Source organism: Artibeus jamaicensis, unplaced genomic scaffold (assembly GCF_021234435.1).
Source record: "Artibeus jamaicensis isolate MK-2021 breed Jamaican fruit bat unplaced genomic scaffold, CSHL_Jam_final scaffold_3151, whole genome shotgun sequence".
Lineage (NCBI taxonomy): Eukaryota > Metazoa > Chordata > Mammalia > Chiroptera > Phyllostomidae > Artibeus > Artibeus jamaicensis.
In genome coordinates this window covers 1,244,226-2,361,375 of record NW_026522037.1, presented here as the reverse complement: position 1 = coordinate 2,361,375, position 1,117,150 = coordinate 1,244,226, and the positions used below count along the sequence as shown (strand labels likewise).

The window sequence follows — 1,117,150 nt, the reverse complement described above, 5'->3', positions numbered from 1 at the left end:
GGCTCTGGGCCATCGGCTCCAGCCGCGCGGTGGCTGTGGGAGGGGATGGTGACCGAGGGCGAGCCGACGCTCAGAGAGGCGGAGGGCTTCGGAGTCACACAACGGGGCCCAGAGACACTGGTCCCTCCGCAGCCACCCCGCCTGCCCTGTGGCTGTGCTGTCCTTTGGACCCCACCCCCCAACCCTCAGGCCTGGGCACCAGAGGGAGTCACACCCCAGGCCAGGCTTCTAGGGAGAGGGTCCCCAAGCCACATGTGGCCTCCTGGGCCTCCCCAACCCTCCGGACATTTAGGGTACCCAGGCCACCAGCGAGGTGGGAGAAAGGCCTCCAGGGCTGCCGCTGGAGGCTGGCTGGTGGCAGTGGCTGTGGCGGGAGCTGCCTGGCCCGTGGCCAGGAGCTTTTACCAGGAAGAGCAGCTCTTCATTACGCCTGGGTGGATGCGGCTGGGGGACCGCAGCCTCTGGGCGGGCCCTGCCGCTGTCCCCGAGCCCCCACTTCCTTGCTCCCGCCGCCCCCAGACCCTCCTGTGCTCCGGCTAGTCCTGCACCCCACAGCTGGCCAGTGCCTCCCAGCCCACCCACCCAGCCCTCCCCGCAAGCCAGCCACACCCTACACCCACCGGCTTCACCCCACCCCCCTCCACTCCAAGGCGTCTCTTCCCCAGGCTTTTACCCAGCACTGTAGTCAGTTCCCCCCACCTGCCTATCAACACACACACTCCCCTCCACCTCCCCCCAGCTCTTGTGCCTGTGTAAAGGCACAGCCCGAACCCCAAGGAGCCCCCCTGACTTTGATGGGGTAGGGACACCCCTTAGCACTCACTGGGTACCAGGTGTCACCTGTGGGTGGCTCAGTGACACCCCACTTCACAGGTGGGTACAAGGCCCAGAAAAGGGAAGGCACCTGCCCAGGTCCCGAGGGGAGCTGGGTGAGTGAAAGGGGACTGGGTGACAGGACTGCCACCAGGGTGGGGGACAGAGCGACGCTGTCCTGGGGTCTGGCCCCAATGTGCCCACGCCACAGCCGGATTCCCAGACACCCCGGGTCCCGAAACGCCGGCACAGCTGCGCACCCTGCTGCTCTGGAGATGACACGCCCGTTTCCCAGGTGAGAAAACAGAGGCCAGCCAGCGCCTGAGGGGCTGGCCCCCGGCTCCCCAGACAGGCTCGCAGGGTGTGGCAAAGCCAGGGCTGGGCTGCAGGGACCCCGAGCCAGCGCCCTCCCTGTGACGGATGGCCGCCTGGGCCCGCGGCCACCCCCGGGCCTCACCTGGGCTGTCCTGGGCTCCCTCTGCGGCGGCCTCTCGGGCGGAGTCGGAATGCTCCGGCAGATGCACGTGAAGGAGCCTTTGTACTCTCTATTTACAAGAGGAGGCCTGTGAGCAAATTAGCAGGGTAACCAGGGAAAATGTTTGGCTTCCGTGGGTGGGAATTGGAGCCATCTGTTCCCAAGTGCTGGGAAAACAGTGGAGCAGTTACTGGCGTCCCCCCCGCCCCCACCAGGGCTGCCTGGCACCCGCCACTGTGTGTCCCCAGGCAGGGCCGCGCCCCCTCTGGGCCTCTGTACCTGCATCTGTGATGCTCAGCGGCCTGCCCAGCCCTGGTGACCCCAGAACTGGACCACCTGCCCCCGTCTCCTGCTGCTCCCCTCTTCGGCTCCCAACCCCTCCCGGGTAGGTCAGCAGGGTGGCAGACAAGGCAGTGCTGGCCTTGGCTTTTGGTGTTTGGGGGTTTATCTAGCAAGGGATTCTTTTGTTTTGAAGCTGGAAATAGCTTTAGGAGGCTACAGTTCACCAATCCAGAAACGTGTGACAAAGCCCAGTGACTGGCGCTAGGGCTGCTTCTCCTTGGAGAACGTCGGTCCAGACCCCTCTCCAGGCAGCTCACCTCGTCGGGCGTCCAGGACTGGGAGGGGTGACTGGGATCTTCCAGAGACGGGGATGGAGGTGGAAGAAGGGAGAGAGGGACAGACAGAAGGCGGGGAGACAAGGACAGAGGATCACCACCCCCCCTTCTGCTCTCTGTTCGTTCTCTGGAGTTACAACCCTTGGCTACTTAGACACAAGGCATGTGGGTGGGCCTTACGGTCTTTGGCCCTGCAGACGCCCGGGTGGGCCTGGCCCCAAGCTCCAAACTGTATACTTCGCTCACATGGTCTGCTTGTCCCAGAACACCTGCCCCCGCCCCCCACCCCAGCAGCCTTCCTGGGCTCTCAGGAGGTCACCACACTGAGCAGGTGGGGTGCAGCTGGCCCCCAAACCCCAGTGGGGCCACTCTGCCCTCTGGGGTGGGTCCCGGTTCGGGAGAAGCCTGTGGTTGGCGGAAGGTGGCTCTGTCATTGCTGGAAGGAGCTTATCTTGGCTGAATATTCCTGATCCTTTTGGGGGATTAAAGGAACTCAATGCGTGTCCTTTAATGCGGTTAAGGATTTAATAGGCTTCAGGCGGATGACTTTGCTCCTGACGGTCTGGGTGACCTTGATCTGGGCGGCTGAGCTCTGTGGTCCCTGAGATGCTGCGAAAGGGGTGGACGGAGGTGGCCGTGGCCCAGGTGCACGTTGGTGGCAAAGCCCCTCCCCGTCCGCCCTGGGGGCAGGGGTGGGGGGCGGGAGGACTGTCAGTCACCAAGCAAAGCAGGAGGCCGGTCCTGCAGGCTGGAGTCAGGCCCAGGTGCGGACGGGGCTGGTTCCTCCGAAGGCCTCTCTCCTGGGCAGGTGAACACCCGTCTTCTCCCTGTGTCCTCACGTGGTCATCCTTCTGCGCGGCTGTGTCCTCACCTGTTCTCATACGGACGTAGCCCTATCGGATTTAGGCTGCCCTGGCAACCCGCTCTCACCTTACCCACCCCTGGAAAGGCCCATCTCCAAACACAGCTGCTTCCGGAGGTCCCGGCGGCTGGGACTTCCACGTGTGAGTCTGGGGGGACCCAGCCCAGCTGTGCTGTCGTGTACCCCGGTTGGTGGCACTTTGTTGCAGCCGCTACAGAAAACTCACACAGGACAGCTCAGGGCTCACAGGGCAGTTTCCCGAGACGGCAGGAGACGCATGTGGGCAGTCCCAGCACCGTGGTCTTCTCTGTGGGTCATTGTTTCTCTGCCCCTTCTGGGTACTGTTCACGGTGACCGTCACAGAGGCCGGTCCAGGCTCCCCGGGAGGACCTGCAATGCCCTCTGGTCCCGAGCAGGGGTGGGGTGGACGAGTTGGGGGGAGAAAAGGCTGGCGGTGAGAAAGGACGGAGAAGAAAGGGGGTTATTAAAAAGACAGATCTTAGAGAAATGAAGCCACAGAACGTCACGCTCCATGAGCACTCATTGGCAGGGCCCCCTACCTGCGTGTGAGGTACCTACCTGAGGACGGGTAAACGTGGACGGGGGTGGGGGTGGGGGGGGGCAGGAAGGAGCTCCGCCCTCAGCCCGGGGTCCCTATCAGTCTGTGGAGCCCAGGAGAGTGACGGATTTGGAGCGTCTGTCTGTCTGTCTTTTGGGGTTGGTGGCGGTGTCAAAGGTCACAGTGTGCTCCCCACCAGATGTCAGAGGGACACAGCCTCCCCGGAAACCCCTTCCTGGTCTGTAAACTCCTGTTCTTAGTGGCGTCCAAAGGCCCCCTGGGACCCCTCAGTTCCCCAAATACGAGGGTTAACACCCCCAGGCCCAATTTTCCCTTTTTAGCCAAAGGCTGTGAAGAGTCGGATGGCTTCTGATGCAGTCCCATCCCGTTTTCTTGGGCTTTTAGAGGGCGTTTAATAATTGACGGCGTGGCTGCCTCCCACGCCTTGGGCGCGGAGGGCACCGGGGGCTGTTTGGGTTTCCCTCCCTGGACGGGAGGAAGGGGAAGCCGTGGGCCTCGGGCAAGGGCCGCCTCCTCCCTGGGCCTCGGGTCCGTGAGACGGAGGGGTTGTCAGGCCCGAGTGGGTGGCAGTAATGATCCTCCGCACAGAATTGTCGATCAGGGACGTGCTCACCAGCCGAAGCTACGTGGACAGGTGCGAGGTGGGACCCACTCCCTGGCCAGCCCTGCTGACGGCTACTGCCTTTGTCCTTCAGGGCGTCCGGTCCTTCTCTCTGTCCCCAGGCGAAGACTCCCAGGGCAGAATGCTGACTGGCCCGGCCTGGGTTACATGGTGACTGGGGGGTGGGGGTGGGGGTGGGGAGGGGGCTTTTCCCCAGGTGGCAGTGCTGGCATTCGGTTATGGGGTGGGTCTCACTACAGCATCTAGAATATTCTTCAGAGGGACGAGAAAGCCTGAAGTTTAAAGGAAAAAAAAAAAGACTCTCAGAGTTAAGTGGGAAACGGGCCCGGGCGTCTATTCTGGTCCCTTTGATCCTTATCGCAGTTGTCGGTTCCATGACAACGCGTGACTTCCGTGCGCAGCCGGGTTTATATTTGTGTCTGCCAAGCCTCCCCAGGACTGCGCGCTCCAGGGCTGTGGGCGGTCCCGGGGGCTGGGGGGACGCTCCGCTGGGCCCGGATGGTGGGGGGTTCTGTCCTGACTTCATAGCTGCCACCGGCGCCGCCGCCCGGCCCCTCCTCTCGGCTGCAGCCACATGTCCTTCGCCTCTTCAGGGACATTTGCCAGCGAGTCAGAGCTGTGTGGCCGACAGCATGTCAGCCATCTGCTGGGTTTCACCTGGGACAGAGATGGCAGCTCTCGAGGCCGAACACGGTGACGCACACGAGTCACCCTCAGACACCAGCGCTCATGCACACCCCACGTGCACACACGAGCGCACACACGCTGTCTCCCACAGCCACACACGGCCCCGTCCCTGGCGAGAGTGAACCCGTTTTCTGATTGGCCACAGAGGCAAAGCCTTGTCCCTGTCTCGATGCTTGAGCGCAGACATGAGGTCACAAAGGAGTCACAGGCCGGATGGGCCCTGGTTTGCCAGCAGGGGGGGCTGTTGCTCCCGACCAGCCTTTGCTGGCTGCAGCACGGGAATTTCAGGGGGCCCTGCTCTGGGCCCAGCTCTGGCCTGGCGGTCCAAGGACGCGGCTGATGTCCCTGCAGCGGGCGTCTCCTGCTGCCCCAGAGATGGCTCCATGCGGGTGCCTCAGTTTCTGGAAGCAAAGAGACTCTTTGTCCAAACTGCCTTGAATTCCTGCCACACTGGCTGTGGCCGAGGCGAAGGGGCAGGAGCGACTGCCTGGCCGCAAGGTGAGCAACTTCAGCACATCGTCAATGCTCAGACGTCCCCAAACTGGCTCGTACGCTTTCTAACTTTTTATTTTGAAAAATGCGGATGCTACCAGAATGACAAACACCTAATAAACACTGCCTCGAGATGCGTGTCTTTCCGTACGGCCCCGAACAGGTCATTACTACTGTTTTACCTTTTTTTTTTAAATTTTTTAATTAATTAATTAATTAATTAATTAATTAATTTATTTATTGATTATGCTGTTACAGTTGTTCTATTCCCCCTTTATTCCCCTCCACCCTACCCCCCATCCCCACCATCACCCCCCTTTAGTTTATGACCATGTGTCTCAAGTCCTTTAGATTCTATATTTCCCATGCTATTCTTGCCCCCCCATCTATTTTCTATCTACTGTCTATGCTACTTATTTTCTGTACCTTCTCCCCCCTTCTCCTCCTCCCACTGCCCTGTTGCTAACCCTCCTTGAGATCTTCATTTCTATGTTTCCACTCCTGATCTAGCTGTCCTTTTAGTTTGCTTTTGTTTTAGGTGTGGTTGTTAATAACTGTGAGTTTGTTGTTCTTTCACTGTTCATGTTTCTTTAACTTCTTTTTCTTAGATAAGTCCCTTTAACATTTCATATAATAAGGGCTTGGTGATGATGAACTCCTTGAATTTGATCTTATCTGAGAAGCACCTTATCTGTCCTTCCATTCTAAATGAAAGTTTTGCTGGATAGAGCAATCTTGGTTGTAGGTCTTTAGATTTCATGACTTGGAATACCTCTTTCCAGCCCCTTCTTGCCTGTAAGGTCTCTTTTGAGAAATCCGCTGACAGTCTGATGGGGACTCCTTTGTAGCTGACTGTCCCCTTAGCTCTTGCTGCTTCTAGGATTCTCTCCTTCATTTTAATCTTGGCTAATGTAATGATGATGTGCCTTGGTGTGTTCCTTCTTGGGTCCAACTTCTTTGGTACTCTCTGAGCTTCCTGGATTTCCTGGAAGTCTATTTCCCTTTGCCAGATTGGGGAAATTCTCCTTTATTATTTGTTCAAATAAGTTTTCCACTGGTGGCTGTGCCTTTCCCCCTTCTGGTACCCCTATAATTCGGATGTTGGAGCGTTTAAAGATGTCCTGGAGGTTCCTAAGCCTCTCCTCATTTCTTTGAATTCTTGCTTCTTGACTCTTTTCTGTTTGGCCATTATTTGCTTTCTTCTGGTCCACTCCATTGATTTGAGTCCCAGTTTCCTTTTCATTGCTATTGGTGTCCTGTGCAATTCCATTCATTTCAATTAGTTTCGCCTTCATATATTTGTCTAATTTGTCGGTATAATCAACCAGTTCTGTGAGGATCCTGATCACCAATGTTTTAAACTGTGCGTTTGAGAGTTTTGCTATTTCTTCATGCCTTAGATCTATTGGCTTTGGGGCTCTGAGATCCTCCTGCGCCATTCTTGGTCTGTTCTGGCCCTTTAAATGTGAGAAGCGGAGCGTTGGATTCCCAGGTTGCTGGGTTGTGACGCTGTATGTGGGGGCGTGGCCAGAGCGGGGAAATGGCGACCCCCTCTGCCGCTTCTCACAGCTGGGTGCGGAGGAGCAGTGCCTTAGGTGGTTCACCTGGGCCGGGCCACTCAGAGTCGCTGGGTTATGACGCTGTATGTGGAGGTGGGTTCAGAGCAGGGAAATGGCGGCGTCCTCCACTGCCGCTTGCCGTGGGGACCTGACGGCCCGGTACAACCGCCCACTCCCTCGCCTGTCCACCCTCGCACAAATGCGCGACCTCAGTCAACACGCAGCCCCGGGCCCGGCTGTCTCCCCCGCGGTCGCTCGCCTGGTTGCTCGCTGGGTCGCTCACTAGGTCTGACCCTGCACCTGGATTCCGCGGGCCTGAGTGTGTCTGGCCGAGTCCTCCTGTGCAACCCCGCTGGTTTCGCCCCTTACCGGTAAGGCTGACGAATTTGTTGTTAATGGACTTCCGAAAAGTTCAATTTTCCGTGTTCTGGCTGTGTTTTCTATTGCTAATATTTAGTTTTCTCTAATCTTGGTTGTGTGAGAAGGCACGCCACATCCACCTATGCCTCCATCTTGGCGGAAGTCCTGTTTTACCTTTTTTAAAGATTTATTTTTTAGAGAGAGGGGTAGTGAGGGAGAAATAGAGGGAGAGAAACATCAACGTGTGCGAGAATCACCAATCGGTTGCCTCTCGCTATGCCCCAACCCGGGACCTGGCCGGCAACCCAGGCCTGTGCCTTGACCAGGAATGGAACCCATGACCTTTGGGTTTGCAGGTGCTCAACCCACTGAGCCACACCAGCCAGGGCTGTTTTATTTTATTTATTTTATATTTTATATTCTATATTTATTTTATTCTACTATTTTATTTTATTTTCAGTGTATCTTTATATTCACCAACAGGCTTACCAATGTCTTTGCTCAGTGCTGCTTTATTTATTTATTTATTTTTTTAAATTAAATTTATTTATTTTTTTGAATTGATTATGCTGTTACAGTTGTTCTATTCCCCCCTCCATTTCCCTCCACCCTGCCCCCCAACCCCACCATTACCCCCCTTTAGTTTATGTCCATGTGTCTCAAGTCCTTTAGGTTCTATATTTCCCAAACTATTCTCGCCCCCCCCATCTATTTTCTATCTACTGTCTATGCTACCTGTTTTCTGTACCTTCTCCCCCCATCTCCTCCTCCCATTCCCCTGTTGCTAACCCTCCTTGAGATCTTCATTTCTATGTTTCCACTCCTGCTCTAGCTGTCCTTTTAGTTTGCTTTCGTTTTAGGTGTGGTTGTTAATAACTGTGGGTTTGTTGTCCTTTCACTGTTCATGTTTCTTTATCTTCTTTTTCTTAGATAAGTCCCTTTAACATTTCATATAATAAGGGCTTGGTGATGATGAACTCCTTGAATTTGGTCTTATCTGAGAAGCACCTTATCTGTCCTTCTGTTCTAAATGAAAGTTTTGCTGGATAGAGCAATCTTGGTTGTAGGTTTTTAGATTTCATGACTTGGAATATTTCTTTCCAGCCCCTTCTTGCCTGTAAGGTCTCTTTTGAGAAATCTGCTGACAGCCTGATGGGGACTCCTTTGTAGGTGACTGTCCCCTTAGCTCTTGCTGCTTCCAGGATTCTTTCCTTCATTTTAATTTTGGCTAATGTAATTATAATATGCCTTGGTGTGTTTCTTCTTGAGTCCAACTTTTTTGGTACTCTCTGGGCTTCTTGGATTTCTTGGAAGTCTATTTCCTTTGCCAGATTGGGGAAATTTTCTTTTATTATTTGTTCAAATAGTTTTTCCACCGGTGGTTGTGTCTTTCCCCCTTCTGGTACCCCTATAATTCGGATATTGGAGCGTTTAAAGATGTCCTGGAGGTTCCTAAGCCTCTCCTCATTTCTTTGAATTCTTGCTCCTTGACTCTTTTCTGCTTGTGCATTATTTGCTTTCTTCTGTACCATTGCATTGATTTGAGTCCCAGTTTCCTTTTCATCTCTATGGGATTCCTGTGGAATTCCATTCATTTCCCTTAATTTAGCCTCCATATGTTTCTCTAATTTGTGGCTGTAATCCACCAAATCTGTGAGAAAGGTGATGACCAGTGTTTTAAACTGTGCGTCTGAGAGTTTTGCTATTTCTTCGTCATTTAGATTTATCTCTGGGGCTTTGAGTTCTGCCTGCGACATTTTTGGTCTGTTCTGGCCCTTTAAGTGGGACAAGCGGCGCCTTGGAGTCCCAGGTCGCTGGGTTGTGACGCTGTATGTGGGGGCGTGGTCAGAGCGGGAAATGGCCGCCGCCGCCGCCGCCGCCGGGCTGGTCCAACCGCTCACTCCCTCACTCGCGCGCACCCAGGCAACCACAGTCAACTCGTTGCCACCGCCTCCCCACTGTGTCGCTCCCCCTGTGGGCTGCTCGGCGGCTCACCAGGTCCAATCCTGGGTTTGGAACCCGCGTGACTGGATTCGCGCGCCGATTCCGCGCCGGTCCGACCGAGCCCTCCTTTGTAAGTCCTCACCGGACCCTGGTTTCGCCTCTTACCGGTCAGGCTGAAGAATTTGTTGTTAGCGGACTTCCGAAAAGTTCAGTTTTCCGTGTTCTGGTTGTGTTTTGTGATGCTAATATTTAGTTGTCCCTAAACTTGGTTGTGTGAGGAGGCAGGCACATCCAGCTAAACCTCCATCTTGGCGGAAGTCTCTCAGTGCTGCTTTAAAAGAAAGAAAAGATACCTCTTCCTTTTTATTCTTGTGTTTTTAACATCCCCCTGGGAAAACTTGTCATCGTTCACTCAAGCCGTTTTTGAGTGCGACGCGAGTCGCACTCACTGCACTAAGGTAATCGCTTGCTGCGCGGTGTCTCGGCTGCCGGACTGTTGGCGGCGGTCTCCTGTGACCATCGGGCTTCTCTGCGCCGCTGTGTTGTCCCGGCGGGGCTGGTGTGCGGATCCTGCTGAGGGTGAGGGGTGCTGCCACCACCAGGCACCTGGCCGTGCACCCTCGTGGGTCCCAACACATTCCCACGGGCTTCCCAGGGAGTTCCTGTTCTTCGCAGACGACAGCTCTGCCTCCTGCTTTCTGGTAGGTTTTTGCTTTTGTTTTTCGTCGTGGTAGCTATACACAGCATTCGATCTCCCGTTTTAACCATCTCTCAGGGCACAGTGTGGAGGTGGGGACCACCTTCCCAGTGCCCGGGACCACCCCCACCCCTCCTTCCAGAACAGAACGACTTCATCATCCCAAACTGGAACTCTGTCCCCATGGTGGTCACTCCCACTCCCTCCCCTGGCTGTGGCACCCGCCTCAGGCCCCCCCCCCTCGGACACAGCTGTCAGTCTTCAGGGCTGGCGGCCAGGGCTGCCTTGTCCCTCTGCAGGGCAGCAGCTCAGGGGTCTGCGCCTGGCGTGGTCTGGGCCCCAAGCTGGGGCCCGCCCCTGGGGCCCACACCCCAGGCCTCTGTGCCTTTGAGTTCCACACACCTGAGAATTTCCCCGACTTTCTTTTGAGCCCAGTTAGGCAGTTGCATTTATAGCCAGGGGTCCTGGGTCCGCCAGGTTCACTCCTGTTGCTGAAACCTTTCATGCCTCCCACAGCGGCCTTTCTGACATCCCCCAGCTGGGATCTGAGGCTTGGGGGCGCCTCTGGGACAGTGGAGATCGTATCTATTCAATGACCAATTTAAACATAAAGTCGGGGTGGGGCAAGACGATGTGAGGGACTAAAATGAATTTTGAACGACAGCTGGGTAACTGCTCCTTTGCCTGGTCTGTGTCCTCAGCAGGTTTTATTTTAAGCACTGGGGAGCTCTGGCACCGCCACCGCAAACCTCTGCTGGGAGCTCGGCGGCAGCCAAGCGGCCCCCCCCCGCCCCGCTTCTGCAAACATGAGTCCCCCAGAAGACAGCCCCCGCATGCGGCTGCAAGTGACAGAGAGCACACGCCACAGTCAGTCACAGTTCAGGGTCCCTCGGCCTGTGGGGAGCAGGCCTGGGGGCGGGCTGGGCTGGCAAACCCTGTGACTGCCGGGTGCTCTTCTGGCTTTTTAAAAATATGAGTGTTTCACTCTGGCTGGGTGGCTCAGTGGATTGAGAGCCAGCCTGTGAATCAAAGGGTCGGCGGTTCGATTCCCAGTCAGGGCACATACCTGGGTTGCAGGCCAGGTCCCCAGCAAGGGGCATGTGAGAGGCAACCGCACATTGATCTCCCTCTCTCCCTCCCTCCCTCCCTCCCTCCCTCCTCCCTCCCTCCCCCCTCCCTCCCTCCCTCCCTCCTTCCCTTTGTTTCTTTTCTCTTTCTTCTTTCTCTTTCTTTCCCTCCCTCCCTCTCTCTTTCTTTCTCCCTTCCCTCTCTCTCTAAAAATACTTAAAAAACCTTAAAAAAAAAAAACCAAAACGTTTTGAAGACGTTCAGCGTAGCAGAGACTGGGGAGGATGTAACTCCATGAAACTCACACTGCAGCTGGAAGTGGAAGTTGGTTCAACCAGGGGTTGTCTGCAAAGATGGCAGCTGCCCCCCCCACCCTGCCCTTCCCCCAGGTGCCTGCTGCTCCCCATCAACAGGTGGAGTCTGAGTGCCTCCCTGCAGCCTGCCCTGACCTTCTGGCCTCTTTCGGCCAAGAGAAATCAAGCAGCCTTGGGGCCAGTTCCTTTTTGTCAAGAAGCCCAGCAGCCACATCAGGTGTCCGGCTGCCCGGTGGCAGCCACGTCGGGAGGAAGCCCAAGCAGCTGTGTGGCCGGGAGCTGCCTGGACGTCTTGGTTCCGCCCGGCTCTAGAACCCTCTCCAGCTGGGACCAAGCCTGAGTGCGTCCCTGCTCACCTGCTGTCTGAGACCAGCTCCGAGAGAGTGCACCCACCACAGAGCGCTCCCAGGAGGGGGCACAGCCCACAGTGTTTAGCACATTGCAGACATTTGTGGCCACCACTGCCAGCTGTCTGCAGAGCATTTTTATCGTCCTCGCCCCCTAGCTGTGACACCCCTGACCCCTGTGCACCTGTTCATGAGCTTCCTGGGTCTGCACAACTGCCTGTCCTGGACGCCTCCTGTAGAAGTAGCCGCGCAGTGTGGGGGCCTGACGTCTTTCACTGGGTGGTGCGTTTGCAAGGCTCGTCCCTGCTGCAGCCGGCGTCAGCGCCTCCTTGGCAGGGCCGGGTAGCACTTCATGGACGGACAGACCACATGCGATTTGCCCATCCATCCCTGACGCTCGGCGGGCGCTTCTTTCCTGCCTCGATCCCCCTCCATCCTTCTGGGGCCCCTGGGAGCTGGCCTGACATTTACTCTCATGAGCGACTTTGACCATGCTGAACTTGCCCGGCCCCTTCTTGGCATTTGCCTCCCTAAGAGTAGCCCGTGTGCACTCTCTGGCAGGGATGCTATTTACAGGAGAAATGGGACACGTGAGGCTCTGGGGAGGCCGGGTGAGGGGCCACTCTCAGTGACCTTGCTCCGTGTTTATACTCTCCCGGAGCACAGCTGGTCTCCACTGGGACACAAATGTCCTTGTGGGCACATTTAACCGTGACCTCTGCACGGTGTCTGCTAGCTCAGGAAGGTTAGAGGGCAGAGGTAGGAAGGGGGTACATCCAGGTAAGATCAGGCCAGTATGGTCCCGGATGATGTGGCTATCGAGAGACCGTGTGGCAGGGAGGGGACCCAGGGGACACCCTGTCCACCTATTTCTGCAATGATGAACATGTCAGCCCAAATAGAAGATGCAAAAACTGCCAGGGCCCTGGGGAAATAACTGGTCGGAAATGGAGACTGAGCCTTGGATGAAGGTGGGTTTCCACTGGCAATGGGAAAAACAAATTTGAGTTTGTCTGCAAATTGAGTTTACACAGTTCTACGTGGCAACATTTCAAATGTCGGAGTTTACAATACTCTTCACTTAATATGTACTTCCTCTTATCCACCAAGTTCCCAAATCCCTTCAAGATTGGCCCCGACTCACAGGTGAGCTCCCCACCGTGGGGACCTCACTCCAAACCCTCCAATGTCCCCAGTTCCAGGGGCCCAGGCACCAACCAGATCGGGGAAGGGACCCCTCCTGGGAGGATGGGACTGCAAGACCCAGAGCTCCGCCCTCCCTGGAGAAAAGATGCCTGGCCTCCAAGAAGCTCTGGGACACCTGCAGGGAGTCCGATGAGAACAGTAGGAAAAAACACGATCTTTGTAAAACGGGAGCCGCAGTGGCACATGGAGAGGCGGACGGCATCTCATGTGCTTCCCCAAAGAATTCAGTGCGCACCAAGATCTCCTCAAACAACAGTGGCCACGAGACACGGTCGCCGCCTATCAGCCTGAAGCCGCAGGCAGGGGTCGACTCAGCCGCGCACTTGCGGGCACTGCTGTGAGCCTCACCTACCAGTAGGGGGACACAAAACCGGAGTTCCTCTGCCTCCGACAGGACCAAATTCTCCAGCCTCGAGGGGAATTGTGACAAAGCGAGAGCTGCTGAGCCAGCACCGCAGCCAGGGTGACAGTGGCCGGAACGTGGGAGCCGGTGAGTGGGGACAGTGGTCCCTGCCTGCCCAGCCCTCTGCCTGTGGCCACCAGGAGTGCCCGCCAGCTTCTTCCCAGGGGTTGGCCTTTCGCACCTTTGGGATGAGGCCGTGAATTCAGTAGAAAGTAGCACAGGGACCATCCCACCAGGGACAGGCATCGATTCTGGGTGATTGGGGTGCAGGACCCTGATTTTTTTGCTGCGATGTTCTAGGCAGAACCACAGTGCATTTATGTAACGGTGCAAATAGACGCAGGGCCTGTGAGCGGGCTGCGAACCGATGAACACACAGGCTGTAACTTCTCCCCGAGGTGATGAGACACTCACAGTCCTGCCTTCTTCCCGGTCTGAGCTGGTACCGAGTGAGAGCAGGGGGCGCCTTTACCTGCAGGCCAGACACGCCTGCAGGTGAGGGCCCCAACCTCACCCAGTATGGAAATGTGAAATCAAATGACAACCTGGCACAGAATGAAATAGGGCAGGGGTGAGGAATTAACACAGTCTCGCATTCTGAGCTTTAAAAATGTTTATTTTTTCCAAATTACAGTCTCCCTGGTTGGATACCAGGGAAGGCTAAGAAGGAATGGCCATGTCTCGAAATCCATTTATTGTTTTTTTGTGCTTCACAAAACCCACAGAATGAAAAGGTACAACACAGGCCAAGAGTCAGGACCTGGGCATGGAGACCCCTTGCTGGGAGCTGGGGACCCTCGTGGGGCCGGGCCATGCTGTTCAGGTAGCAGGTCATGTCCTATCTTGGCCAGAAGGAAATGATCTCTGGGATGAGGTGCCTGGATCTGGGTGGTCGCAGCCCGCCGGCCACAGCTGGCAGTGCCCTGTCAGACTCCGTGACACCCCACCCCCATGAACTGTCGCTGTTTTTAGAGCCCAGAAGCAGGAAAGGCAGGGACGAAGGGAGCCACGTATAACCTTGAACGTGCCTTGTGCCTTCCCCTTTCCTGCCAGCTCTGTCTTCGCGAGTCAGAACTAAATAAAAACGATCGGTTCCAGTCCATAGGCCCAGTCCCTGTTTCGGTGCTTACTGGGCGCCCACCGTCCACACGGCACCCTGACTGTCCAGGCTTGTGAGTGACCTGCACTGGCCACGCCGCCAGGAAGGGGGCAGAATCGACCTGGGACTGAGTTCAGGCCCAGTTCCCATCTTGGCCGCAATGAGAAGGTGCAAAAGCTCTGGCCCCAACCCACAGGAGTCCTTCAGGTGAGTTTCTGGGCTTGGTTCCTTCCCTGCCCCCAAAAGACTGCTCTTGAGATCTGGAAGCTATGGCATCGCAGCCACATAAAACTGGTGCAGTCTGGATGGAGCTCAGCGCGTCAACACACGTGCTCTGCCGGGTTCCTCGCTGGTCCCAGCGCGCCCTTCCTGGCAGCCCCATGGCTGCACGTGCTGCAGGCCTGGCCAACACGGAGCCAAGCCTTGGTCCTCCAGCCCTGGTGGGAGCATGCGGGGCCATCAGAGGCGGGCCACAGACACCTCCACAACCAAGGAGCAGCACCGGGCAGGACATGCTCAGGCCTCCCGGCCACCGCTGCCGGCTGGGCCCCAGTGAGCGGCCGGGGCAGCCTCTCTCTTCTCACTGCCCGTCTGCGAGCGAGGAGCACAGGTGGGAGAAAGACTCCCACATCCTCTGACTGCCCATCCCTGAGAAAGACAGGAAGCCACGTGCCTTCGTGAAACGCAGCGGTCGGGAGGCCTCCTCAGGTCCCCGGCAGTCGGAGGTCAACAAGCAGGCGGTGAGACCAGCACTCGCCACGCAGGAAAGGCAGCGCTCGCTTGGGCCACCCAATTGTCCCGGGTACCTTCAACACTGCCTTCCTGTCAACACTTGCCCTGGACCCCCCAGTTCTAGGGGGTGACAGCAAGAGGGTGTTCGTCCCAGGGAGGGCGCAGGAAGCCTGGATGCTGGGGGCCTCTAACTCGGGGGTCACGGGCCGTCCTCGCTCAGGGCTCAGCAGAAGCCTGTTGGGACTGTCGCTACGGGCCATTTAGTCAGGGACCCAGGACAGACACGAGTGGAGAATCTGCCACCATCGCCTGTAACACCACACTCCGCGTTGCTGCCACAGGCAGAGTCCACTCCAGGAGCCTGGGAACCGCAGGCTTTCACCTCGGAGCGGCCCCTGGTCGTGCACCTGAGGCACGAGGGCTGACCTGCAGCTGGACCCAGGCACTTTGCGCTGGACCCGAGGCACGACGGACCAGTGGGTGGTCCGTCGGGCCAAGTCCCCGGCCTCTGTCCTCTCTGAGCTGCCCCACTGCTACACCCGTGGTACAGACACACCCTGAAGACGCCCAGACTCCTCCACCCCTGCTCGCCCCAACCCTGATGAAGGAGGGAGGGCGAGGCCAGCCCTCTCCCTCGACCCTGAACTGCCCTATCCCTAAGAAGCTGGGACAATTCTTCGTGCCATTAATGCTACTTGCGTGTCTTGGTTTGGAACACAGAGTTTGAGGTTATCTGAGGTTTATGTTCCGTAACAATGAAGGGGAGGCTGGGCGGAGCCTGGAGCTCTTGCCCAGAACCTCTCACTGCTTTGCCGACCGGCTCTGTGGGGTTGAAACGGAAAAGGCACAGACCCCCTTGGAGGAGGTGCGCTCAGCACACTCCTGCCGTGCGTCTCCATCTCGGCTGCTCCTGACCCGGGTGAGGGCCCCGGGGTCCGAGAACAAGCTGGGACCACCACACTTTAACTCTGTGCTACGTGGGGATGTATAAACAGCTACCAGCTTTCCTAAAACAAAACAAAACAAAAACAAAGCACATACACATACAGGTATTCGGCAGAAGGGTGACAGCAGAAACCAGATTAATTGATGACCCGGGGACCCCCGCCACCCAGTGCGCCTCAGGTCCACATGCTGCTGGGGAAGACAGTTTCTGGAGCAGAAGGTGCCTCGTGGCCCATGTCCACATGGAAAACAAGGTCAGAACCAGAGGCCAGCTGTGGAAGAAATCCCAAGAGTCCAACTTGGAAAGAATTTAATTAACAAAATAAAGCGGGGGCTGTGGTCCAGGAGGGGGCCTCAGGGGGGCCCCCAAAGCCGCCGTCCACCGGCCCCAGGGCCCTGAGGAGCAGCCTGCTCTGCACGTATGCCTCAGCTAGCTGTCCCAGGCTGGCTTGGCACATTAACGCATGCAAAGCAAGGAGACTTTGAGGGCCTCACCAAACAGTTAATTTTGGCAAAAAGAGAAAACGAACGAAGAGCCAAAACTCATAGCAGGGTTAAAAGCCACTGAAGTGAAAACCATGTATTTGGACGTTATGGGGCGGACTACAGCTACGACCGTGTCCGTCTGTCAAGTCTCTGCCGTCCTCTCCCCCAGCTCCGGTCACGGTTCATAGCAGCTCAACACAACATCCTGTCAGCCTGTGTCCTTGCTTGGGGTCCGGGCTCGCGGGCCCGGCTCAGTCCGTCCGGAGAACCATGGGCGGGTGCTCGCTGTCCTCCTCCAGCCGCAGGGCGCGGGCTTCCTCCTCCAGCCGCACGCCGCCCACCGCCCCTGGCTCGTCCGCGCGGCCTGCAAAGAGAAGCAGTCGGCTCGGGGGCCCACGAGAGCGCTAATGCACAGTGGCCCACACAGCCTGAGTTTTTCTTTCTCCCGACTAACAAGCTTTTTGCAGCCTTAGGCAGCTCAAGATGTAGTCATCTCTTTTCCAAAATTCTTAACTTTCAAAGAGATGTCAGCAGAGCACACGGGCAAACTGTTCATCTCCTGGTGGGCACGTCTCAGACTGGTTATGTAAGGGGCTCAAACACAGGACATGAGACCGCAGTGCCCCTCCAGCTGGAAGGCACTCCACCAAAGAGGAGCGGCGAGCAGGGGCACTCTCCCCTGCAAGCGAGGCTACGGGGCCGCCCTGTGAGGGCAAGCAGCTTCTCTGGGGAGACAGCTCACAGGAGATGAACAGCTGCGGCTGGGTCTGCACACCGACGCCTGCGAGAGGCCCCACGTGCAGCCGCTGCCCGTCCTCAGCTCACCCTCCTCCCGGGGCCCCGGGCCCGAGGGCTCCGCTGCAAGCTTGTGGGCCCACAGACAGGTGGAGAGCCGGGGCACACGTTACATGCACCCACAGCAACCTTAGCCGTGTCTGCTTTTCTTCAAGGAGAAAGAGAATGGATTCGGCCTTTGGAGGCCCAGAACCACCCAGTGACAACCACTGGCCTCACTGACTGGGGGAAAACGCACGGAGCAGGAGAGGCGTGGGCGGTCCCGGCACGATGGTCGCCCGGCCTCCTGTCACAGCCCTCACCCAGTCTGGTCGGAGAGGCGGGCGCGTGAGTACCTTTGGCGACAGCCGTGCTGTAGGTCTGCGCTACGAGAGGGCAGTCGTTCGAGGCGGAGTCTAAGATTTCATTGGTGGTCTCCATACTGCCATCCAACCTGGTGAAGACGGAGCAAACACCAGTGAGGACGTCGCGGGGCAAGGGTCACTCGCCAGGACTTGTGTGCATTGGTCACTACAGCGACTGTGTATCTGTTCACTTGAACTTTTATGTGGAGAGTCTAATGAAAAACTTATTCCTGGTGAAACAATCTCACATCATTTGAGACTAATGATCATAAATAGAATTTGCTATAAAACACGTGCCCCAGTTCCGCCCCAGGGTATCACAATACTGTTGTTGTTGGATTAAAAAAACAAAAAAAGCAAACGCAGAACATCAAACCGCACCACTTCCCAGCTGACAACTATTAATCCTCCTCGCAAAGAGAGGACCTACCCACCGGCAGACCCTACCCACTGGGAGACACTGAGCTCCCAAATCTGTGCCCTGAGCCGCGGCTGACGGCACGTGACCCCCCTTCCTCATGACACGCTCAGTCCAGCACAGCCCACCCCTAGGGAGGCCTGACCCCGCCCTGGAAGGCAGGTGCACCCGTGTCTGCCCGGGAACTGCATGGGGTCCCTGGCAGGTGGGAGTGGGAACGTGGGCGTCTGTGCCACACAGGGGTCTGTCTGGGAGGCGAAGCTCCCGGCTGGCACTGCCACACCGGACCGTACACGTGTGTCGCTAGCCAGCGGGCTTCCGAGGAAGTCAACACACAGGTGCCAACAGCAGCCGGATGGCACAGAGAGACCTGAGGTGGCAGCAGCCGGGAGGCCAACTTACTTGTGCTGCTTCATGAGGGTGCACTCGCCCCCCTCCTGTGGGTCCAGGTTGTACATGTACAAGTACCCGTCGGCAGCTCCCACCAGCAAGCGGGGGATCTTCTGAATTCTGGTGGGAAAAAAAGCAGCTGCATTCCAGGAGCACGGCTTTCAGATTCTTGGCAAAGGTGCAGCCTCACCTCTGGCGCGGCCAGGTCACCGTCTCTCGGTCCCCGGACCTACTAGACTTGCCCTGTAAGATTCACGGCCTCACAGAGAGGCGCTATCCGCCCCCCCCCAGCTTTCAGTTACACTCAGCGCCCACGTGGGGCCCAGGCCCCGGCACTCTGTCCCTGGCTGGCCCTGTGGCCTGGGGGTGAGGGGCGCCCCCACCGCTCTGGCTTGGCAGCATCAGACTCTATCCCGCCCATACTCTGTAGGTGCTCAGCAGACACAGGCAGAGCGGGCACCACTGAAGTGAGCGCCGTGGAGAAAGCGTGCACGCCCGCGGCTCCCTGTGCGCCACATCAGCCTCCGCTCGACCACCAGGCCTGGTGTGCAGATTGCTCTCAGGCCACAAGAATGGTCACTGGCCCCCGCCACTCCCCATCTCTGGGTCTCCAGTCCTCGCCAGGGCGAGGGGGCGGGGCTTCCCGCCCCTACTCACGTGGCTAGGGCGCAGATGTTCTTGTGACCACAGAAGGGCAGGCGGACTGTGGCAAAGGCTCTGCCCTGGTTGAACATCTCTGTCACTTGGGACGGCAAGTAGCTGGTGGAAGCCATGAGCACCTTCCCGAAGTAGCCGGTCCAGGTGGTGGGCTCCTCCTGGGGTCTGGAAGGGGGGCAGTCGCAGGTGTGTGGCTGCTCCCCGAGAGCCACTGCGTGCCACCCACAGAGACGCGTCAGGCCGGCCCCAAAGCCTGGAGGAGAACCCTCCCACCCCCTCAGGAGAAAGGGGCGCGCAGAAAACACGTCTCTGCAAGACCTGTGTCCCTCCTCGTGGCCACGACAGGGGACAGAAAAGAACTTGTGGAAATGTGAGGACATACAGGGCCAAACTCATGATCCACCACTGGACGTTTTTAACAGAAGTCTCTAAAAACCTTAGGAGCGCAAATCTCGAGTTGTTCTTTTCCCACAGCCCATTTTTGGGATTGCTGTCTTGTACTTATATCCGAGTTATCGTACATGCTCCTTGGAATGAGACAGAATGTAAACGATACCTATGGTCCCAGTGGGATGTGCTTGAACTTGAGGAGAAAGTGTAAGCAGCACCCCATTGGCTGTGCACGTCCACGCAGTGATATGTGATGTAAACCAACTGCTCCGGACAGAACACCCGCCCATGGGCAGCGTACGCAGACGTGCCGAAGGGGCGTGCCTGGAGGTGGGCGTCTGCCCTGACCGGAGGACACACGAGGCCGCCCGACGGGGACAAGGCCCCCTACTGCCGAGCGTGGACTGGGCGTCGTTCACGCAGGGCCAGGGAAGGGTCTCCGTGGCAGAAACAGGGAGGTGGGGCGTGTCTGCGTACACATCTCTGCCCAGTTGGTGTAAGCTGGACAAACTGCTCTCCTGTTTTTAAACAATCCAATCTTCCCAACTCACTTTTCCTTCACGGTCTCGAGTTTGAAGATGTGCACGGTCTCGGTGTTGCTGGAGGCGGAGAGGAACATGCCGTCCATGCTGAAGGCCAGGGAGCAGATGCTCACGCACCTGCAGGGCGAGAGGAGGCCTGGGCTGCACGGCCGCCTGGGGGCTTCTGGCCGACGCCCCCGAGGGGAGAGGCCCCCTGGCAGCCCCCCTTGGGTCTGCGGGGCTTTCTCCCTCCTCCCCTGCTCAAAAAGCTCCCTGAGAAGGTCTCAAAGGCAGCACCAGGCAAGAGCCACTCTTAGGCTCTCAAACCACCAATTCTCTTCAATTCACATTACAGCGCCTCCTAGTGCATAGAGTGCAGACTGGCAACCTTGATGTTTAACAGAGCAAAACTTTCAGTACTCAACACACTAAGTCTCTACGGTATGTGGTGAAAATCACCGGAAAAATCCAAAAGTGAGCAAACCCCGTTTCCTTGCAGTCCTGGCCTCGCCCGCCGGCTGCCAGTGAGACAGTGTTTAACGACCGAGGGGAAGGTGCTGCAGAGGCAGAGGGGCTGCTTCCGCTGCAGGGCGGGGAAGGGCCCCGGGGGACCCGTGACGCTGCCTGGAAGGGTCTGGGAGTCGTCCAGATCGCCAACGTGACAGCCCAAGCACAGGAGGCAGCACATGCAAGACCTCGGTGGAGACGGGGCTCCTGCTCCGAGGGACAGACTGGTGCAGCCGGGACTGGGAGTGACAGGGCGGGAAGGAGACAGCCCTGGGATGAAGGGCAGAGGCTGGGATGCCAGCCGAGGAGTCTGGAGTTAGCCCTACCGGCAAAAGGAGGCAGCGACAGGGTCCTCGAGGAGCAGCGGGGCCAGTCGGAGTGACCGACGGGCCCACAGCACAGATGAGTGAGCGTGAGGTCAGGGGTGATGTGAACAGGGCAGGAGGAGGAAGATGGGATGGGACATGGAAAAGGGGAGACCTTGGGAGTGGGTGGGACAACCCTGGGAGAGCTGACACCCCTGTGGCCGCAGCGGGTGCATGATGTGAGGGAGAGAGCCAGTGCTGGGTCTCCCGGAGTCCTTCTGGCTTGGCACCAGATTATGGTCAGTGGCAATGGTTTACCAAGGTAAGGTGCGTGAGCAGACAGGGCAGGTGGTGCCAGGCACCCCAGGAAACGCCGCAGCCTGGGCTACAGGCACGTGACATGGTTCAGGAGGGCGTGTGGCTGCAGGGGCAAGGAGGGCCCCCGGCAGAGATGAGACAAGAGGGGAACAGAGCAGGAGAAGCCGAGGAAGAGCGGAGAGTGTGGCGCAGGGACAAGCAAGAAGGAAGGGGAAGAGAAGGACAGGCGGGGGCGACAAGCTCTGGAGATGGGACATTAAAGCTCACCGACGACCTGTGGGACCCACGCCTCCGAGAGCGAGCAATGGCAGTACAGGGCGAGGTGCCACGGAGGGACGGGCATGAGATGCTGGAACCGACCCACACAGCAAGTTCTACGTCATTTCCTGGCCCAGCTCCTGACCTTGGGGGGCTGGGCTCCACCAGATAACTGATCTGGATGGGGCCCAAGCTCCAGAGGTCAAACACTGCCAAGCAGGGTCACCGGCTACAGCAGGGCCCAGGGATTTGAAGTCCGGGTCCTCATCTCTCCTGTGAGTCCTGAGGTGGAGGGCCCAGGAGCACCCGGACGGCCCCCCTTCCCTGGCAGGTCACGGGAGGAGGGGACGCTAAGTCCAGCCCAGCGAGATCTGCGACGGACGGTGCGGGCGGGGAGCTCCACGCGGAGACTTACAGTGCACGTGCGTTTGTTTTTTAGAAGGATAAGGAGGGAGAAAGGGAGAGAAACGTCCGTGTGCAAAAGACACACAGACTGGTTGCCTCTCGCATGCCCCCAACTGGGGACCTGGCTTGCAACCCAGGCCTGTGTCCTTTCAGTCCACAGGGTGGAGCTCAGATTGAGCCCAGGCCCTCAGGGCATACAAGAGGCAATTGACTGGTGCATCTCTTGCTTGTAGATGTTTCTCTCCCTCCCTTCCCCTCTCTAAAGATAAATAAGTAAAATCTCACAAAAAGAAAAGACAGACAAGAGCCAAGCCTTCTGGTGGGGGGGGGGGGGCAGTCACAGTTTCCAGAGCAGAGAGTAAGGACGGAGCCTGCTGAACAGGCTGGAGTCCTCGGCCGCCAGAGCTGGCTGAGGGCGGCATGTGGCCCAGGGCCGGGCTCCGCGGGCTCCTCCGCTCCCCCATCTGGCCGTCACTGCACGCAGGCAGGATGACGGGCAAACAAAACCCAGCGGGCTGTAAAAAGTGTCTCTCACCTCCCCTGACTGCAGAGCTGGGCTTGAAGACGCCTGTTTACCTGGACACCCGGGGCTCACGCCCCACTCGTTGGTCACGAAGGACACAGAACTAAGATCTGAAGAGAAGCCACACATGCCACTTGGGAGATTTGCGTACTTTACCTCTTAACTCCTCTCCGGAACTCGAAGAGTTTCTGTCCCTCTGGGATGGAGAACACCCTAATCACGGTCCCCTGTGACAGGGAAAAACAAGAGGAAACAGGATGTTAGCTGAGTGAAATCACACTTCCTTTCCTGCAAGTCTGGACATGGACCACGTGGCGCAGGTGTGGGCGCTCCGCACAGCCGCCATCTCGCTTTCAGTCACGGGCACAGGACACCCCTCCTCACCGCGAACGAACTGTTCATTCTAAACACTGACGGCCTGAAGTCGGATGTGGAAGAGACTAGCTTTAGTTTAAACTACTAAAAACAAACCCTTTAGGAGTGTATCCCACGTTGGAAAGTACTCCCTAACTGAGGGCCTGGAGAGCCTCAAGATCCCACTGACGTCCCTTCTCACCACTCTGAGTTACTGACTGAGGGAACCGGTGAGCTGGAAACTCCTTAACTGCTTAGACAGGCCTGTCCGAACCTGCACGACGGTGAGGCCTGCGTTAAGAAAACTCCCAGGACAAAAGGAAATACGAGTGAGTGGTGAGCTCCAGCAGCTCCCTGCTTGGACAGGAACTGTGAGGACGGCTATTTTCCTGCCACGCTCTACCCCCCCACCTCCTGAAACACGCACGAGCCTGGGGTAGGCAGACAGGATGTGGACATCTGGGAGAGTCAGAGAGAGAGAGAGACCTGCCCCGGAAGTGAAACCGAATGGTGCTTCCACCACCAAGGCCGTAGAGAAAGTCTTACAAGCTACCACGCTACCCACAGACCCAGCTGCAGGTCACTAAGAGCATCGCCCTTGGAAAGACAGCGGTTCCCTCCGGTAGAAAGGACACTACTGAGTTTGTAATTCTCGAGAATCAGAGGAAAAAATAGTGAATTCACATGCAAAAACAACCACCGCAAAATTCTGCCTTTTGTAGCCCAAGCTTCTATATTTGTTTAGAGCTCTGTGCCTTTACGTCTAACGGCGCTCCCGAGTGACAGTGACACTGAGGAAGGACAGTTGTGGGTCGCAGCCTGAAGGCAGGCGAAAGCCACACAGCCGGGGTGGCCATACCAAGCTCACAGCAGGGCCGGGAAGGCCCCTTTGGTCTAACCCCACGAAGCTGAGGATTCTGTTTAAACACAAACCAGGAGTTTACTTTTAATAGCCCAGAAGACACTGTTCTATTTTTGCTGGCCTTGAAATTGTGTAACGTGCTTTAGTGCCTTCCTAAGACCTAATACAAACATAAAAACAGAACTCGATTAATCAAGGGGTGACAGAACCTCATGGCCATTTGTTTCCAAGCTCCCCAGGGAAAAGGAGACAAGGTGACACGGTGACAACCCAGCCCAGCGTTCGAACTCGAAGTCCACTTGGAGTTTAATCCCTCTGCTTCTACCCACCTGGCTGACCCCGGGGCAAATCACCTCATTTCCTCCACAGGAAATAGGAGACTCATTCACCTTGACTAGGGGTCAAATGAGGTGACGAATATAAGGGTCCAGACTGATCCCTGACGTAAGTGACCCGTGCATGCTGTGCAGGCCAGGTGGGGGAGTCCAGGACACAAACCCAGCAGGGACACTGGGGCAGGGGGCCGACGTCCCGCCCCATGTCCTATCTGGTTGGCTGGTGACTCTGGACAGGAGGCTACTTCAGGCCCTCAGTGCGGCAGCATCTAAGTGACATTAGGCTGCGAGTGAGTGAGGAGCAGGTCCCAGTGCTCCCAAGAGAGAACGGCAGGGAGACCGAACGAGACCCCCAAGAAGAGACAGAGAGGAACACACAGGGAACGGAGGCCGTGGTCCCGGTCAGGGAGGGAGCGAGGACCCCAGTGTCTGGGAGGCTGCGAGCAGAGGCTCCCACGGGAGGGACCGCCAGGACTGCACCCTGTCTCCGTGCAGACGGGCCACGTCCTTTGGACCCAGAGGTTCTGCTCCCTAATCAGAGAGGCACACGAAAGACTTACGTAGGACTCAGGTGCACTACTACCTGCAGTCTAAATGTTAGCACGTTTATGTATTAGCACATTATCCTGGTATATATATTTTAAATACAACAAATATAAATGTCCCAAAAGAATGAAGTGTAAGTAATCACAGCAGAATACTTTACAGCGACCAAGAGTGTTTTTAACTCAGAAAATGCGGTATGATGCGGAGTGGAGAGAGGCAGCGGATCACACATGTGACACAGCCGCAGCTTGCTAAACAGACGGAAAAGGAAGGAGATGGCTCTGGGCAGGCCCACCTCGCTGCTCGGTCACGCCGCTCACCCCTCTGCCTCCTCCCTGCACCCCAGCATGTGCCGAGCCCTTCAGCCCATCAGGGAGCGCCCGGCCCGCTCCCTGCGCTGCTCTGCACACGGGCAGATACAGAGGTTCTGCGGGTGTCCTGTGTGAGCGGCACGGGAGTCTGCTGAGACCGCGGGACCAGCTCTCCACGGGGCCAGCTCTCTTACCTTCTCAGAAGCAGTGGCGAGCTTGGTTCCGCTGGAGTCGAAAGCCAGCGCGGCTAAAGGACTGTCGTGAGCCGGGATCATGTTGGCAGCTCTCTGGAAGGGAGAACCGGTCAAACGCAACTCCACCCCATCCCGAGGTGTCTGGCATTCTCCCCGTCCCTCCCGGCCCTTGCCCTGGGGGAGATGACGGAGGGGTGAGCACTGCACTGGTGAGGGGCTGGCGGGCGGAACTGCTCACGCCACAGACACCAGAGGCCTCACTGGCCTCACTGGTGGCGCGGGCGCGCTCCGAGATCTCGGAGCACCACAGAGCCTCACCAGGTTAATGGTGTCGAAGACCTGCACTTCTCCAATGGTGGCGCTGCCAGGGTAGGCCAGGTAGCAGTTGTCGTTGTTGATGGACAGGGCACAGAGGCCTGGGGACACATGGAGCACAGGGCAGGGTTAGGGTCTGAGGGCGCCTCTGCAGTGACAGACGCCACAGAGCATCTACTTAGCGAAGAGTGCAGAAGTCAGGGCTCCAGTTACTGGGGTTCGGGTCCCACCTCTGCTGAAGCAGGTTCTAAAGCAGATGAGAGGCTTCCTGGTTGCAAGTGACCAGTGACCTCAAAGTGGAAGCTGAGCAAATCACTGACTGATATGGTCACAAGACCAGCGTCAGAAAGGAGGGAGCTTGGTTTAAGGTCAAGCCATTTTAAATCTGCCCATGGGACCTCCAGAGAGAAGTAAACCCCTCAGCCCTGGCTTCCTTTTTGTTTTCTTCTTTTTCTTTTTTTAAAAATTTTATTTTATCTTTAGAAGGGAAGAGAAGGAGAGGCGAGAAATATCAGTGTATGGTTGCTTCTGGTGCATCCCCTGCTGGGAACTGGCCTGCAACCCAGGCATGTGCCCTGACTGGGAATCGAACTGCGCTCTTTTGGTTTGCAGGCCCGCGCTCAGTCCACTGAGCTACACCGGCCAGGGCCAAGCCCTGGCTTCCTTTAAACAGACTCAGAAAACCAGGGCGCTCCTCTCACGGTTCGCTCACCTGCTGGGTTCGGGGGAGTCTCCCTGATGGTGTGCAGCACCTTCATGTCCCGGATGTTGTGTATGTACAGGGACTCCTCCAGGCACACTATGAGCCTCTGGAACAGAGACACCAGACATGAAGCGCAAGCCGAAGCTCCACCCACTCCTGATCTCACCCAGTGCACTCTTGGATTGTGACGCTCTGCGTTCCTTCCAGAACACCGTGCAGCCCGGACACTCACGCAGAGGACGCTGGCACGCCCGGGCGGCTCCCCCCAGCACCCTGTTCCCTGCGCACCGGTAAGGTGCCGTCCGGAGCCAGGGTGCCTGTCCTGTAACGATTTCTGCCACCTGTGCTAAGACATCTAGTGACACGATTTGGCTCTATGTCACAGAAAATGAACAACTACTGCTGAGAAAAAGCGTGTTTAGTTTTGCTGGTCTCTCGCCCCCTCCCCCACCCCTCACGGAGTTGAGATGGAGTGGTGTGGGTGGGTCTGGTCATTAAAAACCTGGCGCTGAATTAGGCGTGGCAAGATGAAGGTAAAAGCCTAGGAACTTCTTACAAGTGTAAAGACACGTCCCGTGCCCAGATGGCTTTGCAGGCGACTGTGTGCCTGCTGCGTTCCGAGATGGATGGTGCCTCCAGGGCTCAACACCAGCTGTGACCAGAACGCACACGAGCATTTTACATTTAAAAGAGGTTCAAGAGGCTATGCCTTATAACTTCCCACTTCAGCCTTTTCAGTTCCTAGACCAATTCCCAGTTCCAGCCAAGTCAGCAGGCCCCCCGCCGTGACCTCACAGTCACCGCATTTCAGGATCCGCTAGCTGCGTCCTACATGGCTTACGCCAACTGTTACCTCGGCCTGTGCTGCAAACAGAGCTCGTGGAAGGGCTGAAGGAAGTGCCGTGTGTCACGCATGAGCACAGCCATGACAGTTGCGTGAAATGAGCTCCAGTGCCCGTCACCCGTTTGCACCCCAAACTCTTGTGAGTTTTGGGGACGATATTAAGAAGTGGTAAACATATCGACTTAAAGAATTAACAGTTCAAAATAAGAGGCTAAATGAACTATGATTCAACCCTGAGGCCGAGTACGTGGACACAGCTTGTCCTACATCGTCGAGTCTTAGAAACCATGCCTTCACGCGGAACCGGGGTAAGAAGGCCAGCTGCACCCCAGGCCGGCTGGCAGAGACAGGCGAGCCCCACGGCAGCTCCTCCAGTCACCACGCTGCCACGCAGTTCGAGGACCTGCCGTACAGTCGCACAGGCCTTTGGGAGGATGCGTCAAACCCCGTGGCAGAAAGCAAGGCATTCGCCAGGATGGGAGGGAAGAAAGCCAAGTTGAGGCAGGGTGGCACAGCTGGAGGCTGAAGGCTCTGCCCCAGAGACACTGCAGGAGGCTCCGGGGTGGCAGCACCAGCCTAAGTCACCGTGAAAACCCGGACATGCGCCTGATGCATGCCTGACAGCAGAATCATGACCAACTCAAAGGAGATGGTCACTCACCTGCCTGTTCAACTTCACGGCCAGGATGGTGTTGGAGTAGCTGTAGTTGCAGATCTCCGTTCCTTTCTTAAAGTGGCAAACTTTTAGCTTCCTAGGAGCTTTGAGGCTGACGATGGCCACCAAGCTGCTGGAGAACAACCTTTCTACGATGCACACGTCTTCGGTGTCCGCTGCAATAGAAGAAATATCTCTGTATCCACACCAATAGGCACAATCTGCTCCCACATGCAAACATGGGTCTAAGCGATGATTATGGAAATAACCAATGCCCGGCTGGGGTGGCTCAGTGGGTTGAACGCCGGCCTGCAAACCAAGAGGGCGCCGGTTCCCAGGCAGGGCACAGGCCTGGGCTGCAGGCCCGGTCCCCAGGCGGGTGGTGGTGGTGGGGTGAACACGAGGCACCCAGCCGATGTATCTGTCACATATCAGTGCTTCTCTCCCTCTCCTCCCCTCTCTCTAAAAATAAACAAAATCCTTTAAAAAAAAGAACTGCACAAAAGAAGAGAAAACACTGCAGGGCCACCCAATGGGCGTCTGGTGGCAGGGCCAGGCGGGCCCCGCGCCCCGATGGAGGAAGGCTGCTTTGCACTCAGATGCCGCCTCTGCAGAGGCCTCACACGCTCTGTCCAAGGGTGAGGTCCTCTCACCAGGTCCTGTCTCACACCACCCTGGTCACCGCCTCCCTGGCGGTCAGCTGTTATCACCCGTGTATCTGCCCCGTGGGAGCTCTGGACACGGTCTGGACTGTGAGCTCCGTGAGGACAGGCCACATTTCCTACTCACAGCTGTCTCCCTGGCCCTTACAACAGTCCCTGCCGTGCAGGAGGCCCCCAAATAGTCTTTGAATAACTTCCTAAGTCTTGCTCTCCTCATCCGTGAAATGAGATGACAGCTACTCTACAGTCCCTCAGGAAGGAACGGCTAATGCGGCCCAGAGTCAGCTCTCTGTCCCCCTTAGGTCCCTGCTCCCTGTTAGAGAGGGGACTTCCCCTACCCAGAAGACCGAATGAATCGAGATGTGGAGACAGCATCTTACACAGCAAGTGGCAGGTATAGTGGATCCTCCACAGATACTACTTCACCCCCCCACCGACTGCCTGCCCCCCATCTCTCCTTATTACCCCAGGGTAAGTTCAGATCAAGACACAAAGAGAACTCTGGGATGTAAGAGGACCCCAGACCGAGGGTCTGGACCGCCTCCGCCCGCAGCCCGTCTGCCTGAGCTGCGGAAGGACAGCGGTGCTGGCTGTTTTCAGCGCCCCTTCATTTGGTGGTGCTCTGTAATTGGGTCTCTACGTCAATGCCGTCCCAAGCATAATCCCAGCAGACATTTTCACTGACAATAACTGATTTTAAAATTAGCCAGCCAGCCAGCTGGCTGGTGTAGCTCGGTGGATTGCGCCGACCTGCAAACCAAAGGGTCGCTGGTTCAGTTCCCAGTCAGGGCACAAGCCTGGGTTGTAGGTCAGGTCCCCAGTAGAGGGCATGCAAGAGGTAAGCACACATTGATGTTTCTCTCTCTCCTTCTCCCTCCCTTCCCCTCTAAAAGACAGATAACCTTAAAAAAAAAAAAAAAAAAGAAATCAACTAGCCAGAGGATCTAGAATATCCAAAGCTAACTTTAAAACGATCACTGGAAAAGATGAGGAGCAGAGAGAAACCCACACTTAAAGAGCTGTTTTAAGCGCCAAAGCAATTCAATGAAGGGAGCAAAATCTCGTCGGCAAATGGCTGTCTAGGAGTCCATCAGGGCAAAACTGGCCCCAACGCCGCCGCACACAGTGCGCCGCACCACTTCGAGCTGCGTCACCCAACAAGCAGAGGGGCTGGAATGGCAACGCTGCTGAAGAAAACCCTGTGATTCAAGTGGACAGTGTCTTCGAGACTTGACAGCAGGCAAACGTTTCTCAGAAAGGACACAGAAAGCAGGAATCATAAATGAAAAAAAAAACCCTTGTAAATCAGACTTCATGAAAACTCAGCATGTCTGCTGAAAAGACAAGACAAGCCGCAGACAGGAAATTGCTCACAAGGCATTGTCTGACCAGGACTAGTCCTGAATACCTAAGGGACTCTGACAACTCAGTGACAAAAGACAAACCACCAAATCTGAAAAGGGACAAAGTACCTGAATAGACATTTCACAGAAGACACACAACTGGCCGACAAAAATGCCTGACAGCATCAGTCAGTGGGGACATTCGGATCAGAGCCATGACGAGACCGTCATGCGCACACAGGATGGTCAGCACTGAACAGCCTGATGACACCATCACTGGGGAGGGGACAGAGCACCAGACTGGCATGTAGCACCGGAGGGGATGTGAAACAGGGCAGCCACTTAGGAGAGACCCTGGTGGTCCCTATAAGACGAATCACACGTTCTGTGCGTAGATATTTACTCCAGTTAAAGACATGGAAGTCCACAAAAGGAGTGGGGCGAGACTGTTCCCACAGCTTCATTCATCACAGCGAAAACTGGGACGAGCCACGGATCAGGGGATGGACCAGCTGTCACTGAACCACACATGGTTGACCCTTGAACAAACGGGGTGGGGTGGTTAGGGGCACCGATCCCCCTTGGAGTACAAAGTCCAAGTGCGTGCTCTGACTCCCAAAACTTAATTAATTAATTACCTTTGATAACTGCAGGGGATTGGTTCCAGGACCCCCGTGGTCACCGGCATCCTCAGACGCTCAAGCCCCCGTGAGATGGCACAGATGGCCACACCCAGCTGGCCCCTGCGCCGGCAGGTGGAAGACGGCACAGGTGTCTAGCCCACGGAATCTGTGTGTACGTGGACTGGAATGGCTCAAGCCCACGCTGTTCAAGGGGCGGTGGAGACGCGCAACAGCAGGGACAAGTCCCGGAAACGTTAACCTGAAAGACCCCGTGCGAGAGCACACGCTGCATTCACAGGCCACTTAACCTCCACTAGCGAAGACCAGGAACACTGCCTCCTGGGGTGGGAGGGAGCCGGGACTGGTTTGAGGAGGTACGAGGGAACTCTCTGGAGTGATGGTAAACCTTGATGGAAGTTCAGGTTGCACAGATGCATGCCATCTATCCAGACTCACAGATGTTACTCAAGATCTGTCTATTCCACCCTAGGAGGTGTGGCTCAGTGGGCCGAGTGCCAGCCTGCAAACCAAAAGGCCACTGGTTCGATTCCCAGTCAGGGCACATGCCTAGGTTGTGGGCCAGGTCCCCAGTTGAGGCCATGAGGCAAAAATCGTTGTTTCTCTCCCTCTTTCTCCCTCCCTTCCCCTCTCTAAAAGTAAATAAATGAAATCTTAAAAAAGAAAACACCTGTGTACTCCATTATATGTAAATATTATGCCAAAAGAAAAACCCTACAGCACCGAGCCCCAGATGGGAAGCAACAGACCGATGGACAAGGTGCGGGTGCACTTTCCCATCCACTGGTTAAGTCTGAAAACTTTTTTCTGGAAATTTTAATGAAGAGAAACAAAGCAGATGAGCGCTCTTTCAGAATTTTATAGACACAGGCGTGTGTGGAGGCAGCAGAGGTGTCTGCATGGCGAGAGTCCCCTGAAAGGACCACCTGCCTGTCACCTGCACTGAGCAAACACTAACTGTCTGACTACAGCGTCACCTATTTTCTTCTCTGAAGCTTCAAAGAAGGTCATCGCCCTGCCTCGTCACCTGCAAACACATCAGGAAGCCCTCTACATAAACGAGCATGCAGGAAAACACACTTTCCAGTCAGAGAGTGACAGCACATCGGGGGGGGGGGGGTAGGCATCTGTGTTAACACCCCGAGGACCTACAACCTACAAGGGGACACAGGAGACTGTCCCATGCCGCCCTGGGGCAGGACATGCCTTACCAGTGCCCTCGGAAGCCTTACGAGAGGAGACAAACACGTTTGCACGTGCGAAGACTCCAGACCTCAGAACAACAGACGAAGACCATGAACGAGGACCATGAACGAGGTCAAAAAGCGAACAGCAGGCCAGAAGAGACACCTGCAACCCACAGGCAAATGGCTAATTGGCTTTAAGTCAGGAAGAAACAAATAATCCAACAGAAAAGCAGGCAAAGGAAAGAAACAAGCAGTTAAAAAAAAAGCAGTAGAGTTCACTTCAGTTATGATTTAAGAAATGTAAAAAGACAACACATTTCTTCTCTCAGACTCACCGCCCACGTGTTAAATGTCTGGGGGTGCCTGAGTGCAGGAAGGGAGGGGCGGGTCTCCCAATGCTGATACAAACACCGGTGGTAAGCAGACTTGACCTGGCAGCTGTAAAATACCTACTCGCACACCACACACTCTCCTCCTCACTGCTGGGCTCGCAGGCCCAGCCGAGACCCTGCCCGGCAGCCATACTCCTTCCGGTTAGCTGCCTGCCCGAGACACGGTAACACACCACACGGGGCTCACAGCAGCAGGACTCACAAGGGTCGGAAAGTGGACACCACCCGAGGGTCCACCAATGAGGTGTGGCCCGTCCAAACAGTGCAGCCCTGCTGAGCAATAAAAAGAAAGGAGTGCTGGCCCACACTCCTGCACCGTGGCCCTGACAACACTCCAAGTCTAAGGGGCCAGGCGGGTGTGACCCCACCCACCTGAAGGGCCCAGAGCAGCAAATCTATGGAGGCAGAAGGCAGATTAGTGCCTGGGGGGGGGGGGGGGCGGTGGCGCGGCGGGACATAGGGAGTGACTGCTCAGGACCCAGGGTTTCTTTGGGTAAATGATAAAAACGTTTTAAAAGTAGATTACGGTAGGCAGTACTTAGAAAACACACTAAAACCCACTGAACTGCACACTTAAACCAGGTGGTTTTTATAGCATTTGAATGGCATCTCAAAAACCCAGGGGACCCCCCCCCCCCCGCTGGGCCTCCCACACTGCCAGAACCAACAAGGGCTAGTGGGCTTTCTTGGGGAGACACCTGTAAGTTTCATTGGATTTCCAAAGGAGCAGAGAACCAGAAAAAGGCCCAGGCCATTGCCACCCAGAACTGACACGTTTTTGTCACTACTCAGGAAGTAACGACACAGAGGGGGGCACCAGAGCCCCGCAGGTCCAACTGGCTCCGGGTGCCCGGCCTCTTCAGAACGCACCTCCACAGACCAGCACACCCCTTCCACTCCCCTTCCACGCCGGGCAGGTTCCTTATGTCCCTACTACTCTGTCTCTGGAAGCTCTTCCTCGTCTTCCCATCACACCTCCCCCAAGGGAACCTACAACACACGAACATGCCCAGAGCCCACGTCCCCAGCCCGGGCCCTCCGGTAGAATGGCGGGCAGGTGAACCAGGCTGGGGGCTGAGGGCGGGGCAGTCGGATGAGAGCAGGGAGACCAGGCCGCCTGTCTGTGGTCACTGAGGGTGGCTGTTACGGGACACGGTGCCAAGTATGCACACAGGCTGCCGGGGCCTGGGGCTCTAGAGACACGCGTGTCGAGAGCCCGATCTCCATTACAACAGATTTCAGCAGAGAGGCCACCGTAGTGTCTCCCCTGCAGAGCTGCTCCCACAAATCTCACCGAAGCTCACAGTCCAACTGGAGCCCGGCCTGTCCACTCAGAACCACGTCGGAAAGCACCGCTTCTCAAACCCTTGTGAGGACGTGACGGCCTGTAAAGGTGATGCTGGTTCTCTCAATAAGAGGAGCGACGTGTCTCTGGGGGCAAGTCTATCAGGAAGCAGCCTCTGGTCACTTCTGCTGCGGTAAGGAACCGTCTGCATGTGCTTAGTGTCAGAACTGAGTGCTTAGTGAGGTGTGTTTTCCCAGCTCAGAAACCCGTAAAATGCAAGGACACACAATTTAGAACCTGAAAAGCCAACCTCTCCTTCTAAGCTCAGACATTTCACAAATGAAAGAAAAATCTACATCCTCTATGTTGCCTAGCAGTGTGGGATGTCACGCAGTGGTGTTTCGGGGAAGAGGGGCAGGGATCTGCATACAGAGGCCAAGCAGAGGAAGGCACACGGGCACCCACAAACGGCCAGACGCCGGGCAGAGCAAACGGGAGCTCCTGCAATATCTTTTTTTACGCCTGAAATTACAATACAAATAGTAAACAAAAACCACACCAAGACCCCAAAACAACTTCCACTGCTGCTGGGCAAAGGTTTTCTTGTTTAGACACAGAACAGGAGAACAAGCAGCCGGCAGCCTTGCTTTCTTTTCCCCAAACCCCGCTCTGGCTCCTCCTTTCTATGGCAGCAATGTGGGCTGAGAGCAAAGACCTGATTTTAGGGTGATGGCCAAGAGTCATGAAGAACAAGCCGACGCTGGGCCTGGGCTAAATTTTGAGGGATCTAGTACTGTTCTTTGGTCTGGGTCTATCTGTAGAAAAATGACAGAAAACAATCTTGACTCAGCAGCTAATCTGTTTTCTAAGAGAATTATCTTTTCTCTAGCTCAATAAAAGTGTGCAAAAGCGGAAAAGTGGATCAAGTTCTAGGACTAAAAGAATTTAATAGCTTTAGTTTAAAGCATTAACTCTCAAAAACTCCTACATCCATTCCATTACCTATTTTTTAAAAAGATTTTATTTATTTTTTGGAGAGGGGGGAGGGAGAGAAACATCAGTGTGTGGTTGCCTCTGTGTGCCCCCTACTGGGGACCTAGCCTGCAACTCAGGCATATGCCCTGACTGGGAATCGAACCTGCAACCCTTTGTTTTGCAGGTCAGTGCTCAATCCACTGAGCTGCATCAGCCAGGGTGACCATTAGTTGTTTATTTTTTTTAAGTATTTTTAAAAATTCAATGTGCTTTTAATCTCTTCCTTTTTCTTTTCTTAAAGATTTTATTTATTTGTCTTTAGAGGGGAAGGGAAGGAGATAGGGAGAGAAATATCAACGTATACTTGCCTCTCATGTGTCCCCTGCTGGGAACTGGACTGCAACCCAGGCATGTGCCCTGACTAGGAATCAAACTGCGATCCTCTGGTTTGCAGGCCCGCGCTCAATCCATTGAGCTACACCAGCCAGGGCCATTAGTTATTTCTTAAGGGCCAAGTGCACCAAAGAAGACCAAAGAAATCACCATGTTGATCGGTAAATACCCACTCTTTCGACAATACATTTTGTTCCATTAAAAACATCTTCAAAACAAGGTGCCAAAAACCAGTAAACAAATTTCAAGGAAACAGATTCGTCATTAAACCACTTCAATGGAGGAGGAGTGAAGACCAGGTGTTCTTACACCTGTTCTCAGCTCCGGGTCTCCAAACTGGGAGGAAATTCTGTGGATCTGAAAACAGATGACTTGTCACTATAGCAACAAGTTAGTAGCACAACCCGGACCCTCATTTGGATTAGATTCAGTAAGGGCTCAGTCATGTGAAAGCCGGACGGAATCCTTTTCTGAGACAGGGAGCACCCTTCTCCGAGGAAACCCCTGCAGGGAGCAGGCCTGCGTGGGGTCCCGAGAAGGCAGCCGGCCAGGGAGTTCCAGAAACACCGCTGCCCACGGGGATGAGCAAGCACACGCACACACGGCTCTTTTACCACCCAGGCCCCGTCTTCCGGCTATTCGTCAGAACGAGGGCTTTTGTGGGAGATCTCGCAAGGAGGCCAGTCTGAGGATGGGAGAAACAAAACCGGAGGCAGCGGGCAGGAAGCAGGAGGCAGACACTGACTGGGGGGATTCTGCTTCCCCGCCGTCTCCCGATAAAGGGCCGGGGTGCTTGCCTTCGGGGGGCAGCATCGAAGAAGGGGAAAGTCAGACACACTCTGCTGATGCAGATGAAGGGCACCTGAGGGCTTACCTGGGAGTAGGCCAGGGCCTGTGACCCAGCCTGGGCAGCCCCTGCCCTCCGGGGGGACCACGAGACTGCCACAGTTTCAAGCAACCGACACAAAGAATCGACCCCCCCGCCCCGTGTCTCCATCTTATATAACAGGGGTGGTATTTGTGTTTGCTCGTCTTTGTGTCCCTCGCCTAACATCACACAGAAACATCTGCTTGGTTTTTGTCTCCCTCTGTTTAAATGTGTCACGAGAGGAGGAACTCTGTCACTACCACCATCGCCACCAACAAAACAGGGCTGGCACACAGTGGGTCCTCAATCAACATTCACAAAACGACTAAACCAAGAACGAACACGAGACGCCTCAGCACTGAAAACACGCTGTGCATGTGGGAAGTGTGTTAAGCTCTCCTCTGACTTACCGAGGGGGGGGGGGGCATGGGTCCAGCCTGCACCTGCGTGGTCAGCAGGTGTGGCTGCACACACGTGAGAGCAAACCAAAGCCACGTGGGCCTGGAGGAGAAGTGGCAAGTGACATGGTGACCGGGGAGAAGTCAAAGCCCACAGCGCACCTACCCCTCCATATTGCCTCTGACATGTCGGCTGCTCAAATACCAGAACAACGGAAAGAAATCGTCTCTATGGGGACTGTAAAATTTCCAACTTTCTGGAAGTCCTGTATGACAGAAACCTGATAGGTTTAAATGGCATTGAAAATGGGTAGAAATAACAGAATAAAACATAATATGATACCTTGCATTGAAAAAACAACCCACAAATGTTTCTCTATGTACATTTATAAGTATGCAAATTAACAGAAAAGATCTGGGGACACGCACAAACTGTTCCCAGGGGGCCACTTCTTGGTGGACTAAGGTGGAATAAGAGAACTGGCTAGGGGCACCTGGATTTTAACCAGTGTCTGAATTTAAGAATGCGTATCAATTCAAGTTCAACTTGTCTGTTTTAAGAGGGGGAAAAAATAAAGCAAACACTTACTGCATTCATAGATCTGTTCCAGCTTATCCACAGAAGAAAGGGAGAAAAATTTATAACCGGACTTACTACCAACAGCTAGGGACCTGCAAAAAAGCCAAATTCAGAAATAAGAGCTGATACGTATAGACAATGATAATGCACAAACTAGCTCAAGGAGTAACCATCATCTGTACCAAACATTAGCATACAATTTCATGTAGTTTGTTTGGGTGAGTGGTGGCTGAGTGGGAAAGAGGAAGGTGGCAAAGAAAGATGACATGCCCCACAGCCAGGAAAAGGTGAAGGTCAATAAAAGAGATAGATAACACTCTTACTTAAAACATGAAACTTTAAAGGCATGTTGGGCAAGTAATAAATAACCAGCTCTAAGTTAACAATCCCCTCAAACAAGTGGAGCTTCTCGGGCGACCTGACACGCATGCACAGGCCAGGGAGAGTGCGAGTTCAGGGAGCTGATGTTCTAGTTAAACAAGTCTGTACAGCCCGGGAACAGGCCAGCAGGCCAGCATCTCAGCATCTCCGTGCAGCTGCAGCAAATGCAGCTCAGTCACTTCTGTATAGCTGAGCCATGGACCAGAAACGGGCCCAAGTGCTAACCAAGGATCTGGAATCGGAAGACCACACAGCTGGCCCGGAAGGAAGAAGCAAGGGCTCCAGCTGCAGACCCTTGCCAGGAAGGTCGGCACGTGCCATCCCACCCCGACACTGAGCTTCTGCTGGGAGGCTCAGAGGGCCCCGAGCGCTCCCCAGATCCCTCCACAGCAGAGCTTCGGCCCTAAACGGAGCACTTGCCCCTCAGACCACGACTGACCAGGGAGTAAGAGAGCACAGCCTTCGGAAACAGGACGGACAGCTAGTGCGGGTCATGCAGAGTCAGACCCTGGGATCACCTGTGGATCTAGCATAGCGCCTGGGAGAATGTGAGAACAGGTGGAGACAGAAGATGAACCAGAAGACAGAGAAAATGAAGACTGGCATTTCATTCCACAAGTGTTTCATCTGCTAAAAACCTGGGATTCCCAACCCCTCTTTCACACACGTACAGAAGAAATAGTTAACCCTGAACATTGTAGGGATTGGGGCTCCCCTCCCCACACAGGCAAAAACCTGTGTACAGTTTTTGACTCCCCCCAAACCCAGCTGTCCCTTGGTATGAGGGGGGGGAGGGGATTGGTCCCAGGACCTGTACAGGCACCAAACCCACGATGCTCCAGCCCCTTACATAAAAATGGTGTAGATGGGAACCCAGGGACACAGAGGGCGGCTGTGTTTCCTGTGCTGAAAAACCTCCACATCTAAGTGGGCAGTGCAGTTCAAATCTGTGTGGTTCAAGGGTCAACTGTGTTTCAAGAACAGAGCCACTGTAAGTAGCCTTAAAATTTTAAATTGCAATTGGCTTATCTTGTAAATATAAATAAAACTTTCTATAAGCTTTTATCACTTTGCAAAAATACTTCACTATATTGAATTAATGACATCAACAAAGTCATTGTTACCTGTAAATATTTTGAAAAGTAATAAAGAAACCAATAAAATACAAGAATAACCAAGAAGACTAAAAAGAAAACAAACTCTCAGGTTCTCCACAACTTTCGGGAAACTGGTATTTAGGAAAACGTTCTGCAGTTAACTAGGGGTTACTATCTTCAGCAGCAAAACCTTTCCCCACCCTTTCTGATCAGGAAAAAAGTCGTTCTTGCATTACACGTTTTCCTGTGTTCTTGACGCAAGGGGCCATGCAGCCCTGACTTCCCCCCAGACTCCGAGTGAAACCCACAGCCCACCCACACCCCTCTCAGACCGCAGGGCAGCGTTCAGGGCCTGAGTGCCCACGCCAGATGGTGCCCTGCGGCACTGAGTTCTGCCTTTGTGGACGGCTGTCACTTTTCCTTGTGACCCTGCCATTGTGAACAGCCCTCCTCTCCCTAACTTCTTGTTGACTGAGAAACCAAGTCACCGAGCTTATTAGTACTGTATCTGAAATAAACCTCTTCCTCGGGTGATCTAGTGAGCTGTGACCAACGAGAACCTAACCCCTGATGTATCTAGTTCTCAGATGGGCCCCAAACAGGCAGAATGTGTTCGAACTGGGCCCTCTGATCACACATCAGGGCTCGGCCCCGTCCAGACGTCAGGGCTCGATCTGGGGTGTGACACACCCCAGCGAGAACGCTCGCTGCATGGTTCCCCAAACAACTGTGTGCCCCAATCAGAGAGAGATGTAAACAAGAATAGTCCAACTGCTCCCTGGTAGGTATGTGAGGTACAGTAATGTATTATCAACCAAGGGAGACAGTTTTAAGGGGTGATGACATTACATGTCAATAGGTTTGATGTTTTTCAGCTCGAATACCAATGACTACGTTCCCACACCCCTGTTGGGAGATTCTGCTTTTAGTAATTAATCCCTCAGGATTCACCTGACCCTAGAATGGCACACTGAGGGGAGAGGAACAGTAACAGGTAAATCTGACATTCCCCCCAAACCAATCTTACTCCCGATAAATGTGCTTGTGGCGTTTTTAACATGACATAATGAGTATGTTTGACACACTCATTTGACAAAGGGAGAGACTAACAAGCCACAACAAATAAAAGGATCTGGTCACTTCCCCCCTCACGCCACCACTACACTCCTGCCCTCAACTGAGTCTGGCGTCGACATCCAGAAGCCTGCTGTGCCCCTGGGACAGGCCGAGGACAGAGTGACTGCTTCTGAGACACAGTCTGGGCCCCCCCGCCCACTTCCTCCACCGCGCCCTAAGCCCTCTGGAGACGCGGCGGGGTCGACTAGGCTGGCCCTCTGCTTTCCTCGCCAGTGATTCGCATCCACTTTCCTTTGCCACGTGCCAGCTTCCAAATTTTGTTGCAGTGCCTGCCTCCTCCCCACCCCGTGGGTGTAAGTCTCTCACACGCCCTTTTACTCTGTGTTGGTGTTTGGAAGGGGGCAAAACAAGTGCTTGGGTCTGGCCCACCAAAATGGCAAGTCTGTCACCGAATGTAACTCCTCCTTCTCTGCTCTGCCCTCGTTCCAAGGGCAGTCCGCATGGGCTTGCCCTCGATCTTCTCTGTTCAGAGGTTAGAGGTTTTAGGGTTCAGTGGAGACGGTCCACACCCACGGAGAGGAATCCAGCCGGCGGGCCCTGCAGCCCCATTGCACACGTTCGCTGCCACCCGGGCCCTTCCTGCCAGCCGTCATCCAGTGGGATTTCCAAGGCACAGCCCATCCTCTCCTCCAAAACCTTCTCTGATCCTCCTCCCATAACGCTGCTTACCACTGTCCACCAGGACCCACTCCAGAGACGGGGCGTCACCATAACTTCTCCCCAACACGTATCATGTGTCCAGGGGGTCACACCAAGTCCTGACGGCTCACCGGTCCCCCTTCCACTGGCCTCTGCTGTTGGACAACAGCCTCGTCAGTCACTGCCCTCCGCAAATGTGTCCGTACATCTTCAAGGGTGAAGGGTCCTTAAAAACTATCTACTTCTAAGTTCCTCAATTTGCTGATGAGAACGAGGTGGACAAAAGTGGCCTACATCCAGAATAACAGCTGCAACCTGGGAGAAACCTGGCTGAAGAAAGCCCTCCATCTGGACAAGTGCCTGCTTCTCGTCTCCATACTGTGACTTTCCTGGATACTCCCAACACAGTTCCACGAATGGAAGCCTTGGAAAGGGAGATTCTTTCTTCAGTGCATCCCTTTTAGTCTTGTAGCTTCAAACAGATGCTTCCCACAGATGAATGGTGTCCGCCGGACAAAGTCAATCCCTGACATTTCCATTTGAAACTCACGTGATACTCTGCCACTTTGGTCTGTTACCTTCAATTCCAAAAGCCACAAATCCCTCCAACACAAACCTTCCAAAGTGTTGCTTTCAGAAACTAGGCTTGGAACTGACTGGGTACGAGCAAGGTGACGGAGACGAGCTGTTCTTCGTGCCTCTGTCTAGGTAAGAGCACAAAACGAAACAAACCCAAAAGGAAATAAGCCTTATTTACACTTCTAGGACCAGAATCCTGGGGAAAAGTACCACGGCATTGGAACCATCACGAGTGCGAGATGAGAGGAAGGCTGTTCGCCAGGCCGCAAGCGGCCCGTGTTAAGCACTACAGACAAACGTGTGCCTGCTGCAGAGGGAAATGGCTCCCGGGCCGGCTGGAGAGACACGGGGGTGTGGGGCCCAGACGGTCTTCCGTCTCACAACAACTCACGTTCCTCCATTACAGTAAATTCTGGAGGTGGGCAGGGAGGGAAAGGTGCAAACTGCACAGCTGTTCCCCAGAAATTCAGTGTTTCTTTGATCTGAAAGCAATCACCGTTGTTTCAATCAATACACGTCTGCAAGGTCTAACTTGCTGCTCCTTACAACTGGGTTCATGCCACACCAAGGGCTCTCTGGCAAGTTAAAATGATAAAATGGAAATCTTCTCTTGAACTAACAACTTCATGACTCCCAGGGGGTCAGGAAGTACAGGATCTCCGATTGTGAAAAGGCCTTTTTTCAGGCCAGAGTAACATTCTTCTATTATATAGGAATTTAAAAAATTGATTTTTTAAGAGAGAGGAAGTGGAGAAGAGAGACATCGATTATTTATGCCCTCCACTTATTTATTGGAAGTGGAACAGAGTGTTCCACTTATATACGCCTTCATTGCTCGACTCTTACATGTACCCTGATGGAGCATCGAACCTGCAACCTTGGCATATTGGGACGACACTCTAAGGAACCAAGCTACCTGCTCAGGACGTACTAGGCAGGGAACTTGGTGCCCAACTGAAATAACAAAGAGAATGCTCAGTCATTTCACTTCGTTTCCTTTCAATAAACGATGGGGAGTGAAAACCTGACAGAATGATAAGAAATGTTTTGGAAATCTCTAATTTATTTGAGACATAAACCTATCAAGCTATCATTTCTTACTGATCTCAAAGTATTAAGGGCTTAAAACTAAGTCGAAGATGGTCTGAAAGGTCCCACTCCCCACACTGACTAACATAATACAATCTATCCCAGTGACTACCACCTGCGACAGACTGTCCAAAATGTTTTGTTGTTTTTTTTTGTGGCATCGGCTCTGTTCACATAGACCACTATATTTGGTTGATTTCACCTTTACAGATTGTGATGGTCTGATTTTCAAATTCACTCCCCCTAAATCCCCTCAAACCCCTACGCTGCAGGTAGAGTAATATGTGTAGCAGAGAAAAAGGAGAACGCAGGGTACAGACGCCAGCCCTGCTCCCGCAGCCGGGCCCAGCAGCCCGAGACCCAGGAACCTGTCAGAAGGTGGGCTTCCTCACCTGTGGGTGGAGTGGGTAACCTGCCGCCTTCCAACCCTCAACACAGCCCACCGAGGGGTTGTCTGCAGAAGGTGCCACTGTGCCCTGCTGCATGCCACTGACCTGGGGGCTGGCCTGTCTACAATCAAGTTTGCTTTTCTTGTTCACTTAATTTGTTTTTTAAGTTACATTTCTGGAGCAACATTGGTTAATAGGGTCATATAGGTTTCAAGTGCACACATTTCTAAGACACACGACCTTGTATATTGCATTGTGTGCCCACCACCCAAAGTCAAGTCATCCTCTGTCACTTAACGTTTGGCCTATCAACAGTTTTAATTAAAAAAAATTCTCGTTTTCTACCTTGCCAATTACACTCAACTAGTAACCACTCAACCAACTCCTCTGCCAGCCAGTGACCCACTCCCCTCATTGCATCACTTCCTCTTACTCACTCCCCAAGATGGCTCTCCTGCCTTCCAGGCCCACAACTCATCCTTCCTGCTCCCCAGGCCTCATCGGGGAACTATCCTCAGAACTATCCTCACAGGCCACCGAGAGGCCACCTACACGCCTTTGAGGCACAGGCTTCAGACCCATGTGGGTTTGGACAAGGGCGTTCCCTATCCATGTGCCGGCCCCAGGAACGGCCTGGCCCACTCCCCGAGGGGCCCAGACTCCGCAGGTAATTCTGTCACACCCCCCTTGGTTCAGTTTCTCCCCGGGTCGCAGGCCAGGATTATTGCTGAGTTTTGTTTCTTGTTGGGGGAGAACATCAAACTTTCCTGCCAAAGAGAACAGCAAGACATGAAGGAAATGAAATAAAAGCAGGGAAAGGGACCCTAGGATGAGGAGAAGACCAGGAGACGGGCCTGAAGAGGGGGAAAAATGGGGCAGAACGGGGCGGGCGGGACACGAGGAAGGAACCCACTCCCACCTCGGGCAGAGGCGGCGAGGCAACAGGTCAGGCCACGATGCGCGGCCCAACTTTGTGAGACATGGGGTCCAGAGAGCACAAGCCTTCCAGTCGGTGGGCGAATACCCCCTTCGTCTCACCACCCATCACTCTTCCTGCCCAGAGCTCGCCGCTCCAGGGCAGAGCCCGAAGGGTCCCCGAGGAGGGCGTCCCCGCCGCTATGCCTGGGGCCCACCGCGGGGACGCGCCCGCCCTCCCCGGCCCCCAGCCGCGCCCCTCCCGGCCCCGGCCCTCCGCCCCGGCCCGGGTCTTACGTGACGTCCTGGTTGAAGTTGGCGAAGAGCAGCTGGCCGGCGCCGGCCTCTCCGCTCTGACTCGCCAGGTTCATGGTGGGCGCGCGGCGGGCGGGTGGACCCGGCCAGGGACTCGCGCGCGGGACAGGGGTCGCGTGCGCTCAGGGTCGGGGCCCGGCCCCGCTCGCCACCTGAGTCGCCGCAGCTCGCTGCCTGTGGATCAATCGCCGCCTCATCCCGTCCCCGCTCTTGTTTATGCTCTGGAGCCGGGGGTGCCCTGCGCGCCTGCGCGTCCCGCCCCTTCGCCGCACGGACCTCTCACCGCGCAGGCGTGCTGCGGAGGTCCCGCCTTTTCACCTCTGGCCGGGGTCGGAGTTCCGGTCGAACACGCGCACGCGTGGGGACGCTCGGAGGGGCGCGCTGGATAGGGCTTGTGGGCGCGTCGAGCGCCGCGCATGCGCACGGGAAAAAGTAGGCGTGAGTACACTGCCATTACTTTAACAATATTAAAACACCCGCCACGTGCTAGTTGTTGGTGCTGAATACTTAGGCGTTTATATTACTTGATGTTATATCAACCCTACGTAGAGACTATTGCATTCCCGTGTTAAAGATGTGAATACTGAGGTTCAGAAATATTAACCTTTTCGCCAAGTGTTAGATCCGAGAATGGGCATTTCTCCAAGGTCCATGCTTTCTGCGACGTTAGGAGAAGGTTTCATCTTATATTTACTCATGCGTTCAGTAATATTTAGGAAGTACCTTCTATGTGAACTACTCAGGTCGCCTTCTTTCCCTTAGAGAGCTTACACAGTGTGTGTGTACTTAAACACAACTACAACTTAATCATGTATGAACACATAAAGAAGCCGCTTAACCTGGACTTAAGGGGTAGGGACTGTGCGGGCGCAAGGATATGGGTAGTCAGATGTAAAGGTATAAATACACATATGCAAGTGGCCACATAGCCAACCACTGAACTCAAGATAGAGGGCAGGAACCTTGTCTTAGTGGTTCTGTCATTACGAACTGGTGCAGGATTTTTTAAAAAGATTTTATTTACTTACTTCTAGAGAGAAGGAAGGGAGGGAGAAAGAAAGGGAGAGAAACATCAATGTGAGAGAGAAACATCAGTTGGCTGCCTCTCACATGCCCCCAACCAGGGACCTGGCCTGCAACCCAGGTGTGTGCCCTGACTGGTTACCTTTCTGTTTGCAGGTGGGCACTCCAGCCTATGAGCCAACCAGCCAGGGCAGCACATTTTATATGGACTGTTATTATGGAGCAAAGGCACATAAAGAGGTGCCCAACTAAATTCCCTGGGTTCTAAACACACACCTTTACATTATTTTAAAAATTCACCCAATTTCCTCTGGTTCATCAGAATCTATTATTCCATCTAGGTTAGTAACTCCTTCTCTCTCCATTGGGTCAACAAATGAAAACTCAAAATAGCCCCAGGGTAGACTGGGTTTTGATGACCGGAACCATGACTCTGTTCCTTGGGGACTCTTCGGGTGCCAGAATCTCAGCTACGGTTATGTGGATGAAAATTAGATGTAACACTACCGTTCCTAGTGGGCAGGCATGCACTGCCTATGCTACAGAGTCACACTCCAACCTCACAGGGTGAGGTATCTCAGCTGATGCCCTAACTGAGTCTTCAGTAGGCTATTCTGTTGTCCATCTGAGTAACAGGGCACATGATAAGGAGGTGAATTCCAAGGGCATGAACCTGTTGTCAGACTTCCTTCACCTTCATGTAAATTTCTGGGTTAGAAGAGAATTGGCAGGGACACCTGATAACCCCATTAAAATGGGGTAACTGCCACACTCTCTCAATTCCCCATCCCTGTCCCTGCTTTATTGTCTATACAGCACTTATCACACCTTCCAATAGCCCATGTAATGTCCCCTTCCAACTAGCACAACAGCTCCATGAAGGGAGGATTTTGGTCTGTGTTGCTCACTGTGTTCCCATCACCTAGAGTAATAGGAACATGGTGCCGGAAGCCTTGAACTCTGGGCCTCCGTTTGTGGTGGCTGCAAGGGGCCGGTGCTGAGGGCTTCTGCCCACCCACTCAGTTTTTGTTTCCCTGCTTCGTTATCTCAGTTTTATTGGGAACCACAGACGACGTTGTGGGAGAGGATGCTGGGTTTGGGCCAGGCAGCCTGACTTGTGGGTGACTCAGTCCTGTGCCCTGTGTCCCAGTTCACCTGGAGGACATTCCCGATCGTGGCTTCAGAATTCCTCCAGGTGGCTGCCCTGAAGCCAGTCCCAGAGAAGAGCTTCCCCTCCCCCTTTTCACGTTATCACAGAGCCATTATCGGCAAGTACTTAGGACATTCCTCAGATTTTCTTCTTTTGTGCAGCGTTCAGGGAGGAGCGACCCTCCCACAGGCAGATTCCTAAAGAAACAGAGAGGGCTGGAGCGAAAGGGTGGTGGGGTGCACGGTGCCTGAGGTGAGGCACAAGGAGAGAGGTCAGAGGTCAGGGCATGGCCAACCCCGAAGTCAGTTTCTCACCAGGTAGGTGTCCTTTGGTAAGTCACCTAGGCACACTGGGCATTGTTTCCCCAGTAATAACAAGGACTGAAATAGCTGATCTCGTGACAATGCAAGGAAGATTACATGGGCGGGAGGAAGCACTTCTAGAACAGTAGGGCAAGGATCTCCAAACAGTGTTCCTCCTTTTCGCTTAACAAATGTGCCCTGGGGACGTTTCCTGGCCACTTCGGGTTGCACGTTGTTCTCTGGCAGTCCCACCAGACCTCACTGTCTCCCTCTGCTACGATAACGTAAGCAGCATTTCCCAGCTGATGGACGTCTAGAATGCTTCCACTGTTGCGCTGTGTCACTAAATGTCGTACCTTCTCTTGTGCTGTCGTATTTTTGACTCCCAGACCTTTCCCCTGAGCTCCAAAATGTGGGCGCCAACTCTTCCCCCGACAGGGGGCTCCACGGGGCGCTTTCACAGGCATCTCGAGCTCAAAAGCCCCAAGCAGGTGCTTGGTGTCCCAGGAACCTCGCCTTCCTCAGCCTTCACCCTCTCAGCCAGTGTTCCTTTCTGTCTCTCACACCTGTGGGTCTGACCGAAACCACCCAGTGAGGACAAGCAGAGGCTCTCTGCCAGCGTCTGCTAGAGCGAGGGAGTGGCCCGCCATCACTTGCGTCTGGAGAGACTCAGGCAGCGGAAGGGGAAGCTTCCTAGGGAGAGAAACAGGGCTTCAGGGGGGCCCTGGTTGGAGGCAGGGGCCTGGTGAAGCTCGAGGTGGGTTAACTGGAAGCAGTTACCGGTCCCATGTGACCAGTTAGGGGAGCGTATTTGGCTTTCTCTGGACCGTCCTGAGTAGGGAGCAGGACAACATCGAGGGAAGCTGCCAGGTATTGATCCAGTCTGACCTTTGGGGCCGATGGCTACTGGAGTGCTTGTTTGGTGTGCTGGCCGTTGCCGCAGGTGGTGGGATCTGTCCTGTTGTGTGGACTGCCCATTGTCCGTTTGCATTCCGTCTCCACACCCTCAGTAAACAGTGCAGATTCTACTTCCAAAATATAGCTGGAAACCAGCCATTTCTGCCTCGTCACTCCCATCAGTGTCCCAGGTACCCTCCTCTCTAATCCGGGGGTGGGAAAAGGCTTCCGTCTGGCTTCCGCAATTCCACTCTCAGCCTTTTTCAACCTCTGGGAAGCATCGCTCGGAGGAATCCTGAAAGGCAATGGGATATGGACACTCTGCCCACCCTCCTCCCGACAAAATCGAAGGGCCCGTTCTGTGCAACCTTTGCTCACCTCTTCCATCTCACCTGGGACCGCCTCCCCTCTACTCCCTGCTCTAGACCATTGTTCTTCTATCCCCCCCCCTCCCCACAGTGCAGGCTTCCCCATCGTGTAGCACCTGCCCCTCCCTCTGCCCATGGTTCAGGTCTGGGCTTGGATGGAACTCCGCGGATGCAAATTGGAAAACCGCCCTTCCTGCCCCTGTTGTGGACCAGCACGTCTTCTCCACCCCATCAGAGCCAACTCCCCATGGTCAACAATTTTTCAAAGCGTAGTAATTCTACTTGTGGCCACAAGAGGGCAGCAAAGCGCAGCACATTGGAACCTAGGGGACCCTCCCAGTTGGATCCCGGGCTTTGGCTCCCATCTTGGGGAGCCTGGGATCAGGGAGGTTCAGGAACCAGATGGTGGGTAAGTGGGCAGATGGGGCCCGGACAGGCAGGGGGCTGGCCATGTTAGAGAGGCCCTAGCAGAGAGGGGCCCGTCGTCAGAGCTGGTGGGGTATGGTTACTCTATTGTTCTTATTTTGGTACTGTCATCATTGAACTTCACAACCTCCAGAGCTGGACTACCTTCATTTTAGAAGTAAAAAATGAGGCCCGGATCGAGTGAGCTGTTTGAGATCACACGGCAGTTGGAGGCTGGGCCAGGCCCAGTCTCCCGGGCTCCCTGGGTCGGTAAAAATTCAGGGTCAGTTGCACTGAGGTCATAAGTGTGGAGCACAATTTATCAATACCTGTCTAGATAAACTTTATATTTTGTGTTTCTTATGCGTTCGGGACAGAAGCAGAAGTTTTGGTATCTACTTACTGCGTCTCATGACTTTGTGATGAACATTATTTTTGTCTTTGTCTCACGTGAAATTTTAAATACGGATCTGGAGGATTTCCCCAGTGTGGGCAAGTCTCCTCCTTCTCCAGCGATTGTGACAAGTCAGGTTCTTAGCGATGCTGCCTGCCGGGTTTTTTCCCTTCGCTCCTGTTCTGTGTGTTTGTTCTGCTCTGTCTGACTCTCGGCCCCACAGTTGCAGTCGGTGGTGAGTCTGGGTTTGAATTTGGCTGCATCCTCTAAGGCGGCTCCTGCCCCAGGTCCTCAGAGAACCTGAGATGGTTTTGACTTGAAGGAGGTGATGCCAGCCGCTCCTCCTACAGGGCTGGACGGTGACTCCCGGGCTGAGATGAGAGGTGTGTAGAAGACAAAAAAGCCCCAGGACCTGGTCCCACACACCCACCCAATTTGCTTCTGGCGCTCACCTCTGCCCCTCGGCAGAGATGGGACGGGAGCAGAGGTGAGAAGGGCCCTCTGTTTGGAGGAGGTGGGAGGCTGGGAAGAGAGGAAAGGGGCCCCGGGAAGAGGCTGCCGGCAGCTCAGAGCAGTAAGGCCCCGGTCACCGGGAGGAGGAGTGCCCCTCCAGGCTGGCGGCCCCCCGGGGGCGGCCTTGCCCACCGCTCGCCCGGTTCCTGTAGTTGAACTACACTGACTCATGGATGGGGACGTCAAGGCCCAACTCCTTCACCCCTGGAGGCACCCCTGAGGGGTCTCCCCAGCTTCAGAACTGCCCCCGGAGGTGCTGAGGCCACTGTCCAGAGCCCAGCAGCCCAGCCACTCCCGCTGCTTTTTCCTGCCCTTCCCCCACACCCCATGCAGCCCTGCTGGGACCCTGAGAACGGCCACTTAATAATACATTTCTTCAAGCTAATCTCATCTCAGAGCCTGCTTCTCCGGACCCCTGCCCGTGACACGTGACAGGCATGGTCCTGGGAAGTGCTTCTTTCCTTCAGGGAAAGGAATGACGTCACGTCTGGCCCTTCGGTCAGCCCTACTTTATGAGCGAGGACACTGAGGCTTGAGCGTCACGCCCCTGGCCCTAGAGGACAGGGCTGGGCAGTGGTGGAGCCAGGCCTTGAGTCCCAGGAAGACCACCTTCTGAGCTTGCAGCCACTGTCCATCCTGGCCCGACAGGTGGCACTGCTGCCACCTTGGGTGGGGGGACCAGAGGAGGAGCAGCAACATTGTGGGGAAGATGGCCAGCTGGGCTTTGGCCAGGAGAGGGCGAAGGGCGGAGCTGCTTCTCTGCCCGTGAGCTGTCCCTGTGGCAGGGGTGCCGGTCCCCTCTGGAGAGGAGGAATGTCAGCCACTCCCAGGAATGGCAGACAGGCTTTGGTGACAAGGCTGGGCGGAGCCGGGGACCTCAGAGTTGTCAGGAGGCTGGCTTGCACCAAAGGGGGCCATTCTTGGGGACCACCCACTGGGGCTGGGGGTTCAGCGGGGAGCAGAGGAGGACTCCTGGCCTGGCTGTGGGACAGACCGAGCGCCCTGTGAAGGCCCCCTTGTCGGGGGGAGCCTGAGGCCCGTCCCCTGCTGCCCCAGTGCCAACCCCCCCTTCCTCCCGAGCACACACAAACCCAACCCTGACTCTGGCTCAGGAGCGAGGCCCTCGGTCGCCATAACAACTGGATGCTGGCAGTAAAAATAGCAACTTATTTCTTATTCAACTTCTTTCGCTCTTGGAGAAAAAGAAAATCCATTTCCAGGCTTTTCTGTTTCAGGGGTCTCCTCTGGGTCCCGCCGGGTCGATGGCCAAGGCCTGCTGAAGGTTGACTGTAGGAGGGCCTGGGGCTCTCGGAGGTCCAGGCCTGGACCTGCGGGTGCCCGTGGACCCCCTGGGAAGAGGGGCCATGGGAGGTCAGGGCTCTGCAAAGCCACCAGGGATGTTTTGGGGAATGGACGTTGGGGGCTGAGGAGGAGGTCTGGCTGGCACCTGGGACGGATGGGGGTGTCCTGGTTCCGCTGGCAGAGCGGCCTGGGGTGGGGCTGGGGGTCGGAGTGACTGGGAGGGAGGTCAGGTCAGGAAGGAGGCCGTGTGGGGCAGGGCTGGCCTTACCTGCCTCGGGCTGCCTTCCACTCCGGGAGTCTGACAAACCATTCCGGCCAGAGATCCGTGTTGGCCGTGAGCTCAGAGCACAGGAGCTCGGCTCCAGGGTCCTGGGGCTGCGTGAGCTTGGAGGCCCCTGGTCCCTCTGGGCCTCGCTTTCCCTCCTCCAGTGAGGCAACAGGAGGCACCGGTCGCTGTGGCTGTGAGCCTGACTCCCCGGAAGAAACACCGGCCCCTCTTGACCCGGACGCAGAAACATACAAACCACCGAAATGCGCTTCCGGAGTGTACCCCGATCTTCGGGGGTCACTGCAGTGCTGTCCCGCAGAACTTCCTGCCACCTTGGAAATGGCCCCTTGCGGCAGCCACTGGCCACATATGGCTGTTGGGGACTTGAAGCGCGGCCCGGGGGACCCAGGCACAGCACTGCACATGGTATGTCATTTTATGTCATGTGGAAGCCACTCGAGGCAGGGGCTACGGTGTCGGAGTGACAACTCTGATAGGTCCGGGGGGGGGGGTCTAAAGCCCTCAAGTCCCCAGAGGGACCTTGCAGCTCAGCCCTCTGGCCCCTCCTCACTGCGGGGCTGCCTGTCCTGCGGGCCCACAACAGACGCTTGGCCTTCGACTCCTGCCAGCCTGGACCTCAGGCTCACTTGGCACCTCCCCTCCCGTCCCAGCTGCACCCCCTCTAGTTCCCTCTCACTCCCCCTGCACTTGGCCACCTGGCGGTCCCCACCCAGCAGGGTCAGGGGTCATTCCTGACTCCTCTGTCCCCTTCTGATCCATTAATGGGGTCTGGTGGCTTTTCCCCTGTAAACACCCCGGATCCCTGCTCTGGTCCCCACCTCCAGCCCTCCCTCCCCAGCCGGGCCTCCCCCACTGCACCTGCCTGTGGCCCCACTGGTCCACACCCGTAACAGGTGTGCGTGCCCACGGGAGGAAGGGAGTTTGTCTTTCTCCATCTCGTTCCAGCACCTTGGGTGGAGGGCGTGAGTGGGTGGTTTCCTGAACGCAGTAGGATCTCAAAAAGCATTGTTATAAAAACTGGCAGAGAGCCGGGGCTTGGGGATCAGAAGTAGGGGAGGGGGAGGGGAGGAGGAGGAGGTGGGCATGGGGAGGAAGGGCTCGACCTTTAGATCTGGGATCTGTCACTCACGTTGAAGGGTCTCCTGCCTCCCGCAGCCCCCAAGGGTGTCCCCCCTTCCGGTAGGTGGCTGCCCACCGCCGGAACCCTGGTCGAGGCCTCCTGAAGGAGAAAGCTGGGTTCCACAGAAGACGTGGAGGGCGCGGGCAGACCTTGGGTACCCTGGGTTCTGGCAACCTGGCAACCAAGGGTGTGTGCTCGCATCTGGAGGTTCTGAGGGCCCCCAGTGTCACAGCTTCTGGTGGGGGTCCCCAGAGACCGCAGCCATTCGGGGTGGGTCCTTTGGGGTCTTTGCGTCTCATAGGGACAAGACAGGCCGCGCTGGCGGTGGGAGAGTGTGAGCTACAAGTCCACTCGGGGACGGGCCACGCTGGGGCCGAGGTCAGGCGCGCAGGCGGTGTCCCCTGCCTTCCAGCGCGGGGGCCGTCGCCTTCTCGATTTAAACATCTACGGGCGAGGGCGAGGAGGGCGACAGGGACGCTGTGAGAGGAAGAGAGGGCGGCAGTCAGGAGGTCCCTTTGTCGCCCCCACAGCTCCCCTACCCGGGGCGAGAGCCGGAGGGGTCCGCCCCGCCCAGGGAGGGCGCCCGGGTCGCGGGGACTAAGGCGATTGGCCCGGAGCCCCCCGCCCCGCCCCGCCACCATCTGGTGGGGATTTGCGTCGGCGGCTCCTGGCACCCTCGGTCGGGCTTGGGCCCCGCGCCCCCCGCCGCCCCCGCCCCACACCCGCCTACCTGCTGCGCCCGCGCCCCGCGCTCGCCTTCCCCGCGGGCCGCCAAGTTCGCTTTCTCTGAGCCCGGGCTGGACGCCGATGGAACGGCCGCGATGTTCGCCCCGCGGCTCCTGGATTTCCAGAAGACCAAGTACGCGAGGTGAGGGGAGAGCGCGGGGCGCAGGGGGTGCGCGGCCACGGCGCTGTCGCTGCCCCTGCCGCCTGGAGCTCGCCAGTGGATAAGGGGACCCTAACCCGCCAGGAGAAGCCAGAAACCAGACACCAGGGTCGTTGTCAGCGTCTCCGCGCCCAGGACCCCGAGAGCGCGGGTTCCCGGCTCCCCTCTCTTAGCGGGGTGCCCTGAGGGGAGTCGCTGTACCGCTCCGAACCTCCGTTTTTAGGTGGGCAACACGGGGGCAATGAGAGTTCCCACACTTGGGGTCCCCGCCAGGATGAAGTGAGGTGATCCAGCACTTTGCACTGCGCCCAGAGTGGAGTGATCGCTCAGTGTCTGTCAGCATTTTTGTTAACGATTCAAGGCGTTGGTTCTTGTCACTCCCGCCAACAGCACTCCTTTCCCCTGCACCCCTCCCATCTCCCCACGCTGTACCCCAAGCCCACCCCGACCCCCCCTAGCAAGCAGGGAGAATGGGTAGGTGTGCTTTGCAGGTGGGACAACTGAGGCTGAGGACGAGGAAGCTGCCTGTGGCCTTTTCACAGTGTGAGGTCCGTGGTCCCCTGAGCCTCAGTCTCCTCCTTAAATGGGGATGACAGGTACTCCCAGGGGGTGGCCCAGTGAAGGCCAGCTCCTGGCTTTGATGCCTAATTAAGGGGCAGTGGGGGGTGGGGAGCACAGTCACGAAGTTCCTCTAAGAGTTTGGGGGTGGTGGGCTTACCTGAGAGCAGCGTGAAAACCCATTCCTGAGGTTGCCCCTCTGCCCCTGGGGTCTGGACAGGACCGGTGGCCCTGGGAACACGGCCTGGGCCTCTCCTCCTTTCTGGGCAGCCGGGTCTTGGAGGGGACATCCATCCTGTTTGCCCCGCACCTCCTACCCTCCCGCTCGGGTCTCCGCCCCTCAGCCCGGAGTGGCAGGGGGTGAACTTGAGCCATGCTGGCATTGTTTTGAGATCCGCATCCATGTGGCTCTGTGTTGAGGGTCCCCTGTGCCCCGAAGTTTCTACAAGTTCTGGTCAAATTGAGCACAGCTGAGCCCGGAGGCCCCCACTGAGCAGGACACACAGGGACAGAGACAGTGGGGGCAGGGCTGGTCCTTTCGCCTCAGGCTCACTCCCCATTTCTTGGGGGGCTGGAGAGGGTGTGTTCTGTCTCCTTCATAAAGTCGGGGAGTCCCCTGGGAGTAGGGTCCACAGGGGGCAGGATGTGAGGATGGGCCCCTGCAGACTGTGTTTTGGTGTGAAGGTGGAGGCGCAGCTGTACAAATCCCAGGTGAGGTGTGCACACCTGGACTTTCAAAGTCCTCGGGGGTCCTGTGGGCCATCGTCACTTGGGAGTTGGTGGAGTGTTTGCCCAAAGGGGAGGGAGAAGCCCAGGGCCGGAGGCGGTGGGTGAGACAGGCGGGGAAGGAGCTCTGAAGGCCGTTCCAGGGGCCTTCGCCCAGCCCGCACCTGCTGTGCCATCTCGGGTAGGCGTCTCCACCGCTCTGGGCCTCAGCTGGTTGATCTGCCGAGAAGGGAGGGTTGGTCTGAATGGCCTAGATCGGGCCATGGGTGCTGCTCACTCTGGACCGGGCTCTCCAGTTGGGCTGGGGCTGGCCCTGAACCCATCCTTCCATGCCTGGGCGGATGCCCCTTCCATTGGTGATGAGTCCAGGGAGGAAGTGGAATCACACGTCTTCTTCCTTTTTTTCTTTTACTGCAAGGCTTCAAAACCTGGTGTGTATATTTTACTTACAGCCCGCCTCGGGTTGGACTAGCTGTATCTCAAGCACTCAGTAGCCACAAGTAGCCAGTGGCTGCCATATTGAACAGGACGAGAATACTCTTCGGGGTGAGAGATGGGTGTTTGTCTCTGTCTGTTCTAGTGGCTAAAACAAAGCTCCACAGCCTGGGCGGCTTTCACACGACAGAAAATTTGTTTCTCGGAGTTCTGGAGGCCGGAGCGCTGCTGAGATCAGGGTGCCTGCAGGGGCCATGTCCAGCAGGGGCCTTCTTCAGGGCTGCGGGCTGCTGACTTCCTGTTGTGCGCCCCCCTGTGGTGGGGAGAGAAGTAGTGGGCTCTCTGACCTCTTATAACCCTGTCCATGGGGGCTCCATCCTCATAACCTAATTACGTCCCAAAGGTCCCACCTCCAAATATCATCATCCTGGGACCTGAATTCCAACATAGGAGTTTTTGGGGAGAGGGAGGACATGAATATTCAGGCCTTCACAATGTTCCTGGTTAGATGGTGTGTTCCCTCTCTGAGCCTCAATTTCCCCATGAATGGTCTGGCTGGCTGATCTTTAAGAGTCTAACCTAGAGTCCTTGAATGATTTATCTTCATCAAGGAAACCACTCACTGTAAAGCTGTGGGAATTAAAGAGAGTGCAGTGTTGGTGCACAGCCGGGCGGACTGACCAATGCAGAGAGGCCAGAACGGATCCCTGCGTGTAAAGACTGACTTTGGCAAAGGTGACGTAGCTGATCCACGTGGGCAAGGATGCCCTGCTGAACAAACGGGAGACAGTTGTTCATCCGGATGGAAACAGCGAGACTGGAGCCCCTCCCTCACACCACACGGAAAAAGCACTCCTGGCTGGATCAAAGATTTCAAAGTGAAATTAGAGCACAAACAAACAAACAAACAAACCTTGAAAACTTTTACAAGACATGAGAGAATCTATTTGGGACTTTGTGGTAGGTCACGATTCCCAAAGGCACGAAAAGTCTAAACCGTAAAAGAAAAGGTAGATAAACCAGATTGCACTAAACGTCAAGAGTTTCTATTCATCGGAAAATGCCATGAAGAAAATAGAAGAAAAGCCGCACACTTGGAGGATGCGTTTGCAGCCCATTTAACCAGCAAGTACTAAAGGTCCAGAATAGACGAAGAACTCAGTGAGAAAGAGACAAATGAGCCAATAGGAAGTGTGAAGACGGTCACTTTGCGGAAGAGGAGACACAAGCAAACAGGTCTGGCACGCTCCCACTGGTGAGAAAGGTCACGCAAAGTGAGGGCATAGGGAGAGACTGTTGTTCCCATGCAGCGTGGACGAAGTGTGGCAACACTGTGGTCGCGCTTCGGGAAACAGAAGTTACCGCGCTAACACGGACACGTTCACATCCCAACGCATGGCGTCCCCTTCCGGGCGTCTCCCCGAGAGAAATGGGGGCAGGTGCACCAGGGTCAACGGGCAATGTCGGGCACTGTGGAGACGTCGAATAGACACGGTGAGCGATAGCAAAACCCTGCAGACAGCCTGAGTCCAGTCACAGAGCGCTCAGGGACTGGCAAACCAGCTGTGCCATTGGGAATGTGGAGGAAGGGAGGTGAAAAGCTAGACAATGGTTATGGCAAAATCAGGACAGCGGTTACCTGTGGAGGAGGGAGGGGCGAAGTTGAGGTTAGGAAGGGTGCACAGGGTGCTTCTGGGTCCTGGCAGCATCCTGATTCTTGACTTGGAAAGAAACACAAGCTGGATTCTAAGTGCCTGAGAAGATCGAACAGTCTCTTATTCCCTGGGTGAGACTTAGGTGCCCACACCCCACTGCAAGGGAGGCTGGGAAGTGTAGTCCAGCCACCTGGGTGTGTCCCCTCCTGCCTCCCTTAGGCCCCGAGCAGCTCCTGGCCTCTGAGTAGGTACCAGCCAAAATCTGTTGAATGAACACTGGCAGTGTGACTTTGGACTAGCGAATTAACCCCTAGGGACACCCGTCCTCTCTCTTGCTTAATGCAGTGTGACTTTGAACAGGGGTCGTTATAAAACCACATTGTGGTTACCCTCCAAGCACGGGCTCCTTGGAGAACCCTCTCTAGATCATGGCAAGTGTATGTAAAAAGAGCCAAGAAACAGTGACCCTTCACCCCTCCATCTCGAGATTGTCCCTGTGAAACAGTGTCCGCCTGGCCGTTTTTGTTCCGCTCTACGGCTAGCCTTTTATCCTGAAGCTGAACTGTGACCCTTGTTGCCCAGCTTTTTTTGTCTCTCTGCATCCTGAGTTTCAAGTTCCCCCATAGTCCCAGTCATTGCCACCCCCTACTGTGTTTTATCCCCCCCATTGGACCCTGAGGTTGTCCCCCAGATTCCAGCTCTGTAAAGAACTCCACGGGGATACCCCCAGGGGATGCACCAGGGGAGAGGAGAATTCTCTGTGTGGATACATACCCAATCCATGGTCATTTCTGGGCGTTGGCCACGCCCTGTGGGTCCATGTGATGTCACTGACCTCCCAGTCTACCATGACCAGGTCAAGAAGGTCCCTATGGTGCCATTCTCGCTGTGGGGACTTGGAGTTCCTGAGGCCACATAAAAGTGGGTGCCGGCTCGTTCCATGGGGCAGTACTCCAGGGAAGCGGCAGGAACTTGGGCTTCGATTCTGCCCTCCTCTTTGCTGGGTTCTCTCGGGCAAGTGACTTAGTCACCCAGCCCTGCTTTCGTCCTTGTAAACAAGGCGAATGGGGGGGTGGCAATGCCCAAGGCGGCCCTAGTAGGCCTCCTCTTCACTCAGGTCCCGTCCGACAGCTTCGTGTCCCTTCAGAGCCACTCAGAGCCGGTCCTACTCCAGCAGGGGCTCCGAAATTCTGAAGGGCCCTGGTTCCGTAAACATTTTTTGTTCTTGTGATGCAGATAATGTGTGTGAAGCTTCCAGGGGGGAGACACAGTTGTCACTCCTCTGTGGTGGTTATTTATGTCTCAGTTCTTGTTGCTATTTACAGTTTCTTTTTCCAAAGAGGATTTGATGCAGTTTGTAAAAAGGAAGTTTGTCAAGGTGCACGGGCCTGTCAGAGGCACCGTGTGTCTCCGAGAGGCTCGCTCTGCTGTCTGTCCGGGGGTCTCCACATGCCGGGGGAGGGGTGGTGGGGCTTCACGGAGTCGGGAAGGGTGACCCCAGACCGAGAGCCAGGCCCCCGGGGAAGCATTCTTATACATGGTGTCATCTAATCCTCAGCCAGCCTGTGCGGATTAGGGACCCTTTTGTTTCTGTTGGGTTTGACTGGGATTGTAGAACAAATGGCAGGATTGACACCTGGGTTTGTCCGACTTGGCCTCTCTGCCTGCCACACATCGCGGGGATAGTAACAACCACAGTCACCACGGCTGCAGAGTGCGGGTCTTCTGCCCGCCTCAGCTCCTGCCACACGGGTGCAGTTCTGCGTCCTCCCGGCTGCCCTCGCCCTTCAGGGGCTGGCAGGCTCTGGGGCCTCGCCTGCTGGGCCCAGGCGCCCTCACTCAATCACTGGCAGGCCTGCCCTGAGCATTCTGGGGGCCCGTGTCCCAGCAGAAGCTCAGGTGCTGTGTCTACATGTTTAAAGCTAAAAATCAAGCTAATACGCTTTCCAACAAAACGGACCCTGTCTTCCTCCTTGACAAATACACTTCCGCAGTGACAAAGTTGAACACTGACACAGAGGCCGTCACAGGACTGAAGGCAGCTGGTGTCAGAGACGGTGGAGCCCAGGCAGTGGTTTGCGGTGTTTGGGCATTTGTCGCCTGCTGGCAGTGTGGGGGTGAGTAGTCAGACATGGCCAGGCACACTCCATGTTAGTCATTGTGTAGAGCATGGAACTGATTTCTTCTCAACTTTGCTGCGGCAGAACCACTGTTGCTGAGATTCGAGATTTGCACTTCTATCCAGGCTTCGTCAACAGCAATCATTTAAAGCCCTACCGTCCAGCACCACAGCACAAGCCGCCCGCGGCTACTTTAATTTAAACTTGTCGAAATGAAATAAAATTGGAAAGCTTGTACCCTGGTCGCACCAGCCACATTTCAAATGCTCAATGGCCACGTGGGGCTGGTGCTACCCCATGTGGGATGACTCAGACGGGTGACATTGCCTTGCCTCAGAAATTCCTCCTGAAGAGCACTGAAGAATATATATATATATAAAATTTAAAAAACCCTATGACTGTAAATTAAAGGAAATGTTAAACATTGAAAAATTTAAGTGATTTGTATTCTGAAATATCCAAATAGTTTTGTTCAATAGAAAAGGCGAGATGCAAATTAAGATGACTAAGTATAAAATTTAAAGTCAGAAAGTATTTAAGTAAAGCTGACATGTATTTTTTTTAGATTTTATTTTTTAGTGCATATTTATTTGTTTTCAGAGAGAGGGGAAAGGAGGGAGAAAGCGAGGGAGAGAAACGTCGACTGGCCGCCTCTCACACGCCCCCGACCGGACGCCTGGCCCCAGGCCCAGGCCTGTGTCCTGACTGGGAATTGAACCAGCGACACTTCAGTCTGCAGCCTGGCACTCAGCCCACTGAGCCACACCAGCCAGGGCAGAAATGTTTCGTTTTAATTTGATTTTTTTTGCCAATGTGGCGGAATCTCATTCTGTGAAGACGGGAGCACCCACACGGGGAATGCGACGTCTGCCTCGTTGTCAGCGTGAAGACTGGGAACCACGCCTTCAAGAGGGCAGTCCCTCCCCGCTCGAGTCACAAGTGCAGGGTGACACGGATTTGCCACCCTTGCAGGGTGCCGCCCCGGAGATGTGCGTGGGGACAGGGCTCATGGGGAAGAAACGACAGCTCCTTTAACAGCAGGGCACCTGGACGCGTTGTGGAACTTAGAATCGAGTGCACTGGGGCCCGTGGGACCCGGAGCTGGACCCGGGCAGGGGTTGGCCGCTCTGTCCTTTCCGGGGCTGCCCACCTGTGTGCCTGGGCCACCCCAGGCGTTCACCCCCTTCTCCCCCTCCCTCTCCCGTCTGACTTCACCCTCCAGTCCGCTGCCTCGCAGCGTCTGCTCTCTCCCAACCTCGGCTCTCTCATCTCCGTCTGCATCCAGTGAACCGTGCGTTAACCACCCCCTGGAACCTGGAGGCAGCAGAGAGAGCAGGTGTCTCTCCTCCAGAGGACTGGGTGGGGGAGGTGCGCTGTGGGTGGCTTCTGCCGTCAGACACCTGGGTTTGCCTCAGCCCCCGCCCCCCGCCCCCGCTGCCTTGGCCGTGTGACCTTGGGCATGTCACCTGGCCTCTCTGTGCCTTCATTTTCTCTTCTGGAACATGGGAAATAATAGTAGTACTAATCTCACTGTGTTGATTGAATCTCTGAGCATCAGTTTTCTATTCTGTTAAATAGGCAGAATAAGAGATTCTCACACACACACACACACACACACACACACACACACACACACACACACTGTAGTGGTTTGGAGGACTGCAAGTGCCTGGCCAGGAGCTTACAATGAGTGCGCCAACGGTGTGCTGTCCATCCTGACCCCTGTGGGGGCGCCCTTGAGCTGGTTACTTAGTTCCCTGGGTGCCGGGTCCTCATGGCTGCATGAGGGGTGTACTTACGGGCCCCCGGGTAGCCTGGGAGGTCACAGAATCAGCAGCTCTGAAAGAAGTGGTCGTGGCAGATGCCCTGTGCTTCAGTTTACACCAAGAGAAGGCTCATCTTGGGGCTAAATACCTGCTCCCTCAGGTCCACTTTTCGGGGACCCTCCCACAGCTCTGTCACCAACTAGATGGTGGGGATACTGGAAGCCGAGAGCGGGCTTGGGGGACGCTGTGGCTCTGATTTTGTTGCTGTGGCAGTGGAGCTGGTGGGGACGGTGTGGTCCAGTCCCGTTGAGGTCAACCACGAGAACACCCCCCCCACCCCCGCACCTGGGACCTCTGACTGCCCCACGGGCAAATCTGCCTTCCATTTGTCCGCTGGTTCATCAGTAGTTGCTGTGGCCCAGGGGTGCTGGGACTGACCCAGGTGCTGGGGGCCCGGGGCTGACCAGGACAGAGCTCGTCCCTGTCCTCTTGGTGCTCGTGTCCTCGTGTGAGCATGCCGACAGCTACACGCTGGAGCCTGGGGTGGCTGTGTGGCCAGGTGAGGCGCAGAAGTGTGCAAAGCCAGGGACACGATGCTTTCTTGGTGTGACTGCTGGGAGGACCATGCGAGGAGACGCACATGCACTGGCCACAGGGTGCCCGTGAAGTGACCCGGTGCAGAGGGGCTGACGCCCGGGGACCTGTCACCTCAGCAGCAGTAAGGCTGGGCTGCTGCTCCCCTCCTCGGCTGCAAACCTGAGCTGACAGGTGTGCAGGAGACACGGCAGGCGGGATCTCTCCAGGAGCCCCGCTCCGGCAGCCTTGCAGGAACGCACCTGCAGACTCCTCCAGGCACGGTCCCCCTTCTAGGTGTGTCCCGAGTCCCCACACGGTCCTGTCCCTTTGCTTACCATTCCCCAGCCAGACCACAAGATGCTTGGAGCAGGGGTGTCCCCAGACGTGGTCCACTGGTTCTCTGGTCAGTCCCACCAGGTGCATACCTCCAGGGGACGCCTTTCATATGCCATGTCACCCACAGCTTGGCTGTGCCAGGGTTCTTCCGCCCTGGCATCCAGTCCCACCTCGGCCCTCCCCACCCTTTGCTGTCTCCCCGTCTTGTTCCAGGCTCTCTCTCCTGGGGTTTTGGTTTTCATTCCAAGTGGCACCGGCCCAAGGGCTGCTTTTCCTCCCGCTCTGTTTCCCAGAGACTGAGCCAAGTTGCTGTCTGCCTTCCAGGAGCCGAGGATTCATGAATGGACACAGAGAGAGCCCCCCAGGGCAGGCTGGAGAGGGGGAGGCTCTGAGCGCCGGGGCCAGCTTGGCCCTGGCTGTCCTTGCCGCTGTGAGACAGACAGACAGACCCCCTTTGTCTTCTGGACAAATCTCTGTCAGTCCTCTGTTCTGGGGACTCAGGGCTGCCACCACCAGGCACTGGCCCAGCCCGGAAAGAGTGGCAGCAGAGGCTGTCCCTGACCTGTCTCACTGAGGACGGAGGCCGGCTTCTCTCTGGGGGCTCGGCCAAGCCAGGCGGACAGGGGGAAATGGCGGGCGCTCTGAGGCTGGGCCTGGATGCTCCGGGCCGGAGGGGAAGGAGCAGGAGGGGGAGCTGCTGGGGCGCTCCGAGCCCAGGCTGGAGGGAGGCCCAGGTGGTGGGGACAGGTGCAGGCTGATGGGGTCCAGGAGTTGGCCCACCTGGGCCTGATTGCTGCTCTGTGGGGGGTAGTGGTGCGGAATGCCCACCGTTACGGACCCCAGGCCTCACCGGGCAGGTGCCTGGGTCCCCCCCACCTCTTCAACCGTTCGCATCTGCGCAGCGCCCTGGAGGGCGGCGGCCTTTCTGCCACAGCTTGCAGGCTCAGTGTGTTGGTGGGACCAGCACCCGGCCAGGATGCTCAGTGTCGCCGTCCCCGGAAACCTCTCAACGCCCCCTTTAGTCACTGCCCGGCCCCCAGGGCCAGCCACTGTCCTGACGGTCATCCTCCAAGCCTCCTGCTGCCACCTCTTGAAGTTTCCACGTGTGGAACTGAGGGGCGTGCACTGTTGTTCGGTGCTACATCTGTGGCGCATCCCCCTGCCGGCGTGCGGTGCGTCCTCCCACTCCCACTGCGGTCTGGCGTCCACCCTGGGCACCGTTCACTTCCACCCTGTCCTGTGGGGGCATCTGGGGACCTGCCGGGACTCTCTCTGGGGCCAGCCCCTCCCCCCCACAAACTCTGAGGGGGCAGGTGTGAGAACCTCTGGTCTTGAAAACTGATTTCGAACACAGACTTTCCTATTTAACATGTCTTTGTTTTAGCTGATTAAAAAAAATTACTAAAGTAGGAATAAATGAACACAGTCATAGCTAGTGAAGCGACACAGAATACAAAGAGAAAAAAAGAAGATATAAAAAAATACTAAACGTTTTCCTCCCTGGCCCCCCAGTCTCGTCCCGGGTGCTCCCTTCCGTACCTCCTGCTTTTCCAAGTCAGCCGACTGAGGCTGTGTGACCTCGGGCAAGACACTTGTCCTGGCTGGATTCACCCGTGTCTCAGGAGCCTGTCGATTCCAGAAATTCCGAGGGGGGCGGTTAAAGGCTGGACTGTTCCATCTTGCTGCCTCGAGTCTGAGCAACTTGATAAATGCTCTGGGAGGATGGGTGATTGGGTCGTCGGGGGCCACCTGTGGCACACCTGGCTCTGTGTCGGCCCAGGTGGAGGGAGGTGGGTCATGGCCAGTCCCCTCGCACGAGCACTCGTGGGAGGCCCAGGGCAGGAGCCGCCTCCTGGGGGCCTCCAGGGAGAGGGGAGGGGCGTGTCCAAGATTGTGCAGCGGCCCGGGGAGGTGAGAAGGCGGCTCTGACACCCCCAATCTGCGTGGGGGTGTGAGGGCAGGGCTCGAGGACAGCATTCAGAGGAGGGACACTTGACCGGTGATCGGAAGGCTGAGAAGGGGGACAGGGACTGTTCAGCAGAAGAAGCGGAGTGTGGGCGGCCGGGAGGCAGGCTGACTGGGCTTTCCTGGGGCGAGGGGAAAGGGCGGGGTGTGCAGCAGGGGTGGGGCACCAGAGAGGCAGAAGCCCCTGGAACGCGGGGTCTTCCAGCCCACGCAGAAGCTGCCTGGCATGTTTGCGCTTGGCCCTGGCGCAGGCACCTGTGCTCGGGTCTCCAGGGCTTTGCCTCGGCCCATGAGGCCTGGGAGTCTGGTGCGAACTTGCCAAGGTGGGAGGGCCTGGCAAAGGCCGGGGCCGGGGGCCTGGGGCCGTGAACTGCATGGACCACTGGCCCATGAGGCAGTGAGTCCAGGAGCAGGGGTAGAGCGCTGTCCCTTCCCTTCCTTTGCCACCAGATGCACAGCCACCCAGGGGAGGGTGCCCAGACACACCTTGTTCTAGAGTGCAGACGGAAGGCAGAGCCTCTCCTGTCAGAACCATGGACAGGGCCGAAGGGGCTGTGGGTGCCCTGGGACGATAGCCAGGGAGTCAGGAGGTCTGGGTGGCTGCCTTCCCCGCACCACCTCCTGGCCTGTGGCCCCACTCCAGAATCATTGTGTGAAATGACCGTCACGCTCTCAGCCCTGCTTGGTGTGTAGCGCTGTCCCGAGGTTCCTAGAAGAGGAGGCAACGAACAGGGGACCACTTAAGCCAGGGCCCGCCTGCTGTGTCCCCAGCAGACATCGCTGATTCATCGGTCATTCCTTCCCGACAGGCCCAAGTTCATGCAGCACAGGCTCCTTTGCAACCTGGCCCTGCAGGGCACAGTCTTGGCCACCCCATCAGGCTGCCACCTGAGCAGGGTCCTGTTTGCTGCCCCCGTTGAGCCCGGAGGCCCTGGGGGCCGGTATGAGCGACATCATATTGTGCAGATGGACCATGTTTTGTCAACCCATCCGTCTGTTTTCCACGTGATTCTTAATGTGCGACCGAGATGGAGAACCGCTGGTATCTTCTCCTGGAGCCTGATCTTCAACTTGGAATGACAATATCTACTTTGCAAGGGCTTTAAATGGATGCTCTCCATGACATGCTCAGAGGGGGCGTGCACTGGGAAGCACACGGTGCCTGGGCTCTTTCGGGGAGCCCCCAGGGAGCGGAGAAAACAGCGCCCATTCTTTGAGCACTGCTGTGTGTCAGTGCTCCACCCATGTGGGCTTATCTCATGCCACCTGCAGGCGACGTAATATTATCTCCTTGACAAAGGAAGAAGCTGCAGCTCAGAGATGTACAGTAAGTTCCCATAGGTCACACGGCAGCTTGACCAGCTGTGCCTTGCTCAGGGGCCCGTACCTCTCCAGTTCAGGAGGGGAATTGACCTCTGTCCTTGCCTCCCTGCCAGCATCTGGCTCCGGGTCCCGGCTAAGTTTGGACCCCGCTGCGCAGAGTCGCCTTTTTACCCATCACATGTGGTGGCCACGTGGTCCCCTAATAAGCAAAGGCTGACCACAGGCGGGGATTCTGTTCTCCAGAGAGGGGCAGAAAAGCCCGTGTCCCTCCCCACGTTTGACCAGCCGTGGCCTGCCGGAAATGTCCACTTGGCCAGGGGACATTTCCCACACCCTTGAGGGCTGCCTACCTGGCCGCCAGCTCTGTGGTCGTACGTTCTAAGTTTTATCTGTGGTGAAAAGGACCCCATTGTCCCTCCGCAGGGGAAGGGACACACAGGCCTCACACATCCGCCCAGTGGACTGTTCTCACGATGGAAAGGAAGGCCCCACAGATAGAACTCGGTGAATCTCACAGGCAGGGAGCTGTGCACAAGAAGGCAAAGGCAGAAAGCTGCAAGGAAAAAAGGAAAAAAAAAGAGAATGGAAAGGCAGAGAATCATTGCTGGATCTAGCCCCGCTGCACTGAGGAAGGTCGTCTTCTTGTTGTGCAGAAACAAGTGTGTTTTCAACAGGATCCGAGTAGACAAGTGAGAACGTCCCCTTGTGGTGGTCAAGACAGAGTTTCCTTTCGTGTGAGCGTGCGTTTGGCCTGCACATAAGACATTCTCTTTAGACGGCAAAAAAACAGGCTTGGGGCTCCTGCAAGGCTCTGTTCACTAAGTGACCTTCTGGAGGAAGCAGGGCTGTGGGGACGGAGAACAGAGCTGCGGTGACTGGGGCTGCGGGGGGCCTGGGGCCAGGGGACCCGTGGAGGTGTGTGTGTGTGTGTGTGTGTGGGGGGGGAAGATCTGCCATTTGTCTTTGCTGCGGTGACGGTTCCATGACTCTGTATGTTTAGCAAAACTCATAGTTATAGCAGGAAAAGAAGACGTTTACTTACGTGAATTAAAAGGAAGCGAAAACACAAATTGATTCACTGTCCTTTTAAAATGCTGCTCAGAGGTTCACGGAGAAGGAACTGGGCTGCAGGCCATGCAAGTGAAGTGCTCGGTTCTCGCAGGCTGTGGGAACTGGGTTTCTTGGGTGTTTGCCCCGGCCCCGGGCCCTGTCCCCTCACAATCCCCCCCCTGCTGGCTTTCCCTTGCCTGCCTTTGTCACTGCTGGACATTCAATACCTGCCACTGCCCTGGGGGGGGGGACAAGGAAAGTTTTGTGGAGGCCAGAATATATGAATAAGTGCCCATTCTGGGTCGCCACGGCAACCGTGACATCACCCTCGAACCTGAGTGGCTGGCACCATGGGTGGCTTTCATGGCATTTGTTAAAGGGCCAGCAAGAGAGGAGACAGCCAGGTCATGCCTGGTAATTCCTGAGACCCAGCTCCCACCCAGGAGAAGGGCCCTAGTCTGTCCCCCCAGCCTGCGGAGCGAGTGCAAGTTGGCACAGTGCCCTGGGGGCTTCCGGGCAGAGTGGACCCAAACGAACCCTGTGTGCCCCTGGGTCAGTGTCTCCAGGGCTGCGGTGACAAGTGGCCACACACACGTAGTGGTTTAAAGCCACAGAAAGCGATCCTCTCACTGTCTGGAGGCCAGGAGATGTCGGTGCTGGCAGGGTGGGTTTCTTCTGAGGCTCAGAGGGAGCGTCTCCTCGGACCCCTCCTGGCCCTGGCAGCGGCTGGCCTCCCCTGCTCTCCCTTGGCTTGGGGACGAATCTCCACCTCCACTGGCACATGGTCTCCCTGCTCTGCGTCTCCTCTCCTCTTATGCAGACCCCAGTCCTACTGGACCGGGGCCCACCCCCTGCAGTGAGACCTCGATGTCGTGAATCTCACCTCTGGGAACAATTCTGTTTCCACACCCGGTCGCACGCTCGGGTTCTGGGGGTTTGGGTTCCGATGTAAGAATCTTAGCGGACACAACCCAACCAGCACCTGTTTTTGCTGTCGATACATAGTATTGAGTGAGGCAGCCGGGATCACCGATCACCGCCAGCTTCCTCCGGGACCACTTGTGGAGAGGGTGGGCTGACGGGCAGATTGTTTTGGTTGCCAGGGGAGGCTGTGTTTCCATTGGCCTCCCACTTCCAGGGGTGGGCCCTCCACTTTCTCTGTGACTGTAAGCCCGGCATTTACGCTGCCTCCGCACGGTATGTGGGAAGCAGCACTGCTGCATGTCCTTCCTCCGGACTCCAAGAGAACCCAGCACATGGTGGGTGCTCAGCATACGTTCCTCAGGGGGCGCAGACACGCTCAGCAAACTTTCCATCAACTGTACTAACATGACACCAGCATACAGAAGGTGCTTAATGAATGCTCTGTGCATGGCCCTGCATGGACCCAGCATACAGAAGGTGCTCAATGAATGCTCTGTGCATGGCCCTGCATGGACCCAGCATACAGAAGGTGCTCAATAAATGCTCTGTGCAGTGTACCGCTTGGAGCCCTGTGTTCTGAGCCCTGTGCTCATTGTTCATTTTTGTGGATCTTCATAGTAATAATTGGGACCTTGGAGGGGAAATTTTTGGTGTTTCAGTTTCCACTGAAAGGAAGTTCGAGGACCTTGAAACCATGATGACAGGGTGAGGGGGGCTGGTTTCCTTGGGGGAAGGTTCCCCCTGGGAAGGGCGGAAGGGTGAGGGGTGGCGTCTCCTGGGTCCAGTGTGCACATGTGGAAACCCGTCCAGCTGCGCCCCCTGGGGAGCGGCAGGCACCGCATGCCAGTTGCAGTGAAGAAAACAAGAATAGGAAACAAGGAGAGTGCGGCAGCCCCCCCATGTTTAGCAAAGTGCACCGGGGGATCAGGCGGAAAAGACTGGCGAGTCCAAAAAAATGTAATAGAGTGAGAGGGGGAGGGGGGTGGGGAGGGGGTGGGCGGGGAGCAGGATCCCTGTCTTCCCTTCCCAGGGGCCAGGTGTCTAGGCCTCCTGACCCAGCGCCCAGGAAGGGTGCCTCTCCTTCCAGGTTCATGAACCACCGGGTCCCCGCGCACAAGAGGTACCAGCCTACGGAGTACGAACATGCGGCCAACTGTGCCACCCACGCCGTGAGTCCACTCCTGGGGGCTGAGAGCTGTTGCGGGGGGCACATGCAGGTCAAGGTGGGGGGCGGTAGCCTCTTCGCTGGGAGAGTGAGCGGTGGCTCTGAGCGTACCACTCTGCCCTGGGGACGGCTCGGACTTTCCAGGGAGAATGACAGTGGAAGCCAGATTTGAAGAATGAGGGGTTTGCCCTGCAGACAAGGTGGGGGTGTTTTCTTCAGAGGGACCGCATGTGTAGCAGTGTAGAGGCCGGAGGCAGCGCGCTGTGCCCGGGGACCTCCAGGCCAGGGTCTCCGGGGACACGGAGTGCAGGGCAGCGGCCAGACTTGCTCCTTGAAGCGGGGAGTCTTGGCTGTCTGCTTCTTTTGATCCACGCTGCTCGGTATGGCAGCCCCCGGCCTCATGTGGCCGTTGACACTGACACTGAAGTCAATTCAAACGGAATAAAAATTCCTTCCTTAGTGGCACAAAGCACATTTCAAGTGCTCAGTAGCCATACGTGCTCGGTGGCTCCCTAATGGGACAGCGCAGGTTGTAAGGACAGTCCCACCGAGGCGGGTTGACCGGTGCGGGGCCGGAGTTGGGGAGGGCTCTGCCCGGCCCTGGACCCTGAGCCGGCCCCGCCCCCTTCAGCTCTGGATCGTCCCCAGCATCCTGGGCAGCTCCAACCTCTACCTCCTGTCGGACGACAGCTGGGAGACCATTTCTGCCTGGATTTACGGCCTCGGCCTCTGCGGGCTCTTCGTGGTGTCCACTGTGTTCCACACGGTCGCCTGGAAGAAGAGCCACCTCAGGTACCCGCTGCCTGGCCCTCGGGGGTTGGGCCTGTGGCACGTCCTCGGGGGACCAGGCCCAAGGGATGCAGAGTGTGACACGAGCGTGCCCAGCACTTCCTGTCCTGCACCAGCTGGGCTCGAACTCCCTCACAGCAGCCCGGGTGAGTCTGGGTGACAGCCTCCCTGTTTACAGCAGAGGGGACAGAGCCCAGAGAGGGGCGCGGACTGGGTCCAGGCCGTCGTCCCTTTACCTGGCCCAGCTGGGGCTGGATTCGAATGCAGGCCTCCTGGCTCCAGAGCCTGGACATGGAACCACAATGCCAGACTCCAGAGGGCTTTTTTGGGGGGGGGGCACAGTTTGATAGTTTTTGCCCTTTACGTCGGCCACAGAATTTTCTCATCATTTGAAATCTGCTGAGAAGCCCAGTATCTGAACTAGAAATGCAGGGGAAGGAGAGGAGGTTCCTCGGTGGGACCCCCGGGCGTCTCTCTTTAGCCCTCGGGGGGCAGGGAGCCTGGTTTGAAAGCCACAGCTCTGGTCACTCAGAGACGGGGAGGCTGAGGCCCCAGGGCGGTGGCTGGATGGAGGGGGCCGGGGCCACCGCGGCTGGCCGCGTGACGCCAGCCCTCTGCCCCAGGACGGTGGAGCACTGCCTGCACATGTGTGACCGGATGGCCATCTACTTCTTCATAGCGGCCTCCTACGCGCCCTGGTGAGTGCCCCGCGGCCCCACGCCCGGCCGGCCGCCTCCTTTCTCTCCCTTGTTCAAACGCTGACTCCGCCCGGAAGAGCGAAGGTCAGGGGCCGCCTTCACCTGGTGCTCAGCGCCACTTTCTCACGCTCTTCCAGAGTTATTTTGTGTGTGAGAGCGAGTGCTCGGAAGCACGTACGTATGGGAACACCTCTGTGCACAGGGCACGCACGCCCGCGCACACGCGCACACTTACAGTGAGTGTGTATGCACCACTTTTCTCCCCCCTCACTACAACGGGAAGGGGGCCTTTTGCTCTGTCCTCCTAGTGACGCAGCTGGGACATCTGTCCACGTTAGCACGTCGGAGATTCTTCATTCCTGTTGACAGTGGCGGAATGCTCTCTGGCCACGCCGTGTCTGCGGGTGTGGGTGGCGTCCAGAGACCCCACTCCTCCGCCACTGTAAGGAGAGCCATTCTTACTTGCCTGCGTGTGTGGGTCCCTGGGCCGGAATCCGACGAGATGTCTGAGAGGCGACCTGTGTGACCTGCAGGGACAGCAGCTTCGGACGGTCGAGGCTGATCTTTGTGGGATAAATTCCGAGACCTCCGTACACTTCTGGGAGGCGGGGAGTGGGGCTCAGCGATGTGGTGAACGGTTTCGCCAGGTCACCCTCCACAGATGGTACCAGGTTAAATCCCCTAGCAAGTCACTCAGGGTTATTGAAAGTTCAGGAATAAGGAACTGCCAAGCTTCAGGTCACACGCTGAGGGCCTGGGAGCCTCCCGCAGGGGAGAAGGACCTTCCCGCCATTGACCGTGCTCCCTGTGGCCGGGCAGTGCTGGGGGTCAGCACACAGAGGTTCTGTCGGTGGACGCAGGTCTGTGACAGGCCAGTGAAGGCGTGGAGAGGCGGGCCTGTGTGCGGAGCTCACAGGGCACAGCCCTGGCGTGGGGGCCTCGGGAGGGCTGCCTGGAGGGGGTGTCCCTCTGAGGGGTGGGGAGCCACAGAAAGGTTGGCTCCACGTTTGCCCAGGGAATCTCTATTTTTGGCTGTCCTAAACAGCCAAAAAAAATAAATTTAATTATTTAAATGTTTAAAGAAATTTTATTTACTTATTTTTAGAGAGAGGGGAAAGGAGGAAGGGAGGGAGAGAGACATCAACGTGTGGTTGCCTCTCATGCGCCCCCTACTGGGGACCTGGCCCACAACCCAGTCATGTGCCCTGACTGGGAATGGAACTGGCGACCCTTTGGTTTGCAGGCTGGCACTCAATCCACTGAGCCACACCAGCCAGGGTCAAATTTATTTTTAGTTGTATTTTTTTCCATTACCAGTTTGAAGGTGATTGTTTTTAAACACATTTTATGTGGGTGTGCCTTCCCTGGAGAACATGGGACCACGATCGTACATCTCAGCGACATTTCACACCCTGCAGCTAGCACCCAGATGGGGACACAAAGCAGCCCCCTCGTGCCCTGTGTCCCCTTCTCCAGTCACCATCACTTCCCCAAGGGTGACCACAGTCCTGACACCTGTCTTCACATAGTGGTTTTGCCAGACTTTGAACTTCGTAGTAACGGAGTCATCCTTGTTTCAGATGTTGCTGCTTTCGCGCGGTGTCTGGTGAGGCTCATGGAGCTGCGTTGCAGGAGCTGGTAGTGGCCTTGGGAGCAGGGAGGTGTGGAGGAGGCTGGACAAGGGCCCAGGAGAGACGTGGTGGGGACCTGACCCCCAGTAGTGGGCACAGAGGTTGACAGGAGAGGAAGGACGAGTGGAAAGATATTTCTGGAAACCGAGTAGACCCTGCTGACTGACCGAAGGTGGGGGAGAGGGACAAGGAGGGAACAGCAGGGGTCCCGGGAAGTGTCGACCTTGACCAGGAAATTAATGACTCTGAGGAGTGCTGGGAAGTCGGTCCTGCTGACTGTCTGTCTGTCTGTCTGTCTGGAGGCATCATCCGACTGGCCTGGCCTGGGCTTCAGGAGGGCAAGACTTGCTTCTCTCCTGACAATCCTCATGCTTCAGGTAGTCAGGTGCCAGGTAGGCAGGCAGACGGAGACTTCTGGAAGTCTAAACGGTCTTAGGGGAGGGGTGCAGCTTGGGTGGGTGCGCGGGAGGCCCTGGAGCGTGCCGAGAGCAGAGGTGAGAAGCGGAGGCCACCGGAGGGGCTCGGTCCACTGGCCACTCCTCCATGGCCCGAGCTCACGAGGGAGCACCTGCAGGTGCCAGGAGCCAGGTAACCTCGGGGCTGTTTTTGGATGTTGATGAGAGGAGTCAAGCTGGGTTTTGTGCTCCACTGCAGCGACAGTGACATAGATTTCTAGAGTAATCCTCACTATCCTCTCCTTTGCTGATTTAATAATGCCTGGGTTTCTGTTCTTGATTCCTGGCTGTGGCCACGGAGCTGTGTTGCCCTCTGCTGGTGGCCAAGGATATGGCCGTAACTCCTTCTGGGACTTAGGGTCTCACAGCCAACGCGGATACAAGGCCAAGGTGGGGACAAGTGTCTGGTGTGTGACTTGCTCAGGAGAACGACTCAGAAGAACTTGGGACTGACTGGATGGGGGGGGGTGAGAGAGAGAGACTGAGGGGCTCTGTGGGGACCGGCTTCCTGGTTGAACACCTGGGGGCATGGTGCAACGGGGACAGACAGGCGGTGTAGAATTATTTTTTGTTGTATTGCTCTGGTTTTTCAGCTGTTTTCTGCAGAGCCCTGGAGGGTCCTGGGGACCACCGAGGGGGTGGGGGCATCTGGGCTCCCTTGTCTCTTCCTCAATCAGAAAACCCCATTTTTTGTTTTTATTTTCATTGTTGACAGATCGGACTTACACAGAAGCTTCGTGCGTAGCGTCTTGACTTATAAGAAAGGGTGCTGTCGCAAGAGCTTGGCCTGTGTGGGCATGAAATGGCATGGCCCTGGCTGGACCCTGGAGCCGGACTGGCGGGGTCACGGGCTGTGCACACGTCTAGGCCCCAACGGGCTCCCCATTCAGACGCCTGCTGGCCCCACGTGCCCTCCCCCTTTGCGCTGGGACACCCGTTTGGCTAATTTTCCTCTAATAATTGCTCCTTGTGTCACTTTCACTTATTGCCTCTGCACCTGTCTTCCCACGGGAGCCCGCGTTGCGCACGGCGGCCACTGCTGACGGATCTGCTCTGGGGTCAGCTTCCGGGGGACGGGCCCACCCTGCAGGGCGAGGCCCCGTGTCCCCTCAGACTGTGCCCTCGGCTCTCCCCAGGCTGAACCTTCGGGAGCTGGGCCCCTGGGCCTCCCACATGCGCTGGCTGGTCTGGATCATGGCCTCTGTGGGCACCGTGTATGTCTTCTTCTTCCATGAGAGGTAAGACGGCGGGGAGGCTCAGGCAGCGGGCAGCCCTCGGCAGGACAGGAGACCCCAGGTGACCCTGCAGGCATGAGGGCATGGCTCTGCCGGGTGTCCCAGTGGACAGCCACCAGGGCCACAGTCCACAGGGTCAATTTGAAGAGTTTTTTTTTTTTACAAGGCACTGCAGATTCCTGGGCCCAGGGAAGAACAGTGTTGAGAGTGACCTGCCTTCCGTAAGCTGTGCCGGCAGGCATGGAGGAGCGAGCGGCTCTGAGCCCTCTGGACTCCCCTTACTTCCATCCTGCCCAGTGGCATGACGGGAATGACTAAGTGGGGGCACGAACAGGGCTGTAGAGGTGACGAAAGCAGTGACAGACTCCTGGGCCTCCAGGGAGGCAGTAGGTGTCAGCTGATGCAGCTGCTCGGGTCCCTGGAGCGGGGGGGGGGGTGGGGGGGGGGGGGGGGGGCGAGGTCCTGCGGGCGAGCATGCCGGGATTGGATCGTTGTGTCTGCCCTGGCTTGAGCGCGGGGGGTGCCCACATGCTTGCTGTGACCGCATTTCCAGTCCTCGAGTATCATTTCACGGATGTGGAAGCCGAGTCTCAGAGAGGGAAGGAGACCTGCCCAGGGTCGTCCAGTCCTGCCAGCAGCTGCTGGGTATAGTCAGGTGACAACTCAGCCCAGGGGGTGCTCTCACGCTTGCGGTCAGGGTGTCTCCTCCTGCCCAGGCCTGGGGGCTGTCCCGAGGCTGAGGGGGCTTCTCTCCCCCCGAGGTACAAGCTTGTGGAGCTGCTGTGCTACGTCATCATGGGCTTCTTCCCCGCCCTGGTCATCCTCTCAATGGTAAGTCCTGCCCGCGCGGCTGGGGCCTCACCTCTGCCCGACTCTCCAGATTGTCAAGTACAGCCCTCTCCTCTGAGAGAAGGGGAACTGAGGCCCCGTGTGTCCGTGTGACTCGCCTGAGGAGGCAGTAGAATAGGCAGGTGGCCCCCGAGGGCCTCGCCTCCCTGAGCCTCAGTTGGCCCATCTGTCAAATGGACGCAGTAACTCAGGCACCAAGGGTGCTTGCTCATCAAGGGCGCCTTCTTTTTGCTTACTTTTTTTTTGGTTCATTTTCTCTAAAACTTTCTGCCGTGCGCATGTATGCCTTTTCAAAAATTATGATTAAAATAGACACACGTTTATGATTTCAGCCATCTTTAAGGGTCCAGTGCAGCAGCACTTGGCACACTCACACTGTCATGCAGCTGTCCCCACCCTCGGCTCCAGAACATTCTCACCTTCCCAACTGAGACTCTGTCCCCGAGACACACTCACTACCCCCCCACCCCCCGCCAGCCCCTGGGAACCTCCGTTCTACTTTCCTGCTGTGTGAATTGGGTTCCTCTCAGGACTGCGTACGAGTGGATCACGCAGTGCTGGTCCTTTGGTGACTGATTACTTCACTGAGCAGTGTCCTCAAGACTCCTCATCTTCTTCCTCTAACGCTGAGTAATGTTCTGTTGCCTGAAATGAGGGGATGAAATCCATTCGTCTCTCTGTGGCCCTGGGGCCACTTCCACCGTGGGCGGTCTTAAGCCTGAATCTAGGATTCATTTCACTCCCTGCTTTTGCTTCTTTGGGGTTTTACTTTTTAGAAGAGATAAAAAGCTATAAAACATTCCATAAGAGTTTGATGGAAACCCGTTCCACCTGAGAATCGACTCGGGGAGGTGGGACGACTCCACGGGGTTGAGATGCCCCCACCCAGGACCCCGGGCTGGCTTTTTGTGGGGGGTGGGGGTGGGGCGGGGGCCAGGAGCTCCCCACCTTGCTGCCTGCTCCTCTGACCTGTGCCCCACCCTGTCCTTGCCAACAGCCCAACACCGAGGGCATCTGGGAGCTGGTGGCTGGAGGGGCCTTCTATGGCCTGGGCACCGTGTTCTTCAAGAGCGACGGGAGGATCCCCTTCGCTCACGCCATCTGGCATCTCTTTGTGGCATTTGGTGCTGGTACCCACTACTACGCCATCTGGAGGTACCTCTATCTGCCCAGCACCCTGCAGGCCAAGGTGTCCAAGTGAGGTGGCCCAGACTGCATGGGACACTTGGGCTGTTGGAGCAGAGCATCATGGGAAGTGTTTTTGCAAACTTTAGCCCAGAGTGCAGGGCCCAGGCCCATCTGCCCTCCCCTGGGAGAGCTTTGGATGGGTCCGAGGTTACTTCTAGTGACAGCCGTGCCGTCCCTTGGGTCCTTGGTGAGAAAGACAGCATTTAGTCATGGCTGCAGAGGAGAAATTTACCCTGTAATGCATTTATATTCTTGACAGTGTCTCCTAATACAATGGACATTAACATTGTCAGAAAAGGGTACCGACGTTGCCCTGTAAATTGGGCAAGGATGGGCCAGTATATGCTTCTCATGGTCCTGAGAAATCGAGCAAGGGGTCTGGTGGGTTGTTTCTATCAGGTGTCCAGGGCCTCCTTCTCTGCTACCAAAGTCCCAGCTGGGGAATGTCCCCCTGTTCAGGGAAAATCACCCAGTTTGTAGACCAGGGATGGTGGAGATCTGTGACCGTGGCAGACATCACCAATCAACTGCAGCATGGGTGGTGTCAGAATTCTCAGCCTGGTGCTCTGGGCAGACATGACTAATCAACTCGGTACTCCAATGGCACCACTTTGCCTCACCTACTGGTATGCCCTGTGGTCAGAACATGCCCAGGCCAGGTTAATGTCCCCGTGTGTGGGAGTGTTTACTTTCACTCTCTCTTGTTCCTTTTTGGAAGCTCCTGGAGTGGGTAGCGTGGAGGCCATGGTGCACACCCTGAGCAGCCCCTGACCAGCTGTGGTCCTTGGTCCAGAGGAGGGAGCAGTTGGGAATGAGGAGCTATTCCTTGGACATTTCTTCTCATGCCAAAAATATCCAGGGAAACTCCGAGAGGCCCTCATGCGAGGGGCAAGTGCATCCCGGAGCTCACTTGCCTGCCCCAGACCCAGGGTTTGTGATGCTGTTACTCACACTTGTGCTCAGTGCCCGTGAGTGGCCCTGTGGGAGGGAGGCCTCGCTCATCTGATGGGACCTGGGTGAGCGTCTGTGATGCCCCCACCTCTGGAGCCCCTTGAAGCCCCACCACAGGCCTGAGCGGAGCCAGCCCTCTGTGCGCGGCACACGGGCAAGCCCTGGGGAGGCCCAGGCCCAGCGCCAGGTCTGAACCGGAACCGCAGTCCCCCCAGATTGAGGATCTGTGTCAGATGAGCCTCGGGCTACAGCTCCCAGTGAGAGCCAGGCGGGCAAACACGGGATGCCTTATGCCTAGTTCTAGTACATTCCAGGGCATTCGGTGCTGCGGCCTCTGAATCCCATGCGTCCAGCCAGTATTAAATCACCTGATCTGGTCCACAGACAGGAGGGTCCTGAGTGGGCAGAGGCCTGGGGGATAAGCTTTGTCTTCTTACTCATGTGTGTGCGCGCGTGTGAGTACATGTGTGTTTACATGCGTGTGTGCATACATGCAGCCACACTGGCACACTCAGCCCCTGGAAGCTGCCTTCGTTCTGTACACCCGCCATGCAGTGCTCACCAAGTATTTCCCATCAGTGGGGTCGAGGTTGGAGATCGGGGAGGGAAAGCTGGGGGGTGGCAGGCCGGGGCAGGGACACTGTGACTCAACCTCTGGGCCTCAGGCCCGCGTGGTGGTGGTCCCCGGGATGATGTTTAGGAGACCTCCCAAGGCATGGCACCGTGTCAGGCTGAGCTGACAGTCCCGCCACCTGCATTCTGAGGGGGACCACAGTCCAGTGCTTGGGACACTGACCTGGGACTATCCTGGTGGCCACTACTGAGATGCTCTTCTGGTACCTGCATTCCTTGTGCCCCCTCTTCTGGGCCTCTGATCTGGCATTTTCCCCGAGCTCCCCCTTTATGCCCCAGAACCTTTTGAGAAGGGGCTGGTTTGCCCCCTCCTCCACTCAACCCCTGCTCACCCTTCAATGCCCTGCTCAGGAGCCTTCCGGGATGCGCGCTGGGCGTGTGGGGTGGAGAGGGCGTGGCGCTGGAGGTTCAGACACCGCCCAGAGTCTCAGAGAGACTCTTGCTGTCGGTCCTGAGGCTGTCACATGCTAGGGTGCTCCGACAAAGTGGCTGTCCCACCCCTAGGAAGCAGGGTGGGGGGTGGGGCAGCTGGCAGCAGACTGGCCTGTGTGACACTCTGGGCACTTGGGCAACTGCTCCTGAGGTTGGTGGGGCAGCATGGGAGGTAGCTCCGGAGGAAGAAACTCAGAGCTTCCTCGGATCTGCCTGCTCAGGGCCTGGCCCCCTGACGAGTGTGAGGGCAGCTTTCCCGGTCTCTGGGCTTGGTGACAGCCCTGTGCTCCAGGGGCGGGGGGGGCCGCATGGTCCCAGGATGTTGGGTGCCCTTTGGGTTGGGATGCGTATGGGCATCTGCTCAGGCTGGCCTGGAGGGCAGGAGGGGCAGAGCGGATCCATTTGTAAAAGAAGTGGCCCCGGTTTGGGGGTGCGGCTCTGCCTCTGTGTGAAATTCCAGGTTCCAGCTTCCGCGTCTGCACGAGTGGCTGCCCGTCCTGCTCCCCCCGGCCAGGTGTCCCAGGGTCCACCCGAGTCATGCAGGGGCAGCCTCCTGCTGCCCGGGAAGGCCTTCCCTGGGGGACACAGGGGCTCTCATCGTCTTTGATACTCATTTTTATAGACCTGTCATGTCTCCGGTGCTTGACAATGGCATTGGTGGCGTGACTTTTCAGAAGTGTCCTGCTGGCATTGGACCTTTCCTGTGTTTGTGAGATTGCTATTTTGTACTATTAACACAGTATTTGACAAACATTTGTACGAAGAATAATCCTGCCAGTAGATGGCACTGTCTCTGCTGGGGTAGAAAGAACTTCAATAAACAAAACTTCGAGAGGCCTCACTCTTGCCCAGTTGTCTTCTTAACAACAACCGTTGTCAATTCTCTTCCCTGAAGCCAATCTCTCTGTTCATTGTAGAAAACCTGGGCTATCTCGAAAAGCACACGTAAGTGAACTGCGCTGGGGGTAGCTGTGTAAGAAATGACTCTAAACCACGGGGCGTCACCCAGCACCCAATGCCGCTCTTGGCTTCTGACCGTCAGGAATTTGGAGTCCGGGTCCTCTGCCGGAGGACTGAAGGGTCATGTGCTTATGGGTTTGGGGGCAGACGCTGGCAGCTGGCTCACACCCTTGCTGGTGAAGCTGGCCAAATACTCTTTTAAAATGTAGATTTTAGCCCTGGCTGCTGTGGGTCAGTGGATTAAGTGCGGGCCTGCAAACCAAAGGGTCACCAGTTTGATTCCCAGTCAGGGCACATGCCTGGGTTGTGGGCCAGGTCCCCAGTAGGGGGCGTGTGAGAGGCAAACACACATTGATGTTTCTCTCCCTTTCTTTCCTCCTTCCTTTCTCTAAAAATAAATAAATAAAATCTTTTTAAAAATGTAGATTTTTTTACTATTCAGGCTGACTTCTGGTATGACAGGGCCCACAACTCAGCCAACAAGAAGTGACACAGGATGTCACATGGGGCCACTGGCTGGGGGAGGCAGAGGGAGCCAGGGGAATTTGTGGACAAGCACGTTATTGCATTTGCTGATGGAAGGAAGAGGTGAGGCACAGTGAGCAGGCGTAGGGCTGGCTGGTTTGGGCAACGTCAAGGTCTCGGGGGTCCAGGCGCTGTTTCTAGTTTTGTGCTACTTGGTCCTGGGGCAATGAGGGCAGGGGCGAGTGGCCTGGAGTATAAGAGCCCCCGATAGAGAAGCTGGGGGGCTGGTCTCCAGATTGGTAGGCATGCATGTGAAAGGCGAGCTCGTAGGCGAATTGTTTACATCTCTAGGGACTGGCTGAGCCTGGGAGGGGCCGTCTCTCTATGCTCAGTCAGGCCACAAGTGACTTCCACATGTGGCCTGGGCTTTCTTACAGCAGGGTGGCCGGGTCCCAAGAGAAAGAGAGCTCCAGGCAGATGCGGAAGATGTGAGTCATCCCTTCTGCCACATTCTGATGTTCAGTACAGCTAAGGAGGTCTCCCAAGGTCAAGGGGAGGAGACGCAGACCTCCCCCCACTATCAGAGGAAGGCGCGTGGAACGCGCCAGAAGAGCCAGGAACGGAATGAAGATCAAGATGGATATCTTTGCAAAGTGGAATCTCCCGCAATCCCCACCCTCGAGAAATAATCACTCAGCATTCCCTGCCTATGTTGCTCACATACCTTTGGAATGTGATTTTGCAAAAGCAAGGTGATCTGTCACCGATGAAATGTTGTGACCTCAGACAAGTCCTTCAGCCGTTCTTGGCTCAAGTTACCTTGGGGGCTCCCATACATTTCTTTTCTCAAAAACTGGAAGGAAGGTATCCAGCTGGACTGAGCTCTTTCACCCCAACTTTGAAAAGCAGACATCCACTCCCAATTCTCCATTTAAGAGACAGTTAATACATTGAGTTTTCTCACCGTTCGTTATTTTTCTCATACCTCAGCATCATCAGCCGAGTGGTATCACCTAATGCTCCCAGGCAACTCATCAAGCGCACACCGACATGGGGGGCATTCGTGAATGCACGAGGCCCAGCCCAGCATGTCTGGCTCTTTGGCAGCATGCGTGCCCATGTATGTGGGTGTGTGTCATGGCCGTCATGCATGTTCGCATTTTGGGCTAGTGGCATTGATCCCAGCTCCTGTGCGGGTTGGAATACAACTCGTCAACATGTCTCTGGTCCCGAGAGCACTGGAATTTCCACACAGATGGTCCAATGACCGCCGCAGGGGGTGATTTCTTGTTTCACCCAGCTTAAATTGTTTTCCTTCCTACTGAATGTATTGGGGCAACCCTGGTTAGCAAAACCATACAGGTTTCAGGTGCTCAATTCCATACCATATCACCTGTCCCAGGCATTGTGCGTTCACCACCCCAAGTCAAGTCTTCTTTTATCACCTGTTACCCCCCACACCCTCCAGCGCCTCTCCCCAACCCTGCCTGCTGGAAGCCTAAAATTTTTGACAGTTACACGAACGTAGTTCAAATTTCTTTAGAACACATCAAACAGTCAAGAGTGAAGCAATCTGACGTGACCTATTTGAATGGCGTTAACACCTTGGTCCCTTTGTTTATATCAGTTAACACGGCCACTGCCCCGGCCCCATTCCCTAGCTATGTTAGAGTGACTTGGAATCCGTTTCTTCCCGTTAGGTGTCCCTCCTGAGCTGCCAGGCCCCTGTCACGCACCGCCCACTGGTTGCCTGCAGTTGAATATACAGGTAAACCTCACACCGACTTACATCCAGCGTCATCACTGCCGCCCGGCTGGTCTTACGCTGGCACCCCACCCAGGTACTAAATTGTTGACTGGAAGTTCCTCAGGGTATGACGTGGGAAGAAAAATAATGATTGCTGTTTTCGGCTGACGAGCCTACTGGGAACGGCAGAACCCAGAGCACTGCTATTTATAGGTCTGGGGGCTGGGGATGGAATCCGAGGGTAAAATCACTTGTCTTGCCGGCCCCTCTAGTGATGCGGACAAAACGGTCTCTGAAAGAAAGGCTGGGGCCTACAGCCTTTTCTGTCTCTGTGCCTGCGGCCCCCCACCCTTCCTCTCTTCTGGTCCGCAATGTCCTGTCTCCCTGTCTGTGGACCTGCCATCCTTGGGAACTTAAACTTTGACTTCTTCGGGTTCATTTGGGCCTTTTCAGGGAAAGAGTCCCAGGACCCTGCCGCCCTCTGGTGGCCACCGAGGGCAGCTCAACACTTCATTTTTGTCCAGTGAATGTGCAAAGCTATTCAACCCTGGAGTTCAAAGATGTGTTTTGCTCACCTGTCCAAGAGCCCGGTGTTGGATACAAGAATGAATAAAAGTCAGGTCTTGCCCCATGAGCCGCTTCCAGTTGAGGGAGAGGGGGAGAGGGGCAGAAACCTGTTCATTCCTTTGTTTACTCCTTTAACAGATATTTACTGAGCACCTACTTTTATGGGGCATGAATCCTAGTGTATGTTAAATGCACAAATGGTGACAAAGAGGTAATGAGGTAGAGAGCGGCCACAGGGGTGGCTGTCCAGACAACGGGCAGGAGGCAGCAGTGGAGAGGGGTGTTGCGCAGCGGGTGGTGCCAGTAGGCAAACACCACAGGGCAAGTGTTTTAGGGAAAGTAGACAGCAAGGAGAGCTGCTTCGGAGGAGGGGATGGGCTGAGTGTTTGAGAGCAGAGTCTGGGGCTGCAGCTCCAGGGCAGAGAGCAGCTGGGCAGTCATGGGGGCCTGGGAAGCCACATTTTCTACAGTTTAGCTCCAGGAGTCACACTGCCATTGTGATGGCATCTTATTGGCTACACCGTCCAGCCCCACTTAACAAGGCAAGGGACCCCACAGGGGTGTGAGAACCAGAAGGTTTGACTCCTGGGGACCATCTTGGAAGCTGGCTACCATATAAGTAACAATTAATCTGAATCTTAATGAGTAGAAATCGGCCAGGTGATAAAGTTGGTGTGATGGGCTGAACTGCGTCTACCCCAAATCTGCACATTGAGGTCCTAACCCCCAATAACTCAGGATGCCACTGTGCCTGGAGATGGGGCTTTGAAAGAAGGATTACGTTAGACTGAGGTCATTCGGGCGGGTGCTGATCCAACATAATCAGTGTCCTTGTAAGAAGAAGAGATTAGGACACAGAGGGACAACCCGGTGAGGACACAGGGAAAACACAGCTGTCTACAAGCCAAGGAGAGAAACTGACCCTGCTGGCTGGCACCTCGATCCTCAACTTCTAGCCTCCAAGAGTCTTTGGTCAAGTCCGGTTGCCAAAGCCCCCGGTGTGTGATATTTCCTTATGGCAGCTGGAGCTGACCGACGCAGCTGGGAAAGGAGTTTCAAGGCCGAGAGAACGGCCTGAGCAAAGGTGCAGAGGAGTGAGGCTGTGGGGCAACACCAGAGAGGTGGCGGGACTAGATCCTAAAGGTTGGGGTGGTGGGGAGTGGGGGAAGCAAACGCTTTCTGTAAAGGGACAGGTAGCAAATTAACCTCTGTGGGCCTGGAGGTTCTGTTGCAAGAAAACAGTTGTAGGCGAAATGGAAACAAATGCACATAGCTGTGCTCCAATAAAACTTTATTTATAAAAACAGCAGTTCAGGTTTGGTCCACAGGTCATAGTTTGCCAACCCTTGCTTAAGAGGGGTGTGTGTGTGGGGGAAGGGCTGATGAGCCTGAATCAGGCTGAGAAATATTATACCTCACAAGGAAAACCCAGACCTCTGCCGTCCCCCTGATATTTGCTTATGCAGGGTCTGGGTGACGGGCGGTTGGGTATGGATATGGGGAGCCCCATAAAGGTTCCTGTGTGCATGTGGGGAGCCCTTCAACAGGAATTATTTAATCACACGGTCCCAGGCTCAATTCTTGGCTCTATCTCTAGCTGACCTCTCTGAGCCTCTATTTCCTCAGCTGTAAAGGGGGAGTAGCCATCTGTCTCAGAGGGATGATGGGAGCTGTATGTAAATGAGATGACCTAGGGAAAGCCCCTAGCATAGGGGTGGCATATAATAGGTGATCAATAAATGTCTGTTCCCTCTTCCCACCTTCCCTTAGCAAATATGGGGTTTACGCTGCCATAGCTTCCAACCCAAAGGGTCAGAATTCTGCATCTTTATATCCGAGACCACTTGATGCCCCCCAGGTCTAGACGGGGACCATAGTGGGACAAGAGGGCCTCTCTGTGAGAAGTCTTTCTCCAAGGTGAAACCCCAGTCAGAGGGCCAGTGCCAAAGGGAGGTCCGAGGACACCAGCTTCTTTTAAAACACGGTCACCCAAGGAGGGTGGCTGGGCCAGAGCCCTGGAGCTGACCCGGCCCCGCCCAGACCAGTTTTGCATCGTTTTCAGCAGAAGGGTGCCATGATCTTATCTGTCATTTACACTCTGGCTGCTGGGTGGGAGACAGATTGTAGGGGAGATGGAACCAGCCACCCTCATCTCCTTTTCAGGCCTTGGATGTTTATATATTGGGCTCCTGCTTCTGGTAAGCTCTTGCCTCAGCCTGCTTGCTCCCTTCTTTTCTTGGCCCCGTCCAATGCAGACTAATAGGTGGGGATAGAACACAGCCAGCCCACTTGTCCTCCCAGAGCCCAGGCTAGCACTTGGCACCTGAGCTTAGCCCCGGCTCCGCCCCTCCTGCCGAGGCCCCGTCCCTTGAACTGAAAAAGGGGTGCATTGCACAGCCACACCTCTCTAAAACTAGCCCCGCCCCGTGTTGGAAACCACGCCTCTTCTGTCGAGGCCACGCCCACACAATTAATTGGCTGGCAAGTGGCGCCAGTGCCCAGCTCAACCCCTCACCAGCTCCACCCTTTCCCTTGAGGCCCGCCCCCTGGAGGACTCGACCCTGTTTATTGGGTGGCCGGCAGAAAGAGCCAGTACCCTGCCCCACTCTTCTTGAGGTCGGCCCCTCCCCTTGAAGCCCCGCCCCGAAGAAGCCCCGCCTCAGGGCCCACCTCCTTGAGGCCCCGCCTCGCCCGTCCGTTGAGCTGCCGGCAGGAGGCGCCTCTCGGGTCACTCAGGGGCTCAGGGTAACGGCGGGTGTGGGAGCCACGCGGGACCACTGCGGCGGCAGGCTGAGCTGAAGGTGAGTGCTGGGTGCGCGAGGAGAGGCGATGGACGTGGGGCGCTTCGCGGCAGCCAGAGCTCCTGGGTCTGGAGGCCGAGCGAGCCAGGAGGCCGCGGGACGGGAGCTCGGGCAGCAGGGCCCTCACGGGGTATCTCCCGGGCCTCCTAGGCAAGGCTTGTCCTGTTGCCATGGAAACAGGCCGGCTCTCGGGGCCCAGTGTGGCATTTGGCATCGGGACCTGAAGGCTGGCCATTCGGGTGAGGACTGCCCAGTCTTTGGGTTACGGGGGTCTGCTGTGGCCACTGCCTCCTGGACCTTGGCTCTCCGACGCAGAGGCGCCCCAGGTCTTAGTCTCCGCCGGTTCTTTGGAGGGGAGTCTGGCAGCGTGGGCGCCGAGGGGAGAAGGGAGCCGGAGTCTTATCCCTTTCTCCAGGGTCTGCGTGACATGCCCCCACTCCTCCCTCCCTCAGCCCGTCCTGGTTTTCCTGTTCACACAGTGGCGCGTTCCCCACTCGTGTGCCAGCTGAAAGCACTGTCTCCCAGCTATTTCTGTACTATTTCCAACCCCTGGACAAATTCTGCATCTAAGCAAACAGATGCTGAGCTGGAGCTCCTAGGGCTCGTGGAAGGAGCTGGCTTATTTCCCATCAGGGAGCCCTTGGTGGGGCCCGGCGGAGCTGCAGACCCGCCGGCTCAGGCCCCAGCACCCCGTCAAGTGTTTGGTTAATCTGAATGGCTGAAAAGAATTCTCCAAGTCCCTGGTGATTACAGGTGTCTCCGGTTAGCACGGGCCACCTCTTGTGCATTCCAGAGAGGAGCCAGTTCCTTAATCCCATTGGCAGAAAAACATCAGTCCAGTCTCAAGAGGCTAGCATGTCAGGTTAAATCTGATTAAATTATTTTGTGTGGAAAAGCATCGCAGGGGCTGGAGCTGTGGAGGCAGGATTTATGGACAGTGGAGATAAAGCAGAGCCTGCAAGCCTCCCCCCCTCCTTTCCTGTCCTGGTGGAAACTCTAATGCGTTCCACATTGTGGCGCTGGACCGGCCACGTCCTCCGCCCAGTTCGTCAGCTGCCTGCTGACCCCGCTCTGTGCACCCGCTGGTGTGACTCGAGCTTGTTTTCATCAGAACTTGGACTCTTCCCTGAGAACGAGACCAAACACAGTCTCTAAGAGGAGCAACGGCCAGCGTCCTACGCCCCTGGGCCCGTGTTCCCCCAAGTCAGGGAAAGAGGGGAGATCTGAGCAGGAAAGGAAAAGGCAGGTCACGCACCACTCCCCAGACCAGCTCCACTTCCTCGGGAGTGCTCCACTCTCTAGGGTATTCCTCCCTTCTTGCCCTTTCTAAGAAACATGTCTGCCCCATTGGAACAGATAGGCCGTGTCTGCATTCGGTGATTGTGAAGGAAGGTGATGAGTGGACAAGTGAGCGTCTGTGGTTCTTCTCTGAAATGGCCACAGAGAATGACCACGAGGAGAACGAGCTTCCTGATAAAGCAGATCAGGGTCTGTGTTTCCTGCGGCTTCTTGGGGCTTGAGGAGGAGTTAGCGAAGGGGTTCAGTTCCCCTCCTCCGATGTTTTCTTCCCTCTCTTCCTGACATGGCTGACTTTGCCTCAGAATCCAGCACTAGGGACTGCTGGAAAAGGGGGGGGGGGCTCGCTTCCTAGGCCCTGGGAGCGGACAAGCAGCTGTGTAGCTGTAATTTTTCATGTCTTTTTTATTAAAGCAGAACTGTATTAGTTTTAGATGTTACAGAACCTAGATCCCCCTTGGCACAAAATAGCAATTCCCTTCCCCTTTGCGTCTGGGCTTTTTAAGCTCCTGTGCTCTCCTCATGGCTTTTCCTTGATGGTTTCTGTAGTTTTCGGCATCATATTTAAATTTACACTCAGACACTATCTTGAAAGGCAGAGGCTTGAGTCATGAGTTGCTGCTTCGGGTTTAGGTTGGGACCCTGGAGCTCTGCCTGGAGGAGGGCCCAGTAAGGCAAGTTTTTGGAGGGGGGCAGGTCCTGTGAGTGGGGCGCCAGGTGCTGGAGGTGTCAGAGGCTGGCTTGTGCCTTTCAGAAGGCGGGTCCGGAGCTGCCGATGTGGCATGCAAAGCCGTGCACTTGTCACGCGCGTGCTCTTGGAAATGCTTTGCTGTAAACAAAGTTGAAATCTTTGACAGGCACAGGTGAGGCTGCCCTAGGATTTGACAAGGGGGAGGAGAAACGAAGCCTTTCATATACGCATTCCTTTACAGCTTCACTCGAGGCCAGAGAGAGCCTCACGTGCTCATTCTGCTTAGGACGCTTGACTGATTTTGGCAGGTCACGTCCTCAGAGGGTGGTTCACAACGAAAGCATTGCTGTGGTCAAGTGTGAGCAGCAGACTGCCAGACCTGGGAGCATCCCTGCACCACCCCCCCCCCCCGAAAGCCTTTTCCAGCCCACGGAGCCCTGAGTGAGCTGGGACTGTGGGTGTTGACATTGATCAGAGTGGCAGGTGCCCAATGCTGCCAGGTTCTCACTGGGACCTAGGCACTGTTTCCAGAGGCTTCTAGAGAATGGGCTTTTCTTCTTTGGTCTGTCTGCTCTCGTCACTGGAGGACAGAGCCCACGCGTGGGGGTGCTGTGTCCCCCGCAGACTTGGTGCAGAGCAGAGGCGGTTTCCTTTGCCACGCCTCCTGCTCCCACAGAGCTCCGGGGAGCCCGATAAGCTGCTTCTTCAGAACCGAGGCCCATGGAGCACTGCGTGCACTGGAATGATGGTCGGATGAGTCACCAAGGCGCCCAGGAGCTGTTTCCGCACTTCCCCACCACAACAGCATGCGGGGCCAGACAGGGCCTGGAAGCCAGACGGATGGACGGACACAGTGGGTGGAATGCACACATTCCAGTCACGCCTTCCCCAGTTCTAGAAGAGCCCTTTGTGTCCACTGTGGCCGTGTGGACATTCCAGCACTGCTGTCCCAGGGACACGGAGCCTCCAGGCCAGGACTGCCCATCGCCCGCTTTCCTTGTCCCACTCGGGTTTGCGACGAGTCTCCTGTTACAGGCTGCGGCAGGGGAGGGGGAGAGGTTGGATGCAGGGAGATCAGGCGTTTCGCAGGCTCCACTGCTTACGACTTCTTCTTGGGTGCGATGTGGTGGGTGGCGGGTTGCCTCGGGGACGTGGGTCACCCTGCCAGGACTCTGCAAGTACAGCCCATGGCCTTGCTGCTTTCTGGCTGCGCCCTGCCGTGTACGTGAGCCTAGCACTTGGCAGGGATGTTGGCACTGGACAGTGAGTGTGCCCTCTTTTTGGTGACTTCATCAGCTTTCTAGTAGTAGCTTGGCTTGAAGGGCACTCGAGCCGGTTCACACCTGCATTGTGCTCTGTGGTCCCACTGTGGCGACTGGGCTGAGGGCGGCAGATCTGCTGCTCTGATGGGGCACCGGGGCCGGATGGCCGTGAAGTCGGGTACAGTGCCCATGCACCTCATTTGCTGTGCTGTTCCTGGCTCAGCGCTGACCTGCCTTGTCTCTCCCCCAGGACACGGCTGCTTCCCTGCCGCTGGCCGAGCCCGCCACCCTCGCCCATGACGACGAGCCCACCATGTTCTATGGCACCCACTTCATCATGTCTCCACCCACCAAGAGCAAGCTGAAGCGGCAGGGCCAGCTGCTGTCCAGCGTGCTGTCCCGGACACTGAGCTACAAGTACCGCGACCTGGACACCACCTTCACCGCCTTGGGTGCCAGCGATGACCCCGCGGAGCTCTCCACCCAGCTCTCAGCGCCCGGGGTCTTGAAGGTGTTTGGGGACAGCGTCTGCATGGGCACCCACTACAAGAGTGTGCTGGCCACCGGCACATCCAGTGCCCAGGAGCTGGTGAAAGAGGCCTTGGAGCGCTACGCCCTGAGCCCCGAGTGTGCCAGTCAGTACGTGCTGTGTGACGTGGTGGGCCAGGCCGGTGACTCCGGGCGGCAGTGGCAGGCTGAATGCTTTCGGGTGTTCGGGGACAATGAGAAGCCCCTCTTGATTCAGGAATTATGGAAACCTCGAGAAGGCTTGTCCCGGAGGTTTGAGCTGAGAAAGAGGTCAGATGTGGAAGAGCTGGCAGCCAAGGACGTGGACACCATGACGGCAGGTGGGCAGGAGACTCGGGGTGCAGTGGCTGGTCAGGGGAGGGCAGAGAGGCAAAGGAGAGTCTGGTGAGGGGCAGAGACGTGTCTGCTCTGCTCGGGTGGGGCCTCTGTCTCGTGTTTGAGGACATCATCTTTCATTCCCCACTTTCGTGGTGGCCTCCTGGAGGCTGGTGTGCTTGGTGCCTGCGATACCGAGGGTGCTGCAGGCAGACTCTTCGTCCTGAGTAAGAGTCATTGTCCCTGTCTAGCTACCCCGTCATTAGCTGCAGAGACACCGTGTCCAGGGTGGTGTGGGCACATCACAGAAAATCCCGTGCCTGAGGCCCTGGGTGACACTTAGGAGCAACCCAATGAGAAGATGAAGAAGCCGGTCTCCAGGGCTGCAGGATGCATTGGGGTGTGCACGGGCCTGTGGGTGCCAGGCAGTGGGGGCTGTGCTGGGGGAGGTCCAGCCATTGTGCACGTGAGGCACACAGACAGCAGCAGCAGCTCTGGGCCCCGGATGTGGGGCCGGGAGTCTCTGGGGCCTGTGGCCACTGCTCTGGGTCTGGCTGTTATTCAGTTGGTGGGAAGAATTGATTATCTTAATAGGTAAATGAAACAAAAATAACTTCTCAAATGTCAGAAGACTCTTAGCTGTATCTCAGATCATGTTTGATGTTTTCTTAGTGTCCCCTAGAAAAGGGTGACTTTATGTGAGCAAGTGGCCTTGTCTTATGTGGCCCAGAGTGGAGGGACAGTAAGTGGTCTCAGGAGACCCGTCACTTGGTTTTGTGACTTTCCAGGGTGGAAAGGGGCCTTCGAGCTCTCGCAGATGAGCTGTACGTGTCCCCGAGGTGTTATGATGGCCTTTCTTCTAGTTTTGCCTCTGGGGTGAGCACAGAGCCCACCAGGCCCCTTAGTGGTGGGGAGACAGCGGTGTGTGGGCAAGTGGGACTCCCAGGGGTTGATCTCCGTCTGGCCTGGCGTCACCCAGAGACAGCTGTGCCCCAGCTGCGGCGGCCCACCGCCGCCTTAGGCAGATGCTTGTCTCTTCGGGCCCCAGTCCAGGGCCGCAGTCCAGGTCCCGACGTGGAGAATGGGGTTTGTGCAGTAGGGCACACAGCACCGGCACGGTGCTCAGGAAGTGCCCCAGGTGGCGACAGTGTTACTGCCGACACTTCCTGCGCTGGTGAAAGTCCGTCTTATAGACTGCTGGTGTCTGGCCCAGGGTGGGGCGGGGCCTGTGGCAGGGAGCAGGGTTTATCGCTGACATGTTATGGTTCTGGCACATGGAGTGATAAAAAGCAAGCCGACGTGGAGGATGTTGTTGTTGTTTTAAGTCCTTCAGACCTGACTCCTGTACCCCATAAGCCCTAGCATCGTAGGTTTGGCATCTTGTCCCAACCCCTCATTCTGGTTGACGTCCCGAAAGGCCAGGTGTGGGTGTGGGTGAGGGGCCAGTGTCCATGTGAGGCCGTTGTCCTGCCCCCTGTTTTCTCTGCTGCAAAGAGCACATGTGCCTGGGCCAGCCCTGCCTGTCCTGAAGGTCACTGGGCCCTGGGCACCTGGGCGGGTCCTGGGATAGCCTGCTCCATGCTGCACGGCTGCTTCCTGGATGGGGACCCTGGGGGCCAGATGCCACCTGTGGGGAGTGGGACTTGGTCCTCTGCTAACCGACCCCTTTATTCCCGACCCCTTTTACAGCCGTTGGGGCAAGAGAAGGCCTGTTGCTCACAGCCTATTCAACCTGGTGGTTTTGCAAAGCCTTCCAAATAAAGAGTCCATTGAGCAAGCCTGGCCTCGCTGACACACTTCTCTGGCGGACGGCGGGTTGGGTTACCTGCCCGGAGCAGGCCTCCCACCCCAGGGAGGCGGCCTTACTTCGTGGCCTGCTACTCAGGGTGTAGTCTGGGGCGTCCATGCCTCCCGACCTTGCCAACCCCCTTGCCGGTGACAGTGAAGCGGCGTGGTGATTGAGATGGTGTTCCAGGGCGGGCGCGCTTGCTCCTGTCATCAGAGGCACGTGTGGGCCGGCCTGGTGCCGGCCGGGGCCACGTAGGACAGATGCCCACGGCACAGAGCCCTGCTCCGAAGCCTGGCCGGGGTCCCAGACCTCTGAATTAGCGCCTTCACTTGGTCCTGTGACACGTGGGTCTGTGATGTAGGGATGTGAGTGCACACTCACACGTGGGGCGCGCAGCCCGCACACACTCTGGTCCGAGCAACAGGGGCTGTGCTGCAGCGTCTGTGCATTTGCAGGTGGTCGTCGTGTGGCCCTGGATGCTGTTCTGACACCTCCTCACCGTCTCACAGGAGTCCCACCGAGAGGGAGCTGACACCTCATCTGTCCCTCTGCTTGAAACCTGCTCAGGGGCCGATAGGCGGCCCAGGGTCCCCGTGCCATCCTCACTGACAGTGGGGGCCACAGAGAGACCCAAAACCACTGTGGAGGCGAGGCGTGAAGAGGGTGCCGGCCCCGGCCGGTGGCTGTGTATGCCGTGTGATGAGAAAGGGTCTCGGCTCATCTGTGTGCCCTGGGAGGGGCCTTTGGTCCCTCCTTCTAACACTTGTTCCCTAGTGAGCAGACAGTGGCAAGGGGAAGGACCGCAATGTGCACCTTGTCTGTGTGTGCACGCACGAGTGAGTGTGTATGTGAATTAACACCAGCCTTCCTGAACACTGGCTTGGTAATTTTCACTATTTCAGTCATTGTCCCCACAGCACAGGACTCCCTGCTTGTTAGCGCCTGGGGTGTGCTGGTCACGCTGGTTTCGGAGGTGGCCTTTAGCCAAAGTCCATGGCATGCTTTGGAGCAGCGCTGAGGAGCAGCTGGGTGTGGGTGCCGGGAGCCCCCACGGCCAGGTCTCCTGCACACGGCCTGGCATTCCCCGGGAGACTCAAGTGGGAACGTGGGCGTGCCAGATGCTTCCCAGGGCACTGCCAGCGGGATCCAGCCCACCCCCCTTCACCATTTGGGCCACTGTTGTGCGCTCAGGCACTTTGGTGTTTGTTTTCCATAAATATTACCTTTTCACAGCTGCCACTTCCCCTGATTTCCAGAGGATCAAAATATTGTGCATCAGCTCTGGGAGAGCCGAGGCCCGTGTAGGTGGGGCTGCAAAGTGCCTCTTACTGCCTTTTCCCAGGAGGCGGGTACTCGGCCCAGTGCCATGTGGAGAGGGCTCTGGATGCTGTCACTGAGATAAAGGCGATAAGCTCCTGCAGGGAGGGGGCCCTCACCAGGCCATGTGGTTTTCATCAGCAGCTGGGGGAGGGCAGGAGAAGGGTTTACTTTGCTTCCAGGATGGGAGAGGGGTCGAGGCCGCATTTCTCAGCCTTGGCCCATTTGGGCCAGTAGTTCTTTTCTGTGGGGCAAAGGATGTTTAGCAGCGCCCCCTCTGCTTCTACCCCTAGAGGCAGTGCACCTCGACCAGTGGCGGCAGCCGATAGTTTCTGAGGGCAGAGTCCTGAGCCTGCCTCGCCCTGGCCTGGGAACCACTGGTGTGGACCCAGCGGCCTGGACTCAGTTTGGATGAGCTCAGTTTCAGCCACACCTAGTGCCTCGCCTTTGGGGCCAGTGGTCATATGCCCTGTGACCATGAGGCCACACTGCCCCTCCTGCGGCACGCTCTGAGGGTCTGAGAAAGCCCAGTGTCCTGAGAAGGGTGACACGTGGAGCTTCTTTTTTGGCACCCATGGATGCCTTTCTGTGTGGCCTTCTGGGGCCACAGAGGGGTTGTGTCAGTGGGCTCCTGGCAGGCAGGGCCTGCTTTGCTTTGGGTGCCCTCTTTGGAGAAAGGTCAGCTGACAGTGTTTCGAAAGCCACTGCAGCTTGAGGCTCTCTCTGCAGGTCACACAGTTCCAGGGACACCTTTGCATCAGCCACTGAAGGCTGGGACTCACTGCCCTTCAAATGTCTGTGTGGCATCTGGCATATAGTAGGTGCTCATTGAAAGCCCTGGTGAAGGGCTGATGTCACAGGGAAGAGGAGGCTCCGCTCGGCTTTCCTGTGCATCCTGGACTCTGGAGCTGGAGTCTGTTTTCTTCGCAGTGGATCTGGGACAGGGGAGGGCGGCAAGCCGATGGCGTAGCTGTCCACTTCTGCGAGTTGTGGCTTCAGTGACCAGGGATACGCTGCTCTGGCACCTGACAGTGCAACCAGCCAGCCTCCCCTCTCTTCTAAGCTCAGCTGAGTGGCTGGTGGTGGCAAAGGTGTCATCTCTGATGTCACACACACTTTGGGTGTGTGTTTGTCTTCCTACCTTGACATCACAGACGGGCAGACAAGGCCTGACCCCTGGTGACTGATAGGGATGTTCAGGCTCCATTGCTAATGGTGTGCCTCGAACTTGGTTCTCCCCTGCCCCCCAGCTTGCGTGGTCAATTTCTTTTGATTTTTTTTTCGTGCTATGAATCTGAGTTTTAATCATTTATGTCAGGTTCGGGGAGGCGATCTTTGTTTTTTTCTCCTTTTATTTAGGAGTAACTCCCTCCTGAGTCTTGAGTAAGACTTCTTGTCACTGTGACAAGATGACTCAATGACACAGTCAATGTGGAGAATGTCTACTTTGTGTGGTTTGGTGAAAAGCAGAACAACCCCCACCTTTTTAACCGGTCTGAAACTAGAAAAGTAATTGAACTTAAAAGCCATTTAAGAATTTTTAATTCAACAACGTCATAAAGTTCAATGGTTAGTTGCTGACAGCCAGTTTCATGCTTCGAGTCACTGCTTAGTTTTTAAAAAATTCATAGCCTTTGGTTTCACATAGACATGCAGAGTCGGAAGGAGGCTTAACAGCCTGTTCTCCCAGGTGGGCGGTGCTCACGTGGGGCCTGGCTGGCAGCACCACCCACCTGGGGAGACTTCCGGCCATGGTGGTGCACAGTGAGCCTCCGGAGGGAGGTGCTCATGCTCACCGTGGAAAACACGGTGGGAGACCAGAGCTGGACACACTCTCTGCTCTTTGTAACTGTGAAACTTGTTTAGTACTGAGAGCCGTGTAAGAAGGAGACATAAAGCCTTGGACCTAACGGGGTGGGGCGCTGGAAGCAAGACCCCCAAATATTGCCTGGACCCTTGAGGGCGGCACATTGAACTTAAGGATGGAGTGAGAGGAATCTGCTACCGGTCAAAGGAAGTAATGAAGACTTACTTTCCTGGACCTGGGCTCCGGGTGGGAAAACTAAAGACTCTTCCCTGGAACTGGAAACCACTCTTCCTCTCATGTGTGTTTGGAGTTTAAAGCTGGGCTGCTTCTGTGGTCTGGATAACCCCTGGATAAGAAATTAAATTGCAGTGTCGGTAATTTGATGGAGTCCAAGGACATCTGAGAGAAACAAAGCTCATCCTCTTTGGAAGGACACGCCTTCTTCACACAGGCATCCCAAGCCTTGCCAGAGATGAGCTCATAATCCAAAGTTACAAGACCCATGAAATGATGTTACTCTAAATGAGTCAGGAGAAAAACAACAAATCAGATTGAATCACATTCTCAAGAACATTAGGAACTGGGACCATTATATAATATTGAGTAACTAAACGTGTTTAAAATGTTTAAAGAAATAAGAGGGAGGGGAAAAAACAGGTGAGAAAGAGTGTCATCTAAAAAGGCAGGACACCACTGTCCGGTTAGCTCAGTTGGTTAGAGCGTGGTGCTAATAAAAAGGCAGGGAAAGTTTGGAAAAGAACAAGATAATGCTTCTGGTAATAGAAATATCAGCATTTAAATGGATATTTCAGTGAAGGCTTCAGCAGCGATTAAATAAAACTGAAGAGAGTAGAGAACCGAGAGGCAGATCTCCCATCACCCTGAAAGAAACACGGGCCATGAGACATAGAGAACAGAATGAGAAGGCCTGTCCCGGGTCTGCCTGAAGAGAATCAAGAGAACGGTGGGAAGAGCATATTCCAAGGACACGCCTGAAAATGTTACGGACATCACAAATTGAAAAGTGTGAAACACAGGATATCCTGTGTAAGATAAACAAAAAGGAATTTACCCCTTGACACCTGGTGGTGGTATTGCAGGTGTGAAAATAAAGGAAACCACACTCAAAATGGAGTTGGGAAGTCCTGGGGGAGCTCTCCCACGCTACCACTCACCTTATTTTGCATATTTTCCTCCAGTAGGAGGAGCTGCCCTTGCCTTCAGGACAGCAAGAAGCTTACTCCACTACAGTAGGACAAAGGAGGGTTGTCCTTTTGCCTAGCAACAGACCCAGCCAATGAAAAACTGCCATGACTCAGCCAATGGGAAGTCATTACACTTCCAACTGCCACTCCTGGCTACCTCCAATGAACACTTTGTTTATAGTCCCTCCTCCCCCTTTCCCGCTTTTTCTCTCAGAGTTCCCCTCCTTTGTCCTCCAGACTTGCCTGTGGTTTGCTATAGCGTGGACATCTGGAATTGTATTTCCGCTGCCAACCTGAATAAAGTTATTTTTGTGGGCAAAATAACTGGCTATTTTATTTTTAACATTGATATAGGACACTGAGGACAGAGGTTTTTACAGCTGCCAAAAATAAAAGCCAGGCGGGCAGCAGGTTAGCCTGATTGCAGACTTCGCAACAGGAATGTAGAAACCAGCAGACAGCAGCTGAGACCTTGAGAGCAAGACAACAAAACTGCCCAGCTGGAGGTGCCAGTCTGGCTAAACTTTTATCCGGGCACCAGCCACAGAGGCCTCAGCTGGTGCTGCTGCTCCCCAGCAGACTCTTGTTGTAAAGGGATTTCTAAAGGATGGGCTTTAGGTGGAAGGCCAACTGAAGATGCCCCTGGAGCGGAAGTAGATCTGAGGTGTAAGAAGAAATGGTGAACAAAGAAACACATGGTAGGTCAAGGTAAATGCAGAAAACAGTAAAAAAGCCAAAAACCAAAACCCACCTCCCCAAGCTTGAAGGCTGAAACACTAACCCTGTGGCAGACCCCTGGAAACTACAACTCCCGTGAGGCTCTGCATGGCACGCATGCGCCTTTGCCTGCGGTGTGCGTGGCAGTTCTAGAACGTAGCGTCGAGGGCCAGGGCGCCATGTTGGGGCCCAGGGGACAGCGGAGAGACGCTTGAACCGGCGGGAGCGGGTCAGACCTGGAAGGAGCCCCGCCCCTCCCGCCTCGGCGGATCATGACCCGGGCAGCGGCCAAGGAGGTCGCGGTGGCGGGGAACGTGGCGTGGCTGGGCCAGCGCTAGAGATGATGCCGTTTCCGGTGACAACCCCAGGATCACAACAGACCCCACCGTCCCCCAAGCTCTATGGCATCTCCTCCCCCATCAGTTTAGCTGCCCCCAAGGAGACAGACTGCATACTTACTCAGAAATTAATTGAAACCCTGAAGCCCTTCGGGGTTTTGGAAGAGGAAGAGGAACTGCAGCGCAGGATTTTAATTTTGGAAAAATTAAATAATCTGGTAAAGGAATGGATACGAGAAATCAGCGAAAGCAAAAGTCTCCCGCCAGCTGTCATTGAAAATGTTGGAGGCAAAATCTTTACCTTCGGCTCTTACCGATTAGGAGTGCACACAAAAGGTGCCGACATAGATGCGCTGTGCGTTGCACCGAGACATGTCGACCGAAGTGACTTTTTCACCTCCTTCTATGATAAATTGAAACTACACGAAGAAGTAAAAGATTTAAGGGCTGTTGAGGAGGCATTTGTGCCAGTTATCAGACTGTGTTTTGATGGGATAGAGATAGATATTTTGTTTGCAAGATTAGCACTGCAGACTATTCCAGAAGATTTGGACCTGAGAGATGACAGTCTGCTTAAAAATTTAGATATTAGATGCATAAGAAGCCTTAATGGTTGCCGGGTAACGGATGAAATATTACACCTGGTACCAAACATTGACAACTTCAGGTTAACTCTCAGAGCTATCAAACTATGGGCCAAGTGCCACAACATCTATTCTAATATATTAGGTTTCCTAGGAGGTGTTTCCTGGGCCATGCTAGTAGCAAGAACTTGCCAGCTCTACCCAAATGCTGTAGCATCAACTCTTGTACGTAAATTTTTCTTGGTATTTTCTGAATGGGAGTGGCCAAATCCAGTGCTCCTAAAAGAGCCCGAAGAACGAAATCTGAATTTGCCTGTGTGGGACCCAAGAGTAAATCCCAGTGATAGGTACCATCTGATGCCCATAATCACACCAGCTTACCCACAGCAGAACTCCACGTACAATGTGTCTGTTTCAACGAGGATGGTCATGATTGAGGAGTTTAAACAAGGGCTTGCTATCACACACGAGATTTTGCTGAGTAAGGCAGAGTGGTCCAAGCTTTTTGACGCTCCGAGTTTCTTTCAGAAGTATAAGCATTACATTGTTCTCCTAGCGAGTGCACCGACAGAAAAACAGCACCTGGAATGGGTGGGCTTGGTGGAGTCAAAGATCAGAATCCTGGTCGGGAGTCTGGAGAAGAATGAATTTATCACGCTGGCACATGTGAATCCTCAGTCATTTCCAGCACCCAAAGAAAATCCTGACAAGGAAGAGTTTTGTACAATGTGGGTGATTGGGTTAGTGTTGAAAAAGCCAGAAAGTTCTGACATGCTCAGTATTGATCTCACCTATGACATCCAGTCTTTCACTGACACAGTTTATAGGCAAGCGATAAACAGTAAGATGTTTGAGATGGATATGAAAATTGATGCAATGCATTTAAGAAAAAAGGAACTTCATCAGCTACTACCTAATCATGTGCTTCAGAAGAAAACACATTCTGCGGAAGATGTCAGATTGACAGCCTTGAATGACAGCAGTCTTGACTTGTCTGCAACCAGTGAGAACAGCATGGCTGCCATGAAGGCTGGCACTGTCACTGGCACCTGTCAGGGCAGGAACAGTCCCACACTGGCTGTAGTGGCAGCGTCTGTGACCAACATGCAAGTTACTGAAGTGTCCTTGCAGCAAGTGAGTCCTGGTGAGGACGCCCGGGGTGCACTGAGTGAAAGCGTGCCTCAGACAGCCCCCCAGGCAGTCATTTCTCCTCCACCAAAGCCCTCGATCACTAGAGTTGTTTCTTCAACGCTTTTGGTAAACCACCCACCCAGGCCTTCAGGGAGCACAGCAACAAACATAGCTAATCCTATCATTGGAGTCTAGAGGACATTCTCACCTCATAACGAAGAAGGACCAAGGAAGCCAGAACAGAAAAGAGACAGTACAACTCAGTTTGGAACTAACCAGGCAGCAGCTTCTCTGTTGGCCTGGCAGGAGACATCCAGGACAGACCTTTCCAGTATCCCTGCCCTCTCTGCAAATCCTATTCCTGTTATCAAGAATTCAATAAAACAGATTGAACTGATAAAAACAATCTTAAGGGTCTGTGAATAATATCTGCCAGCCTGATCTGTTGTCTTCAAATGCTAAAAGAGAATGAAGGGAGCTAAAAGAGAATGAAGAGAATGAACCTAGATAAGACTCAAAATAGATTTAAGCTTATTTGGTAACTTCCTTTGCTGGGCCAGTCTTGGTCAGACGTCCAGGTTAGTGCACGAAGCTAGACGTACCGTTATTAATGTGTCAGCAACAGTTGTATTAACTATTTCAAAGGATCACTTCCCTTAAAGAGAAAAGAGAGCCCTCCAGCTACACGCACTACATCCAGATTTGTGTCTGGTGCATTGTTGGGGAACTTTGCAGTCCAAATTGGCCTCTGATATCCTTATGTTGATGTACTGTATTTATATTATTATTAGAAAGTGGAACTAATTTTAGATTTTTAAGCTTGATGAATTTTAGTTTTTTCCTAAAGAGTTTTCCCCCATTATCAGTCTCCAAATTGGATACTGCTGTGCAGTGGTATACTGTACTTTGGAAAAAGTGTAAAAATACATCTAGCTCACTCCCTGTGAGGTAGCTGTTACTTTTCAGAATGAAAATGTCAGCTCTTAGGAGATATACTTGACATTGGAAGAGTGATTAGTAAATCTTTGCTTTGGATGGGACATGGTCAAGAAATGATGTGTCATCTTTATTCTGTAGAACTGTCGTTATGGAGTGTACGACTGATGATCTTGCTGCTAACGAAGCTCCGTGTTCTCTTGTCCTTAGTCATTTGTCCCCAAACACAGTAGCCTTCCTGCTTCCCACCTCTTCTCTTTGCTTGTGTGCACTGGTGTGCTTACGTTTCCTGAAACCCCAGAGTGCTGGTATGTTCTTAACCATGCTATGAAATCAACGGTCCTGTGGCCACATGGCACAAAACACTAAGTTCTGATTCCATGGCTAATATTTTAGTGAAACCTCACTGAAAGTGATACCCATGAACATGCTGTCCATCCTGGATGGCCATTCGATCTCTGCACACGAGAGATTCTGTGTCCTCCACAGAATGCCTGTTTATAGGAAGGTTAATGTTCGATTCAAACAGGTAAGCAGAAAGATCTTTTCTCCAAGAAGTCTATGCCAATTTTTGCTTTTAAATAAACGACTTACTAAAATTCATCGGTAAATTTTACATCTAGAAAAAAAAATTTCTAGCAAGCACCTAACATCTAGTTAGTTGGGTTCCTACTCTTTTGTTTCACCCTACAAACTGCGGGGTTGCCTTTCTTTAAAACAAAAACCCTCGAGATTAAGCAGCAGAACATCCGTGTCTAGGAGACAGGAGTGACAGCAGATGTAGGTGAGTGGAACCCGTCTTCCGGAATCGGACGTGGCACCCGAACGGGCTCTCCAGTTCGCCCGGCTCTGGCTCCCCCCGCCCCTTCGCTGTGCTCCCGTCCCCCGTGGGGATTTTCACGTTAGACCGCAATTTCCTAAACCCCTGCCTTATCCTTCAGATTAATTTTCCCAGAGTGGAGATACAATTTCTTTCCTTTTGGGCTCTGCAGTAATTGAGACTTTGTTTGCAGCAGTACTTTTGACGTCTAGTACCCAGTGGCCCAGTGGTCCGTCCTGGTCGGTCACCCTGCCCTCCCCCTGAAGTCACAAGACAGGCGAAGTCCGCACATAGGCCTGCATTCGTGCGGCCGTGGCGTCGGGCTGAAATCTCCAGGTCCAGCGTTCGTCCTGTCATTGTGCTGGCATGCAGTTTCTGAGCTGGAGATAGGGACCTTTTTAATTCTAGTTTTCATTACCTGGATATGAGACTGTTTTTATGTGATGTGCATGGTGTCTCGTGGCTGGAGTTTGCTTTGTCTTACAGTGTCTGTTCTCCTCGCATTGTTCAAGCACTTGTTTGAAAACAGATGATGTGTTGTTCCACTTAAAGCACACTGAAACTGACAGCAGAGAAGTGGCTGAAGGGGTCTCGATCTGACATGAACAGTTGGATGTTCTTACATTGTCCCAGAGGAGGACAGAGACGCAGATGGACTGTCTTACTTCACTAAATCTCGAATTCATGTTGCAATATTAGGGGAAACTATAAAAAGGCTAAAACTTCAAATGATTAAGGGTAAAAAGTGGAGTTTAGAAACGTAATTCAAAAGAAGTGAGGAGGGAAAAGGGGAATAGGAAAACACAGTATAAAAAGAAAATACAATCTAAGCTGGTGGAAGGGAAATCAGATGTGCCTGTCACTGTGTGTAATAAGTGGACCCAACTTCCTGACCAGCAGAGACCATCAGAGTCCGTGGAAGAGTTCATCCCAGCTGTATGCTATTGTGTTCATGAGAGACACACCCTCTTACGAATAGGGAGTAAGACATAAAAGAATGGAAAAAAGGAATGCTAATGCAAAGAAGCTGTTCCATAACAGTATCATCCAAACAGATTTCAAAGCAGAAATAATTCCTAGGAACAAAAGGGGCCACCACATTACTGAGAGAAGAGAGAGCACCACCAGGAAAACGGGCCGATTGAAAACCGGTTTGCACCTGATTAGCCTCAACACAAAGTAATGAAGATGCACAGAAATGACCAAAGGTGTCATCGCCACACAAAACTGTAAAGTGGCTCTTTCATCAACGATATCAAAGAGGAAAGGGAAACCTCTCCGGCAGAGAGAGCACTCGGGCTCCAGGAGGTCGTCCGGCCGCTGTCTCAGCTGCTTAGCTGCCCTTGCGGGGTGAAGGTGGCCCTGGACCACATGTAGACAGATGGCCGGGGCCGGACTTGTCACCCACCCCTCCCAGCTGGTGTCTGTCGTCCCTCATCTGTTGGATGCTTATGGTAGAGCCCCCCACCTAACAACTGGAAATGCATGTTATCCTCGAATAAGCACAGGGCATGTGCGAAAATTAACCCCTGCCAGCTCAGAAAGTAAGACAACATCTCTCAAAGCGTCAGATCCTTAGAACACAGTCTCTGACTGCAGGACGGTACGTCCAAGATTGATAGTGGAAAACATGGAGAAGCCTTGCAGACAGAGGCACAGAGAAAGCTCGTACCGTGAAGAGGGTGAGTGATGGACAGAGGCTCCTCGTTGCATGAAATAGTGAACAGCGAAAGGGAGAAAGAGGTCGTGAGTGAGGAGAACACTTTGTAACGCTTGAAACTGACGCGATTGCGATCCAGGTTATATTAAGGATGCCAAAAAAGCCTCGTTAGCAGTGCGGGAACTACTGATGAACACAGAGAGATTCTTTACGAAAATAAAGTTCACAGTGTCCGGTGAGGGTAGGAGCAGTGGGGACACTGACAGGGCCTCAACGAGCCAGCTGCTCTGGTCACCGGGATCTCATCTGGCCACCGTTGACTGGACCACAGCCTGTGTCCCACTCATGCTATGAGCCGGTCTCCACCACCATGCTGTGTGGAACTGATGTGCTCCTTCTGATGGGTCCCTTTACAGGTGGCCAGAGTCCATGGTCACCTGTGCAGCCAGGTCCAGAGCTCCCCACACCCCCGGTGTGCCAGGTAGATACGGCTCTTCCTGCACGTCATGGTGTGAGGAAGGCTGGGAAGGCTGTTCGTGGGTCCTCTGGAGCGTCTGTAGCCGCATCCTGTACCAGTCTAAAGCTGGAGACCACCCCTAGCTCCGTAAGGGAGGGACGGGAACACAGTGAGGTGGTCACGCAGCGCATAGCGGAGAGCTGCGAGATTAAATGGGCCGCAGCTGCGCATGGCATCGCAGACCCAGTTCATGATGTAGAGAGGAAACACCACTGTTTCCCCCTGAAACCGGCAAATGCTGTCAGGATGAAGGTGCTCAGAATACTCCCACCTTTAGGCCGAGCCCTCTTTAGGAGGCACTGGGGGAGAATCCAGTCCTGAGCTCACTCTTACTGTTGGCAGAATCCAGTTTCCCGGGGCTGCCGGACTTGGGTTCCGTCCCTGTGCCCTGCCAGCAGCCCTCTGGGGTTCCCTTCCTCCCGCCTTCCTTCTGATCCCTGCACCCTCGGGCTCAGTGGGGCAGCAGCGCTCCCTCCTACTCCAGAGCCGTCTCTCCTCTCTGCTTTTAAAGGCTCTGAGCCTCTCAGTGAGGCCCACCTGGATAATGGGGACCCCAGGGTCGGCAGAGTGAAATGAGTCACATCTGCAAAATCCCGCTTTGCCACGCAGCAGAACACACCGAAGGCTCACACATTCACAGTGCCACCCACACTTGGGAGGGGCCCCAGTGACCACCATCTGCAACCACACTCCCCCCTGGCCCCCACCTCCGGGTTCCCCAGTAGACCCTCCTCTCATGAGAGGGTCCGTGCAAGTCCCAATCCTGCCGTCTGAACACTGTTGGGCCCTGGGTGTGACCCACTTGGTGCGGCCCCTGGGGCCTGGGGGTGGGAAGCGACAGTGAGGAGGGGCGGCCGGGCTGAGGCCCACCTGGTGGCAGCTGCCCTTCCCTTTCCGAAGCGGCACATGTGGGCAGTGGACGTTTCCTGCAGCACCTCTCGTTGGGAGCCTCTGCGGGCCTGTACTCCGTCCCTTCAGTCAAAGCTGGCACTGTTTCTTTCTGCTGTGCGATTTTCTCAAGAACCCGGGGTCTGTGCGCTGGCTGGGGCCGCTTTCACGTTCCCTGGTCCCACTGTTGTCCCTGGGACTCTCTTGTAAGCTGTCGGCATGAAATTCTCCAAGTTCTCACACAACAACCAGAACTCACACTCACTCTTCAAATGGTCCTGAGATGACTGAAATATTGCAGAATCTTGTCCCTCTATCCCAAGATCTCACGTCCCAGCTGCTGCCTGGTAACCGTCTGCGTGAATGTGGGGTGCTTTCCGGTTTCAAAGATGTGAAATGTTAAAAAAAAAACGTGTCTAGGAATTGGTGAAATATATCCCACAAGCGTGTGTACACTGTCATTCACTGATTCATGTAGGAGGGTGAAAACTGTGTATATTTGAAAACTTCTGCTTATTTCACCAAACTGATACATGTGCATAGTTACAGCCTTATTTTCTCACTGTGAATTAAAACCCAAAACAAGCAAAACGCAAAGCGTTTCCTGCCCTGCCTTCCCCCTCTTCCCAATTTTATGCTCCCAGAGGGAATCCCTTTCAGCTGTGAGTGATTTCTTTTTTGGCATTTAATTCCACATCTTAAAATAACCAACTTATCCTACTCTACTTGGTTTTTTAAATTCTGGGCGTTATCTGGTGGCTTCCTGCCGGGAGGTGCGGCTCTTCTCAGCATCCCCCTGTTAAACACCGAGCGCCCCCCCTCCCCCCCTCCCCCGCGTGCCCTGTCCCAGACTCATCATTTTGGTTAGATCAGTGGTCAGGGCTCACTTTTTTTTTTTCTTAAGAGAGGGAGAGAAACATCGATGTGCGAGAGATACATCAGTTGGTTGCCTCTTCCACACCCCCAGCTGCGGACCCGGCCTGTAACCCAGGCACATGCACTGACTGGGAATCAGACCAGCCACCTCAGTTCACAGGCTGGCACTCAATCCTCTGAGCTATACCAGCCAGGGAGGGTTCACACTTTGATGAGCAGGGCTAGCTTTCACACCTGAAGACCGGTATATACAAAGATTACTTTTCCTTCTTGCTCAACTCTTAGTTTCTTTGAAATGAGTTATTGGCATTATTGCTGGTTTTCTTCCTCTTTTTCGTGGTACTTTGCATTGATTCAGTATCCCCCAACTCTCTGCCAATTTTCTTACCTGTTTTCACAATGCTCAGATAGATGGGTGACATATTTTATCTGTTGCTGTGTTCTGGAGCCTTCTGCCTGCGGTGCGGGCTGGCTGCTCCAAGAGCCCTCCCCTGTCGCCGCTCCCCAGGGGGACCCCGCCCTGGCTGTTCCCTCCTCTGAGGTTGAGGCCACACTCATTTGGGTGGAGTGTCTCCTCCGAGTGGCTTCCCAGGGAAGGGCACTCAGGGGTTGAAGTTGCTTTGCACTGTGTGTGTCTCAAAAGACCTGTGTTCTGCCCTAAAGCTTCGGTGACAGTTTAGCTGGGTATAGAGTTTAGAGTGAAAATAGTGTTCCTACCTGGCATTTGGAAGGCTGAGTCCATTCCTTTAACTTCCCACACCCCCATGAGAAGTCGCAGCCGTTCTGACTCTCCAGCCTCCCCTGGAAAGTCACGTGGTCTCTGTGCTTGGCTGCCTCATAGGCCTCATTCTGAAAAGTCAGTGTGTTTCTTGGTGTGTTCTCACACTAGCGTTGGGCTTTCCCATCTTTATTTTAAAAATTATGGGTGTGCCCTGGCTGGTGTAGCTCAGTGGATTGAGTGCAGGCCTGTGAAGCAGAGGGTCACTGGTTTGATTCCCAGTCAGGGCACATGCCTGGGTTGCGGGGCAGGTCCCTGGGGGGGACGCATGAGAGGCAACCACACTTTGATATTTCTCTTCCACTCTTTCTCCTTCCCTTCCCCTCTCTCTAAAAATAAATAAAATATTGTTTAAAATGATGGTTGTACCCATGATCATATTTATGTTCCATTTTCCATAATTCTTTTTTAAAAAGGTTTTATTTCATCTTTAGAGGGGAAGGGAAGGAGAGAGGGAGAGAAATATCAATGTGTGGTTGCCTCTTGTGTGTCCCCTGCTGGGAATTGGCCTGTAACCCAGGCATGTGCCCTGACTAGGAACTGAACTGCGGTTGTTTGGTTCGCAGGCCCGTGCTCAATCCACTGAGCTACACCAGCCAGGGCCCATTTCCCATAATTCTTGTTTTTATCAAGGTCGTTGAAGTGCGTCCCCTGTGCACCCCCCCATGGTGTGGCAGACTGCCGCGGTGCCCAGGGACTGTTACCATTCCTTGGGTGGGGTCTCCTGGCTCCTCCGCTGGTCGGGTCCTGGGTTTCCTGGGCTGCCACGTGGTTTTCTGGTGTTTTTTCTCTCCTACTTTCTCTTCTTGGTCTTTGTGCTGCACTTTCAGAGCTGTTTCCTCAACTCTCTGTTCTTGCCTGAAATGAGTGGAGGTGGGGGCAGCGGGGAGCTCATCTGAGAACAGTGGGGGCCAGTCTCGGGTGGGAGTGGGGGGCTGTGGGGAACAGGTAGCCCGGGGGCCAGCCCCGCCTACCTGGGTCAGGGGTGAGGGCGGGCCTTGTGGCGGACCCAGGAGTGTCCGCAGGCGGCAGTGCCCGGTGTCCGTCAGGGAGGGCTCGGGGGCCAGATGCGGCCTTGGGTTTCAGCCGAAGAACATTCCCGGTCTCGAGGCACTGCCCAGCCCCAGACGGCTCTGTTTCCACCTGCCACTGACAAATGGCTTAAGCATTTTATCTACTCAGTTTACCCATTATCTTAATTAGCTTATTAGTTCCTTCTGGAGGGGGGATGCTATTCCCTGATTAAATCTCTAAGTGGTTCGAGAAGTTCCAAGTTTTACCGTGGTGACAGCGCTCCTCAGCACTTTAAAACGTAATTTCCCCACGTTCCACAGTCAGACACGGCCGTGGATGAGAATGTGGGAAATAAAGGGAAGTAGAAAGAAGAGAGCAAAGACCACCCGCACAGTCACCCCCGGGAGAGGGTCGCTGTCGGCATCCGGTGCCCTCGACTGCGGGCCTGTCTTTGTGCTGCATGGATTTCCTTCTTCGCTGAACCCACCCACGCACACAGTTCTCTGGCCTCCATTTTTCTTGCTTCCTGTGTGTTTCCTCGCACTTGAGCGTCGTTCACGGGGCCAGTGAGTGCGCGCCCCTGGCCATGTCCCTGTCAGCTTTTCAGACTGTTTCCCATTTTTCTCTATTTATAAATAACGCTTATTATACTAACAGTCCTGTACAAAAAATGTTGGACTTCTTTTTGATTATTTCTGCAGGACGTTGACTTAAAAGAGGAATTCCTTCGTGGGAGGCTGGAGACAGCTTAGATGTAGATGTATTGACATCTAACATTGATGTAGCTGGCAGCACCGTGACAGCTGTGTTTAGAGTTGGGGCACCACGTCCAGCTGGCAGCCACCCCAGCTGTGGAGACTGTGCCCTCGCTTTATCCTGGGCGCCAGGTGACTCTGTCGTTAAGCGTCTCTGCCAGTTGGACCGGGGAGAAACATATCTCGCTGCTTTAGACTGTGTTCCCTTTACTATCTCTGAGGGGTTTTTTTTAATCCTCACCGAGGACATGCTTATCAATATTAGAGTGAGGGGCAGGAAGAGAGTGAGGGAGAGAAATAGTTACCACCCGAGGTTCAAAATTGCAACCTTGGTATGTGCCCTGACCGGAGTCTAACCCGAGACCTTTACAGCCAGGGCAGGTTGAACTGGTTGAATTTCTCATGCTGTGCCTCTCTCCCCTTGCTGTCCATGTCTTTGCCCTGCAACACATCGGGCACAGGAGGAGCAGATGCAGAGCGGGGTCCCGGGTCGTCCTGCACCAGGGTCCAGCCGAGAACCACAGTGCTGTAGGCGGTGCGATGCTGGGGGCTTTGCTCCCTGTAAGTTTTCAGAAATCTGCCCCGGCGTCCGGGCAGCCTGCCCCGTGTTCTTGGAAGAGAAGCTCTTGGGGCAGCCATGGCGACAGTCAGGGTCCAGTTCGCAAGGCAGGAGTGAGTCACAGGCATCACGGCCACCAGCCGCAGCCCGGGCTCCGAGCCTGAAGGGGGCGTGAGCCGCAGACACGCGCCCAAGCCGTGTGCGGGCCGTTTAGCAGCCTTCAGCCCTGGGCAGCGGAGCAGAGGGGCCCGGTACACCTGCAGGTTGGACTTATTGTCCTGAACTCGGTGACGTCCAGGAAAAGAGCTATTTTCCTTTCCGGTGCTGCTCCGAGGCCAGTGCTGAGTCCAGAAGAGGGCTCGGATGACAGTCACTAGCCGTCTTCAGAATGGCTTCGCCGCCCTGAGAGCACACAGAGGCCTTTCTTTGGGCAGCAGCGGGGGCCCTGGGCACCAACTTCTTGGGGAGGATTGCCTGTGAAGAGCCATGTGACCCGGGATGCCACTGGCCCCTTCCAGGAGGTTGTGACGCAGTGGAAAAGGAGCTGTGAATTCCTGCCCCCAGCCTAGTGCTGGAGGGTGCGGTTCTGGGCGGTGAGGCTGCAGAGCTGGGGAGGGATGCTCCGCGGGGGCCCATGTGGGTGGGGGCCCAGGACCTTTGCCATCCTGGCAGGGCCACCTCCTGGGGGCAGGGCCTCTCCCCTGGCTCCCGTCAGAGGCAGCCTGTTCTGGAGCATCAGGCCTGCACGTCACTCTGATTCCTTAAAATACAAAGAATAATGTATATGTACTTAGAGTTTCTAAAAATCAAATGAGTGAAACACACAACAAAGTTGCATACAAAATGCATCCTATTGTGGCTCCTGAGCCCTGGCCCTTCGACGCTGGTGCGGCCACCCCAGGACCCGAGAAGGAGCCCTGGGGGCAGCCTCTGCAGCTCCCCAGGAGGTTCTGAGCGCGGACAGGGCTGAGGACCACTGCTGTGGGTGGTGGGGTCAGGGACGCAGGCCCTGAGCCCTGGGGGGCATTCTCAGCCACTGGGTGGGGGGCAGGACCCCGCTGCAGGAGTGGGGTCCAGTGCCTGCAGCCCCAGGCTACACCAGCCTCAGTCAGCCCGGCCTCATCTGGCCTCTGGGAGCCCCTGGGAATCTAGGAGGGAAGGGGACTTTCTCTGGCAGTGTGGCTGCCCGGGAGCCCCAGGACTTCCAGAAGGTGGGTCTGGGGCACATCTGGTCTTGTAGTGCTGTCCCCGGTGCAGGACAAGCTTGGGTGCTAGGACATCATTTGGTATGGCCCCATGTTTGCGCAATGCGCTGGGAGCCCTGGGGTCTGCCCTTCTTAGGAGAGTAGTGGTAGGACAGGGCTCGTTCCCCCTGCTTTCCCTGCTCCCCCTGCCCTGCCTGCTCCACCCAACCTGTCATTTCCCCCTGCCTGCTTCCTCTCCACCCGCGCCCCCCCCCCCCGCCATGCACCCCCACTCCCCCACCTGCCCCTCCTGCTCCTTGCCCCCATGCTCCCACCTGGCCCTCTCCTGCCTCCGGGCCCCCCTGCCCAGCTCGCTCCCGCCCGCTGGTTGCTGGCCTGCTCTGCAGCAGGCAGGAGCAGCAGCTGCGCGCACTTGCGCTGCGGCTCAGCCTCCTGCCTCCTGCAGCCGGGCCCCTGTGGGCTGCGGACAGACGAGCAGGCTTCCTTCTGGAAGGGCAGATCAATCGTAGCGCTTGCTGGCTCCATCCAGCGCCCGGTAAGGCAGCGCCTGGGCCCCCACTCTCCTGCCCCACGTGGGTCCTCTGGCTTCAGTTTGGTTTCCTTCGGAGCAGCCGTAGGGAGGGCTGCTGCAGAGGGGACGCGGGGGTGGGAGGAGGGGGCTCAGGAGGAAGGCGCTGGGGTCAGCAGGGGCTGGTGGTGGGAGACTGGTGCTCCTGAGTTCAGATGGCTTCTCAGCTTCCCTGCAGAATTAGTGCAAAAGGGTGCTTCTAGGATGCGTGTGTGTGTGTGTGTGTGTGTGTGTGTATGCGTGTGCTCTGACTGGGCACGGCCTCGGGAAGGAGCATCGAGATGTCCTAGGCGACCGCTGGATCAGAGGGCTGTTTTCTGCTTCCTCTCGGAGAACAGGGCTCAGAGCTCCCATTGCATCAGTTACAGCATGACGCGTGCGCACAGGATTGCATGCACATGGGAGTGCATGCACACAGGAGCACACACACATGGGAGCACACGCACAAGTGGGCCGGCAGGATGGGCCAGGTGCTGAGCAAGGGCCTTGGGGTGAGGTGGCACCTGCACGGTGACCCAGCAGTGGTCGACACTGTGCTGGGTTTGCTGCCCTGAGGGGAGGGTCGTGGGCTGACAGCTGTGCCCCCGGCACTCCTGCAGGCTCTCCTGGCTCTCCGGACAAGAGAGCCAGGCTGCCGCCCTGCTGCTGGGCTCCAGGGCTGTTGGAAGTGCCCGGCCTGGACAGATGGAGTGGGTGGGCAGAGCCTGCGGGCTCTCCCAGGCAGGCCTGCGGCCTCTGAGCTGGTGTGAGAGGAGCTTCCCGAGATCGGGGTGACAAAGGGCCCTGGAGGGGGGTTCTGGCTTTTTACCCTGCCTGCCTCTCATTTCAGGGATAAATGCCCAAGCCCGGAGACTGCAGCGGAGTCGTGCCAAGGGAACCCCAGCCCTGGCCTTGGAGGGTGCCCAGAGTCCCCCTGAACCCCGGCTGCGCCGCTCGGCCAGCGAGACCAGCCTGAGCCCTGCTGCCGCCCAGGAGCCCAGCCGGGACACCATGCGCCACTCCCTCTACGAGTCACCCCACCTGCTCCTTCTGCAGGGCTACAGCCAGCAACACGTGAGCCACGCCCCCACCCCAGCGCCTGCCCCGCCCCCCACACCTGGCCACCTGAGCAGGAGGCTGGCCTGTGTCCCCAGAGTAAAGGCCTCTTGCTGTTGGCTAAGTCAGCTGTGAGTGCCTGGCGCTTTGGCTGTGATGGGCTGTGGCAGCGGGGTGGCTGGGGGCCATCATGTTGGGCCGGTCCTAGACTCTGGGGAGGGGCTCTTCAGTCCTCAGCTTCCAGAGCATTCTCTGTCCAGCTTACGGGAGGAAGCCCAGGGAGAGGGCTGTGTGAGGAGGGTTGCCCAGCTCCTCACTACTCACCCCAGCAAGGTACTTGGTGCCCTTCACAGGGGACCGTCCATCACCATCCTCACTGTGTCTCAGGCCACTTCCTACCCTGGCTTTGGGGGCTAGGGCTCAGGTCTGTGTCCTCTCTCATGACAGTGGGTGCCTGGTAGGGGGCTGCCCCCTCAGGGCACAGGGAAGGCCTCCTGCCCCACCCCGGGGATGTCGTGGCTGGAAGGGCCTGGTCTGAGCCACAGCATCTGGTGGCTGCCCCACAGACTCCTGCTGTCCCCTCAATGTCTTGTTCACTCCTGTCCTCCTCACTGAGCACCCTCCACCGTGAGCCAGCTCCAGGGCACACTTGGTGACACAGGGGCTCTGGGGCTTGGGTCCGAGGTAGCCCTGCCTTGGCTGTGCAGGGGGGCAGCTAGGGAGGCCCTTCCACACCTCAGCATGGAGCCGGGGTGGGGCTCAGCCTGTGCCTGTGTCCAGGCTGCCTGCATGTGGCCTCTGCATCCCATGCTGGGGCCTCCCTGGGTTTCTGGCCGGCCACGCAGCTGCCCTGGGAAAGGTCCTCCCAGGGCAAGGTGGTCCCCCATGCGGGATAGGCTGGGGCATGCAGCCAGTTGGGACGGGAGTGTCCCAGGACAGGGAAAGTCGGGGACAGCAGCCCTAGGTCCCATGCCTGGGCACCATGGACACTGCCGCTCACCGGGCAGCATCCACCCCTGAGGTCGGTGTCTGCCTTCCAGGACAGCCTGGTGTATGTGCTCAACCGGGAGCGGCACACGGTGGGCCAGAGGACGCCCTCCAGCAAGCCCAGCATCAGCCTCTCAGCCCCCGACATCCTGCCCCTGCACTGCACCCTCCGCCGGCTGCAGCCCTCGGGCCGAGAGCAGCCCCGCGGCCTGCTGGTCCTGGAGCCCATCCCCGGGGCTCCTGTTGCGGTCAACTTCTCGGAGGTGGGTGGCCAGACGGTGGTGCTGAGCCACGGCGACCTGCTGTCCCTGGGTCTCTACTACCTGCTGCTCTTCAAGGACCCAGCGCAGGCCCAGCCGCTGCCCGCCCAGGCCCTGGCCCGCCTCCGGGCCCTGCCGCACAGCTGCAGGATGTGCGGGGCCCCGCTGCGGACCCCGGGCGCCTCCCGGCCCCGGCCGCTGCGCCTGGAGTTCGAGCCCGACTCGGAAGACGCGTTGCTGCAGCGCATCATGACGCTGGTCGAGCCAGGCGGCGACGACCACAAGCTGACGCCTGCCTTCCTCCTCTGCCTGTGCATCCAGCACTCGGCCACCCGCCTCCCGCAGGGGTCCTTCGGGCAGCTCCTGCTCAAGATCGCCCGGCTGATCCGCGAGACTGTCTGGGTCAGTCTCAGCCTCAGGGGTGATGAAGGGGGCACAGTGGGGTTGTGGGGCAGGGGGCTGTTCAGAGGCTGTCCTCTGGCCGTGAGCCAGCCTCCTGGGCCTCGCCATACCTCCAGTCTGGGCCGCGGCTTTGTGAGCTCTGGCCCTGTGTCCTCCCCATGCCCGGGAACACAGTGCCGGGAGCCTGAGCCTCCGCGGGGCCTGGGTGCCCCATGCTTCCCTCTGGGAGCAGGTTGACCCCTGCTGACCCCCCACAGCAGAGCCCTTGTCAGGTTGGTGTTGGGGCCCAGGACCCACGGTCAACTTCTGTGCACGGCAAACCTGCCCTCCAGGGCCAGGCTCCTGCACTGCAGCCCGAACACCGTGGGGCGCTGAGCATCCCAGCCCCACCCACTACACGCCTCTCCCGGAGAGTGGCGCCCTTGAGGGTGGCCCCTGAGCCCCTGCGGGGACCTGTAAATGCCTTTGTAAACGCACAGGCACAGCATCACGGGCTCATTCACTGTGGTGACATTTGTGATAAGTGTCAGCAGAACCTCCATTCTGGCCTTAGTGAGTGTTTGGCTGATCTGTATGTTTCTGAGAAGGCCGGGTGTCGAGTGAGCCAGACAGACGGCTGTGAGGCTGTCCCACGGCGGGAAGCAGGCCGACCGAGTGCTGCGGTGCACAGGGAGACCACCACCCGAGGGGACGCTGTGCGTCCCAGCCGGAGTGCGTGGTGTGGAGCGTGAGGCCGCGTTTGCTGGTGTCCTCCCGTGGCTTCCTGTTTGCTCACCTTTGCCCTTCTCCTCTGTGCCTGCAGGGGAAAACCAAAGAGCTGGCGGAGAAGCAGGCCCAGCTGTAAGTGTCCCGTCCCGCTCCACCCCTTGGGCTCTCAGCTTCTCCTGGTTCCCATGGAGCAGCACCCACGGGGCGCAGAAGCCACCGGGCCGGCACTGGGCCCTGTCACACTGTCCTTTTGTCCCCGGGTGGCCACTGTTACTTCTCTAATCGCCGCCCAGGAAGCGCTGTGCTTTTGAGGCTTCCCGAGCGCGTGCATGGGGCAGACAGGCTGGGCCCCCTCGGAGGCCGCCTCCCTCCCCCCACACACCCTGGTTGCTGCTGATGGGAGGACTGACCCCCGGGGACGACAGCAGCCCGATGGCATGAGAACCCCCGTGTCTGCCTTCACGGAGGGCTTCTACCTCATGCAGCCCCGGGGCCTGGGAAACCACAACAGTGGAGACATGCGTGTCCTGTGACCCACCTGTCCCCATCTTGAGGGGACACTGTGAAGAAGTGCCTCCGCATGGAGGGCAGGGGCCTGCCCTGAGGCCTGGTTGTGAGCACAAAAGTCGGAGGCGACCCACGCACAGGTCTGATGCTTGGCAGGGGACAGGCACGGAGGACGGTGGGGCCGGCCCGCCCCAGACAGGCCCCCCAGGGCCTCGTTCTCCAGGACCCCGGTCACCCTGTCACCAGGGTCCCTGACGGGCACCTGCGCATGCACATTCCTTGCACACGCACTCTAACAACATGGGCAGGTGGGAGAACGGCTGACTCGGCTGAGAGCCCTTGCTGACCATGGCGGCTCCTGGCGCCCTGCCCGCGGAGGTCTGTGGACGTGGACGTGCCCCCGCCGTCGGTGTCAGACACATTCCGTGGCTTCCTCCCACTCCTGAGCCTCGCAGGGGTGGGCTGCCGCAGCGTGGTCCCACGGAGACGCACGTGCTTTGTGAGAGGGGCCCCCAAGTCAGCGCCCGCCTCTCTGTCTCGGCAGCCAGGAGCCCCCGCCCCCAGCAGGCCCTGCCCTGGCCGGCCTGCTCCCCGACCTGCAGCACATCCTGGTGTGGATGGCCAACGCCATCGAGCTGCTGTACTTCATCCAGCAGCAGGGCCCCGTCTACATGCAGAGCCTGGAGCAGGAGCTGGACGCCACGGGTAGGACTCTCGCGGTGCTCCCGGGGGTGGGGTGCGGTCAGCGTGGCCCCACGGTCGGCGCATTCCCAGGCCATCTCACAACAGGGGCAGGTTCAGGGCGGGGCTTCCTCTGAGTGGAAGCAACACTGACCTTTGGGCCCACCTGGAACCTGACCGCGGCGCACTGACACTCTGCTCCTGTGGTTGTATGGGCTGTCCCACTGTTCTGCCTGGGAGGCCTGGGGACACTGGTCACTCGTGTGCATCCATGGAGGGAACGTGGGCCCCGAGGCCCCGAGCCGCCATCCCATGAGTCACCTGCCCTCTCAGGAAGAAGGCAGGTCGTCCAGGAGCGCTGTAGGGTAGTAGTGCGTGTGATTCCAGGGCTTGGACGTGGGATGGTGTGGGTCTCCGGGTTTGTGCAGAGTTCAGGACACTCTAGGTGAGAGAGTGACTGGCGGGTGGTCGGGAGGGCTTCATGTGGGAGGAGGCATTTGGCTGCGCCTGGAGGCCCGCATGGGCCTTCAGTGGGCGTGTGCTGGGTCTGGAGAGGCGTGACGGCCCCTGGGACGAGGTCAGAAAGGAGCGGCAGGACTGTCCTGCAGTGGGGGCGTGTGTGACAGCCAGGCACCCGGGGGCAGGGCCACAGCCACGCATGGACGAGCTCAGGTTTGTTCACACAGCCTGTCCCTCCGAGGTGGCAGACAGAGCCTCTCACGTCCTCGCCTCCTGTTTGCAGGACCTCGGCTTCTTCTGGGGGCCCAGGCTGCAGCCATGAGGTGTGCTCAGGGCAGGGAGGGAAGGCAGGCGGCAGGAAGCCAGGGGATTGCCGGGGCTCTGCGTGGGCAGGTCAGCCGGACGTCTGTGTGTGTTCAGCTGTGTCTCCTGGGAGGAAAGAACCTGGCAGGACAGCTCGCAGGCTTGCGGCTCCAGCCCGTTTCCCCGGGTGGACGCTGTGAGAGGCCTTACACCTCCCAGGATAGGGGCGCTGCCCTCTGTGCACAAGGCCTGTGTCCCAGGTGGCCTGTTTTCTGGCTCCCCAGCCGGGGGCACGCGCAGCCACCGTGCCGAGTGTGCGGAGCCAGGGTGCCTGCTGCAAGGCCCCTAGTCCCCTCGAAGGCCCCACCCCCAAGGGCCAGTGTTGCTGCAGCGGCTCCTGAGGGACGAGGCTTTGCTGGACTCGGCCTTGGCCAAGGAGCACGGGGGCCTCTGGCCCGTCTCCATGTACACACTGTCCTGAGTGACGCCGGGAGCTGGGGTGTGCGCTCGGGGAGCCCCATTAATTCAGGTGGGAGATGCCCCTGTGACTTTCGGCCCAGTGTACACGGGAGTGTGACCTTATGCAGAGGCGGTGGTTCGGGGCCCCCTCTGCATGGCTGAGTGTGCTGCGTGGGCACCCGCAGCTGGCTGGTTTTCCTGGGAGAGCAGCAAGCACTGCTCGCTCAGCAGCTGCCTCCGGTCTCAGCAGCAAGTTATTTTTGGTTGGGGAGCCCGAATGTTGTGTTGCCCAGTGGATGCTGGGAGAGGGTCCCGCCTCTGTGAACCCCGGGACCATGCCGGCCGGCAGGAAGGCTGCAGCAGAGACCGTGCGTGGCGCAGGTGCTGGAGAGCTCAGAGGAAAAATCTCGTCAGCCAGAAGGTGTAAGGGAGGCTCGGCCAGCGCGGCCGGCGCACAGCCCTGACCTCCAGCAGGAAATGTCTGTGGGGAGATTCTGAAACCAGGAGTGTCCTGTCCAGAACGCTGGGAAAACTGCTTTCCCACTCCCCAGACGGTCTTTCTGTCTGAAGCTCTCATCCAGGAGACCTTGTTCCTTCGTGCAGGCAGACGAAAGGTTGGCCCAGCCCAGGGCAGGGCTTATTTTACCCATTTGAAGTCCTCCTGCAAGTCTCTGAGGCCCTGTCTCAGCCCCTGTAGCTTTCGGGGTCCTCAGGTTTTTGGGGTCCTCAGGTGCTGGGCGGGAGGGAGGGGGAGGGAGGCTGCAGGCAAAGGTTTGAAAAGGCTTCGGTGGGGGTCGGCTCCATCAGAAGCCCCAGCCTTGCAGGTGCCGTGTTCCAGGTTTTAAATGAGGTCAGAGTGGCCCCGGGGCATCTGCCGGGAGCCTGCCATGCTGTGTGCACTGGGGACCCGCTGTCCCTTCTTGTGCCATCTCTTCCCCCCAGGGCCCTGGGCCCACAAGAGGGTGACTGTCTGCTTTCGGCCATCGGAAGCAGACACTCCACTCCAAGGGGAAGAGCCTTAAACAGCAAAACAGGGAAACAGTGGCTGTCCAGATGTTGGCGGGAAGGGGCTTGTCCAGATGTTGGTGGGGTTGGGCTTGTCCAGCAGGGGGATGGTGGGTCTGTGCTCCTGTGAGGCCCAGGCGAGACCCGGCAGACCCAGCGCCGCCCTCCAGCCCTGAGCAGAGCCTCTTCCCCGACTGCTGCATGTCCAGCTCAGGGCAGCAGTGGATGGGCAGGCAGACTGGTGTCTTCACCCCCCTCCCCAGGAGGCTGGCCGTCCCCTCACTCACCCGGTGCCTCTGCACCCCGCAGGCTCGAAGGAGTCCCTGTTCTCCTGCGCACTGTCGGCCAGCGAGGAGGCCATGGCGGAGCTCGAGGAGGTGGTGCTGTACGCCTTCCAGCAGTGCGTGTACTACGTCTCCAAGGTGCCCTGCGCCTGCCTCTCTGGGCATGCTCGGGGCCTGGAGGGGGCTGCACACCTCCCCCCGCCCCGCCCCAGAGGGTGGCAGCCCCGTGCCCGGTCCTCCTCCCCACCTCAAGACGCTCAGGGGTCTGTGGGCCCTTTGCTGGACCTCCTGTGTGCCTCCCCAGGTCTCCTGGAGTCCCTCCACCCCCAGGCAGCCGTAGTGGGAGCCCCGGGGCGCACCGTGTTCACAAAAGCCCCGAGGCCTGTGCCCCAGGCCCCTCCAACCGCTGCCGTGTCTCCCTCTCGCCCCCAGTCCCTGTATGTCTGCCTCCCAGCCCTGCTGGAGTGCCCACCCTTCCAGACGGAGCCCCGGGAGAGCTGGTGCGCGGCCCCCCGGCTGCCCGAGGAGCTGCGCCGCGTCGTGTCCGTCTACCAGGGCACCCTGGACCTCCTGCGGCAGTCCCAGGTGCACCCCGAGGTCGCCTCCCAGGTGCTGGCCTACCTCTTCTTCTTCTCCAGCACGCTGCTCTTCAACCAGCTCCTGGACAAGGGTGAGGGCCTGGCCGGCTGTGGCGACCTCACTGGGGGTGGCTGGCTAAGCCCTCGCGATGGCTCCTGAGGATGCTGGGCCCTGGGCCGTGGCCAGGGTGTTGCAGAGCACATCTTCATAGGGACAGGGGCTTGGTCAGTGCCGGAACAGGGCCCCTCAGGCCTCTCCTGGTCCCCGTGGCCCTCACAGCCCCTGTGGGAGAGGAGGGAAGAGGCTCAGAGGGGCAGTGTGACCTCTGACCCACTGCCCTGCTGCCCAAGCCCGGCACTGCAGACGCTGCCCTGCTGCCCTGCCTGGGGGCCCTGGGGCACTGCTGGGGCCTGTAATTGCAGGGATGCTCACCCAACACATGGGTGCCATCGCCTGGACTTCCCAGGCTGGGGCGGGGCCACAGTGCAGGATCAGGGTGGGAGCAGGGGGGCTCCGCTGTCGACTTGGACCTTGTCCCTGTGCACTTGGGATGCGGTGACTGTCATAGCCCCTCCCTGCCGCCTTCAGTCCTGCCTCCCAGGCCTAACCCCCTGCCCCTCACCCAGCTAGCGGGGCCCACAAGCAGGTGAGTGACAGAGACCATGTGATGTCTCCCATCAGTCCTCTGAGGCCCGGAGCAGGGTGGACAGGCACAGGGGACCAGCTGGGGCCTCGGGTGAGCAGCGGGCCTGCTCTAGAGGGGCAGCCTGGGCCTCACGGCCCTGCCCCCCTCCCCAGGCCCCTCTCTGAGTTGCTTTCACTGGCCCCGAGGCGTCCAGGCCTGCGCCCGCCTGCAGCAGCTCCTGGAGTGGACCAGAGGCGCCGGCTTTGGGGAGGCCGGGGAGCACTTCTTCCGGAAGCTTTCCTGCACCCTCAACCTGCTGGCCACTCCCCGTGCCCAGCTCATCCAGGTAGGAGAGGCTCTGAGAGTCTGGAAGGCGGTTTGTAGGTGGGGGTGGGGGAGCCACAGGCCAGGCTGGCCCTGGGAGCCTGGCTGCTGGGCCTCAGAGGACTTGAGAGCTGCTCCTGCCTGTAGGCAGGGAAGTGCCCCCAGTGTCCCAGGATGTGACCCCACGTGGCGGGGGCTGTGCGGAGGCGATGGGAGCGAAGAGCCTGAGATGGGAGATTGCCCTGAGGCAGCCCACGGGCTCAGTGCGGCCACAGGAGATCTTCAAAGTGGAAGAGGATCAGAGAGACGCGACAGAAGGGGAAAGAGGGCCCCGGCCCGCTGTGGCAGAGCCAGGTGCCTTGGGTCAAGCACTGGCTGCTGGGAGCCGGGGACAGCCCTCAGCTGGAGGCCGGCCCAGAGACGGGGGTGGCCCTGCATCTGCGAGGGGCTACACTCTAGCTGCGTGGTTAGACAGTGTGGCCCTGCCTGGGGCCTCGGGAGGGGCGTTGCCTTGCCGGCCTGGGTTCTGGCTGGATACAACCCCAAAGCGGTTAGGCGTGCGTTCCTGTTGCTCCAGCTGCTGCATTATGGTCGTCAGTCACCACAGCTATGGGGACTAATACGCCACCTCACCCTCCCTCACCAGCTGCCGGCACAGTCGTCACAGATAGTCTAATGAAACCAGCCCAGTGGTGTCCCCTTCCTGCTCGGCATAACCCCACTGTGCCCCAGGAGTGACTGGGAGAGCGTTACGGGGCAGTCTGGGAGGGACATGCGGACCGAGTTGGCAGTGCAGCCAGCGTGGCGTGGTGCTCCTGAGGGGATGATGGACTTTGGCCTGGTATGAAAGCCAGAGCGGCCCACCTCTACCCAGAAAGCCTCTCGGGTGTGCCCACTGCTGCTGCCTCCCGAGCGCCCGTGCAGCGTGGACGGCTTTGCCTGTGCCTCTCATTTCTGGCCCATGGTGCGCTGCTACAGGAGACCCGGCTGTGATTTCTGCTTCGTGATGGCCCAGCTGAGGTCACACGGCCAGCGTGTCCTGGAGCCAAGATTCCACGCTGGTCTGGGAGCCACTGGTCTTCCAGCAGATGCTGAGAACCCATCCCATGTTGGGGTCTACAACTTCCTCAAGTGTCCTTTCAAAAGCTATTTTACTTTATTATAAAAGTGAAACATGGATTCACTTGAGAAAAGTAAGATCGCAGGGATGTGGGGGTACGGACCACAGGCTGAACGCATGGACAGGCACAGAAGTGAAGCAAAGCTTTTGACCTGCCCAAACCATTTGGACACAGAAAAGGTGGTGGAGATCGAAGAGAATACTTTGGAGGCTGGAAGCAGAGTGTGAGTAGGAACTGCCTTCGCAGACCTGAGAAAACTGACTCCTGAGACGCGACCCAGTTCACCAGGAAGCTGCTGGGAGGTTCAGCAGTCTCGGGCACTGGGCGCCTCTGGAGCCAGAGCAGCGGGGGCTTCCTGGCAGGTGTGGCCGCTCAGGGTGAAGCTGCCTCGTGCTGAGAACGCCACACCGGAGGCAAATGCTTAAAGGCCCCAGAGAGCTCCTGAAGCAATGGGGGCCGAGGGTGGCGGATGTGCAGAGAGGGAGCCGCGGAGCTGCTGCTTTTCCTCCGGTGGGGGGGGGCATCTGCTTCATCCGGAGCATGATCTGTGACTGGAAGTCTGGGCTTCGTCTGGATGGGGCCGGGCTGGGGCAGAGAGACCAGACAGCCTCGGCCATCTTATAGGCTAGGGACACAGACGTAAGGTGTTTGAGGAGCCTGAAACACCTGGCAGTTTCTCCTTGTGCCACGTGACACAATGTTGAAGCTGCAGGACACGGAACGGGAGAGACGTTGACACAGAGCAAAGGCTCTGAAAAACCAGCCTGGAACTGGTGGGAATTTGACTGGGCCGGGACGGTCGGTGACGACGAACACGTGTGTGCCAGACTCACGGGTGCAGCCACAGCAGTGCTAACAGGCAAAATGACAGCCTTCCGTGTGTGTGTCGGACAGCAGAGAAAGCTGGGAGTGACAATCATGGAGCGAGAGAGAGAAAGCAAATCGAACCCCAGGCAAGTGGAAAGGATGGGATAGAGGAGAGCCAAAATCAGTGAGACAGCCGACAAGCATGTGGCAGAGAACAGCCAAAGGCTGAGTTGGTTCTCTACCAAGTTATTTGAACCGTTGGATGAATGTTTAATAAAAGCAATAGGGCCAAGAATTGATTGAGAAATTGACTGAAAGCGGGGAAACACAAATTGCCAATATAAAGAATGCAGAAGGGGGAATCTCTCAGACCTCATGTTAAAAATGAATCATAACAGCTCTGTCTCGGTGAGGTGAAACTGAAAACAACAGTAAGAGCACCCCCTTGTCCCCCAGATGAGCTGGGCAGACCTGCGGGCCGCCTTTCCCGCCCTGAGCCCCGCGCAGCTGCACCGGCTCCTGACTCAGCACCAGCTGGCCTCCGCCGTGGGCCCCATGAGCGCCTGGGAGCCGGTGGCCCAGGACCGGCCCGACGCCTTCAAGTCAGGTAGGCCCCTCCTCAGGCAGGACCATGCTGGGGGCAGGGGTAGCCTCCCTGGGGCCTAATCCTTGGGGGAGCCCGCAGAGCTGGGCTGGTACCCCCGCCCTGGGCCCTCTTCCTCCTTGGGTGCCCTGCCCTGCCCCCCACCTGGGGACAGCCACAGGCGAAGGTCAGGGAGCCCACACTTCATGGCTGAGTGCTAAGCTCTGGGCTCGGGTCGGAGGTACTCCCGACCCCTCATGAAGCCTGAGGATGGGGCCTCACCCAGTGCACCGCCCACCAGGAGGAGAGCAGGGCCAGCCTGCAGGGTGCCGCTGTGCCGTCTGTGGGGGACACTCCCAACACCACGCCCATGCATGTTCACACACACACGTGGACGCGGACAGACACATATGTATTTTCACGGGTCAGACCTACACCTCTCTCCATCAGAATTTTGCACAGCATGTCACAGCACACACGCAGTAGGAATGGAAGGGTGGCGGAGGTCAAGGGCGCGGCAGGGCTGCTCACTGAGGGGCTCACGCAGAGACCCCTCCAAGCAGGACCACAGGCTCCGCAGGACAGGGTCTGTCCTCCTCATTTTCCGGCTCACTGTCAAGGCCTGTGCTGGGAGCAGAGCCTTCCTGCCGGCTGGAGGGCACCCACGTTCAAGTTCAAGTACACAGGCCATGATGCACACCCTGGGTGCTGTGGGGGTGTGGTCAGCCTGGGCCGGGGAGGCCAGGTATCAGCTCAGGGCTGCAGACTTGTGGGCTAGCGGCTCAGCTCCCAGGCAGAGTGGCAGGTCCCAGAAGGGACTGGAGTGCAGTTTGGGCTGGTCTCCCTGGTCTGGGTCCCCCTCCACTGTCCTTGGCAGGCCAGCCTGCTTCTTCCCTGGTCCCGCAGTGTTGGGAGAGGTGGGTGGCCTCCTGGCAAGGAGGCCGAGCAGTCCTCATCCCACCCGCAGAGGATGTCCTGGAGTCCTATGAGAACCCCCCACCCATTGTCTTGCCGAGCGAGGGCTTCCAGGTGGACCTGGAGGCCGACTGCCTGGATGACGGCGTCTACCAGCACCTTCTCTACCTGCGCCACTTCCTGTGGGGCCTGCAGAGCAAGCCCAGCCCTGGTGGCGGGACCCCTCAGCCCCAGGGCCCTGAGGTACCACTGAGCCCCGGGCCTGTGGCTCTGGCTTGGATGGTGGGGTGGACCCAGGGTCCCTCTGCTTGCCCTGGGGAAATGGGAGGGACAGCTGGGGGCCCATGCCTCCCCCACTGTGCCAGGAGCTGGAACTTGGGGCCTGAGCTCTTTCTCTCCCGCAGGGCCCGAACCACCCCAGCCCGGAGGCGCACCCTGAGGACCAGAGCTGCCCCATCACTCCCCGGGGTCCCAGCAGGGGAGCTCGGGAAGGCGGCCCGGTGCACCCTCTCCCCTCACCCAGGGCTCCGAGGGCACAGGGCCCCCCAGACAGGCAGCTGGGCCGGGGGAGCCGCGGAGGCCCCCTGCACACAGACTCCTCCTGCCTGCTCACGCCTCCCAGCACCCCACTGGAGCCCATCCTCCCCGACTGGCCCCTCCCCAGTGGCTCCTGCGGGAAAGCGCCCCTGGACAGGAGGAGGGGTGGACCAGGTGGCCTCCCAGGGGCGACTCCGGAAGGTGAGAGCTGTTCCCCGGTTCCCACCGGTGCCAGCCCGGGTCCTGGCGGCATGTGCTCCGCCCTGGGTGCTCTGTTCCTGCCTGTGGACACCTGCAGCCCCAGATGGCTGGAAGGCTCTGGGGGCCGACGGGGCAGCTAGAGCAGCGGGCCTCGCACAGGCTCCCGGGCACTCGGAGCTGTGGCTTCACACAGGGCAGAGGAACGAACTGTGCAGGTGGTGTGGGCTGGGCATCAGAGATGCAGCCCCCCAGGGACCTGGGGCAGGGGGAGGGGGGAGTGTGGGGAGGCGGGGCTTGCACACACAGGCATGTGAACAGTGTGTGAGGCTACAGGCTGTGAGGGCAGCGTGCCCCCCCAAACCCTGTCAGCCAGGCCTGGCCCCAGGCGGGAGCTCAGTGTGCGTCCTGACCCGAGTCCTTGGTGCTCCTGCGGAGCTTGGGGTGTGTTCTGAGAGCAGCCGTCACCTGGGTGGTTGCTGAGGCTGGTCACCTGGGTGTGGGGTGGGGATGGGTGGGTACGACCACTGATCTCGTGGAGAAAGCACAGGGCTCTCAGGGTGGGAAGTGGGGGCTTCAGGGATGAGAAGAACCCGGGTCTGCAGGGGGCAGCCTCCCTGGGGGCCTGTTGCTGGGCCAGGAGCCTGGAGCTTTCCATTAGCAAGTCAGACACTTGGGAGAGGGACAGACGTGGAGTCACCCCCTACAGGTGGGACAGGAGAGGGAAGGGGGGTCAGGGGGGCCCGGTGGATGGAAGAGGGAGGCCGGGGGCCGGGGGAGACTGGGGCATGCCCTCAGCAGAGCCCCCTGACAGCCCCTGAAAACAGCCAGTCTCTGAGAGCGGGTTCCCAGGTACATGGGGGTGTCACCTGCAAATAGGCCCCGATCTCCATCACCCCGTGGAGGTCTGGGAGCTGACCTGCTGTCCCAGGGTCCTGGACTCTGGGGACAGGTGCGGGCTGCCACGGGCCCTCACCTGCCCCTTTCCTCGCCCACCCAGGAGACTGCATGGCTTCCGAGGATGGACCCCCTCCGGCTCCCTCCAGTGCCCGTGACTTTTGCTCCGTCTTCCTGGTGGAGCTGGAGCGAGGCCCCTCCGGGCTGGGGATGGGCCTGATTGACGGGCTGGTGAGTGGCCCCGGGGCTCCGGTCACTGGTGGAGACTGGAACTTGGGACAGGGACCTGGTGGGTGTCTCCCTGGGGTGGATTGTGAACGGAGGGAGAGGGCCGTGCTGGAGCCCCGCCCTGGCCTGCTGTTGTCTCCGTCCCCAGGCCTCTGTGTCCGTCCTGGGCCTGAGGATGGTGTGGTGTCCAGCGCTGTGCTTGCAGACACGCTGGCGCCCTGGCCCAGCTGGCAAGCCTCCCCACTGAGGCCGAGGGTGGGGCTGAGGTGGCCATCGCTGGGCTGCCCTCCTGTTGGGGCCACAGAGCTCTGAGGCCTCTGTGTCCCCGCAGCACACGCCCCTGGGTGCCCCTGGCCTGTATGTCCAGACCCTGCTCCCAGGCAGCCCTGCGGCTGCCGATGGCCACCTGTCACTGGGAGACCGTATCCTGGAGGTGAACGGCAGCAGCCTGACCGGGGTCAGCTACCTGAGGTACCCCCACCACCCCTGACACTCACACTGAGGCCTGGGCGGTGGAGTCACGGGGCAGCCGGGGCTGGGCCGGCCTGCAGGAGTCTGGCTCAGGCTAACCCCGAGAGGTCCCGTTCTCACCCCGCCCGAGAGATGAGGAAGTGGCGGCTGAGCCCCCCACCCAGCTCTCTGTGGCCACCACCCTCCCTTCCCTCCCCTCTCCCCCACCAGAGGCCGAGCCCCTTTGGGTGGGGGCTGGGCCCTCACACAGCCCCGTGCCCTAGGGACCCGTGGGGTGGAGGACTGGGTCCCCTTCTCTGGACACCTCCAGGAGGCTCCCTCCCTGGGAGCTGGCACAGCCTGTGCTTACCCCTCGCTGGTTCCAGAGCTGTGGACCTGATCCGCCATGGGGGGAAGAAGATGCGGTTCCTAGTGGCCAAGTCCGACGAGGAGACAGCCAAGAAGATCCGCTTCCGGTCCCCCCCGCCCTAGGGGCCCGGGAGTTCCTCAGCTGCTCCTGAGCAGGTGCGCCCCCTTCAGGACACTGGCTGCCCCACCCCTGTGGATAATGTACATCTTAGTGTATATTTTATTTATACGATAGATAACACTAAGTTGTGATGTTTGTTACAGAGCTTTTATGTTGGAAAATTTTAATGGAGACAATAGGTTCAATAAACTATCTTTTGTATTCTGGCAGTGCATGGAGCTGGGGTGGGTGCCATGCTGGGCTCCCCCAGGGCCCAGGGACTGCGGAGTGGGGGGTGGGGGCACTGCAGGACTTAACTCCCTACCAGCTAGTGTGGAAGAGACCCTGGGGACATTCGGGGGCATGGTGGGGCAGAGCAGCTTTAACTGTCTGCCATCCCCTCACCTGGAAGCGAGGTGAAGCAGGGACGTGCCAGGCGGCTGGCCTCCGGGGAGGGCAGTGTGCGGGCTGCTCCTGGAACCTGCAGGCTCAGCACAGCACCCCAGCGGTGGCCTTGAGCGAGTCCCCGGAAGGTTACAAAGTGAGGGCAGCGACCCACCGCAGTTCCTGGGCCCCTTCCCTCTCTGACCACGGCAGCCCTGGCATAGCCCTGACACCAGGCCCCTAGTCTGCGGGTGACCAGCCGACCAGCGGACCCAGCAGGGCCAGCAGCAGGGCTGTGTTGCTGCTGCGGGGACAGGGGCCTTGGTCACCTGCCTCCCTGTGGGCTTCATGTCTTCAGCAGGTTCAGCAGCTGGTGGCCCTTGTCCTTCTGGCAGTGCAAGGAGCTCACGGCCGGTCTCTGGGGCCAGGGTCCTCATCTTTGACAGGATCAGACCCTGGGGAGGAGGGGGTCCCGCCAGTCAGCCGCAGAGGCAGCCCTTGGGGGGGACAAGGGTTTTGGTGGAGCCCCGCAGCAGTGTCCTAGTGGGTCCCAAGCCCTGGGCCCATGCCGCCCCCTGGTGGGCACAGAAGAGAAGTGCACGGGCGGCGGCGGGTCAGCGTTTGTCCCCAGTACCCCCTCACAGGGTCGAGGCCTCCCACTGCCTTGTTCCCCGAGGCTGGATCAGCGCGTTTTCAAAGGCGCTGTAAATGTGTGCTTGCTCCCGGGAGACAAGAAATGCTACGACCCCAACTGCGTTCAGAGAGGGCACGAGTTCAGCGTCCCTCACTGCAGCACTCTGTGGTCGGGGACACAGCGCGACCCCACTGAGATGCTGCGACCTGCGGAGCCGAGTGGGGACCCTACGGAACCCCGATAAACACATTCTCTGCCGCAGCCCCTGGATGCTAGTCCCGAGGGCCAAGCAGGGTGAGGGTGAGCTGGGGAGGGCGGCAGGCGAGTTCTAGGTCATCGGCACGCCCATCTGAGGGGTCACACGGGCCAGTTGCGGCCAGGGGCGGAGCCTGTGGGGGGCGGGATGCAGCGAGGGGCGGGCCCGCAGTGACCAGTGGGGGTGCAGCTCGAGGTTCAAGGAGCAGTAGCACCACCTGGTGGCCGAGGAGCTCATCTGCAAGCTGGCTGCAGACTTAAACGGAGGTGGTGGGAAGCGCTGGGGCTGGGGCAGTTTCTCGCCCCACCCACCGAGCAGGCCATGGAACAAGTGTCTCCCCGTTGAAGATAACCCCAGAGTGAACCTGGACTTATCCTGGGTAATGCTCTGGGCTGCAGGTGCTGCGGTCCTGCCTGTGGAGGCCCCTGCCTGGTGGGCCTGCCTCCCTCTTAACTGCGCAGGCAGACCAAGTTGACCACACCCACAGCCCACCCAACTGGACCCCCTCCCCCCCCAGCCCCGGGGCCCCAGGCGGCTCACCTGAGCTGTTCAGGAGCTAGGAAGGTGCACGAAGGAGCGCACTGAGCAGACGCACCTCCCCTGGCCCCCCAGCTGTCCCCTCAGGAGGGTCACACGGAGTCCTCCTGATTGCAGGCATCAGTGATCTGTCACTCCCGTAACACCCACACACGTGGGACTGCGCGGGAAGGAGTGACCCCAAGTGTCCCGCAGGCCAGACAAGCATCCCTTCCATCAGGGGTGCCTCCCAGAGAGAAGCAGCAGGGGGCTGTCTGCTGGCTGCCCCCAGCCCTCCCCGACCCTGGGCCTCTCCCCTGGGGGAGGGGGGCCAAAGGGCAAAAGGGAACAGTCTTGCCTTGTCCATACAGAAACTTCCAGAGCAGATTTATTTTGGTGGAATCTCTCCCTGCAGCTCTCATCCAGCCTCACAGGGCTAGGGCCCCACGTCAGGGCCGCCTCTGCAGGGTTCAGTGTGGATGCCAGGGGAGGGTTCCGAGACAGACACCCACAGGGTGAGAGGAGATGGCCAGAGCAGCGCCCAGCCGCTGACACCCCCGGGACCTCCCGGGCTTGGCCCTTCCTGGTTTCCTCTCTGACCATCGAAGCACTGGCTTGGCCCTGATACCGGGCTTTTAGTCTTGCCCCCTCCGGCATCAGCCTGGCGCCGTCCCTCACCCTGGCAGGAGGCCCGCCTCCCTCTCCACCAGCCGGCTGACCGTGCGCAGGGCCAGTGGCAGGGCTGTGTTAGTGTCACGGTGGTAGCGGGGCTTGGACATCTCCGCACTGGGCGTGAGCACGAACTGGGCCACACTGGGCATCTTCAGCAGGTTCAGCAGCTCGGTGGCCCGCCTGCCTATGGCTCCTGCGTCCTCCCTGCAGCCCAGGGGTCCCATGGCCGGGCCCTGGGCCAGGGTCCTCATCTTTGACAGGAACAGAGAGACCCTGGGGGGAGAGGTCCTCGAAGTCAGCTGCAGACGCAGCCCAGGCAGGGGCTTCAGCCTGGGGAAGCGAGGAGGCAGAGCCCACACAGCCCACGCTGCCCGCGTGTTTCCCGAATCCCCTGTGCGAACGCCGGGCCCTGGCCTCTGGTACTGGGCTGCCTGCAGAGCCCCTCCTTTCCCCATGGGAAGCCAGCAGGCCCTCTCCTCCCACCCCGGCCTGTACCTGGGGATCAGGTCTTGGCTGCGGGAGGCCAGCTTGGTGAGCGTGGTCATCAGTGTGGCGATGAGCTGTGGGGGGCACTTGGGAAGGGTGGCCGAGGGGCGGGACTGGGTGACCTCGAACAGCAGCGCCTCCAGGGCTTCGAAGAACTTGTTGATCTGGTCCACGGTGCAGCGCCGGTCCCAGCTCACTGCCAGGTACTCACCGATGGCCCACACCTGTGGGGACGGTACCTCAGCCCCAACCAGGACTGCCGGGCCCGGCAGGGGACGGGCGGCCCAGGCTTACCACCGATGTGAGCAGGTGCCCGCCACCACGCACGCCGCTGCCGCTGCCCACAAACTCCAGGAGCTCCTTTGCCAGCTCCACCACCAGGGAGGGGTGCCGCTTGCACAGGACCAGAAACTGGGAGCTCAGCACCCTGCCCGGAGAGGACATTGGTGGGCTGTGAACTGGCCCTCGAGACCCCAGCCCTGCACCCGGCCCAGGACAAGGGCCAGGAGGCAGGAGGTGGACGGGAAAGCCTCTGAGCACCAGGTGGATGGAAGGACGACTCTGGCCCCTAAAGGAGCCTCTTGCCCCACCGGGGAGGAGGCAGGGACAGCTCTGTCCTTGCTCCTCATCCTCTGAGTGGGGTGCAAGCGTTAGGCTTTCAGAAAGGGAGACCGATGGTCTGCAAGGCTCTGGGGCAGGGGAGTCTGTAAAGCGCGTGGGCCGGGCCTGGGACGGCGCTGGGGTCGCAGCACTGCAGCAGCCGGAGGGACAGCGGGGGTGTGAAGGGGTTGGTGGGACTGGTGGGGGGTGGGGGTGAGGCCCCCCCGGTGGCCGACAGCAGGCAGGCACCTGTGCACGCAGGCCTCGTAGCCTGGGACTGGGTACAGCGAGTCACTTCTCTCCAGGAGCAGCTGTGCCAGCTGGTTGGTCAGAGCCCCATCTGCGAACTGGGGTCAAGAGCAAGAGACGGACTCGGCGTCCCCCCCTAACCCCCCATGAACACCTCCTGCTGCGCTCTGTCCGGTCCTGGCTGGCAGAGGGCTCTGGCCCTGCCGTGGGGTGTGGCGCCCTGGGGATGGCGCCTGGGCAGTGGGCTCACCTGGCCCGCCACCGAGAAGAACACCTGGAGCAGGGTGGGCACCGCTTCGGCACACTGGAGCACCCGGGCGCAGCCGGCCATGGGCTGCAGCAGCTGGTGAAGCAGCGCCAACCTGGGGACACGGGTGCAGGCCGCTGAGCATGTGCTGGCACACCTGCCTTGCCGGAGGCCGCCCTGCTCCCCGCACAGCCCGTGCTCCAAGGCCTGCTTCTGCGCTCGGCCTCTCGCCCCTCAGGGAGACCCTGCTGCCTGGCACCGGGGGGCCGGCGTGGGGCTGAGGCAGCCATCCGGAGGGAAGAGGCCCTGCTCCAGTCCCGGGTCTCCTTTCCTACTATGGGTGCAGGCCTCAGTTTCTCCATCTATAGGATGGAGTCACCAGGGCACCCACCTCACAGGGTTACGAGGACTGGCCCATGGAACAGAGAGCCAAGTGCCAGGCACCCGTCCAGGTAAGAAGGCACTAGGCCCCAGGGGGGACAGGACACCAGGGCTCTGTCCACACAGCCTGAGGGACCCCCCACCTCTCCACGGTCCCGCTGGCCTTGGCGCGCAGAAGGTGCTGGAAGAGAGCCTGGAACTGCGGGTCCCGGAAGGCCTCCAGGCAGCCGGGGACCCGGACAGAGGCATCCCAGAGCGGCCTCTCCAACACAGCCGGCGACGACCTGCGGGCGGAGTAGCACCAAGGCCGGGCTCAGATGTGGCTCCCGCACCAGCCACCAGGGCTGGACGCAGCCCGGCCCTCACAGGCACCCACTGGTCAAGGAAAGCCAGGAGCAGGTGCCTGTGACGTCACAGCGCCTGGCCCAGCGGGGCGACCAGAAAGGGCCGGGGGCCGGACCCGCAGGCGGGGTGGAGGCCCGCAGCTAACGGAGGACGGCAGTGGGCTGCAGGGGCGCGGGGGCACTCTGGTCAGCTGGTTCTGCGGGGCGCAGAGCGGTAGGGGCAGAGCCAGGAGGGCCCTGTGCTGGGGCGGGGGAGGGACACAGGGCAGGGCCCGGGCAGGGGCCAGTGAATGGACCCACCTGAGCTGCAGGTCCAAGGCCGCGGTCAGACACGGCAGGTCCAGCAGCGCGTGCAGCATCTCTGCGGCCGTGCTGGCGTCGACCAGCGACGGGAGGAGCGCCGCGACCTCGGCGGTCAGGGGCGGGCTGTTCCAGGCCAGGAGCTGTGGGGACAGGCAGGGCGGCTCAGTCGGGCCCCAGGAGTCTGTCTGTGGGTCCTGAGGTTCGGGGGCAGGGCTGTGACTGGCCACATCAGGGGGTCAGCCTGGCCGCCACCTCTCCCTAGTCACTGGGATCCGGGGCCTGAAAGTTGTCCCTCCCACTGCTGCCTTTTACTGGTCTTTGCGCCTGTATCACTTTGGCACTGAGAACATCACTGTTTTCTTCCTGTCACCATGGTCATTTCTCTGGTGAGGGGCCGAGTCTCCTGCGATTCTGAACGGACCACACAGTGACCGCCAGTCACAGAGGACACATCAAACGCCAGTGGCACCAAAGGGCTGAGCACACAGGCTGGGCTGTGGGACGGTGCTCTGGGCAGGTGTGAGGACCGGGCCCGGCGTCAGACCTTCCCAGAAGGGCCAGCACAGGGCTGTGCGGCAGCAAAGGGGGTACCTGTGACGTAAGGACACCCGTGGCCTCGCCCTCCACCCGCGCCCCAGGCCGCCCTCGCCGACCTGGGAGTGACTGGGCCCGAGGCCCCAGGATCAGATGGGGACGCTGTGCTCCCCAACCCAGGCCCCCCGGCCCCCGTTCCGGCCCGGGGATGAGCAAGCGTGCCTTGAAGAGGTTGGGGAAGCTCAATTTGAGAATGCCGAGGTTTCTGCCAAACAGGGGAAGGTTGTCCCTGCAGAACCGGACGAACTCGAAGGCCAGCGTCGGGCTGTGGAAGAACTCGGAGGGGATCCAGGTGAACGCGTGCTGGCAGACAGCCTCCGCGTCCATGGCTGCCGCCTCCCCTGAGAGGCCCAGGCCACCGTGAGGACACCGGGCGCTGGGGAGCGCCACCTGGGGTCTTGGGCCCGTCCCCGAGGCCCGCGTGTCTCCAGGACTCCAGATACTCCCACACACGTCCCCCTTCCCCTGCAGCAGCGGCTGCGACCACCCCTCTAAGGAGCTGGTGGACTCTGATGGCAAGGTGCACTCTGAGAACGACATCGGGACGGTGACATCTTAACTCACGACACAAATCATTTTAGAGCCGCTGCGACCCAGTGCTAACTGCCTGTCAAAGCTATGCCACCCACCAGCAAAGGGAGGGGGCCCCGGGGAGAGGGAAGCCGCCTTGGCCGTGACTGCATGTTTCCCCCTCGGGCCCGGCAGCCCCGCGGCTCACCGTGGTTCAGGAAGAACTGGGCGATGGGCAGCAGCGCCCGCACGCAGGCGGGGTCCGCGCACAGCCGAGCATGCAGGGCCTTCAGGCCGGAGAGGGTGCGATACAGGAAGGAGGGCTCCTGCCTGCAGAGCACGTCCAGCACCAGCACGGCCTCCACCAGGCACTGCGGGGACCCCGAGGCCACGGTCAGCGGAGGGGGCGGGTCCCAGACTGCCCCTCCCGCCCCCGCCATGCCGGGCACTCACGGCTTTCTGCAGGTCTGCATCCCCCTTCCTCAGGGCTCCTGGGGGAAGGAAGAAAGGGAGGAAGGGGACCGGTCTGTGCGCCAGCACTGAGCGGGCCTGGCCGAGGGCGCCCTGTGGTCTGGAAGCTGGAGGAGTGGGCGGTGGGCCACCCACTGGGAGCGGAGGGACAGGGCAGGTGTGGCTGGTGCTGGGGACACTGCCCCAAAGAGCTGCGGTGGGTTCTGTCCAGTGCTGGGCTCCCCCGCCACCCGGGAAAAGAGCTGCTGGCCCGGCCCCCCAGGCACGGCCCCGCAGCAGGGGGCCGGCCGGGCACTCACGCCGTGTGCTCTGCTCGAGGAGCCGCTGGCAGTACTCAAAGGCCTTCTCGCGCAGCTGCTCCTGGGGCGGCAGCGGGTGGCTGGCAGCGGACAGCACGGACAGCGTGGAGCCGTCCGGCTCCGACCGGTTGTCTGCAACAGAGGACAGAACCGCTCGGTGGGATGGGGCCCGAAGGACGTCCCGGGAGCCGCCGTGGTGGTCAACCCAGGCTCCGGGCCCCATGCCCGCGGGGTGACCCACCCGGACACCCACCCCTCGGGGACACCCTCAGCGTGGCTGAGGCTTCTGCCCCATAGGTACGGTGAGAAGGGGCTCAGGGTGGCTGCCTGAAGGAGCTGCCCTGGACGGCCCTCTGACCGGTCTGCGTGTCCAGGGACGGCCTGCTGGTGCCAGCGTGGCACAGCTCAGGTGGCCCACGCCTCCCAGGGGCCGCCGCCAGGTCCCACCTGTGTCCAGGGTGCCCGGGTCTTCAGGGCCGCGGTGCAGCAGCCAGGCCCGCAGCATGGAGAAGGCCTGCACGTTCAGCCACTGGTCCTCCGTGAAGCGCTGGCCCACAGAGAGCACCGTGAAGAAGTCGGTGGCCAGGGCCCCGTCGACCTCCGTGACAGGACCTGGCTGCAGGAGGGAAGGGTGCACGGGTGGCACTGGGCGGGGGCAGGGCTGAGGCTGGGAGGGACGAGGGGCTCACCCACCCTCGCCTTCTGGGACTAGGGGCACCCACCCTTGGCAAAATGCGTAAACGCTGGCATCCGCCAGACAAGTGACCCTCACCAGCCGGTCTGGCCCTCAACTGACTCGCAGAGTGTTGGGGACCAGGGAGCTGTGACCCTCTGTGACCCCAAGCTCGGTGTGCACCCACCCCACACCGGGCGGAGACGGGAAAGAAGGGCCATTCTGGGGCCGGGGCAGGTGGAAAGGCAGGACAGGAAGAGTCTATAGGACCCTGCAGGCCAGGCTGGCTGAGGTGGCCCAGGGACCGCCAGGGACAGGGAGCCCCTCCGCCTCACCTGCCGGGCCCTGGGTGCAGAGAAGAAGCCTCCAGGGGAGGGTGCTGGCCCCTGCTGGAGGCCTGCATACCGCAGCCAGTCCCCCAGCCTCCTGTTGAGCAGGTTGGCCTGGTCTGTAGGGGGCAGGGGATAGTGCCATGGGAAACTGGGCCAGCCCCACGGACTTGAGCTGCCCAGTGCCCAGGTCTTTCTGGAAAACGGCAGCTCCCAACAGAATCCTGCACCTCCCACACCCACTCAGACACAGCTCCTGTCCTACTGTCCCCGCCCCTGCCCCCCTGGTTCGGGCTCATCCTGGTTCTGCAACCCAGGCCTCTCAGGAAGGCGGGTACCTTCGTGGAGGGTGCCTGGGGCGAGGCTGACGACCTTGGACACGACCGGGAGGAGGGGCCGCAGACTGGGCCCCTCAGGCTGCCGGCTCTCGAGGACTTTGAAGACACGCTGGCCCACACTGCTGACCTGCGCTCTGTCCCCCTACAAATTAAACACAGGCGGGGCAGGAGGGAAGGGCCATGCCCAAGTGCCTGGGCGACAGGTCATTTGGTCTGAAAACATCTAGAAAGGGGAACTGTTAACATCATTAATGCTATAATGCCACCTCTTTGAGATGTCTAGGGGTGTCACTCGGGCAGCCCAGGCCCGATGGCCTGGGTTAGCCTTCACGGTGTCCTGACTACTTCCCCAGGGACCAGGGAAAGGACAGACGGGGAGGGCGAGGGGCAGGGTTTCTGCTCGGTCCCGATGCATTAGAGCGTGGGCTCTGCCAAGATGGCCGTGCAGACTGGTGACTGAGCGGAGCCCACCCACAAGGGGACCACACACCAGCAAGCTGCTTCTCCTGGGGCCTCAGGGCAGGCCACCAAGGGCAGGGTGGCCAGCCTGGGCGGTGACAGTCACACTACCTGGGCCAAGAGCACAGAGGCCACCAGGCTCAGCTGCCGCGTGTTCTGGATGCAGTCCCAGGGCAGGTGCAGGCTGATGCAGGGCGCCATCTCTCTCAGGACGGCGGCACAGAGAAGCTGAAGCTGCTCGGGGCTCGCGGGCTGCAGCAGCGTGGTCTGCAGCAGGTCCACGCATGTCTTCTCCAGCCTGAGCGACGGGACCACAGAGGGCATGCGCCATGTCACACCGTGGCAAGAGCACCCGGCCCCCAGCACTGCTTTCTGACCCCAGGGAAGCGGCCTGGTCCCTTGGGCAGGTGGAGAGAACTTTTATATTTGAGGACTGTCTTTAGTAGTTTGAGGGGACACAGACTAAAACGCCACCTGCCGGGCACACCCAAAGACGACATCACTCACTTCCTGTTATATTTGGTGGCCGCGATGATGAGGAAAAGCCTCCGCAGGGCCTGGGTGGCATCAGGCCCTGAGTCTTCCTTCTGCAGCAGGTGGCTGACTCGGGAACAGAACTTCGCCAGCTCCTCAGCTTGGATCTCCCTGAACCAAGAGGACGTTGTCAGCGGCTTGGCATTGAGAGACCATATTGGGGGCCCCCGAGTGCTGCCCTGAGCTACGAGGGTGGCTCTCGGACACAGGGAAAATCCCTCTGAGCAGAGGGAGTCCCGGGTGTCACGGGAAGAAGGCAGTTCCGCCATCCGCACGCCTCTCATGACGAACTAGTTGATGGGTTGTCCGACCCAGTCCCTCTCCCTGGGGTTTTGCTGGACAGGGCTGTTGGGACATCATCACCCCCATATATGATGACAATAAACCTTCTTGACGGATACTCCACACATTCTGGTTTCCTTCCAGGGGCGGAAGAACTAAGACGGGTTGAGTTTAGGAGTCAGAATTTAACCTGCAATAAGTGGCTCTTCGAGATGCATTCAGGGAGCCTTTACCTTCTGGGAACGAGAGGTAAACCTAACAGGTCAAAGGGCAAAGGCTATGACACACTGCAAGGCTAGCCTGTCATAGTGCCTGACTCTAATACTTAATTCACTCACTAACTAAAAATGCCCGCGCTCTGAGCACTGGCAACAGGTAAGCTGCTGAAGGGTCTGGAAACTGCTTGTAGGCTTCTGCTCCAGTGCAAAGGGCAAGAAAAAATGACATGCCAGTGAGCCAGTACACTGGGGGGTTCTTCCAGGGGGCTCTTGGCGGCCGTGCCCTGCCATGTGCCCACCCCGAGCCGTGGCTGGAGTCCACTCAGTCCCTTTTCAACTGATCAGATGTGTGAGCCCAGGACTCTTGAACTGAGGCAGGCAGGGTGTCCCTGGCCTCTGATGCTGACAAGGTGTGACAAACACCCAAAGGTGGGGCCCTAAGGCAGCTTCTTACTTGAAGGCTGGCAGACAAATCCCAATGGATTCGCCTCTGCCCCTCACCTCCCTTCCAGGCCCTTCTTCCAGAGGCCTGGTCCAGGTGTGTTTTTCCAACTGGGGTGATGATACTGAGGGAGAAGCTACTGGGCTGCCTCGTGATTATAATAGAGACTCTTTCCCAAATGGTGCTACGCCTCATTCCCAACCAGCCCCTTCCAGTGCGGTCTCCGAAGCACAGGGTTCTTCCTAAACGGCCGATCTGTGCCACCCCTTCCACTGCTCCTTGCTGCTCTCAAACCCAAACTCCTGCAGCCACCAATGAGGCTTCCTGGACCCTGGCCCTGCCTTACGTCCCTGGGAGCCACCAAGTTTGTCCCTCCTGCTTCTGACCCTCCCCCTGAAATACTCATGCTCAGCTTCAGATGAGCCTTGCCGTCCTCCCGGAAACCTCCCAGACCTTGCCGCACGCCCTTCCCCACGCGCCCCCACATCCGAAACCCACTTCCATCACCTCTTCTCAGCTTACAAGAGATATTTCTGATAACTTTCCATCTTTGAAAGATTTGGATATTAAAATTCACTCCCAATCCTGACTCCCAAAACTTAGCAATATAAAGTGAAGACGGATAGCTAGTAAATTTCCCCCAAATCCTAGGTGATGAAAACTGTATAAATGTTATTCACACCCTCCATCCACCTGTCCACCTAAGACAGAGACAGAGGAGGAAGAGTTCAAACAGTGAGGGCCATTCCTTCCGCCTTTCAGTCCACAAACACACGACCTTAATTAAGTAGGAGGTGACTCGGGAAACTCAACGGAGCCCTGAGTGGTCCTCAGTTCTTATGTGTCTGTTCGTGAGATCTCTGTAGCGAGCATGTCATGTGATGAGTGAGGAGTGAGTGTTTAAAGAGATCTATTGGTATTTTCATTTAGTACAGCCCCCAAAGTCAAGTGGACTTGGATTGAAATGTGGGAACCTGAACTGCCACGTTGGGGCTTGAATTTTGGAGAGCCTGCCCAACACTGAAGGAAAGGCAGGCTCTGCTGGCTTATCGGGAGACGGGGCTGCAGATTCATGGAGCACTCCCCACGGATTTTCAAGGGTTATGTGACCACAACAGATTTCTACCCTCTTCACAGCCTGTAGAACCGAACCTGCATTCAAGATCTCTCCACTAGAATCACAGCAGCCTCAATCGGCATCTTTCCCACCAGCTGGTCCAGCAAAGAACCCCATTTTCTTTTCTTTCTTTGTTTTTTAAAAAAGTTTACCAGGGGCTGGTGGTTTTCGCTGCATTTTCCCCTTATAAACAAGTAGCATCGAGTCTGATGGACGGCGGGGTTTTAGTCCCCCCACTACCGGTTAGTCGGTGAGAAAGGGGCTAGCAGCTGGTTAGTGAGAGTCCAGAGCCAGAGCGGGGCAGAGGGCGGTGGGCAACTTCTCAACCCCCCACCACACCCCGCAGGAGAGCCATGCCCACGGACAGGCCCCAGACAGCACCCAGCTCCCAAGCTGGGCACCCACACCTCGTCACGACTCCATGCCCACCGGCCTCTCCGTGGCTTTGTGCTCCTGATCTTGGTGCAGCTGAGTCGCAGCCGACAGCTTCTGGCTACCCTGCTTCTAACCTAGCAATCGGCGGGAACCCAGCCCCTCTGCATTCCCACTCATCCCCACCTCCTCCGGGACCGGCTCCACCCTCCCCGGAGCTCGCCTCTCCAAACCCGGCCGGCGAGGCCTCCCGACCAGATGGGCTCCCTGGCTCGCTGGGCCCCGGCCCCCTTTGAGACCCCCACCAGGCTCCCCGAAGAAATACGCGGGCACCTGGCCTGGCGGAGCAAACTCTCCACTGCTGCCGAGAACATCACGCCTCCGCCGCCGCCTGGAGACGCGGCCCCAGCGATCCAGCTTCTGGCAACTCCGCAAGCCCCGCAGGTAGCGCGCCGGCTTCCGGGCGTAGTCACGTGCCACGCCTTTGGGCAGAACAGACAGGCCGCAGACCAATGGGATTTGGCAGAGCTTCGCGGGGCGGGGCCTCTGCACTCGGGACGGAGGCCATGGTTGGCTTCTTGGCACCTTTGGTAGCGAGACTCCGGGAACATCTGCCCCCGGCACGCGAGACTCGGGACAGCTTCCGATGGGCGCGCGGGGCTCCGTTCCAGGTTGTTTTGGGAACACAGCGCCGGGGGGTGCGGGTCGTACGTTCAGGACAACCTGAAAAAGTTTCAGGAGCCCAGCGGCTGTGGGCTGGAGCCCCGCCCAGCAAGGGGCGGTGACAGCTGCGGCAGGCGGGGGTGGGAGCGGGCGGAGGGCGCGGGCTACAGGGCGTTTGTAGGGAAAGCCTGCTGCGTGCTGAGCGCGGTGCATTCGAGAGCCCTTATAACCCGGGGGACAGCTCTGAGGAGCGTCATTGAGTACCAGTTGAAGGCTGAACTGTCTGAAGCCGAAAAAATGGTGAAGGGGGCCAAGTCACACCCTGTACGTGGAGGAAGGACCTGACCCAGCAACTGTATTCCAGGTCATCGCAGCCACTTCACCCACTGCCAGCCAAGGAGCAAGCAATCTGAGAGAATTGGTGCCTCAGAGGCCAAGAGACACAGAGGTCAAGTTTCAAGTGCTGTCGAGAGGCTTGATGACATATATTTGTGATAAACACTTTTATTACCCCCCCCCCCCAAGTCAGAAGCAGTGTGCAGGAGAAAGAAATACCCAAGCGTCATCTTGCGATAATTTAATTGTGAAAATGGCAGGCACTGTGAAGAGGCTGATTTCACCGCAGCTGATGTCACTGAATCCGCAGAACATGCTGTGGAGGTTGGGGTGCCCGCTCCGCATGTTAAGAAATGAGGCTTCTTGCAGGTTCAAGTCCCCCAGCTGCACCCGCGCCCCAGGCTGTCTGACTGCAGCGTCCTTGCCTGGCCACCTCAGTACCGGAACAACACGCAGGCAAGGACAGGGAGGCCCACATCTGCGCAGGTCTGCTTCTGGTGGGTGCCAGGGCCCACTGAAGCAGCTGTGCGGGCCTGGGAGCAGGGGGGCTCCCCTGGTTCGTCAGTGTCCCTGGAGCTGCAGGCCGATCTTCAGGGACCTCCTGCGAGTCCCGGACCTTGCGGTACCTCCGCAGATCACGTCCTTTGTCAGTTTGCCTCTTTCCTGGAGTGAGCCACTGGTCAGGCAGCTGAGGGGGACCGTCTGCCCATCCGGGTCTTTCTCCCAGCGGCCACTCACCCACAAAGACCGTGCTGAGCCTGGCTGTCATTGCTTTAATATATAATTTTATTTCCGGTTATAGAAACAAATGCTAAGAGGAGAAACAAAACTTCCCCATCCACATACAACAATTTAATAGATAAAAGAACAGTTAAAATAAGTGAAAAACAAAAAGTAGAAATTTTAAACTTTGTTATAGCTTTAAAACATTAATGTCTGATATAATTAGAAATCACATTCATATCTCAAACTTTTAAAAAAAAGTATGGCTCCTTATTAAAAAAATACTGTATCCCATTAGAAATGGAAACGCAGGCTGGCCCAGCCACTGTGGGTCTGTCTGTCTTCGAGATGGTAGCGCTGGCTTCCTGCCACCGAAGGGGGTGGGTCTGCCCGCCTTCCCGGGTTTCCCAGCCCAGACTTTGCTCACAGGTGGTGAAACGTCACGACGTGACCTCGTCTCCACACCCAAGGCTCTAGAACCTAAATTTCCACTTTATAGGATACCACGGATACTCTTAAAGCATTGATTATTAAACGTATTGTAAAAAACACTTTAGACAGCCACTGTAAAAAAAAAAAATACACACGCTCGCACACACTGCCCTAACAGCACCCACCCCCCCCACATTACCTTTACAGGAGAATTAGCAGTGTGGTAAGAAAAAAAAAATCAGTATTGGGTTCAGTTCTCCCTCACGTGCGCCCAGCCGTGGGGTCTGCCCTCGGCTACTCTGAGACAGTCTGGGGTCCACTGTCTCCCCGCTGCCCCCCACCCGCCCTGACAGAATTTGAACTGAGTAAATTAAGATGCACCGGGAAGGAGGGAAGGGCCAAGCTTAAAATGTTTGAGTTCAAATCCCATTTTTACTGATGAAAAGAAAAAAAAAAACCTGGACCAGTGAACACAAAATGTGCAGGCTGAGAGCCTGAGGCCACAGGCTCAGTGTATTACCCATCAGGCCTTGCAGGGGGGAAACGTCCACTGCAGTCAGACTCCTTCCAGCTCGGCCCTGCGCAGGGGCCGGGCACGGTACGCCTCGGGCCCAGGAAACAGCCCAGCAGAGCAGGGCCTGTCTGCTGCAGGTGAACCTCCCCAGGAAAAGCGCATCTCGGGCCTGGCCTGCCCTCCACTGCTTATGATCTCAGACACGGAGTCGACCATCAATAAATGTGTGGATGAATCAAATTAGCAAACTATTCCCAAAAAGGTTCCTGAGTCAGGAATGAAGGACCAGAATTCTTCCACTTCTGTGTTGACTCAGAATAACTGGGTTGGGGCAGAAAGGCGAGAGTAACTCTCTGGTCACCCTCAGAGGTGATGTGGTGACTGAAACCTGGGGAAGGTGACCTGAAGCCACCTGCTCGTGGGTCCCATGCAGCCAGCAGCACCCGGTCAACCACAACAAGGATGCTCGCTTGCTGCCTCCCGCTGGCCCCAGAGTTTTTTTTCCCATTTTCCCAGTGGCTGCCAGAATGACAAGCAGGTGGGTCTCCCCCTGGCGAGAGAGGTGCCTCGAGGTAAAGTGACTGCTCCCTTAACTCTCCACTGAAAGAGCGGGCAGCAACATCAGCATTAGGATGAGCCCCAAGGCGCATGAATTCAAAGAAGAGATTTTCATTTCGGCCCTGTGGAAAAAGGCAGACACGCTCGTCCCTGGTGGCAGCAGAGCCTCAGCGAGCCCCTAGTGCTCCCCCTGACGAAGGTCACCTGCAGGAGGGCCTCCTGTCACTGACCAGCTGGAGCCCAACGCCCCCAAACAGGCCTGTGAAGCCTGCAGGGTAAGGAGATGGCTCAGCAAGTGACCCTCCTTCCCTTTTATGACTAAAACCATTTTCTCTGAACAGTGAAATGGGCCTATTTCTTATTTCAGTTCTGAAGAAGTGCTTGGGGTTGTACCCCCGAATCCCAGCCCTGAAGCAGCTGTCACCCTGGGTCAGGTGGCCGCGAGGACAGGGGGAGCAGCAGCAGTTCTGGAGAGGACAGCAGCGCTCCTGGGCCCCTCGTGGCCCGGGCGGACTCGGCCACCAGTCCGGGGGCAGGGATGGTGCTGCCCGCCACCCCACAGGGGCCGCGGTGCCGCCGAGGCACCCACCAGCACCAATCCAGCCCCTCCCTCGACACCAAAGACAGAAGCTTTGGCGTGAAACGGAAAGGCAGGCGGCGGGGTTGTGCGCCAAACCTCTGAGCTGCGAGCATGGGGCCAGAGCCGCATCCTGAGTGCTTTCAAAACCCTAATGTGGAAAACAAGGCCTCGGGAAAGGAGCTCTGAGAATGAAAGGGATTGGTAAAACACAGGAGAACGATCTGGAAAGATGGACAGAAACCGGCCGAGTCCTGGCCTCGCCCGAGCCGCCGTCCCCACCGGCCGCCTTGCAGGTCAATCCCGTCCTCATAGCAGCACGTCTGAACGACTTAGGTTATTCTGAGTACAGAGTGTCCCTTCCAGGCAGAGGTATCGTGGAGGGGCTGCAGGGAACACTTCATCAGAAGGCCGGCGGGAGCCCCTGCGGCGGCCCAGACGCGCGTCCGGGGTGTCAGCCAGCCGCTCTGGCTCTTCTCCCTGGCGGAGCCTCACACTCATTTTTGGTAACTTACTCTAGAACAAGTAGTGCACTGTGTACCCAGCATCGGGACAGAGGCAGTTTACGTGCACAGCGCCCTGAAGTGCGTCCGGGGGAGCTGTTCTCAGGGGGTCGGGGGTGCAGAGGCCGGCTGTGGGTGTGAACCCCAAGATGGTGACAGTCCTTCTCCCCCAGCATCACTCAAGGGCAAAGCAGAATGAGAAGCTTTTGGAGAAAGACAGGCCATTCGCCTGCACCAACTGTGCCGGCTGACGTCTGGCACTGAAGCTCAAGGACACGCCCTTCTCCGGCCTGTTTACTTTCAGCGAGGCTTCGATTTTCCAGGGAGGTCTGCTCTCTGCCTCCATAAGGTGAGAAACCCAGCCCTGAGCCAAGGAAACCCCTCCTCCTCCTTTGGGACTCTGAACTACGAGGGGCTCCGCCCACAGAGAGGGGGTCCCCGCAGAGCCCCCTGCAGACGGAGGGCCTTCCTAGAAATGACAGCGGTAGTGGAATGACCCTGTGACCTCTGCCCGTTCTTTCACCAGGACCAGGGAGGCACAGACAGGGACCCGCAAACCCGGTCCCTCCTGGCCGACAAGCACCGAGTCCTCACTGGAGTGACTCGGAAACCCTCTCACCTTCTCCCGCGTGGCTTGGTTCTGAAACAGAGACAGAAAATACAAACAGCAAGCCCCACACCGGAGCCAAGTGGACCTGGGGAGCTTCCGTGTGGACAGATGCAGAGGTGTGCTCTCGGGGACAACCCTGTCACTCTCAACGTCACCCTACATTGTCTTGGTGGGAAACGCTCACCTACTTAAATGCCTTATTCTGTGACTTCTTCCCCGAGCAGAGTGTTTTTCTGCACTTGGTGCCAGGCGACGAGCCTGCGGGTCAGCAGGCCCCAGGCAGCGCGCGTGTGTGTGTGATTTTGGGGGGAGCTGCAGCAGCAGAGGCCCCATGGCCGTGCCAGCCCCTCCGACTGGCCCATCCCTTCTCCCAGACTCAGCCCCCGGGGCGACCAAAGAGAAGGTTCTCGGACCCTCATGCTGCACTGACTCAGGATTGTGCCAGAACTGACCGTTCGCTGCCCCAACTTTGGCTGGGGTCGCCTGCCCTCCACAGCCCATGCTCGGGGCAGGTCACAGGTCGCTGGACCCTGAGGGCCCTGGGCAACCTCTCCGGCCATGCCATGCAGCACCTCCTTGGGCGCTGGCCATCCCGGAGCCCCTGCTGACCAGTCCCAGGACACGTGCCGGCACCAGCCAGGCATGCTGTGCAGTCGGGGAACCCAGCTGTCCAGGGCTGTCTGCTGCGGACCAGAGCAGCAGCTTCCCCAGGGCCTCGGCCTCCCAGCCCCGCCCTGCCTGGCGTTGGAGCCGACCCCTCGGGGTCCCGTCTTGGTCCCCACAGGAACGGAGCTGTCTGCGTGGCAGAACGGCACCTAGCGGACTCCTGTGCTCCCCCCAGTCCCACACACCCACCTCTCCTCCCTCATCCCTGCACCTCTGGCTGCAGACTGGGGTCATCAGTGAGAACGGACAGAAAGACCACCTTGACAGTCAGGAAAGCAAGGGGCTGGGGCCAGACTGGGCAATGAGCCCAATGGCCGGCGGCCCCATCTGTGGACAGTGCAGCATCCTGAGGAGGCAAACCTGTGGTGGCGGCCGCCTGCGAGCAAACGCGTCCCCTGATTAAATGATAACGGAGCGACGGGCCCCTCGTTGCGGACCCTCACAGTGAGGCCTGTGGCTGGGAGGCAGGTCTGCCTGGGCCTGGCCCGTGCTCACCCGTCCCCACGCACACACACACCAGACTCGTGGTGAAGAGTTTGTAGTCACCATGGAATGGAGTGCGACTCGAGTCACCTGCAGCGGTGGCTGCACCTGAGGCCGCACGCCGGCTGTCTGCATCCCGTCTGTCCACCCGTCTGCCTGGACTTCGCAGAAGAGCTTGTTTCCCACGAAAGGGTTAGTGCCACAGAAACGCCTGGTCAGTCCGGGCGGAGGGTGCTCTGCAGCGTCCACAGCGAGCGGTGGTGGGGGGTGTGGGGGTCCTGGGGCCGGAGAGGGCGCTGGCCATGCCCACGCTGCCATCCGCCACCTCCATGGGAGCAGGGCACACTCGGTGTGCACGCTGGTCTTGCCCGCGCTGCCTTGAGATCACGCCCCGTGGCTCCCCTCCTCCTGAGCCAATGCCTGCCCACTGGGTCCCAGCTGGGAGACCGCCGGCTCGTCCTCTGGGGTGACCGGAGAGGCCGAGCTGCCCTCGGGGCTTAGTGCTAAGGGCAGGCAGCCTGCTGGTGAAGACGGAGGCTGAGGACAGGGAGGCTTTTCGGGCAGGAGGCCGGCCTGCCGGGACTGCCAAAGCTCCGCATTTGCTGTTTCTACATGTCCACTGCGGCAGGACCAGCACCTTCCCCAGAGGCCCCCTTGTCTTTCTTCCTGAGAATGTTCCCCACGAGCAGCCGAGAGGCTGGGCTGACCGCACACTGTGCAGGGGCCCGGACAGCTCGGGCTCACCCCCTGCCCCCTCATTCTCCCCAGATGCACACAGGCCCTGCCACGCCAGGGAGAGCCGGGCGCAGGAGGCGCGGCCCGCCCCACGCTGACTGACCCCAAGTCCCCGGTGCTCGCGGGTGGTAGAGACCACTTGGTGAAGCGGCAGAGAGCGGCTCTACTCCGTGCTGGGTGTGCCACGGTGGCCACTGGCACTGGGGCGTCGAGACCACAGAGAGCGGGGCTGGCTTCTCGTGACGCGGGCGCGGGAGCACAAATGGCGGGAGGCCCAGGGCGGGAGCTGAAGACCGGACGTGCCCTCCACACAGCTCTCTGCCTCCAGTGCTGCCCGGGAAGCCGGTGAGCTCCCCTGAAGGGAGCAGAGAGGGCGGCGGATTCACCTTGCCAGGCCCACAGGCCCACAGCGGTCGCCCGCCTCCAGGTGGGAGCCCCCAAGACAGGTGGTTCCTCTGTGCGTCTCGGATGTCGGTGAAGCTGATTCCACGTTGCAAACAAACAAGAATTACTAGGGGTCCAAAGCCAAAAAGACCCCTCCCCGTCCCCATTAATGCCAATCCGATACTTCCCGGGTCCCTACGTCAGGGAGCGGACGCCATGAACCGTCAGAAGTCCGACTGCGCTTGCCTTTCCCGAGCCAGTTCTGGGCCACAGCAGACAGTGGTGGGCGTGGCCGCCCTGCCCTCCCCTTGGGGGGCCTCTGTCTGGGGGGTTGCCAGGGCGCAGGCTGCTGCTCATGGCTGGGGACCTGGGGGGCGAACAGTGCTCAGGGAGGGAAACAAAGAGCCCCAGAGTCATGCCATCGGCTGTCTGAACACGTGTTTATGTGTTTCTGTGCCGACTGCAACAGGGACAGGGGGACAGACGGCAGGGCGGGCGAGTGCGGGAGCAGGCGGACGGACGGCCGTCCTGTCCGAGTGGCACCGTGCTTCGGCAGCCTGGGGCTTTCTCTCCACGGTCCCAGGCGGTGGCGATGTCGGCCGTCGCGGTCCAGCCGCACAACCCCTTTCGGCATGCGTCCCACTCCACCTCCGCGGGTGCCGTCACTCCCCGGTCCCGGACCCCTGCGGGCCGGCAGCCGTGATCACCCCGGCCTGCGTGGTCCCAGTCCCACTGGGCTCCTCCAGCCGCGGCCTTTTGACTTCGGGCTCCCCGGTGGAGGAGGCAGAGGTGGCGGTGGTGGCTGGGGTGGCGGTGGTGGTGGCAGCAGCGGTGGCAGCAGTGGTGGTGGCGGCTGCTGCTGAGGCTGCCGCTGGTTCCTCGGGCCCCACCTCGCACACCCGGGTGACCACCACTGGCGTCGATGAGCTGGCCTGGGCCGCGAGGAGCTGCAGGGGGCTCGTGAGGGCTGGCAGAGGAGGAGAGACTGGTGTCGGGAGCTGGTCAGGACCCGCAGCCACGGCCCGCACGCCGGAGCCCACTCCCCAGGAGCCCTGGCGCCTCGGGCCGGAGCTACCGGCAGCCCCGGAGGTGCCAGTCCCCACCAGTTCCCACTGCAGCCGGCCTTCCTTTCTGGGGCTGGGCTACCGTCAGACCCCCCCGACCCTGTCCTCCCTCCCCTGCAGGGCACGCTGTCCCTGGTCCCTTCCAGCGTCCTCTCTCACTCTCCCTTCTCTGCGAGGCCCTGACCAGGGGCAGGTCATTAGCAAATGCTGCCTGTCCTGAACCATCCAACTGAGAACTGAAGCCCCACCCCCCCCACCCCCCTTCCCTGCTGCAGGCTGCTGGATGGCCCCCCTGGACCTCTGGTCTCGCCCGGCCAGGAGTGAGCTCTGTGACGGGGACTCTGCCCTTCTGTCACCACAGCACTGCTGCTCTGCAGGGGACAGTGCGGAGGGCTGGCTGGCTAACTGGGGAAGCGACCCCCCCGCGGCAGTGACTACAGGCTGAACCCCCAGCTTCGAATGCGGGCGCAGGTCAGCAGGCCTCACCATAAGCGCTGCTGGCTAAGCTGCTGGTGGGGACGGCATGCTTGCCATTCTGGGTGATGGCCCGGACGGGCAGGTGGTGCTGCCCGATGCTCACAGGGGCTGCGGGCTGCAGGATGGCCACCGTGTGTCCGGGGACCCCTGGGGCCACCTGGCTGGCCACTGTCTGGATGACTCGGCTGGCGGCGGGGATGGTGGCAAACGCGATGGTGGGCTTCTCCTCCGCGCCTGTGGGGGGAGGGTGCGTGAGGCCTTGGCTGAGGCAGACGGACGGCCGTCCACGGGGACAGCGGGCGGGGGCCTTTCAGCGCCGCTGGAGGGGCGAATCCCCCCCCACAGAGGGTTTTAGACAAAGTTCCAGTAGCTTCACCCTCGTCCAGACCTGAGGTCACCCAGGAAATAAAATGTGTGAACCTGAGTGAAATGGTTTGCGTGTAGGGCCAGGCTGTTGTCTTTTACCCAAACGCACCTGTCACTTGACAGTGTCGGACGCGACGCTGAGATGTGCCAGTGGGGGTGGGGGGAGGGGAACGGGGGCGGGACAGCGGAGGTGCTGCTTCTGCCGTGGGGTCCTGCTGGGCCCCGCCGTGTGCCTGCCCCGCCTCGACCTACCCGTTGGACCTGCGACCCAGGGTTCCAGTGTAGGACTCTGTAACTACTCTTTACTGTGATTTCTAAGGGCTTCTCACTGAGGGCTTGGGAGGACTCATCCTCCGGACCCCAAGTTCAGGCAGAGCCCCTCTACCCAACTCAGTGTGACCGTGGGGCTCTGAGCACCTGAAGCCCCGACTCACGAGGACAAACTGTTTCGGAGACTGCACAGTGCTGATTCCAAAGGACAGACTCCCTGAGAAACAAGCAGCTGGGAGGAGGGGCAGGAGGCCGAGAGCCATCGGCTCCAGAGACAGCCTGTGCCCTGACACTGGGATCCATAGCCCCCAAGACCCAGGGTGACAGCCTACCTTCCGGTGGCCCAGCCAAGTGACCACTCGGCTCCTTACCTCTTGCCTCACTGCCCAGGTCCAGCACGGCTGTGCCTGCTGCTTCGTGGGCACCCCCTGCCGAGGCCTGGCTGGCGAGGATGTACCCGTTGGCGGAGCTGGCGGAGGAGGTGACCACCCTGAGCATGGTGACAGGGGGGGCCTGCTGCACAACGTGGATCGCGTGGCCGGAGGGCTGCTGGGCCGTCACTATGGACGCCGGCATGTAGGCCACGGGCTTGGCCACTAAACTGGGGGGCCGGGGCGGCACGGCCACGATGACGGGCTGGGCGCCGACCGGAGAGCCTGCGTGGAGAGGGGGGGCTGTCAGCAGGCTCCCCGCACCCCGCCCCGGCAGACACAGGGACGAAACCACTCTTACCGGGTGCACTTTGGGAATACCGATACTCTGGAACTGAAGCTAACTTTGACCCAAAGTCGGGGTCGTGAGGAATGGGGGAGCCCTCCCGAGACAGGCACTCTGGAGTCTGCAGGCCACTAGAGCGAGGGGACATCAGCCCAGGGTGGGTGGGTGAGGCCGGAGCGCTCCTAAATGCAGGGAGAAGGGACCATGGAAGTGAGTGTGGGCCCAGGGAGGACAGGAGATGAAGGCCGAGACTCGCGCAGCCCGGCCCCACCCCTGACGGGCCTCATGCACGAACACCACACTGCGTGGCTCCAGACACAGCCACGGTTCCAGTGCTCACTCCCTGGAGGGACCAGCTGTCCCCCAGGGAAGTGGCCACGGCCTCGTGGTGACCACGTGAGCCCTTGTGGGACCGGCACAGACCGCCCCAGGATGAATCCGCACCAAAGAGGGCGGAGCAAAGCAGCCTCGAGCAGGAAGGCAGGGCTGTTCCCGGAGGCCCGCCCACCCTCCGCCTGAAAGCCACGCCCACGGCACAGGGGCTGCCCCGCTGTGAGGGCCCCAGTGCGGCCGCCTGGGGAGGTCGGGCTCACCTGGATGACAGAGGCCCGAAGGGGGTGCGGAAGCAGGAGACGCCTCTCTGCCTCCGTTTCCGGAAGGCCTGCTCCACCAGCTTGGCTTCTGAGGCAGGGTCTATCCTCCAGAAAGATCCCTTCCCAGGCTCCTCCTGGGAACGGGGCACTTTAATGAAATAGCGGTTCAAGGAGAGGTTGTGTCGAATGGAATTCTGCAGGCAAGCAGAGGCAGTCGCCGGTCACTGGGGAGCCAGAGAGCAGACCCTGCCCGCCCGCACCAGAGCAGCACAACCGAGACCAAGGTGACCGGAGCCAGGCACGGTGGCGGCCGGGCTCCCAAGGGCTGGCCGGGGTAACTGTCCTGTGGGGAAGTGCAGAGGTGACTCGGGTCAGCATCACTACCATTCTTTATAGACAGAGCAGGACAGAAAGACCAGCCGCAGTCCAGGGGTGTGTGCCCAAGTCGAACCCGCACAGAGCCCGCTGGCGGAGGGGAGAGAAGCCAGGGAGACAGGCAGATGCGTGGGACTTGCTGGCCGAGCCGAGAGGACGAGGGTCATACGATCGCACACAAACACACCCACAGCTTGCACACGTGGACGACCAAAGGTGATGTGACTGCGATGCACAGAGCCGGCGAGTGGAGGAGGCAGGTATGGCCGCCCGGTTTCTCCAGAGCTGGGGGAGCGGCCTGGTGCCCGGGCGCAGCCCACTTCCGATGTCCTCCCTGCGTCCTCCTTTCTGAGGAGGCCGCCTCGGAGCCACCCCGGGCGCGCGTGGGCCTCACCTGCCAGCCCTTGTCCGCCGTCCTGTAGTAGGGATAATGCTTGGTGATGTGGGCATAGATGCCGCTTAGTGTCAGCTGCCGGTCCTGCGCCGAGGAGATGGCCTGCACGATCAGCTGCGCGTAGGAGTACGGCGGCTTCGACTCGTCCTGCGGGGAGCGGCAGTGCTGGAGCCCAGGTGTACCCCCACAGCCGACCCGCCCGCGCGTCCCCTCCCAGCGAGAAAGCTTGTGGTGAGGGCAAGAGGTGGACAGCGCATCTGCTTACACCAGACCCAGCGTCCTGCGCGGCCCCGGCACGTGCTTGCTTAACGGAGGGAGGGCTGCTTCTGCCCCATGGGAGGGGAAGTGAGGGTTTCGTGGTGATGTCCCACGAAAGGAGGGAAGTGAGGGAAATGCCTCACCTCCTCTACAAACTGGCTTTAAAATGTATCACGATTCATTCCTATGTCGTCTAATGAACTAAGTAAACTAACACAGTAGAAATGGACTCCTAAAGAAATGAGAGTCTCAGCGGGGAGGGGGTTAGGGGTGGGTGAAGAAGGTGAAGGGATTGGGCATAAACAAATAAGTAAATAAATAAAGGTGCACAGATTTTCAACTGTGCAGGGACTCAGTACCCCCAACCCAGTGTTGTTCAAGGGTCAACTGTATCACTTAAAATGAGTGCACTGGATCTATGTGAATTATACTTCAAAAGTCAATGATAATAAACTTCACTGAAATACATTTTTTTTAAGTTGTCAGGTGGTCAAGAACTGACATAAACTGTTGCTCCTCTCAAGTCTGTTCGGTCAGCAGCAGACGAGAGGAGGAGAAACGGCAAGGAAGCATCACGGGCCTCTGCGCATGACCACATCCAGCAAACAACGTGCAGGAGGCGCCCCGGGAACCGGAGCTGGAGGCCCCGCCCGGCCCCGCCCGCTGACCGCGCGGCCCAGGGCCCTGAGAGCTGAGACCTTGGGGCTGTCTCCTCCGGATGTGTCCGCCTGCTGCTCTGAGGCGGCCTTCGCGGCGAACTCTGCGGCCAGCTGCAGGTCTGAGGTCACATTCTGGACGAACCGGTAGCCGGAGGACCCAGCTCCGCGTGGACTTGCCGGGCAGGAGTTGGGAACACTGCAGAGAGAACGGACACGCCCTAAGACGCGATCCCGAAGCGCAGGACTTGGCGGAGAACACAGGGCCTCCCCGATGGCAGAGAGGTTAACGGCGGTTTCCCGTTCTCTGCGTTACTACAACAGCGCTGCCGGCTCTGGATAAAGGATGGACCAGTTACTGCCGGTACCAAGATGCTTGCCTGCGGCGCAGCCCCGGGCCTGACAGGCAGGTGGCGCTGCCGCGGGCCGCCTGCTGTCCTGTGCTCACTTGTCCACACGGGGGTGCCCTCGGCAAAGGTCAGAACCCGTCCCGCTGGTTGAAAACCTCGGGAGAAGGTGGGGACAGCTCTCCCCGGCCACAGCCAGGCTGCCTCACTCTCCCCTGAGCTGCGGAGAGAGTCCCAGGCTGAAATCGCGACCACATATGTGGCTGAAACATCCCCCGCCACTCCTCTGAGGCTGCTCCCACCTGAAGCCCAGGGCTCCTCAGGCACTGTGGCCACCAGGCCTGCTCCGCCATCCAGCCCCCGGGGACTTGACCCCCCTGTCCCGGGCTTGGGCCTGCTTCCTCTCAGTAACATGGTGCACTTCGCTTATCAAACCGCATCAGAATACTGGCCCTAAAGTTAATTCTATTACAAAGTACTCAGAGGAAACCAACAAAAGCAGTAAGAGCGGGTAACAAACCCAGGTACAAAGTGCCCTGGGGGGGCTGCCCAGAGCCCGTGGTCACCTGCGGGTGTGAGCGCCTCCACGCAGCCCCATGTGGGGCTCTCCCTGAACATGCTCCGTGCGGGGCTGCGGACTGCTCTGCCCGCTCCAGCCGAGCACTGTCAGTGCCCCTCCTGGACGGAGCTCCGGGCCTTCCTCTGGAGCATGTGGCCAAGGACTGTCCCCCAGAAACACGCCACCCTCCTGGAGGTGAACTCAGGTCCAACTAGGGGGCCTGCGGGTCTCACCTGGTGTGAGATGGGAGGGCCCTACAGGTGGAGGCGGGTCCTGGGCTGGCTTGGAGCCATGCTGCCTGCCCCCCACGGCTCTGCTGTCAAAGGTCGGAGAGAGTTCACGTCCAAACCTCCGAGGGCAAAATGCCCCTCCCACGGAACCATCTCTGATGGAGTCCTTCCCACAGAAGTACAGGACAGGCTGTGGAGCTGGCTCACAGGGAAAGGGCGGGGCAGCCTGGGCCCCTCTCTACAGAGCTGCTGTCGCACCCTCTCTGGTGACGCTGTGGCGGGGACAGGGCACACTGGGCTGTCCGGGGGACGTGCCGTTGCACACACGGCCTTTCTGGCCTCAGAACAGATGGCTTCTCAATGGGCCTCACTCAGTGGCCCGGTGGCTGGCTCACAGGGCCTGGCCCCACTGCCCCGCCCCACACCTCCCAGTTGGGGGAGGGGGCAGGCCACGTGCCACATGGGCCGGGCGTCTCAGGGCTGCCGATGCTCAGCTCAGAGCCTGGCCTTGGGCGTGGAGGAGCTTCATCCTGCTCCGCTCACGCTCCCTGACTGTCAGTGACATGAGGCTTCTTAGAGTGCAGACATGCACACATGTCCCTGGAGGGGACGGGATGGAAGACATGCTATGCCCTCCTGGGACACCTGCCTTAAGCAAAGAACTGCTCCCCTCAGGGGGACCCCTAACTGCCCAGGCATGTGGGAAGTCTGAATTTGGGGTGCAGTAAAGCAGTACTGGATGTCACGTGACTCGAATGCCCCCCCGGACTTTAGATTGAAGGTGGATGTGAAGGCGAACATGCATGTTAAACTGGCAGTCGCCGATCCCCTTTTAGGAGAAATGATCTAATGATCTGAAGTCACGTTTCTGTTTTGAGTCTCCAGTGGCAACCCTTCAAGGCCAGCCTGTCCTGCCAGCAGCCACTCTGGGTTGGGGCGCTGTCTTGCTAGGACACACCCATGTTGGCCCCAGGACAGCCCAGACCTAGAATGTGACTTCTGTGACCGTCCACGACACACCCAGCGATGTCTGCACCTTGTCTGCAATATTGGAACAGAATGAGAGCAGACAGGGTGACTGGCCCCTCGAAAGCTCACCGCAGACATAACCTGTGCTGTGGACACACGGGAGTCCGAGCTTGTCCAGGGCACATTGTGTACGAAGGGTCAGAGGTCAGGACAATGTTAGCTCCTTAGCAGCAGCACCTGAAGCTAGAAAATGATGTAAATGACAAGGAAAAACCTCCCAGCTCGGCTTCTCCGCACAGTAAAACCACCTGTTTGGTGTGAATGGAGAAGAATAACTTACGAGCATGGGAAATTAAAAAAAAATTTACCTCTGGTCCCATCTTCAAGAAATGACAGGATGATGTTCTCTAATAAACAAAGGGGCGGACGGGGAAAGGAAACACCCTGGGGCCAGGGAAAAGGGGCTTCCCAGGGTCCCGGGTGCCCCCTGGGTCAGGGTGTTGGGGCAGTCTGAACTACAGAGGAACGTCTTTCAGCAAAGGTGCTAGTGACGGACCTTCACTCTGGGCAGAGGGTGGGGTGTGCCGGTCCTAGGGACATGTGGATCTGACTGAGCACAGAACGGGTCACAGCTCCTGTGAGCACCACCCAGAGCACCAGCTGCGAAAAGGGTGATGAACCCTGTGACTGCCACAAGGTCACACTGAGGAATCAAGACAGTAACCAAAGCAACAGTCACACCAAGGAATCACTGAAGACGGTAACCAAACCACCAGCCACACTGAGTAATCACAATAGTAACCAAACCAACTGTTACACCGAGAAATCACAACAGTCACCAAATGAACAGTTACACCCAGGAATTGCAACAGTAACCAAACCAACAGTCACACTGAGAAACTGCAACAGTCACCAAATGAACAGTTATACCCAGGAATTGCAACAGTAACCAAACCAACAGTCACACTGAGAAACTGCAACAGTCACCAAATAAACAGTTACACCCAGGAATCACAACAGTACCCACACCAACAGACACACCAGGAGAGGCAACAGTAATCGAACCCACAGTTCTTAGCACACCAGATGGTTACACTGAGGAGAAGGCAACTCTAAGGGGCCAACAAGATTCTGGTGGCATTTTGTTGGTGATGGGAGGGGGCCCAAGTCTACCCCCTGAATTTCCACAGGGGAGGTCAATCGGAGAAGCCAGGACGGTGTGCACGTGCGCACGTGCAGAGGTGAGAAGCTGGGGGGCCTGTCCGTGGGGGTGCGGCAGGGCGTGGCCAGGGGACTGCCATCCCATCATTAGAATTCTGGGGGAACCAGCTGAATTCTTACACCACGTGCACATGTTACTTTGATCAAAATGATCAAAACAGACCTTTTGAAACCAGGAATGAAATAAACCTCTGCGCACTGTCTCTGCTTCACCAGTTAGCCCCATGCTCAGTGCTCTGTGCCTTGGTTTTCTAGCCTGTGAGATGGGGGGGGGGGGCTGCTGCGTAGCATCACTGCAGAGAGGAGGGGGTGGGCCAAAACTTGGAGAAGTTTCCACGTCATTATGGACCCTAATATTGAGCGGCTCCTGATCCTGAAGGGCACATCTGAAACAACAGAACCAGATCCGAGAACTCTGGCGTCTTGCTGTAGCACGCTCAGGCATTTCTGGGGGCAGTGTCAGACGGCTGACGAGCCACTGACTCGTGGAAGGCCATCGAGTCCGGCCTGAAAGAGGAGGACCAGGGTGTGGCCTGCACACGCCAAGGTAGGGGCTGCATATCGCACATCCACGAGATGGGCCACTTTGTGCAGCCACCGACACGCAGCAACTCGGAAAGTACCAAGGCAGGAGTGAGGAGGAAACACAGCGCTGTAGGTTGAGAGGCGCTCCACACGTCTCCGCGGGATGGGGGGTGGGAATGGTGCGTGCTGCTGAGCTGTGGCCAGCACATGGAGAACCACCGGGGAGCACTGTGCGCTCGGCCCGTCGGACACGTGTACGCATCGTACAGGTGTACAATGCACGTCTAGAGTCTGCGATGCTTCGGCGGGGACCTAACTCGGTGCGGTCACACCTGAGGGCGGGCCGCCCTCTGCAGACTTAGGAAGGTGCCTCCCACCTCCCGGAGGTGCGGCCTGGGAGGGGCTCTCGGGCGGCTCGGCGCCCGCACAGGCTGGGCGTTGGCCCGCAGGCACACCCAGGAAACAGTAACCGCCCTCCGAAGGGCCCCCCAGACGTGCCTGGGACCCGGGCGTCCCCTCCTGCAGCACCACCACAGACTCGGGGTCGGGCACAAGCTCCGCCCCACTTCCTTCAGCAGTTCGGCCGAAAAGTGCGCTGGTGGGAGCCAGGCAGAGGGGAACCTACAGGACGCGGAAGGACCGCCTTTCTGTGGGGACCTACGGATTTGTACTGCTCTGAAGTTTTTGGAGGGGAAAGGGAGCAGGTGGGGGTGAGGGTGGGCGGAGCTGGGGCGGTGCGGACACAGGTACAGGGGAGGAAAGAAAGGGCCCCCAGGTGACCCACACGTGGGGGGGCCCCACGGGCTGGCAGGGAGGCCCGCGTGCGGTCAGGCCAAGAACAGAGCGCGGGCTGCAGCCTTCGGGAGGAATCCCGAGGTGGCCAGAAAAACAAAAGCACTTTAAAAAACTTTTTGTTTTAGAAGGGAAGGGGGGGGAGAGGAAGAGAAACATTAATGTGTGGTTGCCTCTTGCACACCTTCCACTGGGGACCCAGCCACGACCCAGGCACATGTCCTGCCTGGGGATCGAACCAGCCACCCTTTGCCCTACAGGCCAGTGCTCAATCCACTGAGCCACAGCAGCCAGGGAACAAAAGCACTTATAACGCTGACCTGACGACCTCCGACCTCCAGGGCGAGGTGACATCACAAAGCAAAAAACGAACAGAGCCGGGCCGAGACTCCTCCGGGGAGGCTGGAGGCCATGCTGCACCTCGGACCAGAGTCAGCGGCTGTGTTTTCTTTTGTGTCCTCACAACTTGCAAACCGCGTTTCTTTCTGATCCTATCTACGTTGGAAGGGTGGAGAAAAGCTTTCTTAAGCAGCTTCTAAAATGCTGCTCTCAGGAGTAAAACCTGGCTTCTCTCCTTCTGTGGTGTGTCTTTTCTGTGCACTGCAGCCGTTTTCTGGAAACTAGCTCAGGGGGCACTTTTCAGACTGGTCTCTGTGTTTGCGATGCCCAGGAAATGATTAGCCAGTTTCTTCTTTCCTACAAACACCACTTACTTCTTTGCCAAATGGGAAAAAAAAGTCAACAAAACACCGCTTAAGACAGCAGAATTTTTTTTCAAAGAAAGTTCATTCATTTTCTGGGTGGAGTACTTCATGGTAAAAAAAAGAAAGAAAAAAAATCCCTCCAACCACACAGGCACACACCCGGGCCTGGCAATGCAGAGGAAGCGGGGGAAAAAAACTAAAACAAAAACAAACAACAAAAACACCCCAAACAAAAAAACTGCAGGGGGCAGGGGAAGGCGGAGGTCAGGAAGCCAGGGCGGGGCTGTGCGCTGCAGGGCAGGTTCCTACAGGTGCAGCCACGCCCAGATCTCGGCGAAGGTGGGGGCTTCGGGGAGGAAACCAACCCAGCCGAGGTCTCCAAACTGCAGGGACTGCGCTGGCCAATGGGGCGCTCAGGGCACAGCCACACCAAATTAGGAGACAGACGGGAGGAGGGGCCGTGGCCCGAGTTCTTAGAAAGGGCCTGGCTGCTGGGAGCTGTGGGTGCCAGGGAGCCCCCCACCTCACCCCAGGGCCGCTTCTTCAGGAACCACTGCCCCCACCCCCCAGCTCCCAGCCGGCACAGCCCGCTGCGGTCTCTGCAGAGGGTCCCCGGGAGGCGGGAAGGGCGGCCGGGCTGTTTGTAAATAATACTCAGGCCCCTCCCTCCCATGCAAAGGGTCTTGGAAAGGAAACCTCAGGGGCCTCTGAGGTTTCAGCGACACTGCTGCGCCGAATTCCGCAGCACGAAGATGAAAGGGTGTCAACAGGGACCCTCCCCTGTGACACCTGATTAAAGGCCCTCACGTGAGAAAGCCTGTCCCAAAGGTACTACTTGCTCCGAAACTATCTTACCAAAGGAAAACAAGGAGCCAGTCCCTGCCGGGCAGGGCGGGCATCGCGGCCCTCTGACTCCCTCCGCCCCAAGAGCAAGTTAAATCCCCACCAGGGGAGGCCGGGGCGGCCCCACTACCCGGCGGGAGGACAGTTCCGAGACTCGGTTCTGCTCGGCAAAAGCTCCTCCTCCTCCTCTTCCTTCTCCTCCTCGACTCACTGCCTCCCTCCCGACTTCGCTGCCAGGGCTTTGCTGAGTGTCCTCACCGGGTGGTGTCCCTATTCAGAACGTGACTGGAACTACGTTGGCTTTATGAAAGGCTCTCCTGGCTTGTAACCCACACACTCTTCCTTTCTGAAAAGTGCCCACTTGGCTGGACTGCAAACCGCTGTTCGTGACCCCGCCCTGTCTGAGGCTGCCTGCCACCCGCTGTGGTTGTCCCTGGGGTGTGGAGAGTGGCCGCGCCTGAACCTGGCCGGTGACACACTGGTGACGTCCCTGCAGGGGCTCTCAGGGGCTGCTGGGTGACGGGTCAGTGCAATGTCCCCCTCGGCTTCGCTGAGATGTCGTCATACACACCACACCCTGAGAGCTGTGTGACCGACCCCGCCACGGAAGTCCAGGATGCTGTCCCCACTTGGGAGGAAGCCCACAAGGACCGCAGTGGCTCCCTTGCAGCCCACGGCCTCGGTGGTCGCTCGCCGGCGTCCTGTCCCTGCAGGGCTGCCTGGGCTGCACGTTTCACACCAGCGGAGCAAGGACGGGGGTCTCCGCATCTAGCCCCCTTCACGCTCACCGGGACCGCCCACGCTCAGCTCGTCTTTTATGGCCCAACCACACCCCCTGTGGGGTGGACCTGGTGTTAGTGGCTGCTGGTGAGCTGAGAGACACCTGAGCTGTCCCCACTCCGGGGTCACTACGAATAGTGGGGCGGTGGGACCGGTGCACGGGGGTCGGGGGGCGACACTCTGTTTAACCCTTGGGGGACCGCCTTCCAAAGTGGCCGCCTCGCTTCACTGCGAGCGCGGTCTCTGTGTGTGTAAGTGGCAGGTTTCACAGCGACCATGGCATGTTTCCCACGACACTCAGGCCAGACGTCTGGGAAGCAGCGAGAACATGCGCTGGATTTTGGGTTTCAGGACAGAGCCACGGCGGAAACGAAGCCCTGGAATGAGCTCCAGGAGACGCCGTCTGCAGCGGCCACACATGCGGCTTCCGGGGGCCGTCACTCACCATCGTCATCGAAGTCGGGGTGGAGCGTCAGGAGTGCTGGCCCCGCAGAAAGAACGTGGGCCTCCCCGACGACCAAGACCAGGCCCAGCGCGGCTGCAGGGCCCTGTCCCCAGGCCTCCCACCCGCTGGACTGGGGGCCCAGACTTGGGGTGCGGGCCATGTTCAGTGCGGCCCGGACCCCGCTCCCTGCAGAAGAAAGACTCCAGGGGGCCGGCCCCCCAGGACTGGGTGCGAGCAGCTCCCAGCGCACGGCCAGCGTGTCACCGGCAGAAAACAGAGGCGCAGGTGGCACACTGACTATCGCAGGGAGTGAGCGGCATGTGGTTCCAACTGTGACCCTGGAAGGGGCAAGACACAGGGGCCGCCGAGGGAGGGCTGTGAGCAAGAGACGGGCCTGGTGCCTGGTGACAGAGGGACAGCAGAACTCGCTGCGAGCCAGTGGCTCTGCCAGCAAGGCTCGCAGACGTGCCGAGAACCCCAGACCCGCAGAGGTGCACCGTGCCCTCCCCGCTGGGCTGGCCCAGACGCCCGGCCCTGCCGGCTGCGCCTGGGCCCCGGCGGGAGCTGAGGTGCCATCACCACAGGCAGGTGTGGTGACAGCAGTGTCAGGGCCACACAAGCAGAAAAGGAAAGGCAGCCAGTGGTGTCTTAAGACGTCCATGGTGAAGCAGGAAGCCAGCTCAAATGAACCGAGTCTCGCCCCACAAAATCAGCCTTCCCTTGCTGCAACGGAGGGGCGGGTGGGAGGCACGGACCGCCGAGAAGGCAGGGCAGCGCCACCCCACACGCAGACCGCTGGGGCACACCCGCAAGGCTACTGCGGCTCACACCCAGGGTGACAAAATCTGGGGACTTTCCTTTCTTCAAAGTCTAGATCAATTTCTAAAAGTTCACAAAGAATTTCCACAAAGTTCAGCAGGTCCTGGCATAGAAATACTACTACTTCCAAATAGTTTGTGTCCTGAAAAACAACACCTGCGCTCGCTTTAAAAGGCCCCAAGGTACGAAATACCCAGCTGGCGAAGTGGCGCTGTGCACCACGCACAAGACGCCGGGCGTCTGCCTCACTCTCAAACCGCTTGCGCACAGGCACCCGCGCTGGAGAGGAGCCGGGCCCAGCGCCCCCAGTGGCCTGGAGCGCGGGGGGCGGGGCTGCTCACCTGATGGTGCCGGTCGGCGAGGGGATGGGGCTGACCAAGCTGCGCAGGTCCGGCTCCGGAATGTGGATCCTCAGCGGGGAGATCTGCGGGTAGAGCGGCCGCAGGGGCGAGGCCGGGGCCTCCTCCTGCGGGAACAGCGCGGTGAACTGGATCTTGATGGCCGTGCTGGGGAAGCGGAAGGTGCACCTGCGGAGGAGGGACAGCGCTGCGTGAGGCATGGAGGCGAACGAGGGGGAAGCACAGCGTGGCGGAAACGCCCTGGTCCGTCCAGGGAGCGGGGCCCATGTAACGTGCGCTCGCCGCTGCCCTGTGTCCGGCCGCGCCGACCTCGAGTCTCCTCTGCTTCCACTGGGGCCCAAACTGCTGCCGACGCTGGTCCCCCTTTGATGTGCATGAGGACAGCAGAGACACGAGTGTCCCCAGACAGACACCTGTGATGGCATCTCCAACGGAGGCCCCAGACAGAGCTGCTTCCTGCCCCAGCACACGGGACGCACTGCCCCACGGAGAACGCTGGTGGGGAACCGAGGCACTGCGAGCACGGTGGCTACAGTGACATTAGTGACCGAGGGACACGAAGGAGCTGCTGGCGGGGTCCTGGGAGCGGGCGGGACGGGCGCAGTCCAGGTGACCGGCCTCAGCCAGCTCTGGGATCTGGAACCGGCGGCTTGGTTTTCTCTACAGCAGAGGCCCACAGGCTGATGTGCCAATGCCCACCAGCTGCTGGGGCCACCGTGCCGCACGTGTGTGTGAGCCCAAGGTGTCCACTTCGGGGGAGTTGGCCCTGGTCAGATCGGGGCACTAGGTACCCAGCAGGCTGTCCGACGTCTAAGCGGACCAGTTATCAGCAAGTGCTGACTGTATGACTTAGTCAATGACAAGGACCTAGATAAAAGCAGGCCACCCACGAGGAGAGAGGTGACACCCCCCACCGGCAACAACTGCTCAGAAAAGGCTCTCTGCAAAGAAGGGGCTGGGGCTCGGAAATACACATGCAGACACCCACCCCCGCACACCTGCGACCCGCTGAGCAGGTGGTCGGTCAGGTGGTGCCACTGACCCGGGGGCCGCGCTGCAGTCTCCTGCTCCGCTCATTCAGCGGCCCTGTTTGAACAGCGAATGCACCGCCAGCCTCCCTTGGACACAGCAAACATCCCCTACATTTGAGTTCTCTTTTTCTCTTAGTAAAATAATCTTTAAAAAACAAAATTTGCCTCAGACGGTGTGGCTCAGGGGATTGAGCGCTGGCCTGTGAACCAAAGGGTCACCAGTTCAATTCCTGGTCAGGGCACATGCCTGGGCTGAGGGCCAGGTCCCCAGTAGGGGGCAGGCAAGAGGGAAACACACACTGCTGTTTCTCTCCCTCTCTTTCTCCTTCCCTTTCCCTCTCGAAAATAAATAAACAAAATCCTTTAAAAAACCGCCAAAAAACAAAAAACAAGATTTAAGAACAGGTTGCATAGCGACCAGATCAGAAGAGCTAGAAAAAAGGGCCCTAGTGGCCTCGGGGTTCCCCGGCGCCTTCCCCTCGGGGACCCACTGCTCCCGCTCTGACTCAGCAGTGCGGCCACCTGCCCCGAAGGCCTCGGCATCTCACGGAGCAGGGCAGCGACTCTGATGGGCTCCGCCGGCCAACACTGCTCTCCCGGACTCGGAGCACCGGGCCAAAGGAGGCAGCGGGCAGCCTGCGTGGAGCCCCGGGCGCCTTCGACCCACAGGCACACGCCAACCCGGGGACCAGACGCCTTCCCGGCACCGCCCCCGCCGGGAGCTCTCTGGGTTCTGGGAGAAGCAGCCCAAACACCAAAACGGCAGGGGTGGGGGATGGGACGCTCTCTGCGTCGAGAGCCCCCCCAAGCTTCTCCGGAACTGTTCTGCTGTCTTCCCCTCTGAGCCCCAGTCCCGGGAACACTGCCACCTGCCCCCTCGCTGCCGTCCCCCCAGGGCCCAGCGGCCCCTTCCTCCCTCAGTCTCCTGGTGAGAAAGTCACATCACACCCCTCCCTGAGGTGCCTTCCGAGGCCTATGGTCTCTCCAGACCCCGAGCCCTGCTGGCTTTTGCAGGCCGCAGGGCCACCAGCCGCCCCGGCTCCTGTCTGGGGTGGGCTGGGCGTCCCCGAGACAGAGAATGAAGGACAGCGTTTGGGGCCACAAATGTGGCCGGAGCTCCCCGAAGTCGAACTGAGCCAGGCTGCAGCGGCTCCGCCCGGAGGGACAGACGCATGCGCGTGGGTGTGTGCACACGCCTGCCCCGAGGGGGTGGCTAGGACAACGACACTAGTGACAAATGTTTGGGGACGGTCTCTCAGGCCTTTGCCATGTGCCCCTCTCAGTGCTGTGAATGGGCAGAGTTTCACTTCCCCACCTACGCACAGGGCCGCGCTTGGTGTTGCGGGGCCGCACTGCGCGAGGCCTGGTGCCGGCTGAGGTCATATCCTACTAGGTCATCGAGGCCGCCCGGAAAGAGGATGTGGCTTCAGCCTGGGACAGGTCACAAGGCAGATGGGGAGTCAGAGAGAACAGGGTACAGGGTGAAGACCAGAGAGGGCCGGGCCCAGGCTCCAGCCCGGGTATGTAATCTCTGTACCCACGGACAACAGGCACCCTTCTTTTCCCTCAAAAATCTGGGCAAACACGTGCGCATTATATGCAGCAAAATATGGTACATTTTTCCAGCCTCAGTTCCCAAGGCCGCCTCCTCCAGGGAGCCTTCCTTGAGTGTCTGGCTTGTCCCCTGTGCCCCCCTGGAGGGGCTCAGGCCCCTCTGAGGGCAGGCTGACCTGACCACATGCTCCCCAGGATAAGGGGGAGCACCGCCAGTCTCTCCTCACCACACACAGCACACACATGTCCACGCACGCAAGCGAGAGGCCAGCGCGCACACCTCCTTTTTCACTTAAAGTCCCCCAGGAGGCGAGTGCAGAGACTGCTGGACGGCGCAAGGCAGGAAGTTCTCCCCAGGATGCTGAGTGCCATGGTGACGGGAGGGCAAGCATCTGTGGAGCCTCCAAACCAGAGACGTGTTTAGACTTTTTCGATCCCAACCAACTTTGCAGGGATGAGAACACACCCCTGCTGCACTGAGCAGAGTCCACAGGGCGAGGAGCCGGGAACGTTCGGTGGGAAGGAGAGGGCCCACGACCGCACAGAGCACCGGGGGTGCCGACTGCACTGTGCCAGTCCACGCCCACGGCGTTTAAAAAGGGAGGCTGGGGCGTGTCTGTGTGGTGGTTGGTCGGCGTCTGCCTGCTCCAACGCTCGTCTGAGTGAGAGGGAGTTGCACGCGGAGGCTCCCCCCACCCCAGGGACAGCTGCCTGTGGGACTCTGGCACCTCCGCTGAGGCGCCCGGCACGTTTCCCTGTGAGAGAGCCGGGCCGTGGTCACAGCTGACACACCAAGGACGCCTCTGCGGAGGATGTGGGCCACCTGCTCCGGGCCGGCTGAAGCCCCGCCCCTTCCCAGCACACCCCCCCCCCCCCCAGCCGATTGGACATGTCAGAGCCAACTGCACGGCCAAGAGGGAGCGAGAAAGCAAAGATGTGTCCCCCCCCGCCCTTCACTCTCGGGCGGCTACAATAACGGAATCAGCCCACGTGGGTCCAGTGGGAAAAGCAGCCGGTCCAATCACTGTGGGTGTCTCAGCAAAGCTGCACCCCACACTGGTCTAAGGTGCTGTCTCTGCTCTAGCGAAGGGAAATGGGGGGCTCCCCATAGTGTTCTCGGGGGCAGGAGGAGCTGAGGACTAGAGCAGCAGCCCCCACCCTCCAAAGGAACCTCAGATTTAAACGGCAACACTGACCCACAGGGCCGTGCCCTCGGGAGCAGCTGGAGAACAGCGTCTGCAGAGGATTCGGGTGAAAGGGCGCACCAGGCGGTGGGCGTGGCACGCCTGCGTGGGAGAGTGCAGAAGGGGGGCGCCCACCCAAAGCCCACCTCCCTTCTCCATCCTTCCCCCACCCCATGTCTCCAGCGGAAAGATACCACTTCCCACCTCCCTTGAAGCCAGGGATGAGCAGGGAAGAGTGAGCCGCACCTGCCAGACAAGCCTCAAAAGAAGATGCTACGGCACCTGCCCATCAGCCCTCCCGCCCACTCTCACGGGGAGGTGAGCTGTGAGGACGGTGCTCCAGCAGCCACGCTGCTCCAGGGGTCGTGGTGGGATGGGAAAACAAGGCAGCTGAGCGGGCAGGGCCCTGGGACACACCCACTCACACACGCACTCACACACAGGGCGGTGCAAACCTCTTACCCTCCACACGTCCCGGATACAACAAAACTGCTTTTCTCTAGAAAGGAAAGGATGTCATGGGCAAGTGTATCTCTACTCGGGGGAGGGTGGGGCGCTCCGGGAGCCCCTCTTGCAGAGCTGTGATCAGTTTCACACCCACAAAGTCAGACCCTGCAATACCCAAGGCCCTCAAAAAAGATTAAGGAGCAGAAAACGCAGGGTCACCAAGTGTCTTTGAAATGAATGGCCATGATTTTGAACAACATCTGCTTGAAAGAGGGAACAGGAGGTGGAAAATGCTTCCTGATTCCTACCGGCCCTCGGTGGCTGTGCGGTGGTCACCATGGCAACCAGGACACTGGCCAGCAGGCACGCAGCCACCGACTGTGGACGGACAGGGACACGGAGCGCGGCCGGGCCGCTGCCCAGCACTGGCGTTGCTGCCCCGCTGCAGTTCTAGCCACTGATGCCTCGCAGAGACGGTCCTGGAGAGAGTCGGCGGCCACCTCTGGACACTGGACACAGAACCGCTTTGAAGAGACCGGTGGAGCCGATGGTCTCAGGCGACGCCAACCCACCAGCTCTTTCGCTAACTGGGCCCATCTGGGTGGGGCAGCACCCAAGTTGTCACAAAGAAACCCTGCTGTCCTCGCCTCGTTCTGGGAGGGGAGGGAGGCTGACTCCAAGGGAGAGGACGTTTTTCACTTGGCGACACCAGGTGGGAACCGGCCCAACGCAGCCTCTTGTCCGGGTCCCAGGGAAAACCGCGCGGCAGGTCCCTCTGGCCAAGGAAGCGCCCCCAGCGCACCTCTGAGCCGAAAGGGGAACTCTGGCACGTCTTTCGGGAGTTTCCAGAACGACGGGCACTGAATGATACCGGGGTGGGGACCCTGGGAGGGAGGAGACAAAGCTCAGTCTGTCTCCTTGCTGTTTGTCTTTAGGTGGCAACAGAGGTGCCACCAAACTGTCACTGGGCCGTGCCTGCCTCCTGTGCCCTCACCTGCTCAGCCCGTGTGGGACGGGACCAGACCCTAAACCAGGGCTCCACCCCAGCACCTCCTCCACAAGCACCGCGGGCTGGCCCGGGGCTTGGAGAGGCGGGGGCTGCGGGGCGGGGCGGGCCCACTGCGGGCACAGGGCTGCGTCTGAATCGCAGTCCCACTGGGAGCCGAGACCCCTCCCCCGAAAACCGAGGAGCCATCAGACCTGCCTCCCCCGCGGGACCCCCAATGACCCACAGCCTGTGTCCGTTGAGCTCAGTCCCTTCCCAATGCCTCTGCTGCCCCAGTGGCCCCAGGCCTGGCAGTCTGGGGGGACGGGGAGCAGGCCACCCTGGCCCTCACAGGTGGGGCTGTGCTCAGGCTCGAAGGTCCGGAAAACCTGTGTGATTCGGTCTCACGACTACAGGGCCACCCGAGGCCAGGGCTATGGCTGTTTTCTGGAACCGCTGCCTGCAGAAGCAGGCCCGGCTGTCACAGGCAGTGCCGCCTTCTGGTTGGAGCTGCTGGGGGGCTGTGGGGAGTTTTGGGGGGTTTCCGCAGTGCGAGGCCTCCTGGGGCGCATGCCCGGGGTCGGGGCGCCTCTGCGCCGCCTCCCGACCGACCGCGGCCAGGTGTGGGCCGAGGCCTCCCTCACAGCAGTGGTGACAGGTGCCTGGCACTTCCCAGCACAGGTGGTCAATTAAACGGAAACTGCTGGGCGCACGACAGCTGGACGAGGGCAGGACACTGAGCCCCGGAACAGCCCGGCTCACAGGTTCGTCCCACCCACGCACTCGGCACTCCCCAAATGACCCGCTGGAGCCAGGGAGCCCAGGTCCCGGTTGGCCGGAGTTGCGGGGGACCTGGGTGGGACTCTCCACGGTGGCGGGGCCGTGCAGGCCCTGGTGGCAGCAGGCGCAGTCACACCTGCACCTGTGGAAAAACCACCGTATGTGCGGGCCACCGTCTGCTTCCGGGCTGACACTGTCCCACTATCACCCACGTGGTAACGGGCGAGGGAAATGGGGCGAAGCCCCCCCACAGGGGCCTCTCCCAACGTGTTTGCAGCCTCCTGCAAATCTCCCATCATTGCAAATCTATGATGTCAACAGACACGAACTTTCTCTGTTGACCATTTAAAAGTTTAAATAGGTAGCATGTTAAATTAGTAAGGCAGGTAGAGTTTTTTTTTAAGCCACAAATTTACTTGGATGAGTTACCTGGACAAGGAATTGGATCAGGAGCCGAGACGTGACGTTTATTAACAGGGGTCCCGGGGAGTGGGCTGCTCCTCAGAAGCGTTCACCACGTCCTGCTGGCTCACCCCGGTTTTAAAATGAAACCTCGGTTTGAGTTCCGCAGAAGTCACAGATCTCTGAGCATGATTTAAAAATAAAGGTTGCTCCTTGTCAACTGGAAGGGACCAGAGCAGAGAGCAGGGGCCACACCCTCCCCGCCCCCACCCGCACCAACCGCTTTGGGTCCGTGCAGCCTGGCAGGTTCCTGGAGCAGGTCCGGCCACGCACGCCCATGGTGCCCTCAGGGGCGCAGACAGAAGGAAGGGTCGCCGAGACTGGCAGGCCAGTGAGGCGAGGGGACAGAGGCCCTGGAGGTGTGTGAGACGCCAGGCAGCTGGTGCACCGAGTCAGACAGACGGACACGGCCACTTCCCAGGGGACAAGCCTCCACCCAAGTCAGAGCAGCAACTTGGTTCTGCCCCAAGGATGGGGGGGTGGGTTCGACCACCTGCTGGCAGCGCCGCCTCCTGGGTGGCAGGCAGAGGGGCTGGAAGGCGCCACTTCCCTCCTCTGGAATTCCTGCTGGGGGGGGGCGACCTCTGTGTCTCAGAGAAACAGCCGGTCCTCAGCCCAGACTTCCCACCATGTCCTCTGTCACACTACATGAGAAGCAGATGCCCACGCATGGCCCTCGTCACGTCTCCATTTAAAGTAGCCACACATCTGAGACGGGAACTGAACACCAGGGTGCGGGGCCTGGAGTGTTGGGCTGTGGCAGTGCCTGGACTTCCCCTCCCCCATCCTGTCTCCTGCACAAGGGCAAAGAAACCAGGGGCTGACAACAGTCCAGCCCACCCCGTTGGCCTGACTCCGGATGACTGGTGACAGTGCTCTGCTTGTGTGCTCCATCGCTGACCCCGGCTCCGGGCGCGGCGCCCACCAGCATCCCTCCACACATGCAGCTCCTCTCCTGGCGCCTGGGGTCTGTCAGCTGCCCCTGCAGGCCCTGCCTTGTTCGAGACCCGAGGGCACGTAGAACGAGCCCAGCTTCGTCCAAGGCCCAGCTCGCACGCCCCCTCCTCCCGGAGGTCGCAGGCTTCCTCACTGTCTGCGTGTCTGCACATGGTGTCCTAGGCCTGGGGGGGACCCAGCCCGCCACAACCCACAGCCGTGTGGCCTGGGGAAGGGATGTGATCTCCAAACCAGGCCCCCTCTGTACAGTGTGGTGGTGCCGTACCTGCCCTACAGGGTGATGGTGACAACTGGACTCCAGGGGTGTGATGCCCTAGCCCAGTGCGGGCGACAGAGGCCAATGTACACGCAGTAGCACAGATGTGTGTGCACCGGTCTTTTCTCGCCCAGTGGCCGCCTCAAGAAAATCCTTGTACAGGCTGCTGGGGACGCTGATTGCATTGCTGGCCTCCTCTACCAACCCCCCACGGTTCAGGGGCCGCGGAATCAAGCAGGCCTCTCCACCCTCTTCACCTGCCGCGATGTCTGAGGTCCACTGAGAGCCTGTATCCTCCTCTATCCAAGGTCCTGCCCTCCTCCATGTCCAGACTGGCCTTGTCTTGCCATAGTAACCGCTAGTTGCTCAGTGAAGTCCGTCTCTTCTGCAGGGGCACGTGGCTCCGTGGCATTTCCCAGCATCCTGTGCAGTCCTGTGTGCCACGGACTCTGGTTCTCCCGGAGGGAGTGCGAGGGGTGAAACAAAGCGGAGCAGGCCCAGTGTGTCCGAAAAGGGCGTTTCTTGCCTCTTCTGTCCTCCTTCTGGCTCCCCAGGAGGCGAACGTTGGACCTCGAGATGTCCCGGAGGCTGCTCGCACGGTCCTCATTTTTTTGGATTTTTTTCTTCTTGTTGTTCTGATTGGTTGATTTTTGCTTCCTTATGTTTCAAATAATCGATTCGATTCTCAGCCTTATTCACTCTACTGTTGTTTCCCTGTAAATGGTACTTTATTTTAATTAGTGTGTCCTTTGTTTCTGCCCGGGTCTTTTTTATGCTATTGAGGTTCTCACAAAGTCCCTTGAGCATCCTTATAACCAGTGTTTTGATCTCTGCATCTGATAGGTTGCTTATCTCATTTCGTTTAGCTCTTTTTCTGGAATTTTGATCTGTTCTTTCATTTGGGCTGTGTTTCTTTGTCTCCTCATTTTGGCCGCCTCCCTGTGTTTGTTTCTGTGTATTAGGTAGAGCTGCTTTGACCTCGTGTCTTGGTAGTGTGGCCTAATGTAGTAGGTGTCCTGTAGGGTCCAGTGGCACAGCCTCCCCATCACCCAAGCTGGGTACTCCAGGTGCGCCCTTCATGTGGGCTGCATACACCCTCCTCTTGTAGTTGAGCCTTGGTTGCTGTCAGCAGGTTAATGGGAGGGGTTTACCCAGGCCAATCACAGCTGCAAGGACTTGCTGTGACCACTGACCACCAATCTCTGCCATCTGTGGAGGGTCATCTGTGCAGGGACAGGGTGGTGGTGCTCTGTTGTGGTCTGTGGCTGCCCACCGGGTGCACTGGCCCTGGGTTTCCCTTGTGGTGCAGGCCAAGGTCAGCCCCAACCTATGTTTTGCCCAGGGCCACCCTGCCTGAGCTGTGGAGCCATCCGACATGGCTGCTACTTGTGCTGGGCTTGGAGGTTCCCAGGCGAAGCCAAGCTGGGAACCTAGGCCGGCTGCTGCCAGTGCTGGGCCCGGGGCCCCTTAGCTGCTGCTTGTTTGAGAGGATTTAGGAAGTTGTGCAGTGTGAGCCCAGACCAGCCATTCATATGGAAAAGCAGCTTGGGTGGGACCCCAGTTGGGTGGGGTGGAGTCTCTGGGGGTCTCCAAGGCGGGTCAGACAGCATTGGTCAGGTTGCTGGGGTCTCAGAAAAGGGACAATAGCCTCTGCTCACCCTGATGCTAAACACGTCAGTCCCTCCCCGCGCACCACTGGTGCCTCTCAAGCTGCCACCCGGTGCTGGATCTCGGAGGAGTGAGTCTGGGTAGGTGAGTCCCTGTGTGGGCTCTGTAACAGGAACTGCCTGGGCCTCCAGCAGTTTCTTCCACCGACTCAGCCTCCACTGCTTTTTGCAGCCAGAGGTTGTGGGGACTTACCTCCCTGGCCCCGGGGCCCTGGGCTGGGGGGCCTGGGGTGGGGCTGGGACTCCTCGCTCCCGAGATATCCCTCCCGAATTTTCATCCACCACATGTGAGTGAGGGACCAGCCTGTTCTGTGCCTGTGCCCCTCCTACGGGTCTGGATGGCTGTGGTGTAATCCTTGTGGATTCAGAAATCAGAATTCATCTCGATTTCTGACCTTCCTGAGTGATGGCTGTTCTACATCTTGGTTGTAGTTTTGATGTGGTTGTGCGAGGAGGCGAGCAGTGTCTGCCTAGGCTGCCATCTTGACGAGAAGGTTTTTTTACAATATGATTTTTAAAAGTTGTTTCTTCTGCCCGTTTTTCCCTTGGGTGTCAGAAGGTCACTGGCACCACCACCTTGCCCAACGCACAGGCGAGCAGTCGAGGGCGCGTGGGCAGCTCCAGTGACTCCACATTGGGGGTCGCTGTTACAGGGTGGAATCACACTGACCCCACGTTCAAACCTAAGGCATAACAAGCAATTTGAATTTTTTTAAGTCATGAATTAAAACTTTGTTGTGGCACAATTAGTTCACAATTAACCAAATTTAAATTCTTTAAAAAAATTTTTTATTGATTATGCCATTACATTTGTTCTATTTCCCTTCCTCTGTTCCCCTCCACCCTGCACACCCCTCCCCCACCATTCTTCCCCCTTTAGTTCATGAACACGTGTCTCAAGTTCATTGGATTCTATATTTCCCATACTATTCTTGTCTTCCCCCTATCTATTTTCTACCTACCGTCTATGCTACTTATTTTCTGTACCTTCTCCCCCCTTCTCCTCCTCCCACTCCCCTGTTGCTAACCCTCCATGTGATCTTCATTTCTATGGTTCACTCCTGATCTAGCTGTCCTTTTATTTTGCTTTTGTTTTAGGTGTGGTTGTTGATAACTGTGTTTGCTGTCCTTTCACTGTTCATCTTTTTTATCTTCTTTTTCTTAGGTAAGGCCCTTTAACATTCCATATAATAAGGGCTTGGTGATGATGAACTCCTTGAATTTGATCTTATCTGAGAAGCACCTTATCTGTCCTTCCATTCTAAATGAAAGTTTTGCTGGATAGAGCAATCTTGGTTGTAGGTCTTTGGTTTTCATGACTTGGAATACTTCTTTCCAGCCCCTTCTTGCCTGTAAGGTCTCTTTTGAGAAATCAGCTGACAGTCTGATGGGAACTCCTTTGTAGGTGACTGTCCCCTTAGCTCTTGCTGCTTCTAGGATTCTCTCCTTCATTTTAATCTTGGCTAATGTAATGATGATGTGCCTTGGTATGTTTCTTCTTGGGTCCAACTTCTTTGGGACTCTCTGAGCTTCCTGGATTTCCTGGAAGTCTATTTCCTTTGCCGGACTGAGGACGTTCTCCTTTATTATTTGTTCAAATAAGTGTTCCACTCATGGGTGTTCCTCTTCCCCTTCTGGTACCCCTATAATTCGGATGTTGGAGTGTTTAAAGATGTCCTGGAGGTTCCTAAGCCTCTCCTCATTTTTTTGAATTTTTGTTTCTTCATCCTTTTCTGTTTGGTCATTTTTTTCCTCTTTCTGGTCCACCCCTTTGATTTGAGTCCTAGTTTCCTTTCCATTACTATTGGTTTCCTGTGCATTTCCATTCATTTCAATTAGTTTAGCCTTCATATATTCCTCTAATTTGTGACTATAATCAACCAGTTCTGTAAGCATCCTGATCACCAGTGTTTTGAATTGTGCATCTGAAAGTTTTGCTATTTCTTCATCGCTTAGATTTATAGGCTCTGGGGCTCTGAGTTGTTCTTGAGCCATGTTTTGATCTGTTCGTGCCTGTTAAGTAGGAGGAGAAGCACTTTGGTGTTTACCGGGGCGGGGCCACCCAGGTCACAGGTTTGTGACACTGTATGTGGGGGCGGGGTCAGAGAGGGAGCAATGGCGGTCCTCTCCACTCGCCCAGTCCGCCTCACCGCTTTCCCCCGCCTGCTTATCCGAGAGCTAATGTGCGATTCTGCCGCCCTGTGCCAGTCGCTGGGGCCTGCGCCATGTGGTCTCAACGCTCACCTCTTCACTGGTTTATCTGCGTACAAACGCACGACCGACTGCAGCCAGCCAGCAGCGCCTCTTCCCTGTGTCCGCTGTGTCCGCCCGACGCTAGCCCGCACCTGGTATCCGCGCCCCCGGTTGCCTGTGCATCGCCCCGGTCGGGGATCTTTTTTGCCCGACTGGCTCTGCTGCTGGTTTCGCCCCTCTCACCGGTTTAGCCGAGTGGTCCATTATTTCCGGACTCCATATTCAATTTTCTGTGTGGTTTGGTTGTGTTTATTGTTGTTAAAACTTTATTGTTTTTAGATTTGGTTGTGGAAGGATGAAAAGTGTTCCCACCTACGCCTCCATCTTGACGGAAGTCCCAAATTTAAATTCTGAAACTCCTTGGTTTTGATGCCCAGCAGACCCCACGATGCCTGGCCACTGAGAGCCTGTGAAGTAAACGTGCTGTGCCATGTGTGTGGGTGAAAGCGGAGTCCTCAGGGGAGGTTGGCGGCGGTGCTGGGTCGAGCTGGAGATCAGGCAGCACCCGGCGCCCCTGCCTCAGCCTCGTCCACTCTGCCTGCTCAGCCTACAATTCATCTGCACAGAGTTACTAAGCGCTGTGAGGTGCTGGGCCCTCTTCTAATAATAAAACGAATGACAGTTTTTCCTAGAAGACGGGCCAGGCTGGGCGCATGCACAAAGCAATGACCTTGCCGCTGCAGGCGAGGGGTGGGAATGACCAGGAGCCTCGGGGAGGGCGCAGCGGACCTGGTCCACAGCTGGTGGGCAGGGCGGGCCCTGCGCCAGGAAGGAGTGAGGAGCGCACAGGGGCCCGGACCGCCTGATCGAGGTGCTGGGGATGCAGGGCCTGGGTCCGGGGCCAGCGGCCGGGACTCTCTACTAGAGGCTGCACAGGACCACCACCCACCCCCAGACTAGCCACGAGGGAGAAGCCAGGAGAAGCAGCCCCCTCTGTGCCCCCTGCCGCCCCCCAGCATGCAAACACACAGGTGGGGTGCCGTCACCACAGACACGTCAGGGAGAAAACGCTTCCCTGGACCACACGGAGGTGGGAGTTGACTCTATGGGGACAAACTGCTGTTTTTATGACACCAATTTATCACACTTCGGTCACCTTTGGTGTCATTCTCTCACATTAAATTCCACACTAAACTGGAAAAAAAATGACTGTGGATAACTTAAGGTCACGTTAGATTTTAAACTGTCCCACGGTCCCCAAGGGAGCGGTCCTTCCACCCCGGTTCACTAACGGCCGCCTCCCTCCCCCCAGTGAGCAGCCCTGGATGACACAGAAGCCGGCCTTGAGTGCGGACTCCCGGCCAGTTTTCCCAGCCAGGCTGGGAGGGGGGATGTTAGCTGGCGACCAGACAATGTTTACAAAGCAGGGGGGCGGGGGACGACTCACTTAGAGACCTCTCTGCAGTCCTGGATAAAGCCCCAAACAAAACACAGGACGCAGAATCAGCACCGAGTGGAGTCTGAAAAGGCCTTTATTTGGCTTAAGACTCAGGCCTTCAAAGCCGCGGAGCTCACATCCAGGAAAGCAGAGCTGGGCGGAGGGAACGCCCTCGGTTACTCCCCAGGGGCGGACAGTCCCGCCCCCACTCACGGAGCCCGCGATGGGTGGGGGGCAGAAGAAGGAATCCCACGGACTACGGTTAAAACCAGCGCTCCCGCACACCCCGGGTCTGGGTACACTTCAGGAACCGCCCACTGGGGGAGACCGGGCCGTGAGACAGACCAGCAACAGCGAACAATGGCCCGGGGACAGGGCAGGTTTCAGCGGCCTCCGGAACGCTGCGCGGGTTCGATTGTCATGTAAAGTGCATCCAGCCCCTGGGGTTTCTCCCCGCAGCCGAGGGCCTATTCATCGGATGGTTTTCTCCGAAACAAACAAAAAAACCTCCCAAAACCGAGCCAGACACTCTTGCCCGTGGTACCTGCCCCAGCCCTCAGTCCCCACTGACTTCTGCCTCCTGGAGGGTTTGGGGCGGCCCTGTCCACAGTGCCATCGGGCTTGGTAAAGCCGGGAAAACAAATGCACACAGCACAGGGGACCCAGGGAGGGGACAGTCACTCCTTCCTGGAGTCTGGGCCTCGTCCCCCCCTCGGGGGGGCTCCCCGGGGTGCGGCCGTCCCAGGGGGTCTGTGTCTGCCCTCAGGGACCCAGGCAGGGCGCCCAGTTCTCATCTTTACCAAGACACTGCAGTGGACTCCAGCGAAGGCGAAAAGCAGCTAAGTTATTTTCCACATGAGGTCTTGTCCCGAGCTGCTGGACTGCTTGTTCAAGTTCAACAGCACTACTTGTAGACCCTGCAACAGCGACGACAAGGACAATGACATGGACGATGACATGGACGATGACAAGCATGAGAGCAGCGGGGGTCTCTGCAGCCCCCCGAAGGGCTCTGCTGGGAGGGATGGCTCGCGCAGACGGTGGGCCGTGGGCAGGGCTCCCAGGCTGGCCTGGGCGTCACCAGCTGGGACCACGGGGTCACATGGGACCTCACCCCTGGTCACACAGTCCCTGACGCCTTGCCCTGTGATCCCCCCGACCTGGGGGTCAAGGACCCCCGAACATTTATGCACCCTGGATACAGTGCTGAACCAGGAGAAACTCCATTCTGCGCCGGGGCAGCGTGGGCATTCACTCTCTGCCCCAGTCCCGGCTTCCGGGCGAGGGAAGGCGGGCGCGGAGGGTCCTTCCCCAGAAGGCAGGTGGGGACCACGCCGCCCCTCCTGGCCTGCCTGCCACTCGCAGTGTGCGGAGTCCTGCTGGGTCCCTGGCCTCCCCCTGAGCCCTCCCCCTGGGGAGGCCCGGGCTGAGCTCCCACCGCCCCCATCTGAACAGACAGGAACACAGAAGTGGTGCTTTCAAGTCCCTGAGCGAGGGGACAGTCACCTGCAGCTGTGAAGTCCGAAACACAGAGTCGCAGCTCTGACTTTGTGTGTGTGTGGCGGGGGGGGGGGCACAGGAGGACACAGAACGGCTTGGAACGGCTGCCGTGGCCGTGGCTGCGGGGAGAGGCGCGCGGCACTGGTCTCGTCCGCACGTTCCTGCTTCCCAGTTTCTGTGAGCAGGGTCTGCACGGAGAACACCGAGCAGCCTGAGACGGTAAGGCCTACACCGGTAAAGAGCAGAAAAGCTACAGTGTACGTTGTGTTTTCTCTTAAAAATTGGCTCCTCCCAACACAAATGGCGCTGCAGAGTCCTGACTCCTGAGACGTTCTGTGGTTCTAAAGACGACGTGTCCTCAGTGCCGCCTCTGCGTCCTCGCTCTCTCGGTCTGGAACCCGTGATGAGCGCCCAGCCAACCAGTGCCCAGCAAGCGGCGCGTGACGTGACGGAGCATTTTCTCCAGCCGGTGGCGGTGCTGTGACTCGTACCAAGTTCCAGCAAGTGCAGCGGGTCCCAGCAAGTGCCGAGATGGTGCCAGATAAGTTTTCTCGTCAAAATGCGAGGAGTACAGGGTGGGACGAGTTCTGAAGCCAATGGGGACTGAGGCGCAACTACATTCATTTTGGGAGGGAGGGAGGAAGAGAGGGAGAGAAACACCCATGTGAGAGAGAAACATCCATCAGCTGATGCTCGTATGTGCCCCAACGGGGGACGGAACCTGCACCCCAGGCTTGTGCCTGGACTGGGAATCGAACCAGCGACCTTTGGCTTTGCGGGATGATGCGCAACCAGCTGAGCCACACCAGTCAGGGCTCGTTCGGACAGATGAGTTCTCCAAAGAAAAGTGACTGTTAGCCTTTCACCCATTTTTTTAAGGTATCTTGTCAAAAACACGTCATACTTCCCTGACGACAGTGAACGAATGGAATTACAATTCCGAAAGCCATGAAAAGACAAAGACCAGAAGGAGTCATCGCACAACTTCTTACCATCGTGGGTTAGAAGTAGGAACAAGAATGAGCGTCAAAGCCCGCGAGTGTCAGGTGACGGTCCAGTCCCGGAAAGGTGGCGGTCTGCTGGCAGGTGGGCGGCCCCCGAGCACAGGCTGAGGGTGTGACGAGGACCCCGGCACATGCCGCACGTGAGGGTGGCGGCACAGCGACGCCGACCCCATGCATGTGGGGCGGAGAGACTGACACCCCGGGGAGAGCCGGCCTGATGCTGGCTCTGCAGGAAGGCCCGGGTCTGGTGCAAGTCTGGGAACCTCCCACCCCTTCACCCCCGGGCACCCCAAGGCTGGGACGGGCACTCGCGTTCTGCTGCTGCCTGGCAAGGCCGGGAGCTCAGGGAGAGCGGCTGCAGGTGAGCCCCAGCCACAGGGTGGGGGGTCAGGGTGGGAGGAGGTACCTCGGGCCAGGTGCGCCTGGAGGTCAGCAAGGCCCTGGAAGGTGGAGGGAGCCACCGTGGGCAGAACAAGGGGGACCGAGGCCGCACGGCAGGGAGGCTGAGTCACGGTTCCTTGTGTCTGACGGTCCACCCGTGAAGAACCGCTGGGAGAAGTGGAAGACACTCGCTGTTTAATGAAGAGATGGCGGGACACCGTCTGTGTCAGTGACCCCTGCCCCCCCCCACAGCTGGACACTGCCGTGCCCACGAGCGCCTGCGAGTGTGGACAGCGGGGAAGGAGCAGGAGCTGCAGCCGCGGGAGGAGGGGGGAGGGGCGGGAGGCCGCAACGGCCTCTGCAGTGTGTTGTTTCTCCTTTTTAAGAAAGGCTTAAAAGTGCAACAACGTGGAGGCGAGTGCTAATTCTTCGTGGGCACACGGACACGTGCTGAACCACCCTCTGTCCTCTCCCCCGTCTGTGCAACGCCCCGACGCACACGCGGGTGACGGGGCCCATTCTGGGCTTCCAGCTCCAGCTCGCAGCTCCTCCTTTCGAAGGGCCCCCGCCCCAGCTCGAGGCAGCGCTGTCCTGCCTCCTGCACAAGTTATCCAGACGGCAAACCCTGGGCTCCTCTGATCGAGTCTCTTGTGCTCGAGCTCCCCTTCTTCGGAGGGGCAGCAGCTCAGAGAGACAGGAGCACACAGACCCACTATTCTGCTCTGATCACACCACCCTGTGGGCGGGGGGGGGGGGCGGGGTCCTGGTGATGCCTCACCCCGTCTCCTGCCGGCACCGCAGTGTGGCCCTCCACGGCACCCTGGCGGTGACTGTGCCTGGCCAGGGGGCGGAAGGCCCACTATTCCACTGTGATCAGCTCGCGGCACTGCAACGTCCCCCACGACTCTCACTCCTGACCCCAGGTGCCTTGTGGAGTGACCACGGTCCCTCTGAGACAAGGTCACAGTAACAGCAGCGATGACAACGGTGGTGCGGGCACGTGGTGAGCTCTGTGACACACCACCTTCGGTTTGCCAAAGCCTCGCGGTCACCCCAGAAGCGGGGCGTGCGCCCACACGCGGACGAGGAGACAAGTGCCTGAGGTCCGCTCACTTGCCCGAGGGCACCGGCTGGGAGGCGAAGCCAGAAGTGTCCAAAGTCACTCGTTAGCTGGCTGTTTCTGCATTCACATCTGTCGTTTGTTTACTCATTTTGCCAACTATTTACAGGGTGCCCCCGATGTGCCAAGCAGATTGGCAGGTACTGGGGCTGCAGGAGTAAACCCAGGAGAGCAGAGTCCCCCCCCACCCCGCCCCCAACACTCAGAGTGAAGCAGATAAACACAACCACCAGCTCCTCCGGGAATAGTGGGACAGCCTGACAGGGACCCTGGGTGCCAAGTGGTGCTGCCCACGGGACCCCCACCTCGGAGAGGTACCTCGGAGGCTGAGTTAAGTTAGTGGCTTTTTGGCAACAGCTGTATTTGCTCTGAAATGCCTCCTGTGCATTTCTGGTCAGACCTGAAACAAGAAGGGAGCTCACTACAGTATTTACGGTATTTATGGTATTTACGGTATTTACTCGGTGCTACTTGGAGGTTCCAGGCAATTCAACGAGACAGCAAAAAGAAATGAGACATGCAGTAGTGGAAGAGAAAGACAAAATAATTTTTATTTGCAGATGAAGATCATGACCTAGAAAACCCATGGGAAGAGTGAATGGAAAACTGTTACTAAAACCAGTGTGACTGGATACAAAATTAGTGTTTCGCTCGGGCACCGAATTGCAACAGTAACTTCTTAATGACAAAGGAAAAGCAGTGATTACGCTGCAGAAGCCCAACAGCCCTGAACCAGCCACCCACCGGCCTCTGTGGGAGACACCAGGCACCTAAGTGGCACCGTGAGGGGGCGCACAGCCCCCACCAACAGTTCAGAGACACTCGGCCTGAATCTAACCAGGATTTTGTCAGGTGAGAGGAGTCTAAATTGAGAGACACCCAGTAAAATAACTTCTGCTTTGTTTTAAAAATGGCAAGGTCAATCAAGATGAAGGAAGGCTGGAGAGCTGTCCCAAGGTCTGAGACAGGAGAAAGGACAACCAAACGCACGGCTCTAAGTGTGGCCGGGCCCTGGGCGGGTGGAGACGCCACGGGGGTGTCGAGGTCACGTGACACCTCCTGAGCGTGATACTGGGACTAAGGACACAGAGGTGTCCTTTTCCTTGGGAAACACGCTGTGGCGTCACAGGAAAGGGCACGACAGACGTGACTCGCCCCCAAACAACGCGCACACCTCAAAAGCAGTAAAGCAGACACGGAGGAATCAGGAATCGATGAACTCGGGCTGAGAAGGGCCAGGAATTATTTACACGAGTCTTGAAACTGGAAGCTTAAATTTTTTCAGAATGAGAAATTAAAAAAATGAATTAGCATTATAAAGCCCACACCAAACAGGAAAAAAAAAACCAGACATGCACACCCAGAGCCCACCTTCCTGCATGAAAACACCGACCCTTTAGAAAACAGAGAACAAGGAGCGCAGACCCCACTCACAGCGCCCACCCCGCCCCCCACACACAGAGGGAGGATCAAACGGAATGCACCACCAACACGGTTCCACACAGAGGACACGAGCAGCGGGGGCCGTGGCGATCTCAGTGAGACGTGTCCTCGGGGCACAGGCGGACGGTCAGGGCGGGGGTGTACGCACTGCTCCTGTGAGCGGTTTGCGGTTAGGGGTCACCACTCGGTCTGTCTCAGCTGAGCAGCCAGGCAGCATCTAAGTATGGCTGTTCCGATAAAACTTTATTTATAAAAACAAGAGTCTGGCAGGACTTGGCTCACAGAGTATACTTTGCTGGCCAGATCTAAATGGGGCTGAGCTGAGCTTGTCGGTCCCCAATATCTCCCCTTGTCCCTGGCACCTCACCCTCTCCTGGAGGGGCCCTGCGCCCAGCTCTGGCCACGGGCACAAGAGCAGGATGAGAGCTGCCACCTCTGGGGCTGCCCATGGACAGCGCCCTCCTCCCCGCCCCTGCAGGGCCGGGGCAGAGCCAGCTGTCCGGGCAGGGAGAGATGTCACCATGTCTGGGCCCGGCCCCACCCCACCCCCGGTTCTCCATGCAAAAGAGGTGTTTTCTGGCCACTGAGTACAGACACCGACTTTGGAACTGTCCTTGAGCAGGAGGCTGGCATCTCTCTAGAAGGGCCAGCAGCCTACAGAAGATTATATACAGGGCCCAAGGTTATAAAACATAATGCCCCTTTTTATTACAAAATCTTCTATCACAAGATCGTAAGCATGGAATTCTGTAACACAACACTGTCACGCTCAAGCACACCACAGGACATTTTAGGTGAAATGTTGAAATTAAAAGTACAAATTACTGCATCCATACTATGACCCTACCGACCACCCTCAAGCAGGCGTCATTCTGCCAGATGCCGTACATGAATGAACACTCACTCAGTCATGCTGAGCGCTGTGCTGGTACCGCCCGTGTGACCCTGTGTCCTTGTGGGACTCACGGCTTCCTGAAGGGACAGACACTACTCCACAGTCACCCTGCAGAGTGACCAAGCACACTGACAAATGCCACCGTAATGAACAGGTGTCCACGCAGACGGCAGGCAGGACCAGGCAGGCCAACGAAACAAGCGCACACTGATGTACGAAGGCCTGTGGACATTCGCTGGGACGGAGACCAAGGCACTGCCGGGCAGAGGCTGGGCGCACGCGCGGTCCCTCAGCACCCAGCCCGCACCGTGAACCAGGCTGTGAAGGGCCATGGGGTCTTTTTTGAATCCCACCCCTACAGCCAATCTGGACCTCCCCCCGTCCACCACCCACAGGAACCACCTCTCAGGGGTCCCTCGCTCTCCCCTGGGCCTTAATAACTAGGTGGCAAGGGGACATGGGACCTGCGTTCTCACTAGTCTCTGTCCCAAGGGCAAAAACCAGAGACTGCGGTCACCCTCAGCAGCAACAAGAGCCCCCCTCCAGACCATGCTGGCTCAGCCTTTTTCAGCTGACAGCAAAGTGCAGGAAAGGCACTTGTGCCTGGAGGTGAAAGGGGTCGACTCAGGCACTGGCCTCACCCAGGAGCCCGGGGCTCCACAACCTGATTCGGGGTCAAGGACACCTGGCCTGAAAGTGGCACGTGCAGCCACTGAAATTAACTGGAAAACAAAATCCAGTTCTTCGGGCACATCAGCCACACACAACTAGGAATACAGAGAAATCAGATCACAGGGGAGAAGTGGGGAGGGGTCTCGGGGGGGGAAGCTTGCTGAGGGCAGTCCAGGACCGGATTGGCTGGGAGCTGAATGCTTCCAGAGCACATGGAATTATGGGTGAGATGCTATGAAATAAAGGAAGGGCTCTCTGGTTCTCTCGGGCTCTCCTCTTCCTCAAGGATGCCGGGATGACTGTGCTGCACGAACAGGATCTTGGATGGAAGGAACTCCGGGTGTGGCCTAGGGCCGGGTGGGGTGGTTCTTCCCTGGGGGTTCTGGCAGGGCGTGTTGGGAGGCAGCTGCCTGCCATGCTTGCAAAGCTGTGTAGCTTTTGTACAGAAATACGATAATTAGAAACTAACAGGGAAATGCTAGGAGAGCCCAGGTATTAGAGTTTAGCCTTGTTGATAGGCTTAAACGAGTAATGCAAGTGGAAAACTGTTACTGCAGAACTGTGAGGCTTTTCAATAAAGACTGCTTTCCTTTACCACCAAACCTCTGCTTCTGGATTTTTGCCTCGAGGGCAGCAGCGGTGCCCACTGCTGTCCGTCCACCCACACTGGGCGGCACAGACACAGAACAGTTCCACTGCAGAAAGTTCCGAGCTCTCTATGGGACCCCTGCTGGCGAAGCCTAGTGTGAGCAGGCCGGGAAAATTGGTCCTCACCACGGTTTACAAAGAAAGCCGACTATTCCTACCCGGAGGGGGCGGGGAGCCAGGCCAGGCTGCCAATGTCCCCGGTCTGTATGGCGCCCAGGCGGAGGGAGGTGAGCAGCCTGGGGTGAGTCACTGTTCCCAGCTTCGGGGGTATACCTGCCAAGTGACAGGACTTTTGGGTCCCTCAGGGTGGGGAGGAGGAACACAGACCTGCACAGTTTGCCTGCCACCGCCTCCAGCCCATCCGCTCTGCCCTGAGTTTCAGCAGATTTCACCTGAACACTCTTTCCAAGGCAGTTTGGAGTTACCGTTCGCTGCCTCTCCTTGCAGCCCTGGGGCCCTGGCCGCATCTAGGAGGCTCCCGGATTTCGTCAGCCGACTGGAGCCCAGGCGTCTCTGGAAGGCTCTCTCAGGCCCAGCCCGCCCCTGCAGGTGCCGCTCTCTGAGCTGGAACCACACGTGCTCACGGGTGCAGGCGAGTCAGCCTTTCTCGGGTTCTCCCTGCAGCTCCCCGACACCCAGCTCACACAGAGGCCTGGCTCCAAGTTCCAACAGGAAGCTGTGAAGTGGTTCTTGAACCCTGCAAGCTGCCCCCAAACCCAGAACGTCTGTGAGACGAGGCCATGCAGCCGTGGGGGAGGGGGAGCACCGAGCACGCCCACTGTGACAATGTCCGTTTGGAAGGTGAGCATCTCCTGTTCTTGTGACGCATCACAGAAAGCAAAGCTTTTTCAGAATAGCCAGGATCGTTCATCCTCTGTTGAAATACGGATTTACTGTGAGGAGGGGGAGAGAGAAAGTTGTCCACTGAGCAAACTGCCCGCCTGCTGGGGGGGGTGTGCACGCTTAGCTAAGTGGCCCCTTCCTCCGGAGTGTGCCTGGGATGGTTTCAGAAGAGATCCCAGCAAGGGCTCTGCCACAAAATCACGGGGTCACGGCGTCCTCGAGGACCGGCAGAACCCCCTGTGCCCATCTCCCCCTGCCTTCTCCTGGTGGCCCCACACCTGTGGCTGAAGGGAAAAGGTGGGGCTGGCATCTGGGAACGGGGGAGGGGCAGGAAGCAGGCCCTGCCCCTTACATGGCTGTGGGGAGTCCCGTCTGAAGGGATCAAGAACCGACACGCACAAGCACTAACCCTGAGCCCAATCATGTCACCCAGTGCTGATAAGGCCAGTAGCTGTCATCACACGACTTCTTTACTTCCATGGAACGCAGTGTGTCACTCAACTCTTAAAGCAAAGTGAACGATTCCACTACATGGTAAAGCCCGATCCTTCAGGTGAGTGATGCACTCAGAAGGCCAGACGGAGCCACGGACTTTACCACCACGGCACAAAAAGGCCAGCGAGCGGGCTCAGGTGTCGCCTTGCAGCGAACCTGTGAGAACTACCGGCTGGCGGGTCTGTGGGGACGCGTCAGAGCCAAAGTGCCAAAGTGCTGCTGTCTGAAGGGCACTGAGGTGCTCCTCAAGTGACAGTGACATCCGCATGTGAGGCTGGGTTTTCTCTGCACATCCACCAGAACCTGACCAACCAAAAGCAGAAGCGGCAACGAGATGCCAGCTACCTCCTATCCTCCCAGACAGTAAAGACTTTTACAAGAAACAAACACCTTCTCAATTTCTTTTGCTTTGCAAAATAGTTAACTTTCGCAAAACTTAACTATTTTTGCGAAATGCTGGTTTTGAATGGGTTTATAATGGCTATTTTGAATAGGTTAACTTCTCACATGGGGAGGGTGACAAACCAGCCGCCCATCAACTAAGGCTCAGGGTCCTGCCCCGAACAGCTGGCAACCTGCTAAGAGTAAACGCAGGTGGACACTGCCTAGAGGGAACCTCGCTCCCTGGGATTTGGGGGGAGGTGAGGGGCAGCCCCTAGCAACACCAGGCCCCTCCTGGGGTGCAGCGTCTGCCCCGAGCTGGGCAGCCACGGAGGTCTCAGCGGGGCACTGGAACTGCCCCCCCACATATAGTGGGAAGGCAAGGCCTCTGAGGAAATACTCGGAGACAAAACGTTACAGACGACGGAGGGCAAGACATGTCTTCTTCCCAGGGATCTCCTCCAAGAGGGAAGCCACGTGGCCGGCAGCTCCTGCCTGGATGCTGTAGTGATACATCCCAGTAATCAGCCACGGCCGGTGCGAGCAGACCAGCCGAATACATGGTGCCCGGAGCCTCGGGCTGGACCACACCCAACATGCCTGCTAGTTCCCTGTGCACACCCACAAGGTACGTTCACACACACACATCCCATTGTTCTTCCTTTTTAATCACTGGCAACATGGGACAAGAAAACTAGAAACTCTTGAAAAATGAGAGTAGCAATGAACATTAACCACAAAGTCACTCAGTGAGTCACAATGCAAAGGTCTATTTCCAGGAAACCAGAGCGAAAGCATTTTATACAATCCTCTCGCTTTAATATGAAATGCTTTAAATGTAGGGTAATCGTGGAAACGAGGTGTTGCTGTAATTGGGGTGCCATTGATTCTGTAAGTCTATCTCCTGACATTCACAAGACGTGCGAACAGTAAAGAGTGAATTTTTGTATGTCCAAGCCAGCTGCTTGCCTTTCTTTTCAGGATGCAATTCAGACGCGGCTGGGGCTTTTTCAGAACCTAACAAGGACACCGTGGGAGCTGTCCCCGATGCCCTCCCAGCCCTGCCCGGTCCTGTCCCCTCCGCAGTGACAAAGGGTTCTGCAAACAAACTGCAGTTCAGCTGCACACACACTACGTGACGGACAGCATCCTCCTCAGAGACGGATTTCTAGAACACACTATAAATCGACTCCGATGGGTCATCAGCCCAAACTCTGCAGGTGAACTGACTACACGCCAGAGACAGTGGTATCTGCCACAGTACTGGCTCCCAGGGACCGGCTCCCAATTGGCTACACTCCCGGGAACCTCCCTAAAGTAAGTTTCGGACGGGACCACAACCTCACTTTGGGCGAACACAGGTGACACGCAGTAACTGCCGACTGGCAAGGACCCCAGCCTGACGCAGCTCCGGAGAGAGCGGCCGTCTCCTGTCTCGCCCCAGCAGGCCGGACTCGGGCTGGCGCTGGTCTGCGAGCGGCGCGATCCTGCAGAAGGTACTGCAGCTCCGGGCCAGCTGCAGCAGTCCCGTCTGAGCATGGCTTCCTTGGGGGGCTCTTCTGCTTAGGTTTGACCTCCTCTCTCTGTGTGTAGCACCGCTCTGCCCGGGTGTCTGGTGGGCCAGGCCCGAGCACCTGTTGCCAACTTGGTCTCCATGTGTCCTGGCTGCACATTAACCCGCACAGATTGAGACACGTCAACATAGCGCAGCCATCTTGCCTTGTCACGGCTCTTTCCAGCCCGCGTGAGAGCCCGCCCAGTCTACCTGGCACATCTAGTTTCAGCCCCTGGAAGCAGGCTGATCAGACACCCTCTCTGGTCCAAGTGCAAACCCGGCTCGGCCACCTGCCCACCTCTGGACAGACAGCCTAGCATGGTGGCATCGGGTCCCCAAGGGCCTGGGGGAGAGAGGCCAGGAACACAGTTCCTGTTTCCCAGGGTGCACTGGGCCTGCACTTGGTCTAAGGCGCTTTGCAATTTCAAAACAATTTCAATCTAATAACTGCTTATATAAAAGTTAGTAACTAATTCGATATTCTTTGAGTGACCAGTTGAAACAGTAATGAGAAACTATTCTGTATGTTTTCAGAGGGCCTAGAACAATTACTTATGGTGTAAAAGCTTTGGTGGTTACCATGAATCACTGTTCATCATGGCCCGCATGTAGGAGCCACGAGCCACGGCATCTGCCACTCACAGCGGGACCCTCAGAGGGCGGAGTGTGCGAGCACCATGGGGTCGGGGCTAGAGACTCCAGTGACACCGGAGGCAACGACCAAAACCCACTAAGAGAGACTTGGCCTCCACAGCCTCCCCACAGACACATGTGCCACCCACGGCCGAGGAGCGCTTCTGGCAAAAACACATCAAAGCTGAGCCTGATCAAATCTCTGGGTCCAATCACCAAGTGACAGGAATGACAGGGGGAGGACGTGCTCACCAGACACGATGGGAATCCAGTCTGAAAGCAGACTGGGGGAATCTTATGGGGCAGGCAGATTCACGCCCAGGTCACACGGAGGAATCTCAGTGTCTGCGCCCGCTCAGCCCCCACCCCCGCCCAGTTCCGATGCAAACGAGGACCCTCGAAAAGCTCATGAGGCAGTAAGGGAAATCCCAACGCTGACTGGGTGTTTGCTGATAGTCAGAAATTGTTATTAATTTCTTAGGCGTGATAATGACATTGTGGTTAGGCTTTAAAAAAAAGAATCTTTATCTTTTATTGAAGTATTTACAGGCAGAGCGATATAATACTTGTGATTTGCTTTCAAATAACTGGGGGCAAGGAAAGAGACGCATGGGGACAAAGATAAAGTCGGCTTAGCCTTAACGTGAGAGTTGTTTCAGCTGGGTGACAGTGTGTCCGGAGAGGGCGTGCAAATAAGAAAGCACATTTCTCATGCAACCACAGCGCACCAAATCCAAGCCTCGTCAACGGAATCCCACAACAGCAAGGGTTTTAAATCTGTGGTAAAGAGACTATTGACATCAAATACTAACAGCAAAACTGGGTACCAAAGCCTGAGGGGAACACGATAATTATTGCCACTCCCTGAAAGTGACAAATCGACAATGTCAGAGGGATGAAAATGTACCCATTCCACTGCCTTGCTCTGAGTCCATTGGAACCTTGCTTGGTTTCCCTGGGAGAGGCCAAGGGCCCTGACTCAACTCTAAAGGGCTTTTTTGACAGCCCCCTGCTCCGTGCGCGCTGCAGTTGAAGGTTTCTGACAGCGTAGAAAGCGCCAACTGCTCACAGGCTTGTCACTGTCTGTGAGTTTCCAGAAGCAAACAGCCCCTTCTAGCAGGGCACACGAGCATCCACCTAAGGTCCCTCCTCCTGCACACACGCCCTGGGCTTGCACACTTGACATCTCTGCCTACAGGGATGCCGCTCCGAGGCACAGCCGCAGGCAGGTGGGCACAGCAGGGCAAAGCGCCGCATGGGGGGGCACAAGGAGCAGTCCTGGCTGACAGCTCCTCCCCAGTGCTCTGGGATGCGCCTGGCTCAGACCTCGGGGTCTGAGGGAGTGAACCTGCAAAGCACGGTGAACACCAAGACCGAATCATAGGCCACAGCCTTGCTCTGGCCTATGCAGCCAATGATCAGAGGACGCCCCTGGCTAAGATTTCTTCCCCGTGAGTTAGAGAAAACGCTGGTGCCTTCGAGATTCGGTTAGGCCCGGGTCGGTGGGCACCTCTCCAACAGCCAGGCAGGCTCTCGGACCACAGGGCTGCCTCACACAGCAGAACTTGAGTCACATCAAGTGCATCAGCAGCAACAGGCTTCCAAGAGCCTCCGGGCAGGGAAGGGAGGGCACTGTTCGCCTGAGCTTGCTCACAACAGGAACGGCTGGTGCCGAGATGTATGTGATGGCGTGGAGGTTATGGAAACGACAGGACTGGATACTGACAACCACGAGGTAGAACAGCTTTAATTATTCACCAAGTCCTGATTTCCCAAACACATACCTTTCATGCTTGCAAAACGGAGTGAGTCATTGTTGATGTTGCACTTGAAGATTATTCAACACAATATTTACAACCACACAAGCCAAGACCCTAGGAAAGGAGCAAGCTCTGGCCCTAGGTTTCACCCCCCCAACCCCCCCCCCCCCCCCCGAATTCAGGGAGCTCATAAAAGAGTAATTAGACGGTTAGGACGACTCTGGAACACGGAGCGCGCTGGAGAAAGGAAAACATTGGTGAGGAGTTAAAGAGCAATTACTATGACAGAAAAAGAAAGTGCCTAAAGCGGAAATGAGTAGTTAAATGGGTTTTCTTCTGATGTCGGGAAAGCAGGGATCTCTGGGGGAGAACTGCGCGCGTGGGAACCGGAAGAGGGGAAAGTGAGGGAAGAGCGGAAGGGACACCGGGATGTGGCTGAAGCTCCCGGGCGTCAGCGGCCCTGCCACCCGGCTGCGCCCTGCGCGGCCTCCGCGCCTGCGGTTCTCCTTTCCTGCTCCGGGGCCCGCCGTGTACCCGGTACTGTGCCCATCCCGGGAACACCGGCTCCCGGCCTGTGTCTCCACGCACACGGAGGAAGGCACCCTCGGTCTCGTCCCTTCGGCCTCCCTCGGACGGAGCGTCCCCTCCCCGCCTAATCGCCGCGGGTCCTGAAGGGGCCCCTCGGCTCGGGCCTTCCGGGGGAACCCGCACCTCTCCCGGAGACACCACCTGACGTGGCCCGTCTCGCGCGCGTGCGTGGGTGACCTCTGGGTCCGGGTCCGGGTGGGGACGAGGGCGACCCTCAGCAGGGGGTCAGGAGTCCCCCTGGGCCCGGGCTGGGCGGGGTCAAAATCGACCCCAGTCCGCGCCGGGCAGGGGTGGGGCCGGGCTGGGCCCGCGGACCCCAGGCAGGGCGGGGTGGTGGGCGTTGCCGGCGGGGTCGGGGTCGGGGTCGGGGGCGGCGCGCACTCACTGTTTGGGCAGCTGCAGCGCGGGCGCCCCGCGCCGCTGGAAGGCGCCGTCCACGAAGACGCCGTTCTTGCCCAGGCAGCGCAGGAAGAAGTGGGGCTCCTGGAAGGTGAGCTGCAGGTGGCGCCGCGAGATGAAGCTCGACAGGCCCATGCTCAGGTCCACGGAGCCCTGCGACGAGTTGCGGCCGATGGTGACGCTGGGCTGCCGCATGAGGAACTCGAACTCACGGCCCTCCAGGCGCGCCAGCGCGGGCCCCGGGCTCCGCCGCACCGAGTCGGCCGCCGCGGCCACCGCGGCCTCGCCCGCCGGGCCCGAGTCCCCCGCGCCCCCCGCGATCGCGCCCGGCGGTGGCGGCGGCGGCGGGGGCTGGGCGGGCGGCGGCGGAGGCGGCGACGGGGTGGCCGCGGGCCCGGAGGCCGCCGGGGCGGCGGGGGCCCCGGCGGCGGGGAAGGCGGCGGCGGCGGCAGCGGCGCACAGCACCGGGCTGCAGGGCGCCGAGCGCAGCGCCAGCAGGGCGCGGGCCCCGCTGTCCTCGCCGACTTCAGCCATGTTCGCGCAGCTCCGAGCGGCCTCCGGAGGCGGCGGCGGCAGCAGCAGCGCGGCGACAGGGGGCGGGGTTCGGTGGGGCTTCGGCGCGCCCGGAATCCCGGGCTGGATCGCGCCGCACGGGCGCGGAGCCGACCGGCTGCGGCCCCGCCCCGCCCTCCTGCCCCCGGGCTTGCGGTGGGGGGGGGGGCGCGTCTGCACTGGCCGCCGGGCCTGCCCCAGGGCGAACCCCTCGCCCACTGCCCCGGGCTGTGGGCTGCCCTTTCTTCCGTTCTAGGGGGGCTGGAGAGGGAACCCCTGAAATGTCAAACTGGAAAGTGTTGGTCCTGGAACAAATGACCTCAGCAGTTTCCTAGGCCCCAACTACTCTGTTCTCCAGTCCCGAAGTATGAACGTAGTTAAGCACCCACGTTAAGGGGTTTCATACTGTAAATGAAACTTCACCAGGGGGGCGCCCGTGCGGCCCCCTGGGGCCTGTGTTTCTCTTTGGAATCATCCATTTACTCAACCAATAGCTCCATCTAATATCCTGGGACCGGAGCTAGACACCAGGGCAGGCGAGGCACATGCCCGCCCTTCAAAGCCCTCCCGGTCCGACCAGGGGAGGCAGGTGGGGGAGACATTTCAGGCGCAAACACGGCAGCGTGGGCACCGCTCAGATCCCGGATCCCGTGGGTAGTCTGTCTCGTGGCCATGCATTCCTGATTCGGCCAGGTCCCCCTGAAAAGCATGGCAGTGTTTCCACATTTGCATCGCTGAATAATGACTGAGGTGAGGAAACTGATCCTCCCTGGTGGAGTGAGGGCCCAGGGGGAGACGCAGACATGAATGAAGCGTGCTGACGAACGATGATAAAGTCACCACTGTCACAAGTCCTGGGAGGCACTGCTGCGCAGTGACATGTCAGTGTGTGGGGAGGTGTGACCCGGGTAGGGTGGGAAGCCTGTGGGCTTGCCCACTTTCCAGCCTGGATCGGAAACTCGATGGTCACAGTTGAATGTACAAATACCTTAGGGGTGTTTGCGAGGCGAGAAACACGTGAGATGCCATAACAAGAGAATGGGTCTCGCCGAGTTTCCTACGTCCGGTGCCCAGTCAGTGCTATCATTACCATGTGGGGCACCCCCTGCAGACAAAACCTGCCCATAGAGATACCTATGATATGCCCTGGGCAGGAGCCCCGTGTGGTCCCTACGATGCTGCTGGGCAGAACCGTGACCACTCGAAGGCTTCAGGATCAAGGCAGACCCACGTGGTCATGCCTGGGGGCAGGACAGAGTCCCTGGGTTTCCCGTGCAGTGACCACATGTGGCTACCGTGACCAGTCCAAGCCGTGATGGGCTGTATCAAATACACAGTCCACTGGATTTGAAAGACTTACTTAAAAAGAAGCAGAGCTCATTAATAGCTTTCATATAGGTTGCAGCCTGAAACGATAACATTGTGGATCTTTTGGGTTAAGTGAGATGTATTACCAAAATTAATTTCGCCGATTTCTTTTTCCTGCTTTAGTGCAGCTTCTAGAAGATGCAAAGTCACATCTGTGGCTCTGTCGGTCGGCGCCGGTAGAGACTGCCGGTGGAGCTTCTGTGTCCCAGCAGATGTTTCTGTGTTCGTGGTGACACTTTGTGTTTTGGGGGCTGCTGCCTGTCCACCTGGTGTCCCCATCATGGGCATCCCTTCCTCTTTCAGCCGTCACGTCGCCTCGTGGAGGTTTCCTGTCCCAGACTGTCTGCATGTGTGGCTGAATCAGCCTGAGGGGGTGCTCACAGGCCACCTGCCGGGCTGTGCAGTCTCTGCCACAGGGCGCTTTGGTTTTCAGCCGCGGAAGCCCACTCTGGCCAACTTAAACAAAGAGGGGGTGCAGCAGCACGATGCTAGGAAGCTCACAGAACCGGAGACGGCCAAGATCCAGGTTCCAGAGAGGGCGGAACTAGCAGAAAACCCTCCCGTTGCGGCTCAGGATGCCGCCCCCCCACCCCCCACCCCCGCCCTGGATTAATCAGCCCCAGCTTTCCGCTCCTTGCATCATTCTCCATGAGGCTGGAGTCCCCAGGAGAGAGCAGACATGGGCTTGGAGGAGGCTCTGCCCAGCCCCGGGCCCAAGGTGGGCAGACCAGGAGGCGGCTGCAGAGACCTGGCAGGGGCCCAACGCCGAGTCTGGCCGCCGTTGTCGGGGGGAGGGGCCGGAGCCGGCAGAAACAATAGCTGTCCACCGCCTCATTCCAACCAGGTTTTGTCAGACCAGCGGAGGACTCAGCCAATTCAGCTTTTTCAAAAAAACTGAAGTTCATTTAAAAAAAAAACAACTTTACATTATGGAAAGGTTGAAAACATACACAAAAGGATAAAAAAATAAACAAACCTCTGCGTTGCCATCACCCCGCCTGAACAATGGTCAGTTTGGGTCAATCTTGTTTCACCTGTGAGCCACCTGAGTCCCTCCAGTTTCCTCTGGAGCAAACCTCGGGCGTTACCTCATTTCCTTAAGTCACTGTGTGTCTCCAAAGATAAAGGCTCTTCTTCGAAAACACAACCACATCATTACCACCTGTGGGAGAATCCTAATAATGCCATAATACTCAGACTTCTGGCCCGTGCGTAGAGACTGACTTTGAACTTTTGCTGAGGCGTCATGTACATGTGATGAAATTCACATGGTGCTAGTGTGCAGTTTTAGTAGGGTTTGTACAGTTGCTCAGTGACCACCACGATCCAGCTTTAGAACAGTTTCTAGAGTCTTTCCATCGTCCCCAAAAGTTGCTGTCCGCTCGGTCGACCCTCGCTTGAGAAAACAGCCTGGTGATTTCTTAAAGAGCTCACTTACCCTTGTGCGTCATCCAGCAACTGCCTTCCTAGGACTTAACTCAAGAGACATGAACACACATCCCAGACACGAGTTCGTGAATGTTTATGGCCGATTCATTCATGAAGCCCAAACTGGAGACAACTCACAGGCCTATCAGTTAGTTGGGGCAGTTTTTAAAACTGTGTTACAGTCATACTCAAGCTCCGCCCACCATACCGAGGGAGAGGCTGCTGATTTGCAACAACGTCGACGGACCCCAAGCCTGTGCTTAGTGAGAGGAGCCAGACACATGGGGCCACATGTCGGCGTCTGGGTGAGAAAGTGGTGGAAAAGGGAAAACTACAGAGAAGAAAGCAGATCAGTGGTGGCCTGGGCCACTCCTTCTGGAAACTTCTCCTGCTCCCCTCCCAGAGGCCCTGGTACAACCCCTCTACTGACCACCCACACTTTTAGTCTTGCAGCCGAAGCGCCCCTAAAACCAGCACACACACGGCCCAGCCACTTCCAGAAATGACTGCAGAGAGATTAGAGTACAAACTGACCTCGCAGGAACTATCGTGCTGCGTACATTTTGAGGAGCGTATCTTCATGTTTTATGGTAATAGTACCTTGACTTTCAGCTCTTCCAAGTTTTTCCGAAGGGGGTTAGAGAGGGTTGTGTTCCTGGTGGGACAGCTGAGCAGGCGGACACTCGAGATGTTCAGCGTCTGGTCCAAGCTCATGGAAGCCACTGGTGAAAAATTAACGCAACCTGTTCCAGAAACAGTCCCCGGCCCAGTCCCCAGCTCTGCTTTGCCATTTGCTGCGTCATAATTGACCTGAGTTCACGTTCACTGCACACCAACCTCGCCACCTGTGCACGGGGCTTGGCGTGGGCCAGATCTCGCCCTCTGCTGGCTCGTGGGAGGCTGGCTCAGTCCGTGGCCACTCGAGGATGGACGAGGGTGGTCAGTGGTGTGGAGGTCAGGTGGCGGAGCCTGAAATTATAACCAAAACTTAAGTTAGAGGAGTAGATCCGAAGGGGAGTTCCGCGACAAACCTTAGTAGCTTCGAAGAGGGAACTGAGTCAGTTACCCGAGGAAGACTGGGGCGGGGGGCGGGGGGGGGAAGGAGACTGGACTTTGGTGAGAGATACAGGCACGGGCAGGGACCGCTTGTTTCTCATCCCACTTGGAGTGTGCGCTAGCACAGTCCCCATTTTGAAGTGGGAGAAAGGGAAAAGCAGGTGTGGTTGCCCACATGTATGGGGAACTCTGTTCTCAAGCAGGCGCTGGGCTTTGAGAAGGGGGCTGGAAGCCCGACTCTCGGCCACATGTAAAGGTGTGGTTTACTGTGCACAGCGGGGGCCGGGGTCATCGGGAGCAGTTGGCTGTGCCCCCAGCAGGAATGTGGGGTGGGGAGGCCTCGAAACACTTGTGATGTGTGCACAGCTCGCATGACCCATACCTACCAACAGTTGTATGAGCCCATTAAGGGAAGAACCAGCCCACCAAGAGATTTACAAACTAGGCCTAAAGGATTAAATCTAGAAGACACCACTTTGCCTCCCTCTTTTTATGTTTGTTATTTCTATAAAGGACAAGCAGCTGGCCGAAGCAATGCCATTAAGTGGGCGTACCAGCTTCCTCGGTTGGAAATCCTTCCCAGCAAGGGTTTTCCTATCAAGCCAACAGTAATAAGTGCAGGAGCCCAAAGATATTAGTAATAAACTGAGGATAGAGCTCTAGCCTCAGAAAGCACCGAATAAACACACAGGAGAAGAAAGATTGCAGGACCCAAGAAGATTCCCGAGCCCCTCTCAAAGCTCAGAGCTCAAACCCCGACCCCACTGGGACAGAGTCATGCTTGACATGATACAGAAGACATGGAGCTTCTGTGACTGTGGCCATGCTTCCCTGGTCACCGCTGTCACTTGGCACAGGGAGGTGACTGCCCAGCCCCTAGTCTGCAGAATGTAACTAGCCCCTGGAGACTGTGGATGGTAAAGCACGGGGATGGCTCTCCTGTCTAGGATGCCAGAAACAAGTCGTTGTTCACCTGGGGGGGGGGGGGACAGGCGGATGTCCTGCAAGAGGCGATCAGCAGGCCTGGCTCTGACTGCCACCCTGGTGACAGTCCTGTGATCTCAGGTGACATCGCAGGGCCATTGGCAGGTCCAGCCTGGAGTGAAAGGAGCAGAGTCACCGGTGGCCCCCTCTGTCCGCTCTGCCCCTCCCCCTTGGTCACAGCATCGGTTTTTCCTGGGAAGACACTGAATCTAAAAACGACATTTCTCGGCCTTCCTGGAAGCCAGGGGTGGCCACGCGATACACAGCCAGGGTTCACGAGTGTCAGCGGAGGTCACAGGGCTTAGGATGACCGACCCATCCCAGCTGGCCTAGGCTCTCTCTCGATCTTAGCCAGGAAAGTCCTCTATTCTGGTAGACTCTCTGGTCCCAAACAAACCAGGACAGGGGGCAGGCCAGGAGAGAGCTCTCCAGAGAGGGCGGGCGAAGCTGGCGAGGGCTGGGGGGCGTGGGCTGCACACTGGAGTGCCCGGGAGACCAGCAGGAAGACGGGAGCCACCAGCTTACTTTAACAAAAAGAAGCATGAATATGGCACCGATGGATGAAAGGGAACGGTAGGGGGCAGCAACTAAACGATGTGGGGACGGACCCTGGGGCTGGGACACACGGAGGAGGCTGGAACTTGCAGGGACTTTGGAAATCAGTGGGAGACTTGTTTCTGAGTCAGGAAAGTAGCTGTCAGACAATGCAGCTGCTGCCGCGGGAGGCACAGGTGGCGCAGGGGTGAAGAGGCTGGTCCGCGACAGCTCAGGGAACGTGCCACAGGTGGGGCCCCGAAGGGAGGGAACCGGCCAGCCCTTCCTTCCTCTCACACCCCGCGTGCTTGGTCTAGCGCCACCTACTGGCAGATCCTAAGACCCAGCCCGACCCCACGGAGCAGGTCTACAGGGTGGGTCAGGGGCTCAGGGGCCGGGAGTCCCTGAGAAGCACCTTCCCCTGCTCAGGTCACCCTCCTTCTCCCCTGGAGGGGACCACTGCGCCAGTGTTCGTGCTGTTCCCTTGCTTTTCCTCAGTTCTACCACATCCATGTGTAGCCCTGAATAATACGGTTTGGTTTTACCTGCTTTTCAAGTTTCTGTGGTTGGAATTACACTGTATATGGCCTATGGTATCTGGCTTTTTTTTAAGAGGACAATTACATGCTTACATGTAGTAGTTAGTATTGTTTTTGTTTTTATCCTAACCCAAGGACATGTTTATTGACTTTTAAAGAGCGGGGAAGGGGGGGGGTGGGACAGAGAGAGTGAAAGAGAGAAATGTGGATTCAAGAGACAAACATCGACTGGTTGCTTCTCACACACGCCCCAACCTGGGACTGAACCCTCAGCCCAGGCATGTGCCCTGACTGGGGATCAAACCAGCAACCTTCTGGTTTACAGGAAGACGCTCTAACCAACTGAACCACAGTGGGCCAGGGCGTGTCTGGCTTTTTACACTCCAAGTGTTTGGGAGAGGCAGCCCACATCGCAGGGGGTGGGGCTTCTTCATCTCCAGCACTTACAGCATGGATGCTTTGTGACTCGAATGCGCCACACTGCACTCGGTCCAAGGCTGATGGACACGTTCAGCTCTGCCCTAAGAATGTTTCCCCCACAGGTGTCCCGGGGCACACACATTTCTCCAGGTGGTTCTCAAAGTGTGCTACCCAGGCCACCCGCACAACCTGGGAACTCGTTAAAGAGGCAGGACTGGGTCCTGCCCAAACCTCCGGGCTCACGCCCTGGGGTGGGGCCCAGCAGCCCTCCTGGAGACTGAGGCATGTGGCAGTTCCGGAGCCGCTGCTGCAGATTGTACTCTAGAAGGAGGTTTATGAGTCATGGGATATGCAAAGTTCAGCGCCGGCTCAGTGAGAAGGCTTTGATAGCGAAGGACAGGAAACCCATCTCCGCGTGGCGCCAAAAACTGACGGGATTTATAGCCTCACAGACGGGAACCAGGGGGAAGGGCAGCCCCGGAACCCAGGGGTGCCACCAGGGACTCAGCTGCTGCCCAGTATTGGGCTTCCCTGTCCTTGATGGGTTGGCTTAGGTGATTTCCACGTGGCTGCAGGGAGCCCTGGTCCTCCCCCCCACCCCATCTTCACAAACCAGACACGGAGACCATTTTTGCTTCTTGTGTCTCTTTTTAGGAACAAAGATGCTTTTCTTACAATCTCTTCCCCTCCCCAGCCCACTTCCCCCCCCCGTCTCATTGGCCAGAATCACACACATGCTCTTGTCCCACCCATGCGGGTGGAGACCACCATGCCTCCTCGCCCAATCCTGATGCTCTCAGAGCTGGGCCCGCCTCTCTGGTGCTCATGGAGACTGGGTACCTGGACAAAACCTGGTTCCCTTGGCAGAGAAATGCAAAGGGTGGGCAGTCAAAATACACCTGCTACACCAGGGCAAAGAGTCCCGGAGGCCAGCAGTACGCAAGAGGCAGGTAGAAGGAGATTTTCATGGTTGGATGTGGAAGCCAAACCTAGGAATGATGAATCCTTAGGGTGGTGTTCTTTCTAGTACATTTATTAAGTGTGCCGTGGCGGGAAGCTGGCAGCAGTGGCCACGTCTCATAGGGCGGAAGGCCGACCCATGGGAAGTTTGGGTCGTCTCGTTTCCTGCCTGGTCTGAAGTCAGTTTGCACCGACTGCTCTGCCAGGTGGTTTTACTGGGGAGCAGAGCGCCGACCAGAGCCAGGCCATCCTTGAACACGGGTCCTTGAACATGGGCGCTATCCGGCAAGGGCCTCGCCTGCTGGGAGGGACTTGGACCATGAAATGACACCACAAAAGGCCATGTGGGAGAAGGAGCATAGCTGCTCTAATATTCTAAAAACCATGCCTTTGATTAGATGCAACCTGTGTTCATTTCGAAAAATCTGGGAAAACTATATGTATTTTAACTGAGTCACAGACACACTCTCCCCACTGACGACTTTTGTTTGGTGCCTTCCCTTTGATCACACACACGCTGCCTCACACCTGGCTCTTCCCACTTCACTTGGTGCCGAGTTGCTCCATATCGTTAAAAGTCCTCAGTGGAATCATTTTCAATAGCCGTAGGGCACAGGTGCCGATCGGTTCCTCTCTGCCAAGCGCTGTCCATGTGCACTCCAGGAGGCCTCGCGGGGAGACGGGGCGGGGCGAGCACCCACCTTCCTTACCGGCCCCAGCTGCTGAATTCTGAGGCTAGCTCTGGGGTTCAGCATCCTTTTCACGTCTTCAGTTTGGGAAAATTAAAGCCCATGTTGAGGCCAGAGTGGAAGGAATGTCTCTGATTTTTTTTTTGGTGGGACCCTGTGCATTAATTTGTGCTGCCAAACACAAAGGAAAAGATAAACCTTTGCGGTTATTAGTGGTGCTTGTCAAGACGGGACAGTGAGGGCCCAGCACTTCCTGGGATGACAGTGAGCGGGCCTGCAGCCGTACCTTCAATTTCCTGCCTTCACTGGTCCTCTCTTGGGAGAAAGGGCCACTTTATTTAGTTTTTTTAAATGTCACAATGGCAAAGCTCCAGAATATTTAACTGCCTCCCTGCCCCTACTACTGCTGATTACCGGGTTGCCCAGCTAGTCTCTCTGCCTCTGAGTTCCAGTCACTGAGTTCGGTTCACCTGCAAGCAGGGGCATCATACTCATTGTCACCGAGGCCACCTCAGCCTCGAGTTTGCCTCCAAAGGGCCGAATGTCACTTTAGGACTCTGTAAGTGCAACTACTCCTTAACGGTTAAGCAAAAGCTCGGCACGGCTGCCAGGTAGAAACAAGGTGCCGGGAGGATAAAACAAGGTGGAGGGCTGGATTCTCCAGCCCGAGGGCCTTGAGTTTGCCACCTGTGCCTTAAAGGATGAGCCAGCTTTGCCCACCACAAATCAAGTGGTGAAGTTCGCCCCTCGGGTGTGTCCGCTTTGCAAGAGGAGCGTCTGCCCTCTGGGGCTGAAGCGACGTCCTGAGCATCTGAGCTGCTGCTGCTCACCCCCCGCCCCATCCTTCTTGTGGTCTGTACCATTGCTGTCTTGTAGTCGCCAGACTAGCACCGTATCCAGTGTGGGGACACCTGCACCTTGAGAATCCTCCTCCCCTAGTTTCAGATGGCCCTGTGTTCTCCAACGTGGATGGAAGTCACGCAAAAGCTCCTGGGCCTGCTTTTTGCTTTCCCAGTGTTTTAAGAATTAAATTTTAATGAAAAAGAACGAGCCTCCACCCAGAGGCGTCACCGCCTAGGGCTGCTGCTCCGCGTGTCTGAAAGAGCCACTGCATCCGGCTAAAAGAGGCTGTTTCTCTTGGTAATGAAACAACCCAAACAGACCCTCTGTAATAGACCTGGTCCCTGGGGGGACAGGGGTTCGCCTGGGAAATGATGGCTTGGTGTTTCGGCCTGCAACTTCTGTTTACAAAGGGATGGCAAACTTCATATGTATGGATGAATGAAAAATGCAGCACCCTTATTGGTTACCGCACAGCAGCAACATTGGGGATAAAGAGACAAAGCGAGTGAGATTCACAATGTCTGAGGAGGAAGAGAAATAGGCTTTTTGTTTGCTCTCCCACCCTCCTAGAACGCCATCTCCTTATTGAAATCTGTGTGATTGAGTCTTTGGTTTCTAAAATAAAACAAGTTAGGACTGTAAGCAGGCAAGCCCCAGCTCAGTGCTGTGCCTCCTGCCAGGGGCTTTGGAGCCCGCAGAAGAGCCGGTCACGTCCCAGACCCCCCAGGCGGCTAGGCGGCTATTCTTGTGCGTGCGTATGGGAGGCCCAGCGTCTTGTGAGTGTTCTGCTGGCGAGAGGGGTTGGGATCTGTCTGCTCAGGCCTCTGGGACCCTCTTCCTGCTTCGAAAAGAGGTTTTGTTTGGCTCCCTTTCTGGCCTCTGAGGCACCAGAGGGAGTGATTAATAGGGAACTACCTCGAGGCTTCAATAGAACAGCAGTGTGAGCTGCCGGGGGCAGCCAGGCCTTTGTTCCGCAGAAAACAGCTCTAAAGGGTGATGGGCTGCTGGCTGGGAACTCGGCCCTCATGCCTGCCCCACTCCGTCTTTGCCAGGCCAACCTCCTGACCTGAGCGGGTCTGGGAAGATTCTTCTGGGGGCTGCTGGGCCTGCAAAGCACTTGGGTTGGGACTGCGGCTCAGAGACCCCTGTGTTCTTTTGTGAAATCCCAAAGATAAGAAGAGTAAAGGCGGTGGGGGCAGGGCCGGTGGAGTGTACACTTCCCAGGCTCGGGCGCAGGGAGGGCTGCTCTGTGCAGGCGCCTAAGCGGCTGGGCCTCCCGGCCTCGAGAGGGGGAGAAGAATGCAGGCCTGTGAACAGGGACAAGACACTCGATTCCCTGTCACCCTTGGCTGACTCTCGGCAGGCTGAGCAGCGCTCCCGGGAGCACGGCAGATGTGAGGGCAGGCTTGGGAAGTGAGAGTAAGGTGACAGGCACAGAGCAGTTAAACCGGGAAGGAGATCAACAGCCAGGCGACCCATGTTAGTTCACACCACCACCGCCAGTGATCAAAGACCTACGTCTCTCTGGTTTCAATGGTTTTATTCACCAATGAAGTATCACCCAATGTTCATACCACATACTACACTTAATGACAATAAATTGACTGGGAAAAAGTGGGTTGGGAGGCAACTCAATTGGACAGATTGCAGTTCAATTTCAACAACAGGCTGGCTATGGGTAGAGTATGTTCTATCATTTTCTGCAGAGTGCGCTGCACATGCTTTTGTCAGTCAAGTGTGCAATAAATGTGTATACGTACAAATGCACTCCTCTCCACGCCAGCTGTCACACATGAACCATCAGCCTGATGCTTAGGAAAAGTACTTCCTGGATTTCCTTTATAATTTAACTACTTTAAGAGTTCCGGTTAGCTAGGTGTGACCCCAAATGTCGCTGAAGTGTGTAAACTTCCGAGGACTACTTTCTGCAGAGCAATCGCAGTGGCAGCGCAACTGTGAGCCTTTCTGAGAAAACGGCAGAAAAGGTAGGGTGAAAAGTCTGTTCGGTTTTGAGTGTCTGTAAGCCCTTCGGATCTTTTTAGACTTTAACGGTATAAAGTCAGAAGGAAAAAAAGGCAACAGCCACAATAACTGCCCTAGTCTCCAGCACTTGTGGGCCCAGCAGTGTTTTCCTGTAAAATCTCATACATCTAGATTAGGTGGTAGAATAAAAAACTGGAAACAACACTTCTCGTGTACAACAATCTCCTCCCCCCACTCCACCCTGCCCGGCTTGCCACCCATTCACAAAGTAAATGCGGGCCGAGCTCTTTTCCCCGCCCCGAAGAGCAGGAACTTGGACTCAGGCCAAGAGTCAGCCCGCATCCCCCGCCCAATGGCGAGCTCGGATTCATTCCCGTGCATCACAATCCCGCCCACTGGGCGCGTCTGCGCTGGGACCCTAGCGGGCTGCTGGAGGCCTCTTCCCTGGGGTTCCTACAGCCTCGCCAGCCCCATCCTGTAACCTTGGCGGGTCGCCCCACCCCGTTAGGACCCCGGATCCGGCTGACGCACAGCAGTCACGAGGACGCAATAGACCCACACCCGCATCCCGTTCAGACCGGAAGACACGTTGTGACGCTTTATGCGCAGGCGCGACGTGCAGTGGGGCGCTCCCGGTGCCGTCTGGGGGCGCTGCGGCTGCTAACACTGTGGGGGAGGGGAGGCCGCCGCGCCGGACCACGTGCATACCACGTGGCACCTCGCAGACCGGGACCGAGGTAGGACATCTGGGTCCGCCACGCCGCACAGTCACCAGCCCGCAAAAGTGAGGGGGCAAGGTTCCCTGCCAGGGTCCCCGATGACCCCCGACCTCTGACCCCACTACCTTTAGGGTTACCCCTCACCGGCGACCTCGCGGTGTGTTTATAAACAGAACCCCTGGCGGGGCCAAAAGCCTGGATAGCGGATTAACACCCGCCGGGAGCGGAATGTGCTCTTGCTGCGCATGTGCCCTGTGCTCCGCCGAGCGGCTCCTCTGGCGCCTGCGCGATCGTACGCTTGCAGCAGGGGCAGGTACTGCGGCTGGGAAGGGAAGGGAGAGGAAGGGTGGGCCAGAAGAGCGGGACTCGGTGGCTGCTGGCAGGCTTGGCTCCGCCCCGGCTTGTGCTCCCCGGTGGATGGGCGACCGCGGCAGGCTGGGATCCGCACTGGTGAAGTTGGACGGAGGTTGCGATCCCAAAGATCAAGTACTGAGCTGCTGTCTCGGGCCCACGGTGGGGGCCCGGGGCCCCTCCACCCCTGTCCACGAGAGGCCCTTTAAACACACAGGCCCACCGTGCTCATGATGGGTGGGCAGAATGTGGCACACACAGTGTGTCCTTTCCACCTTACACAGCAGCAGAGTTCATTTTGTGCCGTGTGTGTTTTATCACAGTTTACCACGTGCTGCCACACGCATGGGCCTGGAAGACCTTGTGCCAGTGAAATAATCCAAAAGGAAGGAAAAGCGTTGTCTGCTTCCACTTACACGAGGCACCCGCAGTCTCCTTCCCGTGTTCTAAAGGGCCCCAGCCTCCCTCGGCCCTGCCCCCTTGAACCCCTCTGCCCCGTCAGCTGCCTTTCGGACCTAGAGCGCTCAGGCCTCACAGCCCCTCCTCGCGGTTCCCCCGACAGAAATGCTGTTCCCTCTCCTCTTCTCCTGCTGCTTCCTTCTTGAGTGTTTAGTAAATGTGTATCCAGCTTACTTCCCGCGAGGCTTGTACAGGGAGCAGGAGATATACTGGTGACGAAAACAGGGAAGGCCTCTCCTACGCACTTTAAATTCTGACCGAGGCAGAATCTGTGAACAGAACAGCCAGTGCCAGGTGGTGCGGTGCTGTAAACACGTAGTGACGGGGGCCGGGATCTGTTCTACTAGACCCGGTGATCCTGAAGAACTCACCAAGGGCGTGGCCACTGAGCTGAGACCTACACTATAAGGGGACCACCGTGGGAGCTTGGGCGGAGAGGGGAGGGAATTTCCCAGGACAGAGAGGTAAACGAAGCACAAAGGCCTGAGGTCGGAGCCATTTGAGTGTGTGTGAGGAACAGAAAGAAAGACCAGGTGGCAGGGGCACATGAGTAAAGGAACGGTTTAAGAAATGAGGGCAGAGAGATGGGCACTCCCATCTCTCTGTGGAGCAAGTTACTCTCAAACTTACTAGTGTAAAACAGTATAGTGTGGCTTGTAGTTCGATGGAGAGGTTCATTCAGGGCTCAGCTACGCAGTTTTTGCCTGGGGTCTTGGGTGGTACTCTTAGATGTTGGTGGGGGCTGGATGTCCAAGTTGACTCCCTCACCCGGTGGGTGCTCAGATGGGCTGTCTTTAGGAGTGCCCACCTGTGGCTTCTTCAGCCTGGGGGTTGGACTTTCTGGCTGGCGAGGCTCCTGAGAGAAGCAGGCAGAAACTATATGGTCCTTTAGGGACCAAGGTGTAATTCCAGGGTCCCGGACTTGGAGGCAATTCTCTCATTGTAGCAGCGTGGGAGCGTTGCCATTTCCACACATTCTCACTACCCCTTGTTATTTTCCATTTCTAAAATTGTATCCACTGGAGTGGGCGTGAGGTGGTGGCTGATTGTGGTTTTGATTTGCATTTCCCTGATGACTAATGACTCTGAGCATCTTTTCATGGGCTCATTGGCTGTTTGTATAGCTTCCCTGGAGAAAGAAAAATTTAATAAATATTGTTAAAATTTCAAGTAAAACTTAACATTGATAAGTATTCTAACATAAAGCAAAGTCTCAAGCTTTTATGGTTGGATCACCTGGGGAGTTTAAAACACCCGCTGATCTGCAGGTCACGCCCAATACAGATGAAATCGGGGTCCCTAGAGATCCCCACGTCAGCAAGTGTAAAAAGCCCCGCAGGTAGTTTCAATGTGTGGATGGGCTGGAGGACCATCCTTTAGACCAAGACTATTTTTAACCACCTCCCCAGTGACACCACCGAGGCTGCCTGAATGAGCATCGTGAATAGCAAGTCTCTTCCAGGAGATGCTGGGGCTGTTGCTGCTGGACTACATTGAGAATATCAAAGGTGGACCTGGGTAGCACAGGACCAGCAGCATTGACATCTGGGATTCGCTGGAAATGAAGGCCCCCAGACCCCACCTCGGCCTCCTGGGTGCTTGCCAGCCACTTACTCCGGGGTAAGCGCTGCCTTGGCCCTATGGTCCTGCCAGCTCCCAGCCTGGGAGGTGAGCGGTGGGTGTCACCCCTGCAAACAAAGGAAAGGCGGTGGCCAGCAACTTTCTTAAATGCTCTGACCTTATTCGGATCAAACACCCTGATAACAGGGTGGTTCTGTGTTTTCCAAGTTCTCCGTACCTCTCCGATCCATGGAGAGCAGCCCTGTGTCCTGCAGGTGGCAGTAAAGGATGGGAATTGAACCAGGAGGCGCCAGAAACCAGCCTCTCCCAGACTTCTCGTCCTCCGTCCTGGAATCGGCAGGGCTGGCCTGGGCGTCTCCCCACACTCTTACCATGAGCTCTGGTTTCCCTGGTAAATCAAGAGTGTGGGTCAGCCCAGCTCCCCTCCTTGAGCGACCCTCTGATGGGACAATCGGATGGACAGGTTGTGGGGGTCACATTATCGGGAGAGCATTCAGTCATCTACTCAGCATTTATTAATTGCCGGTGATGTGACAGGCAGCCTGCGAGGTACTGGGGACAGAGACCCAATGCAAAGAGAAGAAATGGCGATTCACCCAAATCCGTGTGCACCAGGACTAAGTGCTACTTGGGAGAGCTTCCTGGTGTCCTGGACAGATCTCTGAAGGGGTGTTGCCCCTCCCCGGGAGGTGGAGCTACAGGGTGAACAAGTAGCTGGGCAGAGCGTGTTGGGCAGGGGGCATGCTGAGTGACTTTAAGATGTTATTAAACAACAGAGTTATTTATGCATGTCCGCGTGAATGACAGACTTCCTTCCAGTTTCCCCTTCTGCCTCATGACAAACCAGACTTAGCCAATCAAAGCTAGAATTTGAGGGACATTGTGTCCCTCAGAAAGTGCCCCAAGCTTTTCCGAAGGGATGGCCCCACACTGCGGGGAAAACCCTGTCCTCAGGGTGCTCAGCCAGAGGCCTCTGGGTGTGTTTCCTGAGCAGGGTGTGGCTCTGGGTGAGGCCCTCGATGGCAAAGAACCACTGATTTTATTGGAAAGACCAGACGCTGCCACAAAAAGAAAGAGAATGGTGCAGTGTGGTTTGCAAGATGACAAATGAGAGCCAGAGGGGAGGGGACACTGTGGGACTTCTGAGGACAGAGGCTGGGGTCCTGGTTAAAAGGGGGTGGTCTGGTGGGGTGGGGCCGGAGCCAGGTCTCCCCAACTTGTCCACCTCTGTACCCAAAGGGGTGAGAGGAGGAGGGAAGGCTTCCAGATCCCATCGGACCGAAATCCAGCCATTGCCATAAATGTGCTCTTATGTTTTGCATTCTACTCCACTGGAGAGGCAGGTTTGGCATAAAACTAATGTTGTGGGCTTCCGGCCAAGATGGAGGCGTAGGTAGACACACTGTGCCTCTTTGCACAACCAAAAGAAGGATAACAAATTTAAAAGCAAAAAATAACCAGAACTGACAGAAAATCGAACTGTATGGAAGTCCAATGACCAAGGAGTTAAAGAAGGAACACTCGCCCAGACCAGCAGGAGGGGCGGAGATGCACTGGTGGGTGGAGAGGACTCATGGCAAGGTGGCGGCTGGCAGACCCGGCGAGGTGGCGGATTGCGGACTGGGTGGTCCCACCTTCACGTGTGGATAAACCAGGAGGAACAACTGGGGAGTGAGACAGACCCCACAACCCAAGGCTCCAGCGCAGGAAAATAAAGCCTTGAACTTCTGATTGAAAACACCTGTGGGGGTTGAGGAAGCAGTGGGAGAAACTCCCAGCCTCACAGAGAGTTCATTGGAGAGACCCACAGGGTCTTAGAATGCACACAAGCCCACCCACCAAGGAATCAGCAGCAGAAGGGCCCACTTTGCTTGTGGGAAGCAGGGGAAGTGACTGAAAACTGGCAGAGAGTGGAGCAAGCTGCACTGTTCCCTCTCGGAGCCCCCCCACCCATACAGCATCACAACCCAGCAACTGGGTTGACCCGCCCAGGCAAACACCTAAGGCTCCGACCCTCACTACATAACAGGTGTGCAGAGACAAACAAACAAAAAAAAAAAGGCCCAAATGAAAGAACAGATCAAAGATCCAGAAAAAATACAACTAAGTGATGAAGAAATAGCCAACCTATCAGATGCACAGTTCAAAATACTGGTAATCAGGATGCTCACAGAATTGGTTGAATTTGGTGGCAATTAGATGAAAAAATGAAGGCTATGCTAAGTGAAATAAAGGAAAATGTACAGGGAACTAATAGTGATGGGAAGGAAACTGGGACTCAAATCAGTAGTGTGGACCAGATAGAAGAAATACACATTTGACCAGAACAGAATGAAGAAACAAGAATTCAAAAAAGTGAGGAGAGGCTTAGCAACCTCCAGGACATCTTTAAACGTTCCAACGTCTGAATCATAGGGATGCCAGAAGGAGAAGAGGAAGAGTAGGAAACTGAAAACTTATTTGGACAAATAATACAGGAGAACTTCCCCGTTCTGGCAAAGGAAATAGACTTCCAGGAAGTCTAGGAAACTCAGAGAATCCCAAAGAAGTTAGACTCAAGGAAGCACACAACAAGGCATATCACAATTACATTACTCAAGATGAAAGAATCTTAAAAGCAGCAAGAAAAAAGGAGACAGTTACCTACAAAGGAATTCCTATCTGACTGTTAGCTGATTTCTCAAAAGACACCTTACAGGCAAGAAGGGGCTGGAAAGAAGTATTCCAAGTCATGAAAGGCAAGGACCTACATCCAAGATTGATCTATCCAGCAAAGCTCTCATTTAGGATGGAAGGACAGATAAAGTGCTTCTCAGATAAGGTCAAGTTAAAGGAGTTCATCATCACCAAGCCCTTATTATATGAAATGTTAAAGGGGCTTATCTAAGAAAAAGAAGATAAAAAATATGAATAGTAAAATGACAACAAGCTCAGTTATTAACCACACCTAAAACAAAAACAAACTAAGCAAACAACTAGAACGAGAGCAGAATCACAGAAATGGAGATCACATGGAGGGTTATCGGCAGGGAGGGGGAGGGAGAAGGCGGGGAGAGGGGGGAAAAGTACAGAGAATAAGTATCCTGGATGGTAGGTAGAAAATAGACAGGGGGAGGGTAAGAATAGTATAGGAAATGGAGAAGCCAAAGAACTTATATGTACAACACATGGACATGAACTAAAGGGGGGAATGTGGGTGGGGGGTGCAGGGTGGAGGGTAGTGGACAGGGGGAAAATGGGACAAGTGTAATAGCGTAATCACTAACACATATTAAAAAAACTAGTGTTGGGAATTGCTAGCTAAGTTTTTGGAAGTTTCCCTCTCGGCTCTTCAACACAGAGGCGGCATTAGGAGGGGCAGGCATTTCAGGCACGTCACTGACCACATGCCTCGGCTGGACAAGCCGACTGGGCAGGGACGCCTTCCCCGGGGGCACCGGGGCCCGCCTGCCTGGGTGCGAGCCCTGGCACGGCCTTCCTAGGCAGCCTGGGCGGGGGGTCCATCTCCTGTTTGTGCCTGAGCTCTCTGAACGGGGGTCACAGGCCCCTGTGATGTGACTCGCTGGAATGGGAGGGCAGGGTGAGAAGGTGGCCGCCTGCAAGCCAGGCAGGGAGCTCACAGCGGGGACAGGCTCTGGGGACGCGCGGGGGGAGGCCCAGCCTCCAGCCTCCAGCCTCCAGCACTGGGGGGGAATGAAATTCATTGTCTTGACCTCCCCAGCTGGGGTCCTCGGGCATAGCACTCGGAGCAGACTGACCAGCATGGCATGCAGACAGAGCGTAGCTGCTGGCAGGGGCAGGGGCCGTCAGCCACTGGGTGCCTGGCGTGTCCAGTTCTGAGGGTTGTGTGTGGCGGTTTTGGTTTTTTGTTTTGTTTTATCTGAGAGGCATTTCCTTGTCCCCAGGTCCCTCTCTCCCTTTGTAGTCACAGGTTCTCTGGCTCATCCGCTCACTTTATTTTTAAAAAAATATGTAATTTATTTACATTTAGAGAGAGGGGAAGGGAGGGAGAAAAAGAGGAAGAGAAACATCAACGTGCGAGAGAAATATGGATCCGTTGCCTCTCACATGCCCTCAACTGGGGATCTGGCCTGCAACCCGGGCATGCGCCCTAACTGGAATCAAACTGGTATCAAACTGGTGACCTTTTGGTCCACGGGCCGGTGCTCAACCCACTGAGCCACACCAGCCAAAGCTCGGTTGTAAGGTGAGGAGTTTGCCGAGACGGTGGGCTGCTCGGTGGATCTGTGAGGAGGGCACTTGCAGACTCCAAGGGTCTCAGAGCTGGAAAGGGCCCGAGAGGATAGGGCTGTGCCCTGCCACTCGGGGCTGGACGCTGGCCTCCATGTTCCCAGAGGTCGGTCACCCCGAGGCTGCTCGACCTGCACAGTGAGGGACTTCCCGCTGCAGTGGGTCTGCCGGTCCCGTGTCTGGGGGCGTTGGATTGCTTCCCTTGTCCTTTGTCCTGAGCCAGTATCTGTTTCCTTGGCTTCAAAAAGTTAACACACGGGACAGGGCCCGAGGGGAGCCGCAAGGTCTCAAGACCTTTCTCTGGCTCAACAGCAACCCCATTTATCGACACTTTGCATTTGTTCCTCGGACTGTCTCGCCCGACGGCCCTCAGCCCAGGTTTGCCTGTCATGCCCATAGGGACATCACGAGGACCTCTGCCATGTGTTGGGCTGACGCCTCGGTCTTCTAATCCCAAGAAGGGCCCTGAGCCTCCTTCGGTGCAAATGGTCTCCCAGGGACCATCCACACTGGCCGCCTTCTCCCAGGGCTCACTCGGTTTTAGATCTTTGCCCAGGCGGACATCAGGTTCTGCAGCTTCTAGAACCGGCCCTTTCTTGCTTTTTTTTGCAAAGCGGGACATCTGTTCACCTCTTCTCTCTTGGCAGCTTCCCACTCCAGGCTCTCTGAGGACGGGACTGTGCCTGTCTGTCATAGTCATTGTCCTGCTCGCTGCTGTGGCCCCAGAGCCTGGCATCAAGGAGATGCCGGGTGACTGCATTATCTGAGCTGAATGGACTCTGGCCCCGCAGTTTCTATCACTGGTTCTGTTGTATCTGGGACCCTCTGCTTCCCCAAATCCCCACCTGTCTCCTGCTTTCTTTATTCTTAAATTATAATAGCATGTTTTTTGTAACTATAAAAGTAACATGTGCTCGTTAAGGATCCTAATAATAACCAAACATGAATTATCCATAATTAGGTGCTTGGCATTTTCTTCCCAAGTTTGTGTTCATTATTATTGATTTTAGAGAGAGAGAGAGAGAGAGGAGGAGGTGGGGGATAAGAGAGAGAGAGAGAGAGATTTGTTGTTCCACTTATTCTTGCATTCATTGGTTGATTCTTGTATGTGCCTGACGGGATCAAACCTACATCCTTGTCGTATCGAGATGATGTTCTAGCCCATTGAGCTACCTGGCGGGGGCTCTTGCCAAGTCTCTGACTCGGCTTTCCCACCACCTGCAGGGCCTCTCTGTCGGGATGTCCCTAGAACCCCCGCAGCCCCACCTGACCCCAGCCACCCCCATCACCTGCCCCTTCACACTGCTCCCGAGTCCCCGATGAGTGCATGGCACCTCCATTCGTCAGGTCACTCCAGACAGCAGTCCTGTGTACCCTCCCTTTGGACCCCAACCTCCCGTGAGTCACCAAGGTGCGCCAAGCCCCACTTCCTGGTGCGTTTCCCGTCTTCTCCTGGCTCCCCCGGACCCTATCGTTGCTTGTCTGAGTTACGTTGCTTGTCTGAGTTACGTTGCTTGTCTGAGTTACGTTGCTTGTCTGAGTTACGTTGCTTGTCTGAGTTACGGCAACAGCCTTCTGCTGGCCTCCTGGCCTTTAACCTCTCCCGTCAGGGCGATCTCATTTCCACTGCTCCCAAGACAACGCCACATTAGCCCCGCTCAGATGCCTCAGTGACACTCCGTTGTCCTGAGACACACTCAGCGTGACACTCAGAGACCCACATTCCTTGGGTCCAAATCTGTCTTCTTTCTTTTTCTTGTTTTAATCCTCACTCCAGGACATGCTTATTGATTTCAGAGAGCGGGGAAGGGAGGGAGAGAAACAGCCTGAGAGAGGGACATTGCTGGGTTGCCTTTTGTTCACACCCCGACTGGGGATTGACCCTGCAACCCAGGCACGTGCCCTGACTGGGGCTCGAACCTGTGACCTTCCTGCTTGTGGGACAACACCCCACCAACTGGGCCATATCAGCCAGGGCAAATCTTAGCTTTTCTCCTCCTCTTCTACTCAGATGTCACCTCCTCCAGAAAGCCTTCTCTGATCTGGAGGGTCAGAAACTCCTTTCTCTGTTCTCCCTCAATGCTTTGGTGGGGCAACTTTAACAGTTTTATCGGTCATTTCATAGTCCATCACATATGTATCATATGCTCTCCTCTAGATTGGGCACTCCCCCACGCCAGGGACTGCTTCATTCACATTAGTGGCTGTGATACAGAGAGCTCTGACTCGATCACTCTGGAGTGGGGAGGGGCGCTAGGAGGAGGTCGCCAAGGCAACCGTAAGCAGTCTAGGATGGGATTGGCTGGGAGCTGAACGCCTCCAGAGCGCATGGAATTATGGGTGAGACGAGACGAAATAAAAGAAGGGCTCTGTAGTTCTCTCAGGCTCGTCTCTTCCTCTAGGACTCCCGGAAGGCCGTGCTGCAGGGACAGGATTTTGGGTGGAAGGTACTCCGGGCATGGCCTAGGGCTGGGTGGGGTTGTTCTTCTCTGGGGGTTCTAGGGGGGCGTGTTGGGAGGCAGCTGCCTGCCATTCTTGCAAAGCTGTGTAGCTTTTGTACAGAAATACGATAATAAGAAACTAACAGGGAAATGCTAGGAGAGCCCAGGTGTTAGAGTTTAGCCTTGATTGATAGGCTTAAGTGACTAATGCACGTGGAAAGCTGTTATTGCAAAACTGTGAAGCTTTTGAATAAAGGCTCCTTTCCTTTACCGTCACACCTCCGCTTCTGGAATTTTGCCTTGAGGGCGGCGCGAAGGGTGGGGGGACCCCCACTGCTGTTCCGTAACAGCTGGCCTCTGTCTCACTGGTTAGTGTTCAGGTGGTGCTGGCTCTTTGAGATTTTTGTAAATAAATAACCTAGTTTTAAAACACTTATTTTGAACTAGTTGTAGAGTCACAAGAATTTTCAAAAAAATATACCTAAGGAGGTCCCGTATACCCTACATCCAGTTTCCCCCAGTGGGGGAATCTTGCATTATCAGAGTATAAAATATCATCACTGGGAAATCGATGTTTACGCAATCTGTAGACCTTCTTCAGGCTTTACCGGTCATTCCGTGTGTGTGTGATTTTATGTAAGTTTATTTGTGTGGAGCTGGGTAGCATAGGAGGTGGGACACAGGACTGATCTGTCTGCATGGATGACGATCCATCTCTTGCTGCTCCTTCATATCCCTCCGCCAATTCCTAACTCCTGGAAACTGTAACCTGTTTTCCATCCCCATAACTTGTCACTTAAAGAATGTTATGTAGCCCTGGCTGGTATGGCTCAGTGGACAGAGCACTGGCCTGCAAAGCAAAGGGTCACCAGTTCACTTCCCAGTCAGGGCACATGCCTGGGTTTCGGGCCAGGTCCCCAGTAGGGGGCGTGCGAGAGGCAACCACACATTGATGTTTCCCTCTTTCTCCCTTCCCCTTGCTCTAAAGAATAAATAAAATCTTTTTTAAATAAAGAAAATGTTATATAAACAAAACCATATAGCTGTAATATTTTTAAAAAATTTTTTATTGATTATGCTGTTACAGTTGTTCTATTCCCCCCTTCATTCCCCTCCACCCTATCCCCCTGTCTTCACCATTACCCCCCCTTTAGTTTATGACCATGTGTCTCAAGTCCTGTAGATTCTATATTTCCCATGCTATTCTTGCCCCCCCATCTATTTTCTATCTACTGTCTATGCTACTTATTTTCTGTACCTTCTCCCCCCTTCTCCTCCTCCCACTCCCCTGTTGCTAACCCTCCTTGAGATCTTCATTTCTATGTTTCCACTCCTGATCTAGCTGTCCGTTTAGTTTGCTTTTGTTTTAGGTGTGGTTGTTGATAACTGTGAGTTTGCTGTCCTTTCACTGTTCATATTTTTTATCTTCTTTTTCTTAGGTAAGTCTCTTTAACATTTCATATAGTAAGGGCTTGGTGATGATGAACTCCTTGAATTTGACCTTATCTGAGAAGCACTTTATCTGTCCTTCCATTCTAAATGAAAACTTTGCTGGATAGAGCAATCTTGGTTGTAGGTCTTTGGTTTTCATGACTTGAAATACTTCTTTCCAGCCCCTTCTTGCCTGTAATGTCTCTTTTGAGAAATCAGGTGACAGTCTGATGGGCACTCCTTTGTAGGTGACTGTCCTCTTATCTCTTGCTGCTTCTAGGATTCTCTCCTTCATTTTAATCTCGGCTAATGTAATTATGATGTGTCTTGGTGTGTTCCTTCTTGGGTCCAACTTCTTTGGGACTCTCTGAGCTTCCTGGATTTCCTGGAAGTCTATTTCCTTTGCCAGATTGGGGAAATTCTCCTTTATTATTTGTTCAAATAAGTTTTCCACTGGTGGCTATGCCTTTCCCCCTTCTGGTACCCCTATAATTCGGATGTTGGAGCGTTTAAAGATGTCCTGGAGGTTCCTAAGCCTCTCCTCATTTTTTTGAATTCTTGTTTCTTCATCCTTTTCTGTTTGGTCATTTTTTTCCTCTTTCTGGTCCATTCCATTGATTTGAGTCCCAGTTTCCTTTTCATTGCTATTGGTGTCCTGTGCAATTCCATTCATTTCAATTAGTTTCGCCTTCATATATTTGTCTAATTTGTGGCTATAATCAACCAGTTCTGTGAGGATCCTGATCACCAGTGTTTCAAACTGTGCGTCTGAGAGTTTTGGTATTTCTTCATCGCTTAGAATTATAGGCTCTGGGGCTTTGAGATCTTCTTGAGCCATTTTTGGTCTGTTCTGGCCCTTTAAGTGTGAGGAGCGGCGCCTTGGACTCCCAGGACGCTGGGTTGTGACGCTGTATGTGGGGGCGTGGTCAGAGCGGGGAAATGGCGGCCCCCTCTGCTGTTTGTGCCGCTGGGTGAGGAGCAGAGGCTTAGGTGGTTCACCAGGGCAGGGCCACTCAGAGTCGCTGGGTTATGACGCTGTACGTGGAGGCGGGGTCAGAGCAGGGAAATGGCGGCGCCTTCCCTGCCGCTTGCTGTGGGGACCCGCTGGGTTCCGGTCCAATCTTCCACTCCCTCGCCTGTCCACCTGCGCACAAATGCGAGACCTCAGTCAGCCCGCAGCCCTGCTCCTTTGCTGTTTCCCCTGCGGTCGCTCGCTTGGTCGCTCGCTTGGTCGCTCACTAGGTCCAACCCCGCGCCTGGATTTCCTGGGCCTGGATTCCACGTGCCTGAGTCCGTCCCCGCTTCACCAGCCGCTGGTTTCGCCCCTTACCGGTCAGGCTGAAGAATTTGTTGTTATCAGACTTCCGAAAAGTTCAATTTTTTGTGTTCTGGCTGTGTTTTCTGTTGCTAATATTTAGTTGTCTCTAAATTTGGTTGTGTGAGGCGGCAGGGCTTATCCACCTATGCCTCCATCTTGGCGGAAGTCCCCTGTAATATTTTTTAAAAGTATGTTTATTTATTTTTAGAGTTGGGGAAGAGAGGGAAACATGGATGTGTGAGAGAAACATCCATGGGCTGCCTCTTGCACACGCCCAACCAGCAACCTAACCTGCAACCCAGTCAGGTGCCCTGACTGGGAATCGAACCAGTGACCTTTCGCTTTGCAGGGCGATGCCCCATCCACGGAGCCACACCTGTCAGGGCAGGATGTAATCTTTCGAGATTGGCTTACCCCGTCCCCTACTCCACCCAATTCCCTTGAGATTCGTAAAGGTATGATGTGCATCAGTATTTTCTTTTTTATTGCCCAGCAGCATTCGCGGTTGGATGTAGCGGTTCCCAAGAAGGGCGCTGTGCTGTCTCCAGTGTATGGCCGTGGTGAATAAAGCCACCGTGATGAGCCCCGGACAGGCTTTTGTGTGCGGGTAAGTTTTTATTCCTGGGCGAGTGCCCAAGAGTGTAAATCCTGGGTGGTATGACAAGGGCGCGTTTAGTTCGTAAGGAACTGTCAAGCAGTCTTCCAGACTGGCTGCAGCATTTCGCATTCCCAGCAGTGTTGGGGGAGTGATCCGGCTTCTCCACGTCCTCACTAGGGCTGGGTGTTGTCAATCTTTTGTACTGTAGCCACGCTGACAGGTGTGCGGCGACACCTCACCCTCGTATCCCCTGTGGTGTCCCCTGCATTTGCGTTTCTCCAGAGGCTAACCATGTTCCCCCTTTCATATGTTAATTTGCCACCTGTATCCCTATGTTTTCAGTGAGATGTCTCTTTATTTCCTTTGCCCATTTTCTAATTAGATTGTTTTTTATTGTTTTAAACGATTTTATTTATTTATTTTTAGACAGAGGGGAAAGGGGGGAGAAAGAGGGAGAGAAACATCTATCGGTTGCCTCTCACACGCCCCCGCCTGGGTTGCCCAGGCACGTGCCCTGAGTGGGAGTTGAACCAGAGACCTTTTGATTTGCAGGCTGGCACTCAGTCCACTGAGCCACACCAGCCAGGGATGTTCATTTCATACAAATGGAACCCTACAGTATGTGTCCTTGCTGTTTGGCCTCTTTCACTTAGCATAATATTTTCACCTTCAGCCGCTTTCTAGAATGCATCAGCCCTTCCTTTGGTGGAGGAAGCTATTCCGGTGCACGAATACAGCCCATTTTGCTTGCTCACTCATCACTTGACAGGCACCTGGCTTGTCTCCACCTTGTGGTTGTTGTGAACAGTGCTGCTGTGAACACCTGTGTACCAGTTTTTTTTTTTTTTTTGGCCTGTTTTTCATCCTTTGTGTGCATAGGAATGGGCATGGCTGGGTCATATGCTCGTTCTGCCTGGAGGTGTCTGCAACCTGGATATTGTCGACCGAACGTGGCTGTGTTGGCACCCTGATCCGGGATGTCCAGCCTCCAGGGCTGTGAGAAATACATCTCTGTTTCTTATAAGCCGCGCGGTTTATGGTGCTTTGTTATAGCAGCCTGAATGAAGACAGTGTTGCCTGTTCTTGAACTTTATCTAAATGGAATCACCCCATGCACACACTTTCACACCTGGCTTCTTAGCTCAGCAGAGTACCTGTGAAATGTTGAAGCCGTGGCTGGTGCCTTCGCCCTGTCATGCCGAGTTCCACCACTAGGGTGCGCCACCCGCTGCTCACCCCTCCCACTGGGGATGGGCATTGGGTCGCGGCCAGCTCTCCCCAGAGGTAAGCAAAGCTGCAACGATGTTCTGACCTGCCCGGCCCAGGGTGGCTTCCTATCCTTGTCCCTCTTGGAAGGAGTGGATTTTCGGGGGTCCATGTGAATTTGGCTGTAGCAGCACCACCGCATGTCTTTCTAAAGGACTCGTGCCAGGCGGTGCTCCCATGCAAGGAGAGGGTTGGTGTAGCCTGGCCTGGAACCACACTGTTGTTTTTCTTTGCATCATGCCTCGAAGCACGTTTCCATAGGCTTGTTCCCCATTTAATATTATTACCCACGAATTACACTATCACCCTGAGAGGTGGCATTCTTGTGTCCGTTAGACAGGTGGGACTTTCAGAGGACAGAGGGGCCCAGGTGCCCAGGGGAGGGTGAGCTGCGGTGAGTGGCGGATCCGGGTCTGCTCCTGTTACAGACTGAGAGCTGTGACCCGTGGTCCTGGAGAGAAGCCTGGGCGCTGGGGGAGGACCCGCTGGTCTCCCCAGCGCCTGGAGCGGCCTCAGCCGCAGGAACTCATATTAGCACTTCAAGCGCGACCGCACAGGGGTGACAAAGGCATTTTGGGAAAGGCTGTGTCCTTGGTGGCATGCTGCTGATCTTAGCCACCACCGGTGATTGTGTGGGAAAGTATGTGCTGAGTCCCAGGCCGGGCCGGAGGACTGGCTGGCGGGAACAGGCCTGTGTATCCAAAGAAAACATTATAACTTGAGTAATGGCAAATCCTGGAAGCGATTACCGCCGCTTGCAAGCTTGTTGCCAGCCACTTGCTGGGTCGTCAGAAACCTGATCCGCAGGCATGTATGTGGGAGGCGGGGAGGGCCCTGCCACGTCCAGTGTCAGGTTTCGAAATCTCCAAGATGCTAGCATCCATTTTCCCTCTGGTTTAGGTCAGAGTCCCCAGAAGCAAACCCTGAGAGGAAAATCTGTGAGCCAGTCATTTATGAAAGTGCATCTGCCAAGGAGACCAGGGAGCCAGGTTGGGGTGGGTGACTTTTTTTTTTTTTTTGCTTTTTTTTTGTGTGTGTAAGTGCCCTGGAGCACTTGTCCAGACTCAGGTGAGAAAGCTGGGCTTCCATATTCTCGCAGCCGCTGGGCACTGGCCTAGGGCTCATGTGGGGACCCACACCCCAGGCCCCTCTCTGTTTCAGCCCCCATAGGGAAAGGAGTGCTACAGGTGCGGGCCGCGGGAAGCAGATAATGCCGGAGTCGAGGCAGCCGGAGGAAGCGTGGGACCTGGGAGGAGCTCTTGTGTGATTATATGACTCACAGCTGTCCCTCTGGGACATGGGAGATGGTGGCTTACACAATATTTTTCAATGAATGATCACCGTATGTGTAAAAATATTGCACACACCCGCACTTGCCCAGCTAGCCAAGGGGGTTTGTCAGTATTCCACAGAGATACATTGCGTGTGCCCACATTTCCCTCACACATGAGGGTATGGCAGTATTGTATATGCCCACATTTGCCTGCCAAGAAATTGGGGTTCAGCATTATTTCATAATTTCTTATGAAGGGCTGCGGCCCCCCTGAGGTTTGCTGGAAGTAACCATTGTGGGGGATGGTGGTCCCTTCAAGAAGGGCTATGGCCCCCCCAGGAGTTTGTGGGGGACAACCTACAGGGATCCTCACTCCCTCTCGACCAGAGGTTGAGGCCACTGAAATGCTGACATGGTGGGGGACAAATGTCGGCAGGTCCACTTCCCTTGTTGGGGAGGAGCTGGGCATCTCTGACGGTGGCCAGGGGGACCCATCGTCACGTCTGCCAAACCTCTTGATGAGGGACTGCAGCTGCCAGAACTGGTCTGTAGGAGGGGGATTCGGAGACCCTGCGGGGTGACCCCGGGCAAGCAGGGCTGACATCGCTCCCGGGCTTTGCATGGGCCATATCTCCTGGGCAGAGAGACACAGTTTCTTTCTACAAAATATTGCCTCACACAAATATTTAAGGACAAACATCAGCACACACAATATTTCTCTATGAAATATTGCCATCTGAGATACTTCTGTATAAAATTCACACCCCATACCTGCCTCACAAAGGGACCTTTTGTTCCTGGCTAAATGCAGGGGACAGGTGGTGACAGGCTGTGCTGCTAAACAGAGGCAGTCCGAGTCGCCAGGGCCAGCCAGCCTGCTCCTGGTGGCGAGCCTGCCTCTTGTACGTCCGTTGGTGGCCTGTCTGCCTGGCTAACACCTGGCCGTCTGTCTGTTCTGGTTCGCATGTTTGGAGAGGACACGTGGGTGAACATTTATGTGTGCAATATTGTCCTATGAAGTGTTGCCATACCCAAATAGATGGGGGCAAACATGGGTACATGCAGTATTTCTCTGCGAAATATTGCTGTACCCCTGTAATTGGAGGGACAAACAGGATGCATGCCATATTTCTCTATTAAATATTGTCATACCCCCATGTTTAGGGAGGGCAAACAGGAGCATATGGAAGTATTTCTCTGTGAACATGGGGTACGACAATATTTCATAGATATTACTCACGCCAGTGTTTACCCCTCCAGACTTTGGGGTGCGGCAATATTTCATAGACTTTGACCTGATGGCTTTTCCAGCTGGGGGCGTCTCCGTTTTGAAATTGGCAGGGTGGGGGCAGTGGGTGGCCGCCCATCCTGTGGGAATCACAAATCAGTCTCGCCAAGCTGCCGTGTGCTGATCAATAGTTACACAATGGGCTGGAAACTTGTAGCATTTTCGTTTCCCCCATAACACAGGCCAGCAATGCTTTGGAATCGCAGGTGCCCACCCTGTGGCAGTGGGAGCCAGAACGAGGAGTCCGGGTCGCTGCTTCGGGGCTGCCACACTGTGGACACGCTGGTCCAGGGAAGCTGGTTTTCCTGGGAGACCACGCCCCGCCTGCCAGGCCAGTTGGTCCCGCCAGGAGGGGGCAGTGCACACCCTGGCGGCTTTCTCTCGCTCCTCCTTCGGAGCCCCGCCCTACGCAGAGCGCGCACGGACGCTGCGACGTGACGTTGCCGAGGAGCGTGCACCACGCTTAAGCTCAGTTTTCCCGAAGTGAGCCCTCCTGCGTGACCTCCACCCAGGTGAACGCCACACCGCCGTGGACCCTTGTCACCACCCGCGAGCCCCTAAGGGCAGCGGCCACCCCTCCGACTCCTCAGGTTAGTGTCGTCTGCTGTCCGCGCTTTGTCCAGTAAAGTCACGCAGATGTTTTCCTCTCGTGGGGCTCCGTCTTCTCCCTGGTACTTTACCAGGTTCTTGTACATCGTGGTCGTGGGCACGGTTGGTTCGTTCGCGTTGTTGTCTAGTGGACTGGCCCACTAGACTGGCCCACGTTCGCCGCGTGGACTGGCCCAGGGAGTCACCTCTCAAGGCTACCCACGGCCTGTGTGGGGGTGTTCGAGAGCCAGTTTCTCCGCACATACGTGCTGTGGGGTGTACGCCTCGCGAGGTTGCTGGGTCACGGGTGTGTGTGGGTTTGGCTCGATGACGCGCCGCCAGAGAGTTTCCACGGTGGGAGTTTCCGAGTGACATGCCTCCCACCTGTGAGCTGTTCTTGGGCCTCCGTCACTTCGCCAACACTGGCTATTTGGGACTCTCACTCAGTCCTTTCAGCATCCTTCACCCCCAACCTGCCCCTGGTGCTCACAACATCTCTGTGGGAATAAGGAAAAGGTCACCTGAAGACACTTAACATTGGATGGAAGTTTCCACGACACACTAACTTTGCTGGAGTGTGACACGCTACTGCCCTCTGCTGGAAAAGTATTGACGTTCATGGCGCACATCTCCGGTGTTGATTGGAAGAGCGCCTCTGAGGTGTGGCGCCCTTGGGCAGTGCACACCCTGGGCTGCCACACGGGGAGACTCTGGCCACTCTCCTCTGCTCCACGCGCACTGGAGGTGAGGGTGAGGACTAGGCAGAGAGGGCCCGAGGAAAGCTCATGGAGTGGTGGCCACAGGGCTGAATCTGGTCTGTTTTACCTGACCCTGAGTCTAAAAAATGAAATAGGCCAATATTTTAAAAATTGTTTTTTTTAAATTAATTTTTTTATTGATTATGCTGTTACAGTTGTTCTATTCCCCCCTTCATTCCCCTCCACCCTACACCCCCTTCCCCACCATTACCCCCCCTTTTAGTTTATGACCATGTGGCTCAAGTTCTTTAGATTCTATATTTCCCATACTATTCTTGCCCCCCCATCTATTTTCTATCTACTGTCTTTGCTACTTATTTTCTGTACCTTCTCCCCCTTCTCCTCCTCCCACTTCCCTGTTGCTAACCCTCCTTGAGATCTTCATTTCTTTTTTTTTTTAATTTTTTTATTGATTATGCTGTTACAGTTGTTCTATTCCCCCCTTCATTCCCCTCCACCCTACCCCCCCATCCCCACCATTACCCCCCTTTAGTTTATGTCCATGTGTCTCAAGTCCTTTAGGTTCTATATTTCCCATGCTATTCTTGCCCCCCCATCTATTTTCTATCTACTGTCTGTGCTACTTATTTTCTGTACCTTCTCCCCCCTTCTCCTCCTCCCACTCCCCTGTTGCTAACCCTCCTTGAGACCTTCATTTCTATGTTTCCACTCCTGATCTAGCTGTCCTTTTAGTTTGCTTTTGTTTTAGGTGTGGTTGTTAATAACTGTGAGTTTGTTGTCCTTTCACTGTTCATGTTTCTTTAACTTCTTTTTCTTAGATAAGTCCCTTTAACATTTCATATAATAAGGGCTTGGTGATGATGAACTCCTTGAATTTGGTCTTATCTGAGAAGCACTTTATCTGTCCTTCTATTCTAAATGAAAGTTTTGCTGGATAGAGCAATCTTGGTTGTAGGTCTTTGGATTTCATGACTTGGAATACCTCTTTCCAGCCCCTTCTTGCCTGTAAGGTCTCTTTTGAGAAATCAGGTGACAGTCTGATAGGGACTCCTTTGTAGGTGACTGTCCCCTTAGCTCTTGCTGCTTCTAGGATTCTCTCCTTCATTTTAATTTTGGCTAATGTAATTATCATGTGCCTTGGTGTGTTTCTTCTTGGGTCCAACTTCTTTGGGACTCTCTGAGCTTCCTGGATTTCTTGGAAGTCTTTTTCCTTTGCCAGATTGGGGAAATTCTCTTTTATTATTTGTTCAAATAAGTTTTCCACTGGTGGCTGTTCCTTTCCCCCTTCTGGTACCCCTATAATTCGGATGTTGGAGCGTTTAAAGATGTCCTGGAGGTTCCTAAGACTCTCCTCATTTTTTTGAATTCTTGCTTCTTGACTCTTTTTTGTTTGGCCATTATTTGCTTTCTTCTGGTCCACTCCATTGATTTGAGTCCCAGTTTCCTTTTCATTGCTATTGGTGTCCTGTGCAATTCCATTCATTTCAATTAGTTTTGCCTTCATATATTTGTCTAATTTGTCGGTATAATCAACCATTTCTGTGAGGATCCTGATGACCAGTGTTTTAAACTGTGCGTCTGAGAGTTTTGCTATTTCTTCATCGCTTAGATCTATGGGCTCTGGGGCTTTGAGATCTTGCGACATTTTTGGTCTGTTCTGGCCCTTTAAGTGTGAGAAGCAGTGCCTTGGACTCTCAGGTCGCTGGGTTGTGACGCTGTATGTGGGGGTGTGGTCAGAGCGGGAAAATGGCGACCCCCTCTGCTGTTTCTCACAGCTGGGTGAGGATTAGCATCTTAGGTGGTTCACCTGGGCCGGGCCAGTCAGAGTCGCTGGGTTATGACGCTGTATGTGGAGGTGGGGTCAGAGCGGGGAAATGGCGGCGCTTTCTACTGCCGCTTGCCGCGGGACCTGCCGGCCCAGTCCAACCGCCCACTCCCTCGCCTGTCTGCCCGCGCACAAATGAGCGACCACAGTCAACACGCAGCACCGCTCCCCCGCTGTCTCCCCCTCGGTTGCTCGCCTGGTGGCTCGCTTGGTCGCTCACTAGGTCCAACCCTGGGCCTGGATTCTGCGCCTGGATTCCGCGCCTGAGTCCGGCTGACCGAGTCCTCCTGTGCAATCCCGCTTCACCAGCCGCTGGTTTCGTCCCTTACCGGTCAGGCTGAAGAATTTGTCGTTAACGGACTTCTGAAAAGTTCAATTTTCCGTGTTCTGGCTGTGTTTTCTGTTGCTAATATTTAGTTGTCTCTAAACTTGGTTGTGTGAGAAGGCACGGCACATCCACCTATGCCTCCATCTTGGCGGAAGTGATCTTCATTTCTATGTTTCCACTCCTGATCTAGCTGTCCTTTTAGTTTGCTTTTGTTTTAGGTGTGGTTGTTAATAACTGTGAGTTTGTTGTCCTTTCACTGTTCATGTTTCTTTAACTTCTTTTTCTTAGATAAGTCCCTTTAACATTTCATATAGTAAGGGCTTGGTGATGATGAACTCCTTGAATTTGATCTTATCTGAGAAGCACTTTATCTGTCCTTCCATTTTAAATGAAAGTTTTGCTGGATAGAGCAATCTTGGTTGTAGGTCTTTGGATTTCATGACTTGGAATACCTCTTTCCAGCCCCTCCTTGCCTGTAAGGTCTCTTTTGAGAAATCAGGTGCCAGTCTGATGGGGACTCCTTTGTAGGTGACTGTCCCCTTAGCTCTTGCTGCTTCTAGGATTCTCTCCTTCATTTTAATTTTGGCTAATGTAATTACGATGTGCCTTGGTGTGTTTCTTCTTGGGTCCAACTTCTTTGGGACTCTCTGAGCTTCCTGGATTTCCTGGAAGTCTATTTCCTTTGCCAGATTGGGGAAATTCTCCTTTATTATTTGTTCAAATAAGTTTTCCACTGGTGGCTGTGCCTTTCCCCCTTCTGGTACCCCTATAATTGGGATGTGGGAGCGTTTAAAGATGTCCTGGAGGTTCCTAAGACTCTCCTCATTTTTTTGAATTCTTGCTTCTTGACTCTTTTCTGTTTGGCCATTATTTGCTTTCTTCTGGTCCACTCCATTGATTTGAGTCCCAGTTTCCTTTTCATTGCTATTGGTGTCCTGTGCATTTCCATTCATTTCAGTTAGTTTCGCTTTCATATGTTTGTCTAATTTGTGGGTATAATCAACCATTTTTGTGAGGATCCTGATGACCAGTGTTTCAAACTGTGCGTCTGAGAGTTTTGCTATTTCTTCATCGCTTAGATTTATAGGCTCTGGGGCTTTGAGATCTTCTTGAGCCATTTTTGGTCAGTTTGAGCCCATTAAGTCTGAGGAGCGGAACCTTGGACTCCCAGGTCGCTCGCTGGGTTGTGACTCTGTATGTGGAGGCGGGCTCAGAGCGGGGAAATGGCGGCCCCCTCTGCTGTTTCCTACAGCTGCGTGAAGAGCAGAGCCTTTGGTGGTTCACCAGGGCAGGGCCACTTTGGTCGCTGGATTATGACGCTGTATGTGGAGGCGGGGTTAGAGCGGGAAATGGCAGCGCCTTCCGCAGCTGCTTGCCGCTGGGGCTGCTGGCTCTCGTCCAATCGCCCACTTCCTCGCTTGTCTATTCACACGCGAATGCGCGACCACAGTCAACCCGCAGCCCTGCTCCCTCACTGTTTCTCTGCAATTGCTTGCTGAGTTGCCCACCGGGTCCAACCCTGCGCCTGGATTCTGTGTGCCCGAGTCCGTCTGACCGAGTTTTCCTGTGCAACCCCGCTCTGCCAGCTGCTGGTTTCGCCCCTCTTACCGGTCAGGCTGAAGAATTTGTTGTTATCAGACTTCCTAAAAGTTCAGTTTTCTGTGTTCTGGCTGTGTTTTCTGTTGCTATTATTTAGTTGTCTCTAAACTTGGTTGTGTGAGGAAGCACGGCGTCTCCATCTGTGCCTCCTCTTGGCGGAAGTCAAAAATTGGGTTTTTAAAAATCTAAATAATATGGAAAAATCAGAGAAACTAGAGGAATTGAGCCCACCAAATTGTGAAATAGGGGCTGATCTCGTGTGTCCCCAGTTATCCTCAGTCTCCACCGTGCCCTATTGCCCTGCAACCACAAAGCCTTGGTTACCAGCAGAGGAAAAACCAACATTTCAAGCAAAGGCTAGAGTCCTTCCCCGAGTATCCTCACTCATTTATGACAATGGCCTTGCTGCTCTAAGCATATATGTCTGTGGTCACTGGTCTTGACCTTGACGATAATTAGCTTGTGAGGTAAAATAACTCCCATCTTCTTTGTGCGGGAGTGATAAACCCCACCTGACAAAGCTTCTATGGAACGATAGGGTCCTAAGGCTGGGTTGGTGCTTCATGAACTGGTGGCCAGGGAGTGGTAAAGCTGGGGGAACATGGCAGGGGGGGCTGGAGTGGGCAGGGGAGGGTGAGTGGGTAGGTGGGCAGGTGGGGGAGCAGGCTGCACCTGGGACTGGCTCAGGAAGGATCTGGTGTCCCAGGGATCAGGGCAGGGGTGGCAACCCAGCAAGTTATGGGGCTGTGACTGAACTGAAAATCCTAAATCTTTGTTACATAGTTCCAAACGAGCGTCTTGATTAATTCAAGAATTTTTCACTTATCTATATATAGGATTTTTTCTTTTGCATCAGTGAGTAGAACAGCTGACTTTGACCTGTCTTTTTCATTTGGTTAGATGTGAACCAGCATAGTATTACCTGGGTTTAAGCACCTACTGTGTGCCAGGTGCTGAATCATGGTCTTTAATCCTCACTGAGTTGCACTGAATCATTAGTTCCGTTCTGTAGACTTATTTTACAGGTAAGCAGACTGACCCCTAAGCAGTTAAAACATTTGCTCCCAGTCTCCCCGAGGGTGGGGTGGAGGCCACATCCCCCAGTGGCAGGGCTCATGCTTTGGACACCTCTTCGGCTCAGATGCTGTCTGACTTGGAAGCAGAACCTCTTCGCTGGTGGCTTCAGAGGAAGCCCAGGCCGGGGGCCGTGCCCTGTGACAACTGTAAACCCGTTGGTACGAGACCCCTGCACGCGGAGCATGTTTGTTACGAATGCAGGTCTTTTTGATCTTGGACACCAGGAGCTGAAAGACCCTACAGGCTAAAAACCACTGGCATGTCCCCCTCTCCTCCTCGCAGGGCCTCTGGGTGACCGGGCTCTTTGTACACAGTCACATGGCCCATCAAGGGTGGTCCAGCATTGGACCCTGGGCCCTGACTCACGGGTTCTCTCCACCCATGTGGCGTCAGAGTTCCTGAGCCCAGCGGGCATCGTGGCACAGTGTCCTGGACACGGAACCAGCCAGTTCCAGTCCCTTCCTGGAGCTGCCGTTCTCAGACAGACTGGTGGGTGGCAGCAGCCTTTACCCAAGTGGGTTTTTCTGGGTGGTCCTCCTCCTCGCGGGGCCTGCTTGGTCTTTGATTTCAGCCTCAGCATGGAGGCAGCCTCGCCTGCGCCCTTGCCCCTGCCGGGGGTGGCCAGACCTGTGTGCTTGACTCACAGGGCATGGTAAGGATCACGGGACAGATGGGCTCCAGAGGGTTTGGAGAAATGGTGACACAGAGCCTCACAGTCACTGGTGGGAGGGTGGGACAGAGGGAGGGGTTGCAGCTTTTCCTCAGGAGGCGGCCGGGCGCCCCGGTGTCTCCTCACTGACTTTGCAGACTCCCGGCCGGCGGCCACCAAGGACAGGAAGGGCTTGAGCTGTAGGTGTGCCAGAGCCTCTGCTGCAGGCATCTGCCGGCTAAATTAAATAAGAGCCTTTCTGAGGCCGCCAGGACCCGAGTATTTGCATGTGGTAGTGGCCTTCTGTGAGGATGAGAACTTTTCATCCCCCAAGAAGACAGAGAGGCACCCTTGCTGCTGCTGCAGCTCATGGGGTGTGTGGGGGGGCTGAGCCTGGGGAGGGAAGGGCAAAGGGCGCAGGGGGCAGGTGGGGTGGTGACATACTTGGGATCCTTTCCAGGCGCAAGTCGTGACCGGCTGGCCGGGATTATCCACACCCTTCCTCGTTGAGAAATCATCCAGTGACCGCATCCTGTCTTCTGGGAGGACCCAGCCCCCTGGGTGCAAAGTGTGGGCAGAGAGGGAAGCCACCAGAGGGACGGACGGAGGATGGGGGGCCCAGATGGGGGGCATTCGGTGCTGCTCATAGCCGGGTGTCAGCGAGTTTTCCAGACATGAGATAACTTTGGCACCAGGCCTTAGAGGGTGTGTAAGATTTTCCCGATGAGTTGAAGAAAGGGTAGGTGTTTACGGTGGAGGAAGGTCCAGACCCCCAAAGCTCTGTCTCTGCCCCCCCCCCCCAGCCAGCCCCACATCTACCGCCCCGGCTTCTGCCCACAGCCCTGTCCCGGCGACCAGCCCAGTGGACATAGGTGAGGGGCCAGGGACGAGGGGTGACGGAGGCTCAGGTGTGGGTGGAGGGGAGCAGAGAAGGGACAGGTGAACTCAGCCCTGCAGCTCCCATCATCCTGGCGTGAGGGCCTGGCTGCCTCACCGGGGCGAGGAGTCGGGGGGGGGGGCGGTGGTGAACACTGGGGAGTCTGAGGGGACGGGAGAGGGGAGGTCGCTGTTGGAGACCCGGAGGGAGCTCGTCTCCAGGTCCCGTGGCCACCTGTCAGCTGCTGTCCTCACAGAGAGGTGGAGGGCAGGGGAGGGAGTGCGGCACCACCAGCGCAGGCGTGTGTGTCCGGGCAGGTGCAGGTGACCAGCAATGAGAAAACGAGGCATGGGGCCACGTTGGGAGACTTTCTAGGTCTGTGGGGAGGGGCAGGGTGGGCCGCTGGCTCTCCAGCACACCTGTCTGCCGCCTCTCTCGTTTCCTGTTGAAATTTACCCGGAGCGCGGTCCAGCTGGCCCTGCCTTGGCGCCGACTCACGCTGGGTGAATAAACGTCGTGCTGTGCTCCAGGGCAGCGCAGAGGACAGGGCTGTGTGGTGGGGGTCAGGCTCATGCCTGATACCCCTGGGAGTGGAGGCTGCAGCTCCCGCCCCTGGGAGGTCTGTTTTCTCCCCCCTGCACCGCTGGAAGGAGGAATCCGCCCTGGCATCTGGCGGTCGCTCTGAAGGGGTCACTTTTTGACCCGGACACTTCACTGCTGGGGAAATGGGGCAGTGAGTGCCCACTTTTGTGAGGCTCTAGGACAAGCGGGGAGAGCTCAGGTGAGAACAGAGGTCATGGGACCCAGAAGGGCCCGGGCTGTGCCGTCCTTGGGGGGCTTGCATCCCGGAGGACGCTGCTGCCCCGACTGCAAAGCTGGAGGAGCGTCCAGTGTGCTGCCTTCACTGGGAACCAGGCGGCTAACTCGGAGAAGTGGGGACAGAAAGCAGCCCCCTGGCAGTGCCTCCCCAGGGACAGCACACTCCTGACTCGGGGACTTGGCTGGGACCTGCCCAGGAAGGCGGGGCATGTGGATGTGGAGAGGAGGTGGCCCTTCAGTGATGAGACCGGTCACTGGAGGGCCTGGCCCAGTTCCCTCCGGTCCACCTGCTGCTCGGCACCTGGGGGTGTGTGTGTGGGGGGAGGCTCTGTGTTAGGGGCGCATCTGCTCGGACTTGGCCTGGAGGGGAGCAGCTTCAGGGGTGTTTCCCACACTCACCCAGACAGGCGAGTCACGGACGGGATGGACGGTTTCCAGCCACTTAAAGATGAAGCCCCAGGTTTGATTTCTGGCTCCGCTGGCCCTAGGGCCCACACTCCCGGGCGTTGGTGGCCCCCCACTGTGGGGCGCTTGGGTGATGGTGTTAGAGGTCCCTCTGAAGGGCCGTGTGCATCCTGGAGGAGGCGGTGGGGCCATGGCAGGGCTGCTGGGACAGGACCCGTGCTCCGCCTCCAGCCCTCGGTCCTGGTTACAGGCGTGGCGGCTCCCTCTCCAGACCCGGTGCACTTGGCTTCTGGCAGCGGGCGCCCACGGCCTCTGCAGAGGGCCCCGCCGTCGTCACTGGGCTCTGTCCCCTTCACTGCCTGCAGCTTCCTCCCACCAGGAGTCCTGGGTGGGCCCTCCCACCCTGGGCCTGCCACCTCCCTGTGAGCACACGATCCTCACATTCCTCAGGACCTCGCTCCCTTCTCCCGATCTCTACTTACCACCTCGGTGATCCTGGCTGCGTTCCAAGCAGAGGACTGTCCGTCTGGAGGTCTGTCCATAGCAGCTCCGGGGACCGCCCTCTGAGAGCCTGCCGTGCGCAGGTCCCCTCCAGGACACCGTCCCCCCTGTTCGCCTGGGCCCAGGCTTTCTCGTGTGTCCCCCGTCACACCTGCTCACCACTCACCTGTGCCCAGGGCCCCGCCCACGCACCGGCCCCTCCCAGGCAGGTCTCGCTGACACACCTTCCTCAGCTGTCTGGTGCCCTCCCATCCCCTGCAGCAGAGAGAGTTGGGCAGGTGTCCAGGGGGCCAGGCAGGTCGCAAATCCACGGTCGAGGCAGAGCTGCCCCTTGGGGCCGCGTTCCGACCGGGTCAAGCCACGCCGTGTTGCACCGGCGAACTGGTGAACCGCCCGAAGCCACTTTCTGGGAAGAGGGCCCGGTGACAGCTTCCTGTCTGCCTTCGCCTGCGGGCGCCTGTTACGATCCATCCCTTTCATTTTAACTGCTTTTCAGAGCAGCGGGATTTAATCTAGAAAAGCTTCCAGTTCAGTCTAAAACAAATTGTTCAGTTTATATATAATTCAAATCACCAAACCAAAAAGTACTTTCCACAGATCCGCGAGCCCCTGCCCGCCGTCCCAGACAGAGACAGATGCGCCGCCGCATCTCCTGGCTTCGGGGGACGGGGCCTTTCACCTGCTAATTGCGAATAGTTCTCGTGCTGGGTGCAGAGGGTTGGGGGAAAAAACCATCCACGGAAAACAAAAAGATTAAATCTCCTGCATCCTGCTCCGGGGAGATAAATAACCACTGCTAATATTTTATAATAATCTTGTGGTTTTAAAAATATGTATACACCCACACATGCATAAATTATAGACACTTATAGGTTGTCCATGATGAATGGATGACTATAAAATGACACAGTTGTATAGTCACAAAATGCATGAATTTGCAAAATTAGTGGCATACTCATCAGCATAAATTGGGGTCTCCTTTTCTCTCTCTGCAATATATGAGGAATTTTCTCACAAAATGCTCTTCCTCAACGTCAGTTGTTACTGCTGTGTCTGTGGAATGAATTGCCCCCTTTTTTGTGCACGGGGACATTTTTCTTGTGCATTCTTTCTATCCTTGGGCCCGTTCCCAATTCTTTTCGTGTTGGGTTCTCATAGCAACTGCTAATTGTGGCGGAGCCACGCCGACCGAGGCTCGAAGACGCTGCGTGTCTGCCACCTGGAATTAGAATTCCTGCTCAGGTCCCCTGACGTTTACACGCTCTCCCGCCGCACCCCGGCCGCCTCCCACACGCTGATAAATTAGAATTCTCTGAAGTTACCTCTAAGGGTATTTGCACTTCGAAAATGATCTTTTAATAAGATTGGGGAGCCTGAGCCATCACTTCTGACTCCAGCACGCGTTTTCCAGGCGGGAATGGCTGGAGTTCACCAAGCCGTTGCCGTCCCAGGAGGACCCTGGGTGGAGGGGTGCTGCCGGCCCGGCAGGAGGCGGGTTTTCCATGGGCCGGGCAGCCTCCGGCATCTGTGGACGGCTCGCCTGCCGTTTCATTTCACTCTGCTGTCTGTTTGCTTTGCTTTTCAGATCGATTTCCTTATGTTTTTAATTAATTTAGAGCTTAATTAGTTGGATGAAAGGGCGTGCCATGGTTCCAAAGGGTCTGTTGGGATGGAGACAAATGGAGACCCAACCTTGTAAAACTCAGCCTGGCCTAGTGGCCAAGCCCAAGGCCCTTCCACCAGAGAGCAGCGAGGGGGCCGGGGCATCCCAGCAGACACGTCATTGCTGACCCCCGGCCCGTAAAACCAGAGATCCAAGGTGAAGTTCTGGTGGTGGCCGTCTTCCTGGTTCAGCCTGGCCTTCTCTCTGTGTCCCCAGGGCCTCCCCCACAAGACCCCCCACTCCCGTTTCGGGGTTCCATTTTGTAAGAGTCTCCCGACCTAACAACCCCTCTGCGGGCCCCTCCTCCTAAAGCCATCGTGGCTGGGGGTCAGGGTTTCAGCGTGGGGGCTGGGGAGCCACATCCAGCCTACAGCTGGGACGACTTCCCTTCCGCATTTGTGCGTGGCCACCCTGTCATGGAGGCACATGAAGGAAATGCTGTCAGGGACCCCGTCTCCGCTCTTCGGGGACAGCTGCGGGGCTCCACGGCCCGCTGCCGAGAAGCGTGACTCCCCACGCGAGGGCTGGTGGGGAAGGAAAGGGGCTGCTTATGGAAGGCTTTGCACATTCGGGACAATGACAGATCTCCATCATGGAGTCCCGTTCCCTTTAAAACCCCCCAAAACACTCAGTCCTGCCCACCCCCCTTTACCATGTCAGGCCAGTTTCAGAACACGCCCAGCGGGTCCCCTCTTCCTCTTCCTCACTCCAGCTCTTCATCCAAAACCGCGTGATACCTCCTTACACACCAGACCTCGGGGCGGGTTGGGGGGCCCTTTGACATCCTTCCAACCTGCATGTCTGCTGCCGGGTGGCCGAGTCCTCAGTGGCGCCGATGCAGCCTGGCCCCTCGCCACGGGCAGCAAGGCTCAGTGCCTTCCCTTCCAGTCTGCCCGCAGTTTAAATCCTGACCTGGGGCTTCCTGCGTGACCTCGTACTCTGGGCTGTACATCCTGGTAGTCCCGCAGCCCTTTTTCCCCTGACAGAAGCGCAGCTGCCCATGGGGAAAGACTGTCAGGATTACACAAGTATCTGAGGGCTGATTATCCGCTTTCCCTGTCCCAACCCGAAACCTGGGGCCGTGAGAAATTTTGGGGGGGCCCTTGCTCTGCACCCCATTTCAATTCTAGGCGTGAGAAGAGCACCCGTCAGGTTTGGAAACTGGATAGAGAAGGTGGTTGTGCATTGTGGGGAAGACTCCGAACGCCACGGAGCCTCACGCTTTCGTGAAGCACAGGCCTGTGGATTTCACCCCAACAGGCAGAGACAGCACAGGCGCCGGTTCCGTTCGAAACCACCGTCACACCTCGTTACAGCCCTGTCTCGGGGTGGCCGCAGAGCGCGAACCGGCACCTGTAATTCCTCCGTGCTAATTGCAGCGAGCGCAGACCGGCCGTGTGTGGTTAATTCAGCCAATGTCATGGTCAAGAGCACACGCTGTAGAGCAGGCCAACAGGGGTCTGGGGCCCGGCTCTGCCCCTTCGGAGTCGTGTGACCTTGGTGAGATTTTTAATTAAAACAATTGTTCATTCATTATTAGCGGCCCAGGAGGAAAATGCAGGACCATTATCCAATATTCTGTGTTTAACTTTTAATGTCTTAGGAAATTTCACTGCAGGAAATGTCAAGTTCAGCCAAGGAACGTCCAAGTAGGAAGAGGGTAATCAAAGTCAGAACGTCCCCAAACGTTTCCAAATGTTAAGAAAATGAATCGTCGACTAAAAACACATCTGGGAGTCACGCGGCCGGAATCCTTTGTGCTGCTGCCTTTCCATGGGCGCGTGGGGACTCATGACAGGCCGGAGCTAAGGGTTGAGGAGTGCTTCACGCCCACTCAGCAGGGGCGAACTTGGCTGCTGGGACTGTCATCAGTCTCTTTATTAACTTGACCATGGGGCCTGTGAGGGGACCCCACGTAGGGTGTGCTGGGCAGGGTACTGGCACTCACGGGCGGTTTAGTGAGCGATTGGGTGGGTGATGCTCAGACTCAGCATCCACACGGTCTCCGCTGTGTCTCTGGAGTTGGAGATGGAGTGTGGCCTTTCTGACCTTCGTGGCTCGGAGCTCGTGTGTGCGCTGAATGGATGACCGTGCCCCAGACGCCTGCTTGGGTTCTTTGGATGCAGGAGACTTGGACGGGCGCCCTGTCGGGGTCAGAGGGGAATAGTTCCTGGAGGCTGGGCCCAGGGCTGGGAGGGACCCCAGGGCACCTGGGGCCCGATGTGACCTGGTGAGCTCCGGGCCGAGCAGGTCAAGGAGCCGAGGAGTTGGCCTCCCCCTTACGTCACAGGGCTGGGGGCAGTTAGGACTCGGGCACGTCTTTTTTTTTTTTAATTTTTTATTGATTATGCTGTTACAGTTGTTCTATTCCCCCCTTCATTCCCCTCCACCCTGCCCCCCATCCCCACCATTACCCCCCCTTTAGTTTATGACCATGTGTCTCAATTCCTTTAGATTCTATATTTCCCATGCTATTCTTGCCCCCCCCCCCATCTATCTTCTATCTACTTCTATTTTCTATGCTACTTATTTTCTGTACCTTCTCCCCCCTTCTCTTCCTCCCACTCCCCTGTTGCTAACCCTCCTTGAGATCTTCATTTCTATGTTTCCACTCCTGATCTAGCTGTCCTTTTAGTTTGCTTTCGTTTTAGGTGTGGTTGTTAATAACTGTGAGTTTGTTGTCCTTTCACTGTTCATGTTTCTTTAACTTCTTTTTCTTAGATAAGTCCCTTTAACATTTCATATAATAAGGGCTTGGTGATGATGAACTCCTTGAATTTGATCTTATCTGAGAAGCACTTTATCTGTCCTTCCATTTTAAATGAAAGTTTTGCTGGATAGAGCAATCTTGGATGTAGGTCTTTAGATTTCATGACTTGGAATGCCTCTTTCCAGCCCCTTCTTGCCTGTAAGGTCTCTTTTGAGAAATCTGCTGACAGTCTGATGGGGACTCCTTTATAGGTGATTGTCCCCTTAGCTCTTGCTGCTTCTAGGATTCTCTCCTTCATTTTAATTTTGGCTAATGTAATTATGATGTGCCTTGGTGTGTTCCTTCTTGGGTCCAACTTCTTTGGTACTCTCTGAGCTTCCTGGATTTCCTGGAAGTCTATTTCCTTTGCCAGATTGGGGAAATTCTCCTTTATTATTTGTTCAAATAATTTTTCCACTGGTGGCTGTGCCTTTCCCCCTTCTGGTACCCCTATAATTCGGATATTGGAGCGTTTAAAGATGTCCTGGAGGTTCCTAAGACTCTCCTCATTTCTTTGAATTCTTGCTTCTTGACTCTTTTCTGTTTGGCCATTATTTGCTTTCTTCTGGTCCACTCCATTGATCTGAGTCCCAGTTTCCTTTTCATTGCTATTGGTGTCCTGTGCAATTCCATTCATTTCAATTAGTTTCGCCTTCATATATTTGTCTAATTTGTCAGTATAATCCACCAGTTCTGTGAGGATCCTGATCACCAATGTTTTAAACTGTGTGTCTGTGAGTTTTGCTATTTCTTCGTCGCTTAGATTTATCTCTGGGGCTTTGAGGTCTTCCTGCGACATTTTTGGTCTGTTCTGGCCCTTTAAGTGTGAGAAGCGGTGCCTTGCACTCCCAGGTCGCTGGGTTGTGACGCTGTATGTGGGGGTGTGGTCAGAGCGGGGAAATGGCGGCCCCCTCTGCTGTTTCTCACAGCTGGGTGCGGAGGAGCAGCGCCTTAGGTGGTTCACCTGGGCCGGGCCACTCAGAGTCGCTGGGTTATGACGCTGTATGTGGAGGTGGGGTCAGAGCAGGGAAATGGCGGCGCCCTCCACTGCCGCTTGCCGTGGGGACCTGCCGGCCAGGTCCAACCGCCCACTCCCTCACCTGTCCACCCGCGCACAAATGCGCGGCCTCAGTCAACACGCAGCCCCGCTGCCCCGCTGTCTCCCCCCGCGGTCGCTCGCCTGGTTGCTCGCTTGGTCGCTCACTAGGTCCAACCCTGCGCCTGGATTCCGCGGGCCTGAGTGTGTCTGGCCGAGTCCTCCTGTGCAACCCCTCACCAGCCGCTGGTTTCGCCCCTTACCGGTCAGGCTGAAGAATTTGTTGTTAACGGACTTCCGAAAAGTTCAATTTTCCGTGTTCTGGCTGTGTTTTCTGTTGCTAATATTTAGTTGTCTCTAAACTTGGTTGTGTGAGAAGGCACGGCACATCCACCTATGCCTCCATCTTGGCGGAAGTCGGGCGCGTCTTTGAAGGGGACCCAGGGACCCTCACCTTGTGTAGAACAAGAAAAGCACTTGAACCGATTCCTCCAAGGAGGTCCTCCCTCAGCCTCGGGCGCCCATCCTGGATGTCGGATGTCCTCTGCACCAGCAGGTCTGTCAAGTGGGGTTCCCTCTCGCCGGTGAAAGGCCGCCGAGGGCGCCCACTGACCTGCCTTACCCGGAGCACAGCATGACTGTGGGGGGAGGACAGGGGCCCCCACAGTCCAGTCCCCACTGGCTGGTGGGGGCGCTGCTCAAAATCGGCAAAGCTAGTGATGGGCCTCAATAGCCTTCCCCCGTCCCCAGGTCCCGTGCAGGGTCTCTGACGCCACTTCCTGGTACGCCTCTCAGTAGGACACGGTGACGGAGAGGGCCCCTGGGTGGCCCTCAGCACCCTGCTGTCTCCTGAGCTGCAGGAGGTCCGAGAGAGCCTGGGGATCTCTCCAGGTCGCCCCGGGCTGGGCAGGATTGTGTGCGTGCTCTCTGCCCCCGTGGGCCCGTGGGTGAGCACTCGGGCGCTCAGGGCTGCCGTGCTGACTGGCGCAGACGTCCTGCTGAGAACCCCTCTCCCTGAGGGAGGCGTCACACGGGCATTCAAGCATCTCCTGGTGGTCCCCCCCCCCGTTGGCAACCTCCAGGGAGCAGCCGTCCAGGCCCCGCACACACGGGGTGTCCCTCGCTTCAGCCACCCTTCCTGGAGCTGGAGGTGGGCGCCGACCAGCTCCCACCCTGCTTGGCCGACAGCGGCCAGCCCCCGAGGCCACTGCCGCTGTCCCATGTCCCCTCGGATGCCTCGGGACCCCCATCCACACCACTGCCTCCTTGGGCCCGCCTCTCCCCATTCCGACTTTCCGGCGTCTCGACGCTCCAGAGGAGTTTTTGGAATATCGGAAAACACAAAGAGGTACCCAACACCCACAGCTTATTACTCAGAATCTAGTGTTTAAACCATCAATAGGCTGTCATTTTTATTCAGTTCAGTATTTTTTAATGTTTAAGGGAGCTAGAATAATACAATAAAGACAAAATACCCTTTGGGTCCCTCCTCCATTTCAATCTCCTTTCTATTCTCCCAGAAGCAACATTATCCTAAGTCTGGTGCATATCTGTCTGCTCTCTTTAAAATGATCCCATTATGTTTCGATGAATATGTATCGCTGTACCACGACGCAGGGTGTCCTTTTGCGCATTTTAACCTTTTACGTAAGTTCTGTGTTATGCATAACACATCCTAAAGGGTTCTCAGTCCGACACTGTGTCTTCCAGGATCCAGGCATCCGGACCCCCGCAGTAGCTTATTTATTTTAAATGCCATGAAGTGTTCATCCCTTGAATGATGGCACCATGACTTATTTGTGAATTTTCCTGCTGATGGGCTTTTAGGTAGTGCCATTTCCCCCGCTCTTACCACCCACGCTGCCGCAATACTGTTTACACGTCCCCTGGTGGACAGCTGGGGACATTTTTGGGTGGTAGAGAGTGTGTAGGACCCGTCACGCCACATTGGTCTCTGTGGTGGCTGGGCCCCCGATTCACACCCCCTGCACGGGTTAATGCGTCTGTACATTAAACACTCGGCCTGGCCAGACCTTTGGATTTGCTGCTTGGACGTGGGCGCGGCACCCGAGGGCCGGCCGAGTGCGGGAGCAGGCTCGGCTGCCCGGGTCTCGCCCGACCCCCCGATGGCCATCTCTTCCCAGCCCCGGGCCCAGTGACGGTACAGTGTCCCTGTTTCTGTTCTCTGTGAGACTTTGTGTAAAATCTGCATTATTCAGCGATAAATATTTCATAGGCCTTCCCAGGGAGGGCAGTCTGGGCCTGGAGTTTGCTTTGCGGGGAGTTTCTAAATTATAGATTCAATTTATTTCCCAGTTACAGAACAGTGCAGATTTGCAGATTTGCCTGGCGTCCTTTTTGGTTGAGTTGGGCTTTCGAAGTCATTTGTAAACTGGGTCTAAAATTTCAAATTTATCAGCATAAATATGCTTGTATGGTTGTTTACTCATTTCAACGTCTAAGTAAGTCTCCGTAGCAAGGCTGTGTCGCCCCGGATGGCCCTTCCTTCTCTTCCTTGTCGGGGACGCCCTCATTTTCTTAGTCTTTCAAAGACTCGGTTTTGGGTCCTGCCTGCTCTCTGTGTGTTTTTCTGTTTTTAATCTCTGCTCTTTAATGTTCCCTTGCTAATTTCTTTCCTTTGATTTGCAGCTTTTCCTTTAAGTTTCTCAGAGGGACGCCGAGCTTGGCCTTTCTTCGGTTCTTCCTGCTCTGACTCAGACGGCCTGTGAACCAAAGTTGTGCCAGGTTAGGCTGCGAATCGGAGAGCCGTTGTCTTCCCGGGCGCCCTTCTTCTACGACGGAGTCATCACTTGGTCTTTCAGAGGTTCCCCAGGAGTCATTTCCTTGTCGTGTCTTTCTTTCCAAACTTTCCATGTCGTTTTGTTTCAGGTAATTAGTTTTGAGTGTGTGTGGTTGAGGGCTGCGCCACAGAACCTGCTCCGTTTTTCCTCTTCCTGGGACCATCGAACCAGTTCTTATTTACGGGATTATCAGCGTGTTTTTACTGTAGCTCCTCATCTTTTCTGTTTTATTTCCTCTCTTTGGAGGATTGCACATTTCACTGTCTTATTATTTCTTCCTCCAGTAGTTTCCGATTAAGAAGTTCTGCATCTATTTGTATTTTTCCTGGTAATTACCCTGAAATGTTGTCAACGTCTGGAACTGAGCATTACTTTTATTTTCTCCTGAATAAGATAAGGGCCTTTCTATAAGTTTATTGCCTTCATTTCCCACCAGGCTTCCTTCCTTCTCTTCACTCCAACGCTCGCCCTGCGTGGAAATCATGGGATTGTTTCAGTTTGAAGTTTCCAGGGACTCATTCTTATTTATTTATTTAAAAAATATTTTATTTATTTATTTTTAGAGAGAGGGGAAGGGAAGGAGAAAGAGTGGGAGAGAAACATCAATGCGTGGTTGCCTCTCACGCGCCCCCTACTGGGGACCTGGCCTGCAGCCCAGGTATGTACCCTGACTGGGAATCGAACTCGTGACCCTTTGCTTCACAGGCCCATGCTCAATCCACTGAGCTACACCAGCCAGGGAGCAGGGACGCATTTTTAAATATTCTGCTTCCAGAATTATTTAGACACACAACGTTTCTCCCCTCCCTTCTCTCAGTTTCCTACTTGTGAGACTTGTGTGATCATGATTTTGTCTTATTTCATTTTTTTCCCCCTCACAATGGTCCCGTGCATTTTATGTTGCCTACTTAGGTTCATTGTTTTTGTTCGTTTGGGTCGAATCTTCAACAAATTTGTTCAGAAGGTCAAGTCTCTGCATCCTGTCACGGCCGAATGCGGCTTCGTTTTGAGCTCACACCTGAATATTAGTTTCTGACCGTGTGCAGAACTGCGTTCAGAGCCGGCTCCAGCATCATTGCTGCCGCCGAGGAGGAGCAGCCCCGCCTGACGTCCGTTCCTCTGTAGGCAGCTGCCTTCTTTCCTCTGTCCTCTCTCTCCTCTGTCACCTCTGACTGGTCCCCCTCGTTCTTGCTTTGGCGTCCCCCCAGGAGGCGCTGTCTAGCTTTTCGTTTACTCTGACCACCTCGTCCTGGACCCGTCCAGCCCAATACCTGGGTCTCCTCCTCACTCCGAATTCTTTATTATTAGATTGCTTTCTCGGCTTCATTTCCTCGATCCCCTGCATGTGAAACTCACGCCAGATGGCTTTGGGAACGGGTTGATTATGCAGGAGATAACTCATTTTCAGCTGCGTCTCTCTCTACTATTTGTCCATCTGTTGAGCTCTCCGTTTTCACGATCATAGTTCACATCTCTGAGACCGTCACTGGGCGTCCCTCTCTGCCGTGGTCTCGCTGGGTGTTGCTGCGTCGGTGGCAACAAAATGCTTCCTGGAAAAACAGGAGTCCTGTCCGTGTTACCCAGAATCTCAGAGAGCTTGGAAATCACGCTGCCCCGGCTGGCTCGAGCCTTAATAGAGAAAGTTGCACAGCCAGAAGGGATACTATTTAAAAAAAAAAAAAACTCCTGTGAAAGTACAGTTACCAATCTCAAGATTCACTTTAGGCTGAAGCAACGCGGGATTTCATCTAGTCCCCAGACGGGCGGGTGCGCCGCAGAGGCAGTCCGGAAGGCCTCGGGGAGCTCACACGGCCGCTGTGACCGGTCGCCGTGGCCAGCACACATGCTTACCGGCTCCTCGTTCTGAAACCGGGACACTCATCTTCGTTCAGAAGGAAATAAATGGCCCAAAAGTCAATTCAGCTGCTTTTAATGGAAAAACCGGATTTAATTTTACCTGAGAACTAAAGATATTAATTGCAGTGTTGTTGATACAACACACGCTGGAGACAACCCACGTGGCCTGAGAAGCAAACAGATCCCGGGGCGTCCAGGCAGAGAACGCGGGGCAGGGCGGGGTGGCGGGGCCACGGGAGACGGACGCGGCATTGCACGTGAGCCTCAGTCACAGCGGTGCCCACGCCCGGTGTCCTCAGAATGGAACGAAAAACGTAAAAGAAACATTGTGGTGATGAATCGGGGTACTTTTTTATGGGTTTTTTTTTTGTTTGCTTTTCAAAGCCGAATTTGTGTAACAGATCACTTTCGAAGCATTAGATGACATCAGAAAACGCCCAGCGGTTAGAGGCAGGGGTCTGGTCTGGGCTCGGCCGTGGCTCCGCTCTGGGCGGGTCTCCACGCCCTGGCGGCTCCTGCTTGGGTCTCGGACTTTGGCTGCTTGTGCGGCCTTTTCTCCCTCCGTGAGTCGAGTTCAGGGCGCTTGGATACTTCAGAAAACCTTCCGAATGTTCCATCTCAGATATGACGGATTTGTTCTCTTTAAAATGGTAACTGCTGCCATCACATGGGGTTTGGATCGGAGGGAAGTGACGTTTTGGGCATTGTTTTATCATGTCTCATTTGTTTTTCGTCAACTAACCAGCCATTATAAAAACACGCTTAACCCACACCGTTATTCGCCTAACATTATTTCTCCCATAAATCTTTGTTTTTATTTTAACGTAATGTACCGGGGTGACACTGGCTAATATGTAGGTTTCGGGAGCACGTGTCTGGGATACACATGATCTGTGTGTCCCGCAGGGTGCCCCCTACCCAAAGCCCCGTCTTCCGCCACCTGCCTTTGGCCCCCTTCACCCTCTGCTCCGCCCTCCCCTCTGGTCACCACCACACTGTCGTCTGTGTCCGTGAGTTTTTTCCTAGTTTTTCTCACTCGTTCGTGTGTTTCATGCAGTGGCACACCCCAGGGAGGCGTGAGATTGCAGGGCTGCCCCCTCTGCTGTCTGATTTGCATTGCTCAGCACGGCTTGTCCGGACGGGGGTGGGTTTTGGAAGCCCAGCCCGCACAGCTGGGCACAGGATGTGGTGTCTGACCGGACTGTGTGTGGACATTTATTTCAGTCGTTAACCGTTAGTTACACACACTCAACGTCCCTCATGGTGCCGATTCCGGACTGAGAGCCTTACTCCGCTCTGTGCAGTGAGGGCAGGAGGGGTCGCTGAGCGTCGACTCCGTGACGCCGGACTGGGGTCCTAACTCGTGGGCTCTGCTTCTGGCTGAGGCTCTGGCTTATGGACCCACGGAGCCCGTTTTATTTCACTCGACGTGTATGTGCCAGCAGACCCCCCTCTGCACTGGCCAGCTCGGGCCCGCGTGTCGTCAGATGTCACCCGCGAGGCAGCGCCCACGGCCGACTGCGTCGTGAGGCGTTGCGGTGGCTCTCCAGTGGCTGTTCCCCTGCTGAGACGGGGCTGCAGGCAGGGGAAAGCTACTTGGGCAGCGACGTGCAGCTTGGGTTGTATTCCTATCGGGCCGTGTTGGAGTAGCAAGCCCAGAACCCCATCCGTGCACAGGTGTGAACTAACTTTTGGTGAAGATACTAAGGCAAATCGGCAGGAAAATATTTTGTCTTCCACTCCGCAGCTCCCAGCAAAGTGCAAGTTCCTGGCTCTTTGGGGTTCTCTGTTCACGACAGCCCCCCTGAAGGCCCGGCCCTGGCCACACTGACGGCCGGCCATGCCCACTGCGGTCCCCCAGCCTCGGCGTCGGCACGCGGGGCTGAGGGCAGCCCGGCCACTCCACTCCGTGGGAGCACGCGGGCTCGGACGAGGGCACCCCCCTTTGGAGCTGTGACCGCAGGAACATGTCAGGGTTGCTCATTAAACTGGGTCACATGTGTAGATGGTTGTTACACAGGAGGGACGGCGATCGGGGCGGAGCTCTCCACACGCACGCTCAGCACGCGGTGCCGGGCGCCCCGCTTGGGCACCTTCCCCTGGAGCTTCCGGGAGGGGCCCCTGAGACGGGCAAACAGGCACAGTGACAGGGCACTGGGCGGCGGTGGCGTGTAGCCGGGGAGGGGACGGGGGATTCGACCTCAGGACACCAAGGAAAGGTTCTCGGAGGCCAGGACGCTTGGGCAAAGGTCAGAAGGAAGCAGTTAATATTGGGGGCAGCACATCCTGACTCAGTGAATATATAGACAAAGAACTTCTGCATATAGCAGTGCACCTGGTGCAGGAGACAGTGCACCTGGTGCAGGAGACAGCGCACCTGGCTCCTGTGCTCCTCGCCCCGGGTTGCAGCCACTGGCAGCTGGTGGAAGACTGCACTTGATCTGACCCCAGGCCCTGTCCACGTCAGTGACCAGCCAGGCTGGTCTAGCCCCCTGTGCGCACCCCTGTGGGCTTGTTCAGCTCCATCCAGTGGTGGTGGTCCACCCTCCATGGGCAGAGATCCAGGACCCCAGTCCAGGGCCGAGACCCTGCACTTGCCCGGGGCATTTCTTCAAGGGCAAACACCCCTTTGTCTGCACGTGAATAGACTTGGCTTCCCAGTGGCGTGCTGGGAGACGCTGGTGGGCCAGCATGTCCCGGGGGCTGCGGCCCCCTCTCTGCATCTGGACCGGTTCTCCCCAGCCCAGAGCAGCCTCCGACCTCTCCCCTATGGCTCCGTGCATCAGGCACCATCCGAGGTGAGACCGAGTGTCGACTTCAGACTGGAGACCGCCGGTATCTGTTCGTGTTCTTCACATTCCAAGGGACAGAAAAACAATCCAAAATGACTTGGACAGAAAGTGGGCTGTGGGCTCATGGGGTTTCCAAGTCTGGGAACAGGCCTGGCTCCCGGCCTGCCCAGGGTGTCCCCAGGACCCCGTGTTTTCCCGTGTTCCCGGGTCCACACACCCTGCTGGAAGGGAGGGTGTGGCAGTGGACTGGCTGGCCGAGATGCCCCCTTTCCCTGTGACACGCCCTGCTCTGGTCCCCTCTGCCCCAGTGACGCCAAGCATCTGCTTTGGCCAGTGGGTTGTCAGCAGACGCGGCACAGGGAGGAATTGGAAGTGTATGATCGGGCATGCACTTTTGACCTTCACCCTCTGCCCCCTCACCCCGGGGCCCCGCACGGATGCTCAGGTACCACCCGGAGCCCCACTGCGAGTGGTAGAGGGGAGAGGCCGCCAGGTGAGCCCCACCCGGACTGACAGAGGAGGGGCCCTTTCCTTGCCACTGACATTTGGTGGATGTCCGTTACGCAGCAGTCACTGCCTGATGCAGCAGGTGAAGACACAGGTGAGGGGTCGGGGTTGCAAGACGCCATGTCATCAGCTTCTTAAATGAAACCTGCCGGGTCGGGCCCTGGGCCCACCTCAGAAACCGCAGGTTGGGTGTGGGTGTTTTTCAAACACCAGATTCCTGTCTGCTCCTTCGTTATGATTTGCGGGATAATGATGTCATTGGGTAGCTTTTAGATCCCTCCCATCAGCCAGATGCTGGGATCGTAACCTGCACTTTGGCAGGATTTCAAAACGGAAGGGCAATAGTCGGGCTGCCTCGTTTATAATACAAGGGATCGACGCGAAGGTTTCTGTTGGCAGTTACGGAAGTTCTAGTGCAGTTTTCTTCTTTGCTGTTGCCACTAGTGTCTCCTGGGTCCTTGACATCCAGACACCTACTCAGTCGGCAGCCACGGTGGGGCTCCTGGCGCCCGCTGCGCTGTGCGCGGAGCTGTGGGCAGGGAAGAAGGGATGGGAGGGACGGTGCTCCCTGCTCTTCGGGGGCTGCCCATTCAGAGGAACCCTGAGGGGCTGAGTAGATCGGTCGTTCACTTAATTTCAGAAAGGACCTCATCAATGGACGCTTCAGTAACATTATAAGTTATTATAACTTTATTTCAAATAATTTGCCAAATAGAAAATACGCAGCAAAAGTAGATTGCTTGTGATCCTATCATTTAAGTAACGATTGCTAACAATTTTCTAAAAAGATTTTATGGCGCCCTGGCTGGTGTAGCTCAGTGGATTGAGCGCGGGCCTGCGAACCAGGCAATCGCGGTTCGAATCCCAGTCAGGGCACATACCGGGGTTGCAGGCAGGTTCCCTGTGGGCCAGTTCTCAGCAGGGGATGCACAAAAGGCAACCATACATTGATGTTTCTCTCCCTCTCTCCTTCCCTTCCCCTCTAAAGATAAATAAATTAAATTTTAAAAAAACTTAAAAAAAATAAAAAGATTTTATGTATTTTTAGAGAGAGGGGAAGGGAGAGAGAGGTAGGAGAGAAACATTACTGCATGGTTGCCCCTGCGCCCCCTACTGGGGACCAGGCCTGCAACTCAGGCATGTGCCCCGACTGGGAACTGAACCGGCGACCCTTTGCTTTGCGGTTCAACACTCAGTCCACTCAGCCACACCAGCCAGGGCTGATTGTTACCATTTTGTTGAATGACTTTTCAGACCTTTTTTCCAAGGCACACGTGGTTCTGTACACATAGTTGTTTTCTAAAGAAAAATAAGTATTGTATTATTGCATTTTCACTTAATATTGCATGGCCAGCGTTCCACGTCAGTAATTATGGATTCGCAACGTAAGTTTAGTGGCTGCAAAGGATTCCTTCGGGTGACTATGTGTGATTTGTTCCACTAAGTTTCTATCAGGAGTCACTCGCTTATTTTCTATTTCTCTGTTTAAAAGAGTCAGGCAGTTAACATTCCCGTCTGTCCTGTGTGCCACGGACCCCTCATCACCTAAAGCCAAGCTCCTATGAGTGGAAAGAATCTTGGGGTCAGATCCTAGAGAGCATTGGATAAACTGGGGTAAACTGACTTCCAAAGGTTCAATTTTAAATATCTTTCCCCCAGAACTTTCAGTATTTTGATTAGGTGGCCTGTTTCCATGGAAAAATGTATCTGAGCCTCTCAAGGTCAAAGGCTACTCTTTTCAAGGTTATAAGTTGGCTCTGAAAACTTGGAGTCTGTGTAACCCCACTGGGGACGGAACGGGGGTGTTCGGAAGTCCCTGCCCTCCCCGGGAAGCTCTAGCCCATGGTGGTGGGGGCACCTGTACACATGCAGAAGAAAACAAACGAAGAAAGTGGATCGAGCACCGGCCTGTGGACCGAAAGGTTGCCGGTTCAATTCCTGTTCGGGCGCATGCCTGGGATGTGGTCTGGATTCTCCAGCTGGGGGCACGTGAGGGAATGGATCGATATTCCTCCCTCCCTTCCCTTCTCTCTCTCTTTTTTTTTTAAATTAATTTATTTTTTTAAATTGATTATGCTGTTACAGTTGTTCTATTCCCCCCTTCATTCCCCTCCACCCTGCCCCCCCAACCCCACCATTACCCCCCTTTAGTTTATGTCCATGTGTCTCAAGTCCTTTAGGTTCTATATTTCCCATGCTATTCTTGCCCCCCCCCATCTATTTTCTATCTACTGTCTATGCTACTTATTTTCTGTACCTTCTCCCCCCATCTCTTCCTCCCACTCCCCTGTTGCTAACCCTCCTTGAGATCTTCATTTCTATATTTCCACTCCTGATCTAGCTGTTCTTTTAGTTTGCTTTTGTTTTAGGTGTGGTTGTTAATAACTGTGAGCTTATTGTTCTTTCACTGTTCATGTTTCTTTAACTTCTTTTTCTTAGATAAGTCCCTTTAACATTTCATATAATAAGGGCTTGGTGATGATGAACTCCTTGAATTTGGTCTTATCTGAGAAGCACCTTATCTGTCCTTCCATTCTAAATGAAAGTTTTGCTGGATAGAGCAATCTTGGTTGTAGGTCTTTAGACTTCATGACTTGGAATACTTCTTTCCAGCCCCTTCTTGCCTGTAAGGTCTCTTTTGAGAAATCTGCTGACAGTCTGATGGGGACTCCTTTGTAGGTGATTGTCCCCTTAGCTCTTGCTGCTTCTAGTATTCTCTCCTTCATTTTAATTTTGGCTAATGTAATTATGATATGCCTTGGTGTGTTTCTTCTTGAGTCCAACTTTTTTGGTACTCTCTGGGCTTCTTGGATTTCTTGGAAGTCTATTTCCTTTGCCAGATTGGGGAAATTTTCTTTTATTATTTGTTCAAATAGTTTTTCCACTGGTGGTTGTGTCTTTCCCCCTTCTGGTACCCCTATAATTCGGATATTGGAGCGTTTAAAGATGTCCTGGAGGTTCCTAAGGCTCTCCTCGTTGTTTTGAATTCTTGTTTCTTGACTCTTTTCTGTTTGGCCATTATTTGCTTTCTTCTGGTCCACTCCATTGATCTGAGTCCCAGTTTCCTTTTCATCGCTATTGTTTTCCTGTGCAATTCCATTCATTTCAATTAGTTTAGCCTTCATATGTTTCTCTAATATGTGGCTATAATCAACCAGATCTGTGAGGAAGCTGATGACCAGTGTTTTAAACTGTGCGTCTGAGAGTTTTGCTATTTCTTCGTCGCTTAGATTTATCTCTGGGGCTTTGAGGTCTCCCTGCGACATTTTTGGTCTGTTCTGGCCCTTTAAATGTGAGAAACTGCGCCTTGGACTCCCAGGTCGCTGGGTTGTGACGCTGTATGTGGGGGCGTGGTCAGAGCGGGGAAATGGCGGCGCCCTCTATCGCCCACTCCCTCGCTCGCGCGCAATTAGGCAACCGCAGTCAACTCGCTGCACCGCCTCCCCACTGTCTCCTCTGCAGTCGCTCACTAGGTCCAATCCTGGGTTTGGAACCCGTGCGTCTGGATTCGCGAGTCTGGATTCCGCGCCCGGGTCCGACCGCGCCCTCCCTTGCAGCTCCTCACCAGACGCCGGTTTCGCCCCTTACCGGTAGGGCTGAAGAATTTGTTGTTAGCGGACTTCCGAAAAGTTCAGTTTTCCGTGTTCTGGTTGTGTTTTCTGATGCTAATATTTAGTTGTCCCTAAACTTGGTTGTGTGAGGAGGCACGGCACATCCACCTAAACCTCCATCTTGGCGGAAGTCTCCCTTCCCTTCTCTTTAAAAATCAATAAATAAAATCTTAAAAAAACTTAACCTGACACATTTTTGTACAGCCCCTGTTCTCTGGTACCCACTGTGTAAAGTTCAAAGCTAATACAGAAAGACAAATGAAAAAAAACCCCAAAAAGCTCCCTTGTTGGGAATTTAAAAACACACGGCTAAAGAATGTATGGGTCAGAGGGGAATCTTAATGGAAGTTTGAAAAGAGCCAGAAGTTGTTTCTTCAGAAAAAAACCCAAACAAAGCAAGGACAGGAGGACTTCTGGGGGGACTGATGGAGAAGAGACACGGCCCAGGTAGGGGCGCGGCGGCTGCGGAAAGGGCTGTAACGATGGGCGGAGTCGGGGATGAAAAGATGATTGACGATCACTAACAAATGCAGTTGCTCTCGGCCGTGCCCGGGGCCGTGAAGCGGCTGCGCCCTCTGCTCCCAGGGCAGTGCAGGGCACGGCGCCGCCTCCGGTCACCGCACTTCATCAGCCGATTGACACATAACCGCGCTTGCCTGTGTTTCTGTGCAGAGACTCCTCCCTTGGTGCGTGTTTTGGCCCCCCTGACACCGAGGGGACAGCCCGCAGCACCCCGCCCCTCTCGGCGGGTGCAGTGCCCGCGGCAGCCCTCCTGGGCCCGAGGGCCAGATGCCGCCAGCACCGCGCTTGCAGGACACTGAACCGCAGGAAGCACAGATTCATGGCAACAGGGCAGGAAAGAGGCTGCAAGAAAGACGCGGTGTCCAGTGGGGAGGGGAACAGGAGTGCAGGGGCCGCTCTGCCTCCCTGGGTGTGTGCGCCCTGGGGAGCCCACGTTCTTGTTGCCCTCCCAGGTCCCCGGCCCACCATGGGGGAGCCCCCCCAAGTGTGGATCCGGGGTTCAGGTACATCTGAGGGTGCGGGCAGAGTCAGAAACACGGACTCGGACGCAGGAGGGTAAACTGCTTGGACCAGCAACGTTTTCTGAAGACAGATGCTTAGGAGTCGTTTCAGGTTATGACAAGATCAAGAGGGGGTGCAGAGATCTGCGGTGTGTCCCCCGCCCTCTGCATCCTCGCCAGATGGTGCCCAGGGTGAACTGGCGCCCACAAAACCCCCCAAGGCCATGGCTTGGTGCTGCGCACTCTGTGGGTTTGGTCAAACGTGTGAATGACACGCGTCCCTCCCCGGAGTACAGTGCACAGCATTTCCGCTGCTTCTGGTCCCCCTGTCCCCCCCCCCAGGACCCGCCGACCTTGTCCCTGTCCCCCCAGTTGTCTTTTCCAGAATGTCCCACAGTCAGAACCACACGGTAGGTGCTGTTTTCGGGTTGGCTTCTTTCACGTAGTACTGCCCATCTGAGTTTTCTCCACGCCTTTTCGTGACTTGCAGCTCCTTTCTTTTCAGCGCCGAATATCACCGCGCCCGCATTTTGCTGGGCCCGGTGTGTTCATCCGTCTCCTGCTGAGGGACGTCTGGGCAGCTTCCACGTCGTGGCGGTCGGGAACACGGCCACGCATAACCGCCCGAGTGCAGCTTCTCCAGGTAAATCTCGATGATCCTGATAGCCAGTCACACGGTAACAGGTGGCCGAATTTGGGAAGAAACCGTGAAACCACCTCCCGAGGCCGGGCCGGGCCCCACCTGCACTCGGGCGCCCAGAGAGCGCGCGCGCCCGGTGCTCCCGGCCCTCACCGGTGCGGGGCGTCCTCGCTGCCCCGGAGCTCGGATGTCCAGCAGCTGCTGTTGTCCTTTCAGTTCCCCGAGGGCGGACGCTTTGCAGCACCTTTTCTGTGCCGATGTGCCATCGGTCTACCCGCCTTCCTCGGTGAGGCGTCTGTTAACTCTCTGGCCAGGCCCACCGTTGTTAAGACAAAGTAAAGCCCAGAGCAGTGGTGGCCTGAAGGCCCTCCTGTAGTGCCTGGAACCGTCTAGACTAGAAGCCCAGTGAGGGCAGACGCCTGTGTTTCAGTCCCTGTTGAAATGCTGGCACCGAGGACAGTGCCCCCCTGGCCCCCCGCCCACGGCAGAGCCCTGTGTTTGCGGAATGAATCCCGGTCACTGAAGAGGACGTTTGTGTGGGTTTGTCCTGGAGTCAGCAAATGTGGCGGGGTGGGGGGCAATGCCAGCCCCCCATCCGTCACTATAAACAAAGTTTTATTGGGGCCCAGGCACATCCCCCTTATTTACAAACTAAGGCTGCTTTCGGCAGAGCTGGTGGTTGCAAATGAGGCCGTCAGGCCCGAAAAGCTGGCAACTGTTTACTCTCTGGCCCCTCACAGCTGAAGGCCGCGGAGTCTGTCAGGTCAGCCGGGGGCTTCCCAGGAGGACGGCGCCTCGGAGGAGGAGGGGGTGTCCCTTCTGTCTCTTCGGTAAGTCCTGTCACTTGGTCTTTTATCCTGTCAGACGTGGCGCCGAGGCCTCAGGTTTCACGGGTGGCTGGCCTGTCCCCTCCTGTGTTCTGTTCTGGGAGAGGCGGGGGGCTCGGGTCCGGGATCCTGACTGGGAAGAAGTTCTGCCAACTGAAAGTCCTTCGGCTGCAGAACCTGCCCCGAGGCACAGCTATTTATAATCATTATTTTCCCCACTTCTTCTGAATATTCATGTGTTTCCTGCACAAATATTAGTGGGTTTGATTGCAGGAGGGTCCTGGCCCCTTTGGGATTTGGGGCGGGGTTTGAGCGAAGGTACCGCGTGATCTGCTGAGAGCGTGGTGTCTGAATTCCAAAGCACATCTGGCCCAGGGACGGGGGCATCCAGGAGGCCCCTGGCCCCTCCTGGCGATGGGACGTGATACGGTCATAACTCAGTTGGAAACAGCGCTGATCTTGGAGCTGGGGACGGAGGAAGGTCCTGGGAAGGTGAGGGGCTGGTGGGCGGTGACGGCAGGCCCTGAGCCCAGCCGGACGCTCGGGGACATTGGGGAAGACGTGCAGGCCCCAGGGCAGGCTTCCGCTGGGAGCGAATTCCCAGTTTTCCCTGGGTCTGACTCTCCCCGAGGCCCCTTCTGCTGGACGCTGGACTTGTTCGCCCCCCAGTAAAACTGTGACGTTGGAGGTGGCGTTCTGTCTGCCCCTTCCCACTGCCTTCCCCGTGTCCCCCCCCCCCCCCCCCCATGGCTGTAACCTCAAGGTGAAGAAAGCCCCCTCGCCAGTGCTCAGGTCTGGCTCTGGTGAGGACACTTGGCCATTAGAATGACAGAGAGCCCCCCTCCATCCCCCCCCCCGTGAAGCTGGGGACCTGGTCAGATGCCCAGAAAGGGTACAGTGCTGGGCCTGGGGAGCGAGCGGCGGGTTTGGAGTCTGCGGGGGCGTGGACTGACTGGGAGAGGAGAGGGGCAGGTGACCAGGGAGATGGTGGGGATTCCTGAGTGACCTGTCATTCGGTTCTAGTTTTCTTCTTCTCGGGGACGCCAATCTTTCCTCCCCCTACACCCGGCTTTTTCTCCCTTGGAATTACATTATGCGTTCAGAAGCTAGGCATTTTTTACCGACTGATTGAATGGCTTCATTGATTGGAAAGAACTTTCTGCCAAGTGCCTTTAATTGCTTTTCTTACCTTTAAATCAAAGGTGCTGATGCTCAGCCTGGGTCTGCTCCAAATGAAGGGATTCTGCATCATTGTTGCCTCTCTACTCGCCTCTAATTTCTCCAGAACAAATGGACTATTCACATCCCTGCCCAAGAGTAACGACCCTCTGAGGCGGGGGAGGCACGGGGGACCGGCTTCCTGGGCAAAGGTGAGTTTTCATGGGGGTGGGGGGCGAGCCCCTTCGAGTTTGAATAGAAAGGCCCAAACTCAGGGGCAGAAAAAGCCACGGAAAGCCGGCTGCTGGAATGACTTAGGAAGAAGGGTGGCCATTCGGAGTCCCCGTCCGTTCTCTGGTTCGACGCAGTAAAACGCCAAGGGAGGTGCCTTGGATGCCTGCGGTGTGTGGGGCGTTGCAGCGGCAGCCCTTGGGGCAGACCCCCCCCCCAATGCCAGGTCTGTCCCAGGTGGACGGCACTGGCCAGAGGCACAGGCGAGGGGCTCAGCTCAAGCAAGGATGCAGGGCTGGCAATGAGAAAAGGCGTGGGTGGCCATGAGGAGGACCTGTTGTGTGGCCACCGGCAGGTCTCTAGACCTGGGCTGGTTCTCCCAGCTTCTGTAGGAAGAGCACCCCGTTGGAACGCCGGTTCCCGGGGCCCTGGAAGAGCAGAGGCCCGGGGTGCTATCGTGGGGTGTGATCTAGTGAGAGCAGGTGGCCCAGGCGTGAAGGTGAATTAGCTGCAGAGTCGCCGGCGGGCAGCGGCTGCCGGAGCTGGCGATCACCATCTGCTCAATTATCAGGGTGATGATGGCTAGCAATGACCTTCCGGCCCATCTCTAGGCTTGTATGAGAGAGTGATGTTCCCCGATCCATTAGCTGGGTTTTTCATTTTTTTCACCTTTGTGTCTCGGTTCCATTTCAACGAAGGGAATTAATTCAGAACAAATGGACAGAACACAGGGACCATCGCCGGCCTGCGTGGCTGCTTAGGAAGTTTGCTGTGAAGTTCAGTGGCCCGAGCGAGGCCTTCCGTACCCGGGGCCGCAGGAGGAGCCCCGTGAACGTGTGGCGGAAGCGGGAAGGCGGAGGGAGCCACTGCCCGGGACCGTCCGCATCTACCTCTCCCCACCGCGGCCCCGGGGGGCCTGCGTGTTCTCGCATCCTGAGGGTGGACACTTTCAGGACCCTCCCGGAACCGGGGGGCCTTCCCTAACTTTCTGTCAGGCCGTGAGCTCTGAGCCTTCCCAAACTTGACTCTCTCGTGCCTGCGCGTCCTGGCTGTGCCTGCGGCTGCGAGCCCAGCCCCGGAGCTGGATCCGCACCCACTTGTTGGTGACGCATTTCTGTCCGTGGAAGCACCGCCCGCGGGTGTCCCCAACCCCTCTCCTCCCCGCTGATTGCCCGTCCGGTCGTGCGGGGACCTCACGTGTCCCTTTAGAACCTTTTTCTGAAGTCTCATCTCTTCCTTTGGAACCCCCCCCCCCGTTTTAATGGCAGCACAAGCCCCGTATGCAGTGAAGGATGCTGATACCCCGCGTGTGTGGTGGCCTGTGTGTGTGAGACTGCTGCCCCCCCCTAAACACGGGGCCGCTTCTGTCAGAGGCTCCCTTGGGCCCCTCCCTCACCCCCAGAGGTAGCTGCTCGCCTGAGCCCCCTCCACACAGATGGGTTTGGGGTGTCTTGTGTGTCCCATGGAGGGGACCCCACGATCTGTACTGTGTCTCACTGCTCTTGGTCACGAAATGCCTGCACGTTTCATCGGTTTTGCCGTCGTCAGCATTTTCAGATTTGCCTTGTGGTTGTCCCTCCCTGACAAGCTGCCATTCGCGGCCCCGACCTGCTCTCGTTGGGCGTCTGCAGCTTCCAGTCTGGGGCCGTTGGGGGCAAGGCTGCGCGCACCTCTCCAGGGGGGAGCGGCCAAGTGGGCGCGGTTGGGGGCGCTCTGAACGCGTCCCCCACCAGCAGGGGACCGTCCCGTGGTGTCTTTCCTTCTTTTTCGAGAATTCCAGCCTCTGAGGGACACTATTTGGTGATTTTAGCTGGTGCTTCCCTGCTGAGCACACGTTCATGTTTATCGTGCCGCCAGGCAGTTTCTTTTGTGAAGTGTCCACGTCCGCCACTCACGTGTTCACTGGGTCCTTTTCCTCTTCTTCCGTTTGCAGGCCACTGCTCTGTCCCAGACGCTCGCACAGAGAACCGCTCGCCCACGCCTGGAGTTGTCCCGCCGCCGCCTTGCCGTCTGACGGGCAGACGTGTTTCGGGGTGTGCCTTCCCGGCGGGCACTCGTCAGGGCCTCGTTAAGGAACTGCCACCTGCCTCCGCGCCCTGGAAAACCGCTGTGTTCTCCCGGGGCTCTTCGTCGTGCCCGTCACGTCCCCGGGATGCTGGGAGGCGCTCGCTGGACGGTGTTTTCTCCACGGGGGTGTCCGTCGGCTCCAGCACCATTTTCGAAAACGTCCTCCTCCCCCAACGAGTCTCGGTGGTGCCACCACCATTACCGGTGTGACCACCTGCGCTCCAAGCTGCTCCTGGATTTGGAATGGCACCGGTGAGGGTCACTCACCTGTCCCCAAGCTGATGGCACAGTGGACATGCTCGTCTTGCCTTCTCTAGCCAAGCTTGGCCGTCTGGGAAACACTCTCTGCAGTTTGTCCAGGCTGCGTGGTTTTCCTTTTTGTTTGTTTGCCTCCGTGTTTCTGTCTTTAGAAACCACAACAAACTCTGTCTGCCTGTGACTGTCGGGCACAGCTGTTCTGGCTGGGGTGACAGGCAGGGGTTGAAGGCTCCCACCTACAGCTTCTGGTTCAGAGGCGGAGCCAGAGAAGAGTGTAAGCCACACGTACATCCGGCAATGACGCCTTGTGAACAGGGTTACCAAGGAAACTGAACTTGGTGGGACAGGCCAACAATAGGACAATGCCTTCGGTGGTCCCAAAGGCCACCTCCCAAGCCAGGGCTCTGGGGGGGGGGGGCCCCCCGGGGGGGGGGGCTGGGGCATTGGGAAGGCCCGCCCTGCAGAGCAGAGGTTGGGTCCCAGGCCAGCTCACCCCCTGCCCTGGCTGTGTTCTAACAAAGGAGCATATACACTGGGGACATTTCTTCAGTAATGCAGGTGCCTAGAAGTGATTCCTCCTGTGGCTGTAAGCTCCCCGAGTGCAAGGGCTGCATGCAGTGAGTCTCTTGAGTTTCTTAGATAATTTGCTGCAGCAAAAAGTGGGTCCCGGAGGAAGCAGTTGTGGGAGGGCGTGGCCAACGCCTGGTCAGAAGCTGCAGGTGCGTCTCTGAGAGCCCCCCCCCCCCGCTTGTCCCGAGGTGAGTTGTTTTCCCGTTTTCGTGCTGGAAGGAGAAAGAAGGCGAACTGACCAGCCCACAGTGGCAGGCCCTGGGCCTTATGGTTCCACTGGGAAGTCGGAACAGCACCCGCTCATCACACCCTCGTCGAGTCATGGACGGAGGGAGCCCTGGTGACCTGCAGGACACACTGCAGAAAGGGGACAGATGGGTCACAGGGCCACCGGGCTCTGAGAGAATGAAGTGCGGAGCGCTCTGGGCGGCTTGCGCGGCTGACCGCAAATCGCTATCAACGAGTCAGGGGCGGAACCGGGGAGGCAGTGGAAACGAGACGCCGCACTGGGAAGGGGGGCGAAGCCCCGGACGGGGCCCTGCACACGCCGCCGGAGGCCCGCCTGGGGCGCGCACATGCGTCCCCATCTCTCTCTGGCCTCAGAAAGTCCCCTCCCCTCCCCACGCCCACGCCTCAACCCTCAGACCCGAGTCCAGGGGCCCCGGGTGCCCCCGCCTCCGCGGTGGTCCAGGCCCCGCCCGGAGGAGCAGCGCATCCCGGCGGGCAGCGCCGGGGCCAACCGCAGTGACGGAAGTCAACCACTGCTTTCGAAACGTAAATACTAACCCCCGACTCCATGTGCGTCAAAGGAAAAACGATTTTCCATCCCTCGTATCAATCATCTGAATGCTGGGCAGCAGCGTGGGAAGAATAATTGTTCTCGGCGGCTCCCTTACATCTCCGCCAGTGTCCGGGCCGTGCCCACTCAGTCCCACGGCGCTGGCCTGCTTCTGAAAAACAAAGGTTTTCCATATTGTTCTATTTCATTTTTCAGAAAATTGCCTGCACTCTTCCTCAGAGTGGTTTTGATGGTTAATGAATTTGAAACCATTGACACCTTTGATTGATCCTTCCCAGTCGGCCATAATATTTTAAATTGCGGAAGCAGGCCTCCCTCCGGTTGCGAGGTGACTGCGAGCCCAGAACAGTTCTGATAAATGGAGCTTCTTATTGACTCTATTATTTTTGTGTTAAAACGTGTAAACATTTCAGTCCAGACTTTTGCAGATGCTCATTTTGCTTCCATTCAGAATACCTTCTATTGACAAATATTGTTACGGTGCAAAATTAGTGAATCAGTTTTGTCTCGGCATGATTCTTTGGAGTGTTTCGCTAATCAAAGATGCTGGGAAATTTTGTTATCAGTTGACAAAACTGAAAATAGGAGCTCCATCGAAGTTTCTTCCTGCACGGCTAGAAATTCCCAAACGCAGCTGTAGGATTTTTGAAAATGAAATCTTGTGTACGGTTTGGGCTCCCAACATTTATGCTGTTTACTTCCCTGTCTGTGTTTCTGGGGGTAAATTTCAATACCTTTCCTGATTGCAGATTTTATTTTCAAGAATTGCATTTTGCTAACATCTTCGAGTGCTGCAGCTCTTCTGCTACTTTGTGATTAATTAAAATTTCTGAGTGATTCTGAAAAAACCACGTTTTCTTCAGTTCTGTGTGTGTGTGTGTGGACACAGGAATACGTGCGGAGAGATCGGGAAGCATTCCCGCGGGCGGCAGGACCCATGTCCTTCCCCGGGAGCTTGGTGAGGGCTCCGTGGTAACTGTGTCCAAAGTCGGGGAGGGGGGCAGAAGGCCTGGGGTGAGCGCGGGGTGAGGTTCAGGGTGACGTTTACGACCCAGAGGGGGAGCTGGGGAGGGGACGGCGGCCAGTGCTGGGTCAGAAGCGGGACATCAAACAGGCACGTCCAGCACGGTATGTTCACGATCGCCCGAAGGTGGGGACAGCCTCGGGTCCAGCAGTGGTGACCGGGAACACAAAAGAGAGGTCTGTGGGGTGGGACCTGATTCATCCATTAAAAGAAAAAACACCAACACAGGCTACAACATGGGGGGACCTTGGAAACATGCTAAGTGAAAAATGCCAGACATGAAAGGCTACATGTTACCTGATCGGCTTAGGTAAAACATCCAGAACAGATGAACCTATGCAGACGATGCAGACTGGAGATCACTTGGGCTTGAGGGGGTCGGGGGCGACTGCTTCATGGGTGTGGGGGCTCCTTTTAGGGGATGGGGATGTTCTGGAACTAGGCAGAGGCACAACACTGTGAGGGCGCTGAGTGCCACGGCTGCGTCACCTTAAAGCGGTAACTTTTATGCTCTGTGAACTTCATCTCAGTGGAAATAAATTTGAAACCGGTGGGCAGTGCTGATTCTGGGGCCGGGTGGGACTGTCTGTGGGGACGGGAGCCCAGGCCCCTTCGTGCACAAGTGGCCTTTCCCTGAAGGACGCCTGAGCCCAGCGCTGCCCTTGACCTGAGTTCACAGTCAGGGATGTGGGGAAAACTCCACCCTGTTAACTAAGGAAAGACAAATACTCGGATTCCCGACAAAACCCCACCTGCGTGCTGACTCGACTTTGTGAAGCCCTTGGGGGGAACGCAGGACCCGGCCCTCGAGGCCCCCAGCAGCAGAAACACGCAGGGAAACAAAGAATTCCGTGGTGAACTGCGGGGCCCAACCTGCTCACTGTGTGAGGGCAGCGCGAAGAAGGCGGGAGCTTCCCGGAGCCTTGGCACGGAGCTGGGGCTCGGCTCCGCCAGGTGGAGAGGGAGGGAGCCAAGCCTGGTGGCAACTCGGGTGCAGACAAAACACACCTGGCGCGGTGGTGTGGGAACCGCAGCGGCAGGGGGCACAGCCGGTGAAGGATGGCAGCCCGGCCTCCACGGATCTGAGTTAGGGGCTCACCAGCTGCTCCGACTGCCATCCAGGTGGCCTCCCATCTCTGTTCACACTCAGACCCACACCCACCCCGGTGTCCAGGGACGCCACCAGCGTGGGTCCGCGGTTTCCCTCCATCTGAGAGGCAGCCGGGTGAGAGGAGGGAGACTCTTCCAAGAAAAGAGTGCCAGCAGGTGTCAGATATTCTTACAGCAACATTCAAACTAAGCAAGAAAATGTAGAAGCCCCCCCAATATTTTCCTGTGGAGACAGGTGAGCCATGAGGTTACCTGCCACCAATGTCTCCAACCTGGAGAGGCCGAGGAAGGGCCGTGACGGGAAGGAAAACACGGCTCCGAGAGACCCACCCGGGCCGACGGCAGAGGATCCGCTCTGGCCAGGCAGCTCGGGGCCAGGACGGGAAGGAAATGTGTGGGGTTCTCGGTAGGAGAAGAGCCCGCCCCCGACGCTCACCCCAGCGGACGGCAGTGCTGTCAGACTTCGGACAGGGCCTACTGATGCTAATAGTGACAATAACAATAAACTCGAGCGCGTAGACGTAGAACTTCTAAATAAAATGTCGTGTGAGTGAACAAATCCAGTGCCGTTCCCCATACATCACGACAAATGGGTTATTATGTGCAGTGCGAGAACAATTCAATCTGAGAAAATCTAAGAAAATAATATAATTCAAAGGGGAACAAAAAGATCATCTTCATTTTATGCTAAAAAGGCATTTCAAAAATTTCCATATGCATCCTAATGTCTTTTTAAAAAGCACTCAGAGAAGTAGGAATAGACAGATATTGCCTCACCCACATGGAGGCCTGATAAGATATATCTGTCCCAGCTCAAGATTCAGGGTCATTTGTGACGAAAATCCCTGGACGTGTTTTCCAAGGCCAGGATCAGTCACCGGGTAGGGAGGCCCGTGAGCACCACCAAGTGTTGCCCTGGAGCTGCAACCCACCCTCGGAGAGAAGCCACCCCCAGTCTCCCGGGGGGGATCGAACAGGGGTGTGAGCGGCCCGTGGATTCAGCCACCAGGGCGCAGAGAATGCAGAGATGTGTGTGTGGGGGGGTCCATGCCGAATGGCCTGGTGGGGATGTCGTCGGCTAACATCTCCCCAGATTTTTCTAATTTGTTGGAAAAAAAAAAAAAGATGGGATGCTACATGTTTGTCTAACCGCTATGCTGCACACCTGAAACCAATACAGAATGGCGATGAAAAATTAAAAAAAAAAAGAAAAAAGAAAGAAAAGATGGAATAGAACTCGAGATTAAATGAGACTTAAAAACGGCACAGCCTCTAGGGGCAAGATGGCTGTGGAGGTGAGTGTGGGACCCGCCTGCTCCCAGAACCACATCAGAACTGCAAGGAAACTGCGGGACAACCGGCATTCGGGACCCCCTAAAATCGAGCTGAGTGGGGGTTTTCCATCTAGGGATCTGAAGAAGCCACAGGGAGACTGGTAGGAGGCGTGGAGATGCAGAGGGCTGGGCCCACACCCATGTGCGGCAGATAAAAACTGGGAGGTCCCCCCCCCGCCGCCCCGTGGAAAGTGGGGTCCCAGCCCCACACCAGGCCCCCCGGCCCAGGGTTCCAGTGCCAGCAAGAGAAGTCCCCATAAGTCCTGACTGTAAAAACCAGCAGGGAGCCAGGCTGTGGGAGAGAGAGGCCTTCTGGAGTCCCAGGCTGCTCCTTTTAAAGGTCTGGTGCACAGACTTACTCTGAGTCTCTGCCTCTGAGCTCCAGCCTGGAGGCAGCAGCTTGAAGGGCACTGGGACACACGGGAGCGACCCAAGTGTCCGCGTCAGGGCCAGAGCTGGTGTGCAGCTTTCTGCCGGATGAAGTGCTCCATGGCTCCTTCGGTGGGCCCGCCCCAGCCCCCTGCACACACAGGTGTGCGCCCTCTGGGAGTCTCCCTCCACCTGTTCGCCCCGCCCCCAGATTCTCTGAGGCCTCCCCCACCCAAGTGGCGAGCCCACACCCAGCTGTGGCTTTTTCAAATAAGTAGCCCGTCTTGGCTCACGCTTCGCACTTCTTTAGAATCTCTCAAACAAGCAGCATCTGGCCTCCGAGAGCCCCATACCTCTCTCTCACTGAGCAGGTCCTGCACTAGAAGCAGCAGCTTTGGCCCTTCACCTGGGCACCTGCAAGCCCATCACGAGGAGCAGGCTTCTGCAGACCGCTTTGTACCTCCTGCCGGGTGGCCCCAGGCAGAACATGGGCGGTGGCTGACCGTGGCCAGCACCTCCCGGGAGGCGCCAGAACCAGCACATCTGCCCGACAGCTTGACTCCCCAAAGCACCACCCACCCCCTGCACAAGCAGCACACTCAAGGGGTGGACTCGGAGGGCCCCAGCGCCCGCGGAAGTGGGTCCTGCTCCTCAGGGTGGGCCTTGTGCACCTGGTCCTCCACGGCGGTCACAGCCAGTCCCACAGCGGACGGGAGCAGGTTCACAGGCACAGCGGTTGCCAGGTGGGAGTGGGGTGGGGCGACAGTCAAAAAGGTGAGGGGACTGAGAACTGTCCGGGGTGTGAAGCGCAGCGCAGGGGGTGCAGTCGGTGATGGCGTAATGAGCGTTACACCACGGTGCGAGGTGGGCGCCAAACCCACGGGGGGGGGTCACTTACTCAGCTGCGTGACGTCCGCGCACTGGGTCCCACACCTGGAACGGATACAGCATCGTGTGCCACGTGTAATCGAGAAATAGAACATTAAAGTGAAAAAAGTAAATAAAATGCCAATTTCTAGGGGAAAGGAACAGCACGATTTCCAAAAACCGGGCAGGACTGAACGAGGACGTCCGGGAACACGCGCCGGATGATGCGTTTGCTCGGAAAGGCAGGGACGGGATGATCCCGCGAGACCGAAAGGCCCCGTCAGTGGGCGGGGCGCCGCGGAGGCGGAGCTCGCCCTGCGGCTGCCTCCAGGGGGCGTTTGCCTCGCCCTCGCTCCTCGAGCAGTGCGTGCGTGTCCTCGTGCACCCGTGTTTGCTTTACAGCAAAAAGGCTTTAAATGCCTTAAACTCCACGTGGCGTGAAACACCGTGAAGTGATCATGAGTCAAAAGACCAACTGCAACACATGTTGAGAATTTATGGCAGAAGCAAAGGGTTGACTCTAACTGTACAAAGGGTTCTTCCAATTTAATAAGAAAGAAAACACGTTTATTAGAAAAACTGACAAAAGAGACAAAGAGTTCAGAAAACGTATTTTTTCAAAAGATACTCGCTTCCCTCGTGGCCAGCGATACTGTTCACCAGCCTTTCCAGTTTCCCCTCCTTTCTCTCCTGGGCCTCTGTGGTCACGTGACTGGCTTCCACCAATGAAATGAGGCAGAAGTGAACGGTCACCTGCAGCTGGAATCGGTTAAACCTGCAATGGCCACGCCCCAGGGAGGCGGTACAGGGGCGGGGCAGTGGCTGGGAAACCACGTGGCTCCGTGCGCTGAGGCCACGAGAGTCGTGTCGATGGCCTGGAGATCTGTTTCAGCTGCTTAACCAGCCTGTCCTTGCGCATGCGTGCTGGTGGGGCTGGGCTTCGTGGCCCCGTGCGAGGCGGGAACACCTGGTCCCCGCGGTAAGCGGGGTGGCCGCTCAATGCCGCTGATAGGATGGAAACAGCGACCACCGTTTGAGTGGAGTGGAATGTCCCCATACTTCAGAAGGCTGCGCCACAGACGATATGTTTTGATGGCCACACGATTTCATTTATTTTGTGATGTCAGCAAATGCACTTTCTCATGAAAGAAGGAGCCGGCAGTAGTTTTTATTTTTATTTTTATTTCACTTCTTTACTCAGCAAAAATTTATTGAGTGCCTCCTCGGAGTCTGGCACTTTTCTGGGTGATGTATCAGCAGATACAGGAAATAAAAAATTCCCGTTGGTCTGGAGTTTGCCTTCTCGCAGGGACACGCGGACAGCAGCGAACACACGCTGTACCTGAAGGGCGCGGCCGGGCAGGAGGAGGCGGTCGGGGCAGTGGCGAAAACAGGGCGGGGACAGACACACTGGGCGGGCACGCCGGCCAGTGTTGGTGTGTGGAGGGGTCAGGAGGGAACTAGCGGAGAAGGTGACCTTGGAGCAAACGCCGGAAGGAGGGCAGATGTGGAGCTCGGCAGCTCTCGGGTGGGGGTGGGGGGCCGCGTCCCAGGGAGACCACACCGTCTGTGCAAAGGCACTGGGGTATTAGAGGATAGCGAGGGGGCCGACATGGCCCGAGGACACGAGAGTAGGAAAGAGGACGGAGTGGATAGAGCCCAGCTGGAGGACTGCAATAACCAGTCTGTGAAAGCAGAGGGTGACAGGGCCCCTCTCAAACCCGGGGCTCCCCGTATTTGGCCCCGGGCACTGGGCGCAGCTGCTCTGCTGGGGCCACTGTTGGCAGAATGGCCAGATGAGGCTCCTTTGCCTGTACAATTGACTGCTGTTCCAAGGCTAACAAAACTGGGGCCAGGCTGCAGCCCAGCCTCGCAACCCAGGAGGTGCCGGTGTGGGGATGGGGCATTTTTCAACCTGTCTTGGGGCAGGCAGAAGCCACGTAGCCTGGGACACAGAGGAGAGGCTCCGGGGCCTGACGGCCAGGATTAGCAGCAGCATGCCCCGCCAGAGGCTGGCATGGGCCCACTCGGAAGAGGGACAGAACCACTTCCTGAAATGTCACTGGGTCACATCACTGTTCTGAAACAGCCAGCGCATCCCCTGTGGTCCACACTCAGTGCTCACCGAGTCCATTCGGCTGCCATAGGCCACTTGGCGTGCCCACCCTTAGCCCCGTGTTCTCTTTTTACACTTCCTTTTTTAAAGGTTACATTTATGTAAGTAAATGCACAAATGTTCTGTGTTACAATTTGATGGTGTCGACACCAGTATCAGTTTGCCCAAGTGGCCAGAAGTTCTGCAGTCTCGTCTGCTCACACCCCATTGGCCGGTAGAAGTCACATGACCACATCTCACTGCGAGGGAGTTTGGGAGGTGGAGTCTCCACTTGGGCGGCCTTGTGCCCAACTGAAATGCTGGCACAAAGGAATCTGGGCAGACCCCCATTGACCTTCACAGTGACCTCTCTGCCCAAAGTCCTGGAGGGGTGGCTGTTGGACTCTACTAACCCGGTCGGCATTTCCTCTCTCCGGCAGCTCCAGGCTCTTTCTCAGAAAGGCGGCTCCACTCTCCAAGCCCCCAGTTCTCAGAAGCAAACCAGCTCCCGGAATCGTCTTCCCCGTCGCCCGCCCTGGTCCCCATGCTCGATGTCGCAGACGGTGGAGCAGTGGCTGTGTTTCCGGCGACGCCCCACTACTACCCCTCGTCCCCCTGGGGTATCCCCTTGCTGCCTGGCCATGTGCTTCGGAGTCTGTGAACTGTACCTATTTTCTGGCGTCCCTGAAAATGGAGTGTATGGGGTTTTAAATTCTTGTTCCTTAGGCGGGATTTCCAGGGGCGGACGCAGAGCAGTGGCCTATGCAGCTCTGTTCATCCCGGGGGAGGTGATGGAGCAGTTTAATAAGTTACTTTATCCTGGCGAGAAGGAGCTGCGGGCGGGTCTTGGGACACCACGGGGAGAGGAATTTCTCTGGAGAGGAGACTGTGCCAAGTCCCCATTTAGGCTGGTGACAGAGGACCATCTTGACTGAGGATAAGACGAGATGAGGCAGAGAGAATGCGTCTGGGTTAGGGACACGAGCGTGTCTCACTGTCTGCTGTCCCCGGAACCCCTGATCATAGCTCCCCAGGCAAATGTCAGCCGGTTCTCTGCCCCTGAAATGGGCGCAGACGTGCTTCCGAGGGAGACAATGATCCCACAAAACAGTAAACACACCAAGGAAACGAATGGTTTGGTGTCCCTGAGTCAGTGTGCACACCTGTGTCCCCCGCTGGGCACCGTGGCCACAGGTTGTAAAGGCATGGGCCGAGGCGGACATAACGCGCCCTGTCTGGCGTCTCCCGGCCGATGTAGACAGGCCCTCGGCTCACCTCGCCCGCTCCTCTCGATCGTCACTCACAGCACAGCGGTTTCTCTGGAGCATCCAGTTCTGCAGTTTTTTCCTTTTGTGGCAGATTGCTGGTCTCAGAGCCAGAACTGCAGAAGAACTACTTCGCCCATCAGCAGGGTAATGGTAGACGCTTTGCGAGGCATTCGGATAGAGGAGGCAGCCTGGCTGTCTTCTGGGAATGCTTCGACACGCTGAGGACACATTGCTCCGTTTTGCAGATAAGTAACTGAGGCTCCTGGGCTCAGGTGTCCTGTTCCCACTGCTAAGCCATGGAATTGGCTGAGCAGTGAGGGCGGGTACTGCTAAATGTGTACCTAAAACTCATCTTTGCAAAGAGGAGCTTGAATTTAAGGTGGCAATGCAGTCCCAAGTGCTGACTCATGTTCCTCTAAAACAATCAGATAAAGCTTTGCCCTGGTCCCCAGTCTGTCCTTCCTGCAGTCAGGGGGAGCCATGAGGTCCGGTTCTGATCCCTGAAACCTAAGGAGAAGAAGGCTACATGGAGCTCTGGGGAAACTTTTGGTTTTGTTAAAAACAAAAACAAAAACAAAAACACAATGAGGCAAATTCTCATGCTTCCCCACTTCCCATTGCCATGTTAGCAGAAGTGATACCTGGTGCTGCTGCAGCCATCTTGTGGCCATGAGGCAAAAACAAACAAAAGGTGTCTTGGAGCTAACACAGCCTGGACCTCAGATGACATTATTACAGCCGATAAAGCGAAGCCAAACAACTGCCCACCTCCAGAGGTTTGTGAGAGGAGTAATCCCCCTCTTTTAAAACCCCCCATTATTCAAGTTTTCCCTTAATTGCAGCCAAACACATGCCTGATGCAGTAGCAGAGCCAAGCTGGAATGTCTTCCAAGCGTGGGACTCCTGCCAGGGCCAGCACTCTGTCATGGTGGCTCTTTTTCAAAAGACGCTGAAGCAGGTTCCCCAAATCCAGTGGAATATGGCAAAAGTGTCAGGCAGTGAGGTCAGGCTTAAGGAGCGACAAGCATGAGGCTGTCTCACCTGGCTGGGTGACGGTCACCTCCATCCTTTCTGGCTAAGGCCCTGCTCAGTCCCAGTCCTCTGGGCCCAGGCTGCACAGTGTGGGGTTGGAATGCAGGGGGCGGGGCCTGTCACTTTCGTGGGTGGGTGACCGCAGACATGCTGAGGCTGGAACCCAGCAGGCTCTGGGCTCCCCAGCGGCCTGCCTTGCTCTGGGAGGGGGTGGGGTGCCTTCTGCTGTTCATGGAGAACCTCTGAACCAAGAAGGGAATAACTCTTTTTCTGCGGAGAACTGAGGTTCCAGTTTCTGCACACGTGTCTCACACTTATGGTGTAGCCAGCAGTCATTTGTTTTCTTCACGATGTTTTGGGACAAGAAGGCAGGACAGGTTTGGGGGCCCATTCTCCCTGGGTGTCGCCCATGCTGGTGCCTCCGGATGCGGCTGGAGTGCAGGTGTCCGAGGTCCAGTCTGGAAGGACAGCCGCGCTGGCCCGGCAGCTCCTGGCGCGGCAGGTGATGCAGCGGGTGCTGGAGCCCCAACCCCGAGGCAGCCTGGGGCAGTCGTGCGTCTCTCGTGAGTGTCTGCTTTCCTCCGACGCCTCCAGGGCACGTGGCGTTGGAGGCCACACAGCGTCACTGCGCTTCATTCTGTGGGTCGCAGCGACTCACTGAGGCCAGCCTCATTCCAGTGGTGGGACGTGGAGTTGACGGACACTGAGGAAGGGCTGAAAAGCCACCACGGTGGTCTGGGGGGACGCTCTGCTGGGGAGCCAGGCAGAGGGGAAGAGTATCCCACCAGCCCGCAGCACAGCGCCGACGGCATTGAAGTCACCACGTTGCTGACCGCGCTTTGAGCAGCTGGAGCCTCTTTTCTGACTGGCAAGTTAGAGGGACAGACAGACATGCCCGAGCACCTGTGTGGCTCACATAGGGTGTCACCACCATCGTTTTTTCCACACCGGAGAATAGACGCTTAGGAGTGAAATCCAGGCTGAGGTCAGTGGGCGTTAAGAGTCTCTGGCTTTGCGCCTTGTATGACTTCCAAAAATCCTTCCTTCCACACGAGTCATGTCTGCTGACTGTTTATCTTTGTGTGGGCGGGGCTGGGGAGTGGGAGGGAATCTCAGTTCGCCACTTGGGTGCACCGGACGTGTAGGGTGGCCCGAGTGTCCTCTGTCCTCAGTGCCTTTAAATCGCCTTCCTTTTGTCTCTGAGGCCCTGTCCTGCTTGGCTGGCAGGACCACAAAGGCGTTTTCATGCTCCCACCTGAGCTACTTTCAGAAACGGGGCCTCGGTGTTGGGGTGTCAGGTGGGGCAAAGGCAGGTGGGTGGTGGACAGAAGTGGCCCGTGGCCATTGGAATGCTCTGGGCTGTTCAAGCCTGAAGCTCTCGGTGCTGCCTCTCAAGCAGCTTTGGGGCCCTAGGACCTTGGGTGAAGCGGGGACTCTGGACTGAGGTCCATGCCCCCGGGACACCATGTGGCCATTGCTTTTGGGGTCCAGGCACATTTGGGGGTTCATCCTGTCGATGGACACTGCGGCCTCTCTCACACCCAGGGGAGTCCTTTTTTAAAAAATCCGAACTTAGCTCTCTGTCCCCACGGTTCCTGCAGAAGCTCACTTACCCCTCCAAACTCTAGTTTCTCAACGAGCTTATGCTTTTAAAACTAAACCAGGGAGGGGAAGACAGAGCCCAGCAAGCACTTCTGGCCTCCCTGCTGCACCGAGCTGCCCACTGCGGAGAAACCAGGTCCACGCGAGGAGGAGACACGCGAGCACTGGGGCAGAGCACGCCCTGGTGTCTGGCCGGGTCCGTGGCTCCCCCACTCGAGTCCTGCGTTGGAGCGGGTTGGGGGCTGCAGCACCTCGGACCCCTTCTCAATGCCCACAGTCCCCCGGGAGGCCGGCACCCAGCTGAGATACCCACTCGGCTCCTCAGGTGCAGGTGTGCTGATGGCCGGGGCCCCAGGCCACGGGGGTGGGGGGCCGGCATGGACAGGCCGCCCGCAGCCCCCGGGACCACGCAGCCTCCGCGCACAGAGAATTCCACACAAAGCGAGTTTCCTCAAAGCAGAGGCAATACAGGGAAGAGAATGACCCTGGAAAAGGGTCATCTTGTCATGAAACCACACCCCAAAGTGAAAAACACACCCCATACCAAGTGGACCGGGTCCCAGAGCGGGCCAGCCCTTGCCCCCTCTGGCCGCAGCGGGGTCGGAGTGGCGCAGAGCGTAGAGCACACTGAGGCCGTCTGTCCGCCTTGTCCAGTCACAGTCTGTCTTCCCAGACAGCCCGCCGCAACCTGTAGGCTCCCCGACCGCGTCGCCGCCCTGGGGCTGGCAGGAAAGAGGGGCTCTGGGCCCCAGGACTGTCCTGTCCTGTCAGCTGGGCGAGATTCTCAGCAGAAGTGGCTTTGGGTGGAGCATCTAGGAGTTTTGGTTCTGAATGTCCCCGTCTGCTGAGAGAGAGAAGGGCTGGCGGCGCAGCGGGGAGTGGAGGGGTGGGGGGTGGAGAGTGGGAGGGAGAGGAGCGGTCTGAAAAGTGCAGAGGGACCTCCCGCCCAGCACAAGGCTCCCCTTGGCCCCAGGCCCCAGGCAGCAACTCTGGGGGCAGAGGGCCAAGCCCCGCCCTCAAGGCGGGTCCCACAGCAGACAGAGCACCGGGTCCACGTGGACCCACGGGGCATGCGCTGGGCCCGGGCTCCCCCACCTGCCCCTCCAGCCTTGCTCCCTGCACCCTGGGGGTGTGGACAGAGTGGCCTCGGATCTTTCGTGTGCTGCAGTCCAACCAGTCAGTGGGGACGTGGGCCCTCCCAGGACACCCAGACCTGGGCTGTCTGGGGGACTGGCCACCTGCGCCTCAGCCACCGGGCGGTTGTCACCAATAATGTGAGTGAGGGGCGGGCTGGATGCTTGGCTAGGGCTTCACTTGCAGGTTTCCAGAGCGGAGCATGCTATTTTTCTGCAGCTAAAAATCTAACACAGCAGTAATGGAGAGGAAACAAACTTTCCAGAAAACCAGCTAAAAAGCTGGCCTGGGACCAAGGGAAGGGACAGCAGCTACACCCTCAGCTTGCAGAGTGGCGCTCACTGGGAGGGCCGTGTCACGCGTGCAGTGGGGGCGGCTGGGGGGGGTGCAGTGGGGGTGCAGTGGGCGAGCGCGAGGCAGGTTGGGACCTCGTTTTCTCAGAGCCGTTGCTTTATTTGGAGACACTGTGACTTTCCGTGTTTCCCATGTACAAAGCTGAACAATTAATAAAAAGGCACCTGGAGACAGCAGAGACTCATTCATTTCATGTGACATATTTTAAAAAAAGATAAAAAGATTTAAAAAATACTCTGGTTAACAATGCACACCTCACGCAACAGGCAATTCCGGAACGCGCTGTCTTCCCCCCCGGGGTTCGCGGGCTGGCCTGTGCTGTGTTCTTGGGGAGCCAGCAGGGGCTTCCAGGGTCCGGGGGTGGGGGGGCTCCTTCACTATCCAGTTTAGGGAAAGGAAGACAAGAGCCCCATGATTCCCCCCTGGGCCCTCACCGGTCAGCGGACAGCACCTCGCAGTCTCCCACCGCGCCCCCAGCGCGGTCGGGTGGACCCCTGGACCAGTGAGCACCTGGCAAGGGTGTCTCGGGGACAGCTGCAGCCGGGCCCGGTGGCGCTGAGCCCAGACGGGACATTCACTTTTCAAACCCAGGGCGGAGCCGCCAGATAGCCACGGGGGTCAGGGGAGCCGCTGGTTGTCCGGATAGAGGAGGCCCGGGAGGTAGAGAAGAGGCCTGTGGCCTGGAGGCAGGCGGGTCGCGCCCCACCCTCCGGCCCCTCCTCCGCTCCCCGGGCCTGGGGCCTGCGGGGTCCGGGTGCCCAGCCGTCGCACCGTGAAATACGCCTTCTCGTAAAAAGAAAAGAAAACAAAGAGACCCACTTCCTGCAGCGATGTTACAAAAAGCCATTAAAAAAACCGTCCTAACTGAAACCCAGCGTTCACGAGCAGGGAGGCCGTCGCCTGCCGGGGTCTTCGCGAACCGCAGGCAGACGGACCGTCCGAAGGTCGGCGCGGTGGCCCTGGCCGAGGCCGGTCACACGAAGGACGAGAAGCCGGTGAGCGGAGTCCGGGCGCCGAGGCCCGCGGGCGCGAACACGGCGCTCTGCGTGGTCACCACCGTGTGCAGGGGCGGGCCCTCCGCCGCCGCCACCGCCTCGTACCGGTGCGGGGCCGCGCGCCCGCCCGGGGCCCGCCGCTTCCAGGAGCCGCAGTAGGTGGGGTCGCTCAGGTAGTGGTTGACGAAGGAGTGCGGGGGCGGCGCGTCCTCGGACTCCGAGTCGGTGCCCTGGGGGAGAGCGGGCTGTGAGGGGGATGGGCCCAGGCACTGGGGAGGGGGGAGGGGGGACGGGGGGGGGCAGCGGTCTCTGGAGGGTGTGGTCACGCGGGGCTCAGGCCAGCAGGGGACACCGGGGAGGGTGGTGCGGGGGGGGGGGGCAGCAGGGCTGAGCTGGAAGGAGGGAGTGGTCGGCCCGGGGACAGCGCACATCAGCCAGCCACTCCCACCCCGTCTCCCCTCCCCACCCCCCAAGGTGCACAGCGAGCCCCCGCACCCCACCCTCTTGCTCCCATGCAGCCTGACCCGGGCTGAGCCCAGCGTCTCCTCCCTGGCCGCTGATATGTCACCAATGGGTCTGTGGACAAAGTGGCCTGAAGGCTCAAGGTGGGCCCAGGCCACTTCGCGCCCGTCCCCTGTCTCCCAGTTCCGCCATGAGCAGCCCTCAGTGCTCCCAGAGTCCGGGGGGGGGGGGGGGGGCAGGGAGATTCCTGAAGAGCCCAGTGTACAGGCTCCGGAACCAGCTGGTGTGAGGGGACCGGGCTCCAGTGGCCAGGCAGGGGAGGAGGGGACAGTGCCTGCTGCCCTTTCCCTCCCTGGAAGGTCAGGGAGTGAACGCCCCTGTCCCTGTCCAGCAGGATGCTCTACGGTGGGCTGACCTGCCCTCTGGGGGTGCCAGCCTTTTGCCCCAGGAGCCTCTAGGCTGAGCCGAAACCACCTATGTGCAGAGGGTGGGGGGTGTCCTGTGACCCTCAGGAGCGGTCGGGAGATCTGCCTCACTCCAGACCATGAATCACGAAAGCACCGGAAGTCAGAGATCTGGGGTGCTTGGGTTGTTATGTGTGAGCTGGTGACGGCACTGTAACCCGCAGTCCTCCGTTCTTCACGGAGTTCTGGGGAGCGTGGGGCTGACTAATGTCCCTGCCCATCACACCCGGATACGCAGGGGACATTGGCTCCTCCATGACTGGAGGGCAAGGAGGGCAGTGGTCTAGGTGACCCAGCTTTTTCTCAGGGGACACAGGGTATGTGACTGTACCACCCGATGAGGTGGGGGCCGCATTCTGCACCCTGGATGGCAGAAGGCTCAGAGACGCCAGCCAGGCCGCCAGTTTTGGGGTGCACGGGGGTGGGCCTGAGCCCTGTATCCGGAGTTCTCCCCCTTCCCTCAGCCCAATGGGCCACACCCCCACACGGGATTCCAAACCTTGGGAAACCCGACGTTCCTGGGGTTTGCTGCACAACTCCGACCCCAGTGACAGGTCACACGGCACAGGACACAGCCCCAGACCCAGAACTGCAGCTTCCGAGCCAGCCTGCTGGCCGCAGGGGTTTGGACAAGGTCAGACACCTGTCTTTGCGGCTGCGGATTAAGATCCATCGTGTTTTCTAGAGGCCTAGAAGCAGGAGAGGCAGGCGCAACGGTCACAAGGCAAAGCTCGGTGTGAGCTGGGGCCGTGGGGCCGGAACTGAAGCTGTGCAGGGAGCCTGTCACCCTCCCCGATCTGCGCTTGTCATTTCTCCAGACACGGGTTTGGGTTCCGTGGTTCCTGAAGCGCAGGTCGGGTGTGTGCGCGTTGAAACCCGCTGAAGGCGCCCTTTTCTCTGAGATGTTCCCAGGACGCTCACACCACACTTTGGCTCCAGGCCTGGCAGATGGGAGTCAGGGGTCATGAGGACCGTAGGGCCGAATAGCTGCGCTCTGCGTCCCCTCCCCCCACCACCCCCGCTGCGAAGGATGCTTGTGAGCAGGAGGAGGAGCAGGTGACCCCAGCTCCTCATCCTGTGCTGAGACCCTAGACCCGCAGAAGCCAGGGGCCTGCCCAGGGTCCTGCTGGCTGGGAACAGGTAGGGTGAGACCCCGCCCGGGATCCCAGCTGAGGGGGCGGGGTCAACCACAATCCAATAAGAGGGCGGAGAAACACCGGTGGGCGTGGCTTCCACTGGCTTTCCTCAGGGGAAGCGAGTGGCGCTGGTTCCAGTCAAGAGGTCCTGAGCCCAGGCAGTGACTCCCGGGCCCTCCTGTCCCGCTCTCTGCCCTCTCTCGCCACCCCTGCAGCTCTCCGCGCTGTGGAGCAGCGGGAGTCCAGGCAGCTGGGGGCCAAGGTGCGGCCTGGAGGGTCTCAGCGCTCCCCCAGAGCCAGCATCTCGAAGAGTCCTCTGTGCAGCTGGCTCGGAGGGTGAGCGCCCGGAGGTCCCAGCCAGGTGCACGCTGCTGCGATGCATAAAATTAGCGTCATTCCAAACGCTGGGTAGCTGTAAGTCCCGCTGTATTTTCTCACCGAGGACCTAAGGGTCCCACAGCAGGGGGCTGGTGACCAACATGGGTGCTGAGAAGAGGCCCTGGCAGGAGATGCGCTCGCGGTGGTCCTCTGGCTCTCAGCCACGTCCCCAGGTTGGGCCTGGGCATTGACCTTCCTGATGACCTTCAGGAAGCGATCCTTCCCTGCCCTCTCCCAGGGCTGGAGAGCTTGTGTCTCTGAAAACAGTGATCGGTTCATGGGTGGGCATGAGACAGATGCTAAGCACACGGGCACCTGCTCTGGGACTTCTCTGGGGGAAGAGTGGAGCTCCTCCTGTGGGGACCCAGCTGCAGCCGTGGCACAAAGATCCAGCCAGGTGGCTCCAAAAGCCACTGTGGGGGAAAGAGCCATGGTGCACACAGGAGCCAGGGGAGAAGGGAGAACGGCCAGGTCCCCTGGCACACGGGGGCCTGGACTCCTGCAGGGGCGCTGCCGTGTCCTGCAGGGGAGGGCCCTGAGTCAGAGGCCACCAGCCTCCTGCCACCGCTCTCTTCGTGTTTATGTGACATCATGTCTTTGTGCTGGGCATGTGCTTCGGTGACACAGAACTACTGAGAGAAAACAGTGCTGCGGGGTCTCTTCCCTAAGTTTCCCGTGTGACAGGAAGTGTCGACGTGTGTGTGGGTGTGAGCGCCTGGATGGGGTGGCTGAGCAGCTGTGGGAGCTGCCGGTGGCACACGGAGGCCCAGCCGGCAGCTGACAGCGATAATCTCAGGGCTCTTGGGTTTGCATCGGCAAGGTGACAGGCGTTATTAGGGAGTCCACGGGTCCGAGGGGCTGTCCGGGCTGTCCGAGGTGCCTGTGGCAGGAGAGATCTTTGAAAACTATTTTTGTGGTTTGAAAACGTTTTTAGAATGTGGTTTGGACAGCAGCCCTGATGTAACTCACAAGCAGTGATAAAACGGTGACGAGCCCTCTTACTTCCAAGCAGGCATATGTGAGCGGGGGCTTGGACTTTTGCCCGAGCGGTACTTCTGAAAACCGGTAAAAATAACACCTGAGGGAAGGATGGCAGCGCGGCTGCGAGGTGGGACGCCAGCTTCGCGGGACAGCCCTGTCTGCAGAGGCCTGGGCCAGCGTCTCTGGACGTCCTGGGCCGGCCGACCTGGGCCTGCTCCCTCTGGGCCCCCGAGATCTCGCTCGGGGCGCTGTGACAGTCCTGGAACTGGACTCTGGTTCTGTCACGCTTGGGTGTGAAGGGACAAGGCCAAAAGTCAGCGCCACCCAGGACGGCCGAGGTCAGGACCTGGCTGGCTTCTCACTGCGAGAATGCAGGCTTCCAGGACGGCTGGTGGGCGCTCAGCGGCCTGTCCCCAGGGGCACGAATGTCGGCGGGGAGAAGTGTTTTACAAACGGCCATGTAAAGCCTCTGGCAATGGTGCCAGTGGCTTAGAGCATGTGCTTCATTTTCTAGACCACATGCATGTTCTGGAGTCGGTGCGCGCGCCCCAGGCCACACCTCACAGCAGAGACGTCTACCCTGATCCACGGGGCCTTAGTGGGGAGCGCCGGTCAGGCGGCCTGACACCTGGTGTCCTCAGGTGTCATACGAGGTCATGACGACCTCCTTGCAGGGTTTAGAGTGGATTCCACATCCCTTGCTCCTCCCTCCCTGCCCCCATCACCCCTGCCCTCATGTCTGTGCACTGCATCTGCAGTTAGGCTCGCACGTGTGTGCGCACGAATGGCTGCATGTGCACAGCTCCGTGCCAGCACGCACTTGATAACCCTCCTTAGAAATCAGCCAGATGGGACCTTGGACCCCCCCAGGCGAGGGACTGAGCGCTTCCCAGGGAGCCGCTCTGGGAACACCTCCAAGAACCAATAGTGCGAAACGCAGGGGCCGCATTCTGGCCGCTGCAGAAATGGCCACAGGCCGTGGCGCTAGGCTGGAGGGATGACGGCGCAGGGGCGGGTATGGTTAAGCTCTGAGAAGAGGGGCTGGATGACTTCAGCCTTGGCCTTGTCGTGTGATTGGTGCGGCGCATCGCCCTACCTTGCGGCCGCATTAGCCTGTGCCTGGCTCAGAGTAGGTAGGTGCCCCATTCATGCTCAACACACAGCCACTGAGAGCGCCACCCGCCAAGCTCATGCAGGCCCACCCCAAATGCCGCCCAGGGACCTGCGTGTTCGCAGGGGCCGCGGGCAGTTAGGGCCCAGGGCCAGGAGGGCGTGTGAGGCTGGGTCCCTCACTGCCAGGGCAGACGGTCGGCGGAGGGCCGGCCTGCCCTTCTGCTTGCTGCTTCGGTCTCCAGCAGCTGGAAGCAGACTGCTGACTCTTGATCACACGCTGGCGGGGGAGGGTTGGCAGGATTTCGCCCGACGGCCCCGGTTTAGGCAGATGTGCGTTCCGAACACGGAGTGCTGCGGCTGCCTTCTCCGTGCCCAGGGCCACGGCGCAGACTGGGCCCCCCTGGCCTTTGTAAACAGAAACTGGGAGCCCAGCAGGTGAGGCACGACCTGCCCTCCCCTCTCCCTGGGAGCTCATGTAGCAACCGTGGTTTAAGAGAAGCCATTGTATTGAGCCTCAGAGCTCAACGAGACTTGAATTTAGGTCAGAATGAAGGTTAGACTTATTTTAGATTACATATTGATTTAGAGTAAAAATGCTGAGAGGTGGGGTCAGCCTACACATCTAGCGAACGGCCTGGTGATTTCTCCCTCCTGAGGCTTGGCAGACCTGAGCCGGGGAAGCTTAGGACCCACAGGGAGCCAGCTTCCCAGGTGGCAGGAGATCGGAGACAGTGGGGGCGGGGAGGGCAGGGAGGCCGAGCCCCTGGTGGAGTCCCCACCGCGCTGCCTCCCTGGGAAAGGTCTGTCCTGCAGCTCCCCTGTGACCCTCGTGCCCTGGACTGCTCAGCCCCACAGATGAACTCCACACAAAGGGCGCTGGAGGTCCCTCGCAGGCCCGGGGTCGGGGGGTGGCCATGGTCTAGGGGCGCCCCTTTCTGGGAGAGAGCTCCCTGGTGGAGCTGCAGGGCCTTGTCTCAAGGGGGAGTTGCTGGCCGCTGTTAACTGACCAGAGCTGCCTCGAGGAAAGACCCCTTCAGCAAGAGGGGCAGAAATGTGGGGGAGGGTAGGGTGTCCCCGCTTCTCTCAGTCTCGAGGGCTCAGGTCCCCCAACTTTCGGCTGGGGTCCAGAGGCCACCAAGTTCACAGCCACCCCTGGGACACAGCAGGCCTGGTTCTGAGAGCAGGAGGAAGGAGGGTGGTCTTGGGTCCAAGGTCACCTGGGGCACGTGGCCCGTTGGAACACTGGCTGTGAAGGGGACTGTTGGAACCACGCCCCAGAGCCCTCGCCTCCTGGGCACGTCTTGCGGAGGCGGGTCTGCTCAGGGGTGGGACCCGCTGCTCCCGGAGCCCGCCGGGGGGCGTCTGTGCCATTGAGGCCGGGGCCGTCTGAGGGGCTGGCGGGCACTGGGGCTGTGGGTCTGAGCGTGGAGCCTCGCATCCCTCCCCCGTCTGTCAACGAGGCCATTGTCCTTGTCACATTCAACCAAGACAGGCCACCAGGCGCCTCGAGGAAGCAGAGGGCTCAGGACAGGAGCAGGAGGGGGTCGCAACACTGACCTCGGACTCGGACGCGTCCACCGACTTTTCCTGCAGGTTCATGCTCTCGGCCAGCACGGCGCCGTTGTACTTGTTGCAGATGTCCTCGTCCGAGTAGTGCAGCCCCCCGGGGCTCGGCCGGGGTGGGGACCTGGGGCCGACACCCCAGAAGCCGTGAGGGCGCGCCCCACAGCAGTGCCCCGTCCCCGCCTCGGGATTGCGCTCTGGCTGAGCTAGAGGAGACCCACGGCCTCTGACCTCACGACCTCTGATACCATTTCAGCAACAGATGCAACAAGTTCCCAGTCTGCGGGGCTCGCAGGGACTAACCCCAGGCTCGGCTGGGACAGAGGGCCCGCCCAGGGCTGTGGGGTCTCCCCAGGTCGCCTCCCTGCTCACCTGAGACCTGTCCTCTTTTTACGACACCAGGACTGCCACCGTCTGCCCTGACTACCCTCCCGGACGCCACGCTGTCCCTGCTGGCACTCGGTGGGACCAGCGGGTGTGGAGACCTGACTCTGGCACACAGCTGCGTGTCCCTACCTGGTCCCGTTCTTCTTCGAGAAGGTGTTCTTGACACTGAGGTGCCGGCTGTTGAGCTCCAAGGCAGTGAAGCCTCCGTTGTCCAGGGTCACGGACTCCTCCACGTGGGAGAGGCCTTTACCTGAAGTGGGACCGGACCGGACCGGGACCGTGAGCCGGCGTCGCAGGCAAGCGCCACGCCGGAGTCCACGTGGGCCAGCCGCATTTCTAACCCCTGAGGGTCCCCTCTGTCGGGGGTCTTGCCCCCCACCCCCCTCAGTGTGCCTACACCAACACAGCACAGAGCGCCCAGGGAAATGAGGGCGCTGGCGGTGGCGGGGATGGTCAGGCGGGAGCCGAGGAAACCTGCCGAGGAGGGTCGTGTTGGGGTGCAGGAAGTAGGGTTCCGGTGAGGGTGTGGGGTGAGGCGGTGCCAGCACGGTGCTGGGCTCTGTGTCTCCTGGGCGGGAGGGTCCGTCCTGGGGGCCAGGTATTTTTCCGAGGGTCCATTTGTGGTGTGAAGTTAACAGCGCAGGTGAGGCCGAGGGCCAGAGGCTGCAGGTCAGCTCTGTCTCCCAGTGGGATGGGAGCGTGACAAATGGGGGACCCTCCCAGGCCAGACCCAGGGCCGCGGCACAGGGCTGACTCACTGAAGCGACACGCCCTCCCTGCCCCATGAGTCCGCAGGAACAAAACCCGATGCAGGACCACTGGTTCGAGGTGAATTTATACAGAAAAAACATCCTTTTTTGGGGAGAGGGGGGTGGACTTCTTAATCTCACAGCGCACGCAGGAAGGCGCTCCGGGGTTTCATTAACCCTTTCTGCGAGGTGACGGTGCTGGCGGCCGGGCGGGGATCCCGTAGGTCCCTCCTCGGAGCAGCGGGCCAGCGTGGCGGCTCCCCCCGGGGACAGCCTCACGGCGGGGGGGGGGGGGGATTGTTTCCTGAGCAGGAGGATGGCAGAGCTGACGGGAGCAGCCCGGTGGCCCTAGACAGCGAGCCCAGCGGTGGGGACGTGGTGGGGGGAGGGCAGCCTGAGGTCTGGGGCCCAGGGAGACCAGTGGCCCCTGGCAATTACGGGAACGTCTGTAAACGAGGGCCCTAGAGCGCAGCAAGTGCGCTGCTCTCCAGGGTGGGGCGGGGCCCCGTCGGGACAGCCGGTGCGGAGCGTTGCCCAGACCCGAAGGCTCCCCTCGCACCTTCCGGGTGCCCTTCTGTGCCAGAAGCAACACCATGTTGCCCCCCGGAAACACCGCCGCGACCTTCCTGTAGGTGGAGCCTCACTCGTGCTCCCTCATGGATGCTCTGCCCCACGTCCTCCAATTTCTCTAATGACGGCAGCTCATCCAGCAGCAGCACTTCCTGAGTACCTACTGTGTGTCAGGCACCTACTGTGTGCCAGGCACAGCGCTTGTGCTGGGGACATGGAGGAGTATCGGCCACCATGGGCTCAGTGCTGGGTTGTGGGGTGGAAGGTGAGGCACAGACTTGGGCTGAGAGACAGCTGTGCTGTGGGATTTCTGTCACTGTGTATGGGACACGTAAAGCTGGGACGTGTGCCGGCCCCTGGTCCTCATGGCCCTGACTGAGGCACAACTGCCCTCAGTTTGGCACTGCGCACCCTCTGATCACATTAGAAAACGCTGCTGAGTTGGCACGGGGTGCAGGTGGGGAAACCGAGACTCAGAGGCTGAAGGACCCGGATGGTGTGTCTGAGACACGCGGCCACTCTGAGGGCAGACGGGACAGCCTGGCACCCCCAGAAAGGCACCGCACCGCCGTCCCCCCACCCTGGGCGGGGCAGCCCACCTGTGCCGCAGCTCCTGTATCTCCGGCTCTGCCCTCGCAGGACCAGGGCGAACGCGGCCAGCAGGACGGCGACGAGGCAGGACAGTGCCAGCACCAGCAGGAACCACCACTCGGCGTAGAACGGGACGTCCGCTTGGGCTGAGGGCAGACGTGAGCATGCGGTGACATTGGACAGACGTCCAGACGTGCCTCCCGCCTGAGAACTGGCTGGGGCTGGGGCTGGGGTGCGGGGGGACCCGAGGTGCAGGGAAGACGAGGCCACTGGCCTGGGCAGGGCTTCAGTGGCAGCGCTGTCCCGCCTTCTGTGTGGGAGCCGCCCCACCTGAGACCCCTCTAGCCCGGGGCTCTCCAAGGCGTCTGGGTTAAAGGGAAAGAGGGACAAAGTGTCCGAGCCTCCTGTCTCCAGGGGCCTGTCCCTCCCATCACACTGCCATCACCTGGGCCCTCGTCCCCCTGCCTGGCCACCAGAGATTGCTCTCAGATGGAACCAGGTGGGCCCCCTAAAAGCCTTGGGCTGAGGTCTCAGCCCAGAGGTGCCCTGATCCTACCCCTGCTCCCGCCTGAGCTGGACGGCGTCCACGCCTGCCCGGACTGGCCTGTGGGTGGCAGGCATGCGCCGGGGTCCATCTGGCTACCTGTCGGCCTCACCCTCCACCCACCGGGCCCCCGGGGCTGGGCCACTGTGTTTAGCTCGAGCCCCCAGTGACACTGAAGGGACAGCCAGCCCCAGGTTCGGATGTTCTTCAAGAAACAAATTGAGAAGTTTTCATTGACAAGTTGCTCTAAAGGAAGATACTCGTCTCGTGTTTTATCCTGTTCACTAAAACCAAACAACCGGGGTTGTTTCCGGAAGGTGCCGGACGGCCCTGGGGCCCCACTCAGTGTCCTCGCTGTGTCCCCTGCAGGGGAGCTGGTCCCGAGGCCTCGGATGCCGGGAGGCACAGGGAACCTGTCACAGCCCGCAGAAGACACACCCACCGGACGGCAGACACCACGCTGGATGGCACAGCAGGGCGCCGTGGGGATAAAGGGGACAGGTTTTGGATAGGCAGGGGCCCGGGCTCCTCAGGACACGGCAGCATTCTGCTTCCACAAGGAGGAGGCTGGCCGCCCTCTCCTTAGGACCCCCGCGGTCTGACGCTGTCCAGAGCAACCCGCTGTCCCAGGGGCACGCCGGCCTTGCTGGTGCTGTGGCACCACACCGCCACCCAGCACTGCGTGCTCTGCGCAGGGCCCCATGAGCCACAGCGTCTGCAAGTGGCAGGGTCCCGTGCTGGCCTCCCCCCTCAGAAGCAAGAGTGCCCGTGGAGGGGACCCTACCTGACACGGCTGTGGACGGGCTGCTGGGCTCCCCGTAGCCCATCTGGTTCACAGCCACCACCCGGAACTCGTAGGTCACTCCCGGCCTGAGCCTGTCCAGGCTGATGGTGTAGGATGTGGCGCTCCGGGGAACGTCCTTCACGAACATGTCCCACAGGCCTTCGTCTGTAAGAGCGAGAGCAGTGAGTGTAGCTAGGGGAGCGGACGCAGCGAGGGCAGAGGTCAGGGTTGACTCCCGCCCCCTGCCAAATGTGAGTGGTCTCAACGCAGCACCGGCCAGTCAGCTCTCCAGCCCCTGCGCCCAGGGCACATCGGAGGCTGGCGTGAGGTGCACTGGGTTGGGGGCAGTGGACTTGGGGAGCTGAGACCTTCCCTTCATCAGCAGATTTGCTGAGCGTGCATGCGGGGTGGTGACCTTTTCCTGAACGTTCTCCAGCAGATTCCAGACCCTCCCGTCCAAGATGAGATCGCCTGGATCTCATCTTTGGTTCAGGGTTTCTGGCTGGGCTCGCTGCTGTGGCTGCCCACGGTGTGCATGTGGTCACTAACCCTATGCCCTGCCTCCCTGACTGACCATGGGACACCCACGCGGCCACCGCCCAGCTCTGCTGGTCCCTGTGTATGCCAGCTGTGGCACCGAGTTCTTCCCAGTGCCCACGGTGTCCCACCTGCATTCTGATCGGAACCGATGATCGACGCACAAACTTGAAACGACAGCTCCTTTGCCTGCACTACCAGCTTTGTAGTGGGGATGCTGAGTGGCCTCGGGCAGGGGATGCAGGGCTCCCAGTGCGACTTTCTGTGACTTGCAGCAGGTCACGCCCCCATCGCAGTGAAGGTGCCCAGTGCGGCTGGGACAAGGGGTCTGCATGTGCCCCGGGTCAACCCTGCTGGGCCCTTCCCCCCACGGACGCTGCCTCCACTGCCCTCACTGAACTTGCAAAGTGCCGCGGTCGGGCCCCAGCACCCTGCGAAGTGGCTGCATCCTCCAACCTGCCCCAGGGTGGGCTGGTGTCTTAACCCTCTTTACCAAGTACAAGTGCAAATTACGCACTTGTACTGTCAGATACATTGAACTTTGCACCGGTACTTGCACACCCAAGTTCCCAGCCACAGTACTGACAAGAGCCAAAGGTGGCAGTGACCCAGGTAGGCACTGATGGGCCACGGAGGAACACGGGGCGGTCCATCCAGACAATGGCTACTGTTCAGCCCTGAAACCAGAGGGAATTCTGACACCTGCTACAATGTGGAGGGATCTGGAGGCCACCGTGCCAAGTGAAACAAGCTAGTCACAGAAGGACAACTACTGTTCGATTCCACTTCTGTGAAGTCCCTAGAGGAGCCAATTCACAGAGACAGGAAGGAGGAGGGTGGGTGCCAGAGGCTGGGGGTGGGGAAGGGGCAGCGAATGTGTCATGGGGAGTCCCCGTGTCACAGAGTCCCAGTGTGAGGAGACGAGAACGTTCTAGAGACCATGGTGGGGCCTGCTGCACAGCAGTGTGAGCCGAGTGTCACTTTTGCCAGACACTTACCAATAATTAAATGGTAAATGTTAAGTATATTTCTCCACAAACTATACACTGAGTTTACTTAAACCCTGACATTCAGGAAAACACTAAAACTGGAATTAAAGCCACTAGGCTAAGTGAAATTGTGCAGCCACAGAAGGGCCCACACTGTCACATTCCACGAAACGCAGGGGGCCCCTCTCTGTGGGACTGAGCACCTGAGACCGGTGGCGGCTGCCGCCCGAGTGCTCAGAGGCAGAGCGGCGTTGGGGAGAGCAGACCTGAACCCAGCCTCTAAGGAGGCCGTCAGGTAAGAAGTGGCAGAAAGGATCCCCAGAAGGTTTGTCTGGAGCCGAGACGCTTCATGAATTACAATTTCTCGGGCAGGCACAGGTATGTGGTCTTTTAAAACGAGCCGGAGGTCGGGGGGTGGCAAGGCCTGCTGGAACAGGACGGTCACGTCTGGGTGCCCCCAGCCGTCACGGCTGATCCGGAGGCCAAGCTCATCACACGCTCGAAGGGCCAGACCCGCTCGAGTGGATTAGCCCGACGGCAAACAGAGAGGAAATTGCTAGTGCGGACGCCTGTGTTTGCGCAGGGCTTAGCATCCGCGCCGATTAAGTCCTTGCAGTCACAGGTTAATGAGGGGATGGTTGCGAAGGAGCTTTCGAAGGCGCTCTCTGCATGGGGAGGAAGACAGGAAGAGCTCCACGCTCATTTATTTCTGAATGTTCGCATTTACATTAGTTTCTCTAGGATACCCATTACCACTAATAAGATCGAAATGGCACGCTGTAGCTTAAACCTTTCCCTTTTCCTCCTAAAATCCTGAGGTTTACACACGGAAGGTCTGTTGTGTGGGACTTACAGTCTGAGTTTTGCATGAGACACATCAGGGAAGCACAGGTGCGGAGAAGGCCTTGCTCGGGCACAGACCACGCCCACAGGCCACTCCCTCCGCAGGCCACTCCCTCCGCCTCCGGCGCCCTTGGCCCTTTCGTCTCCCACTCCACACGCGTGCACCATCAGGGAGTCAGGTGAGATGTCTGTTTTCAATGAGCGGCGGGCAGGGGATGAAGCAAAACCAACAAGGCCACTCCACCCCTTCAGACTCATCTTTGGAGGCCACCCTTCGCCCCACTGCTACACCCAGGAAGACGTGGGGGGCTTCTGCCAATGGGCTTCCAGCGCACCTCTTCACGTCACCCGTGTCTGCAACCACGGCACCCCCGAAGTTCCCTAAGTACCTGTGGACCCGACCCATCCGCCCGCTCGCCCGCCTCCGCTCTGCGGCCGTCTCCTGCTCCGCTCCGTGTCCCCCACCCCAGTGCGGGCTCACAGCCCCCGAGGCCCTGGCCCGCAGGCTGCTCTGAGCCGGCAGCGACCAGCGCCACGCCTCCATTTCGCCTCCATTTCGGGCTCTCAGGACTGCGGGAGTCAGGCAGCGCTTTCCTCTGGAGACACGGACACCGTGATGCTGTGAAAGAGACTAACGGAAAACACGCGACTCTTCCAAACTGGACGCTGCTTAAAACCCCCAAACGAAGGGCCGAGGCGTGTGACGGGCACCCTCAGACTGACGGGGCAGGTCTGCGCAGCGGGTCCCCGAGAATCTTCTGCATTAGCGTTTCTGTAACGCTTTCTTGCCGCTGGGGAAAAAAGCTCTTTCCCCTTCCTGTACCGTCGTCACCTGAAGCCACATTTTATTTTAAGCGCTCTGTCGTAGCTCCAGGAATCGTGTGCATTTTTCATAAAAAACATTTTAAAATATTGATGCAGCATCTCAACCCAGAACGAGGTAGTTAGCAATCCACTTACGGTGAAAAATGTCGGGGCAGGGCCATCACACCAAGAGACTTCTTTCGGAATTAACAGGAAAAAATGTTCCCATTTTTACTCTGCTTAATTTTTCCGTTCCAAAGTTAGCATATTCAGCATTTTAGGCTCCTTTATAATTCACCAGGCCACTGGTCCACACTAACATTTAGACCAGAATCATGGCGCGGGGGGGGGGGGCAGCAGCTGTTGAAGAGCCCACTCTGGCCTCTCGGTGGACTGCGCCCGTCTGCACTGAGCTGCTAAACACCCTCAGAAATCCCTGGTGGGGAACAGTGCCCTGCGCACTGTGACGGGGGGCCGGTGGTGGGGGTACCGTTACGGAACTATCAGCTGTAATGAGATGTGTGCGGCTGGCTTTCTGAGCATTTGGTGGTCCCAAGGCCTGGTCTTCACCCCAGTGAGCCTGGATGAGGAGCTGGGGCCTGTCCGAGGTAGAGGGCAGTTCGGGGAGGGGAGTCGGCCAGCTCTGCCACCCAGAGCCACCTGACTGCCTTCCCTTCTCCCCTTGGGAGCTCTGGGGTCACCACCCCGAGAAAATTGTGACTGGCGGGAGGAGAACAGCAGCGGTGTCTTCGAACGCCACTCTCTGGATGGCTGCTGCTGGGATGACTGGTCGAGTAGCCCTGCTGGCCCAAGGGCTTTGAACCTCTTCAGGGAGATGTCGACCTTCCCCTTGACCTCTGGTGGAGGGTCCATGGCAGCGCAGCCCAAATTGGGTCCGTCTGCCCGGCCTGCCCCTGGTTCTTGGACACTGAGGGAGTGCCAACATACTGTCGGGAAAATGGCACTGCCAGGTGAGAAGGTGGCACCGCTGAGAAATATGCTTCACAAAGTGCACCCAAGTAATCACACCTGGTCCCAGGCTGGAATCCGGCTGTCTCAGGAGCAGCCTGCGTGGGGTCCACAGGCTCGTCTGGTCCGCCCGCTCTGCTTTTGTTTAAAGAACACAGACACCGACTGTGGGGGCCTCGAGGCGCTGCCCATCTACTAAGAAAAGGGAAGTGGCCACGATTGGAGACTTCCAAGGAAAGGCATCTTCCCCCTCGGAATGGGGTTTCCTGTCCGCTGCTGGTCTGTGTCCAGTGAGCAGATTGACTCAGCCTTTCCCTCTGGCGCCACCTCCCCCGCCCCCTGGGAGGGGCGTCTGCTCCCAGTTAGCCTCCGGGTACTGGGGCACACAGACGCCTGGTCTCAGGAGGGAGGCAGAGTTCTGCTGGGTCCGCCCCTTGAGCGCCCGGGCGGAGCTGCGCGGCAGGGATCTGGGCGAGCACCGGTCTGATTTCACGGACAATTACACAGGGTCTCCGCGGAATGGAACCATCGCTCCAGGCCTGATGTTTCCTGTGCCGCTGACTCCCACCACCCACACGCGACTGTCCGCAGCCCTGAGCAGGTGGAAGGAAGCTGGTTGGTCGTCGCTTTCTTAAACTTGGCGATTCCTCTTCTCATACACGGTCAGCCCGGGTCAGAAACTTAGCTGAAACAGGCGGGCTGACTCACAACTCATAAAATACCACTTTGTACCTCACCCTTGTTTAAGGCAGGAGGAAAACATGAGGCGAAAGCCTAAACGCAGAGGCTGGCCTGCGAGGGAGAGTGCTCCCCACACAGGAAAACAGAGATGGGGCACAGGCTGTCAGCCCGTGGGGCTCGGAGGGGACAGGGGGGAGCGAGGCCCAGGCTGTGGCGGAGCCACGGTCTCACCGAACCCCTGACTTGGGAGCTTTCACGCCTTCGGAACAACACTGATTTTCTTCTCTGTCCAGCTGAAAGGTCTCAGGGTCAGAGGCCCACAGTGCAGGTTGTGAGTGGAAGGTCCGGTCTGGGGTGCAGGGCCTGCCCCCCCGCTCTCGGCTCCACGGCCCACATGTTCTTCGTGAAAAAGCAGCACCGTGTCTGCTTGCGTCGGGCATGTCCTGGCGTGCGCCGCAGTGCTGCTCTGGAGGGGACGTGTTTGCAGTCCCTGCAGTGCGTCCCAGCCTGTGGTGCAGATACGCAAATGGGCTTGGGGAGCTCCCCGCAGGGGCGCACACCGGGGATGCTCTGTGTGAGCCAGTCACACTTGCTGCGCAGTCCCCACCGCCTTCCGGGGAGCAGGCTGCGGCGCTCCACTGGGGACCGTGTCTTCGGCGAGGCGGACGTGCTGTCCTTGGGCCCACCCCCGCTGACCACGCCAGCCCAGAGGTCAGGGGCCCTGCGCCAGCCCGGTGCTCCCTGCAGTGGCTGCTGCTCTCTCCGAGTCTCCACAGTGGGGCAGCCAGCGGCCGACAGGAGCTGCTCTGCCCCCGCCCCCGCTGCCCTTGCCCCCAGCTGCCCTCTTGCTGGGCACCAGCCACAGAGCTGATGAGCGGCAGGCGCAGAGCGGTGGGTGGGCGGGAAGGTGTCAGGGGAGCAGCCCACTGGATGCGAAGTGTCTGGTCTTCCCAGGCACCCTGTGGTGAGGGGACCTCCTGAGTAGCCCCCCTATTGAAATTAACCTCTCCTGATGAAGCACCCGGCCCCTATTCCAAACCCCAGCTCCCTCAGAAAGCCACCCCCCTGCCTGGAGACAGCCTCGCTGGAGCGCGCCTGGGAGGCGTCGGACACGGGCGGCTGGTGGTGTGCGGCTCGTGCTGCAAGACGGCCGAGGCGGGGCCCTGCGGCGCGGCCGGGTGTTTACACACGGGGCGGCCTCTCTTCACTCGCCGGTGGCTAAGGGACGCTGCCAAGGACCTGGGAGGGGACGCACTGGCCACCTATTCTGGAGCGTCGAGCGGCCAAATGGGAATGAAAGTGAAGCCCTCGCCTGGGACGTGGGATGACGAGGTGTAGCGGAGTCTCTGACCGACGCTGCGCTGGTGGGACACCTGCCACAGTGGGAAGGTGACACGGAAGTGGCCATGGTGTCTCTGCTGACAGTGTCTCAGGGACTGCAGTGCCATCATTTGTGGTTCTGGGTTGAGTTGTGTCTCCTCAAAATTCGTGTGTTCAAGGCTTGGTCCCCATGGCCTTAGCATGCGACCTTGTTTGAAGTGGGGCCGTGGCAGAAGCAATTATTCACGATGGGGTCGTAAGGATGGGCCCCTAATGTGACTGGTGGCTCACAGACCGGGGACGTTTACACGCGGACATGGGGAGAACGCCGGGAAGAGAAAGCGCGTGTATCAGACTCACACTAGCCACGGGGTACCCGGGACCCGCAGCCACACGCAGGCGTTGGGGAGGGGCCTGCGACAGGCTCCGCCCCTCCTCCGCAGGCACCCGCCCTGCCCACACGGCGCCCTCAGCCCTCCATCCCGGGGCTGAGAGACCGACGTTTCTCCCACCTAAGTCGCCCCGGGTGAGGTGCCTGGTTGCCGCCAACGAACACACTGGCACTTACAAGGGAAGAAGATGGTGAGTTTCAGTGAGAGGTGAGTGAAAATAAGAAACACGCGTCTTCCCATCCAAACGCGCAGATCTGAACCCCATCACGCGCCCGGGAGGGAGCCAGCGTCAGCAAAGCGTCAGCCACGCAGCGCCAGACCTGGGGGGTGGGGGACGCAGCTGCTCCCGCAAGCCAGGGGGCCGCCCACAGCCCGCACCTGTTCTGAGTGTCCGTCTTCAGGGGGTGGGGCGGGGGTGGGGCGGGGGTGAGCGACTACAGAGGCCCCAGCCGGGCCCAAGCTGGTCACTGGTTTCGGACCTCCGTCCCCAGTGTCCCCAGGATGGGCTGAGCGCCTTGTTCCACAGGGTCTCAGGACCCTCGGGCTGGTCAGTGGGCCGTGGGAGTTCTTGGACCAGAGGCTTTTTTCATCTCGCCTTTGAGTGGAAATTTTGGTCTTATGAACTAGGCTTCTTAGAAGTTTCTGGAAGGCACTGAGGACTAGTGAGTTGTAACCGACTCCAGCACCCGGCCCCGCGCCCCTTACCTGAGGGCCGGGCCTCGATGATGTAGCCCGTGGTGGGCGCCCTGCCGGCACTCCCCTCGGTCCACTGCAGCGTCAGTTCAGAGGATGATTTGGTGACCAGGACGTCTCTCGGGGACCCGGGGGAACCTGTGGGGTAAGACAGAAAAGAGGGCAGATGTTGGCCCCCGGGGGACACGCAGCCCCCAGCTCGGGGCCACCCGGTCGGGTTTCTGTGCTCTGGGCGGCGGCCCACCCTCATGCAGTGACAGTGTGGGCCCGATCAGGGGGGCGGAAGAGAGGGCACGTGCAGAGGGCCAGCGCGGTGCCCCGCACTCTGCGTGGCCTTCCTGTGGCCACCCCAGTGTCGTGGGTGGTTCAGCTAAGGCCCCAACACTCTTAGCAGGAGGCCGCACAGCTGGTCTTCACGACTTGTGGAAATGAGAGTTTTCTTCTGTGTCGTATTTCAAAACCCAAATTCACGTTTTTCCTTTTAATTTTCCCAGAAAACAGATCAAGACTTCCCACACTTAACACCTACGAAGCTGCTCTCGGGCACCAGTCGAACTGTGGGCAGAGTGTGCACACAGGCCTTTGAAGGCACCCACAGGCCCCCGGCCCCGAGGTCCTGCTGGCTCCACGCCCACAGACAGCCGTCCCCAACCTGGGGATGCAGGAGGCGCCCACTCACCCTCAGCCGGCCCGGCTGTGACGTTGGCTTGCAGCTCGGGCCCGTAGGCGATGGTCCGCGCTTGGACGCGGAAGAAGTAGGTCACGCCCTTCGTGAGGTCCCGCACCTTCAGCCAGCGCCGCCCGTTCCCTGTGACGTCCACGGTCACCACCTTGCTCACCCCTGCAGTGGCGAGAGCGCGGGCGAGCGGCCGGGTTTGCAGAGGGAACGCGTGTGCCGCACAGCGAGGGAGGGTTTCTTGCCTTTGGGAGGCCTTAGTGGTGGCAATGGCCGACGTTTGGTGCACAGAAGCGTGCTCAGAGCTCACACTTGGCCAGCAGGCGCCCACAGTGGGAAGAACCCACACCCTGAGTGGGAGGGGGCGGCCCACAGCCTCCCCGTTCACAGGCCCGGCCCGTGAGCACGGCGGGGCCCGGGAGCCCTGGCCCGTCAGGCCTCTGCTGCCGCTCTGGGCCTGTGTTACCAGCGTAGGTGACCTGGGGCTCCCTGAGCCTCGGGGGAGGGGATAACGGGGTGCAGGGGGGGTCACAGGAAAGCTTTCAGTCCTAGGGTGGGCTCCCCAGCAGGGCTCTCAGCCTCAAGGCCTCAGGCAGCTCGTGACAATGTCCTTTGTAAACCCTGAGGTGAGGATGAAGAAAAATGGTCCCCACAAGTGTGGCCGCCTGGACTGGGGGGGCTGTGACAGCACAGTGACGAGTCCCCACTCACAAAGGCGTAAAGGGAGCAGGAAGGCCGTGGCGGCTCAGAGACGCGGAGTCGGGCGCTGCAGCGTGAGGGTGGACGTGCAGAAACGGCGCAGATGCAGCGCTTTCCGGGGGGACTGAGGTGCTTTGGTTAAACACGTCTGAAACACGATGTACCGACCGCCCCAGCTGGTGCTGCTCAGCAGACTGAGCGCTGGCCTGTTCGATTCCCAGCCAGGGCACATGCCTGGGTTGTGGGCCAGGTCCCCAGTAGGGGGCGCACAAGAGGCAACCACACATTGATGTTTCCTTCCCTCTCTTTCTCTCTCTCTAAAGATAAAAGTAAATAAAATCTTAAAAAGAAAATGACGCACTGGACTGCAGGTTTCTCTGAGCTCTGCTGGGCGTCTCCTGGGGGGAGGATGTGAGGACACACCCTATCCCAAAACGCCCATGTCACTGACTCACTCGGGACACCAGGCCCCGCTGTCCCAGGCTTGGCTGTCCACACCCACAACAGGGCTGGCCCTCGGTACCAACAATGCGGGCTGCCCCAGCCCTCGCCCCAGCGGCCTGACCACAGACGGGCCACGTGTGCTCACTGCAGAATGGACCCATCCTTCAAAGTCCCCGGTCCCACAGGTCTCCAAACGACCTTCTTCTGGTTCACTGTTTTCATATTGTACTTTTTATAAAACGTCGATTTGGCCAAATTATTCTAAGTCATTTCAGAGTAGCACTGACAGGTGTGGGTGGCCTCCATGCCTGAGCCCCCCGCAGGGGCGCGGGGGAGCAGCCCAGGAGCCTGACCCTCGCCTCATCGCACTTGGAGGGCGCTCGGAGGGTGCGGGTCTGCACCCACAGCTCCCATTGCGGCCCTCGTCCCAACGGCCTGGGCCCTGCTGGTATAGGGTTATTCTGGGGAGGAGCAGCCCCCTTCTGTTTTGTTAGAACGCCTTCCTTCTCCCCAGGGCAGAAGCCAGCCCGAGTTCGATTCTGTGAATTATGCCCCATCGGGAGGCAGGGTGCGGCTGGCCTCTCGCATCCCAATTATGTCAGAGTCTTGTTCATTTAGTCAGTTTTTGAACCATGCCCTGCAAGACAAAGCCTCAGGGTGCAATCGCATAAAATACTACAGTTAAAAACATTCTAGGAAACATAAAAGTAACTCTGCCATGAAGCTGGATTCCGGAGAACATGGCTCAGCGTTCCGTGCAGCTCGGCGCTCCCATGCGACAGGGGACTGACCCGGGCCGGGCCCTCCCATCTCCGCACTGGGGAGAAACCAGGCCCGTCTTCCTGACGGTCGCCCCTGGGCCCTGTTCCCTGGGCCGAGCTGCACTCCCTGGGCCAGGGGGTGGGGGTGGGGGAGGTCTAGCCCAGAGCTGCAAGAGGCCCAGGAGTCTCTCCTGGCTGAGCTCACCGCTTTACACACCGTTTCTCAGTCTTTACCACCGCTGTGTGCCGGTGTGTACAGCACATGTATTGTACCTGACGACCTCCACCAAAGCACCAGCCTTTCTGTGGGGACTGATGTGCTTCTGGCCCCAAATGGAGCTGCTGATGCTCTCATGGCACTTGTGATCGCGTCATGCGTGTGGGACTGAGACTGTTCGAGACCCGGCCACACCTTTCCAGGGACCGGATGCAGCGGGGAGGGGCGAGCCGCGGGCTCTGCTGAGAGCCCCACACAGAGGCCTGCACACCGTGGTATGCTCCGGGGGCAGACACGGCCAGGCTGGCAGCGGCTTTTTCCTGGCACGGTGACCCGTGAGGCACAGAGGGCGGAAGCCGGCTGAGAGAGCCCTTCCCCGAGGACAGGAGTGAGGACGCTGGTGATGCCTGGCTGCACTACTTGTGAAAAGATGTGAAAATGGTTGTGGCTGAAGTGACTTCGCCTGTCGTCTCTCTAGAGACGGAGTCTTATGAGCAGCCGGGAATGTGGAAGGCTCCCGGAGCTGCCCCTCAGGCCCCACCTGTCAGGACGACCCACCTTCCGAAACATAAGCACCCAGGCAGTTCCCCATCACGTGGCGGTTTCGACTGGGCCTGGGCTCTGACCCCACCCTCCAAAGTGCCCCAATGACAGGCCCAGTCACTTGGCAGAGTGAGAACAGATGTGCCGCTGCACAGTGGGCCGTGCACGGCGAGGGTGTGGAGAGAGTGGGTGGACGGCCCGGCTCGTGTAAGTGCTGGGTGGACGCAGTTGGTGTGCCTGGGTCCCGTCCGTAGGGGCGGGAGCGAGAGTGGGCTACACACGCTGAACCTGAGTATCCCGGTGACACCAGTGCCGATGGGAGATGAGCAAGCCACCACAGCCCTGGTGACACCCATGTGGCTTCCTGGCAGATGAGGCGCGACCCGAGGGAGGGAGGCCTCCTGGGGCACCTCCAGGCCACTGGCAGCTGGTGGTCACCGCAGTGGCCTTGCCTGGAGGGCACGCGCCTTCTTACCAGACAGCCGGCCCCAGAGCCGGGTCCAGCGGTGCCCACCACAGAGCCCCAAGAGCCTGCAAACCACAGACACACATGCCTGGCCTGCAGAACGGGCACTTGTCTGAGGAAGGTGGGACATCCCCGTCCCCGACGAGGAAGGACCCCGCCAGACTCGTGAGCTCCGGCAGCCCTTTCTCACTCGGTTGTGTTTGGCACAGGTCCCCTGCTGGGCCCCGCCCGAAGCCCCGGGCCACCGGGGTGGGCGCTCGGTTCTGAAAGGGTGCAGCCCATCCTGGCCACGCTCCCTGTGCGCGGGCCCTGGGCCCTGCCCCCCTCACACAGCAGACCCGCTCGCCGCTGCACCGTGTTCGCCCGAGCTCACTGACTGCTCCAGACGCCGTTCTCCCCTCACGGTTTCACACCTCGGATTTGGGATGCGGCGCGGAGCCGTTGGCACGGACTTCCCGGCCACAGTTTATCGGGAGCTTTCCTTCTTTCTTAGCACTTCCAACATAACAATCTCACGGTCAATGGCACGGCCGAGCGGATGGAAGGAAGCCGAGTGCTAAATTCTCTCCCAATCCATTCCACCTCCCTGAGTGCAGCGACTGTAAAAGGGAACTTCCACCACGGCTCCTAGTGGGGAGCCGGTGTTGTCTGGTGCGGGTCGTGCTTCTCCCCAGATGCCAAGTGCCAGTGATTTTCACAGCCTGTCTGTGCGCGTTACCAGGGAAACGGCCCTGGGCCCGTCTCCTTCTCTGGAGCCGCAGTGCCTGGTCCATGGAGGCCAGGAAGAGACGCCTGCCCATGGGACACTCACAAGCCGGGCGGGAGAGCACAGGGGCCAGGGGCGGGTCAGCCACGCAGCAGCTGAGTGGGCTGTGTGTCGTGGGGCAGGGCCATGGGCAGGTGCCATGTGAGTGACCGCAGAGCACCACCCCCCCATGTCCCCCCTCCCTGCTCCTGTCCCTCACCTTCATCCGATCGGGCACAACCCTGGCTCCACCTCTGAACCCCGGGCACCCTAACGGGGCCGCTTCTCACCCTCACGCCGTCACCTGCTTCCCGTCACGTCCCCCTGCCTCTCCCTCCTGCCACCCCCCACGCCCCCTTACCCATCCCCCTCTGCCCAGGTCCTGGGCCTGGACGTGGGCACACCCACAGCTATCCCAGCCCTCGAGGACTGGGGGCACAGGAGTGGCCACAGAACCTGCGGCTCTGCGCCCCCTGAGCAGCTGCTCCCCCAGCCCCCCAGCCCCCTGAGCTCCCAGCCTCACCTTGCACAGGCGCCAAGGGCTCGTACACCACTCGGTAGCCCTGCAGGATGCCGTTGGCGGCTGCCGGCTCGCCCCAGGAGACGTTGAGCGTGGTGGAGGTGATTTCGGAGAACGCCAGAAAGCTGGGGCTCCCGGGGGCTGGGGGAACAGAGCACAAAGGGACTTTAGCGGAGGCTCCGGCAGGTTGTCTGCACACACGTCTCTGCCTCCATGGGGATACGCATGTCATCAGAAGCCGTTTTCAACTCAGTGAAAACCTAAATGCCATCCAAGGAAAAGGGTATTCATCGGCCGTCTCGGAGCCCCCTGGGGTCAGCCAGAAAGCCAGGCGCTCCAGGGGAGAGCGGAGCAGCAGGAAGGAGCCTCAGAGGCAGAGCTGCAAAGGCAAAGCGTGAGTAATAGTTGGAGACAGGACAGAACGCAGGCCGCTCCATTTCCTGGCCCCTGCTGGGGCCTTCCGAGGCTCCTGGCCTGCTTGCCCGGGACCCTGTGATGGACAGCTGCAGGCCCTGCCCACTATCTACCCTGCAGGGGCCTGGTGGTCTCTGAGGACGCCCCTTCCCAGCCCTCTGCCATCTGAGTGCCCTGCTTGGTCCAGAGCCGGGTGGAGTGAGGAGCTGTCCTGACCTGGGGCACCGCAGACACAGAGGGCCAGGTGTGTGGCCAGGTGGCCTGCTGACTCTGCCCTCCTGCCTGAGCTCTGAGTGTGGGGGGTGTTGGTGCCCAGAGCTGCCCCACCCCCATGGACTGGGTGGGGACCCACTGCTCCCCTCAGTGCTCAGGAACCATTCTGCCCTCCGTCTGCGTCCTGTCTTGGCCCTTTGCCCCTGTGACCCCCCAGGCCCGCAGTGCCCTGGGGAGGCCCCCCCACATCTTTCCTGCTCAGTGTCCACACTCAGCCCAGCTCAGCTGCCAGGTGAGGCCCGGAGGAAGCAGCCTGTGCGGGCTGCTCATGTCACCCACTGGTGGCGTGGCGCTCAGGAGCCCCGGTCCCCAGAGGGTGATGGTCTCGGGAGGGCATTAGTTGGCGGAACCCACAGCATGGCAGGGAGCCCTGAGTGAGGTGGGCCTTCCCCCCACGGCCCCTTCACCTCGCTTTCCCTGCCTCAGGCCCCTGGGGCCCCACGAGTCCTCTCAGAGATGCCATGATGCCAGGCCATGGCTCCTCTGGGTACCCTGTCAGCGACATCCAGCTCCCCAGGCCGCTGGGACCTTCCAAGAGGCTCCGGAAGAGTGGTGACCCCTCAGAACCCATGCTCCAGCTGGTGTGTGACAGCTGGTGGCTCCTGAACCTGGCCAAGGTGGTCTGTGGCTCAACCCACGAAAGCCTCCCCCCCCCCCCCCGGCCGAGACAGGAACTAGTTGGCCAGTCTGAAGTGAAGGCCCCAAAGGACCTGGAACGTGACCTGGTGGTTATGAGCAAGGCCTAGGTGGGCCGATTGGCGACCCTCGGGGCTCAGGAGGGAGGCATGCAGGCTCGGCTCACACTGGCTCATGGCCACCATGTGCCGTTGGGACCTGGCTAAGGCCTGGCCCTGGGGGCCCTGGGAGCCTGGCCCAGACATGGCGGTCTTCCTGCTGGTACCCGCCACTGAGCCTTGTGGGCCGGGTGGCGCAAAGAGCTGTGGGAAGACATGGCTGTTTGTCCTACCGGCCTGGTGGGTGCGCCCCTGCCTGGGGTCACTTCTGGGCCCGTCTCCAGCGGCGTTGAAGGCAGAAATGCTGACCAGGTACTGGGTGTGGCTGGTCAGGTTCTTCAGCCTCACCACGGTCTCTGGCAGGAACAGCACCTTCATCTTCTCGGTGTCGTTCGGGCTGTCTGCCTCCCAGTAGTAAACCTGTTGGGAAAGAGCGAGGGGTCGGAGAAGGGCCATGGGAAGGGGTGAGACCCTCACGGTCTCCAGCTGTCATGAGCCTGTGGGTGGGGCTGCACATGCCCTGGGGCGTGGCTTTGCTGAGTGGGGGGTGGCGGGGGCCTCGCCCTGCAGACTCCGGGCAGGGGGACCGTGCCAGGGTGGGCAGAGCTCCCAGGCTGCCCCCACGGCAGAGGAGCCCTGACTGGCACTTCTGAGTTGCCCCTCCAGCCTGAGCCCTGCCCAGGGGAGCCGAGGGCCGCTCAGGGCGGGGTCTGAGGACGGAAGGGACAGTGTCCCTTTCCTCCTGTAGAGCCAGCGTGGCTGGCCTCTTCCTTCACGGTCTCTGCGACCACGCATGGTCGGGACAGCCCGTGTTTCCCTGGGGGGTCACCCTCTGAGTTTTCACATGCCTGCGGGTGACTTTGGCTTCCAGGACGCAGGGGTGCAGAGGTGGCCAGATCTGTTTTGCTAGACAGCTGGCCAAGAATCACTGCCCATGTGGGCCAGGCCACCCGAAGACAACACGGTCTGTGGTCTGCCTGGCCCTGCGGCCTCCGGGGACTTGCTAGGACTGGGAACTACTGGGCCCGCTGTGAGGGTGGCGCAGAGGTCTCGCGGTGTTGGGATGCCCGGGCCGGCCCTCCTGCTGCACGCTGGAGCGGCCCTGCCTGGGAGCATCGCTCAGTCCACCCGAGAGACTCAGTCCAGCTGCTGCGCTCTGAGCTGACCCCGTGGACCCCCCGGCCGGAACAGCCTTCCTCACGGGGTCCGTACCCAGGTGCAGGGTCCCCCTCATTAAGGGAATTAGAAAGCGCAGTTGGGACACACACAAATGGCGTCCTGACCCCACCCTCGCAGGACTCTCCCTCATCCTGTTAATTGTGATGAGCACCCTGCCGCAGAGGGAGGCGTTCGTCTTCATAAACCACCTACAGAAATCGTCTCTAAATGGACACGTAATCGGTCCCCTAGTTGTCGGGGTGGGTCAGCCCACGGGATCGGGTGACTGACCAGCTCGGGCTCCCACCGCCCAGGTGAGGACGCCGCCCTGCAGACGGACGGGGCTTCTCGCTGCCGTTTCCTGCAGGGCGGCCTTGGGGGGCTCCCAGGCTCTCTGTGAAGAGACAGCCTGGCGCCAGGCACTTTCTGTCCTGGGATAGCCCGACCAGCCGTCACTCATCACCCAGAACTCCTCTTGGTCCTGCCTGCTCCCTTTCTTGTGGCCCAACTCTGGAATCTTTAGCTACTGTGGAATCACAACGTGTGGTGGTTCTCAAAGTGGGGTTCCTGGGAACCACGGCCCCTGGGGAACATGTTAGGGTGGTACATTCCAGAGCGGGTGCGGGAGGGGCAGGGCTGCCTGCAGCCCGAGGAGGGGGCCTCTGGGCACCCACGGGCTGAGAGGCAAGGCCGAGGTCGGCTGTGTGCTGGCCCCAGGGGCCGGGGACAGTACGGGCCGGGAAGGGCAGTGTGGAGTGGGGCCAGGGTTCCACCCAGGATCCAGGCCACTCATTGTGGCCCTTTCCCCCGGGGAGGAGGAGCCCAACATGGTGCGGAGCATTGCCTTGTAGCCCTGGACGTTCCCGTTCTGGCTCTCGGGCGGCGGCGGGTCCCAGGTGACCTCCAGCTGGCTGGCCGTGAGCGGGTTCACCTGCACGTGCTGCGGGGCCATGGCCGGGGCTGTGAAGAGAGCGGGACAGGAGGCTGAGAAGCTGCTCCCGGGAGGGCCCGAGGGACCCCGCCATGGCTCTCCGGCTCGGTGCCGGGAGCACGGTGAACCCTGCCCAGGACCAAGTAGTTACTGGAGTGACCCAGAGTCAGGGTGGTCACAAAGAGAACGGATGGTGCTGAGACCCAGCAGAGGGCCCTGTGGAGCACCTGATTCTTCAAGGCCAGGGCATGTGGTCCGGCTGGAACCGGCCCGGTGACAGCTGGGATAGTCCCTGGGGTGAGCGGAGGGCCCTGAGGGTGGTGGGCGGCTCAGAGGGAGCGAGGAGCGTGGACCGGCGGAGACCACTGCTCCGGTCACTGCCCGGGAGCCCGGGTCCTGGAGGGAGCTCATCTGCAGACGCGAGGCTGCCCCTCCCTGAGGAACAGGACACAGACTGCAGCTCCAGGTGTTCCCCTGGGAGGCCCCTGAGGCTCCGGATTCTGAGGGCCCACTCCTGGCTTCTGCTCCCTCCCCTCCATGCAGGGAGGCCCCTGGGTGCTGGGTTGGTGTCCGCAGGGCCGTGTGTGCCCGCAAATAACGAAGGTGATGGATGGGGCCACGGTGGCCGCCACCACCTTCCCCAGGTGGCCATTGGGAAGCTGGGGTAACACAGAGGATGCCCTTCTCCACACTGGGCACTCTGGCCGCACAGTCTGTCCTCTGGTGTCCCTCCCTGGCACCCCGGGAAACCTGGGCTGAAGCCAGTACTGTCCTGGGGGCGCCAGGGGACCCCTCACCTCCTGCAACCTCGGCCCGTGGGCCTAGGAGCTGCCTCCAGACTCCAGTCTGTTCATGGGCCACCAATGGAGACCGTGAAACAGATGCTAATGGAGGAAGATGGCCGGCAGACAGCCCAGCAGGGGGGCTCCCTGGGAGGCCTTCCTGGAGAGAATGACCTTGGAGTCTCCCCTTCCTCGGAGCCCCTCCCCCCAAGGTGGCATAAAATAGTAATTAACACCCACTCAGCCTGACACCAACATTTGTTTTGCTCTAACTGTGCGGCTCCCACATTGGGCTGCCCACCCTGCCACTAATGGAAATGTTAATAACCCACACCAGGTTGTTGTGACAGATGCTCAGCCTCATTATCAGAAATTCTTATTTACCGCTCCATTAAACAACAGAATCACACAAAAAAACAATTCAATCAAAACTAACTGGAGGAATTTTAACAGCCACATTAATAATCCAAAACATAAATAAAGTTAATGTCTTCTGCATGTTTGCCATCGGCGACTCTATCGCAAAATCACTGTCGCACAATTAAAAGGCGAAAGACAAAATTGAGCCCCATTACCCTGGTCACCGGGGAGCACCTGGCTCCCCCACCCCAAAGTCTCCTTTTCCAAGGCCCCGCCACACGCAGCTCACACAGCCCGAGGTGGCGCCGGGGTAGGAGAATCACGCCCTTCCCCAGGGTGCCCTCGGCGAGCTGCAGCAGGGCCCTGGAGGTCAGGGGCCACGTGGCCCCGCACTGCGGTCTGCCTGTGCTGGACAGAGGCCCCGGTCCCGTCCTGGGCGGTGGAGCCCCAGGCACGGCTGTCCCCAGCCTGCAGTGCCTGGTAAACCCACGGGCTGCCCGGCAGCACAGGCTTCTGTGCCATGAAAGCACGGCAGGTGACAGACTCCTCGTGGTGCTGACACAGCAGGGGACAGAGAGGGGCAGGCTGGTTTGAGGCTTCCTTCCTCGGCTCCCGGAGGGGTGGGTCTTGGGGGACAGGAGCCGGACTCAGAAGGCTGCTGGGTGTGGCCCCAAAGGAATGCTCCCGACGTGAACAGGGCAGTCCGCCAACCCACGGGTGGGGCTGAGTCACCTTCCTCCTTTCAGCCTGGCGTTGGTGCCGGGAGAACACCAGGGGCAGACAAGAACGCTTTCAGACACACCCGAGATCAACGTGCCGAAGCGTTTCAGCCAGGAGATGCCTGGCCCCTGGTGGCACAGCACTGAAGGTGGGATGCAAGGGTACAGGTGTGAAGTAGACACTCTCTGGGCGTCTCGTGTCGAGGCCAACCTTGCTGTCACCCACAGGGGGTGGCCACACGCTGCCTGGCCAGGGAGCACCACGCTGCCACTGCAGAGAGCGCTTGCTCAGCCGGTGAGGGAGCAACCCCGCCCCTGACAGCCCAGCGGGACTCCTGGAGCGTTGGGTGTCTGGCATTCGGGAGGGGCTCAGGGAGGCCCTACAAGGCCGGGAGCAGGGGCCAGCTGCTGGGGGGCAGTCAGGCAGCACTCTGTGCATCCCACTGGCCAGGGAGGGGCTGTGCACCACAGCCCTGCCTCAGTGCTTGTGCGCTGGGAAGAGGAGAGTGCTCTTGGTCTTTACGTCCCTCCAGCCACTTCCAGCTCAGCCTCTTTGGGACTCAGGGCAGGCCAGCTGCCCTGCCCAGAGTGCACTCCTCAGGGGATGTCCCTCAGGGCCTGGTGGTGGCAGTGAGCAAGCAGCATGCAGACCACCACCAGCATGCAGACCAAAGACTCTCCAAGAATGTGCCAAGGGCTTGGACTTGGGATCGTGTGACAAGTGGGATCCCTTCCAAATGAAGCATTAGGCACGAGGATGCTGTCCCCTCTGCCTGCACTGATGGAAACGAGGTCGTTAATAACGCCATTTATCTACCAGTACTTCCTGGCTCTGTCTGCTAGGGAAGGTGGTGGTCCAGGCGGGGGGCAGCCGGTGAGCACGGGGCCAGCCCAGCCACTGGAGATGCGGGGCTGAGCCGGGAGAGGCTCGAATGGCCAGGAGGACAGGTCCGGCGCAGAGCCAGGGCGAGGCTGGGACAGCTTTCACATCCCTACGACACTGGGGGTCCGTGAGGCATTGAGACAAAGTGGTACGACCACATGCGGGTCTGGGAGGGCCCCTGGGCAGGACTGGGCCGTCTGGGGTGCAGACAGTGGTTCTGGGTTTCTGTGGGTCCCTGCTGGAGGGTCCCGGAGCTCCAGCTCACCCGTGGGATGGTTCTGGAACACCCCCCCCCCCCACCGCAGTGACTGAGGCCACATCAGGGCCGATCTCGTTGGCCGACCCATGGTGGGTGCAGAGCCCTTTGACACCAACCTGATGCTTGTCTCCGCCCCTCACTCTGCACGTGGGCCACCAGAAGAGGGCATCCTGGGACAAGGGTGCCAGAGAGTGAGCCTGTAGGAGGCAGCAGGGACCCCAGAGGCATTTGGTGATGCTGGTGTGGCCAGGGCACAGCAGGGCAACGGCTGCCTGCCTGCCCAGGGCAGGCCCAGCAAGGGGGCGAGAGGGTCCCCATTCTGAACCCCTGGGCCAGGCTCACGGAGCGGAGTGTCTGCAGCCAGGCAGCCAACCACACGCCGTACCCCAGAGTGGGGGGGAGGGCCCATGGGGCCCCGGGTGCTAGGCTCAGTGAATCTTTTCGCCCTGCTGCTCACCTGGGAAATGGAGGCAGAGATCCCCACGCAGGGGGCCGTCGACAGACGTCTACCCCAGGGCTCCCCATAGCCCTGCGGTGATTCACGGCCCTGCCGACTCGTGGCACTGCGCCGCTCTGAGTAGGCCGGGAACCTGGCCGCCTGCCCAGTAAGAAGCTACCAAGTTTTCCCAACCTCACGCTCTTGCGGTCCATTCGGAACGGCCCAGAGGCCCCCTGAGGGCCCTGCGGGGTGCAGGACGGCTGCACTGACTCCGAAGACCACGGATGTGCACTGCAGCATCCTGAGCTCACTCTGCCTGGGCTCAGCTGGGTTCCTGTGCCCCCGCACAGCACAGCGCATGCCTTACTTGGCACGAGGCGGGGCTGGAGCAGTGAGTGAGCAGCTGCGAGATGATTCTCGTTCCAGCCAACAACGGTAATTAAAAATGTGGAGCACTGGTTAGAAACTCGGAACCTGCGTGCCACAGTTTCTTGTTCTTTGAAACACAGTGAACCAACACTTCCAAGGTCCTTCTCTGTCTCCCGAAGTAACGCGTGTGCCCAAAGCAATCCAACACCACCAACAGCGGCGCAGTGACCATGAGCACTGAACCTGGGTGTCCGCCTGTCTTCCCTTTGCCACAAAAGGTGTGCCAGAGACCAAAGGTCAGGATACCCGGTGGCTGGCCCAAACTCATGTGCACTGCCGGCTCCTATTCCAGGCCTGGGGTCCAGTGAGCCCCCATGACGGGCGGGGCCGCAGTGTGGGGCAGGGATACCACGTGGACCTGCGGGAAATGACCCCAGGAGGCCACATACAGGACCTGAACCAGCCAGTCCCTGGGGTTGGGGCATGACCGGAATGACAACATGGAGACTTCCGTTCGAAAGTTAATACACTTTCCATAAAAATCCCAGCAGAATTTTTTTTTTTTTAGTATTTGCCAAAATGATTGTAAAGGTCATGGAATGGCTGAGGAATTTTGGAAAATGAAAATAGCAGGATGAGCGCCACCGAACACGGAAACATGTGACTCTGTGCCAGGAATGCGAGGCCGGGGCGGCCCGGGGGGCACCTGCGAGGACAGCCACAGGCAGGGCGGCCCCGGCAGGCGCGGCTGAGCCAGGTTCACGCCCGGCTGAGCCCCGTCCCAGGCATCACTCAGCGGGCGGTGCTGCGGGCCGGGAACTCCCCTGGCAACGAGGGTCCCTTCGGGGGCTCACTGTGTACGAGGCGCCAACCCGAATCCTGGTGGGTGACAGAGGTCAATGGGAGGACGAGCCCATGAGCACCCAGGAGACCACCCGGGGCGTGTCTGCCAGGTGTCTGATGGGCCGCAGAGGTGCTGCAGGGCGGAGGGTCGACGGCCCAGCAATTAGCCACAATCGAGTTAGCGACGCGGACAGAGGGGGGGGGGCTCTCTGCCACAGATGGGGCTGGACGCGCCGCCCTCCCTGCAGGAAGGGCTCTTAGAAACCAACCGGATGCCCCAGGAAAAACCCACCGCGAACAGCCCGGGCGTTTAACCACAGGCTGGCCAGTGGAGGCCCACGGAGTGAAACGGTGACGACAGGTGTGCCTGCCAAACGAGGGGAGGCTTGAAGCGAAATGTCTGTCCTGAGGGAAGTGGCGAGAAGTGGCCAAGGACCCGCCATGCTGCTCCCAGCCGCCTTAAATGCAGCAGCAGCAGCAGCGAGGCCCGGCCCAGGGGACGGGGCAAGGGCAGAGAGGTGACCTGACATCCACGCTGGCTCTCGGGGCTTGAGTGACAACCGTCCCCAAGGCACGAGGACGTGGTGGGAGCCATGCCGAGTAGACAGTTGGCCCGAGGTCACACAGCCGTGGCCAGGTCTCCTGCCCACTGTGCAGACCTGGGTAAGTGCCGTGTCCTCTGGGCCTTGCTGTCCTCATCAGGACCACCCGTGGCAACAACGCAGATACTGCGCTGAGCCACCCTCCCCGAAATGCCAGGCAGCCTGAGCGCCTGGGTCCCCTCAGTCCCACCTGCTGAGAGACAGGACTCTCCTTCCGCCTCGGCCCCACCTGCCGCAGGGCTGGCACCTGGCCCCCCGGCGCCCTCTGGCCTGTCCCCACAGCGGCTCTGAGCCACTATTTGCTGGGTGGCAAAGGCATATGGGCCCCTTGGTCCCGAGCCCAAGACGAGGGGCATTTCAAGGTGAGTGCCACGGTCCTGGGAGGGGACAAATCCATAGGGACAGGACTGTCCCCTCTGATGATGACACACAGACCTCTTCACAAGGATCCAGGCTCTGAGGAAGGAATCGGACCCTGCCTGGAGGGAGGGTCAGAGCCTCCCTGAGGAGGAGCCCGCGGGCTGTGTCCTGGGTGCCCCGGGTGCACAGGGGAGGCGGCTGGAGCAGCCCAGGCCCCGGGCGTCTCCCGTCTGAGCCAGACCCTCGGACAGCCTCTCCAAGTCCCATTGGCTGCCTGAGGGGTTTCTGCGAGCCAGACCCCTGCTGAGCCCCTCCTCCGGGGAGCCTGGGCCTCTGTCCTGGGAGGGAACCCCAGTCACCTGGCCTGGAGTGCCACCCTCCCGGTGCCGCTCCCGCAGATGCAAACCGCGTCAAGGCTGGCGGCTGGCCTGAGGCCACAGCTGTCAGCCGAGGGGAGTGTGGCCTGTGCGGCCGGGGGCAGGGGGAGGTCTCGGCACTGAGGCCAGGCGCGAGGTGGTCCCCACACCCCAGGACATGTCACGGTGAGTCAGCCCTGCAGCAGGAACCGTCCTTGAAGCACACTCAGGGGCACGCCTTCTCTAAAAGGGGTAGAAAGTGTGGCCTCGTGGCTTTCCGAGACCTGAGTCAGGCTAAGGTGGGCACCGCTGAGCACAGCCAGGGACGCAGGTGACAAAGTACACACATCCTCCCTGCCGATGTGAGGCCACGGCATCGCTCCACGCGTCACGTAGACGCCTCGGTCACCTGACTGCTCCCTCCAGCCCTCGGGCCGCTGCAGCCCTCAGCTGAGCCTGGGACCCGCTCGCCCCCAGTGCCACCAGCAACGGGGGACACTGTGCGGTCATGCCACGCGCCGTGGCCTCAGGCGTGGGGTGGGAACTCCTCGGGGGCTTACCGGCCTCGCCGACAAACACCTCCACCGGCACCGTGGCTGGGCTCTCGCCGATGATGTTGTAGGCCGTCAGGGCCACCTCGTAGCGCCGGTATTTCTTCAGATCTGCAAGGTGGATGGAGCGGGTCAGCCGGCCAGGGACCCCTGCCCCCAGGAGGGGTTGGTGTCCCCCAGCAGCCCCGGCGCCAGTGGGCCTGGCTTCCATGGAGGAGTTGCCGTGCTGGGCGGGCAGCGCCGCCTCCTCGGAGCTGGCTTTCCTGAGCCCTCCCTGCTCGTCCCGTCCTAGGGGGGACGGTGTGACAAAGGACAGGCTGCGCCTGCATCTGGTGGCCCTGTTGAGCTCCTTGCTCAGCAGAGGTTCAGTGAATGGGACCTCATACCCCCCACCATCACTCTCAGAGATGTCCCCAAGGTCCTGCCATGTGGCTGAGTGGGACCCAACCTGCCAGCCCTCATTGCACCTGGAGTGGGTGGCCCTGCAGAGAACCCCCCGCCCCCGAGTGGCTCTGGGACCACAGCGGCCGGCCGGCCTCAACTCTGGGGCTCGAGGTGCTGAGTCCCCGGAAGAAGGGACTGTGGGGTCCGTGGAAACGCACTGAGTGGCCGCGGACGAGCTGCCTGGGCTGGGCCACCCCTCCTGTCCTCCCTCACCCACGTCTGAAAAGCCTACAGCGAGAGCTGGTGGGGCACCCTCGTCACTGGAGCCGATCAGCACTGAACTCTCTGTGCTGCCGGGAGGTCTCCGAGGGGTGGGGTGGACAAGGAGATGGTGCACGAAATGTGGGGGGGGGCCGAGTGGGCAGACAGACGCGGTGACGTGGAAGGGGACGTGGAAGGGGACGTGGAAGGGGCACGGAGGGGTTTTGCTCAGTCCGACTCCGTCCCGAATCCGGCACCAGCTGGTTGAGACTACCCCTCTCCAGCCTCTTTCTGGAAGGTTCCTCTCCTGCCTGTCCGTGGTTTGAGGGGCTCTGTAAATCACAGCCACTGAGCCTGGCTGGTGCTGGCTGGGGGCGACATGCACTTACGCATCAACTCATACGTGGTCACCGTGGAGCTGCTGTTCACTGTCTTGAAGCTGCCGTGGGCTGTGAGGGGAGAGCAAGGCAGAAAGGCGGTTGGCACGGGGGACGCACTGGAGGACGGGGCCGCGCGGCCAGTCAGCTGCGGGGCGAGTGCCCCTGATCCCGAAGCGGCCGGGCTCCCTGCTGCAGTCTCAGGACCAGGAGACTCCCGGTTTGCTACAGGCCCGGGAGATGCTCCCGGTTTGCTGGCCATCAGCAAGGATGCAGGGGGCGAGACCCCTGCCTGTCAGTGCCCCAAGAAGGGAGGGGCCGAGTGCCCACTGGAGGCGCTGTCTGTCTGCCTTCCTGCGGGACCCCCCCGCCATGGCTGGGCATGGCAAAGGCCCAGCAGAGCGTGGAGAGTGAGGGACGACTGCGGGGCGAGGGTCTCTGCGCCACGAGCTGCCTGCCCTGCGGCCCAGGAGTGGCCTCCTCACTGGGCCTGGGAACTCCTCCCTCAGGACGAGGTCCCAGGCGTTCATCCCTCTGCCCCCGGCCGTCAGCCCCACCCCCTCTCCGCATCACCACCATTTAGTTTTAGGGAGGCGCCCCCCCCAGGGACTCCTGGCCCCTCACAACCTCTGTGAGTCCTTCTACCCTGACAACCCCCACGATCTCCCAACCCTCACGGGAGGAGGCCCCAGAGCGCCGCGTTTTCTGTTTGCTGCCACCTGGTGCCGCCACGAGCAGATCCTGCATGTCCCTCGGGGACCCCTCTGCCCCTCTGCCGCCCTGGTGGCCAGCGCGGCCCCTGTGCTGGGAGGAGGGAACAGCGCGGGCTCACCTGGGAGCTCGGTGCGTAGCGCCGAGGGGGTTCTGAGCATCTTGGGTTCGGCAGCCGAGGTGGCCTCGGCCTCCAGCTCCCGGTAGTAGATCCTGTAGCCCTGGAGCAGGCCGTTCAGGCTTCCGTCCCTCGGGGGCTGTGAAGGGAGACAGGGCCACGTGCGGGTCTCAGCCAGGAGCCCAGGAGGAAGTCGCTCGTTGGCACAGACGGCCCTCAGTGTTCACCAGGGAAGCGGGGCTGGACCCTGGCGTCAGGGCCAGGCTGTGCAGCCCCCTCAGGCTGAGGGGCCCGGGTGTCTCACCCACCTCCAGCTGTCCTCGAATGAGCCCAGGGGATGTGGCCTGGGTGACAGGTGGGCAAGGAAACTGCCGGCTCCAGTGAACCCAGAGCTCTGAGGGAACCGTGACGTGGCCGAGCTCTGCGGGGCCCACTGTCTGGGCCCACCCTGTGCCTCCAGCCCCGGGTCCCCGGGCTGCAGTGGCCTCTCTCAAATGCACCAGGGAAGAGCTCTTTTCGACTGGGAGACTGCGGGGGCTCCCGGGCCCGGGGCTCATGCCCTCCCTTTCCTGGGCCACGGATGGGGATTTGTGTCCCTGCATCATTGGGCTGTGTCCCTGCGCTGGTCTGTGCCCCCAGGGGGCCGGGCTGCCCAGGGGAAGCCGGCGTGCTGGCAGACAGCCCCAGGGCAGCGATGGTGGGAGACCTCTGGCTTCTCGTCTGGGGTCAAGCTGACTCGGAGAGAAGGGAGGGGCCGGTGGGCGGATCAGAGCTGCGGTCGGGTCTCGGAGGCTCTAGCCCAGCACCGTCCCCGAGTTACCATCACAGCTTCCCTCCTGCGGTGTTTTCGAGACCCTGTGGGACCCCAGGCCCTTACCTGCCACTGGACCAGGACGGAGGACGTGGTGTGGGGCGTCACCGAGACACAGGTTGGAGGCTCCCCCGGAACTGAAATCCAAGGCCGAGAATCAGGATTAGCGGGTCTGTGGGTACCTGGCCCCTGAACTTGGGAAGCTGACGGGCCAACCCCGCTCCCTCTCTCCCCTGCAGGTACGCTTCTCCCTGTGCCAGGAGAGAGGGGACCCGTCCTGAAGTGTGACTACGTCCCCACAGACAGACCCACACTGAGGCACCAGAGGAGTGTGCACCTCTCCGCTGGGAGCCGTGTACACCAGTGGGGGTGCGGGGAGCCCTGCCTGGAGAGCCTTCCCGAGTCCCAGGCCCCTCAGGAGCCCTGCCTCCCCCCGCCCCCTGAGCCGGGGCATCGGTTCCTCTTCGAGGGACTATGTCAGAACAGCTCCTGGACGGAACCAGTGGTCAGGCCGGGGCACCGCGCCCTCGGTGAGCAGGCTCACGTGGTGGCTGAGGGGCGGCACGGCCCATGTCAGCGGAGGCCCTGCTCTGCTCTCCGGTGGGCGGGGGCCTGGCCTCTGCCTGTGGCTGCGCCCTGCACCCCAAAACAGAAACCTGCCAGTCCTGTCGGGTGCCCGCCCTCCCCACGGCCCCTGAACTGACCCCTTACGGCTCCCGCACGGTGAGGTCCTGAGACCCGACCCGGCACCATTCCAATCCTCACGTGTGGAACGGCCGGGTGTGCGTGCCTGGTGCCGTCCTCACCACACAGGAGGGGGCCCTGGGCCACCTGCTCCGTGAGCCCCCTCTGGGCCCCCTCCCACCACCCGAGTCATGCCTGCGTCACCCCCACCTCCAGTCCTCTGTCCTGCTTTAGGGACAGTGCTGTAGCCAGGGCCCTGGGCCTCCCACGGGTCCAGCTCTGGTCGGTGGTGAACCCTTAGCCAGCCTTCCTGATTCCACGGCCTAAGCGATGGAGCAGGAAAATGGTTTTCGGCACATGAAGGGAATTGGGGTCTGGCACCCCAAATACGCCTTTCCGGGATATGGTTAGTGGTTAAGAAATGAAAAACCCAGTAGGAGTCTTTCCCTCCCCTTCAGTGCCGGAAGGAATTTGGAGAGAGACCTGCCTGTGGGAGGTGTGACCTCCTCCTCCTCCAGGGTGGTCCGAGTGTGGCCGTGCGTCCCCTGCGCCCCACTGGGTCTGGTGCCCAGCCTGTTTGCTCCCTCTCACCTGCCTGCGTCCCCTTTGAAGCCCCAGAGCCCAGAGCCCTGCCTGCCCTGTCTCCTTAGTCCAGAGCAGCCTGTGAACCTCACGGCCCACGTGGCCCTCGCCCCGGGTTCTGGAGCCCGGGTTTGGTCCTGTCCTGCTCACCTGCCGCATGTCAGCTTGTGTTTGAGGCCAGCCAGGGGAACTCAGAGGGTGGAAGGAAAATGATTTCTCCTCCCCCACACAAAGCGTCCCTTAGCTCACAGGGGCCGCCTCCCCCAACACACAGCTCCCCGGCGCCTGGAGTCGTCCCGCCTGTCAACCTCAGTGGGGGGCTGGGCAATGCAATGAAAATCCAATGCAAAGAGCCCTGCGATCTCCGAAGGCAGAGATAATGAGACAGTGCAGCAGCGGAGTGACTTGAATGTCAAAGGGTGAGGAAGGGCCTTTGCGAGGCCTGAAGAGGCCCTTCTGACCCTGCTCTGTGAGCTGCTCCCCAGAACGCCGCCCAGACAGGCCGCAGGGGCGGCTGGCTGCACCTGCTTCTTTCTTCTGAGAGTCGGGGCTTTGTTGTGATTGTTTCTGTTGTTGTGTTAGGTGAAACGTTAAAGCGGGAGCCACCAGAGACAACCCCGGGGTCTCGAGGGGTCAGTCCTCCGTCCTCCCAGCTCCCGCAGAGCATGGCCGGGGTGTCTACCCGAGAGCAGGGACATGCGGCCGGAAGTGCCCTGCTCGGCGGCAGCGGGATGCTGTGTCAGCTGAGAAGCCGCAGGTCCCCTGAGCCCCTGCACTGGTCCTTACGGTCCCCTGAGGCCTGGTGCTGGAGAAGCGAAGCCCCAGGTGATGAGAAGAGAGGAATGAAGATGTGAGGCCTGCCCTCTGGCCCCATCCTCCCCCCCATTCCTGAGAGAGGCTGGAGATCGGTCTGTTTGCAAATGGGTCCCTGGTGTGCCCGGTGGAGACCGGGCTTGGCGGGGAGGGTTGGAAAATGATTACAAGGGGCTGTGGGCCAGCTAAGGGGTCTGCCGCCAGGGCCTGGGCCCCTCCGGCTATCCTTCTCCCCCAAAAGCCTGCCTGTTAGCGAGGGGCTTGTTGGAGGACGCCCCCACTGCCGCGCCCGCCTGCAGCGTCATTACTCAGAGTCCCCACGGACCTGCGGGCCCCAGTCTCTGAGCGGGTGGAGTGGGCGAGGGCTGCCCAGAGCCTGTGGGGCCTCACTCCCGTCACTGAACATGCTGCTGGCAAGGCTGGGCCAGGCTGGGAAGGCTGCGGAAGGAGAAACACGGGGACACCTCTCCAGACCCAGCTGCCCCGTGACATTCATTTTTAATAACCCCATAAATTATTCAGTGTCCGCGATGCTAATGGGTCAGCCGGGTCTGGAAGCCAATCAAAGAAACTTCCTCCCTTTGGAAGCCCTTTCGTCTTCCCAGACTGTGGGCTGCCCCGGAGCCCGCCACGCCAGTCGTCACTGATGGAGTCCCGCTGATCCCCTGGTCCCTTGAGGGACCCCTCCCTGGCTCAAAGTGGGGCCTCTCTCTAGGAGCCAGAGGTTGGGTCCAAGGGCAGCAGCCGGGAAGTGGCCGTGTCCATCCGCCCGCCTGGGCCCTGCGCCCTCACCGTCCTGCAGTGTGGTCACCGCCTCTGTCTCGGCACTGAAGTCGCTGTCCCCGATGTCGTTGGTGGCCTTCAGGCGCAGCTTATAGGAGGTGAAGGGCCTCAGCCTGAACGGACACAGAAGAGACCAGTGACCTCTAGGGGACCTCCGGCCCCCGCCCCAAACTCCTGGGGCGGTCCTGCCCATGAACCCTGGCCAGCTGCCCTCAGGAAGGGGACGTCCTGGGGGTGGGATGGGCTCCAGGGGCCCCGAGAACTGTCTGGGCGAAGGCCCACTTGCCCGGCACTGACTTGCTGGCCTGCGGAGGGAGAAGGGCTCCCAGGGCAGAGGGGAGAGTGGGCGCCTCAGTCTCCGGGCTCCGGGGAGGAACAAGCGCCTCCTGTAACTGGAGACTTGGGGCAGGAGGTCTGGCCTCTGCTCTGGGGAGGCAGAGGCTTTGGGGACTGGTGTGACCGGCTGGAGTGTGGAGGGGGACCTGCCTCGCTCTCCACCCAGTGCTCGCAGGTGGGGGCCGTGCTGGCCTGGCCCCGCCTGTACCCCCCACTCCTGGCAGCTACGGGCAGTGCCCACCCACCCCCACCCCTCCCATGGACTGAGCTCTACACACTACCAAGTGCTTGGCAAGCGTGGTCCTGTTAACCCACAGGGCAGCCCTGTGGGGCTGGGCCACTGCTGTTCCCGGTTTATGGGTGAGGGGATGGAGGCCCAGTGACGTCCCCCGCCCACTGCCCAGGTGGGGGCTGGCTTGGAAACCCGGTGGGAATGGGGGCCACGTCTTGAAGCCACGTTTGCCTGCCACGTCACGTCAGACCGGGACACTGCCCACTGTCCCTGTGGAACGTGACCCCTGAGGCACTGCAGGTGCCCCCCCCACCTCAGGCCATCCCTCGCCCCCACTCAACAGGAACGATGTCTGAGCAGGCTATGGGAGCAATCGTTTACTGAGTCAACCCAGACAGAGAGCTCCCCATCTGTGTCCAGCTTCCCAGAAGTCCTTGGATCTGATTTTGGAGAGAAGCACGGGTGCCTTCCCCTGTGAGCTCCGCCTCACCCACCGGGCCCCCGCGTGTGCACCAGAAGGCAGCACCGCGAGGCCGGGGGGCAGTGGACGTGGAGGACCAACTGGAGGTCACCCTGGGCTGACAGGAGCCCTGCACGGCATGGCTGTTGCTCGGGCAACCTCGGGAGGAGCACTCAGGAGAGGGCCGGGCAGAGGGAGGGCTCGAGAGGTGTTTGCGGTTACCATGACCATGACCTTAGGGTTGTGCCTGGGCACGGAGGGGTGAAGTGGACGCCGCCCCTGCCAGCTGTCCATGCACACTCCTCCCCCGCTCCAGCACAGGTCTCATCAATTGTCTGTGTCCCTGGCGACTGTCTTCTCCATGAGCACAGGGACCAGGTGCCCGCCCCCCTGTCCCGCCCCCACACCCGCCCCCAGGGTATCTAAGGAATGGAGTGTGGTGGGCCATCTTGCTCAGGGCAACACCCACCGTGTCTCTAGCAGGTCACTAACCAGTGACACCCTGAGGTGAGCCCCGTCTGCCCTGCTGACTGGGACAGAGGGCGGGCATCTCTCCAGCGCTGACCTGCAGCTGGGCCCCCTCAGGACACCAACGCCCCCCCAGCTCTGCCTCTGAGGGGCCCGGGCTTCCCAGCTGCCAGTACCTTTCGACCGCGCAGGCCGTGGCCTCGTGGCTGATGGACGAGGAGTAGGTCTGCCACGGGCCCGCGGGCAGCTCTCGCACCTGCACGGTGAAGTAGCGGATGGGGGAGGCCCCGTCGCTGCCCGGGACCCACTGGAGGCGGAGGCTTCGGGCGGTCACTTCTGCCTGGGGCACCAGCAGCTCCCGGGGAGGCGCCGGCCGCTCTGCAACCAGAAGACGACAGACCGGGGACACGTGAGAGGCTGCGGTCCTGGGAAAGGCCCCCCTGGAGCTGCGCCGTGTGGACCAGACGCTCGGAGGGTGACCCCTGGTCTTGTGAGGGTGTGATGCTCTCTGGCAACCACGCCGGGCCACGTGCCCCAGCTCGGGCCTGACGGGAGATCCTGAGTGCTCCGTCCTTGGAGAAGACACGCAGACGGTGGTGGACCAGCCAACATGCACCCCGACTGCCAGCCCATCAGGTACAGTGTCCCCGAGTGGGGCACGGGCTCCCACAGGCCTCAGGTCCCTGTGGACTGATTCCTGATTCCCCACTTTGGGCTCGGCGTGCCTGCCGCAGCCATTTCCCCTCCCTGCGGGTCCACCTGAGCTGGGCCGGCACCAGGTGGAGCCCAGCTCTCCCCTGGGGTCTCCGACCCATGGTGGGAGGGCGTGGGGGCACGGAGTATGGATTGGTAGCTTGCCCCCGTGACTCCTCACCCCATCGATTCCAATAGGGAAACTCCGCCAGGAGAAATAACTGTTTAATTGGTTATCATGATCGTTATTGATTGTGATTAGGATGTGTGGTGCGTAATGACGCAGCAATTGATTGCCGCGGCCGCCGGCTGGAGGGCTCTTTGATCTGACTCAGTCAGCATTGCTCTCCCCCCTGCAGAGGCCCACGAGCCTCCCTCTTCGACGTGTCTCTGGCCCCCTCTCGCCTCCCGCAGGACAGGATCTGGGGCCCCGGTGGGGTGCGGGGTGAGGGGTTGGGGTGGCGTGGGGGGTGGGGGTGCGGTGTGGGGAGATGTGCAGGGTGGGGCACAGCCCCATAGCCGTCAGCAGCTGCAGGGCCGATGCCTCGTAAAGGGTGTTTGTGTTAATGCTTCCACTGGGATTTGGATCTCAGTCGCATCAAGCCTTTAGCAAACCTGTCTCTGCCTCTACTTTAGAAAGTGCCGAATTCCCCGGGGAAGCTGGAGGAACTTCCAGGAAGAAAGCGACAGCCCTAGCCAGGTGCTACGGGCCCTCTGGGGAAGGTTCGGGCCCCGCTGCCTGTGGACACTGGATGTGCCGGACCTGGGGACCCGCCCTGGGTGCCTGGCTCCGTCATGGCTGAGCCCGAGCCTTGTCCTCCACCAGGGGATACCGGGGGGCAGGAGGGCCTGCTGAGGCCGCACTGCACAGGTGCCCGGCTCACCGGTGGGAAGAGCAAGCAGGATGCTTCAGAAAAAGGGTGGTCACACAAGAACGTCAAAGAATTCGACTGCTCGCTCTGGGAGTCAGACAGTTCCTGAAACTGTGGACAGCGCCCTGCACAGGGCCTTTTCCCCCATGGAGGCCGCATTCCGGTCTCGGGGAAGCTCAGGCCTGTCCGAGACTTCCAGGCTCCCAGCCTCCACTTCACGGCAGAGTCTCGGCCGTTGCAAGAGCGGGAGCAGGAGCAGGAAACAGGCTTTCCTGAGGGCCACTGTGGCTCGGAGAGGCTTGGCCACATCATCTCCACCAGGACGGGGCCACGGGCAGAGCCGACCATAGAAGGGGAAGTCAGCCTCCTCACAGCTGGCCACCAGAGGGTCAGCGTGGCGCTCTGCTCCACGGGCCTCTTCTGTAAATGCCGGGTGGGGGACCCATGCATCGGCCACCTGCAGAGCCGCAGAGGGCCTTGCCCCAGACAGCCTGGTGATTCAAGCTGGCCAGCCACCAGGCGGGCGCTGCACCTGGAAGCCTCGCTTCCCTGGCAGGACACCAGGGGCTTGTCACTAACCATTGGTACACTCTGAGCTTCTCAGGAGCTGCCACGGCAAAGCCGCCCAATGGTCAGGCACAGTGAGGGCTTGGCCCACCTCCCTCACCGTCTCTCCATGGTGGATCAGCCCTCGGGTACCTACACTCCATCTCTGAGACTGCCTACCTGATGTCGGGATGACCGGTCCCATCAAAGCTATCTACAACTCAGCCCCACAGCTGTGTCCCGGGCAGCCAGCGAGGCCGGCCTGGGCCTCAGCTCCCTCTCATGCAGACTTGGGGCTAACACATCCCTGCCCCGGGCTCTGAAGATGACACAAACCTGACAGGCCTGTAGCACTGCCCGGTGCGGGGCTGCCCGCGAGGATAGTCCTGTCATGGCTGCCCGGCGGGAAGCGGTTGTGAGCAGCAGAACCCAGTGGCTGGATCGTGCATGGTGACTCTGTGAGTCCCTGGGCCAGTCCAACCAGCCTCTCTGAGCTGAGTCTTGGTCTGTAACCGGGGCCAGTCGGGCCCCCTGAGAGCACAGGGCTGCGGGACGTGTGGGCCGGGCCCTGCCCCAGGATGGCTCAGTGGCTGCCTGCTAGGCTGAGTCCCCCCCCCCCCCCCCCCGCCCCCGCCAACATGTAGGCGACGAGGGGCCCCAGTGAGGGAGCCTGGCGCCCGCTGCGTTTGCAGGGAGGACTCCTCCCTGCGGCCGCGCCTGTGGACAGGGCCTCCAGGCCTTACCTCTCTTCTCCGTGGTAATGACTGTGGCCTCCAGGGGCTGCCCCCAGCCCTGCCTGGTTTTGGCGGACAGCCGGAAGATGTATGCCGACTCCGGGGCCAGCTCGGTGGCCGTGAACTGCCTGACCGTGGCGCCGACCTCCACTGTGGTGAACGTGTTGGGGCTGCTGCTGGCCAGGCGGTAGGCGATCTGGTACCCTGGGGGGCGGACGTGGGGGCATGTCAGACACCGGGGCACCCGGGAGAGCCCCACCCTGCCCCCTGCAGTCGAGGCTGCACTGGAACCAGAGCCCTGTCTCCTCATGGTTCCATCTCCCCCATCCGGCACCGGGGAGGTGGGCACGGGCATCGGGAAGCGGCCACACCCACCATGAGGAGTGGGGACCTTGGAGTGCCCGTCCCCCTTTAGGCTGGTTTCTCTCTCAAGCTTCACAGGGACAAGATGTGACAATAGCCCACCCTCCCTGTGGTTATGGTTGAGTGGAAACCGAGGGGCGGTGGGTGTTTCTGATGGGGCAAGCCATGCCAGCCCCTCCGCCCCCCTGCTGTTCCACTCTCTGGCCCAGGGTGAAGCCTCCCGATAAAAAGTTCTTCCCACGGAGCCCCTGCTGCCAGGCCTGCAGCGATGGCTGGCCGGCAGGGCACCCGCCGGCCCTCACATCTGTCAGCCTCCCTCCCTCTCCTCTGTCCTGTCCATGGACCCCCAGCTCCCCCAGGCCCCGCTTCTGCCCCTCCTCTGTCCCTGCTGCCCCCAGGAAGCCCCTCCCTGCAGCCCGGCTCTGGGCTGGGCTCCACCTTCCCTAGTCCCCGGCATCCTTCCCCCGCCGCCCAGGCAAGGAAGTGGAAGGGCCTGCTCACTCGAATTCGGGGTGTCTTGGTCTGTAGCTGACCCGTGCCACTGAGGACCAAGCCCTCCCAGCAGCCCCGGGCTCCTGCGGAGTCGAAGCACAGCTGGCCCATTGTGCGTCCACGTTAACAACCACCGCGCCAGCCCAGTGAAGGGGCTCTGCTGGGGGCCCGGGCCAGCAGAGCGGGCCTCCGACCCACGCTGGCCCCTGTGCGCAGGGCCTCAGGCAGCCCGCCCGGCTTGCCGTCCACCCCTGTTCCCCTCGGCTCCTCTGTCTTCCTTCCCGCACGACTCGGGGTGACTGAGCTCCCTGGCATCCTCCCAGCTCCGCCCTCAGTCATCTGTCCAGCGACAAGGCGGCCAGGAGGCCAGGTCCACGGGCTCGGGTGTAGAGTGCCCTAGCATTCCGCCCCAACCCTGCTGGTCACCGCTGTCACCACGCAGACGGGGCACGGCACCATGACTGCCAGCTGCTGACCGGCGTTTGTAGGACCCTGAACTCTGGCCCCTGAGTGACCCCTGCAGCTGCAGCTCTGCCTCTGACGGACAGTCTCTCCTCCCTGCTGTGGTGACCAGCTGTCCCCTGTGTTTGGATGTGGCCCAGCTGGCCCGGGGCCTCTGGCCTTGGTGTCCCACCAGACATCTGTCCTTTCCCACTCACCAACCACGGCCAGCTCTCTCCCGGGCCTTCCCTGCCACCTTTTCTCTTTGCCTGGCCACAGTGGGGTCTGGTGTTCGGGCAAAGAGGAAACCCGGTCCCTGGCCTTTCGAGACCAGGAGCACCAAGCATGCTGACAATGGGGACCGTGCCGTTCCTCACGGCCCCTGGCCCCAAGACCTCACCACGGTCCCGGCAGGCAACACGTTCACCCTCACTGCTGAGGAGAGAGGGTCCACCTCCTTCCCTCAGAAACCCTAACAGTCCACACCCCCAACTCCGTCTGCCCCAGGGCAGCCCCCCAGCCACTGGGGCCCTGCTCCCACCTCCTCGTGGTCCCGCCCTCACTGCTTTTCCCGGTTTTACTCTAAACACAGGTTTCCGCCCTGCTCTCTTCTCACGGGGTATGAGACACTTCCTTCCCTCTGCAGCACGAGCTGGAAAGACTGCACTGTCCCCTTGCGTGGCCCTGCCTCTCGGGGTGCCACCGGGACTCAGCGAGACAGGTGTTCTCGGCAGCACTGCCCGCCACCCTCTGACCTCCTGCCACCGTGGCTGGATGCGGTGGTGTCCACTGTGCACAGTTGTGGCCGTGCGGCCTCGAGGCCAAGATGCAAGGCCTGCAAACCACAAAGCACGTGCCGCTTGTGCCTGACTGGGGGTCTGGCCTCAGTCCCACACTGGGCCCCGGGAAAATGCCTCAGCCTGCGGGTTACACGTGCTCCTCCCTGGTATCCGCCCCAAACCAGGGCAACACCCTCTCTCTCCCAGGCTGTGGGCTGTTGAACATAAAGATGAACCCCTGTGTCTTATCTTGACGTGTCTTTAAAACATTCTACGCTCAGTGGACAAGTGAGGAGAGGCTTTTTCTGCACAGGAGTGGCGAAGCGCAGCTGAGTCCTGGCTCTCACAAGTTCAGAGAATAATGGCGGGGTGTGCAGAGAGGGAGGGGTGTCTGGGTGGGAAGGCTGGTTCTGTGACCGCGCTGGGTGAGAGCGGAGACAGCGACACACCCCGTTCCTGCACCACATGACAGCGGTGGCTGAGCCGACAGTGGGGGTACGACGAGGCAGTACCCCCATCAGGGGTGAATGACGGTAACACTGACATCCGGGGGCGTGGCCACGCCTGCAAGACCCGATCCACAGGGAGACCAGCACTGGGAGGGAGCGGCCCAAGTGGTTTCTGAAAACGCCCAGAAGGTGGAGGAAGTGAGCCCATCTAGACAGACCGAGAGGAATGGGGTGTGGGCTTCAAGCAGACTAGTTCCAGGACCCTCTGCTGTCAGGTGCAAACAGGAAGCGAGGCTAAGAAGACACGGCTGTAGCCTGGGGAGGGCGGCGTGGGTCTCAGAGGCCTCGGTTTGCTGGGTGGACTGTGGACTGATGCCCAAAGCTGCCGTGGGGAGTCGTGATCAGGCACTGTAGGCGGCTGCAGGCCTTGTATGGATTGCGTGTCTCAGGGGCACCGCCACGGCCTGAGAGTCGACTGTTCCACGACCCAGCCCTGGGGACGCAGCTGAGGCCCCCGGGGGCCAGGTGCTGCTCGGTGGGCTCAGTGGTGAAGCCCCACCAGCAGCCACTCCCTGTCCAGAGCAGCACAGCAGCTGAGTCGCCGAGGTGAGGGCCCAGGAGCCCTGCGTCTCGCCGGTTTTACCACTGACTCATTTGAGGGCTGGGGACAGACCATGCAGCCTGGGCTCCAGGGTCAATGGTCGGCCCCCACTGGGCTGTGGCGGCGGTGGGGAGGTGCTGGCAGGTTTGGTGGGCAGACCCTGCGTGGCCTTGGAGAGCACAGGCTTCAGTTCGGCCTCATGGCATTTAAGGGAGCCGTGGGCAAGTGCGGGAGGGACGCCGGGCCGTGCTGGCTCCCGCTGTGTCCCCCAGAGGAAGGCTCTAAATGCTAAAAGCTCTCCATGGTAAAATATTTATGCAAATGAGCTAGCGTTTGTCCCTGTAGGCGCCGCAGTGTTTTGTGCTGTTAATCTCTTCTGGAAATGCAAGAACGTGTTTTGATCTAGATTACAGCCCGCGAGCTGCCGAGGTGTTTGTGTACACAGAGGCTGCGCCGGCGCGAGGGGAAGTGATTCACGGTCTCGGGTGGAGAGCGAGCCTCGCAGAAACTCGCTTCCCTGGCTCCCGCGAACACCGACGCGCTCCTTCGGACATGGTTCCCCACCTCTCCTGCAGCGTCTGCCTGTGCTGTGCCAGCGGTGACGACTTCTGGGCGACAGGAGACCCGCCCCACTTGGTAAGATTACAGCCCGCTGGCATCACGGCCAAAGAGGCCCGGACGACGGGAAGTTCTCTGCATTCCGGAGACATGGCGCCGTTTGCCCAGCGCCCGTGGGCTGTGGCTGGCAGGCTCCCTCTTCCCGTGCCGCCCTCCTCCCCGGCACCGCTGTGATTCCCAGTGCGCTCCTGCGTGGTGCCCCGGGCAGACACGGGCCGGGGGCCCTTGCCGACCGGGTTTCACAGGGTAGCCCCGCGGCTCCAGGGGGACAGGGGGAGCTGTCCCTGCAGAGTGAGGAGAGGAGGGGAGCCGGCCAGCCAGGGGCGTCGGGGTGCTGGCAGCCCAGCCTGCCCAGAGCAACCACAGCCCCACAGTGAAGAAGACAGAAGGTTGATGTTCCGGCAGTTCAAAGTTTCTGTGAAAATCGTCACTACCAAAGTGAAAAGGGGAAAGTTTTGAATTTAGGACATGTGATATTCTCAATGATCACTTTGATATTTACTGAGCTAAACAGTCGAGGCCACAGTGGCCTGACTCTGGCTCCAGGCTCAGGGCCCGGGCATGCGGTGCTGACGCAGGGCCAGTACGCACGGAGAGGGCGAGTCCCCGAGAGGCGGACAGCCTGAGGGCGAGTCCCTCCAAATGGGGCTGGAGGTGAGGACAGTGTGTGCAAGGAGGTGGGTAATGTACAGGGAGTCGCACGGGCCACCCCACGGGGTGTGCCTACCAGAACAGGGGGAGACACAGCCGTCTGTGTGTCACAGAGAAGGGATGCAGGGGAGACCAGCCCTGCCTGGCAAAGGACCCCCACCACTGCTGGGAGGACCTTGGATGATCTGTTCCCAGTCAGGGCAGCAAAGCAGCGGAGGGGCGCCTGTCATGGGAGAGCCGCCGGCCGGGAAACGCCCAGGTCCCTGCTGCGTTCGCAGAGCCCTCCTGCTTGGACGTCGGAGGGGGTGCGAAGAGATGGTCCCAGGGCAGGGCCAGCGGGAGACCCTGCGTCGGCACAGATAGCACTGTCCTGGAAGCCCCCCAGGACTGTGAGTGACAGGCTGCAGCCTTACTGTCTAAGCTCTGAGAACGGCTCCTGTCCCACCGAGTGCTGGGCACCTCCCCTAGGTAATCGGACAGTTCGCTGGCTCCTTCCAGAAAAGGCTGTGGCCAGGCGCAGTGTGGAGGGCAGGCCCCACTGGTGAGCTGTGCAGGACCCTCGCTTTCCTCCCCCAGGCCTGGTGCTCAGTCTGTGACCCGTCCCAGCAGACAGGATTGGGGACGCACGAGTCACAGAGGCCCCTTTGGCTGCTCAGTGTGACTTCAGTGGCAAGAGCTCAAGGTCCCGAAGGTCCCCTGGGTCAGAAGCACTGTGCGCAGGGCAGAATGCCTCCAGGGGCCCACGGAGGGCAAGCTCCGTGGGAGCGGCACCGAGGCCCATCCTGTCACCACCGGGCCGAGCGAAGCCAGAGCTCCGAGGCGCCCTTCCACCCCCTCTCAGGGCCGCCAGTCACTGTCTGGAAGGCACGCTGCCCGTGGTGCGCCGCTGCACAAATTCCCCGGGTGACTCCCCATGGCTATCAGCACAGAGTTCCAAACTCCCCAAAAATGAACAGAAACCCTTGTTCAAAGCAAATCGTAGAACCCTGACGTCAGAAGCAGTAAGAGTGGTAGATTTTACTACCTGTTTGTATGCTCGGGCTTACAGTGGCCTCCCTGGAGCTCGCCCAGAGCTCCCGGTGCCGGGGTTGGGTTCTGCTGGGACGAGGCAGACACCTGTGTGTGCTGGCACCCGTCCGTCTGGTGCTCTTGCCTTTAGATGCCTACCGGCCACCTGCCCCCGGCGGATAAGGCGGACCCACAGGTCCCCAAGGGTCCCAGCAGGGAACCAGGTCTCCAGCTGGTCTGCCTGTGCCCCCCAGGATGAGGCCTGTTCTGGTTGGGGCCCACCCATCTTCCCTTCCTCCAGGCTCCGGAAGCCACTGATGCGGAAGATGCAGCCGCGGACAGCCTTCCAGTCGCCGAGACCCTGGGGGGGCGGCTGGCAGGGCATTTCATGAACTGCCCGTCCCCTGTGGCCCCGCCTACAGCTGTGTCTCCCTGCCGGCCACCTGAGAGTCTCGGGGTGGCGCCTCTTCTTTGCTCCCTACTCCCCACCACGTGTGGGGTGCGGGCCCGTGGAGGCCCCCAGTTTGTCACAGTGTAAGGGCAGCTAGATAAAGGGACCGGTCATTTTTTAAAAATAAAAGTTGCTGCCTTTAGGGAAGTGGGAGAAATTAAGGCTTTTTGTCAGCGTTGGGGGAGCACCTCCTCTGAATGAACAATGAAAAGAAAACTCTCCCTGGGACCTGGGGCACACAAGCCACTCTCGACGTCTTCCAAGGACGAGGCGCCAGCCCTGCGGCAGAAGAATGCCGCCTCCAGGAGCTGGGGGGCGCAGCCCAGCTCGGCACCCCAGCGCGGAACCAGCCGGCCGCTTCCACAGACTCTTCGGAGCGGCCTGGTGGCTTCGGAGCTGAAGGGAAGGGTCACCGTGCACGGTACAGCAGAGGGCTCCCAACGACCGGGAGAAGTCCTGGGTTGGCAAACTGTGAACTCCAGTCTGCACGGAAATCCTGGTGCGATGCTCATAGAGCAGTAGAGGGGTCCCCCACCCCTCAGTTCAGAAAATGCCAGGCTGCTGCAGACAGGGGTCCTCCATCTAACGCAACTAGACAGACCCGCCGGGTTGCTACTTGTCCCTGTTCACTGCTGCCGCCACCGCTTACCCAGAATGATGCCGTTGGGCTGCTCCGGCGGCTGCCACACGATCCGCACTGCCGTGAGCCGCACTTCTGGGAACACCAGCCGCACTGGGGGGCCCGGGGCTGTGGGCGAGAGGAGTCCCGTGAGCCAGGGGCCCTTGTGGGGTTTCTGGGTCTTTGTCAAGGGAATGTGTGATTCTGGCTTATGGAATAGGAGCTCACGAGGACAGCGTGCACGGGTGAGACACTCTAAGTTTGGGGTGGACGACTTTGGAATGTCACAGGCTCCGTGCGGCTGCCTGACGATTCTGAGGAAAAAGCCCCGTTCCTCCTCCCAGCCATCTGCTTAGTGATGCTCAGACACACGCTGCTGGGCGTCGTCAGGTGCGGCCGGTGCCGCCTCTGCGTGAGGCGCAGGGACAGTGCCAGCTCAGCACACACAGCGTTTGGCCACTAATTCAATTAGTTCGGTGAAGAGGCTCCAGAAAAGCTGCAGCCCTATCACCTCCCTCCGCCAGACGCCGCGGGCCCTGGGCTGGGTCGGGGAGGTGAGTCTCTCCCCTCTGACACCCTCACCGCAGAGCCGCCGGTGACCAGGATGGAGACTCGCTACCCTCAAGTGGCCGACACCTGCGAAGTGGGAGGCGGGCAGGCAGGTTTTCGACAGAGCTGGACCCCCAGAAACACAAGCCGCCACAGATTCTGCGGGGGAAAAGCGGCCTGGGGGCGCGGGAGCCCCTTGGCCATGTGCACACGTGTGTGAACTTCTCGTGACCTCGGACTGCGCAGAAGGCCGGTCCCACAGCACGAGCCGCCGCTGACACCCAGTCAGCCGTGGGTTTTAACTGGGTCTGTTCGGACACCCCCAGGAGCGGCCGCCTCGGGTTTACGGCCCCGCCCGCAGCTTTAACCGCCTGCCTGCTGTGGAGTTACCAGGGAAACTCCGCACAGGTCCATAATTAGGCTGTAAAAATCCACTCCTGGCTGAGATTGGCCGTATAAGTGCTCAGCGACTGAAAAACAATTGTGTTTTGTTTTCCTCGAGCAAAAAAAAAACCAAACTGGTTTGGAAATCAAGTTAAAAATGACAACCGCCCACGCAGTCCGGTGCGTTAACGCCAGCCGGGCGCCGGCAGGGCGCGCGCAGACACACGTACCGTCGTCCTTGGTCCGCTCCAGCACCAGCGGGGCGCTGGGGACCCCGTTGCCGATGCGCGTGAACGCCAGCACCTGCAGCTCGTACAGCGTGAACTTGCGCAGCCCCGCCAGCAGCGCCGACTGCGTCTGGTTCCCGCGCACCACGTGGCTGCCCGGCTCAGGGTCCAGGTCCTTGGCCCGGAACAGGATCTGAGGCACCAACGCACAGGTGGGCGGGCGTGAGGGTGTGGGTGCTGGGGAGGGGTCCCGGGACCCCAAGGCTGGGGCAGGCCGCCCGCGTTTTCCACCCAGGGCAGCCACGTGGGAGGCTTATGGGCCTAACTGGCGCAGGCCGGCGTTCGGGGAGGACCGCGGGGAAGCGCCTGCACCAAGTGGAAGGGCCACTGGGGCTGGGGCCGGCCCGCTGCTGCTGGCTGCCCGCCTGCCCGCCTGCCTGCCTGCCCACCCAGACATAATCTGGAAGGTCCGAGCTACCCAAAGCAGCTGTGCTGACCGCAGCCACAAAAGTAGGACTTCTTGAGGAGCAGAGACCTCTGCTTCCGACAGGGCCCAGGTGTTTGGGGAATGGGGCTCCCGTGTCAGACGGCGGCCGCCCTCCCCTGCACCAGGCTCAGAGGGGCATCCGGGGGCCATGGAAGGTGGGGTCCTCAGGGAATAGGGTGAGGCTTGTCGGACAAAGGGACCCCCCTCAGGCGGTGGGCGGGGGGGTCGTGGAGGTTCGGTCATGGCCCCTGTCAGTGGGACCTTGAGTCTGACCGGGCCAGCAGAAAATGGCCCCGGCCCCAGGAGGGAGGCAGGCGGGAGGGAAGTCAGAGAACAGGGGTCTGACTGGCGGGGGCACAGAGTGGATTTGTTAGAATCTGGACGGGGGTGTGTGAGCCCGCGTGGCCATGAGGCCCAGATCTGGAGACTTCATTCTGTGGTTTTGGGGAGGTGACAGGGCAGAGCTAGGAGTCGTGTTTGGGGCCCGGGTGACTGCATGTCACACCAGACCCGGGGTGGCCCCCTGAGAAGCTGGGAGGGGTTGGCCTTGCTGTTGACGCCACTGTCCGGGACCTCCCGCCGGGGAAGGCAGGTGCAGACGCTCTGTGTGTGTCTGCTCCTGCCTCGGGGTCGAAGCTTATGAGTGGGGCGCACTGTGAAAGGGCCCGCTTTGCTCTCATGCCAACCCTACCATTACCCCTGCACACACGGGGGTGGGGGGGACAGAAGCTCAGGGTGTTAGTGTTTGCCACAGTCTGTGCTGGGGCTGGCCTGTGTAAGGGCCACACCGTGCCAAGTGCCCAGACTGTAACTCGGCTTAGCTAAGGCACAGGTGTGAGGACCAGGGTGCAGGCCAGAGCTGCAGGCCCGGGGCGGGGGGATGGGAAGCTCGTTGGTTTGGGGACATGTGGCAGCACTTTCATGTCTTACACAAAGGAAGGTCACGTGAACACATACCTTGTAGCCCAAAATGAGGCCGTTCTGGTCCTGCTCGGGCACCGAGGCCCACGTCAGTAAAATCTGGGTCGAGCTGACTGCCACGGCGGACACATTTTCAGGGGCGGCCGAAGGAACTGCAAAGAAGGAGTTAAATCGATTGGCAACCTGAGTCTGAGGCTTCTATGAACAAAGGTCCCACTGTTACCCAAATAAGGAGGTGGTCGTTGGAACAGCGGTGCAGCCCCTGCTGCTCCTAGAGAGCAGGCTGAACCTCTTCCACGTTAGCGACACATTCCACAAGTCCTGGGGATTTAGGAGCTTAATTTCATCTGCGCCACCCCCCCAGCAAGAACATGCGTTCGCTCTTTCTGTTAACTTGTGGGGGCTGCAGAGTTTTCTCTCCGGGGAGGACCCTCGCCTTCAGACACAGTCCCCAGCCCTCTGACCAGGTGCATGCAGTGAGGGGCACGGGCGGGAACTGAGGGAGTGACCTTGTGACCTACAGGTCACATTTAATCCCCACGTAGCCCAACCAGGTGGCCGCTGCTGCCCCAGCTCTGCTGCCCCAGCTCTGCAGACGGAGAAACGATGCTGATGGAGAAAACTGCGCCCGTCCCTGCAATGAGACGCTGCTTCCCCGTGAGGCGGGCGGGCGGAGGCCACAGCCGCGGGCCCCAGCTCATACCCAGGGGAGGCCCCGCTTCCTCCTTTCTGTCCGCCCCCGCCACTGAACCCACTCGCTCAACGCGTTCTGACGTGAAGTGCGCGCAGACCGCAGGCAGAGCGGAGAGACTCCAGATCCTCTCAGTTTGCCTCTCTGACTTTCTCGTGGGCCCATGGGAGCCCCAAGCCGCATCCAGATGGTGACCGGTGGGCCCGGAGACCCCAGCACCATCGGGTGCACACCTTCCTCACTGGCACGGAGCTGGGGGGCAGCTCCCCGCTGTGGCTGGAAGGCCACACTGCCCTCTGGAGCCTCCGTGGGTGAGGAGGAGGAGGGAGACTTCGCAGTCGCCATGTCAGGAAGCACGAGTGCGTGACAGGACACTGGTCCCTTCTCATTTGCCCTCAGGCCAGCTTTGGGGCTGACTGTGCAGGAGGTGCCACCACTGTGCCAAGTCACCGCCAGAGGCTGGGGACATGGGGGGCTGACCCAGGGAAGTGAGACGCTCTCAGGCCAGACCCAGCAAGCACCCCCATCTGTGTGACCTGGGGACACAGCTCTGTCCTCTGTGCCTCAGTGGTTCCATCTGTGCAGTGGTACAGCCCAGCCTTCCCCCCCCTCCCCCCGTCTGAGTCTGTCTTCTCTTCCCATGCTGGAGCCCAGCACTCGGCTTTGCCATGAGCGGGGGCCTGTGGCTACTTGTTCTGAAGAAAGTAAGACACGGAGTCATCACCACCTGTCCCCAGGGGCAGAGGCGGAAGTGCAGTCTGTGGAGGGTGCAGCCCTCCCAGGACACTGGACGGGGGCACAGCCACACTCATGGGGGCTTTCTCTACCCTCTGTACATAGACCCGCTCGCCCACCCAATCCCCCAACCCTCCATCTGCCCACTCACACACCCACTCATCCATCCACCCACCTAGCCTTCCATGCATCCACCCGCCTGCTCATTCATTCACAGGTACTTCCTCTTTGTAGCCAAGCGACCGTGAGGTCCTGTTAATGCATTCGTCTGAACACAGAAAATAAAGTGGGCATGCACAGTAGTGCTGCTTCCAACATTTCAGCCCTAGATTCTCTACATCAACGTGATCTGGTCTTTGCTTTGGGTCTAACAGTGTCCCCCCCAGTTGCCTAGGTTGGAATCCTAACCCCACCTTCCAATGCCTCAGAATGTGACCTTCTTTGGAAATAGGTTGTTGCCATTGTAATTCGTTAAGACGAGGTCACACTGCAGGCCGGCAGGCCCTGTAAAAACGGCACGTGGAGAGAGAGACGCATGCAGGCAGAAGGTCTCGGGCAGATGGCTCACGCTGCCAGGGGCACAGCCGGACATGGGACAGGCCTGCAGCAGACCTCCCCGAGGGCCTGCGGAGGGAGCGTGGCCCCATGGACACCTTGGTCCCCACCTTGGCCCGCGGAACTGAGACACATCACTTTCTATTGCTTTAGGTCACTCGGGCCCTGGGAGGGTCAGCCCAGGTCACCACCATGCTGCCCGCTCTGCAGTCAGGGGTGGAGGGAGAGCGAGAAGGAAGGCCCCGCAGCAAGCCACAGCCTCGGAGGGCAAGCTGCTGGGGGCGCTGAGCCTGGGGGTCTGCACCCACCTCTTTGCCTGCAGCCGGAGGGGCGGCCGTGGGGGGCATCCTTGGAGGCTGCAACCTCTCCCGCCCCTCCTCTACTGATCCTGAGGACGCCCTGCAGGACGCAGGCCTGGGGCGGATGCCAGGAGGGCCGCTGGAGTGAGTGCAGGCGGCTGAGGCCTGCTCCTGCCTGCGGCCCCGCCTGTGGCCCCCCCTCTGTCCCGGCAGGTACAGTGTAGATCACCTGTACCGGAGGGCAAACTTGTCCCCCAGACGCGTCCCTGGAGTCCCTCTGTCACTCAACAAAATCATATGGATTTGTTGGGAGCACCTCAGTGTCACAGAAAAAGAACATTGGCAACTTCAAGTTTACTCAGCTCTCTTTGGGGGAGGGTGCTGGCCGCACACACCGGCCTGTGCCCCCAGGGCCTCCGGCCATGCTCCAAGTGCTTCACGCCCGCCGCGGCGGTGACCACGCACAGGTGGACTCTGCAGACAAGGGGCGACGACTGGCGTCCGGGGCCGACTAGACGAAAGGCACCGCAGCCGCAGGGAGAAGAGGGAGCCCGAGATGCTCCCGACTTCGCTTCAGACTTGCAGCGAGAGGTGAACACCCACTCCCCTGTGTGCCGGGGTGTCAGTGCCGTGTCCTGAGAACCCCGGCCCTGTCTGTGAAAAGACAGGCCGTTGTCATGGCAACACAGCTGGCCCACCTCTCAAACCTGCAGCTGGTTCCTGCTGGTCGAGCTTCGAGCTCTGAGTGCCCGGCTGACTCCTGCAGATTGTGCAGACGAGGGCTGGTCTTCCTGGTGAGGTCACGCGTGTCCCCCTTCCTGGGGGCTGTACAGGTCCCTGGAGAATGAGTGCCCCATGTGACCTTGGCAAAGACACGGCGCTCGGACACTGTAGGAGTCCCCCCGCCGGGGCAGAGAGGGGCAAAGGGCGGGACCAGCGTTCCAGCCGGTGGGCGTCCGAGGGCACAGCGCCTGCCGGGTAGTTACGGAGACAAACGCCCTTAGGACTTGAAAAGAAATCCGCAGCCATCGCCTCGTCAGAGGTGGCTTCCACTCCTCGTCCGACCTGGAATCTGAACTTCTCAGTCTCGGACACTCCCTCCCCTGGAGACACGGCCACGCAAACTCGCATTTCCCCTCCTCCCCCGCGCTCCCCTCCACCGGAGCAACCTCACTGCAGGGCTCGTGCCACCCCTCCCGAGGTCTCTCTTGGTTTCCGAGGCCTCGTTTATCCTCACAACAGGTCCAGAGATGCCGCCAGGCCAGCTGGACGGCGCTGCAGACCGCAAGGCCCCGTCAGTGTGGCCCCGGTGGTCCTGCTTGATGACCTGGCCCTCGTGCCAGCCTGGACCCGGGCTCGTGCGACTCACCGACGGCCAGCTGTCCTCCCCAGGTGACACTTCAGTCCAGAGGGGTGTCAGCAGATTGTTCTCCCCTTCAGCTGTCCCCATCCGCGCCCCTCCACCACCCTCTCGAAACCCTGCAAGGGCTTGGTGGGGACAGTTCTCTGCTGGGCCAGGCTCCGTGCTGGGGATGGTCAGGGGGCACCTTCAGCAGGACAGGGAGGCAGGACGTCAGACCAGGAGGGCTTGTGCTCCGTGCAGAGGTGGAGGGATTGAGGCCTTCCAGGACCACCGACGCTGCAGGGGTGCCGGACACGCCCCAAGTGCCACCAACGGCTGAGCACCAAGGTTCCTGCAGGGGAGATCTGCAGGGGGTGGGGGCTGCTGAGGGTCCTTTGCCAGCAGGAAGAATCCCTGACATTTGAACCACTCACACCTGCGAGTGAAGCTCAGTGAGCCTGCTGTTCAGGTTGGGACGAGGACCCCTGCTGGACTCCAGTGCTTCTTCCTGGAGAGCAGTGCCCTGGGCCAACATTCCCAGCTGAACCGACACTCGGTCAGCGGGAGAGGACAACTTTCCGCACGCCGCCGCTGTCCGAAGGAGGAAGAGGCGAAGTTCCGGGCGAGGAGCCTGCTCCACGGTGAGTGGCGGCCACGGAGGCACTGAACGGGCTGGCTCCTGCAGCTGAGCGCACGCACCCCCGTCCCGGTTCCCACCCAGGTGTGCCGGTGCCGGCTCATGGGGCGGCCGCACGGTCTTCCACCAGCCACATGGAGGTCCCGGTTTCCTCACATCGTCCCCAACTCTTGCTCTTGTCGGGAATTTTATTTCAGCCCCTGGGGGTGCGGTTCCGGGCTTCACCTCCCTGATGCTGGTGCGGTCGAGCCGCCTTTCCCACGCTGACTGGCTGTGTGTGCGTCATTTCTGTAGACATGTCTGGTCACATCTCCGTCCAGTGTTTCATGGGGCTGCCTTTGCGCTGTGGAGTTGTAAGGGTTTCTAAAAATACATGCTCTGGATGCTAGTTCCTCATCAGATATACGATTGATAGATACTTTCTACCACTGTGCGGATTTTTTTACACTCCTCATGGTATTCTTTGAAGCAGACAAGTTTTCATTTCGATGAACTCCAACGACTCTGTTGTTTTCTTTCGCTGCTTGTGCTTTTGAGTCTGGAATCAAGGGCTCCATCTGCTGCTCTTCTGGGAGTTTCTGGAACGGTCGCACTGCGTACGTTCAGGACCCGGACCACAGCCAGGCCCAGGCGTGGCGCCCGACAGACACAGGGGGCGTCCTGGGCCCTCCTGTGGACAGGGCTCGGGTCGCAGGGCCCTGCCTGTGTGCAGGGCCTTGGTCCTCACAGACGCACAGAGAGCCTGGGGGCCGATAGGCCCGTTCCCGGTGGCCCCCCAACTGAGTCCCAAAGCCACCAGGAGGGCTGCGGCCCCATCCATGGCCCCCACCCCCACTGGGGCCCCACGCCCACTCCCGCTGTCTGTCCCCTTGGTGCCTTGGTGTCTGCGGGGCCCCCTGTTTTTCTTAGGAACACATCAATAAAATTTAAATGTCAAAAATTCTATTTTATCCCTAATTTTCTAGTAAGTTAAAAAAAACATTTTACTGGTCTGCTTATTCCTGAAGGTAGACCCGCCCCCCCCAGACTTTTCCGAGGCCTCTTCCTGGTCCCGAAGGTCAGAGTGGAAGAGAGCAGAGCTTCCCCCAAGTCCCCGTGGCTCCGTGGCCCCGAGCTGAGCGCCCACACTGCCCTGCGGCTAGTCCGCAGAGGCGCTCCGCTGCCTTCCGTCTGTCGGTCCGTCTGCCCAAGGGCCCCAGCGCTCGCTGACAGGGCTCCCCTTGGCTCCAGCTGCTGTTGAAGCATTCCTGCCCCTGCGCCTCCTGACCCCCCGCCCCCCAGGGCCAGAGGGTAGAGAGAAATCGAGTCACACGTCAGCCCCACAGCCTGTGCATCTGGCACAACCCCCACTTGGAGCCTGCAACTGGGAGCAGACCAAGGTCAAGGTCAGCCTGTCCCATAACCTACATGTGCATCCTGACAATGGCCAGGCCAGGGCCAGGCCCACACGGCAGCATTGGTGGGGGCTGGGAACGAGCCACGAGGCCGAGGAGAGACCTTCCTCCCTGCTTCCCTGACCGTTCTCGCCTGGGCTCGTCGGTGCTGCTGGGACGACCTTGTCTGGTCCCACTTGACCCTGCCAGGGGAAGTCCCGAATGGCAGGGTCTCGGGTCTGCCTTAGGGGCCTCCACACGTGCCTGGTTGTCATCACTCGTGGTGACAATCATTCCTAATCACAGAAATGACAGCTGAGTTGGGCCCCTGGGGAACTCGTCGTCAAGTTCAAATTAGTGGCTGCAATGTAGTTGGACCCAAATTACCTTTGAGGGTGACTCCGTTCCTGGGCCAAGGCAGACAGGCCAGGAGGAGCCAGGGAGGAGCCTGTGAGGTTTGGGGCCCAGGGGCCGGCTCACCTGACTCGCGCGTGCGCCCCCGCACCACCTCGCTCCAGGGCCCAGCCCCGACGGCGTTGAAGGCCTGCATCTGCAGCTCGTACTCCGTCCACTCCTCCAGCTCCTCAATGGTGCACTCCCGCTCCAGCCGGTCGCTGAGGACGTGCGCCAGCGCAGGGGACTGCAGGTCTGCGCGCCAGTACCGGACCCTGTAGCCCACCGACTCCGGGTTCCCATTGTACTGGGAGTCGGGCAGGGGCTGGGGGAGGGGCCGCATGAGCTGGCGTCTCAGGGCCGCCCCTCCACGTCTCCCCCCGGGGGCCTGTCTTATGAGACCGATGCTGTGGACAGTATTTTTTGGGGGAAATGTTATTAGAAACTATGTTTTTTTCCCCTGGAACTTTTGTTCTGTTAATTAAAGGAAATCTTGTCAGTAAATTTGGCTGGATGTAATTTAAAAAAAAATAGGTGTTGGCTTAATTCTGTGGGGAATGTCCTGATTAAACATCCAGTGGGCTCTCTTACAAACTCCCACTTCCACGCCGACCTTGATTTGGGGCGCGTGGGTCCAGGCTGGGGCACCACTGGGCCTCGCCTGCTCGGTGCCTGGAAGCCCACGAGGGACATCCCTGATTAGTGAGAGAGGCGGGCCTGCTCTGAGCTCCGACGCCAACTGTAACCCCACACTTTATGGCTTAGTGGTGAGACCTGCCGTGACCGGTACAGAGGCGGGGCTGAGACCTCATGGGGCTCTGGGTTCACCTGTGCCCCCGGGGACAGCAGACCAGGCCCCCGTGGCCCCCTGGTCTCCCCACTCACCACCCAGCGCAGCCGCAGGCTGGTCTCGCTGGCGGTCCGGACAGTGACGCTGGTGGGAGCCACGTCCGGGGGGGCCTGCAGCGTCTGGATGACCCGGGAGGAAGGGCTGAAGGGGCTGGCACCGACCACATTCACCTGCCGCATCCGGAACCTGGAGGGACAGCCAGTGGCACACGTCACTCTGCAGCAGAGGGAGTCACTGAAGGTGAAAGACGAAGGAAAACAACCCCAGGGCTGTCTCGGGACGGGGCGGGGTGCTCAGGCGTGTGTCCGCCTGGATGTGCAGGCTGACGCTCAGGGGCGCCCTCTCCCTGCCTGGCTCGCACACTATGCGTACGGCCCTTTCTGCTAAAAGACCCTGACGAATGGCAAATCTGCTGCGAGCCAACGATCTCGAGTTCCCGAGAGAAGCACACAGGCCAGAGGCCTGTGCGTCCGCTGCCGTCTGCTGGCCCACGTTGAGGGCTGTGCCAGGGGTAGCGAGCTCCATCATGGTACTGCGGCAGCTCGCCCAGGGGCAGGTCTGCGGCCCGCTGTCTCCGTGACGACCACGGGCACCACGTTCCCGCCCCCACTGGTTCAGGGGAGGACGGCGGCCCCAGGACCCATGCCTGGGCCCCCCCAGAAACATCACAAAATAAACAAGTGAATAAAAGGCCATTCATGTCCAGGTTTTCAGCTCTGTCTCTGCTTTGTTTATATCTGCAACTACTTGAATCAAACTTTGTACAAGAAAACCAACCAAAGTGCACACACGTAGGCTTCCTAAGCTTCTGTGACTGGAAGGCAGGGATTCTGATCTCTACCTGCAGTTTCTGGCCTTAGAAATGGTTACCTGGCTGATGCCCATTTCACGGGGTCAGCCTTGAATCCTGATAGCTCATTTTACGTGAAACGCTTCCCGGAAGCCAAGTGAGCGGCACCCTGGTTCTTCTGCTCTAACCCCAGGAGGAGTGGTGAAGGGGATGGCAGCCGAGTGGCCCCCTCACCAGGTGTCCCTGCAAACCCTGACTGCAGGACTGGACGGAAGACTGCTCTTCACGAGACATCACTGCCCTCGGGCCCCTGAGCCAGTCCCTCGGGTGCCTTCCTTTCCTGCTCGGGTGAAGTGTGCTTGCCCTGTGGAACCAGGACATCACCCCCCGCACGTGTGGTGAGGGCTGGAAATCCGGCTGCCTCCCAGGGTCTTATGGGAAGTGACAGCATCACTGAAGCCTGTGGTCACATCACCTTCTGTCAAGGCCAGGGTGTAACTGCCTGGGCAGGTTTCAGGATCAAGAAGCAAAAGGTAAATGGTGTGTTAGGTGGCTGAGCCTGGGAGCAGCAGCAGAGGGGCGGGCTCTGTAAAGAAGGGCGGCACGGGTCTGACCACGGAGCCGCAAGCCCCTGTACGGGGCGTCTCGCAAGCTGGAGGGGATGGTGGACACTGCCGATGTCACATCGGGGTGACCACCCCCGGGAGAGACCGCACCATGCGCCTGGCTCCTGCTGGTGCAGTTTTTGGTGACTGCTGCTTGGGAGCGGCTCACCGGAACCCCGTGCCGGGTCTTGCTGTGGCCGACAGAGCCCCTGCCGGGGTGCCGCGGGCCCTCTCACCTGTAGTGCGTGTAGGGCGTGAGGTTCGGGATCTCCAGCGTCTGGGCATCGGGCTCGTTCTCCTCCTCGTACAGGCTGACCCACTCTTCCTCGTCCCCGATGGCCCCCACCTGTGGAAAGGAGCGTCCTGGGACCAGCTGGACCAGCCACGGTGGGGGTCTGGGCAGAGCCCCCGCATCTTCCACACGGGAGGTGGGTTGAGTGCTGCACACACACCCGCACCCTGGACGCCTGGGCCCTCGCCGTCCCCACCATGGCCTGGACCTCAGAGCGCAGTCCCGGGAGCGAACTGCTGGGGAGGACATCCTGCTGCCCCATCCTGCCTCCCATGGCAGTGAGGACTCAGGGAGGGTGACCTGGCCTCGTCCCACGCGTCCTCACTGAGGGTCCAGAGCCATGTCCACCGCGTGCTGACCAGGGAGGGCCCTGTCTGTCCTTTCACACCCAGTCCTTCCTGCCCAGCACACCCAAACACGCACCGCTGGCCGTGACAGGAGAAGAACTGGCACAGATGAGCGCTCGCAGCTTCCCGGGAGCCGGACCTGCAGGCCCAGCCCCATGGGGTGTGACGCCGCCTCTGGGCAGAGCTGACTCCGTCACACGCCAGTCCAGCAACACGCCCCGGGGGCTGCACCGCCTGTCTCCCAGCGTCGCCCTCACCTGGGTCTCTGGGGGTGTTTCCATGGGGCTCCGGCCCTTGCAGGAGCCCCAGACCTGACCCGGCCGCACCTTGTACAACTGCCCATTGCTGCCAGTGGCTGTTTCTAGGCCTGTGCTCGCCAATCTGACCCTGAGGTTTGCCAGGTGCGCTGGGGTCCGGGGGCCCGGCCTGGCCAGCCAGGAACCCCCAGCATCACCTGCAGGCGTCTGCACCACTGTCCAGCACACTGTGGAAGCTGCACAGGTTGTGTGGCTTGGGGGAGCTTTGTGGGCAAGGCTGCTCCCCGTGCTCCAGGGTCCCCGCGCCCAGGTTTGCCCTGCTGGTGGTCACTGCTGTCCCAGGGGTGTCTCGCTCCTCATCATACCTGGCAGTCCCCCAGGGTCGCGCCCAAACTTGGGGCCCAACCTGCTGGTTTAGGGCGAGGACGCACATGCACAGGCCACGGTCTCAGAGCCGGCACCGGGAGTGGGCTGTCTTGTGCCGAGCTCCAAAAGCACATATTACCGGAAACATAATTTCACTTGCAGACCTGCAGAGGAAACCTTGAATTCCCGCAATAAAAGGTTTACATTTTGATCTAAAAGACCAGGATTCTTTCTAGTGGGAAACAGAATTCCTTTCATTCTTGCTGGGCCCCTCCGGCTCCAGTGAGATCTCAAGGCCATCACGACGGAGCGTGCTAGAAGTGACCAGCTGCTCGCTAATGATGCTCTGGACACAGAAGTCCACAGAGCTCTTTAAAGATAAAACAAACCGGAACTCTGTGGGGAGGAAGCTGGATTCTCATGGTTTCTTCTTTTTCTTCCAAAGCTGACAAACAGCACTTTACCATCTTCATTACAAATGTGGAAACGCCACACACACACTGCAGGGACCCCTCGGCGGGCAGCGAGCGGTGGGCAGCGAGCGGCGGGCAGCGAGTGGTGGGCCTCACCAGGGAGTGCGCTGTGTCAGGAGTGGCCAGGAGACACTGCCTGGCCCAGGGCACTGCCCGGAGGGCCGTCTGCGCGCATGCGCTCACTTACTGCCCCGGCCCCACCCCTGCCCCACTGGGCCTCACCAGGCCTCCAGCCAGCTGCCTGGAGAGGGCCCTGCCATCAGCTGGGACCCCTGGGCTGGGCAGGACCTCCAACGTCCCTCCCCCAGGTGGGGTGACTACCCTGAGCTCCCCATAGAACAACCATTAACCTCCTGGAAAGGTAGCTGCAGACGGACAGACGGACACACAGACAGAGAAGCACACAGGGCTGCAGCTATGGAGGAGGGCGAGCGGGCCCGGTGGGGGCAGGCACCGTGCCCCTCCCGTCCGGAGGTCCGGGAGGAGGACACTGGGGGGGGGCCCACTGCTCAGAGCCTGCCACGCCAGTGCGCCCCCCGGGCTGGAAGTCTGGTGTGGGCAGGAAAACCTGCGTCGCAGAGTTGGCCAGTTGCCTCGTTCTGAGGGTGTCCCTGGGCCGGGCCCGAGGAAGCTTCCTGTGAGGCAGCTGGAGGGCTGGGAGGGTGGGGACAGCAGACCCCCTGAGAATAGCGCCTCTGGTGAGGGGCAGAGGGGGGCCAGGACAGGCCTGGGGGAGACCTCCTCTGGGCTGCTCACCGCGCCCTGGGGCCCCTGTGGGGCCACTGGCCCAGACTGTAAGCTTCCGTGCCGAGAACAGGGCGGCCGCTGGTCTTGCGGCTCCCTGATGTGTTTCTAGGACTCCCTACCCGTCAGCACCTCCCGCCGCCATCCTTCCCCCACTCCTGCTGCGAGGTACAAGCGGCCCCCCTGCGCTCTCTCCCCATCGACCACCTGCTTATCCTCTCTGTGGAAAACAACACCCGAGAACCAGTCTGAGATGGAGACCGAGCTGCCCTGCTGTCTCAGGCCTCAAACCTCTGGATGTTAAAACGGCAAAGTGACCTTTGTGTGGGGCCTACAGCAGCACTGTGCCCGGAGAACGCTTAGCAAGGGTAACAAGAAGGCAGGCATGTCGGCTGTCAGACTGCGAGTTGAACAGTGTTAGGACCCGCAGCACTGGGCCAGCTCGTCCGCACCCCCAGCTCCCCGTCTCCGGATGCTGCCGCCCCTCCCCCACCATCCCCCAAACGCCCCCCTCTGCCTCCCCATCAGAAGGCTCCTTGGGCTTCTGCCCATGTCGGCGCATCCTGACAGCTGTTCTCCTTGATCTCCAGTAAATGCCATTTGCCTCTCACTTTGAAAGGCCTTTTATTTTTAGGGTGACGTCTTCAAAGGGTGCCTGCCCTTCTCTCCCTCCTATGGGCCAGCAGGAACGCCTAGGCCTTCCCATGCCCGAGCTGGATTCCGCGTCCTTTCCTAAGACCTTGAGGTGGCAGGGCGGGTGGGGGGGGGGCCCGGGGAGGCAGGAGCAGAGGGGTGGGAGAGGCCCAGGGCCTGTGCAGCAGCCTGCGCTGGCCTGTGTGCTGCTGGGCACCTCAGCCTTGGTACCTATGAGCAAGGGCAGCAGTGGCTGCCGAGGGTCCTCGGGGCTCTAGAAGGTGAGGAGTGTGAAGTGCCCGGGACACCTGGCTGGTGGCACTGTGCTCAGAGACCAGGACATGCAGCTCCTTGGGGACAGTTTTGGACAGAAACAAACTAGCCCCAGCAAGGCCCCCCCAGGCTCTCGCACTGGCTCCAGCTCCCCTGCCGGTCTTGTCTCCACCGAGTCCTGCCTGAACCTGACTCTGCAGCCAGTTGGCCTCCCCGCAGGTGTACTGGCCACACTTTCAGTTGCTGCATTTGATGCCCTGGTACCTGCGCCCTGCTGGCCTGAGGGCCTGACCGGCCAGGATCGGCCAGGTCCTAGAGGCAGAAAACCTCGCCAGGAGCACACCTTGTAGGTGCAAAGCCCTAGCCTTCTCTGGCCCAACCGAAATCTCACCTCTTCTTTGATTATCCTAGTGGGTTACTCATTCGCTTTCTGACACGGGCGGAGCAACACTGTAACAATTCCCGAGAGTCTCATTTGTATCCATTGTTGGACTGGTCCCGTCTTCCCTTCTACATCGCCCCTCCCCCACAAAGAGTTGCTGCGGGGACGAGAACATTTTCATCCTCACAGCCTAGGGGACAGCATGACACCCGGAGCCCGTGGAACAGCAGACGCACAGTGGAAGTTTGCCAAGGGAGTGGGTGACTGAGCCAAATGGGTACAAACCCTGACGACCGACCGGAATGGGGAGACCTACGGGCCACTCTGAAAGCCCCGGAGGAGGAGGAGGAGGAGGAGGAGGAGGAGGAGGAGGAGGAGGCAGTCCTCAGGGAGAGCAGGGGACCCGGGCCCAAACGATCCTGTGTGTTTTGACAGCCGCGCTTTAGGTCCACGGCCACTTCTGTTTCCTGAGAATGAGATTTGTAGTAAAATGCTCCCCTCAGCCCCACTCGTGACTTTAAACATTTTATTTATTGATTTGAGAGAGAGAGAGAGGAAGAGGGAGGGAGGGGGAGAGGGAGAGAGAGACATCAGTGTGCTGTTCCACATATCTGTGCATTCGTTCATTGGTTTTCGAACGTGCCCTGGCTGGGGGTCAAACCCGAAACCTTGGCGCTTCAGGACGACGCTCCCACCAACACAGCCCCTGGACAGGGCCCTCTGTCCTGCTCCGGTTGCCACTTAGCCGCAGTCTCTCCCTCTCCGGTGGCGTTTTTAGAAGTCCCGTCACAGGCCCTGAAAGGATCTGACAGACTAATGAACAGAAAGGCCACTTGGAACCGCTCACCGGGCACAGACTCCCGTGCTGGCCGAGGAACGCAGAGGGAAGGCTCCGTGAGGGCGGGGTCACGGACGGGGGCCGACAGTGCGCACTCCGAAACACCCGAGTTCGCCCTGCTCGGTCACCCGCCACCACGGGGCTGGGCGAGGGCACGCGCTGTCCCGGGCAGAGCTGCAGCTGGCCTTGGCAGACGGCCCCCGGTGGCTGTGTCATTATTGAAGCAGAGCCTGCTACAGCCCTCTGGGCATTTGAGACAGACGACTCAGAAATAAGGTCACCCCCTTTCTTATTAAGAAGAAATCCGACCGCACCAGGGGCACGGTGGCTGAGATGCCGACTTGCTAATCGGAGGCTCCCAGCAGCCCTAACAGCCTCGCAACGAGGGAGGGAGGGGACGCAAGTACAGTCAGAAATCCCAGCTCCGGCTCTCGAAGTGATGAGAGGAAGACCTTCTGGCCTACGGTGCTGCAGGAGACGGAACACACTAGGATTTCCTTCCCATCGGAGCGGACAGGTGGCCAGGGCCACTTCAGTAAACCAAGGATGGGAACTACCAAAAACGCAGGTCAGGGAAGCCGGATTTGGCGGTTTTCAAGCTGTGGGACCTTTGCTTCTATCTGAGCGAATTCTCAGTGCCAGCAGCTTGACTCTCAGCAGGCACTCAGGGTGCCCTGGGGGCTGCTGCTGGCCCCTGCCTGCTGGGCGCTCAGCCCCTCTGACTGCAGTCAGCCTGGTCCTCGGTAGGGCCTGCTCCGGGGCGCTCAAGTCTCCAGGTGTTTTCTGGGTGTGGCCGGCCTTGGCTTCCCAGGCCTCCCTGCATGTGGCCTTTTCTCTGAGGCTGCACCACAGCGAGCGACAGCCTCACGGACCCGGGAGTGCCAGTGATCACCACACGCTCATTGTCTGAGTCGCACGCTCCGTGAGCTGCCCTTCGCCCACGGCGGCGGCAGGAAGCCTGGGCCGGGCGAGGCTGCACTGCTCGTCCAGTGTGCCAGCTCCCTGCCCTGGTCCCACCCCACCTGCGGGACGGCTCATCACGGAGGTGCCTCGCGCCCTGCATTGGCACCGAGCTCTGACAGTCACCCTGTCGCTCCCTGACCTGTGGCTGCACAGATCCTACGGTCCCAGCAGGCCCTGTCCCTCAGGCAGCCCGGCCTGTGTGTGTGGGACGCTGGAATGAGGAGGCCAAGCTGGGGCGCTGGGTGTCCTACTCCAAGGAGCCGTAGGTTTTTCCGAGCCTCAGCACTGGGGGATCCTTGCCATTTTATGACTTGTAAAGAGAAAAAACCCACTGAAACTACACACCCAGGGAAGTGGAAAACTTAGAGGCTGATTTCAGGGGAGTGATGTGTTTCTGGGGCACCCGCCCTCTTATCCAGGGAAGGGCCTCACGAGCAAAGCCTCCCCAGCCCACAGCCTCCTGCTCTCGTTCCCAGGCTGTGCTGTTGGCCCTGCTCCTCTGAAAGCCTTCCCCAGGTGCTAGAGGCGGGCTGGCGTTCCATGTCTCACTGCCACCCCAGGGTTCCGCACGGGGCTGGACCAGAGCAGGGCGGTGCACGCAGGGGGAAGCAGCAGGACAGGCAGCAAACCCAGCCGCCAGGAGCTCGAGCATCACCACCAAGTCCCAACAAGGCACGGGGCTTTCAGAGTGGGGGTGGGGGGCAGATGAGGCACAAGGGGAAGCCCTGGGTGGTGGGGGCTTCAGCCTGAGACCAGGGAAGGCAGGTTCCCTCGTGGGCCAAGACAGCACCTTCCTGGAGCTCAGGGCCAGGGGGCTTTGCTGGGAGAGGCCTTGGCTCCAGGACACGATGGGGGAGCAGAGCGCCTGCCACCCAGGACTTGGCTCACAGGTGAGCCCTTGAGCACACAGACGTGAAACAAAGCCCAGCTGCCCACCCGTCAGCACCCTTGGGAGGTGGACAAAGTCAGTGTACTGCCTGCCTCCTCCCGGGAATGACAACCGGTGACATTGCGTGGACACCACCAGGCCCCCGGGGCCTCTGTAAATGCCTTGCCCGCGGTGCCCAGGCACTGGGCGCTCCATCCCCACTGCTCCTTCGTTGCCCGAGGCTGCAGTCAGCAGTCCTGAGCTGGGTTTTATGAGCCCATAATACCCCCTGGAACAGCGCCTTTTAAGCAAATGGCTACTAGCACACACAAATGAGCAGTAAGTGGGCTTTCTCTCCCTTGCATTTTCGGAATGCAAACAGTTTTGTCTGCCCCTGAGGTGTTAGCACCAGCATCCGCATCCCAGAGCCCTGCAGGGAGCTGCTGAGAGGCCCAGGTGCGGTGCCGGCCACTAGAGCAGAGCCAACAGCTGTGCATGCGGGGCCGGCGGCAGGGTGGCAGGGCGGCAGGCGGAGATGTGCCTTCGCATCTGCCTTTATGGAGCTCCGGGCAAGCACGGGAGAGTTCTGCTCACTCTGTGGTTAAAGGTCACTAATTATGCAAAGCATTACTGAATCAGAAACCCCTATAAAAGCTGCTTTAAAAAATTTGAAGCCCCATCAGCTCATTGCAGGCCCGTCCACGGGCTCACCAGTGATGGGACCTTTTTTTCCATAACTCACCATGAGCACTCTGACTGCCACAGACTTGCCGGCACACTTTAAAGTGGCCAGAATTGAAAGGAAATTTTTTGCAACGTGCAAATGTGACTGGGAAGCAGCTCACAGGGTAAGAAAGTACATCCTGACCTGCCAGGGAGAGCTCCCGCGGGGGCGGCGAGCCTCGTGGTGGTGCCTGGAGATGTTTGAGGGTCCTCGCAGCCCTCTGGGCGCTCTGTCCCCTCCTCAGCATTCTGCCAGCATCCTGAGCAAGTCGCAGTGACGCCACCTCCCTGCTCTCCTGTGGCCACTGCTTGCTGGACTGCAAGCCTGAGACCCACCCTCTCGGAACGCCTGCCCAGGGCGGCACAGAGCAGGAGCCCGCCCCCTTCCTCGTGAGAGCCTCCCTGGTGAGAGGGAACTCGGGGTCTGGCTGCAGCACAGGAAGTCTGGCGTCCACTCAAGGGGCCTCGGGCGTGGGGTGCTCCAGCAGGCGTCCCCTGCATGGGTTGCAGGCTCAGGGCCCCACTGCACTGGATTTGGGAGTGGTGGGGCCCTGAGCCTGGACTGGGGGACACGCCGGGGAGAGCTCTGTGGGGCTTCCTGGAGGACAGGACATGGCGGCGTGCGCCGGGCACATGTGTGCACGAGTGCTCGTGTGCATGTGTGTGCCTGTCGGTGTGCACGTGCACCGAAAGGGTGAACCCGACACCCGAAGGGGGCTTGGAAGATGGGGCCAGGGAGCAGGGAGGACGCCTCTGCATGCACCCTTTTAACACTTTTACCTTGAGATCACATGAGTGAGTGGTAGGCTTGGAAGGAAATGAAATAAAAAGTGTTCTAACAATTTGTTAAAAAGTGAAATCATTTTTAAAGAGAACATTCACTAAAGATGGAAGCTAAAGAAAAAAAAACCAAACCAAGCCCCTGAAATGAAAGAACCCAGTTTTGTGTGAAGCCGCGACTGAACCACACAGAGAAAGGGGTTTCCGCCGCATGTCCGCGGTGTAGTGCAGTCTGGGGACAAAGGCTTAACTCGCATTCAGTGGCCTCATTGTTCGTGGCTCCGCTGGAATTACAACACTGAGCCTCTCACACAATGGTAGGAAACAGATAATGGGTAATTATGTTAATATTTCTACAAAGCACAATTTTAGTGCACGGGAAAAGGTATTTAAAATATGAACTCGAAGTAAAACCATCTTAAATTGGAATTGGAATTACCAGTGTGAACTTGTGGTGCTTCAGAGAGTGTGTATTGTCCCTCTCTGTCCCCTGGGCAGGTCTGAAGCAGTGACCAGCAGAAGCGATAGACACTCCCGCCAGCCCTCAGTGCCGGGCGTACTTGGCAGCTCACGGTGACGCGGCGTTGGAGACCGGTCAGCTGCGCTCTCCAACTCGGGGTTCCCCTTTGCAGCCACGGCGTGAAGTGCAGGCCTTATCCCCACCCTCCTGTCGCCCATGAGACCTCAGTCTGACCTCTCAGTTCTCCGTTTCTGTCTGCATCCCACCCCAGCATCCCCACGGGCTGGGTCTCTGATCCCCCTCCAGTCACGGGCCACCCCACCACGCCCCCTGCATCAGACCACGCCCCCGCGTCAGGCCACGCCCCCTGCGTCAGCTCCGTCCTGCTGCTGAACTGACCACTGCGAAGGCGCCAACCGAACCCAGCTGCCCGTGCCCCACTGCCTGGGAGCCCCGGCTCCCCCATTCCTCGAGGCCCATACCTGCCCCTCTACGACCCATCTGGAGATGGACGTCTTCCCGTCGTAGCCTGGCCGGAACTGCAGGGTGGCTGAGCGGGGGCTGATGTTGGAAATGACCAGGTTCGATGGGGCACCAGGAAGTTCTAGGGGGAAACGAGAGAAGAAAGGGAGAGAGTTAAATTCCTAGTTTAGGAAACATATCAAACGTGTTAGCAAGTAAACACTTTCAGAAACCGCAAAGGTGAGAAGCAGAGCTTTCCCGGACCATGGTCAGAGCGACTCGTGCTTCAATAGGGCCGCCTACTGTGCCCTGAGCCATGGGAAATAGCATCAGGAGACCTTAGTGTGGCCTCCCAGATGACACACTGGGAAAGTGGGGACTGTCCCTGCACAGAGTGGCAGTGTTGGCTCCTGCTGAAAGGACACTTGTTGGATGGAGAGCTGGTGAATGGCCAGCCCCTCACACAACACAAGGACAGGGTGCCCGCCCTCCCTGCAGAATGGCCGGTGGGTGGCGCCTGGGGAAGGGAGCTGGGGAAGGGGGTGGAGGCGCGCACACGCAGAGTCCCCAGGCAGTGTGACACAGGCAGGTGGGCAGGTGCCCAGCCTTAGGCTTCCTGGGCCTGGTTTCCAAGACAACCGATCAGGTAAAAGTGCAGAACTCTTCCCACTCTGCCGTGTGCGGTTGCTGTGGCAACTAAATAAGGGGAGGGTGTGTTCCGAAGGACTCCTGCACCTGAGGTTCCTTTGGTAGGCTCCTCCCCCCAGAGCCCAGCTCTCTGGGAATCGACAGGCTGTGAGTTCTGAATGACAGAGGGTGTGCAGCACCAGCCTTTCTGAGGGCGGGAGCAGTAAGGAGCAAAGAGATGCTGCGCGGGCAGAGAAGGGCCTGCGGGCCATGTGGTCTCTGAGGACTGGCCTCCGGACTCGCTGTTGCCCTGGGCGTTTAAAACCAGCCTGGTGGAACCGGAACCTGTCAGTTTGGGGGCCCTCATAGGCAGCGGCTCTGGGACCTCAAGGAGCCTTTTCATATCTGGTTTCATAAACGTGAAGCAGAAAATGGTTATATCAAAGGACAAATGACTCCTGTTTTTTTATACTTCTGAGTGCCCCCCCCCATTCTTAACCTGGTCCTCCAGCCACTGACAGTGTGGACTGCAAGCGCAGCGAATGGGGCGCAACCCCCAAAGTGCAGCACCCAGACTCTCCTCCTGGTTAATGCTGGGCCTCCCAGGGGGTCTTGGCGTCCGCCTCCAGCTTCAGGGGACCCGACCCAAATGCTGCGTCCACCGGGGTGGTCCCAGGCCACAGCCCAGCTAGGGCCCCGCAGTCCCGGGCAGTGCAGGTTCCCCCACCTGCCGGACAGTGTCCGGGACGCCCCGGGAGACCTGCGTCCACACTCGTGGGTGGTGGGTGGTGGGCTGGCCTCAGGAGTTGTAGGTGAGCTCCTCCTGACCAACCGAGCCTCAGGCCACCCCATCGCCGCTGCCTGCTGAAGTGCTGAGGGCACTGTGAATGTGATCCTTGGGGACTGGCTGCTTGTGTAGAATAAAATGGGTCTTTCTGCAAGCCAGAGACTTCTTTCTTAAAATAATGTATTTGTTTTGTTGACGCCTTTTAAAAGGTACCAGGCTCTCTCAGCATGGGGTCCCGCCCAGCACCCTGGGCCGCACCCAAGACCTTGCTCCACAGGCGGATTCTCTGGGCCCTGGAGGAGAAACTGGCCAGGTGGGAGGGTGAGGGGAGCAGTCATCGCTTTCTGAAGAAGCCCCAGTGACTGGCGCATGACGGGGCTGGAACTGCTGCCTTAGCAGGGGACGATGGTGATGTTGGTGGACAGGAGACTTACTTTGGGACACTGTGGGGCTCAAGGCTCCCCTGCTGGCAGAGCAGGTCAATGGCTTCTAGAAAGTTTTGAGAGGGGCGTAGTACCCAGAGGAGAGGCAACCAGCCCTTTCCGCCCGCCCCCACCACCCAGGACCGGGGCCTGCCGAGCTCGCGCCCAGGGCCGTGCCTGTGTGGAGGGGGGTGGGGGCGGACACACGGCCTCTGGGGGCCGTTACTGCCTGTGCCTCATTTGTCCTGTCTTCCCTTCAGTCACCCACACCACCCTCCCGGGACAGTCGTCAGCTGTGGGCACGGTGCTGGGTGGGGTTCTACCACATGGGGTGGGTGCTGGCGTCGAAGGGCCCTCTCAGCCCCACTGAGGGAGGCCAGAATGAGTCACGGTGACACCTTTCAGGTGGCGTGAGACCTGCGGCCCACGTGGCCACAGATGGACCTGAGAGCCCGTCTTGCTTTCTGACAGCGGGCTTCTCGGAGGAGCACTGGTGTCTTCAAAGGAAGCTTTGACGCGGGGGCAGAAAGCTGAGTGGCAGTCTGCCAAACGGAGAGGAGCGCGCTGCCACCTCAGGGGACGTGCGTTTCAGAGGCACGGGGCAGCGGCTGCCACCCACACCCACAGCACCGAGCAATCACGTGCATCGGCGGCCGGCCCGGCCGACGGCCCCTCATGCTCTAGACGCCCCCCTCTCCGCGCCTCTTTTCCTCCCCCTTCCCCGTGCTTTTTCTTCTCTCACCCCCAGTTCTCGCTGTTCCGTTGAATGAATCGAGTTTCACACTTCTCGCTGCATGAGAAAAGGGGCTCTATGGCAAACAACCTGTTGGGGTGATGCGGTCACAGCCCCCACAGCAGGCTGTGGGCATCGCCCCGCCTGCACCTTCTTTAGAGTGAGCATGTGGAGCGCACCCCCCAGTTCTGTGGTTCTAGTGGGCACCCCCGCGAGACACTGCTGAGCCATCTGCAGGCCCGCGCACCCCGAGGCCGTGAGCGGGCACCTTCCTTCCGGCCCCTGCCTAACCCCCAAAGCATCAGAGGAACGCGATGCCGCTGTTCTCCACAGCACGTGCAGCCTTCTCCCTGGCAGTTGTCGTCACTGCGGCTCAGACAAACTCCAATTCTCATGAAAATTTCTATAGGTTTGGACATTTCTTTCACAAACTCTGCTCTTAATTCTCATCTCAGCATTTCCTGTCTCTCTGCATTTGCCTTCTGTGCAGTGTCCCAGGAGGTGGCCCTGGTGCCAGCCCCCTGCTCCCCCCCGAAGACTTCCCGTCACCCCCCCCCCAGCACCACCAGTCCGTGCCCGTCACCCTCATCCCTACCAAGAGAGGTCAGGCCCCGCCCTCACCCCTCTGAGAGAGGTCAGGCCCTGATCAGACGACACCAGCAGACTGCTCGTCATCACTCACCTACCCCACCATCCCCACAGGATGCCGACACCCCCCCTTGAAGGCAGGTCCCCTCGGAGGTCAGAGCTCTGAGTGTGGGGGGGCGTAGCTGCCTGTTCTCACTGACCTGGGGGCACGCCAGAGGAAATGGTGGATGAGCTTGCCACGCCGGCACCTGCCGCAGTGAGGGCGGCCACGTCAATGGTGTAGGTGGTGAGAGAAGACAGCCCTCGGATTTTGTACTCGTGCGTCGTGCTGTTGAGAGTGTCCTCGAGCCGAGAGTCATTCCTGCCGTACACCTCCCAGGAGACCCGATAGCCTAGGGGGATGCACACAGTGAGCTGGGGGTCTCCTGACGCCAAGGGCAGGGGCTAGAGGCTGCGGCCCTGCCTCGGAGCTGCGGAGGTCCCATGAGAAGCTGCTGCCCTTGGGGTCAGGCCTCTGCCCTGCCCACCCCCTGGGAAACCTCCATCGCCCCACTTCTTAGCCCGGGCCACCTATCTCCCGTGACATGTGACCTACAGGGGACAGGGCTGGCCTGACACATTGGCCACCTCTGTACCTGGCACAGGGACTGAGGTCGATAACTAACTGCCAGCCTGCAGCGCGCGATTTAACCTCCTCTCGTCAAATGATGGATGTGCTCCGGCAGTATTTCCATTTTTATAAGCTCATATTTTCATTACACGGGGCCCTAAATCAGCAGCTGGCTCCTGGCTGCACCTGATTTGTGGACCCGCTGCCCCTCGCTCCCCCAGGAGTGACGAATTGACGCCTTCACCGCACGGGGTGTTGGCTTCCAAAGTGGCCCCGTGCCCGAGGCCCGAGCGTCCTTCCAGCTCTGACCCCCCTTTTCGAGCCTGTTTTCCTCGTCCAATCTGAGTTTCCCTTTCCCCTGTTCAGTCTGGCAGGGCCTCGGAATCACAGTTCATTCAACCTCGGGTCCCTGGGGATTGGGGCTCAGAGAAGAAAGGCCCCGGCGGCTCCTGCGCCAGCCCCCCACCCTCAGGCGCTGATGTGGCCAGAGGACCCTGTCCTGTGGGGAGGGGCCAGTGGCGGAAAGCACTCCTGGCCCCAAGGCAGAGGGAAACCGCTAAAAACTCTTTTTCTCCCTTCTTTCCAGTCAATAGACTCGTGGACACCGGCGCCTTAGGAGGCGTCTTAACGCTCCTGCTCGTTCTGATGGAAGCGATAAATAGTCAGGAACTTGACTTTGAGTAAACGAGGATGGAGAGGGCACAGTCTCGGGACTTTGATATTAAAAAAAGTTAACGTCAGAAGCCACTGCCTGCCTGCCGCTTCTCAGTGCCTCAGGCCCCAACGGCTTCTGTGCTCAGTCACGGGGCTCCCACGCTGGAGGCACCAGGGGCAAGGCAGGGAGAGGGCGGCCCTCATCACTGGGTGCCCCAGTACACATCGGAGCTCCCCAAATTCCAGTGGCTGCTGGCTGTCTGAAGAAGGCTGCTCCCAGCTTCTGGGCCCCTGCCCAGGCCTCCACCCCAGATAACCTGTCCCAGCCTTGTCACCGTGGCCCCTGCCCAGGCCCCCTTTCCCCCCAGAACTGCTAAAGCTCTGGCTGCAGGACCCAGCCTGCCTGCCTGGCCGTGTCTCCCAGGTGACCTCTCACCACTGTCCTTCTCCGCTCCCACCGGACTCCAGACCACATTATAGTCTCGCCCTCCTTGCTTGCCGCCACTCTGACCAGAGTCCCTCCTTCTCCCAGCATTAAAGTCAGGGATGCACCCAAATCAGTCAGCTCTTCTCTTCTGGTTAATCCAGAACTTGGGAATTAATTGCATAATTAAAAAAGGAGACAAACCTGCCAAGCAACCGTGTTAATCATGGCATGCACAGAGTGCTGATGGTGTCCCGGGGGGCCAGGCCCTTCACATACATCCACTCCTTCTCTCCCCAGGACAGCCCTCCAGAGCGGAGCCGCCGCCGCCCCGTTTACAAGGGAGAGGAGCCGGCCTGGGGAGCTGGAGAGTGTGCCGTGATGGGCAGGGTTCACCCGCCTCCCCTGGCCTCCCACTCTCCGGGGTCTGGATGTATGCAAGCAACCGGGAAAGCTGCCCTGGACCTTGGTGGGTTACCCCTGGGAAACTGAAATAGTTTGGTACTGGGGTCTCTTCAGCATGCACGGGGAGAGAAGCCTTTGTTGGTGCGACAACCTTGTCAGACAATTTTGTTTGTTTGAAAGTGGTTCTCCATCGAAATTTTCTGAATGACAGCATCTTGTGCGGCCATTCCAGCATCTCTGGCCGACTGTAGAGAGAGGCTTTATCACATGGAAACAGACCTGTGGCTGCTACAGTTCTTACGAACACAAACCAAGCTGAATGGGCAGCGGAAAAGTCCACCAGCTCCCGCAGGGCCCGTGAGAACACTGGCACGTGGGAGAGGCCTGCCGGGCGCAGACAGAGGGCAGGTGGGGCTCTTGCACGCCCACAGACAGGGCCGTGGCGGGCGGCAGGTTCAAGGCCCTCTGGTTTGCACACAGCTTTGGGGACCTTGTGGGTTGTTCTTGGCTGCAATGTTTCATGTGGCTCCTGCCTGTGGGTGGGGGTGGGGAGACGAGGAGAGAGGAGAGACCCAGGAGGCAGTGCCTTCCACTGGTGCCCTGCCTACTCCCAATGGCCGCCTAACTGAGACTAACGACCCGGGGAGCTTCAGAAATAATTTTCTGTTGATCCGAAGTAAATTCTCTGCGAGAGAGCAGTGCATCCAATCACAAACTGTCCGTGTGCATCCAGGCCCTCATAAATCAGAGTGTTTGAAGACGCTGACTCACAGTGTGGGCGAGATGGGCTCTGCTGGGGTGGGGCTGTCCTGCTCGGCCCCCTCTCTGGGCCCCGAGAGAAAACCAGGCCCAGGCGACGCTCGCCCCCATGACGCCGTGCGGCTCCCTGCAGGCGTCCGGAACGTGAAGTGGCCCCGCGCACAGAGGACTGCACTGAAGGCCAGCGCCTGCCCCCTGCCTTTGACGGCAGACAGCCACGGCATTCCCAGGAGCCTCTGGAGGGCCGGCCGCTGGAGCCGCGTCGATGCACCTGGCAGTGGCCGCTGGGGGCAGGTCCGCTGCCACGGTGAACAGCCCGCCTTCAGCGGGAATAGGCCTTCGCGGTCCTGCCGGCAGGCCACAGACAGCGGAGAGGGTTCGGGGTGTGCACTGTGGTTGGGGCAGAGTGTGTGGTGCCAAGGAGAGTGGCACCGAGGGCAGCGGTGCCTGGGGGGGTGGTGCGAGGGACCCCATCCTTAAAACGTTCATGTGAGCCCTCGTGCTCACCAGGGCCAGGTGGAGCTCACACTGTGCACCTGCACTCAGGGAAGCCCTCGTGTGGGAGCTGTCCGCCAGGGTCCCGCCCGATTCGGAACCAGGAGACTGAATGCCACGAGAGCCCAGCAGGCAGAGGGGGCCCTGCCTCCTGCCAGGCATCGCCTCTGAATCCCCGGAGCGAGCAGCTCGCACCGGGCCGCAAGGCTTGTCCCCGTGGCTCGGAGCCGGGACGCCCCTCCTCCCAAACGCAGGCCCTGCGGAGTCCGCTGTGTGGGCTTGTCTGTCTGTTCCTGCCACCTGGCGTGGCCGGAGCCGAGCCATCCCGAGGTCTGCAGGCGCCGTCCCCGGCCTGCTCTGCTCCGTTCCTCCCACCCCAGGCTCCCGGCGGCCTCCCAAGTCACCTGCTCGGCACTGAGACCCTGCACTCAGCAGACGGCAGGACTTATGGCAGACAGATTGGGGTTTGACGTCCAGGTCCAATAGTGATTTTTTTCCCCACTGCTGGGGTTGTGACATTTTTTTAAAGTGGGTGTGTCAAAACATCAGCTTCTTCGGGGCAGTTCCAGATCCCTAAGTCTACTTAAAAGTGCTGGCTGGAGGTGACACCGATCACAGGTGCCCTCCCTGCGACCCGATCTGAGTACTCGGTTCTCTGAGGGTTCTGGCTGGGCTCGAGTGGCCAGAGCGCACTGTGAGGGGGTGAGCAGCAGGGTGGCAGAGAGGAGTTCAGTGTAGGACACAGTCCCCAGGCTGCACGTTGGGGTGTCCAGTACACTGCAGGGAGCTCCCAGGAACAGCAAAGGGAAATGGGGACATGGGACACCTCCTGCTTGTGTCTGGGACACTCCCTGGAGTAGCTCACAATTTTAGGATGGAGTGCCACATGCCTTGGACACGGCTGGGAGATGCCGTGCCTTGGGGATGGCTGTGATAAGGAGGCAGGCAGTGGATGAAAACCAATGTGGAGCAGGAGGCGAAGGGGGCGGGAGGCTGGCAGGGCCCACAGTGCGCGTTGCACACAGGACACCAGGGGTACTTGGCCGCTTCCTTTAGAAGGAAACACAAATACTTCTTTCAATCAATGTGTACTCCTTACTCTAATGGCTATCCAGGGGTTGGCATATCAATGCTTATTAAGTTGTTTGCGCCTAAGTGCCAATTTGATAGAAAAGTTTTAGGTGGTTCTTCAGCCTGGGGCATGCTGGGAAACTTGGTGAGACCCAGGAGAGCTGTGAACGCAGGTGGAGAGGAACGTCTGTGTAGGGTGGAAGCACGGGCCCCCAGCTCCAGCACCTGGTCACATGGACCCCGTGCTGGCTCCGCCACTTGCCAGCCCCATGGGCCCAGGGCATTACTGTCCTTGGTCTCAAATGGCGGTCACAAGATCCCCCTCCTTTGGCTGTTCAAAAGTTAAACAAGATCCCAAGTGCTCAGGGGCTGGCCGGTGGGAGGGGCCTGTCGGTCGGAGGGGCCCAGGGTGGTGACCGCTCTTTGGGACTCAGTGGGGGAGGAGGGGCCCCGAGCCCTCTGGCCAGTGGTGGATTCTCAGAGCTCCACTGTAGGAGGGGCTACGGCTTCTGTGAACGCTTGGATGACATAGCCACAAGTGGACAGCGCAGCTCAGGCCTGGACACTTGCCAGTGGACGGAAAGGGCTGGGCTAGGAGCTGGGGCCTCCTGAACCCTCAGGACGCAGCTGCAGGGATGGCTGGGGAGAACCTGCACCACCAGGAGGTGCCCCGTCCTCACCAGAGGGTGCCTGCCACAGGACATGTGTCCAGTAGACCGGTGACCAGGCTACAGGAAAAGTGAGTGGCCAGCTTGACAAGTGATGCTTCCTGAATGGGGAAGGGGGCTGAGTGGTGGCCGAGCCACTCTAGGCCAGCCACACTGTCTGGTGGCCTCAGTGAACACCCCGGCAGCCCACGAGTGCATTGCATGCCCAGGGTGAAGAGGTGTGGGCTCTGAGGTGATCTGGGGCCCCCACTGACAGGGAGAGTGGAGCACGGGTCCCCCACCTTGTCCTGAGGCCACTGCCTGTGCCCCTAGAACCTGGAGCGCTTCTTTCCCACCTGCGATTTAAATGAGCTCAGACCCGACAGTCTTTCCAGAAAGCTCTTCTATAATATAAGGCCATTAAGACCCTGCAAAAGGTGAGCTGTTTGCAAAGACAGAGAAGCCCTGAGTCCTGCACACCTCGGAGGCGCACCTGCCGCCTGTCCTACCCCAGATTCTCCCTGGGACTCCGTCCTGCCCTGGCTGCCTGTTGGTTCTGGGGCTGTGGGACAGGGGTGCCCACACAGGCACTCGTGTGCATTTGCAGAGTGGAGTGAGGGGCGAGGTCAGGCTCATCACCTGTGCAACGGTCACATCAGTGTCGGCTGTGTCGCTGTGAGAATCTAGGGCAACACACCCTGGAGATAACTCACCATAAAAGGATGGACTCGTTGCTCAGAGAGACGGTGTAGAAGGGGACTAAGTCTCTGAACTCTGAGTCTGGAGCCCGGGCAGGAAAGTGCACCTGAAGGAGTGGGCCTCTGAGGGCTGGGGCCTGGGGTTGGGGACCGGGGATGGGGCCCCGCCCTCTGCCGCACACCGCAGACACATGTGCTCTCTGTCTGAGTCTTCCCATTTGGAGCACTGCTTACCTGTGATGACGCCATTCTTCTCCAGGGGCTCCTGCCAGCTGACCTTGAGGGACGTGTCCAGAATCTCTGTGAAGCTCAGGTGCCCCACGGCTCCCGGCTCTAGCAAGGAAAGACAGAGGTGCCTGTGAGCACAGCAGCCCGCTTGTCCACGGTCAGCCCTGTGTGGGGAGTTCCCACAACCAAGGGCAGTGGTGAGCCAGAGCCAGGGCCTGTGAGGATTGTCAGAGAGGTCGCAGAGGGGCAGCAGGTATGAGAAGTGTCCTGGCTGTGGTCACAGAGACGGCTTCACCTGGCTGTGCAGAGAGCGGAGGATACAGCAGCTGGAGAGTCACGCACTCCCTGCTCCATCTTCTCTCTGCACCGCTCAGTTAGAATGACCAGGCTGGGGGGTCGAAAAAGCAGCTGCTTTCACCCAGCTCCCTAGACACACTGTGCAACTGTGTGTCGGGCTTGTGTAGGGACACAGGAACTTGGGAAGCCAGAGCAGGGAGCCTGGGCCAGAGGTAGGGCTGGCCCATACCTGCACCTGTGCGAAGCCTGCGGCTGCTCACCCATCTAGAATTCCTGGCTTCACATACCCACTCACTCTGCCAGTACCTCCTCCATAGCAGAGAGATGACAGGAAAATCTCCAACAAGTGGGAGTTGAAGAGCACACTTCTAAACGATCCATGGGTCAGAGAGGGAGGGCACAGAAGCAGAAACACATAGAATAGAATGAAAATGAAACACATATATCAAAATGTGTGGGATGCAGCTAAAGCAGCGTGGAAAGGAACATTCATAGCCCTCAGTGCTTGTGTTAGAGATAAAGAGAGCTTCAAGCACATAATCTGAGTGCTTATGGCTTTAAGAAGTTAAAGAAAATAAAAATAAACCTAAAGCAAGCAGAAGGAAGAAAATAATAAGAGCACAAAGGAATAAAATTGAAAATGGGAAAACAACAGAGAAAAATCAATGAAACAAGAATCTGTTTTTTTCTGGAAAAAAATCAATAAAATTGACAAATCTCTAGGAAGAATGACAAAATAAAAACAAACAAACAGACAAACAAAAATCCCCAGAAGAAACAGACACCCCAAAACAGGGATGAGATAGGACCACATCTCCTTCAGCCATTCGGAAGACAAGAAGAAATAAGTGCTGCCAATGACGTGATACTCACAAGTTCAACAATTTAGGGGATTTCTTGAAAACCACAAACTACCAGAACTCAACCAAGGTGGAAGAGACAACTGGACAGTATTATAACCATTAGAGAAATTAAGTTTATAATTAAACAGCGTCCCACCTTCCAGGCTCAGAGGATTCACCAGAAAACAGCACCAAACCTTTGAAGACGAATCAACAAGCAATCTGTTTCAGGAAGTGGAGGAGGACGGAACACTTCCAAACTCGTTTTATGAGGCCAGTGCTGCCTTTATGCCCAAACCAGACAAAGTCAGTCTGGGAATGTAAAAGTGTAGACCATCAGTTCTCACTGGCTTGGATGCAAAACAGTCTCCAAACAGAATCGGCAAGCTGAACCCAGAAACGTAATAAACAATTCTATAGTGTGACCTAGTGGGTTTTATTCTGAATATGCAAGGTTGATTCAACATTTGAAAAATGATTGACCACATCAGTCAATGAGCTAAAAAGGAAAACCCTGTGATCATGGCAATAGATGCAGTAAAAGCAACAGGAAAAATCAGTATTTATTCCTGATAAAAGCTCTCAGCAAGTTGGTAATAGAGAACTGTCCCTATCTGATCAAGAATAGTTACTAGGAAACATCACACTTAACAGCAAAAGAGAGGCACTGACTACTCCCCGAGGAGGCCCAGAGCAAGGTGGGAAAAGGAACATGGCTCACAGGGGGACTCAGGAAGGGAGACAGGCGTGGCTGGGAGAGACGTGTCCTCATTTCATGTCAATGGACTGTGACTTGGTGGTGGTGGCAGACATGCAGACCCCCAGGCCCCCCAGTACAGCGAGACCACCCCGGGGACCCTGGGTGGGGGGCGTGGGTCTCAGGGCTGGTTTGCCCAGCTGCCGAGCATCTGTCAGTATCTGTGTAAGTGCCCCAGCGTGACCACAATCACACGGCAGAGACAGAGGGCGCTGAGTGGGCAGGACTTCGATGAACAATGGCAGTGGGGCCACTGGGTTTATCTTTTTATGGAGGAAGGTCAGTGGTCTCACAGGGACGAGAAGTCCCTGTCTGTTCTCCCCGTGACAGGGACTGAGTGGATGGCAGGCAGCGGTGCAGGGACAGACAGGCTGCTGGGGGTGTGGGCAGCGGGAGAGGCTGGGGCAGGGCGATCGCTGACGCTGGGGGAATCAGGGCTTGCCGGGTGGCCAGGGGGCGGCACGGTCAGGTCAGGGAGGTCAGGTCAGGGAGCCCTCAGCACATCTGGGGCTGGAAGGCCAGACTCCACCCCGTGAGGGGGGGAGGAGACAGGAACCAGGAAGGAGACAGGAACCAGGAAGAGGACAGGAGGAAGCTCACTGGATGGCCTTGACCTTTGCCCCCAGCTGAGAAGACAGCAGAGCTGGGGGCTGAGGGAGCAGGACGCCGGAGGGCACCGTGTGACCTTAAAACCTTACAGTGGTTTCAGTTCTCACTATAGAGTACATAGTTGTAGAAATGAGAATTATGTGTAAAATACGAAGTAAACTGTAAAATCTACCTGTCATCATGCCACATAGACGTGTTTCCTTCGAGGTCTCGTCCCAGCTCACGCCATTTCATACACGTGTGTTTTAAAACACGCAAACCCTACACAGTTCTGTGTGCTACTTCATTTTCCACTTAGCACGAGATCATGACTAGTTTTCTTCAAGCAGTTTTAATCACTTCAGAACATTCAGTACATTGCCATTCTATGATTTTTCTTTTTTCAGTTATTAAGACCCGTGACAGGCCCTCTTGGATCTCGGGAACAAGTGTGCGCGCCAGGGCTCGCCCCCTCGGGACAGCGCCTGCTGGCCTGAGCGCAGAGCGGCTGGTTGGACCGCCCGGGGGAGACAGGAAAGTCAAGGGCGGGAGGGCGCAGGTGAAAGGTCCTGTAGGGGTCAGGAAGCAGGGTGGGGCCACGGGGGCTGAAGAGGGAGGAGAGGGGCCTGGAAGATGAAATTTGGGCAAAGAGAAGTCCGGCAGGACCGAAGCTGACCACAGTGGGACTGGACTTTCTGCCCTCAGCCCCCCCCTGAGGCCCGGTGGCCCACCTGTTGCCACCGGCAGCCCCTGCCCTCTGTGACGGGGACTTTCCACTTCCTCATCTCCCTGTGGAGCTCCCTGGTGACCCGGCTCTGCTCTCGCCGGTGCTGCACCTGGCAGTGGTCCCAACCCCCCTACAACCGACTCTGGCTGCTGCTGAGACCCAGGACAAAGGCGCACTCACTGTCCTCGTGAGTCCGGACGAGCTGTGGCGTGCTCGGAGGCCCGTCCCCCGGCGTGGTGAAACACAGCACCGAGGTGAGGTAGGCAGTGAACTTCTTCAAGTTGGTTATGTACCCGTGGTGGACTCCGTGGAAGTCCGGGGCAATGGCGACGACGGTGACAGCCTCGGGGACTTCGGCGGGCCACGCTAGGAGCTGGGATAGAATGGGGACAAAGAGATCCTTTTAATTGCATGTCTTGAAATCTGCATCAGAATTTTATTGTGCAATTAGTATGTCTTCAAAGTCATAATTAAGACACTCCATAAATCCAACACTTATCATCTGACTCAAAAATACTGAGTTTCAAAGATATCTCAGATTATTGAACACACACGTGTACACTTTAAATATGGACTTCAAAATAAAACACCTGCTTTAACTCAGAGGGTGATAGACCCTCCTCACACCTCCACTTCGTTTCACGCGAGCTCTAGAAGGGACGTGTTTCACCGTCGGGGACGCGGAACCCCAGTCCGCGACTCGGGGACTCCGCAGGGGGGAGCGCGGGCGGAGCGTGTTCTGGGCGGGCACCTCCTCCGACTCCAGACGGAGCCCGACTCAAGGGAAACCACCTGAATTATCTGTAACTTACAACTCAGGAGTTTTCTGAAAAGGATTTCAGGAAATTAATTACAATTTTAAAGAAATATGGCAGACATGCATATTCCGAAGGAAGTCGTTTCGAGGTTCTGGGTGCGGCCTTTCATTGCTCGGCCGCGGAGCACGGGCAGGGTTCCCGGGGCCGGAGGCGGGCATGCTGCGGGGCACAGAGTGCGTTCACATAGATCGATAAGCCTCGACAGAGAGTCGAGGAGGCAGAACCGTCCTGGCTGATCCATGTGAGTTTCTCTGAAGGAAGCTTGCCCCGTAGGTGCCTCTGGGGGGAAGGAAAGGGTGGGCACACTTCTAGCCACGCATTTGCCCGCTAGTGGAACTGAGTGTTTTTATAGATTGAATCCAAATGGAAAAAAAAAAAACGGGCTGGGTGTCTGGGGAAAAGCCACCCTCTGAGCCTGCGGTTCCCGAGTGTCCAGAGAGCAGGGCGGACGCTGGTGTCTGAAGCCCTCCCTGAACCCACAGCCGGGGCAGAGGGCCAGGGACTTCACGGCGGCTGAGATGGGTTCCCGGCCCTGGCAGGAGGAGTGGGTCTGAAAGGGAAGAGGGGCAACGTTTCTGGAACCTGTGCCCAGTGTGGGTAGGAGGCTCCGCATTCTGGTGAGTGAGGACAAAGGGGAGGTGGCGCAGGAATGTGTCGGTGTCTCAGAGGTGGGCCTGTGTTGCCCAAGAATGCTCCCTGCCGCGGAGAGGGGGAGGAACGACTGTCCTCGCTTGGTGGGGATGTCACTCAATCGCACCCAGGGCCCCCGTCTCCTCTGAGAGGCCCCCTTCCAGGGCAAAGTGGCTCGTGCACACGCTGATTCCAATCAAGTGGGAGAGCTCTCCCGCTGGCCACTTTCACGTGAACGGCCTTTCTCACAGAGGCTGTGTAGGAGGCAGACTCTTGAGAACCACGACTCCGAGTTTCTGAGCCAGCACAGCTGGTGATGAGACCCTGGGGACTCCAGGGGACCCCACCCTGGTGGGGGGGCAGCCTCCTCCCCCGTCACGAGGCCATGGCCTCCCAAGACACCAGCCACCAGAGGCTGGGCCACATACCTTGTACCCCTGGTTGATGCCGTTGATGAACTGCTGCGGCGGGGGGCTCCACAGGAGCCGGATGGCCGTGGAGTTCACAGCTTCTGCCTGCACGTTCTGCGGGGGCGCGGTGGGCACTGTGGCCGGCGTTGTCAGAGATGCGGCAGGGAGGCACGGGGGGGGGGGGGAGGAGAGATGAAAAGGAAACTCTCAGCGGCTGCTCAGACTCATCGGCAATTACAGCGTCGAGGACGGGGAATGTGATGAGTGTTTTTGGAAGCTAACAGTGACATTAGAAAGAAAGAGAACTGGGCTATTTCTCATTTTCTGCCACCGAATTCTTTAGGGCTTAGGCAGGAAAGTGGACGGGACCATCTCACTGCACGGCGGGCCTTGCCTGGGGGTCCGGGATGGACCGCAACCCAGTGCTTTCCCCGATTCCTGCTCCACTTACCCAGGGTTTCATTCAGAAGTCCACACCCTCATCACAGGGGCCGATGTTGCTAACCCATCGTCCTTCATGTGAAAAAAACCACCTGCTTCCCACACGTGCTGCTGTTTATTCACCTGGTGGCTGAACTTCTGTTCACTTGTCATAGGGTCCTCCATTTAAAAACTTCCACTCTTTATTTCCTTGTTTTATTGGGCAGGTATTATATCCCTGGCAGATGGCCTGCCTTCGAGAAGTCACATTCCAGGGCAGGGGTGTCAAACTCATTTTCACTGGGGGCCACATCAGCCTCACGATGGCCTTCAAAGGGCCGAATGTAAGTTTAGGACTGTACCAGTGTAACTGCTCCTTAGCTAGGGAGCAGTTTCAGCGCTGTTGCTGGGCAGAAACAAGGTGCTGGGCAGGATAAAACAAGGTGGAGGGCTGGATTCGGGCTGCGGGCCCTGTGTTTGCTTCCTCGTCTAGGGGACAGACGCATGTAACTGAATCGGTCAAGCCTCTCCGTAGGGCAACAAACGCATCGAGCAGAAGAGCCAGCTCTGCCCGAGGAAGGTGGAGGAGGCCCCAGGCCGGGGCGAGCTGCGGTGGGTCTGGAGGGCAGGGAGTCCCTAAAGAGGGCAAGGCCGAGAGAAAGGCGCCCTCACCTGGGGAAGCGAAGTGAGCAGAGGCGTGGTGTTCCGGGAAAACGGTGAGTGGGGAGAAGACGGTGAATGAGCATGGCCGCCGGGGTGTGGGGCAGGTGGCTGATCCCACACTTTGGGGTTGGTAGCATGTGTGGTCGGCAACGGGGACCAAAGTGTTTGAAAAAGGCAGCGATGTGACGTGGCCACCAATGAGGGACCAGCCCATGGGCTATTTCATCACACTTTTGCAGGGGACGAAATGAGTCCGGGCTCTTTAGGAGATCATTCCAAGAGTAAGACACAGAAGCCCAAAGGGTCCTTTGGCTCAAGGTACAGAAACAAATACAAGAGTGTCCTCACACAGGACACATGGGGACAGAGTGTGGTCCTATCAAAAATGACGGTGACTCCTAGTATGCTTGTCCTGGAAAGCTCGTCTCATCAGGCGATGATGAAAAAACATTGAGTTCATCCAAGTCCTCGCACCTGTTCTTCCAAGTCATGCTCTCCCCACCTTCTCTCTCGGCTCCGGTTGTGACGTCCCTCAGTGCCTCCCTCCATATGTCACTGAGAAAACCATCCTGCTGTCCCACTCAGCACCCATCCGAAAGTTGTGGATCAAAAATGGCCACACTGTTGGCTGGGACCAGGGTATAGGCAGTTGGGAAAAAAAATCACGTCTACCTAAGAACCAAAAGGAGACGAACATACCATAAAATCATAACTTTTCTTGGGCCCATAGGGAGCTGAGGACACAGGGCAGCCAAGGAGGCTGAAGTCTAAGAGGGGAACGGTCTCCGTAGGGGGTGGGCCAGGCGTGCTGGCTCCCCCCGTGACAGTGCACAGGACAAAGGGACAATGGGCACGGCACAGTAAGAGGAACTCAGCCCAAGTTCTTCATGAATCCCTACAGACTGAGCAGGTGCCCGCCTGGGAGTGTGGAGTGTCTGGGTGCTGCAGGTACAAAAGAAAGACGTGATGCAGGCCGAGGCACCAAGGCGAGAACCGCAGCAGGCTTCCTATCAGGAACTATGTGAGCCAGGAGGAAATAGAATGACAGCTGTAAAGCACTGATAGAAAAAACGATTCTCCCGGAATCCTGTATCCCGTGAAAACACCCTTTAAACACGAAGGCAAGATAAAGACATTTTCAGGGAGATAAAATCCGAGAGACATTGCTACTAGCAGACCTGCACTGTGAAAAATAAATGGTCAAGCAACATGTAATCAAATGCCAAACTTTAGCTCTATGCAAATAAATGATGACTTTCAGAAATGGTTAAAATGAAGGTAAATATGATATACTTTTTTCTTTTTATACTTTTGATTCACTTTCAAGTATAACTGTTTAACACAAAAATAGTAGCAATTTCTTGTGGTCTTATAACGTAGGTAAGAATAATATAACTGGCCACAATAGCATGAAAGACAAGAAAGATGGATTGGAAGTATATTGTTATAAGGTTCTAACATCATACATGTGGTATATTTTAAGATAAATTAGTTAATAAAGTATATTTGAATCTCCAGAGCACTCACTAAACAAGTTTGATGCAAGAGAGATAAACAGACAAAAGTGGAAAAAATAACCTAAATAAAAAAAAAAATCAAATTAATCCCAAAGCGGGCAGGCAACAACAATAGAGAAGGAAAAAATAAGGGAGGAAACAAGTGGAAATTATCAGCAATGTGACAGAGTTTCATCCCATATCAATAGTTATAACAAAATGCAGACAGTTTACACATTCCAACAGGAGACAGATTATTGGTTGGACAAAAAGTGAGACCCAGCTGTATGTTGTCGAGAAGAATCCCACTTTAAATACGAAGACACAAATAGCTTAAAAGTAAGAGAATGTAAAGGAAAACATACATGAAAACACTAATTGAATCTGGAGCGGTTACATTAGTATGAGGAGAACTAGACATCCCACCAAAGCACGGAACCAGCGCTAGAGAGACGTTGTGTATAAGCATGAAGTGCTCTTCTGGCCAAGAACACTTAAGGACCTGAGTGTTTTGTGCAGCAGAACTTCAATATACAAGAGGCAAAACTCATACATTAAAAGGAAAACGAGAAAAAATCTACTTGTCTAGTTGGGGACTTTAGGGCTCCTTTCCCAAAAAAAGAGAGACAGAGAACACTGGGAAGGAGACGTCAGGCCCGAGCAACACAGTGCTGCCCTGCACCTTGGCCCACGTGGCGTTCGCGTCGAAATCTCCCATCAACAGCAGGCTACGTGTTCTCTTCAGGGGCACGTGCAACTTAACTACACAGATATAGTTTGAGCCCCAAATAAACCTGAAGTAGTTAAAAGTAAGTGAAATCACAAAACACATGTTTTATGACCCCAAAAGAATCAAACTGGACATTAACAGCTGAAGATTGTGGAATATCCCTAAATATTTGGAAATTAAGCAATACACTTCAAAATAACCACGAGTCAAAGAGGAAGTCACATGGAAAATTGAAAAGTACTTTCAACTTAATGAAAATGAAAATTCAACATATCAAAATTTATGGGATGCAGAAGGTGCTAGAGGGAAATTTATAGCATTTAAATGTTTAAAGTAGAATCTAAGCTTCTACCTTAAGAATCTGTAACCGTTCATTAAACCCAAAACAAGCCAATTCAAGAAAATAGTAAAGAAAAAAAGCAGAAAATAAAATAAGAAAAATAATAGAAAAAAATCAATGAAACTGGTTCTTTTAAAAGATAAACGAAAGCCAGAAAGATCAAGAATAAATGAGAAACCATAAATTACCAAGATCGCCACTATCAAGAAACACCTCTCCGAATCCCGGTGACAGTAACAAAGTGGAGAACATTTTGAACACCTTTGTGCTCATAAATCCAGCAGTAAAGATGAACTTGACCTATTCCTTAACAGAAACACACTTCCAAAATCTGCCCAAGAAGAAATGGATAACCTGAGTAGTCCTGTACTTAGTGAATATCTGAACATGTGATTAAAACCTTCCAACAGCAGCAAGCCCTCGACACACAGGTGACGCACCACGATGCACAGGTGAGTCCCCCCGAACACCTGAGGGAGAACTAAAGGCAGTCCCACGTGTCCCCGTGGGGCCCCAGCCAGGGCAGGGCACCAGAGAAAACTGCAGACTCAGACCCTCAGCAGCACGGGTGTAAGAAACACCCAATAAAGTACTAGAAAACCAAATTCAATGATCTGTAAGAGTCATAATTTATCCTGATCAAGTGAGGTTCATCTTGTAAATGCAAGGGCTGGTTCTGCAAATATCAGTCAGGGGAATTCACCACATCAACAGAGTCAAGGAAAAATGTGATCCTCTTACTAGGTTTAGAAAAAGCATTTGATAAAATTTAACACACAACAGTGATTTAAAAAAGAAAAGGACGAATCTCTCAGCAAAGTGGGAGCTCACAGAAGCTGGGAATGGGCACCTGTGAGAACCTACAAGCCCGTACTCAGGAAGGAAGACTGGGTGTTGCCCGGAAGACGAGGGACAAAGCAGAGATGCCTTCTGACCGTCGTGATTCTGGAAGTACGAGCCGGGGCAGGGATGCAAGAAAAGGAGACGGAAGGCCGACAGATTGAAAAGGGGGAGAACATGAGAACAAAACACTCTCTGTGTTCACACAGTGTAACTGTGTGTGAAGGACCTTCTCAAGAGTCAACTGTATTTCTAAACACAAGCAACGAACAATGGAAACTAAAGTGAAAAAGTCAATACCACTTAAATCGCAATGAAAACATGAAACAGATATAGATCTAATGAACGACACGCCAGACCCGTTTGCTGGAGACTACAGAACAGTGCTCCAGGGCGCCACAGACCTGGGGGGGGGCCCTCCATCTTCGGGGGTTGGGAGGCAACACAGCAAAGGTGTCCACTCTCCCCAGACTGAGCTCCAGGTGGAGTGACACCCTGATCAGCGTCGCAGCTGGGATATTTTCAGAAATCGAAAGTTTTACTTTAAAATTTATAGAGAAAAGTAAAGGGGCTAAATACCCAAAACAGTTTTGAAAAAGAACAAAATCGGATGACCTTCAGCAGACGACACTAATACCAACTATAAACCTGCAGGAATGAAAACAGGTTTGCGCAGAAAGGTCGACACTGAGCAGTGAAACAGCCCAGAAGTTACTTTGACTAATGTGCGGAGGCAGTTCCATGGAGAAAGGGTTGTCTCCGTGACAGAAGGAAATGTGGACGTCCACATGCAGAAGAGAAACCCGGGCCGCACCTCCGACCACACCCGCAGACTCACCCCCTCAGCACCTGGGGGCGCCCCGCCCACACCGCCCCCATCGAGGCTCTGGGGGCTCCGTCTCCAGGGCCACAGGGAGGTTCGAAAGCCTCACCTGTCTTGGGCTCAAAACTCTCCAGGTCCCCTCAGCCGTCTTCTTTTCCCTAATGATTGCAGCAGAGCGACTGGCAAGTTTGTGGACCATGGGATTAAAAATTCCCTCCACTGAAAGACCGATAGACAGGAGTCCTCTGGGCAACGCGTCCCACGGAGCGGGCGTGGAGGCGGCAGGGTCTCCATTATCACGCCCGAGACGGACGAGTGCTCACAGAGGGCTTGGTCTGCCCAGGGTCTGCCTAGGGGGCTGTAGCCCCCTGGGGGCATTTTTTCCTGATAATTAGCATGCGAAGTGCCACCACCACTGCAGGCTTTGGAGAGGAAAGGTGACAGGGTGACCTTGTGGTTTTCATGGCTCAGAAACCTCCATTTTCCCTGGACATGCTCGGTGCCGACCCCAGTGCGTCCCAGTCTTAAACTCGATGCTGCCCAAACCCATCGGACCCTGGCTCCTTCTCTCAGCCAACGGCGAGGGCCATGGTGAGAGCACCCGGCCCTCCGGGCACCCAGGGGGACGTGTGAAAGGACAGTCACAGGGCAGGTGTAGGTAGGGCAGTTTCCGAGTCTGGGAATGGCTGCAACCCCAAGGAGGCGGTGGCCACGTCCCTCACCCCAGGACAGGATTCCTGGGAGTGGCGAGGAGAGGGCGCTGGAGGGCACGGCATCGCCCCAGCGGTTCACGTGGGCCACGGAGACGGCCGCCTGTCCGTTCTCATGGCGGTCAACGTTGCTTACAGGTTCAAAGATGCATGCCTGCACACATGCCTGTACACATGACCTGCACACATGCCCTGTGCCGTGCTGCATGTGGGAGAAGCAGCCTGAAGGCTCCGTGTGTGTGAACCAACTGTCCCGCATCCTGGAAGCCGGTTTTGCTTCTGGCTTTGTGCTTCGAGTGAAACGCACAGTCTCGTTCTGGCTTCGGCTCTGTCACGTTTACCTCCACGTTACGTGGTCCTTGCATCAGCCCCCCCCCCAAGTCTTCCCTCGATGGCACACATGCGTCCATGTGTGGCATCTGGGCCGACCCTTTTACATCCAACTCGACTTTCACCGTCGGTGTAACGACCGTTCACTTCTCGTCTCTGGTCTGGGGCGGAAATGCATGATTACCCGCTCAGCCCCGACACCGACACCGGAAGGATTGAAGGGCACGCCCCCTTCTTTCCTCCACGTCCCCGACAGAAGTGTGGCCGGGAAAACCCCAGAAGAATGATGGGTTTTGCCAGTGAAGTCACCCTCCCCGAGTGGTGGTCAATCAAGTGAGTGACACTGCGGGCGCGGCCGTGCCCCAGGAAGCCGCCTGACCATCTCATCGCCCATCTGTCTTGGCCACAGGGTGCTTGCCGAGGGAATTAGTAAGCGAGTGAATGAACGAGTGATATAGTGGGAATCCAGCTGCAGGCGAATGTGGTGTCTGGACCCAGCGCAGAGGAGAGGTGGCTGGTAGGACGTGGCTCATCCCGAGGGACCAGAGGCGACTCCCTGCTTCCTTCTTTTGGCGGAGCCCGTAGTCCTGCCCTGTGGCAAGTGCTCTACAGCTTTGTCTGCGCCCCTGCCCTCATCCCTCATTCCCCAAGTTTCTGTCGCACGTGCCCTTCTTGCCCTTTCGGAGGGGAAACCCGCCCCTTGTCGGAAACCTGCTGTTCTGGCGCAAACCCTGCTAACCCGTCCCGCCATCTTCCAACACGCCGGAGACACAAATCCGGGGCAGAAGCCGCTCCAGGGTTCTGGTCCCTTCCAAACACCTGTGCACTGTCACTGGCTGACCGACTTTGGCCCGACAGCACCCTTCACCTAAGTCACTGGTGGCCATTACTTTTCCAAGTCCTGGCCTTTATCGCAAGGAAGACCCTGCCCTTGTTTCCACCCAACCGTCAGAGTCTCTAGGGACACAGCCAGGGTTCCTGGCCGGAGGGCCTCGTCCTGCAGCCTCCTGCACGTGGGCTCTCGTGCCCCCGGGGCTGCGGTGCACGTGGGCTGCTGCGCTCCTCCAGCGGGCAGGTGGCCCCCACACCTTGGGCACAGTCCCGCTGTGCTGTGCGATGGGGGGCTGCTTGGTGCTCCACTCTTCTAGCCCCCTGAGCTCAGAGGAGCAGTCCTAGAATGAAACACCGGTGGCAGGGGGGCTGGCTGACATGCACGTGGTGGGCCCGCCCCAGGTGCCTGACTCGGGCGTCCGGGCAGGACCCGAGAGCCTGCAGGTCTAACAGGTGACCGGACTCTGAGCTGGTGCCCTCGAGCGGCCTTTCTGCTTCCTTTCTCTTTCCTGCCTCCCCCCTTGCCCCCGCCCCCCCCTTCCCCTCCTCTCTCCCTCCACCCCTCCCTTGCTTTTTACTTTCCTTCTGTCTACAGCCTGCCTGACTGGCTGACAGAAAGCCCACTCTTGTCCCTGAAGGGCCCTTCCCCACCTCTTCTCCCAGGAGAGTCTGTTGCTGTTTGCAGCCGGCAGAGCTGGGCGTCATGCCGGGCAGGCACTGCTCCTGAACCATTCTCGGCAGCTGAAGGGAGAGACCCCAGTTGTTTTTCTTCCTGACTTCTCAGTCAAGTACTTAAACAATATCAGGCAGCTGTTGTAAAGCTTCTTTGCAACGTCTCTGAATAAATTCTAGGCTAGGGGTACAATTCATCTTCCCTTCCATCCACGAAAACAGGAGAATCAGCTTAAAATAATGGTAAGTCCAGAGACCAGTGCTGCCCAGGAAGCTGGCTGGGCTCTGCAGGCTCACAGCCCATCAAATACAACGAATACAGTGCCATGTGAGGCCACGTGGGGCGGGGGCGTGGGCACCTGGGCCTCTTCAGGAGGGCCGGGGCTGCCGTCTGCACCTCGCGCGTCGCCGCCATCAGGCTGGTGCAGACCCGACCTGGAGACCGCGAGCAACCCACGGACGCTGCGGTAAAGTCGGCTAAGCTTGGCGCGGGGAGAAAAAGCAGCACGTGCGGTGCCCAACATGATGTCTGAATCCTAACGCGCCTGCTCGAGTTACCAAGGCGACGCCACCTGTCTGCTGCAGGTCGACCTGCAATCTCACTCACCACCTCCAGTCCAAGGTCCCCTCTCCTCACCCTCGGTGTGGGGCGGGCCAGCTTTCCAGGCCGGTGAGTGACCTCACGGGTGACCTCACAGGGCCACCAGGCCGAGAGACCCAGCGTCTCCTCACTTCTGCTCAGGTTCTGTTCACCGGGAGCAGCTGCTGGCCTGGCAGGTCTCCCACTGTGGACGGCCGTGGACCTACACGCTTCCCACAATCCCACACTGCTTCTCGGTGCCCTCCCGCATGTGATTTGAAACGCTGGGGACTGAAGTGTCTCCCAAATGTGCAAGGGTGCACGGCCTCTCGCTCTCCCGGATCCCGCAGAGCCCGTGGGCCTGCTTTGCCTGTAGGGCAGAGGCGGCCGGTGAGCAGAAAGGGTGGCTGGCCACATGCACCGCGTGGGGTATGCACCGCAGCTCGCACGGTGCGCTGGCGTTAGTTCTGGGTCGTAACAGGCTCCGCCCAAGTCCCTGTCTGTGGCGGCTCCTGCGGCTCTGACACACCTGGTGTTTGCTCCGTATCGAATGTCTCCAGCGCGCAGTGGGGCCGTTAGGAGGGGCAAGCTCGGGTATCTTCTCCGAATGGCTTGTGTCAGGAAACACTAATACCTAAAAAGTTCTGTGCGCCCCTTTCCAAACTTATTCGTCCCAATTCTTCATTTGCCCCAAGGAGAAAGCACTGGGGATAGTTTTCGTGGATGGGGAGGTAAAGCTTGTGGGACGGACAGGCAGGCCCCGGGCTCTCTGAGGCAGGAGAGAAGGCAGGCACCGTCCTGAGTGCGGAGTCGGCATGGGCTCAGCACTGGGACCTGATGTGGTGACGCTGGGCACCTTCTGTGAGCAGACGCCTGTGTGCGCTTTGTGTCCTTAGGTCCGGGCGCTGGGCTGGGCTGGGGCACAGCACAGGTGAGCAAACCGCTAACACTGTTCCTGCCCTCGGGGGCGCTCCTGGCCCCAGGAATTTGAGGCCGCTTTGATGCTTCCTTGTGTCTCCCGGTGGCAGCTGAGGGGCCCATCACGTCCTGGGAACCCTTCCCATAACGAGGTCGCCTGCACAGGGCCAGGGGCCGGAACCCGGCCCCCACCCCATCCCTACTGTGGATGGCAGTGCGCGCTGTCCGCGAGCTCCTGCAGAGCCACCGGCCACGCGGACACGATGAAGGTGAGATGTCACTGCTTTTCTCTCCCGTGTGCTGATCTGGAGGTGATCTTTCCCCACATTTGATGTGTGCAGAATGAAAAAAGCATTGGGTGCAGCCCTTTCTGGCACTTTCCAGCTAGGTGACCTCAGAAAAGCTGGTTCCTCCCCAAGCTGCCATTTTTCCTTTGTGGAGTGGACATAGGGACGCCCGTCTCCCTGGACAGTCAGGGGAGGGAGGCAGTGCGGCCACACTGGTCAGACATAGCACAGGACAGCGACGACCGGTGGACAGTGGCTTCCTTTAATCTGCTGCTTTCCTGTCTTGTCCTTTCCTCAAAGCCCTCGGAGGCCGCATGAAGCCCACACCTGACGGCACACCCCGCACCCCTTCGTTCGGGGCTTGCTCAGTGCTGTGGGGCGAATGGGGGTGTGTGGGACGTTACCCTGCTCGGCAGGTGCTGAGGTCTGGGAGTCTGGGGGACAGGGAGACAGATCCCCTGTGTGACGCTGTTTACCCAGCCGAGAGGTTCCCAGGTGCAGGGAAGAGCAGAGCTGGCCGACGGAGTGCCAGTTCGCTTGCGACCCTGGCTTCAGAAACCCTTCCAAAGCTCAAGCGAGCATTTAGGAGCTTTTACGAATGCTTTGGAAATGTGGATAACCAAATGTTTTTTCCATCTCTTTTTAAATATAAAATATTTCTCTTTCATTAGAAGGTAATGTTCTGAAACCAGAATAAATCATCACAGTACAAAAATACCTGTTATAAGAAGAGAAATGATAGAGAAATAAAACTAGGAAAAAATTACAGCTTTGGTGTGCTCAAAATCATGATTTATAGCATAATTTGCCTTCGGGGCCTCTGCAGGAGCACTGACATCTGTCTCCCTGTGACGCATGTGGAAAGGCGCAGAGCCTTGTCTGCGTGGCTCGCTCTAGGGCGGAGTGGCGTGTCCCCCACGGTGGGTCCCGCACACAGGCTTCCCTACGAAGGCCACGGTCAAGCTATTTCTTCCAGTCGCTTCTGCTGCTAGCGGAACGGCCAGAACGCGGGACCAGACGCTGCCTCTGCACCGAGCCTCAGCTGCCGAGGCCGCAGGTGGCCGTGGGTGCAGGTGGGGATGCAGCGGATGGGGCGTCAGACAGAGGAAAGGCCTGCAGGGGCACCAGGCACTCAGGGAGGTGCAGCTCACACTCTCAGGCCTTCCCCACTTGAACCCCAAAGCACGTGGACTCCTGGAAGTGTTCTGGGAGGGATTATGGAGTAAATTGAAGATATTTTCTGTTTCGGCTTGGGGACTCGCAGTGGAAAGTTGACTGGCTGGCGACCAGTTGGCCGCTGGGGCAGAAGGAGCCTCTCCTCGTGCCCTGTGAGGTCCCCTGTGCTGGAGTGGGGCTGCTCGATTCCTAAGTCGGGGTGTTGCGTTTTTTAGAATGCCAGGAGCAGAGCAGTCCCGAGGCACTGCCGATAAAGCGCGTTAACTGGGGCCGAGCGGCGTGCGGCCTGTCCGGGCAGGGAGGACGTGCACACAGAGCAGACCCTGCGTGCCTGGCGTCGGTCCAGGCGGAGAACGTGGGAAGAGCCCCGAAGAGAGACCAGACACTGTCACTGTCTCAGTGGTGAAGGGGCTGAAAGGACAGGGGGGTCCCTGACAGGTGAAGTGGCTTCAGGTGACTTCAGGGGTCGACAGTGCCCTGGGCTGGACCGAGGCAGGACTACTCTGGCCCCTCGGGGCCCGTCTCCGCTGGGCGCAGCTCTGCGCCCCTCTGCCCTGTGCAGAGCGTCACCGTGTAGTTCAAAATTACAGGGGTTCTTAATAGCAATAGCTGTCATTTCAAGTGTTTCCAAATTTATTGTTATCTTATTAAATAGACTAATTAAAGCAAACATGAATTGCTCAGGTTTTCAGGTATTTTCCCTTTCCAGGGAGTAATTAAGAATTACTTGCAGACGAACGGGTCCTTCCGGCTTGTCTTGCATGTTAAGTGTTTCCGCCTCTCACGGCGAATGCAGGCTGACTGCACCTAATTTATCAGGGAGGACTGACATATGGACTCCGGGATGGCAACAGACAGCCAATCAATAAGGGATGATAATAACAGCATGTAATATCAAGGAACATTAGGTCTCAGGCAGGATTCGGGGAGAGATGTGGGCAGTTAGAAACCTTGTCATTTGAAAAAGGTCAAGGCCTGGGAACAGTAAAAATGACTAAGCAAATGAAATCACACCTGCGAGGCAGGAGACGGAGCGGACAAGGGTCTCAGATTATGTGGGAAAATCGCCTCCCTGGGCGTGGCTTCGGGCAGCCGCGCTCAGTCATGTCCGGAGTGGGTCTGCTTAGTGCCAAGATCGCCAACGGCGAGAAACGCAACGTGTCTACAGACGCCCAGCTCTTCCTGGGGCCGAGCCTGGACCCTCCAGAAATCAGGGGGTCGGGCGCTGCAAAGAGCCCTCAGGTGCCAGGGCTGGGCCTTCGCTCGAGGGTGGGATGGAGACCCCCTGGTTTTACAACATCTGCCCGGCTATTTTGGGGGCAGAAGTTTCACTGATTGAGTAAATTGTTTGCTTGTGTAACTGAAAAAGAAAACCGTGAAAATGCGGAGTGGCAAATCTCATTACTGCTAATCACATCATATCACCACAAACAACATCGTAAGCCGCCGTTCCCTTTGAAAACCGTTCTCAGGACCACACAGGACTCCAAAGATGCAAAAGAGACTGTTATTTCACATAGGGAAGGCCCAGCCCCCGAATGTGCCCTGACTGGGAGGAGGACTGGGAGGGCCAGTGGACGGCCGCCTGTCCTTAGTGACCGGAGACAAGCAGTTAGCCCGTGGTCCCCCAAACCAGATCCCTGTCGCATCGGAATAGGTGGCGAGTTTGAACTGAATAGGGGACCGGATCCTCGATTTTTATTTCTAGCTGCCCCAGCTTCTTGGCAAATCCTGCTCCCCAGCAGAGACCCCCCGAGTGGCGGGAAGGCCAGCTCACCTCCCTGTAGCGTGTACTCCGTCACCGCCCTGCTGAAGACGCCCAGGCCGGCCCCGTTGTAGGCGGCCACCTGGATCTCGTACTGGGTCCAGATGATCAGCTCTGTCACCAGGCAGTAGTTGACCTCAGGGCTGGTGATGTTCTTCTGCTGATGCTCTCCGGGCAGGCCGGCCAGGCGGTACCTGCATCGGACCACAGAGAAGGGCTCACACCGGAGACTGGCTTACCACCACTCTTCCTCGAGGCAGAGGGAAGGGGATGCACACACTCGTGAGGCTGGAGGTCAGCCCGGAGGTCAGCCCGAGGGCACCGCCCCTCCTCCAGCTGTCACCAAGGTGCAGTCTGCCCTAGAGGAGAAGGTGAGGTCCGGGCAACACAGCCCTGACCTCCTGTGTTAACGGCTCAGGGAAAATTATGGCTCTTTAAGTGTGACTAGTATCAAGAGTACAGGGACTTAGCACCAAGAATTACAGACACGATTGCTGTCGGGTGGTTGCTATTGACCAGTCGGACTGACATGTGGCTCCTGTGCCTTTGAAGCGTGGGGAGGAGCAGCGAAGCCAGCCTGGCTCCAGTCCCACTTGGGATCTAGGGTCCTGTGAGTAGGCCCCGGGGGCGACTGAGTGGCTTTCCCGGGTGCTCCCACTCCAAGAACACTGGTCCCACGCTGAGTGTGACACGTTGCTCTTAGGGGGCCTGTGAGGGTGTGCGTGGCGCAGGCTCTCCAGTGCCACAGGTGAACGTGTAGAGTTGTCCTTCTTTAAAGAAGGAACCCACTGGATTTGGGACCTCGGTGCGTGTGAATGGGACATTGCTACCTGTGCCCTGAAGGGACTGCCCGGCATTGTTCTGAGGAGCAAGTGACCTTCCAGGACCCCACCTGGAGAAGGCAGGCCATGCCCTGGGGGAGGCCAGGCCTGAGCAGCAGGGTCCTGGCGTGTGCAGCCACCAGGTGTCAGAATCCCGCCCCAGAAGCGGGCCTTGCAGAAGGAGGCCTGGCTGAGTGAGAGGAGCAGAGAGAGGAGGAGACGGAGGGAGGCGCGGTGACAGGAAGGGACCCACTGAGTCTGCAGTGGGCTGGGGTCCCCAGGCTCCTCCCTGGTGCGCAGTGACTCTGAGGGCTGTACAGTCCTGGTCGGTCACAGCCGGACCAGCAGGTCAGCTAGGCGGCCGCCATCAGAGCAAAGGAGTAACCCCCAAATTCAGGCCCTGAAAGGAAAACTGCTCTCGACCGGCATGGGTTTTAAGCAAAGGCTCTTCCTGAAAATTGAGACTTTTTGTGGCTCCTCCCCTCTGACTGTGGACCAACCATGCTGGGCAAGGCCTGTGTGCTGGGAGCCACAAGAAGGCCTCGGCTCCTGTGTCCCTGGCCTGGGAGTGGCACTGGGGGGGACGGTCCTTTGCGGTGAATGTGTCACCCACGTTTTGCTTCATACCCCACTGACCTCTGACCCCTCCCGAGTCGGCAGGGTCCCGGGACTGGAGGGAGCGCCTGCCCAGCATGTGCAGGCACGTCCATCGTCAGCCCCCTGACGACGACATGGAGCAGGGACAGGCACGGAATGACCCCCAGGCCAGACACTGTCACTGAGCTGCCCCGTGTGCAGCACATGTGCATTGGAGTAAATGGCATGGAGACTATTGGCCAGTCACTTGGAAGAAGCTGAAAACTGGCTTCATGTCCCCATCAGACCCAGAGATCCTGCTGTGTGCTTGGCCCAGAATGACGTCTGACCAACGCGGCACGTGCTGGGTGCGGTGGCCGAGGAAGGACCTACTTGTCAGTCCCTCTGCAATATATGTCCCGCAGTCTGGGGCTGGAGGAAGATGTGAGAAGGTCAGCAAGTTCTGACCTCCTCTGAGCCTCAGTTTCCACCTCCCTTGAATGACACAATAATAATGGCACCTCCCAGTGTTGTTGCAGGGATAAAATGAAGCAATGGAGCAAAGGATCCCCTAAATATTTCCTTTTTGAAAGCACCTCTCCTGGGAGTGTGTGGAGAGAGACCGGGTTCTCAGGAACTAAGACCTCCTGGCCTCTCTCCATGTTTGTGCAAATAAACTGCAGGCTCATGCCTCGCAAACGAGCTACTGCTCCTTCCGTGGCAGCAGGCCGGGCTGCCCTGACCCGAGCAGCTGAAGCTGCTTCCGTGGCAGTCACAGGACGTCTGGGGAGGTCGAGATCGATAACGGAGGGGCAGGGCATTGTCCTCTGGCTGCCTGGCTGTGTTGCCCAGGAGACCACCTCGGACAGTACAAGATGATTTTTTATGCGGAAATAACAGGAGAGTGTTTACAAAGGACACAACCCTTCTGCTCCTCTTAAAGGAATGCCCTGCCTATTGTCATAAATATTTGATCACCGCACACGCATCCGAATGGCTTCCACTGGCCGGAGCCCCGACGTGGTTTATTTCCACTCTGCGCTCGCCTGGGCTGCGCTGCGGAGCTGACACGGAGCCTGGGGGCTCGTGGCGGACAGAGCCGACCTGCAGGCTGGAGGCTGATTCGGAAATGCGACCGAGGGAATCCATCTCAGCACGGCTCTTAACTCCCAAGAACTTGGATGCCTGTAGACCCCACATGGTGCACCGCCCTCTCAGGGCTTTCCTGACTTCGGCCTGACACACACAGACGCCCTGTGGTCCAGGGGTCGACTCCGCAGGCCCTATCACAGGACACCCTTCAGGAGGAGTCACCCCACGAACAGAGCAGTCTGCGCCCCCGGTGGGGCTGCAGAACATCAGAGATTTAATTATGAAACCGCAGGTCCCGTGCTGGGTTCTGTGGGTCGACCTTTGACGTCTTTACTCGGCAGCTGGAGCCTCAGGGAACTTTCCCTCCGGGCGCTCAGAACAAGATGGGGTGGCTGGGATGGCAAGCGCGGGTTGGGGGCAGGGGCTGGGCCGAGAGGGCCGGGTCCACTGTTTTCATCAGTAGATGAGCACAGAGAGAGTGACAGCAGAAGCAAGGAGCGGGTGGGATGTGACAGAGGACCTCGGCCTCTGCAGGGGAGTGCCAGGCAGGAGCTGAGTCCATGGTGCCCCTGCCTGCAGGGGGCAGGCTGCGTTGCTGTGCCCGCCTTGGAAGGCAGAAGCGCAGCTGGGGGTGCACCTGGGGTGGGGGCAGCTGCCCGTGAGTCACTTCAGGCAGATGACGAGCTGGCTGGTGCTGAGAGGATGGTTCAGATGCTTGAGGAGCTGCCAACTGTAGTGAGCCAGCAGTGACAGGCAAGCGTCCCCAGAACATATACACATGTGTGACATGCTGAAGGCACCATCGTGCAAACATGTACTGGGGAGGAGTTGTCCTCTGCATGCAAAGATCATGAAGTTAAAGAAGCAACCCTTGTGTGATCTCTTGCATTCTTCCACTTAAAACCTCTGGAGCCCGGTATTTTTGGGTCGCGGCTCAGCAGGGGCCCAGGCCAGGCACTGGAGGAAGGGGACCAAGGGCCCCTGTGTGCATGCCCCGTGGGCTGGTAGGGGTGTCAAAGGCCATGTCAAATTAACAAACATGCCCACAGCTGTTCCGTCTATTAGAAGAAACTTAATGATTACTCTTTAATACTGCTTTTCCTTTCCCCTTGTGCCGACAAACCAACCACGGTGATGATCGAGGCCGATGTGATGTTCGAGCTGGCAGTGGTTCTGGCAAAGGGAATGTCTTCCCTCGAGCCCAGCGGAGCCTGGCCCAGTCTGCTCCCGCTCGTAAAGGCCCAGCTACCCCCGGAGGCACATGAAGCCATCTGGCCCCTCGTGGGCAATGTTTGGCCTGTGGTGCTGTGAGTTTCGCCCGCCTTGTATTTCAAAGTAACTTGGTTTCATTTCCAACATTGAAAAACTTAGATTGTGTGGCAAAAGCCAGGTTTTTAAATTTCTTTGAAACATGAGAAAACGTGGCAATACTGAACAACATACTTCCATGCTAACAGCTGGCTAATAATTTAATCAGCCTTATTACTATTCACTAGAAATTGTGATAGTTGATAATGCACGCCCCTGATAAAAACATAGAATGAAAGGATTTACAATGCAGAGCGCACTTTGTCCCCAGACCCATAATATTCCCCTCCGAACTCTTGTCAAAATGCAGCCACCGATTCTGGGGTTTTCTAGTGCACACACGTTTTGACAGGACAGGTGGAAGCCGTCTCCGCAGGCTGCCTGCGTCCCTGCTCTCTCCGCGCCCTGGACTCTGCCCGCCTGCCCGACTCTCCTGCTGCCCATGGGGCTCCTCTGCACCCGCATGTCTGCGCCCGCAGCAGAGCAGCCGGTCTGGAAACGGCCCGTCACGGGGACTTGCCTGAGGATGTAGCCACGCAGCACCCCGTTGTGCTCTGTCTCGGGGGGTGGCTGCCACTGCACCATGATGGACTGGTTGGTCCGCCCACTGGCCACTATGTTTTTCGGGGGAGCACTGGGTGGTTCTTCAGGCAACATCAACCTAAAAATGAAAGATGCAGAAGAAAGAGAGGTCAGCGCCAGATGAGAAGGGTGCTCATTTACATTTGTCTTGCTGGATCTTGAGCCCAACTATTTACTAAGATCCAGTGATGGATAGAGAGAAACATACAGCTAATTGGATGGAAGGGACAGGCATGAAATAATTACAGCAAATCCACATAATGGAAAACCCACCAAGCAAGCAGCGGGCGGGCACAGGAGGGAGGTGGCCCTGTTCGGTCAGAGCAGTCCCTCCACTTGGCTCTTCAAAAGCATTAGGAGCTCGGGCGCTGTGGCCTGTAGGCCCGGCCTGAGGCCCCTTCCAAATCCTTTTCCTCTGCTCTTCTCAGCTTCCTGCACTACTCCCCACATTTTGACAAAGGGCACTCAGCGTTCTATTCTCCAACTCTGCCCATGGGGAGCTCAGGTTGGCTGGGGAGGGCACACTGCACCCCAGGGACAGGGGAGTGGCCAGACACCTGGGGAGCATGACACCCCCAGGGTGGCCCTGCAGCCATCCGCCTCCCCCGGCCCCTGCAGGGTGTTCACTGTGGGAACGCGGCACCCGCTCCTGTCTGGTGGCGGTCAGGGCGTATTGAGGCACTCAGCACTGGAAGTGCGTCCCTGCGTGTACGCAGGGGGCTGCACTCTCAGAAACGGTGTGTCTAAGGCACTTTGCTGGGAGCAGCTGCGGAGCCCCAGCCGGCCCAGCGGCGTGGTCTGCCTGGGTTAGTCTTCCCCATGCAGGCCTGTGTCGGAGCGGCTAAGGGCCGAGGGCTCATTTCTTGGTCCATTTCCCCACCTCGCTCTGGGCCCCGGGGTGCTTTCAGGCCAAGCTGTGGCCTGTCGCTGGCTGAGGGGCGTGCCCCACGCACCTGCTGGTCTCCGCACTGTACTGGCCCTTGCCCACTTGGTTCACGGCGCACACCCGGAACTGGTAGGTGCGTGCTGGAGTCAGGCCGCGCACGGTGACACCTGTCATCTCGGGACCAACATTTGACAGGTGCACTTTCCACGGTGAGTCTGAAACAATGAACAACATGCACACAAACCCAGGTGAGCACATGTCTGAAGAAAGACATGCATGGCAATGCGCCATGCATCCCCACGTATCATCTCACGGGCCCAGCACGGCAGTGCAGAGGCACGCAGCGCTGACCCCATTTCACGGAGGTGGAAACTGAAACTCAGGTTCCCGAGCCTGGTAACGAGGGAGCCTGGCACTGAGCATGGGCTTCCCGTCACCCTGTGCAGCCGTCAACAAGTGAGGGGGGTTCTGTGCAACCTGCACAGGGCCGGGTAAGGGGGTCTCCGCACTCCTCGTCCCCATGCTCAAGGTGAACTGAGGGGAGCTCCCCACCCGCTCACACGGTCAGCAGACTGCAGACTCACTGCCCAGAGAAGGATGTTGCCTGATGATAAATAAAAACTATATTCATTAACATTTTAATAAAAGAGGAAACGAGCATGATAGAGACAGATGGGATGTGCGCCCTGCAACCCATCTGCGTGGCGGCCCGTTCCACCACCGCACTCCTGAGTGGTTTTGGCTGGAGACCTAATGAGACTCCCGGCCACGCGGAGCGCCTTTCCACCAGCCGCCCGCAGGTGCGCCCCAGCCGCTCTGCCCGAGGTCGGGGGGGCTCTCCCCTGCAGGGCTCTGGAAGGTTCTGCTGGCTCCTCCATGCTCTTGTGCTTTTCTGCACTGCATCGGCCCATGCATTCCTCGAGGCTGCCTGAAGGAATGAGACCTGGCAAGGACTCCAAGCCCCACTCCGAGCCCCCATGCGGAGCGGCTCTGATGGCGGAACAGCATTTTGGAATTCTCAGGGAAAGGTTCCTGAGGAAAGCAAACTGTTTTCTCGTTCTTCGGAAGCGGCAAAAGACTGCCTGTCACCCACCCTGGAGAAGCGATGCTGGGTGGTTCCCACCACGGCAGGCAGAGCGGGCTGCGTGCATGCGGGGTGGCAGACACAGAACCATAGTCTCTGAAACCGGGGTCCGTACCCGGGAGCCCAGCAACACCCACCAGGCCTCGGGGTGTAGCTGCAGACTGCTCCGTAGGGAAAGGGGACTCAGCCCAGCCGGCCGCACACAAAGCTGCCCATGGAGGAGTCCGGTGGTGAGCTGGGCTCGACAGAAAGCTGTGCTGCTCCGGAGCAGGATGCCAGTTGGTGCTATGAAGGCTGAACCTTTCCAATTATTTCCAATAAAGCTGCTTCCGAAAATGGCTTTCTGGGAACGCGGTCCTCACCGCCAGCTGGGCATTTCAGAGTTCTTGGCTCCGGCTCGCCAGCGATGTAGGTGATCGACAGCGGACACGGTGGCCCTCCCGGTCCATTTCCCTAAAAAGTGCAGTGTGTGCAGGCCCAACTCACCGCATGAGACTCAGGCCAACCTCTCTTTCCGCTCTGGCAGCCGGAGACCTCCCTTTCTTCTGGGGGAAAGTGAAGAGTGTCACCAGCTTGGCGGTCGCTGGTGCGGTTGGAGGAACCAGGGCCCCTGCACTTAGGGCCAGAATAAACAGACACAGTTCTCATTCTGAAGACAACACATTCGAAGCAGGAAATTCAGAGACCAGAGCTGACTGGGGCTCTTCCATGGGCAGTTCAATTTTGTTTGTTTCTTCTGTTGAAACGGGGACAAATCAGACCGCTACGAGTCCCACCTCACCCCACTGGGACGACGGCTGTCAGAAACGCAGAGAACAGCAAGTGTGGGCAAGGACCTGTGCAGGCGGAGCCCTGCCCATGTGCCCCGCAGCCGCCCTGCGCCTGGGCTCAGCGTGCCCTCCGGCTGCACCTCGGGGTGCTCCACTGCCCCTCGGGGCGCTCCACTGCCCCTCCTGCTCTCCCACCAGGAGAGAGCAGATCTGGCAGGGAGGGAGGTTAAACTCGAGCTGACACACTCACGGGCCTGCTCTGTCTTGCGGGCGCCCTGATTTGTACACACACACTCAGTGGTTTGGGGAGGGCTTGTGCATTCATTCTCACCAGATTCAGAATGGCCAGCTTGCTGAGAACTGTTAAAATTTAATGGCAGGTGTGTTCCCGACAATCATTGTGCAAAACCCCTTTAAAGACTCTCCTCCCAGCCCTCACGGAAGGGAAGTGCCGGCGCTTGTCTCAGGGGCTGTGGCAGAGGGGAACTTTTTGATACAGAAAATCATCCCATGAAAATTTTAAACGCTCTTCCCGCCTCCTCTTCTCTGATCTAGAAGATGCAGGAATGCTAGTCTTCCGTGGCCAGGTTTGCAAGGCAGCCTGTGCACCCATGGGCGTTGCGGGTGTCCCCTCGGCTCCGAGTTCACAGAGCCCAGAGGAGGTGACTGCCATCTTCTCTGTCTGCTGGTCTGAAAGCTGGGCGTCTTCAGTCTTCACGAACGTCCTGGAGGCTTTCCCGAGAAAGAACAGCATCACCACGTTCTCGGTCAAGGGCGCCTGGGGAAGGACATGCCTTGTCTGAAGATTTGCTTGATTGCCAAAAGCACCATCATTATCCGAGTCCCTGACATCTGTGAGGTAGCGTGCACTCCTGGTGTGTACTTGTGGCTGTGACTTCGGGGCTCCTCTCAGGGAGGACGAGGAACCCAGACTTCCGGACTTGAAGTGCCTCCCCCAGGCCTGGCGGCTGTCACTGAGGGACTTGAGGATGGATTGCATATCACGCAAGCAGAGCAGCCTGAGATGCAGCAGGAAGGACCAAGCGACACCCAGGAAGTACAGACACTCCCACACACACAAGTCAAGAGCACACACAAAACCGAAAGCTGAATGCACACCGACTCCAGCCTTCAGGCAATAAAGACGACACACGGACCCAGTGAATACCACCAGGAGGACACAGTCAGCCTGGCCTGGGACTGGGGGCTTTCTACAGGACACACGGCCGGGCCGTGCACCATCGAGAGCAGAGGGTGGGGAGATCGACTTCTGTTGACCGGAGATGAAGGAGACCGACCAACCAACACAACAAGGGACCTAGTTTGGACCCAGACCCGAACGAACCAACCGTGACAGCGATGGCCAGGACATCAGGGACATTGAAATATGGACAGAGCATCAGGTGGCGTGAAGGGTCGTCATTAATTCTGTTGGGTTTCGAGTCAGTGTTGTGAGCTGTTTACCAAATCACCTAAAGGTGAAATGACGACATTGAGGACTTCCTTTAAAGTGCTCTGGCAGAGAAAAGTAGGACGCCGGCGAGACACGCGGTGAAATGTCCACGGGACTAAGCTGCATCCCCAGGAACACGCTGACCCCAGGTGCGCGCTTGGCGCTTTTTCTGATGCGAGGTGTCCAGCAGGTGGCCGTTCTGCCGAAACGCTGCCAGCACGGAGCGTAACTGTCTCAGACGGTACTTTCGGTAGATGAGGAACGTGATGCTGCTGACGCTGTCCCTTGGGCTTTTAAAAAATATATATGAATGAGAATGAACATTCTTTCGTTGTTGCCGGGTGACAGAGTAAGTTAAGTGCAGGGGCTGCGATGCAAATGTTCTTTTCCAATTCCACTTCCGCTGCTGCTTTGGCTACAGTGGTCTCCACGTGTGAGTCCTGAAACGTGAGTGCGGGGCGGCGGGAGTAACAGGGAGCCCTGGAAGAGCCCCCCGGAGACACGCCCCACGGACCCGACACTGCTCACAGCAGGGCCTCTGCTCCTGGGAGGGTCCTGACACACAGGAGGCCCCAGTGAGTATCTGTTCGAGGGGGCGCCCGCCAGGTCCTAGAGCTGGTGATGACTTCGAGGGCACAGGTGGCCTTCTGGGTAACCGGGAGGCTCCCCGGCTGCTGTAGGGAAGGAGGCGGCGCAGAGGGTGGGTCAGAGATGGGGTGGCTGCAGGTGGCCCTCTGCACAGAGGCTGACCCAGCCTCAGGGCTGACATGCCATGGGGGCCATGCTGTGTCCTGCACTGAGTGGTCACGAAGGCCACACCTGTGTAGGAAGTGACGTCCTCTGTGAGGCAGGCTTGGGAAGTGCCCTCCAGAAGGAGAGGGCTGGCAGGGGGTGTGGCAGCCACTTGGGCCCCCGCCCACCTCTTCACCGTGTTTCAGGGCCCGTATCCCTGAGGGAAAGAACCCCCAAACCCTGCACCTTAGCCGAGGCTGGGCCCATGACACAGCAAGATGGCAGGGACGGGTCAAGGTCACTGCCGTGCCCTGGCCCCTGGGTGGTTTTCAAAACAGGAGCAAACGTTATAATGTGAGGTTTAGGATGTAAAAGCCCAGAGAAAAATGAGCTAAAACACAAGTTCCTAACGATTCCATGGCTATTAGAAATACCAACATTAGATGTGTTCAAAGCCAGCATCGAGACGCTCTGAGGCCCGAAGGATGGAGTCTATGCCACCTTGTCAGGCAAACAGCGCTGAACCCACCCATTTCACGCGTGTAACTGCCCTCAGGGGTGAGGAAGTGTGAGGCGCTGGGCAGTGGCCGCCGTGAGCGGCTTCCAGCCAGGATAGAAGCTGGGAGAGGGGCAGCTGCTGGGCTGCAGTATGAAAGGACCCTGTGCCGGTGGCAGGGACAGCTGTTATGGCGCTTAGAGACCCTTCTCACGGAGGGAGAGGGGCTGTCCCACCTCCCTCAAGATGCTCAGAGGGGCTCAGAGAAGCACTGGGCCTCGGAGAATGTCCTCCAGAACTGAGTCTTGGACCAGCAGCCCACATAAGAAGCCTGCTCAAGAGAGCTGTTGGTACTAGAAAGTTCCACACCGAGGGAAGACAGACTGCTGTGGGACACTGCTACCTGAACCTCGAAACCTCATCGCCAACTCAGCCAGCTTCAACCAGGACCACCTGCCTGGGCTAGCACCTCGCCGGGCCCCCCATGCCCAGAACCGGGCCCCGAGGCCCAGAGTCATTTAGCCTCCTTCCTTTGGGACCCTTCCATCACCAATTCAGGAAAACTGACCTTCCCTCACAGGCCCCTGCCCCCACTCTGCTCCCGTCCCATGCCTCTGAACCTCACAGGGGTCAGCCTGCTGGGCGACGGGCTGTCACAGGACTCTGCCTGACGCTTTGTGTGGTTCTCTGTGGTCTGAGACTTCGGCTTGGTGTCCTTCGGTCCCTCTGTGTGTGTGTGTTTGTGTGTGTATACAGAGAGACATTTCCTACTTTTAAAGATGACTTAAAGATCTTCTATAGTGAAAATATGCATAAAACTGGACAATAAAATGAAAATCAAAACTGAAGAAACCCACGTCGTGAAGGACAGGAAGCTGGAGGGACGGACTGAGCACCTGGGGTGACTGAGGCGCTTCAATGAGGGGCTCAGCCGAGCCCGGGGTTCCGGGAGACCCAGGCAGGGGGCAGCACATTGAGGGCGGAGTTTCCAGAGGGGCCACAGGTCCCGGAGGGTGCGCGCATGGTCCGCCTGCCAGGGAGGCCAGGAGAGTGCAGAAGGCGTAGGCATGCTTTTCTGATTTGACGAAGACGAAGTGCGGTATTAACTTAACTTGTGGAAGACAGTGTTTCCAAGTGAGCGAAAATATATTGATTTCAAGCTCCAGGCTGGGAACCCCGAGCCCCGACGGAGGCGGAGTCCCGCAGAGCATCAATCAGCTCTGACACCTGTGCGGGGGCGGGGCCTCGGGAGTCACTCAGAGGGCGGAGCCTGCAGGACGCCGCAAAGGGGACTCTCCTGCACTGCGGGGCGCTGCCAAAGGGGGCGCTTACTTATTTTAGGGGTGATTTGCCTAGAAATCAGAACTTTACTCATCATATTTAAAAAACCCTGAGAATCAGTCATGCGAGGAGTGTCTTAGGAGATGCAAAAGTGCTACCTCGGACAGCAGCCTCATTTGCATGAAGTTCCTGAACGCAGAATCGATCTGGGGAGATGGAAGCGGAGGGGCGCTGGCCTTCGAAGGGGGACGCTGGCTGGAGAGCCGCACTGGGCACTTCCTGAGACGCTGAGGACGTTCCGCACCTGACTGAGGAGTGAGCTGCACGGTGTGTTTACACTTGTCAAAACTCACTTCAGATCCCTGCGCTTCATTACATGCAAACTATACCTCCACACACGGCACCGACCGACACCACGCTCAAGGCACCATGGCCCACCTCGAAAACGCGAGGACCAGCCGAGACCCCATCTGAATGAGGAGAGGACACGGGAATGGCTGCATGGACCACAAGCACCTGAACAGCTGCCCTTCCCTGTGCCCGAGGAGCAGCACCTGGTCCGAAGGCGACGGGAGAGTGAACCCTGGTCACCGCAGCAGTGAGACAAAACCTGAGGACACCCGTGACAGAGACGTGCAGGACCTCTGCACACAGACCTGCAAACTTCGCTGAGCAACACAAAGAAACAGCTGAAGAAATGGACACACAGTTTGTTTTCTGAATGAAAAGACAGAATCACCAAGAAGTCAGCTCTCAACAGTGACCACAGGCTGAACATGATTAAAAAGTCAGTGGGATGATTTTTGAAACTTGACAAAATAATTCCAATTCTTTTCTGAAAGAATAAACAGGTGACAAGAACAAAATTCTGAAAGATGAGGGGACTACCTTTATCAGTTATCACAACACATTTTGGAACTAAAACTATTAAAATCCTCTAACACTGGCAGAGAGCCAGATGATGAATCAATGGATTCCAACAAACGCCAAACAGACTTTTATATGAGTAGTAGATCTTCGTGTGAGAAAAAGTAAACTTTCATAAATGAGTGGAATATTCAGTAGACTATGCTGGGAAAGCAGAGGTCAACTGGAAAAAAGAAAAAGTCGTATGTCAGAATACTTAACACATCTATGTTCCAGGTGATTTGAAAAGTTAAAGGTATTAAAAGGTAAAGCTTCAACAGCAAGAAGAAAACTTATAAGAATATGTATTTTATGCTTGATTGTGCTGAAATATCCAAACATGAAAGCAATAAAAGAAGGTGTAAAGGAAAATGTCAATAGATTTAAGTACATAAAAATCAGGCACTTTGGTCTGCCAGAAAAGTAATACGCGAAAAATTAAGGGCAAAATGCAAGTTGAAAACATACTTGTCACAAATGACAGAAAAACCCCGAGGCCCCGATGGAAAAGCAGGGGAAGGAAATTGACAGATCACGCGGAGGAAACTGCTCAGCAGTCCCAGTGACCAAAGAAAGGCCGAGTGGAACAGCTAAAGACCTGAACAGGAAGCTCACCCATGAATCTTCCGAATGAAAACACGGGGAAAGGTCTTTGCAAACCGGGAGTAGGAAAAATGACTGTTTCCTTCTGATGTTTTCATAGGTGGTGGTGTCCTGCCTTGGTTTGACGCCCCCAGGGCCTAGTTTGCCCATCTGGTGCCAGGAATGCCCCAGAGGGACACAGAGACAGCGCCCCCCAGAGGAGGACAGGCTGCAAAGGAGCTGATCTAAGAGAGGACTGGGGGAGGGGAGAGCTTGCCCAGACACAGGCCAGGGAGGCAGCACAGGACGTGAGGGCTCAGGGAACTACGGCAACGCCTCACTGCAGAAGGTGGCAGGCAGGTGAGGCTCGCCCCGGCTGGAGAGAACCCTGGAGAGGCAGGCGCGGTCAGGTGGTGGATGGTGCTGTGGACCACGCTCATAAGTGTGGAATCTATTTGTAAGCAGAGGGACCTTCTGTGTGGGAAGGAATCGGGGTTAACAGTCTGGTGAGAGGACTGGGTAGCAATGCAGCTGCAGGCCAGGTTGGAAGCACAAGTGCGTGCCGAGGCGGCTCTGCCAGAGCCGGGGCTCCCTGCTCAGCTTCCCTGTGGCACCTTCTCTGGCGAGGCCCCAAAGGTTTCGAGCACCGAGGATGTTCGCTCGGTCAGATGTGCCCTGAGAGCTCCTGCTGGCGATGCCATGGCGGGTGGATGGTGGATGCGAGGAGATGGACCGGTGTGATGGGGCAGCCACCAGGCAGGGACCAGGCTGCAGGAGTGCAGGGGGCTAAGGGTTGCGATGAGAAATTTATGAGGTAAAAACAACAGAATTACTGATTTATTGGTGGGGGATGGGGACTGGCCAGGGACTCGAGAAAGACTTCCATGTTTCTAACCTGGAAAAAGAGCAGCTTGGAGGGGGGATGGTGAGTTCTCTTCTGACGGAGCCTGAGGAACCCGCGGGACATCCAGGTGTAGATGTCTAGAGGCCATCTGGTCCCGGAGTCTGAGGCTCGGGACAGATCCCGGCTGGACTCACACACTCGGGAGCACAGCAGGGGGTGGAAGGTGGGCATGGCACCCAGGAGGTGACCAGGAAGATGGACAGTGAGAAGACCAGGGTCTTGAGCGTGAACGACCAAGGGGCCAACAGTTTAGGGGCAGGACTAGAAATGAGGTCTTCAGATGAGTCGGAGGAGTGGCCAAAGAGGACAGAATTTGGAAAGAAGAGGGATGGGATTCAAGCCAAGGGGACAAAGAGTCTGCGTTTCAGCTCCAATGCTGAAACGGCGCTCCGCGGCCTGAACACTCGGACAGGGCCTCTGCAGTGGCTGGTCTGAAGGCGCAGCGAGTGCTTGCCTCTGCTGCTAAACCTTGTCCCCTGGGCCCTGCAGGAGCCAGGGTTTTCGGGAGCGCGGGTCCCAACCCGCCTGCTGCAGGAGGAGCTGGCCACGGAGAGCGGCCCCAGGGACTGGATGAGTGGGGGACAGGACAGAGCTCTCCAGAATCATCCACGTGCACAGCGCTGAGTGCGGGCCAAGCACAATTCCCACCTCAGCGTCCTTGCTGCTAAGCTGGTCTTTCCGACCATAATCACCTAGCATGTTTAGCTGCTTCTTGAGGGCTCTGGTTCCTAATAAAAACAAAAATCAGATCGCTGGCCCGGAAGACAGTGCTGGCCTTTCTAGATGCTGGGGCAGGAAGAGAGACACGCAGCCGACCGGCCCAGAGCTGCGCAGCCGGCCTTGGCGGAGACAGAGACTGGCTCGGAGCAGCTGGAATCGGGGCGGGGAAAGAGGGCAGCGCGCGCTGCTTCTGTTCCTCCTGCAGTGATGCTGCTGATACTGAGTGAGGAGTTGAGTCTGGATCCCTCCCCATCAGGGGTCCTGAAGGGGACGTGGCTGGAATCTGTGTGGCGTGGGTGGGTTCGGTGGGAGAGCTGGACGCTCGGGAGGGGCTCATGATGTCCTCAGTCACTTCTGCAGTGAGACGAAGTGACTGGACACCTGGGGGCGGTCCAGCGTGTGCCCAGCACTCTGCCAGCTACCACAGGGGCAGAGTGTTGACACCAGGGCCCTGCCTGGCCTTGGGGCTCATGGTCTTGCTGGAAGACAAGTGCACACCCCAGTCCCTGTTACACAGTGTGCTCAGCACTCAAAGGGAAGTGTGCACAGTGGCTTAGGGACCTCTGGGAGGGAAAGGGAGTTCTGCTTGGGTGCGAGGGTGGCGGGTCTGGGAGACCCGTGGCGGAAAAGCACTCTTAGGCCCGCAATGTCCCTGCCTGCTCTCCCAGGTCATCGCGTCAGAACTGAGCTTGCCTGGAGCCTCGTGCTGCGTGACTGTGGCTGTTCTTCAGTTGCATGTCACGTCCCCTTGAAGGCTCTCCCTGACTTGCCTGCCTTTGGTCCCCCGTCACTATGTGCCCACAGCGTTTGGTCTGTACCTCGATGAGCACCTGTGACTGGGCAGGACGTGGTGACCTGCAACCACCTCTGTGCTGTTAATGAGCTGAGACCAACCATCTCGTGTGGCGCAGAGAGGACGCCCAGGCGGGACTCAGCGCTGTGCGGACAGACGGGTGGATGGAGAGAGCAGACCTCCCCCCAGTCAGGCACGGAGTCCGACGGGCGGGACCACTCAGTTGCACTGCCTGTCTGGAAGGCAGTGCGTTGGGGCTGTGAGACGGCGCCCCGTCTGTGGGGGCTGTGGCACCACCGAGCATGGCCTCCTGGGAGGGGCCTGCGACCGGAGCTGCTGTTCTTGAAAACCGTGACTCTGACTCGGAGGCCACGAGGCTCCTTCCAGCCCTTTGCCGAGTGCCTGCTAAGTGCTAGGGACCAGAGAGACTCAAGGGCAGGCAGACACGTCCCCATCTCAACGGGACAGGTGCCCACGGTACCCTCGGGGAAGGCTTGCCTTCTCCGAAAGGGCGTTCCAATGACAAAGCTCACCCTCTCCCACCACAGCCACTGCGCTAACACTGGCACGGGCGCCCAAACACAGGCTGGTTTCCATCCAACCCACTCCTCCCATTGAGGAAAGGGACCGGTCAGCCCTCACCGATGACCACGGGGATGGGGAGTGAGGAGCTGGACATCAAGGACCTTGTTTTGAGCCAGGACTGAGGGTGAGAGTTTAGGACCACAGGACGTGGAAGGAGGGGTCTGCCATCGGTTTGGAGGTGGCCAGCTCACACCCAGAGTGGCTTCCTTTAGCCTCCACCCAGATGGACAGCCCCTTGCGCCTCGGCCTGGCCGGCAGTCGCAGCGGAGCCTCTGCACAGGTGCGGGAGAGAGGCGTGTGCCCCACGGAGGTTCTCGCAGGTGCTGAGCAGCACCTAGGACATGAGAGGGGCTGTGACTGGCAGACAGGCTGGGCTCTGGGGGCGGGGCACTGGCGGAGCCCCACCCTCAGGTGTCCGGAGATGGCAGTGCCATAGGGAGAAGTGCACTGCCGGCCAGGCTGGGCCCGCCTCTGCGGGAGGCGGCGGGAATGGGTGTGGAGTAATGGGCGAGAGGACCCAGGGAGGGCGGAGCTTGGGTGGGGACGGTTACACTAAGTGGGGCGCCCAAGGGCGTGGGCTCTGGGAGGCGCGAGGCAACTGCCAGGAGTGACCATCCAGCCCTGTGAGCACGCCAGGCAAGGGACGGCGCTGAGAGGGCAGTCTGGCCCAGAGTCACTGCCGAGGAGGGCAGGCCGCGGGGAGGAGCGGAGCAGTGGGCAGGTGCAGCGCACAGGGCCCAGGAGGCCGCCGCGTCCTGAGCCCTGGGTCTCTGGGGAGGCTGTGGCCCCGCTGCACTGTGTGAGGACCGGTGTGCGCACCTGCGCAGGGCCAGTCGGGCGAGAACAAAAGCAGAGGCTGCTGCAGTTGTCCTGGTGAGAGCGTTCGGGCCTGGAGACGTGGAGGGGGGTGGGGTCCAGCTGCGTCCCAGAGCACAGACTGGTGGGGCCCGGATGCAGTGGACTGGCTGGGGGAGGGGCAGGAGCCGAGGACGCCCCCTGGGATTCCGGCTGGAGTGGTAGTGCAGACCCACTGCGGCCCGGTGATGGCTGCACCACGAGGTGGGAACAGAGTTAGGGTGGAAACCAGCCACAGACACAGTTAGAAGTCTCTCAGGTGGAAGGTGTCCGAGCCAGCCCGACGGAAGGGTCAGGGTTCAGGAGACAAGGCTGGAGGTCCGGGTACAGACGCGTACAGAGCAAGGCACCATCTCAGGGGAAGGTGGCACCGAGGGCACAGGGGTGCGTGCGAGGTCCTGGGAGGAGATACTGGGGGGCAGAGGGGAGTGACCAGGTAGACACTGAGGGGTCTGCTGGGCGGTCACCATGGAAGAGGACGGGACAATGGCCAGTGGGGCTGGAGGAAAGCCGAGAAGGTGGCTGCTGCTGGGGGGCCCCAGCGGTGCGAGAGGAAGGGCCCTGGGGCACTGGGCAGTGCATTGCATCTCGGACACATGCAGACACGCACATGCGCAGATATGGACACGCGCAGACATGGACACGCACAGACACGGTCACACTCCTGCTGTGCTCAGCGCTCAAATCAGCTCCCAGTGGAGGCATTAGGAGCCCATGTCAGGGCTCACCCTGGGGGCAATGCCAAACCCAGCACCCTGCTCAGGGCAGCCCGAGGGCACGGCCACCCTGTGGGCCCCAGCCCCCAATCCAGGTTCTGATGGGAGGCCCTCGACTCTGCCTCTTGCCCCCCACTGGCTCCCACTCGCCTGCGCTCTCTCCTAAAGTCGGAGCTGAGGTTTTCATCATCAGCTCCGCAAAGCACCACAGGGCTTTACCAGGTGTTTGGGGTCTGGGCCAGAAGTAAAGGTTGAGGATGTGAAAGCGCAGAGAGGAACCTGATGGCCGCTACTCACTGTTCTCAGACAGCTCCACGATGTAGCGCAGGACCGGACTGTTCCCGTCGAAGGGGCGGACCCAGGACAGCTGCACCGCGTGGCTGTGGGAGGAGTTCAGGCTGGCCAGGAGGTTCTGCGGGGCATGCGGCAGTTCACTGGGACGCAGAGGGATGAGAAGAACAGAGAAAAGCACACGTCAGTGCATCAGCCAGAGTTGATGGTTAGCCTGTGCCTACGCCGCGCAGTCTGGTGTGCAACATGCTGAAAACGAAGCATGTACAACACGCCCCGAACACGAACAGTGCCTTCACCTCTCACACGTAGTTCTGTCCTCTGGACAGGGTTGGCCTCAGTGCCTGGGCAGGAGCTGAAATGCCAGTGACGCTATAACCAAAATTGGGCGGGGAGCACCAGCTTTCACACCGAGTTTATTTAACTGGGAAAGGCAGGCCGGCGACTTGCTCTGCACCCGGAAGCCGTTCCTGGACACGCAGCAGCCAGATGAACAGAAGTCCGGGAGCTGCGACTGAGCTCAAGCCTCCGAGGCCAGGCGCCTGGAGTTTCCAGCTAAAACGCGCATATATGTTCTTCGGTAATGTGGGTGCCTGGTCAGTGACAGGTCATCCTGGTGACACCTCCTGCTGGACGCTGGAGGGTCGAGAGAGACACTGAAAGGAAGATGTGGCAGGGATGCTGACAAACCCCACGGATGAGTGGTGGACACCTGGGTGAGGCCACGAGGTGGACGCTTGGTGAAGGAAGTGGATTCTGGAGTTGCTGACACGGGGGTGCCCTGGGACAGAGCCTCCAGCCCAAGAGCCTGCTTTCCCCTCCAGGGGCGGGCCCTGTTCAGTCGAGAGGGGCCTGAGCCCTGTTTTTAGCCTCTACTTGTCCCAAGCCTGGGAGCAGGACCCTGTCCCATGGCCACGAGGGGTGGCTTCTCCGTGGGGGAATGCCCCCAGGCATGGCTGCTGGGGAGTGCAGACCGCCAGTGCGACCTGTCCGGCCCACTAACCAGTTCTGGTCTCCGTAAGCCTCAATGACTGCTGACCTACAGAGGCCAGCACAGAAGCCATAATTACACTCGATGTTTAAGTGCCCTCATTGCCCTTTGAAATTGATTGAGCTGTTCTGCGCTGTGGCTACCTAAGAAACATCTCTCTCTAGCCATGCCTGCTGTTTGTAAACGAGCATTTGTCATGTAGACTGCGACTTCAAATTAGTACAAGGAAGAACAAACCAGGGCCTGGAATGTGAGCTTATTTTCTCTTCGTTGCCAAATGAGTATTAAGTTAGACAAGGCGCTGTTGTGAAGACCAGGGTGGGGGACGGGTCACAGAGTGACAGTCAGGAGGGAGACAGCAGCTGGGTCGGCGGTTGCAGGAGCCAGGCAGCGTGGCTGACACGCAAGTCAGGGTCCCAGTGAGGATGTTGGGGCACACAGCTGGGTCGGGACAAGGCCACTCTTTTCCTTGAGGCTGGAGGAACCTAATGGGAGGTGGACCATGAAGGGCCAGGTTGCTACTGGATTGAGGGGTGTGCACCCTGCGGCCCACAAGGAAGCGCACTTCTGTGCACACCCTCCTCGTGGCCTCGGGGGGGTTTTGCCAGAGCCGGTTCTCAACTCCGAGTGTCTCTTCCCCACCGCGGGAAGAACCGAGGCTCTCATGCTCAGCTGCTGTCGCAGTTCTCTTGGCCTAAAATGAGGGTGCTTAGCGATGACCCATCTGACAGGCACGCAGATGACGTCTTCTTGGGGTTGGACTGCCTGGCGGATGGCGGTCACCACTAGCTGGGCGCCTGTCCAGGGCTCTGCTCGTCTAGTTGGGAGTGTGCCTGCACACAGTCCCTCCATCTGTCCTTGGAGCGGGCCGATTCTCACTCAGGACTTGAGTCTGTAAGTGTGGCTCCTGAGGTCCCTCCTCGAGCAGTGCAAAAGCCACCAGTAAGAAGGTGGTGGGCCGGCCACCGTAGCCACGTGGAGCAGAAAAACGGTAACCAAGAGTCGGAGATGAGGGACAAAGGAAAAGATTTTTAAAGAAGACTGGGGGGAAAAGACCGAGCCATTGAAACGCAGCACTGCCTTGGGACAGTTGCTGTGGAGAGCTGGGGGCACTGCCTAGGACAGCCGAGGACACCGTGGTGGTGGTGGTGATGCGTCCAGGAGCCAGGCACCCTCGGCCACTGCGTCCTGCCTGATGAGTCCCGTGCAGGACAGCAGCCCGATGCAGAAGTGACCGCCCCACACAGGGGCCAGGAACCAGAGTCGGAGGGGACTCAGGTCTCTCCTAGCTGCAGCCTGCACACGCTCTGAAAGCCCCTCTGTGAAATCTCCTGTCCCCTTCCACCTGATTCTCCTGCAGAGGGCTTTTAGTATACATTGGAAACCGACTGCTTCTCTAAGTGACAAGTTTTGGTTATCTGGAAAATTAGGCTTTGTGAAATACTGGACTGGCCCATCAATAACTGATAACTGCAGCTTTAATATATTCCAAATCCATTTCAGAGAATCTTATCTAATGGAAAGAGATGGCATCTTGGCATTGCCCTGCCAACTCTGAAAGCAGATAAATGATCAGCGGAGCGACTCAGACAGATAGGCAGACAGGGTGACGAATGACAGAGAGCAGAGGGACAATGCACGCGGAGCCCGGTGCTGAGTCACTGTGTAATTTAAGGAGGCGTCGGTGGGGGTGGGGGGCGACGCTGGCCCACCACAGCCACATCCGAAGGCGGCCACAGTGGCGTGGCTGGCGGGAAGGAGACACGTGGCAAGGCCTGAGACACTTTGGGACAGGCTTGGGACACAGCAGACGGCAGGACGGTGGCTGCAGGGCGCTGCTGGGGCAGGGGCGGCTCCGACAAGCACTTCTCTCCACGAGCACTGCTGCCTTAAAGACGCAGAGATGGGAACTCGTGAGACCCGTCTTCCTCGACTTCCCTCCGAGGATGGTGATGGTGGGGCCTGACGATTCTCGGGAAACGGGTGAACTGCTCGCTCTCCACTGTGGCTGTGTCACCTGCAGCTGCAGGGTGAGAGCCCTTGTGGGGCCGTGGACTGGGCTTCCCCTGCGCCCGGCTCACAGCAGTGAGTCTCCCATCTCGGGAGGGCGGCTGCAGCCCAGTGGGTCTGCAGGTGATGGAGTTAGTGGCTCCGTAAAGGGTCTGGAGCCTGGCCCTCAGCGTGCTTGGCACCGCCCTGCGGGTATGGAGACACCGTGCCTTCCTGCAAGGCACAAGCCAGCTCGTAGGAGAGACGGGGCACACATGGCCGTGACCAGGGTGTCACTCTGACCCGGTGCTGTTCACTGACAGGACCCACGCAGGACCCTAGGGGGTCACAGGAGCCTCTCCTCCTGGGGCCGGGATGGAGGCAGACCCCCCTGAATTAGTCCTCCTCCATGGCACCAGACCCGCAAGCCCACTCCTGCTGCGTTGCAGGGCCACGGAATCCAGTAGGAAACCAGGTGGCATTCGAGAGAGAAGCTTCCTGGCCCCAGGGGTATGGGGAGAAAGGTGCGGATGTGGAGCAGGGGGGCAGTTTTGTGAGACGGAGAGGAATGATGAGGGCTGTGACCAGTTGCGTGTCCCCCCGAGCCGGCTTCCAGGCCAGCACATCCCAAATGCTGGCTCGTTCAGGCCTCCCCACAGCACTTCAAGGTGTGGGACCATGTGCCCTGTTTACAGATGAGGAAACCGAGGCTGAGACGTGAGGGAACCTGCCCACAGTCACACAGTCTGTGAGGGGCGGGGAGGCCCTAGTCCAGCCAGGCCATGGGTGGCACCTCCTGGTGGCACCACTGGTGCCACTGTGAGTGTGAGGGGACCTTGACTGGGCTTGCCGGGGGAGGAGGGCGCGAGAAGCTGCCCAGGAGTGAGCAAGCCCGCGGCCAGCCGCTCTGAAAGCCACTCTGAAAGCTCCCAATTTCTATATTTAACGAAGCAGCTTTTAACTTGAGTGGGGAGGCGGCTCCTGGGCTCTTCTGAAGGACACTATTTGGCGGTAAGCGCCTCTCAGTCACTTCAGCAACGTGCGATTTTTCTCTTTTTTCATTTTTTGTTGTCATCTGAGTAAATCACGGAAATGCTACTGGGCTCAGTTTGAAAGTTCTCTGTGCAGCACCTGACACCCTGTAATCAGGAGTTACGATCGTGGTCATTACCGCTGTCACCGCTGAGGCTGTGGAGTGAGGACTGACGTGGGCCCGGGGACGCGCCACGCCAGAACCCGCCACTTCCGCCATTCATCCCGATTTGGAAGAGCGCGTGTTCATCACACCGACCACAATTCACCGGGAGCAACGGCCGTCCAAATCAGTTCTGTAACCAGGTGTCCCTGCATTGGTTTGAGTCGCAGATTTGCGAATATTTCTATATTTGGAGATGAGATGTTTTACCATTATGGGAAGCCTATTATTTTAGAGATACTGCAACATTTGCTGAAAAATGCATTTTACTTAGAGGAAATCAAATAAGCAAATAGTAGGGAAGTATGTAAATCGGCAGAACATAAAAACTGTGCAGAGCGATAAGAGCGCACTATATTAGAAGTGTGCAATTTAGCTTCTGCTGACAGGGTCCTTATGAAACACTAGAGTTTATTTGGTGCCAGTGATGGATGATGTATGAGTTCTCAAAGGTGGCTTTGAAAATGTGATCAGCATGGTGGATTATGTGCAGTCACCAGCCCGGACTCTAATGCTGTCAAAATATTTTTAAAAATCCCCAACATGAGCTGCGATGGAAGGAGGAGTGAGACACAGGGCTTGCTCCTGGGGGAAGGCCCAGGTGTGAGTCTCGACGGGGATGAAGGGCAGGAGTGAAGTCAGGAGGCGTTGCCAGTGACACACACACACACACACCCATTGGTTCCTGTGTGCAACTGTGTTGCAGGGCCACGGAATCCAGTAGCAAACCAGGGGGCATTTGAGAGAGAAGCTTCCTGGCCCTGGGGGTGTGGGGAGAAAGGTGCTGGTGTGGAGAGCAGGGGGCAGTTTGGTGAGACCTTTGCCGAGCGCCTGCAGTGCCCCCAGGGGCTTCCGGTCCAGCAGGGAGGGAGCTTCCTCGTGGCACGGCCCGTGGGAAGCACTGTGGAGGCACCTGGTGCCCCCTTAGCAGGTCCTGAGGAATGGACCAGTGGGTCCTCAGGTGGCCAGGGCAGAAGACATGTGTATAGCCACGGAGGCGGCAGACCACCGGGGTGCCCTGTGGGGCAAGGGAGGACAGAAAGAGCCCGACTGGCGGGTCCGACAGCAAAAGTGGGGGTGGGGAGCTCTGCCCTTCCACTATTACTAATAGAGCTGGGGGCCATCTGCACATAGCTGCAGGGCTGGGGGTCCCGGCGCTGTGGCCGCAGGCTCTGGGGCTGTGGGCTCCTGCTGCTTTGTGGCTGACTGGGGAGACCTTTGCTTCTGACAAGGGAGCGGCCTCCACAGAGAACAAGGGAGGTTCATCCTGGAGAGAGCCCATCTGGGAGGCCAGAGGGGCCATGCTGGATTCCGGAGGTGCAGGCCAGGCCTGTTCCATGGGGCACCCTGGCCCCCTGCGCTGGGGGCCAGCAGAGCTGCTGCTGGCTCCCTGGTCCACGAGTGGGTCTGGGCCGTACACGTAGGACTGCGTGCTCAGCACTCAGCAAGCCTGCCTCTCCTCTCTGATCCCCTCAGCCCGGTCCAGGGGTTCAAGACGAATGAGGAGTGGCCTTGTACTCAAAGTGTTCAGGCTCTACTTTTAGGGAATGAATTTTGACTACAGATTCCTTAGTGGGTCAAGGTGAGCAGAGCCCGGTGGCAAAAACCTCTCAGAAGTGCCTTTGCTAACGGCCTGGCAAGTGTGTCAGTGGCGACGCACCGGTGCTGGATGGAGCTGGCTACCGCCCCGGCTACCGCCCCGGCGCCCGCCCTGTCTGAGCCTTCGCAGGGTTTACAGCGTACGTTTGTGCCGGGGACTATCTGGCAGGACAGTGTTTTTAAAAAGCAAATAAATAGAGTTTGTCACCAGGAGTTTCAGCTTCTGCCCAAGAACAGAGGGAATTGTGCAAAACCGATGTGAGGCCCGGAGGGCCGCTCCCCACCCTGGGCCCTCGGGACCCCCGGGGAGGCCCCGAGGAGACGTCGAGGGCAGCCGACCGCATTTTCGGGATTCCTAATGACTCCGGGGGAAGTGCGTGTTCGCCAGAGGGGGGGGGGCAGCTGGCACTGACTGCAACTCGAGGTCCCACTTCGGTGGCCCCAGTGGCGACCCGCCCTCGTCCCCGCCTGAAAGTTCTCAGGGGCATTAAGTGGAAAAGCGGGCCCACTGCTGCTGCACAGCCCCCGGTAGCGTGGAGTCTCCGGGGCACGGGGGTGAAGACAGCCGTGAAGGCCAGTCATTGTGCCGCCTGAGAAGCCAAGTGGGGGCTCCTGCATGTCTCTGCCTGCGAGGCCTCAGGCAGGGACATCCGGCTGCCAGCTGAGAGCCGACGTGGGTGCCCCACGTGGGAAATGCGGGGCCCTGGGAGAGGGGCGCGTGGCCCCGATGATGAGGGCAGCAGGGGGCAGCTCGGGGACACGGCGCGGACTCACATCACCTCCAGGCGGGCCGACCTGGAGTCGCTGCCCCCTTCGGAGACGACGGCGCAGGTGTAGTCCCCAATGTCCCCCGACCACGTCTGGCTGATGAGGAGGGACCCGTCCTTCTCCACCACGACTCTGGAGCTGCTGGACGGGCTGATGGCCACGTCGTCCTTCTTCCAGACGTAGCTGCAGCCAAACAAAGAGCCTTGCGTCAGAAGGGGTCTTGAGTGAGGACCCCGTGCTGACCCTTCCCCGTCTGTTAGAAAGCAGGTGGCCAACGACCTGTGGTCGCACCAGAAACCACTTCCGCCCTGGAAAGGCGGCCTCGTCATGTGTGAGTGGTGTGCACAAAAAAAGGAGAGAAAAAAATGCAACCAGGCGTCTCGCTCACAATACAGAAACAGATGCTGGAGGTGACACAGAACAGGAGATGCTGGAACCAGGGGGTAGTCTCTGGGTTCAGAGATGGGAGTCATGGTCACAACCTGTCAGCAGCCCAAGAATGTCCCTAAGGACAAGTCCTGCCTCTGGAGAGCAGGCCAGGACTGTTTGAGAACTCTCCAGAGAGGAATCCCCGTTTCTGAGGGGGACAAAAAGCAGACTGCACCCCAGAAACGCGTTTCCTCAAAACCCAACCACCTGGCAGGACTGCCCCCAAGGCCGCGCTCCTTCCCTGTTCCATCTCACTCATGACCGTGCAGCCTTTGTGTGTCAGTGGGTGGGGCCCCCACGCACAGCCAAGTGGGCGAGCGGGCTGTCCCCCCAGAATAAAGGCCTCCGTGCACAGGGAGGGCGCTCGCTCCCCCCCGCTTGCCTCAGGCCTCCATCCGGGACAGAGCAGACCGACCCCACGGACGGGAAGGAGGAGACGGCTCAGTTTGGGTGCGGCCTCCAGTGGTGCCCACCGCTTCAGGGCCCGGTGTCGCTGGGGCAGAGCAACCCTGGGACAAGGGGGCCAGGAATGAGCCCTCTAGCCCCCTCCTGGGAAGGGCTGCGCGTGAGTCTAGTCAATCACACAGAAGGTTTGGGGAGAGGCACAGAGGCCAGGGGTCGGGAGAGCGTGGCGCTGAAGGCCAGCGCTGCCCTGCGCCCTCCTGGGAGGTCCTCGCAGCTTGCTGAGGAGCGAGCGGGCGCCCCCAGGCTTGGCAGCCTTCTCTGAGACGGCCTCTGAGGGCCTCTGGGACCCCCTGGCTTCTTAGTGTTTGTTTGTGTTGCATTCGGCCTTCTTGTGACTAAACTGGAGCAGGTTTTAAGCCCGGGGCCCCTGGAGGGCCAGGTGCCGGCGTCAAAGTTCTCTGTTGGCCAAACGCCTGCCCGAGGGGAGTGGGGAACAGCGGAGTCCGGACCCCAGCGGCCTGCAGGCCGCCAATGCCCCTCCCTCTGCTCACAGGGGGGCTCCAGAGCGTAGGGGCGTCTCGAGTGGACCACTCGGCCAGAGCGCGTACACTGGGATGCCCTGTCTTTCTAGATTGAGGTCCATGTCTGCACCTGAAAATGACAGCGGCTCTGAAAGTGACAAGCCTGTGGGAAGCAGATGGCCGCTGCGAGTTCCCCTGCGGTGTCACGCTTTCCCCTGCGACTTTCCTGCCTGAGCTCCGGTAAGGACGGGGGTTACAGTTCATCTCGTGACCCTCCAAGTCACCCCGTCCTCTCCTTCCCACGAACTGCCCTCCAGCCACGTCAGAGAGCGGTGGGTGCCCTGCCCCGTACGGGGCCTCCCCGCTCCCAACACAGCCTCCCCCGGAGCAGGGAGAGGCCCTGTTGGGGCCAGCAGGCCCAAGCACACACTGTGGGCTTTCCTTTCACCGAGGGCCAGCCTCCGACATGGGCATTGCACACATGGGGCATTGACCTCGGCAGGGAAGCCACGGGAGCTCCTGGTGCTGAGGCCCGGAGCGGGACATCTCCCCGTGAACAGCACACGGGGCTGGCGTGGGAGATGGGGTACGTGTGATGAAGGATGGGGCCTGCCACTGCCTGGCGCCGAGGTCAGGGGTCTGTGGCTGCAGTCAGAGCAGGAACGAGCCCCAGACGTGGTAACTGAGGGAGCTGACCGGAGAGAGACACGGGGGTCATGAGCGGCTCCGCAGCGCAGCGTGGCTGTGGTCCCCTTAATCACCACGCGGTCCTCCGGAGGGTGGACGATGGATGTCCGGTCTGAAAGACACACAGGCCGCAGGTCAGACAAAATAACACGCTGGGGCCTCCTCCCCTGGGGGCGGTGAATCGGTTGCCTGACATTAGACACTTCCCCCCATCGTGGAGACACGCGTGTGAGTCACAGCACTCGGGGTCCAGCAGGAGGTTGGAAGAGGCCATCCCGGGAGCTCTGGACATGGGGGAGGCGGCGTGGGAGGAAGGTCGCCTGCACGTGGTTATTACGCCTGCACTCTTAGGGGAACGTCTTGGTTCTTCCCAGGGTAATCAGCACTCTGGCGATCTACTGTGCGCCCCGCACCTGCTGACTTGTTTTATTCAGCCCTCCCAACAGTCCTGTCGGGGTGCGACTGTACCAACCCTGGTTTTCAGGATGGAGTGATGCTCAGAAATACAGGGGTTTGCAGGACGCCACCCGACTAGGAAGCAGTGGGCCTGGTGCCCCGGGCAGGCCTGCAACTGCGCCCAGACCAGCAGCTGCCCCATGAGGCACAGCTGCCCCGGCGCGGGCCCTGCCCACGGCCCTGTGGCGTGCATGCCCACACTGCACCCTCCGGGGTGGACGCTGCTGGGGCACCAGGAACAGAGCCTGGAGTGTGGGGGTCGCCGGACTGAGCTCGGGGCCCAGCCCGAGCACCTGCTAGTGGGCAGCTGGAAAGCATCGCTGAGCTTCTGCTTCCTGTGTGTGGAAGGGGGAGCCCTGGACGCCCCGCAGGCCAGTGTGGTTCCTGGCACCCCACTGTCATTCTGACCTTGGACTGGGCAGAGCCACACAAGTGCCTGGTGAGTGACCTATGGAAATGCAGACATTGGTTTGTCACCAGCCTTTAGACATACGGCTAATTCTAGGGACCAGGATGAATCGGAAGTGGCTGACGGCGTCAACCACTGGATAGGACAAAACCTCCTTTCCAGCACTTGACGACCCCGGGGGACTGCCTGCTCTGCCCTGGACTCAGGGTGTCTTCAGGACACCTGGTGCCTTAGAAAGGCCACGTTGTGGACGGGACACCAGTGGTGTCAGGAAAACCCACATGGGTACGGAGGGAAGCCCAAGCAGGGTTCTTCGAGGGCCGTGTTGTGACATACCATTCACTCAGGCAGTTCAATTGTTCTCTTCCTGTAGAGACGGCTTACAAAGCTCGGGCAGTGAGCCCTCTCTGCTCTTTCGAATAATGACTTTTCAGTGAGAGAGACAGGGCCGAAGCGGAGAGGAGGAAGCTCGTGGGCGAGCGAAGGTACAGGGCAGGCGGAAGTGTGGGCAAGCCAACCCCTCTGTTCCGGAAACGGCTCGCTCTGCGTTCAGGGCCCCCGTTACGGACAGGAGTGGAAGAAACGGGAGCTACAGAGAAGAGTGTCCCTCTCCGTTCATTCCTCGGGTGTCGGAGACATTAATATTTCGTAGGCCAGGAGAATTCTGGTTGGTTACCACAATGGTATAGGAAAGAAATGTCCTTTCTCTAGGGTTGTAATTCTTGACTCGGCTTCCTTACCTAATGATTATAAAATTAATCAACCTGTCAGTTTTGTTATTCGAGCTACTTGGGGACAGTGTCCGTACTCTGCAGACTGGAGAAGGTCGATCTTTGTTTGATCTCTCCTCAAATGCCCCCTTTAAACCACAGACCGCACTTTCTAATTCTTCTTTTGGAAACTGAAAAATTAATTACTCAACAGATACCTATACATCAGTTGTAAAAATAACCACTGTCTTCTGATTGAATCAGAGGGCCCAAGGGCATTGTGGTGTCCCTAAGCACAGAGGACATGGGATGCAGCCGTGATGAGGGCAGGGCCCCGGGGTCCTTACTCCACACGGTGAGCGTGGCCGACGCGCTCAGGGCCCCCTCTGTGTTGACGGCATAGCAGGTGTAGTTGCCGGCATCTCGGATGGAGACGGGGGTGATCTGCAGACCCCCAGACTCAAGCAGCATGAACCGAGGAATCCGCACAGAGCCGCTGGCCAGAGTGTGGTTTCCTGATGAGCAGCAGAGAAAACAGGGGTGTCAGGCCTGTGACACTTGACAGAAGGTCGTGCCCAGAGCCCCAACCAAGAAAATGACTCCAGGAAAGGCCAGCACGTGGAGTGGGGACATTCAGCACAGACAGGCCAAAGCCGTGGCCTGCAGCAGTCTGTACAGTCACGGACCGAGACGCCTTGTTGTCCAGCATCGCGAGATTCGGGGAGCGAGACTGGGGTCGGTGGCTGTGACTGCTATCTCCGGGGGCCGTCTACGAGTGTGCGTCATGGGTCATGCGTGCGTGCAGACACCTCTGTAAGCTCTGCGTGCGTTCTCCATTGGGCAAAACAAATAAGTAACAAACGGAGGAGCCCTGCCCTTCTGCTTCCTCTGCGCTTTCCCAGGTCCGTCCGCTGCGGTCTGGGCGCACAGACCACGCTTCTGTGGTTTTAAACCAGGAGCGTGAAGAGGGCCTCGGTTTTGACGTTCTAACAGGGACAGTCTGCCTGGCGGGACCTGTTAACGTGGACCAATGCAGGTCGGCACAGATTTGTCAGTGACGTGCGCCTGGCGTGACCGGGCGGCAGGTGCTACAGAGCAAGCTGGGGTGGCGCCCCCTCCACAGGAAGGGGACACAGCAGGGCGAAGCGCCTCCCCCGTGTCCAGTGGGGAGGACGCCGGAGATCCTGTGTTAGAAGCAGGTTTCTTTATTGAAAAAAAGGGCTACAGTTCTTAATTTGTAACATTCCTGGGGGAGAGCACCGTGGTTTCAGTCTTTCCCCGCATCACTGCTTCCATCCCAACGCTGGGGACCAAAGGGGCCCCAGGCCCCCGGCAACGGGTGATTGATTTAGACAGAGGGCAGTGACATTTGATTCAAGTTCACCGGTTTTTAAAAAGTCTGTTTAAACGAAGACTAGACGTAAGCTCTGTGAAGATGACAAGTGTCTTGCCCGTCTCACTCACCCTGGTGCCTCTGGCATCTGGAACCTGGAAGGGACCCTGGCCCCTCAGTCCCCACCGAACAAGAGCCACTGTGACAGAATAAGAGCCACTGTGACAGGATGTGCCACCTACCTCTCCTCCACGTGATGGCGGGTTTGGGGGCCCCGGACACCCCACACCGCAGTGTGGCCGTCATCCCGTCGGTGACTGTGGTGTCTACTGGAGGCTGAGAGAACGCCGGCGCGACATCTAGGCAGGGAAGTGGGAGGGGACATGGTCAGTGTGCTGCCTCTCAGAGACACTGCCACCGGCCGGGTGCATGGTCCACGTGGACTTTTACAGAACTCATCTCAGAGGTGACCACAGCGACAGACCTGAGCCCTCCTGGGGTGCTGACCACCTTCCCTGACTCCTCGCCCGGGGCTGCAGGGAGGTGCAGCCTCCCGATGCAGCAGACCCCAGGGGCGAGGCAGGCCCGGGGAGCTGCTTCCATGAACGTCAAGGGAAGACATTTGTTTGAAGGAATCCAACAAGCTGCTTTCATTATTAAACAGCTGACTTTTGAAGGTTGGATGTTACCCAGATGTGACACTCGCACACTTCCAGGATCGGCGCTGAAAGTTGAAATGGCTGGGTGTCAAGGGTTCAGTAAGGAGCTCCTGGGAGGTGTGGCCGGCATGGCCGCAGGCCTCCAGCCCCGGAGCCCCGAGAAAGACCCTGAGGGACCAGGCATTCAGGCTGGCTCCAGCTCAGGATGGCCTGAGGGTGCTGCTGCAACAGCGGTGACGCTGGAGTCCCAGAGCAGCAGTCATCAGCATCTCTGGGTCCTGTGTGAGGACCCCTGCCTGAGGGCCTGGGCCGATGACCCAGGGGGAGAAGGGCAGGGGTCAAGGCAGCCGGGGCCCAGCTGCTGCCTGCCCCTCCCTGGTGGGGCTACTTGCGAGCCCAGCAGGTCCTGCTGATTCTGCCGCTAAGCACAGCTGGGCCCATCCCTTCTCCCTCCTCTGGTGCCACCACCTGGACGGTCCCATGCCTTCGCTGTCCCCCCCACAGTCTGCTCTGCCCCCTGCTGTGGGTGCGCCCTGAAAGCACCCAGTGACATCCTGCCACCCCTGCTCATAGCCCCTGGGGCCCCGTCTCCCCCTCCCCTCCTCCTACCCGTACCCCTGCTTCCCGGCAGGCCGGTTCTCACCTGTTGGCCTTCTCCCTGAACACACACCTGCCTGGTGCGTCTAAGACTCCTGCAGAACTCCTGCAGAACTCCTCCCCTCCACCCACGACATGCGGGTCCCCAGCACTGTCACCACAGACCCTTCTCTCCTTCGGACCTTGGCCGCGGCGCCCTTCAGAGCGACCTCCCCATCACCGTGAGCTGGCCTGGTCTAGTGTCCTCACGGGCTCACCTCTCCTCCTTTACTGTCTGCCCCTACACCCTCCGCCCTCCTCACAGCTCTGTCCCCAAGCCGGGTGGACCCACGGGGCCTGACACGTGCTCAGTGTTTGCTACGTGAGCGGTAAATATTGACTGTCCTACACCATATTTTCATTCCATTAAAGGTGTTTTAATGTGAAAAAAGTCCATTTTGCTAAACCCTGCATTTAGAAATCATAATCATTTATTTATCTGTTCGCTTTCCAGTTGTCATGGTAACCAGTTTAAGCAGCATTTTCTTCTAAATTTCCAACCCAATCCTCAAAGAACCCCGCGAATCTGGCCGGTTCCATTTTGACCACAATGTGGAGGCTGAGAAGTGAAGGGAAGCTCCCCAGGTCTCTCCCTGCGGGAGGCGTCGGCCTCCCTGACCAGACCCCCACCTCGGGGGTCAGTCACTGTCCTTTCCTGCGGAAAGGGCGCCACTGGGGCCCGGCCACGCCCACTGTTTTTTCAGAAGGGATTCACGTGGCAGAGGCCACGCCCCTCAGCGCTGAAACTGCTCACCCAGAGCCTGCCGGGCCGCTCCGCTCCGTAGCGCCCGGCCCCCACAGCAAGAGCCGCTTTAAGTAGTTCCAGCTGATTAATGCCGGGTTCCGGCGTAAGCACCCAGTCTCATTTCTACTGTTTGAGGTGGCACTGGTTTCCTGTGCTCCTAACTAGATGATGGACTTGACCCCTGGGCGGGGTTCAAGGAAGCGAGCCCCTTTCCCGAAGCGTCTGCACGAATCTATAAACATTCCATCCATCTCCCTGAGAACCACACCGACTAGCGCTGCCGGCGCACACGGCTAGGACACGAGCCCTCTCCCCGGGAAGGGCGAATGTGAGTGGCGAAGGTCTAGTCGTGGGGCTCTGCCTTGTCACAGAACAGACACGACAGCTGTGGGAGGTGGTAGAGAGAGCCCGCGGGAGCGACGAAAGCCTTCACCGCTCTTTGGTTTCTTTGAGTGCCCAAGTATTTACATTAATGGGGTCATAAAAGAAACTCACAAAAGAACTATAATTGTTCACTAAAACCACAACAGAGAGCGAATATTTAAAAAATGGAAAAATGAGCAAAAGGTTAAGGTTAGGAATGAGCTGTTTGGGGGATGTCCAGAGAAATGGGGTTTCCTACTGGGGGTACAGAAGGGGCTTGGTAGCTGGCCCTCTGGTCCCCCGCCAGGACCCACGGGCACCTGCGCTGCCCAGGGCTGTCCGCAGAGCTAAGGGGGCAAAGGTCAGGAAGCTCTGGCCTCTCTGAGGGTTGGTACTCACTGGTGACATCCAGGTAGGTGGAGGTCTGGACCTCGCCTCCTGCGTTGCTGGCAAAGCACTGGAAGACCCCTGAGTCGTCAGGTCGCAGCTTCTGGACATGCAGGCCCCCGCCAGGGAGTACTCGGTACCGAGGGTGCGGCAGTGGGCCGATGCGCGCTGCGTCCTTGTACCACTGCAGGGCCGGCAGCGGGACCCCTGCGGATGGGAAGGGACAACGGATGTGACCAATCACACACAGAGGATTGAAAGGCAGTATCGCAACAGGCGTTTCAGGTGTCACTTTTCTTATCTCACAGGAAGCAAAAGACCTCTGGCTTCCATCTGGAGGGCGGGAGCCATGCCCAGCCCCAGCGGAGGCCCCTCCAGGTGGCCCTGCGCCTATACAGGCTCTGTGTGGACGAGCCAGCACGCAGGGGTTGACTTCCAGGCAGACGGGGTGGGATGCAGGTCCCCGCTGTCTCAGAGCCCCATTCTGTCACTTGGGCTTGGGGACACTGGCCAGGGTGGGAGATGGGAGGAGCCAGCTCCCACGTCTGCCAAGTGGGCTAAGCATCCCCTGGTCCTGCTCCTCATGTTTGGAAAGGAGGGGACTCTCGGAACTGGACAGGTTGTGGTGACGAGGCATCGGGTCAGTCTGGACAAAACCCAGGCACACAGGCGCACAGACCCTGCCAGGCACACAGAAAGTGCCATGTGGGCCATGTCCCTGTTTGCTGTGAAAGCTAACAACAGTCCCAGCGAGTGCCACCTCCTAAGCAGCCACCCCTAAGGAGGTGGGCCTCACCTATCTGAGTGGAGTCTCCTGGGGCGAAGGAGCCATTTTTCAGGGTCAGGAACCGGTGCAGGAGCTGCACTTGGTTAGAGGTCCAGGAGACCCAGGGGCATTGAACTGTGGACGTGGGAAGAGTTGCCTGGCTCCTGAGACAGACGCGCATGCAGTGGATGCGGAGGAGGGACTGCAGGATGGCTCTCTCCTTGAATCCTGAGAGTAAATGGGGCCAAGAGCATGGCTGAGACTTGGACCGAGAGAATGGGCAGGCTGGGCTGAGGCCAAAGGCATGGCCGTCACTCCTGGGTACCCCTTCCTCATGCTCATGACACCCTGGTGACCCGGGAGCTGTGCCCAGAGCCAGCCAGCCTGCCCTGCAGAAGGCATATGCAGGGGACCAAGGACAAGCTCCCAGGGGCAGAGCCTAGGCTGGAGAGGCAGGGACTTTCCTTAGCCCGAGTGAACCAGGGCCCGTGCTGCTCTGCCTGCATGGCTGTGGCTGGCACTGCAGACCTGGCAAGCAAGCAGATGCCCGCTGTGCCCCAGATGCCTCGCCACACGGAGCAAGCCCCGACCAGGGAAATGCCCGGTTCCTTCTCTGGGTGTTTTCCCGGGTGGCTTAGGTGGCCAGTGATGGGGGGGAGACCGCTTTCTTGGGACTTTGTCCTGGGCCCTCCTGAAGCCACCACGAGGGGTAAATTGAGACCCTGGAGAGGCTGCCCATTGTCCTGAACTCTGGTGGGCCCGGCACGGGCTGGGGGCCGGCCGGGGGTGGTGCAGACAGAGCGAGGCTCCTTCTGCATCTCCGGTGGTCCCGGCCCTTGGTTTCCCCAGGTGGAAGTTAAAGTGAACGTCTCCACGTGGTGCACGGTGGAGAGCACACCAAAGCTCTTGCTTTAAGATGCTGTGCAGGTGGAAGGTGCCTTCTTTTAATAAATAAGGTTAACGTTGTGGAATATTTCAAGCTAATGTGTTCCCAGATTCTGTTCTCTGCTTAATTATGTTTCTTGTCACTTTTCATTAAATCAGGGAATTAAAAAACCCCATTTCAAGGTAAATGCATAGCCAGTTTGCGTAAACGCCAACTGCAATCCCATAGTGCAGCCCCCAGGAACAGCCCCTTTGAGCCCGGCTGCCGTTTCGTGGTCAGAGTGAGGCGGAGCAGTGATTTACATGACGGCCACGCCACGTGGAAGACCTCTGCAACTGTTCCTGAGTGTGCACCCAACAAGCAGGTCACCCATGGAAATCGTGTCACAGGGGCGCTCCCTTCCTGAGGGGACATCGTCAGAGGGTCCATTACTGAGAAACGACTGTTAGGGGAGAGAGACCCGGGAGCCTTCCTCCTGGGGCGATTTCGCGCCCTGCGCACACTCACCCCCTCCGCACTGCGGGCAGCTTCACTCACGCAGCTGCTGGCCTTGAGAAGCCAGTGTTCACACAAGGGAGGGAACAGCGTGATCATCGCAGGGACCACATTTCCATTCAGGATTCCTGGTCCTCCTCCCCCTCCACCCCTTCCTTGGCTGTCTGAGGGAGAGTGGACAGGGAGGGACAGGGACAGAGTGGAGCAGTGAACGGCAGCCACCAGGGGCCACGCAGGGGTGAGAACTGGGCTGCTCAGGGGTGAGAGTGGGCTGCTCGGGAGACTGCCTTTGGGGCAGGTGTGTCTGTTGCCTGAAGTACAGTGGACAGAGGAGGCTGTGCGTCACATGCTGACCCACAGTTGGCAACGGCGGTGTTCAGAGTGACACCGCCACCGTTTTCAGAAATGGAGGCCAGCCTGCAGGCTCCGGCCGGTGTTAGCAGCGTCAGTTCTGCATCCGGAGTCTCAGTGCCAAGGCAGAAGCCAGCGTCCTGCCCGAAGCACTTGCTTTGGTGGCCAGTGGACTTGGGTGTGGGTCCTGTCTCCATGTGACCCTTGGTGGGGCACCTGCCTCAAGGCCTCCTCTCCAGATGCCGGAGAAGATCTTGCAGGAAGCATCTCACTGCGCACCCTCCCTGGCCTCCTGGCTTGGGGCCCTGAGCGCACTGGGGACCCCACTTTCCGGGGCGTTGTTTTCGAATGTGTCTGGGGGTATAACAACCAGTCTCACAGAGCTGGTTTCGGGGTTTACCAAATCGCTAGGAACCCTGGCCTCCGAGTGCTTTGGAGGAAATACGCACTCTCGAGACCCACAGATGTTAACATAAAAAAGGCCCTTTTCATCCCGGACACTCTCCAGGGCACTGCCCCGGCCTTCGCTCAGCAGGCGAGTTAGAGCCTGTCTCTGCTAGGGGCGCAGGGTGACAGCTGGTGCTGCTGGACGTGAAATGGGGACGGTGGGCAGGTAGGAGCCACAGTGTGGGGACGAGGGCTGCGGCCGGCTGAGTGACACAGGTGAAGCTGACCCAAGGTGAAGATGGCAGAAGACAGGAAGATTGCCTGTCCAAAGAGTTCAACTTAAAAAAAACTCCTCATCTGAGAATATGTTATACTGATTTTAGAGAGAGGGGGTGTGGGGGCGGGGGAGAGCGAGAGAGAAACATTGATTGGTTGCCTCCCGGGGGTTGAACCCGCCATGTTTTGGTGGGCAGGACGGCGCTCCAACCCGCTGAGCCACTGCCCAGGTGCCTGTTCGAAGAATCTGAAACCACCTGTCTGTCTACAGAGCAGATGTGCTCAAGAGTCCCATCACCTCGGGGGTGAGAACAAGCTCCCAGCCCTAAGTCCTGGCGGCCACACCCCCGTGGGTCAGAGCTCTGGAAGGAAGAGGACAAGACGACTGGGAGGCTCCTGTGCTTCTCTCCAGTGCACATTGTCCCTGCTCTGGGGTGAGGAGCGAGGTCACGCACCTTCCCGAGGTCACCTGCAGAGTGACCGAAAGCTGCTGTGCCCCCCCGACCCGGTTTCTAACCATTGCACTCAGGGAGTCCCTGTAACGGTGGCGACCCTCCCCTCCCGCCGCAGCCCCCCCACACTCACCCATGGCTCCGCACGGGATGTCCACGGACGCCTCCACTTCCACCGAAATCCGACTCTCCGGCTCCGCAGTGAAGTACGGTGGCTCTTCAAACGAGAAAAAAACAAAGAGCCCCTAAGCAAAGGAGGTGTGTTTCGGGAGGCTCCCCCGCCTACACGAGGCCGAACTCCTCCTGAACACCGGTTTCAGAAACTTCATCTGCTACCAACACGTGGACAAACTCGGGACTCAGCGAGCAGAGGCCGGGAGCAGCTCCCCCGCTCAGGGTTCGGGGGCCAGTTCCTGCTCAGGGTGACGGCAGCTTGCCAGTTTCTGGCTTAAAGCACAGAATACCTAATTCAGATGTTAGAAGGACTGTCGCAAGAGGTTCATAAAGGTGGACATTCACCGCACACTATTTTATAGGCCAGTTCGCTTCAGCGTCTGAACTGAACAGCAGCTCACAAGGCATGTTGACCCATCAGTGAGGTTCTGGCCCACACCAGGGGCAGTGCGGCCTATTAACATATCTTTAAAAGTCTTAGCAGTTCTTCTCTAAAATATAGATTTAATACTTCAGCGGAACACAACACAATAGCTAAGAGCAAAAGGGAACAGGGCCTCTCATCCATCTTCAGCAGCAAACCCTTAACCACCTGCATATCTCTGGATACTCTGCCAGCCTATTCAACCAAAAAAATAGCGGTTGTATTAAACAGTGAATTTCCTCGGAGAATAAACTGCAATATTTTTTCTCAGTGTATTCAGTAGAAATCCAACAGTGGCGTGGCCTGGCTCGTGGAGTGCTGAGGTGGCAGTGGTTCCATTGTCACGACAACATGAGGCTCCTGCCCCTGCTTTCTGGGGGATCACTGACTTCTGGGTGCGTCTGCCAGAGGGGGTCACGTTTATCCTGACAGACGCCACAGCCTGGCGAGCCTCCTGTGCCGACTGCGTGCTTAATACAGGGGGAGCCTGAAAAGGGGAAGGAGGAACAAAAGCCTAGCATTTTGAAGAAATGATTAAGGAGAAAAGGCCGAAGGCTCCATGGAGGTAAAGCCGGACATCGGTTTCGCAGCCGTGGGGACCGTCTGAGTGGAAACAGTCTGTGTGAGCGCCCGGGTCAGGCCGGGGCGCGGCTGCAGGTGCACCAGATGGAGGCGGAGTCTGTGGCTCCGTTCGTGTGGATGGACCAGGCCCAAGGAAACACTGCAGAGGCTGAACGCTGTTCTTTCCAGGCTGGCCTCGGCCGCGGGCTCAGATGCTGACACCCAGCCTGGCTCCTTCATTGATCCGTAAGGCGTGGGCAGCAGCATTTCCAGTCTGCTCCACGTGCTCACCCTGCAGAGCCCGTGTGCCGGCCACCACCGCACACGCTGTCTGAGCACAGGGGTGAGCGGGGAAAGGGGACCAGTGAACGTCCCACATCTGCCTTTGCCTGTGACTGACGTCTTCTGGCCTTAAGGGAAACGTTCCAGCCTGCGTCGTGCGTGGGGCAGCCCCATGCACTGCAGGAGACGGCAGAGAACTGCGCCAGGGTCCTCTACTCAGCCCCTCCCATGGTAATGCCCTGCAACCGTGTACCAGTCACAGCTGACAGGGCACAGCAGAGAGTCGCAGAAGCACGTGTGATGTCTGAGAGGCGTCTGGGGGGTGGGCCCTCACTGACCAGGTGAGGTGGGACCTGGGACGAAAGACCAGTCATCCGAGCACTTGGCATTTGCAGGTGCTGAGGTCTGCAAGACGAGGGTTACAGTCTTGGGGTGGTGTTCCCCAGAAGCAGACCCTGAGACCAGGTTCACTGCCAGCAGCTTCCTTGGGAGGCGACGGAAACACCTTGGGGAGAGCAGGAGGGCAGCTGGAAAAGAGCCCTGGTCTGGGCAGCTCCCCTGTGGGGGTGCAGCCTCGCCCCACAGGGAAAACTCCAGAAGCCAGCACAGAGCGCGACCTCCAAAGGTCGTCCCCTCCGTAAGGGCTCTTGTCCACCATCCGATGCCTGTGACGGCTGTTCCTGGAAGGGCTAATCCCCAGCACTTCCCACCTGCCACACACCGGCACCAAGGCTGCACGCAGGGGACACCAGGCTCCTCAGAGGGGGTGGGCAGCGGAAGAAGGAAGGCAGGTGGGGGGGCGTGCTGGCGAAGCCCCGTGGCTGGTGCTGCCTGCGAGGAGGGGCCACAGTCAGACGGCGGTGCCCTGTTCGCGCCTGAGAGATCACGCAGTACAGCCGGGGTGCAGGCCGAGTAAACAGTGCGCACATCTGTCTGGTCTCATCAGTGAGGAATAGAAGGGATCGGAAGCCAATTTGCCTGTGTTTTCTTCCATCTCATGTCCATAAGGGAGCTTTTTCCAGTGTCCCATGGTGACAGCCAGGAAGCTGGTGAGGTTTCCCGAGGACCCCCCTCCCTGATTGCCGGGCTCGGGGTGACACACTCCCGAGTCTCTCTCAACTGACAGAGGCCTTTCAGAGCTTTTCCAGGGCGACTCAACCACAAAATCCCACCTGTCAGAGCAAATTCTCAGGAATAGGAGGGGATCGAAGTTGACATCATGAAGAAGAAAGTATGTCCCTATGCCTTTAAATGGCAGACAGCCATGGAAACTCCAGAGAGGACAAGCAGTCTGTTCTGGAATTCAGATGCAAATGCAAGACCAAGTTCATGTCAGAGATTTAAATATTTTTAAAAGGAATTATGATGGAAACAAACATTCTAGTTTACAAGGAGATAAATTTCTTCTCCTTTAAATTACCTTACGATGTTTTAACGCGACGTAGTCCTGTCTACTGGAGATTTACACTCCAGCAATTTTAATTCTGGTTCAATCTGAGATGTGCTGTGCTCACCCAGCTACACAGTAGCCCAACGAGCCAGCCCTCTCGGGAGCGGGCTGTCATGTTTCCACGGGCAGCTGGACAGGGACGAGAAGGGCGGCAGGAGGACACGCTTGGACCCCTGTGTGGAGTCACAGCGGCTGGCCGCCCCATGCCTGCTTTCTCGGGTGCTTTTGCGCTCCTTACTCTTTGTTCCAAGCGGCTGCTGGGCGTGCCGTGCGAGTGTTGGGTGGTCAAGTTCAGGCCGCAGAGCTACTTCCTCGTGATCAAAGCCAAGTTACATCCTCAAAGCCAGCTGCCTTTTAGGCAGTATTTCTCCATACTCTTGCCAACTTTGTATGAAAATACAAGCTTTTAATTTGTGTTAGTTGGCAAACTGCAGTACAGATTATGTGGGGGCCATCGCTCTCTGAAGGGCCTTCTGCACACTTGGTCTTTCCTGGCCCCCCTCCCTCCTTCCAAAGTGGGGGGGGGGTTGGGATTCCCCAGCCAGTGTAGGCCTTGTAGGCACCTGTCTCTGCAGAGGCCACCACTTGGTGTGGGACATGTCACCACAGCAGTGATCACAGCTGCTGAGGAGCAAAAGCGTCACAGGACTGGGATCGAGGGGGGAGTGAAGGCCCCGCTGCAGTTTCATGCAATCGGTTTTGTTTGAAAGTAAACTGAGGGTCCCTCAGCCCTGGGACGAGGCCCATGTCCTCAGCCCCAGGTCTCCCAGCACTTGGGGCGACTCGATGCTCCCAACTTCCCCTCCTTGTTCTGGCTCGTGGCCTAGGAAGCAGCTCTGTTATCACTTTTTAATTTAACAAAAGGTAACAATGAACACTTTCTAACTCTTTTCTGGGTCAAAAATAAGAGTACTAGAATCTCTGAACAGCCAAACAAGAGTAACAGGAGAGCTGGTGGCATCGGGGGCAGCTGGGGGTGGTCGGCACGACAGGGCCTTCCCCATTCCAGGTCCCAAGCCTGGTCACCGGAAGCCTGCAGAACAAGGGTCAGGGTTTAGCTATGCGGCTGGGGAAGAAACCTGGGGCACATTTGGAAAACAAAGTCAACCCCATGGCCAGGTGCTGGGTGGAACAGGAAGCTGGTGGGAGGCGGGTGCGACTGTGCCGTGTGCAGGGAAGTGTCTTGGGGCCGTGCCCTGGGGACCAAGCTGGCCTCGGGCTGAGCGTTACCTATGATGGAGAGAAAGGCTCCTGCTCTTGCGGGTGCAGACGCGCTCCCAGCCATTGCCGCCTCGCAGACGTACTCCCCGGAGTCCAGGGATGTCGGGCTGCTGATGGTGAGGCGCCTCCCGAAGCTGCGGAGCCCGCTGGTGATGGTCACCCCGTTCCTCTTCCAGGTCACACGCAGGTCCTCCAGCGGCCTGGGGGAGAGGGCGCGGGTGTCGGTGACGACAGCCACGTGTCGGGCTGAGGGCAGTGACAGCTCAGGCCCTCGGCACCAGCTTGGCAGAGCCGGTTCCACCGTGTGGGCGAACGGTGGTGGGCACCTGAAACAGGCCCAGACACACCTTCGCTCCCTCACGTCTCCGTCTCCCACTGGACCTGCTCAAGGGCTCCTGCGCAGGGATAGCGAATTGTGGCAGCAATGGCCTGTGCGTGCTAATGACCCCGTTTGCTCGGGGAAGCAGGGGTATAAAATAAATGCTAGCAGGGGCAGGGCCAGTGGGGAGGTGCAATCGTGGGAACTCAGCTCTGGACAGAGGACACCAGGGCCTGGAGAGGGGGAGCAGGGCCTCGCCCCTCCCTGCCAGACTCTCAGGGGAGGCCCCTGCAGGAGGGCCGCTAAGGTGAGGTGCTTGTTCTGGGAACCCAAGTCCCAGCATGGAGGCTTGGGGGTCTGGGCCCCTCAACCCGCAGGGGCTGTGCTCACGACCCCCTGGACCAGAGCTGCCAGTGCCGGGGGCTTGCAGGCCTGCTGAGGAGCCGCCTCGCTACTGCTGTGGATCCACGTCCCCATGTGCAGACCGGCCACGTACCTGGCGTTCGCTACGCACTCCAAGGTGACCTCACTGGACCCAGCCACCACACTTCTGTTGCCCGGGGGGACCACGATGACGGGGGCCACGGCTCCGGGCTCACCAGCATCCCCTGTGGCAGACAAAGCACAGGTGCATGGAACTCTCCTAAGTGCAGGAGGCATGAGGACTGGGGACAGTCAACCAGAGGTCCTGCCAGGCCACTCTGATGGGACCCCAGAATCTCACGACCCACCGCAACCCACTGCTAGGAGGAGACCTGTGGGGGGCCAGTGTCCCAGGGGTCCCGTGTCCCCGCCTTTCTCAGGTGATGGGAGTCCCAGTGAGGGGATCCACAGCCCGCAGCCTCACAGGCACGTCTCGGGGGCGGGTCTGTGCTGCTGCTCGCATTCTCCACGGCACCTGCTGAATTCTTTCCCGTCCGACTAAGCGCTTCGCCTGTTGAGTCACCTGGTCTACCCGCTGTTTCAAACTGTTCAGTTCTACAAACACGCTTGGTGCAGGCACTCTGCTAGACACGTGTGTTGGGAGAGAGCGGGGGGCCTTCTCCCGGGGCCCGCGTGCAGACGTGCTCGGTAATGGAGCGTCCGCGCCGCTGCGGCCTGTTGAGCCCCCCTCCCCTGAAAGCCCACGCCCCCCCCCCCCCCCCCCCCCGCTTGGTGAGCATCCAGCGGTGAGTAATGTAGCTCCCTTCTGGTGACAAGGGAGAAAAAACGACACACTTTCCCACTTTTCTCTAAAGTACATGTAATATCAAAATTAAGCTACCCACGGTACACCCTACTACTGTTTATTTAGGGAAAATGAAGACGGATCAAACATCTCTAGAACAGGAGTTTCAATTTAAGGGTGGAGACGGGAGAGTCTGGAAATAAAAATAAATTTAAATTACTGCAAATTCAAACCGTTCCGTCAAGTACTTTACGTTACAACCGCAACCTGTCTGAGCCACGGCTGGGACCTGGATGAGCGGGGGCGCTGGCCAGCAGGGCGGGCAGTGTGGTCGGGGCCGTGCAGGCCACGGAGCCAGCAAGTGGACCTTTAGAGTCTGTGCTCTGACCACACGGACCCGGAGCCGATGGCCACCTGCCCCCCGACCCTGACGGGCTGTTCTGGGGGTCTTCCTGCACAGGCTCCAGGCCGAGCGGGGTGGGGGCTGGGCTGCTGATCAGGTTTCTGAGGAGAGGTCACTGCACAGACACACTCACGATGGGACAAAGGACGAGAGCTGAATGCCGCTCAGACCAGCAATGTGCCTGTCACCTGTGAGGGTAGCTGAGGAGAGAGGACCTGAGAGGCTGACCTACAGTCACGTGACACGAAGGGGCCACAATAAGCGCTCAAAGGTCACCGGAAGGTCACCGAGCCAGGCACTCATTTGGCATGAGTCACCGCTCAGGCCCAGTGGCAGAGGAGGAAGCCCCAGCTCGGCACTTGTCGTTGCCCTGGGTGGGGACAGTCCCCCGGTCAGTCGAGCCTCGCCCCAGACTGAGGAGCACCAAGGCCGACTGCACAGCTCCTCAGGCACTGGGGATGGAGGTGGCACTGGCCGGCCCGTCTCTGGCTCAGCTGCAGCGACCGAAGGGTGGAGCCCTTCACCGTGACCCCCAAGGCCATCACTGTGCTGCAGGCCCACTGACGGTGGCCTGAGGCTGCTGTCCTTCGCACCCTCCCTGGTGGGGCCGGCGGAACGTGGGGCGACCTGCCTGGGAACATGGTGGCGGGTAACCGTCAGCCTGTGCTCACACCCGGCACCCTGTTCTCCCCAGTGAGGTGTGAACGGCCATGACGGTCGTCACAGCAGCAGCAGGTACAGGAGGCGCCGTGGGAGATGTCACAGTTCCTAAACAGGGCGTTTGTGACAGACACACACACAGGGGCGCTGGGAATGTGACCTTGACTCGGGGAAGCTGCCTGGGCGAGAGCCAGGCACAGTGTTCTGAGTGCAGAGCCCGTGTGCTTTCTACGGGCTGCGGTGGCTGCGGTGGCGTTCTGGCGCGGCGCCACACGAGAGCCCGGCCTCTGCCTCCCGACAGCGAGGGTGGTGCTGAACTGGGCACATGTGGCTGGTGTGCGTCCTTCTGGTTGAAACACTGGTTTAAGTGCGGACAAGTTTGTGTGTGCACACGGAGCACAAAGAACAGTAGAGAGAGAGGCTTAAACTGAAACGCACCCTCCCCCAAACCCCCCGGTGAACCCCCAGGTTCCCTTCAATCGGGCGGGCGCTCCCCGGTGTTCTGGAGGCACCCTGGATCCCAGGGTGCAGGCTCTTTCCTGGGGCCATGAATGCTCGGTGAGGGGTGTCCCTGCCTGTCTGCCTGTCCATTTCGGACGCTGGGTGCTCTTCACTCTCAGAAGGGCAGGAAGCAGGCCGTTCCAGTCCTCACTATTAACTCACCCCCTGCCCCCGTTATCACCTCTGTGTCAAAACCAGCCCCTCCGTCCCCAAGTCCCCAAGTCCACTGCAGGTGTCCCCACACCCAGGCCTCCTCCCCCTGGCCATCACCCCCCACCCGAGAGCTGCCTGCCAGACAGCGGCCCCACGGGGGTTCGGGGTTCGCTGACAGCCGTCTCCCTTCCTCTGTCCTGGCCCAAGGCTCCGCCCCCGGCTGCTCTCTGGCGGGCTCTTACTCCTTTGTTCAGTGAGACGAGATAATGGACGTGCATTGTGAGCCTGCCATGCGGGCTCTTCTACCTCATGTTGTGCCCACGCCCCACTTTGGGAGGAAAGATGCACAGAATTATACCAAGGCATTCTTAAAAGAATAAAACCGGCTCTTCATTTCTGCTGTCTCCATAGAGTTTGTGATGCGATACACACTGAACAAACCTCAGCGATGGCTTGGCTCTTCATAAACATTCTGCAGTAATGAGTCCCCACTACTTCCCCAGAAACATGACGCTCTCCTTCAACGTTCTACTTTCAAAAGTTTAAAAATTGCAAATAGCAACGTATTAAGAATTATTTCCAAGAAGAAGGGAACAAAATAAGAGGGGGGAGGGCACTGTGTTTACTGAGTGCCCACACAACTGGCCGTTCTGGGGATGCTCACTTCGCAGGGCAGCCTCTTGGACTGAACCGCCCCCCAGTAGGAGCGCTGCCCCCCCCAGTAGGAGCGCCGCCCCCCCCAGTAGGAGTGCCGCCCCCCCAGTAGGAGCACCGCCCTTTTCTGAGAAGGCTGAGGCCCAGGGTCCCGAGACCTCAAGTGGTGGGTGGGAAAGGGTTCCCATGAAGGAAGGCGTTCACCCAAAGGTCACAGTCTTTCTTTAACCATAATGAAAGGACAGTTTGTATGAGGCGGTTCCTCCTCATAAATCCCTGCTCGTGCTGAGTTAACCTCAAATCAAATTCACTGCGATGCTCCCCCACCCCCAGCACTTCCTCAGCTGAAACTGCACTGCAGCGTCCCCCCTGAACAGCTCCCAGGCTGGTTCGGGCTGGTGGGAGTGAAGACGTCAAGTCAGGAGAGGCCTCTGCAGAGGTCGGCCACCGTGGGCCCAGGGGCTCCTGAGGCGAAGGCCTCTCCAGGGTCCCGAGGAGAACGACCCTCGGCAGAGGGAGCAGGCTGACCCTGCTCAGTCTCTCCCACACCCACCGCTTAACCGAGGAGGCTGAACAGGAGGAGTGGCCAGGACCCACTGAACTGAAAAGTTCACTCGAGGACTGTCCAGTGTCTCCAGCAGAAAACAAAGGTTCCGAGTCCACTCGAACTGCCCGGCTGTGAGAGCAGGTAGACAGGTAGGCAGGTAGCCCCGCACATCCTCCCCTCCCCGGCCCCCGTGTCTCTGCTCCCAAAGTCCATTCGTCTGTCTCATCTGCACCTCCATTGCTTTAAAAAGTTGGCCATTCCTCAAAGATTAGAACTGGAAACAGAACTACCACACAACCCAGCAATTCCCTTCTGGGCGCATACCGGAAGGAAATGGACTTGTCTCCAAGAGACGCCTGCACACCATGTCCACGGCAGCACTGTTTACAGTGGCAAGGACGGGGACACGGCCTAAGTGTCCCAGGCAGCGGATGGAGACACGGAGCGTGGCGCGAGTGCACGACGAGCTGGTCTTCGCCCGGCAGAGAACAAGGCAATCCTGCCGTCGGCACAGCCACGTGGACCGGCTGTGCGAGGCAAGTCTGACCGACAGACTGTGCACGAGCGCGCTTCCACGCAGAGCCCGTGGCAGTGGGACTCACAGCAGCAGAAGGGGCTGGTGCCTACCGGAGGGGGCGCGGGGTGGGGGAAACAGGTGTAGGTGGTCAAAATACACAGACTTTGGACTAATAAGATAAATGAGATCTGTGGAAATAAAGCATCTCTGGGTGTGGCCTGGGTGAGGTTTATGGTCCAGGGTGCAGCAGAATCGCCCCGTCCTGTGCGGGAGTGACGGAGGAAAGGGCCCGGTGCTTCGACGCGCTGTCTTTTACGGCTCTTTCACCAGAACGCCACCCTCAATCCCAAAGACGTGAAGGCGAGATGGTGCCGAGAAAAGCCGCGAGGAGGGAGGGGGTGGGGTGGGGCGGGCACTCTCCAGGACGACGTGGGCACAGAGCTCTCCGCTTCCTCTCTGCTGCCCGGGAGCAGGAGGCAGAAAACGGGAGGACACGTGGCCGGTGTCCCACTCACGGTTTTATCTTTGCACGTGCCTCCGGTTTTTATCTCAATACTGGTCTGGACTTCCCTATTGCCGGGAGGCGATAGATAATATGGCAGTTCCACAGACAATCTGGCCACTTCTTCCTTCTCATTTACACTGTGCTTGAAAACACGCACCTTTGGAAATAAACGGAACGCAGCAAAGGTGTGTTTTCCTGGGCTGTCCCCGGGCAAAGGAGCACGGCCGGGGTAAAAGTGGGCCACTGTGTCTACCGTGGGAAGAGCACGGGCTGGAAACCATAGGCTGGTGTGGGGATCCGGGACTGTGTGGTCAGTCGGTGGGATGACCCAAACCCCTGACCCCGGCAATGGCAGTGGACAACCTGCTTTTTATTTAAATGTAGAAACTCACAATCTGCCCTTAAGTAGAGGAAGCCCCACGGTGGCAGCAGAACTGGGACCAGGTGCAGTTCAAGAGGGTTGGAGGGGGACAGCGATTGGCCACCGGGTCAGGGCAGTTTTCCGAGTGGCGCTCTGAGATCGGTGGGAACGTCAGGAGGCGCAGTCACTTCACTTTTAGCACCGGTAAAAATGCCCTCGAACGAGTTTGGCAAACGTGTCCACTAGGGCACGTGGCACTCCCCCGAGGCTGCTAGCGGGGACAGCGGGAACGGCAGGGACCCTGGCCGGGGTCTCAGAGGCCTTGCCCTCCACCCCTAGCTGGGGGGCTCCTCGGCAAAGCCCCTCCGAAGCTCAGAGCCACTGGAGGTTGGAGGCTGTGTAGGAAGAGCACCGCTGAACGCAGTAAGTTGTAAGGGAGGGACCAAAACCACATTGGGGCTTTTTCAGGGGATGGAAAGTTGCATTCTGGGGACACAGGCTGGGCTGCCGGGTGATCTCGGTCTGGGGCCGGGGGTGGGGGCTGATTGACAGAGCTTCTCAAAGGAGAAACCCAAACCCAACAGGCTGCCCTTTACACATCAGCGCTTCATAAAGCCGAGACGTTGGAAGGCGGCTCTAACCAGAACTGAAGAGATACGGGGGCCACCACATGGCTTTTTCTTACGAACTCCCACCCGGACACACATGCTCACACGCACACACTGAGGGACGCGTCCCTGCCTTGGACACACGTGTTCACACGCACACACTGAGACACTCCCTCTGCTGTGTTTTCGGAGAGGCGATCTCCAGCGCGCTCCGTCCCAGAGGAGGGCGGCCTCTGGGCAGCAGGGCCGGCAGGGTTTCCGCCCTAACCCTCAGCACAGTGCACCAGGGGCCGGAGAGGTCCCACAGCTGCCAGTGGGAAGAGAACGGCCTGCCGCGTCACCCACCTCCCCCCGCGGCCATTCTGGGGACGGCGTGGTGCTCCACTTGCTGACACCAGGAGCCTGTTTCTCTGGAGGACGGAGTGGGGCTCCCTGCACCTCTGGGTGGGCCCGTGGGGCTGGGCCCTCTCCTAGATGCTAGGGCAGGTCCCGGGCTCAGCCTGGGGGGAGAGTCCGGACCCTGGGGCTCAGCCCAGCTGGCTGCACAGGCGACAGTGGAGTGGGGGGTCTTCACTTTCTCCTTGGTCTCTCACTCGCCTATTCACACCTGTGCTTGTCTCCCCGTTCACTGCTGGGGATTCGTGGGCCACTGTCCCCAGGGAGGGGTGCACCGAACAAGACCACAGAAGGGGCGGGGCACATGGAGGCCTTAAGAGGGAAGAACGAGAACCTGAAACTGTCCTGCTTTCCCACCTCTTCCTGTTTGTCAGCAGTTGCTGCACAAGAGTCACCGGGGGTCACGGCAGAGGCGCAAACAAATTGGGGAGGCTGAAGAGAAGGGAACATTTCTTCCCGGCCGGCCCCAGCTTCCTTGAAATGAGCGAAGGCGGTGCCACAGCCCAGGAACAGACCGCTCAGCGAGAACGAGACATTGTCTGTGGTGACCCAAGGTTATCAGTTTAAACCAACTGATTCTCGACTCAATCTGCTAGGAAGAAGGGCTTTAAAATATGCCAACACAATCTCATTTACATTTTGGTCTAAAGTCAACACCAACAATAAATCTAAGGTCGATGACCCAGAGAGGAAGGGCATAAAAAGCAGAATCTGTGTATGTGCATTAACTTGAGGACGCAGTGAAGATCCCCCTGAAGATAGGCCCGTACAAATGCACCGTCGCTCGCGCTATTGGCAGGGGCGGGCTGCTGGCGGAGGAATAAGGAGTCTGTCGGCATTGCCTGGCAGGCGGCGGAGAGAGATGCAGCCCTCGTCCCCGCTGGGGCACTGTTCAAACACACTAGGGAAGAAGCTGGTCGGGGTGGGCCTGCTGAACCTGTGGACGGTCGAGGGGACTCGGCAAAGCCGGGCTGTGCAAACCACCGTGGGTTCCAGCGAGCGGCCTGCGAGTTCTTCTTGCCTGTTTGGCAGGCTGTGCAGTTTTAAAGCCTCGAGGTTCTGAGCGGCGGCAGAAAAACAGATGTGTAGACAATTCACAGGAAGTTTGAAAATAATAATGGCCAACCTGTACAACAGGTGCTTCCACTGAACCTCTCCCAGAGCTTCCAAGGGGGACGCCATCCCTCTGCTAGAAAGTGTCACTCAGCGTCTGCTGGACGGTGGAATGGCCCCTCCACGGGCAGCCCGTGTCCTCTCCGCTCACGCTGAGTGAGGGAGAAGGGCTGGAGCCTGCACAGCACTTGCCTACTAACCTGCACAGGACCGACTGGCCTGGGGACCTTCAGTGAACTCACCTCGGGGGACAGAGGGGTGTGTAAGGAGCCGAGAGTCAACCCCGAATGCCTGAATTAAAGTCAAGTATTTCTCCCAAAATCACTCCTCCAAAGGGAGGGGCACCTTGGGTTGAGTCCCAACAAAGCCTCTCAGGTTACAAACTTGCTGTGTTTCCTTTGAAAATCAAACACTTCTTGGAGAGGACAAGTCAGCCAAAATAACCCCCAGTGGAACCTGAGGCGGTTACCTGAGGGGCTGACGAAATTTAACGTAGGCGTGATGTTGATTTCCTGGGGGCGAGGCCTCCCTGTGCAAGTCAAGCCCTGGCCACTGTTGTGGCAAAGCCCTTTCAGTGCCATTTGGAAAGGGGAACAGCAGTGTGGCACGTCTGCCCCGTGGGACACGGCCCAACCACAGAAGAGACCAGGAGGCTGCCCACAGACCCGGGGAGGGGGCCCTGAGACTGCCTGCTGAGCAAGACAGCGAAGTGCCGAGCGGTATGTGCGATGTGTTACTTTTGGGAAATAAGACAAGGTTATATGCATACATATTTTGTTATTTCCGTAAATAAAAACAAAAGTAAAAGTAAATCAGTAAGACAGATGTGGAAATCACTATTCTTTTATAACTAGGATTTCTAAGAAATGGCTATAGATAAGATGTTCTAAATGATAAAAAATATGTCTGAAATACATCTATAAAGGTACTTTCCTTCTTCTGAACCTGGAACAAAGTTTATTTTGCTCAGAGAGTCTCTTCTGGTTAATTTCAACCCCCGTCTTTAATTAGCTTAATTTGACGTTAGTATTCCTGTTTCCAGAGCACGGGAAGAACCACACATGGTTTCACAAATGTGCGAAGACCTTTTCACTTACATCTTCCAAGCTGTACTCTCGGGCCTATGTGTGCACGCCTGCGGACCACCGAGTCCGCTGTTCAGGTGTGGGCTCTAAGTCGGCAGGCGGGACCCCAGCGCTCATCAGCCCCCGGGAGGGGCTGGCAGCAGAACTCGCCCCGGTTCCCAGGGAAAGGCCATGCTTGTCAAAACACAGCGAGCACTGAGTATGCTCAACACAGGGCAGCCGACCCCCTGCTCCTGGAAGTGGGACCGGCACCAGGAGCACAGACCTCTCCGTGAAGCTAGCTAGAGGGGCAGAGTCCTGGGCCTCCCCCTGGACCTACAGCAGCAGAACCGAGGTGTCTGCAACCAGCCTGCTGGGGATGTGCCTGCTCCTTCGATCTGAGAAATGCTGTGCTGGGTGGTCGTACTCTTCAGTTAGGGTTACGTCCCTCTGTTAACCAGTTAGGTGAAAGACTGGCAAACAGTGTCTGGTCGTGAACACGACCCAGCAGGAAGCAGTCCCTCCGGGGGTATAAGGGGGCAAGGGCTCAGGTAATTACCGGTGGGGAGGAGGCAGAAGGGAACCTGGGGTGAACCAAAGATTTCTGACATCCCAGAGACTAGAAGACACCCTGTCAGGTGGGACTTGGGACTTGGGCCTTGCCCCGAGGCAGGTGGAAGATGGGCTGAGCTGAGGCAGGTTGCGGATGCAACGGGCCAGGGGAGGACTGACCTGCAGGAGGAAGTACTCACGCTGTGGGCTCCCTGGGTGTGGGAGGGAGAGGGGGCTAGAGAAAGCTAATGAACGGCACGTGTTGATGAGGCAGCAGAGGGCGAAGTGCAGGGAAGGGGGGAGGGAAGGAAGACTGTGAGCAGAATTAAAAGTTCTGAAGGTGGAACATTTTCAGAGATTATAAGAATTAGAGCAAACATTTATTAACTGCTTGGGACAGGCTGGACCCATTGCAGATCACCTTGAGTTCATCGTTCGCATGGTTTTATTGTTACCCTCCTGACACAGAAGGAACAGAGACCCGGAGATGGGTGGTAGAGCTGGGACGTAGACCCAGGGCTTCCCGGCTCTGAGAAAGAGGTCCCAGGGCGGCCGCACACGAGCCTCGGAGACCGGAGCCCACAGGGTGGAGGAGGCCAAGGGGCCCTGCGGGCAGCGTGGCCATTTCGGAAGCCGAGCTCGGGCTGCCGTTCCGGAACGCACATCTGTTCCATTCCTGCCGATCCCCTTAACGACGCTCCCCCAAGTTATCTCCTTCCTGTCCCCTCATGTTAGGTCTGGCAATGTAACAGGTCTGCCCACACACTGTGAGTGGGGGAGAGCCATGTCACTTCCGTCAGAGAGAGTCAAGCACCTGTGTGAGACCTCGCCCCAGGTACAGTGGCCTCCTGTGGGTGTGGCCTCGCCACAAAACAGTGGCACATCGACAACCGCAAGGCCTGCACTGCTAACGCAACGAGAGTGAGAAACAAACTCTGCCCTTTGAGCTGCCGGGACCTCCCAGCGGCCCCTGCTGCAGCTGTCCAGCACCTTCCCATCCACCCCTCCAGCCAACACCCCCCCAACTCAGTCATGTTGGTTTTCTCTCTGCCCTGCCCGTGGCCCCGCAGCCTCCCAGCCCCTCCCCTGGCTCAGCCCTGCCCACCTATCGCCAGCTGACCTCATAAACTACCCAGCCAAGTCCAGCCCCCCAGCTGTGTCTGCACCTTTGTCGGCTGTGCAACCTTGGGCAGGTTCCTGAGTGTGAGTCAGCGTTCTCGTTTGGAGAGTGGGGCCGGACCTCCCAGCTCCGAGCTCAGCCCTACGGCTGCCTGAGACGGCAGGTGAGTCGAGCAGCCCTACGGAGCGGCGGCGGCAGGAGGCACGGCCATTCCTGGCACAGTCGGGGCTGGGGCTCTGCCTCTATTCTTGGGGTCTCCAAAGAAAAGGTGTGGTTTCTACTGGGGGGGGGGATGAGAGCTACATAAAGTCAGTCTTACATTTTCGTAGTTCTTCACCTGAACTGCTCTCCGCCACAGTTTAGCAGTTTCTTTTATTAAAAAAGTTTCATCATCATAATCAAATAATATTTGCACATGCAGATAAGATGTGCATATATTAATCAAATTAACTTGTAAAAGGTTTTTAATTAAGTTGTAGAACTGGAGCATTTTAAACAAAATAATATTGTTAGCTCACTACAGGGAATTTTAGGCTGAAAAAATAGAAGACTTGCTCGATTATCTAGAGAATTCAGACCAGAAAACCCGCTGGCACTGCCATCAGCCTGCTTGGCAGCTCGGGCAGCTCTGGATCCCGTAGATAATGGCTGCAATTCATGTTTCCTGAGAATGCTATTAATTTTCCCATGCCTTTTTTGAAGTCATATCATTAATTGCTATTAACGTTTCCTAATCAAGACAGAGCCAGTCACTGAAACAATTAACCTGTTTCTGAAGGTGCAAACAGAAAGATAACTCATCAATCTCCTCTCTCCCACCGCAGCCCGAGCTGCCTCTTGCCACCACACGCTCTCCTCCTCCGACTCCCGGCGGCTGCTGTGGCTGGTCAGGACAAAACGGAGGACATGCTCACGTCTAAGGGTCCCTCCTGCTTCTGTGGCCAGGAGCTGTCATTTGTCAACTCAGGTGAGGGCCTCGGGCATGACCACAATTCCCACCACTGAAAGGCATCCCATGAGCAGGATTCCTGCGAAGAAATATACCTCCAAGCCCACTCCCTGTACGAAATGAGAGGTCTTGTTTTTACTGCTGAGCAGAATTCTAAAGGGACCTGGGCTGGGGCCAGACAACAAGCTGGACGCAACGGGAGATGAGGTAGGTGAATGACTTAATGCAGCAGCCAGTGCTGAGTCTGGTCTGCAGCCCTGGATAGCACACGCCCCCCAAATGATGGCGTCACGGACGGAGGGCAGGCTGGAGTCCCAGCACTCTGAGTGGTGAGGCCTGGCTCTGCCGCTCACTGGCTTTCTGACCCCGGCAAGCGTCGGTTTACCCCAAGCTTCCTTGACCAGGGCAGAAAGGGGTCACACTGTTGTGAGATCACAGCATCAGGCATGCAGTAGGTGCTCAGTAAACCAACTGCCCCCAAAGAGCTAATTAAAAACAGGACAGAAACCAGACAGCCTAGCGTTTTGTCGGTGGAAGGAAATCCCGTTTGAGTGAGCCCTGTGCCTGCTCTCAACAGCTCATTTCGTTACCAGGGTCTCAAGTGCTAACATGTCTGTGACCTTGCACACACAACGTGGAGCCAGACCTGGTTGAGCTGAGACCTCCCTGCAACTTCTGAGCCTCCTGAATCCAAGCGATGGGATCTGCGGAGGAAAGTCAGCCCCTCTCTGCCCATCATGCAAAGCGGGAGCCAAGGGCAACCCATTGGTGGGTGGATCAAGAATTCCCTGGGGTCTGCAGCCCCACGTGGGGGTCTCATGGGGCCCCAAGGGAAGCCCTCAGGGTGACCAGGCTGCAGACGCCGACTTCTTTTATGGTCAGGCCCCCGAACCCTGCTGGGACCCAGCCTCTGCCTGCCCTCACAGAGAAACGAAGAAGGATGGCGTTTCCTCCGGCTCACACGAGGCCCTGACCCGCAGGGCAGTCTGCACTGCGCCCAGCTGTGGAGGGGTTGAGACGGCTGTGAGCCCGGGTCTGTGTGAGGCCAGAGCCAGGGCCTGTGACCTCCACACCCTCCTGCCTCTCGGAAACTGCAACGACAGCTGCATGAACTTTCAGGGTGAACCTGAAATCAAAACAGCCCAGGGACTGGTCCCTGCAGATACGCAGAAGGAGGTGGGGAAAGTGAGTGGACAGGAACCGGCCTGGCGTCTGCGGAACACCACTGCTGAGGGCTCTGTGTGCGGGTTCAGGCCCGCTGAGTGGGCGGGGAACGGCGCTCTCCAGTTCTCAAAGGGGCTTCCAGCCAATGCTCCAGCTCTTCTCCCACTTCCCCGTCTTCCCGGTCCCCACTGCAAGAGGCAAGGCACGAGCTGCGGTTGTCCTGACCCTGCTCCTCTGCGGGACGCTGCCTCCATGAGGTGCTCAGGAGGAGCAGACGGACTCCGAGACAGGACTGAGGAGGGAGCCAGCACAGTCAAGTGTCAGGGTCCCTGTAAGAGTCTGAACCCAGCAGGGCGTGGAGCGCTTGAGAGACTCCAGCGGCTGTCCCCATGTCGCCAGCCGGGTGTAAATGATACCGGCTGTAATTAGGAATGAGAATCGAGAAGTGAGGGAGCGGACAAGTGGGTTCTGTGCCGGGAACACTGGCCCCTTCGCCCCAGCACCCGTCCACTGGGGAGCCGGGGAAGCAGACGCTGCGAGTGGGGAGAATTACGACACAGAAGGAGGGGAGCGGGTGAAGAAATTCATTAGCATCTCCAGTGCCTCCCAGGAAACTTGAAAATTAACATGCCAAACCGTGCGAGGGGAAGCAGCAGCGGAAACGCAGGCTGCATCCCTTTCCTGTCTCCCAGGGAATCTGGAGGGGGCCCTGAACACTGTTTAGGGTTAGGCAGTGGAAGCCAAGTCTCCCAAGAGGACTCCAGGTGCCACGGCCTGATGTGAAGATGCAGGTGGCCAGGTCAGCTGGGAGGCGCCGTGAGCGGGTGACGGGCACTGTCCCCATGATGAGCTTGTGCTCAGCCTGATGTCCTGCCTGCATCACCCTGGTCAGAATGGCCTCCTCCCATCCCCTTCCTAGAGCCATCAACCTGCCCAGGCCAAGTGCGAGGTGAATCTCGTCTCCGGCCAGAAATGCAGCCATCCTCAAGTCCCCCTCTCCCATGCTCTTCACCCCCGCGGGCCACCCCATTGAGCCGCTGTTCCTCAGAAACGCTTGGGAGCCCAGCCTCACTCAGTGCCTCAGGCCATCCTCACCGCCCCCGATGGTCACAATGGCACTGCCACCCCGATCCTGACAGTCTTAAAGTTCCACAGAAATTTCCGAGGGGGAGAAAGCAGTGGGGTCACCGTACTGTGATGATGAGGGTCAGAGCCATCCACAGGACAGTGTCGCTGCTGGCGATGAGTGGGGCCCCTGGGGCTGCCACTGATGTGGGAGTGCCCTGGATTGAAGGGACGGCCAGCCTGAGGACAGCCAGTCTGGGGACGCCTCAGGCAAGGGCTGGGCGTCACACGAGGGTCTTCTCGCGAGACACTGACCAGGGACTCACATCTGCTCGGCTCGAACCCGCTGCAGACGGAGCCCCCCGCTGGGCGCAGGCCAGGGGCTCCCACACCCATGGGCATCAGCAACATCTAGAGGGTGTGAGGGCACAGCCGCCTGGTCCCCCGGCCGGGGGCTCCGACTCAGCACACCTGGGTTTCTGTCAGAGTCCCAGGTGAGGCTGACCTTGTTGCCCAGGGCATCCCCACTTTGCAACAAGGGCTGGTGAGGGAAGAACGGAGCCCAGCAATTTTGGGATTAAAACAAAATGTGAAAGCAGCCGTTTGGCCCTGGGGTAAAGCGCCTCCCATCCCGCGAGGATGAATAGCGGTCACCTCGTGACGGTCACCTCCTGACAGTCACCAGGCTCACTGGTGTGGCAGGGAGTGAAGTCATCCTAATAATAAAGCCCTGCACAGGAAGTCCACAAAGAGGGACCCATCTAAAGAATATAAAGGAATCCCCCCCTTCTGAAATAGAACACTTCGGGAAATTCCTGACACAAATAAAAAACTCATCGAAAGCAGTAATAACATGGCGTAAATACAAAGATGCAGGAATCTGAAATCCGGAAAGACTGCTTCTAGATGAAGATGCGATCGCCAAAAGTGACAAGCGCAGCAACGGCCCTGAAGGACACACTGGGCAGCACAGAAAACCGAAGCGGTGGATTTGGCTGGATGGGGAGTCTTTCCCAAAATTTAGAGAAAATAGACTAAATGATGAGAAAAATAAGCAAAATGCAAGATGGACCCGAGAGAGTCGATATAAGCACAGCAAGAATTCCAGAAGATAAAAACAGAGTCAGTGAATGAAAAACATTAATCAAATCAACAATGTGGAAAAACTATTCTGACATGAACAAAGAAAATTCGCATCTTCCAAAAAAACCCCCACCAAAACCAGAACAAAACAAAACAGGCTCGCTACGAACTGAGAGATAGCCACAGTGTCACATCCCAGGAAAGTGTCCGAGCTTCGTGGACAAATAAATAAAACTTACAAGAGCCCAGACAGACGAAAATAGGTGTCAGCCTGGAGAACACAAAAGCAAAAACGGAAAATCTCCACGTTTCTTCTCCACAATGTCAAGTGCTGGGACGGAATGAGGTGACGCCTACGGAGCCTTAATGGGATTAAACTGGTCACAAATCCTCCAGCCCTGCCAGGCAATGGCCACACCCCCTCCTCACAGTCTGACAGTGTCAGTCTGGGTGACACCCAGTGCTTTTCTGATAAACATTTAGCAAGCCACCTGGCCTGTAGCTCTTGCCGGTTCCCTTGGGGTGAATACTCCCACAGTGGCTGAATTTACAGGGGCTGCCCCAGCCTGGGGGCTTAAGGGCCGATTAGCCTTCTGGGGATTTCCATCTTGGCGTCTAGAACTCCCTCTATCAAAGCAGAATCCACAGTCTTGTCTCTTTTCCTGCGCCCCCCACCTACCCTTCTACCTGCTCCTCCTGTGATCCTGACCATCGCCATCACTGGTCTGGTCACTGAGACTGGAAGGAGGGACATCCGAGAAGCCCCATTCGTTAACATATGTTGACTCTACCCTCTCCCCCTTCTCTGGACCCCCATCGCCACTCTCTCACTTAGTTCACGTGCTTCCAGTACCTTGCTTGACGCACTGCAGAAGCCCTCCTTCAAACTGGTCCACACACTGCAGCCAGAAGGATCTGCCTCAAATACTCCGAGGTTTACGTCCTGAATGACTTCCCCAGAGCTGCAGGGTGAAGCCCCGGAGTCTAAGTGTGTGTAGCCCACTCTTCCCCCATCGACCCCGCACCCGGCCTCCTCCCTGAACGTGTGGACCGCCGGCCACCGTGGTGTCTGCTCCAGCCCTCTGCACAGGCCCCTCGCCCGCGCTGCCCTCTTACCCAGTTCTGGTAACTGTGTCCTTTCCTCCTGGAAGATTCTGCTAGGGGCATCTCCTCCCCCAGACCTGACACCACCCTGGGGAACTGGGTGCCCCTGCACCTGCTGTAGAGCCGACAGCACGACCACACCTAAGGCGCTGCCCTCTGCACCTCTCCCCGAGGACAGCCACCTCCCCGAGGCCCAGGTCTGTCTGAAATGTGAGGTGTGTGTGCAGCTCATGGCTCCTGTGACCTCTGACAGGTCGCAGGTCCTCATGGACACACTGCAGAGGCCCCACCGAGACCCTAAGTTCCTGCGCACTAGCAGCTGTTTCCTGTGCCGGAGGGCCCAGCCCAACATGTGGTGAGTCCGTGGATCGGCTCCTGCAAGTGCTTGGGGAGTGGAGGCTCCTAGAAATAGAGCAGATAGAGCAGCGGTGCCCAGTGGTGTCTCGGTCAGTGTTTGAACGCCATGGCTACTTTGTGCTGACTCGTCCAGTTTACCAGGAAGAAGAAGACCCTCCTCCCCGTCCCCTCCACTGGGGATCTGCTGTCCCTGGTTGGGTGGGGTGGGCAGGGCATGCCACTTGTCTCTGACTCTTGGCCTGCAGCATTAGGTGGGCTCTGAGGTGTCAGCGAAGGTAGAACCCGATGGACATAGGGCCTCCCTGGTGCTTCGGTTTATGTGGGTGCACCCACGTAAACCGAAGCACCAGGGAGGCCACCCAGGTCTTGTCTCTGCAGGGGAACTGACGGTTCATTGGTCACTGACACCATCGGTTATGTCCTGGGACACGGGCCTGGCTCCCAGGGTCTGTGAGGACCACCAGGAGGTTGGATGTGTGAGCCAAGGCTGGGAGGAGGCAACAGGAAGTGGAAGCAGATGAGGGGCAAAGGAAGACAAATGACGCGTGATTCCAGGATATAGTTAGTAACGATAATTATATTAGCGATAGCATGAATTATTCATATTTGGTTAATAGTCATTATAATAGCAACGATAGTACCAGTTACGAGTTAATGGGCTAATGATGATCGCATTGAATGTTGTGATAATAACAGATGGGAGAATCACTCAATGCCACGGGACCCCTTTGGAAAGAAGAGAACTGTAACGCCGTCAGTGGTGAGCACGTGAGAAAAGGGGCGGGTGTGGGAAACCGTTGGAGGCTGCGTCGGGCCAGCCACGGAGGAAGGCTGTCAGGAGAACCATATCCAGCGTCATTCCCTACAGAAAGACTCAAAAAGACACGCGGATGCTCCCCAGTGCTCCAAGGCACCCTGGGGTGCAGGGGAAGACGCTCGGCCCATACTGCTCCTGGGGCCCCCGCCTCCTGCTGGGTTTGGGTGGCCTGCTGTTATTTAGCCCTGCCTAGAGGCGGGGCCCCTGGACCTGAGGGATTCTGGGCCAGGCCCATGGCAGTGACCTTGTGGGGCCTTGGAACAGGAAACTAGGCTGTAACGGAAGCCATGTGTGCTTTACAGAGAGTCTGACCAGAGTCTACGAGCCATGTGTGTTCTCCCCCCAATGGCGGGTGCCAGTGCCAGGGGTGGGAGAGGGGTGTGTGTGCACACGTTTGGAAAGCACCTCTGAGACACGGCTGTTAGAGATCTAGACGACCAGGATGTCTCAGTTTCCCCACCTTCGGAGCCCTGGAAGCAAAGGGGGAGGCAGGCCTTTGATCCGACCGCCGGTCGTACAGAATCTCCTCTCGGCCTGGCGGAGTTTGGCTTTGATGATACACAGACCTGCGTTCCCCAAGCTCCCTCTTCCTACTGTCATCTGCCCCCAGCCCTCAGGGGCCAGGGCAAACACTCCTCAGAGACTCCCCGAGCCAGGGGGCCCTGTCCTCTGAGCCCACACCCTGGCCTTGGCAGGTTCATCTTGTGCCTATTTGTATCCTGGCTACAGGACACTGTCTGCCCTCCCTGGGAGAGGAGCCTCACGCTGGTCACTCACTACAGGCTGGACCCTCCCTCCGCCCTGTGTAACCCCCAACGAAAAAACAGGTCAGTATGTGTTAGCTGAATGCTGGAGGGACAGGGGTTTGGATACGTGGACAGTTGCCCATGAGGCAGTGAACAGAAACCCGAGACTCCTACTGTCAGGGGACTGAGCAGCCGGAAGGGTTTTGAACACGTGTGGTCTGTGCTGTGGAGTTTTTGTGTTTTTATGGGGCATCGGGACTGTCTTGAAGAACAACGGGGACCGGGCCGGTGGAAGGTGACGGCGGTGAGTTCAGGTGCAGAGTCACGTCGGGCTGCAGGCCGTCGGCCTAGAAGAGTCAGCAGAGCGGTGAGATGCAGTCAGGAAAGTGGGAGAGTCCCTGCCGCCAGGGTGCCCCCACTCAGGGGTTGCTGCGAAGTCTGACATCTGTCTGTCTGTCTGTCTACCTGCCTATTGCTTGTAACAGTTCCCCTTCCCTCAGGTGGAAGGTAATATGAAGTATATAGAATTTGGGGTAAATATCAATGAATTTCTCTGATAGCCACTCAGTAAAGAAACTGCTACTCACAATTTCTCGTAGAAACACAAGGCGTGTGCACATGCACACACACGCTGTGTAACACAGGGAAACAGAGATCACCCCAAGCCAGTCTCTGGGTGCTTGAGGCCATGTTAAACCTCACCCAGAAACTGCATGAAGTGACCGGTGTGCCTGTCAGACGCACGAGCAGTCAGCGTTGTCCCTTAAGACAGCGCAGCAGGAGCATGAAAGAGCCCCGGTGGGCCGGGGCGCTGAACGGGACGGACTCGCAGTCTCCTCCCCCTCCCACTTCCCAGAGGGGGGAAGAACACAGAACTAACAGTAGGTCACGAACTAAAGAAGGGGTAAAATATCTCAATACCTACAAACGAAAAGTGACCCCCATGTACCTGGCCATGCGAGGGTTTGGACGGAGCGCTCTGGGTGGACGGAGCCTGTGGGAGAGAGGACCAGGGACTGGGGCTGGGGGTGGCTCAGCGCTAAGGCCAGAGGGCACCCCATCCCTAGCTGTCCCCTGACCCTGGCCGCAGAGGGTGCCTGGCAGAACGCTCGCTTTCCTGCCCACCCCACCGTGCGCCCAACCCAAGACTGCCCTGCTCCTTCTGGGTCCTCCCTGTCTGCATGGCCGCCTGGCTTTCCCAAAGAGATGACGAGAACTGGGGAGAAATGCCTGCCCCCACCCGCCACCACCTGGCTGTTCATGTGTGAGGTCTGTTATTAAATCCTCGGGGCTGCTGCAGAGCTTGTAGGCACAGGGCCCACCTGCCAGTTGGGGAATGTGCCTCCAAGCTTGACCAAGAAGCCCAGGGTCTGGCACCTGCGTCCCCCTTGCCAGCCCCAACCAGGTGATGGAAAGGCACTCTCACCAGCCGCTGAGACACACAAAAATACTCCCTTCTGGAGACTATTGAAACAGTTTCTTTTTAGAAGTTAAATGGCTGCAAAATTCTCCCGTAAATTCTCAAAAAGCAAGTAAATTAACCACTAAAGTTGCACGGTTATTTTCTCATCATTTCATTTATGTTTTAATCAGCCAGGGGCTGACATGGCCCCCCTGGAACCAGGTCTTAGAGCTGTTTCTTAGCCATGTCACTGCACTCGTCACAGACACCCAATGCTGTCCCCACGCAAATACAAGCTCTGCAGGAGCCGCTGGGCGTGATGATGGTGCTCATGCAGGAGAAGCCTTTGAACTTGCAGGTCTCAGTCAATTGACTATGCTCGGTAACAGCAGCCACACAACACACCACTTTCTGATCTCAAGCAGCCGGGAAGCCCTCCGAGGTGCGCATCTCCTGTTGCCCACTTCCCTTGGCCTTGCCTCAGCCCTGCCTCAGCGCTGGGTCCCTCTGTGCACACCTGTTCACACGTCCCTTCGCCCTGCCCTGATCTCTGACAGGGTATTTTGCACACTTAGAAGATCTGACAAGGAGCCAATGAGATAAGAACCCAAGAGGAGGGGTGGGGGCAGAGAGCAGGCGAATGCAGCCACAGGTGGGTGAGCACACGGCAGGAGCGACCTGTCATGAGAAAGACACAGGGGACTGTCATGAACACACTGATCCCAGACATGAGGGAGAGCTGCGCGTGGGCTCCCGTGAAATGCAAACTGCGGAGCTGCCCCCCCGCCTGGCCCCTGCGAACTGCTCCTCCCCTTGTTCGACACCAGGAACAGACTATCCTGCTTCCTAATAATGCAGGAAGCTTCTAAAAGATCGGGCATCGCAAGGAAGGGAGGGTGGTACCACAGGAAGGAACACTGTCCCAGCACAGCCACTCACCAGATGTGTGACCTGGGGCCAGTCAGCCACCCTCCAGGCCTCGTGGACGCTGGAGGCTGAGCCAGTGCGTCCAGGGATAGCAAAGCAAAGACGGGGGAGGAACAGAAGGGAAACCACAGGGAGAAGGGGAGGGGTCAGGTCTGTCTTACTCTGAATCATGTCCTCATTTCCACTTCCCATGGAGGTGACAAGGGCAGTGGACGCCACTAAGCCTCGGGAGGCCTTGCTCGAGCAGGCTCTGGGCTGGGAGGTCAGCGCCGGTGCAGAGGAGATGAAGGACTCGGGGAGCAGCTAAGGTAGACGGCGGGTGGGGAGGGGAGGACCTGGGGCCTGCCCTGAACTGGCTCCACAGGGTTCACCCTCACGGCTTCCTGCAGGCACCTGCCCCTCCCTTCGCCTTTCCCGTCCCAGACCAGACTCATTCGGAGGGAGGGAGGAGCGCTGTGGGGAGGACACAGGAGGGTGCGATCTCTCCTCGCAGCCCTCCCAGGGGGCAGGGCGCTGCCTTGAGAGCATGTGGGCTGCCGTGAAGGCTACTCGCTCTCTGGTTCAGCCACTGACGTGTTTCCAGGTGGGTCTGTGCATAAAGAAGAAAGTCCAGTTGGCCCCTCCACCATCTAGCTGCCAAGTCCGCAGACTCCTGCCTCTTCCTTCCATGAAGTGTCTCCAGGCCTGTGCTCGCCTCTGTTTGCCTTGGATTCCTTGGATTCTCCTGGCACGGCTCAGGTGGGGCTGCTCCTGAGTCACGTGACTGCCCTCCCCTGTGTGACCTCCCTCCCCAACACCCTGACAGAAGGCAAACACAGAACCATGGTCCAATAGAGCCCTGGCTGGCTGGGGCCACCGAGCAGCCGGGAGACCTCGGCTGGCTCACTTGCCTTAGTGAAGGGCACAGGCTTTGGCATGCAGGTAGACGCAGGTGGGAACCCCAGCTCCCCCTGCCCCGGGCGGAGAAGGGAACCTCAGAGCCTTTGTGGCTGCTGAGGGCCTGCACTTTCAGATGGATCCGGTTTGCACATGTGTCATTTCACCTGTGTCCTGGTTAAAAAGGGAAGTTCCACAGGAATTCCCTGGTGGGGCCAACCTGGTCCTGACAAAATCTGGTGCAGAATCAGGGTACCATCTGGGGAAGGCCATGCAGAACCAGAACGTGAGGAGAGCAGGAAGCCAAGAGGGCCTGGCCTCGCAGGTGAACCTGAGGACGGGCCGCTGTGGGCCTGGAGAGGAAGCCCACTGTGTCCACTGTAGGTGTTATGTTTAGGGGTCACGCAGGATGTCAATTATCCAGACTAACTGGGGCTTAATGACCTGAATAATCAGCTTTTTCTGGATAAGTGATTGTGGGGGTTTTCAGGGGAGGAAGATGCATTCCCAGGGGAGAAGGGCCAGCGTCGTGGCCTTCCCGGGGGTTGCATTTCACTCAGCGTCTGGGGCTGCTCATGGGCCGGACTGCAGGCCAGGCTGGACACAGAGGTGTCCTCCCACACACGCAACCCCGCGTGCCCGTGGCACGTCGGTGCGAGAGCCCCAGGAGGAGCGCATAGACCATCAGAGAGGCCCGGGGAGGGCAGCGACTGAGCTGGTGGCGCCCGTGTTACACAATGCACAGTGGGCTCCTCCTGGGTCGTGACCTTGCGGCACGCGGGCACCCTCCGGAAAGACAAGGAAACAGATTTGTCAGCCTCTTCAGGCCACATTCTGCAACGGGCAGTGTTTTCCCTGCACATGCAAATTCCCCAACACAGAGCGCCTTTATGGACACGATGCGATTTCAAAGTGTGCCCCCCAAGAGACAGTTCTGAACGGGGAGCATTGTGCGGGCGGCAGCGGCGCAGCAGAATGGCCTGGTTGTGCCTCGCCCTCACAGAAAGGTTCAGAGGCCTTGTCTGCTGGGGCCCGGGTGCCGGGGAGGGAGCAGAGGTGCACAGCCCTGCGCATTCCCTGAAAACCGGTGCCCTGGCTGCTGCCGCCCAGGCAGGGCAGGGAGCGGGCACACACTGCACCATTGTTCCCCCTGCAACGAGGCATAAGGTTCCACGTCAGCAGCGCCAAAAAAGTTGACAGTCCTTTCAGAGGCCTTTCAATCCCCAAGAGCTTTCGTTACTGCCATGCATTTTAAAGGAACCTCACCCTTGACCCCTGCTTTGGCTCTTATAAAATGTCCACTTCCCCGGGGGCGTAGCTGCATAATGATCCTTACTGCCCATTCTGTTTCCAGGGCTGTGTTTCAATCTTTGCATTTAACTTTCATTCAGAGGGGTTGGTGTATGTATTAGGAGGCACCTTCCTTTAAGCAGGTGCGTCTACATGAGGATAAAGACACAGAGCGGGCTGGAGGTACGCCCTCGGGACGTTTCCTGGCCATATCACCTTTGGGAAGGCCAAGGTCATGCTCAAGCAGCTCAAGCACAGGAGGTCAGTATGTGCTACTTGGTTGCCACACATCCCAGGCACAGGCCACAGCGGGGGAGGGAGGAGCCCCCAACGGTTGCAGTACCCCCAATCCCACACCATACGGTCAGCATCAAGAAGAACCAGTATATTAAACAACAGGCTTTACACCCCTGAATTGGAGATAATGAAGTAATTTGAGAGAGACTATGAAATAAGGAAGTTTGAAGCGATTAAACATAAAAGAAAAAAAAAGAAATTCTAACAGTAATAGAATGAGATGAAAAATAAAAGGTAGATTTCAAAAGCAGTCTGCGGCCATACCACCCTGAACGTGCCCGATCTCATCTAGTCAAAAGCAGCAAATGGAACATCTACAAATGAAAAATAGTCATTGGAATTAAAAATTCATAGGTTGGGATAAACATCTGATAAAAGAGCAAAAGTGAAAATAATTAAATGGAAGAAAGGTCAAGGAAATGCCCCAAAATGAGGCAGAGAGAAAGCAAGATGAACCAGAAAAGTAGAAATACGGTTAAACAAGAGTTTCAGAAAGATCAGCCACAAGCAAAGAAAAGCAATATTCAGAGAAAAATAGCTTAGAATGTTAGAGCTGATAAAAACCACGACTCCTCAGACTGAAGAAACATAGTGATTCTTAAGCAGAAGGAAATAAACTACCTCGGGAAACCAGGAAGCAAAGACGAGGGGGAAAATCTTAACAACCACGGAGAAAGATCACCCACAAAAGAGTAATTGAACTGGCAGCAGATTTCTTATCAGAGAAATAAAGTGGCTGGAAGGAAATGGAATAATAGCGTCCAGGGGTGAAGAAAGGAAATGATCCATCTAGGACCTCACACACTCTCAGACTATCACTCAGGACTGAGGCCAAATCACCTCCCAGGATACGCAAACAAATGCACCACCACCAACACTCACGGTGGCTGCGCCTGTGCCAGAGAACTACTGGGGACAGTTACGTGTTGTCCCTGAACAGGAGACTGGCAGAAGGGACCGTAGTGCAAGAGCGTGTAGCCGCTGTAGAGGAAGAATGGTGAGGATTTCTGTGAACAGATCTCCAGGATGTTGGCTGAAGAAAACAAAACAAGGTACCAATGAGGATTAAAGAAAAATGCACTTGTATTTTTACTGGCATCATTCATACACCCTGAAGGTCACCATTTCAAAGTGAAGAGTTGAGGGATTTTTGTTATATACGCAAGGTCCTGCAAGGTCAACTGAACTCCAGGGCATGTCGCGGTCCCCGGAGGAAACTCCGCACCTCCCTGCAGTCACGCCCAGTGCCCGGGGCCCCTGGCAACCACCGGCCTCCTTTCCCTCCACGGAGTTCCCTACTCTGCACACACACACACGCGATGGATTCATATAATCCTTGGACCTCCACGTGTGGCTTCGTTCACACAGAATCGGGTTTTCGGGGTCATCCGCGTTGTACCGCAGAGAGGCATTCCACCCTTTTTTTTTTTCTTTTTTTCCTGTTTGTCTGAAGGAGACTGGCAGCACCACTATGCAGTTATACTGCTAATTAACCTTCAACTACTTGTATAGCATATAAGAAATAACACTGCTCACATATATGAGAAAGCAGGTCAATGAAATGTGCACCCATCCCTTTCTATGGCTGCATAGTAATTCACGGTGCAGCCGTACCACGTGGCGTTTAGCCAGACGTCTGTTGATGGAGGCTTGGGTTATAGCCACCTTTTGACTATTACGAACGACTTTCGTGCACCAGCTCTGGGGTAGGTATGCTTTCTGTTTTCTTGTGTATGGAGGTAGCAGTGCAATTGCTGGGTCACATGCTTATTTTATATTGAACTTTCTAAGGGGCTGCCGGACTGGTTTCCACAGCAGGCCCATCATTGTAAAGCCCACGGTCAGGGTACAAGGGCCCTGGTTTCTCCACGCTCTTGCCAATATGTGTCATTTTCAATTAAAAAAATAACCCTCAACCCAGTAGGTATGAAGAGGTGTCTCTTGATTTGCATTTCCTTAACAACAAATGATGTTAAGCAGTTTCTCATGTGCTTATTGGCCATTTGTTTATCTTCTTTGAGAACTACAATTAAAATCCTTTGTCCATTTTTAAAATTAGGTTATTTGTCTTTTTATTGGTGCATTGTAAGAATTCTTTATTGTGGACAGTAGACCTTATCAGATACATGACGTGGCTTTTCTGGGTCTGGTTGGGAGTGGGTACAACGTATATAGATGATGGGAGGGTGGTTGGGCTTCTCTAAGTGTGTCTTTTCCTGAAGTTTAGTGTGTGAACTATAGTAATGATCTACAGCTCCAAAAACATCGTTAAACAAACAGAGACAGGAAGATTTCCCTGCAGTTGATACAGACAGAAACGAATGAACGTAACCTATACATGAAACAGGTAACACGGTACATAGAAGAAAGCAAACCCCAGAAAGTTTGGAACCCAGTATCTGACTGTGACCCTGCACGGGATGTCTTCTCAGCACACACACACACACACACACACAGCCCAAACTAGAAGGCAATCTTGGCTTGCGCTCAGTGACTTCAAGTAGGTGGCATTACTGGTGTACCAATTCCAAAGCAATTCAGTGGGAATTGGCGGACTGAGCCCAGAAACATGCACATCGATGATGCTGGGAACCAGCGATCTCATCATGGGAGGATGGAGATGGAGATGTGGAATGTGTGTGTGTGTGAGTGTGTGTAACCCCCTGCTCTGTCTGCAGAGAGCGCCCAGAAGTGGCACTGCCTCAGCAGTAGCGAGCATGCCCAGTGCCCAGACCCCGGATTCCGATCTCAGGGCTGCGGCAGGTAAAATGCAGGCTGAGCTGGAGCCTCTGGCTGTGCCACTGCTCGGGGGCTCGGCATCGTGCGAGGACTTGTTGCACGCATACAGGACACACGTTGAGTGGGCTCCCACCAGACGAATTTGGAACAATCCGAGCATCTAAATAAATAATCGGAGGAGTACCTGATAATGCACTGAATTAACAGAAAGAGCACCTGAGCCCACTTTTGAATGCAAACAAGGGTGAGGACTCCAGAAGGAGAAGCAGCTCTCTGCGAAGAGCACACCCTCGGCAGACGGGACCGGAGAAGCCGAGACCCACCGCCCGTGCTCACTGTCATGGCCCGGGTGAGGGCCATCTGCGACTGCAAAGCTCTGGGAGACTGCACCCTGCCGTGGTTGCCAAGTATCGCTGCTCAGCTCTTCAGCTGATTACAAAGAGAAGTGCACCTTGACCTTCAGAGAAATCTGCTGGCCTCCATTTAAACATAATCGCTCAACCAAAAGTCATTCGCAACGGGACGCCCTGACACCGCTGCCCTCTGGTATGGACAGAGCCCAGAGGATGGCGTGGCGCTGCCACCAGGTGCACCCTGAACCTTGGGAGAGGACACGCTCAGGAAAACTTGAGGTCGAAGACACTTTCACCAGCAGGCTGGCCGGGACTTTTCCAGACATCAATGTGAAGACACGCACAAGGCTGGGACCCCTCAGGCTGGGGTGAGGAGATGAGGTGACATGAAATGAGTGCAGTGAACGGTCCTGGGCTGGATGCCAGGACCCAAAAAAGGCTATGACATCCTTTATGGATGTCCTGGGGGACCCTTGGTGGGGTCAAAGCAGCGCTGAACTGTGACGAGTGGTCGCCCTGCTGGGCTCTGGCAGGACACTTCTGGTCACTGAGCTGCGAGAGGTGGCAGTGTGTGGGATGAACAGGGACGCTGCAGTCTGCAGAAGTGTGTGCACATCTGTGTGTGTGTGTGGGGAGCAAAATCAGGGCAAAACGGTGGCAATCGGTGAATCTACATGAAGGGGCTAAGATACGCATTTATTCAGCTTACATTTCTGCAGGTCGAAATATTCTGAAATAGAAGTGGGAGAACAAAAGAGAAATAACAGTATTTTCAGATTTTCCAAGGAAATGACTTCGGAGGGAGGCACTTTGCTGGAAGGACTAACCCAGAGGCAGGAGGGGTGGAAATGGCGGGGAGTGGGCCAGTCGGAAGGAACGGTGTGAACATTGGCAAGTTGTGGCTTACAGACAGGGTGGGGTGAAATGCAGGCAAGGAGTTACCTGACTGGCACAGAAGTTGGTTCGGGAGGCGCTGCCTAAATTGAAACTCCCTTAAGTCAGCAATGCATGTTACATATTTGAGGGCCACCACTTTAAAATGGAAATACTTATGTAAGTTTAAAGCACACAAACGATATTCTGCGGAACTGTGGGGATGAAAACGCATTAGAATGGGAAAACGTGGATTAGAAGGATTGTACCATCCTCAGGCGAATGGTTTCGTCAGCAAAGAGAGGAGACACGGACAGGGTGACTTAGTTTTTCTCTAAAGTTGTATTTCTTTAAGATGTTCCTCTGTTAAATGCTGGCAGGGTACGCTGGGATTGCGTTATAGCTTTCTGCACGTCTGAAGTATTTCGTCGTTACTAACGTGAAGAAGCCGTTAGGACGCTTCGCAGTGTGTATGGGAGAGAATGGGAGCCAGGGAACAGGCCCAAGAGGACAGCCACCATCGGCCGAGACAGCTCCTGCCACTGAGGTGGGCACCAGGCCCGGGAGCAGGGATGCTCAGGAGTGGGGACAGTCCCAGGACGCGAGTCAGCCGCACTGACACTGGTGGATGGCTGACAGGGGACACAGTGCTCGGGGCAGAGAGGAACAGGGTGGCAAAGGCTCAGATGCCGCAGTGTAGGGCGTGTGACCCCGCTGGTGGCCGGGCGTCACGGGGCAGGCTGGCCGTCCCACAGAAGTGGTGGCTCTGTTTCCGGAACCAGGAGGTGGGCTGAGGGTTTTCCCCTCATGCCGGCCCAGTCTCCCCACAGCCCCCAGGGGAACCAGGGCCACTGCCCAAGTCCTGGCTGGGGGCCTGCCGCTTGGAGAGAAGGTGGCCTTGGAGGGCAGTGCGGGGTGCTGGTTAGACCAAGGACAGGGGGCAGGCCTTCCCGATCTAACAGCTCCGCCCAGTCAGCACCGGAGGGACTCGGAGCCTCACACCGCAGAAGCTGGGAAGGCAGAACAGCCCTGAGAAAGGCTGACGCGCGTCCCTGCAGGGCGGAGGCTGGGCTGCCCGGGGTCGGCTGCCTGTGAGGCTTCCTCAACCTCACACTGGGGAGGGTGAACACCTTTGCTTCCCAGACAGTTCTCCCCTGCTGTCCCCCCCCCCCCACCAGCGTCCCCTCTGCCAGTGGATCTGGGAGGATTATGGGAGATAAGACATTTTAATACATTGCTCATGATTAAAATTGAAACCAAAAGAAACCTGGAATGATACTGATATAATAATAAAATGAGGTCTACATGGACTGTCTTACCTTACTATTGATGCATAATTAGAAAACTGCTAAAGCCGAATATACGATAATTCACTTAGGGTTGGGCTAAAATAATCTACATTTATTTAAAGATCAAATTTCCTCTCAGCAAATCAACAACACAAACAAGACGTTAGGGATGCGTCTAGTTGAGAATAAACTTCCCTGCACTTTTATAAATGAATTACCATCTATGTATTCAAACATGTTCCAAAAGAGCTCTACCTGCTCAGCCTGAGTGTGATGGTGGGAAGCGGGTGGCCCCCCTTCAACACAGTGAGAGTGAAATTCTAATTAGTCATTCAAACTTCTCACTCAGACGACTTATCATTAGTCAGAATTGCAGAGAGGCCGCTCTTTTGTTTTAGGAACAATTATTTTCATAAGAACAACAGGATGTAAATAGCAAGTGATAAAATTGGAAAAATATTTGCACCACACAATGTCTAAAACCAATAAAAATGGGCAAAGTGCATGGAAAATAAATAACAAATTTTATTGCCTCTTTTTAATTATCATACAAGTAATTTTCCATATACTACTTTGAAATTTTAAAAACAAAGAATGAGGGGGAAAGAAAAAGAAAGAGAAAGAGCTGGATAGTGATCACACAACAATGTGAGTGTACTTAGAACTAATGAATTGTGTGCTTAGAGTGAATTTTACGTCATGCATATTTTAATACAGTTTAAGGTTTATTTAGAAAGTAGGTGCAGAGGACTTTTGTTCCCAGCCACGAAGGAGAAAGAAGAACCAGCTTCATTTCCACACCTCGAAGGACTAGAGAGCCAGACGAGGCCCACGGAGCAATGACTGTCAGACACTGGACCATGGGCCATGCAGGACAGTGACCTTGAGTGAGGGAAACAAGTGGGTGTCCCAGTTCATGGCCTCTGAGAGTCTCCAGCCCAGGGCGAAGGGGCCCAAACACAGCCCAGTGGGCCTCTGAGTTTGGGAGGCCAGGTGGGGAAAGCTATGGGCAGAACCCCAGGGAGCAGGCTAGTGTGCAAAGCCCTGGGTGGGCAAGGGTGCCCCCCACCCAGTCTTGTGCCCTTGCAGTCCTTTTGGGAACTGCCAAGGCTAGAGGTTGGAGGGAGTGGGCAGGGAGGAAGGAGGAGGCGGTATGAGCCCAGGAGCCCAACGAGGCCCGGAAGAGTGTGGTCCCACCAGGCCCGGCATCGGACGGACTCCATCACGCAGACCAGCTTCTGCAGAAAGGTTAAAGCAGCACCTTTGGCACAAAGAAAAGGATGAACACAGGAAATAGGGCAGAAAAATGGTACATGTGTGAAGAAAAATAGAAGCCTCGTTTCTCATGTAAAAAATTTCTTTAGAAGAAAAGTTAGAATCAGTAAAGAGACTGAAGACTTGAACAAACTTGTCACCAGCCTGACCTAACTGATATTTATAGAGTACTTCACCCAACAACAGTAAAATAGAAATTCCTCTTGAGTGCACACAGGACATTTGCCAAGATATTCTGGGCCATAAAACAAATCTCAATGAATTTAAAAGGATTGAAATCATGCAAAGCATATTCTCTGACCACAAAAATAATTAAATTAGGAATCAATAACAAAGATATCTGGAAAATCCCCAAACAGTTGGAATTTAACGACACACAGCCACAGGTCAAAGGAGAAATTACTAGGTGTATCAGAGAATATTTGTCATGAGTGGAAATGAAAACCCAGTCTGTTGAGGGTTTGGGATGCATCTAGACCAGAGCTTAGAGAGCTGCACAGCATCATGCATGTGTGTCGGAGAAGAAGGCCTCCCATCAGTGGTCTTAGAACGCACTTCAGTCAACCTCAAACACATAGCACATGAGGCATGGTGGAGGGGAGAGAGCAATGGGGGACACGTGTGGTCTGGGTCCCTCCGTGCTGGCACCTGTTCTTGTGCTCACTCACTACCTCATGGCTGCAGGATGGCTGCACTATCTCCCAACTTTTCATCCACGTTCCAGGCAAGAAGGAAGAACAGCAAAGTGGTGGTTGCCCTGCCTTTCTTTATCCCCAAAAGAACGCCTTCCTGGAAGTCCTCCTCAGCAGACTCCCACTGAATTCTGACATGGCCATGCCCAGCGGGGAGCATGCAGGACGGTGCCCCGAGTCAGCTTGCAGTGTGAGCTGCCCGGGGAAAAGTACCCAGCAGGCACAAATCGCACACAGAAGTCAGGATTTAACACCACCCTGCTCCGACGATGGAGCCCACGGTCACTTCTGCAGTGATGACGCGGCCGAGCCCTGCACTGCTTTCTCTCACCGTCTCTTTCTTCAACAGCGATGGGGTCCCCCACCACTGTGGGACCTTTTGTGTTATTTGTCTTGTCCTACCCTGGAAAGTTTGACCATATTCCAAGCGAGAATGACAAAATTCTTAGAGGAGTGAATGAGACATGCTGGTAAACTGTAGGTTTGGGACAGAGACAGCATCACTGGCTTGGTTTCCAGGCTCACCTGGTGCTAAGTGAACCTCCCCCACATCTGGCAGATTTGGGGCCCCAACCTCGCGTTTGTGCGGGAATGTGCGGATGGACAGGCTGGAGCGCCACCGGGCTGCACACCAGGCACAGAATTCCCTGGGGACGGGGCACCCGGGGGGCCAGGCTCCCCACCTCCAGAGGGCTGGCACTAATGCACTGCGAGAACCATCAGGAGGTCTCAGGGCAGACGGACACACAGCCTCACCCGGGGTCACCGGGCTTCTGGGCGCAGGTGTGGGGCCCCAAGGCTCAGAAGGCTAAAGGGGAAGCTGCTCATTTAGCAGGAGCCATGCACATTTTTAAACGGCTCCTGATTTAAGTCACAGGGAGAAGTAAATTAAATTTTATGAAAGCTTTGACTTTTAATACTATCGGCAGTATATTAACATGCTCAGAAGGTTATTTATGATGCATATTTTCCAGAACTGGTTCAACTCCAACGACAGAAAGCAGGAGAGGCCCCCTCGGAGGGAGTCGGCGGCTCCCTGCCACGTCGGGACGGGGAATCTCAGCAGGCTTCTGGGGGAACCGCCACGTCTGTTAGCAGATTTATCCTCGAGTCTGAAGCATCACCTCTGTGGAAGCAGGTTTCACACTTCCCTACAAGGGTCCTTGTGCTTCTTGGAGCCGGAGGCACAGCGGGACGGCTGCACAGCTGGGCGACCCCCAGGAGGGCCTCCCGCCCATGGACACGCCGCACCCCTGCTTCTGCCTCCCTAAAAAGGCCGCATGGCATTCTCAGTGGCTCACATGGGGCTCCTGAACGAAGACTAGACCTGTGAGAGGCTGTGTTCTTTGTGTAAAAATATTTGCCTCCCCCACCCTGGTCCTTACCGTGACTCCCCAGGAGGGGAAGGGCACAGCCGCACCCCTGCCCCACTCCTTTGGTCTTCCACGTAACCTGTGCGAGGGTGACAGCATTTACGATGCAGTGTGGGTTCCCACCTGCCCTGAGCTCCTGCCCCTCCCTGCCCTGCCAGACAGCACAGCCCAGGTGTCGGCTGCTCGGTCAGCCTGGTCTTGGCCCGAGAGCACGGCTAGGCTCAGCAGGACTGCAGCCGCTGAGACACTCTATCAAGACACGGAGTCAAAGCAGTTCTACCTGATTCGTAGAAACAAACACAGGGAGGGGGCCAAAACGAGGAGACAAAGAAACATGGCCCAAATGAAAGAACAGAACAAAACTGCAGAAAAAGAATTAAACAAAATGGAGATAAGCAACCTATCAGATGCAGCATTCGAAACACTGGTGATCAGGATGATCAAGGAACTCAGTGGGTACTTCAACAGCATAGAAAAGACCCAGGCAGAAATGAAGGACACACTAATTAAAATAAAGAACAATTTACAGGGAATCCATAGAAGAGTGGATGAAGCCAAGAATCAAATCGATGATTTGGAACATAAGAAAGAAGAAAACATCCAGTCACTACAGTAAGGAGAAAAAAACAGAATCCAAAATACCGAGGACAGTGTAAGGAGCCTCTGGGACAACTTCGAATGTTCCAACATTTGCATCACAAGAGTGCCAGAAAGAGAAGAGGAAAAGCAAGAAATTGAAAACCTATTTGAAAAAAATAATCAAAAGAAAACTTCCCTAATTTGGTGAAGGAAATAGATACACAAGTCCAGGAAGCACAGAGAACCCCAAACAAGCTGGACCCAAAGAAGACCACACCAACACACATCATCATTAAAATGCCAAAGGTGAAAGATAAAAAGAGAATCTTAAAAGCAGCAAAAAAAAAAAAAAAAAAAGCAGATAATTATCTAACAGGAGTTCCCGTAAGACTATCATCTGATTTCTCACAAGGAACTTTGCAGGCTAGAAGGGATTTGCAAGAAGTATTCAAAGTCATGAAGAGCAGGGACTTACAGCCAAGATTACTCTCTGCAGTAAAGCTGTCATTTAGATTCCGAGATCAGATGAGATCGGGCGCGTTCGGGGAGGTGTGGCCGTGGACTCATTTAGAACCAAAGGGCGGATAAAGAGCTTCCTATTCCTAGACAAGTAAAGCTAAAGGAGTTCATCATCACCAAGTCATTTTATACGAAGTGTTAAAGTGACTTATTTAAGAAAAAGAAGATCAAAACTATGGACGTTAAAATGGCAATAAATACATAACTATGAACAACTGAATTTAAAAAACCAACTAAGGAAACAAGTAGAACAGGAACAGACTTGCAGGCATGGAGAAGACTGGGATGGTGGCCAGTGGGGAGGGGTCTGTGGGGGGGGAGGTGCAGGGAGCAAGAAGGACAAACTGGTGGGTGCAGAGCAGGCAGAGGGGTGTTAAGAGCAAGCGGAGGAAATGGAGAAGCCAAAGAACCCATGTGCACGATTCCTGGACTCTCACGAAGGAGGGGGCATTGTCTGAGGGGATGGGTGGTGCTGGGTGGGGGGGGCAAAGGGCGAAAAATGGGGGCAAGTGTAACAGCATAATCAATAAGAACTTTAAATTTTATAGTTTCTTTTTGAAGTTCTGCCATTTTCAGAAGTGCTCATTGACTCATTTTCAGGTAAAATAAAAATGACAATGAATATCGTTTATCGCACAGAATAAGAAGAGGATGAGTCAGAAGGTGTGGAAACCTTGTCCGTTCTGCAGCGGAAGCTGATGTGCATTGCGGGCCCAAACACCGTGATCGCTCTCCCTGCCTAGACTCCGCCGCGCTCTGTACAGTGCAAAACAAAACCCACTTTCCGCCAGTGAGGCTCGCCCCGAGTTGGGTCTGCACCAGAACTGTCAGGTCCTGACTGTCTGTGACTCATCCAAGTGGTTTTTACGTGATGCCCGGTTGTTGTGAGATGCTGTACTGCTCAAAATGCCATTCTCGAGGGGGGATGAGCCCAGCAGCACGGGTCCTGTGAGTCACCACCGTCACCACCAGTTTACTGGATACTCTTGCATTGGGTCCGCAGAGGCCTGGGTGCTTCTCCACCTCCCCGGGGCAAACCAGCCTGCGAGCCTCCAGAGGCGGGGGCAGCTTGCGCCCTGGGCCGTTCTCAGCAGCAGGCTTTGCCAGTTCTGTCCCTGAGCCAGAGACACGACTTGGGGGTTTACGCCATGGCCCGAAAACAGCATCGGATTGTGACAGGTCACTCCCACACGAAACAAGGACTTATTTCCACAGGTTTCCCAGCAACCAGCCGCGTGAGGACGGCCTGGGGATGGCTGTACAGGTGTGACTTTTCTCCTTCACCAAAGGGTCGCTCTGCACCTCAGGCGGGAGGCCCCGTTAGGCAGGGTGAAGGAACATCTAATCCTACTGTTCACTTGCGAGAGCATAGCCAGCGCCTTTGGACATCTCTTGGCCTGCTTTTTGGCTGAATCCTGTTTTAAAAAGTACCCCTCAGAAAGCCTTGTACATCTTCCAGGCAAGAACGACCTAACAGCCACTTTCTTGTACAAAACAATCAGCCAGAAAAGAAAGCACACCAAGTGTAGGCGAGAATTTGCAGGATGCATGACCAGTCGATCTTACCCCAGTTTCTGGGTTGGGGGAGGTTTATTAAAATAAATCGAAATGCATTTTTTAGTTGCTTAGCTTTCCAAGCAGCTGTGAGAACGACAGTAGACCATCACCCCAGGAGATTTACTCTCATCCAGGGCCTGGAGGGGTAGCAGAGAGGGAGGGAGGGAGGCAGCACCCACACTGAGGGCTAACGCGGGGGGGGGGGCGGGAGCGCCCACAAGGTCACCAGGACGGGGTGGGGGGAGATGACAGCACGCTTTTTGGATTTGTCACAAAACCGAAAAACATATCTTATTGGCAATAATAACCTTGGCTCTGGGCACTTCTGATGAATTGAATTAATGAGTAGCTGACACTTACAGTTCAAGGCAAAATTCCTCCAGCCATTCGGAAATCCCCAGGAAATGCGGAGGGGCCCAGATCCACAGTGACTTAATTATCAGACCCCTCTGCTGGGGAAGACACGGCTGAGGGTCCTGGTTCCCAGCAGCACCCCCTGCCCTTTCTGTGCACCCAGGAGACTGCGCTTCCCAGCCATCTTGTAATTAATTGGGGCCACATGACAATTTTGGCTAATAATATGGAAACAGAAATGGCGCTACCATGGCGGGACTGAATAAAGCTCAAACAGGGTCTAGTCATGCTTGTGACCTGTGTAGCTATGACAAGCTTGGAGCAGAGAAGCTCCCTGGTCAAAGCCACTCGGACCCATGTTGCATTAAAACTCTGAGATCATGGGTTGTTTGTAGCAACGGCAGAGCTAACCCCCTTATCACTGCAAGTTTGAATTAAAAATGCCTCACTCCGACAAAGACGTGACCGAGCCCCACAGGATTCTCTTCTCTGCAGAGGCTGACCCCCTCCGGAAGCAGGTGGGCTCGGCACCTCAAGAGCCAGTGCTCGGGGAGGGTCAGGGGGGCAAGACGCCTGAGCCAGGCAGAGCAGGGGCCAGGCTCCTGAAGCCCTGTGGGACTGAGCTGCAAGTTCAACGTCAGGGATGGCAAGGACGGGTGGAAGTTTCCACAGAGCGAAGAACCCAAATGACCTGCAGGTATCACCTGGAGCAAGCCAGTCCGCTTCTCTCGGGTCCATTATCTGTCCAGTGAGAGCAGCAGGGCTGCCTCAGGTGCCTATCGGTGCTGCACGGCCCCTCCAGCCTCTCGGTGCTGGTTGCCACCGGCCCCAGGCCAGCGTCTGGATCTCTCTGGGCTGCAGACGGAGGGGCCAGATCTCCGGAGGAGGAGCTTGGCCACGTGCAGCTCCCCTTTGTCCTGAGGCCATGTTTGTGGTGGCCGCAGAGTCCACTCCTTCGACACCTGGGGGTAAACCTCTGACGGCTGCCCCTCTCCCCTGCCACCGGTCACTCCTGTTCCGTAGCACCTCCTGAATAAGCCTCTTGCACCGAAATCCTTGTCTCGACTCAATTGAGCGCCTGAGTGGGGGAATTCAAAACCCAACAGCCAATATGCACAGTCCTGGGCCCTCTCTCCAGAAAGCCCTGTTTATTATGAGTGGGGGGGCGGAGCAGAGAGGGCAGGCTGTGATGTGGTCATAAACTAATGAAGGCTGGCACTGGGGGGAATGGGGAATGAAGCAGGACCGGAAGTCACTAAATAACTCCGCATCATGTGTCCTGTTTATTGAAAGACATGGCACTAGATGCCATAGAAGTCACCAATGTGAGGGAAAAAAAGAGCCATGCAGAAATGCCACCTGCATCACTGGGAGGTAAGGTGGAGGGGCTGGAGGCAGGGCCCTGTGAAGGGCCCCCCACCGAGAAGCCTGTGTAGACAATCAGGGTGGTGGCATGAGGAGGACAGTGTCAGAGGCCTGGCTGTGCTCTGCAGACTGAGGGGCCTGGGTCCCCTGGGTCAGGAGTGAGGGCCAGCCCAGGCCTGCACACTCAGCATTGAGTCACTGTTCTCGGGGACCTGTGCCCCGGCACCGGCTGCTCCCAGTTCCCCCACCAGAGCAGCCCCCAGGGGATTCTTCTGCCAGAGAAATCCGGGGGACCAGTGGGGGTCGAGGGCGACCATCTCCCTTCCCACCCTGTCCCCTTTCCAGTTTGCCCACCTGGAGCAACAGGGGCCCATGGAGGGGAGAATGGGACAAGCCTTTACCCACCCTCGCCTCCCTTGACTTTGGTTGGAGGAGGTCACCTTTTCCTGTGGCTGTTTGAGGAGTGACATCATAGGTACATTGTCTTTATGGAGACCAACCATGCTGGCTTCACGGGACGAAGGGGTGCCCCGTATGCCCTGTGTCCCCCCACCTCGGCACCCATGCCTCGGAGTGAGGGGACCAGCCCCCCCCCCCCGCAGGCTGTGAGCCCGAGGGACTGTGTTGCAGTGCCTGATGTGGGCCCGGCACACAGCAGGTGCTCACGAGCTGCTCGTCGAAGGGCGGTGAAATGACAAGGTAAGGCAAGCCGCTGAGTCTGCAGCAAGGTGTCCTCGCCTAGGACGCAGGGCTGCCTCAGGTTGCGCCAGAGCATCAGGGTAGGCGTGCACCTGCGGGCCAGTGCCCGACACAGTGACGTCCAGAGACAGCGGCTGCAGGAGGGAGATTTCCAGTCCCAACACCCTAGGGACCTTCCCTGAGTCAGACACAAGAATTCAAGCGCACGTGCCCTCGGTGAGCCTCAGTCTAGCAGGATGGAAGGGTCACTTCGAGCGAGGCCACACGCCTGGTAGACAGGATGGAGCGTAAGGCTCAGGATTCCGGTTCTGTCTTCACGGTGCAGTCTACACCGCTTAGGAGGCGATGGCAGGCCCTCAGGATCTGGGTCCCCTGGCCCCCATGGGCCCTAGTTCCCCAAGACCCTGGCTGCCCTGCAGGGGAGGTTCTGGAACGCGTTTCTGCAGTGAGTCAGTCTCGGGAACAAAGAGCTGCTCTCGCACACAGGTGCACACACGCCCCTGGGTCAGTGTGTGGAAGACGGACTCACAGTGTCACCCCAAGAACTCTCTCTCTCAGACACACCCTGCCCTTCAGGCTCTCAGCAAGGAGACCAGTCTTGTCCTGCGAAATTCCTTTGAGACAGAGCAAAGAACTACACAAAAGAGGCTGCCCAAGTTCTTCAACTTTTAAGAAACATTTTTCTCTGAGAGAAATCCTGGGAAGAACCTCGATGTAGAAAACAGAGGAACTCAGGGGCTAGGCTGGGAGAGGTGTGTGTGGGGGGGACAGTCCTGGAGCCTGGCCATGGGCCATCCACGATCTGCTTTACCTAAGGGGGACCCTTTGGCACCTGCTAGGACCTGGGCTTTGCAGAGCCCTGGGGACAGGACTCTGGGCTCCGGAGGACCTGCAGTAGCCCAGTGGCAGCTCCCGTATTTTAGTTCCTTATGAGGATCACATCTGTGTGGCCCTCTCGGCCAACACGGAGCTGATGTATGGAAATGGGGCAAATGCTCCATTACTGAAATTACTTTGGAGGGAACAAAAGCCAGAACAATCTCTTAGGCGTGCACGGCCAAATTGTGCTCTGCATCAATGTGGTGCAGGAACCCAGAGGAAGCGGAGGAGGTCCAAATTATAGATTTAAAAATAATGGTTTCATTCATTTTAACTGTTCAAATGAATTGCTAACAAAGCGCTTCCAATAGAGCCCTGGCCAAGGCTGCTTCAATAAAAAAACAAGGTTCATTTGTAAATAGTGACACCAATGGATCTATGTCCTCAAAAATAGTTTGCTCATGTAAATAGGCAAAACATGGCCCTGCAATGCTATTTACATTCTAAATTGGCTCCGCACCCACTCTTCGCAGAGATGATGCTGGGTAAATTTCATCGCCGGCCAGGTCAGGTGACCGTAAATCCAAAATGAGCAGAATCCAAAAGAGGTATTCACTGAGTCCAAACTCAAATTCAAGGACATAGTCAGAGTTTGGGGTCAGATTATAAAGGGGGAGTAAAATGTCAGAGCCTGAGGGAAGGTGCCCCCAAGAGAAAGAGGGTCCACCAGTTCACGTTGGCCGTGACCCTCATTCTCAGCTTCCCAAGGTCAGCCTGCCTGCAGTGTCTCTGGACTAGGAGGGCATGTTGGGCAGCCTGGCTCACTTGTGGCTTGTCCCTCCGCACAAATGCAAACCTAATACAACATAAAGGTACCTGAACCGACCATTTACATTAGCCACCCTAGTGTGCGGCTCGCCCCACTGAGTTCTGCTGCAGCCTGTCTTCCAGATCTGGGCTTTTCTCTCTTTCGTTCTCAAGGGTGAGTGGCCAGCTATGTACTGTGCCCATGCTGGTCATCTCAGTAACCTTGTGAGTGAGTGAAGCCTGCACTCAAAGCCTCCTCCAGCCTCTCCTTCTCCAGGGTAAATGACCTGAGATAGGCAAAGATTTCTCAAGAGTCCCACCTTGCCAGGGCACAGTTCGGAGCTCTACCCCCTCCTCCCCTGGCATGGGTGCAGGTGCCTGGCCTTCCTGGAGTGTGTCTCTCTGTCAAGGCCACATCAGCCCGGTCACCTCCACCAACAAACACATTTTGGAGAAAAACGAATAAGGGCAGGAGTGGGTGGAAGGGGCGGCAAGCAGCCATCCGGGCTTCAGTTCAGGCAGTTCTGAGCTGAAACAATTGTTGTTGCTCACCTGTCTGCGTGTTCTTAAAAAAACAAAAACAGGGCCTTCTTTTAAAATGTCACCACACACCTGTGCACGGCTGCACGGGCGCCGTGGTCTCGGCAGCACTCCAGGGAGTAGGGGGAGCACGCAGGGTGTGTCCTGCATTTATTTGGCTGCTGCTAGTCACAGGGTCAGGGCCTCTGCTCCGTTGGCCGGCTGCTGCGGCTCGTCCCTGGACTCTCCATCTCTGAGAGCCGTGTGGAGCTGGTCTGCAACTCCACCAGCTGTGAGGAATTAATTTCTAAGAGAGCTAATATTTAAAAATCGTTTTTGTTGCCAGAAATTGAGGCGCGCCTGACCGTCCTGGAGCCATGGATCACACCCCGTGCCCTGCCGAACATCACGTTTGTTCGGCGTCTTTCACAGCGACATCCTCGCCATCAGAGGGCACAGAGGTGATTGACCTTGGCGTCCAGGATGAAGGCAGCGTTATTTTTCCTGATTACTAGCAGCAGAATAGAAGGGAAATTATAAAGCCATTGAGAGGATTAATACAGCCTTGATCTCTCTCTCCTGGCTCTTTATCTCGAGTGATTAAAATTCTGCCGGGGAAAAAAACCGTCCTGTAGCATACGCCGGCTGCCACGGAGTGATCGGCTATCAGCTCATGCATCAGCTCGCTGCGGCGGCCTGTGCAGAGGTTAATTATGCTCGCTGTATATGGTTTTAATCACTTTAATCAGAGCACTGTGCCGCTGCAGACCAGGCTATAACTTTTCTACAAGCAGGGAATGCACCTCAGGCATGGCAGTGTTTGTGTAGGGAAAAAAGAGAAGAAAAATGGTACATTAACCATAAAAAAGGAAAGATAATGCAGAACTACTGACTGAACAGTGAGATTAAAAGGGGGCGTCCATCCTGAACACAGAGCCAGCGGCTGAGGAGGCGGACTTTGCATGTTGTCTGCCCGAGCTCTAAGCACAGTGCGCCCCTGGGGAGAGCATGAGGTCCGGTCAGAAGGCCGTGGCCTTGGCCCCAGCCGGCTCTGTGGCCAGGACAATTTTACATGCATTTTATTAGGGTCATCTGTGTTGGAAAATGTCAATAAATAAGTTTGACCTGGGGGGCAATTACACGTATGTTCTGCTGAGGTTTTCGTATTTTGATGAATGGGAGTTACACTCCCATCAAACCCACAACTGTCCCGGGGCAGCCCTGGAGTGAGGAGGGGCTTCCTCTGGGATTGACAGGGGCCACCATCCCCAGGTGGGAAGGCAGGGACAGGCGGTGCCCCGGCCCTCGGTGCTCTGGCCTCAGCCCTCGCTGCTCCTATGCACGGAGAGGGGCCAGCCCACCGGGCACCGGAGACCCCACTGCGGCCCCGATATACGCGGTTTTAATGGTCACCATGACATAAGGACTTTGTGGTTAAAAGCTTTTAAACAACAGTTTTCTAACTTTATGAACATTTTTTTAAATAATTTTTAAAGATTTTATTTATTTATCTTTAGAGGGGAAGGGAAGGAGAGAGGGAGAGAAACATCAATGTATGGTTGCCTTTCATGCATCCCCTGCTGGGAACTGGCCTGCAGGGAACCGGCCTGCAACCCGGGTATGTGCCCTGACTGGGAATTGAACCGCGATTGTCTGGTTTGCAGGCCCGCGCTCAGTTTTCTAACTTTAATAAGAAGAAATTTTAAAAAGATACTCTTTGATTTTAGGGAGAAAATGCTCTCGCCTATCCTATCAAAGAATATACAAATCTTTTATTTTGTCCGAAACCCCCTAAGTGTGGAGCTATGTTATACGGCTTCTATAGATGGATGTTATGGACTTTAATGGCGGTATAGCTTAGCAGTTTTCATTTCTGAAGACACGCATTCCCTCTGTCCAGCAAATCCACTTCCAGGTGGTATTGTAAGCAAATCGCTATGTGTGTAGGAAAAGATTCACGTACAAGGGGGTTCCCTGGAAGTAACCTCAATGTTCACTGGTGGCCACATTCCAAATTTACCACATTCAAAAGCCATATGGTGGCATTCTGTGATGCTTACTGCCTGACATGGACACGTGTCTGCCACACAGCAATTCAGTGAAGAGGAGGTTTTAAAATGTTACGTTTATATTACACCATTCTTGTCCACGTTGCATGTTTTCATAGGAGAAGGTGTGGAAGGATGTGCTTCGAAAGCTGCAGGTGGTTGCCTCTGTAATGACAGCGTTACGGGTGACTTTGCATTTCTTCCTCGCACCTTCCTCTGTATTGTCTGTTTTATATTTTTATAACCAAAATTAAAAAGGAGGGATCACCTAAAGACTTGTAGCTGGAAAAGAGAAATGGGTCCAGTAGATGCTGCCAACATCTGCCACCAGGGAACTGACTTCCGAAGCCAGGCCTTCCCGGGAGGCACCCTGAAGGTGGGTCTCCTGCCCTCCAGACGCTGCACCTAGCCACGCCCTTCTTCCCAGGGCCTGCTCTGTGCAGGGAGCCACCATCCCTTGGTCAATCTACATTGTAACTCAGACAGACAGACAGACACTGCTTCCCATGGCATGGAAGAAACCGAGCCCCCGAGAGCTGACTTCCCAGGCCCAGAGAGCAGCAGGAGGGCCGGTGCCTGGCTGCTCCAGGCCAGAGTGGGGGGGGGGGTGAGGGTTTCTCTGACGGTCACGGGGCCATTCCAATTAGTCAGATGCGCATTCTGATTGATCTCAGAGCTGCTTCCGATCGATTGGGCGTCTATTCCTGGCGAGAATCTAAATCCAGGTTTCTCTGATTCTGAAGCTGGATCTTCAACTGCCCTTTCAACTGCGAACACACTGCCTCTGAGGCTGTGAGTTAAGATTTATATATGAGGTCAGCGGAGAGGGCGGAGGGACACAGTCTATTTACCTTATCACACAGGTCTTCGCTTTACAAAAAGAACGACATAGAACACACTTAAGCGGGAAAACCACCATCAGCGTCAAGACGCATTTCAACCCCAGGAAGAATGGCGCGTTGCTACAACACGGGTGAAGTGTGGCGGGGCTGTGTGGGCACGTGAGGTCCCCAGTCCGGGTCTGCTCTCCAACCTGCCTCAGCCAGAGCGGCTCCTCGGGGAGCCCGGCCACTCAGCTCGATGAGAAATGTCACTGTGTCAGAAAAATAGTGTCTGTGTCCTCAAAAAAAAATTTTTTTTCCTTCGGCCACGTTTTGAATTTCAAAATCTGAAACGCAATCTGCAATATCTTACTGTTGAAGCATCTTGGGATGTTACAAGCCCTCCATAGTCATCTAGCTGTTTTAAAAATATAAATGTAACACCCGGGGACAAAGCACGGTCCTCCGACCATGCTACAATGTGTCTTCACTTAAACAGGGAGAGTGCTGGCAGGAGGATGTTACGGCCGATTCTTCCTTTGTTCCTACTGAGATTCCAAGGAATTTAAGTAACAATTTCTTCCACATCCCACAGTGCAAGACCCTCAAATAGGACTTGCAACACTGGATGTCAAAACCTGTGACACATTTAGCCGATCCCCGGTTTCCTGCTCAGAGGACGCCGGGGAAAACAGCACCCGGAAGATGGAGATTAAAACAAAAATGTTGGAGAGCGCCGGCAGCATGTCCGGTGCACTACCCTAGGCCCGCTCACTTTGAGCCCAGTTCAAGTGGCTTTGGGAGAACATTGGGAGTGTCTGGCCATGTGTCCTGGCCAGCTGTGGGGAGAGAGAAGACTGGGGTCCTACCCCCCCCCCCGCCCGACAGGGCACCCCGAGGCCCCGAGCCTGGCTGCAGTGCCAGCAAACGAGGGGCTGCCATCTGGTGAGCAGCTGCCCTCCCACCTGGGGCAGCAGGGCTTGAGGGGGGCTGTTTCCAGCAGATCACGGAAGGGCCTATCTGGCCTTGTTTTGTCCTTGCCCCAGAGAAATGCCCAGAACTGAGAGCAGAGCTCACGCATAACTCCTGACGCCTAGGAGCTAAGGAAGGCGCCCTCTTTCCGGCTGAGGGGTCTGTGGTGAGGACCCCCAGCACGGAGGAGGCTCAGCCTCTCACAGGGCGCCACCGTTCAACAACTATCTTGGCCAGTTCAGGGAAGGACTAGTCAAGTGAGGACTCTCCTGCATCTGGTCTTTTCAGCCCCACCCCACCTCCAGCCAACCTGCCCTCCCTGTCCCTAAACCTCCAGACTGCTCAGTGCAGTCTGCCTGAGGCTCCCTGGGAGAGGGAAAGCAGAAACAGAGGTGGGGAGACAGGCCACCTGCCCCGCCACAGGCCCCGCCCCGCCGCAGATGGCCAGCCTGAACGGGGAGGGACAATGAATTTCCAAAGCCTCTCCTCTTTTGCCAAACAGTTTAATTTCTGCACTCGGAAGTATCTGGGGTATTAACAGGAGGGAAGGACTGTTTATTTTTCCGAGATTGACTTGAAAGGCAAATAGCAGAAATTAATTACAGTGAACCTCTGGCTTCAGCTCCACCATGTGAAGAGTGAAGCACCAGACGGCATGCAGGCCAGTGACTTTCCCTGAACCTGCCAGAAGGTGGCCGGCGCAGGCCAGCAATGAGCCCAAAGTGGCGGGGGAGATGGGCGCTTGCTCATCTGGGACAGACAGCACCCGTGGGGTCAGAGCCCACAGGGAGGTTTCGCTGGGGGTTGGATGAACGGCCCCAGGTTGGGTGTGGGCTGGTGTGAGCGTGCTGTCCCAGGTCGATGGGGACCCTGAGGGACCCCCCATAATGGCGCTGGCTGGGCTGCGTGAACAGCAGCCACTGCCGAAACTCCGCCAGAGCCATCTCGTGCATGCCCTATGGATGAAACGCTCAGTCTGTAGGGACAAGGACACAAAACCATGTATGGCACTGCTGGAACTGACTGCAGTGGGAGGGCGGGGACCAGCGGTCCCTGCCGAGATTCTGCCTGTAGCCCCTGGGACTCTGAGGAGCAGAAGCCTCGGTGCGCAGGAGAAAGAGCCGCAGACCCTGTGGGACCCGAGGCGGCGTGCCCCATGGGGTCCGGAGGAGGAGCGGCGTGGGAGAGGACCTCCCCCAGGAGGGAGACAGGGGCGTGTGCGAGCCCTGCCCTGCAGGAAGCTGGCGGACAGCTCTGCGGTGGGATGTGGTGCCCGTCGGAGATTGGCTCTGCAGGAAGCGGTGGAGGGTGTCCCGAGAAGGGAATAACTGAAGGTGCGTCACAGTTGTTTTTCTTGTTTTTAAGTTTCCTAAAAGATTGCTGATTGAAGTCATATGTTGTATGCTTGCATGTTTAAAAGTAAAATGTATAACTAAGATTATTTTCAAATGTATATTACAAAGTCTGTTTTTAAAGATTTTATTTATTTATTTTTAGAGAGAGGGGAAGGGAAGGAGAAAGAGAAGGAGAGAAACATCGATGTGTGGTTGCCTCTCACATGCCTCCCACTGGGGACCTGGCTCGCAACCCAGACATGTGCCCTGACTGGGAATCGAACCAGTCAGTGAGTGACCCTTTGGTTGGCAGGCCAGCACTCAGTCCACTGAGCCACACCAGCCAGGGCTAGATTGTAAAATCTTCTAGCAGCCATGTTAAAAGTTTTCAGGAAAGAGGTATAAAATGACATTAAAAGCCGTTTTTAAAAAAATATATGTCAGTAAAAATGATAAACTTCTAGGCAGGCTGGTTGAGAAAAAAGAGAAAAGACACAGATTACAAATATTGGAATGAGAGGGGACATCGTTATTGATACCATACACACTGAAAAAATAACAAAGAAATACCACAGACAATTCTTTGCCCATAAATTTGATAGTTTAGATGACATGGACTAATTCTTTGAAAGAAACAAACTACCAAAATTCACTCAAGAAGAAAAATATAACTTGAATAGTCTTGTATCTATTAACAAAATTGTAGTTGTGGTTGAAATATTTAAAAGTAAAATAAAACAAAATAAAGCAAAACTCTAGAACCAGAGTTTCTACTGAACTCTTCCGAATGTAACTCCATACAATCTCTTACAGAAAACAGAAGAAAAGAGAACACTTCTCAACTCATTTTATAAGGCTCGTGTTACCTTAATGCTGAAACTAAATAAACACATTACAAGCAAATAAAACTACAGACAAATACTCTTTATGAATATGGATAGAAACACTTTCAACAAAATATTAGCACACTGAATCCAGAAATATATAAAGGTACACAGAAGAGTAACACATGTTTACCAACCAAAGTTTGCCCAAGAACTGAAAGGCGGATTCAATATTTAAAACTCTGTCGGCAAAACTCGCTGTGTCAGCAGATGAGGTGAGTAAACCCGAACCACCATCTCAGTCAGTGCAGAGCAGGAATCTGACAAAAGCCAGCATCCTTCGTGACAACCACTCAGGAACTGAGAAACCAAAGGCAACTTTCTCGACCAACACAGGAAATCCACAGAAAGCCCACAGCTAAAACATCCCTAAGAATGACAATGCGGGACCTTCCCCTTAAGCTCAGAAATAAGGGAAGACTGGCTTCTCTCACCACTCCGAGTCAACATCCTATTTAGTTCTAACTGGCACCACAAGGCAAGAGAGAGGAATAACACTGATCGTAAATGAAGAAATAAAACCATCCTTACTCGTGGATAAACTGACACCCTATGTAGAAACCCTCGAATCATCTACGAAGAAGCTCCTAGAACTAATAAGTGAGTTTAGCAAGACTGCAGGATACAAGGCCAACAGGTGAAAGGTCAGTAGAAATATACACAGGAATACAAAAACAAATGAAACAAAAATATACGAAATAAAAGGTACTACTTTAACAAAACGTGCAGAATCTATACGCTAAAACCCACACTCTACTACTGAAGGAAATCAATGACCTTTTTAAGTGGAAAGGTGTGCCACATTCACGGACTGGAAGATTGATGTTGTGAAGATCTCAAATTCTCTCCAATTTCATCTGCAGATGCAGCTCAATACCAATCAAATGCTTTCTACAAGTATCTGACCAGTACCCTTCCCCAGTGTCAAGATCATGAAAAGCAAGAAAAGAGACACTGTCACGGGTTGGAGAAGGCCAAGGAGACACATGGTGGCCTGGACTGTGCTCCAGCAGGAAGGACATTTGTGTAGCGACGGGGGACATGCGAGGGGACTCTGTGTTTCAGTCAATGGTGGTGCACCAAGGAGAATGCTCCACTTTGACAGGTATGTCATGGTTATGTTAATGTCGCTGGAAACTGATGAAGTGTACACAAAGCCCTCTGTACGAGTTATGCAAATGTTCTGAACATCTATCTAAATTGATTTAAAATAAAAATTTATTTATTTTTTTTTTAAAAAAAAGGTAACTGGTACCAGCTACAGGTTTCCCCCAAGGGGTCAGGGAAGGGCTAATGGAAGGAAAGGCCTTGAAATGACTCTGAGAGATGGGAATAGAAGCAATTTATTTAAAAATTATCAGGCCCTTCTAAGTCTTCCTTATTCAATACAGTGGCTCCCCTCTACCGAGCACTTGTCTTGTTTCGTCACTCTGCTCAGAAATGGGCATGCAAGGTGGGCTGCCTTGGCTGAGAAGGGGCAAGAAGCTGTGACAATAAGGGGAAGTGGCAGTTATGAGACACAGCAGATTAAATTTAGAGAGTGAGAAAGTTAAGTTCAATATGGCAAAAACTCATGGAAACTCTGGCCCCGAGAGGGTAATATCTTCATGGAGTCTTAGAAGCAAAGCATTATATAGCTTCATGGAAACTCTTCTGAGTGCTCACCAAGGCTCTGTGTGAAAGAATAATGTATTTGAAGTGCCTCTCATTGTTCTGGTCATCTTGGCTTTTGATGACGCAGTGACGGGACTCCATTCACGTGGACCTTTAACAGGACACTTATATGGGTGCCATGGTCTAAGTCCACAGGTGTTTCAGCTGGTTTAAGTTGTGACACTTGGGGAACAGTAAATAGCAAATGGCATTTCTCTTGAATAAAATGATTAAAACAGAGTTTTCTTTTCTATCCTGTGGAAACAAAAGGAACCCACAGTCTTGAATTTCAGAGTTAAAAACGTTGTGCCTATATTTTCTCATTTGCAAGGAAAAGAGCTGCCCTGTGGGAGCTGAGTGGGGAGTGCAGGGCAGGAGTCATGGAGGAGAGGGTACATGGTGTTGGGGCCATGGGGCCAGGGCCTCACGAAGCTGGGGCAGCCTGCCTCCCGGCCACCCCACGTCACTCTGGGCTCCGCCCTCCTGATGGAAACCTTAGAGAACTGGAAACCACGGCTGAGCCAGAATGCACACCGCGTCAATTTCCACTTCTTTTTGCCAGGTATCTTCGATTCACAGTGCCCCATAGTGAGGCAGAATCCCCCACAGGATCACCAGAATTAGCTCTGCCCTCCCTGGCGAGGACCACCAATCAACATCAGTTTCCCTTCTGCGCTGCTGCCTCCCAGTACTGGGCTCCAGCAACTCATATGCTCTCACACACGGCAAGGATGCTGTGTGAGGAGGGACCCCCAACACTGGAATTATCTTCTGGAGGGGGGACACTTGTAGTGCAGGCTTTCCTGCTAGGTAAGTGTGCCAGGAACCCCTCTGTGTCATGGACCAGCTGGTAATGTTGTGAGAGGCTTCGTTTGGCTTCAGTGAATTTTTTTGAAGACTACTTTCAACGTGTTTGCACATTTGCATTTCATGATGGGTGATTTATGAGTGCACCTGCCACACTGTGTCGAAAGTTCAGCTGTTTTTGACCAAAAACAGCATAAACCCTGTGCCCTATTCTCCCTATTCATCTGATCTCGCCCCATGCAACTTTTTTTTTCGTTTCCCTGGATGAAAAAAGTCCTCAGAGGGAAATGTTTTGCCCATGTGGAAGAGGTGAAAGAAAAAATAGCAGAAACACTAAAAGGCATCAAAATCAATGAACTTAACAACTGTTTCGAGCAGAGGGAAAAAAGTCTCGATAGGAGTGTTGCATCAGGTGGAAAGTGCTTTGAAGGTGACTGAAGTTCACACACGTGACAATACATACACGGTTTTTCATAAATAAATTCCGGGACTTTTGAGGGGTCCTCCCTCGTGTATGTCACCTTCCTCCCAGAGCACTGGGAAGAAAACAAGCGCGTAGGTCCTTCCGACAACGCCGAAGTCGAAAGCGATGCCAAGGCAACTCCTTCATAAACAGTGGCTCGAACACATTCCCGCGCGTGCTGGTTAACAGAACTTCTGCAGGTCAGTTTTACTGTGGAGAAGAAGCCACGCACTGGGGCACGTGTGACTCGTGCGCCCCTCACTTCCGAAGAAATACAGTGCGAGGAGTGCGGGTTTATGCTCACGCTCAGGCCTGAAACGAGGACGCAAGTCTCCACTGCGCACCCTGGCAGAGTGCGGCTCGGAACATCGGCCAGTCCTGGGGCTGAGAAGCCTGGGGAGAGCGGGGTGTGGCCCCAGCAACCTCGCAGCGCCCGCGCGGAGACCCCTCGTTTTATTTCCTCTAATAGTGATGCAAATCGTGTGTTCAGCCCAAACAGCACCCTGATGAACCAGATGTCTCCCAGTCTGTAAAGCCAACTTTTATAAGGTGGCTTTCTCTTCCTGTTTCTTTTTTAATAAAGTCTCGTTCCTCTGCACAGTTTTAATCTCATTACATGGAGAGGCTGCGCGACAACAGTTAATAACCACAGCACTTCCCCGAGACGCACCCCCCCACTCGGATCGCTCCAGTCGCTGGGAGAAACTCAGCCGCACATTCTTCAGAACCAATGATTGGTGACAGGTTTGTTTATTGTTCATTAATAAACAATAAATGATACCATGCCTGGTGGGTAATGTCAGGTTACTTGATTATATTTCCTTCCAATTTATAAGGCGGACTCATCAATTTTGGGCAATTCTTCATCATGGCAACTAAATGCGCCAGGATTAACATTCTGCTTAACATTCCAACCGAAATTACTCTCCAGTTATGAAACAGGGTTTTTATGAGAGGTTTTATGTGATCTGTGAACTCTGATCATCTCTGGAAAGATGTAAAGGATAAGTAATGGTCTGCCAGAAAATATTCATCTCTTGCATGAAAGAAAGAAAAAGAATAAGCTAACACAGTGGAAAACCATGCATAGCGAATGGATAATGGCTAAGAAATAAAACACTATTATGTCTTAAAAAAATTCTGATAAAAAAAGAACGCTACCTCAAAGCTGGAAAATAATCTAGAGATGAGCAGGCATATTTTAAGTTTTTAAAACTATTTTAATCAAAAGGAGCTGCATTTTTATATACCTCGACATCAAAACAACCGAATTCTAATTTCTTAATGTGCTCGAGGGACATGTGCTTATGTCATTACTGAGCAAACACATGTTTCCCATCAGCCTTAGCAACGAGACCCCGCCGGCACACACACCGCCCCAGGGTCTACCTGTCCACTGTCACCTGCCAGCGGGGCAGGAAGAAGACCAGGGCCAAGCCCCTCTCACCTGCATCCCTGCAGGGAACCCAAGGCCACTTTGTGACACTGGGGCCAGTGAGCTGAGAGCTGCGGACCTGAGGCCACTGGCTCTCTGTGCTCCTGGGGCCGATGGGGTCAAATTCGAGATCTTCAGCTTGGAAATCAAAGTCCTTCGGCAGGGCCTTCCCCGTTCTCTCTCACAGTCCCTCCTCTGTGCCCCCACCCAAGGCTTGGACTCTCTCCTGGATCCACCTGTGACCCGTGGATTCTGGTGGGGTTGGGGGGCACCGGCAACCCTGGAATAGTCTGAAGCGCTGTGCGAGCGAGTGGTCCACAGCCCTTGCTGCCTCACAGCACCCTCGCTCCGTGGCAGCCACGTAGCAGTGGTGACGGCCTTCTCCCGCTAAATGGTAAACGGCAAACAGAAGGCCGGAGGCCCGGATCCGACCCTCCACCTTGTTTTAGCTGGCTGGGTACCTTGTTTCTACCTGGCAGCAGCGCTGAGCTCCTTGCCCCTAGTTAAGGAGTCGTTATTCATACAGTCCTGAAATTACACTCGGTCCTTTGAAGGCAACTGCGAGGCCGATGTGGCCCCTGGTGAAAATGAGTTTGACACCCCTGACCTAAACCCATCACGCATTGCCTGCCTTCCGCCCCGAGGCCATTGTGCGGGTTCCCTCTGCTCGTCTTCCTCATTCAAAGCACCACTAGGTCTCTGCCGGGCCAGGCATCCGTTCTCCCTGGGAAGGAGAGCTCCCCAGTGCAGGGTCCCCCTCGAGTTCCCGGGCTGGAGCAGGTCTGGGTGGGCCAGCCACTCAGTCCCTATCTGCTGAACTAGTGACTGTGGGAAGGAACCAGCCTCTGGAGGTGGTTTGAGACCTGAGCGAGACCTGGTTTGTTTGCTCTTGATGTGTGAAGTCATCTTTGCGGTGATTGAAGGACTTGACGCTGTGCGTCCCCGAATACCTAACGAGCCAGCCAGCGCAGCGCGGCCCTGGTGCTTGGCTCCCCTCAGCTTCTGCCCTCTGGCGTGGCTCCCGTCCCTCCCAAATAGGCATCTGAGCTGGTTTACTGTTGCTTTTCAAACGCATCTTCAAAGATTGTTTACTTATTTATGACAACAAGGCTTCCCATCCCTGTGAACCCGAAAATAATTTCTGGAAAGCTGCTAGTGGCAGGGGTCAGGGTTGTGGGAGGGTTACGTGAAGAAAACCCATAAAACTGACAGGTTAGGAATTGAGGTGAACAGTCGGCGCCCCAGCCTCCTGCTGGCGGTTACTCTATCATTTCTTCCTCGAGACAGAATTCTTTGGTGAATGGCCACGCCACATGCCAAGCAATGTGCTGAGTCTGTGGTCTTGTCCCACTACCCTCCGTGTCGCTCCAGAGGGAGATGGTAAGGCGCCCCCACTTTGGCCACCAAACCCTGTCTTCTGCTTGCTCATGCCCTTCTCTCTGCTGCCCATTGCACAGCGGCTCAGATACGGATCTTTCTCATTTGTAAAAATGAAAAAAATCTGAGAAGATTATAAAAGTGACCTCTGCTTACACATTTACCACATAGCCTTTACTGAAATGAAAGTAAATCGCCAAAAATCCCTGTATTGCTAACAGATATGGCTGCTTTGACACAACAACCCAGACGGAGGCCACCCTACCGGGAGCACTTCTGGGCAGGGTTCCGGCCCGGCCGCGGCGGCCAGGCAGTGCTGAGAGGGGCTCCTGACCCGCAGCCGCGGGAGAGCCGGCCTACATGGAGGGAACCTGTTTCCCAATCCTTGCGGAGTTGGAAGGACCTGCAGCTGAGAGATTCAAACGAGATGTTTGTGCTGGAAACTCCCCCAGCCGTTGGCAAGGAGCAGTTTTTGGAAACTGGCTTTAGCTGGGTGCCTTCAACTGAGAGCTGGTGTCCTGGACGCTGGTCAACCCGACTCCCAAGAGGTCTGCAGAAGGGAACCCTGTGGCACAGTGAGGCCCCTGCACCCCAAAGCCACTCGGACTGCACTCCCTGGAAGAGCCCCTAACAGTGGGACAGAGAAACGCAGTCTCTGCTAACTCAGTAATCAGGGCAGATAATGACATCCCGTAATTGTTTTCTTTTTTCAGCTTGGGTTCGCACGGGTGGGAGCTGGTAAAATTAGTCCACGGCCCTGAGAAGCTCGCTACTTTGCTGATTAAAGCCTTAATTGATTCAGGATGTTTTACGAATCAATCTCTGCACATTACTTCAGACGCAGGAAGGCATCTTGTAAAGAAGTGTCACCCCTGTCCCCAGAGGAGGTTCTGAGTGAGCACCAAGCTGCAGACGGTCCCTCTGCGGAAGGCATTCCACATTCTCTGTGGGGCGGAAATGAGTCCTGCTTTCTCCCATTCGTGTTCAAATTCCGGTTTCCTTTCCTCTTGGTGGCCCCGAAGCAGCAGGGGGCCCACTAGAACCCTTCCATCTGAAGCACACGAGCCCCCAAACCCGGAAATGCCTGGGTGGTGCATACTCCCCGGGGAGAGGCCCTAATGCAAAGACGTCCAACGAGGTGAAGGGTGGGTTTTGTTTAAACGACACCACAGGTTACTTGCTGGTGGGGAGGGGGATGGCCAGGTACCCAGTGCCACCTGCTGAACATGGTGGGGTGTGCCTAGCCACCCCCACTTCCAGCTGACACCGGGACAGACACCCTTGTTGTCTGGGCTGCCCCGCTCATGGGCGACTGTTTCTTAGAGCCGTGAAGCGTGGGGCTGGAGGGCCTGGGGCTCATCGTTATTGCAGACGTCGCCCGGTTGTTCCCCACAATGGCTGCATTAATTTATACTTCAATCAGTTCCGTAGTTTGTAAATACCCGGCCAACATCAGACATTACCAAACTTTTCAATGTTCAGCACTTTGATGAGTGATCGTTTACAGTTTGTTTTAATTTGGATTTCCTAGGTAAACAGTGAGCTCTTGTCTTTTCATTACTGGCAATGTGTGCTCCTGTTGTACTGACTGTGGTCATGGACTTCGCCCACCTCCTCCCCGGCACTGTGCTGTTCTAGGACCGCTCGGGGCAGCCGCTCCCCAGGCTGCCCCAGGACATTAGCCAGACCTGGGTGGAATCAAGACTTTGACAGAACTTGCACGTTCCCGAGAACAAGCAAGACTAAGCCACCCCTGCACACAGCTCACAACAGGTGGGGGGCTGGCCCTCGAGGTGGGGACTGTCCCTGGACTCGGTGGGTGATGAGCGTGCTCTGTGGAAAGCAGACCCTCGGCCCGCAGCAGCCCACCTGCCCTCCCGGGCACCGGATCAACTCAACTGCAACTCCACAAGCCGCTCCTCCGCCCGCCCGCAGCAGAACACACTTTCACACTCACTTCAAACACGGGTTTCCTATTAGGAACACATTTTTCTCCTATGTGTCAAAATATGTCAGGGCTCTACTTTATTTATAGGTCTGGTTCTTTAATAACAGCACTTTAGGTCTTATTTTTTTTCCTCCAGGGGTGTCGGCAGCCATTTAGCCTCTTAGCTTCCGCGTCCGGCCCTTTCCCAGAGGCGCTCCGAGAGAGCCCTGCCAAGGACGTGTGACTCGGCTTCCCCACGGCGCTCCTGCACGGGCCGCCTGACCAGTGACAATGAGGCTCTTTTTCAAAACACACATCCTCACACACCTGTGTGACCAGCCAGTTTCACATCAGAGACATTACGTGTCTCCAGGACCAGTCCGGGGCAGCTAGTGTTTCCAAATGTAGCTCCATTCAAGAGAAGGTAAACAACACAGAGGCACACGGTGTTGCCGTCTTTATGGAAATACGAGTTTAAATTAGTTTTAACGGAGATTTAAAATGTTAAATACTTATAACATTATGAACATGAAGCAGAAATTAAATACCGGGTTCTTAATAAATACGAAAATACAGTAATTCCTTCATTGAAATGGTAATACCACTAAATTATTCAATTAATAAAAAAGACTGTGTCATGTCTTCAAGACAGACGTTATCTCCCAGAGGCTCATTGCTCGTGGCAGATAGCATCTCTGCCTGCCTCTAACACGCTTTAAATGCATTTTAATAAAATGGTAATTTTCACTCGAACAAGTGAAGTTTCCAACATGCGTTGTATCGTTTTGAATTATTAACAATGCACGGTTGGGGTTTTTCAGTTGGTTCATCAGGTTTGGTCGAGAACTCAATTCTTAGAAATCTTATAAGAAGTATCTTAATTTTACTGTTAATAAAACAATAATTGATGAAGACCATAATAATAGAATACGTGCCAATTTACCTAATAATTGATAAGTAGATAAGACAATAATACTTTTTAAAAGATTTTATTTATTTATCTTTAGAGGGGAAGGGAAGGAGAGAGGGAGAGAAACATCAATGTATGGTTGCCTTTTGTGCGTCCCCTGCTGGGAACTGGCCTGCAACCCAGGCATGAGACCTGACTGGGAATCGAACCAAAGTTGCCTGGTTTGCAGACCCGCACTCAATCCACTGAGCTACACCAGCCAGGGCTCAAGACAACAATAACTGAAGTGAACTTCACTCTCTGTGTTACAGGCCCTGTTACACACACTTTCCACGTGTTTATCTGGCAGTGGACACGCTGCTGCGAGGCAGGAGTGAGCACGACCCCATCACGCGGGCGAGGACTCGGGGGCCCAGGGGCGGGCTGGGCAGCCACACACTTCACCAGTGATGCAGCCTGCCACCAGGGCAGGTGGCCAGTCCCCAGGGCTGGAGCTCCCCACTTGACACCGGTCACCTCTCCTAAATGGCTTTTATCTTTAGGAAACAGCAGCGTGGGCTATGCCTTCCACACTTTAACTGGCTAGACAACACCCAGGGATCCCTAGTCCACCTTCAGCCCCTTCTCAGCGTGGGACTCACTGGTCACCTCCACGAGGGAAAGCCCACGTCATTATCCTGCGCGTCCGAGTTCTCCTCCTGGAGCTGACACGTCCTCGAGGTGCCAAGCACGCCCTCCGTCACTAAAGGCCTCCCCGCTTTCCCACTGTGCACCCCTGTATCGGCTCCGAAATGGCTTTCTAAAGAAGATACGGCTAGGCTTTTTGGAAGTTGCACAGATGACAGATACAATAACAAGAAAAGAAGCAAATGATCCCCCACCCAAGGGACGGTGTTGTCATTTAGCGAATGGCTGCGATCCACAGAGTTCATTTCTCTTATCGGAATGTGCCCCTGTCAGAACCAGCCATCAGAGTGAATTCTGCATCCTGCTTCTGGCTGAAATCCGCCAGTCTGTGTAAGGCTCAAAAGAGCTTCCACATTCATAACATTCTCTCGCGATCTTCTCTGAAGTTAAAACTACCCTTTTAGTCAACCAATATAACATAAAACTGTTTAAACAAATCTTCCTCAGAGTGGTCTTTCATAGGCTTATAAGCCCATTTTCCTACAAGTGCCCAAGAAGTTTGATTTCTTGGCAGCTGGAACCATCAGTTATACTCCCAGCTCTGTGCTGGGCCCTGTGCTTGCCCTGAAGAGTCAAGGTCAGTGGGAGGTGCTGCCTGGAAAGCAGCTCAGACCTGGGTAAGCAGGTGCCCTGTGCTCCATGGGAAGGGCAGGTGATGAGGGTGGGGAGGAGCTGGGGACACGGCGTCAGGAAAGGGGCCAGTGGGCCACTGTGAGGGCGGCAGGCAGGCATCGGGGCAGCGAAGGTGTTCCGGGCCAGAGGGCTCGTTCAGACTGTGCCTGGGCAGGGTGCACTGTGGACTGGTTTGGGGCGGGGCAGATGGCAGAGGAAGCTGGGATGGGAGATGGAAGTTAACACGGCCTGGGGCAGGTGTGAGAGGCGTCAGCACCAGGCCACAGAGGCCGGAGTCAAGTTCTGGAGGAGGAGGTGCCACAGGTTGGAAAGGGAGTTCCACGGTCGCAACTGAGCGTCGCAGGGGGTGGAGGTGGTGGTTTGGGGGGACGTGTGAGGGACCGCAGAGGAGGCCATGTGGGGAGTCGCGTGGTCTGCACACCAGGGCACCTGTGCCACCACGGGTGGTGGACCTCAGTGACGCTCTAAGCCTTCCACACTCCTTCAGCCCATGACGTACGTCGCTTGGCCTCTGGCTTTCCTCCTGGGTCCCCTCCCCATCGGCCTCTCCTACTTCAGAGATGAGAGGCAGGCCTCTCGCAGCGCCGGACTCTAAGGACGGACCATAGTGAACAAAACCCTTCAGGTACCAAAGAAACTGTGTGAGCTCCTTTCAGCCGGGCGCCGAAACATAACTGGCCCTGAATCCGTCTCATTAAGGGATGTGTTTCCCATTAAATGTGTGTAGGCTTAACAATTATTTTTGAAATGTGTAATATGCTATGGTATGCTGCTGATTGACTGTGTCCTAAAAATTGTCGTCGTAATAACACAGAACTAATTCTTTAACAGAGTTTACGATCACTGGAAATAATCAACAAATTTCAAATGCAACGTACAAAAGTGTTGTGTGCATGTGGGTGCACATATGAGCACACGTGTGGGTGATGCTTGTATGTTTGCTGCAGGGAAGGACGACAGGGTCAGTGATGAAAATGTGGAAGGAATAAAATACCCCAATTTTACCTCATTAGGATAAAATTGTGTGTTTTTTGGGGGGAGAATTCAATAATGCTCCAGCATCACCTCCTCTGAGGGTCAGTGTGTGTGAACTTGTGTGTGAGTGCGTGTGCACACCTGCCTGGCACAGAGAGGGCAGCCCAGTTCCAGTCGGAACAGCCGAAGACAGGCCCCCGGCCCCCCGGGACCAGCGTCAGGAGCTGGTTCCTCGCAGGCAGCTCTGCGGCGTTTTCCGGGCCCGTCAGCGCATCCAGCGCCTGCTGGTGTCAGGCCGTAGGACCAGCTCCACAGTGCGCTCTCCCTTCCCTTCCTCCCCTGGGCCTGGCCGGCAACTTGCAGTCCCATGAGGGTCTCCCCTCCTGCCACCTCCCCCTACCGTCTTCAGATGTGCATGTCCTGAGAACTTTCTGGGTCACCGCTCTTGACCTGCCCTGGCTCGGGCTGGCCCTCCTCTGAAGCGGCGGTGCCCGCCTTGCCCCCACGGGCCCACCAGGGGAGCCCTGACGGCTCCGTCTCTGGGTCTTGTGTGGTCACAGACGCTTTGTGGAAACACATGGGCTGGCCAATACGGCATTATGTTAAGAGCCCTTTTCTTGAAAAACAAACAACACACACTTATTTGCTAAGTGATAATTGGATTAATTCAGGAGGTCCTACTTAGGATGGATTTTGAATAGAGGATCAAACATTTTATAAAAATTAAACCTCTTGTTTAATCAGAGCAAATCAGAAACGTGGTCGGTAAACAGGTTTGACTTTTGTCTCCGAGGCCTCAGGCAAACAGTGCCGCCGACGCATGGGACTTGGGCTGGACATTTGCACCAACTCCACTGGCCCTTCAAGTCAGAAGTGACTTTTCCCCTCTCTCCCTAAATTCTCTATTGTTGAAATTACAACTTAAGGAAGTGGGCTTTTCTTTGGTTAGTAAAATTCTCTGTTGCAAAAGAGATTAAGTTGCAGGAAGCTGAAAATCCGGGGGAAAAGATCAACGAAGGTGTAGGCTCCTAGCCGGTGGCCCTGTGAGCCAGGCTCACACCTGAGCCCGGCCAGTTAGCAGATCCCAGGGCCCCCGGGTCTCAGTAGCGTGTCTGGGGGGGGACCTGGGGCCTGACTGAGCTCACTCTCCCCCTTCCATCTCGTGCCATCCATCTGAACGACCCCCTTTCCCTCTGCCTTTACCAGTTAGAATTTTTATTGGCATTCTATACTGGGCTTTAAGAAAATGTTTGATCAGTACGATGTTTATATATTCTTCGCATTTCTATTCTATATAGGTTTATTTAGTTTTGCTGGGCTCATCAAACCTGGCTGAAGCCTTCCTTCGACAGAGGAGAGAACTGAGGCCCGGGGCCCCAGTGGACAAAAGGCCAAGAGCCCCACGGGCGTCTGAGGAGGGGAGTTCGCCGTGGCACAGACTTGGGCTCCGGACCCTCTGCGGCGAGGCCCTTTGTATAACAATGCCTGAGTGCCCCTGATAATATTGTTTCCGTTCTAACAGAAACTAATTAATTTCCATCAAAGGCATTATGAATAAAAAAATCAGATGTGCTGAAAAATGAATTAAAACTAATGAAGGAATATGAGCGATTGAAAACAGGTTGATTTTAGTTAATTTGGAGAAGAAAGAGCCAAGGCCTATTTTGCAGGTGAAAGGACTTTAACAATCTCTTCTCCACAATAAAAGCTCTTTAAAGAACAGCCATGAAGTTAATAAATCACACCCCACCTGGGCCCATAAAGTAGAGCGTGCACCACCAGAGTGTTCAGCGTGGTCAGAGCACAAAGCAGCAGGGGCTGCGTCGCGCACAACTGTGAGGTTCAAGTGGACAGTAGTGGACAGAAGAGTTCCGGTTTCCCCTTTTGGGTTGGCACCGGGCTCTGTGCTCACACTGGTGGTCAAGGGCAAGTCTGGCGGGGAGGCCCAGGCTGCCCCGAGCTCTGCTGGCTCCTCTGTCATTATGGACCCAAAGGTTTGCTCCTGAGGCCCGTTTTGTCCCAGGTGCAAGCTGACTGGGGGCTCGACGCAGGTGCTGATGCCCCTTCACTAACTGGAGATGGGGGAGCCCACCCTGCTGTCGTTGAAGGACACGTGTTCACCTGAGACTCCTCCCTAAGGATACAGAGACCCTAGGGCTGTGCCTGTGTTGATAACACGTTCTCTCTGCTGTAAGACTCAGTCCCGTCTGCGCCCAGGCTGAGGGTGTGCGGGTGCAATTCCACTGAGGCAGAATGAGGGGGAAAGGAGGTGGGTCCCTCCCCCTCGGCCAGAACAACCGGCCTGGACAGCCTCTGCTGGGTTGACCCAGAACTTCTTCAATGCGTTCAGTGGACTTGTCCCTTGTCCTGGCTGCCAGAACTGCCCACTGTCTGTGATCATTAGTGGGGAAGACAGGGAGCCTGCCAGTGAGTCACCTGGGTCCACATGGAATCCTTGGATCCCGTTGTGCAGCGGTGGCCGGGGCCCTGGTGGCTGTCAGCATCAGGGCCCATGCCAGCACAGGACTCTCGCCCCTTGTGTTCGGGCCCCAGGCCCCTGGTCCCGCAGCAGGGGCACTGTCTCCCAGCAGCAGGCACTCCAAGAGGCAGAGCCTGGGGGTCAGGGTGGGGGTCGGAGTGGAGGTGGGTGCACCCACGCCTGGTCAGTGGGTGCAATGCAGTGGGAGGGCCTGCAGCCCTGCTACCTTCACCACTGTCTTCAGGGACTGCCCAAGGGGCTGCACCGGGCAGCCACCACCTCAGCACCAGCCGACAGACATGCCACCCGCCCGAGAGTCAGCCCCAGGTGCGTCCGAGTCTGTCCGTTGATTGTGCCAGCCCTTCCCTCTGAGGCTCCGGTCATGAGAAGGAGGGCAGGTGTCGCAGCTGAAGGGGTGGCTGGCCTGGGAGTCCAGGGTCACTTTTCATGTAACTCACTCCTGCCGCCTTCATCTGTGTGGGTGTGGCTTCCATGTAGGATTCCCACCCGCCTACCCTCAAGACTGGGAGAAGGTGACAATGCCTGGCTCACACCGGGCAGTCCTGGGGCCTGCACCCTCACTGCTGTGTGGACCCAGAGACTCATGGGAGTGCCATGTCTGTCCTTCCCAAGTAATGAGCCATTCCCTGCTACAGAAAAGAACTGCCTGGCTCCAGAATTTCAGGCCCTGGCCTGCACCTGTCCCCCTGGGGCCTGTCGCAGATGCACAGCGTCCCTTCTCCAGGGAGGCCTCCGGCACCATCCAAACTGGTGAGCTCCTGAATCTAGCAGACAGCCCCAGTGCCCGGGAATAGCTGCGGGCAGTGTTCCCAAGGCGGCACAGGGCTGCGGCTCGAGGCGGGAAGGGAGCCACTGTCTGCCAGGCCTGTGGAACACTGGTCGCCGTGCACTCAGGACCGGCTGACTGTGAGCTTGTGGTGGAGGATTCAGCAGCAGCTCTTCGTTCACCTGGGCCTCAGGTAGCAAACTCCGAGCTATCTCCCTGGATTCACTCGCTGCTCGGAGCTGCCTGGGGTCCCCAGGGTTCTCTAGAGCAGTCCTTCTTGAATTTTAATGAGTGCCGGAGTCACCAGAAAGCTTATTAAAACACAGATACGTGGGCCCTGCCCCTGGGAACCCGCGTGTCCAGCCAGTGTCCAGGTGACGCTGGTGCTGTGGTCCCTGACCCCACTGAGCAGCTCTGCTCTACGGTGTCACTGTCCACCCAGCAGCGTCGGTGTCACCTGAGAGCCAGGTGAAATCTCGGTTTCCTCAGACTTTATCGAGCATGTGAATAACCTGCGCATCTCGCTGAGACGTTGACTCAGATGCAGTGGGGTGAGAGCCGCAGATTCCCTGCTTCTAACAAGCCCCCTCATCCCCAGCGAGGCCACTCTGCCAGTCCAGGGGCCCTGCTCTCGGCTGAACCCTACAGTCCGAAGCCCCGTCTGTATGTCAGAACCACCTGGGTACTTCTGGGGCCTGAGCAGTCCAGGTGATGTTCACGGGCACCCAGGGTGAAGAAACAGGGTCACACGTTTAAAATGTTTTTATTCTTTGCTGTCACACCTCCCAAGGCGGTTGTTAATGTGTGGGCCCAGCACTCTCGCCGATGTTACGGGCTTTGCCTTCCATGCCCGACCTTCGGGTTTCCCACTGCTCCGGCGCCCCGCAGGCCAGGGGTGCCCGCCCCCCGCTGCCTTCCCTGTCCCAGATCGCACTTCCAGACCCAGCAGAGGCCTTGCACGGCCGCTTTACTGAGCACAGGCTTCACGTATTTTTGTCCATACAGTCCGTAAGGAATTTCGAAAAATTATATTCTCCTCATGTATTTTAAGTTTACATTCAAACGTTTACATTTAATTTCTGGTGCATTTTAAATGACACTTTAGATCACTCTTTTAAAGTTATCCAGAAATGCCTAGGTACCATTGTGATTGGATATCCCTCATCATTCCTCTAGAAAATCTCCTTTTAATAATGGGATGTTTTACATTATTCCTTTTTCTCCTTCAATCCATGCACGGAATTTTATTTACTACTAACAAACATAGTTCTTGAAAGTCTTTTATCACTGTGCCCTCTTCTCTATACAAGAAAGGGTAGCTATTTCATTAACTTTTTTTTTCAAATTCCTGTGATCTAAAACCTCTGAGTGTTAAAAAAAATTGTGGGTTGACTATCCATTATAGTTATTATTTATAATTAATAACCAAACCAGCATATATCATTACAAATTTTGACAAATGTTGAACATAAAAATAAAATTTTCTTGGAAATGCATCTCAATGAGATAAATGATACTGTTATTTTTTAAAATTAATTCATGTACTTATGCACAAATATCACTTCTAACTAAAATGAGGAAGCATTCAGCATCAATTTTATTGCTACATTTAGCTTTTATAAACGTGTGCACTGGGAAAACTCACTTTCTTAAATGAGAAGTGGGGAGGGAGGGCCTTGTTACAGGAGCGCTGCTCCATTTCCGACACCGTCTGACTGCACTGCCCCGAATCCCATAGCAACCTATCAGCGGACGTCATTTTTAACCATCTATTGGCTGACACCTTGACTATGTCCTGCTTCAGTTTTGCTGAAAGCTAAGGGTTGTAAGTCCCCTGCCTTGCAGGAGGATTCCTGCGTAATTAATTACTAAAGTCCACTTTCCCAGCACTGAGCCCGATATTTGGAATCCCCCTCCACTGGGCCAGCAGAGGGCTGGGTGGCCCTGGGGCAGCACATCACAAGGGCCAGGAGCCTGGAGTGAAGCCCTCCTTTGGGAGGGGTGGGGCAGAGCGGGGGTGGGGGTGGGTGGTGAGGTGGAAGGCTCTGCTCCCTCCTCTTCCTCCCAGGCCCTTCTCAGGCAGGCAGCTTGGGGAAGGGGACAGTGTAAGTTTCAGATGCAGACACTGAAGGTCCCTGGAGTCCCTGAGCCCAGTTTGAAGACCCCTGATCCACATGAGCCCCCACACCCTTGGTGGCAACCAGCTCAGACATGCCTTTGGCCAATCTGCCAGTAGGGACCCAGCAGACTGTGGCACAGGGGACTGTGTGGGTCCCATCCACCTGCATGTCTGGCTTTCACTTCCCTCTTTTTGACAGAGACTGGGCACAGTAAATGGCATCTGGACCCCAGGAAAAACACTATTGCAAACGTAATTGACAGCCCTGCCTGGTCTCCCTGCTGGGGTCCTGGGCTGGGAACTTGGAGGCTGTGGGAGGGGGAGACATGCCCTGGAAAAAGCCAGGTGAGGACACGGGGAGAAGACAGCTGTCTGCAAGCCAAGAAGAAGACTCTCACCAGAAACCAACCTGCTGGCACCTTGATCTTGGATGGCAGTCTCTAGAATGGCAAGAAAACAGACATCTGTGGCCCAGCCCATGGTATCTTGTTAGGGCAGCCTGAGCTGAACACAGTAGCCTTAACTTACACATCCAGGTTACTTTATGTATCCGAGCTACACACACAACTTACACATAGGTTATAAGGGAGTCGATTTTACAAGTTACATCTAATGGCTGAGGGTGAAGAGCTCACATCAGCAGTCTGTCTGTACAGCGCCTGTTTGTTAATGACATTTGGCAGTGGGCTTGGGTCACCTCCCAGGGCTCAGTAGGCTCTGCCCGCAGAGGGCCGGCTCATGAGACTGCTGGGGCCTGGGGCCTGAGGGCTAGACCTTCGCAGACTAGGACACCCCGTCCTGTAATGAAAGTGCTCTTTGTCTTCTCTGCCCCGAAATGGAGCTCGGACGGCAGAACCAGTCTGCCTTTATCGTTACTGTGTTCCGATGCCTGGCACAGTGCTGGTCCCGCTAAGTACTCTGTAAATACAGGCTGAGTGAATGGATGAACGACTGGGTTGATGGACGGATAATGGACAGATGAATGAATGCATGAGTAAGCAATCTGGAGGAGCAGGGGTTTCAGCTAAATGTTCAGGAATAGGTAAGAGCCAGAAACACAGAAGGGAGGCGAAGCACCTTTCCAGGGGATCTGGGAGGGGCACCTGCGTGGGGGCGGGAGCTGTGAGGAGACGGGCTCACTTAATTTCCAGTGGGCCTCCCTGTGCACGAGCTCTGAAGGGACAGCTCTGCCCTGTGACCAGGAGCAGCGCAGTCAGCTGGATGAGTGGGGCGGAGACGAGGGAAGCTGGAGACCCACGGGCCGAGGGAGTTAAAGTCTAGTCCACAACTGAAAAGGTGCATGGGGACACGTCGGAGAACCTCGTGACATCAGGCCACACAGTCCGAAGGTCAGACCATCATGAGAACTTTAGAGCCATGGCGGGCTTAATGCCCTCTGCCCCAACTCTCCACCCAGCAGACCCCCGTTGCTCAGGTTGCGCTCACGCCTGGAGACGGCGTCTGATCAAAGGCGATACTGGAAGTCACGAGATTGAACGAGATGTCCAGGGAGAAAAGAGCAGCAGAGAAAAACAAAGTGCTGCACCCAAAGGCTAAACAACGTGGACGCCTCCCATTCTGGGGTAGGGAGAATGAAAAGGAGCTACAGGCAGCAAAGAAAAGGGGTGAGAGGCAGGACAAGGCAAGGGCATTGAGAAAGCAGCCCAGCGGCAGAGATGGAGAGCACCTGGGGAGAGGCGCGGGAAGGGTGGTTCCCACGCAGCAGCCGTGAGAATGGAGGTGGAAGGACGAGCACGCACTGGTTCCCAGTGACGGCTGTCCGTTCGCTGAGCAAGTAGTTATTGAGCCTCTCCTACTTTTCAGGTGCTCTGCCAGCTGCGAGGGGAAAAAGGGTGGGACTCCTAGCCCTCCTGGCACTTGCTGCGGTGGGAGGGAAGGGCCACACTGAGGAGAAGGCGGTAGGAAAGGCATCTTGGGGAAGGGAGGAGGGGACACCGGTGTTGGGAATGGCAGGAGCAGAGGACACGCCGCTGCAACAACCGTCCTGTGCTACAGAGCACTCGCTGCTCCGCCACGCCCAGCCTCCCCACTCTCCACCTTCCCCTGGGTGGGGGCACCTCTCCTCAGTGAAAGAAGAAATGGGAGGCCCACCTCAGAGGTGGAGCCGACTGCTTGCTGGCCTGCGCTTCCACACCAGTCCCCCGACTCCACCCACCTGGAACCCACGCCCTGGGCGCTTGTCACCTTCTCCTGGGCCTGCCGCTCCTGAGCAAAGGTGAGTGCAGAAAAGGCAACACCCACATGTCCCCTTCATCGGTTGCCTCCGCATTGAGCACCGTCTCTGGGTAACATCAGGGGCTCAGGGTTTTACCAGGGCTGGATTTGGAATACCTGAGAGGGGGATTGCACACCTAGGAACAAGAATGAGATGGACGGCCTCTAGAGCCAGGGGACACCGCCCTGCAGCACTCGACCACGTCTTTGGACAGATGTGCGGGATGCACGAGGCGGGTGACCCAGACAGTGGGGACAGTTAGCTACTCAGTGTTCATCCAGGCTGAGTGAGGTTCAAAATATTTCCTGACCAACATGGCAGGACACCAACCCATTGGAGCAGAAGCCAGCAGGGACAATGGCTTCGAATCAGCCCCCCAGGGACAAACCAAGGGGTGGCCCTGATGCAGCTGATCTTGGTGCCAGCGCCAGGTTCAGGTAAGTAGAAGGGCAGCCTTGACTTTAATCAGGAATATGCTGTCACTTTTTAATGTTGTAACTAACATGAACAAAGAAATGAAAGGCTTAAAATATTGCCTGTTCATTTTAAGTCTTTATGCCAGTAACATTTTGCATATTTTTTGAGACCATTTTCTCAACTCAGGAATTTTCTCACATATGCTCAGGAGATGTGAAACCACTTAAGTTTCAGGGAGTCACGGCCAGAGGTCAGTGCGGCACAGACGGTTTCCACGCGGAAGGTGTTCTGGTACTTTGGGGGCTGCCCAAAATCTGAGGGGATTAAAGGGGGAAGTTCAAATTCTCCCCAACGAGAGCACGTCTTGGTGCAATGCCCCCCTGTCTGAACTCACAGAGCCACAGAGTCCTGTGACTTCCTGGCGGGGAGGTGTATCGGAGCGCATGGCAGTGTTTTGAGGACAGTGAAGGGAGCGCTTGGTGCGGGGCGCTCAGTCCCAGGTGGGGTGCAGCTCAGCCAGCCGAGTCCATCATCAGTAACACGAGCCATCAAGAGTGCTAATGCCCCACCGGCCGGCCCCATGGGGTGCTGCCCGTGACTTATGTCTTTCCCAGTTCCAGCTCCTACTCCAAAGTCCAAATTGGGGACTAAAATGGAAAAATACTTGCTCTTTTAAGTGTTTCACTTGAATTTTGCTCTTGGGGTTTTGTTTGTACCTGGTGCCTTCGGGAAGTCACACATGACAGCCTCAGCCTCCCCATGCGGTGACTCAGGCCCACGGCCAAGGTGAACCAGAAGATCAACACCTCCCATTTTTACGGCTCTGTGAAATCATAATCTTCAGAATCCACCTTAAAGTGCTACACTTGCCAGATGCACCTGGGCACACGGCAAGGCACAGTGACAGTCGGCAGTCGTATTTCTTGTGCCCTGCTGTGGCCTGCTTTGCCCAACACGGAGCTGCACTGGGTTCCGAGACAGAAGCTGATTCTGTGCCAAGGGGGACATTCCCAAAGATCCTGAGAGGTGAGAGGGGATAGGCAAAATTATTGCCTGAAATGACGAAGAATCACAGGCAGGGACCTTCACTAAGCGCTCGCTAATTAGGACACGCAGAAAGAGTACATCTTAAGATACATTTTGGGCTCCTGTTATTTCTGATGTCAGTTCCACTTTTTTCCACCTCAGCTGCAAAGTGCTCTTGACAAAGCGCGGAGTCCCTGGCTCTGGGTTTGGTCATGGCCTTCAGAAGAGCTCTGTGACCTTTCACGTTAACGGATACTTGACCTCATTTTCTTTAGGCTTGATTTAATATTCTCAGCCATACTGTAAAGGTCTACAGCTTTAATTACCTGTTGTAATTGCCTTTCGTAAGAGCCAGGAGAACATCATTTTTAGCGATCAGCTGTAAAATGTTATGACGAAGTGGGAAAGGCAGACTGAACTGTTATGGAAAGGCGGCCCTGGGTCAGGCTGCCCGCATGCAAGCGGAAACCAGGTAAAGAACATTCAGTGTGACTTTAAAGAGCAAAAACAATTTTGAATATAAATAATCTACAGTCTGGAGCTTGAAAAGCTTCTCAGAACTTCTGAAGGACGAGAAACAAAACAGGTGGTCCTTCATTAGCAGCTGTAGCTCATGGAAGCCATCTGCACGAGGAAGGCGAAAACTGGGAGGAGGTAGTGTGGGGTTGTCTCACCGGGAAAGGAACTAAAAGTTGAGCACCAGAGAATTGACCATAATCGTCATTTGTATTTGACTATTGAGTAAATAGTTTTCTTAGAAACACTGTATTTACTACTAACAACTGGTCCTGTGGCCTCACCTCAGCCCATAACCAGACAGAATGTGTCACGGATGGATGTTGAGTTCATATAGTGAGTGCAGAAAAACCCAATTTTCCATGCCCCTTGCCTGTGACCTCTAAAACCTTCCCATCTGTTCCCATCACTTATGGTGACGGGGAGGCAAAGTGCTTCGGTGAATGCAACATACAGTGTTCAGAGCAGGGCAGATGCCGCATGAGTAAATTGTAATGTTGAGTCACTCTCCATAGAAACGTTGAAATGTTACGTTTACAGACTATGAGTCTACAGTGAAGTGACCTTAAATTCTGGTCCGTGGAACTGAGGATGTGGCTGTTGGCTACGGTGAAGCAACTAGACCTCAGAGTTGAAGGTAAGAGTCCCTGAGGCCACTTGTAGTTACAGCCCAAGAACTGCCACCACTAAAAGACTCGTGTGTTTGAGTACCTGGATATCCTATTTAAATCGGCACGTTTAACAAGGGGCAGGAGGAGAGGTGCTTTGGAGAGTATTAAAGGTAAGCTTTGTGGAGGTGTTTGTAGTAAATCTGATTCAGCAAGTCACTACCCAATGCATATTTGTGCCCTTAAATGATCATACGTCATTGAGAGAAGTAAATGGACACAAAACCTGCCGTTAGAGGTCAGTAGTAACACCGGGAAGCAGGGGCCCGCTGGGGCAGACCACATCTTACGGAGCAGCCTCCGTGGTGTCGGGCGTGTGACTGAGGGTACCAGCATCACTCAGTGTCACACGCTGAGCTTCAGCAGGGCGGTGCTCCGTCATCAGTAAGCTCTGACTCCAGCCTCTTCGCCACGACGCCCGCAGGCAAACCGTGTGCAGGTGAGCAGGGTGTCCCTCACGGTCCGCCCTGTCATTTGGTCGCCACAGGCGCCCACCTCTGCCCTGCCTCTGCGCGCACAGCACGCCGATTTCACCCGGGACGAGCGTTTCTTGGGAGGGGCTCTGACATCAGACGGAAGCCCACCCTCTCTCAAACACGGCTGAGGTCTGAGGCTGCCTGTGGAGGAGCTCTTGGAGAATCTCCAGGCCCAAGGGCGGGCGGACTCTGTGGGCGGCCCTTTCCCCCCAAGGTTGGCTTCTCCTTGGGCTCTCCTCACTGGGACGCATGTTGACACCAAGACTACCCGTCTTCAGGACAGAGGCTTTTTTTTTTTTACAGGAGGGACCAGGGGCCTGGGGGTCAAACCAGCCTTGGCTTAGAGCCCCAGGTCCCGCCTACAGTTTTTGTGGTTCTGGTCAACATGTTAACTTCCCAGGTCCTTGCATTCTCCACTTTGTGAGGGGGTGGACCACTTGCTAAGGGCCCCTGTGGAAATGAAGGGGGGAAACACGGGCACAGGAGCCGGCTGGCGCCCTGTTCTCGGAGCCCCGTTCTCGGAGCCCCCAGAGAATCTCCGAACGGTGCACTTATTAAACACTACCACCCAATGTGACCAAGCCTGGGGCAGGTTCTGCTTCCACATCCCCGAAACAAAGTTTGTAGAACTGCGTCTCTTCCACAATTGAAGTTGCAATCTAAACTTTTCCAACATAGATTTGAAGGACTGAAAAAAATGTAATTTCTAGTGTATTTTAATACTTTAATATTCAAGTCCATGTTAATAAAATGAAACACACTCTTTGATGTGTATCCAAAGGAAGTTAAATATTTGATACGGCAGGTCTGAGGATTTGATACACATCATCACCCATTTAAAAAAACACTCGGACAAGCTCTAATTTTTAAGTCGGAGAGTTTACATCATTCCTTTATTTCCTTTTTGAACTTGTATTTTCATTCCACTCCTACCACAGAACTTCCCCTTTATTATATTTAATGATTCAAAGTATTTTATTGGACACCGTGCTATAGGCTCTGAAAAAATATAAATATAAATTGAAAAATTTCCAGCAATTGCATGTCTCTGGGGTATAAAATGTTTTTTCTCTTGGATTGAGTTATTATTACAATTATTATTCATAATCAAAGCAAATGTATAAAAATTTTGATGAATATTATATATAAAAGTTTAAAATCACTGGAAATGTATCGCTCTGTGAGCTAGATCATGAGGTTTACTGTAATTCCAACACTAGTTTTCTTTTTACAGATGTAACTGCTATGAAGGCTCGTTCATATGAAGGAAGTAGATGAGAATGGAAGGAGTTTTGTTATGGAAACTGCTCTCAGTTCTTTGAACTCCTGGGCAGCCCAAAGTCAAACAGTAATTTATTAGTCACAATAGACTATTTGTTCCAATAACAAATACACCCTGAAGCCCTGGTGCTTAGTGCACAAAGGTTTATTCACTGCTCAAGGGGAGCCCTATTCTGCTGGGCTGTCCTCTCCACTTGCCTGGCAGGGCCTGGGCAGATTCCCACTGGGGCTCTAGCATCTACACATGTAGCCTGGCCTTGGTTGTCCCTACAGGGGAAGAGAAAGCATGAAGGTGACATACTGGCTCTTAAATGCCCAGGCTGGAAGCGACATACTTCATTCCGCTCACATTTCATTGACTGGAGTTAGCCACTTGGCCTGAACTGTAACGGGGCTAGAAGGGCTTCCTGATCTATGAGCAAGTGGCGTGTCTATTGTAGTCACCAATCATTGAACGTTATTTATAATAAACTGTCAGCTGATGCTGCTTTTGGTTCCTGCCTTGCTTTGTAGACTGCGAGGAATTGGAAACACCTGATCTGTGAAATGACTGATTTCCCAGCTATCAGAGTGCATCACTTTCTCATCTTGGGCATGGATATTCAGAATTGTCCCTGTGTTTGACACCTGGGTGTTCACACCCTCAGATGATGTCTGCATTAAGGATCTGGAGTGAGAGAGACAGGGGCTTGGTGAACGGGGCAGGGGGTGAGAAGGGCCCTCTGAAACTCGGGCATCTGCAAATCTAGTTTTAGAAAGAACGCAGGCACACACCTGGAGGAGGAGTCTCGAGAAGTACACACACCTGCCTGCCCTGGGAAACCTGTGTGCACCCTGAGAGGTGTGCGGCCCAATTTGATGGTTGCTACTTTGGGGAACTGGGGATATCAGACTAGCCCAAATTTGTTCAGACGTTGAGAGCAAATTACAGTTCAGGGTTTAACCCAATTTCCTAAGACTTGCCAAGGGTGACATTAGGCTGAATAAGTCACCAGGGGAAGAGCGAGGCTGGGATGAGAAGAGCTGGGACTACGGTGCTAAGAACATGAACGGGCAACGGAACAACCCAGTTTTGTCCCATGGGGTGGGAGAGAGTTACAGCCACATTTATCTGTAATTGCCTTGGTCTCTTTTTTTTAATTGAAGTCTGCTTGAGAAGCCCCTAAATCGCACTCACCAGCTCATAAGTCCTTACATTCGGGGTTCAGAAACAAACCGGGAGCAGTCGTGTTTTTATTCATGCTTTGAAGCTGAAGCCACAGGGAGACACTAACCCCCATCCCTATCACACAGATCGGCAGGGCCTGTCAGTGAGGCGGTGAGTCCTGCCCCGCGTGCAAACAGCCCCCAGGGAAGGTGCCTGCTTCCCTTTCCAAAGAGGTGAGCAGCTACTCTCAGGACCTGCCAGAGGGTGTGCCCCCGCCTTCGCCTGCAGCACGTTTGGTTCTGCCTGAGAGCTCCCCACAGTGTAGACTGCTGCACTGGAAAGCACTCTGGGGAGGAACCGCGGGCCCGAGTGGTTGGGAAGGTCAAGCACAGAGGCAGGAGTCCCGGCGGCTGACACCGTTGTCTCCATGTGCTCATCCTTAGCTGCGTGAGTGGTACAAACAATTCTCTGCAAGCAGCACCATGAAAATTTGCCCCAAACTACACATTATTGGGAAGACCAAGTAAAATATGGATTTCCATTCTTAAATGGCATACTATGTCACGAGACATGAACCAGAGATGGAACGCAGCAGTCACGATTGGCAACACACAAAAGATGCTGTTTAATCCACGTGTATCTCTTTTGTGTGACAGCTATATGCTTGTCACTTACACCTAACTGAATCTGAGCATGTCAGGGCTGCATGCGCACCAGGCCAGGTACTGACGAGACCGAAGCCCAGATGCAGCTCTGTTGGCCGCCCCCTGGGGAGGTGGGGCCAGAGGGCCTGTGTGCCCCCCCCACCCCAGCAGCTTCACCCAGCGAGTGGTTGAACTTGCTCCTGAGTGGAGGAGGCACTCCCTGCCGTGTTTCTGACGGCCCTGGTAGTTGGGCCCCAGGCGGCCGGCAGAGCCAGAGCTGGATCCTCCGCTGGTCATTTATGACACGGACAGTGTCTTCAGGCCAGTTTTTAGTAAAATTTCAAACCGTTCGATTGCTCTGGGAATCCCACCCATGTCAGGGGACAGCTGAAAGGCGGATGCCTGGCCCCTGTCCCTGTAAAGTTAAAGGCACAAAGGACATAAGCTGGGATCGAGCCCAGGTGCACAAAAGCCACGTTTTGCACACTCATTCTCGGGAACCCACTCTCAACCGCTGAACATGTATGAGGGCCGCAGTGAAATTAGCATCAGAGAGGACAAAAGAATGTTAAGTGGTCTCCAGAATTAAAAGCAAGGGTTTGCCAGCCTGAAGGAGGATCGTTTGGAATGATATCCTATCCGTGGCTGTTGTGCGAAGAGGGGACACGAAATGAAAGGGGTGAAAATAGCGGGAGAGAGAGAGGCAGTCATTTCTGTTTTAATCTCCACTTTGTCCCTGGTAGACAATCTCATTACGCCGGACACTGTGAATACCGGGCCAGACTGATGAGTGCCAGAGGCACGCGCGGCAGCCTTTACACAATAACCGACTGACGCCCGTGCAGAAGGCTCATCTCCTAACTCTGCCCGTTTTCTTTTCTGAAGAAGCAGCTCTCGTTCACATATGAGTTCAGTTCAGAAGATCTGATCCGCCAGAGGTAACTCAGTGTAAAACCTTCAAAGTGAAACCCAGACACAGGGCGACAGGTTTACAAAGCTCACCCGGCCTGGACCTCAGAATGGAAATGTCTGCTCTCAGACGAGGGGGGCCCGTCTTTCTTCTCCGGTGAGCTTCTGAGCTGCAGGAGCCAGCCATGAAAAATTCATGCAGGCCGTTCCACCCGTTCCACCCACATCCTTAACACCTGCTGGCCTCGCCTCACCCGAACACGTCAAAGCGAATCCTCCCCTCACCCCCGAGACGGCAGCAAGCTTTCCCTGGGAGCGGGAGAAAGGGGCGCTCGAAATGCGCCGGGCTTCCTGACAGCGACGGTCTGTGCCGAGCATGCTGTCACTTGCCTTCTCAACCACAGAAGGGGGAGATGTTCAGGGACACGACTACTGTCTACCACACAGGCTCAGAGCACCAGGCGCTCCCATTAGGAGACAGCATTTCACTTCTGTCACGTGTTTAAAAGATTATTTATTTTTACCTAAACCCTCTTTATGTTTTGCATCCCATCAGCTTCAGGTCCAGCCAGAATATTTAGCCACTGGCTAAACTTTTCACTAAAAGGCGGCGAGGTGCTGAACTCTCAGGTGTGTGTTGTTTGGGAAAACACAGGGTTTCCTCCTCCGGTCAGGTGGGGGGTGGCCTGCCACTCTCTGAGCTTCTCGGTGACCAGGCTGGCTCCTGGGTGCTGCTCCCTGCAGGGCGAGTGGTGTGTCACCGTGACAGGAAACAAGGAGGGGGTGCACGGCACTCCAGTTTTAAATTGATTCTAAGTGCAACCCACCAGAAGTTTAACTGCCGGTACCTTATAGTCCGACTACATTCACTACATAACAGTTCCCTACTTGAGTCTCCTGATGCCAAAGACAAATTTATTTTTGTTAAATGAAAATTGGCTATCATAGCTTTTGATCCTTCAGAAATGCTGGCTGGCAAGTTTTTAAAAATACTCATCATTATTGTTTGGTGTTCTGTTTTGTTAATGCCTATGTCAGGAAAAAAAAAGATTTTTAAGTGTGCGGAACACACTGAACCTCACTACCAGCGTGAGCCGGTCTGGGGAGCGCCTGACTCCGAGGGGGCATGGCTGGAGGGGGCGGCCCTTCGAGTCTCAGGGCTGGCCTGTGGTGGGCGGGGGGGCTTCCTCTGGAGGCTGGGAAGGAGGGAGACTCACACGTACAGTTCTGGGGTTCTCACTTTTCCCCTGTCCTGATAAGAAGCGAAGAACATACAAGGGAATGAAGTGCAGGTTTTCCCTTACGATGTGAAAGACATCCTTGTGTCACCCTCCGTGCACCTCTGTTTCTACGCATTTTACCTGGTGCCAAGGAGAAGATAAAAATATACAAGGGAATGAAGTGCAAGGGAGCTAATCATAATATTTATGAGCTTCTCGGATGGAGTGGAAACTGAAATTATTTTTTAAATTTGCATATTCCAATTATCTGCTGGCACAGCGTCGTTGAGTTAGCATGGCGATGCGCACAGGCCCGGCACGAGCTGTATTTTCCACGGCACGTGGGGGACGCCTAAACGCAGCCGTTTCAGCACTCTGGCGGGGTAGCATCACGTTAAACAGAATGTTTGTGCCTTCTAACAGACTGAGACAGATCTCCTTGTTTCTGACTCAAAATTCCTCCAATCTGACCTATTACTATCCTGGTATGTGTGTTACAATTTAGCGCTGAATCAGGTTTGCTAGACAGAATAAATGGCCCTAACTGTAATACTTGAAAATCTTTAATCACAAGCTATTTGATGATACAATTTCCATCCCTTCTTATCAATATTGAAGAAATCTTGATAGTATACATTCATTTCTATTGTGATTCTTGATTCAGAGGGTCCTTTCAACCACAGCGCACCACACACCGCCGGCTTTGTGAGTCCCACACCTAGTCCAGGGACACGACCCTCCACAGCACTGTGAAGGGGGTGCTGACCGCCAACTGCGCGCTCAGCCTGTCATCTGGAGACCAGCGCTCAGCTCCTTCCAAGGACTCAAGGGGCTGCCAGCAGGACAGGGCCTTGCCAGGAAGGTGCCGGGCACGGTGACAAAGCACAGGCAATTCCCTGTCTCCTGCCCCCGAGTTTGCTACCAACATTCACTCAGAAAATCCTACTAGAAGCCACGTGACCCCCACGGACCACAAGCAAACACCACAGTCCTATCCCATGTACGAAACAAAACTTCCCAAACTACCTGAGGGGGGGAGCCATTCCTTCACGGTGTTCTTTAAAAGGCGGAACCTATTCACACACAGACAAAGCCACTGAATTTACTCTGGTATGACGTGATCACAATGCTCTGAAGTTCACCTTGGCCTTTCCTGGAGGCATTTCCCCAACAGCACAGGTGCCACGTTGCCCACCACGCAGCTGCGCGCAGCCAGCGTCTGGCGGCTCGCTGTCCGATCCGCACGCTTCCACCTCCCTTTGCTCAGGGTTCCTGCTTCTGGTCATGTCCCATCTCCAGCAGTTACCTCCCGCTAGCAGGACTTCTGGGGCCTTCTTGCAAAGGCCAAACATTTGAACTAAGTCTCCTCAAACGGAAATGTCCTTAAATAAGCAGGACGCGTAACTGTGATTTGTGGGCATTCTTGACCTGATTCAGTTAAATCAGGTAGAAAAAAAATGACCAGCTGATTGTGCTTAAGAAATACTGCTAATTTGAACACAATTATATTAGTGTATGTATTTTCTCAAGGATTTCATTATTTAAAGAACATGCCCTGTGCCTAACCTTGTCTCAGATAAGAGCCACAGATACAATTTCATAAGTCAGAAGACATTTTGTTGTTGGAAACAGTACACATTAAAAGTGCAGGGAAGCAGAAAATATATTTTAATCCTCCAAACGAATGAGACTTGGCATTCAGAACTATGAGATATGTTCACCTTTTCTGCCTATCATTTCTCAGGAAGCAGCCGCTGACCTTTGGTCAGTACTGAACCACAACGCCGGCACCAGGGGGCTAAGGCCCAGTGCAAAAGACCCCCATGAGGCCGTGGCTGTGCATTGGGTCCGACTTCCCTGCTCTCGGGGTGATCGGGAGGGTTTCAGAACTCACTGGCTACGCTCAGGAGGACGGGCGGGCTGGTCTTATTCTCTCCGTTCCTCTCGTTGACGGCCTGCGCGTAGTAGGCCCCCGCGTCACCTGCTGCCACCTCGAGGATCACCAGCTGATTCTCCAGTGTGATGGCTCTGTGTCAGAGAAGAGAAGGGACTGTGTCAGAGCCACTCTAGAAACCTGTTGTTTGTAAGACAGAGCAACTTACTAGGCCAACAGTAAAGGGTTGTCCCAAGGTTTTTTAAGGTCAAAACAGGGCCTGCAAGGGCAGGAATGAATGAACCCCTGGTCTGACTGTAGGGACACTTGGCAGCCCCTCAAGTGCAGCTGACCCACTTCCCCCAACCCCCGCGCCAGTTTGGAGGGTCACAGCCTCCAGGTGCCCCTCACCTGTCCCCACACTCAGCTAGGAGGAAGGCAACATTTGGAACACACACACACACACACACACACACACACACACACACACATCTGGGCACCTTGGGGAACTGATTACAGAACAAGTTAGAAGGATCCCTGAAGAGCGGGCCATTCTCCTTCAGGTGGGGCTTTTGGACCAAACCCTGCAAAGGGAGCGCCGGACCACCAGACCTGGACCAGACAAACAGATCGGTGGTGACGCTCCACCATGGGCAGCCTCACCGGAGCCTCTGCGTGTCTGTCTCTAGACTGCAGGCAGCAGGAGAGCCACAGTGGGCACGCGTCTCCCAGAACCACTGCATCAGTCCAGGGCCCACACTCTTCGCCTGCACCAGCCCCGGTCCCAGAAAGGCAAGCAGCCTGTCGGTCACCCCTGAATCCTTCCCATAAATCCCAACTCCATTGTGAAAAGGAACCTCTGAGACATCTTCGGGCCGTCTGCCTGCCCTCTCTTTAGCAATGAGGAAACAGGATCAGAGAGGTTAAGTCATTTGCTGAGGTAACACAGCGAGGCAGTGATGAGGGAGGAGTGCGTCCTCTCACATGTACGCTGGTGCTTAACTGTGTCACACGGGGACTCACCCAGTGACTTACTTAAAGGAAGAAGAAAACTAATACGGACACAACTTCCATAAATCCAAGCAGCTTTTAGTTAAAACACGCGCCCTAGACCCTGTGCGCACGCTGTGGTTCTGCGTGCTCACTCTCAGCGAAGGAGGCAGGGAAAGCAGACTTTGATGAAAACAAAACCACGAAGGTGAGTGAGGTTCTCTCTGGCTGATGAGCTGGGCTCTGAGAGCGAGACGTATTCTGAGCACCGCCATGTCATCCCGTCTGTGTTCTTGTTTCCAAAATGCTGGGACCACCTGCCCCCGGGCCAAACTATTACCTCTCGCAACTGCGTTCCTCCACGGAGAAATGTTTTATTGATTCGTTTTTAAATCCCAGAGATTCACAGTCCTTCTGCATTCAGAGAAACAATGCAGAACACAGAACTTCCCGTGAAGATTTTTATAGTAATCTTTTTCTTCCTGCTACCTTTTGAAAAGTTTTTTCAAAAACCCTTGATTTTTGTACATATAAGATAAGTTACATAACCTTATCTTAAGAAGTTAGTGCTCATTCAGGATTTTCATAGGACTTACTACAGGTTTAGGTCTCTATGACTTACTTAGCTCATTTCTCACTTCAGAAAATGTCTGTTACGAAGTTTTCAATTTTTAGTCCCATAAAAATATTTTTTTAAGTTTTACTATAATATTTATGACTACTTTATAGATTCTTGTAGAGAACCATAGAAATTATTCCACTTTACTTTAGTACTTGTTATACTGGCACCTAAAATTAAATATGAGTATTTATTACATATGAAGTTACACATTTAATACTACAATTTAAAAACAATAACTTTTTTCTTTAACATCTGATTTTTGCCTTAGTGATTTCAAATATGCCTATTATTTCTCAGAACTATTCTCCAAAAATACCCATAATTCTCTATATTATATGGTATTGTTTTTGTTTTAAGGATACTGAAAATTTAACAGCATATAAGGAATACAAATATTAAATATTCAAATTTACATTTACTATCATTTGTATCTTTAAGCTGATTTTTTCTTTTAGTTTTTCATTGCTGGACCAGTTTAAGTCAAAACTCAGGAAGAAAACTTATCTACTGTCAAAAATGCACCATAAAAGAGCCCAAACTTCGGAGAACATTAGATTAGTAAGGGTCAGTTCCCCAGAAGACGTACCTGTTTTTCTACCCAACTCTTTCTGAACACAGTATTTTATTAAGAAAACTGACTGTAAAATGAAATTTAAAATACCTAACAACATTCATCTTAATTTCAAACCCTGATGACTTTGTGATGCTTAAGCGGAGAGCAGTCTTTGAAGGCGGCCTGGCGAGGGCCAGGCGACCCTTCTGAGTCCTCTTTCCCATCAGACCTGCCTTTGCTGTGGGGCCCAGAGCCTCCCAGGTGGCTGTGGATGCGAGCAAGTCAGCCCATGTCCGGCACGGGGTTTGGACCTTGACCCTCAGGGGACGGTAAAGGTGGTCTGGCCACAGTAAAGATAACAAGGAATCAGCATGGGACCCAACTGGACCCAAGGGAAGGACCAGGCTTCTTACGCCTGCTGTAAGCCAGCCAGGACATATGCAGCTGCCAGGAGCCCGACTCAGTGGGAACCCTGGGGGCCCCAAGTGAAGGCAGTGTGCAAACTAAGGCGGAAAGGACAGAATTGCGAGTCAGGCCCAAGGAGAGCAGAGCCAAGGGGCGGAGCTGGGGAAGGAGGCGCACGGTCCTTTCACGCAACCCTGATGCAGGCTCGTAACTGGGCAGGAAGGAGGTCAGGCTGCTGAGGTTGGGGCTGACTTCCAGCGTCTGTTCAAGTCCCTACCACGGAGAGCAGCAGGCGGTTTGGGGAACCTGCCCAGCAGTCTGAACCCCTCGTGGTAATCCAATGCTTTCACCAGTGACTGAGAGGAGAGACCCGGTGGAAGCCTGCTGGCCTGTGGCAGGGACCTGGTGGCTGCCCTTGGTGTGGGGTGGCCAGACCTAGTCGGTTTCATCAGAACACAGGGCAGGCCTTTCACCCCATGGCCAGGATCAGGCTTCTTACCCCCCACTAGACAAAGACGCGTGGCGTCCCCGATAGCTGTGGCCATGCTGTGGCCGTGCCCTGGCCATGCTGGGCCCAGCCTGGGCACAGAGCCGATGGTGTCAGTGGCAGGATGGAGAGCATGGGAAGTGCCTGGGCACTTGATCCCAACAAGCTGACCAAGTCCGTCCTGTCCTGTCTCTGCATACTCCCTATCTCTGGCTTCCTGCTCCACGAGCTGACGTTCTTCATTCAGGCTGAACTTGCTGAAGTCAGGGTTTCTGTTACCAGAAGTGAAAGGCATCCTGACACACATTCAAAAGGGCATATGCAATACCATCCCTTTGGGCTGAAAATGATAAAAAAGTATGTGTCCCTTGTGCATAGAAAATCAGTGTTACACATGTGTTTCAATATACATGTAATACATAAAATGTTAACAGTGCTTAGCTCTGAGTGGACAAAGTATAAGTTTTTGCTTTTGATTTCGATACTGTGAGATATTTCCCACAATAAATAAGTATCACTTTTATTAGAAGAATAACAATTTTCAAAATGAATGCAAGGGCATGCTAAGTAATTATGGTAGCAAAGTTTAATATTTTGCCCATAATGTGAACTCCATGGCTTTATTATAACATAATTCCAAAGTACTAATTTAAAACTTACATTGACTTTACAAAAAATAATTAAAGCCAGAGAGAATTTCCCATATTTTAACTTTATCAAAATAAATGTATGGTTTTATGTAAAATTGTTTTCTTAGTCTTCCCCATCTTTTATTTATTTATGTATATTAAAAAATGATTTTATTTATCTTTAGAGGGGAAGGGAAGGAGAGAGGGAGAGAAATATCAATTGTGGTTGCCTCTCGTGCGTCCCCCACTGGGAACTGGTCTCAACCCAGGCATGTGCCCCGACTGGGGATTGAACTGCAATCCTCTGGTTCACTCAATCCACTGAGCCACACCAGCCAGGGCATTAGTCTTCCCCATCTTAATTCTAATTTTCCAAATGAAATCTTATACCTCTAACTTCTAATTCCATGGGGTGATAATAAAGAAGAAAAAACCAGAGAACAGAGTCCAAGGCAGGGCAAAGGCACCAAGCTCGGGAAAGCCGATGCGGGTTAGTAGGGAGCCATCTGTAGAGCGTGAGTGCAGGGAGGGCTCCCGGAGGGGACAGCAGTCAGCCGTCCCAGCAGCGAAGGAGCCGCAGCTACTTCAGTGAGAGAGGACAGATTCGACAGGGCGCTCTCCAGGTGCTCAGGGTTTTTCACCTGATTCTCCTAGTGCTTTCTAGAAGCAGTGAGCAAAATAAGAACTCTCTGCTTCAGCAAAGATGAGAGCTCGAAGGAGCTACCTGGGGTCTTGGACCATCGGCACTGATCAAAGACCCGGTGGACGGTGGTGTATACGTGTGGGGTGTGGGGCTGGGGCAGGGATGGGGGTAGACCAGCTGGGAGACCCACCATGAGCTTCCCGCCGTGCCTGAGGGGCCCATGTGTTCCCCACGCCACACGGAACACCTGTGGTCAGAGATAGGACGCTGACATTAACTCCAGAAGCACTGGACTTACGACAGATGAAAATAGCTCAAGACCAGGAAGGAAGAGTATGAACAGGTGTTCAGCCCATCACCATGGAAACAGAACCAAGTAACTGCACTCGCTGCTTCATCATCAGCCAGCCGTGTGAGTCCCCAGTCCTGACTCAGCGTGGAGGGGCACACACCTGACTCAGGGACACTCTGCGCATGTCCCACGTGGCTTCCACTCGGTGTGTTTAAAAACCAGAAGTAACAGGAAATACGTGGGGACCTTTCCGTAGGAGAAGCTGTGGGCCCACAGGCTTCCATGCTGAGCCCCAGAACCCGCAGTGCAGCCCCTGCTTGTCTTTCAGCAAAGGACACATTTCTTCAGTCATCACCAAGTATTTTGATCTTTGACACTTTCAACACAAACCAGGATGGCAATATACACATTAATTTATACATGGTGATGAAAATTCAGTAAAAGTTTCAGTAAAATAAGGACTTTGCCCATAAAATATGAAAGTGTAATTTGAGTCTGTGGTTTTACTACCACGAATATTAAAGCAGCACTTGATTAGTTTCAAAGGGTGTTCAAGTACATTAAAAAAGAAATCAGTTCAGTGCAGGAAAATGCAGAACATTTGTTTTTAAGCCCTTACAAAATAAAAACTATTTAAAACATGCTCCATTTTAATTAGACAACTTTTTAATGTGTTGGTTATAAGGTTTAGTGTTTGGAGTGCAATCTGGATCTCAGCCCTCACAGTTTAGCAGCAAGTTCAGGGCAGACAGCCTCCAAATGGACCCACTCCCCTTACTAGTGTAATGATGAGAATGGACTCTGCTTCCCAGGAGTTTGGGCAGGAGTGAGCCTCTGGGGGCTCAGTGAGGGGGAGGCACCAGAATGACCTATTGCCTCTGTCGTGAAGGAGACGCTCCCGCTGACCGCGTGCCGACTCCAGAGAACGGCTGCAGAGCAAGTGAAGAAGATTCTGGAAATCTGTTTCTCAAAACTTCCTACCACCAGAAATGATGAGCTGGGTTGAGTTCAAGGACGGAATCCCGGCACACTCAGCAGGCATGGCAGGAAGTGGGGTGAGCAGGGCTGCGGTTCAGCACCATGGACACAGAGCGGCGGGCTCTGGGGACAAAGCCAGTGGTCAGGTTCGAGAGAGCTGTGGTTGTCCTGTGGGAGGTGTGCTGCCCTGTGGCGGGAGGTAGACCGAAGGTGACCAGAGAGGGAAGACGCTACTAGAGAGAGACAGGAGGGAGCGGTTCAGCCCTGGTGGTGCAGGCCTGGGTAACATTTCCACTGAGTCTAATGCGGGGACTTTTGCTAGGGCACGTGTAATTAACGATGTAATGGCAAGTATACAGAAAAAACAGAATTACATTTTTGTGTAAATTCTCCTTCAAATTTAATTCTTCTATTTGAACTTAACTATCAGCTCTTAGTTACAGATAAAATGGGATTGAGTTACAGGGTGGGTTTTCTAGAACAATAACTTGTGTAACGTTGGATGTGAAATACATTTAGACACACGCATGTTCTGCCTTACACACAGCTGAGCCCCAGTGTTTATTATGCACAGGGCCTGAGAACAGCGCGTGGTCACTGATATGTGTTGGATGAATGAAGGAAGAGAACATTCAGGTGTTCACATTCACAGATTTGCTCCAACCGTTCCTTTTTGAGCTTGCAACTATTGGGTTGGCCAAAAAGTATGTTATGTTTTTTCTGTAAGATGGCTCTAGTGGTGTTTGTCTTGTTGTTTGCTCTTTTTTTCCTCAGATGAGATTGATATTTATTTTCTTTTGAAACTTTTGTATAATTTGCAAATTTTAAAATATTTTAAATCGATCATGCTATTACAGTTATCCTATTCCCCCTTTCTTTCCCTCTGCCCTGCACCCCCTACCACCAGCATTCCCCCACCTTTGTTCATGTTCATGGGTTATACATATAAGTTCTTTGGCTTCTCCATTTACCATACTTTTCTTAACCTCTCCCTGTCTATTTTCTACCTACCATTTATGCTTCTTATTCTCTGTACCTTTCCCCCCTTCTCCCTCCTCCACCTCCCCACTGATAACACTCCATGTGATCCTCATTTCTAGGAATCTGTTCCTGTTCTAGTTGTTTGCTTAGTTTGCTTTTGTTTTTTTTTTTAGGTTTGGTTGTTGATAGTTGTGAGTTTGTTGCCATTTTAATGTTCATATTTTTATCTTCTTTTTCTTAGATAAATCCCTTTAACATTTCATATAATAAGGGTTTGATGATGATGAACTCCTTTAACTTGACACTATCTGGGAAGCACTTCATCTGCCGTTCCATTCTAAATGATAGCTTTGCTGGATAGAGTAATCTTGGATGTAGGTCCTTGCCTTTCATGACTTGAAATACTTCTTTCCAGTCCCTTTTTGCCTGTAAGATCTCTTTTGAGAAATCGGCTGACAGTGTAATGGGAACTCCTTTGTAGGCAACTGCCTCCTTGTCTCTTGCTGCTTCTAGGATTCTCTCCTTCATTTTAATCTTGGGTGATATAATCATGATGTGCCTTGGTGTGTGCTTCCTTGGGTCCAACTTATTTGGGACTCTCTGAGCTTCCTGGACTTCCTGGAAGTCTATTTCCTTTGCCACATTGGGGAATTTCTCCTTCATCATTTTTTCAAATATGTTTTCAGTTTCTTGCTCTTCCTCTTCTCCTCCTGGTACCCCTACGATTTGGATGTTGGATTGTTTAAAGTTATCCTGGAGGTTCCTAAGCCTCTCCTCATTTTAAAAAAATTCTTGTTTCTTTATTCTCTTCTGATTGAATATTTATTTCTTCCTTCTGGTTCAAATTGTTGAACAGTGGAGAAGAGACTGGAGCCCGGAGTGCGTTTGCCCGGTCCGAACCCAGCTCCCGAGAGCCCAGGGCAGATGTGCTATAATCCCAAATGTCCCACTGAGACGACACCTCCGCTTTGGGCCAGAGATGAGTGCAGACAATAGAAGTAATGCCACAACTGTTCTGTGTTACTGTGCCCTGGGGGGTGGGGTGGGGAGGGATCAGGGCCGGCCCCGCCTTGCTCTCTCAGGTTCGTTTCCTGGGGTTGCCCCTGTGAGACAGGTGGGTGGAGGCACTTCCACCTAAAGGACCCTACGGGGTGCAAGTCAGGTGGTGACATGGATGCTGACACACAGGGGTTCCTGCCGTGTTTGCTGAGCCTGGGCCCGGCCCCTCGCTTGGTGTAAATGGTGTCAACTATCCTCTTTTGGGGGCTGAATATCAAATACTTCCCAGAGTTTTAGTGATGGATTTCCACACAAACACTGCCAGCTCACTGAACTGTCTGAGAAGTCAGAAAGTGACTTGCCCCTGCTACTCTTTGAAACAAAGCCACCTGCTCAGGAGCCAAGTGTAATGACCTCACAAACGGGCCCAGAGATGATGTCCGCCCATTTGACACATGAGCCACAAAACCCACTTTACAAGACGTTGCTGCTGGAAAGCCCCAACCTCTTCTCTGCACGGCTGCGTGCTGTCAGCAGAGTCACCGCTCTCACTCCGGGAAAGCCATCCTAACAGGTGGGGGAAGCAATCAACCAGCACGGGGCGGCTTCGCAGAACTTGTAAAGGGTTTATTTCACCAGGGGTTTCACCCAGAAGAAATATATTTGTTTAGAGCAGTGTTTCCTAATCCCTCTAGCTAGTCTGAAGAAGCACTGAGTGAACTTGCGTTCATCCAGGGGCCTTTGGCTATGTTCTCAGACGGCTCCGCAGCAGGTGCTAAACGAGCCAGCCCATTGCGCAGTCCGAGGCCACAGCACCAGCGCACAGGTGGAAGCTGGGCTCAGGTCTGGGCGTGGAAACAGTGAGCCAGGCTTTCTTTCTGCTAAAAAACATTTTAAGCAGAAAGGGAAATAAGACTTTATATAAAAGGAAACAAGACTTTCTAAAAATGTGTAGAACATGTGTGTTTAGGTCTTTACGTCCTTAAGCAGTGGAACATCCCCAGAGTGTGAAACCCACTCAATCTAGAAACCATTAAAAAGATGACAGAACAGATGGGCACCAGGAAAGCCGCTCCATGGGGACGGGTGGGGGAATGCGGGGGTCCCATCTCCGAGGCCCTTCAAAAGTGTGGGCGAGTCTGAAATAAGTTCATTGGTATATTACACAATAAAAATGATCCACAATCCAGCCCAAAGCGAGCGAGCATCGTAGAGTCTCCCCCAGAGGAAACGAAGAGCAGCAGCAGGGCAGCTGACCCTCTGCCGGACACAGAGCGTCCCCAGAGCAGGGCAGCCGGCGGCCTGGACAAGCCGTTCCTGAGCAGTGGGCGCATCAGGCTTCCAGGCCAGCCCGCCCCCTCTGTGTCCTGCTCTGTCCCGAGTGTGGTGCTCAAGGCTTTCCTCCCTCCTGCAGCGGACCGGGCACTGGGCCAGCAGCAGCTCAGGTACTGACCGCAGGGTGTGGCCTCCAGCAGCGTCAGGTATGGGGGCAGCGCCGAGAGCTGCCCTCTCACAGTAGACAGTGGCAGGCGCAGTGTCAGTTCCTCTTCAAAGGACTGTGATCACTACTAAAGGGCCTGCTTACTGTTCCACTCTTTGGTCACCGAGGGATGCAGCTGTGCCCACGGAGCCAGGAGCTCCTGTCTGGCCACAGCCAGTGCTGGCCTCCGGTGTTACAGTTGATCCGCAGAGATGCCGGGCCTTCCCAATGGGCCTGCAGCACACACGCTCCCCAAAGTGTAGAAGAGAGCTCCCCACTTGGGAGCAGACTCTGTCAACAATGAGGGTGAAAGTAAATCTAGAAGAAAGCTCAATGCTGTCCTCGAGACCGACCTTCCCTTCTGGAACAACGGCCACAGGCAGGGCACCTGTGTGGCTCTGTGTTACCAGACGCCCATGGTCTGGCCACGGCTGCGCATGGCTCCAGTAGACAAATGCAGGGAAGGGGGGAAACTCAGCACAGAGAAATGAGTTTATAAACAGGCTGAAGGTCATTTAAAATCCTGGCCCACAGGGGGGTTAGCAAGCTGCCTGTTAACTGTGGAATGAATGGGTGTTCCAGGAAGAGGAGTCCTCCTGACCATGCCCAGCTGGGCTGGGGCTCAGGGGGCCAGGCACCGCTGACACCTGTCCTCGGAGCCATTCCAAAGGTGCTGACCAGCATGGCCAGCTGCACCGCTCACTGTGGTTGGGCGGCTGCCACTGGAATGATTTTCAGAGTCCTGACAGGTTTTCCGCGTCCCACTTCAGCAGGCGTGAGCGTGTTTGTTCTGCACCTGCCTCCGAGAGGACGCGACCTCTGGGCCCTCCCCATTCTGCCCACTCCTGGGCTGCTGGTGGCCCGTGTGAGCAGCAGGGAGCCCCTTTCCATCTCCCTCCTCTGCAAAGCTTCTGCTCTGCCCTCCTTGCAGCAACAGCAGAACTTACTTCTCTAGCACTGTCTACGGCCTGGCATGGTGCTGCGTGCTCTGCACCATTGCTGCCTCAGGCCCTTGTAAGGAGCTGTGGTGAGGACTGAGGACAGGATGGGGATGCCTGTGAGGGCCCCTCCCCTGACGCCCCCCACTGTGTGCACTGACAAGCTGCCTGCGCCCTCGCTGTTGATGGGATGGATGGTGAGGGCCCCTATTTCTCAGTGCAGATATGAGAAACTAATGAGAACATATGGGAACTGGCCAGTAGGACCCCTAGCATTCACAGGATCTCAGGAAAAGTTAGCTACTATTTTTGTGCCCATTTCATAGACAGGACCCTCACCCATTAGAGGCGAAGTAACTTTCCCAAAGAAAGCGGACGAGTCCCCTCTATACCCTGCCCATCCTAAAGGCAGTGTTGCCCCCCCCCCAGACCCTGCCAGGCAGCCAGCGGGAGGGGCACCCGAGGCAAACCAGAGTCAGCAGGGCAGTGCCCATGCCTCTATTTCTCTCTCCCCTGCCCCCCATCTTTCTGGGACCCTTGTCTGTCCTCAGTGGCAAGGACAGTGCCTGGCTGATGCTGCCACTGACGGTGGCCCTGGTGGCACAGTGGGGCAGAGCTCTGGCCGGTGGGTCTGACAAACTCCTGTGGGTGGTGCCATCTGCAGGACACAGGCCCCACGAGGTGGCAGGTCTGGGTCGGATGCCCCATGCCCCCCTGGTTCATACGCTGGTGGGCAGGGGTTCCCTATCCTCTTCCAGGACCCCGAAAACAGGCCTTCTGGGCTCCTGCTGTACAGGTCAGAGCCTTCGCCCCTGCTCACGAGAGGCAGAGATAGGAGGCTCGTTGTTGGCCACGAAGATTAGCAAAACGGCTTTTCCTTTGGACTTAGGGAATAATATTTTTTTTCTCAAGAATTATGAAGTTTGGACTTTCCCTGGATAAATTCTTATATACCCTTTGTTTGAAAAACTAGGATGTGTCTAAAATGAGAAAATATATAGGCTGCTTTAGTTCGCTTGGGTGAATGGTGGCCTGCCCTGAATGTAGCCATAAATAATTTAAAGAGGACCATCTGGGGAAAGTCTAAGGATATTGCAAACATTATTAACCATGGTAATGGGCCTGTGAGACCCAGGCAGTGTGCGTGTCTAGGAAATAGTGCTCCTGCTCCCAGACACCCCACCTGAGACTAAAAGGGGACACATGTATAAACACAGAAAAAAGGGTAAGAGCCCCTTTCCCCAACCGTCCCCCCATCCTGCCATCACTGGGGACCCCACATTTGTTTCCATGACAAACAGCACAGCCACACACCACCAACTGCCCATCCGTCTTCCGAGGGAGCTGATTGTGGGCTCCCTGTTTGCTCTTGGCCCCGGGCCGCGCTTCTCACCAGGCATGAGGTTCGCCCCAAGCAGGGTTTAATGGCACCCTGGCCAAACATGATTGCAAGGAACCAGGTAGTCAGGGTTGGAGAGAACGAAAAACCACATCCGACCATTCACCAGAGTCACCCGAAGGTCAAGACCGTGAGACACCCTGCAGGAGACACCACACCACCAGGGGTGGGGGGAGGGGAGGTATGGAGGTGGGCACCCCGGGGCCCTGCAGCCCAGACGGCCAAGACGGGCCCCTATCCAGGGCATGTGGTGTCGACAGGGAGAAGGTCCCACTGGCCTCCACGGGGGGAAGAGTTAGACAAACTTCCTTATGGCTGCCTGGCAGAATGCCACGTAAGTGACAGCGGGGAGGGCCCGCTGACACATGCACCTGGGTGCATCGAGAGGGCACAGGCTGAGGCGGAAAAGCCGGTCTCAAAGGTCATGTGCTGCGTGACTCCCTGGACATCACACTGTTGCTGAGACGACAAACTCGGGGAGGGGCTGCAGGTCGGTGTTGTGGGGAGGAGGGTGGGTGTGTGTACACCGGGCGGCGGGGGTGGGGACGCCACAGGGCCACGCGCACGGTGCTGAGGCCGGTTTCCCGGTCTTGCTACTGTGCCGGAGGCGTGTGGAACGTAACCACTGGGGGAGCGCTGTGCAGGGCCTCTCTGAATGACTTTTATTCATTTCTGTGAATGCGCGATTATTTAAAAACAACATTTTAGAAAAAGGAGGGAGAAAGTGACTCAGGCCAGAAAAAAGAAAAAGAAGAAACACTCCCAGCTCACTCAATGGGGACAGAGCAGCCCGGAAACTCACACTGGCAAGCCGCCCCATCGTCCCGAGTGCACCAGTGGGTTAGTGGGGAGCTCTGGCTGCAGCTTCTGGGACAGACGAACGTTAGAGTTGAGAACTGCGTGATAAAAAAACTGGGCGAGCAACGGGAAGTTGGGGTTGGAGGGCCCAGGCAGGGAGCACCGAGTGGCCCTGAGGCAGGGCAGGCAGGGTGAGCTACAGTTGTTCAAGGCAGCGAGAGCTGGCTCAGCTGGGGACAACGCACCAATCCAGCTGGGAGCGCCAGGTCTTCCAGAACCTTCCACACCTTGCTCAGAGGTCCTTATCCAGAGGAAGCCTTGCAGTTATGGCTTCTGGGGCCCCTTTGACTGCTTCAGTCAAGCTTGACGATCAGACCCCTGGGGCTGGGGAGGGGATAAAAGAGACGGAGGTTGACAGCACATTGATGATCTGCTGTGGAAATAATAAATTATATGGACATATCCGTGAGGACTCAAAGTGCACAGCTGAGGTCAGTCAGTGCATTTGAAATGAAAAGGGTGAGACAATACAGCAGACTCTAAGGGTCCTGGAATAGGAATTTGTGCTTTTAATTATGACCTTGAAGTGATATTGAAAAAAGAATAAATCATGTGCACTATGCGTTAAAGAAAAGTAGAGATATATTAGAAAAGTTTTCATTAAAGCCACCACAAAGGGAAAAAAGGTTATGGTGATAAAAGACTTTCAGCTACGAAAAGAAAAAGCCTGCAATATGAAATAGCTAATTATACAATGATGCCTAATAACTGAAACAGTAGTGTGTCTAATTTTATCGTCCACATCTGCGTTTCCCTTTGCTGAAGAGCTGCCAGCTTGCGAGGCCTAGTTCAGCCGACTGTGCTTTGGGGTGTCTTATGCATGCTCCTCAACTTACCACGGGGTGCTCTCCCAGCAAACCCATTGCAAGCTGAAATTGCACCTAACGCTATGCTGCAGAGTGTGGGCTGCTGACCTGCGTGGGGGCGGGGGCTGCCTGAGGGCTGCGGGTCACTGACGCTGTGCCCAGGAAAAGATCAAATCTCAGAATTTGAGTAGAGAGTTTACCTAACGTGAATCAGTTTCACACTATCATAAAGTCAAAAAGTCGTAAGTCAAACCATCATAAGTCAAGGACTGTGGTAAAATAAAAAAAATTGCTAAAAACTACATTTGGTTGTGCAAATATCTGGGTTTGGAACGTTTCACTTAGGGTAGGAGGAACAAAGGGGGCGATAAGAAAAGACAGTTACAGGGAGTCAGTTCCCCCAGAGCCAAGAACCGTGGCAGGGACGAGGCTGCCGACCTGGAGCCCACTCTGCCACCTGCTTCCCCCCTGGGCTTCCTTCCAGTGTGCCTCTGTGGTCCATAAAGCATCTTGGGGGGTACGAGGGACAAGGTCTCTGATGTGGGGATGAGGTGTGTGTGAGCAGCCGTGCTGCAGAAAAACCGGATGTTTGATATGTGGTCTGGGGGTTCAACAGCACATGACTTTAAAGAAAGACAATGTAACTACTCATAGACTGAAGGGCATATCACTACAGCTAGAAATTTCCATCTCCGAAAACAGGAATAAAGGTACAGATATGTCATTATTCAGATACCAAGTTGGCTAAGAGTCAATAGAAGGAGAGAATTAAAAACAAGTAAGAAAATCAAGTTGCTATGTTCCCTTGTAAGATCAGATGCACAGGTGGGAGCTTGGTAGCACCGCTGGCTAGAACAGGAAGTCAGAAGGCGGCCTCCCAAGGCCTGTCCGACTACACGGTGCCGCACTCCAACCCAGAAACACCCAGTTTTTCTCGTGCATTTTGCACTTGAAGGAACCTAAACAGCTAGATATTTGGGAAAGGTATTTTTTCCCATGTTATAGAAACAGGAAACCAAAAGAAAAGGAAGGAAAGGAAGAATCTCCTTTTACCTAGAAAGGAAAGGAAGAAAAGTGTAGAATGAGCCGGAAAACATGCGAACCTAGCGTCCATGTCTCAGTAACTCAGTGCATTTTAAAATAGATACCAAAAGCAGATGCATGCTACTCGGCCCTTCTGGAGACCATGTGCTCAGCAGGGCTGAGCAAGGCCGTGGGCCCCTCCGTCAGGGTCAGTGGAAATGGGGTCTGACATACCACTGTGCCCAAGCACGGAGAAACCAGGGGGGTCCCCACAGGGATAAGGGGAAACCAAAGGGTGCGCTGCCCTTCTGCATGAGAGAATTAGTGGATGGCAGAGATGGCGTCTCTTTCTAGTTGCAAAGTTTAACAAAATTCTAAAGAACATGCCAATTGAAGCTTTTAAAAATGGAAAATACATATTTTTCAAGTTTGTAGAAAGAATCAAAAAGTAACAAAAACCCCCAAATTATTTAAAAAATGAGAATACAGATGAGGGACATATCCTAGTAGTTAGCAAATGTTGTTAAATCCATACAATTATAAATAATTATTGAGTAACAAATAATTGAGGAAGAAAAGATAAATTTTTCTTACAGGAGGATTCAAATTAATAACTGTAGAAGTAATGAGGAAATTTTTAAAAACCACCACTAAAAATCCACAGACATCACGGCTGCAGGCCAGGCCCACTGACAACTGCTGAAGCCCGTGAGCAGGGCTCGGGGAGGCTGCACGGCTGCGTGACCTCGAGTACCGACTCGCACGTGTGTCGGTGTGTGTGGCAGTGTTAACTCCGGTCCACGGGCTCCGGGATCCCTTCTCCCGAGCAGGAGGGGCTCACGCACCCTGCCCGCCCTTGAGCGTGGGCTGGTCTCAGTGACTGGCTTCTAGGAATGGGACACGGAAGAGGAAAGGCAGCAGCTGCAGGGCGACAAACCTGGCCAACAGCACCTTGACTGAGGGAGCAAGGCTGACGTCACTGGTCATCAGTGATGCTGATGTCATGGGCCTGTGACAGGATGGGATGAGAAGCTCACCTCTCTGGGACTCTCCCCCCAGATCTAAAACCTCAGCCTGCTCATGAGAAAGCCTCAGGCGAGCCCAAGCTGTGGACACTTTATGAAATGACTTTCCCGTGCCCTTCAAGAGTGCAAGATCGTGAAAGCCAAGACACCATCACTGGTGGCAGGAGACTAAGCGGACCGGACAGTGAAATGCAGGGTGGTGTCTTGGACTGGATCCTGGAAGGGAAAAGAGGCATCAGAACCAGAAACTGGGAAAAACGGAAGTCCCTAGTTTGGGGAGCAGCCCGCGGCAGTGCTAATTTCTTAGTTCTGACAGATGCGCTAGCCATGTAAGATGCTAACCTTAGCGATGCTGGGGGAGTGGAAGCCCGGCGCTCTCTCACAGCTCCTTTATCCCTGTAGAATTATTCCAGAGTAGAGTGTTTTAAAATGAAATTGAACAGCAACAAGAAAACACTGACATCTGTACAGAACAGGGCCTCAAGGCAGACCATCCTGTGTGTGTGTGTGTGTATGTGTGTGTGTAGTTAACATGGAATAAAGGAAGAGCTAGGATGGGAATAGATAATTCAGCAAACACCCTTGTCTGCCACTCAGAAAAGCAAAGGTTAGATCCTTACCCCATGCCACACAGCAGCGTAAAATTCCAATGAGACTTTCTAACGGACAAGCTGTTACAGAAAAAGGCTTTATACACAGTGGTGCTCACATCGTGGGGTGTAACACGACCGTGTAAGAGGATGAATCAGACCTATGCAAGCTGAGTTCAGTGACTTTTTGTAGGTATTGTTGAATATGAAAAATCACAATATAGAAAATCTTGTACAATAGGATCCAATTTTTAAAAAACAATGGCAATAGGAATCACCCGTGTGTGTTTGTGTGTCTGTGTGCACACGTTGGCACACGGGGCCACACGACTTCACAAGCACGTAAGAAAAAAGAGGCACACCAGGCTGCTGACACGGCTGGGTGGACAGAGAAGATGGAGAAGAGAAGTGGCAAAGAGGAAAGGGGGGAAAGAGGGTGTCTGATCACACTTATGCATATTTAAAATTATAACGTGTGATTATATAAATGCTTAAAGAGGTCCAATTGTAAGAACTAAACATTATAAAACAAAAATTAGGTGAGCATGTGTGTAACTGCTAAATGCGAATATGCTTTTCTGAGTATACACACTAGGTACTAAATAACACAGGAAAAGATGGATAAACTGATGACATACATTTGTAACTTGTAATGTGAAACATAAGAAAACGGAAAGGCAAACTGGCAAACCTGTGTAAACAAACACAGAACCCAGTAAGAACGGGAAGTGAGCGGCACACACCGGGAGAAGGCCCAGTGGTGTCACAGCCTGAGGAGAAAGTGAGTGGGGACTTGGCCACGGCTCTTCTGAGGCCGCCGCGCACAGCGTGCTTGCGCCACAGGCCCCGAGATGCTGGAAGGGGTGGCCTCTGGCTGTCCACGGAGGGCGGGGGGCAGGAGAGGAGAGGAGTGGCATCCTGCGTGAAGGGAGCCCGCAGCCTGTCTCTCGGGGGCGTCATTTCCCATGGAGGGTGCCAACATGCAAGCTCTGAGACCCGCTTCTCCGCTCTGTGACCTTCTGGACTGAGGCGTTCTCTTTCACGGCCAAAGACACCGGTCCACCCCCCTGAAGCCACTCTGTTCCCTGCTCCTCAGTGGGCCTGGGTGGAAATGGCCCCAGCGTCTTCTCCACCCACTGAACGGCCCCTTTGGTCCTCCCTCCACCCGCCTAACCAAGCTCCATTCTCGCTTTCATTTCACAGAGCTCTTTTCCATCTCTTTAACCTCTTTTTCTTCCTCTCCAACAGATCACAAGATGCCAAACTCCTGCCTCTAAGCAAGTCAAGAGGCAAAGAAAGAGAAGGAGGAGCAGAAATGCAGACTCCATCGCCCCGGTTTCCAGAGCAGCCCTTGGTCTTTAGAGGCAAAGGTTGTGAATTCTATTTCTTGGCGCTCTCGTGACATCTGCGTGGGTATCAGGTCGTGAATCATCACCTTCCCAGAAACACATTTTACGAGCTGAAGTGAGATTTACTGTCCTCGCTGATATTATTCACAGATTCTTTACTACTGGACTCAAGGAAGAATACAAATTGGTCCATCGCCATTACCACACGACGCGGGGAGAATGCCGACTCCTGTCTGGAGCGGATGCTTCAAAGGGCATGTTCTAAGAGAGCTCTCAGCTCTCCAGCTAACACACTGGGCCGTGGCACAGTGGCAGTGCTTTTCAACTTACTGTCAGTTAGCCTTCGGAGATAAACGAGGGGAGGGAGAGAATGGCGGCTGAAAGACGGGCGGCTGACACCCAGGCCCACCGAGGGACGGAAGGAACATTGCCTGGCGTGGCCGGCCCTCTGTCTGCTCCGTACAGACACCTGCGCTCCTCCCGGCCCCGCTGCCACAGGGCTTCTGTGCACTTTGCATCTGCGCCTAGGCCCTCCAATTCCCCTCTCCGTCATAAACTCACAAAATGATCTACAAGCCTTGCGTCGGCCCTCCCAGCAGCGCTCAGGCAGGTGCTGGGGAACACGGACAGCCAAGTCTCCTTGGCCTGCCAGGCCGGTGCCATCAATTTCCAAGACACCACACCCAACAGTGTGCACAGAACACAGGAATCACAGCCACCGCGTGCTGTCCTGTGGCGGTGTGCTGCAAGAGTGAGGGGTCCAAGTGCCACTAATAAATTCCACCAGGGTGCTTAGGATGGCTTGGTGTTGGGGATACAGCTAGACGTTGGTCAGCTGTGCCATTAACCTTGGACAAGCTCCCAAGCTCAGTAAGTAAGGCTCCACCACCCGACCGAGCAAAGCAGTAACCACACCTCACGGGATCACCACAGGACACAAACGAGCTGGCACATGCAGGGCTTCCAGTGGGGGGCTGGGCATGGAGCTTACACTTAATAGTAACAACACCACCAACAGCTATCGCTATGGGTATGAGAAGCCCATTAATCTCTACTTCAAGGGCCAGCTGAGTGCCGACAGAGCACGTAAGCGACTGCCTTCTGAGCCCATTGCACGGAGCAGAGAGATGTCTAGTCCTGGGAGCAGCGCATGGGCACCCCAGCACCAGTCCCGGCTGTGTGTGTCCACCACTTGGCCTTTGCTGTTTTCTTTCTTTTTATTTTAAAACAATTTCCAGCCTTATTGAGGTATAATTGGTGCAGTAAAATCTTCCTTTTCACTAAAAGTCATCTTAAAATTGGAAAGGAACTAAAACAAAAAGGTTAAGTAAGAAGTTCAGGACAGTGTCCGACTTCAAGGGTGGAAGAAGCAGGAAGGGCCCTCTGCCCCACGGGCCATGTTTTATACCTTCAGCTGCAAGCTGACCTTCTGTTTTAAACTTTGTGCACATCTGAAATAATTTATGTTTTTTAAAGGAGGTAAGACTGTAAAATAGAATGACCTTAGCAAATATTAGAGTGCTGAGTCTAGGGCTCGGGAGTCCCCTCCAGGGAGCAGGACGAAGAGGACCCTGGTCCAGACAGGCCTTTTGTGACTTATTGGGGAGGGGCCTGCCTTGGGCCCAGGCGGATCAAGATGCATTTTCCAAGGCAACTGCACCTGTGAAGCGGTGCTGCCCACGGCGCCCTGCCCCCGGGGCTGCGCCACTCCCTCTGCGACCCTGGGATAACCGCCGGAATCAGCAGCCATCCCAGAGTCAGCGTGTAGACTTGAGAGCTCACTTCCAACAGTAAGTGGCAGAGGAGTGGAAGGCTAAGAAGGATGTAGTTTATAGCTTCCCAAGCCTTAAGAAAGAGCAAGATTGCTTAGTTGCTGACAATAGTTATAGAATCAACAGACGACAAGGATGCAAAAGCTGTAAATGGCAGAGGCTCAAGGGCCTACTCAACCGTGCACAGGAAGGAAAAAGCCTGGGACTGTGTGAGGCACAGTAAGCCTTTCATGAGCTGAGAACGACCACCTTTGTGTGCGGAAATGCTCCGCATGTGTCACGTCCACTGCCGGGCAGGAACGCACAGCTTTCCTGGCCATTAGCAAATGCATCTGATGTGCGGCTGATGATTAATAACGGTCCTGTCTTTTCAGAGGACTGTGAGAAGACAAGATTTAAAGTGGGGGTGTCCAAACGTTTGGCGTCTCTGCACCACACTGGAAGAAGAGTTGTCTTGGGCCACATGTTAAATACACTGTGACACTCTATCACACAAAAAAGCTCATAACATTTTAAGTAAATTTACTTAAATTTTGTGTTGGCCCACATACATAGCCATCCTGGGCATGCGGCCCGCAGGCCACGGGTTGGGCATCCCTGATTTAAAGCTAAGAAAATGAATCATTTATGGGATCTTAAATAGTGGAAGGTTGCCTTCAAATTTAGAAATGTGTTATTTGTCTTTTATAGAAACAGACCAAAATATCGAGCCCATAACCTTTTCAAGTTTCCAAAAATTTTAAGGGACATTTGGGTAGATATTTCTCATAACAGTACATCTCTCTGCTTAATGGTCCTAATTCTACCAACATCCCATTTGTAGAATTCTGGAATCCTTCGAAGTTTTTTCCATTACCTCCCACACAATTCTATGCTATTGTGAAATGAATCTTTTCCCTTCCCATGTATGAAAGGCTTGAGTTATTACAATGTTAACATTTCATTGTTTCGAAGCTACAACTAATCGTACTCATTAAACTTTCTCTGCTAAGAGGCTGCAGTGAACCAGAGCCAAAGCAGGAGCCAGCAGTGGCCTTGATGTTAAGCTAGCAGCTCAGATTGAGATGTATGGAGAACCAAATAGGATGTATGGATGGGTAGATGGGCAGATGGATAGTAGACGGAGAGATGAAAATGGATATGGAGACATGGGTGGGTGGGTGGATAGATGGATGGACAAATGGATGAGGGAATGAATGAGTGGGTAGATGAGTAAATGGATGGATAGATAGATGGATGGATGGATGGATGGATGGATGGATAAATGGACAAGACAGAAGAAAGGGACATTTGAGTCCCTGATGAGGGACAACATTCAGGCAGTGGGAAAGGAAGTGAGAGCATAAAGCCCCTGGTTTGTACAATTCATCTTTACCTCAATGAACAGGGTCAGCTCTTTGTTGACCTGCTTGGCAGGGACACAGTGAATCCAAGCTACGTGAGACAAAGTACATACCTCCAGGGACATCGTCCTAGCAAGGAACACGGGAACTCAGTTCACCCATGTTCAGCAGGGATGCCTGGACGCGGGAGGGAAGAGGAGTGAGAGCAGGGAAGGGAGAGGTGGCACACACAGGCAGGCGCTCGGGGAGGAGGCACAGGGCTCCCTCAGCACTGTCCCTGGGAGCTGCAGGTCGGGCACGGCCCAGAGGGGCATGGAGGTGGGGGTGTAGGGAGGTCTGGAGCCAAGCGATCTGAGAGGCTTCATTTAGGGCTCATGCGAGTTTCAAAGTAAAGCCAGGTGTCTTTGCCCCGTATTTGGTCAAAGGACCCATAAGTGACTTAAGTCCCTAGGGTGCACCCTGAGCTCATCACCCTTAATTAAGGTAATTTCCAGGCTGATTCTTCTTCTAGTGATAGGGAATGGGAGGCTTCCTGCAGCTGAGAGGGCACCTGGTGGGAGCCCCTCATTCCATAATCGCCCTCCCCACCTGAAGAGCTGCTGGCGCCATCCTGCTCAGCCTCAGGCTGGGCCTGAAGGAGCGCCGACCACTGGACTCCCGTTAGCAGCCTGGACCCATTGGCCAGCAGGATCAGGACCACTGTGCTGCCTGAGCTCACGACAGAGGCCGGGAGGAGCCTGAGAACAAGCTGCTGTGCTGAGTGTCTCCTCGTGTCTAGACTGAGACCTGGGGCGCGGGATGTGCTCTCTGCTGCAGCCCCTTAGCCTCCTGAATCATTCACCCCTTGTGAACCTGCTTCCAGACTTGCCCCCTCCCCCGGCTGCTGTCCCCGGGGTGCTGGTCTGGCAGCACGACGCTGCTGCCGCCCTGACCCTGGTTCTGCCAGCAGCTTAGCCCTTTGAGGTGTGTGTTTGATAGGCACTGATGTGCCATTCACTCTGTGTCAGACATGGCTCCACTTTGTAACTGCTACGCAATCCTCATGACTCCTAGAAGGGAGGCGTGGTTATCAGAAGCGGAGGCACAGAGTGGTTCCGGAACTTGCTGTGAGTGGGGAGCGGCGGTTCGAAGCCTGGCAGCGGTGCTCTGGGGCCTGAGCCCCCTGAGCATGGAAAGCCCGCTTGTTTCCCTGCACTTGGACTTTTCCCCCAACTGTGGAGTGCCCCCCACCAGCCTCTCCCGTGGGGTCCCCCCAACACCTGTGAAACCAAACCCCATGTTATGTTACACACCCTCTGTTGAAACACTTGGTAAGAGTCCTGTTTTCCTGACTGGCAATGGAAATGACTGGGGTCTCTCCTCTGAGGCCACGCGGCTTCCTCAGACTGACCCCATACCCTGGTCCTGCCCCACCCTCTCATCAGCTTCGCCCCTGAATGGGGGGGACTGGTCCCGGGGAGCGGGGCTGGGTGGCGGTGGGAAACAAGTCAGAGCTGGTCCGCGACCATGTGACACACGAACCCTCCCTGCCCCGGCCCCTGCCCCTTCTGCCCTGCGCCTCACCCCGCCCTCCCGGCACCTGTCCTGGGACCTGCCCACGTGTGCGGCAGGCGGACCTATAGGCTCTTAGGTCGTGAGGTTGTGACTGTCCCACAGATTACCTAACAATGTCCATTTTTTACGGGCACATATAGTAGGGAAAGCAGCTAGAAGCAGAATTAACCTACCCAGGCACTAGGCTTTCCTGGGGCCAGTGCACGCTGACCTTTTGGGGTGTGCCCCTCAAAGCCGATGCGGAGGTCAGCCTCCTCTTTCTCGGGAAAGGGCTTGTGGGTGTGAGCACCTGCAGAGAGCAGAGAGTTGGTCCCCACCGTTCCTTCCACTTCCAGCCCCAGCCCGAGCCCAGGCCCTGCTCTGGGGACCGACCAGGTGTGAGGGGAGGGGTGGTGGAAGGGGAGGCGGGGGCCCTGTGGCTGCCGTCTCTCCTGACAACACAGACGCGGGGGTGACGGTGTGAGGTCAGCAATCACAGAAGCCCTGGGACCCAGTCCTTTGCTTCCCGAGTGTCAGGAGGCCGACTGTGCTGCTGCATGCGGTGGCACCGGAAGTGCCCTGTCCTTTCGGCTGTCCTCCCGGCAGAGCGAGTGTGGCCCTGGCTAGCACTGGCGGTCAGCTGGGGGACTGCCTGCCTCTGGCCTGTCCCAGGGCGGGAGGATTCCCAGGCAGTACGGCTCGGGGGCCCCCAGGCCTCACCGAGAGGCATCCCCAAGCTCCGTCTTGAGTCGGCCTGTGACCCCCCCGTGGCTCCACCCTGCCCCCGTCTCTGCAGAGGATGGAGAGCAGTCCCTGTGCTGTCCGCCTCTGACATGGACAGTGGCAGAGCTGCGCTGGTCCTGGGGGAGGGCGCATCGCAGGGGCCTCTTAGGGTTAGAGATGCTCTTGCACGCATTTCTCAAAGCTGCCCTGTGGATGAGGGAGAGTAGGTGTGTCACGCTTCCGCCAAGCGGGCCACCTCCGGAGGGGCTGTGGGGGTGTGTCCCAGGGTCAGCTGCGCTGTGGCAAACAGGCCAGCGTTCCCACAAAGAAAGGGCAGCTGTGGCTCCGGCTAGCTTAAAAAGAACACATCATCCCTAGAGGAAGGACCCTTCCTCTGCATAAAAAAAACACTTTTTGAATCCCCGGGGGTAGAAACTGAGGGAACTGGAAGAGACTTCACACCAGTGCCTTAAAAAACCAGGCACTGGTTTCTACACGTTTTTATTTCTTTCACATCGGCTCCTCCCCAGGGTAAGAAGATGCTCTTCAAACTGCGAAAGGTTGGGAAGGACACGGGATCCTTCTTTGGGTGATGCTTTTTCACCTTCCTCTTTACGAAAATAAGCTAATTTCTTTGTACTTTCCTGAGTTAATCAGAACTTAGATGCATACAGTTAGAAAAAAAGAGTTTTGTCAATTATAATTAGCATTCAAACAAAGCCAGAAAGTTAAAATTAAGTATGCAAAGAAGGAAGAGGATTAAGGCTATAATCTAAGGCAGAAAGTTTTCCTTATGAGATTTTTAAAAAGGGTTTCAATAAAAGTCTTTTCTGGGATGAAACAACTTTAACGATAATGAATATACTGTCAGGAGAAGTCACGTTTCTTATTCACAGCCTTAAAACAACAGGAAGTGTTCCTGTCAACTACTGCGATCAATTTGGTTTGAGCAAAGCGAGACAACCACGCTCGTGCCCCATCTCTGCCATTGGCCTTGTGATTTTTAAGATGATGAGGCTGGTGCTCCACGGTACCACTTTTCCGTGAGCGGCTGTGTCTGCTGTTGGAGGGCAGAGGGAGCAGGGAGGGCCGTCGAGGCAGCGGCCGCCAGCTGGCTGGAGGGCTGTACTTCCTACATACGTCCGGAAAGGTGCTTTTTCAGAGGAGAGCCCCTGAGAGTGCTCCGGAACCACTAAGATGACCTCATCTCCCCCTGTAGGCCCGGCACACACATTCTTACGCATCAGAGACGAAGACCAGAAGGGGTACTGACTGTGGAATGAAGGTCACAGTCGTCGGATGGTGCTAGAAGGAACCGGAGGGCAGCGCTGGGACATGGGCTCAGCGGCAATGGACCAGGAGCCGCCGATGGGCCCTCTGTACTTCTGTGCATTCTGTCTGTGGAGAGGGTTCTACGAGCATTAGCCAGACCCTTTCCCCTCCTGTTTCACATGTGTGCCTGTCACTAAGCCAGAATTTGACATCCCGAACCCAAAAGTCAGGTGTGTTTTTCAGTGGAAAGGAAGAGAAAGGCTGGAAAGAGGCGGTCTCTCTCCACCGGAGCCGCGGCTGCTCTGTGCCAGAGTCAGCACTTGCTACGGATCTCCGCTCCAGCCTGTGACGACTGGACAACAGTGATCACGGTGGATGCATGAAGGCGGTGGTGACGGAGGAGGACTGCACCCGTGTCAGCTGGGGCGCGCTTCCATCTAGCACATCGCTGCTGTCTGCTGGGGGTGGCCAGGAAGGAGGGAGAGACGGAACCCAAAAGAAAGAAAAACCAACGAAACTAGGTGCTCTTAGTGCGCACGACGTGCCCGCTCTGCACCATGGCAACTCCTGCTCGTCCCGTTTCGAAAACAGTGACATTTGCGCGTCACACTCATGACCATGACCGAATCATCTGACAAGGCAGGATGACAGGGTCCACGACCCAGGAAAAGCAAGCCACTGAAAGTGGGTTCATCTAAGACAGATGTGAAGCCGCCTCAAGTGATGCTTACCTCAAGGTTCTGCGCGGGCAGCAAGGTGGGCACACAGAGACGCGAGGGACAGAAGATGTGCCCACTGTCACAGTGACGTCTGCATCTGTGATGCTTTGGGGAATTTTAAAGAGACAGCCTCTTCCTGCTGTACAGCCCTCAGACTCAGAGCTTGGAAGGGTGGGGACACAGTAGCAGACTGCACTTTTCAAATTAAATGTCTGCAATTACTGAATAATTTCCCAGATGTATTGCTCTTTCCCACTGACACCAAGAGTCTGTTAATAGGATAATTATTTAATTTGTAATATTGTTCTACATTTTCTGTGTTCACATTTTCTAAGCAGGTTGGCCTCAGCTTCTTAATTCCATAATTCACCCCCGCCCAGTTTTTCGCTCAGTGAGGAGATCTTTTTTATTTTATGTGGCATTAAAGGGAAGGAGATGCGATATGAAGGCCATCAACGTCCAAACATGAGAGCTGGTTTGCATTCATGGACGTTCACAGAGCCAGGCCGGATGCAGTGAACCACAGCCTTCACTGTAAACAAGCACTCGGGACACTTGTTTTTGCCACTCTAGAAAGAACATGAGTTCATGGACCCAAACCAGGCCCTGTTCAGCATCTCCCATCGGTCTTCAGGGTCATTTGTAACTCTGGGAGCTGTGACACAGAAGACAGGTCTGCCTGGGCTGACCGCCCCGGAGTCAGACTGACTGCAGTCTGACTGCAGGAGTGAGACTGACTGCAGCCCGTGTTTTTAAACCCTCACCTGAGAACGTGTCTATTGATTACAGAGAGAAGAAGGGGGAGAGAGAGAAACACTGACGTGAGAGAGTGAGCAACTGGTTGCGTCCAACACGCACCCCAACCGGAGTTTGAACCCGCAGCCTTTTGGTCCATGGGAGGATGCTCCAACGACTGAGCCCCGGGGCCGGGCTGCAGCCCACCCCGAAACGAGGCCAGCCCCAGCGGAACGGCCCCTGAGGCTCAGGAGAGACACTGGGCCAACGCTGACTCTGCGTGCGTCCTCTTCAGAATGTCCGGGACCAGATGGTGTTGCTAGTCTTATGGAGAGTATGCTTATTATCTATGTCAACCAATTTAATAATAACATAATTAGAAAAGAAACTGCAGAATTCTTAGCCAAATGATAAAAAAAGAAAGGAGGACCCATAGTTTAATACAGTCTTTGTTCATTTCTTTTTCCTCTAAGGCACTCGGTGCAAGTGTCACGCAATCAAAGCTGCTGCCACAGCGGGATCCCAATCCCATTGGGTGTCAAGGACCTTCAACCTGTGAAACTAACCGACTCTCCAGCCTGAAATCCATGCCAGTCCTTTATGGCGCTGCCAGCGAGCCCCCCACCTGAGGAGCGTGGTCCTGGGGAGGCGGTCTTCACGTGTCATCATTGAAACCCATCGTCGAAGTCGTCAGCCCTGCAGGGCCCTTCGGCCTGACTCAGTTGACACTGAGTAATTACAAACTCCTCCCCTGGGTCAGGGTTGTGATTAGCATCGGGACCCTGCCAAGTCTGCTCTGCTAAGAAGATATTTTCGGGTATTTGTGTATCATGCTAGATGTGTGCTTGACCTAAACAGACTTCAACCTACTAGGAACACACGTGATGCCCCCGACTGAAATGAAATAGAAATGTGTGTGCACACTGTCCAAGCATCGACGTAGACGCAGGTGTGTCAGCTGCTCCGACATGCAGACACAGCTGTCAGGTGAGACACAGACGTCCCGACAGCATCGGTCAGACACACAGAGTAGAGAACATGAACTCTGACCCAGCCAGCTGGAGACCGCGCAGTGGGAAGTGCGGTCTCTCAAGAAGGTTTTTTGTTTGAAGCCCAGACATGAGATGACAATGGTGTTTTTAAAGTTTGCGCCATGAGGGCCTGTTCTACAGTATAATGGTACCTTGTTTTCTGGTGCTGACATTCTGTCTTGAGGAAAATGCTGTTAAAATATGGAGCAATGTCAGGAAAGAAAACTCTGGCTCCAGGCCCCTTCTTTCTTTGTGGGGAAACACAATGTGCTCTTAGCCAGAAAGGATTTCATCGTGTCCACCATGGGGGGGCCACCCAGGGGCAGTCCCAACAGCATGGCATGTGCCAGGCACGGCTTGATGGCTTTGAACACAGGCTCAACAGCATGGCCTTTTCCTGAAAGGGAGACAAGAGGATAATCTAGAAAGAGTGCCAGCTACTTATGTAAACTAAAATCTGGCCAGGAAAGGCCAACTCCCAAAAAACAATGTGCTCTGTTCCCTGTGGTCCTTTCTGGGCAGGAAGCGGGGCTGGGACTGCCTAGAATTGGGGTTGGGGAGACCACACCTCCTTTCAAAATTGCCATGTACTGCTGGCAGTACTTGTGAGCGACCATCTGCAAGTCTCTAAGCTTAAGATGATCTTTGCAAATAACAAATAAATGCACCTTGCAAAATGGCACGAAAAGCCGAGAGCTGGTGGTCTGTCCAAACTCTTAGAACACCCACTCGGCCTGAGGCCAAACATCCCACCAGCTGCTGTGGGTGATCCAGTGGGTAATGCGGGTGGCAGAGGTGCCTCGGGCTCCTCACAGGTCTGCTGTGGCCACCTGAGCACCGGGACCGAGCCTCATCCTGTGTCCCACTGCCCTGTGGGTTTGCTCATTCCCATCGGAGGCTGCTCCCTCACCTGTGAAATGACAACCATACTACCTGCCCTGATTACCTCACAAGGTGAGGATCAAGTTGGATTGCATGAGCAAACACTATGACAGCCATAAAGGCATATTCAAACAATAGCCTATTTGTGAAGAGACTTAGGAATATCTATTAAGCAGCATGCTAATCAAGGCAAATGAGTGCACTGCCACCTGAATATAGAGGGTGGGACAGAAGTCACTTGAAGATCAAACTTGTGTTTCACGCAGGCCTGCAGTTAGAACATCGTTTTATATCTCAAGTGCCTGTATCATAGTACAAGTGTGCAGCCCTACAGCGCCCCTTTTACCTCATCTTGTGTAAGTGCCGAGGGGCAGAGGGTAAGCCCAGGGAGGGTGAGCAATGACACAGGTTTAGAGAAAAACATCCTCGTGATCAACAACGAGGAAGCAGGTGCCTGGGGGGAAAGCGCAGAGACACAAAGGAGAAGGCTCTTGGGAAGGGACACGAACCCCTGGTGGGTCGGGCTCTTGCGGGTACCTGGGGCAGGCGTGTGGGGACCGTCGCGCTCTCCTGCTGGATCACGTCACGCTCTCCTGCTGGATCAGGTCAGGAGCACGCTGGCTCTGTGTAATACAGTTCTCTTGCGTGTTACCATGGAGATGCTGAGCAGTCCCACTACAAGGTGGGTTATGCAAGACTACCACATGACACACTCAGGTCTCAGTAATAAAACAAAGGTCGATTTCTGTTACACATTCTTTCCAGATTCATTCTTGCCCAGAAAGCCAGCTTAATGGCACATGATTTAGTTCTCTGCTTTAATTCTCCCAGAAAAATTAACATTAGCAAAATATCTCCTCTTCACCCTTTCTGTGTCGTTTCTCAGGTCATTTACAGCGGGCTGTTGATATGTTTTGCAATGCTTGATAACTAACATGCACAGAGCCTGCGTGCTGAAAACCTGCGCCATCGGCAGAGTGGTGTGTCTGCCGTCACACACCATCTCCTGCGAAGCCTCACGACGACTGTGGGCGACGGGAGGGGAGGCACAGCTGAAAAATGAGACAACAATGGAGCTGACCTGGTTCATTACACAGAGCTGGAAATGTCAAATGAGATGGCGAGGCTGGCACGATTTGTCCAGGTGACAGTGGCAGAGGCCTTCAATGACCCCATCATAAATCTGCCAGAGCATCCTTCCAGGGTGTAACTGGGCCGCAGAATGGGGGAGCAGGGTGCGGGAACGAGTGTCTCCCCAGAGCCCCCCAAGCCCCTCGCACACACCAGCCGCTGTGCTGCGGGCACGGGATCAGGCCCACCTGCCCCACGGCCGCCTCGCCTGGGGGCGGGAAGCTCCTCTGAGGCAGACACCAGTCACTCATCCATGCCTACGTGGCTCCACCCGGCAAACACTCACTGAGAACACACGGCCCGTGACCGACCCTCATGCCTGGTGTGCTGCGGCTGTGCAGTGGAGGGGCCTGTGGGTGACGCCGGGTGGGAAGCAGGTTCTGCCTGGACAGGAGGCAAACAGGCACCCGCCCAGCAAACCAGCGTGACTGTGGTCACGAGCAATTAAGTTGTAGCAGAGGGAGAGGCAAGGACATTAACTTAATAATTATTTCATTTAAAGAGGTAATAATGATTGAGCTCAGGATTCAGTGGGAACACATGAACAAATTGAAACATTACAGAAGGCTGGGAAGGACGTGCACACGCCAGCTGTGGGGACCAGGGGAGCTGTGTCTGCGGCACTCGTGGAAAGGCTGATCTGCGGACAAGTGCGGAGGGACTCCTCCTTGGGTGAATCGGGGAGGGACGGAGCAGAGCCACAGGCTGTTGTGGGGACATGCAGGGCCCTAGGCTGCACCACCTGTGACTGCTGACCTCCAGCTGCTCTGACCCGCCACGTGGCAACTGCACACGATTCAACTGAACAGGAACCAAAAAACTCAGAAGGCAGACAGAGTGAAGAGAGACTATCAGAAGCTCATAAAAACAAATGCCTCCAGCCACTTCCAAACCTCTAATTTGTCCTGTACGTACTAGAACTCAGTGGAGCAATGACCCAGGTAATTCCAAAATAGTGAGGGGGCCGCATCCATGCAGGCAGCTTCCTCCAGGGACAGGACTGGAGGGGCAGGAACAGCTCCCAAGAGGCAGAGCCCACGGCCGCCAGCACCTGGCACAGTCTGGCCTGCACGATCCTTGAGTGCGAAACCTGCAGAAAGGATGCCCACAGAGGCACTGCGCTTCCCTCGGAGAGGAGAGCACGGGTCGGGCAGCTGGGCCATCAGAACTTGACCCAGTGTGGTTCGTCCGACCCTGGGGATCAGAGCTGCTCAAATACAATGCCACAAAGTAACTATAAAAAGCTAGGCAAAAAGTGGAATTCAAAAGCATATCATAAATCCTGGGAATATACCTCCAAATTTTATAACTATTTTTTATATTACAGAAACAATACACACTTTTTTTAGAAAACTTGGAAAGTGCAGAAAAAAATGTCAAGAAATATTCCGGCAAAGATACAAATTGCTTCCCAGGGTGGATGGCTCAACTGAATTTGTTAAAGAACCAAGTCCGTCCTCTGCAGCAAACAGACGCACCCCAGGCAGCTGTCTCCGAAACCAACCCCCAGGCAGGCTGGAGGGACTCAGGACCCAGAGACCAATCTGATCATACATGTGGTGACGAGAAGGGTGAGGCACATAGATGACAAGCATGGCCTCAGTGTGCAACTGTCCCTGCATGCATGCCCTTTGCAAGGACTGTGAAGTGCCTCCCATTAGGAGAGGGGACTCCCCTCCGCTGCATCGAGGCTGGTCCTATGACTTGCCTTGGAGGAAGGGATGGGGTACCAGTTCCAAGCCAAGGTCCAAGCAGCCTGGTGGGCTTCCGCTGTCCTGGAACACGGAAACTGCCATGGAGACAAGCACTGGCTGGCCTGCGGAGGGGCCAGGGGCCAGGGGAAAAGAGCACAGCTGTCCAAGCTGAGCCACCTGATCCACCATGGCCAGCCGATCCCCAAATGGGAGACAGCACAGAGCCCCCGGCCTGCCCTGCAGCTGACCACAAACACGTGCATGCGCCCATCCGAGAGCCAGTGCCCCGCTGGCCCAGAGGCTCATGAGCAATAACAAGTGCTTCTTGTGAACAGAAAGACACACTGGCTAGGACCCCGGGACTGGAGGAAGATAGCATGGGGCATGTGTGACTACCCCCGAACAATGGAAGAAGGTGGCCCAGGCTTGGTGACCGCCAGTCCCTAATGTGACCACAGAAGGCAGCAGGGGCAGGCCCGCCCCTCCCTGCATGGAGCCAGACCCCGTGGACGACAGAAGGCGAGCGCAGCAGCACGGTTCTGCACGACCGTGGGGCTGTCAACCCAGACCCCACGGGGACGCAGCTGCCGGGAGAAGGGCTTTCCTTCTCCACCAGGCCCTCAGGCTTAAAGCTGAAGCACAGTGGTTTGTCCTGAAGGTTTATCCTTGCGAACGAGGCAGGGCTACCTCCTCTTCCCCCTCCTATTCAGTACAGTACTGGGAGCTCTCACCGCTAGGGAGGTATACGGAATAAAAGAAAGAAGTAAAATCACCCACATTTGCAGACGGTATGATCGTCTCCATAGGAAATCACAAGGAATCTACGAAGAAAGACCTTTTGGAACTAGTAAATTAGTTGCGTAAAGTCACAAAATATAAGGTGAATACACACATGTGCAGAAAAATCGATTACATTTCTATACACTAACAATCAACACATGGAAATGACGATTAAAGGCACAGCACCATTCATACCTGCTCCAAACAGAAGGAAGTGCTTACTGTAAACCTCACCAGGAGAGACTGCGCGCTGAATATGACAAAACGCGGATGAAGAAAATCAAAGACCTACACGGATGGGGAGAGACGCTGTGCTCACAGATGGAGACGCAGCGCAGCCAAGGGGCCAGCCCCTCGCCCCCACCCCACCCCCCCCCCCCCCGTCTGCGGCTCAGTCTGCATGCCCGTCGGAAGCCCAGCAAGACTTGGCAGGATGCAGACAGGAGTCCTCTGAGATGTATTTGGAGAGGCCGCGGCACTCGCACGGCTAAAACCATTCTGGAGAAGAGCACCACAGAGGATCAGCCCATCCGGCGTCAGGACTTCCCATGTTGCCGCCAGACAGGACGGAACTGGCAGAGGGGCAAACACAAAGATCCGTGTGAGAGAGGAAAGAACCCAGAGATCTAGAAGTAAGAACAACAAATCTGTGGCAAAGGCACAAAAGCAAATGAGTAGGAGGACAATAGTGCTTTTAACAGTCGGACATGCATGGAGAAAAAGAAAATTAACTTGGATCTAACTCTTACATCTATGCAAAATTAATTAAGGTGGATCTGGGACTTAAATACCAAATGTAAAATCCCAAACATCTTAGGAAAAAGTAGGAAAAACCCTTTGGGACCTGGGGCCTGGTGCTGAGCTCCTGGAGCTGCCTGGAGCAGCGTGACCGTGAGTGGGGACTCTGGCCCTTGGGCCTCACCTCAGTACAAAGCCTCCCTCCGCAGCAGCCTGTCAGGAGGCCGAAGAGACAAGACGCAGACGGGAGAAGATGCATGCAGCCCACACGGCCAGCGGAGAGCTGGTGTCCAGGACACACGATGAACTCCCGGTCACAACCGCCACGGAATCAGGAATTGAGGGAGCCATGTAACGAGATACGCGAGAGGAGTATGCAGGTGGCAATCAGCACTTGTAAAGAGATTCAGCGTCACCAGCCATGGGGGAAATGTAAATCAAAACCACATTAGAGAGCATCGCGCACCTACCGGAATGGCCAAAACAAAAAACGGAGACAAAACCCAGTGCGGGCTGGTGGGGATGCAGGCACACAGGGCACTCGGATGCTGCCGGGGGTGTGACATGCAACAGACATGCGACATGTGACAGACAGGAGAGCAGTTTGGTAGTTTCTTAGGAAACTACCTAAGAAATTACCGCCATACCATGTAGCAATTACACTGTTGGATATTTATCCCTGAAAAGTGAAAGCTAATGTTCACACAAAATCCTATATGTACACGTTCACGGCAGCTTTATTCATAATAGCCCCAAACTGTAAATAACCCAGATGTCCTTTGGTGGGCAAGTGAGCGAACACACCACGGGGTATCACCTACCAATGACAATGACGGAACCATCGGTACAGCCGCCTGGGAGGACCGCCAGGGAGTTCCACTGAGGTCGTGTGTCGAAGGCTGCACACTGTGTAGTCCATGGATAAGACCTGAGGCAAGGCGACTGATGGCCAGGGACGAGAGTGGGGGCGTGGGGTGAGCAGGGTCCGCGTGGGGGAGTGCAGCTACACCAGGGCGGCAGGAAGGCCCCTCCGGGGGTGGGATTAGCCTGTATCTGGACTGGGATGGGGTATACAAACCTCACATGTGATAGGATTACAAAAACCTACACACACGTGCACATGTGTGCAAACAGTACGAGGGAAACTGGGGAAGCGTGAATGTGGTGAGTGGGTTTTTATCAACGTCAGTGTCCCGGCTGTGACATTACTGGACAGTCTGCAAGGTACCATCACTGAGAAATTGGGTAAAGGCGCATGGAATCAATTATTTCTTACTAGTGCATGCAAATATGTATTTCAAAATAAAACCATTCCCTTAGAAACCCTCACTGCTCAAATTCAGTAGAGACCACAGACAGGGCTCCAAGTGAAAGCAGTGTCCCTTGAAGATGCCGCTCGGCACAGGTGTTGGCTGTGACTCAGAAAACCCATGAGGGACCTGAGGTTCCTCAGGGCTCTTTCCGCCCCGTGTCCCCACTGCGGGTCGGTGGGGCAGGATCAGAGTGGGGAGTGGGTGGGAAAACCAACAGTGACAAGTGGGTTGTGGGGCCAGTGGGACGTGAGGGAGAACCAACTCCAGAGGGACAGCAGGGAGGCCTCGGAGCACATCAGCACCGGGCGGTGACTTCTGGTCCGTTTTTCAGTGCACCCAGAGCTGTGTACTGGAACTTTCAGTTCTACACCATGTGGGACTGTCGCTGTCAGCACAGGAGAACATGTGTGTACTTCTCCCGGGGAGTCCAGCAGCTCTGGCGTGTTCAAGAGGCAACTGCCAACACTTGGAACGTGCGGCGGAGGCCATCAAGGCCCCAGGCAGTTACCAGACACAGGCTGGGAGCCGGTGCCAGGCCAGGGGGACTGAGAGCTTGATGCTGAAGACTCGCCTCCCTCCTGTTCAATGAACGAGCTTACCACCCCCGACCCTGCCGTCTCCTCCCAGGACAAGGCTCTCCGGGAACCAGGGCCTCTCCCTCTGCTCCGTGCAGGGTAGACCCACGATGCGCGTAGCCTCAGAGCAAGCTTCTCCGTTGAAATTCAGGAGGAAGAGCAGGGGGCCTGCTGCTCTCACTGTTCTCACAGCGGCCTTGACGACAACAGTGCAATTAAAAAACTGTCATTAAACTAACAGCCCAAAGAATAAATGGGATGTTAGTGACCATCAGCGTGGCAGTCAGGAGCTGGGGCCACACCGGCTTCGCCTCTCACCTGCTCTGTGACTTCGGGCCAATTAACGCACTCCTGGTCCCTGAGTGTGTGACAAGGGCAGTACAACAGCCCCTGCCCTTCAGAGCTGTGCAGGCTAAAGAGGGGCAGCGATGTAAGCTAATACGGTGGCTGGTGTAAAGTATGTGCTTTGACAAGAAGTCGTTCTATGACAACGTGACCAGGAAGGAGGCAAACTGTCACTCTCTCTCGCTATAGTTTTTCCTTCCTTCCAGACAATTCCAGAGTGTGTTCCCTTGCTTTGTTTTGTGAGGCAACATATCATATTGATGACTAATAACACAGAGCAGGGACTCCGATCGCTAGGTTGGGTCCTGGCTGCTCCTCGTCACCATGCTGCCTGGACCTGCCCCCTCACATCTCAGGTGCTCTTTCTGTCTGCAAAGTGACAACGAGCCACTGCCTGCCTCCGAGGGGTGTGGGCTGAAGGCAGTGGGTCTATGTATCTAACCCAGACTCGTGCCCGCACACAATAAGCACCATGTACCTCTTAGCTATCGTTTTGTGCTAAACTAAGTAATTGCAATGCAAACCATGAAACACAAACAGGAGGAAAAGCCTCCCACACCCGGCACTCGGAGGTCTCCGTCCCAGGGCTCTCAGCCTCCCCTGCCTCCTTTTTCACGTTTGTCTGGCTGCTCTCATTCTCACGGTCCTGAGCTGTGGTTCCAAACCTCCTGCCCCCACCTGGGCCTCCCGGACCTCCCCAGCCTTCTCCACCGGGCACTCCTGCAGCTGTGCCGTCCACCCCGGTCCTCACCCAGCCTTAAGGAAAGACCTCTGATGCCCGTTCTATCCATTCTTGTCCAAACGTCCCAAAATGGATACACACTGCTTCCACTTCCCTGCATTTCTCTGTTCCTCAGGTTTTTCCTACTTAGATTATTAATAAGCTCCTAATCCCCCAAATGAAGTAGCGACAACCAGAACCTGGCGCTCCACCTGGGGCTGTTGCATCTCCTGTGGGCCGGTTCAAACACAACCAGTCTTGTGCGTGTTTTTACAGAGGTGGTGACGTGAGCTCGCTCCGGGAGTAACCACGCTCACCCACACCTTCAACCCCCCAGTGACTGCACACAGAGGGTCGATACACGTTTGTTGTCTACTGAGAAAACTGATTTCAGAAAGTTCATCAGAGGAACACAGTTCCTACTCTCACCATTTCTTACTGTTTCCAATAAAAACTAACAATGGCCCTAAACTATTCTGTATGGATTTCTCACTGAAAGTTGGGTACTAGTCTAAATGTTTCACGGTGTATTATTCCATTAGACAATTGTGATGCTCCCCTCCCTCACTAAGTAGGTACAGTGACTAGTGTTAGGTAGGTGGGATCACCCCGTTTGAGGGATAAGGAAACTGAGGCGCACAGAGAAGTGACTTGTCTGGCAGCGAAGGAATTAAACCAGCAGAGTCTGATTTCACAGACTCACCAGCGGCCCCACTGTTCTGCTTATCTCCCAGGTTGAAGAGTAAGACGATCTACTTTGTAACCCATGGTGGACGAATCATTTCCTGAGGCACGGATTTAGACAATGTCCAGACTGAGGGAAAAACAGGTAACTAGTGTGCTTGCTTTACATTAACCAATGCAAACCAGACACCAAGGAGATGAACACAATCCTACACAGTGGGACCGATGCCCTTTGTGAGTTGATTTTAGAATTTTGCCCATAATTCAAGGTGCAAGTCCTCAAAGATGACATTTCTTTTTATTATGGCAAATCTGGGCCAACTGGCCAGAAATGTCATATCTTGGAAAAGTGCTGTTTTAAAATAAATAATACACTTGTATTAGCCCTGGCTGGTATAGCTCAGTGGATTGAGTGTGGGCCTGCAAACCAAATTGTTGCCGGTTCAATTCCTAGTCAAGGCACATATCTGGGTTACAGGCCAGGTCCCCGGAATGGAGTGCAACCACACACTGATGTTTCTCTCCCTCTCTTGCTCCTTCCCTTCTCCTCTCTCTAAAAAAAAATAATAATAATAATAAAATCTTTAAATAATACACTTACTAAAGACATGTCTTCTGAAGCAAATGATTAGTCCTTTGCATTGTTATATCATTGCTACCAGGTCTTGTATTTCAGTGAGGATGATGAGCTAAATAGAGAATAAATACTTGAAAACATGACCCAGGAAGTACTCTCAATCCTGATGACCCCATGTTCCCACCACGTTTTGTTTACTAAAAATATTTAATCATGTGGACTTTGTTCTTCTTAAACAAACTTCACAGACAAAAGAGCCAGCCATCATATATGAATTCAAAACATCTATATAACCCATGGCAGAAGTGAAAGCAAACAGCACACAAGGACCTTGCACTTCAAGACAGAAATGCTTAAGCCCGACTCCCCTGGCGGCTGAACGAAGTCCCTCGACGCTGCAGCTTCTCGCGGAGAAGAGGTCTGGATGCAGACAGGTGAGCAGGCAAAGCTCTGCCCGAGGAGAGTGCCAGAAAACGGGGGAGTGGGTGGAAGGAGGCAGGTTAACGGGCCAGCACTCCGCGCGGACAGAGAGTCGCCGAGCGTCGAGCACAAAGCACAGTGGACTCTCAGGCACGCGCTGGGAGCAGAGTGTCTATGCTTCACGTCCCATGTCCCCGAGACCTGTGGGTGTCAGCCCTCTGCAGGGCAGTGGCGGCAGAAGCACTGGCTATCCTGATCCGGGTGGCGTTTTCGTGGGTGTGTATGTTCTTACGAATCCATCGTGGGTTACTCCTGCTGTGACACATCGCTTACCAAAAACCCAACAATGAACAAACTATGGACGTGCCAGACAACACAGACGGACGTCGGAAGCAGCTTACTGAGCAGAGTCGACCTTAGACGGGAAGCGGACGGACAGTCTGTATGATTGGCTCTGTTCACACAAAGTCCTACCAGGAGCCGAACTGGCTGTTCTCACATCCTGTGGTCTCAGCAGATTCATCGTCTGAAAAGCTGATTATTGAGAACCTCCAAAAGCTTTGATTTATGTTGGTTATGTCTATTTCTATTATCACATTAGACTTTAAACTGATATGCTCAAAATACCAATTCATTAAAAAGAAATAGACTTTAAATATTAACATGCATAAAATATTTGAAGAAAAATAACTATATTTTCCAAAACAAAAAATTGTGAAAAGAATGACACTGATTCACATTTCTGAAAATGTCTTGAATGTTTGGCTTTAATAGAAGATAGCTGGACTCTCCTATCTGCTTCTATGTTCAATTTACATATTAAAATACATATTTATTATGAATGACTTTCTTTCATTTCTCTTTTACTTCAAAGCTACAACATCATATTGATTTTTTGAAATTATATGTGTAGGCTGGTTATTTTATCCATGAATCTCACTGCAGGAGGGCAAAGGGGGGCTGATTAAACCTGTGTTGTAGAAAAGGGGGTTTTGTCGAGCAGGATTGAAAAGGCTGCCTTCTGTTCACGTTTCAAAGCACTCGTTCTTTTCTTAGCTCACCATCCTCACTAAAACAGGTGTCTGGGAGCAATAACACCGCAGTGTGAAGAATCTGCGTGGAACCAAAGCCCCACTGGACACGCACAGTGGAATGAAGTGGGAAAAGGCTGAAGGCCTCTAAGAACCACCATGATGATGGTTTGGGCCCCAGGGCCTCCTTCAAGGGTTTTGGAGCATCCACGGATCCCCCGGCTGCACTGGTCTATGATGAAAACATCCAGGACAGTGGTTTCCTCTGGGACCAAGGTCAGGGTCAGGTTTGACTGGGAAGTGGTCTGTTCAGGGTGATGGTGATTGCCCGTGGCTACTGGACCTGCTATACACAGGTTTATCCTTTGTAAAAAAGGAATCAAATGGTAAATTTACTATGTATGCATTTCATCACATGAAAATTTTACCCTGAAAGAGTAAACTGACATTAAACTAGTTAATAGCATGCATGTTGAAGAGTTCAGGAGTACGCTGGAGAATAAGATAGCCAGAGGGAAAGACAGAGGGCTGGGGAGACGGACAGACACGTGGCAAAGCAGATACAGCACAGCGTTCCTGGTAGCGTCTAGGAGGCGGGGTGCGCGGGCTCGCTGCACAGTTCTCTCTGCGTCTGAAAGGTTCACAGTCAAATGCTGAAAAAATTCACTGAGTTGTACACTTAAGATTTGTGTACTTTACTATAGGAAAGTTATACTCCAATAAAAAAGGTTAAACTATTAAACAATTAAAAATATTAAGGCCAGGCCAAATAACAGATTAGGCTTATTTGTAAATAAGAGAAAGAGGAAACAGTGTTTACTGAAGTCAGGTCCAAGACAAATTACACGTTAATAAAGTGAAAAAAAATAAATTAGTACATGCCATTTTCAGAAATAATGAGGCTTAATTTTAGATGTGGTGTCAAAACACTGTCCTGCGTTGACATGGGACAGGGTACTGACAGAGGGCCCCAGAAAATGTAGCGCATGTCTCGAATCCCCGTCGCTGGCCAAATGGCAGCTGCGGTCCCTTGTCCCGAGAAGGAGCGGCGGCCAGACTGCAGAGCAATTACGTTGCAGACTTCTGGGCTCAGAGTCAGAGAAGGGCTGGAACGCAGCAGGCAACTCCCCAGCTCAATAACTCAAATACTATGTAATTATGTAACGTAGTCATGAAAATAAATAAGAGAACGACAATAAATAACATGAAAATGATGAATAAAGGGTTTTTAACCGTTGTGTGTGTGTTTTCAAATCTGTAAAGTGTGATATCTTCACAGAGTGGGTTCCCCTGCCAATGGCACATGGTTGCCCTGCATCCATGACGATGGCTCTCGGTGCCCTCCCCTGCGCCTGTGTCCCCAGCTGTGGATGGAGATGGGTACAGGTGTGCCGTACTGGCGCTCGGGTGCAACGAGGGCACTGCAGAAATGGTGAGCAGCTCTTGGTAAAGTTCCCAGCCAAACAAAGTACAATTTTCTTTCCATTTACTAATTGCTTCCCTGGAAAATTTCAGTGTATGTTGAAACTGCAAAAACACTATGTGTTTACTTAAAGAGGGAACACTAGCCTCAGGTCACGATGAACAGTTGCTTTGTGTTTGTAAACCTGTGTAAACATCAGGGCACGCGGGGGTCTCAGGACCGCTCCTCCCTGTGCAGCATCATCCTGAGGGTGGCAGGTGGTTGAACCTGGTGCCTGCGCTCCCCCAGCCTCGGCGCTGGGACCACCAGAAACGGCCCCATCAATTCCAGTATGTCCCTCAGGGACAGTGCTACCTACGCAAAAAACCCCACCGATCTAGGGTGAATAGAGGGTTGCTTTACGAACATTTAGGCTTTCATAGTAGAAATATTGGGTTGGCCAAAAAGTCCACATGGTTTTTTCTGTGAAACAAGATGCGTTTTTCATTTTCACTAATAACTTCCCTGATTTGGATATTTTGAGTATGTCGGCTCTCTCCCGCATGGTATAACATTGATTGTTCTCAGTTAATGCCCCAGTTTAATCACTATCAACTTCAACTGGTCCACCTGACTGTGGAGCATCATCCAGCAAGAAATCTCCAGCACGAAACTGCACAAACCACTTTGACATGTTCAGTCGGTCACACCCCCTTCTCCACACACTGCACAAGGCTTTTTGTATTTCAGTTGCATTTTTACCTTTCTTGAAATAATAAAGCACAATACACCAAAAATGTTTCATATTTTCTTCTATCTTCAATATTAAAATGGCTACGCAAAAATTCACCAGTTTTGATAAGTGTTTTAAATGCACGTTGATATGACAGCTGTCACAATACAATCTAACAGAATTGTTTCCACTGAAATGAAAGACACCGAAGAGCTACTGGAGCCATCGTACAGGAAAAAAAATGAATGAACTTTATGGCCCGCTGAAAATTAGAATTAGCAGGCTATCATGTGTTCATTCACAAATCATTCAATGTAAAAAATATCTTCGATCTCTTCAGATAATTTGTGGCCAAGTAGTGATTACAATAACGTGGACACCGTACTCAGAAACACTTATCTACTGATATTTTGTGAGTATATTTTGTTATAAAGAAAGCATTTCAAATAGCAGCTAAAGACCTATCACAGGGAAACAATATTTTCTTACTCCTGTCTTGGGCTAGATTCGAACCACTGAGCCAGAGTGAGAAGCTCCGCATTGTGCTGTTCCAAAGTCAAGGCCAGTACAGACATTCCATACTTGTTTCTTAAATGCTGTTCTTAGGACTTTTGTGGTTGATTTTCAGAGGGGCCCACCTCCGTGTCCAGTCCCAGGTGACTTAATAACTTCCACGTCTCTCTTTCCATTCACTATTTGGCCCCGGCAGCCCCGGCCTGTTCTCACCCCGGCTGAGCCTGTGCCCTCAGAACCCCGAGTTCCCCATGCCCGCACCCCGCCCCACACCTCGGGTGTTCTCTGTGTTTGCCGCCTCTGCCTGTGTCTCTCTCTTTCCCATCTCCCTGCACAATGATCAGGGCTGTTTTTGTTTAAGGAAGAACAAAATGGCACGTGGATTCATTTGCTTAAATTAGTTGCCAACAAATAGCTACATCAATCACTAAATATGGATTAAAAGAAAAATATGCTTGATTGAAAAAATAACTACTGGATTTTTCAAAGACATTAAGGGGGGAAATCAGTCAACTTTAAAAAGCTATATGTAACTCGGCAATAAAAATGCTAAGGAAAGGTGCTGTGCATATATATTATGTTCTCCATAAATAAAACTTTTGCAAACCCTTACCTAACAATTAAACACAGAATATCTGACCCACGCTCCTAGGTATCTGACCAAGAGAATTGAAGGGCAGGTTCACAAAAGGTTGGGTAGGCAAATGCTTATTCATAATTGCCCTGACGACCAGACCGTCCTCCCGCAGATGCACAGGTACACAAGTTGTGACACATTCAGACAACGGAATACGACTCAGCATTAAAAGGAATGAAGGGCTGATTCACACAGCAGCAGGAGTAAATTTTAAATGCGTTTTCCTAGATGAGAGGCCCGAAGATCCCACTTACATGAAGCACTGACAACGGCAAAGACCACTGTGTGGTCTGAAACGAGCAGACCAGTGGCCGGTGGGAGTTGGAGGGAAGAACCCCCACGGGGTGGGGGGGGGTGGAGCCGCTGTGCACAGTGCTTTCTCGGCAGACACCCCCTCTGCTTCTGTGATCCCACAGAAAAGCACCCCAAGGCATGGATGTTACGGCTGGAAATCAAAACCAAGCCAAATTGCCAGGATACCAGGAGGTCCTGGGATGAGATGCCGGCTGTGATAGTGAAAGACTGACGAACAAGCACGAGTGTATGATGTGACCTCCCTGAATGGAGCGGAAGAAGAGGAGTGGACCGGAATAGCCTTGGAAAGCAGAGTTTTCACTGTTTATGGGAAGGCTAAACAGAGAGGGAGGTGTGCACAAGCTGTATAGCCAGTAAATCCGTCTCTCGTGGGGTGTGCATGAGTGCTCAGGCTAAACAAGTAAACCATAGAGAATGGCAGCGGGGCTTCTCACTGTCAGAGGAAGGAGCAGCAATCAGAAGCCAAGGACAATGGGATGGCCCTGTGGTCCTGGTGCAGAGTCCGAGACGCCCGTGGGAACTCATGGTAGTGTTCAGATATGTACAGTGGGCGGACACAGAAAGAATGCAGATGTGTGGGTACCGTGGGTCGGAACTCATGCCTGCTGAGAAACCTAGAGGAAGTGACAATCCCGTAATAAGGGGCAGCCAGCCCCCAGCCCCAGGTTCCAATCCTGTTTCCTTAGAGAAGCGGCAGATTCTGGGGCTGGTGCAGCTCGTCTGCCAGATGGGCCTGGAGCACCTCACAGTGCGGGAGAGCGGGGACGTGCCAAGGAGGAAACCGAGGTAACACCGGTGCCCACTCCAAAATGCTCCAGAGGCCCAGGATGCAACGGTTTGAGCTACAAATTAAACACAGATGGATTACAAACCTAGGAATAACACAAGTGTCTGTATGTCCACATGGGAATGTAAATGAATGAATAAATAAATAAATGGGCAGAAGGGACAAATCATCATCACAGAAGAATTCCAAACTGTAAATGTGGGAGGAATGAGGGACACAGGCATGGCCATCCTCACTGCTGTGAGCAGGACCCACTGGCAGAGGCGACAGCTGGTGGCTGAGAGTTTAAGGAGAAGCAGGTCTCCGCATGGTCTCAGGTCTCTCCCCAGAAATTTACAGAGGACTGTGGTGGGTTTAACACAGGCCCACGCAGACTTCAATGCTCTCCCCCGAGAAGTACAGCTCCCTGCCCCTGCCCAGGCGTGTGGGCTGGCCCTATGACTTGCTTCTCAGGACCTGGGTGTGACGGGAAACACACATCTGGTCTTTGTCTGACTTTGGGTACAGAGCTCCTAAAACCCAGGGACGTTGCTGACTGGTAAGGCCACTGTCGGTGGGCTCCTGTGCAGCTTCAAGACGCGGGCCGGTCACCAAAAAGACCAAGCCATGACCCGAAACTTGGAACTTCTAGATTCACACCCCAGCTTTGGGGAGGGGAAAGGGGGTGCAGATGGAACTAACCCCCGGAGGTTCAATCACCCACGCCTGTGTAATGCAGCTTCCCCAAAGCCCCGCACAAAGGGGTCTGCAGAGCTGCTAGGCTGGGGCACACATGCGGTGCTGCGGCAGTGGGGGCGGTGGGCTTGCACAGGACACATCGCCCCTCCCCTCGTACCCCATCCGATGTGTCCCTTCCATTTGGCTGCTTCTGACCTGTATCTTTTTCACGAATCCAGGGTCAGAAAGTACAGCACTTTGCTAAAACCTCAGAGAGTCATCCTGTCCCACCTGGGGTGGGGGTAGATGAGAACCCCTGAATTCATAGTAGGTTGGGCAGAAAAGTGGGTGGCCTGGGCACCCCATTTATAGCTGGCATCTGACAGAGAAAAGATGGTGAAATACAAGCAAAATCTAAAGTTTATTCTCCATTTTTTAGTTTTAGGAAATGGGGGATAAACTACTGATACACAGAGAACAATATGAATACGTCGCATGCATTATGCTACGTGAAAGAAGTCAGATACAGAAGGTCCCACGGCAGCTACATCCATTCACATGACATTGAGGAAAAGGCAGAACCGCAGGGTGGGAAAACGGGTAGCTGGCCACACGGGGTCAGGGGTGGGGGCTGACACAGAGGGACACGCCGGGGAGCTAGGGAGGTGATGCTCTGCATCTTGATTGTGACAGTGGTCACCAGACTCTATGTCCTTCAGAAAGAGCGAATTTTACTGTGTATAGATTAAAAAGCAGGTTTAAAAAATACCCTAAAATCCCTCTTAATTTAAAATCCCTCTGCATCTTGATTGTGACAGTGGTCACCAGACTCTATGTCCTTCAGAAAGAGTGAATTTTACTGTGTATAGATTAAAAAGTAGGTTTAAAAAATATCCTAAAATCCCTCTTAATTTAAAATTCCCTGCCCTGACTGATGTGGTTCAGTGGGTTGAGCATCATCCCACAAACCAAAGGGTCACTGGGTCATTTCCCAGCCAGGTCCCCAATAGGGGGCACACAAGAGGCAACCACACATTGATGTTTCTCACTCTTTCTCCCTCCCTTGCACTCTCCCTGAAAATAAATAAACTCTTAAAAACAAAACGAAATTTCCCACTCAAGCAGATTCAGTTCGCACTTTGCTAGATACAGTTTTCTATACAAAGTGAGAGACAGAACACGGAAATGGGCAATGGCCAGGCTGTGCGGGACGACAGAACCCTGACCCTGTGAGAAGTCGGGAGGACCAGCCACGTCCGCTGCACCATCAGTCCAGAACAGTCGGGACTTGGTCCATGAGAGCTGACTTCCCTATTTTTGCCCCCAAACACTTGGCAGCTCAGGACCAACAGGGAAAAGCCAAACTTGAGCCCTTAACCGGTTACACGGGACGTCCTGCTTCCAGTTCAGCGGCCCAGCTTCCCCAGGCGCAGGCCGCCAGCCAGGGCTCTCCTGCAGGGCCTCCTGCCCCCTGCTCCCCCCCCGCCCCCCCTCCTCCTGCCAGTCTCCAGACGCAGGGCTCCCTGCTAGAGCAAGTCCTCATCAACAGCCCTGCCGCTTCTGTGGTCGTGGCTCATTTCCACAGAAGCAAACTCCCTTCGTGAAACAAAGCCTCTCAGAAGTTAGAAAGACATTGCCCGAGCACTGCGCAATCAGCCACGTGAGGAGTGTGGGAGGGAACACACGGATGGTGGAAGGAAGCTGTGAGGGCCCCTGCGCAGCAACTTCCTTCCAAAGCCACTGAGCCCTCCTTGCCCCTGGTGTTCCCGACTGAGGCCATCCTGTGCGTGCCCCGCTGTTTCGGGGAACAGGCACTGTCTTGTCACAGGAGATTTCTTTCATCCGGTCTGAACCCTTCACTGCGTGTTGTTCCGAGTGATGAGGGATTCTGCTGTTGTGGCTTAGAAAGCAGGTCATGCTGACACTAGTCAGCGGTCCTGCGGGGGTTTCCAGGTAGGAGGTGGCAGGAAGGACGGAATGGCCACAGGGAAGCGGAGGACGAGAAGGAACTGAGAAGAGGACTGGCTCTTTTGGAAAGTGAACTTTTCTGGAAAGGATACAAAGGAATCAGTAATGGAATGCCTCCAAGGACTGATACACTGATCCCACTTCACGATAATTTAACATTTTAGTGCTTCCTATAAAAGAGTTTTCTTCTCACCACCTGCGCCGGCTTGCCAAACTATCTGACTTTCAGGGGAAATATTAATATGGGCCAAATTAGCCGATGTAAAATTAAATTATTCTGACAGAACAACACCAAGCAAAATTTGCTGAAGGAAGCCATAAATTAAGAAACCTTCTTAAAAATGCAATATTCAATTATAACTTAAATAAATCCCTGGGGTATCAACCAAGACAAGTGTATTAAAAACTAATATGAATTTCTCAGAAAAAGTATTTCAGTTTGGTTGAATAAAACCTCTCCAAAGAGCCAGCTTCATTAGCCGGCATAACATCAAGGCTCTTGGCACGACCAGCTGATTTGAAGCACCTTTTAGGACTAATTTCCATATGGCCTAGTCATTTAAGTGTACAGTGTGGGCAGAAGTCTTGAATGGAAAGCCAGCAGGAAGGCCTAGAATAGCAAGTTTCTTTTAGAATGAGTTTCTTCATCAAATCATTTATTTACTTATTTTGCATCTTACGTGATGCTGAATTGCCGCTGACGTACTTGATTAAACACAGTGACAAGTAGAAAAAGACAGCAGCTGCGCAGGGGCCCAGCTCCACCTTCTTCAAAACGTGCCATTTCAAATGCAGTATTTGTAGATCCCATCCGTACGCAGCCCACAAAACCGCCTCTCGGACCAGGAGTGTCCTCGCCCCCCCCTCACAGACGAGAACGGGTCCTGGGGAGTCCCGGTAATGGGAGGGTCAGCCCCACCCCCGCAGTGGCCTACAGGCATTGCTGGAAAGGCCTGTTAGGTGGCACTAGCTCTGGTTTAGCAAATTCGCATTTATTTTTTTGCTTGCATTGAGGGAGATGATGATGCTGTACTATAATGAAATGTGGATGGACATCCAAAATTCCCAGGGGAATTCAGAAATCAAGGTCACAAAATGGCAGAGCTTAGACTTTTATTTTCGTAGCTTCAGGTTTTAAAAGTAGTAAAGAAATTACTGAGAAATTGATGTTGAAATCATTGTATTTCCAGATGTGATCATTTATATATAAACAAGCGTGACATCTGGCTTGTGAATTGCTGTCACTGGAAAGATGGACCCGCCCTCAGAGTCTCCCGAGTTCTGACCGTGGCCCCAGACATCTTACAGCCCGGTGGCCGTCAAGTTCAGAGGCTCTCTGGGAGCCCAGGGTCTGCCCTCTCACCGGGTCAGAGAGCGCGCGTGGCCCATAGTGAGCGCCCTTTTGGGGGTGGGGGGACAGCAATAAGGGAAAGTTGGAACTGAGGTCTGAACTGATAAGGAAAGCTAGATTTAACAATTTGATTTACTTATCATAGATTTATTACAAATACTGTTGGGAGTTTTAAGAGAGAGTAAAGGTAATAGATGGTAAGTAAGTTGGCTCATGACATATTTACAGTAACAAATCAGAATTTTTCACACACAGTTTCCCGAGAGTAAGGTTCTTATCTTGGAAGATGGGTCTCATGCCTCATAATAATAAAGGTGCGAAGAAAGAAATGGATTTGTAGAGCTTTAAGAATCGCTGGCTGGAGGACAAGGAGAAAAGACTGTGTTGCACAGTCCCAGACGGTGTAAATTCTTGCTAGAATTCCAGTATCAAACTCTCAAAGAAACTGCTTCTGTAAATGTTTCTGCAAGTATGTCTGACACATTTTATGTTTTTATTTTTTAAAAGGTTTGTTTTATTCTCTTTCAAGAGAGGGGAAAGGTGGGGTGGAGAGGAGAGAAACATTGATTCGAAGAGAAACATCAGTCATCGATCAGCTGCCTCTTAAACACGCCCCCGGAGGGACCAAACCTGCAACCCAGTCATGTGCCCTGACCAGGAATCGAACTGGTGACCCTTGGGTTACAAGATGACACTCCAACTGACTCAACCACAGCGGCCAAAATCATACTTTGATGAATAGTTTAAAACTTCCCCTCAGCTCAGTAACAAACCTTATTTTCTTGTTCAGTTTGCATTTAATTCTATTAAAATTCTAAGGTCAGACAACATTACAAGTGCTGGGAGTTTTTGCAGAATAGTAATTTTGTATCAAAGTGAAGGCACCAAAACTGTGATTTTCAGGAAACTATTTAAATGGAAGGAAATCAAAAGAAAGGGGTCTTTGAAGTCCTAAACATGCATTAAGATAAAAAATAATTGATCTAATAAATTCATTACATAGATTGCAGACCTTAATAACTTGTTACTGTGAGTAACAAGTTGACAGAGTCAATTTCAGGCCCAACGATCAGCTTGGGCAAGATGAGAACAGGAACTGTGATACCTGTTACTCACAGGGGCAGACTTATTAGTCAACTTCCTCCTAAAGGCTGTTTTGAAATGTAAACCACAGGAGGCCAAACCCCACCCTCTGCTCACTGGAAGTGTGCCCCCCTCCCCCCGTGAAATGCTTCCCCCTTAGTCTCTTGCCCACCAGCCCTGACGTCCTTACAATCAGACGTGACCACACACCTTTCATAACTGAAGCAGGAAAAGAGGTGGTGGTAGACAGCAATTTCCCCGGGACTTTCGGAAAAGAGGGGTCCTGGGGGAGCTTCGGCGGAGGGTTATCTGAGGCCAGTGCCCAGGGGCAGGTGGGGTCTGCTCCCCAGGGCCTGTCAGCCACGTCCAATCACAGAGCTCCTGAGGCCGTCAATAACGTGTCGAGTTATTTCTTCTGAGAAGAAGAACCTTTCAAAAGGAGAACTATGTGGCCATCAGGGAGTCATCACTGACCAAGATTCAGTCCTGAGAGAACAGGCCACATGGGACAATGACCGATGACACAGCACCAGACCTGCAGGAATTCGGCTGCACTCACTGCCCCCACCCCAAGTCCTCGTCCCGGTGGCCTGCCGGGGGGCGGGCGACTGCAGTGGCAATAAGGCATGAGCGAGGCGCCCACGACAAGGTTTACGGCACAGGGAGTGAAGACGGACGCCGTCTTGGTAGTTTTACATTCCTCCTACGTGGCACCTGGAGAACTAGGGGACCTTGGGAAGATTGGGGTGCACAGGACAACCCCTGGCTGAACTCTGAGTGCCATGCAGGCGAGGGCCTACTTGTCCCAGAAGGTCAGAACCTTGGGCCCCCACCCTGGTGGCCTTGTGGGGACCAGGGGGAGCACTGCGGACTCTGAGACAGCAGCCACAAGGGGGCAGCTTCAGGGGACGGCTGTGGGTGGCAGCCCGTTCCAGAAAGGATTCTGCCCAGGCAGGAGCACAGGGTTACCATCACCAGGACCTTACTCGGTCGCCCGGCATCTCCCTGCTGCTCCACGGAGACCCACAGCCAGGCCTCCTCTCTCAACTAAAGCAGAAAACGGCGCAAAAGAGAAACGTGTGACCAGACAGCAGGAAACCTGTACCCACGTGGTGCTGCTAAATACCTTCCATTTCACAGCGTTTACTTACAGAAAGCATCCCATATTGATTACGTATTAAATTCCTTCAGACTTGATGATTCCGCACGACTCAACTTCTGCCTTCCTTCCCCTTCTGTGATGTGACGGCCCCTCCTTCACACCCCTCTTTGTCCAGCCAACCGCTGTTTTGCTCGAATGGAGCACCTTCTTTCAGAGATGACTGTGGGACTACTGAACCTCCCCTCCTCCTTGGCAATGATAAAGTGACACTACTCAGTGATTTTCAATTGAAGCAAGTCAGAACAACCATAAAGCCTGAGAGTAAAACATTTTGTCCAATGAATTAGGGCAATTTTGTGCTGGGCAAATCAGTCACGTCTTGGATCCCAAATACATACGTCTTACCATAGTCTGTAACCCTGTGTGAGCTTTGTGTTGAAGACCTGGGGTGGTGGCCATGCAAGCAATACACAGATGATGTGTTACAGAACCGTACATGTGGAACCTATATAATGCTATTAAATGACATCACCCCAATAAACGTAATCTTTAAGAGTGTGCAAAATGCCTGGATGTTAACAAGAGCTCCTGTTTTTCCAGGGTCCATTGGTTTATACAGCTGGGAGAGGCGGGGGTTTGTTTTCATTTGTGGGTCTTCTTTGTCGTAGGGACTTGCTCTCAGCCACTCCGTACCACCGTGGTCTCACACTGAGACAGCTGTGGCCCTGGGAGCCGGCGGGTGCGTTGCACTCTGGGATACGGGCAACTGGAGCACTGGCCCTCCGGCCAGCACGAGCCCAAGGGGGACCTGGTCTTCCTGCCCCTGGTCCACTACAGGAAAGCAGAGGGTACGAGGGGCTTTTTCCCTGCCTGCACCAGGCTGGAACTGCTAGCGGGATGGGGCGTGGGAGGGGGCCGGCAGGAGCAGGGCTGCGCTGCCATCCATCGAAAACCCGCTTTCTTCCCTTACTTCAGAGAAGTGGTGCTCTCCTTGACCTTCAGTGCGCTCCTACCTGTTAGACCCTCTCATTAAATTCCGGAGGCATGGAATCGGGGCAATGCGATCTGTCAAAATACTCCCATTACTGCTGTGTTTCCATTCACGTATGGTTTGGTTTCTTCTGTTCCCTGCTGTACCGAAACGTACCCCAGACGAGAGTATCACTATTACTAATGAATTTCTGTAGAACAGAACAAAGTCTAGATATAAAGAATGAGATATACCTGAATAATAGTTGCTGTGAATAATACTGCAAATCAAAGCATGTGGACGCCGAGATTCTGGTTTATGTGTAGTAATTATAAGGTTGCACTAAGTACTTCTGAATTTTCAGATATGCCTTTGCTCCCAAATAAAAGAGATAAGATTTCATTTACCCTATGATTTTCCTATGGTAACAAAAGCAGAATTTTTACAGTTCAATACATGACACATAAAACAGAATTATGTATTAGAATTTCTAAAGCAATTGCCCAGGGCTAGGTGGTTTCAGTTCCTCACTCAGATCCATATGATTAATACATTTCAATAAAAACACTGAGGCTTAAAGATCCTTAATGGAAAGTGTACATTGAAGGAGACCTTAAAGTGGCAAAGCCAGCATTAGCCTGGACTCCGCGTCACTTAACAGGCACCTGTCAGTGTCGCTTCCCGAGCCCGAAGTTACACACACAGACCGTTCACTCACATGTTCCAAGGTAAGAATGAACTTACTTTTCCAAAACAATGTGTATGTTTCTTTTAAAAATTTTTAAAAAGATTTCATTTACTTTTAGAGAGGGGAAGGGAGGGAGAAAGAGAGGGAGAGACACAGTGACGTGTGAGAGCCGCATCCATCTGCTGCCTCTCGCCCTGGAGACCTGTGCGAGACCTGGAGACCTGGCCTGCAACCCAGGCACGTGCCCCGACATGGAATCCAACCAGCAGGTTTTTGGTTCCCAGACTGGTGCTCAATCCGCTGAGCCGCACCAGCCGGGGCTGAAATAATGCATATTTTTCTAAGTAAATTGTAAAACCTACTCATTTTAAAGAACTGGAAAAATATAAGAGAATACAGAAAGCACTAGTCTTTTCACCAAACAGAAAACCACTGTGGAAAACAATTTGGAATTTCCCTCAGTTTTTACATTTAATTTTTAGTTTTCATACAATTTTTATTTTTCGAAATTGTGATGATACCGTCCATGCTGTTTTGTGTCCAGCTTCCATCCTTTCCTGTCCTGCCCTTAAATATTGTATCACTGCATGTCCTTACACAGAGTAATACATGATATAATCACATGGAGTCCTTGTTATACAATATGTAATAACGACATGTGCACCAACGTGATGTTACCTGGTGGTGCGGAGGAACATGTGTAATCTCACAGACCACTCAGTTTAATACATGCAGCTTGCTGGCATTTTTGTTTGTTTGTGACTATTTTTTTCTAGAATGTTCCTCAAGGGACCTTTTCCCACCAGACACCCACGGTGAACTCTGACCAAAAGGACATGGATTTTTTATGTCATAAACTCTGATGGACACAGGAGAGATTGAGGAGCGAAGGGGAGAGAGAGGAAAGGGGGAGGGGGACAGAAGATTTATCCCAACCAGATACATGAAAACACAATAAAAATGCCCCCAAATTAGTGCTCTGTCCCCCTGTTTCATGAAGTAAACTATGGCACGCGTGGGCAAGCACTGTGGCACCGCACTACGGGTGCAGCACAAGAAGATGAACAGGGCACTGGCTTTGCAGACGAGAGAGCTGGGCGCTGGCTGGTCACACACACACACACACATCTGGGGAGTTACTCCCTGTGTGCCCTTTGGTTTATGCAGCAGTGAAATTAGAACAGTCAATAGTTCATTTCTTTAAGGAGTCAGTGATATAGTGACATGGGATAAATGGGGTTGTAAATGGAAGGGCTCCTAGTTTAAAAGCTGCACATAATTTGCATAAATCTGCATGCCGAGTTCAAAAGGCACATATCTGTAATATTAAAGTTAATTAGGGCAAACTACTTATTTAATAAGAATCCCATATTCAAGAATAACAGAGACAAAGCGCAGAGCAGTTTCAGAAAATGACTGTCCTCATCATTCCTGACGAGGTAGACGAACGAAGCTCCCCCGCCCCTGGCACTGCCAGCCGGCTGCCCCCACCGTGCAGACCCGGCCGGAGGGTGGAGAGAGCACCAGCGTCACGGAGCTGGGGCGACATGCATAGGGTGACAGGGTCTTTTCCGATTCCAGCTGCTCCAAAGCCTCTGGCTGGAGAAACCAAAGTCCTGCGGCCAGTCCCAGGTTTGGTGGGGGGACTATCCCAGCAACCCCTTCCCGCCTTTCTGAGTACCTCAGAAAGCACCTAGGACGTCCATCTCGTACGGCTCGGGGGTCAGGTGGGGTGTTCAATGAGAAGAGGCCAAGATGCCACTCCATTCCCTGAGGTTCCGGGGAGAGAGCAGCAGGGGCACCTTAGCCACAGGTTGGGTCCCCGATAGCTTTTCTATACAGGGTGACCCCACCATACAGTGTCCACACCTGATTGTACTGCCACAGGTCACCTGAAAGAAGAGGCAGGATGGCAAAGCGAAGCCTCTGAAAATCAGCTCCTCCCTAAAAGCAATGAGAACGCTGGCCAAGGCTGTTTCAGAACTCGGGGAGTCGACCAGAGAGGCCTGCGACAGACTCCACGGGGTGCGTAGGAAAGAAAAATGATGGCCCCTGTTAAGAATGGAAAACTTTGGATGCTTTCACTCAGCCTCTTCTCACATCCCTCCCCTGTTCCACGAGCCTTTCAAAACCAACAGCCTTGTCACTACAGCGTCCACGAAAACCAAGTCCTCTTGAAGCCACTAAGCAGGATCAAACAGACAGCGTCACTGTCTGGTCTATCAAGAAGGTCCTTTGAAGAGCTCCGTTCTTAGCCTCTGCCTTTCTTTCTTCTACCTTTCTTTCTTCTGACTCTGTGAGAAGCACCAGCCCTGGGGACTTGTCGAAAATAACCAGTGACAATTGTTCAATACCGCAGTATCCTGAGCCAGCAATACTAGCTGGGTCTGTCAAGAGACTGGTCAGAAAACTTTAAAGGAAACACTGGGAAATGAGAGGTCTAAAAGGAGTTTTTTAAAGCTCAAACATATGCCAGGAAATTCAGAGGGCCAAGTGTGTGCAGGACTCTGCACACATCACACATCCGGGGAAGACCTGAAAAGACAACTCTGCTTGAATGTTGCAACATATGAAAATCAGTCAATAGACTACATGACATAATGAAGGGGGAAGCCACATGGCCACCCCCAGTGATGCAAAAGAAAGAAAAAACCATTCAACAAAAGTTTGCACCTTTCAGGTAAAAACACTCAACAAAATAGGAAACAGCCTCAACATAATAAAGGCCTTATACATCGAAAGGTCACAGCTAACATCATGCCTAATGGGGACAAACGCCAAGATTTTCCTGTAAGATCAGAATCAAGACAAGGATGCCTACTTTAGTCACTTCTAGTCAACACAGTATCTAGTCAACACAGTATTTACCTGATAACCAGAGCAATCAGGTAAAAAAGAAAAATAAAGGGAAAGAAAAGAAAGAAAGGAAGGAAGGAAGAAAGGCATCCAAATAAATAGCAAAGATGTAAAACTATATGGATATAGACATGATCTTTTTGTTGATACTCCTAAAATACTACAAAAAAAGAAATCTGTTAGAATAAATTCAGCAACATTGCAGGAAATAAAATTAACACATGAAAATCAATTGTACTTCTATGTACTGACAATGAACAATCTGAAAAAAAATGTAAGAAAACAATTCCATTTTCCATTTTAAAAAGCATCAAAAAAATACTTAGTAATAAACTTAACCAGGGAGGTGAAAGAGTTATATACCACAAACTACAAAATACTTCAGAATGAAATGAAATTTGACACAAATAAAAGTTAAGACACTGTGTTCATAACTTGGAATTCTACCCAAAGTGATCTACAGATTCAATGTGCTATCAAAATCCCAATGCTGTTTTTGCAGAAAAAGAAAAATCCATCCTAAAATGCATGTTGAATCTTAAGGGACCCAGAACAGGCAAAACCATCCTGCAGAGGAAAAAACAAAGTCAGAGGAATCACGCTTCCTGATGTCAAAACTTACTGTGGAACAACAGTAATCACAGCAGCACGGCACCGGCATAGGGACAGACATGCAGAACAACGGAACGTAGCAGAGAGCCCAGAAGTAAATTCTTGTGCATGTGGGTCAGATGATTTTTGATGAGAACGTCAAAACAATTCAATGGGGAATGGATAGTCTTTTAAACAAACAGTCTGGGAAAACTGGATCTCTGCATGCAAAAGAATTAAATTGGACCCTTCCCTTTTACTATTGCATATGCAAAAAATTTACTCAAAATGGATCAAAGACCTAAATGTAAGACCAAAAACTATTAAACTCACAGGAAAAAAGCCTCATAAAATTGGATTTATTAATGGTTTCTTAGATATATCACCACAAGCATAGGCAAGAAAAGCAAAAGTAGGTAAGTCAAAATAGGTACATCAAAATCAGAAATTTTCATGCACCAAAGGTCATAATCAATAGGGTAAAAAAGGCAATGGACAGAATGGGAGAAGATATTTGCTAATCTATATCTGATACAGGGTTAATATTGAGAATGTTTAGAGAACTCCTGCAACTCACCAACAAAAAAAATCAAATAACCCAGTTTTAAAATGGGCAAAGGACTCGAACAGACATTTCTCCAAGAAAGACACGCAAATGGGCAACAGCCCACGCGGAGACACTTGGGGTCAGCGGTCACAGGGGATGCAGACCAACCCTCAGCGAGGTTCGCCCGACGCCTGCTAGAGAGGCTGCTCTGAAAGAGACACACCAGCGAGCGGGTGACGGTGCGGAGGAGCCCTTGTGCACATTTGCGGGGGTGTCACACGGCACGGCCATCATGGGGAGGAGTGTGGAGGTTCTCCAAAATTAGAATTAGAACTACCACGCGACCCAGCAATCCCACTCGGGCGCACGTCCAAATAAACAGAAAGCAGGGTCTCGGAGGGATACCCACACACCCAGGTTTGCAGTGGCGTGTTCACAACAGCCACGAGGAACGGGTGAACGGAGTGCGGCGGCTGCTCCTCTTGGAAAGGAAGGTCATTCGAACCATGAGGATGAGCCTGAAAAGATCACGGTGACAGGAGCTGGTCACAAGAAGGCAAATGCTGCAGGTCCACTTTTATGAGGCACCTGGGGGAGTCCCTCCCACAGAAGCAGAAAGCAGAGGGTGTTTCCAGGGCTGAGGGAGGCGACACGGGAACTTGTTGATGGGGACTGATTTAGAGCTCTGCAAGGCCAGTCTGGAGATTGGCCACACAACAGTGAGAATACATGGAACGCTACTGAGCGGCACAGTTAGAAACGGTTGAGATGGTCAATTGTATGTCATGAGTGTTCTACCACAGTTAAAAATAAAAAGTAAATGAAAAAGAAATGGATGCTGATATGCAGCGAAAGAAATGAATGGAGCCGAATTACACAGAGGTACAAAAAGAGGAGGAAATCGAGGGGGGTTTCTGGCTCCTGATGGCACCTGGACTCCTGCCCGTGACTCTGATGGTTCATCCTGCCCGGGGCTGAGCCCCAACCCCTTGGGCTTCATGCGGCCACAGCAGAGTTAGGAGGGAGTGGCCAGAGAGAAACAAAGGCAGGGCCTCCTCATTACAATCCAACAAGGGAAAGAACCTCAAAGCAAAAGGAAAACACGTCTCACCAACCAACCCGGCTGCCCAGAGCTCAGTTTGATGAGACTGCTGGGTGTCCTGAGCACTGCAAACAAAATGCCGCAGGACAAGGGGAGGGTCCTCAAGCATGTGCCAAGGACAGGGTTCCTCTGGAACAACCTCGTGCAGTTTGCCGGTGTTCTGAGTGTCAGGAGTAGGAACTGCACAGGAGGAAGGGGGAGCCTGTGCTGGGAAAAGGGCCTCTAACAGTCCCACCAAGACACAGGGCCTTTGCTGAGAAAGAGAGCCTTTGTAGCGTGCATTGTTCCCATGGGGAAGGAGGGGAACCTGGAAGCCAGCTGAGCTGTACAACCCCTGAACCCCAACAGTCAGCGCCCTTAAGCTAGCTAAGTACCCACTTGTAGCCTTGGCTCAAAAGTATAGAACAAATTCACTAACTTAATAACGCCTTTACTAACAACTTTCTTCACTCTATATGTGGGGCACTTAGACTCGCCCGGTGCCTCCTTGTGGCTCCGTGCTCTTATGTGTTTCACAGATAAACTTGCTGTCTTGTTTGAACTATACATGTCTGTCTCTCCCTTGAATTATTCTCTTGTGGCAAAACAAGACCTGAGGTGGGGAGGAGGTCTCCTGACTTGGGTCTCTTTCTTCCCATCCATGACAAAAAGAGTGTGAGGCCTGGCTGGTGTAGCTCAGTGGATTGAGTACGGGCCTCAAACCAAAGGATTGCGGTTCGATTCCCAGTGGGGGCACATCCTGGGCTGCAGGCCAGTTCCCAGCAGGGGATGCACAAGAGGCAACCACACATGGATATTTCTCTCCTCTCTCCTTCCCCTCTCCTCTAAAGATAAATAAATAAAATCTTTATTAAAAAAAAAAAGAGTGTGAGAGACACACGACACAGGCACACTGCTGCCTCAGCGACATGGCCTTGCTCTGTGCTGACCTTGGGAGACATAGACCACCAGGGATGGAAGACAGTGCCTGGAAGGAAGGCTAATCCTGTTGCCATTATAATTTTTTTGGAGACGAGGCTGCTCACCGTGCTGCGGAAGATTAAGTGGCTTAGACACGCAGCAGCCGCACTCGTAACGAATGGCCACACATCTCAGAAGTAATTCGGCCTCCAGCCTGGATATTTACACTCACCCTCCAATTGGAGAAGAACGGGTGCTCAATTAATGGTTATTCCATGTGATCGAGTGTTGGCAGGGAATCATTATTTTAGCTGCAAATGGTAACTAATCTCGGAGAATATTTTCCACTGAAATGTTTAGGCCTCTTACTGAATTACCGACTTAAAACTTAAGGAGGGACTCCATTACAGACAAATTCTAAAACTGTCTCCTTTTGAGGATCATTTTTCACATCATCTATATGTGAACCAAACTCCACATAAAAACTTCATGACCCTTTATTACTCCGGATAAAGGGTAATGAACTTCCTCATGCTGATTTGTGTAAAGACAAACTTAAAATCTTTCTGATGTAGTTATGCCTACATCAGATAAAGTGTGGACTTTATCCCCAAGCAGGTCACGAATTGGGGTACCCCTCCCTCCTTCGCTTTCAGGGCCCCGACCCTACCCGAGGCCACTGCTCCAGAGCAGGAGAGCGCCGACAAGACCGGTGACGTTGACACAATGACAGGTCAGTACCAGCCTGGCTTGAGCGCGGTGACCAGGGCCATGGTTCCTAATTACAGTCACTGGTCACGAAGAAGAACTGGGTGTAGGGCCCGGCCAGGGCCTAGGGCGGGCCGGGGTCAATAGTTCCCGATGTGGATTCTGAGGGCAGTTCCACCTGAAACTTCTCTGAGCCTTTGAAAATTAAACTTCTGGAGCCCGTTCCCTGGAGATCCTGAGTCATATCTCGGAGGTGGGATTCCAGAACAAGTGTCCTGACAGGCATTCTGATTGGCCAGCCGTGTGTGCCCCAGAGCAGTCACGATAGGTGGGGACAGTTGGGATGGAACCTGCTGCTTGGAGGCCGGTGAGAGAAGAGGCCTTGGCGGCCCCACACGGAGGAGCCGCCCACAGGCCCCATGTGCTCTTTCGTTCACTCCTTCCTCCCGTAAACAGGCAGAGATCCCTTCCCTGCGAGCCACCGTACCAGGGTCAAAGCAGAAGATGCAGCTTCTGGAGCTCAGGGGCCAGAGGTGACACAGATGTTAACCAGCTGACCAAATGGGTACCCAGGAGCACCCGCCACACAGCCACCGTTTCTCAGGGTGTCACCGCCAAGGTAGGGAAACCTGGAACCTCCAGCTCTGCAGAGGAGACCAAGCGAATCTGTATGAAGCAGAGAGGATGCTTCTGCTGCTGGCAGTGTCTACATGCCAATTCTGAATAATAAGCCACAAGGCAATCTCCACCCCATGAAACACTACAAAGAATTTATCACAGCAGTCTGCACATATTTATAAGGCTTCCCAATGTAATAACTATTTTCATATCATCTTGCTAATGATCTTCAAAGTGTGTACTTGGCAAATGAATCTGACACAAGCAGCCTATGGAAAGACACACTGTGACAAATTAAAAACCCTTTGTAGACCCACCGCGTTATGTGGGTAGAGACGCACAGCCACGTGACACCTGTTCTAGAAACCTGTCTGACTCTTCTATGCTCACCACTGGGCTGTGTAATGTCGGTCTGTTTAATTGGGGAAAACACAGGGCTCCAGGGATGGAGTCATCTGCCACTGTGCAGACAAGAGACAGAAACACAAGCCCATAGTGCCCACGGTTACTTTTCTAGAGGCCGGGCGGGCTCCCTAGACCCCAGGATGACTTCCAATCAAGATCAGCGCATTCTCCACGGCCCGTGAGGACGGCCACTTTAAGGAAAGGTGCGTAGCACTGCCGCTGCTGCCCGCACTCCCAGGCAGTTTAAATCTCGCCCAGGACCCTGCATACAGGGCTCACATCCGCTCTGCTGCGGTTCCCGCTTCAGGGAGTGCACCCCTGGGCACGTCGCTTCAGTGCCCGAGTCAGATAAAGGGGACACACTGCAAGGACCAAGGGTCCACTTCTGGGCTGCTTGCATGCTTTGCAGGGGAAAGCAGAGAGGTGAGTTGCTAATATGAAAATACGTGAATAGAGAGGGTTATGACTGAGAGGGGATGGGTGGAAACGTGAACTGTGTGAAGTAAAAACTTGTAAAAATTTTAGTAAAATTTTCCTTATCTTTTCTTGAAATTTTAGAAAGTCCCATTTTAATGTATCTAAATAAGCTCCAAATAATATGGCAGCTCTCTCTGAACACAGTGCAAAAATGTATTCTTACCATTCATCCATGTTGACAGTCCTTCGTGGGCTCACGTGGGTTCACGTGGGCTCACACACTCGCCACAGTCCAGACATCAGCAGTGTCCCCATGGTCTGCTGACAGCCCTCTACTCCGCCCCAACTACTCTGCCCCATCTGCTCCTAACAAACGGACAGCCCGCGGGAGCTCGGCATAGTCACTGCTAACAGCTACTTGTTCCTTCATCATTTCACCTCAAAACCAAAATTACCAGGAGGTTTTCCTCTATGGGGACTCATTCTGTTTCTTCTTAAATCTATAAGCTTCTTTTATTTAGCTCCTCTGAACGTGCCGTGTGAGAGCGCGTTCCCGAGGCTCCTATCGGGAGCAGGGGCGGAATGACTCCGAGGCCGGGAAACTGCCTGCTCACATCACCAGCCAAGGTGCCTGCGAGGTGGACCACAACCACAAAGCAGATTAAAGTACATACTGGGCTTAGCTCCTAGGCAGCAGACAGAAAATAAGGTGCAAGAGAGGCGACCTAACAGCTGTCAACTCTCTGGCGTGTCCCCAGTCCTGGCAGACCAGTGGTGTCCACAGTCGGGCCCTCCCACACCAACTCCGGGTGGCCACAGATGGCTTCCCAGTGGTTCTGCATCAGACGCAACATAAGCAGCAGCTTCAAAGAACACTGGGGGGGGGGGTGTCTCTGCCCTCGCCCCAGGCCCACTGCTGTGAGAACAGGCCCACAGGAGGCTTATGAGAGAGAGCGCCTGGGGGACCAGGTGACAGAGAGGTGGGCTCCCCACCTGAGGCCATCCTTGTCCCGCCACTTCTAATCAGCTGCTCTCCAGGACCACAGAGGCTCATGTGAGCCCACATCAGTGGTTCCAGCTGCTAACCCACAGACACGTGAGAAAGAACAAATCATCATTTTTGGAAGCCACTGACTTTGGAGGTGGTTTGTTAACACCGCAGTAGATGCAAAAGTAGAGAATATGAACTGAGAACGAAAATTATCCAAGGAAGAGTTGCTCTGAGGTGCATTGGGGACCTTGAGCCAGATGATGTGTTTCACAGACTAATGGCGGAGTCATGAAAGGCGTCTCATTTGGGAGCCAAAGCACAGTGTCCAAGGCCAGAGTTTGGTGGGGCACAGCTGCCGGGACAGCTGGTCACCCTGCTGCTCGTCCCCTCCACCTTCTCCCTGCATCTGTGGTTCTTCCAACAGCTGCCTCCTGCTCTGCTTGCTCTAGCTTTTCCTGGAGAAACTGCGTGCGCCTTCATGTAGTAAGAGACCATGTCCGAAGACCTGGAGCCCACGCCACGACTCCCGGGCACTGCCAGCTCCCTTCTCAGAAAAAAGGCCCAGTGCCACCTCACCTTCTCAGACCTGCCGCCAGGACACACAGTCCTCTGACGGGTGCCAGGCCCCTCTCCCTCTGCTACCTGGGGCCCTCCCCTTCACACCTGCTACCTCCTTGTCCCACCTCCTGTCACCTGACAATCTGCTCCTGCAAAATGTGGACACGGATGCTCCCAGAAGATTCGGGGTCTTGGTGACAGTCGGTTCTGCTCAAGGCTCAGTCCAGAGCACCCACTCTCACGAGGCCTAAAGAGAGGAGCCTGCAGCCTCCGCTGCCAGAGCTCTTTGATGACCGGAGACAAGGCAAGGAGAAGACGGCAGAGCCGCCAGCAGCCAGCAGTCCCCGGGTGGGGCAGAGACAGCCCTCTGCCCTCCTGGACTGCCCACTCATTTTGCCCCAGGGGCCATGTGCTCAGGGCCTCTCTGTCTCAAAGGGTCCCCATCAACCCCGGCTCCTTCTGTCCTCGAGGACAGAGGTCTCCTTCCTGGGCCGTGACATCCACTCACGCCCAGGCACTCTCTGCAGACTGAAAAAAAGTGGGTTTTTGCGTGTGTACACACGAGCACTGCCGTGCAGGCTCTCGGTCCTGAGCAGCGAGAGGGCTGACTGCGTGGTGCCCCTCAAAAGTGTTGTTGATTACAAAAGGTCTTCCAATTCAGACAGGCCAAATAGAAGCCACTACTCTAGAAGACATTCTAGAACAGTCTAAGAGGCTCGTTCTTAGGTTGACCAAGGGTCATACACATTGTCTGGGGTTGTCTTACATCTTTTAGACCCACACAATACACAACGGCATGTCTGCAGGGTGGGGAGGTGTCCCACCTGTGCTCGGGCCGGCACAGTCCGCACTGCAAGCTCCCAGCTGGGGTGCTGTTGGCAGTTGGGGCTGGAGCGCTCTTTGCCGGGCAGGCTGCTTGTGCAGCGTAGGGTCCTTAGCAGTATCCCTGACCCTCGCCTGCAAGATTGTCAGTAGCACCCCTCCACCCAGTTGTGACGATCAAAACTGCCCCCCTACATTGTCAAGCGTCCCCAAGGGACAAACTCCTCCCACCCCCACACCACCCATCTGGGCTATCAACGTGTCTCTGAAGACAGGCACTAGGATGAACACGCATGGCTTAAACAGTATATGCTTTTGTGAGAGTCTGTTTTCATTTGGACCATCGCACAATTCCATACCTGAATATGTAAATGTTAACTTCGCTTCTACATTGAAGACAGAACAGTGAATGGTTTTCCAAGATAAAGACACAACTTCATTGGACCGTACATCCCAGCTTCATCAACACCCAATCTAGCTCGATGCCCTGTTGAAGTCAGTACTGATGCTGTCCAGGCGAGGGCAGGGTGCTGACGGAGGGTCAGCTGAGGGACGGGGTGGGCCCCTCAGTGTGAGCGCTGACCTCAAAGGCCAAGGGCACGAGGCCCAGTGGCACACTCTCTTCACCCCTGCGTTGTCTTCCTTTGTAGTTTTTGAATGCTGGTTTTTCAGTGCTTCTTGCTGACAGTATGCAAATTCGCCCCTGAATGTAGTCATTTCAGTGGGCACGTGCCGGGGTCTGACACGGCGCTCCCTGCAGAAGCCGCCAGGACCTCTGTGGCTGTTCCCGGATGGCAGGCCTGCACTGGCACCTGGGGACAGACAGCACTGGGTGCCGTGCCTCTGCAGCGTGGGTGGGCTTGCGCCACCCACACGATGACACAGGACAGTGCGTGGCAGGACCAGAGGAGACAGTGTTGGGGACACAGGCATGAAGGCTCAGCTCAGTGTGAAAGCTGAGAGCCTGTTTAGGGGGAATGTTTCACTTAAAACAAGAATGAACACCATGGGCTAAGGATAATTAAAGGCTCAGAGTTTGAGGGGGAAGGACCCCGGGGTGGGGGGCAGCCTCTGTGGGGAGCAGCGCTCCACGTCCCGTACCCTGCCGCTAGCAGAGGCGGGCTTGAGTCCCAAGGGAGAAACCGATCTGAGTGTTCTTCTGCAAACACTGGTCCCCTGCCCCCGAACATATCTGTGCTCTCAGAACCAGCCATTGGAGTCTGCCAGCTCTGACTAGATGGTGTCCCTCCCCTGTCCCCACCGTCACCAGACCATCTCCACTCCTGGTCACAAAGCATCCCTGGAGGATTTCTTTGGGTTCACTCAGGTGTAAAAGGTAGAATTAAAACAGGCACCAGCACAGAGAGGGGGAAACAGATTTACTCAGAGAGAGGACTTCCGCCGAGATGGAGGCATAGGTGGAAACACCTTGTGTCCTCGCACAACCAAATCTAAAAACAACAAAGTTTTAATAACATTAAACGCAACCCAACCACACAGAATATCGACAATACGGAGTCCAAAAACAACGAAATGCTCAGCTAAACCAGTAAGGGGGCGAAGCCAGCAGTGGAGTAGGGTGGCCAAAAAGATCCCCGACTGGGGTGGTGCGCAAGCAGCCGAAGGCACTGATCCCAGGTGCAGGCTAGCTGCCGGCGGACACAGGGAAGAGGCACGGCTGGCTGTCTGCGGTCGGTCACCCATTTGCATGCAGATAAACCAGCGAAGAGGCGAGCACTGAGATCGCAGGGCACAGGGCGGCGGGCTCGCACATTTCTGCTCACATAAACAGGCGGGGCGAGTGGTGGGACGGCTGGGCGAGCAGAGAGGACCGCCAGTGCTCCCTCTCTGACCCTGCCCCCACATACAGCATCACAAACCAGTGACCTGGGTGGCCCCGCCCTGGTAAACAACTAAGGCTCTGCTCCTCATACATAACAGGCACAAACAGATAAAAACATGGCTCAAGAACAGCTCGGAGCCCCAGAGCCGATACGTCTAAGCGATGAAGAAATAGGCAAACTTTAAGATACACAGTTCAAAACGCTGGTGATCAGGATCCTCACAGAACTGGCTGATTTTAGTCACAAATTAGAGCAACATATGAAGGCTAAACTAATCGAAATGAATGGTAATGCACAGGAAACCAATAGTAATGGAAAGGAAACTGGGACTCAAATCAGGGGAATGGACCAAAAAGAAGAAAAAAATGACCAAACAGAAAAGAATGAAGAAACAAGAATTCAAAAAAAATAAGGAGAGGCTTAGGAACCTCCAGGACATCTTTAAATGTTCCAACATTCGAATTATAGGGGTACCAGAAGGGGAAGAGGAAGAGTCACGAGTGGAAACCTTATTTGAACAAATAATAAAAGAGAACTTCCCTGTTCTGGCAAAGGAAATAGACTTCCAGGAAGTCCAGGAAGCTCAGAGAGTCCCAAAGAAGGTGGACCCAAGAAGGAACATACCAAGGCACATCATCATTACATTAACCAAGATTAAAATGAAGGAGAGAATCCTAGAAGCAGCAAGAGATAAGGGGACTGTCACCTACAAAGGAGTCCCCATCAGACTGTCAGCGGATTTCTCAAAAGAGACCTTACAGGCAAGAAGGGGCTGGAAAGAAGTATTCCAAGTCATGAAATCCAAAGATCTACAACCAAGATTGCTCTATCCAGCAAAGTTTTTATTTAGAATGGGAGGACAGATAAAGTGCTTCTCAGATAAGACCAAATTCAAGGAGTTCATCATCACCAAGCCCTTATTATATGAAATGTTAAAGGGACTTACCTAAGAAAAAGAAGATAAAAAAGATGAACAGTGAAAGGATAGCAAACTCACAGTTACCAACAACCACACCTGAAACAAAAGCAAATTAAGAGGACAGCTAGATCAGGAGTGAACCATAGAAATGAAGATCACATGGAGGGTTAGCAACAGGGGAGTGGGAGGAGGAGAAGGGGGGAGAAGGTACAGAAAATAAGTAGCATAGACAGTAGATAGAAAATAGGAGGGAGGGTAAGAATAGTAGGGGAAATACAGAATCTAAAGAACTTGAGACACGTGTTCATGAACTAAGGGGATGGAATGGTGGGGGAGGAGTGTGCAGGGTGGAGGGGAATGGAGGGGGGAAAATAGAACAAATGTAATGGCATAATCAATTAAAAAAAAAGATTTACTCAGAGAAACCCGACAAACATGCCCTCAACCAGGTGCTCCGGGTCAGCATCAACAGGGGCGAGTCCTTGATGGGATGTGGTAAAAGTGGCATTTCACCTCTGAGTCCTTCCTCCTCCAAACTCGCAGCCCCCTTCTAACCACAAGAAAAGCGTCGGAAACAGCCGCAGTGAAGACCCTCTACAGCACATCTGACCCACATCCCTCCAAACCGACAAGGTCGTCAAGGACAAGGGCAGGCCGAGGCGTTGTCACAGATAGGGGGGCAAAGGAGACACATAACTGAGTGCTCTGTGGTGCCCTGGGTAAGGGACACCTAGTCAGAACTAGGGGGACCCGGATGGAGTATGGACTTGGTTTAATGTTTTGTTCCTGATGACTCACATTGAACCGCTGTCCCTGGTGAAAAGGAGGAGGATGGGAAGGGCATACCAGACTTAAGAGGGCCGAGAGATGATGCCGAGGGCTTCCGTGACTGGCGGTGGCAGCTGATGGCAATGCTAATGGTAAATCCAACCTCATATTTCCTTTCTAGAATACAAAGCAATGGAATGAAACCACTTCCTATTTAGGGATTCTGATTACACATTAGATCAGCAGACACAAACAAACAGAACTCTGATTAAATCAATATGGCAACAAGGTTGCTTTTTAAACTAAAAGCAGCCCGCTTCTGTCTGCCATGCACACAATCGGCAAGGGATACTTTGTTCCCAAAGACTATTTTTGATGCAGGTGAAAATTTTAAAAATCCGTTCCCTTCAAAGGAGGGGAGCGCCATTGTCTCCCCAGCAGCCAGCTTGCTTCCTTGTCACAAGCATGTCATGCCTGTGAAGGACTGAAAGGCACTTTCCCAAGACTGTCACTCAGAGACCTACCTTATTCATGATCCATTTATCACAGAGACAGGCAATTACAGTTTGATTAGCATGTAATAAATGGTGTTTCTTTCCAATATATCTAGCAAAGTGGGTGAGCAAACACCTTTTTGTGTGATTTACACCCCTCCAGACCACGCAGTGGAGAGGTGGTTAGAACAGGGCACCGGGCACATGGTCAGAAGGGAGAATACTGACTGGCAACGTGGGGCCGGAAGCTGCCGCCCCTGAGGTCACTGCTGAAACCTGCTGTACCAGGTGGGGCTTCTCCGAGCTCCTCACTTCGTGAGAGATTCCAGAGTCTGATGCTCCCCTCTGCTCACATTTTTAAAAAGTTTTTGAAGCCTTAAAAGTTTAGCATTTTAGAAATCTAAACTGAAATCTCGGGAATGATTTAATGACAAAGAATAAAAAAAAACAAAAACAAGTGCATTGTAATGAATGAAGCATATAGCAACAAATATTTTAGAAAGCTCTAACAAAACACTAAACAAAGAATCCACTTATTCTCTTAAAAAATAGGTCGAGGAGTGACGGTTGGGCTTCAAGGCTACGAAAAATTAATTTCCTATAAGTAAGAGATGCTGATCGTGGAGTTGCTACTTCTCATTTCGCTGTTTGCATTTACCATTGATCTTAATATCCCAGAGCATTAGCCGCGTTCTTCATGCTGATCAGAGTTAATGAATTTTCATAAGCACATCTCAAAATCCAATCACTAAAAAAGGAAGTTCCCATCAATCCAGTGGCCATGCTCGGTTTTGCTGGGAGTTGTGCAAGGTTCTTAGGACGGGTTCTAGTGTGAGGCTAGCATGCTCTTCAGCAAAGAAGTCACTGAGTCACTGACTTCTCCACACGGTGGAGGTGTGCCCGAGGCTTCCTCCACATGGTGGAGGTCCAGCTGCCAGGCCGTGGGCAGACGGGAGGTGATGTGACCCCAAGCACACTTAGAGATCGGCACTTCATGTTCCCCCCAAAGAATACTAATAGTGTCGCTCTTGCTCTAAGATATTGGCACTTGAATACAGCCTTATTTTCCTCGAAGCGGGCATCGTTTTTCTGATGTAAGCATGTTTTAGCCCAGAATCAATTGACTGTTCAATACAATTGAATCCCAGCTGTAATAACTTTGGAAACTTTATTCCAATAGTAAATTGTGGTTTCAAGTCAGATGCCACTCCTGCCCACGCCTGCAGTGGGGAAGACACTGCGCCCCCACGCCAGTGCAGCACTCTCCTCTCTCCACGGGTCCTGGCGGGGGCCACGGGGATGGTGGACTGCTGTGACGGAGGCCCTGGGCACAGATGACTTTGACCGTCTCTTCAGTGGCCTGTCCTCTCTGTCCTTGGGGCTCCTGACTCCACACATGGTTTATGTCAACAAGTAGAGAGCAGCTGAGTAGCAAGGGTGAACTAAAGTTCCAAAGTAGCAATAATTTTGTTGATAGTATCAATGTTCTTTCAAGGGGGCCCTTAATTACAGGGGCCTCTTCTGTAATGACTAGAAAACCTTGTTCTTTTAAATGTGAAATTGGTCAAAACCTAAGTCATCTTCTGATCTCAAGGAGAACTGACCAGAGGGTCACCTGACAATCAGCACCTCTGCAGCCCGTCGCTCAGCCCTTGACCTTGTAACAACGCTCCTTCCTTCCCGGAAGGTCAAGGCAAACACACCGAGTCTGAGTGTGTGAGAAATTCCTTGGAACGATGCCCTGAAGACCCGTCCTTAGACCTCACACTCCTTCACCTCTCCATTAAGACTAGGGGTGGATTTTCTTCCTTAACTGAACTCTAATCAGGAGAGTTAATTCCACTATTGACTGAAAGTGGATTCAACTCCCTAAACAATCTTTCTCTTAAGAATCTGTTGGCAGCCCACTCTTAGGGAAACCGGTGGCTGGGTGGGGCGGGGGGTTGGAGCTAGCGTAGCTGAGGACCGCAGCCATGGCAGTGAGACTGGGTGTCCTCCCAAATCCACCTCCCGTTCCCGAAATACACATGCACACCAGGGAAGCAGCTCCCCAGCCGGAGACTGGGTTCCGACCCCATGTGAGGGTGTGTGGCCGTGGGTGGGGGTGCCTGCTGCCTCCAGGCCAGCTCTCAGGGGCAGGTGGGCCTTCTCCCCACTGCTTCCAGACCCCGACGGACGTGGGGTCTGTGCCTGAACCACCTCAAGGAGACAGTGACCCGAGGAAGGAGCATCATCCTGAGCCGTCCTGTGAGTGAGTCTAACTCCAACCACAGCCTCGCCCAGCACAGTTCACTCTCCGACCCTGCAAAGGCCGAAGCCTCGCCTTTCAGCACATGGCAGGGAGGCCCCACTCAGACGCCATGAGCTGAGGGCAGACAGCACAGTGGCTCTTTGCATGCCATGGTTCACTTCCTGCACGCATGGACTGTCTTCTTCCAGTCCTAGAAACTTCTTTAATGGAAAGCGCATACGTGTGAAATTCAGTTTACAACGAAAGTTATGTTAAGGTCAACAAAACAGATATAATTCCCGCAATGATTTTTCTAATTCTGTTACTCATGTGAATAAGGACAACTGAAGAAATACCCTATTTTGACTTACCTATTTGTAAAATCATCAAGAAACTGTGCGGTCCTTACAAATTTCCTTTTACCGACACATATATTTTTCAGAAGCTTACACCTAAGATAAAAAATGGTTAATCTAGTACTTCAGAGAAGTGCTCTCCAATTTCTATGGCAACCATATGAATTTGTATCTATGCTGCAGGACACGCGGACAGCTTACTTACATGGTCTCCCTTACTTATTCCTTCCTTTTGGACCCCATGAATAAGAACAAGGCTAAGATTTCAACACGGGACCTTTTCATTGTAGAACACACCTGAGAGCTGGTGGCGGACAGGACTGTAGAGACCCAGCTTCCTGCCTAACACAGATGCCTGGCCTTGCACGGCTCCCTCACCCGGCAGTGTCTGCCTCCCACGGGTGAGACTGAATGTCTCGTACTATTTCCTTCTTCTCCTGTTGAGTGCTGTGAAGCCTCAGATTTGTAAGGCAAGTTCAAGGCGAGGGGAGTCCACAAACACGAGGTGCTCAGGCCGGCTCTCTTCTCCACCTGCAGGGTGACACGCACTGCCTTAACTCGGGGAAGGAAGGCCAGCCGGGGTGTGTGTGTGTGGCCCTGTGAGCCAGAAGCCCAGGCCGCTCTGCATGGGCAGGCGTGTGTGCTGACTTCCGAACTCCAGCCTGTTCCCTGAACCAGTGCGTGTGCCTGGGCATCAAGGGCTGTGGGGTACTGGTAAATGCACCATGGCCCCTCCCAAGCTCCTCCCATGCCCATGCTTGGGGGGCATGCTGTGGCGTGCACAGGAGTCCCCGATTCTGAGGAAGCACAGGGACAAGAATAAGGGACTGATGAAACCACTCAGGCAGCCACTCCCATGTGCAGCCCCTGGTGTCCCCTGCAGGGAGTCAGGCGGCCAGGTGGCCTTTGGTAACTCAAAGCTTGGCATACACTCCCTACCTGGACTGACCTCCCAGAGGGCGGAGCCTGCTTTGACTGTTTTTTCACCTTTGCCATCTGCTCTGTTCCTGGGGTCACTCTCTCTCTAATGGGGGCTGTGGCATAGGTGTGGTCTCCCACTGCCCCGTCTATGAATTCTACCAAGCCAGAGCTTTCTTTTCATGTAAATCTTCTCAGTCATGTTTACTGCTAATAATCACGAGAAAACCAGCATACAAGGGGCGTACAGGGACAGCACACAGCCCATGAAGGCACCCGCCCCAAGGTACCTGCCCAATCGGAGTGGAATTAAGCAGTGTCCGCCAGCGCTCAGCTCTGCACTCTGCTCTCATGGCCCGTTGTTCTTTTGCCTTCTTCCCGCTCCTCGGGGAGAACATGGTGCACCCCAATCTTGTTGCAGAGGCGGGGTAGAGAGGACAGACCACAGAGGGTCGTTTGCATTAGAGGAAAGCCAGCCAAAGTGTCGCTGAATTACTCTAAGATCCTCTTTCCAAAATTCAGGAGCTTATACTTTAAAGCCTTATCATTACTTGATTTTTGCACATTCAAACTGTAGTTTAAATATTAAAAAAAAACTGTGACTTTGAAATAATTACAGATTCAAAAGAAGTTGTGGAGAAATGTATCAGAAATCCTTGCACCCTTCACCTGGCCTCCTCCACACTGAGATCCGGCAGAATAACCACAGGAGTGTCGACACCAGGGATGTCTCATCAGGAATGAGACCAGCTTGGCACAGGACACAGAGTGGACTCAGACTTTCCCATCTGCACACGTGTGTAAATACAGGCCTTTGCAACCTCACCCCATGCATGGCTCTGTATTACTCCCACCGCAACTGAGATACAGAACTGGCTGTCACCACAAAGCTCCCTCCAGCTACCATTGTATAGCCACTTTGGTCCCTTGGCTCCCCACCCCATCCCTGCCTCCTGGTAAGCCATAATCTTGTCATTTTGAGAATGTTATATAAATGGAATTCTATACTATGTGACCATTTGAGATTGGCCTTTTTCACTCAGCATAATTCTCTCGAGGTCCGTTCAAGTTGTGTATATTGATGGTTTACCACTTTTTATTACAGAACAGTGTTTCACAGTGTGCAAGTAGCAGTTTTTTAACTTTTCATCATAGGGCATTAAGGTTATTTCCAGTTGGAGGTGTTACAAATAAAGATGCTGTGAACACTCATGTGTAGGTTTTAATTGAACACAGCTTTCATTTCTCTGAGATATGCCCAGGAGTGCAACTGTGGAGTCGCACAGTAGGTGCATTGTACTTTTAGAAGAAACTCACAGCCAGTATACTTTCCAGAGTGTCTGCACCAGTTTACAATCTACCCAGCAGAGTACACACGATCCAGTTTCTCTGCATCCTCACCAGCATTTGTTGTTATCACTATTTTTTTATTTCAGTCATTCTGATAGGTTTGTAGTGATATCTCATTATGGCTTAATTTATATCCCCCTAATGGCTAGTGATGTTGAGTATCTTTACACCTGCTTGTTTGCCATTTTCGTATTTTCTCTGCTGACATGTCTTTGCATATTTTCTAATAGTTTTCTTAATGTTGATTTCTGAAAATAGTTTATATATTCTATATAGCCTAGTATATTCCAGTCCTCTGTCACATATGTGCACTGCAAATATTTTCTCCAATTTTCAAGTATTTGCAAGTATTTTCTGCAATTTGTCTTTTCACAATCATTTATAAAAGTTTTTAATTGTGAAAAGGTCTAATTTATCTTTCTTTTTGTTTTGTCAATCATACTTTTAGTATCATCAAGTTTAAGAACTCCTCTCTTACTTTTTTATCCCAAAGATATGCTCTGATTTTTCTAACAGTATGAAAGTTTTACATCTCTAGGTATGGTATGTGTCAAATGAATTTTTAAAGATAAAGAAGGAGGTTTAGGTCAAATTCTCTGTCGTGCATGCGCTCTCTGAATGCTCCCCGGTTCTGGCTACAATGACTGTGAAGCCATCATTCCTTTACTGAGTCCCTCCTGGGCCCCTGTCAGCAATCAGGGGGGACACGCTCTCACGCGTCTGTTCCTGCCTTCTCTGCCAATGCCACCCCATCATGACCATTGTCACACAGTGATCCGTAGGTGGAAGAGAGCGACTCTGTCCATTTTGTTAATCTTTTTCAAAACTGTGTAGTTATTTCAGGTCCTGTGCCATGCCACAGAAATTTTAGAACGAGACTGCTGATGTCTATAACAAATGACTGGGTTTTTGATGCGAATTGTGTTAACCCAGTAGCTCCATTTAGAGAGAACTGACATCTTTACTATGCCCAGTTTTCTAATCCATGAACAAAATAAGTCTCTCCAATTACGTGGGTCTTTTAAAATTTATTTCACTTCTCTGCATTTTCTAATTCTCAGCATATAGCTCCTGTATCTGTTTTGTCAGATTGATACTTAAGTATTTTGATTTCTTTGGACAATTGTAAGCAGCATTGTGTTTTTACTTCTGGTTTCCACATGCTTGTTATCATGCAGAGATGTGATTGATTTTTTTGTGTTGATTTTGTATCCTGCAATTTAACCGAAATCACTAATTAATCTAGGACTTTTTTGGTAAATTTCTTTGGGCTTTCTATGTAGGCAATAATGTCATCTACAGCAGATGCAGTTTTATTCTTCCTTCCCAATCAGCGTGTCCTTTTTCCTTGCCTACTGTACTGGCTGGCACTGCACTACACATAAGTAGGGCGCAGACACGCTAGCTTCCATCCCTACTTTGGGGTAAAACATTGAGTCTTCCATTCTCTGTTACTGCCTTTCTGTGTGTTGGTTAAAGAATTTTTGGATTCCATCTTCATTTTGATAGTGCTTTTTAGTATCTCATTACATATAGTTTTCTTCATGGTTGCTTAATTATTACGACTTCAACACATAACTTTCCACGGCCCACACGTAGCCACATTCTACTGCTTCAGAAAAGTCCTGAGCCACCGTTCCATCCTCCACGTTTTCACTGGGATTGTTGTATTCCCTCTATGTACAGTCAGTAACACTTCAGGTGGTGGTATATTCTTATTCTTCATATTTCAACTATAATGTAAGAAATTCATGAGGAGGAGGAGAGTCTATTGTACTTCCTTTTGTGTAACTGTTTCTTTGTTCTTCTCTCCCCTCTGTAGGGGCCTCCTCCTTCTCTGATCATTTTCTTTTCGCTGGGAAGCCATCTGCTTGCCATTCTTCAGCATCGGCATTAGAACAACACCTTCTCTGAGTTTGCCTTAGTCTGTGTTTTCACCTTCATGCCTAAATAAAGTGGTTTTTTTTGGTGCCAGATATAGCCTCAGAATTAGAATTTGATGGGTTTCTTTTTCAGTTGGAAGATTTTAACTTTTTATTTACATTTCTTAAGTTTAATTATGACCTGTCCTTGAATAGATTTCTTTGACTGCATCTTATTTGGGATTTGCTTGGCTTCTTGAATCTCCAGGACTGTGCGGGTTTTCCAGTCTGGGATGACTGCAACCCTGACGTCCACCTCCTTCCCCTCCCCTGGCACACATGTCAACGAACAAATGTCAGATCTGTGGTTATGGCCTCAAAGGTCCCTGAGGCCCTGATCTTTTTGTTTTAAATCTAGTTCCCTGCTATTCCTCAGACTGAGTAAATTCTACCAATCTGTCCTCAGAGTCACTGACTCAATCCTGGCCACCTCCATCCTGCGACTGGGCTCACCCGCCGAGTTCCTGGTTTTCATTATTATATGTTTCAGTTCCCTACGTTCTACTTAATTCTTCTTCATTGTGTCTTCGCTAAGATTTTTCATTTCTTCATTTGTTTAAAAGGAATTAATTATTTGCTGCCGAGCACTTCTACGACGGCAGCTTTAAACCCGTGTCGGCTCACTCCAACACCTGATTCATTGCTTTGTTGGCCTCCACTTGTGACCTGCCTGGTTCTAGGGACGGTGACTGATTTCCAGTTGTACTCAGCACATTTTGATAATTACGTTGAGACTCCTGACTCTGTTTAAACCTTTTATTTTAGTGGGCAGTTGCAAAGGCTCCGGCCTACATTTGCAGGATGTAGTTCCAATGACAACTTATTTTTCAGAGCTATTCTGGTCCCTGTCATTCTGTCAGGTCTGCTGCACCTCCCGGCATGTCCCTGCTCCTGCCATCTTGGAGGAGAGAGGCTGCCCTGTGCCACCAGTTGCAAGGTGACAGTTGCCAGGCCTCTGGATGGAGACAGTGTTTCTGGCCCATTGGGTGCAGCCTTCCTGCTCGGTTTCCACCAGTGCCGTTCAGGGGGGAAGTGCCCATCTGGTCTGCCTTCTGCCTCTGGGGGTGGGCCAGAAAATGCTGGGTCAAACAGTTTTCAGTTTAACGACATTTCTGGTAAGTACATACATTAGTTCATTTATAGTCTGCAGTTCATCTGCAAAGGTGAAATAAAACCTTAAGTTTGCAATTCTTTTTGAACAATTTATGACAATAGTATATTTGCGAATAGGGTCATTTAGTATCTCATTAACTAATGCTAATTATATGTGCAATTATTTGGAATCTAGTGAACAATAAGGACAATTACAATCTTAGCATTTCACAGACTTTAAGTCATCATTGAGAGGTTGAACCGAGAGATGCTTGTCCTCTCTGCTTGTGTCTTCATTTATTTTTTATTTAATTGAGTTTCAGTGCTACGTAATATTGATTCACAACTGAAAACATTACAATTATAATTAATCTAAGCCCACACTGCATTCTCTCCCATTTTAAAATATAAAAATTGGTGTCATTTATTAATTCCATTGCAATTTGCACTTAATTAGAACCCCTCAGTGTTTGAGACCAATACATAGAATGACTCACTCTGGCACAACTGGGAGGTGAAATCCTTCGAGAGCGAATTTCCCAGACATTTGAGGCTCAAGGTTCCAAGCACAGAAACTTGTTTTCGAATTACTTTCCAGAGAAAGTTTTCTGAAATTAATGATAGTACAGCAGTTCCTGTCCTTAAAGACACTATATTGACTGGCATTGAACCTTTTCTCAAGGGTTCGGGATCATTTCCACAAGTTGTATTTTGTTCCATATTGTAGTAGTGATACTATCTTCCTCTTACATGAGATGCTGCAGGCTGCAGAGCATGGTAAAGACATTATTTTTCTGGGATGGAATCAGCAAATAAAATACAATTATTATTCTCAATTTAGGAGAAAACTGAGTCTCAGAAAGCGCGAATGACTAGTCAATAATTAAACAGCTAGTCAAAAGGCAGAAAAAGAAGAGCACCTACGTTTTACATTATATTTTTACTGTGCCAAGGCCCTTTTTGAAAATATTTCATTTAATTCTAACAATAAGAATGACTATCTTCATATTTTACAATGAGGACCCTGAAGCTTAGAGATTGAAGCCACTGTCAGTCTCAGAGTGAATTACAGACGCCTGACCTCAAGATCCCACGCTGTCTGCAGTTGGCGGGTCCTCAAAGCCATTCCAGATCTAACGTCCCTTGTCCCTTGCTTTCTGTCATTTGAGTGCCTGCGGGGTCATTCACACCCACCCCGCATGGCTGCAGGTGGCTGTGCTTTGTGACTCTGGGCTCTGTCTCTGTTTGCACACCTGCCCCTCACTGCTTCTCATCTGATACTTCAAATGAGTTTGTGGATGGGACGAGCGGCTTTGAACTAGGGTGTGCGGAGCTCTCTCTTTTAAGTCAGCCCATGAATGAACGTGACCTTTATTTGGCAAACCTGCTCTGCTGATTCCTGGTCCTCAGGTTTGCTCTCAATCACAACAGATACAAGGAATGGAACTTGCCAACAGGCTTTGACTGTAAACTCAGCACGACGAGCAGATGATGTAATAATTAATATTATATTGCCGAGAGGCTTTGCTCTCAAAGCCAGTCTATTCTCTAGATGAAAGTTGTAGATCAGATCCCATGACCAATGATCAAATACTGTGACAGAACACTCACTGTCAAAAGAAATCTGACGACTGATGGGATCTTGCTCTAGTGGAGCTGACACATGTTTGAAAAGACTCTTTACTGTATTCCCTGTCACAGACATTAAGTCTAGACGAAGCCCCATCCAATGCTGAAAGACGGTTGGGGAGAAAGACACAGGAGATGTGTAAGGCGGTGAAGAAACGAATGAAGGAATTCCCGAGGGAAAGTGTGTAGCGGTCATCTCTCTCTCCTTCTGCCCGGATACCCTCCTTACACAAACTCGGGAAACTCTCTTTTTGAGGGATTAGAATTCTCTGGCCTGGAGAGACAAACGCCCCCAGTGCGCTTTACACAGAAGCTCGGAGCCCAGAGACTCGGCAGGAGAACGGCGCCCGTCTCATCCTGGTGGGGGAAGGCAGTGTCCTCGCCACCCGCCACTGTGCTGATCAGCAGGTGTTTACCTTGGGGGTGCTCCCATTTCCTAAGCCTTTTGAGGGGCTTCTCGAACCCTCTGGCTGTCCGTGACCCTCTGACCCTGCAGACTTGGGCTCCTGCTCCATCCAGGGGCACAACCTGTCTCCTGTCACCCTTTGGTTCCCAGCCATGCAGGCAGGCACCCCCTTGGCTGTTTCTAACCCCTTAAGATGGGTGCAGGCTGACTGACTATTGGTAGTCCGGGTACTGTGTGCGAAGGTCTGCACCTTTGAGGGCTTGGGGAAATGAGGCTCTGATGGAGAGGAAGGAGTGCCACGGCACTAGGGAGAGTCCAGGGGCGATGCTGTGAGGACCCCGGGCAGTCGCGAGGCCACTGGCATATATTTAGCCACACTTCGGTTCAACGCCTTCCTGTAGCCTCCTCTGACTTGTTCCCCGAATAGGTTTCTCTCCTTTGTGTCCAGGTGTACCCTGTATGTACTTCCAATAAACAATGCGAGTCCCGTACCCATGTGTCTACAGGCCTGCCACATGCAGTCATGAAGTCAGGGACGTATGTGTCCATTCGTAGTGTGACAATGGGTTCCAGCAATCCTTCTATGACTGAGCACCTGCTTTGTCCCCAATGCTGGGTTAAGCCTCTCCTGCACGTTTCTTACAAGACGCTCACAACACCTTGTTATGTAGATACAACCATCAATCTCATTTTACACCCAAGGAGACCGAGGTTCTGTGAGCCTAAGTGAGCCGTCTTCGTAGAACGCCCGAGAGAGTGTTCTGGGGTCTGCCCGGCAGGGCCCCTCCCTGTCTCTGCTTGGAAGCAGCGGCCACATGCTAGGATCAGGCACGGCCCACTCAGAGGGGTTCAAAGGCCCACTGCACTCAGAGCAAACGTCCACCGGTGTCTGCAGAAACTGGCCCCTCCCTAACTCTCTGGGCCGTCCCTGAGGCTCTCCCCTGCTTAGCACTTTCCCACCGCACTATCTGTCCTCTGGCTTCCTCAGCGTGCGCAGCCACTCTGCTTTGGGCCTGCTGAGCTGGCCATCTCCGCAGCCCGAGACGCACTAATCCCAGGTGTTGCCAGCTCATTCTGTACTTCCCGAATTGGCCCAAATGATGCCTTCTTAGGGGAGCCATCCTTAACCACACAGCGAGGAGGCAGGCACCCCGTCCTGAACCACTCTGTCTCCTTCACACAACTTACGACTGTCTGTAATCGTCTTGTTTCCTTGTTAACTGCCTGCCTCTCCCATGTAAACCTTATGAGGTCAGAGACCTTATTTTTCTGCTCTCTCCATGTCCCTGAAGCACAAGCCCAGTGCTGAATAAATATTTAATGACACAATAAATGAGTCCTTAATAGCAAAGATGATGGATAGCACAGTCTCCTAAGTTAATGGAGATTATTCTCCCTTTAAAGAAAACAAGGAAATTTGCAAAAGCATTTAGAAATGTTTTTTATGTTGTTTATAAAAAGCCATATCATACTGTTTTCTGTGATAAAAGAGAAAGAACAGGGTCTGGCAGAAGTAGTGCCTCCTTGAGTGTGGTTGGTAGGGGAATCACACAGGTGTAGTAATTTGTAGTTGTAATCTGAACATTCCACCTAAAATGTCACATGGTGAGTCTGAGGGTGATACTGTGATGTTATGACACGTTCAGGATTTTGTATTAAAAAAGGGGTGTTATTCCTGCTGGACCCTGTATACCAACCTTTTTAAATGACATAGTTTGAACTTTTTAAAGACTTTATTAATTTATTTTTATAGAGGGGGAAGGGAGAACGAGAGGAAGAGAAACATCAATATGTGGTTGCCTCTTGTGCGTCCCCAGCTGGGGACCTGGCCTGCAACCCAAGCATGTGCCCTGACTGGGAATTGTATCAGTGACCCTTTGGTTTGCAGGATGGCACTTGATTCACTGAGCCACACCAGCCAGGGCTATAATTTGATTTTTTTTAATGTAATGCTATTTTACCTTCTGAACAATAATATAAATTGCTATCAAATTAAAGTTGATGAATTCACAAAAGCACCACCTGAGAGTTCCCTGGAAATAAAATTTAATTTTAAAGTTTGAAATTGATATGAATGTAATAGAATAGCTTTCAAATATACTTTATATATTAGAGAAAAGTCTCTGTATTACTACATGAAGCCAGAGTAATAAAGATATCAATGAGGCATTTATTAATGATGAAGCATTCGATATACATGTAAAGTACAAGGTCACTTGGAAACAGGAACCATCCAGTGCCAGTGCAAACACCCCTGGGACACGCCCTCAAATGCAGACTGAGGCTGGCTGTCCAATCAGTGCCCTGCTAGCCTCTCTGCCACGTTCTCCGTCAACCGGGAGCCCCTCTAGCTCAAGTAATGACGGGGCTGTAGGTGAGTCAGGGTGCTCGGCACTCACATTCTGCCTTACCTGCCGCTGGCCCGCTTTAGCACAGGAGAGAAACACACGGACTGCTGAACTGAGTGAAGCACTGAGACAGAGGAGACTTCCCCTAAACAGCTTGTTTGTCTATCAAAACTAGAAACAACTCCAGGCAAAGCTCCATCCTCAGTAATTTCAACATGTGAATTTTAATGAAAAAACCAAGCAGATCTGGGCAATGGATTGTTTCCCGTCTCATAAAAATAGCATGGAATAACTGAACAACCAGAGAACAAACAAGTTATTAGATGTGTCCAGAATGTGACAGTCTCACTTCCAGCTAGCCATTCTGAAGGATGCAGGGGTTTCCCACCCAATCCCTCCCTGAGAAGCCCAGGAGGGATGACAGAATGCAGACACGTGCAACAACGGAACAATTAATTACAGCACACGCTGCCCACACGTATCACAGACCCTGCCAAGAAAAAATGAAATATCAATTCCCTGCCTGTCCTGAAGGAATTTAAATGTAAAAGGCATAGTAAGCAATATAAAAAGTTTAATAAGCAATGTTTAAAGAGTTTTAATAAAATTTCTTTCTTCTTCTGTGGTCAAATAATATATCAAATAATTTTTAAAAGCCTATCAAATAATACAAAGAGAATATTTAAGTCTCGGGGCACCTGGCACAGGCTTTGCTCCCTGAGCTTGCAACTGCCTTCCCCACGAAGCCTGGGCTACAAACACCAGGAGGAGAGGACCTGGCGTTGCTGACTCTGTAAGTTCCGGTGAGCCAAGCTGTCCTTCGGCCTTAGAGGTGTGGTTTATTTGCAAGGTGGCTGAGCAGTCTTTCAAAGCCCAATGTCAAGACAATGGTTTTTCACTTTAAAAAGCAGGAAAGCACTTGTTGATGCAAATGAACAGAAAGCAACAAAACTACAACACAACGAAACAGCAACAGAAGCCAGCCCCTGGGGAAGCCAAAAGCCAGTATTTTAGAAGTGTTTTCAAGTGGGACAGTTCTTACAGAAAGGACATCCGAGAAGACTCTTAAAATGATCACTCTGAAATAATTACAGATTCTCAGGAAGTTGAAAAGGGGATAGAGAGGAGAACCATGCCTACTTTCCCCCATTTTTCCTAAGGGATGTGTCTCAGGGTCTCAGTGGGTGCAGTGTGGAGAGAGACCAGGACCTCAGCAGGGCGCGAAGGGGCCTTCTTCACATGGAAGCTGCTTTGCCACACCCAGGACCCAGAACATGCCATCGCGGTCAACACCCTCTCCCGGTCCCCTGCAGAGGCCCACTTACCCCCTCCCCTTGCCACCCTGACCCTAACATGCACTGATCGGTTCTACATGTATATAATTTTGCCATTTCAGGAGCATCACATAGACAGAATCATCCAGCGGGAGACCTTTTAAACACAGGTGTTCCATCATCCCGACCAAAGGTTGGAGAAGCTGTAAAAACAAGTCCCTCACCTGTTGTGCTCCGGGCAAGAGACAATGACTGGGAGGTAGAGATGGTAAAAGAACTGGACGGGGCCAGGAGTGAGAAGAGGATAATGATGGAAGAGGAAGGGAGGGTTACTGGTATGTGAATATCTTACAGTCTCAGGAACAAAACCCAGCAACCTTTCTTATGGTCTCATGTCATATTCTCAGGGAAGCAGAGCAGCGCAGAGGCCAGACATCGCCTGCTTCCATCAGCTAAAGATGCAAATTAGCTGCGGAGCAGAAAGCAGAGGCAGGAGCTCCACGTGGCTCGTGCCTCCCTGAGGACACGCTGCAAACCACAGTGTGCAGGGAGGGAGGGGCAATTGGTATGACACAAATTTCAGTGACTCGGCTTTTCTTACAATTAGCAGGCGCCCAATTTGAAAACCACAGCCCTGCACAAGGGCGTTATCATCCTTTTCCAAAGGTAATAGGAAAAAACCCAGCAAAGAATGGTTGACATTCCCTTCATTCACTCCCTCTGGTTTTGTTACAGGAATTCATCAAAGACAGAGAAAGAAAATCTAAGAAATAAAGGACTTCTTCCACGTTCCAATTCTGACACCAGTACCTGAGGGAACACAGCCCCGTCAAGGGCTCCGGAAGGTTTCTCAGCTAACGCTGCCCTGGGTGCTGCTGTTCTAGACCCAGGCCGGTTCATCGCACGCACCTGGTCCCTCGTGTTTTCTTTAAGGAACAGGGGTGCTAAGTAGGGGCTCCCAGATGCTGGGGCTGGACCCCCAGGGAGCCAGAAACGAGGAGATGCTGTCCCTTCACAGTGAATCATTTTCTCCTAATTACATTTAGTCTCCACATTCGATACACTATTAAGATAATTAGAAAAAGAATAAATAAGAAAATAATTACATATAGTATTTCGTTCTTTAATTAATTTTCTTATTGTTGTTTTAGATGTTTGCACCCATAAAGGGTTAGAAATTTAGATAATCATTACACTAAATATCAATATAATGGGTATTGCTTTTGGAACCACTTTAAGTATAGATGACGATGCAAAAAGAGAGTGAAAAGACGCTCTAGAGAAACAGGAGGTTGGACCATGTGTCTTAGAGTGCATCACCAGGCACTGCAGAAAGGCCAATCGGCAAGAGAATAATAGGCTTATAAGGAACACAGGTGAAAACATGGGCTCTGGTGTGCACACAGCGCACGGTTATGAATAAAGAGGCGTCGCGACTAGTGTGGGATGTTTCGTCACATGCAAAAATAATCAAGTTGTTAAAGTCCTTAAGAGATAATATAGTATAACTCTATATTGATATATTATACAGGAAAATATGTCATTAATGTAATATATATCATCTATAATTTTACTTACTTATCTAGAATATATTCAGATAATTTTTAAAACACTGTTAGGACAGAGGATTGGCAAATCACACACAAACACACACAGTACAACTGGATGATGTATAACTAGAAATACTGAGTGAAATATTGAAATAGCGGAATACAGAATCTGACCATTAAACTAACATATAATTGAAATCTGCAAAATACTCAGAGACTCCAAGGATACATAAATTGATACAATTCTAGAAAACAGAAGAATGCTTCATATTATATGTTATATAAAATGGATCAAAACCATAATATTTTCATAATGCTTCATATATGATGTGATATGTGTTCTATTATAAAAATACAACCTTTGGCCCAGTAGTTTCAACTCTAGATCATATTCTAGGCTAATAGTCAGAAACGCAACAGGAATTTACACTTTAATCATCAACCATCACATAGGCTAAAATAACACGAATGCTGGAGAACACAACTGGAATGTGTGCAAACGGAGAAACATAAATAACTTATGGTGCACAACGAAAGTAAAAATTATCTGGCACATCTAAGATATGTTTTAAGGATATTTAGTAACAAGAGAAGTTCTCACTATTTAATAATTATTTAAAGGAAACAGCAAAGTGAATATACCCCATGATCCCAAATGCACCCGTGCACGCATGAGGAGGTATAAAGGGGCAGAAATCCATGAAATGTTAACAACAGTTACTTTGTTAGGGATGATGGGTTATTTAATTTTTTTCTTGATATACTCCTATATTTTCTAAGCCGTCTGTAAGGTTTTAGAATCAGAATTTTTTTAAGAAAAGGAAATCAAAAGTTATTTGGGGTCTCTGAACAGAAATTATCATTAAAATTGCAACAAAAATGATTTATCTAGTTATTTATTTAATGTCTGTCTCCCCACTCAGCTATAAATTAGAGTAGGTCCTATACCCCTTGTGCTCACAGCTATAGTCTGGGTGCCTGGTACACTGCAGGGGGGAGGGGGAGGGAAGGAGGGAGGGGAAGAGGGAGGAAAACTGAGGGAGGGCAGGCAGGGAGGAGGAGGGGAGGGGAATGGAAAGTGAGGCCGTGATGAACCTGGCAGACACAGCCCCTCTAACCACTGACTTCTTAAGGGTGCCCCCCCCGACTAACATGTTACTTGGTTTATAATCAATGCTGAACACATGCTGTAGGAATGAATGAGTAGATAAGCCAAGATTTACTTCTTCTTCAAGGCGAGAGCAAATACTACAAGCCCCTATTTTTCTTTCCCTGACTTGAACACACTCTAAGCACAGTGGCAGCCAGACCTCACGGGGACAGGTGGACCCCGCATTTGTGCTGGTGTTCCCACCAAGGTCACATGAAGAAAATCAGTAAGATCAGTGAGTAAGAAGAGAGTGTGGGGTCAGGTCAGTTAATGATCTTCTATGTCATTTAAAAATGTCACACCACCAGAGCATATCTATCTGCCACTGTTTGCTGTGCGCACCATTGCCGTCCTGGCTCATCCCTGCGGAGCGAAGAGGCCGGCCTGCCCTCTGAGCCCTCGCCAAGCCAGGGCGGTCCCTGGGAGCTGCTGCCCATGCTGACAGCTGGGGCAGCAGTGGTCCTTCCTGGTCCATAGTGAAGCTTGTGATCCCTCCTGTGCTTCAAGGACTAGCCTGACCTCCCCTGTTCACAAGACAGTCCCGTCAAGTGGCATTTTTACTCTGCTTTGTGATAATCATCAAACTTAAGAAAAATTGGAGGTGTTTTTTGTCCCTCACAGGTCTGAGATTCAGAAATTGCTCACTGATTTTTCACTTACATTTGAATTTATTCATGTCAAAACGTAATCTTAGGTATAAAACACTGCTGTAATTGTCTGAAAGAAACTGCCGTGCTCTCTGCTGAATGATAAGAATATGGGAAACAAGTATTTCTCCGTGATAAGTTGAAGAAATTTTCTTCCAAATCATTTTCCTTGAAGAAAACGTCACCTGCAGGGACAAGCGCACTATATTTGAGGCCACCGTATATTTCTGGTGGGTACCTGAGTTACTGTAAGGAAACATTAGCCCAGTGAACTACCTGTAAACGCAGGCTAACCTATTAGTGTATGTTATTTCTGAAGTGTTCTGAGACTTCACACTAAGAAAGGTGTTATAAATACAAAGTATTACTTTTAAATTACATTTTCTTGGAACTCAAAAACAAGCCATATGGCTTCTGTTAATGTGAAGTTTATTTTGACCTTGCAGTGAAAACGATAATCAACTTGAAAAAATGTTACTGTGATGTTACATGGGGCTGAAACTAACGTGCAATCTCAAGAACCGCTGGCAGCCCTCTCCGTGGAGCACGCACGCCTTCCTTCCCCAGGTGCCTGGCTCCCCCCTGCCCTGCCCCCCCCACCCCCCCTTCTCTCTCCTGTGCTACTCAGGTCCTTCTTTTGCTGTAACTCGTTTCCTGAGCCCATTTCTTCTGTGGCTCACTTCTTCTACCTCTGTGACTTTCAAAATAAACTTTCTCTAAAGAAGATGATGATGATGATGACAACAAAGGAGGAGGAGGAGGAGGAGGCGGTGGTGGCGAAGGAGAACTGCTTTCCTATTTTCTAAACGAGACCGATGGTGTCACTTGCTTGGTGATTTATCTGTAGAGCCTATGCCATGATCTCATGATTCAATATTGGTAGAGCTGCTCGATAATGATTTATCGGTTTTCTCTTTATCCTAAATGCCAGCTAAAGACACAGGCTATCCAGTGGGCTTACTTTTTGATTGACTACATGTAAAATTTAAAAGACAAACAGTGAGAGGATTTAAAAGGATAAACCCTTGCCACTCTCACTGAACATTAACAATATGCCTCAAGGGAATTATTATAATTTTGCCCCCCCCCCAAAAAAAAATACTAGTTACTCCTGGCCTTTGAAGAAAATATATACAGTAAAAAAATCAATACTGTAGAATGCTTGAGACATAAGCATAAGTCGTCATTTAATTCTGGGTCTGAGAGAGTGGTCCCATGGACATTCCTGCAGACAGCACTGGGAATGACGCCAGCGTTAGGAGAACTGAGAGGTGCCGCACTGACAGGAGCCACTCTGTCTGTCCCTGCTGCCATCCCACTGCTCCCAAGGTTAGATCTGCTCTGGGCTGTGAAGTGCAGACCTTGCCTGAAAGCCTAGTTGCCCCTGGGTGTTTTTCCAAGGCAATATTCTAAGAAATGGAGAAGTTTATTTGCAAAAGCATTTAGCAAACATATTTTGTAGCTTAATGACTCAAATGCAAACATTCATTTCCACACAGATCTGATCAAAACAAGTATTCCTAAACTGGAAATATTTTTCTTTGCAATAGAAACACATGTTCTAGCTGTCAAAACATTTCTAAATAAAACATGATTTTTGCAAAAGGTATTTAATTTGGCAAATATGTGCCTATGTAGACTCAGAATCAAAGTAATTTAAAATTATGTATGCATTCATCAGGAAAAATATTTGAATAAAAATAATAATTATTTGTTTATTCTGTAGGAGGAACTGAGCAGAAACTTTGTAGTTACCATCTAACTTAACCCTCATTACTAGTGAATGTGACAAATGGGTATGGATTCTAAGGCCTGGATAAGTTAGGCAACTGTCCAAAGTTTTACAAATCGTAAAGGGATTTTTAAAAGGTACATTGCACTGAGTCACAAATAATTCTGTGACTCAGCAACAACAAATAATTTTAAAAGACCTTAAAAAATAGGAGTTTATTTTATCACATAACAAGATAATTAGAGGTGGGGCATCCAGGACTAGTGCAGCAGCTCCAAGACATCTGTCAAGAATCCTGCCCATCCATTTTCCTATAGCTGCAAGGGAAGCTAGGAAACCAGGGACGGGAGTATTATAACTTCCCTAGAGGAGGGGTCAGCAAACATTTTCTGTAAGGAACTGGAGAGAAAGAGGTTTAGGGTTTGCAGGCCATTTGGCCTCTGTCACAACTATCCAACTTTGCCCAGAGAGCTGGAGAGCAACCGCAGAGGCCCATGAATAGGAGGCTAAAGGCCCATAAGACCTGTTTGCAGAAACACGAAACAGGCAGGGTGAGGAAATGGACTTGCCCTTGTCTGGCTTCAGTTTGCTAACCTGGCTTAGGGCAATCATAACTCAGCATGGGAGGGGGAGGTGTGGAAGACAAAGGCACACAACCCCATCTGGGACAAAGTCACAGTCCTGTTAGGAAAGCTGATGGGTTGGCTCTGAGTGGCACGTGTCCCAGGACAGAGGCAGGGTTCTGACGTAGGCCTGAGAGACTCCATAGCCTGTGTGTCCAAACACCGTGTTACTTTATCACTTTGCCCCCAACAAGGTCACCTTAGAATCCAAGCTGCTGAAAACTGGAAGGAACTGGGCTGGCCAAAAAGTCCATTACTTTTTTTTCCATATAATGGCTCCAGTTGTGCTTAGTTGTCTTTAACTTCATTTGAAACAATTTTGTTAGATTGTACTGTGAAAGCTGTCATGTTAGCGTGCATTTAAAAATTATCAAAATTGGTGAATTTTTGTGCAGCTATCTTAATACTGAAGATGGAAGAAGATATGCAACATTTTTGGTGTATTATGCTTTATTATTTCAAGAAAGGTAAAAACACAACTGAAATGCAAAAAGAGCTTTGTGCAGTATATGGAGAAGGTGCTGTGACTAAACATGTCAGAAGTGGTTTGCAAAGTTTCTTGGTACTATTGACATTTTGGCCACATAAATTCTCTGTGGGGCTGTCCTCTGCATTGGAAGGTGTTTAGCAGCACCCCTGGCCTCTACCCACTAGAAGCCAACAGCGGGATAGCTGACGTGCTCAAAATATCCAAACCGATAAAATCTGGTGAACAGTGAAAACCTACCTTTTATTTTTTAGAAGAAATGTAATTGACTCTTTGGGCAGCCCAATACTCGGAATACTGTCTGCTCTGAAACACTGAAGCTCTAGACACACTGAGGAAGTCACGGGGACAGTTAAGTGGCCTCAACAAGCCTCACTGCCTGCTGGAGGTAGAGATGACACTGCCGTCTTGCACCAGCCCCATGGTCCCTGCTTCTGTGCCATCAGCTGGCATCTGTGGGCCCTCAGAAGTGCTTTATATCATCTCCTTTATCCTCCAAATGCCCCTTCGATGCAGATGCAATGGTTAACTGCTCCATTCTCAGTCTATGTGTTCAGAACAGAAGCCCCAAAGTTTAACCAACTTGCTGAAGGTCCCATGACCAGGATGTGAGAGAGCCAGGAAATGACAAGGGGTGAGGTGCCAACCCTGGCGGGAGGGCCTGCACTGCTCTGGGATTTCAGGAGGACTGGGGCACTGCTGGCCCAGGGGCACTCGGGAAGCCTCTGCTGTCCAGAAACAGCAGGGAGACCACCGACTCCACGGACAGGGCCCCCTGAAGGCAGGTGAAAGCAGCCACCAGCAGAGTTTTTCAGGGGGCTCTTCCATGCTTTGGAGGAAAACCCCAAGAGTCCCTCGGCAGGGGTCACAGCCCCACCCTCCCAGCTCTTTGGGGCCTTGCGCTCAGATTACCAGTGTCCTGAACCCAGTTCTCAGGAAGGAAAGAGGGCGGTCACTACAGTTTCCAAACAATCTGAGACTGAAAACCTTAATCATATTTTTCCTTCCTGCCCCCGCACTCCCCGAGAAACTGCAGAAAGCAAGATTCCAGTCCCTTTTTGTCACCCAGGGAAGAAGCGTCATTTAGAACCAGCAGCACTTCCTTCCCTCGTGACGCCTCCATGGCACCTCACACAAATTACATTCGATGCAGACCTTGAGGCCAGTCGCATGAGCTCTCCTCCCTTTATTTATTCAATAACTGCTTTCTGAAAACTAACCTTTTTACGTGGAGCTCGTGGCAGGCTCCCATGCAGTGGTAAGAAATACTACGGAGAGAGCCTGTGCACCCTGACAGCACTGCGACCCGGACGCTGACGGGGACAGTCAGACCCAGAGCTTCTCCACCCACCCGAGGACCCTGTCTGCAGCCCTGTGCAGTCACACCCACCTGTGTCTCCGCCCCTGTGTCACTGACCCCTAGGAACCCCTCATCTGTTCTCCATTCCTGGACATTTGCATTTTGATAACATTAGATCAGGAGTATCAAATTCATTTTCACCGGGGGCCACATCAGCCTCACAGTTGCCTTCAAACGGTTGAGTGTAATTTCAGCTCCTTAACAGTTAAGGAGCAGTTACATTTACACAGTCCTAAAATTATTCTGGCCCTTGAAAGGCAACCGCAAAGCTGATGTGGCCCCCAGTGAAAATGAGTTTGACACCCTGCGTTAGATGAATGGAATAAGACAGTGTGTGACCTGTGGGGACCGAATCTTTTCTCACCTTGATTGCTTCAAGGTCCATCCAGGCCCTGCCAGCGCATCGGAGGCTCACCCCTCTCTGTGCTCGGCAGAGTCTGCGATCCGGGGGCACCACAGCTTGAGTTTCATTGCCAAGTCCAGGACGATTTTGGTTGCTGGGTTTTTGGATTTTCTTTTAGTTTTGGGTGATATCAGATTGAACTCTCTGGGTGATTGCTGAATGGAATCAGCCTTTAATAACTGGAGTAATCCTACTAGTCATGATGTGTCATTCTTTTGTTGACTTTTGTGACTGTGTCAGAGATATTGGTCTATAGTGCTCTATTTTTTTGTATTGTCTTTATTTGGTTTTGAAATAAAAGTGATACCATCCTCATTTCTTTGGAGGAGACTGAGTAAAATTGGTGCTTAAAGTTTTGTTAAATTCCCCAGTGAAACTCACTTCAAATGCAGTGACATTGGAAACTGCACAGAAATTTCTTTCGGAAACATTTTAATGATAAATTCAGTTTCCTTAATGGTTATTGGACCGTTCAGGTTATTTGGTTCATCTCGGTTGAGTTTTGGTGGGTTTCCTTTTTTCTCAAGCAGGTTCATTTCACCAGAGTGATCAAATCCATGTGTCTGGACTAGTTCACACTGCTCCTTTATCACCACTTTGACTTTGGCAGGATCTCTCATGATACCCACTCTCATTTCTCATACCTGTGATTTGTGTCTTTCCTCTCATTGGTCTTGCCATAGGTTTTTCAATGTGATCTTTTCAAATAACTGTGTTTATGAAAAGTATTTTTCACCTTCTTCTATTTTCAATTTCATTGACTTCTGCTCTTGTCATTATTATTCCTTTCCTTCAATTCATTTTGCTCCTCTTTGTGTAGTTTCTTGAGGTGGGAGTTTAGTTTATTGACTGAGACTCTTTTTCTGATGAAAAATTTAACACGCTATCCCTTTTCCTCTCAGACCTGCTTTAGCTGCATCCCTCAGACTTTGATGTGTTGCACTATATTTTCATTCACTTCTCTACATTATTAAAATTCCTCTGAGTTTTCCTTTTTGATTCGAGGATTATTGAAAAGTATGTTGTTTAACTTCCAAGTGTTTGGAGATTTTCCTGTGGTCTTTGTTATTTATTTTTAGCTTGATCCCATTAAAATTGAAGAAGATTTCTGTATGAATTCAATTCTTTTCATTCATCGAGGTTTGTTTTAGGACCCAGAAAATGTCTACCTTTGTGAATATTCCAGGCATGTTTGAAAAGGATGTTCACTCTGTTTTCGTGAGTGTGGTGCTCTATGCAGGTTAATTAAGCTGTCAGTTCAGTGTGTTGCTCAGTTGTTCTGTGTCACTGCTGATTTTCTGTCCAGTAGACCCAGCAACTGCTGAGAATGGAAGTTCAAGTCCACACTGTAATAGTGGATTTGTCTATTTCTCTGTCAGTTTTGGTTCCATGCATTTGAGGCCCTGTTGTTCGGTGCGCACACATGTAAGATGATTTGTTCCTGATGGCTTTAGCTTTTATCATTATGGACATGCACACCTTGTTTCCTTCTGCTGATTTCTATTGAGCTTCACAGATATTATGCTTGTTTGTTTCTTTTTTAATGAATTGAAGGACAGACTTTCCACCAGCAAAGAGATTATGACTCGCTGGACTCAGATGATGGTTAGCGTGTTTTGACAATAAAGTATTTTTAATTAAGAACCAATTTATGTACATTGCTTTTTAGACATCATGCTATTGCACACTTAATAGACTACAGTACAATGTGAAAATAAAATGTATATGTACTTGGAAACCAAAAAAATTGTGCGACTCCCTTTATTGCAATATTCCCTTTATTGGGATGGTCTAGAAATGAACCCACAATATCTCTGAGGCACAGTTGTATGTTCCTCTTTGTCTCCAGTTGTTTTCTCTGCTCTGAAGGCTACTCTTATGGGCTGACTTGTGCTTCCTATCCTCCCCCCTCCGAAGAACCCTACAACATTTAAGTCCTAACACACGAGGTCTCAGAATGTGACCTTATTTGGAAATAGGGCCATTGAAGACACAATCGGTTAAGATGAGGGCCCGCTGGAGTAGGGCGGGCTAGTCCTATATGAGTGGATTGTGAGAAGAGGCCACATGAACGCAGAGACACCCCACCCAGGTGATGGTGGGGGCAACTGGAGCCCCATGGCTGTGAAGAGAGAATCGACGGACAAGGCCAGCACACCGCCTTTTGCCAGCACCTTGATTTCATGTTTCCAGCCTCCAGACAGTGAGCTGACAGTTTTCTACTGTTTTGAGCTGTCCAGTTGGTGCAGTTGGTGGTCTTTTCTTGAGTGTGCTCAATGCAGGGCATGGCAAATCCACCTATTACACCTACTGCCCCCCCACAACCGCTGCTTCCTCCTGTTTTTTTAAGTATTTTTTTATTGATTATGCTATTACATTTTTCCCAATTTTTTCTCTTTATCCCCCTCCATCCTGCCCCTCCAACCCTCCAGCATCCCCCCCACACATAGTTCACATCCATGGGTTGTACATGTAAGTTCTTTGAGTCCTGTTTCCTATACCATTTTTATCTCTCCCTGTCTATTTTATGCCTGCTAATTATGCTTCTTCCCTGTACCTTTTCCCACCAATTCCTCCCTTTTCAACTCCCCACTGAAATCCTCCATGTGATGCCATTTTTAACAGATCAAAGAGGCATGTTTTTCTTAAAGATAAAAGGCACAAATAACCATTTGTTTATTAAGTAAACATTTGGTGAGTACGTGCTGGGTCCAGTTCTGGGCATCCGGAAAGCGCTGGAGAATGAACAACAAAGAGCTCATAGTGACAGGGCTTACTTCTCACGGGGGAGACAGACAAACACAATAAACATAACCCGTAAGCAGACTGCATCTGCATTCATTCATTCAATCAATTCACTCGATGCGAATGCCTTGCCAGGCAACACCTTGTCTGGAAACTCACTCCCAGCAAAATGTGCTACTTCAATGTGCAAATCCAGATGGCTGCTCTCAGGTCCCCTCCTGTTTCTTGAGGAGAGAGCAGGCTGGGGTGTGATGAGGGCACAGTGCAGCTGACGTGGGAAAAAAACTCTCAACAAGGTTGAGAGGACACAGGGAGGGGCGGCGGGGGTGCTGGCGCACACGTCCCAGTGGGTCAGGGGTCAGCGCCCTCATGGGGCCGACAAATGGGTTTCGACCCCGGACAGTCCAGAGCGCACATGTGCCTGTGACAGCACTACCATGAGCTCGGTTCCAAATTTCAGCACAACCATGCAAGACTTATGACAACTTCATTTCGGGGAGCTTCTTCTCTTCTGGAAATGTTAATTTACAAGCACGGAAACTGCTCCTCCCATCCATGGGAAGCACCGTGGCACTGCTGGAAAACCAGCGGTGTCGGAGGGTGCGGTGCGTGTGCCGGCTCTGCTGTTCGGTGCGCCCTGGGGCCAGACCCTTATTTTCTGGTGGCCTGGCATGAGCATATCTGTGCTACCTAACACCTCACGGAACTGTACTGAAATTTTAACACCGTTATAAATCCTGAGGTATGATTTTCAGCATCATGACCTTTACTGGGTGGTCGGACAGGCAGATTCTATGAAGTTCTATAACCAAATAACGACAGTAATCTCCCCTTATCTGTTGTTTCTTTTTCTATGGTTTCAGTTACCCACCGTCCAAAAATATTAAGTGGAAACTTCCAGAAATAAACAATTTCTAAGTTTTAAGTTTGGAGCCACTCTGAAGAGCATGATGAAATCTCACACCACCCTGCTCTGCTCCACCCGGGACATGAATTATCCCTGTGTCCAGCATCTCCACGCTGTAGCCACTTCCTGGCCGTTAGTCCCTTAGTAGCTGTTTCAGTGACCAGATCAACTGTCACAGTATTGCAGTGCTTGTGTTTAAGTCACCCGTATTTTATTTAATAATGACCCAAAGTGCAATAGTGGTGATGCGTACATTAGGGTATGACAGAGAGAAGCCATCAAGTGATTCCTTTAAGTGGAAAGGTAAAAACACTCAACAAAGGGACAAAAACATGTGATGTTGAGGTTGCTGAGATCTACAGTTAGAATGGACCTTCCATCTGTAAAATTGTGAAGAGGAACAAGAACTCCATGCCAGTTCTGCTGTCCTACCCCAGACTGCAAAGGTCACGGCCACGGTGCATGAGAAGCGCGTAGTAAGGCTGGAAAAGGCACGGACACTGTGGGTGGGAGACGTGAACTGGAAACATGTCCTGACTGGTGGCATCGCGGGGTGCCAGAAAGCGCTGAGCCCCTGTGGACACCAGCACGGGACCCTGAGATGGGCCACACTGAGCCACTTACTGAAAGTGAGAGATGGGCACATACTCAGGAGTAGGCCTGGCATTTTAATCATGTCCCATCATCACAAGAAGAAGGCTGGGGACGGGGTAATAAGACCCTTGGGGAGAGAGAGCACAGCCACGTAACAAGTGTATTGTCACACTTGATCTATTTTATTAGCTATCCCTGCTAATCTCTCACTGGGCCTGATTTATAAACTGAAACCTTACCAAAGGCCTGCACTGGGTGGTTTCCACCTGTTGGCTGCTGTGAACGGCGCTGCTGTGAATGCGGGCGTGCAAGTCCCCGTGCATGTTCCTGCTTTTGGTTCCTGGGGCACAGACCCAGAAGCAGAGCTTCTGGTCACACGGTCATCCTGTTCCCTGCCCTCAGCACCCACCAGACTGTGCCCCACAGCAGCCTCCCAGACCCATTTTTACCAGCATACGAGAAGGCCCCCATTTCTCCACGGCCTCGCCATTTGTTATTTCTCCATTTTGAAAGATAATAGTTGTCCTAATGGGTGGGAAGTGGCCTCTCACTGTGGTTTTGATTTGCGTTTCCTTGATGACTAGTGATGTTGAGCATCTTTCCATGTGCTTATAGGCCATTCTGTATCTTCTTTGGAGAAATGTCTGCTCAAATCCCTTACCTGTTTTTGAGTTGGGGGTTCACTTTTTCCTGGCAGAGTTGTAGAAGTTTTTGTGTATATTCTGGATGTGATCCCTAGTCAGGCCCCACTGAATTTGAGGTACCCACTGGATCTCCACCGGAGCTGCTGCATAGATACGACAGTCTAGAGCAGTGACTGGCAACTGTGGCCTCCGGGTCCCGTGCAGACCAGTCCTGGTCCACAGCTAAGGAGACTGAGGTCACCGGGTCTCTATCCACAAGGTCGGGAGGAACAGCAAATGCTCCCTAATCTCGACCACCCACCGTCTTGTCCAGTTATCCACCAGGATTAGTCCACAGATGCTCTGCATCCAGTGTGGGCAGAAGCCAGCTTCTTCTGGCTCATAAGAGCCAATTTTGTGCTTTTCTGCCCAACCTCCAACAGAATAATGTTATGGTGGTGTTTGAAATCTGCTTTGGTGAGAGTATTTACACTGTGGAGATTGGCAAATCCTACTTTTCCTTGCCAGAAGCCAGTTATTAAACACTTGAAAGCACATTGCTGCCCTTATCCCTGTTTTGGGCAACATCCCAGAATCTCAGCTCATCCCTTGTCTCCTGCTCTCACCCCAGGACACCTCTGCATACCCCCTGCCCCTCGGCAGCCACATCCTCCTGGACACTTCAGTCACGTTCACGGTGCCTCTGGGACTCAGAGCCTGACCGCAGCCAGAGCCCCTGCGCCATCGACCTCTCCTTCCTCCTGTTTCACTGGATGCCTGGCTGTCCCTGCTGACCTCTTGCCCTGGCAGCCTCTGCCCTCCACCCCCTCACACCACGGAGCTCAGAGTGGGAGCAGGGCCTCCAGCCTCTCAGGCTGCATCCTGAGCCTCCTGCTTCTCCTGCTGCCTCCTTTGCCACCCGGGAGCCTCGGGTCTCCTGCCTCCTTCCTGCCTACACCCTGCGCCGCTACAGCCTCCCCCTGGTGCTTTCTCTCCTTCACATTCAGAAGCGCTGTCTCTGGACTCATGCTGACAGCCCTTCAGTCAACATGGGATCAGGCTGGGAGATCCGGAGACATTGCCTTGTTCTCCCCTAGAGCCTTAAGAAACTCCAGAACTTCAAAAGTACTTAAAACTCTAGGATCAGACACGTCCTGTCGTCACCTTTCAATACCACCTTGAAATAATCCCTTATTCCCTATAAAAACTCTATCCTCAGTTTTTTTAAGGGGATAAAAATTACTTTGTTCTTGTTTCTAATAACTGTTTGATCAATAATGATAATATTCAGGAAGAGGTGCTTAGAACTCATTTTTATGATACGATTCTCACATGAAATCGACATTTATGTTTTTCTCCCCCGAGTGGAAACTGTCTGCCAGGTGATGAAGTGACTGTGCCAGCAACCCGACTCACGAGGCAGGAGGGAGTGCCCTCCTGAGCAGGTGCCAGGTGCAGCCCCCACTGAGACAGACCTGCCTGTGGCAGGGACACGGGATGGGGCTGAAGGAAGGCCACACTCAGGCATCTCACGACGGATGTGAGTTGACTCAGCAGGGAAATGCATCAGCAGGACCGTGAGAACTGTGGCGTGCCAGTATTTTCAGTCTGATGTGTTTAAATACAGGGTGGGGCAAAAGTGGGTGCACAGTTATGGGTATGCAGAACACAAACTTTATTCTTGTCGTATTATTTATTAATTGTTGTTTTATTTTCCATGTCAACAACTGCAAACTACTCTTGCCCCACTCTGTATTTGACTATCAGTTATTAGGAGGTTTAAGATTCTCATATGAGCTGACGAATAAGTAGAAGAGGGCGTACTGAAAAGAAGAGCCAGTTGATAGCAACCAAAAAGAAGACACTTTCAGAGAAGGAATGCTTTTATTTCTTGCTTCTTTGCTATCGGCGCCATCAGTCAGAGCTTCCTGTGGAATGAAGGGCCCTGTGGACCAGAAACCTCCCCCAGGACTCGCCCCTTCGAGGCCCCACTCCGGCCACACACACCGCCCTCCCAGTGCAGCCAGTCTCCTGTCTGCAGAATGAGAGCATGGAGATGAAAATCAATCCCCTTTGGAACTTGTTTTCTGAAAAGCTTGGTGTATCACCGAAATTTGGAAACCACTGCCTTTCAAACTGGTCAAATGCTACAACAAAAAGTATCTTAGCAGTTTAAGTATTTATTTGCTATCAGCAAGAATTATTCCAGAGCCAAAAGAAGTAAAAGTTTATCCTCTAAGAATGCTAGAAAAAAGCAAATGAAGAGAAAATCATCTGGAGCGCTTCAAAGAATCCTGAAAGGTGCACTTGAAAACTGTTCACTTAGTTAGCCCAGAGCTCTTGCCCATGACCCTCCGCGGACACGCAGAGGCGGGTCCTCAGGGTGGGGCCCGTCCCGGCACAAGGGTGCTCTCCGCGGGCTCAGGGCTTCCTGGGTTTTCTCACTTCTCCACGTCACCTGCCCAGAGGCAGCGCTGCAGCCTCTGAGTGGGACACTCTGCACTTACCCCGCCAGGGGCTTCCAGTCCACCTTCCCTCTTCATCTGCGCGTCCTATCTGTTCTGACAACGCCTCAGGTTTTTCTCAAGAGTTCTCAGTAGAAGGGGCAATGTAAACTGAGTTTTTCCTACTGGCCTACCTCCAATAAGGCCAAGAAAAGAAAGACCTCTGATGTCCAGGGTGGGGTGGAGGAGACGAGCTCTTGGGAAGGTGATGTGTGGCAGGGGTTCTGGAAGAGCCCGCACCCTGGAAACAGAGGAGCAGGAGCCATTTGGGGACGTTTCCACCCTCCCCGGGACCTTCTCTTCCTAACTGTCCCTGCCCCTCCCTCATCCTGCTGTGCTTCAGGTTAGACAAGCGGTCACTGCACGTGACCCACGGTTCCCCGTCATCAAGAAAACGTCCTGACGCCCCCAGGAGACCTCGTATCCCAAAACCCTGTCCAGTCTTCTGTGAGGCACACACAACTTCAGAATAGTTCCTTCTCGTTTCCAGGGTCTTAGCTGACCTCCTCATATTACTAAATACAAGCAGCAAACAAGCAAGAAAACAAAAAAAAAAAAAATCCCAAACTCACGACACTATGATGCCCAATCAAATTAGAAGAAAAAACAGCAATAAAGTGGTTTCAAGATTTCCCGCAGGTGTTTTGGATTCCATGTGCTGCTCTCAATTTCTACTTAATTTCATTACAAAACTCAATGAAAATGTTTTAGATTTTTCACAATACTATCTCATTAAAAGTTACTTTTTTTCTGAACAGCAGCAGCAACAAGAAAAAGTCTTTGGTTGGCTAACTAGCTGGAGAAGGGCAAGTTTATTTTATAAAATCGTTGCCCCCTCTTAAATTTGTTGATAGGATTAGCAATGAGCATATAGTCGTACAGACTCTATTTCTCCCACAAGCTGAGAGAAAAGGTGTAAATCGCAGACTGTGTGTGAGGCGTCCATAGTGCCAAAAGGGAGACAGCCAGGGCCTCATTCCCTGGGCAGTACAGCGACGCCGCTCTGTCTCTGGGGGAACCTACACCGATTCTGTATCTTTCTTAGAATTCATGATTCCGAATGTTAGAACAAAGGGAAGGGACTTCTTTGATGTGCCGAGATCCATAAAGTGTGGAGTTGTGGGGAGCTTTAGAGAACATCAAATCCAATTTTCTCACTGGGCAGGGGAGAGACAGCAGCCCCGAGATGAGACGCGACTTCGCATTAATGGCAGAAGCAGAGGGAAGGCCAGGCCTGACTCCTGACTTACCGCTTCCTCCTTCCTCTCTCAGTGCTCAGTGAGCCCCCCGCACACCAGACCGACGCCGGGACTCGGCCATGAGGCCAGACAGCCCAGGCCTCAGAGCTCAGAACCTAACAGCAGAAGCAAACCTCATGTATCTGACCCATTTTAATTATAACCATGGTAACTACTACAAAGAAAGATATCAGATGCACTATGAGAACAGATAATAGGTGAATAGGAGAAAGTTCCCTAGAAAAAGTTACTTTTGAAATAAGCATGAAAGGGTGACCCCTGCATAAACCAGCAGTAAAGGGGACCCCACACTAATTAACAGGCACTGACTGATCCAGGTCTGTCCTGGGTTGATGAGGGGGGCACGTCGTCCTGGAGCAGAAAGCCAAGTCAGTTTTAACTAGGTCAAGTTCTGGGCCGAAGAGCTGGTGGGAATTCGCAGATGTCAAGGAACGTGAGTCACTGAAAGAAATAATGTACCCTCTACCGGGGGTTGACTAAACGTTGGGCCCTAAGCTACCACTTTATGTTTTGTCTCATTTAATTCTCACAGCCACCCTACGATGTAGACACTAATAACTCTGTTTTACAGATGAGAACACTGACACGGAGGTGCAAGAACTTGGCCGGCACCACACGACAGAAAGATTCAAATACGGATGGTCGGACCCTAGAAACTAAGAGTCTGACCATTACACCAAAGTGGCCTGTCTGGACTTCAGAGGCAGGGAGACAAAGCCAACAAAATAGGCCAGGTGAGGAAGTAGAGAGCATACTTTGTAGATGCCACAGGTTATATTACGGGTTTGGTTATTCAGACTAATATACTAAGGGATTTTAGACAGGAAAGTAGCACAGTTGGGTTCATGTTGATAAGCCATTCTGCCCACAACGTGCAGAGTGGAGAGTGAAAACAGAAGTGGACGCAGGGACCCAGGAGCACGAACGCAGAAGTTTCCGAGAGGACAGCAGTGGGGGCAGGATGCTGACAGGTGCACACAGGAGGGGGAGCGCACTTCTGGGGTATCGGGAGGCACGAGACAGAGAACCTCGAGGCTGACCAGGTGTGGAGGTGGAGAAAGAGAGGCACCAAGAATTCCTCGGTTCTGGCTTGGCAGCCGCTGGGCAACAGCGTCATTCATGTGAAGGGCAGGTCCCTGGAGGAGACCCAGGGTTTTTGTGGCATGAAGTAGGACAGAGGGAAAACAGGGTCAACACAGAGTTTTTCAAAAGTTCTGTTTGGGGGATGCTGAGTAGAAAGTGCCTTTGAAAGAAATCCAGGGAATGACATGAACAGGCGCTGAAGTGTGTATAGGCTCAAGGTCAGAGGAGTGGCTTGGACCGGAGCTATGAACCGGTGAGTCATTCGCAGGAGCCCTAGTGAGCGTGGAAACGGATGGACTTAGCTGAGGCTGCCTAAGGAGAGAGCATTGGTGGGGGCGAACCAGGTCTAGGACCGAAGATCGAGGAAATCCAGTATTTCGAGGGTGGTTAAAGACAGAGGAGCTGGCAAAAGGGTCCGAGAAGCAGAGACAAAAGATGAAATCAACAGGACTGCACGGTGGTCTGGACTCCAAAAGAAGAGCGTTTTCTCTCCCAAAAAGGGAACCGAAAGGTCAAAACTGCTGAGCTGGAGCAGCATCGAGAGCTGAAAAGCAGCTCCACGCTGCTGGGAGCAGAGGCAGCAGCGCGCTGTCAGGCGTGAGGAGAAGGGAGGGGCCGAGTCCACTCGCTGGAGCTGCCCCCGCCCCCAGTGTTCACACAGAGGGTTCTCTACCAAGGTCCAGAGTTAATAAGTATCTACATCACTTGAATTACACAAAGTGACAATTTCACTGGCTTTTACTTCCCTCTTCTTCTCTACTACTGCCCCATATTATTTATTATAATTTGAAATTTTAGTATCGCATTTTTTACCTAAAAAATTCAGCATTCAATAAGACTAACCAATACATTTGACCACTTTATTTATTCATTATCACTGCATTTATCACTATCTTTTCCCAGATTTGTTTTTATTCTTGGAGTATGCCCTTTTTAAATTCTTTCAAAGAGGTTTGGTGGGTGGTAAACCTCTTAAGCCCTATGAGGCAAATTGTAAGTTCCAAATGGGTTGCAACCCCTCCCACATGGCATGTTGTCCAGGTCTGTGCCACCCTCCCACAAAGAGGTGGGGTCCCTTCTCTGGATCCTGGGCAGGCCTGCAGGACTATCTCAACTAATAACATAATGGCAGAAGTGACATGGTGCGACCTCCAAAGTCAGTCACGGAAGGCAGTGCAGTTTCCATGGGGCTCTTTCTCTGGGGACACTGGTTTTTGGAACCCAGCCCTGCTGCTCTGAAGGAGCTCGGGCCCCAGGAAGAAGGCCAACTAGAGAGGGACGGAGGCCCCTGACTGCCAAATGAACTCCCGTTGGACAGCAAACACCAGCTTGCAGGGTGGAGTGTGAGTCCTTGTGGAAGAGGGCCACCGGCCACTGGCTGAGCTGCCCCAGAGGACACCCCGCAGAGCAAAGGTAAGCTTCCCCATGTGCGCCCAAACTGCAGACCCATGGGCAAAATAAATGTTTTAAGCTACTGAATTTTAGGATAGTTTATTAAACAACAGGAAATAACAAGAAAGCCCTGCTGGGTAAAAATGCCATTTCCCCCATTTCTCTTAAATGATAGTTTGGCTGGATATAGAATGCTCAGTTTCTGACTATTACAGCTGAGAACTTTAAAGTCTCTTATAAAATTAAACAGTTAACCTTAAGACCCAGGAAGTCCACTCTAGAAATTTAATTCAGTGAAATGAAGGCTTATGTTTACATAAAACACAGTTGAAAATGTTTACTGTAACTCTCCTTGCAACTGGCCCAAAATGAAAATATACAAAATGTCTTTCAACTGGTGAGTAGAGTAACAAACTCTGCAGAATTCGAGGTGCATCGGCGCAATGAAACACTGCTCAGAAACAAAAAGGAGCAAATTTCTGATTCATGCAACAACTCACATGACTCACTAATGCTTTCTGTTAAGTGAAAGCAGCCAGATTCAAAAGGCAATATGCTGTAAGGTTCCACGTATATAACATTCTGAAAAATTCAAAACTATAGGGACAGAAAAGAAATCAGGGACAGCCAAGGTCTGATGGTGGGAAGAACTGACTACAAGGGTCAGGAGGGACCTGGGGGTGGGGGCAGGTGATGTGTGTCTTTTATGTCTTTAATGTGAGGTGGGTCGAGAACTGCATGTGGAAATGTAGGTAGACACACTTTGCCTCCTAGTACAACCAAAAGAAGGACAGCAAGTACAAAAACAAAAAACAACCAGAACTGCCAGAAAATCGAACTGTATGCAAGCCCAACAGCCAAGGAGTTAAAGAAGAAACATTCATTCAGACTGCATGACAACATAGCAACATGGGTCACCCCCTCTGGCGAATATCTAAGGCTCCTCTTACAGTGTGACAGGTTGCTAAGACAAAGAAACATGGCCCAAATGAAAGAACAAATCAAAACTCTAAAAACAGAACTAAGTGATGGAGAGATAGCCAACCTATCAGATGCAGAGTTCAAAACACTGGTAATCAGGATGCTCAAAGAAGTGGTTGAGTATGGTCAAAAAATAGGAGGACAAGTGAAGGCTATGCAAAGTAAAATTTAAAAAACCATACAGGGAACCAACAGTCAAAGGAAGGAAACCAGGACTCAAATCAATGGTTTAGACCAGAAGGAGGAAATAAACATTCAACCAGAACAAAATGAAGAAACAAGAATTCAAAAAAAAATGAGGAGAGGCTGAGGAACCTCTAAGACAACTTTAAAGATTCCAACATCTGAATCATAGGGGTGCCAGAAGGAGAAGAGGAAGACCAAGAAATTGAAAACTTATTTGAACAAAAAATGGAGAACTTCCCCAATCTGGCAAAGGACATAGACTTCCAGGAAGTCCAGGAAGCTCAGAGAGTCCCAAATAAGTTAGACTCAAGGAAGCACACACCAAGGCACATCATCATTACATCACCCAAGATTAAAATGAAGGAGAGAGTTCTAGAAGCAGCAAGACAAGGAGGCGGTTACCTACAAAGGAGTTCCCATTAGACTGTCAGCTGATTTCTCAAAAGAGACCTTGCAGGCAAGAAGTGGCTGGAAAGAAGTATTCCAAGTCATGAAAGGCAAGGACCTACATCCAATATGACTCTATCTAGCAAAGCTCTCATTTAGGATGGAAGGGCAGATAAGACCTTCCCAGATAAGGTCAAGTTCAAGGAGTTCATCATCACCAAGCCCTTTATTATATGAAATGTTAAAGGGATTTATCTAAGCAAAAGAAGATGATTAAAACTATGAACCGTAAAATGACAATAAACTCGCAATTATCAACAAGTGAACCTAGAAACACAAAAACTAAGCACACAACTAGGACAGGAACAGAATCACAGAAATGGAGATCACATGGAGGGTTATGAGTGGGGACAACGGACGGCTGCCAGTGTGGGAGAGACAACACAGAGGAGAGAGGAGGAAGCAAACGGGATTTCCCGCCACTGCACAGACAAAAATGAACTGCGGGACTTCCTGCCCGTCTCCCCTGAACTCGCTCCTCTAGCTCCCGGCCACCGCGGGTCCCTGTGGGGTTGCTGTTACATGGACAGGACTGTGGAGCATGTACCCTTTGGAGCGGCTCCTTCCACTGGGCACGTGGTTCTAAGACTCATCCAGGCTCTGGCATCTACCATCAGTCCCTTTCGTCTTTACTGTGGCAGCTTTACTGACCAATAAACACACATACAACTCACCCATTCACAGTGCATGACTCAGTGGATTTTTGCTGTTCGTTTCTTCTTGATGCTCAGTGGTGGTGTGTCGTGTGACTGCACCGCAATTTGTCTGTTTATTTGTAACATCCAGACATTGGTGGGCATTCAGTTTGTTCCCAGATTTGGCTATTACAAATGAAGTTTCTTTGTACATAAAAAGAAAAGAAGAGGAACAACTCAAGCAGATTTCATCAACTTCCACAAGTCTGGGTGGGGGGGGAGGAAGCTTCCTAGAAAGAAAGAAGGGCACCAGAAGCTGACTCCTGCCATTTCTACGTTTCAACTCCATACGCCCAATGAAAACACTTCCATGTGACCTGACAGAAGGTGAGCACCAGCACGGAGTGCACACTGGGATCCCTGTTCACTTTCTCACAGCGCGGGTGCGTTTTAGCTGGAGTTGCCCTGAGCGGTGGCGTAACGAGTAACAGCCTGGCATTCTGAACTCACGGTAACAGTTGCTGTGACTATGAGTAGCGGGTGACAGTGATGCAGTTGGTGACACTGATTTGCCTGTGTTTACACCTCCTCCAAGGCACGTGTACTTCTGTGAAGCATTTCACCACAAACAAGGAAAAACGTCGCCCTGTGGCCAACTGGAAATGCTCACTGGGCTCCTCTCCAGGGGTCTTTCAAGCCCTGGACACTGTGCACATGGACCACAAAGAGGAAATAAACCGGAGGCTGTGAAAAGGCTTCTGTGGGCCCAGGACGAAGTGCTGGGTCGGGGAGCAGCTTCCAACGAGTCCCCTCACGTCGGCAACGCTTCACCTGTGATGCGGTGCATCAAGTTCTTCCTGTGGTGACAATGACATATGCATACAAAGCACTCTGAAGATAAATTAAGTTCTGATCACAAAACACCTATCCCATGCTTCACATCCACAGCATGGTTACCTGGCACTGGGCGGATTTTTCTATTTCCATGCTTTTCTGTGGATACACAGCCTCTGACACTCATGAGGAGGACACGTATTTATAACACAGTCAGCGTTTATACCCACAGCAGCTACAAACCGCGGGGACTGTGGCTGGCCCCCCGGTTTGCTGGGGACTTAAGGACTTTCAGTGCAAAACAGGGACTGCGCCTGGTGAATGAGAGTGAGGTGGCCCCCCTCCAGGCCAACAGTCACAGCGGTGCCTTCATGTCCTACAGTGGGTTGTGGTGGAGACCCCTCTGCGCCCACACAAGCCTCTGGGAGGAGAGCTTCGCAGAGTCAGCTGAGAACAAGCCCCGGTGCAGGGAGCTACGTCACCGGCACACATGCAGCTTCCCTACTATTTTATTAAGTTAAAAACCCGAAAGAAGCCTCCATTTCTCTATAATCCCCTCAAATTACCCCATTTGAGGACAGAAAGATGGATATCCATTCCTTTGACTTAAGATGTCTTATTTCCATTATAAATCTTACTCTGAAAGTCAGTATTGCAATTTTGCACACTTTGAATATGGACGAGTCAAAGCCTTTTACCATTGCAACAGATTTTAAAATATGGAAACATTTTAGCCTACTTAATTTAGACGGAGTTTATTGATACTAATTTATTATTTTATTTTTTAGAGAGAGGGGAAGGGAGGAAGAGAGGGAGAGACACATCAATATGTGGTTGCCCCTTGCGCGCCCCCTACTAAAGACCTGGCCCGCAATCCAGCCATGCGCCCTGACTGGGATCAAACTGGCAACCCTCTGCTTCGAAGGCCAGTGCTCAGCCCACTGAGCCGCACCAGCCAGGGCATGACACTAATTTAAATTGAACTGTCCTACTTATGCATTCCTTCAATGTCCAAAATGAAATCAAATATGTGCACTAGCTGTCTGACATGTTACACATGTGCACGTGATAGATGTAACTTGCACACACGTGTATGCATGCATGCACACATATGCATACCTACAGACATATATCACCTAAGTGCATTTGGTAGTTAAACACATGTCATGCTCGCCGCAACAAGCCCCTCCTGACCCCGGGCCGTGAACTGTGGCCCTCCCAGCAGTCCTGTCAGCGCCCTTCCTTTTCTGGGGCCTCGAGATGGACAATCTGACTGCCAGAACCCCCCCCCCCCCGTCTTGCTCAAACAGGGTCTTGAAATGCAGAAATGGAATCTTAGCTGTGAGCAGTGAGGGGTTTCTTCCTTTTAGGACTTGGATGCCAGGCAAGGCAAGGGGGCGACAAAAGTCCCCATGTCTCACCCATGACAGGTTCTGGGCTCCCTGTTTCCTGGGCCCAGAGAGGATGTCCTCTTGAAGAGCATCGTGCTGGCTTCTGCTCAATCTGTTAGGGCCGGGTAACCCAGTCCCCGCGGCCCACCCCGCAGCCCACCCTTCAGCCCACCCTGCAGCTCACCCCAAGAGACCTGTGTCACCCCTGCTTCGCTCGTTCCAGCCCAGCTACTGCTGCTGAGCACACGGACTTCAAGTTTTCACACCTGCAGATGGGACGGAAGTCCTCAGAACTACAAAATTCACCTTCCTTTTGCGGGATTTACTTGAAGGGAGCTGACACCGGGAGAACACTACAAACATTGCCCTTCCTCTGTCTGGAACTCCCCGATGAGTGGCAGCACTAGCGAGTGTGACAAACACCACTGACAGACAGGACGCGTGCAGGAGCCTGCGCCTCTGTGCTGGCAGGTGCCTGCAGGGCTGGCCCTCACTGTCCCATGAGGCAGACGGCATTACTGACATAACAGAGGAGGAAACTGAGTCACGTGCCCAAGACCACACTGGTCCTAAGTGACAGACCCAGGCTCCAAGCTTGGAGCTGACTTCAGACCTCACATTCTCCGCCACTGTTTTCTATCGCTTGCTTGCAAGTCACATCTCTTACCCTTCCCTCGAGACGTTAGGAAGACCGGCGAGGCAACGGTGTGGAAAATGCTACAAGGGCATTTTCCACTAAATATTTAAAAACAGTGTTTTTTTAATCATTAGGTGCTTTTCAAAATTCCATGCTTACCCCAATTCCTTACTCCATCATTAGATCAAAGAAACAACTAGATTGCGTGTGGAGCATTTACAATTTATTTAGATTCACGGAGCGTGCTACATGAAAGCCAGGCGCTAACGAGCCAGACAGTCCACTCACAGCTCAGGACGGAGGTCAGCCCCTGGCGGGCTGCCGACCACTCCTTTCTTGCCAGCGTTAATTAGCTCGAGTCCTGTCCACATTCATTTCCATAGACAGACTCATCAATTTAACAAAAACATAACTCAATAATATTAACCCACATGCTGCAGCTTCAAAACAGACCATGATTTCTCTGAATATCCAGTCTTAAAATAAGAAAAAGTGAGATTATTGATAATAAATTCATTGTTCAAAGAGCAGGCATTGAACAGGTTTCGAATAGAACACCCAGCACCACAGAGCGGAGGTAAATGGTAACCCTGGTCTTCGGAGCAGGCAGTACTGGTTCCCCGATGGTTTTCCTGAACGGCCGTGAACATGGGCAGACCTCACACAGACAGTCCCTGAACACCCGAAATTGCTCGGCATAGGGAATTTGCACTAAACTAGAGTCCTCAACTATAGAAACAAAGGTCACACCTCGCACATGTGACAAAGGACATGCTTTACCTCTCGGATACAGTGATTCACCAGCTCTGATAAAGAGTGGGCACGTTCCGACTGGAGAAGGAATGACTCTTGCTGAGAGACAAACGGGTTCTAGGCTCCTCCCATCTACACGTTTCCAAGGCTAACAGTGCCACGCTGTCGGCCACGACAAAGGGCGAGCACTAAACCACGAGGACGCCCCCGAGGGTGAGGCACGGGCTGGGCTGCTACGGTTGTTTGAGCCCCGCCTTCCCATCTGTCTGCAGCACGGCCCTCCGGGGGGCCCTGACGATGGCCGTGGCAGAGGGAGCACGCACCTTCGCCCTAACGGGCTGCCGTGTTAAGTCCTCTTCCAGGGGATGTCACGGCCTCGAGCAGGCCTGGCAGCCTCTGCCCTTCTCTCCACCCGGGAATGTCACTGCTGCCCTTCCCGCAAAGGCTGCAGCTCCTCACAGCCTGTGTCTCTTCTTCTTTTTAATTACTTCATTGCTGTTCAAGCACAGTTGTCTGCATTTCCTCCCCACCACTCCCCCCACTACCCCAGCCACCCTCACCTACCTCCCCTGATTCCACCCCCTTGGTTTTGTCCATATGTCCTTTCTAGTTGTTCCCGAAAACCCTCCCCCCTTCCCCCATTACCCCTCCCACCTCCCCTGTGGTTACTGTCTGATTGTTCTTAATTTCAACCCGTGTTTCTTCTTCCTCTCTCATGTCTGTCACTTGATTTCATTATCATCCCCAAACAGAAGTCTTGTGAGGTGGACAGGCCAGTTGCTTATCACCGGTATTTTCCAGATGAGGAAAAGGAATGTCACAGAGGTCAGAGACCTGCCCCAGGACACCTGGCCACACGTGGCATCCGGGGCCAGAGCATGGCTGCGAACGCCTAGGCCCCTCGGTCCTATCACAGGCCTCCCAGGCGGCTGAGGTCAGCTCTGCCACAAACTCTCACGGAGAACCCAGAAGGCCCCGTGCAGGTGCCGAACCCCACCACTGGCTCTGCCAGTAACACAGTGTTTGTCCCTGAACCCACGGCCGCTTTCCTTTCCCATGCAGCCTCCAGGAACAGTGTGGTGAGGCTCCCTGGGCCCTCCCAGCAGAGTGCGGGGAGGATGCAGGCAGTGTCAGGGCAGATAAGAGAACCGCTCTTCCCCAGAGCCCCTGCAGAGGCCGCCCGGACACAGGCTCCCTCCCGGACAGCGGCTCCCTCCGCAGCTCATCGTAGCCCCAGCCGACAAATCAGCACAATGTCCTCATGCTGGACACTCACAGGACTGCCCTGACCCCACTTCACCTGCAAAAGAGCTGCGTCCCCCAGGCGTTAGGATGGAAGACAAGGAAGTGTGCAGCTGGTTCTCAGTCCGCCCCTCTGACGCAGACCCAGTGTCTTCCCAGAGCTGCACGTCTGCACGGCACGTCGAGTTCATAGTCTGCCCTCCACTGCTCCCACCAGCGCCATCTCAGGGACTCTGCAGGGGTGCCCTGTTCCTCCTGGCAACACCCCTCCCTTCCCACGGAGCACACCCAGTATGCACAGGATGCCCATGGTGACAGCAGTACCCTCACCCCCTGCCAAGATCCCCGGCCTGCTGCTTGTCTGTTTGACCTTCATCGACCCTCCCCGTGACCCACTGACTGATCTCTCCAGTTCGCAGGCCCCTCACAGCCCCAGGCCTAAAGCACACACGTGCCGGGGAGGGAGACACTCATGCTGTGACCTCCTCTAAGCTCTAAGCACACCTCTTCCATCCTAGGTTCCTTTCCCTACCTCCTTTGTACAAGGGAACTTCACTTTGGTACCAAGATTTCTGCCTAAAGATTCTGGGATAATGCCAGAAGAGACCAGCCTGCTGTGACAGAGTCCCCAAGGTGAGGGTATGAACTGAGCCGCACTCTGACCCCCCGGCTCAGATGCCCTCTGATACATGGGGCAACACGCATCCTGGAGCATCACCAGGAGCTGCTCAGAGGACCGTGCTCTGCGCCTGGACTGCAGATGAAACAGCATTACAAAGTCTTCTGGACTTCCTAGCTCCAGTAGGACTCCCCCAGCCCAAGTTCAAGGCGTCTGCCCTTCCCAGGGAGTCTGACTCTCTAGGAGCACCTCCCACAGACGCTGCCGGTGCAATTAGGTGCTTGTGGAACCAAAGAAGGAGCCAACGAACAAAGGAGCCCTGCTGGGGAAGAGTAACACTGACACAGATAATCTAGAAAGGAAACCAGTAAAAGTCACTTATATTCAACTGTGTGACGAACCACCCATATGCCCCACAGAAGGAAGTGCCTCCCTAATTACTCAGCCATTGATCAGACTGCCTTCCCCTTCCCCAGGGAGGAGCGCAGGGGAAGGGGCAGCGGGCAGGGCAGGCCTGCTTGTACTCAGTACCCCAAGGACCGCAACACCATCACTGAGGCTTCCTGGAAACCCACAGTTCCAAACGAGCTGATGAGCAGTCGACTTCGAATACTAATGCATCATCATGTATATAATTAGGGAATATAATGAGCAGAGGTGGGAATAATAAAAATAATACCACTGCCTTCTATTTACTTTACAGGTCAGAAAGTGTTTCACACCTATAATTTTCTCCATCAAATAAATGTTTCTTGTAATAATGCCAAGAGCTGGGTGGGGTAGCTCCTATCACCTCCATCTATCCCCGTGGCTGGGGCCGTTAAAGATGGCAGAGCTGAGACGAACACTCCGTTGTTCTGAGTCTTGGTCCAGAGAATGCCGACACTTACCACCTCCCCAGAACGATTCAAGTTCTATTATTAATTCATTTACCTTTAAACTTTTATTTGCTGATTTTTAGAGGGGGAGAGAGAGGAGGAGGAGATAGAGGAAGAGAGAGAGAGACTGGTTTGCTGTTCTGCTCATCCGTGCGTTCCTTGGTAGATTCTTGTACGTGCACAACCTTGACACATCTGGTCAATGCTCCACCCACTGACCTGCTCGTCTGCAGCATATTATTTATCTATGTATCAGAAACTCACACCAACTTGTCCAGTAAGCATGAATGATTTAGTGTGGCTGAGAACTGTGCTGAGTTGCTGGGCCTTCAAAGACAGAGAAATAATTCAGCTAAAAAATAATCAAGTGGGCAAAGTGGCTGAGTAGACGCCTTTCCAAAGAGGTAGTCACAGGGCCAACGGGCCCGTGAAGGGCTTGCCATCCCTCATCCTCCGAGAAACGCAAGTCAAAACTGCCATGAGATGTCTTCCCACCTGTGGGACGGCCATTGTCAAAAGGGCGAGGTAAGTACAGGAACGTGGAGGCAGGGAGCCTGAGCACTGTTGGCGGGAACGTGAACTGGAGCAGTCACTACACAGGACAGTTCGGGGGCTCCTCAAACAATTAGAAATGGTCACCGTGCGATCCAGTGACCCCCACCCCCGCCCTCTGGGCGCACATCCGAAGGGACTGAAGTCACTATCTGGAAGACGTCCCTCCACCCCATGTCCAGTGCAACATTATTCACAGGAGTCGAGACAGGGAAACGAGCCAAGTGTCCGTCAGTGGATGAGCAAAGAGAACAGGAGTTTTATTACTCAGCCTTAGAAAAGAAGGAAATCCTGCCGTGTGTGGCAACACGGACAGACCCTGAAAGCATTGCACTGAGTGAGCTGAGTCATAGAGAGACGGATGCCGGATGATCTCACTCCCGCGTGGATCTAAAAACCCGAACTCGCAGTCACAGAGAACAGAGTGGTGGTTGCCAAAGGCGGGCAGGAGCGGAGGAACAGTTGAAGGTGATCAGAAGGCACAAACTTCCAGTTCTCCTGGGATGTGATGTACGGCCCAGTGTCCACAGTTAACCACACTGAACTGTGCATTTGAAAGTTACTAAGAACTTAAAACTTCTCACTGCCACCACCACAACAAAAAAATTGTAACTATGTGCGGTGATGAATGTTAACTAAACTTGTCGTGATAATCATTTCTTAATTTAGACATACATCAAAGCATTTTTGTACACCTTAAATAATACATGGTTATATGTCGATTACATCACACTGAAACTGGGGGGTGGGTGTCGCTTTGTTTCAAGGGAGTAAAGTTAGCAGTAAACAACCAGCCACATGCAAGGGGGTGAGTGGACCCGTGACAGCCGTGGAGAGACATATTATTCAGCAGTTTATACACTATATGCATTAAAAATGGCTCTTGCTCATGATTGGTGCCATTTCAAAACACAATGTAGATACAGATTTAAGAGCTAAAAAAAGAACAAGGTATGATTTAACTAACACATTACAGGCTTGGCAACTTCGGAATTTATTGTTCATTAAAACTGTATTTTAATTATCCAAGTTTTAATTAAAGTATTAAGTAGAGTTGGTGAAATGCAATTATGGGCAACTGACTTAAGATGTATAATAGGCTAATATTTGTGAAGAAATGCATTATTGTCACAGATTTGCTCATGCAAAATTAAGTAGTATTTATTTTCAAATGAAAAATTGGTACAGAGAATATTAAACTCTTGTCATTAAAGTTAAACACTACATTGGCAACTCAAATGGAACCAGGTAATTCTAAGACGCCCTTCCCTCAGACTAGTCGGTTGGCATGGGAAGGGTCCCCCCTCTCCCAGAGCGGTGGCCTGCACGTGCCCAGCAAACACTGCCAGAGAGAAGATGCCAGGACGGCCTTCACCGAGTCCATCTGCGTCCGGCGTCGCGGGCCTCGACATCTGTGTGGTCTGTGCAGGAGCTAAGGCTTCCTGGGCAGAGCACCCTGAGCCCTTCTCCAGCACCTTCTCACCCAGGTCCCTCCCAGCTGGCTAAGTCCCAGGAGACATCTATACGCACAACCACAGGCAGGGCCATGTCTATGCAGGACACCTTTGAGGTCAGATCAGGACATGATTTTCGGGGCAACATATAGCAGGTGGTCTTTCAGTTCCTCAAATATTAGTTGGTAAATGACTTGTCACTGGTTTTCTCATGTTGAATCTCAGGACGAGCCCGGCAGGAGAGCACTCTCACACTTCCACATGGAGTGGAGGCACTGGGTGGGGGCGAGGGGGCTCTGTGACCTACCCAGGGTAGACGACCTCCTGGGGAGGTGTCTTCGTCCATGAGGGCCATATAACTAAACACCATGGACTAGGTCACTTACACACAAAACACCTATGTCTCACAGTTTTGCAACCTGGAAGTCCAAGATCTAGGTGCTGGTGGATTGGGTGTCTGGTGGAGCCTGCTTCCTGGTTCCTGGCTGGTGTCTGCTCACTGTCCTCACGTGGCGGAAGGGTGAGGAGCTCTCTGGGGTCTCTTTATAAGGGAACAGATGCCGTGATGAGGCTCCACCCCACAATTAAGCCCCTCCTAACACCATGCCAGGGAACAGGTTTCATCATTTTAGGGCGTATCCCTACAATGACCTCTCTGGACACGACCCCATTCTCTCCATTGTTCCTTCTGGAACGCTTCTTGGATGTCTGTTGGTTGTTCTAGCCTTCATGTCTCTCAGCCCACCTTCCCTGTTCGCCATCTTTTTATCTCAGATCTACCAGAATAACGTTTCTCATTCCAGCTGCATGTTGTCATCTCTTTCACCCATTCAGTTAACTTTTTATAATAAATAATTATAGTTTTCACTTCAGTACGTTTAGTTTCTTCTCATTTGGTTCTTTGTAAAACCAGCACATTAAAAGATGTTCAACACCATCAGCCATTAGAGAAATGCAAATTAAAAACACAACAAGTTATAATTACACACCTATCAGGATGGCTGGAACACAAACCAGTGACAACGTCAATGCTAGTGAGGGAGCAGAGAAACTGGACACTCAGAATTGCTGGTGGGGACACAGAATGGTACAGATACTCTGCAAAACACTTCAGCTGTTATTAAAAAACTGCCCTGGCTGCTGTGGCTCAGTGGATTGAGTGCCAGACTGTGAAGCAAATGGTCGCTGGTTTGATTCCCGGTCAGGGCACAGGCCTGGGATATGGGCCGGGTCCCCAGTAGGGGGCGTGAGAGACAACCACACATTGGTGTTTCTCTCTCCCCCTCTCCAAAAACAACCAACCAACCAACCAAACAAACAAACAAATAAATGTTTCAAAAATTGTTATTAAAAAAATGAACATGCAATCACCATGCAACTCAGCCATTGCCCTCCTGGGCATTTATTCAAGAGAAACAAAGATGTACCTGCATGAAAACCTGTACAAGAATGTTCACAGCAGCTTTGTTCACAATGGCGAAAAACTGGAATTGACCCAAATGTCCCTCCACAGGTGGTGGCTATGCAGACTGTGGCAGGCCCACACCATGGACACCAGACAAGAAAAAGGAACCAACTAGTGTTCCATGTGGAGGCTGACGAGTCAGTGAAGGATGCCGAGTGGAGAAGCCAACCCCGCAGTGGTGGCGGGCATGGCTCCGTTCACATCACAGTCTCTGAGAGGCAGAAGCACAGACATGGAGGACACAGTGGTGACTGCCCGGGGTTAGGGTGGGGGTGAGGGCTGAAGGAAGGGGGTTCCTTGGGTGATGGGAAGGCTCCCGTCCCGACTGCAGCCAGGTCAGTACCCTGGTTGTGAGGCTGTGGCTCAGTGTCACATGTTCTGACCACTTGGGGAAACCGGGCAGAGGGTACAGGGGATCTCCCTGTGCTATTTCTTACAACTGCATGGGAATCTATGACTAACTCAAAATGCTGTGTTTAACTGAAAATGGAAAAAAAAAAGACATACTATATGACTCCACTTAACTGAGGACCTAGAAACAGCTTCATAGAGACAGAGGGGAGAATGGATGGCGGTGCAGGGGGAGGGGTGGTGGGGATGGGATAGCCTCAGCTTTATAGGACCAAAGAGTCCGGGGGGTGGTACAATGTGATGAACTTGATACCATTGAGCTGCAGATTGGAGAACAACTAAGAGGGTAAATTTCATGTTATGAATATTTTACCACAATTTTCAAAAAGCCCACACGTGCTTCAAAGACCCCTCTCTGTGCAGGGAATAGAGTCCAGATTCCTTCCTGCTTTCTGGGGCCTCCAGGCCCGCATCCTTTGCAGGCCACTCCTCTTTGCACCCTGCCCCTTCACGGCACCCTAACAGACCGTGGCCCCTCGGCTGAGCAGACACGAGCCCTCCCCACCTTTTGTGTGCATCTGCCCCTCTGACAAGAACATCGGCCTCCGGACCCGCGTGGCTGGCCCTCATCCGATACCACCCTGGGAAGGCAGACAGCACCGAGGGGAGCGCCGGCTTGGGAGCCAAGCAGCGCCCACACGGTCAGCTCCTGGCCTCCCTCTGCCTTAGTTCGTATCAGAAAAGTGAGAACAATACCAGTGCAGCTCATTGGGCTGCTGGGAGGATCAAATGAATCATTATGTAGGCAACATTTAAAACAGTGCCTGGCACTCAACAATATTAATAATTACTGTTATTAAATACCATGCTGAGACTATCACAGAAATTATGTGGAATAAAAGAAGCCAGACACAAAAGATTGCATATTCTATGATCCCATTAATAAGAAATTCCAGAACAGCCCCAACTAACCTGTGTTAATAAGAATCGGACTAGTGGGTGGGTGCGTGGTAAGGGGGAGGGGCACCAACTGCAGGAGGGGACCTGACTGGGATGGTGATTACAGCCACGCGTTATAAGCCATCGACCCCTGTGCTGCAAGCCTGTGCACTGTGCTGTGTACAAATTATTAGGACTCAGGAAAGTGATTGTTACAATGTTACCCGCTCAGAGAGGCTGTCTGCAACCCCTCACTGCGGAGTGGCAGCCACCCTCCCTCCCCCGCTCAGTTCCCTCTCACCCCGCCCCACTCATCCCTCTCGTGAGGTCCACCCTGCCCCGACAGTATCCTGTTTATTAACCTGTTTCCACACTGGGCCATAACTCACTGACGGCAGCACCTCCAAAGCCTCACTCCAGTCCCTGACCAGGCACTAAGTAAGCGCTCGGTGGACACCTCCTGAGTGGGTGGACTAAGGGACGGAGGGGGACGTGCGGAACTGGCCATGAGCACCCTTGCAGAGCATCTCTCAGGGGTCGCTTAGTACACCTGCCTCACCCTGAGAAACTGAGGTGGAGGAGAGGATGGCGTCTGCCCAAGGTCAGGGTTAGTGAGGAAGCAGGTCTGGAGCCGGTATCACCTAGTCTTTTCTGCTTACAGCAAATATGGCTCAATTCACTGGTACAGAATACTCTATAAACATTCACAAAATGCCCATAAAATATAATATATAATTTTTGAAAGCGTACTCTTTTGAAAGCCCAGTTAACTATAAAAATATCATTACAACCAGATCTCCTTCATTCAGTCATTAAGTTGTGACTTCCAATACAAGTGCTAATTTAAACAAACCCTTCCTGAAGCAATTGCGATGAAATGGCAATGAGTTAGTGGGTGTTCCAGTATTTAAGCATGAACAATTATGAGTCAGACAGCTTCGAAGTCACCTGGGATGCGGTTTACTGCCCATACTTCACAATTCAGATCATGCCTCGCAAGTTGCCTCGCAAAGCTGGCTGGAGGTTTAAAATATTTACTCTATAAACTTCGCATTCCCAGGAAAACCCACGCGAGCACACTGTGCTCACACATTCCTGTCAGGTAGGCTACAGGATGCAATTTGAGCACAAGAACCTGCAATTAAGGAAAAGAATGGCATCGTACTGAACAAGTTTTTGCGTCCTAATCTGATAACTGCTGCCATAAATTACCTCCTGTAGGTAAGAGCAGCACTACACGACATCAACATTCACATTTCGTATTTGGAGAAATAAAAGGAAACAAATAACATATATCTACACCAAAATAGCACAGCACAATTTTAGCATCAAATCAGACTCCATTTGCAAGGACAAGGCTACCCTGACCTTTGATATGCAAAGACAGCACACCAATGTCCGGTTCAGTGCAGTTGAAAAATAAACACACGCTCTTTCATCTCAGATAAACAAAGCCCAGAATCTCCTGTTCAAAATTCTCAGTACAATGTAGTCGCCATTCTTTCCCAATATTGTTTTGCTCCCCAAGTTATATTTCCCCTTCGCTGACGCTGTTCTCTCCCTCTCTGGGGAGGAAGTTTGCAGACTCTACCTGACTCTGCTTCAGGTCCATTCATCCCTTCGGCCGCGCCAGCGTGGTACACCTGTTAGGCACCGCACCGTGTGGAGTTACAACACAGAGGTTCAGATGGTCAACACCCAGGGGAGGGTACCACTACCTGAAGAGACAGGGACTGCACATGTGACCCAGGGTCATGACCCTCACCAGCTGGAGTCTGAAGGCGAGATGTTCACAGAAAGAGCGGCCAGCGTTTGGCGTGTGCGGGCCACTAAACTGGACTGCACGCTGCAAAGCCTCGGCCTTGTCCTTTTCCCCTACTGTCTCGCCTCACCACTTCCCTATTGTTTCTGTGCGCTCCATCCCCCTTCGCCTGTTAACTCACATACTCACGCGTTCCAGGAATTAGGACCTGGACAACCTGGGGAGGCCAGTGAAGTTGACTTGCCCCCTGCTCCTTGTGCCTGGGAAGCAGTCTGGTTATGAGCCAGTCCTCTCCTTCCAGTTCAGTTCCATGTTCTGTAAATACTCTGATACATTTTCTCTTTCTTAGTCAGTTATCTTCTGTGACTTTTAGCCAAGAGCATCTTTGCTGATGTGGCCACCTCTTTGGGCTTTGCTCACTGGCTTGTACTGTCCATACCAGGCTTTAAAGACCTCTATACACCGTCACTGCACCAATGCCCCATCTGTTTGCTGACTCCAAGTCTGTCTGATGTGTATGACCGTCTAAGCCTTGGATCTTCTTGTCCATCTCAAACCTACGCATCTCAAACCTATGCCTTCAACACAGATTTTAGACTCCACCACCAACCCCACAAACACACACAAAACTCACTTCACCCAAACTGTCCCCAGTGGTGACTCTACCCGCAAGTCTTAGGGATACGTGGCTCCCACCTTCTGCCATGCCCCACACCCAGCCCAGTGGGAAACCCCACTGACTCTGCTTCCAAACCTTTGCCATCTGACCTTCTTACCACCACCACCCAGACCGCCCTGACCGGAGCTGCCTGGGTCACTGTGGTAAAGCATCGCCCAGGCCTCCCGGCTGCCTGTTCTGTCATCCACCAGTCTGTGCACAACACGATTCTTAACGGAAGAATCCTAGGTGAGACTGTGCTGCTGTTCTGCTTGAATTCTCAGTCATGGCCAAAGTGTACACCACGGCCAAGCAGCCTGTGCCTATAGTTCTGGCCGCTGCCACCTAGCAGCCCTTCCTCTGCAGCCCTTCCCCAGCTCCACACCATCCCAGGGGCTTCCTGGAGCCCCGACCTCAGGGCCTTTGCACTTGCTGTCCTCACGGACACACCCCATGCCTCCCCCCTTGATTCACCCAGGCTCTGCTCATATGGTTTATTGTCAGAGGCCCCCTCTGATTCCATATCTAAAACAGCACCCCCGGCCCGTGTCACCTGCTTCACTTCGTCCTCTCTGTGTCACCGGCTGGCATGTCGGATTCGCATCCCCTAGGGAGTTCCCTCCCACCCGCATGGAGCGGCTTTCTTTCGTTCCTGCTGTCTCTCTGGAGCCTGCAGTGGTACCCGGCCCACAGTCTGCCCTCAACATTTGCTGGGTGAGTGAATGGAGAAAATGCCCACAGTGCAGCCTGGACTTTGTACGCATTTCTTTTTATAAACATTTGTGTTGAATTTATTGGGGTGACACTGGGTAATAAAATTACACAGGCTTCAAGTGCACGGTTCTGTAGCACGTCACCTGTCCACTGCATGCACCATGTGCTCACTGCCCCAGCCAGTGACTCGGTCAGCCTTTCTCCAGAGCCACCACCAGGACACTCACCAGCTACTTTTCTGGGGACGGTGATCAATTCCGCTGCCACTTCTCCCACACAATTTAAACCTCCTCACTGAACAAACGTCTAGCTCAAGAACAAAGAGGCTGCCAGCGACTGGGTGTCAGATCCTGCACGTGGTAACCCCTCCGCTCCGACCCCAGTTGCTGCCCACCTTGTGCTAAGGCACCCGGTGACCCCTACCTAGGGAGAGCCCCCATCTCCACCCCCTACCTCCGAGTTCCACACAGCCTGGGCCTTAATTGGAAGGCCACGCCTGTCTCCTCTTTGTGAGACATTTCTAAAGCGAGTGACCAACAGACTGGGGATGAGAAGACCCACAGGCACACAGAGGCACGCTCTGCGTTGACGTGCACACGAGTGTTTGTAGGTGCCCGTGACTCAGGGTGGCCCATCCTAACCTATGGTGCTTCGGATTGAAAGCTGGTGTTACAGAAAAGGAGGAAAAAAACAAACAAACTAAGGCAGTGTATGACAAAAATAAATCAAAAGCACAAGGAAAGGTCAGTGGAATAAAGTACAAGGAAAAGTTAGCCTGATGCAGTATGAGACTAGAGTCAGGCGGACTGGGTTTGAACGCTGGCTCTGCCAGTTGCCAGATGTGTGCCCTTGGACCGTCGTTTAGCACCTCCCGTCCTCTGTTCGGAGAGCTCCCAGTGGAGCTCAGTACACCTGCCTCAGAAGGCACTTGTAAGAATTAGAGAAGACACGCTTAAAGTAGCAACCCAATACATAGTAGCTGCTGTTAAAATTATTAATGGGCTCCTGCCTGGTGTAGCTCAGTGGATTGAACACGGGCCTGCAAACCAAGCAACCGTGGTTCAATTCCCAGTCAGGGCACATGCCTGGGTTGCAGGCCAGTTCCCAGCGGGGGACACACGAGAGGCAACCACACATTGACATTTCTCTCCCTCTCTCCTCCCCTTCCCCTCTAAAGATAAATAAATAAAATCTTTTAAAAAATTATTAATGGACTAAGCAACTAATTTTTCAAGTTAGGAAACATTAGACTTACTGTTTCCCTTGAAAATGAAAACAATCATTTCATCGTGCGCCCAGAGCTAACACAGCGAAGGTTATGAGATAAGGTTGAAAACCGTGCCAGAGGCCTGACTGCAGATGCTCAGGTCAAAAGCAGGTGCAGAAGGCTGCCCTGTTGCAACACGAGGGGCACGTTTTGGGGCCAACGTTCCCATTGTGGAATAGGGCCTCTGACCCTTGTCTGCCAACCCTCTGGACGGGGCAGTGTGAAACCCCCCTCCATGGGTGGGCTGAAGCTGAACTTCCCTGCAAGTGGAAAGTAACATGTCTCTGGTGACGAGACGCGTGTGGAGGAGACCAAGTACGGACCGAGTTGTGACACCTCGCACAGCAGGTACTTAGCATGGATGAGGGTGGCGATGAGGTGGAAAATATGTAGCTGAAGGGCCCTGCAAAGGTGTAAATATCCACCATCAGCTTCCCCTCATCTCTTTATTAGGAAAAGGCGCACGGGATGCTCCTCTGCTGAGACTGGAGGCAATCGGCAGCGTCACAGCTGTGAGCAGACCATGTGTCTGGTGTGACACGGAGCTAAAGCCCCACCAGTGTCTTTACATTATTAGCTCATCAGGAAGTAAACAGTCTTTAGCAAGAATCCTCAGGTTAAGAAAAAAGCTTATAAAATTAAGAGTTGTAATTTCATTCCACACCCTCTCGTCCTTGTCCTTGGATACACATTGTCGCCTGAATATATGCAGAGTGCAGGTTAACGAATGAGTTACCATATCCTCATCTGCTACTGAACTAAAGTACTCCTCCCACGCCGCCAGCTGAGGCCCCACGGACGTGCACGAGAAGCCCCCGCCGCGGAGAGCAACCAACTGCTCGCTCACTCAATCGCCCACCCCTCCCAGGCCAGCTCTTCCCAGGACTCACCCCAGCTCAGCCCGGCCACACTGCGCCACTCAGCGTGAGACCCCCTGAGACATTTCACAGGAAACTGGCTGTGTCGCCCTCCTTTCAGCCAGTCTCTGAGAGACCGGGGGACGGATTGCTCCTCTTTGTTTCACTCCAACTCGAGTCATGTGTTAAAATTGGGATCAGTATAGAGGTGGATACCTAAGCAATTTTTTAATAAACTAAAAAAGGGATAGCAGTTATCCTACTTCTAAGGTAACTGCTCTTTTACTAAAATTAAAATATGGCATATATATATATATATTTGCCATATAAATATGGCAAATATATATATATATATTTCAATCTCTTTCCTATTCCCAGTAACCAAAATAGAAACATTTGCTAGAGAAACTTGAGGACAGCCTCGGTCTGAGCAGGGTTCAGCTGCCCAGGTGGGAAGCGGTGAGGCTGGCCTCACGGAGGGGCTCCACGCTGCTCCGGTGGGGGAAGCAGGCTTCGCACCCACAGGCCCTGTCGTCCGAAACCCACCCGCACGTCGCCTTGCACGGGTCCCTTCTGGAAAACAAGCCAGAGCGTTTCTGCTCAGGGATTTTGGTCTCCGTGCAGCCGTCTGATGGCTGGTAGCGGCATGGTTCTCTTGGACACTCGCCTCTGAAACCCTGAAATGTGACGCATCGTCTTTAAATTGCGCGGCAAGAGGCCAGTTATGGAATATATGCTAAATGTCCTTTTTAATCACTCAGAGCTAAATGAAGAAAATCTGTTTGCCATTAGGTAAATAAATTTAACGTGGGATAGTCAGAACGCCTTGAAATAATGCTTAACTAATCACAAAGTGGCTCTTCTGCAATAGATGGGCGAACCACTAATTAGATGAAGGGAAATAAAACTGCCGGCAGGATAAAAGGGTAAATAGCAATAAGCAGCAATTACTGCATTACCATCAAAGAAAGTGGTATCCGACAGCAAGAAGAGGAAAAACCCCAGTGCTGTCAGTAAACGCCGCAACTCACCGAATTCGTACTTGGAGTTAAACGCAACTCAGGGTTGACCAAGGTCTCAAAGATCTCGTTCAAACAGGGTGTCTCGTGCTGTGAGGAGTAGGGAAGGGTGTGCTCGAACTAAGAATTATGGTACCTGGCTGCTTTCTTAAGCTCTCACAAGTTTCCACGCCAAGCTTAATGTCGCGGTCCCTTAAGGTGTGGGGCAAGGCTACTGACTACCTTATTCTGTTCAAAGACCAGGCAGTAAACTTAGTATGTGAACAGTGCCAACAAGTGCCATGGTTTGTACTTTAAGCGCAAAGGTTTGAAACAACTCACATTCGGTTGCTGGGAATAATCTTGTGTCCTTCTCTGAACCAGGTCACTTGAGGCCTGGGGTAGCTGCTGATGGGCGGTAAGTTGAGAACTGCTGCCTGTCCCTCAGGGACCATTTTCCTCTGCTCCGCATCCACGAAATTTCCCATATCTGCAGGGAAGAAACAGGCCTTTTAAGTTCTAGGAAACTCATTTCTGAGGGGGAGGGGCCCAAGACGGAAGTAATTGTAGTTCCCAGCAGGTACCTCTGTCGCCACCCTGGAGTGGGGAGACAGAGACTGAGCGGTGGTTGCGGGGGCACCCAGGACACAGACTGGTTGGTGGGGGCAGCCCTGGGGGAGCCTCCCGGGCTGGCTGTGCTGCTGTGGCCATGCAGTGAGCCGCGGCTGAACACTCGCTCACGCCCACTGGGCCTGCTGACAGGCTTCCCAGAGCCCCAGGAACAGCTTTCAGACGCGGTACTAAAGAGCTCTTACCTTAGACCTCGCTCAGCTCCCCAGTCTCTCCAGCTCGTTTCACCCCAGCACCCATGGGCGCCCTAATCAGTGTCTCCTTCTCTTCATTTCTGGGGTGACTGTCTCCCTCAGAGATCTTTTGGGAGAAATAATTTTTAACCCCTGATTCATTTTTGGAGGGTTCTCCAAACCCCAACTGCTGCCTTAGTTTGGGGTAGGTAGGTTTGATGCCAGTCTTTGAGTTACCTGTTACCAATTTTTAAAAATGGGGTCATGGGGTGAAAAACAGTCACTAGAATGTGGGTATAAGTGGCCAATTTTTAAATTAGTACCATTTGAAATTTGTGACAGATCTGTGTGAACGTGCATAGGTCTGGTGCATATACTATATTTGCCCGAATGTATAGAAATATGAAATAGTCCACTGAATATCTCTATTATCAACGGCTTTTTGATTAAAAAACAATTTCCTATATTATAAGCAGTATTTAATATTCTAGGAAAAAGGTAAACTAATTAAACAGATTAGGAAAACATTCCTGGTTATATTAAAGTAAAATTTGTTATCAAAGAGAAGAGATAAGAGAAAATGTAAGAGATAAAGGATAGAAACAAGGAGATAAATAATTAAATGAGAAGAAGTCTAAAATTTAATTTTATAAAGTAGAATTTACTGTAAATTGTAAATAAATTCCAAGCTATTAACTTATTCAAACATGTTAGTGGTATGATTTTATTTAGTGTGTTTCCAATTTTTCAGTTGAAAAAATTTGAAATTATTCTGCAGACAGATTTAGCTGAGTGACTTCACCATCACAATTCAGAAAAATTCATGCCTTCCTAGCAAACAAAAATATGACTAAATATGTGTTAGCAGCTGCATCTCACTCCAGCACTAGTAATTACGGAACAGTAAAATAACTGGAAATGATTTCACCTCATACACTCAGCAGTCACACTGAAGACCACAGGCCCTAACGGGGCCAAAATGACACGTGAGAGAACTGTTGCCGGCTAGCACAGTCCACCGGGGGGCTCTGAAGAGTCCTCTGATTTCTTGTACGATGTATTAGTGCGTAATTTATAATTTCATAACACTTTTTATTTCTTTTACATGAAGAGATGTTTGGTAGTGAGTTCACAGTTTAATGAAGCAGACAGGCCAGTTCTCTGGTCACAGATTTTGGAATGGAAAAGCATGGAATGCTTTGCATGGGCCAACTTCCCACCCCTGTTCCTCTCCTTATGGCTATGTGAGAACTCACGCTCACAGCATCTGGACATCTCCTTTGGCTACTCCTCCAAGTTTCATCCTCGTAAATGGGCCCAACAGAGAATTAACTAAATCACTGCTACATCAATACCACCGGGGTCATTAATCCATGAACTTTTTGTTGTACAGCTAAAGGGTTTCTAAACAAATCATCATTGGAAAGGACTGATTATGAATTGATGAAATTTTATCTAACTGGGTTTATTTATTTATTTTAACAACATTTGAATCAAACTACAGTGAAAGCTAAGAGCGACTAAACTAATTTATAAAAACAGAGGGCATCTTGTTCTGTTGCTGTTTTTTAATCCTCCACCATGTTTATCGGGCCTTCAATCAGTTGCACTGAAAAGGCAGCCCTGACCTCATTAGTTCCATCGTCATCACTGGACCGGCTACACCAGCAACTTACTTATCTCTCAACCACGTTTAGCAATCGCTCTATTCCAAATAGACCCCGAGATACAATCTCAGGCCCCGGGATGGCTGAAAGTGACTCTGATCAGCACCCACAGCTGCCGCTGGGCCCCGAGATGGTTCAGTGGACACGTACATGCGACTCGAACTTCCGATCTTCTCTGCAGCAGAGCCCCCATTCTGTTTCGCACCACGCAGTGGTAGAACCCGGCATCCAGCCTCTGCAAAGACGGGATGATGTACCTGCCAAACATAAGATGCGAGTATTAGCGGGGGCCCCTCTAGAGCAGCCTGGCATCACAGCTGGGAGCTGCTCAACGGAGACTCTATTTTTGGTGAACTAATACCTATGCAATCCTTCCCTGACCTACACACTTATGCAGCTGCAGTTTACCCATTTACGCCTCCCCAACTAGCTGTAAACACGACATGAAACAGGGTCCAGATTGGTCTTGTCCATCACTGTCCCCCTGGAGTGGCCACAGTGCCGTGTGTGCAGGGGGTGTCACTCACAGCTGGTTGAAGGAATGAAAAATACAAGTAGTGAAAAACCATTACACTTAAACTGGACGTCTCAATACAAAGTCTTTGTAATTCTCTTTCTCAGAATTTCTAAAAATTATTTCTAGAACTGGCAACAGTCTTAACACAATGTGCCATGTCACTCTTCATGGGGGTTTAAACCGTGCTTCTGGAATGGGGTGCAGATGTCATTACGAGCAGTGACCTGCTGGCAAATGTGGCCTCTCCGGTCACTGCCGTGGACATCTCCCCACACAGTGTGCACGCTTCCCTTACGTCTCCACACATGGCCTTACGTTAATTTTAAAACCTGGCTGGATGGCTGAACGGTCACTTCGTTTGTATTTTCCATCCCTGTGACTATAAGTGATCGTCCTTCAAATCAACGCCTTTCAGAAAACCTCAGTAAAATTTTATAGGGGAAAAATGTGGATAGAAGATACAGTTTCCATTAGAGCCTTGCTTTAGGTTTACTGTTAGTTTTATAACTTAGGATGTTTTGAAATCCGCAAGCAAGTAGGATATATGACCCAGAACCACTTAAAGTGAGTTTTACAGCTCCGAGGCCAAAGCTTTCACACTACATAAGAGAGTACATTAATTGGTTTCTAGGCCATGTTCACAAACAAATCAAGTATCAGGCTTAAGGTTTGGGGCTGGGATATTTCTCACACATGGGAAGGCGTCTGTCATAAGAAAGGAAAGCTAAATCCCAGGTGAACGGTAACCTATTTTCCAAATAACAGAAAACAACAATGCTATCCTTCACTATGGAGATGTTCTGGGAGGAGTTCCCTCATCTTAAAAATACTTTCTCTGATGGAGTACGGTCAGAATAAGTTAAAGCAGGTACAAGGTACTACATGTGGTATGTTTTATCTGCTCAGTTCCAAAGCATACCTTGAAATCATTTAAATTCAACTAATTGCTCATCTTTTTACTCAAATATGTCCAAATAGCCTGAAAAAAAACTGATAGGCACAATTTTTAAGTGAATAAAACATTTGGACAACAATGCTAATTCAGTATTAAGCAAATATTAATTGAAGTATGTTTTCCTTCTGATAACCATCTTGAGATCCTATGGCAAGACTAATAAAATCTTTTATGAAAAATATTGCTGAGTTGTAATCTTCAAAATTTGATTCTTTTCTGAGGACTAGTTCCTCTCAAATAAAAAATTAATTAATGAATATAATCAGAATAATATTAAGCTGAACACAAGGATTTAGTGCCATTTATTTAAACTACAAATAAAACTAGAAGGACGACCAATTCTTATCACATACTATGATTATAATAAGAAGTTTTGAGATTATATCAAAACAAAGCTAACAACAGTTTGGGGAAAAGAAAGCACAGCTACTGGAGCGTGTCTGAAAACTGCACGGACAGGTTCATTGCTGCAGCAGAGCCGTTTATATGGCTGCTATTCATCCTATGATTCCTTTTTTGTAGAATCTGAAGGAGACATTAAATCCTTCCGAGTCCCTACAGTGACCCAACACACTGGTGCACAGAATAGTGCTGCCTTCCGACAACAGAGAGAAATGGCTACGAAATGCAGTGTTAGGCATATGCTGTTTTGTACCATGTCTTTAGTTGACTATCACCAGGGGGGAAAATATACAAAAAAGTTGCAAAGTACTCCACCTATTATAAGAATTCTTATACAAATTATGTTCACCTAACAGATGGGAATATTCATGGCATGCCTACTGTTTATAAACACATTTTTAAGCAGGGGAAGTTCCCTGGCTCTTTATAAGAAAATATGATAAAAATCTCAGAACCATATGCCACTAAAATGTGGAAAATGCTGCTCCAGTTTCAAATAAACACGGCAGGGAACGTCTACAGCCAACGCATCACGGCGCAATTCTGCTGGGCTGCCAGAGTGCTTTCCAGGCTAGTTCATTACCAGGAAGAGCAAATTAAAGAGAAATGAACAAAATCACAATAAAACCAAGGGTTTGAATGTCTTTTCTGCTAAGTAGGAGAACACCACCTGGGTTCTGAACTACCACTCAGAAGGGGCCACAGGGGCAGCAACAGAAACCTCCAGGAAGAAGCATTAGGGCCACTTCAGCCCAGAGCGATTACTTTGCCTGGCCCTTGCTGGAGTGGACAGCGGGCGTTCGTAGTCTCCCAGGATCTGCCCCACATTCCTGCATTTGGAGAATGTGCCCCTGCCTGAGTCTTGGTGAGGCAGACCCGAGATGCCCGCGGTCACTCATGTCGTGGACTCTGCGATCTGGGGCTGGGATGCAGACTTATAGGATGGCAGTGGTGGTGGGTGCTGCGGAGCCCTGGACCGGGGAGCAGTTCACATGTCCTGTACCAAGTGGGGCAGTGTCCCTAGCCGTGGTCCTGGCAGTGGTACCCACAGCCCTGTGTCACCAGCATCAGGACATTGGCTTCAATAAAAAGAAAAGTAGCTTGCTCCACTAACTCTGTCCTACGAAGTCCTTGTAGAAACTGACTGACTGACCTCTTGGAGCGGACTCTGGTGGGTGGCACTGAGTAGCAGGTGCAAGTGACACCGAGGTCCAAGGAACAGACTCCATTTGACCCTCTGGTGTTCCGTTTCAACAGCCCTCCGGACCTGCCTTGCATCTGAGCCACGACTGCGGCCGCCACTCCCCACGGCCAGGACTGGCTCCACACTGGGGCGGTGGACCGCACCCTTCCCCAACCCTCGCCTCATGCTCCCGGCTTCTCGTTCTGACAGTTCTTTGGCACCAGAATATGTATGTGGCATTCATGCCTGGTTGACCAGCCACGCAGGCTGACAACCAGGGACCAAACTCAGCAAGCGAGGGAGGAAGTTCAAAGATGAATCTTTCCTCCTTTCACCCTTCAGGCTATTCAGCTCTGAGACTCACTTCACAAGGCTCCTTAAGTCCCCAGTGGGATTTAGCTGGAGCCATCCGTGATGACCATCAGCTCGGTAAAGTCCCCATCTGGGTTTTACGTGGGCTGCTCTGCATCGCTCCTGCCTTTGCCCCCCGCTGCCTGAGAGCGCACCCCCAAGTGGGTGACCTCGTGCAAACCTGTGCCTCCAGCACTGTGTTCAAAGAATCCCAGGTTCTTACACAGAACTGACCTGTCCGATTTGTTGTGAGTACTTTTCTGGTTTGTTATTTGCCTTTTTTTAAAAAAAGATTTTATTTATTTATCTTTAGAGGGGAAGGGAAGGAGAGAGGGAGAGAAATATCAATGTATGGTTGCCTGTCATGAGTCCCCTGCTGGGAACTGGCCAGCAACCCAGGCATGTGCCCCGACTGGGAATTGAACAGCGATCATCTGGTTCGCAGGCCCACACTAAATCCACTGAGCTACACCAGCCAGGGCCATTATTTGCCTTTTCATTTGTAATGATTATTTAAGCATACACTGTCAAATTGGATATGGCTCTCTGTGATCTGTTTTTGGTGAATTTTTCCAATACTTTTTATACTTTGTCTTGATATATTTGTGAACCATTAACCTTTGTTTTCCTATAATTTTTAAATTTAACTCTTAAATGTATCTAAATTTCATTTTGGCGTTTGTTATAAAATGAGGGTCCATTTTTCAATGTTGTTTCCAAATAACTGATTTCTTTACCATTGGTTCTAATGCTCGTTTGAGTTTATGTATTTTTATGTATACAATGGTCTAGTTTGAACTCCCTTCTGGAATATTTATATTTATGCCACTAGCATGTTAGTGAATTACTGAGGCATTCTAATATGCTCCTGGAAGGGGAAATTCCTCCCTATTATTCACCTTCTGTTTTAAGATTCTCTGGCATATTTTTCTGTTTATGTTTCTAAATGAGCTCTGCAACCACCTCATGAATCAAGTTACCCCCCCAAAAAAAATCGCACTGGGATTTCTATTGAAATGATGCTAAACTTCTACCATAATTTCAAAGGAATTGACATTTATACAATGTTTACATTTCCTATCTAGGACACTCTTTTATATAAGTGATGTTTACTACTTTTCTTTTTTTAAATATATTTTATTAATTATGCCATTACAGTTGTTCTATTTCCCCCCTTCATTCCCCTCCACCCTGCACACCCCTCCCTCACCATTCCTCCCCCATTTAGTTTATGACCACGTGTCTCAAGTTCTTTAGATTCTATATTTCCCATACTATTCTTGCCCTCCCCCTATCTATTTTCTACCTACCATCTATGAAGGTTCTACTCATTTCTTACAAAGGTGATTCCTAGATATCTCATAATTTTTATTGATATTGTGAAATTTTTTGTCTTTTTACAAGGCTTAAGAAAAAGTATCTTTTCCTTTAGCAATTCCCATTCTGTACTGTGATAAGAAAGAATAAACATCCGTCAGATTTCTACCATTATCCTGCCATAGAGTGCGAACCCCGGAGACAGGCCACAGTGGAAGCTGGAAGGTTCCAGCGGTGCAGAGCATCAGCCACTCCTCCCTTTTAACAGTGGGTGGTGTGCCCAGCATTAAGAAATTCATGGCTTGGAGATTTATACTTTGAATATAACTATAAAATATTTTTTATTCCAAAACAGGAAGTAATTCAGAATAAACGTTTCTGGGGGAGAACCCAGAGGGCACCTGCCTGTCGCCCCCGCGTGTGCAGCCTTGGTGTGACAGTGAGATGGCTGTCACTTCACCCACACAGCGCCTGCGCTGACACGAGCTGGGCCCCGTCGTGCCCTCGGGCCATCACACGAGCAGCACCGAAAATGCTACTTTTTGTCAAATTTACATGATTTTCTCCTTTACTGGGCTGGCATTTTCCTAACTGCCACTGAAAGTGGAGGGTAGTAGGGATTCACATCAGGCAGGATGCAGCTGCCATTTTCGTAAAGCGCCGTGTTTTCAATTTGAACTTGGAACAGTCTCACGGAGGTTAATGCATGACAGCTGAGTGTGCTTATGGGGAGTGAGGAGATGAAAGAGGAATCTGAAAAAACAGCATGAGGTTTTTAGTGAGGTTTTATATCTTGAAAAAACGATGACAAAACGTGACGGGTCCTTGATGGCCCATCTCAGTGCCTGAAGCCCTCAGTGAACGGAAGACAGTTCATCACGTCAGCCCCAAACCATTCTGCTTCGGAAAAAACCATTTCTTCTTATCGAGTTTCTAGTGAAGTGCAAGCGAAGCACCTGCTTATTCTAATGGCCCTATGTAACGAGTCACTCCCGCCACACAGCAACGCTCTGTCTTCCGGTGGACTGTCCGGAGAGCATCGGATTACAGGCACATTCACTCACGCAGACGGCAATGCAAAAAGGGTTCTGTCTCCTCCAATATTTTCAAGTTCATGCCAAAATTGTTTTTCCATAAGTTTAAGTAGTTGCATATATAAAGTAATGTCATAGTGTATTTTTAGCTTTTTAAAAGAAAACTGTTACACCACTGTTTTAAATATATCCAATGGAATCTACAAAGTACAGTGATTTTGATATCCACATTATTGATTTTTAAAGATGAACTCTGTATCCAATCCAACTTTTATATTGTTTCTTTTTATTCTTTGAACTTGAGCATTAAATATATTTACCCCGCAGAAATTTATTCTAATGTAACATATTTTTATGTCTTAAAGATACACACTGACTTCCCATCATCCTTCTCTGAAATAAAAATATACATATAGATGGCAATTTAAAGAAAATTTCCTTTGACCAAAAGGTTCAAAGTGCTTTAAAAAACTTCATCTGGGTTACATGTTCACTGTTAATCAAAACACAATAAATGTATTACATATTTTGAAAAGTAATGATTAAACATTAAAAACTTAGGAAGTGTGTTTCTTAGTGAGATGGAAGTGACTGATTTTTCTCAATTACTTTACATTTCATTATTCAGGAAGTTACTTACTACTAGAGTGAACACAATTAGACAAAAATTAACAACAAAGAGAGGAGAAAGCACTGTGCACACGTGCGCACACAGCCCATTGGGGTCTGATGGATACATGGAAGAAGCGAGCCAGCCGAGAAGAGGTTGCCGCGCGGCTGCCGCAGAACACACTGCAGTAACAAACCAGACATGGACCTGGTGCGGAATAGTTGTTTTTCTTTGTCAACCTTAATGAAAGCGTCTTCTGCATGAATATTAGAGAAAACATAAAGCACAAACTTCCAACAGTATCAAGGAGTATCCAACAGTATCCAAACTTCCAAGGAGTATCTGCTCCTTCTGTATCAAGACAGAACACTGATCTGCAGATGTAAGGAGAACTCTGTATTCCTCCTCCCTGAAATCTGAAACCCGGCCAGGAGAAATGCAGGCAGAGGGTGCTTACCAGTAGAATATTTCTCTGCTTGTTTTAAATTTCAAACAAATCTTGGCTATTCCAATTCTAATGTATGCAAATATGAGCCAGGGAGCATCACGGGAGTGCGTTGCCTGACCAACACACACCCTCACCCGAGCTGCTGCTTGCAGGGGCTGTCTCTGCTCAGCTCTAGTTCAATGTTCCCTGAGGCACGACAGGGAACAACTGTCTTTGATGACAGTTGGGGAACAGAAAGGAAAGGTGGTTAACCCAAACCCAGTACCGCTCCTGCCGCCCACACACACAGCATACCTAAATTAGAAAACTCCAAGATTGGTCAAAATATCCCATTTCTAGTGCCATACTTTGCAGTTACAAGAAATGTGTTTAGGACTTCCAGTCAAGATGGACGTGCAGGCAGACACACTTGGCCTCCTCCTGCAACCTTGGAAAGAATTACAACCAGACCTCAAAACTAGAACCATCAGAAAACTGAGCTATACGCAAGACCAACAACCAAGGATTTAAAGAAGCCACCTTCCTCCAGACAGGTGGGGGGGGTCATGGAGATGAAGGGGCAGTGAGGTGTGAAAAGGCAGCAGTGGCTGCAGAGGTGGACCAGATGGGAGGGATACCTTTGGGACCAGGGATCCCAGACCACACAGCCCAGGGTTCCAGCACAGGGAAGACAGATCCCCATTATCTCTGCCTGTAATGCCAGCGGAGGTTGGGGCGGCAGAAGAAACTGCCAGATTTTTGCCACTTGAAGGGCCAGCACAGTCACAGAATGTAAGCAAACCTGCCTGTTCTGAGACTTAACACCAGGGCAGAAGCTGGAAGGGCACCAGGTGCACACAGCAAGAGGGTGCAGTGACTGGAGACAGGGCAAGCACTGGGTGAGCCACCAGAAGCCAAGTGGTGGCACTGTCCCCTCCCAGAGCCACCCCAGTGGTGAAGTGGGTTTCCCACCCTGGCAATTACCTAAGCCTCCACCCCATATGATTTACAGGTGCCTTTTCTACAACAGGCCACGCTACTAAGACAGGGAGTCAAAGCAGCTCCACCCAATACACAGAAACAAACACAGGACAGCTGCCAAATTGAGGGGACAAAGAAATATGGCCTGAATGAAAGAACAGAACAATCCCCCCCAAAAAAGAATTAAGCAAAACAGAGATAACCAAACTATCAGATGCAGAGTTCAGGTTGTCAGGATGCTCAGAGAATTCCTTGAGTATGGCAAAAAAAAAATAAAGGAAGAAATGAAGGTCATACTAAGTGAATAAAGAATAAGCAACAGGAAAATAACAGAGAAGGTAAGGAAACTGAAATTCAAACCAATGATTTGGAATATAAGGAAGAGATAAACTTTCAAAGAGAAAAGAAAAAATAAGAATTCAAAAAAAAATGAGGATAGGCTTAGGAACCTCTGGGACATCTCCAAATATGCCAACATCTGAATCATAGGGACGCCAGAAGGAGAATAAGAAGAGCAAGAAATTGACAACCTATTTGTAAAAGTAATGAAAGAAAACTTCCTTAATTTGGCAAAGGAAATAGACATACAAGTCTAGGAAGCACAGTGAACTCCAAACAACCTGGACCCAAAGAGAACCACACCAAGCCACATCATAATTAAAATGCCAAAAGTTAAAGATAAAGAAAGAATCTTAAAAGAAGCAAGAGAAAAGTAGAGGGTCACCTACAAAGGAGTTTCCATAAAACTGTCAGTGGATTTCCCAGAAGAAACCTTACAGGCAAGAAGGGACTGGCAAGAAGTATTCAGAGTGGTGAAAAGCAAGGACTTACAACCTAGATTACTCTATCCAGCAAAGGTATCATTTAGAATCAAAAGGCAGACAAGGAACTTCCCAGGTGAGAAAAAAACTAAAGGAATTCATAATCACCAAACCACTTACTGTATGAAATGCCGAAGGGATTTATTTAAGAAAAAGAAGATCAAAACCATGAACATTAAAAAGGCAACAAATTCACAACTATCAACTGAATCTTAAAATAGAAAAACTAAGCAAACAATTAGAATAGGAACAGAGTCATAGATATAGAGATCATTTGGAAAGTTATCAGCTGGGAGGGAGAAGGGGGAGAATGGGGTAAATGGTGCAGGGATTAAGAAGCATAATTGGTAGGTAGAAAATAGACAGGAAGGTTAAGAATAGTACAGGAAATAGAGAAGCCAAAAAACATACACATGACCCACGGACATGAACTAAGGAGGGGGGATTGCTGGAGAGAAGGGGGGTACCAGGCAGAGGGGGGCAACAGGGGAAAATTGGGACAACTTAATAGCATGATCAATAAAATACACTTAAAAGGCAAAGTATGTTTAGAGGGAAAGGTAAGAAAGCTCTCCTACAGATTGTCTAGAAGCCTAATATTTGGTTCAAACCCAGTATTTGGAGCTGTGTGTGTCCTGCACCCTAAGGTGTGGTAGGGCACGACCACCCAGGCAGGGGCGCCTCCTGTTGTGAAACGGGAGCAGTGGCACGAGAAGCTGGAAGAGAGGGCTCCTGGCAGCTGCCTGTGTGTGGCGCACACTCAGGCAGCTCAGTTTCGGAGGACAAATGAGTGGGAATGGAGGGTCCAAAACAGCTCCTCAGCCACTGTCCATGGCCCTGGGACCCGGTGTGAAGACCACCACTGTAGATCATCCAATTACTGCTGTTTATTAGAACAAACAAACTGGATTCTTCAAAACCATCATTGCTTTCATCCTGGGGCACCAAATGTCATTTAATTTTGATGCGACCCTCTGAGGTACGCTCTGCTATACCCACTTTGCAGTTAAGAAAAGTGAGATCACTCTGATGAGACAACCTGTCACCAAATTCACACAGGCAGTGAGCTGAACAGAAGTGTTTGAACTCAAGTCATCTGCTGTTAAAGCCCATGAGTCACATAGGATTTTCACTTCTAAGTTCGCTCTTTCTCTTTCTTACACGCCCCCTAACAAAGCAAGCCCGCAATGTCATGTTACAACAACACGTTGCCTAGGATTTATTACTAGGTAGCTTGTGGCTCAGAAAATATGCTGTGTACACACATTCAAGCCTTTCCCAGCTCACAAGGCCACTAGTGAGGTGTGACCACTCCTCTGCAGATTCTGGAAGTGGGGTTCATGAGCACCCTGCCCGAAGTCAGCCGTCACGCTGCCTGGTGGGGAGCTGGAATTCACACCCAGGTCTGTTTCACGTCGACCAACTCTTAAAACCATTTAATTGCTCCCAGCGGCAGACACTCCAACAGGAAAGTGCCAACGATGAAAGAGGAGGCCATACAGGGCGGCGGACAGCGGACCCAAGCTCAGCAAAGGTGGCACCCTGCGGTGGGCACCAGAGAGCACTGGGGACCAGCATGGCCATGCCTCTACCAAGGGGCAGTGTCGCACGGGGCCTGCTTCTTGGGGGCAGCAGAACCGGGCGGCCAGGCCTGATGACTAGTCAGGAGGGGCTGGAAAGCAGGTGTATGAAATACTTACCACCGTTAAATGTTGGCAACTAGTTAAGAAATCTATCCCGTGTGCATAACCATATATACTTTAAACTGATTTTTTAAAAACACACGCACACACCACACTGCGGGCAGGCTGAGTGCACTTTACAGGTCACCTTACTAGAGCCTCCGAGGCAAAGGGCGAGTGGGGGCCGTTACTCTATTTAAAACAGCTCGAGAAGGCCCCTCCTCTCTCTCTCTCCATTTCAACAGGAGCATGGCATTGCTGATTTGCACTGTTTGGGGCTTCTTGGACTTTTCAGGCAGTCACTAATTCTCCATCCTGCCCGGAACGGCAGCATCTAGTACAACAATCCTCACACGCAAACGGAGGTTAAGCAGACATGAACCTGGAAAGATCCCCACACCCACCCACCCAGGCTAACTGCTGCTGCTGCTACTTCCCCAGTGAGGCCACGGCTCAGACCCCACCTCCGTCCTTGTAACGGGTCCCGCAGCATCGTGGTCTCACTCCTGGACCCCAGTGCCCAGCCCCTGGTGGGTGGGTTCTGCTGCTGAATGCAGACCCCCTCCTCATGCCCATCCTGCCCTGGCTGCATCTCTCCCATCCCAACTCTCCAAGCTCACTAAGGAGTCTCCTTGACTAGTTAAAGCTGCAGACGCTTCTGACCTAAAGATCCTGTTCAGACCAGCGGTAGCCCTCCTGGGGTGGCAGGTGGGCTGTTGCCAGGAGAAAGCAGATCTCGCACTCTGTAGCTTTTTTGGTCTGGCAATTTCACGAACGGGATGTTCTACAATTATGATGACAGACATCCTAGGTGTACAGGCAACCTATTTCAGACTAGTAGTTCCCTTTCTAAGTATATGTTTAAATCTATTTAATCCTAGGTGCAGTAGAAATTCAATCTAATATTTTCACCCTTTGTGCTCTTGTGGCCCACAAGGCAAACATTCTGAACACACTGCCTGAAATAAAAATCTCATGTTTAAGCAAACAATTACTTATATTCGCTGGTGTAGGTGGTGAGCTCACTGTCGTTGTGCAGCCACTTGAACTCCAGAGGCCAGCTCCCCTCAGCGAGGCAGGTGAGGACAAGGCGGTTCCCTTCCAGGTGAACCTGCGGTAGGCCTGGCTCCGTCTTAAAATATGGCACTACATCATCTGAAATATTAAAGAAAAAAGAAGAAAGAAAAAACTGAGTCAAGTGCCCATGAAAATGGCATTCATCCAATCAAACAATCCCTTGTTTAAATAGATCTAATTTTTAAAAGTAGCAACGACGGCCATTGGCCCGATGAAGTAGCAAATAGTGCTTGACCCCCTTGAAACACGCAGTGCCCTAGATGGGATTTCCAAAGGCTGAACACTCACTGATCGCACCATTCGAGAGCATGTGACAAGTTCATCTGGGCTATTTGCACTTGGGATCAACACTAACTTATCAAAGGGAAATACTGGGCAATCTCTGTGACAAGTAGGCATTCTATTCTCAAAGCAGCAAGAAAGGTCTGTACCCGGACTCTGAAAGAGAAAGGTTCCCTGGGTAACCTTCAGTCACTTAAAGAAAAGTAATTAGGACAAGCAGAATGGACACGTTCACAGATGACACGAGCCACATCAGCTGTCATCTCACTCACACGGCCTGTTTCAGGGACTCTCCATGGGCGACAAAACTGTAACCCTGGGTGTGTCTGTACAAAGGACACCACACAGCAATGGGAATGAACTAACTAACCATTGCTAACACTACGCACAACCCGGGGGCCTCACAGGGAGAAGTTGATCGCACAAACTTCCACCCAAAAGTGGAAGTTCGAAGAAGTGCAAAGCCAGGCAATGCTGACCTGTAGTGTCAGAGGTCAGGAGCAGCATTGCCCTTGGGGATGGGGTGAGGGGGTGTCAGGGCACCAGGTTGGATCTACTTCTCTACGTGGTTACACAAGGAGTATGAATTTTGTGAAAATCCATCGAAAACTATTCTACAAATGACCTATATAATTTTTGTGTTATATGAGGTTTGTCCAGAAAATATTCAGCCACATAATAGCCATTTTTTGAAGAAGATACAAGATACAAGAAACATTATACACAGGACAATGATGCCCCAGTTCCCTTCAAAGTAGGCACCTTGGGACCTCACACAGTTCTCCCAATTGCCATCAGCTGCCCCATCATAGTTTCCCGAATCTTACCAATGGTCTGATATCTTTTCCCTTTCAAAGGTGATTTCAATGTTGGGAAAAGCCACAGAAGTCACAGGGTACCAAATCTGGACCATAGCGGGGCTGAGTCACCTGGGTGATTTGATGTTTTGCAAAAAAAAAATCTGCATGAGATAGGACATTGTCGTGATGAAGCTGCCAATCACCAGTTGCCCATGGCTGCAGCCTTCTGAATCATCCGAAGTCTCCACAGGGGAATGTTCAAGCTTCACAAAAAACTGGATACAGATTCGTTGCTCTGCTCACTCAGTTATTTTGAATGTGACAGCCACACAGTACACATGCTCACTCAGCGGTGTCTACCACTCCCACTAGCTAGTACGGTGAAGTTGTCATTGTTCACACATGCACATTCCAGTCCACTCTCCTTGGCTGCCAGGTTACACTGATGTCACACAAACTGGTCTCACTATATTAACAATGGTTTGACTTTTTCCACATAGACCTTGTATGCTTCAATAATTTAAAAAAATATACAAACACAGGACCCCACTTACAGTTCCTGCCCCATCAGTAATTAGCGGTGTGGCTCTAATTAGGATACACGGAGTTCTATTTCTTCACCAGTAAAATGAGCAGAGCCAGACGACGGCTCCCTTTCTAAGGAAACCCCAGAGCGCACCTGTCTGCTCCCCGACGACCTCCCGCGCCACTCACAGCGACACTCCCTCACGCTGGCTTTCTGACTCTGCAGCCAGGCTACGCCCTGTGGCACCTCAGGGCCTTCCCTGTCCCCTTCCCCACCTTGCTCTCTGCTCTGTACAGCTGACTCAGTCTCATCCTTCCTGTTAACAAAGTTCCTCCCCACCAGCAAACAGACCCTGATAAACTGACATTTATTTCAGTCAACACTTATCAGATTTTGAAATTAAAGAGTTTCCAGATGAAATGCACTAGGAGGATACCTGGTGCATTCCCAGCCCCAGCACGATGCAAGGAACAAAGCAGACACTGAGTAAGTATTTGTTGAGTGAATACATATAAAAAACAATAACACAAATAACAGCAGCAGCTATGTGCTGGAAACTGTTTTAAGTGCTTGGCGTGTATTACCTTATTTAATTCACACAAGCCCTGTGAAACTGATGCCGTTATAACAGCCATTTACAGATGGGGAAGAGAGGCACAGCCAAAGTAAGTACGTGCTCAAGGCCTCCCAGGCAGCAAGTGGTCAAAGCCATGACTGAAGACCCACATAATTTGTTCTAGAATCTACCAATTCCATATAACCCTAAATGTCACAGGTTTCTCAGTAAAGGAAATTTCTTCTCAAGAACCTACAAATTTTTGTTAAACTTGTGGAATTACGTGACTGAATGGACTTTTAAATTAAATTACTGTATCTTTTTAACAAATTAAGCATTGGGTAGGACAGGAACAGTGTTAAAACGAAGACGATTTTTACCTTGAACTGTTGTGCATATAGCTGGTTCCTTTTGTGTGGACTATATAAAATTTAAACATACACTTTATTTTGCCTTTGGGTTCCATTGCTGCTATATGGACGATGCAATATTGCCACTGTCTCACTAGTACTCACTCAAGGAAATGAAGGTCAGGCTGCTGCTGCGGGTGCAGGCGCCTACAGTCAATGACAAGCATGAGCTGGCTAGGAGCTGCAGTTCAGTGGAGTCCAGCCCTCAGAGCCCAGCACATGCCCAGCCCCGCAGCGGTGACCCACCCTGGGAAAGTGGGCAGTCTGCTGTGCAGGCGGAGGGGCGGGTGGGAGCAGGTGAGCCGGGCCCAGCCCTGCAGGAAGGGCAAGCGCACGCAGTGGTTTCCGCAGCATCCCTGGGTGGTTTTCTGAGGTGCTCACTTCCCATTAGCAGTATTCTTGCGTGAACAGCCAGTTACACGACCACCCTATTTCTAGGCCTTCGTGGGCAGTACCGTCACTACCACTGTGATGGTGATGACTGGCCATTACGTCAGGAGAACAGCGGAAAGCCTTTGAAGCAGCTGTTGTTAATGGCTCATCTGGCCACAATGTGGAGGAGGAGTCAAGAGGGACCCGAGTGGTGGGAGCAGACCAGTCAGGAGGCCACTGCGGTGACCCAGGCAAATGCTCTGAAAGGTGACGTGGGTTGGGGCAAGGGTGTAGAATGACTGTGGTGATGAAGAAAAACAGATGGTTTCAACACAGTATTTAGGTGGCTGATTGAGTATGGGGTAGGGAGAACAAGGTGTCAAGGAGGATTCTGAGCTCTCTGACAGGCACAGTGTGCCCTTCCATAAATACACTGGTTCTGCGATCGGCATTGGAAATAAATGAGAATAAGGCAGGCGCTGTCCCGGCAGAGGTCACAGTCTAGGTCTGTGACAGACGCAGGGACGAGGTGCTAAGCGCGGTGGTGGAAATGCATAACTGAAAGGCAGGAGAACGCACCCCTTGTCCTGGTCCAAGAGGGCTACCTGCTCCTGCTGCACGTCTCGGGCTCTGAGCCACACTCCGCGTGCAGTTGAAGGTTTTGATTATCAACAATACATCCCGTTCCACTGTTCGCTCCACTCTCACAACCCGAGCAGTCTGAGAAAACTGAGCGGCAGTGGCTATAGTTTTGACCCTTGGGACTGACTGAGCTCCACAATCCATTAACGCACTGCCATTTGCACTATATCTAACAACAGTAAGAGAAATACCATCTTACGTGGTCCCAGTGTCCTACAAGAATAAGTCATATGAAATATATCTTTTTGAAAGAAAAATGCTTTAAAATAGACACTCAAGAATTCGAATTTGGCTTCACAATTGATAGAGTATCATTGATTTGATATATGATATGATGGTTTTGATTATAAACAATACTCTAATTCATTTTTTCATACACTTTGTAGTTTACCAAGCACGCTTACACTAAGCAGGAATTATGTTGGGCACTGTGATCTAGTGGAAAAAGAAACTTCATAGAGCAGAGTTTCACATAGCTGGCAAGCAAAGTCCTTGTGATGCAAGGGATTGTGGAATTACACTTAGCACAGATGCTAACACTTGTACTAGGAAGAAGGGCAGGCAAACCTGTCAATGCTCTGGAATCTTAAGCATCTACATTAAAATATTTGAGGTATTAGTCCTGGCTGGTGTGGCTCAGTGGATTGAGGGCTGGCCTGTGAACCAAAGGGTCACAGGTTTGATTCCTAATCGGGGCACACGCCTGGGTTGCAGGCCAGGTCCCCAGTAAGGGATGTGCAAGAGGCAACCACACATTGATGTTTCTCTCCATCTCCTTCTCCTTCTCTTCCCCTCTCTAAAAATAAACAAATGAAATCTTTTAAAAATACTTGAGCTATTAATCTCAAGTATTTTAACATAGATTAGCCAATGTGCAGAAGAGCCCAGTTATTTCTCAGAGCCCAGCACTGTTTACCACTGAAATACACAAAGTAGGTCACTAAATTGAGAGACATAAATGTAACAAAACACAAAAGCTTTGGAGAGAGAGACAAAGGATTAGTATTCGGCATTTCAAAAGCCTGTGACCTTTATATGTCTTAAATGGAACAGAAAAAGTCAGAAAAGGTCCATAGAGATGAACATGACTGAGTTGCCGCTGAGATAAGATGAGCAAACTCTGACCTGAGAACGAGCCAGCGGAGTCCACCTGATACTCTTGGAGGCAGGGGTGGGGTGGGGTGTGTGTGTGTGTTTACCCCAACAATAACTCAAAATACCTCACCTTCCTCAGGAAAAAATGAGCAGGATGAAACAAGCTTCTGCATCCTTACAATGAACATTGTAAGACCCTAGAATGAATTACTCGGGAAAACTGAAATTTTCATTTTCCCATACTTTTAAACAGGACATAAATCATTTATGAGAGAAAGAGGCTTGTCTGTCTGGATTACACAGATCTAAGGTCTGTCCAGTGGAGAGGGATGGACTCGATGTTCAAGATCACATCCTAATTTCATGATGTGGAAGTCACTCCCCTAAATGGACTTGTAAGGTTTGCAGATACATCGTGAGTGCACTTAACTTTCCTGTGCAACATGAAGGCAGCCCGTGCTCCTCTAGAAAGGAGCCACGACCCACTTGCCTCACTAAGAACCACAGCCCGGGAAGCTGGGGGTGAGCAGCAGCTGGGGGGTGGGGCATGTCTGCGGGGCCCCAAATTCCTACCACCAGGAGGGCATACCGCCAGGGGGTTCACCATCTACTCAAAACAGAAAGTGGAGGGTCTACCAGCAGAAACTTGGTCATGGCAGAAAGGTTAGGAATCAACTACTAGATGCCATGAAAGTCGAAGTCAAACTCCATCTGTTCTCGTGACTCTGGCAGCAGGAGCAGTCCGGCTGGTCCAGCCAGGACCTGTTCACTGACTTCCCCCATCCTCCTCCACTTCAAAACAATCACAAGTAGAAAAAAAATAATCCACTTCCACCAAGCAGAGGTCCCCACCAGACCACCAACAAGGTCTTAGACAGAGGAACTGCCCTGCTCTGGACCACTGACGAAACTTATCCGGCCTGTCCAGAGGGGGTCCTGGTGGGGGATGCAGGAATAGCAGCCTGGACTCAGCCATCAACTGGAGCCGGACACTTGGTGACTGAACTCTGCTTTTCGATTGCCGGATTTCCCAGGGCAACTAATCTTTCGGTTTAAACCACTAATCTTCCTTTCAAAACTTCTTTTATATCAAATTCAAACGTTTTCATGCCCGAAAGCTTATGAATTTACCACTAATGGAAAGTTTCATTTTTCAAATCCCAGGGAGAAACAAAAGCACAGAGCATAATGTATCATTTGTGAACAACTCCTCTGAAAAACATGGGTAGAGAACCGTTCTGCGGTGAACGCAGCCACTCGAGTTTCAGCTGCGGGCAGGTTGTTATGTACACCTACTGAAGCCAGGAATTTAATCTCCCAGCATGTGCTGCCTTTCCATAGAGGTAATATTAATCTTCTCAAAGAAAACAGTTGTGCATTTCAAATATATTTCTGAGATAAAATTTAAATGTATGACGATATGTAGCACAGGTGCTAACACTTACATTAGGAAGAAGGGCAGGCAAATGGGTTGATGCTCTGGAATCTTAAGTGTCTACGTTAAAATGACTACCTCAAGCATTACTACCTTTCGACGTAGATTAGCCAATGTGCAAAACAACCCAGTTGTCTCTTGCAGCCCAGCACATTTACTACTGAAATACGCACAGTAGGTCCCGTGCCTCATGAAGGTCACGGTCGATGCAGCAGGATGGTCCTGTAAGGTGACTGTCTTGGAACAAAATCCTCTGCGTGCCCCAGGAAAGTTGGCTGGAGCTGCACTCCTTCTAACCACTGAGATAGTCCCTTTGGCAGCCTGAGTGGGGAGTGGGAGGAGGCTCTACCCTCATAGCTAATTCGGAGATGCATTCTCTTAGCTCATCAGAAATATCTACGAATATTTCCACTGGTAGACCTTCAAATACAGTGAGATACACCATCATATTTTGCGGATCTAAAAAAAAGCAGCCAACTTTTCTGTAGGTTGCATTACACATTTCGCTTCTGCCTTGTAAAAAACAGATGAGTGCCAGAGACTTAGGGGTGAAAGGCAGTTACAACTGAGCGAATATCTATATCTATTTATAGATATAGATATAGATAGAGATATAGATATAGATATAGATATAGATATAGATATAGATATAGATATAGATATAGATATAGATATGATTTCAAACATAATAAAAACCAATCAAGCTACTATAACTACAAAACATAGGAACGGGGGTTCTCCGTGCTGTCCCTCTCTGAAGCACTCTGACACGTGACTAGGAGAGTGACGGAAACTCAGGGCGGCACTCTGCACAGGCCTCTCCGACCGACAGCCAGGAGGCCCTCGCCACTCTCTGAGTGTCTGCGGAGCGCTGCCCAGGACAGGGGGCTCACAGTGAGGCCCACGGTCCCTCCCACTCCACAGTCACTATGGCACCGCACCTTCCCTCAAGCACTCACCGAGTGTCCTGGCTGGTCAGCACTGGGGACACTGCTCTCCTGCCCTGAGGAACCACAGTCCAGGAAGCAAGAGACTGGCCAACAACCCAAGGGCGGTGCCAGGAGGCGACAGGACACAGGCATGAAGCAGTTATCTGACAGGCCCCTTGATGGAGGTCATGGCCGTGGGCCTCCCATGGCTGAGGTGGAGCCAGGGCAGCAGCTGAAGGTGCACCCATGCCCGAGGAGCCCAGGAGCCAGGGCCACCAGACAGGTCAGGCTTCACAGGGCAGAGGCTTTGAGGTCCCACAGAAAGATCAGGGCTCAGAGACACCTTAGTGCCGCTTCGGCTCCACCGCAGCTCTCGAAGGTGTTGGAAGGCCCCTTAAAGAACTGTCCCATCCGTTGAGACAAAAGGCAGTGTGTTTAGACAAACACGTTCCTCCCCACCCACTAAGGAGTGGGCGTGTGTGGGTGCCCCGGCACCCCTGGGGCCCCCGAGGACAAGGAATGGCCAGGTGGGGCAGAGTTTGGGGAGCAGGGGGCCAGGACGCACGAGCACACACCGTGCTGGCCAGTGAAAGGCAGGCTGCCTGTCTCTGTCCCGCTGCTTCCTGGGGCGCACCATGGTGGGGACAGAGGGAGCAGACCGAGGTTCGCCTTGCATGCTCCTGATCTCCCTCTGACGTCATCATTCGCGTGGGATTTTCTCTGAGGGCAGCAGTTCATCTACAATGTTTCCTTGATGTTTGGATCTGTGCATGTGAAAAGAGACGAAGCTGGAGGGCCCGAGATTCCATTCCACAGCCCGGGAACAGTGTCCCAGCACATTTGGTCAGGGACTGCGCACAGTTGTCTCCGTGTCCTCTGAAATCAGTACAAATTAACAGCGTATTTAAGGGAACTCGTGGGGTGAACCTACCCTGCCAGCACACCCCCTAGGAAACCATTCAAGCTCCCAGGGAGGCTGCTCTGCAGCGAGGCTGACGGCGGGAACCAGAAGGGCTGTGTTTGTGTTTTGGCTCGCTCCCGCCCCGTACTAATCTACTTCGGCATATAATTAATGCAAAGAGGCAAGGGGATAAAAGCAATTCCCCTATTTCTCCAAACTGAAATAAGCTTCCAGCTCTCCAGTATTTTATTTCAAACTAGAACGGCACTAAATTGTCATTTCTATGGTTTGTAGCGCACAAGTATGACCAACCAAAATAAAAGGAGAGTTATCAGAAATAACCGATATTTTTCTTGAATATGATTCAATATTTCTTTCAAATACTCCTAAAAATCCTACTCAGATTAAATTAAAGGCCAAAAAGCCCAAGAAAAAAAGTGCGTGTGTGATCAGCCTTTTCCCACTGAGATGCTTAGTGGGGAGTTCGTGTGACATGTGTACTGACTAAGGGGAAGGGACTCCAATGATGATGGTTTCATTTTAGGCCAAAGAAATGACGTTTGAAAGTCACTTCTTAAGGATATCTAAGTTCGCATAGGCAGGCCTATTGATTTCAGCGAAGTTACAAACCAGGGTGGTTTCTCAGAAGCGTCGGACCCTACAGTGGCACAGACTAAGGGCCTGGGTTCACGGCCGTGGCCCGCGCAGGAGCAGCGTGGGTCCGGGGAGCTCAGTGCCCTGTACTCAGCTCTGTCGCCCAGCCTGCCACTTCCTCTAGAGCAGGTCCTTCTAGAGCAGGTCCTTCTAGAGCAGCGCTGCTCAGGCTTACCGGTCCTGGGGATCCTTACAGCCTTTGAAGAAATTATCAATAACTCCAAATTGCTTGCTTGTGAGTTGTACCTTTCTCTACATTAGAAAGTTAAACTGAGAAATCTTAAAATAGTTCTTAATTCATTTAAAAATAGTGACATTAAAGTCACTGCACATTATAATGAAAGACAGACACATTTAAGAAAAACAACGGCCTTGTCCCCTCCAGAATACATTGAGCAGAATGGCACCGCTTTACTTTTTTCCCCAAATGTCTTTACTGTCTGGCTTAACAAAAGACAACTAGATTCCCACATCAGCTTTCACATTTAATCTCTTGCAACTGTGTGTTTTGATTGAAGGATATAGCCTCCTACAGACATGTAGGGGGAAAAGGAGGTGTACTTTAATATCCTTTTCAGATAATTGCGAATATTCTTGAAACTGCATCAAAACTGAATGAGCAGTAGTTTTGTAAAGAGTAACTAACCGCAACATGGAATCTGAAACCGTGTCAGTGAAATTTGGGGGTTTTCTTCCTCAAAATCCTTGGCCTGTCTTGCATTTTGAATGGATCATTTAGACGGACGCCTTCATCAGTTCCCGACTTGTGCGGCTCTACCAGACGTTGACACATCTCACTGTACAACAGAAAAACCACCGTGCAGTGCTGCCGCCTGTCTCACCGGAGAAGTCCTCGAACAATGGGCGTGTCAAGCTCACGGCGGCACGGTGAGGGTCTTCAGAATTCCAATTTTTGGCTAAGAGTTCAATTTTTATTATTCATAACAAATGCTGCCAGTTGTTCTTGGTCATGCAACATGATTTTAATCACTTTCAAGAAAATGCTCCCAAATACCCCACCTGAATAGCCATGTCTGTTCATGAATTGCTGCTTCCAGTGAAAATGGTACCATGAGAAAAGCAGCTAGCTCATTAGGCACCTTGCAACTTAGTCTCACTTCAGCATGCAATAGAGCAGTTGTATGTGATTTGCATTTTCAATACAGAATATTAAAATGGCCTGCATTAGAGTCAACATTTAGTAAATTAATTATTTGTACTACTTCCTCAAGGACATTCATGGGGATTGGATTCATTTTAATCACAGGGTATGGTGGGGAAGAAGACCACATTGACTGGTAGACTTCGGCATCGTGGTCAATGACACACCTGCGCAGGGCCCAGGAGTTTTCTCATGATTGCTTTTAACACAGGGAAAAGGCATACAAACTCTTAGTTTTATTATAAAATACATTTGACCTCTTGGACCCCCTGAAAGGGTCTCAGGTTCAAGAACTAAGAGAGCCTCGCAACACACTGAGAACTGCCAACCTCAAGAGTTGTCAGAGAATTAAATCAGCAAATGCACTCAATGTGCTTAGCACAGCCCCTGGTACTGAAGCTCATGAGACAGACTAGCTTCTACTAAAACACAGTGTCATGGAATAAAACTGCATCTTCCTACAGAATGTTGAACCTTGAACTTCATCCAAACAAAACAGCTATCTTTGGCCTTCTAAATAATACACAGCAGAGAGAAAGAAGGAGCTCCTACCCTTCGCAACAGCATGGATGGAACTGGAGAGCATTATGCTGAATGAAATCGGCCACATGGTGAGGGACAAATGCCATGTGATCTCACCTTTAACTAGAACATAATCAACAAGGGAAGAAAGCAAACAATATATAACCAGAGACACTGAAATTAAGAACAATCTAATAATAGCCAGAGGGGAGCAGGGAGAGGACTGTGGGGAGAAGGGTTTTCAGGAACAATTATAAAGGACACATGGACAAAACCAAGGGGGAGGGTGGAAGCAAGGGACGGAGGTGGGTTTGGCTGGGATGGAGGGGAGTGGTGGGGAAAAAATGCAGACAACTGTAAGTGAACAACAATAAAATAATTTTAAAATAATAATACCCATAAATCAGCTTACATGTAAACTATTAAGCCAAAGAAATTGTCCATTTTTTCAAAGTGGTTGTATTTTCAATTATTTTAGAATTCCAGAGAAGTCTAAATATTGATTTAATCATTTGTTCTTTCATTCAACAAATAGTTGTTGAATGGCACCACATCTATAAGATGTGAATACAGATGTGAGTAAAAAACAATAAAAATCACAGCTCTATGTCATTTATATTCTAGTTAAGAGAGATTAAAAAAGTAAACAAATAAGGAAAATACGCAGTATAATTTTGCTAAAGTTCTTATTTCTTTTACTCAAATGACAACACTTGTGGTTGATAAATAGAAAGATGATATTGGTATAATATGAAAGCAGTATTGATTTATACATGATTTTCCCAGCATATTAATGTTATATTGTAATCAATGACAATATTTATTATTTATTAAAAGCCTGAAAACTAAAAGGAAGCAATTGGTAACAACAACAATGACAGTAAACCACACTGCCCTAAAGTTAAAGACACGCCCCCCTGAGGTCAGGGCAAGCAGTGCCCTGCCTGGCTGGGGCTTCGGGGGCTGCTTCGTCCCCATGACTATAGGTATGGAGGTGAGCTGCAAGTGCAGGTGAGCATGCTCAGAGGGCTTTTTCCTTTTTATCCAAATGGCAAATTGACGAAGGTTACTAGGAGTATTGTTTTTTATTAGTGCCCTGCATGCAGAATTTTATATATCTTGGGTGGTCTGCCCAACACTAGTTTTCCCATAAGTTCTGTTATTTTAGTGTATGAAGCTTTTCAGGAACACATATGTGTGTTCTTAAAAAATAACTCTATTATCTGAAACAAAAAAGAAATATTAAAAAGTGTGGTACCGTTTTACTTCTTTTTCAAATTTCTTCAATGTCTGGCTTAATAAAAGACAATTATCAATAGAATCTCATCTATGCTTTTGCATTTAAGATCTTGCAATTAGTGTCCCAGAACTAAAAACAAACCTCAACACATTTAAAGGAACTGAATTCATATACAGTGTATCCTCTGACCATAAGGGAATCAAACTAAAAATCGGTAACAAAAAGACAATAGAAACAACTTCAAACATCTGAAAACAATGTTTTAAATACTCCATGAGTCAAAGAGAAAGTCTGTAAGAAAATTAAAAACTACCTAAAACTGAATGCAAGTAAAAATATAGTATGTCTGAATCTGTGGGATGCAGCTAAAGCAACACTGAGAGGCAAGTGCATAGTCCTAGACACTTATATCAGATCAGAGGAAAAGCCTCCATCAACAAGCAGACTTCTGACCTCAAAGAAACGTCAGGATTCAAATAAACCCAAAGCAAGTAGAATCATTAACACTGAAATAAAAGAATACAGAAAATCAATGGATCACAGGCTTATTCTTCAATGGAAAACTCTATGCAAGATCAAAAAAGGTAGACGACCTAAATAGTCCTATAATTCAGTAGAGAAATTAGATTTGTAATTAAAATCTTCTGAAAGAGCCCTGACTGGTGTGGCTCAGTTGGTTGAGCATTGTCTCGCAGGTAAAAAGTGTCCGGTTCCATTCCCGGTCAGGGCACAGGCCTGGGTTGTAGGTTCAGTCCCCATTCGGGGTGCACACAAGAGGCAACCGACTGATGTTTCTCTCTCTCTATCTCCTTCCCTTTCCCTTTCTCTAAACATAAATACTTAAAAATAAATAAATAAAAGCACCTGAAAGAAAAATCTCCAGACCCCAATTATTTCGCTGGAGAATTATATCAAACACTTATAGAATTCACATCAATTTCACACAATTTAAAAAAGAAACAGAAAAGAAATAAACATTCCCCAACTCATTTTTGAGCCTATTTTTATCATGATAGAAAAATCTTGTAAAAATAATACAAAAAGTCAATTATTTTCTTCAAAGTAGTCATGTTCCAAGCAAGCAGAATTATACAAAGATGAGCCAACTACTCTCAGAGTCCCCGAGGTACCCAAGTAAATCACAACTTCAGAAAGGGGGTGGCTGACCTGTGGTCATGTCCTTTGGAGCTCCTGAGGCCCCCAGACCTGGAGGGTGGCCCAAGGGAATGGTCTCCCCCCACAACAGGCTGTTTCCCCTGCTCTAGAAGGAGGGGCAGGGGCACGGGCGGCAATGGTGGGGTGGAAATGAGAAGGCAGATACCCCTTTGCAAAGCCCTGAGGTGCTGAGGAGAGAAGCATTACTTCATTAACGATCTTCTTCATGTCTAGAAATAAGTCTTAGATGAGTAAGAATCTTTAAACCAGCGCCTGAGTGCTGGCTGTGGTCACAGATGCTGAACCAGCTGGAACACTGTTCCCAACAGTGAGGCATGTGGGTCTTTTTCGCACCTCCTTTAAGTCCCAGCTGCAACAGAACAAGGTCTTTACAGATGAGTTATCTTTCCCAGGTACCTGCCTCAAAGCCCCACCCCTGTAAACCTGGTGGGGCGGAGCACAGGGGGCACACGCTCCCCATCACTCACCTCCATTACCCCCCTTTCTACCTTCACCCCAAGGATATTCATAAACGATGCAGTAAAAACACTACACCCAACCCCAAGTGCTTCAGAACCACGCAGCAAACACATACTTTCAAATCGTCAGATAAAACGTTTAAGATGGCAATCTAAGCAGTTTCTGGAGCTGTGATTTAGCCAAGTTCCTCTTGTTGAAAGCCGTGACATTTACCCAAACAGGGCCCCGCAGCAGGAGTCTGCCAGCGCCATCAGCCTCCTGCGCCTTACACGAGGCAGGGAGGAGTGTCCGCAACACTCAGGAAGGCAACAGCACGCAGAGATAAGCAAACGGAGGGTGAAATCCAGCCCGGGGACAAATAAATAAAGAACCTTCACTGGGCAGGATTCATCAGCAGCAAGACACAAACGGCATCATTAAAATGTCACCAGAATGACCAGGAGGCAGAGAGAAAGGAAAGGGCAGCGAGTGGGTTATAATTGTCTGGACTATGAAAGGACTTGAAACAGAAGGTGGTTTCACAAACGCACAGGCTGGAAACCTGAATGCTCTGCATTTTGCCAGGATTCTGTTATTCTGAGACATTTGAATGTAAGTGGGGGTGGCAATTATATTTTTAAATGGTGTGTAATATTTTTATGATAGATAGCTGACATTTTACAGTCAGACATCATTTCGATTTCAAACTGCTGGGCGATTCTTATAATGACTTGGGGACTCAAAGGAAATAAAGTACCAGCAGGTGGTCAGTCAAACACTCAGAAGTTCCCACTCCACAGGCAGTAATCCGGCTGAAATACTTCCTCTATTACTTCCAGAAACAGAGCAGAAACTGATACACAGGCCTGTGTAGTTTCAAAACAGTAATTTCCACTCATGGTACAAATAGACTCATTAATTTCTGTGTAGAACCACCAGTAGCCTTGTTCATAATTTGTATCGGGGTCTCTAAGACAAGTAGCTTTGGGGGGAATTTAGGTAAGTCAGTGCCTCTCAGAATTTGGACCCTATTCTGGGCCGATCCTGGCATGCCTAAAAAAGTTTGAGAATCACCAATTTAAAGGTTTTTCTTCCTTTGGACAAATTTTGTGAACATTTGAAGCTCATTAAAAAATGAGCTTCAAGGTTGAAATACAAAACCAATAATATATGTACATACTAGTATGTGCATGCACACACACTCGCCCACATACGTCCTTGTGTGAACACACATGCACACCCCCACATGCTCATGCGCGTATGTGCTCACACACACACACAGACTACACACCCCAAATGACAGGAAGACCATGGGAGGCTTCCAGTGACTTTTTTCCATCGTGATCAGTAACGTTTTCCCACCCATTGGTGCACAGTAGGCCCAATGCAGATTTTACCCAGAAACGCACCCAAAAGGCACTCGTAGCTGGTTCTTCCCGAGGAGGAAGCACAGCCGTCACCGTGATTCGTTTTTCTAAATGGCAGGATCAGCAGCCAGGGCAAAGCATTTCTCTACCTTCCTGACTTTCACAACATGCTCAGTGCCGAGCCTCTGGGCAGACACACATGTCCAGAGAGGAAGTAATGACAGCAAGGCCTTCCCTGGGTGGCCCGTGATCCTCCCGTCAGTCCGGTGAAGGCACTGAATTAACGGCTCAGCCCTGCTATGCCCTGCAGGCTTGGAACAGTTTGAAAAGGGTCTGCTGGGAAGTTCCCCAAACCGAGGCCCCGCCCCCTGGATCACGATTCTGCGGAAGGAAAAGGGTGATCTGTGCAGCAGCTGCTGTCTGCACCATAAAAACTTTAAAGGCCAAGGTCGGCACTTTCAATCGCCTGTAATGTGGTCTAAGCTGCCTCCCACAGAGCAGCACAACTCTGAAGTCAAAATGTTAAAATACAGAGATCCACCTGTAAAAAAATAACCAAATACAATGAAAGAATCGCTGCAATGAAAACAGTGGCTCTTAACTTCGGACGCACACGAGAACCTCCTCAGGACTATCTGTAAAAACGCTGGCGCCCAGGCCGCACCCTGGCTGTCTGGGAGTGAGGCTCGGGTACCCGTCGTGGTCTCAGTGTGCAGCAGAGATGGAGAGCTCCTGGGAGGGACTGGAGGAAACCACACTTAGTTATCTGAAACCAGCAATCTTCCCCAAAGTATGTTTAGAATTTAGATTTTTATTAATAGAACTCTGCGGCATAAAGTAAGAAACTACTGTAATTTCATGATTTAAAATGTATTAGTATTCATTTTTGACACTAGACAGAATATTTTACATTGTTGATTCATTTTTCGGTATAGTTTATTTTATTAAAGTTGTTATATGATTTAAAAATAATCTTTGTTCTACAGTTTGATTCTCCAATTTATCCATAATCTGCCCTATTGGTACTTTGTCTTTAACACTATTTATTCATACTTCAATCAAAATAATGGCAAAGGAAAGGAGGCAAAAAGGCTAAATTTTTTTCTTTACTTTAAACCAATTAGAATTCAAGAAAGACTATATGTGTTTCTACTTCGAATGCATGAAAATTCAACTTTTGTCCAGGAGTACCCGTAGCAGGTGAGGAACCGCACAGGGACCCTCAAAGGTCTCACATGTGGTGTAAAGCTACCTGTGGCAAGCTACGCGTTTCATTTTCATTTTTGATGTTCTAAACCCATGCACAGCCTACCCTGGAACTATCTGATGCCATCATGAAAACAGAGTTCCCACTCACCGTCACCTCTGTTTATCTCCTGGCCCAGCACCAGGTCGCTGGCTCAGGAAGTGCCTTGTTCCAGTTGCGTGGACCAGACTGAGCACAGACTGAGAGGTGGGATCACTGACAGATTCCATCTGAACATACTTGTCACATTGCCCAAATAGGATGGTTATGTGCTTAGGGAAGTAATACCATGCTGTCTTCAAAAACCAGAGGTCTCACCAGATGACACCGCTATTACATGTCGAAGCTGAAAGGAGACACTCCGGCTATGGAGACAGTGCTGATGGACACACAAGGGCGGGGCCAAGTTTCTTTACGCCTGGGCCTCAGTTTGCATATTGGGTAACAACTTCTGCCCTGCGGGACTGATACGGGTATGACAGCTCTCAGCTGGTGTCGGCACCAACGAGCTCCTGCACCTCATGCCTGACCCACTGTTCTGTGTCAAGAAACTAGAATCCCAAAGGAGAAGGAAACATCTTTTCCAGTAAAAGACAACTTTGAAATCATTTTTGACAGGCAGGAGCCACATGAAAGTGCCTAGAAAGAGAAAAAAATGAGCAAATGGAATGTACACTTTGATTCTTTGGTTTCTTTCGTGTGGACCATCGAAAGCAGTCGTCCAAAACCGCTCTGCTTTCTTCCCCAGTTTCTCACGTTTTTATTCTAGGGCAGAGCAGGAAGACACTAAATCAACCCAATACAGATGTTGATAAAACCTGATCAATTTAAAATGAATAATTCAATCAGTAAAGTGTTCAAAAGGGTTCACTAAATCTTTTTCAGCATCTCTCTTGCGTTTAACATTAAGCTGCTGACTGAACAGATTCCCGTCGCCCCAGCAGTGCGTCTGTGAACGTGGGTGCAGGGCCCCAGGACCTGGCACCTGGCTGCTCATTCATCACCTTCCCAGTCACAGAAGGAACGCTGCATGTTTGGAGCCCAGGGTCTTCCACAAGCGAATTTCCTCAACCAAAAGCTTTTTTGGTTTGTGTGTTCTTTTGTTTTTACTCATTAACCTGCCATAAACTGCACAACTGTTCAGTTCAGTCATGTGTCACTTAAGGACAGGGACGTGTTCTGAGAAATGTGTCCTTGGGTGATTTTGCTGTGCGAACACCACAGCGCACACTCACACACACCTGGACGGGGCAGGCTGCCTCACACCTCAGCCAGGTGGTGCAGCCCGCTGCTCCCGGGCTGCAAACCTGCACAGCAGGCCACGGTACAGAACAGCCTGACATTAAATCAAGGGCAAGAGAGCAGATGCCATCAAGAGACACCGCAAGCACAGGATGTACAAGGGCTGCTGCTGGCGTACCGTGGCGTACAGTTTCACAGCAAATTTTTTATAAGAAAGAGCACACCCTGAAATATTGATAAAAAGTACAGCACAGTGAATACATAAACCAGTAACACAGTCATTTATTGTCACGGTCACGTGTGCACTGCGCTGTGACACACCTGGCAGTGCAGGTCTGTTTCCATCGGCCTCCCCACAGACACGTGAGCAATGTGTTCGCTAGGATGTGACGACGGCCACGAGGTCACTAGGTGACGGGAATTTTTCAGTTTCGTTATGATCTTATGGGGTCACCGACCCAAACGGTGTTGTGCAGCATGTACCTGTGCGGACCTTACCATCGGCACCTGCCGAAACACTGTCTTCACGTAAACAGACCTCCAGAGCACCCGCAGACTGGGGACGAGCACTGCTGAAAGCAGGCTGCCGCGGACCTGATGCTCTAAACCTCGTGGACAGGCTTGCACGGAGTCTCCCTCTGTACAGAGTAACAGGCATGCTCTTCGTTAAAAAACCTCCCATTTAACTGGCAGGTCAGATGGTGCCACATCACACGATTTCTCTGTAACTCAGCTTCCTTGCCTGTGTGACGTGAATGTAACAAAGGAAAGAAGACTTGAGTTCCCAGGGTCACCTGCGAGTCTTTCAATGTTGAACATCCCTGGTACATTTGAACTCAAACTCAATTTACCAGGAACTGATTTACCCGCAGCTTTTCTAGAGCAGTTCTGTATCGGCACAGACATAGTTTATCGGATCAGCGAACCATCCAACACATTCTCTCGAACACTCAGAACGTGGGAGCATTGTGTTGGCTACAGGGAACATGTTGGCTACAGGGAAGGAGAAGACAGGCCCCGGCCCTGGAGGAGCCTGAAGCTTGGAGGTGGACATGGGATGTACATGCCGGAGTCAGGTACATGGGATGTACATGCCAGGGCCAGGTCACAGGGGAGTAGGAGTGTTCGCTTCATGTCAACGTGGCTGGGCCTCGGGATGCCCTGACAGCTGGTTGAACCTCATGTCTGGGTATCCGTGAGGGTTTGGACTGAGATTAGCATTTGAGCTGCTGGACTGAGTGAGGCAGATGGCCCTTGCACTGTGGCAGGGACCCTGCAAGCCACTGGAGGGCCTGCAAAAGGCCGAAGAGCAGAGAAGGGCTGGATTCCGCCTCCGGTGCCTCACTGCCCGGGCTGGGACACAGGTCTCTGCCCTCTGAGCTGCTGCTCCTCGGGCCTCCAGACCGGGGGGAAGGGGCGGCTGCAGGGCTGCTCAGCCTCTGTAAATGCATTGCTGAAGGAGCCGGAGCACACAACCAATGCTTCTCTCACGGGTACATGTGCTGTTTGTCCAGAGTCCCTTGACTCACATAAGCAGCAAATGCTGGGAATCTCCAGCCCTCTAACCCCCTAGAAGACCTTTCTCTGCCATCCCTCCCTCCACCCCGTACTCCCTGCTTCCCCCACCCCTGTCTTTGGCTCTCCCTCTTGCCTCAGTCCACATGCAGAGCTGGTGTTAGAGCCCCTCCCACATGATCTGACATGATCTCACGTGCATCCAACGATGACCCCCTGGCAGAGTCTCTGCCTGAGCTGACGGTGCCAGTCCCCAAACCTTCCCACTGGGCCCTCTGTCCTTTCCTTCTCCTCCTCTTCCTCCTTCTACTACAGGCAGCAACCATACCCATTGACTGCTTCATTGCTGTGCCAGCTATTTGGACACTCACTGCCTTCAAAAAACACCCACGGCCTTCTCATCGGAGTGACTCACTTCTCCAGTACATGTCACCTCTGCAGACGTGACAACATCCCTTTCCCCACTGAGCACTTCCTTCCCTCTCACCTACCGACACTGAGAAATCCCCCTCGACATCCAGATGGCAGTTAAGGTTACTCCATCCTTGGACGGTGTGATGAAACTGCTTCTGTTGCCCTGTCCCACCTGCTGTGGGAAGTCCAAAGCCCCCCTCAATTCTGCTGCTAGTCCCGAGGAGACGCGTTCTCACAGTCACATTAGCTGGGCACACTAGCCCCCCACGCACAGCCGTTGGCCCGCAGCTGGGTGTGTCCACTGGTCCATGCTGACCAGTAACGCTTAGTCCTTTTGTTGGTAGGACTTAAACTCCTCTCTCTGCACACTCCAGCCCGAGATCCAGGCCCGAGATCCCCACACGCGGCGTTTCTGTGTGTGGCACACGGCACAGACAGCTACAGAAGCGTTCCGCCCTCCCTCTGCTTACTAACCCTGCACCGCACTCTGCTGCTGTGTGCCTTGCGCCCTTCTCCCAAGCCCGACCTGTCCCCAGAGTCAACCCCCCCGACTTTATTGAGCACAGCAGTTTGGCTCTCCTCCACTCATTCGCTCTGGAGCCCCATTTGCATTCCTGTTTCCACTCAAACAGAGCCACAAACTGTTTCCTTCGGCAACACAGAATGGGCAGAGGCACTGAAATGTCATTCTTCCTCCTAACGTCTGTGCCACCTGCCTCCAAAGGCAGACAAGAGAAATGGTTCCCTGCCAACACAAACTACACCCCCTCTTTGGAGGCGGCAGTGGCTACAACCTGCTGGGCTCCTGGGCTTTCTCCAGTTTTCTGTCTCACCCTTTCCTCTGCCTGGACGGATCTTCCATACTCCATGCCCTTCCCTCCGTTACACCTCACGGCTCAGTGCCACGGCAGCGGTGCCTGCGCCCCCAGGACTAGGAGGCTCCATTCTGTCCACACCAGGGCCCAAGCAGCCAGCGAGACCAGAGCCCTGATCTCTTGCTCTGTGATTGCCCTTCAGTGTCCTCAGTGGCTCCACTCCACTCCTGCCTGCGACCAGGCCTCTCTCTACCGGCAGCATCTTCCTCTCGTGCCGAGGTGCCCCATCTCTCACCTTTTCTACCCCACCCCCGTACAGTCGACACTGCCACCCGACCTTCACCTGGAGCTCTTCTAGTCCCAGTCCTGAGTCCCTGGTCAGCTCCCTACAGGGCATTCCCTCTCTCTGGTCTGGACTGTTGTGAGGCTGCCGACCCTTAGTGCTCTCTGCCCAGATGCACACATGCACCCACAAGCCTGCAGCTTGCCTGGCCAGCCCTGCAGACATCACTCTCGAGTGATTGGTGGAAGCAGATTCCGCCTTTGCCCAGCACCCTAGGAAGCACAGCCTGAGGGAAGCATTAAATGCTGACCTTGTACTTGGGAAGTGCAACCGAGGGTGGAAGATGTAAAGAAGCAGAGACTGAGGCACAGAGAGGTGACGTGCTGGGTCATCCCCATCGTGTGATGGAGGGGACGTGCCCAGACATGTGCAACATCTCTGAAAAGCTCTCTGGGGAAAGCACACCTTGGAGCAGCCTGTAGAGGGAGGCAGGATGGTGATCCACCCGCTGGCTCCCTCCCATTTCCCACTGATCTAGATTCATCTGCTGAGGAGCTAGCTCATCCGCGACATCCAGGGTGCACCACCAGCCCCATGGCCACCCAGGAAGACCATGGGTGTAGCAGTCCACCCAAATCCAAAAGTGAGAGGTGAGCGATTCCAGACAGAGCCCGAGTGAGGAGCCAGATGGGGCCTGGGCTGTACGTGAGAGTGGGCAGGGAGTGCAGGCCGGCCACCCCGAGAAACTGGGTGGAGGCTGAGAGACCCCAGCCAGGTGCACCCGGTGTGTGTCCCACTCAGGTTCTGTGATCAAACACCTGTGAAAGGGCTCAAAGCACATTAAAGGATCTAAGAAATCTTATAATAAAAACCTGTTTATTTCCCAAATTAATTTTGCTCACACACCTCAAGCCTGGTTTATAAAGACATACTTCAGAAAAATGAGTCAAACCAATTTACTTTCCTTGCTGTACACACAAGCTTTAGAACTGTCTGGATCATCAGCCACCTCAGACTGGCGTTTGGTTCCCTGAGACGGTGAGGGGTAGGGCGGCATCTGCCCTACACCGGGGGCGGCTTTATTTCTCACGAGGCGGCTGGCACAGAACCTCCCCTCCAACCAGAAGAGATTTCTCACAGGCACAGGCCCCACTGCTTCCCTCTACCCATAACGTTCCTTCCACCCGAAACACCTGCTGATGGGGGGCTGTCCCCGAGGCCACCTCCTCTGTGCTGTGCCCTCTGAGCTCTCGGGCACACGTGGTCGGCCCACTGGTGCCCTCCCCTGCACCCACACCTCTTAGGGGCACCTGGGACTCTCCGCCTCTTATTTTGTATTGGCACTTCCTGTATCTCCCTGCTCAGAGTGTAGAGGCTCAGAGGCCAGAGACCGAGTGTGTGTCGTTTGTTTCAGTATCTCAAGGAGACCCCAAGTGAAGGCCCCACACACAACCGCAGAGCAGCGAAGGCTTCAGCAGTAAGTGCTACGAACCGTCGAAGGCACGAATGCAGGTGTGGACTCCCGTGTTCGAGCTCCGCAAGCATTTCTAGCCACCGGTTGCTGACTCTCCTTGTCTTTTAAAACCATTCTTAACAGAATCTGATTTTAAGGTTAAAAAAAAAACCTGTCAGTCACTTTTGATAGCAATTGGGCACCAGAAGAGGAAAGCTTCGAAAGGGTGAAATTAAACGAAATTCTTTTTACAGTTTACCTCCAGAAGGATGGAGAATGCCATTTTAGAGCAAGAAGTGACAAATTCGCCTCTGCTCAGGCGTGAATGCTAATCCTCATTAGCCTGAGAGTAAACAAGGTCGGGCTGATGCTGGGCCTCTGTGCTGAAAGTAAGAAACCACGAGAGGCTGGAGGATGTTCACACCAATTTGTCCACAGTCTCCAGAGTTTCTTTATCAAAATGTGTTCACTGTCCCCACTGTCACCCTCCTTGATGCACAGGCCTGAGGAATGGAAGGGGGGATCCTGGGAATACAACCTGCCCCGCCTGTGAATTCTGAGGTGCACGCCCACTGCCTCTGCTGTTCCTTTCTGATCTGGCTCGTTCCCCTGTGAGTGGCTCTCTAGGCAATGCTGAGGGCCTTACCGATAAAGCTGTTGTCTCGCAGAGCCCCAGAGCTAAATGGAGATAAGAAGTTAGGACCATGAGGGTGGGCTGAGGGAGGCTGCTGGCCTACCCAGAGGCACTGGAAACAAAATAAAACCGGCACTCGAGTTCCTTCTGGGAAGCCCCTTTTCATGGGAAAAGCAGTGTAAACTACAAGGGAAAATAAGGACGGTGACCCCAGAAAAGGGAGGGGAAGGTTAGGAAGAAGCTCACTCCCTCCCCCACCTCTCCACTCTTCCTCCCACCGATCACCCGACAGCCTCAGACCAGCGCCACTAAACTCCACGCTGTAGCCAACGCCTGCAGCGCTCTGCCATGGGGACATCCCAGGGTCACCTGAGAGTGTGGAGATGAGGAAGTGTGTCTCTGCCCTCGAGAAGCTCATAGCACAGTTGGGGGGCAGTGTAACTGAACAAAAACATAAGCCCCTCATTTGTAAAATAGAGAATACTTCTCTTGCTGGGCTGCTGCAAGAATGAAACTCCATTTATTTCACTTTAATTTAACTGAACAGACATGAAAGCTCTTAGCACAGCATCCGACACAGACAGGATTCAATCAACAGCAGAAAAACGGAAGTGTTCCATTGGGGTTACATGACACAGGAGGGAAACTGCTCTTAAGGACAATGGCACGGAGGTGGCACTTAAGGCAAGAGCAGCTGCAGTGAGGGAGCCTGGAGAGCATGACAGGGCCCACTCCTGGGGCACACAGACGGCCCACAGCCCGGCCGTCCCAGACAGCGGAGGCTGTGTGCCCTTGGCTAGGAGCTCCTCGGCAGTCAGACAACGGGATCGGTCTGGGGCTAAGACCTGCGGGCTGCGGGCTTCTGGCTGGGCATCCATCTCTCCCAGGCTCCTTTCTGTGTGTGTAAAATGTGTGAGCAACAGGACCCACCTCGGAGCGCTGTCATTACTACTGTCACTGTTGCTGAGAGTGGGTGATTTGTGGACACATGTAAGGAAAAGAAATGCAAAGGTGGCTGTGGTGGTCCTGCCTGCATGGATCTGGGAGTCCAGACAGGGAGCTCGGATTTCGTGTGGAACAGGCTCAGAGAAAGGGGCCTCCCCAGCCTGCCCAGGCTCCAAGGGCACTCACATGTCACCCTGACTCTGCGAGGTGGACCAGACACCAGGAGTCACGTCAGGGGGTGGCCGCAGAGGCACCAAGGACAGATGATGAAGACAGATGTACGCCAAAGCCCAGACCTTCCTCAGGTACCCACCGGCTCCCAGGGAAATGACGCTGGTCCCCAAGGACAGGTGCAGGCAATCCCAGCAAAGAGCTGAATTCTGCTGCGCAGCGACTGTGTGTATAATTTACAAGTACACCCTTTCCCCTGAATCAAGAAAACATCGGGAACAAAATGTAAAAGTCCTAGTGGCTGGGGCAACAAAGAGACACTACGTCCAGTTTGTACATATAGGCTCAGTGCAGGCAAAATACAGCCACACACAGGACTGTGCACAATTCTCACAGGGATAAGCCCTGTCTCCAGCCCTGGAGGAAAACAGGAGAATTGACGATGGCGGCTTTTTCTGGCAAGTTAAAGCCAGCTTTACTACAGCGCAAGCAAAACATTCAAGTAAAGAAGTCGTCTGCTGCAGAGCGGAGGGCTTCGTATACATGAACTGGATCAGTTCCTTAAAAGATCAACAGATTAAGTCTCCAGGGACCTGCAATCATCGCCACTGCCATGGGCTGCACGCCGCACTTCTTTGCCCAGTGCTCTCTGCTCTTGCTCACCAGTCCCGAGGAAGCACAGGCTTGCTCGGAACAGGCAGTGTGCAGCTTACCCTGCTTTCCAGCGCCCCGGCTTGTTCAGAATCGAGCTGAGATGTCTGGTGTAATTTCAGAAGCCTTTCACCTGGGTGGGCCACTGTAATCAATGGTGACCCCGAGGGACCCGCTTGGGGGTGATGGCCATGAAAGAGAAGTCTGAATGGCCAGCATTATTACCCTCCACTACTTACAAAGGTCCACAGGAGGCCCCACTCACAACAGGCTTGATGGAAAATTCTGTCAAGAGCAGGAAATGATAATGCAGCTTTGTCTAATAACAATTTCAAGTCTGTTCTGAAATGTAAAGTCAGATTTGCGATTTTCCTTATTTTCCCCTTTCTTTTTGCTTTACGTTTGAACACAGTGAGATAAACACACATTTGTAGGAAGGGCGGAAACATGGAATCGCTGCTGACCTGGGTCACACGGGGAAGAACCGAGCAGAGATGAAAGGCTGCATCTCCCATTTCTCTGGGCTATTCACAGGCCTCGCTCTGGAACTTGCACCTCTAGTAAAAAATAAATGACGGGTTTACAGCCTCCTGGTTTGTAACAAGACAAATACTATTGTGTTTGGGGTTTCGATGATACATGATCGACTGGGAAGCTTGTTTCTAATCCAGTCCTGTAACTTTAAAAGAACAAAGAAAACCTGATGGGCTTGAATGCTATTAATAAGTTGATCTCCAAAACTTTCTCTAAACAGATCTAATGCTTTTACTAAGACGGTCCCTTTGAAGCTCTTAGTTAATAGAATTTTATTGTTTAATTACAGATTTATTTTTCTTGGTCTTGAAAACTCAAAAGCCAGCCAAAATTATTTATAGCCAATGTGGTAGTTCCCCCCCCCACCAGAAAAATGTGTAAATGTATTCTTTTAAGTTAAATTAAAATATCGATGTTCTTATGTGTTGTTATGGACTGAATGTTTGTGCCCCGCCTCTCCAAATTCATCTGTAAAAGCCCACCAGCCGACAGGTTGGTGTTTAAAGACAAGGCCTTTGGGAGGTGCTTCGGGCTACAAAGTCCAAGAAGGGTCCTCACGATGGGCTTACTGTCCTTGTAAGAAGGAACACCAGGAAGCTTGCTGTCAGTCTGTCACTCTCTCCCCCACTTGAGGGCATGGCCAGAGGGTGGCCATCTGCAAGCCAGGGAGAGAACTCCCATTAGAAACCAAATTGGCCATCCCTTTATCTTGGACTTCCTGCCTCGGGGAGTGTGAGAAATAAATTTCTGTGGTTTCAAACTCCCAGGCCATAGTATTTTGTTATGCAGACCAAAGCAGACCAAAGCAGACCAAAACAGATCTCCGTTCGAACTTCTGGACATGTCTTCCGAGAGGCACGGAGGCAGTGTTCGGTCTCCTCTGAGTGTGAATCAGCGATCCATCACTCAGGCAGCCAGAGAGGGGCTGCATGGAGCAACTCGGAAAATCTACCCCTGCGCACTGAGACACCCAGTGACAGCCTCATTCAGACACTTTCTGTAATTTGGGGAAGGTGCCCTTTACATTATTAATTTGCAAGCCTGTTAATGACTTTTCTTAATCCAAGAATTTTAACTTACTCATTTCCTTAGACTTTCTTTCCACCTTTCTTTCACCCTTTGTCGCATGTTCTTCTGTTCGGTTCAGTCATTGGCTTGCTTCATAACTTTAAGCACAATGTCGTCCCTCTGACTTTATGAAGCCAGGGAGTTAAATGCCGCACCAACTACTTCCACGCTATGTCAGCAGTGTGAAGGAAGTGAGGGAAGGTGCGCGGCACCAGCCGGGGGCACTGACCAGAGTCCAGAGCGTGGAGAGGAAGCTGGGAGTCTTTCCCAAGTTCGTATCCTCTCAGGAACAAGAACACTGGCCCAACTGGTTACCTTAAACCCAACTTCTGGCTTCAGTTAACAGCAGCAGAAGTGGAAATTCATGTACCAGCTCAGACGAGGACTACAGAGTCTGCTTTGGAAGCACAGCGAGCCCTCGGCTGTGGAGTTTGTCCGCACCATCAAAGCAAACCATTTGGAATCCTGCAACGCGCCCTTGTCCTCGGAGCCCAAGTGGAAACAGCAGCTCTGCAGAGAAGAGCGCCTAAAACACAGCCCGACTTCAGGATGAATTCCCCATGTGTGCGTGTCCTCCCTCCCCCTCCCTGTCTCCCTAATGAGCACCGAAATGAGAACTGTAGGGGGCTTCACGTGTTCTCTGTGTGCCTTAGAAAATCACAATTTACCCGGCCTCAGCAACCGCAAGGCAGCCTGGTTCCCGGGGAGCCCTCGGGTTTTCAGTTTGGCTTTGTCCCTCAGCCAGTCGTGATCAGTCCCCCAAACCCTGGGGTGAGGATCACTAGATTATTCCTCCTAGTCAAAGGCGGCTGTGGTGGGAGTACTTGTTATCCAGGTGCTGTGCACCTGTGGACGCTGCTGCTCTCCAGGGCGCAGCCGTACCCGTTGTCATCCTTCAGCCCTGCTCTTCCCTGCGCCTCCAGCAAACGGATCCACCCCATTTCCTGGTGCTAAAGTGCATATGGAACCCCAAGACTTGCCTGACCAAACAGGGGCCACTTCTCAGCCCCTGTCAACTCGATTCTGCCCACTGCCAACACCTCTGTGGGGCTACTTGCATTCTTCTGCCCCACCCAGTGACAACTGCTCAATTATTCCCCTGTCCCATTTCTGGCCCTGATTTTGCCACAGCTCCTCCACCCCCACCCCTACCCAGCCCATCTCCCACTATGAAACCAGAAAAATCAAAGCATTTTTTCAGGTCCCAGCAATATTTGAAGTTAACATATAGTTCCCACTGCTCTGGGATACAGCCCAGGCTCCTTCAGAGCAAGCTAGAAGCACTGCCCAAGCACGGCCCACCTAGCCCCCACCCAGCTATATACAGGAGTCCTAGGGTGCCTTGAACTTCTCCTCACTTCCGGGGGTCACCTGGGCTGCTGCCTCGGCCAAACACAGCTCCCCTCACCTCCTCTCATCAAGGCCTACCTGCCCTGCAGCTAAAACACCCCTGGAATGGCAGTTCCTCCTTATACCCACTTCTTCATGGCATCCATTCCAGCTGCACCCTGTAGCTCACCACCACGCCTACATGCTGTTCAGCCTAGGCCCTTGTCTAAGGCCCCCACAGAACTAAAAGGTCCATGGGGCAATGAGCAGGTCCATCATATTCGCAATCAAATCTTCTGTGCCAGTACTGTGCCCATCACATAGCAGGCCCTGGATAAAGAGCCCTCAAGGAATGGCTGTCCATCTTCATTGAGCAGTCATCAGAATAAGATAATAATGGAATAATAATAGCAGTAGCCATTGATTGAGCTCATACACTGTAAATCACTCTGCTAGGTCCTTTTATATGCTTGGCTCGCTTAATCCATGCTCTTTCTGGCACATCCCCTATTGTCATCCAGTGGTCTGCTCGCTTTATTAGACATATGGGGAGAAATCACTCCCACCAACGAGATGGCCACACCAAGCCCTGGTCCTGATGCACATCATGGATGTAACATCCATATTCGTGCCCTGAGGGTCTACCAGGTCCTAATCCCAAATAGGCTCCACATCCTCTCCAGTGAAGCCCTTTTGTCTGGGATCATCACTAATTACAAATATCTTACTTTACAAAAGTTCATGAAATACCATTAAACACATTAGAAGTCTAGCAAAGTACTAGAGAAAAGTAGAAATGTATGTAAGTTACTTAACATTAGGAACTGTAGACTAACTAGATCTCCCATCATCCGCAGCATTCTGAACGTAGCAAGGACCCAACAGACATTTGCTGAATTGAATTAAAAAGTATAAGTCACTTCTTGCTGATCTGTAAGCTCAGTTTAACAGGTCAGCTGTCCTTTCTTTTGTGGTTTGGCATCAGTAGTTAGCCAATTAATCCTGTGTACTTAGATGTTGAATGAGTAGATTTTGAAGATTTTCCTAATAAGAAAGCAAGTGAGTAACTCTGCTACTCATGCTAAAAGAAGAGAGAGGAGAAGAGAGAGTGACTAAGGGCTTTCAAAGGCTAGGCGGAAGATCGCCAATTAGCTTAAAACTGCACACAGCCTATTTACCACAATGTAAGGAACAGGTCACCTTACACTTCCTCATAATTTGTGCCAGAACAGCTTGCCTGAGTCAGAAATTTGATCCTATTCTCTGATTACCAAGATTGCTGTATTCAGTGAGCTCCTACATTTCTCAAAGTTGATTATTTTTTAAAAAGTTTTACATGAGTTAATAATTTTAAAAGATGTGACAAACTCTACAACAAAAAGCTGCTTTGCTAACAACACAGATAGCTATAATAACAACAAAACCAAGGTTTTTCAGACTAATAATATTTATATACACACACATGCAGTTGTTTGTAGGGGAAAATAATACAGTAATTAATAAATACTAATACAAGAATAAACTCTGTTTTGCATACTCACCACTATAAGCCTACTTTTGCCCCATCCTGTATATAAAGAGATGAATATTTCAGCTATTACATTAATTAAGTAAAAATCCTACCTGTAGATTAAGTTAAACAATATAGGATACTTAAGCAGAGTTTTGAAACTAAACTTTTCAACGGGAAGACAGTAATTCCCTTAGAGAAGAGCTGGCTATTGGTTTGGCGTGATTTTGAACTTACCTGGTTCTGGTGAGAGCGAAGCTGTCCTGATGGAAGGGTGAGGTCAGCTGTGCCACCACCCAGCTGCTGCCAGTGAGCAGCAGTCGGAGCTTGGCCACTGAGAGGCTCCACCAGGGCTCATCAGTAAGAACGCAAAGGGAGCAATGACAGCAAGGGGACATTTAGACTGTGAGCACCCAGAGTTTGTGAGGACTGTCAGAAGTGTTCTGTCCGTGCAAGGCTGCCCTTTGCTGATCTACAGAGCTATGCAAAGACCCATGGGACATCAGCTTGGCCACGGTAATGGTGACCCTTCCATCAGCAGTGACGAAAACTGTCTAGCAGCCCTGAGAAGATCACCGCCCTCAACACCAGGACGTCCTTCCCTAGCGACATGCTCTGCCAACCTCGGCTCCCAGCTGCCCAGCCCTCTGCACGCCGCCTCCTGCACAGGCAGGTGCTCCTCAAAACGGGGGCCAAAAGAGGAATGCTGGGTAAGACGGTAACTCTATTTTCAGTTTTTTTGAGGAACTGCCACCCTGCTTTCCATCTGCAGTGAGTGAGGGCTCCTTTTCTCCTCCTCCTCTCCAACACTTGCTATCGCCTGTCTTGTTGACAGTCGCCTTCTAACGGGTGGGAGGTGGTATCTCATTGTAGTTTTGCTTGCATTTCCCTGATGGCTAGGGAAGGTGAACAGCTTTTCACTTATCTGATGGCCATCTGTATGTCTTCTTGAGAAAGGTGTCTGTTCAGGTCCTCAATGTTGCCACTTGTGACAATATGGATGAGCCTTGAGAATATCATGCTAAGCAAAATAAGTCAGAAGAAGCTAAGAACCATATGATCCCACTCGTACCTGGGATATGAAACTGAAACTCATGGACACAGACAACACTATGGTGGTCACCAGAGGGAAGGGGGCAGGGGGAGTAAAGGGAGCCAACTATATGGTGATAGGTGATTTGACTTTGGATGGTGGGCACATAATGAACATACAGACCATGTATCACAGAAATGTACACTTGAAACCTATTTTGGTGGCATCGGTTAATATGACCCTATTAACCGATGTCACCAAAAATTTTTTGGAAAAGAAAAAAAAACAGGTCGAAGCAGCCCAAGGTTTGTCCCAAGTCAACAGGAGACCCAGTGGCTGGTGCCCTGCCTCTTGAATGACAGAGCTGCTGTCCCTGACAGGGCTGTGGGGAACAGGAAGTGATATGGAGAAAATGACGGTCCAAAGGCCAGAATTAGAGGAAAATGCAGAGCCTCTGAGACACTCCAGGGGACACAGTCTCCACTAAAATAGAAAACCAAGTGTCAACTGGATGTCCCAAAGAGCCGACACTATCAGGTTTAAGTCCACATCTCTGGAAGTAACAAACGTGTGATGCATGATGGGAGTGACTCCCCTCACTCAGTGCAGGGCAGACGCTGGTGGCCCCAGAGCACAGATGCCCTGGCTCCCTGGCGGAGCTCTCCCAGAGCACCCAGGCCTGTGGGGACGGCCTTCACTGCTCATCCTGGCTCGTGTGTCAGGGGACCCTGCTACTCTGTGGACAGACAGTGCACTGAGAAGCCCTTTGGGACCTTCCTAAGCCTTTATAAAGATGCTGCTGAGACACAGCTCATTAAACCAGTGTCCTCCACATCAAACTTCTCCCCCCCCAAAAAAAATCCACAGGTCCTAGCAGCACCACGCAGGGCTGTGCTTCTCTGAAACAGAGTCTGTGCTTGACCTGATGCCCTTTGGGGAACAGGCAACTGGCGGGGCTCCCCTTTCCTGCTGGCTGCTCTGGAGCTCACTGCTGAACGGGGGCAGGACGGACACATGCCCTACACTCTCCTCATCCTCCTGTCAGCCTCACATCTGCTTCTAGTTCTGGGGCCGACTGTTTTTCCTTGTTTTCACTACTTCTAACTGATATGTGTTTTGTATTCTCATCCTTTTCACCAACTTTCAATGCATTTTTAAAAACTAAGCAAGATATAGCCCTGGCTGGTGTGGCTCGGTGGATTGAGTGCCATCCTGCAAACCAAATGCTCACCAGTTAGATTCCTAGTCAGGGCACCTGCCTGGGCTGCGGGCCAGGCCCCCAGTTGGGGGTATGCAAGTGGCAACCACACAGTGATGTTTTTCTTCCTGTCTTTCTCCCTCCCTTCCCCTCTCTTAAATTAAATAAATAAAATCTTTTTAAAAAGCCAGATACACACTTTAAATAAGCAAATAAATATAAAAATTACAGACTCAATAACTTTTGCAAAATGAATGTCTAAACAACTGGCTACAGTAGCAATGTGATATTAGAAAAAATACATATGCCATGCTAAATATGTAGGAATAAATCAGAGAGGTTCACCCGAAGATATAGCTTTATTTGTATATTGAGAAAAATTACTAAGTTGTCTATGCAGTTTCTTCGGAGAAATATTTTCTCTTTACTAACAACATAAAGTGTCCATGTGCTCCTGTGTAGGAGCAACTGGTTGGAATGTGAATGGTGTTTGAAGGGCCCTGGTAACCAACATTAGCCACCACAGCCTCTCCAAGATGAGGTCAATTTAGTAAAAAATTATTTCATGTCACGTTGCTTGCCAGAGGCCACATATCCATGGTGCCAGGGGTAGAATCATAAATTATAAAGTCTCCGTCTGCCCAGGGCCTGCTCTTGGCCATGCACTGCTGGGGCAGAGCACCGCTGAGATGCTCTGCAATGTGATCCTGACGTACCTCGGGGGCGCTCGGAATGTTTACCAGAAAGAACAGGGAGAGGAAGGAAGTCCTGAAGGAACTTCAGTCCCGAAGACAGCAGGCAAGAAGGTCCAAATTCAGCCCGACGAAAAGTCCTTGAACGATGGTCACTTTAGGGGTTGAAGGACGAGCCACTCCCAGCCCCTGACCAGAGTGACCTGAACCCTGATTCGGGGGCAATATGTCTACTGTCATGCCGGGGATGACTGGTGATGGCTGCTATTGCAGACACGCAGAGAGGGACAGGGCCTAAGGAGGAAGACACTTTCGTCTGATGGAAGCGAGGACATGAGGTGCCACAGAGCTGTCTAAAGTAGCCGCCTAACAAGAAGCAGAGTATCACGTGAACTGATCACACCGTTAGTGACACTGGTTCAAACAGCAAATCTCCCAACGACAGCCCTCTTAAGATCCTGGAGAATGTGACAGATGAGTAAACGGGCAGCTATCTCAACCCCACCGTGATTAGGACGAAGTGAACGAGAGGGAAACTCAGGGGGCTACACTCTTATAACCGACGCCTGTGGGATGGAAAATGAAGAAGGACAAAGGTGGGCAGAGACGTGAAGGCCGGGTGCATCTGAATCAGAGCAGCATTAAAACTGACTATGAGTTCATTGTTGTCTGTCGTGTTTACTAACATATAACACACCATGCATCTCATTTACTCTGAAAATTTACTGTGGCAGTTTAGTTCCACCAGGGCAAGGATTTTTGTCTATGTTGTCTATTGTATAAATGCCAAGACATAACAGTGTGCACTCAATAAATACTTATTGAGTGAACCAATGACGGATGGGCTTTAAAGGAGAAGTTCATACCAATTAACCTCTCGCGCTTCTGTTTCTAGAAATAACACTATAGTAATAGCTACCATTTATTAAGCGGGTTATTACGTGCCAGACACACTCTAATCCAGTTACAGGTTTAAGCAATTAAATTCTCACAACAAGCCATGAAGAAAGTGAGACGCAGGACAGAAGTGAGGCATGGGACAAACACCTTGTCTGAGGTCACACAGTTAGTAAATGGTGGAGCACTGTTCTTCCCAAGTGTTACAGGTAACCTGAAACGTGACCAAACAAAGATGTTCACCACATTGTGTGTTATAGACCCTAAAGCCATCTAAACACCTAAGAGTAGGGGCCGCTTCCATAATCACACAATACTACCTCCGCAAGGGGGGTCTCCCGTACCCATGGAAATGTGTGCGCTCTCACAAAGCATTCTGACCACGTGAGACATGATGAGGACAAAACCAGAACACAAAATCATATGCTGTGATCTCAACTATACATAGAAATATAAGTGAGAAGAAAATGCATCAATTCTTTTCTTTTAACCCAGGACAGCGACTTTAACCCCACTCTTGTATGTGTAGCATTTTACTAATGGTCTATTCAGGGCCCCTTTTGTTCATGTGTATGGATGGACTGATGCATGGATTTCCTCTTCCACCCGTTCCCCATACTTATCCCACAACCCCTGCCGAAAGGAATAATCCTGTGTTCTGTGGGTCTCTCTTGATTCGAATGTGCTCTTCAAAACACATACTTTCTGCATGCATACATTTAATTCAGGTAAATGATGGTGTTAAGCTACCAACCTCATTCTGCCACTTCCCTTGCCCATAACATCTAGCCGTGCCCAAGCACACAGGAGCAGCCTCTGCCTCCAGCTGCTCCACACATGTGGCCTCCACATTTAACCCCACTGGTCTCCTGCAAGGGCCCCCTCAACATCCCGCGTCTATCTAGAGATGATGGTGCCACAGACCTCGTCCATGTGCTGTACCCACTTATCAACAAGGTCCTTGGCACATACACCCGGAGAGTTTGTGTTCTGATCGGAGGAAGAGCTTCAGGCTGCTCCCCAAGGCAGCCGCAGGACCCGAGTTCCCACCGCAGTGCAGGACAAGCCCGGCACTCACCCTACCCACCGGCACCCAGCTTCTCAGCTTCCTAATTATCACTAGTTTAACAGTGACTGTCACACTGTTTACCTACTCTTTGGTCTCTGATTACCGATGCAGATGTCTTCGTGTGCTGCTTAGCCTTTCAGGGCTGGCTACTCTCCCATGAGGTGCCTGCCCACATCTCTCATATGGTTTCCCCTCGGGTTGCTACCTCCTTCACATTGTCTGGCAGGGGTTTCTTGCAGTTCTAAACTCCAACTTGCTATAATCTCTTCTGAGTTTTGGACATCAAATACACCATCTCCCATTCTGTCATCTGTCCCTCTGTGTATGGACACCTTCCTTGCACAGAAATCCACAACTTAAATTAGGCTGTTCTCCCTACTGCTTTATGCTGTTGTTGGAGTTTACCACGTCTTTAAAAACATACAAGTAAAATTTGGGAAGAGACTGAATTGAATTTCAAGATCAATTTAGGAAGAACTGATGCCTTCTTAATCTATATCCAAGAGAATAAAATGTCTCTTTATTCACTCACATAATGCTTGTCTTTTATTAAGTTTAAATTTTTCTCTAAAGAGATATTGTGCAATCTTGGTTAAGTCACAGATCCTGAATAGTTTCTGTTATGAGTGGTATTTTATGTTTTATTACATTTTTAATTGGATATGACCAGTATAAATTATACTGATTTTTTTCCCTAACCCTAACCCTAAACCCTAACCCTAACCCTAACGCTAACCCTAATTATACTGATTCTTATGGGTTGATCACATATATAGCAGTTGTCACCACACTTATTAGTTCTAATAATCAGTGTGTGACATTCTGTTGTTTAAGGCCATTATAGTGTCTGTAAATAATGACAACGTGACTATTCCTATAATACTTGGGCCTCGCTTCCTTTTCTTCAGGGAGGCTCCCACCTGGACACCAGTGCTGTGCTAAGGGCAGCAGAGACAGTGGCTACTGAGGAAGGTACTTTCAACTGAATCTCTAACTCCATTTCTCTCCCTGGACCTGGCTAGGTCTGAAATGTAAAAACTGCGTTTCTCAGAATCCTCCATGGCTAAGGCTCTGGATGCAACTTAAGTTCTGTCAGCTGGATGCACTTGCTTGAGATTTGGAAAGGAAAGGTAAACCAGAGGCCACCTGACTGCTCCAGTGGATGGTGGAAGGCAAGGTTGGAGATGTGTTTGGGGGGCCGGAGTTTTATGGGTAAAAGACAAATGGTAATGAAAGAGAGAGCAGCAGCAACTTCCTGTCCCCTGGATTGTAACTACAGTGGTGTTATCTTTAAATCTGTCCCCTGAAATTGCCCCTCCCAACAATTTAACTATGTGGTCCATTGCATGACATCTCTTTCCTCTTGAAAACCTGGAGTTATTTGTAACAACAAATAACTGCGCTGCACCATGACTGACGGCGGTATCTTGTCTTTTTCCCTCTGTTAGAGGAAATGTATCTAAAATTTTTCTGTTAAGCATAATCTTTGATATAGTTTTTGGTATGTAACCTTAAGGAAGGTCACTTCCATTCCTAACATATTACACGTCTGTATTTTTTAAATCCTAGGTAGGTGTTGAACTCTATCAAATGCTTTTGCTACACTGCTTGAGATAAACATTTTTTTCCTTCATTCTTTCCATGTGCTGTATTATATTCATTCAGTTTCTGACAGTGGCTTCAGTAGCTTTATAAAATGAGCTGGGCAGCTTTCTCTGTACCTTCTATTTTCTAGAACAATTTGTAAAAGACAAGAAGTGATTGTTTCTTAAACATTGACCACAAATCACTGATAAAATTCTCCCTGGAAATTCTGGGACAAAACAGCTCTGCCAGTTTCTGTGGAGGTGCTGTAACCATACGTGGGTCTAGTCATGTTCTCTGTTTCCTCTTGGGACCATTTTGACATTGTCCTGTTTATCTTTCCAAGTACCAGCTTCTGGTTTTCTCCACCTTCTCTGTCATTTAGCACCATTATAGTTCCGCACTTTATTGCCTTCAGTCCTTCATTGTCCTCTTAGGTTTGCTTTGTTCTTTTACAAACTTTTGAGTTGAATGTTTGGGTTACTTGTTTTTTTCACCTTTCTTGTTTACTGATAAATGTATTTAGGACCACACATCCCTTTAAGCCCTCCTTGAACTATATTTCCACAATTCTGACATTTAATGTTTTCATTATCTTTCCATTCTAACTATATCAAAACTTCATTTTTATTTTCTTTTTGACCCAGTGGCTATTTAGAAATATGTTATCTAATTTGTAACCATGAGGAATTTTTTTTGCAGGGGGGCGTATCTTTTATTAGTAATTTCTTACTATACTGCACACTCACACTCCTGAGGAATCCCAATTTGAACAGCTTTCCTTCTTGGGAAATTACTGGTGCTCCCTTTACGGGTAGATATGTGGTTTATTTTTACTACCATTCCCTATAAACGCACAAAACACACACTGGCTGTGGAGTGCCAGGTTTCAGACACATCCGATGGCTGGCGCTCGCTGACAGTGCCGCTTGGCTCTCCTCCGCGGCCGCTGCTGTTGTGGCTGCAGGACTCACCAGCCCCTGAGAACAGAGGGTCGGAAATCTTCAAACGCGGTTGTGATTTCCTCTCTCTGCGTCTGTCAGCTGTGCAGGGTGTATTTCAGGCTGTGTTGTGAGCTGCCCGTGCTTGTGGGGACTGCACTTTCTTGTTCGGATGCTTTCATCACCATGGAACACCCTCCTTTCTCCCTCAGAATAGATTTATTTTAAGTTCCCACTGTGGGAACTTAAAGAGAATATAAAGAGAATGTGAACTTCCTCTTGATTCATATTTGAGTAGTATCTCTCTTTTCTATCCTTTTATTTTCAACCTTTGTCTGCCTTTTTTTTGGGAAGAATGTTTTTTCTAGATAACTCACTTTTGCATCTTGTTTTCTCACCCAGTCTGAGAATTTCTCTTTATAATGGATAATCTTTTCATATTTTCTACTTAATGTACTTCATTTTTGTTTTTTTCTCCATCCCACCCCCTTTTCACATTTCTGATTAGATGGACCAACTTTTCTTCTGCTGGTTTCAAAGCTGCATCTTCAGTTTTTTGCTTTTCTGCCTTTAAGATCTGTCCTTATGTTTATTTACCCTACAGTCAAGTCCCTTTGGTTCCCCTCTACCCAGTAATGCAGATCCTGTCTAGGGTTTTAGTCCTGGGCCCTGACTGAGTAGCTCAGTTGGTTAGAGTGTCTTCCCAATACACCAAGGTTGTGAGTTCAATCCCAGTCAGGGCACCAATGAATGCATCAATAAGTGGAACAACAAGTCAATGTTTCTCTTTCTCCCTTCTTGTCTCTCTCTAAACACTTTTTGTTTTTTAGTTTAGAATTTTAGTGCTGGGTTATTTTGCCTGTGGTTTGTCTTTGCTTTGGTCCTTGGCTTTTTTTTTTAAGTGACTGATAAAGTTAATTCATATATCGGGACCCACAAAATAGAGGCCACCCCAGTGGTCCAGCCTACATCACAGATCAAAATCTAAAGCAGCCTGAACTTACATAAAACACCTGACAACACCAATCGCAATCCTCCAACTCAGCTTTAGCCAGCTCACCTTCCTCAGAAAACAGGCCCTGAGCACCTGCCTCTTCAAGAAATCCCCAATCCGAGCCAGCCTCGCCCTGGGTCCACTCCGCCTTTTCTGGCTCTCCATAACGCTCGCCCTTGCCCCACATCCCCTGGAGAGCAGTGTCCCCTGATGTGAGGCACCACACTCACCAGTCCAAGGATGGTCTCCCTGGAACACAGGGCATCAAACTGGTTACTCCATTGTGTTAATTGGTCTCTGTCACTTGCCAGCACCAATAAGCTTTCCTAGGGGATCAGTCCTCGGTACTTCCCGCATCTCTCAGAGCTGCTCCTGTGTTTGTTTTCCTGCACGTTTAAACACCCTCTCCCAACATAGTCCAGAGGGCTCCTCATATGAAGCTTCATAAGGCCTTGTGCAGCTAAAGGTACTCATTACATTTGCGGGACAATTTGGCTGGAAATGAAATTCAAGGCGAAAGTCGAATTTAGTGTGAAAGTACTAGTGCCACTGAACTGTACACACTGATGTTCTGTGTATTTTACCAATTTTTTAAATAGTTAAAAATAAAGCTTTCCTCCAGAATTTTATGACCGCTCTGGCCGCCTCCCCCACAGGTGTGGCTACCTCCTTCCAACAATGCAAGAGCTGGGAACCCTCCACTCTCTCAGGAGCCCTCTGCACCCCATCTCCCAGCAGCTTTGCCCATTCTCGAGTCCTCTCAGTGGCCTCACTGTCCCAGCAGGACGAAGGCCTGCGTCACCTTTGCCTCTAAAACCCACAGAGGACTATGCCGAAATTTTCTCTCTGATGGGCACGTTTTACTGAAGTAAATGGAAAATGTGGTTTTAAAGGTAAGGACCAAAGCTGATAGTGGCAAATTTACTTTGTAAACTGCACAGCGTGGTCTGAATCCGCCAGAGACAAGCCTCTGCCCAGCACTTGGAGTGGCTCTTGAAGGGCGCTGCGCAGTGTCCCAGACCCTAGACCGCACCCCCAGGTGCACGCTGCTCCGGGGCACACGCTCGAAGGGCCAGCGCCCGGTTCTGTCCTCTGTGGACATGTCGACGTAGCTGCAGGGCGTTGAAAAGCAGCGACCTACAGTACGTATCAGTGCATGTTTGCTCTGTATTTTTCCCCACTGGCATTTCTGTTAAATTAACCTTTCTCCATCCATTTTAACAAGAAAATGAAAGCAAATGTGAACTTAAAAAGAAGACTTTGATAAAGAGTGGAATATTCATGACTTACAGGTTCCTCACAGAAACAGGTTGCAAATGCAGGGCCAGTCCTATGAGTCTTATCTGAATCCATGGTCAGGAAAACATGTTTAGCTCGCTTGTTAGAAGCAGTGCCTTCTGGGAGGAAAACGTGCTCTCTGTAGCTTGGCCTCTGGTGTTATCTCCTGCAGCTTTAGAATGTAAAAATGTGAAGGCCACGTGTAAGCCGTACAGAGAGGAACTCTCAAGTCATCAAAACCTATTGAGAGGACCAGTCCAGTTTCATAAACAATGCACGCACTTGCCAGGTGCCAGGCATTGTGCACGGCTGATGCCACTCGGGACAGCAAACACACACACCCACTGATGAGCAAGTCCCTTTGGGAAGAGTCTGCCCAGAGGCAACACAGTGGTCATGAGAATGTTTATGCTCCCAGGGACTTCCAAGTTCCACATCCGCACTCACAGCTGTTTGTGACTGGCTGTCCTTAGCATTTTGATTTCATCACACTGGCTGGGGCCTTGACGGACTTAGATTTGGGGTTGCTTGCATTGGCCACCATGTAGCTAGAGTCACCCCAGCCTGGCAGCCTCTTGTCTAAGTAACTGTACAGAGATGATGGTGCCAGTCTGCTAACCACAGTGGAGGTGATGTCAAGTGGTCAAACTTAGGATATTCCTCAAGGCACAGGGACAACAGTGTTTCCCAACAAACTGTACGTAAACTGAGAGACACATCGCAGATGACATTGTTTTGCCCAATCTACTGGAAACAGAGTCGTCATTAACTAAGACGATGAAATCAGGAGTAAGGCAAAGGCAGAAGATATAAATTTGGATGCCACTGGCCCATAAATAGTACTTAAATAGAATTTAATTAATTGGACATTTGTATTTCTCAAAAGTAATACGAGTAGTCTGGTGACCCTTTAGGATTATTCAGGGTACACACAGAGCATTTTCCAGAAAGATACTACCTTATGATAACATTTAAAATAATATTTGTGATAGAACACGCATTCCTATATAAAGAAGAATTCAAAATTTGTCTGACTTTTTAAGATAAAACACAAGATTTCAAAGAAATGTGCTTGTGACAGGTTGCTCTGAGCTACAGGCTGGTCTCCGGGGACTGCGTGCTTCCCTCCTCCGCCAACGTGAGTTTTCCTGTGTTCTTCCATGTTCTGAGGAACTCAGGACTTTTTAAGTTTATTCAGCATCAGTCATCTTGAAACACTCACTGAGTGTCAAGCACTGTACTGGGAGCCGGGGATGCAGCTTGAACCAACCATCTCTGCCCTTGTGAAGTCTAGTCCATGCTGATGAGATTAAGTTCATCCGAGCTTGTTTTTATTTAGGTGGGTTTTTAAAGGGAAAAACAGTGTCGTGTCTGTTTATACTTTGCAGGATTACTTTGGGGCTCAAATATTTATGATTATGGCAAAAGTAGTTTAGGGAATGTAAATAGGCAGGCAGGTGAACTGGATCAACGCTGCTTTACAACAGGGCTGCTGACAGACAAGCGAGAGCTGCTGCGGGACACTGGGGACCTGTCAGAAACGACACAGACGAGTGCAGTCTGTGGGCGCCGGTTACTACATCTGGGCACTGAATCAGGCTCCAAGTGTTCTGGCGCTGAAGAAAAACTTAAAGCTTTTTTTTTTTTTTTTTTTTTGGTCTTCTGGCAAAGAAACACAAAATTTCATTGACAGAGAAAATATTTTTCCTGGCAAAGGACACAAGCAGGGTTCACATAGGTCTTCACGTACGCTACGCTGGGTGACAGAGTGGGCAGTGCTGCCCACTGCCACTCCCAAAGGAGACATCTGTGCTGTCTGTCTGTCCAACTGATGGTTCCTATGCTAATGAGCCATTATATCAGAAGGCATAACAGTAAGTTACTCAATTGTCAAGTCCTGGCAAGAATCATTTTTCTGCACTGTTTGTGATTTCGTTTCCCAGTGCACATCTGACTTTTGTAATAGCAGTAAAAACAATTACTTATATGTCACAGGTCCATCATCTGGTTACAGACTAAAAGCTTCAGGGAAAATACCTTCAGTTGGAGAGGACATGCTTGCTTTCTATTTTCATTCTTAAATGTTCAAAATAATGCATTCTGTATGTAACAGAAAAATTTAAAGCTTTCAGCTATTGTTTTGAATACACATCAGTCAAAAGCCTGCCTCCAAACAATAATGTTAGATATGTGACCTCAAGTGCAGTAGGAAAAGGTGGTGATGTGAGTCTGTAATTGAATAGATACTTGCCTAATAAAAGTGAATACCAAAGTATACAAATATGATTCCTTGTTTAAATGCTACTTTTGAATTTTTGACAGTCTCTAATATTAATTCGTTTGTCATAACAAAGGGGGAAAATTCTACCTAATTCAAAAGCTGTAGCAATTAGATATATTAAAATTTTTTATATCTATAATTTAACTATCATTTGTCCAAACTGGAAGCCTCAAGTTTCAAACTTTTTGACATTAAAGTCTAAATCTCAGAATCATTATTGAAATATAATTTTCCCACAAACTGTGGTGAATATTAAATGGATAACACATGTAAAACTCTTAGCTCACTGCCTTCTACAGAATCAGCACTTAGCAACAATTAAATTTTTTATGAAAAAAATATATTAATAGAAAAGGCCAGAAGGAAATACACTAAATAATTATACTTCTAGATGGTAGGATCATGAGTACTTTTACATTTTCTTCTTTTATACTTCTCTATATTTTCCAAATGTTCTACAATTAACAGGTGTTAGTTTGATAAAAATAGTGTAAAAGTGTAATCTAAATATGTACCTTATCACTTCTTAAGGTACTTATTAAACATCTTCTGCATAATCTTTATGTAAAGTAAGGAAGATGATGGATATATTAATAAGATCCCAATGTATCTTCCATTTCGGAGCTTATCAGCCAGCAGGGTACAATGACCAGAGCAAGACCATTTAACTCTGCTGTTTTGTCCTGAAAATGTAATGATTATTTCAAAGTCTTTCGTTTCCCTTAACCCCTAAAGTGACCCAATTAGCGAACTGCACGACAGCAAAGATAAATAGCTTACTGTGATTCACAGCCATCAATAAGGTGAGATCCTACTCTGCCATCAGTCCAGCTAAGAAACACTGCTCGGAATCAACTCAACAGAAGGAAGCTCTCTCAAATGTGATCCAGCAAAGGGAAAGTCATTATTTCCAAAGAAATAATATGAATCACAAACTAGCATATTAGCAAACTCTGCCTTCCTTTGAGACCATGTCGGCCCATGTTTGAGGGGAGAAGAGGAAGGTACAGACCAAGCGTTCCTTCCCCAAACACCTCCGGAGGGCCAGGGAGTTCGCTCTCAAGTCAGCAGAGAGCCTGCAAGGGAAGACCTCAGATCCAGAAGTTGGAGCCAACTGAGATCTGGATGACTTCTGCCCCAGCATCAGCGCTTCACTTGCTCGGTTAAATTACAATGTTTTTCTAAAGCTTAACAACACGCGTCTCAATTTCTAGGCCTAAATAATTGATTTTCTTATAAAATTTTTTTTTTAAAAACACTTTTAAAGTCATGTGTTATATAAAACTACAAAATTTAAGCAGAAAGTGGAGTCAGATAAATTGACGTTTCTGGTTTTATTTTTGGATAGCTTTAATTCTAGGGGCTGAGGGGAAGATTAAAGATGCACATATAAGTCCTGTGGTATACAAATATATGCCTAATTTGCCCATTTAAAGCAGGAAAACATTGCAGGTTGTGCCCAACGCCATAAAGTGATGAAGACATTGCAGCTGATTCCCCATTTGAATTTGAAACTTTTACCAAGATAATCTTGGCAGATTGTATTACATATGAACATTAAAAATTAATTTTATTTAAAATACCATAAAATAGTACACAGATGCTCACTTTAAATAATTTATATTCCCATCAGGTACTAATATATTAAAGTAATATAACCTATATTAATAAATATTGCATTATAAACACAGATTTTTTTTTTTGGCTCAGTTGTTACTCCTGAAAGCATCCACTTCTATCAAAAACTGTTCCAATAAATAAAATACAAATGAACAAAGAGGAAAAAGATTTTTTTAAGACTTTATTTATTTATTTTTAGACAGGAAGGGAAGGAAAAAGAGAGGAGAGAAACATCAATATGTGGTTGCCTCTTGGCTGCCCCCTACTGGGGACCTGGCCTGCAACCTAGGCTTGTGCCCTGATTGGAAATCAAACTGGAGACCCTTTGGTTCACAGGCTGATGCTCAATCCACTGAGCCACACCAGCCAGGGAGGAAAAAAGATTTTAAACAACAAAAAAATTTAGTTTGTATGATCTAAAACTAGGTGAGGTCCTTCTTAACTTGGTTGTTTTCTCCTATCCTGCTTAAATTACTGAAAGTTGGTTGAGTTTACCCAAAATTTATAAAATTAATATTAACCTTGGCTTCTTTTAACAATAAAGAATGATAAATAGGTTTAAAATTAGCTCATATGTTCATTTCAACTAAGCTTCAGAGCTGTGTTGCAAAAAAAATTATAAATTGCTTATCTTTAATAGAATAAAACATTCCCTTGAAATATCAAAACATGAAAATAGAAGGACCTATGATAGTTCTTATAAGAAGTTTAATCTTTCTTAATAATCAGTTGTCATAGTAATAATAATATCACAAAGAGCATTTCAAATTTTACTTTACATTTTAATGACTATAAGAAAGTTTCTGAACACATCTGTCAAATTGAGAAAATCGGTACAAGAGAATTTCTGACTTGCTCTTCACGTTCTAAAAGTTAATGTTTAGTAGCTATCTATCGAGTATCACGGATGGAGAAAAATCAAATACATAACAGACAAAGAAGTGTGCCCGGGAACACAACGCCAGGAAGACTGGAGGAGGAGTAACCAGCACCCAGCACCCAGCAGGGCGAGGTTCTGCAGGCAGAGGGGACGCGAGGTGCAGGCTCTAACCAAACAGGTGTCGGGAGGACTTGGGAGCCCTTCTTGGGAATTTGTGCAGTACCCATAATTCTCACTTTTGCCATAATGCATGGATTTTGAGCATATAAATTCATCCAAAGACATTAGAAAAGTAAAGAAAGTGCATATTACTAAAATATAAAGCTAAAAAAACTTCAGGCACAGAAACATTATAGATTTCTTCACATATCACAAGATACCTAAAATATGTGGTTTCTTTAATAATTCATTTGTAATCTGTGTTAACTCTCTCTATATACACATACATGTTATATATACATGTTGATGTGTTAAAATGCACATACATAAATATATTGAGATGCATGCATGTGTATATTTACATGCAAAGCCAAAAATTCATGACTTTACAAATATTATTATTGTGATAATTATGCTTGTGTATAAAACATTATTTATATATATAACATAGTACAGCTATCTAAATACTGTTTTTAGATGCAGATTTAATGAGAAATTAAATGAAGCTGGCTGCATTGCTTTAGCTTAGTGTTACATGCACCAAGATAGGATTTTTTTTCCTTTCTGGCTAAATTTGGTTTGAGGAGAGAAGTGGCCTACGTAAAAACAAACGAATGAGCCATGACAAGATCTCTGCTTGCATTATGACCGGTCTGCAGGGCACGCAGAGGTCGGCAGTTCCATTGGTCAGGGCCACTGTAAACAATGCCTTTAATTTTTCACCTGATTCACAGGATGACAGATTAAGTTTGTGTTCAAATGTAAAAACAAAAACCAAACTACTGTGCAGACACCAGGTGGCTGAGGGAGGGAGGCCAAGCCCCAAGCGCAGCCTGGTCTGCGGGTGGCCCACGACGGCACTGTACCCTGTCGCACGAGCGCCACGGGGCCGGAAGGCGCTGCTCGGAAAAGAGCCCCCTTTCGCCAGCCTTCAGCACAGGAACTTGCTCAGCACAACACATCATCTAAAACTTTTAAGTAAAACGGCAGCTCAGAAGGAATTCTACGTACATCAAATCATTAGCAAGCGGTCCTTATTTTAATTCTCTCTCTGATTGGTTACAGTTGAAGGTACAAGAGTATGCAGAAGAAAAATAAGTAATGTTATGTGAGCCCACGGCAGCTCCCACGAAGAAAGCATGTCCTTGCAGGAAGGCTGGAACTCAGAGAAACCCCATTCGTGGCCTTCAGAATTAATTCAGTTAATTCTAGTTTCCATTAAAAAAAAGTATATGCATGAAAGATGACCAGACATAGAACTAAGTCTTGACACAGCACATGTTTTTTGTAGGGTTTGGAAATCTACTGCACTTCCACTGAATAGATACTGGAGAGTGAGGGAAACCATGTAATGGCCAGCCTAACGAGGGCTGAGATTCACTGCCTGGGGAGGGCAGGCTTCTGGCCACCAGCACAGTGCACGTATTGATACCAAGGAAGCTGAAACCCAATTACTGTTCTTTGTGACTGGATCTCAACAGATGTCTCTGACTCCTGCTAGAGAAGGAGATATTGGGGTGAAAGAGGTGATATTTCCTTCATGAGCTTATTAATGTTACTGTACAATAATAAGAAAAAGGGTAAAAGATTATCAACTCCACATTGCACAGGAAGCCCTAAGTTAATTAGAAACTTGCTAATATAAAAAGAAGATGGAAGCACAATAATTTTCTATAATGAATGGTGGTCTGTACTGAACAGAAAAATAGTAGGATACTGTGTACAAGAAGTAAATCATTCACTGGCACAGCCTTTCTGAAGAGCAGTTTAGAAATTCACTTTAAAAGCTTTAATTAAAAAATGTGAGTCTCCTTCAACCCAGTCTCTTCACTTCCAGGAACGTGTTCTAAGGACACAATCACGGGCCCACATACCAGTGCAGACATAAGGATGTTCACCGCAGCATTATTTATAATGACTAAAAATAATGGAAATAATCAAATGCTAAGCAATAGGAAACATTTTCTCCTCTGCCTCTCCTTCAGGAAATGTAATATGACAACATCTATCAACATTTACAACATGTGCCATGTAGCACGTGGCTTTGGGAATGAAGCAGACTGGGACTCAAATGATAATGGGAGCCAATACATACAGTTACATTTCACCATCTGGAGCTCAGTCTGTTACCTGGATATAGTCTTTGCCCAAGATAAATCTCAACATTATTGTCAAAAGTAACTTTTATTTGCCAGATAAAAAGCTTTGACCTATAAAATTATCTCTGTATTTCCTGCTTATTTGGTGCACCCTTATTTTTCTAACCACTTCCTCAACCCCATGACACTTTGCTGCTTTCCAATGCCTTTTTCCCATCCCTAACAACTGTGAGGCCAGCTATCGCTCTCATTCTGCACAACGTGGAAATGTCTGAAGCAGACATCTGTTATCTATCAATTCAAATTCTCCCCCAAAGTTGGCTCTGGTCAGGAGATTTCCTCTATAATGTGGTTTTGGCACACCAGAGAGGCCCGTTCTCCTCCTGAGGCCAAGGTGGGGCTGACTTCCCTGCCCACTCAGTTAGGTGTGGCATCTTGTTTCAGCCAACGAAACGCAAACCAGTGAACACCATGCCCACTGCCCTTTCTTCTGCTCTGACAGGCATCAGCAGCAATTGAATCGCTGGGCCCTCCAACAGCCTAGGCACCCAAGTGGCTGCGCTGAGCAGAAGCCCCCCTGCCCAGCCACACTGCATGTGTAGCCTCAGCACAAAGGACCCCAAGACTAAATAAACCAGACCCACCCAGCCCTGTCTGGATGTCCCACAAGGGCTGTGAGCAGCTACCGGTCTAATGCCACTTCATCCATGCCATGTTCAACGTTGCCTTTGCTGACAAAATGCACTCCGCTCTGAATTAAGTTGCAGAGGAAAAATGTCTTTTAAATTATTCTGGCAGTTATAAACTGTTGGGAACCCAGATGAATACATATGGTCCTTGGAAAGGCAAGAATTCTTACAGAACTATATTACAAAATTTATAATCAGTCAAGCATGTCTCTGTAAGCATTTAAAACTGAAATTGATGCTAGAAAGGCCAGATAGTCAAAAGCATTTACTAAAGAGAAAAGCCTTTAGCCAAGGATAACATAAGTTATGAGAAAAATAATTCAAATATAAATACTATACACTTTATATGTTCAAGGAAGGATTTAACGAGTTGAACAAATAGCACAGATAACTAGTGATAACAATCTATGAGTAAAGAAGTGATAATTTTTCAAAAATAAAGCCCTTCTTAATAAAAACAACAAGTTTATGAAACTCAAATTGCTATTGGTATTTTTACTATTAGTTAACAAACAAATGAGTATTTGGAGGTAACTTGCAAGATAATACTCATTAAACACTCTGAAAGATCATCCTTTTGTACAGAGTAGATAAAAAATAAGGTTCAAACCATAAGAACATCAACAGATTTGAAGACATATTAACAATGAAGGGCAAGTAATCCTTAACTGTGTCTATAAACTTAACACAGTCTGACAGACACACCCAGTGCCATTCACGCCAAACCTTTTCTCAGAAGTAAGCAAACAGCCATCTCCTGTTTCTAGACCTGCCTTTATGTGGCTGTGTGTCATCGTTATTACCCACTATTAGAAGCAGCCATCAATATCAATAGACAAATGGATAAAGAAGATGTGATTGTGATATATATATATATATATATATATATATATATATATATATAATGGAATATTACTCAGCAATTAAAAAAAGTGAAATCTTGCCACCTGTAACAAGACGATAGACCCAGAGGGTATTATGCTGAGTGAAATAAATCAAATAGAAAAGACAAACACCATATGATTTAACTTATATATGGACTCCAAAAGCAAAACAAACAGAAACAGATTCATAAATACAGAGAACAAAATGGTGGTTGACAGAGAGGACTGGGGGAAGAAATGGGCAAAATGGGTGAAGGAAACTGAAAGTCACGAACTTCAACTTTGGTCGAGATGGAGGCATAAGAAAACATGCTTCACCTCCCCATGCAACCACAGAAAAAATTACAACTAGACCTCCAAACAAGTAACACCCAGAACTGTCAGAAAATCAAGTTGTATGGAAGTATGACAATCAAGGATTTAAAGAAGCCACCTTCATCCGGATGGGTAGGAGGGGCAGAGATGCACGGAGACACACAGAGGTGAGGTGTGGCGTGGCAAGGAGAGACGAAATGAGCAGTCTCACATTCATGTGTGGTGGTTAAATACCAGGGACTGGTATTTAATACCGAGGGACTCCTCGGGAACAAGGGATCCTAGCCCCAGACAGAACACACAGCCCAGGGTTCCAGTGCCAGGAAGATATATCCCCATAACTTCTGGCTGTAAAAACCAGTAGGAGTTGCGGTGGCAGAAGAAACTGCTGGAATTTCAGGAGACTCTGCTGGAAGAGCCCTCACAGCCTTAGGAGTTACGGAGACCCACCCACTCTGAGATTTAGCCCCAGGGCAACAGCTGGATGGGCACCAGTCATATAAGGGGAGGAAGTGAAGTGACTGGAAACAGCACAAGTGCCAGGCAAAACCTCCAGAAGCCAGACTGCCCTCTCTGAGCCCTGCCACCAAAACAGAGCCACACAGAGGTGAAGCAGGTTGCCCCACCCTGGCAATTACCTAAGGCTCCACCCACACAATTCACAGGTGCCTTTTCTACAACAGGCCACACAGCTAAGACAGGGAGTCTACCCAATACACAGAAACAAACACAGGGAGTCTGCCAAATTGAAGAGACAAAGAAAAATGGCCCAAATAATAGAACAGAACAAAACCCCAGAAAAAGAACTAAACAAAATGGAGACAAGCAACCTACCAGATGCAGAGTTCAAAACACTGGTGATCAGGATGCTCAAAGAACTGAGTATAGCAACAGCATAAAAAAGACTCAGGAAGAAATGAAGGCTACATGAAATGAAATAAAGAAAAATACACAGGGAACCAACAGTGGAGGGGATGAAGCCAAGATTCAAATCAATGATTTGGAACATAAGAAAGAAATAGGCTTCAACCAGAACAGCAAGAAGAAAAAAAGAATTAAAAAAAAAAACCAAGGATAGTATAAGGAGACTCTGGGACATCTCCAATGTACCAACATCCAAATCACAGGGGCACCAGAAGGAAAAGAGGAAAAGCAACAAATGGAAAACTTAGTTGAAAAAATAATGAAAAAAAAAACTTCCCTAATTTGGTGAAGGAAATAAGACATACAAGTCCAAGAAGCACAGAGAGTCCCAAACAAATTGGGTACAAAGAAGAATATCCCAAGACACCTCATAACTAAAGTCCCAAAGGTTAAAGATAAAGAGAGAATCTTAAAAGCAGCAAGAGAAAAGCAGAGTTACCTACAAAGGAGTTCCCATAAGACTGTCAGCAGATTTCTCAAACAAAACCTTGCAGGCGAGAAGGGGCTGGAGAGAAGTATTCAAAGTAATAAAAAGCAAGGACCTACGACTAGATTACTCCATCCAGAAAAGCTGTCATTTAGAATGGAATGGCAGATAAAGTGCTTCCCAGACAAGGTAAAGCTAAAGGAGCTCATCATCACCAAGCCATTATATGAAATGTTAAAGGGGCTTATTTATGAAAAATAAGATCAATACTATGAACACCAAAGTGACAACAAATTCACAATTATCAACAACTGACTCTTAAAAATGAACCAAGCAAACAACTAGAACAGAATCATAGGTACAACAGGAACAGAATCATAGGTATGGAGATCACCCAGAGGGTTATCAGCTAGAAGGGGGAAGAGAAAAAATGGGGAAATGAGATTAAGAAGCATAATTGGTAGGTATAAAATAGACAGGGGGAGGCTAAGAATAGTGCAGGAAATGGAGAAGCCAAAGAACTTACACACATGACAAATGGACATGAACTAAGGAGGGGTGGGAGGACTGCTGGAGGGAAAGGGTGTACTGGGCAGAGGGGGCAAAGGGGAAAAAATTGGGACAACTATAATAGCACAGTTAATAAAATATATTTTTTAAAAGGTACAAACTTCAGTTGTGAAATGAATAAATCACAAAGATGTAATTTATAAAATAGGAACTACAGTCAACAAGATTACTGCAATACAATAAATTTGGTGACATATGGTTACTAGAGATTTTGTGTGGTCACTTTGTAAGGTAGTTCAGTGCTAAATCATTGTGTGGTACTGACGCTAATGTAATGTTGTACACAACTGTAGTTTAAAAAAAGAAAACTAAATGAGACAGACTTTAGAAAGCTGACAGTCCTGTGGAAGAGAAATTTGGAAAGTGCTGAATCCACAGGAAGTGTTACATGAACAGTAGTAATGAGTGCTAACAACAGCCACTGCGAACTGGCACTTGGAACTGTCCCTGAAGCACAAGCAGGCAATTAAGAGAAGGAAGAGAAGAAAAAGTGACCGAGCGCGGAGTGGGGCTTCCCGGCAGAGCGGACATGGGAGACACGGAGGCATGCAGGCATGCAGGCGCACAGGGTGATCAGCGCATGGTTAGACCAGGCCCTCTCCACCTAACGACAACCATCGCTCCGCGTGGCCCTGAGCACATGGAAGGGCCTGGAAGGGACTTAGCAAATGGGTTCTGTTTGTTCACTAGACAATTTCTAACTTACACAAAGCATTCGTTAGAGTAATATATAGTTAATTATAAACTTTCAACAAATAAAATAAAAACAATCTATTAGTCCAATACCTTAAATAGGATATACTTCACTATACTCAAGGCCAAGAATATACCTATTTCAATTTTGACTTAAAAATGCATATATGTCACTTGAAATAACATGGATCAAATTTAGGAAATAGAAATGATTGTGTCAGATGTTTGAGAGACTTGGGAAATCTGTTCTTTATGACAAAAAATTAACACTGGAACCTTAACTGGGCTTCCCACCAATAAAATACAACCTCCTAGAATAGGACCCACTGTCACAACTTTCCCAGACAGACAAGACAAAGGCCCATCCTATCACGGCAAAGATATAAAAAGAGTGGTTTCCTTGACAGTTTTATGTAAATTCTTTAAAATATTTTTAATACTTCTTTAAAGTATCATATTATAGATACATGAATAATGGTCTTCAAAGCATCAAATTTAGAAAAACTTGGGCTATTTTTTGGCCAAAGCTTTAAGGAAATAACTTTCAAAACCAGTTTGGCCCGACTGCCGCCCCACACCCCCATCCGGACCATATTTATGCCAGACCAGCGGTAGCTGCATCGTGTTAACACGCGCTCTCCCCGTCTTCATGAATGATTCACCATGCACTCTAATTACTGACTTCCCCACAGCAGATATCCGTCAACCTTGCCCAGATTTCTGGAGAGTCTTCCCTTCTTTAGATTCAAGTTCACTGCTTTTCCTCTAGTACTTCAATTGCTCTTGTGCAAGCATTCTGGGGAATTTGTTTTCCTCCACCTGCCCCTTAAAAATGGAGGTTCCTGGCAGCCCAGCCCTCTTCGTGCTTGGTTTTCTGGAGAGCACAGGTGAAGGCCTACGGGCCAAACCTGACTTGCATTTGTGTTTTATTTGCTCCTCAGAGTGTTATAAAGGTAAGTGTACAAGCCAGGATATTTCCTGTCACCATCAGAGTCCTGCTCCCATCATGTCTAGGGGCTGCAGGTGCGCAGCAAGTGCCCCCTCTCACAAGGCCGGTGCTGCCTGGCCAGCCACCACCACCCCGACATCGCGGCCAGCTTCAGGTGCAGTCCAGCGCCCCAGGGCGTGGGGGGCACTCTTCACTCACCTGCCCGGATCCTGTTTGTGGTGATGTGAGTCTGCAGTGCCTGCGGCAGCAGTTCTTCATTGCCGTGACTCCTCTGATGTGGATGGCGACCATGGTGATAACTGCCTGGTTTGCTCATCAGTCTACAACCGCTGACTGAGTACCTATCGCATGCCATGAATCACGCCAGTTGCCAAGGATCCCCATACAAATGAAACGTGCCCTGCTCTACCTGAGCCTGCAATCCAGGGCAGGGGCCAGGCAAGTGCACCAGTCTGCGCTAGCAGCAGCCAGGGTCTCCGGACCAGAGGGGTGGAAGCCAGTGCAAACTCGGCTTGTCCAGCCTGAACTCCTGCAAAGCAGCCCTCCCCTGGGCACTGCACATGGTCAGGGAGGGGACCCACAGCTCTTCTTTACTTTCCCATTAAAATTCCATAGAAACTTTCAAATAATTTTCAAACCATTCATATATCCACTTCAAAGGAATCACTAAAAGAAAGCACCAACTGGATGAGGTCCTCATGGCCACACTCCAAGTTCTTGGAACATACAGGCAGAAGATGCTCTAACCCCCCCCCCCCCACCACTACTTGTGGAGAGAAAACAGTGTCACCCTGGGGACGAGGTGGCGAGAGCAAAGAGGAATGAGCTGCTGGGAAGCCTCTCCCTTGGGCCTTTCTGTCCCCTTAATGTTGCTGGGAGTATTCAACAAGAGAACAACACAACCAGAAGCCACTTCTTATAAGCTGAGCCACAACAGGTAGAGATGGGTTTAAAGGGCACAAGGAAGAGGATGCCAATTTGGAAGCATGACAGAAACAGGAGCAGGAATCCAGCAAACACCCCTCTTGGCACGTAAAACCATGAAACTGTGCCAGAAGCATAAATGGGCTCTGGGTCTCCTTCTTTTCTTCTATTTTCTTTCTTAAAACACGATCCAGCCACTGAAGCCACAGGCCCTTGACCTGGGACCGAATGGGCCCTCCTGCACTCCCTCCAGGTTTGGGGCACTCTGGGGTGAGGAGAGTCTTAATGCCCGCACTGAGACTTGCATGAGGCAGCAGGGTTGGCAGACCTGAGAGGACCATGTGGACTTAAGCCATTCCTACAAAAAATGAATGAAATACAAATTCTTCAGTGTGACATTCAAGGTGCTCCACATCCAGACACCACCTTCCTTAAGGGTCAGGGTAAGCTTCAGACAGGGCACTAGGAAGGTGCTTGCCGTCAAAGTTACATGGATCATCAAGGTACAGAAATTCAGTATTTCTGAACTAATCTCCAAATTAACAAAGAAAACTTATTAATTAAAAGACAAAAATTAATCAAGAGATCTATTCCTACACTGATTAAACAAAAAGGACTTCCAAGATAAAGATGGCAGATTGAAAGCACACATTTATTTTAGTTCTCCTCTGAAACTTGGCTGGAATGACAGTCAGTAAAAGGATTTTCAATTAGAGGAGCAGGGAACACAGGAGAGCACACAGAGTGTGGACAGCTGGAACATGCCCTCGCAGTGGGAGATGTCACAGCCGACACCAGAGCCTGACTCAGAAGCCAGCAACGGGGAAACCCAGGGCAGGCGCGATGTACGATCAAAATCTGCACAGGATTTCTGGTGGCCTGCACTACCCAGAAAAGACTGAAGAGGAGCCAGATGAGAAAGATCGCTTGAAAGATGGTTACAACATGACCACTGCCCGTCTGTCCTTCCCCACTCGGCCCAGCCAGGGACCTGTCCTCTCCTGTAAGGACAAGCACATTCTTCAGAGGGTAACATGCGGGTGGCTGGACGCAGAGACTCCAGGAAAGTTATTCCCCAGGCAGCCTCCTGGGGACGGGGAGATGCCGGAATTGATGTATCTCTGCCCCAGCTCAGCTTCCTGCATGCGGACAGCCAGGCTGCCGCCATCTGCACAGAAGATGCAGAATCTCCTCTGGGGAACCCAACCCGCTCAGAGGGAAACACTTAAAAATGCCAGTATCTAAAGTCAAGTTTTCCAACTGAACATCCAGTCAGGTCACCCTTGTCCAGGGCTGGAGTCAGAAGCTGCTAGACCAGTGTCTGATTCATATTAGCAGCTTGATGAACAGTGGCTGAAGGAAAACAGGAATATTTTTTTTGTAATAAACTGAGTTTGTTGTGCTTCACAGTCCCATGTATGCTGGCACTGTGGTGGAGAACTCACATTATGAGGAAGAAAATGCAAACCCCCAGACCAACCTTTGAGGTGCCTCACAAGCCCCCGCCACCCTCCCCTTCCATCTCCGGCACCAGGAAAGCAGCACCAGGTCAGGGAAAAGAGCTCAGGGTCATGCAGACCTGGGCCAAGTCCCACTTCCCAGCTGTGGGACTTGGTCCAGTCACTTAGATATTAAAAAAAAAGACAAGGTATTTTAAAATAGTGATGAAGCAGAATAAATGCCGATATGATGGGTAACGGAAGAGTCGGACACAAAAGAGCACACGAAGTGCGACGCCCAAAACAGAGAAACTCACCCCTGATGACGCAGCTCAGACCGACAGTTGCCTGGGGTGGGAGGGAGGGGTTCATGTAAAAGCGATTTGAGAGACTTTTATGGGATTATGGGACAGTTATATTTTAAGTGCAGTGGATTAAAAAACTCATCAAAGGGCAGAGTTAAATCTCTGCATTTTGTTACATGTAAATTGTACTTCAGTTAAAGATAGACTAGAAAAAATAATAAAATATTTTAATAAGGTATGATTTAATAGTCAATAAAGAATATGGTTTTATAATTCATTTAAATTACTACTGACTGATAATTACTTCATAATATCAACTATGTTTTATTAAAATTAATTTCCCCAATAAAGTGTCAATTATTAAAGTATGAAATACAAAGAAAAGTATAAAAAATAACTTCAAATTTATCCTCCCCAAACAAACATTGTTTACATTTATTTCATTTACTTTGAGATACTTTTCTATGCATAGAATTTTAAAATTTTTTCTGCCAATGCAATTCAAACATGCAAGGGAAAATTAAGATGTAAGAAAAAAGACAAAGAATTAAAAATTAAGTTTCTTATTAATTTATAAATTATAGCTACCAGATATTGGCGAGAAATAAATATGTTCAAAAGTACGTTTACATGAAATCACTTCCAAGTTGTGAGGAATAAAAAGCAGGTGCTGGCGCCTGTGTCCCGGTTTACGTGCATTTACTGACACACACACGACATTTCTGCAAGGAAACATTTTGTTTCTAGTGAGGGAGGGGAGCAGACTTTCATTTTTAGTTTTATATTTAATACACCTTGACAATGTCTGAATGCTTCACCATGATTCCCACATATATACATGTAGCATTTGCATTAGTTAATATTTGTATTAATTTAAAAAGAAAGACCTATATAGACACATCTTATCGAATAACAAGGGAATATTATAAATACAGGGAACCCAAGGGCTCTCGGTTTCCAGCCGAGAAATTGTAACTCATGTTTAAGTAACTCGTGTCGGGTCACACAGCTAAACAAGCAGAATAACTCAGCAGGGACAAAGCTGACGCTAGCCTTCCTTCCACACTGGCCACAGGATACACGGTAAATCAAGTCGTTGTTAGAATTAAGAATGAGAGCCATAAATCTATGAAGGCAACATTCAACACTAAGGTACATAATTAGAATAATGTATATTTACTCTTAAATTAAACCAACAGATAAATGTAGAGACTCTTTATAATCTACCATAGTCAGTTTGAATGTGACAGAACAACTACCCACACTGAACCCAATCACACTAATGAAAATTAATGTCCGAGCTTTATTTTATTAGCTTTGATAATTCTGAAAGAAATTGGTGTTTTATTAATTTAAACCATGAGACTAAATGCATTTTTCTCACTTGACAAGACCCTTAGCATCTATTAGTAAAACAATTTTGAGAAAATATCTATCATGGCTCTTTCTGTGAAAACACTGAACTCTCTTTTTGCACGTAAAAGTGTAAAAATAGGTATATATCACATTTAAAACATTTAAGTTATTTTTATATGAAATCATTCTATAACAACTAAGTTTTTTTTAAAGAGATCTTATTTGTTTATGTTTAGAGAGGGGAAGGAGAAAGAGAGGGAAAGAAACATCAGTGTGTGGTTGCCTCTTCTGTACCCCCTGTGGGGGACCTGGCCCGCAACCCAGGCATGTGCCCTGACTGGGAATCAAACTGGTGACCCTTTGGTTTGCAGGCCAGCTCTCAATCCACTGAGCCACACCAGCCAGGGCTCAACAACTAAATGTTTACAAATGAAGAAAATGAGCCATTATCTCATCCTAAGGATCACAGTAACAAAGTCTCACTTAGGAGGAGTACCAGAAGTGTGTGCTGTCTTGCTAGTCTAAATCCAGTTTATCCGGTGAGTCACAGTGAACTTCGGAAAACTGGAACTGTATCGCCCCTGAATACAAGACCCTCCCCATTTGAAAAAAGGCCTCCACCCACAACTACCCCAACAAAACCCCACAACAAACACACTGGGAACAGATTATATTAATATTTAAAAACCAAAATAAACTTTCAGAAGTGATAAAGCTTTAAGTCTTTCTTATGCTTCATTTAAATAGCTTTCCACAGTAGTTTTCCTAGTTTAATATGAAGAACTTAATCTTGTGTACACTATATACACTGACAACTGGAGACTCGGCGAAATGAGACGGGGCACCTTACAAAGGGTCCTGTTTATGCGCAAGGAGTTTATGACCAACAGATACTTGAGGAAAGCCTTGAACATGGAGGACAGAGACCAGAACGAACAAACGGAGGAGGAAGGGCAGGAGGAGGAGCAGCAGCAGCGGCAATGAAGAAAGAAGACGAAAAACCTCCTCAGATGAGACATTTCAGAGAAAAGCCTGCGAAACAGTGACAGGCGGTGTGAATGGCGGCTAAGAGATGAACAGCAGGAACGAAAAATAGGTGAACATTGGATCAACCCAGCAAGTCCAAAAACTCCAACAAATTCACGAGAGTTCTACAAGGAGAAAAAAGACAAAAAGAAAGAAAAAAACTATAATACTAGTACCACAAACATTTCCAGAACATAAATGTTTGCCTTTTAAGGATGAACCAAGTACCTAGCAGTATGTCATTCTAGACTTACCGTGCTAATTAGCTTTATAGAGCACATGCGTCAGGTAGGTAAAGATATTTAAATTTAAAACACTGCTTTGACATGACCCCTCACTGTCTGGAGAATATATAGATTCTATTTTGGCATCACTTGCAGAATAAAACTTACATACTGAAGTCACACATAGGTCATTCTTGAACCTTCCCTCTCCCAGCCGTAGTGATGCCACTCAAGCCCTCACCAGTGGGCCTTCCTACTCCACTTGTCTATGGATTTAACGGAGCTCATCACCCCTTAGCCCGTCTGGACTTTTTGTTTCATGCTACCCTCTGTGGGAAACCGAATTCTGATTGGATTCTGATCGCAGTAACGTCCACCTTCAAGTTTGTGATAAGGGAGACATGGCCATTACATACCACGTACACTTGGTTTCCACTGGATCTTACTCTGCAGTAATCACGTGGTTCAGGCCGGTTATAACACTTGAATCGTTTTTGTAACATTTCATTTATGTAGACACACAGGTCACTTGCATTCTTTCTATATTTCAGTATTTTTCTTTTTCTACCCATTGGTACTCATTCTCTGCCCTCAGGTGACCGTGTCTGTTCACAGTGCCTCCATCTCCCTCTTCTTCCCCACATTTTCTCCATTTACTGAGTGATGTGTTGGCTAAGTGGACAGTGCTTTTGAAGACGATGACTCTGGGGCAGGGAGCAGAGCAAGGAAGGGGAAAGAGAAGATGATGAGGAACTGAACCAAGACCATGTAACAGAGATGGACAGAAGGGAAGGCTTGAGAGATGTTCAGGCTGTAAACCAACAAAGTTTCAGTACCTGTTACAATGGAGAGTGCAGATGAGTCTAAGATGATACTCTATTTCTAGTCTAGGTAACCAGACTCCATCAGGAACACAGACCTTTTTATTCATCAAGACAAATGACAGTGGTCCTAATAAATGCCTACAGTTCATGTCATAGTCACAGTAAAAAAGCGCCGGGCTTGGAGACAGGGGACTGAGTCTTAAACCCAAATTTCTGCCACTATTGAGTGTGAGCTGGGGCAATTCCCAGAACACCCTCAGAGGGCTTCGTTCACTCACCTGTGAAGGAAAGGTAAGGCCATGAGTCAGCAGCCTCACAGTGACTGACCTTTCAGAACAAGGCCCCAAACCCAGAAGCAACCTGGGGACATGTGAATGGCTGACAGGACTGACTTCGACCAGCACTGACCCATGACCCGCGGTGGCCCTCAGGGCCACCCTCCTGGGCTCTGACTGACCATAAAAGGTGATTCCTGACAACTTTGGTTTTATAAGCCATGGGGAACAAAAAGCAAAATAAGGAGAAAAAAGAGTCATCAGAAGTGGATACAACAGCAGAAGAAATGACATGTTATTAACAACCTCACCAAAAGAAGAAAACTTTGAAAGTAGGCATAATACTCAACTACTTCATGTTAAAAAAAATAATGGTCCTGAGTCATCAGAAATAAGATTAAATTACATTGCATATCCTCTGATTAAGAAAACATAGGAAAGAAGGTAGAAAGTGTATAGTATATTTTATAGAATTTTCCATCAAAAATGGTTAAATTAAAAAAAATTTAGCCCTTGAAGGTGTAAGATTCAGCTACCTGGAAAACTAATTTATGATCAGTTACCTGGAAAATTCCATCTTATCCTGGAAAATGACCAGATAAATGAGGTGTTACTGAATGTGCTACTTCAGTACAAATAAATGGATAAAGTTTAAAACAAAAGCCTACTTAATTTCTAGACAGCTCGTTTTACCTGAACTGCAAAATATCTCCTATGAATTCCTTGTGTACTTAAAATATTAATGTGTAGCCATTTATAATGTTCAGGTAAGCACCATATACAGTAAACCAAAATCATTCCTTTTTCAAGAATAAACTGTCCCACATATCATTTGTACAAATGTCAATATCCCAGCGCAAGCCGCAGAAATAAGTAATGGAATTAATTTAATTATGTACATTAATGGGGGAGGAAACAGAATGGTCCCATTCAAAAACTATTCAAATAATGAATATGTTTAAATCACTATTTGACTGAGACATACTTAGATAGGTGCAGAAATTGAACACTTATACACTAAGTATACTCTACCCAGCCTTCTTTCCCTGCTGGCTAGACTCAGAATACGGCTGGGCAAGTGTGAGTCTCTGTGAAAAAACCCAAAAGACAAAAACTCCCTGCTCAAATAGCAGGTAGTTTAAATTCAGTTTTTAAAATTTTAAGAAAGTAAGAGTTTCATCCTCTGTTTAGCCTTCCAAACACTCATTATGCAAATAAATTTAAATTGCTGTCACATTTCTTACTACCCTTAAGTAACTGAAGTCAACATAATAGTCAAAATAATCATGACCCTTTCAATGCAAAAGGAAGGGTAAATAAAGGACATAGACTGAGCACTAATATAGGGCCCGGATTAAGATCAACCCAAAATGTGCCCCTGAATTATTCAAGTGAAACATGGACTTATCAAAAGATACACTTAATATCAACTGAAAGCTCCATGTAGTTCGAGGGTCAGTACTCCAGTCTGACAGGAAGAAACTGAGCCAATATTCAGAGTAGGGTCCACATTAGCCAAATCCTGTTAGACTCCTAGATAAATTATTCATTTGCTGTACATGAAGCAGTTATTTTGGTAGAACGTTTTAAGAGCACAATTCCAAACACTGGCCATTTCATTCCCAAGCCAATAAAAATTCAACAGAGATGATTAATTCTACGACAACAATTTTTCATTGAGAAACACATTTTAATACTATTTAGACTTGACCCTCTGGATAGTAGTCTGTTTTTATACACAGAGAAATGAGGTAAGCAATTAATTCTTTCAGAAAATGTGTCATCGTCCAAGTTGTCCCCAGATTACGTAATTTCACAGGCTCACTTGCGCTCCTCATGGAGTACATGGATGCTGATGCTCTGTGGACAAGTTTAGCAGCCACAGCATTTGTCATCTTCCACTCACATGCGCTAACTTCACCATCAAAGTATTTTGAAATACATAATTTACTGTACATGCCTGTTTGAAAGATAAGTATTACTGTCAACGGCATCACAAACAAACAACTATACTAGTTTCCCTCTGTTGTTCATGTCATCTGTGCACTTTTCCTTAATAGAGCATGAGAGAGAGAATCTCTTAAGTTCTAGCTATCCTCATCCTTTCCGACTTGGTTTTCCTATTCCTCTGGTGGCTTACCGTTAGTCTAAGAACTAGTTATCAGTAGATGTCATCTACAGATTATCACATAGGCTATTATGATAAAACACATGTTTCCTTTAGTAATTTGGAAAGACCTAACATTTTTATAAGCATTGAGCCATTAAAAAGAAATTCACGAGTTATCATTATAAAAGTGTTCTTATACCAGAAATATGCAATTCCTGCTCTTAGACAAGTTCAAATGGATCATTTCTAAGATTCTATGGTTTCTTGTATCACATTTTAAAATGTATGCAAATAAACTCATTGTGGTTTTGAGCTGATATAATGGGTATTTACATACATATCACTCGAGTAAGTAAAAATTCGAGCTACATTTTGGAAATATAATTTAATAATGATGTTCAAGAGTCATTAACAGTTCTTACTATTTGATCTGGTTATTACATTTTGAGAGCCCCATCTCAAATTCTACACTCTTTAAGTTCATCTCACAACAGTAAAAAATTAGAACTCTGGAACTACCCAGCATTGAATTTATGACTTACTTATATAATGGAGTACTATTGTCTGACATTAAATCATTGCTTATAAAAAAGGGGACATGGATCTGAGGTATATTATATTTAAAAAGCAGGACACAGAAATATGTGTATATGTATATATATATGTGTATATATATATATAGGGTATGATTTCAACAATACAAAACAATATCAGATAAACAGTACAATAGTATACAAAAGTAGAACAGTAATTATTTGAGTGAATAATTTTTGTTTTTTTCTTTATGTTACCATAATTGCTATAATAAATACATGTTTCTTTTAAATTCAGGGAAAAAGAAATAATGGTTAAAGAAGTGGTGCGCTTTATTTTCTATTTTGTGGCTGTAACAGACTGGCTGCGGTTGGAGACAGGAGAGTTGCGGCTGCTCACTGTGGCTTCGGGATCTTCACACACCCCCACAACCACTGAAGTGCCTTGTGGGTCTTGGAGGAGACCCAGATGGGACAGACAAGCGCTTGTGTGGAGGACTTGCGGCTCACCCTAGGCCATGACGTGGTTACCACCACACACTGCCTAACACACCAGTCCTAGGAAAGGCCAAACTGGGAACTGAGCACCTTCCTCCCCAGGAGCAAGCCCATTATACCTCAAATCACTGTGTTATTGGTTTGCTTATTTGGCTTTACCCATCAGCCACAACAAGAACTGGAGCACCCTAAGTTTTCCAGAATCATACAGATTCCTAACCCCATATAACTCTCCCTGTGGTAAATGGATTCAAATTCTGTCCCCTTGACATCCACACTCAACCACGACGCCTTCTGGAATGCACCTTCTACCTGGCCGCTTGCCCTCAGCATCTTCTGGGAATGGCACCATCACCTCTTTCTTTAACTGAAGCCCTTGGAGGTGGCAGCTGTTTTTCTCCCCATACCCATATGCCATTGTCCTGACAATGGTATCTCAGGGTGGTTCCAAGTCTTCTTGCTCACTCAAAACTTTCTGCTGACTTAAAGAATTAGCTTTAGCAATTTATATTATTTCCTTCTTGATGCTATAACAAATTACCACAAACTCAGTTGCTTAAAACACACATTTGTAATCTCCCATGAAGTCCAAAATGGGGTTCACTGGGCCAGTACCGGGTTGTTGGCAGGGCTGCGTGCCTTCTGTTTCCAGGGCCTCGCATGTTGCCTGACTCATGGCTCCTCCTCCACCTGCAAAGCCAGCAGCACAGACCTTCAAGCCCCCAACTCAGTTTCCGTCATCGCATCTCCTTTTCTGACTCACCCTCCTGCCTCCTTCTTACAGGGACTCTTGTGATGGTATCTGGCCCACCCAGATGATCCAGAATGATCCCCCCACCTCAAACGATGTAATGTAATCACATTGGCAAAGCTCCTCTTGTCACAGGTGGCAACATATTCCTAGCTTTCAGGGTTATACTGTGGATATTTTAGGGGACCATTCCTCTGCTCCCCAGACCATTCCACCCATTTGCTTCTTGCTGAAACCAGCTACTGGCCTGCTGGACCCTCTGTCCACCTCACTGATGAAAATCTCAGCACTGAGGCTCTGCCTGTCTCTCACCACAGTGCTGACCCGCCTGTTCCTTGCTGTCATCATTTGTGAAGAACTCCTGTCTCCTGACTTGGTCACCATCTCCCATGATTATACGCTTAAGAGTATGACAAGTGCTTCTGCTCCATCCCTGGCTCAGTCAATGACCAGTACAATGAGCAGTCCTGCTAACCCTAACCCTGCTAGGAGGGACTTTCACTAGATAAATTTCAGGTAATTTGAGCATCAAGATCAATGATGGTAATAAGAAAGAAAGAAAGAAAGAAAGAAAGAAAGGAAGGAAGGAAGGAAGGAAGGAAGGAAGGAAGGAAGGAAGGAAGGAAGGAAGAAAATTCTTATAGCACAATGACTGTTAAGAAATGAGGAAGAAATAATGGAGTTTGAAAATCAACATTTGGCAACCACCACAGTAGAGGCTGATTCAAGTGGAAGCCAGCAATGGATGCTGGTGCTGGGGTAGAATGATGAGGAGCAAAATACTACTGTAGTCTCAGGTACCTCCCAGCAAATTACGCATCAATTACAAAGGAGAAGTCAGTGACCAGGTGGTCTAGGCTAATATTACCAGTGCTGGGATGTGTTGACTTCTCGTGCCTCCTGATGAGAAGGACCCAGGTATTTTTGCCCAAATTCCATCCCAGGTCTACAAAGGAGGACACGTTGGACAGAGGCAGGTTGAGGGACATCCAAGGGAATGACCGCCCTAAGCTCTTCAGAATTGTGGACTCTTTAGAACTGGGAAGATGGGAAAACACTAAGAAACTGGCAGAGACTAATAGGGACAGGAGACACAGCACCTGATGTCACATACGGATGCCGTGGCAGAAAGATGTAGGATAGTCGGCATCACATTCCCCATAGTCTTCCCGTTACTTATTACTAATGTATGGTGGGCATTTAATAAGTATTTGCTAAATTGATGCATTAACAAAAAGGCATGTATAACAAACTGTTATGAAAGAAAATACAATCATCCAAAGATGTAGGTTCACAATAAATGGCAAAATAACAGGGCTAGTAACCACTAGCAATATGGAGAACAGATGACCAACCAGCGATGTATCATTCATGACTGAATTCATGTAGTTACGGAATACTGAAACTGAGGGTAGACTTACCCTCAGAATTTAATGGACAACTGCTGTGTGAACATCAGAAAAGGGAGCAGAGTGTGTCTAGGGAAAAGCCTTTTGGAGCTGCCCAGATGACGAATATCTTCATAATAATCTAAAGCTAAATCTAGAAGACATGCATCGGATTCAAAATCACACACACCAGTGGTTTATACATGCATCAAAAATAAAAATCGAGCACATGAAAGACCATCCATGGCTCTGTGCAGCCATGAAAAAGAAACCGAGGCAGTACACAAGTGAGACAGATTGCGGACATGAAGGGAAACTTGGCAAAACAAACGGGACTGCAGGAAACAATCACGACGGTAAGAAAGCAATGAAAGTGACCATGTTAACAGTCCAACATTCCCACACAAAGCAACAGAGGAAATGAAAACAATTCCATACTTATATATGTAACATATACTCTCATTACTACGTATAGAAAAAATACAGGATACAGAAAGGGGCTGATAAAATTTCAGTGTAAAGGCAGTGATTATTAAATGGCAGTTATAATAAACAATAGGGTAAAACACTAAAAATTTTTGCCATTCTCATCACAAGCAAATTCTTTTTTTCCTCCTTTTCTTTCTATTGTATCTATAGGAGAAGGCGGAGCTCAGTGACTGAGGGTGGCAATCATTCCACAGCAGGTGTCCGCCGGCCCATCATGCTGTGCGCCTAAGACTCGCACGGTGATCTGCGTCAACTATTTTTCAATAAAACAGGAAAAATGTAAAAACTTTCTCCAATATGTGAAAAATACTGCTCGTTTACAGTAAAATAGGTACCATTAAAAAACACAGTAAATTCTTCCATATAAGATGGGACAGTAAAAATAACAAATCCTATGAAGGCCGAAATATGAATTATTTGAGAGCAGGGATATATTATTACCTCATTAATCTCTGTCTCAACCCCAGTTTAAGTCCTTGGTACAATCTAAATTTTATGTAAGTGAACAAAATTATATAGGACAAGTTACTATAATAAATTGGATAGTTTTTATTGGTCAGAGAGTAGGGAGTTAGAAAACTCCAGGCAGAAGAAATCGCCTACAGAGTGGTTGAGACAGAAACTGGCAGGGCATGTGGGGAAAGCCATTAGGAAGAGCAACTCCAATTGCAGTTTCCATGTGGGTGACATTTGTCCAAAAGTCACCCCTTCACTCAGAAGGGGCCTCTGAGAAGAAAAAGAGGTGAGAGGAATTAACCCAGACCTGGTAGAGAAGCAGACTCCGCAATCGGGATACTGTGCACAGAGCAGCTACAAAACATTTCCATGCTGCTGGCACTGGGGCCCTGCTGAATTCATCCCATGTTCTTAGCAACCAGCCATCCTTACAGACCGCACCTGGGGCGAGAATGTACAGCCACCAACCTCCCAGAGAAAGAGATAAGAGAGACATGGGACTTAAATGACCTGGGGAGAAGGTTCTCCCCAGGTGCACCACCTAACACAAACTTACTCCCTGAAGGAAGGGCAGGGGCGGGAGATAACCTGCTGCACCCAGAACCCACTCCCGGTGGCTTGAATGCATGCGTGCAGAGGTGCCTGCCATCATTTGCAGAAGTAGCGTGTGACTGCCACTTCTACACCCAGAACCTATGTTTAGAGAAAGATACATAGTCACGCTGACTGGCTCCCTTTAAACTCAGGTCACATACCTTAAAGGGTCCCTCCTTGCTGCCTGATAAGCCCACTGTCTGGTCCCTTTCACTCCCCTAGATGACACTTTTATACCCTCTGCTGGAACCTCCCACATTGCCCACCCCTTCCTTGTTTCCACCTTGCTCGTGGGCCAGTGAGAAACTAAATGCCACCTGAAGAGCCCCTGCACAAACACCCCCCCATCTCTTCCACCCACCTACCTGTCCCCATACCTGTGTACGCTGTCCTCTCTATTTCTATAGACACATTGGCCATGCCACTGCCTGAAGCCTAAACACACATTTGCACACTAACTTAAGAGAGTAACTCCAGTAATACTACCCTCTGTCTCCTTACTCACCACTAACTTTTCTTTTATCTGCGATAACCAGAATAGTTGCTGGCTCATAACAGTTGTTCGATAAACACCTATTGAACAAACAAATAATGGGATGAGCTCATTTTGTGTAGATAAGTGAACTGTAGGTGATGGAAGACTGGGGGAGCACTGACCAGTGGGAGTGCGTGTCTCCTACACGAAGAGACACAGTCGCAATGTAACTCTCCCTCATGCGGGTGATCAGCTGTTCTGGAAGCTCACATGCCTGTCAGCAGAACTGCTGAAATGAAAGTGGGCTTTTGTAAGGGGATGTAAAAAAAAAAAAAAAAAGTTAAACAAAAATATTGGAAATCCAATCATTTATGATAATAACAAAAAATTTCCTTCAAACTACGATGCTTTCCCCGTAGTATTCCTGAACATTTACTGGGCACCTGCAAAAGCAGAGAGAGCATGGCTGGGTGGAGGGAAGGACGGGGAGGCGGTTTTGTCAGGGTCCCAGGAGCCGAACTGACTCCTGTGTGAGCTAGGCTTCTAGCTTTCTTCTATTTGTATTTTCTAGCTTGATGAGAAAAGTTTTCACACCACTGCGGAAGTCTGACTGGCTGTTAACAACAGCACAGCTTACTTAACAGTTAATCATTCCGATTTCTGACAGTTCCAAGTTTTCCTCCTGCTCTGGGAGGCTGAGCACGCCCATCCACACTCACGGTGGTGTGCTACACGCACTGGGCTGTCACAGATCCTGTGATACGAGCACCCAGTCCATGCTGGTGGAAAATGACAGGTCAAAAAAGACCCTACAGGATTCTGAGGGGTCTCAGCCACACCTTGAAAGACTAGTAGCCACTGACCAGGCAGACAAAGTTAGAAGGAAGGTGAGTTTCATTCACTAATCCAATACTTAGTGACAACCTACTGTGTGCTGAGTCCTCGCTGCATGCTTCTGTGGGCCCACAGTTGCTACCCTGAACCATGTGCCCTGCATCTGCCAGTCTCACCCCCCACTGGAGTAGAAGCCAGATCACCCCTCTAGGACCCAGCCCCTAGCAGAGTCCCCCCCTATATAGAGAGAACACTGGTAACTGTTTCGTTAATGGAGAAAACCAGTTGTTCCATTTCTGAGTTCAGAATGCTCTCACAGTCTCTGGTGGCTCTTTAACAATGACATCATTCAGGTCAGTTGTGTTTTTCAGATTTCACCCCTTCATGTATTTTTTAATATAAAAATATTGTCATTTCCAATTCAAATGTGATACCTAAAACTTTTCCCCTTACTTAACCCTGATCTGCATCAGCTGTCTCATGATATAAATGTTAAAGGTATACCAATACACCACTTAGAATCAAATTACAAATTTGCCTGGAAGAGGGTTTTTATAAAACTATTACCCAAGTCCTGTACAATATAATTAAATAAGTCAAACTAGCCCTTAGGGACCTCTTACTTTGAAATGAAATTTTAGAGCCACAGAGGGCCTGTAACCTTTACTGAAATCCTGTCTAAAATGCTAGTTTGAATTTAGCAAACTAATCAGATCTCCTTAGAAAAAGCTAGTCACACTCTCTGATGTGAGTCTCACTGCCCCACCAACAATCAATAAGGAAATTATTTTAAAAGAAGATCTTGATTTTGCAAAGGGTGCTCAGAGCCTTAACGTTGGAGCTCCGTGCATGGGCAATGCAGGGTTAGGGTCTTCCAGGTGAGTCAGCTGGCCCTCAGGTCTCTGGCCATTCGAAAAAAGCTTTGGAATGAAGAAGCCTTTCCAAGGTCAGCCAAGGTGACCCAATCATCAATCGTTAATTTAATAAGCATCTCTTCCTATGAGCCTGGCCCCACAGTAAGCGCTGGTGCAGCAAGATGATCCAGTGCCTGCATCCAGGGCTCCAGAGTATTTACTGTGTGCCTCATGGGCCCTCAAAAACTGGTAAATATGGACACACACTTATGTGGCAGAAAGATGATTCAGCTCAATTTAAGGTCCGTGTCTGAAGGCTCTCTCGACGTATCTCTAAGAAGCGCTGCAGGGATCAGGCACTGGATCAGAAGCAAAGCCCAGGGCTTTGCTGCAGCTTATGACACTGGCATGCTGAATGATCTTGATAAAATAACTTCAGACTTCTGAATTTCCTTTCTTTGTATTCAAACAGAAAAGGCAACCCTTTCTATCTGGAAGGCGTTCTGAAGACGGCTATTGGAGAAGCTTGTGAAGCACTAAAATTCGGATACAGGAGAAGCATTTCTCACTCTTGCTAACATCACAGCCTCGACAAAGGACCTTTACTGTGTGCAGTAAAATGAAAGGTAGTACCATTAATGAAGAGGTTAATGAAATAGCCATGTAAAGTTTAGGCTTTGAAGTCCTTAACACTCTCGGGACGTCAATATTTAAGATGACCGAAGTAAGGACGTGTTATTGTAAGCTGCTAAGTCTGTGATAGTTTATTATGGTAGCACTGGTCGGACAAGAAGGTACACAAGCCAAAATGCAATTTCAGACTGGCCGCCCAGACAGAAGTGGTTCTTTAAATGCTAGTAAGTAGGTTAGACGAAAGCTCAACGTGCCCGCTGGAACGGGGGAAACAGGAAAGAGCAGTTTTTACCCAGGAAAACTTGGAGGGATTCCCCACTGCTGAACTGAATTTTAAAGTACCTGGGTCAGATGTATTAGAAATAACATATATGATAAGGCTATTTACCTCAACTGCTTTTGAAATAAAGTGAGAAATTTATACTAAAATTGAGACATTCAGGCAAAATATCCCCTTATAATCCAATGAGTTTTCTTTGACAGGATTAGGGGTACAGTCTGCACCACAAAACACAGCCAAGTTAAACAGCCCACGGAGAGCCCGCACACACAATTTCGTTGTTAATAATGCCATAGTAATGAGACAGCCATCCAGGGGCTTGGTGGTTAACAACGCAGGGTGTTAACCGCGCTGATGAACTGGATGTCGTAAACCCATGAGGCAGGTGGCAGCTATCTGGAGGCTCGGGAGAAACAGGGTGAAACCAGGCACTTGGGTCAGAATCCCGACACCATGTCACTCTCAAGGTCACTGTGTCAAAAGACCAATAGGGTGTAAATGTAACCCCCAGAAGAACGACTTCAAAAAAGGTTCTAATAATTTGATATCTAGCATTTTTACTTACCTAGCTGGCACAATGGTAAAAATATAATTAAAAGTAGTAACTGAATCTAACAAATAATTTTAAATAATGCTTTTCCTAAATGCAGAATATGGCAAATAGAAAAAACTTTGGAAACAGAAAAATACATGCACAAATGAAATCACCCATAATGTCAACATCCAGAGGTAATCGATATTATTAATATTCTGTTATATGATTTCCTGATTTATTTATATACAATTTATTGCATATTTCAATATATGGGTATTAATATCCTTTTTAATAAAATAGTATCACTTTCTTTAAGGCTTAGCATTATGGAAGATATTTTCTACAATTTGATTATGTCCTCAGAATTCTATTATAAGATTCCCCTTTTAATTAATATAACTTCTATTTATAGAAATATAAGTGGATTCATGTTTTTTTAACCTTTTACTTACATTTTATGTACATCTCTGGGTGTAACAGACACAATAAAATCCTGGCTTCACCATTCACTCGCTACATGATACTGGACAAGTTATGTAACTTTTGTACCTCAATATTTTAATCTAAAAATGGATATAACAACAGTACCTACCTCGTAAGATTATGATGAGTTAGATGTTAACATATGTAAAATGCTTAAAACAGTGTCCCAAACACAGTAAGTGGTATAGAGAGAGATGTTAGCTCTTATTGTTGCTGTTATTATTTCCTCCAATAAATTTCAAAAAGTGTGATTATTGGGTAGAAAGGCTCATAATTAAAGAAATTTAATATGTATTACTAATTTTTCAAGAAAAGACAATACAAAATAAATTATTCACCTATAAGAAATGTATTTTCCTGTTTAATATCAACATTTATGTAGTACACACTACATAAATTCAGCCTACCTTCTAGACAAAAACAGTCAAATTAACAAATGTCCTAGATATCTCAACAAATACTTTGAAGGATAAAGGTTTTTGACCAGAAGGGATCTAAACTATATCTTTTTTATTTATTTATTTATTTATTTATTTATTTATTTATTTATTTATTTTTCGAGAGAGGGGTAGGGAAGGAGAAAGAGTGGAAGTGAAATATCAATGTATGGTTGCCTCTCATGCGTCCCCTCCTGGGAACTGGCCTGCAACCCAGGCATGTGCCCTGACAGGGAATCGAACCACGATACTCTGGTTCGCAGGCCCGCACTCAATCCACTGAGCTACGCCAGACAGGGCTAAACTATATTTTAATTTGGCTCTTCAAATACCCCTGGTAGGCTTCTCCACAAAAAGAGAGAGAACACAACAAACAAACAAAATACAAAATGAATTACCATTAGACTAAGAAAAAATATTTCTTCACTGGCTAATAACAGCACAGTAACAATTAATTTGTTTTCTGAAAAGAGTAATTTCAATGGTAGCGTCAAGTGCTAGACAAATGGTCTTATTTAATGATGACCTAGGAAGAGATGCACCAGGAGTTCTCTGGCCACCCCAGAAAGAGAAGGCAAGCACTGGACGCTGGCAGAGTTCAAGGCTAAGTGTTTCTGCACCGTGAAAACACTGAGAGCCTTGTCAGCAGGGGGTGGGATCAACACGAACAACTCACAGGTAACTTGCTCAAGACGGCAACTCAACCTACCCCAGGCTCTGAGTCAGAAAAGGTGACACATTTATGGCTCCCTAAGTTGTCCCCAGCTGTTTCCTAATGAAATAAGCTCAATAAGTTTCTGCTGAAAGTGGTGAGCACGATCAGGAAGAGTCTTTGGAACCCGGAGCATGACTTGACTTCTTTCCATGGCACGAGGAGCATCTCCAGCTCCAACACTGCACCGAATTCGCACAGGTAGAGGTCAAGGGAGACAGAGTGAATCAAACAAAAATGCGCTAAAATAATTGAGAGGATAGAAGAGACCCACATAAAGGTAGACTAAAACCACAGTGCTCTATAAAATGGGAGGAAATTGGGCATAGCTGAAGATTTTAACAGACGGACATGCTGGATAATACGGGTACTTCATAAACCTGAAAGATGCCATTTCCTGGCTGCCAGAGCATCGCTACTACCCTCTCAGAAGGCTTAGGGACAAGCTCAGTCCAGAAATGGTTCAGACTAGAAGTGTAACTCAGCTCAATCACAGCTTTCATATATCTGTGACTGATGCGAGCAGTAGAGGCCACAGAGAAAAACCAAAGCAGCACGCACGTAGACCTAATTCTCTGAGATGACATAATCAAAGCAAACACAGCCACCCCCACACACACACAAAATGGTCCACATCAGAGAGCCATGGCAGGCTGATCTGACCCCATATAGGACTTCAGAACTCTCTAGTTGAATGCTTCTTTTGTGTCCCCAAATTATGGGTAATAAACTCTATCACAGTTAACGAGTTCTTAAGAAAGTATGTGCTTTTCTTTGAATGATTTTGTGTCAATTTCCTTTGCAGTAAAAATGTATACTAGATAAATTTCAAATTGTTAATTGTCAGAAAACAACCACAGTTCTTCACATTAGACTTCCATGAGCTTTTCCAAATTATCACTTTTACAAACCCATAGTAATTTATTCAAAAGGCCATTATAACCTAATTAATATATTTTTAGAATGCTTTGCAAAAACATTGCTAGTATTATGCTAGAAAGTGAATTCCTTAAGAGATCAGGGAAGCTCTAAAAATGCTTCACTTAGAAATCAGAGGAATGTTTTCATAAGAGGCTTGCAAATTATTTAATTATTTTTTTTAATGTAAAACAGACTGCTCTGATCAGTGTGCCTCAGTTGGTTGGGTGTCGTCCTGCAAAGCAATAGGTCGCCAGTTTGATTCCTGGTCAGGGCACATGCCTGAGTTGTAGATTCAGTCCCAGGTAGGGCTGTGTACAAGAGGCAATTGATCAACGTCTCTCTCTCTCATATCAGCGTTTCTGTCCCCCCTCTCTCCTTCCCTTCCTCTCACTCTATAAATTTTAAAAAACAATAATAAGCCCAGGCTGGTGTAGCTCAGTGGATTGAGCACAGGCCTGTGAACCAGAGGATCACGGTTCGATTCCCAGTCAGGGCACATGCCTGGGTTGCAGGCTGGTTCCCTGCAGGCCAGTTCCCAGCAGGGGACACATGAAAGGCAACTGTACACTGATGTTTCTCTCCCTTTCTCCTTCCCCTCTAAAGATAAATAAATAAAATATTTTAAAAAGAAAAACAAAATTATTTTTAAAAATAATAAAAAAATGAAACAGAACTTTTAAGTCAAATACTTAAATTTATCTCATTGTACTTTCAAAATATATGAAACAAGTATAAAAAAAAAATGAAATAAGTATAATCCAGCAGAATGGTGTGACATAGGCAGCTTGCATTCAAGGGTAGCGTGTGTGCACACGTGTGTGGGTGTGCACATGGTAAATTGTATATAGGTATATGTATGCATGCAGCATATATGCATAATATATAATGATCAACACATATACTATTATGTGTATATATGTATAACCTACATAATCACATTATATGATAGATAGGTACATAAAAATATATAGTTTAAATATGTATCTTATGTCTTACACACACATATTCCATTTAAAAGCAGATCATAAAACAAAAAAATCTTTTGAGTTAAAGGATAAAACAAAGGGAATTTTTGAAATTTTCTTGCATTCTTTCAACTTCATGCATTAGAGACAACACTTCAGTTCTTATCTGATGAATTATGAGTATAAAATAACAATTAAATAATACACATGCATAAAACCTATCTAATTATACTATACGAACATTTTCAAAGGTCAAAAATGAAAGATTTCAGCTAAGTTAGTCATAGTAAAGAGAATTTTTCATTAGTTATGTTTCTTCTTCAAAAATTGATCAAAATAAGGTAATTTATATCTTTGAGAGTGTACTATAGGGATTTCTTAATGCATATATAACTTTAAGTAATTTGTAATGTGTAAAATCAAGTAATTTGTAAAATCAAGTAAGCTGAAAAACAGTGCGAAATGTCCAAGGCAAAATTTCCATCAACATTTCTCTCTCTGGCTAAACCCCTATACTGTTCTGAAATGACCCTGCAATGACCTCCAAATACTAAAATAAAAAAGACCCTTGTTCTTCCAGTTCTAATCATGGGGGTCAAGAACAGTCTGTGTACTGTAAGAGCACATTCTATATTACAGAGGATACTTGACGATGTTATAAAAAATACGACTCTGAGCATAAAATCATTGAGCATTTCACCGCACAGCTGTGTTCTTAAACTCCTAAAGTTATAAGCAGAGTTTAAAGTTACACGGTTGTAGCCCTGCCATTGAGAACACATACCGGGGGCCCCGTGTCCATGGGCCTGTGCTATGGCACTTCCTAAGGAACCAACAGCTGCCTGACAGACTCTTGCTGGTCAGAGGTACTTCTCCTTCTGAATTTGCTTTAGACACAACAAAAAGGAATGAATTTTCTTCTTTTCCAAAAATACAAAACTCCTCCTATGGGACTGTATGTGAGGATGGTCCCAAGAGGTAAGAGGCAGCTGTCGGTCCAAGACATACTCGCCTCCACAAGGCTGTTTGACAACACGGCAGAAGGAGAAGTCGCCCAGCCTGCCCCTTCTTTCATCTGCTTCCTGTGCCCACAGAATACACTGGGTGATGTTAAAGGAACAACAGTGTCAAAAGATATTTCCAAGCTTATGATGCCATATTATGAAAATATGTTCAGTGATGAAAAGGGCCTAGTTAATATTAGAAATGTTTTCTAGTCAATATTAGAAATGTTTCCTTTGTGCTTACTAAAGGTAATTGCTAGTGTGTGTGTGTGTGTGTGTGTGTGTGTGTGTGTAAAGATAAATACAAATAAGGTGGAGCAGAGATGGCTACTTGGATAACATCCATTCTCTCGTTGCTCCTGATTTTAGTTCCAGCCAATGAGACGAAGTTAAGTACTGCGAGGCAACTTCCTGACATTTTCTTAAAAGAAAGCTAGGGATATGGATGTCTTCCATATGTCTTCCATTTGCCCTGTCTTCCCCCACCCTCCATGCTGAAATGCACAAGAGCTGGCCAAGAGCATCCATCTAGGACAGATTCTAGATTCTAGGACAATGAAGAGACATTCTGTGGATGCAGAGCAGTGACTCACATGAAGCCTGAATCCTAATGATTGTGGACCCACCACCAGAGCCCTGAATGACCTACTTCTCTAAATTTAAGACAGAAATAAACCTCTCTTTCATTGAAGCCACATGGATTTTCTATTGAAAGCCACCAAAACTAATCTGATATGTAAATTATCCACAAATATGTTTATGAGTATGAACTGCATATTTTCCTTATCTCATTAACAGAAAATACAGATTGACACATAAAAACACTTAATTTGTGAAATGCAGAAATGTTGACTGTAAATCTCTGACACACACACACACACACACAGGATTTAGACTAAAACCATACAAACTCCAGCAGACGTTGTGTGTAGACATTTGCTCTGAAATACTGATAATGCGTCTTGCCCTTCTGCTCTTTTCTTCTTTCTAAAATACTAACATTTTCTTTATACTGTTTGTCATAAATTTATCCTTTAGCCACATGAGTCTGAAGTCTTCATTAAACCACACTAAAAATGACAAAAGATTTGAACAAAGAAACTGCTATGTATAAAAAACCCATTTTTTACATACCAGTTATTCCCAAACTGACTTATAATGCTAACACAATTTCAAACAAAAATCCCATAATTAAGGCAAAACGTACATGTAAGTATCAAATTTTCTGGCTGGTGTTTCTACTTCTCACGGCAACAGAAGAAATCATAAGGAAAGTAAATGAATCTACTTAGACCATATATTTTTAAAAACTCAAAATTTGCCATCAAAACTTAAAAACTTGATGCTGGCCACATGGCTCAGCTAGTTGGAACACCAGCCCGCACACGGAAAGACTGCGGGTTCAGTCCCAGTGGGGCAGTGTCTCTCACACCAATGTTCCCCCTCCCTCCCTCCCTCCCTCCCTCCCTTCCTCCCTCCCTCCCTGCCTCTTTGTCTCCCTCCCTGAGATCAATGAAGTATCCTCAGGTGAGGATTTTTTTTTATTTAGTTATTTTTCAAGTACAGTTTTTTTTTTGTCTATTTCTCCCATCCCAGCCCCCCCTGCCCCATCTCCCCACCTCCCTCCCATTCCCCCCCCCATTCCTCATCCCTGTGTCTTTCATACTTGTTCCTCAAAATCCCTCCCCATTTTTCCCCTTAAATTGCCTTCCCTCTCCCCTCTGGTCGCTGCCCACTTGTTCTCTATTTCAGTGTCTTTGTTTTTATTCTGTTTGCTTGTTTGTTTTGTTGTTTAGCTTCCTGTTAAAGGTGAGATCATATGGTATTTCTCTTTCAACACCTGGCCTATTTCATTCAGCATAATGCTTTCCAGTTCCACCCATGTTGTTGCAAAGGGTAGGAGCTCCTTCTTTCTCTCTGCTGCATAGAATTGTATGCCAAGAAATTTGAGAACCTAGGGGAAATGGACACATTTCTAGAAAAATATAATCTCCAAAAATTCAATGAAAAAGAAGTAGAAAACCTGAATAGACCAATAACAGCAAAAGAAATTGAAGCAGTAATAAAAAAACTCCCATCACACAAAAGCCCCGGACCAGATGGGTTTACAGGAGAATTCTACAAAGCATTTAAGGAAAAGCTAACCCCTATTCTTCACAGACTATTCCAAAAAATCCAAAAGGATGAAAAACTCCCAAACTCCTTTTATGAAGCCAGCATCATCCTAATTCCAAAACCAGATAGAGATACAACAAAGAAAGAAAACTTCAGGCCAATATCACTGATGAACATAGACGCTAAAATCCTCAACAAAATATTGGCAAATCACATCCAACAATATATCCAAAAGATTATACACCATGACCAAGTGGGATTCATCCCAGGGATGCAAGGATGGTTCAACATTCGCAAACCAGTAAATGTAATTCATCACATAAACAAAAGCAAAGACAAAAACCACATGATCATATCAATAGATGCGGAAAAAGCTTTTGATAAGGTACAGCACCCATTTATGATAAAAAACACTCAGCAAAGTGGGAATAGAGGGAGCATTCCTCAATATAATAAAGGATTTTTTTTAAAGCTTAAAAATCTGAAATTAAAATACCAACCTAAATGACTTTATTTATAATAAAGAATTTTTAAAAAATTAACTGTTAACTGCTGGCAGAGGAAAAAATTGAATTACAGAGGATTCCACAACATTAAAATGACAGGAATAAATGCTAAATAAACATTAAACAAGCCATTTAACAAAGTCTGACAATATGATTAGCAAATTTTACATATTAGTTAAATGTTCATTAAACAGGAAAATTTAAATATAAAATACTAATGTAAGTAAAATGATCTAAATAATCTCCCTACTCAACTTTAAATAATTTAAACTCTAATGAATTGAATTGTCAATGAATTGGTTATTTATTAACTAGATTTAAAATCATTAAATCTCAGAGCATATAAATAAGATAGCACTCTGTAAATGAAAAGGAAGGATAATCTAAATACACTATAGTTTCAGAACACATTAAATTATGTTATCAATGCCCAACAAGGAAGAAATAAAACGCTATCACCCTATTAAGTGAACAAAATCAGCCCGCTCCTTTCTCAGACCACACATCTGTCCTGGAATCATACCGGCTCGACCCTCAAAGGCATTGCCGTCACCCTGGCTCAGCCCATCTTTGGCCAGGATTACTGCCATAGCCCCCAAGCTGGTGTCTCTGCTGCCACCCTCAACCTTACACGCTTCCAACACAGCAGCCAGAGCAGTCCTTTTATGCTAGATGCTGTCACTTCTTGTTCAGGTGGCTTCCCAGTTTACACACAGGAAAACTGAAGTCCTTATGCGGGCACTGATGGCCCAGCCCTGGGATCTCTCTCTCTTACTTTCTTCTGCTGACCACCATTGTCTGCATCCCAGGGCCCCCCAGGTGCTGACTGGAACCTGCTGAACCATTCTCCCTTCTGGCATTTGCACATGCCAGAACACTCTTTCCAGAGACCAGTGCATTGCTCCCTCCCTCACTTCTCCCAAGTCTGCTCCAACGTCACCCCCCCACTCTATTCAACCTGCAGACCACTCAACACGTTTCTTTCCGCATAGCCCTTATCACCTTATAACATACCATATAATTTGTTACATTTATTCTTTATTCTCTGTTCCCTCTGAACACTGCCACTAAATAAAAGCTAAAGGAAGGCAGGAATTTTTATCTGTTTGCTTCACTAGTATCTCCTAAGCATCTGAAGTTTAACTGGCACATAGTGCATGCCACATGTGTTAAATGAATGAAAAATAGTGGTACATTCACCATGGTGCCCACACATGCCATGGGAAAGCTACTGAAAGATACATTTAAAGTGTCACACTTATGTCTTTTAAGACCAATGACACTTAAAATGTCTTTTAAGACATTTGCCTTCTGAAAGTGATTATTATCATACATTGGGAAAATATCCTCATTGTGGAGAAAAACACGCATTGAAATATCTGAAAAGAAAGATAGTCCTTCTCCAAAGCCAGCCTCTCATTATCCTTCAATCCTTCGCTTACTTCTCCATCTGCCATGCTGATATTTTTTTCTTAAAAAACAAAAGTCAGAGTGTGAGTGGTCCGTTGAAATGCTGTCACAGGCCAGCAAACACAGGCAACATAACAACTTCACACAGCCAAGCTGTTATGAGTAACACCTGCTGGCAACACAATTTTCTGTTCAAATCAATTATATTTTCAGTATCAGTCATCACGTCCCTATGAAACTTTCAACTCCCTGAGACACGTTGGCTTTCTCGTCACCTTGCGAGCTGCTCTTCCTTCACCACGGCGACCAGCAGCATGCCGTGGTTTTCAAAGCTGAATGCACACTGCAGTAGCACAATCCCCCAGGGCCCAGCCCTGGGAAAATGCAGGAGACGACCTTTGATAAGGCTGTCCTGGAGAACCCAGAGGACCAGGGCTGGAACCAGCCCCCGGCAGCTCTGATCAAGCAGGCTGCACCCGCAGAACCACCTGCAGAGCTTTGAAAAGTGCCTCCCCACCTCCGAAGGTTGGGAACCATGGATCTAACTCACTCTGTTGTCTAAATTCAGACTCCAAATGCTCATTTTCTCTGTGTGGTCAGGGGCTCTCCCTGCCTGTCATGTCCCTTTGCCTTACAGAAGCCCTACCCAAGGCCGGCAGGTGAGAACACCCGCCCTGTCTGGCCATTGCTGTGCATACCTGCCTGAGACCCACAGAGAGAGTTGCATGGTTAACAAAGAGGCAACATGCTCCGTGTGTCCCTGGAGTCCTGGAAAGGGGGAAAATATTTGAGGATACAATGTCTGAATTTTGGCAAATTAAAACTATAAACCCAGGTATACAAAAGCCAACAGACCCCGAACAGAATAAAAACTAAGAAAACAAACCTAGGCACAGCATGATGAAGTTCCTGAAAACTAATGACAAAAAGAAATACCGTATTTTGCTGTGTATAACGTACTCCCATATATAATGCACACCCACATTTCTGGCCCAAATTTTCAAGAAAAATATCTTTTGTTTGAATTTTTTAAATCAATTGTTTATTTATATTTAGATACTTTTTGTTGTTATAAAGGAATTTTAGCATTTATTTTTGAACATATTATGGTACAAGAAATTTTATGTAACAACCAACCACAAAATACAAGAACAGATACAAGGTATTTCAGGTACTACCCATGTATAATGTGCATCTGTTTTTCCCTCGAAAATTTGGGCAAAGAAGTCTGCATTATACACGGCAAAATACTATACTTACTAAGCAGCCCAAAAGAAAAACAAGATCAATTACACAGAGGTAGTAGATAAGAGTTATTACTGACTTTTCATCAGAAACAATACAAGTCGGAAAACAAAGGAAGAACATCCTTATCTTTCAGGACAAAATAAGACTGCCCTCTTGGAATTCTACACCCAATGAAAACATCATTTAGAAATAGAACCAAAATTAGTTTTCAACCAAAGAAATGCTTAGAGAATTTTTCAAAAGAACTGGACTGAAAAAAAAATTTTGAAAAGGTCTCCAGGCCAAAGGAAAAAGTTGTAAGATGAAAACATATCTACAAAAATGAATAAAAAGCATTATAAATTATAAGCATAAAGTTTTAAATTTCTTGAAAAGACAGATAAGAGTTGAAAGAAAAGATAAAAATTAATAGCGTAGGGGACAACAGCACAAAGGCAAGAAGGGAAGTAGCAAAATATAGCAGTAGTTCGCATCTTTCGTGTGAAGGGGTGTACACTACTTAAGAGTTAGACAAAAAAATTAAATATACATATTATAAACCCTATAGTAACAAGTAAAAGTTAAAGAGGTTTAGTCAATAAGGCAAAAGAGAAGGTAACAGATTATACTTTAAAATACTCAATCCACAAAAAATTAAGAAAAAAGGAAAATTTCTACTTATTTTCAAATACATATAACCTATGTTTTAAGGAAAGTCACTGTAATAATCAGAAAGGCTTACTTACCATACAGAATAATAGCAAAATAAAACATCTGAAGTTATATTACCAATTAAAGTGTTTATTATTTATTTACATTATGAGGCAAGGTACACAAAGTGCTCAAAAAATAGTTGAATGAACATATACAGATTTTTCTGTGGTAAATCAAATCCTTATTAAGTAGTGGTTCATGTTTTGTATAGCTACTTCTCATTTTTTTTAAGATTATATTTCTTTATTTTTTTGAGAGAGGAAGGCAGGGAGAAAGAGGGAGGGAAACATCAATGTGTGGTTGTCCCTCACACATGCCCAACTGGGGAACTGGCCTGCAACCCAGGCATGTGCCCTGACTGGGAATTGAACCAGCGACCCTTTGGTTCACAGGCTGGTTCTCAATCCACAATAATGAGCCACAGCAGCCAGGGCCCATTATTTTATGTTTAAAAGTAGTAAAGCCGATTTTCCAAGCCAAGTCTTACGTGTAACTACAACCTACATAGTGAATGAAAGAGGGACTTTGTTAAGAGACAGGAGAGCAGCCGGGGACCTGAGGCTGCGCCACCCGGTTCCACTGTCACTTGGCAGCCCCAGATACATCTCTGACATACAAAAGCCTATGAAGCACAGTCCAAAAATGTCTGTTGTTTATCATTTTACTGACAGCTATGGGATAGCTGGGTTTTACTGAGATTATCAAGGACCATAACATTTATTTAAAGTATACAATTTAATGGGTTTAGTACATTCACATAAATGTATCACCATCACAACCTCACATTAGAATACTTCACCAACCCAAAAGGAATTCCACATATGTTAGCAGGTCACCCTATTCCCCACCTCATTCCCAGGACTCGGAAAGTACTCATCTTTTCTGCCTTTATTCTGGACTCTTTATTTAAATGAAAGCATATGTATGTGGTCTTCGTGTCCGATGGACATTAGGATTAATTCCACTTTGGAGCCTATTATAAATAATGCTGTTAGGAACGTTCATATACACATTTTAAAATGGATATATATTTTCACTTTTCTTGGGTACATGTGCAGGAACAGAGTTGCGGAGTCACGTGGTCATTGCATCTTTGCCATTTTGAGGAACTGCCAAGCTGCTTCCAAAGCGGCTGCACGACTTTAGATTCTCACTGCACTGTGTGTAAAAGTATTTTCTTCCACTGCTTGTGCTTTTAGTGTAATATCTAAGACACTATTACGTAGCCCAGGGTCTCAAGATTGCTGGGTTTTCTTCTAAGAATTTTAGAGTTTTAGCTCTTAAAAAGACTGAGTTCATTTCTTTTCACATGGATATCCAGTTGCCCCAGCACAATTTGCCAAAATAAAAACCCACTATTCTTTTCTCTACTTAATGAATTGTCTTAGCGCTTCGGTTAAAAGCAGTTGCCTATAAATGTAAGGGTTTATTTCCGGACTTTCACTTCTATCAATTGATCTATAGATCGTCTTTTTCTTAAGCCAGTACCACATGGTCTTGATAACTGTAGCTCTGGAGTGTAGCAACTTTCATTTTCTTTTTCAATGCTGTTCAGTTACTCTGGATTTTGATGCAGTTTTAGAATCAGCTTTTTGAATTCTGCAACAACAAGTTTCAGCTGGGACTTTGATATGAATTGTGTTTGATCTGTATATCAGCTTGGGGACAAATGACATTTTAATAACATTAAGTCTTTCAATCTATCAATGGCATACCATTCCATTTACTCAAGTCTCCTTTAATTTAACAATGTTTTACAATTTTTAGTGTACTAGTCTTGCATTTCATTTTTATTCTGAGACATTTCACTCTTTGTAATGCTACTGTAAGTGTAGCTGTCTTCTTAGTTTCACATGGAGCAGTAGCTGCCGCACATTATGTACAGCAAGGCTCAATCATGACTGGTTGAAAATGAGTATTTTGACATATTATGAATACCATAGCCCAATTGATCTAATTCTTCCAAATACAATTGCTGGCATTTCTGGCTCTTAATGAATACTTTCTTACTCATTCTTTTTCCCTGGAGCTGGTAAATTCTTAAGAACCTTGTAATTACATATAATTTAAATATTTCATGTTAATTTTCACTTGCCATTTTCAGGGGAGGACAAGAGTGCAGCAAGCATACCACTATCTCCATGTAATTTTAATTAAAAGAACCCAAAACATTAGCTGACACAATGGCATCATTATCTAGTCCAATGTGCTGAGCACAATACATAACATTAATGATAATATCATCTATTTAGGTAATTCCAATTTTCAGAAGAACAAAATATTTTACAAACATTAGTTCATTAATCCCTACAATAATGCAATGATTTGGTAGAATCAGGATTAACATCTTCATCTCAGTACTAGAGTCAGGAAAACTGTGTTACAGGACAAAGTCAACAATTTGCTCAAGGTCACTCAGAAAATTAGAAGCTGTAGCTGATTCTAATAAAAGGCCCTGTCATTTGTCAAGAACTATAGGTGATGCTCACGTAAAATATGTAATTCTGAAAGATTTGTACATTCAAGTTTTGTACATGCGATCATGATTTATATGCATTAGAGGTATAATTAAAAATAAATCATCTTATAAAACATTTTGTAAAAAAAATGTGTTAAAACTCTCTGAAGAGGCAATCCCCAATTAATGACCCCTGCGCACACCTAAATTTTCATCTCATGGGTCTGCTTTCATGGCCATGGCTAAATAAACCCTAATTATAACAATATGTTTAATCACAGTAACCAAATGACTGAGCTTATGTATAGATGGGATTTTTGCTATAAGTTTGTCTATTACTAAAACTTAAAATGTTAATAAAAAAGAAATAAAATGATAAAGAATAAACATCTCTGGTCAGGGATGCAAAACAAGGAAGAATAAAGGTAAGTTAAAACAGTTGCAGAATACTTTAAAATTCCAAACTCCTTCAAATCAACAGGAAATCATGAAGAATATCAAAAGTCAGAAATATTTCTCAAAGTAGTCTCCCATTAGTTTTGAGAACTTGTGAATAGTCTATAATAATTCAATAAAGTTCAAATACTGCTCTGCTTTGACAAAAATTTTAAAAAATATGATAATAATGGACCAGTAGTATTTATGTCAATAACCAGAAAAATTAGAGAACAAATTAATAAGTAAATCATCAACTAGAAAAGTATAGACACTGGGTCAACTTAAACTAAGAAAAAACAAATTACTCCAGATCAACCTACATTAACACTTCACCTATTTAGAATTCAGTTACATGAATATATCATGTTTCTAGAACACCTCCAAGGATGCAAAATAAACAAAACATTTTTCTGGGTCACCAAAATGGCTGCCAAAAAATCCACACATTCAGGGCATTTTGTGCACAGGCTGGTCCCTTAGGCTGCCATTCAGACTCCAATTGTTCTAATTTCCAACCGTCCTAATCAGGTCGTCCCACCCCTGCCCTCCAATTCCCTAGCCTGTGGCAAATTGGAAAAAGGGACCAAAGCCCGGCAGGAGCTTGAAGAAATCTCTAGGGAATCTGATCAGTCCAAGAAGAATGCTCTCAAGTTACCAACATCAAAGGTGACCCCGAAAAGAGCTCAAGCAGATCGTCTGCAATGAAATATCAAGTTCACATGTCCCACCCGCAGGCTCAGCATTTCTGTTCACTTTTTAGCCACCATTTTGCATTATAAGCACATATCTAGAATTAACAGTCATCTGAGGAAAGATGTCAACAGAGAGGTTAGAAAGCAAAATAATCATAATGAAAATAAAAGTAATTTGGGGGAAACAAAGACTATGAAGAGAAAAGAAAACTTCTAAAAGCTTTATTAAAATTCATAAGGATATGAAAAATACATTGCACCTATTAAACAAGAATAGGATGTTATGAAAAGGAAAAGAACAACAAAACCAAACCACTGTTTAAATTAACATGATGGGGAAAAAAAAGTTGGAGAATGAAGTTAAATCTCCCAGAAAGTAGAACAAAAAGTCAAAGAAATGCAAAATGAAAGAAAAGATAAGAAATAGAAAGCTGGGGCAAGAAGTTCAGAATCCAAATAATGGGAAGGGAGAAAAATCACTTCAATTATCCTTATTTTAATTGTTAAAATTATGAAATTGCTCTAGACAACTTATCAGGACTAGAGGACATAAGTTTCTGGGGTGGGGGGAGGGGTACAGGAAGCCTGAGGTCCAGCGCCGAGCAGCCGCAAATGGAAGCATTTAAATGCGATGAAGAACGATCCTAGAATTGGAGCTGCACAACAAATATGGGAGGAATTGATCCCAGCTTCAGCACTGTGGCTCAACAGATAGATAGGCTGTGGGTTCTCACCACAGAAATCTACCCCCGCCTTTTTCTTACCATCTTTTCAACCTGAACACAAAATGCCCAGGTGAGTCTGACTCAGACACTTATCTGTACTTGGCTTACACAAACCACAAGTTAACAGAGCTCCTCCTTTATCCCCAACTCCCAATCCCAATGGACCCCTTTATCCACTGAGGACGACCCTTTCACCCTGCAACAGCTACTTTGATGAGCCGGAGCGGGCACAGTGAACGCAGAACCTAGCTAAGCGCTCATCCCCTCTCAGCACACTGCTTCCAGCCATCTAACAGGTGACCCACAGAAACAGCCCTGCCAATCGTTCTGACTGTGGTAAACCCAGTGCTTCCCAGGACTCATTCATGGCCTTGACCACTAACTTCCCCAGAAGAGATCTGTAAACTCAAAGGGAAAATGACGCCCAGCTCTGACCCGGAGACCGAGTTCAGTTCTCTTATGATGGGGACCTGCAGTGGAGGCACTGCCCTTCCCTTACACAGCCAGGTGTGCGTCAGTTATTGCTTTTTCAAAACCAATAATATGCTTTATGCAAAGTAACAATGTCGTCGTTAACCTGTGAAGGAGAGTGTGGAAACATTACGGGTTTACCTTTGGGAGTGAAGCAGAGGGAGACAACAGGGAAGGGGGTTCACAGCGGCCCTTCTAAAACACTGATAATGTTACTTTCTTAATCTGGAGGTTGCTATGTAGGTGTTCATTTTATTATTATTCTTTAAACCATACACATTTTATACACTCCTCCTCATGTAGTATACTTCTCACATTAAAAAAAAATAAAAATAGCAAAAAAATGGTTAAGGTATTAAGGAATGACTGGTTAATAAACTCAACTTTAATAAAACAAGTTAGCACTTTATTACAATGACAGGAAAGCTTCGGCACGTCAGTCATAGGTGCAGTGGCGTCCGCAGCACAGAGCTACAGGAAGAGTGATGAATATCATCCATCAAAAATTTAAAATTAAATGCAAAAAAGAGTAGGTAGCTTGAAAGTCATTTATATAAGTTCATGTTATATATATGACTGTCAATTATTGAATTAAATAAATAAAAACATAAAAAATAAATTTGGAAAAATGTCCACCTTAAAGAAATTATTTAATGCTCCACTGAGTACAATCTGACCAATTCAGAAAATGAGGTTTTCCAAAATCACTAATTCCAGATACGTCATAATATAACCAGGAGTTCGCTGTAGGGTGGACACAACTAAAATCTGCATTATAGAGTGATTTTAAAAAACAGAGTACAAGACACCTACATTGTAATTAAACTTTGGATTTGTACATATCATCAATTAACCAGTAAGAGCCATTTCCAAAAAGAGAAAATAAAAAAAAAAAAAGACTTGTCTCCAGATCAATGGTATTCACTCTGGAGCTGACCTCCACCTGCCCCAGGGCCGTGGTCAGCCTGCAGAGGGTAAGAAGCGCCTTTCTGAGGAGCCCAGTGGGCAGGTCTGGGGCAGGGACAACCACGCGGAAGACATCAGCGTGCACATGAGAGCTGGGGTCTTGCCTGTGGATGAGCCTCTCTGTGGAGTGTCAAGTAGATAGAGATGAAGAAAGGAAGAAGTAATGGGTATTAATAATAGCTGTTATTAGTAATAGTGATCAGGAGCAAAAGCAATCTTTATTTCTCACACACAATGTGCTAGGCAGCATGTTAGGCACTAGAAAAAGACCATTTCACTCAATTCTCCCGACAATTCAGCGAGACAAGTACTATCACCACCTCATTCTTACAGACTCAACGAACAGATTAAGTAATGAGCACAAATCTAGAAAGCTAGCAAAAGAGGGAGCCAGTCCTAACAGCCTCATCCACTAAGTTTTCAACTCCTACAACAGCTAAGAGAGACACAAACCCAATGTGGAGTACACATTCATATACAGTCTCTAGAGTAAAAAATATTCTTTACAGAAGTTGATGTGTTTCAAGGCAGACCATGAGTTTCTTTACTCCAAAACATCACAGAGACAAGAAACTAGGCTTAATTTTACATAACACTCCAAAACAAGTTTCAAGAATAAAGGTTTAGAACTTCAAATAAAATGTAGGCCAACTTAGCCTAAGGGTTTTAAATGACCAACTTTCAGAGAGCTGGTTTCTTTAAATCAATTATGATCGATATAAGCCAGATGGCTGGACTGTCAAACTGGATAGAGCTATCTGCATGATAAGGTCACTGCATCTGTCACCGGGAGACTTTGGAAAAAGTGTCACATCCAGAAGCTCCCTAACCTCAGAGCCCATATATCTGAGAAGAGCCCACCAGGGAGTAGGAGGTGCAGTGAGGGGATGAGATGATGTTCCAGTGTCTGATAGTGTTTGTCTGTCAACTTGCTGTTTGAATTTTTATTTTGGGAGTAAAGAAAGAAAGCAAAAGCAAAAGCTCTCCACAGTGTAAGGTATATGACTTTATCCCTTCATCTTTAAACCGATTTTTTACTCCATCTTACTATAAACAATGTAATCTTAATGGGCACCATACTGGGTCTGATATCAGGAAGTGTATTACCATAATTAAATGTTACTTCTGTTAGGATGTGTGTGCTACAGGTTGAGACAAGATCACATGTGGTCTTATCTTGCAATTTGCAAAATCATCTCACTCCTGCTGCTTCGGAAACTCCTTCTGGAATGGCAATGACAGTGGGGCGACAGCGCTCTCATAATAAAGGCACAGCGATGTCTGCAGCAGAGAGCTACGGAGAGTGATAAACATCATCCATCACAAAATAAGGAGCAAATGGGAAAAGGAGGCAGTAGCTTGACATTCCCCACAAACACTGTATTTATTCACACAAACCCACAAGCGCCGGTCCTCTGTGTGCGCTTCTACTTCACGGTCTCAGCACCGAGGATGCCTGCCTTCAGGGCAGATACACCTGAAAAATAAAAGAGTGACCATTGTGCTCCCATTGAGGTAACGTCCTTGCAGGAACCCTTGTTGAGGTCTCCCTTTTGAGGGAGGTCACGGATTCGAAGGAAACCTTAGGAACAAGCACTGTCTGTTCTGTTAATAAGTGTTTCTATTAAATGATTTCAGCACTCGTGTTTGTTGTGGACACTTTCCATCGGACATGTGACATGGTCCCTGACGGTAATTACTCAGTCATCCACACTGAGAATGTGAAGGCACGGAGACGTGCATCCACGGACGTGGATCATCGGGCGGCCTCTGCAGAGGAGTCTGGGCATGTGCTGCCCTGCCTGCCTGTAGGAGGTAAAAAGATTTTTATCTTCCACTCTGCAGAAGAAATTAGCCAAATTCAGCTTGAATTTGTGCACCTTTACAACACTAAATGAATTAACCAACGGGCCAGTCTTTGTGCTTTCAGAATGTAACAAATGAAACTGAACTGAGAAGCAAAATATTCAGAATACAGACATTCTTCATAAAACAAATTGAACATGTGAAAATTCACCATTTTGAAATTTACTGAATGTAAACTAATGTATTATATGCAACCTGATTCCTCATTGTTTAAAATTTTCACCATCATGCAACCTTTTCCAATTAATGCATTTGTTAATGCAAAATGATATACTTTCCCCTGTATCTTACACTTAGGAACCAAAACAAGATAAAGTAGGTATAGACAACCTTTTTCTATAATGATGAAAACATTATGTTAAAAATCGGGCTTGACATCCTAACAGGTTATAGAAACTTAGGAGATAGAATGGTTTTATTCAGAACCTTTTAAATAAACTGTGGGCATCGCAAACATGGCTACAGTCTTGGGGGGTCACAAGTGAGGATGATAACCTCACTGAAATATGTGGCTCATGATTCCACGCCAGATACGGTGCTCAAGCCTCAGGTATGCAACCTGTTGCTCCTGCAGCACACCTGTGAGAGAGGCACTGCAGTATGTCCGCTCTAGTGATGAGGAGACAGGCTAACAGAAAGGTCAAGTTCATATCACGCAGCCACTTGCACTGAGCTGAAAATGGGCGCTGCCACTAGACCACAAAGTCACCAGTGGAGGTCTTGGTGGGAAGCATGATGTCATCACTACTGTTTTAAAGAGAATGGTTTGGTCAACGTTGTGGAGAGCCTAAACTGCACATTCCAGCTGTGGGCTCGAACTACCGCAACAGGAAAGGACGGGGGGTCTCATGGAGACGACAGCGCTGAGAGAATAGGGGCAACATCCTGCCTGATCAGCAGGCTGTAGGCAACGAGGAAAGAATGGCAGTTACTCTAAGGCTCCGGCTTGAGACAGAGGGCAGTGTCCTCACTCACCAGCACAGGGAATGCCCAGGGTCCCAGCACTGTGGGGCAACAGAGACAAGGAGATTTTTTAAATGCCTTTATTACAAATTGAAATTCTGAAGCGGCTCCTTTTGCAACCCAAAGAGTTCGTACACGTAGACAGCAGAGCAGTTCTTCATTGGAAAACACCGTTAAGAACCAGTGCAGGACAATGTTCACAGGCACCAGCCCAACTTCTCAGAGGCAGTGCCATCGCCAGTCAGAGTACCAAGGTCAGGAAGGTCACCTTGTTGTCCAGAATTCACAGGTTAATTTCTCCACTTCACAGCAAAGGGTAAAATTTATGTGGCCCAACAGAGAAAAAACTATTCTCCAAAGACCCTCCTGGATGGGTCCCCTATTTTCCAATTGAGATGATGGGGAGTTTGCGGTCCCACTGGCCCTGGGTGTGTTTCTCCACGTGTACAACTGTTACTCTCCATCTCTTTTGCACAAATGTGTTTGAGTCACATTAGGCTTCAGGTTCCTACAGCAGAGAAGGACAGTGCTGAGCCCTAACCCATAAGAAATAATGGTCTGGAGCCCAAGTGAGAGGTCAAGTAGCAGAGAGCAAGACAGAGACACACGAAACCCTGCAACCAATAAGAAGTGCCCATGTCACTTCTTGCCCATAATCAGTGTTTCCAAATAAAGTACCAGTTGTAATCTCTAAGTTATGCAGCGTAATCAGTGGTGATCCACTGATCCTGAGGTGATCACATAGGGGAAACTTAGAAACATTTGCTTTTCACATTTTAAACACTAGACTAAAATTGTAATACCTTTGGTGGTTTTCCCAATATATTCTCCTTCCTTTTAATGAAGTCTATAAGACATAAGCCTTAACACTAACTTTCATAGCATGATGTAATGAAACGATACCCTTAGAAGCTACCACAGACTCAGAGTTGTTTGCCACCACCTTCAATGCACCCAGACCGTTCGGGTCCCCCCTCTCTTCCAGGCACGATGCCCTCCCTCTCCTGTCCCACTGTTCCCTCTAGCGCAGCTCATCACCCCTCTAAACCCCTATCTTTAACCTGGGCTATGATGGGATAACACTTAACAAAGCACATTAAAATGATATATAAAGGGGAAAAAACGATTCAAGATTAAGAAGTCAAAATGTTTTTCTGTGCAATAAGAAAAAGGACTTTATAATAGCTATTTTGAATGCTCGAGGGAGGAAAAGGTGTTTGTTTGCTTTTCCCTGGGTTCTTGGAACATATTTGACTTCTAAGTAAATGGGACGAAAGTTTACTAAAAAAACCTAGCTTTTCAAAATTCAACTGAATATGATACACAAGTGGACTCTTTCAATGAACAGTCTACACCTTCTTCCACCTGTTTGGACCACATCAAACCACTGGAACATCTGATGACTTGTGAGCTGCTCGAATTGACATTTCCAATTTGAACTGGAAGTCTGGGTGAAGGATTCGTAACAATTCAATCTGGTCATTCCACATAAAGACAGATTCAGACTGAGCTACTATAGCGAATTCAATGTTCCATAAGTCACAGAGGCTATGTCATAAGTGAGGAAGGATGATCAAATGCAGTATTTTTGAGCTAACACAGGAATAATACTTTTAACCTTGCAAGAAAGAAATTGAAACTGAAAAGCTTAGCACTGCAAAAACCCTGGCTTCTGAAGCTGGGATTCATAACATTCTTTATATCGTTCTCCTTTTCTTTACTTAAATAAAAGAATACTTCAGGAAAATCAAATTTCTTGATTAATTATGACTATTTTATCAGTATGGGCACATCCTTGTAAATGCATGTTGTTTAGAAAGAGAAGAAACAATACTTTGTAGTGAGAATAGCACACTACATCGGAAGTAGTATTTATAATTGTTTTCAGAACAAAATCTATAAATAGCATTAAAACCTGGTTAATACAATAACTCAATGGCCTGAGCTCTGGATTTAAAGATTAAAAGCTCAGGTAGAGTTTTAGCTCTCAAATTGTCAAGAATAGATAAATAGATAACAGGTAAATAGACAGACCTGTATTTAAATCTTCTTTCACAAAATAGTAAACCCATAAGCTACTTACTACTCCAATCTCAAATTCCCAGAGTTTTCTGGGCTCATCTTTAAATATAAGAATTTTAGTCATTAGCCACCTAAAGGCTGAGTAATGTTTTATGTTTAATCAAGAGCAAGCCACACGGCTGCAGTGTTCTGTTTGCCACAACTGTCAATAAGCTGGGACTTCGTTTTATAATTAGTCTCAATAGGGTGTCAGGATGTTATGTAACAAACAGAACACTGGTCAAGCAGGAAGCAGCAGGGCACTTGTTAAACATGAACTGCTAAGACACAGGGCCGAATGCGCTGTGTGGAGGAGGAGGTCAGGGATGGAGAGCTACGCAGTGCGACACCAGCTGTCCCCACGTCCCTGTGGTGAGGTCGCCCAGACATAACTGTCCAGTACCAGCTATCTAATCAGAGACATCGCTCTTGAACTCAAAAACCTGCCCTCACATACATAACAAACAATTCTATCAGAGAAGTGTGAAATGAACAGAAAAGACTTTTGGAAATGTTCTAGATTTAAACAAGCAGGTATTACTGTGTTTTAAGTCCCTAAAAATTATCTATTAGAGGAAATTTAGATGTTCCTGCCACATGTCCAAATCACATCTGGCTTTGAAAATCAAATCAACACCTTGAGTAGTGACCAGAAGCCAATAGAAGTCTAGGTAAATTACAACAAAAGGTAATGAGTCCCACACGGATAGAGAATTTTCAAGGCCTATAATATGTTTCATAAGGGCACTTATATTCACAGCATCATCTAAAGTGCGGTCAATAAGATACTTTTACCTATGCTAATTACTACTTCTAACTCTTAAATTTAAATTCTGTTCAAGAGTAAGAAATCTTTAAATGGCTACTTTATACTTTGGTTACATAATGGTTGGCATATGAGAAAAAGTATCTGGCCAACAATGCTGGATTTACTGCTCTGGCTCATTTAAAAAGTCATAACACTTTGGTTACTCTCAGTGGGGCAAGGAGGCAGGATTGAGGCTCCACCTCAGCTAAGACTGTGTACACTGCCTTAATCAGTAGCTGCAAAGAGACTTCAGGAGAGATGTAGCTCACACATGTTTATTTCTTTTTCTAAGTAAATTTCATCATGCAAAAATTAGGCAATTCTATAGAAGTTAAGACTATTATCACAAGTCTTAATGGTTTATGAATAGGGAAAGGGAAATGGTTTAATCTTTAATTCATTTAATTCATTTTATAGGCAATTTAACAACATTTTTCTATAACATCTACCATAAAACAGCACAATTGAATTGTTCAAAGCTCTAAACCACTGGCTCTCATGTTTGGCTCCAGCCTGAAATGGCTTGGGAACTTGACAAAACCCTGATGTCTGGATTCTGCCACAGATGCTCTGATTAACTGGCAGGAGGATGCCATCTGAGCGTCAGTATTCGTGAGCTCCCCAGGGACCTCAGGGCCCAGAGGGAACTGCTGCTCTGAGCCACCTTGGGTCCTCTAGAACACCGGAAAGGCATCTACCTGCAATGCTCCACATTGCCCTGCTCTGATCTGAAGACACGCTGGTCCACCTTGCTGCAGTCTCATTGCAGGATGTCAACATGGAAAACCTTTGAACGGGAGCCAAAATGGCCCCTTGGCCACCAGCAAGACTTGGCCATCCTGCTCACTTAAGGCTACATACACATGTAAAATGAAGTTCCACAAGCCATGCACGAACTTCTACCAGGCAAATGCAAACAAGAGCCCTGCCCTCTTTCTCCTGCAATCTGTGAAGTGGGGAGGTATGAGGCTTAAAGCAGACGTGCACAGAGCACAGGCAGGGGAGGTGATCAACCTCGCAGTGGTGGTCATTTTACATTTGCCATTTGGGGCTGCAGCATGAATGTCACACAGGACTGAATGATGAACCAGCAGAAGCAAATGAGCCTGTGGGAGCAAGGGATATGGAGAACCCACTACTCTCCTGGCCTTCTCCTAGAGAATAACACTCCGAGAAATGAGAGAACACACTTCATTGAGATGGAAAGGAAGCTCCTGCCTTGGAGAAGCTGGGAGATTGTTCAAATGAGGGAACAGGGCTCCCTGCATCCCCGAGGCTGCTGGGCAGGAAGGGAGGAGGCTCACAGACCATCAGAGTCAGCAAGGTAGGCTCAGGCAGCATTTTCCCCCCACTGGCCCAGTGTTTGAGCATCACCTTCATTCACGTGTATACACTGAATTCCATCCTGGTAGTAGGGAGCCATAGCAGTCTATGTAGTAAATTCTTCACACAAAATAACACCTCTAAAGAAATATTGTAAGAAAAGAATGGCAATCTTTAAAATGACAAATAAAAAGACATGAGTGCCTGGCAATCATAGACACTCAAAAATTTCTGGTTGAATCAGTGAATAAATATGTTCTGTGCCAGACATGATTCCTAGGCCAGATTTCACATAACTTCCCCATGAGTAACAAAACAATCCTGAAAGAGCTATTAAGCAGTATAAATCCTCGGAATTCATTTCTCTTCTGCTAATTGGTATTAGCTTAAAATATGCCTATTTCCTATGAAAAGAATTTAATAATCCATCACTCATATTAAATTACCTGGATGCAAAATAAAGAACCTAGAGGTTAATAAGATTAGAGAATTATAAGATACACTATACTAATAGTAATAATTTTACTTTAGACAGACATTTCACTCAATTAGTACATATGTCTAAACAGCAAGACAAATAATTTCAGTTTGAAGGCTAGTGACAGTATATCATTTTTGTGTATTCTTTCAATGAAAATGAAAATAAACAAGTGACCAGTAAGCACAAAGGGGATAAAAAGCTCATCTTGACAACTAGCCATCCAAACGTGTTAGTCTGTGACTGTTCTACGTGTAATTGGCAGTATCATTTCCTCATGACAGGACTCATTTAGTGACACTACAACTTCCCATTAATTCAGCATTTACACAAACTTGAACTAGTAATTAGTTGGCATGAATCTTGCTGCATTATCACATATACTTTGTGACCAAATTTTAATAGGACTATCTCATCAGTATTCACACAATGCTGTTAAACCAATTATTTTTCATATGTTGCCTGAAAATGAATCCACTTTATTTTTCATATTAAAAGCTTTCCCTGTATTACAAATATGCAGGAAAAAATAACATTTTAATAAAAACAAGCTAGGTAGATAATTACATATGGAGTTACACTTCAGTCTCCAGACATGTACCTTTTTTTAATTATTAATAATTAGTTTCTGAAAATCCAGTGCTCATTGTGGGATAAACAATAAGAAGCAGTATATGGTTGAAATCCTAAGATTGTAATTTATAAAAAATATAGCCAATATATATATGATATTCTCACAGTAACAGAGAAAATTTTATATTAAACATTTTTCAGTTGAGCTACAATTATTTATTAAAAAGAAGAATCATTCCAAACTTTCCATGATAAGCTCACTTATTTACAGCCAAAGTGATGTTTGTTGAGTTACACCTAACAGAAGAACTATTCAGGGTGGTGTGTGGGTTGTCAGCAAGGTCACAGCTGACCACATCATCCACTGTGTGGACAATGTGGGTCTCCCACCCAACCACCAGCCCTGCACACTCTGCCCCACCCAGCCTGTAAACACTCTCAGGAGCCTGCTTTGGTTTCCTCTGGTCCAGGGTTTGCGCGTCAAGCTATTGTCCCCTCGGCTCCCCCAGCCCTGACTCACCCTCAAGCAACAAATCATTACTGTGCTTAGGACCCATTGTGGTGACACTGCCAACAACTAGACAAGGACTGGGCCTACCACACAGTTCTGGTCATTGGAAGGGCTGGTGGAATCGCACGCACGCACGCACGCAAACACAGAGGCACTCGAGGGTGATGTCCACTCTTTCTGGCCTCTGGCCATTACCTGTGAGAGCCATCCTGAAACCCTGAGCAGAGCCAGCCTGGGAGGACAAGACCAGGCTACCAAGCTGAGGTGAGAGTGGAAAAACAGAAGAAACTTCAGTTTCTGATGATGCTATTGAGGCCCCCAGTTAACATCCCTAGAATTACCCTACTTCAGGGCTTCTTATGCAGAGAATGAATTTCCTTCCTGCTTAAGCCATTTTTGGTTAGTTTTCTATTACCTGCAGCTAGCTGAAAGCTTCCTAACTTATGATCACTCTAATGGACTTCAAAAAATCATTTTGAGATCACAGAACACTTATAAAACTTGATTACATATTATGCCAAAAACTAAGCCTCCATTCAAAAGAACATAAGTTACAAAGATCATATTCTCTCAAGAAAATGTAACAAAAACTAAAATTCATGAAAAATTTAAACCAAAAATAGCTATATTAGGTAAAAATAATTAATTCCCCTCAAATACTAAATCACTTCTCAAACAAAGAAGCAGCTAAAGAAACAATTACGAAATCTTTAGAAAATAATGAAAGTAAGAATGCTACATACTAAAAAAGAAAGCAAATAAAAGAAAAGATAGAAAGAGATAACAGAAATATACTTTGATTTGGAATCAGAAGAAAAAATATAGCATAAAATTGAGGAGATGGGAAGCAGGAAAAAATGGATTAAATGTATCAAAAAGCAAACAACAAGCAAAATGAAAATAAAAATAAAAATAGATGAATCTGGAAAAGAGTTGAATTGGGAAGCTAATTCAAGAGAGATTCCTTGAAAGGGATGGGGGAGGGAAGCCGCTAGCTAATTTAATAAAGGACAGTCGGAGAAAATGTAATGCACACAGTGGGAGTAAGCCAAATATGTAACCTCAGAAACAGATAGTACAAAGACTTTAAAGACCATTATATTCAGGAAACAGTACTGAATATGAATGTCACCCCACTTCCTCCTTATCAGGCCCCTAAGGAACTTTCCTAACCAACGCCCACTCATGCAGTCACGTGCTAAGGAATAAGAATTTGGTTGGTGGGCTTGAGCCTGAGTGAGCTGCCAACCCTTATAGCTTTGGAGGTTGTCTGTGTACCACTTTTCACAATCAGGAACCTGTTAAGAATGCTTACATTAATATTAAGTACAATGCCTTAAAAAAATGAGGATTTTCTTATTGATTCGAGAGGAAAAATGCCAGAAATACCCAAACAATGGGTAAAGTTGTATGAATTTCCAACAAATCACCACGAAAAAGGTTAACAGACACAGATGGTATTGGAGACAGATAACGTCCAACTTTCAGAATCTCACAATCCTTATGCTAGACTAGGAGTCGGCAAACTGAGACCACTGGGACAATTCTAGCCTGCCACATGTCTTTATAAATAAAGCTTTATTAAAACACAGTCACACTCTCATTTACACATCTAAGGCTGCTTTCATGCTATAATGGCAGAGTTAAGCAGTTAAGACAGAAACCATTATGGCTCACAAAGAATAAAATATTTAATATCTGGTCCTTTACTAGAAAAAAAAATTGCCTACCCCTGTACTAAGATCATAAAAAGAAAGTTAATACAAAATTTGCAAAGCAAATATAGCTTTTATGCACTTCATACAATAGTTTTAATATGTATGTAAGATAAAAACAAGAAGTTGATAGGGAGTAAGACAGGTAAGAGAAGCAGAGAATAATGTACATTCCTATCAAACATGAGCGAAATTCACAAAAATTAACCATCAAATAGTAGGACAACAAAATACATTCTCAAATTCAAAAATACAGAAGTCATACAAACCTTGTTAGATAAATGTAACAAGATAAAATTAACACATGATTACAAAAAAAATCTCTACCTACCTATTAAACTGCAAAAGCACACTTATACGTATATTTTGAGATAAAGAAAAATATAGAAAAAAGAACTTCATTTCTTTTACACATAAACAACAATTATAGCTTACAGAATAAAAACTGGGAAATGGCCAAAGCAGGGAGGGTCAGGAGAAAATTATAACATAAGATGCATTTATTAGAAAATACAAGAGACTGAAAATAATTAGTTTTTAACTCAGAAAATGAGAAAAATGCTTTGTAAATAAATCTAAAAAAGAAAGTAAAATAAATTATTGAAGATAAAAGAAGAAATTAACTAGGAAACAAAACAAAAATATCAGGACATTTGAAACCCAGGTTCTTTGAAATGATTGACTAAATTGACAAAGTCTTAGCAAGTCTGATTTTTTAAAAAAGAGTTAGTCACCCTAGAAATAAAAAAGAGAACATGATTTCACATTGGAAAGAAATTCCTTTTTAGCTTTTCCCCACATAACTTTAATCTTAAAACCTAGGCAAAATGAATGAAATATTAGAAAAATGTACTAAAACTTTCATAAGAATAAAAAGAATCATGAACAGACCAAATAGTCATAAAAAACTAAAATGATAATGATTTATTTCTTATAAAAAAAGAAAAAGCACTGAGTGCACATGATTTTTGGGAGAGTTTTCTAGATCTTCAAGGAATAGATAATTCTCATGTTATAAAAAACTGACTTAGGACAAAGCAAAGGAGGAGGAAGAAGAAGAAAAAGGAAAAAGGGGAATAAAGCTACCCAACATGGTGGAAGAGGCCAACATAATTGGGAAAGTAAGAGAACTGAAACTTAGGTGAAAATAGCATTTATAAATATAGATGTAACATTATGAAATAAAGTATTATTTTAAAGTATAAAAGTTAGCCAAGTGTTGTGACCAGGTGGGGTTTACCCAAGGTATATGAATTTATTCATATACTTTATTCAAAGTCCTAATGAATTTATTATACTAACATATTAAAGGAGACAAATCATACGATTATCAAATATAGGCTGAAATATCATTTGATAATACTGAACTCCAATCCCTAACAAAAATGCTGAGCAAATCTGGATATAAAGAGTAAAGACCAGAAATTTAGAGGAAAGTTTATACTCAAGGTAAAATAGTAGGAGCGTCCATTCAAAGGAAGAGTAAAACACAAAGGTCTGTTCTACCTGCCAAAGCCCCTGCTGTGCTGACCTGGGTATTGAATTAAAATTAATAAAGTTAGAGCTATCAATATTGGAAAGTAGAAGACAAGAAGATTATCATAACTCACAAACAATATGGCTATTCACCTATAAAATCAACAGAAAAATAATAAGAAATTTTGGCAAGTGGACCACATACAAGGTCAACACAAAAATCAATAGCTCTCTTACACCTCCAAAACAGCCAATTTAAGAATCTAATAGAAAAAAGTAACATAAACGCTAAAGTGGGGATAAAATGAAAAGAAATGTGCAAGATCTTTATAAAGTAAACTATAAAACTTTTCTAAAGGACTATAGAAGTCTGAATAAATGAAAAGATATACTCTGTTCAAGAATAGTAAGACAATATTGTAAAGATGTCAGTTTTGAAAAACATATTCTACACATGTAATCCCTACCCCTACCAAAATTAAAGCATAATTTTTGGAAAACTTGACAAGCTAATTCTAAAACTAACATAAAATAAATATGTAAGAAAAAATTTAAAAGGACAATGAGAAAAGAGTTGCATCTATCCAACATAATACAAAAACAAGATAGTATTATATTAATTAGAGTGGTATAAGATTAGTAGAGGAAGATAGAAACCAATTAACAGATGAGAACTGCACGGTCTCAAATCGGCATCGTGACCACTGGTGCCATCCTCACCCTGCCACAGTTAACATTCACTCGCCCTCAGTACGCACAAGGAATGGTTCTAAGTCTGCCAGACGGATGTGCTCCTTTAATTCTCACAGCAGGCAGGTATTTTCACCCTCCCCCCCCCCTTTAGTTGACAAACCTGTGACACAGAAATCCAAGCAGCAACTAGTGCTTGACAAACTCTGCACCTGGACCCAGTACCTCTGCCCACAGTAACCGCCATATTGTCCTGGTACAGTGCCGCATAGTTCATAAAGTTTGAGGAAGGTAAAGTTTCCAACCAATGGACGTGCTGAGTATCTTCCGCATGCTTCCGGAGATACACCGGTCTGCACGCTGCTCTGCACCCTGGGAGACGGACCTGTTGGGACAACTTTAGTAGGTCCTGTGACATCCAGTTGGTTTCAGCCAATGGGGTATGTGGCGATGAATTAAGACAAGGTAGTCGTTTTGGCCTGTGCACCCTGACTGCCCGCTATACACAACTGTTCTCACTCTACAGAGTTGCCACAAGGCTCACTACACCCCTCCGCAGCATGCCACAGCTCCTCAGTGGTCCTCTCCACGCGGTGGAAAAAGCACCTGCTGCTTGCTCCAGAGTTAGAATTCCTTTCGTTTTCCCTAAACAGCCACACCTTTGGGTAAGTCCCTTTCCTAAACTCTTCTCCAATTATCCTTGTTGGCTTGTACAGTCTGTTTCCTGCCAGGACCCCGACACACTCTATGAGAAAGGATCAATGAGTCAAAGCAGCTCTCCTTTGGGGAAACATAGTTAAAGTTCTACCTGGTATCGGTCACAAGAAATATTCTAGATCAAAGATCAACACACTCAAAACAAAGCTATATAAATGCTGACAGAAGATACAGAAAATATTTTATAACATTGGGTGAGGATTCTTTTAAAAAGACGTAAAACTTAAAACACGTAAGAAAAGCTTAATGAATTTAATGACATAAAAATTTAAATTCCTGTGTGGTAACATAAAGCACAACAGATTTGGCTGGCAGAACTTGCAATATAAGAAAGGATTAATAATTAAAGCATGCAAAGAATGTCAAAATCTCTATGAGAAAAGATAAGCCATGCGATAATAAAGGGCAGATTCTACCAAACGTATTGTAACACTCTACAAATAAAATGTACAGTACTGGAGTGTGAAAAGGACACAGGTTTTATTTCACAGTATTAGGAGAGACCAGATACCCTAAACTATGTACCTAGTAACAACAATTAAAAATGCGAGATGAAATATTTCTAAAAATGCTGTTCTCAGAAGTATTCCTCATCAGGCAAGAGAGCAAGGGAGTGAGTGGCAGGGGAAAGCGAAAGCTGGACTGCGGGGGGCGCTGCTGGGCAGTCAGCTCTCACTACCTCTGAATTCGGGTGGCCTGGAGCTTTGGGCTTGATGACTGCACAGGGCCTCCGAGAGGCAATAAAGCACATGGTCTCGACAAACTGGGAAGCTCAAAAAAGACTCTGAATTAAGTTGAAATCCCAAAGTCCTTTGATATCAGAGTAAAGGTGAATGAGAAAGAAATCCCTGGGTTGAACAGAAAAGCAAAGAAAGAAGCCTGACTTATTGGAGTGGAAGGGAAAGCGGTTCCCTGAGAATCTGTAACCGCCAGGGGGCCTCACGCAGGCCTGCAGCCCAGATTCCCACCACATTAACAGGAAGTCCAAAACAACCTTAAGCAAATAATTTTTAAATGTAGCTTTCAAGTAGTTGTGCCCCCAGGCGCTGGCAACAGCAAATACAGGTGCCCTCCAGAGGACAGCAGCTTCAACCCAGATTCAAAGCATTGCTGAATGCAGCCAAACGAAAAACCAGGTAAAGGATTAGCAAGCAATTCACACAAGATAAAATATACATACTCTATCAACAGAGAACACAGAAAAAGAAGCATAATATCACCAGGAGTAACCAGAGACAGCAAATGAAAAGAATAATGCAATACTATTTCACTCATTTTATTGGCAAAAAATATCAATCTCAATATGCCTGCTAACAAGGATGAAGGGAAACTGAACTCTCATATGTTAACTCATTCATTAGTCGACAAATGTTTATTCGGCTCCTGATAATTTATTTATTCACCTGGTATTATTTTAGTGAAAACACAAAGTCTGTTTTGAAGCTTATATTCTAGTGACCAGAACCACACAATAAATCAATTATATGTTAAGGGGAGAGGCAAGAGCAGAGGATTAGGGCTATAAAGAAAAATAGAGCAGGGGACATCTGCAGAGCAAGGTTCTGCAAGCCTTTTCTGTAAAAGCACAGAGAGTAAATATTTGGCCTCAGTCGAAACTACTCAGCACCACCAGTGTAGCACAAAAGCTGCCATAGACAATACATAAACAAATGAGTATAACTGTGTTCCAATAAAACTTTATTTATAAGAACCTACATGGAGCCAGATTTGGCCCTCAGACTACAGTTTGTCAACCCCTACTACAGAATGAAAAGCATTGTGAATGTTTCAAATATAAAGCAAAGCACATCCACACACAAAAACAGTCTAATGAATATCTATGTACCCACCACCAATGTTTATAACATGTTGCCATGTTTATCTTATCAATATTTTGTTGAATTCTTTTCCCCATAATAGACACCATGCTACAGCCTATGCATACTCCACTATGCGGGTCTCCAAAATAAAGATATTTTCCTATATAATCACCTATTGTCAAAGCTAACAAAATTAACAATAACTCCTTAATTTCATTTATCCCCAGTCCACATTCAAATTTCTACAAATGTCTTTAAAAATTACTTTTACAGGTGTTTTGTTCAAATCTGGATTCAACTAAGGGCAACACATCACTTTCAGTTATCAGCTAACTTGTAAGTATCTCAATCTTGATTAGTGCCCAGTTTTTCTTTTTTTATCATAGACTTAAAGAGACTAGACCATGTGAACTATAGAATGGTTCACCTCATAAAATTAATAAATTTCAATTCCACCTTTAATTATAAACTCTCCCAAATATGTACAAAGAAATGCATGAGAATTTTTTTTGTAATGGCAAAAAAGTAAAAACACTTAAATGCTTATTGATACAGAATAGATAACATCATTGTTCATAGGATAAAAAGTCACAGAGCAGTTAATTCGTATAGCTATATCGATTCATATGGATAAATTTTAAAAAATATATTAAAAGAACGTTTAAGGACAAAAATAGTATATTGTTTATATATTTTTTAAATTTATATATTCATAAAGTAGTAGTGGACACTTCATAAATTTTCACATTAAAAAAATGTATACATTTTAAAAGATAGAAAATAACAGATTAATCTAGATCTCCAAAAGCTTTTTTGTAATCAAATATAAAAAAATAGAAGATAAACTTTTGAAATCCCTTTTGTGCACACAGCTCCACTCTGTTCTGCTCGAAGGACAGAGCCAACAAACACGAAACAGAAAGGGGCAGCACACGGACGGCCACCGGACTCACCACCATGGCGATCACTTCGTAAGGGACACGAAGTGCCTAGTCACTGTGTCGCGCCCCTGAAACTAATGTAACACTGTATGTCCACTGCAACTGAAGGTATTTTTTAAAAGAGGAAGCACAAACCCCAGTGGCCTAAGTTGGCCCCAGAACCTGTAGCTTCCACGTTTAATGGTTGCATAAAAGTCAGGAGACAAGGCCTTGGGCCTAGATAAGGTGGAAAATCATAATAAAGCCAAAGAACTTACAGGTTTTCTGTGCAAAGAAGTAAACTAGGAAAAAAGCATCTGTTCCACCAAGTAGGCAGAAAGGACAAGAAATGCGCCAGAGAAACATTGGCAGGAGGTCGGACTCGAGCGAGTGTCCCAGGCCACCCACCACAGAGCAAAGCGCCTTTCTAAGACCTCAGGGAAGAATCAGTCCGCCATTTGCCTTCTCCGGCTTCCAGAGGCTGCTCATGCACCTTCCACCTTCAAAGCTGCAATGGCTGATGGAGTCCTCACCACGTCACACAACTCACCTCTCCTTCTGCACACGCCCCCCAACCCCATGATGACATTAGGTCCATCCAGTGATACAAAGTCATCTCCCTGTTTTAATATCACATGATGATCAACCTTAATTCCTTCTGCTACCTTAATTCCTTTTTGCCATGTAAGCTAAACAATTCACGAGTTCTGAGAATTAGGATGTGAACATCTTTTGGGGGGAGGCAGGAGAGACACAGAGGGCACATTATTCTGCCTATCTAATAACATAAACTCAAATTTATAAAGAAAAATATTGAAAGAACTTCGAGAAATTTAGAGATACATCATTTAGTTGAATATTTTAACATATCTCAGACTAGATAATCAGACTAAAATCAATCATTAAACATATTAATGACCTGTGCGATATAATTAACAAGCTGATTAGTAGATATTTTTAGAACCCTGATTCAAACAATTGGAGAATAGATAATCTTATGCAAATGTGCAACATTTATAAGAAGTGACCACATGCTGGGCCACAAAGTAAGTCTCAACAACTTTTAAACAATCAGCTTAAATCACCTAATATTCTCTAAACACAGTGCAATTAAGTTAAAAATCAGTATTTCTGAAAACAATAAGGCATTTTTGTCATTTATAAACACGTCTAAATAATTCATTGATTAAAGAAACCAATTAAAATGCTAAAATATACACGAAAAAATAATGAAAACGACACCTCAAAACTACTAAGAAGCAAAAAAGGGATTAGAAAAAATTACAAATTTAAATGCTTAAATTACAAGAGAGGACAGGCTGAAGAGCAATGAACAAATTATCTCATTTAAGTGTGACGAGACAAATAATAGAATAAATCTAGTTAGGTAGAATGAAGGAAATAATAAAAGAACAAACACAAATGAACAAAGACTCAATGAAAGTTAAACAAACACCGACTCCCTGAAAAGCCAGTGAGACCGATCGATCTCCACAACCAGGTTCGAGAGGCCCCACAAAAATGGAAACAAAGATACATGTGAAAACTCGCGGTGACATTCAATTGTATTTGCATTTTATTTTAAGAGATTTAAAATGACATTTCCAGATTCTGTTTCTAATAATTACCACATTTGTGTTTATAAATTTTTCTCCAAACTTAAAAAAAAGGAAATGAACAACGATCTCATTCATGACAATATTATAAAATGCTTAAAAGTACATTAACAAGAAATATGGTGGATGTCCAAAAGCTAGAGGCCTGGAAGTACTAGTAGACACACAAATTTACCATGTTTCTGAAACAGGAAACCCAATAACACAAAGATGTCGAAACTCACATATGAATTTATAGGATGCGTTTCCAAAATAAAGGGGATCTTAATGAAAACTTCAGGAGTTATTGTGTAAAAAATAGAATAATGCTCAAATTAATACTGAAGAATAAATGGGATGTAATGGCCAAGAAATTTTGGAAAAATAACAAGGGAGATATGCCCTAAAAACATAAAAATGTACTATAAGAAGATAACCCTTTAAAATTTCTTTACTGATAAAGGGATATAAAGACAAATCAATGGAACCAAACAGAAAATCCACAGCAGGGTTAAGTTTCATAAGAAGTAGATTTTAAATCAATGGGAAAAATACAATTGAATGAGTAATGGGAAACTGGAGGAAAGTAAATAAAGGTGGACATCCAACTCATACATACCATCCAATTGAATATGCTACTTATGAAGTCCAACACTTGTGAAATAAACATTTCACAAATATGAGGAGATACACGCAAATTTCACCACCTTCTCATTGTAACATTAGATAAAAACAATAAGCAAAAATGAATCATGAGGACATTTTCAGCTGCCAGCTGGAAATCTCTGTTAACTGACTTCACAAGGAAGTGGTTTAGCAACGAGTGCAATTGCAAAGCACAGAGATAGCTCCTGTTTCAGGTTCATGGTGATCCAAGTCCTGGCTCCATCCCACTGCCATTCTCTCAGCTCTGCCCCCCACCCCCGCTGGCACCTGCCAGCTTTACCTACAGTGTGGCATCCATCACACCCACAGACCGCAGGCCCACACGTCTGCATGTCTCACCGTCTCTAAATGAGTTTCTCTTCCTCTGTCCACTGCAGGAAGTCCTGGTCATACTCACCTCCTCCCAGTCACTGTAATAAACAGAATGCCATGCACTGCTTGGATTAGGCCTGAGTTCATTCACAGCAAGAGGACTGGGATTATACCTTTACATTCAACCACGTTACAAAGTCAATCCTTAAGCCTGGGGGTGAGGTCATCCAAACCAAAATACAACTCCAGAAATGGTAAGAAATGAAGAACTGGGGGGTTGGAAAACTAGACAAGAGAGATCAACAAGTTTAACTACATAAAAATGCTAAATTTCATAAGTCCATCATCAAGAAAATTAAAAAGCAAGGGTCTACAGAGAAAAACCATATATATGCTAAAATAAAACAATGGGAGAGTCCTGTATGACCCCATGGCAATAAAATCCTGGAGGATTTACTAAGTTGTGTCAGTTGGCAGAACAAGGAAACAGATTTCAGTGAGAGTAATAGCATAACAATCTAGGACAAATATAAGTAACATCTGCTTAAAAGTTAAGATGTTGGAATTACCAGTATTTTTTTTTTTTAAAAACACAGCCTTGCAGCATTGCATTTTACTGAGACAGGCCATGGTAACTGAAGACACTGTCTACATACACAGCACACACTGCTTCAGATCACAGAGTCCTGTGTAACATTCAGGTCACTAACATGGAAGAAAGCCACAAGGGTGGATACCGATCAAAGGAACAAGAACACAGGAACAGCTTCCGTACGCACACTGTGCATTCAGGAAGCACTCCAAGAACTTTCATGAGGGAGACGGGGTATAAATAAAATTGCTCACCTAATCCACAAGTGAGAAACATTGTTTTGAACTAGATTTTGAATTGGTTTTAAAAACACAGGGTTTAAAAATATAAAGCCTTTCATGACCAGTAGAAGCTTTAATTACCAAGAAATAATAAGCAGGGTCTAAAACTAAATTAAAGCAACTAAATTATGGTGGAATTTTAAAGGGAAAATCAAAATGTTTGAGTTAATTAATCTTTGGGGACGGAAATCACACGGGGCAATGAATAACAAACACCTCGTGGTGCCCCAGAGGCCACAGAAGAGCTGAGGTGGTTCTGCTGTAAATACTACCCACTGTGAAGTCACAGGGTTGTACATGAAGGGCATTACGTACAAACACAACATATGTCATTCTTTCAAGTGAATAGATCCTACAGGCTTGACTTGGAAGTTCAGTGAATTTCTTTACCCTTAGCTCAATTCTCCCATGGACTTTCATCTGGAGGAAAATAAATGAAAATTGGCCATAACATAAGCAAATCATATCTAAAAGTAAATCTTTTAAAAACCAAACAATTAAAGAAAAATAACTACTCTGCAGTGAAACATTAATAGTCAAAATAAAATTCACAGTTGGAAAGTGTGAGAGGGAGAAGAAACTAGTATGTCAAGCATCTGCTACATCCCACAGAGTTCTGCCCAGTCAAGTGACCACATGTCAGAGTGCGACAAAGGGCTCTGGAGGGGGGACACAGTGCTGGGAGAGCCAGCGGAAAGGAGCCCACAAGGCTGTCAGAGTCTCCCCAGAGGAGTGAGCGTGAGCAGCTGTCAACCAGGAAACCAAGTGGCACAGTCAAGGGGACAGGCTTGGGGAGGAGGCAGGGAGAAGGAATTCCAGAGAAAGAGGAGAACAAGCCATTCTGGAAAACAGAAATCTGCTGAGAACGAAAGAGCAAGAAGGAGAGTGCAGGTTCCAGACCACTGTGGGACCTAATGATGGGCCATGCTTTACAGAAGGGACGATGGAAGGACCACTGTGGGACCTAATGATGGGCCATGCTTTACAGAAGAGATGATGGAAGGAACTGAGTTGCCATAAGCCAGGGAAGGGCACGACTGAATCTGCTTGGAAAACAGAGTGTGCTAGAGGGTGCCGGAGTGAATGCAGGGCCATCAGTTACAGGAGGCTACTACGGGGATGGGGGTGCAAGACGGCAGTAGTTGGAACTAATATGGTATCATTCCAGGTGGAGAAAAGCAGACTGGTCAGAGAGAACCGTAGGGAGTAAACATGGCAAAACAGTCAGGAAGGGGGAAGAGAAAGAGAGAAAGTCATCCCACCACTCGTGGAGGATGGTGCCATTGAGCAAATCAGAGAACAGAGAAAGGGAAGGTCAAGGTGGGAGTCAGGGCAGAGAGACTGATGTGGGTTGTGGGCAGGTGAGCACGAGGGTCTTTAAAACATCTCCTGCAGATCTGAGTACACAGGGAGATGACCCCCACACCACCCTGCATGGCAGACATCTGCCCACACCTTGGAGGTGAGAAAGTCAAGGCCCGAAGATGTCCATGGACTCATCTAAAACCACACAGCCATGAATGTTGAAGGGCATCTTTCAACCCAAACTATTCCAACTTGAAAGCCCAGGTTCCTCGCACTACCATTCACTGTCGTGGTGGCTGAAAATAGATACAAATTTGGAAAAACAGCCTAGGAAAAAAAATAAGACAATAGTCTAAAACAATCACCTAGTTTCATCACACTCCCTGGACATTATCATATACATGAACACCTTCTACTGGGATTCAGGGCTCTATGTTTAGAAAGCTAGAATGAAGGTACTAGAAAAATAAAATAAAAGCAATCATTCAAGATATATTAGTAGCTCAACCTAAGGAAAACATAGTAATGAATAAGCACATGGAGTGTCAAGAAGAATTCCAACAATTTCAGTTTTTTTCAGGGGTCAGTGAGGACTGCCGACAACCCACCTACTGCCAGAGTCCCATCTGAGAGGGGTGGTCCCTCGGGGTTTAAAAGCTCCACAAAGCTGTTCTGAAACCAGCCCACGGTTTTGTTTGTTTGTTTGTTTATACTATTTAAGCACTATAATGCACACAACTCTACAAAGATTACTGAAGAAGTGAATTTATAAAGCATTTAAAAAGGTACAAGGCAAGTAATTACGATAAGCATTTAAACCCGATTTCACTCCTCATTTTCTACATGTTCTATAATTGATTACCTGGTTTGGAAAAGGATTTGGGGTGGAACTAGCGTTCTGAGAGGCCGTGGGAAGGCTTGGAGCAGGAAATTTGGGAGTAAGGTCTTGCTTCACTTACTGGAACACATTGCTTCCCTGATTCGCAGGTGTGTTTTCTCATCTTGGATCAGAGAGGACCTTCCTCACAAGGCTGCTGTGATGCTCAGGTAAATGGATATATGGTGTATGAAAATATTTTTAAATCATAAGGAGCCATGCAAATATAAGGGATGATGATGCTGGTCATGTTGATAATGATGGAGAAAGAAGAGCAACAAAAGAAAAAAAGGAGGAGGGATAAGGAGAAAGGGTCAAATACTACCAGAAGAAATAAGCAATTCAAACTTTGCTTCCAAGAATTTTGAATCAGAACTATAAAAAAGCATCATTTCCAGGTTAAAAATACACATTGAGACCAACGGCCTGTGACTTTATTACATCGGTAATGCTCACCAGCTCCAGTGCACAGGACTGTTCCCCTTTGGTCTAGTGCTGGCACGCTGCTCACTAGGCTGTGTGACTTAGGCAAGTCACTGGCCTCAGTTCCTTCACATGTAAGTTGAGTAACTTTGGCTAAAGGCCTAAATTTTAAAAGCTTTCTGGTGCTCCACAAACTTCAATAAAATAGTGATTCACTTTCTTTAAAATTCAAAGGGTAGTATCCTGTTTAGTTCAAGGCCTTGTGATGAGGAAGTAACCATTTTTAAAAAGATTTTACTTATTTTTAGAGAGAGAGGAAGGAAAGGAGAAAGGGAGAGAAACATCAATGTGAGGTTGCCTCTTGTGTGCCCCCTACTGGGGACCTGGCCCTCAACCCAGGCATGTGCCCTGACTGGGAATCAAACCAGTGACCCTTTGAACAGGCTGCTGTTCAGTCCACTGAGCCACACCAGCCAGGGCAGGCAGTAACCATTTTTAACTAAATATAGAACCAGTCATTATCAATTATAATTATTCTTATAAAACATAACAATAACCTTATTTATTCTTTTAAAATATACTTTTTTTTTAGCTTGTATTATTTTCTAACTTACTAGCCTTTTCCCTCTTATTAGATCATAAATCTCTCCAGGCAGGAAAAATTACTTTTTTCATGTCCTTCACAATACCTAGCAACGTGCTGGTCACATGCCAGATTCTCAATAAAATTTGCACATAATATGTAGCAGGGAGTAACTACACTGTTCTTTATGATCCCTTCTACTCCGACAAGAGGTGTTTCAAAAATACTAAAACATTGTGCCTGAAAATGAAATCCTATGAGTAGCTCTAAAAAAAAACAAGATATGCAAAATATTTAAAACTCTTTTTGCCAAGAAAAAGTAATGGAGGGGAAGTGTGAATTTAATCCCCCAGAGTCCAGAATGGAAGGAGACATGGGCAAAGAAAGCCTCCACACAACCCACTCATATTAACAGCACTGCCTCTTTTACAGTAAGCAAAAATACAAGAGGGACACGCAGATTACAGAAGGGAAAAACTGAAAGAATGCTCAGGACCACGATGCATGCACCAAGTAAAAGTGCCTGTGGTTATGAATAATTCTAAGTTTGATTATGTGAAAGAGGAAAATAAGCCTTTCCCCAAATCAAATGCAAAACACTGCAATTTCTGTCTTAGAGAAACCTCACATTACAACGGAAGTTTAATGCATACAGTCCCAGAGAGTATTTCAGCCTGTATAACCAGACAACTTTTATATCAAAAAACAGAAAGCCAAATGAACTCTAAAAAGTAAAAGCATGCTTCTTTTAGCATACTGTTAATATTTTTGAACCAGAAAAAATAAGCAACTCAATCTTTGCGTCAAAGAATTTTGAATCAAAACTATAAAAGAACAATGTTTCCAGGTTAAAAATACATAGAGAGATCAATATCTAGCCAAAACTTTTATGTGAAAGAATACAAATATATTATTCTGTTAAAAAAAAAACTAAAAGCACACAAACCTTATCTTTGTTCTTGGCTACTAAGAGTAGTATATTATCTGTTTCTTTACGATGTTATTTCACTTGAGCCCAAACTAAGCTGGCCTCCTGAAGTTGAAGATATGTCTCACTCTTGACTTTCCTCAAACATCTCAGCCAAACTGAAAAAATGATGTAAATGAGCCAAACTGAACTTCGACTGCATGAGCTGATGAATGTAAACTGCTCATATTGCTAACTTTATTAATGACTCTTCAATTAGCAAAGTTTTAAGTACCTGTAGTTGGAGGATTAACACATATTAAAAATAACAGTGTGAAATAACCCAGGCTACAATATCAGAAGATGATAATGATTTTGCAGAAAGAAATAAGGTCTAACAAAAATCATCTAGATTCCTAATACCACTCTGACAACCACAGCTTTATATCATGCTAAAATTATGTACTTATCTCCTCATTAGCAATTAATCTCACTTATTCTTCTTGCCAAACCAATTATGAGAAAATTTTCAGGCTCAAATAAATTAATAGGACACTTGGACCTCTGTCTTCTCATGACTCAAGTAATTAACAAGCACTTGTATATGAAAACCAAATGGTTCCCCTAAACTAATTAATGAAATGAGGGACATCAAAATGTTATCAACTAATAGGAACTCAGGTCCCATGTACCAGTAGCCCTCAAACAGATACAATAATTGCCTGATGTTGACAGGGTCTTCTTGGTCAACTCGGACTAATGTGGGATATAAATGAGGAGGAGGAAACAGAGGTGGTGCTTATCGAATAAAGCAAACTACATGTGATAAAGGAAGATTTTACAGGCAATGTCTCATTTATTAAACAGCCTCTGGATTCTCCAACTCTTTAAGCACATAATACAAAGTGAATAAATGATTATAGCAGAAATTTGCATTTATATGATATTTTCCTCCAAGCAGCTCAAAATGGAAGAACATAAGGCTAAGCCATTTTTCTTAAAATTTCATAAAAAGCCTGGAATTTCTGAAAAAGAATTTGCAGAGCTTGAATCTCCTGTCAGTTCCTTATTTTCTGTGTCCTTCCAACCATTCATTTCAGAAATCAAACTGTAACCCTTCATTAGACTTTCATACTGTTTCTCTCCTTTCACACCCAAATTCAATAAAAAGTTTCCACTGTACCCACTTATACCTTTCTTCCCTTGGTTTTCTTACTGACCAAATGACAGCCTCAAAGCAGACTTTTGTACAAACATATTTATGTTATAGATTAAGTTATTAGCTGTTCTTACCTCTAACTTTTAAAAGGCTATGCTAATAGTGAATCAGAAACCAGATTAGTTTGATCACAATTTTGTATTTCTTTACCAACACCGAGGCCCCTCTAGAGTTCTCCAAACAGCGGCCCCAGTGTTTTGAGGACAGCGCTTTGACTCCTGGGGCCCATAGTGTGCCAGATGCTACGCCCGCTGGGGTTACCCATAGAAAAAACAGCACTGCCCAAGCAGGGTCTGGCCCAAAATAAGCACTCTCTATACATTTGCTTAAAAACAGGGAGGGAGGAAAAGGGTGAGCATATTCATTTTGATGTTTGTAAACTCCAGATTCAGAAAAGACCAGTGGAAAACTCCTCCTACGAGGCTAGGCCCCAGTGAAGCTGTGAACAAAAGGAACCCTGCTCAATTCTTCCCCGTGGACACGAGTGGTGTTAATAACACAGTAAAATTAATGGAAAGAAGCTGCTACTGGCCATTTATATTAGTGCATGGATTTTTGTCTTTGAGGCAAAATTGAAAATAGTCCTTCATACCAAGTAGAGCAAATCTCTGAAATCTCCAACCAATGAGTAAACCATTGATCAGCATAGTTGTTTTCCTAAATCTTAATTCAGAGAAGAAGCTTCACCAGATCTGAAAATCTTAGGAAGCATTTTCAATTTATTTGAGAAAATGCCTGACAGACTTCTTTTTAATCTCCCTTTAGATAAAGCTCTCTGAAGATCAAAGGGGCCTCACTCGGGAAGATGTGTTTTGCTGTCAATGGCTAAGAAGGAAAAACTGACTTCAAGCAAAATGCTCAGAGAATCCTTAAATGATTAGGCATCACATGGAGAATGCAAAGCCTTCAGAAAGGTCAGCGGACATGGAAAAGCGTGGCAAAAATAAATTTTCCTTGGAAAACCAACCTAGAAATAAGCCATGGCTGAAAACTTAAATCACAATTAAGGAGCCAAGCCCTGCATAAATATTAAAAAATACTGACGAAGTATACATAATCTCATGCTATTTACTGCAAGTCTTAAGTTCTACTAAAGACTAATGCAAAATTTCCAATTTAAAATCAGCCTGTACATAATCACATGATTAGAAAAAAATCAAGCTTTTACCTAACATATTGTTAATGAATATTTCATAACTTCATGTAACTAGAGAAAAGTCCAAATTGTATCAATAGCCCCCCAAATTATATTAACCAAGTTCTGCTTATGTTCTTTCAGAAAACAAATCATTGGGCACAAGAGAACCTCATTTCGCCAGTAGTAAAGGAAAGCAGACTCCTCCCAGACAAAATGAATAGAACATGAAGAAAGAATATAGAGGGAAGCTGAACATATATCTGAACTTGCTCACAACTTGAAGAATGATTTCTCTATGCTTTATTTTTTTCATTCAAAAAATACTGAGATAACTATTCATTTCTTAACTGTATTACATTACATTATAAATGTTTAAAGCAAAGAGCTGATTAAAATCCTCATTAAAGAAATAAGATAATGGTAATGATTATGTCACCCAAGTATGACTACTGGAAACTCAGAAAGCCTAAATATTATACAAAGCCAACTCTCTAATAAACCTGCGGTGCATTTTCAGGTTTCTCCGAGCATCACTCCAGTTCATAAACTAATAAACTAAGTCTAACACAAAGGAAGAGAAACTAAATTTTCACTTGAAGGATAAATTTTAATTACTGTTCAATTTAAAACATTTTACCATGAAATTAAGTTTATCTTTAATCCTACCTCAATTTACAAATACAAAATAAAATGTAGAAAGAAGTCACTAATACTAATGATTATAAATAAGACAAATTCTTAAAGATTTCAACAAACTTCGTTCTTAAAGAAGCTTGATTGTTGCAAAGATGATAGACTACGATTCTTATTGAATTTTAGTAACAGACATCAACTTTAAAAGAATTTACTAAAAGCAAACGAATTCACTCAGGTAAAGAAACATCTAATTCACTTTTTCCAAAAATCTAATAGCTTGTTACTTTACCAGGTGCAGTTTTTACACGAACTAAGAGTACTGTGGACAACAATTCCTCAATGCCCATGAATGGGGCTCGGAATGACATGAGTAAAACACAGTGGTACCTCAGGTCCCACCATTATTTTGCTCCAGAACACCTGACGAGTGCTGACACCAACTCACACACATCTGGCATGTGAGACAAGTCCCAAGCAAGTGCAGATGCTGAAACATTTTTTTCTCATCATAGTGTGACAAGTACAGTGTTTGACAAGTTCTGAGGCCGATGAGTACCGAGGTGTGATGGTGCTTTCTTTTGAAAAAATGTAAGTGGTTTTTAGCTCCCTCCGATTCAAATGTTGCTCAATACACAAATGTTACGGTGTTTTTAATTATTGGCAAATTTTAAAAGCATCTTTTTATTGTAAAAGAATGTGCTTATAATAGAAAAATCTATTTACCAATGATAAAAATGTGTTCCCCATAAAGCATAGAGCAAAGTATAAAGAATTTAAAAGTATCCCAAATTCTACCACCCACATACAACTTCTTCATTTATCAACATTTTGCTGTCTTTCCTTAGTCTTACTTGCTAACCACATGTTTTCATACATATAAGAGAGATTTGTAAAGCATGCAGTACTTACCAAAGAACTAGAGAAAAGATAATGGAAAAGAATTAAAGTATACATATTTCCCATGGATGGTTTATAAATATTTCTAATTTTAAAAGCTCAATGCCTCTAGTCATTTGTCATCAGTTTAAACAATATTAAATCATTAATCAAAATTGCCCTGGCTGGTGTGGCTCAATGGATTGAGTGTCAGCCTGTGAAGCAAAGAGTTACCATTTTGATTCCCAGTCAGGGCACGTGCCTGGGTTGCAGGCCAGGTCCCCAGTATATGGCACACCAGAGGCAACTACATATTGATGTTTTTCTCCTTTCCTTTCTCCTTCCCTTCCCCTCTTTCTCGAAAAAAAAGAAAAGAAAAAAATAAAATATTGTTTAAAAAGCTAAGCTGTATAATGTCATAAAATTGAAATATATTTTAGCCAAGATATGTGTATAAATACATATTCATATACATACCATGAGTGTTAAAAAACATACTACAAATTAGGTATTGTGGAAATATTTATTATCTTTGTATTATAAACATCCTTAAAAAACATACCTTTTCATTAAAAAGAGAGTAACTGAAAGAATGAACAGGCTTATCTTGCTTTAACAGAAGAAATCAAAAGTTTCTCTGTCCCAAAAAAAGTTCTTTTTGAACTTTCTTTTATTGCTGTTCAAGTATAGTTGTCTCCATCTCCCCCCACTCTCCCCCACCCCGCTGACGCCCACCTCCCACCCTCAGTCCTACTCCCCTTTGGCTTTGTCCCTGGGTCCTTTAAACATGTTCCTCAACGACCCTTTCCCTTCTTGCCCCTGCTACCCCCCTCCCCTCCTCTGGTTACTGTCAGTTTTTTCTTTATCTGAACTATTTTTACAAGTTTCACTCAGACAAAGATGTGTCAGTGTTATAGTACTCAGAAATAAGTACATAAAATATTGCAAAATACTTTTTACAATTGGTTAAACCATAGTTACAAGATACGCTAAGGACTTTGATTAGTTTTAGATTGAAGCTCTGAGAAAAGGAGAGATTAACAGTAAGAAGATCAGTTTATACCTGCTTGGCCCCCAGAGTGTCAAGAAGCCAGTCCGGGTTCTGAAGTCAGCGTTAAGTTTGATCCTCCTGATGTAGCCAGTTACGGAGGGAATATGTTAAAAGCAATCAGACACTAACACAGAGAACTGTGGGGAAATGCCATCATTACAAGGGATACAGCAGAGAGGGGAGGCTTTGAACAAGACCGGGAGGGCCCCTCACAGGGTCTAACTCATCCTCATCATTTGTTCCTTGAGGGTAAAGTAGTTTAAATACACACAGAAAAATTGCTCACTTTAGAAAACTGGAAGTTACAAACACTCCTGTAGCAATAATCATGATTATCTGATGATTTAGGGGCACTTATCATGGGCTGGCACCAAACTATGCCCTTTTCATCTATATTATTACATTATGTGCTGATAGAATAGCCTATGAAATTTCCACTTCAGACATGCATGTTTCTCAAATTGACTGTGATTTGTTCTCAAATGTTTCTATATTATTTAGAATGTGAAAAGAAACATTTCTCTGTCAGAGATAATTGCTCTTTAGTCAAAAATCTAGTCTAAAACTTACTTTAAAAGTACCAAATGTCAAGGAACAGAGCAACGAGGAAATACAGACAACCAGAACTAGTTTCTGTAAGTGGGTTAAATCATTTTCATGGGTTATTAAGTTAGTAAGTTCATGAGTCAGTGAGTTAAGTAAGATTCATTCATTCTCCAATTTATAACAATTGGCCGTTTGGGGCCTTCGAATATGTTCTTTTAAATTCCTACACAAAGACTAAACAAAACCACTTGACACCAGAGGCATGAAGCTACTTCTAATTGTTTTCAAATTGGGACATTAGACAGGATAATATAAAGTGAGGGTAAAGGGAGGAACGGCAGGATTCGGGTCATTAAATGTGGAAATGGTATGAGACTCATACGTGAGTCCACTGTTAGGACAAACTGACATATTATAAACCATCAGAACTCCTGCTTGTCCCTGATGGCACATTTCCAAATTCTTCTTTCTGAATCCTGAGAAAACAATCAGCTATAAAATCTGAACTGTCATCAAATAACAAAGACACACGTAAAACAATTTCAGGTGTCTGGTAACATTAACACTAACATCCTATAAAAAAAAAAGGTATCTCCTGACTCATATTCTAAGGCAGACTTCCTAAAAAATAATAATTCACTAACTAACCCTTACCAGACACAGTGATTTAATCTAGCAATTTGCCTTCCACAGACTGTTCTTATGAAAGGCACGACTTAATTGTCCAGCAGTACAACTACTACGGGAAGCAGGTAACAGCATGTGGCGCCTGCGCACCTCAGTCCCATTCTATTATTTGTCTGAGGGGAATTTAGACAGCGTTTTCCCATTAAAAAGATAAATACCATTATGCCTAAAACACTTCAGGAAGCAATAGTTTATAGAAAGTGGAATGCCATTTACCATCTTAAAATATCACCGTATCTTAATAGATAACAAAGCAGCTTTCAAAATAAACATTTATTGCCAAATTACTCGATTTTAAAATGTTAAACAAAAAATACTAAGATTTAAAATCACCTTTTTTGCTACCCAAGAAACAGGAAAATTTCTGCAAATTAATAAAACCAACTTATATATTGAGAAACCTAAATAAATGTGACAGACACCTTTTCCCACCTACACAACACTTCGCTCCTCTTTTCCTGCTAATGGAACCCCAGTCAGAGCAGCAGCAGAGAGGGGAAGAGGCCTTGCCCCAAGCTCCAGAATCCGAGTTAGGACCGGCCTAAACTAGCCGTAGTGACCTCACTGCCCAGAGCAGTGACTGGTCTGGAGGGTCCAGGCAACTGAGTCTGACCAAGTGCAGTTCTGACTCCGGAAGCAGCAGTCTGTGGGGTGGCAACTGGGGAAACCATTTGCTTGACAATTTTAAAAAATAAAGAGAGAACAAATACATTCTGTAGACATCTCTCCATCTCTTGGCCCCTCCCCTACTCACTGCCTCGAAAAGAGAAATGGTGTCTCAACTCCAAGACAGTGAGCACAAGGACAAAATCGACACGTGAAGGAAGGAGAAGCAGACAGACAGGAAGGGGCTGGCTTCTGGCTGGCACTGGGAGCAATCACTCCAGCCTGGTACTACCTGCCAACTTCAGATAAAGTTTAAAACATACACACACACACACACACACACACACACACAAAAGATTTGTGAGTGTCAAATGCTTAAAACCAAAGCACACTTCCAAGTGATAAAGCATACAAAAAGCATAAGAAAACATACCTTCTGCAAAGAGGGGTGTAAGAATTTACTTCAAACATAATATCAAACTCTTGCTAAATGAACAAGATACTACAGGGAACAGACAAAATTCTCATGCAATTTGTTCTAAAAAATAGAAAAATTACAATAAAAAGAATAATTGCACACATCATGGATTAAAAGACACAGTATTGTAAAGACATCCGTTTTCCCCAAGTTGATCAATATATTTAATGCAATCCCATTCAAAATCCTAAGAATATTTTTTGTTTATCTGTGTGTGTGCACTTTGACACATTGATTCTACAAACTTACATGGAAATACAAAAAGATCAATAATGGTCAATACCACCCTGTATAAGAATTTAAAGACTTCATTAATAAATATGAACTGTTTATAAAACTATAGCAATTAAAACAGTGTGGTAACGTGCGAGGATAGACGAAAGAGGGTGATGAAACAGAATACGTTTACTTGAGCAAAAGAAAAGAGTCCTCCACACAAACAGTGACAGCACACATAAGAAGGGTGATCACATCGACGACGACACTGTGTCAACTGCCAAACCTGTAGAAAAAGTAAATCTGGGCCTCTGTCTCAACGCACGTGTAAAAACCAACTGCAGATAGGTGGTTTTGTTTCCTGGCAGGATTCTAACCATAAATGTACTTTACAAAAAATACTATGAAAAAAGGGGGAAGGGCTCTTGGAAAACAATATATTAGCACACAAAACAACAGGAAAATGGGAGGATTAACTGAGAAAAATTTCCCTGTGTATAGACAAAAAGAAAAGGAGCTATGCAATAAAAGAGGAGAGACAATGAGAAGATAAACTGAGGAGATTTAACTACCAGTAGAAAAAAGTTCAATTACTCATTCGTTCAACAAATACTTATTATATAGAGAACTTACTCTGTAAAGATAGTATTCCGGGTACTTGAGATAAAACATGAACAAAAGAAATGAAAATCTCTCTATTTTTGGAGATTGTACTCTAGCACAATTCCATAAAGTGAAGAGAGAGACACAAGAGGCAAGACAGTCCCAAAGAAATTACATTAGACATTTTCTCAGCAAAGAAAAAACAGTTTCCAGATTAAAGCCGACCTCCAAGATTCAGCCCAATGCCATACTGCCACATGAAGGCACAACAAAGCAAAATTTAGAAACAGCAAAGATAAAGAGAAGTATCTTGAGTATTCATATTCTCGTATGTCATTTACAACATCCGGAGGTATTAGCTTGGCTCTGTGTAGTGCCACTGGTTTGATTAGTTATTTCTTGGGGATTTAACTCAAATACAGTTTATTCATATTTAAAAACAGGTATTGCTTAAAATCATTGTTAATTTGTTCTACAATGCCAGTTTACAATACACTATGAGGAATCTATTAGAGAAAATGAAAAATGGAGACTTGATAGAGTTAAATGAATCTAAAATGCGTACCTCGATAAAGTTTGTAAAAGTAACTTGGTTGCTCTCACTCATATTCCCTTTTTAAAACTGCATTTTAAATATAAGTCAAACAAAGCACTGACAGAGTAATTTTAATTTTGTTGCATGTGAAGAGCTGGTGGAAATTTTGCCAGCCCTAAGATTCTATCCAACTTTCCGCGACTGTATGATAAAGACAAAGGGCAAAGTGTTTTAAATGAACTAACCCTTGACTTGCTCCCTAACTCAAACATTTCTTAATTTTGTGACTGTCTAAGTTAACTTACTCCCATGAGCCTCATGTTCTTCATCCACAGAGTGGAGAAAATATAACCTAACACATGAGAGCCTGGGGAAGATTAGACAGCACACAATGTATCAAGCACATAGCAGGTACTCAATGAATTACAGCAATTAATATTGCGCATTAGCAAAATTTACGATTTATACCAAGGCCATTACAGATCCCGAAAAGAACAAAATACACACAGATATGCATAAAGCAAGTACAAATTAAACTGGTGAATATTACTATCTCCTAGAAAAAGTATGTATCTTGATTTAATTTAATGGGCAAACTTTATTTAAAAGCAATATAACCATTAAGGAGAGCTTTCTGCTCCAAACCAAGATGGAGTAGACATTCTTCTCTCTATTCCTCCTACTCAGTGCAGCTAAAAACTCTGGGCACTATATATAAAACAATCATTAAAAGACTCTGAAAGGCAAAGAGAAGAAGTCGGAGTGGCTAGGGACATTGGGACCCAAAGAATGACACAGCAATGCATTCTCTGGGTTTTCTTTCACCTCATCCCAGACTGGATGCTGAAGAAGATGGCAATCTAGGAAAATCAATAGGAGGGGACAAAAATATCTCCAAGAAAAATTCACTCCCTCTGACCTAAAAAACTAGGATGAGTACATCTTAACAAGACAGAAAGCGTTTAGATGGTAACCACGGTACTCTAGCCAAACACCAGAGAAAAAGAAGAACACAACCACATCCCTACCAGCAAAAGCCAACTGGGCAACCTGAAATGCCACCCTTGCCCAGCTATATGGAGATACCATTCCCCTAGTCCGCTGGACTGACAATTAGAGCAGACAAGGGAATCTCGTCACCACACAGCAGCCACAAGTTCCAACTTCCACCTTCCCTTCCACAAGCCATCATGAGAATGAGGATCATTGCTGTAGGTAAAGATACCTCCCTCCAATCAAGCTGGACATTGGCCCACCACAAATGGAGTATCCATCAAGAATAGCAATCCAACGGCTGGCTGGGGAGTGGAGATCACATGGTCAGGGAGGGGAGCACAGGTGTGGGCCCTATCAGAACTAGCCATGTACAGTAAGAAAGAGTGTGTCCAGTTCTGGGTGACCAACTTCTAAAAGAACTTTGAGAACTACAGTTTTCTTGTCAAAGGAATGGAGTTTTCTTGTTCTTGGATGGAGTAAGAAGAGTCCTCTCTCTTCTCAGATCCACCTACTACTGTAATTATATCTTGAACTCACCCACTCATTCAACAGATACATATTATCCTAAACACCAGAATACAAAAATGAGTGACAGAGAAAAGGGAAGGAGGGAGTAGAGAAACCAGTTTGCAGAAAGGAAAAACCACAGCAACACCAAGGACACATGAAGTTGGAGATGTCTGGGACATCCAGGTGTCGACGTGAAGCACACAGAGTGAGCTGGCTGACAAGTGTGAACACTAAGACCATCCCACTGGCAGACCTGAGGAAGAAAGCACAGAGCAGGGTCTGGGCCCAGGAGGTGTCCATCATGTCTGTCTTATCCATGGGGACAAAACTAAACTGGCTGTCCCTTCCCAGAGACTAGCCATGCAAGGTAAAGGTTTCTGGAAGGAAGGCCACCACCGCAGCCTATCAGAAAAAGCTGGCACGGTGGAAATGCTGCACGATTGTACCTTGGATCTTTGTGCTTCTTGTTGGGTTTCCATGCTTATTGCCAAAACAACTGTGACTACTTCCTTGTCACTCTAGCCCACAGCCATGTTGGCTCATTGCAATCCATTGTCTAACTGCAGCCATGAGATTATCAAAACTCAGATGTGCTCACACTACCTTCTTTCCTTAATCCCTCCAGTGGATCTCCTTTGTACTACAGTGTGAAGACAACTCCTGAAATTGGCTTTCTGAGCCCTGCATGCTGCGGCTGTTACCTAACTCTCCAGAACCATCTGTAACAGGCTCCACTGCTCCATCTGTCCCTGCCTCCCTGGCCTTCTCGAAGTGCCTCAACTACTAAGTGTGGAGGCGGTTCTCTCCTTCCAGGGCCTCTGCACTAGCCCTTCTCCTATCTGCATGCTCTTCCCTCCCTCTTCACCTGGACAATTTCAGATCACAGTTTAAGCAATGCATCCTCAAGGAAGTCTTCCTTGACACCCAGCAACAATGACAATAAAATGTCCCTGCCCTTCAAAACACCCACCACAGTTAGAATTGTTGGTGTGACTGTCTGTCTGTCTCTCCTCTGGAGTGTGAGGTGCTAAGAGACGCTGAACGTCGGCTCACTGCCATATCCCAGCACTCACGTTGCTGCCAAGCATACATACGTGAGCTCTTGGTGAGCAGTGGTTCACAGAACAGGTGAGTGGAAAGTTCATGATCACTGGTGAGTGCATGTTCTGAAGTCAGAAGCACCTGATAAAGTCTCTTGTTGATACTTATATGAACACTATTACTCCTTGATGTTGAAGTAAATGCCACATTATATGATAATAAATAATGCTCTTTTGTTATTAAACCATTTCTGTCAGTACCACTCTGCATTCAAGTCTTTAAGTCATATTGGCAGAGCATGTTCTGCTTAGTTTTAATTGAACTTGAAGTTATCTGTTTGGGTTTTATTATGGAACTTCCAGTAGTGATATCAACTAGCTTGATGACAATAAATTGATAACAAAGAAAAGGAAAGCTATTATTTTTGCTCACCACCAAATGAAAATAGATATACTATCTTCAAGGTCACTTGGAGCTGAATTTCACAAATGCAGTTTCGCCTTGGCAAGCACAGATGCAGACAGAAGCACAAATCAAACCATCATCCGGGCTGCTGTGCCTCCTGCGTCTGCCAGCTGTGGGAGAATATTTAAAGTCGGTGTTCAGCTAGCACTCTGGTTTGGTAACTCATCATCATCTCTTTCACTAATAAGCTGTTACTGACAAAATCAGATCACATCATCTTTGCGGTTAGTTACAAACTGGAAAACATTCAGGGTATACAAATTTTATTAGCACTGCTGACATCTGTCAACTATATTGGTTAATTACTCCTGAATTTGGATTCTAGCCCTCAAAAGTATTTCAAATTTTAACATATTTGACATAAATGGTTTTCAAACTACCCTTATCTCTGTTGAGTATTTTTTGCCTTATTCCTATTCTAAAATAGTCAGAAATAAGTGCTGTTAGTGCTCATACTGACAGTTCATTCTGAAGATAAATAAAAATTTTAATTGGCAGGAGACTATCCACCACATGGTTAAATTTATTGGTCAATGCTTATTCAATACTCTCAGCATTGCTATTTAGAACATAAAGTATTCTGTACTCTCTAAATTACATGTTAAGGATATAACCCTAAAACTTTACTTCAAAGTAGAAAAAAAATTTCACTTTTTATTTTTAGAGGTTATATATGGATAGGTTGTTTGTGTTGCTTTGTAAGTAAACATGTTTTCCATCCCTGCTCTAATCTATAAGTCATTTCTGGTGTGTGAGGGCAGGTTTCTTGGAAGAAATTAGTTTTGCAGGGATAGAGAAGGCCGAGTGGGGTGAAAGAGAAGATAAAAAAAAGGAAGAGGGGATGTTGGAGATGAGACAGGTTGAGTAGAACAAATAAATTACATGAATAAAGTCAAAGCAGTTCACTGAACACCCAGTTCACATTTTCACAGCTAGTCAGTAGCAGTGAGAACATAAAAAATTAAAGATAAGAAGTGGGAAAATATATTATGCTAAAAACACAAAAAAAGTACACTAAACCCAAGAATTTACTTTCAATCTCTTCATGCTACTATTACAACTTTCTGTACCTTTCAGGAAGACAGGCTTAAAGGAATTCAGTCCCCAGATTTGCAAAGGCAGAGTGACATGTAATTTGAATCCAGGCAGCTGATGTCCTGCCTTCAGCTGCAGCACTACCCTAGTTGGAAGGCTGTGTTCTCCACGTAAGAGAACAGTACGGGCCCACTCTCAATGACAAGAATGCTCTGACCTGTCACTGAAGAACTGGTGGTTAATCTGCAATGACCCAGTCACTGTCTCATTTGTCATCTTCATTCAAGGGACTAAACAGGGCTGTGGTATCAGCTATGGTGGCGATAAGCCAATTACCTGAGTCAAATCTTAGGCTCATTACAGTAATGGACCCTCCTTCAGAGAACACCGTGAATCTCCAACATGAAGGCCTCCATCCTAGTGAAGACATGGCTGTCTGAGTGCATGTGGTGCCGACATCTCCCTTTGCTATGAGTGTGGTGCTCCTGCGCACAGCGGCTTAATCTTCGTTGCATGTGTTCCTTTGCTTTTCCTGCAGGAAGCTCCCAAGAAGGGGCCATTGAGCAGAAGAGGACCTGGATAGTCTCGGACTGCCAGCTTAAATCCCTCCTAACCTCACCCAAAGTGCCTGCCATCTGGTTGGGTGTCAACAGACCAGATGAGTGCACATATCTGTGGTCACCTGGCATCTGTGTGACAATGATGCCTATGGAAAAGGTTACTATTTTGGGCATCTAATATTTAGACATCTCTTAGCAAGTAAGAATTTGTGGAGAATTGGTCAGGTGAATCAATCAAAAAGACCAATTTGAGTGCTTTACACTTCAAACCCAGATAACGGTTTTACATTTCAGAGATGTAAAGACCCTGTTCATGGTGTGAAAGACTTAAAGCTGGTAAGACGTTAATTCTCCCCAAATTGATCTATAACTTCCGTGTGCTCCAAATCGAAATCTGAGCAGACCTTTGGGTAGAAATGGGTAAGTTGGTTGTAAACCATACAAAATAGTCACAGCAACCTTGAAAAAGGAGAACAAATTTGGAGGACCAGTGCCACCTGACTTTAAGGATTATTATACAGCTGCTTCAACCCAAACCGTGCAGCACTGCTGTTAAGGGAGACAAATAGAACAACGAGACAAAGCAGGCTTTCCCAAACAGACCCAGGCATTCATGGGCAAATGATTTCCGAGAATTGGAAATTTGCAACTGAATTGCCTGAATACCTACCATATGACTCCAACACTCCAGTCCTACATTTTACCCAAGAGAAAAATAAATGTAATAAATATATGTCTAGATATACATAAATGTTCGTACCAGCTTTATTTATAAGAGTCCAAACCTAGAAATAATCCAGATACCCATCGATATATGAATGTATAAACAAATTGTATATATGCACACAATGTAGTACTTACTTGGCAATGAAAATGAACAATTAATACATACAAAAAACATGGATGAATCTCAAAACAATTAGGGGACACCAAAAGAAATGGTGCTACATGCCTTCATTTCATATAAAACTCCGGAAAATGCAAAACATCAGTGGTCTAGAGCAACAAAAGTCAGATCAGTGACTGGTGACGGGGGCACCTACAAACAACGTGATGGAGGGACTACAACGCCGTTCAGTAGAACCCCACGAGAGGAGTAAATCTACACTCACTCTCCTGATTGTGATGATAATGTCACAACGCATATGTATAAAAAAACTAACCTAACTGTGCACTCCAAATATTTTCAGGTTATCACTTGTCAATCACACCTAAACAGAGCTGTAACTTTAAAAACCAGTCCAGTATAGGTTAGTCTGAGAGTTAAATTAATTAATGACCCATTCTGATCCCCCTCAGAAGCTTCCAACACAACAGAAAGGTCCTCTGGCAAGAAAGATGGTCTTCATGTGTTTAGTCAGAGTTGTACTAGCTATTCTGTCTGTCTCTCACAAAGCTGGTAGCTTTAAATCATGATGATAAAGCTAAGTAATGTATTAATGAAAATGTTTTATCTGTTCTATAAAGCAACCTATGATATGTCACTCAAAAGTGTATCAGATCCTTAAGAAACAGATTTAAAAAGAGAAATTTTTTATTTTTTACCCCACTGAAAAGAACTAAGCCAATGCGGGACACTCTCAGCAACAATGATGCACAGTGACATTCCTATATGGAGACAGTGTGAGTACTAACATGTGGAGTTGGGGACTTAGCTTAAGTATCTTGGCATATAACTGACTGCTGTCCACTCAGTCCAGCTGAGGAAAGGCTGACCACACCCTCAAACGATCTAATATTCTCTTGAATACTTCTCCCTGGGTGTGGAAGGAGCACAATGTGGTCTCTAGTGAAAGAGCTGGATCTGCACGCCCCTTATGTGTAACCAAGGCTTGAGAAACATTATCTTCATTGGCTCTTATTGTTCACTCAGAAAATATAAGGTTATTTATCTTTCAAAAACAAGTTAACTCCATCATGTCTCAATGAAAAGCTTCCATGCACTACACATTCAAACACTCGACAATTAATGAAAAGGGGAAACATGATTGCTGCCTGTGGGGAACTAACCCCTTCATGATGGGACACATGGGTCATCTAAAGTGACAAGAGACAACTCTGTGGCAATAACGCTAAGGATTTAAATTGGGAAATAGATAAACGGTTGGCAATGAAGGTGAGAGATCCCACACCAGCTAAGTGACAGGCCAGGACCAGACCCCAGACCCAGACTCTCAACCACCACACTGACCCAAATCCCTTTCACGCCGTCAGCAGGCCAGAGGGCTTCCCAACAGATGCTTCGGGAGCCTGAGCTGCCTCTGCAGCTACCCACATTTGCACAGGTGGCAGAGGACACGGGAACACTGACAGAGCAATGACAGAGAAATTGGACACCTAGGAGGCCTCTTTGATACAGAAACCTTAGGAATACCTGGCACATTCCATCTTCTCAATGTCTTCAAATGAAGGTGCTGCACTGAGCTGGCAAATAGATGACACAAATATACAATGGTAACCCTGGCTACATGTTCTTACACAGAAGTCATATTCATTAGGAATATGAAATAATAATGCCAAACAAGTCTTTAGAATGAATTTTTGGCCTAGTGTTAACTATAATACATAAAATCAAAAGACTTAAAAGACCTACAAAGCAGCAGCTTAAAAACACTGCCAGCCAGGGGTGCAGGTAGGGGGCCAGGGACAGAGGGTTCAGAAGATCCAGAGAAGAGGTTAGTGACAAATATTAACTACGAAGCCTTGAATAGCTTCGTTATCTCCAGTCCATTTCCTCATCTGAAAACGCAGAATCAGGAGACTTCTGCCAAGATGGAGGTGTAGGTGGAAGCACTGTACCTTCTCGCACAACCAAGTTTAAAAACAACAAAGTTTTAGCAACAAAAACGCAGCCAAACCACAGAAAATTGAACTATATGGAAGTCTGACAACAATGAACCCTTCAGCCAAACCAGTAAGAGGGGCAGAGCCAGCAGCAGAGCGGGTCGGCAGGAAAGATCCACCGGACCAACCCGGGCGCTCAACCCAGGTGCACCAGCAGCCGTGGGTGGATCCCAGGTGTGGAGTAGCGGGTGGACCCACTGAGGGTGCAAGGTGTTGGACCCATTGAGGGAGCAAGGTGGTGGACCCACTTGAGGGCTGATCACGGTCACACATTCTCACGAAGATAAACCGGTGAAGGAGCGAACAGTGAGATGGACCGCACAGGCCCCCGTGGCAGGAAGCAGCAGAGGGAACCGCTATTGTCCCTCTCTGACCCCACCCCCACATACAGCGTCACAAACCAGCGACCTGGGTGGCCCCGCCCTGGTGAACATCTAAGGCTCCGTTCCTCATAGGTAACAGGCACAAACAGATCAAAACATGGCTCAAGAACAACTCAGAGCCCCTGAGCCAATAAATCTAAGCAATCAAGAAATAGCCAAACTTTCAGATGCACAGTTCAAAACACTGGTGATCAGGATCCTCACAGAACTGGTTGATTTTAGTCACAAATTAGAGGAACATATGAAGGCTAAACTAACTGAAATGAAGGGAACTGCAGAGGAAACAATAGTAATGGAAAGGAAACTGGGACTCAAATCAAAGGAGCAGACCAGAAGGAGGAAAAAAATGGCCAAACAGAAAAGGATAAAGAAACAAGAATTCAAAAAAATGAAGGGAGGCTTAGGAACCTTCAGGACATCTTTAAACATTCCAACATCCGAATTATAGGTGTATCAGAAGGGGAAGAGGAACAGCCACGAGTGCAAAACTTATTTGAACAAATAATAAAGGAGAACTTCCTCAATCTGGCAAAGGCAGACTTCCAGGAAATCTGGCAAAAATAGACTTCCAGGAAATCCAGGAAGCTCAGAGAGTCCCAAAGAAGTTGGACCCCAGAAGGAACACACCAAAGCACATCATCATTACATTAGCCAAGATGAAAATGAAGGAGAGAATCCTAGAAGCGGCAAGAGATAAAGGGACAGTCACCTACAAAGGAGTTCCTATCAGACTGTCAGCTGATTTCTCAAAAGAGACCTTACAGGCAAGAAGGGGCTGGAAAGAGGTATTCCAAGTCATGAAATCCAAAGACCTACATCCAAGATTGATCTATCCAGCAAAGCTTTCATTTAGAATGGAAGGGCAGATAAAGTGCTTCTCAGATAAGATCAAATTCAAGGAGTTCATCATCACCAAGTCCTTATTATATGAAATGTTAAAGGGACTTACCTGAGAAAAAGAAGATAAAAAAGATGAACAGTGAAAGGACAGCAAACTCACAGTTATTAAGAACTATACCTAAAACAAAAGCAAACTAAGAGGCTAGCTAGATCAGGAGCAGAACCATAGAAATGAAGATCACATGGAGGGTTAGCAACAGGGGAGTGGGAGAAGGAGAAGGAGGGAGAAGGTAAAGAAAATAAGTAGCATAGATGGTAGGTAGAAAATAGATAGGGGGAGGGCAAGAATAGGAGGGGAAATATAGAATCTAAAGAACTTGAGACATGTGGTCATAAACTAAAGGGGGGAAATGGTGGGGGAGGGGGTGTACAGGGTGGAGGGGAATGAAGGGGAGAAATAGAACAAATGTAATGGCATAATTAATAAAATATATTTAAAAAATAAAGCCAAACACCACACACACAAAAAAAATGCAGAATCACGCCACCTGCCCTGACAATGTCCTGCCCCAGCACCAGAGGACCAGAGGAGATGAGGTAAAAGAGACTGTCGAGCCTCTCACACGTGGGAGGGGGACTCTCACTGTCACCACGTTCTCTCTCTCCGAGATGTCCACTCTGTGTTTCTTCACTAATTAGTTCCAGTGAAGGGACTAATACAAGAGGTGAAACTTCTACTCAGCCAAAGCTTCTACAAAGCTAGCTGAATAATTTTTTGTTCTCCTAATCATATCTAGTCTTAATGCTGATATCTAGTAAGAGATTACAGTTTTCATAAATTTCCACATCATTAAAAAGTTTTGCTCTTCATATACTATAAAATATGTCATATTATGTTAATTCATTTTTTAAAAAATCAAATTTCTGCCTGAAAAATAATCACATTCATCTTTTATTCTACCTCAAAAGCCACCACTCAATTCTGAGAAATGACAATGTTAGAAGATTTTTATTTTAAGAGTCATTTCTTACATACCACTTGGTTGGGATTCAGACACATTTTTTTGCATTGGAATATCTCCTTTGACTCCTGAAGGGCACTGAGCAATAAAGGTGAAGGGCTACAATAAAATCTCCTGTATTGATTTTTAAGGATTGCATTACTCGTCTGTTAGTGTCAGAAGATCTTTGAGAAAGAAAAGCAATGTTTATCCAGACTGGACTCCCCCGGATTAATGGAGGAGGAGCTGCTGCCCCTTAGATATCTAATCCAGAGATTTTTGGCATGCTTAATCTATTAGGTATTCTAAACACTACATTTTTACCAATAAATAATAGTGAAGCAAACATATACTTTCATTAGAGCACATTCTATTGTCTGTGTAGATTCTGGGGAAGGTGGGTGAGCTTTTAAAAGGCAGTCTTAGCATCTTTCTGGTTTTTATTTATAACTCTGGAGCATGAGTTTAAGGAAAAAAGGGAAGGAAGTGAGCACAAAGATTCTATTCTAATTTAAATATTCTTCACAATTTAGTAATTACTTCTTTCAAGTTTCAATTACCTTCTAATATTACACGATAAGAAGAGAAAAAAATGTGTTACCTAGCCAAGACATTAATAAAAGTACATTCTAAAGTGTAATGATTATTTTCATTTTCTATTTAAATTTTTTCATTTTTTATCATCTCAGTTGCCAAATTTCAATCTTCATTGATTAAAAACATAAAACTCCTTGCATACAAATGTATTCAGATTTGCAAACATTAAATCATCATTAGATTAGAATGACAATGTTAATACTCCAAAAGAGTTCAGGGAAATATAAAATCTAAAATGTATTGAATTAGGTCTTAAATTGAACCCATACAAGTTTAAGTTCAATGAAAACTAATATTACACACCTTTTAATCAATTATTTCATAATTATTCACCTGAATCCTTTAATTTACCAAGAAATCCTATCTAAAAAGTTTTCTAAAGTCAGCCATAAAAAACCACTGAATTGCAAATTAAATCTAAACTTCCATTAAATCTATCAAATGTCACCTCACTTCAATTCATCAAATTACATGCGTGAATGTGAAGTGTGTCCTCAGTGCTCATTAGTGTTACAATTAAAATCAATATATGGAAAATAAAGTGACAGAATTATTTGGAACCATTATGAATCTAAACTCCTTAAAATAACTTACCATGCAAGTCACATGATACTAAGCTCATTTACAACCTTAAACATAATTTGGAACTAATTTCCAAAGCTAACATTTAGTCAAGAGCAGCAGACCTGCCTTTTAAGATATTTTTAGTGAACAGAAACACCTGTGTTGGTTCCATTATACAGTTTGTGGTTAACCAATGATTATAGGGGAGAGGGGAGGTCTGAAGATGGAGGTTTGGGAGTCACCCGTACCCATGAGAAAGGGTGAGGTCCCCAGGCAGTGAATACAGACAGAGGACAGAGGAGGCAAGCAAATGGGGTCCAGATGGAGACACGACAATTAGAAAAAGTCTTCAAACACTGATCTAGAGGTTTAGCCCATCATCATTCCTCCAAAAAAGTAGCTGCAAAATGAAAGAACATAAATCTACCTTGTTATAAAATGGCTCAGTTCTAACCTGTGTCTGACTCTGCTGGGGATCAGCAAGGAAGCAAAAGGAGACTCCACCAGGATGTGTTCTGCTCTCCCTGTGATTCTCACCTATTCTGCTGCCAAGCAGTGGCTACCACTCAGAACCCTGAAAGGAAACAGGTTTGGGCTGGTGATGACAACTTACACTTCACGGGGAAGCAATCCAGAGAAGTAGTTAGGACCATTCCTGGTGGCTCCAGGAGGCTGGAGCTGGCCCTGGAACCCTACCTTGGTGACTTCACTGGACCTTGGATGAGCTACTCAACATCTCTGAGCCAGAACGGCCCCATCTATGATATGGAGGATGTAGTTGTGGAGTGGTGAGGATTAAAATGAAGAAATGTGTGTGCTCTTCAATAAATGGCAGCTGTTAGTTATGGCACCCCCATCTTCTCCAAGAGAAGTCGGTAGCTCTTCTGAAGGGGAAGTGTAAGGTGGCATTGCTAAAATACCTGTCCTCAAAAAAATTAACAAAGAAAGGACCTGAGTAAAAACTCCACTGTCATGCACAGAAATCAAAGGGAACAAGGTAGAAATTCTGTTATAGCCCCACACCTACCAGTGAAAGAAAAATCAAACCAACATATTCATCTGCATTAACTGTCTTTGAAACCATGGTTTCCTAACCTTCTGGCTCCTTTGCCTGGTAAGGTAAGTAGTTTCTAACTATTCATCACACACACACACGCACACACACACACACACACACACACACACACACACACACCCCTTCTAACTCTAGGTCTTCAAAGAGAAAGAAAAATAAATTGTCACAAAAGAGGCAAAAATTACCAGCAAAAACACCTTATAAGATGGACCTATGTCTATGGTTTTTGCCTCTTTGCTGTTATTATTCCTTTATTAAACTTCCTTCAACTTACTGCTTAAAAGGAGCACCGCTTCAACTGGTCAGACATGTGGCATAACAATTCTCAACACTTCTCTAACATATGGTAGCAATTACATGCAAAGTAATCTATTTAATAAAATTTAAACCTACTAATAAATCATTAAGTCCACATAAACTTCAATGTAAAATTGTGTTTAAAATACAAATATTTGAAGTCAACCTCAGCATGCATATAATCTCTCAGGTTGTGAAGCTTGAGATACATAAGAGGCATGTTAAAGATTCTCAAATTCATCATAGCATCTTGTTTTGTGCTGAGCACTGACTATTGTTCTTAAAACTTTTCTGAGTCTCCCTAACTGGTGTGGTTCCTCAGGTTGGGAGTCATCTCACAAACCAGAAGGTCACCAGCTCGATTCCCGGGCAGGCACATGCCTGGGTTGCGGGCCAGGTCCCCAGCTGGGAATGTGTGGAGGCAGCTAATGAGTGTTTCTCTAGCATGTCGATGATTCTCTCCTTCCCTTCTCCCTCTCTCAAAAATAAACAAAATTAAAAAAAATTGAGTCCATTGAGCTGGAATGGCAAAAAGATTTCTAGCATGTTTGTATTTGATGCTGGTCCCTAGGCTGCCATACAAAGATTAACAGAGTCTTGGCCAAACAATCTTTAATGTTGCAATCCATTCAATCATTGCACTGGAAATTTGTCTTCCCTTTAATGTAAACCTAAAGGAGAGGGAGACAAAATAATGGAAGGAGAGAGAAAAGGAGGAGATGGAGATGAAGAGATGGAGATGAAGAGATGGAGATGGACTCAACTGAATAATCTGAGAACTTGCCTTGCCTTTGTCAGAGAAAAGAAACAACGGTTTAGTCCAACCCTCCCCCTCCTCCCAAGCTGAGATGCCTAACCCAACATCGCCTTGTACACAAGGCAATGACTATAAACCAGTAAGAGCAACGGCAAAACATTTGTAGTCGTACAAACAGCTACAAAATTTATCTCTGGTGTAACATTCACTTGAGGTCGGTTGAAATGAGGACTAAAGCAGCTAACCAGATAATTTAGGCAAAAGCAGGCGTATTTTCTGGCCTCCATCAGGCTTCACTTGGACTTAAATACTGTGCTGTCACACTTGGAATCCAATCCACTGGCCAGCATGACTTATGTCGCTGGAATCTCTGGGGGTATATTTTGCAACCAACATGAAACTTTGGGAAACCTGTCTTCTAAAATGAATGGAAAACTAGCTTAACTCAGAACTTTCAACACCAATGCAAAAGAACTCTTAAGATTCTAGTCACTGTTTGATGTAAATGAATATTTATAAGTCTCAGTAGTAACACGCTATGAATCATGTTATTCCCAGCACAGTACTACTCATCTTCAGACTGGTTTTCGAGTCTCTTTTAGATGTAGAAAAACAATTTTATTTGGGGGTTATAACCAAATTTTGCTATGTATCTGGCAGAGAAGCCAACTCCGTCAAAAGGAACTGAAATGTCGCTCTCAGTCCGTTCCATGACGCAGCCAGCCAACAGCCCTCTATGGGTTGAGGGCTGACAGCTGAGGGTGCAGTCTACACTGAGATGTCAGCAAACCTGGGTCTTAGGATTCAACACTGTCTACATTTCTAGCCACTTAATCTGTGCTCCGAGAGTTTTTCTATGTGAAACCTAGCAAAACACATTTCTTTCCTGCAGTGCTATACTTTAAGTAACTGGGGCTGTTATGTAAATTCAGCATAAACAGGTGACAAACTCCTATTTCTTCCCACTGCTTTAATCCTTCAAGCTTGTTTACATGTTTGCTTTCAGGATATTTGTCCTCTGAAGAAGGAATTCACACGTAGTCATAAGACCGCCACACTGCACAGCAAACCTTCCCCGCGGCGGCAACACAACTCTGGAAGAGCAAAGGGAAAAATGCCTCCGGCAGCGCTGCCCGGGCAGGGTGACAGGGCGTTCACGTGACTCAGTACCAACGTCGCAACGTCGAGACCACTATGATTATGCCCATAGCGACAAGATAGCAAGGATATGGCTAAAATGACACCCATGTCATTCTAACACTAGAAACAATTCACCCTGAAATCCGAGGTGCAGCCTTCAAGACACTGTTGTTGTTAAAGTATTTCACATGGATTTTCTGAGTTTCTGTCAATTCGAAGAGAGAATTTTTTTATCTAATGAAAGTATTTTTTTTAACTGGTAGGTATAAATTTAACTTACATCAATCACGGTTTAAAAGATTGAGAAGTTGAATCTTAAAGGAATTCTAGGGAGAATCACTTTATAAACTATAGGCTTCTGATATTTAAAAAACACTCATGATGTGTACAAAATCTTTCTTACTATTCAGTGGGCTAAATCAGAAGGCACCTATGTTTTCATCCGGTAGACCTCATCTTGCATATGAGGAAGTGCGAATGCGCTTTCTCACAGTCACAAAGCCAGTCCATTGCCAAACAGACTTTGTCTCAGAGCTCCAGGTTCCCCTGAGCCAAGGCCTCTGTGGCTGAACTGGAAAAGGATCATAATAAAAGATTACCGTAAAGTGTGATTCATCCACTCGCTGCCTCGAAGACTGCCGCACAAGCACAACAGAGAAGGTGGCTGCACTCACCTTCGATATTTTTTGTTGCAGTGAAGCAGCACAGAATGTGACTAAAACGCAGTCTTATAGACCATACCAATGTCTGTGTGTTCAGATTCCTCATCTAAAGAATCAGCAGGATATCTGGCTAAGCAAAATAGATAAATCTGCTTTAAATTATCCAGTTTTCAGAGTGAATCTACTCCCAGTCCTCCTCCTTTGTATCAGAGTTCTTTGGGAGACCTTTACTACTGGGACATTTTAGTTTGAAAACACAGAATGTGCAGTGATAATTGTTTCTTGGGTTTAAAAGTAATAAAAGGTAGAAAGCCAGAAGCAAAAAAGCTAAATATAACTAGTGAGTAACAGACCTGAGTGGGCAATTCCCATTTTCCCTCTGCTCTGGTTCCCACAGAGGACTAGATGCCAGCAGCCTACAGGGAGCCCAGAAGTGAGCCCCCCTCCCTGCCCCCCACAACTACATTAGTGGATCCCTAACTGTTGATAGATCAGATCCCTATCTGTGAGGGACACCTAACTAGTGATGGATCCCTAAGCAGTGACAGTTCCCTACCTAGTTCAGGAGAGGCCAAAGTCATTGCCTTCGAAATTCTGGAATCTGGTCTCAGAGGCTCTCATTAGGATCTGCTCATCACTGAAAGTGAGCAGCCCTAAAACCATGAGCCTCCTGGAGGTGGTCATGTAGGACTATGTGCTCAGGGTCTAGACAAAGCCAATGGACACAGAAAAACAGCTGACAAGTGGTGGGAAACAGTTGCTGCAAGTGACCTCAAAGCCAGAGAGTCAAAGACAGGGACAGAGAAAGCCAGAGATGAGTGGGATGAAGAAAGACATTCCAGGGGGTATAAGAGAGTTCCAGTCCCTGGTCCTTTGCAGACAGGGAGATTCTAATATGAAATACCTGCCGTAACCCTAGAATCAGTACCTTTTTAGTTGATAGAGTGTTTCTATTACTTGCTCTCAAAAGAACTTTAATTATTAAAGGCACAGTCCCAATACATAAAAACAATTAAGAATGCTTATACAGTCAGAGAAATGGAATGTAGAGTATATCAAGTAACTTCCTTTTTCTCAGATTTAAAGTGCCTGAGAAGTGATTCACTGAAATTGCTGCTTCGCCTGCGAACACATCCTCCCGCACAGATGGAGCCGTGCAGGACTCCCCAGGGCTCCTGTTGGTCCGCAGCGCTGCTGACCGGAAGGGCTGCCCTCCGGATGAGGAGCAGAGTTCCCAGGATCCCCAGGCTGGGGCTCAAAATGCAGTGAACCCCATAAATTATTTTATATAATTATTGATGCACACTTTTTTTAAGTATAGAAAAAATATCTAAAGAGATAGAGAGAGAGATGGAGACACAAAGATAAATAGATATGCATATAAAATGGGCTTTTTGCACTATGGCCCAAGTACCAAATCAGATTTTCAAACATTATTTCTACAGAAAAGTGCATTTTGAGGTACATACAACAGGCTTTGCTCAAGATCAAAGACAAGAAATATGCTCCCTAAATATTTACTTTTTTTTTAAAAAAATATTTTATTTATTTATTTTTTGAGAGAGGGGAAGGGAAGGAGAAAGAGTGGGAGAGAAATATCAATGTATGGTTGCTTCTCATGCGTCCCCTGCTGGGAACTGGCCTGCAACCCAGGCATGTGCCCTGACTGGGAATCGAACCGCGATACTCTGGTTCACAGGCCCACGCTCAATCCACTGAGCTACGCCAGCCAGGGCAATATTTACTTTTAATAATGTTTTAGTATGCTACTTTCCACTTAAGAACTATGTGACATATTAAAAAGTACCTGAGTTTAAGAAGAAAATTTCAGTTTTACCACTAATTCTGTTAACTTAGGAAAGTTACTTAACTTTTCTGAATCTCACTATAACAGCTGCTAAGCAGATTTTTATGAGAATTACAAAATTAATAAGTACAATGAAAGCCACGCATAGTGCCTGGCATTTTAAAGAGACTAAATGCTGCCACTTTTTTTTCTTTAACCATATTTTTTTCTCAGGGTTAATCTTCCCAGGCCTTACTACCAACCCTTCTAGTCCATCTCATCACTGCCCTTCTCTGCCCAGGACAACTCCTCATGCTCCGAAATGGACTTCCTCAGTTTTAGAAGCTGAACTGTATCTCAGAACCAGACTCACTCAGATTTTCCTCCTTAATAGGGACTCCCACCACCACTGGCCAGAGAACGGAGCAGCAACCATGTGAGGCTTGGCCTGAGTCCCAGGATCGCCCGTCCTAACAGGCATCTCCACCGGTAACTGTTTAGTGAATCTTTCTCCACTTGACTCCTGGGATGTTCCTTTCCTTCTAAGGGCTTTTTGAGTTGTTCTGGGTTGGTCCATTTTTTATTCCAAGTCTAAGAACTCTTGATTCACTCCCAGAAACAACACCCTCATATAAGGTCAGGTGTGTCACCAGCTTCCAGAAGCTTTGTACAATAACTCATTTTCCATGGAAGCTCTGGCAAAATCGTATGGCCAGCCCACTTAAGCACAGACAGAGTCCCTGTAGGACTGAAGACTTAATTAGACAGGCTGAGGGCTTTTTTTTAAAGACAATCCATTAGTAATTCAGACTCCATCAATATTGTCTTTGACAGAAACATCAAGAGAGAGGCTGTGACTCCTTATAATATTAAAGACCAGAGACATTTAAAAAGTTATGACACTTTTTGGCTATGCGACCTGAGACAGTTATTTAATCTTTCTGAGACCAAATCTCTTTGTTTGTAAACTGGTTAAACAATACAGGCAGTCCTTGTTTTGCACGGTTCTGAGACATCTACATTTCAGTTACCACATTTTAGTTAAAAACATCAAACCCCAAGAACAGGGTTCAAATGACAGCTACTGTGCTATACAACTATGATTAATGACATAAAAGACAAGCGTCAGGACTAGCCCTTCAGTCCACAAGTTACTACATGTGTAACAGAAGCGTATCATGACACATGACCAATCACACCACTTCTTTCAAAGCTTGTGCATCTGTTCATTCAGACACAGACAGAAAGTTGTATAGCTGTGTTGCCTCCCTGTCTCCCAGTGATAAACCCACTTGACATCTTATAAAAATAGGTACTCACAAAAGGGTATTGACCAAAACCAGGATGGGCTGTGATGTTTTTATGTTTTTCAAAGACTCCCCATAAAAAGTTTTTAGTTTGCAAATGTCCTAGAAATGACTGACTTTTTCTATCTACTTACTTTTCTTAATTAATAATAGAACATTTTATCACAAGTACCTTTAAAATTAAGCATGAAACATATTTCATTTTCCTTCTCCTACCTAAAAGGTAGCAACTACTTTGGTCATTTCTATTAATGGGACTCCCACTATATAAATTTGTTTTCTACTCTATTATCTGAATTATTTATTGAGTTATATGAGGGTTCTAGGTGAATTCCAGAACTACCTCACAGGAGAAAAACAAATCTACCATTCTGGTATCAAGTTATATTTCACTTACTCAGTTTATGCCAAAATGTAGAAAATTGGTAGAAAAGGATAATTTAAACGGGTTACCAAAGAGTCACTCAGAAATCAGCCTCCCAATCACAGATTTATGCTTAGAGGAAAAGATGGGCATTCAGTTATTGATTTATACCAGTCATTCATAAAAGTCCTCAACAGATGAGGGCTATAAATTTGCTCTCTGTAAAAGTGTGAATCAACGCCACTGGGGATCACGTGGGCCTGCCTCCCCGAGGTCACGCAGAAGCTGATGGGGGAAAGGAGTAGGTAATTCTTCATTCACTTGTTCCTACAACTTTTCTACCACTTGCCAAAAAGCTGACAAATTTATAACTGTCAAGAGTGAAAAAAACAAAGACCTCCAGATTTAAATACTTTTTCTGTATAGAGGATACAATAACTACATTAATTAATAAATACCTGAGTAAGCCAGAAAGGGCTTCAATCAGTTGTAGCTACTTCAAAAAAAAATGAAACATACTTTGCTGCCATCTTAAATATTTTAGGTTTTCTTTTTCTAATCATGTTTGTTTTTGAAGGGAAATTCCTAGAAAATTAAACCAAACTAAACTACATATCAACCACACTATCAGCAAAAAAGGAAAATTATTAATTTGGATACAGTAAGATTCATAAACAAGACATACTCTCGCCAGCCTCCCATTTCATTTCCTCTTTCCACAGTAATACTAAAGTCACTCCCCTTCGTTAGAATGAAAACATTTCCTGAAATAATCCATGCAGTTCATAAATCCCTTACACTTGAGGGCAGTGTAAGTAGGCTACATGTTTAAGGACACGGTTTCAGGGAAAAGATTGATCTAAACATAGATACTCTACAAAGACAGCAAATAACTACAATGAGCTACCCTGGTTAGCACACATTTGAACATAAACTAATGCATCTCTTTACAATTTGGTTCAAAATGAACTATAAAATAACATTCCTAAAATTAAATTAACATACATTTGTCAAGAATCAATTGTTTATTGTTCACAATGTGTAGGGAGAAAAACAGAGTAATAGTTTTACTTATTTCACCCTCTGTATTACTCTATTATTCACAGAGAATATAACATTAGAAAAAATGCTATAAGAGTGAATTATAATTTTTCATAGCAAAGAAATGGATAGTGTCTATCTGATCTTCTGGTTCATGCTTCTGCCAAACGAGTTTTCCTAATCCATTCAGATATCAAAGCCAAAACTATATTCAGTTTAAATCCCTGGGCTCCATAACACAGTACTACCTGGAAACATCCTTCCTTTATGTTTAGGGTCCTCTGTATGGGAAATAAAAATGAAAAAATATAAAAAACAATTGGCTCCATGATTAAAAGACAATTCCAGGGCTTATCGACTGACTTTTCATTCCTGTTTTTATATTCTCAACTGTCCCCAAAAATTCATTATAGAAAGTCATAAAAACCTGCTTATCTCAAGAAATCCTCCCTGTTGAAGATTCAATTACCCTGCTCTGCACTCTCTTCGCCAATCTGCCCAGAAGTTCACTGTTCTTTTGACAGGAATCCCAAAAATTAACTACATATTCTCCTCTTCCAAAGACAAAAAACTCAGGTTATAATTCCTTAATAAAAATTTTACCCTTCTCTACCATCTGACATATAAACCAAGCCAACTATATTGACCATAATTTAAAAAAACGTAAATTATTGGAATTGCTTGTGCTTAAATTTTCTTAGGGAAGGATGATAGCTCTCACCAACCAATTTATTCTTTTCTCCTTATATGCTGGAGGTACAATAATTTCCTTCGACTCCTATTGATTATGGTCACTCCCCAGACTTTTCAATTTAAAAGTAAAGGAGAAATAGTAAAAAAAAGGACTTTAAAATTAATTTATCTCTAATATTAATGAATGCTTATTAAACTTTAGCAGGAATAGAAAATTGGCCTTCCCATTAATATCCCTGATAATATGCAGGGTAAAATGAGAAAAATAAGGTACTTAGTATAGGACTTTGAAATATTTAAGAAATGCTATTTTTATGATTACTTTTTAAAACCAGATCAATTGTTTCTGGCATTTTCCCCTAGAACTGACAGTCTATCATATTTGTATCACTCCCACACCAAAATGGCTTCACTTTAAGCCCCGCCTTTCATCTCCTGGTCTGGATTTTGCCAGAGCAAATTTTTCAATCAATTAATTAGAAATGCATGTGAACTCAAGAGCTATGGAAAGAATTTGTTTGACTTCTGTGGATAAAAGAAAAGACTACTGTTACTGAAATTTTCTCATGCACTGAATCCACTTAGCTTCACAACGTAGTAACAATTATTCAGATTCAAGTTCCACTGGTTACATGTTAGTTCTTTCTCTTTAAAAAAAAAAAGATTTTTGTTTATTTTATTTTTTGACAGAGGGGAAGAGAGGGAGAAGGGGATGGAGAGAAACATCAATGCGTGGTTGCCTCTTGTGCATTCCTTACTGGGGACCTGGCTTGCAACCCAGGCATGTGCCCTGACTGGGAATCGAACCAGAGACCCGTTGGTTCGCAGGCTGGCACTCAATCCACTGAGCCACACCAGCCAGGGCTCATATTAGTTCTTTCTTATTATTATAGTGTGTGGGGTTTTCAGCACTGATTTTGCCACTGCCTTTAATATAGTTTTAATTTTTTTCCTGAAAGGATTCATGTCAGAACAATGGCATGTCTACATAGTAGTTTGACCGGGTATAGAATGCTTGGGCCTGATTTTCTTCCGCTTAAAATTAACATGTTTCCTTCTGGTTAGATAACTGTAGAATTATCTGTTTTGAAATTCAGAAATCTCATTATAGATATAGAACAACATATCTCATTATACATGGTTGCTGTTGCTGCTGCTGCTAGTCCTGTGTCTGTGGACTCACTGTTTGGAGCACCGTCCAGTCTTCCACTTAATTCCTTCACTCAGCAACTATGCTTTACAGACCTGAGAATTTCTCCCCACGCCCAGATTATTTGATAGCCCTTTGATGTCAGTCTCTTCCTGTGTTATAAATTTAGTACGTGGCAAATGTCATTAAAAATTAAATTTTGGCCTTGACCAGGCGACTCAGTCAGGAGGAGTGTCACCCCATACACCAAAAGGTTGCAGGTTCAATCCCTAGTTGATGAGCATGTGGGAGGCAGCTGATCACTGTTTCTCTCTCACAATGTTTCTCTTCCTCACCCCTATCTCTCCAAAATAGATAAACATATCCTCAGGTGAGGATTTAAAAAAATTATGAGGTCTCAGTTTAAATGCCATTCCCATAGTACCCAGGGTGGACCCAAACTAAAACCTAGACTCTCTAGTTTTTACTCAGGCTAGTCATAAAAACACCAGGGAAGCCCCATGGAAGTGAGGAAGCAGTGCTCAGATTCACAGGGAGGCTCAGTCACTCTAGGGATCTTAAATTGACTACATTGAGAGATTAGCTCCAGAACTTGGCCCCATTTCCAAGAGGCTCAAGTGCCCAGAAATCAGGAAGGGAAGACACAGCTCCCCGAGCAGCTCCTGCATTTGAGGCTGAGAGCAGCTCTCACAGACCCACCCACAGTACTTTAATGTTATCTTTAAACTGGGGGAGGGGGGAGTAATGTCTTCTGTAAAAACACCCATTGTTAAGTCCATAAGAATGCCCCAACCAAAAACTAATGGGAAGCTACCTGTCTAGATGCGTTTTCTAGTTTTGGACACTTATGCAATGGAGAAAGTGTCCATTTCTATTGCTTTCACTTCACGATATAATAATCAGCTTACTGATTCTCAATTCTGAAAATTAATTATACTTTATACACCTAAACCAATAATTTTAAAAAACTATTCATAAAATAACTAGGTAAAAAGTTTATCAGAAACTAGTGAAAAATATTAAAATGCAATTTTAAAATCTTTGGTAATTGTGAATATATTTAGTGACCAACAATAAATTTAACGTTGGAATAACTAAAGGTAAAAGTGTAAAGAAGGAAATTTATTGTAAAGAACCCACAAATAAAAGGTTTTAATTTATTCTTTCTCCTTTGGACTAACACTTAAGCAACATGCTATAAAAAGTCCAAGAACTGTGATTAAAAAAGAATTGTTCTTGAGATGTGGTAAATTTCTCCATAAGGATTCATTTTATGTTAAAATGGATGAGACAACATTCAGTTTCTCAGAAAAAGAAATACCATGACTTATTAGAATTCTACTTACTATTGAGCCACATATCCAGGTCTGTAAAAGACAAACTATACCACAAAATTAAATAAAATCTCCCTACCTCTTCCTCAAAAAATTAGCCAGGATATTAAGAGTTATAATGAATGCCCTGGTTGGTGTAGCTCAGTGGATTGAGTGCCAACCTGCGAACCAAAGGGTCATTGGTTTGATTCCCAGTCAGGGCACATGCCTGGGCTGCAGGCCAGGTCCCCAGTAGGGGAGCACATGAGAGGCAACCACACACGGATGTTTCTCTCCCTCTTTCTCTTTCCCTTCCCCTCTCTCTAAAAATAAATAAATAAAATCTTTTATAAAAAGTTATAATGAAGGAGACACACAGATATATAAAATGCACAGGAAAAGTTAATTAATACCTAACTACTTAAGCATATCTTGTACATACAGTAAAATGATAATTGCTCTGAAGAAAAAATTAATGAGAAAGTAAAAAATGCAAAAAGATCAGAAGGATGTTGAAACCCTCTGAGCTGTAAAGTCTTCCCTGATGCTGGTGATTTTTCACACTGTGCAAAATAAACGCTACTTTATCTAACCTTCAAAACTCTTTTAGGTTAAACCAATATTTTCAAATTCACCAAGCCAAAAAAAAAAGGGGATTTTAATGCTAATATGACAGTACTGTTAATACTGTTATAATATTCATACTAACACTTTCCAATTTAAAGGCTAGCAAATCGAATGCTGAATAGCGTTTTACTTTTGTTTGCACTCCAGGGCATATTTCTTTGTGCAGTAACTGTGGGAGGCTCTCCAGTTCACCACTGACAAAGAGGTTTGAGTGCCAGAGAAGTACTTCAGAAACCCAATTCTTTGGTGGCACGTTCACAACCACAGGGCCTGGATCCATTTCCCATTATTATCTACTTCTCCGTCATTGGTACATCTCTAACAGCTTTGCATATTTTCCAATTTTCTTATTTATCTTTGCTTTTCCACATTTTGCCCTTTCCATTGTAGAACTTCTAGGCAGGGATTAAGCCCAGACCACATTGAGCTTAGTTTTGTTCTTTGGAGAACAAAGCTGTTAATTCTCTTTTAATAGTGTGGCACATTTTGTGAACACTGGGATCTTTAGTACTTCGTGATACACAGGTATTTAACAACTTAAAAACAGATTATGTTCCAAGTGTTCATGTGAATCAGCTGGTGGATCTAGGAACCTATTTTCCCACACACTCAACTTTGTGAAGGGTGACTTGGGGTTCTTGAGCGGTGTTCGGAAACTGACGGAGGCCACAGTGAAGCTCCTATTACAAAGGAATTCCACAGAGCCACCTGGTGTCCCCTGTCCAGAGAGCCTGGCAAGGTCCAGCGGAGCGGCTCCCCTGCAGAGCTGCCCTGGTGGGAGGCAGTGGAAGGCCCACGTCAGTGTTCCCCTAGACACGCTAGAGGTGAAAAGGAGACAGGTGCACTAGCGCCAGAGGTGAGATAACAAACAGGCAGGATGACGGAGTCAGGCAGGGAATGGCAGTCAGTCCTGGCACTGACTTGATGATCAAGGGCCCCCAGACATGGGGGACGTCCCGGTAGTTAAGAGCATGGACACTGAGCCAGAAGGCCTGGGTTCTAATGCCAGTTCCACCATCCCAGCAAGTTACATAAGCTCTCAGCTTCCGGTTCCTGATCAGTGGAAAAGGAACTAGGGCAGCTCCTTCACAGGTTTCTTGTGAGGACTGAATGAGATTAACACATGTAAAGCACCGAAAACAGTTAACTCCCCACTGTGTGGCGTGTATCTGTCACTATTGTGACTTTTCATATGTAGAAGAAATCAGGACTAAGCCCACTACTGCTCATGGGTGTCCCCAGGACACCTCCCACTGCACTCGGGAAGGTGTTCACAATAAATGTCTTCGCAAGGCCACATCTACTATACAGGGTAGGGCAAAAAGTAGGTTTACAGTTGTTCATATGGAAAATAATGCAATAATTAATAAATAACACAAAAATAAACTGCTTCACGTACTTACAACTGTAAACCTACTTCCATCCCACCCTGTATAAGCAAATTAAAACACATATTTGCACAAAAACCTGTACACGAATGTTCATAGCAGTATTATTTATATAATAGCCAAAAGGTAGAAACCACGCAAATGTCCATCAACTGGTGAATAAATAAATAAAATGTGGTATAGTCGTACAATGGAATATTATTCAGCGATACAATGAAAAGCATACTGATATCCACTGCTACACTGATGACCCTCGGAAACTTTATGGGAGCTTGAAAAAGCCAGTCACAAAATGTCACATACCATGTGATTCCATTTATAAGAAATATGCAGAATAGGCAAATTCATAAAGACAAAGAGAAGATTAGAGGTCGCCAGGGGCGGGTAGGAGGGGAGAATGGAGAGTAATTTCCAATCGGTAGGGGGTTTCCTCCCGAAGTGAGGAAAGCAGTCTGAATTAGGTGGTGGCGATGTCTGCATAACCCTGTGCATTTGCCACAAATCACTGGACTGCACACTTCCAATGGTGAATTTTATAGTATAGGAAGTAGATCTCAAAAAAAAGTTCTAACCTATAAACTTCCCCAGAATATGAACTGTGCCTCACACATGTTTGTGTCCCCCAAATATCATGCACATAGTAGGTTCTCGCACTTGCGGCATTACTACCATAGACAGCAGGCATCTCGTTGGTACGGATTCATCGGAGACTTCATTTCTGGACCACCTCTGTAGTGAGATGAAATGTGATGCTTACTGAAGAAGACAGTGGCCATCTTATCACAAATTGAGTCTCCAGGTTCTGGATGTTCTTACTGTGCCGTCTTATAACAGATGAGGAAGAAAACTGTCAAATAAGGACACCTGGAAGCTCAGGCGGGTGGGTCAGTTCTGAACAACAATTTGTGCCCTGTCCAGGGTCCTGAATTTGGCCCCATAATCCTCCCACATAACACCCACGCATGCACACAGTCTGAACGGCAGAAAAGCCTGGTTTTATTGTATAAAAGAAATTAGACTTAATGGCAATTTACCTCGTCTATTTTCCATTTTTGATTAAGTTTGAAATAATACACTAATATTGTGTTGTGTCAGATAAATTTTAAGTTTTATCAGTATGAAGCTCCATGGAGTTTATTCAGTTCTTAAAGTACCTTTGTTAAGGACTTACTATCTTAGGCAATGGGTTCGCCTCTGGTGAACACAGTCCCAGCACCTGCCAAGCCCTCACAGACATTCCACGACTTAAACACCAGAGGTCCTAGTCTGTTGCTCTCAAGTTATAATCAGGTCGGCTCACAATTTTTTAATTGTAGAGCGAGCAGATACAAAGGATGCAGGGGAAATGAGAAAGATTTGTATGAATAGAAGAAGCCACTGCATTAAGAGGAGCTTTGCCAGGTTAACAGCACATGTTCATCACTTCACAGTGGTACACTGACTGCATTCGGATTTGCTGAGAAGCACCACAGGCGCATGAGAGCTGAGGTTTGCAACTGGATCTCTAATTATCTGACAAGTGTCAGACACTGCTTGCTAGCAGGATACTCTATTGATAAAATGTATGAGTTAGGAAAGGTGGGTGATCAAAAGAATAACTCTAAGCTCCAAATTTTAGCTCTTGATTCATCTATATCATCAGATCATATGTTTCTGCTTCTTATCATTGCACTGACAGTCGATTGTTTCAGCTGCAAGGGAATATGTATTTAATCTGTTAACAGCAAAGAGCGACTCAGACTGCCTTTTCTCAGTCTTCTCCTTGAGCTCCATGCAGCACCTCACAGCATCAGCCACCCTCATTTCTAAATGCAGAAGGTGCATGATTTTCCTTTCATCCTCTCGTCCTCTCACTCCACTTTGCTCCTCATGGATCTCCTTTCCCCCTTCTGTTCTTCCCTAGCAGCTCTCAAATGCCAAACCTCATCCTCATCCTTCTGTCAGATTGCTCTCTTACAACAACTGTTATTAAAAAGCTCTCCTTGCAGTGTTTTGAGAGGCCATTGTCCTTTGATACTCCAACAAGGTTCTGTGCACTAGGTTTTTGGTCCTTTATCTTTTACCAGGGGTGTCCAACCTTCGGCCCATGGGCCGCATGAGGCTCAGCATGGCTATGAATGCAGCCGAACCAGAGGGTAAATTTACTTAAAACATAAGATTTTTTTGTGGTTACATGTTGCAATGTAGTTAATATGTGGCCCAAAACAACTCTTCTTCTTCTAATGTGGACCAAAGATGCCAAAAAGTTGGACACCCCTTCACATCGTACAGCCTCTGTTAAAGATCTCATTTTTACAATGAAAGGAGAGAGACACATAGTTATGAACATGGTTTGACCAGGGTGAAAATTCTGACTCCTGCACTTACTAATCATGTGAACTTTGGCAGAAAAAGTTATGTTGCTTGAGCCACACCTTTCTCTTCTATAAAGTATGTAAAATACCTCTTTCCAAAGAAATGTTATGTTAAATTGTGGTGATAACTAACATTTAAATATTTTAGATACTGTTAAGCACTTTATATAGATTAACTCATTTAATCTTCACAAAAATCCTACTATTATGTCCCTTTTACAGGAGAGGAAACTGAAGCCCAGATGTCATGTTTACAAAGCCCTTTTCACAGGAGCTTATAGGCATTCGATAAACAGTGGCTGCTCTTACGCACCCCGCTATGCTGCAACTCCCAAATATACATCCCATGAAATAGACGCGCATACCTCCATTCACGTCAACTCTGATACAAGACTTCCACCTGATGTCTCACCAACGTAAACGTAAGAATGTCGAAAACCAAACTCCACATTTCACTTCCCTCCACTCCACCTACACAGTGCACGGTCCTCCTTTCGACTTCTCTCCCGGCCGCCTTCAGCCCAGCTCCAGTCTGGGTTCCTCCTCCCTGTACTCCTCTTACCTGCATTTCCACTGCCTCAGCCTCTGTCCCACCAAAGGGCTGGATTCCAGAGCCAAACTATACAAAATATATGCTTCTGGAATAATTCTGTGTTTTATACAGTTTGAAGGAAACAGGAAGCAGTGACACCTCAAAGCCCACCCATAAAGAACACCTGAAAGGCAACGGAGGGAGAAAAGGCAGGACAAGACCGACTGACTGTGCAGGCTTCCAGATGACAGGCGCAGGAGCAACTCTGGGATCAGGGTGCAATCTGTGTGCAGAGGATCCAAGGGCATCATTCAGATGGCCTCAAAAGCACGCCAAACAGACATGTAATGACATCTTAAGAGAGACCATCATAAAGGAAAGGTGGGGTGAAGGATACAAAGACTGGTGAAATCTCAGCTGGCAAAGGAATGGAATAACACCAAGCCAAATTGAGTAAAAAGGCCGTGATAATCAGAAGCAAAAGTGTCAGTTTATATTATCTGGTATTGTTTTTATGTCATGAGAAAGAAAGCCAACTCATCTCTCACAGGTGGAGAGGGAGAGAAGCTAACCACAGGAATGCCATTCTTATATTTCCACTGTAACAGCCTGACGGGCCGGCTCTGACTGGCAACAGGGCTGACGGAACCACTTTAACTAACCAGAAGGTTTTAAAACACCATGGGAACAGTACATCGGCACTGCTTAATTATTTCCAAACTGGAAACTGCTAAATAAATATTGGAAGGCCTTTAGTAAATAAAGGACACTGCCATTCTATGATGCATTATTATTGTTAGGGAATACAGTTGAGTGTGCTAAAGCAATAAAGTTTAAGAGCAGAACTTAAAATATACATTGAAATAAAACTTACAATATGTAAGAGCAATCAATGGTACTGTCCAACATATCAAATGTAAACAGTTAATTCAAGTGCAGGTCAAATCAATAAGCTTATACAAATATGTATTTGAAAAGAATGATCAACATACAAGAAGCAAAAAGTAATTGGCCAAAACTTCCTTGAATAAGAAGGTAAGAGATACTCAGTTATGTTAAATACTATTTTTCAGTAATTTGTCAAGTGACATGTTGTATGAAACTTGTTCGAAACTTCCTTTAGAAATAATAACCAGAGTATGATTTTTTAAAATAATCAATAAAGCCAATGATTATAACTAAAGACTGAAGATTGTTAAGTAATATTATAAAACAGAAGAAAAGCAATATTTCAGTTACCAAGCAGACTTCTTTGAGCTGAAAGAAGAGAATGAACCATGGTGTCCTCCAGGCCGGCACAGTACACGGACCTTCCCCTGAGCCTTTGCAGGTTCCATCTGTGCTTCCCAGCCCCTGCCTGTAGCTTTCCCTTAACACCCATGCCTCTGCAGAGAACAGGACTACTACATCTGCGTCTTTCTCCAGAGTCTGGTACTGTGCCTGACACATGGTAGTCATGCAATAAGTTACAGTTTAAGAATTTGTTTACAAATCTGTCTCTGCCACAAAAGTGGGAACTCCTTGAAGGAAAAGACCAATTCTTATTTATCCTTACATACCCAATGCCTAGAACAATGCTTCACATATAATATGTAACCAAGAAATGTTTGCCAAATTAAGAATCATCATTTTCAATTTATAGTACCCATCTTGAGATCTTATAATATAGTTAAACATTAGGATATACGTCACTCACATAAAGCTGGTTTCCTGAAAACTGAATCTAATTAAATGAAAGCTGGCTACCCAGTGTTACAGACTGAGATAAACAATTTCTGAATGCAAACATACTGTCACTATGCTTATTTTTTTCTTAATATATTTTATTGATTATGCTATTACAGTTGTCCCATTTCCCCGCTGCACTCCCCTCTGCCCTGCACACCCCCTCCCACCCACATTCTCCCCTTCAATTCAAGTCCATGAGTCGTACATATAAGTTCTTTGGCTTCTACATTTCCCATACTATTCTTACCCTTCCCCTGTCTATTTTCTACTTATCATCTATGCTACTTATTCTCTGTACCTTTTCCCCTCTCTCCCCCTCCCACTTCCCTGTTGATAACCCTCCATGTGATCTCCGTTTCTGTGGTTCTGTTCCTATCCTAGTTTGCCTAGTTTTTTGTTTTGTTTGCTTTTGTTTTTGTTTTAGGTGTGGTTGTTAATAATTGTGAGTTCACTGTCATTTTACTGTTTATATATTTTTCTTAGATAAATCCCTTTAACATTTTATATAATAAAGGCTTGGTGATGATGAACTCCTTTAACTTGACCTTATCTGAGAAGCACTTTATCTGCCCTTCCACTCTAAATGAAAGCTTTGCTGGATAGAGTAATCTTGGATGTAGGTCTTTGGATTTCATGACTTGGAATACCTCTTTCCAGCCCCTTCTTGCCTGCAAGGACTCTTTTGAGAAATCAGCTGACAGTGTGATGGGAACTCCTCTGTAGGTGACTGTCCCATAATTTCTTGCTGCTTCTAGGATTCTCTTCATTTTAATCTTGGGTAATATAATTATGATGTGCACTGGTATGTTCCTCCTTGGATCCACCTTGTTGGGACTCTAAGCTTCCTGGATTTCCTGAAAGTCTATTGCCTTTGCCAGATTGGGGAAGTTCTCCTTCATTATTTGTTCAAATAACTTTTCCACTTGTTGCTCTTCCTCTTCTCCTTCTGGCACTCCTATACTTTAGAGGTTGGAATGTTTAAAGATATCCTAGAGGTTCCTAAGCCTCTCTTCATTTCTTTGAATTCTTGTTTCTTCATTCTTTTCTGGTTGGATGTTTCTTTCTTGCTTCTGGTCCACACCGTTGATTTGAGTCCCAGTTTCCTTCCCATCACTATTGGTTCCCTGTACATTTTCCTTTATTTCACTTAGCATTGCCTTCATTTTTTCATCTAATTTGCCACCAAATTCAACCAACTCTGTGGGTATCCTGACTACCACTGTTTTGAACTGTGCATCTGATACGTTGGCTATCTCCTAATCGCTTAGTTGTATTTTTTCTGGAGCTTTGATCTGTTCTTCGTTTGGGCCATTTTTTTTGTCTTGACACACCTATTACATAGTGAGGGGCAGAGCCTTAGGTATTCACCCAGGAGGGATAACCCATGTTGCTGCATTGTGACACTGTATGCGGGGGAGGGGTCTGAGAGGGAACAATGGCACTTGCTCAGCTCTCTGCCAGCTTTCAGTCACTTCCCCCACTACCCACAAGCAAATTGGGCCCTTCTGGTGCTGATTCCCAAGTGGGTGTGTTTGTGTATGTTCTAGGACCCTGTGGGTCTGTCCAATGAACTTACTATGAGGCTGGGAGTTTCTCCCATTACCACCTCAACCTCCACAGGTGTTTTCAATCAGTGGTTTGAGGCTTTATTTCCCTGCATTAGAGCTCTGTGTTGAGAGGTCCATCTTGCTCTCCAATTGTTCCTCCTGGTTTGTCTGTACACGATTTTGGGACCACACGCTCTACCAGCCATGGCTGCAACCTTGCCAGCCAGCTGCAGCCTTGAATGCCCCTCTCCACAATATGGCAGTGGGTCTGCCAGCCACTGCCTTGCCTGCCCCAGTCCTCCAGCCACCACCTTGACACATGTCCTCTCTGCGTGTCCATCTCCACCCCTCCTACCGTCTGGATGAGTGTGTCTTCTTTAATTCCTTGGTTGTCAGACTTGCACACGGTTCGATTTTCTGTCACTTCTGGTTGGGTTTTTTTGTTTGTTTTTAAATTGTTGTCCTCCTTTTGGTTGTGCAAGGAGGCACAGTGTGTTTACCTACACCTCCATCTTAGGGGTCCAGAAGTCTCCTTATTTTTCTTTAGTATATTTTTTATTCAAATCATTTAATTGCAGATATTTCATCAGGTTGCTGAGACCGGTCAACTTGAGCGCTTAGTGACAAAAAATGCCACTTTGCGAGATGCAAAATCTGTGAAACCTGGCCCTGTGCAAGAGGGCTCATAGAAGCCTTGCTTTCAGTTAGTCCATGAAAGAAGCATTTGGTTTTGGCTATCAGCAAAGATTATGTTGTTTGAAAATTCCTGCTGTGATTTATGAAATTTTAATAGAATGTTTCAGGAAGTCCAGGGAATTCTGAGTAGGTTGTGAACTGACAGGGACAGTTCACAAAGCCTCCTTCTAAGGACATCTTTCACCCTAGTGCACACCGGTATTCCCCACCTGTTCATTGTGGGGGTTTTTGTTTTTGTTTTGTTTTTTGTTTTTCGCCCTTCATGGGGTGGAAGGATAATCTCTGTCCTTTCCTCCGAGAGTCTTGCTCCAAGTGGCAACCAATTCTCTGTGCCTCAGCCACTTGGTAGTTTGCTCAGTCATGTCTACAAACAAAGATGTAAAAATTAGATATCAGAACAGGTCCTTTCCGCTTTCGTTTTAGTAGAAAAGTGGACTGTCTACATTACAAATGCACTGCCCATGTTTATTTTATGAATGGAAACTCTCCATTTTTCAGTTAACATTCTAAATTCATTTTATGTGTACATCAATGTTTATATACATGCACACCTATCTATGTGTGTTTATATATGGACATCATATGTAGCTTCTCAATCATTTAAAAAATGATCAGAAATTAATATTTTCCCTTAAACATTCCTTCTTCTGAAACACATCCAAAAACTAGGATTGGCTTATCCTCATTTGGTACACTAACCTGGGTGGTAAAGCTAGATGATTTCAGTATCATGTTTTATTTAACCTGCAAAACAACTTGTAAAGTAAGAAACCAAAACTCAGATCAATAAACTAGCCCAAAGTTGAAGAAAGAGAGGCAAGATTTGAACAAGGTTGGTCTCACTCCAGAATATCTGATCTTGAAAATAGCATTCCAAAGCAGTATAGTAGGGGAGGAAAAAAACAATCCGGCAAGTTTCCCTTAAACACAAATCATAATTCACAGAGAGAGATAAACAATTTTGGTACGTAAGTACAAATCTGAGTTATTTATATTGTCTGGACTACCAGAAACACTGTTCCATAGAGGGCAGGCAGGTAGGTAGGTAGGTAGGTAGGTAGGTAGGTAGGTAGGTAGAAGCTAAGAAGGTTGATAGAAGAGAGAGATTTTTTTAAGCCAAGTATCTGGTTTAATACACACATCCAAGTTCGATGCCAAGAAAAGCTAAGTGAGAAGGTAATTGACTGAGTGTATATTTCAATGCAACAGCTAAATGAAGACAAAAAAATTACTTAGATTAACTACTTGACTAATTGTACTGGAGTTTGGTTAGAAAATTAAAGATACAAAACTATACTGAGGAAGATGGTAACGAAATAAAATCAAGATTACTAGTATGAACTTTCTTACAGGGTTGGTTACCCAACCACTTGATTCTGCTCTCTCAACCCTGTCTGCATTGCTGTCAGTAAAATAAGCTTTCTTATAGGCCTATCCAATGATGTCACTCTCCTCTCACAAATTCCTTCCCTTTCTACCTATTATCCCAGCATGAGTTCAACTGAAAAGCTTTCAAGGGCAAATGGCAGGTGAAAAGGCCCAGTATGAGACTCAAGAGAAGTAGAGAGTGTGAAAAATGGAAAGAGCATACAACTAGTAAAAGTGTTTGGACACACTATGTTCAGGATAAGCATTAAAGCCAGTAGTCAGCCCAGTGGCTACTTGTTTCCAGCTTGTGTACTCAGAGGGTAAAATCTAGCAATAGAGCTAGCAGCTCTGGAGTGTCTGGACATGGCATGTCCAAGTTTTACTCCAAGTTACTCTGCCTAACTTTCAACTTCAAGTTCAGGTAATAGCAGAGCACTCACAGAGCCACCAAAATAAGAGCCACTCTCATTTTTTAAAGTTTATTTTTCAATTACAGTTTACACACAGTATTATTTTATATTAGTTTCAGGTATACAGCATACTACTCAGATAATCATATACTTTTACAAAGTGATCCCCCTGACATTTCAAGGACCTACTTGGCACTACACACAGTTATTACAACATTACTGACTATACTCCCTGTGCTGTACTTTATATCCTGAGGCTATTTTGTAACTACTAATTTGTTCTTAATGCCTCCTCCCCTCTGGCAACCATCAGTCCATTCTCTGTATTGATGAGTCTTGTTACTATTTTGTTTGTTCATTTATTTTGTTCTTTAGATTCCAATATAAGTGAAATCATATGGTATTTCTATTTCTGTGTCTGACATTTCATTTAGCATAATACCTTCTAGGTCCATCTATGCTGTGTGATCATCAATAGATGAGTAAATTAAAAAGTGGTGGAATAGAGTCTCCTTAACAATGAGAAAATTGAGACTTGCTAGTGTCAAAGGTTGCCTGTAGATAGGCTATAATGGCCAAGATCAAAGCTTCTGCTAAGTAATTCAATTTTCTAGATCCAACTTTTTTTGCTTGGTTATCTTTCTACATAAACACAATTCCCCTTTTACAAAAGGCTTATTTGAATATTTTCATTTACTTAACACGAACACAGAAAATTGTATCCTATTACATACAGTGCAGAACACAAAATTAATAAGTTACATTATTTTAAACTTCATGCCTTTGAAAATACTCCAAAATAGCTTTTACATCCTCGTCCAATCCAAGCACGTTTATTAAAACACCAGTTACAGCAGCATTTAGAATGGTCCTATACTGCACCACAGGGCGGAGTGGAACCATTTCTGAAGGCATCAAGTTGTTTCAGCTCCGAAGTAACTGGCCTCAGCCATATATAAACACTGACAAGAATCAACTGGCTGTCAGCCCAGAGAAACTTTCAAAACCAGTTCAGAAATATTTAATATTTTTAAACATTTCAAATTCCACTGAGTATTTTTGTACCCCCAAAATAATGTCAAGCCTAAGGGCAGACTAATATATTGTTTAAGTAAACAAAGAAAACTCAGTAGACTCCAACAATAATAAAGCTATCTATTCTCTATTACCTGAGAGAGAAAATAGGTAGATAGAGATGTACTATATATACCTATATAAAAATGTTGTATTGCTTTATTGCAACTTGGAATATGCTACTCTGGTGTTTAGATGTGTAGTAACTATACCAGTACCCAGACAGACCTGTAGTAACTACATCAGCACCCAGACAGACCTGTAGTAACTACGCCAGCGTCCAGACAGACCTGTAGTAACTACGCCAGCATCCAGACAGACCTGTAGTAACTACACCAGCACCAAGACAGACCTGTAGTAACTACACCAGTGCCCAGACGGACCTGTAGTAACTACACCAGCGCCCAGACGGACCTGTAGTAACTACGCCAGCACCCAGATGGACCTATAGAACTCCCACCCTCTGAGAGAGAACATAACTGAGCAATCAGTATGAAAACAGAGTAACAGACTATTTTAATAGATAGTAACCATTGAGCTATTTTACAACAAAAGCTGATGTGAAGTCAAGCTTCCCTTTCTTATCACACTTGTGTTCTTTCCACTCTTTAGTCAGATAGCTTAGTATCATGTTATTTTCTTTATAAGTACAAAAAAATTTTGTTTGCCTGAGTCATTACACCGCTACCTAAACCATTGCTCAAGTGAGAACCAAACCATCTGTTTTTTCACTGGTATGTAGGAGTCGGCACCAAAAATCAGAAAACACTGCCAAACAGTCACAATACTAAAATAACCTGAGATGAGCAATAGCAACAATTTTTCCAGTATTAATTTCCAAACATTTGAAAGAAACAATCATTCATTACTTGTATGGGAAATATAGTGAAATAAAATAAAATCACAGAACTTTAGACTAAAGAAACCTTAGCAATCTCCTAATGACAAATATAGGCGTAGGAATACAAGTTTACCTAATTCACAATAAACCGTAGTGTACATAATTAATGTCTATCAATCAGAAGCCATCACATTTACATAAGAGCAAAAGTAAGTTTTATAAGTTTCCACATACTTATAATAGACTCTATTGTTGAATTTAGAAGTTTTGTATTAATTAATAGACTCGGTAATGTTAAACACATTGATTTCTATTTTTAACCCACACAAATAGTGAAGGGAAAATTGCAATCAAGAAGAAAAACAACACTGTGATTTCTTTAAACAGCTCAAAATGTCACCATAAAATGGCCCACGTGAAAAAAAACTACTTCAAATTATTTGCCTCTCACAATGCATACTCTTATTTCACAGAGAAAATTTAATTGTGTTTTGCATGTGACCTTTAGAGCATCATTGTCACAGCTTGACAATAACATCCAAATAATTTCAATAAAACATCCACCACAGATGGGAAGTAATAAAATCATAATAGAAATACTCAAACTTTATAATAGTATCTAGGAGAAATTTCTGTTCTAAAACTTAGTCTTTGCTTCTTCAGAAATGAATGTTGTGCTTCCAAGTGAATTTCTTGGGAAGACGATGAAAACTACTGAAGTACTTCTCCCACTGTTCTGGTCAGCTGAACTTCACCATCCTTATGTCTAACCATCCCTCAGGCCTCATCAAAGCCGTCCCTAAGAACTGCAATTAGATCTTAAATATACCCCCTGCATATCCTACTGAGTGCAAGACACTAAATCACATGGAGCTTCCCCCTCTTAAGGTTTTTCTTTTTTGCATTTATTTCCTGCATACTATTTCCTGTAAATGACACCACTTTGTCATTATTATTTCCATAAAAGCCTTACCACTGCAAGCCTGACTGAGTTCCATGAGAGTAGTGGGACTCAGTTTTCTGCTTCTTTTATATCTCTCACAATAGCTGGCACAAGGTGTATAGATGGCAGGTGTTTAGTCCTCCTAACTGACAAGGGCAGTGAAGACAGCCACACAAATATCAGAGAATGAATATGAACCCCTAGGAAAAGCCACACACTTGCCTCCACACCCAGGTAAGTTAAACAGTAGTAAAATTGAATGGCTATACATCTGTACAAATACCATTTGCTCTCATTTGGGCCAATATTTAAATGTTATTTTATATTTTAAATATTTGAAAAGCTAAGGGGTAATTTTTATATTCTAATATTAGTAGCTACAAAATCATTCCAAATAGACACTACTATTCCCATAGTTCAGGGAACAATGGATAAACTAAGGTTCAGAGAAGTGATGCAACAGCCCAAAGTATGAGAAACGAATCCAGAATAATTAAATCTCAATCAGTCAGAAGCCATAGCATTTCATAGGAGTAGAGTAACTTAATGTACTTCCATATAGTTCTAACACAACCCACTGTTGAGTTCAGAATAAAGTTTGTACTAATAGACTCAGTAATGCTGAAACTTAAACACATGGGTTTCTATTTCACTCTTTAAAAAAGGAAAACTGTAACTGTTTAAATTACCATTTTCTTAGCACCTTTCTTTTTTTAGTTTATTAATTATGCCATTACAGTTGCTCTATTTCCCCCCTTCATTCCCCTCCACCCTGCACACCCCTCCCCCACCATTCCCACCCCTTTAGTTTATGACCACATGTCTCAAGTTCTTTAGATTCTATATTTCCCATACTATTCTTGCCCTCCCCCCTATTTTCTACCTACCATCTATGCTACTTTTTTCTGTACCTTCTCCCCCCTTCTCCTTCTCCCACTCCCCTGTTGCTAACCCTCCATGTGATCTTCATTTCTATGGTTCCACTCCTGATCTAGCTGTCCTCCTAATTTGCTTTTGTTTTAGGTGTGGTTCTTAGTAACTATGAGTTTGCTATCCTTTCACTGTTCATCTTTTTTATCTTCTTTTTCTTAGATAAGTCCCTTTAACATTTCATATAATAAGGGCTTGGTGATGATCAACCCCTTGAATTTGATCTTATCTGAGAAGCACTTTATCTGTCCTTCCATTCTAAATGAAAGCTTTGCTGAATAGATCAATCTTGGATGTAGCTTAGCTACCTTTCCATTCTGATCCTGCCTCCATGATACTCTGCTCAACTCATCTCAACTGTGGTTTGGTTATGTCCCCCTAAATCTTCCCTTCATTACTCTAAAAAAGCTCTTGAATGCATGTACAAATGGTCAACATCATGCTCTGAGTCTGGACTCTAACCAGGGCAGCAGCATCGCTCGTACACATACCGGACTGATACCTCTTACAGACTAAACCCCTCGTAGCCCATTACGGGACTGAGGGCTATGAGACTTAGCGGGGGCAGGGACCTAGGCAGGCACAGTATTAGATGACTTCTCATCTCCAAGTGGCACAGCAGCCATCACTTTTTTCATTATTATCCCTGACTTGTCCTGATTCTGGAGTCAGGCCAGCTGGGGCAGCCCCACAGGAAGTGGGTAGAGATATGCTCCCTAAGTAATTCCTCTGCCCATAAAAAATGACTTTAAATGCTGGCATTGAAGCTCCTTTATAAAACTTGGTTGCATAATAGATTCCCCACCTTATATGTTAATGTGAAAAAACCATAATCATATTTTTACTTGTGTGTTTCCAATAATGTAACAAAAGCCCCTGAACCCACTACTCCAAAATAAAACAAGACAGTAAGTATAAGATAAAAATTCCTATTGTTCCTGTTCCATCCCTAGGTCTGCCCTCACCTGAGTGACAACTGACTGGAATCCTACACTTTTCTTTTTATAGTGTTATGTTCATTTATTTTTCTTTAATGCAAATATTATGCGTTTTGGGTATATGTGAATATTTATGCTTTTAGTTGTTTCTAAGTTTATAAAATAGGTAAATTCTGCATGTAATCTTTAAAGACTTACTATTAAAATTCATCCACATGGTAGGGATGGGGCAGGTGGTGGGAAGCAGGGTGGGTAGAACTTCCAGAATAGTGGAGTGAGGAGGCAAATGCTCTCATCCACAAAAACATTTAAAATGCTGGTGCCAACTGCAAAAATCAACTTTTTCAAAATTCTGGATACTAACCAAAGGCTTACTATAATCTAAGATGCAATCTCCTAGGAAAACTGCTGAACCTTAGTTAGAACAGCTGTGTTTATGGCATTTTAATGTTGTCTATTAAATACCCCTCTCCTATGTTCTGCTGTAGCTTGAAACACCAGCCACCTCCCAAACCAGCAGCTTCCCAAGCACATGACTGTGGAGACCTGTAGCCCTGAAGTTCCCAGGCTTGGACCTCCTGAAAACCACCCTCCCCAGAGCACTGTCGTCATTTATCACAGCTCAGCCCCCTGGAAAAGCCCCATTCACAAAGTGTTATCGTTATTTGATGCTGCTCAGTGCTCACTAGCAGAAAAAGCCCGATCCTTAGGGTGTCTGTCAAAAACGATTAGCTGCAACTGATTACCATTGCAGCCCTTAAATCTGCCATATAAGCTGGGCAAACAAGAGTCCAATGGTTTTTTAAAATCAGAAATCTGGGGGGGACCCAGAACTCTGTACACACAGATGTGCATTCCCAGAAAAGGTGTGAGAGGGCCCCACTCTCACACCCTGGATGCCCTGCGGCCCTGCGCCACTAGAAGGGGAAGGCGGACTCACCAAGTCCCTGAGTGCTGGCAGCGTGTCCCCACATGCACACATACCCATGCACAAAAGCCTAGAAAGACTTCATGGGAACAGGAAGGCAAGGGAATCTTTGTCTGATCATTAGCTTACCACTAATCAAACCAAGCAAAGACTTCGCTGCCACGCACAACAAAGAAAACAGACTGGACAGGATCAACACAGAGAAGTCACTACATAAACATCAAGAAGATATCCTGCCCTGGCTGGTGTGGCTCCGTTGGTGGGTGATATCCTCCAAGCTGAAAGGTCACAGGTTCAATTCCCAGTCAGGACACATGCCTGGGTTGTAGTTTCAATCCCCAGACAAGGCACATACGAGAGACAACTGATGGATGTTTCTCTCACTCTTTCTCCCTCCCTTCCCTTCTCTCCAGAATCAATAAAAGAAAAAAAAGTAATAAAAAAATTTTAAAGATATCCTGAGATGAGGAACTCTAAATTCCAAAGTTTATGCATTGTCATTTAAAATTTCTGGGTTTTGACCAAAAAATTACGAGACATGCAAAGAAGTAGGGAAGCGTGGCCCACACACGGGAAAAGAGCTGCCAACAGAAACTGCCCCAAAGAAAGCCCAGACTTTGGACTTATTAGACAAAGACTTTAAATTATCTGTCATTATTATGTTCAAAGAACAAAAGGAAATCACAGCTTAAGAACTGAAGTATGAGAACAATATCCCACAAAATGATGAATTTCAATAAAGACAAGGAACATTATAAAAAGGAATCAAATAGAAACTCTTGAGTTGAAAAATATAATTACTGAAAAAAATATTCACTGCAGGGGCTCCACAGAAGATTTGAATTGGCAGAAGAACAATTTTGAAGATAACCTCAATGAGATTATCCAGTTCAAAAAACAGAAGGAAGAAAGAGTGAACAGAAATGAACAGAACCTCTGAGACCTGTTGGATTTCACCAAACGTGCAAAGATAAACATAATGGGAATCCCGGGAGGAGAGGAGATAAAGATAGGCAGATAGAATATTTGAAGAAATAATGGGATCACCAGTTTCCACTCCAATGTATAAAGACCTTGAAAGTCATTACTTAAAATAAGATAATCACAAATGGACAAGTACTGTACAATTCCACTTATGTGACATATTAAATGTCTCTGATAGGCAAATTCCTAGAGACAGAAAGTAGGTTAGAATTGAACAGGTGTTGGGGAAGTAGGGAGCGGGGTATGGCTGCTTAGTGACTACGGAGTTTCTGTTTGGATTAATGGAAAAGTGTGGAACTACCGTAGATATCGGTGACAGTGGCACAACACTGAGGGCCTAATTAATGCCACTGAGTTGTGTACTTAAAAGTGGTTAAGACGGCAAATTTTATGATATATGTAGAGGGTGGGACAAAAGGAGGTTTACAGTTATGCATATGTGAAACAGTTTCTTCTTTTAAGATTGTATTTATTCACTTTTAGAGAGGGGGAATGGGAGAGAGAAAAACACACATCAGTTGCCTCTCACACATTTGCAGCTGGGGACCTGGTCCACAGTCCAGGCATGTGCCCTGACCAGGAATCAAACTGATGACTTTTTGGTTCACAGGCTGGCACTAGTCCACTGAGCCACACCAGCCAGGGCTAAAAGAATTTTTTTTAGGAACTAATGGGGTCATGTCAAGCGGTCACAAGATGTAACTTAAAGGGGCCACAGATGTGGTCATTTGAGTATCAATAAAAACTAATGACTGACATAAAAATCCATAAAGCAATAATAACATTAAATTTGATTAAATCATTGCTCTCCATAGAATTTGCTGGGGTACTAAGGTAGATTGAAAATGGCCACAAAATTCTCTCCTACCCCTCCCCTAAAATCCAAACTGGCCTGTGTGAGTGAATTGACCAATAGGAGGAAATAGAAGTGATATTCTGAGATTTTGAGGCTAGGAATTAAGAGGCTCCACAGCTTGCACCTGGGACTCTCAGAACATTCTCTCCAGAAACTAAGCTGCCAAAAAAAAAGTCCAACAAACCTGGGACCTCCATCCCTGAGGGTCCGTGTACAGGCTCACTGATCAACGGTCCCAGGTGAGCCCAACCTTCTCTTCCCTCCAAGGTGCCAGACACATGAGTGCAGCCATTGTACAGCCTCCAACCAGCCCATCCACCAGTTCAAAGCTTTCTTCCACGTACAACAGAATCACCAGCCAAGCCCTCCAAGATGCCTGGCCTATCCATTCATGATATATAATGAAGTGGTTGTTGTTGTATGCCCCTGGAATTTGGGGGTGATTTGTTATGCAGCAGTAGGTAAGCAAGCAGGCTTCAGCTCATTACTCTGAAAATTGATAAAGGGAAAAAAAGCAAGCATTTATCCTGCCCTTCTAGTATAAACTATTTCAGAGTAACTATATGGCTGATGAGAGTTAAGTTCTGTAAAGAGTTCTAGCTAGTAAAGCTAAGAAGTGATATAATTAGAAATGCACCATCTTTCAAGCCCTGAGGAAATCACAGTTCTAGGCAATAATCATCAGAAGCACTGAAACCTCAGGGGGAGAGTTCATGAGTGAGGGATCAGGCTCATCCCACTGGCTGGTGCTTGCTCGCTCACTCACTCTCTCTCTCTGTATGAACAAATCAACTGCAGGAAATAAAATGAGGAGCGAGGAGAGGTGAGGAGAGGCCATTATACAGTAAAAGTGGTTTAGAGGACATAACAATCAAATACAATGTAAGGACCTAGTCTTGCTTACATCCTCATTCAAGTAAACCAACTCTAAAAAGCCATCTTTGTAGACAACCTAAGAAATCTGAATAAGGATGAAAATTAGATGATATTAAGGAATTATTATTCATTTTTAAGGTATGGTTACAGAACAGTGGCTATATTTTCTGAATCCATATTTATCCGTTAGAGATGCAAACTGCAGCAGGTAGAGGTAAAACAGCACGACAATCTCTGGTCCCTCTTTAAATTCTCCAGGAAAACAACACATTCTCTCCCTCAAGTGGCTGGAATGCTACCAAGATTGCCAAAATGCTGGGACCTGTCAAACCTGGGTGACGGGGACATGGGTTCATTACATTGCCCTCATGACTTTTTGGAAGTTTGAAAATGTCTGTGATGAAAAATGTTTTAAGTGTTCCATTACTGACTGGAACTGAATTTATGGATTAATGTGGGGACAAGTGCCATCAATACTGTCACTGTGAATACAGTACATACATGCATTTATTTATTTATGTCACCTTTGTGTCTCGGTAAAGGCCTTGAATGTTTTCTAATTTAACCTAAGGTGGTATATGTGTATTGCGATTATGAATATGATACATCGTCCTTTAAAAATACTTCTGTTGTTTGATTATAGGGTATGTGTGTCTACTTCTAGACAGTTTTGTAAGCACACTTTGGGTACAATTATTCTTTGTGAGAAGAAATAGTTCACTCTATAATAGAAAAACTAAAAAGAAAAGCATAATTTCACTCTGGATGCACTTTCGTGAATACAAACTTTCCAGGGGCGACTCTGTTGCCCAGAATGAGGCATCCTCTCATGTCCAGCCTTGCCATAAGCAACAGACTACAACCCAAGTACATTTCCACATCCTGCACAAGGTGGCACAGGTCCTGTGGGCTTGACAGGTTGTGGAAAAGAACGATGGAAAAGGAATTTAAAGAGTCAACTTCTATAGAGTCTACCATGTACAGCCCAGGGCAAAAATTACCAGTAAGGGCAAGAGTAGCGGGAGACATGATACCGCTTCATGCAGCCCCCTCTTCTAGTCTGATATTAAATTTGATTCTGTGTTCAAGGTTTTTTTACTGCTTAGCTAGTACAGAGGTTTTAAGAATTACCCAAGAAGCTGTGGTAACTAACTTAAACTTACAGAACTCGTAAAATTTGAAAAAGCCATTGTTTTCTCTGCCTCTGTGAAGAGTGAGTGACATTTTCCACTGTTGTTTTTTTTTTTTTATTTGCTAGGGTCCATTATTTTATTCACACTTGTTGGAAGATGTATTAGTTTCTTAGGGTTCCCATAACAAAATACCATAAGCTGGGCATCTTAAAACAGAAACTGATTCTCTCACACATCTGGAGATCAGAAGTCCAAGATCAAAACGGCTTCGGAGCTCCTTCCCTGTGGGAGCTCAGAAGGAGAGGCTGTTCCATTCACGCCTCTCTTACCTCCTGGGGTTTGCTGACAATTCCTGGTGTTTCTGGGCCTGTGGGAGCATAACTTTTATCTCTGCTTTTATCTTTATAAGGCATTCTCCCCCTGTGTGTCCTGGTGTCCAAATGCCCCACATAGGACACCAGTCGTTGGATTAGGGCTCACCTAATTCTGTATGACCTCATCTCAACTTTATTACATCTGCCAAGACCCTATTTCCAAATAAGGTTGCATTCACAGGTTCCAAGTAAACATGAACTTAAGGAGAACACTATTCAACCCAGTACAGGAGACATGCTGCATAAAGTCTCTAAAATAATAAGAGAATGCACAGTTCTTAGATACTGGTTTAGACCCTTCCAGCTGCACTCCTGCGCACAGACAAGAACTCAGAGATCTGAACTGGATGTTCACCAGGAAAGCAGCACTCCCTGCGAAAGGTGGATGGGTGGACTGGACGTCGTTCTGAAGGAATGTGTTCATAAGACGTTCAAAAGAGTCCTCTTCTGGAGGAAGAGAAAAATATCGCAACAGAGAACACGGAAAAGAATTATAGACTAGAAGTTCCTGGCCCTGGCTGGTGTAGCTCAGTGGACTGAGCACAGGCCTGTGAACCAAAGCATCGCCAGTCTGATTCCCAGTCAGGGCACATGCCTGAGTTGCAGGGCACGTGCCTGAGTTGCAGGCCACATGCCCAGTATGGGGAGTGCTGGAGGCAACCACACATTGATGTTTCATTCCCTCTCTTTCTCCCTCCCTTCCCCATCTCTCTAAAATAAATAAATAAAATCTTTAAAAAAAAACCTAGAAGTTCCTTCTAGATGGCTCTTTTAACCCTGAACATACTACATTAAAAAAATGTGAATACATTTGAAATAATTACAAAACTCTATGTCATAAATCTATACAAACTAAATTATGTTCTAACAAAACCTTACCATTAACTCTACCCTTTTAAAAGAATTTTAACCAAGAGTGTTAAGAAATTCCTGGTGGACAAAAGTGTAATGTGCATGGTATTAAAGTATCACCAAACACACACCCACATTTCTAACAGATGAGGCAAACCCGATGTCCACATCTTCAAATATTATTAACTTTACATCACACAATGTTATTATAATTTGAATGGATGCTAATGCATAAAAGTAGTCATTTCTACTACTGAGTATTTTTGACAGTGGTCAGTATCATTTTAAAACAGCAGTTCCACTTCTTCCTATTAATACCTACTCAATCTGCTGAGAGAAATATTTTGCCATTGTTTATTTAATATTACTGTAATGAAAACCTGTAACATTTTTACTACAGATTTACTTCACCAGTTGGTACTAAGGTGCTGAAACCATAAGTATGAAAAACTATACAAGCAAACATGAACTTGCTCCAGAGAAATTGTGTTAAAATTCAGAATTACAAAATATTGTAATACCTTACTAATATCCAGAGTGTGGTCTTCATCCCACCTCACAAACAATATATGTAATAAAATGTCTGGAAGCCACAAGAATCAGGAAGAAAAAGCCAGAGATAGCGAGGCACATCCAGGGGCAGTTTTGAGGTGGATGGAAGGTGAAGGGAAAGAGCGAGTCACTCGCTTGGAGGAACATTCCAGGCAGAAAGACCAGCAAAGGGACCGACTGAAGTTGACCCATGAAGCTATGACTCAGGAGTTTTCAGTTTTCAGCAGTTTTAGAGGAAGAATGGGAAGTTTTTAAACAAGAATGAAAAATTTCATTCATTATTCTTCATTAAGAAATATATGTATTTTATGCTCATACTTTTAAAAATTGAGTGTCTTCATCAAAAATTTTAAAATAGAAACTTTCTTATCCAACATACATATGGAATGGAAAATTTAGGTTAATCACTTTTTTAATAGAGATTTACCCCACATCAGGATGCATGAACATTCACAGCATTATTTCTAATTAATTAAAATTAGTTTTGATATATTCCATATATTATATTGTTTCAATAATCCTATAACGTTTTATCTTCATTCATAAAGGAAAATGGTAGAAATTAGACGAGAACATCCGTGTCCTGACTTAAAATCTGGTAGGGCTTTTTTTGTTTGGGTTCTTTTTTTTGACACAATACTGTAATAGTATGGAAAGCAGTTTACTTTGTCTTCAATGTTTCAGTGTCACTATAAGGATCACAGCCATCTTCCTACTTGCAAATGACACACCTTGTTAAGCCTACATCTTGCAGAAGACAGGTAGAAATATGTCATGGATTGGTAAGATTTCTCATCTATTTATTCAATATTTTCTGATCTACTGTCTGCTATACACTGCAGGTAATGTCGTGAATAAATTAAACATGTATGTGTGAATGTGTGTGTATCTATGTAGGTGAGTATAGATCCTTATAAATGGGTATATTTGTTTACACAGGTGTGTTTATATACATGTGTACATGTTGATATGTATGTAGCAGAGAAACATATCTGCTACATTTGAATGTTGAAGTTTAAGATCTAGGAAAGAGAACACCTAAAACTTATAATAGTATAACACAGAAATAGTATATCACAAAAGAATATATCACAAAGTGGACCCCAAAGTCACAGGAAGCCTCAGGACGTTCATGGGTGGAGGAGTGGAAGGTGGAAGTTCCTGTCATCAAACAAGTTTAGGAGACCCTGGTTTAGACGATGCCCAAACTGATTTATTTATTTGCTCTAGGTTTTCTCAGATCCCTCAACATGTTGACATGACTATTCTGAGAAGAGGATACAGTGTGCAGACTTTAGCAAATTTACTGGACCAGAGTCATTTTTGGAAAGGCATCTCTTAAAAAAATTAGTAATTTTCAAATTGTCCTTCAGGATATATTACTATTGAAAATAAAAATACATTCCAGCTGACTACCTTAGAAACTGCTACTGACTATAAAACACTAAAAAGTATATGTTAAAAGGAAGGTTAAAAGACAAAGTTTAAGAAATACATAAGAAATTAAACTTTGGCCCTGGCTGGTATAGCTCAGTGGATTGAGCGCGGGCCTGCAAACCAGACAATTGCAGTTCGATTCCCAGTCAGGGCACATGCCTGGGTTGCAGGCCAGTTCCCTGCAGGCCAGTTCCCAGCAGGGGACGCATGAAAAGCAACCACACATTGATATTTCTCCTCCTCTCTCCTTCCCTTCCCCTCTAAAGATAAATAAATAAATAAATAAATTTTTAAAAAAAAAAGAAATTAAACTTTGGTATTTTAAAATGAAAATATTAACAAAATATCAATTTTTCTTCTGTGAATATAGCTGCAAAAGAAGCTTCATTTCAAATATCCACAATGTTAACTATGCATAAATTTTATCTAATTCTTTAAGGCCTAAGCTAAGTTTATGTAAGACAAAAATTTTATAAACTTCAAGTAATAACTCAGTAGTTCTAAATAGTACTGTGTGAATAATCATAGTTACATTTTAAAATGAAAACTATTTTCATATCTTATATTTTAAGTGTAAGAATCTATAATGGCTCATAAGACTGACTTATTTTAGTTCCCTAGCCAAAGAGTTTTAAATATTTTTCTAAAACCGAAAACAGGGCACTGTGTACTGCTGTCCTTTGGATGAGAGACCATTTGTCCGTGGAGGACTGGTCTGGTTATTTAAATTATTCAAATGATACTAGCACTTAATAGGCTCCATGAATCAAAGATGCTTGACAATTATTAACCTTTTAGGGCTACAGCAATTTGTGCAATTAACTCAGGGGAAATTATGTTTCTCAGTCACATAATTAATTGCCCATGCCTTTTTAAAAGAATTATTGCACCTGAACTAAAAGTTGCACAAAAGAAAAAGAGAAAACTAAGAATATACAGTTTAAGATCAGGTCCTCAACAGAGAAAGTAAAATCAGCGGGACACTTTTCGAGTGTTTTGAATGTGCATGCAATCCAACTGATTGAATGGAGGCCAAAAGGAGAAGGCCGCACACCCTCCACGGCTTTGTGAACAGCCAAACACTTCCTCAGGCCTCACTTTGATCCCTTAACTAAAACTTTTTAATTGGAAAAAGTATTTCTAAGTATATAGTTGGAGCTTTTAACTGAAGTATAGGAATATAATTTAATAACTGACACTTTACTAGTAAAGTGAGAGAATGGATGATTTACTTTTAATTATCATTGACTGGTACCTGTGGGTGTTCTCAAGTTGGAGTTTAAGTGAGAAGATCAGGAAGCATTCCTTCCTTTTACTCAAAATAAGCTTTGAAAATGAAAGAGATTCATGAGTCAAATATGAGAAGAAGCCTACTGAATGAATACTATTCCACATTTCTTGAGTGACTACCGCTCATTGAATCAGATGTGGAAAATACAAATATAATACATTACATATTTGCACAAAAAATATTGATTGCACAAGTGTATATGCATTTGATCATACAGTATATATTGAGTTATATAATATAGTTTACATAGGAGGTCTGTCCAGGAAAAGTTCAGCCGTTGTTGATACAACAAGAACTGTTTGTATGGCATCAATGTAACCTGGCAGCCAAGGAGGGTGAACTGAAATATGCATGTGTGAACAATGATGACTTCACTGTACTAGTCAGTGGGGACAGTAGATGCCACTCTGTGAGTGCATGTACTGTGTGGCTGTCACATTCAAAATAACTAAGCAAGTAGAGCAACAAATCTATAGCTAATTTTGTGTTAAACTTGGGCATCCTCCACAGAAACTATTGGGATGATTCAGAAGGCCGTAGCTATGGGATACTGGTGATTGGCAGCCTCATGACAATGCACCTGCTCATGCATCATGTCTCATGCAGTTTTTTGGCGAAACATCAAGTCACCTTGGTGACTCAGCCCCACTACAGCCCAGATTTGGTGCCCTGCAGTAAAATCACCTTTGAAAGGGAAGAGATTTCAGACCCTTGATGAGATTTCGGACCACTGTCGTATTTAAAATATGACTGGGCAGCTGTCGATGACTAGGAAAACTGTGTGAGGTCTCAAGGCGCCTACTTTGAAGGGGACTGAGGTGTCATTGTCCTATGTACAATGTTTCTTATATCTTGTATCTTCTTCAATGAATGTTTCTATTTTTCATATTACATGGCTAGATACCTTCTGGATAGAACTCATATATTTGATTTTCAACTTTCCTATGATTGCTTTTATAATCAGAAAAAAACATTTTTAAAAGAAACTAATGCTTATTATATGGTTTGGCTTATGATTATATATATTTATAGATAATAAGTATATTACAGATATAGATAATAAATAGGTAGGTAATGAAAATGAGTACTGAATAAGCAGGCTTACAACTCTTCCAATTTAGTTTATTTTTATGTTTTATTCATGTTGTGAGAAACTAGATTTGCAATATTTGTTTTCTTCTATATTTTTGCCAGTATTCTTAGCAGTTAGCCCCACAAAATACAATTTGTCAACACAGTCAGGAAAATATAACTTCACTGACAAAGTGCATTCATTTAAAATAAATAAAGTATACAATTTAAAAATTAGCATTAATTATTTGATGATTTTTAAATTCAGAATAATTAAGATTATAAATATTTCAAAATGTTACAATAGAGTATGAGACTTAAAACACTTAGGGAGCTGCCTGGCACAAAGCAGTCCAGTGACCCTGGCAATCATACCAAAGGTAAGATATTAGGTTGAAGCATAAAATTGACCTTTTTATTTTTTTACTTACTAGCAGGCAACTTTATATGGTTCGATCCGCATGAGAGTAGTTACTAACACTGCTCCAGAGTCAAAGAGATGCACTTCAAATCCTGGTGTTACCACTAACCAGCCATGTGATCCCAGACAAATTATTTAAATTACCTGAGCCCAGGGTTTGTCATCTTTAAAATGGGCACAATAATAACACCTTCCTCATAGATATTTCTTGTGGAGGCTTCAAAAACAATGCAGGTAAGATACTTAGCTTTCTGTCTGGGACAGAGTAGGTCCTCAATATATGTTAATCACTATAAATTACAAGTTTTAGAGACTAAACTATTATACTTTTAACTGCTTTTGTATAAATTTATGGTTTTATACCTCTAAAATGCATATAGGTATCATTCAAAAATGTCAACTAGAATTTTTTAGTTCCTACGTAAAATAACGGCATGACACAGATTGGTACTGCTGAACTCAATTCAAACCAGTTCTCTAACCACGACCAAGTTCTAAAGGCAGCCCAGATGCAGTGGGCACGTTTTACTTTCTCCCAGATCCTCTAAAACGTCCATTGATGAACGGTCTTGCCCACCCTTCGCAGCCTCCAGGTCCACCGCCACTCTCCTAACACAGAGGCTGATGTCTTTTCTCATTCCCCGTAGAAGACAAACACCATCGGAAGGTCACCTGTCAGAGCCCTGCCACCAAATCACACAAGAGTCTCCACATTCACACAGCTCTCCTTTCTTCAAGGCTTAGATCCCAACACCTTCCACCTCCCTTGAGAAATACAGCCCTTCTGTAGTTTCTCTCAAGCATCTTCATCATATAACCACGCTTGGGTATTCATTGTCCTGAACCCACATCTCCCTCCAACCACTCTGCTCTCCCCCTTCTCTTTTGAGAGTCATTTACTCTCACAGTCACTACTTCGCCCCCTCTTTTACCACAGACCACAGCCACCACTGAAAATGCTGCCTTTAAGGCCACCAGTGACTTTCTTTTGCTGAACCCCAAGTTCAAGCCTCAGCTCCTAACACAGTTGACTCACCAGCAGATAGGATGATGTAAACTCTGCCTGCTCCCTCAACCTGAGCTTGTATTATACTGCACCCTCCAGGGGATCACCCCTACCACTGGCTCATGGTCATGTCTTCCTAGTGTCCTTCCAGAACAAAATCTTGTGCTCCTTCAACACTAAAGCTCCTCAGAGTTCTGGACTCTCCTGTCTTCTTACTATATATGCTCCCTCTGTGTAATCTTAATCACATTCCTGACTTAAACTACCACCTATAAAATAAGCAAATAACTTCTGTAGTTGACAGCAAATTGCCCAACCAATACCCATCCTCTCCTTTACTAACTGGACTCTGATTTTGTTTTGAAGAGCAATATGTTCTGGTTTACAAAGAACAAAAGCTTGATTTCTCAGATTTCCTTGTAATTAAAGATGGTTCTGTGACACAGTTTTGACCAGGGACATATAAATGAAAGTCTAACTTTAGAAAGCATAAAGTTTCTGTAAATGCTACTATTTTTTTTCTGACAAAGAGAGACAAACCCAACTGGAATACCCTTCCTCCTTTGGCTGTCTGGATCCCAGAAGAAATTTCTGGAGGTACAGCAACTGCCTAGTTACCATGAGATCAAAAGCCATACGGAAAGGATGGTGGAAAAGGAAGAGGGCCTGGCTCCTCTGGGGCACATAACACCACCACACGTGTTCTGAACTGTAAGAAACTACCATGTTAAAACTGAATTTCAACCTTGCTCTCATTAAATTACTTGTTTAAGCAATTATTTGTCTGGGTTCATTTTACTTGCAGCTGACTACAATCCCAACAGATATAACACCAAGTTGGCCAAATTAAATTGCCAATTCCTAAACACATATTCTAGGCCTGAATAAATATTATTCTTCAGACACTTCAATATCGGGGTATCTAAATCTCAGTGTTTCTGTAACTTTTAAAATATTTGCAGAATAAAAAGACTTAATGTCTTTGATCACTACGAACCATTTAGCAGCTTTAATACAATTATACCATGAGACGCTAGCAAGAATTCTTACATATAAAGTAATTGTCTCCTATTGCCTGGGCCAGTTTTGCCACCAACTTCATGCCATTTCCATTAAGCATGCATTACAGCTTTATGATATTGCAATTTTTACCTGTTGACCTATTAACATTTTTTACATATCATAAGCCAAACCATAAGATAATTATCAGTTTCTTTTAAGAACTTTTTTCTGATTACAGCAGCCATTTACACTCATAGAAAAGTTGAAAATCAATTGCAAGTTTAAAAAAAAAGAAGTCCCATATTCTTAATTAGGAAGTCATTTCCACTCCCAAAGTATAAAAATACTCAGCTTTTTCTTCTAAATACATTAATGTTTTTATTTTTACATTTAAGTTTTAATCCATGTGGAATTTTCTTTCTTTTTTTTTTTTAAGATTTTATTTATTTATTTTTAGAGAGAGGGGAAGGGAGGGAGAGAAACATCAGTGTGTGTTTGCCTTGTGTCCGCCCCCTACTGGGAGCCCGGCCCGCAACCCAGGCATGTGCCCTGACTGGGAATCGAACCAGCAACCCTTTGGTTCACAGGCCAGCACTCAATCCACTGAGCCACACCAGCCAGGGCTTTGTAGAATTTTCTTGATAAAAGGAGTATAGAAAGGATCCCACTTGGTTTTTTTCCCTAAACACTGGCTGGTTGTCCCAACACCATTTACTGACCAATCTCTCTGATCAACTACCTATGTATGTATAACAGATCACCCCACACCACAGTGGTTTAAAACAACAAACACTACCTCCTGTAGATAACATTCAAGAGCAGCTTAGCTCTGTGGGTCTGGCTTCCTGATCCTCACCAACTGGCAACCTGGGTGTCTGTCACCCAGTCACCTGAAGGTTTGCCTGCAGCTGGAGGCTCTGCGTAGAAGACGGCCCTCCCTCACAACTAGCAGGGTGGTGTGTGTACTGGGAGGGGTTTTGCTAGCTCTTTAACAACCCTCATTTTTTGCTATTAATATTGCTAACCTATTTTCTCTCTCCTTAAATCCATTTGGGTAATTTATATTTTCCTAGGAAAGTATCCATTTAATTTGGGTTTCAAATTAGAATATAGTCATACAAAATAAAAATGCATTTTCTTAATTTCCCTTTTTCATTTCTAATTTTTCATATTTGGTTTTGTCTCAATTAGGCCACCTGTACTATATAGGAGCTTTTTCTCCAAAATCCTAACACTTGAATTTATCAACTATAGTGTTATTGTTTTCTAGTGCATATTTTTATCTTTAATAACTTTCTTATGCCTTTCATCTTCACAATTACTTTTGTCCCATTTTAACTCTTTGTCTTATAGAAATCATAAAACTCACACAGTGTTTGCATTTACCAGTTTCTTTAAGTCTGAGTTATTTTGCTTGAAACACAGCTTTCATAAAGAAATAGAGTTGAATTGTTTTTAACTTTGTGCCTGGTTGGTGGATTTTTAATTCTCTAACTATAACTTGGGCCACATTTTCCTTTGGATGGCCCAACTTCCCAATCAGGTGACAGGGACTTGCCTGGGGGCCTGTACTGCTAACCACCACTCATAGCACATGACGCCTAAATATATCCCAACCTCCTAAAAGGGCAGGAGGCTAGAAAACTTCATACTCTCCCAAGTAAAGGAAATAAGCAAAATCCAAGTCTTGTCTTCCATAGATGAATATTATCTAAGTAGCTTTTTGTAGCTTTTTAAGGGACAAAGCACAAATGCTCTTGTTTTAAATCTGAAATGACGGTTTTAAATCTGAAAACCGTCATTAAATTTTATATTAACAGAGCTGAAAATAGTTAGTGGGCTACAGACTTATAGACTTCTGACATTTAATAGACAAGATACCTGAGACAAACCTAATTTGTGTGCCTTTGTAGGTAACCTGCTTTAATCTCCTGGGCTTGTTTTATCCTTAAAATTCAAATATTTTGCCAGGATAAGTCTAAGTAGGAACCTTTCTTCATAACTTTGAGCTGGTTCTCAGGGGGCCCTTTTGATATTTACTCACATTCTTCTCTGGCACAGAAAAGTTCAATCATGATTTCCCTGATTACTGCTCCAGTTTTCTGCTCTGAAACACTTCATGGGCTGAAGAACTGTCCTCCACATATACTTTTCATATTTGAATATCTTTGTCTTTTTTCTCTGCATTTGGAGTGTTCTCAAGTTTGTCATCCATATCACCCTTCCTTTTTTTATTATCAAGTATTCTTTTAATTGCTTTAATATATATTTTTAATCTTATTACAATTTTGGTTTCCTTGTATTCTTTCATTTCCACCAGATTTTGGCATTTCTTGCTCTTATCTCATCCTGTTCTTCTACACAATGCTGTCTGGTTTCCATTTTACATGAAACCATGATTTAAAAAAAAAAGACACCAGATTTGTACCAAGTTTGTTATAAATTTATACTAAATTTATTTCTTACATGTAATCATTTTCTGAGACGTACTGCACCTTCAAAGTCATTCTTTCCTTTTCCTTACATTCTATAATATTTACCAAAGCCACACGCTAGGCGTATTTTGTGTACCCCCTTAACGAGGAGCGCTCCTTTTAGACCTAACGTGGTTGCATAGACAGGGCAACATGTCCTTAGTCTCCTCAATGTCCACTAAATGCTGGCAGGTTCTCCCTCTCAGATTAAAACTCAGAAATAAGAGATGTGTTCTACCTTCAGCTGAACTAACTAGTAATGTGATAGTCATTCCTTCTAACATAAGCATGTGGACAGAGTATAACCCTTCCAGCTCTGATAGTCAAGGTACTAACTCCTTTAGCTGTTGCATGCACCATATGTAACACATGAAACACGGGCACCCACAGCGCTATTTAATAAGCTTTCCTTTAAATTACAGTTGTCCAGCAGTGCAGTACACCCTCTCCCATCTCCCCTTGCTCCGGCTGTAGGGCTGCACCTTGGGAGTTATGTTTTTTAGATGAGAGTGAATAGAAAGGAACTAGTGGAGGTGGGGAAAAGGAGCAGGTAAAGGATGCTGGTTTGAGTGGCTCCAGACTGTGAATGGCAAATTGTTGCCACTTGGCACATCCACTGCCAAAGTTAAGCAAGCTGTGCAAATCAATTTTTAACCCGTGTCCTACTTTTCGTGGGGCTGTTTGCCCCATTCTAGCTCAGAAGTAGAACTTGTGCTATTTATAGTTCAAACTAGTCTCAATCCATTCCACCAACCGTATTTAGGAAGCTTCTAGCCAGAGGTTGGCATGTGGCATTTGCTTTCTAGCACAATTCCCTGTGTTTGTGATCTCCGTGGATGTTTTAATGGGAATAGGGAAAGGCTATATTGGGCCCAAGTAGTCTGCCGCATTATCTCACAAATGTCAGACTTACAAGTTTATATCCTGCATATCATTTTCCAATGTTTTGCTGAGAGCTGAGATACAGGCTGCCCACTTTTCTTAAGACCAGATTACTTTCCCACGTCATTCTGAAGTCAAGCCACAGACTCACAAAGAACAGCTGACAGGAACTGTTGTCTCCCTCCCTCGGGGGCTCACATTTGCACAGCCGTCTCTCTAGTTGGCACCCCTGTGCTGAAGAAAAGGGCCATCTGCCCCACTGTCTGAAAACCACCGCTCGTCCGATGTCCCCACCACTGAGGACACTGCTCCGAACACCCACGGGCTCATGAGCAGACTCACTTTTTTAACGTAACAGTCACACTATCAAAACCGAACTCTCTAAAGTCATATATGCATTGCAATTTAAAATCAGGTATAAATTCAAATTTTATCTGAGACCCACGTTCATACTATTTATGATGACTCTGAATATAATGATTCAGATAATACTCATGATACATTTAAAACAAAGACTGGTTTTAGAAGTCCTTTCTACTTGATAGGAAATGCTGTCTCCTCTTGGTTAAGGTGACATCACTAATGCCTGGCCCAGAGCGAAGCCCAGAGCTGCCCTGAAACCACTCTGCCAAAAGGGCACAACACCCAGATGGCAAATATTTTTGGTTTTGCAAGCCATCTATCGAATCCGTCACATCTTTGCAACTCTGTCGTTGTAGAGTGAAAGCAGCCACAGACAGTACCTAAACAAGTGAGCACACTGTGACCAATAAAATTGTATCCACGGTATTAAGTAAGGAAGTAGGAAGAAGTACAGTGCAATGAAATATAAGAGTTTGGGCTACACAGTTTCATAAAATTATAGGGTTGACTTTTTTATGTATATATAAAATAGAAAAAACAAGGGGCAATATTCATATCATTTCATAGTAATCAAACTTTATGTGTATAGCTAACTTTTACTCAGCTCTCACTGTATGTCAAACACGGTTCCAGGGCATTACATTAACTGTCTCATTCAGTTCTCCTAACAACGCAGAGAGATGTTCAGTGGGGCTAAGATTCTGCTTAAATGTGCCTTGCTTCCTGATTGTGCAAACCTAGATAGATAGAAAGATGGATGGGACAGAAATATTCAGTACTACTGACAATGCTTTTCTTCTACTGCTGAATTAAGTCATTTTCCAGGTTACTCTCAGAGTCACTTAACAGTTGCCATCAGAGAACTATTGTAATAGCTTAGGAGAATAGTCAGAGATTAAATTTGTTTTTCAGCTACGTTTTCACTATGTCAGCTTACCCAATCTTCAATAAAGAGAATACATAGACTTCACTTTTTTAAAAAAAGATTATGTTTATTAAGAGAAGATGCCAGGTCACCTCAAGCTGCCTTTCACTTCTAGAAGTAGAAATGATGATAACTAGAAGGGAAGGTGGGTATAGAATGGTCCAAATACACGCTTTAAGTTCAAGTAACAGACTCCCGCACCCCAGTAGTGTGCAGTGAATCACCTCTGCTACTCTCCTCACTGGTTACACCCTCAAGTGTACCACCCCATGACCAAAACCCTTCTATGCCCATTTTAATTCTCAAAGTATCATCTTCATGCCACCTCTTCTACCCTATACTCACTGTGCTTCTCCAATACTAGGAATACTGGATGGAAATAAGGCAGTAAGAAATATTAGATTTGTTATCCCTTTGACAAAATTTGAAACTGAATAAATGTTTCCCACAAAACTGAGCTGGGCAATAGGTTATTTTTTAATGTTCACTTAAACAGTAGCCAAGCAGGAAGACAAATACCTTTGATTTTAATAGATACACAGAAGGCTCTGTCTTGTAAGAAGGGGGAAGCTTAAGGACACTTTCTTCTTGTAATACCTAGAACTGATCGGGGCTTATATAACTGACCCAACAATATTAAACTACATATTTACATGTTTTATCTGTCTCAGAGTTATCACTCACGGACAGAATATTAAGATTACTTCCCATTGAAGACAATAATATACTTGCAGAAATGTGACGGGACTCCTCCCTTTTGCAGATCACTTTCTCTTAGAATCATCACTTATAGAGCGATGAGGGGTCTGAAAACACTATGGTACCCATCGTTTAGTGGTGTTTCTGCAAGGTTTATCCTCAAAGGGAATACTGTCAGCAGCAGCAACACCCAGTAAATAGGAAGTTAAGCATGTTCTAGTTGTTCTAATTTTCTAAGAACAACTTTGCTATATATTTTGTGCTGTAATAATTGTTTGTATCCAAAATTAAGTAAATAAAACCTAACCATCATTATCCTCCAAACAATACACTGAATTCCCTGGTGGTACCTGACTGTTATCTGATTTTTATAGTTATGGAAATTGATATAAGCTTACTTGAAATGATAGTGAGGAAACGACCAGTTGAACAGGTGGAGAGGGAGTTAAATTAGAATGCTCCAGACCAGGGTTCGACAGACTAGAGCCCATGAGCCAAATCTGCCCACTCTTCTCCATCTTGCCTGCTTTCACAAACAAAATTTCACTTCAACACAGCCATGTTCACTCATTCACATATTGACTATGACTGCTTTTACAGTACAACGACAAATTTTAGTAGTTGTGTCAAAGACTACATGGACTGCAAAGAGTAACACTTTACTAAAAAAGATTGTAAAGCCCTTGTCTAGACAAAGATCTAAGGAACAGAGACTATAGAAGTTAATTACAAATACTGAGGGGGGAAAGAAAGCATGAATGCAGTTCCACAAAGAAAACTAACATCACTAGACAACTGCTCCACAAAGGACAAGTTTAGGACAGACGAAAAGCCAGTAGTGGTATTCTGTGGTTTTCCGGTATATGATAAGAAAATTAGTCAACACAACCTGAAATAATGGCTGTTGGCAACCACTGGTTTGAAATATAGCCCAGGAAAGGTAAGCAGCTAGAGAATGTGGACACGAAAGTACTTCCTAACTTCTCCACTCCATCTGCACAGAACGCCTGCATGCATGAAGATCTAGATCATATGAAACCACAACTGTAAAGAAGATAAACCTTTAAAAACCTGTGCATACATAAACAAGATAAATGGCAAGCTGGGATAGATCTACCAAGGAGATGATCTTTTTTCTTTAAAAATTCAAACAAGTAAAAAATCCTGATAGATAAATAGACAAAAGACATGAATCAACAGTTAACAGAAAAAGAAAGCCCTTAAACATTTTAAAAGATGCTCAACTATACTCATAAGAGAAATGTACATGAAAACCACACTGAGACACCACTTCTTACATATCTGGCAAAAATCCACTCTCTTGGCAAGTTTGAGGAAAAAGACTGAAAATTGTGAACACTCGATATAGTACAAAATTAAATCACCATACATAGGGATATCGTAACATCTAATAAAATTATACATGCCAAATTGCCCAGTATTTATGCAACTGCAAAAAGGAGTGAGGAAGATCTCTATGTACTATTATGGATTCTCTCCAGGATGTTGTATGAAATAAAAAACATAAGGTGAAGAACAGAGAACTAAGAATACTACCCTTTGTATGAGAAAGGATAAGCAATTATTTGCTCATTTTACAAAAAAATTAATAAAAATGTGAGGATACTGAGAAGGAGTAAAGCAGTTAGAGATGTGAGGCTCCTTCCTAGATACATTTTTATATATATGCTTGTACAATGTCTGTCCAGAAGATACCCAGTCATGCAACATGACAAATAGAAACATTTATTGAAGATACAAGAAACATTGTACATAGGACAATGACACCTCAGTCCCCTTCAAAGTAGGCACCCCGGGACTTCACATAGTTCTCCCAATCAACAATAGCTGCCCCATGGTATTTTCCTGAATCTCACTTATGGTCTGAAATCACTTCCCTTTCAAAGGTGATTTTAGTGTTGGGAAAAGCCAAATGTTGCAGGGCACCAAATCTGGGCTGTACTGGGGCTAAGTCACCAAGGTGATTTGATGTTTCGCCAAAAAACTCTGCATGAGACGTGATGCACCAGCAGGTGCGTTGTCATGAGGCTGCCAATCACCAGTATCCCATAGCTGCAGCCTTCTGGATCATCCCAATAGTTTCTGTGGAGGATGCCCAAGTTTAACACAAAATTAGCTATAGATTTGTTGCTCTACTTGCTTAGTTATTTTGAATGTGACAGCCACACAGTACATGCACTCACAGAGTGGCATCTACTGTCCCCACTGACTAGTACAGTGAAGTCATCATTGTTCACACATGCATATTTCAGTTCACCCTCCTTGGCTGCCAGGTTACATCGATGTCATGGAAAGTTGTCATTATATTAACAGTGGCTGGCCCTGGCTGGTGTAGCTCAGTGGATTGAGCTCGGGCCTGTGAACCAGGCAATCGTGGTTCGATTCCCAGTCAGGGCACATGCCTGGGTTGCAGGCTGGTTCTCTGCAGGCCAGTTCCCAGCAGGGGACGCATGAAAGGCAACCTACATTGATGTTTCTCTCCCTCTCTCCTTCCCTTCCCCTCTAAAGATAAATAAATTAAATTTTAAAAAAGACTTTATAAAAAAAATGGCTGGACTTTTTCCAGACTGACCTAGTATGTACATATATACATATTCACAGATATAAAAAGAATAAATTAAATATAAATGCAGAATGTAAAGGACTGGAAGCAAATCAACATTTATATCAAATTGGTAAAATATCTACAGGGAAAAAAGCATTTTTTAAAGAGATTTTAAAACTCAGTACTCTGTCTGTATATCCATTGTAGTGTTTACTGAAAGGACTCCTCCCTTAAAAAAAATCTCGAACTTTATTACGTAATTTTGAATACTATTGATCCCGTAATTTTAAAACACTTTTCTGTATTACAGGATAAGGCAAATAAGTAAGTTAATGTTACTAAAGAACCAGTATTTTCAGTGTCAGAAGAAAAGGATAGAAGTATAAAGTGGAAGAAGAGAAAACCACCTGCTCTTAATTTCACTTTGAAGCATTAATGCAAACTCAATTATTTCTCTTGTTCTTTCATTTGGAGCATGTTTCTTTGTCTCCCCATTTGGGCTGTCTCTTTGCATCATGTATTAGGTAGACCTGCTATGACTCCCAGTCTTGATAGGGTGGCCTCATATAATCGGTGTCCTGTGGGACCCTGTGGCACAGTCTCCCTGATCACCTGAGCTGGGTGCTCTAGGAATGTCCCTTGTGTGTGCTCTGTGGGCCCCCTTGTTACAACTGAGTCTTGGTTGCTATCGGCCTGTTCATGCATGGGATCCACCCTCAGGCTGGCTGACTGTGAGGCTCAACCCTCAGTACAGTCTGCAAGCTGCTGTGCAAGTGCTCATCACACAAAGCAGAATTCATCTCATCGGGGTTAGGTGTCTGCCAAGAACTCCCGGTGATATGTAACTTGTGAAGCTTATTGAATCCTGCTCTGTTATTGTCTGAGGCTGGCCACTGGGTGTATTGGTTCTAGACATTTTCAGAGGGACTACGGCCCAGGCCTATGTCAGACGCTGCTGGTAAATGGCCCTAGGCAATCTGTTTGAACCTATCAGTAATCCACATCTTGTGGCTTCCTCTGCTGGGCCTGGGTATGTGAGGAAAGGACGAAGCTCTATGCCAAGGCCAGCTTTTACCAGCACCAGGCATAGAGGCAGGTACACAAAATTCTCCAAGCACCCAGAGATCTGCCTACACTTGCAGGCTGCCTGTTAAACTGTCACTGAAAGAGCCTCTGGCTGTACATCTCAAAGGGCAGAAGCTCCACAGGGTGGGGCAAGGATTTCAGCAGATAGGGCTATTGCTTCCTCTAAATCTGATGATGCATGGAGGGGAGGTCCTCGTCCAAGAAAGGCTGCTTCTGCAGTGTGGGGGCATGACTGAGCACAGGGAACCTGGCAGCTGAGCCTTCCTCTCTCTCCTCAGAGCCACCAACCCCAGACTCTCCTCACATGGCTCTAGTCTGCTCTGCCCTACCTCTGCAGAACCCCAGGGTAAGTGGCTACAGATGAAATTCATGTGTTGGCCCTTTTAAAAGGTACCTTCATCTCTGACTTCTCTCCCCAGTGGACACAAACCCTGCTGCTTTCCACAGCCAGATGTTGTGTGGCCTTTCCCCACACTGGTGCTCCAGGCTAGGGAGCCTGGCTTGGGGTTCAGACCCCACACGTCTCAGGGGGGAACCCCCTCGGCTGAGATATCCCTATAGAACTTCAGCCCTCTCATGCTTCTGCACTTCCTACCAGTCTCTACATGGCTTCTTCTGTAAATCCTTGGTTATGGGGTGAGAAGGCTTGTCACTAGACTCTCCAGCTAGTCTTCAATTGTTATTTTCAGGATTTAATTCTAATTCCAGTTTGGTCCCAAGAGGAGGTTAGTGTAACTTCCACCTAATCTGCTGCCATCTTGGATCCCAATCTAAATTTCTTAAAGTATAAATTTGTCACTTTAAATTTCAACCAAAGTGGAAAGATGACAGACAGGACTGTCAACTCACTATCTGGTTTCTTCAGCACATGTGCTACAAATGGCAACTGGAGGCCTTACTATTCAATGTACATAACATTACACAACACACAGGCAAAACCATTTCCAATAGGGGAATTCCTCAAATTCAATCTTCCCAACGCCTCCCTGCGGCCTCGCAATTTCACAATGGAGGACAATCTTGCTTTCCCTAGACCAGGGCCTCTGATGCTGCAGGTGAGCTCGGACAATTACTACTCTCCTGCTGTTCCAGATCGGGCAGGCCCGGTGACTGAGACTGCAGCAGCATGGGAACAGTGCTGCATAGCCTGGGACAATAAAGCCAGCACTAGCTTGTCACGTGCTCTTGACAAGTTTTAAAACACATAGAAATGAAAAGTTTATGTGTTTCATCAGCAATGTTCAACAGTTACTTGTACTAACGACTGTCTATAAACCTAAGGAGGCCAATAAAATAGAATTGAAAGTAACATTTGTTTCTGTCAATTTGGACATTCTAAGACATACACTCTTTAATTTACCTACCCCCCCACAAACACGTACACACTTCATTCAGTAACATTATAGTCCTGGCATTTGACTAGGCTACCCCGGGAGCTACAGATTTGCACAGCAGTGTTCCTGAAAAGTCTAATTACCTTAAAATACCTGGTGTTTTCTGCCCTGAGCTAATGAGAATCAGCCTCCCCAGTCACCATGGAGCTTCAGTCACTATTTCAACAGATTATTTGTTGAGCATCTATTGGGCCAGGTACTCCACTGTAACTAGTGAAGAATGTAATAGTGAACAAGATGAACCTGACCCTGTCCTCTTTAAGCTCACATTCTCTGACTAAAGCAGCAAACCAACATAGGTGATTGGAGTGTTAAAGGAAGGGTGCTCTGGTCTGCTGTTATGCGACTTGCAAAGATAATGGTAGAACCTCTAGTAAAATGGAAGAAAAGTTGTAGTATTTCATTATAGAATTTCTTTGTGAAAGTGTCTGTTGCTATAAATGAGGACAATAACTTCAGAGTCAAGGCAGAAGATTCTCTCTGCCAAAGAGCCATCTTCGATTTGTCCAAAGACCCCAAGGGTCAAGGCCCCAGTGAGAATCCCTATCTCCTGAGCTTAATTACTGCATATTATTCCTTTTTTACAGTGACCTCCAGAATGCGCTGAATAGCAGCATGCCCCAGAGTAACAAAGCCGAAAGGAAGTGTCTTGAATTGGTAAACTCTTGAAAATGAGGTTCATGAACTCGAGAGTGAGGGCAAGGGCTGCCCTGGAAGTGGCACGTCTGCCCTAGTGTTCTCACGGTATCCCTGCAGGGAGCATGGAATCCGCTGAACTGTAAGGTCAGCACTTGGGACTGCAGGAATTCTGTTCTGGGAACACTTTAGAGAAGGCATCCAAATGCCTTACTTCCATGTGTTCCTGGCCATGAGTAGAAGAATCATTCATCCCAAGCAACCAAAAATATAATAATTAAAAAATTAAAAATGGAAAGCCCAGACTCTGTGATTCTTTTAATAACAACACCCTTTCAGAGTAATTCCTAATTTGCCATCTTCCCTAAGTATTGTTTATACCTCTCAATTTTAAGGGGAAATTAAAAAACCACATAGCTTAAAGGGAAAAGTGAATGCATGCATCAGGCGGGTGAGTAGTCCTGGAGAGCAAGAATCTACCCTTACAGGACCCAGATTCCCAGAGTCAGGGCTGTCAGGGCTGTGCTCCCTGGCTCTGCTCCCTCCATGTGCGCATTCTTCAGAGGAGCTCCCCCAGAACCAGGAAGAGGCCACTTGGCAGCCCACGCACAAGCAGCAATCCAGAAAGAAAAGGCAGCCTTCCCTAATTCTCCAAAAAGTACCAAAGGGGCCACCAACTAACCCAGTTGAGCACTTGCCCACCCCTTGAACTAACACTCCCTCCAAGAAGAGGCTTATAAAGTTCTATGATAGGAGAGCACGTGGGCGGGGCGGGCAGAGTAACTGACAGCTTCCGCCAGGGAGCTGCGCTCAGGCACGTGGGTGTGCAGTGTGGGAGGAAGGCAGGGTTTGGGAAAGGAACAAGAAGACGGAAGAAAAAACATTTCAGACAGAAATCGGTAGGTACCACAGCCCACTATATAATTTTTCACCTTTTCATTTTTATGAAAGCAAACCTTTCTTTCAATTAAACCTTACCTGTTATTTTTTGTGCAGAGGGCAACTAAATAAAACAGAGAAGCAGAGTTGGATGGAAAGGGGGAGGAAAAATGCCTGCACATTCCTTGCCCCCAAGGTGATGCCTCAGGAAACTCCCAAAACCACTCCCGGAGTTCTGAGGAACAGTCTCAAAGCCAAGGCTCTAATTTAGATGTTTGAGGGCAGGGGAACCTGCACTGATGTGTCAAGCTAGGCCTTAGTAATGGGTGCACTATATTCCTACCTATAACAATCGTTACTCAATCCCTATCTGCAATTAAAAAGAAAATTTAATAGTTAAAATGTTGAATGCTTTTACTAAACACTTAAATTCAATGCTTAAAACCCACCATATTCTGGCTCCATCTAGGGCACATTATTTACTGCAGCGCAAGTACATTGAAAGGTCTCCGAACTCAAGTCCTCTGAGGACGGCTGCCAATTGGTTTAATTTTCAAAATCAATACCAATGCTGAGAGCTGCTACAACCTTCAATCCTGCAGAAAAGTCTCGCTGCAGAGTAATTCCAGACAACATTTAGTTCTATTTTGAGATCCTTTTATAGAAAAACTTTTTTTATGAGTCATACCTTAATATATGGTGTAAGCTTGAAAGAACATTTTAATGATCAGATTAGCTAATTATCCCAAATATCTTCTGTCATTAAAGTAACTTACTACTGAGACAAATTGTCAAAGATCATCACTCTAGCACAAGAAATAAAGGGGAACAGTTTACACATAAATCAATAAATATTATTAATAGTTTAAAGTTTGATTTAAAGTTTGTATGCTACTTCTGTTGTGTTACTAAATATATCGTTTTTAGAAGCAAATATAATTGAGAAATGTAACTGTTCATGACTAAGACAGAGAGCATGAGTGAGGGAAAAAAATCACAAGTCATGACAGCGAAGTTCATAGTTCTCACTGTTTTCAAGAAGGTCCCTCCATTTAAAAGACGCCTGGTGGTTGCATCATAGTGTATGCACCTATCAGACCGTCCTAAAATCTGTTCCTCACTCTCGACAAATTAAAACCCGTTAGCCTTTCTTTGGGCCCTCGGGTCACAGCTATATAATATCTTGGTTATCTGAGTACCTGTGCCATTATTTTAAAATTTTGGTTTTGTGGGGTTTTTGTCACTGTTGGGTTTTTGCTTGTTTGTTTGTTTCTGTATCATGAAAGAGGAAGAAAGAGGGGAAGAAGATCACCACTCTTCCTCACTGAAGGGAGAGAAGTGGCCAGAGGCAGGGCAAGAAAAAGGACAAGAGGAAAAAGCCTGATAAAGAGATGAAGCAAGAGGAAAATACACAGAAACATAAAATGTCACATTCTATAAAACCCTGATTGTGAATACACATATCAACACCAGGGGTGTCCAGAGTCTCAAAAGGGATTAAAATCTAACTACAGACACATGATTTCAAAGAGGAAGAAATGGAAGAGATATTCAGATTAATGTGGTCAAGCAGGTATTTTCCTGATGAGTTCAGATTTTCAAAGAACATGTGCAAACGACAGAAAGACATGTGTATAAAAGAATGGTATGCATCCCTAAAATTATTATCAGGAAACAATCTTAGAATGAAATGAAGTTTGTAAGAAATAAAACAAAAAGTTTCACTTAGTGACATTACATCATAACAATTATAGAAAACATGTAAAGCGTACACCTACTTTCTTGGTCAAAAAAAATTCTTCAGAATACATACAGAAAACTAAACACTGGGGGGGAAAGACTGGTGGAATCAGTGAAGTAACAAACCTTAGACACACTAAATAAACTGCGGCCTCCTAACTTGTGTGAATTATAACACAGGAATGTGTGCATAAGCTCATGAGATACCTGCCTTAATCTCTAAAGAGAGGTGAGAAAAGCAAGAGCTTCTGGGAGCTGGCGCTGCCCTGCTTCTTGATTGAGGTGGTGATTACATGAGTGTTTATTATTTTACAGTTGGCTGAACTGTATGTCTGCTCTATGGACTTTTACATGTGCTGTCTTTCGCACAAGAAACAGACTAAAAAATTTAAGAGGTGCAAGATGACTGGAGAAGGGCAAATGCCATCTAAACTCCCAAAAGCCGTGGGTAGATGTATCTAATGTGACTCCCTAGCAAGATTCTCAAAAACTGACGGAATAGTTAGAAAAAGCTAATGAAGAAATCTGTGTATGCTACGGGCCATGGGACCCCCTTCCAACAGTGCGGCTTGTCAGGAACTACACCTCATTCGGTGCCCTGCTCCTACCGCACAGTCCTCCGCAAAGAGTCGGGGAGGGCCAGGTAGAGAAATGCCAGGAATGCTGGAACAGGGTGTGGTCTCTCAACTTGGAAGAACAGGACATAAAGAGAATTAATTATGGGATCAAATTCACTCTAGAAGGACAACTCTGGGGATGTGCCTCCTCCCAACATGTGAGGGTGAGAAGAGAAAGGCATAACACGGCAGTTTTAATGAATGACAAATTTGGGGATGATAAAAGGATTTAGGTAATATTTTCAAAAATTAGGATCAGAAGCCTTTAAAAATAGACAGTCAGGAGGAGTGCCTAAACAAACAAACGTGGACAGGTGGGTAGGAAGTTGGGGATGTTCCTATTAATGGCTGCCATTTCTTCCATGAAGGGCACTGCTCACCAGCGCCCTTCACTGCTCACCAGTGCCCTCCATTCTTCTCCAGAAGAATGGAGAAGATCTGAAGAGTGGATGCAGGGAAGGGAAGAGACTGGAAACAGTGAAAGTGTTGAGGTTTACATTTATAAATGGCAAACAGTGTGTTTTCACTAATGAGTGCCTATTTTAAAAATAACTCCATTATCTATGCGAATAACTACTCATTCATATGCAACAGAGTTTTAGCCCTAATTTCAGAGAATATTTACTCTGAATTTTTAGATACAAGATTTTCTAAAATCTTCAGTTACTTATATTTTTAAAATCTTGCTACATATCTTAATAAAATGTATCAATGGATTCATCAGCCAACATGACTAAAAAAGGACTAGATTTCAAGAAATAGGTCCTATCCCAGATTAATCAAAGAAAATGAGAAAATAAACCGAAACATATTTATAATCATATATTTAGAGCTTCCCAATAGATCCAAGAAAGTAAGCCATTTCTACATACAGTAAGTGTTATCTCTAGTGGATTATTTTAAGCAGCAAGAATTCTTTAATATAGTCAACTAAATGTAGCTTAAGTCCATTCATTTCCTTACTTAACTGAGCTTCATTCTACTTTGAGATATTTAAGTACAACATTGTCAATAATATTTTGCTCTTATCACTTCATGATATATTTTAATAAGGTCAAGGGTTAATGCCTTATCTAGCAAGGCCAAACAGTGTACCCCACACTTACAAAGTCAGTATGAATTGCCACTGAATATAATTAACTGTACTTAATTTAATAAATGTGTGACTTTGATATACATGAAAAAATAATACAGATTGATCACTTGAATTAATTATTTCCAGGAGCTGCTAAAGCATTAAATGACACAAAAAAATGTTCTTGCAAGTGAAATGTGAAGACTGTTAACCTTTTCCGATGTTGCTTTATCAACATTTTCCTCAGAAAATTGGCTTCTAGAATGATTATAAGTACCAATAAAAAATAATATTTCAAAAACAACCCCTTCAACTTTCCAGGCATAAACATGAGGCCTAAAATAAAGTCATATTGTCTGATTTGTCCACAGCCCTAGTTTTCTTTTTTGTTTCTCTGTCTTAAAAAACAATCTGAACCCTGGTGAACTGGACAGTGGTCTAAAATCTTGATTCAGAACCAGGTCTACCACAAAACGTGTTACTTGGGTAGCCTCGCTGTGGCCTGGTTTCCCCCTCCGGCCTCATGGGATCATTACAAGGACTGCACCAGGGATCTCCGGAAAGCACCCTGCACAGAGGCAGACAGGAGGACGTGCTCAAGCCCGTTGGACAGCTTCTCCTCACCACCATTTGTATGGAGTCCTCTGTGAAGCAGCCTTTACCCGACAAACACAGTCCCTGTAACTATGGATTGCATGGGCACGTCAGTCTAGTTACTGTGACTTCTCTGTATGACAGAATGAAATTGTCATCATTTGTACTAGGTCTAGGAGTGGTGGGCAGCCCCACTGGGCATTTGGAAACGGACTCCCTCCCATTCTTGGGTAAACCATTGAGGAAACTACATACAGGACGTGTCCAATAAGAGCTTTACATTATTTTTTTAACTTTACAAAGAGAAGAAACAGAATCAGGGTTATTCCATTGATTCCAATAAGTAATATAAATGTAACTTTTCTCTCAATTACTTTGTTTTAATTTCTTAAAGTACGGTTATTTCAAAAATTAGGAGCTACATTCAGTACATTTCATAAATTCAAATGTGGGCTAAGTTTATATCAACATTTACTCTAAATGCCATTAACTTTAAAAAAAAAACCAGAATGAAAATCTAAGTAGCTAACCAAAGTTAAGTCACACACTTTAAAAAGAATAAAAAAGAACCTTCTAGTTAATGGTTCTTGAGTCTGTCAGTGCCATCATTTACATCATAGATATCCGACCTCTATTCAAAAAAGGTGATGGCACAAACAAAGCAGAGAAATGGCCTCAGGAGAAGAAACTATAACTTGGGATAATGTGGAAGTTTTTTTTGAAACAACAATAAATGAGCCAATGGAACATGATCACCAGGAAAACACACATATCTACCTTGCACTTAGCATACTTCCCGAATCCATGATGTGACAAAGCAGTCCTTCAACAAGACATCTGTTCCAAATCTGTGCATCCAAGAGGACCTAAGGGTACCTCTGTAACCATTATTTAAACAGGGAAGCAGAAATAATCTACCTCAACCTGAGCCTCAAATTTTATTAAGCCTTTGGCCCAAGGTCACACTGTAGGCTCAGCTGGTCTTCCGGGCTCCAGGGCAATGAAAATAGGGGCCACAGCCAGTGAACTGAAACCTGCATGTAAATGCCCGGTTTGTAATAAATCCAGACTCCCAGTCCTGGCACACCATCTTGCCACCAGCAGGGATGGCCTTGTCCTCATGTAGCTCAGAGAGTTACTCCCCTAATCCAACCCAGACTATTACTGGACAGGGCACCTAGTACCTGGGTTCTTGACTCTGTGCAGGAAGGATTTTCACAACAGGAGTGCAGGTGACTATGTGAGTATATTTATTAAAGCTGGAGCCATAAAACAAGAAAGGGCTTTAAGCGCCCGGAGCTGAAACGCAACTAAGGCCCAGCTGTTATCTTCAGTGAGGAAAGGCCAGGGGATGAAATGTTACCCTAGGGGTGAGGTCCTTGTCTTCCCAGTTTTGCCCCCTGCTAGAGACTTAGGGCCTTCTACCCTGGTGACCATCTGCACCTGGCTGTACATGGCTCAGCCACTTTGTTCAACTATTTGTCTCAATTTTCTCATTCCATCTGCCAAGGAATTTCCCTAGCTTCTTACTATCCTTCCTCAAGATGATCACTAGCTTCCAAGAAAATGAGAATTTTTTTTAAACATTGGAGATCTCTGGAATATATAAGTAGCAAATATGTGGGCATTAAGAAAAACACACCCAAATGTTGACAATCTGTTTACTATGTTCAGCAACACAATGATTTGGGGAGGAGGAGAGTTAACCCTCCTCATCTGAGGACATGTCTCCATTGATTGGAAAGAGGGGGAGAAAGAGAAACACTGATATTAGAGAGAAACATCAATTGGTTGCTCCCCCTACACACCCCAACTAGGCGTCAAACCCGCAACCTAGACTGACCAGAAATCAAACCCCCCACCTCTCGTGCATGAAATGACGCCCCACCCACCTGAGACACAGCCAGAGCTTTTCGGTGTTTTTAAAATGACACTTTCTTGTCTTGCCAGTACTATCATAAAACTTCATTCATCTACAACATATCTGGAAGTATATTTCTTAATTTTCAGACATATGGGGATGTTTCTATTATCTTTGGTTGATTCTTTGCATAATTTCTACATTCAGGGAACATGGTCTACATAATTTCAATCATCTGATTTCATTGAGACTTGTTTTACAGTCCTCACGTAATCAATGTCAAAGTTTCCATGTGTGCTTGAAAAGAACGGAGCATGTAGAAAGTGTGTATAACATTCTATATAAGTCTGCAAAGTCAAATTGTTACTTGTGCTTTTTAAATCATTTATATCTTTCTGAATTTCTACTATGTCTACCAATTATTCAGAAAGGTTTATTAACTTCCAAAAAGATTATAAATTTGGCTATTTTCCTTCTGTTTCTGCATATCTTTGCTTCTGTAATTAGCACTTATGTTACTGAGTACCTAAGTTATTACATCTGGTGAACTGAACATTTTTACTATTGTGGACCGACTGCTTCATTGCTACTAATGCCTTTTACTTTCATGTCTATTTTATCTGATAGCAATATAGTTCCACCAGCTTTCTTTTGATTAGCATGAACCTCAAATATAATTTTTCATTACTTTGCTTTCTATATGCTTATGTTTTAGATATGCTTCTTATAAACCTAGTATCTCATTAGACTTGGTGTTCTTAACTGTCAATTTTATCTGTTAACTGAATCATCTAGTATATTTACACTTACTGTAATTACTGACACTTGGATTTATAATTATGTTACTTTGCAGTGTTTTCCCTGCCTCTTCTCTACATTTTCTCTTCATAGAGGACAACAGCGTTAGGGTCCATTGTTTCTAATTTTCCCCTTTATATTCCCCTTGAGTAATAATAGTAAATTATTATATTGGGTAAATAAAATGTTTCAGCAATTTTTACTCTTATTACTTAAATGTTTGTGTTTTCATTGGGATGAAGTGATGTTTAACTTTCCTAGTTAATAAATTCCTGTGCTTTTAGCTGATGCTTTATAAAATTTTGATACAACTACCATCTGGCCTTTAAGATTAACCAATTCATGGAAGTACAAGTCCACTTATTACAAATAATGACAACAGACTCTCAGAATAACTGCTGTTGAGGCAGTAACCAAGCTGCTTCCAAATTTGTTTTATTCTTTTAGTTTTAGCCAATGAAACTAAGCTATATTATCACAAAATAGATACCTCCATATCAGATATTATTGATCCTTGCAGCAACCAGATGTTACTAATTGTGTTTATTCTATCATAATTCTCTTTCAATGTGAAGCCTAAAATAAAAACCAGTTGAAGTCAAATTTTTCCGAAACAAAACAGTATTATTTCACTTTTCATGGGGGGAAAACTGATTATAATTGTCTCACTCATCTTTTAAAGTTTCAAGCAAACTTTCATATGCATGATCAGTTGTGAAAAGTGAATAAACGGGTACAAAGTTTAGTACCACACAACACCAAAACTAACGTGACATGTCTGGTAACAACAGAAGTAAAAGCTGGAACATCACCAGGAAAGGCTACCTGGCCATGGTCAATTGCCTCACAGACTGGCAGGCTAGGATAAGATCTCAGTTTTGTAACCCACAGACCTTATTATAGTCTACACTCACAAACAATACCTCAAGCCAAACACACGTAAGGGCAGTCAATCATATAAGACAAAATGACATATTTTCAATATTAGTAATTTTAAAAAAATAAATAACTGCCAAGATGACTGAATACTGAGATCTTCTGCTCACTGCAATCTGAGCCCATAGGTGAGCTGCAAAGGAGAGCTGGGAATATCAGATGGCCACTCTGCAGACCTGGAATCACAAGAGAAGGTTCCTTACTGATTTCAAGGTTTCTGCATCATGCTGTCTCTATTCCCACTATGAGAATACGCCTGCCCTAGGCCACCCTCTCCAGTAGAGCACCCTCTTCAACAGTAATGCTCATACAGGCACTGACAAACTCTTTTGTCTAATTCCTGGGGAGGGGAGTGTTTTTTGAGCTCATTGCTGAATGACCACTTTTCCCTTTGTGGCATATTCATCTCGTTGTTTCTTTTTGGTCATGTTGTTTGCTGGGCTGGGTGGGGAGGTCTCTCACTCCTTTCCATTATATACCGGTTGACTCAAAATGGTTTATCCTTTCCAAGCCAAACTTGCTATTATTAAAGCATCTGACCCATATACAACTAACAGCATGAGCTCTCATTACTGTCCTGCATGAAAAAGACAGCATAAATGTGGGCTGTATTAAGGCCCCAGGTTGAACTTCATCCTCCTGCTGCTGCTTTATCAACAGTCCCACGATGCCCAAAGAGTAAACCCCCTAAATCTACCAACCCAGGGTGCTACCTAAAGATGCACGTGCTCCAGTCCCAAAAGGCAGGCATGACTTCACAGGCTACCTGCCCATAGCCCTCACTTCTTACTCCCCTACCTGCTTTTAAATAAATTGTCCCTCCCAAACAAATGCCATGGCAGCTCCTACCTGGACATCTTGGCCAGTCACACCCGGATCCAAGAGTCAAGCAGAGCCCCACCCCACAGCAGCCCAGAGTCCTCCCTGCCACACACACCTGCAGCCCCGTTCCCCTCCCCAGTCTGAGCAACTAGTCTCTCCCCCAGATGAGGGACTCCAAGAACAACTCCCCCTGACGGAAAATGAGCCACGGTCTAATAAGGTGGGCTCCTGACCTTATCACAGAACCACTGCCCCATCAAGTCAAAGTCACACACCTACACACAGGATGATCTGAGATTTTTTAAACAGCAACTGTATGGCAGCCAAAGGCAATGGGAGACTGAAGACAGAGGCAGCAAAGTAAGGGAGGCACCAGGATATGGGAGAGAAGTTAAGGAAATGCCAAAACTAAAGTTCACTTCCAAATTACTGCTGCCTAGGGGATGAAAAGGAGGGGGAAGACCAAGCCAGCCACACTCTCCAGTGACATGTACAAAATGGGGGTGGGGTGCGTTCCAGAGACAATACATCACCTAACAACATCAGAAACAGGTGCAGAGCATCAAAATGCCTCATACTGTGAGTGGCTTATTACATCTGCACCTTAAAACTGGAGCCTTCTGCAGATGAACCTTCTGCAGCAAAAACTAACAGCTGTTAGATGAACTAACAGCAAAAGCTGTTCTCTATCCAGTGTGGGCTGCTTTGTCCCACACACCACACTCGGCACCGTTTATCACTTACGTCATTTGATCAGCTCCAAAAGTCATACTGATGAATTATAAAAATGGCAGTTCACATTCACTGAATTGTTACCTTTCATAACAACTTTATGAGTGAGGCACTAGCATTACTCCAGTTTACAGATGGAAAAAAGCTAAGTCAGAGAGGTTCATTAATTTGCCTAAAATCACACAGTTATCAAGTAGTAAAGCCAGAAATTGAGCACAGTCAGTGCACCTGGGTTACACCCTAAAACTCAGGAGTTCACTCACCATTCTGCACTGTCTCTGGTATGAGCACGATGCCCACCTCTGAAAGGTGTGGAGAGGTTAGTCTGTCGAGGTCTAACAGCAGCTTTGAACCTGCTTCATCTTTATCATTACACCACTTCTCTTACTGAAACATTATGCACATTTAACTAGTTATTAAGAAGGATTCCTATACTGAAGCTCAATTTCCATCTGTTTTCAAAGGCTCAAATTTACTTTATCAGGGAAAAATCCATAGTGTGTGTAACTGGCTAGACACTAAGCTACACTCTAATGCGTAAATTATTCCCTGGGAAATAATAAGGTACTTAAGAAACTTGTATTAACTCTTTCAGGCCACAGGGGTATCATTCAGTGAACTGAAGTCTTAATTTACTAAAATGGTACCCTAGAGCTTCAAAAGCACATAATTTTCTCTGAAGGCATTGGGAGAAAAAAAAACTTGTAAAGCCATTAGAAACAAACTAAATTCGGAATACAATTAAAAACCAAGCTACAGAGAAATACTGTTCTAGTGGATTAGCCTCTGGCCCTCAAAAATTCAGCAGAAAAGAAACTGCAGGGTATTCGGAAACACCTGGGTCTTCAGGTTAGACAACCAGGCTGGACAAGTATGTGGGCCCAGTGGCTAGGGGGTAGCCCTGTGTCAGTCACCAGAGAGCAGGGGGAAGAAAAGGTTATTTTGCTCCTGCTTTATCGGGTACTTTTGGCGAAGACAGTGAGAACAGTGGCCTTAGGAGGAGTCACCAGGACTCCAATCGACTCCACCATCTTTCCATTCTGTCCTGTGTCCTCCCGCACTAGGGAGTTCTAACCCATCCGTCTGTCCTCCAGGAATACCCCTCCTTCTCACTGTCTCATGGCGACAGCACATCAGTATTCACAAGTCTCCAGCAGTCAACATCTGATTGTACATATTGTATTCTCAAGACAATGTAAGCACTACTAATGCCAAATTAAATATGCTTGTTAGCCTATGAAACTGTGGTTCCAAATACTACATATCAAAAGATTTATACCAAGTGTTGTCAGCACAGTACAAAATTGCTCTAAGAAAAGCAAGAACATAAAAGAATCATTTCCGATTTGTGCAATTGGAGAGAAGTTCTTGAAGAAAATGGCATCTAAGCAGGGACTATGAGGACAAGTGCCATCTCAAGAGTCTAAGAGCTAGACTCAGGAGATAATGCGAGAAAGCAGAAGCGATCGCCTGGGCGAATGCACAGAAGTGAGCAGGCACCAAGTTGTTTGGGGGCAGCAAGTAAAGAATTCAGCCACGGCCTCAGGCATCTGTGGTGAAACTCTCCAATTTCTTTAGTCAGGAAGGACAAAGATTTCTCTCCACTTCACTGCTAATTACTTTTCATATATGGTCTTACTGGCTTTCTTCTCACTGATTCTGATGTTCTTATCAATGTTCTCCTTCAACATTTTTTCCACATCTAATGTTGAATAAAGATATAACAAGCCATACTTAGTATAGCTTGACTGTTCTTTTCCAGTATTCACTTTAGGCTTCTCTTTCTTAAAACAATCTCCTTAATTATATTACTGTCCTTATTTGATTCCTGCTTTTAATTCTTCCACTCCTATTTAAAGACATGAGTATGGCCACAGACACTCAATTGCTCAGAGTCCACAATCCACCCAGCCATGTTTTTGACCACTCCACTAAGGTTTATCTTCTAGAAATCCAGGCCTCTTACATCCCTAAAGACCTTCCAGTGACAGACCTGAGTGGGGAGTCCTTAGATTTTGCTGTGTGAAACAATTTGGCTCTACATTCCAGAATAAGACCTTCTGTTCTGCTACAGAACCAAAAGGCCTACCTAAGTGAGCTTCCCTAAGCAGTGTTTTGTCCTCAAAGGCGACCTCAAGCTCCAGTCTCTAAAAGGCAGAAAAATTTCTACAAATTTGAAAAACAGTAATTATTTAAATTGTAATGATTCAAATTTTGAAAGCTAACTGGATCAATACTCAAAACAAATAAAAGTCCAGGACCAAATGGCTTCACTGGTACATTTTACCAAACACTTAAAGAAGAACTAATAGCAATCCTTAAACTCTTCCAAAAAATAGGAGAGGAAGGAACACTTCTGAACTCATTTTACCAGACCACCAAAATCTGACAAGGACTCCATAAGAAAAGAAAATTACAGGCCAATATCCCTGATAAACATAGATACAAAAATCCTCAACAAAATATTAGCAAATCAAATTCAACAATACATTACAGGGAGCATACACCATGATCAAGTGGAATTTATTCCAGGAATGCAAGGGTGGTTCAACATTCACAAATCAATATGATACATCACATTAACAAAAGATAAAAATAATATGATCATCTCAAGAGGTGTAGAAAAGGCATTTGACAAAATTCAATACCTATTGATGATAAAAACTCTCAACAAAGCAGGTATAGAGGGAATATATCTCAGAACAATAAAGGCCATCTTTCCATGTCAAGCCTAGAGCTAATATCATATTTAATGGCAGAACACTAAAAGCTTTCCCTCTAAGATCAGGAACAAGACAAAGATGCCACTCTCACCATTTTCATTCAACATAATATTGGAAGGCCTAGCCAGAGCAATTATGCAACAAAAGGAAATAAAAGGCATTAAAATTGGAAGGGAAGAAAAAAACTGTCTCTACTTGCAGATGACATAGTATACAGGGTCCAGCAGAAGTAACACCTGTTTGAGTGTGGTTGGTAGGGTAATAATATGGTTGTAATAATTTATAGATTAATTTGAACATTTCACTTAAAATGTCATATAGTGTGATACTGTTATGTTACAAAATGACATGCTTACAATTTTGTAATAAAAAGGGGTGTTATTTGTGCTCAGACCCTGTATATAGAAAACCTGAAAGACTCCACCAAAACCTGTTAGAACTAACAAATTCAGTACAGCTGCAGGACAGAAAAATCAATATACAAAAATCTGTTGTGTTACACTCATAGCAAACTCTCAGAAAGAGAAGTTAACAATCCCATTTACAATAGCATCAGAAAGAATAAAATACCTAGAAGTAAAGTTTTTTAAAGATTTTATTTATTTATTTTTAGAGAAAGGGATAGGGAAGGAGAGAGGAAGAGAAACATCAATGTGTGGTTGCCTCTTGCAAGTCCCTAACTTGGGATATGGCCTGCAACCAAGGCATGTGCCCTGACTGGGAATCAAAATGGTAACCCTTTGGTTCGCAGGCCAGTGCTCAATCCATTGAGCCGTGGTTATATGGCTGGGGCCCTATAACATTGAGCCAGGGCCCTAGAAGTAAATTTAACCAAGGAGATGAAAGACCTATACACTGAAAACTGTAAGACATAGACAAAAGGAACTGAAGATGACACAAATGGAAAGATATTCCACACTCATGGATTGGAAGATTATTAAAATGCAAAATCTACAGAGTCGCTGCAATTCCTACCAAAATTCCAGTGGTCTTTTTCCACAGCAATAGAAATAACAATTCTGAAATTTATATGGAACCACAAAAAATTACAAATAAACAAAGAAATCATGACTTTAAAGAAGCTGGAGGTATCATGTTTCCTGATTTAAAACTACATAATGAACCTATATTAATTATAACAACATGGTTTGGGCATGAAAACAGACATACAGATCAATGGAACAGAACAGGAAACCCAGAAATAAACCAACGCATATATAGTCAATTAATTTATAACAAAGGAGCCAAGAATATACAATAGGGAAAGGACAGGCTCATCAATTAAGTGGTGCTAAAAAAAATCGATAGCCACAAGCAAAAGAATGATACTGAACCACCCACCACCCTACACCATACACAGAAGCCAACTCAAACTGGATTAAAGAACTTGAATATAAGATGTGAACCATAAATCTCCTAGAAGAAAACATAAGTGATAAGCTCCTTGACATTGGTCTTGGTAATGACTTTGAATTTGACACCAAAGGCAAAGGCAACAAAGACAAAAATAAACAAGTGAGACAATATCCTAAAAAGCTTTTGCACAGCAAAGAAAACCATCAACAAAATGAAAAGACAGCCTATGTAATGAGAGAAAATGTTTGCAAATCATATATTTAATAAGGGGTTAATATCCAACATATATAAAGAACTCATACAATTCAATAATACACACACACAATCTAATTTAAAAATAGGCAAACATCTTGAATAGTCATTTTTCAAAAAATCACATACGGATGACTAACAGGTACATGAAAGGTGCTTAATTAACATCCCTAATCAGCAGGAAAATGCAAACCAAAACCACAGATCACCTCACACCTGTTAGAATAGCTATTATGAAGAAGACAAGAGATAACAAGTGTTGGCAAAGATATGGAAAAGGGAAACCCTTGCTCACTGTTGGAGGGAATGCAAATTGGTGCAGCCACTATGGAAAAGCACTATGGAGGTTCCTCATAAAAATTAAAAATAGAATAACCATATCTAGCAATTCTACTTCTGGCTGTTTATCTTAATGAAACAAATACACTGACTAAAGAAGATATCTGCATCCCCATATTCACTGCAGATATTGTCCATCAGTGGACGAGCAGATAATAAAATGTGGTGCAGATGGAATGGACGATTATTCAGCCATATAACAGGAAAGCCTGCCATTTGAAACAACATGGGTGGACCCTGAAAGCTTCATGATCAGTGAAATAAGTCAAAGAAAGACAAATACCATATAATCTCACTTATATGTGAAATATAAAAACAAAAGTAAGCTCAAGTATAAGAACAGACTGTTGGTTGCCAGATGGAGGAGGAGGGAGTGGACAAAACTGGGTGAAGGTGGTCAAGAGGTTCAATCTTTCGGTTACAAAATGGAAGTCAGTCCTGGGACATGATGTGCAGCATGGTGACTACAACTGATAATACTGTCTCGTATATCTAAAACTGCTAAGAGTAGATCCTATCTACTCTTTTTTTTTAAGATTTTATTTATTTATCTTTAGAAGGGAAGGGAAGGAGAAAAGGAGAGAAATATCAATGTATGGTTGTTTCTCCTGAGTCCCCTGCTGGGAACTGGCCTGCAACCCAGGCATGTGCCCTGACTGGGAATCAAACCACAATCGTGTGGTTCGCAGGCCTGCGCTCAATCCACTGAGCTACACCAGCTAGGGCCATATCTACTCTTGAGTAGGTTCCTATCTCAAGGAAAAAAATTGTAACTATGTGTGATCCTGGATGTTACTGAAATTTCATGTGATAATTATTTTGCATATATCGAATCATTATGTTGTACACCTGAAACCAAAAATAATGTCATACATCAATTATAGCTCAGGAAACCTGATCAGGTCCAATCATCGCAGCTGGACTCAAACCCTCACTGCATGACCTCATGGCTGTGTACGATTCTAGACAGACCACTTCACACTTCCTCAGTCTTAAGTAATGAGAGCAACAATGGCACCTACCCTCATGCTCCTGCCATAAGGAGTAAATAAGACAATGCAGGTAAAGTGTCTGGCATAAGCGTTTAATAAATGTTGGCTCCTATTATTATTACTACAAAGGCACCAGAGAGCACAATGCACGTGAAGAACTGTGAGTAGTTTCATGTAACAGGACCACGGCCATCTGCCAGAGGTGTTGTGGCGGGAAGAAGACAGAACGCGGGGAAGCCAAGGAAGAAAGCACAAACCAGAGGCACAGCTCTGTGGAAGGCTCCCTGGACCTCCACAAACTCACGGGAAGCCTCGGAGTAAACTGGAGACGGGCCCACTGCCGGCGGCCCCAGAGCTTACCTGGTAGACGAACTGGTGGGACTCCCCTCCTCACTGGTACCCACATGTAGGGCACAACCAACTTTATTGTAAGCAGCAGTCCTGCATGTTGAAGAGTTTGAATTTCATTCTGAAGATGATAGAAATCCCCTGAAAGATCTGATGAAGAATATGAGATATTCAAAGTAGCAGTTTCAAAAAACTGAGACACTAAATCACAGGTGGCAAACACAAGGCCCACAGGCCAAATCCTGCCCTCCGCTTGTTTTATCTGGCCGGGCACCTTCTTTCTACCCAGCAGCAGCGCAGAGCTCCTAGTCCCTAGTTAAGGAGGAGTTACGTTTACATAGTCCTAAATTACATTCGGCCCTTTGAAGGCAACTGTCAGGCTGATGTGGCCCCAAGTGAAAATGAGTTTGACACCCCTGCTCTAAATCTTAAAAATCAGGCCCGAACTAACTACAGTATATGCAGGAGTACAAGTATCAGAAACACGTAACAATGGAACTGTTCTAAGAGAAATGTTTTAGCTATTGTGCTTAAAAGAAAGAAAACAAAAAGAATTAAATACTATAAACAGGTGATGACAGTGTAATTCCAACAAGCTGAGAATGGTTGAACATTGATTGATGTCCCAACAGCCCAAGCTGCATAGTCTAGAGAGGAGAGAGATCAAAAATTGCTGCCAGAAGCTATTTAACGTGGAAAAATCTCCTAAGTTTCATGGTACAAGGTCATTTACTACCGCGGAGGAGATACTCCCGGGAACACTGACATAGCAAAGTGGGAAGGAAAGGCGTGACCAGAGTAAACATTACGTGCTGAGGAGTTTTTTGAGAATCCATCCTGGAATTCAAGTTTCTGTAAACTCGTAACAGGTTCTGAGAGGTGAGATACCATATCCTAGCATCAGAACAAGAAGAATTTTCTAGAAAAACAAAATTTCATGTTATTGAATGGTGTTAATACTTTGCATTGAAAACACTGCATGCAAATCATGCTTCTTGTTCTATGTATAATTCAAATAACCTTAATATGGTTTTCAGGAAAACCCAATCTCATGAAAATTGACAGCTACTTTATTTACGTAACATATTTATGTTGAACTAAAGGCTAGCTCAGTCTTTATTCTCATTTGTTTCTTAACATATGTTACAGTCCCAATATCTCTTTTTCGATGTGTTATCTTGAACTTAAGATAAACTGTGAAAATATTATCAATCTGGTACAAGTCAGGCTCTAAAGAAACCAGTAAATAGATCATTATATTTTATCAGCATAAACATTTCACTACATAACCAATAAATCAGAAAAATAAAATCCTCAAAACCCAAAACACAGTTCCTAATGACATTATTTCCATGTACTACGGTGCAGTAATATCAGACTATGTCCCATGAAGCCCTGACATTGAGCAGCAAAACTTCAAAACTTTCACATATCTTTAACTCTTTACTATATTTATTTTAATCCTAATGAAGCACAGCAGTCATTGTCATAAGGGTACTACCCTGAGTTTCACATACAGAAGTCCCCCAAAGCAGCCCCTGTGAAGTCAGGTTGTTGTGTGCTTGTGTAGACCTTGAAACAAGGCTGCACTTGCTGTTACTGTCCAGGGATACAGCTGACCTGCAGTAATCATGCTGTTAACTACAAAGGCTCACCACTCACTGTTTTCCAAAGTCAAGACTGTTGAGTTTTTATGTTCACTCTCACAGAACATTCTACCAAGTACACTTCTGCGACACATATGCACAAGTTAAATGATACCCCAGAGAGGGCTCAGGCACATCCGATTGCAATGTGCTTTCAGCACGCCAGTATATTCAGTCCAACAGCAAATGGAGATGATATCCATCCATTCTGAGAGCATAAAGTATAGTTTTAACGTTTGTGGCAAATTTGGGGGTCTTTCTTTTCTATTTATGATAATAACAAGAACAGCTGTCAAATTTTTATTCAGCTTGGAAATAAACTTCCTGCAATTCTTGTAAACTTCTATATCAATATAACTAAAGTACATCTTGAAATTGCAAAAGAAACTATTCTTAAAAGCTATTAACAACTGCCACTACTTAAGTACAGAGTATTCTCATATTGCGTTACTAAAATAAAACAGAATAAAATCAGATCCTGAACACAACATGATTGCATATATTACCCATAAATCTTAATTCCTTTTTTTTTAAACAACCATCCAGTTCCCATTGATGGACTTTATTGTAAGTCAACATTATAAATCTGAGTTTATAAGATGCCCTCAGGGTTCTAATGGTCTAATGACAAACATGTAAAGTGCAATCTGAAAAGCTGTATCTGAGTCGAAAAATAGTGCTTGGGGAGTCAAAGAAAGCATCCCAATGGATGGCTTCCAAAATGAACTGCTGTGCACCTGGCAGACAAGGAAGACTGTGTGTGGCCAGAGGGCACGGTGTGAGCACAGCTGTCACGTGCCCAACGGTGCAGGAGGGAGGCTACCGCATCTCGAGGAACCGCTGTGGCAGGTCTGTTTTCGGGTTCTCTTCTAGTGCTCTGCCCCTTTCCTTCCACTCTCCCCTCCCTTGCGAACAACTTAATGCGTGTTCCTCTACATTTTTCTCCATTATTTAATCATATACATACATATATCAAAGAGGCTTTGTCATTACTTATATTTTGCAATTGCTTTTCGCACTAAACACTTCATGAAAGTTCCTCCAAGACATCTGATATTTCTTCTCATCCATGGTTAAATGCGGTCAGGCTGTATCACAGTTTATTCAGCCCCACTTCTACTAATGGTCATTGCCTTTGTTTTCCATCTCCTCTATGAGCAATTCCACAATAAAACATCCTACTCTCATTGTCTTGTATGTTGGCCGATATTATTTGGGATAGAGACTCAACAGTAGAAGCAAAGTCAAAGGACATGCGTATGCCATGTGATGTATATTGGTATGTGTGTGCATGAAGAATTTTCATAATTTGATAGACTGCTTTTCCAAAAACCTGTATTAAATAAATCACATGGCTACCTTTTCTCTACATTTCCACCAACCAATGCGATAGCTTTCTAATTTTGTTTAGCTTCACTGTCACTTCATTTTGCATTTTTCTGCTTACTAGTGAGTACTATGAATTTTAGCAATTTTCCATGCTTAGCAACCATTTATATTTGTTCCTCTGTTATTTCATTAAACAGATTTACCATTTTATCAGTTGTATTCTTAATATCAACTTGTAAGAGTTCTTATATATTATCCCTTTATCATTTGAATTGCAAATAATTTTCTAAATATATTTATGTTTTATAATAAAAATGTTTAAATTTTATTATCACCAAATGTGCTGCCTTTTGTAAGTTCTGTGTTTCCAATTTTGGTTTTACAAGATCTCCTGACATATTCTATGTACGTCTCTTCTTATATAACTAGTCTTTTTTACACTTAAGTTTTTAATCAATCTAGAATGTGTTTAAATGATTTTTATTATTTATATTATAATTTTATATTTTTTTAAGTGTCTAGTTTCATTTTCTTCCAGATGGATAGCCAGTTGTAACACATCACTTATCACCCACCCCTTTCCCCCTGCTCATATATGATAGAACCTAAATTTATCTCCTGTTCTGATCTGTTTTACTACCCTGACACTAATACTATACTGATTAACCCACATGGCCATACATGAGACAAGGCAAATTCTTCTTCAATCTTTTTCTTAATACTGTTCTCAATTGTGTTCAGGCATTTATCCTTCCATATATACTTTAGAGAAAAAAATTTCATGAACATGAACAACAGTGTGCTGATTGCTGGGGGGCAGGGGGATGAAGGGAAGTGGAAGAGTGTATGGGGACATAAATGGTGATGGACGGAGACTAGACACGGGACAGAGAACACACAACACAGTGGACGGATGATGTATTATGGAATTGAGCACCTGAGACCTGTATAATTTTGTTAAGCAGTGTCACCCCAATAAATGCAATAAAAAGAAAATTAAAATTTAAAAAAATTTAAATCATTTTAAAGCAGTAGTAATAGGTATAGTCAAGTTTTCTACCTCCTTTAGTTTGGTTTTGATAATTTATAATTGGCCAGAAAATGATTCCTCTTAATTATCATAGCATTCTTCTTAATTTGTGATTTTGTAACCATAGACTCGTTATAGTGTTTTCTTATAATCCTTTTATACTCTTCTGTTTGTGGTTGCATTTTTGTGATGTTTCTAACAACCACTAATTTTACTCTTTTCTCATCGGTGTCCTGAGAGACATATCTATTGTGTTAATCAACCCTAAGAACTGAGTTTTAGATTTACCTATCTTTTATACTTTGTCTATTTCATTAATTTTACTCTTTACTAATTTCTTCCTCCAGGTTTCTTTTGGAGTTGAACAAGCATTTCTCCAAAGAAGATATACATATAACTAATAAGCACCTGAAAGGATGCTTCACACCATTAATCATAAGGGAAATACAAATCAAAACCACAATCAGATACTACTTCACACCCATTAGTATGACCCTCCCCCGCCCCCTGCTCAAAAAAAAAAAAGAAAGAAACACACACACACAGAGAAAATAGTGTTGGCGAGGATGTGGAGAAACTGGAATCCTGTGCTTTCTGGTGGGAATGTAAATTAATGTAGCCACTATGGAAGACAGTAGATGACTCCAGAAAAACAATTTGGGGGAGTCGCACGCAGAATCTGTGGTTGATAGCTCTTTTCTTTCAGTACTTGAAAAATGGTATGTCAGTCCCTTCTGTCCTCCACGGTTCCAGGCGAGAAGGCTCCTCTCATTTGCATTGGTTTTCCCATAATTAGTGTGTGGTTTATATCTGGCTACTTTCAATAATTTTCCTTTGTCTCTAGTTTGCATAAGTTTAATTATGGTGTGTCTTGACATAGATTTTTTTGCATTTATCTTGCTTGAGATTCACCCAGCTTCTTGAATCTGTCAGTTTATGTCTTTTACCAAATTTGGGAAGTTTTCAGATATTTATTCAAATACTTTTTTGGTCTTGGTCTCTCCTTTCCATTGGAGACTATGTTGGAAATATGCTTGTTAACTCTTATTGTCCCACAGGTCTGTGAGACTTCATTTTTTTCAGTCTATTTTCTCTATTGCTCACACTGGGTAAGGTCTATTGGTTTATTGTAAAGTTCACTAATTCTGCCCTTTTCATCTCCACTCTACTATTGAGTCCATTCAGCATTTTCTTTTAATTTCCGTTATTTTTAAGCTCTATAATTTTTGGTTCTCTTTTTAATAATTTATATTTCTTTCTTGGACTTTTGGATTTTTTATTTATTGCAAGAGAATTTGTAAGAGCTTATTAAAAATTTTATCATGGCTGCTTTCAAATCTTCATCAGATTAATATGTGTTGGCACCTGATGATTGTTCTTCTCATTCCTGAGTGCTTTTCCTGGTTCTCGGTATAATGAGTAACTAATTGCATCCTATAGATTTTTGTTAGGAAACCCTGGGTCCCACTCTACCTTCTTTTAATAAGCAGCCTCCCTGTTAAGGCTTAATGCCAGGGATGGGTGGGTATACATATTCGGTTACCCACTAGTTCCTTCCTCAACTCACACCCTAACATACGCAAGGCACTGACTCACATTATCTTGTCACAGAGGGTGAAGTGCAAGTTCAGTGGCAAAAGTGTGGTAAAAGTGTGCCTCCACCATTCCTGTTGCCTTCATGTTGGATCAGCTTCCCCTTGGGCCAAGCCACTACACTAGGGAGAAGGAACCCAAGGGCTACAGTCACTGCACCCTAATGAGCCCCGGTACACCATAAGATCCAGGAATGGAGGAGTATCAACAAGCTCTGCCTCCCTCCACTTATTCCATCTCCTTGATGCCAGTGGGTGTAGAAGCTCAGTTCCCCTCTGGGAGACCACTGGTGGTGGGGGAGGGGGACATCAAGCCTAGCAGTAATTAGTCCCTCTTTGCACCACCTGGTTAAATCTCATTGCGGCTGGTCGGCCCTGTCACACCACCTGGCAGGAAAATTGAAGTGCCACCTGCTTCTGCCAGGCAGGGATAGGTGATTAGCTCCCTGATCAGGCATATCTCCAACCTCCAGGTGGGGGCCTGTAGCATGCTGGCTGGTTTTGAGCGGTGTGCGGAGGAGGAAGGCCAGAAAGCCCACTCCTCCTTCAGCCCTGCTGAAAATGCATATCCGCAGAGGGTTCTCCTAGTGTTGGGGTGAAGCAGGGTGAGTACTGAGAAAGTTTTTTCCTTCAACCATCCTCTCCCTGTCCTTTGGCTGAGAGGGACAGACTCTGCTTGTACCTGTTCAGGGTTGGAAGCTTCTGCATTGCCCTGTCTGGGGTGTATGGGAGACAATGAGGAAATCCAAGGAACTCACCCTCTTGTCATTAAGCCCCCAGGTTCCTAGACTGTCTGCTGCCTTCTTTCCACCTTTCAGAGTCTTTCTGTGCTTGTTAGTGTGTTACCTCCAGCGATTCTGAGCTGTGAGCAGATAGAACTGGGCAGAGTAAGAGTCCACCTGGACAGAACTAGAAGTCTCTAGCCCACTCCCATTCGTACCTTTATCTTGCTCTGCTATTTCATACTGTTTCCACTTTCCTAATAATACTTACTGGTTTGGTCAGGTTATTCACTCCATTTTTGTCTCTCATTAATTTGAAAATTATATATTTGTATCATTACTGAATGCTTACTTTCTCTGACCTGCAGTAATAATCAGTCACATGTTTTACTACTCTTCAGAGTTTATACTTTATAAACAAAGACACTTTACACCTCAGACTTTCACACTAAGACAAGACCATTAGATTAATTTTACTGTCCTCACCTTCCAATCAGCAAATATTTGAGGACCTACTGGGTGCTGGACAAACAAAGCATAAACAGGGAGCAAAACAAAGTTCTACCCTCATGAAGCTGACGTTCTAGCGGGGAACAAAAAACGATTATATATACCACTATGTATCTATCCCAACACACTACACAAGGGAAAATTAGTAGGCCAGTGTGGAAGAGGTTCAGGATGCCAGATAGAACCAGGAGCTAGGTCAGAGACATGGCCAGGACCAACACACACAGAGGCCAGAGTAAGGCCTTTACATTGTATTCTGAGTATAATGGGATTTATATGCTCAGTGACAGCAGAAAGGCATGATCAGGCTTACTCAGGCAGTTGGGTACAAAGACTAAAGCGAAAGTAACCATTTCTAAGGCTTGTTAATGATGATGTTGGCCTGCAACAATAGCAATAATAGCAATGATAAGGTGGATTACAAGTGGTCAGTTTCAAGAATAAGTTTGAGGGCAGAACCAAGAGAATGTGTTAATGAACTGAATGTGAACAATGAGAAGACCAAGGTTAACTCCAAGGTTTGGGGCCTGGATTACTGGGTAAATTATAGTGCCATTCACCAAGATGGGGGGACAATGGGTGAAGGGCAGTTTCAGAGGAGAAAAAAAGAATCAAGAGTTTTTGTTTTAGTCATATTAGATTTGAGAAGATTTGAGATATCTAAGAGAAGATCAATGCAGGCCACCGAGAATATAAGTGTAGACTTCTGGGGAAGGTTAGAGGAAAAGGCTAGAGATAAATTGGGCGGCGGGGGGTGGGGGGGGGGAGGAAGAGATTACTCATAAAGAGAGAAGAAAAGGACTAGGCCTCAGCCAAGGAAAGAATTCAACAAAAAGAACAGAAAGGGTTTTTTAGTCAGCAAGAGAAGAGAGTGAAATGTCCTGGACTCCAAAGAAAGAAAGTTCTCAAGAAGGAAACGTGAATTTGATGGTGTCAAATGCTCGTGATAGGTTGTTTTTGGAGCCTCCAGAATGTTCTATTTCCTTCCTCACACCTGCCCCTCTCACGTCGTGGACCCCAATTCCAAGAGTCTCTGCTCCCCTAACTCTCTCCTCCTTTCCCTCTACTGCATACAGTGGTGTTACAGTAATTTGAAATGAATGGAGAGAAGGCCAGAAGAACAATTAAGTACAGTTCACACCACAGCTTTTTCTTTCAGGCTTAGGTTGCAGTCATCTGCTTAGTGTAAAAGGCCCACAGTAAAGTGGAGTAGGAACTGCCACTTTAAGGAAGAGAAGAATCACCCTACCAAGGACAGGTGAAAGGACAGTATGGCAAATTTGATGAACCAGCTCCAGTTTGGAAATCAGACATTTGTGGAAGATACTGTAGACTGCCTCACTCAAATCTTCTGCAGCCCCCAGGCCCCTACTGGGGCCTGGACTGGACTGCAGTTCTGATGAGACCACGGCAAATGTGAAGCATGCAAAACATGAACTTGTATGATCGATCCAACTTAGTTAAGCCTGAAACCGAATCAAGTAGGCAGAGAAACCATGTGACATATCCATCAGTCTGGGGGATGGCAGCCCACATAACATGGTCCTGGGGCCGGGAGCTGGCCAGCAGCACCCACCTCAGCTCAGCCCCAGCGGGCCTACAGCCTGGGCTCCCCTGGAAGTCCGGTTCTTCAGGGCAGAGCTGGGAGTCAGTCCTAGCAAATCAGACTACAGCATGTTGTTAAGCCCCCTCAACAAGCCAGCAAGATATTTAATTCCCTGTAATAAATCCCTTTCTGTTCAGAGTAGAGAGAATTCAATTCTGTTTTCTACAACTGAGCCCTGACCAGTACAAACAACAGTCTTTGAAGTTGTTCTAATCCACCCTAAAGTACTGAGCAATGCAGCCACAAGAGTGGATAAGGTGCGGCATTTGTGCTGGGTTAGGAATACACATGTCAGGGGGGATTTAAAAAGCACAGAGACAACGCAGTCCAGGGTCCTGATATGAGAGTCAGATGACCCTGGGACCCAGGCTGAGAATGGAAGGAAATCACGGCCACCTAACCAACGTCAGAGAAAATGAAAGACACAAAGTCATGCAGGAGGCCAACTCAACGCAGGCAGAACCAAGAGCAGAGCCTCCCACAGTTGCTGTAAAAACACGTCTTTGACTTTGTTGAAGGGTAACATACAATTATAAAATACAATAAATACCTTCTCAGACAGTGAAATGTTCTCTTCATGTAACTAGTAGGAACTCTCCAGAAGCCAGTGGAGGCTCTAGAAATAAGAAACCCTAGATTCCCCCTGAGTAGCATCTGAGCATCGCCACATTGCCAGCAACCAGCCCCCGAAGCTCTGCATTCTGGCCTTCACAAGGAATCAGAGCCTCCACCCCAAGCCAGCATGACAGAGACGCAGCTCCCAACTCCAGAAGAGATCTGAGCCCGTCCACAGCACACCTGTGGGAATGCCCGTGTCAAACACGCACCCGAAGGAGCAGCCGCTTCCTCTCTCGGTAATTTATCACAGGCTATGATCTACTGACAACGAGAATTGGATGAGCTTTTCTGGACAGTGGAACCCATTACATGGGCTCAACTTAGTCTTTGACTCTAATCAGTGGTAATGTCGAAGCGGTCAGCTGAATAACTGCTTAACTTAAAATGTTAGTATTATTTAAGTATTTTCAATGATATAATGAGAATCATGTGAAAAAAAAAGTTGACAAATTTACCAAAAATATTGATACTTCTTATATCTATTTTGGGTGACAGGGTGGGGAATACAAAACACCTTACTGTCTAAATGTCAGAAGAACCTTTAGAAGTATGACTGTCCCCGGCAGCACATTATGACGTTCCTAAACCTGTCCTAGCTTCCAGTAACTTTAACTTAATCATGAAATGCAGTCTCTCTAGGCCTAGAATATAATATTTCTAAAATAAATGGTACACCATTTATATTTATTATAAATGGCAATAAAATTTGTTTTTCCAAATAACAGATTGCCTTATCACTTCTTTTTTTTAATTTTTATTTTACTGATTATGCCATTACAGTTGTTCTATTCCCCCCTTCGTTCCTCTCTACCCTGCACCCCCACCCCCACCATTCCCCCCCTTTAGTTTATGACCACATGTCTCAAGTTCTTTAGATTCTATATTTCCCATACTATTCTTGCCCCCCCATCTATTTTCTACCTACAGTCTATGCTACTTATTTTCTGTACCTTCTTCCCCTTCTCCTCCTCCCACTCCCCTGTTGCTAACCCTCCATGTGATCTTCATTTCTGTTTCCACTCCTGATCTAGCTGTCCTTTTAGTTTGCTTTTGTTTTAGGTGTGGTTGTTAAAAACTGTGTTTGCTGTCCTTTCACTGTTCATCTTTTTTATCTTCTTTTTCTCAGGTAAATCCCTTTAACATTTCATATAATAAGGGCTTGGTGATGATGAATTACTTGAATTTGGTCTTATTTGAGAAGCACTTGATCTGTCCTTGAAAGTTTTGCTGAATAGATCAATCTTGGTTGTAGGTCTTTGGATTTCATGACTTGGAATACCTCTTTCCAGCCCCTTCTTGCCTGTAAGGTCTCTTTTGAGAAATCAGCTGACAGTCTGATGGGAACTCCTTTGTAGGTGACTGTCCCCTTAGCTCTTGCTAGGATTCTCTTCTTCATTTAATCTTGGCTAATGTAATGATGATGTGCCTTGCTGTGTTTCTTCTTGGGTCCAACTTCTTTGGGACTCTCTGAGCTTCCTGGATTTCCTGGAAGTCTATTTCCTTTGCCAGATTGGGGAAATTCTCCTTTATTATTTGTTCAAATAAGTTTTCCACTGGTGGCTGTTCCTTTCCCCCTTCTGGTACCCCTATAATTCGGATGTTGGAGCATTTAAAGATGTCCTGGAGGTTCCTAAGTCTCTCCTCATTTTTTTGAATTCTTGTTTCTTCATATTTTCCTGTTTGGTCATTTTTCCTTCCTTCTGGTTCACTCCCTTGATTTGAGTCCCAGTTTCCTTTTCATCACTATTGGTTTCCTGTGCAATTCCCTTCATTTCAATTAGTTTAGCCTTCGTATGTTCCTCTAATTTGTGACTAAAATCAACCAGTTCTGTTAGCATCCTGATGACCAGTGTTTTGAACTGTGCATCTGAAAGTTTTGCTATTTCTTTGTCACTTAGAGTTATGGGCTCTGGGGCTTTGAGATCTTCCTGAGCCATTTTTGGTCTGTTCGGACCCGTTAAGTATGAGGAGTGGAGCCTTAGGTGTTCACCAGGGCAGGTCCGCCCAGGTTGCTAGGTTGTGACGCTGTATGTGGGGGCAGGGTCAGAGCAGGGAAATGGCGGCCTCCTCTGCTGCCTCCTGCCGCTGGGGCCTGCTCGGTTGTCTCACTGCCCACTCCCTCGCAGGTCTATCTGCGCAGGAATGTGCGACCACAGTCAACCCACTGCCCTACGCCCTCGCTGGGTTGCCGGTCGCTCACTGGGTTGTTCACTGGGTCCACCCGTTGCAACTCCACGCCTGGGATCCTCACACCTGAGTGTCTGACCAAGTTTTCCTGTGCAACCCCGCTCTGCCAGCTGCTGGCTTCACCCCTCTTACCAGTCAGGCTGAAGAATTTGTTGTTATCAAACTTCCGAAAAGTTCAGTTTTCTGTGTTCTGGCTGTGTGTTCTGTTGCTAATATTTTGTTGTCTCTAAACTTGGTTGTGTGAGGAAGCACAACATCTCCACCTATGCCTCCATCTTGGCAGAAGTCGCATTATCACTTCTTATACTTACTCTGACTTCACTCTAAAAGAGTTTTACTTATTAGAAGTGAGGAAGAGGACCATTATTAACTTCATGAATCCTACTAAACTTATATCCCTTTTCACCCACAAATAAAAATTTATTTATATCTACATCAGATATAATGTCAAAATAACTGCAATAATGTGAGAACAATTTGCAGCATTGATATTGAAGGACTGAACCCTGCTAGGATAAATTTGTACAATTGCAGTCATACTTGCCAGTAAGCCAAGCTGTGTACATTAATTATACAAAAAATTAAAAAAATTAAAACTACTAAAGAAAATTTTTCACTTTCTATAGATGACCAAACAAATTAGTTGAAATCTAAAAAACATCTCAGTTATCAATTAGTGTCATTCAAAAATCTCAGTGTCATTCAAAAATCTTAGATATTAACTTTTAAGATAACAATAGTTAGGCTGAAGTATTTTTTAACCTGTAGCAAAGGGTTCACCATCTTCTTAGCATAAAAAAGAGGTTTAACACTAATTAAAATAAGGCATGAGAGAGCTACACTCTGAAATTGTGAAAGTAGATGGATTTTTTAGTACCTATAAAGTAAGTAATAACAACTGTTTTACCATAAATATGCAAAACTACATTGCAAGGTCACATTTTATTGTAAAAGCTAGATTAACTTTCTGATGAAAATACCTTCAACCATAATTCCAAGTGAAATATCTAAATCAACCTAGTTGTGCTCCCTTAGACTAAGCTGCACCTGAGATCACCTCAAAGACCAAGTGGCTGAGATAAGCAACATGTTGCCTGTACCCAACCTAATGTACCCAGTATCCAATGGAAAGGTGTCTCATCAAGTAAATTCATTGATTAAAAAGGTATGTTCACAAATGACAGCAAAAGCATGAACAAAAGAAAAAACTGACAGATTGGACATCATCAAAATTAAACACACTTGTAACTTCAATGAATACCATCAAGAAAGTAAAAAGAAATCCACAGAATGGGAGAAAATATTTGGAAATCATATACCTGAAAAGACACTTGTATGGAGAATATATAAAGAACCATTACAACTCAAAACCAACAAGACCACCAATTTAAAAATGGGCACAGGATCTAAATACATATTTCTCCAAAGATATGCAAATGACCAACAAGTACATAAAGATACAAAACCTCATTAGTAATCAAGGAAATGCAAGTCAAAACCACAATGAGGAACTACTTCACACCTGCTAGGATGGCTATGATTTAGACATTTTCTATAAAAAGTGAAAAATAGCAAGTGCTGGCAAAGATTTGGAAAAACTGGTACGTCATACACTGCCAGGGGGAATATAAAATGATTCAGCCATGTTGGAAACAGTCTAGTAGTTCTTCAAACACTAAAAATAGTTATCACTTCATGATATACACCCTAGAGAAATGAAAACACATGTTCACACAAAAACTTGTATATGGAAGCTTTGCTGATAACCACCGAAAAAATGAAAACACTGCAAATATTTGTTCTTAAACTGGTAAGTAAATCCTGGTCCATCCATACCATGGAATACTATTCGGGCATACAAAGGAATGAAGTACTGATACACACCACAAGGTGGATGAACCTCGAAAACTTGATGATCAGTGAGAGAAGACATGCACAAAAGAACCACATGTGACTCCGTTTATATGGCAGGTCCAGAATTGGTAACTAGAGAGACGGAAAGTAGGCTGGCAGCTAATCTGATTAACCACAAATTAGATTAGATTAGGGGTTAAGATAATCAACCGCCTAGGACTCTTACAAAGAAGGGGGATAAACAGCATTTGTGAACACAGCAAAAAGATACACTGGTGAGACCTTTTGTTTTGGTAATTGACACTATCAATATATTTAGAGGTACATAACCAGCATTTCCAGGGTAGGAATCTACCTTTTGGATTTCCCTGCAAAAATACATCAAACTACACATGCAAAGCTATTCACTGCATGATCATTTCTAATTAAAAAAATAAACTAGAGGTCCATCAAGTACTGGCTGTGGAAGTTAGGGTACACATGGAATACTACACAGTGGCTACAGAGAAAGTAGATCTATGTGTACACTTACTGAAAGATCTCTAAGTCACATCCATGAAAAAGCAATGGACAATGTAAAAAATATATGATGCTATTTGTATAATTTTCTTAAATATACACACTGACACAAATAAAATATTTTGGGGAAAAATACAGCATAACTTTAATAACACTTACCTATAGGTAGAAGGATTGGGGGAAGGAGACATTTTTTACATAATATATTTTTCTACTGTTTATTTTTTTAACCAAATGAGTTGTTGCTCTTTCTATAAATACATTTTAAAACCATACTGGCTTTCTTTTCTGTGTTAAGATTGTGGTGTAGATTACAATACAAGCTGCCGAGATCACTTGAACTAGAATGTTAGCATGATCTAAAATGAAATCATCGTCATTTACAAGCAACTTCAATATATATGTCTAAAAGCAAATTCAAAGAGCTCATAAATGTAGACCTTAAAATAGGCCTGATTCTGTTTTATGATACATTACTTCATTCCAAATAATTCAAATAACACTATAATGCACTAATCAGATTGGATAAAATGAAAGACTTTAAAATATCATCTGTCATTTGCCTCTGGAAGACAACTCTATGTTGAACAGTTATAATATTTCAACATTATCCTTTCTGTTTTCAGAAGGAATGTTAAACATGTACAGAATAATAATGCCATACTAGTAACATGTTATTCTTAGGCAGCCCTATTCCGAATATGTTCCATATATTAATCTAAGTTTCACAGCCTCCAAAGGTACAAACATGGAGAAACTACTGCCCTCTTCTTACATATGCATAGTCATCAGGCATCAAAATACACAGTATATCATTCAACATATGAAAAAAATACATTATAGGTTAAAAAAAAAAAAACCTTGGGCCAGAAATGTTCCAGAATTCAGACTTCTTTAGCTTTTGGAAGGGTAATAACCACATTACCTAATATCCCCTTGGGGTATGAAAAAGCACACTGTAATCAAACATATTACTACTTCTGCAAGGAAATGTATGACTATCCACAGCAAGTGGGAGAAAGACATCCATTCAGGTCTAGGTTTGCCTCCAAATGAGTAATGAAAAACACTTCAGATCTTTTATTTTGAAACTAGGTATGGGATTCTGGGTCTCTGCTGGGCAGATTTCTGGCTGGGAAAAATGTCCCCACACTGAAGAGTATTTTCTTGTAAAGCAAAATTACTTTAAGCATAAGATTTAAATCTTTACTTGAAAAGATGGATGTGTGAAATAAAACCTAACAAAGATCATCTCAGGTTTTCCTGGAAACCAAAAACATCACTTGTGCCACATAAACCAACCACTTCCTTTCATCGGCTGTAACAAAACAAAATCGGTAAAAGCTAAGTATGAGGAGTCAGAAAGGAGATATAATTTATTGCTGCTTAATTAGCAGCTTCTATCCTGTTACCTCAAAGCCCTTCCACATGACACATCTGCAGACAGCTGTCACCGCCCATCACCCTCCTCCCTGAGCTCTGACTCCTCCTTCCACCCTTCCGACAGTGCACCCTCATCCACCACTCCGGTCACTCCCTCTGGATCTGCGCATTTAGCAAAGTCCTGAAAATGCCGCTGCCCAGACCCACTGCGGCAGATGTTGTCTGACCAGCATGATGTTACTTCCCTGGAACAGAACCTTATCTTCACATCTAGTATCTTCAGATTATTAGACCTAAGTGCTAAATCACACTAATGCAATTGGTATGAAACCAAAAAAGGAAAATCAACTGACTATTAAATTAAAATGTATAATCACTTTGTGCCCAGTATGCCTCTAAAAGGATAATCATTCTCCATAATAAATGAAGAGATGTAAAGATATTAAATAATTTCATGTGGATTAAGTAATTTGTCTGGAACTTGCTTCACGATACATGGGAAGAAGGGAGACAGATGGGATGTAGAAAAACAAGATCAGCCATGAGTTGAAATTACTGAAACTGGGTGATGGGTGCATATTCTTACATTGTCTCTTTCATAATAAAAAACTACAGCAATAAAAAATAAATAAAAGAAGAAAAATAAAGTGGGGGGGGAAGAAATCACCAGTTTTCATATTTTTCTTTGAAATAATTTTAAAAGACTGACAAAGCAGCAGTGGTGAAAAGATGCAGAGATGCGGACTTAGCGGGAGTGGGAACTGACACTGCCTTTCCGAAGGGCCGCCTGATGACATGGGACAGAGTGGGCACGCTCTGCCACCCAGCCATCCTACTCAAGGTGTTCACCCTCATGAAGGAGAGCATCAGACCGGCAGGAAGAGACATTACCTGGCCATACTCATCACATTACAGTTTTAAAAAGAACTAAAACAAATCCTGATGTCATTGCTTGTGTTAGCTCCTTTTAAAATAGTAAGTATTCGTTGACACTTCCACTGAGGATAATGGTGAACGTCTACATAGATTCGAGAAGAGATTGCTGAGTGAAAGATCACAAAATAGCACACAATTCAAGCCCACTCCACTGGTTGTGTGTCCTTCCAAACATGTACGCAGGCACAGGGAGATTTCTAAAACGAGCTCACTAAAATGTTAACAATGGTTAGCTCCGGGAAGATTTCTGTTGATTTTTTTCCCCTAATTTGATTTTTACTTTCTTTATACTTTTCGATACGCTTCATTTTTAAATGAACAACCATTTTGACAAAATGTAAGCAATCCACTGGGGAGAGAGAACTAACCACCTTAATAAAGTTACACTGAAAGATATTCTACAAATTGTATACAAGATGGGGCAAAACTAGGTTTACAGCTGTGAATACATAAAACATAAGACTTTGTTCTTGTATTATTACTTATTAATTGTATTATTTTCCATAAGAACTGTAAACCTACTTTTGTCCCACCCTATATATAAATATCTAAGTCTGAGTCTGCCTTTTTCTTTGATTGGCTGTTTGTCCCCACGGTAGTGAACAGCCAAGTGAGATGGTCCTTCCCAGGTCCCTCAGAGGGACTATATTCGGTTCATGCAACACAACCTAATGATGGTTCCAAAAGCCACTTTATTATAATGACAATGAGATTCTCCTGCTCATGAAAAATGAGTTGAGCAAAACATCACAGAGAAATTCAAGGGATCTGAGAACTCTTTATGTAGTTTTTTAAAAATGTATGAGACATTACTCAGCAATTGTTACAGCACTCTTTTATAGATATTAAAATATATTATTTAGCAACAATAATTTTATGAAAGAAGCTGGTTTATTTTGTTGATGTGCACTTTAATCCCTTAAAACAGTTCTGTGATGGAAATGCTTTTATAGTCCATCATGTGTAATTAAAATCAAAATCATTGTGGTCCCTGGGAACTGTAATACATAAGAGCTTCTTCACATACTTTGGATAAAAAGAATTTTAAGTTCAACCCCTAAAGTCTCATTTAAAAATATATCCCCATTTTTTCTCCCCTTAAAGTCAGTATGCCTTGAATATTAATGAAAGTAAAAAGTAAAATCATGTATGTCATATACAAATGTATGCAATAATCCATAAGGGTAGAGAACAGAGCAATAGGTTAAGATGCTGCATATAAAAACTAGGATGCTAAACATACAAGGCTGGGACCACTGTAATAGATGCATTAGAAAAGACGGGCTGCTGCTGCCCAGGCCACAAGTCCTTGTGCATCAATGTTTATGAGATGGTCTATTGCTCTGGGGTCTCAAACCGCTACATGCGAGCACTGCATCAGAATCCATGTCTTAAAAATGACCTCTGTGACTCAGGCATCACCAAAAAGTGGCTGGGTAGTGAAGTTTAAGACGCTATCCTTCCCAGAAAGTCCAGGATTCTTTTGGTAATAGTATGATAAATACAGTTCTAGAGACACATAACTAGTAGGTATTCCACTAGCAAAGTCCGCCACGCTACATAGGGCTTGGATATAGTTTCCTGAACCTTGTTATCTGTTTAAAAAGTAATTTGACATGAAAAGCTTGCCATCTGTATAATTAGAAAAATTAACCATGCAAAAAGGACTTCCTTTCTAATGTTCGACCAACCTTTCAAACATATAGACTCTGACATCTTATCCTTTACTTTTTCCTGGGCTCAGATTTAATAAATTATTGAAGAGAGACACTAAAAACTCTGACTGTAAAAATATAAAAATAATCATCTAAAACTGGACCATTAGAATGATTTTTCCTAAAGACCAGTTTTCTCTACTTTATTTATTTAATTATATAAATTGGAGAGAGGAAGAGAAGGCAAGAAACAGTGACCAGTAACTCTCCATCCTCCATATGTGCCCTGGGGGACCGAACCTGCAACCCAGGCACCTGCCCAGAGCAGCAAGGTCAAACCAGTCACCTTTCAGGACCATGCCCACCAACTGAGCCACACTGGCCAGGGCTCCACTTTAACAGCAAAAGTAAAAGTCCACTATTGCTTTGAGCATAAAACCTATTTTTATAACTATAAGTCACTTACATGATGGGAGTTTATTTCCTACTACTGAGAAGATAAGGAATCTAGCCCCACATCACCGTTGATCATTAGGACGTCCTCTGTAGCAAATAAACCTTCAAGAGCTGCCTCCTAACTGCTCTTATTCTGTGCCCCAAACAGTTTAAGGGTTATCTTTTTATACCTACTCCTTAAATTAAAAGAATAAAATCTGTAACAAAAAACATACATATTAGATAGTCTAAGAGCTCATCAAATCAATAGGCAAAGAAAAAACTGCTTCTAAGGGACCAATAGGATAGCAGGCTGCTGGGGTAATACTCTAATGTTTGATTTGGGTATTAATTACATGCATATGTTCCATCTGTGAATGTTTACCAAGTAATACATTTATTACCTGTGTACCTTCCTGTATGGCTATTTCGATTAAAAGTTTACTTAAAAAAAAACAACATTCTGCTTACAATCAAAATAGTCTACTCTAATTTCAATGCTAGGATAAAAGAGAACCAGATGGACAAGAAAAACAATCTGAACCTAAAATCGCAACATGAGAAAGGAGAGAAGCATGAATCACGTTTCCTCAGAACAATGCATACTAGATTTCATCATGAGTACCAACAGTTCATTTCAACTCATTTCTCCCAAGCTTACTTCTACATTATGAGATAAATCACATGATTAAAATCCCTGTCACATACACAGGGATATGAGACTCTGAAGTCAAAGGACAGAGAGACATTTTAGTGTCTGAAGCAGAACCTTTACCCAATCTATCAAAACGGCATTGCCGTAGGCAGAATTTCGGAAATGCCCTACCCCAGTCTCTGTACCTGGGAGTAGACGACATCGCTTCCGTGATGATGTTATGTTATATGGCCCATTTAACCTTCATTCAGCTACAGAGATTGTCCCGGGAAGCCTAATCCGGGTATACGAGCCCTTAAAAGCAGAGTTTTCCTGGCCGAAAGCAGTAGTCAGAGATTTTCAAAGCATGAGAAGGACCTGATGTGCAGTTGTTGAAGACTGGCGGGGGGCGGGGGCATGAGGAGGAGGCGAATGGCCTCTAGAAGCACAGAGATTGGCCCCAGCTGACAGCCAACAAGAATGACCTCAGTCCTACAATTGCAAGGAACTGAACTTGATCAACAACCTGAGTAAGCTTGGAAGGTTTTTTCCTTGAGAAATCTCCATATACATTATGACCCACCCAAATGCTGGCCCATGTTAATCATATATTTTCTTCCTATCTTTTCAGCAAGCTCTGGAAATTCAATAGGCACAAGCTTAAATGATAAAGGAAAATGAATTTTACAATGTGTTCATTCAACAAGTGTTTATTGGGTTCCTATTATGTAATAGACACTGTGCCAGGTGCAAGAAATATAATGATAAATAAAATAATTCTATCTTTTGAAGTTCTCAAACTGGTGGAAGAGACTAAAGACTAATAAATTATAATGACAAAGGTCCCAGGGTGGGAAGATGCACAGGGTACTGTGGGGGGTGAGCCAGTGAGTGGTATGCAGGACACTACGAGGAGTGATGCCCAAGCAGACAGTGAACAAATGAGCTGAAGTCTGTCTGGACGATGGTAGGAGAGGGGAGTTAGGAGACGCCATTCAGGGCTAAAGGGACCTGTGCAACCGAGGAGCAACCAAGTGGACCTACTGGTGATGCAGTATCTGAGAGTGCCAAGTGAAAATGAGGACAAGATTCCCATCCAGAGGGAAACAAGGCTCAGATTATGAAGCTCCCTGAAGGCTGTGTAGTAAGACCCATGATAAGCAGAGATTCAGGTGAGAATCATGGTGAGATTCAGAAAGGTAGCTGGTTGGGGACGAATTTGACTAAGAATATAGGCAGAAAGTTTAGAGTGGTGAGGACAAACTTGAGAAATAGAGGAATAAAATCCATAGGCTTTCAAAACTGAGTAACTAAAAGGGGGTAGAGGGAAGTCAGGAAGTCAAAGAAGTGGACTCAGATGAGTCTCCGGCTCCTAGCTGAGGAGACTCATTCGATGATGGTGACACCAAGGGATAGAAAGTGCTGGCTGAAACACAGACTAGGTTGCACAAGGACACGAGAACAGGCTGGGAAGGAGTGCAGAGGCACCTAGAGGCTGGCGGTAAGCTTCTAATGCTGGGCTCTACTTGGTAGGTCTTAGAGAACCAGAAAAGGTCTCTAAGGTTAAAAAGGCAATTTATTCTCTGAAAAAGCAGTCAGCCATCATGTTATAATAGCCCAGACGATAAGTGGGTCTGCATTCAGGCAGAGGCAGTAGATATGGTAGAAACAATGGGGCCTACCAACTGACTAGGCAGGCAGGTAGGCAGTAAATAAAGTCTGAGTAACAGTATTTTTTTTAAATAAGGAAAAGATGAGAAAGTGTATTTATGTATACATCTATTACAAAAGTACAAATGCTTCCTGTAGGTCAGATAAGGCACTAGATAGGATGAGTCAGGCCCAAAGGTCAGATCAGGGGCTGGAATGAGCAGATCCAGATGAAATCATTTGTTTAGGAAAGGTAACTGGCAAAGAGCAGATGAGATTACAAGGAAGAAAAGCCCAAGATGGAACCCTGGGGAACATTTACACTTATGGAAACAGCGTAAAACCTTACACATTAACTCACTCAAAATGCTCAGCTATAATTGATTGAGCATGAAATGAGTTCAAGGCTCTGAGAAAGACACACATTACTCTCAAGGAGTCTATACAGTGCAACGGGGGAGTTTACTGTACATAACTACAATACTAGACTAAACTTCTGGTTACTATAGTAAAGTTGCAAAAAATGCAAGGGAGACGGAATACTATTCTAGCTTGAGTGAGTTAGGAAAGATTTCATGAATAATGCACCTGGGATGACCCTTCAAAGACAGAGAAAGAAACTAGGCACAGGTAAGATAACAGAGTGAAGGGAAATGATAACCAATAACATTGGCAGACTTTTACATACAGTTAGTCAATCTTTGCAACTGTTACCTGGAAAAGGGACCTGGCCCCAAACAAGTCTGCTGAGGGCCAGTAGTGCGTGGGTTCTTGACTTCCTGCAGGAAAGATTTCACAACTCGAGTCCAGGTTACTCTGAGGACACACTTATTAAAGCTGAGGACAATGAGCCTCCAGCCAAGATGGAGGCATAAGAAGACACACTGTGCCTCCTCACACAATAAAAAGGAAGACAACAAATTTAAAAACAAAAAACAACCAGAGCTGACAGAAAATCCAACTGTATGGAAGTCCGACAACCAAGGAGTTAAAGAAGACACACATATCCAGACTGGTAGGAAGGGTGGAGATGGGCAACCAGGAAGAGAGGACTCGCAGCAAGGCAGCGGCAGGAGGACTGGGTGAGGTGGTAGCCTGCAGACTGGGCAGTCCCACATTCAAGTGCAGATAAACCAGGAGGAACAACTGGGGAGCGAGACAGACTGAACAACTCAGGGCTCCAGAGCAGGGAAATAAAGCCCCAAACCTCTGACTGAAAACACCTTCGGGGATTGAGGTGGCAGCAAGAGAGACTCCCAGACTCACAGGAGAATTCACTGGAGAGACCCACAGGATCCTAGAACATACACAAGCCACGTACTCGGGAATCAGCACCAGAAGGGCCCAGTTTGCTTGTGGGTAGTGGGGGAAGTGACTGAAAGCCGGCAGAGATCTGGAGCAAGTGCCACTGTTCCCTCTTGGACCCCTTCCCCACATACAGCAACACAACCAGCAACTTGCCTTGCCCTGCCCTGGTGAATATCTATGGCCTCGCCCCTTACTAATTAACAGGTGCACCAAAGCAAAAAAAAAAAAAAAAAAAAAAGCACAAATGAAAGAACAGTTCAAAGCTCCAGAAAAAATACAACTAAGCAACGAAGAGCTAGCCAACCTAACAGACGCACAGTTCAAAAAACTGGTAATCAGGATGCTCCAGGAACTCACTGGGTACTTCAACAGCATAAAAAAGACCCAGGCAGCAATGGTTACATTATGTGAAATAAAGAAAAATCTACAGGGAACCAACCATCACAGGAAGGACACCAGGACTCAAATCAATGATTTGAAGCAGAAAAAGAAAGAAACATCCAATCAGAACAGAATGAAGAAACAAGAATTCAAAAAAATGAAGAGAGGCTTAGGAACCTCCAGGACAACTTTAAATGTTCCAACATCCAAATCATAGGGGTGCCAGAAGAAGAAGAGGAAGAGCAAGAAATTGAAAACTCATTTGAACAAAAAATGAAGAACTTCCCCAATCTGGAGAAGGAAATAGACTTTCAGGAAGTCCAGGAAGCTCAGAGAGTCCCAAAGAAGTTGGACCCAAGGAAGCACACACCAAGGCACATCATAATTACATCAGACAAGATTAAAGATAAGGAGAGAATCTTAAAAGCAGCAAGAGAAAAGGAGAGAGTTAGCTACAAAGGAATTCCCATTAGACTATCAGCTGATTTCTCAAAAGAAAACTTGCAGGCAAGAAGGGGCTGGAAAGAAATATTCCAAGTCATGAAAAGTAAGGACCTACATCCAAAATTACTCTATCCAGCAAAGCTATGATTTACAATGGAAGGGCAGATAAAGTGCTTTTCAGATAAGGTCAAGTTAAAGGAGTTCATCATCACCAAATCCTTATTATATGAAATGTTAAAGCAACTTACCTAAAAAAAAAAAAAAAAAAGATAAAAAATATGAACAATAAATGGCAACAAACTCACAACTATCAACAACCAAATCTAATAAAAATAAAAACAAACTAATCAAACAACTAGAACAGGTACAGATTCCCAGAAATGGAAATCATGCAGAGGATTATCAATGGGGAAGGGGAGAAGGGGAAAAGGTACAGAGAATAAGTAACATAAATGGTAGGTAGAAAATACACAAGGGAGGTTAAGAATGGTATAGGAAATGTAGAAGCCAAAGAAGTTATATGTACGACCCATGGACATGAACTAAGTGGAGGAATGTGGGTGGGAGGGGGTATGCAGTGTGGAGGGGAATAAAGGGAGCAAAAGGGGACAACTGTAATAGCATAATCAATAAAATATATTTTAAAAAAAGAAAAAAGGGTAGGGACAATGAAACAAGAAAGGGTCCTACATTGAAGTCGTCAGAGAAAAGGGAGCCCGGGGGCCAGGCTCAGGGGGTCAGCCCAGGACAGGCTGCCAGCTGCCCATCATCTTGGTTGAGGAGACTGGTGCCTGTGGGGAAAGACCCAGGGGAAGGAGAGAAAGGGCAGGGCAGGGGCTGCTTCCCAGAGGAGAGCGCGCACCCGCTGATCTTGAGGTGAGGCTTCTGTCTCGTCTCTCTCCTGCAGGCAGGCAGGAATCTCAGGGGCGGGTTTCCGCAGAATATTCATCAGGTTTCCAGGTGTGCTTTTTCAGGGTCGCGGTCTCCACTGATTGGTCAGTGACAAGGCAGGGCCATCAGTCTGTGCAGGTGGACCCGAGGTTAGCACAGCATTGCTTGTCTGGTTTTGCTGCTTTGCTGGGCCTGGAGCTGAAACAACTGAGGCCTAGCTGTTACCTCCAGGAAGAAAAGGCCCATCACTCGAGGGGCCGAGGGGCTTGTTTTCCAAGTTTTGCCCCCTCCCACGTACTTGGGGCCTTCCTTCCCCCCAGTGAACATCTGCATATGACTATAAATTGCTCAGTTTGTTCAGTTATTTGTCTCAGTTTTCCTATCCCACTTGCTAAGGAATTCTCCTAGCTTCTTACTATCCTCTTTCACAACTACTCAATTTATTATTTTTTAAAAGGAGAATAATCAAAAATCTGAGTATAGGTAAGAGTGTTGTAGCAAAGAAGAGGGACACTGAGCCTGTTAGCACAGTTCCTTCTCCATATTTTCTATGATCCAGAATCAAAACCAAAGTGGATATTCACTTAAATGTTTAGATTTTCAGTTGAGGATAATAGATCCATTTACATGAAGTATAGCAATGCTCTCCCGTAAAACACTCATGAGCACCCACAACAGGGGCAGCTACACTTCTGGGTGAGCCATAACCCTGACACAGTATAGCAGCTCCTACAGGAATAAAGAATGATAAAATGTGCTGGGAGCCTAAGGAAAAAACTCAGGTAAGAATGACTGAATTTCTGCTTTCAAACATACTGTATGTAAGACCACGGGCCTTGGCTGCAGCAATTCCAGGTCTAGGAATCTATCACACAGATACACACCAGCACAAGTGCGAAACTACCCACATCTGAGATTATTTGATATGGACTATCTGGAGTAGTAAAAGACTAAAAATAACCCAGTAACCCAGAGACAGGTTGAACAAACTTCGGTGTATCTGCATAATTCAGTGCTATGCAAAGGGGAGGAGGGGGAGAGAAGGAGAGCAAGAATTCCTGTGTGCTAACATGGAAAGATTTCCAGATTATATTGTTAGGTTGAAAAAGATCAAGTTACACACAAAAAAAAATCAAGTTACAACTCTATATGTAATATGCTACCTTTTATACGTGACTGGGGGAAATAAGAATGTGTGTGTATATACACTTATATTTGCAAAAAGAACATGAAATAAATAAGAAACTAATAATTGAATGGGAGGAAATAAATATTGTCTATCTGATAAGGGTTTAGTGTCTAGAATACATGAAGAATTCTTAAAACTCAACAACAAAAAGAGTGCAATTTAAAGATGGGAAAAGATACTTCTCCAAGGATGACATACAAATTCCCAATGGTTATACTGAAAGATCCTCAACATCATAAATTATTAGAGAAATGCAAATCAAAACTACAATAAGATGCCACTTTCGTATTTTCTAGGATAATTTTTTTAAAAAAGAAAAATAACAAGTGTTGGCAAGGATGAGGATAAACTGGACTTCCCACACATTGCTGGTGGAAATATGAAACGGTTCGGCCACTGTGGAAAACAGCCAATTTACTCAAGAAATTAAACACAGAATTATCATATTACCCCACAATTCCACTCTTAGGCATATAACCAAAAGAAACGAAAACAAGCAACTAATAAAAATGGTTACCTGTGACAGGGGAGGGGGAAAACAGACTGGAAGACAAAGGTATAACCAAGACCCCTCTAAACTTCCTGTACAGTTTGACCTTTGAATCTTGTAAACATGATTACAAAGTTGTCAACAACTGCACATCTATTTTATTAAATTTTAGGTAAAAAATAATTTTTGTTACAGCATGAAGAGTGGTTCTTTGGAAAGTAACTTATTCGGATACCATAAGATCTTTAGGATATCTTTATTTACACACACAGAAAAGTATGGCTTGTCACGTAAATTGATCATGATACTGATGCAGAATCAACCAAGTAAGCACCTTAAGTTCTTCTTACAGAAGAAGATCCACTCACGGGGTTCACACTCCTGAGCTGAGCATCCAGAGCCGGCGGTACCAGGACAGGCCAAAGGTCACTCACTGCTCACAGGATGACCACCCACAACTGTCGTTAGTTGTGCTGTTAGAAACCTTATGTGCTCTGAAGAAATCGACTCAAATGAAATGACCCAGGAAAATCAAAGATGACTTTCTAATTCATTTTCACTTTGATTTTGAGGCTTCTAAGCAATCTGTCAAAAAATTCCATAGTATCATCTTGCTTCTACATTTTTGAAAGACTTTTTAGCATCAAAAATTTTCTTTTCATATACAATAAATATGCCTAATTGATTTCATTTCAAGAGCCTTCAGTTGATATTCCCTGAAATATCTTAATTTTAGGACAGTAAGGTATCCTGAATCCTATTATGTTAGCAACAGTTAAATTTCAAAAGAAAAATAAACTTCAAGAACTTTGGGGTGCTCTCTGCCAGAGTCTAAGGGCTACATCCAATTTTTATCAAGTACCAAGTTCAAAGGGAGACTGCTCAGCCTTAGCTGATATTTTTAAGCTACGCCTTTCCTGGAAGTACCAAAGTATTAATTTCTCTAGTTTCTGAGATCTATCAAAATCATTATTTTAAACATTTCTGGTCAAATTTAACACTATAAAGTTTTGTCTTTTTCTATAAGCAGCAAAAAAGATATGAAAGTTCGTATTTCCTTTCTTATCAAAGATGAGTAGTTAAACAAAATCCATATCTCTGAAATAGGACTTATTCTGGGAAAATTATAATTAATATTATCTAAACAGAGCTTTGCTTAATACATAAGACATTTGCCTAAAACCTGCAAAGACCAGGAACTGACACCACAGATTTGGTTCGATTTCTGATAACTTATTTGGAAAGAATAAAAATTAGTCAAAATTCTTCCTCTATCTTTAGAGTCTTCATACACCAACCAAGAGGAAAAAAATCAATCAATATTCAACCAGGCCAGTTTTTAAAGAAGGAACTCTGACACTGAAATACACAATTCTGAACACTAAGCAGCAATTTACAGGAACATGAGTTCTTATTCTGTATAATATAAAAATATACTTTTTTTATTACTTTAACTTTCTCCACAGAGTTCAAGTTCTGTGTAAAATAAGTGCAAGAAATAGAAAAAATAGAAGAAAGCTATAAAACACAAAGGCAGGCAAAGATATTTGGAAATTAGAGCCAGGTCTCTAGAACAGCTGGGCCTGGCAGAGTGCGTATGCCCGTGGCGGGGGGGGGGGGGGGGGGGGGGAGTGGGGATGCATGTATGAACCGGAATCTTCTGGAGTTCCTAAAACCCACACATGAGGACCGGGGAAAATGAATCTGGAAGCAGTATTTCAAAAGGGCAGAAGAATTAGGATTCTGCCACACCATATCCCTCCCATCACTTCTGGGCAATTCTATTAAGCACATTGAAATTCATTTTCTCTCATTCTCAGAAAGTCTTGGTACACACTCGAGTCATCATCTCTTTAAATGTTCACACTTTTAGGAAAGTAAATTTAAAAAGGGATTATTAAGAAAGGGTTAGGCAAATGGTAGAGGAACTCAGATTTTTCATGTAAATAAATAGTAACAACAAAAGTAAAATCCTTGAACAGAACATTCAAATGTATTTGAAGTGCTGCTTCAATCCGTTTCTTTGGATTTCTTCATCCGTTGGAAATTCTGTTTCTTCAGTCATTATAGTTCCAAGGCCAAAAGGCTATTTGTGTGGCAAAAAAACAGACCAGACCATCACTGGATAACAGACACCTGCTCATGACCGCAGCATCCAATGACAGAAAGCCAAAAGGGACAAAAATATTAAGATCATCCAACAGTACATACAAGAAGGTCCTCCCCCCAAAAGCAGGTTTATTTTAAAAAATTGTGTATTTATTCTTACATGTTTAAACTTGTTACCTTCAAAGTACTCTCCATTTGATGCAATACACCTACTGAGACGTTTTTTCCATTGCTCAAAAACAGTTTTTGAACTCATCAATGTTGATGTCTTAATGCTTCTGCCATTTTATGTCTCGCCTCTTCTACATCAGCAAAATGTATCCTTTTGAGGAATTTTTTTATCCAGGGAAACAAAAAAAAAAATTGCTCAGGGTAAGATCAGATAAATAGGGAGGGAGGGGCATGGAGATCATGCCATTTTTGGTCAAAAATTGCTGAACACTCAGCAAGGTATGAGCAGGTACACTGGTAAATCACCCATCATGAAATGGGCAAACACACTGGAAGCCTTCAAAAACAAAAATTCACTTAAGCTGAATGCAGCTTCTCACAACATCGCCAGCTGGTACACTGATACAAATGGGTTCCTAGAACACTCACCTAGCAGGGGAAGCCTGTACTACAAGGGGCCTGCCTTCCAGAAGATAATCCTGTGGTTTTGGGGCAGGGGGTTATATATCCCCTCGTATAACACATCATCTATGTAGTGAAAACTTATCAGGCCCAGAAAACAGAAAAGCACTCTAGTAGAGGGGATAAAAGAAATGTCTAAGATGTAAGCCAGCTGGCTTAGGCCACTCCAGCCAATGGGTGCAAAGGGAATGAAACTGATGGAAGTAGTACCTCACACTTGCCAGCTAGGCCCCCAGAGGCTCTTACAAGCACTGGACCCCCTTAAAAAGCACTACACAAATATTTCTGGGTACGCCTATCCTGACTCCTCCAAGCATGACCACTTGGCAGACCCCCACCAAGGGAGACCCATGCCTGCCCTATGAGAAGGGGTGGGGGCTTCCCCCAGCTAGACAGCTGGTACCCTGAATCAAAACATTAAAATAGCTTAGTGAGGCAGCTTGTCTACCTCAGTAGTCTATGTACACCATTTGTTTAACACACCACACCCTGCATGCTGTTACCCATGTGCCTCTGACCTACCAGGACAGTTTTCGGTGATCAGTGAGTTATTTACACACACACACCCTGACGCTTCCCCTCACCACGGGCCCCAGGGGCCGTCCAAATGCGTCTGTGGCATCTCGGCCCCATGTCTATTGCGCTGCCAGTTGCCATCCTTACCTCAATCTCAGTTCTAACCCAGCCGAAATCCCAATCATGAGAAGAACCAGCTGTCTAGTGACTGGAATAAATGTGATTGCCAATATTAAATTCACTCTGGAGTACCATCACCAGAAATAGTCCTTCTCTGTTGAGGTTTTATAGGGAATCACAACTGATGGCACCTGACTCAATGGCACAGATGATATGGTAGGTCAGGAAAGTCACCAGCAAGCCAAGAAGCCTCAAGAAGAAAAAGAAATATGTAACATCATTTTGGGGGGAGGGAAAGGAGAGAGAAGAGGGAGAGAATATAAACAATGAATTAGAGGAAGAGAACAACCAAGGTAAGTTGAAAAGTCAAGAAACAGGTAATGCCTTTTGTGTGTTTTATTTTAGTTAAGGAAGGAGAAACACATTAGGCATTCATTTGATCTGATAAATTAATGAGCACAATTATAGCCGTGATTTATTAAGCAAGACATTCTGCTAAATGCTTTTATATACATCTCTTCTAACCCTTACAAAAACCTTGTGAAGACATATTAACTTTTCATTTTGTAAATGAGCAACTGAAACTCAGGTTCTGTAACTTGCCCAAGGACACACAGCTCATCAACAACAGGGCCAGGATTTGAACCCAGTTCTTTGACTCAAGACACTATCATATTATGATGCCAATGCACTATGGCCAATGGCTTAAAAGCATTTTCCACATACATATTTAAAAATGAGACATATGTACATGTGCTAATATGAAATGGTCTCTAAGAGACATGGTTAAGTGACAAAAGAAGTGCAGTGAGGGCAGTTCCTAAGGTAATAGTGTGTTACCATGTGTATAAAACCAAAGAGAGGGGGATGAGGAGGAAATATTTGTGTTATGCATGAAATACCACTGAAAGAATACTTAAGAAACTGGGAACAGTGGTGACCTCAAGCAGAAGGACCGAAGGACTGAGGACCAGAGAAATCGAGCCTTTCCACTACATACACTTCAGCACGGCACGATTTTTAACCCAGGTCGTGTAATTTTTCATAAATAAGAACTACTACATAATAAAACACAACATGAGTGTAAAAACTAAAATCCTGACATAAAAAGGATACCACAAGCCTCCTTACTTGCCAAAGCTAAATGAAAAGGCTTAAAACAACGAAGGTGCCCCTATTTTATTCAAGCATCCTGTTCATGTGTCTTTACTACAAGGACCCTCACATCTGCACACGGACACACATGCCACCATATACAGAAAGAAAAACCAACCCCTGTGCAAATGGGAGGCGGGGCTGCAGGCAGGAACCCTTCCTGAGGTTGGGAAGAAAAACGGCCCCTCAAAAATAGGAAAGCAAGAGAGGGATAGGCAGAGGCAAGCCCACCGCTGGCTGGCCCAAGGGAACACAGCTACAGCACAAAGACAAGCCAGAAAAATGGGAACGAAGATGTGGGCACAAGCAGCTTGGGCAAGGTTAGGAGAAAGAATCCTCACTCCCCAAATAGTCTAGAAAATGGAAGGATGGGAACCGAATCAAAACACACACAGACCAATTTCATTTGCTCATTCAGAATCAATATGTGTTCATTTAATTGCCTTAAAACTCTTACTATTAGAACTTCCATAATTTTTTAATTTATAATGTGATATTCAAAATTATTGTCAATGCTTATTAAACCCTCCCCCATTAAATGTGACCCATTTTAAAAGGTTTGAATACCATTTGTTTAAGAAAAGCAACTCCAGCTAACTTAAGCAAAAAGGGGACAAAACCAACAGACTTGTGGGAAAGCTGAACATCCAAACTTCAGGAAAGGCAAGAACCAGAGCAGCTCTGAGGCTGCAGGACTCTAGGGTTCTGAGAAAACAAGAGCTGGCAGAGACATGGCCAGTGGGCACCCTGCTGTGTGCAGGGCCATTCTCAGAAGATGTACAAGCCAGGTGGCCCTCCAGTTGTTGCCTGGTACACTGCCGCTTTCACACATAACACTCTCCTAATTTACATTTATATTATACCTAACATATATTTTGATAAGTTTGTAATTTATATGTAACATTTAAATTTTAAAAGCACTCCTAATTTTTGGTTACAACTAATTACATGCTTCAAATTTTTTGCATGTAATACTATAAAAATTGAACTTACTGAATTGTTTTACTATGAGGAGAATTTGACACCAAAATCATAAAATAAAGATTAAACAGCACTAACCAGAAATCAATGGTACAAAAGCATTTACCAAAGGAGTTTTTGTTCTTACAATGAACCTGTAATTTCAAATACAGCATGCCTTTTTCAAATAGATGAGCAAAATAAGGCCCAGAGCAATCATTTAAGTTCCTGCAAATAGAAAAAAAATTCTCAGGTCCCCATTAAAACAATCTCAGCCTAAGCCACTAAACTACTTCAACAGCATGTTCCTCCTAAAATCCACTAGTGCCAGCACATCATGGTAAATAAGTACTTTCATAACTTTTTAAAAAGTTATAAATGCTGGTTGTTTGAAACTTAGAACATTCAAGAAAAAATAATTCTATAACAGAGAGAGAAGCATGGTGAGTTGGCTGGTCTATTCCTTTGACCACACTCAATGGATATATTATAAAACTGAGTAATTTCTCATCCAGTTCTGACTTAATATTACATCCCCATTACTTTTTAAATCTATTGTACTTTTCTATATTTTATATTATTTCTTATTTCAAAAGCGACCTAAGCCCATTATGGAAAATCACAAAATAGAAAAAAGTCGAAGAAAACACCTATATCTCTACTGAGAAACAGCCGCCACCGAGATCTTGGTGGGTTGCGCCCTGACGTCCTTCTTACGTGTATAGGAGTGACTCTACGTCAGAGCTCCCCACACACACATATGTCGCATAAAAAGGGGAGCACAAAGCCAGGACCAGGAGTGTGGGGGCGACTTCTCTCTGGAGTCCCCCCGGTGCCACGGACATGCGTGAATGAGTAAGTATGGCCGAGAGATGCTGGATCTGTTTGGGGAGGAGGAGTGGGCTGTGGCCAGTTTCTCAGAGGAGACAAAGGCCAGCAGAGGCCAGTTTCTCCAAGGAGAAAAAGCCCCAAGAACCCTCATCCGTAGCCTTTTATTGGGTTGTAATACACAGGAATACAGGCGGCAAGGATCAAATAGTAGATAACATTACAAAGAGATCTGAGGGCTTCAGAGTCTGAGTCAGCGTCTGTCAGGAAGAGAGATGCAGAAACTTTGGGAGAGATACTCATTTCCTCTCAGACCCTTATCATATGAATGAAAGCACTCTTAGCAGAGCAGATTTCACACGTTTATCAGGAAGTCTTTGTGATGCCAGATTTTTCCCCAGGACATGCTCTAGCAAGGCAAGGAGCTATACCTCTCCCCATCAGGTATTCAGGCTTAAGAGGATTAGAGCCAGGAAGTGCTTCTCCCAGAGGACATGGAGACTCTGGGCTACGTCAAGGCGGGGTGGGGGTGGGGGGTGAGAGTCCATTGCTCTTTGTTCCAGCTCCCTGAGTCCTTCCATGAAGGCCTCCCAAGTGATCGAGTCTGGTTTAGGTTGTCCCCCACTGTGAGGGGTCTTACCCATCATTGACTTCTGACCAAGCTTTGGGGGGCAGGGAGAGGAACTGAGGCAGCATTTGCTACCAGAGACAGGCTTTGTCTCCTGCGGCTGGCATTCCAGAGGTTGTCTCTCGCCGTTAGCCACAAGGGGTGGAGATACAATTCCTAAAATCAGGCAGAGTGGTCTACAACACAGGAGCAGGGGCTCTGGAGCTGGCCAGCGTTGCATTCGAAGCCCGGCTCCCCCACTTATTAAGTGGGCAACCTGGACCTCTCTGCACCTCTGTTTCCTCATCTATGAAATAGGGCTGTAAGAGGATATGCGTGCTGCATAGAAAGGCCTAGCACAGCGTTCCACGCATAAGAAACACTCAGTAAAGACAAGCTAATATTACACTGTACAAAGTATAATATCATTTTTCACCTAATATATTCTGAACATCCTTCCATGTCAATTACACCCACTTCCGCAACATCCCTTGTAATGCTGATGTAGGACACTAGTCTTCCCATGAGCTGTGTCAGCCACTAGAAAAGATGTCTGAACAATCCAGGTCCTCGTTATCATAGTCAGGGTCACCTGCTGTTGACTAATTGGACAGAGGACTCGTACTGACCCTACTTGTTCCCCCAAAACGGGGAGTGAGTGTCAGAGCAGGATAGGACTCCCAACGTTTCCGCACCAGCTGATTGGGGGAAAGTCACAGAGCAAATGAGGTTTGGTTGTTTGTTTGTTTTTAATGTTTTTGTTGCCAATAGTATCTATCATATGATGAAATTTGATTTATTTACCCAAGAAAGAACAACTATTAAAGCAAAGATACCCTGGCTTAAAATTTTTTAGTTTTTTAAAAATACCTCTTAAGCTGTATTTGCAGCAAATAAAACACAGAATTACAAATTTTAAATTGCTACAAAGTTTCCACCTACATAGAAACATACCGTAACTTGTGCCTCACACTTTTGATAAAGAACAGCAAAGTTAGAGATGCAGATGACCTCTGTCTTTTCAGCTATAACACTCTGACACTAGATTTAAGTAATTGGCCAAGTCCGGGAGGTATTGGTTAAAAACAACCAGCCAGCCATATCAAATTGCCACAAAACTGCGAATGCGTACATTCTCATTTGTCATTCGTCTTCATTCATTGTATTTCCTACCTTAACCATGTTCCCCCATATGTACACTGTCCTTCGAATGTTCTTAAAAGTTTATCCCTGTGCGCTGAATGCAGCTAAAGTCCTCTGCTCCCACAGCTAAGAACTGGAACATAAAGGAGGTCGTTTTGGGACGTGTTGGCTAAACACAAAGATGTTGGGGTGCAGTCATTCTGTTTGACAACAATCCTGTTATTCTCTAGACAGTGATTCCTCACTCCTGTTGCTCAGTTTCTTTCCACCCAAGTCCTTCATCTTTGGGTTCCCATGTGCTAACCCAAATCCCTAGAATCTAACACAGCCTGCCTACTTGTACCTGCTAAAACCCTGTTTAAGCTGATCCCCCAAGATTCTGAACCCTCTGTATGGCTTAATAGGCTCTTCAGGGTCACTTACACTGCAACGTAATTGTTGGTGTGTCTCTGCCATTTAACAATAAGCTTTGTGAAGGAAGAGACTGCTTTATTTGTCATTGTGCCTTTCTTGCCTTACACAGTGCCTTGCTCACTGAAAGGCCTCAGTAAGCACTGAACGAATGAACTCTCAAACTAATCTGTCCACTATACAACATTAGAGAAAACTGCTAACGCTCACTTTCTCAAACCATAAATTTCAGGGACACATTGCTTCCTATCAGTTAGCACTTTGCATTTCACTCCTTCCTTCTGGTTTAAGTACTTCCACTAGTGGTTCCTTCAGCAAGTCCGAGTGATCAACATCGTCTTTATCTATAGTCTGTACTTCACTCTTACCTGTGACTATTACTTTATGTGGAAAGAGAATTCCAGGTCTGTGATAGGTTCTCCCACTCAGCACTTTGAGGACATTATTCAATCATCTTATGCTATGAACAAAATGCTTGCTGGTCTAGGTATCAATTCCTTGGGTCACTTTTGTCTTTTTTTCCTAGTATTACGCCTACAATGTCTGGGTATGAGTTAGTTTCATTTATTCTGCTTGGGGTTCACTGTGCATTTTGAACCTAAGGACTCTGGCCTTGCACTTATTATGGAAAATTCTCAGCCATTATACCTTCGAATTGTGCCTGTCACTCTATTTCCTTGTCTCTGGAAGTTTACAGAAGGTAATACTAGGCTCAGAAGTCTCAGCCACTCATTCCTGCCCATCTCCTTACTCCCCGGTACTATATTCCAAGTAATTTTCACACATCTCCTTGAAGAGCAGTAGTTTTCTCTTCAATTATATCTACAGCCGGTTAGCCTGTCCATTGAGGTTACTTTTTTTTACCACAATTTTCATATCTAGAAGCTATATTAGGGCCTTTTCCAAATCTGGGTGTTGTTTTTCTAACCTGCAATGTTCTTTCATTATGGTCTTACCCCTTTTTTTTTAAATTTTTTTATTGATTATGCTGTTACAGTTGTTCTATTCCCCCTTTCATTCCCCTCCACCCTACCCCCCATCCCCACCATTACCCCCCCCTTTAGTTTATGATCATGTGTCTCAAGTCCTTTAGATTCTATATTTCCCATGCTATTCTTGCCCCCCCCATCTATTTTCTATCTACTGTCTATGCTACTTATTTTCTGTACCTTCTCCCCCCTTCTCCTCCCACTCCCCTGTTGCTAACCTTCCTTGAGATCTTCATTTCTATGTTTCCACTCCTGATCTCGCTGTCCTTTTAGTTTGCTTTTGTTTTAGGTGTGGTTGTTAATAACTGTGAGTTTGCTGTCCTTTCACTGTTTATGTTTCTTTAACTTCTTTTTCTTAGATAAGTCCCTTTAACATTTCGTATAATAAGGGCTTGGTGATGATGAACTCCTTGAATTTGATCTTATCTGAGAAGCACCTTATCTGTCCTTCCATTCTAAATGAAAGTTTTGCTGGATAGAGCAATCTTGGTTGTAGGTCTTTGGATTTCATGACTTGGAATACCTCTTTCCAGCCCCTTCTTGCCTGTAAGGTCTCTTTTGAGAAATCCGCTGACAGTCTGATGGGGACTCCTTTGTAGGTGACTGTCCCCTTAGCTCTTGCTGCTTCTAGGATTCTCTCCTTCATTTTAATTTTGGCTAATGTAATGATGATATGCCTTGGTGTGTTCCTTCTTGGGTCCAACTTCTTTGGGACTCTCTGAGCTTCCTGGATTTCCTGGAAGTCTATTTCCTTTGCCAGATTGGGGAAATTCTCCTTTATTATTTGTTCAAATAAGTTTTCCACTGGTGGCTGTGCCTTTCCCCCCTTCTGGTACCCCTATAATTCGGATGTTGGAGCGTTTAAAGATGTCCTGGAGGTTCCTAAGACTCTCCTCATTTCTTTGAATTCTTGCTTCTTGACTCTTTTCTGTTTGGCCATTATTTGCTTTCTTCTGGTCCACTCCATTGATTTGAGTCCCAGTTTCCTTTTCATTGCTATTGGTGTCCTGTGCAATTCCATTCATTTCAATTAGTTTCGCCTTCATATATTTGTCTAATTTATTTGTCGGTATAATCAACCAGTTCTGTGAGGATCCTGATGACCAGTGTTTTAAACTGTGCATCTGAGAGTTTTGCTATTTCTTCATCGTTTAGATCTATGGGTTCTGGGGCTTTGAGATATTCTTGCGACATTTTTGGTCTGTTCTGGCCCTTTAAGTGTGAGAAGCGGCGCCTTGGACTCCCAGGTCGCTGGGTTGTGACGCTGTATGTGGGGGCGTGGTCAGAGCGGGGAAATGGCAACCCCTTCTGCTGTTTCTCACAGCTGGGCGAGGATCAGCGCATTAGGTGGTTCACCTGGGCCAGGCCACTCAGAGTCGCAGGGTTATGACACTGTATGTGGAGGTGGGGTCAGAGCAGGGAAATGGCGGCGCCCTCCACTGCCGCTTGCCGCGGGGACCCACTGGGCTCCAGTCCAACCGCCCACTTCCTCGCCTGTCCACCCACGCACAAATACGCGACCACAGTCAACACGCAGCACCGCTCCCCCGCTGTCTCCCCCGAGGTCGTTTGCCTGGTCGCTCGCTCGGTTGCTCACTAGGTCCAACCCTGCGCCTGGATTCCATGCGTATGGATTCCGCGCGCCTGAGTCCGTCCGACTGAGTTTTCCTGTGCAACCCCGTTTCACCAGCCGTTGGTTTCTCCCCTTACAGGTCAGGCTGAAGAATTTGTTGTTAACGGACTTCCGAAAAGTTCAATTTTCCGTGTTCTGGCTGTGTTTTCTGTTGCTGATATTTAGTTGTCTCTAAACTTGGTTGTGTGAGAAGGCACGGCACATCCACCTATGCCTCCATCTTGGCGGAAGTGACCTTACCCCTTTTATCTCTACTAATTTTACTGGGCATCTCCTGAAGTACCAACCTGCCTATTTACATCTGCTCACACTGCTTCACAGGGACTTGCAGTTCATCTTTAGCATGAGTTTCTACTACAAGGGCCCTAGGTTTTTCATTTGCTCTGCAGGACAGTTTTCCACTTATTTCCGAGGGCTCCACTGGTTTCCATAGCTCTGGACCAGATGTTATGATAATATCTCAGCTTGAGGGTCAGCAGCATTATACGAAATGTTCAAGTTTAACCCAGCCCCAGTGTGAGGTGCAGCTTTGGGGTTTAGATGTTTCTCCCTCTTTTTTCCTAATTCTTAGCTATGCACAACTGCAGAATGACAACAAGTCTCTTTGCACTTCCTCAGACTAGTGGGCAAGGTTTTTCCAGACCTCTGTGCACAGTTGGGCCAGTCCTTCGAGGGTTTATGCAGATAACCCTCCCCTCTACCCTCCTTTATGCAGACCTCAGACTGTGACTCCCACCCCTTCAGGAGGCCCTCAGGACCAAGCAAGCCCTCAGGGCGTAGGACCAGATCTGGAATCAGCAGAGGCCTTGAACCGCGCCCCCCCCCACCTCACCCTGGCCTGGAATCCTCTTTTCACTCTGGCACCTGAGATCCCCTGGCCTCTCAGGCTCGGAAGGCTTCTGTTCATCTTCCTCATAGTAATGCGCAGTCTGCGTGTGCTTGCAGCAGGGTAAGGGTGGAAACCCTCAGGTCTAGCAGCAGTGTTGCTAGAAGCCTCCAGTCATCACAAAATATGAAACTGTGAAACGGTCCCTTCAGAGAATTGTGACAATTACCTACATTTTGCCAGATGACAACAGCCCACATTTATTTTTCAGCCTTGAGAACAGTTTTCAAACTGGAAAAAATAAACATTTCTAAGGCATTTTGAGATCATTTTGTCACTACGCATTTCAAATTCTCATGTTTCTTTCTTGCTTGAGATTTCAGCAGTAGAAGTGCACACCTGTTGGCTGCATTTCCTCACTACCCATTCATTCTGTAATCAACTCTGGTCTACTTTGTACTCCCACAACTCTAGTGGAATTATACTCAGCAAGACAAACATTCCCCGCCTAATCAATGAATCCAATGGCTTTTTCTTGGTCCAGATTTTATTCACCTCTGCAGCAGCACTGACCACAACTATTTTTCCACCCCAATATCACCCCAGGTCAAATACTTATTATTCCTATATTATCACAACTATTGTCCAGTTCACTCCCGTCACTCCGATCTCCTCCCTCAATGTATCCAATAAGTCACAGCCAGATTAACATTTACTAGACTCTAGTCATGTCAAGGCTCCACCCTCCCTGCTGTGACCTGCAGCGCTCATTAGTACCTAGTACTATAGGAAAGGTGAATGAGGCATGTCCTGTTCACAAGCGTGTAAATAACAACACTTACAGGATGCACGCTATGTACTCAGTCATGCTAGACAACTTACCTGTAACCATATCAAATGATCCTCACCACAGTTGTATCAAGTAGGCGCAATTATCATACCTGCTTCAGGCATGAGAAATTATGCTTTAGTGAAGTTAAATGGCCAACCCGAGGAAGCACAGCTAGTGAGTGACTGAGTCAGTTAGATTTTACGTCATGCCCATCCTCTTACGACATATGCTACACGGTGTCCACATGTATTTATACCAAACACCTAGACCTCCCCTCTGATGCAAAACGCACATCCAAACACCTTCTAAGCAGCTGTATGTGGAAGCTGTAATGGTACCTCACGTTAACACATTTACGACCAAAAGCACAATTGTACTGCCCAAATTGAGGTGGTGCGACTTCATTGGACAACTATTCAACTAGTCGTGCAAGCCGAAAACCTAGACATCACCCTGGACATATTCTTGCTCACCCTCCACACAACCAATGACCAAATCCTGCCTGTTTCTGTACCTTCCTCAGACTCTACCCAGTACTTTGTATCTCCAACACGACCACCCTAGTCCAAGCTACGACTCTCTCACTGCAACTGCTGATACAGCCTAACTGGTCTACAGTTGTTCATTCTGGTTCCTCCCAACCCAACTTCAGCTTTGCAGTCAATATGCTTTATTGTCCCCTCAAGGTTATGCTTTTAAAATGTAACCTTATCATTTCACAAATTTGGGAATCATGACCAAAGCTTTAAGTCAATCTTTACTTCAGGGTCTGAGCAACAGGAATGCAAAGACTGGTGACAGCTGGGTTTCAGCCCCAAGAAAAGAAGCCAGTTTTCGGTGGGAATCATGGCACCAACACAGGACAGAAGCAAACTGAGAGATGATGACAAGGCGGACAGTGCCTGGGAGATTTCAAACACTTGGCTCTAGTTATTCCTAAGGTGGAGCTGAATCCTAAATTTGCCAAGTTTCAAGGTATCCTTCGTTACACTGTAAATCCCCTGGATGTCTCCAATGAAATCCTTTTCTTCTTAAGTAATTCAAACTGACTTTCTAGCTTGCAACCAGGAGTCTTAGCTAAGAAAAAAAGAAAACCTTAGAAGAGCCCAGAAGACATACTTAGAAAAATGGGACATGCCTACAAGGCAAAAATAAAGTCTACATAAAGTAAAAATACCTTTGGCCTAAAAATACATAAATATGTGCACTGTTTATAAACTTGTGTATCTCCCCCTTTAAAAGGTGTTACATAAAATGTTGCATGGTATGAGCCACACTTTCTGTAATGTTCTGCAAACCATCACAGCTCACTGTAGAGCTAAATACTGAATAAAGACATTGTAAGTGAAAGCATAACTATACAATAACAGAAACCATAAGGTGCCTCCTTGGGAACCCATTCTCTCTGGAAACAACTCATACATGTGCTCATGTAAATAAAAGGTTATTTTCTAGTAACGCTTTACTACCATTCTATTTCCTGGTTTTGATTTGCATTGTCGGGATTATAAACTCGCCTTGTTCATAGCCAACAATTTTATATATTACATAAGTGTGCTGAAAAGTAGTGTACGGTGGAAGGGGGAAAATCATCTATGGAAACTACAGATTATATGCTATAGAAACACTTTTTCTATTGCCATCTGCTGGTTCATGTATTAAATCAATGCTGACGACACCCACTGCATGGAAGGGCTTGGTCTACACAATCGGAATTTTCTGTGTGTGCATGACATCTAACACCTAGGGAGAAGGTGAGATAGAACTGGCCTGCACTTCGAAAACAGGCCCTCTTTCATGAGAAAACCACAAATACACACACACACACACAAATTAAGGATCACACTTGAGAGGAGAACCCACACTCACTACAACCTCTAGAAATCATCCTCATCTAAGTATGATAGGTTATACCTATGCCAAATAAATTTTGAAATCCCTCCTTGCCCCAAATCTGAATTAGTCCTAACTAGCCTACTTGAGTTGCTGAAATTCCCACCGCCAATTAGTCTTAATGCAGGACACTACTGGCACTCCCAGGATAGCCACACTCCTCGAGTCACATCAGCATTTTCTGGTTACGCCCCAGTTCTTTTTTCTTGGAAAGATCACTTACCTTTGTAAATTCAAGATTACATTATTTGTGAGCTTCCTAACCTCTTATGATAAAGAATCATGTCTAGAATACAGAGGAGAGTTCCGAGAGGGGGAAAGGTGACAAACTTCGCACCAAAGGCTACTGTTGCTTATGTAACAACATGGGCCTCGAAGTCCAGTCCGTTCCCGAAAGCTCGCATCTCCAAAGGCTGGTCGTATCAGCCTACAACACATGCAAACACAGAGAAAAGCCAAAACGCCGCAGAAACTATTGTCTTCGCCCATGTTCAACAAGCTCATCTCCAAAGATCAGTAAATAGATATAGTTGACTGGCATCTGTTGTCAAGAAATTGGATTAATAGCAGTTATATTCACTAGACATTGTATATCAACAGAGTGCCAGCTAAGCCTGTTGAAAAAATTCTTGATTTTTAGAGCTTTTGATTTACTAAAAGTCCCTCGTGAAGACACCCAACCTAATGTTAGGGTGAACACAAACTTCAACAGAAACCATCTACTAAACTCTTTCATTACTGGCGGTCACTGTCCAGTAAATATCAACACTCTCATACCCATCCCTGTTTTACATCTTCTTAAATTTCTCACTGCATTAATTGCCTCCAGGAGATTTTAATTAGACTTGCCCTTTAGTCTTCCAGCCATTAAAGTAAATAAGCATCTCACTTTTTTTTTAAGATTGTATTTATTTTAGAAACATGAATCGGTTGCCTCTTGCACACCCCCAGCTGGGGACCTGGCCCACAACCCAGGTGCGGGCCCTGACTGGGAATGGAACAAGCGACCTCTCAGTCGACAGGCTGGTGCTCAATCCTTGAGCCACATCAGTCAGGGTACATCTCACATTCTAAGGAAATTTATTTCCCCAAACTTAAGGCTTACACTGACCAATTATGGCACAAATTCATTGTAGAGAACCTAACATTTTGAGCATGAGCCATTTTCAGGCCAGAGCAAATACATCCTATGTTAGATGGCAGCCCCAGAGAGAAACATTGCATTAACTACCCTGGCAAAGGTAACATGAGGGGAATCAGGTTGCAGGCACTAAGACATAGACTTACTGAGTCCCTACAAAGGAGACAGGCTTACAGAGTCTGGTAAGGGGCAGAGAGTGTTTGACACCACGCCGAAGGTCAGGGAGTCAGAGAGCAGCTTTGAAGAGCTAGTCTCACCACCAGCTTTACAGCTGGGAAAACACGCTCAGAGAGGCTGACAGGTTGGCTCATACTGCACGTTAGTTACAGAACCAAATAAAAACCAGGTCTACTGACACTTAGTCCAATGCCTTTTCCACTCACCACACCTGCATTTCTAGGAATGCTTTTAAAATATCCTTATTCCTACATACCCCCAGGAGACTCCAGGAGCCTGGATCAGGGTAGAGGCTGGGGGCCTGGGGGGCTGGGGGGCTGGGGCTGAGATAAGGCAATGAGTCTCTGGCTTTAGGGATGCCTGACAGGAAGCCAGACCACCTAAATACTAGCATAGCAAATGTATAAATGACAAGAGTTTCCTAAAGCAGTACTCCCGTAACATTTTTAGGTTTTGTATTTAGATACAGAAAGAATAGTGTTAATATAATGAATCTATATCGTTCTCCAGAACAGGTCTCAGGTCAATAACTGATCAAGAACTGGCAGGCAAGTATCTGTCAAGCTATAGCAGACTTTTGTATTTCAATGATTCCTTGAAAAACTTAATTTCTTTGTGTGGTACTACAAAAGGATAAGAGGAGTTACCTTATTAAGAGTCCCAGTTGACAAAATACATTCCTCCTTGGGGTAAAAGGCGCAAATGTTTATAAACTTATTAAAAGACATTTATAACTTTAGGGAGAAACTTGTTTAAGAAAAATGCCTTATAGACATATTCAAGTCAAATCACTGAGAATGAAAGAGACTATACGAATTTAAAAATTAAGTTATATTAGGCTGAAATGTATCATTTCTTAATAGGAGTGTTTAACCAGATAATAAGACTTACATTAATACCTTTACTTTCTAAAAAGATCAATTTAATTGAACTCCTTTTTATACTATGCTTTTCAAGCTGATTTTCATTCCCCATCCTCAACTTTACTCAAGTTTCATGGGTTTGGATTTAAAGGGCCTACTCTTACAACTGCTGTTTTTCTTACATTTGAACTGTGACCTAGTCAAACCCAGTTTTCTGTGTTTTCGCTCTCTGCTCTGTTCCCCTCTCTAGATTCCGTCAACCAGCATTGCTGGTCTCTGCTGTCTGGGACACCTGGAGGAAGGCCCCAAATCCCTGTCTCACAACAAAACACCACAAAGACTGTTAGGATAGAAATAAAGGCAACTGGCAGGTAGAAGTTCACTCAAGGTCTTCTTTGATTCCACTTAATTACCTGCTTGCCAGAGAGGCTGTGCTTCACTCCAGGGTCGGAGGGCACAGGAAGCTTCCTGGCCAGGCAGAACGGCCCCAGCATGTGGCCGGACTTAACTGTGGTCAGAGTAAATGCCCATTAGAGCAAAATAACAAAGCAAAAGTGTGTATCTGACAAACCGCAAGTCTATTTTCAGTCAAAGGACTTCAGTGCACCTGCTCGAGTGCAGATAAAAATCTCCGAAGTGTTCCTCAAAGAAATGGTTGGTACACTTCTAGTGGTCGATTCTGGGATGTTCAGATCTGCTACCGAACTGCCACAGCCCATTCTCAATTACAATTTGACAGTTATGTTATTGGGCGGGGGGGGGGGGGGGTAGTGCTTTGGAAAGAAAAACACCAAAATGGCAATGGTCATGTTATTATGGGAGGGGGTAAGTATATATGGAGGGGGTTATGCCTAATCCTCTTCTCTATTTTCCTAATTACATAATGTAATTTTTTTTACAATAACAGGAAATAAGGTACACCCAGAAGAAGGTGTACCCTGAAACTTGAGGTCAAGTAACTCGACACACTATCTAGAAAACACCAATGGCCATCTTCCCGTCACACCTCCCGGTCCCATGTAAAGGCAGAGACCACAAGGGAGATGCCCCTGACAGGGGCCACGAACACAGACCTCGGACCAGGCAGGCTGCTTTCCATGGTGGCTACATCAGGACTAGTCCTGGGACCTCAGGCGAATTAAGTAACATCTCAGTGCCTCAGTTTCTCACAGGTAAAACAAATGCAAAGTGCTCCCCACCCGCATGGGCTGCTGTGAAGAGTAAACAAGCCCCCCTGTAAAGCACCTGTGCTTGGCACATTCGAAGGGCTCCACAAAGGGCAGCTGCAGGTGGCTGCACAGAAGACCGCAGACACGGCGGTGACTGCTTATTATTAGATTCACCAGACAGTTACCAACCAAGTGGCCGGGTGCCGCCTGCTCAACGTGCAGGAGCCTAACAAAATGTAATCGGTACGTCTCTGAGCCCTCCCTACATGCAGCACGGTGCATGCAGGCTTTAGTGAGGCAGGTAGTCTAGACATCCAGTTGCAACTGAAACTCGCCAAACTGTCAAGTTGTGAGGGAAAGGGGTCTAGGGGTCTACCCCTTCTGGGGTAATGGGAAGCCATAAAGGCCCAAAAGGAAATGAAATTTGTAGTGAACCCAAGAGCACTGTTTTGTGCTTTCCCCAGCAAGCCAGCAGCAGAAAAGCCTAATTTGTAGACACCCCCCGCCCCAAGGCTGGTAACTGGCCTGAGAGAAATGGGCTGTCCACAGGAAGGCAGGCCAAAAATGAGAGTGAGTAGGGCGAGATTATGGGATTGGCCAACACAAGGGTAAAACTGTAACAAAAAGGTACAGGAATCACCCCAGAACTTCTTTAAATGCAAACGTCACACCCCAGAGACCCTCCAGTGGTAGGAAGAGATCGGTGACTCTGATGCACACCCTGGTCTAACAAGAGCTCCACAAAGTCTGTTGGGATAAACAGAATGAGTGACCAAAAAGCTGATTAAGTCTGAGAAATTTCAAAGGTTACGATCATGAACATGGAATGAATATGAGTGAAAACAGGTTCAAAGTCCAGGAAAAAAAATCATAGAAATTTGGGGCAGGGAGAAGATTTACAATAAACCTCCAGCCAGTGACAAGGTTGAAACCGAAACTGAGTCCTATGATGTCTGTTGAAAGGGCTCGAGCAATGGCTCTCAAACTTGGCTGAACACTGGAACCACCTGGAGAGTCTTTCAATCGCCTGACCCCCAGGTCAAACTTTGAGTCAATTAAAACACATTCTGGGGATGAGACCCAGGTCCCAGTATTGAATAAAGCTCCTGGTGATTCCAATGAGCCACCAAGTTCCAGAACGTGGGCTTGGAGAAGTTCCAGGAAATCAGCGAGCGACTAGCTCAAGGAAAATATAAGGCAATCTAAGTCTGGGGTTCCAGATTCTGGAGCGCACCGGATTCACCTGGAAAGCAAGCACGGCTCCCGACCCTCCCCGGGTTCCCCAGACCCCCTGGGTGATTTTGATACATACCAAAGTTCAAGAACCAGCAGTCTGAGTGGCTGGGAATTGCTCCGAAGGAGAAAACAAGAACTCTGAACAGCCCCAAAGCCGCGGTTTGAGAAGCGCCTTCCCACCCCTCTCAGCCAGATGAACACAAACCTAATGAGAGGCTGCACTACATATTGCTGGAATCGATAAGCCCATCAAAGGCCCGGCAGTAAAGCCACAGGAGACTTCACACACATTTCGGTGGCCCTGCCACCCTCTGAAACCCTCAGGTCCAGCTCCTGGGTGAGAACGTCAAGAAAGCGAGCATTGCCACCCGTCTTTCAGAGCTGAAGTCTTGGATCTTTAGGAACCCAGAAGAGTCACAGACCCACGCTGGCGCGGCACTTCACAGCGTGTTCTACACAAAGTCTCTTTGGAGGTAAAGACCAAACCGCAGGACTGTGAAAGTCACATTGTGAAGGTCTGGACCTGGTGTTTCTCACACACAGGTCAACCGCAGCTCTGCCCCCAACAGGCTCTGTAACTGACTAGAGGCAACTTTTCCTGGTGAGTGTTGCACTTCGCTCCCAGACATCGCTGGACCAGCCCTAACCACATAAAACTCCTAATTAGTAGGAAACACTTCAGGACTTAGGGATTACTTCACTTGTTGCAACGTACTGGCAAGTGCTCCAGAACGTTACATTGTACTCGAGAAGATTCAAGAGGACACATTCCTGCCCATATGACCGACTCACTCATCATCATCCCATCAGAAACCACTACGGCAGCGCCAGAATTTTCATTTTCAAGATACATGAGCTTTTGTCAAACGGTGACATCTCTCCTGTAATGTGAGTTTCCAATATGATATAAAAAATGATGGATATATTACACGTTTCACAGGCGCCGAGAACAGAAACCTGTCAACGAATCTAAACTCCGTGACGGTCTATTTGAAATTTTACACGGAGACACCCGTGCGCTTTATCAGCCGTTTAGACGTCGAGGAGGAACCGATGCTCCCGCCCGCTCCTTCCCGACGAAGTTGGAGCGCGGCCGCCCCGGCTCCGTGACCCCGGCGCGTCCACCGGGCGGCTGCGAACCGCGACTCGTCGCGGAGCCTGCGGGGCGCAGCCGGGGCCCGCGGGAGGCGCGCGTGGGTCTCCCCGGGTGTCCGCGCGCGGAGCGCCCCGCCGGGGTCTGGGAGGCAGCGGGCCCCGCTGCCCTGGGAACCGCCGCCCCGCGGACGCGCGGACGGCGCCGAGTGACCGGCAAGTTCAGCCCCGCGGAGCCGGGCGGCCGCTCTCGGCGCCCGGACAGGAGGGCGCGCTGGGACCGGCACCCGCCGCAGACCCCGCGGCCCCTCTCGAGGGCGACGGCCCCGCGCGGGGCGCGACCCCGACTCCGCGGGGACCCAAATTTCGGGGCCGAGCTCGGCCCCCGGGGGCCCCGCCTCGCCCCCCGGCGGAGGGGCCACACAAGCTGCGCCCGCCCCGGGGACCCCGCGCGTCCGCGCCGAAGCCCGCGCCGCGGCGGCCGGTCCGGTCGGCTCTCGGCTCGGCCCGGGGCCCGGCGGACCGCGGGGTCCCGGCCCCGCTCCCGCCCCGGCCCCCGCCTACCTTGCGCCAGCGCCCGGAGCAAGTGCAGCTGCAGCGCCCAGAGCGCCCACCATCCGCGCCGCCGGCCCGCGCTCAACTTTGTCGCCGGCCGCCCGCCGCGCTCCGCGGCGTCTTCGCCGGGGCTGCTGGGCGCCTCACCCGCTCCCCGGGGCCGCCGCCGCCGCTCGGGGCCCCGCAGGGACCCCCGCGAGCGCCCCGGGCCCGCCGCGCCGCCGCGCGCCGCCCGCCGCCCGCCCCGGGCCATGCTGAGGGGCCGCCGCCCCGGCCCCGGCCTCGGCCCCACGAGCGGGACGGGCGGGCGGGGGCCCGGGCCGAGCGCCCGCGGGGCGGCCAGGTGCGGAGCGCGGCGCTGAGGGGCGCGGCGGGGGAGAAGTTGTCAGCGGGAGGATTCCTGTCACGCCGCCCTCAGCGCCCGGGTGGCCGGAGCGCCCGGGCCGCGCAGCGTCTCTCGAAAGGGTCTGCGGGCTCTGAGGAGACGCCGCTGCCTCTGCCGCCGCCGCCGCCGCCCGGCGCCGCGGAGAAAGTGTGCCCGCCCGCGCCGCCCGCTAGCCCTCAGCCGCCGCTTCCCATTCACAGCCCGACCTGACGCCCCGCCCACCACGCCCTTTGCCGCCGCTGATTGGTCAAGGGGCGGTGGCTCGCGCGCTCGAGACCCGCCCCCTCGCCCTCTCCAGTTTTCAAACTCGCCGCGCCCGCCCGCCTGGAATTTCGCGCCGGCCCCGGGCTCTGCTCCGCTGCTTCCGCGCCAGCTGCGCCCCCTAGGGACGCGTGGCGAGCACTGCAGGCCCCCGCCGTCTCCGCGCGCGTCCCCGGGTGGCCCGGGCCGGGGGCGCGGGGAGGGCGGTGGTGTCGGCCTCGCCCTGCGCGTGAGGTGCCGGCTCGCAGGTGGATTGCCGCACCTGCAGCAGAAGGGCAGGCGGGCTACGTGGGCCACGGGCTGGCCCTGGTGGGCGCGCCCTCCCCACCGCCCCCGGGAGACGCCCCACTCCCCACTGCGGGCTGTGCGTTCGGGTGGGTCCACGCCAAGTGACTGTGACTGCAAACGAGAAACACGCTCGCTCCGTCCGGTTTGCAATTCCTGGCAACAAAAGGCTCCACTGGGTTCAGACCCGCTGCCTGTTGAGAGGAGTGGACACGGGGACTGTAGGGGCGTCCAAGGTCATGTGCGGCCGGCGGGGACCACAGCGTGGCCGCCTCCCGCCTGGGGTGGGCGGCATCGGGGAAGGCTCCCTAAGGGGGAGGGCCTCCTAGAAGAAGGGTCTTCTAGGGGCGCTGGTCTCCTAGGGGGGCGGGCCCTGGCGCGGAGCCCGCGGAGCCCGCGGAGCCCTCGAGGGGAGGGGAGGGGAGGGCGCGCGCGGGCCGCTCTCGGCGGCATGTGGTAAGCATTAGCCGAGTTTACAGGGTGAACTAAGCGCTCTGGAGGCTGGAAGGCCAGCGTTGTCGAGGGAGGAGGCCTGAAAGGTGACACGCAGTCTGATGCGGTTGGCAGCTGGCCGGGGGAGCCTGGGGGCCTGCGATGACTGAGCGAGATGATGCAAGTGGTGTTGGGAGTGGGGCGGGGCGCGGGCGGCACTCGGGCCAGGCAAGTGCAGGGGGCCGGGGTGGGGCTGGGGCTGTTATCCCGCGGAGGGCCCTGGACGGGAAGGGCCAGCGGCTCCTGGGTGGGGGCTGACTCCCGAATCCAGAGCACCTACTGTGTGCTGCACGACTTTCTCTAACAACGGTCGTTTAACAACGACCCTGTGAAGGAAAGACATGGAAACAGGCCCAAAGACGGCAGCCAAAGGAAGGTGGACTCGGAAAGGGGCCTCTGCCCCCTGCCCTCTCCACACTGGGTGAGGAAGGCGCTGAAGAAAGACCGTGAGCAGTTCCGGGGACCAGTTTGTGCGGCAGCGTCACCATCACCGTGCGGATCCCCAGCGCCCCTTGTGTGGGAGGCGCTGTCCCTGGTACAAGGCGGGAAACCGAGGCCAAGAGGACGAGTGGCTCCACCTCCGAGCATCTCTGCTTTGCTCAGCGAGAGGCGGTAGGGGGTCCTAGCTGAGCTCCTTCTAGTTGTGAAATCTGGGCAAGTGGCCGGCCCTACTGTGCGAAGCTGGGAGAGACTCCAGGGCACAGGGCTGGAGCGAGGGAGTGAGATGACACGCATTCTGCTGTCCCGAGCCGCCCTTGCTCCACACCAGCTGCGTCCCGGCCACATTCAACCTCTTCCTCCCAAATAGACACAGGGGCCCCTTGCTGGCCCGGCAGAGAGCGAGCCAGGCAGGCCCCTGTGCCCTCACGGCGTCCTGACCTCCCGGCCACTCGCAGAAAGGTCAGAGCCTCTTTTGCTACCGTGGGTTGGCGTTGGCCCCTCGGGCAGGTCTGGAGGCCGCTCGGGGAGCGCTGTGTGCCAGCTTCATCCGGAGCGAGGGCGGCCCTGATGCGGCCTTCCTGAACCCTGAAGGAGCGAAGCCGGGGAAGCTCGAGGAAGCCACCGCAGGCGGCCAGCTCTCCGGAGTCCCAGTCCGAGGCTTTTTCCTCCAGACGACATGGCGTGGTGTGTGATTCCTTAGACCACTGTCCGAGGGGGGCGTTTAGACTGCAGCTGCTCTTTCTCAAAGAATATACAGAGGAACCCCTTTCTCATGCTGGGGTGGGGAGAGAGCACAGAGTTGGAGTGTTTTTGCCCAAAAGGGCCTGTTAATCTCTATTTAATTTTCTCCAGCTCGGTGAGAGTACCTCGGGAGGTGGACATTTTATACACGCATGCTCACCTTTAGAAACTGTTAGCCAGCTCTTGACCATTGCAGTTCCCTTGGTCGGGTGTCCTCTGGCAAAGCACAAGGTCGCCCCGGGCCGTTCCTGTCAGGGCACGTGTGTATGTTATGGGTTCTGTCCCCAGCCGGGAGAGGCCACCGATCAATGCTTCTCTCCCTCTCTTTCTCCCCCCTTCCCCTCTCCCTAAAAATAAATTTTAAAACATTCTTAATCTCTTCTTTTAAAAAAGTAAAAGCAAATAATAAAAGATTTTAGTCACCTGTTCTGAAAGGTGGTGTGGTGTAGAGACATTACTTTATGAAAGCGGACTTATTTTTCACTGAAAATTTTACTGCAGCTATCTCCCACTTTCCAGAACAAGAAGTTGGAGTTTTCCCTGCTAATTAGAGAAAGAGTTTTCAAAACAAAAAATGACCATTTAAGTGGAGTTGGGACTAGGACGGAGCCCACTGGTGTTTCCCCCCTGGCATAATGTAAAGTCAGGACTCCAGGGTGGTCCCTGGGAACTCATCAGACTCCACTGGCAGCTCAGGCCCCTCCCCCACTGGTCAAATCGGAATCTGCGTTTGAACGAGACCCCCAAGGGGTTCACATGTGAGTTAAGAGTTTGAGAACCGCTCCACATCTCTCAGGAACTCAAAGAGGGGGGGCGGGGGGATGAACAGAGCTCTTCTCTCTGTTCTTCATCTTCCTCTCTGTCCTCCTTTTCTGCTTCATTCTGTCTTTTCCCTCTACCTTTGACTTGAATAGGCTATAGATAAGAGGAAGACTTTTTAAAAGGAGAGAATTATAATTTTATTTTTTATTAAAAGGAAAATAGTCACCTTCCCAGAACACCAAGAAACTCAACTGTATACAAATTGACAAAGGCACCCTATGGGGCTGTGAAAAAAAATGTTCAGCAAGCAACAAACTGGGGGAAATATTAGCCTCTTTAAATAAATAGCTTTCACAAGTCGAGAGAATAGATGAGCAAGCCCCATAAAAAAAAGAAAAGATGGGCAAAGGACATGAACAGGCCAGTCTCAGAGAAACAAAGGGAAAAACAAATGTTTGCAGAGTGCCCAGTCCAAAAAAAGTGATCCAAGAAATGAAAAAGTAGTAGAGCTTATAAAAATGGGATGGAACTGACTGGGCAAGTGTCGGTGGAGGGGGGGCGGGGGGAACGGGCATGCATATTATTGGTGGAAATATAAACAGCCTTTCCGGAGAGAGACCTGCAATGCATAGCAAGCTGTAGGTGCAAGTTGTCTCTGATCCAGGCTTTCTGCCTCACAAATGATGTATGTCTAAGGTTGTCCACTGCAGCATTGCTAATAACAGCAAAAAAAAAAGAAAGCAAACCAAGTCCCCATCGGGGAAGGTTAAGCACCCTGTGGAGTGCCAACATAATACAACCGCACGTGGCTGTGACAGAAGAACATAGAGTTAGATCGATGCGGAAATGTCTGCTCTATTCATTGAGTGTGTTCTTGTAGAGTTATGGGGTATGTAAAGAATAACCCCATTTATGTTAGCTTTACTTTTTTCTGAAAGGATGGATACCAACTTTAAAAAGATTTCCTTCAGGGGACAGAGAATCACATCCTTTTCTGTAGTTTTTAAATTTTCAAATGTGACTGTGTGTTTTGTAATCTGAAATAAACTAACAGAACTTGTTTTTAACGAACAGGTGGTGATGAGCCGAACCTGCTTCTCCCTCGTGGACTCTCGGTGGTTCTTCTGAGAAAAATATTCCCCAACCCTATTAGAGGCCACATTCTGACATGAACTTGTCCACACAGGGAGGCTGTACCCTTCCTCAAGCTCATCAAGGTGATGAGCGTGGGAATCCTTACACCTGGTCTCCCTGGTCTTCCGATGAGAAGTCTCCCCTCTGGATGCCTCAGTCACTCACTCTTAAACCCCTGCCAACTGCTAATCCCGGCCTCAGCCTCACCTTTGTCTGGTTGCCTGGAAACCTATTAACGAGCCACCAGGTGCTGCCTTTGATCCCTGATGGCATGTGTGCTTTGGTTACCTTAGAGCAGCCTGAGATCTTTTTCAGAAGCTAAGCTCTTATGAAATGCTCTTAAGGAAGCTCTGAAAAAGGCAGGTGCCACACATTGACCAAGTCTCCCAAAACTTCTACCAGACTTCTGAGCAAGGAACCCTCCCTCACCTTTCAGAATGCTTTAAACTGCACAAAGCAGAAGTTCTTAACATGTGGCCCCAGACCAGCATTTTCAGCATCACCTGACTAGAAACAAATTCTGGGGCATCACCCCAAACTACAGAATCAGGAACTCCAAGGAGACTCTCAGGGCAGGTGAGGCGAGCTGTGTGTGAACCAGCCCCCACCCCCACCCCAGGGGACTCTGAAGCCTGCTCAAGTTTGAGAATGATTGGTGGAGAGCACTTCCTCCTATGCTGCCTCTTCAATGAGTATTAAATTCCTGGTTTGTGCCAGCCCCAGTGCTCGGCTGTGAGAGAGAAACAGTTACAGTAATTGTGTGAGAAGCGAGAGCCCTTAGGGGACCGTCTCACGGGGGTCTCACAGCCTTGGGGAACCGGGGACCGTCTTCCAGGGGAAGTCAAGTCTGAAGGGGGGCTAGAGGATAAGTGGGAGATGGGAGGGAGCTCTGGGCAGAGGAAGAACCACGTGCCCTGGCCCACGGCGTTAGGAAGGGGGGGGCAGGGAGAGTTCAGAGGAGCCCCCAATATAGGGGTGAAGGGCGTGGGGAGAATGTGGAAGATGAGGCATTTCACAGCACAGTGGGCTCGCGAACCACATCCTGTCTGTCATGTCCTGAAGCCCTTCCTGGTGCCACCCAGCCTTCCAGCCTTGTCTAGCTGATGTGTTCTAGAAACAGTGCCCAGAGCCTCCCAGCCCCTTCCCCCGGCCCAGCTGACAGCTCCGTGTTATGCCCCAGATGCATTACCAGGGTTCAGCCCAGCGAACCCATTTGCCACTTCCCTGCCCACATACTCAGCCCTGAAGACCTCCACCATCTGTCTCCATTGGCCTGACATCCCACCATGTGGGACGGTCCAAGGTCATGAACTGAGCTGCTGACTTCACTGAGCATTTTTTCTTCCAGATCATTTGCAAAGACCTCACAAGGGACCATTTCGAGGGGTCCTCACCAGGGTCCCCCCCAGTCGACACCATTCCATCCAGAGTTGCCGCTTCATTACTGGTGTTCCCTCCGGTCACTCAGCTATTTTCTCATGCATTAAAAAAAAATAAAAATATAAAATAAAATAAAAACCTGTCCACCCCATTCTATACCAACTATAGGGTTACAAACCGATTGGGGTACAGAGACTTGGGGAAAGCTCCCTGAAAATCTCAGATTGTATTTCCATGTGTTTCCTCCTGTGCTTGTTTATTCCCTGACAGGGGTGGCATCAGACACGGTTCCCTGTGCCACAGGGTGATGCTTCTCCCGCAGGATGTTTCAATTGTCTTGGTGTTGAGTGATCATCCTATTTACTCACGAGTCACCGTCTTGCCCAGAGCAGAAGTGACACTCGCCTGGTTGTGCTCCGGGTCCTGCTAGAGGACACCCCCTTTGTCACTGTCGAAAACGTCTTCCACCCTCACAGGAACTCCCTGCAGGCCCAGGGCGTTCCCGGTGTGAAGGTGTTAAAGAGATTCAGGCAAGTTACTTGCAAACTCTTCTTCTAAACTGTTAAGTCTTTGTTCAACAAAATCTTAAATGGAAACATATCCACACAATAAATACTCGTTGTGATGCCTGCTCTGTGCCACACACTTTTCTGGATCCATGGAATATATCAAGGAACTAAAGCAAGGTCCTGGTCCGTGGAGTGGACACACAGTGGGGCAGGGAGGCCAGGTGAGGAGGAACAAAGCCGGGAGCACCATAGATACACTGCATGTCCACGGGCCGTGGTGTGATGAGGGGTAAAAGATAGGACAGAAAGAAAAGGCAGGGGATCACCACTGAGAAGGCAGCATTTGAGCAAAGACCTGAGGGAGAGGGAGGGAGGTGGGGCACGGGGATTATCTGGGGAGGCGGCTCTGCAGAAGGAGCCCGCCTCCAGGGTTCCCAGGGCAGCACAGAGCACCCAAGGGGGAGGATGTAGGGCCGTGGCCAGCAGGCCCACGGGAGGAGGGCCTTCAAGGCTGTCAGAACTCTGGCTCTGAGGGGTCGTGAAGGTGCTTTGAGCAAGAGAGCACCGGGATCCAGATGGTGTTTTAAATTTCCACTCTGGAAGAGAACACAGGGAAGCCACTCTGGAAGGGGAAGGAGAGATCTCAGTGGGGCGGCCCCAAGCTCCTGAGGCTCTGCAAATCCTTCAGTAGTCCCATTCCTCATGCCAGTGAGTTTTAAAATACAGGCTTCATTGTTACTAGAGTACACACGGCAAGGCCAGCATCTCAGGAGATGGCGGCCATTGAGAAACTGTCGTGTACCTGCAAGGTCCTAAGGAAGGGGGCATCGCCTGTTGTACCAGCCACGTGGGCAGGAAACACCAGGGCAGGTCAGGAGGCTGAGGGAGAGGGGGAAACACAGACAGGAGCCTTTATTGGGGCTTCTCAGAAAGGGGCAGGCAAGGCGGGGTGAGCAGGCTTAGGACTGGCTAGTTTGGATACTTCCAGGAGGCTCTGGGTACAGGGCCATCCCCCGTTGTCCGGTACTCGAGAGGGGCAGCGGCTCCAAGTATGAGAGCCCACAGAGGAGAGGCAGGGAGTGGGCTCTGGGCTGGTGGTTTGCGTTGGAAGGACACACTCACAGGTGAGTTGTTTACTACCTAGGACGCGGCTAAACTTGGGAGGGCAGTCCCACCAAAATCACCAAGATCCCAAGGTGTCAAAGCCTCAAAACTACAGAGTATAATCTGTAATCAATGCAAATTGTATCAGTGCAAGATCTAATCAATGCACACCAGTCCTCATCAGTCTCACACAAGGAGTTTAGGTAACAGAGCGACCCCAAGCCAACTGAGTCAGAACTGGGGGGAGGTGATGAGCCCCCGGGGCCCCCAGGCCCTCCCAGGGCTCCCAAGAGGTAGGAGGCGGAAAGCAAAAGCCGGGAGTGAGTCTGCTGAGATCCAGTCACTCCTCCCTCCACAGCCTTCACTTCCTCCTCCGGGAAGAAGTCTTCCCAGGTGACGGGGATTTGCGTCTGGTCAAACTGCTCTGTGATTATAACAAGCTCTACAAATCTCGTGATTATTTTGCCGATTTCTTATCTTGAAAGCTTTCAAGATCGTTTCAGAAGCGGACTCGGCAATGCTCTCCCCTTTCTGCTCACGCACACCCTGTTCTCTGCCTTGTCGGATGACCGCTGTGTTCCCGGGGTATCCTTCCCCCGCCACGCTGGGAGCTCCCGAAGGGCCATCGTGGCCCTTCACCTTCTCCTCCGTGCCAGACCGCGGGCTCCCAGAAACGTTCCTTCGAGGAGAGCAAGGTCAATCAATGAAGCTTGGTGGAATCCTTCCTTTCCCTTTCTGGGCCTGGAGCCCAGGCAAGGCCCCTGCAAACACTTCGTTTGCATAACAATGGCACCGAGGACTTAAAAGGCCAGGGAGGTCTTTGCGAATTGTTAACCATCTGGGCCTACGGGGCAACTAGGCTTGTTCTTTTCTTAAAGGGCTGTCCATTAACAAGGAATTATGACTACAGCAATAGGTATTTCTTATTTAACAGATATTTGTTGAATACTACACACCAGACTCAATCTAAGGACCAGAGAAAAAGAGACAGCCCCTCCTGCCTGCAAGGAACAGAAAGCTTCGGGGAGGCCACACCCAGAGAAATAAGCCATTATACTAGAGATGGCTCCCCTGTTCTCGCAGGCTCAATTAATGCAGGTCCTATGTCAGGAGTTTTAAAAGGGCCACCATTTACTTCACTAGATTTTCCAAACTTAAAGTGGGATGAAGCCAGCAACAGATGAAGATGGATGAGGTTTCTGCTATGAGGCCAGGAGGAAAAGCCTTCTCTAAAGAAAACAAGATGAATGAGCAGACAGAAGCTGACCCACTGATGAGACCCTTGGTAGGCAGAGAGCAGACACAACAAGCCAGATCACAGACCCCAAGGCCCGGGGCCGGGCAGCCAGTGGAGATCTCAACATCGCTGGCATCTCGAAGGCCAGGAGGCAGGGGTACAATGGATGAGATGGGCTTCTGGGCCAAAAGCTACACAAGAAGGAGAGGGGCAGGAGGTGGGAGAAGACTGCTGGAGAGGGATGAGTTCATTGCCGTGGGCACCTGGATGCACAAGACAAAGGACATGCAAGGGAATCCCAGGGAGTAGAATCCCAGCTCACTGGTACCCGCTCCTCGGACACCTCTCCCAACCCACCCCCGGCAGCCACATCCTGGCTGGGGCGACCAAGAGTAGAGAGAACATCAACAGTACAGGCCGAGCTGCCAAATTATTCTAGCCCTGACGGAAATCTTCCCTTCCCCTGCACGCGCAGGCCAAAGAGCTCATCGAGCAGAAAGTAAAGGCCGAGTGGCTTTGAAAGTCAGTGGTCTTTTTAAAAAGCTCAAGAAAAGTTTTAAAACTACAGAACAGTTGAAAGAATGGTGCAATGAATACATATAGGCCCTTCTGCTGGATGTACTGGTGTCAGCGGTTTGCTGTTTTCTCGGTCTCCTCCTTCCTCCTCCTCTCTCTCTTCCTCTCTGGCCCTCCCCCACCATCCCTCTGTCTGTCTGTCTGTCTTCTTGCTGAACTGTTCATAGCACCTCATCTGGCCATGTGTCATAAGAACATTCTCCTATTTTCCTTTCATGGAGCATCTCATTTCCTCCTCACCACTGCCCTGCACAGGAGGCATTCCTGTCCACGTTTCCCTGACAGTAACTCTGACGCCAACGTCAGGACTGTGAGAACTAACATTAATCCCTTTATCTGACACATTTTCCCTATCTGCTCCCCGAATGCGTTCTGTGGCTTTGTTGTGTTTTATTTCCCACGGGACCCACGCAGGGTTAGCCTGCCAGGTGTGGGTACCCTCCCTGGAGACCCCGACTCCAGAGGAGTCCCCCACTACCTCTCTCTGGTTTGTTTTTCATGACATTACATTTTGGGGGAGAGTCTGGGCCTGTCGTCCTTTACAACGTCCCACTTTCTGCATTTGCCGACTGTTTCCTCGTGATGACATTCAAGCTAAACACCTTGACATGACACAGGTGACATGGACTTGTCATGTGTCACCTCAGAGCCACATGAGGTCACGCTGCCCCACTACTGGGGGTGCACATTTGATGGCTTGGTGGAGGGGGTACAAGATCAAGTTTTTATAAGGGATGATGGGCTGCTGGCTCATCTCTGGTACACATGGGTTAGGACCGAGCCTTGACTAACGAACGTGACTGGATGGGGAAGTCCGGGTGTGAGTGGGAGGGGCAAGTGGGCATCTCTTAACCCAAAAAGTACCTTTGCGCTGATTAGAAAAAGCCACCCTGCCCTGGGGTGCATTGCCACCTGGCATCCCGTGAGAAGAGGCCTCTCAGTGACATTAAAGAGCAGAGACTTCTAAAGACCAAGTAGGAAACTCGGATGGAGATTTGATGAGCCTGGACCCACCGGTCACAATGAACAAAACCCCAACACAGACCAGCCTGTGGCACCGGAAAGGCAGGCTTTGGCGCTGGCTTTGGAGGCCCAGAAACGGAGCTCAGGGGGACCGCTCTCCTCCTCACTGACTGTCTCCCTGTCTCTTGATTCTCGTTGTCTTTCCTACTTGCGCCCTTCTCCACTGGGGGAGTGAGAGGAGGGACTTGGCAGCACCAAATTTCTACATGAGTAGGAAGGGCCTCCCCTACAGGCCCTGGTCCCTGTGGCCAAGGGGATTGAGCAGTGTGGTTGGTGCCCAGCATGGCCACCACGATGGAGCTTGGGCAGGACAGTTCCCCAAAGGGAGAGGAAGTGGAACCAGTCGGGCAGGCTCCCAGCGGGAGGTAGGGGAACCAGGGCTTCAGCCCATTGCAGTCTGACTCTGCAGCGGATCCTCTCAGTCACTAAGCAACACAACTCCCTGATCACAGACAAGGTCAGCCTCCTGCTAGGAGCACCAACCTCGGGGCTCACTCCTCTTGTGAAAAGAATGACGTGACTCACAGATGTTCTCTACGGGAAAGAGGATGAAACGAAACAGCTAATGGACTGAATGGACCTCTTGCCTCGGTTACAAGGCTATCAGAACAGCTCCCGCAGCAGCCAGGTACTAGATCAAACTGCGGTCACTACCACAGTTTTCTACATCATGCTGGAAATAAGGAAGCATGGTCACTCACTGCAAGCCAATGGCCCCTCCTGAGAAAGCCATGCAAGCTCATGGACAAGACTGGGATGATTGGTTGGCCAGAGAGTGGGACCTGTCTATGCAAATGGCCACCATGCTGGTAAGGATGTCAGCTCACAAACGTGACCTTGGCCCTAACAGCACCTGTGCAGAGCCCAGGGAACAACGGCATAGATGAGTCAGCCCTCAGCCTCTATCCGGACCATGCCAGTGGCAACTGGAATAAAGAAGAGAAGCCTATGGACTTAAAACACCTTACAAGGCAAGGGATGAGTGGCGTGTGGGAGCCACACAGGTGCTGCCCTGATGGCTGAGGCCCCGGGGAGGCAAGCAGGGGCACAGGGGAGCTGGGCCCATGTACAACAAGCAGCCTCTCCATTCAGGAAACAGCAGGTTTTCTGAGTCAAGCTGTCCTGGCTGCAACCCACTTTGGCCACCAACTTCGAGTACTCGGACTTGGGCTGATGGCAGAACTTGCTTGAGCCTCAGTTCCCTCACCTGTAAAATGAGAATAATTATACTTCATTCCAAAGGCAGTGTTGAGAATTAAAACTAATAAGGAAAGTTCCTGGCTCATGGGAAGCAGGTAATACTTGGTGGCCAGTATTCTCTGCTATACCTGCCACCAAAGGATTTTCTAGCTGAGTTGTATGTGCCCAGGGTCTCTGGGGACAGAGCCTCCAGGGCCCATTTGGAGGGTCTTTTAGGAGGTCGGGAGACAGGATTCCAGTCTGTCTTACCAGTATTTTGCAAACAGCCCTGCTTGTATTTACTTTCTAGATAAGATTCCTTTTGAAAAAAGGTGTGGCCTCACCTCCCACCCCCTCCTCACTGCTTCCAGTCGTTTAACGTAATTAGTGGCAGTTCTGTGCAGCAGCATCACAAGTCCATTTGCTTTGGGTTCACCACACAAAGACTCTGGAGCATCGGAACACATGGCTGAGAGCATGAGCCCCGAAGCCAGACCGGGTCGGACCCTGCTCTGTCTGCGCAGACTGTGTTCCTCTAATCAGTCCCTCAACAGCTCTGAGTCCCAGGTTCCTCACCTGCAATGTGGAGCTGATCATAATAAAACTACTTGACTCATAAGGGGGGTCAGTGAATTAATACCTGTAGTTGAATGAGTTAATACCTGCAAAATGCAAAAAACGGGCCTCACACTGGTAAACGCTGTTGTCATCACCGTCGTCATCATCATCGCCATCACCAACACCAACACCATTATTAAACTTTTTCGTCATTGCCTTTATTGTTATCATTACAGTCACCACCACCACCATCATCATCACTGCCATCATCACCATCTTCATCATGATCTTCATGATCATCATGGCCATCAAAGCTATCACATCCTCACCACCATCCTCACCACCATTCTCACCATCATCATCACCACCCTCACCATCATCATCATCACCATCATCATCACCACTGCCTTCATCAATCTCCCTCATCATCATCTTCATCATTTTTATTGTGACCACCACCACCGCCATCATCATCCCTGCCATCATCACCACCACCATCACCACCTGTATCATCATCTTCGTCACCATCAGTACACCCACAGAAGGTGTGATGATTTCCTTTGCCCTACAGGGTGAAACAAAGAACAGCAGTTTTCCTGGCTTTCGCTACGCAGGGAGCCAGAAGGCAGAGATGGACACCCCGCACAGGGCGCTGGGTTGGGGAGGGAAGCTGGAGGGTGACCTGCGAAAGATGGGCCCCCCTCCCGCTTGCATCTGAGGCCCATCCTGCACTGACTGAAGGGCGACCCAGGCAGGAAAGGGCTGTGTTTTGTGTGGTGCTGTTGCCTGGGCTTCTTGTTGCTATTCAGACACAGCTGCCAATTAAACTGAGCACCTTCTCAGGTCTTGATCGATACATTCACCTTCCCGGGTGTCGGTGGTGGCACAACGGTGGGGTAACTAAGGGTTTTGCTGCTATGAAAGGTTTAAAAAGCACCTACTTAGACTTTCAAGACTTCAAATGATTTTATTCACTAAAGGCTTTTGAAATAACTGAGCCGCTGACCAGCTGAGCTGGGGGCTGTTTTGACCCTGTCAGGGGCCGACGCCAGTGATGAATGGAGAGAACCTTTTCTCCAGAGGGAGGAGCGGAGAACCAGACTCCTAAAAGGTCACTGCCAGCCCCCGCCTTCTGGGACCTTCTCTCGCGAGAGCTGGAGGGGTGGGGGGAGCCATGCAGAGGAAGCTCAGGGTCAGCAGGTAAAAGGACAGGAGGTGGGAGATTGAGAACTCGGAAACAGGAAGGTCTTAAGATGCTTGGGCAGAAGGAGGAAGATAAGATAGAATGTGAGCAGGTTCCGGAGGACACACTAGACACAATGGGAGGTCTCGGAGCCCGCCCCCAGCATGCTGCCTTGGTGACTTCGCGCCCCCTCCCTGCTTCAGGCATCATGAAGAAGAACAAGAGAAACGAAATCGGAAGGCTGCCCATCACGGGCACATTAGCTTCGTTTGCATCCTGCCCTCATTCCCTGTATTTAAGAGAGGTTCTGAGTCCTCGCTCAGCAGGGCCCAGGGACGGCAAGCCGGGGCAGAGCTGCAGGGGGGAGACCAGTTGGAGGTTGGGGGGAGCCGCCCGCAGTCTGCTGAGCGGGCCATCTGGCTCGTTCAAGTGCTAATGGCCTTGTTCCTTTCCAGAGGCCGACCTACAGAGAAGATAAAAACCATAATGCCACTGTCACTTCTCGGGAGGCCCTATCAACTCAAGTGGGAGATGACTGGATTTTGTCTCCAGCATGTTTGCGTGTGTGCCATCAGTGATCTCGCAGGCCCGGTGGCAATATTTGTGAACCCCAAATGCTCCGGGAAGCCGGCTGTAGAGCCTATTTCTCGAGTCCTGCCCTTCATCCTGCTGATGCTGCTTGTTTACATTTCCGCTGTGAGCTCATGGCCTGGATGGCCCTCGAGGACTCTCCGGCCAGCTGGCTCTCCCAGATGAGCCCCTTCTGCCTGTTTCACTCATCCATCTTCCTCCCCGAGGCTGAGAGGAGGAGCAAAGCCAGCCTGGCTTTTCAACAGGATTGCATGTCACCTAAATAAATCCGTTTCACTGGGGGAAACATGCTAAATATGATATTCCCATGAGTCACCAAACAGCTGTGCTGGCTTCACAGGGAAAGCTGCTCCGCCATCGGCACCAGCTCCGGGATATAGGATGGAGATCGCATTTCAGAATGGGCTATTGGAGAAGCGGGGGCGGTCACCTCTCGGCATTCCGAAGGGACCTTCAGAACTGCTACGAACAGCACATTAGCCGTAAAACAAAGGCACCCAAATAAATTGTGAGGAGGATCCATGGAGCTCAGCTGACTTGGAGTTCAGGGCGAGGCAGAGGGATGGTGGAGAGAGCCCCAGGAGGCAGGATGGTCACAAGCCAGGGTCACATACTAGGATGGCCCTGGCTTCCATTCCTAGTATGTTTTAAAATCATCAGTCAAAGCAGACACACCGCCCACCCACCACCGCTGCCAAAAGAGCTGGTCTTGGGCCACAAACAAAAGAGCTGGTATTTGCAAATCCACTTCTGTAAAATGGGAGTGCTCTAGGCAGACCTAGTTGCTGTTGTTAGTGTCACATAAATGACCCCTTAGACATGTGGCTCCCTCTGCAGACCTGGCAGGACAGGGAGGGGACTGTGCGGAAGGGCTTTAGAACAGAGTCAAACCCCAGATGCCTTATTTTTAACTATCAGAGGATCTGCAGGAATGGCTTTTGCTGTGGTCACGTTCAATGCTGGCCAAACTCGGGAAGCAGGAAAGAGGGGTGAGGGCGTTTTAGTTCCTTTTAGTACCACTTTAGTCCCTCCCCCAACATCTCCCTGACCTAACTCAGGGAGCCACCGGTGTGTCCTGCGGAGGAAGGCTCTCAGTGTGGGACGGTAGCCAAGTGTCCTGCTGAGCCCTACAGAGTTGAGCATCCAGGGGAGTGACCTTTAAAACCCACTCATGGGTTCCTTGTTTCCTTCAAACACTTCCTCCAGCCCAGGAGAAAGCCAACAGCCACAGGCAGAATCTCACTGCCCTGTTCAAATAGCTCCCTCACTGAGAGAGAGGGGGTCTTCCGACCTTCAAGTGAAGTGGTAATCCTTTCAGTCCACAGCGAATAGCCTACCAGGCTCCCAGTTCGTAAGTCTGAGAACGCCCCTGGCAAGGGCAGGCTGAGAACAGCTGGGGGGGGGGGGGGGGGGACTGGGCTGTGACGCCCCAAAGCCCTCTGGGGTCCAGCAGTGCCTGGAGCCCAGGCTGTAACATTTCATCTTCCTTCCTGCTGCTCAGGAACCTCGGGCTCGTCAGCCCTGCTCCTGCATAAAGAATGACAGGTGGAATGCCCTGTCTTCTGGTAGGAAATCTAAAATGTAATCCTTGTGCCCTTCAGTAGCATCTTTCAAAAGCAAAATCGCCTGCTCAATTATCCAAATAGCACGTTTTGTCCATGCGGAGACAAATGGCACACAATAGTTAATACGCTTAATATTACACTCTCAGAAGCATGTATCACACTGTATCTGTTAGTATAATTAATTTCATTGAGTCGTGCCCACCAAGAAAATTTTAAATTATATTGCCATTTGAATAGGGGATATGATTATAACAAACTCACATTCTTTTTTTTCTAAACCTCGTATTTATTGTCAAGCGACAGGAAGACGCTGAGAGAGGGTGGAAACCATTACTGTGGCGGCTCGCGCAGCCACGATTTACAGGGAAGAGATAAAACCAAGCACCTCAGCCGTGTTATTGCCGTAATTGCCTGCCGTTTAGCCACCTTGTAAAATAAACGGGTCATGAAACGTGAGAGCCCGTTCAAAACACACAGAGAAGGTGTCGAGTGATTATGCGTAGGCTGCCTGACTTAATTATAAATGGTTTCTCTTTCAGCGGGAAGTGAAAAGGGATTAATTAGCAGTGATTTGACAAGATTGGAAGTCCGCGGACTTTGGCTGAGAGAGAACGCGGCAGAGGTGTCCGCGCCCTTCAGAGGGTTTTCTGTTTCTTAAGCCTTCGATGGCACTGTGCTGTTTGCTAGTCGGCGGTGCGGGCACACCCTGGAAGATCCAGCTTCAACAGATGTGTGAGTCGCTCAAGTTTAAACAAGGAGCGTTTCTCTCCTGGCTCCAGGAGGCAAAGAGGAAAGCTGGACCACGCCACGAGGCCCCCCGGAGCAGCAGACAGGGCACCCCCCCACCACCACCAACCCAGCGGCCTCCTACAACCACGTTAGAGGGGCTGGCACCTGATCGAAGTCTGACTCAACACCCCTAACCTTCCCCGTCACTGGGTCCTGTGCCTTTTCCACCAACAGGTTTTATTCTCAGCAGCCGAAATAATTCACTTGCTTCCACTGTCCTCCTCGGCCGAACCCCCAAGTGCATCAACTCCCTCCGTCTCGGGACAGACCCTATAACTCAGGAGGCATCTCATCAGCTCCTGCCGGTCGCCCATTTTTCTTCTCCAGAGTCGTGATTCCTCCTTCCCCCTCGAGCTGAAGGGGCATCACAAGCAAACAGACGCTGCCCAGTGTGGGAGAAGAGGAATGGACAACAAGCTCTCCCACAATTTTGCTTCTTTGTTAAAATAAGCTCAGAATCTCCCTCGGATGGGTAGCAAGTTGGCTTCAGGGGGGTCTCCCCCTGTGTGTGCCCCCCTCCCAGCCACGACGGTTCGCTGGTTTCTCACCAGGATGCCCTGTTTCACCCGGGAAATCCGTACTGCCCTCTTGTTTGGTGCCTAAACCGCCAAGGCACAGGCCCCGAGCTGCACTGGGAAGGGGACCCCAAACCTGCAGGCCCTGGGCCTGGCGGTCTGATTCACACGGTCGTCCTTGGCGATCCGTCTTCCCAGGAAAACCACCAAGAGGACACACATACCTCTGATTAAACTCCCCGCTGCAGACAAAACAAAGCGATAATGGGGAAGTGAAAAATGACTGGTTTAAAAGAGAAGTGGAGCTTGGCTGGGCTCCGTGTAGTGTGTGTGAGAGAGTGTTTCACACCAGTCCCCTCACTTTCCTACTGGGGACTACAGACTTCCGTTGGTCCGTTAACTTCAAGGACGGATTCCAGTGAGCAGAGTGCTCCTGCGGGTGTCTGGCCCCACGCTCCAGGCACGTGGAGCACAGCCCACCGGCTCTCAGCACCCCGGGCGCTGAGCACACGCCAGGAAACTCCAAGCGTTGCTCCCTTGCAGCCATGCCCAAGACAGGCCCCAGCGTGGGTGTGCAGCCACACTTAACCTCGAGGCTGTGTTTCGCAAGCCAGCGTTTCCGAGGAAAGCGGGTGAAGGCGTTAACCAGAACGCTAGCCGAGAGGGAGAACCTGGAACAGAGCACCGAAGAGAAGCAAACCTGGGACATGGGTCTGAAATAGTACCCACGCCTCCCTTCGCTGCTTTAATTATTTCAACGCCCCTGCTGAGCTGTCTGAGGGTGGAGCCGTCCCTGACACATGCTGGTCGCTTTACTGAAAGCAGACATCAGGTGAGGGAGTGGGAAACGGAGGGCCAGGAGGGGATGCAGGAGCGTGGTCAAATCACCCACAGCTGCCGCGAGGCTACCGGCTCCCTGCACAGCCACCTGAAAACTGCCCAAAATGTCAGAGATCTCCCTCACCTTGTAGGCGGAGCCCCCGCCTTCTGACTGGGTAAGAAATGAGGTCGTTTGGAAAACAGCCCCTCAGGATAACCCCCGTCGAGGTGAGGCCGGGGAGACAAAGTCAGCCGGTAAAGAGGACGCACTGTGGGATGCCACCCCCCTCCCCCCGGTTCCTTTATGGGAGAGTCAAAGACAGACACAATTCAACTGCAGTGCAGAAGCCCGGATGGTGCTAGTTCTTGGTGGGGTCTGTCATTGAGAAGGGGCTTGGGAGAACTTTCCGCAGTGCTGGACTCAAACCACGCTCTGGATGCATTTACTTTACAAAGATTTATTAAGCTGTACACTTGAGGTGTTCACGACAGGTAAGCCACACCTCCATTAGTTTACAGGTCCTCTCTCCCTCCTTTTAACTCACATACTATGGAGAATGTCAAACACAGAAATGGATCAGGAACGATAGCTGAAAGGCTGTGTAACGCATAGTTTAATTTTGACATGACAATATTTGGCAGGTGCCTCCAAATCTTTTTCTTCTCTTTTTGAAGAAAGAAAGCATTCCAGATGGGGTTGAAAGTCTTGGCATCTCTGTTCTGGCCCCACTGCCCGCTCTCCTGCCATCCAGCATTCAGCATTTTTGGTTCTCATTCATGACTTTACACCCTCCCAACGTAAGCGTGAGAGACATATTGTGCTGTTCTGCAGGCTTTTAAACTTGATATAAATGTGAGTCATTCACGACCTCCTTTTTCAGGCAAGAAATCTTGTTTTCAGTGGTATTTATATACATGCATGTAGGTCTATTTTCTTCCTTTTAGACACAACATAGTATGTCATTACAAAAATATGCTGCAATTTATTCATCCGTTCTCAGAAAGATAGACATTCCAGCTGAGTGGCAGAGACTGCCAGTTGCTTCCCGAATCCCCTTCTCCCTTCCTTAGTAACAGGAGCAGCAAAGTGCCCAGTTAAAAGAATACATTTCCCTACCTTTCTTATTGCCAGGTGTGGCTATACCTATCTCCTGGCCACTACAATATAAGCAAGAACTCCTGGGTGGAACTTAAGAGAAGGCTCCTTTAAAGACAGACAGGCTGGGTCATGCCCTCTTGCCCTTCCTCCCTTTCCCTCTTCTTGTTGCTTGGAATGAGGATTTGGTAGCTGGTGCTCCAGCAGCCACCTTGAACCATGTGGTGGTGCCGAGGCTGGAAGTCTGATAGAGCAGGAAGACAAAAGAGAACTGGGTCTCTTATGACTTTGTAAAGCTTTCATCCCAACCCTGAACTTTTAATAGGAGAGGATAAGCCCTTATATTGCTGGGTCTCCAAACATTACATTGTCATTACAGATTGAAAGAATTTGGGGGTTATTGCAAGCAACAATACAGTGAATACTCCTGGTTCTATCTTACTGGGAGAACTTCTGCAGGGCACTGGGTTTCATGAATTTCTGTGCTGTTTCTCACTGCCCATGCCTTTCTACTTCATTCTCCTCCCCCTGATATTGGATATTTGCTGGTAAGAAACTGTGTGATTTGTTGTATGTCTGAAAACGTCTCTGTTTTGCCTTGGCTGCTAAATGATAGTTTAGCTGGGTATAGAATCCCAAGGAAGGCACTTTTGAGAAACTCTTGTTTATTGTACTTATCACATTGTGTGATTATTTGGAAAATGTCTGTCTCCCACAAGAATGACTTTGTTTTCTGCCCACCACTGTGTACCCCTGTCCCTAGAACAATGCCAGGGCATGTAACAGGCACTCAGTGAATGAATGAGTGAATGAATGAATTCCTCACTGATGTTTCTGTTCTCCAAGGGCAAGGTAAGCATCTTCCTGTTTACAGCTGACTCCTAGCATCTTGCCTGGTGCATGGCATAGTAGGAACTAAGTAAATATTTATTAAAGAAATAAATAAATGCACCTATATTCTAAAACAAAGGATTAAAAACAATCGTCTTAGGAATTAGTGCCTTTTGAAAAGGCAATTTTTGGAGTCCTCTTGGTTCACATCTTCTTCATCTTTCTCCCCTGAGGTTAGCTGCAGGGGAGTTGGGGGCTGATGGGGGCTTTCGAGAAAGCAAGACCCTCCTTGGGGTGTTCCCTTTTACCAAATCCCCACAAACTTCGAAAGACCGGTTCACAGAAAGAAGACTGTGCTCCAGCTTAACCAGGAGCCTGAGTGAGACTTCGTTTCTACATGGACCACGATGGCTTCTTGCCGGTGGCTCCTTTAAAGGAAGAGGGTGTCACAGCCGGAAAGATGACATCCAGATGCAGTTTGCACGGGCAGGCACAGCCACTAATAAAATACTCAGCGGCTGTCGCCACGGTCTCCGGAGGGCCCATGCAGCAGCGAGGACCCCCAGTGTGAGGAAGTGCATCGGATTTGCATTAAGGCCCATCTAGGAAGGAGGCAGGGGCCCTCGAGGCCCGTCGTGCAGGAGGCCTTTAAAGCGTGGGCCCCCTGAGAACGCTAATGCCCTTCAATTTGGCCACTTAAGAAATAGAAGGAACTATTAGGGCTCAGAAAGGATGCTTGGCCTGCACCACTTAGAGGGCACAGGGGTCACCTATGTGTCAACAAAGGAAGAGGGTCGTTCATAAAACCCTTGGTCTATTCATCAGTCCTACGCCCCCCACTCACCACGACCGTGGGCTGCCAGGACTGTGGGTTGACTCTAACAAGCCTCAGTCGAATGTCGGGTCTCACACACATGTAGTCCCCACTCTGGGTGGTTTCTCCAGACACGGATGGCATTCTGCTCTGCTCCACTCCAAACACCCCTTCTCCTGTGTCAGACATACTCTGCCAGTTGGTGACGGGCTTCAGTGCACACCTCTGCCTTGGTCCCTCAAAACGCCACCCAGTTCCCTGCAAGCCACGCTGGAGAGGGGCAGAAACGAGGCAAAAAATGAGTTTTGAAGAGGCCAAAACTAATGTTAGCAAGACTTTAGAGACATGTTTTCCTTGGCTCGAGGAGCGCAGGCCTTTTCGCAAGCGGCACCCCCTTTGGCTGTGACGTCGCCTCTGAAACACAGAAGTATAAACAGAGAAGGGCTCCCCTTCCAAATACTGGTTCAGAGGCAGGCAGGACATGTTCGCTAAAGGAAAACAACAAAATCAGCTCAGCAAATTGTTTTTTCAGGCATCAAAGTAGGTTTCCCGAACAAAGGAGAATGCTTTTTCTTTGTTAGTCATTTGGCGGAAGAAAATCATTCCGGAACACACTCTGCAGTCACCCTTTAATGTTGATAGAGACGGAACTGTTTTGGCTCTGCTCTGGGTCTGCCATTTACTGTCCCCCTTCAGAGACACGCGAGTTTCAGAAGCCTCAAGAAAGGGACTCGCCGAGTGGTTTCCACATCTTTCAAGTCAAGATTAACAACAACACCGATAACAGAGTAATACATTGGCCTTGAATCTTGGCAAAACCTAAAGCCATATGTTCTGAGAGTCACTTCATTCGCTGGTAATTAAGTTTTCTTTTCCCCACCAAATGAGACTTTTTGGACCCAACAAATAGCTTTAGGCCTGTGGGCATCTTGATGGGGCCTCCTCCTGGGAGGATCCAATTCCGCCTAGTTTCGTCTGAAGTGCCGAGCCCGAGGCTCCTTAACGAAGCAGCAGCACCTACTTGGAGTGACCCGGCACCATCTCAAAGCCCACGTCCCAGGAGGGAAGTGTGTAATGACTCCCGACTTCAACAACAACCAAAAGCAGGACAGCCTCCAACACTCTGCCTTATGGAGTCACACATATGTCTTTGCACCCCGGGCCCCAGCAGGCTTAGGCGTAGAGATGCCAGCTCACTGTCTGCATCTCTCCCAAACACAGCCAGGCCCACACGGCCACCAGCCCCCTCCGAAGCAAACGTCGCCGAGCCTTCGGGGAGACGAACAGCTTGTTTGTCTTGAGTTAGTGCAGCCTAGCAAAACACAGATGTTTTCCTTTTAATCCTGTTTGGACTTTGCGCTGGTCATGCTCGGTGCCACTTGGCTGCAGGGAGCCCTGCAGGACCGACTCTGCAGAGGGGGCAGCACGTGTGTGGGACCATCGGACCCTGGCTGCTCCCTGCTGCTCCGCACAGCCGAGCACCATCATTTATTGGAGCATAATGAGGGGGAGAAGGAACGCACAAATATTGCTTTTTTTAATGCTAACTCTATAGAATCTAACCCTCTGGCCCTTTAAGATAAGGTTACCACTGTGTTTAATGTATTTTTGGATGTTTGCTTCTCCTCCAGCTTTGGCGAAGCCTCCCCGGATTTCCTGAGAGAGGTGGCATGCCTTATGAGTCAAGAGCTCGGACCGGTGGCAAACAGTCTGGGTTCAAACTTTGGTCCTGATGCTTCCCAGCTGTGTGACTTTGGGCAAGTCACTGTACCTCTCTGGGCTGCCTCTTTATCAGCAAGGAGATGGTCCCTGTCCCTACACCACAGGGTGTCAGGCAGATTCAGGAGGAGACAGCGCAGAGTCACACGAGTCAATATGCGGAGCAGGTTTGCTGTCCTGCTATTTACTCTGCGTCCCTCTGGCCTTCTGTGTCTCGTTTCAGGCCCTTGATCTTGATCTGCATAAACAGCCAGCTCAGGGTCATGAGGCAGACTGTGCGTGTATTCCGTCTCTCCCCATGAAAATGTCCCCTTTGACCCTTCCTTGGCTGGAGGAGTGAAGGCTGCCATGAAACACAGTATTATCATATTAATCATGTCGCCCGTGGTGCTGCGGGGCAGATTTCGGGCCAGCTCCAGTGAGGGGGCTGGTCTTAGATGAACAGGACCCGGGGCGGGTCAGGAAAGGCAGGTCCAGGTTCAATGTGCGGGCAGTCTGCCAGGTCTGTTGTCACTCAGGGCTGTACGTGACCTGATACACACAACAAAGCTGCAGGCAGGTGTCAGGAGCTCCACTTCACAGAAGAAGCGGCTGCGCTTCAGGGAGGCTGAACAAGTTGTCTAAGGTGCAGAATCCCGTCTGCCGCCGGGAGAACATCCCAGACCCTCCATCTCTGCCTCTGTCTCACCTCCTCCCCCCGACCTGTGTCCCATGGTGACCTAGTACAAGCCCCCACTGCCCTTTTCCCGACCGAAGGGGAACTCAGATGTCCCCAGCCCGCAGCACAACCACCGGAAGACCCACCCCCAGAAAGCACTGAACTCTAATGACAGCCTTTCCTGACGATTTCTCATGCAAAGTGCTAGTACCCAGAGCGATGCCCTAAAACCCCCCTTCCACACCTCTCCCCTTGGAGCCCCATCTTTGTGGGAGCTGCCCCTCTCATTGCCTCGTCCCCCTCCATTAATCCTCAGTGCCGCTCCCTTCCCCCCTCGTCCCCACCATCCTCGGCGGACAAGAGTGGCCAGCACTGTCCTCTCCCCTCGCTCTTGAGCCTGAGGAAGGCCAGCAGGGACATCATCACATGCCACTCCAGTGAAGCAGAACAGGGGACATGTCCCATGTGGTCCCTGAAAACCCTTTCTCACGGAGTTCTCTGGCCCCAAACAGCCTCCTTGTCTTGTACCTCCTCCTCCTCAATCCCCAAAGCCCCCTCGGCCCAGGGAGGAGGCCACCTGCCGAGACCAAACCACCTTCACCTCTGTGGAAGGACCAGGTGCCCTTCCTGGCCCCCACGTGGCCCTGAGCGGCACACATGTGTTGTGCTCACCGTGCCTTGTGGCCGTTATTGGTTTCTCGACCCCTCTCCCTCCCTCCGGCGGGTTCCTCCAGGGCCCCGCCGCCAGCTCTCCACAGATGGTTGCTTCTGGCGGTGGGCTGGACCGTCTTAAATCAGGAGCAGAGCCTTCTGGAGACAAACACAGCGGTGGGCTCTCACTGGCGCTGACTCAGGGCCGGCCTCTCCGGGGCCCACTTGGCCCCGCCGGCCTCCCGTGGGAAGCCCCTCCACCCCAGACAGTGCCTCAGTGTCCGAGAGAGAGGGTGGGGGCGGAGCGGCCTGAACTCCTGTCTGGAATGCAAAGGCTCTCCCAGAGCCCCACCCGGCCTTGGACCCAAACCCAGGCGGGGGTCTGGCTGGCAAGTGCTGGAGCACAGGCGTTCCCAGCTTAATGGGGTGCTGTGAACTGATTTGTTTTTGGTTTTGCTTTTGTTTTTCTTGGAGTTAAATCCACAGGGCATAACATAACCATTTGAAAGGGAACAATTCACTGGCATCCAGGACACTCCCAGTGCGGGCCAACCTCCGCCTCAGTCCAGTCGCAAAGCGTTTCATCCCCCAAAAGGACACCCGGGACCCATGAGGCAGTGGCTCCTCGGGGCCCCCACCCTCTGCCCCCGACGACCACTGGTCTAGGGCTGCACCCAGTCTGCACGGTCCGTGTAAATGGAGCCACACAATATGGGACCTTTCGTGACTGCCACCTTTCACTCAGCAAAATGTTCTTGAGGTCTGTCCATGCTGTAGCGCGCATTCGAACGTCATCCCTTCGATGGGAAGACTTTTCCGGGGCCTGGGTGGGACACACTGGGCTCATCCGTACACCCACCGATGCACAGTGGGGTGAGTTGTCCTGGGCTGAGCCTGGGCAGCTAGACTCCAAGTGCCCGCCGGGAGCCTACACCAGCACCAGGGCCTGGGCGGAGGGGTGCAGACACACAGGGAGAGGCTTCGGGAGCCTGGAGGAAGGGAGTGTTCCCCAAAAGGGAAAGGACCCCTTGGGGACCCACCCGACAGCACCTCTCCCCACTTCCCAGTCCTGCACTTCGGGAGCCTCTGCGTCTGCCTCCGCTGGGCACCACCAGGGAAGGCGTCCACCCAGGACTGCCTCAGCGGAGCCCACCCACCAACACGCCTCAGCACCGGTGTCCTCCTCACTAGTGACCACATCGGACCTGTAGCCAGTGACTCTGTTCTTTCTCGAGGCTGAAAAACCGGCGGACACAGGGGTCAGTCTTCAGTGGTGGAGAGCCTCTCAGGCTTGCAGGAAGAAACCAATTCCAGGGTGCCCACCGCGGATCTGAGTGACGCTCCTCTCAGCCATGTCTGCATCCATCACTGGCTGCTCACCTCCAGGGTCTCGACTCAAAAGCACTACTCTGTGCGGCGGTCCGCATGTACACACGGGCCCTGGGGGTTGAGTGTAGACCAACTGGCCAGGGAAGCAAGAGGATGGGCCCTGGGTGGGCTCAGCATCCAGGAGGTTTTTGTGGAGGTACCACATCAGCCCGTTGTAAGTTTTCACTCTGGAGACCTGTGTGTACCTCCAGAGCAAGACATGAAATCTGCTACACTGTCCTCAGCCCCGGGGAAAGACTGTCCTTCCAGGGAAGGACCCTGGAAGGAAGGCCTTGAGCCAAGTAAGGCAATGACATACGAAGGCACCAACGAACCAGTCCGAGGCGACTTACTTCCCTACAAAGCAGAGTCCATGTCAGCCACTAGAGCTTCTCTGGCTCCTGAGTTAAAAGACCTGGGTTAGAATTCAGGCTCTGCCACTCACTAGCTGGGTGACCTTGGCTCAGTTACCTAACCTCTCTGAGCCTCAACTTTCCATCTAAGAAACAAGAATAATGTCGACTTCGTGAGGAGTAGAGAGAATAATCCCATGAGGTGTGGGGCCTGCACAGGATGGTGCTCAGTAAACTGTGGTGATTAATATTGTTTGCGAGCCTCCAATTCCCCACTTCACTTGCCCTGTGGGTCCCGACAGAGCTGCTGGGACCCCTACCTCAGTGCCTCCCAGAGTTGAGACATTCTGTCCAGGGTTTTATGGACTCAGTTCTTGCCAGGACATTTTTCTCAGAGGACCCTCTTGGCTGGGAGGAACTGACTGAGGATTATGAAGTGTGGTTAAGAGTTTCAAGGTCAAACCCAGTGCTTCCCATGAAAATAAAAGATAGCCGTATATCATGTTGTCAAGGCAATACAGTGTGATGGAGCATCTCCAGACTGCGTGTCCTGGGAGGCTGCAGACGTGTAACGGATTTAGGGAAACGGCATCTCGGGGAGAGCATTGGACGGTGCTCATCGATGGGTCAAAACGGTCGTGAGGGCCCCTCCCCGGGGACAGCCCTGTCCCTTCAATCATTGCTGTCACTTCCACCATCTGGTGACAAACAGTGCTCCGCCCACTCACCTCATACACATGGGGCAATATTTTGAGTGGAGAGTACAACTTATTCTACCCCAAACGAAAGACTATGTTCTTTGAAAGCCAAGTTCCACTTTCTCTTGAATTGCTGTGAAATGTCATGGTGCCAAGCTAATTTCCTTCACTCCATCTCTCGAACACACTGGGCTTCATGCCTCTATTGGTGAAGGGCCTTCAATTATTCCAAGGGGTGTTTCCATGCATCTAAGTTTTAATCGGATATGAAACAAGCAGAGCTCCTTAGGAAGGCATCATTTCAACGCGCTTTTATCCTGGGAAGAAGAGATGCCGTTTTACAATGAAAATGTTAACAGAAATCACTTAACTGGACCATGCAGACTTCTTAAGGGTTACCACGTGAAATCATTGATTTATGTCCCTTGTGCTCTGCGCTTGATGCTCTAAGCATCTGAAACAGTCACTTAGGAGCTGTCACTCCATCAGGCGGGGCTCTGGCGGGGGGCAGTGCCGCTGACAGATTCTCACCCCCTGCTTCTTGTGTGTCTCCCGTTAGTTGGGATTTAATCTCTTCCACGAGGAGGACTGTTCCGGCTGAGTCGTTTCAATGCCCTCAGTGACGAGACAGTGCATCACAGCTCCCCTTGGGGACCCGCCTGTCGGACAGAGCATCCATTACAGGAGTCCTGCTCCTTGGGTTCACAGCGAGACGCCGCGGGGTGGGGGAGTTACGCACACCACCGCTCCTGGAGGTTGTTTGTCAAAGCAGTCGCAGGCCAGCCCAGCTCCCCGGGGGAGGGAAATGGACCCCGTCTCCCGATGAAAGGGCTGTCAAACAACCTGCGCCATCTTTACTCCACCAGCGTGAGCAGGGACAGGCACCAGGTGGTGGCTGTCCCGGGGCATGAATGTAGCGGGGCATGAATGTAGCCGTCTGAGGCACATCGCTGAAGTTTGCTACAAAAAGAAGGCTAACAGAGAGCAACTTAGACAATTACTGGGATTTTTACAAAACAAATTTGATTTACTCTTGTTTCTTGTCCTCCATTTCTAAGTGGTTTCCAAGAATCACTAAATTTTATCCATTTTACCTTCTAACTATTCTGCAGACATCCGCTTGTCTCCGTGTCCACAAGCACGACCACCAGACCACCACCATCCCCCTCTCCATCACCATCACCACTATCAACACCGTGACCACCATCATGACCACCACCACCACCATCACCATCATAACACCACCATTACCACCACCACCATCCCCCTCTCCATCACCACTGCCATCACTACTATCACCATCACCGCCATTACCATCACCATTATTTCCCTGCTCTCTCTAGAAGGAGCCAGTATGATAAATCTGTCGTAAAGTTATTAAATTCTTGATTTTATATTTTCTACATATATGTGCAATTATAAATAATGTATGATGCACTTTGTGTATCTTTAAAATTTTGGCATCTTTTTCATATTATTTTGAAATGCTTGTTCCATGATATCTATTCATCCTGATATACACGAATTTATTTTTAACTGCTGCTGATGTTCCTCCACATACATATCTTACAATTTACTTACCTGTCTTGTTCTGATGATCATGCGGTCACTTCGAAGTTTTCACTGGACAAACTCTTTGGGCTAAACAAGGTCATGGGTACCAAAGTACCTCTGCAGCTATATATGGGTATGGAATCGCTGGCTCTGTCTTTCCAAGGGTGTGTTTGGACTATTTACATTTAATGTAATTATTTGTATGTCTGGAATAAGGGCTACTTTTTAATTTCACTTGTAGGTGCACGTGAATCATCAGTGTGAAATGGTATCAAAATATTGCCAACTGGAATACTATTCAACAGTCAACTGGAATGAGTGATTGATATACACCGGGCTAACACATGTCACATTGTGGATGAATATCAAGTATATTATGCTGAGTAAAAGGTGCTTGAGAGTTTCCACTGCATGATTCCATTTATATAAAATTATAAAGCAGGCAAGAAAAAAAGTCTCAAGGGATTGGGCGAGGGTGCCCCGGGAATGAGCATAAGAGGACTTTTGGGGTTACATAGTATTTTTCTATAGCCCGATAGGTGTTTTGGTTGCACTGATGTCTGCACTTCTCAAAACTCAAGCAAAGTACATTTACAATTCGTGCATTTCGTTGTATGTAAATTTTTACCTCAAAACAAATAAACTGCAAACACATTACTCTAGATAATGCTATGCTTACTGCAGAAGTGGAAAGAGTACTTATGGATGGCTGCAATTTATTTTGAAATAAATCAGAAACAGGTCGTTAATGAATGGATAGAGGCTTAGATAGATGGATAGATACACGCTAAGTGGGTGTAGTAAAATGGTAATGGTAGAATCTAGGTAGTAGCTATATTGATGTTTATTGTAAATGCCTTTCAACTTTAGTGTATGTTGGACACTTTTCAGAATAAAATGTTGCAACAGATATATACTGTGGGGCCCACAGTGGCCCCAGGACTGGTCATGGAACAGCCACCTGGACCCTGTAGGGTGGAAGCCAACGTGGCCCGGAGAAAGACTGTCAAAGCAAGGGATGACATTCTTTCATTCCCAAGAGGGGATTTTTTTTTTCTGGGTTGTTCCAAAGGGTAGATGTGAGTAGGTTATAAGCCAGACAGGTTGTACTTCGTAAGGACCTCCCAGGGACTAGAACTATCCAAATGTGAGATGGGTTGCTTCAGGGGGGCAGCTCCCCATCCTTGAGCAGGCGGAGCTGGCCGCCTAGTTCCCAGAGACGTTTTAGAGACAAGCCTTGGCTCCTTCCGATTCCAACTCTGTGTGTTCTACAGATCGGGCGTGATGCTTTTGGAATAGAGGTCGGAAAACTACAGGCAGCAGGCAAAATGCAGCCTGAGATCTATTTCTGGAAAGAAAGTGTTGTTGGAACACAGCAGGCTGGATCGTTGATGTGTTACGTATGGTGGCTTCCACGCTGCAACAGCCGAGTTGAGTCGTCGCAAAATTGACCATGTTTATGATCATGGTCCTTTTTTGAAAAGTTCTGGAAGAATTGGACTTCCTCTCTCACCGTCCCTTGAGTGAGGCATTGGCTTCTCCACAGTCTGGCAGTGCACTCTGGTCTCGGAGCCCTGGGCTATGCCCGGAAACAGCTGGTGCTCAAAATATTTGAACTAATGAGCCACAGGGTGACGGAATGAGGGGCAATAAGGCATCTCACAGCAAGAACTTCAAAAAAGTCCATAGGCTTCCTGCAGGAAGGTACCTTCTCTGAGACGTTCCCCCTGACACACCAGCCGCCCTCCTCAGGTATCTGTTGGGTTGAATTGAACAAAAGGCATCCATGCCAAGGGATTTACGGGACACCAGCCGCCATGTCCTCGGGTTGCACTTGCCACTAAGCAACCCGGCTTGGTTGGCTTTGAGAAGCTTGAGGGAAGAGGCAGTTCCTCTCGGCCCTCCGACAGATGTCCCTGCCCCCCCAGTTTGTATGACTGTGATTGACCCATCTCTGGGGTGGTGGCACTATGTCAGAAGGGCACAGGCGAGTGGGACTAACAGTTCCGTCAGCTGGGCCATCACCTCTTTGTCAGGAGAGGGATGGTGTGTTACCTAGTGGCACACACAGCTCTTGCACTTAACCAGCCCGCGGTGCTCAGGTCCCCCCTAAAGATGGCCCAGGGTCTCAGGCTGTCTACATCTATCCCGTCCCACGATCTGTAAACACAGAGACATCGACTCGAGGTTCCCACGGGAACTGAGCCAGGACTGCTTCCTGTTCCCATTTCTACATTTGCTTCCTCATCTTTCAAGAAGCAGGGCCAGTGTCACCTTCTCCAGGAAGCCTTCCCTGAATGCATATGTGAAACTACCTGCATCTCAAATTCATGGCGATCCTACAAAGGACGTCTGAACAGCAGCCGTGAAATTCTGAGCCCTCCTCCGTGCCGAATGGCAGTCTAACCCTAAAGCAGGCAGAGCTTAAGGATGGAGAACAAGGACTTGGGGAGACAAAATTTCTCATCTCGGCCCTTTTACTCAACATGTGAAGTTTTTGTTCATCTGAGAAAAGGAAGAATTTCTGCCTCACCTGGATAGGGATGTAATTCAGAGGTGCTCCCACATACAGCCTTCCTCAAAGCTTTCTGAGTCCTGTCTTCCCATAACCCCGGTTCCCTCATTATGAGACCCTGGCTGCAGTGAGCTGAATGTTTACCCCCCCCCCCATTCTTATGTTGAAATCCTACCGCCGCCAATGTGTTAGTGTTAGGAGGGGAAGCCCTTGGGAGGTGCACAGGTTACAAAAGTGGAGCCCTCATGAGTGGGGTTAGTGTCCTAGAAATACACCCACAGAGCTGCCTTCCCCTCCCGCCACGTGAGAACACAGGAGTGGGACGGCCTTCTGTGAACCAGGAGGGCAGCTCTCACCCAACACAGAGTCCGCCAGCACCTTGATCTCAGACTCCCAGCCTCCAGAACTGTGAGAAGCGAACGTTTTCTGTTCAAGCCGCCCAGTCTGTGGTATTTTTGTTAAAGCAGCTCAGATGAGCCAAGACACCAGCCCCAAAACACAGCATTAAACATGCATTCACTAATGATTACTCACTAAGAATTTCATATATTTTAGATTTCTTGTCCCAAAGAGAGACATTAAAGCTTCCTGAGGAAAAGTCTGCATCTTTTTTTTAAACATTTAATTTATTTATTTATCTTTAGAGAAAGGGGACAGGAAGGAGAATGAGAGGGAAAGAAACATCAATGTGTGGTTGCCTCTCATATGTTCCCTGCTGGGAACATGGCCTGCAACCCAGGCATGTGCCCTGACTGGGAATCGAACCTGCGACCCTTTGATTCACCGGCCCACGCTCAATCCATTGAGCTACACCAGCCAGGGCTGCATCTTTTATTTCTCTTCAAATAAGGACATAGAAGACCTTCGAGGTGGGCTGGAAATAGTCTACCCCCGATCCAGGTAGTGGTTACAGAGGCGCATACGGATGCACACTCGCCCCCACACAGCCCTGGACACAGGCGCACTGATCTGTGTGGCGATGAGTTTGTACGCACCCACTGGGGACCTGGCCTGGGCTTCCCGCACGTTATTTTTATCCTCATAACACCCGGGTGAGGCCGACTCCCTCTCTCCACGGAACAGACACGCAGGCTGAGGGTCAGAGAGATGAAGCCGTCTGTCCAGGGCCACGCGGCCGGTCGGTTAGGGGTCACGGGCCTCACTCAGGCAGACGTGACAGTGAGGCTCACACTCTTCTCAGCTGAGCCCACCAGGGTCCCAGACAGAAAGAAACACACACACGCGCGTGCACATACCCACACTTACTCAAGGTGAGCTTCCAAACTGAATTCCAGAGCCCATCTTATAAAACCACCGGCAAACTCATCCCTCCCAAGGAAATGTAAATACAAAGCAATACGGACGAACCCCTAAAGATGAATCCAGAACGGGGCTTCCAGTGCCCCCACGTGCCCCGAACCACCAGGCGCCCTGTTAAAATGCTGACCCTCAGTCAGGGTTTTCAGGGTGGGGGTCAGGGGTCTGCACGTCTCATGAGCTCTGGGGACATTGGCACACTGGTCCGTGGCCCACAGTCTACATGGTCAAACATCAGAGTACATTTCAATGCACATGTAATTGATCAAATCATTAGTAAAATGCGAGAAATTGCTCAGACAATTAGACAGCGGTTCCTGCAAATGCAAAATATTGGCGTTGTCCCCGGACAGGTTAAAAACTAAATTCCCTCCAAAGTGGCACATTTGAAACCCATTTCTGAGGGGCCCACCCCGAGGCCGGCAGGTCTCAGAGCCCACCCTGCTGCCAGCTGTCAAAGTCCCCAAGCTCAGCCCACCCAGCCACACTGGTGGGGGTCACCTGCCCCCTCTCCCGGTGGCTCTGTTTCCAGTTCCCTCCCATGGCTGTTTCACTCACAGCTCCAGGTGGGCCCTGCAGCAACGAGCAGCCCGTGGGCGTCTGCGCTGGAAGATGCACAGGACACAGCCCGTGCCTGTGCTGTCCTCTTCCCCCCGGCCCCTGAGATGTGACGGACATCAGCTGGCACGTGGGCAGCACACCAGCAAGGGCATGAGAGCCGTCCGTGTGTGAAGTCCCGTCCCAGGTTCAGACAGAATGTGGGATTCGGCTCCCGGTTTGGCACAGCGGCTGTCACCTTCGTTACTGAGAGATCAGCGTAGCTGTTGGTGGGGACACATCGACCTAGTGTGACACGCCATGCGGGCCGTGACCAAGGAAGAGACCCACCCAGCCAGCTCCTGTACCCTGACCAGCAGATTTGCAACCCCAAAACCACGCAGTGGGTGGCTCAGCAGAAAGGAACACACACACTCTCTCACACACACACACACACACACACACACACGGTGAGAGGAGACCCATCTAGGCCTTCTGAGTCTCCCCGCTGGTCTGGTGCTCCCACGTGATCTGAAGCACAGCCTGACAACTCATGAATGCTGTTCTTTGACTCATACCACAATTTGGTAAAATATATGTGCAGAAGGAGTTTTCGTCGTGTGTTTCTCTGTGTACGTGCATTTTAACTGTCCCCAGAGGCCAGGAGGGAATGAGGACCAGAGAGGGCGGAGTGCAGGTGGGGCTGGAGGGGAACCCCGGGCGCCGGCCTTGGTGCTGGAGCACAATGGCCGCAGTCAGCTGGCCGTTAGATCTGGGCTGCAGAGAACGCGCCACCCCCCACGCCCATAGCCGTCTCTTTTGTGAGATACTGACCTGCAGTTCTGTATCTGCTAGCGTTGCCAGCAGCTTTGGGGCAACCCTGTTATAAACCCTCCACAAAGATCCAGTTCCAGGCTGTTGTTATGGGAACGGTACAATTACAGCCAAATTGGCGGGGTGATGGGGGACAAAAAAGAAAGTGGATTGGGGGTGGGCAAAATTGCTATTTTCATCCAAATGCATTTCGGCTGATCACCTGGACCAAATGTGAAAAATAATCAGGGACCAGGTAGCAGAAGCCCTGCTTGGCTCCGGGAATTACAGGCCTGAGTTTGTGCTGGGAAACGCAAAATTGCCGTTAAGAGGCAAAATATTACATCTTCTTACTTTCTTTGTAATTTTATAAAAATACTGTAATTGCGCAGCAGGGCAGGAAGTTCAATGATGTTCAAAGATTCTGTGGGGCCTCTTCTCTTTTGTTTTCTAGTTAATACATGCTCAAAATATGTAATTTTGCAATTCAAGCTTTTGGATTCAAAAACCGAAAGTCTCATTCAATACTCTTCCCCTTAGAGTCGCGGACACACACGGTTATCAGACAAACGCCTGCCAACACGCTGAGACAGGAGCCGAAGCGCCGCTGCCATCGCTGCTCCAGCAACCGGAACTTCTTTTCCAAAGCTGCGCGCAGGAGAGGAGGCAAAGTCCCATCAAAACAGCAGTTCGCACAACGCTTCCTCCTTTCCGGCTCCAAAGTCATAGAAATAATGAATACGGTAAAGTATAAAAGCATGGTTTAAGACCGAGCCGCCCTTGAAAAACACGTAGATCCTTTGAGAGTTCAACCCCGCAAGGTAGAGAGGGCGGACAGTTGTCTCCGTGCGCTCAGGACAGGGTTGTCTGGGGGTGGGGACGTTTTCACAGAGGATGGAGGCTGGCGCGTTGCAGCCACTGGGCTGTCGTCGCCGAGGCGGCAGGAGGAGCAGAGGCACCTCTGGAACTGACCTGGTGTGAAGTCACAGCCTGTCAATGCCCCTGTATCTGCAAAAGCCCCAAGCCACCAATATCAGGCCTTGTTACTCAGGAACCCAGTGGGCTAGATGCTGCAAGTCTGCTGGTGACAGCGGGGTGACCCCAGGAAGGGGACACACACCCCTTCCATTCAAGGTGAGCTTTCGAACTAAAATTGCAAAGCCCATCTTAGGGGATAGAACCAACAAATGTACCACTCCCCACAAAATGAAAATACCAGAGCAATCTGAAGAGGACTTGAAATAAATACAATTATAATCCTCAAAGACAAGCAAGGAATCTGGAAAGGGGGTCTTTGTGGGTCTCCATCCAATGACTGTGACCTTCTCAGCAGAAGAGGGGACCCAGAGCAATAGACAGAGAAGAAGGCCAGAGAAAGACGGGGACAGAGGCTGGGGTAATGCATCTACAAACCAAGGCATGCGAAGCACTGCTGGGAGCCACCAGGAGTTAGCCAGGGATCATGGGACAGCTTCTCCCTCCACATCCAGGGGGAACCAACACCTCAGTCGCAGACTTTCATTCTCTGGAACTGCAAGAGAATAAATTCCCGCTGCACTGAGTCACCCAGTGTGTGGCATTTGTTTTTGGCAGCCCTAGCAAACTGAGACCGACATGAAGGCCAAGACGACACAGAGGTTAGAGCCACCTGATGAAAGGTGTTGAAGCACTCATTGTAAAACGCTTTAATGAGCAATCAAGCACGTGCTTGAAATAAATGAAAAATGTAGGAAGTCACAGTACGCAAAACAGAAGGTATCTTTAAAATCAAATAGAAAATTTGAAACTGAAATATATGACCCAAGTAAAAATTATAGTAGATGGGGTTTCACAGCAGAATGGAGAGGCTGGAGAGAAGAATTAGTGAACGGGAAGCAAGAACAATGGAAATGGCCCAATCTGAACAACGAAGAGAAAACATACCAGGAAAAACAACGAACCGAACCCCCAGAATCTGCAGCACTGTAACAACCCTAACAAAGGCCAACACTTCTCAGACGGAGAGGAGAAAGTGGGTGGAATTGCAGTCTTCAAAGAAATAATGGCTGAAAAGTTCCCAAATTTGGCAAAATGTGTTAAGTTTACACACTCAAGAAGCTGGGTAAACCTCAAATAGGCTAAAGCGAAAGAGACGTAACAGTCAAATTTATGATACTCTTTGGTTGAAAAATAAAATAGGGAAAGAAAAAATTTGAAAGCATGGAAAAGAAATGAGACCTCACCTACAAGGGAAAAACAATTCACATGACAACCAGTGTCCCACCAGAAACCACTGAAGCCGGAAGGAAGTGGCCCCACAGTTTTCAGATACGGAAATGAACGGTCAACCCAGAATTCTATATCCAGTAGGAATATCCGCCAGGAGTGAAGCAGAAATTATGACATGTTCGAATGAATAGAAGCTAAGAGAATTCGTCACCAGTAGACCTAAACTAAAAAAATAGCTACAGAAGTTTTCTAAACAGAAAAGAAATGATAAAAGGAGGAGTCTTAGAATACAAGGAAAAAAGAAAAATGCAGTAAAGGTTTCTTCTCTTGAAATTTTTGAATTATGTCTGGTGGCTGAAGCAAAAGCCCAAACACCGTCCGATGTGATGCTCAGTGAGATCACAAATGCAGGGGGTACAGGGACACGAAAGGAAGCAAGACTCCCACATTCCTGCCAAAACCTAGGCACCGGCGGGGCGTTGAATGTTCTGCGTATGTGACGTGACACCTACAGCAACAGCAAATGAGCCTGCAAAAGAGGAGCATTCACTCAAGAGAACTGAAAATAAATCAAAACGGGAGTAGAACAGAACGGTGAACTGACCCCAAGAGAGCAGGGAGAAAAAAACAGGAAACCGACCTTCGGTGCAGCTCCAGAATGTGAGGAGCTTATCACGCCTGTCCTCACAACAAGAAAAAATCCGAACAGGGTGCAAATCAGCAATTCTGTTTAGAGGATACAAGGAAAACAGCTGCCTGGAAATTTGGAGGGATGGGTGAACCCAAACAACCACAGCTTATGGGGAACAGAAGCGGCTGGAAAGTCAAACCACCTGGGGGCTGGGTTTGGGGGACCCCAAGTTTCATAAGTTGTATCTCCAAGAGATTCTCCAGTGACAAATGGAGGAAAGTCCCTTCATGCTTCAGGCAGGAAGAAACAAAAGTTACCACTTTAAAATACCCCAGACATTGCATTTCCAGCATCAAAGGCCTTCTGTCAAGGCAAACTTCCAGAACCTTCTCTGACTGAGGTGAAAGGCAATTAGACATTGGCGCCCCTTCTAGCTTCCTTGTCTCATGTAAGGGGAGGGGGAGAAGGTCTTCTGAAGGTCACAGCCTAGAGACTCAGGTCTGCTGGGAAAAAAACAAACCCTGAGATGTCATCACAACAGAACCGAACATCTCCTGGCCCCACCACATCCACGGTGACAACAGTGAGCTACACCTGAGGGAGCTGCGAGACACAGGCTCCATTCAAAAATAAGTTTCTAGGGAAACCCAATGACAACAGGGAGAAAAACAGAAGGACACCAGAGAACACTGAAGCCTCTGACACCTGAAACTGCGGCAGAAGTTCCACACAGCCTGACCTCGGCAGGGGAAACACAGAACCCCCCCCACAGGCCTCCATGTTCCCGTTCCTGTTACCTGACTCATCACGAATGACTTTCAACCAAAAAAAATCACAGGCAAATTAAAAGTCAAGAAGAAAAAAACAACCAGTCTAAAGATGCAAAGCAAGTGTCAGAACCAGACTCAGAGATGACAGAGACGTTGAAAACATCAGGCCAGGAATTTAAGCCAACTATGGTTGCTATGCAAAGGGATCTCAGGTAAACCTGGATAGCATGCCCTGACAGATGGGGAATGTAAGCAGAAAGATGGAAATGCTGATAAAGAATCAAAAGAAAAGGCTAGAAATCAGAAACACCGTGACAGAAATAAGGAACGTTCCAGTGGACTCATCAGCTGGCTCGACATGGCCAAGTGAGCTTGAAAAATGTGAACAGGAACTTCTCAAACCGAAAGGCAAACAGAGGAGAACGGGCATGGGGACAGACTATGCAAGGCGTGTGGGACAAAAGGTATAACATGTGTAATGGGAACATCAGAGAAAGGAACAGAAGAAATCTCTGAAGTGACCATAACTGAGAGTTTTTCACAATTAATGACAGACACTAAACTACAGTTACAGAAAGCTCAGAGAGCATCGGGGAGGATAAATGCAAAAAACCAACGCTAAGCCTATTACATTCAAACTGCAGAAAACCAAAGACAAAGAGAAAATTACAAAAGACACCAGAGGAAGAAAACACCCTACTTATAGGGGAACAAAGATTAGAGTTATCAAAGGCAAAAGCAAGAAGAGAGTGGAGTGGAATACTTCATGCGTGGAAAAGAGAAAAAGACCTGCAACATAGACATCTGTATCCGGCGAAGTTATCCTTCAAAAATTAAGAACAAGTACATTCTCAGACAAACATGAGAACCTGTTGCCAGGAGGCCTGTCTTATAAGAAATGTTAGAAGAAGTTCTGCAGATAGAAGTTTCTGCAGAAACTCAGATCTGCATAAAGAAGAGCATTAGAGAAGGAATAAATGGGGATAAAATAAACTAACTTTTCTTATTCTTAACTGACCTGCTAGATAACTGTTCTGAATAATAATAGGGACAACGTAGTAGGTGATCTTAGACAGAGGGTAAGTGAAATGCGATTTCTTTCACACCCAGGTTGTGAAGGATATCATCAGCAATTTGAAAAATACTTATGCGTTTTCCTCATCTACATGAGATTTCTAAACCATTTTGAATTTATTCTAGTTTACGGTGTGAGGAACAGATTCCACTTTATGTTCAAATGCCTATCACAAAACAATTTATTTGAAAATCCGTCTTTCCCCAGTGATTTCAGAGGTCACATTTATCACACACTAAATTCCCATAGGCCCTTGGGTCCGCTTCTGGGTTTTCTGTTATCTTTCTCTCTGCCTGTGCACTAGCTGCCGAGGCTGTTTAACATGTTGTAAGAGCTGGAGAAGTCAGTGCCCCTTGTGTGGTTTTCTTATTTTTGCATGTTTATCTTTCTGTTGGGACATTCCAACCAACATGTCTAGCTCCAGAAGCAGAAAAAAAACTCAGTACTGTTACAGGCCATTGACGGCTGCAGGGTATTGAGCCATCTTGTACCCGACCCAGGGACATCTTACCATTTACTCAAGTGTATTTTTTTGGACATCGGATCCTTCACTGGAAATTACACGTCATGTACTGAGTGGGATAAACACAAACAAATGCACAAGCAGACAATTTTAGTGCAACTGCAGAGTATTAAAAACAAACAGAAAATATTCTTAGCTGCCAAGGAGAAGACGTGGATTACCCGCAAAGCCAAGACAATTAGGCAGACATCTGCCTCATCAGTAACATTAGATGTCGAGAAACATAAATCTGTTGAAGGAAACTAATTGTCAGTCTAGAATGATATACCCAGAGAAGCTATCACTCGGGAGTGAGAGCAGAATAAAGATATTTTCACACCTAAAAAAGATGAAAAGGGTTTGTTTCCACAAATGATCCCACCCTCCCATAAGAAGCTACTAAAGGAGGCCCTTCAGCAGAAAGAAAAGTGCCCTCTGGTGAAGGACCAGGACTCCAGACATACATGTCAACAAACACATCATTAAACAAGTTGACTAATCTTATGAACTATCGACTGTAAGTAAAGCTAGTTCTGTGTTAGCCAAAGACAGACCAGATCTTCTATACAGCAGCAACACAGGAACGGGAGGGAAGAAGCTGAGGTGGCCAGGCCCTCGTTCCAGTGAAGAACTGAGACCCCGTGTGACTCCATGCTCTTCAGAAAGCACAGTCTTTGTGTTAAAAAAAATTATGAGTAACAAAGGAAAAACAGAAAGATAAGCTTTTCCAACACAGTAAGGAAACAAAAGAGAATAAAGAAACATCGGTCCACAGAAGAACAAAAAGAAAGGGGGAAAACATGGCAAATTAAAAACTGCAAAATAAAATGATAGCATTAAATTTCAGCATATTAGTAATCTAGGAATCCCAATTAGGGGTTAAACTCACCTATTAATCACCAAGTTGCATTTCAAATACTATTCTTTGCCCCTTATGAATAACAGAAATGCTTAAAACCAAATGACTCAGAAAGGTTAAGATTCTGAAGTTGCATTTAAGTTAATTCCTTGTACCCTGCACTTGTTTTTGGTTTTATTTTCCCCAGTGCAAGAATTTAATTTATCTTGGGGAAAAAAAACAGCTTATGCAATAGGCTTATCATTCTAGTCTGTTGGGGTGGATTGGTCTGCTTCTGTCACCCATTAAAGTCACTATTGCTACTGCTTTGTGACGCGTCCCTCCCTGATTGGTCTTGCACTGATTGTTTCAGAAAGCTAAGGGAAGAGCCCCCAGGGCACCCCATTGAAGACTCTAGCTCCCTAAGAGTTCTCATTTGGACTACTTCATTCAACAGGTTGCAAATTCACCTGGCATCCTCCCCTTCATCCTGCTATTCCCCTATGATGTCCAGCTACTTAACATGCCAGGGCTTTGACCTCCAAGACACAGAGAACTCTTGCTAATGACAGACGTAAGCCATCACAGGCTGCCTTGCCGTAAAAACCCAAACAACTGAAACCAGTGTCTTCAGCTGGAGAAGGAAGACATCAACCGACCAGGACAGATGCTGCGCTTCTGATACTTAATTACTACAAAGCACCGTGCTCTTCCCACGCTTCAAACACCTTTGATGTCTGTGCTCTTGTTTTCCATTTGCAGTAATTGAGAAATAAAGGTCCTGAGTCAGGAAACAGTATCATCGGACATCAGACAATGCGCACCAGGTATTGTCTCCGCACCGGGCATTGTCTCCGCGCCGGGGAGGGAGCTCTGCAGGGTCTCAGCGAAGCTCACCACTGGCGCACCCGTCTCTTTCCGTGGGTAGGAGAATAATTAATTACGTGAAAATGACTTCCATTGGAGGTTAATTTACTTTGGCTGACAGTCACGTACGTACACGGAGGTGTCGTCTGCTGCAGTGCCGCAGAGCTCGATTTAGAACATTTTATTTATATGACTTGCGTGACTTCATTCCTAAGAAATTGAGGGAGAAAAAAGAGGAGACAGTGCAGGAATGCAAGAAGAAAACATTCTCAGCTTTTTAAAAAAAAAGTGACGAGGGGTCAAAAAGCTAATGTCCCACCCGAGAACTTGGCTTTGTCCCCAGGATACAGTGGAACTCAGACCATCTGTAGAGGGGTCCGGTGTGCGTGTTGGGAGCGGGTGCAGAGCAGAGGGCAAGGACAGGGCAGGTGAGTTGGCCGCTTTCCTGTTGGCGGCCGGGTCTCCCTTTACTGACTTCCTTCTGAGATGTGGGGCGGGGGGAGGGGTGGGGGGGGGGGGGAGTGGCGAGCACTCTTGGCTCAGAGACAAATTGGCATGGGCTCCGTGCCTCAACGTCAGCACACAGTCCAGACACTTCGACCCCAGGACCCCTTCCTGAGAGTCCAGGGGGATGCGTCTCACCAAATAATGGCCAAACTTTGTCGTGAGCTGTGTCACGTGCCAGGCACTTTACAAGCATTACCTCATTCCATCCCTACCAACTCCGTTGGGTAGGGACTATATTGTCCGCATTTTACGGCAGGGGTAACTAAGGCTGAGAGAGGTTAAGGGACTTGCTCAAAGTTGCACAGCGAGCCAATGGTGGAGCCAGGTTTCTGACGCAGCGGCAGCCTGTGCTCATAACCATGGCACCGTGCCACCGCTCTGTAACAGGTTTTGATCCTGTTATTGCGGCAAGTTGTCCCATGCCTCCCGGTCTTTTAACCCCCTGAGGATGGATGCTGCGTTTTCACCTGCCAGAGTCACCTCTGACCTGAGCGGAATTCGGGAAGGGGGGAGCTTGGGAGAGCTTCAGGCTACCCTCTGCTTCCCCAGCTCCCAGAGAGCAAAGCCTCAGGAAGAGGCCATGGTTTCTGATAGTCATCTGGCCAGCGCATCCTCCTCAGTAGTTCTTACTGCAGCCGGCCACAGCCTGACTCCACATAGTCCCCAAAGGGTGCTCGTCACCATGGGCGTTGGCTCGGGTCCCCGACCCCGGGTCAGCCGTGCGCAGTAACACCAACACTCACCAACGTACCTCGCACACTCTCCCACCCATAGACTGCGAGCCCCGTGCCAGGGGCTGGTCCACACCCCCCGGCTCCGTCTCTCCCACCCACCACCTTGAGGTCTTGGCAATGGTCTCACCCCTCTGAACGTGCGTGAGTCTCCTTCTGTGTGCAAGAGGTTAATCAGACCTATTTTTAAAATAGCATGTATTTAGTCATGACTTTACTTGCATGATTTATTTATTTATCCTCATGTTTTTTCACAAGAGCCCTGCCAGGCAGATACGAAGAGGGTGCCCCACTTTCAAATCAGGAAACCGAACCCGACAGAGGGCACTGCCACCTTCTGAAAGTCACCCAGCTTGCTCAGGGGCAGAGCAGAGGTTCAAACCCACTTTGGGGCGACTCCAAGCCCAGCCTTCCCTCACTGTGCACCTCCGGGGCAACTGCGGGAAGGAGAGGTGAATGAGGCAGTGTGTGTCAGGGCCTAACCCGGAGCCCACACTCAGCAGGACCCAGATGCCGATGGGCAGATGCCGCCATCCTCCGGCTGGCCCTGCTCACCTGCGTGCGGGGTGAGCTCCCAGTCTCCAGCCGCTGGCCAGGTGCGGGAGGGAGCCGAACACCCTGCGCAGTCTGGGTAACCGAACTGATGCTAATCTTCTCTTCAAATAGGCACTTCTTTAGAAAAGCCAAACGAGACAAAACCAAAACCTGTTTGGCCGGACTGTGCAGTTTTCTCTCACAATAGCTATCTTAATGAAATCTCAAGTTCCTTGAACTCTGTCTGAGAACCCCTAAAAGGAAAAGCACGTATCCCTCATGCGGTCACCGGGACCTTCGGGCCACCAATGGTTCAAGGAACAGACATGGCCCCTGGCCCTGCCCTCAAAACCATCAGCAACTGCCGGGAAGAAGAAAGTCACCGTTGATGGGAATGTGGTGCTGCCTCCGCGGCCTGAGGGTGGGGAGTGTGGCGGGGAAGGGCTGCCACGGGACAGGCTGCCTGAGCTCAAACAACCTCTGGCCAGTAGCTACCTCTCTGTGCTTCAGTTTGCTTGTCTCTTAAGTGGGAATTATGAGAGTCCCACCTCCCCAGGGCTGTTGCAAGGGTCCCACGACTTCTGGGCACCGCCTGGCAGAGTCACATCTGTGAAACTTTTGGTAGTTATAACAGCAATAACAATAAATAAGTAGTTATAACCATAAATACTAATATCATCATCATGTGGAGACAAGCTTGAGCTCACCACACCAGTGGCGAGCCAGCCCCTGGCAGTATTTTACAGGCAGGTTTGTATAATGAAGTTGTTTTCAGGTACGACCCACCTGGTAGGTATGGTCAGTCTGCTGTTGGGGAACGAGTGGGGTGAGGACTAGGGGTGAGAGAAGTCTGGGGAGGGGTGGAGGCTGGGGGTCCCAGGTATCATGGGCCCCCATACACCAAGGCCCAAGGTGGGCTCAGAAGTGGATGGCCCTCAGGGGCACCTCCCTCAGACTCCAGGGAAGCGTGAGACCAGTCTCTTCACTCGGCCCCTTGGTTGCTTCCTACAGCCAAGCCCTTCCAGAATTTGAGGGACCAGCTTGAGTTTTGTTTTGTCTTTTGTGGGTATGTTTTCACAGAGGGCAGGGTGTGTGAAGGAACTTGATGGTTCTGGAAGGTTCTAAAAGGGATAGGTGCAGATGATTCATCAGGTGGCTACGGGAAAAGGTGATAAGATCCCAAAGTACCTGTGAGCCCATGGAGTATTTTAGTTGGGGAGTGTGAACATCACGTTCGTTATACCTGGAAACAGCGTGGCTGAGACGCAGCTCGCAGCCAACAAACACCCTTCTCCACGTGACTCAGAGAGGACTCAAGATGCCGCTGCCTTACTACTCACGACAAAGCCAGATAGAGAGCCCCCGGAATAAATTCCCACCCTTTGCATCGTAAGTGTTTAGATAGACTGCTGGTTCCCTGGACCTCAGGCTTGTTAGCCAGACTTGGGTCTGGCAGCCCTTCCCACAGGCCCCTGAGCGATGGCCCACCCTTCAGGCGAGGGCAGACAGCTGCTCCGGAGAACGCTCTCTGACCCCCGTCTCATCATCTCCACCCGACTTCCACTTCAACTACTTCCCCACACCCCCTCTTTTCTAGTCTTACTTGCTTCTCCCTGCTGAAGAAAAACCCTTTGCCCTGACCATTGACACTTCAGATCTGTGGGCAGAGTCTCCACCAATGCAAGGGTCCCTCCCCCCGCCTTTGGGGCTGCAAAGATCCTTGGAATACAGTCTCTCCCTACTGAAAATCTGGACTCGTGTGTCTTTTGCATGGGTCTCCCAAGGGCCGTAGCTCTCTAGAAGGCTTGGGTCTACCTCCAGTCCTGGTGGCTTTCTCAGTCAGAAACAAGGACGTCCCCCGCACCTGTCTCCCAGAGAAGCAACGTCTGCACGGAGCCTTGTACGTGATTCCCTGCGCACTGAGAAAAGTGAAAGGAACCCTGCATGGTGCAGTCCCCACTGAAGAATTCCTCAGCTTCACCAGGAGCCAAAATAAGAGGACAGCTACCCACTGCCTTGTTGGATCTGGAGAGATCATTCGGTCTGTGTACCAAAAAAAAAAATCCACATTTTTGCTGATGCTGCAGCAAACAGAGCCCCCTTTTCCTTGTTCCTCATTCCAGCCACTCAGGACGCTGCCCTGCCCGTGTGCGGAGGAGAGGATCTCACTGTGGCGGGGCCTGGCTCTGCTGAATGATGGAGCCGCGGCCGCCACAGCCGAATAATGAGAACAAGCCCGTGCGAATGAGGGGACCCTGGAGAGACCCAATTAGGGCCTCGCAAACAATGCGAAATGACATGCTCAGGATTGACTGCTGATAAGAGTGTTCCAGCTAATTAAAATGTCAGGGCTTCCTGGTTCACCAGGATTGATCATCGGCCTGGGCGGTAACACTTGTCCGCTGGTCAGTTCCTGCTGATAAGGAGTTGGGCTTGGCAGTCACTGAGGTCTCTGATAAATAAAATATGGGGAAACAGATGAATTATTACTTAATCAATGTGGCGGTGTTGGGAGGTCTTAGGGTGGGGAGGTTGTAAGCGGGCAGCCTGCTGGCCAGAGCCAGTGCCTGGGCAGTTTCTCCTGGTTCTGCGCTTCCTGGTTTTGTTCCACCGGTTCGAGCCGACGTTACAGAAAGGAGACGGTACACCCTCGCACACTTGTGCGTGTGTGCACACACCCCACAGGCCTGTGGCTCCTGTCTGAAAGCTGCACACACTGGCTGCATGTCTGGGGGGTGGCATCTGTCTGTAGCTGTGTCCAGCCTGGCTGCTGCCAATGGGTGGGGACCCGTGGAGACCACTGCGGGCCAACTTTCTGATGTGGGCGCAGGGCTGGTGGCCACGCATCACGCTCTGCACCCTCCTGGTGCCTCTGCCGAACTGGGAAGAAGAGAAGCTGGGACACGGGAGTGTGCCCAGGTCACTCTGCTTCTGGCCTGTGTCACTCGTTGATTTGACCTAGGGGCCTTGATGGGTGAGGGGCCAGCAGACCGCACCCAGGGGCCCAATGTGGCCCCACTGTTTCCCTAAATGAAGCGTTCTCAGAACACAGCCCTGCTCACTGGTCTGCGCTTGTCCGCGCCTGCTCTGGGCTTCGGCGGCAGCAGGAACAGCTGCAGAGCCCGTCTGGCTGCAAAGCCTCAACCGCCCAAGCTCTGGCCTCTGATCTATGACCCTGGAGGCAGAGACTCATCCCGCTTGCCGTTTCACCGAGGGCAAACAACAGCTTCCTGAGCTTCAAGTGCTGCATCTCTGAAGTGGGGCAGTTTGAGACTCTGTGCCTTAGAATGGCTGGGGGTGTTCAATGAGATGAAACCTACGCCTGGCACCCAGTGGGGGCATTCGAGTCAACAAATGGGATCTCCTGACAGCAGCCAAGACACCGCTTCTGCAAGGGTAGAAACACTCAAAGGCACACTACACGTTCATTCTACACAGAGTGGTCGCACGGGAACTCAGGGCACCCCAGAAACTGTCTCCCTCGAGTCTACAGGGCCCCGGGCACTTCTAGGCAGAGTCACTGGTGGAGGGCCACACAGTCCATAGCCCAGGTCAGTTCCAGAAATGCGCCAGGGGCATCAGCCCAGCCAGCACATACACCCCGGTACCACATGTTGGTAGCCCCAGGCCCGGTTTTTGTGCAAAACTCCAGAGAAACCATTAAGAAAGCTGGCATCTTGCCCGCCTTATGCAGGGCCTCAGCTGGGCCCCTTTATACTTCAGTCCCCACCGGGCAAGCCTGCCCAGGAGGAGAAACAGCTGCCCAGACGGGGGCCTGTCAAGGGTCCTGAAGGTGGAGGAAGCACAGTGACTGGGAGGAGGGCTCTCCAGGCTGCTGACTGACCCAGAGCGGAGGCCAAACTCCCGTCTCATCAGCGCCTCCTCCAGCCTCCCTCCCCGACTCTCACCGCCCTTCGTACCAGTAACATCAGCACTATCGTCCAACAAACACCTACTGTGCACCTACTATTTAAATTGTATTTATTTTGAGAGAGAGAGGAAGGGAGAGGAAAAGAGAGGGACAGAAACATCCATGTGAGAGAGAACCATTGATCAGTTGTCTCTAACATGGACCCCGACCAGGGAGCCAACCTGCCACGGGGGCATGGGCCCTGACTGGGAATAGAACCAGCAACCTGTCACGTTTCAGATGTAAATAAATAAAATAAAAATAAGAATTTCACTAAATAAAAATACCAGCTAATGTTATGCGAGAACTGAGGTGGGTTGGGGGGCACGTTAGAGAGAGTAGTCAGGGAAAGGCTTTCGCTTTGAGGGGGGGCATTGGAGCAGAGACGTTTGAAACACGCATGGAAACCGGTCAGGCGAAGATCAACACCGCAGGTGAAGGACGTGGCAAGTTCAAGGTCCCCTGGTGGCCCTGGCCCTGGCATGTTAGAAGAAGGTCCTCGTGGCTAGAATCTTGCTGCTCAGAGTGTGGTCGGGAAGGCAGTCATCTTGTCCATCGGTCGCCTGCTGTGGGAGGCCGAGACAACCGCGCTCTCTCTCACCCGCGATGCCCCAACAGCCCCGAGCAGCTGTCCTCTTTCCCACCTTCGTCTCGTGGGGGGAGAGCCCGAGGCTCAGGGGGGTGAAGGCACTCACTCGGGATCACAGACACAGAAGGCAGAAGAGCTAAGATTTGAACCCAGGATGTCCAGATCTCTCCACCTGCCCTGCATGGGGACCAACGACACACAAGACTCAGGCCATGCTGAAGGGCAACATGGGACCACTCCAGTTAGTAGCCCTGTCCCCGGCCCCTAAGTAAGGCAGGGCCGTCACTCACCACTCTGATCAGCCGTCCCTAGCAGCTGTGGGCCCCCTTTATGACTTGTTCCTCCCCTCCCAGTTTCAGCATTATTTCCTTTTTGTGTTGTTTTTCTGGAAGGGGTGATGCAGACAACAACCGCCAGCTGCCCACCCCCCATCCTATCCATGATCCTAGAGCACTCAATTATCCTGGTTTATTGGGCTCCTTAAAGCTACTTTACTGCTCTCTCCTTGCCATGACCTTAATCTTAGTTTTTCCTACAGCTTTCTCCAGGGCTATTGCCCGTCAAGCGCGAGGTCACCGCAGACGCGAACGCAGCAGAGAAGAGCCTGACATCTGGCTGTCCGGTTTGTTCAGCCAACGTGAAATTGATAGATGGAGGTGCGGGAGCCTCGCCTCTGCGTCTGGCTCCTCTCGAGCTGCATCGGGCCAGACCCTAGTTTCAGAAATAACAAGCATTGTAATGTAATCCCCACCAGCACAAGATGGCCCAGCGCACCTCCACATACACGAACCTCTTAGCTAACTCCCAGTGCATTTCAGCAGTGCAGGCAGAGAATGTCACTGCCTTGCATTTTACAGTCACAGAAACCCTGAGAGAGCGGAAAGGTCACGCCGGACCTGCACTTCCAGCTGCGGACACATAGAGCTTCCCCATTCCTCCCAGGTCCTCCCTCTTACAGCTACAAACCCCTGGACACGACACAGCACAGAAGCATAAAAAGAGTTCCCCTCTGTCCTCCCCTGGTGTCCGAGGGACTTTGGCCACCCACCCTGCAACAGCAAAGCAGTGGGAGCTGGCTCTCCCGGTCTCCTGTCTGTGTGTCGGCGGAGCATTGCAGCAGAGCTCAGAGACAACGGGGTGGCACCCTTCAGCTCCCCACTTTCCCTGGGTGCCAGCAGAGCTGAGGGGAAGCTAGATGCCACCCACCCAGTGGGGACGAGGCTTCTGCCTGGTCAGGATGGTGGGGCAGGCTCAGGGGGAAGCTGAGTGGGCAGCCCTCATGCTGTAAGCAACAGGAGCACTGCCAGCTCAGAGAGAAATACTGAATGGGATTCGGTGTCCCACAGATTAGTGCCCCAAGTGTCCAGGACAGAATAGAAAATCACTCCATATGTCAAGAACCAGCAAAATCACAACCTGGCTGAAAAAAAGAGAACCAGTAGGCACCAACATAGTAATGAATCAGGGGTCAGAATTACCAAGAATTTAAAAGCAGCCATCAGAAAAATGCTACAACAAGCAATTACCAATTCCTTGAACTGAATGAAAAATAAAAACTCTCAGTAAAGATATAGAAGTTATAAAAGAACGCAATGGAAATTTGAAAACTAATAACCTCAGTAATAAGGGTAGAGGGCAACCCTCATTTGATAGTCTCAGCAGTGTGGAGATGACTGAGAATAGAATCAGCAAATGTGCAGGCGGATCAACAGCATTTTTCAATCTCAATAACAGAGAAAAATAGACTAAAAAAAACCCCTCCAGATTCTCAAGGACCTTGAGACAATAGGAAAAGAATGAACATTTCTATCTTTTGCATCCCAGAAGGAGAAGAAAGAGTGGGGCTGAGAAAAAAATTCAAAGAAATAGTGCCTGAAGACTCCCCAAATTTGGAGAAAGATATAAACCACAGATTCGAAAACCTGAGTAAATCTCAAACAGGATAAATATAAAGAAATCCACATAATAGCTACAGGTCTGCAAAAAAGAAAAAGACAAAGAGATTGAAAGCATTCAGAAACAACACATAATATGAGAACATTAACTTGAATGATGGCAGATTTCTCATCTAAAACTACAGAAGCCAGAAGAAAGTGACTCATTGACCTACAATGGGGTTCTATCCCAGTAAACTCTTCTAAGTTGAAAATATCATTAAGTTGGAAATGCACCTAAAACACCTAACCTAATATCAACAGCTTAGCTTCACCTTCCTTAAACGTGCTCAGAACACTTGAGTTAGCCTATAGTAGGGCAAAATCTTCTAACACAAAGTCTATGATAAAATGCTGAATATCTCATGTCATTTATTATGCGTATCACTTTCACACCACTGTGAAGTCAGAAGAATTGTAAGTTGAACCATTGCAAGTCAGGAACCGTCCATACAAAAAAAACCATATCAACTGCAAATTTGATATTTTATAAAAAGAATATCCTTCAGAAACGAAGGGGAAAGAGACGGTCTCAGACAAAGGCAAGCGAATTTATTGTTGGCAAATATGTCCTTAAAGATTGGGTAAAAGAAGTTACCTAGACAGAAGCAATTTTTAATAACTTTAATTTTTTTACTGAGAATTTTTATTTTTTTTATTTGTTTCAAAAAGCCTGGAACTTCAGACAGGGGAAAAAGAACTTTGGACTGTGTAGAAATAGGAATAAATATAATAAACTGTATTGCTTGTGAGTATTTTAAATCACATTGATAATAAGCAAAAATTATAATATCCAATATGGCACTTGATGCATGGAGAGAATACACTTAATACAATTGTTTATAAAATACATATAATTGTATGTGTGTATACAAGTGTATAATTATGTATATATTGTATATATGTAAGTACATATTTACACAAGTTTTAAAAGAGGAGGCTAACGAGACATACAGGGGGAAAGTATTGATATCGGTAGACTGAATAAACTGTACATTCACTGGGATCCCTACAGCAGCCAATGATTTTACACAATCTCTCTCAGAAAACCAAAGAGAAAGTAACACTTCCAGCTCATTTCACGAGGCTTATATTACCCTCACACCAAAACCAGAGCAAGGTAGCACAAATAAAGAAAAAATATAAGCCAATATCTCTCAAAACTTAGATGCAAAAATCCTCAACAAAAGTGTAACCAGCTGAACCCAGTGATTTATACATACACCATGACCAAATGGGATTTGTTTCAGGGATGCAAAACAGGTTCATTATTCGAAAATCAACATAGTCAACCATATTAATAAGCTAAGGGAGAAAAATCACATGACCTTATCAGTTTAAGTAAAATGAAAATTTTATTTTCATTGGGCAAAATTCAACATCCATTCATTATAAAAACTCAGAAAACTAGGACTCGAGGGGAACTTCCCCAACTGGATAAAGAACACACCAGACCTTCAGCCAGCATCATACTTAGTGGTGCAACACCGAATGCTTTCCCCTACGACTGGGAACGAAAGAACGGTGTCTTCTCTCACCACCTTACTTAGCATGGTACTGAGAGTTCTAGCCAATACAATAAGGCAAGAAAAGAGAAGAGAAGAGGGAAAGAAAAGAAAAAAGACAAGGCCAGACATACAGACTGGAAGAAATAAAACTGTCACTCTTTACAGATGGCCTAATCAGTGTAGAGAATACACTTAAGACCACTCTAAGGAGTCTACGAAAAAGCCCCTAATAATAAGTAATAAGTGAGTCACTAATAAGTGAGTCTAGCAACGTCACGATACAAGATCAACTCACAAAAACCAATCCCATTTAAATGTACTAATGATAAACATGTGAAAAATGAAATTAAAAACTTTTACATTGCTTCTAATTAAATTAAATACTTAGGTATACATCTAACAAAATATGTTCAGCATCTGTACCCTTGAATATTACAAAATGCTAATAAAATAAATTTAAAAAGACCTAAACAAATGGAGAACGATATCACGTTCAAGAATTAGAAGATTCAGCATAATTTTAAAAAAGCCAATTCTTCCCAAATTGATCTACAGGTTTAAGGCAATTACTAACAAAATCCCAGCAAAATTTTTCGTAAGATATGCTTATTCTGAAGTTCTTATGGAAAAGCAGGGGACCTAAAATAGCTAAAAATGATCTTGAAGAAGATTACATTGGGAGAAGTTTCCCTATCCAATATTGAGGCTTACTATATATTTACAGGAATCAAAAGAGCTCCGTTTGGCAGAGAGAATAGACACACAGATCAGTGGAACAGAGCAGAGAACCCAGAAATAGACTCACACGAATGCCGAGGGAATTTGTCAGAAGAGGAAAAGAAGTTCAATGCCGGAAGGAGCGCCCATCCAACAACTGGGCCTGGGGCAACTGGACACCCACGAACGACAACAAAACAAACCTCCCAATTCATACAGAAATAACTCAAAATGGATCATGGGCTTAAGTAAAAACACATTTATATTCTTTCGAGAAAAAAGATGTAGGAGAAAATCTTTAGGATACAGGGCTAGACAAAGAGTTCACTAAAAGCACATTTAATAGGAAAAAAATCAGTTAATCAGACCTCCTCCAAATGAAAAGCTTTGCTCTGTGAGGGACCCTGTCATGAGGATGAAAAGACAGGGAGAAAATATTTGCAAACCACACATCCAACAAAGAACTCATATCTACAATAGATAAAGATCTCTCAAAATGCACAGTAAATAAACAATCCAATTAGAAAGTTGGCAAAAGGCATGAATAAACATTTCACTGAAGAGGATACACAGAAGGCAAATAAAAACAGGGAAGGATGCTCGGCTTCAGTAGCCAGGAGGGAAATGCAAACTGAAGTCACAATGACCTGTCACTTCATTCCTATCAGATGGCGCAAATAAAAACTGGCGATAACATCCAATTTCGGTGAGGAAGCAGAGAGACTGAGTCACTCATTCAAGCCATTCCACCCAGCAGTCACACTCCTGGGCATTTATCCCAGAGAAATTAAAACTTATGTTCACACTAAAATCCATGCAGGAATGTTCATAGCAGCTTTATTTATCATAGCTCCAACCCAGAAATCGACCAAAGAGAAAATGATTACTCGAAAGGCGGCATGTCTGTCCCGTGGAGTGCTACTCAGTGATAAAAAAGAGCCAGCCATAGATACAGGCAAGGACGCGGGTGGACCACAGGGGACTTTAGCGCTGAGTGATAAAAGGCGAATCTCAGGACATCTCGCGGCATGAGATTCCATCGATAGAACCCTCTTGAAATGATGAGATGAGAAGACAGATTTGGGGTGGCCCAGCTTCCGGGGGTGGGCTGGCTATAAAAGACAGCATGAGGGGTCCTTCCGATGGGTTGGCACACGTCACCTGTGCCCACATGCATTCCCACATGCAAATGAGTGCATGTGAAGCCATGAAATCTGATAGCGTGGGATCGCATCAGTGTGTCGGTTCTGTGCTGTGAGTTCGTGACATGCAAGTCGATACCCTTGGGGGAGGGGGTTCTGCTCCCCCTGCATTGTTCCTTACAACCAGATGTGCGCTGACTTTCAAAAGAAGGGTCTTTCGGAGGTCACGGCTGCGTGACAGGTAGAGCAGACTCACAGTTACGTCACCCCTGCAGTCCTGGCTAAACCGGCACGCAGAGTGGGAAATTACACAGAACTTGCCGCCTAGGGTCCACACAGAGGACACCACACCCCCTGCGGTCCCCAAGCAGGTCCCACCAACACATCAAGTTCACCGAGCTCAGAACTGAGTCATCATGCGCCCTCCCACCCAACTGCCCATCCAAGGGCCCCCACCCACCCAGCCACCCAGACACCTGCCTCTTCCAAGCATCCAGCAGTGTGTGTCTCTGGCCCCCTGGCCGGGCGGAGGATGGCACCCCACCTCATTATCCGCTGGGCTCGCAACAGCTTCCTTCCTCCATTCACAAGTACCACTGACAGCTTCCGCCTGTTGGGGCCCCGAGTAGGAGGCTGTGCATGGTCACTGTCCCCTGCAGGCTCCTGCGGAGAGCCGGTGAATGCCTGTGCCAGTCCCCAGTGACCCAGGGGCTGCGTGAGTCCCGATTCCTGTGCTTTTAGGAAACTCGCGTCTCGCCTGTCTGGGCTGACATGCACCTTGGTTTCTCGGTAATCGATCGTTTCAGCACCGTGTGGGGTGAGTTTCATTTCCACTCGGCTGCCCTGAGGGTGCTGGTTAAAATCGTAATTAGAATCCATCAATAGACACTTATCGAGCGTCTCTTCTTTGTGTGCAAGATCATGGGCACTGTGGGCGACACACCGGGACCCCATGTGGGAAGGACCAGCCATGGAAGCATCTCCTGTCTGCGCTGTGGGGTTCTCTTGTCTCAGAAAACAAACAACAGGAACATTTTGGGTGACAATGGAGGCAGGAAAACAACAAAATAAGAAAATCGTCCTAGGTTCCCACACAGGACAAACCTCCAAGTGGGTGAGACAAGTCTGATTGGCAGGGATCCCACGGACATCCCATCTCTTCTCTAAATGTATGCCGACCAAAATTCCACCATTAGGCATTCACTCCTTTGATTAAAATTTGTCCTCCCCTGCCAGTTCTTTTTTTTTTTTTTTTTTGTAAAAATACTTCTGGAAAGGGAACACTGTGTCCTTAACCCCTTAGAACAGAAAGGACACACAACGTGACCTGCAGGCCACTCCGGGCCCCTGAGGAGCAGTTGCCTGAGCGGTGTGTTGAGAAGGCATCAGGCACCATCGGGCCCCCGAGGTGACCGTGGATGGATCAGTGGTGTTTGCCACAGGTGCGAGAAGGCAGGAGCACATTTACCAGAGAGGGGCTTATGGAACGTTGGGCCTTATGGACAGGTGGGCTGGGCAAACCTGGCACACCAGATGGTGGGGCCAGCAGAGGAGGGGCCCGAGCCCACGCCATGCTGGCCCACTGCTATTTGACAAAGGAGGCAGAGCATTCCATGGGGTAAAGAAAGTCTCTTCAGTAGACAGCGTCGGAAAACCAGATAGATACATGCAAAAAGAAAAAGTGAGACTAGACTGCCTTCTTACACCCTATGCAACAGTAAACTCAAAAGGGACTAAAGACTTAAAACGTTAGGCTCAAAACCATAAAAATCCTCGAAGAAAACATAGGCAATAAAATCTTGGACTTTTCTCTTAGTAGTATTTCTTCCAATATATCTCCTCAGGCAAGGGAAGCAAAAGAAAAAATAAACAGATGGAACCAATTTAAAAGGGTTTGTACAGCAAAGGGAACCAGCGACAAAATGAAAGGACAAACCATCGAATAGAAGGACATATTTGTCAATACACCTGATAAGGGGTTAATATCCAAAATTTATAAAGAACTTATAAAACTCAGCACCAAAAAGATAAAGAATCCAATGAAAAATGAACAAACACTTCTCCAAAGAGACACTGAACAGACACTTCTCCGAAGAGGTGGCCCACAGACATACAAAAAGACGCTCAATGTCACTAACCACCGGAGAAACGCAAATTTAAACCACGACGAGACATCGCTGTGCACCTGTCGGACTGGCCATCATCAGTAAGTTAACAAAAAACAAGTGCTGGGGAGGACCTGGGGAAAGGGAACCCTCAGGCACCATTGGTGGCTGCAGACTGGCCCAGCCACTGTGGAAAACAGTACGGCGTCTTCTCAAAAAATTATAAATGGAACTGCCTTACAACCCTGCTATTCCATTCCTGGGAATACACCTTAAGAAACCCTGAACACCAGTTAGAAAGAATATATGCACCCTATGCCCGCGGCAGCATCACTCACCATTGCCCAGATGTGGAAACAGCCAGAGTGCCCGTCCGTAGATGAGTGGAGAAAACACCGTGACACTTTCACACAAGGGAACATTACTTGGCTGTAAAAAAGGGAGGAACTCTTACCTTTTGCGATAGACGGCCTGGGTAGACCTGGCGGGCATTTCTATAAGCCGGCGGCAGAAAGACAAGTACCATTTCATTTCACTCTAATGTGGAATCTAATGGACAAAATGAACTAATAGACAAAAGAGAAGTGGACTCACAGATACGGAAAACAGACAGACAGCTGTCAGAGGGGAGAGGGTGGGGGTTGGGTGGAAAAGGTGAAGGGATTAAGTTCCACAGACCCAGGCCACAGTGCAACGGTGGCCAATGTCTTTTTGGCCAATGTCACCCCAATAGAAAGTTGTTTAAAAAGAAAGGGCCAACTTCCGCCAAGATGGAGGTATAGGTGGATGTGCCGTGCCTTCTCACACAACCAAGTTTAGGGACAACTAAATATTAGCATCAGAAAACACAACCAGAACACGGAAAATTGAACTTTTCGGAAGTCCATTAACAACAAATTCTTCAGCCCGACCGGTAAGGAGCGAAACCGGCGTCTCGTGAGGGGTTGCACAGGAGGACTGAGTCGGACCCAGGCGCGGAATCCAGACGCGTGAATCCAGACGCACGGGTTCCAAACGCAGGACTGGACCTAGGGAGCGACCGAGCAACCCACCGGGTGAGCGACTGCAGAGGAGACAGTGGGGAGGCGGTGCTGCGTGTTGACTACGGTTGCCTATTTGCGGGCGAGCGGACAGGCGAGGGAGTGGGCGGTTGGACCAGGGCCCAGCGTCCCCGCGGCCAGCGGCAGTAGAGGGCGCCGCCATTTCCCCGCTCTGACCACGCCCCCACATACAGCGTCACAACACAGCGACCTGGGAGTCCAAGGCGCCGCTTCTCCCACTTAAAGGGCCAGAACAGACCAAAAATGTCGCAGGAAGACCTCAAAGCCCCAGAGATAAATCTAAGCGACGAAGAAATAGCAAAACTCTCAGACGCACAGTTTAAAACACTGGTCATCAGGATCCTCACAGATCTGGTTGATTATAGCCACAAATTAGAGAAACATATGAAGGCTAAACTAATGGAAATGAATGGAATTCCACAGGAAACCCATAGCGTTGAAAAGGAAACTGGGACTCAAATCAATGGAGTGGACCAGAAGAAAGCAAATAATGGCCAAACAGAAGAGAGTCAAGGAGCAAGAATTCAAAGAAATGAGGAGAGACTTAGGAACCTCCAGGACATCTTTAAACGCTCCAATATCCGAATTATAGGGGTACCAGAAGGGGGGAAAGACACAACCACCAGTGGAAAAATTATTTGAACAAATAATAAAAGAAAATTTCCCCAATCTGGCAAAGGAAATAGACTTCCAAGAAATCCAAGAAGCTCAGAGAGTACCAAAAAAGTTGGACTCAAGAAGGAACACACCAAGGCATATCATAATTACATTAGCCAAAATTAAAATGAAGGAGAGAATCCTAGAAGCAGCAAGAGCTAAGGGGACAATCACCTACAAAGGAGTCCCCATCAGACTGTCAGCAGATTTCTCAAAAGAGACCTTACAGGCAAGAAGGGGCTGGAAAGAAATATTCCAAGTCATGAAATCTAAAGACCTCCAACCAAGATTGCTCTATCCAGCAAAACTTTCATTTAGAATAGAAGGACAGATAAGGTGCTTCTCAGATAAGATCAAATTCAAGGAGTTCATCATCACCAAGCCCTTATTATACGAAATGTTAAAGGGACTTATCTAAGAAAAAGAAGTTAAAGAAACATGAACAGTGAAAGAACAACAAGCTCACAGTTATTAACAACCACACCTAAAACGAAAGCAAACTAAAAGAACAGCTAGATCAGGAGTGGAAACATAGAAATGAAGATCTCAAGGAGGGTTAGCAACAGGGGAGTGGGAGGAGGAGATGGGGGGAGAAGGTACAGAAAATAAGTAGCATAGACAGTAGATAGAAAATAGATGGGGGGGCAAGAATAGCATGGGAAATATAGAACCTAAAGGACTTGAGACACATGGACATAAACTAAAGGGGGGTAATGGTGGGGATGGGGGGTCAGGGTGGAGGGGAATGAAGGGGGGAATAGAACAACTGTAACAGCATAATCAATTTAAAAAATAAATAAATAAATAAAATTAAAAAAAAAGAAAGGGCCGTGGCTGCCTGTCTCATCAGCTCCCCCGGGTCTGTCCGCGTCTGTCCACCGAGCCTGCAGCAGGAAGCCTGGGGCTCATCACTGCACCAGAGACGCCCCAGGTGCCCGTCCCCGGCCACAGCCCCGGGGCCGTTCCGCTCCAGCCCACTGAATTCTTTGCAGCCTTGTGGAGGTGTGGAGACAAAGACTTTTGTATATATTTAGTGTGCACAGCGTGAGTTTGGAAGTGTGCAGCGCGAGGATCAATACATGATGCGTGGTGAGATAGATGACTCCCACCCTCAGGTTCCATTACCTCAGGTAGCCACCGGCTGTGTGTGTGCATACGTGTGCATGTGTGTATGTGTTAGAGAGAGAGAGAGCACTGAGAAGGCTGAAGATCCCCTCCCTGAGCAAGTTCCAAGGACACGACGGTATTATTATCATCGACAGTCTCCACGCCGTGCATCAGACCCCAGAATGCAGTCATCTTAGGACTGGAAGGATGTCCCTTTGATCAGCTCCTGCCTGTCTCCCCAGCCCCCAGCCCCCAGTGACCACCATTCAACTCTCCAACCTGCGAGCCCAGCTTTCTCAGAGTCCACCCCTGCTCAAGATCGCACAGTATCTGTCTTCCTGTGCCTGGCTTAATCATTTAGCCAAGTGTCCTCCAGGTTCCTTCACTGGGTTACAGATGGCAGGACGCTGTCCTTTCCTACAATCAGACCAAGCAGCAGTCCCATTGCACAGCGATCCCATGTGAGGGTCCCATTTTCTTCGCCCACCGACGGGCACAGGTGGTCGCCACGTCTGGGCTGCTGACCGTGGGGTGCAGATACCTCTGCGAGATACAGATTCAAGTTCCTTTTGGAGGTGCCCCCAGAAGTGAGACCACAGGATGGTACTATTTTTAATATTTTGGAGGGACGTCCATCCTGTTCTTCATAATGACTGCACCAATTTGCATTCTCGTTAGCAGCATTCGGGGCCCCTTTTCTCACCTCCTTGCCAGCACTCATTATCTGTTGTCCCTTTGATGACGCCCGTCCTCACAGGTACATGGGGACACCTCACGGCAGTCTTGAGCTGGCTGTGGGGTGCTAGGGGCAGCGAGCACCTTTTCAAGTACCTGTTGGCCATTTGCATGTTGTCTTTGGAAAAATGTCTATTCAGATCCTTTGAACAGTTTTTAATTGAGTTGTTTGGGGTCCCCCCCCCCATGCCCCTCTGAACTCTTTGCAAAGCCTGGCTGCACCTTTATCCATTGTTCCTCCTCAGCCACTGGGAACTCCTGTGCCCACCGGTAACTCCTGTGCCCACCGTCTGTGCAGGGGAATTCTTACGTCACTCCATCCTGACCCGACTCTGGTACCACTTCCTCTGAGAAGCCCTCCCTGCTTCCTCTGCTGTGGTCTGCACCCTGCCCACTCTTTACCCACTGCAGACCCAGCCTCAGGGTGGCAGTCTCCCCCTGCATCACCCTGTGCTTGGACATGTCTCACTTTCTCATAAGATGAAGTTTCACGGGGGCAGGGCCAGGGTCCAGGCTCCCTGGGGCTGGATACAGGGCTGGTGGGCAACAACCATCGGCTGGATGTAGGAATGAATGAAGGAGCTTCGCAGGAGCCAGACTGGTGCTGAGACCAGCCCTCCGTCCACGTGCTTTCGTGTCCTCGTGCCCCTGCAGAAGTTCACTGTCGCAGTGGATCAGCCCCCAATCCCCATGGCTCCGCAGAGGGTCACCCCCCTCCCAGGAAGACCACTGTGAGTGACACAGCCCACCGTGCAGGTGCCTCGCTCTAACCCTGCCTGTGGTCTCCGTGCTGACGACCTGACTCCTGGGCCCCATGGGCCTGAGGGCCTGACCACCCAGGGTCAGCTGAGTCCCACAGACAGAACCCCCTCTATTCGGGAGCACGCCTTTCAGATGCAAACCCCCAGCCCAGAGCCCACACCCCACCCTCCTCTGGGGGCCCTCACACTCTGGCCACTGTCCTCGAGTCCTCACCCCCCAGGGCCACTACCAGACAGCGAGGGACCGACCCGTGCCCCGGAGCCTGCCAGAATGCCCCAGACGGCCGCCCCTGAGCCTGCTTGTTCTCCTCACCCACCGTGCCCTGTGGAAATCACAGTGTGGCCTTCGTCCACCCTTCACCCCACCCAGTCCCGGCCTTCAGATGGACGCCAGTGCTTCCCCACGTGGCCCTGAGTGGCATGGCATGGCGCGGGCCCTCTTCGGGAACTGTGAGTGACGACTCTGCAATGGCCCTCAACTCCTGACCTGCAGGCCTCACTTGACGTCTAGTTCCTACTGAAACACCGAATTTTAAATCAGTTTTCCCTGCAGTGAGTCCGTCATCCGGGCTGCACTCCCACGCAGCTGCTGCACGTGGCCCACAGTCCAGTGACAGGGACGAGGGAGCCGAGCGTCTCCTGGAGGGTCCCAGCCGCCTCCACTCACTCCCCGCCGGCCAGAGCCCATCACTGGCCCCGCTCCGGCCCGGGAGGGCGACTGAGCTCCGGGCATGGGCGTTGGCTCCCTTCACCTCTGGGTTTCAGCTTCCCGTCAGAATTAAGAATGAATCACCATTCTAAGGTCAGTATGTGTTTAGTCTCATAACTGTGACGCGATGTGATTTCAGAGGGCCATTTGCCATAGATACGACCTAGTTTGTCACCAGAAAATATGGAAGCTGTGTGTTCACAAAGCAGACTCCAAGGAGGCAAGGCACAAGGACTGATTGGACCATAAATGTGCTCCGGAGCCGGTGCCGTGAGATTAATGGGCCGAACCCCAGGAGCTCGCCTGCTCTCCCCTCCAGGGCCAGCGGCAGGCGGGGGCCGTTTAGGGATGGCTGGTTAGCCTGCGACGTGGCCGGACAGGAAACTGTGTCTGGTGCTGCCCTGTCCCTGGGCATGGTGGGGACACAGGTGGGACTTGTCCCTGTGAGATGCTTTGTTCTGGATGCTTGTGGTCTGTGATCATGTGACACAACCAGACGGTCGTAAGGTCTCGATTATTCCTGACCAGGGAGCAGTCAGCAGGGAGAGACGCTTGTGGAATATGTGAACCACAGGCCCAAAGGAGCTGATAATTCTAGTTTTCTTCTCTCCAAATATCAGCTGCGGCTGCTCAGATTGTAAAATGACAATCTGAGGGGGCTTCACCCCTTCCGTTCTCCCACCTGCTGGGAGTGGCAAGGGCATTACCATTCACCAGAGGGTGGGCGGGAGGCAGAAAGCTGAACCCGGGAACCTGAGACTTTGGAAGGAAGGGGGAGCCTTCCTGGGGGCAGGGGAGGAAGCGAGGGGCCCTTGCATTCACTCCTCACACCTGCCCGGGCAGGAGGTCCTCATTTCTGCCAGTGAGGACGCAGTGTGCACAGGGGGCGGAGGACCAGCCTGGGCTCACACAGGATTTCGGCAGGTGGTTGGACCCAGCGCCCGGTTCCCGCTGTGGCCCTGCAGGCTCTGCCGGCAGCCCTGGGATGGGGAGATGGAGGCGTCTCTACGTCATTTTCCACGCACCTGTCAGGACACCCCTCCACCTCCCAGGGGCACACAGAGGCAAGATGCTCGCTGCCGAGGCCTTCTTGGTGCTGGTCTCGCCAGCCACAGGCCTGGGGGGCTCCTGGAAGCACTGTGGTTTCAGGTGTGTGCGCACCTGGTGACCACCGCCCGAGGACTCGGCTTTGCCCTCTCCAGTGAACCTCATCGGCAGAACCTTCTAGCTACATCCAGTGGGGAGACGACCTCAGCTGCACGTGGGTGTCAAATGGGGCGGTTTCTTTTCCTGTGAGACCCTGTCGTGTGGCTGCAATGACTCCGTCGCTCACTGTCCCCTTGGCTCGAGGTTCCGGCAGGTGACACAGGGGTACCACCCATGCAGCCTTCAAATGACTCTGCTTAGTTGCTGCCATGGGCTGGACCCACCCCTTCCCTTCAAAGCCTGCAAGCCGACAAGGATGACCTCACTTGTTCTAGCTGCATCTCATGTCGCTTTTCAGTGAGAGGAAAAGTGTCTGTGTTATTAACGAAGCCAAGAGTCAGGGAGAAAATCGTGCCTTCCGCTGAGTTCTGGCCTCACATAAACACAATCCACTCAAAGAAAAGCAACAGACAAGGGGAAATGCTGCTGCCACCTGCCACAGGAAAGGGGCTGTGCCGATAATAAATGAAGCACTCCTGCAAACTAAAAAGACAAATGTCCCGATGGGAAAAATGGGCCAGGAGCGTTGTCACGGGGAGTGAGGGTGGCCATTGCTGCTTCCCCCCATGGGGGACCACAGGTCTGCTCAGTTCTGCGCCTCCACATGGACTGGGGGGGGGCGGCAAGGCCCCACAGAGGGTGCTGGAGTCCTTGTGGCCCATTGTGGTGGACTGTTGTCCTTGCAGCTGGCCCGCAGGCAGGACGGGTGATGGGCAGGGGATGGCCCCTGTCCCGTCTGCTGTGTGTGTGGGGGGGGAAGGAGGAGGGAGCGGGGGGCATACTTCCAGGAAAAGTTTCCTCAGCCTTAAAAAAAGACACTGAAAGGGGAGGCCCCCTCCCTGCGTGCAGCACCGCGGGGTGACTACGTGGGGCCTGACACCACATAGGTGACTTGTGTGTCTTGGGGGGGGGGAACTGGCAAAAGACCAGAAGGGCTCCCAGGATGGAGGCAGGATGACCAAGAGAACCGGGCCCATCCTGACATCACCACTGCCAAGCCCACTGACCTCGGAGCTACTTCTAGTCTGCACTTGTTTTTACTTTTTAAAAAGTTGTTTTTGGATGGGGAACTTTCGGCCAAGATGGAGGTATAGGTGGAACCACTGTGCCTCCTCACACAACCAAGTTTAAAGACAACAAAGTTTTAGTAACAAAAACACAACTAAAACACAGAAAATTGAACTATATGGAAGTCTGACAACAGCAAACCATTCAGCCAGACCAGTAAGAGGGGCAGAGCCAGTGACTGGCAGAGGAGGTTGCACAGGAAAACTTGTCCAGACTGACCCAGGCGCGCAGGCAGCGGTTGGCAGATCCCAGGCATGGGGTTACGACAGCAGACCCAGTGAGGGTGCAAAGCGGCTGGCTGACCGCGGTCATACATTCACACACAGATAAACCAGTGAAGGAGCGAGTATTAAGACAGACCCAGCAGGACCTGGCGGCAGAAAGCAGCAGAAGGGACCACTATTGCCCCTCTCTGACCCCACCCCCACAGACAGTATCAAAACAGCGACCTGGGTGGCCCCACCCTGGTGAATACCTAAGGCTCCGCTTCTCAAACATAACTGGTGAGAACAGACCGAAACATTATGGCTCAGGAACAACTCAAAGCCCCAGAGCCAATAACTCTAAGCAACCAAGAGATAGCCAACCTATCACAGGCACAGTTCAAAACACTGGTGTTCAGGATGCTCACAGAACTGGTTGATTTTAGTCACAAATTAGAGGAACAAATGAAGGCTAAACTAATTGAAATGAAGGGAAACGCACAGGAAACCAATAGTAATGGAAAGGAAACTGGGACTCAAATCAAGGAAGTGGACCAGAAGGAGGAAAAAAATGACCAAACAGAAAAGGATGAAGAAACAAGAATTCAAAAAAATGAGGAGAGACTTAGGAACCTCCAGGACATCTTTAAACGTTCCAACATCTGAATTATAGGGGTACCAGAAGGGGAAGAGGAACAGCAACAAGTGGAAAACTTATCTGAACAAATAATAAAGGAGAACTTCCCCAATCTGGCAAAGGAAATAGACTTCCAGGAAATCCAGGAAGCTCAGAGAGTCCCAAAGAAGTTGGACCCAAGAAGGAACACACCAAGGCACATCATCATTACATTAGCCAAGATTAAAATGAAGGAGAGAATCCTAGAAGCAGCAAGAGATAAGGGGACAGTCACCTACAAAGGACTTCCCATCAGACTGTCAGCAGATTTCTCAAAAGAGACCTTACAGGCAAGAAGGGGCTGGAAAGAAGTATTCCAAGTCATGAAAACCGAAGACCTACAACCAAGATTGCTCTATCCAGCAAAGCTTTCATTTAGAATGGAAGGGCAGATAAAGTGCTTCTCAGATAAGGTCAAGTTCAAGGAGTTCACCATCACCAAGCCCTTATTATATGAAATGTTAAAGGGACTTATCTAAGAAAAAGAAGATAAAAATGTGAACAGTGAAAGGACAGCAAACTCAGTTAGTAACAACCACACCTAAAACAAAAGCAAACTAAGAGAACAGCTAGATCAGGAGTGAACCATAGAAATGAAGATCACATGGAGGGTTAGCAACAGGGGAGCGGGAGGAGGAGAAATGGGGAGAAGGAACAGAGAATAAGTAGCATAGACTGTAGGTAGAAAATAGATGGGGGGCAAGAATAGTATGGGAAATATAGAATCTAAAGAACTTAAGACACATGTACATAAACTAAAGGAGGGGAATGGTGGGGGCTGGGGGGTGCAGGGTGGAGGGGAACGAAGGGGGGAAATAGGACAACTGTAATGGCATAATCAATAAAATATTTTTAATAAGTTGTTTTTAATTGTCACAAGATGCATGCAACGTAAAGTCAGCCCTAGTAACCCTTTTTACGTGTGCAGTGCAGGGGCGTTAGGTACCCTCACGCTGTCCCACAGCCGTCGCCACCGTCCAGCTCCAGAATGTTCTCATCTTCCCGAAGTCAGACTCTGTCCCCACTGTGCACCCCCAGCCCCTGGCTCCCACCCTCCGACCTCTGCCTGTGACTCCTCTGCGTCCTTACACATGTGAAGTCACAGGGCGTCTGTCATTTTGTGACGCATCTTCTGGGTGCAGCGGTGTTGTGGCCCCGTCAGAATTTACTTTCATTTCAAAGCTGAGTCACATTCCATCGAGTGAGGGGTGGAGCACATTCGCTCATCCATCCGTCTGTCGGTGGACACTCGGGAGATTCGCACCTTTCGGCTCCTGTGAGTGTGCTGCTGTGAGCCTGGGTGTACCAATCACCCTCTGGGACCCTGGCTTCCGTTCCGGGCGTGCACCGGGAGCGGAATTGCCGGGGCGCACTGCTACTCGGTGTCGATGTCTTTGAGGGATGGACACGCTGTCTCCACAGTGGCCGCACATTCTGCCCTCCCTCACCTGCGGCTCCTTATGTCAGGAGATAAATTCCTTACTGTCGAAGGCAGCTGAATCTCAGCTTTCTGTTCCCTGCTCCCCAAAGCATCCCAACTCCTACATGTACAAGTAACCAGCCCCCTGACAGATGAGATTTGATTGGCCGTACACCTGACAACATGCTCAACCTGAGTGGTTAGAGGGGGGACACTAATTGTACCAACAACAATGTGATTCGTGCTGTTAGACGGGTAGAGAGTGGAAAGATGGAGGCGCTGTGGCATCGGTGAGGCTGTGGCCAGCGGGAGCTTCGTACCGGGTGCAGCACCTGTTAATTAGAACAGCATTTCAGGAGGGCGATGCCACAACAGCTCTAAAAATTTAAACACGTGTACCCTTTAACTTAATGAGGCCAGTTCTCCCTGTTGCACAGAAATGTTTGCACAAATATGCAAAGAAATAAGTAAGAAGATGATGACTTCAAGCAGTGGGAATAGCGAAAAATGGGCAACGGTCTAATTGCTTCCGAGATGGACTTGCCTCAGTCCGTCCTCATGCAGCCACACCTCGGAAAATAAGACAGCGCTAAAAAGTGCCACTCCATGGCCAAGCGTGCGCACGTGGGCAGAGCTCCAAGACAGTGAGTGCAGGTTCCGTAAAGGAGCCACAGAGTGGTGCCAACAAGCTCGGCACACTTACGTGAGACCTTGTACCTGGACGTGCACGAACGTGCAACGGGACGCAAATTCACAGAAAAACACGGTAAAGGAGCAGACGGAAGCATTAGCAATGGCTCCTCTGAAGAGAAAGTGGAGAGATGGGGGTTTGGGGGAACTTTAGCTGCTGTGCTCTGTGTGAAAAACACTTTTACAGTGTATTTCTGTATTGTATGATTTCTTTCCAAGTGCAAGCCACTCATGGTGTTCCAAGTCAACATGAAAAAAGGGATGTCTCGTGGCAAAAAAAAAAGGTTTTCTGGTGTGCAGGGTGGTTCTGCCACCCTGGCTCCCCTGAGGCTCGACCCCACCCACGCCGTGGCCCCCAGCTGACGAAGAAGCTGCCACCACTCTGAGGCCACCAAAGCCAGGCCAGTGCCTCCGATTTCTCAGCCTGGGGCCCAGAGGAGCCTGAAAATGGAGACAAGTGTCTCTCGGAGGCCCAGGCCTCTGTCTGTCCAATGTCTCTCCCCTGCCCCCCTTTTCTTTCTCTCAGGTGTTGCCCACAGGGCTCTGGTCTCAGCCTGGAGTCAGCTGCCCCAAGAGACCCGAAAGACCTCAGCCACGTGTCTGAGCCAACTTTCTTGCTGGGTACCTGGAAATCCCCCTTCTTGCTGTTTTGTTTGTTTTGGGGGCCCCTGACAGCTATGGGGGGATAGTGTCTGGGGAGGACTGCTGAGTTCAGGAGCGCCAGGGGCTTTGTTCACCTGTCCAGGGTCCCCGACCCAGAGGCCCACAGGTGCACGGCCAGGAACCGGGCATGGGGTAACTGCATGTACTTTATTTTCTGTGTGTCCTGGCTCACAGAGGTCCCTCAACTTCCTCAGAGCGGGTCCACGTGGTCATCTGTAACTTGGGGTTGCAGGAGCTGGCTCAGAGTTGCGTGGGGAACGAGTGGGCCGGTGCAGTGTCAGGGCTGGGATGCTGCAGCGAGGGTGGACGCAGGACACGGGGACACTCTCTAATGCCCCTAAGATAACCTCACAGGCCGGCTGTGGTCTGGGGTGAGCACCCTGTTGAAAAGGTGAGCCAGAGAACTGGGGGCTGGAACAGGACGTGGAGAGGGACAGAACAGCAAAGAGGAAAGGGGAGGGAGAAGAAAAACCGTGGTTCCCAATTCTGGCTGAGACACAGGACTTGAGTTTGTTCTGGCCCCAAACCCGATGCACCTCAAGTTCACAGAGGAGGCCCTGGTGTTCCCTACGGGGTCAGTACAAATGTGGGGCAATCCCTCAACTCTGAGAGAAGCAGGAGATAAGACCCCGGCCAAGACAACTCCAGGTTTCAGCAGGGGCACAGCCTCCCCTAGAGAAGAAAAGAGAAGAGGCACCCCCCTTAGGAGTTGGGGACACACGTGCTCCAGAGACAACCCTGAGTCAGATGCAGCTGACACCCCCTACTTCACATGTAATCATTTCCCCCCAGTTTCCCTTCATGGCAATGGGGCTATTTTGAAGCACGCTCGGGACTATAAAATAAAGCTAGAATCCGTAGCTGGGCTTCCATGGAGCCCACGATGGGAGTGTAGACCAGAATTTGTAGCTGGGCTTCCATCAATGGGAGTGTAGACCACAAAAGCTATTTAACAGCGAGGGGGCATTTCAGCAGGAAACTTACAACAGCGTTTAGAATTAATTTAGCGCCTTGTCTGCTCCAAGGACATACGCTCTGTGTCTAGAATCACGACACCTCCAGCACCATATGCACGGGGCTGATGTGCCAGGAGAGCTCGCAGCCTCCTGGCGCACGGACCAGGCGCAGCACACACCTGTCAGCGCTGATCACAGCTCTCCGGGTGTGCGAATGCCACCCCCGTGTCTGGCGTCCCTCTCTTCAGAAATCAGTGGGCATATGGCATGTGTCTCACGTTTGGCACCAGGCACAGAAAATAAACGCCGGTGTGCAGTCCCCAGCCAGGGACCGAGTGCCCTGCATTGTCTTTGCCATCTCGACTTCACAAGCTGCAGCAGGTTCCCAGCTCTCAGAGGGGCCGGTGGGGGGCTGGCGGGCACCCCCGGGACCTGCGGGGATGTGGGCCTCAGACATGGGCACAGGCACCCCCTGTTCCAGGACCCGCAGCTCTCAGCAGTTTTCACCTTTGAAGCAGGAAAAAGGTAACGGGTGACACATGACTAGAAAATCTGAACGAGCCAGAGCCGCAGCCTTTGCCCGCGGGTGGGAGTCTGGAGATTGGAGACAGAATCCCAAACAGAGGCAGGAACGTGGGTCAGCCCCGACCAGGATCACGACGCAGGAAGAGCAGCAACTGTCACCAACCTAGTCTATGCTCGTTGTCCCCATGCTGTCCAGACACACTAAGAAGCCCCGAGACCCTGGTCCACATTCCACGCGAGGGCCAGGGCCAAAGCCACTTACGCCCTCCGCGGACATCTGCTGGGCACTCTTGCAGGAGTGAGTTACACAGAAGAGGACAAGAGGTCCCCACTCCTGTACTCATGAAGCTGACGTCCCAGCCAGCTAAAGGGGGCAGCTCAGGCTGCCCCTTCTGGAGGCTGGAAGTCCAAGTTCAAGGTGCTGCCCGGGTTGGTTCCTGGGGAGAGACTTCTTCCTGGCCTGCAGATGGCCACCCTCTTGCGGCGTCCTCACACAGCCTTTCCTCTGTGCACCTGCAGACAGAGAGCAGTCCCTGGGGTCCCTTCCTCTTCTTATAAGGCCACCAGTCATATTGGAGGAGGTCCCCACCTTCATCATCTCATTTTCCCTGAGTGACTTCCTTAAAGGTCCGAGCTGCAAATACAGTCACATCAGGGGTTAGGGCTTGAACGTACGGCTTTTGGGGAAGGACACAACATAGTCCATGACAGGGGAAGAGAGACACACACAACAAGTCCATGGTATCAAATACCAGGAGGAACCTGCCAGAAGAACAATGAACTGGGGGGGCGGGTGGAGAGTGCAGGATAAGTTTGCAAATTTCAATGAAGAGGCTGGAAGGCCCCAGCTGACAGGCGACGTTTAAATAGAACGAGCCACTCGGCCGTGCGGAGTCTGGGGAGGGTGCCCCAGGGCCCGGGGACTGCAAGTGCAGTGGTTGAAACATGTTGAGGAGCAGCGAAGAGGTGAGCGGAATAGAGGGGGGCGGGAGGGGGGCCATGACGGCGCTCAAGTCCAGAGGAAGTGGGTGGGTCAGACCCCCGTGGGGCACAGGGGGGCACGCGAACCCTGTGGAGTACGGCGAGGAACTGGCTCACGCTGCTGGAGCAGAAGAACCTCTGGGGGCGCACAGAACAGAGCAGAGACGGGATCTGACCTCCACTCTGGCTGCTGGGTCCAGAATATTCGGTATCAGGAGAAAAGTTAAAGCACTATTTTCTTTTTCTTCAGCCTCAGTGAGTTCTTGCTTTAGTCCCTGAATTTCCAATTCTATCTAACACATTATAGATAAAGCACAAAGTCCTAGTCAGGAGAGCTGGGGGGAAGCCCTCAGTCTGTAACTAACTGTGGACAGACCACCTCAACGGCCTTGCCTCAGTTTCCCCATCTGTCGGGGGGACAGTCATGGCAGCCCTACCCCCCCACTGGCGGGGATCCCCAGATGAGACTCCAGAGACACCAAGCTTGGCAAGGAAATTGCTCTTTAGTCCTGGGGGTCCCTGGGGTGAAGCCAACCCCTTCCCTCCCTGTGTCCCCTCATTCAGGCTGGGCCGGGCTGTGGTGTCATCCAAACTACCTGAGCAGCAAGGGGGTGTGTCAGGCTGAACTGGGACCGTCTCATGAGACAGCGACTTGCGTGTCATTCTCAGCGGGGATGTCCTTCGAAGGCACTCTACACCCCACCCACTTCCCATAGCCAGTGACTGGCACCAATTTTTTTTTCATTTAACAATCACCAAATTCGTCTTCAAAGGGTGCAAGTGGGAAATCTGCTTGTCAACCAAAAATAATATTATCAGCTAAAGAGTGGAAGAACAACAAAAAAAGAAGGTAGGTCTTTAAAACTTCAAGGCTCCCTGCAGAAAGGAGGGAGGCCGTCGGTGTGAAGGGTGTTGCCCTCACTGTGCTGACGCCCACGGGTCCCAGAAGTGGAGGGTGTTGCCAGGGTGTGCATGTGTGTGCGTGTCTCCCTGTTGCCAGGGAGACAGTCGTGCCTGTAGCTTCTCACACACACGCGCGCACACACGCACACACAACGCCTTAACTTCAAAACAGAGAGAGTCCGCAACGGGTCCCCCCTCTGGCACCGGCTTTTTTTCACTCACAGACAGGACTCGGAGAGGGTGCCATACTGGCCCCTAAAGAACTTCCTCGTGTCTTTCTGTTTGTTTCTGCACATTCTTTTTCACAGAGTGAAAGCCTCACAATGCATTCAAGCTGATCCATTGATTTGGGTTGTTTTCCATTTCTGGCTAATTTCTGCGACATTGGGAAGAGTCTGCTGTACAAGCGCTTCCGGTGCCTGGATGAACACATCTGCAAGATCAGTTGCCACCTGAGTCTCGGATTCAGAGGTCAGGACATTGGCCTGGGGCTCCGTGTCACCCATTGCCTCCCCAGTGGGGCCTGGGTCTGCGCCACAACCCCCCACGCCCCAGGGTCATGATTCCCCAAACAGAAACTATCTGCTTCCTGGGCCACCATCAAAATGACCACACAGAGAGACTCAAAATGACAGAAGCTTCTTTTCCCATAGTCTGGAGGCCAAAGTCCCGAGTTCGGGTGTGGGTGGGCAAGGCTGTTCCTTCTGGAGTCTGGGAGGGAGGGGCTCCAGCCTCCTCTCGCCTCTGGGGGCCGCGGCCACCCTGACGTCCCTCACCTTGCAGACACATCACTCTGGTCTCTGCCTCTGCCTTCTCATGGATCAGCTCGCGTGCCACGTGCCCAGATTTCCTTTGTCACTCAAAGACCCCGACACTAGATCGGGGCCCAGTCTAACCCAGTATGACTTCCCAGTAATCTGACTGCATCTGCAAACAGCCTACTTTAAATAAGGTCTCAGCAGTAGCACCACAAGTTAGCAGTTCAACTAACCTTTCTGCAGGGACGGGGTCGTGCCTGCAGCAGAGGTACCAGGGAATGGTCTCCTCTCCCACCCTCTGGGAGACCGTGGCACTTTCTGTGGTGGAGTCAGGCCATACCAGGGCCTACTTGGGGGTGCAAAAGCGGGAAGCATAAGGGCGGTGTGAGAAAATCTTCAGGCGCTGCCCAGGAAACGGGCGGTCCCCTGGACACGTGGCCTGAGGCCGCCTCCCGAGGCGCCGAGGAAAATCCCTGAGCGGAACTGAGCGCTGCTGGTCACAGTGTGGTCCCCAGCTCCCGACAGGACCCGTTGGTGCCTCACAAACACCCAGGGTGAGGAATTAGATTTGAAAAGACAATTCCCATTAGGAAACTTGTTTATTGATTTTTTAAAGGTTTTTTTAAAAGGCAGATGTTATTGATTACAACTTAACGCCTTTAATATTTTAAGAGGAAAAAGATTCAGGAATGGAATGATTTTAAAAGTATTGTATGATGGTTTGTTTCTGTCCATGTGACCCTGGACTGAACAGTTTTGTGAGGACTCGGGGATCACATGGGCTGTGTTTGGGGGGACTCGTCGGAATTCCAGCGCAGATGTGCTGAACCCAGCGTGGCCCCTGCAAAGACCGTGACCTCCAGATCCTGGACCTCCTCGGTCCTGGGTCTCCTCAGAGGCCCATAGGACCTGAGCCACCTGGTTGTTGGGATACACCTGTGGAGTCAGAAAACACTGTAGAGAGGGCACTAAAAACCAACCAACCAAACAGCAGCATCAAAGGCAGACAGTTTCAGGTGGACAGTGTCAGAGTGGCCTCTGAGCTGACTAAATTAAGAAAGCTTTAAAAGTCTCTTCTGGACAAGCCTGAAGGTTTCAACATGACGTCCGAGTCATTTCCTCCTCCTCCTAATCCCCACCAATGTTTATTTTAGAAATTAGAGTTCTTTTCTGTTACCGAGGGAAGTTTGCCATCAGATTAGTTCAACATGGTGCTCACATCTGAAAATAATACATATTTGTCTTTGGTCAGCCCGTCCTGTAACCAGTTACAAACTCGCGGAATGCTAAGTCGTTGAATGAACAAAGGAAGGTGGTCCTCTCGTCCCCCGGGGACCTGGTGCTGGAAGACCCACGCCAAGCCTCCAGGGACCTCCCGACCACTGGCCATCGCAGCCGCCACATAAGAGGAGGAGACTGCTGGGCCCTGCTCACCAAGAATTTCCCGTCTGGTGACTGGGAAGAGGAAGAGCCGGTGAGGAAAGAAGGGGGCAGACAGCCACAGACCAAGCAGACCCATGCTCTGGGAAGGACGTTCTATCTGACGTCCACCTCACTTCCATTTGCCCACCCTTGACCTAGTCCCTTCCCCTTCACCGGATCTGCACCCCCAACCATGGGACTGCAGTCCTTCCCCCTGAAGGGGAGCAGAACGTCTCCCCGCCACCTGGCTGCGGGGTCACAGAGCGACTCGAGTTGTCCAAGGCAAGGACGCAGGGTGTGACACAGTGCTGGGGTCCCGCCTGAGCTTCAAGACTGCTTGCGGGCTGGCCTTTGTCTTTCATCTGGCCGCCATCGTCGTGAGCAGGACGTGCCTAGCCAGTCCACTGTCCCAGGAGGAAGATGAGGGATGTGTGGATCGGAGCCACTCCAGCCAAGCCCAGGCTCTGCGGTCCAGCCCGAAGCCGACCCTCAGAGCTGTGAGCCTGCGTAACGGCTGCTCGGAGCCACTGAGTTCTGAAGCTGTTTTGTTATGCAGCAAGTTTGCTTCGACAGCTAACGGTCACACTCCCTTCCCGGCACCTCCTCGGCCTTCCGAATTCCACGTTTGGGCTGACCGGCCCCTCCCTTCCTCGACACCCACACCAGTTGCTTCTCTGCAACTGATACTGATTTTGAACGCTGATACTGACTCCTAAGGCCCTTCAGCCCCACCCTTGACTTCCCAGGCCACCCTCGCCCCCGGTGCTACCGCTTCTGCCTTCTCTGAATCTGTCTTGGGGCGTCCGCTCCCCCTGCAGCCCGCTGCCCTTCCCCCCTGCTCTCTCATCTTTCCGCGGCTCCTAGTGCAGCGGCTTGCCTTCCCCTCTGGAATCCGTGCCACCTTTGCCGCAGGAAGGAATGTAGAAACGTACTGTGCGGGCATTATTCATACATGAGGCACTGTCACTGTCGACAGGGCAGGTGGGCCCCCCGGGGGGCCGAGGTGACCCCCAGTGCCAAGAGCCCTGACATGGGGAGCCGGGCTCTCCTGGAGCGGACCCAGCCGCGTCTGGCGGTGAGTGGCCTCTGCCAACAGCGGATTCCGTCAGCCGCGACTGCTATTTGACAGCATTTGTTAACATATTAAAGACGGGAAGAGGCTCTTTGTCAGGACCGGCTCGTCCCTTGGCCCTGCTCTGGAAGGAAGGGGTGTGGGGACGGACAAGAAGCAGACAGCAAAGAGCCAGTCGCCCCTGAAGGGGGCCCCCAATTTCAATGCTGTTTTTTTAAACCTCACCCGAGGAGCTGCTCCTTGATTTGAGAGAGAGAGAAAAATACTGATGGGAGAGAGAAACTTCGATTGGTTGCCTTCCGTACGCACCCGGACCGGGGATTGAACCTACAACCTAAGTATGTGCCCTCACCGGGAATTGAACCCGAAACCTTTGGTGTACGACATTTCACCCCACTGAGCCCCCCCGGCAGGGCTCAACGATGCCACTTTAGGGCATGGGCTCTCAAAACAGACACCCATGTTGTCAGTCTTTTGAACCCCAAAGTCACAAATTTGGTTTAAGGAACAGGGACCCACCCAGGCTAACCCAAGGAAAAGGGATGACTCCTTCGGGACCCTCGCAGTGCCATTAAGATGAGAAGAGCTTCGGAGAGACTCTTTACTGAGGGGCTGGGCTTCTACTGGGAAACCCCCGTGGAAAATGCAGTTATTGCGGGTCCAGGCGCTGCCCCCACACCCACACCCAAAGGGGCTGGTCACGGGGACCGGGGAGGAGAGGGTCGCGTAGAGAGAGAGCCACCGGCAGGTGACCGATGTCACTGACCGAGGTGGCCCTACAAGGAGGCAACCTGGGAAGTCAGCACACTGGCCTAGCCAGCCTCTGTCCCTGGGCACCCTTGCTGGGGCTCCCAGTGGGTGGGCCCAACAAGAAGCTCAACTCGTGGAGCCCAGTGAGGTCCTTCTCCGGCACTCAGCGCCCCGGGCCGGAAGCAGAGGGCAGAGGGAGGGATGGATGGAGGGCGGAGGCGAGCCCAGACAGCTGCTCGGGGCTGGGCTTCTCGAAGTCTCCAGCAGCCCCAGAGGCAACTCCACCACGACACCACTCGGCTGCCCGGCTGCTCCTTCCCGTCTCACCCCCGGTCTTGCCGAAGGGCAAGTCCATTCCAATTTTCTTCATTTGAAATTCCAAAGAGAGACTCTGAGTGATTACCTGACCCAACCGGACGCTGGCTGGGCTCTGCATTGCCCAGGCATCAGGTGCGTCCAGTCCGACAGGTGGCATGTTCCTGGGGCCAGGAGACCGGGCAGCCTCTGAGGATGACCCAGGTCCACACTAACACTCCCTCCCAGGCTGAGTTTTCCTGCAGGCAGAGCCCGAGACCCCGCTGAAAAATGCAACAGTGTATCCGGGAGGCCTTCCCAGGAAGCGCGAGCTGAGGGTGGAGACCTGAGGCAGGAGAGGAAAACTCGGAGGCAACGGAGAATGAATGTGCTGACCACCACTGTGGGCAGCCGGTGCCCATCCCACTGGCCTGTCCAGGGCCTCTGATCTCCCTCCTGGGGGTGGCGGCAGGCAAAATATTTACACTGGGCTGATGCTGTGTGACATGCATGTTATATTTGCACCACGGATGATGCATCAGGGAGGACAGGAGAGCCTTCTGGCCCCATGTCCAGGCAGCGCCGGGAGTGGGCGCCGGGCTCTTCGTCCTGAGCCGATTCCGGAAATAGCTGAGCACACGCAGGGCTGTGCCCTCTGCCAGAGCCGCCAGGGAGACACCGTCTGCTGGCTTTTCGGGACATGATGTTTTATGCTGAGTGAACACTGCGAGGCTGTTAGGGGGCTCTGCGGCGGCATGCGCCTGGGAGCGGGGAAAGGGAGCGGAAAGGACCGGTGTTGGGACCCAGCTGGGCTGGGCCGCAGTGCCTGCGGGCGGGGGGAGGGTAAGATTCTTTGCTGACAGGGGCTTTAGGGGCTGGCACCATTGCCTAAAGAACGTATTCCGCTTTCAAAGATGGAAGCCTCCAGAAGCACCAAAAATCTTCAAACGAGACGATTCATTGTCTTATTAAAATCCAACGCAGTGAGTTTCTTTTTAACAAGCTCTGAACATCACCATGGCTCAAAGTCATGGATTGCCCTCGTTGACAATAAGAGGCGTACCCCAAAAGGAAATAACGCAAAGTTACGAGGACACGTGAAAGATGGGGTGGTTTCTAGAACACCCTTTGGAAAATGCCATCGGGCGCTTCATGTTCGAGTTCATGGCCTGATGAGCTTGACTGGCTGTCCTTTCCTGGGGGCCCTCTCCCCACCACCCCTGGGGGTGGCCCCCTTGACACCAAGGAGAGCCAGCCCTGCTCGAGACACCCCCCCTTCCCTGGGCACCAGGCTTCCGGCAAAGCAGGCTTCAGACCGCAGCCCCCTTCCGCCCCCAGAGCAGCACGCATGAAACGCTCAGAGCCCAGGACAATTGCAAACGCCTCCTTTCATTATGATTTTCTTTTTCCCTGAGCTTGCTAATTAAATCATTAAAATTTTATCTTCACTTAACCATGGATAAGAACCATTTGAAACGTTTAATTAGCATGCTGCAAGAAGTACACAGGAGCCAGGACTCTCTGCAAGCCGGGTGTGCCAGGAAGGCGAGGTGGATGACCAAGGGCGGGGAGACTCAGGGAGAGAGAGTAGCAGGAGGGTGGAGGCGTGTTTACTGTTGGATCTGCACCTGCTCTCCCGCCTTTGCGGAAGGGCTCCGGAGAAATCAGCCTCACCTGCCGGCCCCCCATTTCTCAGGAGCTTTGGCTGTGGCAGAAGCCACATTCTTACCCAGAGTGGCAATCCCTGTTCGGTGCTCACCTGTGAACCTTCAGGGGTGGGGGGAAGGCAGAGAGAGAGAGAGAGCCAGCGAGCATTCCAGGACTCTTGGCCCAAACATCTAGATTGCATTTCAAATTTTGCTTCTATTCAGGGTCTCTGAGTTCCTGGCCCTCCTCCCTCCCCCAGCCAGCAAAGCAAAACAGCAGGAAATAAAACCGAAGTACAGTGGTCCCCCTTATCAGTGCTTTCAGTTTCCACGTTTTCAGTTACTCATGGTCAGCCGTGGTCTGAAAATATTACATGGAAATTTCCAGAAATAAACAATTCGTAAGTTTTCAATTTCGAGCTATTCTGAGTAGCGTGATGAAATCTCGAGCCTTCCGCTTCCGTCCCGCCCGAGACATGAATCATCCCTTTGTCCGGCATCGCTGCGCTGTCCTCGCTCACCGCCCGCCCAATCGCGGAGCAGTCGGATTGGTTGTCAAATGGATCATCCAGGGGCCGCGGGACCGCGCTCTCGTGACCCTTATCTCGATTAATCATGGCCCCAAATACAAGAACAGTGATGCAAACAATAGGCTACGGGGGAAAAAGCCACAGTTACTGTTGTTCATTCCTTACTGAGCCTAATTTATTATACATTACGCTTTATCACGGGTCTGCGTGTGCAGGAGAGAACACGGCGCACACTCAGGGTGTGCCACTGTCTGTGGTTTTGGGCATCCACCACGGGGCTTGAAGCGTGACCCGCCCCAGGGAAAGGGGGCACTAGTGTAGTGCAACTTCAAGGTCACGATGAAGTTGAGCAGGTTGGGCAAAGGGCCCCTGGGCTCTCGGGGAATAGGAGCTGCCAATCTGAGCTTATGCCAGTGCCCAGCATCTTGCGAAGGGGTTTCCCTATTATCTCGTCAAACCCCAGGGCAACCTGGAGTTGGCATTATCACCTCCTTAGCAGGGACGGGTCAAACCTGTGGTCCCCATTTCCAGTGGCATCTGTAACAAGGCACCACCGATCCGAGGTTCAGAGCAAAGTGTGTTTATTAGCTTGCAATCTGGAGCCCAGAACTCTGAAGTCAAAGGGCTGGGGGCCGCCCTCCCTTAGGAACATGTAGGGGAGGGTCCCTCCTGCCACCCCCAGCTTCTGGTGGCCCAGATGGTCCAGTTGGCAGCACACAGCACAGCCCTCACACACTCCTCCCCACTGGGCCCCGAGTTGCAGTTTCCCCTCTTACAAAGAGACCCCGACCAACCTCAGCTTTACTTGGTCCTATGCAGAAACTCTGTCCCCAGAGAAGGTCACATCCGTGGTCCCAGGCACAGGACTTCGTTAGATTTTGCTGGGAACACAAGTGAACTCAATAACAATGGCTATAAGAGATTCTGAAGTCCCTGCAAGGTCACCCAGCCGGGTTACAGCCCACATCCGACTTCAGCGCCTGCCTCCTCCCTGCCGTGTTGCTCAAGGAACATTCTAGGCCTCACACACAGGGGTTCTGCCCCCCAAAACATGTAACAGTGTCCAGGCGGGACAGTGGGAGAACCCGGAACACCCCGGGCTGGACACGACCGGCCCCAGGAACCAGCCCAGGCCTCGCTCTCCCAGCTGCTGCTGACCCTGCCTGTCCTGTTGTCTGGTAGGATCTCGGGGCTCACTCTGTGTGGATAAGCCTCCGTGAGCAAGGTTTTCGGGGGATTCTCTCCACTGAGGTCCCCACCCCCCAGCGTTCCCCAGATGCCTCAGTCACACCGGGCTTTGTGCCCAGTGAGAGACCCTGACAGACAAAACATGGAGGCAAAGTGACACCGTCCCCCAGCTGCGGCCTGAGCCTGTGGGGTCAGAGGGGCGTCGCAGACCCTCATTCACATCCTGGGCCCAGGAGCGCCAGCCCAGGGGCCCTGTGCTCAGGAATTGTCCGGGGGCCCCCATGGTGGGTCCCGACCCCAGGGGCTTCCTCTGCCACCCCCACCTCCATGCTGCCCAGGGGGGTGCTTCAGGTGCCAGCCAGAGAGAAGAGGCTGGAGGCCGGTGTTGTCCCAGAGCCAGGCGCCCACCGCCACCTCCTGCCAAGCAGGTGAAGCCTCTCGGCGGTTCCAAGCTCATCCCTGGTCGGAGGGGCCTGGCTGAGGTGCCCGCACCCCCGGGCGTGCTGTCGAGGGGCCCAGTTCTCTGCAGGGGGGATCGGGAGGGGGATCGGGATGACACAGGGTGACTATTAAAATCCTTCGAGGCAACATGCAGGAGAGAGGAGGCGATACATCTAAGGGAACTTCTGGCTCCGAACTGCTGTCGAACTCTCCAGTCCCACGTACAGCAGAAGAAAGGCCGGCCAATGCCGGCATTCCCCAGACTCGTGGGCACAGGGCTCTGTGCCATGAGGGGCAGCCGTGGACCCAGCCTGTCTGTTCGGAGACAGCGAGGGCCTGCCGTCCTTCGATGCCCACCAACCGCCCTGGAACAGGCCCTTCGTTCTGGAACAGGCGCTGGGCCAGAGCCTGTTCTGGATGCACCACAGGCAAGCCCTCCCGCCTGGCCTGATGCTCCAGTGACAGAGCGGCCTCCTTGAATTCCTGAAATTCTTTAAAGGGGCCGGGGGGAGTGAGTGTGCTGGGAGGGGCTGGGAGGGGGGGGAGCAAGCCGGGGAGCACCTCCATCCATTGCAATGGTAAACCCGGTTTCTTCCCGGCCAGGGAGGACAGCCGGCTGAGACGGACAGCACCGCGGGGCCCCACGCAGACGCAGCTTGGCCACACGGGCCCCCGAGCCTCTCCCCTGACCCCCAGCAAGTAACTGGCCGTGCTCCACTCAGGAGCAAGTCACTCATGCACCCAAGAAAGTCATGGTTAGATCCTTGGGCTGGGCAGGGGGAGGGCAAGCTGCATTTCTCTTCCTTGTTAGGAAGGAACCTTCCACAGAAGAGAAAGCAGAGAGGTCTTTGCAGGTGCGTCTGGAACTTTCTATGGCCGCGGGCATTCCCTCGAGCTTTATTGACGCTCCAGGCAGTTCAGGTTGAGTGGGATCCGAGTGCAGCTCCTAATTGGTCTCGCCGGCTCCTGACTCACTGCACAGCACACGCCGCCCTGCTCCATCACAGCTCCCCTCTCACCCCGGGACCAGCCACATGGCACCCATGGCCGGTGAGGTGTCCCCGCTGAGCAGGCGCTGTGACAGGCTGGCGGTGTTCCGCGTCGGGCCCTGTGGGTAGAGGCCACGGCGATAGCCCTGCTTGTCTCCTCCCCACCGGGCGCTATTCCCGGGGGCCGTGGCCTGTGATGTTCCGGGAGTCCTGAACTTGCTGTTTGAGGAATGTGTGACCCATGTGACAGCAGTGTTGAGTCACCTGGAGACCTCCAGAAACCCACGCCTGCCGAGCCTGTCACCCTGCTGGGGTCGGAATCGAGTCTGATTGCTCCCGTCTGGCGGACACCAAGGGCCGCCCGGAAGAAGAGCGGGAAGGAAGAGTTGCCCAGATCCAGCTCGTGGGAAGGGACCGTGCAGACAGGGAGGACCCCGTCCTGGAGAGGCCCTGGTTAGGGGCTGAATGTGTGCCCCCCAAATTCATCTGTGGAACCCCAATCCCCAGTGTGGAGGCGTTGAAGGCAGGGCCTGCGGGAGGTGATTAGGTCGTGGGTGGCACCCTCGGGAATGGGACCAGTGTCCTTGAACAGGGACCCCTGAGACCTGCGTGGCTGGTCTGTTGTGGGAGCAGCGAGAAGACACCGGCCGTGAACACGGACACCGGCACCCAGACACCGAAGCTGCCAGCCTTAGGAGTCCAGCCTCCGGAGCTGCAAGGAGCGGCTCTGGAGGCCACTGGGTGGTTGGTCTCTTGCCCATAAGGCACCCAGCCTGTGGGGTTTTACGCAGCGGGTCGAACGGACTCAGGCGGCCTCCCTTGCACATGGAAAAGAAAGAATTGCTTTTTGACCTGGGCTTCCTGGAGGGTAACAGAAGAGTGTGCCCCCTTCTCTGGTAGGAGGAGACAATGACCCCCAGAAGAGCAACCAAGAGCCCCAAGAACAAAGGACAAAAGGAAATGCTGCCTTTGTTCCCCACCCCCCACCCCCGTCAGTACCAGGAGTGACAGGAGTGAGCTATCGCCCTCTGCTGGTCCCCATGGGGACTACAGTACAAGGGTCCTCACAGCCAGGGTTAACATAGGACTGCTCTGCCCCAGGCACTATTAGTCCCCATGCAACTTTCCCCCTACGAGAGACTGCAGTACCTTCATTAATACTTCACCACGCCTGCCCCCTGCAATATGACGTAACACATGTGGCGTGAACTTAGCCAACAGGTGCTCACTGCACCATCACAACCGCCGTCTCCAGAACGTCCTCCTCTCCCCAAACTGAGACACTGCCCCCATTACGCACTCTCTCCCACGCCCCTCTTCTCTCCAAAGGGGAATCGATGCAGACAGACAGCCTGGCCTCTCTGCTCTGCCCCTCCTGTCCCCGTACCCTTCCCTGCACACGGCATGAGGGGCGGGGGACTTGTCTTTGTCAGCAGGACTATGTGGGCGCCATTCTAGTGACCACAACTTCCGTGTCAGCCGGGCTTGGCTGCAGGGAGTGCAGAGCAGGGTGGGATGGCGGTCCCCCAGGGGGCTGGGGGACAGCCCCATCTGCAGAGCTGCATTTCGTTCGGGCCGGCTTGCAGGGCGAGGCTGGGACGGGTCCCAGGCAGGCTCCTGGGAGACTGGCTTTGAGGCCAGCCCAGAACTCAGTTCAGAGTCAGAGTAAAGGGATGAACCTGTTAGCAGGACCACGGCCCTGGGCTCTCCCCAGGGAACGCGCTGGAAAAGAGGTGAAACCTGCGAGGGTGTCAATGGGGCCATGCACCACCCAGCCCTCCCGGGGCTCCCGCACCCCCCATCTCGCTCCTCTGCCCTGGCAGGTGAGGGGCTGCAGAGCATGCTTGACTGCTGGTGCTTGGCTGTCTTCTTCCCTGTCCCCTGGGCAACTGCGTCGGTGAACGGCGAGGCATGGTGACAGAGGCCTAGGGTGAAGGTCCCTGTCATCCCAATGGAGAACAGGAGACAAAGCCCAGGGGCCAAAGCCCTGCTCTCCAGCCTCCTTATCCGGGGCCCTGGGCTGCGGGTGCTTCACGCGATGGGGTAGAGAAAAGCTTGGACTTTTAAAAGTTAAACTAAACCAGTCATAGCCTCACATCCAGTGCTCTGTGACCACAGGGGCTCGTGGTGACCACAGTGGACAGCACGCAAGGAGCACCTGCATGGTCACATCAAGCTCCTCTGAGCGGAACAGAGCGGTGGGACAGGGCTGGGCAGGTCGCTGCCCTCGCTGGCTCCTGCTTTGTGTAAAGGACGGTGTCTTTCGTCATGGCCACACCCGTCCCTTTGTGTTACCTTGCCTGTGGTGGCTGCTTTCCGCCCGAAAGCAGAGAGCTGAGACACATACCGCATGGCCCACGGGCCTGCAAAGCAGTTGGCCCGTCCCAGTCTAGAAGAGACTAAATTGCTGGCCCCACACGGGACTCCATGGTATCATACAAAGGCCCAGAATGACCCCAAACCACAGAAATCCCTTTGTCTCTTCCCCTGGCTACTGGGGCAACTGAACAGCGAGGTTAGACGGTGCCCGTCTAGTTGAAGTGGGTTTCCAGTGCCGCTCCTGGGGCCTGCAGATGCCCAGTGGCATTCTGCTTAGTTTATTTATTCGGTCTTCACTCGGGACAGGATATTGGAGGTGAATTATTTATACCCCCCAAGAAGCCAAAAGACAGAGGGAGGAAAAAGAGAGAGAAAGAGCAGAAAAAAACAGTAATTTCTGTACGGCTGTCTTGTAGGTTTCGGCCTTTCTCAGCAAAAGATATTTTATTCTTCCTTCATTTTTGAAAATTTCATTTGTGCTCTACCACGGGAGGATGATGTTATAGATTTATTTAAAATATTCATACTGAATTGCCAGATCAAGACAAACACACACATTAGCAGGGGAGAAAGAAAGCCCACCAAGTTCCGTTCTGAACGGGGAGTGGAGAAGGCCGGGTCTGCCAGTGTCAGGTGACGCGTCCATCGCTAATGACTCGCACCTGCAGCCGAATCCCCCCTGAAGCCCAGCATTTCAGTTCGTTTCCCTCTAATTACTGCAGTAACAAGAGCATCTCCTGCATGATAGAGAAACACGGAGGCTTTTGATTTTCTTTGTCAAATTCTGAGTAAAGAAATGGAGAAAAGGCCATGGGCTGCTGGGCTTCGAGGTGTCACCCAGGTGGTCACAGATCCCTCCCCCCAAGGACAGAGTCCCTTGGAAACCAGTCAGTTTGTTCTCTTCTGATGAGGTGGTGGAGAGTTCAGGCTGCTCGCATGCTGTGTGACTTGGGCAAATCACCTAACCCTTCTGAGTCTCAGGATGGGACACAGCCGGTCCCATCCCATCTCCCCGGCTGTCGTGGGGGCAAAGCACTTGGAACTCAGTCTGTGCTCCACGCACATGATTCCCACGGCAGCCACTCAGGATCGGATCCCTCGTTCTGGACCCACCGAACCTCCCTCGTCAATGGGAGCTTCCCCAGGCTGCGCCCAGGTCCCACTGCAGCGGGCTCCTGCTGCCAGCCAGTCCACCGAGTGGTCCTACTCACATCCTGACCTGGGCTTTTCCCTTCTCGGGACCAAAACATGGAGGACAACTGCCACCTGGGCTGGGTGCCTCTATGTGATGGCGACTGGTGAAGCTCCCCAGTCTTCACGAATCTTCGTGACTTACGAGAGACCGACGCCATTGCCCCCCCCATTTGACCAATGAGGCAACCAAGACATCAGAGAAAAGCCGCCCAGAGGCAGGTAAGGAGGCGATTCAGAGCAGCAGCAGAAGTTTCTGAACTTCTGCTCGGAAGTTCCTGTCACGCTCGTGCCAAGCTGCCCAAACTCACAGTCAGGGAAATGCAAATAAAATCGATCTTGAGGTACCATTTCTTGTTGATTAGATTAACCAACGATTAAAAGGACAATGATTTCCAATATGAGCAAGAACACAGGAAACCAGGTGCTCACGTGCTTGGGAAAGCACATGCACCCAGGCGGCCTCTCCAGGATGAGCCTGCCCACACCGGTTAGAACTTAAAACAGTTTTATTGAGAATTCATCGACACACATCACCATGTGAGTTTCACGTTCACAGCATGGTGGGCCGGTGTACACCTGCTGTGGAATGATTACCACCCTCGGCCACGGAGCTCCGCCTTCTCCTGCAGATACAATAGAAAGAAAAGGAGGAAGAAGTTTCTCTATCACACTGTGCCCGACAGACAGCCCTGGTGCTTATTTCTCCTGTAACTTGGCAGCTTGTCTCTTTCAACGGCCACCCCCCCGCCCCCCACCCTCCCAGGCCCCATCCTCTGTCTCCAAGACTGTGTGTCTGATCTCTTCTTCTATGGGTTTCCTGGGTTTTGTATCGCTTGTCTGTTTGTGCTAGATTTCCCATCGAGGGGAGATCGTACGGTGTTTGTCTTTCTCTGTCTGACTCACCTCCCCGAGCACAACGCCTTCGAGCATTGTTTATGTGGTCGCCCACGTCCAGATTTAATTATTTTGTCCAGCTGCGCACATGCACACCACAGGGTCTCCATCCACACACCCACTGGTGGGCCTCAGCGGCTCCCACGGCTAGACACTGGACGCTGGACACAATGCCACTGCAAACATGGGGGGGTCTCTTTTCCAGTTGGTGTTTTCATTTCCTTGGGATGCATTCTCTCAGGTGGGATTGCCGGATTATACAATGTTCTCTCTCTTTAATCTTTGAGGATCCCCTGTGTTGTTTTTCACGCAGCTGCACCGATTCACATTCCCACCAGCAGGGAACGAGGGTCCCCCTTCTCCACATCCTCACCAAAACGCACACCCTGTGAGCACACAGCCTCGGCAGTGCACGAAAGGCGGGCCCCGGGTGCTGGCGGCAGAAAAACAAGAGGTTCCTACGGCGATGCCTGTAGTCGGGAAAGACCATGGAAACGACTCCCAGAGGTTAAAGAACTGTTTTTAATGGGGGGGGGGGGGGGGGAGGGGGGGGAGCAAAGTGTGTTTTCATCAGCAGAGAGCAGCTGAGTCAGTTCTGTATCTGCGTGGTATGGACTATTACGCAGCAGTTTTAGAGAGGAAAGTAATGCTCCACGGGCCTGACCGATGAGGGAAACACCGACCCAAGCTGTTCCTTAGAACGTTTCGGGGCTGCATTTCAGATCACAGGAATCTGTATTCCATTATTGTACATAGTATGATACGCTTTCCCAGCCCGTTTGAGAACCACACGTTCCCAAAATTACAAAACTCTCTCTAACACCCGTACGACAGTCCACCAAGTAGTTCCGCCAAACTCTGGGCATTTAAAACACCAGTGACCCAACGACCCGCCACTCGGTGCTCACTCGAGGGTGTCCTGCACTCTCTCAGCAGCAACCTTTTCCTTTGCCACTGCAATTAAAGGGCCCTGTGATATCAGCAAATGGCAAAATAATATGTTAAAGATACACAATGAACGCAAACAAGTGCAAAACGAAATAAACCAGGCAGTGTTTGCATAGCGGTGGTTTGCTGATTGAAGAGGTCTGTGAGCGAGAAAGGGCGGCAGGCGGTGGCGGCGGGCGTTCCAGGCCGGCTGCCCCTGCAGGGAGGACCCGCTGTGCCCGGCAGACAGCCTGCAGCGGGGAGCCCTTCAGGCAGGGCTTGCTCTGTGGCCGGACCAGCTGTCCCGCCTGCTGCCCCTCAAGGACGACAAGCAAGTGAGCGGGCTCAGGGGTGGCTGTTTGGTGCATTCCAGGGGGCTCCGGGGCACTGGTAGGTCCCTTGCTGTCTGGTAGCAGCCCTGGGTGACCAGGGCTGGTGGCCAATGGCCAGAGTGTGAGATCCCCCACACTCTGAGGGAAGGTGACGCATGGGCTCTGGGCTGGGGGTTTGCATTTGAAAGCTGTGCTCCTGGGGAGGGAGGGCTCGGCAGACCCTGGGCGGTCAGGCCCTCAGGTCAGCAGAGCCCAGGTGTCAGGGCATCAAAGGCAGAAAATTAAAGATGGAGTCGACACACCTGACACCCACGAGGTGTGAGGATCAGAGCTGCGGTCTCCGGGGCCACAGCATGGCCTGCGCAGGCGCAGCAGCCACCATGCCCATGCTCCAGTCCCAGCGCTCCAGCCTCGGAGGATGCCGCAGAGTCTCGGGGACTCTGCTCTCACCCTCCACCAGCTCACCCCTGCTGCCTGGCACCCATTGACCCCCACGGTGACCTTAGCCTCCAGCCAGGTGGCTTCCCTGAGGCTGCCTGGGCTCCGGGGCACAGGAGATCTGGTGAGTTGTGCCCCAGGGGACAGTGGCGCTGTGACCTCTGGAGCTGGGAGGGCTGAGCAGAGAGGCTCAGCAGGGTCAGGGGCCCTGGGAGCCCAGAGGAGGCGCAGCCCCCCCACCTCGGGCAGTGCGGCTGGTGAGCAGGGATGCTGGGCCTACTGCCTGAGGGATGAGCAGGCTTCCCCAGTGCACAGGTGCGAGCAGGTGAAGCGGGGCCCGGAGGCGGGGACCTGGTGCGCTCAGGCCTGGCTAGTTAGAACTGAAGGGCAGTTAGCAGAAGCCCGGCCCTGGTCGCAGGGATCTAACCAGCAGGGAAGCCCCCCAGCCACGGAAGCCCGAAGGGGCTGAGCTGGGTGGTGCTCACCCAGAGGACCCGCTCTGTCACTGAGGGGGTCACAGCAAATCCATGCCCCACCTGCTGGATTTTTGTCAACAGAATCAATGAACAGAAGCAGTTGGGAGCCAGTGCAGCAGGGGGTGCCGTGGCGGACAGAGTCGGGGGAGCCTGGGATGCTACCTGAGCTCGGCCATGGTGGGAGGCGGGTGTGTTGGGTGGGCCGTGGGCAGAGGGAAGCCAGCCAGAAAGACCCTGGGTGAACTTGCAGGTGGCAGAGGAGGGTGCTGGGGTACTTAGGTGGAGCAGAGCCTGGAGGACACGCTGAGTTCGGGGAGTAAATACCTTCCTGTCAGAAAAGGCATCCTGAATAAGGTCAAGTAGAAGTTTCTTGCAAGTGCTCACATACTCCCTGCGGACCAGCCTCACCCCCCCAGGTGCCTCCCTCTTCCCTGGGTCTCTGCCCTTCCCCCTCGGGGCTCCTCTTTTTCTGGGCTTTCTCGGAGACCACGTTTAGAACACAGGGGTTACTGGGCAGCCCCCACGTGGCTCTAAGGAAAACATGGCAATAATTCTATTCAACATGAAATTCCTTGTGGGCACCTATTTTGCCTTAATTATTCAGAATGCAGTATACGGTTCATCCAAAACCAGGGGAGATGGGGAAGGGAGGCCATTCAGAGGCCTGTCTGCCCCCAGGGCCTGTGACCTCATCACTCCTGCCTGGGCATCTCCTGAGCTCAGAAATGCAATCCCAGAGGCGAGAGAGCACAGCGATCAGCGTACAGACCCCCTGTGCAGCCCTTCTCGACTCCAGGCCTGGGAGGTGGGAAGGGGTCTATCACCCCCAGGGGTCTCCTCCCTCCCCTCCCTGCTCCCCGGAGGCTGTGGACTGGGACTCATTTTGAGAACCACCCGCTGGTGCCCGGGCCGCCTGACCTCACGCGCGCAAGGATTCCCCAGCCGCATCCCTCCTTCCCAATTTGCGGTGACTTTCTTGGTGAATGATTACTGAGCAGAATGGGATCCTTCTCTGAGCGATGGTGCTCAGAATAAATCGCGGCGGCGTTTTTCTTCTCATTTTTCTCCCGCATGGTGAGCGCTTTATCATCCTAAAGATCTCTGTTCGGCACTTAAGTGCATTAGTGTAGATGAGTGTGATATTTATTCCTTATTGTAATTATTATTTCCTCTTATAATTGCTGAGTTGTACGATCGCGTCCAACGTCGCTGCTCCAGCCCCCGTAGGTAAAGATTCCCACTCTAGCCCAATAGCAAGGCTGCATGTGAAACAGACATTAGGGTAATTGCACAGACTTACAGAAATGAAGCCAGTAGTGCTGGTTAGCTAAGCAGGATGGATATTGCCTCATAAGAAAAATACCAACGTATTCATTTCAAGGCGGTTCCAAGGAAGGGCTGCGTGACTGTTGAGGTCCGGGTTAGCTCATATTCTCTAATTACAGTAACATTCCTGGTGGCGGTGACCTTCACATTACGCTCAAAATGCCTGTTTATGGAAAGGTCTGAGGGGCACAGAGGGACTTTCCAGCCTGCTGTCCTCACTGCGCCGATGGGGCTCCCTGCACAGGGGGAGCGAAAGGCCCGGCAGTAACAGAACCTGACCTCACCTTGCCCGAAGGGGTTCTTGGCTTCATCAGCCCCGGCAGTGGTACCTGGCTCTGAGGCCAGGGGGTAGTGATTGCAACCTGCTGGCTTTGCGGAGGAGGCGAGCCAGAGCCGGGGGTGGGGGGGACCATTCCCAGGCCAGGGGTGACAGGTGCCAGCGAATGGAGGCACATCCTACCCAGCCTCGCCCAGGGGCTTGTTCGATGCCCACCCTGCCCCCCCGGTGGCAGCAGACACAGCCACAGCCTGAGATATGCAGGTGACCGTGTGCACGCTGAAGTGTGAGGGGCACTGGTTTAGAAAGAGCTACTTGGACGTGACCCCAAGGGAGGAGCGGAGGGAGCGCTTCTGTCGCAGGCCACCCAGGGAGCAGCTGCCACCTGCTTCCAGGACATCAGAGCCCCAGAGCCTAGAGCCCGGAGCCTGGCCCCAGGGGCGGGCAAGCAGGGGTTCTCACCCCCCCAGTTAGGAGATTTCCCCTAAGGCACTTTGGTGACCTGGTGACTTTGAATCAGCAGGATTTCAACAACTACTTTTCAGGGGGTGGGGGTGAACTTGAAACAAGTGTTCCAGGGGCTTTCCTCTGCGTGGAGTCCGGTCAGCTTAGGTTCCCCAAGCAGGTGACCCCTGGTCACCCACACTGGCATTCCAGTGTGACTGGAGGGTGGAGAAAGAGATGGAAGGAAAGAAGGGAAAAAAGAAGGGAGGGGACGGAGGAAGAAGGAAGAAAAAACAGCAAAATAGAAACTGCTTTTTTTTGGGGGGGAAGCAGCCCAACCCTGGCCCATGGTTGGAAAGAATCACTTGTTCCCAAGAATTTTTATCTTTTAAAACAGCAACTGAATGTCAGGCAGCCCTCAAATGCTGGCCTTTATAAATACGCTCTTCTAACCGGGAAGAATAGTGCCGGCCAGCTTCACGCCATCAGAGCTGACCTCTGCCCACCCTGGGGCCCAGGACAAGCAGTGTCCTCGGGGGGGCAAAGGTGCCTTTGGGGGGGACATTGTCAGGCCCGGGGTGTTGGTCTCCTTCAGCTGCTGTTACAAAGCGCCATAAACCCAGCGGATAAAAACACACAGGCGTGCATTTTCTCCCGCAGATCTGGAGGCTTGGCAGGGCCGTGCGCTCTCGGGACTCTCGAGGGAAGGCCCCTTCCAGCCTCTGGGGCCCCCTCCGGGCTGGTCCCTGGCCTCGCCACTCCATCTCCCTACACTTAAAACCAAGCTAATAACACAGAACTCCCTCCCAGGAATGTCATAAAGGTCTGGTCTTTAAAAGAAAATCATTCTCAAGCATGTTGCAAATATGAGGTGTTACAGGAATACTAACTAGGAGGTGACCTACCAAGGTTTTCCAGATTCTAAATCTGGCAAGAAGAGAGAATGGGGGGGGGGTGCGGGGAGAGAACGAACTATTTTTAATTCCTGGCCAAGAACTGATTTCTTTAAATCCACACCAATATTATGAGCTCAGCGTATTCGAACAATGAGTTCTGTGTCCTGATTGTCCTGTCCGCTGTTAACACTGGTAGAAAGAGTGAGACCCATGGAGGCCACAAGTGTAAATCTACCCAGGGGGGTAGTGGGGGTGGGGACGCCATGGGAGCCCCCAGAGCAGCCTGCCGGAGGGCTCGGCGGCCCCTCCTGGGAACAAGCCATATGACTGATAATTAATATTTAACCCTGGTTTTTAGGCCCTCACTCAGCGCACATTATCTGAGGTCAGGAGCAGAAGAAACGCATTTATTCATTGATTTGCTTTTACACTCCCATTCCCATTTGTGTCTCTGCGACTCTGCAAATCAATACCCAGCCTACAATGTCCAGATTTTTTCTTCTAAGATCTGGATGCGGAGGAGGGGACAGCGCCCCCTGCTCCCTGTCCTCCCAGCGACCGACCAGGAGAGCAGGCCGGCTGGAAGGCCAGTCCTTAACGCTGGCACTCGACCTCCTCCAGTGCGGGGCCCACTGGAGTTCAGCCTACAGTCTCCCCTGGGGTTTTATCTTCTCCAAACGTCTAAGGCACTGAACAGAGCAGCGATCACAGAACAATTCCCAAATTAACAAGGGCCCACACCTTCTGTCTTTTGTTGTTGATTTTCATTACAAAATGAGTAAAACATTCCCGATCAAGTTCAGTCCCTTTGAACCCCCCTGGCAGGGCACTCCCTGCCCCCGGTCTCTGGCCTTCAGAGATTTTGTGCCCGGGTGACCGTATCCATGAGCGACCTGCAATATTGCTGCCAAGCTCCTCTCGGCTTCCCACGCTGGTCGGTAGGTGCCTGGTGCACTGATGGGTGTTGGGGCTACTCCCCTTTCATGAGCACAGAGTTCCTGGCGGGCAGTTCCGCACGTTTTAGCCCGTGCGCACCCCCAGGCCGCCCCCCAGAAAGGCGGGATCGGCTTGCCCCCAGTCAGTCACGAGGGCGTGAGGGTGGCTTTGCCCCAGCTCCTCTGCCATGTTTGATGCTTCTCAACATTTCATCGGATTTTAAATGATCGGGTGGGTGGGGGCAGAGAGCGGGCCTCTCAGGGGTTCTCATACGGCTGTTCTCTGACTCTCTCCATGGGAGGCACTAACACGGAGCGAAGGGAACAAAACCCAGAGCAGGAGCCGGATGAGGGCGGTCTGAGAGTGGAGGTCCACGCCGACTAGAGGGGGGCTCCCCAGAAACTGACACGGGGCCGCCATCCGCACCCCACCATCTGCCGCCTCGGGAAAGCAGAGGGCAAGCATTTGAGAGGGGGCTGTGGGGCTGGGAAGCCCGGGGCCTGCGTGCTGGCTCCGAGACGTCCTCCCCAGGGCTCACTTCCCTCTCGGAACCTCAGTTTCCTCCGCCCTGGACAGTGGACAGCGATTCTAGTGGCATGGGTCCCATGTGGATTGATGGAAGCGGCATTTGCGGAGGGCACACGGTGTTCAGAATAGGCTGACACAGTCGTCGATAATCTATGGTGCACTGGAATGGCAGGGGCTGGGCTCTGGAGGTGCACCGTGTGGGTGTCCTTCTTGGCTTGGCTGCTTGCTGGCTGCGTGCCTTGGTGTTCTCACCTGTGAAATGGGGGCGATGTTAATGCCAGTCGTGAAGATCAGGTGAGATCATTCACATAAAGGACTCAGTGCCCAGCATATAGTAAGTCTTCAGTAATTGCTCGTGTCCTAACTGGGCCAGTGATGGGGAGCTGTGCTACCCGGTGATTTAACAGAATCTGTTCAGGAACATCGGCCCGGACGGTCCCCAAACTGCAAACATTTCAGTGCAATGACACTCGCTGAAAACTTTCCCTCCTGTTGATGTCGGCCACCAGATGCCGGCCGTGTGTGGTGGGGAGTGTCCCGGGACCCGTGGTCCTTCCACCCCTGCCCAGTTCTGAGGCATAACAGCAGGTCTGGCCACCGCTGTGGACCTGGGCATGTGTCGGGCGCAGGGAAGGGAGGAGGCGTGAGACAAGAGAGGGGCTGCCGTGTGCAGAACCTGCCCGTGCCCGGGCCCAGGAGGAGAGGACTGGCCGTGTCATAGAAGGGCCAGCAGGAAGCAGTGTCACTCCTCAGCTCTTCTGAGACTCCCCTGCCTGCACGGCCACGAGTCGCTCCTCTCTGACTCAGCCACTTTCTCAACGTGTGTTTGTAAGAAGCATCTCATTTCCAACATAATGTAAATGGGGGGAGGGTGACCCCTGCGATGTTTATTATTAACTAAGCAAGAGGGACCAGCTTGGTGGTGACGGGAGGGGAAGAAGGCATCGTGCCAAATATTCCACGCCCAGAACCCCGACATTCCTGGGGGGCGGGGCACTTCCAGATGGGATGCCTTCCATCCCAAATCCAAATATTCCTTCCCACCCAACTGCATTCTGATGCTGGAATCAGGTGTGTGTGTGTGTGTGTGTGTGTGTGTGTGTGTGTGTGTGTGTGTGTGTGTGTTGCCATACTGACTGATAGTTAGAACGTCGTGTTTTCCAGATTGACATTTGTGCATAAGAACGCACGCCTGGTGCCGTGCGGGCAGTTTCAATGGGCGGAGAGTATGAACTGTTGGACACTGACTCCTGCTTTCTGTCTCAAGAGTCTCTCAGAAACGAGAAACCAGGTCTCTAGGGACTATCGAGGGGGAAGGGAAAGAAATGGTAAACATATAAATAAGTCAGTTCCCTTTCCTGTTGGTGGGGAACAGGCTTTCTAAGATCTTGTTACAGTTCTAAATTTATGAATTCTAAAAAATAAAATTTACAGGCAATTTGAAATATATAAATGTGTTTTAAAGACGCTGTGCAGGAAATGGAGCTACAATCTGACACCGTCCAAAGTGGCAGCCCTGGGGGGGGCCTCGGCTGGGTGGTGCCCCAGGCCCTGGGCTGCCACTGAAGACAGGGGCCAACACCCATGCTGGGCTGTCCCTGGGGACCCAGACGAATCCCGGGGGAGCACCTTGCACAGCCCAGTCCCTGGAGCAGGGACAGTAGTGACCCTCAGAGTCTGCATTGGCAAGAATGACCCAGGAAGTTAGACGGTTGAGGTCCACCCTGCTCCTTCCAAAACTGCGGCCAGCGTAGTGTCTGGCCCGTAGCTCCCAACTGGACGAACCTGTCCCTGCTCCTCCTAGGAGTGGCGTCCAAGGGTGGGAGCTGTTGCCCCAGGAACCTGCAAGACAGTATCACCTGCAGAGAGTGTAAATGCAGTAACAAACCCACGAGAGTCCGTCTGCTTGTGTGACCGCCGTGCGCCAGCGGCTGTACGTGGCACCTGTGCTAACATGTCCCTGGGCTGAGTTCCTCCTTGGTCTGAGTTCCCTCCTTGGTCTGAGTTCCAAACAGTTGCCACAGTCCCTGCGAACTTTTAACGGTTTAGCTTCTGGTCAGCGCAGGTGCCGGGCTGTTCCTCCGACAGACATTGCATCCGTGTGGAAGGTGACGTGGAGAAGCCCCGGTGTGCCGTCGGCCCCAGCTCGGCTGCGCGGTGCTCAGAGGAAGGAGGCCGGGGTTCGGAACTGTTGGGGCTCAGGCGGGGTGCCGTTCGGGTCTCCAACCTGGCATCCCGTGTGTGAACAGTTTATCAGAATAAACAAAAGCACCGTCACTGTGAAGACACGGAAACAGGACCGATTCTCCTGCCCACGGTGCCCACCTGCCGTTCTGGTTCTCGCTGTGCAGAGCCGTGGAGTGAAGGGGAACCGAGAGGTGTCCGGTCCCTGGGTGGAGCGTGCAGACTCCTGTGCACGAGAGACGTTCCCCCAAAGGAAAGTTTATTTTTCATTGTTACTGTTCATTTTAACGCGAAAATGTGATTCAAGAAAATGACTGTTCCTTGATTACTGTGGGAAATAATTTTGTCTTACAGGGCGCGGTGTTAGAAACCACGGGCCTCAGGTGTCTGTCTGTTGGCCTCCCCGGCCTCCCCGCAGACTGGACCCCGCCCCGAGGGTGGGTGCAGGGGAGTTCGGCCCTGTGAGCACCACCCCGGGCCAGGGCCCTGGGCCACCGCTGACCCCACAGGAGACATTTCCAAGCAGTGAGACAAGCCTGGGGAGCCCAGCCCTGTCTCACACACCCTCCACTGTGCAGGGAGCCTTCCTGCAGTCGGCCCGGGGCCTCACAGCAAACAGACAGTGAGTCATCTCAGTGGACCCAGAAAAAGACAGCTGACAAAATCCAACACCTACTCGAGAAAAAAAATAATCAACAAACCAGGAATGGGAGGGAACGTCCTCAACCCCGTGAGGAACATCCAAGGACCCGCCACAGCCAGCACGAACCTCGCCGCGGGAAACCGAGCCGTTCCCCACGGATGGAGAGTGAGGCGGAGAGTTCCACTCTCGTGGCTTCTGTTCAGCGCCGGACCGAAGACACCAGCCAGTAAGATAAGGCCAAAAAAAATTAAAAGGAGTCCAGACTGTAAAGAAAGAAGCAAAACTTTTTATTTCCAAATTCGTCACCCTATATGTAGAAAAATCCCACCGACTCCACACGCGCAGAGGTTCCTCTTAGAACAAATGAATTCAGCAAGTTTTTAGGGCATGAGATCAACGTACAAAAACAAACTGTATTTTTCCATATTAGTAATGAATAATTTTAGGATAAAAATTAAATATTCATTGGCAATAGTATCAAAAACAATAAAACACTTTAGAATGAATTTAATTTTAAAAGTGCATAAAAATTGCACACTAAGAACTATAAAACCTGCCTGGGAAACTTAAAAGAAGATGCAAATAAATAGAGATATTCTGTGTTTATGGGTGAAAAGATTTAATAGTGTTACGATGTCAGTTTTATCCATAGATTCAATGCAATACCTATTAAAATCCCAGCAGGGTCTTTCGCAGAAGCTGACAAGCGGGCCCTAAAATACACCTGCAGATGCAAAAGACCCAGTATTGCCAAGACAGTTTTGACAAAGGAAAACCAAGTTGGAATAGTTATTCCAACCTAAGACACCGAGCAAGGTGTTGGAGCAAGGATCAGCGTGCTGACCATCAGAACAGAGTGAGGCTCCAGAAATAGACTCTCACAGTCATGGTCAAGTGATTTCTGATGGAGATGACAGGACAATTCAACAGGATGAACTGTGGTGCTTTCAGGGATGGCATTGTAACAGTTGGATTTTCATATACCAAAAAAACAAGCTAAGGCCCTTATCTCTACCCTGTGTAGAAATTAACTCAAAACAGGTAATAGAGCTAAATATAAGAACTACGATTATAAAACTTCCAGGACAGGAATCTTGAAGATTTGGGGTTAGGTAAACAGTTTTTAGACATGACATTAAAAGCATTAGCCAATTAATACATTGGACGTCACTAAAACTTAAAAACATCTGCACTTCAAAAGGCACCATTAAGAAAATGAAGACAAGCCACAGTCTGGGAGAAAATATTTGCCAGTTGCATAGCTGATGAAGATCTTGTATCCAGAACATACAAAGAGCTCTTGCAACGTGGTAATAAGGACAAAATTTGAATTTAAAATGAGCAAAAACTTGACAGGCGTTTCGCTGAAGATCACAGATACACCAATGACTAATAAGTGGGAGGAGAGGCACTCAGCATTATTAGCCATCAGGGAAATGCATATTAAAACCATAATGAGAGACCACTACACATCTAATAAATGGCTGTAATTCTTTAAATATCAAACAGTACCGAGGACAGGTGAGCAACGGAGAAATGGGACCATTCGTGGCTGGCGAAGATGTAGACGATGCAACAGCTTTGAAAGACTGGTGGACAGTCTCTTAAAAAGTCGAACATAAACTCACCGCACGACCCAGCAGTTCCACTCCCCCAAATCCGCCCTCGGGGACCGAACACACACGTCCATGAGAAGGCCTGCACCCAGGCATTTATGACATTGTTCTTCAGAATAGCCAAAATCTGCCACGGCCCAAATGTCCGTCAACCGGCAAACACGAACCGAGCGCGGTGTGTGTGTCTGTACAACGGAATGAGATGCAGGTTAGAAAGGAGCGAAACACGTGTTTTCCAACACGGGTGATTCTGGGCAGCGAGGATTCCGAAGCAGGGTTCTCGTGTTTGGCTCCATGATGGAATCACCCGGGGACCTGGAGCGGGTACCGACGCTGGCTCCACCACAAGAGGTCCTCGTTTCCTCGGCCTGCGTTTGCCAAAGCTGCCCAGGGTGCCCTAAGGACAGCGGGGCTGGGAACTGCTGTCCTAATGAGCCTTGGTCTCCCCATTCACATCCTCAGGCTGGAGAGATATGCTCTGGACACCAGAGAGTGGAGCTGACTTTTTAAGCCCCCACCGGCCCCCTCCCTCCGGAAGGAAGTCATTGACTCGGAGCCCGACGCTCACACACTGAAATGTCAGCCGGTGACGAAGGACAGATGAGAAGGCTCTGTGTGCGAACCCTTCAACCCAGCAGCAATGCCTCAGTGACCCCACGGAGGGGACCGGCGGTGAGGTCCACTCAGGAAGCCGAGCGGTGACATTTTCCCTCGGGGGAAGGGAGAGCATCTCCCACAGTCTGGACCTCAGGGGCCCCCCTGCCCCGAGCATTCTGGGGGAGTCGTGATGTTAATGTGTGTTCTCTGGAAATGTCTCACTCCCGGGGAAATGCTTCCCCCGCCTTGTCCTCTCCAGCCTCCATTTCCAAGGTTTGGACGGACGCCCTGCAGCTCCAGCTGGGAGACGCCAGGCATCTGCTGTCTGCTGGGATCCTTGAGCAGAGGGCCGTGTCAGCCCAGCAGCAGAAGCCACATCGAAGACACTCAGCCGTCACCCGAATGTCACTGGCATCCAGAGAACTGAGGGTGAGGCCGGGTGGGACTGAGAGTCCCGAATCCCTGGCAGGAAGACACTTGAACGCTCCCATTGTTTCTGAGGCTGGTGTTAGAGGGGGCACAGTTGCGTTGTTTGGGTTGTTTTGGTGCGTTTCCCACATAGAACTTTCCCTGTTGGGGTAAAACGTGATGTAGAATGTACTATAGTGACCACATCCAAATGTCCAGCTCGGTGGCATTGAGCACAGTCACATCGCTGTGCAACCCTCACCGCCTTCCACAGCACTTGCTCATCTTCCCAACCTGAGACTCTGTCCCCACCCAACACGCAGTCCCCCCCTCCCCCTGCCCCTGGCCCCAGTCCCCACTCTCCCGCTCCCTGTCTGTGGATCTGACTCCCCCGGGGACCTCACACAAGGGGGACCAGGCTGTATCGGTCCCTCTGTGTCCGGCTCATCTTACTGAGCATGATGTCCCCGAGGCTCATCGGTGCTAGAGCAGGTGACAGTTTCCTTCCTTTTTAAGGTGGGAGCACTGGTTTGGAGGCTGTTTGAACTGTGCCCCCCCCCCAGCCAAGTTCATGGGCCACATCAGAGCCCATCAGTGTCCAGACGATGAGATGACCTGGGTCAGATTGGCCTGGGGTGTCCACCCCTTCTCTAGAGCAGAAGTGGAGTTAGCCCGAAGAACATGCCAGAACAAAAACCAGGACACTCATGGGAGAGTTGCAAGGGCTCAGGCCAATAACACCTGAGATGTACCAGGTGCACAGTGGGGGCTCCCAGACTCCCCCATAACCCTGGCGTTTCAGTCCTTCTGCCCTGTGGGGTCTCTGATGCTCAGCTGGCCCTCCCCAGCTCAGCCCCACCCAGCATGCACACAGGCACTCAGGGGGTCCTCGTCTTGTTCCCACGCTCCCAAAGGCTCGGTGGAAGGCACCCTCTGCACACACACCCGGCTGGTTGGCACTTGGAGCCTCTGCCTTCCGGGGAAGCCACGGCCGCCCCGTGGGAAACGCTGTCTCCAGGGAAGGGCTGGTGCCCGATGTCTGTTTTGATTAAAAATAACTTTAAAAGTCGATTCATTATTTCTCAATAAATGCACCTTAGTAAACAAAATCCTACAAAGTACGTAATGCATGAGGAACACAACCATGGGGCCTTCGTCTCCCCTGTTCCAAAGTGTGGACATCACTGCACATCACCACACACACACACACACACAGAAGCCCTCGTCTGCTGGAGTTCCCGGTTCATGTGACGGCTCAGCAACCTGGACGGTCCCCTCCAGGCCGGGCACCGGGCCAGAGCCAGGGGACAGCAGCTCCTGTTCTGTATGGAGAAATGTCTGCAGGCCTTTCTCCCCAAAATGGAAACAGGAGAGGTTGCTTGTTTAAATATTGTTTAAAAGATGCTCGGCGGGAAATGCTGCCAGCTCTTCCACACTCTGGAGTCCCGCCGGCTTCAGTCCGGGGCTGCTGGGGAAAGTTGCTGGCGAGGCCCTACTTCCTAGGGACACGGGAGGAGGTTCATTACTCAGAAGTTCCAGGCAGAGGCAGAGAGTGAGCTCACTCAGAGACGGGGAAATTCCAGAGAGATGGGAAAGCAAATGGGCAGTGAACTTGATCCCCAGGGCTTTGTGATAGGAGGAGAGATGCCTTAGGATGCAATAATCTCCCCTCCCCCGCTTCTGTCTCTCATAATAAATCCTAATAGCTTTTCTTCTCATAAACCAGGAGTCCAGGCAGAATTGCCAGATAAAGCAAGCAAAAATATTTATACTAAACCAGTTCGTTGTCTGTGTGAAATCCAAGTGGGATCTGGCATCCAGGGGTCTCCGGCCTGCCCCCGTCTTTACCGCAGCACTGTCCCCCTGCTAGCCCCCCAGGTGCCACTGCTAGCACCCCAATTTCCAGGGGCTGGTGTGTTCACACATGTGGGTGGATGTGTGCTCACACATGCACACACGTTTGAGACATGAGAGAATATGAAACTGAACAGTACGTGAAAACCGCCTTGTAAATTGTAAGCCTGGTGCAAACCTGTTTATTCTGTGCCTCAGTATAATTGACTTTTTTAACAATCATGATAGGCACTAAAGAATCAAAATAAGCCTTGAGCACCATGACCCAAAGAGACTGGCCATTGCTAGACCTGGTTGCAGAGAAGGCAGACAACTCCCTTCTCCCTCCCTCCAGTCTCCCCCCCACCCCGCCCATACACACTATAGGCCTTTCTCCACCACGAGGCCCTGGCGGGAAGCCCTCCCTCAGGAGGTCCACGCCACCCAGCTGATTCCAGCTGATTGCCCTTCCGATGCTCTGCCCAGCAGAACTTGATGAAGACAGAGACGGTCCCCGGCCCTGCCAGCCAGAGTCCCAGCCGAGACTGCGGGATGTGGTGTAACTGGGTGGACACAGGGGTTGCATCTCTACGCCCCCTCCCTGCCCCACCCTTTTCACTCGGCATCTCTCCGCGCGCCGGTGACAGTCCGAGCTGGCACAACTGTCACTTGTAGCGCTGCGGCACGTCTCGGCCCAGCCCCTCCTGTGAAGCATTCAAATTGTATTCAATTTCATAAAGGCTCCGTAAAGTCTTAAAGGGAAAGAGGAATGGATTTATAATGGCCACGAATGTGTGTGCTAAGTGCCCACATCTTATGTATTATCTTGACTTGGCGTGTTTGGTGATGAGCTGTACCGTTTTCATCAAAAGATACGTTAATGGGCTATTAATGGCGAGTCCATCGTTCTGGTCTGGAACTTTGAAAACATGTGGCGGGAGAGCAGATCAGAAATCATCCAAGTGGGGACCGCTGCCAACGCGGGCGTGGCGGGGAAGGGGGTGGTTTCCCAAGACCTGCATTTGCTAAATGAAGGCATCCAAGGACATTAATTAGTAGAGAGAGAACATCCAAGAAAGAGCAATGCCCGCCCAGGCCAGAGGCGGCAGTGGTCTGTTCTGACTAGACCATGGTTTCTCCATCCAAGTCCCATTCACGGTGCGAGGGAAGGCGGGAAGCTCCCACCAGGGGGCAGCACTGGGGAGAGGAGGATGCCGCGGCTGAGCTGAACTAGGAGGGCCGTAGGTCTGAGTCGGCAATACTGAGTCCTCTCAAAGTCTCACGTCCTGAGGGCAAATGAGGCCAGGAACAGAAGCGTAATCCATGGCAGGCCAAGAAGCTCCAGTGCCGGGAGGATTCACAGTGGGACAGTGGCAGGAGGAGGAGCTGGGTGAGGGCCGGGGTCGGACTGGCAGTCAGAGAACAGAGGGAAAACTCCGGCCCTCCTTGTGAGCAAGGGTGATGTCGGGGGCCCCAGGGGCGGCTGCGACAGCTGCAGGGGGCACTGCACTGAACTCTGCACATCCCACCCAGCAGTCCTCTTTCCTGTCCATTCCTGCCGCCCTGCTGGCCGCCACCTGCCCACATCCCCAGCCCGAGTACCAGCAGCCTCACCTGACTCCCTTTACTGGAGAACTCGAGAACCACCGGTCCAGGTAGAAGAAGCTTCTGTAGAAACTCTCCCCGTCACCTCCCTCCACCCTGAAGGATCAACCCGGCAGGTGCAATGAAAGCCGTCAGAATAAAGCCACTGGATGACAAGCTCTGACTCGGGGAAATGAAGTGTGTGTGGCCGGAAGGACACAGGAAAAACCCATTTGGGGAGGTCGTTTCTAAAGTTTGTTGCCGACGTACAGCCTCCAAATTTTCACTTTCCCGAAGTATGAGAGAAAGATCCGTCGTGGGGAGATAGAACTTTCTTTTGGAAATGCCATGAAAATGTCTTTGCTCGGTGGAGAGTGACAGAGTCGTGCCTCATTTTCCCGGTGGGCACGTAGGGGGAGACAGGGCAGCAGTGAAGGCCGTGGTCAACATGGGGTGATGCTCAGCTGGCCGGGGGCTGCTGGAGGCAGCAGGGCCGGGGTGGAAGGAAGGAACACTTACGACCGTAAATAGGACACATGCCCGGGAAGCAGCTCTCCCGCCCGGAGACAGCCTTGCCTGTTATCTCATCATTTCTCCCCGCATCAGGGGTCTGGGGGGGCTTCCCATTAATCCAAAGGCTCTGCTCTGGAATATCAGTGCTTCTCTCCAGCCCCGTCTCTCCCACTTGAAGGACAGCTTGGGCTCATCAGAGGAAGGGCCCGCGCGTGTTATGTCAGTTGTCAACAGCCCCGGCACACAGAGCCCGATAAGGACTGGGCACGAAGGAAGCCGCGAGTCTGTGATGCGTGGTGATGTGTTACCTCTGAACTCCGCAGCCCGCTCGGTTCCCAGGCACCGGCGTCCCGAGAGACTGTGCTGGATCTGGGGCCATGGCAATGCAGGCAGATGGGAATTAATGCAGGTACGAGGGTGACTGGGGCAGGATGCAGCGTTGGCGGTGGGCAGTGCCCCCTGGAGGTGAGCAAGTGCACAGCCCTGGCTCTGGGTTCTGCACTGGGTGGTGCAGTACATACACACCCCCCAGGCTAAACCAGCCAACAAGGAGGGGCTGTGCCCGCCAAGAACCATCAGAGGAAGCAGGCACAGAGGTCCGCCCGCCTGTGGGTCTGAAGGCCAGAGGGCTTTCGTGGAGACAGCAGGGTCCCCAGGGTGCTCACAAAATACCAGCAGGGGGCTCCCACCTTGTCCCGTCCTCAACTGCTCGGTGAGACCCTTCCTTATTTCCGTGGGAGTGGGAGCATTTCCAAGGGCTGATGGACAGGAGAGGCAGTCACTGCTGAGTCATGTCCCTGTTCCCCTGTGCGCTCCTCAGGAGGGAGACGAAGACATCCTCATCTAAAGGTACAGGCGTCCCGGGCTCTGCCCCAGACTGATGGCTCAGCAGGGGCGCCAGTGCCTTCCCACCAGCCCATCCAGGTCCTGCTCAGACCATCAGCAACCACACCACACGAGAGTTAACGTGGCGAGTGCTAATTGTGGCCTGACAACCAGCCCCCGAGAGCTCGCCGATGTCCCAGGAGCCTGTGAACTGTGAGCGAGACTCCATCGCTGCCCCAGTTCAGAGGCTAGGCCCCTGGGGGGCAGGGAGACGGACACCCCCAGGGTCAAAGCCAGCCTTTTCTGAAGCCAGGCCCAGTGCTCACACCCAGCTCCCTCTGGTCAGAGGCGCTCCTTACCCTGAGCACCCTGCTCCTGCCCACACCTGCAAAGTGGCCAGATCTGCCCCCGGGGACGGGTGTCCCCTCAGACCCTTTTATCATCACATGACAAAGCCCCCACCGCACTCTTGGTCCCCACAGCCAGCCCCTGGATCACTCAGTGACAGTCTTCCGGCTGCAGAGCCCACTCCCCTGCCCGTGTGGACTTTTGTCCCTATGCACCCCCAGCAGCTCCTAACCACTGACTGATGGGTTTGGGGTGTCTCCAGCCCCCACTGATTGGGACACCGAGGTGTGACCCACACTGCCTCCGAGCTCCCTGAGAGATTAATCCCAAATTCTGTGGCTTAAAGTAACCATGAAGACGGTTACCGCACCATTTCTAAGAGTCAGGAGTTCGGCTGCGGCTTGGCCTGGTGCTCCTGGCTCAGGGCCACTCAGGAAGCTGCAGCCAGGACACCGGCCCGACAGCTTCATCGGAAGGCTGGTCGGGGCAGGGGCTCTGCTTCTCTGATGCCTCCCTTGCAGGGCGGGCAAGCTGGTGCTGGCTGTTGGCAGGAGGCCTCGGCTGCTCCCACAAGGGAGCAGCTGTCTATAGACCGCTTGACCGCCCAGGCCGAGTGATGGCCTTGTCCACAGCCAGGGATGCCAAGAGCAAGGGAGAGACGCACGGTCTCTGTGACCTCACCTCGGAGCCACCCAGGGCCTTTTCCACAACACCCTGTTGTCCAACAGGCCCACCCATTCTGAGTGGGAGTGGGAGGGGACACACGGGGCATGAACCCCAGGGCGGGAGGATTTGCAGCGTCCGGGCCATCACAGGTTCCTTGAGGGACTGTCTTTGCCCGTCATGTGGCCTCCTTCCCCTCCTGCCCCCACATTCCTGCTGTCCTGTCAGCTGTTCCCAGGAGCACTCTGGAGCCGAGGGCTTGCCCTTTCCTGCGTCCACTTTCCCGACAGGCACCAGCGCCACGCTGCTGCGCCTTCTGATGACCCTCTGGCTTCCTGCTGGTCTCGGAGCCCAGTGTGAGCCTCAGTGTCCGAGGTCGCAGCCGTGATCCACCCATTGGGTGCCTGATTCTCCTCTTCATCTCAACAGCCACGGGCTGGGTTCTCTGAATACACTGCGCCCGAGAGCCGACAGTGTCTTTTACCAAGCACTCGGCACGCCCCAGCCTGTCCGAACTCAACTCCCGGGAACCCTGTGCACCACCGCTATCCCCTGTCCTAGGAGAGGAGGCGGGGATTTAGGGAAATGCGGTAACGACCACACGTGGGCGCATGTCCCCAAGGTCCGCGCTCACAGCCGCCCCATCTCGGAGCCTGCTGCCATGTGGTGTCTGAAGGCCCGGGCCTCTCAGCCAGGATGGAGCTGAGATGGGCCACATCTCCCCACTGGGTGGCCTGCCGCCGGCAGCTGACTTCCTGTCCCTTTACACCCAGAGTGGAAAGTCCCTGCTTGCGCCCTGCCTTCCTGCCTGAAGCAGCCCAGAGCTGTGGTCACTCTGGTCAGGACGCAGACATCTGAGGGATCAGCCCCCGCCCTCTGCCACACGCCACCTTAGCCCCATGGACGATGGGGAAGTCCACGTCCCTCATGTCACAAGGCGCACCACCTGGCCACTGCAGGTGGGAAGGCCTCTCCGTGGTCCAGAAGATGTGCTTCCCCTGAAACTCTGCACATATCAGTGTGGGGGCCCCTCTGAGGATGGGGGCTGCCGGGAGGCTGGGGGCAGAGCAGGGTGGGGGCTGCTTGCAGGCTTTGAGGGACACAGAGCTACGATCTGGATGCAGCCAAACAGGGCGCATCCTCCCCGCCCGGCAGAGATCAGGTTCCAGGGCCCAGGCCTGGGCCGTGGAACCTTCTTGCTTCTCACACAAGGGCTCCCAGGGCAGCCCCTGGCTAGCTGGCCGGTTGTTCCGCATGAATGTGCTCCTCAAGTTCAAGGGTCAGACTCCCTGGACGCGCCGTAGAGCCGAGTTCACTCTTAAAGTAAGACTCAAGAAAACATCAAACAGGTTCTTTAAACATTGTGTCAATTATATATAAATAGGTAAAATGTGCAAGTCTTCTATCTTCCATTTATATCATTAACACACGTTCAGCAGACATCCACTGAACCTTCAGCTCCTCAGTCCGTTACACCCTCACAGACAGCTCACTGCACCCGTGGGCGTCCACAGCCAGAAGAACATTCTGGCCCCCAGAACCCTCCTCGGTCCCCTCCCAGTCACGGCCCTGACACCAGCCTGATTCCGAAGGCCATAAATAGTCCAGCAGGATCACGTGGGTCTCATTTTTTTTAAAGGAACTACAATCCACACGCCATAAAAGGCACAGTTTTAGGCATTCAGGTCAATGAGTTTGGACAGCTGCTCTTTAAAAAAATGAAGCCGTTGATTCGAAAAACCACCACCAGTGTGGTCGTCTGTGTCGGTGGCCTGTCCCCCACCGTGGGTCGTGTGTGTCGGTGGCCTGTCCCCCCCGGGGCAGGAGTGAAGCCCACGGCTCCCCGTCCCCCTAAGGCGCACATTGCGACCGTGTTCCGCGTGGGGCCCCAACGAAGGATGCTGCTCTCCGGCTTCTCATACGAGTCCCTCTACAAACACGCCGGTGCATTTCTCTCCGGTAAACACCGAAGAGGACTGGCCGAGTCCTGTGGCAGGCGCTGGTCTAACCCCACAACACACGGTTCTCGGAGGGGACCGCACCGCACGTCCACACTCCGCTTGGCCACGTTTCAGGGTTCCATTTCCTCCCATTCTTTGCCCACGTTGGGCATGGTCGATACTTTTTATTTCAGCCTTTCTGCCTAGCGTGGTTGTAACTTGCATTGGATCGTGCAAGAGGTTGAGAACCTTTATGTATTTGTTGCCCCTTCTTAGATCTTCTTCAGTGAGGAGCCGATCAGATGTGTTGCTCACTTTTTAAATCAGGTTGCTGTGTCCTCGTTGCTGATTTGCAGGCCTTTCCCTCCTGGATATACTCCCTTTGCCCGAGACAGGGGCTGCCAAGGCTTCCCCGTCTGTGGCTCCATCTTTACGGTGTCTTTCGGGGGCAATTTCTTCGCACACCCTGGTTGCATTGTGCGGAGAAACTTCTAATGTTAATGAAGTGCAATGTATCCAGTTTTCAATTCTGTGCTGAGTGATCGTTGCGGGAACTCAGGAGATTTTGCCCCGTGTTCCCTGCTAGAATAGAGGTCGGATCCAGCCCTCCACCTGCGTCCGTACGGCTTATGAGCTAAGAGGGTGATACGTTTTTTCAAATGGTGGAAAAAACCAAAAGCCGGATAACACCTTGTTCCGTGAAGAAACTACACGAGAGACTGGTTTCAGCACTCGGAAGTCAAGTCTCACCGGGACGCGCCCCCGTGTGCTCGCTGGTGACGTCTGCTGCGGCTGCCGCTCCTCCTCCGGCTCCGGGGTGGGGGGTGGCAGGAGGCAGAGCCACATCCCAAAGCCTAAAATAGCTCCCATTTGGCTCTTCACCTAAAAAAGCCTGCTGACCCCTGTTCTAGGGTTTGGTGATTGGGTCTGTGATCCCACTCGAATTAAGTCTCGTGTTTGGAGCGAGACAGAGGTTAAGTTTCACTCAGATTTCTTCACACAATCGTGTGAATTCTGCAGCTAATGGGCAGACCCACGGGTGCAGCCCGTGTTTCCAGAGGGTGTCACACAGCACCTCCCTCCTCCCTTCCAGAAGGAGACAGCAGCCCCCACCCAGCATGTGGGGCCGGCCGAGGACCCAGGGGAGGGGCCCGGCTCGGCCTCTTGAGGGCTGAAGGAGCCAGCTTCCAAACGGCGAGGTTTTCCACGTGGGGGGCCCTTCCCTGGTCACACAGCCCACGTGCAGTCCTGGATTTTTCCGGGAGACCTGTTCGGAACTGTCTGCCGTTCACCCCTGAGCCCGTGCCCTCACCGGATTGGATCACAGCGTCCGCCCGTCACAGCAGAGCGCCTATCAGTCCAGCACCTGTGTGGCCTCCGTGGAGCAGCCACCTCCCACCACTCTCCCGCCACGAGAAGAGGAAAGGGAAGCCTCGCTAAAGCAGGTAATTAGTTTGCATCTGTTTCGAGCCAGCCGGAGATGTTTGGCTCTGAGAACAGAGTCTGTAAAGTCACGCTTCCGAACTACCCTTCAAAGTTCTGGGCCCCTCGGGGGCCGCCTTGCCTGAAATGCTTCTGGTGCAAAGCGTTCGGAGATGAAATTGAACTTCCGTGTCTGGGGACGGGCTTTCCGTGGATTTACTGCCCGAACTTGTTTGCACCGCCTCTCCATACTCCGTATTCGGCCCCTGCTTGTCATCTCGTGTGTGGTGCCAGGACTGGTGGCCGTTTTGCTTTGTGGACCTCGTTTTCACACACACACACACACACACACACACACACAACTCCTAGGTTTGTGTCCAGGCAGCGGGGACCCTGCTACTGGCCTCTGTTCCCCAGCCCTCACTCCACACAGATTGTAATCACATCACGTGTTTCATCCACAGTTGCAAAGGGTTCCTCAAATGGCAATGTCATTTCTTTCCTTTTATAAATGGAGAAACTGAGGCCCGAAGATGCCCGTGGCATTGCACGTCACTGACACCCTCCAAGCTGGGGCTCGCTCCAGCCCAGCCCCAGCTCGGACGGATTATGGCAGCACCCACCACGGGCTGTTTCCACTCGGCGGGGATCGGGTTCTGCTCTCGGTGCCTGTCACCGATGAGCAGTGTCGGTCTTCGACGCGACACAGAGCCCCCTGTTTCAGGCGGGATAAACGAGGGCGGGGAGACTGAGAAACTGGCCAGGGTCACCCAGCATGGAGGGGCAGAGCCGGAATCCAAACCCAGGCAGGGGAGCACCAAGACCACCCTGGGGTCTGTGACGACGTCATCTCCTCATGACTTGTCCCCTGGAGACCAGGTACAGGCAGCCCAGGAGTCGGGGATGCATGTTTCCCATCCGCGTGACCGAATTTTCAAAGCATTTCTCCACGAGTCAGAGGAAAACTGAAGAGCAGGTTTTTGCTGGACATTTTGAAATCAGAACTGTACTAAAGGACACTTAGCCTAAAAGGGAGGGTGTGGCCAGGGATGTAGCTGGAGTCACTTGTGCCCAAGAGCATTAGAAAGGAGTGTGGTGGGCAAGACAGCCATGAAAACTGGCGGCCGGCCGATTTCACTTTAAAACAAGCCCCCGTTTTCACAGGCCCGACCTAAATCTGCACGCGAAGGGGGATACACCCCAGGCGCACGATGAAGATGATCTGGGCTCCACCCCCTCCTTAGAGCACAGCCTCCAAGGATTTCTCCGTGGGCCAACTAAAACTACAGGGGTGGTTTTCTCAGGGCGGTCACAAAATTAGAGTTGAATAAAGGGCACTCGAAAGGCCAACGATCAGGCAGCAGATTGACATTTGTTAAAAGCAGAGGACAGGCTCCAGGCTGACAGAGCCTCCCATGCAGGTGCAGAGTGAGGAGCCGTCCTCTGTCTCACCCCAGGCCAATGCCGAACACAGTGGGGCTTCTGTGACCTTGGGCACCAGAGGCGCTGGAATGGGTCCGAGACGCCAAAAGTGTCAGGCTGGGAAGGTCTCTGAGACCGTGCTTCTCACTGTCCTTCAATGTCCTTTGTTGATTCAAATCACTCAACACACATTCGAGCCCCTCCCGCATTCCAGGCTCTTGGCAGTAGGGCGGTGACTGCGTCAGACACGCCCCGGCCCTCACGGAGCTTAGGTCTGCTGGGGAGATGGGCCCTGAGGGTAGAAGTATCTGGACACAGGAGAGGGGCAGGGAACCAGCCAGGAACACGCCCACTGCGAGGAGCAGGGTCCTGGCTAGAGAGGCTCAGCCCACAACAGAGTCACTGTCCCATCCAACAATTAGGTCTGAGAAGGGGCCAGAGGTATTGGATCAGCTGCTTGATGACCTCAGAACCCACATCTTGGCATTCTCTTGGCCTTTCCCTCAGGCTCACAAGATGACTGCAGCAGCTCCACAGCCATCATGTTGTCATTCTAAGCAGGAAAGGTAGGGAATGGGAATGCAGGCTGCACCGTGCCCTCTGAGCAGAAAAGAAAAAGCTTTCCAAGACCCTCCCCTGTCCTGTGGCCAGACCAGCTGTGAAGCGTTAGCTGTTTAGCTGGACATACCCCTGCTTCATACAAACGTCAAGGAGATACACAGCTACATTGCAAAAAGTGAAGAACAGCAAGTTCCTCAGATGTCCCAAGGCAGCAGGTTTCTGGCCCACGAGGTCCTGTGAAGTCTCGCGTCTTGCCACTTCTCCATCAAGACAGGGAGCCTGAGAGTAGCGAGAGGTCACTGCGGGGTCCTCCACAGGGAGCCAGGTGACAGATTTGCATGTTGAAGCTCACAGGTCGCCGTGGGAGCAACAGATGGGGCATCTGAAAGTCAAGGGTACCTCAACTTCCCATTTCTATTAACAGCTTGAAAGGAATCTAGAAAGGCAGAAGTCAAAAACTAGGATTAGGAAGTGAGTGCCCATAGTCAGCGAAAACCCAGCCTCGGCTGCTTAGCTTCAATGCTGTTTTAAAAAACAATAACAACAAGAAAACCAGAAAAGAAGAAAAAGATACATGGGACTCTCTCCAGCTGACCCTTCCAACAGCGAGATGAAGTCACGTGGGAACATGGCGTTCGGAGCCACATTTGCTGGCAGAGATCTCTCTCTTCACGCCTCGATTCCGTCATCAATGAAATGGGGGTGTATGCCTAGTGCCTGGCTTTATGGGGCACCCAACCAGCACAACTGTCCTTCCACAGTGCATTTAGTGAAAAACCTGAACATGTATGCAGACAATGCTGGAGTGCCTGACTATATACAGCAAATATTAACAGGCCTGACGAGAGAAATCAACAGCAATGCAGTAATGCTAGGGGAGTCTGATGCCCCGTGTTCCACAGTGGATTGCGCATTTGGACAGAAAGTTAATGAGGAAACACTGCATCGAAACCCATTCCATCAGATGGGCTTCACAGACATACACAGAACAGCTGAACCAAAACCAGCAGACTACCCATTCTTCTCAAGCGCACATGGAACAGTCTCCAGGATGGATCATACCTAAGGCCACAGAACAAGTTTTAATGCATTCAAGACTGAGCCCAGCCCTGGCTGGTGTAGCTCAGTGGCTTGAGCGCGGGCCTGCGAACCAGAGTATCGCGGTTCAATTCCCAGTCAGGGCACATGCCTGGATTGCAGGCCAGTTCCCAGAAGGGGACACACAAGAGGCAACCACACATTGATATTTCTCTCCCTCTCTCCTTCCCTTCCCCTCTAAAGATAAATAAATAAATACATACATACATACATACATACATACACACATACATAAATAAATAAAGACTGAGCCCATGCACCTTTTCCAACCCAATGGTATGAGACTAACTAGAAATCAATCACAAGAAGAACACTTAAAAATTCACAAACATGGAGATTAAACCAAGTGCTCCTGAACTACCAAGGGCTCAAAAGAGAAATCAAAAGGAAATTCAAAAAAATATCTTGAGACAAATGAAAGTGGAAATACAACATACCAAACCTTATAGGATGCAGCCAAAACAGTTCTAAGAGGGACATTCATAGAGATAAATGGCTACTTTAAAAAATTGCCCTGGCTGGTGTGGCTCAGTGGATTGAGTGCTGGCCTGCAAACCAAAGGGTCGCAGTTCGATTCCCAGTGAGGACACAGGCCTGGATTGCAGGCCAGGTCCCCAGTATGGGGCATGGGAGAGGCAGCCACACATTGGTGTTTCTCTCTTTCTCCTTCCCTTCCCCTCTCTTTAAACATGAATAAATAAAAACTTAAAAATAACAATAATTTGAACACAGAATTAGCCACCTTCCACAGGTTGTCTTTATATTCCCAATAGGCTCAGGGCAGCTGCAATGACAACAGTGTGATCTTCCACACAGGACACTGGTGTACCCTCCGTGCAGACAGCGAACCAGCTCCCTGCCCCACCCCCTCCCACCCGAGCACCACCCTGGGATGCATTCTTTTTTTTTTTTTTTAAAGATTTTATTTATTTATCTTTGAGAGAGGAAGTGAAGGAGAGGAGGAGAGAAACATCAATGTGTGGTTGCCTTTCCTGCATCCCCTGCTGGAAACTGACCTGCAGGGAACTGGCCTGCAACCCAGGCATGTGCCCTGGCTGGGAATCGAACCGCGATTGTCTGGTTCGCAGGCCCGTGCTCAATCCACTGAGCTACACCAGCCAGGGCCTAGGATGCATTCTTGATAGCAAGTGCAAGGTGCTTACCTGATGCTTAATGAACATTGGCCGCCTTTTACATGTCCCTCTTCTTTTGGGGGGAAGGTGCAAATCTGAGAGGCGGGACAGGGTAGAACGTGGGGCTCCGTCCAAGGAGCTTTCACGCCAGACTGGGGACAGCATCGCCTCTGATCACAGAGGCAGCGGGCTGCCAGTGGGGCGTGCGCCCAGCTGCAGACCTCGCTAACCTCATCTTTCCTCAGGTTTCATGGCAACTTGGTAAATTATTTTTTCCCAGTTAAGATCATAATAAAACCAACTCGGGAAGAAAATAAAATAAAACAAGCTGGAAGGGGCTTCAACATATCCGTTGTCAGTTTTACCATCACAAATAGAATTAGTCCCGACGTTTAAGGGGCTTCCACCAGCCTCGCTTTTGTAGGGCCCCCTCCTGAGAATATCCCGGGGCAGAACATCGTTGGCTATCGTTCATCCTCCCCTAATTTATTAGATTCCGTCTATACATCACTGCGCTTATTTCCACAAAGAGGTTTTTAAGCAAATAGAAGTAAATGCAGATTTAATTTATTTCCCCAGATGAAGAAATCTCGAGAAAATCAATTTTCATTTGCAGAGGTACTGTGGCGGCCGGACACCCCCATTATTACGTGCTGCTCCCCCCAGCTGGCCTTTACATGACGGATAGCTTCATTTCTCGGCCATGATTCTATTACTTACAGAAAAAACATGTTGCAGGAGCATTAAAGGTCTAACTTAAACTGACAAAAGTCACCAGCCAGCGCGCTGGGCTTTAACTTACTCCGGGGGATGGGAACGGTGGGGGAGAGAGAGCACGTTGCTATGGTGACTCCTGGCCACCGCTTTAACTTGCTGCCCCCACACTGCTAGTTTATGGAAGACCTTTAACGCCACCTACACAAAGGAAGGGGTCTCGGCCCTCGCAGGAGAAGGTCTGCGGGTGGATTCTCTCTCTTCCCTGAAGCTGCGCCGCCACCGAGAGCCTGGTGCGTGGGGGTGCCCCTGAACAGTGATAGCGTGGAGAGGTCCCAGGTCTCGGGTCCTAAACGCTCCGCGCATCCTGGTTGGAGAGGCCCATGCTCTTTGACAAACATGAACTAGACCCTCTTCTCTGTCCTGACGGTTTCATCTCCCTCTCCACCCTCGCCCTCAGCCCTTAGATGTGAGCTAGGGCCTGCTCGCACCAGCCGAACATCCCCTTCCCGCTCTGTGCCCGGGGTGCGTGCGCCTCAGCAGCGTGAAGTCGGCCGTGATGGGAGCATCGGGGCCATGGAAATCAGCAGACGGCACCAATCCCCGAGCTTCGGGTGTCCCTTGAACACGTCGAGCTCCTTGCTCCGAAGTCTTTGCCGCTTCAGGCCCCTGGGCACCGAGCAGTCTCGTGGTAGATGCTATCGCTTCCCGACTTCTACCCACCTTCCTGACTCCCAACCACACAGGCTTCCCGCTCCCAGCAGCCAGGCCCTCACTGACCCCCAGGACTTGCTCTGGCCACCATGGGTTGCCAGTGGGGAAGGCCGGAGTGCCAGGAACCCAGGCACTGTCCCCACCACCCCTTCACAAACATGATCAGGAGCTAGCGGACAAACAGCCCGGCTCCTGGCCCTCCGAATGGGGTGGGGGGTGCATCTTCCACTTGCTCCCTGGGCCCGGTGCCCCTCCCAGCAGCCGGCCCACCCTGCAGCTGACTGGGACATCACTTGCAATAGTGGCCACTCAGGCAGCTTTCTGTGCACATTTCTCCTCCCTCTGTGTCCCCCTACTCAGGATTCACCTGTCCCCCTTCGGGATTAGGGACTGCCGTCCAGGGGTCCCTGCAGTCTCAACAGGGGGTGGCACCTAATGTCTGGGTCCACGTCGGCCCAGCCGTGGAGCCAGGTGGACCTGGGTTTCTAGCTCGTGCCAGCCCACAGGTGAGTCAGCTCCCTGGAGCCCGGCGTCCTCACCTGCAGAGTGGGGACGGTCACGAACGCCCTTCCCGGGTTGCTGGGCAGAGGAGGGAAGCGAGGAAGGCAGTGCAGCCCACGCCCCCCCCCCAGGTGCCCCCCAGCACGTCACCGCCCCTGCTGTCCTCCTGCAGTCGTGCTTCAGGTGTTTTCCCCTCTGGTTTGGTGTCTGAGTCCCCTGCGTTTCTGAATCTCGGTTATGATTAAAAACGTCCAACCTGCAGCTCTGCCGTCTGCCCCGCCTCCGCCGCACCGTCCCCCACCTGCAGGAAATCTCGGGGCCTTATCAGAGAAACCGCTGGGGGCTCCACGCCCAAGCTGCGCCCTGTACCCCGGGGTGCTCACAGGCCACGTCCATCCGGACTGTGCTCGTAAATTGTCCGCAAACACCGAGGAGAGAAGTCAAACTCCATGAGTGCTAAATGAATTGATTTTTCTAAAGATTTTATTATTTTTAGAGAGAGGGGCGGGAGTGGAGTAGGCAGGAGCCCCCCTGCCTGGAAAGCGCTCAGTTTTCATTTCACTTGAACAGCCTCCTCCTCTGCTCCCCGATGTTGGGCGTGCCTCCCCCCACATCCCTCCTCTGGGGGTTCCGGGCAGCGGAGCATCGTCCTGCTGGGTCGTGGGTCCCCAGCGGGACTCGGGCTCCCCGGCCTGCCTCCTGCAGGAGCCCTGCCGCCAGGGCGGGCAGTCCCGAGCTGTGTGCACAGACCGGGCACGATACCCCTCGGGCGGTGCAGGAAGTGGGCCCCGCAGCCCCTCCCCGGCCACACCCCTTCGGGCCCAGAGGTGGGGAACCCTACCCTTCTTCCTTTCCCACCAGCAGGTTGGTTACAGTGCCACTGTCTTTCCTTCCTGCCAGTGTTTTCACCTCGGGCTTCTTTTCGAACACGTGCGTTCGTCGCGGGAACTGAGTCAGGGGGAGAGGCACACGGCAGCCCCTGACAGCTGAGTGTCCCGCGACACAGCCCCCCACACTGAGCGGCTTAAACAGCAGGCGCTGGTTGTCTCAGTTCTGCAGCCAGCAGTTGAAGCTCAGGTGCGGGCAGGCGGCTCCTCCCCGAGCTGCAGGGAGGGCCTGTGCCAGGCCTCTGCCCGCTCACTTCTGCTGGCCGGCACAGTGGCCCAGTGACTCAGCCAAAAGACAAATGTGGCCACGCTACTACCCCTGACACCCTCCAGTGTTTCCTGCTGATCTTGGGATAAAGATGAAAACTTCTGGGCTTGGTCCTCGCCACGCAGCCCTGCCCTGCACGGAGTCCCCACCTCTCTCTGCCCGCCTGCCGCAGGGCCTCTGCAAATGCTGTCCCCTCAGCTGGTCACTCTCCCCCTTGGTCACCTAGCTGTGTGGCTGCACCACATCTTCCAGTGTCACTTCCTCAAAAAGCTCCTGACCCAGTCAGCACCTCTTACTATGGGCTGTCAGAGTACAGGGCACAGAGCCCCTGGGACAGTTTGCAAGTCTGAACTCGTTCATGGGGTCACCTGGTTCTGCCCCACACCCCACGGGCCCGGCAGCGCCTTGAGGAGAGCAGAGGGCCCGAGTCAGCTTTTCTTCATCGCCATTTCCCGGGAGCCCAGCACAGCCTGGCGCGCAGTAGGCGTTCAATAAACACTGACTGGATGAGTCCATTCATTTGTGATATTAATAATATATGTTATAAACCTATAATGATGTCAATGTTATAATGACATTAACGAATCAATGACCATACATGTCCACCCATCTAATAATTACCCACCACAATGAAGGATTTCACAGAAAACCTGTGACACATTCACATTCATGGCTTAAAAAAAAAAGTCAAGAAGTGCTGTGTTTTGGCCCTGACAGCTGTGAAGCATTGGTCCTTCAACCGGCTGTAAACGGCACTGGGCACAAGGGACCCATTTTTCCAAGTGAGGTGAGGGCACCCCCCGCGGGGGGTGGGCATTTAGGGAAGGCCGTGGCAGAGGAGAAAGAACAGGCTTCCCCAGGCGGGGCGGGCCCAGCCGCCTCCTGGGGCGGGGCTCCCGACGGAGTGGGGGGGTCCCCCACCGGGTGCCCAGCGGCACTGTGGAATTCCCTTCCAACAGGTTCATGTCCCCAGCTCCGTATGTCCTGGGCTCATGTATCGAGAGCCAGGAGGAGAGAAGCCAGGCATCGGGGTGGCGCACAGGCCTGAGGACATTATCAGGGCCAATGACCCAGGTGGTGTCTGTGTGTGGTCACAGAGACGGGGGGGGGGCCCCGAGGCCCCGGCTCGTTGCCAGGGAGCCCCGCGGTGTCACGGCTCTCAGCAGCGCCCTTCCCACTGCGTCACACCCACCACCCCTGCCTCCTCTGCGGTTCCAAACCCTGGGCCAACCCCGGCACCTCCTGTGGGGGGCCCGGGGGGCCAGCACTGACTCGGAGGGGAAACCGGGGCAGCCCAGCGAAGCAGCCACCCCGGTTGGAGGATGGAGGGGAAGCAGGCTGAGCTTGAACCTGCCCAGCCTGCTGTCTTCTCACAGGTCTCCACAGAAACCACAGAGAACGGGGTGGGGGCAGGGAAACGAGAGCATCCAGAGGGAGGCCGCAGGCCCCGGCGCCAACGGCCAACCCTGCGGGCGGCCGCCCTCAGCACCCACTGTGCCTTCCCAGCCTCCCGCCCAGACGGGGCTGCCCTTGTCTCCCCAGGGAACCCTGAGCAGTGAGGAGTCAGGAGGACGCAAGTCCCCGATGAGGGCGGCTCCCAGGCTCCCTGCCCCTGCCCGTTCAGTGACGCCCACAGCACCCCGACGGCCCACTTTCTTTCACGTTTCCTTGTTGTCACTCACACGCCGAGATGACAACATCGGCCCTCCAAGGGAGCCGGCCCAGGCCGTGGTCTGGGGAGAAATGAGGCCAGCCCAGTCCTGCACCGGCTGCCACTCCAGGCCCGGAAACGCCCCTGAGGGCCAGGTATGTTCTCAGCACCAAGGCCCCAAATGGCAGGTCGGGCCAGGGGGCTCCTGCGGGGGAAGAAGCTCACCTCACCCCCTGGCCCCGTGTCCGTGGCCCTGCACCTGAAAGTCCATGTTCTGCAGAAAACTCTTTCCTAACACGGCAGCAGCGCATGACCACAGCGCTCCCCCCCCCTCCCCCGACAGCATCATCCGTCAACGCCAGAAAGCAGGACTCGGGCTGCCCGAGCTCCGGGATGAAGGCTGCAGCTGAGAGTGCGCACCTGTTCCGGGGCGCTCTGCCAAGGCCGGGAGATGCCAGCGTCAGCCCGGAGAGCCCGGAGGAGGGATGGCGGGTCTGAGCAGGCCTTCCTCCCGGCAAGAGGGGGGCCCTGGTACCCCCGGGGTGACCTGGTCTGGCGAGAGCTGGACGGGGCTCCTGGTCCTTCTCCGGGGCTTCAAGGACTATAACGTCATCTCTCATCAGGGTCAAGGGTTAAGTTCTCTGTTTCCAGGTACGAGAAGCTGCCCCCTCAGGTGCTCTCAGGTCAGGAGCAGAACCTGTGTCTGCGGCAGCCCTTTCGGTGGCGCCCCAGGTGGGGGAGGCAGCTGCCATCGAAGACACCTCGACTTTCCTGGGGGGGGGGGGAGGGAGAGGCAGGCTCGGCTAATGAGAACGAGCAGCTGTAAGCTCCCGAAACACCAAATGCAAACTGACACGCTTCCACTCAGCAGAACAGAGAAGAAAGCCCGCGCCGAACCTCCCTGGGCACCCGCTTTGTAGCCCGCAGGCCAAGCTGTCGTTTCGGACTACAGGCAGCGGACTGCTGCTCCTGAGCTTCCCCGGGTCCTGGCTGTTTCGCCTTGTTAATCCGTCCAGAGTAATTCTCCCCGCGTTAGCGATGGCTTGCTCTCCGTGGGGCCTTTTGCAGGTGTGACATCGAGTTCCTGGGGAGAAGGTTCCACTGTCACAGTTAAATAAAGAAGGCGAGATCGTCTGCTTTTCCTGGCCCCACACTCCACCCCAACATACATGACATCCCTGCTTTTCAAATATACAGTCGGCCTCCTGCGCTTTGTAAGGACAAAATGGTAAATGCTGCCTCTCTCTTCTCTGGCCGTCAGCTGAGGCCAGGAAGAGAAAGGCGCCGTAATTCTTCTCCTTATGAAAGTGAGAAAGCGCTACCCGAGGACAGTAGCTGGGGCTGACCTTGACTCGCCCTTGCCTGGAGCCCGGTTGGTCTTTCAGTCATTTCAAAAAGGGCCTTTGAAGTGTCCAGGCAGGAACCTGTGTCCCTTGTCAACGGGCCCGCAGGTCGGGAGCCTGCACCCCTAGGGCTGTGTCCGCAACTCTCTGAGCTCTTGACATGCTAAAAAATAAAAACGGGCTGACCTCCTGGTGGTTGGAATGGTGTCGGCCGGCTGACGAGTCTAAAAAGAAATGAACAACCCCTGGAACAGGCGGCGCCAGGGAAAGATCGATCCATTCATCGGTTTCCACCTTGGTTTCCTTCTTTTTCTAAAGCGCTTCTGGTCTGCGGACCCCGGCACCTGCTTGGACCGATTTCCTCCTTCGGGCCCAGGATGCCCTGGGCACTCGGGCCCTGGTGCACCCACTTCCGCCCCTGCTTGTGGGGGTCCCTCTGGGATGTGCGTATCAGACCTGGGCTGGAAGTCCTCTCCATCCTGAGAGCCATGGGCTGAGAAACAGGGGCCAGGTTCTTTCCAACAAGCCCCGCATCTTGAGCCTCAGTTTGTCCGCCTCCCAGGGACCCACACACCGGGCGGCTCCATTTGCTCACCTAGGATGTGGTGGCTTCAGGATCCAACCCAGGTCAGCGCTGACGTGTCCGTCAGAGAGCGGCAGCTACGATGCCCCCCGCCGCCAGCTCGGCCTCCTTCCCCCTCTCATCTCTGCAGGAGGACAAGGGCTTCTTGGCCTCCCACGAAGCCGATCCCCTGACCCCAGCTCTCAGGCCTGTCCAGGGGGCCCCCCTTGGTCAGCTCTCCCTGTAACACTCCCACTCCTGGTCCCCCCATCCCAGGACACCCACGACCCTTACACGTGTCTGTTTTCATCCAGACACACGAGTGTGTCCCATCTGCTGTCACCGTGAAACTTTATGGCTCCTCGTCCACGTCACCGTTTCAATTAAAGCGCCCGTCTCTCCACCAGGAAGTGCCCCCGTGCCCCACACATTCCCAGAGAGGACTGGCATCTGTTCCGCTCTTCTGATCCATCCCCTGTGTCCACTGAGGCCTGGCTCCTGGCCTCCCCCTCATCGGGGCCTGTCTGGGCTCCGCCTCCCGATACCCAGGCCCCTGTCGCCCCGGCGCGCCCTCCCCAGCTCTCAGTCGCCAGGACAGCAGCCCTGGCCCTGGCTGGAGTATTTTCTCCGCCCCCCTCTCTGTGATGGTCCTGCCGCATCTTCTGGTTCACCCGTTTGATGAATTTTGCACACCATTCTCTGCTTATATTTGCATAGAAAGTCAGTAATTAGCCATGCAGCATTTTGTTAAACTTCCCCGTGAAGCGCCAGAGAAAAATTCATCGAGTTGTACCGTATCTCACTCCTGAGTGCGCCGCGCTCCGGGCCCCAGCACTGGCTCGCCTGCCCGCCGCGGCGCCGTCCTGAAAATTGCCATTCTTGTCTTGATTACTGGGTCTTTTCAGCCTCGGAATTAGTTTGCAGGGTACAGAGCAGTTTCCACCAACTCCATCCTTTTCCAGAAGGGTCTTGTTTACCAGAGTTAATTTTGCTCATATCGCAACGCGCTTGAAAATAAGTATGAATCTTGTTTATTTTCATTCGCAGCGTTCCACCAGCAAGTAGCAATTGGAACTAAATTACAAGTGTTCAAGGGACGTGCTCACATATTTCAGAGCTGTGGGGAAACATCTTGCTGGACAAAGCCAGGTTCAAACAAAGCTATAAACCAGACTGTTGTTAGCTTTAGCACCCCCCAGGGAGCGAGGCCCTGGTACCCCCCCAGGCCTGGTGGAGCGGGGGCTGGGGAGGTGGGGGCAGCTGGAGCCGTTTGTTTCGGTTGCAGAAGCCGGTCACAGTGTTACCATTTGTCTCTTCCATCCCTGGCAGGCGGCTGGGATGGCATCAACGTAACGGTTCCTAGCCCATTAGAAATGCAAACCTTTTTATTTCCTTGGAAATAAATCTCTGCTGATTTCCAAGGCTGCCTGAAAGGCAGACCTGCCAAGGAAGGACTTCGTACTTTCCCAGGGAGGCCCGCCGCGTCTTCCCAGGAAGCCGAGAGCTCTGTGCCCGGGGAGGGGGCAGGAAGTCAAGCAGCAAATCTGGGAGGTGGGCTTGCCCCATGCTGGGGGAGCCACCCTGGCAAGGTCCTCACCCTGTGTGGCTCTCCCTGTAGCCCAGCACATGGCCCACGGGCTGCACGGTGGCCTGTGTGGGCAGGGCCTGAGGGGACGTCAGGAGTCTGAGAACCCAGAGCAGGACCCCCACCCCCACCGTGAGGCGGAACCCAGAGAGGGCTTTCTCCGGCAGTGGAGATGCAGCAGGGACCAGAAGCCTGGACTCCAGCGGCAGTTTGGGGGTCTCTGTTGGACCCGTAGCAGGATCACCGCGGCAGGACTGGGCGTCCCGTGCCAATGCCAGGGTACGTCGTGAGAGCCTTGAACACCGTGTCACCAGAAATGTAGGGGTCCTATTTTTCATCAGACTTCACGTCAGGGACCCTTATCGTCCTCTCTGATCGACAGCAGCTGGGAGGGACCCCCAAACTCTTTACTACAAAGTATTTCTGCCCCTCTTAACTGCCTCTGAATTACTCATCACTCAGACTCGGAGTTTGGGTTTTTACATGCAATCCAAAACATTTAGGAATCCTCTGGGCTGATTGCAAACATGACCCTCTTCCTCCATCCCTGGCCAAATCCACGCCCTTTGCCTCTGACACTGCACCGCCTCCCAGCAAGAAGCTGGGGCTCCTCCCACCCCCTTGGAAGCAAGGCTGGTCACATGATATGCTCTGGCCAATGGGATGCACAGAAGGGATGACGTACATAGGTAGGTACGCATGTTCTCCTTGGGAGCCCAGGCCGCAGGAGACCTGGGCTCTGGTGCTGACCCCTCCCTGCTGTCACCAGGGACAGGGCCTGCTCCCTGCCAGGCACAGCCACTCAGCCCGCTGAGGCCACTGGTACTCTGACAGCCAAGCCCTGGCTGGCACAGGTGAGCTAGCTAGGAACAGCAGGACCACCAAGGCCACCTGTGGACCTCCGAGCAGCTACAACGGCCAGGTGTGTATGGCCTGGCTGGGGCCATGTAACCATTGTCTCCCAGCTCTGCCGGCTGGAAGTCTGAGACCCAGGCAGGAGCAGGGCCGGCTCCTCCCAGGGACTCTCTCCTTGGTGTGTACACAGCCATCTCCTCCCCATGTCCTCACCCGGTCATGCTCTGTGTCTCTCTGTTCTAATGTCCTCACCTTATAAAAGCAATGAGTGACGATGCCATCAGGACACGCCAGGCACTGCCTGCACTGGGGCCATAAAGAAGTACCAGACAGGGTTCGTGCCCCACCCTGGATTCGTGAGCACCTGTGGGGTCTTCCTCGTACTAACCCCGTACCCCAGGCCACCCACACACACCCACGCACCCCCCTCGTCTGGAAGCGTCCCTCCCCCGCTGGCGGCTGGCGCTCCGTCCTAACTAAGCAGACTCCGGGAAGCACAGGGAGAGAAGGCGGTAAGGCCATCCTCCCCTCGTGTCTTAATATTCACTCACGTAATAAGAAGCTACATGTTGCTGCCCCAGGCAGTAGCTTGTTCTGTTTTAATTAACTTGCCTTTTATTGAATTTCCACATCTGTCACCAAACACAACACCTGAAGGAGCGGCTGTAGAGTCGGCGGTCCCATCGCACCGTGCTCTGGGACAGGCAGGACCTGTGATGGTGGGGAGGGGCGCGCCGCTCACACCGGGGTTTTCTTGGCGCTTTGACCCCAGCAAGACGCGATTGGGGGGGATGCAGGGGACAGGCGTGACCAGGGGAATGTGGGCAAGTGACTGAGTGGGCAGCCGGGTGTTTGCGGCTCAGTGACGCTCTCTCAGTGACAGGCCCGCACCACACTGGTGATGGTGGGTTACACACACTTTACAGCTGCCAAGAACAGCGAGACACCCGTGGCAACAGGGAGACCATGTGCCCATGTCATGGCAACTGAGGGGCCTCTTCTCCGGGGCCCACGCAGGTCTTGTGGGGAGGAGGCTGGAGAGATGATAAGTAACAAAGTGGGGTGGACCCAGGCATTTTACCCCAGCCCGGAAAGCCAGCCACTTGCGGCTGAATGACAGGCTGTCAGGGGTCCGTTCACGTCACTGCTCTGTCCCCAAAGCCAAGAACTGCGCAGGGCGCTCAGGGACATCTGCTCAAACAGGCGCGTGTGCGGCACTGTCACTCCGGTCTTCCCGTGAACCTCTCTCAGGCTGTGTCCCAGAAGCAGGTCCTAAGCGGAGGAAGGGGGAGGAGCTCTCGGGGAGAAACCGGTGAGGGAGGAGGGGCGAGCAGGGAAGGGCAGGGGAGGGGCTGGAACAGCGAGGCTGAGACCAAGGGAGGCTGGCTTCTGCTTGACCCTGTGGGGCGTGCTGGGAGGCGAGGGCTGTGCTTTCTATCTGCCTTCTGCATCGGGCCCGAGAGAGAGAGAGAGAGAGAAAGAGAGAGAGAGAGAGGCACACTGCAGTCCCACAGGGGCAGCGCCTGCGGGAGCTGGGAGAGGGGTCCTAGGGCCCCTGGGTGGAGGGCAGAAGGAGGTGTCATTCGGGAGCCTGCAAGCCCCGTGGGGGTCCTTTGTCCTCAGTATCTTGCGCCTGGGAGGGGTCATTTTATGGGCCTACTGCACGGGGTCACGGCACCCAGGTATGTGGCCAAATGCCAGCCTAGGTGTTTCTGTGAAGGTATTTACAGAGGAGGTCAGCATTTAAATGAGAGACTTTGAGTAAAGCAGACTCCACTCCCTGGTGAGGTGGGCCTCACCCGATCAGTCGAGGGTGAGAAGAGGAAAAAGGCTGAGAAGAGTCCTCCCAGAAAGACGGGACTCCATCAGTCGCCTGCCTTAGGACTCGAGCTTCGACTTCTGCTCAGCCAGGACTGGAGTCTGCCAGCCAGCCAAATCTGTCGATTTGGCTTGCCCGCCCCAACAACTGTGTGAGCCAAATTAACAAGCAACCAAAAGATAGACAGACAGATAGACGTATCGTATTATATCTTGAGGCACCGGCCTCCCGCATGGTTGAAAATCAACGTTAACTGAAGTCCACTCTCCGAGCACACAGATCCCCTGCTGTGGGTTAACCGTGGACTGTATGTGTGTCTCACCCGTCTGTCTACACTGGTGCAGACCTAGATATAGCTGTGGACACGTAGACACAAGGACATTGCGTACATACTTGGCCTATCGATAGATTATATGCGTGGCTGTGTGTGTCTGTACTGACAGATCACATGCGTGGCTACGTGCGTCTGCGTGGATCTGTGTCTGTGCCCAGCCTCCAGGTGGGCACGGCCAGGGCCAACTGGTCCGAAGGCCCAAATGGGCTGGAGCGTCTGCACGGCTCGGAGCTGCTGGGGCTGCTCCTCGCGTGCCGGGGTCGGAGTGCGGGAGCCTGGCTCCGAGACTGGGCAGACGGTCAGAAGCAGCTCCCTCACAGCCCCGAGGGTCCTCTGGCCCGCACTCCAACATGCGCTGCCGGGCTGCGTGGGGGCTAGACACAGCCAAGACGCACAGGGATGGTGGTGGGCAGGGTGCCCACTCCTGGCCACATCGGGGGTGATCTTAACCATGACTCGGATCCAGAAAATCGCTGCTGACGCAGATCCTTCCCAGGCGTTCAGACAAGCCCAATATTGTACAAATAAAACCACCTGCCAATGGTGAATCAAGGAACCGAAGAGGGTTCGTCTTACTCTTTCCTTTAAAAGGTAAGCGCGCACCCACCGCACGCTCCATCCCACCTGCACCTGAACCCCAAAACAGCACCAGGCCTTCCGAATACTTGGCTGCGGCTCTCAAAGACTCTCCCCCCCAGCAGGACCCGTCCAGGGTGCTCTTGTGGGTCTGACGGTTGCTCTCACCTTCCCCAGCCCAGGAGCGATCCTTCCAGAAATGAAAGCTACTGAGAAAATCTGAACACTGTGGCCAGAAGAAAAGAAAAAAAAAAACACCCGACATTTCCAGTGTCACAACCTCCGCATGGCACAGGCCCCTGGCAAGGTCTCTGTGGCTGCATTTTGGAGGAAAGTGTCGCCCCCGGAGGCCCAAGCAGGTTGCAGACTTTGAGCTGGGGCTTTGGATCCTGAGATCTGTGGGTTGTTATGCAAAATTAATTATCTCGGTCATTTGAATGTTTTCCCCCAAACATAATATAATCTCATTACAGACTACTCCATACCGGAGCGAACCTCGTGCCAACTTCCATTTAGGAAATTGAAGGTAATTTAGCGTTGTGATTTGCACAAGAAGAAGAAGACGAAGCCCCTTTCCCTGCTTAATGCTCGTCTGGCCTGTCTCTGGGACGGGGAGGGGCGTTCGGGTGGTTGGGCGAGTGTGCGGGAGGGGGTGCCGCCGAAGGGGCTAATTCAGAATTTCTGAGGGGCCCGGAAATGGGCTGGGCGTCAGAACTCGGGGGTCCGGGCTGCAGAGAACAGAGTCCATGTCTGTTGGCCAGTGACAGGTGAGTCTACTGGAAAGACAGCCCACGAGACGCGTGGGAACAGAGTGACAGCCAGGCGCAGTGGCAGGCGCCAGGGAGAGCGGGCACCTGGGCCTCTCGCACCGCCCCACACGGGCGTCCGTGTGCAGGGCTGCCTAGCAAAGGAACTCAGGCCAAGCAGCCCCAACCGCAGAAATCTGTGTTCTCACAACCCTGGAGGCAGAACGTCCAAGATCCAGTCTGGTCCCTGCCGAGGCCTCGCTCCTTGGCTGGTACATGCCATCTGCCCCCTGTGTCCTCACGTGGTTGTCCCTCTGTGCGCCAACCTTCTCATAAGGACCCCAGTCCTGTGGGGTCAGGGCCCACGCTCAGGGCTTCCTTTTCCCTAGTCCCCTCTTCGAAAGCCTGTTCGGGCCCATCGCCTGCCCCACCTTGGAGTCGGGGCCGAGAGTTAGTGAGCCTCAGAGAGCGAGGCGACCTCGTCCAGACTCATGCCGGTGTAACTGTTGGTGACACAGGAATGCAACAGATTGGCGGTTCCCTGAAAGAGGACTTTTGTTCTCTATGAAATGACACAGTCAGAAGTGCCGTCCCCCCTGCCCCCCAAGAAGCTGATTCTGGGACAAGGAGATAGTGGGGCTTGTTTCCCAGGACACGAGTCCCAGGGAGCCTCAGGGAGGTCAAGTGCGGCAGGGCAGGGAGGTCAAGTGCGGCAGGCCCCCCAGCACCAGCCCCCTGAGGAGGTGTCCCAGGCCTCGTCCCCGCACCCTGGGAGTGTCCCCTGTCATGGCAGGAAGAGACTTTGCAGGCGTGGTTAAGGGTCTTGGGGGGGGCTCCCCTGCATCCCTTGGGTGGCGCTTCACATCGTCCTGTGTGCCCTGGTGACCAGAAGGCCCAGGGAGACTTGGCTGCGGGAGCGAAGGCCATGTGGCGGCGGAGGCAGGGACTGGAGTGTGGCGGCCACCGCCAAGGACGTCACTGATGGCTAGTGGGGACAGACCCCCTAGAGCCACCACAGGGAGCGTGGTCCGCTGACACTGGGTGACACTGGGTGTTGGTCCCCTGACACTGGTTCTGGTCTCCAGGCCTGTGAGGGAGTCCTGTCTGCTATTTTAAGCCACCGAGTCTGTGGTCACCTGCAGTGGCCGCCACAGGAAGCTGACACAGAAACAGAGCCAGCGTGCTCAGGCACCGAGCGGCCTGCCACTGTGGGCCGCAGGCTCGGTCCTGCTGGGGGACCTAGCCGGGGGGCCGTGCGGGTCACCTCAGAGCCTTCCCAGCTCGGGGACGAGGAGCTGGGGGCTGCTCCACTGACCCTCCTCGGTCCTTGTTTGAAGGTCAGGCCCGGGGCTCCGCTCGCTGTCCGGCGAAGGAACCAGGCCCTGAGGGAGGGCGCCCAGGAGGAGCGGAAGCTGCTGCAGGGGGTCCATGTGTGTGGACAGGGCGCACCCAGGGCACAAGGGCAGGCACCGCAAAGTCCGCTGCAGGCGACGAAGTTCAGGAAAGCTCAGAAGGGGGCACCCAGAGCAGGGCACACAGGGTCAACCTCCTGCGGGGGGCCCTTCTGTGGAGAAGTCAGAACGCCGATGGACCCAGCTGAAGGCCGGCCACAGCTCCGCGCTGCCTTAGAGCCCGCGCAGCGTCCACACGGCCGAATGCTTGCCCCACCTCCCACTGTGACGCCGTAGTCTCTTTACCTACTTCCCTAGGGCTGCCGCACCAGATTACCGCACATCGGGTGGCTCAAACCCCCAGGAGTCTGTTCTCCCACAGCTCCAGGGTAGAACGTCCAAGGTCAAGGTGTTGTGAGATTGGGTCTGTCTCCAGGCTCCCAGGGGCGGGGGGGGACTCTGCTCCTGCCCCTCTGCCCCGGCTCCTGGTGGGGGCCCGCGATGCCTGGCACCCCCTGGCTTGTAGGCACATCACTCTGCTTGCACCTCCAAGCGGCCTTTTCCGGGCCGGGTCTCTCTGTATGGTCCCCTCTTCTTACAAGGACACTGCCATGGGATCCAGGCTCCACCTCACCTGCAAAGAACCTGTTTCCAAACAAGGTCATGAATTTTGGATGGATGTGAATGGGGGGGAGGTGACACCGTTCAACTCACAACATAGTTACTAGTGTTTCCCGTCTCCATCACTGAGGGAACTGAGGTGCCGCGGGTGGAAGACTGGGGGAGGGGGCGGGGATTTCGGCACAGGTTCGCAGGACATCAAGGAGCTGGAGGGGTCCCCAGACCTGCCGTGCGGGTGTGCGGAGCTGCGTACAGTCTCTGAGCAAAGGCCTCTAGCAAAGTGCCCGAGGCAGGCCAGGCGCCCCCCAGGCTCAGTAGTTTTTGTGCCTCTGAAGTGACTCTGCCCAGAGGACCCCGAATGACAGGCTGTGGTCCCAGGGAGTGCACTTCGCTTTACACCTCCCCGACAGGGACTCGCCCAGAAAACCAGGAGGAGGGGCGTGATCGGCCGCCACCCGTGCTCCACAGTTTGCGCCCCTGCCTTCCGCCCTTGTCCTTGGTGCTAGGAAAACCCTCGGCCGCAATCAGTGTTACGTTCTATCGCCTCTGTAACCTGGTTCTCGAGCAGTTTAAAGCTCGCTGGAGCATCTTTTATCCTTAGCAATCTGTCCTCCCAAAATTTATGTGCGAAACAAATGAGTAAACAAGAGAAACCAAACCAGCTTGATCCTAATAACTCTGGACCAAAGAAATTAGAGTCTTCTTTCTAGTTTCCTCACCACGTCCAAGGCTTCGAAGGGTCCTACGAGTCCTTCGCTCCTTGGTTCTGGTGGATGCGCCCGTGTAGGGCCATGGGGGGAAGTGAGGGTTCTTCCGGAATGTGGCCTCCGGCCAGACCGCCCATCTCCCCTTAGGAGGGAAATTCCAGCAGGCTTGGGCCGTGGGGCTGCTCACTCATGCGGCCTGGGTTCCCACCCCCAGACAGTGACCCACCACCCTCGCTCCCACCGTCAGTCAAAAACCAAACAGAAGGTCGGGGCTCCAAAACCTCACAGGAAACTCTGGGTCCCGAGTATGTTGTCTCCAGCCAGAAATGACAAAGTCTCATCTACACTGTATCACCTTAGCTGGAGCACAAGGAGAAGACAGGATACCATTTGGATACTAAGTGCCCAGTGGGGTCAGATTTCACAGGTTAAAGCCGTCCTCTCTTCAGACACCAGCCACCTGCGCTGAATGACCCCCTTGCTACAAACACGGAGCGCGCGCTGCTCCCTCAGGTTCGATGCAGGAAAGCCCTGCACCGACCAGTCCTGTTTCATTATAAAGGCTACAAAAGAGGAGCAGGCAGGGAGGGAGGCTCACAGGGCCAGGGCTGACGGCCCCAAAGGCCCCCACCTCCCGCGCCAGGTGTCTGATTACTGGCCAAGCCTCCAGCTCCAGTGCCCAGAGTTTTTGTTGTGTTTCCAGTACCCAGGCCCCATTCACCGAATCATCACTCAAGTGATTGAACTCAGTCTCCAGGAAAGAGCTGGGGGGTCGGGGGGCAGAGGGTTTGGCACAGGAGGGCTTGGGGGCAGCTGCGGAGTGAAGGCTGGAGGGAGGGGCTTTGAGAAGTGTCCCTCAGGGTTGTAAGTTGGACTCCCTGTGAGACGCCTGGAGACACATAATGGGAATGAAACTTTTCATGTTCCTTCTTGCCCATGGCCCCGCCCGTGGCCTTGCCCGGTCCGAGCTGAGAGGCCCTTTTTAAAGGATCTTTAAAGGATCTTTAAAAAGATCCTTTCCCTGCTGAGTCCGCACTGAGAGGCCCAGCCCCGTGGGCTGTGTCCTGATGTTAGCCAGGTAGCGGTCTCCGTTCTCTGAGAGTGAACTTGTCCTCTTCCACATGCTGCTCCCCGCCCCCCATTACAAAGGGGACTGATCCAATTTGTCAGGTGCTCCCACCCCCAAGAATGGGCAGGAATGGGGCAAGGCCAGGTGGAGTCCAAAGGGACGCAGCCGAGGCCCTGGGCCGGGGGGGGGGCAGTTTGTCCCTGCTCCTTCCTCTATCACCGTTCCTCCCGGTGCTGTGCACCAGGCACCGAGTGGGAGGGAGAGAGCAAGCACACCGCCGGACTGGGCCTCGGCCAGAGGTCGTGGCTGGGGACCAGCAAGGACGGACTTTCAGTCAGCGTCTGCGTTCCGCCCTGCAAAACAAGGACTGACCCCTCACCCCTGGGACCCACCGCTTTAGTGAGTACCCGCTGACTCCCCTTAACATTCAGCATCTGCCTTTCGGGGCCTGAGGGATGCTTTCCAGATGTTCAGAGAGCTGGTATATAAATAACTCCTGCGCTCCCAGGTGAGAATTTGCCGATGGTATTCTAAGTCGTCCCTCAGGGTCTCCCGGGGGCGGAGCCCAGCGTGCGCCTCCAGCACCCTCTGCTCCCAGCCTCCCCTCACCAGCGTCACTCCCCTCGCCCCAGCCCACGCTTCCTGGGACCCCCTCCCCCAGAAACCCTCGTCTCAGCCCCAGCGTCCTTCTGGGAAAGCCCAAAGGAGAGGCGATGCAAAGTGACCATGAGGTTCAGGGTGGAAGGCTGGTGGGGGGCGCTGGCAGGCAGGAGGGTGCGTGGATCTCGGGAGGAAAGGGGGGCCTTGCAGAAATGAGAGCTGGGAGAGGTCCAGGTGGGAGGCACCTGGTAGGGGGGTCACCTGAGGGGGCCAGCAGGAGAGGAGCTGGGAGAGGCAGGGAAGGGTTGGCTGATGTCACACAGAAAAGACCCTAAACTGCTTGTTCCCAGCGGGCATGAGCTGGGTCTCTCAAAGCCCCTGGTCCCTCGCTCTGTGCAGCCCTGTCCTCCTGGGGGAAGGGCGGGTCTGTTGTTGTCCCCAAGCCCCAGGGCACATAGGAAGGTGGCCTCCTTCACCTAGATTGCCCTTGTTTCTCGCCCTCTGCCGGAGCTCCCACAGTTGCTCCCACAGTTGCTATCGCCTTGGGCCCACAGCTTTACTGGGGTCAGAGCTCAAGTTCTATCTGCAAACCGCCTTTCATCCACACCTGCCAAAGACCAAAAGATGCCCCTCAGGGCCCTGCTTGGCTCCACCCCCTGCTTGGCCCCACCCCCTGTCTAAGGTGGGCGTTGGGGTGGGGAAGAAGCTGATGGCTCCACCCTCTCATGCTTCTCACAACCAACCCAAGAGGCAGGAATGACGCCCCGTTCCCAGACACAGAAAAGAGCTCCCTGGCAGCAGGTACCCTGGTTTCTCAGGCCTCACATTTCCAGACGGCTTCCCACTGGGCCTGCAGGGCTGTGTCCACACGCAGCGCCCTGACGGGGGCGGGGGAGGGAGGATAAGTTCCTCCAGCTGTCAGCACCCCCGTCAGCGTCTCTCCAAACAGATCCGCTCACCGTCAGCTCTCGAGAAGGAAGGTGGTGTTGCACTGTGTGTTGAAAGGGTTCATTTCTTTCAGGAGAAAAGGTGAAACGTGTAATTTTGTAACTATTTCTGCATGTTGTCACAGATCAAGAATCGTGGGACCTATAAAAAATGCAGGTGTAAAAATGCTGTCTTGTGTATGTGAAAGTCGCCAAGAAAGTAGACTGTCTCGGTTCTCAAGGAAAGAAACCCATCACTCGATGAGGCGACGGTGCTCGCCAAATGGACCGTCACAGGTGCGCCGGTATCAATCGCGATGAGGGCCAGCTTAAACAGACATTCCGCCACACGGCAGCTGCATCTCCATGAAACTGGGGCGGCGGGCGAGGTGCAGGGAGATCCTCACAAGACAGAACAAAGCAAAAACGGCACAAGCCGCTCATCGCTGCCTGACTGCAGATCCAACTTGGTCCACGGGCTGCAGGCTGCTGACCACCCACTATCACAGATGATTGATTACCAGGGGGGAAAGTGGAGGTGGCCCTGGACTCTCTCAGACCACTTCCTCTTGACTGTCCTTCTATCTGGGTTGGGGACCTCCATAGCAGACTCCGAAACAAAGATTCGGGGGCAGGTCATTGATGTGGGGGTGTTCCCAGGACCCCCAGGCTGGGAGGGAGGGAGTGGAAGGGAAGGTGGGGGAAGGGTTTGCTGTGGAAGAGGTCCCAGGCCGCCTGCCTGGCAGGCTGCCCCCCAGAGCCAGAGAAAGCCTCCAGCCGAGGGTGCCGGGGCCCGGAGCCGGCCCTGGCTGCTCCTTCAGGAGGACGTTCTTCCCCCTTCAGAGCGATTCCCTGTTTCTGCCCTGAAAGTGCTGATCTCAGTAAGTCGGCTCACGTAAGGAAGCCACACGCTCCCCACTTCCCCCTCATCCACGTGAAAAATGGAAACACATTTTAAAGCACATTTCTGACAAGCCCAAGGAAGTGAACCCCTAGAGGAGAAGACTGATAAAAGCAGGGTTTTCCTGCCTCTTTGATTCACGAGAGTCTTTCCAAAAGCTCGGGAGCTGCACCGCGGTAACAGAACTTTCCACCCTGAGTTGGGCAGCGAGGGGGCGGAAGGCGAGCTGAGGCAGCAGGTCCTACAGAACAGAAACCGAAAGAGCCGCGGCTGCGGGCTCCGCATTGCGTGGGGAGGGGCAGCAGAGCCCCTTGGCTGTCACTCGCCGTCGTGAGCCCCAGTGTCGTACTCAGGAGGGTGCCCTGCGGCACCGCTGTCCTGTGCCCTCTGACCACAGCCTGAGAGCAGTGTTGAGAGAGGGCAGAGTGGCCGTCACTGTGTCCCCAAACCTCCTTACCTGGGAAGGAGGGGAGATCTCCCTAATTGCCTCGTCTGTGCACAGGAGGGGAGGGGACAGAGATGGTAGGACATGTCCCTGGGTGACCAGGTGTGTGCATCAGAGAAAGATTTGCCTGGTAAGCAGGGTGGGCATTGGCACACCAGGGGTGGGGCAGCGGGGCATCTGCCCTGCGGGTGGGCAAAGTGGGCAGGTGGCCCGCAGAGAGTTTCAGACCAGCCGAAAGCCAGTCTGTCTCAATGATCAGAGTGGACCAGCGACCCTGCACGAGGCCAGCGGTAAGCTCCGCCCTGAAAATATCTGTGCTTGGGCTACGTTCTAAACTATTGCAGGGGTCCCGGCAGGATTTTAATACCAGAAATGCGAGCCTCATGTTAGCCCTTTTCTATGACGTGGACGTCGGTAAATCGTGTTAGGTAAATTTGGCTCCGCAGCCTGCCCCCAACACAAACTGGCTCAGCTGCGCACCACACTCCTTTGAGTGAGTTTCCATGGCAATGAGACTAGGGTGCTTGTCTTGGCATTTCCGCTCTAGGGTCTGGCCAAGGCAATTAGACAAGAAAAAATAAATAAAAGGCATCCAAACTGGAGGGAAAAAAAGAAAAAAAGCTACTTCTATTTGCAGATGATATAATTTTGTACAGAGCAAGCACCAAGGAATCTACTAAAGAATTATTAAAACGAATAAATTCAGCAAGGTTGAGAGATACAAGAGCAATATATACAAACCAACTGTATTTCTATACACTGGTGATAAACACCCTGAACACAAAATCAAGATGACAGTTCATTTACAATAGCATCAATGGGAATAAAATACTTAGAAATATGTCTAATGAAAGAAGTGAGGGCTTATACAATGAAAACTATCAAACACCACTGAAAGAAATTTTAAAAGATCTAAATAACTTGGAAGGCATCCATGTTCATACACCTTAAATTGAGCTATAGATTCGACACAACCGCTAGCAAATCTTCCCAGGCTATTTGGCAGAAGTGGACAAGCTGGCCCTTAAGTTTCACGCAGCAACTCGACAGGCCCAGAGTGGCCAAGACAGTCTTGAAAATGAAGGACACCACGGAATAATTGGTTCCTCCTGATTAAAAACTTCCCACAAAGGTGCTGTTATCAAGGTGGCGTGGCAGTAGTGTAAGAATAGAAAAAGAGGCAATTGAAATAAAGCAATAAAGCAGAGAGCCCTTATTTACAGTCGATCGGTCTGTGACAAAGCCACCTTGACAACGCAGTGAGGAAAGAAGTGTCCCTTCAGTCGTGGTTCCAGGACAAACAGACATCCACCGAAAACCGGATTTGGGCCTGGACTTCATACTGCAAACAAACATTCCATCAAAATGGGTCATGGGCCTAAATATACGGGTTAAAATTATAACACTCTTAGAGGAAGACATGGAAGTCTAATTTGTGACCTTGCGTTAGTCAACGATTTCTTAAGATAATTCAGCAAATGAACAAGTATCGAAAGAAAAAATATATCAAAATAAAAATTAAAAGTAGAAATCAAAATTTTTTAAAATCAAACTTGTCAAAATAAAAAGTTTTGTGCTGCAAAACATACCATTAGGAAAGTGAAGACACAACCCATGGAATGAGAGAAAATATTTACAAACCATAAATCTGACAAGGACCTTGTATCCAGAATATATGAAGAACTCTTACAATTCAATGAAAAAGACACCCCCCCGTTTTTAAGTGGGGAAAAGATTTTTACAGACATTTCTCTAAAGAAGACATACAAATGGTCAGTGAGCCCATAAAAAGATGCTTTACATCATTAACAAATCAAAACCACAGTGAGATACCATTCGACACCCATCAAAACGCCTCTCATCAAAAAGACAAGTACAAGTGTTGGCAAAGAAATGGAAAAACGGAACCGTCACGCACTGGTGGTGGAAACCTAAAATGGTGCAGCTACAAGTGCAAACAACTGATAAAAAGACAAACGAAATGGTGTGCATTTACAGAAAGGAGTAATATTCGGCAATAAAAAGAATACTGCCTTGGCCAGTGTGGCTCCGCGAATTGAGGTCGTCTGTTCGATTCCCAGTCAGAGCACATGCCTGGGTGTGGGCCGGGTCTTCAGTTGGGGGTCCGAGAAAGGCAAGTGTTATCTCCCAAGCACTGCTGTTCCTCTCCCTCTCTCTCTCCCTCCTTTCCCCTCTCTCTAAAAGTAAATAAATAAATAATTTTTAGAAAGAATGCTGATACATGCTACATACGATGTAGATGAACCTTAAAAACATTTTGCTAAGCAAGATACAAAGTCACTGTGTGTGATTCCATTTACAGGAAATGTTTAGGATAAACAGATCCACAGAGACAAAGAGTAGACTAGTGGGGGGGGGGTGCGGCGAGGGGGGGCAGGGGGGCTGGTGGGCAGGGATCGGCCAGTGACTGCCAAGGGGCACAAGGTTCGTTTTGGGGGGGATGAGGTGTTTTGGGATGAGGCTGTGGTGTGACCACACAGCTCAGCAGACACGCTAAAACTGAAGTGTGCACTTGCAGTAGCTGAACTTCATGCTATGTAACTTGCAGCTCAATAAAGCTATTCAAAAATAAAACGTTCCTAAAAGCTCAGAATCGCGGGAGGTCCTTTCAGGCTGGTCCGCGTCTGCAGGGCCCAGGACTGACACCTAACAAATCCTGTCTGCAAACAGCGGTTCCCACATAAATGGCACAGCAGAGCGGCGATGACGCGCCACACTGAACTTGAAGTAGCTCCTTACTGCCATCTTTGCAGCCATTTGGGAGTTTTATTTATGTCTGAATTCTAAGACAGGGCAACAGAAGGTGAACTGTAAGCCAAAGTATTTTTGTTTGGTGAGTACATACTCGAGACCCCTTGCTGACTTGAAATGTCTTCAACATTGAGATTCATTCTTCTTATAACTGATCACTGTTTTTAAACCCAAAAAACAAACAACTTGTTACTGATGCTTATGGGATTCTTACTGAAAAGAACTTGGAATGGAGCAGTGATGGTTTCGGTGATCGGCTCCAGCTGTTGGAGAGGCTGGCGCCAACACAGGAGGACTAGCAGCGAACTTTCGGGGTGCTGACGGGCCCAGAGCAGCAGCCGCCAGCCCAGGGGACCTCAGTAGTTAATAAAAAATGGATAGGTTTTTATGTCTCAAGTCAAGCGGTTTCTCACGACAGGGGCTGGCCCGCATCATAATTTAATCTCAGCAGCCCCGGAGCTGGAAGCAAAAGTGGGTCCACGGACCCTGTCACCAGCACAGGTTGTACGTGTGTGTGTGAGTGTGTGTGTCCGGCCGTGTGGTCGCTTCCTTTCCGTGTGGCTTTGCTCCTTGCGTGCCTGCTGTCCGAAGTGTTCCCGGGGTGCCGCAGACAGCGGGTCAGGCGCAGCCCTCCCACCCCGACAGGAACGGCCAGACCCACTCACGGTGCTTCATTGGCCTCGATACTGTGGGCTGGAAGCTACTGAACCTTATGGGTCGTTCTCAGCATTTGCCTCCTTCGGGCACAATCTAATTGGACCAGTTCTCACTCTGACTTCCACTCATCCTGTTCTCCTCTCCACGCTCACCGTGTGCCTTCCCCCATCCCTCCCCTTCGCTCCCTCGGCTCATCGGTTCTTGCTCCCTCAGCATGTGCGGGGTCTCCACGTCCTTACACACTGAACGCAGCCATGCTAATATGAGCACTTCACACGGACGTGGTCCTTTGATTAAGAAACTCAAAGGTCAGAATCACAAATTCTGCCAAACCCTCTACGCATGGTCAAGTTCTAAGCAGATAACAGTGCCCCTATTTTATACCTATTTTATATTCAAAGGCTTAAGCCAACAGGATTAGCTAAGCGCATGCTTGAAGAGGCACGTTACTTCCCAATAGTCAGACACAACTGTCACGCCGTGGTGTCCACACTGGCAGTGACGGGTGCGTCCTGCACTGGCAGCGGGGGGCTGACCTCCCCACCGGCTGCCGTGGTCTCCGGAGCACTGTGCCCAGCTGGACCGTGGGAAGCAGACGGAAGTGCGTGGTGCGTGCACACACTCAGAGGGCCTCACAGAGCCCTGATTGCCCGACAGCAGTTTGGGGAGCGCTGGTGTGTAGACGACCTCGTTTAAAGTGGCTAATTCGATAAGCTGCAACATTTGTACTTTTAATGAGCCCTGACTTTGCTGCTCAGACATTGTGTGCTGAGAGTAGACATAACTCAGAGTCATTTGTGCGGCTCGGGCGTCTCCAGTTGCTTTCTCGAGAAGCAAAGGGAGGGGGGACAAGCCATCGGTGGGTGTAGGGGTTGGCAAATGGGGCTGAATGTGTTCCATTTTTAAGCAAGGGGCCAAAAGCAGACATCAGGCCACCCCGAAGTTCTGCGCAGAGAGGAAGGAACTCGGAGGTGATGGAGCACCTTTCAGGCCTCAGGTAACCCAGAGCTCTTTACAGCCTCATCAGTTCCGTGCTGGCAACACGGTTTCTGGAGACAAACAAAGCATCCATTATGTGCTCGCCCAACGACTGTGCAGACTGCCGGCCCTGCCTGCGACTGCTCATCACTTGTGGAGAGCCCCAAGCGCACGCACTGCCCTGTAGAAGGGATGTAACCGGCCTGTGACCCGGATGCCGAGGAACTGAGAGAATCTGGTGTCCAGGCCACCACCTCCCCTTGATCCCCAGCCCCCCTCCTGTCCTCGGTCCAGGGCAGCGGCGGTCCCAGCAGCAGCCCACCATCACTCCGCCTGGTCTGTGCAGGAACGCCTCCTGCTCAGTGCGGTCATGGGGTGAATTCCAGGATCTCTTCCCCACCCCGAGATATATAAATGGCCATCATCATATTTCACGGCTCAAGCCACTGAGAACTGTTGAATGCGTGTTACCAGCCTGCAGGTGGGACCATTTTCCTTCTGGAGCGAAGCCACGCTTTCTGCAAGAATTAAAAAAAAGAGCCCTGGCTGGTGTAGCTCAGTGGATTGAGCGCGGGCCTGCGAACCAGAGTATCGCGGTTCGATTCCCAGTCAGGGCACATGCCTGGGTTGCAAGCCGGTTCCCTGCAGGCCAGTTCCCAGCAGGGGACGCACAAAAAAAGGCAACCATACATTGATGTTTCTCTCCCTCTCCTTCCCCCTTCCCCTCTAAAGATAAATAAATAATAAAATATTAAAAAAAAAAGAATAATAAAGTCAAGGGTCATTTAAGGTGTTCAGCCCACGGGAAAGGCACTGGGCCTCCAGGCGGGTTGCTTTTTATTGGTGCGGGGAGATGCAGATCCGTCGACGCTGCTCTGGAACCATCCCCACGCAGAGACGTGGAGCCCAAACAACCTGGAATCAAGAGGAATGAGCTTGAAGGGGCAGGCACAGCAATAACGGCATGAAAGTATGAAGTTCGTAAAACTTAATTAAGGGCCTGGAAGGTTCTGGTTTGCTCTCGATGCTATTTGGGGGGGGGGGGTACTGATATATACAACGGCAGCGAGGTGTGGCATCTGGGGAAAAAGCAATATATTAATTCTCAGATCAATAGTTTGTGAAATGCCTTTCTGCTGTCCCCAGTGTGTGCCTGTTCCGCTGACGGGGAATGATTTTCCCGGAGTCGGAGGCAGCAGGCAGGATGAGATTGCTCTCGGGGGGAGCAGGGCGGAGGGAGGGGGGCAGAGGAGGGGCAGGCCCCCCATCCCGAGTCCCCTCTCTCATCCCGCCCCTCTCTCAGCGCTGCCCAGCACTGTATGGGAGCTCAGTGCTATGACCCGGTCTGGGTGAAACCGGCATCTGGCCTCCCCACTGTCTCTGGCCTTTCATTGGGGGCTCAGGCAGCTCTGTCTGCTGTCTGTAGCTGAAATTTTTTTGCGGGGAGGAGACAAATTGAGGTCGGGGAGTGTTGGTAAACATATCAGGGTTTCTTTGGAACACAACAGAAGGAAGGGGTGTGACAAGCAGCTGACAGTTTCTGGGATGGAACCGATTTTGTGAACCCCGTCCAGCTCTGCCGCCGGGACACGGAGCCTGGTGTCCACGTCCCTTCCGTTTCTGAGCTGCCAGTTCCCGGTGGACCTGTCCAGAGAGGAGGCTTGCTCTGCACGCCTACCCCAGGCAGCCTTCGGCCCAAGGGCAGCTCCCTTTCTGAGGCAGCTGCTGCTCCAGACTCCAGCTGGGTTCCGCCCTCCCTGCCTCTCTGCTCACCTGGCTCTCAAAGCAAGAGCTGCTCCCCAGCTCCCTCCGCTTCTCCTTGTCTCTGCTCAGACGGCAAGAAGGTGGGCAGACAGGTGTGCGTGGATGTGGGAGCCCCAGGGAGACACCGAGGGCACAGGGGCCCCTCCTGTGTCAGGCAAAGGGGACAGAGAGAGGATGCCGAGGGCCCCAGACTCGAGATCTGGGCTGTCCCTGCAGAAGCCACACCCTGCTGCGTGCCCGACAGAGAGGCCTGAACCCTGGGCTTTCCCAGGCTGGTCCCGAGTCCCCCGGGGACGTGGACTGAGAGAGCCTGTGATGGCACAGGGGATGGCCCCCCTGGGTGAGGCCAGGGCAGGCACCCACCCACACCGAGAGAGAGCTTGGTATCTCCCATGAACTCTAGCAGGGTGAGGGACAACCAGGGCAGAAAGACATTGTCCTGGACCCCTGGGGGTCAGAGGTCAGAGGCTTGGGGTTCCATGCACCCCTCTCCACCCTCTAGGTCCCACTCTTCTCCGCCCTCTCGGACCCATTGTTGTGATTCCTTCAGCAGCAAGGATCTTTGCCGGACACAGCCCAACTTTTCTCACCCGGTCGCTGGTCCTTTCCTTTGTCCCTTGCTTGCATTTTTCCAATTGCTCTTCGACCCCTTGTCTTCCTCTTCCTTAGATTTCTCTCCCACCTCGTCGTCCCCGTTGTATATTCTCCGGGAATTTCTTTCCTGGCAAGTGCTTGGGAAGTCGTTTTCCCCAAGTCCCAGCATGCCTAGGAATGCGTTCCTTCTGCTCTCACACTGGTGGTAATTTGGTTGAACTCAGAACCAGATGTTGAAAGTTCCCCAAGAACGTGGAGGTGTGGCTTCGCTCCATCCTTGCCAGGGGCCCTGCCAGCGCTGCCAGCGAGACCCCGGATCCCACACAATCCTCAGCAGGGCTCTCCCCGCTCTCACAGAGGTCAGGGTCTTCCTCCCCGAGCTGCCACGGGGACACCTCTGGGAGCAGATCCCTCGCTCTCCACCACTCGGTTGTCTTGGGTCCCCCCGTTACAGAGAACCACGTCACTCTCTGGCTGTGACAAACGCTGTTATGCGTTCACGATGAATTCCTGCTTTAGGCTCTCTCCTCCTGCCGGGATGACTTTTTAATGTACATTGATCTTTCTGAATCGATCACTTACGTCTCAACTTTTCTCTCCCATTTTCTGTCTCCTTGGGGGGTTTATTCCACTTTGGCCCTCCAGTCTAGGACACAGAGGGGGCAGGCCTCTTACTTTGGCCCTTCTTTGAATTTTATTTATTTATTCTATTATCTCGGGGGTCCATTTGGAATTTCCATCACCTGCTCCTTTTCTCGGGCTGCTGTTTCAGAGCAATCTGCTCTTCTGTGGGTGTGGACACTCGTCAGGGGAGTTTGGGGGTGTGTCCCGCCCCCTCCCCCCGTGGGAGAGAAAGGGGGCAGCATTCACACTCTTTCAAGGCACCGGATGCTCCCCATGTGCGTGAAGGTCCAAGTTCACTGGCTGGGCTCTCAGAGCAGACGTGGCATCCCAGCAGGCCACCCGGACCCCAGGACAGCGCCACCCAAACCCCGGCCTCCGGCCCGTGTCCTCCCAACGCCCGTCCTGCACGAGATGAGAAGTTGAGACCCAGCGCTGAGAAACCTGTGTACAGCCTTTTGACGTTGCCACAATAACCAGGCGTGATCAGCGGGCTAGAATCTTGAGTATCTTTTTGAAAAATTTAGTTTTCCAGTAATTCACTCTTATTATATGTCATAGAAGTACTGATATCACCAGTCCATAACAGATTGGGAACTTGGTGAAAGGCGGGTGTCCTTCTGTACAGCTGCTCCAGGGGCCAGGGCGAGGTCCTGCCAGGCGGGGTCTCCCTGGGTCTCTGTGGAGTGTCCGCCCGAGTGACGGCGGGTGTGGGCTGTGGCTCACGGAGCGTCACTCCGGCAGCAGCTACCCCGGGAGAGGTTCTACATTCCAACACCGCCATCGGCTTCTTTTTTTTTTTTTTTATTGATTATGCTGTTACAGTTGTTCTATTCCCCCTTTATTCCCCTCCACCCTACCCCCCATCCCCACCATCACCCCCCCTTTAGTTTATGACCATGTGTCTCAAGTCCTTTAGATTCTATATTTCCCATGCTATTCTTGCCCCCCCATCTATTTTCTATCTACTGTCTATGCTACTTATTTTCTGTACCTTCTTCCCCCTTCTCCTCCTCCCACTCCCCTGTTGCTAACCCTCCTTGAGATCTTCATTTCTATGTTTCCACTCCTGATCTAGCTGTCCTTTTAGTTTGCTTTTGTTTTAGGTGTGGTTGTTAATAACTCTGAGTTTGTTGTCCTTTCACTGTTCATGTTTCTTTAACTTCTTTTTCTTAGATAAGTCCCTTTAACATTTCATATAATAAGGGCTTGGTGATGATGAACTCCTTGAATTTGATCTTATCTGAGAAGCACCTTATCTGTCCTTCCATTTTAAATGAAAGTTTTGCTGGTAGAGCTTGGTTGTAGGTCTTTAGATTTCATGACTTGGAATACCTCTTTCCAGCCCCTTCTTGCCTGTAAGGTCTCTTTTGAGAAATCCGCTGACAGTCTGATGGGGACTCCTTTGTAGGTGACTGTCCCCTTAGCTCTTGCTGCTTCTAGGATTCTCTCCTTCATTTTAATCTTGGCTAATGTAATTACGATGTGCCTTGGTGTGTTCCTTCTTGGGTCCAACTTCTTTGGTACTCTCTGAGCTTCCTGGATTTCCTGGAAGTCTATTTCCTTTGCCAGATTGGGGAAATTCTCCTTTATTATTTGTTCAAATAAGTTTTCCACTGGTGGCTGTGCCTTTCCCCCTTCTGGTACCCCTATAATTCGGATGTTGGAGCGTTTAAAGATGTCCTGGAGGTTCCTAAGACTCTCCTCATTTCTTTGAATTCTTGCTTCTTGACTCTTTTCTGTTGGGCCATTATTTGCTTTCTTCTGGTCCACTCCATTGATTTGCGTCCCAGTTTCCTTTTCATTGCTATTGGTGTCCTGTGCAATTCCATTCATTTCAATTAGTTTCGCCTTCATATATTTGTCTAATTTGTCCGTATAATCAACCAGTTCTGTGAGGATCCTGATCACCAATGTTTTAAACTGGGCATCTGTGAGTTTTGCTATTTCTTCATCGCTTAGATTTATTGGCTCTGGGGCTCTGAGATCCTCCTGTGCCATTCTTGGTCTGTTCGGGCCCTTTAAGTGTGAGAAGCGGCGCCTTGGATTCCCAGGTCGCTGGGTTGTGACGCTGTATGTGGGGGGCGTGGCCAGAGCGGGGAAATGGCGACCCCCTCTGCCGCTTCTCACAGCTGGGTGCGGAGGAGCAGTGCCTTAGGTGGTTCACCTGGGCCGGGCCGCTCAGAGTCGCTGGGTTATGACGCTGTATGTGGAGGTGGGGTCAGAGCAGGGAAATGGCGGCGCCCTCCACTGCCGCTTGCCGTGGGGACCTGCCGGCCAGGTCCAACCGCCCACTCCCTCGCCTGTCCACCCGAGCACAAATGCGGGACCTCAGTCAACACGCAGCCCCGGGCCCGGCTCTCTCCCCCGAGGTCGCTCGCCTGGTTGCTCGCTGGTCGCTCACTAGGTCTGACCCTGCGCCTGGATTCTGCCAGCCTGAGTGTGTCTGGCCGAGTCCTCCTGTGCAACCCTGCTCCGCCAGCCGCTGGTTTCGCCCCTTACCGGTCAGGCTGAAGAATTTGTTGTTAACGGACTTCCGAAAAGTTCAATTTTCCGTGTTCTGGCTGTGTTTTCTGTTGCTAATATTTAATTTTCTCTAATCTTGGTTGTGTGAGAAGACACGGCACATCCACCTGTGCCTCCATCTTGGCGGAAGTCGTCCATTGGCTTCTTTTTAACGCGAATCACTTTCACACCGTCCGTCAGAAAACGGAAAGTTGTACGAATCTACCCATCCCACGTCTGAGACTGTCTGGGCTCAAATTGTTCCCAACAACGTACCTAAGTCTTCCGGTAACGCAGTCAAGAATCTGTGTTTAGCTCTCAATTAACTACAATTAGATGAAATTTGAAATTTGGTTCCCTGTCAGCCCAGGCGCACGTCACCTGCAAGCGCCTTCGCCACCAGACCACACCGTCCCGTGAGATCACACCGTTCCACGTTTTCACGGGGCTTCACGAGGACACGTGACTGAGGAACAAGTGAGGACATTTGTGGAGCCGCAGCTGTAGCGGAACATCCACCGTCATTGGTGGGATGGACAGGTGTTCGCGCTCCATCCCTCGTCCAGGTGTTTGAAAATCCTAATTATAAGCTGTTCAGGGAGGAAGAGGCCTGTGTCCAGTGAACTACACCTGCGTGTAACCCCGTCGCCAAATCTCCAGAGCGGATTCGCACGGCAGCAGCCAGACCCCGAGGAGAACCCACATGTGGCCCCGTGGAATCAGGGCTCAGATTCTGTAGGCGACGGGTCAAGCCGAACTGCTCTGCGTTACCACAGAGGTCAGCGGTGGCCGTCCTGGGGGGGCGGGGACAGAAGGGCACAGGAGCGAATTGTGGGGAACGAAGATGTTTTTTGATACAAGTGTGGTTTCACAAGGGTGTGGTTTGCTTCTCGAGAATTGCTGGACTTTTTAACAAAGTGTGTGTGTTTCACGGGAGGACACTCCTACCCTCCCGCTGCACGAAGGAGGCCAGCGTTTCCCTTCTGAAGCCTCAAGAGCACGGGGCCCCAGGCGGCCTGGGGATGAGCATCCACAGGCCGCGGTGTTGACCTCGGACCTTTCTCTGCCTGTGGTTCTTGGTTCTGGTGTGGAACAGTCTGGGCAGAAAGTGAACGCGGGGTCCCCCTGCCCACCGACCCAAGTGCGTCCGCACAACTGCCCCCCACCAGACCGGTGGAGGTCTCAGAGCCGCCCGGGCTGGGCCCCGGGTGCTACCGGTCATTGATCTTCCTACTTAGCTCTTCAGTTGATAGAATGGCTTTTCTCAAGGACTTAAACCTGGAGTCAGGAGGGTATGTTCTCTGGTTGATGGAGTGGGGAGGCGGGGGAGAAGGGAGAGGTAAACTGAGGCAGAGTAGACCTGGAGGTAGTCAACAGTGGGGCCCAAGATTCTCTGGAGCCAGTTCATCCAGATTTTTACGTTGATCCATGGTGTCCGTGACTCCATGGTGACAGCGACTCACCCAGGGTCCCTGCTGTGGCTGCTGGGAGTAGAGGACACAAAAATCACAGCTTCTCCCACAGGCCCAGGGTCCTGGCAGCACTGGCCAGACTGGGTGTGCTGGAGCCCCAGGCTGCGGGTGAGAAGGGACCACAGCCGGGCAGCAGGAGGTTTCCAGGAAGGGCCCTTGGAGGCCTGCTGACCCCAGGCCAGCCCCAGGAAGCTTCCAGAACAAAGGCTTAGGCAGGGAAGAGGCCTGAGCTGTCCAAGGCTGCAGGATTCATTGCTCCCCACAATTCTGTGGGACCCCCCCATAAGGGGCATCCCCTCCCAAGGCCACATCTGAGCTCTGGCAGGTTTTCAGGGCCCGGTGGGGGCTGATGGCCCCAGGCAGGAGTCCCCACCGGAGGCAGTGCCCTACCTGAGCCTCCCCCACCTCCCACTGGGTCCACCAATCTCGGCCCCACCTCCGAAATCCCACCCCAGGGCCCACCCCCACCACACCCACCTCCTTACCGCCCTCCTCCCAGGCCTGGGACCCAAACTGCTCCCTCCCCCTCTCCCTTATCTCTTTTTCTAACCTTTTGCATTTTTTTAGTCTCATTTCCTGTCGGGTTTTGCATTTCCCTCCCCCACCCCTCCCAGTCTGTGACACACTTTCTCTCCTTTTCTCTCTCTCCTGCCTCTACCGCTCTCCTGTCTGACTCCTGCCTGGGCAGTGAGTGCACTGCCCGCTCCCGGCCCTGCAGCCCCCCGAGGGCAGGCAGGACTGAGGGCCGGGCTCCCAGGAGAAAGCCGGTGGCCTGCACGGAGGAGGCGCCCAGCGGTTGGCAGAGCATGAGCGCCCCAGGTAGGCGGTGGCTGTGTGGGGGTGGGGGGACGGGGTGGGAGTTGGGGGAGGTGCTGGGGGAAAGCGTGGTGGTGGCTGGGGAAGTGACTGGTGGAGGGAGAGGCGACTCGAGGTTACAGGGTTCCCAGCGGGGGATGCCTGGGGGGCGATAGGTCTGTGAGGGGCAGTGGAGGGTTACGTCTGGGAGTGGCCAGCTGGGCTTGCCCGGTGCTGGGCCCCCAGACCTCTCCCCCATCTCTTTCCCCCTCTCTCCACTGTCTGTCCCCTTCGAAACATTCTCTCTCACACACTTCCACCTCCTATGTCTCTCCTCCGGGTTCCTCTCAGACCACCTCCCAGCATCTCCATCTGGCAAAGTCCCCAGCCCCTTGGAGACGAAAGGGATGAGCGAGGGCCCAGCCATGGAGTCTGGGCATGGCTCCCTCCTGGGCACCTGCCCCAGAGGGAGGAAAAGAATCTTTTCTGACACCTGAGAGGACAGGAAGTTTCCAGACCACAGCCAGGCCTGACTCAGAGGCTCCTGAGGGCTGGGGCCCTGGTGGGGAGGGAGGAAAGGACAGCCCCTCTCACGGTAGTGGATGGAGGCCCAGGCAGGGCCCACGGCCACCCCACCGTAGCCAGACTGAGGGTGAGGTCACCTCCCTGGGACACTGCCCAGGCTGGAGGGCCTGAGGTCACCTCCCCGGGACACTGCCCAGGCTGTGGGCTGTGGGCTGTGTGCAGGGAGGGGGATGAGACCCTCCCAGGGCTGCAGCTGTGCTGAAGGGGCAGCCTGCCCGGTGGGAACGGGTTTGTTGGGGCTGCAGCGTCTGTCCAGGCTCCTGGGTGTCAGCGGGGGGCCACCAGTGCACGCTCAGTCTCGGACCAGACAGACCTGTGCACTTGGCCTTCTCATAAAGCCTCAGGTCTGTTGTTGATAAAACCTCTCCCAACCTGCAAAGGCCACCAACCTGGCAGGGAGGAGGGGGTCCCCGGTGCCCCTGTGTGCACAGCACCCACCGGGGTTCGGGCAGGCACGGGACCCGCACTTTCTGAATCTCCACTTCTGTCGACCCAGTGGCAGCTGCAGAGTGATGGCTGCGTGTGGGCCCCGGGGTGACCCAAGGGCAGGGGCCGCCTGGCACCCCGCCTGCCACCCCAGCAAAGCGGTTTGGACCTACGTAGGTCTTATTAGCGCTGGTATCCAACCAAAGGCTGGGGGCCCGCCAATCCAAACAGCCCTGAGGCTGCACAGGATTGTCCTTCAGGTGATTTTTTAGATTGTGGTAAAACACACACAACCTAGAAGTCAGCATCTCCACCTGTGACCAGTGTCGAGTTCTGGGACATTAAGCACAATTGCATGATTGTGTGAGCACCAGCACCTTCCCACACTGAGACTCCGACCCTGCGAAGCACTCACTCCCTCAAGCCCCGCCCCCACCCTAGCCCCGCCCTCACAACTTCCTGTCTGTGCACCTGACCACTCTAGGTCCCTCCTTTTAGTGGGATCATACAGCGCGTGTCCTTCTGCATCTGGGCAATGTCACTGAGCATGATGACTTCGGGGTCCGTCACCATCATAGCAGGTGGCTGAGTGTCCTTCCTTTTCAAGGCTGAGTGATCGTCCACTGTCCAGGTGGACCCTACGCTCTGTCCATTCATCCTGTACGTGATCTTCTTAAATGACCTGCAAACCTAACTCTTCTTCTAAAGCTGGTGGCCCTTATTCCAGTCAGTCAGTGGGCTGACCCTCTAGGGGGCGCTGTGGGGGACTTGGAAGGCATGGGAGACCCAGACTTCTCTCAGCAGGTCCTGCCACGCAGACTATGCATGCGTGCGCTGGCCAGCAGTGGCTCAGACCCACAGTGGACGGAAGAGAATTTCGGGCAGAGAGGATGGTGCGGGAGGCCAGCTGAGAGACGCTGGGACCCTGAGGCCCCAGAGAGTTACAGGTGCTTCCAGGCTGGGATGGTGCCCTCAGGGCCACCTCCTGACTTCCTTCCCCGGTCTCCCAGGTGAAGCTTGTCCATCCCTGGAAACAAGACTTGCTTCGGGTTTGGTGGTGGGGTGGACGATGGCAGCTGAGGGCGCTTCTGTGACGATAGCTCCTTGTGCCACCTCGGGCATGACAGGCCAGGTGGAGTCCTGATGTTCAGATGACTGGGATGGAAGGAAGCGTCGAACGCTGAAGCCGGGAGCACCCTCACATCAGTTTAAAAATGGCCTCTGTTCCGTTCGGCCTGGCTCTGTGCTCAGCCTTGGCGCTGGTGCCCCTGGGAGTGGGGACAGGGTTAAGTCCCCGAGGGCCAGCGTTCCCTACGACCACCTGACACCACCTGGCTGCTGCTGTCTCACACAACCGGATTGGGGAGATTTCTGTTTAAAACAAGTCGGAGCAGGAGGAGGTCCGTGCGCCACCTCTTGGGTCTGAGGCCTTGGGGGAGAGTTGAGGGTGCATCCCACTGGGGCCGCAGGTGTGGGTTCGAGTTGCCATGGCTCACCTGCGCTCATCCTGTGACCTTGCACAGGCCTGCAGCCACTCTAGCTCTTAGAGAGGCGTTTCTCCCCAGTGCATGCAGGGTGCTAATGTTGATCATTTTCAGGCTTGTCAGTTACACAAAGCACAAAATGAGAGAACACGAGATGTGACATATCGTAGCCTTTGCTGTCATTCTCGAGGTCCCGCCGGGGGCTGGCAGGCGGCCTCCCCACACCAGCGCAGGGGCTTGGTTACCTAGCTTCCTGGTCTGGGATCCCAGCCCCCCAGCACGGAGGCAAAGGGAAGCCCGCCCGGTGGGTGCACGCGTTGTCCCATGGGTCTAGAACCCGTGGGAAGTGGTGTTCATACTGGAAAAGAAAGAAAAGGAGAAAGCAACTTCCGTGGGAGTCCCTTAAAACCACTTTTCTGCTAAAGAAAGCCTAAATAGGCACATTCCCGGATGCCACACGACTCGGGCAGGGCAAGCTGGTGGGGCGGCCCCAGCCTCCCCGAGCTGCTCCTGCTTCGGGTCAGTGGTTCTGATGGGACGGCGAGTTTCAGGGGGTAGTGGCTTAGGTTGTGATCTTCCCAGGCCTCGGAGGTTACAACGGTCACTGTCCGATTTGTGGAACAAGCGTCAGTGGCCGGATGGCTTGGGCTCTCTCTTCCCAGCTCTGGCCCTGGGGTCCGGCCCCCCACCCAGGCACGTCTCTTGTGTCTGCTCTGTGCTCCCCTACCCGGCTTGTAGTGTGGAAGCAGCTGCAGACGTGTGGACCGGCCAGACTGGGCCAGGGGTGGACAGTGAGCAGAACAGGAGGGGCCCTCGACCAAAGATGGCTGGCTCCAGAGTCAGGAATTCTACCCAAAGACAAAGGCTTTTTAAAGGGTATGAGCAAAGAGAACACAAACCCACCAACACACACGGCTCATTTACAGTCGAATAGGTGGGAAGTCATATAACATGGACTCGCCCTTTTCACCTGTCAGGATGACAAAGACCAAAAATGTTGGTAAAACCAACCAGTGGCAGGGAGAGGGGTGGCAGGGGCTCTCATGCATCGGGTGGACGGCGCGCCCGTGCCAGCGCGGCAGACGAACGAGCCCCGGAGCCCAGGGACCCTGCTCGGAGAAACCAGGCGCAGCTGGGCCTGCCCACCTCCTTGCACACCCCGACGGTAACTGTCCCAACACCCTTCACTGTCGGGGGAAGCCTGAAGCCCCACAGAGACCCCTGAAGGGCGCGGCCCTCACAGTGGAATCTGTGAGGCCATTAACAAGATGCAGGTGGGTCTGTCTAGGGTACATACAGAAGTTTCTAGAAGAAAACACCGGCATTTAGACAAGGAAACTGCTTCTGGTCGATGTCTGGGAAATGGGGCTCAGGGGCCCCGCCGTGCAAGGGGAAGAATTTCGGTATTTATGTTGTATCCTTCCCTCTGGTCTGTTTTTACTGTGAGCGCCTACCATCTTTAGGAGTAAGAAGCAAGCAGGAGAAGCCAGGTTGAGGAAAGAGGGGCCAGGGTAGGTGTCCCTGCAGGCTCCTGCGGCCGGCCCAGGTCTAGCTTCTCTGTTTCCTGCCGCGAGGACACATTTTCCCGTGTAGCGACTTCTGGCTCCAGCCAGGTCCCAGTAAGAGAAACCCCGCCCCCCCCCCCCCCGCCGTGCTCTCCCCTGAACAGCAAACCGGGTCGGTGAAGGGCTCTCAGCGCGGAGGCACAGCACACAGCTCGCTTCCCAAACCCGATGGGCTCCGTGGATGAGGCCCGCCACCCGCCTGCCCTCAAACCTCTCAGACGTGGAATCACGCACGGGCTTCTCTTGTCTCCGGGCTCCGGCTTCCTTTGTGTTCTGTGTGGTGGTCACTGGGGAGGGGTTTCCATCAAGGCAGGATCGCGTCGTGCAAATCTGCCTCGATTTATCATCCTTCCCGCGGCTGAAGAGCCCGTGCTGTTCGCGGTTTGGGGCTGTTCTGACAAAGCTGCTGTGACCGTGCCCGCAGAGGCCTTGGTGGCCAGGACCCATGCTTTTATTGATCAGAGGGCCACCAGGATCCCCGTGCCGGACACGGTTGTTTCAGTGGGCAAATGTTGGTACAAAGGGAAACCGCCTTTCACCAACATCGGTGCTGCGTTCCCTGCCTCTGACTAAGGTTTACGTGATTCATGGACGTTTTCTAAGAAGAAATGTCCTTTTTTAAAAAAGGGATTCAAGTACCGTTGGTTAGGGGGGAACATTCAGTTGAATAATAGTGATGCCTCGCACTTGTCTCCGAGCCTTCCGTCTTCAATGCCCAGACGCTTTTTGAAAACCAACTTGCTAACCTCCGTGCGGCCTGGAGAGCTGGGCCCAAGGTCGTCCTCCTTCCTCGCCAGTGAAAGATGGAGGGTGCAAAGGTCCTCCCTCCTCAGGGGCGTTCTCCATCTTCGAAAGGCACGCCCTCCCCCTCTTCCTCCACGCTCAGGGAGGCTCTTCCCCAGGGCCCTGGAGACCCGCGGCTGTTGAGCACGGGGAGGCTGAAGGGCGCAGAGGAGATGGGCTTCAGCAGGAGAGGCGGTTTTCTGTATCTGCCCCGAGTCGGAGGACCACTGCCAGCAGCAGAGACAGAGGGCGCTCCCAGCGAATAGAAATGTCGCTTTTCCTTCTCACGTCTGTGTAGCGACGAAGCTAAAGCTTTATCTCCAACCACAGTCACGCTCTGAGGTCCCAGGGTTAGGGCTCCACATTGAACTTGGGAGACACTGTCCAGCTGGTGACCGCATTCCGGCTGATCTTTGAAGGTGTCGTCTGCCCTCTCTGTCCCCCACACGATGGCCTCCACGGCCAAGCCCAGTGGTCCACTCGCAGTCCTAACAGGGCCTGACCTTGCAGCGACTCTGGTCACAGCCCCACCCTGATGCTGGGACCGGGGGTTCCATGGCTGGGGGGGGCTCATGCTTTTGTTTCGCCCCATGTCTGTGGACACTCCGTCCTGTTCTCTCATTTCCGATGCCCACATGTCCTTGACCTCTCAGGTCAAAGTGCCTCAGGCCTCTTCTTTCTTTGCTCTCCTTCCCAGGGGACACCGTCGGGTCTCACTGCTTTGAAAGTCATCCCCACGCTCATGACCGCCAAGCGTGTGCATGTCCCCGGGGAAGGGCCCAAGGCCCCTCCTGAGCTCTAGGCTTTAATAGCCGACTGCCTCGATGTGTCTCCCTGGACTCATAGGAGGTCCAGGACCAGACTCCTGATTTCCCACCCCGACTCCTCTCTTCCATCCTACCTGGTGCGCTGCCTAACCCCTCGGTCCCTTCATTCCGGCCCAGGGACAAAGCCACATCCTCACGCTCAGCACAGAAAGCCCGGGGCCCTGGCCAGGCAGGGAGGAGTGTGGTCCCCAGGCCCGCCAGTGCGTCCTTCAATGGGGACCTGCTGCCCGTGGGGCACAGAGCAGGCTGTGGGCCGACAGGCGAGTCCCTTCTCCCCTCCGGTCTCGGCTTCCTTGTACTCCAGGCGCGACACGGAGTCAAAGCCAAGGGCGTGTGGCATGTGGGTTTTGTCCTGAGGGCCAGACCCAGGCCGGCAGGGACCACCGGCTGCAGAAGGGCTGGAGCTGCGTGAAGAGCGTCCGTGATCGATTGCCCACGTCTGCTGGGGGCGGGAAACTGAAAATTGAAGCCTGGTGCCTCCGATTAGTCATCTCCGCCCTGGCTCGGCAGGACCAAGAACCCTCCAGCTTTAGAAAGCCATGATAGCGCCGTGACCTTGAGCAAATCACTGTCCCAAGGTTTTTTGTTTCTTCCCCAGCGAGATGGAGATAAATAATCCCGCCTCCCTACCACACCAAATTGCTCTGGGGAGCACGGGAGATAGTGGGTGAAAAACTGCTTTGGAAACAACAAAATGTTCTATAAATGGGAGGTTCGGTTGTTATTAATTGACCTCAATAGTCATGAATTCCTGTTAGTCATGCCTTCCTCTGAACCATCTTATAAGGCTGGGCAAAAGCTTTGCTTTCACTTTGCCCTCCCTCCGGTGAGACCGTGGCATTGGGATGCTCTGGGACGACAAGGAAGGGGGTCACCATGGATGCTGGGTGTGGGGGGTGCATTGCTTTTAATGACCCCCACCAGGCAGGGGAAAGCCCGGTGCCGCCTCCAGCACCCCCCACCCGCCAGCCGAGTGTGCCGCACTGTCCCCTGCACTTCTGCACAGAGGGTGGGGGACTCTTCCCATAGTGAGTTTTCCCATCCCTCTCAGGGTCGTTTTTATTACCCTGATCTGTGGAGTCCAGCGAATGCTCCGGGTGGGCAGCGGGAGCAGTGGGCCCCCCGGGTGATGCCCACTGCACCTGGGGTTCATTTCTGCCGCAGGTGCCTGGGCATCCAGTGGAGACAGCCAGGCACGTCTGCTTTCGTTACCTAATGGGAAAAGGAAAAAAAAACCAGCCTAAATCGACAAGTCTCCCTTCTCCCACCGTGAATGCTGCGGATGCCCCGTGTTTTCTGCCAAAATCCCGAACACGGTCTCTGGTTGCAGCCCCCTCTGGGTGTGAACTTTTCCCAGGAGAGCCATCCGTCCTCCAATTACTTGGTGTGAGCAAAGCTTTGGGGCATTTCTTCTTGCCGGTCGTATGTTCTGAGGAGGATCCATTGCTCAGGCTCTTATTTATTAGCAAGTATGTTTTATCGTAATGTGTTTCATTTCCTCCTGCCTGTTCCTCCGGCTTTATTCTGCGGCCTTCGTTATAAACGATGTTTGGTGCGGTATGAAATGAGAAGCATTCAGAACTCTTCTAAGACATGAAGGGGTTTTTTTTTTTTTTCTGGTTTGATTTTTTTTTTTCTAGTGGCAGAAGAATAAAAGACTTGAGTTTCCTGTAGGACTGGAAACAGTGAATCAGATTTTTGTTTTGCTTCAAACCTGAAAATCTCAGGCAGAAGCTGAGGGGCGCTGGACAGAGCTGAGGGCTGTGTTTCGGGGTCAGGGGCGAGGCTCCTTCCAAGCAGGCCACCCACAGTGCCTGCTCTGACAAGGACCGAAGGGCTGCCTGAGTCACAGGGCCACGCGGGGCCGAGGGGGCCCTGACACCTCCCCGTTGCTTTTCCTGTTCCTTCCGTGGGCCTTTCAGCCACTCAACACCTGGTGTTATTCACAGACCGATGCACACGGTGGGCGTGGGCTCGGCCTCCCACCAGCCACAAGACCTGGGAAGAGCTGTTGACGTTCTCTGCTCCCCTCTCCTCATCTGCAAATCGGGGACGGCAGCGCCCTTCATGCAGGAAATTAAACCAGTTACGGTGCAGCGAGTGCCCAGCCGGCAAGGTGCACATCTCATTTGGGGACACCATGCTTGTCACCGAAGGTGGGGCACCCTAGAGCAAGCTCTGAAGAGTCCCCTCCCAATCTGAAATCCGGCGTGAGCCATCTGCCAAACGTCTGTTTACCTCCCTTTGTCTGGTCCTTACACATTAACATCCATTTCCACCACTATCCTCTCACTCGTGGTTCCAGTGTCTGCCCATCACGGGCCCTCTGCTCGGCGCCCAGAGAGGAGGGTGAAAAACCGGGCTCCGCAACCCAGCAAGGCTAGAGTTCGGTGAGGAGGTAGTCAGCGGCAAAGGAAAGCATTGCTGATGAGGACGACCCCCAGCCAAGGCCCTCTGCCCGGGGGTGGGGCTCGTGGAGTCTGGCAGCTGGACTGAGGCCGGGGAAGGAACCTGGCTTCTCCCAGACAGAGAAGAGCTGAGGCCTTTTGAGCAGAGAAGCAACGCGGTGCCCGGCCATGGAGGTGGGCTGCACGCGTCCCTGTTGGGAAAAAGTCCTGCAGCTGTGGAGCCAGGTGGAGGAGAGGCCACCAAGAGCCCCCAGAGGCTGCCCCATGGAGGCAGAGGCTGTCCTGAGGGTGAGGGCCTGCCGCCGGGGGCTGGGGCAGGAGCCGCCAGTCAGGGTAGGGGTGCAGGGTCAGAGGGCAGCGAGGAGAGCAGGTGGGAGGCCCGAGGCAGGGCCCCCCTCTCGGGGCACACGGGCCCCGAGAAGTTTTATCGTTTTAAATAAACTTCACATTGAGGTGTCCCGTATATAAGAGACACCCACACATCCCAAGTGGGAGGCTAAGGGGATTTTCACAGTGTCACCTGCACCCAGATGGGGAAACATAACAGGGCCACTTAAGAAAGGACAGTGCTCAGTCATCACAGTGACTTTGCCATCGATCTGTGGTGTGAGGGTGTCCCAGATACTGCTGGGGACATTCACGTGTTTAAACCATACGGGTTGTCTGTGCAAAATGCCGATAGGAGCGGACACCCGGTGCTGCCCTGCCATGTCCCTGTGGTCGCCTGTGGCAGTAGCGCTCTCTCTCTCTCTCTCTCTCTCTCTCTCTCTCTCTCTCTCTCTCTCTCGCAGGCTTTTATGGCCAAGACGTCTGCTCTGTAAATATTTCATGTTCCACCAGCATGACTGCTGATGGCTAGTGAGCTGGCAAAGCGGTCCGGGTTGTCGTGGACTCGGGTGCTGTGAGCGTTCTTGTTCTCACCTTTTGGAGATGCCCAGGAGGGTCTCAGAGGGCGCTTGCCCTCAGCTCTGCCAAGCAGGGTCCCGAGAGCCCTGTAGCAGCGACAGCCCCATCCAAGGCTGGGCAAGTGCCAGGTGCCCCACATCTGTGCTCACACTTGGTATTGTCTGTCTCTTCACTTTGGCCACTCTTGTAAATGTGCTGCCAAAACAAATGATTTTGAGGGTTTTTTTTATATATACATGTATATATTTAAAAGATTTTATTTATTTATCTCTAGAGGGGAAGAGAGGGAGAGAAATATCAATGTATGGTTGCCTCTCGTGCAAGCTGAGAACTGGCCTGCAACTCAGGCATGCGCCCTGACTGGGAATCGAGCCGCGGTTGTTTGGTTCACAGGCTCGCGCTTAATCCACTGAGCTACGCCAGCCAGGGCTGATTCTGAGGTTTAAATCTGCATTTCACTGATGACTAAGTCAGCAGCTTCTCTCGTGTGTTTGGCCATTTTGGAGCTCCTTTGGGATGTGCCTGGTTTGCACTCCGGTCGCCGTGTTGTCATGGAATTGTCAGAGTTCATACATGACAGGTGGGAGTCCTTTGTCAGGTAAATGGGTTAGAGATACTTTTCTTCAGTCTACGGCTTGCCCTTGAACTTCCTTAATGGAGTCTGCTGATGAACAGGTCTCATTTTAACATTTTTTTTTCCTTTACGGGGTGAAGTCTTGTATGAGTGCTGTTTAAGAAAGCTACGCTGACCCCACGGTTTGTGTTTCCTTCTAAGAGCCTTATGGTTTCATTTCTCACATTCAGGTATATAATTCATCTATAGTGAATGTTTCCTTTTAAGTCTGCTTTGTTAAAGTATAATTTACAAACGATAAACTACCCACTTTCGGTATGCAGTGCGGTGAGTTCGGATGAAGGTAGGCACCCAGGTAACCACCACCCCCATCACGAAGCGGGCTGTTCCATCGCCTGGCCATGTGGCCTCCACCCCTCTGCTGCGCACGCAGGGTGTGCGTGGTCCGAGGGCCAGCGGCGGCGCCTCGACTGGGAGCTGGTTAAATGCGCAGGGTCTGCGGCCCCAGCCTGGACCCACTGAATCGGAACCCGCTTTTGAACAGGGGCTCCCAGGTACTTTCCGTGGGCATGAAAGGGGTGGCTGCTATCCAAGTTCCTTTGGAGAAAGGTGAGAAGCCACAAATACAGTTTCTGTTGTTAAAAGTCGCACAGCCTGAAGCCAGGCCAAGGAAGCAATGGGCTCTGGAGTTTGGGAAGAGACGAGGAGAGAAGGGTGAAGCTGCCGGGAACCAGCCCTGAAGTCACCCCCAGGGGGGCATTGCACAGAGGAGTTGCCCCTCCCCAGCTGTCCCCGCCCACCCCTCACTGTGTTTGCCCGTGAGTCATCCGTCTCAGCTGAGGACAGAGTGCCTGTCGCAGCACCAGCCCACTGAGGATCCCTGCATCCCCTGCAGGCAGGACTCAGTTGAAGCTCCTTCCAGCTCTAAGAGCCGGTGACAGCTTCTTTTCCACGGAGGTGAAACCCGCACAGCGGAACACTGACCGTTTCCAGCACACAGTGGGGAGGCATTTAATGCCGTCGGGACACGCTGCCGTAGTCCTCACCTGGCTGCAAACCGTGTTCCTCGGTCCCATCCTCCCGCAGCCTCCGCAACCTGCTCCCCCGTCCGGAGACGCCAAGTTCAGGGGTTTTATGTGAGCGGCGCGTGTTCTGGGCGCAGGCTCCCGCCCCCAGCGTCCCGGTTCCCCCAGTTTCCCTGCTGTGGCCCGTCAGCCCTACTGCCTTCTCACGGCCAAAGAGCAGCCTGCCATGTGGATTCAGCACAGTCCGTCCGCCCATTCAATTCACCTGTGGACGTACATTTGGTCGTTTCTGCCTGTTGGCTGCCGGGGGCGGGGTTCTTGTTCCCATCCAGGTCCAGGAGCTCCCTGACCATCGGTGTCGGATCGCCCAGGGACTGACTTAGGAGGGGAACGGTGGGGTCACTCTGTGCGTGACCTTGGGAGGACTGCCAGGCCAGTTCCCAGAGCGGCTGCGGCATTTTGCGTTCCCACCACGACCGCCCTTCACCAGGATGTGCAGCAGAAGTTCAGAAGGGAGGCAGCGCGCCGAGGGGAGCGGCCAGAGGGGGTGCGCCCGGGGCTTTGGTGGGATCACAGGACCTGCGGGTGCTGCAGCGAAGGTGGGAGGGCAGCCAGGCACCTCAGGCGGGAGCAGGGCGCCTGGTCCAGCGACCACCCAGCTGAGCGCCCACTCTCGCAGGAGGTTTACACGGTTGGCAGTGTGAGGGCCCTTTAGTGGAGGGCGGCCTTGGGCCGGAGCCCAAGCCCTGACCCGGAGCCCAAGCCCTGACCCCGCGCAGCTCCTCCGCCTCTAAGCGGAATTCTGCCCTGAGAGGCCAACAGGGTGGGCAGAGGGCGGGGGACCCCGTACCGAGGTCACCCTTTCATCCTGACCCCTCCACAGCGGAGGCAGGGCACCCGAGTTGTCATCTGTCTGCTTCCAACTGTCATCAAAGCCCTGTGCCAGGTGGGGGGGACAGGAAACCGGAGTCAGAGTGCCGTTGGAGCCGGCCAGCTCCTGCTTGCTCTCTCTCTGGCTTTAAAATGAACTCTGGCGGCTCCCACAGCGGGTCGGCACGGCCAGTCCTCACTGAGTGAGCTCGACACCGTGCCCGCGCAGCACTCAGAGGTGGTGGGAAGGGTGGCGAGGAAGAGGAAGACAACAGGAAGCTTCTGCAGGTAGCCCTCCAGCTGTGGACAAGGGGCCAGCGCAGGACTTAGTAGTGCCTCCCTACAGCTTCGGTGGGGGCAGGCAGTGTCCAGCACAGGGGGGGCCTGGGCGCCATCAGGGGAGGGAGGATCTGCTGGGCCCTGTGTTAGTCCCTCGGGCAGCCATGCCCAGCACGACAGGCTGGGCAGTGTCAGCCACTGAAATTTGTTTTTTCTCAGTCCCTGGGCTTGGGTTCCGAGACCAAGGCATCAGCGGGCTGGTTGCTCCTGAGGCCTCTCCCCTTGACGTCTAGGCGACCTTGACCTCCAGAGGACCCGTTCCCTTGTCCTCACACGGCCATCCCTCCGTGCCTGTCTGTGTTCTAATGTCTTCTCCTTATCGACACCAGCCCCGTGGCATGAGACCCCAATCCAGTGCCCTCGTTCCACATCCACGCCACCCCCAAGACTCCATCTCTGAGCACTGTCACCTCTTGGGTTCCGGGAGCTGGGACACCCACATGGGAATTCTCAGGGAAACAGCTCGGACTGTGACCCCCCTCCTGAGGGACTTCGGCTCTGGAGAGGCTCCCACGCCAGCCCCCGCCCTCACCAGTGAGGCGGCTCCGCGGGGCTGGCACAGCTTCCAGACTCGGATTCCAGAGCAGACCCGAGGAAGTCGGCCACTGCGCCAAGACTCTGGGACTTAAGCCAGCAAGCACCCTTAGGTGCAGACGACCAGGCTGCATCCAGGAACCTCACACCCCCTGGGCGGCCCCTTCAATTAAAACTCACAGCCCCTCTGGAACTCGGGTGATTCGTCCAGTCCTCAGAGGAGAAAGGGGTGGTCCTGGCACACCGAGCTCTGAGAGCACCCGCCTTCCCACTCTGGGGTGTCCTGGCCAGGTGACGCCGGCGGGTGAGGAGTGGGGGCCTGGGCAGGTAAGGTCTGTTCCCACGTGGCAAGCGTCGGGTCTGGAGAGGGCTTTCGCCCTCCCCTCCCAGTCTCCATCTCTCCTTCCAGCCCTTGTTTACCGTGTGCAGCACTTTTACTCGTCAGGTCAGGTCAGCCTTTCCCTGTCCAGCGCGGCGCTGGGGGGAGGCAGCACAGCTCTCGGGAAAGCCTTGGGCAGGGCTCCTCCCACCTGACCTCTGACCTTGGGCGCGCTGTGAATGTGGCAAACTTCGCCCCCTCTGCAGCGCGTCGTTGGCCTAGGCTACTAGAAACGCGAAATGCAGGCGGTGAGCAGCTTCGGGGCTCCCCCGAGCACCCAGCGCGCTGACAGCTCCGTTGGTTGTCGTTGGTCGTCCTGGGTCGTCCTCTACGGTCCCGCTCCCTCCTCAGCCGTCTTCTGGGTTTTCATCTTCCCCCAGCCCAGTCTGCTCCCTGGGTAGCTGGAGAGGCCGCGCGACTTACGGTCCCGACCACGCCGCTTGAACACACCGTGCATCGGCTCCCTCTGGTGTGCCGTCCTTTGGGTTTGGGCGCAAAAATGGATCCAAGCGACCACCACAGTCTGGATGCAGAAACAGCCCCGTGCTGCTCCCCCCACCCAACAACTCCCTCCAGCTGCTCCTCCCTAGTGCCCTCCCCTCATCCCTACACCGCTGCCCTGTTCCCAAACGGTGTCTTCCATTTTCAAGAACCTCATGGCAGCAGAATCCCCGCCCTATGGAGCCCTTTGGGACCAGCTTCCTGCGTCCAGCGCCCTGTCTCAGAGGTTCATCCATGTTCTTACGTGTCCAGTCGCCGGCTCCTTTGACAGCCCCGCAGTATCCATGGCGCTGTGTGCTGTGCCTGGTCACTCACGGTGGACGTGGGGGTTGTTTCCAGCCTTGGGTGGTTAGGCACTAAGCCGTTATAAACGTCCAGGTACTGGCTTTGGGAGGAACATGTTTTCATTTTTCCGGGGCATGTGCCTGAGCGTGGCATCGCTGCCGAAGTTTGTATTTAATTCTGTAAGAAACTGCTGCAGCTGCTTTCTGGGGCAGCGCACGCCACTTGGTGGTCCCGCCAGTGTCAGTGTTGGAGCAGGCGGGGTGTTTGGTGTTGGGGGTGCTGCTGGGAGTGTCGGGGTGTCATGGAATCTCATCATGGCTTCACTCTGCCTGTCCCCCGGTGGCCGACGAGGGTGACGCATTCATGCATCCTGGTAAAGCATCTAAGTCTTTCGTTTAAATTGGTTTTTTTTTTCCCCCTTAGTACTCTCTTTCTGGTCCCATTTGTGTTCTGGATACAAGCTCTTTGTCACACAGGAAATGTTCAGGGGCCCTCCCCCCACCCCCTGCCGTCTGCAGCAGGCCTTCTCTCTTTATCGGGTCTTGGGCAGCGTTTTTCATTTTCAGGAGGAAGTCCAGTTTGTCCGGTTTCCCTTTCAGGAGCCGTGTCCTTCTTCTCTTGTCCAAGAACTCTTTGTCTGAGCCATCTCTGCAAATGTTCCCTGTTTCCTCCTGAAAGTTGTATCATTGTACATTTTATACTTAAACACATGATCGGCTTCGCGTCCATTTTCACACGATGGGGAGGGTGCGGGCTGACGCTCATCTTTTTGCAGATGGATTTCCAGGTAGCCCACCGCCAGTCGCTGAAAACACCGCCCTTCTCTGCAAGCGGCGTTTGAACCTTTGCCACAAAACCAATCAACTGGCTGCACTTCCGGGAGGTCATCTCTGGAGTCCGTCGGTCTGTCCCTCCACCAGTGCTGCCCTTTGTTGGCAGCTGCAGCTCCGTAGTAGTTTCAAAACCAGGTTTTCCAAATTGCTTTGATTACCGGACCTGGGTCAAGTGCAGGTGTAGGGTCAGCAGGGTCCATGTCTTCGCCGTGTGGCGCTTTTAGGTCCTCGAGTACAGCGTGCCTCCCGCTCACTTCACCCCTGCTTCGTCTGCTGGCGTTTGTTTGGGGCACAAACTCTGCACCTGTTTGGGGACACTCCTACCGAGTGTTTTGTTTTGCTTTCTCAGAGGTCCTTCAGAACCAACCAGGGCGCTGCACTGACTGCCCGGGAGGTCCCAGGCAAGGCAGGAGGGGCGGCAGGGAGCGCCCTTGGCCGTGGATGTCTTTCCTGAAGTGTGAGGCTCAGGCTGGACGTGGGGTGTCCAGGGGCATCTGACCCTCATCCGGTACGGCGGGGCCCTCACTTGTTGGGACCTGGACACTGTACTCTCAGTATTATGAAGTAGCTGATCATGTAGATCGTGTTGGTGTTTGGCTCTGTTCTGTACTTTATATATTCTCTTTTTTATCCTCACCCAAAGACATTTTGTTACTGTTTTTAGAAAGGAGAGGGAGGGAGGAGAGAGAGAAACATCCATCTGTTGCCTTTCATACCAGCCCTGAGCTGAGATCGAACCCACAACCCAGGCATGCGCCCCGACTGGGAATCAAACCTGTGACTTTTCAGTCTGCAGGACCACACCCAGCCCATTGGGCCACCCAGCCAGGCCAATATTTTGTTTATTCTTCCTTCTAAACATTCATGCCTGAACACATTCTTTTCAAATTCTCGTGGACTACAGCCGGAGCCATGGTCTCCCTGACAGGCGTGCTCCTGCAGAGAGCAGTGCTGGGGGTTGGGTGTGTTGCTCGCCAGACCTCTTTCGAGGTGCAGGAAAGTGTGCCGTAGTTTGGGGGCGTCGTACACCTTCTTTCTTCACTTGAAAGTATGTCTTGAGCTCTCTCTGCATCAGTACAAACCCCACCCCGTTCGAGACGCCTTCACGGTCTTCACCAAGGTGGGGGAGCACCAAGTTTCAGGTGGTCAGTCCCGTGTCGATGGGCATTTAGGATTCCTTCCGGTCCTGCTCTTCCTGGGTGGCACACACCCCCGAGCAGAGAGGTGGCTGCGTCTCCCGGCGAGGCGCCCACGCAGAATTGCCCGTGTAGGGGACATGCACTGGGTCACAAGGGATATTGTTAGATTTCCCCCCAAAATGGGCTGGGCGGTTTATAGTCTCACCAAGGCAGTGTGAGAGTATTTTTTTTCCCTGCATCTGGGCCCAAACTTTGTACTACCAAGACTGAAAATTGTCGCCACTCAGAATACACTAGTGGTAAGGACAGTGATGCTCCCCGTCGGCTGACCGTGTCTGGGGCACAGCTGCACGAACTCAGGTGACGTCCATGGGCTCGCACAGCCCCATGGCGACCCCGCGGGGTGGGGTCCATGGTTGTTCCAGCTCCACAGTGGAGGAAACTCAGGCGCAGAGCAGACTCTCGTCATCGTCATCGGGACTGTGCCCTTAACTCCTCCCGGCCTGATCCTGGTGTCTCGGTCACAGAGGCCTCCATGGCCTGTGGGTTGTCTTCCATTTTTCCTTTCCTGCCATGTTCCTCGTATTCTTGTTGGTGCTCTGCACAGTTTTTATCTCCTACGTCCTGGGTGTGCTCCTGGCCCACGGCTCACACTTTTAACTCCGTCGCACTGTCTCCCATCGTACGCTGTAATTACACAGGACTCTGAAGCACCCGGGGTCTCCCTAAGGACACTGGCTGATTTCGCCCTGCTTAGGAATGCTTCCCTGTCCCAAGACTCTGGGCACGTTTTAAATGCATTTCTTCTAATGCTTTTGGAGCTCTTTATTTTTTAAGTCGTTCTTCTGTGTGGAACTTATTTTTGCAAAGGGGCCTGATCGGCATATCAGTTTCTCCAAAATGTTAGCAAACCATCCCAGCGGTCACCGAATCCTGCTTTTAGTCCTCATGCTGACGTGCCGAGCACCACGTGCGGCGCACCCTGGCCACACACCAGACTCCTGCACGCAGTCAAGCTGCTCCCTAGACTGTGTTCATTGATCTGACTGTCTATGCCTCGATGGCCTACGGTTCCACAATGTTTTAGCAGTCAGAGAGACAGACATCGTCTTGCGTTTAGTCCCCTTGCTGAACTCTGGTTAGTCGTAGCAGTTTATGATCTCATCGTTGCTCCTTTAAAAATAATTTTTAATGTATGTTTTTCAGTGCTCTTGGTGTATAGGTTGGAGATGGCATTCTTTCGCAATTTTTTTACTTTTGTATTGTTATCAGCAGATATGCCATATGTTATTTCTGCTCTCCCTTGTTGCCTGAAATTTCTCCTGCGGCTAATACATGGTGGTAAAATGTCCAGGTGTCCTCGAAACTAGCCTGTCCTCTGTGTCATTGGGTACAGAGTTCTGTCGATCCATTGGAGCAAATGTCCATTATTTTCACTCCTCCGACCATGAGTACGTGTCCCCTTCTTGGGGCTTTTTGAAGTCTCTTACTGTGACAGCGACTGCTGGTTCCTTCTTGCCTGTCTCGCGACGGTTCTGCTTCACGAGCCTCGGGAGCCGGGCTGTGGGGCCCGGGGACATTCATGGGGAAGCTGGCTCCTCTTCACAGCATAAAACCCTCCTTTGCCCCTTCTGGTGCTTTCCCCTTCAGTCCATCTCCCTGTGAGCCCCTCCCTACTCGCCGTAACTTTTGATACAATGGACTTAACGTTTACTATTCTTAATTGTGGTGACTTGGATTTCCCATCACTTTTTTAGCTTCCTGCCTTTTGTAGAATTGATCGAGTCTTTGTTCCGTTTTTCCTGGAACGGTTTGCTCGTCAGTGTTTCTTATCGATCTCCCGCCTGGTGGCTGTTTCCCTTGTTGAGGGAGGGCGACTGGCGTCTCCGACGATCGCGGCAGAGCCGTGTCTGCCTCTAATTCAGCCCGTTGTTGCGGCAGATGCCTCAGGGCTCTGTTGTTCGGTGCATGTGTTTGTAATTGTTGTACTCGATCGATGTATTGACCCTTATAGCAACGTAAAATGTCCTTCTTTGTGCTGTAACAGTTTCTACTTAAAATCCATTTTGGCTGATTGTCCGGGTAGCCGCGCAGCTCTCTGACCACCGTGTACCTGGGACGTCTCTCTCCCGTCTTTAGTAAGACCCCCCACTAATAACCACAGTGCAACCTAACCACCCCACAGAAGGCCTTAGGTTCAAGGACACTTCCGTCCTGAGGGACAGGCGGTTGGGGCGGCAGCGTGGGTTTGGGGGACACAGTTCCAAACCCAGCAGGCAGGTGCCGTTGTTTCTTATGTCCTGAGTCTTCCCCTCGGGATGCTGTCCCATCTGCTGATGGGCATTGTTTGGTGGTGGTTCCATTGTGGGTCTGTGGATGGTAAACATGTTGAGTCCTTGCATGTGTAAATATGTGTGTGTGTGTGCTTCCTTCTTCCCTGGGGTCCCAAACATGGAATTTTAGTTTGCAAATTATGTTTCCCCGGGGCTCTGGAGATACCACTCCACAGCCTTGTCCGTCCAGGGTCGCCCTGGCCGGCCGGACCCTATTCCTCGTGGGCAGCACACGTGGGGTCGGCCAGCCCTCAGATTCCCCCCCAAGCCTGCTGTTCCCACGTCCTCCACCAGGGGCTCACTCCTCCTGCCGCTCCCTGGGGCTCTGTGTGCCCTTCTCCGCTGGAAACTCCTCTTTTCCCCAGTCCCGGGGCTTCTCCGGGTTCCTCTGCACTCGTCCCCCTCTCCGCCTTCTGTGTCTTCTCTGCCTGGGTCACCTGCTAGAGAAATGCTGGGACGTCTGGCCCCCTCTTCCTGACCCTCGTCTCGTCCTGCCCAGCCCTCTTCTCTGGGTCCGGGAGAACCGCTCAGTTCAGCCTCCCAGCCCAGTGACCCAGCCGCAGGCTCTGTCCCTCCTGGTTACCCAGTCTGCCCACTGGCTTTTGCATGGGGGACGTTTCAGATGTCGGGGGGCTGGTTGGGCCGGGGTCTCTCGCGCCTTCCTGAGGACATTCCGTGTCCCTGTTCAAGTGACTCGTTCCGTTGCTCTCTCCATGCACAGATCCCTGGTGGGGTTCTGTTTGCCACACATGGTTGTTGCAAAGGTCGTGTCTCTTGGCGAGGGGACCGTACCCACACTGGGTGTTCTCCACAGCCTGTCGGCCACAGCTGCCTCCGTTCCCGGAGGCCTTTGTGAGAGAAAGAGGCCCCCAGGCGTGTTGGGGAGAAAGGTGCTTTTCTTGGCTCAGAGGCTCCCCGCACCTCCCCCCAGACACTGCCCCGGCTCTCAGACCACCAGTCCCGTCCGTGGGAAAACAGTGCCGTGGTTTGAAAAGGTCAGCCGGCCCAGCTACGCCTGTCCCTGGCAGGATTCTAACTCACCTCAGGGTCACTCCGGTGTCTGACACTTTCAAGCTTGGAATTGGCGCTTTCTGTTTGGACTTAGGTTTTCTCTTCCAGCCCTTAACAAAAGTCTCCCCTGGGTGGGGGGTGGGAGGGAAGGGAGAACCGCATCGTGTACAGTTGGCCTCATTCATCCAATCCTACATTATTTTTTCACGTACCTGTGTTCCATTACCGGGTCACTCTGAAGATACAGTTGGTCAGAAACCCAAGGCTTCCCTTCCCGTCTCCTTTTGTTTTCCCCACAAGCCCGGCCATGCTGATCCTCCCCTCCCCATCCTTTATGCTTTTTTAAAGGCGCACTTTGAGCACTCCGGTTTGTATCAAATTCCATCTGTGGTTTGGACCCTACACTCTTGTCTGTCGGATCCCTTTGAACAATGACAAGCGCACTTATCCCGTTCACTGGCCCCTCCAACACCTTGGGACCTGCCGCTCTGCAAAGATTCCTCTTTCCGTCTCCGCCGACCTCGCCGCCAGAACCGGGGGCGCCGCAGGGCCCAGCGGCGAGCTCCTGGCTTCTCTTGGGAGGCCCACCCGGGCTTTGTCCCTTTGTTCCGCTGGTGTGTGTACAGCCAGAGCTGCCGCGGCTGCCCTTCAGATGATGCTGTTCGACAGCTGAGAGCTCTCCCATCAGGAGAGACCGTCTGCCCTCACGCTCTTATCTTACCTGCAAGGTTATCATAGAAAGTTGGTCGGAAGCTCACTCAGGATGTGCTGTTGAGCCCGGCAGGTCAGGGTGCGTTGCCCGCCTGCCAGAGTTTTTCGGGGGAGGGACTCGAGGTGACATCCTGGGGGAGGGTGTGGAGTTCTGCTCACACGCTTCCTCTGACAAGGAAACGTTTGAGTCAACGACGTGTGGATCTGACTCAGCCCACCGCCGTGCGGCAGAGAGCGGGAGTTTGAGCTCGCAGACCGAGAAGGGCCTCGCCCCAGCTGCTGATGGGGCTTCATCAGACTGTCGGGCGCAAGCCCAGGTCCCTGCATTGCCCATGCCCGCTGCCCAAGCCCAGCATCCCCCCCCACCACCATCTGGAAAGGGCCCCAAAAATGCCATCCTCTGAAAGTCCACGTGACAGTAACTGGGGGGAAATGAAGGAAGTGGCCCCCAGTGTGGGCCGCCCACCCTGAAAGGTGAACAGAGCTGGGTTGCGTGGGGGACGGGTGCTCCCATACACCCCCATGCACCCCCTCAACAGACACTGAGCTGACGTGGAGTCGGGTGTACCACTCCATCCGTAACAGCAACAGCTCCGTGGCGGAAAGGGGCACGCTTCCCGACCAGCAAGGCTGCCTCTCACCTGCGCCATCCTGGGAGAGCGGGGCCTGAAGCTGCAGACCAGTCCCCGCCTTCAGAACAAGCACAGGCAGTCCTGGCGCGAACACGAGTCCACCGGCCTTCGCCAGGTCGATGGACACGGGCCCTGAGATGTGGTGTCTCGCAGTGCTGGGCTGGCCAAATGGTCCGCGTGTTTTTTCCATAAAATAGGAGACACTTTCTTCGTGTCCACCAATAACTTTACTGATTTGGACATTTTGAGTGTGTCGGCTGTCTCTCTCCCGTGGTAGAATGTTGATTGTTCTCAACAAATGTCTCGATTTGATCGCTATCAACTCCGACTGGTCTACCCCAGTAGAGCGTCGTCCAGTGAGAAATCTCCAGCATAAAACCTCGCAAAGCACTTCTGACACGTTCGCTCAGTCACGGCGCCTTATCCGTACACCGCACCAATCCTTGTTTGGTGTCAGTGGCGTTTTTACCTTCCTTGAAATAATACATCGTAACATGCCGAAAATGCTTATTTCCTCCCACCTTCAATATTAAAGTGGCTACACAAACGTTCACCCATTTTGAATACTTTTTTTTTTAATGCATGCTGATAGGACAGCTGTCACCACACAGTGGAACCAAAGTGTTTCAAATGATGAAGTTAAAGGCAACTAAGCAATATTAAAGCTACGGTAGGAAAAAAACCAAACAAGCTTTTTGGCCGGCCCCATCTACGCCCACGAGGTGCTTCATGAAACATGGGTTCGGGGCTCAGACCCCTGGGGAGAGGCTGCCGGCCTCACCTTCCCTGGGACGCCCCACGGGAGGCTCTGAGAGCCCCTGCAGGTCTCTGACACTGTCACACGGCCCACTCCACACTTCTTTTTTTTTTTGCTGGCCGCACTTAGAGGGAAATTCTGACCCTAGGAACCTAACTTCCCTCACTCTCTTCCCCACTTGTCCGTGGGCGGGTAGCTTGCTCCTGCGCTCTGTCAGAACACTCAAGTCACTGCCATCGAATTTCTTGTCCCATTTCTTAATACAGGTTTATTTGTATATTATTTATTTCACACCGACGCCCCCCACCGCACTGCAAGCTCCTTGCAGGCAGGCTCACACCTACTTTATTCTCCTCTCTGAAGTCAGTGCTGAACCACACCTGCACACAGTAGGTGCTCTGAAGCCAGTGCTGAACCACTCCCGGCACATAGTAGGTGCTCTGCAGGCTTTATTTCAGTCTCCCCGGGGCAGAATTTTGTGCAATGCACAGGATCTCTACTGAGTGCCCTGCGCCAGGTGGGAGCTGAGCTGTCCCTGCACGGTGCTCCGCTTCCTGGCACGGGCCTCCCACCGGACAGCGCTCTGCGGAGACGCAGGCCTGTTCATTCCACACCTCTGTGCCAGCCGCTCTCCCTGCCAGGACCCCCGGCCCCTGGCCCTGGTTTAATTGGTTTCTTCTCATCATTTGGGGCTCAAAGGGAGACTGACCACCTCGTCCATGGGCCCGCTCCTCCATGCAGCCCACCTGCAGGCGCCTGGCTGCGGGCCGCAACCCCACCTGTCGTCAGAGTGATTTACAGGCTCTCTTCTCCAGCCACACGTACTATGTGACGCGCTCTACGCTGTCTTTTGCGTCTGTTCGCTTTCCAAAGCCCCCCACAGCCCTGGAGGCAGATGTTGCTTCCCCATTTCACAGACAGGGAGACAGAGAGGTCTGGGCCCCAGGGTCAGCCTCAGTGCCTGCTGGTCTGGCAGAGTCGGGGCAGGGGCCACACCCGCCGTCTGTGCCATGCACACGCTGCCGCCATGAGCGGCCTGCTGCTGCTCGTGGACGAGCCGGGGGTCAGAACGCTGAGTGTGAGAAGCCAGACACACAGAGTCGAGTATCCCGTGACTCCGCCGACATGCACCGTCCAAGGGGCGTCCACAGAGATAGAAAGCTGGTCAGCGAGACTGGGCTGGTGGGGCAGGCGATGCCCACATTCCAGAATCACATGGTCACACAGGCTGGGAACACACTGAAACACACGGAGTTGCACACCTGCAATGGTGAGTTTTATGATGTGTGTGCGATGTGTGATGTCTGTGAAAATAGGTGCCTATGCACATGCGGTGGGGAGGGAGCAGATCCGCACAGGGGCAAATGAGGGCACCCGGCGCTCCCCGCCTGTCTTGGGGAGCCACCCATAAGAGCCACCCGGAAGGGCCGCCCGCAGGTGGCAGGGGACGTCGCCCTGAGCCGTGTTTATCACACACTTTCACACATCTACAAACATGCTGGGAAGTTTGCCAGCTGTCACATGGCTGCACAGAGCACAACAGGGGAGGGTCCCTGACCCCTGGGGGCTTGCAGGGTGGGCAGGCGGCTACAATAGGACATGGAGAGGCTATGACCCTGGGGCGGGGCCTCCTCACCATGAACTTGGATAGAAGCAATTGCATCTCTAGTCTCACAGGCTCTGATGCATATTTAGCACTTCCTTCCGATTATGCATTCGAGGGACACGCGCCGCCGTGTCAGCGGAACTTGAATTCCGTCGCCAGCAGAAAGCACAACCATGGTCCTCCCGGCGGACGTCTCCGCACGCGGTTCGCTCAGCCCCGTGTGGAACCCTAGGGAGGTGTGCAGCCAGTGCCCGGCACGGGGGAGGGGAGGGGTGTGTTAGAGTGCCGCTGTCTTAAATGACCAGATGACTCCATTTCAGCCTCATGGGTCCCTTGTCACCTTCCGTGTGTCCCTTTGCGTATTTAAAAACATGATTCTGGAAATGGTCCCAGATGCCAAGTGGATTCGGCAAAGTTAGGAAGCACTGCCCCAGGGGAAGGGCGCCCTGCACCGGACACATCCCAGGTGGTTCCTGCAGGAGTGATAAGGGCGGGAGCAGCCGGAGGGTGGCAGGTGGAGGCCCAGGTGGCTGTGGGAGCCGTGCTTGTGCGGAGCGGCCACTGGGCAGGCCGGAGTTCACCTTGGCCAGCCCTCAGCCGGTGCAGACCAGCGTGAGTTGCTGTGCATTGGGTGGAGGGCAGGTGGGCAGAGTTCCGCAGTCCTGGGAACAAGGACAACATCTTCCGAAGGAAAAGATCCTTCTAACCAGCTCTGGCCGGTCGCACCAGCCTTGGAAGACAAGCAGATGCAGGAAGCCCCAAGGAACTTTCTGAAATGTGTGGCGAGGGCTGGCGAGCCCTCCTCAGCCCATTTGGAACAGGGAACTGGCTCGGCAGTGTAGGGGCTCACTCGGCGTCAGGGGGGTGGTGACAAGCGGCTCCCTGCTCCTGCGGAGGAAACAGGCAAAGTTACGAATGGAGTGTCAGCCGGAACTATAGGGTTCTTGGTTTTATTGGCCTGTGTCACAACCTTAATGTTGCTTAAATGCGGTTGGTGGTGTTTTTCTCATGGTTTTCCCTTCTTTCCCCCACGGCTGCTAATATTTTGTGTCTCGGCTCCCCACTCTCTGTTGCCACCCTTTATCCATTACTGTCACCGCCCTGCCAGGATGTCCTTGGAGGGGACTCTTAATGGAGCTGTCCCGGTTAAAGAAATTCGATGTGATTGAACTGCAGTAAGGAATCAAAATCCAGATCCCCGAAAGGGCTGAATGATAACGAGGTATTGGAGCCTATTGCTTATTTATTACTGGCAGAAGGCAGGAAAACATTAGCATGGAAAACGCTGGAAATTAATCACGGCTGGTGATAGGAAACCTGAAAAAGTCACCTCCGTCTCGTTATTCCCGATGTGTCCCCCGGTCCCCACTGTCCTTCCCTGATAGGCTGGCCTCCCAGCTGGCCCGCTGCAGGCACAGAGGGGACAGATGACGCCAGAAAAGTGGCAACTCTCATGTCACCTGGTGTTTAAAAGAGAGCGGTGGGGGATGAGTGTCTGCAAACTGACCTAGATTCCAGCCCTGGCCCCACCACACGCTCACTGCAACCTCAGACAAGTCTCCTGGCGTCTCTGGCCCCGGGGTCCCCAGCCTGTCTGGTGCACTGATTCTGAACCCTTCCTCGCAGGGTCATCCTGGGAGTTAAATGAGCTGCTGCCTGTCCCTCTAGTCCCTCATGTTGGGGACTGACCAAGAGGCACAAGGCTGTGTCACTCAGCGTGCTCTCGACGGGCCAGCATCACATGGAAAATGCAGAGTCCCAGGCCCCGCCTCCAACACACACACACACCCCTGTGTTAGAGTTCACATCAGCAGGATCCCTGCGGAGGCAATGGACACGGACATTTGAGAAGCCCAGATGCATGTCCGTGTACGCACAGGGCAGTTTTTAGTGAACCAGTGAGAGGGTGCTCTGTGTTACACCAAAGCCAGGAGAGAGGTTCATTCACGCTGAACAAATGCACAGACTGTTTCCTCGGGAAGGTGCCCAGGAAGTCCTTGAATCCTCCTCTTTGCAAATGAGGAAACCCAGGTCCCAATGGGTGAAGCGTTTGCGCGAGGCCATGGGGCTGGTGAGGCGCTGCCAAATAAAAGCACCCGAGATGCCTGGCCTGGAACCACAGCAGTAAACGGTTCGGCTCAGGAATCTGCGATCTGAGCAGAGCTCACCTGCAAAAGGGGCATCTCTGCTCCGGTGCTGCCAGCTAGGGCAGCCCCCCACCCACAAAGGGGTCCAGAGCCCCCTCCCAAGAGGGCACACGGGCGTGGCAGGCGTGTCCTGGGGGACAGGCAGTGCCTCCACCTGTGTCTGTGGGTTGAGATGTTGCGCAGACTCAAGGGAAAGAGGTGCGGGCCCCGCCTCCCGAGGAGAGGTGTGGCAGAGAACTCGGGCTGAATTCATAAGCCTCCACGGGTTAGTCTTAAGAGAACCAACCAGGATTTAAACACAGATTTTCCTACAGAGCTCTCTCTACAATTCCAAAATCGAACTTCCCTCTTGATCTGTCCTTGGGGAAAAATTAGACCCTGTCAGCCTGATTCTGCATAGAAATAAAAATAACCTCCTCTTTTTGTTTGATAATTTGTGCTGAGCGCCCAGGCCTAGACCAGCCTCCTGTCCCAGAGAGAGTCCCCAGGGGCTGTCAGGAGGGAAGTGGGGGTGGGGGGGGCGGCAGCTGCCCTGCCTGCCAGCATGGGGTCGTCTCAGGACTGTCTCTCAGCGAACACAATTTGGCAACAAGACTTGGCTGGTACCAAACTTTCTTCGGGTCCTGCTCCCTGCTCCCTGCTCACCTGCCCCCCCGCCCTCAGCGCAGACAGCTACGGGAGTTCCTAGGCTTCCTGGCTTCCCTCTATTGGAGAAATGCTTTTAACCCTCCCAGAAATCCCACCAGTATGAGCATTACGAGTCCTATTTTACAGACAAACCATCTACAGATTCCTAGCATAGAGAAGCCGAGGTGGGGGTCGCCGTGGAAACGGGGTGGGTGCTGAGTGTCGAGAAGCGTTCACTGGCCAATGTCTGGCTCTTTCTAGCAGCTTTTCCTTCAACTCCTTTGCAGATGTTCTGGGTCCTTCCTCCCTCTATTCTGCCGTGGACAAAGGTAGCTGTTGAGAGAAGACAGAGCTGGCCAGGCCAGAGTGCCCAGGACCTTGCCACAGGCCCGTGAAGGGCACCTGTGACCCACATGCGATTCTTTGCCTGGAGGGGGTACCCTTCCAGGCCACTCAGGGACCTGAGGAGGGTGGGGGCGGGGGCAGGGGGAGCTAACAGGACAGCGGGTTCTGCTTTCTATGGTGGACCTTCTCCACACTGTGTCTCCAGGCTGCTTCCATGGCGACTTCATTAGCAGCAAGCTGCTAATTGAATTTCGTATTTATGATCAGAAAATAAAATCATCGGACCTCTTTGAAATAGGGTTTTACAAGTTTTGACTCCAGCAGCTGCGTCAGCAGCCAAGGGCCTGTGCTGCTCAGACTCCGGGTTGCACCGGGAATATAAATAAAACAAACAGCGAGGGAGGAGGGGAGCTCCAGGGGCCTGGGGCGGGGCAGACCCGGCCCCCCTGGGCTTGCAGCTGCTGGGGCTTGGGCCTCACACAGCACAGCCCCAGTCCCAGTCAGGTGCATTTCGCCTCCGGGGTGTCCAGGTTCCTGTGGGGCTGTTCTGGAAAAGCCACCCCTCACCCACAGCCTCCCACTCCAGCCTCCCTCACTGGGTGCGTGTGCAGGAGGCACTGGGAGGCCACAGCCTTTGACATGTGACTGGGCCACTGCCGCTTTCTCCGAGGGGTCTCGGGACACCCTTTCCTCCGGGGCCCAAAGGGACCCCCTCTTCTTGGTGGCTGCCCATGAGAACCAGCTCTTTCTGCCCTTCCGTGGTGGCGTCGCCCCTGGTGTGTCTCCACGGACAAGCCCGGAGGGAATCTCCTCGCCCCGTCACAGAAAGCTGGGGCACTGGTCCTCTCCCAGGGGAGCGGTTAGAAGCCCAGAGCTGGAAGGGACGTCAGACCTTCCTGGCACCCCTTGTTCTGCTCCCGACCCCGGCGCATGGCTGGGCATCTTGCCGCTGAAACTCTCCCGTGAGTGGGCAGCTCCGCTCAGCTTGCTTGTGGCGAGTTTAAGCCTCCCAGTGTCTTCACTGCTGCCTCTTCCGTCTGGGCGGGGCTTGCCCCGTGAGAGGGAGGGGAGAGGGGGCGGCGAGGAGGCCAGGTGCAGGGGCGTAAAAAGATGGTCCCCGCTCCGCCCCTAACTCTGTCTGGACCTCTGCGTTCAGTGCCTCCTCCTCCTCCAGACCCTCTTCTGCACCGTGGGGACGATGTGACCTGTTCCACAGGGTGGCCAGTGGGCACGACAGGACCGGAGGCAGAAAAGGGGCCCATGAGGACACAGAGCGGGCACGGGGCCACGCGGGAGGGCTGCGGTCCTGCCAGGCATGCGTGCTACCTCCTGGCACTCGCGTCCCCTCAGCTGGCGGCCGTGGTGCGGGTGGCGAAACGGCACCCAGGCCTGCGACGCCATCACCTTGGGCTCTGACCCCACAAGCCTGCGTCTTCCCACCAGGCTTCCTCCCATTCAGCACTTCGGAGAACGACCACGACGGCTTCCCACCGGGCTAAGCACCCAGCGGTCCCATTCCCAGGTGTTGACTTGGAAGAAGGACTTGTGCTCAGGCAAAGGTCTGAACAACATTGTCCCAGTAAAGGAATCTGGGACACCACCAGCAGGGGACGGGTGAACAGACTGGGGCAGGAGCCGAGGAGCAGGCTGCGACACCCCACAGGGGCGCGTCCCACTGGGCTCCATTCAGACGGGCCTCGCCCGGGCTGTGGGGCCATCCACACATACAGAAACCGCAGTCATGGCGCCTCGGGTGAGGGGCGGGTGGAAAGGGCCCGGAGGGAACTTTCTCGGGTGCCGGCCGTGCTGACCCCTTGACGGGGGTCTCGTTTCAGGGTGTCTTCTTGTTCAAAACTCACTGAACCGCACGCTTCAGGTGCACGCAGCTTACTGATCATACCGACATTTTTTTTAGAAAAGATGAGGGGCCGGCATGCTCCCCTGGGACCCCTGCAGGCTGGGGAACAGAGGGGATGAGGCTGACGTGGCCCATTTGGGCTGTCCCAGCAGGGCCCTGGCACACGGGGCGAGAAACTTGTGTCTGGCTGAGTTGGGGTGGAGGGTCCTGGCCGGCTTCTAGGAAAGGGGCGGGGCTGACGTCTGTGAACCGCCTGGCTGTGCCGGGTGCTCCGCCCACCCGAGGCCCCCTCCCTCTCTGTCCCTGACAGCCTGCAGACTGCTAGCTGCCAGGGGGTGGGGCACACTGCTCTCCATGACCACGGAGAGATGTCCAGAGAGCACACTGTGCCATGCTCGGCTCTGAGCACCTCCGAGGGAGGCTTTTAGAGGGATCTTCCAGGATGTGCTAGGCCCCCCACTCCCTGCCAACCGGCTCCCTCCAGGGGCCGTTGGGTCAGGGGACCCTGCTCTGCTGGGCGAGGTCCAGCACAGCGGCAGGGCCAGCAGGACAGGCAGATCTGTGGTGACACTGGACTCCTGCCCACCCTGCCCTCCCCTGCCACCCCCAGTGACAGACAGGGCCCCCAGTTCTCCACCGCTTGTTCTCTTGTGGTCCCCTTCTCTTCTCCCTGCCTCTGCTCTCCATGGAAACTCACCCACAGCCTCTGCTCAGAACCAAAATAAAAAGGGAAGTAGAGCAGCCCACCCCAGCCCCCACCTCTGCCCCTGCTAAAAATAGAGGCGGCCTCTGCGTGGGGCGTGTGGGCTTCTGGGGAGGCCGCAGCTCTGTAGCCTGGGCATCTTCTGGGGCCCGACAGGCGTCACACTGGAGGAGAGGGGGTCTGAGAGGAGCTCGGAGGGACCCCTCGGGCCGGGGCACAGCTAGTTTGCAGACCCGTGAGTACATTTCCCAGGGAGCCGGTCCTCTCGCTCCGGGGCAGGCGGGTGCTGAGCTGGAGGAGCCACATCCTCGCGCAGAGGGACCCCCACCGCCAATGCCCCTGCCGTCGTCCGCACCATGCGCTCTCCTGGCTTCACGCGCCTTCCTTTTCATTCCGTAACCTCTTCAACAACATGGGTCCCCTCCCCCGGGGGCTGGGCATCCAGTCTGTGCTCAGGGCCACAGCTGAGCCAGAGGGGGCTCTCGGCAAATGCCCGATCCCGGTTTGGACAGAACGCTCCTGTTCTGCTGGCTGGTTTTGCTAACTTTCCTCCAGTGAAAACGGTGCCCAGGCCGAGCCACAGCTGAGGGCACAGGGGTGTTCCTGGGGGAAGGAGTGAGATTCCCATGACCTCCGCCGCGTGGAGAGGAAGTGGGTAAAGCGTCTGGTTCCAGGAGCCGGGCCCCCGGCCTTTACGTGAGCCCCGCAGCCCTGCCCTGTGCAAGATCCCTGCCCTCCCCGAGGAGCACCTTTCGGTCACATCCCCAGAGGTTCAGGAAGATTCCGCCATCTGCAAAGAAATACGCCAGTTGTGAACCATCCAATAGTCCTACCCAGGCCAGCCCTTCCCACCAGCAAAGCTGCTGGGTAGACGACCCAGGAGGGAGACCCAGACCCCCAGTGTGGGAAGAGAGGCCCAGCATGGGGCCGGCAGCCCACCCCAGAGGCAGAAGGACCGGGCCCCAGAGGGAACCTCACCCCCAGCCAGGATCCCTGGGAGGCACCTCAGGAGGAGCTGGGTTTCCTAACGAAATGCTTCAGCTGATCCTGTGGACTTGAAGAACACTTCGCAGCCCCGGCCCGGGCAGGGGCTGGGGGGCAGGGAGTATTGCTCCCCAGGGACCCACTCCTCTGTTCATAGCCAGACTGACGTCACTGGTTTGAGGAAGTGCACCGGAGTGTAGCGCTGTCCTTTAAAGCAAGGAGCAGGTGGCTCATTCCTGGCATCTCAAGGTCACCCAGCAGGTTAGCCTCCCTGGTGGCAGAAGTCCCACCACGTGGGTCAGAGGACACCCCGACCTGGTCCATAACGTGTGCGCGTGTGATGCCAGGTGGCTGGCCTCCCAGCCGGGCCTCCTACTCGAGTCCTCACTCGCCAGCGAGAGCAGATCGGTGACCATAAGGGCAGCCAGGTCATTCTGAACAAACGCCCCCACCCCAACCCACTGCTCTTGGGTGCCAGGGGGCAGTTTGGACGGTGCCTTATTTAATTACTGGTGGTTTGATCACTTGGCAACCCCCCCCCAAGGCTTTCTGGTGTGCATCTGATGTGTGAGAGCTTGCACGACAAAGGACCTGCAGACTGTCTGCGAGCAGGCAGCTTCCCGGGTTCCTCTCTGTGCGGCTTTTGGGGACTCGGTAAAGTGTTTCCATCATGACTGTGGAGGGAGCATGAAAACAGCGGAAAAACACAGTCTCGACTTTCTGGTGCATGGTCATAGAGAAAGTGAAAGGCGACACCCACCAGCCTCCAACCCCAGCAAGTTCATTCAAGGCCCTTCCACACACAGAGAAAGGGTTACGAGGGAGGTGAGGGGCAGAGCCCTCCTTGGAAGGCACGTTGGTGTATTTTGAGATGTTTTTCGTTCGACTCTCCCGGTACGTGGAAAATGTGACTCCTCGGTTTTTTGTTTTTTGGTTTCTTTTGCATCTCAAGCTCACAGCGTTCGAGCCGGTGAGCTGGCCTTTGGGAAATCAGTCAAGTTCATGGGCAAGTTGCTAAGCTCTCGGGGAGCTGTCAGGAGGCGGGGTGACCGACACCCAGCTGCTCCGACAGGCAGGAGCCTGCCTCCTCTTTCACACCCGCGCTGCCTCCCGCCCTTTGCTGGGACTTGCTTCACTTCTCCTCCCTGCCCCTGGCCGTGCACCTGTGCGAGCTAAATCGAACCCTCAGTTCCTGTTCCCTTTTCTCTGCCCTCTCGTCTACCCCCCGCCCCGCCTGCCCATGCTGCCTCTGCGGAGCGGCGTCCTGGACCAAGCAGCCCACAGAAGTCCCCCTCCTGACTCCCACGGCTTCCAGAACCTCAGATTTAAAAGCCACCAGAAGGCCACCGTGAGGGCTCCGGGCCCCCCTCACCCTACACTGTCCTCTCCCAGTCCTGGCTCTGCTAGTCCCCCTCCGAGTCGAGGATGCTTTCCCACAGGGCTGCTTGCTGGCCGGGGTTAGCGCTGGTTCCGAATCTGACACTGCACAAGCCATCTCAGCTGTTGTCATGTATCTTATGTCACTGATTGAAGTGACATTCTTGTAACAAAGTTTGCCACTGCAAAGTGGACTGTCGGTGGTTTTCAGCACCTTCACGGAGTTGTGCAAACACCCCCTCTACCTCATTCCCCAGCATGGGCGCACCCCAAAGTGAAGCCCCAGATCCAAGTGGCCAGCCCCACCCTCTCTCTGTGAGCCCCTGGCCAACGCCAGCCCATGCCCTGTCTCCGAGGAGTCCCCTTTTCAGGACGTTCCACAGTCCCCTTTGCAGCCCTTTGAAATGTGGGGCTGCAGGGGTGATGCGTAAGGAGGGGCCCCCTTCCCCGAGAGAGCTGTTTGTTTTGCCTTAGGTGTGAGGCGGGAGTCCCATCCGGCGCCTCTCACTCCCCCTTCTCTCTGCCTCCCCCTCGGACGCCTAACCCCTAACGTCTAATTGGATTTGTCCAATTAGAAACCTGTTTTCCCAGTGTAGTGCAGGCTCTAGGGATGAGTTAACTGGCTCCCTTGCCAGCTTTTGGGCAGAAGCTCCAGGACACAGAGTCTGACCCCCGCCCACCCCTGTGCCGCCTAATCTCACAGGAACCTCCTTGCCGTGAAACCTCAGCAATAAGAGCTTTGATGTGGGCATCCTGCTTTTTGCTCCGACGAGTGTCCCAGGGAATGGTGGCGTTGCCACAAGACGTGAAGAAGAAGGGGAGGGGAGGGGAGGCAGATCGGGCGTCTAGACTCTCCGAAAACTGGGTCATCGGTGCCAGAAGGCCTGGGAGGTGGGTGTCACTATTCTTTCCTGCAGAATAGTGAGACACTCAGCTTATTTTCCTGCCCGGCTGAAAACCCAACTCATTGCTGGACCCTGTGGTCTCCCATCGCCGGCGTCTCGATTGCCTGTGTTCTCCTGGGCCACACACGCACAGTCCAGCACGGTCCTAGGGGACAGGACCCCGCGTGACCGTGCAGAATCTGTGGAGCGGGGTTTCCCAGCTTCTCGGAGCCCGGGCCATCTTTCCCGAGGCTCCGCCCGCCTCCACCGCACTGCCTGTTGCGGGCTTCGTGCCCGGGTCATTCTGTCCCCCTCTGAGACTGAATGAGGGCCCGCTGTGCCTCAGACACCCGCAGACACCACGGCCCCTGATTGTCAAGGCAGGTGTCCCTGAAGGCGAGCTGGTGACGAAGCGTCTGTCCCCTTCCTGTTACCTTTCACCTCCGGGGAGCGACGTGCGCGAGGCTCCCTCCCTGGGACGCTGGCTCAGGCCGAGCTGACTGCATCCAGGGAGCCGCCTCCCCACGAGCCAGACAGAGCCCCGGTGCCAAGAACGGGCTCCCCTTGTCACTGCCAAGGTCTCTGGGTCCTGGCAGTGACCCCGGGAAGGAGCACACAGCTCAAGTCCGTTGCTGCCCCAGCAGGGAGGCGATGTTGGGGGACAGCACCCCACGGAGCATTCTTCAGACAGCGTCCAGAGCAGCCGGCCTTTCTGCACGGCGCCCAGTCCTGGTGGCTCTGTCCCTGCAGGTCAGAAATCTCGGGGACATGGGTTCCAGCCTCTGGTCCGTGACCTACTGGGAGAGCAAGACAGACCGGCACTCAGACCCGAGATGCAGGCGCAGCACAATGAGCCAGGGACAGATGAAGGGCAGGTCACCACACCTGTGGATGGTGGTCTCACCCGCAAAGGGAAGGAGCTTTGACATGGGGAGGGGATCTGGCGCTTCTCCATCAGGCGTCACTTTATGAATATTAAACGCCTATTGCACAAAAGTTTTGCAAGGCCCTGAGGCGTACTGGAAATAGGAACTGGGTCCTGCCCCAAGGATAGTAAGCAACAGGATAGACAGACAGATGCTTCCGGAGGTGATTCCAGAAGACTCTGGGGCAGACGCTCCAAGTGTCATCAGGAGTTCGCCGCTGGCCTCCTCGGGTTGACTCGGTGACATCGGGTGCCCCTGTGTGCACCGCAGAAGTTGGAAGTGTGGGTGCTGCTCGTCCAGTCTACACACCCACAGGGGCTCAGGGCGGTGGAGCAGGGTGCCTGAGGCCACCCAGCGGCGAGCACCAGAACCCGAGTCCGGGCCAGACTCTCTGCCCCCAGGGCCAGGTCCTGTCCCCGAGAGCACAGAGGAGGCCGGCAGTAGGACAGTGTCACTTCACCCCCAACCAGCACAGCATGCTGTAGCTTCTTAGGGGTGGGAGCTCCCTGTTCCTTGCGGGGGGTGGGGGGGGGTGTCCTGCCCATGGGATCCCAGCCCCTGGCTCTCTGAATTGACAGAAACCACCCACCTTAACAAAGTCACTGCCACCCAGCCCTCAGACCTCCTTCTTGCCCTCACACTTCCCTCCCCGCCAGTCTTCTGCTGCCTGGAAATGTGCCCAGTGACCTGACCTACAAGAAAACACGGCTCTGACCTCGAGTCCCAGGCACCTTGGGGCGACATGAGGAAACCCAGGCTGCTGCCTCCCACACCAGGGTCTTGACCAGACCTGAAGGCCTTTGGAGAAAGATGCCCTGTCCCCTGTGCCTCTGGGGAAGTCAGAGCTGCACAGAGAAGGAAGCACTCCGCCCCTGCACAGCCATCCTGTTCCCGTGTAAGAAAACCTGAATCTGCATTTTCTGGATACTGACCTTTGGGTCGATTGAAATCTAACATCGGCAGAGTTATTTTCAGATACACAAAAACGTGTGTCGAAGTGTTACCCCGTTAACCCGTCCCCACGACAGCTGATGAAGTGGGCAGCCCCACCCACCACTGGAAATGCAGTTTAAATTGATCGCCGCGTCGATCCTAAGTGTATTTTCCATGTGTCTCATAAATGCCGAAGGGAGAGACCAGGGCGTGTTCTGTACACAGCTCACCCACCAGGACCGGCTCTGGCCCTGCAGGCCACTACATCTGAGGGGCAGTGGTGGCCTGAGTGACCGGCTCTGCGTCCCCCACTCACTCTGATTGTCTGAGCAAAGACTGACCTTTAAACTGCGGGCCAGAGGCACCCGCCTCGCCTCTCCCTGCCTTCTCTCCTCTGCTCCAAATGCCCTACAGTTGCCCTGTGCCTGGTCCTCACTCGTCCTTCTCTTTTTCCTCCCGATTCTTGTTTCCGGGTGTGGAAATAAGGAATGGCAAAGGGTGGTGGCCAGACATAACCTCACAGAGTGCCAGCCGGCGCATCCGTCTGCCCTGCCCACGCTGAGTTCTTCCCGATGGACGGACGACCGAGCACATTCTGTGACGATGGGATGTTTTTATCATAAAACCCTGGATCATTACAGCATTCCGCTCAAAAAATGTTTATCAAAAACACCACGGGCTGCAGCGTGCGGTTACGAACCGTCTCGAGACCGGCAGGACGAATTCACAGGCAAACCGTGGACTCTCCGACCTGAATGACCGCACGGTCGCGGAGGCTGTGAAGAACAGGCTGATGGAAAGGGATCCCATCAGGCCCACGGAGGAGGTGAAGGGCTGTTTTTGAAAGTCCACGGGGCACCTAAATCAGAACCAGCTGGCGCTCACAGTGACATGACGGACCCCATAGCAAAGACGCAGGTGCTGACCGGGCTTCTGAGGCAGCTGCAGGAAAGAACATTTCCGGTGGCTCAAGTCTGGGGTTCTGCCAGGGCCAGCCACAGCCCCGTGCCGCGCCCCAGGATGGAGACAGGACAGCCTCACTCACAGGCCCGAGGGTGGCAGAACCACGCACCGGCCGCCCGGAGACCTTGGGGACAGTCGGCATGCTGGGAGCACAGTTCTGGGAGGCAGATGGAGCGGAGGCTCCTAAGAAGCCAGTGTGATAAATTGATACACAACTCAGAACAATTTAAATCCGTCATTCCTAACTGCGCTTTTTTAAAAAGCTCTCTGCAGGAGCAGGGGGAGGAATGAGACCGGCAGGGGGAAAGCTATCTCCTTGGGTGACACGGGAGGTGTGCACCCTCCCAGAAATCCTCCATCTGGGTACAGGTCGGAAGCCACTAGGGAATACGTGTGGCCATGTGGCAGGGCCAGGGGTGGGGTCGATGTGGCCAGGCCCTTGGTCCCTGGGTTCTGTAAATGGGCCGTGCCCCACTCCCTACCCCTGGATCATCCTGACTTCCTGCGGATGCCGCCTCTTTTCCTAAAACATAGTGAGTCGAGACTTGTTATTTTGCAGAAAGTACTGGTCCTCTGCCTGAGGCACTGAAAGGAGTGGGTGGAGCCCCTTGAGGAGTTCTGGGTATAAACACTGTGGGAGCCTGGAGCCTGGGGAGGCAGCGGGGATGCTGGGCAGAGCCCTGGGCTGCCAGGAGGACATGCCAGGATGTTGGCGGAGCAGCTTGGCTATAACGGGAGATGGGGGCGTTGGGGAGCACTGGGAAGAACAGGGGCTAAGAGAGAAGTGGTGGGTGCCAGTGGGCGTGGGGGCAGCTGGGAACACGGGCTGAGACGAAAACCAAGAGTGCGTGCTCAGTAGAGGCCGGGCCATGGCAGGAGGGGAGATACGTTGACCAGCCTGTGTGCTGCCGGGAGTGGTGGAGAGCACCGGCGCAGAGTCATCTGTTAGTAACCATTTCCTGGGCTCTGCCTCACTGCCTCGTGGCATCATAAGCCCCCAGAGTCCTGCCACTTATTCCTGTCCCAACAGCACGCCATTCACTGGCCACATTTATTCTTTATTAATCACCTGCTCACCCCGGTTTTGAGTCTAGTAAAAGGAACAAGGACCAATGGACAAACAAGGCAGCAGCAGCTGCTTGGGTTGCAGGGCTCAGATTTCTGCAACTGGACCCAGATGACATTCTTAGACATCTTGGATCTCATTTGTCACAACATATCTGTTAGATGGTTTTCCTAACAGCAAAAAAAAAGAAAAAAGAAAAGAAAAGAAAGAATCCAGAATTTCACATATATGAGGGATTCTATTCTTCTGCGGACCAAGGACTTGAAGGTTAATTCAGACCCAAAGTCCTGGTAGCATTCCAGGCAGCTGTGCTTAGAGTGTAGCCTTTGTCTTCATGGTCACAAGATAGCTGCTGTGCTTCAGAGCATTGCATCCATATCCCAGGCAGGAAGATGGGGACAAATAAGAGGCTCTTCTCACCTGAGTCTGCCCCCAACCTACAAGTCTTACCAGAAACTTCCACTTGCATTGCATTGGCCAGGATCATGTTACACAGCCACCCTAGCTGCAAGGGAGGCTGGAAAGAGTTTTTCAGATTGGCTCTGTTATGAAGTAAGAGAGAATGGGTATGGGGTCGGCAGCTGGCAGTGCCTGCCACTCCACTGTGAATTTTAAATGGTAATTGCTGTTTTCAAAATATGTATCAGTGAAGCTCTACTGATTGCTGTACACATGGTAATTGATGGCAAATATTATCATCTCAATATTTCGGTTGAATGAGCTGAGCTAGACAGAGGTGAAAAAGTTAACGGGCTGTCAGGGAGGAATGCTGCCAGGGAGTTTTCCAGCTGCTTCTCCAAGTGCCCTTTAGTGGCAACAAAGGGGAGAGGGGGAGGGGACACGAGAAAGGGACACCTCTGATTCTTTTCCATAAAATTTTAGTTCCCCAGCTGTAACCCCGGGATGGCTGGGGTGCTAAGGTGTCCCCATACTTCCTCAGTCCTTCCTCACAGGCACCAGATGGTTCTTTGAAAACACTGTTTTCCCTCCTTTTTTTTTTTTTTTTTGCCAGAATTCCTTTCAATTAACTGGAGGTTTCATTAGAATAATTAAATCCTCGACCTCCAGCCGCTCCCCCCAGTCATCCAGGCAAATCAGTGAACCTCGATGAGTTCATCTAACCAAATGCTTGGCCCGTTCTGGCCCCACAGCTTGCACACCAGAGACACCTGCTAAGACAAGAAGCATCTGTCCCTCCAGGGTGGTTTTGCAAAGTGCTTGGCACTCTCTGGATTCGAAGGACAAGCAGCCTCCTTGTTTCTTTTATGCAGAATTTTACTTTTACTTATTCACCCAACAAACATACCGAATGGCAACTATGAGTAAGGCCCCGTGCTAGGTTCTGTGCGGAGTCCGAGATGAGGTGGACATGGGGTGGGTAGCAGGGCCACTCGGAACCTGTTTGCTATAAAATGGGGTGGTCGTGTTACTGGGGAGGATCCTTAGGGCGTCTGCCTACAGCACTTACCACACACCTTCTCCTGGAGAGCTGTTAGAGGGTACGCCCCAGCACAACAAGGGGATAAGGCAGTAAGAAGGAAGCTGTGGAAGCCAGCAAGCAAGGAATCTACTTGGTTGGATTAGATGCTGTGTTTCATGAGTGTTATCTGTGACGCTGGCTGGTTACATCAGGGTCAGGTGAGGCGGCGGCAGTGAGGGCTGCCGAGTGGGCATCTCTGCTGGCCTCCTAGCGGCTGTGGGATCTCCCCCTGCTCTCTGATCCGACCTCCTCACTGTAAAATGGGAACAATGAAACCACGCTGCTGGGGAGGTGGAGAGAGGGGACAGCGCTGCCCTGCCCCACGTACAGTGAGCGCTTCTGGCTGACGCAGGGCAAGCTGTCACGTGGCACAGGTCGCAGAAGGTGGAGCCTGGTGAGTGCGAGGCAAAGGGAGGGAACTGACCCTTCGGACTTCCAGGCATCGTTTGTACTGACATGTTGTTCTTTGTTCATTTTTTTACCAAGAGACTACACAGATCATTCGAAGTTAAAAAGCAAAGCAGGCTTGTCATCAGTTCCCAACCTGCCTATCAGCAGCCCCGTCCTCATCCCCAGAGGCAACCTCCTCTACCTCTTCTCGTTACTGTTTTTCTCTGTGATTTACCGCCTTACTCCTAAGTGGCAGGCTTGCATTGACACGTGTCAACACGCCTGTTCTAACACACTGTCGGCACGCCACCAGGTGGAAGAGAATATTGCTGTCTCCTACACCCCACTGCATGCTCTCCCCTCCTCCATTCCCCCAGTGCATTTTTCTAATCCTCACTCAAGGACACTCCCGTTGATCTATAGAGGGGGGGAAGAGAGGGAGAGAAGCACCATCATGAAAAACATCGATGGGTTGCCTCCTACACATGCCCCAACTGGGGACCAAACCTGCAACCTAGGCCTGTGCCCTGACCAGGAATCGAACCCGCGACCTTGCAGTGTATGGGATGATGCTCCAACCAACTAAGCCACACCGGCCAGGACTGTGTTACATTTTTGCAACTAGGTAAATGTTTATATTGAGGCAAGTTGCGTGCTGTAGTTACGTTTCTTTTCTTTTTATTCTTTCCTGGAGTTAATATTGCCTTTCTTTTTCTTTTCATTTGCTAAGATTTTTTTACGTGCCTGTCCTTACTTTTTTTCCCTCTGACCCTCAGACCTGCCCTTTGCTTAACAATATTATTTCCTACATTATCAAACACACGAGATAATCATTCTGTGTTCTCACCCGGCAGCCTCCCTCTAGCGGGCCCTCGATGCTCCTGCCATGAGCTTGCAGCTGCTTTCTGCTGCTTCCCTCTCATCCTGGAACTTTCCTGACACTTCGTCCCCTTAGAGTCCTTGTTTCCTGGGCTCCGTACCTTCCTCTTGATTGTTTGATTCCCTCCTTTCGCTGGAGCGCATCCTCAAGTAGCTTCCTAAGAAAGGCTGCCAGGAAGCCAATGTTTAGAATGCTTGCCTTTCTGAAAATGATATTGTATTTATTTCCACACGTAATAGTTCCGGTGGGTTTACTAGTCTGGGTTTAAAGGATTTTTCATAAAAAATGTGAAGGTATCACCTCACGGCCTCCAAGGATCTGGTGTTGCTGCTGAAAAGCCAGAGGCCACACTGACTTCCAGTCCTTTGCAGGTGACCTGGTGCTTTCTCTCTGAAGCTTCCAGGGTCTCTTATCCACGGGTGGCCTGAAATTTCATAATGATGTTCTGAGAAGGGTCTTTCCCACTGATTGTATCGAGTGCTCAGAGACTCATTGTATCGGAAGATTCACATTCTTACATCTGGAGAATCCTCTAATATTATTTCTCTGATAATTTTACCTCTTAATTTATATTATATCCTCAAAAGACATACAGGAAAGGAAATATAACCTCTGTGATCTCTTTCTAAGGTTTCTTTTTTTTTCTTTTTTTAATTTTTATTTTATTGATTATGCCATTACAGTTGTTCTATTCCCCCCTTCATTTCCCTCCACCCTGCACCACCCCACCCCTACCATTCCCCCCCTTTAGTTTATGACCATGTGTCTCAAGTTCTTTGGATTCTATATTTCCCATACTATTCTTGCCCTCCCCCTATCTATTTTCTACCTACCATCTATGCTACTTATTTTCTGTACCTTCTCCCCCTTCTCCTCCTCCCACTCCCCTGTTGCTAACCCTCCATGAGATCTTCATTTCTATGGTTCTGCTCCTGATCTAGCTGTCCTTTTAGCTTGCTTTTGTTTTAGATGTGGTTGTTAATAACTGTGTGTTTGCTGTCCTTTCACTGTTCATATTTTTTATCTTATTTTTCTTTGATAAGTCCCTTTAGTATTTCATATAATAAGGGCTTGGTGATGATGAACTTCTTGAATTTCATCTTATCTGAGAAGCGCTTTATCTGCCCTTCCATTCTAAATTAAAGTTTTGCTGGATAGAGCAATCTTGGTTGTAGGTCTTTGGATTTCATGACTTGGAATACTTCTTTCCAGCCCCTTCTTGCCTGTAAGGTCTCTTTTGAGATATCAGCTGACAGTCTGATGGGGACTCCTTTGTAGGTGACTGTCCCCTTAGCTCTTGCTGCTTCTAGGATTCTCTCTTTTATTTTAATCTTGGCTAATGTAATGATGATGTGCCTTGGTGTGTTTCTTCTTGGGTCCAACTTCTTTGGGACTCTCTGAGCTTCCTGGATTTCCTGGAAGTCTATTGCCTTTGCCAGATTGGGGAAATTTTGTTTTATTATTTGTTCAAATAAGTTTTCCACTGGTGGCTGTTCCTTTCCCCCTTCTGGTACCCCTATAATTTGGATGTTGGAGCATTTAAAGACGTCCTGGAGGTTCCTAAGTCTCTCCTCATTTTTTTGAATTCTTGTTTCTTCATTCTTTTCTGGTTGGTCATTTTTATCCCCCTTCTGGTCCACTCCTTTGATTTGAGTCCCAGTTTCCTTTCCATTACTATTGGTTTCCTGTGCATTGCCATTCATTTCAATTAGTTTAGCCTTCATATGTTCCTCTAATTTGTGACTAAAATCAACCAGTTCTGTGAGCATCCTGATCACCAGTGTTTTGAACTGTGCATCTGAAAGTTTTGCTATTTCTTTGTCACTTAGATTTATGGGCTCTGGGGCTTTGAGATCTTCTCCAGCCATTTTTGGTCTGTTCCCACCCATTAAGTATGAGGAGCGGAGCCTTAGGGGCGGGGTCGCTGGCTTGTGACTGTAAATGGGGGCGGGGTCAGAGTGGGGAAATGGCGTCCCCCTCTCCTGCTTCCCGCTGCTGGGTGAGGAGCCAAGCCTTAGATGTTCACCAGTGCAGGGCCGCTCAGACCGCTAGGTTGTGATGCTGTATGTGGGGGCAGGGTCAGAGCTGGGAAATGGCGGCAGTCTCTGCTACCTCCGTCGCTGGGACCCGCTCGGTCCCATCTCACTACCCACTCCCTCACCAGTCTGTCTGCACAGGAATGCGCCAGCACAGTCGACCCGCTGCCCTTCACCCTTGCCGGATCTGCTGGTCGCTCACTGGGTCACGCTCACTAGGTTGCTCAGGTGTCCACCTGTTGCAACCCCACGCCTGGGATCCGCGCACCTGAGTCCGTCTGACCGAGTTTTCCTGTGCAATCCCGCTCCACCAGCTGCTGGCTTTGCCCCTCTTACCTGTCAGGCTGAAGAATTTGTTGTTATCAGACTTCCGAAAAGTTCAATTTTCTGTGTTCTGGCTGTGTTTTCTGCTGCTAATATTTTGTTGTCTCTAAACTTGGTTGTGTGAGAAAGCACGGCGTCTCCACCTTTGCCTCCATCTTGGCAGAAGTTCTTTCTAAGGTTTCTATTTGTTGGATATTAGACTTTCTGAGTCAACCTCACCCCCCCTTATCTTCCTTCTCTTAACTTTTTATTAGCTTTTTGAACGATTGCTTCAACTTCATCTTCCAAACCTTCTTATTAATGATAAATTTCTGCTCCCTTGTTTTAATTGCCAAGAATTCATTCTCTGTTCCCTTTTTCCAGTGTTATTTTATAGATGCAATGTCTTATCTAACCCCTTAATGGATTTTAATTCTCAAACTGTGATTTCTGAAGTCTTACCTTACCCCCACATGCTCGCTGCAGTTCCTTGCACTCCCTGAGTCTCTTCCTTTCTCATGGTGACTGTCCTCAAACATCACGTGAGGATCTTTGTCCTCCAGTGGGGGTGGCCGAGGCAGCATGGACCAGTTCTGTGTGTCAGCTCACGCCCCTCTCGCAGGATGGATGGGCCTCCCGATGGTGCCCGGGCCCCACACAAATCACTCACTGAGCGATCAATTCCTAGTTTGAGACGCTATAGTTCTTTTTAACCCTGAGCCAATATCTGCCATGTTAGAACTTGGTTTTGCCTCTGTCTTAAGCTTGCGCGTGGAAGTGATGTCTCGGGGAGTTCTGTGCCTACCCGTTCTGATTAGAGAGTTAAAAGACAGGCTGTTTTTTAAAAAAGGCGATTCAAGGATCTGTATGGGAATGATTAAGAGGAAGTCGGAGAAGCGTGGGTCCCAATCCCGCCTTCTTCCAGCTAGTGCTGAGACTTGGCTGCCTGCCAGGCTTGGTTTCCTAGGCGGCGGGGATGCCAGAAGCCATCGGAAGATTGCCACGTATCTCAGACAGCCCTAGAGCTTCGTCAGTTGTGCTTAGCAAGGTGCCTGGAACACGCACAGGCTCTGTGAGCACCAGGGACGCGGTTCCAGCCGGCTGACCGGTAAATACCTGTCGGTCAGCTTCTCGGGAGGCAGAGCCTGCACATTTTTCCCGACCTCAAGTTCTTGGGGGTGTAATCAAAATTCCGAGGGCAGAGATTCCGGGGCCTCGTGCCTGGCCATCCTGGGCCCCAGGTTTCCCAGCCGTGTCGGCATGTCAGGGGGTGGTGCCAACCCCCACAAGCCCCTCTCTTCTCTGCCGCAATTCAAGCCTCTCTCACAGACACATTTTCAAAAGCCTTTTCTTCTGATTGTGAAAGAAACACATGTTCCCTCTTTTTTAAAAAATGCAGATGTAGGAAAGTATTATTTCCCTTCGCCTTTGCCCAGGACAGCTCTGCTGCTATGGGCTGGGCACTTGGCCCTGGACACCAGCCCCCAGCCCTCCCCGAGGCGCCCACAGCGGGTGGCTGCTGCATCCCAGCCGAGTGCAGGGAGGCCGTGGGGACACCAAGGAGACGGTGACCTCCAGAGAAGCGTGTCATTGCCTCTTCCCGGGGCGAGGGCCTGTGACAGCTCACTCTGATCCAAGCTGACACCCAACCAGAACAGTTGCCGTGAGCTCTGGGGGTGCTGGTGTCCCCTGCGATTAATCCTCAAAGCCCAAATCAAGGTCCTGTTTAAACAGTGGCGTCCCAGGGTCCCCGTGGAGGAGCACCTGCCTAAGGCCCCCAGCACAGGGACTCCGCAGCTGTCAGGACAGGTGTCAGGCCCAGCCTCACCTTGCCAGGTTTGAGCCTCACCTGCCCCTCCCCAGCCGCCCCTTCTCCAGAGGAGAGCAGTCCTTCCCCGGGAGCCCGCAACCCCGCCAAGCGCCTGGAGCCACGGAGCCGGGTGTCCAGTCGGGCACCGTAGCCACGCCGCCTCGGGGAAATCGCCGAGTGGGCTGTGGTGCGTTCCTGACCGAACCTGAGGCAAACCAGGGCCTGAAGACACAGTTCTCAGCAAGGGGAGCTCTTCCTTCTGTCCTCAGGATGTGGTTGCTGCCTTTGACCTTGCGCATTAGGTGCTGATTAGAATGTCTCCTCTCGGCGCATGCTCCTCCTGGTGCTGCAGGGAGAGGTCCTCCTCCCGTGAAGGCCCCTAAGGGGACCTTTGCCCTTCTCTCAGTCCCAGAGGTCTTGGACCTGGAACCAAGGCCCTTCCCCCCAACAGCTGCCGGGCTCAGTCCACCATACGCGTCACTATTTTGCAGAGAGACTCAATCCTCAGGGTCACTGTGTCCCTTGAAGGGCCCCCTGGCTCTCCTACCCCCCACCTCTGCACCAGTCAGATCATCTTTCCTTCTCCAGATCCCGGCCACCACCACCCCCGGTCTAGGAGGAGACCGGCTCAGGGAAGGACGGACCCCAGCCAGGAGGCGTGATGCCCAGACCTCGGTAACGGGAGAGCTGCCATCTTGAGTGCTGACTACATGCCAGGTACGTCACCTCGCCCCTCCTTCACGCCAAACACAGGTCGAGTGAGTTTGCCTGAGACGTGGCAGCCAGGGGAGGTCCCAGCAGCGGGCACTCAGTGGACAGTCAGAGAAGGCCAGCACACTGGGGCACAGTCCGGGTGAGACCGTGGGCGCTGGCAGGAGGCGAGCCACATGGGGCCTTGGGGTCAGGGTGAGGATTTGGAACTTTATGATATCAGCAGTAGGGAGCCACATGGTGGATGTTTTGAATGAACATGTGACAAGCGACACCAGCAGCTCCCATGGAGTGTGTCCCTGGGCAGTTTGTCACCTTGTCCTGTGAAGAGGTGAGCAAATGGCCCTGCCTGCAAGGCCCAGCCCAGAACCTTGAACTCGCTTTTGCTGCTGTTTATAAAAGACCAGTATGGCCCAGGGTTTGACCCAAGACCACGCCAGACCATGCCAAGGGTGGGGTAGGATTGCCACCAGCTCCGGTTAAGGCCGGGGGGAGGAAGGACCATCCAACATGAATGTCGCTGCTTTGGGAGTAACAAAGGTGGGTACATTTTCCCTGTGAGCGCAAGTGAGCGGTGTGCTCACTGCCAGAGTGAGCGCCAGAGGCGGGTGCATCTGCCTGGTGCGAACCACAGACCCCCAAGCCTCCCAGGTGGCGGCACCGTGGTTTTGAAAGGGCTCGTGGGGGATGGAGCCTGTCTGTGAAACCAGGTCATTTATCTGTGCAAAGTCTGCTGGACTGAATGGAACGAAAGCCTCACTTTTAAGCACTTTAAATCAGCTGTTGCCCGAAACAGCTAATCCTCACAGCCAATTGGTCACCTGTAGCAAAGGATCCGACCAAACAGCTCAGATTAACCGGGAGGTAACTGAAGGTCAACAGCGAGAACCAGGCGCCAAGTGCTAGGACCAGGGCCGATGTGTGGCCAAGGCTTACGGGGCCGGGAACTGGAGGTAGAGACCCAGGGGGACAACCCTGCCCCTTCCCGCAGACCCTTGGGGTCTCTCACACAACCTCACCCAGCCGACCAGCGTCCCTGCCTCCCCCCACCTCCCAGGCGTCGACCAGCTCTGGCAACCCCCTCGCCGTCCAGATGCCAGTCTCCAGCTCAGCAACCCACGACTCACCCCCAGCCCCTGTCCCAACCCATTTGAATCCCTGGGCAAAGGTGCAGCCCAGCGCGTGGGCTGGTCCTCCTTGGGCCGGTCAGCAGGGTTTATCTGGGGCAAAGGAGATGTTAGCGCTGTGGCCTGCTGAGAGGGGGAGTGGAGGAGGCAGGTGAGGGGTCAGCGGACCTACAGCCCGAGGCCTGGCTTCCATCCGAATCTCCACTAGCCTGCGCCCCCTGCCATTGCCATGTCCCCGGGACCACCCATGCTCTCCCTGTGGGGCTATGAATCAGTATTCTCACAGCCCCTAGGCAGGTTCCGTAACTTGCTGGAATGATTCACACAACTCAGCAGAACACCACACTTTTCGTTGTGCCTTCGTTTAAAGGATATAAAGGAAAAGCCACGTGGGCAGTTAAGTGGAACAAGGTCTGAAGGGTCCCGAGTGCGGGAGCCTCTGTCCCCAGGGAGTGGAGGTCCCCCCTCCAAGCAGGTGCATGTACTCACCAACTTGGAAGCTCCCCAAACCCCGCCGTTTAGGGGGTCTGACTGAGGTTTCTTGACATGGGCGTGATGGATGAAATCACTGGCCACCGATGGCTGAACTCCATCTCTAGCCTCTCTCCCCTCCCCAGAGGTCGGGAGTGGGACTGAAAGTCGACTCCGATCACGTGCTTGGCTTCCCAGGCCACTCATCTGGAAGCTCCCTCAGCAAAGAGTCGTCTTGTTATTGCACAGAAGACACGCTCATACCATGCGGAGCTTCCGTGAGCACTAAGAACGCTGTGCCAGGAACCAGGGCAGAGCCCAGGCGTGTTTTTCTAAAACTAATGTCTGCATGCTGAAATTCCCTTTAAAAATAAACGTGTCTTGGGAGCATTTTCACCCACGACATCCCTTTAAAATATTCCTCGGGGCCCAGAAGACAGAAGAACGGTGGCCTACCTGCTGCTCGGTGACCAGGATTTCCTGTTTTTTCCTACTAGAAACAGTGCTGAATGCTCGAGTAAAAAATCGGGGGAAGCGGGTAGATGATGTCGGTGGATTTTCACAGTGGAGTCTGGGCAACAGTTAGATGTCAGTCAAGCCCTTGAGATCCAGAGCCTGTCTCCCGGACACCTGAGGACAGTGTTGTCCTCACGGACAGTGTTGATGGAGGCCTTGCTGTGTGTGAAGGGTGCGGGAATGGCGGTTCTGTAGGAAGGGGACCCGTGGCTGCCTGCGGCCGGAGGGCTGAGACCTGGAGGGGACAGGAGACACCACGAAAGGGCACGGGGGGCCCTTGGGTGGTGATGCGAATGTTCTGCAGTTAATCGGGGTGGTCGCTGGGCAGCTCGGTGACCACACCACAGACCTTGCACTGTACACGTTAGAAGGGGGAACGGTCTGATACGTAAATTACATCTCCCAAGAGCTGTTGTCAAGTGAACAGATTGAATTCACGTGTATCGACCTAAATGCATCTCAAAAAAAAAAAACAAACGTAGAAAAAAGCGAGCCGAAGAAGGAAACGAGGAAGCCTCCCACGAGGCATCATGGGTATGAAATTGTCAAAAATAAGTAAGTGACGGCGCACATTGAACTTGGGAAGGTAAATTCTTAACGAGGTGTGAAAACGTGGGTTGGAGGAATGCACTCCAACTGCCACATTTTCTCTCCCTGTGTATTTTTTTTTTTTAATGCTATGGCTTCTCCGTTCATTGTTTGTGGTTGGCAAGTACACAAAAGAGTATCCGCGGGGCTGGGCAAGAGCAGCTTCACAGCCGTGGTGTGTGAGGCACGGGGTCGGCGGAGCTACTGTAACCGTCACAGCCCACACGTCCTTCTCCGTCCCAGCGACGGTCGCCTGCTCTTGCCCCCCCGACCCCGGCACGCCTGCGGTGGGCGCCTGCCCCTCCTCAGTGGGTACAACTCCATCACACTGTGTCAGCTGGGTGCAGTACTCTCCCGTGTATAATGCTCACCTACATTTTTGGTCCAAACTTCCAGGAGGGAAAAAATCTTTCATTTTCATGTTTCAATTCAATTTTTAATTTATTTATATTTAGGAACAAAACCAATGATCATAGCTCAGGGTATTATTTTGTATATGGATATCATTACTGCTTTCTAGACTTACACTTTTAACACATAAGCATCAATTAAAGAATTAAGAATATTAGACAGATATGGAATGAGTACTATCTGGGCTTTCTCTGCTACGCTTTTTTAACCGGACGGGAGCTTGAGGCCACCTCTCTGAGACCACCTCCCTGAAACCGCCCCGGGGGGGCTCCCAGTGACGCCCCGGGCTTCTGTGCGCAGGAGCGGGGCCCAAGATGGACGACTACATGGAGACGCTGAAGGACGAGGAGGACGCGCTGTGGGAGAACGTGGAGTGCAACCGGCACATGCTGAGCCGCTACATCAACCCCGCCAAGCTCACCCCCTACCTGCGCCAGTGCAAGGTCATCGACGAGCAGGACGAGGACGAGGTCCTCAATGCGCCCATGCTGCCGTCTAAGATCAACCGGGCAGGTAACCTCAGGGGCCACGCGGAAGCGGGGGGGCGGGGCTGCCTCTCCTGACAGCTGCAGGGAGCCCCTCCAGGTAGCAGTAGCGGCGTGAAGGGTCTCCACATCGCGCAGTATCCAGCCGGAGTCCACGGACCTCGGTCCAGCCCTGTCCCCCGCCAAGCTCTGTATATAGAACTGAGAGGGTCCACAAACTTAGGTAGGAAGAAAGGACGTTCATTCTACTAACCAAACCTGAGACGCAGTGTCCCCTCAGTCATGAATCTGGGTAGGCGGCGGATCAAGTGATTAGGCCTGCCTGTGACTTGGTCACCAGTAAAAACCACAGGTATCTTTGTATCACATTACCGCTGTTTCAGGTCTCCCCGAAATTGGTAGTTTATCTAGTAGTTACTAGATTTGCCAAGAGATTGTGTTATTTACTGCATAAGTAAAGAAGCACTTTTATTACTGAATCGTAAATTTAGTATTGGGTCACTGCGTTTGATTGTAACTGATCCCCTGGTCATCCCGTGCATGTTATCTGTTTAAAATGCTATTCTGCAAAGGGGTCAGACAGCCCTAGGGATCTGTGACCCTCTGTCTCATCTGTTGAAGGTAATGCGAACGGTGTGTGAAGCTCATTCTGGTTTTCTGTATGTAAGTGTGTATTTACACGTTTGTGTATTTGTCTCTGTGTGTGGGCACCAGGTCACAGCGTAAAACAGCTTCCTGTGGCTCAGCTTAAAAGGCCTGAGCATCCCTTTCCCACTGTGTGACCGGCGATAAGCAGCCCATCCGCTGTGACCCCCCTTTGTGTGCATGGCTGACGTCCCTAATCACAGCACACTCTCCCACCGAGCCCGGCTGGAACGGCACACACCTCTCCGCACGGCGCTCAGAGCCGCGCCGCAGAGCGATCGGCTGACACAAGATGAAACTCGCTCATTACGTCTGTCCCGGGGAAAAGGCAGAGTGTGAGGGCCTCCGGGGAAGAAGTGTCTGAAAATAAAATGTTTAAGGAAGAGTCAGGAAATGTAAACATTAAGTGGAACCAGTCGGGTAGAAAAGAAAACTGCTGGGCAAATTACATTTAGGTTAAAGATGTTTCCAGACCATCTGATAATCCCAGAGAAGAACAGGGAGCCAGGCCTGCCTCCTACGACTTCTCCGAGCTCGCCACGCAAATATTTGTCTTTCCGCTCTGAATCCCGCCGAACCACATTTCACCCCGTAATGGCTCTCGCTCTTCGAGCCTCCTTCAATCCTGGGAGCGCTGATGTCAGTGTGGTTCATTTTAAAACCTGGTCCATTGGGAAGCTCTTTGAAACTGTGGGTTTCCTGAGGCGTAGCCCCATTTGTCCTGGTTCTACCGATTTCTGAGAGCAAGGAAGCTGACACCCGCTGAATTTCTGCTCCGAGGGCCTGGCGCTTCGATTTGCGTTATCTGGGCTCCGAGCTACAACTCAGGGGTGACAGCATGGGGTGACACTGTCCTCGTGGAGTTTGTTGAGGGATAGGAGTCCGGGATGAGACTAGACATGGAGATTTGTGTTCAGTGACACTCGGGTCTTCTCATGGAGGGCCTTGGCCTCTTCCCTAGGCCGATTGCTGGACATCCTGCACACCAAGGGCCAAAGGGGCTACGTGGTCTTCCTGGAGAGCCTGGAGTTCTATTACCCAGAACTGTACAAGCTGGTGACCGGGAAGGAGCCCACCCGGAGGTTCTCCACCATCGTGGGTGAGTGGCTGTGTGGTCCAGGGCATCCGGGCTCTGGGGGGAGGTGTGTGTGTGTCCACCGGTGGGACAGTTCTAAGGTTATGAACCTGTGCCATTAGGACAGTGCCCCGTGCCACACATGGACATTCAGCCACCTCACACTGCCTGATGATGAAAGGGGCAAAGTGAGGCAAGAGCCGAGAGAAGGGGGTCTTCCTGGAGCCCCCCGTGAGCATGCTGCGGCCCTCTGGCTCTTGTTCTCCCCTACTCTCTCGCCAGCATCCCCAAGCCAGAGCCCTTGGTCATCTTGTCTTCACTTTCCCTCCTCAATATCCTCTAGTCAGTCTTCTCTCTGTCTCGCCCACCAACCCCACCCCCTGTGACCCATCGGCCCTTGGCACCAGCTCCCACTGTGCTCCCGAGCTTTCTCCCCGCCTCCTGCAAACCCCCTGGACTTGAAACCTCTCAGTGCCTTCCCACGGCTCCGCCTGAAGACCCCAGTCTCTAACGCAGCCCACAGGACTCCCGCGGACCAGCCCCTGGGCCTCTGCTCAGGCTCCCGACACTTTGGTCTGCCTTCCGTTCCCCAAAATGGGCCAAGCCCCTCCCTCCTCCCAGGGCGCCTTGGCAGTGTTCCGCCTTCCTGGCAGTGCTCCCTCTGACACAGCCTTTCAGCTGAACTATCAGGAGCCCCTAGCGTCTGCCCACCAGGCCCCATCCGGCGCCCCTATACCTGTAACTGAGGCATCCACTCGTCGGCCAGTGTTTTTGTGTGAGACTGTTTGCTTTCGTCACATCTGTCTCCCTCACCAGACCATAAGCTCCACCAGGACCGAGGATGCTTTGCTCACCCTGAGTCCCGGTGCCTCGAGGGTGGGGAGGGCTCAGGAGGAAGCTGCTGGGTGAAGGAGCACAGGTGTGCGCGTGTGCGTGCCCCGCCCCAGACCTGACCCTCACCCCCCCTGCCCCCCCCCGCAGTGGAGGAGGGCCACGAGGGCCTCACGCACTTCCTCATGAACGAGGTCATCAAGCTGCAGCAGCAGATGAAAGCCAAGGACCTGCAGCGCTGCGAGCTGCTGGCCAAGTCTCGGCAGCTGGAGGACGAGAAGAAGCAGCTGACGCTGACGCAGGTGGAGCTGCTGACCTTCCAGGACCGGTACTACAAGATGAAGGAGGAGCGCGACGGCTACAACGACGAGCTGGTCAAGGTGAAGGATGACAACTACAACCTGGCCATGCGCTACGCCCAGCTCAGCGAAGAGAAGAACATGGCGGTCATCCGGAGCCGAGACCTGCAACTCGAGGTGAGGGCCGCCGGGGCCGGCAGGCGGGCGGGTGCAGGCAGGTGTCCCCTGAGCCCCGCACCTGGCTGGCGGAGCGTGGAGGACATGCGCTCTGGGAGGCCCGGACCCACCGAGCGCATGCACACACCTGCCCCCTGGAGCTTAGAGCAAGTCCAGGGCCCATCTGCACCTCTCACGTGTGTGCACATGCACACACCAGACAGGGGCTGGAGGGGGGCCTTCCATCAACAGGATAAGGACCCTGGTCCCCAGGCCATGGGCAGACGGGCGCCTGTGAACCCAGTGCAGCTTTCCTTCTGCTCAGGAGTCCAGATCCACCACATGCAAGTGCAGACATGGGCACATGCCCCCACTGGGGCTTCCCTCATGCTCAGGGGCCCCGCTGCACTACACGCATGTGCAGACGGGGCACCCCGCCAGTGGACCAGGCCAGCAAGAGGGAAGGTGGAGGAGCCAGGGGGCCCAGATGAGGACAGGCTCCCAGGAAAGTCAGCCAGGAGCTGCGCACAGCACCTGCTCCATGGAAGCGTGAGGGCCTTGGGCAGGACACGGCCCTTCCCATCTGTATTCGCAAAGCTCCGCGTCACACTGTCGGGGAGTCAATCACTTATCCTCCAACAATCCACCGGCCAAGTAATCGATGTCATTAATGAGTTCATTGCCTGGCGGAGACAGGGAAGGGCATTTGCTTAACTCATTCATTCCTTGTACGTGCTGAGCACCCTGGGCCCAGGCTGTCTCCCAGGGGTGCCCCCTCAGGGCCTGGCCCTGCCATCTGCAGCTCACGTCCAACCAGAGGACGAGTAGAGGGAGGCCTGTGGGACTGAGTGCTCTTACCCAGAGGAAAACAAAGAGTGCGAGGACAGGGAGCAAGGGACACTGTCTCCAGGCAGGTGACCGCAAAGGCCAAGGACCAGAGGACGCCTGAGAGGAGGTCTGAGGAAAGGGAGGGGCTGGCCCTGCCAGTCACAGGGGCAGAGCTGAGAGCAGGTGCAAAGGCCCTGGGGTAGGGGCAGGCTCGGTCTTCTCCCGGAGCCAATGAGCAAGTGGCACAAACGGAGGCAGGGGAGGCGGCCGGAGCCCAGATCCTGGGGACACAGTAAGAACTTTGCAATTTATTCCGGGTGTGATGGGAAGCCCCAGTGGACTGGGAGCTGGGCAGTGACAGCTGATTTATCTCTGGATGCCGGGTGGGAAACAGACGCTCAGAACAGTTTATTGAGCACCTGCCGTGTGTAAGGCACTGTGCTAAGCACTGTGGGGACACGGGCATAAACATCCTGATTTCTGGTCAGATCTCATGCAATTCAGTTAAAGCAGACAGAGCAGGAGACAATCCAGCAGAATCCAAGGGAACTGAGTCGGCGGCCTAAGGGCCGTAGCGTGTTCCTGTTAAGAGCAGGGGTGTTTAACGCCTGTGGATCCAAGTCCTGATCTGGCTCCGGGCTTCCCCACGCACTTGACTCTCGGCCTCAGTTTCCTCGCTTGTCAATGGCAGTGATGAAAAGAAGACCGACGTCCTTAGAGAGCTGAGGCCCCATGACCCTCTGGCGTAGTGGCCAACCCAGCGAGTGCCTGCCGCACCCACTCAGGGGCAACTGGGGCTGGGACCCAGCCCAGGGCACTGGGGCTGATCTTCCAAGACCTTTTTCCCCATGATCCCTAAGGAGGAGCAATCTCTCTGACATTCTCCCCAGAATTCGGGGGCGTTGACCTGTGGTGGGGACTGAGAAGTTTCAGTCCTAGAACTTTCTCTTGCGTTACATTTCTGCGTAGGTACACTAACAGTGAGAAAGCACGTCTAGAATGAAAATGTCCACCTGGCCAGCGCGGTCCCTAGGTCATTTCTCAGCCCCAGGCTGCTCTTCTGCCTGCCTTGTCCCGTGTCCCATGTACCACCCAGGCCGTGGGGCCACTGTGGCCCTTCCCTTACCAAAGCCACCACCCTCAACCTGCCGATTAACTTGAGACCAGTCTCTCCATAAGCCTGGACTGGAAAAAGGACACCCGTCCCTTTGGCGCCCCCTGTCCTTGCAGCCCTTGTTTTGGGTGTCTTTTCAAGGCCAGTCAGGCTTGTGCTCAGGCACAAAAGTCAACAGCGCCTCCTGGCCCCAGCTCCTGTCACTCACCCCTGCCGGGTAGGTGCAGCACATCTCCAGCTGTCCCGGGTTCAGATGTCCTAGCCGCCACCTGAAGGCCCTTTAGACCAGAGAGCCTATCAGCTTAGACTCCAGAGGGTCTCAGCACCTTGAGCATTCCTTTCAGCAGGAACGCCGCGGGCTCCAATAAAGGCCAGTGTGAATGAAACCCAAGAGGACAAACCAGCACAAGCAGGGCCGCTCTGGGGGGCGCAGAGTCAGAATAGGCCCGGAGCCCTTGGCCACGTCCTCATTCCGATTCCTAACACTACGGCTCTTCCGGGGTCCCTTGAGTTCCAAGGGCCAGAGTTTGAAACCCATCATAAAGGGGCATCGAGACAAATGACACACCTCGGGGATACCAGCTGGGGATCTTTTACCCCCACCCCCCGCAACCTGTTTCACCCCTCAAAGCTACCTGGGAATGTTCTAGGGGACAGAGCCTTTGTGACTGTTCTTGGCGAACTGATCAGGAGCTGGTCACCCACCCGGAGGTGGTGGCTTGTCTTACTGGAACAGGCTTCTTTGCGCCCTTCTCTGCCACCACCTGGAAGAGCGGGGAGCAGGTTGTGCCCAAAGCTCCGGGGGACAGGGAGGGGCGTTGCCTCCTCTGGGTGTTCCCTGCCAATCGCCTCCCCTCCAACACCCTTGGGTGCCCCAGATCGACCAGCTAAAGCACCGGCTGAACAAGATGGAGGAGGAGTGCAAGCTGGAGAGGAACCAGTCTCTGAAGCTGAAGAACGACATCGAGAACCGGCCCAAGAAGGAGCAGGTGCTGGAGCTGGAGCGGGAGAACGAGATGCTGAAGACCAAGATCCAGGAGCTGCAGTCGATCATACAGGTGAGGGGGGCGGTGGGACGGCCACACTTCCATGCACCCAGGCCACGGCCGCGCCCTCCTCTGCACGCAGCCGCTGACCACGTCACCTGCTTCTCCGACACATGACTTCGTGTGACATAATACTTGTGCAGGGCTCTCTTAACCGACACACTCCACAGAAATCACTCACAGGGACATCGGTGCCCGGGTGCCGTGAGGGGCAGAGCACCGGGAAGTCCCCTTGTCCTGAAAGATCCTGACGAGCCCAGAGACCACCTCCATGTGGTTTAGTAAAACTTCCAGTGCCCCCTGCCTTTGTCACCACAGAGTGGCCGTAGGGACAGAGGAAGTCACTGTGGAGTGGCATCCCAGAGCACAGACATTAAGGGAAAGAAAAAAGGCAGCCGTGCCCTCCTCCAGAATCACCCCGGGCCTGGCAGCCAGGTCCCAGCGGCTCTGATACGGGCAGAGGCTGCAGCCCGGGCCCACCGGCTCAGATTGTGCCATTTCAGGGGAAGCCTCCAAAAGGCAGATGGGCCCCGCCTTCACCGTCACCTAGGAAGCTCTGGGGAGCAGCCGAGCGAGGGGCCTCGAGGCGTTCCCAAGCACAAGCCGCTTTGTGCTGCTGTCCGGGTGGTGGACCCTTAAATACGAAGCTGCTTACGGACCCGAGAGACAGATGCATGCCTGCTCTCCTGGCACAAAACCTTCTGGTCTCTCGGTGCTGCTGCTGGCTTTTTGCCCGCTGCCTTCCCCACAGTGCCCCCTGCCCTGTGCCCACCGCTTCCCCTCCACCCCCCCAGGCTGGGAAGCGCAGCCTGCCCGACTCGGACAAGGCCATCCTGGACATCCTGGAGCATGACCGCAAGGAGGCCCTGGAGGACCGGCAGGAGCTCGTCAACAAGATCTACCACCTGCAGGAGGAAGTCCGCCAGGCGGAGGAGCTGCGTGACAAGGTGGGAGCTGGCGGGCCCTGGGACCGCCCGACCCCACACTCCCCTCTGGACCCCGGGGGTTAGCCCCCTCCCTGTCCACCGTCCAATGTCAGCGCCCTTGTAGTTGTTTGCGGGTTACTGTGCCAGCTCAGTACCTGTCGCCCCTTCCTAACTGAGGCCACAAGAGGGCACACTGGCCCCCACTACAGTCCCTCCCACATAGTAGGTCTGAAGCAAGTCTCAGCCCATGGGCCAGCCTACTGCCGAGGGGGCTGCCGGTCGGATAGCTGACCCTGGGACAGGGCAGCCTGCCCCGCTGGGGGCTCAGCGGGCACGGCGACCTCTCCCTGTCCCTCTGCTGCACCCGCAGTACCTGGAGGAGAGGGAAGACCTGGAGCTGAAGTGCTCGACCCTGGGGAAGGACTGCGAGATGTACAAGCACCGCATGAACACGGTCATGCTGCAGCTGGAGGAGGTGGAGCGCGAGCGCGACCAGGTGCGTCCACCAGGCCACAGTGAGGGGGCCGAGGGCCGTCGGGACTCAGGCCCAGCCTCCGGGCTCTGCCGGAGTCACTCCCCAACCGGCTCTCATTTCCATTCCAAAGATGGGCTCCAACCAAAAAGATCATCAGGTGCTGTGGGCCGAGGGCACAGGGCAGGGCCTTACATGCCCAGTCTCTAGAGTAGGACAGCTGTGCACAGGCCCTGTCGCCCAGGCCTGTGACTGCAGACACATGGGCACGCTGGTGGCCCCATCCGTAAACAGGGATCCTGCCAGCACTGCCTCGTGGGGACAGCAGGGACAGGGCGTGGGCTCCAGGAGACAGCCCCTGGCTGGGAGCAGGGGCAGGCCAGGCGGATGCTGGGATACAGACTGAGGGGGAAGGTAGCGCGTAACACCCAGGTGCTGGGGCAGAGGAGAGAGCCGGAGGCCGGTCACAGGACCCCCAGACTGGGAAGCGGGTGTCGGGGGTGGGGGAGCCAGGGTGAGGAGCCCAGCAGCCTCGCCCTCCTGCCTACAGGCCTTCCACTCCCGGGACGAAGCGCAGACCCAGTACTCCCAGTGCCTGATCGAGAAGGACAAGTACCGGAAGCAGATCCGCGAGCTGGAGGAGAAGATCGACGAGATGAGGATCGAGACCGTCCGCCGGGAAGCCTGCATCGTCAACCTGGAGAGCAAGCTCCGGCGCCTGTCCAGAGGCAGCGGCAGCCTGGACCAGGTGGGGCCGGCTAAGAGGCGCCCTTCCCCAGCTGCACCCGGCACGGCCCCGCCCTTGAACTTCCACATGTCCGTGTAGCCATGAGTAGAGCCCTTAATACTGAGGTTGGAAACCGCAGGTGAAACCCTGGCTTGGCTCTTCGCCCAGTAGCTTCACCTCCTCGGTCAACTGCATTGGCGCTGCCCCTGCCGCCTGGAGAGCCACCAGGTCTGAGACACCTGCCCCTGCTAGTGCCCGTCCTCGTGGGTGGGGTGGAGGTCAGAGTGCATCGCAAGGCAGGGCCCCGGGCACCCAGAAATGCAGGAGCACAGCCCTGCGAGCAGGTGGCAGTGCCCTACCCATGGGTCCCTGCGTGGTGGGCTGCAGGTACAGTGGGAAGCACCTTCTGCACAGGAGCTTGTTTAATGCAAGGGACCGTCACCCTGCAAGGCCCAGTGACGCTCTCATCTACCAAGGAAGGGACCCAGGGCAGCTTGCCTGAGGGCACCAGCAGCCAGAAGCCTGGGGAGACCACCAGGATGAGACACCGCCCCCGCCCCAGCCCGCCCCTTCCAGCACTCAGTTGGCCCCAGAGGCAAACCCAGGAAGGGGCACATGGCCTCCAGGCGGAGGCTCCCACCCTGGCTCCGCAGGGTCTCAGGAAAGTCTTCCTCTGGGAGATGCCCTTGATTACCAGCCACCAGACCCCCGCTTAGAGCGGTGCCCCCTGACCTCCCCCAGCCAGGCCCTGCCCTCCTGGCCTGCACTGAAGTGTGGCGTCCTGGGCTGGGCCGGCTGTGTTGCACACTCAACCTCCTGAGTGCTTTGTACTGAAGCGGAAGCTCCAGGAAGGCAACCACCACCTGGCACCACGAGAGATGGGGCCACGGGGACAGCAGGAGCAAAGGCCCCGGGGTGTGGCACCCAGGGCATGCTGTCGGCAGCCACGACTGGTGGTTTTGTCATCATAGAGGAGGTGGTAGGAACCACCAGGGGAGGGGGAGCAGAGCAGGTTGTAGTCAAGGACCCGAGGGCCCGTTGCTCTGGGACCAAGAGGGGCTCTGTGTGTGGGGGTGGGGGGGGGGTAAGGCAGGGAGCTCCAGCTTTGGCGGCAGTGTGGCCTGAGGGTGTTGGGGGCTTTGGGGGCCAGCAGACGTCTGGTCACGCTCTCACCCCTCGGGTGACTTATATAGACCACAGAGGGCAGTACCTGGCACGGTTTGATCTTCAGTCTGTCATTCTGTGATATTTTTATACTTGTAGCGTGGGCTGGGGGCTAGAAGTCGGGGACAGGCCGGTGGCCCAGACCAGTGGGTGGCTGTGCCTTCCCTGCTCTGCCCTGGCCGGAGGCGGATGGGACAAGTGCGCCTGAGGAGGGGGCTGAGCCAGAAGACGGCCTTGGCGTCCAGGGAGACGTGGGCCCAGGGAGGGATCACGGGCCGTCCTGGTGGCTGCCGCTCGCTCTCCCTCAGGGCACCGGCTTCTCTCATCCTGCAGAGTCTGCCCAGGAACCTGCCGGTGACAATCATCGCCCAGCACTTCGGGGACGCCGGCCCCCGGACCAACGGTCAGGAAGCCGACGACTCTTCTACCTCAGAGGACTCACCGGAAGACAGCAGATACTTCCTGCCCTACCACCCCCCCAAGCGCAGGATGAATCTGAAGGGCATCCAGGTACTCGCAGGGGCCAGGGGACCCGGGGCGGGGGCAGTGCTTCTGGCGAGGGTCCCAGCCCCAGACGAGCCGCCCCGCGGATGGACGCTGTGCCCGCACTCGCTTCCCCCTGTGCTGTGACCCCTTGCTAGGTTTTTTCTAAATGTGGCCAGGGAGAGAGCGAGAGATAGCCGCGGTGTTTCCAGTCCCATTTGTGTGTTCCACAGCTGGGTGCTGCGGGCCAGCCTTGCGCGTCCCTAGTGATGGCCATGAGGGGGCCAGCGTCCCCACTGTCACCTGCAGGCCTCGCTCAGAGTCTGGCGTGGTGCGGGGCTGGCCCTGGACGGGGAGGGGATGCGTGACTGAGTGAGACAGTGAGGCGATCTAACATGAGGGGGCTGAGACCCCCCGTCATCCCCCTGCAATCGTGAAACCAGAGGCAGCTGGTCGGAGGCCAGCAGGGGACCCTACAGGGTGTCACGTGTGGCCTTGAACCCAATTTTTCCTGAAAATGCCCTTCGCTGGGCGCCGCTCTGCGCAGCCAGGCCCTCCCCACCACTGTGCGCCCGTCCCATCCGGACTCATCTCGCAGCCTCTCGAGGGACAGCTTGTCTGTGCCGGCAGCTGTCGCGCCAGCCATGGAGCCGAGCTGCCGAGAGAGGCACCGTGCACCTCCTGTGAACCGGCAGCGCGGGCTCGTCTCCATTTGTGTGCCTCTGCCGCTCTGGTGACATGTGTCTTGGGCCTGGTTTGATTTGTGTCCTCTGTCCCCCACCCCTTCAGCTGCAGAGAGCCAAGTCCCCCATCAGCCTGAAGCGAGCGTCAGATTTTCAAGGTCAGTGAGACCCCAGGCCGGCTCTCGTCTGTCACTCTGGGCTCTCCGTCTGTCTGCTGCTCCCACTTTGGCACTCTCCCCTGTGGGGGGAACCTGGGAGGGGCCTCGGGGTCCCAGACGTCAGGGTGTCTGCAGAGGAGTTGATGTCACTGTCACCCCGAGGGTTCAAGCTGCCACCACAGCCAGGTCACGTCTGTGGTTCCCCCACCCACCACCCCTCCCTGTGGGTGTGTCTGGAGCCCTCAGTACTTCAGCTGAACTCAGGGTTTCTGGCCCCCTCTCATCAGCTGGAGGGTGGCTCCGCATGCCCCCCAAAGCCCAGGCCCAGCCCCCCTGGCCACAGGGGTTATGGCCCAGCCGCCAGCCCCTGGTCCTCTAAAACACACTATCCACAGAATTCCTCTCCCGGGTCCTCACCCTGGCCCAGGAGTGGCGACTGGCTAGTGAGGGTTTCCCTGGTGAACTAAGCACCTACTGTGTGCTGGGTACCAGCAGGTCCAGGTAGACACTCGGAGAGCCCAGGTGCTCAGGGCCATCAGTGAGAGGCAGGAGGTGCTTCGGACGCCCAGAGGAGACTTGGAAGGAGGGAGGCTGAAGAGGGACCTATTGGGGAGCCGACGTCTAGGCGTCTAGGGTGCGGAGCCTGTACTCCACCACGCTGGAGCTCAGAGCAGACCGCATAGGAATGGTGGCGGTGGAGGCTGCCGGACAGACAGACAGGCCTGAGGGCGGGACCCACCCCTTGGAGGGGCAGTGCGGACGGTACCTGCTTCATCCTCTCCAGTCTGATCAGCTGTCCCAGGACCTTTTCCACCAGAAGGGCGGGCCTGGGGGGGCACCCGCAGAGCAGGCAGGGAGTTCCTTGGCTCCTCACCATGCCTTAGTGGCCCCGAGCACCAGTGCAGGGGGCCAAGGAAGTGCACCTTTTGGTTCATTTCCTTCAGAAGCCCTTAGGGGAGGGTGCATGCATGCAGCTGTCTGTCTGTCTGTCTGCCCACACCCAGCATAAGGTGGGGACACACATGGGACTGCCAGCCACTCCTCTGCAGCAGGACAGGGCCCCAGACAGCCCGGAAGGAGAGAGAGGCACCCCCATTGGCCTCAGCCCTTGGGGTAATGGGGGGGACATTCCCATTCCAGGAGCCAAGTGTCCCAGAGAGTGCTGGTCAGGGCCGGCCCAGCAGGGGGCGGGGACGTGTTGGTGAAGGAGACTCCAGCGGGAAGGGGCAATAAGAAAGAGCAAGCCCCCATGGGAGGAAGGGGCGGGACCACCCAGGCAGGGCAGACACCCCCCCCAAACTCAGTGCTGAAGGGCCTCTCAACTCCCTGTCCTGTCCTCTTTTCCACGCTGCCTCTCCCGCATCACGAGGACAGGGAGGGGTCAGGAGGAAGAAGGCACAGACGCCAGCCCCAGCTCCGCCCTGTCCCTGCCCATCACCAACTCCTTCCCCAAGGTGGTAAGCAAAGTCCCATCTCCCCTCCCCCTCCAACCCAGCCCCCCAGGCCCTCTCCCTGCTTTCCTCCACCTGCCGGCTTGGGGCCACACCACCCCCATCTGGGGCTGCAGCCCAAGTCCGCCTTATGTTTATTTAAAGATGTTTGCAGGCCTCCTGATGTATTTACACCTTCTAGCCTCCTCCTTTCTCAATTTAACACTCGGTGGGAGGGAGAGATGGGCCTCCCAGGAGCTGTGGCGCGTTGCACAGGCTGCGGAGGTTCTGATGCAACTTCTCCGCCCCTGACAGCTCTGGCAGCCCTGGGGGTGGGGAGTGGGAGTGGGGGGGACAAGCAGCTGGAGCCCCAGACACCCCTGAGCAAAGGCTTGGTGCCCCTCCTCCAGCCCTACGCCCCCCACCTCAGCTTTAGCCCACCTGGGCCGGGCCAGCCAAGGGGTCTCAGACCCCATCCAGTTCCATTCTCCCAGCCAAGCAGCAGAAGGCTCAGGATTAGCAATTCTAACCCCAGGGGAAGCCCTGAGAAGCTTGTCAGCTCCGCTTCCAAAAGCAGGCCCTAGAGACTTGATAACCGATGACGCCTGTCTCATGGCAGCTCTGGGGGGTGGGGGGCGATATCCAGGCTCTCCTTGAAGGCAGCCCTTGCCAGAAGCCAGCAGGCCCGGTTTGAAAGAGTCACCTCTTGCTCCCCCCCACACACACACCAGGCCCAAGGGTCTCCATCTGCTTTAGAGCACAGGCAGCACAGCAGGAGAAGTGGTACTCAGCCTGTGTGGGGTACAAGGCACCACCGAGGTTCCCTGGCCTCGGCCATCCCCACCACCCTCCTCACATCCTCCCCGATCCTCCTGATGTGAGCGATATGCACCAAGCTAGGTGCACCCCGCTGAGGCCCTGCCTGTCCTGCTCCCACGTCGGGTGGGCTGCAGCTGAGTCGCATTTGCCCCCATGTGTGTATGGGGTTGACGCCCTCGGGGGCAAGGACGCGTGACCCGGGCTCCCCGTGACACCTCTGCCTGTGCATCTGAAGCAGCCGCACCGGAGCCGGTCCAGCATCATGTCCATCACCGCCGAGCCCCCAGGGAACGACTCCATCGTCCGGCGCTACAAGGAAGACGCGCCTCACCGGAGGTGGGTGGCCGGCAACTGCCGCCGGCGTGTGCCGCTCTGCGCTCACTCCCTCCCAGTCCTGGGCCTCCTGCAAAGGGAGACAGTGAGGTGACCGCTCCTCAGATAAGGAGGCTGAGGCTCCCGCAGGGACACGGCTTTCCCAGGGCCGCCCAGCTGGCTCATGAAGGACAGACCTGCATCCCTGCCCCGTGCTACTCAGAAGTCAGGTTCTTTCGTCCCGTGCCTCCAGGGCTCAGCTTTTTCTGCCAGAGAGTGAGAGACCCAGTGAATGGCCCCAACCCCCGCTACCTGTCCCCCTTCCTCACCTCTTGGAAGCCACCAGTGTCCCCAACAAGCAAAGCCACACCTGGGCATCAGGTGTTTGCAGCCAGCAGACGTCTGGCTCCTCAGTCTCCAAGTCTGAGATCGCAGGGTGGTTCTGGACAGAGTTGCAGATGGGGCGGGATCCGAGTCTCTGGTCCTGCCTGGCGCCTGGCTCGGGCCTGGTGACTCTGTCATGAGAACCACACCCAAGCAACTCTGAACATGCCGGCACCCTGGCCTGGCCAAGGTCCGCTGTGTCTCAGGAAGAGAGAGTGGCACGCTGGGGACTCTGCCCACCTGCTTCTCAGGGACAAGCCCATTCTGGCTCCGAGAGTTCGGCCTCTGCCAGAAATGCCCACCCCCCCCAACAGCATCCAGCCTCGTCCAGCCCTCCCTGGGCCCGTTGCCCCTTCTCCTGCCGACCATCCTCTCCATCCACCCGGCCCTCTCAGAACTAAAGCGGACGCATTCCAGATGCTTCCCCTCCCTTGAGCTCCTACACACACTGCACAGGAGCGCTCACACTCACGAGCTCCCCCATCCCTCCCTCTCTTCCAGCGCCTTGGAGGAAGACAACGACAGTGTCGGATTCGATGCCTTAGACCTGGATGGTAGGTGTCCGGCACCCCTGAGACCGCATGTGTGCAGGGGCCACGACTGCCTGCCATTCAGCCAGGGCAGGGCCTGCCTAGCTGGAGCCCTGCACACAGTAGGTCCTCAGGAACACACGGGATGGATTTCTGAGCTGTGCTTGGGTGCTGTTTGTGCTCACAGAGCACAGCCTCGTCCTGGGGCCAGAGGCACCCAGAGGACCTGTCCTTGGTGTTCTGGGCACCAGGGACCACTGGCTGCTGCACACGGGTCAGGGTACCTCTGGGTTTGTAAGAGAGAAAAGCTCTGGGGTCGCGCCTACTCTGTACACCTGGCCCGGTTTGATGGACTCCCAGCAACTTTGCAGACAGACACGCTCTTGTCCTCATTTTGCAGAAGAAACAGTCTCAGAGGAAGGCCCCTTAAGCAGAAGGTGGCCCGGAAACAGGGAGACCCCGTAAATATTCGTTTACTAAGCAGTTAGCCAACCAGAGCACGACAAGCAGGAATGGGGAGGGAGTCGGGGATTGAGGTGGGCAGCAATTAAGGGGTTTTCTCCTGCCCTGGAAGGAGTCCCGGGGAAGGTGATCGCCAGGCAGACCGAGGGCAGGCGGTGGTCCCAGGTCAGCTGCCGGGACAGAGCTGGTGGGAGCAGGGGTGTCGTCTGGGCCAGGTGGCTGCACAGAGAACCAGGTGTGGTGCTCGGTCTCCTGGGCGAGAGTGTGGCTGCACCAGCGCCACCCCTCACAGCCTCAGGGCCAGGGCCAGCCCCACACACGTGGAGCCCCCACTCCTGGCCCTCCGGGCCCTGGCACAGGTGCACAGGGCACACACATCCCCGAGTCCTCGCCACAGCAGACTGGGGCCGGTGGGGAAGCCAGTGCAGAGGCCAGACCTGGCGCCCCTACTGGCGGACGGGGGAAGAGCAGGAAGGGTCCGGGCCTCTTCAGGTGGCTCAGCACCTTGGGGTGGGGGCAGTGTCCCCCCGCCCCCAGAGCTGCCAGGCCGGAGACTGCTCCCCCCTCCCAACACTGTGTCTCTATCCCTGGCCACTGCCGGCTGCCAGAAGATAAAATGACAGACGAGTGGCCCTCCTTAATCGGGGACTAGGAGAAGCTATCAGGTGTTAGAGAGGGGTTGGCACCTAATGGAGGCTGGGTAATGAGAGAACGGAAGGAGTTTCGGAAGGCGGAGCTGGGGGAGCTCTGGGCAGCGGTCCAGGCGTTTCTGCAGTGTCGGGACAGACTCCCTTCACAGGGGAGGCTCCACCGTCGGCCCAGGGCAGAGTTTGCAAGGCCGCAGCCTGTGCCGAGCCCAGTGGGTCCCACTCAGTGGGGAGCGGGGGCTTCTGTGAGGGCCTGGAGTTCGCTCTCCCCGCCACACTCCAGGCCCATAGGCCGAGGAGCGGGTAGATGGTAGTGAGACCTCAGATGAACCCAAAATGAGCACACGGAGCCCAATTCAGAAGCAGAACCAGCAGCTGCCTTTTGCAGCTACAAAAACCAGCCCTTAGAACCCAGAGGGCTGCTGAATTTCCTACGAAGGGGGCTCCTGGGGGCGGGGGCTGGACCCTCTGCCTCCGGGGGCCCCTTCTCCAGGCTTCCTCGCCCAGGGGAAGAATTCCCCAGGAGGGGCCCAGGGCCCACCCTCGCTGCCCCGCCTGCCGTTCTTGGGTCCTGAGGAGTCCCCTTTCCCTTGCAGACGACAGTCACGAGCGGTACTCCTTCGGCCCCCCGTCCATCCACTCCTCCTCCTCCTCCCACCAGTCCGAGAGCCTGGACGCCTATGAGCTGGAGCAGGTCAACCTCATGTTCAGGAAGTTCTCCCTAGAAAGGTGCTGTGGTCATGGGAAAGGGGCCCGGGGAGCGGGGTGGAGACAGGGTGAAGGCCATGCACCCCCTAAGTCCCCCATGAAGGGGACCATCCCTGTCACCCCTGAAATCTAGAACCGCCGCCCGGGAATCCTAGCATCCCCACATCAGAAATCACTTCCTCTGCCACCCACCCCGCCCCCAGTCAGGTCCCTGGAGGAAGGGGCTGGCCTGGGGGCCGCCAGCCCGGGTGCAGGCAGCCCGGCTCCCTGCCTGAATCTGCACAGCCGGGGCCCCACGCCGGCTCCCTCACAACAGCAGCACCCTGAGCACCCAACCGCCCAGGAGGCTGCGCCCTCTGGTTGGCCTGGTGCAGGCGTCCCAGGTCCGGCTGCCAACTCCTGTTTTATTCCCTGACACAGACCCTTCCGGCCGTCTGTCACCTCGGTGGGACACGTGCGGGGCCCCGGGCCCTCGGTGCAGCACACCACACTGAGCGGCGACAGCCTCACCTCCCAGCTCACCCTGCTCGGGGGCAACGCGCGAGGCAGCTTCGTGCACTCGGTCAAGCCGGGCTCGCAGGCGGAGAAGGCAGGCCTGCAGGAGGGCCTGCAGCTGCTGCTGGTGAGGGGCGGGGCCGGGGCGGCCGCTCGCCCGTGGCCTCTGTGCTGCCCGCAGAGGACACACCCCACCCCCACCCCACCAGCTTGCCTTCAGTGATGGGCCCCTGGCTGGGAGGAAGCAGAAAGGTGGTGGGGCTGTCACCTCCTGCCCAGGGGTCCCTCTACAGGCCCCTGTAAGTCTGTGTGTGCATGTGCACACCCACCTGCACACGGGTGCTCCGGGGGGGTGGTCAGCAAGTAGCCGAGCCGGTGAAGCAGGGTGCCGCTGGCCCTCCGCAGCGCTGAGCAGACGGGTGTGGGGAGACAGCCTCTATTTCTGCGGGGAACCGCCCCACCCCGGCGGCCCTGCATCCGCGGAGCCCGAGGGAACGGCGTGTCTCTGATCTCTAGCTGGAAGGCTGCATCAAAGGCGAGAGGCAGAGTGTCCCCTTGGACACATGCACGAAGGAGGAGGTGCACTGGACCATCCAGAGGTGCAGCGGCCCCGTCACACTGCACTACAAAGTCAACCAGGAAGGTGAGGCCGCCAGGCTCTGCCGCAAGCGGCCGCAGCCCGTGGGACACCCGGGGCGGAGGGGGGCCCTGTCCTCCCAGGGGTTCGGTGGGAGGAAGAGGCCAGGCCCAGCCCTGTTGGGAGGATCTGATGGGGCCGGCGGGCAGGGAAGGGCAGGCGGCTGTGAGCACACACACATACACACCCACCCGGCTCACGTTGGGCTCAGCCACCTGGTGGTTGCTGGACCCAGCCAATGGCCCTGTCCCCGCCAGGCCTGGCTCCTCCTTCTCCGGGCCAGGCTGACACTGGGGTCCTCTGTTGGGCTTCCCAGCCCTGAAGCCAGCCTGGGCTCTGGGGTTGCCGCTGTGGAATAAGCAGGGCTGTTGGGCCACACTGAGAGCCCGCCCTGCGCCGTGGCCTCCAGGCCCACAACGGCCAGCCTCCCCCCAGGCAGCAGCTCCCTCCAGTCCCCTGGCTCGGCCAGGACTCCCAGGCAGCGGGTGCCGAGCTCTGTCTGCCATTCCGCGCAGCCCGAGTCCTGGTTTTCACCTCCGGTCATTTCCTGCGCGATTATCTCTGCAGCTGGTCCTATTCCTAACTACCAGGGCTCATGAATGTTTCAACAGAGCATAAATAGCAGCCGCTTTCCTCCAGCCCTTCCCCACTGCCGCCCGCCTGCCCGCCATCCTTCCCGGCAGGGCCTGGTGGGTGCGGGGGATGGTAGTGATGCTCTGAACCCAAAGAAGGGCCCCCTCCTCCTCTGTCTCGGCCGGCTTCTCAGCCTAGCAGGAAGTCCCCAGGCGGTGCCCCCCAGAGTTGTGCAGCGGAATAGCCCCTCGGTCTGGAATTCAGCAAAGACTTTCTCCCTCAGACCCGTCTGCATCTCTCCTCCCGGGTGACGGAGAGCTCAGACAGCAGTTGGCATTCACATGCCCCGGCGGGTGGGAGGGACTGACCAGGAGTCCCCCATTCCTCCCGGAATCTGATCGGACCCCCTGCTGGCTCACACATCGCAGTGTGTGCGAGGCAGACGTTCAGCGAGCCATTTCCGGGCCTGGCTGTCGGGACCCTGTGCATGTCACTGTGTTCTCGGGCTGACGGGGGGGGCTGACATTATGGATTATGTCACAGGCACAGATTCTGCGGCATTAACTGTATTCGCGGTTCACGCCCTTCCTGCTTCCTTCCAAAGGGATTTGTAACACTTCACACTGAAGAGTAACAATGTTACACAGGTTAAAACCACACATGCCGTGGTCCTACCACTTCAGAAAACCCCCCTGGCAGTGTCTGCTCGAGCCAAACATAAGCATAACTAGTGATCTGATCATTCCACTTCTGTGACCACATCCAAGAGAAATGTGTACGTGTCCACTGGAGACACACATAACAGAGGTTGATAGCACAGTAACAGCCAAAGACAGCCCCCATGTGCGCACAAGAGAGGAGAAATCAACACTGGGCGGAATAGTATGCAGCGATGAAAAAGCACGGTGCTGCCTTGCAGCGCTGTAAGTGGCCCTCACAGGCACGATGTGGAAGCCAAGAGAAGCCAGGCAGGGACAAGCACCTGCTGTTTGCTCCCGCACGTGTGGAGTGGGGCACAGCTGGTCTGCCAATCACAGGCAGGACAGTGGTTCCCCACAGAGGGTGTCGGCAGACAAGGCACAGGAACAAGGGCTCTGGGTGGTGCTTGCCCACTTGTGTCCATTCGTGCACGTTCATCAAGCTGGAGCCCTAAGAACGATGCTGTTCACTGTGTGCACACGAGGCACAGCTCGAAGGGAACAAAATCAGTAAAAACACAAGCACCGCGTGATGGTGGGAGACGCGTGGAGATGGGGGTGGGGATCCTACATTTGTTGCAACAGGGCACGAAATTTAGCTCTGAGATTTCTGGCAGCCAGGACAATGAGAGAAACCTATACATGACCCAGCTACTCACCCTCGGGAAAGACAGATGTTTCCCTGGTCACCGGCTCCCAGAGGGCCCCCACGGGTGGGTGGGGATGTGTTACTGGGGGTGGCGGTGGCACCGAATGTGTGTGTGTGCCCCGGGAGCGTCTCCTCAGCGCCACACGCCTTGCCCGCCCTGGCAGGGTACCGGAAGCTGCTGAAGGACATGGAGGACGGCCTCATCACCTCTGGCGACTCCTTCTACATCCGGCTGAACCTGAACATCTCCAGCCAGCTGGACGCCTGCTCCATGTCCCTGAAGTGCGATGACGTTGTGCACGTTCGGGACACCATGTACCAGGACAGGCACGAGTGGCTGTGCGCGCGGGTCGACCCCTTCACAGACCATGACCTGGACGTGGGCACCATCCCCAGCTACAGCCGGTGAGGCTGGGACCCGGGCGGGTGGGGGCTGGGCGGCTCGGCACAGGGGCTCATGCCGGGTCCTGTGCCTGTTGAACGGCGAGGCCCCAGTTCCACGCCCCCTCCTGGAAGCCTTCCCTGCCTCCCTGGGGATGCTGCTGTCTCCCTAAATCCCAGCGCATCCTCTCTGTCATTCTGGGACAGCCGGGCTCTTGATTTTCTCCCTCGTGTTCGCTGGTCCTTTCCTTCTCCACATCGGTCCATAACTTCATGGCAGCCGCCAGGAGCTGAGCGCCAGCTTCTCCTTTGAGTAGATGCACAGATGTCAGTAAAGCATCTGTGAACTCCGGCACCGCTGCACACGCAGCCTCAGGACACCCAGCGCCGAAGTTACCCAAGTGACTGTGCCGCAGCACCACTCCGATAGCACCGGAGGCAGGATGGTGCAGTGTCCTCGGCTGGGGGCCCCCCTCACCTCCCAGCCCTGAGGCTCCGCCCCCTCTCACCTCCCCAGAGCCCAGCAGCTCCTCCTGGTCAAGCTGCAGCGTCTGATGCACAGGGGCAGCCGGGAGGAGGCAGACACTGCCCACCACACACTGCGGGCACTCCGGGTAGGTCCCCAGAGCCCTGCCCTCCTGGTCTCTGGAGGGACCACAGAGGGGAGCCACTGATCACAGGGGGACACGGCTCTGGTTCTTGGGGGAGCTCACATGTCCTGCCGAGCCCGTGGATCTGACGGGTGGACAAACTGATTCCAGAACACCCTGCAGCCCGAAGAACCGCTCTCCACCAGCGACCCGCGGGTCAGCCCCCGCCTGTCCAGAGCAAGCTTCTTCTTTGGCCAGCTCCTTCAGGTGAGGCCCTCCCCGAGCCCCCAGCCTCTCCCGCCCCATCCATGGTGGCTCTGTCCCCTCTCACTGAGAACGGAGGTCATATCCAAACAACAGCAGCGTCACCTCCCCCATCCCAGTTCGTCCTGGCAGAGACGGGTCGGGAGAGTCTCTGCACCTGTCCAAAGCAGACCCCACTTTCCTAAAAGATCTGAGGATGCATGTGGCTAAAAGCAACGTAACCCCGCTGAGAAAATACTAACAGAAAACCCAGAAACCATGTGTCAGGAGACAAAAACAAGTATTTCAGGCATCTACGTCACTCTAGTCCCTCCAACTGAGAATGAAATTTACCTCTGAGCATCCCGGCAGCCCAAGAGAAAAGGGAAACCCAGCAAAGTCCTCATATTTTCTCTAACCACCAGAACATTTTAGCTCTTTGGGACCAAACTACCTTTCCCTTGTATTTAATTCTAAAAGGACTGGGTTTTTTTCATAGATCATTTTCCAAGGAAAACTGAGTAGCATAGCGAGTGGTATCAAGAAGTGATTTGACATAAACGCTGGGTGGGGATCCAGCCTGGCTGTCTCCTCTGTCCCTGGGGGACAAAAGCTGAGGGCGTCATGTTAGGATGTGAGCATGTTCTTGTACTAATGAGGCCCCTGGGAGCTAGTGTGTCACCCCACTGCTCCGTCCTGACGTGGGGACATGGGAAATGCAGAGCCAGAGTGTGGCCCCACAGCCGAGGCAAATGCAAACAGGCAGCAGGAGGGAACCCCGACGATGTCTGAGTGTCCTGTGGGCAGCACTGCGCGAGAACACATATTACCGCCCGCGTGTAATTCGGCGAGGAATTCGCCCAGAATCCCTCAAGAACTTGGGCAGCCCTTTCTGCCCCCAGGACTCACCTCTGAATCATGGAAGTGGTCGGGCGGTGGGTGTAGACAGCAGGGTCCCAGGAGGTGAAGTCCCGCCCACGCCCACCAGGCGGGCTGTCTGGGCTGTGCCATTAGCAAGGCTCCCGGCCAAGGCCTGCAGCGGCTGGGCACTCCCAGTCCCCATGTGCCTGCGGGGCCGCACGTCTAGGTTCCCCCAGAACACAGGTGGGGCTGCAGGAGGAACCGTCGGGGCCCACTCGGCAGCAGTACCCTGGGCTCCAGGCCTGGGAGAGGCAGAGAGTGGGTGCCTGTCCACTGGGTGAGCTAATGACCCCCAGAAACAAAGGCCCTGCAGGCCTGCCAGGCGCCTCGGATTTTTCCCTGGGGGGGGGATGGCGATCCAGGGCCCCCGCGCAGAGCTGGGCCCGGAACAGAGGTCTGCTGGAGTCTGGGCTGAGGCGGCTGAGGCGGCTGAGTCGGGTCAGACACGAGCGCGGGGACCACAGCCGCCTGCACCCCGCCGTCCCCCAGTTCGTCAGCAGGTCGGAGAACAAGTACAAGAGGATGAACAGCAACGAGCGGGTGCGCATCGTGCCCGGGAGCCCGAGGGGGGGCCTGGCCCGGCCCTCGCTGGACGCCACCAAGCTCTTGACCGACAGGCAGGAAGGTATGGCCCTGACCGTCTGCCTCCTTTCCCCCCAGGGCCTGGCCGTCTCAGGGGTCCCCACAGAGGGGGGCTGGGACATCTGCTCCCTGCACATGGGGGTGCTGCCTGAGAAGGATCTGCCCGGCCTTAGCTGCGGGGCTGGGGAGGCCACCAAGTTCACCCTAACGCCCACTGCACTTGGTGTGAGTCCAGACACCTGTGCTAATTGGCGCTGTTTGCGGTGCAGTGTTTGCTTATTGGTTTCCCTCCCCGGCGCATGGTCCTGCTGTTTATCAAGTCAGCCCAGGGCTACCAGGGCACAGTCCCCTGTGCAGGGCCCTGCTGTTGGCCAGAGGAGGGCCTGGGCTTTGGGAGTTCAGACAGTCAGGCCGGGGGCAGAGGACATGTCAAGGCTCTGGTTTCCGGGGAGGTGGCTCCTCCCGCTGCCCAGGGCTCCCACGCCACAGCTGAGGAGGGTTGGAAGGTGGGAAGGAGGCCCCGTCACTCCCTGCCTCCGCCCCTGGTGCTTCCCAGGGCTTCTGGAGTACACCCCCAGCCCCACCCGGCCAGCTCTGCCCTGGTGGGCTCCCGCCATCCCCGCGCTGCCCAGTCAGTGTCCGTCCTTCCTCTGCCCAGACGGGTGCTGCTCCAGCTCCTGCCCTGCCCAGGCCCCTCCTCGGAGTGGCCAGCCCTCACCCTCCTGCTCCAAACCACTGCCTCAGAGCTCAGCACCATCCGAAGTGACAGACTTTGTGACCTGCTCCTTGTCTGCCTTCTGTCACCACAGCCCTGCTGGCATGGAGCGTCGAGAGACAGGGCCTGGCCCACGGGTCACTTCATGGGTGGTCCAGGGGCGTCCTAGGCTCCCAGGCCTTGCCGTTGGCAGTTGTCTTCCGGAACCAGCCCCCCATTTCCATTCTCCCAAAAAAGCCTCCGTGGGGCCACAGGGCACCCAGGGCTTCATGCCCGCCACCGGGGCCAGGCAGGTGGAGGTCTCACAGCCAGCTCTTTCCTGTCCCCCCCCCCAGAGCTGGACCCTGAGAGCGAGCTCAGCAAGAACTTCAGCCTGATCCCCTACAGCCTGGTGCGCGCCGTCCACTGCGAGCGCCGCCGGCCTGTGCTCTTCACGCCCACCATGCTGGCCAAGGCGCTGGTCCAGAAGCTGCTCAACTCGGGGGGCGCGATGGAGTTCACCATGTGCAAGCCCGGTGAGCACGCCCCGCACACCCCGTGAGCCCTCCATGCCCTTGCCTGCGCCGGCCACACCACTTCCCGGGGCTCGGGGAGCCGGAGGATGGTGGTGGACGGGCAGCGCGCCCCCCCGGCCTGGCGTGGGCGAGAGGTCTGTGTGCCTGTGCCCACCTCTCCCAGTTCACAGTGGCTCAGAGCCCGGGCAGCAGCTGTCCCTCCCCAGCTCACACTGAGGGTGATGGGGGGGGGTCACAGAGTCAGCATCCTCATGTGGCAGGGGAACAGGGGTGGGTGGACAGATGGGCGGGTGGATTATACGCGAATGGATGAGTCAATGGATAGATGGGTGGATGAACTGATGGATAGATAGGTGAGTGGATGGATGGATGGATGGATAGATGGGTGGGTGGGTAGATGAATGATGGGTGGGTGGGTGGGTGAGTGGAGCAGCAAACCCTTCACGACAGGCAGCGGCTGGTTGGCACCGCAGCGCACTGCCCGAGCTACCTTGTCCCCTGAGCCTTTTCGCTGAGTAGTAGCCAAACCATGCGTGTTCACTAACCGACGTCCCCGTGAGCTGCTGGGAGGAGTGTCCTCACCCCCCAGGAGCCTCACGGACTGTGGCAGGAGACGGGGTTCATTTATTTATTTTTTTAAAGATTTTATTTATTTATCTTTAGAGGGGAAGGGAAGGAGAGAGGGAGAGAAACATCAATGTATGGTTGCCTTTCATACATCCCCTGCTGGGAAGTGGCCTGCAGGGAACCGGCCTGCAACCCAGGCATGTGCCCTGACTGGGAATCGAACCGCGATTGTCTGGTTCGCAGGCCCGCGCTCAATCCACTGAGCTACACCAGCCAGGTCGAGACGGGGTTCATTTAAACACGGCCAGAGGGGATCGGGACAGAGAGTTCAGTCCGGCCTGGAGGGGGAGGGGGAGTCTGGACCCAACAGTGGACCCCGAGTCACCTTGTCCCTCTCTTGGGACCGGCCCGCCTCCCCACAGACGTCGTCACGAGGGATGAGTTCCTGCGGAAACAGAAGTCGCAGACCATCATCTGCTCGAGGGAGAAGAACCCCAACACCTTCGAGTGCGTCGTGCCTGCGCACATCGAGGCCGTGGCGGCCAAGGTGCGGCGGGGCTGGGGGCTGAACGGGTGGCACCTGCCCGGATGGCGGTCTCTGTGCGGCCACCTCGGACGAGGGCGAGCGTGGGACGCCCCTGGGCCTTCCCCTCCCGTGGGCGGGCCTCCCCCTTTCCCTGCCTCTCTCCACCCCCTTGCCCCTGCTCCGGCCTCATGTTTTGAAACCTCCTATTTCTGCCGACGCCCCGTGTGTGTTGTGTAGGGACAGGTGTGTCTGGCCATGACACCAGGGCCAGCACGTCAGGCTGAGAGCTGGGGAGAGCACAGGGGGTGGCAGATTTCGTGTTTGCTAAAGGAGGGGGCACGGAGCACCAGAAGGCTGTGGCAGCGTGTGATTTAGAGTCTGCTGGAGCCGGGCAATGTGCAAGCACAGCTCCCGACCTTGGGCAGTGACCTTGGGGGCAGCCAGCGCAGGTGCCGGGCCAGGGACTCCACATTGGCCATCCAGCTGACGGTCACCCTGGCACCCTCCCGTTGTGGCTACTCACACAGACCAAAGCCCGGGCAGAGCCATCGGCCTTTAGCTGTGTGGTTCCGAGGTCTGGTTGGGGAATTCTGACCGTGGACTGGCTGGAAGATGTCGTGCGGGTGGGAGCTGAGGTCACATCTGCCGGGAACGCGATGCCGTCCAACAGATGCGCCTGTTAGAAGTCCGGGCAGTGCTGCGCTGCAGGGGGGCAGGGAGCAGTGACGGAGGGAACAAGGGGGCGCCTGGACCTGGCGAGCTCCACCAGCTCCTTTGCTTTTGTGATTGGCTGTGCTGCCAGCTGGGAGCATGTGCTGTTTTCCATATTCATGCTCCGTTTCCATGCAAAGGTTGCTTGACAACTTCAGCCAGGCAGGGAGTGTCCCCTTTCAGAGATGGTGAGCTTGTGGGCGCCAGGGAACCTTGCAGGCACCCCCAGGAACCTGCAGCTGCCTCACCTCTCAGGTGTCCTCTGCCCGTTGCCTGGTAGTACCGAGAATGCCTTCACAGGCTGCAGAGAGTAGCAGGCATCCTTGACACTGATTTCACGTTTATTAAGACTCTTTCACGCTGCCGGTCCGCCTCGGCCCAGTGCCGCCTCTGCACAGCAGAGAGGGGCCACGTGTGGAACCTGCAGGGCCTCACTCTGGAGAGGTCGGGTTTTACCTCAGGTTGTTCCCTGGTTCAGCGGCAACGCTCAGGGCTCTCAGCCTGCGTGTGGCCCGATCCCCCGCCCAGGCCCCGCACCACCGGCTGGGGGAGCGGGGTGGGCCCGCCGCTGACCGCCGCCCTGTTCCTGCAGAACAAGCACTGTCTGCTGGAGGCCGGGATCGGCTGCACCCGGGAGCTGATCAAGTCCAGAATCTACCCCATCGTGCTGTTTGTCCGGGTGTCCGAGAAGAACAGCAAGAAGTTCAGGTAGGGCTTCGAGCCCCCCGCCACAGCGCCCTGGAGCACCCCCTCTTCTCCCACGCCTGCCCCCAAGGACAGCCGGTGCCATGGCCTGGTGGGCTAGGAGGAGAGGTCTGGGGCGGACCCTGTGCAAGGCCGCGTGACGGGTGGAAGGCTTGGCCGTGGGGGCTGACCGAGAGGACACCGAGGTTCGAGCTCCACCAGTGCGTGGCCTCGCCCGGACCCCGAGTCCGCTCACACGCGACAGTAACTGAGACTGAGGGCTGGGGCCACTCCCTTCTGACACATAATGTTGACAGAGTGCCTGCTGCGTGCCGGGACCTAGGGGACCGGTGAGTGAGCAGATGAGACCCAAACCCCCAGAGACCATGGCACACCCGGCAGGGTGGCCAGGCCCAGCCCAGAAGCCGGCACGGGCGGGCACAGGACACAGTGCGGCGGCTGCGGGATCTGGGGGCAGGCTCCCCAAAGACGACCACAGGGCGGCAGAGGGCCCAGCCAGCCCTCTCCCGGCCTGACCCCGAGCAAGGACTGAAAGCAGGGACTCGGGCAGGGGCCTGCATGCCTGTGCCACTCACCACAGCCACCGAGGTGTCCCTCAATGGACGGACGGATGGATGAGTGAAATGGGCCCATTGACACATTGGACGATCAATCAGCCTTTTTAAGGGGAGGAATTGCTGACACGTAACACGTGCGTGGGCCTGAAGTGACAGGGTGACCGTGTGCCAGTGAAATCACCCAGACACAGAAAGACAAAACCGTACGACCGACTTCTGCGAGGCCCCTAGAGGAGTCAGGTTCACCGAGACGGGAAGCGGGAAGCGGGGGCGGGGGGGGGGGGGTGGGGGGGGGTGCCAGGACGATGAGAAAGTTCTGGAGACGGTGGGGGGGCAGCTGCACAACTGTGTAAATAAACCTACCCCTGAACTGCACACTTAAACACGGTTAAGATGGCAAGTTTTATTTTATGTGTATTTTGCCACAATGAAAGGGTAAAAAAAGTTTTTTTTAATCCCCACCTCCTGGGATTTCCGTAATGGACAGAGACAAGGCTCAGGGTACCGAGGGCTGGAAGACGGGAGCCACGATGGAGGAACGGCACAGGGAAGGGGTGGTCAGCGGGGCGGCCTGGGGCGGCCAGAGGTGGGGGGAGTGGCTGGGCTGGGCAGGACGGCGGCCCCCAGCGCCCGCCTGCAGCCTCGCCCTGTGCCCGCAGGAAGATGCTGCCCCGGCCCGAGACCGAGGAGGAGTTTCTGCGCCTGTGCCGGCTCAAGGAGAAGGAGCTGGAGGCCCTGCCGTGCCTGTACGCCACTGTGGAGCCTGACGTGTGGGGCAGCGTGGAGGAGCTGCTCCGCGTCATCAAAGACAGGATCGGCGAGGAGCAGCGCAAGACCGTCTGGGTGGACGAGGACCAGCTGTGAGGCGGGCACGAGTCTGAGCAGGACTCGGGAGGGGTGTCTGGGCCCCCCCACCCCCCGGGCAGTGCTGTGGGGGCGAGGGCCACCCTGTGACCCACGGAGACGCCCCAGCCTTGGGGCTCAGTCCCGCCACATCAGAGCCCCTCCAGGGAGCCCAGGGGGACAGGCGTCTCAGGAGACACCTGGCGGCTTATTCTTCCGGGGCTGACCCCACTCGGTGGTCCGGCGCTGCTGGCCTCAGCGGGGAGGCAGGGCCTCACTCAGGACACAAAGCCAAGCTGAGGCCGGTGGCCCCTCGGAGCAGAGCAGCAGTCGAATGTGATGCGTGGAGCAGGTGCGCTGCCGGCGACGCAGGAACCCTGCAGGTCCGGCGCCACCTGCGCTGGGGACACACGAGGTGCATGGTCCCAGGTGGAAGGGGACACGTACCATGCCATTATTTTTCTTGCATTAAAATCTCTCCACTTCCTTATTTCCAACCATCTTTTTGACTTAGTACTTCGCAGCTCTCGGCATTTCCGAGACCACAGACCGCTGCCAGGCAGCTCGGTTGAGGCTCCGTGCTGTGTCAGGCGAAGGTGGGGTGGCCGTCCATCGCCTCTGTCCCAGGGAAGGCCCGAGTTACTCTTGGGGTTGGGGCTTGTGACTAGGATGCGTCCTGATTTGAACGATCCATTGTAGCCACCCTGGGACAGGCCTGTGTTGGGAGGTCTTGGTGTCCAGCACCCACACCGCTCCCCACGCTGACGCCAGCCCCCAGGCCGGGCGCCCCTTACTCAGCTCTCCCACACGTGTTCTCTGTCCCTGGGCAGTGGTCCTTTCATTCCTGAGCCAGGAGGGAGCCTTCAGGGTGAGGCCCTCTCTGTGTGTGCTCCCACAACCCATGAGTGGGGCGGGAGTGGGTTTCAGGGAAGCCGTGCTTCCCTCCACAGCAGAGAGCAGAGGCTCTATGGGTCCTAGAACCACTGTTCTCCTTCACCGCCTTGATGCAGAGTTTGAGTATGGACCCAGCAGTGCACAGGCGAAGCAGGCCAGCTGCAGCCTAGCACCATGCTGGATGTTCAGCCATTGGTAGGTGGTGGGCTGGGGTTCACACCAGGTCAGTGTGTTTGTGGGAACTGTGGGTGCAACTGGCAGCTGGCAATCCAATATTTCTTTCCTTACTAACAGAACCCCGATTTTCATTCTGGGAAACTAAGCTAAAAGGTCATGGTTCCCCGCCTCCCTTGCAGCTAGGGCAATCAAGCAAAATGTAAGGTAAAGTCTGGGGGAGAGACAACACAGACCAGCAGCCCTCCTCCAGTTCCTGGTCTGGAATACAGACCTGGTGGCTGGAGCTCCAGCAGTCATCCTGGATCTTTGGGTGACCTTGAGGATGGGAACCCTGTGCAGAGGGAGGATGGTGGAACAGAAAGACAGAAGGAACCAGAGTCACTGCTGGCACTGGAAGCCCAGAACTGCTGCTTGGGTTTCTTTTACATAAGACCGAAATGTTCATCTTGTGTTAAGTGGCTGTTATTTCAGTTTTCAGTTGTTTGCAGCCCCGAGGAACGTCTAGCCGATACAGGAGCCATCCTTCCTTTTACAGTTTCAGACACCAGGGGCACAAGTTGATCCTCTGCTGGTTTTGCCACACAGTCCAGATATGAATTATGAATAAAAGAACTCGATACATGTCTCCTTAAAAAAAAGTGCTGTGCGTTCTGGAGCATTTTCTAGCATTTCAATCCTTAGAAGGCAAGTTAACACAAAGTCCCGGGAGGTGTGAGTGGCCCTGGGGGCCCTGGATGGGGGCTGGTCTCTCCTCCCCCGACAACTCATCTCTACAGCCCCTCGGAGTGTGTCGGGGAGGGCGATGCCTTTGAAAGCAAAAGGCATCCCTCAGAGAGCCAGTTAGCGGTGCTTCTGTCCCCATAGCAGCCGGGAGCTGTGGCCACACCAGGCCCGGGGGCCCAGCGGCAGTAATTCAGGGCCGTGTCAGCTGCCACCTCAGAGACACAGGCAGGAAGGGCTCCCGCTTCAGTCAGTCACCCAGTGCGCCCTCCCCATGCTGAGGCCATCGAGTTTCCACGTGGAGACTGTGCCCCCTTGTTAAGTACTCCTATACTTGGAACCGAGGGGACCGACGTGACCGGAAATGAGTCGGGGAACCAAGACCTGCTGATTTATTCGTATTTACTTGTTTAACTTCAGAATTGTCAGGCTTGCCTGCAGAATAACCAAACTCCAGGCTCAAGTATAATTTGGGGGCTGGGGGTGAAGGAGGGATGGAGATGGGCCATGCCTGGGGAGAGATCTGAAAAGGATTTGGGGGGGTCCCCAAGTTCTTTTAAGCAGGCCCCAGGTGCAGGGCGGTGGGTTGTATGTGTGTTAATAGGATGGGGTGGGAGGAGAGGTCAGGAATGAGGGGCTGTGCTCCGGGCCTCCCCCTGGGCGAGCTGATGAAGTCTGCGGGGGCCGGGGGTTTGGCCCCTGGGAATCAGCCCACGGGAGGATTTCGAAGAGGACCCCTGACGTCATGTGCTGGAGCCCCAGGCTCCTGCGTGCCGGCTGCCAAGAGCCCGGCAGCCACAGCCCTGAAGGTGCTGGGAGAGGAGTGAGGGCCAGGCAGTGGGGACGCTGACCACCCTTGGACACAGCACTAGTGACCGCAGCAGAGCCTGCAGTGAAGTGTGTCCCCAGGAGCTCAGGGAGCTGCTGGGGACACACCGTGGGCCGTCCGCCCACACAGCGGGCCCCGAGCCTGGGCACCGCTGACCACACCGCAGACAGATGACCCTCGGTCACCTTCAAAGCCCCCAGCGGGCAGCTCGGAGCCCTGGAAACCCCACTGCATGGGTGGGCCTGCGATCTTCGGGGGGGAAAGTCCTGACTTCCTTTGATCCCAGCAGGTCTTAGGAGCCCCCAAAAATGAAGGGTCGCTGCTCTCGGGTTGGGCAAATACTGGCAACTGTTTTTTGAGTTCCTGCTCTGCGCCAAGCACTTTGTAAGCGTTCTTTTACTGATTCCCGTCTTCTGCGTTTCCTACAGCAGACAACAGGCTCAGAGAGGTTGGGTCACTTAACCAAGGTCACACAGCTGCTAAGCTGGAACTCTCCCCAGGCCTGGCTGATTGGCCAGCGGCAAGCCCCCCTTTTGCTGGGTCTCCCAATTCAGAGGCACTATTTGGGGTCCTCACAGTGCCTGTCCCATGGCTCCTCCCATGGTGGGAGAAGTGTCCAGCGCAGCAGCGGGCTTGGGGCCAGCGGCAGGGCGATCTCGTGTGGGGAGGACGTGAGTTTCCTCTCCTGGACAGAGGCAGCCTGCTCACGCCCCAGCAGTGCCACGCAAGCAGGCCCGGTTTCTCCCAAACCAGGCCACCACTGGGAGGTTGGGGGGAGATGCGGGAGGGGACCATCTTCGAGCCCTGGCGTCAGGCCAGCATGCCACCCACAAAAGCCGCCGCATCTGCCGTCCTCATTTTCCCGTGTGTCTATCTGGGTTAGCGTCCCCCTCCCAGCCCCGCTTGCTGCCTCTCCCAGATGTGTCCTTGCCACAGTCGACCAGAACACTAGGTCTGCCTGATCAGGAGACAGGCTCCCGGCCCCTCCCCAGCCTCCTCCCCAGCCCCCGTTACTACCCAGAATGTTCCGCAGGGCCCCTAGCAACTTATAAAAGCCCCACTGTGGGCTCTGAGGGCTGGGACAAGAGAAATCTCCAGAAGGGGTGAGGGCCACACCAGCTGGGGCTGACCCCTGGGTTTGTAGTTTAAACCCCAAGAACCCAAACTGACAGCAGCTGAAAGTCTCCCCCAGACCCCCTAGCTGCCCTCCCTCCCACTCGTACACACCCAGGCCAGCCAGGCCAGTTCCCACTGGTCACCTCTCAGGCCAGCTGCAGGGGACCGGGAACCTCAGAGAGAGGAGAGGCTTCTCGAAGACTGGTTTTTAATCTGGAATTTCGTATTTGTTTTTAATAGATAGAGCATTTCACAGAGTTCAGAAGCCACGCATTATAAAAGCCCATCCATTTAAGACTCTCACCTCTGCCTGTCCCCCCCCCCCCCGGGAGGCACAGGAGCCGTGTTTACGAGTGGTCACACGTGCCCTTGCAGAGCCTCCGGCACAGACAAGCGATGGAGATGCTCATTCCCTCGGCCAGGCGGCAGCAAACACTTCAGCCACTCTCCTCCGCACTTCGCTTTTTCTAAACCTGATGCGGGTGCCTTGGGCCTCTTATTCCCTGGCAGGCTGCCCCGCTGTGGGAAGCGCTGGGTTCCTCCCAGCCGCTGGGGACGTCCCTGTCTCTTCCCCTGAACCTCCCACAGCCCAGCCTCTGAGGGGCAGGTGAGGGCAAAGCTAGAAGCTGCCAGAACCTGCCCCCTGGGGTCAGGGTCCCAGATATCTGTCACCCCAGCGCCACCTGACGGCTGGCCCAAGAGTCTCTGGAGATGGCCTGGCTGTGCTGGAGCAAGGGGTGTGCCAGGTTTGGGGGTGGTCCCAGCTTGTCCCCCTGTTCTGGCTATCTGTTATTATGTGACAAACGACTCCAGTGCTTAGTGGCTTCCCACGGCACCCATCTTCTAGAAGTTTCTCCAGTGCCTCAGGAGTGCAGACAGGGCTCAGCTGGGCAACAAGTCTCGTCACGTGGGGTCCTCTCCCATCCATACCTGGGACGTGCTCGGCGGCAGGCGGGGTCAGTTCCACCTGTGCTCTGGCCCGAGCCTGACACGTGGCCTCCAGCGAGGGGCCTTCTTACTCGGGGACTCAGGCTCCCAGAGAGTGTCCCCAGGGGACTGGTCACCCAGCCCGAGGGGTCCCAGATGACCAGCCCAGCTCCGAGGGGAAGGAAAGGAATCCTGCCTGAGGTTGGTGAGTCACAGAGAATCTGCCGCCTTCTTGAATCTGCCTGGGTCCACCTCCCGATGGCGGGTCTCCCCCTGGTGGCGTGTGGTTGCTCAGGGCAAACAGGTGACAAGTGACCCCACAGTGCGGGAGAGGCCTGGCCTGCTGGGCCTCTGGTGGGACCGCTAGCCTCCCTGGGGGGCAGGAGGGGGCTAACCCGTGTGGCTGCTGCTCCCACAGTGCGGGGTGGCCGGGTGGGAAAAGCAGGAGCCCAGGGTGTGGGGGGGCCGGGGCACAGCTCCATCCGTCCCCTCCCCAACCAGACAACCCCACGAACATGACACACCCTGGAAGCTCTGAAGCAGTGACTGGCACCTCTGGCATCTCATGAACACGCAAACTACTTACTGAAATTCGGCGCCACACCAAAAATATGGTTTTTGCCAATCTGACAAAAACATGGATATAATTTTGATTCATTCACCCGTGATGTCGGCTGCTGTCATTTTTTGTACGTACTATCTGAGGAAAAAGCGGTCAGTGCCCCTGGCTACATAGTCAGGTGTTGCAGGTTTGAACCTCTCGCGGCACGCCGGTCAGAAATCCCCGCTGTGGAGAGACAGGTGCAGGTCTCCACTACACTGTCCAATTTGGTAGCCACTGGCCACAATGGCTAATCATGTTTCACCAATTCAGTTAGATTGAAAATTCAATTCCCCAGTCGCAAAAAGGCTTTTCTCAAATGTTGGAGAACCTCATGGAGCTGGTTGGTGGCCACTGTACTAGACAGCACAGACTGCAGTTCTTTCTGTTGGCCGGCGCCGCCGTGGTTCCTGCCACGACTCTGGCACAGGGCCGGGTCCCACCACCCGGAGGTGTGTCTGCTCCAGCCCCTTTCTCCGGGCGCTGGCAGCCTGGCGGGATGGATGAGTAAGTAAGCAAGTCATTGCATTGCTGTTGGAGGTGCCCCGTGGCCAGCGATGGTGTGAATAAATGAAGTGGGCCAGGGCAATGCACTAGGGACAGGTGGGGACCACAGCAAATTGGCAAGCACATAATCTGGGTAACAGGGGCGGCTGGCGCTCCGCCCCAGTTGCTTGGTGCCATGGAGGAAGCAAGCCCTGGCTCGCCAGGTCTTCTGACTGTTCAGGTGAACTGCAGGCTTCCCTCTTCAGTCTGGTTGCCTCCTCGGTACCAAATGGCTGCCGTAGCACCAGGCATCACATCCTCTACAGGCTAGTGCCCAAAGCAAGGAAGAAGGAGGGTTACTTCTTCATGGTGGTGGAGCATCTCAGCCCCAAGGGTCCTTCCTTTACATCTCATTGGCCAGTACCAAGCACATGCCACCTTGGGGCTGTGCCCATTGTCACTCAAACATAGAAAACAGGCCTGGTCTCTAGGGAGGCCAACGTTTGTCACAGGGGAGCTTGTTCAGATGGCAAGGTCTCCTCGAGGAGGTGACATCTGAGCAGGGGCCTCGAGGGAATGTCAGTACACATGCCAAGATGGGGAGCAGTAGCATTCGAGCGGTGGGAACAGCGAGTGCAAAGGTCCTGAGGCAGACAGGGCATCCCCTGTGAGAGAGCCCACGTGACAAGAGGGAGGGGCTGCGGCGTGATGGACAAGCTCCACCCGGGACCTTCTGCTGCTACCCACCCCCTGGGGAGGCCCCTACCCTTCCCAGACCTGGAGACATTTGGACAGGAACTGTGTAGGAGCTGGGAGGAAATTTTCCAAAAGAGGAGACAGCAGCTGTCAGGTGAGCAGCTGCTGAGAGGAAAGAACGATTGTATTTTACAGAGTTTGCCCTGTAACATTTAAGAAACACACGTCTTGGAATTCCATTTTTAGTTTCTGGACTGTGTTTCTTGGCTCGGGATGCTTTTGAGAGACTGCCCTTGGGTCACGTCTTCCAGGGGGCTGAGACCTTACGGAGCCAGAAAGCTCTCGAGCAGCCAGCAGCCCTGGGGACGGCAGGGCAGCCAGAAAGCAAGGCGCCCAGGTGTGCTGAGCCAGTGGGCATCTCTTCCCACTGGGTGACCTTTGTGGCAGCTTGACAGCAGCCGGGGAGGGGAGGTTATACTTTGGGAATTGGCAAAAGCTGTGAATGGGGCTGTCTTCCCTGGAGAGCGGTTGTGGAACCTTCAAGCGCAGCTGTGTGCATCCCTGCCCCGCCCCCCAAAGTAGGCATGTGGTCTGGTCACCTCAGTCTTTCTGCCTGTCAGGTCTCTTCCTCCCCCCACCCCACCCCCCAGCCACCCAAGTTGCTCATTTATATTTGGTTTCCACACCCACATGACTTGCAGCTCAGAGCCAAGCGACCCGGCTCCCAGGTGCCCCCCGCCAAGGTCCTGCAGAGGGGGCTGTTTGGAGCAGCCTGAGTCAGGCATCCGTCCACCGTGGTGTGACCAGCTGTGCGCCCAGGAGGGTTGGAGCCGGGGTTGGCCAGGCCCGGAGAAGAGATCATGGGGGAGGGCAGCCACATACGTCCACGCCTGCGAGCCCCCCGAGGCCCTGTGTGCGGCTCTGTGAGCCTGGTCTGCTCCAGACTGAGCCTTCGGAAAAGGGGAAAACCCAGGAGAGAGCAGAGGGCAGAACGTCCGTCTTGGCAGGTGGAGATGCAGCTGCAGCTCCGAGAGAAAGGGCAGCGCTTGCTGGCCCTTCCTCCCTGACCTTTCCTGGGCTCATGCCTAACTTTTCTCCTGACCCAACTGTTTCACTGAATTTTTATGCATCAAAAAAATCAGGCACTGAAGCTGGACATTACTTTTATTCGTGGCTTGTGCACGCGGGTCTCCACCTGGCGGGTCAGAGTCCTCCTCCTTGCAGGCCTGGGCCAAGGGCACCTTTGGCCTCCCAGGCAGCCCCTGCCCTCCCTCCCAGCAGCACTGGCCTCCTGTCATCTGGCCCTGTGGCCCCACTCACGGCAGACAGGTCTTCCTCTCTGGCAGAGCCTTGCTACTTGCTCCCATGCGCCTCAGAGAGCCACCTCCAGTGGGCGGGGCAGGGATTACCTATGACCTCTGCTCTGGGGGCCCTCGACCTCGAAATACACAGAGTAGCCACCTGTCATTTCCTAACCGATCGCTGACCCGGGACACTGGCAAATAGCCATTTAAAGGAGGGGGAACTGAGGCTCAGAGGGGGCTCGCCGCCAACAAGGGGGGATCCTCGGGACACTTCTCAACGCTGCCTGGGGCTTCTCTGGTGCAGGTCACCTGGAACTCACTTCCAGCTCCGTTGTAGGGGTGGTGGGTCAAGGTCAGGCCAAGTCCAAAAAGACCAAGGAGAGGGGTGGGCCCGGAGTCAAGGGGTCTGTGGGAGAGGCCTCAGGGCTGCCTGCGTGCAGGTGGGACCCAGTTTGGCTCTCCTCATCCCTCAGCCGCCACTCATCCGGCTCCCTCATGCCCACCACCGCCCCTGGTGCCAGGCACACCTCCCCTGGCACAGCCCCAGGGCGGGGGGCAGGGCCGGCGGCAGGAAGTCTGGGGCTCAGTTGTGGCGGGGAGTGGGGGAGGGCCAAGGGGGAGAGCAATGAGATTTTTGGCTTTCTGGTTTGTTTGGATGTTAAAATTAGCTCTTGGAGAGTGAGGGGGCCAAGGGCTCAAGGCTTCTCAGCACAGGCTGCTCGAAACCCCAGGTGCCCAGCTAAAATGGTACCGAAAGTTTCCGAGCCGCCACGCTGACTGGAAATGAACTCAACACAGGAATGTCTTCTCCCCTGTCACATGTCAGGTTGGGCTCTGATGGGCTGCATGACACCACGTGTCTCCCCAGCACCCACATGGCCGACTGGACGTGACTCTGTGTGTGCCTGAGGCTGTGAAGTCATGTGCACGTGTGTGTGCAAGGGGGTTGGGGAAGGACAGAGAGCAAGAGGACAGAGACGCACACACAGAGAGAGGAACCCAGACTGGAGGCCACAGTCACCTCCAGGAGAGGACAATTGTGCCTTCTGGGTCCCCGGCCTGAGGCCTGGCCCCTGGTGGCCGTCAGGCACCCTGGTGACCGCTGCGTTCCATGTGCACGGCTGGGTAGCAAGGGGACCCTGGGCTGGGGCCTCTTCAGGCTGGGAGATGCCGAATGCCAGCAGGGAGAGGCAACATCTGAGTGACCTCCCTGAAGGTCATCTGTAGAGTCAGACAATAAGACCAGGGCCACGACCACCTGGGGTCACTGTGAGGACCCCGTGAGCTCCTGCAAGGGACGCCTGAGTCTGCATCTCCAACTCAGCTGCTGCCACCGCCTGGAAGGCAAGGGTCCCTCAGGGTCCCCTGGGACCCAGGCAAGGGTCCCCCAGTTGAATTTACCCAAATTCAATGTTCCAAACCAAACAAGGGCAACGTTTTCCCCCGAAGCCCACTACTCATCCCGCTCCGTACGTGCCGTCAGCCCCACCAGCCCCAGTGCCCAGCTTGACCCCCGTGCACCCCAGCCCCCTCACCCCCACCTCTGGAGGGGTCACCCCCTAACAGGCACCAGGACCCCCACCTACAGTGCTTCTCACCACCTTCCCCCGTGAACCCCTTAGGCACCTCAAAGTAATGTCTTTAAATATTGGGTGGGCCAAAAGTTCATTTGTTTTATTCTGTTTGGTGGCTCTAGTAGCTCTTAGTTGTCTTTAACTTCATTCAGCACAGTTTTGTTACATTGTATTGTGATGATGTTATATCAGCGTGCATTTAAAAAACATCAAAATTGGTGAATGTTTGTGTGGTTATTTTAATATTGAAGATGGAAGAAAATGCGTCACATTTTTGGCATATTATGCTTTATTATTTCAAGAAAGATAAAAACACCCTGGCTGGTGTAGCTCAGTGGATTGAGCACGGGCCTGCGAACCAGACAATCTCGGTTCAATTCCCGGTCAGGGCACATTCCTGGGTTGCAGGCCAGTTCCCTGCGGGCCAATTCCCAGCAGGGACGCACGAAAGGCAACCATACATTGATGTTTCTCTCCCTCTCTCCGTCCCTTCCCCTCTAAAGATAAATAAATAAAATCTTTTAAAAAAAAGAAAGATAAAAACATAATTGAAACACACAAAAAAAGAAGAAGCCCTGGCTGGTGTAGCTCAGTGGATGGAGCACGGGCCTCTGAAGCAAAGGGTTGCTGGTTCGATTCCCAGTCAGGGCACATGCCTGGGTTGCAGGCCAGGTCCCCATTGGGGACACATGAGAGGCAACCACACATTGATGTTTCTCTCCCGCTCTTTCTCCTTCCCTTCCCCTCTCTCTAAAAATAAATAAATAAAATATTTTTTTAAAAAAGAAGAAGATGTGTGCAGTGTACGGAGAAGGCGCTGTGACTGAGCGAACTCGTCAGAAGTGGTTTGCGAGGTTTTGTGCTGGCAATTTCTCGCTGGACGACGCTCCCGGGTCAGGTCAAAATCAATGAAGTTATCAGCAAACATGAAAAAACAGGTCTTTTATGTTCCAGAAAAAAACACGCGGACTTTGGGGCCAGCGCAACACATCCAGTCAAACAGACAGCATGGCCTGGTAACCAGTCTTCGCTGGAATACAGTCATCAGACCAGTTAAAGAGCAAACTCCTCGTCTGGTCACTCCCGTGCTTTCTTCTTGCCTCACTGAAGGAGACTTGGCAGCAAGACCTAGGGGTGGCGCCAAAAGCGCGCTCCTGGAGTCGCGAGGAGCCTAAACTACTTTCCACCACCTGCGGCTGCCGCCAGGGGGAGACATGAAGACGCCTGTGTTTCCACGCAGAGCAGGTCAGACACCTGGCCAGGGCCCCTCAACAGTAAGGAGTGCGGACCTTCAAAGGTCAACCCTGGGGGGGGCGGGGTCCTCGCCCAGAACTCGCCTAGAGAAAGGCCATCTTCCCTTGACCTTGGAGGCCCTGCCCTGGCAGTTTCAAGTGAGCCGCTTCCCGGACACTCACCGCTGCCCCTCGCACCAGACGAGAGCCAGGAACGGTAAGCTGCAAAAGGGAGTCAGGCAAGACCAGCTGCGGCCGGTCCTGGTGCCCTGGGAGCCAGAGTAGGGGCGCTGTAGGGCTGATCAGGACCCCGGTGGGGGGGGGGGGGGCATCCGCGGGGCGCAGAGCAGGCGGTGCTGCTGCAGCATTTGTAGGGCCAGCTGCCTGCAACACTTCGGGCCACCGCTGGGCGACAGGACGGCCGGTTCAGGGCCCGGGCGCGGCCATTGGAAATGAAGTTTCCATTTCCAATGCAGCTGTCAGTGGTGTGGAAAGAAGTTAGGAGGGGTGAAGGAAGGGAGGCGTGCCCAATGCCCGAAATCTGGAGAGAGACCGACTGAGCAGGCACGCGTGTCTGGAAACCCTCCGTGCAGCCTCAGCCGTAGGGCCGGGAGGCGGGTGGGTGGGGGGAGGGGCACGCAATGTCTCTGTTAAATGGCAACGGCCGCTCATACTTCGTTATTATCAGCCTCCAGGATTTACAGCCATCGTCGGCTTCAATTACCATCAACGGCGATGTTTGTCAAGGGTTTTGCTTTACTTTGTCTTCCTTTTTTATCTCTGGACTCTGACTGCGTGCCCGCACCCAGGCGCGTGCTCGTGCATTGGGTTCTGAGGCCGAGTCTGGAGTCTGAGAAGGCTTCTCGCGCCCTCTAGTGGCGAAAAGGACCCCACTACGCTGTGCCCCAGTGTGAGTGGGTGTGGGTGTGTGCGTGTGTGTTTTGTGGGTGTGCCCCCTGCGTTTGGGCATGGGCACACATGTTTGTGTGCGTGTGTATGAACGTGTTTTGATGAGATGCACATGCAAGTGTTTGGGTGTACCTGTGTATGAGTGTGTGTGCGCGCGCGTGTGTGGATGTGTGTACAGATGTGACGTAACTCTCCCAGGATTAGCTTTCCCTGGGCTGTGGGGACACGGCCTCCCCCTGTCACCACGAGGCACAGGCACCCAGCACCTGCTTGCCGGCCCATCCTGCTGTTCATTTTCCTTCTGCGAAACACCACGGAGCCAATGGGCAGGCCCTTCTCGGCGTCTTCCATCCCAGGTGACCCGGGCCCTCCGAGGCCTGACACACCCAGGGGGTCTCAGACCCTAAACGTCACGTAGACAAACCCCACCTCCTTCCCCCTGGCCCGGGGCAGCCTGTGTGGAGGAGACACCCAAGCAGGGAAGCTGGATCACCAGCCCCCATGAACGGGGTGGGAGCCTGACCGCGCCCTCACGCGGCTGTGACCCAGACCGGGTGTCTGAAGTGGGTGTGAACCGGTGCAACTCGGGGAACAGCGGCGCCTGGACCGTCCACACTTCCACCCCCGATGGCAGTGTGAGTCCCCGCGGTGGGAAACGCACGTGTAATAGTGTCAGGGACACTGCAGACGTGTGTTTTTGTGTTATCAGCTATTTTGGGCAAACAGGGCTGCTTCCCCATAAATCACAGCAATTCGACCTTTCCTTTTATAATCGGCTTGTTTCTTTTGAAAGAAGGGCAAACACTTAAAGGAAGATGACATTGGGGTCCTGGTGGCTTCTCAGGGCCCATGGAGGTCCCCTGGGCCTTGGGGTGGGGTCGGCATGGAGCTGGGGCCCCAGTGTGCCCACTCAGCAGGCCGCAGTGGGCCGCAGCCACCCAGAGGGTGGGCATCCCTTTCTATGTCCAAGGGGACCGTTGATACACCAAAAACTGTGAGGGTGGAATTTGTAGTCTGGACGACAAAGGGACGATGGGACGCTCATTCTCCTTTCTATCTGATGGCAGGGACAGCCTACATCTTTCCCACCACCCCCTCACTCCATGGGGCCCACGGGCCTCATGACACCCTGCTCAGGACCATGTCCCAGTGACCCAGGCTGGCCCAATGTTCCTGCTCACTTGCTGTGTGACCCCAGACAAGTGCCTGTCCCTCTCTGGGCCTGGCTGTCTCCATCTGTACAACTGAAGGTGGGAGCCGATTTGGAATGGTTGCTGAAGGCGCCTCAGCACGTAGTCTGGGGTTCCCTCTGACCCCTACTCTCGCTGCCGCACAGGCTGTTCCTGCCGGGTCCAGACAGGGAAGAGCGGTTTCTACCCGAAGCCCATGGATTTACACCTCACTCAGCAGCCGCAGCCTAATCAGCCCGCCCAGCTTACTGAGGGAGTCAGCGCTGCCTGCCTTCCCCCTGCCCCCGCCCCACCGGCCCCCGCCCCACCGCCTGGTGACATCTGAGTGGTGTGGGGGATGCTCCACTGAGAACCTCACCCCCAGGTGGGCCAGACACTCAGAAACCCGTCCTGCTGAACCCTCCAAACACCCTGGGGGAAGGTGCCTCATCACTTCCAGTGCAGGAGGAGGAAACTGAGGCTCAGGGAGGGCAGGGGACCCGCTGCTAGGCTTTGCCATCGGGCCCGGCCCACCTGGCAGTGTGGACTCTGTGGTGCCCGCCCCGAAGCACCTGTATGAGTGGGCTACACCCGGGGGGAGACCATGCGGAGCAGGCCCTCGGAGGCCTGTGAAACGGTGACAGGCAACAGCAGGTGGACATGTGTCCTTCATGGACACCTGAGAGAGTGGAGGGTTTCCAAAGAACCCCAGATTCATGAACCCTCCCTCCCGAAAAATCTCCACATGCTTGGTCCTAGCACCTGGTGGAGCTTCCAGCCCCCACTAGGGGGCAGAATGGGCACCCTCGGTTCCCTGAGCCTTGAGCCAGGGTTGGTATGACCAGATGAAGGGACCAGGCACAGAGAAGTATGACCTCGCCCAAAACTGCCCCCAGGCTGGCAGGACCTTGAGACTCTGGGGAGCAGATGCCACCCCGGGGCACCCACTGTTGTGTCCTGGAGGATTCAGCTGCGGCCCCACCCCCACCCCTCGGAAGGGACCCCATCCTGGGGCTGAGCCCACCCTTGCCCGGGCACCCGCACCCACACTGCGGACGAGGACATAAATTAAAATTCAATTTCATTAAGCCAGCACACAATCAATCCCTGGCTCCGACTAACAATGCCAGGCGGGGCGCTTCCTCCGCGGCTGTAATTCACCCGGCCTCCCCCGCTCTGTTCACAAACTGCTAGAGCTGCACTTTCCGCCCAAATTTATGGTGCCGGCCGCGTCTGGGGCCTGAGTTACAGCTGCAGGTCTGGTGGGGACTGCATTATTCTGCATCTAATCCTCCCGCCCCTACAGCCTGGGGAGGGCCGCGTTGTTCCCCGCAGCCGGGCATCGGCTGCCCGCCCCCCGGCCAAGGCCCGCACTCCACCCCGAAGGCTCGGCCCACCTCAGTGCCAACACTCAGCTGACTGCTCCCCTCGTAATCCCGTAAGCCACAAAGCAGGGCGTGCTGGAACCCCATTTCACAGATCAGCAGAGCGAGGCCCAGGCCTGCTAATGGCAGAGCTCACGGCTTAGCCTCTGCACAAGTGAAACCCCCACTGCCACAGCCACAGCAGGCCACAGAGCCAAGACCCAAGCTGGCACCCAAGGAATCCTGGGAGTGTGGAGAAGAGCAAGGTAGCCGCATGGGTCCTGACAGGCAAAGGTGTCCAAGATGTGCTGACACGTGGAAGCAGCTGACAGGAACAGGTACATGCAACGCGTAGTGAAGCGAGTGTGCCCAGGATGCCGGCCCATGTGTGCAGAAAGGTGGGGGCTGCGGGCCTGGACGGAGAAGGGGTGCTCAGGTCTCCCCTTGTGTGGCGGGATTCTTGGCAAGCACACAGTGTGTCTGTGACGACAAAAACCACAACCTTTTCTCAAGACCTGTATTCCCCCCTCAGAGCATCTGGCTGCATCTAGAAGTTTCCACACCCCCTCTAGATATCAAATGTCCATTCGCACTGGCCTAGGTGAGGAGGGCTCAGCAGTCGGTGCCCCACAGGCCCACCCTGCTGGGACCCTGGGCACCCCCCACAGGGACTGGGGTGCCAGCCAGGCTCCCTGACCTCTGACCTCTTTGTCCACCTTTGGGGGAGGGGAATGCTGACTCTGGGGCCGCGGAGGGGGCGGCGGCTGGCCAGAGCTGAGGGTGAGCCTGGGAGAAACAGGGACTTGTCCCAAGTGCAGCCCAGGGCAGCGTCTGCCCGCTTCTCCAGAAACACCGTGGGTCCCAAGTCCTCACCCCGCCTCCGCTTCTGCCCACAGCCTCCGGGAAACCGGCTGACGATGATTCCCAGCCTGTGCAGGAGGTCCCGGGGGTCCCAGAGCAAAGCACGCCCCCGGCTCCTTCCCTGTTTCCCATCCTTCAAGCCAGCACTGATCAAAGCCGCTCTCGCATGCATCCCTGGGAGCTGCCGAGTCCAGACCTGATTCCTGCCCTCCAGGGACTCTCGGGCTCAGAAGGGGACAGAGACCAGTGTTTGGGGACTGAGACGGGCACCCAGGGCAAGCTGGGCCGGCCCAGGCAGAGGTCCAGCCCACTGCAGAGCAGGGCTGCTCAGGAGCCGGCCCTGGGGCCGGGGGTGGGGGGAAGGTGGCGGCAGGCACAGTCCCTCTTTCTCCACCGTCACCTCCACCCCACGTCCAAGCCCCCATCGCCTCCCACTAACTGGGGTCTCTGCTGCCCAAGGGAACTTTCTAGCACATGCAGATGGGGGCTGGGCCCTGTCCAGCACACACACCACCAGGCCATCCCAGTGCCCTGGGGACAGAATCCGCCCCTCTGTCTGCTCTCTACTTCCTGGGCCAGCCAGATCGGCTCAGCCCCTGCACACACATGTGTGTGCACACACGTGCACTCAGTCACACTCCCTCCCTGTGCTTCCCACTGTCTGGCTGGTTCCCGCACCTTGACACTCAGCAGGGGCAAAGGCGGCCTCTGCCCGGCACCAGGCCCCTCCCGCCTGCCCACAGCCGCTCATACCCCACTGGGGGACAGGTGGCACCCAGTGGCCAGTGGGCTGTGCCCCTGTGAACACACCCAGGACACCCTCACGCTCCCTTCTCCTTCGCAGGCCAGCCCAGGTGGGGCACAGGGGGACACGGAAGCGGTCGGGTCAGTACCTAGGGACAGCTGCCTGAGAGACACTCAGACCTGCCACCAACTGCCAGTGACTGGAAATGAAGCCTCGACTCCCTGGGGTGAGGGGTGAGTGTCCTTGTTACTTCGGTCCAGATTCCTCCCCCAGAAGTGGCCGGGTCACTGTCCCCTCCTCTCCACAGCCCCTGACCTCCCTCCAGCTCACCCTCAGCTCCAGCGTTAGCACCACCTGGTGGACGGTCAGGGCCCTGCGAGCCACGCAGGCAGGGTGGGCCCAGCCCCTGGGGGTGGCAGCCCCACTCCCACACCAGCACCGGCCCCTCCGAGGTGACATCCCCAGTCCTCATGTCCTTCAGTGGGCCGTGGACAACCCTGATGGGGCCGGGCTGCCCTTTGCGTGCTCATTTGGCTTCTTTGTGAGTTGAAATGCACTTTCCTTTTTCCTAATTAACTCTCCGCCACCCTGCTTGCAGTAAAGACTGATTTATCTCTGCCTTTCCACGTGCAGGGGACAGGGGACAGGGGACAGGCTGGTGGGTCTCGGCCACATGGACTCAGGTACAGCGTCTCAGTGAGACGCGGGTCCCTCACCCCATCAGCATCCCACTGGCAGCACCCCAGCCGCCGCTGCCATAAATCAGGGCTCTCCCGTAATAACACCCTTCGCCCTGTGGCCACACCTGCCGGCCTGGCTCGGGCTCAGCTGAGTGACAGTCACTGCTGACTCCGTGGACAAACCAGGCCTCGGGAGGGCGGGCTGGCGGGCCACGGGGAAGCCAGATGTCGGACCCGGGTGACCCCCAGATGGGTCCTCTGAGGCCTGAGGCCAGTGCTCTTGGTGCTCAGCCAAACCCAGGGGTCACCTGTGGGCGGTTCCCAGAGGTGCCTTCCCGAGACATCCTCTGCCAGAGAGATGCGCCTACCCACCCAGGGCAGACCACGTGCCCGCAGCCATCAGGCCTCAGGAAGCTTCAACCAGGAGGGTGGAAAGAGGGAGCTGGTAACCAGAAGAGGGGAGCCCCCATGTGGACCATTTGCCAGTTGCTGGGGTGCAACTGCCCCCCTGGGCTGAGGCCAAGCTCTCAATATGCTGCCTGTCCCCCAAAGTGAAGCAGGACTGTGTCCCACAAGGGGTCCCAACGCACACCCCCCCATGAGAGGGGGTGGATTCACACCCCAGTTCCAGGGGGGCGCAGCACTGAGACGGGTCCCATGAGAGTTCTCAGAGGGTCACAGCAAGGCTGAACCCCAACGGCCAGAGCTATAACCCCCTCGATGTGAGTTAAATTGTGCCCCCCCAAAGAAATGTCAGTGTCCCAACCCCCAGAACCTGTTCGGGGACCTTATCCAGGAACAGGGTGTTTGCCAATGTCCTCGGTTAAGATGAGCCACCCCGGAAGGGCAGACACCCGGTCAGAGCCGCAGTGTGGCCGCGGCCCCCCCGCCAGGCCTCCTCCCTCCCCCCTTCCGCTCATAGCCATCCGACCTACACGTGCACACACCTGCACGTGCATGTGCATGCATGAACACGAATGTATATACTTCCTTTCGGCCCCAGGCCCTCCCTTTTGGGTGGGTGGAGAACTCAGGATGTGAAATCTTACCAATACTTTAAAAAATATGTGGTTCCAGAAAGATCTGTGGAACCAGCAGGGTCCGGAGCCAGGTTCCCCAGTCCTGGGAAGAGACCCCCCCTTCCCAGCAGACAAACGAGAGGCTGCGACAAGTGAGGGGGTCAGTGCTCCTGGCAGCTGCCATGAGGAGTCCTGCAGCCCCCCACACTCATAGAAGCCCCAGCAGCTGAACACCTAGGGACAGACGGAACCTGGGGACGTGCGGAGGGACGGCACTGTGCCAACATGGAGGGCAGTGGCCAGAGGGGTGGGGGGCAGGGAGCAGGCTGTCACAGAGGAAACCTTCTTGGGAACAACTAAAGAGGGGGACACTGTCAGGGACACCAGTGTCAGGGCAGCCCGAGGCCCCGTGCCTCCCTAGAGCCACATGTCTGTGCTGTCCCTGCCACATAAGTGCCCCTCCAGGCCCAACAAAGGGCACGGGGTGGGGGGCTCCACCCTGAGTTTAAGTGACTGTGTTTACCTGGAACTGGCCAAGGTGACATCTCTGGCTTCAGGTTGACTTGCAGAAGAACAGCAAGTGGGGTGCTGTGGGGTGAGAAATGCACCCTGATGCCCCGTCCTGGGTGCACTTCCTCCCGAGGGGGCCAGAAAGCCAGTGGTGAGGCTGAAGGCAGGAGTGGCCAGAGCCCTGGGGCTTGATGCAGGCACCCAAGCTAAGGCCCCAGCAAGGGGACAGGGCGGGTCCCTGGGAGCTGTGTCAGGAGGCTCCCCTGGGCTGCTGGTGTCCTGGAGGGGGCGTGTCGTGCGGCTGAGGCCGATGAACCGCCTTGCAGACCCAGCCAGGGCTGCTGGGAAGGGGTGGCCCCAGCCTGTCCCCCTTCCCAGCTGGCTGGTAGCTGGGGCAGGGGGGAGAGGGGTCCAGGGGGAGGCATGAGGCTGGTCACACCTGTCTGGCTCTGGAGGAGGGAACCCAGCCATTTGATGAGGACCTGGAGAGCTCATTTGTAGCTCACAGATGAGGTTTCGTGCTTTCTCCTCCCCATCACCACCCCAACAGAGCCCCCGCTGGGTTTTCTTATGGGGCATTAGCGACACCTGGTGGTTACAGGAGGGAATTTCAAGTCATGCTATCCGGGATGCCAAGGACGCCCCCAGCAGGACCCCACGGGTCTCTGGGCAAAGGTGGGACCACCCACTGACCCTGGCAGCGGCTCAGCATGTGCCTGAAGACCTCAGGACAGTGGTGGTGAGGTACAGCCACAGGGACCACACCTGCCAGTCAGGTGTTTGTTCATTGGTTCATTCATTCTTTCATCTCCCCCAATGTGCACAAAGCACCCACTGCCTGAGTGGCATTGGGGACAGAGAGATGAACAGGAGGGTCATGTGCCTGCGTTCATGGAGCTTGAGCCGTATTAGGGAGGCGATGATAAGTACGTAGTGAGATATTTTCATAGTGTTAAGCACAGTGAGGATTCTCCAAGTTCGGGAGTGGAGCCCAAAATCGTTCCCAGGCCCTTCAGTGAACCCTGTCTCAGCCTCACCTCCTGGCATGCACCTGGACATGGGCCCTGCACCCCAGCCTCACAGAGGACCGGAAAGTCCTCATCGGTGGGGCCCGCCCAGGCCTCGGGGCTTTTACACATCCTGTTCTCTCTAGCTGCAGCCCCTTCTCACCTCGTACCCATGACAAACCCCACTTGCTCTTTATAACAAAACCCAAAGGTCACTTCTTCCATGAAGTCTTCCCTGATTCTCCACAGGCAGAATCAGCGCTGTCCCCCGCCCCCCAGCCACATTCATTGTTTATGCCCCCGGTATGGGACTCTCACCAAAGGTCAGACAGTGGAATGCTGTGAGCACAGGACTTGGGGCTGGGAAGAGCATGTCCAACCCTGACTCAGTGGTGTCCTAGTTTTGTGGCCTGGGGCCCAGTGCTGACCTTTCTCAGCCTCAGCGTCCTTGCCAGTGGAAACGAGGACTTACGATAACACGCGCCTCCTACCTGCCCAACTTTAAACCTTGAATGCGGGCTCCGCATGTGGAAAAGACGGGGTAGCCATTAGCTGCAATTGTTAGCGCTATTGTTCCGGGGGCCGGTCACGCGCTGCTTGTGCTCTGGCTGCCCCATGAGGCTCTGGGTGTCTCACTGAATCCTGTCTTCCTGGAGCCCCAGAATTGTGACTGGGACTGCAAGCTGGAGGCAGGGGAATATCAGGCGTCCCTGACCAGCGGCAATAAGGGAAAGAGGTGGCCAAAATGCTGCCCACCGGCTCCCCATCCCTCCTTCCCCATCCACACAAGCTGGAGACCACCAAGGAGGCAGAGGAGAAGTCAGGAACGTGGGGGGCAGGCTGGTGGAGAAAGAAGTAAGAGACTGTTGGTGTGGGGTTTTCACTCTCCCACCTTGCCCAGGTGCCAGGAGCGGAAGGACGGAGATAGCTGGTCCCCCCCCCCCCCCCTAGGCCCTCAGGACCAGGCTGGGATGCTCTGCACGAGGGGAAATGAGGAGCATGAAATTGGATTTGAGGCAGAAGTTTTAGATTGGACCAAAACGGCCTTCTCATTGCCCCCAAGTGCTGGGGGAAAGGGAGAACCTGCCAGAGCCCTGGGGAAGGGGCAGGAAGTGGCGACCGGAAAGAGCTAGGCCGCAGGCCCTGAGTCACCAGGGAAAACCGGATCCGTTTCCGGCACATTCCCGGAGAGGCCAGAGGTTCAGCAGCAACCATGCTCGCTCGTTCATCGCCCCCGGGCCTGGAACACCCAGGCCTCCCAGGCCCAGGTCATTCCCTCCGAGGCCTCCCAGACTTGCTCTTGGCCACAGACGACCCCTGCCTGCGCTCTCAGCAGCAGACTGAAGACCAGAAGCACCCTCGACTGGTTGCATGCTGTGCTGCCATCTGAAATTCTTAAAGCCTTTTGAACAAGGGGCCCGCATTTTCCTGTCGCACTGGGCCCCACAACTTGCAAGGCACAGCTCCTTGCTTCCCACAGACACCCCTGGGGTCTCTGACCCTGGCAGGCTACCCCACCCTCGTCTGTCCCCCTGAGGCAGGCTCTGAGCCCACTACCCAGGGAGGCCCGTCCATGTCCTCTGAGAGCCTCGGTCTGCCCAGGCCTCCAGGCCAGAGGCCCCAGAGAGCAGGGGAGGGCCACCATCAGCCACAGGTCTGCCCATTTCAGGGGGAAGGTGGCGAGGAGGGCACTGCTCCCCTCGGGGAAGCCTGCAGGAAGTTGGGCAGGATTTCCAGGCAGCAGCAGAGGGGCGGGAAGGCCAAGGGCAAGGCCAGAGACAGACCCACAGTGGGAATGAGGGCAGTGCCTCCCACCGTGTCCGGGTTGCGTGCTCAGTCCCCAGTTGGGGTGTGTAGGAGAGGCAACTGCTCCATGTTTCTCCCTCACGGGTGTCTAGCCTCCCCCTTCCCCTCCCCTCCTCCCACCCTCCCCCTCTTAAATAAAAGCTTTAAGGAAGAAAAAAAAATGCTGACAGTTCCCCCAAAGGCTCTCCCTCTGGGGCTTAGGGAACAAGCAAGTAGAACCGAGTTCAGATAGGGAAGTGCCTCGGGACCAGGCCTTGGGTCCCACGGCCAGCTCTTCCTTCGAAACATGCTGACTTGGAGGGAGGTGGCTGGCCAGCTAGACGGCCAACCATCTCTTCCAAACCATGCCTGGCAGCACCCTGGGGGACCCCCTCGTCCACTTTCAAGAGAAGTGACAAAGCTCCTCCAAAGAGAGGGTCCTCAGCAGTGTTCTCCATGTCCCCGGGGACTATGCCTGCCTCCCACCCTCCCACCCATCCTTCTGTCCATCCATCCATCCATTTATCTGTCCATCATCCATCTATCATGCACCCACCCGCCCTCCCACCCACCACCCATGGTGGTTTAACTGTGACCCACTCCCGGGAAGGAAGGAAGGGGCGCGAGGGGAGAAGATCCCGGGAACTGGGCCTGGCGTGGGCTGAGGGAACAGCAGTCCTTCCCCGGGGCTGCCGAAGGAGGGGGTAGCCGAGCTCCCCTGAGTGGCTGGGCTTGTGGGGAGGCGGGAGGAGGAAGGAATGGTGACCCTATTCTTAGTTACTCAAAAGGGCTGCCCTGGGTGGGGCTGGGGGGGTCACTCCATCTGGGCAGTGCCAGGTGCCCAGTGAGGTTGAAAGGTCAGATTCAAACTCAGGTTTGGCCACGCCTTCGTGTGACTGTGGGCGAGAGACTCTGCATTGCAAAGCGTCAGCTTTACTGACTGCCGTGTGCAGATACTAATGGTAACAATGAACACGCGTGGAGACCTCGCTCCGTGCCTTCTCCCAGGAAGTCACACACGTCACCTCTTTTTGTTTCTACTGGTTTCAGCCCCATCCTGCTACTGCAGCACCTTTATTATCCCCAGCGCCCAGGTGAGGGAACGCGAGGCTCGGTGAGACCGCATCACACGGCCACAGCAGAGGGCGGAGCCGGGGCTGGAAAGCAGACTGAGGGCCACATGGCTCCTGAAGTCCTAACGTGAGGGTGAATCAGATGACAGCACAGTGACAAATGACCTCAAATCTTTACTAGGACACAGTGACAGCCAAGTTTAACCAGCTGAATGTTTGCTCGAAAGGTATATATTTTAAATTTCTATAATTCTGAACTTTTCCGAAGATATGTTTATGTTCCTGATATCAAACCTAATTGCAATGTGGTCGGAGAATGTGGTCTGTACGATTTCAGTCCTTTCCGACGTGCCGAAACTTGCTTCAGGGCCTATGACGTGGTCAGTTTTTCAAATGTTCCTCGGATTTGAGCGCAATGTGTCTTCTCCAATCCCTGAGCTTCCTGCACAATGTACACTGCGCAGGTCACCCTTGTTCTTCTCTGCCCGAGAGGAAGTGGGTCCCACCCACACCCTCCCCCCAGCAGCCGTGGTGGACTCTCCAGCTGCTCCTTGAGGTTTGTCGACTTCTGTGCCTTGAATACTTGAGGCTATGTCATTAGCTGCAGGCAAGTGCAGGCCTGTTACGGCTTTACCAGTGAACTGGACCTCCCACCGCACAAGGCTCTTTACCACTAGTCAGACTTTAGATTTAGAACCTATTCTGTCTCCTCATCACGTAGCTTTGCCAGACTTCCCTTGGTGGCAATTTGCCGGGTGAATCTCTCTCCATTCTTTCTTTTACTTTGATCTTTTCCGGTTCATTAGGTATGTTCTTTAGAAGCACATAGGAGAACCTCACTTTTATTTCATTTGATCTGACAGTCTTTATCTTTTAACCATTTTAGTCCATGTATATTTAATTTGGTGAATCATACATTTGGGTTTATTTCCACCTTTTCATTTTGTTCAAGTTGTTCTGTTTCTATTCTTCTGCTTCTGTTTTCTTTATTTTTTGCCTTCTTTTGTATCGATTGGTTTTTGTTCCCTCATTTCATCTTTCCTCTCAGCCTGTGTGGAAATCACAGACTCTATTTCTCTTCCTTTTGTGTCTTCCCTAAACATTTTAACATGACTCTGTAACTCGACGAAGTTTAACGTTAATCGAAATATTTATTCTCCTCTCAATTCAAAGGTCTTAGAACACTTCGATCAAAACACTACCTGACAGATGCCTTTTGTGTCCATTACTGTTGGTTCTATCCTTTCTTAACTCCGCAAGTTCAAGTTATTATGGTTTGACTCAGTCAATGACAAGAGCTACTCTATGTTCGAAAAGTGCCCTCTATTCCTTTTCGGTATGACAGTCCTTCCTGAAGCGCGTTACGCTACATCGCTAGGACTGACCTAACCCAGGACCGCCAACCGGGAAATTCCTAACAACAGGAATTTCCTTTCTCACACATCTGGGGGCTAGAAGTGCAAGGTCAAGGTGTGGGCAGGGTCAGTGTCTCCTGTGGCCTCTCCTTTAGGCTTACAGATGGCCATCCTGTCCCTGTGTCTTCCCATGGTCTACCTTCTGTCTTTGTCTGTGTCCAGATTTCCTTTTCTTATGAGGACACCAGTCCTACTGGATCCAAGTCTGACCAAGAGACCTCGCTGTAACTTAATCATGTCTTTAAAGTCCGATCTCCAAATGCAGGGACATCCTGGGGTCCTGGAGGTTAGGGCTTCAACATGTGAATTCAGCCCATAACACACAATATATAAAGTAATCTGTTTTTATCTGTCTGAAATGTCCTTATTTTCTCCATCTTTTTGAAAGGTATTTTTGCAGGGTTTTTACTTCTTCGTTAATGGTGATTTTCTCTCAATGCTCCTAAGATGTGACTTCCCATTCAGCTTCCACGTTCGTCACCGGGATACCAGCTCTGAGTCTGTGGGGTTCCTGTGAAGGTTCGGTGAGCTGGCCCCTTGAAGGCAACAATGAGGCTGACGTGGGCCCTGGTGAAAATGGGTTTGACACCCCTGCTGTAAAGGTTCAAGGTCACAAAATCAAAACACTAAGGACAACCAGTCACAAACAAACAAATAGTTGTCAAGTTACAGCCAATCAAATAATTTCCTCTCTTTGCTTCTGTGCTTTCTCTCTGAAGTCCGTGCCCTGGCTGGGGGCAGGGAGTGGGGAGAGAGGACCGGTGCTCCTACTGCATGACTGCAGTGGGAATCGATTTTTGCTCAAACTCTTAAAATTCTTAATATGCCTGAGTTTATTTTTAACAGGCCATGGTTTCCCACCTCTGGCCAATCACCTGGAGATGAAGAGATACCGGAGCTTCTTCCAGGAGCTTCTGACTCACACTAAAACTGTAATAAAAATCAGCCAACACTTAGCAGGAACTTCCTTGGGTCCAGGCACCGAACTAGGGGTTTTACAAGTTTGTCTCAGTTTATGGCTTCACAGCCATGGGGGGTAGTTGCTATTATCGTCTCCATTTTACAGATGAGCAAAATAAAGGAAAAGCCAAGTGGGGGGGGGGTTCTTAGGAGTTTATTCAGTCAATTAATAAGGAGGGGTGGAGTTCAAGTCCCAACTCTCAGAACCAGCAGCTACAGACCGCGCTCTAGATAACCGCGCTTCAGAGGGCTTTTGAGGGGACTTCTGGTGATTCTAATAACCAGCCAGCTTTGAGGAAGGCAGCCCAGAGGCGCATGACACTCTCAAAGGGTGCATTTGTCTGAGATGAATGTCCCATCCCCCTTCGGTGCTTCTGGAAAGAAAACGGTTTAGGATCAGCTGTCTTTCTAAACACAAAACAAGCAGACTTCTCAGCGGCATTTCCCAGCTTTCGGGAAACGCGGAGCGTACTCAGCAAACTTCCAGGTCTCACACTTTGATCCAAACTGAGAACTCAGGCCGAGGTTCTGTACACCTGGCACTTTGTGTCCCGCCCCGTTTCGCAAAATTTCCAATCCAAGGCCCGTTCGTTGAGACTGACGTAATGACAGACCAATTACAATTGTCCATAGCAAACGGCTGTTCCGCCTCCCAATGGCCCCGCCTCCCTTTCATTCTGAAAGAAAGAACCTCGGCCCAGCGGTCCAATGAGAAGCGCCTCCACCCTAAAGATCCAGCCTCTTTCGGCTTCGACCCCGCCCCAAAAGCCGGAGGGATGCCCGCCTTTCGGCGTGGTGCTGACCAATCAGAGGGCGCGTTCGGCCGTATGGGAGGCAGACGGACCAATCCCGAGGCTCTGATTCGCGTCGCACCGCCCCTCCGCCGGGGCCAGGCGGCGGGCGAGAGCGGGCCTCCGGGCGGCGGCGGCGGACGCGGCCTGAGGGAGCGGCCGGCTGCCGCGCGGGGCTCGCCTCGCCCGCGGCGGGGTCCATGGCCTGAGCGGCCATGTCCGGCGTGGTGCGGACCCTCAGCCGCTGCCTGCTGCCGGCCGAGGCCGGCGGGGCCCGCGAGCGCAGAGCGGGCGGCAGCGGGGCCCGTGACGCGGAGCGCGAGGCGCGGCGGCGCAGCCGGGACATCGACGCGGGGCTGGCCCGCGAGCGGCGCGCCGTGCGGCGCCTCGTCAAGATCCTGCTTCTGGGCGCGGGCGAGAGCGGCAAGTCCACCTTCCTCAAGCAGATGCGCATCATCCACGGCCGCGAGTTCGACCAGAAGGCGCTGCTCGAGTTCCGCGACACCATCTTCGACAACATCCTCAAGGTGCGTGCGCCCCCGCCCTCACACCTGCACCCGGGGGCGCCCAGGGCCGCGCGGGGGCGGCCCCGCGGACCTCCGTGCGTGGCGCGGGCCGCGGCCGGCCCCTGGTCCGCCCCGAGTCGGTGCCCTGGGCTGGAGGCAGCCCCCATCCGCGGCCACGTACCCCCGGCGTCGGGGGAGCCGGCCGAGGATGCGCACCCAGCGCGCCCGCCGTCCTGACGGCCTTCGCCGCGGCCCTGCCAGGGGGCTCGGGACGGTGGGAGCGGGAAAGCGGGCCAGCCTCGGGGGGCTGGGAGGGGCGGGCGGCCTCGGGGGCGGGCAGGGCCGGGGACCGCGGTTCGGGACGCGCCCCTGCGCGCTGGCAGCTGCGCGCTCCCGTGCCCGGCCCGGCCCGGCCCTCCCAGCGAGTTCAGAGGCGCGCCGTGAACTGGGGAGGAAGCTGGCCGCAGTCCCTCCTCCTGAACTGTTTATCCGGAACATTTCGAACACGTTCCAAGTGGAGAACATTAGGGCGCACTGGACGTGCCCGTGGCCCCCTCTGGCGTCCACGCTCCCTCCGCGACCGTCAGGGCCCGTCCCTTCACCTGTGCCCGCGCCGGAGGTGCGGCAGCCAAGTCCCCTGTGTAATCATCCATTGGAAAGTGTGTTTGCATGTGGCCCGGACACATAAGGCCTCTTGTATCAGACGCGACCGCAGTGTCCTTGTCAAACCTAAAAACACGTGATTCCTCAATATCATCAAACATTCAGCCAGGATTCCGAATCCTCCTGTTGAACAATTGCGTGTCTCGAGTGCTGTGCAACCTCCAGGCTCCCCTTCTGTCTCCTGCTCCGTTCTCGTTCTTTACAGTTTATTTGAGAGAGAGGGGGCGGGGAAAACCTGTGCAGTTCACACAGTCTGGGTTCTAGTTTCTCCCTGTGAGCCTGCGCCCCAGAGAAGAGGAATCTGGAGACCGGTGATGGGAGGTGGGCTCCTGCACCCAGGTATGCTTATTTCCCTTTCTAGAAACCCCTTGTCCGCCCCGGCCCGCACCGACCCTCTCCCAGGCCGGTGCTGTGGGAGCCACGTTACAGGTGGGAGGAGAGTTGTCTCCGGGCAGAGGTAGAGGAAGGCCGGCCCGCCAGAAAGCTGCCCGGAGACTGGATTTTGCAGTGCCCGAGGGACTTTAAATTTAGCAAAGGGTGGAGAAGCCATCTGGAACATTTTCCCTCCTTCACCCATGAGGAAGCTTCCGGCCCTGGAGATGAAGTGGCTCCTGGCTGGGCCCTGGATGCCGGGCCCTGGGCTCCGAACTTGCAGGCCAGCCCCAGCACTCCGACCCGGGTCTATGAGATGATTTTGTCTTAATAGAAATGGCCCTTTTAGGATCAGGACGGGAAGCAGATGATTTGAATGATAACCAACACCACCACCACCCCCGCCCCCCATCCTTTTCACCTCTTTCAAAAGCCTGTGAGTCAGAGCTCCGGCCCAGTACTTCAACTTTAAAGGCGAGGTGCCCAGGGTGATTCAGGGGATCGGCTGTGTGTTTAAAATTCCCCTCGTCTTCTGGGGTAAAGTGCATGTGATTGTCTTTCTGAGCCGCTGGGCCAGATTTTATTTTTGCTGCTTTTGTGGCCTCCAGACCAGGCAGGTAGAAGACCATAAAGATTTGGCTGACCATCTCCTTGTTTCTTTAAACTCAAGAGGCAGAGAGAATATTTTGAAACAGAATCTGAAATCAAAAATCAGTTCAGTGTTTAAGTGCGTTTTAGAAAACTCAGTTTTAAGCTTTTCCTAATGCATATAAACATTCAATTTTTTACTGACTTTCCTTATCAACAGAGCAAGATGTTTAAACCAATACCATTTTCCCCAACCTTCTCACTAATTGTAGTTTCATGTTAAACTCACTTTATCTGCTGTGGCTATTTCAATTACTCCCTAGAAACCCAGTTTCACTCTAAGCAAAAATCACCCTGCCCATTCCCGGACGGGTCACTTCGGGAAGAGACTTGTTAGTGAATGTGCTTTGTCGTGGCTCCAATAGTCACATTCGTTTGTTGCTCTTCAGGACAGTATTTGTGTCTGAAACACGTTTAATGTTAACGGGCTGTTTGTGAAGCACCGGCTCTGAGCCACACGCACTGCCAGGCCCTTCGCACACGTGACATGTAATTTTCATAACACGCAGGGTGGTTTTGTCCCATGTAGCTGATCAAGAAGCTGAAGGTAGAGAGTTTAAAATCTGCTCGAGACCAGCTACCGAATTAGTAGGTGGCAGAGCTGGGCACCAAAGATAGTCTTTTTGTTTGTTTGTTTGTTTTTTAATTGAGCTTTTATTTTCGAGGTAATCATTGTCCTGTGCAGTTGTAAGCAACAGTGTCCCTTCTACCCGGTCACCCTGCATGGTAGTGTCTTATAAAACTGTAGTACAGTGTGGCAGCCCAGATATTGGCATTGGGAAAGCTATAGAACATTCCATCCCCACAGGATGCTCAAGTCGCCTTCGATGGCCACTCCCTACCCTCACAGTGACCGCTTATCCGACTGGATAATCTTGCCGCTTCAAGAATAGTATACAAATGAAGTCATGCGAAATGTGGCCTTTGGGAAGTGGCTCTTCAGTCCCTCAGCGGGACTCCCTGGGGAGTCACCCAAGTTGAGTCATGTATCGGTGATCAATAGTTCGTGTGTTTTGATTGCTGAGGAGTATCCACAGTGTGAATCTCCCACGGGGCACATGTAACAGTCACCCGGCCAGGTACAGTGGGCTCTCTCCCCGACCTGCCTAGTTTGAACAGACCTTCTGTGAGCGAGATATGGTATGTCTCCGTGTACACTTCGGCGGCCTGTGTCAGTCAGTGTTCCGTAGAAACTCAGAAGAAAGTTCGTCGTCTGGGGAACTGCCCTGTGCGCTCTTCCCTGCTGGCGGGCGGCGGGCGGTTCACTCCTCTGCGCCCTCGTGGGTCAGTGGCTCTGTCAGTGGCCAAGAGGGAGCTGTTGACCTCTCCCGCTGAGCCTTGAATAACACAAGGGTGCAGGGTGCTGATCCTCCACAGGGTCAGAAATGTGTGTGAAACCTGCAAGCCCCCCCCGCCCCCAGCTTAGCTACTGGTAGCCTCCTGCTGACTGGAAGCCTTACTGGTAACAAAGTCAAGTAGCACCCACTTTGAGTGTTATATATGTTACATAGTGTTTTCTTACTATAAAGTAAGCCAGGGAAAAGTAAATATTAGGAAAATCACAAGGAAGAGAAAGTGCACTCGAAGTGTATCTTGATGTATCTTGAAAAATTCCGCCTGGAAGTGGATTCGTGCAGGCCACCCTGTGTGCTCAGGGGTCAGCTGTGTGATGGTCCATTTGGGCTGTAGCTCAGTCAGTCTTTGCCTCGGGCAGTTTGAGACTGTTGTGTGGTGTGGAAACACTTAGGATTGTCTTCTGGGGGGAGTGGTCCTTTCATCACTCTGTCCCTCTTTGTCTCTGGTGATTTTCTTTGCTCTGAAGTTGGTCTCTTCCAACATTGGGACTTTGGCTCCTTCCAAATGCTTTCACGGTATGTGTTTTCCATCCTTTTACTTTCAACCCACTGCCGGTGTTGTTGTGTGAACTGAGTTTTTTTCTTTTTTAATATCACTGTGTGGTTGCCTCTCACACGTCCCCTACTGGAGACCTGGCCCACAACCCAGGCGACCCTTTGGTTCGTAGGCCTGCACTCAATCCAGTGAGTCGCACCCGCCAGGGCTGAACTGGTGTTTCTTACAGATGGTATATCATTACATTGTATTTTCTTGATCTACTCTGGTCATCTCTGTCAATTAATTTGTGTATTTAGACCAGTTACATTTAACATAAACTAAGTATTAACATGTCAGGGCATAAGTCTTATTTTATTATTTTGGGGGTTTTGTTTTATTTTGGTTTCTGTTTCTTATGTTCCATTGGGTTATTTAAGTGTGTTTTAGGATTATATATAGTCTTTAATCCTTGACCGAGGATCTGTTTTAGAAAGGGAGGAGGGGGGAGAGAGAGAAACATCGATATGAGAGACAAACTGGCTGCCTCTTAAACGCACCCCAGCCAGGGATCAAACCTGCAGCCTTTTGGTGTACAGGACAACGCTTCAACCCACGGGGCCACCCAGCCAGGGCAAGATTCTATCTTCAATTGATTGATGATTGGTTTTTTAGGATGTCCATCAGAGCTCTGTATCGCTTCCTTGGTGGTCGCTGTAGTTTTGCAGTTCACGTATGTCACTAACCCCGGTGTGCTGAGTCTGTTTCACAACCGTGAGTGACGTCTGGAAGCCACTCCCACTCACCTCCCTTCGCTCCCACACAACCCGGGTCTGAAGGCCCGAAGCGTTTCTTACACGTGGAGTGCCGTGCCGTCCATTTCACTTCGGTCACCAAATGGGAGTTAAAAATCCCACGGAAAGTAGGACACAGTGTTCCGTGTACCCTTGTCTCCCTGTCCTGATGGTGTTCTTTCCTTCCTGAAGGGACAGGCCGCCTGTCCCTCTCCCTTCTGTTTGGAAAGCTCCCGGCGGCCGTTCTGTCAGTGTGGGCTTGCTTGCAGCCAGCCCCCGCGGCTCCGCTCCACCCGAGGGTGTCGGTGCCTCCCTGTCTCCTGGGGGGCCGCCCTGGCCGCTGCAGAACTCACACCGGGACACTCCTTGCCTCCACCTTCTCCTGCTCAGGGGCTGTGACCGGAGGGCGGTCTCTGGGGCGAGCAGGGCGGAGTGCAGGGGCCGTCCAGGCGGAACCGGCAGTCTTCGTGGTCCTGGGTCTGTGATTCCAGCGTCAGGGCTCCCGCTTTCTGATCTCGGTTGTGCCTGAGTGTGACCTTGTCACTGCTGTGCCTTCGTCACCTCACGCCACCCCCTGCAACACGTTATTTGAATCTTAGAGTTGCTTGGGCTTCCTGTAAACACTCCCTATTCCTTCCTTCTGTTTTTATCATCTTAACGCCGATAGTGTCTGCCTTCCTGAGCGGCCAGTCCTTGAGGTCGGGTGCCCCGGTGATAACCCGACAGGACGCACCCCTGACTCTGAGCAGATGGCTCTGTGCCCTTCCCCCGGCCGCCCTCTCAGGAGGGAGCCACGTTCAGCGCCCGAGCTGCACGTCCTGCTAGAAGGACACGACACGCTCTCGCTCGCTCTCAGGGCCTTCCGTCCCACGTCCGGGAAACCCCACGTCACACCCGGACCTCCCCGGGCGCTTCGTCTCGCCACCGCAGTGTGGGCCTGCCCTGGGCGCCTGCGTGCCGATGACTTAGAACCGCATGAAGAACCACACTGACTGACATTAGAGGTCTCTCGTCGACACTAAAATAAAGAAGGTGGTGCCCTGGCTGGTGGAGCTCAGTGGATGGAGCGCGGGCCTGTGAACCAAAGGATCGAGGTTCGATTCCCAGTCGGGGCACATGCCTGGGTTGCAGGCCAGTTCCCAGCAGGGGATGCACGAGAGGCAACCATACATTGATATTTCTCTCCCTCTCTCCTTCCCTTCCCCTCTAAAGATAAATAAATAAAATCTTAAAAAAAAAAAAAAAAAGAAGGTAGCTCACCGGAGACCAGGGACGAGGCGTCCTGGCCGGGGCACCTGGCAGAGCCTGCAGGGGGCGTCTGTGGGCTGGCCCTCGAAGCCCTGGGGCGTCAGCAGGTGGCGAGGGCGCAGGCGTGTGCCGCGCAGGTGTGTGCGGGTGCGGCCGAGCACGCGGGAAGCGGAGGCAGCAGATGAGAGGGAGTGTAGGAGCCTGGCGGAACTTTCTGCGATCCAGGAGGGGTCTCGCTGCGTGCTTGCCCAAGACCGGTGTGCCTGGCGCTGGTTTGTGGACAGCCGTAGCCTCCCTGGGAAGTCCACATGCACACGCTCCGTGTCGGGGGCGGCCTGGGCGGCCTGTGTGCTCCGTGCACAGTAGCGTGAGGCTTCCGCTCAGACTGGCCAGGGTGGTGCTGAGCTCGGTGGCTCGAAATCTTTTCTTTTTTCTGAGAAAGGTTAGCTCGACATGTCTACCTGTTGCTACATGTTGCTACAGGGACTTGGAAGAGGCCTCCGCTGGCCCGCAGCCTACGAGGCCCCCTGGTGCGGGTGCCGCCAGGGCTCTGGGAGGGCAGAGGCGGCCGTGTGCCTCTGGGCTTTGGGACAGCGGGAGGGCAGCTGCCTGTGGGCAAGTCACTTTCAGTAAGGGAGTCTGCTGCGCACTTGGACACACAGGCGGCCCCTCGGGAAGGCTAGAAAACCAAAACCATCATTTTGCACCCGGTGAAAAATTCAGAGACCCCCTGCCCCGGCTGTTTGGGGGTTCGGAGCACACGGGGCGGGTCCCCCAAACCCCCGGCTCCCAGGCAGACATGGTGACTGTCTCACCAACCCTGCGTGAGGGGAGCAGTGTCCGACCCCCAGCCATCTGTCTGAGGTTTAGAATCTGCTGAGCTGGACACTAGGCAGTGCTCTGGTGGCAGCGTGTCCTTGCTGTGTGATGGCATGGGGGAGCATAGAGACGTGCATGATGCCGGTCTTCACAGGGCGGAAAACTGAAGCGTACAGCGTATCTGCAGGTATCCTTACGGGGCGACCTTCCCACTGAAGAAGCCAGTGTTGCACAAGGGACACTGGGCCAGCAGGAGGGCAGTGGCGTCCCTCAGGGCGGCCAGCCTGGCAGTGCAGGTCAGTCGAGCATGAACAGAAGCAGGGAGCCCCATGCGCCTCCGTCGGGCCGGCCCAGTGGAGCCCCTGCTGGATCTCAGCCGACCTCTGCTTCGAGCGAGCAAGCACAGAGAGCAGCTGCCAGCCGCCGCCGCCCTGGTCTCCACGTGGCTCTTCTGTGCACAAAGACGTGTGTCTGCCTCGCGTTAGGACAGACATCCAGGCAGCCCAGGTGCCTGATCAGAGCATCAGGAGAGATGCTGACTCCACGGTAGACCCTGTCTGCTTGGAGCTCGTTCTCTGGGAGCCCAGCGTCCATGGGACACCAAGGGGCTGCAGGGACTCGGGATGCTCGCAGGCGGGTGGAGAGCAGCACTGCCCTCTTCGGACGCCGGGGAGGGAACCTGAGCAGGCGGTCCCCTGGGGGTCCGCTTGCTGTCTGGCCTCAAGTCCTCGGCGCCAGCCTGGTCCCCATCCCGTCCCCTCCGACTGCGCGGCCGAGATGGCCTTCGTGAGTGCTCGCTTCTGAGCGGCACACCCCGGCCTGCGATGTCCCCTAGCTGCTCGGCCTGAGTTGAGCAGAAAGGTGGGCCGTGGGGACACTGGGACACAGAGGATTATATCCTGGTCAGTGATGCTGCCGTCACGGCCTTGGTGTGGAGTGTCCCAGTACATGGTGGGACCCAGTGAGCCCCCCTGTGCCTGTCCAGGGCAGTCAAACCAAGGCTCCCTGGGTGGGTGTTCGGGATTTGGGGAGACCTGCACCGTCGTGCACGGCAGGCCCTGGGCCTCCCTGGTGATGTACTGGAGGGACAGGGAGCCCCGATGAGGGTCACGTGGACAAGTGCAGCAGCACACGCCCTGGGGCCACCAGTGGGCGTCTCGGGTGGCCAGGGACCTGTGAGCAAGCAGTAGGGTGGTTGGGGCTGGTCCAGATGAGGGGTGGCCGCGGCCTGAACTCTGTGGGGTGCTGGTCACACTCGTGTTCACAGTGAAATTGTGTCCGTCTTTATTGACAGGATGATCTGTTCCAAGCAGGAGACCTGACATTCCAGATGCAGGAAGGGAAGCAGAGTCAGTCCCCCGCTGCCCGTGCCCGCCATAGTGGCAGGAGGCCAGGCGGCAGTGCCGAGGCCCTGAGAGCGCTGTCACCCGAGTTTGCCACTGACACTCAGCGGGTCTCAGCGGGTCTCGGCCCACCCGAGGTGACCGAAACTGGCTCCACTTTGTGAGCACTTAGGTGTTCTTCCAAGGAAACGAAGTTCCGTGAGTTTAGTTGTAGGATGTAGAAGGGGGCTGTCTTCCCCTGGGACTCTGACCTTGTGATCAGGTCGACAGAGGCTGAAACTCCACCCCAGTGCCGAGTGCCATGGAGGAAAGGGGGGCCCTCCAGCCGGCCAGCTGGCTGAGCGGAGAACCGGAGGACCGGTCATTGACCTTCTCATCCGCGCACGCTGGGCCAACTATGAAGTGGCGAAGCTGTTCTCAGACAAACACACCAGAGCTACCGCACCTGCCAGCCAGCGCAGAGGTCTCAGTAAAAGTGGTCAGCTCGGGAGCTGGGTCAGCAGCACTAAGCGTGTTCCGTGTGTCCCTCTGCAGGGAGGGAGGACCCTCTCCTCGTGTGGGGAGCCCTTCTGGTGCTGCCCCCCTGGGCCCTCTCCGGACCCTCGGGCTTAGGCGGGGTTGTAGTCGGTGGGATTTTCACTCTTCTGGCCTCACCCTTCCACTTCAGTCACAGGCATGTCCTTGCCTTCTCTCGCCATCCCTCCCTGGTGTCCCTGGGGAGCTCAGCCTCCCAGTCCTGTGCCCTGGGGTGCCCTGCCTGGAGCAGGCCTTCTTGTCTCCAGGTTCCCTGGGAGTAGGCGCCCCGCCTGTGCTGGTCCACTGTGGACTGCACCCTCAGACACTGAACTCCCCCCTCCCCACCCCGCTCCCCCCCCGGGGCAGCCAGGGGTTTCCCTCCATCCTTCTGGCTCCTGTTTTAATTCCCAAACCGACTCTAGACTGGGGAGCAGAAGAGGAGAAACTGGGACTCATGAGTACAGACTTGTCAGGGGTCACCCTCAAGGCCAGGAACCCCTTGTTGACACCTGAACTCCATTCGGGCCCCTTCTGTGACAAGCACACAGAGCAAACTGATCATTCCTTCGGGAATAAACGTGGTCCCACCTGCCCTGGCTGGGTGGCTCAGCTGGGTGGAGCATCGTCCCATACACAGAAGGCTGCGGGGGGAACATCGGGACCACTGTAATAGCATAAACAGTAAAATATTTTTAAAAATTTTTAGAGGTTGCAGGTTCGATCCCCGGTCAGGGTACCTAAGGGAAGCAACTGAAAGATATTGTTCTATCACGTTGGTGTTGCTCTCTCTCCCCCCCCCCTCAAATCAATAAACACATCCTCACAGGAGGTTAAAAACAGTAACAACAAAACGTGGCTGCACCCGGAGGAAGCGTCCCCTCTGCCTCCCGACATGGGCGGGACTAATCAGAAGGCTAAGCGCTGACGGGTCCCGGGAGCGCAGGCGTGTTGGGGCCCGGCCATGACCCTGCCCACACGGGATGCCCTCAGCCTTCGCTCTCTTAGGTTGGGTCCCCGTGCGGCCACCCTCCCCTCACTGGAAATGCTTCCGAGATGTCAGTCGCAGAGAAAACACAGGCACCCGGGCCCATCCGACCGCACGCTCCGCTCCGTGCAGCAACCCGTATCCCCACAGCCGCCTCCCGGCGGCAGCTTTTCAGGTCCCTTCATTGATGCAGCCGAGCCCCAGGTGCTGCCCCTGGGCCCGGTCCCTGTCGTCCGTGCCGCTTTGGCAGGTGTGCTGTCACCTCCGCTGGAAGCCTGGAGTCCTGAAGCGTGAGGAGGCCCGGCTCTGGGGGGAACTGGAAGAGAACCCCAGGCCAGGGATACCCCAGCAGCCAGAGCAGGGCCCAGGCCGTGGGGCTGTGGAGATCCGAGAGCGGGCTCTGCAGAAACAGAGGGCAGAGGGCAGGGTGTCTGGGCCGACCCAGCGGGTCCTCTCCCGCGGCCAGACGCCGTGCCAAGCAGAGGAGTCGCTGTCTTGATTGACAGTTTTAAAGGATAAGCCTGGGGAAATGTGTTTGACAGGACCAGAATCCCAGAACCCTCTGCCACCCCCTAATGGGATGGACACGCACACACACATGTACATGTGTGTGTTTCTATGTAGGAACATAAAAAGCTCACCAGAAGCAGTCAGGGGAGCAGAAGGAACACTACACAGAGGTCGAACTGTGTGAAATTGACTGTTTGACCCTTCAGACCCGCAAAAACGGCACTTTTGTTTGGTCCAGCCTAGTCTTTCAGAAGCACTGAGAGGACAGAAGGGACTTGGGACACGAAGAGAAGGCTCCGGGGCTGACTAGTGGGGTCCTGGCCTCTGCCCTGCCCCTCTCGCTCTCCTCCGCTCCAGAGAGTCGCAGACCCAGGGTCGGGACTCACAGCTCACAGCTCGGGAGCCCGGGGAGCAGTGGAGGGGCACACTCTCCACAAGGTGGGACATGAGCTGGGGGCGGGGGCACCCACAGGGTTTCAGAAGAAAACCCACACGCCCCAGAGCGGCATTCTTCCCCTGCACGGACCGAGAGCCGCAGCCGGCCGTCAATCAGACTCGCTGCGATCCGAGAGGGCAGGCGGGCGGCAGAGAGGCCTTCAGGGACACCGGCCTGAGTCCTGAGAACAGCAGGCTGCGGAGAGGGGAGCGTGTGGGCCTGGAGGGGCAAGGACACGTCCACTCTCAAGCACTGCGGTACCCTGCCCAAGAGGAGCGGGGTGACAGGCACAGATGGGAGAAGCCCCGGCAGGAAAGAGGCGGCCGTGGGTCAGAGGGAGGGTGCCGGCGACGCTGGGCACCGAGTGGGAACAACCCACACGCAGAGGGTACGAAATGGGAGCGGCAGATGTGCTGAAACGAGAAAGCAAGATGAGGGTCCTGGCGGGTTAGTGAACTGACCACAGGCCTCATAAATAGGTGGGAAACGGGGAGGAGCCGGGTGAAAATTGGCCCTGGGGGGAGTGTGTCCTACCAGACCCTGCGTTGACCCCCATAGTGGTGGGGTTAGGAGTTGGGGGGACAACTAGACTGCTTCCAGCGTTTGTTGTAAACGTGCCCCTGAACTTCAGCGTCCCTTTCTGTGCTCACAGGGGGAAAGGGGATGTGCCTGCTGGTTGCAGGGCCACACGGCGGTTACGAACCATCAGGACAGGGGCTTCCCACGGACCCCTGTGCTTGGGCCAGTGCTGGGCCCCAGGAGCCGTTTGTGCTCACGGCAGGATCCGCCATCTGGCTGTGGTCTGCTCACCAGAGGAGGGTCTGTCAAGGCAGAAGGAAGTTCATTTCTTGGGCCTCCTGCTGAGCTGACAACCCGCCTGCCCCGCCCCCGCCCCCCAGGAGCAGGAGTAGCTCTCTCTGGTGCCCTCCCCAGGTGTTCAGCCTTGTGCTGCAGGTGGTGGGAGAGCTCCGGGGCGGCGCCTGTGCAGTTCTGGGAGTGCGCTGGGGTTTCCTGTGCCGCCGCCTGGGTACCACGTGGCAGGGGTGGCATCCACACAGGCCGACGCCCGGGGCCGAACCCCTTTCACAGGACTGCCTCCTGTGACTTCGTCTGACAGGCACAGGTGACAGTGGACTTGGCGGATTTCCATGAGCTCGTCCCTGAAAACTAGGAGCGTTGTTTGCATGGCCGTCCGTGTCCCGCAGTCATTGACGGTGTCTCCTGTGCTGTGACATCGGCAGCAGGTTTGGGAACTTCAACCCAGAGCGTTGATTGTTACTGGTGAGCCAGACCCCACAGAATGTCCCAAGGAGTACAGCGAGGACCCGGGCGGAAGCGCGCTCCCTCTCAGGCCGTGCGCAATAGTCCGTGTACCGCGGTCCTATTAGAAAATGCACGAGAGTGGCCACATACAGGTGTCTGTTTCCGTAACAGTTACAGGCTCGTGACTTCTGAAATCCATTCCCTGAAACGAACACTCCTGTGGTGTCCACCTCGCTGCTGGTGACGGTGCAGTTTGCATCCTTAGGAGTACGCATGCGTCCTTAGGAGTGCGCAAGTGTGTGTAACCCTCCGCCGGGATCAATCTCAAAGGCCCTCCTCCCCCTGGGTGGCTCCTCGGCCGGGCGACGGCCAGGATGTTTTCGTTTGGGGTTGCCGGCGCTTTGGCTGAATTTGTGGTTTAAATCTGCTCTAGAGTTTTTGTGATCGTGAATATTTCAGAATGTGTAAATATTTGCTGAGGAGACCATAGCATCTTCAGCATGTTTTTTAATTGGAAACTCATCTTGTTTCTTAATTCTTGGTAACTTCAAGAAAAGAGCGCCAAGCACCCAGCTCCCCTTCCTGTGTCTGCTGCAGATGACCCTTCCACCCGAGGAAATGCCCTTCGCCAGTATTCCGTTAATTTTATTAAGTAATTTTCTTAAGAATAAAAAGTATTAGGGAAATGGAGAATGTTTTAAGTATAGGTGTTTTTGAAGTAAATTAAAAGACTCAAATCTTGAATTAAGTCTTTTAAAAAAGCTTTGTCCAATTTTTATAGTTAATAAGCAATATATTGTAAGAAACACAGTCATTTTCTGGTATGTTCTTTTTATAGTTTGTGCTCAGGTGATTGTTCCTTGAATCTTGACTTCCACTCCTGCCCTGTTTTGACGTCGATCCTGTCGTTTGACCCACTTCATGGAATGCTCAGTACTAGACACCCAGCAAGCGGGACGCTGCCGGGGTGCCAGCGGGGCGCAGACACCGGTGTCAGGTGGCAGCCAGCTGGGGCCCGCCCGCAACCCAAGTAGCTCGGTGACATCCTGCAGAGTCTGGACACTTAAGTCAAGGACAGAGGAAGTCAGGTGTCTCTGAGACTGAGCAGAAGGGCAAACCCAAAATGTCCCAGGAACCTCACTGGGATTCCAGGCAGTTCCGGGAGTGGCTGGTAGGAAGTAGGCATCTGTGTGAGAACGTGCATTTGCACATGTGTTCCTGTGGGGGAGCTGGTCTGTTCACGGCAGCCGCCACACAGACACGCTTCCAGGACGGGCAAGGCTTTGAGCATAGGACGTAAGTCAGTGTCAGGAGCGTGACCGTGACTCCCACCAAAATGGAGTGAGCGGTTACCTGGAACGAAAGGGGGTTTATTTCTGCGTTTGCTTACTTCCACCTCCGAGAACGCACATGTGTTAGCGTTACAGAAAATGCCTCTTTGAGACTTTGCTTCCTTCTCTAAGCAGTTTTACTGCTTGTCCTTCGTTTCATCGCGTCATTTGCTTTGCATTTTGTAGACACACAGTTTGTGTGTCACATTCACAAGCTGCCGACGTTGTCACCATCTAGTTCCTCCCGTGTGTCCAGCTGGCCGGGTGCAGGCCCTTTGGAACCCAGGGGCCTGCAGGGCTCTGGGCCCCTCCAGCGAAGCCCACCACAAATGCCTCGAGCCTGGCGTTTTGTTACAAATGCTGTGTGACTAGTCACCAGAGGTTAAGATTACTGTTTTCAAGGCCAGAGTGGTGGCGGTAACTGCAGTGTTCCTGAAAGACTCACTGTTCCTAATCTCTGTGGCCGTACTGGGTTCCAGCGAGTGTGAGGTCAGGGACGTGGGGACTGCGATGAGCCCGAGGGCAGTGTCTGTGGGCAGGGCCTTTGGGAGAGACTCACAGCCCCCGGGCCAGGGCGGGGTTTGTCTGCCTCCCCGGCAGGTCCATCTTCGGTCCTCACCAGGCCTGGAGGGGGGACCCCTGGGGCATGCCAGACCTACAGCCCATACTTCGGGGCTGCCACTCGGTGGCTGACACTCTGTGACGTCTGCTGTCAGACAGGCAGTCGTCCCAGCGAGATCTGGGAGCTGGAACAAACCAAAAACCTGCAGAGAAGGACATCCCGAAAAGAGTAGCTTCCAGGGGCCGGTTCAGGAGTCACAGATTTCAGTAAAAGTGATGGAAACAGAATAGGAAAGCTGAGCAGACGGCTTTGCGAGGCAGTATTGGGGCTCCCCGAGAATGTTCGTGTGCACGTCACACCCCCACAGAGCTCGGCTCGAGCGTGCGGGCCTCAGGCCTGCCGTGGTGCTGGAACGGAGGTAGGCACGTGGGTACTGGAAGTCCAAGGAAGCACTTTTGGAGGGAAGAAGGTCTGGAAGAACATGAAAACCAAGTTTTAATTTTGATGATCTTGTCAACGAAGTGTTTTTTGTGGTTTACTAGCCCGAAGGTCAGGGTCCTGAGCAGGACCCCAGTCTGACCACCAGGCTGATGTGGGCCCCGGTGACAATGAGCGTGATGCCTCTGATGCGAGTTTGACACCCCTGATATGTGCCACCCCTGGCAGCACGTCGGCACCCGGAGACCCCGTGTGTTCATTTCAGCCTCGTGTGGGTCCCTGCTGGGGAGGGACCCACGCAGGGCGTTGACTAACAGCCCTCAGTCAGCTCCCAGAGCACCGGCGTCTGCGGCGTTGCAGTGTCTGTCTCTGATGAGAGGGAGTGAGAGGTGCTCTCCCAGCCTCTGTTCAGTACAGGCCCCGTGTTGTTAGCTGGTCACTGCACACACGTCAGAGCCACGCATCACGCACGTCACACCCTCGAGGATCGTTGGACACAAGACACTCGGACGTCAACTGGCTGCCATTCCCACGCTGACCTGCGTGGCATTTCAGGCAGGAGTTGAGGCGAGCCCTGCCCACCCAGCCCCCAGCCGCGGCTCTTCGGTTTGGTGTTCCAGAGATGCTGAGCAGGGGCCTTTGCTTCCCCTCCCCCGGGGAAAGCTCGTCCTGCCCCTCGCCGCGTGGCGCGTCCTTCCTGTCCCGTTCTCACTACTTCGAAGCCTCCCCGTGCCCCCACTGTTTAGTTCCGTTAGAGGACGGGCCCCAGGGTCCCGGCTGCAGCCCTTCACTCCCTCTCTGGGACGGGCTCCCAGCACAGAAGCTTCCTGAGGGCAGGGCCCGGCCTGTCTGGTCTCCGCAGCGCCTGTACCTGCCACAGCACTGGAGGCCGGTGACTGTGCTGGACGAACCGGACTGGATGGGAGGGCTCCGCGGGGTGGGAGTGACGTCCTTGTCACCCACAGGTGATCTGCAGTGTCTGCTGTGAGTTGGGCCCAGGGAAGGGTGCCTGGTCACCGGTACCAGTGATCGCGGGCGCCATGGGAGACATAGGAAGGTGCTTCTGCGCTTTTCGGGATGTGACAGGGACCCCCTGCCCGAGGGTGTCACAGGTGGTCTGATAAATGCTCACTGAAGGCTGTGTTCTATAAGGAATTCACGGCCGGAGGCGGATCCGACGCACGGCACCTCTCAGAGTTCTGCCCGCCCTGCAGTTCTGCACGATTCTGGGCTCTGAGAAAAGCAGGGAAGGGAGATGAGTTCTGTGGTCCACGTTGCTGGGGTTTGCAGCTGGATGGTCGGTGAGGGCTGGTGGAGAAGGGGGTGTGCGAACTCAGACTTTGTAGGAGAAGTCCCCAAGAACCCTTGGTGTGTGACTGGCTGTCTGTGCACTGGGACAGAGTCGAGACAGACCCCCTCTGACTCCTGTCGTCTCCATGGAGGCCATTGGGGTTTTTTAACTGCAGCCGTCCGCTTGCCTGGACTGGAAGCTGGGGAGCCTCAGAGGAGTTCAGTTCAGGACACTCTCAGCTGGCAGTGCCCTGACCTCTGTCCCATTGTGTAGTGCAACCCGGACCCCAAACCTTCTGAGCAGTCCCAGGGGCCCACTCTTCCTGCTGGCCGCTGCCTCCCCCTGCCAGCGTCTCCTCTACCCAGTGGTCGGCCCTTGCCTTACTCACCTTGACCGGCTGTCCTTTCCTCCCTGTGTCTTCCTCTCCAGGAAGCACACAGTAGGCCTCTTAGCATGAGTATACTTCCCTGCCGTCGACAGGGGTGTGTCGCCTTAGTGTCAGTGACCCCTTTGTGCCAGCCTCTCTGGCCAGGGACCCCTGTCTTTGTGGGGCCATAGCGGTGGCCCAGGGGAGGCAGAGACCGTCACGGACGTCCTGTGGTGCCTGTGGGCATGTCCGCACCTACTTTTCAAATAACTGAGAAAAGGTTTTTAAATCATCCTACAGCATTCCATGTTTTCAAAGCTGGTATTTATCATTTAACCTTGTTTCATCTCGGAGCTAGAGAACACAGAACAAAACTAAACGAGGCTATTGTCAGGGATAAGCAGTTGCACCGTAAAGGTCACAGAGTCCTCTTGGCTTGTTTGTGTTCGTCTGCAGCCTGTGTGAACAGGTCTGGTGGCCCGGTGGCCAGCATGCCCGTCAATTACAGGCGGAAGTTTCGGGGCAGGTTTGCTCGTTAGTGTCTGTACTCCCCACCCCCACATTAGCTGATGGACTTTGAAGTTCATGATCAACAGTCCTGCATTCACACGCGCCCTGGGCAGAGTGCAGTCCTGGAAGTCGGGCGTGATGTACCCGGAGCATGAAGTCGCTGGTTTCAGCGAATCACCCAGGCCCGAGACGATGGGAGCACATTTGTAGCTCTCAGAGAAGGAGGCAGTGAGCTTGGGGAGCAGTGTCCGCCTGCTTTCCTGTCGCTTTGAGGGGCCGCAGACATGGGTCCCTGAGGGGGTGTGCTGACGGACTTTAACACGGACAGTAGTGTTCCTAGAACCAGCAGTGAAGGCAGGAAGTCAGCGTGCAGCTCCCCAGGAGGGCGGTCTGAGACACACTCCGACGCACACTTGCTCACCCTCTCACCTTCAGGGTTGTCCGGCTGTCCCACACAGGAGGGTGGCTGGCAGCACTTTGGAAGCTTCCAGAAGGCCCCCCACTCGGAGTCACTGATGCTTTTTGCGGTGCTGCAAGTGGCCTGCCGAGCCCCAGCTTGGAGGGGAGCACTGACCCACAGTGAGCTGTGGGGCCGAAGGTGCCCCGGCAGGACACACTGTTGCTTCACTGTGCCTGTCACCTTCGTGGGGCCTGCGAGACCCGGCGGAGTTCTCACAGGCTCACGCGGGTTTTCAGAGATGGCTCCCCACAAACAGACGTTGGGCGGAAGTCCCTTTCGTGGTCTCCCGTCACATCTGTCTGAGTGATCACATGCTCCTTTGCCATCAGAACATGGCCACACCTCTGCCCATCCTGTGGGCAGCTCTGTGGCTCTCCTCTCTGCCCGGCGTGTTGCCATGACCCTGGTGCTAAGGGTGAGTGAGCCAGGTCAGCCCTGCCCGGGCAGGACATGAGCCTTCCTTTCTGAGTCTGAATTTGCCGCCCGACCCCTGGGGCCCTCGTCCTCACCCCCTGTCCCTGCCGCTGCCCCGCCCAGCCCAGTGGCTTGGGGCTTGGGCTTCCATATAAGTCTGTTCCTTTTCAAACTCCGGTCTCCTTTTCCTGTTGGGAGACCAAGGCCCCTCCCGTGACCGAGCACAAAGCCTGCATCTTGTGCTTTCCCTGCCCCTGGAAGGCTGAGCTGCTGCCTGGCCTCCCGGCCGGTGAGGCCCTCCCTGCACCCTGCCCCCCAAGGGCCCGCACCGGCTTGCCTTCGCCTGCTGCCGTCCGTAGTTTGGGGCCCTACATTTTATTATTATCATCGTTGTTTTGTTATTAATAGTTTCCTAGCTAAGTTCCTCCAAAGGAAATGGCTTAGTGGTGGTAGTTGCTAATTCAGTGGCCACTGCCCTGGACAGTGACGCTGCTGTTTCCCAGGACCCTCCCTGTCTGGGGTGGAGCCTCCCTCCCGTCAGCACCGCCCCCTGCGAGAAAGTGGCTGCCCTCCCGGCACCTGTGCGGGGCGGGCGAAGGCAGACATGGGGCTGCTCCCGGTTCGCGTGCTCGAAGGGGCCCTCGGTGTCTCGTTCGTCATGAAAGGGCGACACGCGTGTGACACTTGCTTCCGTTTGAGTCTCATTGGTCGCTTTGCCCTTTTATTTTATTTATTTATTTTTGCCCTTTTAATTTTCTTGCTACAGTGAGTTGACTGCCCCCTTGATTGAACTTTTCCTGTAAGCAGGCTTTTCTTTTACCTTTGATACGTGAAAAGGAGATCGTTTGAAAAGGAGTTCCCACACCCATTACACAGCTAAATTGTTTTCAAATGAAGCATGGATGGATATTAATTTTTTATCGGTTGATCTTACAGAGAGAAAGAGAATCATCAGTCTGTTGTTCCATTTATTTATCCATCCATCGATTGATTCTTTGTGCTCTGACTGGGGATGGAACCTGCAACCCTGGTGTATGGGATGGCACTCTAACCACCTGAGCTACCCAGCCAGGGCCCCAGTATTAATTTTTTCACCTCACTAATGCCTCGTGAGGTCGGATTTCCAGGGAGAAATCACCAAAGGACTGCCCCTGTGGGGCTTGTGTGCAGCAGGCCGGTTTTGGCACCAGGCGGGTCTGACGGTTACAGCACCGCTCTGTGCCCTCGGAAATGGCGTCTCTGTTCGGCCCCAGAGGTGGGAAGAGAGGACTGTCCCCCGTGTGGCCGAAGAGGGAGGGACCAGGCACCCTCATCGCCCAGTCGGTCACGTAGGGTGCAGGTTCCGGGAACTTGGGAGATGACAAAGCAGACCCGGATCCGGCCCTTGAGGCCTCCCATCGCCGTGGGGGAGGCGACAGGAAACAGGTAACTGGGTGAAGTGCAGGGCGCGCAGCGAGGGCGGAGCCGCAGGGGAGAAGGTGAGATTTCGGATAAGGCGGCCCAGGGGAGACCTCGCTGGGGAGCTGACCTTTGAGGAAACCCTCAGAGGGGCCGAGGGAGTGACTCCTGTGGATTTCGGGTTAGAGGGCTGTGGGCCCCAGGCAGGCGGGGAGGTGCGGAGGACCAGAGGCCACAGGGGGGCAGGGCCGGCCACGCAGGCCTCTGGGCCTGGGCAGGGACACGTGCTTTCGCTCTGACGAGAGGGCGATCGAGGCAGGGCTGGAACCAAGGGTGCTGTGACGACTTCAGAAGGCCTGCCGAGTCCCAGTGCGAGACGGTGGGGGCTGGCCTCGAGCGGTGGTAGCTAGGGCAGTGGCAGGAGATAGTCAAGCTCTGGATGGATTCTGAAGGCCACACAGAGCATTTGTGACCGCCGGGCGCTGGGGGCACAGTGGGATTTTACCTGCCTGCGGGCCCCTCAGCTCCCGCTGGTGTGGGAGCAGCATGAGGTCTGAGCCCAGCGCCGATCTGCAGCTCCCAGGGCAGGTCGGTCCCCTGGCGCCTGCCTTGGTGACCCACAGAGGGCCCTGCAGTCACTTCTCCAGAGGTGGGAGGGGGCCTTCCCACTGCCTGCAGGGCCGTCGCCTGCTGTGCAGAGGAGGGGGTGCGGCGAGTGAGGAGATGTCAGAGCAGGCTCCTGAAGCTCTCGCTGGAAATCGCAGAGGCCTCCCCTTTCTCCTCTGGGTAGGTTGTGCACCATCAGCCGCCAGTCTGAGCCGCGGGTCTGTCTGCAGAGACAGGCTTCTGTCTGCCGCCCTGCAGCTCCTCTGGTGCCCAGGAAGCCCTGGGCTGTTTGAGGAGCTCCTTAGGGAGCAGACAGGCTGGTTTAAAAAGAAACAATTTTGGTAAAATGAAGACTTACCAAACGTAAAATGTGTACATTGGTACAGCCTTTCTGGGAGCAGTTTAATGTTATTTATCCAAAGCCTCAGAAACGTGTGCCTGCATTTGGCCCGGCAGTCCCGGCATTCGGCTTCCAGGAAGGTCGCAGGCGGGGTCACCACGTGGTGGTTACCGATCGTGAAATCCTGAAGTGGTTAGTTTAGTGACACTGGACCTCACTATATGGGCAGAAATGTCTTTACAGACTCACAAAATACTAATATACACACAGAGACAGAATTTCCATCAAGAATGAGACAGACAACATTCTAAGATGTTAATAAGAGTTATTTCTAGATAGTGACGATTTTGAGGGTTTAATTTGCTTCTTTGTGTTTTTCAATGTTTCCTCTATTTTCTACATGAAAAATAATATTTTTGTGATTGGAAAGAAACAAACTTCATTTTAGGAAATGTCCCCGCCAGGTCTGGTAGCTCAGTTAGAGTGCTGTCCTGACACGCCAAGGTCGCGGGTTCCCTCCCTGGTCGGGGCGCAGACCGGAGTCAGTCAGGGCACAAGTGCACCCATGGGTGGGGCAGCCGATCCACGCTTGTCCTCGCTTTCTCTGAACTTAATACATAAGATAAATGTTTACAAATGTTCCCGTACAGCAGCATGTCTCACAGAAATGTAGTGCAGACCGCGTGTGCTTTACCCACATTAGGAAAGGTAAAAGAAATGGGTAAAATTATGTACTTTAATCATGCAAAACATCCAAAATGTTATCATTTCAATGTGGAATCAAGGTTAAGAATCAAAAGATATTTCCACTTGTGGTTCATGCTGAGCCTTTGCAATCCTGCCTGAATCTGTAGTGCATCTCAGTTGGACAGGCCACGCCCCCACTGCTCACAGGCGCGGGCGGCTCCAGGTGGCTCGGACGGGGCCTGTGAGTGAAGGCTCTTACTGTGTGTGAAGTAGGATCCGAGCACATTCAATTCCCTCTAATTTAGCAGGCACGCAGCAGGCACATCCCTGCTTCTAGATTTAATTACTGCTTTCTGAAAAAGCATTCTAGAGAATACCAGAAACGTCGGGTCCTCAGAGGTCAGCTCAGGTCTGTTTCCCGGTTCGGTGTGTCCTGGAGAGTGGGCTGGTGGTCTCCTCTCACCACCACCCCACGCCCAGCAAGCCCCCTTCTCCTTCTCCTTCTCCTAGAGCTCACCTGCCTCCTGGCGCAACAGCGTGGTCCCTGTGACTGTCTGCCCACCTGCACTCACCCTGCCCTGTGCAGCCACACCAGACCTGGAGCCAGGGCACTGGCCTTGCTGCGAGGCTTTCTGGGCCCTTCGACAGCTCCCTGCTTCCTATGGGGTGACATCCAGGCTGAGCTGGCTGCGGCCTGGTGAGGCCTGCTCCTGTCACTGGTGGGGATGCTTCTCCAGCCCCTGACTTGGTGGGGACCCCTGGGCCGGCAGCCAGTGTCGTGTCCTGCTCCTGTGACCAAGTTGGCGTCCTGCGGAGCCACTCTGTGCCCATACACCGCCGTTCTGGTTTTCGCGCCAGCCGGCCCTTCTCTTGCTTGAGGCAGGCCCTCCCTGCATCCGCAGGTAGACCACTCTCCTCTGGGAAGGCCGGGCGAGGAGCGCGTGCCAGAGGAGCAGGCACTCGGCCCTGAAAGCTGCGTGAGGGGCGGGGTGGGGAAGGGGGCTGCACCCGGAAGCCATCAGCTAGTTCAGATGACCTTCTGTCTGCAGGCCGCCCTCCGTGCTCACTTCCCATTGGTCCTCTGAATGAGCGGGCGCCTCCCTTCAGGGTCAGACGCTGAGAGGGGCCGTATGCCTTTGCTGCTGGACTCGCTGACTTACAGAGATGTGTCCTGTTTACATTCCTGCTCGTTTCTTTGATTTGGATGGTGGCCAGAGGCAAACACAACTTGCCTAGTGGGTTTGAAACCGAAACAGATCTTTCTGAGTACACAGGCTGTCGTCTCTCATGCGAGCGTGCCCACCGTAAATGTCGCTCAGTGGGACTCCCTGGGTCTGAAGAGAGAGAGTCCCGTGGGCTAGCATTTTGTGTCCGTCTCAGGGTTAGACTTTGATGCGGGAAGAGTGCAGTGAGGAGCCGCTGATCTAACAAGGTCGGATTGATTAGGGCTAAACTAACAAAGTGAATGTCGAAATGAGGTGGCAGGACTTGCGACTCTCGGTCTTCATCCAGCAAAGCCAAAAACCCCAAACCCACGTTCCCAGCCGACAGGGAGTCCGTCCGGTCTTCCACTAGAAATTTAAGTTGCTGGATTTATAAATTGTCTTAAAAGTGTGTTCTTTGAACAGTTCAACGTGTTACATAGTATTAAGATGAAGTCATCAAACTGCCTACTCCTTTAATTGTGTATATTTGGGTGACTGGATAAAATGTATCATCACAGAGAAAACAGTAACACTTAGCAGAAGGACAGCTTGCCTGATAGCCATTAACAAGACCTAAAAGCTAACTGTCTTCTGCCCTATTTTTTTTTTCCTTTTGAGTATATAATGGATTTTTAGGATTTTTTTTTTGGCTTGTGTGTTTTAGGAAATTGGTCTTTTGTAGGAAAACGATAGGGGTGAGGTGCTTTTTACTTTGTTGTGCCTCCTCCTGAACAGCCTTGGATGGAGATGGAGACAGTGTAACCATCAGCCACACAAGTAAGGAAATGGAGCTCCCGCAGACCTCCCGCTGTCTCTGAGGGAAGGGTGGACTCATTTCCAGCAGATGTCCCAAAGCGGAAAACGCCCCTAGATCGGTTTGGGGATTCGGAGCAAAGTTGCTGCTGGTGTTTTTGACCAGGATAATTTAAAAGGACAAAAGAGAGACATCTTTTTTCTTGTCGCCTTTTTCCTCCAAATAATGTGACTACGGTACAGAAAGTGAATTCTAGCGAACTGGTATAATTCAGTGTTCGGCAACAGCTTTTCCCAGTTTTCCTGACTTCTAAAAAGAGGATTACTTCGTGTCTGGGTGAAGTTTGTCTGGGCCAGTTCCAGCCGGCCTGGGTGGCAGCGTGCGGTAGGGAGACAGACAGCCTTCCTCAAATGGACCTTTTTTTTTTTCATCCAGACCAGCACTCACCCCATAATTAGGCGAGGCCTGGTCTGTACAGGGCCAAAAGCAGCCTTCGCCACGGTCGCTCAGGCCTTCTGGGTCGGTTCTGGTCCCCGGCCTTCATTTCCAACACACACAAGTGAACAGCCTGGCAGAGCAGAGGCTCCGTTTCCCATGCACTCGAGGCTGCGCCCTCAGGAAGCTGGACTGTGTAACAGGTGACGAGACACTGTGCGTGCAGACCGTTGTGCGGGCAGGGCCGTCTGCTCGGCAGGCGGGTGGTCACCCGGCCTCGCGGCATGGGGGCTGACGTCCTGATCTGGCTCCTGTCGCCAGGGTAACGGAGCCTTCCTCTGATGTGCCCAAGGCGCAGGAACGCTCTGGCCGGAAGCCCACCAGAGAAGTGCCCTCTCCTTCTCTGCACACCCACCTTGCGTCGTTTGTGGTGTGGGTCCTGTGGACCATCCTTCTGGGTTCCTAAACCTGTTTGATACTGTCCCTCTGGGCAGGTGGGGGTTTGTCACAGTGTCGTCAGAAAAAGGGGGGAGATGGGAAGGACCCGGTGGCAGCAATGGGGTGGGGCAGAGAGGACGGAGAGCTGAGGTTTGACTTGACTTACTCCTACTTGGGGCAGGTCCTCATTCACTGTGGCTGCTGGTCGGAAGTCACCCGAGCTTGGAAGTGCAGGCAGAGAGTGCCCTGCGCTAGGGCTTTCCCAGCCTTTTCCTGCTGATCCGCAGGCCGGGACTCATCACTATGGCCGACGAGGGGCCCTGAGGGGGCCTGTAAGAGGAGCGTCTCCCAGCAGATGGTCTGGTCCACCAGCTCTAGGGGAGAGGTGGCAGTGCTCGCCTTGGTTGCCGTCACCAGTGATCCGGTGGTTCCGGCAGAAGCAGACGCGATAGGCAGCACCTCGTCCCCACCCTGTTGGAAGGGCCGCTTCTCAGGGCTCCTGCCCGCTGCCCGCCAGCAAGCGGCACTCAGGAATGGGGGCTCACGTGCTGTGTGACTTCTGGCACTGCCTGGGGGGTGGCCTCTGCCGCACTCTGTGCTGGGGGCCACATGGCTTTCCCAGAGAGGGCCCCGCTGTCCTTCACCCCCCAGGATCGACGGTGCATCCCCTCAGAGGGGCTCGGAGACCCCCTTAGACGCTGTGTGCCGGTGCCGCGGCGCCGACCACAAACGGCGAGTAGCCCCACCCCCTGCCTGGTGTGGCCGTCATCCCCGGGGCAGTCTGGGCGCCGTCCCCTCTGCCTCCTCACTGCCGGCGTCCCCGTCCCCATCCCCAGGCCTGTCTGCGGGGTCAGAAAATTCGTGCCGTGTCACTAATAGTGAAGGAGTGAGCAGAACAACGAGGAGCCGCTCGTTTCCCTGCATCACGGCAGCGGCGGCGTGGACTCCAGACCCTGACAGGCACCCACCTGCCGGTGTCCTCACACTCACTTTGGGCTGCAGTACACAGTTGCGTCCGGGGGGGGGGGGGCTGCAGTGGGGCCGGTAGCGGTTGTTCACGTCACTGTCACTCATGGCCAAGGTCCGTTCTCCGGTGCCGGCTTTGCCAGATTTGCTGCCGCCTCCTCCCCATTCGGTGTGTCCCTCTCGGGAGCTCTCCAGACGCATATCGGCGAAGGGCAAGCCTGCCGCGGGCGTGCACTCACGTGAGCCACGGCCCGGGCCTGTCCCTGGGGATGAGGCATGCGTGCGCTGACCAGACACACCGAGACGGGCGGTGGTTGCACGCTGACGGGTGGCCAGGGAGCCCTGTGTCTGTCCCCAGGCGCCCATCTCGAGGCTCTCCGTCGAGGTCTGGTCTTCTGGGCACGAGTAAGTCCTTTTCACTCCTGTCGTTTCCTAGGGCTCGAAGGTCCTGGTGGACGCGCGGGACAAGCTGGGGATCCCGTGGCAGCACCCTGAGAATGAGAAGCACGGCATGTTCCTCATGGCCTTCGAGAACAAGGCTGGGCTGCCCGTGGAGCCGGCCACCTTCCAGCTGTACGTGCCAGCGCTGAGCGCGCTCTGGGGTGACTCCGGCATCAGGGAGGCCTTCGGTCGCCGGAGCGAGTTCCAGCTGGTGAGTGGGCCCTCTGGACCGAGGGCGGGATGTCCTTGGAGGTTCTGTGGAAGTGCAGGCCAGCCGGAAATTGCTCTAGGCCCTAAAACTCAACAGCAGGAGTGCTTGGGGGGAGCAGACTGAGCTGTCTGGACGGTTGGGGGCGGGGACAGAACCGACGCGCTCAGGCCCGGTCGGTCAGTCGTTGCTCGCGGCTCTGGAGGACTCCGTGCAATGCTCAGTGTGGGGTGAGGAGCCCGGTGGTTTCGGTCTCATCGTGGCAGGACTCCGGTGCCCCTCAGAGCAGCGTTCCGGCCAGCAGGCCAGGAGGGTTCCAGGTCGGCACCCACATGGTCCCGTCCGATTCTTCCCCTCACTGTAAGGTCTGAAAGTCTCAGAAAGCCTGGTCGTCTTCGTCACTGCAACTCACGTAGTGTGTGAATCTGCAGACAGACAGTGTGGGCGCTGCCCCTGGCGAGGCAGGCAGGCGCACAGAGGCCACGCGCCCCTTTGCGTGCCTCCAGGTGCCCGAAGACTGAGTCTGCAGAGCCGGCGTTTGCCTCTCATCCTGTTCTCGCCGACCACCTCCGTTCTGCACTGTCCCGTGGGCCAGGGTTTGCTCTTCCTCCTGCTCTCTAGGTGGTGGCCGCTCAGCTCCACTGAACGATGTTGTTACTACAGGTCCGGGGCAGCTCCTCTCTCAGGGGACAGACTGTTGTCCCGGCCTGGGGGCTGGGCCCGGCGGAGTCCTCGCCCGGCCTCCCGCTGCCAGATCGCCAGCCAGGCGGCTTGTCCACGTGAGAGGCTGTGCTCAGGCGCATGGGCCCCCCCCCCCAAGCTCTTTGCTCCCTCTCCTCCAACACATGCACCTCGCACTTCTCGGCTGTTAACAGAAATTCACTGAGCTGTGAAACCTTTTCTTCTCCTTGCCACTCTTATTTTAAAGCTGCAGGGAATGGTGCTGCTCTGAAAACGTCCTCCGTCGTCTTTGCTTTAGAAGTTGGCATCGGAGGCCCGTGCGGAGGAGGGTGTCTGTGCTCGCAGCACGAGTTCCTTGATGCCTGGAGGTCAAGGGACCCTGCCACTAGCGTGTTTCTTCCTGTCCTGTTAGAAGGAATGGAGTCTTGGGGACATTCCCAGAGATGGCCGGGGAAGGCTGGCCCCGCAGGCCGAGTTTCAGACCTGGGGGAAGCCGCCCATGGCGGCGGCGACAGATGAGTGCCACTGCCTTAGGGCCCCGAAAGGGGAGGGGAGGGGAGAAGCAGCCTGGGGCTCGGCAGGTAACGCGACAGGACAGTCAGGAGGCCCTCCGGGGCCGGTGGCCCACTCCTCACGCGATCCTCACGGGCTCCGTCAGTGCCGTTCGAGGTGCCTGGGCGCCTCTTCTGCCCTCACCCCCTGGGGGCAGACTTTTCAGGGCTGCAGAACCAGCTTCGCCCATCCTCGGGCTGCAGTGCGTCCTCCGTGAGGCTCCGGTGTGAAGGAGTACCGGGAAGGCTCCTTTGTGCGCCAGGGACAGACATGGGCTCGCGCCTGGTGGCGGTCTCGTCTCCTTAGAAAAGAACAGACCAGCCATTTCCAAACGGGCTTGACGCCACAGGTCGGCGTTCCTTTGGGAACTGGCCCGTGCTCTCGCTGTCCTTACTTTCACCGCGTTTCCAAGGACTTTCCCCAAGCTTTCGAGACACTAGAGGCCTGGGCTACACGAAAGACGGGGTGATTCGTAGAAGTGACAGGAAATTTTTGTAACTCCCTGGGAACAAAGGGAGGTCCACCGAAAGGGAGGTTCTGTGCACTTTTGGTGCCTCGTCCCGTGTGCTTACGGACAGACACCAACTCTGTGATGGTGACTTTCAGCTGCTTGGAAACGGTCTCTTGGTAGTGGTCGACTGGGCGTAAGCGTGGAAGGAGCAGCCTGCTGGCCGACGCCGGCTTCTGTCCGCAGACTGTCTGGGCTCAGGGAGAGTGTCCCGCTGCCCTGGAAGGCTGTTGCTGGTCCGGCCACCTCCTTGCCTGTCTGTTTTTCCCGGGCCAGCTAGTTGTAGTCTTTTTCCTCTTTCTTCCTTTGCCACTACACCCTACAGATTGCCTTTTTCAACTGCTGCAGTCTAAGGTTTCAGCCTGGTGAAGACAGGTGAACCCCAAAGGTGCAGTGAGGTCGGGGCCCGGGGCTGCTCGGGAGGCCCACTCAGAGCAGCGGGGACCACTCTCCCCTCGTGCAGGAAGCTCAGCGCCCACTGGTCTGGGGGTGACAGGACGGGTCCCAGCGCTCAAGTGCAGCCCAGCTGGGGGCGGGGAGGGGTGGAGAAGAGCCCCCCTCTTCTTGTTAGGGTGACTTCCTGCAAACACCGCCCAGCAGTCCTGGGGAAGCTCATTGGCGAGAACACGGTCCCAGGGCCTCCCCCACAGGGAGACTCGGCTGGCGCTGTGTCACGGAGAAGCCACCAGCAGCTACTGCCCCAGTCCCTCTGGAACCTTCTGCCTGCACGGGGGCGGGGGGCGGGGCTGGGCAGGGGCCTTAGGGTGGAGCCCCTGGAAGAGCAAGGTGGGTTCTATAGGGGTTTGTCACTCTCCTTTGTTGAGCAGAGAGACACAGTAGCACGTGATCGATGTTCAGTGACCCGTGGCTCCCGGAGACACGGCGCCTGTGCTCTCGGTCCTGTGTGTCTCTCATCCACAGAATCCATTCTTTCAGCAAATTCTTGTGGGGCAGACGCCATGTGTCAGGCACCTCCAAAGCCTGGGAGAAACAGCAAACAGAAGAAAGATCTGTGTCCATATGGAGCGGGAGACAGTGGAGAAGTGAGCAGGGGAGGGACGTGCATGTGTGCACATGTGTACATGAGTGTGCACACGTGTGTGCATGTCTGCCTGTGCATGTGAGAGGGAAATAAAGCAGGGGGCCGGGAGAGGGCCTGTGGACAGAGGGGCGTCTGGGGTGGGTGGGGGTGGCAGAGGGTCCTGGGGCAGACTCTCAGTTCTTTCACGTTTCCTCGCCCTTCCTGCACGGCGGTCAAGGTGAGAGTTCAGCAACATGAAGCCACTTAGGTTCATGCTTCTGCAAGCTGCTCTTGATGCCCTTAGCTTCTGTTTTCCTGTTGGGAACAAGTTTTTCTTAATTCATAATACCTTTTGAAAACAAAAAGCCTTTCATTCTGAAACAATTGCAGATTGACAGGGAATTGCAGTGGCAGTACCAGGTCCCTCTCGCCCTCAGCCCGGTCTCCCCCAGTGGTGATGTCTCCTGTGACTGCGGGGCCCAGCAGGCCCCGGCATTGGCGTCGGTGCCGTGTGTGTGCGTGTGCGGGACTCTGTCACCGCCACCTGTACATCTGTGTGCAGCCAGACGCAGGGGGTCCCTGCCACCTGTTAGAGCCAGCCCCCACCCCTCCAGCCACTGATTTTTTCCTCCATGTCTAGAATTTTATCATCTGGGGAATACTGTCTAAATGGAATTGTGAGTATGTGACGTGTCGAGGTTGACATCTGTCACTCATCGTAATCCCGTGAGATCCGTCCCCGTTCTTGCAGACACCATGGGTGCATGTGTGCTCCTGGTAACGTTCCACAGTGTGGAGGCACCACGGTCTCTTACTAACTTCATCTGTGGTTAAATACACATACGTGTGCACACACACATGAAGAATGTGTCACTTTTACTTATAGGACAGTTCAGAAATGTCAGAAATCAACGAGTAATTTCTGGATAAAATGAGGTTCTATTTCAGACACTAGAAGATCAGAAATTACTCTCTTAGTTTGGGTTTGGACAGTGTGTGCATGAATTTTTAACTTTCAAACTAAATTGACCCCGCCGTATGACACCCAGTGGAAAGCCAGCCTTCCCCGAGCCCACTGCGAAAGTGGGAGGGGCCTGAGAAACCCTCTGACCAGCTCCCCCATTTGATAAGGAGACCGTTTGCCGGAAGCAACAAAGCCATGGGGTGGCCTGGCCCAGATGAGAACAGAAAAACTCAATGGGCGGGTTAGGGTCCCAGGCAGCCAGGGGGTGGGTTCCCCTCGGGGTGGCTCTCGCCCCAGGACACAGGAGCAGGAAGCGGAGGTGTCTGCTGTTTTCGGACCACGCACTGCAGAGCAGCTTACGTGTTCTGGCTCGTGGTCTCGGCCCTTGCCTGGGCCTCGTTAATCACGAGCAGTATCACACCCTTACAGACCTCGGAGACCGGCTCGCTCTGCAGGGGGGTGAGTGTGGCACTCGTAACAAAGGTCCTCGAGGAGAAAGACACCGGGAAGCTTTCTGTCTGGGGCTCTGTAAGCCGGTGACATAATGGCCCAGAGTGGAGACGGGCTATATTTTATAGTAGAATTAATAATGGAATATTTTACGTGATAACAAGGCCAGAAAAGCTAAAGGAAAAGAATAATGGGTTTTACTGAGTAAATATTTTTAGCTTTTGTCTGGCAAAAGTCAGCATGAAACAGGCAAGTGACAAATCAGGGAGAAAGTCCGCAACCTCTAACAAAGCCCAGTCAAGATAGATAGGGGACGAGTCGCAGCTGCCAGAGGGCGAAGGAAGGGCTCCTCCCAGGAGGAGGGAAGCCGAGAGGGGAGGAGCCAAGACCTCCGCCGCCAGCCTGCCGATAGCAGAAAAGCAGAGCAGAGCGTTGAGGAGGCAGCTCTGTGTCACTTGGCTCCGCAGTGATTGTGGAGAGCGATGTCCTGCACTGGCTGCAGTCCTGGGAACAGGAACCCTCATACATGGTGGCAGGGAGGTAAAGACAGAGCTTCTCGGTGTGTGTGTCATAATTGTAAGAGTTCCAGCTTCTGGTTACAGTTGGCCAGTTGCCCAGAGATTTGTGCAGAAAGTCATGTTAAATGACACCTTTATGAAAGCGTCTGAGGCCTGACAGGGTTCTGGAGAGTCCCTGGGCCTGACCCGGAAGCAGATGAGCGGAGGCCCAGGAGCTGAACCACGAACCTCAACTACAGTTTCTGGCAGGCTCTTCAGGGTCTGAAAAGGAGGTAGAAATTTCAGATGGCAAAAGTAAACCCCTAGCAGGGGGGCAGAGGCAGTGCCACCTGTGGACAGCCTCCCCTGGGGCCGTGTGGCCAAGGACCCAGTGCTGAGAACCCAGCTCAGAGTGACCCCGACAGGCCGGGTGCCTCGGCGCCTGGATGAAGTGCACTGAAACCCCCTGGAAAAGGCACGTGCTTCCCAACCTCGGAGACTCCCCACAAACGGCGTCTCTAAGGACGGGCATCGCAGAAGTGGCCAGAGTCACAAAGAAACTGGGCCCGTGCCCGGGGTCAGAAGGAAGAACAGACGGCAGACACAGGGCCACAGTCTCCAGATGCTGGACTTACCAGACACAGGCTTTTCTTCATCAGTTTAAAGAAGTAAATGTTGCCCTGCCTGGTGTGGCTCAGTGGATTAAGCGCAGGCCTGCAAACCGAACAACTGCCATTTGATGCCCAGTCAGGGCACAGGCCTGGGTTGCAGGGCAGTTCCCAGCAGGGGATGCACGAGAGGCAACCACACATTGATATTTCTCTCCCTCTCTCCTTTTCTTTCCCTCTAAAGATAAATAAATAAAATCTTTTTTAAAAAAAGTAAATGTTAGAAAATGTCCTCAGGAGAAACTGGAAACTATTTAGGACAACGTGATTTTAAAAGAACAAACTAGAACTTCTAGAATTAAAAAATACCCAAACCAAAATCTAAAGCTCAGTGGATACCTTAGGCAGTAGTTGGAAAACAATAAAAGAGAATGTGAATGGACTGGAAAAACCACCGGAAGGAAGTATGAAGACTGTAGACCACGGAGACAAATGCAGGGAGGAGATGACAGGCAGAGAGGTGCAGTGGACAGAGTAAGGAATGGAACGTGCATTTAAGCAGCAGTTATAGAAAGACCACCGGGCAGAGGCTGTATTTGAAGGGATAATGGCTGCTAAAATGTAACCAGCTGCATTGATAAGAAAGAACCTCTAGATATGTATTGAAACCACAGAAAACCAAAGGCGGAAAAGTCTCAAAAGCAGCTATAGAAAAAGGTAGAGACAACTCTGAAGGAGGAACATTCTGGCAGCTTTCTTCGCGAAGCTGCAGCAGACGCCAGAAGGAGCGGACACTTGGAGGTGGCGTCCGTGCAAGAAGATCTAAAACTCTGTAAAACTGAGGGCCACATGGAGACATTTTCGGACAGAGAGAGAGCTGGGCATCAGCAGCTCCTCATCCAGCAAGAGGAAAGTGCTTCCAGACGGAGGATTCAGAACAAGAACAATGAAGGCTGGTTTATCACTTTTTGCTTTTGGTGCCAAATCTAAGGATTCCTTGCCACATTCACAGTTAGGGACATTCACCCTGTGCTTTCTCCTTATACTTGGATGGTTCTCCTACACTCAGGTTGGTCCATCCTGAGTTAATGTTGGGGTGTGGAGCGAGGTTGGGGCCCAGTTTCCTCCTGCGTGTGGACAGCACCATTCGTGGGCGTCTGTTCTTCCCCATTGAGTGGCCTTGGCACTCCTGATGAAGATCGATTGGTTGCACATGTTCAGGTCTGTTTCTGGACTCTCCGTTCTACTTAATTGGTCTATTATATATCTACTCTTCTGCCTGGAACACACTATTCTGATTACTGTAGCTTTGTAGTAAGTTTTGAAAGCAGGAAGCGTGAGTCCTGCTGCTCACACTTTATTTTTATTTTCCTCAGCGTGGCTTTGATTTGCATTTCCCAGAGGACTGATGATGTCAGGCCACTTTTGAAGAAGTGGGTCCCTCATTGAGAACGGTTTTCACATTCTTAAAGATTTAGAAAAAAGAAGAATATGCAATAAAGACTACTGTATTCAGGCCATAAAGCCTAAAGTATTTGCCATCTGGACCTTTATAGAAAGTTTGCTAACCCCTCATCTAATAAATCAGATACTAGGATTTATTGTTTTCTAAAACTTTCACACAGTGGAGGTAGTGGTGCAGAATTAGGTAAGTACGTTGGTAGAACCACACAGAGAGCATTGAAATGGACCCCCACATGCACACATCCGATTTCAAATGGATCACAGACCTCAAAATCAAGAGCACCTAGAAAACCTTCATGATCTTTGTGTAGAGGAGAATGTCCTAAGTCATTGCCAGGGCAAACGCAAAAGGAGAAGGCTGATCACTGACCACTGTCAAATTAAGAAATTTTATGCAAAGGTACCAGCAGCCATGCAAGCAGAGAATACGTTCTCCACCTCTAACCACAAAAAAAAGCATGTCCAGAGCAGAGAACTTCCACAAATGCACAAGAAGTCCGCAATTCAGCAGAAAACGGGCTATGGGCTTGAAGAGCCATCCCTAAGAGGAGGAAATGATTTTATCCCGTGCTCACCAGATTCGCTGAAATTAAAACACTCAGCAGTTCCGAGAATTGGCAAGGATGCAGAGTAGCAGGAAGTCCCGTCCGCACCGGCGTGGTGGGGACCTGACTTGGCGCAGCATTGCGGAGAACCGGATTGGCAGTGCTCATGGAAGTTTACGTGGTGTGTGCCCCGGGGCTCAGTCGTCCACCCCTCACTCTGCACAAAGGCAGGTGTGTAAACGTGTCAGCAGCACACTCACCGATGGAAAGGGCCCACGTGTAATGGTCCAACAATGGAGCCGGGAAAGAAACTGCGCTTACTCTAAGCACTGCAGTGACAGGGGCGAGGGACAGCACCTGGTGTGGCAAAGACTCTGCCATGGCCCCACAGGCAGACACGGCCGGGGGGGGGGGGGGCGGCACACACAGTGAGGTGCACGCTGTCTGCATCCGTCCCCATGGCCCACGTGTGCTGTGCAGCTCCCTGAAAACCTGGCCACAGTGCTGAGGGATACAGGCCCACGAGAGCAGTCCACAAGGGAGCAGTAAGAATGGGGTCACCGGTGTCGGAGTGGCAGTCGCCCCAGGAGTCGGAGCGGTGCCGGTCGGGGCATGCTTCTCGACTGGGGAGGCCGCTGTTTCCTCCGTTCGGCTCACTTTTGTCTCTTGTGCACTTTCCTTATGGTATGCTGTAGTCTACAATAAGAAGAATTTGAAAGGGACCCTAACTAGATGAGTGGGCAAGTACTGTTTGTAAAGAATGTAGCCTGTACTGCCTATAAATGCAAAAACAAAAAGGAGGTCGTCTGAGCGCTCCGCCCCAGGAGGCGCTGGCTGGTTCCATTCCGGACCTCGGGACGGGCCGCGCTGCAGCTGCCGGCAGGGCCGAGAGCGCCGCGTGTGGACGTGAAAGTCCAGTGGGGGCAGGTCCAGGGCACAGCGTGTGCAGGAGGGCCCGGTTCTGTGTGGGAAGAAAGAAGTGTGTGCACACGAGTGCACAGAGCGGTGAGTCCGCCCACCACACGGCCCCAGCGGTTCGGTGTCCTTTTGTTGTATGTGTTTATGATCGTAAGACCTATGTTTTTAAATCATTTTTTACTTTCCCTTGTGGGGTTTTTATTCGCCGTTGGGCATCTGCTGCTCCCGTGACCACGGTGGTCATGAAGTCCTTGAGGATCAGGCTGTGACGGTGGCGGTGACGTCCCCCTGGGGTCGTGCCACGTGCAGGAGCAGGTCCGAGTGTGGCTTTGCTCACGTCCCTGAGCCAGTGTGGCACAAAGGGACCTCAGTTTGGCTGTGGTCTGTTGCGTGTGTGTTTTGCATCATTCCGGGGCATTTTATGACAATTCCTCCAGCACTCATTTCTGGGCTTGTGTTTCCCAAGCAGTGTAGTGGGACAGGCCTGGTTGCCTCACAAACACGCTTCAGGCCACGCGTGACCGTCCTTGGGGTCCTGGCCCCACACTTCATTTTGCCCAAGTGGGGGAGGCCGGCGATGCCTGCAGTGGCTGTGTTTCTGAAATGCTCCGGCTCCCCAGCCCCCACCGGCTTGGCTTTGCTTCCGGCCTGCGTGTTGACTGTTGGTGTCTGATCCTGCTGTCAACTTGCTGGTCGCTGGCCGCTTTTCGTTCTCTCTCTCATAACTCTCATGTTTTAAATATTTAGGCCTTTCACTCTCTCACAGGCTCCCTTTGTCCACCCAGGTGTAGTCTGGGAGTGTCCGTCCCCTCCTCCTCGGTTTGCTGGCATCATGGCAGCACTAGAAGTTTGGGGGTACGATCAGGCCAGGAAAGACCCGCACTAACCAGCCTCACCCAGGCAGCATCTAGGGCAGGGTAAGGGCAGCTGGGAGGAGGAGGGTGGTCCTGGTGGGCAACAGGAACAGCGGGGAGAGAGCCAGGTTTGTCCTTCTCTGCCACCAACCTCAGCCACTGCCTCAGAGCCCGCATCCCCTCACCAGCAGAGACGGGGTCCTCCAACCTGTCTCCCAGGTGTGCTGTCTGGTGGATCCATGCCCTGAGGCCAAGGAAAGGCACAGAGCTGTTGCCAAGGTAACAAACTGCATTAAAGCAGCCTGCCGGCCATTGGCGTGACTCAGATTCAATGAATTGTCTGCGTTTTAGCCCTAGAATTTTCTGTTCACACCCCGTTGTATATTAAAAAGAGATTAGCATGATGGACCGAAACACACAGTCCAGGTACATCCTGTCCACAAGAGACTCTTCAAACCCCCAGACCCAGACGGACTGCAAGAGTTCTACCCAATGTTTAAAAAGAACTTGCAGCAACCCCTCTCAGACTTTCCCAGAAAACTCAGGAGGGGACATTCCTGACTCACCCCGTGAGGTCTGCACGACCCCGACACCAAAACCAGATGGACCACAGGAGAGGAGCGCTGTGGGCCAGTCCTCCTGGCCAACAGCAGCGTGAATGTCCTGTACGAAGCGCTAGCAGGGAGGTCCCGCAGCGCACTGAGAAGATGGCCCACCCCGATCAGACGCAGTTTATGGTGCGGTGTGAGAAAGCCAGTGCCACCCGGCAGCATGACGGGCTGGAAATGTGTGACCGCTTCCGTGCAGGAAAGGCGTTTGATGAAATCTAACACCCTTCCCCGATAAAACCAGCATAAGAACTGTGAATAAAAGGCAGCCACCACGACGTGGTGAAAACAGCCCTTTTTGAAAGATCCACGGCTGACACACTCTGTGATGGTGGGAGACCAGAGACCCACTCCGAGACCCCGACAGGACCCGTCTGCCTGTTTTCACCGTTCTGTTCGCCGGGGCGGCAGAGATTCTAACCAGAGCGGTCAAGCAGGAGGAAAAAGTAATAACAAAGGCATCCAAGTTGGAAAGCAAATAAAATTAGCTCTGTTCGCCCTAAAGATTCTACAAAGTCCTGTTAGAGCTGGTTACGGAATCCAGCAAAGTGGGAGGCTGCACAGCTGACCAACAGCCATCAGCTGCGTCTTCGCACGCTGACAGTGAGCGCTCCGAAAAGGAAGTTGGGACCAGTCCCATTTACAGCAGCATCAGCAAAGTAAAACGCTTGGTGTCACCACGTTCCCTGAGCTGTGCTTCACGCTCCCAGGACGCAAATGACTTCTCTGTGATCCTTGGCACATACAAAGAACACATTTAAAGCCCCCCAAAATGAGTGAGATACTTAGGGGTTAACTTAGGCAAGGAGGGGAAAGGCTTGCGGATGAAAACTGCCGGAGGAGTTCTGTGCAGCAGAGGGCACGGTCCGTAAGGTGAGAAGGCAGCCCGCGGGAGGGGAGCAAGCGCTGGCCATCACGCAAGTCGTCCTGCGAGAAGAGACAAAGGGTGTGAATAGACATCTCTCCAAAGACAATCTGTAAAAATGGTCAGCAATGTGTGAAGAGACCTCCGCTTCAGTACCAGCTGCAGAAGCGTCAATCAGAGCCACAGTAAGATACTGCCTCACACCCATCTGGATGGTTTTGCTGTGAGGGTGAGCAGCAGCAGGGCCCTCGGGCGCTGTCGGTGGCTGTAAACCGGCGCAGCTGCCCTGGAGAACATTGGTGTGGCTCCAGAAACTTGGCGCTGCAACCACCATGAGCTCCAGCGACCCCCCTTCAGCTCATACACAGAAGAACTGAGAGTAGGGTCTCAACTGGACAGTTCCACACCCACGTCCACAGCAGCCAGAGGCGGAGGACAGCACAGGGGTCCATCCACAGGGACTCGGCTCCGGATGCAAGGAAACTGACATGCGCCACAGCGGGCCTGAGCTGGGAGATGCTTGGCAGGTCCCAGAAGGCCACGCACCGTCCCCGGGATTCCTTTCCCATGGGGACAGTGAAATGGGCTCCTTGGAGACAGCACACAGAGCAGGGACAGTGAGGGGCCAGCTGGGGGTGACGTTTACCAGACAGAGTTTTCGATTCCCAGGGGACAGAGTTCTGGAGCTGCGTCTCCCGGCAGCAGAAATGCAGGCAACCCTGCAAAACTGCACACTTAAAGGTGGTTGAGAAGGTCGGTCTACGTGGTGTGTTCTCCGCACAGTTCTAAGTAGATGGGTGTGGTTGTGCACAGCAGAGCGTAAAGACAGGCTGCTGTGGGTGGGCACAGGACACAGACCTCTGGCTCGGCTGCCGGTCGTCCTCACCGCTCTTGGAATGTCTGGCTCACGAAACTCAGGGGTGATGCGGTTCGGAGAGCGCTCACCGTCCCCTGCCCACTCGTTCACGTAACAACCTTCTCAGATTAGCTTCTGCCATCAGCAGAATCCGTGGGATCTGTCCCTTACATTGTAACAAAGTGATTTTAAACGGCAGGGGTTTCATTCACTAAGAGGACTGGGCCAGAGTGTGGCCTCCAGGCCCAGGGGCAGCTGCTGTGGGAAGCAGGGAGGGCCGTGACCTGCTGCATCAGTCCCCACCATGGTCCAGCTGCCGGGGCTGGGGGCTCAGCGCCCCTCTGACCCCCAGAGAACTGGGAAACTCAGACACACACAGAAGTGACCCCAACCCGGAGGGCAGGCCTTGGCTTGGTTACTCTGGCCGGTGGTCTCTGGATTGGAATGTTTTGGTTTCCCCCTCCCCCAAGTAAGAATAAGAGAATTTAGAGTCATCAATTTTATTTTTAAGTTAGGATTTTAGTAAAATATCTGAGTGAGAGGAAATTCTGTAGAGTTACGTCAAACGAAAGTATGATGCGGGTCCCCAAACAATGGGGAGGAAAGCTGCACGTTAGAAAGACAGCAAATCCTGCCATCCCAGCGCCCGCAGAGAGGGGCCTGGACTTTGCACATCTGTACTTCTCCTTGAATTTTCTCTTTTAAAAAAGAACTTCATCTGCCAGTCTTAGTGCAAAATATGATAAAATATTGTCTTCCCAAAGCTTTAAGAAGCAAGATGTCATAAAATAACCCTACAGTTCACTCTTTTGTTTGTTGAGTTTGAAACACATTTTTGGAAATACCAAGCAAATTCTCCATCAGAGAAGGTGGAAAACATGTGGCTTTGAGAAGCAGTTTATTGACACCTTTCAAGTGTCCCCTTTGTCCGGGAGGTTCCCACTGCCCTGGCCATGGGGGGCTTACATTTCCTGTGGCCCTGCTCCTGGACAGACCCCCATGTCGTGCTGAGGAGGAGCCCCCAGAGCTTTGCCCTCCAGGGAATGCCACCGGGCAGCCTCTCCGTAGGCGGCACTTTGCTCTCAGGGTCCAAGGTCTGGGTTCCCTCAGGCTGGCACCAGGGCTCAAGGGAAGAAAGCTGGTGGGACCTGTATTTCACACCCCGTTTCACCCCAGAGAAGAGACAGGGGCCCTGGGGACCCCAGTTACTGCCTGAGGTCCTGTCTGCAGGCTGTGTGGCAAATGAAAGTGGTTTCCCAAGACGCCCTCTTCTGCCTCTTACAGACTGACTCTAGAGAAAGGTCACTTGGCTCAGCCCGACTTGCTTGGTAAGGCAGCCTTCCTGAAGGCAGAGGGCTGGTCGTGTGCGTTGCTCAGGCTGAGAAGAGCGTGCAGTGAAAGTCCCGGGTTCGCAGTGCCAGGCACACCCCGCCGCAGAGGCGGCCAGGCACCGGCGGGCGCCACGCTCGGAGCCTTCTCACAGTGTGCTGCAGGTCGGGTGGGGTCACCCTCTCCGTTGTGCACTACCTGTAGCTCACTGGGCCCTTGAGAGCTGAAAACAAGTTGGGGGCCAGGCCGCGGGAGCTTCCTCCCACCCAGCGGGGCTGCCCAGGGGCTTGCTCCAACAGCTGGCAAGGCCGCAGGGGAAGCCCTGTGCAGCTGCCCTCCTGGCACTGGGCTTCGCTCTGCCAGAGGCATCAAAGGGACTGTGCTGAGTGTGGCTGGCTCCTACGCCGCCCTCAGGTGGTCCAAGCTCTTGGCCCCTTGGCTCCCGTGCCCTGCGGATCTAAGTCTCTCCTGCAGATCACCCTGGGCGTGTGCCCATTCTGGTGGTGGGTGTCTCCTTGTTTGCAGGACGCTTCAGAGACGATTATTGACGGAGATGGGAAGGGGCCTCCTGAGGCCGCCTGGCGTGCTGTCCCCACAGAGGACAAGGTCAGGGTGTTTGTGGAGGGCGGGGCTGAGGCTGGGAGCACAAGAGCCCTTTATGAGCAGCGGCTGGGCACCCCTGCCATGGGCCCCCGCCCCCCTCTCCCCCAGCCAGCCGCAGCGCTGCCGGCTTTCCCAAAGCAGCTTACCGCCTCTTGCTTCAGAGAGCCACGCTGTGGGTGACTCACACTCTGGCAGAGCGACGGCGGCTCTGAGCCCTCCTCTGTCCCTTTTGTTCGGGGAAGTGGGGGAGGACCGGCTGGGTGAGTGTCCAGCGAAGAGCACCCTGACCCGTGGCTCCGGCCCACCTCTGCCTGCCAGGGCGGCCATTGGCTTCAAAGTTCTGCCCAGCCACGCAGGGTTTGTGCTCTGCTTGGCTGCCGGGCCGGGTCAGACTGGGATCACTGTTCTCATTCCACTCCTGGGCGTGTGGTCTTTGGTGGTCAGTCCCACTAGTGGGCTCAGCCCTGCATGTGGGGTGGGCAGGTAAAAGCGTGGCCTGTGGACCTGACCAGCCTTTTTGACCTCAGAAGGCCCAGCTTCTAAGCCTTGGTGTCTTCACCTAGGACAGCGGGGACTGCGGACTGTGACCGGATTACATGCGACAATAGGCGTCAGGTAGCACACTGCCTGGCACAGCAGTTGCCACAGAGCTGGGAGTGGCGTTGTTACCTGGCTGGGCGTGTGGTCTGTGCTGAGCCAGCCATGGGCTGTCCTTGGTCCCCGCTGGCCGCTCATCAGCTGACGCTGTTCAGGGCCTGCCCAGCTGCCCCTGGACACAAAGCCATGGCAGGTCCCCAGCCTCAGATGTGGAGCAGGCTGGGGTTTGGAAACAGCGCCCTTGGCAGGTCCCCCTTGCACAGGTTTCTGCCCAGCTTGTGGGGGTCCACTGGGGGTGGGAGGCGGAGGGTGGGGTGGGTGCTATGGACTGTGGTGTTGGTGAGATGACCCCCTGCTTGATGGCCGGGCCTGCCACTGTCCTGCGTTCCGGCACTAGGTACGACAGATGGGCTCCTGAGCAGTGACTGAGCGCTGGATGCTGAGTGACTATCCAGAGGGCCAACTGACACCAGCCCCCCCCCAGGAGGACAAGGGCAGTCTTTCTAGGGGCTGTTTGAGCACTGACAGCCACCCGCCCGGCGAACCGTGCCACAGGGTGGCTTTTTCTCAGGTTCAGGCCCATGAAGGAGGACCAGTGGCTGCCAAAGTGTATGTGAAGTGGGCTTGTATGTGCAGGGCACGGAAGCTGGCCGGGGGGCGCGGGCCTGTGCTGTGGCTTCTGTTTCTGTCCTTAGCAGTTACTGAGCCGAGCCGGTGATGGCCCAGGGGTGACAGCCCTCTGGCAGCAGGGCGCTCCCTCGGCTTCATCCGCAGGGCCTCGAGCTCTGCCCTGGCGTCAGCGTCCCTGCGCCAAGTGGGCGGGAAGTGCGCCCATCGGAGAGCCCTCACCGTCCCCGTGTCTCAGCCAGAGGCCGCTCCGAGCTGGGTCACCCGTGGGGCCTCGTGGAAGGGGAACAGGCACAGAGAGCAGTCTGTCCGCAGGGAGCCCGCCGAGCAGGGCTCAAACCGCCCCGAACCTCCGTGCGTGCAGCTCGGAAAGGGTCCCCCGGCCTTGTCTCGGGGGCGGAGGAAAGGGCCTGGGTTCCAGGAGGTCTGTCTGTGTCTGTGACTTCCTTTGAATTTTACTGTCCTGGGTCCAGAGCAACAGCCTGTCCCAAGATGAGTCATGGATCGAGTGCAGTGACCAGCCGGCCTTGTCAGAACAGGAAAGGACAGGGGGAGCTGCAGGGAGGAAGGGATTCTGCAGAAGAGTGGCCCCCAAAACCACTTGCGAGGAGGGACCCTGTCCCCCAGGGGATTGACAGCTTCTTGCTGTGCCCCTGCAAGCAAGAGCCTGGTGGGTTGCTGGGGCAGCCCCAGGGGAAGAGGCCTGGGGACGTCCCTGGAGGGAGGATCAGGAGTGGTGGCAGCTAAACTTAGCTCCCGGATAAGCTGCCTGTGCAAGGAAGTGAACAGGGATTGGGAGCTGGGGGTTGGGAAGACTTAAAGGGACAGCGACAGGCTTTAAAAGATTGTCCGGCTGGTCCTTGTGGGGTGTGTGCCTGGACCTTCAGAGCCTGTGGCGTGGCGTCCTCGGGACTTGCCATTATGTCACAGGTGTGTCTTTGTAATAAACGACAGGCAAACTCCATGTGTGCTTGGAGCTCCGTGTGCAGTGTCTGGAGAGGCCGTGGGGTGGGCTGGCTTGGCCTGGCGCTCGGGGGATGAGCGCATCCCTGGTGGCTGGCCGTCACTCGGGCGGAGGCCGGTGTGCACAGAACGGGGTGGTCGTGTGGGCCCCCCAAGGGTGGCACTCCTCGGAAGTTGGCCTTGGAAAGCCACAGCTGACGGCCTTTTGGTCAGCCCTCAACATCTCCCGTTCCTCCCCAGGCCGAGACTCGGGTCACGGAAAGGAGCAGCCCTGGGCAAGCGAGCACAGACCCAGCAGCATCGGGGTCCCGCCTCGCACTCGGGGCTCTCCCCATTGGCTCTGGTTCCTCAGCCTCAAGGCAAGGCACCAGGTGGTTTTCTGTGTTTCATACTTTTAAGATCCAGTGTCTCTGTCACTGTTTCATGTCTGTGGTCACACGACACAGCCACAGGCTGCTTCCCTCCCGAGCAGCCCGGTGGCAGGAGGGCGGGAAGGTGGAGAGGTGGTGGTGCTTTCCCTTCAGAGGCTGAGGACTGAGTCGGCACGGGGACAGCCCTCAGAGGGGTGCCAGGCCCACAGCGGTGGCTTCGTGTCAAGGAGGAGGCCGCAGAGACGGCGCTCCGACCTGGAGAGCTGCCGTGTGGGCCGCATGGCACGTGTTCCTCAGGTGCACACCGCCCCCCTGTGTCCCCTCCCCCCACACGCCCCAACTGTGTTCTGTTGTCCCACTGCACTGCCAGCCACACGTCTGCCCACCAACCTTGGGGGCAGCGGTGGTTTCCGGCCTCGGCTTTGAGGATCGTGCTGCCGGAGTTCTCTGGGGGGGCTGTTCTCATACTGACACTGTCACTCGTACACATGGGGGTGGATGGTCACATGCCAAGCCACAGTGACATCACTGGTGGCCGCCTACGTGCGTGCTCGTCTCACCTCGTCCTCTCGGTGTTAATGGCTGACGCATCACATGCTGATCGCTGGGGAGATGGCGCCCAGTGGGAGGAGGTGGGTGGTTTTGTTGGAACGAGTCAGCGAGAACTCAGGGCCTTTCCCTGCAGAGCCTGAAGGAAAGGAGCCAGCGGCCGACGCGGCCCCGTTCTGAGTTGGCTCGGGACTGCTGCGGAGCGGAGCGAGTCCTCTGTCCTCCCTGCGGCTGCCAGTGCTGCTGTCGTTAGTTAATCAGGCAGCCTCCTGGGGGGGGGGGGGGCCATCCTTACTGCTGCCATTCTGGTGTGGGGACAAGCTTCCCCCGATGGCCCCGGACCACGCTCTCGGTCACCAGAGGAAAGCTCCAGGAAGCACCGCCGCGTCAGCTTTGAGAAAACGCACGCCCAGCACCCCGTGGCCTGCAGAGCCCACCGAGCACGAGGCTGCCAGAGCTCAGGGCGCGCACGAACATGAGGTTTCATGGTTCGTTGGGGTCTGGCCTTCAGAAGGTGTTAGTTCTACTGCTGGGTAACAGGTGATCACAGTGCAGGTGGGTAAACAGCTGCACAGATGCGCTGTCCATGGTGGGCACTGGTCAGGGGCTCACCAGGCTGAGGTCCAGGGATCCGTGGGCTCGCCTGTCCTTGCAGAGCTCACTTCCCTGCAGTATTTGACTGGGGCCCCTTTTGTTTTGCTGGTTGCCAGCTGGGACCCCTCTCCGCTCCCTGTACCCTTAGTTTCTGGCCCCGGGGCCCCTCCTCCATAGCCCGGCTGCTCACTTTCCACAGACCTGCAGGAGGGCACCGCTCTGAAAGGGTCCCGGGTACTGGGGGGGGGCGCTGGTCCCCTCCTGGCCTTGGCCCACCCTCAAGGGTAGGGGACTATGTGTGGGTGCATTCGTGAGGTCATGCGGAGGTCAGCCAGCACAGAACCCCGTTCCCACCCAGGTCTGTGCCTGTGTTTGCTCCTGAGTTTGTTGTTTCAGTTTTTACACATGGTCCGAGACCCTTTTTGAGCTCGTTTCTGTGCATGGTGATCGGACCTGTGTGCTTTGTCTTTCCCAAACAGACCACCGTTTACAGAAAAGACATTCCTCTCCCCACCCCAGGCCCTGAGTTACTTTGAAACTTTTGCCCAAACCAGTCTGCCACCTCCGTGTGGCTCTCTCTCCTCCTGGACGCTCATTTCTGTCCGGTTACCCATACGCCTCTTCCTTTTTTTTTTTAAGATTTTATTTATTTTTAGAGAGACAAGAAGGGGAAGAAACAGAGAGGGAGAGAAACCTCAGTGTGTGGTTGCCTCTCACCCCCCCCCCAGGGACCTGGCCCGCAACCCACACATGTGCCCTGACTGGGAATCGAACCAGCGACTCTTTGTTTCGCAGGCCAGTCTTCAATCCACTGAGCTTGTTTGGGGTTGTGGAGCTTCTTGAAATCTGTAAATGTATGTCTTTTACCAAATTGGGAAAATTCTCTGCTTTTTAAAAAAGCGTTTCTTCTCTCTGGGTCTCCCTGTTCTCTGCTGTTGGTTTCCAGTCCAGGTGTCCAGGTGACCTGGTGAAGTTGCCCCCAGATGGCCCAGCTGTTGTCCTTGTTTATTAATCTTCCTTTCCCTCCTGGGATTGGATCGGTCCTGTCCTCCCAAGTTCAGAGCTCACTGGCTCTGTTCTGTGTCCTCTTCAGTCCGTTACCGAGTCCACCGTTAGATGTTTCATTGTGGGCACTCTGCATACTAGTGCCGACGTTCCGTCTGGCTCTCTCTGTTTTCTCGTTCTCTGCTAAGATGCTTTATGTCTTTATTCGGTATAAGCACGTCACTGCTCATTGAGCTTCGTTATAATGGCCGCTGTAAAGTCTTTGTCTAGTAATTCCGTATCTGGGCTGTTCGAGTTGGTGCCTGACTCTGCCTCCCTCGAGGGTCAGAGCCATTTTCCCGGCTCTCTGCACAGTGAGTGCTTTGGATTGTGCCCTGGACGTCACGAATGTCATTTTAGTCCCCAACTAACATTGGCATCTTCACTTGGGCGGGCAGTGAACGTGGTGAGACTGAGGGCCAGTTCTGCCATGCTGGCATGACAGCCCTGAGGGCACCAGAAGGGGGCGCTCAAGGGTTCTTCCACAGCCCCAATGCGCAGGAAGGGAGGGGGGGTGAGGGAGCGGGGCGCCCCAGCCGCAGAGGAGTCCGGTCACCGTGCAGCTGCTCCCTCACCGGCTGTTTCCTGTCCATCCTGGGGGGCGGGGCAGGATGTGCAGACAAAGCGAGAAGGGGGGGAAGTGGCAGGGGATGTGTGCTTCCCCACGTGGAAGGGGGACACTGTGGGGGTGGAGACCGGGTGCAGGGCAAGGGGCCTCTTTCTCTTTCTTCCTGCAGCTGAGGGTGCCTTCCCTTGCAGCGCTTACCTCTGGGACACCCAGTGCCCTACAGCATCCCCGGTGTCATAGGGAGCACCGAGTTTGCTCCTTGTCCTTTGTGCTCTGCCCAGGGTTGGGGAGGGTGTGCCTCTGTCCCCTAACACCATCCAGAAGGCCGTTGCTCTGAAATGGGGAGGCTGCCTCTTCTCCAGAGGAAAGGTGCCCCTTGCCCTTCTCCCCTGCGCCTGTTTGGGGCCAGTGGGGAAAGGCGAGTCAGGAGCCGGTGCCTGCTCCGTCACCGCCTGCCTCCTCCTCCGTGAACTCTCAGGCTGGAGCTGCCACTTTGTGCCTCCCCACTCCTTCCCCCGCCAGGGCCTAGGAGGTCAGCCTGTGCACAGTGTGGCCTCACCGCCTTGCTTTTTCTGAGAGGTGGTGCTGGGGTGCTCGCTCCACAGCCGCCGCCCACGGAGCCTTGGGAGACCCTCGGCACCAGCAGCCCCGTGTCAGGGGCAGGCCCCAGTGATGTCCTGGAGAGCCGTGCCCCAGGCGTGGGGGCACAGGGAATCTTCACTGACCACGAGGCTGGTCGGCTCTGCAGGAGCCAGCGTTGGAACGCCCTGTGGGTGCCCCCTGCGCCCCAGGGCTGCCTCTGCATTTGGTGGCTCTGCACTTCCTGAAACAGGGCTGGGTGACTGGCGCTGTGCTCCCAGCCAGGGGACAGCCCACAGGTGTCCAGCCCAGAGTGTGCAGGGGACAGAGAAAGACGCACTGGTCCTCCATGAAGGTCCCCACAGGACGCGGCAGGTCCATCCTACAGACATGTGAGGGGAGACTGGCAAGTCCCAGGACACTGGAGCCCGTGGGGGGCGGGGGGGCTCTCCTCTTATCAGTCTCTGCCCTGGAAGACAGCGTGTGGGGTGCGGCGGGCCATCTGCAACGGAGCAGAGCTGTCACAGGAACATGGCCGTGGGCCCCACCTGGAGCAGGCCGGCCCATCCTCAGAGGGACGCTGGCCCGTCCCTGTGCAGCAGGAGCAGAGCAGGGCGCTCTGGGAACCGGCCTGACCTTGAATTCTGGGGTTGGGGCTAGAGACACCGCATTGTTTAACTTTAAAAAAAGTGTTATTTTTATTTTTTAATATCTCCATGTAGTCTTAGACCTTCTCCTTTGCCGTACTGTTCACACAGAGGTGGAATGACACGCGAGTTCTTCTGCCCGAGAGTCAGGCCCTGCCGCAGGGACTGAGTCACGGGTGTTTTCTCTCTCCTTGGCAGGGGGAGTCGGTGAGGTACTTCCTGGACAACTTGGACCGGATCGGCCAGCTGGTGAGTGTGCGCCACCCCGTCCAGGCTCCACCCTCTCGCCGTGTTGTCGCACCAGGTGACCTGAGGGGATGGCAGTGTCACGAGGGTCTCCTCAAGCCTGTAGAGGAAGCTCTCGTGTCCTCGGTCACAGACCTGCAGTCACTGCTAATCAGTAGTGAGGTGGCATTTCTGTGAAGTCCCTTTACCCGGTCCCCACCCAGGGGCCAGGCCATTTGACCGTCTGCCATGGAAAGTTCAGATGTGGACAGATCCGGAGAGGGTACTGAACCCCAGGTCAGACAACTTGTCCCAACAGTCCCATCCCGCTCCCCATCATTGTGCAATTTCATCAATAGTACAGGGGCTGGCACAGGAAACGCCCCTTTTCTACGACAGAATCTTTTATTACAAAATCATAAGCATGTCATTCTGTAACAGCACTATCGCACTCAAGCACACCATAGGACATTTTAAGTGAAATGTTCAAGTTAAAACTATAAATGAGCCCTGACTGGCGTGGCACATTGGACTGAGCGCTGGCTTGTGAACTGAAGAGCCGCCAGTTCAGTTCCCAGTCAGTGCACATGCCTGGGTTGTGGGCTTGGTCCCCACTAGGGGGTGTGCAAGAGGCAACCACACATTGATGTTTCTCTCCCTCTCTCCCTTCCCCTGTCTCTGAAATTAAGTGAATAAAAACTTTTAATATTTTTTTATTTGTCTGTAGAGGAAATAGGAAGGAGAGAGGGAGAGAAACATCAATGTATGGTTGCCTCTCATGCATCCCCTGCTGGGAACTGGCCTGCAACCCAGGCAGGTGCCCTGACTGGGAATCGAACTGCGATGGTGTGGTTCGCAGGCCCGCACTCAATCCACTGAGCTACGCCACCCAGGGCCAAAAAGATTTTTATTAATCTATAAATTATTACACCCATATTATTACCCTACCAACCATGCAGAGCCCATTTCTGAACAGTAAGACTCCAAAAGTCCAACCACAATACCCTATCGCTCCTAAGAAGCCGCGGTAGTTCTTTAATACCAGCCCTCCCCAGCCGGTTTGGGGACTTCCCAGGAGTCAGGGACGCTTTCTCATGGATGCTGCTTCACCCCAGCAATTTGAATCAACACCCTCATGAAGTCCTCAGGCGACGACTGGTCCCTGACACTTACTGGGGGTTTCTATCTGGGGGCTTCTCTCACCCGTCTGTTCTTTCCTTTCACTTGTTACAGTAACCGGGCCGTCTCCCCTGTCCAGCCCCTTCATCCATCCTGCAGTGTGGCTGCAGCCCATCTGGCCCTTTCTCCAGTCCCCATCTGCCCTGCGAAGTGGGGCCGGTCCTGGGGCGCTGTCGCCCTGTGCAGTTTGGGGAGACTTTGGCCCAAGTGCAGTGTACAGTGGTCAGGGGGGTCAGGTGAGGCTGAGACCGGTTCTGGAACTTCCCTTGCCTGCCTGGCTGCGCACCAGCGAAGGCTTTCAGCGCTCTCCACAAGTAACATGACATACACTGAAAGCCCAAACTAAATTATTTCACAGTAAGGTCTTAGAATGCATTTGCTCCAGAAATTAGGGGATTAGTAGGTAGCTTTGGGGCAAAAGCAGAGGAAGATGGCTAGTTGCCTGTGGGTTCCCGTGGAGACCCACCAGTGAGATGCTGAAAGTGCCCTCAGACTGGAGAGCTGCGTTGGCTTTGACGTGAGCACCTGGGTCCCTCCGATTTCTGCCCCAAGGTGCATTTGTGATAAAGAAGCTGCTTTCGGTATTTGGCTTGACTTCTCGCAGAACCAGTTTGAGTCTCTGCTCCCACCCCATCTTTTTGTTCTCTCTCCCACGCCTCCTTCCTGAACCTCTCTTGCTGTATCTTACAGAACTACATTCCTAGTAAGCAAGACATCCTGCTGGCAAGGAAAGCCACCAAGGGCATCGTGGAGCACGACTTTGTCATTAAGAAGATCCCCTTCAAGATGGTGGACGTGGGCGGCCAGCGGTCGCAGCGCCAGAAGTGGTTCCAGTGCTTTGACGGCATCACCTCCATCCTGTTCATGGTGTCCTCCAGCGAGTACGACCAGGTGCTCATGGAGGACCGGCGCACCAACCGGCTGGTGGAGTCCATGAACATCTTCGAGACCATCGCCAACAACAAGCTCTTCTTCAACGTGTCCATCATCCTCTTCCTCAACAAGACGGACCTGCTGGTGGAGAAGGTGAAGGGCGTCAGTATCAGGAAGCACTTCCCCGACTTCCAGGGCGACCCGCACCGGCTGGAGGACGTGCAGCGCTTCCTGGTGCAGAGCTTCGACCGCCGGCGGAGGAGCCGCAGCAAGCCGCTCTTCCACCACTTCACCACGGCCATCGACACGGAGAACATCCGCTTCGTGTTCCACGCGGTGAAGGACACGATCCTGCAGGAGAACCTGAAGGACATCATGCTGCAGTGAGTCGGCCTGGCAGCGGCGCAGGGCCCCGACGAGCTACTGGATCCTGGGGATGCACACTACTGAGACTCCGCACGCCGCTCGGGCGGCGGCGGTGCGCGCGCACAGCACGCTCTCCCGCGCGGGAGCACCGCTCCCGTCGGACGCAGCGGCACCGAGTGCGTGCGCGCGCAAGTGTGGCGCGTGCGCACTCTTTCTAATGATAAAACACTGACCGGCCGGCCTTCCAGACGGCTCTCTTCCTAACTTGCAGGTCTAACCCCAAAGCTCTGCCGCCGTAGCTTGTAAGAGGCCGAGTGCACACTGATGCTGCTAACGCAGTTCTGTGCCTGCCCTGCCCCGCCTGCCAGGGGTCTCGGGCCACCTCCCAAAGTGAGCAAGTTGCCTTTTAAAGCTCCCGTGCCCAGTTCCTGAGAGCCCCCGGTGCTGGCCCTTGGGTGAAGCCCCGGGGCCCGCCTCAGAGGGTGGGGTAGGACTCCACGGGTGTGGTCTTGCCTTACTGCGCCAGCGTGCGCTGTCCCTCCAGCCTGTCACCTTGCCCTGGTCTGTGGACCTGGTGCGTCCCTCTCCGCCCAGGCGCACAGCGGTGCTTGTTACTTTGGATCCGCCCTGCCCTTCCCCACCTACTGGCAAAGACAAACCAACCTGCCTTGCAGGGAGTTTCCCATCTCAGGAGTCCCCTCCTGACGATCCCTGCTGTCGGCTGCCCTGGCTCAGTACGGCACTCCCGCCCTTTCAGCCCTGGCAGCTGCAGGGTTACCAGCACAGCCTGCGGTCACACACCTGCTGGGGCACCGCCGACACTGCCCTGTAGGAAGCCCTCGGGCCCTGCAGCACCCCTAGTTTCTGCAGACTGCCCCCCCACCGACACCTCTTGCAGCCAGTCCCTGTCTCAGCCCCCCTTGCCCTCCCGGCTCTGGCCCAGGGCTCCCGCCTCTTTAGCGCCCACACAACACAGGTCAGTGTCGGCCACGGCTCTCAGCCAGGAGCGCAGGAGCTGGGGGCAGGGGCGGGCTGCTCAGCGGCACCCAGTTCGCGCTCGCTTTCCTGCCAGGCACCTCACCATGTACAAGAACACTGCATTCCACTGTCCCTGCTGGGAGCTGCTCTACAGAGCCCATCTTGGCTCCTGGGACTTCCCCCAGCATTGAAAGAAAAGGGAAAGAGCTTCCTTTGTGGCTGGCCCCAGGATGTCACTGTGGTCGACACACCTCCTGTGGCCCTTGTCCTGAAGCCACACTGCTCCCCTCCCCTCCTGTGTCCCCTGGCACCTCTCTTGGCTCTGAGTCAGCAGGCCAGATACTCTTGAGTCTCTAGGCAAGGCTGACCCAGAAGGGGGGGGGGCAGCCTGCCTCTGAGGCACCCTTGTTCTCCCCGTGTGTTTGATGAGGAGACAACATGAGATCCTTTCTCGCTGGTGCTCGAGGCCGAGTGGCGGCATTTGGGGGGATTTCAGCTGCTTTTGAGTTTTTGGCCAGAAAGAAGTTGCTTGTTTTGTGCTCCTCCTGTGGCTCTTCACAAGCCAAGAGGCCATTCCCGGGCTCAGGGCCGACTGCGTGGCTCAGAGGGAGGGAGCCCTGGGGGGCCGGGGCAGGGCGGCTCTGAGATCAGGTTTGCTTCTGATGACAGTGGGGGCAGCCCCTCGCCTGTCACTGTACTGGGTCTCGTCGGTGTGTGAGGGCTCCCGCTGCTCCTCACCAACCTGGAAGTGTGGGCTGCTGACCTCCTGGTCCTCGCACCTGCTGGCCGCCCCGTCTGAGTGCCTCTGCCTTTAACCAGCCTGCCACGTCTGCTCATTCACGTTCAAGTGCGTACGAGGGGCCTTGACTGTGTGGAGCTGCCCGTAACATGGGGTGGCCTTCAGGCCAGGACCCCGACCAGCTCAGCCCCCAACCTCACGGCCTGTTCACCGAGCCTGAGAGTCCCCAGGCCCCAGGAGGAAGGTGTCAACAGCGTCAGCTCTGAATTCTGGGATTCGTCATGACCAGAGAAGAAGAGAACGATTTGTAAAGCGAAACTAAACTGTTCACAACTTCGCTACACATAGGCTGTCCTCATCCTTGTCTCTAAAACCTTTGGCTTTGTAATTTTTTATCCTAATTCCACTGTTACCCTTGATTATTGTCTTTTTTATTGAGATATTGGAGAAGCAGGAGATAGCTGTGCCTCATCTATTATTGCAAAAATGTAACAATAAACGTCCTCAAAACAAGATGCTGTTCTCTTGGTCATACTGTCTGCAGTAAGGACCGTGGGGCCTTTTGCTGAGATGTCTCTAACTGTTCTGTGTGGGAGATGTGGAGTCACAGCTTCGTGACTGGCAGAGATCTCTGGCCTTTTATCCTGGGAAATTGTTTCATTTCTCGGATACGGAAAAAGTGAGTTGGGTTATTGTCACTCCGAGATGAGACACTAACGTGGAAACGGGGTCGGTAGTTGTGTCGGACTAACGTGGGGGCCCTGGGACAGACACCCCCGGACGTGGGGTGTGAGGCGAAGGCCCCGCTGAGCGGAGTGGCTGG

At 52.4% G+C, this 1,117,150-nt stretch overlaps 9 protein-coding genes, 2 long non-coding RNA genes and 1 other non-coding gene across 25 annotated transcripts; 6 read left to right on the top strand and 6 right to left on the bottom strand.

Moving 5' to 3' along the window:
• Positions 1-16,371: 16,371 nt before the first annotated feature.
• Positions 16,372-42,772, bottom strand: WIPI2 (WD repeat domain, phosphoinositide interacting 2). The gene is made up of 12 exons (XM_037137936.2): positions 42,506-42,772; positions 35,992-36,074; positions 27,265-27,434; positions 25,769-25,865; positions 25,060-25,157; positions 24,742-24,834; positions 22,296-22,366; positions 19,854-19,961; positions 18,913-19,077; positions 18,268-18,375; positions 17,439-17,536; positions 16,372-16,672 (listed from the first exon to the last, which is right to left on the bottom strand). Exons 1-12 carry the CDS (start codon positions 42,577-42,579, stop codon positions 16,560-16,562), a joined length of 1,278 nt encoding a protein of 425 aa, XP_036993831.1. The 5' UTR covers positions 42,580-42,772; the 3' UTR covers positions 16,372-16,559.
• Positions 42,773-51,031: 8,259 nt separating this feature from the next.
• Positions 51,032-77,821, top strand: MMD2 (monocyte to macrophage differentiation associated 2). Of its 2 annotated transcripts, XM_053657010.1 has the most exons (8): positions 51,032-51,154; positions 65,694-65,775; positions 66,403-66,563; positions 67,184-67,258; positions 70,481-70,582; positions 71,341-71,410; positions 72,426-72,583; positions 77,758-77,821. In XM_053657010.1, exons 1-8 carry the CDS (start codon positions 51,108-51,110, stop codon positions 77,768-77,770), a joined length of 708 nt encoding a protein of 235 aa, XP_053512985.1. In that variant the 5' UTR covers positions 51,032-51,107; the 3' UTR covers positions 77,771-77,821. The 2 variants fall into 2 exon arrangements, with proteins under 2 accessions (XP_053512985.1, XP_036993830.2); XM_037137935.2 differs by lacking the exon at positions 77,758-77,821 and having other exon boundaries at positions 72,426-75,458.
• Positions 77,822-77,884: 63 nt separating this feature from the next.
• RADIL (Rap associating with DIL domain) lies at positions 77,885-119,603 on the top strand. 5 transcript variants are annotated; one of them, XM_053656997.1, is made up of 15 exons: positions 77,885-77,898; positions 84,672-85,269; positions 105,558-105,781; positions 106,804-107,412; positions 108,215-108,252; positions 109,172-109,332; positions 111,844-111,956; positions 112,251-112,488; positions 113,196-113,368; positions 115,731-115,881; positions 116,825-117,015; positions 117,177-117,510; positions 118,508-118,635; positions 118,964-119,089; positions 119,469-119,603. In XM_053656997.1, the coding sequence occupies exons 2-15, from the start codon at positions 84,735-84,737 to the stop codon at positions 119,601-119,603; spliced, it is 3,156 nt and encodes a 1,051-aa protein (XP_053512972.1). In that variant the 5' UTR covers positions 77,885-77,898; positions 84,672-84,734. The 5 variants fall into 5 exon arrangements, with proteins under 5 accessions (XP_053512972.1, XP_053512971.1, XP_036993824.2 ...); XM_053656996.1 differs by lacking the exon at positions 77,885-77,898 and adding an exon at positions 79,243-79,455; XM_037137929.2 differs by lacking the exon at positions 77,885-77,898 and adding an exon at positions 79,243-79,455 and having other exon boundaries at positions 118,964-119,103; positions 119,469-119,574.
• PAPOLB (poly(A) polymerase beta) lies at positions 92,440-94,347 on the top strand. Its single transcript, XM_037137933.2, has one exon. The coding sequence runs from the start codon at positions 92,440-92,442 to the stop codon at positions 94,345-94,347; it is 1,908 nt and encodes a 635-aa protein (XP_036993828.2).
• LOC119043806 (uncharacterized) lies at positions 118,629-120,895 on the bottom strand. Its single transcript, XR_008390039.1, has 4 exons — positions 120,265-120,895; positions 119,957-120,064; positions 119,453-119,641; positions 118,629-118,921 (listed from the first exon to the last, which is right to left on the bottom strand). It is a non-coding gene; the product is annotated as an uncharacterized LOC119043806 (long non-coding RNA).
• Positions 120,896-121,700: 805 nt separating this feature from the next.
• AP5Z1 (adaptor related protein complex 5 subunit zeta 1) lies at positions 121,701-131,736 on the bottom strand. Its single transcript, XM_037137932.2, has 17 exons — positions 131,595-131,736; positions 128,804-128,941; positions 128,408-128,594; positions 127,838-127,979; positions 127,506-127,618; positions 126,945-127,113; positions 126,498-126,629; positions 126,181-126,218; positions 125,936-126,098; positions 125,380-125,558; positions 124,621-124,763; positions 124,120-124,260; positions 123,599-123,710; positions 123,349-123,446; positions 122,794-122,926; positions 122,509-122,723; positions 121,701-122,286 (listed from the first exon to the last, which is right to left on the bottom strand). Exons 1-17 carry the CDS (start codon positions 131,633-131,635, stop codon positions 122,016-122,018), a joined length of 2,415 nt encoding a protein of 804 aa, XP_036993827.2. The 5' UTR covers positions 131,636-131,736; the 3' UTR covers positions 121,701-122,015.
• An 805-nt stretch (positions 131,737-132,541) lies between these two features.
• FOXK1 (forkhead box K1) lies at positions 132,542-180,059 on the bottom strand. The gene is made up of 9 exons (XM_037137927.2): positions 179,466-180,059; positions 152,191-152,376; positions 143,658-143,814; positions 142,702-142,848; positions 141,933-142,126; positions 141,355-141,521; positions 140,994-141,278; positions 139,996-140,220; positions 132,542-139,412 (listed from the first exon to the last, which is right to left on the bottom strand). Exons 1-9 carry the CDS (start codon positions 180,011-180,013, stop codon positions 139,108-139,110), a joined length of 2,214 nt encoding a protein of 737 aa, XP_036993822.2. The 5' UTR covers positions 180,014-180,059; the 3' UTR covers positions 132,542-139,107.
• Positions 180,060-191,262: 11,203 nt separating this feature from the next.
• On the top strand, positions 191,263-241,371 carry LOC119043756 (uncharacterized). 4 transcript variants are annotated; one of them, XR_005081476.2, is made up of 7 exons: positions 191,263-191,572; positions 193,774-193,984; positions 203,883-203,993; positions 235,742-235,879; positions 236,617-236,706; positions 237,906-238,073; positions 240,026-241,371. It is a non-coding gene; the product is annotated as an uncharacterized LOC119043756 (long non-coding RNA). The 4 variants fall into 4 exon arrangements; XR_008390037.1 differs by lacking the exon at positions 191,263-191,572 and adding an exon at positions 191,581-191,867; XR_005081475.2 differs by lacking the exon at positions 193,774-193,984.
• A 12,679-nt stretch (positions 241,372-254,050) lies between these two features.
• SDK1 (sidekick cell adhesion molecule 1) lies at positions 254,051-831,705 on the bottom strand. The gene is made up of 45 exons (XM_053656995.1): positions 831,564-831,705; positions 592,314-592,473; positions 581,189-581,295; positions 578,911-579,058; positions 462,574-462,707; positions 390,114-390,225; positions 389,308-389,498; positions 385,320-385,403; positions 381,586-381,780; positions 379,026-379,142; positions 377,798-377,965; positions 375,885-375,987; positions 373,840-374,016; positions 367,298-367,434; positions 355,191-355,338; positions 354,176-354,316; positions 349,871-350,052; positions 337,296-337,411; positions 335,600-335,792; positions 332,215-332,313; positions 326,418-326,609; positions 323,081-323,202; positions 314,436-314,545; positions 312,840-312,990; positions 312,042-312,279; positions 305,966-306,081; positions 304,525-304,714; positions 303,392-303,490; positions 296,899-297,093; positions 294,221-294,422; positions 292,558-292,661; positions 289,753-289,823; positions 288,879-289,014; positions 288,059-288,118; positions 287,034-287,135; positions 280,415-280,530; positions 278,646-278,832; positions 276,995-277,132; positions 272,600-272,761; positions 271,933-272,058; positions 264,693-264,857; positions 263,373-263,510; positions 261,584-261,704; positions 261,062-261,191; positions 254,051-255,200 (listed from the first exon to the last, which is right to left on the bottom strand). The coding sequence occupies exons 3-45, from the start codon at positions 581,229-581,231 to the stop codon at positions 254,949-254,951; spliced, it is 6,111 nt and encodes a 2,036-aa protein (XP_053512970.1). The 5' UTR covers positions 581,232-581,295; positions 592,314-592,473; positions 831,564-831,705; the 3' UTR covers positions 254,051-254,948.
• On the bottom strand, positions 413,458-413,585 carry LOC119043813 (small nucleolar RNA SNORA19). The gene has a single exon (XR_005081487.2). It is a non-coding gene; the product is annotated as a small nucleolar RNA SNORA19 (small nucleolar RNA).
• Positions 831,706-968,942: 137,237 nt separating the features above from the next.
• Positions 968,943-1,042,967, top strand: CARD11 (caspase recruitment domain family member 11). Of its 4 annotated transcripts, none has more exons than XM_037137925.2 (25): positions 968,943-969,160; positions 1,011,950-1,012,078; positions 1,015,486-1,015,698; positions 1,017,277-1,017,414; positions 1,018,372-1,018,697; positions 1,021,497-1,021,676; positions 1,022,459-1,022,611; positions 1,022,961-1,023,086; positions 1,023,613-1,023,810; positions 1,025,287-1,025,463; positions 1,026,226-1,026,277; positions 1,027,652-1,027,731; positions 1,028,762-1,028,862; positions 1,029,724-1,029,776; positions 1,031,458-1,031,590; positions 1,031,990-1,032,191; positions 1,032,581-1,032,707; positions 1,034,786-1,035,026; positions 1,035,520-1,035,616; positions 1,035,764-1,035,859; positions 1,037,246-1,037,381; positions 1,038,389-1,038,568; positions 1,039,558-1,039,682; positions 1,040,965-1,041,080; positions 1,042,294-1,042,967. In XM_037137925.2, exons 2-25 carry the CDS (start codon positions 1,012,072-1,012,074, stop codon positions 1,042,496-1,042,498), a joined length of 3,462 nt encoding a protein of 1,153 aa, XP_036993820.2. In that variant the 5' UTR covers positions 968,943-969,160; positions 1,011,950-1,012,071; the 3' UTR covers positions 1,042,499-1,042,967. The 4 variants fall into 4 exon arrangements, with proteins under 4 accessions (XP_036993820.2, XP_036993818.2, XP_036993821.2 ...); XM_037137923.2 differs by having other exon boundaries at positions 1,027,652-1,027,734; XM_037137926.2 differs by having other exon boundaries at positions 1,015,461-1,015,698; positions 1,027,652-1,027,734.
• A 24,448-nt stretch (positions 1,042,968-1,067,415) lies between these two features.
• Positions 1,067,416-1,116,842, top strand: GNA12 (G protein subunit alpha 12). Of its 3 annotated transcripts, none has more exons than XM_037137920.2 (4): positions 1,067,417-1,067,848; positions 1,091,893-1,092,108; positions 1,112,166-1,112,216; positions 1,114,062-1,116,842. In XM_037137920.2, exons 1-4 carry the CDS (start codon positions 1,067,537-1,067,539, stop codon positions 1,114,629-1,114,631), a joined length of 1,149 nt encoding a protein of 382 aa, XP_036993815.1. In that variant the 5' UTR covers positions 1,067,417-1,067,536; the 3' UTR covers positions 1,114,632-1,116,842. The 3 variants fall into 3 exon arrangements, with proteins under 3 accessions (XP_036993816.1, XP_036993815.1, XP_053512982.1); XM_053657007.1 differs by lacking the exons at positions 1,067,417-1,067,848; positions 1,091,893-1,092,108 and adding exons at positions 1,105,469-1,105,688; positions 1,107,856-1,107,986; XM_037137921.2 differs by lacking the exon at positions 1,091,893-1,092,108 and having other exon boundaries at positions 1,067,416-1,067,848.
• The last annotated feature ends 308 nt before the right edge of the window (positions 1,116,843-1,117,150 follow it).

What these genes read in the sequence shown, in the direction of transcription:
- MMD2 (XM_037137935.2), top strand. Translation starts at nt 51,108, where the DNA reads ATGTTCGCCCCGCGGCTCCTGGATTTCCAGAAGACCAAGTACGCGAG. An exon ending in CAGAAGACCAAGTACGCGAG is followed by an intron (nt 51,155 to 65,693) that starts GTGAGGGGAGAG and finishes CTCTCCTTCCAG; the next exon opens with GTTCATGAACCACCGGGTCC. An exon ending in TGGAAGAAGAGCCACCTCAG is followed by an intron (nt 66,564 to 67,183) that starts GTACCCGCTGCC and finishes CCTCTGCCCCAG; the next exon opens with GACGGTGGAGCACTGCCTGC.
- SDK1 (XM_053656995.1), bottom strand. Translation starts at nt 581,231, where the DNA reads ATGGGGGCTCTGCTGCAGAGAAGATCGGAAGTTCGAGTCGCAT. An exon ending in GGAGCGGACCAAGGACGACG is followed by an intron (nt 303,491 to 304,524) that starts GTACGTGTGTCT and finishes TCTCGCCCACAG; the next exon opens with CCCCGGGCCCCCCAGTGCGG. An exon ending in CCGTCCTGGTCCAGTGGCAG is followed by an intron (nt 289,015 to 289,752) that starts GTAAGGGCCTGG and finishes CTCCCTTCACAG; the next exon opens with CCCCCGAGGGACGGAAGCCT.
- RADIL (XM_053656997.1), top strand. Translation starts at nt 84,735, where the DNA reads ATGTTCTATGGCACCCACTTCATCATGTCTCCACCCACCAAGAGCAAG. An exon ending in CTCAGCCCCAGGGCCCTGAG is followed by an intron (nt 117,016 to 117,176) that starts GTACCACTGAGC and finishes TCTCTCCCGCAG; the next exon opens with GGCCCGAACCACCCCAGCCC. An exon ending in ACGGCAGCAGCCTGACCGGG is followed by an intron (nt 119,090 to 119,468) that starts GTCAGCTACCTG and finishes CGCTGGTTCCAG; the next exon opens with AGCTGTGGACCTGATCCGCC.
- PAPOLB (XM_037137933.2), top strand. Translation starts at nt 92,440, where the DNA reads ATGATGCCGTTTCCGGTGACAACCCCAGGATCACAACAGACCCCACCG.
- AP5Z1 (XM_037137932.2), bottom strand. Translation starts at nt 131,635, where the DNA reads ATGTTCTCGGCAGCAGTGGAGAGTTTGCTCCGCCAGGCCAG. An exon ending in CCCAGGCACCCTCCACGAAG is followed by an intron (nt 127,619 to 127,837) that starts GTACCCGCCTTC and finishes TGCCCCCTACAG; the next exon opens with ACCAGGCCAACCTGCTCAAC. An exon ending in CCTCGAGCAGAGCACACGGC is followed by an intron (nt 126,219 to 126,497) that starts GTGAGTGCCCGG and finishes TCCTTCCCCCAG; the next exon opens with GAGCCCTGAGGAAGGGGGAT.
- FOXK1 (XM_037137927.2), bottom strand. Translation starts at nt 180,013, where the DNA reads ATGGCTGAAGTCGGCGAGGACAGCGGGGCCCGCGCCCTGCTGGCGCTG. An exon ending in GCGCTGCAGCTGCCCAAACA is followed by an intron (nt 152,377 to 179,465) that starts GTGAGTGCGCGC and finishes CCTCCTCCGCAG; the next exon opens with GTGCACCTTCCGCTTCCCCA. An exon ending in CCTGGGCAGTGAGGCAAGAG is followed by an intron (nt 140,221 to 140,993) that starts GTAAGGAGCCGA and finishes CTCCCCCCACAG; the next exon opens with GCGCGGAGGAGAAGCCCACC.
- CARD11 (XM_037137923.2), top strand. An exon ending in TGGAGCGCGAGCGCGACCAG is followed by an intron (nt 1,023,087 to 1,023,612) that starts GTGCGTCCACCA and finishes TCCTGCCTACAG; the next exon opens with GCCTTCCACTCCCGGGACGA. An exon ending in CTTGACCGACAGGCAGGAAG is followed by an intron (nt 1,037,382 to 1,038,388) that starts GTATGGCCCTGA and finishes CCCCCCCCCCAG; the next exon opens with AGCTGGACCCTGAGAGCGAG.
- WIPI2 (XM_037137936.2), bottom strand. Translation starts at nt 42,579, where the DNA reads ATGAACCTGGCGAGTCAGAGCGGAGAGGCCGGCGCCGGCCAGCTGCTC. An exon ending in TCTTCGACACCATTAACCTG is followed by an intron (nt 24,835 to 25,059) that starts GTGAGGCTCTGT and finishes TCTCCCTTCCAG; the next exon opens with AGAGCTGCCAACATGATCCC. An exon ending in ACCCTCATGAAGCAGCACAA is followed by an intron (nt 17,537 to 18,267) that starts GTAAGTTGGCCT and finishes CGTCTTCACCAG; the next exon opens with GTTGGATGGCAGTATGGAGA.
- GNA12 (XM_037137920.2), top strand. Translation starts at nt 1,067,537, where the DNA reads ATGTCCGGCGTGGTGCGGACCCTCAGCCGCTGCCTGCTGCCGGCCGAG. An exon ending in TCTTCGACAACATCCTCAAG is followed by an intron (nt 1,067,849 to 1,091,892) that starts GTGCGTGCGCCC and finishes GTCGTTTCCTAG; the next exon opens with GGCTCGAAGGTCCTGGTGGA. An exon ending in TGGACCGGATCGGCCAGCTG is followed by an intron (nt 1,112,217 to 1,114,061) that starts GTGAGTGTGCGC and finishes TGTATCTTACAG; the next exon opens with AACTACATTCCTAGTAAGCA.